Source organism: Aythya ferina (assembly GCF_964211825.1).
Source record: "Aythya ferina genome assembly, chromosome: 13".
Taxonomy (NCBI): Eukaryota; Metazoa; Chordata; class Aves; order Anseriformes; family Anatidae; genus Aythya; species Aythya ferina.
Window position 1 is genome coordinate 10,911,654 of NC_140311.1, and position 835,606 is coordinate 11,747,259.

General features: G+C 36.3%; 1 protein-coding gene and 2 long non-coding RNA genes across 22 annotated transcripts; 2 read left to right on the forward strand and 1 right to left on the reverse strand.

Moving 5' to 3' along the window:
* Window positions 1-140,912: 140,912 nt before the first annotated feature.
* LOC311444195 lies at window positions 140,913-398,172 on the forward strand. Of its 3 annotated transcripts, XR_014697707.1 has the most exons (5): window positions 140,913-140,988; window positions 284,916-284,999; window positions 347,747-347,869; window positions 385,248-385,332; window positions 398,080-398,172. It is a non-coding gene; the product is annotated as an uncharacterized lncRNA (long non-coding RNA). The 3 variants fall into 3 exon arrangements; XR_014697708.1 differs by lacking the exon at window positions 284,916-284,999; XR_014697709.1 differs by lacking the exons at window positions 140,913-140,988; window positions 284,916-284,999 and adding an exon at window positions 195,294-195,351.
* SLITRK4 (SLIT and NTRK like family member 4) lies at window positions 393,888-662,704 on the reverse strand. Of its 17 annotated transcripts, none has more exons than XM_084535154.1 (8): window positions 662,240-662,704; window positions 657,930-657,980; window positions 611,718-611,799; window positions 513,609-513,738; window positions 471,886-472,054; window positions 439,344-439,477; window positions 433,527-433,652; window positions 393,888-401,110 (listed from the first exon to the last, which is right to left on the reverse strand). In XM_084535154.1, the coding sequence occupies exon 8, from the start codon at window positions 401,058-401,060 to the stop codon at window positions 398,547-398,549; it is 2,514 nt and encodes an 837-aa protein (XP_084391280.1). In that variant the 5' UTR covers window positions 401,061-401,110; window positions 433,527-433,652; window positions 439,344-439,477; window positions 471,886-472,054; window positions 513,609-513,738; window positions 611,718-611,799; window positions 657,930-657,980; window positions 662,240-662,704; the 3' UTR covers window positions 393,888-398,546. The 17 variants fall into 17 exon arrangements, 15 of the variants coding, with proteins under 15 accessions (XP_084391280.1, XP_084391283.1, XP_084391282.1 ...); XM_084535157.1 differs by lacking the exons at window positions 657,930-657,980; window positions 662,240-662,704 and adding exons at window positions 556,205-556,284; window positions 640,869-640,888; XM_084535156.1 differs by lacking the exons at window positions 657,930-657,980; window positions 662,240-662,704 and adding exons at window positions 556,205-556,284; window positions 636,216-636,363.
* Window positions 662,705-763,048: 100,344 nt separating this feature from the next.
* LOC311444209 lies at window positions 763,049-775,754 on the forward strand. 2 transcript variants are annotated; one of them, XR_014697729.1, is made up of 5 exons: window positions 763,049-763,274; window positions 763,733-763,844; window positions 773,062-773,203; window positions 774,035-774,125; window positions 774,226-775,754. It is a non-coding gene; the product is annotated as an uncharacterized lncRNA (long non-coding RNA). The 2 variants fall into 2 exon arrangements; XR_014697730.1 differs by lacking the exon at window positions 763,049-763,274 and adding an exon at window positions 763,467-763,609 and having other exon boundaries at window positions 774,035-775,754.
* Window positions 775,755-835,606: the final 59,852 nt, after the last annotated feature.

Consider the following 835,606-nt stretch of genomic DNA (forward strand, 5'->3'; position numbering starts at 1 on the left):
TTTTTTTCTCCTATCCTCAGCCATGTAGTGGGTGGAACTTTTAACTGGTGTGTTGCTGTATTGAATTTTGGGGGGAGTTTTTCCCAATCAGATTGGTTCCCTCTCTACTAGCCGTATAGAAGTTCCAGAGTCCTGTTTCAGTCATCATCAGTCGGGTGCCTGAAGTTGGGAAGTGCTCACGCTTCCCAAAGTAGCTGTACAAGCACTGGGTTCTGCAGTACATCCTTAGGGCTGTGTTCAACTTTTACTGCTTGACAGTAGCAGTGAATTTGGTATGGGCCAAAAGTGTTTAAAGCTTCTAGATATCAGACTGATTTGGTCCTCAAGTGGAGGGAAAAAAACAACCAACCAACAAACAAAACTACAAAAGCCTATACCTTTCAGATGTTGGATGGTTGAAGGTCTGTCATTGGCTTATTAATTATTGTATCCAGTAATAGGTTCTGCTGTGTTGAGGGAGATGAAGCCATGTGGTCTTTGTCTGCTTTGCTAAATGCTTCATTATTCTTCACAGCTGGAGCATTACTGTCCGTGTGTTTGTTTTTTGTACTGCATTATAAGAAGGATATGCTGCTGCGGGGCTATGGCAACAAGCAGGCTGTGCACTCACTGTAAGAGTGAGTCATTTTTGTCCAGAGACAAAATGTGTGTATAGTAGATTCATACTGAGTATATGATTGTCATTAACTTGTATTTGTAATGGATCATTCCTGTGGCTAAGTTCTAACAGCAGAAAGTACATACATCAGCCTGGCACGTATCAGCTACAGCATTTCATTTGTCTGTGCACACCTGTGCAATGTAACTCATCTGGTGTCTTGTACAAAAGTATACAAATCTGTGACTTTAGCATCCATTTGTAAAGACTCAAAAGGGGAGAGAAATTTGGACATGGAACTAGTTTTTCAAAAGCATTTAAGTAGGCAGTGGTGCATTAGATTGTTACTGAGGTTTTCATGGAGGCCCAAAGAGGCTGTGCAAGTAACTTATCCTGACTTTCTGGAAAACACAATGTGGGCCTCATTAGTGTTTCTGTAGGTCCAGCATTGCCTGCCCTAGGTTGAAGTATGGCCCATGCTAGTTAATGTGGTAAATTCTACCATCCCTGAAAATAAATGCTGACAGCCTTACTTGGTCTTCAGTTACCACAGAAATTTTTGTGTGCCAGAGAAAGCTAAATAATGTTACTTGGTCTGTACCGTTTCTTCTTTCCCTGTCACACAGGTTTCCCAATTCTCTCTAGTGCAGCATAATTATCAGCCCTCTTATTTGCAGAAGCTAAGTAATTTCTGCAGTGCCCTGTAGTAAGTCAGTGAAAAGCAGGGACTAGAGTGGCCTGTGACGCAAAGCAGGATGCGCTCCTGAGCTTTCTTTCAGCTGGAGCTTCTACATGGCTTTATTATGTTATATACAATGTTATAATAATTAAGTGCAGAAGCTAATTATGTGTAAGCTTGTTAGGCCAGTGTTTATGCTTGGGAGTATCCAAAAGCATGAAAATCTTCCATACCTGGGACTTAACGTGGTAGATGTACAGAAGATCATTATCTCTGATTGAAAACTGACAGGAAATCTTACAAACAGTTGACCTGACATCAGATAAGAGATTTACTGTAAATCAAAGTAACAGTTTCATATGTTGCACTTACTGAAGGCCAGTAGCCCAACTGACTGTCAGAGGGTGAAATGGAACAAGAGGAGAATCTCTTTTCAGGTAGCACAAGAATACATATACAGCATCCATGTTGATCTCAGTTACGTTCCAGTCTTTTAGTACTCTGATAGAGTATTAGGTTGGATAACCCTTATATTCCAATTTTAACAGTATGTGGGAAAAGGCAGAGTATCCATTTCACCTACCCTGTGCAATGTGTACACATTTCAGCCAATAAATTGCTAAGGGAGTCTAAGTTAAAAATAATACTATTTACAGTGTTTGTGGTTTCTGTTACATATCAAGCAGGTTTAAAGAGGTGTGAATTAAAGGTTAGTAATCTGTGTTGCTGAAGTGAGAGAATTCCTTGTAAGAAAGAGCACATACTATTTTTATAGTTATAAATTAAAAATACTTGATATAATTATATGCATCCAAAATCACAGCATCACAGCTTTGCCTTCTATTTAAGAGAAATATTTTTCATGAAGTACAAATTGCACCCAGACCATTCTAGATTTAAATTAATCTTACTGGAACATATACAAAGGATGAAATTCACTCTGAGATCTGTAGCTCCCTGATGGCAGTCATCCACGCTATTAAAGGACACAGTGACTACTTCAGATCAGACAGTCTGTATGGTGGAAATCTCCTCACACAGAGATTACGGTTCTGGTCTCAGAAACTGCAGTACTTTATTAACTTTTTATCAGACTCCGGCACATATGTGGCTAAACAAATTGTAATTTCTCAGAAGCAAGAAGTCTATATTGGTCATAACAAACAGGCTGGAAAGATGTGCTTTAAGACTTTCAATAGAATCCTTAAATGAAAAGAATCTCAGAAATCCCAGGAGATGGACGCTCCATTTAAAATTTTTATGACTTTATATATAAATATATAAATTGGAAATTGGCATTCTATTCTATTTCAGCCCTTTTATAAAACCACACCAAAAATTCTATTAAAGTGAAATCAAAACGTGATTATTTTTATTCTGAATCATATCCACGCTGAGTGAACTGACACAGCAAGTACTCGTGAATTTAAAACCTTGATAAGAAATATGATTAGCATATCATCTGGCTCCTGCCCGAGATCATCTTGCAAGAAGCAGACAGAAAGGAAACAAAGCAGAGGAAGAACTGCGAGGGTTTCTGGGCAAGTATAGCCTTTGGTTTGGTGTCGATTGCTCTAAGTATTACATTAGAAGCATTATGGAGACCAAACTAGTCTAGAATGCTCAAGCCATAGCCTTGAAATAAAGGCATTAGAAGTGAAACACTTTGTTATATGAATAATTTTTACTGCAGAGTCCAAGAAGGGAATGGTAATGTACAATGCCTTCAGTCATTCTTACAGTGCATTCATTTATTCTTATTACTGTAAGGAAGCAAAGGTGAAAGAGCAGATATACAGTGCAGGATGCATAAATGAGGAGCCCTACTGTGGCAGAGAATTTAAAAAGCCATTCCAGTGTATTGGCTATGCAGCCTGCATTGCAGCATCTCTTTCAATCAGCTGTGCTGGGACCAGACTTCGACAAATACCTATGCAAAGAGCTGGAGCTTTAAATTTCTGCCTCTCAGGAAGGCAGAGAGTGCAGCAGCACTATGCCGCTTTTTATTAAAGTAGGAACTCATGGATATCATCCCTCAGTGCAAGAAATTCTCCGTTGGAGGGAGGCTGCATTAAAAAGCTGCTACTGTGTCAAATATTAAACTTCTCATTCCCAGCTCCAGCTGAGGGCATTTAAAGCAGCCTGATGTATGTGAAAGTAGCTTTAAGGCACCTTTGCGTTCTTCTAATCCTGGGCCAGGCTTCCCTGGAGTGAATTCCAGTTTAAAGGCTACTGCGTCTTGGACAGGCTGTCAGCAACTTTGAGGGACCATTAAAGAGGTAGGGAAATGTAGTTTGGCCACAGCCCTGGCATTCTTATTTCTTCTTAAGTTACTAGAGAGCTGGTTATGTGTGTTGTTAAGCACAGGCACTTCTACAGAAGGTCTAACCCATATCAGGGCCTTGCTAATGAAAGATTTTCACATAAACATAAAAGGTAAGCAAATTGTGCAAGACTTCTTCACAGGTGAAAATCTCTCCAGATAGCTGATAAAGAGAATTTTTTTGTAAAGTGAATGTGAACTAAGTGGGGAAAGAAGCCGGCAAAACTTGAAGTGAAAACATATTGCTTATTCTTACTAAATTATTAGTATACCCTGACTGTTTTTAATAAAAGTTTTTGAAACAGTAATTTATCATAAACTGGCTCGTGTTGCTAGCCTTGGTACACTGAGCCTGAATTTTCTAGGAGTGCTATTAATAACTTCACTTCTTCTGTCTATTTATGGTTTACCATAAGATCTATTAAATGCCTCAGCTTTTTCCTAACTATTGTTTGTGATAGTTTATATTAAACAAGTATATTTGAAATCTCTTATAGTCCTTATGGTTTAAATCTCTGGTGTAACGGTGTAACATGCTGTTGGGCTCTTGTTCAAGTTAGATCACTTGCAAAACCTGGAAGCATTATAATAATTTGAAATGAGCTGGTGCTGCAGTTCGAAATTCTGATCACATCAGATTTGGACACCTTATGAAAAATGTAACAACGTGCCAACTGTGCCTTCTGCCATGGTGAGTGACCTTCTTTTCCTAGCATCTTTGTTGAACACAAATTAGTTTCACCTGGAGGTGCTAGTCAGCCATGCAACATGTGAACATCATCTGGTGACACTCGTGTTTACTGTGGGAGGGGGACACCTGCAGAACAGGGTTCTGCCTGCAGCAGCACAGTTCACTGCGCATTAATGTGACTGGGAGCAGCACAGGAATTTCCCAGTTTGCCTACAAGAGCAAAAAATTCTGAGTCTGTCAACATTTTAGGAGATAATTTAGAATGGAGTTGTAGAGACCTTCTCCTATCCTGTTTTGTCATTCTTCTCTCTTATCAAAACCACAAATTTGTTCTGATCATCTCTTTATCTCCTGATTTTACACTTAGGTGACAGTTTTGACTAAACCCTTCCAGGCTCTGTTAAAATATTGAAACAACCTTTGCAAGCAAGCTTTCAATTACAGAGTACCTTTAATTCAGCTAAATGGTTGTCTGCAGACATGTTATACTTGTATTTAGTGTGACTCTCAAGTATTTATGTATTTATTATTTTTTAATAAAAAACAAACAACGAAGTCTGAGGTAGAATGACTGCAGTTTGAAACATGCTGGTAACTGAGATGTGGTTGTATGAGTTAGGCAACTAGGTAGTAAACAAACCAGGTCAAATATGAAGCAAAGTAGAAACAGCAAAACCTAGGCAGATTCTTCAGTCTTCTGTGTTCACAAGGAATTTACAGGTTGCAGTTGTTTCTTAAGAATAATATTGGTCAGGTTAGAATAACAGTAACATTTGAGAATATGAAAAGGAGATAAAATAAAGGAGCACAGCATTTTGTAGAGCTCAAATAATGTGAGTGTACTTTTGTGATGAGATGCTCACTCTAACTTATTTTAAAACAAGGAAAAAAATGTTCATATATTCCTTTTTTCCTTGTTACTGAAAGATACCCCTGAAATAATTTGCATTGCCTTTACTGTTCTCTATCTCTCATCATCATCACCCTAATGTATACATGCAATGATATTTTAAGGCCCAATCATTTTTCTGTTTTTTTTTTTTTTTTTTTTTTCCTTGCTACAATAACCTCCCCCCAACCCAAAGTCTGAACATGTCAGCAACTGAATGAAGAGCAAAATGGGAGTTATTAGTCATGAAAAAAGCAAACAAACTGTAGTCCTTGCTTGAAGAAGCAATTACAATAATCTATTTCTATTGTCATAATTTTACTGGAAACAAGAAAACAAATGTGGCTACTTGAAATTGAATAATGCTGAAAGTAATTTATCAAGACAGTTATTGTTATTATAAAACCAGTACAGAGTAAGAAAAAATATATCTAGTAGAGAAGGAATGGATGCTTCGCAAAATAATTTATGTAATATGAAAGTGACAATATTCTCTGGTTTTCATCATTAGAAATGCTTTTCCCAACATCCCATTTTGCACCTAACTATTGTAGATATCTTGAGGTAACTATGCTGCTTGTATATATGTACATCTATGGGTGTGTGTCAAGATATGTGTGTCAACCATACTTGAAAATATTTTTCAACAGATTAGTGTTTTTTAATCTCTTTACAGGGCTGTGCAGTCTTTATATATTTTTGATAGAATATAATTCCATTATATAATATATAATGGATACAATAATCCAGTTTATGGAGACTGAAATGGCAAAAGTGTGCTACACATTTCTGTGCGTGCTACTTCCATCTAGAATGTACTTTCAAAATAATTTCTCCCAGTTGGCTTATGTCCAAATACCTTAGTTACTTGCTTTATATCAAACTACTTAAAATAATGGTTTCTTTAAGTGATTTTTTTTTTCAAGGAGGACTAGACATCCACATCTAAGATAATGTATGAACAAGATTTATTAAAAACTGCAGCAAAACCCACCAGATATCCCAAGTTGCATCCATTGGTATTTCTTTTAGAAGCGTGAAGCTGTGACAGGGAAAGGTCAGGATGGATGTTAGGAAAAGTTCTTCACCAAGAGGGTGGTTGGGCACTGGGACAGGCTCCCCCAGGGCAGTGGTCATGGCACTGAGCCTGCCGGAGTTAAGAAGCATTTGGACAGTGCTCTCAGACATATGGCTTGATTTCTGGGTGGTCCTGTGTGGAGCCAGGAGTTGGACTGGGTGATATTTGTAGGCCCCTTACAACTCAGGATAGTCCATGATACTGTGACGTCAGCTTTTGGCTTTTGTCCTCAAGCAGCTTTTGTACTTCTGGCAAAGCATGGTTTATTGCATTCCCTTATAGCTCAAACTCAGTTTGTGATGTCACGGTGAGTGATTTTCAAAACTGGTACAGTGTGGGTTCCTTGTCCATCATGTCATACGTGATGTTTCTGGTATTTTAAAGGCAAGACAAAAATGACTGAGTTGTTTTCTTTGCTTCAGCAAAAGAATTTTAGCTGTACAGACTTACCGAGCACTTCAAAACTGTTTACATATTTTTAGCTAGAGGACTAAGGCTGTGGAGGAGCTGGATTAGCATAAAAAGCCATCATGCTCCGAGCTCCCATTTAGTTTATCAAGTCAACAATAACTTGTTTTGTAAGAAATGAAGTGCAGTAGAAGAATGTTCAAGAGAAACATGTTTCAAGAGATTCTGCTTCAGAGTCTTTAGAGAAGAAAAGATTAAAGGACTGGGCTCTTTCTGCTTTAGAGAGAAGCTGCGTGTTTATGAATACTAACAATGCTCTGGGCCTGTAAGCATACCTGACTACTGCTCATGTCATGCACCCACTACTCAGCCAGCATAAATATGGAGTTTGAGCTACTCTCCTTTTTCTAGAGGGCTACAGTGCTTCTGAGACCTGCTGTTTGCTTATATATTGATGAGGCTACAGCACTACAGCATGACATCTTACGGCACTGCAAAAGGGTCCCTGCAGGTGACTAAAGCACATTCAAAGGGCTGCGGCCTCTCTCCACCACAGACAGGGAGGCCCACAGGTGTAAGATGGCACTTACTGACTGCAAGATTTTCCCTTGGTGTATGTTAGCTGGCCTAGTGCTGGTCCTGGACACGCTGCACCAGGTAAGCTGTCAGCTGATGTCAGACTTTGGCCTCTGACATGGTCACACAGCCACATCCTGTGTGATACATATGTCTGCCATTGTGGCTGGACCATAACGGTTTATAGGATTTCTTAAAGAGAAGAAAGGGATGAATGTGGAAAGGTGAAATGACTGAAAGAAAATGGGCCACACCTGCAGTGTTTCTGTTTCATCATAAATTCTGCTTCTTAGTCCCATATGTGGGAAATCAGATGCTACATTTGGTAAAAACATGCTAATGCTTGTAACAGGCCAGTGAAGAACTAATGATTCTATGATTCTACAAAGGGCAACTAAGAACAGATCTGTCAATATCTTCTTACATGTATAAGCCTTCTACAAAGGCTTTCATTAACAAAACCTGTCTCCTTGTGGTTTCAAGTATCAGAGCCATCCCTGGTATTCTTTGATCTAGCTGGTTTGTGATGAGGTCTATAAAGACTTCTCCAGACTTATTCAACATGCACTACCATGCATCTGGTATTTTTGAAGGCTCTAGCAAACGCATTCTAATGTGGTTGGTATGTCTCGTTTGGGAGTTAATCTGTTTCTGTGACACGATAGTTAAGCAGTAAAGACATGTATGATGTCCATATATGACATCTGATTCTGGGAATAGTGATTCTGGGAATCATTCCTTCCAGGGTGTATCATGTTGTACACTGTAGCTGAGAGGAGTTAAAAATGAATGAAGCACTGAAGAAAATAGTCACATGTAAAGTGAAAGGAAATTCCAAATGCCTTATAATATGCAGACAAATTATAAAAGTGACTAAGCCAGATTTTCTCCTTCCTGGTTTACTAGGCTAATTCTATTTTATTTGCTAACAAATGGGATTGGGTATTCAAAAATAGCAGTGGCAATTGCCAACTATTAGCATTGCAATTCTGAAATAATTGTGCAGGATCTGAGAATCATGACCTGAAAAGCTGTGCATCTTTGCATATTCACTTTTATACAAACAGTTATTACTAACAACCAAATATTTACTTTTAAATTAGCCTTACAGGGAATTTTACAGGGCATTTGCTGTAGGAAGGTGTCATTACCACATTGACTGCGCTCTCTATTATTTGATACCATGATGGAAGTTGCTTACGCCTGTATACATTGTTTCTGTAGAGTGCTCTAAGTGCACTTTGGCTTGTGTAAGCATAGAGTCAGAAAAATGGATATTGAATTTGTTTGGTGTATTTATTCGTACCCTTTAAAGTGTCTTTCCATCAAATAGCTCACATCTAATGTAGATAATGAAGTTTTAGGTGGGTAATAGCATTACATTTGAAACATATTTCACATTCAAATCTCTACTATTTTCTAATAATCTTAGCTGCATAGTAGTTTCTCTAACATGAGTTTGGTGCCTACTCAAGTTCATTTTATGTTAATTCAAAGTTTCATAAACGTTAGGATTTTTGAAATCATGTATTGTCACTTTTTATTATGAGCAGAAAATTTCCTTTCTTTGGTATTACCACTCACCTTGCACTTAAGCAGGCTGTTGTTTAAACACTTTGTAAACTCTGATTTTTGTTGTTGCAGTTGAAACTTCCTTCATTTCTTTTATCTCATATTTGTGCAGAGCAGACTTAACAATCATCCTCTTCTTTATTCTATAATTGAGAAACAGGTCCTTCTTGTTTTTACTAATGCCATAGCTTGTAAATGTTTCTGTTTTCATTTAGCCACTAACATAAGCTTAACAGGTCCAGAGGGATTAAACCCTATTTCCCTTATGGGTCATTGCCTCTCCTTGGGGATTAATAAAACCATGAACATTTCACTCTGAATAAACAGCAGTGCTATAGAGTGGCTGCACATTGCATGCTGCTAAGGTAGCACAAATCCTGTCAGATCAGTATACTAAAAGTTGGGCTCCTGATGTTGCAAAATAAATTAATATGGGAGCACTAATGTGAAATAAAACAGTTTTTCTAAGGCTGTGGAGCATTTCAAACCCCCTGAAACTTGAGTGGAATTTGGAAATCTTCACTGTTCTTGAAATTCAATGCTCTCATACTCAGATATGTAAAATTATGGCTACGGGCTGTGGATTGGACTGAGATAAACATATGAAGCATTAGAAAAGGTGGCTTATATGTCTTTAATGTAACCTGTAATGAGGGGCTTGCTTTACCTATCTTTAAATTTCTTCGTATAAAGACAGTTCTCAAGCTTCTTTGTTCTCACTTCGTTGTTTTTTTAATTTAATTCTTCAGCTGCTGCATTAACCACAGCTATGTACACTGCTTCTCTTTTCAGTATCTGTAAAGATATGAAGTGTATCAGTTTAGATACAGTTTAGATAGCAAGGACACTCACCACTGCTTGCTATCCATGAAAAACTTGTCCCTCAAAACATTTGTCTGGAAACAGAAGATGGCATAACATGGTATATAGTGAGAATGCTGGAAATCTGCAGCCTCTGCAGAGCAGCCCTTTTCTTGCTTGCCTCTCATTAGCGTTGATATGTAAGGACCAGCTAGCCTATTGCTATTAACTCTGACAGAATTATTCAGTTCTTAGAGTTTCTAACTGAGCACTTGTCTTGGAAAATAAAACTATTCTGCTCTTTTACTAGAATATGGGCTTTTTGTTGTTCTTATTTGCACTGTTATATCTTCTTAACAGGATGATAACTACTAGGAAAAACTTTGATCTGAGTAGTCATCTGATTCCAAAATCTGCTAATGTTGTTTACTGACTATTCATCACAGTCACAACAAAATTAGATATACAGTGATTCTACTTAGTAAGAAATTATTCAACTTTAATGAAAGTGAACCATAAGCTATCTTTAATGAACTGCATATTACATGTTGCTTTGCTTCATAAATAAATCCTTTTGCATTCAAAATTGTAAGTGAACATTTCTAAAATATATATTCAGATAATTAACAATTAAAGATTTCTCTTTTTTCCTTTCTTCTCTTTAGGAATATTTTAAACAAGAAGCCCTTGGCAAAAAGAGAGAAACATCAGTGCTCTAATTCTGTAATAACTCGCATGAACATTCAGTTTTATCCACTATGAAAATATCATGGTAAAATAAGGATTAAGTAAAGGACCTGATTCAAATCCCATTGAGGTCCCCAGAAATGCCTTTACTGGCAATGATGGCTTTGAATCAAAAATGCAAGTCTGCATTTATGTTTTAGGATTTATCCTGTCAGTTTGGTACTCAGACATATCCCAAATAAAATCTGCAATGACAGTGAAATGGTCACTAGAACTACTGTGTTTTCATAAATCCATTTTTTTCCTGGCCCTTCACAAAGATAGACTTTGGATGCAGGCACAAATTCTTTAGAAGATCATTACACTCTTGAATCATCTAGAAGCACCTTTGTTTTGTAAACAACTTCTCATAGCTGTGTGTATTAGCTTTCACTTGGGCTTGCATGTAGGTCCATATGCTATCCCCTGATTCTAACATCATTTTTTGCCTTTTCTCTTTTAAGTGTTTCATTGCTAAATAGCACATTAGACCAAAAAAAGGAGAATATAAACCTCTTGATTTGTGGAAGCTGTACTGTGCTAGAATCTAAATATTTATTTTAAGCAAGGGTATGAAGAGAAAGGAGAGCATGTTATTAGGATTATGATAGGGAAGATTTGGTAATTCACCCTCTGAGAATCATGTTTTATCAAATGATTGGAATTGTTTTCAGCTAATGTGTGTTATCTCTACATGGAACTGAACTGATGTCCTGAAAACAAAATGAGAATGTGTTTTTGCTTCCTTATTATTGACATATCTGATAGTCTTTCAAATTTCTCATGAGGAGAAATAGATGAATAAATTGGTTATTTTTACCACTTCTGCTATACCTATATCTCTAAATTTTCCAGTAATCCCAGCTGATGTTTTCAAGGTCATTTATGCTACTTTAGCAGCTAATCTGCTATGAAATGGGTTAAAAATCTCCTCCTTTAAATTCTAGAGCTAAAAAATTATGAATTTGTGACTATGAATTCACTCTTTAATCTCAGTCTGAGCTGGTGAAAACTGGTACCAGATTAATAGAACCTGGGCAACTTGCTCGTGGGATGTCTTCCTGCTATAAAAGTTATACAGGGGTCTTATGATAGTGTTTGGGTGGTGAAGAGATTTAACTTGATTTCTTTCTTATTTGTAGTCACAGAATCATAGAACAGTTTGTATTGGAAGGGACATTAAAGATCCTCTAGTTCCAACCTTCCTGTCATTGGTCAAATACAACCTTTTAGATTTAGTTTGTGACTGGCAGTAAATTCAGTCAGGATTGTTGAGAATTTTTCTTTGTTGTGGAGAAAAAACTGAGAGGAAGCTAACAGCTTCCCAATGAACCAGCTGGCACCTGTTGTGCTTCAGACTACTGTGGTTATGGTCCTTAGATATTTTATTTCTTATGCTTTATATTTCAATGAATGACACTTCTTTTTTTTTTTTTTTATGGTCTGCTGTCTTAATTTTGTAGAATTAGTAAGACTTCCATGGGTGTCATATGACTGGTATACATCTGTCTGGAGAAAAAGTTTAAAAAATGTAGCAAAGATTAATGGTCCAATTAAGTATGTCCTCTGTGGAACTGTTTAAGGAGGTTTAACTTGGAGTTTAGTCTAAATTCACAGAAACCCAGCAAGAAAAACAAACCAAAGTTGTTTTTGCTATGCTTTAATCAGTGCAAACTGAGCCATAAAGGCAGAATGTCATGCGTTATTTCAAAGTATGTTTACGTTCCTTAATACAAAGTATGCACATTTTCTAGTTCTCTTAAGAACAAATGAACTCCCAGCTTTGTTTTGTTTTCTGTTAAGTAATCAGGTGAAACAAATTTGGTTTTTACTTTTTCCAGGAATACTAACTACAAAGTAGTATAAATATTACCTATGAGGTTAATTTTCCTTTGTGAGAGAGATGTTTTAGAGGGAGATTGTCAAACTGAATTTATATTCTGTCTATAAGTATGCTTTAATCTTAAAAGCAACAGTTAAGAATGTAACTCCACCATGAATCTAGAACAATAGGATTTCATTTTTTTCTGTGTTAAATGGATTTTTTTTTATTGTTTCACCATTATATTCAGCTTATTTTTTCCCCACATGTGAGTTTTCTTCATCAAAGAGAATTTTAAAAAATAGAGAAGTATCATAGTGAAATCAAGAGTTGGAGAGGGTTTTTAAGGAAGGTGTAAGAGAACAGAAAACAAAGTGTCTTAAAAAGTTGAATATGAAGGAAGTAAGAAACATGAAGATGCATGCTGACAATCAACTTGTGCCAATTTCTGAGTCTATTGCAAGGAAAAGAAATTGAATGATTTCCATGTATTCTCTTCATCCTAGCGCTTAAGTGAAAAAACTTAAAATCCAGTCTGCTGGGTCAAATGGCTCAACCTTATCTGAGACTAGGAATAGCCTGTGTTTTTTTCTTCTGTCATTATACTGACTGCCATATGCATTTCAGTGATCTAAAGATCAGACAGGAATAGAATATGTAACAAGTGGCAACAGAATCTTTTAATTCAGTGGAAATATTATATGCCTATCTCTCTGACTCAATTTGTAATGATACTAAATTTCATCAAAGCATCATTTACATGGAAATAAATGCTTTGCGTTATTTGCCCAGACTGAACTAACAAGCATCTGCCTAGATGTAAGAGTTCCAATTTTAAAAGTCAAGTGTGTGAAACTCCAGGTACTGATATTAAGAGTCTTATATCATTGGCATTCAGTCCAAGCTCTCTACCCTAAATATGTTGCTGCTGTGCTTAATGCAGTATTTCATAGTAAAAATTATGTGTAATTGCCACAGCACAGCTCCATGGCTCCCATATTCATTCACAGAAGAAAAAAGTACCAAGGAGTCAAAAAAGTGAAAATGCATGGAAATGGAAGAGGCAGAGTGAAATATCAGTGAATATGCGCATTTCTGTCTTTTTTCCTTTCAGCATTTCCTTTCGGAGATCACAAATGTGCTAGCAGATAAGTTTTATGTGAGGCTATCATCTCTAAAACTGTTAGTTCTGTGCTGTTATTTCATATCTTCTTGCTGAGTGAGACAGGAAAAAAAATTCCTCATATGCATGGAAGTTTATTTTGCCTGCATTGGAATGCTTGACAACACATGTATATGTACTGAGAGACTTTGTGGATTGCCTGTCTTGAACAGAGAAGCTCTAGCCTAGCAGAACACTTGAGTGTATAGCTAGTTGCACACAGACAAGCTATTCTTTAAGCCTTGAATTCAGGGCCTGAAAGTACATGTTCTGCCACTTGTACAAAAGGACTAGCTTGATCATCTGTCATGAGTTTGTCTGTTATTGAGACAACGAAGCTACTAAAACCAGAAATCTTCATAATAGATTAAATCACCATTTTATTACACGGGCATCTGAGGACAGTACTTGAGCCATGTTTAGTTATGGCTGTGGTAAATAAACAGTTTCCCTCATTAGGTTGCATCTTGCTCAGTTATGCATCTTGTATTCATGTTGTTTCCAGACTGTTGCTGGTGGGTAACTGGGAGGGAAGTTAAATTCCTTGGTTGACACTGTGAACCTGCTGCCTTAGGGTTTTTGATTATAAAATGGTTTTAAAGGGCTATTCAATTGCTATGGCTATTTACTTAGAATCTATGGAGTTCCCTGTGCTGTGACAGATGTCACCAGGTTTCCATTTTAAGTTTTCAGGTAAGATATGATTCTAATATGTGATTTAAAAAGGAAAGAGGGGTCCATTAGCAGGGTTTGAAAGATCATCTTTAAGTATATGAATAAAACATATATGCATAATTTGAAGGGTTTTACTGTTGAATACCAACTAATGGAGACTGTCAGGTAAGAATAAGGAAAAATACAAAGCTGACATTGTAAAAAATCCATAATTAATATGCGAGAGTTTGAGAGAACTTAAAATGGGGCTTCCAAGCTATTTTCATTTTGGATGTTGTTTTTCATCTGGATAAGGTGATTAAATACATGTTAGAGGTTTTGCAAATAGTATACTGTGCCAGTAAATCCACTGGTTCAAGACAGCTTAGCTCTGAAGCTTGTGGGGTTTCAGACGTCTCAACTGGTTAACAAGAAAAAGGCCTGAGAAAATGCCATGTACTTAATGAGATAAAGGCAAGTGCTGTCCTGGGATGCATTCTGAGAAGGTAATGTGACAGATCTTGCACTTGTCCTCACTATGCAAATTCTTAAACATCATTTTGCGTCATAGTTCTTTAATCATTCACGTAAAAGCAGATGAAATGGAAATGCTGAAAGGAGCTGATTGTGGTCAGATTTTCTTTTGTGTCTCTTTCTGGATTGTATATTACAGCAGTCTGTTACACCTTTCGAAAGTAATTTATCCATTGTTTTTATATGTGGTTAGCTAGAACCATTCTGCCATAGCATATAATGGAGCCAGGTATGCTTTGCATTTAGCTTTGCATACAGAGAACAAATTTAAGACCGACATTTTACCAAAGCTAAAATTGCACCTAATAATGAAGTCCAACTAAAATGTGAATCAGCTTCTGACTGATTTACACCTGCAACTCAATACTATTTAATTAGAAGCATAAGTATCTGGAACTGCACCTGTGCTTGAATTAAAGTTGGAGAGACGCATTGCCTGCAGAACAGGAGACTAGCTTGTGAAATTATGGCATTTAGTTCTGAGACACATACAGTGATAACATTTAAGGGATCATAGAATTCCTTGAATCCAAATGGCTTGGGTTGGGAGGGGCCTTAAAACCACTCACTTCCAACTCCCCTCAACCACATCAAGTTGTCCAGGTCCTCATCTGACCTGGCCTTGAACACCTCCAGGGATGGGGCACCCACGCCCTCTAAATGGGATGTTCAAATGGCTTTCCCCAGTTCTCAAAACAAAATATTTTATATTATGAGCTTTGTGCACTTCGAACTGGATGAATGGCTACTTAGTCTTTAGGAAAATTTGAATAACATTTTTAGTTATTGTATACAGCAAGGTAAGCAGCTTTGTCTCCAGCTGCTGGTGTATGTTGTGTGTACCCCTTCACACATAGTCAGCTCGCACAAACAGAGAATTTCATGTAATTTAAAGAAGATCAGAGCAGTTTAACGATGCTCCTGTCTGTCTTTATACATAAAAATCTCTTATTTTTAATAGGAATTAGTTTCTTGGGTCTGTCTTTCAGCTATTATGTCAATGTTTTGTCTTTTCTCAAAACTTCAGACATTATCAACTTACATTATAAGCAGATTTTCTCAAATTCACCTCTAGTTATGAAGTTAAAATGTGAAACTGCTCTTCCATAGAAATTAGAATGAAAATGCATAACTTTGATGGTCACAAAGTTAAACTTTTGCACAATTATAAATTCCTTAAGGTTTTTGCTCAGTATAGCTATGACGGTAAAAATCAACATAATCTGATTGCACATAAAAATTCAGAGTAAACAAAGTCTTGATTTTTTTTTATTTTAGTTGCAGTGGTAAGACCCAATTTAGCAATCCACTGATCATTGAGATTCCTCTATAATTATCCGGGATAACTGACCATCTCTGCCTATTTATAACACAGAAATATATAACTGCAGTTTACCGGTCTGTTTTTTATTGACTATTGTATTTCATTATTTAGAACTTTTGCACATTGCTATAGGTGGTTTTCAGAGCTACTTTAGATTCTAATAGTTGGAAGTTTAGAAAGCTTGGAGTGATAGAAATTTTGCAATATGCTCTTTTTGAACTGGTTTGAAAAACAAATGAAAAATGCACATATACTGTGCAGCTTGAAATGTATAACTGCAGAGTCTTCTTCTATTGACTTTTGAGTCAGTGACTCTCACTAAGTAAATAACATGGCAAATGATGATTCCATGGCACTGTCTGTACACTTCTCAGTGCACTCAACAGGAATTTTTCATTTCATGCATCATTTATAATTTGTTGCGGTGGCTATGAGAAGTCTTTCTCTTCCTCTCTCAATGTATATATACATGCATGTGTACATATATAAATTTAAATATATATGTATATTTTAAGTTGAAGGGAATATGCCTTGTCAGCCTTCTTTAAGCTGTGAGTCTTTTCTTGTGTGTAAAATTCAATTGTATAAATTGTATCAATGCAAATTTCTGCATGCATTTTTCTTTGGAAAAGAACATTAAAATAGTTGATGAAATGTAGAAATTTAATTAGTAGTTTTGTTTTGGCATTTCTGTAACACCCCATCTGCTTCATGCAGAAAGAATTCAGACCAGAAAATAGAGAAGCCTTGAGAAAATGGAGATCATGAGGAGTGACACTGTTAGAAAGGTTCTCCTTTATCTTTAGAACTTTGTATTTGGTTCAGTTTCAGAAAGACTAAATTGATGATTCTGAAAGACTAAATAGATGACCCTTTGCCATAGTCTTGTACAAGAAGGTAACTGATGGTTTCTTTCTGATTATGCTTTAATTCATTAAATCAACGAAGTTTCAAACTTGCTTGCTTTCATCTCAAATTGTGTGAGACACTGTCCCTTTGATCTGTCTTTTATTGGGGCTGTTTCTATAATTCTTTAGATGTTTTGGTACACCACAGAAGATTTTACCTGCCATAATTGTTTGTGCATTTGGAAGACAAATACAATAGATTTCTATAACTTTATGTTGGTTCCACTACTGCAATGCAATGTGACGCTGAGTATTGATAAAAATGTAGCTATGCACTTGTTTAGGCTTCCCAGAATGTTAATTGAGAGATAACAGGAGGCATTTGTTTGTATTTGTTCTTTCAAAATTTAATGAAGTCCTTAAGTTCTTGTTGGAAGCTAAAGTACATTGCAGTTCTTACTGTGGATGAACGTGTGTCACTTTTACCAGTGAAAACAGTCCTTCATACTGACAAAAGCCAACATAAGAATTCTTGAGGTGCAAAACTAGTTATTAGCATGAAATATGGGTGTTTTTCACATTGACAAATGCAAATAAATCTAACTAAACAGGAAAAGATGTTGACAGACAGGAATGGTGGCTTGAACAGCCAGGTTAACCAAGACGCAAGTTTTTTTGACTGCATGCGGTGCTTAAGGTTTGCTAAGACACTCAGGGGAACCTTGAGGGGAGAATAAGGCCACATTAGACCACATTCTTGGTTTAATGAAATCTAAAATTACGTGTTCACAAATAAAACTTTATTTTTAAGGAAAAATCTCTCAGCTAGTGTACTGATTATTCCCTCCATTTACTTGCATATATATAAACACACACACACATATATATATATACATATGTATTTGATGAATGGTCTTTCCAGGACAGCCAGCTACTTCATTCTCTGGTCCTCTACACTTCCCCTGTCAGAAGCTTTTCAGTGCAGCATCTCCCTTTTTCTGGTTTTGTTCACCTGGTCTGAGATGTCACAACTCTTGTGACTGCCTAGCTTTGATTGATCTCTGGGTCTGCAGCCTTATGAACAAGTTTGCTAAAATTTACAGCATGAACTACTCTTTTATGCTCACCATTTTTTCTTATCTGGCTGATATATTTGATGGCATATCAGTAAAACTGGGCAGAAGCTGACCTGGGCAGAGGTGGTAGACCTGTAAGGTGAAGGTGCACAGATGTCTTAAAGATGTCATATTCTTGCCTGATCTGCTTTAGGTCAATCCAATCCCTCTGACACTGTGTGAGTGGAAATACATCCCATCTCTCGGTCCCAAAAAGAGCACTCAGAGAGCTTCAGATCTCCAACAAAGAGCAGCATTTTGTCATTGCTCTTTTTTCCTCCCTTTTTCTTTTTTTTCTTCTTACTTGTGTGAATATTCTAGTGTACTATTCTCAGGTAATGAAACCAAGACAGTAGCTTTTATGTATGCTGCCTGTGTTTGGCCAACTCTGTCTTTTTTCTCTCCTCTCAAACCCAGAGAAAGCAAAAAGGGAGGTTATTAGGGATTCCAGTGAAGAAAGGGCTGAAAACTCCCCTGTAATCTACGTGGAGAGAAAAAAAAATATTGACTATATGCCAAAAAGGCTTTGATCAGACAAAAGGAAAAAAAATAAATCCTACATCTAGTAAATCCACATTAAGACACAACTCCACAGGAAACCAGAACTCACAGAATCACCTTTTCTTAATCAAATCCTTCTTACCAGTCAAAATATGAAGGCAGTTTGTAGCTATGAGCACAGCATCTCTGTGGGCAAATGTTTCCTTTTGCCAGTTTAAATATATAACCCTGTGCTTACTCATCCCCAAATTTTCTGTTTTATTTCAGTTTTAATAGGACAGCCAAAATGTATAGACAACACATTCTAGTCAGCCATGCTTCATTATGGCTTTTGTTGAATGAGAAAAATAACCCATTTAATCCATTTTACTCTCAAAAGAAAGTGTACTGTAATCAATATCTCAGATGTTTCAAACTTAGAAGAGCTATGGTTCCTGTTTAGAAAACATAAGGCAGTATTGGAGAAATTAAATTAAATTGCTCAGCTATTTAGTTTGCTTATAATGGCAGCAGAACAAGTCAGGCTTAAAAAAGTTCTATAAAGAATGCTATGTTTTTCCAACACAATTATAATTAAGGTTGAAGGATTGCCAAGGAGGCAAATATAAGCAAATTTCCTGAATAATTTTTAGTGTTTAGTTCAGTGTCTTCTAGTTTCAGTTGGCAGAAGTATACCTACTGTTACACCATTAGCACCTACAGATGGGCAAAGCAGGCCGGATAGCACCAAAACAGCTCTAGCCTTTTCTCTAAATCAATTCCTACTTGACCTTTGGAAAGAAAAAAAAAAAAAGTAACTAAACCTCTAGAAACTTTTTATGTTATACTTCTCTAGGCTTCAGGTTGAGTGGTTGAGCCCTGCAGTTGCTTTAGCATGCCTATGACCTCTCAGGTGTTTTCATGTGTGCTTTAGCTATGTTTGAGGTTCTGCCTCTATTATCACAGCCTCTATATTCTAATATTCTGCCTCTATATTATCTATTATTATGGCAAGTGAAACCTACTGAGCTGTTGTCACATCAGTGTTAGAGGAATGTGGCTTTGGATACCTGTCAGTATATGGATGCTATTTACTCTGTAGTTAGTGGTTTCCCTAGACTAGGTAAATTTGCATGTATGGTCTCTCCTCTGCTGTTTTACAACTACAAAGAAACTTAAAGGGGTCTTCTGAATAAAGACAACAAGCACAAGGCAGGAAAAACATCGTATGCATGCATACATGCATATGTTTTTTGCAAGAAATTTGCTACTTTACTTCTCTGGAAAAAAAATACTCCTGCCAGTTTGTTTTAGCCGTATACATTTTAAACCCATTTGCTCTAGTTTCTGATGAGTCCTTGAGAACGTATACACTGACATCTGTGATATTTGGCTCATCTTGGTAGTTCTTCATTTCCCCAGGTGATTTTCAGCTTGTTCTGAGTTAACTTGTGTTATCCACATATTCATGGCCAGGGTTACCCTTGAGGAAGAGGAAAAACATTTTTTGTCTTTATAAAATAAAGTATATTCTTTCTCTTCTCTTCATCTGCAGTAGTAAAAATGGCTTTGTATAGGGTTTCAGGGTTAGTTTCATGGAAAAAGGCATTTATGTTAGCTTGTCTGTAGTGCCAGTACAAGACTCTTGAGAGGGATATAAATCAAATATGTATAAACATGCAGTATTTTAGTTTTTATAAATTATTCTATTCCATTGTGCTTAGATTTGTTATGAGTGTTATGGATCAGAGAATTGTAGAACTGCATGACTAAAAGAACCTAAAAATTGATGTATCCCAGTGTACTGAGATAGAAACACCTCATGGACATTTATTTTGTCTACTTAGCAAACAGCAACTTAAGTGAGACACTGCTGACTATGTAGAACTAGTAGATGTATTCACTGTCATTTTTCTGAGAGTAGACAAGACAGGTCTGACTTTACAAGTATGCAGATATATGTATCGATTGTCATATTCCGCAATAAAACTTGCTGAGAATGTAAAAAGCTATAGAGTGGAAGATGTTATTCAATATCTAGCGTCTGTAATATTGCTATGTTTTAGTAATGGGACTGTTTTGCTTTATATGAGATGAGGGTGCTCTTCTATGTTGAAAAATTCATAAATCAAATTATGTGCATATTAGGCAACTTTTAATAGAATTAACGTCAGTGCAATTCATCATTTCTGAGTTCCATGTATGCCAATTCATCAAAACAACAATCTTGTCGGGGACTGTCTCAAGAAATAATTATTTCTGCATCCAATCCTTCTAAAGGGCTTGTGAGGTTACTTGCTGATTCATCAGTACTAGTGTTGAGGTAAACCTCTTCTTCAACAGAATTGGACTTCATTGGGGTGATATGTATTTTCTTACCCTTCACAGAAACAAAAATGTGCACATTTGATACTATGGAAAGAAAATACTTGTACGAATATCTTGTGAACAACCTCTATGCACACATGCCATGGTATTCATCTGCAAACTCCTTTGTTTATAGGAACTCTTTGATCATCTTAGGAAGTATGTTGTAGCACAAAATTTTACTTCTATTGCTAGGTGAGCAGCATAGGATTGAGCAGCTGGAGGTTCAAGTTGTGCTCTCTCTTCAGTCAGAGACTTAAAATGCTGAAAAAAAATATATGTTGACACGCCTCTTTTTTTTTTTTTTTTTTTTTTCAAAAAATAAAACTAATTTTCCAAATTAAAACAAACAAACCAAGATTGCTAAAATATTCTGATCATCTCTGCATATAAACATCAGAATGGTAGTTTATGAAACAAAACAAAGCAAACAAAAAAAAACCAACAGATGTATTAGAATTATGTACTCAGCTCCCAGTGAGTTGGAATTAAATGAGCAAGCTAAGTATTACTACTTCTAGTTTATGTTTGAATAAACTACAAGTCTAATGAGGGTAGGTAATGTACTTGAGAGAGTACTCATCAGAGTGCAAGTGGTACCTTAAAATCCTGGAAAGCTATGAAAGTGAGCCATGTCTACGTAATGTAGAGACCTAATGAAAGAACAACTACATATACACGTATATATTTATTAATTGGTATTCTTCATTTTTTTAAAATAATTTGAGCATTTGAAGCAAACTGAAAAAAATGCTTAAGCTTTGAAATTCTGTAAAAACATTTTAAAACTTAATTATTCTACAAGGGCATTAAAAGAAAAGTGAAAAAGAAAAATCATGCTACATTTTTTAAAACAGATATTTTAGTTCTGAAATATTGAAAGATGTTCTCATGGCTCCTTTTGTTTCTAAACTCAGAGCTTGGTGAATTTGACTGGAATGTGTGAAAGATGTTGCCAAAGGTGTATTTATTTCTCTTTGTCAAAAACTAAACACACTGGTGTTGAGCCCTCGTGTACTGTTGGTACTGATTGCATTGCACAATATTTTGGGTCTGATGCAAAGCAATCAGCACCAACAGTACACAATTACACAAATTTGCTGTGTGCAGCAGGACTATTTTTGGCAATGTTTTAAATCTGTAGGTGCATGATTAGCAATTAACTCAGTTAGCCCTGAAAAGCCATTAACCAGCTTTACTCATTCTGATAGATGTCCTGACATATTGAAGAACTGGTGCGGTGTGTGGGGCTATTAACTACTGGCCACACATCTCATGCTTCTCTGCATCATTCCTCCAGTTATCAATGAGCCTGTACTCGAGAGGAAAATGAGATATTCTGCAGTCATTGAGAAAACACTGCAGTATGCATGATGACACCTAGGCAATCAAAACTACCTCCATCAAATTGCAGGTGACATTTTCATTAGCTCAACAACTTCTGGGCTTTGATTAGGAAATTACTCCTGGAAGAAAAAAAAAAAAAAAAAAAAAGAAGATAGAAAAAAAAAGAGAGAAAATAATGTCATCTCATAGTTATGTCACAGATGTGGCACTTTTTAAAAATATTTTTTTCAGCCTGCCTTAGTACTCATGTTCTGGCTCACAAAGAAGTTTTATAATGTGTGGGACATTATTGGGATAGGTGGTGAGGTACTTCTGCTAGCATCCAGGGAAGATTTTACTGTGGGACCATCTGTACACAAATATTCATGAATATTACAGGGCATTACCTAAAGTATTTCTAGGAAAAAAAGAGCATAACTAAAATTTTATATTTGTAATTCCTGTATGTGTTCAAAATACAGTTTCACTGAGCTTAAAGACATGCTAATTTGGGGTCTAGCAAGTCTTGAATATGAAAACAACACAAATAAGTCTAGACAGGTGCCAATGGATTATTTATTTTTAGCTCTGCTTGTATTTGTGAAAAACAGACTTGGTTATAATATATTATAACATTGACCAATATGAAATGGTGATGTTTCTTTTTCATGCATCTTTATACATCTGGAATCTTTTTGTCATTCCTGGGCCCATTTCTGATTGAAGATTTACAATGAGTGGCACACACGAACAGTTAGGAAATTTTGTTCAGAACAATATCCCTTCCTCCTCCTAAAAAGCATGCAATGTCAAAACACCATACAACTGCTAATTATTCAGCACATTTTTGTGAAGTAATTTAGTCTCATCCCTGCTTTTCATATGAGGCAACAGATCCGACTTTGATCTTGACACTGAGATGCTCAGCAGCAATTCAAAGTAGGTTGGCTGTGATTCTTCTCATCGCTGGGGAGGTGGTCATCGTTCTGCCTCTCAGACCCCCAGATTAAATAACCATAGGAGTTTGAACTTGGGGTACCTGCATGTTCTGTCCCCCAGCTTATTGGCTATTCTGGACTGGCACGGTCCCATAGAAGCTGCTCTAATTTGAATAAATAATTAAATATTAATTGGAGCAGAGACAGTCACAGTGAGCCTGACTTACAGTACAGCAAAAAGCATTTGGTTTGAATAAATAAGCATTTTCTTGTTAACTAAATGCATTCCAAGCAGGAAGCTTTCTGCTGCAATAAAAAGCAGTCTGATTACATAAATATAAAGCAAAATCTATATGAAATCTCTAAAAAAGACCACAGACAAATAAAAGATGAGGAAAATAATATTTGAGGTTTGTTTTTGATAGGCTGTAAAGCATCTGTAACTTTGGTTTCATGATTCTGCATTCCTCATGTAAATTTACAAAATTAAACACAAGACAGTTTGAGGAACAACAGCATAAATGACAACCTATTAAAAACTGGAACAGCTGAGGAACAATGTCCCAAAATGGACTTTGTAGGAATTCTGTATGATTTTTTGTAGCTCTCAAAGGGTCTTTAAACAAATTCTAATTTTTGATTCTTTTTGGTAGAGAGCAGCTTGAAGTAAATGAGAAAACATCTCTTTGGCAAAAAGAGAGGAGGAAGCATTGCTTTAGTAGAAATGCTCATTTCTTTGGTATGAAGGGGGCAGGAAGAGTGACTTCAGATTTGTCTGGGGAGGGCAGGAAATCCAGAGAGCATCCCCATCTGGGCTTCACCTCTGACAGCTTGCTGCTCTCTCCTCGCAGCAGGAGGGTGGGTGAGTGCTTGCAGCTCACAGATCCTCATGACTGAACTGTAACAGAAGTATCATTGGTTATACTCAGCTATCTAGTCCTTGTGAAATACCAATTCATCATTTTCATGGGGAAGTAGTAATTCTGATTCATTTTCCATTTTGCAAAAAGTTCTAGAGCTGTCACTCCTTTCTGTTTTGACATTCTCAAAATGGAAATGTTCCAGGATTTTGTTTCAAATAGGTTTTCTTTTAGAAAGCTAAGATAATTCTTAGTTGGAAATTGTGAAGGAATAACATTAAATGAAACACAAAATATTGAAACCAAACATTCCAGATGAGCCAGCGTAGATTTTCTTTTCTATTTTCAGCTTATAAAATATTTTTAGCTTTTTACTTTTTCTTTCCATTCTCACCTCAGTGAGATAGTTTTCCAGTCTATTTCAGTAACATACGAGTTCCTGATCTGATGATTAATTCAGTAGTAGGAACAGCCAAGGATTCATCTCTTATGGCTTTGAACTGAATTGTCCATTTGAAGTATGTAGAGGCAGTGCTTTGGGACACTGAGCTCCAATATGCAACCTTCGTCAAGTGTTTGATGTTTGATGGGGCCAGTCTGGTTTCTGCTAGTCCTCTTCCCCACAGTGGCAGGGATGCAGTCAGCACTTTCAAGTAGAGAAATCAAGCCTGTGTGGTACAAAACTGTTGAGGACAGTACAGCAAGGCAGGAGCTGAACATGCTTTGGGAGTGAAGAGTATGGTCATTAGGTTTCTTGGCCGAGGCTGAACTTAAAGGCTACAGCTATTTTTCTGCTTATTAATCCTGCATATTCACAGGCCTTTTACGCCTATCATGAAATGTTTCTCTAAAGTACTGATGCGCTTAAAGCAGATGAGTTCCTCAGACCTATAACAAAATGAGGCGTGATTAGATGCTGGAGCGATGCTTCATTTGCATGCTAACTATAATTGGAAATAATTCTCCGTGTGGCTGGTGCAACATTTCCCAGTTATTTTATACCCTGTTTAAAAAGAAAAAGTAGATTAACTACTCAGCAGAAATCTCAGAAAAGATGTCTGTATAAAAAAGAGTGCACAAAGGCAGCATATTTCTTCTCCCTTAATGCAAACACACATTCACATTCTTCTGTGTCTCATTGCAGTATAGCTTTTAAAATGTGCTGCTTATGTTCTTACACAACGTTAAGCATTTCCATGAAGACGGCAGGGAAGAAAAAATGTGTATTTTGTACATTAGATTACTACTGAAGTCCTCCATATTTACTTGGCTGATCCTGAGAAAGCACAAACTAGGAATGGTTAATGAAAACAAATAGTGTGGGTGTTTTCAAAGTTCTTCCTGAAGATTATGAAATTTTAGTAAAGCAGAACATTGGTTACTTCTTTTGCTTCAGCTGTGAGGTGTGTTTTTCAGCCTCTCTGTTTGTTTTTCTCATACCTGCAGTCTTTCTCCTGGCCAATGATTCTTTTTGCTCTGCAAATCTCATTAAAAACACCTTGTAGTTGTTGTTTCTCGAAAATTCATGTATTTTCCAGGATCTGGCAAAGCTTTTTTGGTCTCATTGTGCAGCATCTGTCAAGTTCTCTGCTTCTTTAACTCCAGTTCAACTCATAGTACTGTCTGAATAGTTTTGATGGATGACTCTGACAATCTCAGCTTTAGAGTACAATAGATTTGGGTCTGGATCTCTGGGTGAAATACTTTATCCTGGTATTGTAAGAAAACCTGGAGCAAACATACCTAATCTGGAAAGTAGCCTCGAACCCATCTGGAGATGAATAGTAAAATCTGGAGATGAATAGTGAAATCTGGGCCTGTTCTTTCAGAGGACTGGTTAGTTTGTAAGTGGATTTGGTCCAGTTGTCATTGTCTGTGGGTATTGTAACAGTGTATTTGTGGGGTTTATCCCAGATTTCTTTTTTTTTTTTTTGGTCTTTTTCTCTATTTGTGTAACTCTCTTTTGTAACAGATTACCATAATTCAGTTGGTTCAATACAGCAAGTGTTCAGCTCGCTCCTGTGAGTGCAACATAATCACCCAGTAAGACAAATGGGGATACTGACCTCTGGGCAAATACTCTATTTTTTATCCTCTGGTGCCAGTCTCTCTATAATAATATAATCATTTAATATCTGATGGCTTCAACCAGGGAGGCTTTTAACAGTCCATGAGTTTCTGGCATGAATTTGGCATTTTTATCTCTTTGCTTATAGTTTCATCCTCAGTGATGGGTCTTATCAACCCCTGGTCCTGTGGAGAGGACGGAAAGCTCTTCTGCTGAAGCTTTGATGGTCTTATTTGTCCAAATTTGCACTTCTGTCAAATCCTTGGCTGCAGCTCTACATTTCATATGTGAGGCTGTTATGATCCATTTAAATGCCTATGGGGATCTCAACAAGCTTTTTGAAAAGATTAATGACTTAGCTGTGGGTTTTATGATAGTGTTTCTAAAGAAAAGCCTGCATACCTAATAAGGTTATTTCTACAAGCCAAAATTTGCATTGCTTACCGTAAAAGATGTAGATGGACTTTAACTACAACATCTAAAGGTTTGTTGCCCATTTTTGTCTTTTGCTGATCAGTTTTGTGCAAGAAAAGGGAAATAAAGAAGGGAAAAGGGAAATAAATAAGTGCATCAGCTTTAGAATGACAGGAGAAGGGACTTATGGATGTGAAGAAATCTTAATTTTAGAATCATACCATATGGATATAAACCTTTGTTAGAATTTTACTTTATAGTCTTTTTGTTTGGGCATGACTATAAATAGGAGTAATTTAAAATAATGCTTGAACTTTCATAAGGTTTATCCAAGATTTATGAGGGTGGTTAGAAAAAGATTAACTGAATCATTAGCTAAATTGTCTTTCATAAGGCAACCACCAAACAGCAGCCTGGAAGGAGAGAGGTCACATTTGTGCTTTTGTTAAACTGTTAACCTAGACGAGTGTGAGTTTTTAAGTGCAGTTGAAGCTTGTTTGTTATAGTCTTTAGTAAGTGTTAGTTAAATATTAAATATCAGAGATCATCTCACATGCTACAACTGTTTTTGCCTAAAATCTGACTGATACCTATTGTGATTTTCAAAATGTGATGTGTTTGCCTAGCTTAAATCTTCATTTATTGTTGAGAGACATAGCGTGGCTTCATTTATGAGTGGTACCATGGTAATATGATCAGACTTCTGGTCCTTAATTTCTTTAGTTTTCTATTTCTTTTATTTTCCATATTACTAAAGTTAAGGACTTAAATAAGATTTTCATTTTCAAATTGTAGACAGTCTAAGCTCAATTGATAGTTTTTATTAGCACTTCTTTTAAGCACATTCTACCGGTGTATTCCCATAGGACTAGTAGACAAATCTGAAATTAGAAAATTAAATATTTAACTTGAAAGGAAACTTATGGGGAAAATAATAATTTTAGACACTGTCGTCAGGTATTACACTCACCTTAAGTGTCTGAAAACAGTAATTGAATCTCTATTCTCACAAATGAATTTATATTAAAAAGATTACCTGCATTTGTATTTTTTTTTAAAAGGATCCTGATTATTGAGATATAAAACAGAGCAAAATGGATACACAATTCAGTGTCATTTATTGCTGTTTTTCTGAAGTTGCATTTCTTTTTTTCTAAGCAGATAAACTTTTTGGTTTTGTTGTTTAAGCTATGTAGCCTGTTTAATTATCATATCCTGGTTGTTTTATAAGAAAAATGTAGAAATTATAGTATTAGCTGCTGAAAATATCTTCCAATATTTGCAGAGTAAATCTGTTTGGAACATAACACGTTTTCTGACTCTAGATGCTATACATCTGTTGTTTGATTTGCTGCTACAAACACTAGATGTAACAGAGAAAAGAAATATGGTTGCAGACTTGCTTATGATACTGCATGCCACTTTTCACAAATGCTGACTATGCCCGGGTTAAAACTTTGTCAGATGATGAACAGACTAACAGGAGAACACAGATGTCTGCCTGGAGCAAGCGACGAGGAGCTGTGGATTCCTGTCTCCTCAACCTGCTCCATCAAAGGACAGAACACATCTGGAGAGTGGTGCCGTTTGCCCAGGGCACTCTTCTGCAAGGCCAGAGTGGTGTCGCTGTGGGAAATGTAACTGAGGCTGCTCAGAGCCCCCGCCGGGTGACACACATAATCACATCTGCATCACACAGGGACATTGCAAACCTGGAATGCTAGCACAAGACCCAGGAATGGACCTTAATCCTATCAGTCATTCTCCAGCCTGCTTCCCACTGTGCTATGTCAACTGGGGCTACGTGCTGGGCACTTACTGGCTGCTGGCCCAATGTGAATGCATGATTCTGACAAGTTTTGTGGAAAATGGAGCAGCGTCAGTGTGACTTCTTTTCCTGACACTGTAAAGAGAAAAGACTTTCTCTCAAGTCCCCTGTGAGTTTTCACATAAACTGTCTGTGCCAAAGCAGTTAATGCTTGTGTGTGCAAAGCTGGGTTTTAAAGGCAGATATATTCTTGCTTTAGTCTTTCAGGGCTCATTTGATGGCCAGGAAGCTCTTTGTTTTTGTGTGTAGCTGTATGTACATAGTTTTCTGCTGAAGCTTCTCAGTGTTGTTTTTAATCTGAGTGCTAAGCTGAATGAAGTCAGGAAACCGTATTACTCATCGAGATGATGCCAAGGTCACAGAAGCTTTGCGTGAGTTTTACATTCGTCAAAGTCCTCAATTATTCCTGATTTGCAAGTCTGTCAAGAAAATCTCTTCCCTGAAGCACAGTGCAAATTTACAAAAGCAAAAGAAGGAGCACAACAGAATCGCCTCTTAAAGCATGGGGAGCAAATTAAGAGTCTTTGGTTTTGAATCTTTTGCATTATATACCTTTACAAAAAAAAAAATAAAAATAATAAAGAAAGAAAAGAACAAAACATGTTTTCCATACTGCTAACACTTAAAGGTTAGTTGTGTGTTTCTCCTTCAGTGTTACCATGGTGATAAGAGTACTGTTAAGGCAGGTACTAGATTAGACTAAAATCATTTATCCTTCTTTGCACCTGCAAAATGCATGGCCACAAGATGGATAGCATCATTTGGAGCACTCATTTCTCTGACAGGCTGCTGTAAGCTCAGTCCCAGAAGTTTACATTAAAACATGGATAGAAGTTTTGCAGGCCTAAATGCTACTGCAAAAGGAGGCTGGGTTTCAAAATACATCTAAAAGTACAAGCATATCTCTTCAATCAGTAGTAAAACCAAGCAACAATAAAGCCCCCAGCTCTACTCTGTCTGCTCAAGAAGAAAATAGACAGGGAAGAATATGCAGGCAGAGGAAGCTGAATGATTTCTTTTTTTAGTGATGCTGAAAATGTTACTTACCGCGATGCCTCATTAGCTGTCTCTGAGGCAGGGCTCTCCCAGCTGCATAGGCTGTTTTAGACTCTCAGTGCTAACTCTGATGCTGATGAAGTTGCCCGGTTGCTCAGGTGTCTCTCCCCAGCTTTCTCTGATCCATTCACTATTTAGAATAATGCTACTGATCTGTCAGAGGTGAACCACAACTACACACTCTTAGGAAAATTGGTCTCAAAAAGACTTCAAAATGCCTTTTTTTTTTATTGTTTTTCTTCTGTGCTTCTCTCTGCATCAAGCTCTCAAAGCCCTTCAGAAAGCTACAGCTACCTTACTGATCCTAGTTTTGAATGACTCTTCCTATGGTGGCTTTGTATTTGAATACAATTTTAATTTAATTTGCTTTACAATATGCATCTAAGTAATCAATCTTCATTTAATATCAAGTAAGTGTGTATGGTCTGTTTTCTTCCATCACCACCCCCTCTCTCCAGCATTTATATTAGTACTTCATTTCGTAATTTCCCTATCATACAAGCTGTGACATTTGTATTTGTACCTTAAAAATGTATTTAGATGCATAGAGTTATTTATGTAATTGTTGAGAAACTAACTGCATTGTGGCACATTCCTCTTAAGCAGAAGTGGAAAGATGTTAACGTCTCCTTCATAGGCTTGTTTATTTGTGGCATATGCAATTAATGGTTATTTCTAATGCCTCTTATGTAGTAAGTAGATTGCCTAATTCCATCTATTTCATTTCAAATATCTCACATTTTCTTATTTAGGATCATCAACATATTTTTACATTAATTATTTAACTGCCATTTCCAATCTTTTAGTCAGGCACACTTCTGCCTACTCAGGGCACAATTAGTCACTGCATTATTATAGATTTATACCAGTGTAAGTGAATAAAAAGCAATTTGCACATTTTGAACAGTTACATTTTGTTCTGAATTTTTTTTTTTTTTTTAACCCTGAAAATTGTCTTTCAACTTCACATTAAAATGTTGTTTTTCAGGATGGGATAACTAAGACTTATGCAGCTGTTTTCTTATTTTAGATCCTGAATTAATTACCTCCTCTTGACTATTGAACCCTTCTCATCCATCAGCAAGAAAACAATACAGTAAGTAAAATAAATCTGAATTAATGTAAAGGGGTTAATAAGCTGGTCAACACACAGAGATTATTTACTGTACTGGTTCTCATTGGAAGTACCATATGCATAGCTACCACTTTTCTATAAATGTAAATTCATAGCTACTCTGTGACACAATGTGTGGTGTACTACAGCCATCACTTCCAACCTCTTAGCCAAATTATTCTTTGTTCAAATAATGCTCATGGTTGTTCGATTCAGTAGTTGGTTGCACTGACATTGTCAGAAGTTGCGAGAATGAAACTCCATGTATGAGACAGAGTTAAGGTTTTGCTTTAGTTTAAGGTTTAGTTCTTGGGTCATAGGTATTACTATAATACTATTCATAAGAGAGTGTAAGTTCATAAACATATGTTAACTTGGTAACAAGTTATGCCCTGATGCAATGCGGAAATGAAAAATAAAACATGGACGTGGTATTTTCTAAGCATTTTCAGATGTTTTAAAGTTCAGAACTGCCATAGTGCTGAGTGTTCCTTGTCCATAAGTAGCACAGTAGAAGGACCTAGCTTAGACTTAGATACACTAGCTGATGAATTTTTCAGCCAAGTGTTGGAGATCTTCCTTCTTCTACGGACCCCTTTGCTCTTTCTTTCAGGCATGTAAGATGTGTATTAGTGGAGGGAGAACTTGGCATTGACACCTGTAGGGACTACCTAATTTGTAGAAGCCTCTGTGGACACTAGCCAGGGAGTCTTTACATGAGTCGGTATCAGCAATGATGCTTTTTGTGCAGGTGTTAGCGAAGTACAATAAAGTTAAGGCTCTCTTTGTAGCTTTAGTGCTAATAATTACCTGTATCAAAGAAAATAACCCAGCTCTTTAAAATCTCAAAATAATTTTACTGTTTGGAAAACTGCAATGTTCTCAGGACTTAATTAACCATTAGGTGTGTATTTGGACTGAAAATATGCGTGAGAGTAAATTAAAAATATTACAAGATCTCTAATCTGTTTTTTAGAAATGTTTATTTTATTATAATGGTTTCATTAAATGTAAGGATTTAAGAAGGATCTATAATAAGTATGAAATAATACTGTGCTAAGACATATGAAGATTTTGCACATTATTCCCAGTTGATTAAGTCTTTGAATAATGTCAAAAATAAATAATTCTGTCAGTGGACAAAGGTTAAATATTTTTCCAACTGGTGATGCTTAGAATATAAATAACCAAATGACACTTTGACACAAATTTCATAGTACATACAAATTTCTCTATTTTTTCCTTTGTCCTCATGCAAATTATGAGTCTTCCTTCATGAAGGTATATTATTTTATTAAGTCCTAGACAGCTGCTATTTGTCTCGATTTCAATCTGCCTTCTTTCACAAGGAAAGTCAGTGGAACTTCTGTCTGTAACCTCTATCATATTGTATTAAAGTTTCCTAAAGTAAGAGTCAGCAAAACAGCAGATAACAAACGCCAATGAAGTGTCTCTTGTGAGACTGCCAGCCCTTCAAGGCTTTCACATGCTTCATGAATTAAATGGAATCATCATTGAGTTATCAGGACTCTGAAAAAGGTCTAACGTTAAAACAGCACCATTTGTGCTAGCTGTGCTAGAATTCTGTTCATCAGTTTTATTCTGAAAACCTCATTTTAATGGTGTAACCTCTTTTGCACAGAACATGGGTGTGACTGGACACCTCACAAAACATCTTTTTTTTTTTTTTTTTGCTGCAATTGCAGGAGCTTCTTGCCTCTTTCGAAATTTAAAATTGTTCAGTCTCAACTAGCAACAACTTGACCTTGAAAAACATTACTAATGAATATAATCTGTCATAAATGCAGAGCTACTTGTGTGTATAATTATCCCTCATATGAATTGATATGTGCAGTACTGACCTTTCAAACATGCTCTCTGGGCTATCATAACTTCAGAAAAATAAATTTATTTTTCCTTTTTAAATCTTGGTGGCAAAGCTAGCAAATAATTTACAGTATGAACTAACTGATTTTCTTATTCGGAAAAACTAATAATTGACTTGTTTTATTTTGCCAAGATATTATTCAGAATATGGAACTTTTCATGCATTTTTTTATCAAAAATTTAGTGATGCTCTTTAATACCGTAAATGCATTTACTGTGTATCAGGAGCACCCACATTAACCCAGCAGACTGAGACAGCTCTATCCATTGACTCAATGGACTGTGAAATAAAAACGTTCTCTCTATAAGCATTGACACAGTATACCACAGTGGATTGAAGCTCTCAAGATGAGTTCTCAAGTTAATAGTATTCTAATAACCCCCTTTTTGGTCCCTGACACGACAGATGTACAGTACCAAAGAAATAAAACAAAATCTCATGTTTTTCAAAATCCTTCAGTTTAAGGTATATTTGATAGTTAACGTAGTTATATTTAGAGGTCATTTCAATGATGTTTAAGCTACATGTGAAATATCCAAAAATTTTCCAAAAATGCCTCTTTTTTTGCTTAGGAGGCTAAAGATAATTTTCTGTAGACATCTGGGGGACAGACATTTGCCATTGCAAATGGCTAGAGCAGATTTTATGTTACACACCTGTGCCAGCAAATAGTTACTATCTCTTTGCAGCATTAGAGTAGAACCAGGAATGGATTGAATGAGTCCTATTCAGACTTCAGTGTGTTTTGTCTGTCAGTCTACAGATCACTGAAAAATCTTTCAAAACCAGATTTTCACGTACCAACTTCAGATCTGCAATCGCGGCCTTCGCAGACTATGGTCAGGTAGACTAAAAAAGAATATAAGCTTAAGTGGGGTGAGGCAATCACTGCTGCACTGTTATTCTTAGGCATCCAAAATATGCATATAGCTACTAGTATGTATGAGAGCAGAAGTCTGCTCAGTTTTTCTTGACGTGACCTTCAGTCACTTGTTCTTGACTGAATTTCATTTTGATGGGACTGTTAGGATCACATTGGCTTAGCCACATAACCAGTTCTTGTGATCCCCAAAAGGAGCTGTTAGGATGGGGGCCTCTTCCCAGTATCTCTGAAGTTTGTTTTCTGCTACACCCCATTTCCTTTTGATGTCAGCCATAGTCTGCACAGCCAGACCTGCATCAAGTCTTTCTGTGCATCTGAGGAAGTAGCAAGGAACCTTGATGGGCTGTTCTGCTGCACCTCCACATCCTGGCACAGCTCACAGTGAGTCTGTTCCCACCAAGCGTGGCCAAGGAGTGTGAGGAATGTTGACCTGTGGAGGATCTTTCTGTGCGCATCCCACCCCTGGAAACATAGAGTAGTAAAAGTCCATCTCTACACAGAGCCTTATCACTTAATTTATATATTTAAAAAATATATGTTATTCCACAACCGTATGGGTCCCAAAGGCAAAATATCTTTAATCCATATATAATCATGAGATAAAATACTGCAGGAAGCTGGCCATCATAGATAATCAGGATGTGTATTTTTGTGTTAGTGGGTAATGCAGAAAAGTGACCATTCCCATGTATGCCTGCTGCTAACCTTGTACCCCAAGGGATAATTATTTGTAATTAGGTCAAAGAAGAAAAGAGATCTCTATTTCCTTGTCAATAAACAAGCTAGAGAAATATTCAAAAGGATGCCGTGATTGTGAGAATTTTGCTGTAAGCCAAGTTTATCTATACATAGTTAAAAATAATAAAAAACTTCATGAGATAGACCAGATAAGTATCTCTGGAGAGAGATGAGCACTGATTGCTAACTTCTGCACAGAATCTCCATACCCATGGAGACTAAAGCTTTATAAAATGAAAAGCAGCAGATAAAGAGTCAGCTTGCTGTGGAGATTGGGGATTATTTTATTAATTTAAAAATTATAATGTCTTAAATTTTATCTGCTATAAATTGAATGAATTGAACCATGATGCATAGAAGTATTAATAAGATTTCAATTAAACTTTGCCACGATGTTCTTACTCAGTTATTCTTTCCACTACCTGCTAGAAGGAGCCCTTTTTGTAATACAGCTGTAAATTCTGGACCCCAATGGCCACATTATAATGCAATGATAATATAATGTACATTCTGCAAAATATCTGTAATTACGTATTTGTGTGTGGCTTCACAATAGCTCCTCTAGTATTATGCAGTTTTAAATCTTTATTTACATGAAGGTTATTTCTTAGCATTTACATTATTCTAATGCTAATTTGTATTTAATATCATGCTGTGTCTGCTTTTGATTATATTTTATAATAAGATGCAGCAGGATTAGTTATCAGATGATACTTAATTTCCATAATGAGATAATTAAATCTTCTGAATTTGGAAGTAATCATCCCAGAACCTTGTTTTGGACAACCCGTAGTCTCCAATGCCAGGGACAAATGCCATGCAAAGGGAAGTATTTTCTAGAATGTAGGGCAATTCAAAGTAGAACTTTTCAAATCCCTTCTTATGGTTCATATGTCCCTTAGGTTCATTTGTCAGTTTTGAAAGAAATCAGACATTTAATAGGTGGAAAATAATGGTAAATTCCAGAACGCCATTTTTAAGATGATCATCAAAAGGTTTGTCTTTCTGAACTCTTGTTTTAATCAACCAGTGTCCCTGATTTCAAAGTGCGCTCCATGTCTGCATGTGAATTTCATTTTAGGTATCTTTCTCTTCTATATGTATACATATGCATGTATGTATGTTATGTATACATTTGTTTGTGTATATTAAATTATATGCATATTGCATATATTGTGTTTATGCATTAAATCCCTCAAAGTATATATAATTAACAACATTATAAATGTTTATGCAGGATGAGTTGTCTGATGTATAACAGCTGAGTTTCAGACCTTGAGAAATTGCCACCTCTCTCTCTGAAGCCTGAGCAACAGTTTGACACGGCTCACTTGGTAATTCTGGGGTGCCATCCTTGTCCTGAAGTAATTTATATAGGCTGGCAGTCATTCTAATATGTGGCACATCCTCCCAACTGCTGGACCTAAATCCACTGCAAATAGTGGTAACAAGGATAACTCTATCTAATGAACCTGTATCATTTGCTACGCAATATAATTAATGTAAGAAAAATATCTATTTGAAAGTTGTTATGCTTGCAGATTTCACTGTATCACAGGTGCTAGCAGGATTTAACTCAGTGTGCAGTGCTCCCTGTTGCTTATTTGGGTTTGATTTTGTGTGTGTGTAGGTGGTGTTACTATTCTCTTTTCTTTTTAGGAGACTAATATATATTATATGCAATATAATGTAAAAGATATATATATATATAGGTAATATAAGCATATTTACAATATGTACATTATATGTATATATCCACACACACATATATATATACATATATAGGCTTCATGCACCCCTCCTATGGATGGATAGCAATTCTGACTCATCTCACTTTGAAGTTTGCCCCACATGATCAGTTCAGGTCTCTCATGTGCAGTTGCGGGGCCAGTATGGCAACATAAAAAAACATAATTTTAAGTTCCACATGAACAAACATGACTCAGTCACCTTTTAAAAATGCTTTAAATAAGTGTTAACTCAGCAGTGGCTTCTGTGAATTTTATGTGGAGTATTAAAGTGTGCTTCTAAACAACTCTATATTAACCAAATACAGCAGTGCTCTGTTTTTCTATTACATGCAATCTTATAGCTACTTGTTTTTAAATGAAATTGCATTGAGGATCATCTGCCCTAGCATGTATGGATGGCACTATTCCTGTGAATATTCCTCTGTGCTAATCTTAGGGAGCTAGATCAAGGATTTCCATGGAAGAAGAATAACTAGGAGTTTAGGGAGGAATCAGAATCATGGCTATTTCCTACAATTGCTATCTTGAGGTCTCCCTGTCAGACTGTGTGTGAAATAGAGTGGGCCAAGGCGTTATTCTCCTGATTCAAGTCCCTCAGATCCTTTTAAGTTTTCATGAAGATACTGTCTCTCTTTCTCTGTTATATCTCCAAGTCACTGATCTAACCTGATGGAACCAAGTTTCTGCTAAGCAGTGGAAAAGAACAGCTACCAAATTCTCGCTTCTGAAAATCGAATCCCTGACTGTGCACAGTGAATTCAAAAGATGTAATCTAGTGGTTAGGGCACTGCATTAGGATGTGGAAAACTGAGTTTTGCTGGTCAGCTCTGTGCTCCTTTGAAAATGACTTTGGGTCAGACCTTAATGTACGTGAGCCTATTTCTTGCTGACAGGGGTGGAATGTATGCAGTCAAGATTCAGATTCTTGGAATCTTTTTCTTTCTTTTTTTTTTTTTTTTTTTCCCCACCAGTTAAATCATAATAATAGGAAATTATTCTGCTAGAAATAACTCTGCTGCTACCCTTGGAGAGGTATTATGAGCACAAGTATGTTCAAACAGGAAAGATCAACAGAGACAAAACCAACTCAGTCTGGGGAGAGTATGCATACAAATAGCTGCTAGATGATCTTGACTTGAATGACTGAAAGCACAGCAAACGACTACTAGCTAAACTTCACTGGGTTTCTTTATTTTAGATATATATAAAATGAAAATTCTTTATATTTTGTTTTAGTTCAAAATAAAAGGAACGCACCCCTAAAGAGACTGCTGTCGTGTTGCTAAACATGTATATTTTGTCATGTCAGGATTTCAAGAAAAGGGAATAGACAGACAAATCCATTGTTTAAAAAAAAAAAAAAAAAAAAAAAAAAAGGAAAAGAAGTACCTAAATGTCTGAGCTTGTTTTCTGGAAACTGGCTGTCACCAGAAAAATATTTTTGGTTTTTCATGCTTTTGGGGTTCTGGTGGTAGTTCGCTATCACATGAACTGAGCAATCTTGGGCAGTATTGAGAACCATTAGTACAAGTGGGTAAGTTAGGCACCTTGATCGGGCTTCTCTGTTGAGTGATAGGGAGGAAAAGCATCTGTAATGACTTCGAATTGCTCAAAGTTACTTTATTCACTCTCTTTAATTTAAAAGCCAGAGTTACTGGCTTCTGAGTTAGTTACTTTTGAGTTACTAGTGCTTCGTGCAGTTGATGTGTATGTTTAAAGACTTCCAGCTGGATAGCTAAAGGCCTTGACATTTTACAAGAAATCTCTAGTACAGTGGATTCCCCTCTAGAACAAGATGATAGAACAGATTTGGAAAGTTTAAATAAACATCTAGCCTTAAGAGTTTATTCTCCAAACCAGTGTTACAAAATTCTCTGCATTCATTAGTATTTTATAGTTAGTATTTAGTCATCCAGTGTTCAAATTAAGCATTTTTGTCACAGCAGAAGCTTGCAGTCTGAGAGCATGATCCCAAGGAAGCGAGGCATGACTGAGACACTAGCAGACAGATTATTGGGTAGTGTGCAGGAGGAAGTTTCTAAACTAAGAACCCTCAATCAATAGAGACAGTCTGTACACGGCTGGGACTGGGAGGCTGCATGCTTCTGAACCACAGCTGGTGGTGGGAGTTAGAGCCTAGAAGCTACAGCTAAAGATTTCTTTGCTCAGATCACAGATTTTGATTCTGAGACACATCAGCTAAAATGAATCCTAGGATGTGTGATCAGCTCTTGATTACATGTCTGCTGGATGTCTGAATCATATCTGTAGGAATCAGCCGATAGTGATGGATAGCAATATGCTCGCTGTGGGATCTAAACCACAGTGCCCTTAAATGACTTGCTTGATTCCCTGCCCCCCTTTCCTTCCCAAAACAGAGAACAGAGTATCCACCATGACAGCATTTGCCTTCTGGTCTGCAACAACTTGAAGGGATGCTGACAGTGGTTCTACCTCTGAAAAGAAGCAGAGGCCTGGAGAAATCCATTTCTTGTTTGTTGTCTTGTCTTGCTGGGAAGGGATGACACCAGATGACACCAAGCTATGCGCATGTGTCGATCTGCTTGAGGGTAGGAAAGCTCTGCAGGAGGATCTGGATAGGCTGCACCGATGGGCTGAGGTCAACTGCATGAAGTTTAACAAGGCCAAGTGCCGGGTCCTGCACCTGGTGTGCAATAACCCCAAGTGGAGCTATAGGCTGGGAGAGGAATGGTTGGAGAGCTGCCAGGCAGAGAAGGACCTGGGAGTGATGGTGGATAGTCGGCTGAATATGAGCCAGCAGTGTGCTCAGGTGGCCAAGAAGGCCAACGGCATCCTGGCTTGTATCAGGAACAGCGTGACCAGCAGGGCTAGGGAGGTGATCGTCCCCCTGTACTCAGCTCTGGTGAGGCCGCACCTCGAGTACTGTGTTCAGTTTTGGGCCCCTTGCTACAAGAAGGACATCGAGGTGCTTGAGCGGGTGCAGAGAAGGGTGACGAAGCTGGTGAGGGGCCTGGAGAACAAGTCCTACAAGGAGCGGCTGAGGGAGCTGGGCTTGTTCAGCCTGGAGAAGAGGAGGCTCAGGGGCGACCTTATCGCTCTCTATGGGTACCTCAAGGGAGGCTGTAGCGAGGTGGGGGTTGGTCTGTTCTCCCACGTGCCTGGTGACAGGACAAGGGGGAATGGGCTTAAGTTGAGCCAGGGGAGTTTTAGGTTAGATGTTAGGAAGAACTTCTTCACTGAAAGGGTTGTGAGGCATTGGAACAGGCTGCACAGGGAAGTGGTGGAGTCACCATCCCTGGAAGTCTTCAAAAGACGTTTAGATGTAGAGCTTAGGGATATGGTTTAGTGGGGACTGCTAGCGTTAGGTCAGAGGTTGGACTCGATGATCTTGAGGTCTCTTCCAACCTAGAAATTCTGTGATTCTGTGATTCTGTGACTCTGTGTGGATGGTGAGTGAAGCCGATGACCTTGAGGTCTCTTCCAACCTAGAAAATTCTGTGATTCTGTGATTCTGTGATATTCTGTGCTAAGCCAGTGCCATGGAAGTCCAAGGCTTCTGGTATGATGCATAAAAGCACACTTTAGCAATTTGTACAGATAAGCTATTCCATTTACTACTGTAAGGGCAGATGGGCCAGTGGATGCAACATCTGTGAAATTTCAGGGCTACGTTCTAGAAAGTTTACTTATCCTTCAGGCAGTTTTGAAATGTATATATTTCTTTTACTGTAGTTGATATGGGACAGAAGGGTGAAAGTTCTTCTTAGGCTTAGATATACAACCAAATTATCCTGGTTTAAAAAACTACAGAGAATCAGCTGTCTTAATTAACCAGCAGCTTGCTATCAGTCTGCAGGAATTACCACTTCAGCCTAATCTTTCTCTATAAACATTAAGCTGCTTCTCCCTACCTTGCATGCGATGTGCTCCAGGGACACCTCCACAGAGCCATCTGCCTCAGGTGATGGTGGCCACTGTGAATTGATTCTGTGCTCACAGAATATCCCAAGTTGGAAGGGATCCATGAGGATCATCGAGTCCAACTCATAGCAGTGGTTGATATCAAATATCAAAATGGTCGATAGCAAGTGCCCCTTGGCTCTGTAAGAACTTCACTGCTAGTCCTAATACAAACCAGAAAGTAAAATATCCTTCAGCTTCTTACTCAGAAAACGCTGCTGGTGACCTCATAGTCTCATGTGTAAGAAATCAATAGCAAGTTAATTTATTTGGAAATGGTTCTGTTTCGCCATTTCCTAAGGTCACTATGAAAGTTTTATGTAAAGAGAAGGTGGTGCTCTGCTTATAATTGAATTCAGAGTGAATTATTTCATTCAAAATATCTTAGGGTTAAACAGTCCGTAAGCTACAATATATTTTTCTAAATGATCTTTCGGTACAGAGCACAGGGTGTCTGTAGATCACTTTCATGCTGCTGAAATACAAATCTGCCTGCAGACCAACTCATAGCACTACCCATCATATGAATGCATCTTTCTAGACGTGCTGAAGAACTAATGCACAGGGAATTAAACAATAAATATAGACAGAGAGCAATCTTTCACATCATTAGTAATAGATTCTTACTGTTGCTTTGCTGTTTTAGTCAAATTATGAGCCTGCATAATTAGGTAGACATTTGCACAGATATAGAATAACCAGAATAAATTAGGTGAAGAAACAAAAATGCAAAAGCAACAGTCTTGATCTAAATAATATCCCTGCTCATAGCTTGGCTAATTTACTGTGGTAAATTACATGATAAACATATTATATTGATTTCTTCCGTACTAGAAATTTTTCCTCCAGGGCTTGCGAAATATTTGTGTATTCCTGTCCTGCTACAAACAAGAATATTTAGAAATATATTGCAGCACTATAAACTTTCCAGTTACTAGTATTTGTCATTTATATTGCAGTAATATCTATTGCCTACCCTCTGATACAGATGGAGGGAAAGTTTCAAGTCCAGCCTAACTGAAATACAGAAGCTTAGGAGAATCTCCAGTTTTATGAAAATTTAAATGGTTAGTGGCAAATAAGATCTCATAACCACGTATTTTATTATAAGTGGTTATATTTTATTTTATATATTATATAAGTATATAATATAATATATAAAAATATATTATATTTTATTATGTTTATTGCCATCCCTCTTTCCTTGGAAACTTACTATGGTGTTTTCAACTTGCAAAAATGTCATTGACAGCTGGTAGTGTGAAGGTTGCCTCCAGAAAGTCATGCTCAGGCTGGCTCAACTTCTTTGATGATGTGCTGCAGTCTTAGTTTACTCTGTGGTGGGATATGTTCAGTTTAGTTGAGTTTAAATGTTTTTCAGTAGTTTTTCTGCTTTTGTGGGTTGGGTGGGGGTGTCTTGAACTCAGAAGGTTTCTATCTGTGTCCGTGAGTCAGTCATTGCTTCTTTCCAGGCTGTATATGAAATAGGAATAAAGGTGGTTTTTCTACATAAGACTGAATTATCTGTGGCAGAGGTGGCTCCATGGATATTCATGGAGCCTAGTGTAACCCTGCTCAAGATTCACGTGGAGCAACTTAATACAAATAAACAGGAATGACCATAGTTTGCTTTTGTCATGCTTTATTATTTATTTATTTATTTATTTTGATGAGCATTTCTTGTGGTTTTTAGCAGGCTTTTCTTGCATTTTGGGGATTTTATTGCCTTTTTTTTTTTTTTTTTTTGGTCAGTTCTTGAATTTATGGTGTGGTTTCTTGCCATTTTGGGGGACGATTTTTTTTTACACTTTTGGAAGGTTTTTCTTTTTCATTTTTGCAATACAGCATGGGATTTTGTGGGGCCATGGGATTTTGGCATTTTTGGGTGTTTGAGTTCTTGGAAATGTTACTTTTTCTGAATTTTTGGTGGGTTTTGGCATTTATGGCATTTTGGCAGGTGTTCTGGCTTTTTTTTTTTTTTGTGCTTTTTTCACTCTGTCACAGTGGTGTTCTTTGATGAGTTGTTTTTTGTGTTTGTGTTCTTTGGCAGGTATTTTGCATTTTTTTGGCAGTTCTTTGCCTTTTTTTTTTTTTTTTGAGTTTCTTGGTTAGTTTTGTTCCTGCAAAACACACAGCTGTGTGTGTTAAGTATTATGGATCTGGCCACCACCTCATTAGCAATTCATCAATTTGAAGAGGGGAACTAAAACAATTATTATGAGAATAAGTCCCATTAGATTTTCTTATGGGTCAAAATATTGTTACATGATGCTGGGCAAACTGAATGGGATATCCAGAGCAACCTGCAAGAAAGGTACCTAGAAACCTGACAGTTTCTTCCAATTCACTTAAGTTCTTTTGAATGCCTCTGGCACACACATGATCTTTTGGAAATAAAAAATTCTCTGTTGGACATAAAGAAATTTCATATCTCATCCAGCTCTCAGAATAGCTCTGTCCCCTTTCTCTGTCACTCCATGTTGTGTCTGAGAGGATGCCTAAAATACCTGGAAAAACATTGTGGATTCTCTGAAATGGTCACACTCTTCCATTTTTTTTCTAGTGATTGGACTGGCTACTAAGTTGAAAAAAAAAAAAAGTGTAAAATTTCTCAGATCACACAAAGAGCTTTTTCCTTGCAAATGCATCTGCTTTAAATTTGTTCATTTCATTCCACAGATAATAGAGGGGAGGCACTGGTGTCTTCCTATAGATGGTATCTGTTTGACTGGGGGGCTGCCTGGGCAATTGTGTGCAATTTCTGTGGCAGTCACTGGTTCTTACTGAAAACCTTGGTCTGTCATACTGATAATAGCTTTTATAATTCATACAGCAGGAATGCCCAGAGGGCCATGAGCTGACTCGGGACTCTCTGCCATGAACTGCTTAAAGGTGGTGTAGCAACATTTACAATTAGATTAAGCCAGCTAAAAATGGGAACCTCTCTTGCGTGCATAGCAGGAGAGGGTGGAACTCCAAAGCCAGCTGGAATTGCCCGTCTGCTCATAAAGGCAATTTTCAATATCAATATGACAGTGATCACGAGAAGTGTTTCTCAAGACCCTGGGTGGGGGTGGCATTGTAAATTGAATTCATACTTAAAGCAGGACAGATGTGAAATGCTTTACGACCACAACCAGAGTCCCTGGTTTTAAATTTAAGTAAATGTGCCCAACAGGAGGTAGCCCTGGTGGTTGGAAGTCCATATCAACAAGTTGGACAAACTGAAATCATAGTTTCTCTGTTTAATATGGGGAAGTTAAAAATAGTGAGAGTGAATAGCTTGCGTTCGCAGAAGAGATGGGTGTCAAAGATGGGAGCCAAGCAGCCTAGACCCTGAGATACAGAGTCATGCTTTCTATGAGTGTATCTGCACTGTCCCATCTTGCTGATACAAATGTAGTGATCGCTGGAGTCCTGAGTAAGATACAAGCTCAGGTCCTGAGAGCAGCCCAGCCTGGTTGTTGCAGTGCGCTGCCTCAGAGTGGGCCAAGTGAGTCGAACCTCAGTGCTGATGGACTCCAAATCCAGATGTAATTAGTGACAGCCATTGCCTAAGTGCATTTTGCAGTGCTGACACGTCATTACTTCACGTAAGAAGAACCACCCTGTAATTCCTTTTGAGAAATGTATGCAGGCTTAACTCTCATATTGTGGAGGGATTGAGACTGGTGTTAATTTTGATGGAAAAAGGCAATGTTATTGCAGTATACTTCCAACCGGCATTTCCACTGAAACTATGGGGACTACAGAATGCAGACTGGATTTCCAAATCTTAATTAAATGCGCAGTGAACCAGAACAACAAAATAGCAACTGAAGATGACACAGGTTTATATATATTTTTTCTGTTTGTTTTAATCAGTGGTTATTTAAATGACAAATAATAATTCTATGAATGCATATGGTAACTAAATGACAACGTGAGACTTCTTTCTGTTATAGAATAGTTGTCTTCAAAAATTTATCCATATTTGCAGTGACTGTTTTGGAGAGATAGATGAACACATTAATAATGCTGAAATCATAGTTAGAATCATTTATGGCCCGCTGAGTTTAACTGCTGGGTGTTGCATTCATGCCCTAGCAATTTATTTAATAATGTTTTCCCACCTTGAAACATACTGTATCATCCCAGATCATCTGTTTGAAATGGTTGTTTCAATTGCTCAGTTGGCTCTTGCTAGTGTAATTTAACATTTTCATTAGCTCAGTAAAAGAAAGAATTTAAACTCTTTTATGTTTCAAAGGCATAATGTGTGTCATAGTGGGAATCAGGTAGGAATTACTATTGTTTAATGAATACTTTATGGATCCTGTAAAGTAATTATATAGTGTAATTAAATTATTTGAAATTCAGTTTCTAACTTTGTTTCCTGAATAGACTTAATTTGATCTTTGGGTAGGGAATAACTTTCTTTCAGTTAAATCCTCTGTAGGCAGAATAGAGAATGTGTCATTTGAACATAGGTGGCTTGGGACTTCATGAGTAGGAAAAACAAAGAGCTTCGTTGTTTTGATCTATTCTCTGTTTGAAAGCTTGTGTTCAGCATGGGGAAGTCACATAATTGCTATCAACTGCTCACTGAATTAGCTTATTTAAAATCTTTTTCAATAAATATATTATGCAGCTATTAACAATAGACTTTTAGGTGAAATAATACTCATGCTCAGTTTCTCAATGGGAGTTTCCATTTACTACAATAATGCATGCAAATCCTCCTCCAGAAATTGTTCTTCAAAATACAGCACATAGAGGGACTCAAATACAAACCAAATATTTTAAGGGCCTGATCAATTAACCCCTTCTGAGGCAAACCAATGTAGAACTCAGTGGAGGTGTAGCAGGTGTGCTTTGAGACATTTCTAGCTGTTTTTTCACCCCCTCTTTGGAAGAATCCTAGCTGCATGAATTAAAATAAAATAAAATAAAATAAATCCTATACTTTTGTTCCTTTACCTTGGAAAATATGGGAAGAATTTCAGAATTTCTGTCTTGGGTTAAGTCAGGGTTTTTTCCTGTTAGCTAGCAGGCCTTCCCAAAAACATCAGTTTTCTCTTGCACCTAACTCCATTGCAGTTCTTTGAAGAACCCCATTCTGCCACAGAACACAAACCAAGACCCACAGGTCACCAGGTATCACTGGTCCTCTGAACAGGTTCTATGAGTGTCATAAATGGGAATAAAAATTAACCATTTTATTTCTCATCTTTTGGGGTAAAAAGAGGACTATATTCAGGTACTCCAGAACAAAATTTTAGAAAAAGCTTTGCTGTCCATACATAGCCTCTGAATTAGAGCACAGGCACCACCTGGAGACATAAGTAAAAATACATTACAGTGATTAACAATGTACCTATTTTCTTGCATAGAAGTAAGGTTGAGCTCTGAATGTTTGATTAGAATGTGGAAAGCTTTTAACTTCAAGTGTTGGTTCGGGTCCATCTTTCACTGTGCTTAGCAGTAAATAAAAAGGTTTTCATGGCTGATTAGAACAGTTAGGTGGGCTGAGCCAGCAGCTAAACAGTCAAGGTCTGAGTATATCACAAATGGCAGGGAATGAACTATAGTGCTGAAGGAAGGAACCAGCTGCAGAGTGTGCACTGTCTTTGAGGCATTAATCACCTATTTACTGCAAAGTCTGCATCTTCACTTCCACAAAAATGGGTGCTTTTAAAACACACTTTAATATAAACAACACTACTTTTTTAAAGGCAGATTTTTTTTTTTTTTTTTGTTAGAGTTTTAAGTAGGCAGCCCAAATTAATTTCTTTGCTAATTCAAGTTTTAAAAATGTGACTGTGTTCAAGATGGACTATAAGAGAACGCAACCTGCCAGCTTAATTAAGTTTCTGGAATGCTTCTGGGCCAAATTAATGTATGTGGATGAACGCCAAAATCAGCCTGACTGAACAGATTTTAGCTAGCACATAGCAACTCTGAGAAACACAAGGACCTTAAAGTACCCAGCCTAGCAATATTAATTACAGTGGTTAGAGAACTGTCTATCCTTTTTGTGGAAGCCAATTTGCATTTATTGTTGTTTATATCCAAGCCAATATGGTTATCAGAACAATCTTGGACTAAAATTAAAAATTAGAAAATGATTTGCCATCATTTTCTGTTTCAAACTCTTAATAAACAGCAGCTGATGAAAATAGAAAGCTAGACTTGCTTGAATAGTCTGAATGTGAAACTAAATTAGTTCATAATGCAATAAAGGCCTCTGATACTAGTGTTCTTTGTGAACATGGCCTTTGCCTCTTCTTAGAAAGGAGACTCCAAGTTAAACACTTTCTTAGTCTTGTCACTACTCACTACTCCAGAGTCAGTTGGAGTCTTTGTCAGTGTTTCACGTAGGCTGCGTTCACTTGCCATGGGGAGATGAAATTCAATATAGCTTCCTGCTATTTGATTCCCTAATTCTTCATGTCTGTGCCTTGCCAAAATGATATCTCTACTGCAGTCCTATGGACCTCAGTGATTTGTTTTGCAGCAATAACGTGGACGTACTGTGGCAAGGATAGATCTTGTAGTTCAGCAAAACCAGAGAACTCATCCTGATGTCTTTAGTGAAACACAGGTCCCATTGGCAGTAGAGGAAGGATTACCCAAAAAGAAGTCCAGGACCACACCTTTTCAAACTTGTGTTATTGATCATCTCTGGTGAGCAACCATGGGACTTTCACATATTGAAAACGTAGCATGGCACTGTTATATGCATATGGTGGTAATTACAGAGAAACTGATTAACTGATGTCATTACAGAACACTTTCTGGTCTTTTAACACCCTCTTCCCCTCCCTACTCCCCAAACAAAGGCACACTACCAATCTCTCTTCTGTTAAACGAAAATCTCTACTCTTCTGTGAGCATGGTTTTTATAAAAGCTCTTCTCCTCAGTTTAAAGTGGCCTCAATATAAAGTGGTGAAGGCTTCTTATCAGAGAAATTTACAGTTACTGAAGATTCTGGAACCAGAAATTCTCTCCTCTGCTGCTCTTCCTTTGCTTTGTGGTTACCAGTAGGAACTTGATATTTATCAAGTTCAAAACAGTAACTTGTTCACTCAATTTTCATGTTTCATCAGTAGATATTGAGCTTTAAAAGATAACCACTGATTGATTAATGGCCTATTCCTGAGAACTGTCCTGTCATCCTGAAGTGACAAAAGCTTGTCCATCTGAATGAGGTAGTTTCAAAAGGAGGAGAAACACTGGAGCCTGCTTTCCTGTGCTTTGTAGTGCTTGTCTGGATTTTCTAACATCTAAGTTATGGGCTCTTAAGCACTCACCACCTGACAAACACACACCATATAATCACAAACATTTCCTTTCCTTAAAACACTATGCTGAAAGTATGGGTCCAGTTGACCACTATGGCAGTTCAACAAATTTAGTGATGCCAACTTGTTCTACAAGTGCTACAGTGAAATTGTGGTTAGATTTATAGCTGAACACTAAAAAGACTTCAAATAGGTTTTGAAACAACAAAGATACATATTTTCTTTTCAAAGCCTTGTATCATCTTCTAGAGTACAAAAATAATACTTGAACATCATGTCAGATCCCTCTTACTTTTTCCAGTCTTTAGTGCATCAAGTGTTGTGAATAATGTAGGAAGGAATGTAGGAATGTAATGTGGGAATTCTTTCCAAAGAAGTCTATAACAAAACTCCTACTGATTTCAATAGGCAAGTTTGCTCCCAAGGCTCTGATCAACGAAGTTACGGTGGTATATTGCATACAGAATTTATAAATACTTGCACAAAAATACACACACAAATACTGAGAACATGATATTATGTAATAATGTTAAAAATGAGTCTGATGTTTTTATCTCATAATTTCTAATCACATTTCATTAGGAGTAACAGCACCTTATTTCCCTTGTGTTCATGTCACAGTTGGTTTTAAGCCATGTCTATTATGTAGCCTGACAATTTTTTGTGCAATTACCTTTCAGGAAATAGTATAGCTGAGCAATAAACTATTAGCAAAATAGGCACTGGTCTACCTAGAATTAAACATAAAAACGCAGTCTAAATATGGTCATTTAAATGTTTGTCTTATGAGTTGAGGTTATTTTAAAACTGCAAGGTGTTTTAAACTTGAACTCAGTAGGCTATTCTTTTGAGGTTCTTTTGGATTACTGAAGGTTATATGTGGATTTTCATAAAAGCATGCGTAAAAGTATGTAACCTCCAGACATATGAGTAAATTAATTTAGACAAAATAGGACAATTTATCCCTGGGGTAACTGCATGGAAGCTGGTGGCAGTGCGCCAGACACTGATTTGGACCATCAAATATTATATTGTTTACTTAGAAGTTATTTCCAGTTGGAGCTGGTTTAGTCCAGTTTGGCCATGTTGAAGCTCATTTGAGAGAGCTGTTGTCTGCAGACTTTGTTGAGGGTCATGGTCCACAATTCTATTCCAATAACGTTGAGGATTACAGCCTTTGCATGGAGGATTTTACTAACTGGTTGAGACAGCTTCACTGTTCTTAATGCTTGTGAATATAAAGGGATATAAATATTGGGGAATACATTTTGCAGAAAGAAATAAGCTTCAGGCACAACAGGCACTGTTATAAAGTATTAGCTGTCTTCATAAGGAAAACATTCCTCATTTTTTACATATACTATTTGTGGCTGTTCCAGCTTCCTTTGAAGTCAGTTTTGCCTTTGATTTAAATGGGAAATCTATGGGGCACAGGAAATTTTAGTCATCACTTTTTCACATTTTCCCCACTTCATTCTAACAACTCATAGTGCTGACAGCTGCGTGGAAACAATATCCGGGCTCAGAAGCTTAGATTTAGGTTCATACCTTTCTCTAATGGTTCGAGTCAGAAAGTTTTGAATTTTGGACATCATTTAAATTCACTTCCATGTTTTTAGTCCCAGTATATCGGGGCATTGAAATTCAGAAAAGGCAGACATGATTCTAAATTCAGTTCTGAGGCGCTGATAGAGCTCATCGTTTCTCTGGAAAGCACTGGTATTTGTACTATATCAGAAAAAAAAAGTATAATTTAATGTTTGTAAAGTACTTTGAAGGTTAAATGTGCTATCTAAATGATACATTATCATTAGTTACAGCAATACTACAATATGCCTCAAGAAATAATCATGGAACTTAATAAGAAATTAATTTTCCATAGATTTTTTTTAAACATCCCATAAAAATTAATAGGAAATTACAGCCCTGTTCTAACAGTCTAACATAATGGTTCAAAAGACCTGTAGGAGGGTGTACTGGGTCTGGCTGGAATGTTAACTTTCCTGGCAGCAGCCCATACAGTGCTGTACTCTGCACTTGTAGCTGGAACAGCAGTGTTATCACACCAGTGTTGTGTCTACTGCTGAGCAGCACTGGCACAGCATCGGGCCTCTCTCTAACCCTCCTAGGGGGTGGGCAAAAAGTGAGAAGAGAAACATCACCAGGGCAGCTAACCTAAACCAACCAAAGGGATATTCCATACCATGTGATGTCACACTCAGCAATAAAAGGTGGAAACAGGAAGAAGAGGGGAGGGGTGGGCTCTCGTTGTGAAAACGTCGGTCCTCCTCCCAAACACTGGCTATGTGTGTTGAGGCCCTGCTTCAAGGACGTGGTCAATCATCACTCATTTGTGGGAAGTAGAGAGTAATTTCTTTCCTCTGTACTTCCACATAGCCTTCATTTATTTTATTTGTTTGTTTTCCTCCCTTCTTTTTATTTTCCCTTCCCCCCCTCCCTTTTCCCCTTTCCCTTTTTATTTCCCTTTAGTTAAATTGTTTAGTTCATAATAATCTTTATTCAATTATTATTTCCCTTTAATTAAATTATCCTTATCTCAACCAGTGAGTTGTTCTTTGCTTTACTTCTCCCCCTCCTCATCTAAAAAAGAGGGGGAGTGAGAGAGCGGTTGTGGGGTTTAGCTGCCCAGCACGGTAAAACCACCACAGAAAGGCATAATTCTGCCTTTGGAGAAGCTTCTTTGAAACTTCCCTACAGCATCTAACAAGTTTCATTTCTGTTAAATACTACAGGTGTTTTATTTATTTATTTATTTATTTTTTAAACGTTGCAGTAGAGTGAGAGACTGTTTATCCAGGAAACTGTTTTTCACATGCTTTACAAAATTGTAAATCAAAAAATTAAAGGCTTCTCTCAGAAGAAAGAGCAGCATTTGTGGTCAGATTTCTAGAGAGAAAAATAAAATGACATTTCTTTTTACCTGCATGTTTTAGCATATCTAGAGCAGTTACAACGTGTTTAAAATGCATTTATGTAGGGTTAGTTAACATCAGTTAAACTGCAGAATCTTTGAAACCAATGGAGCTAAGGGGAATTTTACTAGCCAGCACTAGTCTCACCCATTTCCACAAAGCATAGAAGCAAACACATCACTTTTATTTGCATGCTGCTTTTTCCTATAGTCGCCATTTTCCTCTGTGTTCTCTGTCTTTTTCTGCATTGCTCTCTGTATTTTTCAATTCCTTGTCTGTATTATTCCACTTCTCCTACTTGCTAATGAGAAAACATTTTACTGACAAACTGTAGTATTCCAGCAATATTTTATTACTTCTGGAAGAAACATTCAGAGAAATGAAATAAAATGTGGAAGTTATTGAAATGAGAAAAATGAGATCATCTATTAACTAGGTTCCATTTTCCGAACTGACTTTTGGCTTTTGTTGACAGTCCTTGCTTTTTAATAAATAAATAAAAACAACCTCACATTTTAAATTTAAAGAGTTTGATGACTAGAATTAGAAAGAACTACTCTACATTTCCTATGAAGTTGAGGATTGTTAAGGGGTACTTCATTAATTTCAGTCCTTTGTGAAATGTCACCAGCCTTGAGACTATTGGTGCAGCAAGGAATTTGAGAAGTACAAATGCTCAGAATACTCTGTGGAGAGTTTATCTGCATATTGTTTTTTGGTTTAATGGATATGTGGAGGTCTTTTGACACTCACTTTGCCTAGCTTCAAATTAATTGAACTTTGCCCCTGCTAACTGCCTCCTCAGAGTTGTGATGCTAGCAATCCGCTCCCTAAGGCCTGAGATACAAGAAAAGAGAAAACAAAAATAGTCAAAGCAGCTTTCCCTGAGATAAGAATAATCTTTTAGAAATGAGGAGCATATTGTGGAATTTACAGATTAACTAATCCCAGGATTTACTGCTCAGTACAAAGAACTCTGCCTCAAAAACGGGAAGAATGAGACTCTCACACTGCATTTCAAAAACCAGTTTAGCAGTAAAGGAGTCTGCAATGAAGGGGCATGGTGAAAGCAGAGCTCTGACTGGATTGGAGAGGTTTGGGTTGTGCTTGGTTTCTGATACAGGACAAGCTCTGCGCATGACAGAATGAGCAGTGTGAACTCACTTCCTTACATGAGTAAGCAAAAAGGATGTCCAGATTGTCCTCTGGTTCTTGAATGGTGCTTGGCCCATGAAGGCCAGGTGCAGTGGACTGTGACCCAACAGTTGGCTGTTGTAACCATGAGCCAAATGAAGCAGAGGAGCACTGGATGGTTATGCTTTGAGAAAGACATCATGTGCCAGAAGGGGTTTGTTGGCAGAGTTCAGAAAGGGGTGAGACGTGGTACTGTGGGATTTGGAAAGTGTCTTGTGCCACAGAGATCTGCCCAGAGGAGCAGCGTGTGGGAAGCCTGCTCATGCTGGTCATACTGCTGTTTGCCTCCCACACCGAGTCTTTGAGCAGTAAGGAAGAAAGAGACAGCTTTTTCTCTGACTGCCGAGTAAAGCCCCAATATGAAATACCTGATGATACTATGGCATTGTTGGAAAGCAGTAATATTAAGCACTCAGTAATGCAGCAGTCTTAGAGATGGAGTTGGGATTCTTTGTACCCCTATTCTCCACTATGAGGTCTGCTTTTCCACAAAAATTGTTTCCTGAATTTCTGTCAAAAACTTTTACTGAAAAAAGTCAGTTTTTGACCTGTCAAAACTATTGTTCCCTCATCTTTCCCTAGTTCATGTCATAAAATAACTACATTGTAAATATATTATTTTGTTTATAACATATTCCGGCCATTCCTTCAGCCTTATTTCATCTCTCATCTGTGTAATTTCTGAAAGACTCTTACATACAAATCTAACAAGTGCAAGACAAAACTTGACTCATGCCATTGTTTAAAGGGCTTGTCAGTCAAAAATTCATGTCGCTTTTTCTGAAAAGGCTGCACTACAACAACAATTTTGTCATTTTCAACAGGGAGAAATTTGTCTTTACAGAAGCAGCTGGGAAAACAGATGGAAAGTCTGTTTTTTTTTTTTTTTCCTTTTTTTTTTTTTTTCTTCTTCTTCTTCCCTTCTTGTTTTAACTAAGTTCTCTACTGTTGGTGTTAGTTTACAGACCCCTTTCTCAGGGTATAGATGTAACTGATATATACCCAGTATGAGGTTTGAACATCTCCTCCTCTTTAAGAAATTCTGCGTAGTGTAGCAGAATTGCCAGGTCAGTCTGAATTTATTCCCCTGTTGGAGCAAGTGCATACAGAGCAACCTGAGAGAGCCAGGAGGTCACAAAGAATGCATGTAGAAAGCAAGGGACAGTCAAATTCTGTCTCAAGACTTCTGTCTCTGAATTGACCTTGAATCATTTTTCCAGAGAGAGCTCCCTGTAAAAGCAGCATGTTGTAGACATTTACTTGAAATAAGGTGATTTCTCTCTTCTAAGAATTTTGTATCATAGAAGATAGAATCAGACTAGTTCAATTTGGTTCCTTAAGCTCTCTAACAAAATAGAGGGAATTCCAGCTCAAGAGTATACAATTTTTCAAACTGTTTCCAGAGGTTTGGAACTAGCTTTGGAAGTAGCACACCATTCTGGATCCACACCATGTGAGGTTTCTTTTTTTTTTTTTTTTTTTTTTTTTTTTTTTTTTTGATGGTACCAATTAAATCCTGAGCCTTTCATCCTTCCCACTGTGGTATGTCAGTGACAGTTTGGAAAACAAAAGCGTATGTATCCTTACCCTTCCTGAAAAAACTAAATAGTACTGAAGTCTGACATACCAAATGTTTATGTGTTACTTGTAGCTTTGGGTATTTTTGTCTCTGATATTTCTGACTTGGATGTGCTGAACCAGTCTTAAGTTTTAGTAAGCTACACACCTTAATATGCTGCTTCCTGATATGTCTAAGTATATCTACTGTCCTCCAGTGTAGTCAAAACAGAGCAAAAACTTCTAAATTTTAAAATTTGATAAAATTATTGAAAATTAAATTAGTTACTGTTTAAATAATTGTAACTGTATCCTCCTTCCATTCATTTAAATCTTAAACAGGCAGTTGTTTGCTATATTTTAGTGGCCAAAAGGCATTTCTGATTGTCTTTTTTAATATGTTTTACCTGGGGATTTCCTTATCATACAATTTGTTGTAAGTACCTAATTCTGCTGATTTTAGTTCAGCAGGTGGTAAATTTTTCTAAGAAGAATGTATCAGATCCTTTGTTCTTCATGTGACAGGAAGGATAACTCCTATAATTTTGAAAAAATGTTATAGAGCATCATCATTTTACATCTTTCAATGATATTCAACAGGGATTGTTCTTTTAGACTGTGTTCATTCTTCTTTGCCTGAGGTATCAAACTTAACAGTAAATGAATGAACTCTGATATTTATTGTCTATCAATAATTCATTGTCATAATTTTAATTACTATAATCACACAAATTCACATGCACCTTTACAAGTAATATTGTCACCTTTTCTAGCCTTTTAATTGCTACAATATTAATCTGTATCTTAACCCTTACAAATTATTCCAAGACCTCATTTGCTAATCTGTTCTTTTCTGACATCATCATGACACTGACACAAAATAGCTGCCTGCACAGATGTGAATTCAGCTGTGATCATCAGCAGATGGAGCAGATGTGGTCAGATTGTTGGCTGATTTTTGTCTCCCTGAAAAGGGATTTGGGAAAGCGGCCTTTCCATTTTGTCAAGCAGTTTCTTATTCCATCAACAAAATGTCATTTTGGAGTGATTTACATAGCGTGCAGACATACAGGCATGACTATGCCAGGTACTTTGTAAAATGAGTGAGCACTTGTGCTAAGCACCACTCGCTGTTTGTGGAGAGCTTATGTTTCCGTTTGTGCAGGGTAGCGTTGCAGGTGAGACAATACAGGAGCATTTGCAAAGTCCCCAGCATGCAGGACTTTCATGCGGAAATGGGACTGAGTGGCAGCACGTTCAGATCAGAGTGCAGGCTATCCTGTAGTACCTTGAAAAAGATGGAAAAACTCATTTTTAAACACTAGCAAGGGCATCACCCTATTAAGAGTCACAGAGCAATGCTTTTTCTTGAATCTTGCAGAATCGAATCCAGACCTGCTCATCCACTACAAATCAGTCTTGCCCACTGAAGTCTGTACCCTCCCTCCTCTTCCAGTGGCCATTGGCCATGTGCTAGAGATATGCCAGGCTGCCTGGGGTCTGCATTGATTTATTTTTTTCTATGTGGAAGGTGCAGATGACAGGATATTTATTTACCTTGACCGATTTAAAAGTGTGCAATACAGGACTTAGAGCTTTCAGCCTCTCTGTTTCAAAGGCAGAGAGTGAAACAGCAGAGATACTGTTCTGCTAGTCAAGGCAACTTACCAAATCGCATCTGAAGATAAAAGGTTCGTTGACATGTTTGAGCAGAACAATATGTCTTGGCTCCTTGGCTCCTTGACCCTTGTTTAAGAGCCAGATGGTAAATGTTCTCTTGCCAGGGTTCTATGTGGAAAACAGGCAAGTTGTTTTGTTAAGGAAATGGCAGGCATGTCAGAATCAATAGACTTGGAAAGCTCACAGTATGTGCCTCCTCCTGACAGATCAAGGGAAGCTGAGGATAGTGGTGAGCTGTAACGAGGCAGTCATAGTAAGAGGTGATTCTGTTCAGCAAGCAGGGTAATTTCTTAATGATATACTATGATACAGAATGGGATGATTCTATAATTTTAGCCTCTCCTATGGTGCTGTGCTGTTTACAGAACTGCTGATTGTTTCCATTATTTGTGAAGGTGTCATGGTTACAGATATGGATAGATATTCAGCCAATCCTGTCTGAACCTGATGATTTTCACTTGTGGTCAGTGACTCTGCTGCCTGTCAGGAGGAAGGTGTCATGGGCAGCCTAGCTTACAGGAACTTCCCTCTTGTACAAAAGGAAATGCAGGAGAGGAAGAAGAAAGTGAAGTGTAGAAGCTGACGTGATATTTAATGTGTCTAGAGGATGCCACTGAATTGGGAGTTTTCTATGTTTTGCCCAGTAATATAGGCATAGAATAGATTTATGTTGGCTCCAGTTTGAAGCTTCTTTAAGACAAATTGCTGAGAATAATGGATGAAAATGTTTCACACGTTCAAAGAGAAATGGGAGAGTACTTAAATACGATAAAACATTGTGGAATGATTTACAAGATTGTTTTGGGGTGGGAAGATCTTAAATTACTTGAATCCTAGCATAGCATTTTTAAGGTAACTGATATGACTACAAACCTCTATGATTGAATTTAGAAATATATTTAAATTCAATTCTTAGCCATGATGAAACATTTTTAAAAGCCTATGGAAGCAACTAAGATGTACTAGGTACCAGATTCTCAGACATGCTATCCAGGTTTGAAAGTAAAACAAACTTACAAACAGAAGTGTGGAATTAATTTTAAAAGATTTACAAACTCATGAAACGAGGCAGAGGGATTTAATTAAAGTCAGCTGAGATGAGAAGTAGCTCAGATTAATCTTGGAGGCTGGATTAGTTGGTGAGTGTAGCCCTCTTGCCTGTTATTAGTTGATACTAATTTCTAGTGCTGTATTCATTTTTCATAGAGATATGCTGGGTATTGTAAAGATTTTCCACTACTTGGGGTACTTAAACATTTTTCATTTTATTTTGTATTCTGCTGATGGTTTGCAATCATCATCTAAGTCATGAGATGACTTATCCAAATTCAGAAGATAGCCCTATCAATTCTTTACCTTACGTGACTGCCTTCAAAACAAACCATTTGTAAAAGCATCCACCAAATGGAGAATACCAAGCATCAAGTATAAAAGAATTTGTGATCCTCACTGCTGCCAAAAAATCAATTATTCAAAAAGAAAAAATTGAAATAATAAGCCACTCAATTATAAAATATACATGAAAGAAAGTTCAGTCACCTCAATGTTACGAGAGTAGCAAATATAAAGACTAAAACCACAGTTGGGTATAACAGTTTGGAATCCAACCAAATCCTTCGTAAGCAAGAACCAGGTTCCCTTGAAACAAGCCTTTAATGAGTGAAATGTGTTTAATGTTTCTCATGGAGTCAAATGTCATTGTCTGTCCTGGACAATGCAATTGCATGTTCAGACTAAAGTCAAAATTTGTTCTTATTGCTTTCAAGAGTGCTTCTATCTATGCTTTATGGTATTCGTCAATGTTATGATGAAAAACTATTTCGATGCCTGGACAACAATAGAAGCACTATCTCAATAACAGCTCTTTCATGAAAGCATGAATGCCAGTTTTTTAGGATTCAGAGTTGTTTGTAATGTAGGAAAAACACCAATTCTGAATGTTTTTTTTTATATTATTATTATTTTTTTTAATAGGTTCAAACTTTTTTTTCATTGACAGGTCATAACTTTCATTCAAAACCACCTCTCACACACACACATTAGTTTTTAACCCTCAACATCTTTTGTTCTCCTTGGAATAGATGGCTTTTGTTCATGACTTCAGCTAAAAAAAAAAGTCTTTTTCTTATATTTTTGAAAACAGCATTTTGTTGAAAGTTCAGTTCCCATATTTTTGCTGTTTGACATCATGAATGATGAGACCATAAGGTCTCAGCAAGGTTGACCTCTGCCATTTGTAAAACAGTTAGTCTGACCCACCTTGCTGATTTTAGCAATAATTTTCAAGGAGGAAGGCTACCTTTTGCATGTTTATGTAAATGATAAGCATTAAGGTAAGCATAAAAGATAAGCATAAATATTCTGTAACATATTTCAAGAAAATACATAAAACCAATAGGTTCTTTTGTTTCACAGACATCTCATCCTTGCTGAATCAATTTCAGCTTGGAGAAGGATATGGATAACTGAAAAAAATATAAATGAAAGATTTCTACAAGAGTTACGTAAAGCAATACAGTCATTCACTTGTTCTTCTCTAGTAACTCCTGCTTCCTTATTTTTTCTTATTTGGTTTGGTAGTGTGCATATAGAGGCTGACATCTAACAGGTATGTGGGCAGGTCTGGAAATTAATAAATGCCTTTAGTCCAGAAGCTGTCAGGAAAACAGCAAGAGGCAAACTGCTAGGGATAATTCAAGTTGTAAGTTTTCTGCTGCCTGAAGAACCAGAAATGCTCTATATTAGAACAAAGTTTATACCACAAACAGAACTATTAGACTAACTACCAATTTATATTAATTGCTTTGTCCTTGTCATAGTAGCTATATTGTTAACAAAGCTTTCTGAATATATTCTGTGTATGCTTCTGTCCAATACTAATTTTGTACTATTTTATTAATACTTCCATTGCTTCCCAAGGAATTAAGGTTCAAGGTGTTTTATTTATTTATTTATTTAATGGGGTGTTTCCAGATGGTGCTGAATTTCTGCATTTTTATGTTCATATTGTCACGGTTAAGCAGAAGGCAAATTTGGATTTCTGAAGCCAGTATATTAATTTTTCACTGTTGCTAGTCATATTTCAAACATACTTAGACATGCTTAAGCTATGTTAACATACGTGTGTATATGTACATTAATTATAGTGATTTCTCAAAGTTGCAAAGAGCTTGTGTATTTGGAATGATGTTTCCCGTTCTTCTGCCATCTCTGATTTTACCAGAGGGAATCAGCTAAAAGTAAGATGAAGGTCAGGCTTTTGTTAAAACTAACCAGTGCTGTTGGCATGTAATTGCATACAATGGAATATATTAGAAAATAGCCTTCCCTAATATTTCTAAATTTGTTGGTGGTGGCACAGCACAATCAGGTATATCAGTATTTGTTAGACTCCATTAACAAACTTCTCAGTGGCTGGTTACACTGAGATATAATAAATAGTAATAGGAGCGCCTGCCATTTTCTCAAATGATCTGCTTCCAGTGGGCATGTGAAGCACTGCTTAGCAAGATAGCCCACAGTCTATGACTTCCATTTCATGCTTCAGTGTTTTACTGTTATGTGCACACTTAAAGTGCAACGAATGCTGCTTGTTACCACTCAGATGGTGATACAGTATAAGAGTATCTGTTAAAGAAGATTTCATTTAAACTGTGTGCTCTTCACTAAGGCCATTATACGTGTGAGTTCATTATAAGTGATAAGAGATGTGCTAACCTTGCACTTATTTTATTTTGTTCTATTTTTGATGGTGCTAAAATGAGGTTTGGCAATGCCTTAGTATCTGGGTTTAGATTCTCTCTGCAGCTGGGCATTGGCCATACATGGCAACACTTTTCTTTGTTGCTCATTTGGCTACCAGACCATCTGTCTGAACTGCTGTTCTTGGGCAGCTCCATAGGGTGGGTAAAGACTTTATCTTTCTCCTGGGGTGCATTTGATAGCCCAAGTATATGTGCCAGGCAAATTTCATAGGTAACAGGCAAAAGGGTTTTGTTAGATTCAGTTATGTCTGTGAAAAAATCTTTTTTTTTTTTTCCTTCCTTTTTCTTTCCCCCTGCCTTCCTCCAGACACCCACTCTTTATTATAGAAGTAGCAACTTCCAATACAAAGGACAGATTAAGGACAGTTCTTTGAATTTTTACTAGATTTGTGTTTCTGCACTCAGGTAACTGTCCAAGAAGAAACTTTGTAATTTTAAATTTGTAAATAATTTCTCAAACTGTACTATGCCTGTCTAGGATATGATGCTAGTTCTTGTTTGCCTTTAAATTAATTTGTTTCTATTGCTGTGGTACAAGATACTATGCTTAATTGCCATCTAGACAGTATGAATGGTGTCGCTTTGCTTTTCATAAAGAGGCTATTTCTGCTTCATTTTATTCTGAGAATTGTCCTTACTTAGCCATTTTATTTATAATTGGAGAGTGAGATGATAAAAAGTGATATTACAAATATTGTAAAATCCTTTAAAAGAGAGACGGTGGTATAAATAGACATAATTGTATTGATTTGACCACAGCCCAATCTATCTGTACTACTTTACTGGTGCAGGGACCTGCACCAGCAGAAATCCCTATTCAGATGAGGCAGTAGCAATTTTACTATTAAAAATACTCCAAAAATCTAAGTGTAGAGTTCAAGAGCTATTGCGAGTACTCAGTATTATAAATTAAATTCAAATATAAGGCATGGAATGAAAAAAAATATTCTTCAGCCTTGTATCTTTGTCTCATTTGTCTGGCTCTGAAGCAGTGTGAGCTAAACTAGCTCTTTTAGTGAGCAGAAAGAAAAAGAAAGCAGTATTCTTTGAGAATGCAGGGAATAAAAATGTTACTGCTTTAGTTGATGTATTTAACACCAAGAACTTTTTTTAGTCTCCTGCCCTGTAGAACAGTGTTACAATTGCTGTCTTATATCCTGGAACTTATTTTGAGTTCTACCTTTTTGGTGGGCTAGAGAGGCTGTGACAGAACAACTTTTGCTGTGAACTTGAGACTCTGCATCCAGCAGAAACACAATCAGTGATTGAGGCTGGACATGAAGCAAATAACGAATGCTGCAATTAATGCTAGAAGGCATTTTGAAGTATATTAATACAGCCCTGTAATTCAACAAGTCTTGGGAACCGAGACCAGGAACTTCCCAAGGTGCAAGGCGAAAAGCAGAGTATTTTCGAAGTTATAAATTACTAAATACTAATTAGTATGCTAATGGCACACTATTCACTTTCCTACTTCTGGGTCTGATTTGCACAAAAAGGGATGTTCTTACACAAAAAGTGGGATGTGGACTGTACATGATCAATTAAAGATATTTACCCCAAATATTGTTGGTATGCCATTTGAATGTTATATGTATAATAGTCACCTTTTACTATGTATGCTTTGTCTCTACATCTGTCTATCTTCAATGTACATTTTTGAAAACATCTAGCCTCTTGGTGCATCTAGGAGCACGGAGGAAATGTATGGTGACTATCTAACATGGTATGATAACTCTAATGAGCTTATTTCTTAGATATCTGTCATTCTACACCCACATATGGAGACTCACACATAATACAGCAGCCTTTTATAGCATAAAAACATTAAATATACCGTCTAAGCCCATGCGAGAAAGAATATCACTCGTCATAATAAAGGCAGTATTTTTAATTCTAGGCAGGTATTTCACAGGATTGTTTAAATATTCATTACACGTATGCCTAAAATGTCAGTACATACTCTTAAAATTTCACTACTCAGGTTTTCAAGGTCCTAATTAAAATAACCATATGCAGTAGCTGATATCTTCTCATTCTATACTTAACATATTCCTATATTATATCTGCAGTAATCTGGATCAGGCTATAAGAAAGGTGAATGACTTTTATTTCTACCTGACAAAACCCACATTACTGCTGGATGAGAAATATGTACCAGTGCCAGCTTTCTTTTCCTCCTTAGGCATGTGATGTTTTTTCCTTCAGTAATTTGTTTCTTACTGCTATTAGCTTTTAAGGCCACTTTGGCTTGAAAAAGGAGCGTCACGCTTAACATTTAATTGTAAAAGTGCAAAAGAAGAAAGACATTCTGTTATTTCAACTGTGAATCCTCTCTACATTGATACTGAAGGAGATAGAGATGGCAAAAACATACACATATGAAGCATCTCATCCCTGCTAGGCAAAATGCAGAGCTTTGTAGTATCACAAAGGACCTGACTGCAATTTGAAGATTTTCCTCTGGGATGACTGTGTTTCAAAATAAACTCAAAGCATTGTAAACTTCAAAAAGAGCTTTACAGGCTTGGTCCATGTCAGTGAGCCCTATTTGGCAGCCACAAGAAACATTTGTGGGATTTGAGGACCTGCCGTGCCATCTTAAGGGAGTAGCAGAGCTTCCAGGGAATGGTGTAGGACAGGAGGGTGAGGGAACAGCTGAACCTGCTGCCATGGTCAAAATCTGTATTAGAAAAACAAGTAAATGGTTATGCCCCCAAATCCTCTTTGCAACTCTTAGAGAGAAAATGTTTGCTTTTGATTACCTCAGATTTAATTATTTTTCAGCCATATCTCAGGCAGTCTGTCATCTCGGCAGCTCCCAAGCTATTTGGAGCAGATATAATACTGTGCAGTGTGGCACTCTGCAGTCGTAACTCACTTGGCTCTGAGCAAGTTGCCCCCAGGACTGTGCAGTTATGGTGCAGGTCCTGGGCTAATTTGACCCCAGGGAAGTGGCTGTTCTCTTTCAAGGGCTACTTCTGCAACAATGAATGGTGTTAACTAATCTGGGTGTCTCAAATTTAGCATGGCTCTGTTAGGTGTACCTGCACCCCTGGGTGCTTCTGAGATTATAGCCCAAATCTGTAAGTCTACCTGGGGACCTATAGATGCCATCTGTAGCAAATCAATACTTTTTTTTTTTTTTTTTTAGTGTTATCCACATCTATTTAGGTCTTTGGACACTTTCAAATATTACCCAGATTATACATGTATATGTATATTTTAAGCATGTGAAAAAGATTGTTAGGATTCTATATCAGCTGAAAGCTGCTTAACACCTGTCTTCTGAAACCAGTGCTGCTTCTTGCCAAGTTCATCTCTGCTGGTTTTGTCCAACTGCAGATATTGAGACTGTTCAAATTTCTAGTCAGATAACAGCAACACTGAATTGGCTTTTATTAAAAAATAATAATGAAACCTAAATGAGGCACATAGCCAAATAGGTGACATTTTATTCAGCTAGTGACTAGCCTAGAAAAAACAATAGCTTGGGAGGTTTTAACTGCCCATTCATCTCAGTGGAGAAATCTATTTGGGAATCTGTAAAGCAGCGCTGATTTAATGTGTTTGTGCCCTTCTCCTTAGCCACCTTCCCTTTATCATCCAGAGGAAGCCTTTGTTTTCTGTGCCTCAGCGTCAGCAGTCCCAGTAGCTGTAAATGTGATTATGTATCCCAAATTTGTCCACTATAAATATTATAAGAAGTGAATTATAAGTGAAATCCATGCACACTGCAAAGCCATATTGCAGTCAGTGGAGATAGTGAAAAATAAAACTAATGCAGCTCACTGATCAATAAGTTCTGTGGTATCTTGCCAGAATATTTTTTCATTTTTATGGGAAATGTGCAGAATTTCCAAGCCAATATTCCAGTATATTACAGTCTGCAGTCTGTGTGTGTGAGGGGCATTGAATCCTACTGTTCTATTTAGTTTTCCTTTTTGACTGTTCCCTTCTAACCCCTTATGTAATTCTTATTCTTTTTTTTTTTTTTTTTTTAAACTGGTTATGACATGTTTTCCCACTTGCTCAGCATGCCCACATTTGCTATTTTTTTTTTCACCTAGGATGTATACATCTACTAGATGAATCTTACCACGAATGCAAATTTTCCAAATCTTTGATTATTCCAGCCACAGGACTCATGACCTTGTACCTTCCCCAGTGTGTTCACAGAATACACCAATAGTCTGTTGTCAGATGTGATTAATGTTACCTTTAAAAAAATGCCGAATGAGCCCTGCAGCATATTTTATGTCCAGCAGATTTATGTATAGACTGTTAACTTAGTTTTGGCCAGTCTCCCGCTGCTAATGAAGTGAAAAACAGCCTATGCTGAACAGCTTGCGTCCTGTATAGACATACCAGTCCACATATACTTTCACCATACCATGACGTAGTAAGCTATTAGTGGGGTGGTGGTCAGCAGTTGCTCAGTGTTTGGGTCTGACTCCATTCTCAATAAATCAGAAAAAAAAGGTTTGGATTCAAATCAGTGACATGAGAGGTCAGGATCATATGGTTTCCAAATTTAACTACAAAAAAATCTATCATGCCTCTCTTCAGTGTAGGGAAAACAAAGTAATGAGCAGGTGTAACTCAGAAGTCAGCAAACGTCACCATAAATCCTGTAGCAGCTGCTATTCCCAGGAGTCAGTGTAGTCACATACAGAAATTGTGCCTTTGCAAAGATAAATCGATTGGTCCCCTCTGTTTCAGTACTGTTACTTATTCAGCAAGGGGAATGTGTACTAGGCATCAGAGAGGTGAGTAATGCATTTAGTAGTTGGTGATTTAAATATTAGTCCAATTGTATGTTTTAAGCCATTTGGATTAAGTTGTCATTACTTGTTAATAGTAACTGGGCTGCTGTTGGAGGCCCTATTGTAAGGGTTGATTGCATTGTGCCTGCCAAGGAGTTTGCTGTCAGTTTGCGCCGTGGCCACCAGTTTTTTGAGCAAGCTGAGTTCTTCAAGAAATGGGCTGGATCAGTCCTATCATAATGTGAGCAACAAGGAATGAGCTTGGGTGAGACCCTCCTTTTTCTCCCTGTTCTGAGGACAGCAGGCAGAGGTGCAAGAATCTGAGAGACAGAGAAGAGTAAAATTCACTCTGCGCCTCTTTTCTCTCAGAGCACCAGAACTGCATGCCACTTTGTGATGTCTGATTTATTAACTGGGTTTGACCTGCCTTTATTGAGTTAGTACAAGCAAAATCACGTCTGCCAGCTTCTGCCACTCTGGATGAAAGTTAATGTTTTAATGTGGGTACCTTAACCACAAACCTCCTGAATGTTTCTCTTTCATGACCTGTCCATTCACACAAATGACTCTATTACTTATTATACAGAGATTGGTTTTGCCTAATGTTTCTTTAAATATATTTGTTCATAAATGTTGTATCCAGTTCTATATCTAGTTCTCTCTCTATATATATTTATATACACAGCCTGGTACAGAATCAGAGAGCTGTTGATAGCAAGCAGTACAAATATTTACAATCCAAAAAGGCAGACAAAACATGTTGTTCTGCTGTGCTAACTTACCATTGGAAGTATGTCATGCATAGCTAAACAACAGAGTGTTAAAAGCTGAGAAAATGCTAAATGGTGTTAATAAACAGAAAGGTGCTTGAAGGCCAAAGATTCAAACAGATTTAGTCCATGAAAAATACAATCTGCATCCAGACCTCTTTACAAAAGGAGCTTTAATCCGTTAATCAGTAAGACTTAAATAATTATTTTTATTTATAAGAGCACCCAAAATGTTTAGGCTGTGTTCAGCCATATGGAGGCACAGTTTTTAAAGACGTCACTGACTTTGTAGATTCCACATGGGAAGAGGAGAGTACAAAGCAAAGCAGCCAAACATAGCCAAAAATGTGTGAGAAGGATGACTGTTAGTATGCATCATGTGCTAAGCTGGCTGCTTAGAGTAAGAGTTGGTTCTAGAAAATGCACTGGATTGTGTGAACAGATCTGAATTTCATTCCCTTCTCTCCTAGCAGTATGACTGAGTCCCCTGATTTTCTGCAGCTTGCTTTCTTCCTAATTCCTCTCTATTTTGTAAGCTTTCTGTAGCAAAGCCTGTTTCACACCATGTGTGTGCTTTGCTAAGTCGAATAGAAACCAGATTTCCAGTGGGGCTGTTGGTGCTCCTGTATTTCCAGTGGGAGAGCTGTCTACTTGCAGGAGCAGCGTGTGTTCTGGAAATTATATTCTGTTGAAATACTGCTGGTCTAGTGTTCCCAGCCTTAATGAAAACTCTGCAAATTGGTATTTAGTGAGCACCATTTGTAGTCAGAATGAAAAATGAGTTTGGTTTGGAGTACTACAGATAGAACTAATCATAACACCACCCCACAGGGAAACCAAAACACATAAAAGTTTTAGTAAACATTCCCAACTAAAAGTTGCAAATTTGCAGACGGCAGGTAGCTGAGATTTCATATCTGCCCTGACTGTATAATACAAGTTTTCTGTTTATTGTAATCCTAAATCCCTAGACTGCTTTGCAGAAGTCAGGCTGGTTTCTGAGTACCAGGGCCCTATCCCCCCTGGGCACTGAAGGAGAAACGGTTACATTTTAAAAGGAAAGGCAATGAAGTTTCTCATCATATGCTTGGCAAATGAAGGTGGGAGGCAGCTGGGAGTGTTGCTTTACTTTGTAAATTGAATAGAATGTAAATCTATAATAAATCAGAGAGATTTTAACCTCTTAAGTAAGGGTTGGAATTTGCATGTTCTGTGCCTCAATAATATTAGAAAGCTCCTTTTCTAGAACCTGGGAACAAGACTGAAACGAACTAGTCACGTACTGCTGGATTGGAAAATGTAAAACATCCTTCCTTCAGTTTGGCAGAGTTTTCTAGAGATGCAACAAAAGGCAAAGCATTTTTCTCAAGACTGATATCCCTTCTCAACTCTAGATATGATTTTTTTTTTTTTTTTTTGTGAGTTTAACTGAAAGACCTCATTGGAAGTCATTCCATAGTTAGGAACTGAAAAATCCAATTCACCTGTTCATTGAAAAATCAAATTCGTTCTGTTACTTCCTGAATGATTGTTAAGTCATTGCAAAGTGCTGGGATTTCACCTTTCATGTTAACAGCACCATTACTTTTCCCTTGTTGCCAAATTCTAAGAAGCTGTCATTCTCTGATCGTAGCTGGGACTTTCTGGCATCCAGTGTTATGTTTTATCATGTGATAAATCTGCCATTTCTGCATAAAGACTGATTAAGGTTGCTGTATGTCATTTCAAGTGTTTAAATGTAAACTCAAATGTGGTAGAATTTATTTTAAAAGAAAACAGATCCTTAAGGTACAAGGCAAAGAGGATTAACACAGGGATGGTATGAGGTGAAGTGCTGTGTAGACAGAATGAAAAAGAGCCTGGAAAACAGAGCTCAGAAAGGTTAAGGTAAAAGCCAATAACACATTGCACATACTTTTTCTGTCTACAGGAATGTTTTCTTTAACTAGAAAAAACTGAGTGTGTTTCCTTTAAATCCCTTTAGAAGAATCGAAGTTCAAATTACATGAGATAAGCATTATCATGAATCGGTGCTTTGTAATAAAAAAGTAAGCAATTTTTTTTGAAGAAGAAAATGTCAACCTCTGAAGCCTCACCTCCTTCAGCAGCACTCCACCCACTGGTACTAGCGATGGCTGGGTCACTGTGGGCACTGAACTTCAGAGGAGGAAACAGTACAGAAAAATGAGAACTGGCCAAGATCTTCAAACTGCCTCTGCCTCTTTGAGTCACAGGTTCAAATCAGCAACCAAAAGTTTACACAAAGGCTAATCACATTTTGGACTCTCTCCTTAAAGCCAAAGAAGTATTTTTACTTTTATTTGAATCTTTAAGGTGCGGTTGTTTTCATGTGTCCCATAGAGCGAATAAGTGCCTCCTGTTCACATGGCTTATCAGATTTAATTAGTGTTGGTCTGTATGGATGATTTAATTAGAAAGTATGCCATGTGTGTTCCAGTCAGCGTCAGTGAACTCTAAGCCTATTACTATTGTGTTTATGACTACTAATACATTATGTTGTAAATAGCAATAAACTGTCTTCTGCAGAGGGTACAGGTGCGATGTGCCTGACTATGCTCGAAGAAAACTGAAGTCAGTTTTATTGCCAGATAAAATAATTTCAAGTTCCATCCCCTGAGCAGGGTAGATATGTTGTGTTATCAAGTTGTCAGAACTCCTATATGGCTTCATTTATTTTCTTTATGGAATCTGAAAGTTGTGTCTGTGTTTGCTATTGTGGCTTAGTTTCTGCATAGATCTTTAATGTATTTGTGGAGGTCTCATTGACAACAATAAAAATTAATACTGGAGTCAGTGGAATGCAAAATACCTACCTGCAAAACAGTGACTAACCCCATTCTAACTTCCATTCCATTCAAACAAGGAATGGAAAGTGTTTGACTGAAAAGAGTTGTGAGGGGATGGTAGCGGTGGGGGAAACTGTAATTTTGCAGGATAATAAACTAGAGGAAAAAATAGAGAACAAAAATGTTCATGGTAAAACAAGAACAGCAAGTATCTTGAATTAGTTACCCTCAATGCTACAATATAGTTTCATATAAACTTTGTGATAAAACTGCAGGAGAAAGTTGGATGTATATAGGTACTTACGTATTTAAAGTCTGTTTGATTAAGTTTGAAATGTGTATGCAGGAACCTGATAAATGTGAGTCCCTTGTGACTGAAGGGAAGGAAGGAGGGACAGTGCCAGGAAAAAAAAAGCGAAACAGTATAATAAAGGAAAAGTAAAATGGATAAATTCTGAGATGAATAGCATTGTGCAATGAAGAAGTAAAAAAGATGAAAAAAAAATCAGTGAAAGGGCTCTCGAAAGTGGATTGCACTGTTGTGATATTTCCTTCAAGGCAGACAGGAAAAAATAGGGTTTGAAATTGCAGTGATCAGGTTCAGCAGATGTTTGCCAGAGTATTGCAATATTTATATAACACTGGCTATGTGGTGATTAGGAAGGTCTTCCCAACGAACTCTTACATTAACCCCTTCATGATCTTTTTGAAAGGATGGATAAACAGTCATACAGTAAATAAAAAACTTGACCATGACTCCTGAAAATGTAAGTGAAGGAACAGAGACCACAAGTGCTATTACTTGCTTTGGAGTTTGTATTCTAGTGTTTGGCAGCCCCTGGACATCTGTAAGCAGAACAATTCAAAGTGGACTGTAAAAAGAGTTGGGGTGAGGCATTTTTACAAATCACTTATTAGGGATCTGAGAATTCTAATTATATTTTTTACATGGGAGGATTTCTTTAACCTTATTCTGTGTCAGGTAATGATGGCTTCTGTTGACAGAGCACTAGAATAACTGGATTAAGAATGTGAACCGCTATACTTCTTCTCATGTTCCATTGAATAAATATTTCCAAAGCCTGCCCAAGGTATTGCCCGCTCTGGTTCCACCTGGCGTTTTGAAACACGTTTCATTTAATGTGGTTAGTATAGAATTACAATTATAAGGCCAAATGCAGAAGTGAGACTAAACTGGTGCGTAATTCACACCTCTTTCTACCATGTATGCTATGCCCTTCGGCTCAGTGCTGAGTTTGGCGTGGAGAATTTGAACAGTGTATGTGCTAGATGTTGCAATGTGTGGAGAAACCCAAATGTTGCTTGAAAATGTGCACAAATCAAAGAAAGCTGGGAATTACCTAAGAAGACCAAGTAGGCACTAATATTATTGGGGTTATTTTTAATTTCTCACTTATTTCTTTAATTTAAAAACCAATGTGACTCACTGTATTCAGATCAGTTTGCCTCAAAGTCTGCATTCAAGAATAATATATTTCTAAATAATGTTTAGAATGATTTCATAGTTCTCCCACTTGGTTTATTTGCTAAAGAAAATAAAAATGAAAATGACTCTCTTCTCAGCTGCAAGAGTTTTAACTGCACTCCATAACCTGTCTCCCTTTAGTACTATATTACAACTGCATGCATATAGTAAAAATATTTATCAGTATTTATAGTAAAAATATTTATCATAGCAATTCTCATTCAGAAAGATCCAAAAGTACTTCATAACCTTGAAAAATTATAATAGAAACGACTTCAAGGCATACTTTCCCCCATCATTGAAATGCAGGCAGGATGCTGGATTTGATAGAGCCATCAGCTGCTCTGATATGGCACATCCTGTGTTCCTGTGTTCTTGTAGCTGCTCTGGGGAGTGTATGCATAGAATTAGAAATGATGTATTGTACTTCCTATGTAACTTTTTGTTTGGGGGTTGTTAAATATAAATCTTGCAAAGCCAATTCTGTCATAAGCTTTCTATACTATAATTGTTTCTTCTAGTTGACTAGAATATTAAGTGTTTGGCTGGAAGTATTATGGGTCATTTGCAGCTGCTGGACGAGTCACACCTGCAGTCCTGACCTTCATCTAGCAATTCCCTCTTTCAACCACAAGCAAACATTTGTGGAGAGTAAAGAGATTAATGAAAACTGTCCATCACCTTTCTCTAAAGTACTAAATAATTGTTTTATAGAGTGAAATGCATTACTGGCTTTAGGTGAAGCACCTTGTCATTTTACTGACTGCTAGGATTAGGCCTCTGGTGTGAAACTGAAGGGTTCTTATTAATACATATTTCAGTGCAGCTGTGGGTGCTGATGAGACACCGAATTTGCTGTAGTAGTTACTGTACAGTTTCAGAATGGGGGTTTGTCCATGTCCTGAGAAGATTATAATCCAAATAGTTGAGACAGTTAAGGAGATGTTAGTGTTTTGATAGGTTGCATACAGATGAGTTAACTCTTCTTGATACTCGCTTGTGGTTTATTTTTTATTTTTTACTTCCTCTGTCTCTGTAATCTCTGTGTGATTGTGGGGTTAACTTTCCCAACACTTACTCCAGGAAAAAAGTAATGTAAGAGAAGATATGAAAACTGCTAAGAAAGGCATCAATTACAGACAGTGTCAATTCATTCTTGCCGATATCAATCATCTACTCCAGGCACCTCAGAGACAGTATGCTTTGGATGTGTAGTTGTACCTCATTATTTTCCTCACTTTCCATGGAGTTTCCTTCTGGTACAAAAAAGCTGATGCAGAAATAGCAGAATACAAATGGACACTTACACCCTTCCTGATGGCGTGACCTGCCTCTCCGTGGTATAGTTGAGCTGTAAGGGCTCAACTCATGACAATCAACAAATATAAAAATGTATCGAAACTCTGCCTGTGCTCTGAGGCACTCTATATTTTCCTGGGGGCAATTCAGAGCAGAAACAATGGATTATTGCAATTGCTCCCTATGGGAGTTTTTTAGGAAGTAGATGTATACTTGGGATTCTCAGCATGTGTAGATTTTACCCAACTGTAGCTTCATTTAGTCAAGGATATTTCTAAATTCGGTTTTATGTACTTTTGATTTTGCTAATGGTATTAGAGATGACTCAGGACCAACAAAGTGGTCCAAGATTCCCAAGTTTTGGGTTCAATTCTTTGTTGTGCCAAGTCACCCTTTCTAACTTTGGGCAAGTCTTCTAACCTCTCTGGCTTGGATTTATCCAACCTAACTTCCGAAATTTAATGAGACACAAAGTAGTCACACTGCTGCCTGCGGCTCCCTGAATAGTTAGTAGGCAAAGTGTGGCATTTCTTCATAGCTAATCAGCCCTCCTAAGATCTGCAGTGTACCGATCTCTTCCCCTTGAGTATACAAAAAGCCTCAAGCTTCTGTATTCTTAACTGAGGCATTTCAATTAGTTTGACTGTATTTAGGTGGTATGAAACTACTGGATTCCTTGCCTTTGCTGCTGTCTCTAAAGTGAAGAATGCTTGCCTTTTCTCATCTATTTTCCCTTGTTGTTACTATCTCAGGCAAGCATTGTGTGCAACAGTGTAGGTTTTGTAATAAATGGAGCCTAAATTTCCATTCTCTAAATACAGTAGTGGTGCCCTTTAATAGCTGTGATAATATAAATAATAACAGAAGCTCTTGCTATTTGTTTGGCATCAAATGGATTACATTTCCATGGCAAAAGTATGGGGCTGTTGAATTTGCTTTAACACAAGGGAAGCTGTTAATTATGATTTTGGAATTAAATATAGCACCTTAGTCCAGTTTTAAGCTAATATATAATGGTGGCAGAGCTTCAGGTGATAGGAATCTGTCCAAGGGAATGACTGGCATGTGCACTCCATGAAAGCGGTCCTATTCGGTGGGTATTGTTTCCTTGCCTATTAAGTAGCCTTCAGTCTCTGTTCAAACTAAGTCTCTATTCCTGCTGACGATTAATTCTTGTTACTGGGTGCTGTGTCAAGCACTTTCAAAAGATCTAAGTTCCTGAGAACATATCACCTGCCACTTTGTATATGCTTTGGTCTCATGGAGATACACGGAATAGGTGAAGCAGGTTACCTGTAGAGTTCATAAGTTTGCTGGATTTCAAGCAGTTGCATATTTCCAAGGTATCTTCTGAACATGCAAATTAAGAATCATGTTCTTTTGAACAGTTTTCAGTCCCCTTCTCTCTATTCAAGCTAGGATTCATTCAAGTAGTAGTGCTTTATTTTTCAGAGTCCCAATTCTGAAATTTCCTGATTTCTAATTAACTCCGATTACTTAGATTTTTCTGTATCAATTTAAGTGCAAGAGTCTCTGCAATTTTCACACAATCTCATCATGCCTAAAAGCCAAAAAAAAAAAAAAAAAACCAAACAAAAAAAAAACACAGAAAACCCAACCCCCTAACCACAATAGAAATAACAGCACTTAGACAGGTTGACACAACAAACTATTTCCTTTTCAAATGTCAGTTTCCTTCTAGAAAATGATCCTAACTATGTTATTCTAAATGTTTTGTTATTGGCACTTTGCACTGATCTTTTCTACTAGTTTTTGTGGGGAGAACATAATGCCATGGCTCTCTGTGGATGCACAATGTAGAAAATGACCATTGTACCTACAGCTTTTGTCTTCAGACAAGGCTGACTTCTAGACTGTTGTCAGGAATAAATAATATGGTGGCATTTTTGCAGACTGAGCCAGAGTGATTCTCTTATTTTAACACAAAGGAGAATGACAGCTACTGCTCTCAGAAGAAAAGCTTAATCAAAGCTTAATTCACTCTTATAATTAAGTCTTCAAAATTGATACATGACACATTCAAGCATGGCATTTTTAATTTAATTAATTATCTATGAACTAAAAGAGTAACTCATAAAAAAAAAATAAAAATAAAATAAAAGTACATTATGTTGAGCAAAACTTTCAGAACCATACAAAGAATTATCTGCCTGTGATGCTGCAAGAGCCCTGTACGCCCTGGAAGTTATGGCAGCACCAGAGCAGGAACAAGAATACAACCTTGTGAATGCCAGGCTGGTTTCCCTCTCTGCACTTTCTTGCAGAGGGATGTGGGGCACCCAGCTGAAGGTTGCATGGAGGAGGACTGGAATGAGATCTTGAGTAACTGTATCACGTTGAATTATCCCTGTTTGAAAAGGGCTTATGCTAGGGTTGCATCAGATATCCTTGCATGAGGGTGAATGGACCTCAGTGAGAATAATTCCTGGGGATGCATTTATCTATATTTTCTCATTGGCATAGTTAAACCACACATTTTATTCCTATTGCTCTGATGCTTGCCTTGCTTCCCTTTCTTACATCTTTAATATCTGTTCAAACCACGAAGTGAGTATCCAGTTAAAAAATCAAAGGTACAAATGAGCATGTGCTGTTCAGAACTGTTACTGCCTAGCATTTGTGTCCATAAATTCTCTATCTACTTTCAAGTGCCTTCTATCCTGCCCCACAGCTACACTGAATATTTTAGTGCTTGTCACATCATGAAGATTATACAAGGTGGATAGTGATGGAGAGAGTATTTTAAACCAGACTAAATTTTTGATTTTCTTAGTGAAGCTTATAAAACTTCATCCTTGTAAGACAAACAGACAGACTTTGAAGTGGAGAACACTGTATGGGGTCATACTGAAACTGTACCTTTTTGAGAGTCATTTGGAAGCTCTTTTAGCTTACACCTCTCCAGTATAACAACTTTTGTACATCTCCAGTAGGTGTCTCCATGTGATAATTGCCAAAATCAAAAATGACCTGGCATAGATGTTGCTCTACTGAATTCGGTAGAGCTAATGCATGCTTGTTCAAAGTAAATGTAGGGAGTAAGCTGTTAGGGATCAAACTGCTTCCAGTTCTCCATGTGTTGCCAATTTCAAATGCATTATTTCATGAGAAACTGAGAGAACAGCCGACAGCTGTCTGAGAAAATTGTTTTCTTCTAGATTTTGGCAAATTTCAAAAGTAACTGTGCTTCTTTTGAGAACGCTAACAGTATTTGGTGTTTCCTTGAATCATGTTTTCTATATTATTTAGAAGTAGAAGCTATGTGTAATATTGATACTTGTCTTCATAATACATTCCAGGAAAGGAATGTACTGTGCCTAAAGCTCAGTATTCAGCCTTTAATAATCATTCTTTGATGAACAGATACCATGTGCATATCCTCACAAGAGCTGTTTGAAGGATGTCTTCTGTTTACCCTGCAAACTGCTTTGAAAAGTTCCTGCTGCAGAACTAGACCATACAGATAGATGACAGTGCTGAAATGAACCAGAATGCTTTCCCAAAGTTTCTCTAAGATGATTCATGCTATAAGAGCTATAGTTTGTTCTTAAATAAGAAAAATAAGAGCATTTGGGTCACAATTTATTGGCAAGGACTGAAGAATTAGGAATCCAGCATGAAGCATTCATTGCTGCTTGTTCTTGACAAGCCCAAATATCTGTTCATACACTTGTCTCACTTTTTGTGATGCCTGGACTTCTATTTCTTGAGTTGCAGGCAATTGAGCATCTCTGGCTTTATCAGCTCCTTTCAGCAGAGATAATTTGTGTCTTGGCGCTATACCCACAGAACAACAGCAGATTCTGTTAAATTGCTGGGAAAAAAACTGTTTTAACTAAGTGATATTTTCCAGTTCCAGTAGTCCCTTTCAATTTAAGCCATCCTTCATATTTCTCAGGATTTGTGTGAGATGATATCTCTTAAGTAAAGCTATATGCTGTTTGTTTTCTTGGATACACAAGAATCAATTTCAGATGATAAGGATGATAACTTCAGAGGAGAACAGACCAGTTTCACATAAAGGAACAAGAATACTTTGTCTTGAGTCATATTTGCATAAGGGTATGCTCAAATCAAAAAGTATTAGCTATGTCCTTCCTGGCTAAATGGTGTCTGTATGGTTGTAATACCACACTACGATTTACATCTATCCTCATTCTTTGTAAGAGCAGCAGCTGGTGTAAGCTGATGGCCATAATTAGACAGGTTTGCTGATGTTGACAGTGTGGATGCTGCATTATGCTTGAAAGGCCTGCCACTGCTGGTGAGTGATAAGGGATGCAAATAGCTAGTGATCAGTCACAGAAGAGAAGTTAGATTCTGTACAGCCATCTTGTAATACTGTAAGTCAGTTGAAATTATGACTTGTTAAAATTAAGCAAATTTTTGGAGGGAGGCCTCTTATTTCTGGCACTTCTTCTTACTTAGTAACTATTTTCACACTACGTTTCTTGGGACGTGACCTTTTATTTTTGAAGCATCTGATCCCAAGTTCTTTACTACTAGAAAAAATAAACCTTGTTATAACTACTCAGATTAAAAAATAAAAATAAAAATGGTGGCAAGAAATCGTTGTCTTTGTTTTGATTCAGTTGTATGCTGAGTAGTACATGATTCTTGGTGATGTTATTTAGAAACAGAACAGGAATAAAGATCAAACTCTGAAACTCCAACCAAAGTCTTTGTTTCAGACCTCTCAACTCAGAAAGATGTGCCAGCAGATCTCCTTTCTTCTGTCATACTTGTACCCGACTTTTCTGATAATCATTGCTAAATATCGCCCAAATTCTTCACTTACAATGAACTAGGCAGGTAAATATTTTATGTACTTTTTTGAACAATATCAACATTGTAGAAAGTTAAAATATTGAATAGATGTTGCGCCATTCCATCTCACCTAGCTGGGATCTCTGCAAAAGGAATATCTTTTATTTTACCCTATTAAAGTAATTCTAATTCTTGCTGACAGTATGCATTCACTTTCCTCCAGAAGAGTAGCTCTGGGCCAAATCAGTTCATAGCTGCAAAGAGCATGTACTGTTGCATGTGTTGAATGGCTGGAAAAGCTCCATGTAGCAGAAAGCAAACTCAGTCTGGATCTAATAGCCACACTACCAGCAGAGTGCAGATTTAAAGTAATATTTATTAATTCTGAGCTCATAATAGAGTAGTGGCATAAAAACATAATTCATTTAAGTGCCAGTATATATTGGTGATAGTAGTTTCATTAGATGACGCATGTATCACTCAATTTTGCTCAGAAGTCCAAAAGAATTCTTTTAACTCTGACATGCTTTAATGTGAAAGAAATTAAGAAAGAAATACTTCGCTAAAAATACTACTGAAATTTGACACCTTTTATTAACTAAAAATTGATGCTACAGTTAATAGAGGTTAAAATCAGATGCAGAAACATGAATGCAAAACCCCATTAAAGAGAAGATATAATATTAGATATTTGCTGGGATTTCCTGTGACAAAATATATTTGGACAACAAAGATCATGAACTGCTTCTGGCATTTGTAGAAGTTAAAATGAATGAATCAGCTGCTAATCCAGTGCTTGAGGCAATCTGCTTGTGCTGATGACATTTTGAATAAGTGACACTCAAATGTTTAAACTGTGTGGACAGTAGTGGACTTCCTACGGGATCTTTTTCCAAATATTTTGCTCACCTTGCTGTAATGTGTTGTCATCTTGAATATAGCTCCCTTTCAGCAAGTCCCAGACAACTGAAATATTGTTGGTAAACATTTTCTTAATTGTTATTTCTAAGCAGTTCTGATAACCATGAGATTGCAAAAGAAAAGCTTCTGAAACAGCATTATATAGCTCCACTGAATTCTAATGCTGGGCAGCCATGTCTTTTTAATATGTAACCACAGTTATGTGAAAGATTGTTGCACTTAAATACATGGAAGGTCAAGGGAAGAGAAATGGAAATAATTCCATAATAGTAATATCAGTTGAAAAGAATGGATTTTTAGGAAGTTTATATACATACCAGTTTAACACTAGCTGCCCTTTCAGTTAATCTCAGTTAAAAACTGCTATATAAAAACGCAATTAGTAGCTGATGTGAAAGTCTGGATATTATTTACTATCTTCCAGTGAAAATAGGAGTCATTCTTTAAAAAGAGGAATGTACCAGGGTAGAGCATGGGAAAAACTCTCATTTCAGATTTCACAATTTCCGAAAAACTAAAAATTTGAAAAAAATCTCTCCGTGTTTAAGAAAACCAAGTTGAAAAAAATATTTATTAAACAATGTCTTTACTAAATTTATTCTTAAGGCATGGATTGTTTTAATGGAAGTGATATAGTCTGCCAATGAGAGAATGAATTGAGGGGCAGTCAGCTTGTGCTGGTTTACTCTCTGTATTCACTATATATTTTAGACAATAGTCCATTAGCCTTCCTTATTAATGCACATTTTTGAGTTGTGCATGACAATGGAAAATTGTGGCCACAGTAAGTTGATAGCAAAACTAGCAGTGAAATCAAGACTTCATTCTGCAAGTAGTAAAAGTAGTCGAGGGAACTACTGCTCGGACTGAGTGAATGTCTAGCTCTTTGTGGAAACTTGATCATTGCTAAAATGTGTTTGTGGAAGTTTGTTTGCTCACTGTTGAGCTTAGATAATTACACTGTTTCTGTAAATATTGTATCGGGACTTTTAAGTGTTTTTTCCGCTTAATCCTTGTTGGTAGAGAAGAGGCTAAACAATGGAACACTAACTCTTCTGTATGAAAGGATGTAATTGAAATACTGGGGTCTAATTATTAGTCTTTTACAGGAAAAAACATACGGGGGGTAGCTATTAATGCATGTATAACTACACATACATTCATGCACAAGCTCCTTTTAATATCAGCTTTACCCCAGTGTCAACTATAGCTTTTATGGTTTCAGTAAGTGCTAGGCTAATCTAAGTGTTTTAGCACCAGGTTTTTGAGAAGTGATTCATGTTGAAAAATCTTGCCAATGAACCAATGGCAAAATGTTCATTAATTTAATTAGGGAAAATCTGCCCCCCCCCCCCCTTTTTCCCCCCTTTTTTTTTTTTTTTTCAGATAGGAGTAAGGATTGCATCATTTATTTGAGGAGCAAAAAAATCGTAAATCAAAAACTCATGTTTACTTGCAAGAGTTTCCACTTAGAATTAACTTCAGATAAAAACAGAGAAACTTATAATGTGGTCAATCATTAATAATGTTCTATAGTGATAATATCTCTTTCATACATCTTTTATTATTTTTGTTGTTGTTGAATTACAGTGCTTTTCAGAAAGACTTTAACTTTTCTTACTTTTCAAATGAAAGTTAAGAATTAAAAGAACACACTTGCTTGAAATTGTTAAGGTTTATATAAAGGATTTCTGAATTCTTAGAACTTTTGAAACAGTTCAGTAAGAAAACCTTGAAGTAGGCTTGAAATATGTTTTAAATTAAAAGTTTCTAAGTCAAAAGGAGGTCAGTTTTGTGCTTACTGAACAACATTTTTTATGGATAAAAGAATAACCAATTAGGGAAAATTTATATCTCCTTTGTAAATACTAAATTCTTTCATATTCCTAAATTCCCGTGTCTCTGTTTGTTGTATCTCAAAGAATGCATTTGTATACAAAGACAAAACAAGTGTAACATAATCAGATTATAAAGATGAAATAAAATACAAACTTTTCTGTTTTATTAACTTTAAATAGTGTAACTCAAGAGATAAAAATGTTCTTCTAGTCTTATATTAAAACGATATTGCTTGCTATTCAATATTGTTTTGAAGGTCAGCTTGAAAATGCAGACTAAATTTTTAACTTGTATACTACCTTTAATAGACTGCAGAATAGACTTTGCTTCCACGCTTTCAGTGCTGAAAAAGACTCCTCCAATTTAAAAAAAAATGCTGCTATCTCAGTGGTTGGCAGGCTTTTGTGGTTGTAAGTTGGCTAAATACTACATCAAACAGCAGAGCATGTAAGTGATTGCAAAGCACTGTCTGTAAATTCTTTTTCCACTGGGTGGGCAGGGATTTCTCATTTCATACATCATTCACAACTTGCCGCAGTGATTCCACAAAGTCACCCAGGAGGCTTAAAAGAGTTAATGGAAAAGAAAAACTTCCTTTTAGTTTGGGATGCTTTTTTCCTCTTCTTTTAGCTCTGCAAGGTGGCTCTGTTCTTTGCCTGTCTCTATTGGCAACACTGGTAGAGCTTCAAGTGATTGTTTATGGCCAAGGTGTTTGATGGAAATCTTTGCAGGCCTTGTAGTAGGAAGTGGTTACAGAAAGAGGCTGGAGCATCAGCAAGCAGGAATAGCTTTTTCGCCATAAAGAAAGACAACCCAAACAGTATTTGGTTTGATAAGAAAGTTAAGTGAGTGATTTGGACAACTAACTCCAAGCCTGTCTCCGTGGCCCAGGACAGCCAACACTTTCCATCACTGAAAAAGGGGCTGCCTCTGCAACAACAGTGTTTTTAGAGTTAGTAAACAACAGAAGTAAGTCATGTAGCGCATGTCTTCTCACAGAAATAACTGAATTTGTTGGAGACTGAAGGCATTTTACAAGGATTCAAGGTGTATTAGCAGTCTGTATGCATTAATGTTATAGGCGCAGATTTGAAAACTAGGCCTTCACAAATTAGTACACATAAACAGCTGACTGTCATTTAAAAGTAACTTCACCTGCTTGGTATAGTGTTTCCCATTTCTATTTCAGGTTTATTGGAAATAACATTCAGCTGTTTATGTGCTATATTTTAATTTTGCTAATGTAAGTGATAAACAAGCAGCTGAATACCTGTCTTTCTTTAAAAAGAATATACAGCATCAGGAGTTCCACGTAACATAACTGATGGATTTGTTACCACATGTCTGTGAAAATGCTTTGTGTAATATGGATTAAAGTAGGACTCTGAATTTGACCTAAATTATGGCAGTATAAAAGTGGAATGATTTCACTGAAGCTAATGGGCTTTTCTGGAATTATACTTCTATAAATGAATTCAATATTGCTAGGTAGGCAGTTAACTTAGAGCCTTTTTGCTCTTAAAACAAACAAACAAACAAAAACCACACACACACACACACACACACAAATCTGAACCTTGATTCTGTACTGCTGTGCCATCTTTTTTCTTCCCAAAGATTAGTATAAAGTGGCACGCATTTTATAATCTCAGTTCAACCAAAGGACTCTAACAGCAATGCTACTAGTAGTGTTTGTAACAATCATGGCACAAACAATGTCAGATGTATGTCTGTTCACCTCAGTCATTACAGGACTTAGGTCCGTAGGTCTCTATAGCTGATAGCAATTGAAATGTCCAAGAAACTTCATTTATGTCAGAGGATCATACCTAGGTGTTCCTGCAAACCTATGATATCTCTGTATGCTTAGATACTGTAAAGTAATGCAGTCATTACACATTAGCTAGCACTGTGTTTTCAGTAGTGTCTGGTTTACGTTCTCTCTTTCTCAAGCTAGTCCACTAGATCTTCTCTGTTGTGGATAGTAAATAGTTGATAAATTTTTATAGGTTGCAGTAAGGGTTGATAGGTGGCTGACAGACAGAAGCCATCCTTATCATCCTCTGACTGTATATTTATAATCATCAGAAATGCATACTAGTCACACCTTGCATGACCTGTTATCAGCTATTAATCATTTATAATTCCCTCCAAAAGATATGTTAATTGAGCATGAGATGTTACTGTATCATACTTTGTTATGCATAAACAAAGCAGGATATATATATTTTTTTCCTTTCAGTCTGACGTGTTAGTATAGTGATTGCTTTTAGTCTTATTTTTATCTGTCTGGAGAATCTTGGCTGTTAACTTGAGAGGCTAAAAGCCAAGTGGTTTAATTTAGTTGATGGTTAAGATCATTGAGCTTCTCTCATAGATTTTGTTCATGAATGTGTCCAGGAGTTGGACTCAATGATCCTTGTGGTTTCCTTCCAACTCAGAATATTCTGTGGTTCTATGTTCACATCCAATGTGCTTTACTTTATTTTCCTTGCCTTGTTGGAGTTTCAAGTAGTGCATCACTCTGATGTTTAGCACTGTGAAGTTACTGCCTCATTGAACTCAGCTGACAGATATTCATTTGTAAGCCAATGAAACACCAGTGCTAAATTCAGAAGCAGTAATGCTACTGTGTCCTTATTTCATCTTTTCTTATTCCCAAAATAATTAAGGTTAAAATACCAATCCATAGTATATAGCATAAACACCTTTGTGTCAAACTTTCTATTCTGCAGAACAACAGTCATATTTATTTTATGAATGTATTTTTTCTGTGTGTGAATTTGCACCATTTACAGATATACCTTGTTTGCATTCTGTCTTTTTGTACAGCTGTATTAGGATCGTGCGTATGGAACATAGTAAGAGTCAGGCACAGGATTCTGTGCCTGTATGCTGCAGAAAATTGCCAGAATTAAAAAAATAAAATAAAATAAAAATAATTCTGGAATTTATGATTTTATTTTGGAAACTTATTTTACAGCAGTTAATTATTCATATACATGAGGCAGAACTATTGTGAAAAATCCCATAAAAAAGTTCAATTAAAAACCTAAATTATAAGTTTAATCAGTATCTTCGACAGCACAAATACTGATTTGCATATAGTCTCATTGAAGAACACTGTGTAAGATGAACGTTACACTTTTGTGCAGTCTCAGCTCTATTAGTTATTTCTGCTGCATAAATGATCATATATCATTTTATTGATGGCAATTTTCTCTGCGGCTGCAATTTCTTAAAAAAAAATCATCTCTTCATCTCCATACTGAAAATTCAGAGGGTTGTTCTTTTTTGTATATGAGCAGTATTGGTATCTAAATCAACACGAGTTAAAAAATCCAGAGAGTGTTCCAAAGGAAAGCTGTGCCTACCCAACTGTTTTGTTTCATTCTACTGAATTGTTGGCCTGCCATCATAAAAATTACATCAATACATGAATAGCAGGCTTCAGAAAAGCTTTCTTGTTTTGACTAAAAGCACATAAATCTCTGAGAGTATCAAACAACTGATTGGGAGGATTAGTTTATCCAGGCTACCAGTATAGAAGCGAGAGCTCCCATGAAAATTGATATTATGAACTATAGAGGAAAATTACTTTAAAAAAAAAACACCTTATTTGTGCTCTCATGCCTCCTTCTCTTTGTTTGAAAGGAGGTATGAGATCATGCAAGAGCAGATTCTAACTCAGAGTGTTTGCAGAGTTAGCATTGGCTAAACTCTGCAAGTAAAGAAGCATTTAGCACAACAGGTTGTTCCTCTGATAGAATACATTTATTATGTAGGTTCAGATTTAGATGCATTTATTTTTTTTTCCTTTCCATCTTTCTTCCCATGCAGTATCCTCAAGCTTAATGTTTTGATCTCAGTTATGTAAATATGTTTGTCAAGGGGGGATTTGATGGAGATTTTGTTACACAGAGTGCTGTGGATGACTTTTTAGCTATACTTATGATTGGAAAATGTTCTATTTAAGAAAAGCATATGACTAATAATAATAATTTGTGAACAGAATAAGCATAATGCAATAACTGGAAAGAAAAGCATATATATTTGTTGGTATATATGTGAGAGGTTGCTTATTTCAGGATGAAAAATTGTTTCCTCTACAGTCATTGTGGTTTTGTGTGGCAGAACTCACTGCATTCATTCTCTAAGGCAAAGTTGCCAAGGAACAGTGATCACTACAGGCTCCATTTTTTGTACAGCCCTATCAGTCAAATAATTCCATAGCTCCCATAGATAAGTTGCTGAGCAGGAGAGATAATATCACTCTCATCTCTTTTCATCTAGCAGCAATGCAGAAGGCTTGGATGATCAACGTCTGTAATGAGGGCTGTAAGAGTGCACAGATATTTGGATCAAAGGGCAATCTCTCTCTTTTATGTAACTGTGGAGCCTCACATATCACTAGATTATTCTCTGCACTCGCTGTAAATAATTCTCCCCATCAGAGCTAAGCACTTTGCAACCATTGCCTCTAAATTATAAGATGATCTATACTACCTCCACCTATGTGCAGTTCCCTGACCTGAAGCTGCTTATTTTCACTCAGTTCCAGTTGCAGATTTATGGCCACAGTAGTACATTTTATCTCAAGTGGACGATACATTTTTCATATCAAACACAATTTGTTTGTAATGTAACATTTTGTCATCACCTGTTATTGTTATGCTTCAGAAAGCATGGTGCCCAGCTGAAGGCACGAATTTACCTCTATTCATTAAATAGCTTAGAGCTATGGCAGGGATGGAAGCAAGGTGTGGTTTCCTCTGAAGGATTTTCAGAGAATGGGCATGACCATGCTGTGAGTGTGCTCAATTGCCTCTTTGGGTGGCTTCCGTTGGTGCATAAAGTGAAGGATGGAGGCTTAACCTCAAAATCTTTTATTTGCAGCTGGATGCTGTGGTACAGAATCTGCAGACATTCAAGGTTGGATGGAAAACCCTCATCACCTTTGTATCTGAAGAAATATGCAAGGTTGTGCATTACTCCGTGACCCTGACTTAGATCCCTCCTGGGTAGCTGTATAACTATGAGGTCTGAAATTAGTACTGTGCAGTGGTTTTGCATCATTGTGATGTTGCCCATTGAGGAAAAATAATGTATTACAATATGGATCTATCAAAGGACTCTGAGAGCTGTGGGCTAAGGTCCATGAGGTTGTTGTCAGAAGATCTAGAAATCTATTTTAACCTACCCAAGTGGCAGCATAATACTCCTTTGAGACACAACTTGGAGAAAGGATTCAATTCATTAGGAAAAATCAAGCATAAAACAGCTGCTGTGTGGCGAGTGTCAGAAATAATCTCATCTGTCCAAAAAACAAGAGGCATAGTACTCCTTAACTATAGTTCCTGTTTGAGGTTCAGCATGCATCAGTCATGTATGAGATAGTTTTAATAACTAAGTTTTTACTTATCTCATGCCTTAGAAGCAGGTGATCAAGAGAGGAAGAGTTCTCATTATTCCACCTGCTTGGTAGAAATGGGGCCTTTTCCAAAGTAGTGGAGTATAATAAGCTTTCAAGAGCAATAGCACGTGCATGGTATCCTATTCAAGGTTAACAAGCTCTTCTGTTTGATTTATATATACCTCTGAAAAGAACAGAATTGCAAGTAATATAACATCAGCGGCTTGCTTGCCAAGCATGATTTTAAAAATAAGATACTATAAAAGTAGCAAAGGCATCTTATTTCCAGTTGCAAAGCTTAAAAACAATGAAAAAAAAAAAAAAACTCGTTCTTACATGTGAAAAAGTTTATTAATTTTAGAAGTTGTATGCTTCAAAATGGAGTTGACAGAAGAGTCTTCCTACTGCTTCAAGTCATTCCCTTTTCACCAGCTTCCCATTCATGCTTCCCTTCACATCCCCATCTCTGTTTGGAGGCAAGATTCAGTCTAATGTTTCATTTAAAAGACATAATTTGCCCTACTGCATATCCTTTTTCCACAGCATATTACTTTTTGCTCTGGATTTAACTCCAGCAATCTGTTACCATTCTGCTACCTCTGCCTGTTATGGCCTCCTGTTTGGCAGCTCCTCTGTCAGCACCACCCTGCTCTTTTTGTAGGAGGGGGATACGAATTGGTCTGAATGGCATTTCACCTGCCTTCTTCCCAGTGCTGAAAGGCTGTAAAAATGCATGAACTTCACTGCATCAATAAATCACTCACTGATAGCTGGAGAAAACACCCGATCACAGCCTGTTCCTGGTACGAAGCTCCCTGTCCTGCTGACCTCGTGTTGGGGAAGCTGGCGGCAGGTTGGTGTGCACGATCCGGGGCCGAGGAGCCCAACAGTGTCAGGAGGATGCACTGCTCGGGCGCGTGTCAGGTGGCTGTCATAGAGACAGCGTGTAAGCACAGGGTGCCATATTTAACACCTCGGAGATGACAGTTTTGTAATGTGCCTTTTCACAGCAAGTGCTGGAGGTGAGAATGAAGACAGTGGCGCTGAATGTGGCGGCTGTCTTTTCTTTGGTTAAAAGCACTTAGCACTGCTTCATGCACGCAGCATTATCACTTACACCGAACAGTCCACCTCTGCCATGCCCTGGCCATCATGCCAGTTTTCAATCAGCTGCATTATGATAGTCACCTGCTGTGGTGAATTACCTCTGAATACACCTTTATGTGTCAGTTTTTGTTACGCAGTTTCAGATGTCATCAGCCTCTTGTGATAGGTGCTGTGGTAATGAGACAGATAAAGGGTAGAATAGAGCATTCAAAGGGTAATGAAAAGAGTGAAATACAGAGCGTACACTTTGTCAAAGGAGCAAGGCAGTTGCTGTTATGATAGAAGAAATTTACTGACAGGCAAAATAGAGATGAACCTCTTAATGCTTCAATTCTAGTGGAGCTGAATGCTTGTGATTGCTACTGTTCTGTTAACTTCCTCTTTCAGAAAATAGGTGCACTTAGTACTCCTGCTTGTGTCAGTGTGGGGGTTCCTGAAAGACGCTTACCCAGAAATGGTGCACAGTCCTTTATACAAGAATCTGGCTACCAGAAAGTAGCAGGGACTTAACTGGCACAGTGATACCAAAGCTACGCATGACAAAATGTCAGAACAGAAATAAATTCAGGAGAAACATAAAGAACTGAAAAATACGTAAACTGGAAACTAATGAAGCATCTGACTAGTTGTAATGAAAAATAGAATTTTTGTGGTGAACAGAAGTTCAGCTGAGGTAAAACTGGAGATGCTCTTCTCGTGCAATCGGTTAAGGATATGTAAGAAATGAACATAAGAGCTTACTCAGCAAAATGCTAGTTAGGATAGATGAAAAAGGGCTAGACAAAAATCTATGGAGAGTTACATAATGCTTACTTAGGGCATCTTATCTGGCGCTTTAAAGAACCTAAAAAGCTTAGCTGTGCACATCATTAGCAGTGCTAGAAACTACAGTGGCCTTTCCTGGAAGTAAGGACAACTGCTAGTAGTGCATGAGCTGTGCATGAATTATCAGATCTGATGAAATCTCCTACTGTATTAAAAAATTCTGTAAGGAATTTAAGATGTTGGAATTTAAGTCCCATGAGCTGAAAGGAGAAAGAAAGACAAAGTCTGTAGCTGATAAACATTCTCAAGGTATATTTTTTCTCTATATATTTTTTCCCTTTGCATCTAAAAACTATTCCTAGTCACTGCACTCACCTATGATAAAATGCTGCGTGTTTAGAGTAACTTATAATTATGGATGGTCAGTAATTTTTTTCACAATTTTTTAAAGAAAATTTGAGTTGCAACTCTTTCTTTAAATTTATGGTGCGGTAAAAGCAGAAACTGAAAGCAGGATTAAACTGTAAGTTTAAAATAATGTCCAGCTTTTGAAAATTAAATTCAGTTTTTTGAACAGAAAATATGAGAAAAATCAAATTATTTGATATTGGAATAATTTTGAAAATTTCTGGGGCCAATTGACATTTTTGGGAAAGCTTCTTTTTCCTATTAGTTTGGTTTTCTTTGTAGTTTCTCAATATCTCTTCTTCTCTTCCATATTTTTCTCTTTTACTTTAATTCAAGGAGCATGATATTCCAAGATTATTGTCTATAAGATGGTTTCTTTAATAACAACTGCTGTTGAATTGTATATTTTACTGTATGCTTTGCTTCCATCTGTATAGAATGAATAGGCTTGTGGCTAAAACCTAACATTAAAAATCAAAAAATTCGGAAAGACAGATCAGAAGTGTAGCTTTTGAAGTTAACTAAAGCTGACAACATTCATTTACATAGTTCAAATGGCAAATGAAAAACATCTACAGTGAAGCAAAAGTAAGAGACCCATCTTTCATATGTAATTGGAATATCTGAAGGTTTAATGCTCAGACAGGAGGAAATAAAACAAAATGCCAAATGTAAGGGATATTACTGGTGACTTTACACCACCAGCTGAAGAACCAAGATGAACAAGAGAAGAAATTAAGTCATGGACAAATTTAGTTTGTTGTTTCCATATGTATCAATTATAGTGAATTTCAGTGATCGAGGTTGTGATGTCATGTATTTTTTGCTTTATTTTATTTGATATAATGCTTATTTTGTGATGCAATGCATGTTTTATAAGTTTTTAGCTAGTAGAGTATTCTAAGCACATGTAGCTTTAGACACGGACTCCAGATCTTAATGAGAAACAACATCAAGGGTAGAGCAATGCATTTGTTTCTGAATTTGGAGCCTTTATTCCTGCACCCCAACAGACCAACTTTATTTTTATTTATTTATTTATTTTGGGTCCAAGTTTTGTAACATAGGAATGAGCCTGTGATGCTACCAAAGGCCTCACCAAGGGCCGTCAGCCACCAAGACCTGTAATTTCAAAAGAATACTCTAGTTTTCATAACCTCATTTTCAAGTGTTTGGTTTTGCCCTTTGGGGTATTGACCATCAGAGATGTCAGATTGGCAGCACAGCATCACTCAGGAGCTCAGAGCCATTCTGCTAGGGAACAGCTTAGGCTAAGCCTAAACAACCCAGAGCAGTGAAGGGGAGCAGGAAGATCCAATTCAGCCTCCTGCAGCATTTTCTGACTTGTTGCACTGATGTTGCTGGCTCAGAGCCCTTCACACCGAGTGCTGTGACTGCAGGATTGGCACAAACACAGCTCTCCACCACAAAGGGCTCTCCATGCAATAGGGGAGGATTGCACAGGCTGGTTTCTGAGGGCCTTTCCACGTGGCTCAAGTGGGGGATTTAAACACAGAAGCCAGATCCTGTTGTCATTTACACATTGCACATCCTGTGAGTTTTTCATGGAAGCATAAAAGAAAGAGCTTGATGTCTGACTAACAAGTACTTTCTCAGGACTGTCTGTGCTATTCCTATTGCCTGATGGTTGATGCCACCTGATTCAAAGCATCTGAAAGGTTTAAATGATACAGAAACTGCAAGTGCAAAATCATAGACCAGACAGGCTCTCTAATTGAAGTGGTGAATGTCATATTTTAATATTTTGAAATATTAATGAAGAGTGGAAAGGGGAAGGGAAAAAGGACACATGAAACATTGTCTGGCTAAAGGTCACCCCCAAATAGGTGAAAAATACAGCTATTAAAATAGGAAACATTCTGCTGCCTCTTGGTATGGGCATTTTGTATCATGTCACCTGAGTAAAAGAGGTGATCTTTACCTTTCACCTTATTCAGCGTATGTCCAAACATGATGGCCTAGCTTGTGGAAGACACCAACGTACAGCAAGTCTGTCTTAAGTTCTCCTTTCTTTTCAGCACAGAAACAGGTTGGATGATTTTGAAAGTCTTCATTGAATGTCTTTCTTCATTTAGTATATGCAACAAAAATTTATGTCGTACAAGTCACTCCTTAAGACATGATTTAAACTTAGACATTCTTAAATTACTTACAGCCAAATTGATTTTATCTGTCAGTCAGGAATACTTTATAATTGGTAGCTGGTTCATATTTTTTAGCAAATATCATGTAGAATCAGGACTTCTTCCCTTCAGAGATTAGTCCAATATGTCTTTGATAATTCTGATTGCAGAACTTTCTGTTGTTAATTAGTATGCAAATTCACATTTCAGTACTCTGCAGTCCGCCACTGAATTTTAATGGGATAGCTAACTATTCATAATATAGTACTAAATGAATGAAGGTATGTGTAAGAGGAAGAATTTTCATATGCTTTCACAGGTGCCTGGAGTTTTTTTTTTTTTTTTTTTTTTTTTTTACCCTGTATCCTAGTGTTTCTGTGTATTATGAATGTTGCACAGATGATTTGACTGGATTTACTGTTTGTCCCTTGGAGGGGACTGAGAGGAAGACCTAAGTGTGCTTTAACAGCACAATAGTCAGAATATTTCATGGCAGCCATCAATTGTAGACTCTTCCCCATAAAAACACTGTGTCTGTCAGTATAGATGCTGACATTGCATCCTGTATGACCAGACATTGCTATCTTGCCTTCTGTGCATTTTTCAAGAGTATTTATAGCATTGCTACAAATGCTTGAGAGGTATCATGATAGGTATGTATTTTGTTCGCCAGAAATATTCAGTAATTTCTATCTGGCTGAGATGGACAGAGGTTAATCCTTGCATAGAAGAGTCTGGCTAGCGCATAAACCTGTCAACAAAACACAGAGGAAAATATTTTATATGTTTTGGTGTGATCTAAATCAAATTTCAAACAAAGAATATTTACATATGGGTGTCCTGCAGGTTTCCAGTTGAAAGACCAAAAGGGATCTGTGCTCATAGATTATGAATTATGAAGTTTTGGTGCGTATGGACTGCAAAAGTTGTATGCTAGACTTTAGGCAAGCCAATATTTGGCTTGGTTGAAAAGCTCTGTAAGACTGTTAATAACTTTTAAGGGTAAGAGAGAGGCTGTATAAAATGGATTGCAGTTGCTTGAGAACAAAAGATGGAACACGCTAATGATAAATGAATGGATTTGTAGCCAAACAATCATTTGTGGGGTGAGGGGGGGAGAAATCTGAAGTTTTATATTGTAGCCTCAGAGACTCACTCAATTTGTTTCTGAGAGGTTTGTGTGTCTCATAACTGATATAATTCCAGTTTCAGGTTGCAAAGGTTTACAGGAAAAGTCTAGCAAACTGCATTGTGAAATACCTGCCAGGTAGAGAGGGGAAGGTTGTATGCAGGACCAACCACTTGCCTTTAGGCAAAAGTACTGGTTACTTGGAGGAGAAATGCAGCATTCTGGTAAAGAAGGCAGGTCATGCACTGCTGGTATGGGAAAAAAAATGATTCAGAAGTGCGTAAATGACCATGGCCCAAATGTAGCAATGCTGGAAGTCAGTAACCTCACACCTGTCTGCACAAGAGCTGGATTTGACTTCATAACTCATAGAAAGCTGAAGAAATTACCTTTGTGCAGACAGTAAGTGAGGCCTAAGCTCATTTGTGATGTATTATGAGGATATATCTTACAGTTGTCAGTAACAAAAGTGAAGTGAAATGAAGATTGTTTATCTAACCGAGCTTTCTAAGATCTGTGCTAAGTCCTTAACAAATAGCCTTAGTTGAGAGGGTTCTGAGAATTTCCAGGAACTTTCTTTTTATATTTCAAGCTCAGATTCTCAATAGTACACATTCTTCAAGAGAAAGAACAGCATGTTTTGAAGATTTGTAATAAAGATGTTGGCTGTGTATTTTTCAGTGTTTAATACAATGAGCTTATGACTGGAGCCACCCTGTCCTTTTTTTCCTTAAAGGATATAAAGACAAAATGTTCATATTTTCCACATACTATTCTCTTATTTCTACTTTTGGCTGTGTCTGTCTATGTACACGTCCTTTAAGAACAGACTTTTGGGCAAGCAGGGGGAGGTTCTGGATACTATTATCACCTTTTGAAAATTAGATGTTATGACCGCAGCAATAACATCCAGGAGGAAGCAATTATAAGTATTTGTCCCACTTCTGTATTAAGAGACGTGGTTAAACAAGCACAGTGCAGTGCAGTGGCGATACTCTAGCTTGCTTCACGTGAGATAATGCATAGAATCATTTTAGCATGCCTCCACCTATGCTAATTTGGAAATGGGGAAAAGTAGGGGGTCATTTCCCTTGGTCCTCAGTATTACCCACCTAACAAAGAACTTCAAATAGCTCTTCCCTGTTCACCCCTTTGCTGCCCATCCTCCCTTCACTACCATAACAAGACTTCTCTTTCTCTAACGTGGGGTCCTGGAGCTTCAAAAGTCCCTCTGTAAGAACTGGCAGAATGTCCTTTAGTTTTTTTCCTCCTATTTAATGAAACATTACAGTTAAGTGAGACTGAAGAGGAGGAGGAGTTGTACCTGTCTGTTGTAGTTTTACATTCCTGGCCAGTGTAAGAAAGTTTCAAGCCTTTTGATGATAAAACCCACAGCATTCCGAGTCACTTGGGAATACGCACGGAGCACAGATATAATGTGCTTTCATGAGGAGCACCATTAAGTCAGTGGGCTGCTTTATTGCACATTAAAAGTTTGACACTGCTCATTAAGGCTAATAGCAACGTTCCCAGTACATTCAGTGGAGCACACCTCAGATCAACTTTCTGAAGTGACTTTAGGTGTGGTTCCTTGGAAAAACGTGTAAAAGATTTCTGCCCTGGGTAGATTTTATTGTACCTGCAGTGATGTAACTTCAAAGGGAGGAAAGAACTTGGGAATAATAGCTTGGACTATACAGAAGTGCCAATTTTTAATTTTTGGGGGGGAATTTTTATTTCCACTTGAAATGCTCTGCAAAGTCTTGAGAGTCTACTTACAGAATAAGATATTAGTCTCTTTTGTTCATCTTTTGTTCTCTCAAAAGCATTTCTATTATCCATTCACCTATGTGCTCACCCTCTACTTCCGTTTTCCTGCAGGGACAGGGCCTTTCACAGCAATGTTCCAGAATCTTTCTCAGGGAGCAACACAATTCACTCGTACAGCACAAGGTGAAAACTGATCTTTACATTTTCATATGCCTCTCATGCTTTCATGCTTGGACTGAATTAAGACTACAGAAGGAGAATTAATGCATATTAATATTTGTTTTCATTTATAGTGGTCTGATGGGACAGATCAATACGTTTTGTGTTTGAAGCCTCTAGCAGAATAAGGTGCTAAGAGCATCTTGCTCTTATTGTCTCAGCCCCACATTTCGATGGTTGTTTGGGAACGGTCATTTTTTTCTCTGCTTTGTGACAGAGTCATTATGTTATTATTTAGCTTAATAATAATTGTCAGAATTTAAATTTAATAAAAACCACAGGACATGGTTCTGCTGCACATTTTAAGCTACCTCTCCATCCTTGTTTACTGAGTTCTGGGGTTGCAGTACAGTATGTTGGATGATGCCTGCAGCTTACATATCATCTCTTTCTGTTTTTTAAATCAAACCCTTCAGTAGCACGGATCTCAGCATTTTAGCAGAAGTTCACTGAAAGCTCTGTTTGCCCAGGGGGGTTCTTTCACTGGTGCACACTACATTCTTCAGTAGAAATATAGAGCTGTCATTGCAATTTGTCTTATGTATATTTGTATGCATCCTGTGTCAGTGAAGGCTTGTCTCCTATATCTCTTGCCCCTAAGTGCTGTGCTGGTCTGAATCAATCCCAGTTCCATACACGTGCTGTACTGTGTAACACTTCCTAATAAGCAGTTTAGGAAGTGACATAAGATAGCCATGCTAGGTTTCACTATACTAACTTCCTCCCAGTCTTCATGGGAGATCTACTCCAGTGTTTATGCTGTTATTGATGGTCTCTGTTTGTGCTCTCTTCCCAATTCTCTTTCCTTTGTTCTTCATGCTTTTCTCATTTTCTTGTTTCCTCCCTCTCTTCATCTGACATCCTCTTTCAGTTTGAAGTGCCTGTAGAACCCTGATACATCTTTGACTCATTATATATGGCTTTAGGGCCAGCCTGTGAGGATGTGGGGTGAGAAGCCAAATGTATGACAGATTTGGACAAGGCTGGAAAACTAATGAGTGCTTTACCTATACATTTGATTATTACCCATTATTGGTTTAGAACCACATCACACTTCTAACTTGCCTCTTCTTACTCTGTAAAATATTACCTTTTATGTGTATTGATAAAGGGTAAGCTATAGGTTTAGAAAGTGTGGGATTCACATCATTATGCTTAAGTTGCCTGAACGTTAAGTATTTTGTCTCTGATGGCTGTCTTGAGCCTTCTGATTTCCAGTGCATGTCCCATCCTTAGACTGGTGCTCAAAGAACCAAAATGAACTGCCCCGCAAATATGTTTTGATGTTAACAGAGTCAAACACATTTGCTAGGATTATTTCATATACTCTGAAATATAAATGACTGTTCGCCTCCTTATCTTCCTGACTCAAATACATTTTGATATCTGTTTCAGTGTGTTGTATTGTTTGCATTCTGCTGGCAGGTAATGCAATTATTTAAATAAAGCAAACAAATGTGTTTTATGCAGGTTTCTTGCCGGTATGACCATGAACATATGACAGGTACTAGACACTTCATTTTCTTTGATTGCAATGAAAGGAAAAGCTGTACAAATATTTTCTCTCACCAAGAAAAAATGCTAAGCAAAAATATTGTATTGCAATATTTTAGAAACATGTAAACAAATTACTCTCTGAATATTATAGGTTTGACATTTTTTTTTTCCAAAGATAACTTGGTTTGCTTTCACTGAAACATCTGAGGACCCGGAGAGATGAAAATCCAAGCCAACTTCCATTTGCTCCTGCATGTTTTCATATTAGCTGGAAGGTCAAGCTTGTGAGGAAACATGTAGTTACCTAGGAGTTCAAAAAGCGATTTGGTGGGCAATTTAACAGCCATTGTTTGAGAAATTGATGACAAGGCTATCAGAGGCTAGGAAGATATTGCTACCTTTATTTGGCAGTACCTATGTTTATCCATTGTTTGTAAGATGTAAAAATAGTTAAAAGAAAGTAGTGAGTATTGCAAGGGGATATGCTAAAAGCTGTGATTGCAAAGAGTGACACAAACAGTGGTTTACAGAACCACTTATTTAAGAAAAGGTGGCTCTGAACAATCTGTGATTGGTGTAATAAGGAGGGAAGGTCGGAAGATTCATTCTGCAAGTTTTTTTATTTTCATTTTTTCATACTGAAAAAGTCAGTGCAGGAAGAGGAAACGAATGGTTCTGTTAAAGAAGGACAAGGAAGGAGAGAAATAAATACAAAGCCAAAGCACTGTCTTTTTGCTGTATCTTCTGTGGCTGAATTGCCGTAAGGGGAAGCTCAGACAGTGCGTCAGCAAGACCCGAAGGCACAATCTGATGGCACTAAGTGGCAATGAAACATGATGAAACATGAGAGAAGCAGCCATGTCAGTTCAGGGAGTTTTTGTCTATTTCTGATCTCATTCACTTCAGTGTATGATAGAAACCACTCCACAGGAATCAAAAGAATTGCACTGGGTTAAAACTGGTGTGGGTTAAGTCAGAATCAGGACTTTAGCCTCCTGCCTAAAAACAAATGTTCTGACTCAAATCTCTGTAAACAGATTTAAACAGGAACGGTGGCTCACGCTTTGTAACAGCACTGTGGATGCTGCAGGGGTATTGACAAGTGGCTATACAATATCCTTTTTCTTATTATGGCCATGATGGTCTAAAAGCTGCCACAAACCCATTATGCATGCTATTGATAATTAATCAGGTTATGCTTTATGAGGTAGGAAAGTTTTACTGATATCAGTATGTGGAGTGCAGGGGGACTGCAGCTGAAGCGGGGTGGCCAGGTAATCATTAGAGCTGCTGTTCTTCACAGTGTCAGCTCTGACATTCTTGAGGCTGCATGGGCAGCTCCTATCGCACTTGGATAGGAATGCCACTGAAAGAGGAAATTATCCCAGACAGATCTGTAAGTTACAGGACAACAGCTCATCTGGGAATTAGAGACATTCATTTTCTCTAATGCTATCATTATTACATTGCTATCCCAGGTAATTTCTACTGGAGGAACTAGTAGCAATTCTTATACTTCTGCAGCTTGCCGCTTCCTATTATGGAGGGTTCTTGTAACCTTTATTTGAACAGTTTCAACACCTCAACTGCTTGTAAAAGACCTTTGAAATTCAGTAGGGTGGAAGCCCTCAGGGTAATGAGTGTTTTCAACGAGATTCATCTGGGAACTTTCTGTAAAAGATTTAGAGGGTTCCTGTTTGAAAAATGCTGATTCCCCTTTCCCAGTCCCAAACTTCAGGCAGATGCAGGATGGAAGGTCTGGTCAAAATGGGAGGTAAAGACATACATGAAATGTCCAGTGTCCACAATGAAAATGAAACAGAAAATCACCTTCTTGAGAAGTGCATTAGATGCTTAAAATACTTAGAATCTGTCATATGGGAGGCTCAGATTTTAATTACTGCTCTAAATTAATAGCTTGAACATGTACTTTTAATGCACTAGATCTACCATAATGTCTGAGCCTTGGGATTTGTAGTTATTCTTTCCCTCCCTCATTACAGACAAGAATTCTCTCTTTGATATGTATTAAGTTGCTAGCAGCACATAAACTGTGCTAGGCAGCTGCAGTCCACTGTGTGGGTATAAAAACATTGGCAGAGGAAGACAGGCCTCACTGAGACCAGCAGAAAAGTTTAGCCTCACCAATAAAAACACTGAGTTACGTAGGAGTGAACCATGTCATCTCAGCAGAACCAATTTAAAATGAGGGAGACACTAGGGTAAGAGTTATTGCAGGACTATATAAAGACCACAACTTGTAATGCCTGTGGTGTGATCATCCCCAGACTGGTAGGTCTATTTTCAGCAGAGATAGCATAGCTTCTTCTGTGACAAGATGTTTTCAAAACATGTTCTTCTGAAAGATGAATCTATTCTGTAACTCAACACCAGCAGGGAAAGGTTTGTCAGTTCATAAAAGGTGTTACTTCTAAACTCCAGTTTATATGGTCTTTAAGGTGGCTGAGTCTATTTGTTATTAATTATAAAGTGTCCTCCTCTACAAGTACTTGGATAGTTACACTTTAGTAGTGTGTCTCATATAACAAATGAAATGGACGTTTCTCCAATTGCTCGTTTGCAGCAGGTAAAATCATTAATCACCTGCAGTACTCTTGCACTGCAGCATGCCAAGGGATAATAAACGCCCATTAGAGACCAGCAGTAAGAGACAATTCTTTTCTGAGCTGTATTGTGCTACATAATGAAAATGTTAGTCAATAGAAGCTATTTTACGCCCATCAAATTTCTTTTCTATTTGAGAAGTGAGTTAAATTGTCATGGAAAGTGTTCAGATGATGCCTCTATGAACTTGCATCCTCTGTTATTCCACAGTAGTGATATAACAAGGATTTTTATTACTTCTGGCCAGGTAGACCAGCTTTATAAGTCAATTTTTGGTGCAGCTGCCACATCTCCTCTGCGCTGAGAAAAAAGACAAAGGAATGTAACTAAGAGGAGAGGGGACATTTGTCTGTTGAGAACAGACCATGGTCTTTCAAATTATGCAACAAGCAAATGGGAAACTGAAAGGAAATTAGTTGTGAATTTTATTTCTATCATTTACTTTATCTTGGGAGTCATGGGTTTAAGTCAGTGATATTGATACTTCCAAGTAATTTTTCCATGTAGTCTTCAGTTCCTCCTCTATGAAATGGAAGAAGCATCATTTCCTTACTTTTCTAAGGCTGGAAAAATTTGCTACAACAATTTGCAGCTGAGGAGCAGCATATTTCTTCCATTCTGAAAACTGCTTTTTCCCTAATTTATTCCATTTAATCCTACTCTTTATTTCTATCCCTTCCCAGTCAGATCCTTGCTTTTCTGAACAGTTCTCAGTGAAACATTGTGTGGTTGTTTCACCCTGATGGGCAGCTGAACTCCACTACGGCTGCTCTTTCATGCCTCTCATCAAAGGAAGAGGTGGAGAAAATTCAATGGGAAGCACTCAGAGGTTGAGATAAGGACTGGGAAATGGCTCACCAATTACCATTATGGGCAAACCAGACTCAAAGATAAGGAGGTTAATGTAATTTATTGCTTATCACAAGCAGACTAGAGCAGTGATAAACTAAAAGCAAACCAAACCCACCTTCAGCCATCCACCTTCTTCTGCATCCTCCCCCCGAGTGGTGCAAGGGAATGGGCTCTCCACGGACCACAGCCCCCTCCAGGCCACATCTGCCTGCTCCACAGGGGCTCCTCCACGGGCTGCAGCGTGGAGATCTGCTCCATGTGGGACCCATGGGCTGCAGGGGGACAGTCTGCTCCACCAGGGGCCTCTTCACAGGCTGCAGGGGAACTGCTTCTGCGTGCCTGGAGCACCTCCTGCCCTCCTTCTGCGCTGACCTTGGGGGCTGCAGGGCTGCTTCTCACTCCTCTCTCCCAGCTGCTGTTGTGCAGCAGGTTTTTCCCTTCCTTAAATGTGCTCTTCCAGAGGCACAACCAGCGTCACTCATGGCTCAGCTCTGGCCAGCGGCAGGTCCCTTTTGGATTCAGCTGGAGCTGGCTCTGATCTGCCATGGGGCAGCTGCTGGGCTTTGCTCACAGAGGCCACCCCTGCAGCCCCCTGCTACCACAACCTTCCCACATAAACCCAGTACACAGGGGCCTGAGAGCAAAGTAAGTGAGGAAAACTCACTTACTTTAACAATATGCGACTACAACATTTACAAACCAACCCATATTTACAATAAAGTGCTGATAGTTTCAAGATGATTGTAATGAACAGATGATTGCTAGCTATTAAGTTAGTACTGTGCATGCATATTACAAGTATATCTGTCTGTATTTAGTCCATCTCATATAAGAAGAAAAAAATCTCAAGACAAATAACACCTTAAATTGCAACAGCTTGGTTTCTTGACATCCTCTGCCTGTAACATTCAACTATTGCTTGTTTTTTTGGAAGCAGAAGGCTACAAGGGAGTCTTCGCAATAAACACTCTGTGCTGAGTGCAAAGCAATTTTCTCATTATCCTTTCAGTAAAGGTCTCTCTTGCTATTGTCTTTTAAATGGCTCACTGCAGACATATTTTAATATCTCAACCAATTTCCTCTCCTCCTTAATTTCTTTTAGAGGACAGAGTTTCCTCTGTTTTCAGAAAATGATAATGCTGCTTTGATGACATATTAGGTTACCTTTAAAGGCCATAGCTTTGATGAAAGTTGGTGAATTCTTTTTGCAGTAGATGTAAGTGTAGCTAAAAGAATTTAGCAGAAAAAAAAAAAAAAAAGATAAAAAGACAAAATATAGAAAAATATAGACATGATTTTTTTTAATGGAGTAATCATTGGCTAGTAATCATAGCTAGTTCCCCAAGTAAGTTAAGGTAACAAAATTTCTATCTGGATGACAGTTAGGTGGGTGCTGGCAAAAGTTAGATGCTTACAGTTCTAGCATCTGCATTTTAAACTTGGAGGTACTGGAAATTCCCAGGCACCTAATGTATGTCTGTGGCTCCAGTCTGGGACATGTCCAGTATGTGACGCTGAGTGGCGCTGAGTCATTCCAAAGCAGATGTGGCTGCCACAGCACTGGGCACTGTGGTACTCAGCTATAAGTGTCTCCAGTGCAGAGTGAGAATTGAAGTCCTACAGTCTTTATACAACACATAGAAAGATTTATGTATCTTAGGCAGGCGTTCCTAGCACTTAGTAGCCTTTCTGGGATTGTACCTTAGGTAACCATAGGTATACATTAAGGATAGGGAAAAATGAAACCCTCTTGTGAATCAAGCAAGGCTGAACTTCTTTGGAATATAAGCAACATGAAATGGAAGCAGAAGCCTGAACATGGAATTTTTTTTAGGTGTAGGAATGATCTCAAACTTCTTAAGTGTTTATTTTTTTCTCAAATATGTAAGAGCTTCAACTTATTCATGAAATCACCTGTGTCGATAATTTTGTACATATACATTCTGAAGCCTTCAAACAGTAGTTTACAAGCTTGTTTATATAAATTTCTTTTGACTCTGCAAATTGTTCACCTTTTTGTAGACTCACTGGCATAAATTAAATGAAGTGTGTATTAAATCTGCAAGCAGATTTAAAAATCATATTAATGATACTTTTGTAGGAAAGCATTAAGGTCTAGGAATAAATTACAGTTTTCAATGATCTTTGAAAATCAATTAGTAAGTTACTTTAGAGTATTATATAATGTACTTTCTCTTTTATCTAATTGCTTTTAATATGCTTACTTAAACAGTAGAAAACATGAATCAGACAGTATCGAGATTGCATTACAGGCAGAACTAAACACAGTTTTTAAAAACTTACAATTTATTACAGATACCTTTCAGCTGAAAGTTATTATGCTCTTCCTCCAATATTATGCATTCCAGTTTCCCAGTTCTTCTATTTTGTCTTCGCTTTTTTTTTTTCATCCAGTAACAAAATGAAATGCAGATAAAACATACAGTAGAAAGCAGATTTTTGCTCCCATCTCCTAGTTCACTAGCTATGTGCAGAGTATTAGAAAATTTCTGTCTGTGCCTTGATTTACCAAGCTAGATTGTATTTGTTAGAATCTTTATTTTTGCTAGTTCTTGTTTTCTTTCAATTAAGTTCTGTCTATAAATGAAAAACCTCCAGAACAGCACTGCATTGGAATTGTTTTAGGAGCTCAAATGTAGACTACAGGTAGATTTCAGCTGACATAAATCTTTGTTTAGCTACATGGAAGTGATAGGTGAGTTTATTTCAACAGGGTATCAGGCAGAGAACAATTTGGATGGGGAAAAGAAATGATTTGTTATCTACTTAAAATTTTGTATGTATAAGCTATTTGTTTAGGAAGACTGTCTGTCTTAATCCATTAGTTTAAAAGAAGGTTACTGGATAAAAGAATCAATAATGGTTGCTTAAAATGTAGAGACATTCAGGAAATATGCAGCCCAGATAACTGTGTCACTTTCTAAACCCCTGATACCTTTAAGAAGGTGGTGGAGGCTCCTAACTCCAGTGGGCTCAGCAGCAGCACTTGTTTCTCACAGCGTACAAAGTGACCTGAGGAGTTCCTGAAGTCTTTGCTGTGGGACTAAGGTGTTCATGCATGAAACGGGTGCATTTTTCAAGGCAAAAAATTCCTCTTCCCATCCTCTTGGTGTCTACCAGGAGGGAGCTGACACCTCTTACTAGCGAAGGAGACTGCTCTCTGCAGGAGAGCATTTTGCCAGGGCCCTAAGCACATCAATACGCCTTGATTGCCCTGAGCAGTCAAGCAAACTTGCCTCATCACTATTGGAAACTGGACTCATAATCACTGACCTTTGTCTTTACTCTGGAGAGCTTTTGGCCTTTAGATACCTCAAAGAATTTTAACACGTTCTTAACTATTAACTTGTTTGTGAAGCAGTTTCATTTAATGAGCTATTGATCATCAGAGGAAAATTTAAACATACTCCAATCTGTCATCAATTACAGGCAACACATAGTTGTTTCTTTCTTGAAGGATGATAGAACAGTAGAGGAAATGATTATTGATACCAGATGTTCACAAGACTACGTGATAGGAGATGTTTACCTTGTTAGGTCTTGGCTTAGAAAACATTGCCATTCATAAAACCACAGGCTTTTAGTAGGAGCTAAAACTGACAGTGATTTCCAGATTGCTTTCATTTTGGTACTTCAACCTATAAAGAACACTGTGTTTGGGTGTTTGGTTCCTTTTTTTTTTTTTTTTTTTGCTAAGGAGGGTCATTTATAATGATAGCTCATGAATGATGGCCAAAATAGCTTGTGGAACTATGAGCTTGATCCTCCTAATGGTTTGAGCTTAGGGCATATCAAAGGGTGACATTATGTAAACTTTCCTATGCAATTCTTTCAGTCTTTCTAAATGACTCACTTAATCTTTCCTCTCCAGCATTAAATCTCTGTCAGAAGCTCTCCTATACCACAGAGAAGTATGCCACTGGAGGTGCTAGCTATAGAAGAAGAGACATTGTTTGTATGGATAACTACTCAGCATGCATATTTCAAGTGATGTTTGCTGCACGTGATAGATTCTGAACTGGCTGAAATTATTATAATATCATGTCAGTAAATGGATCGCTTGCTTCTGCCCCTGCTGATGTTCTCTCCCTTAGTATGTATTACACAGAATTAAGTTAACAATAGCTTCATGGTTATTTTCAGTGTCTACTATGAGAAAAGTGTGTTTCTCTTTTGTTATATAGCATAACAGTCTGCCTAAAGAGTTTTGTGACCCTAATTTATGTCTGTTTTCACTGGAACCATAAATCAAAGAATTAATTTATATACCTGTTTTTATGAAGTGTTTGTGATATTGAAAGAAAAGTTTTACAGCTTCATCTAGATTCTGCTTTTAACTGTTAGCTATCAACAGTCTGAAATGCTGCCTTTGTTAAACAGGGATCCGTATCCAAACAATGCTTTTGGTGTTCTGTGGAAAGGTGATTGAAAACTGTTTCAGTCTTAGTTTGTTAGTGTTTTGCTTAGTGATTACAAAATAGCTGTTGTTTTTATGATGGCAGGTTTAATTGCGTACTTTTCATGATCATGATATTACCTCCAATAAGTGTTCAAAATCCACTGTATTTTAATGTTTTAAATTTGATTAGTTCTATTTTTTCCTCTCCTGACACTACAGTTTTATTAGGAATTGCAGGAGGCAAAATAAGTATTCCAGGCTATAGTCTACTGCCATTAACAGCATTATTCCACTGCAGTTACCTAACAGCATGGTGCCCTTGACAAGAGATAATCCTGACAGGTTTGTTCAATCCATCAAAAGAAACAACAATATAGGGATGTTTATGGGCAATAAATTACACAGGTATGTGATGACCTGAGAACACAGAGCGAAATCTTATGTGTACCTGTATTCTGAATTAAATCCATCAATAAAGCAGAAAAAGTTTGCTTTCCTGAAAACATTAATATGTATGGAAAAGCAGCACTTATCTAGTTACGCTGTAGGCATTGTCTTGAATATATGACAAGCTAGCAGTAAAACTTTTATTCTTCTATTAATTTATTGTTATGCGGTAGGAAATTTCGTTAAACATTTTCCATTTTGCTAACTTACTCTCTTCCAATGACACAGTGCTGCCTTTTATAACAAGAGAAAAGAACAAAGTTTTTGTTCCTATCTTCTTGCATGTCACTTCTTGTACTCAGATTGCCAGGAAAGCCACCATTTTCTTTTGTAAACTGTACAAACGCTGAGCTCTCTCACATCTGCTGAAGTATTAGTGATTAATTAATAAATAATAATTAAGTTCTTCCAGTAAGTTTTGTTGTTGTTTTGTTGAATTTTGAAATGGTCAGCTGAAGTCCAGCTTTGTGAAATTTTACAAGTCCATGTATTTTATCAAAGTAAATTTATCTGCTGAAGATCAGAGGCGGTTTAATACAAATAATTGTGTTAGTATCTGTATGAGTTAATTTCCCAGAGGATTTACCAAGAAGAGTAGATCGCACCAAAATTAATTACAAAGTCTGCTATAACTTATTTAGCAAAGCCTCTGCTTATTTGCATATAACAATTGGGGTACTATCAATAATAGCACAACCTGAAGTTGTTGAAAAAAACTAATTAAAAAATTGTTTACATTTAGTGAAACATCAGTTCAGATCAAAATTGCCTTCCCAAGTGATAATTCATTGTCAAGCTTTTTTCTTTCATACACTAGCTAATGTATGCAATGAATGATTCGAGCTAATTCTAGCTTCGTTTGAAATTCATCAGTAGCTGTAACCAGGGTAACCTGTAATTCTAATCTTAGTTCACTATAAAGTCTTATGCTGTTTTTATGAGACATTATGTTGAACTCTTCATTTATACATCAGACATTCATTAAATTGAGTTTGTATGCCTCTGTCCATGGAACTGACAATTTTCTGCAACGTTCAGTGGTGCTGGCTCTGGACTGCAATTGCTGGGGCTCTTGGGCTGTGTGTGTGTGTGGCATTTCTAGTTAGCATTTCATTACATGCAAGTAATGCTTTCCAATATATTAGCTTGGTAAAAACTGAATTTTAAAATATATTTTCCCGTTTTCTCCATTTGTAAAAGTGAATGCCAGAAGCTACTGTATTTAAGAATGGGAGCTGAGGCACAATAAATTATAGATTTAGAAATGTAAATAGTGCTCCCATGCTCTTTGTTGCTGGTGTTACTGTGTGGAGCCATGTTGGTGATTCCTTTTGTCAGTTCAGTTAAGGGATAGTTGTTGCATATCAGTGGTATACGTGTCTTTGCAAGTGTCAACCCTAAGTGTGCAGGGCCCTATGCACTTGTTATGAGTCAATACATCTTATGAATGCATAAACAGACATACAGTGGAGAAACAGATGTGCTAGTGTGCACAGATATGGTTAATGTCTCAGAAGTGTTAAAGCTAGTAGAATGATTGTGTGTTGAGAGTGCATTAGATAGAAATTAATTGTTTATCTTCTAGCAAGAAAGGTGTGCACAGGCATAGAGGAACTATCAAAAGTTCGTTTGTATAATATCTTCGTCTTTTGGGAAAGTGTCAGTCTTCTATTATTAATCCCTCGGAGGGGAGACTTGCTTATGAGCATCCTGATAATTAGATGGTTGTCAGTATGATTTAAGATAGATTTTTTTTTTTTCAGAAGGGATGATTACCGTGTGTTTTCAATATTTATTTTTAGCTAAATGAAAAAAAGTAGTCTTGATTATCCAGAGTTGTTATACTGTTCACACATGATGGATATGCTGTAGAGAACACAGTTAATTTTCTTTCTAACTGCATATTGTACTTCCCGCAGTATCAGTTGTACTGGATGATAGTTAGATTCACTTTGGGATTTCATCTTTTTTTATTAAAACTATCAGCTTCACCAAAGGGAACAACCAAAACCCCATCAGTATCAGTAGGACCAGCACTGGTCCCCAGTGAATGTTATATGTGTCCTTCTCTGGCTCTTCATGCGTATCACTGAGCAGATCTACATGAGGTCATGCATGTGAAATCTCTCTAAATATCAAGAGAGACTCCTCCTGCCAGAACTGTTCACTGAATTCTGTGTAATAGTCAGCTAAATAGAACAGGAAAACTGAGAGAGTCACTCTAACATTTACACAGAATATGCACTGCAGTACTAGCTTGCTTTCCATATTCCTAATCAGCTGTTCTGGTTTCTTCTTATTCATATTAGGTGACATTTTTTTTTTTCTTCCTTTGAGAAAATAGCTCAAATGATTTCTCTTCATTTAAAATGTGTGTTTAAAACTTTCATTGGTGGTGTCACTGTAGAAGTTAAAAATGAAGCAGCCCATTGTGGACTACTGTGTAAGACTGGGATAACTATAAGTTCTTCACTGTCTTGAATTCAAGGGCTAGAGCTTCTGGTTGTGACAGCATCTAGCAGGGCTGAGATGCTGACTTGAAGTCAGTCTCCTTATGCTGGAGCACAATGAAAGCCGTGGAGACCCAGAGTCAGCCAGCAGACTCTCTCTCCTGCAGGGGGGATATTAAATATGTGCACATGGCCAAAAAATGGCCTTACTTCTTAGGTGGTGATTGCTTAATCTCTCTCTCTGCTTGTGAGCTGCTGTGCTGTTCACAAATACCAGAATCCCTTCCTCCAGTGAAATTCATTCACTCTTGTACAAATATGCTGTATTTATTTTAGACAATGCACAGATCTGAATGACATCAGAGTAAGACTGCAGTAACCCCAATTAATTTCAGAAAGCTTATTCTGGATTTATCCTACTCAGAGATAAAAATGTGTATTTATCTTTCAATTGCATACCACAGAGGATAATGATAAGACGTGTTGAGCTTCATTCTCAGTTAGCAAAAATTAGTCCAGGGTAGTCAGTGAAATAATATTGGTATACACAAGATTGACAAGCTAGATGTTCCATTATCACTTTAGTCAAGCAAAATATGAATTCTAATGAATCTGTTTTGTTCTATCATGGCTTCCGAGAATGAAAATAGACTTCTAAAACAATCCTCCCCCCCCCCCCCCCCCCCCTTCTTTAATTGTTTAGTGAACATTGAGGATACTTACTGGCATTTGTATGAAAGAGAAATAGGATTCTAGACAGTTGGACAGTTCTCTTATGGATTAGTATTTGGTTAATGGGAATTGGGTTCTTTCAAGAGAATCTTTTTGTATTCATTTAAAAATGGGAAACTCATAAATGTGCTTTTATGGGTCCTCATCTATAAATTTTCAGAAGAAAATGATAGTAGAGAAATCAGGTTCATCCCTCTGCATTCAAGTATATTGAACAGATTCTTTACTGATGTTGTGTGTTACTTTACCATCACAACCCTCACTAATGCAAAAACATTGTGGTCCAACTAGAGTGGAAGCATGTGTATCCCTTGAGCATGTTGTGATGCAGTGATAATGACTTCTGAATTAAAAAAAAAAAAAAAATCTGGAGAAAATTGGCAGGGTTTAGGTGAAAGAATGTTGTTTTATTTTTTTTTCTGTTCCTCTGTGCATTCATATAGCAATTAAAAAGAACTTTCTTGATCCTCCTTGCCCTGTGATCTTTTCCATCATGCATCTCTCATGTCATGGGAACTCTGACTTGAGTGACAGTTCTCCAAGAGCATGGAAAGGATTCATTGTGCACACTGCAGACCGTATAGTTGAGTTACTTTGTAGTGTAAAGTTTCTTCTACTGGATCTTTCCTGCACTGTCCCTTCTCTCCTGTATCGGATCAGGAAAATGTATTTGAGAAAACACACAAAAAGCATTTGCAGTTTATAAAGGCAAATATCCTGACTTCAGTTGGTATGTTGAGAGTTTTTTATATGAAAATCTATGAAATTATTTCACTCACTCCTTTTATTTTTAAACTCTAATTTTTATTTTCAACCATCTTTTATTTTGAATTTCATCATGTTTCATTTCTCACATTTAGAATATGTGTCTGTTATAGGTGTTCTGTTTTAGGCTTGGCAAAGTACCACATAAAGTTATGGAGCTATATAACTGTGTATTGTCTCATTTTAATAATAATATTGCCTTTGGTTCAGATCATTTTATTATTTCAATAAATATGCATTATATGGAATTGGTGCCTTCTTGTCTGTGGATACTATTTTATCACCATTGAATATTCAGCAGTTTTAGAAAGTAAAATAAAACTGCAATGCAGTACAATAGCCTTTCTCACCTCTGTTTTACTCCATGATTTGTTAATGTAATGTTTGGAAATTCAACTGTTGGTAAAATATTTCTTCAGAAACATCCTTTGGTGTTCAGGGGAATTTGGGACAGAAAAGAATTTGACATTTTAATAAAGAAGTGTGGCTTTATGCTGCAGTCAGCATGCTTGACTAGAAAACAGCAAGCCATGCAGAGATGATAAAGATTTTTTTTTGGTCCTTTGACTTGAATCCAGTAATCAGAAGAATGTTGTAGTTCTATGACCTAATTTGAAGGTAAAAATGTGTTGAAGACTTTTTTAGGTGCCTATTTTAAACTATAGGGTTCTGTCTGCTATCAGAATGGCATTCTCATTGCTCTGTTATGCCTGAATATTGCAGTTGTTGGAACAAACTTTGACTTTAGGACTGAATTATGACCTTAGGAACACCCTTCCAACTGCCCTACTCCCACCCATAATCCAAAGCACCACCACCTTGTTGCATGTATTGTAGTCCAATCACATTCAGTATTCAAGATATCTTCATCCTTCAGATACAGAAGGTTTTAAGCGTTAGGATAATAAATAGGTTCTGCTCTTGGAATACTCTCTGGAACACAAAATGAAAACTCAGTTTTAAACCAAACTCTTTAGTAAGGTAAACATACTAAAAATAAAGCTCTTTACATCTGTTCTATCAAAAACACATCCTCTTATATCAGAACTTTACTTAGCTCTTTCTATTACACTGATCTGCATCGGCTCAAAAAGCTTCATGAGAACATTGCAAGTTTGCATGAATACAATCCTACTAAAATGTTTTCAAGCTGGAAATCATATTTTTTAAAAGAGCAACCGTTTACAATCATTATTCAACATCTGTGTAGGTCACTGGGGTAATATTTTCAGGTGTTGATGCTTAACATATATAAGCCCTATAATTTAAAGGATGTAAATCTTGTAAATCTGACTCTGAGGTCAGAGGGAGTCTTCTATGTTCAATATATGCAGGTGTTTGGCAAATCAAATTACTTTAAAGTGTGGAATGATATTCAGTGATCTTAAGAATCAGCAGCTTTCCTTGTAGGTTCTGTCTGTTACTACAAGAAGGTATGAGAAGTGAAGTGATGATGGCTGCTCATTGTCTAAACAAATTGGTCTTATTTTAATAATGATCTAAATGTGGGTATCATCGCTAAGCCTCAGTGACCTAGTTCAATACTTTCTGAAGATGAATAGACTTGCTGCTGGCATTTGGGGCCTTCATTTGTTCCAAGGAATCATAATTTTTTCCCCTGCCTTTTGTTTTTGATTTTTTCTCCCCCCCTCTCTCTTTTTTTTTTTCTTTTTTTTTTTCTTTTTTTTTTTTCCCCCCTACTACCAGTTCTTCAGTTCTTAAATGCTTTTTGGATGCTTCCTTCACAGTGACCATTAGTTTCAACTCTGCACTAGCAAGAGCTGTTGCTTAGATCAGGGAGCTGGACAATAAATTTTCTCAAACTTATACTTAAAACTGAAACAAAGGTCAGATGTCAGACTAGTCCACTTGATCATGCAGTGATTTTGAAATGCTCAGCATATAGTACCATAATGTAATAATGCTGATATTATTTTACACTTCATAAATGGCTTCAGAGTGATTGTATGCATTTGTTAGACAGATGAGAAGATGAGAAAGCCTTCAAAACATGGTGAATCGAAGTTGGCAAGCAGTTCTTATGTCTGAATGCTCTTGAATTCGAGCTTTACTGTATATTTGTTCAAGTATTATGAAAATACTGTTCCTAAGGAATTTAATATATACTTTTTTTTTTTTTTTTGAGAGGGGATTTTTGACACTTTTTCGGGAAGAACAGAAGGTGATGTTTGACTTGAAGCACTTTCAATCATGTTTCAAATTAATGTGAAAATGTTACCAATTAAAATCAGGTTTTGATTAATTAGTAGTTGACTTACTAGGAAGGAGACAAGAAAGTCACAAATGCTGTTAGGATGCATTCAATGCAAATCATGGGAGGAAAGTGTCACAGAAACGAAGCCATCAGTGTCTCAAAGGACACTGATCATTTTGCTACAGGACATCCTACAGCAGCCTGTTCAAATTGGTTTAAATGAACTGACACAGAAACCAGCTGTAATTTATAAGTAGTTTGAGGCTAGTAAGAATAGCCCTCCTTGAGCATGAATGGTCCAGTTGCACAGAACATTTTGCAAATGCCAGACTACCACACCAAAGTAAATGTCAAGAACGTGCACATCCTCAATCACTCTGAGTACCAAGTAAATTAATTTTCTCCTCTTATTTCAAGAGATGTGTGGTGTCTGCTGCACCGAAGGAGAGACTTACTTTTGGAAGTAAAGAAAGGGTATTTATTGACTGTATCTCTAGTTCCTACTTGTTTCAATAGATTGGTAGTGCTAGCATTTTCTTTGTCACGGTGACACTTATGCAAAGACCTTGGTGCTATCATCATACAGAGTTTGAAGATCAGTATCTGTGCTTTGTGTGTCACCCTGAAGATGAAGCTTGCAAACGGTGTTACTGTAGCATTGGGAGAATATTGCTATGGCCGCAGTCCTGGAGGTCAGTGGTGTGGCTGCCTGTAGGATCAGGGAAAAATCCTCTTGACAAAGAGCAAGACGCTGATAGAAAATTCTTTCTAGCGCTCATTGGAAATGGAACTAGAAACTTTAGAAAATCCAGGAGATCCCTTCTGAGTGCTAACTTTAGCCTTCCTGGTGTGTAATGTGTTGGCAGTGCATGACCTATCTGTGTAAGTTCCTACCAGCTTGCCCTTTGTCTGAAATAAAACCACCAGATTATGTTCTAGTTTACAGTAATATGAACTTAAGGGAACTCTGTTTTAAATGTGAGCATATCCTGGCTTTGATTTTTTTTTGTTTTGTTTTGTTTTAATTGACAGGTGCCTCTCAGCTCTTTTTGGGAGACTGCTGTTTCATGTCATTGGTCTCTTTTTAATGCTTATGTTCAGTGCAGAATTTTAAGGAAGGTCTTGAACATGCGGAGAAATCCACTGGTGAAATCAGGATGTCATTGGTCATGTGAAACCACAGACAAATCACAAGACTGTAATTTTCCAAGTTAGCAACTTGGAGGTAAAACACATTTGAAGTTGTAGAACATCTGTGGTCTTAAAAGGGTTTATTCAATAGACAAAGATTATTTTAAAATATCAAACTTAAGATGCATCATTCAGTAGTCTTTCTAGTAGATAGTTTTAATTACCCGCCTTATCACAAAATAAATTTCTTATTTGTGAGATAGTGAACAGAGGTTGAATAACTTGTTCAACAAATAGGAGTATCTAACAGGTCTTGGAATATCCATGCTTATTATGCTTTTATTTAGTTAGCTTTTGGAAAAATATCTTTATTTAACCATCTTTGTTGCAGATGTTCAGCTGTAGTTGCAGACTATTTGATGTACTTGAAAGTTGGAGCAGGAACTAAGAGCCTACTTCTAGAAACCCACATAAAACTTTCTGTCTGGACATTTTGATCTAGAAAGAATATATCAATTACAAACTTTTCTGCCAGCTACTATATGGAAGCAGAAGACTTATTTTTAAAGGAAGGAGTTCTGATGTTTTCTGAGCAGAAAACTATTGCAAGTGACAATGATGAAAGATGGCAAAAATCTAAAGCTGGTGAAGCCCATCTAAGAGTGATTTTAATGGTACAGACAATGAAAAAATACCATCTTTGATACAGAAAGAAGTATCAGATTAAGTTTTAAAACTTTTGTATCATGAAAACACTCTTATAAAAGGCTACAATACTACTGTTTATTTTTTTTCTTCATGTGAAAGTTGTAGCCTTGATAAGCAAATATCGTTCAGCAAAGTGAAATTCATCTTTCATAAAACTTGGGTGAATTTGGCCCCACAATACATTCATTTTTTACATTTTTTCCAGTCCAGATCACAACTCCAACACAAAGCCATCATTGATCATTTTTTTCCCCACAATATTTTAACATGTAGTCTGCATGCCTTCTTCCTTCTATTTCCCATGCAAACCAATTGCTTCTTGCCTGTTACTGCTTAAGATGATCACAGAATCACAGAATTTCTAGGTTGGAAGAGACCTCAAGATGATCGAGTCCAACCTCTGACCTAACGCTAACAGTCCCCACTAAACCATATCCCTAAGCTCTACATCTAAACGTCTTTTAAAGACTTCCAGGGATGATTTCCCAATGATGAATTGCATTTATTTCTACTCGATTTCTTTATCTGTCAGACAGCAGTAGAAGCAGTCAAAAACCTTACATTCAGTGTATCATTTGCTCATTTACTTGCCCTACTCTAATGTCATTGTCTTAGTGGGACTAACAGCATGCATAACGCACCGCAACATTATGCCTTCTATTCTACCTGAAATATCAATATAAAATGGTCTTGGCTTTAAGGGAAGCAAATGATTGACTGCTTGGTTGTTTCTGGTTATTTAAATTAAAAATTTCAAGTGGAAGTAACAAAGACTGCTGATATATTATCCAGAATTCAGAGGAAATCAATACAAACCTTAATGACCTCCCTGCACTGCTCTTTAGCTTGCGTTAGTCACATCTTAGGAGAGTACTGTGGCAATCAATCAAGCAAACAAATTACTTTATTTTCATATTGTGAACTTAATGGCAGCTCTTGCTTAATCTTTCCAAGCTAGTTCTGAAATTCTTCATGAAAAATAGAACAGAAGAAAGCTTCTGAAAGGATGATAAACTTTAAAGAATATACATCCAGTAATTCAGATACAAGATGAACTTTAGAAAACCAAAATTTTTTTTTTCAAGAATAAAATGATCTAGGCATGTGACCCTGTGCATTATTGTGTTAAACCAGGACAACAAATATAATGGGAAGAGAGATGTAGCAACCGTACAACAGTAGATGAAGTAGAACTGCTGCCTAATCTCTAGGATCCCTGTGGGTTATAATACAAATAAAATACTTGGTCAGAATAACAAATATATCTTTAATCCAAACTTCTGATGTAATTCACAGTTACTAGTGACCTTTCACAAACTGCTAACTTTCCTGAGTAAAAACTCAGTTTGAAGTTGTTCTCATGACTATTAATATACATGTATACATCCTGACAAAGTTTTGTTCATTCATTTGCCCAGATTCCTACAATATTTGTAGGGCAGTTGAAGACTTGAGTCCACAGTCCCTACAATGCTGGTAATGATTAGAACAGGAATAAAGAAGCAGGACAACAAACACAACATTTAGTAAATGTTTAGTAAATTTGTAGTAAATTTAGTAAATTTGTGCATTGAATTTTGAGTAACTCACTAGCAATGAAATCATAGAATCATAGAATGGTTTGGGTTTGAAGAGACCGTAAAGGTCATCTAGATCCAACCCTGCTGCCATGGGCAGGGACACCTCCCACTAAATCAGGTTGCTCAAAGCCTCATCCAACCTGGCCTTGGACACTTCCAGGGATGGGGAATCTACAGCTTCTCAGGGAAGCATGATTAGCAGCAGGTTTAAAACAAATGAAATGAACTGTACTGCACAGGTTAAGTTGAGTTAGAGGCTGCAATTTTAAGTTATTAGAAAAGGGATGATTAGACAAATTTATGGATACCGGGTCCATCAGTGGTCATTAAACACAATGGTTTAATGTGTATATGATTTATCTATATATGTACAGACAGTAAAACCTCTGGATTTGAGAGGCCAAGACCTGATTTCCAGATTTAAAGGAGATTGTATTTATGCTTTGTGGCTAGTTTCTACATAAACACACAAATATTTGTTAAGTAAGACAGCAGTATTCTGATTTGTGTTTGTATTCTTTTCAAAGAAAACTGTGTTTTTATTTGCTGCCAAACCAGAAAAGTCCAAATAAACACTGCATATTTAGGATCCTATCCACCTTTTGCTAAAGTAAACAAACTTGTCTCTTTCCTCTCTGAGGGGATGCTGATGTGCCAATTTGTTACTCTGGGATCAAATTAAAGATATTTTCTTTGATCCCAGGGGACTGATTACTTAAATTTCATTGCACAAAAAGTTCAGTTTCTAACAAGACTTGTTCATTAAGGTCACAATCCAAACTCCTGATTTAGCTGAGTAACTGTTTCTTCTTATTTACCAGTGTAAGGTTGTTCTGCAATTGCAATGTTTTTCATGGCTGGTTTAATGAAGGAAGAAGTTATATTGCAGGCAAACAAACAAAACTATTGTACCATAGTTTTCTTCTGCTTTCTGGACTGTTTTGGGTTATTAAATATGTCATTCTATTTTGTTGTCAAAGCTGTTATGACTCTGCTGGGTAAAATCTTTCTATTTGTTTATTTAAGCTCAACAAATCTGAAGGTGAGGAAAATATTTTTTTCTGGTAGTTTCCCAGATCAGTCTTAGATAATCATCTGTGTCTCCAGCCTTCCCTGCACCTTCACTGTTCTGATAATCAATGCTTTAGCCTATCATACGTGGGACAACTGATGCTGAACTAATGAATTGCAGCAATTTCATTGTTAGTTTGTACTAGAGTAGTTTCCTGTCATAGCAGTTGATGCAGTTGGCAGAAATTCTTCAGAGTCTTTTTGTGGTGTCTGAAGAGTAGTTTATGCTGTGCTCTGTTCTCTTGATGCTACTCCAGAACAAATAATAGCATTAATATTAATTGTATCCAGCATAACAACTTCGTTTTACTGAATTTGTTCTCCATATTCTATTGAAGGGTCTCATATAATTAATTTTCTCCAACGTTATTCCAGGAGATTTTTAATATGATCTAAGAAAGGAAGCCTTACCCTTCTTACCAAGCCAGCCAGAATCCTTAGATTGCAAAGAAAGTTTTATTTGGCTATAATGATTAATGGCTATACTTTTGCAGCTCCCAAATGTTCCAATGACCTTCAGCCATGCCTGAACCTGTTCTTGGAGATTTCCTGTATGTATGTGAAATGATTTGGGTCTTGAGGACAGTTTTAGAAATATTTTTATCTTTCAATGTAAAATACCACCTTAGTTCTCCATTTGTACATGTACAAATTAACACATGTACATGTACATGTACATTTAACACATTAAAAATCTTTTCTTTTTCATATGTGTATTTAAATTCAACAGATAAAAACAACAACAACAAAGACCGCAAGATAAAAGCTTTGCCATTGCAGTCATAACAAAGAGAATGTTCACCACAACTACAGTCTGTTCTTCGTAAATTTGGCTTATTTTCCTTTAGGCTTTCGTAGATTGGTCTGTAGTTAAGAATTTCATCTCTAATTATGAAAGACCTGACTCAGCTATTTAGAAAACTTTTTTATTTTATTTATTTTTGGACTTTCTTTATCTACTTGTTTCACCTGCAACACCTGCAAGAAGAGTAACATGGAAAGTCTGAAGACTAACATTTTTGTTACAATTCCTTACACTTTTTTTTTTTTTTTTTTTCCCCCCCACAAGAGGAATGCAGTAGCTTGTCACCAGTCATCTGAAGAGTCCAATTTCATGTCATAATGTGGGTAAAGTGGATGGGATGAGAATCCTAGAGGAGACTGGTGAACTGAAGAGATGATGAAGCAAGTGATGAGGAATGGGTATGAGAAGATAGAAACCCTCCTGCTTTGGAGTTCTTAACTGTAAGAGAAGTCACACTTACAGAAAACTGACAATTAAGCTATTCAAGGCAGAGGGCACAGGGCATTTCTGTTTTGGGAATAAGTCAGTGTTGAACAAAACACAAGACTGTTATGCATGTTGATCCTATGCTAGATAAAGCTGGAAGATAAGTTTTCTGCTTCGTTAAGTACATGAAGTGAAAGATAGGCTTCTGATTAAAGCAATTGTAAGCAGCTGAGACTACAGCCTTCATAGGGCCTCTGACGGGATTTGGATGATGCTAGAAAGTCACTTGAACACCTGTATCCTCTTTATTTTTGGAGTTGTTATCTTGAGGCATTGGTGGACATGCCAAGTGGCAGCAGGAGCTAGTGGGTTATGGATCTATGTAATAAGTAGTCAGTATAACTGAAAAACTGGGGGAGGCATGGAGAAAACATACTGCCTAATTTAATTTCTTCGGTGGTAAGGCACATCTCTCTCGGTTCACAATAGACCCAAATGGGGGGATGAAAGAGAGATTCTCACAAAGCAGCTCAGAATAGAGGCAAACTGAAAGATGACAGCAGCAATGATGGCAAAAATCATCATGGATTTTTGTGTTGATATTCTGCCCTGTATGACTTCCTCTTTGTGAACTCTTCTTGTTTACTGGGGGGTCTGACAGATTGTACACTGGAAAATGTCTGTCATTCTTGCAAGTTGGATCCCTTGGACACATTACTACGGAGGTAGCTTTCATTTATCACAGAAATATCATGATCAAATTGATAGTCTTTTCTTCCACATCACTTGAAAGTATCACTGTAGTTTCTCATCCTTGGGATAACATTAAAGGAGTTAAGTTTTTCACAAGAAGCTGAGAAAAATGTGTTAGTGACTTAGTTCTAATTTGCACAGTGGCACATATTTTTAAAATACAAGCTTTCCAAGCTAAATACTTGAATAAGGCTCCATGAACTATGTAGACTTTTTCCCAAGCAAATTTAAATCTAGTAATTAGAAAGCAACTGGAAGACAGCTTGTGAAAATATTGTTAACAGAAAGCTGAGAGTAATAGTTTTCCATGCTTGGGTTCCTGAATTGATTTTTGTATTTAGAGAGGTAAGATATTTGCATGTTTATTTTCACTACCATTTGATTCACAAATAAAACATTTTAGAGTGTTCTTCCAGAAGCACTTACACTTCCAAGTCAGTATCAGACAGCATGAGGACCCCATGCAGCCAGGAAAAAGCTGAGATTCTCGGGGCCAGTAGAGTATAGTTATACATTGCAGAAAGCATTTGTTACCTCCTCAGGGTTTGTAATCTTAATGTCACTCCACCGAAGTGAAGCACTTCTGCTAAAGATTTTTTAGTGAACTCCAGTTTGTATTTCTGGACATCTCTGCTGGCTTTCATGGGTAATGCTTACTTCTTTCCATGCTATAAATAATTGGCCTCTTAATGACTCACACTAGGAAAACAAAATAAAAGAAAATAGAATCAATTGATTTCTTAAGAATATCTTTGTATCCTGAATGATAAAAGAACAATGCTCCCTGTTCACTGCATCCAGCTCTAAAGCAAAAACCAATTTAGCCTGAGTTTAGTGCTTTGACCTGATAGATAGCAGTATACAAATATATTACAAATGAAAAATGATATGCTCTTCTTTTAAGCATCATTGGGTATACCTATACATCGAATACCTAGGGACTTGGATAATAAACTCAGTTTCCTGCCTTCAGAAGTAGAGTTAACCGAGTGGGACCCAAGCACATGAGCTTCTCAGCTGACCTTACTTTGAACTCTAAATGCATGGCAGGTTTAGAACATGGCAGGATAAGCTAGTCGACCACGACTGTTCCTCTTCAGTGCCAGTCTGCAGACATTAAAAGTATATCAAGCAGTCCACTGCTAATTCAGAAAGTCAGGTCAAGTTGGAAACAATTCTACGTTTGAATGCAATTCAGACTGAAGGTTAAGTATTTTTACAGCTCTAAATGAAATACCAAACTTTAAAAACTCAGTCATCAGACGAGATAATACCATGAATACCAGGAGTCTTTCATGGACTTAATTTCTCTTTGAGATTTTTACCATAAGAGCATTTTGTAAATTCAGCTGCATGTCAGGATGTTCCACTCTTGCTTAGATGAATACCTGTCCCTGTAGTTACAGGACTGGTTCTGGACCAAAGAAGTTTCATTCCAAGTCCTGTGGCTCCACAGGAAGTATGATTTCTGTGAGCTGACTCAGACTTTTCTATATTCTCAGTGACTGTTTAGTTGCCAGATTTTGACAGGTATTCTACATAATACATACATAGCCCCCATGAACCTATCACATAAAAATTACAAATGGTTGCACTGTGGCTACTTCCAGATTTACAGCTTTCTCTGAATGCTAGCAAATTCAGTAAGACTTTTTTTCTTACTGATGTCAACTGACTCTGAATTAAGTGCAGAAAGTTATGCCACATAAAAAGGTACATACTGGTTTGTTTGAGTCCAGGTTATGATATTGTGATAGTGATTTTGTTTTGTATTTATATCCTTTCATTCCCACCACCTCAGTCATTCTATAAGAAAAGAATTTCCTCCTGGATTTCGTAACATTTCTCCTTACTCATAGAATTTTCCTGGGGTGATACATAGTTAAAATGTAAGTTGCCTTTACTATCAAAAAATTAACTGTGTTTTTATAGCTACCATGGCCACGTATTACCATTATTACTATTCAAGTATATTATGTTTGCACAAAAGAAAGTACATTGACTGATTTAGGGTTGGGTCAAATGTAATCTCATTCCCATTAAACAACTGTTATGGGAGAAAGATGAAAATAACTGCAGAAACATGAGGAACAACAAAGATGAAAAGGAAGATGTGAGAATAGGATAAAAATACTTCCTTATTTGTAGGATGGACTTAACAGGTATCCTTTTCAACCCATCTGGCATATATGTTCAGATCTGTAAATTAATGAGTGGCTATATGTATATATTTGGCACGGGGTAGGCGTCAACAGGCAGACTTTAAGACTATTTAGCAGCTGTTCCACAGAGACACCTTTTCCCACAAATACTACTCTACAGCATCTGAATCTGAGCTGTTGCCCTTATTCTTCCTCTTGACTCTGACATATGAACATATTCTTCGCTCTCTCGCTCTCTTGCTTCCTCAAAGTCTGAAGTAATCATTCCTTTTATATTTGAATTTGTTTAAAATCTTTTGCACTTCATGTGCTTTTCTCTGAGGCACATATGTCTCATATTGATCATATCTGTTTTCTTCCGACTTCTAAGATTAAAAGCTGAAAGAGTCAAAGGCAAAATCATCCAATCAAAATTCAGTTTGGTCAAGCAGATTTTTTTTTATTGCAGTGGTTTATCAGCCAGTTTGTATCTTTCTTTACCTTGATTCAACTTCTGTTTGGTCCTTTTATGAACTAGAAACTTGCCTAATGTTGCTACATCAGTCAATGTGATGCCATTATCTCAAACATCCTCATAGCTATTCCAAAATATGCAGGTTCTTTGTTGCTTCCAGGGCTTTGTAGATGGGAAAAAAGTTTGAATATTTCTCCCAGATTGGAGAAAATCCAAATAGTGTGGAAGCTGAAAAATTGCTTATTGTTTTCACATTTGCTATAATCTAAACAGTCTCAGACTAGATTCAGGAAGGGTCTTTGTCTTTTCAGGTTGGATTACTTTTTGAAGTGCTTAATTTTGAAGAGTCAATGCAAACAAATATCCTACTGATTTCTCATGGATATTAACTTGCAGAAGAATGGAAGAGAGATTACTCCAGTGGGATCCCTTAAAATTTCATCTGCAGTTGCTGCCATTTTGCTTTGACTTCTTCATGATCTCAGTCATATTCTGATACAGTCTCATTCTGATTAAAGGAAAGTTAAGGTATATAAATCAAAGGACCAGTGGTCAACTGCTATATGTTGGAATGTTACCAAGCAAAAGATGTTGTCTCTCTCTCAAACAAGCCAAGTTTTTCATGGCAGGGTATTTTCTATATTAGCCTCTGCTAGTCTGATCCAACTCTCATTATGAACACAAGTAATCCTTCTACTGACATTAAGAAGATTTGGGCTAGAACTCAAAGAACAGTCTTTATAATTTGTTTGGATTTGAGCACATTATTTATATGACAACTGAATAACTTCAATTGCTAGTTTACACTGGGTATACATTTAGTTTAGGTCAAACTTACTGTTTATTACACTACAGTTGAAGAGCTCAGTTCAGCTCATCCTAATTAATTGTAGGGGTCTACTTGAAGTAGGAGGATTAAGGAAAAAAAACAGCTTTTCTTACAGCTTTATTGAATGTTTTACCTTTAATGCATAATTCATTAAATGACATTCCTGCTTGGCAAAAAGCTTAAACTGTGTAAACTTTCATAACTATTGATCTGTTTTTAAAGCATGGAAATCCTGCTGTGATGATGTTATGCACACAAAAAATTGTGTCATGATCTTTATTCCATTACAAACTATATATATATATACATGTATATATAAATGTAATTTTGAATATCTAGCTTTTGAGTTGTTCATAATGTTTGTCTCTGTTTACCTTGAATAATTTAAATATAATTTTCTATATTGTAGAGAAACAGTAACTAAGAGAAACACTTAATAGAGAAATGTAGCTGTATGGTATTACATCTGACTTGTCTTGCTCATTTACTTGAGCTCATTTAATGCAGTTCTGGTGGTTTTGTTCAGCATTGTACACATATTCTCTTAAACATGCAAGTGAAACTTTTTTTCTTAATATTTAATCTGAATCAGTTAAAGGGACATCATAAATACTTTCAAATCATATTAAGTGAGTGTAGAAAATCTGTGCCATAATATGCAAGGGAGAAATTCATTTGTAGGGACTGACTGATCTGTTGCAGGTACTCTACAGTGTTATATTGTCTCTCTAAGCTATACAGGACAATCCAGACTTGATAACATTCATGAAGTAGTAGTTAGACTCACTGTTTACCAGTATGTAGTCTTTGTTTTGATTTTTCCTTGTGGTAGCTGCTGTGTGGTACGTTACTGAATAACTCACTAATATTCAATAATATTGAATACTTAGAAATCATCCAGGTAATGCTCAATGCAATTCGAAAACAGACAGGAAAGTGTGAGGGAGCACTTTGCTCAGGGAGAAAAAGATCAAACTAATGTGCATTGAACGTTCATATCTTAAAAGTGATTAGATTCATAGATACCTAGATACCTTAGGTCTGACTTTCATGGAAGCCTTCTGTTTTTTGTGTGTAAAAAGCTTGTACAAAGCCTTCACTTTGGAGCTGAAATTTCCAAGATGCTAAGGGGTTTTAGATATCTTTTATTCATTTTCAAGGAACAGATATAAATCCTGTTGACTGCTTTGTATATTTCAGTTTAGATGTCCAGTTCATATCTGCTCTTTGCTGTCTAAAGTAAAGGCGAAATGTCCCGAAATGTCCTTGAATTTATAAAGTGATTAGGGATAAAGTTGTAAATCAGATGTTCAGAGACATGTAATGTTTCTGGGAAGAGTATTAAGACAAATTCTTCTCTGTACTCTATTTGATTATTTTTTAAAATATAAGAAGTTTTTCTTCCACCTTTTTCTAAAATACAAGTGAGGGATTGAAATGATGAAGAGCCAGCAGAAAAATGTTATGCCACCTTGAACAATGGACATTGTTATCTGTGGCTGTTTGGATGGTGTGAAGGAAATACTAGAATTTTTTTTTTCAATGCAATATGACTTATGGATCCTTGACAGCCTCTCAGTTGTGCAGCCACTGAATATTCTCTTTTTATAAATAGTGAAGCTGTGCTGGAAAGAATTGCCTTTTTCATTCAGAAGAATAATGTGGTTTGAGAATACTTACTGTGCTTCCAGATGTATCAAAGGTAATACATTCCTTCTTGGCTAATAAATCACTGCTTTGAATTTCAGAAGATATCTGTAATATTAAGGAGACCAGGTTTTTGTTCTCAATATCTCAAGTTTGGATTAAGTGCTTAAGCGGTTACAGTGAACAGTGTGTTTGCTGAGCTGGAGGATGCATACCAGCTGTAGTTTTCTTGACCAGCGTCATGTTCCACCTCAAGGACACAACTTTTGTGTCCACAGAATAGGCCTTAGTTAAGGACTTATTGTCTTTCTCTATTTCCCTCTTTGGCAGCTCAATTTCACTTCTCTTTTTCCTCCGTTCAACAACTTACTTCCCAAAATGTCCTGTCTTGGAGATTATGAACCTACATCAGTCAATTGAGAAGATGCTTTTTTCTCAACCAGTACTCTTCTGAAGTTCACACCAGCTGTAAAAAGTCCATTATAAGGAGAGTATTTGTCATTTCTGAGTAAATTCCTTCATGCCAAATAAGAAATATTTAAATAGGGAAAATGGATTGGTTTTGGTATTTGACTACCTCATGTTTTTAAAATGTCAGGTCATTTTTCTGTCTTGGATCACTGAGTATTTATAACATCTAAATATAAAACAAAAAAAAAAAACAAGCTTCTAAACTTGTATGTGTGTGCATTTGTGTGTCTGTACTTGTGTGTATGCGGTAGCTTATGCTGTTGTCACATAAACTGACTATTCAGCTATAATATTATGCAGTTGAATGATAATTGCAATGCCAAGAATTAGGGGTTATTTAAAAGGTGAACGATAAATGGTGAAATGGCTTAGAAGAGCATCTTAAATTCATAATGGTCATTCACATAAATAACACTTTACCATTTCCCATCTGTCATCCTCTGTGAAGATTTGTGGTACCCTTTGATCAGATGACTTGTCCTTGAAGTACAGTTAGCATTCTAGTGTGAAATATCAACTGTTCTGCTGACAGAATGAGTTCAGTCAGCAAGCATCAAACACTTTGTATGGTACTCATCATGGGAACTGAGAATAAAATTGTTTCAGCCCCCAGGCAGAGCAACCTGCACTAATAAGTGTTGTATTAGGATTATAAAAGCCTTAATTTTTAAAAGTGAATTAATTCTGCTGGCAACAATATTTATAGTTAATATGCTTTAACAACCAAAGCAATGAAGTATGGTTGTCTGATAATGTTGCCGAAGTAGTCACCTCTTTATTTCAGCAGCTACTTTATTACTTTTTCACCCTTTTTATTTATTGATTTTTTTGAAAGTAATCCTTGACTTTAGTTCTAAATGTATTATTCTCCCCAACTTTACATTTTTGTATAGTTTGGTCTGTATTATTATAAAAGGAAGAGCTGACTAATCATGCTGATAGGTAGTGTGGCAAACAAAGCTAGATGATTTCTAATGAAAGAAAAAAAATCTCTCCTAACAGAATATATGAGTAAGTTAGGTGATATACGTTCAGGTTTTTGAGTTCTTTTGATGACTTGATACTTGAAAGAAATGAATATTTACTAACTCATTAGTCAGAAAATATAGAAGTTAACCAGTCCCAACATGTTGGTTGGTTGGTATAAATTTGATTGAATTCACTGACTTCTGGATGAACAGTTGTCATGATACATGTAGGCCCTGACTATGCTCTGGGACAGTTGAACCCTGTAAAGTATCTCATAGCTTTCATGCTTTTGTCATCCACAGCTTCCTTCTGGCTCAAATACTGAGCTGCCTTTGTGTGAAAATAAGGGCATGTGCATGGTGTACTTCTGGCTTTTGCTTCCCACATGGAGATAAAAGTAGCTTCTAGAGACATTTGGAGCCAGCAAACACTTCCACTGCCTACAGTGTAGCTCTATCTTTAAAGTTTGTTCTGACCCCTTAAATTTTCTAAAATAGCTTTTACACTGATGGTGATTAAAGCCATCTATGGAGTTTACCTTGATATGCCTTATGATGCTTCTTGTGTGGAGCAGGGAATACTTAGAACATGCAGAATGAAAAGTAAGGGTGATTTTCTTTCAAGGAGAGAGTCAGCTGCTTCCACAATGGGATTGGAAGACTTTTATCCATGCCCCTGCTACAAGCATTAAAAATAAAGATTTCTTAACTGTGAAATACTTCATATGAATGCATATCATGTGTCAAAGCAAAAGCACCTCAATGGGAGCTATGGTGCTTTTGACTGATGAGAATGCTGCCATGCCACTGTGGACTACCTTTTATTTTTCCATCACTGTGTAGTCTAACACAAAATGAGAAACAATTCTCTTGATATTATAGTGCTGAAATCATTACTCTGTTGTATGCAATGAACTTTTATCCTGATATTAACTCCAGTTTTCATTTTGCCTGTTTGAGGAAAATTAAATAATGACTATAAATTATCTCTTACAAATTACAAACATAACATTAACATTGTAGATTAAAATTTGCCTTTTAGTTTGTTCATTCAATACACCTTTACTTATGTTATTTTGATACAGATACATACACTGCGAACTAGCTCTAAATATCTGAGGTTGTGCTTCTTTGCTACAAAGTATGAAATTGATGTAGTGGTTACAAATGTACTGTCTTCCAGCATCAAATTTAGCTAATGAGTAGATTTAGGATGAGCTCTCTATGAATTTTGCCACCAGCAAATAAATCTTTCCCTAGATGTCTGGATGACCCAGAGCAGAAAGGTATTTTAATAAAGTATTCAATGTTTACGATAGACTCATAAACTTACACATAAGGAAAATAAAATAATCAATTTTGTGCAATATAAGTGTAGTCTTTGTTCCTTTTTCAGAAAACCAAAAGACTGTTTAGTTTACTCAGTAGGGAACCGGTATACTGTTTCCACTGAGACTATGATTTTAAAGACCAACAGGTATATCAATGACATTACTCGGATATCTGGAGCCCATTCAATCCTCTTCATAATTCCTAGATGGCATGAAACATTGTGTTGGTATTGATTTTCAATTTTTTTTTTTCCTCTTTCCACAGTAGCAATTGAAGTGAGGAATAATTCAAAGATCCGTCAGTTTCCCATAAAAATTCATTGCCTTCCTTTCCTAGTGGGCTCTTCCCCCCAAAGCCTCTAGAGAGGCAAAAGAATAACTAGGATGAGTATGCTTAGCCCCCTGTGATGCTAATCACCGTTGTCATGTCTTTTAAAGGATGGTTACGGGACTGAAGGGATGTGTCAATCCCTACTCAGATACAATAGCTATGAAATTAACAATGGTTAGAATTTTTTTCTTGAATCATAATGTATTCATTATTCATGATATTCATCTTGGTGAGATGAATGAAAGTAACAATTTATTGTTGGAATAATTTTCTGTGGAGGCAAGATATAACTTTAGCCACTCTTCTATGTGACGTTTTTTTCTTTAGTGATCACTAATAGCTGAGTTGCTGAAACTTCCATTCCTCGTAGTTTGAAACAACCCATATCTGTGAAACTTTTCAGGAATGAAGCAAGACTTCTGTTTTATAGGTAGTTTTCCACATGATTAAGGGGCAACAGAAGGTGTTCTTTCTTCTAAAAGGATAATTGTATCGCAGTAGGGCTGATTATTTTAATACCGTTAAAACACTTAACACATATTAAATATTAAGAATTGAGAGCCTGAAGTATGTGTCGTTTTAGCTAGATTTTATATGCATAAATAAATCTTCTTACTACAATAATTATAATCATATATTGGGTCTGATTCTGCCTTTGTTCAGGCAGAGCTCCCACTGACTTAGTGGCATAAGTTCAAGACACTGTGTATGGTATGTATATTAAATGAATACCTGTATAGTTTTTCAGACAAAAGCTGTGTTAAATTTTCCTGGTGTGACTTAAGCTCACAAAAGGTTGAAAATTCTCAATGTTAAGCTTACAATACTTCGCTGCAAAAGGGTGCCTTGAAATAAAGTTAAAGTGGTTCCCTGTTGTGCTGTGATCCTGCTTGTGAATGTCTGTGCTTCTGTCGGTGCAGACAGAAGTCATCAAACTGAGGTCCTTTTAGAAGTTGGAGGAGGGGAAGAAAAGAGTCCCTAAACCCTTATAGGATTATAGAAGTAGAAAGGTCCACACTGGCTGGGTTTCTCAGACTCAGAAAATTTCCTTTTTATGTCAATCTCAAAGGAATACATGGAGCTGAACAATCACAGTTGTCTTGAAGATACAAGTTTATTAACAATTATACTGTATATCAGGAACCACATAAGATAATTGTCCCGGTTGCCTGCTATAGCACCTCAAGGAATCTCCATTGTGAAATGGCTATTATTTGGTGATTTACCAGTGTCTTCTCATTAATTAACTAAGCCTAATAACTTACAAGGGCCAGTCTGTGACTGTACTGATAGTTTACTGTCAGAACAAAACTGTGCCTTTGCCTTTTTTCTTTCCAAAGGCATTTGTTGGGGGGGGGGGAGGGGGGGGAGTTGGGGGGGAGGAAGAACAAAAAAAAATAATCCTGTAAAGTTATTAGCCAAAGCTCTGTGACAGATTCTGCTATGCAAACTAGAAAGCTGACAGATCAAATCAAGTCAAAATTTTAAGGATTTGTGTTGTGTGGTCTCAGTAACCACAATTTTAGTACAATGGAAGGAGCAAGTTTATCAGTTGCTGACCTTGCATAGAACGAAACTGTATTTATGTGAACTTTACAGTGGTTTACTTGAAGACCTTGATACAATCCTAGCTTGCAGACCACGTAGACGATGTAGAGAAATTGCAGGATTCTTCTCCTTGGGGCTAGAGTAATGGTTCTGAACTTGGTAACTACTGATGAAACAGTAGTTTGCTCCTAGGTCCATGCTATAAATACTTACACTCTCACCATCAGTTCAGAGGAAGTTACCGTAGAGGCAATCAGTAGAAATTGATAAAGGTAAGAATTTTTAATGCAACCCACTTAAGTGAAGCTTCTCTACCACAGCAAAGGTTAGGGAATAGGACCTCTTCCTAAATCAGACTGATTTATATTTTATCAGTTTGGCTGTGCAGCTAAGACTGTGTTGAGTTATTGATAAAATCAGTTATTGATTGAAACTCATCCTCACATTCAAACCAAGTTAGCATTTTATTTGGTTTTATACTTTTTTCCCCATTGTCTTATTAGAAACATACCCTGTTAGCTAACAATTGAGCAGATGAAATGTGCTTTAGCAACCTGAGTGAAACTAAAGGGATGCTTATTCTATTTCACATGAAAAACTGTACTTAATATACATGTATTTTTTCATCAAGAAAACCTAAATGACAACTGTGACTCAACTTTAAAAGCAGGAGCAGAGAGAATATAGGTGCAAAATAAATAAACAAACAAATAAAAAAAAGTACAAAATGCTCATTCACACTGCTGGAAATAACTTTTTCATTTGTTTCATTTTAAAATAGTGCATCTGTTAGAAAGATCAGCTTGAATATTCAACCTTTTAACAGATGAAAGGACCTTTTTACATAGAAGCAATCCATTGATGGACTACTTTAATTTAGAGCTATTAACTGGTTAAGGGTCATTCGCATTTTATGTTGTATAATATTATTTTCATATTTTAAAACAGATTGGAATGGACTGCTGTATCAAGAGGAATTTATTTTAGTGTCAGTTCATCCAATTGACTTAAAATGCCTATGGTGGATTGACACCTTGTCTCCAAAAACTATTTTATATATCTGATGACATTACTTTTTAATTTGTACTAGAGGAAAAATCAGAAAATAGATTCTAGATCTAAGATTCTAAAGATCTCAGAGATGCTTTGGAGACCAAATAAGTCTCAGGTGTTGCAGGGAAATGCAATTTCAAATGGACACAACTGTTTTACAAACTGTAGAACATGACTAATCAGATGCTTTTTACTTTGCTTCTTCAATAAAACCTGAGAAATGGAGAAGAACTTTGGCATTCAGCAGCTTAGTGAATATGATGTTAAAATCACTGTTTATATGCAGTGGTAATCATAGTGAAATTTCATTTTTTTTCCACAAAAGCAATGAGGAGCCTGGATTTAGGTCCATTGCATCAGTAACCTGAACTACCATTAGATATGCTTCTTTATGCACAGTAACAGTAGAGGTATCTCTCAAACTGATCATTATTACTGACTATTCAATTTCAGCGAGTCTTCCAAATGCTAGAAATGGTAACTGACTTCATAAACCATGTGTTTTACAGGAATTAATGACTGCCATTTTTCCCTGGTTACACTTGAAGTCTTGAACATATGGGTTGAATTAATGTATAATAATAAGTAATGATGCTCATACTTTAAACTATATAAATTTAGCTATAACTAAAGTAAATCATACCATGTCTATGTTTACTATTTACTACCATTGATTGCTATAAAATAAAGTACAATTTCTGGAGATGAAAATATTGTGTCCTGGAAGATTTCATTGGCCAGTATTTGTCAAACATCAGGATGATGCATCAGACTAGATGGATATTTCTTTCCTTCATGAAAACTAAATTTCCTTGATATTTACAAGGACTTTAATACATTTTCTCAGGATCCGTCCCCCAGTTTTTCATACTTCATAAACTTCAGCTTAAAAATCAAAAGGTTTTAGACTTGCTAAGTGAAGTCCTTCAGAATGATCTGCCTGGTTGAAAGATTTAATAGAAAGATCCTTATGGTACAAGAGAAATCCTTGTGGTGTTGCCTTTTTTTTTATAAATATGCTTTTTAAAATGAGACAAAGAGCACTTGTTGGCAAAGTTTGGAAGTTTTCATTATGGAATAATTCCTCTTTGAGCCACTGGGGCTACTAATTTTAATAAAGGCTATTTTGTGTTTAATGTTAAAGGTTTTCCATGTCTGGAATATATTTGGAAGCATGATAGGTTGAGAAATATTTTTACCAAATTACTGTCTAGGGAGAAACAAAATTAAAGTCTCAGATACAGTGACTTTAGTACAGGAGTAGGGTAAGTGTGACTATCATATTTAGATGCATTCCTGGCAATGACAAAATTAAAAGTAAGAGCTTGCACAATAAAGCACGTGTCTGTGTTTTGGCTACAAAAAAATAGATAAATGCAGTTTGTGAAACGGTTTGATTCATTTATATATTTAAAAAAGAAAGGTTTTTTTTTTTACCCTTTTGTTTAAGTTGAACTTAATTGTATTGGCGTCAGAAAATTAGCATGTTTAAAAATTATGTGGCTAATGAGACCCTCACAAATCTATCATAATGATCGATAACCAGCCCAGAGAGGCATTTAAGCAGGGGTTACAGCAGAAGTTGTGGCCAGACCTCTGATCTGCTGATTGACAATTCTGCGGTAGAAAACAGTTACGTTATTTAGACATAGAATAAAGTAAATCCACTGATCAATGTCTGTGTAATCATATATTTAACCTTAAGAGAAGAATAGGAACAGAAATTTCATGTCACATCTCACAAAGTCATCTATTGAGTATTTACAAAATTTGAAATTAAAACTGCTTTAAATAAAGTGATGAAGATGGACAAAAGACAAAAAAAAAAAAAAAATAAATTGGTTTATACAGATGCAGACTTCACTGTAATAAGACTCTCTGTGGAAATATCCATTATATATTGGACCCTTCCTGGTTTCTGTCTATGTAGATGGCATCACAAAGAATGCTGCCCTCATTTCTAGGCAGCCTGGGTAAAAGGCACCTATATTGATATGCCTGAAGCTATAAATGCATAATAAGTATTCTAAAATACAAGCTCATTTCTGAGCTCTATGGAGTTATTCACAGTCTACGTAATTAGTGTCCCTTTGACTGTAAATAGTATGCCCTCAAGTAGTATTTGAGACTGAATTTCACCATGTAAGTAGGCCTATGTAAATTATCATTGTTATCTATTTTGTTCATGCTGTTTCCTTGTTCAATTCCTCAGAGCTTCAGTAAGACAGTGCATGTTTATGGAGCTACCATACACATAAATCGAGTACAGAAAGTGGTTTGTATCCCAAAATAGTGTTAACCATTTTCTTTAAAATGTTTTCAGATACACATGCTGAAGGAATAGTCATTCTTTTATAATCAATAAGTAATTTTAAAATAACATTTAGATTCTGATGACGTGCACAAATGAATTATTACCTTTTGCCCTTTGTGTACTAAAATTCATAGCTCTAGATTTTTTTTACCAGTGATCTACCATTTTTGAAACTGTCAATTTTGCTTCTATAGCCAAGCGTGTGGCTCTGAGCGTTAGGGTTTCACAGGCCATGACTTTTATCTGTGGTTATGAAATTCAAATCCTACAATTTCCATCATAGAAAATGCTAGCTGACTAAACATGGATCTAGTGCAGTTTCATTTGTAACAGTGAAAGAATACTGTAAGGATACCAAAACCCAAGTGTATCTCATGTTGATATGTGCTGTTGCACTAAAGGAGAAGTAAGTATGTTCTTGGGATATAATATGCACTTCATACTGAATATTGGATTTTAAAATTAAATTTTACTTTTATCAATTTATTTTCATTTTAGTTATTGCTTTCAGATGTTTCTGATTAAAGTTTAATTCTAACTGCAATTCAAGAATTGTCTCTAAGTACTTAGTATGTTAATTACTAAATCCCTTCAATATTAATATGGGTGTAATATATTTCTATTATGAGTTCCTTGGGTAGCACACATATTTTGTGCTGGATTGTGCTTCATACAGTCCTGATATGGGTATTGTAGCAACAGAGAAATATGTTCCCAAAGTAAAATAAACAAAGACATGGAATTTTGGTTAAGTCATATATTCTAACAAAGTTAGCTGTGGTGAGCAGGACAAAAAGAGTTTTTCCCCTTCTCATGGCTATTTGGTATTTTTAAAAGTCCAGCCTTCCCCTCAACAAATTTTAAATTAAAAACATTGTGAAATCTGTTTTCAACATTTTTTTTTTGGTCTTTTTCTCTTCCCCCTGTGAAATACCTTATAGCTTTGTGGGTGTAAACAGTGTACAGGCTGGGAGGACTGGGACTGCTGGACAGGCTTTCTGACAGAGCTGGTGGTGTAGATAACTACTGACTCTACTTGTATTCTCAGGCAGGTTTGTACTCAAGCAGCATGCTGTAGTCTGGAAGCTGAAGAGCTCGTGTTCCTTGCCATGCTGAGACAGTATTTTGAGATTCAGTTATGATGAAACTGAAAACCAAACCAACCAACCAACCAAAAAACACACAAAAAACCCTCTCTGGTCTTGCTAAAGCAAGTCATCCTAAATCAGAAAAGATAATTTTGACAGTTTCCTATAATTGCAATTTTTAGTTATGCTACTTTTCTTGGCTCAGACAGAATAGAGGGAGCATAGTTTAAAAAAAAAAAAAAAAAAAAAAAACAGCTTGAAAGTGGGCTGCCAATGTCCTTCTCTGTCAGAACATGGTGAAGTGTCCTTGAAGGTATTTTCATTAGTGCTCTTTTCTCCTTTATGCATTTAAACAAGCTGACACCTTACAAAGTTCTGCTCTCAACAGTGTTTAGAATGGCTCCCAGACTCCACATTTTCTCTGCAATCCTCCTGCAGCTGAAATGTTTGCCACATCTTTTACCAGCCATCAGGAGAAAAGCCACAGCCAGTAATCAAAGGGACAGACTGTCAGTGACACAAAAAAAGCAAGCCTGATTCAGAGATCATTAAGTCTTTTTACTGCATTCAGCCTCCACTAAATCCTGTTGGAGAGGGTATGGTTTCATGCCAGAGGAAATCAGACACTGGGGGTTCTCTTCCCAACACCCTTAGACTTTTTACAAAGCTATGGGCACATTATTATCATCTGAAGAGAAATGACATCTTGAAATTTTTTCTCTCATTTCACTTGTTATGAAACTGTTCTTTTTGTGTCTCACATTGACTTAGCACATACGCTATTACCATTTCCTAAGCTGCACTATTTAGGATATAAATAGAAAATACTTCTACAGTGTGCATTGATCATTAATAAGTTGATTAATGATTAACCAGCTTTCATTCTCTTAGTATAATGGAGTAGCATCCAGATATCTACCTTTGTTGTTGTGAGCCACCCCAAATAAGTTCATGACGTGTTTATTTATTACATCACAGCTGATAGTGTAATAAGACCTTGCTATGTTTTGCTGCATTAGTCCACTGATCTGTCAGTTCTCAAGCCTCACACCATTTCTTGGCAGCTGAACAGTGCATAGTTATATGAGCAATGCTCCATTTACTTTTATCAAATCTACTGCAGTGCATGTATGATGTACTGTGGAGTATTACGGGCAGCAGAGCTCTCAGAATAGCTCAGGTTTCATGTCACATGTGTCTGTTCATCTCTCTGAATTTTCATTAAACTGTGGAGTTTTGCTGTAGACTTCCATGGGTTTAACTAACTATTTATTTCATAATCTGTGGTGTAAAAGAGGTTCCTATAATTTCCCTAGGATAATGAAACAGCACCCACAGGAGGGGTCTCGCAGAAGGTCAGGCGGTTGTGGTGGTCTGCCTCAGGCCAACAAAGCCCGAAAAAGCTGTAACTTCACGAGTGTGTTAGCAAGGGTCCTGACCTCGCCTATTTACTGCACTTGGCAGGTATTAAGATCTGCTTCAAACCTAGCGAATTAAAAAAAAAAAAAAAAAAAAAAAAAAAGAGGAATTGGGGTGAAAAATTCAGGTGTCCAAAGCACAAGTGTTAGAGGAAATCGGTTGTTATCCACAAAACAAATCTGGTGATAACTTTTAATCTTCTCTTCATGTTTCTTTGCTTTCTTTACTGCCACCCCTGAAGCGCAGCAAGGCGATGATGGCAGCGCAAGGCGCCATCTTGGCCTTTGTTGATGGATGGGCTGCAGCGGGTGTTGCAGCGAGCTGGGTGCTGTGGGCAGGAGGCAGCCCAGCTCCCTCAGCAAGAGCTGCCCAGGGACAGTACGGAGAGCAGGACCCTCTGCAAGGAGGGTGGCAGCCCAAGCAGTTGGGCCCTAGCGGTTGTTTGCAGGCCCTTGTGCTAGTTGAAAGGCAGAAGGAGTCTAGAAGAGTCTAGATTCCTGGTGGGAGTCTACAAGAGTCCATGTGGTTCTGGAAGCCTTTACAAGTCTGGGCTGGGGAGCAGGCCCACGCTGCAGGGGGTGGCATCTTTGGAAACTTTTTATTCGTCTGGACTCACACATTGGGTCTTATTTATCTTATTGTAATCTGCTGTTTTGTGTTCTGTTAAAACAGGTCTTTCATGATAAACAGACTATGCGTGCTTTTGGCTTATAGTTTAAACAGGTTTTTCCTCAGGGAGGCTGGTGGGGTCACCGGGTGCTTGGTGATCCTGTCATGAAGAGAGTCCTAAAGTAAATATTCTTCCTTTCTTCTTCTCTTTAATAATAGTGATAATAGAGCTGCTCTTTTCTGTGATTTTAGGTCTGTTATCTAAGGAATCTCTCTGTGAAGTAGTCTGTTACCAGACAGAAATCTTTTGATCAATTTATTTTTTTAATCAGAAGATAGTTATTCTGAGGAAGGCTGTCTATCTTTTAATTAGCAGAAGAACATCAAAGGTTTTGGACTTCATCCAGTGTAAAATAAGGGCATTCTGAAATCTCAGAAACTTTAGTGAGAAAACTGTCTCAGTCCAAAGGGAAATTTGTGGCGGAACAAAGTCCTCAAGAGGGGTGATCTAGGGGAAGGGGAGGGAGGATAGTGTGAGTTAGAGCATATATCTTTTCCATGGCAGAAGTCTTGCTCACTGAGCTGAACTTCAAAGGCGTTTCCTGCAGATAGCCTTCCAAGTTAGGCAGTGGCTGAGGAAAAATTCTGGGAGGAAGTTAAAAGGAAATACTCTTTTTCAGTGGTAGTAGAGTCAATGGCATCTCTGGCTCTGTTTTTATTTGCTTGTAAAGGATAGCTCCCATAATGATGGAATTGATTTTGTGTCATTTTCTTTGGGCCTCTGGCATTTCAGGCAGTAGATGTTCAGATTGTAAGAAAATCACACATTTTTCCAAGAATTAATAATTATAGCTGCCCAAGTGATGGGGAGGATGCAAGTTGTTTTGGAACATCTTGTTTATTCTGAGAAAAATGGCAAGTTAATCATTGGATTTTTTTTGCAAATAAAGAAAAAATAAATCCTGTTAGTGGCCCAGGGAAATTGAATTAGTAACTCAGTTTAATAATGGAAAGAGAGTGATTTAGGCAAAAAGTTAAAAAGTCAATTAGCAATGGTTAATGGAACCAGCAAGCTGAGAATGAAACAAGGAATTTGCAGGAAATGTATAAAGTATTCATTTTGTTTGTTTAAAGATAGTGCCTGACCTGGAAATATGATGCATACTGAGAACAGCACTAAGGATGATTAGAAGACTGATGGAAACAACAAAAATGAGCAACTGCAGAAATCTCAGGAAACATTACGAAGTTATTTAGAAATGAAATTGCCATCTATAAGGATTACTGAATGAGCCCATTTTTCCAGCGTTATAGATAGAATTAGAATTGATGAGTTCAGATAGGGGCTTGAGGACATGCTTGTGTAGACAACACTTACAACTCAAAATGGACAAAGTTGGTTTTTTGTTAGTTCTGATTTTATTGTCAACACAAGGAAGATGAGGAAAAAGCTAGTAGAGTTATAAGAAAAAGGGGCTTGTTCGATTAGTGAATAAGGATACTGAAAGAAGCAGAAAAATGAAATGATGGGGAGAAAATGTAACTCCTCAAAAGTAATAGGAAGCAACTGTGATAGTAAAAATGTATACAGGAAGATTGAAAGCCTCTGGGAAATAGTCTCTTAAAGTTTGTATTGGGATTTTATCATTATTATATGGGATTTTATCATAAGAACATACGATAAAATTTAACATAACATTCTTGTGATTTAACATAAGAACATATGCAAACCTGATAATTAAAAAAACACCCTACATGTTTCTCTGTCTAGATCATTGGTTAGGTGCTTCACTTGCAGTCTGATGTGATGTGACCTTGCTGATGTAATGACTGAGTAGAAATCCAGTCTGATCTGCATTGGTTCATATTAAGAATCAGTTTGTGGGATGTGGGGCTTTAAAGCCTTACCCAAACTCTCTAGAATAAACAGGAGTTAATGAGGTGTTTCAGTGCTTACCCACCTGTATAAATAGATTTCATGTCACTAACCGGCACTGTAGAACAAGGTATATATTTACTAAGAGTGATTTCACTGTTTAGCATCTGTTACGCTAAAGAGAGCCATGAAAGAATATCAATGCCAGCATCCTAAGGAGAAGAATTCAGAGCATTTTATTTGTGTATGGAAGATCTGGCATTTAATGACTTGGAACCTTCTCACTTGAAGCAGAGAATATTTTATAACCTCCCCTTCCCCCAGGCACTGCAGAGTTATGGAAAGTACCGATGTGCAAGAGCTTATAGTTACCTGCAGTTGCAGCAGGTATTTTGTTACTTTCAGATGCTTGTTAGAAGTTTAAGAAGAGCACTTTTGTTTCAGCTTTTGTTGCATCAAAAGATATAATCAGCCATGGCATTGCATGGCGTTGCCTAATAAGAAATGACAAATCTTGTCATGTCAGCAATTTAGCAAGGAACCACTTTTCTCCTCCCCGTATTCCACCCATTAAACATGTATACATTACGTATTAAGGACTTTAAGCACTCGTGTCTAGTTAAAAGGTACAAGAGTGTGCAATATCACTTTAGGATTGCCTTTCTATGCAAATTACAATCATAATCAAAGATGTACATGGAATATTTGGTGTAAAGAAAATGGAAACAGTTAAGTGAACTTGCTATGCTTCTATCCCTTGCTGTATAGGTTTTTTATTTGTCTTCCTTTATACCAGCATTTTGTCTTGATGGAGAAATGACAGTTTGCTTTGAGAAGCTAAAATGAAGATATATTTCTGACTGAGTGGGTTGCTTTCTATTAAACTAGCACAATTCATTAGCCAAGAGAAAAAGTAAGAGGCATAAATCAGACCTTAATATTTGGAAGCTTGGTTGCCACTAAGAGGTCTGTATGAAGAAAGTCTGCTAAGAGTAAGAGTAAATTTTTATTTCCTGTAAGTAGCTCTCTTTGGTATATTAGGAGTTATAAGCGCCTATACTTTGGGCCTTTTAACAAACTCCTGGGTATTTTTTGGCACTTTGTTGCCAATGACTTGCAAGGTTTTTGCTCTTGTCTCACCATTCTTTCTGAGTACCACTTAAACTCAACCCTAGGTCTAGCAGCTTTATAAAGGCATGACTCATATCTACTTTGAGACTGTCCTTTACCTTTTAGAAGCCCTTTCTTTGTGGCAAAGGAAACAATGAGACTTGCTAAGTCTATCCATCAGTGCAGTTTTTGAAATTAATTTGTCAAGCCAGCATTTATTTGTTTAATAAAATTCCCAGTATAGAGCTATCAATGAGTGTTTCCAAACAATACAAGGCTGCTGTGGTGGGATTCATTTCATGCAACTTAAGATGGTTGAAATGTGCTCTAAGCCTAGCTGTCTGGGCTCTATTTATAATCATCAAAGGAGGAGCAGAATGATTCCATTCAATTACACTTAGGTATATTGAGGATATGCTGTCTGATGACAAGCTCTTGCAAAACATCACAATGGAAGCCACTGCAGATTCCCAGTAACCAGTTAAATAACTTGCTTTTGAGTCTGCAGATTTGTGGTGGGAGGATAAAGCATTGCCTTAGGTAATTGCTTTTAATGATAAATAAACTGAGGTGGATATATCTTCCAAAGTATATAACAGATGGAACTCAAAGATAGTACACATCAGCTTGTTATACTGCATTTGTGTCTTTAAATGAGGTATTTTAATCAATCGCTGCAGTGAATAGCATAGGGTATTACAAACAATAAAATAATTCAAATTTGAAAGCTGGTCACAGTAAATGACCGGTTGTGTATAGTCTTCATATCAAGAGATGAGTAATCTCTGGTTATAGGATAGGATGTAGTATAAACAGGATAACAGTAGATTTAAGAGCTCATCATGGGGAAATACACATTTCACAGCTGGTCAGGACTAAAGTGAATCAGGGAGTATATCTTTTAGGTAGCTGTGAATCCCTAAGGGCATGCATAAAACATTACAAGTCATGTAAAATTACAGACTGATAGTGGAAAGGGATTGTCTGATCCCATAAAATTCTGTCCTAACTCTGAGTCCAATCTTTTTCCTCTTTGTTCTCTTTAATGATGGAAACTATGTTTTGGAACATTACTTCTCCCGTTTCTGGAAGATGAATTGTCACTCAGACAAGTGCTATGATTAGAAAACTGAAAGTGTGTATTGCAGAAAAAAAAGGTAGCTGACACTGACTATTTAGACAATGATGTACAGTTCACTGAAGCAGAATTTAAATGATTCAGCACCAATGTGGAGGTAGGATGACTTCCTCCAAGTACCCACAAAGCAATGGGAAGAGAGAGTTGTCTGCAAAAAGAACCAGAGAGCAGGCAGAAATGGCAAAATAGAAGGAAAGGCCTTGTTGGACCACCCCATTTGTCCTCAGATCTCTGAAATCTGAATCTGGAGAATGATAGAAACTAGTAAGCAGATGTATGAGTGAGGCCTACTCAGAGGAGCAGACTGATTTAGCTTGAATCTCTGGCCATCACAGCTGGGAAAGAAAGTTCAGGTTAAATACTCAATCTGGGACATAAAACAGCAGCAAAGGTTATGTGCAGGAAGACCTGGACAATAAGAGGCACCTGTGAACTCAGGACTGCAATGGACATAAAAATTTAGGTGACTGTGATACGTTGTTGGACTGCTGTTACACACAGATAAACAGAATTGTTGCCGGGACCAGAATAACTCAGCCTTCAGTGTGTTTAAAGCAAAATGGTACCAAAGACTTGCACAAGCAGTAATGATGGAAACTAGAAATAAATGGATTCTAAAACACTGTGTTTTAGAGACTGTGATGCCTACTGAGGCACACTAAGGATTGTACAATTCAAATATGCCTTGTAATTATAATTGCTGACCATCACCCTCAATATGCAAAGCAGCTTTTTCATTAGCTGCAGTTTGCCGTGCTGAAAGATGCGGGTACCTGAAACAGCAGAGAAAGGAAGAGTATGGAGGAGCAGTCAGGACTTCTGTTGACATGCACATTCCTTATCCAGTACCCGTGCTTTTTTTTTATTAGTTGCTCCTGTAATGTGCGGGCAGTTAAATTTTATAAGCAAGGGATTCTTTCTCATGACTAGCAACACGTGTAGTAGAGCCTTGCTTTGAGTTTAGTTTTGGGAAGAGTTTCAGTAACCCAGCCTATAGTTTAAAAGAAAAAAAAGTTTTTTTCCTCTAGCCTATTTGTGTATATTTTTGAGAGAAAAGACAGCTATACTCCATATTTCTATAGGGAAGGAATATCTTTTTGTGATAGTACTCTGAAGTATTCAGTTATAATTCATGCAGAATACAGTGTATATTTAAATGTACACATAATGTAATTTGCAAATTCTAATCAAGAATGTAAATTCCAGATAATTGTTCAAGTCAGATGTCATCTGAATTTTAAGTGGGATTCCTATTTATGATGTTGTAATATTGAACTTAAAATAATGAAGTGGAACAGAACAATTTTTATTTTATTAAACATGGGCAAATTGTCAACAGTTATGCAAACAGAGAAGTCATTACAGTATGTATATGTCACATACATGGAATTACTATAGGAACAGTCTTACAATGCCTATACTGGTCAGATAACACCACTAATATGTTGTGATATTGATAATCCAGTAGTAAATAATAGTATAATTATATATTTTTTCTTCTGAATTTATTCTCTCTCTGATCTTCTGTTTGCAGAGCATAAGAACAGCAAATGTGGCAGAAAAATGTGAGAAGACAACTGATAAGATTCTTTTTTCAGTGTGTACATGTACATACACGCATACATACACGCACAAGCTGAATTAAAAAAAAAAAAAAGTATAATTTGTTTCTGATCTCACAACAGTAGCCTGTTAACCTGTTAACAACAGTTAACCTGTGACAACCTTTGACTGATGTAAATAAGAATATAGTCTTATAAAGCTGAATTTAATTCCTTCCCCTTTGGATTGTCACTCCAAATCCATAGTTTTGGAAAAAACTTGACAGATTCATATGCACCCTTATTTTTATAAAAGGTCTTTTCTTTTTGTTTAATTTGGTAATACAGTTTCCATGGTGGAAACATAACCATTTCGTCACTATCTGTTCTTGCAGTGTTCAGTCTAGAATAAAGATGATAGCTGTAATAAAAAGGGCTGAAATGATTGTTCAGTTTTCTCTTTCCAGGCCTGGTATTAAAGACTATCCATTTCCAAATTTCAAGCAAAGATATCTCTGTGTTCCACAGTATTGTTATATTTGAATCACTAAGGTAATATATAGATTTCAGTGTGATTTACATGTGTTGTAAGGCCGACCAATACCACAAACATCTTTAGTTTGGAGAGATGAGGAAAAGCTATGGTGAAAAATAATAATAATAAAAAAAAAAGGTAATAAAAGAACATTTATCTTAATATTTCTATTTGTAAAAGCTGAAAACTGTTTCTTACTCACATAAAGCTGATGAAAGCTGCCTTAAATTAAAAAAAAAAAAAAAAAAAGAAGCATTGATATGCTTTGAATATATCCTTAAAGGTGGCTATGAATTATGCATTGTTTATTTTTATTAAAATTGTTATTTCTATAACTGTAATGTGAATTAACAGATTGTGTTTTGTGCTAGCTTTCAGCCATTTCTGTATAAAAGAATGAAATTGTGTTTATATAAAATACACACACATAAATATTTATATAATATGTAAATACACAAGTACTTGTATAAATGTATAAATATATTTTAACAAACTGAACAGGAACTTGTTCTTTATATAGCCTTGTTACATCACCAGAGCTATTTGTAGATGTGTGTCACAATTTGACTTCTTCTGTGATTCTTAAGCACAATATATGATTGAACACAGTTAAAATTAAATTAGGAGGTAAGATTCTAGCATTTTTTAGCAAGTATCAAAGCAGAATCTAGGCATCTTACAAGCCTTTCCATGGATAGGCTGCACAACTCCTATCTGTGCAAGGGACCCAGGCAAGCTCAGTGAAGAGTCCTGGGAGAAAAAGCCAGTGGCTTTGCACTGGATCAAGGCCTTTAAATTCTCTTGGAACTCATGGTTGCACTCTGTAACAGCCCTGCAAAACTTACTGCAGCAGGATTCTTTTGCTCTTGCAAAAGGGATCTGTGCCTGATGATTTATTTTTAAGCTCCGGTTAAACAAGTTAGTGAAATGTAAAATTCCTGACATGCTCGGTCCCATAGATGCTTCTGTCCTGACTGTGTGACTGTATTATCTTCTGATAACTGCCTTTTTGGCTAGGTGATAAAATACATTTCTTCTGCTCTGGCTTTCTGAAAGGAAGTATGACAGCAGTGCAGAACAGAAAATGCAGCAGAAAAAGCTATGAAAGTGCAGCAGTGTAGCAACAAATATCATGGTGTGCTACCAAGAATAGTTTGGAAGAAGAAACATAGGGAATAATGTAAGACCAAGAATTTGCATGCTTGAGCTCTGATGCTCGTATTATTTCTTGAGCAAGGAGATTTACTTAGCAAAATCATTTCGTTTCAAAGCTGTTTGTGTTTGAGAGTCATCAAAGAAATTTTTGGTGCCATCTTCATATCATTGCATACTCAGAGATTTCTAAAAGTTCTTCAGGAGTAATTTAATGAAAACTAAAGTGGGTTTCTTTTATTTCTGTAAGAGTGAAATAGTAGTGCAATATCTTTGCAATAGATAGCTGCTGATACTTGTTTATCCAATTAATTGTTAGACTTTGCCCACTGTCCCATCTTTTTTGGAGATAGAGGTGGAGAAAGATAACCTTTCTTGTGTTTAATTTACATATGCTATAAAACAGTTTTTTATTTTTAAGATACTGATGATGCCATCTGTGTTTCCCTTGACTAAATTTGTCTCTGGGTGAAAAATGAAGGAAAAAAGTAATAGTATGCAGTTCTTTATTTTGTGTATTTATATTTGCAAATCAAATGCTCTCATATAACTCTAGGTGAATCCAATCAACTCTAACAATTATCTGACTTTTTGCCTTTGTCTTTGGAAATAGATGAATTACTACAGCTGTTTTTCTACCTTAATTCCATATGCTGTTCTGTGTAAAAGGTCATATGCATTTTGTTGTTTGCAAGTACTAGATTTTTGTGATGGATATCTTTCAGGTATGTTAAATACCTTCTAGTAAACTAGAGTTCATAAATATTGTTCATAAATATCTGTCATACGAGGAAATAATGAGTTATTGCTCAGTTGAAAAATGAGATGTATTCTAGTTTAATACAGGACCTCCCTTAGACTCAGAAGATAACCAGCAACTTTTGGCAACAAATTCTGGTAATTTTACACAGACTTAATTTTTCTCTTTTCCCCTCTTCTTCAACCTCCAGTGCAGTACAAATGTACAATGCAGTGTAATATGATGATTTTTTCAATATCACATTTTAAATAAATGCATACACAGATCTCTAATATCAGTCATCAACTAAGTATATTTAATCTCACTCTTAAATAGTTGCTGAAAATGGCTTGTGTATTTCTTTTTACGTCTTTTCTTGTTAGAGTGCTCTCCCCTTGCCCCCCTGTTATGTGTAAGTGGAAAAACTGGTGTATTACTTAGCAGTGAGTTGAGCATCAGTACCATCCTTAGCAAGAGAATGAAGCTTAGCAGACATGAATGAAAAACAAGTATCTAAGTGCTTTGAGACCATACACTAAACATATTCTAGCCTTTAGGCTGCAAGTTTTGAGACTTAGAAGTTTTTTTTTTTTTTTTTTTATAATTATATTTCTTTTAAAAATGTTTAAGCAAAAGAGAACCTGAACTTAATAGAACTAATGACCTAACAGGTGGAAAATCTGGAAATCACCTGTTTTGGTAACACGTCAGTGCTGACTCTGTAGGTGTTTCTCTCTGATGTGTGTCTTATAGTAAAAGTACATCTCAGACTGGAAGTTAAGTGAAACCATTGGCAGCCTCTTCCATCTATCAGACCTATTACACCCTAAATCAGCATGGTTTGATTTGGAAAATATAAGTGATTCCAGCATGTGTGTCAGTTCCTGCATCCAATAGCTTATGAACATATTTACCTCAGTGCTACATATTAAAATCAAGAAACTCTAGTTTCCATTTCTAAATTAAAGTAACAAAGCTTACAATTGTTGTGGGACAGGGCAGTTAAGGAGTGTTTTTGGCTTAACCAGATAATGTCTTATATTGTAAGGCCTAGGTATTTTATCATAAATGCTTTGCATTTCCATGTCTTAAATGGTGATGGGTCACCTTATTTTACCAAAAGGAATAATTGCTTTGCTTATGGTAACAGAAACTAACCTAACCTCAAATATTATGTTGAAATCTGTCAGAATGACTCAGGTGAATACACACACAAAAGAGAAGTATTTCTAGCAAACAGTTGTTTTCTGCTCATCATTAAAGTTTATCAGAAATCAGAAGAAAAACACAGAGTTGCAAACCTGTCAGGTTTTGTCATGGTTCTGTGATGTTTCTTTTCACACTTTGTTTTCTGTGGTCAACAGATTTCATGAGAATCTATTTTCATTTTCAGTGAAATTGCTTCTAACTGTTGTTTGCAGAAAGTCTTGAAAATATGGAACAAGGACACCTGTTTAGGCTAGGCTTAGAAAAGCAAGGGGCAGGGAAGAAGCTTTACATTTATTCTTCAAGTGAAGTCTCGTGGCTTCTAAGGCAATATTAGGATTCTTGCAGGGCATTGAAATGGGTGTTTTTTTCAGTGTTTGTGCTTGGAAAAGCACTTCCTGGGAATAAATCATGAGGAGATTTTGGAGCTGAAACAGTGTGCAACTCTTGGCACTTTTGGTCTGTCTGGGAGAACATTACCTTTTTATAAAGCAATGGTGATTTTGTATACCCTGCAAAAACAGACCCATGATTTTAAAAGTAATACAGTGTGCATGTAGAATTATTCTGTTGCTCAGTAGTGGAGCAACTATCACATAGGTCTAGTGGACATCAGCATTAATATTTTCCTATATAAAAAGCGTGATCTTGATTAAAAATGAACTTCATTTTATAGTTTATGTGCCCTGAAGTATGTAACCAAGTTTCAGCAGCCAAACTTTGCCCTTAGGTTGATTGCACTGTTTGGTTTTAATTTTTAGTGTTCCAAAGAGCAACTGTGATCCTTGTCACGGGTTTGTTTTGGCAATTTTTGCAGAGAGTTGTGCTTTCTCTTATGAGGATGTCAAGATTTATCTCACTAGAAACCAGTAAACTTGTACTAGCTGTAATATAAATGAATGGAAAACCCAGATGTGTTGTTTGTCTTTGCAATTCATTATACTTTAGCATTGTGTAAGCTTTTAGTAAATCCACATTGGAACTACTTCATATCGTTAATAAATCACTTCTTCCCAGCTGTATGTTTGCCAACTAGTTATTGCAAGATAAACATGCAGCACAAAGAGCATCTGAATAGCATGAGATGTCCTTTCAGCTGAGGGATGTGTTAGCTGTAAACAGGCAATTTTCTGCAGATTTCAAGCATTTCATTCATGGAAGTTAAGAGTTATTTGGTGTTGTATAATATATTTTCGAGCATGATATTGCAGGAAAAAAGCAGGAGAGGGGAGGAAACTGTACACTCTTGTTGTTTTACAGTTATGCATTTGGATTTAATGTACAGTACCTCCCTATAACTGAGATCAAGTGAATCTTATCTATACTTGTGAATGATTTTTCAGTAACAGGGAAAATAGGCTTGAAATTTTCAAGATCAGCATGGAGTTATTGAAGAGTTGTTATAGTGCCTGACTAGTGAACGCTTTATCCCACTGGCATAAAACAGATTTTTTTTTTTTTTTCCGGTGTTTGCAAGCTGAATAATCATATTGAAACAGCCTAGGAAAAGTATTTTTAATGACTGAGGAAAGTTATTCATTGTGGCTGAGTAGGAACACTGCACAATATAATTCTAAAAAGTCGAATTTGTAGCAGGACAGAAATGCTTGATTTCAGTCACAGCCCTGGCTCTGTTTTTTCCATATACATTGGATGGCTTTTTCTAACTGGGGAATCATCTATTGGCAAGAGGTATCAGAATAAAGTGGAATTATATTCCTATGGGTTAAATGCACACTTTGAGGTAATTTTTTTTAAACAATAGTTTAAACCATATTTCATTTTGGATGTCTTGCTTACAGTCTGCATTCTGATTCCTGAACAGATTATTTTATTATCATACTGGCAGATTACTAGCACAGATGCATTTAATGGGATTTTGCTTGTTTCACAGAGTGAATCTTCCAAACCTGTGAGGCACCAAGTACTGTTCACTGTATTAAACATCAGTAGAACACGTGCAGCAGTAGTGTGCATCGTATTAATGAGATGCATTGTTTTCTTTTCCCTGTCTTGCCTAAAAAATAAGGTACTCACAGCTTCCCAGTTGTTTTATTAGCTTAGCCCCAAAAACTTTGCTCATTCAATTCAAGTCAACACCAGCTCACATGCCCTCATGCAAACAGTAGTAATTAGGGTGCTTTAAGGATATGTTGCAATGACATTATCATTTGTCAGCAGGGTACTATGGTTGTCATGGAAAATGTACATTGGCAACATTAGGTAGGATGTTTACTGGTTTCTTAGTGAAGTGCAACAAACTATGCCACTGTACCTTGTCTGCTTTTTAATAGAGAACATAGCATTAGTGAGGCGTTGCAGTGTACCATGAAAAAAAGCCACCCAACAGCATTGTTCTATCTCTTATGACTTTCAGCCATTTTCTTTGATATTATAGGTGCATGCATTTACATCTGCTAAGTATCCATAAAAATACAATTTCATAAGTTTGAGTCATAACTGTACCATGCATGTCAATATTAACTTTATCTCAAACATTCTGAAGACAGAAAAGAAAACAAGCAAACATACAAACAAACAAAAAACCACAAGGTGTTTAGAGGATGTGCAATGGATTCTCATTTCACTTGAGTAAAAAGCTGTGGCTGAGATCTAGGTGCTCAGATGTGCCAAATAGGCCTGATGCACATCAGTCTGAATCAAAGGTCCTGCAGAGTCCTTTTCATAAAGAAAATACACTTTCCAAAGCCAAGTGGTAGCTCCTATGAAAATCAGTGCAAGTATCTGAGTTCAAGGGACTGTATCAAATCATAGAAAGAGCTGATAGTGTACACTAAAAGCATAGCTTTCAAAAGAAAAAGATCCACCTTTTCACATTTTAAAATTGCTAATATTGCTGGGAGATTTTGAATGCTTTCACTCTCATCAGGAGTTGAGAATGACTTTAACAGAAGTTAAGAACTAAAATGTAAGTTGGAGAGAGATGGTGGGAACAGGAAGAAAGAAACAAAATTGTATTTAGAGAAATTATGCATCCATTCCTAAGAAGAACTCATAAGCAGCTTGTACACATGGACCCACCTGACACTGGTAATGGGATAGTGTTTATATATTGGTTGATTAAGAACAGCAAAGGAGGGGAGTGAGTGGTTGGAAATCAGTAGTAAGTCCTGACAAGGAGAAACAGCAGATACACAAGTAAAGTCTTCCATGGCAATTACAGTCCTTGGCAAATACAGTCAATGAGAGTAGGCTGGATAAAACTGAGGTCATTCAGAAGTGAAAAAACACTGGACAGATCTGCTGCTACAAGTGAATACCACATCTCCATTTATCTCTTGAAGACATAATAATTTGGAAAGCAGTAAAGAGGCTGAGCGAGAAGGTTTGTAAATGGTGGCTGCAAGAGCACCGTTCCTCCTTGTGGAATAACGGTGGAACTGACGCCGAGTTCAGCCACAGGAGCTGTAGTGTGCTCGTGGTTGATTTGCAGAGCAACCATTTTGTGCCCTGAAAGTCCACTGAACTGCCAGGTTAGTATTTACTGAAATATGTGTGTGTATATATATATATATATATATATGTGTGTGTACATATGTGTGTACATATATATACATGTATATAAAGATAAGCACAGACCTTAGACTGTTGAGAACTTGTAATTGTCACAATACCCTAACATCCATTGAAATGTAAGAAACCTTGGAGTCAAGCTGAGAAAGACAGGACTTTGATTAATTATTTTCAACTTAGAAAGGTTTAAAATATGGATATTGGAAATCAAATATTGTAGTAATTACAAAGGGGAGAGTTTAGCACTGCATATTCCTTGTAAAGTTAGGTAAGTATTGGAAGGATAATGTGAGCTGTGCATTAGTAAGAATTTGGAAGAAAGTCTGTCACTCAGTTCTCCTTTTTTTAAATTGGGAAGTGATCAGCTATAATTTACTCATTATTTTAGTGTTGTGAATCATTTATGATGTATGAAGCATCAGGCACAAAGTGTTAGTTTAAAATAACATTAGTATTGTGATTCATGGTTAATATAATTTCTGTATTTGTTGCAGTTATAATATTTTAACAAAAGTTCAGCAGATTTAATTATACTTAAGTCACGTACAGTGTGTAAGAGGAAATAATGAAGTGTTATAACAATCCATTAAAATAAACATAAAATGGAGCAGTGGTTCTTTTTGAGGTGTTTTTAGTTGTTGATGTTAAACAGGGTTATTAAATTTACCATCAGTGGCAAGGGCTATGGGAGCAGACCATCTAAATGGTGTTTGTGTATTACTGTGTTTCTAGACTTTTTTTCATTTTTTTCTTTTTCTCCATTATTTACCTGATGGGCATCCAGTTTCTAATCTTGGATTAAAACATAAGGATATGAAAACCAATTAATGTATATTACTTTTTATTTGCCTTCCCGTTTTTGAGTCTTTAGGTCCAACTGATGTTAAGAAACATATTCATTAAATAAAAGGTGGAAACGAACAAACAAACAAACAAAAAGCTCAGACTTAGGAATTCAGGAACCAGGGAAGTGACTGGGTAGCATGGAATCTATCATTATTTTACGAAACATTTATTTATGACTTGATAAACTTGATCACTTCATTATGTTTCCAGGAGCCCCCAAGGAATTTTGAAGATCAATGTTTCTCAAATTTGATTTTCATTATTTGCATCTACCATTCATATAGAAAGTTTGTTTAATGCTTTCACAAAATTGTACTATTAAAAAATGGGCAGATCTAGTTCAAGAAATAAAAACTTTTTTTGAAAGCTATTCTCTATCTGAAACTCTAGTTGTGATGTGAAGTGGTAGGATGAGCTGTCACATTATCCTTTTATTGTTTCAAGGAGTCTGTACTGACATAAATTCAGTGAAAGATTCTACTTTCAGTTCTTGCTCCACTAAAATCAAAAAGTAAAGCGTTTCTTTCAAAGTTTGCTGAACTCTTTTGTGGATGCCCCATCCCAGGAAGTGTTCAAGGCTAGGCCGTATGAGGCTTTGAGCAATGTGGTCTAGTGCAGGGTGATTCTGCCCATGGCAGGGGGGCTGGAACTAGAAGGTCTTTAAGGTCCTTTCCAACCCAAACCATTCTATTATTCTTTTGAATATGGTCAGAGGTATTCCCTCAGATCAAGACTGGCTGACCACTTGATTAATTTCTGTACTACTCTCGTCCCATGTTATAGTTATGTCACACAATGAAACTAAAAGACAGTAATAACAAAGAAACAAACAAAAAAAAAAACAACACAACTTTCCAGAAAGGCTGGGTGATCGTTCTAATGTAAACCCCCAATTCCTCCTCATACTGTAAAATGAGAAGCAGGAATAAAGTATGAAAAGTGTCTTACTGCAGCAGTTCTAATACAGTCTTTATTGCTGATCGCTTCAGTCTAATATTCCTGCCTAATATTAGGCACCAGCTGCATTGTGACCAGCTTTTAAGTCAATAGAGACAAAAGTCTCTATTTTACTTCCTCTATTTTAATTTAATTTGGAAAAATCAAATACATGGTTGGTGATGTAGCATTCCAGTGCACTAGTCAGCTAAAACATTGGGTTGAAGAAACCTAATGGCTTTGGAGTCCGGAAGAAAATATTTATGAAGCTTTAAGCAGTGTTTTAAAAGACAAAACTGTTAAATATGCCAATTCATAAAAGTAAAATGATTCTTGGATACAATGCCTTAGTGTCTAGTACTTGTTTGGTAGTGTTTAGGTTGTGCTGTCGCTAATTATGAGTCAAGAAAGTAGTAGCAGATAATTGGAGAAATGTTTGAAGACATGGTGCTTATCACAGGTTAAATTCTGTCTCAAGGTATGCAAGATCAATATGAGGCTCATTTATTTGTTTGACAATCTAATCTTCTGTAAGTGTTCTGCCTCTTCAAGGAGGATGCTATTGAGTTAGTAAATATTTATCAGTGCTCTTTTTTTTTTTTTTTTTTTTTAAACCGTGTTCTTATCTTCATTGTTTAAAGATAACATTTACTGGCCTGGGGGAGGAGGACATGAGGGAACTGATTGTGTTCTTTTATTTCTTCCAATACTCAAGCAAAAATTATTTATAATGTATTCCTAGCTTTTGCTGTTATAGAGAGAACTTTTGGCCTCTTAAAAAGAATGATTTTTGGATGTGTAATTATATTTGGTGTAGTTACAATGTTCTTCCAAAGTTTGCAAAATAGTCCTTCAGCACCTTGATGCACGTTATATTATATAGCTATTAAACATGGATTATCTTTTGGAGGAGAGGCAAAGATTAATGACTCAAACTAAAATGATAAATTAGATGTGTGTGATGAGATGCAGTCTCACAATGATGTAGGAAATGGAACCAGAGAAGGCAAAAACATTAAAATGAGATTAATAGAGCCACAAGTTTAAGTAAAAAAAATTAGCTACCAATTCTGCATAGAGGGAAAAAAAAAAAAAAAAAAAAAAAGAAATGCTTGTCTTGCACATATTAAATGGGCATATAATGACTTTTTAGAGAAGTCTGGCTGGCAATTACAGTTTTTCTTACTTTGCAGCAAGCCTGCCTGCAACTTTGGCAAAACAAAGCCTTCCTGGGAGGAGAAGAGACTCTGCAAAGACTGTTGATCTACAAAGTATTCCTGAGAATTCTTAGAAGTGAGTGTAGACAGAAATAGATTTTTTTGGTAAAGCTTACCTATACAAAGCTAAATCAGATGCCGGATGTGATTTCAGTTTTCATTGCTATATGGATTAAGTTTCAGTTGACTTTCAGAGATCACCTTGGCATTTTGTTCTACAGAGTTCCAACCTTACAAGTAATGCAGGTAGGATAATCCCACCTCTGTGGCTGTGGAAGCTGGAGCCCATTTGGGGGTTCTGCCTAGCAGCCTGTGGTGTTACAGGAAAAGCAGCAGCTGTTCTCAGCTGTTCATACCAGGCAGAGAAGTTCAGGAGGAGACAGGTCCCCGGCTTCATTTTGCATGATCAGAGCCATATCTTAGGTTTCAAAGATGAGGTGACAGGTGCTGGGAGAGGCTTATGCTTCTGCACTGGCTCCATCACTTGAGTAGCTGTTTCCAGTCTCCTTGTGTGATGGGGCAGCAGACCAGCCCTGGACCACCAGTTGGCCTGCTGAGTGAAACGCTTGCAGTGCATGATGCAAAGTGACAACTTTTTCAGAAGTTGTTAGCATCTGATTTACCTGCAGACTTAGAAATCTGGACTTGTGTTGGTGTCCTGTTGGTTAACCTTCTCTAAAGGCTGGTGTTTGCACTCTCACTGACAGCAGTGTTGTTGATACCAATTCTTTTATATCTCAGCACTACAGAAGATGCTTTGTCTTCAATGTGATGTCTATAGTTATCTGATTGTTTTCTCTGCTCAGATGAAACATCTTTTTTGTTGGTAGTGTTTAAGGAAGAGCTAAAGGAAGGTAAGTAGTTTTTATCTGTAACTGCCAAGTAGACAAGTACTGCAGCTTCTTCCACTGAATTAGCTAGATCTAAAACGGGATATATCTGAAACCTTTTTTTTTTCTTTTTTTTTTCCCACTTCTGTTGGGAAGTTTGTCCTTATAATTAGATATATACTCTATTTTTTCTTCAAAATGGGAATTAATTGAATGAATGGAGTTCTCTTGAATTCTGTTATCAGTGGTGGACCTAATTCAGAGATAGTGTGTAATGGGTCATGTTATAATTGTTATGCCTGAAGAAAGTTCAGAAAGGTGGGTTTAAATATATATTGTCTGATTAAGCTTGTGGTTAATATAGGAAAATGTAACTACAGTTATTTAAAAACAAAACAAACAAAAACAAAAAAAACCCTCTATACTTGTTTTACTTCTAAGGCAAGATTCTCAAGCCAGTAGGTCAAGTCCACCCTTCCCTATTAAATACATGGTTTACTGTTGGCACGTTGAGTATGTCTGACTGGAGAATATTCTGTACACTATACAGTGATTCAGTGACTAATGACTACTCAATTCTTTCTTGCCAATTGTTTCATACTCATTTTCTGAATGTATTCCTAAAATCAAAGTAATTGATTTCTGGTATATATTATTCAGTTTAGTTCCTTTTTCATTGTGGGTAACAGGTATATCAAGAGAGAAGATCGATTAGATGGCTCACTGCCTAGCATCTCCCTGTCTTACTGTAGATTTAAAATGGCATTAAAGTGTATTCCAAGTTATTTATGTTTTAATGACCATTCGTTTGACTTTCTGCTGAAGTTGGGGGACAATTTTCTTAACTACCACTTCCCGGATATCTAAGACAGAGTCTGAATTACTTCAGAAATGTTGTGCCTATCTCCTATACTTAGTATGCCTACCTCCTCATTCCTTTTGGTAACTTGTCTTGTCAGCACAAACCAGTTTGCTTACTCTGCTCCAGAGAATGAACCTTCCCTACTTTTCTACTCCCCGTTTCACCCACCTACACATGCACACAGACCATACTCAAATATATACTGAAGTTTGCAGTAAAGTATAACTAACGTTGCCTGAACACACCTAAAGGGAAAATTCTGAACAATATGTTTTTCTACTGTAGATTTGTTTTCTGCTTGGCTCCAACAGCAAAATCAAGGTCTGCTTATTTCAGGCAGTGGGGTTACTGGTCCAAGTAAGAGGCATGCAAACATGTATTTTTACAATGGTATTCCATCAAAAATGAAGTTTTTTTACGCAGCAGTCTAATAGTATTTGAACGTTAGTGGTGTGTCTCTCTTCAAATAGTGTATGGGCTGTTCCTACTCAAATGCTTCTTCCTTGCACTGTCTGCATGGCCTGTGTGCAGTAGTGGCATTACAATAAATGTTAGAGTCCTGTACATATAAAAGCTGCAATGGTAGTAAAGATAAGTTTCCAAATATTTTTGTTTATCTTGGCACAGAGGTAACTGTGCCAAACTGGGATGTTTGGAGACTGTGTTGTTTATTAAATCAGTATGTTTTTTTTTCAGCTGAGTATTGAGACCTATTTTAGGGATGTGGAAAGATCAGCAGTTCAGTTCCATTAAGATGTGGGAGTGAGTAAATACTTGCAGACAGTAATTACAGCCTGTTTTTGTTCCCCTGCTGAGGAGAAATGGAGGTGCTGATGCCTGGGGAGGAGGAAGGCTGGAGGGAATGGAAGGGTGGCAGGAAGACTGATGAGGCAAAAGTGGCTGCATCTTAAAAATGTTTGAAAAACACTGTCATAAGTGATTATACAAAGTTTAATGTTAGCTTGCGATAGAGGAAAAACAGCATGGAACTGCTCAGTGATTGATGACTCACTCAAGATTCAGTTAGGAAAAAAATCATCTTTAAATAAACTGTATGGCACTTGAGATGCTCTGATACTGAACTACTTCAGGTATAAAGAAAATACTGTGCAGCATTCCAGTTTGGGATATGACTGCTCTGAAAATTTTGTCACTGCTGCCAGTTTGTTTCTAGCCAGAACTGTCTGGTCCAAATAATCATGTTGTTCATATATTCTCATTCCAGAACTTTATATGTAGCCAGAAGGGTGCTTAGCTTTTCTGTTTGAGAGTAATGCATTGGCCATCTGCACTATCTGCTCCTGCAGATTGAATACAGCTTTTGCCTAATGGTTTCCTCTCTGGAAGAACTTAATAAAATCTGCAGTAGATGAAACAGCAGCTCACAGTTGCATAGTTTAGCACATACTGTGCTTATCTCACAAAAAATAGGATGCTTTGGTCTGAGTTAGGATATGACTGAATATGACTCTCATCCATTATTTTTTAATACAGACCTCGGTTTGCCTGCAGTGGGACTTCCCCTTACAGAATGATAGCAGAACACATACAATACTCTAAAACATCCTTAAAACACCTGCATGCCAAGTGCTTTGTTTCATATTAAATGCTCACTTCTGAAAAGAGGGCACTGGACCCACTCCAGCAAAGCACTCAAACATGGACTGAAGTGTAGGCGCACAAGTAGCTTCTGTTGACTTGGCACAAACCCCAAAATTAAGTACCTGCCCACGAAGGGACTAGGTTGGAACTACAGAAGTCAGTAGGAACATGTAAGTGTGCTTAACGATAAACACATGGATGAGGTTTAACCCAAAGTATTTGGCATCTTCAGAAGAGATTTTTCTGTTGTTAACTGAACCGTCTGTATTTTTGCCAAGAGAATGGTCACCTGTGTAGAAGTTCAGCATACTGTCTTCACATGGCCCTTTCTTTGAGAGCTGGAAAGACAGCCTCAATTATAGCAGCAATGTCATCTTAATCAGCTGGGTTATAACTATGTTTTTCAGTTTTAATTCGTGACTTAAACCTTAATGGGAAGATGTCTGATAAAAAGTATTTGCATGAGCTTGTGCATATGTATATTGTGAAGCCTAGTGAATAAAAAGGGGCTGAAAAAAACACAGTTCTGTTGCTGGTTTTCCTTATGACCTGTACATGAATTTAAGGACAAGGTGATTCAGCTCCTTTATGGATTGGTGCTACTTGGGATACAATTAGGATTATGAAACGTACCTTCTGAGTAGTATAGACCTGTTTGCACATCTGCCTCTACTGGTAAGCTATAACACCTTCGGACAATGATGACTTGCTCAGATGTCTTACAGTTGGGACTGAACAGGAGGGACATGGCTGTCTATTTGAAGACGAATGTTACAAAATACTGACAAAAAAGCACAAATTCTTCATGGTTTTTGGCAGAAAAAAGAGGAAGGAAGGCGATTTTTGCAGATGTAACAACACACACACACACTGCACAAAACTCCACACAATCTGCTAAAACTGTATCTGATCTAATTTCACAGATCTGCCAGGATGTCTGAGATGACTTGAAGTTTTGGGAAGAAAATCTCTTGTAGCAACAGTTAGAGCTGGGATATTGTTATGGAGGGTGCTTTGAATACAGATCTCTCTTCATAGTTAATGATTCAAAATCTATATGGCGTTTGAGAGTATATATGTATATATATTTTTTTTTTTTCTTCTGCTCTTGGTCTGTGCCTTACAGACAAGTTCTGAGCTATACTGTACTGTAGACAAAGAATGAGAAAATTTCCACTCAAGATGCTTACAAATTAAGTAGAAAAGGTGCACCAAAAGAAAAAAAAAAATGCTATCTCCATTTTACAGGTGAAGTTATGAAGCTGAGGAAGCTTCTTTAGAACTACACAGAATGTCAGTGGTCCTGCTGAGAACTGAACCAAGTCTGAGATCCATTTCTCTTTTAGTACTTTTAGTATCCTACAGGTTATGCAACCAGGTCATGATATATTTTCAGATCCCTTCAGAAAGCCAAATCAAAACCTTTTGCTACAGGATATAACCTGTTTCCTGCCTGACATTGTGGTGGTATTACAGCTCATTAGAGTAAATCATCAGTCTAAATTGCTTCACTACTTAATCCCAGAGAGTGTCACCTCCAGGATGCAGGCTTCTGAATCTGTTTCCCTCATGTTTTCCTGCTGTGACTTTTAGAGAGTTCTCCTCAAGGTTTATTGGCGGACTAAATGATTCCTGTGGTGCATCAAATCAAATGTTCAAGATTGCTACACTTTGTGTGAATGCTTTTTCCAGAACCTCTCAGCAAAACCTCTTTGAGGGTATACCAGCTTCAGGAACATGAAGTGGAGAAGAGACAGCAGTTTGCCATCACTGTTTCGTTATCTGCCAGGTTCTGAAGAAAGGGGGAATCCTTTCAGGGGCCTGAATCACAAACTTGCCAAAACTGAAAAATGCAAAGCCCTGTTGCACAGTTTCAGAGTTTGAGACATTCCTGTCTCTCTTGAATTCTGCCATAGGTTGCTGCTGACTCAGACCTTGTAGTGGAGCTGGTTTTCACCTGCTTCTTGTAGAAAACATTTTTTTTTTTTTTTTTAGGTTTAAATAGTTGTTGTAACATGCAAATGCTTACACAAATACATTAATAAGACACAAGTTATTCCAGCTCTCAGAGTATCAGAATTAAGCACAGGACTGAGAGAGCAGTATGGAAATGGTCGGAAACTTCAGAATTGTTTGTACGGAGGCACACAGGGTGGGTTTCTGGTCTATGGCTATTAAAACAAGTAATGCATAAATGTGTTTCTTGGAGAGATGTAATGATTTCAAAGATGTGTCTCAACAGGGATCAACACTCTACAAACACTGCTTATTAGCAGTTCGTTATGTTCTATATATTTTCTGTTTCATTTATAGCAGAAACAGATCACAGAAATAGTCAATGTATAATGAGAGTGATTCCCACAGCATTTTCAATTTTTATGAAAAGTTTATTAGCATATACTTCTTAAGAGGTCAATATGGCACATGCCATGTTATACCCAGAGTACAAATGCAAGTCTGCTGACATTGCTGGAACTTGCTTCTAATTTGCTTAGTTTGTGTTTGTTCTAATCTCAGGGTGGAGTTGAGATTAGTCAGCTGTCCACAGAAACACTTTATCTTAAAATTTAAGAAAAATAATTAAACCATTCTTTTAAAATAAAAGTTAGGTTTCTAGAGTACTACAGAGAATACTTTGCTGTAGTTCAGTGTTAGAGTTCACTAGAGGGTAGATTTGGTTTCAGATCTCTGTCTGTCCCATGCCAGAAGGTCCCATAATCTCAATTACTGTTAGTAAAATAGTTGCTTCTGCTTCGTCTACCTTTTTGGTAAATGATTCTACACAATTTTTAATTGGAATAATTAACAGGCTAATGTGGAAATACAGCCTTACATAACTGAGGGCACAGTAACTTATTGTCAAGACAAGCAGCTGGAGGACAAGCAACACGTGTTTTTGATGGATAGCACCTCTTAAAATGGAGGTGCTGCCGAAGCAACCCGACTATGGCAACATAGCTGTAGAGCCTGTTGGTTATAATGGGATAACTGCCTGTTTACATACTCTTACTGTGCAGTGAATACAGGCATTTTATCTCATACTGAAGACAAATGAGTTAGCTTGTAGGTGGATATTTTCATTTGGGGCAGTTTTAATTTGATTTAATGTTCCAGGGTCTACAAGCATAGCTATTTGAGTTTAAATGCTTTAGGTATTTAACTGATTTGTCCAGGACCACATCTGTCAGGCTTGACTTGGATCTTAGGTATATTTCTCATTTCAGGCTGCATAAAGACGTTTATATGTTCTTAATAACTGGTAGAATGATTTCACTGTTAGATTCTCTGCCTTGTATTCTGGCAAAGAGAAAGCAGAATTCTGGACCTGTTTCTTCTGCTACTTATGTAGAATATTAACGTATGTTGCTTTGTTTAAAGTGGCAATATGTGAACTAAAATTAAAAACAATTGAACAAGAGTTATTTTCAAAGCTATAGGAAGTAGAGATGAGAGCAATATCTTACTGCTTATATTCTCTTCCAATGTTCTTTTATTAATGGATTTTAGGAGTAAAATATGTGATACAATCACTTAATAAACAACCCAGTTATGTTTTTACGTATCAATATTGTGATAGCTTTTCTTACACTGGCTGAATTTTCCAAGAACAACAACAGACATTATGATCAAGCGTATTTCTTCAAAAACCAACCAACCAAAACTCAAACCCTGAACCATTCTTCTACTTAGTTCTTCAGGAAGGTTTCTGTTATATACTTGTACCCATCTCTAACATCCTGAAGTTGTGGCGAAGTTATGAGGGAGGTTGCTAATGTTCTGATCACTCAGCACATTATTCAGATATAGAAGCAGTTATAGACACTGCAAGGTCACCTTGAGTATAATGAAAATTTAAGTTTAGACCTATGATGTATTTGTGGTTCAGACCCTACAGTGCTTTACTGTATCCAGCATCTTTGGGAGAGTTCTTAAATCTCACTAGCTTCTTAATGGTTGAATAATTTTCCACATTGTCATAAAAGCACCAGTCCAGAAAAGCACTTAAACTGTTTTATAACTTCAGGTGACCAGGTTGTTTGTTGAGGTTCTCATGCTCTTAATTTTGTGCATAATTAAGATGGAATGAGCCTTAATTTGGGTTCTTTGAGAGTGTCCTTTAAAGTGAACTATAACCTGTCTGAGCTAACAGCAATATAATCAGCAACGTTGCGACACTAATGAGTGCCATGTCTTGCATCTAATGTTTTAAAAGTGAGAGACAAATATTTATGATCCCTCACTGAGGATAGGATGGAAGTGAAAGAAAATCCTTCAAACTTTTTCAAAAGATTTCACTATTTGGTTGAAGGAGAAACTGGGAGATGGGTGGAGGGAGAGTGTCATTAGGATGCATTCAGCTTTGGTTTGTTTTTCTCTGCACAGTGACTGGAATGATAAAGCTTACAGTGCTTATGCATGCCAACTGAAATCTCATATGCTAGAATGGCCTTTTTTTACTCCACCTTTTAAAACAAAACAGCAAACAAACAAAAAACCCCTCTGACTTGGTATCTGTCATTCACAAAGACAGATAAAAAAGTCACATACAAGGTAGCCTGCTGTCAATAATAATTCTTGCAAATAACAAAATAAAATAAAATAAAAAAGAGAAGCAGTTAATTTTGGAAAAGAATAAGTACTGAGTATTTGCAACCACTGTTTAAAACTAATTGGAGCTGTGTGTCTCTGCCTGTTAATAGGGACAAAACCTGCTTGGAACAAAGGTAGTTACAAGTCACTCATTGACTTCAATTGTGTAGGATACAAGTGTAAAATAGTAAGTAGCCATGACTGTATGTGAATAATGCAGAGAGATAATTGAGGAATATGGCTAAATTGAAATAAAGCAATGAAGGAGGTCTTCTAGTTATCCTTCCTGAATACTTTTAGATATCTTTGTGCAAAAAAAACCACAAAAATAATGCGGTATATCTGAAGATCGTGTCCTTCAAGTACCTCTCATCTCTCTCCTTTGGTTTTGTAATGAGTAGGAAAAAAAACAACAGTGTTTTCCTATGAAGTGTTTAGTGAGCTGGTTCTGATTCACCTAATAATGTTTTTTTTTCTTTTATTTTCTTTTTCTCTCCTTTGAAGTGCTAGTGCTTTTTGCACTTGACAAACAGCAACAGAGTTATCCTGCTCTGTTTTTAAAACATTTTAGTTCCATTAAAGAATAATGTTGTTCTGCTTTTCCAGAATGTTGTATCTGCACAAAGATGTAAGGTATTATCTTGGAGCAAGAGAAAAATGGAAGGGTTGTGTCAAAGAACTTAAAGAAAACATTTGTAAAGGTATCTGCTCATGCCATCTTGGATTTGGTCAATTTATAGTTCTGCTAGGAACCTGAAAGTCACTTCCTGCCCCTTCAAATTAAATATTTTAAATTTATAAATATAATTTTGTTTTCAAATCTTTTTTTTTTTTTTTTTTTTTTTTTTTTTTTTTTTTTGCTCCCAATGAATTCCTGAATGGTCTTTTAAATAAAAATGAGTCACATGCTTTTAAGTAGTCTTGTTAAGGCACTAATCTTTTGATTACATTAAGCAGATGGATCGGAGCAAGAAGACATTCATTTCAGTGTGTGTGGGGGTTTAGGATCAATATCAGGTTTTCAAAAATCTACAAAAACTAGTCTATGGAAAGAAAGGAAATTGGTATCTGAATTTAGACCAATTAATGCCATTTTATATATATAGACACTGTTTTGATTAATGGTCAAGCCACAGCACTGAAATAGTCTGGGTTGTTAGGATTTAGTGCTTCTCTGCCTGTATTTTTGATCTATCAAAGTCATAGAGGCTAACAAGAAAGGGCTGTGAATTTCAAAAGAACTGTGTGAGGGAATAAAATGTTTTTTGCCTTTATATTTTTTTTAGGGTTTCTCTCCTCCTCCCTTCCTTCCTCCTCCCCCCCACCCCTCCCCCCCCGTTAATTTCCAGCACTATCCAATAGTAACAGCCTTCCTCATAAGAAAAAAAATAATAATTAAATCAATAATATCCTCAATTAAATTGTCAGATTACTTGGAACAAATATCTCTGAGTGAAAGAAAGATACTAATTAATACAATAAATTGTTTTAATTTCTCTCTTAAATAGATTACCACATTGTTACCATTGTGAAGAACATGTGAATTATTGGAAAACTATTGTTTGAAATATATAAAGCAAGCTTAATGAGCTCACTAAGAGACTCTATACTGAACCCATAATTGAAGATTCATATTGCACATTATAGGGATGAACAATTTTCACTGTCATTGCAAGAAGCCCAGCCTTATTGTGCAGTGCCTCTCCTTGGATGTTTTTGATGGTTTTAAGCTGACATCCATTTTGCATGTGCAGAAGCTACATTTATGTGTATCTGTGCTTACAAATAACCAAGAAAATATGCCTGAAATCCTAAGGTATTGTGCCTGCAGTGCCAGCACTGGCAGAAGTTGGTGTGCACGCATTTTTTCTGTGCTGAACTGAACTGTCGTCATCATTGTTCCCCCTGTCCCCTTCTTGATTTCTTGCCTAGCTTGACAAACTTTCCTCAGACAGCCAAAATTTCTGTAATAGGTGAGAACATCCTAGATACTGCGTGTAACAGATTTTTGCCTTTGGGGCATGTAACATTAACCTTCCTCTGCCATTCAGATGAGTTAGGACACTGTCCTGCTTTAATTGGGCCAGATGTTTCAAAGTAGCAATAGAGGCTCTGCCTAAACAGCATGATTTAGATGACAAAGCAGTCCTATGCTCTGTACTTCTGTACTGCCAAGTCAATTAAGAAGATGCTACTCTTCCATCACACCAGGCTGTAATCTGTCAGCCAAGTAAAAGAATGACTACAAACAGGAAATACAAAAGATTATGGAGTTTGTGCTTGGGGTTTTACTCAGAAGGGAGAAGGGGCTGGAAAGTTGTTTGTACAAAGCCCAAAGTGTGTCTTGTTCTTCTAGATTGGGCAGCAGGGGGGACATCCTCAGTTTGGACAGTTGCCATATGTATATTTCAGGCTCATATGAATGAAGAGCTAGCATCTTTTTGCTTCTATTCACACCTTAATGTCTTAACAATACGGTGCCAAGGTATTTTAGTACAAATATTACTTGATTTTTCTGGTTCAGACCTTGTAAATCAGAACAGCATTTATGTTAATCATGTACAATTAAAGAAAGTTGGGTATTTCTTTCTGTTTATTTTTGGAGTAATCTAAAGAAGGGGTAAAGAAATTTCTATGTTTACATGTCTGTGCATAACTATACGTATTATAAATATAGCTGAAATCCCCCAAACATATGGGCCTTAAGAAAATATCATCTGGGAAAGAATACAAAGCCAAGGTATGGGTACAGACGCAGATTTTCTATATCCAAGGTAGAATTATTGCTGGGTTCAGAGGTTGTTAAGGACACTGTGTTAACTCCAACTAGTAACTTAATTTTGGTAGCATTTCATGCCAAATTCGCTCTGACATTAAAATAAATAAATAAATAAATTTGAAGTGCAGTGTTCATTTGCTTTGAGCTGTTTTCATGCTGCCCCTTACAACAGGCATTCTCTCTCCCATGTACAAAATACAGTACTTTTTTAACAAAGGTTTGAGTAAGAGTAATTGCAACATTCACTAATGAAGATTTAATTTCTAAGATTCTAATGAAAAACAGTAGCAATGAAATGAATGCTTTGATCTTTTAAACCACTAAGGCTGCTCAGCATCTAACTTGATAGAGGTAATCCAAAGCATATGTTTGGGGATCATTTGGTCTTTCCATCTTGGTCTTTCCGTTTTGGTCTATATTTTATGGAAGCAAAGCACGGAAGTCTTATGTGCACAGACAGCTTTCATCTCAGGAGACTTATTTTGGACAGTCCTTTTGATACCTCCAGCCTTCTTCCTCATAGACTGTGTCATTGTTAGAAAAAATAACATTTTAATTCTGTTTTGTGTGCCAAGTACAGCTTTATGCATTCAGATGGTAATTCAGTGCAGAATCAAGATATCCAGGAGTGCCTGATTAGCAACAGAAATACTTAGTTTCTGAGACATTTCTTTCCAAATCCCCTATTTTTACTGACTACCGATTTACTGAATTTTCATTTGTTAGGTCTAAACTCCAAATTTGTTTTGGATAGTTCCATCACAAACATTCAGCTAGGTCCATGATTTACAGCATAAGAATGTGAGGAGAAGGGTATTTTCTGCTCTTCAGAAAATGTTGGCACTTTTTTTGTGTTACATAAGTCTAAAAGCCTCTCTTTTAAAGCATCAAGCTCAGCAGGAGGCATGAGTAATATACGCTTTGCCTTGTTTGAAGCAATTGGTTTTGAAATAACAAAGCTATGCAAACTTGAAAATACTCGTTTGTGGGAGCCTGGCAATATGTTCATTTCCTTCACATCAGAGAGGGAACCAAGCACAGAGATGCTGTTAACTTTCCTTAAGTGCTGAAACGGTGATGAGGAATGAAGCCTTTTTCCTTATGGGATTATATATATATATATATATATATATATAATATATATAAATATATGTATGTTTAGAAGTTAGACCAACACATTTGATTTTCCTGTTCATAAGTTTTGCTAAAATACCATTTTTTTTGATAAGACAAGAATTTTTTGATGCAAGTCAGTTTTTCCATCAGTTCATTAACGTATATGTCTAATATACTATACATTTATGCAGGAGATAATCTGTTCCAGAGCTAGGGAATGATGAGAGGGTATAAAAAGTAATGCAAGGACAAAGAATATGTTTCTCGGCAGGAGACTGGGGTAGCTTCACAAGTGGGTGTGCTGAATGCCTGTTAACGTGGTTATGTATCTGTTAGGCTGCTGGATTCATATAATATTTTTTAATGGAAAACTACAGTGAACTCGATGAAGCAAGACCATTATGGAGAAGTAGTATCTTTTTTTTTTTTTTTTTTTTTCAGTAAGAGGTGAAAGATGTCCCTCTAAATGTTTCAGAATGTTTTTAGGGAAGAAGAAAAGAAAAGTTGAAAAAGAGGGTACTGGGTACTCTAAGGTGTCAACTCATGGATTTTGACATTGTGCTGAGGCATGTTCTGAGGATCTCTCTCTATTATATATATAGTATATATTAAAGCGTAGAGCAAGAGAGCAACACATCTGTTTATATTTGCTAAAATTGATTCTATCATGCCACAGGATGGGAGGCAAAAACAATAATGCTGAGAAAGAAACAGTTACATAATGCTGTTTTGCCAAACTCGGACCCATTGTATGTCCTCAACAAGATATAGGGTCATGGATCTTTGTCTTTTGTTGCTGTCATTCCTGAAAGTGTTAATTCTAGAAATTTGTCTTCCTAAAACAGATTCTTTGATACTATTAACAATGCAGTGTTGATTGGTCACTGCCTGGATACTGTTTTTTCAATGCCTTCCAGGGCTTCTTTCTTTTTTCTTATTTCAAAGGTTAAAACCTATGGAGTAGGAATAGTGAGAACTCAGAGTACATATAAGTCAAACTTCAGTATCACAAAAGACAAATAGAAATAAATGAGGACTCATTGCAAACTATTCTGTTTCTGAGTGAATGCAGAGAAGAAGCTCCATCTAGTTTTCATGAGACTTGATGGGGTTCTCAATTTTCCTTCTGCCTTCCAAAGCTCTGAATGTGGTGGAATCTGGGTTTTTACTACAGCAAAAGAAATATCTTGGTTAAACATTATACCATGTGTGTTCTAGTATTCTTTTTCAAGCAATGTCCAGAGTCAAATCTATTCAAGATGAGTAGAGGTAGTCTTGCAGATAAACTGCCCCCAGTGTGTTACTTTTTTTGGCTGTAATATCTTCTGGTTTGACTTCTGCTTTGAAATTGGAGATTTTGAATGACAGGTGCCAGCTTTATATGGAAATAGGAAGGAAGGCATAAAAAGCACTAATGAGAATTTGCAACACAATTTAGGAGAACCATCTAACATCACTGCAATAACAAAATTAAGGAAATTCTTCATACCATTACTGCTTCCCATTTTGGGCTTTCACCATGATCCACTGGAGCTGAACTGGGACATAGCAGCTCAAGTAACAGCATGTCTGCACTGTGAACAATCGACTATCTAGTCAAATCTGACTGTTAAAGAAGATGGAGGATGTCCAGTAAAATGGAAAACTCAGTAATTCACAGAATAACTGAGTCAGAATAACTGAAAAACAGGAAACCCTAAGGCAAGGAAGCAGCATAAAAGATGATCAGCAAAGATGCTCATGGCAGAAGTAATGAAAAGTAGTATTATTTTGATGATTCATCACCAACTTTAGTACAGTATGATTTATAAATGCATATTGTAGTATGTGTAGATGGCAGCTAATAGAGAAGGAAATACAACATAAGAAATAAGTCCCAATCATATTTTCGAGATACCAGTATGCAAGAAGCTTTTTCTGACACCATATACTCTTCTAGTAGTCTGAATGGCTAAAGAACTAGAATCAAGCTGGAAAACTGAATAGTTTTTAAGGGACTTCTTGCTGCCTGTTGCTTGCAAGAAGCTGAAAGGCAGATTAGATGAAAGATTTTTGTACTATAAACAGAGCTAGCTGAAACTTGAATATTTGAGGCTTTTGTTTTGGAATCCTTGCAGTCCCACACCATCTGGTGTTTAGGGCACAAAGAAAGTGCTGTTATCCCTGCTGGACCAAATGTGCATGCAGTCGTGTTTGTTGTATCTCCTGTGTTTCCTTCCCTAATTACTGCTTATTTATTTATTTATTTATTTATTTATTTTGGCTATCCTTTGTACATTTCTTTAAGCTGCTTGGTGTAAAGCTAACCATTCTGATTTCATTGTTAACACATCATAGGTAGAATTCAAGTAACCTCTGGATAAAAATTCTCCAGGAAAAAGCACCAAAGTGTCTGTTTCAGTACTTTTCAGTCCCAGTTTAAAAATAAAATAAAGAATATAAAATAAAAAGAGAGAGAGTATTGTTAAGTCTCAAATTGACAAAAGACCACTTGTGATTTAATAACTAAGCCAATAACTTTTGGCATTACTGCAGTATTTCCTTAAGACATAAATACTGTGGAGAAGAAAAACACTTGTTTTTCACTTGAAGCTTCTTTTTCCCTTTAGAAGTCAATACAAGCTAATTACAAACGAGGATTAGCTTTTTCAGTAGGTTATTCTTACAGTGTGTCATTTTGAGCTGAACTCTGACTTTGAACAAATGCAATCATCTGAAAGAGAAAGCAGAGATTAATCAGCTAATATTGAAAGAAACTTGATTACACAGAAGTGGCAAAGCATAAAAACCTTGCATTTGCAACCAAAAAAAAAATTAATTAAAATAATTAAGACTAAGAAGTTGTGACTGTGAAGAGCTTTGTTTCCTTTTTTTTTAGAAATGTCTTCATTTGCTTTACTTTAAGAGGCTCTTGAAATATGTGATTGAGTTTATGACAATCTTATTTCTGTTCTTAGCCCCCATAAGTTATTCCTTGGAGGACATCATCCAGGACTTGTTTGGTTTTTATCCTTTTCAGTTATGCAGAGGTTTTAGTGTTAATGCTGTAAGGAGATGAGAACTGTGCCAGGTGAGGGCACGGATCTCATATGGATCAGGGCTGTGAGACAATTATGTGCAATTAAAAAAAAATATCCCTCTTCACACCTATGTTTTGTAATCTGTTCCTTCTCCCCTCTTCATGTAAGGAACAGGTGGAACGTAGATTTTCTAGCAAACAGAAACAGGATCCAATCTTATGTTCCTGGGGTGCAGAAATACCTGTTAAAAAGTGATGCCCGAGAAATGGAAATCAGAAAGAGGAGAAAGCCCTGGGTAACAGAAAGAGAATGGAATCAAGGCAGTCAGAGACCAGTCTTTCCAAATGTCATCTAGATTGCTGTCTGAACTCTGTAGTTCTCTTTGTCAGTGCTCTAGTGCCTAAGAATGAGGAGCAAACCCATCTTAGCACCCATCAGCTCAGGAAGGCCAAGGAGCTAAGTAGCATAAATCCATGTGGAATGTAAACTTGGTAAGGTCAAAGAGGCAGAAAGGATAGATATGAACTCCTCCAATTCATGGATGTTTTCTGAATGAAAGTTTTTTAAATTGGGAGTATTTCTTAGGGGGTCTAAGGATCATTATGAAGACATTAAATCAGATTCCAGTGAAGTTCACAGCAATGGAAAATAAAATCCTGAATTCTTCTTAAGAAGGAAACAATGTTTTATGCATTATCCTCTAATTCTTTTGTGTAAACCAGTATTTTCTTTCTTGGTAATCACATAATTTAGATTTGATTTTATTATTTTAGATGGAAAAAACAAACTGTACATTCCCATAGGTACTCTGGAAGAGCAAGAGATAAAGGAAAGGACAGTAAAAATGTTATAGGTGTATAATAGAAAGGAGAGAAGTGGAAACACTGTCATAAAAAAGAAGAACCAAGAAAAAAGACATGATAGTTTCACAGGAGTGATGGCACAGAGGCTCTTCTGCTGTAACAGCTTAAAATATATTCACAGTTTTTAAAAAGAGATGTATTCCAAAGTCCATTTTTTTTTAATTTCTCTATATTAAAAATAAATAAATAAAAGTACCACTTCTTCTATATTACCAAGTGAATCTCAAAATATGGGAGAGTCTGTCTATTCAAAGTCCATTGGCATTAGTTCAGACACTCCTATTATCTGAAGACATAAAACTTTTACTTTCAAACTCTAAAATAGCTTTATTTTTGCTACATGCATTAGAGCTTTATACTTCACTGACACAACATGATAACCAGCAGATGTGCTGAACTAGAGCCACAACAGAGCTGAGAGAACCAGCTTCTTCCCCCTTCTCCCTTCCCTTTTATTCTCGTATTTTTTAATAATAAAATGCTATGCATTGGAAAAATTGCTCTAAAATGAAGTTATATAACATATCTCTATTTTTTGAAACACACAGGAGAAAAAGTCTATTTTTTCTCATATGCATTAATCTGTAATTAAATGTAACAGATTGTTACATATGCTGTGTGTATTGTTATGTTTTTACCATGGGAGGCTAGGTAAACTACCAAGTGGCAGTTTCAAAACAAGAAAAGAAAATGTTAGTTTCTTACTGTATGAAATTGGGGAATTCTTTTCCATATAATCCTGTGGATGAGAAAAAAATTCAGAGGCTCAGAGAAAGGTGTATTGAAAAGAAATTGCTTAACAGGTACCAAATCCATGGGAACTACTTTTAGGTCAGAACATCCCTGAACTTCAAGCAGAGATTTGAGGATACTTAGAGAAACTATTGCATATGCCAGCACTAGTCTTACATTCCCGTTCCATACCTGTTTTGGAACATGGGCAGTGGACTAGACTGAGGCACTAAATATCCTTCTCCTCATAAGAAATCTGCAGGTTTACAGCATTGGTCCATTTGTAATGTTTGTAATTACATCTACAGAAATTCTCATGAGTTTATCACCACTTGGAAAATTGATCTTATTAGTTTCTGTAGACTCTTATGGTACAATGAGATTCCTATGACCTATCTGACCCACTGATTTTGGCCAGTCAGCAGTACATTTTATGTCAAAGGCTTGTCTTATTTTTAGGCATTCTATTTTTGCTTTTTAGGCATCACATAAAAGTACACTGACTTTATTTTTGGCTTTGTGCCTTTTTCTGCTCAACTCTCTTCCTCCTGATTTCTTGGAGGAATTTAAATCAGTGATAAAGTTGGTCATTTCTTGCACTGGGTCAGGTATGCATTCTACCTTTTCTTTTACTGAATGCAGGAATATTGCTTTTATTTCAGTGTTGTCAACAGATATCTTCACCCTGAGTGATTCTCATCATCAATTAATTCCTGTTATAGCCACAATAATTCATTACTTATTTTTTGAGGGGAAATTAATTCCAGTTAGACACTATCCCAAGGAGGATTTTCAGCAAATAACAGTGTGTAGAATTTAGCATACACATATATTTTTTGCACTGAAAAGTTTTTTTGTTTTTGTTTTTACATTATGATTTTTTAAATTGAAGTCTTTGAGTTAAGTTGGATAGAGATGAGGATGACCACTGTACTATAGAGTGCTTTCATAGACCTGTGGTCAGGGAACTAAAAGCTGACTTTTTTTTTATGTGTCGGAAAGGATTAGAGTTTTGGTCACGGAGGCTTTACTTTCTGAAGTCTGCTGGGTTGTTTAGCCCAGGAATTAGAAATGAAATGGTGGGCTCTGAAGAGAGCTAAAGCCAAGGCAACCATGCTCTGAATAAAATACTACATGTTAGCAGAAGTGATAGTGAAAGTATTTTTCATAACTAATCAGGTAGCAAGAAGAAAGCCAAGTTTTTGCTCACCTTGGGGGATGCTGTAGATAAAAACAGATTGGTATTTGAATGCATAGTTTATACTGCAGGGATGGGAAGAAGATAATTTACACCTGTAGCCTGTACTAACCTCATAATTTCTTACACAGAATTTCTTTTCTGGAGAGAATTGTCTTTTGCTTGAGCAATAAGCAAAGGATAAACCTATGTCTCTTCTCACATGCTTACACAGCTAAAGATTGCTCAGATAACAGTTCTGCTCAATACTTCATAATGGGATGAAAGGTGGGAAAGGACAAAGTTAGTCACCAGGAGAAGGAAAAGCAGAAATGCAAAACCCCATTTTGTAGATGTTCAAACCCCAAATCTATGTTTCAATACTCATTATCTTTGCCTGTTGGAGCCTTAGCCTGGGTTGAACTGGGTTGAATATAGTGTGCATGTATCTGAATATGCTAGCTGATGGTTGATTTTGGGTTACCCACAGGCCCTTACTCAGCTGTTTGTTTTTTTTTTTTTTCCTAAATCTCGACTTCTGTCACTCATGCTTGCTCTTGGAGAACTCTTGAAAGAGTTCCAAGAGCTCTTGGAAGGATTTTTCAACCTTACCAATACTGATTTTCCCCACACAAGTTGTCAAATTGATGATTCAAGCAGTGAAGAACCTACAAAATCTCTATAGAAATTTTAACTGTGCATTATTAGCAAATAACTTACAATTAGTTTCACTTTTGTGAAGAAAAATACAAGCACTAGTATTTTATTGCCTGCAAAACTAAACAGGGAATTGTAACTAAGGGTTAAAAAAAAAAAAAAAAGTTTAATGCAGTGTAACCTCTAAATGCACATCCTCTTTTGATGATTGACCATCCCTCATCTCATGGCTGGCTGAGCAATTACAGGTCTTTTTAACTCTGTCAGCAATGCGGTTCTTTGCCATATCTGAGGCCATAAGACTTAGTAGCAGAACATATAAGCACGCCTTTGTAAATCAAAAACCGTCCTTGAATGCAGAGGACCTAGGTTTGTAGTGGCATTATGGAAAAAGAACGTCTGTACCAAAAACCATTGGGCCTGCATATGCAGTGTACGCTGATAGAAGTCACCATTCACCCTCTGATATGCTTCAGTAGCAGCATACTGGCATGTCATCTTTAATGCAAAGAGATTTTAAATTGTCATTTAATTTGCCTTTCTTTCTCCCTCTCTTGCTATTCACCTTTGACAGTGAAATGTAAAGAATGAGGCAAGATAGATGGCCTGTTGGACATTATAAAGAGTCATGTTATCTTGCAGAACTGCATTTTTTTTTTTAACCCTTAAACTATGGGATATGGGTTTTTGCTTTTACACTTTGCATAGGTCTTATCCCCCTCATTCAACTCTGCAGCAGTTTCCAGAGGAATCTCTGCGGTTCTGCAAATTCCACACTTTTATCAAAATTCTTACTTGCTACAAATTGCTAAAGATTGTGGGTTTAGGGATTTCCCGTTTAAATGAATGACTGAAATCACTCTGAACATTTGTTAGAAGTTTTGATCTATTTCCAGCTGAGCTTTGCTTGGAGGTGTGGCTGTCTGGCTGACTGGGTCACGCGTACTTTCCCCTCTGTCCTGACAAGCTGTTCTGTGTTGATATCTCTATTTGGTCTCTTTCTTGTTTCTTTTTTTTAGAATGCATTCAGCATTTTTTTTTAATTTTTTTTTTTTTTTTGCACAGCAAGGCATAACAATTGGGTATGATAGGATATATGCAACAGTATTTTTTCTGTATCCTACCCAGCTTGGGTTATGCTAATAATAACATTTAGCATTTTTATACAGGTTGAAGTCATTGCATAAAGATTAACTAATTATTCACCACAGGGAGGTAAATAGAGAAATAATTATCCTTTGTCTTTTAAATAGAATGAGAGCTGAAACAACTCACTCAAGCATTATAATGAGTTGGGATCAAAGTAGGAAGAAGATCTGCATTTTTTTTTTTTTTTTGAGAAGTATGGTTATAATGCCTTCCATGACAAAATATATTTTAGTTACCTAACATATCAAGATAGACTTGGTAAATATATTTGCCTTTAAAGTGTCTTTTCATCTGAGCATCAAAATGTTTTCTATAAAAATCTATGAACACCTAATGCAAAATACTGGATAGATCTGAAAAATCCACTGTGATTTGAAGGAAGGTCAGGTTGTTTCCATACTGATTGATTGTATAAATAAAATAACAAGTTAATGATTGGTCCTATTTTCTACTACTTGTTGTCTGGAAAATCAGGAAAAGTTTTCAGCTTTATGCTTTTAACATGGCACAGCCACTACTTCAAAACTTAAAATCAAATTAAAAATACACACTTTAGACAAACAGAAATACCTTTCAATCTAGGGTGTTGCTGAAGGAAGTCAAAAAATGGAGGGAAGTTGTATAAGTGTTCTAAAATAATACTAGCTTTCCTGAGTCCATTTCCTGTGGCTACTACTTCAGGACAGTAGAAACAATTAATAAACACTGAACAAAACTTAATGTGAACATATAAGAAAAAGTGCAGAGTTTTATATAGACTTTTGCTTGATGGCATAAGGCAAACACTTCTGAATTTTCTACAACTGATTAACTTATTTTATTTTTATTTTATTTTTTATATCCATTTGGGACTCTATCCTTTTTCTCAGCTATTTGTAAACTCTGTATAAGTTAACATTTGAAGTGTTTTCTCTATCCTATCATTCCAGTGTTGATTGAAAAGATGCCTAGAACTGGGTCCAGGACAGACTCCTCTGGAACTCAGCTGAAAATGCACTTCCAATTGGCAGCAAACTGTTGCTTACTGCTCTTATGTGAAGTTTTGTGCCCATCTTCTGTTGTCTTCATTGGAACCAAATTTCCTAGTTTACTCATGGGAGTGTCCTGAGGGACAGCATCAAGTGCGTTACTAAAGTCAAGACAGATTGTCTCTAATGCCTTCCCCTTATCTGCTAGGCCCATTAGCCTGTCACAGAAGGAAATTGGATCATTTTGATGTGATTTGTTCTTGACAGATCCATGTTGGCTGCTTTTTATCACCTTTATTATCCTGTAGGTGCTTTTAAATTGACTCTTAAGTGATTTGTTCTAGTATCTTTTTGAACATTGAAGTAAGATTGGCTATCTATAATTTTCCAGGACCTTTTTCTCATTTTGGAAATACTCATAAAGTTCGCCCTTCACCAGTCCTTTAGAGCTTCTCTTTATATCTTCAACAAATTCTCAAAAAAGTAATCATTAATGACTCACAGATTACATTGGCTGATTTCCTGTATACCCTAGGGTGAATTGAATCAGGTCCTGTCAACTTGGATGCATATAATTAATCCAAATATTTTTTCACCACACCTTTTTTTTTCCTTTTCATTTTGTTTTCCAGCACTGTGGACTCATCATCACCTATTCTGCTCTAATGCACAACTTTTTAAACAAATGACGGATAAACTCTTTAGAGATCTACATGCATGTATTTTAAACATGCATTCTATTTTAGATGTATATCCCCTTTTATGCAAGTTATTAACATACATCCCATCGAAACTCTCGAGCTGAGCTTCACAAGGAACTTGAATGGTATTCAAATCTTAGTTATGCTCTGAAACAAAGAAACAAAACAGAACAAAACAAAAAACAAACAAACAAAACAAAACAACAACAAAAATAAAAAACAGCATTACTGGGGAAATATCAGTTCCTGAAATTCATCTGTGATATACTAGTAGCTGACAATACATTTTAAGAAGTGCAAGTGGAAAGGTGATAAACCTTCCATCCCCAAAGCCTTTTAATGAATAACTGAGAAGCAAGTTTAATCCTTTAGCATGATATTTTTTAATAATCCCACCCAAGTATATGGCTTTTTTTATATCTGATTTTTTTTTCTATCAGTTGTAAGGATGGGTTCTCCATGAATCTCTGATTTTATTTTATTTTATTTTATTTTATTTTATTTTATTTTATTATTTTTTTAATTATTATTTTTTTCCTCAGGCAATATTTACAGTGATTTTAAAATTTTGGTACTGTTTTTACTTAGAAGAGCAAATAGTTGTAATGTGTTATTTTGTTTTGGTTATTTTTGCTTTATTTTCTATATACATAAGGTATTTTTGTATCTGTGTGGGTCTTTAGTTCAGATGCATTCTATATTGCTTAGTTTAGGCAAACTGTTTGTTGCTATGGATTTTCAAGATTGTTCAATTTTCTAGGCTTGTACAAGAATCTTCCCCTCAACCCAAGCCAATTTTTCAGCCTTTTCCATCCAGTATGCTATGCATCATTTCATTTAATAGTAGCAAGGGGAGTGTGCAGTGTTCCTAACAGTCCCAGAGACACTTTATGGAACAATCAAAATCCTCAAGGACAATTTGCATGAAGTCAATACTGACTCAGTGGAGTTCAAGGTATCTTTTAAAAATATATGTAACCATTGCCTATTTTGAGCACATTTGCTTGTATAGTGGCTTGCAGAGAAACTTCTCTTTGTATTTGAGGTGTTATCAAAAGTTTTCAAAACACATACATAATCTGGGATGCGGAATTCATTTAAGCCCTGTTACTCTGAGAACTGATACAAAAGTTAGGCTTTTGTATGTTTATGTTTATGGGTGAAAGAGGTTTTTACTCTGAACTGACTCTGGAGTTTCAAACTGAAATGATATTTGGAGTTTGAAAAAGAAGAATTCAGTGCAGCTGATAAAGGTCCATGAGAAGAGAAACAATGCAACCATCTCTCCCCTTGCTGCATGTTGTCTTTGAGTTGCAAACTCAACAGCACAATGTTGTCCAAGGAATGCACAATGTTTTCCAAACTGTGTACAGATTAACCATGGCATCAGTAGTTGTGGAGGAAATATTTTAGAAGGGAAATTCCCTCAGGCCTTCTGAAGGCCAGTTTTGGGTTAGCAGCTATTTAGATGCAAATAATGATATGGAGCATCACACTTGAATATCTTTAGTGCCTATTTATATTTTTTCTGGACTACATACCCTTGACCATGAATACACACCTTGCGCTTTTTGCCACATCTTTTGTGTTCTGTAGCTCAATAAAGCAAAGGCTTAAACTGAACCCTCTGTGCTGTGAATCAAAGTCATTCATCTGCTTCATCTATTTCACATTTAGATTGTTAGCTGGTTATGTCAGGATGGGGTCTTCTTGAGAAAGCTGAGTTATTCTGCTCTGCAGCGTGTTCTTGAGCTTTGTAGTTTTGTTTTTGTTAGAACTTAACTGGAAAAAAAAATCTGAATGTTTTGCTGTGAAAATGGTGGCAGACTGAAGAAAGCTATGGGTACCAACTGGCTGCAGATGTGAGAAGGAGATTTAAGTCCTGACTTGGAAAGATCTGCAGTAGAATACTCTAGCTGAAATACAGCAAAGTATTTCATCCATATCACTCTAAATAAGGGACTTGAACCGGGCTTTCATCCAGTCTAGACTATGTTTTATCTTATATAGTGTCTTTCTTCCATTTTTGCCCAGCAGTCCACATGTGCTACTGAAATAGAAATGTTTTTAGCTTCAGTGAAATTTCACTGCAGCAGAAACAGTTCTGTCAGTATTTCCTCTTTATCTGTCAGCAGTCCTGCATTCTGTGGGGGATCCTAGCTTTGAACAACATCCTAGCTTTGAACAACAAGCATTGAACAACAGTCTTTGTTGGCTGTTACTGCAGTCTTAGTTTTACATTACTGAAAAGTCTCGCAGTCAATTGTGTATGCTCAAGTCATGAATTAAAGACCTCTAAAATTGAACATTACAAATGTATAGAGAGATGTGTTTGCAGAGTGAAACTATGAATATGTGAATTTCTGTTGAAAAGTCTTTTAGCCTACCTTTAGCCTAACTATTATTTCATTTAAATACTGATATTTTAAAAAATATATATTTCATATTATACTTAAATTTTCTTGCTAGCTTGTAAATGGTGCAGTTGTATTAAGTGATATATCACGAAAGGGATTTTTTGTATTACTTCATATGCAGTAGTTTCCTTCCCTTCTTTTCTAGATGGGAAAGAGGCTGTCTGGGAAAACAATTTCTAGCATACACTTTTCTGTCTGCATACTTCTAAAGATCAATTCCCTTATGTTCTGTGTACTGGGAGTGCAGATCCAAACTAAAGCATGGCAGGTCTGAACGTAGTAGGTCCTTCACCGTGATGTATATCAAAGCAGACCTCATTGCATTGCAGTCAGTAAGAAAATTGCTGTCCTGACCACTTACACAGTGTTTGGGAAATTGTATGGTTAGTACAAGTTTAAATCCGTGAATCCAGGAAACTCACAGTGTGTATGATATCTTCACTTAATTCTGTAATACAGAACATGAAAGTGACATGCTTCTGTAAGAAGTCTTTGGTTAAATGTACTTAGGAAAATTGTACCCTTAGTGCTCAATATGTTGTTATTTAGTTACCACCAATTGCAATTTGTTGATTTTTTTCTTACTGGATGTAAATCCTTCCACATCCACCCATTTAGTCTCTGAAAAAATGAGGAGAAACTTGTGTTTGAAAGTGAGTTATCCCTCTGTTGTCCATTAGAGAATTCAGTTTTACTTACTGTTGCCATGCTGTTCATTTCCAATTGTACCAGTAGTCAAAATTACAGGTTTACCTTGTCTCCTATGTGCAAAACATAAATTGTGTATCAAATACCCATGACTCAGTGATGGGTAATGAGTAGCAGGGGAATGAAACAGCCAAAGTAGCATTCAGAAAACTCAAAGAGATTTGGTAATCAGGATGTAAAGGCAAACAGATCTGGGAGTGAAGATAATTACCTAAATCATGCATTATTTGATTGGATCTTCAGTGTATTTTATTTTATTTTACTTTACTTTTTACTTTATTTTTATCTTTGAACCTTGAGAAAGACAGTTTGTGTTATTGTTGGTTCATGTGCAATATTGAGACAGTTATCTAACATTGAGACACTCAAAAAATCCAACCAGCCTAAATTGTACCTTTATTGACTTTCCATGAGATTAGTGATTTTTAGTTTGTTTGTTTTTCACCTCATGGAAGGGGAGAACTTTAATTTATGAAAACTTTGTTTTATGCCAAGACAAAAGGGAATGTTCACCTTTCTCATCTAATTAGAAGTTAATTCTGGGATATGTAACATGAGTGACTGTTGAGTGTTGGACTCATTCTGCCACACTGATTATGTAGAGAATTGTTGGATAAGATGTCAGAAGACAGGGCCGCTGTGCCTTTTTGTAAGGGTTAACAAAGAGTAAAAGCTTGTGTAAGCTAGCTGTTAAACAGAACAGAACTCCAAGTTGAGATACTGTAACTTTATAATGCATTTTATAAATGAAAATATTTTGAATTGAAATTTATCAGTTAATATTTTATTAATGTTTAGTATCTGCCACATAATGGACATTACAGTAAGAAAATAGCTGAAAACTTCACTCACAAAGCAAAATTTCATGGACATGGAGCTATGGAAAACTCCCTTTCCTTCCTGAAAATATGAATGTTCTTTTTATTGGGTTGGAACATAAAGAGGAGCAGCTTCTAGGCTGTATAGCTTTTCTAGCCCATGTCTCTTACATAGAGACAACTTGAGAGTCTTGTACTTGTGCAGAACAAGAAATAGCCCAAACTAAAAGAGATATAGCCTAAACTATAATAAAAGTAATTGAGTATTTCTCAGTAAACTGAGAGGCTTATGTGCCTGAAGTTGTTTTTAACTAAACACTTTGTTCCCATCTCCTCTATCTGCTTACTCCTGTGTTCTTAGCAAGCTCCTTAGGCAAGAAATTTTCTGACAACCAACAACCTCATAAACACAGATTAAATGTCATTAACCTCTTTGTCTTTAATTGCAGCCCTTTATACACTATGCAACTTCAGGCTCTCTAAGTGATTTCTACTTCTTTCAATCCTATCACATTTTCAAAAGTGAGTAAGTCCTTGGGCAACATTTTTCCAATACCGGTTTCAAAGAGAGGAAAGTCTACACGGTTTTGCAAAATGTGGCTATATCTTTAGATGAAAAAGTATTTGGAAACATTAATTAATGCATATCTATTTTTAAAAGTTAATTCAGAGATCCTAAATCACTTGGTGCTTTTAAAAAAATGTTTCTTTCATTTTAGTATTTGAACAATATTCTTTCTTTTGAAATGAAACTAATTACCTCATTTTGCAATTTATATATTTTTACTTTTTAAATAGCAAATATTTTAACGTAATGGTACTTGATTTTTGTTTTAAATGTATTTTAATTATGAATATGACTGTTAGGAAGTCAACTATTGAAAATAGGATAGTGTTACAAAAATAGGGCTAAAAAAACACTATTAACTGTGAAAGACTGCAGGAATATCAATGGGACAAGTTTGTGTTAGGTAACAGAAGCCCAAAGGCAAAAGCTGATATATTATAAAAGACAGTATTTATGGCTCATTAGATAAAGTCACAATTCAACGCAGTGTTCAAACACATGATGCTGATGGGGAAAAAAGGCATGTCATTAATCAGGTTATGTAGGAGAAAGAAGGCAATTAAAGGAAAACTCAGCTCTAAAGTCGAATGTGTAAAAGTTTGGCAATAGAAGCACTGTCTAGTTCCTATTCTGTTTTAAGAGGAATTTGGTATGCGGAAAACACGGGATAAATGAGTAATTTCAAAACACTTCAACGCACTAATGGTAAAGAAACAGTTTTGCAGAAGACTTGTTATATATTGTTTTTATAGACTTTCTGCCTCAGGTCCCTTAGGCCCTATTGGGCTAGGTACTTTTTATTGTTGTGTGTTTGTGAAATACTTAGTCCAAGAACTTCCCATCTAAACAGTCAAGAAGTTGAAGGGGCACAAGGGGCCAAGGGATGCAGCAACAGTGGCAAAGCAAGTTGTAAACTTCAGGCGGCAGTTCCTCATATCAGTTATCTTGGCAACTAGTATATAGTGCCTCATTTATCTTGTTCCCCTACTGACAGACACAGGCTGCCCGATACAGCTGCCCTTGCTCTCTGTGCACTGCTTGGGAATTCAAAAGTGATGGGTTCTTTGAGCTTTGAACCTTTGCCTGGGATGTTTAGTATCCATTCAAAAGAAGGGAGGGAAAATACATTGTTCAATGTAGAAATTCCTGGGGAAGAACCTACTTTCCAGTAGCTGCACTTTGTATCAAGTATTTAAAATAACACCCCAGCCTTATTCTTTTTCATGACTGTCATGTTTGTGCTTGTTGCAGAGGATATTTTTGAACATTAATTGGCAGTTAAAGTAACCTTGTCCAATGCACTTTTGCTGTTGCTTTTCCCTTGGTTGCTTTTCTCTTTTCATTCTCTACAGTTCTAATAAATATTTTAAATTCAGTTGTTGCGTTTTATTGCACTTTGGTCACAGAAGACAGAGAGCTTGCCTTAATCTGCACTCTAGAAGATAGATAAGCAGAAAAAACAAGAACAGAGAATTCCTGGGGAATAATGGCACAAATATAATGCCACAAAAACTCTTCTATAACTCTAGTTTCAGTGAAGCTACAATTGTAAATTTTGATTTCTTTGGTGATGTATACATTTATATATTTATATTTAAAAAGACTTGCAGCAGAGATATCAGAGAAAGGGTGAAGGGAATTGTGATGGAATGCAAAGGAGACTATAATGAAGCTTACTTTTCTTTTCAGTGTACCTATTTTTTTATGTGTCTGTTCAATCATTTCAATCACTTTTGGCCTTTTAGTGATTGGCACATTGTTAAATAATTAAGAAATTATTTAAATTTATTTTAGAAAAAGATAAAAATAGATTCATGAAGAGGTGGGATTGGGAACATGGGTGGATTCAGTGGTTGGTGCTCCAGCCTAGGATTCATGTTCAGATGTACAGGGGTATTACATATAATTAATACTAGGTGCAGAGAATGATCCTATAGCAACAGAGCTGCTGTGCTGCCAGCAATGCAAAACAACATTGAAACACCCTTATTCCATAACTTCCTGACCTTTCTTTTAATCTTCGTAAATAAGTACCTCTACATGCTCCCACACAACCTCTCTTTTTAGTAATAGAAACACAATTCCTTGGTTAGCCTTAGTGTACAAAGTGGTTTTTTTTCCTTTGCTCTTCTGTTGACATTCCTGTTTCCTTAGATGCATTTTTAGATGAAGAGCACAAAATAAACATTACACTCTCAAAATCTCTAGACCAATGGTCGATCCTTTTGATTTTTTATTTCTCAGTTTTATTTTTTGCATGTTTTTAAATTATGTATTTGTGATTTAATGTCTAAATAAAGTGATTTGAAACCAAAATTGTATACGTAATTTCATACAAGTTCCGTAATGATGCAACCTTTTTGCATGCTGACTTTCAGAAACTCATGAAAATACTTAGATGTGATTTGTATATAATTACATGCAAGAATAATTATGACTTGCTTGGAATGCACAGTAAGCTAAAGAGTGATGCAATAAATCACTAAATAGTTCATGATGTATTTAATAAGGTGATATCACTATGGTTGTTATCTATTATATTACACCTCAAAGCACCAAATGCATCTGCCCCAGACAGAAACCCTGATTGTGTTTGGTTCCTGTGTGAAGGAAAAGCAGTCCCTCCTGTTACAGAAGTTCTACAATATGTTACTAAATAGACTCATGTAGTATTCAAGAAATGGTAATGAAATATGCAGATTAATACAAAGCAGAAGAAAAGATAATTGCAGGTGTTCAAGAGGTGTATGGAGACTCATTCAGTTTACAATGGAATAGGGGAATTTTTTTTTCTGACGTCACTTGAATCTTGTATTACTCCACTCTACATTTCACAGCCTCAAAGGACCTTCTTTTGAAAGACTCTCAAAGGAGTCTTTTTTAATGTGGCATTGATACTCAGATACTCTTGATGCTATTGTCCTGTCCTTCTCTCTTCCACAGATAAATTGTAGAGTATTGAACTTAATCAAACTGGTTTAGCCAGGTTAGTGGTAGAGAGGCTAGTACTGGATGAATACTCGAGCTCCCTTAAGAATGACAAAATTAAAAAGATATATGTATATATAAATTTGCATTCCATTTTGACAAGAAACTTCATAGGCTGAAAGCCTGCTGGCATAAAAGCATGTGTTAACTGAGATGTGCATTTTTCAGCACAATGTTTGGCTTCATTTTTACATAGACTTCTCTTCAGAAAGGGAAGACACAAAACCAGTCATATGTTCACTGACTATGCCAAAGGTGCCCGAATCTCTGCAAGAATTCTGAAAGGTTTTCCTAATGCAGGCAGTTGAACGGACTCCTAGATGGAAGTGGTACTTGGTACAGTTTTCCTGACAGGTAGACTACAGCTTTCTTTGAATGGATTTTATTATGTATACTCTACCCTAAAAGGTGAGGAAAGAGAGGTATGTGTATGAGCTATAGGTACACACACAGAGTTAATTTGCTCTTGATCGAGTACCTTAATTTGCGTTGCATCTATATACCTGCATCCTAGCTTCCAAAATACATGAATCCTGAAGATGAATCCATGGCTCCTCTGGAAGACTAAACCAAATCCAGGTCTGAGTGCTTTTGTCACATCAGTCTGTGTGGATAGGCTTCATCTGTAGTAAGATATATGCCACAATTTTTCATGGCTAAAAATGGAGAGCAGCCATTTATTTCTTTTATAAAGCTTTTACCATGTTTCCTTACTGATCCTCAAGATACAAGATTGGAGAGTAGCTTTCTGTTGGCTCACACATTTCTTCTTTAGTCACCTCTGAAGCTTATACTTTTATTTCCTATTCTCTAACTATTCACTCCTAGATGAAATACATTATCTCACTTGCTGCATATTCCTGGAACCATATAGCCCACAGAGGAGTGTGTGCTGGGAAAGTTAACCTACAGAGTGGATCTGTAGTCTAAGTGAGTTTAATTTTTACATATTTTCTGTTATCCTACTGGGCACTGTGTTGTGATGACCCTGTTCTGTGAACTCCAAATGAGCTGGGTCTCTCCTATCAACTATTCAAACTCCAAACCCTTGCTGTGGGTTTTTTATGTTGCTAGCACAACTTTGTACAGTCAGAGTAGCATTTAATCTCGTCTGATGTAGAGGTGCTGTTCAATTCAGACTACCAATTTTCCAGAAGTGGTTTTGTGAGTCATCTCTCATCATACTGTTCTGTGAATTAAACGAATAAAACAAAAAAGAAACCCTTATCCAAGTCAGTGGTCTAGCTGTGGTTGTAGGACTCTTTAAGATCCTTGTGTTATGATGCAAGTCATTTCCTGGGGATCATCTGATACTTACCATTTTCAAGCAAAGTAATAGACTGTATTTCCAGCACAATCTCTTGTAAGTCAGTTGCTAGCACCTCATGGTGTTAGGTTGCGCATAGACAAGATTTTCTTTCAGGCTTTGATGAGAAGGGCATTTAAGACACTGCTTGTGTCTGAGGCAGAAACCTTGGTATTACCTTGAATGGCTGCAAAGTTGCAAAAAGGAATTTTGTGCTGTGAAATGGGGAAAGCCCTCTGGATGTCATTAATATCAAACAAATCTCAACTGTGTGTAATTCAAATGAGATGACCTATGTAGTATAATGGAAAGTTTGGTATGGTTCATTTATGTTAAAATAAACTTGAAATTCTATGACATGAATGATGATGACAGAGTGTCATAGCTATAACTAGGAAATTACTAGGCTGCTTTGCAATTGTGAACAAAGACTGACAAATGCTGTGAGAATGAAAACAAAGGCACTGAGTGTGAAAGAAAACAGTTCAAACATAAGAAAATACCAAGATACAGTAAAAACAATTTTACTGCACAGGAAACATTTAAAAATAATTGCTGCAGTTCAGCATGATTAACGAAACCACAGCATTCTATAGAATCATAAGTGATGCTGGAATAGCAGGAACTTACTTGACTTAGCATCATCTGAGATGTACAACACTATCATGAGTTTAGTTACATTAATTACAAGATAAAATATTCTCTATGTAGAGATCTTCTTCCTGAACCTTTTAATTTAGTTTGAAAGAAATTTTTGCCTAAAGAGTTATTGAAAAATACTGGAATAAAAACAATTGATGGCCTTAAGATAAGAAATTTTGCCTCTTCTACAATGGCTTTTTTTTTTCTCTTTTTTTCTTACATGCAAATTGGAAAAATATTTAAAAACTATATGCTATTATTTATGCTTTCTGTTTAATAACATACCAACACTGTAAGGAGTAAATAGGAACTTCTGTAAATGTGTAAGCAACTCTTTAAGAGACTAGGAAGGAAATGAGACTAGGAATAAACTCCTTGTGAAGATGGAGCTTGGAACTACATGGTTCTTAAGATCCCTTCCAACGCAAGCCATTCTATGATTTTATGCTTGGATAAATTTGTGTTAAATCCAAGACAGAGGCAGGGTCCTTCTCATTTTCTATCTATGTTCTGATTTTTACTGTGTAATTGTTGATGTTAAAGTCTGATGTTTTATAAATAAATTCAGTTCAGACTTGGAATTCTCCCTCACCGACTAAACAACACAGTTTACTTATATAGCAAATCACTTCATTTTACCTAGGTTTAATTCCAGTTGAGAGTTGGAGAAGAAGATTCATTAATGTAGACCCTCTGAAACTGAAATACTGTGCCATCTTTTACAGATTCTACCCCTAAGTGTTTAGCTGCATTGGTAAATCATGATAATCTGACTGGATACCAAGAAAGCTTTAGTCAAACACGTCTCAAATTATTTCCTCTTTGCTTCTAATCACAATTCTGCCTTTTCTCTCTGCATTTTTGTTTTAACATTTGAAAATTCCAGATTTTAATTTTACCATGTCACTTGTAGTCTGTAGCAACACAGTTCCTAAACAAATATACAAAAGAGTGTTAAGGATACTGCCACAAACTGAGTTTTAAGAACACTGTTGATCTAGTAAACTTTTAATTTTCAATATATATACTCAGGGCAAGAGAGTCACTTATTTTATTTTTTATTTTTGTCTCTTCTGAGGGCTGCAATAGTTTGATACTACAATTAGGGGAAAAGGACAGTTTGAAACGATGAAAGCATTTTAAACTCTACTGAAAGAGAAAAGAACAATGACATGCTTTGAAAAGTAAAATTTCCCTGAGTAGGATTATGTCTTCCAGGTGGAAAAATTCACAGAAGTATGTGAGAATGAAGGCAGTCTGTTAGCCACTTGTTCTGAGTTTCCAAAGTAACAGGCCAAGTGCAGCAGGCTGATCTGGCTGTCAGTGTCTGGAAAAGATTGTCTGTATTCTGTGCCTCTTATTTGAAGAGGACAGTGTTTCATAGTGATGAACAGGAGAAAGGTGCTTTCAAGTCACCCTTACAACCCAAAAGGAGCTTCTGAGCATTAGTTTCTTAAGCATATCTGAATGAAATGGGACAGGAATCATTTCTTATTCCTAATGTACCTATACAGGTAGTAAGCTCTTTCTGCTTATATTTTGACATCATTTGATGATTTTTTTCCTTTTGTTTTCTTTTCTTTTTCCAGGACTTGACATGACTATTTTTCTCTATTCTACAGTTCCCTGATCTAAGAAGTTAATGGTAGTTGTTATCCAAAATTTTCAAGTACATATGTCACCTTTCTTCATTTTTTAATCCAGGCTTTATTCTAAAGGGTGTTCGAAATGTTTACTTAACTGGTTGAATAAAAGCCTTGCAGTTATTACACTCTAATCATCTCCTTCTCAGGCAACAAGACTTGAATTGTAAAATAGTAATTTATAGCTAATATGGTTTAAGCATGAGGCCAAATCCAAGTGCCATTGACAGTATTATGCCTGAATTATTTACATCATCATTCAAAACCTGAAGCAAATTCTGTGCTCATAATATGATTTATAAAAAAGAATGAAAAGCATTTTCATTGATGCAGTTAGTTTTCTTTAAAAAAAAATAATTAATGGAATAATGCATTCTACTACATCCTCTCGCACTATAAAAATAAGGTTTATTTCTATTTCTGAAGATTATATTACACGATGCTTGAGGAATTCCTGCATTTTTGGAGGTCTTCACCTCTCATGGGTTTCTGTTTAGATAACATTTGTTCAGCTATTCCTAACAATAATTAATTAGCAGAAAAAGATTTGGAATTTGAATAAGGTGAAAGTATTATTACTCACATTTTAGTAGTTTCTCAGTAATAAGTAGTAGTTAGGCCCAAGTAAAATAAAACAACAAGATGCGGGGTTTAATATCAGGCAAGTATCTAAGAAAATATGTATGAATGCCTATGAATAGGCATGAACCTCTACACTACAATTTTTTATTTTTATTTTTTAACTGCTGTCCTGAAAGAGGCGTCTGTATGTGTAAGTTTAACTAGGGATTACTTGGAAGTTTGTGTCCTTCTTGGTGACCCTGTGCAATTCCGTCTTGCTTCACTGTACCTCAATTTCTCTAAGTATAAAACAACACTGATTTTAAAGTGTTTTGAATTCTGATGAAAAATTACGCATGTTATGAAAAGTCTTTTATCTCCAAGGCTAGCAAAACAAGTTTTCTTACTTTTTTCTGCTTAATGTTTAGGACTTGGTACATTTTATTCCTAAGGCTTGTATTGGGATGTTGTATCTTTGCAAGAAGGGAAATTGTCCATATTTGCAGATTACCTTTATGCAATGCAGCTACATTTTTAAGAGTATACTGTATACTGTATACTTATTATAATATAATATACAGTATACTGTATACTTATTTTTAAAAGCCCCAGAAACAAATCTGGACTTTTAACTAGCAATCTGCTTTTTTTTTTTCTTTCTTGGTATGAATAATGGCATGACTTGAAACTCAAAAAGGTGTTATTAAATGACAAACACTAAAAGTACACAGAAGTATCACTTGCTCTGTGAGTTAATTTCTATGCAACAAGAAAAAAAAATCAGTGGAAACTTTTGTTATGGATTGTACATAACTGTAACCTACTGACTAATTTATCTGTCAGGTCTTTTAAAGATAATTTTTGCACTCAGCAAAACTCAGCAGCTTTTAAAGAATAAAGCTGTCTTTTGGTCAACCAAGTGTATCACAGTGATATAAGCAGGTCAGAAAGAAAAGTTGTGCACAAAGAAACAGAAGTCAGTAAGAATGACAAAAAGAATATCATCATGCTGAGTATACCTTTCTACATCATTCTAGTATACATTTCTACTTCATGGTCTTTGGTTCTACAATCTTCTTTCCCAAAAGCATGCTTAGTTTTTACTTCACCAGTAAATTCCCTAGATTTACGTCCTAAATCTAGGAGACAGTAATGATTACCTTTAATCCTTTTGAGTTTTTATAATAATCACCTTATAATATAAAAATGAATATAGTCTGGACTGAGATAAATATTATTCATTTTATATACCTTAATAAACCCCTCAACATCTGAGTAATGAGTAAGCTTAATTTTTCAATTAAATTTATACTCTAAAAATGCCTTTGTCAATTTGTTGTGTTCTGCAAATTTTACACAACAGAGCCATTTTCTATGTGAATTAAAAAAATAAGGGATTAAATTTACTGAAAATCTTTTGAAATTTGAGGAAATTGCAGACAGTAGCTCATGATCATTAAGCACATTCTATATGCTGCTTTTCAGATTATTCTGATAATGTCTGAGTTCTCCTTTCAAAACTCCAGTATTTCTGACATCCAGAAAATGCTCTTCTATAAGAAGAAATTATGTAGGAAGCTTTCTCCAAGTTAAAAGCTTTTAGTGGAACAGTTAAAATTAATAATGCTCAAAAGCCTGTATTGCAAGTAAGTTTTCTAATTGCCACAGGGATTTGTGGAAGGTTTGGTCTTTTGGAACTGGAGGTGCAGAATATTTTGATGGCAGTTTACTGAGATGTAATTTAGAGTGTGGAGGCCTGTAGCACTTCATTTGCACCTCTTCAATAAGGATGGCATTGCTAAAATAGTCAATTCGCTTCTCATTTCAAATCTCTCACTGCATGAGATTTAAGATTTCAATTGCATCAATTATTGGAGGACCTGTAGTTTGTCCAGTAGTCACATAGAAATAAAATGGTGTGACTGTAGCTGATACCTTTCACATACCTTCACCATACTGTACCATCAGCAATTGGAGAGAAATGTAGACTTCTAGAGGTACGTTTATGACTGTTGATATAACAAAGAAATGCTTTAAATCCTATGCTTTTCTTGTCATCAGCCAGGAGGCAAAACAGCTTTACTAATTAGCTTTACTAATGATTTAGTTTTGGCATGTTTAAGACTTTTTTTTTTTTTTTTAAACCTGTTGCATGGCTTCTGTATTTGGGACAGTTGCTCTTTTATTTGGAACTGGGAACACGGAAGTGAGTAAGTGAGCACCTGATTAAAAATGCCTCAGTGGTTCTTACTAGAGCTGTTCAATAAGCTATTCCTTTGTAGGGCTTGGAAAATAGAAAAAAAATCCTATTTGCCTCAGCCTATACTTTATCCCCTTTGTCAATAACTTGAACAGAACCTATAGATTTTGCTTTGAAATGCCTGAGGCTATGGCATCTGTTCTATTGTATCGCTTATTCTGTGAAAGCAAATGCCTTTTTCTACAAAGACATTTAGACATTTCAGAGAAGTTTATTAAAGCATGTTGGGTATTTTCTTCATCCCAATATGTTTTCTTCTGTCTCTTTCTTGATTAGTTTAGAAACATTCTTCTGTTGGCATGACTTCTCTTTCTGGCTCTGAAGTGTTCCTTTGATTCACTGGTCCAGGTGCTAATAAATTTAATAAGTTGCTTTGAGTTGTTGCATCTTCCTTCTTTTTGCATCCTGAGCTAGATTCTCTTTCCTTATAGTTGACTGAAAAGTCAGTCCTTCTCCCTTTGATTTGAGTTGCGAGTTTGACTTGTTGAGTTTGAGTATAAAGTAAGTACTAGCTCAGTCCTTCTTCAGGAAGAGTCTGAAAAGTAACCATAGGAAATATCAGCAAATTTTCATTTTCTCTTGGTAGAATAACTCTCAGGTGTCAACTTCAAGCTGACCTCTGTAACAATAAGGGTGTGTCTAACGGAGATTTTAAAACTACTAAAAGGAAGATTAACTGTAAACTCCAGAAAATGTCAAGGAAAAATGGTCTCCAGCAAATCTATGCTTTATCTTAAAGCATCTGATAATAGCCATTGGTGCATGTGACCTTGCACATCCTTTAAAATAAGAGATGATGGAAGATATTAACTAAGCATGTTAGAGAAGAGAAGAGAAGAAAAAAAGAGAAAAAGAGAAAGAGATGATGAAAGAGAGTGTAGATGAGAGGCTAGAAAAGGAGTTCTTGAAGTAGGAGATCTCTATTGTGGTCAAGACTACTCATGAAACTAATCTGTGATATATGACTTTGATCAGAAGTTTTCTTTTTGTGACATGTTTGCTTCTTGTAAAAATTTCCATCCCTTTATAGATGTGTCAAGAGGTAAATATTACCAGTCTAGGTTATTAATTTTAATTTTAAGCAAAAAAGATAAAGCAGGAGGAAAAAAACGCACAAACTGACTGAATGTAAAATTATACGAGACTCTAAATTTGAAACATGGCAATAGCATAATCACAATGCAACTCTACCAAAATAGAAAATAATGTTCATCTTTCATTTAAGCAGTGTACTGTACAAAGTACCTCTCTTTGATCTGATGGCCTTTTGACAATGAAGTGATGAAATACAGAATGCCAGTATCAGAAACGTGTTAGGAGTGTTAGGAGTTGAAGATTTTATATCCTTCCGAAGGCTCCATTTATGCTCCATCTTCTTCCTATCTCACCAGCACTACCATCCTTTCTTATTAATAGATATTTCCTAAAACAGTCAGGGTACATAAGCTGCGTTGAATTGCATACCCTTAGCTTGCTCACAAGATCTGGGGATTTTTGAGGAAGAAAGGAAAAAAGTTAGGTTTAATGGTTACACTAGCATCAGACTGATCCTCTGTGGACCATCTGAGAAGTTCCTAGAGCATAGCATACACCCAAAATGTATTTGACATAGGAAGAAAGTTGTGAAATATGTTGATTAATAATGTGTGGTTTAGCCAGATGCAACAGAAGCTTTTTACTATGGATTTCTTATGTAGGTGTAAGAGGGCAGACCCCAAAAGTTTTCAGGAAACAGAACAGATAACCTCTAACATGAGAATAGACATTTCCTGTTATGTAAATTAAAAAAGTACCCAGTTCTAAGAGGATAGTGCAGTGTCAGGGTGAAGTAGATCTAAGATGAAACTGCTAACTGTTGTGAAGAAAAATAATGTTGCTTTATGAATTTTTACTTTGTATTCCCTGAGGATTTGGCTTTTGAAGATCTGTATCTTAACAACCCAGTTCTTCAGATATGTAGTGACTTAGAAAAAAAAGCAACAGAAACCAACACAAAATCTAAGTAAAATTGCATGATCTTTTTCTTCAGAGGCATAACAGCCGTTACGTTTGAGACAGTTAGAAATGTAGGGTTTAAATTGATTTGCACTTGCCAAATTCTAGTCCACATGGAGTTCACATGATCTTTATCAACACAAAGTTGTGCAGAGTGCGTTGCAAGTAATGATAGCTTGATCTAAAAAAATAAAAATTATAAAAAAAAAAAAGAAAATTGGAACTAAAAGACATGATGTATATGCAAAACAAATCCCTCTGAGAAGGCCACTTCGATAGAGCTATCTAATTACCCTATCTTTTTATTCCTTTATTTTTGATGCTGTGAGTGTCAGCAGCTTAATGTACAGATGAGTATCCAGCACTTTTTCTGCTTTGTTTTGCACATGGCAATCGGACAGATAGTCCCAAAGGGTTCCTTTTTATTATGGATTATACTCAATGAAGGCCCTGGCTGTAAGCACTCTATGACAGCAAGGTTATTGTAAAATGGCTTTTTTTGCCCTTTGAAGTAGAGCTATAACACCGAGAATAACTTTTATGAGGTCTTGTGGGAATCTTGTTCTTTATGAAACTCAGTGATTATGTTCAGAGGCTGGAATAAATGTTCCTGTGAACTTTTAAAAATAAAATAAAGGAGGAAAAGAAATGAGAGCATTTGTAACTTTAAGGGCCAGGTACTCTACCACATGCAGTTTACCGGATTTCCTGCTCTAGCTTTCACCCTAAACTGAGGTTAGACACACCTAGGGAGCAGAAGTTAACTGATACTCTGTACCAGCAGGAAATTAGCAAGTAGTTCCAGCCATTTTATCTCTCCTGTTGTGGAGGCAGAACAACAAGGATCTAAAAAGAGGATCCTTTTCAAGGTATTCAGAAGAGAAAGATCAGTATTTCCTCCCCCCCCCCCCCCCCCCTTTTTTTTTTAATTAGAAAGAGTGGGATGAGTGCCATAATCCTGCGCTAACTGTTTTCAGTATGTAAGATAATGCCGAACAGCTGAGCAGCAAATAAAAGGCTGGGAAATCAGCCTCTTATCATTTTAAACTATATCTTCCTTTAGCTTTTGCAGTTTTTAGGCATAACTTTCCTCTTGCCCAGACCTTTATGCCTACAAAGACTCAGAAGCAGAGAACCTAAGACACCATGCTTCTTGTGGGTCTGGTTTGAAGTAGCTTCAGGAAAGCCTGTGGTCCCAAATATGTGGAATACATGAGGGAATGCAAGTCCTTAGTTGAGTTCCTGTCAGCAGTCATGAACTGCAGTTCTGGTCCTTCCACGTCCTATCCAACCTATCCCCCAAATCCACCTAGAGAGAATTTTTAGCTTTTCCCAAAACTGAACGGATACTTGTTTTCTGTGATGTGCTGAAATGGCTTCTCTCACCTTACACATCTGAGCCACTAACAAGCCTTCTCATAGCAATGAAGAATTACCTCTGATGGTAGGTAGTGCAAATGAATCTGAGTCCTGTACCATCTGCTGTACCATCCCTGTCATTTACCAAAAGGAGAATCCAAAGAAATGTCAGAAAGGAAAGCTATATGTTAGATAAGAGCAGTGCAGGAAGAGCCTTTCAGATCATTGTGGCAGAGGAAAGGATGTGCAGGGAAGATGCAGTGAATTCATTGTCATAATCAGCCATCCTTCACTGCTCTCTGCCTAAATGGAGTTTTATCCTCTTTGTATATGTGAACAAATGGAAGCCTTAAATAAGTTAAAGACAACACGGACCTTAAAAGAAATCTCAAGAACATCTCAAACATAGTTTCAAATTTCTCCACCATTCACAGAAATTAGTTGATAGGACATAAACCCACCAAAAACAGTGTGAAACCCTGAAAAGCAATCTTCAGAAAAATGAATGCTGAAATTGTTAGTTATAGGGTTATAAGACTTCATCTCCTGACTAAACAACACATAGAAAAACAAAAACAAAGGAAGAGGTGAAAGAAAGAAAGCAACTTATACTGAAAATCTTTTAAGCTTCTTGTCATGCACCCATATTTCTTTGGCATTGGTGAAAAATGAAATATTGCTGAGCTGAGAAACATCACTGAGTTCAACCCTGAAATAATATGCTGACGAATCACACAGTTACAGGGCTGCAAAGGTAGGATAGTTGAACACCCAGTGGAGCATGTTTTCAGAATCCACAGCTATACATGGATTTGCATTTTCATGGGAGATCTTAGAATGGAGAGAATGTTAACACTACCAGAATATTTAAAGTTTGTTGTTGTTGTTGTTGTTTGTTTGTTTGTTTTTTTTTTTACTTTTTAAGAGAAGGATTTATTTCATTTTTAAACAGAACACAAATAGCAGGTATTTTCTGTCTGTGAAAGACACTGCATCACTTATTCAGATGTTGAGAATTAGCCATGATATCTCTAAAATATATTTCCCTGTGCAGAGAGGAACTTATTATAGGGGTCAGTGCAGAAGGTGTGCAATATAGAATTTGTGTTTTAATATGAAGGGAACAGGTTATGTGATGAAAGACTAAAATATTGATCTGTTAGTTGATTCTGGAATTCATTCTTTCAAAGCTTGAAACCTAAGAATTTCTGTCCTTCATCATCTTTAACCCTTTTCCTCTGATGACTGGAAAGAAAATTCATTTGCATTTCTATGCTTCTAACTGAGATTATACTGGAACAACAGCAGGACTCCAAAATGTTCCTGATACTGGAGTCTTCCTTCTAGTATGGTGGATGAAATCCCATTAGAGAACTATTGCTTTTCAGTGAGGCACAGATTTCCTTTGAAGTTTCCATAGTGAAGAGCACTGTTCTCTGAAGCTTTGCAACCCTTGTATTTTTCTCCATCTAGAAATTCTGCCTTACAAATTTTGTCCTGAGAAAGAGGACACTTCTCCCTCATCTGATTTTTACAAGCCAGTTAAGAAGGAAGTTAATAGCTAGAGAGGACAATGAAGTTTGTGCTATGTTCATGCTGGTGCATGTTGTTGCACTGATCACTTTTGGAGTGATTCCCTCTGTTCCCTCAGAGATGTACAGCAGCAAGGCAGTTTTCCTTGCTACAGCCTTGGTTATGTCACACAGAAGTTGATGTATTTTAGTGTCACACCGAAAGTTAAGCATGTGCATAAAAGTCTTAGGATCAATGAGTTTCAATCCATCAGTTTTGAGAGACTGAGGCCCTTAAATCAGACTTAATTTCTTTGTCAGCTTGTTCACAGGATGTAAGACTAAGAATGGGGATTTTACTAGTTAGTTCAAGCATGTGCTGCTGAGGAGCTGGTATTTGTGCCATGCATTAACAATGTAAGAGCAGCTCCCTGTCTGGAAGTTGCTGTATCATTAGCTTTTGAAAGGAAAATTGTGCTTTGCATTCTGTGCATTGACACACACATATGAGAGAGAAGTTTGGCTATGAAGCTTTGCACAGGAGACAAACTGGAGTCTAATCCTGTATATTTCATTACTGCTGTGATAAGGCAAAACTATTCTCTATGTCAGCTGCTAATAAATGCTGCTGCGGGCCTTTATGTGATGCATCATTGGTCACCCTCTGTATCTTTGTATTTGTGAGTTGATGAGGCCCTAATTCGTGGAGTCCTCAAGAGCGGGAGCCACTGGTGCAGAAAGAGACTAAATTCTGCTGCTTGCTTGACAGCACCAATCTTGTTAGAATATGCTGTTGTTGGAGAAGGAGAAAGGAAACAGAGGAACAGTGAAGGAAGGTCATAAACTAGAACTTCTCTTATTCGTGAAACAAAATTTTGGGCATTATAATCGTGGCATATTTTTGCAGTTTCTAACAAAAGAGATTGAAACACAATTTTCTTAATAGAAGTTACACTTCGTAAGAGTGAATCAGTCTTGTGTGTGTATTTTCTCAGTGAGTAAGGCAATGTTTGAGAGATTTCAAGTTCAAGCTGTTTTAATGGTAGACTTCTGAGACAGATGTTTCTGTACATTTATACAGAGAATCTTCCAATATTTTTGTTTATGGCCCATAATTATTTGCTATGCTCCTTTATATATATAAATATATAAATAACACAAATTTTAATGCAAATTCTATTGATATTTAAGCCACAGAGAAGTACTCATACAGAGCTCTACACTGTTATTCACTGTTGCTCTATACTATCACAGTATGTGATTGAGGAATGCAAGTGAGTACAGTATTGAATGTGTGAGTGTGAGTTTACTGTTACTCTCAGTAACATTGTCCAACTCTACAATTTATAAAACTTTTCTAAAAAAGTCTATATTGGTATTCTTTTTGCTTCTTTCAAACTTTGAGGCAATGTTTATGGAACAACCATCTCAATACAGGTTTACGTATTGAAATTTCACTCTCTGCTTCTATTGGATATGAAACATGAAGCTATAGGAGTTAACTGAGATCATATTGAGGAGCTTTTGCTTTTAATGGGAATGTTGTTGGCCTTTAACCTCAATTTGAGTATTCAGATTTGGAAGTCAATTTCTAGTGAAGCATTGTAATTATTACTGTACATAGGGTTTTCACTGAAACACTGTTAATGACAATAATATTATCAGAAAGATATAATGTATGCTTTATTAGAAATTCCATTTGTTTGCACTACAGAGATCATGGCAGTTTGTGTTAAAAATGTGTCTTAATAATCTCTTCATCACAACAAGGAGCCTCTTTCATAAACTGTAACTTTTTAAAAATGCCCTTTTTCTGCTCAGCTTCCAGATACTCTGTGATATAAAATTGTTCTTCATTTTCATTAAGTGCAAACATAATATTCTCTTTTGGTAAACTATTACTACAATTGAAACAATTTTTTTAATCAGTTGGTGCATTTGATTTACCAAAGGTTGTGTGCTTAGAATTACTTTACATTTTAATTAGAGCTGCAGTAATTTGTTAGCTAGCTCTGAACTCTGATGAACACGAGTCTCTAGGCATGTTTGGAAAAGCTCATGAATTCTCTGCCATTCGCCTAATGAGCTGTCGGAAAGGTTCCATCAATAGTGTCGAAAAATTTGTTTAAGGACCCTCCAGACGTGTTCAAGAAGCTTGAATGAGCAAGGGCTAATACAAAATGTGTGCCATTGGGCTAAATATTTCTGGAAAGGTCCTTTGCTGCTAATATAAGGAGAATTAAAGGTCATCGTGAACGTTTGCTTTGGAGAGGGTGTTTTTGAAATGTGGATTGTAAAACATAGCTATTAATAGCTTCAACTCTTGAAAAGGACAGTGTGAAGGTGTATCTATCTGACAATCTCCTTCCCTGCCACAATGCAAGGGTGTATATGGCCTTTTCTATTCTCCACTAACCACAGCACAGGGATTTGAGGAATACATATAAAAAAAAAAACACCTCCCTGTGAGGATAATAATCTTTTAATAGGCTAGCAAGTCAATGGAAATCTAGTACCATCAGTGTTGCCACAGTGTCACACAAATGCTTTGTAGAAGAGGAAGAGTTTTTGACAGTTCCTGCTTGAAAGAAGCTGAAAGGCACAAGGTGGTGATCTCTTCTCATGTCATTGGCCTACTCAGATCACTGTGCTTCTGGGAATTCACAGAGACACAATAAATCCTCCGTACTATTCACAGCACAAGGGTTATGGTGCAATATCCTCTTGGAGCTTAAAGGATATGTGAATGTCACTCTTCAGGATGAATTCTGAGGAATATGTTGTGGAATAGTCTACAGTTACTAATAGTCCTGTAAGTCATTTCTAAATGAAACTTGTTAACTACCTAATACCTTGAGTTAAAAAAGTAGGCATCTGTTCTATAACCATATGTCAGTAGTCTCACTGCTGTCATTAACAGAAGTTTCTAAGAAGAAACGTGTAAATATTTTAAAAAGTAAGAGCATACACAGGAATATTTACTTCAGACTGAGGCAGTGAAGAAAATACCAGCTTCTTATAAGCCAAGATACAGAGCCCAAAAAGATTCCAGGAAAACGTCAAATCACACTAAAGCTCCAAGGTTCTAAGATAATTTAAGATATTTTTTTTTCCTTCTTCTTTAGTATTAGCAATAGTGTCTTAGTCTGTAACTCCCTAAACAGGCCATTGACTGTTCTTGATTAGAGAAATAAAAGATTATTTGTTAAAACTACCTCTTTTAAGTCTTGCTCCCCTAGCTAACAATACAGACATAGTTTCAGAGAAACAGACAATAGCTTAGGTTTTTTTCTTATGTGCAACATCCAATGCTGTTAAAATTCTTTTCTTATATTGATTCAAAGATCGAAGCCGTAATTCCTTTAAGTGGTATATTCTTTATTGCAGCGCTGGATGCACGGGGGATCTCTCCACCTATCGTGCATACCCAAAGCAAAAAGCAGTCTTGAATTTATACAATCAATCTATCAATATTCTACAAGCACCTATACATATGCATTACCTATCCCCGCCTTCCCTCGCTTCTCATGCTAATTAGCCTTTTGGCACCTTGCGCCTGCGTAGAGCCTTCCAAGAATTGTGGGCAGGGGTCTTTGGGACGTGGGCAGGGGTCTCTGGGAGGAAGACCCCGAGTCTTCCTCACAGTGTACTTTTCACCTTTGGTCAGGAATCTGCTGAATTGGCATGTTTTGCCAATTCTTCCGTTTGTTGTATCTTTATAATGAATTCCAATGTCCAGTTTTGAGATTTATAGTCCTTACATTTGTTTCTCTGTCCGTCTGCCGCTTCCTTATCATGAGTTTCAGTGTCTTGTTTCGAGATATACAGTCCATGTCTGGGGATTGTCCTTGCCTCCCCAATGCCTCCCCAATACCTCCTTAATCAATCCCCCCTTTTCTTTTCTCATGCAAATTCTTTTGCATCAGATACTTTCATTATTTACAGTAACACAACAAAGCAGGCATCTAAACAACATGCACACAAATATTCCTAATACTACTAATGCGATTAGAGCAATGAACACTTGTTTCAACCATTGAAAATTGGGCAACCAGGAGGTTAACTTATTCCATATTTCACTAAAACTCCACGAAAGATCATCTTTACTGATCTCATGTAGGACCCTTGTCTGCTTCCATATTTCTTTCAGGTCGGTAGAGATCCTTCCACTCTGATCTACATACACACAACAACTTGTATCTATTACTGTACAGACTCCCCCTTTTCTGGAAAATCTAGTAAATTCTTTTACTTAATACGGAAATTTTCTTTCCCAATCATTATGATATGTACCCCTCAATACCTTACCATGCACATTTGTCAAGGAGGCTAACATGGACATTCGTTGTAACAATTTCCAATTCCAAACAAGTAATACAAAAGACAATATTAAACTTATACCAACTAATATCAATTGTTCAATTACAAGATGTCTGATTTCCCACATAAGTAGTATCCGTATTTATACAATGCTGTTTTCCCATACCCCTAGGTGGGTTACACCTTTGTACACATACATAGTAAGATTCCAACAGCACAAAGCTACTCACTTCTAGTTCCAAAACTTCTTCATATTTTTGACCCCAAGATGTGTTTTCCCACAAATTAGTCCAAGATAAGTTTGCAGGCAACGGAATCCCGATTAACGATACACCCTTATTCCCATGCTGTGGCAGATGGGTGCATACCCAACAGTTCGTCTTATTAGTTACTTGAGAAATTGTTTGTATTAAGGTCAGGTGTAAGTTCTCATCCCAAGTTGCCCACCCCGAATCCGAGAACCGCACCCCTGCAATCATTAGGATCTGGAAAACCGTAATTTTGTTGGTCCAATTGGAGTGGTGGTTTATATCCTCGCCGGGACCTTCTTCACTCTTGAATTGTGGATCCAAGCTGCTTGCTTCTTAATCTTAATGGCGGTATGTGTTGTCAGTAATACTTGGTATGGTCCCATCCACTTTCCTTCCATTTTTCCTGTAGGGGTTGTCCTGAAAAAGTCTTTATATATATATAATCCCCGAGCTTAAAGGGGTGGATTGGTTGATCCAACCCTCTAGCCCTGGTCCCTAAAACAAATTTATGTACTTTATTTAATTGTTTCTGAAGTTCAGTTATATAAGCATATAAATATTCTGATCCTAACTGCGTTAGGTCCTCTCCACTAAATAGAAATTGCTATGGCCTTCCATATAAGATTTTGAAGGGACTCAAATTCCCTTTTATTCTAGGTTTAACTCTAATTCCAAGTAATGCTAAAGGGAGGGATTGAGGCCATGACAAATTAGCTTCTTATCCAATTTTAGCTATTTATTGTTTAATTAAATGGTTCATTTTTTCTACCTGTCCACTTGCCTGTGGTCTATAAGGAGTATGCAGTTGCCAATCTATCTTTAGAATCTTACTTATCTGTTCTACCACTTGTGCACAAAAATGTGAAACTCTATCAGAAGACATTGCTACTAGAATCCCAAAGCATGGTATTATTTCATTTAACAAGACTTTAACCACTTCTCTTGCTTTGTTTGTTCGACAGGGAAAGGCTTCAGGCCTTCCTGAAAACGTGTCAGTCAGAACCAGTAAATAATGATACCCCCTTTTCTAGGGAGTTCTGAAAAATCAATTTGCCACTGTTGCCCCGAATAATTTCCTTTACCGATTATTCCAAATTTTATTCTATTCTTGGTATTGGGGTTATTGTGTAACCAAATGCTACATTGTTGAGTTACTTGTTTTATCATATCGTCCCACTAATGTCTGACTCAGGCTCTTATGCAGTGTGCCAGCTCCCCAGTGCGTTTGATTGTGTTCTGTAAGAACTATGGGCCATGTCAAACTAGAGGGTATTACTATGTGGTTATCTTTTAAATATACTCATCCATCTGGTTTCATTTTACCTTTCAAATCTTCAATTAATTTTAAGTCTTCTTTTGTATAATTTGGATATAGTTTGGATTTTACCGTCTGGTATCAAAGACAATGCCTTCACCTCAGTTATTTCAGCTGCCTGCTTAGCCTCTGCCAATCGATTTCCAATTTCAAAATCGGTGTTCCCCTTTTGGTGTCCCTGACAATGCATGATAGCTACCTTTTCTGGTTGTTTTACAGCCTCTAACAATTTTAAAATTTCTTCAGCATACTTTGTGTTTTCACTGAGCGGTCAGCAATCCATGTTCTTTCCAAATTGCTCCATGAGCATGTACCACGCCGAATGTATATTTAGAATCTGTCCAAATATTTACCCTTTTTCCCGCTGCCAGTTCCAATGCTCTCGAGAGAGCAACTATCTCCGCCTTTTGAGCTGATGTTTCAGGGGGTAAAGGCTTAGACTCGATTACCTGCTGAGTAGTTGTTATAGCATATCCAGCTTTACGTTGTCTTTGCATAACAAAACTGCTCCCATCCGTGAACCAAGTTTCTTCCGCATCTTCCATGGGCTCCTCCTTAAGGTCTGGTCAGCTGGAATACACAGTCTCTATAGTTTCTAAACAATCGTGAATCACAGGCTGTGCCGGAGCATCACTAAGAAAAGAGGCTAGATTCACAATATTAGTTATCACAATTTCCACGTTGTCCTGTTCTACCAATATTGCTTGATATTTCAAAATCATCAATTCTTGTTTAAGTTGTTTAAAGACTTTTTGTGCTTCTCCAGTCCAGACTAACTTTGACTGGTTAATCTTTATCAATTCACATAGAGGCTTTACCAATAGTCCATAATTATAAATCCAAAGGCGACACCAACCTGTCATTCATAAAAAGGTTTGTAGCTCCTTTACCATTTGAGGTTCTGGAGTCTGGCAAATGACTTCCTTATGTTCAGTTCCTAGTTCTCGTTGTCCTTCCGAAATTTCAAATCCCAGATAGGTCACACTTTGTTGAGCCAGCTGGACTTTCTGTCAAGAGACTTGATATCCATTTAAACCCAGAAAATTAAGACGACTTATAGTCCATTGAATACAACTCCCTTTAGTCTCAGTAGCTATTAAGAGATCATCTACATATTGTAACAAAGCACCTTCAGTGTCCGGAGGCATCCATGTTTCGAGTTCCCTTGCTAATTGGTTTCCAAAAATAGTGGGGCTATTCTTGAATCCTTGAGGTAGTAATGTCCACGTAAGCTGCGTCTTTCTGCCTGAATCGGGATTTTCCCATTCAAAGGCAAATAGGTTTTGGCTTTCTGTGGCTAAGCCTAGGCAGAAGAAGGCGTCTTTTAAATCCAGTACGGTAAACCAGACTTGACTATTCTTTAATTTAGTCAGCAAAGTATAAGGGTTTGCCATTACTGGATGTATATCCTCAGTGATTTTATTTATGGCCCTCAAATCCTGAACTAGCCTATAGCTTTTTCATCTGCCTTTTTAATTGGCGATATGGGTGTATTGTATTCTGATTCGCATTCAATCAATAATCCATACTGTAAAAATTTATTATCTCTTTAATTCCTTTCCTATCTTCTATCCTCAAAGGATATTACTTAACCTTAACGGGTTTCTCTCCTGGCTTTAATTTAATAATTATTAAGGTCACATTTTTACCTCTTTCAGGGGTTTCAGTAGCCCAAACTCCTGGACATACTTGATCTGTGATCTCTAAAGGTATTTCACTTTTAGGGCCAGTTTGTATTAGTGCCAAGCTTAACACATTTGTTAGTTGTTCTTCTCCTATACTTAATTCCATTTTCCCTTTTTCAAAGACAATTTCTGCTCCTACTTGCTCTAATAAATCTCTACCTAAGAGTGCCCATGAGGAGCTAGGCATATATAAAAATCTGTGTATGCCCCATTGTTTCCCTAACTTGTACTTCAAAGGTTCACAAAAATAAGCCTTTTCGGTTACACCTTGTCCTGGTTTCAGTTAGAACAGAGTTAATTTTCTTCCTAGTAGCTGGTGGAATGCTGTGTTTTGGCTTAGGATGAGAAGAGTGCTGATAACACCCTGATGTTTTAATTGTTAAAGAGCAGTGCCCATACCAAGCCAAGGACACCTCAGCCCCCCCCCCGCCCCGTCCTGCCAACAGGCAGGCTGGGGGCGCAGCAAGAGCCGGGAGGGGACAGACCCAGGACAGGCGACCCAAACCAGCCAGAGGGGCATTCCATACCATCCGACGCCAGGCCAAACAATACATAGGGGTGGCTAGCCGGGGGGAGGGGGCCGGACCGCTCGGGGCCAGGCCGGGCATCGGTCAGCGGGCGGCGAGCAACCGCACCGTGCATCACTTGTTTGTACACATTATTAGTAGTGGTACTATTATCATCATTGTATTATTATTATTATTATTATTATTATTATTATTATTATTATTATTTTGTCTTATTAAACTGTCTTTATCTCAACTCACGGGCTTCACTTTCCATTTCTCTCCCCCGTCCCAGAGAGGGAGGGGGAGGGTGAGCAAACGGCTGTGTGGTGTTTAGCTGCCGGCCGGGTTAAACCACGACACATCTTTTACCCTAACATAATAATTCTGTGAAGGCATTAATGCTTGATTTAGAACTGAATACGTTGCCCCATATCAATAAGAAATTTCACTTCCATTCCTCCCCTAGCTTCATTATAACCAGTGGAGGATCCTCTAGGGTAGATTCCCCAAGTCCCCATTATTCCTGTTGAAATCAGGGGTCGATTACCCTAGGAAAAGGCTAGTCAATTTGTCCTCCGAAGCCAGGTCCAAACCGTTTTGTTTTATTTATTTATTTATTTATTTATTTTCATTACATTTCAGAGTTGGTCCAAAAATTCCATAGGGGTTTCTTTTAGACCTTGTTGGAAGCATATTCTCAATTCCCAATTCATCCAGGTTTTAGTATTTACTTAACTGTTCATAATTTTCAGGATGATTCGGGTCTTAGTGGGGGTCGGTCAGGGGAATGCAATTGTCCACAGTTCCCTGAGCGGTCCCATCGGCAATCTGAGCTCGCACATGAACTCAGGTTGTTTTAAGAGTTAACTGGTTTTCTGTTTCTGTGACAACTCTCTAGGACCCATCATGGTCCCTTTGCCCCAAAGGGCTAACACCCATGATTTTAAGATCTCTGCCTCGGGCAGAGGCAGAACTATTATCATTCCTACATCCTCTTTCCCTGCTCATTCAACTTCAAACACCTTTAACACTTTCAACAACCCTTTTAACACTTCCTTTATCTTTCTCCAGCCTGTACTTCTCTAATGCCATCATCAAAGGCTCAGTCAGGGGCCAACTTAATTCCGTACCTTTTCCCACCAAGATGCTGAAACATCAGTATACAACATTTCATCCTGTTCTGCTTCTCCAAAAACAACACTAACTGTAGCAAAATATTATAGTTTAAAGTTCCATTTAGGGGCCACTTTTCTCCACATTCCAGCTTATAAAGTGGCCACCACTGATTACGATATTTTATCAATGTTTTCCTGTTCACACTTCGACCGGCAGATCCTCCAATATCCTTCCAGTGACTTAAAACACATTCTAACACACTTTTCTTTAAAATTTCACTGCTTGTTTGCCCCCCCATTTTCCAGTTTACACTTTCAGAATACACATGTTACTTACAAAAGCATATCACAAAACGTATCACTCACAAAAATACGGGCATGCATTATCTTTCAGTAGCGATGTCACAAAACTACTATTACCAGCAATATTGCCAAAATCACAATAACAATAGTCAGAGTCAAATTCCACATGCGATAAGTCAGAAAACCGAACTGTGTAACACCGTAACGATATCTCTCTTATAACAATGCCACGAACCTACTATTACCACCAGAAAAATAGCCAAAATCACAGTAACAATAACCAAAGTTAAATACCATACTCCATGAGTCAGAAAACCGAAATAGACAACACAATTCCAGATGGACCTTAAAGCGAGCTCTTTCCTTAAGGTCCCCAAATATACTTATGGTGCTTACCACAAAGTATATACCAAACACTGCCTCGCAGAAGATCACCTTCTGACTTACAGACAGTTCCAGATACAGATGGACCCCAAGGTCCCCAGATATACTTGTGGTACTAACCACAAAGTATATACCAAATACTGTCCTGCAGAAGTCACCTTCCGACTTACTGGACAGTCCCAGATGACCGGTCTACCAGAAAACCAAACCAGAATAAAGAATATACTCACTTACAATGATGGGGTCCTTGTCTGCCTCCGCAGTGATCCGGTGAGTCGAGGAGTCCCTCCGGGAAATCCCGGGGGTACCCTAGGGAGTCCTGTCCCCAGCGGGTCCTGCGGTCCGGCAGAGAGGTCGTCCCATCTGGGTCGCCAGATTGATTCAAAGATCGAAGCCGTAATTCCTTTAAGTGGTATATTCTTTATTGCAGCGCTGGATGCACGGGGGATCTCTCCACCTATCGTGCATACCCAAAGCAAAAAGCAGTCTTGAATTTATACAATCAATCTATCAATATTCTACAAGCACCTATACATATGCATTACCTATCCCCGCCTTCCCTCGCTTCTCATGCTAATTAGCCTTTTGGCACCTTGCGCCTGCGTAGAGCCTTCCAAGAATTGTGGGCAGGGGTCTTTGGGACGTGGGCAGGGGACTCTGGGAGGAAGACCCCGAGTCTTCCTCACAGTGTACTTTTCACCTTTGGTCAGGAATCTGCTGAATTGGCATGTTTTGCCAATTCTTCCGTTTGTTGTATCTTTATAATGAATTCCAATGTCCAGTTTTGAGATTTATAGTCCTTACATTTGTTTCTCTGTCCGTCTGCCGCTTCCTTATCATGAGTTTCAGTGTCTTGTTTCGAGATATACAGTCCATGTCTGGGGATTGTCCTTGCCTCCCCAATGCCTCCCCAATACCTCCTTAATCAATATAACCTGCTAATCTTATAGGCCATTCTGAAACCATAACATCAGACTTAAGGCTGAAAGGAGAGACTAGATGTTGCAGAATCTTTAATATTATGTGTATTGCTGACATAATTTTTCCCTAGATCATGCACAAACATTTTCCTTCCAGATAACATGTTATTTGCAATAATGGAAAAATGAAAGTGTGGTCTTTTTTTTTTTTTTTTGATTGTTTCAAGTTTTCCTATTAAATCAAAACCAAAACAAAATTGCTTATTGAGAAGTATTGTGTGAAGCTTCCCCACTTCTTATAGACAGTAATGCAGAGATTCTGATAACAAGGCTTATCCTCAAAGTTTGGAAATTCCTATGTAAATCTGCATCAAAATTCTAGTAGGTGATTTGGAAGTATTAAAAGTGCTTTGGATGGGAAGTAGGTATGATTGAAACATCTTAGTTGGTACTGAGAGTTTATCTGGGAGAAACACAGAGGTTACCATTTACATATTGAATGTTTGCAACACTAACACAGATCTGGATTCAAATTAGGTATGTGATTAAATCTCTAACTTATGGAAGTTAATATATTAACAATTAAAGATTTTTTTTTTTTTTTTTTTTTGGTTGTGTATGCGTATACTGAACTGTGAATATCTCAGAAGATGCTTAATGGAAGGCTTACAGAGAAGAGATTTTCATGAGCATTTCTCAGGTGTCGACATTCTATCTGTGCCAATGCAAAAGCTCCCAGCAGTATACATCTCTGATCAGTTAAAAATGCCAAAGTATGTAACAGCCGCATTTGAAGAAGGTTCTTCAGACATTTGTGTGATTTACTTTATTGTCTTATGGATGATGCACTAATGCATCTGATTATGAGTTATATGGGCATGTATAAATTATCTGTTTAATTTCTAAATATAAATGGTTAATAACTCTAAATGAGATTTCATTTACAGTAAAAAAGGATTTATTTTCTTCATTCTTTTAAAATGCAATACATAGTACCAAGTAGTTGCTAGCACAACTATCTTCTGTGTTGATAGCATTGTTTGCATTGGGCAGAAGAAATGAGTATTTCATTAGATATGTCATGTACATATAAAATGACCTGCCCAAAATCTATAACAAATAATTGCCTCCCTTTTAATTAAAAATGTGGGAATTCCAGTGAACATTTTTTACACATTTGCTGAAAGTCTACTGACAGCTAGTGATTATGGCTATTGGTGTCAAAATTTTTTGTCTTTAATACATATGGAAATACAGACTGAAAAGATATACTAACCTTCTACTGAACTATACTTTATCATGGAACAGTAATTTCTGTTTTCCTTTGTTGCATTTTCTAGGAAGATGTAAAGTTTTTTTTTTTTTTTTCTTTTATCTGAATGACAGTGATGCATCAATGTGATGAATGACATTAATTTCAGTAAGTGTATGCATTTGGACCTGTTGCAGACCACCAGATTATGTAACTGTATTTTGATTGTGAAAATCATTTTTACCACTGGATAATGTCACTGCCCAACCCCATCAATTAAGAAAATCCATGTATAAGTTCTTTTTAATTCTCTGTCTCATACATGTATATACACAAATGTGTATATATACTTTTATATATACAGATATAAAGTGTATATATACTAGTATATATTCATATATAAATCTTCAACTCCAGTGTTGCTTTCAGTAAAAGCTACAAAACTTCAGGTTATGTTGCTATGTTTGTGTCGGTACCTGCAAGAGGCAGTGGATAGCAAGAGTACATGCTTTTGATTTTGTGGTGATTTAGAAAGTAGTTAAGTGTGATGTACATAAGCATGGAGGACACTTGAGTGACAGCCCCATAGACTCTGTATCCTTTGCACAGTCTGCTGTGTTCAGTTTACACTGCATATGATGTTTCTAAAGTGTTTGCCAATTTTACTAATGAATGTTCATCAGCACTCATGTTGTGGCACTGATTAATCTTCCCCCATTTTTATATTTTAAACTGGAAAAGAGCATCACCTGCTGACTTAAAGGGCCTGAACATCCTCTCAAATTAAATTACCTTACATGGATTATCTGGTACAGTTTCACTGCCTATAACAGATACAGAAGGGTTTTAAAGGTGATTTAAAGCCAAGGAGTAGAAGAAGGGAAATGTAATGTTTAAATCATCTGCAAATGTAATGTTTAATCATCTGCAGGGACACTAGGATACTTAAACTACAAACTGTTTTTAAGGAAAATAAAAGCTGTATTCCCCTGCCCTTTTTTCTGACTTCAGAATATGAGTACCTGTGCTGGATTAAGCCAAAGAACAGCCCAATTCAGTGTCTCTCAGAGTGGCCCAAACTAGTTACCTTAGAAGATGTAAAAGACTAGTGAATAATTTGTGGTGTAATAGTTATGAAGAGTATGTGTGGTAGTAATGTGGTGAAGGGACAAAATGGGGAGTGTGTGTAAATGGTCTGCTTTGTCCACGATGTGATGATATGTTGATTTTGATGTGGGGAATTTTATTTATTTATCTATTTTTGATGTAAATGAAGTTTGTGGAGGCTGTTGGTTGTGCCAGTTGGTTGATTGACACATTGGTTGTCAGCCATCACTTTGCTATAAGCATGAAGAAAGGATTTCACTCTTATATTTAAAAGGGGAAGGGAATTATAGATGGCAGATGGCGGTTTACAATTTAGATATGTCAGACATGTTATCCATTGTACAGAACAAGCATGGTTTGCTAAAAATGAAGAAATACCAACTCAAGATTATTTAGGTACCAACTTTCTCCCAGGCTTAAAGAATGTAATATTTGGTTTTCATTGACTACTGTAAAGTGTTCATCTCAGAGAGTGTTCAGATAACCTTCATGGATTGATGAATGCAACTGATAGCTATTCCTGGGGAACTTAAAGGCTTAAATGAGTAGGAAATGATAAAATGATCTATTCAAACAGCTTTCTCTTAAATTCTTGACATTCATCTGTAACTATTGTTTACTTATTTCATAGAATTAAATAGTATAATCTATGCTTTATTACATTGTTGCAGCAGTTGTAATTTGCAAAGCACAGCAAATTAATTTAGTGAATAAGATAGCTAAATACTACTAAAAGCTTTCCTTGGAAAACAAAGCAACTTTCTTGACAGAGTTGATCATCTTGAAAACATACTGAGTCTGAATATGCCTCTTGGTAACAATGTCTTTAGTTACATTTTCATATGTTTTGTAGACATTGATTATCTCAAAACATATGCTGATGTGTTAGCATCCTCAATTTTTCTCGAATTTCTTTGGACTGTAATCCCATTAAGATTATAGCTCTTATTTTTTTTTTGCATAGTTTTTAAACTTTTTTTCTGAGGTATCATTATCATATTCTCTAGTGTTCCTCAGGCAAATGGGATTCTGATGGAAACTTCATTAAAGGAATTTTCTCAATCAAATGTGTTATGTTTGAGCTTTACTGACTCAATGAACTCTTGGTATCTGCACCACTCTTGAAGCAGTTAATCCCAATGTTTCACTACAGTGTGTGTGATTAAGCTCCACCATTTCTTTATTCTGAACCTGCCACCTGAGATTTTCATTTAAGAATTCCAAATTGTTACTCATGAAGACATCTATTAAATACCTCCATGGTCATTTCTTTTTCACAGCACAAAGTCCAAGTCTGTTCTCCATTCTGTAGCTTTGATTGCCCTTGCTGCCCTTTTCTTACTTTTTATTTATTTATTTTTTTTTTCAGATTCCTGTATTTAGTTTTGAAAGGAAAGAGTAGAACTGAACATAGAATCAGGCACGCAGATGTACTGCAAGTCAGTACAAAACCAACATGTGGTTTCTGTTTGGTTTTGCTGTTTCTTTCCGGAAATACAGCATTCTTGGCTTTTTAACACTACTGGGTGTTTTCAGAGTTACAAATATTCTTTCCTGTCTATGTGCAGATAGGACTCGGGTTCACTTGTTATTTTGTAACCTGATTGCTCAGTACTTTGAGGTCTTCTGCATTTTTTTTTCCCCATCAGCCTTAATTTTTAAAACCCTGAATACCTTAGGATCATCAGTGAATGCTAGCACTTTTTTATTTACCCCTTTTTCTAGAACTGTCAAGTTTGATGTTTTCTCTATATGAAGCATAGATTTGTTTAAACAATTTTAAATTTTATGAAACGAATGTCAGTAGTGATAAAGTTGCTGGAACAAAACCAATCTGATCATGGCAAAAGCTCTCTCTTACTCAAGTACAGCATGGTTATATAATGTTGGACAACCTTTGCTGAGGGTCATATCAAGCATTTAGGCTCACATTCTCAAGGTTCCCAACTCTTACTCAGTTCATTAGCTGCATAATGGAGAAAAGTGAAGCATTTATAAATACAGTTCTAGTTGTTGCCAATTCCTAACTACTGCTGGGTATGGAGAATAGTTACTGATCAGTGAAAATGGAAACACCACAGCCTCAATGCTGGAAGATATTTAGCTATTTAATGCCCATAAGGCTTTGCTGATTAGGCCTTCTGGTTTCTTCTTCCTTTGTGTATGTTGCTGTGAAGCTAATGAGTATCATCAAAGTTTCTTGATTTCTGCTTGATAGCACACATAAATGTAGCTAAATAGCTCCCAAATAAGTAGTGCTTACTACTTAAATAGAGTATTTGAGTTGCCATCACTGAGGAATTTTATTTAATTCTTCACTGACAAGTCTAGCAAATTTTGTTTTACACTTTTGACAGTAGGTTATGTGTAGGCAATGTGTGCTGTGTTTATAAGAGATGCGCTTCATCACCTGAAATATTGGCTGTCATTAGAGCTTCCATCAGTCACATCTGACTGACATAAATCAAATAGAACTAATTCCCATATTTGGAATAGTAATTGTTTCAGCAAGTGTACTATCACATAAAAACATTGTCTTGAAAATAATAGAAATACATCTAACTTTTGAAGCTACATCCATAAAACTGCAAATAAAACTGACAATAAATGTCAATGTAACAAACTGTATGTGTATGGCCTATGTTCTGGCAGAAACCCATAATATGAGGTGGTGTAACTTACAGTGAAAAACTGTTACTGTTCATAAATATGAATAGTGTGACTGAAGAGACGTCAGTGACAGAACTTTTTTTTTTTTTTTTTTTTTTTTTTTTTTTTTTTTTTTTAACCACAAAACCGAACACCAAAGAGTGGAGCTAATTTGACAGCTGATGTAAAGGTGATACTTCTTATGTAATAGTTTGTGGTGCACAAGTATGAATCTCCTCTTTTTGGCAATATGGTGATTCCCATGAGTAAGGTAAACAGCTTTTTCTTTTCCTGGCTTTTCAGATGATACACTGCAGATGTCAGCTGTACTGCAAATATCAGATTGTGATATTTGTGAGAAGTACTACTTCAATAGCAGCTCCAGCTAACGAAGCATAAGTATTTTTTATGTGATTCAAACATTTTTTTTCTCAGAAAGCTATGAATGTTGATATGACATGACTGTATGCCATGTTACCTGAGCCCTGTCAGCATCGAGTTTTGAATTTTCTTATAGCTACAAAATTCACCAACCTAGAATTTGTTTAAAACTAAATGGGTGATCCTACTTTTCATGGACAACCATTAATGGCTTTTGAGAGCAGAGAACTGCACTCTTACTTGTGCTAGCACCTATAGACATTTTTCATCTCTAGATAACAATTCAAACTGTTTCATAATGAGCAGTTGCTGATATTACTCATCTGTATTTTGTGTGGAGCTAGCCAATAATTGAAATCCTCATAAATCTTTCTCTGTCATGACCATTTTGATGTTGTGAATATAATTAAATGCAAGTTACTGGTATTTCAGTGTTTTTCCAAAGAAGGTATCTCAGTGCAATAGTTGATCCAAGAATGAATGAAATTATTATTGAACTATTTTCACATGTGGCAAAAATAACTTTTCTTGCAAAGACTGAAGTTCAGCGTCATTTATGCAGAATGTGAAATAACATGAAACACCTTTGTGTTGGTGCAAGTGGTTTTTAAAAAACTTCTTAGGGGAATGATTTTCTTCTGTAGGGGGATCCAGCCATAACAGTAATCAGCCTATATGAAAAGCTTTCCTATAAGGCTAGAATTCAAAAAGGATTGGTATGTTTACTGTAAATGTAAATAACATGGCAGGCATTTACATGTTTATTGAGCTATTCATTAACAAGTTCAAATGAAAATGTGGAAGCACTGACAGATGATTTATTATTGCAATGAATTTATGAATATGGAAGTCAAAATCAACTGAAAATTATCGTAATGGAGATGACACTTAATACAATATAAAAACATTTGTAAGAACAACTTTATAAAGAGAAAACATGAACTGAAGTTGCTGATATCATTAAAAAAAGCAGCATTTAAAAATAGGTGCTATTTTGTACACTAAATAACTTATGTTATCAATGAAAAAGGCCACTTTTTTCCATTAAATTGGGGTCATAACTAGTGAATACTCACTTTTGAAAAACTGTTCTAAAGCTTATGAAATTCCAATACTTCCAACCACAGCAGAAGCATAATTAAAAAAAAAAAAAGGCAGGGTATAGCATGTCATGTTATTGAGCCATTAATTTTGAGAATATAATAAGAGGCCTGGTAGCATTTATTAAAATGTTATTATTAACTGTACTGTTTTATAGTCTCTGCTATGTGTAAAATAAAATATTGGTAGGTTTTCTTCTAACTCATTCTACTGAGTTAGAAGATGGTAACAGGGAGCACGATGAAATACCTATAATCCGATAGAAAACTGTAGGTGACCTAGTACATCATCTGAACTTTCAAAAGTCTCTGAGACTGGATGGGACTCATCCAAGGGTACTGAAGGAGCTGGTGGAAGTGTTCACCAAACCACTTTCAATAATTTATCAGCAGTTGTCCAGGATGCCTGTCAATCTGACTTGGGTACCAGGGAAAGTCATGGAGTAGATCATCTTCAATGGCATCTCGTGACACATATGGGATAATGAAGTGATCACATTCAGTCAGCATGGGCTTATGAAAGGCAAGTCCAGCTTGACTAACCTGATCTCCTTCTATGACACAATAACCTACTTCGTAAATGAGGGAAAGGCCGTGGATGTTGCTTACCTGGATTTTAGTAAAGCTTTTGATACATATGGTGCCACTAGTTCCATTCAGTTTAATGAGCATTCTAATTTACTGAGTCCAGCTGCAAAATAAACTGAAAACACCATGAAATAAATTGAGTCTGAAATCCTCTTTCACAGGGTTTAAATTCAACATGACAAAACATTATTCAGTGTTTCCTTTGTAATGAAAAGAGAAAAAAAAAAAAGGCACAAAGATACAGCTATTTTAAATGGCCTGTATAAGAAAAACACCCTTCTTTTTGTTTGTAGGTGTTTTATTATTATTATGTAAATTAATTTAACTGAATGAATACTTAATGTGCAGCAGGTAGGTAATAAATTGACTCCATAATATAATCTTTTATAAAATATTCTATGCATATGTAATATCAGTGGCAGTTAAAAAAACACACAAAACTTTTAATCAATTTCAATATATTAGCATAAAATATTAATACGCTTATGATTCCCCTTAATTGTTGATCATTGCCTACCATCAACTTATGAATATTTTGGGAATTTAGTGGGATTTGACTTCATAGCAGAGTTGACGTTATGTTATAATTTTGGAGTTTCTGCCCTACATGTCTAATGAAATTGCCTCACTGGATTTTTCTGTCTTCAAGCAGCATACAGTTAGAACTCATTTCCCTTATAATGACAATGTGAAAGATTGCTAAAGTGGCTGCTTTTAATCCACATACAATCAGAGTAACTGATATTTTACTATTATTATCATTAGTAGATTTTGCCAAGCTAATGCATTTGCCATAAACCCTATGTGCTTAGACCTAATAAAAATCATATACGGAGCAGTCTTTCACGTGTGAACCATACACCTGGCCGCACATGATGCTTTGATTGTCTAAAAAATAACTTTATATCTGGTAGCATTTCCCTTCATTCCAGTGTGAAACAGAAGGGTCTAGAAATAGCATGATGGATTTGGCTGCTGAATGACAAGACAACATGAAAGTGATTAGTCTGTAAAGCTCAGTCTTTTTATGGCAAGTTAAAGTAGGAAAGCAGATCAGAGGAGGCTGAAGATCTCTGTACTCTTCAGAAGCCAGGTGAGCTTTTGACCCCAAGATAGAGATTAAATAGTTGTTAGAGAACACACAGTAGATCCACATCATTCAGCACAGACAGATGTGAGATCTGAAAATGGTACGATAAATGTGATCACGTAGGGGTGCATGTCAGTCAACCAACTGCAGAACAGTACTCTGTTGCCATGTAGTGGGAATCAAAGACTGTTGCTCAAACAGTTTTACATCTCAGGTGGCTCTGGAACACTCGCCAGGTTGATTGTTAGACCCCTTCATATTTTCAAGCAGCACTATCAAATGGTCATACCAAGCCATAAATAAATATTGCTGATTTTGATGAAATGGTATCTTATATTGTTTTGTTACAGAGATAAGGATATGGAAAATGGACAAAAGCAATTTTGGATTGTTTCACAAAAAGGGATGGTACTGTTATGGTACTGGTACGGTTGATAGCAAAGGCCTTCAGAGTTAAGAAAGTTAAGAAATCTCAGTTACTTGAGATAAAGTAACTGAAATGCTATGTATTTGTCCATTTATGAGATCCTTGCAGAACAGAGTTTCAGCCAGGTCACTACTAAAAATGTTTAAAAAATATTTTTGTTTGTTTGTTTGAATAAAAGGTTCTAACACAGAGCACTGCAGTAAATCCTTAATTTGGAGTTCCCAGAAAGATGTGCTTTCAGTATGAATTCTGAAGCAGAGCTTGTGTAAGAGAAATTTCACAAAGTGAATTAAACTGATGTGTTGTGTTCTAGACATATCTTCACTTATAAGATGATGTGTCTCACAGTTTCGTAGCAGAAAATTTGAGGTGACACTAACAACAGGATTTTTGAGTGCCATTTTTATTATATATATATTTTAATTATATCACAGATACTAAATCTGTAATGAATATTATCTTGGTGTTAGATTACTCTACTATTCATTGCTTGTGATATCTGTCAGACATGAGTTGGTTGTAATGGTTCATGCAAACACTGAAAGTGCTGTCATATGGTGGGCAGTTGCCTGGCATGAAAATTTACTTGGTTTTATATGTAATGATATTCACAGTGACCACAAATTAGCAAGTCTTTGCGTGTAGTAAAGATAACAGTTTTATTACATCCTTTTTCAGATGGAAATTTTAAAGCTACAGTTCTCCTCCATAGTTTAGAATATATCTATATTCATGTTTTGTAAATATGATAGAAGCAATCAATTTAAGATTGTTTTAAATATCATCCAAATAATTTTAAATGTAATCAAAATATTTTTTTTCATTTATTTAAACAAAGTCTCATTAAACTTTCATTTTATGACTTGTATGCTACTAAAAGGAGTAACTACAGGGTATGTAAATCAAACGAGCTATAGTTTGTTATATTAGTCTTTCATATATCTGGACACATTTGTTTGTTTAACTAATAAATGATAGTATTCACTCCATTAGCTCTACTGTCTATATTAGCTAAAAATAATTCTAAACCACATACATTTCAAAAAGTTATGATCTTGCTTCTAAAATAGCTTAAAGATCAATGTCTGTGACAGTGCCTTAAGTGGAAATAATAAATGGACTCCTCAATCCATGTTTTCTTCTAGCACATCTGTGCATTTGATTTCAGATGAAGGTAAAGGTCATTTTTGTGTGAAAGTGCTGTTAGTTCATTGATCAATGTCATTAAGCAATCAGAGCATGCCTCCATCTGATGTTGTATGAGTGTCAGGCCTCTAAAAAGGGATGTGTTACTTCATAAGGTTTTATAACCTAATTTAAGATTCACAAACATTAAAATAAGCAAAAAATTATTTTGGTGAGATAACAATAGTAGCATTGTTACAAGGCTCAGAATCCATTTTCTGTGCGTTTTCTATGCATCCTCTGGAATATTAACATCTTCCATTCCAAGTAAGGTACACTGATACAAATAAGAATTAGTTTCTTTTTCCTGGAGGTTGAGGTAAAAAGACAACATATTTTTCTATTTTTGATGCTTTTTTTTCTTGCAAAATGTCTGAAGTAGATGTAGCTGTGTTTCTAAGTCCGTTACAATTTCATGATCTTGTCCAGCATCCAGTTTTCTTTGTGTTAATGACGCAGTTTGAGTTTGGCAGGCTGTCTACGCTATGCTGTTTTGATATTAAAGAGATGTGATAGTAACTCTCATTTTTTTTGCCCCAAATTGTTGTTCTTGCTGAGGATTGTACCTGCTGCTTAGCTCTTAAATGGAGGTTGATGGGCATATTTTGAATATTTTGTGCTAATTTGGCAGATGCAATCTGATTCTAGTTTGCCATTCTCTTGCTTTCAGTCATTCCTGGTATTATAACTTGTCTGTATGACAGCCTCATCTCCCTAATAAATCCTCATTCTCAACTGAGACATCTTCACACATTTTTATTTAGTTGTGAATTTTGTTTCCATGTTCCATTCTTTCCTAGGTGGTGAGTCTCTGTACTGTAGCTGGGAATTTCAATGTGAGCAAACTCATCATTACCATAGGCACTTTGATTTTATTGATTGGTGGGAAGAGATGTGGGTAAACACCTGATTGTTCTTTTCTTCTCAACTTCAGGTGTGTGAATAATCCTGTTATCAATATAGCTAAAGTACAGATTACATATTGTCTCTATAACGATTATTTTAAAAGCTTGAAAATGTGGCACCATTGTGGAAAGTGTGGATAAATAGGTCAAGTAACCAGCAGTGCAATAAAGCAGGTCATGTAAAGCATATCTGTGGAGGTGGATGGAATAGTTCTTCCCATATTTACTCGGGATGTCCTCAAAAACTGCTGTATAGTAAGATCCCCAAAGCCTTTAGTTAGTAACAAAATTACTTATTATGACAGATTGAGTCTGACTTGCTTATTGTATATCAGACATAAAAATTATGTTTTGTCATCACATCCGTCTGTCTATTGACTGCTTGTCCTGGTTTTGGCTAGGATAGAGTTAATTTTCCTCCTAGCAGCTGGTATAGTGCTGTGTTTTGGAATTAGAATAATGTTGCTAACATGCTGATGTTTTAATTGTTGCAGAGCAGTGCTTATCCTAAGCCAAGGACTTTTCAGCTTCTCACACTGCCCTGCCAGTGGGTGGGCTGGGGGTGCAGCAGGAGCTGGGAGGGGACAGAACTGGGACAGCTGACCCAGACTGGCCAAAGGGAAGTTCCATACTTTATGGTGTCATGCTGAGCAATTAATAGGGGGTGGCTGGCTGGGGTGAAGGGACCACTACTCGGTGCTGGACTGGGCATCGGTCAGCAGATGGTGAGCAATCACATTCACATTGTGCATCGCTTGTTTTGTACACATGATTACTATTATTATTATTTTTATTATTATTCTGTCCTAATAAACTGTCCCTGTCTTAATCCACAAGCTTTTCCTTTTTTCCTTTTTTTTTTCTTCTTCTTTTTTTTTTTTTCAATTCTCTCCCCCATCCCACTGCGAGGAGGAGGGTGAGCAAACAGCTGCATCGTGCTTAGCTGCTGGCCAGGTTAAACCACAACACTGCTATTAAAAGTAATGCTCATGTTTAATTGCCTGAAATGCTTAAGTGTTGTTTAATTGGAGATTCTTATGATGGAGTTAAAAAAAAAAAATCTAGTTTAGATTGCAACTAGATACAGGTCTGACTTCAGAGATAGGGGCTTTATTTCTGACTCCACTGGTGGGCTGTTGTCGACTGGGGGCATCCACTTTGTCGTATTCAATCAGGTAACTTATATTAAGGTATTAACCTTTCTCTGCTATTGCAACTTGGATGAGTCAAGAACTTTCTCTCTTTGTACCCTTCACAAAGGCAGAGATCTAGGCACAGTTGTAGAACAGATAATGTTTATGAAGGGATAAGGATGGGAAGACTGCAAATAGAAGAGAGTATGTGAGGACATGGGTACCAAAGATGCAAAGGGTAGGCAATCAGGAGAAGGAAATAGAATTAGGCAAGCAGTTGTGAACTTGGAAAAAGAAGGAAAAACAGATTAAAGGTTTGAATGTTTTATTTCCTGTTGTCTTTTCCTCTTTTCATCCTGTTTGCACCAGTGGCATATTTAATGCAGAACCTCAGGGCAAATTTGAAGAAACGTTAATTCAGCTGCATGTTCACAGGAAGCAATTAGCATCATTTCAGGTTAGTTTTACATACACTACCAGCTATGTGGGGTGCTTATAGAGATATGCAAGTAACAGACAGAATATATGGCAGCATGATAAATGCTAAATGGGATTGGTGGACCTGTGGGTAGGGTGCAGTTACCAGGAAACATTTTCAGTTGCTGTTTACAGGTATTAACTCCAAAATTGATGTCAGACTCTCATTTGTTTTTCTCTGATGATATTAGTAGGCTTTATGTCTCCACTGAAATCAGCAGGTGAATGGAACAAACTCTGTTACAGTGTAATTTTTGCTTTAAGATGGATGTTAAACAATACTTGGATCTGCCAGGCATTTCCTTTGGCAAAGATGTGAGGGGGCAGCTGACAATGAATTATAAATAGGCACCTTGCTTTGTGTAGTGTTTTGTGTAAGATCTACACAGTCTTTCAATTCCCATGATTACTGATATCTGCAGTTTTCTTCATAACATCATGTGTGTGTGGAAATAACAGATAACAGAATTACAGCCAGTATGCACAAATGTTCTTCAGGCCTGAAGGTGTTTCACAAATTTGTCTATCCCCAGTTGACAAAGACAGGTGCAAAATCATCTGCAAGTGCAGCATTGCTGTAAGTCTGTGATAGCAACACTACAGTAACTCAATAGGAATGTCTTGCTGCATTTACACACTGTGTTGTAATTAAAACTAGTTTTATAACATATATTCAATGCCTTGAAGGTGTTATTATCCTAATTTTTTGCTTTATGCAGCATGAAAAGGTGAACGAAAACCTTATATTTTGGTCACAATGATATAGTCACATTAAATAACATTTTACAAATATGTATCTAATTAATCTAAAAAATTAATCTAATTAATAAATTAATCTAATCAATGAATTTTAAATTCACATGAATTTTTAGATTGTTTCCAAAATTATTCTGTCTCCTTTTCCTTGCTCCGCTTTTGGCTGTGTGCATCCATCTTGCTTCTGTTTCTGTTTTTTATGGCCATTACAGGCAGTTTTCCTTTGACAGGTTTGAAGTACATTATTAAGATGAGTTTTTGGCAGAGTTTCCTGGACAGAGAGTGCTGAGAATGGTACTCATGTTGTCTGTACACAAGGTAAATGTGCCCTGTGCAATGGTATTGACTGTATCTTCATTGCATGTATAAAATGTCCCACCAGCAAAAATCAAAGTAATCAAAATGTCCCACCAGTGAAAATCAAAGTAATACAGTACCTGTCATGTTGAGCCATATTTAATAAAGCATAAAACTCAAACCTTTGATACAATTATGAGTAAAAGGCTAAAACAGAAAGACCCCAAAGCAAGGTGCGAAGGCTGCTGGAAGGAGAGCTCCCAGAAGCCATTGATAAAGCAGAAATTAATGTTCCAGCAATGCCAGCAGAGAACGAAGCTTAAGATATTCATTAGTAAATGAATTGAACCTCCTGATAACAGTGTGTGAGACAGGGTGTATGTTTGGATTATATAAGTGGATCATATAAGTGATAAATGGATCATATGGTGATTTTGGGAAACACTTGAACAGATATCTGCAGTCTTAACATTTGAAATTCTGTCTAGGAATCTCAGTCTAAACCATTTGTCCTATAGTGAGTTCTGAATGTAATGATCAATCTTTCAAGTTTCTGTGTATATCTCATGAGGCATTTTCAGAAACCACTGCTAGCATGAAGGTACTTTTTCTGTTCTGACAGATTTGTTAATGCACCACACTAATGATTACCTGGTTTTCATTAGAAATTCTATTTTGTTTGTCTCTTCATTTAATTTCAACTTCGCATTTTATTCTATACTGCATTATTAAAAATTAAGTAGCTTGTCTAAAAAGAAAAAGAAAACAACTGCTTTGAAATATGGAAAGAAAATGATCTTTTATCCCTTTTGCTTACAATCCTCTGCCAGTTGCTGTGCTGCAGAGATTCCACTGAAAGATATCACTGGGATATAATACGTTACACAGCACAGCAGGGTGCAAACTGCTTGCCATGCCAAATACATCTTGCAGCAGACAAGAGTTTTAAAGGATATACCCATGAGAGACTATTAAATGAATGCAACTGAAGAGTCAAGTTCAGGAAAGAGCCTTATTCTAAAGATGTAATGTAAACATGAACAGTTGCTGATGTTAAGACAAGTAAAGAATAAACTGGTCTTGTGTGGAACAGACAATATAATGAAAAGGTATGTGATGGAGTCCATCATCAACAGTGTTCAACAAATAAACTATTTCTTTAACTAGAAATATTAACGGACTTTGAAAAGGTTTCTGAAAAAAATGGAAAGAAAAAAATATCTAAGAATGTGGAAAAAGTTGAACTGGTTCTTTTAAGGGGGTTTCAAAGAGATCTTTTTTCTTTTTCTCCTTTCTCTTTTTTTCTATTTTCCATTTCTTTTCCTCCCAGCTTAATATTGAGAGGAGAGTATCACAGAATGCATCTACTAAGTGTAGTGATTAGCTGCACAGAGAATCACGGACATTTGTGCAACACCTTATCTAGTTTTAGTACTTCTTACAGCATGGAGCTTCATAAATGTATTTTCATTGCTTCTGTTCTGCTTTTTCTTTATAGGTATTACATGGATGTTCAGAGTTAGGTTAAAAAATGTCTCATGACAAGTAAATTCATGTGAATGTTATTGTACTTGCCATTACCACTGTGTGAGAGGAGGGAAAGTTGTATTTATATGAAATGGAATAAAGGAGCTAATAGCTGAGAGGAATGTGAAGGGGAGGAAGCTCATGAAATTGTGGGGAATGTCTTTTAGAAGTTTGGGGTTCCTGGAACAAAAACTACAACATGCCTATTTACAGTCAAGAAAACCACTCTTTGAAATGCAAAATAGACAGTGAATTAGTATTTAAGTAATGCAATATAAAAGCAGAAACTATACATGCAATAACTAAGGAGGAGGAAATCTGTTCTTAGACACTTCCAGTATATCAGGTCTAACATTTCCCTTTTTATCACATAGTTTTCTGCTAAGTTTTTATGTCCCACATAAAAATAGCCATGTTCTAAAATTAAAAAAAAATCTATTTACATTCTTATTAGAAAATAATCATGGTAACTAAAGGGTAATCACTTAAAGTCACACTTGTTGCCTTAGTACGGCATTGGCCTTAATTGCTATCACGTTCTCACAAAGAATTTTGAGTAAATGAAGTATATATCCCTTGCTTTCTGGAATCAAGGCAGAGAAATTGCCATCGTGTATCTGACCAGCCATATTTTTTACAACATAGAATAAAAAAAAATAGAATTTTATTATATATATATGTATTATATATATATTACATAACATATATATAGTATATATATTATATAACACATATATATATATATTATATATATATATATATATATATATATATATAATATATATATTTTATATATATTGCAGATATGGAAAAATGAGTTGTGTTTCCAGTGTTTGAATACAGAGATTCTTTAACACATTCGCTAATTGACTTGTGGGTTTCCTAGAAAAAAAATACAGAGGTATTCACTCCAAAGCAATATTTACTGTTAATAGATCAGACTCTTGTATGGATATACTAATTATTTCAATCAATATTTGATGCATCATATTCAGAAAATAAGTAACATTACTTTAAGATTTCCATGGCATTTAAACAATACCTTTTGGTAACTTCTTGAACATAAGGAAATAATACTGCAGTAGAACAGAATTCTTAAATGAATTTCATGGCAAAATAAAATATACTTTGCTTCAATGAAACCAACTACTATTACTTTTCTATGACTCAGTTCAGGGTACTCTGGATCCTTCTGATTTGGATCCAACTTCTCTTCTTTGTTTGGTACACAAAATTAACCATCAGGCAAGGAAAATACTGACTAGTATATAGCAAGCAAATGCAAAATTTAGATGAATCACAAGACCCTTTAAATTAAAAAAAAAAAAAAAAAGCGCCTTTTTAGAAAGAGCTAAACCAAATCACTATGTAAAAGAGGTAAAACAGAGTCATGGTAGAATGGGTTATATGGGTTATTAGTAATTTGATTTTTGTATTCTGTTAAGATTGTTGCCATTAAGAGGAAGGAGGGACGTGTTTGTAAGATTTTTCTTAAATAAGTAAACATAATTCATAGAAGAAGAAGAGCAAGAAGCCATCTTAACATCAAGCAAAAAGTATTTATTCTATATATTAGGATTTTTTTTTTTTCTGTCTATAGCACTGGTGAATCATTGGAACAGACTATTAGGAACGTTGTGAAAAATTCAAAGACAAATTAAACTCTGAGGATGGTTTAGTTATACTTGATTCCTCAGTGAAAGGAGCAAATACAGGTGATCTTTAGAAGTTTCTGTCAGCATTAAACTTCTATAATTTTGTGATTGAAGTAAACGTGCAGATCGAATTACGTATTTCTGTGTCTAGCAAGTGTTCACAGTTATTTTAGGAAGGATTAAGCAATTTCTCAAAGGGTAAGAAATCAAAACCCTCATACGCAAAGTCATAAACCAATCTCTGAAGTTAAAAAAGCACCTTTTCTTATTTGTGTTCCTTCTCCATACTACTACTTTCACTTTCTAATTCCTTCTGAAGCTGGTAACATTGCTCCTGTTGGAAATAGGATACTGAATTAACAAAGACTCTTTCCTTGTTAGTATTTTCTTATTTAACTGAAGAAAACATGTAAGAAATACTGTAATTTAATAGGAAAAGTCTTGTGTTTGCCCTAGTTATGGCTTGCTATAGTCATGCTGATATTTAATAAAGGTTTGAATTGGGAACCAATTTATCATTCTCTTTTCCACTTATTACTTTCCTTTTTATTCTTTCATTTAATTCACCTACCTGCTGATGTAGTACAGTAGTATTACTAGGGGTAGTTGTAATACTATTGCATTTGAGTAGTAAAATGAGCTAGATATACCATTTTATGTCTTCTGGGTTTCAGTGTACATTTAACTCTAATTTCCTGCAAAAAGTCTCATGTAAAAAATAAGGGATTTTATTCCTTAAATGGCAAGTTGATGAGAGATTACACCATGGCATCTTGTTTTAATTTTTTTGCATCTATCTCTGCATATGTCTTATATTTATCCGGTGTAAATTCCTCTTTTGGAGGGGATGATTTCCATATTTAAGATCCTTCTCCATTTTTCATACATAAAGTTTACTTTAATTTTAGGTCCTTGGCTGTAGTTTCCTTCTAGATAATGGAGAATTCCCTTGCATTACAGCATAGATAACACAAGTGCTGTTATTAGTTTCTCTAGGACCTGAAGTAACCTCTCCAGTTCCCATTCCTTTCAGTTTTACTACTTTATATGCTATTTCCTCTTATAAGCAGAGAATGCTATTTCTGTATGCTAAACTTCCTGACTAGATGTTGATGACACACAAGGACAGCAAAGCTTACTATTCTCTTTCTGAAGTAATTACAGAATTATTGTCCTCTCATTCCTGTGTTCCTGGCTGCCAAGTTAGGAAATTTTATCTTCTGTGAAATATGGAAGAGCAAAAGACACAAAATTGCAGGCCAAGGAGAATCTGCCAATTCCTAAAGTGATATTTTTGCATACCAGAATCTCTAGTAGGCAGAGGACTACCTAATTTGCACATCTATCTCGTCTAAGTCAAAGTGGAGCTGTAGTTGGACAGGACCATTGGAATCGTTCCATCTCTGTTGTAGGTGGTATGATTCCTCTAAAATGCTGGTAGGATTAATAGTCTCTGAAAGACCTGTGTTGCACGGGGAAAAAAGCTGTTTGCAACATACTTGCCTCCTGCTGAAATTTTTGGCCTCTGTAAGTGAATGCCATAAAAACAGTGGCAACTGTTTCACCAATTGCTTTCCATGCCATATTCCCTATATAGAGAAAATGTTCATTTGACATGCTAATCTTGCACATGAAAGCACTGGCGATTAAGATGCTGGTGATAATTAATATTTAAACTTCTGTTTTCCCTTAGAGCCCAGATAAGGAGTTAGTTCACAAGAGTTTAAGTTCGTTCACAAGATTACCCAAATGTGATCATCAAATATCTTTGGCAGGCTTTCCAGAGATACAGTGGTCATTGTCAGTTGAGTATTTTTATAGCTAGCATTTCTCCAGCAGAGTATTCTCTGGTTCAACACCTGCTGAAGCAAATGGAAACATTCACAGTGACTTTGGTGGGAGCTGGATTACGTCTTTGCTGATCATTGTCTATAGGCCTGATGTTGTCTGACTGCTACTGAAAACTCTTTCTTGTAAACTAACCCCTTATGGGTGTGATAGCACTTCAGCTCATGAATCATTTGTGTTAGCCATTATCACTCTCTCCAGAGTTGTGAAAGCTGGTAATTATGTAGCTGAGAGCATAGATAAAGATTTTTAAAGCAATATTTAAGTCTTGTCTCTTAGCCCTTTAAAGTAAATAAGTAATGCAATGAAATGGGACTGTATGACTGAAAGGGCTTTGCATTTCCTTCCAAGTTACTGCTGGTATATGTGCAGTAACAAAGATTTCTAAATGTTCAAGTTCATCTTTCATGGTATGATTTAAAAGGAAAGAGTTTCCAGTGATTGACTAACAGTTATTAAGAAAAATATTAAAAATGCATTACAGTCATTCCCATCTCTTTTGAGGTCAAGGTGTGTGTTCACACAGAGTCCATAATGTCAGTAATGACCAGCCTCTAGAAAAGAGACAGAAAAGGCACTTCAAAAAGTGACTGATTAAAAAAAAAAAAAAAAAATTGCTTTTCAGAGACCATTGTTTCTCTTTCCTCTCTAAATGAGGTTTGAAGGAGAACTGTGCTCTATTTTAAGCATCTACTAGGTGCCAAAAATTAAATAGAATTGAACTGGATGTAGTTCTTCTAGAAGGAAATTGTGGAGCAACTCATCATGTCCTTGTGCTGCTGCCATCACAGATCTCCCTCATAGGAGATTTGCCTGAAAACCTTAAAAACTACTAACCCTCCTTCTAATTGAAAATTTATTAGGATAAATTGTTTGTTGCTGCTGTTTTGCATATGTTCCACTGGGAACAGCACTACATGGGAAAGTTTTTAACTGTTTTAACTTTTTCTCTCTGAGTGTTTCTTTCAGGTACTGAACTTCTGGAAGTATTGATTATATTTGTCATATCACTCCATGCCTTATTGTTCTTAAAAATTCTCAACTAGATTTAAAATAAATAAATAAATAAATAAAAAAAAGTGCAACTTGAATTACAGATCATTTGTAAGCATAACGAGATACTTATCCTTTTTTTTTTTTTTTTTAATGTGAAATATATTGTTTTTACCTTTGTGAGCTTTGATTTTTTCATTTGTTCAGGAATCATATGCTTTACTTTCATTTGTCAAATTTTTTAAAAATGAGAATTCTGGAGAATAGTCAAAAGGAACCATCTTTCATAGTTTCTTCTGTGTTTCAGTGTTGTGCTATTTCTGAAATCTGTACTTCAAGAAGTTTTCTGGGGATGGGTATATTTGAGCTGGTGCCACAATTAAATTTCATTTAATTTCTTGAAAGTGTCATGCATTTTAAAGGATTAGATTCATTGCTGGGCTGTCCATTAACTGCATAAGATCACCCAGCCAACCATTAAACTAGACATTATGAAGTTAATGTTTTCAATCTTTTTTAGGTAAGTTTAAATCAATAAGAATGATGTGTTTACTCTGTTGGAATTGAAATGTTCACTTAAATCTCTATGGCACTGATGTATATCTGTAGAAATGTCAAAGGTTCAGGACACCTCTCATTGCACAGGTAAGGTTTTCACAGAGCTTGCATACATGGCCTAAATAAGGATGTCAGGAGTTAGCTTTGCTTTTGGTCGGTCATGGGGGAAACACTATACTGAGTCACAAGTTACTGATGAGGAAACTTTTTTTTTTTTTTTTTTTTTTTTTTTTTTTTTTTTCCCAGAGCTCTGGCTGTAATATTGATACTGTATATGGGGAGATGGAAAAATAAAAGGACAATGCTTCCTTCATCTTTTCACATAGCACACCATAATATGTGATTATTTAAACCAAACCTCCATTTAAAGATTTCTTCAGAGAAAAGAGGAAGGAACTTTCTGAGAAGGGAATGACATGTTAGTGTTGCTCATGTGAGAAGTAGATGTGTGCCTTTGCCAGGTCTCTTTGGTAAAAGAATCACAGAGGTAGATTCAGTGATTCTATTTATTTATTTATTTAATATGGAATATCAGCTGCTTTAGGGTCACTTAGTTCCGGAAGTTTTAGTTGAAGTTCTGCTTTGGATTTGTGCTGTTTTTCATTCCATCTGTATCTACGTCAGTGTCAGCTATTAAGACTGGTATGTCTCGTTACCACTTGAATACAGCACTTGTATATGACTGTCTTTAAAACTGGGAAGTTTTATCATACTGTCCTGGTGAGCCACCAGAGTCTGCTGAGTTTTTTGTCATTTTCTTATTGATTCGCAACTGTCAATTTTCCTCAGACATTAAAAATAGCTTTTTAATCTTCCCTCTAGCTTCTGAAACCAGAGAAATCATTAATTGTTTCCTCGCTTAGAACAGGACGAATAGTTTAATTGCTTAATGATCAAGAAATAATTTAACAAAATGCACATATCACAGAAACACAGCAAGGTTCACGGATTTTCAATTTAATTTTCAATTTTTCCTGTTCAATCTGTGTATATTTTTGCAAATGCCACACTATATTGCTGCTGAGTTTCCATGGTACTTCATAACAAACATAAAGAGACTTTAAAAAGGGATTGCTTTTTAGTAGCTGAAGAAAAAACAGATTTTACTAATTAGACAATCTTTGCTTACAGTAGTCTGTTACACAATAGTGCTTGTAAGGAGATCTGGATAAGACCTGCATTCTTACTCAGTATTACTGGTGTCTCAGGAAAATTATTGCATTGATTGTTCTGGGAACTGACTTCAGGGAACACTATTCCTATCAATTTATCAAAGCATGATTCAAGGGGCAAGGTAAACTATATATGAATAGTGTCAGAGATTAATGAAACAACCAGCAACTAACTTAAGGACAGATTCAGCTTTCAAGACACCACTTTAACCCACTTCCAATATCTGTTTTTTTGTTTGTTTGTTTGTTTGTTTTTGTCACAGTCCCACTCTGTGATTATGTGAGAATGCTACCTTTTATTTTTTAAAGGTACTAGCCTGTATGGTTCTTGGAAGAAAATTGAAAAAAATTAATTTTAAAGGGTCAAACAAAGAAATGAAACTACCTTGCTTCCTTGCTTGATACTGTTCATTAAAAATATGGCATTTCATCACATGGAGAGGTTTGATTCATGATTTTTATTTATTTATTATTTTAACACAATTGCAACACTGGGCTTTACAACACCAACTAGCAACTTTGTAAGTTACTTTTCCCACCTAAGTGACAACAGAATTTGTTCTTTTTTTTTTTTTTTTTTTCCCTCACCAAAGGAGGAGGACAATGGGCAGGGAAAAGAGCAAGGCATTTACATTTAATTTGTGAAGATTTAAGTTGCTGCAGAAATAGACCTAGTTGTATTAATTTCCAAGGAATAGTAATTTAGCCATTAATCTGGAAATGATCCACTTCTAGAAAGGAACATTCATCATTATATATAAATGCATGGCTATTCATAGCAAAGTGATAATCAATTTTACAGCAACATGCTAGAGCATATTTAATTACTTCCTTTAAAGTTAGATGGAATTGCCATACAGAATAATATACCACAGTGTCCCTAGAATAGTTGTAGTTGTCCATACTGTGCTTTATAAAGGAAAACTCTAAAAATTGCTAAATCAGTTTATGTGGAATGTAGAAACAAATTCTTCTTAGTGGCTGCTATGTAAACTTGAACATCTCCGTAGATACCAGTTAAGCTACTCTGGATTTAAATAGTTATAACTGGAAACAAGCTTTGTCCAAGAATCGTTTTCAAAGCATACAGATTCCTAACTTCCATTCAAAATAATATGTAAAGTCGCCTGTTTCTTTAAGACTATGTGCTGTTTCACAGGTAAAAAACAAAGGCTGAACTTTTTCTCATAAGCTCTATTATCATGACCCCGACTTAGTGTTTCAGACAAGAATCATTGTAAAATTCTGCTTGCTGGTATTATTTGTACCAGTATTTCATCTAAGATAGAGACTTGTTGAAAGGTGTCTTGGTTCCACTGACACTGGGATGCAACAGAGATAAGTTTTTCAGAAAAAAAAAATAAATAAATTTTTACGCAACAAAACATTTGTAAAATAAGGGCTTTCTTGCTTGGAAGTACACCATTGTGTATGGTGTAAGACTCATCTCATTATGATCCAAGATTCTATTAAATACCAGGTTATGAAACTAATAGCCTAGCCTATTTTATTTAAAAGAAAAGAAGAAGTATTCTACATTTACAAGATTTTCTATATAATGCATTCCCTTCAAATGCAATCTTTTACTACAGAACATTGGGCATAAAGACTTTCCTCCTTGTTTTGTTTTGTTTTGTTTTAAACCATGACTATCCTTCCTTTTCTGTATTTGAGTAAATTGCAAAGAATAATTCTAAATAACTGGAACTGAGAGGAACGGAGAATGAATCATAAGGTGATGTTTTTCCAATGCTTGTGTATAGTTTACTGGTATGTTTCAGATGTACTTTAAAATATATCTTGATAAGAATTGAAAACATTTTGTTTCTTTACTATTTTAGTTTGAAGACCATGCATTGTTCAGCTTGCTAATAGGGTAACTTGTGGCCTTGAATATATGCTTTTTTTTTCCACCCCTGAACTTTTTTCTTAGAAGTATATGTACTTGTATGAATTTTGTTTGTGATGCCATTTTTCTTGAAATGGACTTAGCTGCTAGATGGTGCAGCACAATATAGGAAGAGAAGACAACCAGTTAGCAGGTCATCATCTGAGCTTGGAATAACACATGACCTTAACTGCCATTTACCTCTTTTTTATCTCTTTAATACTTGGACAATCCTGATGATAAGATTTTATGTGCATCTCTTGATACATATAAATATTGCACCTATTACAACAAGGGCTGATTTCAGTTGGTGTCTCTAGGTACTGATGTAATTCATATTGATAACATGAAGAAACTTGACTTTCCTCAAAAAAGTTCCCTGTCCTGCAGTCAAAAACTTGCTTGAGGTTTTGACAGAAGGTTCATGGAACCCGGTTTTCACAAATGTCTGTCATGAAAATATCCACATTTGGACCCAATTCTAACAACATTGTTCTTTTTATAGGGTAATGTAAAGCACCTGATAAACTCTGACTGACTTGCTGCTTCTCATTTAGAATAATGCATGTATCACTTGCAAGAATACTTATTTATAGTTTTCCTTACTATGAAAATTACATTCTCTAGAAGTTCATAATAAAATTTACTGTATGTTTTTTACAGTAAGATTGATCATATGTGAAATTAAATTATACAATCACATATCTACAAATAAAATCTTCTTGTGTTGCTGGTGCACTGAACTTTGAGCTATTCCTTGGTAACATTGTAGTGTATATATATATATAATAACTTTTATTGAAATACAATATCTGAAATCACCTGTCACCTGTTATTCTCATAGACAAGAGTTTTCTTGCAGGTGGCATTAAATACAAAATAAATTTCTGTAAATATAGTTGCATACTATACTAATCATTCTTCAGTAATATACTTTAATGATCTGTGGCCATCTGAGGAATTATTTATTTTTTTTATTTTAGAACCTGAGAAGAAATCTTATTGTTGAGGCACAAGAGTAATGATAAAAGGACATGTATAAGAGAAGTCAGGTGTGACTCACTGTACCTCACTATGAATTCTTCCCTAAAATATCACACATCAACAGCAGTACACTTGTGAAACTAAACTTATTTTTGGAGTCCTGAAGAGAAAGCCTTTTGAAGTTAATGGAGCTATACTTGTCAGCTCCAGTGCATCAGGACAACTGAAGTGTTTTTGATCAACTATAGACTGTTTTGCAATTAGTCCTTTTTCCACTCTCATTTGTTTTCAGCTTCAGGATCTTGATGAATTGAATATGTTTAGGCTACACCAGCACAGGTAGCAGTAGCATCTAATAAGCTGAAGGTATGAGAGGAGGACCAAGAATTTTCAGAAAGTTCAGATGAATATTGTTCATTTTTACTTTTTCAAGGTTTAGAAACATGTTTATAGTCCTGTATACAGGTAGTAAAGCTGGTGTTCAAACAGGCAAGTTACATGTTGCTGCTCTCTGATGGAAGTGCTTTTCTCTTCAACAGAGAACACTGTATATCATGCAACAACTTCATGCTGTGAAATAATAATCATCAAGCCATATGTTCTGTACACTAGTGGCATGGTATATGTGTTATTTTTCCAGAAAGATAAATGAATAGGTAGACTGACCTAGAGTGTATGGGGGGTTGTAGTTTAATGTTATCCCAGAGCTAATCTTGCTGTGGTTAACCTGGCTTTATTACTCAGTAACTTTGATGAGAGTTACCTGGATGAATTCTTTAAAGATAAGCTTGCTACATCTCAATTTTAAGGTCAGAAACAAATCATGCCTGTGTTACAGGAGCAGAAAAAGATGAAGGATTGATTTAAAAGTCCTTAAAGGAAACAATTGTCCTAAAGCAAATGACAGTGTTTAAATGTGGACTGGCATTTTTGTTTGTAAGAGACAGATATTTTGTAACATATCCCATCAAAAATCTTTACAATCCAATTCTTTCTGCTTCCTTTTCTCAGCCAAGAAAGCATCCTTACCATAATTTGAAGGAAAATGTGAGACCTTTGCTCAAGACAGAATGGTCATTATGAGTTTGCACTGCTAAAGCATATTTCTGCTGTTCTTCTCCCTGAGTAATGGGGTTTCCTTTGTCAGTGGATAAATTATGAAGTGTTTAGTTTATGGTCAGCTGTGAATTATTGATGTGAATCATTTAGTTGGAGAGAACCATACTGTGGATGGCTTCCTGAATGTTGAGGACGAGCAAAATATGTCTCTTTTGAGCATTAGTGTGTTCAAGCAAAATGAAATTCTTTAATAGAAATGCTAATACAACAACCTAGAAGTGGTTATAACATTGTGCTCTACATCTTTTGGGAGGGTTATCTGGTAAATTTTGGGTATTTCAGAATTTGTGTTATATTGTTGAAATGTTCTTCATGCCATAAACATGTTCATGTGGAGACAATTTATAAGCCATGCTGTATGTAGTCTCTAGTGGAAATCAACAGCCAACATTCTTTTCTTCTTGATGATGTCTGCATTAGTTATTAGATACAGCTAATGAATAATCTCCCATTCTTGAAGAAAACTTGTTACCACTGGGACTGAATGTTGGTAGAGTCTGTAGGTAACAGTAATAAATTACTGAGAGAAAGCAGTGAGAAAGCTAAATCTTGTCCCATTTTTGTCTTGATAATGCTGATCACTTGAAAATGTGAGTGACATAGCTCACCAATAATATACAACCGCAGCAAAATGAGTAAGGAATAGCTTTTTCATTTGCAACTGTATCCCACTGGTAGTAGGGCTTTAGTAGCAATCCCACAATGTTCACACCTACACACCCAGGCACTGTATAATCCATGCTGCAGATGAAACTCTTGTTAAAACTAAATGGAAGAGTTTGAAATTCTTGGAGACTGTAAAGCTATATATATATATATTTCCTTTTAGGGAATCAACATCCAATTTAATACTTTCTAACATGCAGTGTTACTAGAACATACAAGAACACGGTAATTACGTATGTGTAATCACAAAAACAGTCCATGGTTTTGCTATTTTTAACAAGTTTCCTTCACTGCTTTAGAAATGCGTCTTGTTATAAGGAAACATACAGACTAATATGATCAAGTCTGGAAACTATAGTCATATTTTCAGTCTTTGCTTTGCTGTTAATATAGCCAAGATGTTGGCAGGAAAGACATTTGCAAGGCATATGCAGTAAAGTGGGAAGATGAAGTTGTGGCTGAGCAGGGTGGTATGACAACTGCCATAGGAGTGAATGATGAAGAAATAGATGCAGAGAGAAACGAAACATATTTATGATCAAATTGATTTTTTTTTTCTTGTTTGTTTGCTTCTGTTGTTTGTGCATGGAGTTTCTTTGGTGGTGGTTGGTTGGTTGGTTGAATTTGCTGTTGATTTTTAAAATAGATCTGCTTAATTTGTAAAATCATAGAATGGCTCAGCTTGGAAGGGAACTTAAAGATTATGCAGTTCCAAACCTCTGCCATGGGTAGGAATGCCACCCACTAGATCAGGTTACCCAGGGTCTTGTCCAATGTGGACCTGAACACCTCCAGGGATAGAACATCCACAACCTCTCTGGGCAACCTGTTCCAGTGCCTCACCACCCTCTGAGTGAAGAATTTCCTTCTAACCCCTAATCTAAAAATCAGCATATATAGATCCTGGTAATTTGGCAAGGAGTTGAAAATGGGCTATCAGGAGAAGTAAAGCTAGATAATAAGACTCTGCTGTATTTCATATCTTTTTTTCAAAGAGCTTTTTCCATTTACATGTTTTGTTCTACTGTTATCTGAGTTCAGTATTTAAGAGTACTCATTGAATCTGACTCAGAACTAGTTACTTGTCCAGTAACAGCAAGTTAGACAGGCCAGCCAAGACTTCTTTGCATGATTTTCCTTTGCCAGATTACCTGTGGCTGAGCTAGTAACCTGTAATAGAGACTTAAATCTCTTTTGTTATGGTATTTACATACGGAGCTCTTCAGAAGAACTTTAGGAATGCATACAACACAGTGTGCATCAGAAACTTTGCCGCAAAGGATAAAACAAAGGAAATAAATTTAACTTTTTATTGGGTTATCTTGAATACCGTTAAATAATAAAATACAGGTATGCTTGAAGGAACAAAAAGTGTGGAAAAAAAACCCAAACACCTGCATATCTCTGTTTGCAGCTTTACTATGGGGAAATCTAATCCATGTTTGCTTAGATTTACTGTAAGAAAAGACCTTGAAAATGAGACTATCTTTGTTCCAGTAGTCCTATTTAATCCATACATGACTGGATAGAGATAAGTCTTGTACCTCATTGATTTATAGACTTCCTCCTCTATCCCTGTCACTTCTGAAGAGGAAAGACTTATTCTCTGTGCAAAGAAAGTGTAGCTGGATAATAACTGCAAACTTGAAAAGTCATGCCAAACTATAGGGCCTCTGACTTTTCAGTCAGAAAGATTTTCAGTTTCATTTCATAAACTGCATCCTATTCCCCACAGATTTTGGCTCGATGATGCTCACTGAACAGTGATGCTGTCACAATGCTTATGCAAGGCGAGGATGTGACAAATGCCCACTATCTTGTTATAATTTATTTATATCATGTTTATATTTATATCATGGTTATATTTACATTTTTACACCTCATTGCTTTGTATATACCTCTTGGGTATGGATTTGTGTGAGGGAATTGTAGAAAAGTAGTTGTAGAGATTTCATTTTAATGAGATTCCTTGGCCACCACTAGGACTGCCATAAACTGACTTCAGAGAAAAGGATAGGGATGTCTGTATTCCTGCTATTTTCCATTTGCAGCAGCAGAACTGGTTTTATATAGGGGGCTACGCGAGAAAAATCCTCAGGGCCCTAAAGGGCAGGATGCATGCCAAACCTATCTTCATCCCTGCTGAGCACAGCAGGAGTGTGTACTTACAAGGAAGCCACACTGTATAAAGCACCCTCTACCAACTGTTCAGTGGTGGAGCAGAGACTGCCAGGTTAGCACACCAGATAGGACTTATTTCTTCCTCTCTGTAGTTTAGGTTTTGTCATCAGACACTTACTGAAAGCCAGATTTCATAACACATTCAATATAACATCAAACTACTGTGTTGAGAAGTGGGTTTTATGAGGAACAAACATTTTTGAGCAGATGGACATCAGGAAAGCTGTCCATCCGTCTAATCAGTCAATACATCTAATTGATCCATCTAATTTTTAACAAAATGTTTTCTTTTTTCTTTGTTCAGCTTGACAAGCTTTCCTGCTGCCCTCAAAATAAGCCTGGCTTCTTCAGAAGGGGGCACATTCAGAGACTGTTCTTTATTAGCTACATTCAGTCTCTGTGTGTTACATCCACTTAGATTAGCAGTAGTCATATTAACTCCAACATACATTTATTTGTGTAAGAAATGGGAAGCTCTTAGCTGTCATTCTAGGGAATTCTTAATAATAAAACCTTGCTGTAATACAATAATTTTTATTATTATAAGGGGTTTGTCAAGGAATTCAGTGTCTGGGATGTGGCTTTGAAAATTGAGAAAATTACATGCAGAAAATGAGAAAGAATATGAAAAGTCAGCCTTTCCTTACCACTTCGAAGCAGTAGCAGAGTAAGACTAAAGATCTGGGCATCTGTACTCTCAGTTCCTCTTGAACTAGCCTCTAAAGTTTTCTACTTCAAACTTTAACTAAGCTCACCTTTGTATCTCTCATTTTTATACATCAATCTATTTTTCTATAATAATTTTGAGTTAAGTGAAAAGTGCAGTTGCTCTGGCCTCTGTAGCAATATCAGAGAACATTCCATCTAAGTAAATTTTCTACCTGCCAGAGTCTGTAAAGAAAAATAAATCTCATATTGTTTAGTGAGAAGGATATACTGATGTGTTTTATGTGTTTTATAATGCTGCATTTGTTCTAATATTCCAAGGTTATAGTCTGCAGCATTGGGATATGAATGTGGACAGCAGTGAATCTGTTTTCTTCATTTTGAGGTTCAGTCTTAGGGAATGAAGCTGAAATAGTTTTCTGGTCCACCAAGAACAAGAAAAAACACAGTAGTGCATAGTCCAGTAAATGAGAGGCATTAGAAGAGTAGACTGTAAATAGAAAAGGTATAAATATCCCAAATGCAAAGAGGGAGTCTGGGTCAAATATGAGATTTTCCTTTTGGTAAAAGACAGTGACTTCACAAGCTACTGTACGTTAGTTTTAAATTACATTATTGTGCAAGTGGGGAAGCAACCTTCATGATATCCCACAAAGGCATTTTGTGCTTGTTAAGCCTACTATATAAAGCGGTTATAGTCATTATGCTTAAGCAAGGGGGGGAAGCGTAATTAATGGAAATAAGTATGAGATGAAAAGCAAATACCAACCAGCTCCCCTAAAAGGATTAACCTGTTTTTCCCTCTACACTACATTTTCGTTTAGAAGTAGAAGAAGCAGTTCTGCAGTGATTTGTCATGCAAAAATTTTGACTGAACTTCAGCCAGAAGAGAAAATGTATTAGGACTTTATATTTTCTACACCATTGCCAATGCTAGGAAAATATAAATTTTAAAGTTTGTTCTTTTGATACTCATAAAGAAGAAATATTAAAAACAAAACAAAACAAAACAAAACAAAACAACAACAAAAACAGAAAAAAACAATTGCACATTATTTTTAAGTGAATAAGATTTTGTAAACATTTAAATTAAGGGTGATTTTCCTCAGATTTAGACCCATGATCCTTTATAGAGGAAGGAAAAAGTAGATGGGAGGATAAAAGTTTTGGTTACAAACTATTTTTAGTGGAGTAATATAAGGTATTTAAGGAAAATAATTTAATCTCAAAATCAAATCTTATCAGTCAGAAAGAGTAAGGCTCCCATTATTGATCAAGATTTTTCTAGCAATAAAGCTATTTTTAAACTCCCTAAACAGAGTGCATAAGCACAGTGTGTTGCATCCTGAACTTTGCTAGGAAGTACCAAAGAAAATGTTATTCCTGTCTTATTGAAAAAGCCACTCAGGATTGAATAAAAATAGTGCTTCAGTTAAGGAATATGCTAAATGTGTAAGTGTGTTTGTCATATGAATGACTTCTGTTTATTTTGAGGGAGTTCGTGACACTTTGATCTTGTTTCCCAACTACAATCTTATTTAGGAAGACTGGTGCAGAAATATTTTCTATAGTTTGTCCTCCTAATCTCAGAGTAGGTCTATAGTGTAATCTAAATACCAGATTGCAATGAGCAAAGTCAGATTAGAATTTGCTAAATTAGCTGGTACTTAGAGCAGTGCAACCATGGCAACAAGGAGGTTAGTGGACACTAGATCCCTGAACTTAGGTTTTGTGGCCTGCATTGACTTAAATGCTACCATAGCAACATTCCTGTCTGCAGCAAAGCTAGTTTATTTAAAGCCAGCATCAGTATGTCTACATAAACTGCCAGTAAGCCTTTGAATTTCATAATATACAAACTCTTAAGGATAGTGGATGTCCAACAGCTGTGAGAAGTGAGTTTGGAGCAGTTTTTTTCAGTTTTTGACAATGTTTGGTAGATTTAACTTACATAATTTTCAGGGTAATAAAAACAACTTAGTTTTCATAGGTAGGCACAGAGATAATTTTAGCTAGAATAAAGACACATTCTCTTTTTGTTGGTGAATGTTGGTTTTTACTTGGTGAAAAAAACTGCTTGGATTGGATAGGTTGTATTGAATCTACTGACTTACCTGGTAACGTTGTCCTGTGATGAGATAAATATAATCAGCAGTTCTGCACTTGTAAACTGATGTTTGTAGATAGATCAGAGAATACTTAGGTTAAAAGACAATTTACATGTAAGTTAGAGAACTTGACTCTCTAAGTAAAAATTCTAAGGAATAGCCCTTAGCCTAACGTATGTCCTAGAGGTCATAAACCAACACAATTTCATATGAAACATACCTGGATTTCCTATTGACCAGTGTGCTGCTAAAGATCTTATAACCATTACAGGGATGAATGGTTTAACTGTCACATATAATAGTTCTAAATGAAAAAAATTAATCATGTCTAGTTGGAGGTGATCCTCATGGTTTCTCAGCAGTTACAGCTATTGAAGCTCAGAGTGTGTTTAGGATTTCCTTTTCCAGAGCTACTCATACATCACAATAATATTCTTTATCTTATATTCTCTGCTAATAGGTTCCTTGGGCCATTCAAAGTATTTATCATTCTGAATACCACACAACCTGACACCTTATGCTAAATTTATATTCTACCACATAAGCCGAATTCCAAGTGCTTAAAGGTTGGCTTTCATCATGAGGTCTCTGGGTCAAGAAAATTTTGATGATCACCGTGTTTTGAGTCCTGAGATTTAGAGAAGGAATATTGGCTATTTTCCCACTTCAGACATGTTGATAATGTACTGAATTAGAAATCTGAGTGATTTTTCAGTGAGTGAAAATGGGCAAAATTAGCAAGGCAAAAGAGTTTTCAATTGTGACACACTGTAAGTTGAAAAAATAAAATGAAATGTGCACCTGTGTACCTTTCAAATGAAAAAGTGTACCTGTAAAGAGGAAAAGCTTCCATGCAAGGATACAAAATCATACCTGGAGCTGAGCATCTGGGGTCTTGTCCTTTGTTATGTCATGCTGTAATGTTACTCTGCAAATTGATTACATGATGTTGAGTCCAGCTGATAACTGGCCGTCAGTGCTCCAGAAGAAATGTGGTTCCTAAATGCCACAGAAACTTGCATTTTCTATGAGGTCAGTATATTATGTCAGGGTAGGGGACCAGAGTAAAAGGGTGAAGACATGATTGCTGAGATAGCCTATTCAAAGATTTTTGGAGAGACAGAAAAAAAACAAGTATGTGCATTTTTTTTTTCTCTTCAGAGTGTTTTCTTTCTCTTTGAATTTTCAGGTAGTCACAGAAAGTATCTTCAGTATAAAATACAATTTGCATCGATATTTTTTAGAAGTGCAATTAAAATACAGCAGTTGTTATTTTGAAAGACAATTAAAGTTAGCAAAAATGTTAACTATTATTCATGATTAAAGTATGAATGACCAGTTAGCAAAGTAAGTAGCATTTTTAAAATGTTATGTTCTTGGAAGAGAATAAAAATGCTCTTGAATTTAATCAAAAGAAAAAGATTAATATGAGACTGTGTTTAAAATGATTATGAATTTTAGAGTAACAGGTGGTCCTGGAGGCCTGAGGGGAAAATTGATAATTAAAAACTAAAAAGGACTAATTAGAGTTTTATTTAGGCAAAGTTATTTTGTATGATACAGTTTCAAATGATCATCTGCTACTCCATGCCAAAGATACATTTTTGAACACAATCAAAAACAGGTGAGAAATGGTTAAGAAAAGTAGCTATGAATATTAAAGTATTTTTCTGGCAGCTTTCCTCTCTGCTGTATGTAAACAATTTGTCTACATGATGGTTGTACTGCACAACTTATTCTTGCTTTTAGCTCCAGAAGTGTCCTTGTGTTGCTTTTAACCCTGTTCCTCTGTACTGTGAAATCTTTTCATTTATACAGAACAAAGTTTTCATTTGTACTCTCTTAGAAATGTTTTTAAAAGCATTAAGTCTACACATCACATATTTGATTTTAAGTGGTGACACTGTGCCAAGAATTCAGTTATGTAGAATCTCAGGGAGAAAAATTAAGACAATTTGTTGTAGGCTACCTCTGTTATTTTGTGTAAATCTAGTTTTAAAGAAGTTTCCACTTCAAATCAGTATTCAGAAATATCACACCACCTTGTAAAAATATCTGAATTTCCTCAGGAGTTAAATTGTTATAATTATATTTTTATGCATTTTATATTTTTATTGTATTCATTTATTTTCACAGTTTTGGTGATTTGTCATTTTCTTGCCAATTTGCAACCTCAAAACACTTCAAAATTGTTTCCAACGGCCTTACGCCATTCCCCACTACACAAATACAGAATCAGGAACTCTGCTATGTGACAGAAATGATAAGTGGAATCGTACACATTTCAGAAGTAACTCTCCTCAGATCTAGAAAATAAAAAATAAGGTAATAAGGTGAAAAATTATTATCTTAGATATAGTAGGTAAGTATCATTGGATGGTGTTCTTAGGGCATCACAAGGTCTTCAGTCCTGGACAAGCAGATTTCTTTACTGTGCTCTGTATGTTTAAAAATAAGTTGCTGTCAGTTGGAATGAGTCATCTGTTTGCTAGTGATTCAGCTATAAGATTTTGAAACCTATCTTTCAGAACAACATCATTATGGATCTATGAACCTCTTATGCTTAAAGACAGTACAAATTTGCTGAACTAATTAATACAAGCAGTAGGATTTACTTTGATTACTTAAAATACAAATTGTTTCCATGACCTATGGGATTTACAAGATGCATGTTGACAGAAGTCAGTAGTTGAGAAATTGTTCAAACCATACACTGAGTTTGCCTTAGGGAGTGCCCAAGGAGGTGTTTGAAACAAGCAAGATCTCTTGGATTTTATGGATAACTAACTTGTTGATCAAATCTGTTATTTGCTGGCATTCTCAAATGGCTTGTGCTTTGAAAATTTCAGTGCTCCAGCAGAAACTTGGTCTGTAAACACCATAGAAACTTGCACTTTCAAAATTAATGACATCACTACATTCTGCCAGGATAGGGGATGAGAGGAAATGAATAGAGACATGATCATTGGGATAGATTTTTCAAGTATTTTACTACCATTAGTAAAGGTAACCTTTATGAATGATGCAACACCAGAAGAAATAGAAATAAAAGCAGAATATTATGCTAACATACAAATTATGCTTTTTTTTTTTTTTTTCCTAGGTAATGTTGATAATATTTGCTTTCTATGTAATTTTTGTATGACATGAAATATGTAATTAGCACTTGAGCTTCAAATTTTAGAACTTCCACTTAAAAGCTGGATCAAATATTTATTTTTATAATTGTTTGTAATCCATCTCTGCTTAGTGCCTTCCCAGTATTTAATCACCCAAACCATAAGACAGATACACAAAATCCATGTTACTTTGTCATGCCTTTGCTGCAAACGAGTGCAAAATAACTGTTAAAAATAAGGTTATGTTTCTGCTAATGAGCCTGCTACTCAGTTTTGTGAGTAACATCCAAGATTAATAATAGGGTCGATAGGTATCTGTTATAATTATCACACTGTTTTTCCTCTTTTCTTGTATTCTTCTTATGCTGCTTTTTAATGCAGTTCTGCTCAAGTCAAATCAATTTCTCAGTAGGCAAAATGCATGAAGAAGTGATGATTTGCCTTGGATCTACTTACAAATAAACTGGAAAATTCTTTTTTTTTTTTTTTTTTTTTTTTTTTTCAATCAGAAGCTCATGAAAAGAACAATAACTGAATTTTAAAATTCTTATATTTACAGAGATAAAATATACATTAAGAGGAAAGACTTGAAAGTGCCAATAATACATTGGTGTAATTTTTTTTTTTTTTTTTTTTTTTTTACCAAGCACATTCAAGCAGGTCAGGTTTTATCAATGACCACAATAGTACTAAAAGGACAGATTAAAATGCACTTTGAGAAGATGAAAAAACTAAGGGGCACATACAGCGAAGACACATGCAGCTCTCTCTGCCTTCTCTAGTAAATGAAAAGACAGAGAGAGCTGCATGCCTGTCTTTGGCTCAGTCCTTTGAATGGTATGCAAGTTTTGTACAGTGTTGCCAGAAAAGATGACTTTTACCTTGACTGTGAAATAACAAGATGATTTGAGATAAGTGCATCAGAGGGATAAGAATAGTGTAACCTTGCTGTTAGACACTGTACCTTACAGTGTGTCACGCTTGCAAACTCTTGCCTTGCTGACATGTGCCTGTTTTCACTCACTGAAAAACAAGCTGGCCTGAAAATAGTGGAAGACACTAAGTAGGGCTTTGCCGTTGAATAGTGCATGCTACTGTCTGAGCCAGGTCCGTCACTGATTTCCCTTGGCAGTAGCTAGCAGTCTAGTAGCAGGTGATGCAATTCAGGTGTTTGCTTCTTTGCGTTGTCTATACGTTGTAAACCTGCTGATCTGGGAATGCTGTTCCCAAGAAAAAGGTGGACTGTTGTACTTCTAAATATTGAACATTCAGAGCTGGAGCTGCTCAAGACTTTTTCTCAGTGGGGTTCTGCTGACGAGTGTGCTGAATTGGTAGGATTGTTATGGGATATATTGCTTCAATTGAAACCTTGTTTTTTTAGAGACCTAAAAAACAGACTTGTCATCTGATTCCTGACAGTCCATTCTCCCTTGGAGACTGTTACTATATCACCTTCAGTAACTGTGTTCAGTTTCTGGTTAGTATTCAAAGAGCCAAGATGTTCAAGCTAGGTACCCCTAATCTACACATAGCAGCAGAAACTGAGGGTAAGAATGTGTCATTGAATCTTAGCTTTCTGACTGGCGAGCTTGTGTTACCTTGCATGTGATTGTATCCAGTCAGTCACTATGAAATATCCAGGAAGTGGAAGAGCAAGCTGGAACCCTGAGCTAACATAAAGGCTGATTATGACTCACTAATGATCAACTTTCAGTAAATTTCCAGCTACCTGTGTAGACATCTTGATAAAGCAATACAGCATCTACCTGGAAACATACCTGGAAACATATATTTCAAGGAACAAGTTGTATTTTTTTTTTTTAAAACGTCTATCTGAATTCTTCAGTAGTCCCCTAATCTTTCTGGACTGAGGTAACTGACGTAAAGATAGTCTTTCCCTTTTCATCTATCCCTTTCTATTAGGGAGTGCATTCTTACAGCTAGTTCTTGTGGCTTATCCAGATACTCTGTAATGAAGAAAAGAATGTCTGCCCAATGCAAGACATAAAATCATCCCCTGCAGAATTGAATCTGGGCATCTGCTCAAACTTTGCAAACGTGAGCAGCAGCACTCAGCAGCCTCTAAACCTCTCCACCTGCTGTTTACTCAAGTCTTAAATTATACTATGGAGAAACCCAAGGAACATGAAAAGCAAAAGAAAAAAAAAAAAAAAGTTGAGGTTTATGCTTCATTGGTGCTTAATAAAGAAAAACTCCAGGGAGTGTACTGTGTTGAGAGCTTGGGGTAGGGAATTTGCCTATTCATTCATTAATTTTGCATCAAGTGTTCATAGCAGGGCATTGTGGATTTTAACTACAGCATAAATTATGAGCTTTGGAGACTAATTATGGCAAATAAGAAAATATAAAACAAATTTCAGCTGCTGTTAATGTAGTTTGAATGACTGGATCATGTTATTGTTGCTTTTAAGGGCACGGCAAAAGCATAGCAAATATTGGCCTGTGCCACTCAGTTCTTCCAATAAGACAACTGTAATTTCTATTGGGGTCTTATTGCTGGGGTCAAACAGCCTTTAGGAAGTCCTTTCCATGCCTCCCTTTTTCCAGAAAATGGTATTCAGCCACTAAAGCGGAACCCATAAGGTGTAAAGATCAGGTTAAAGAAGAAAACATACCTTAGCAGATGTAAGGAAGAGTTGCTGTGATTTGTTGCTATGAGTATCTCACACTCTGTATCTTTCCAGCTCTGGAAAAAAATAGAAGAACTGATGCTAGTACTGGCAGAAGAAAAAAAAAAAAAAGTCCCTCACTGCATTCATTCTTCTCTACTCAATTACTAGGAAGAGTTCTACAGGAATAAGATGAGATGGCTGACTTCCTTAGCACTTCAGTTTTTAGGCTGCTTGAAGTGGACCTGAAATGATAAGTATTGGCTTTAAAAAAAAAAAAATTCCAGGAGTTCAGCAAAGCTTTTTAAACAAATCTTAAAAGGGAAGATGGTAAAAATCAATCTAAAATACTTTCTGTCATCAGTTTTAGCTTTGTGGAACATTTGACATATTTCAGACTCTTAGCTGATATTCAAAATTAACACGATGAAATATCTGACAATATATGTCACCAGAACTATGATTCAAATTTGAAATTTTATTCTAATTTGAATTCTAAATTGAATTTTATAGAAAAATCAGTTCTAACTAGGAATAAAAGTGAATCAGGTCCACATAAAGGGTCTTAGTGATCATAGTAAGAACAACTTTTGCAATTTTCTTGCAATTCAGCATCTGCGTAACTGTTTTCATCATTAAAAATGAAGATTACCTTTTAATAAATGTCAGTGCAATCACTTTTTGTATATACTGAATTTGTCGGAAATAGACATTTATATTTGAGTTATATTTGACCACCAGTGGTAGAATTTCAAAATTACTGAAAATGTAGATGTCAAGTTTGCAATCAATGAAAACTGTAAGACTAGAGTAAACACTTCAGTATAGTGGAGAGAGAATGATTTACATAAGTTGGAGTTTTCAGCACTTCTGTGTTTGATTGATAGTGTTCTCAGTATAGCATAAGGCTTATACAAGGCTAAGGATTTTTTTATTTTATTTTTTTTCCCTATGTGAAGGAATATGCAATGTGAGAAAATTCTAGCAGAGGACAATTCTACATGAAGAATCTGAAGTATTAGTAGTAGCAGCCATGGTATTAAATAAGGCAACATTGCCTCAATATCCATCATCAGTGTTTCAGACAGAGGAAGAAATGACAGAATTAAAATGTATGAATGTATGAATATATCACGTGATCTAAATACACACTGAGAGAGAGAGAGAGAGAGAGAGAGAAAGAGTGTATAGCAGGTTCGAATCAAGTTGCTTTTAAAAATTTGGTTGAAATAAGTGCAACAGAATATTTCAGTATTTTTATTTTTATTTTTTTTAAAGAGAAGAGCACCCTTAATTTTGAAGGATTTGGTTGGTCATCCTTTCTTCACTGTTAAGTGTTTTGCACAATCTGTGAGTTAATTCATTCTCAGGTTTCTAACTCCCACAGTAAGTGATACACCTTCATAATGAAGATATGATCAGAAATCGCTTTTTGGGTATGAGATGACTGAAAAGGAGAACAGACTTTGTTGGGCCATAGGATTTGTTTCTAAAGGAGGTTCTGAAAGAATCTCCAGAGGTTTCTGGAGCAGTATAAGGAGTGGATGAGGAGCACAGGCTCCCAATTAGTGGAAAATGAGTGGCCTGATACTGATTGTTTTGCTTTGTCCATGGACTAATTGGCAGAGAACATAAGCTCCTAAAGCAGACTTTCATTGGAAGAACCCTGGTGATGGAACATGCTGGGGAAATAGAGACAGAGTTATTGAAATTATGAATTCCATGAATTCATGTCAAGTATGTGTGCATTGGTCTGCTTGGTCTGTATAAATTACCATCTAAATTGGTGTTGTAAATAAAATCCTGCACTGATGTAGATTTCTTTCCATTGATTTAATAATGTATTTTTCCAAAAACATAGTTTTTAATATCAGAGATTTCATGTGAGAGCTCATTGGGATGTCCAAAACCAGAAATGGCAGCAAAGATGCTGTACTAAGCTTACTAATTTGCCTTCCATACTTCTCAAGGAAAAATGTTTCTGATAATCTAGTGAAGTATATTGCAAATAAATGTATTTAAGAGATAGCAGCCAGCCACAAAGGTTAATGTCCAAGTTAAATAGTTACAGAAAAGTACAGCAGCTTAATGGACTGGAAATAGGTTAAAGGGAGAAAAAAAAAAAAAAAAAAAAAAAAAAGAAAAAAGAGTAATCCTTAAAGTAACCTTTTATTCTGGAAAGAACGTTGTATTATTATACGTTCAGAGAAAGTCCTGTTTTGGTAAATATGTGTGTGGTTGGCAAATTCAGTTTAGAATGGGTATAAGTGCAAATAAGGCACTGGAAAACATTGGTATGTTTGGATTTATATTTTTATTCAGAGGATGTTGAAAACACCAGATAAATACATTCAGGAGGGAGCTTTCAGAGAAACCACTTTGCAGTTATGAGTCTGGGTACTGTCGTGATTCACACAATTCTTGTGGGAACTATTTAGAAATATGCAATTTTGTAACATTTAGGCTTGGAATTGATAAGGAAAAATCCTATTAATTTGAAGAGTCAGAGTAATCCTATTTAATTATATAAGCACTAATCCAATTAGTTTAGAAGTCCTCAAAACATTCCACCAACATTTTCACCAACCACCACGGCATTGCCATCAGAGACCACTAATGCTCTATTTTAGCTTCCCAAGAGTAAGACAATTAATACAGTTATGACAGTGTTCTGAATGTTTTTCTTGGTGAAGCCTTAAATTGCTTATTTTAGTTTGCTACTCATTACTGTTAGTTTACTATCTGTCCTGACCTGTTCCATCTTCTTAGTCTATGTACTACAGTGGGAATAGTTCAGCAAGTTCCAAAACCACCTTCTTTTGATTCATGAACTTCTCTCCAATCTTAACTTGCCCCAGATAGGTATTCATGGAATGTCCTCACTCCCAGTTGTCAGCTCTATTCGTCTGTTTTTAGATTCTGTCAGTACTGACAGCATGAAAGAATTCAGGAGGATTCTTTAGTTATTGTCAGGTATGATAGTTGCTGGGATGGCTTGCAAAATCAGATACCTCCTCTGGCGCTTCCTGTCTAGGAGATGTCACATGATTCTTGAGCACATGAGATAAAAGTTTATGATATACTGCTAGGACTTAAGTGTTGAAGAATAATAATTGTGAAATCATGTAGGTCTGAAACTCACTGGTACTGATTTATGACCCAAAGTCTCACGCACCTACACCAAAAATAGCCAACCAAAAAGCAGTATTGAGACAATCAGCTGTGTTATACAAGAAGGGCAGAGAGATGGTCTGTCTCTGAATACAGATGCAAACATATTCCTTGAATTAGAGGAGCTGTTCTAAAGTATTCGCTATCATACATATGTTGTACAGGCCCAAGAAGAAATGTGAAATTCATATCTCAGTACTGATACGAAATTGAAAATTCTGCCACCATGGAATATTATTCCATTGTAAAAAACAACAACAAAAAACCTACCCAAAACCAGAAAAACTCTCATTAGAAACTAATAACTTGTTCGTGACTTTGTTTTGAACTTTGCTTTGCTGGTTTTTGTTTTGTTTTCTTTTGCTTTTTTGGTGAATGGAAGTGGAAACTCCCAATAGATCCCTAAGCCATGCAAGAAAAAATTTAATGTTTGAACTGTTACACCTTTAATCTCAGTTGCTTTGATACAGATCTCTTTTAAAGTGTCAATAATTTAAAGAAGTTTGTGGCTGCCCAGTGTCAATTTAACAGGTTTCTTTCCCTTGTCTCTTTTCCCTTGGAGGAGAGTATAATGTAAGAAAACTCACAGGGTAACAATTTTAGTTCTTGGCCTGATACATCAGTATACAAATGAAGTTGAACAGATGTTTGCATTAACATTTAATTGAATTTATAACAGGATACCACATGTTACATACATAAGCAATAAGTATTAGCCAAAATAAAAGAAAATATTATGCATGTGCCCTATGTAGCAGCATGACATGTGCGAGAGAAAAGATCCCTCAGCAGCTGAAATTTTTACTGTCCGTGTGATCAGAGGTGCAATTCAGCTGTGTATGGCTGTTGTTGCTTTTTTATTTCAATTGATAAGGGGATTGGGCATGATACAGTTGACTTCAAGGCCTGCTTGGGCCCATAAGAGGATGTCTGAAGACTTGCCAAAGTGAAGAATAATTACAGTGAATCCTCAGTGTATTCTGGAACTCTCAGTTCAGAATGAGCCTTTCTACAGATAGGGATGGACCTGAAACCTGTTGAAATCAAATGGAAATTTTCTACTGGCATCACTAGGTTATGAACTCAGTAAAGAAATACTTTCTATCACTCAAGAGAGGCACAGGCTACTATAGATGTCGAAAAGTTCTGAGAGGGGATCCCATAGGAATAGCAATAGGGAGAGCTGATTTTTGTGTCCTCTTTTATTGAAGTGGGAATAGTTTCCAGACCATAAGTTTCCTCTTAGCTCTGTTTATATCTTATCTAAAATTTCTGCTTGTATGAAAAAATCCCATGTCTACTGACTGTGTTTGATTTAGCAGTGTACTCATAAATTGTCAGCAGATCTCTAAATTATGGTGTTAGGCTTTTCTTGTTCCCTGTGTCTGCCCTGGAATGCTTTCTTTATGCACACTTTTGCACACTTTTTTTTTTTTTTTTTTTTTTCTTTAATCAGCTTTAGGCTTAGCATTTATTAGGTCAAGACTGATATATCCGACATCACAAGGTTTATTCAAGATCAATCCAAATCCCGCATCCCCAGATTTTCCACTTCTGTTTTGTAGGTTATTGTGCTTTGTTTTGAAAATAGGACTGTTTTCAAATAAGGTGCTGCATGAGTGTAACCAAATCCTAATGTCAGTCCATGAAATATGATTATAAATAAAAATGTCAGAACCCCGCACCTTCCTGTCTATTTTTATTAAGGTTCTGAATGGTCAGATTGCTCTCAGAATGGTATCTGTCTTGTTATGTAAAGTAGAAAAAATTATGATATCACTAAAAGCAGTATTCTTATTTTAGCTAGTATACTCATTTACTGTTATTATCAGGTCCATTTCTGTTAGCTGTCAATATATTTCCTTTTCTTTGTCATTTCTGAAGATGGAAAATGAATGTTAGTGATCCAGCTAGTATGAAGGAAGCTGGTAATAAGAAAATTATTAGAATTATTGGGCTCTCCACAACACCCTGAAGACCCATTTAGTAGAATTATAGCTGTTTATGCAGAAACTCTCAGTAAGACTTCGCCCTTCTGTCAGTTGAGTATTATCTATCTATAGGAAGGCATAAATACCTATCATATTGGTAGCAAACCTTAAAAAGAAATTACTTTCAGAAATAAGTAGGGTTGTGTTTCATGATAGAGGAAATTCTGAAAACTGTGAATTGTCCTTTTATCTCAGTGAGTAGTTAAATCTCATATTTCAATATCACATGCTGAACACCAAAGCTCCAACTCAAGCACGCTTGAAAAATGAAAATTCTCTTCCCACCATATTTATTTATGTGTTTTAGTTGCTTGATTTTCTTTCTGTATTCTGTTTGAGTTACCTTTATGGCAGAACAACTAAATTCCTGAGTTTAGAGACGCAATCTTTGCCCAAATTATGAATTAACAAGATACATTAATTACAGTAAATGTAATTAACTCACTACCAACAAATTTAGCTAACACAATGTTGAAAACTAGTTAAGCCCTATACTATCTCATGGATACTATGATTATTGACGTGTGCATAATTGTGTTCAGTTTCAGAACAACATTTGAGGTCTGAGAAACTCAAGTATGCAATGAATGTTCTACAATCTATCATATATCTTTGCTGTTATGAAGGATAGTATCCCATAAAGTAGAATCTCAAGTACTTTGTGTCGTGTCTAATATGTTTGATGAAAAGACATTTTGAAAATATCCTTTTCTGTTTATTATATACCATGTTATTCCCAATGCAGTTCTCTCATACAAAGTAATTGTAGAAGACTGCTTTTTTGAACTTTTTTTTTTTTAATGATTCCTCTGAAATGCTTGTAAAGAATCAACCAACTACTAAGGAGAAAGTCAGAAGATTAATAACAGTTGAGATTACTTTTTATAATGTCAAATTGATACAGCTATTTAAGAACTACAAACATTTATTTATTAGTCATCCAATCTTCTGTTTGGAAATGGTTCATCATGTACTTTTTTGTGACCGTAGTACTTCTTAACATATGTTACTGATTTTACCTAGTGGAACAAGATCTGGTTTACTGAAAAAAGCACTTGTTCCAAAAAAAAGTATGCATTGCTCTGATCTGAAGTCATTCTGTGACTTCAGCCAGAAGAGACAGAAATGTTCCCTAACTTAGCAATAAGCTCTGATATAAGACGCTATTAAGCTTAATGGAACTTCATGTGCTCAAAGCTGAATATATTATAGTGTATGTTTTGGGGCAGGAGGTCATGGATTGGACTCTAGGATGCTCTATTTATGTTATGTTCAGTTATCTTCTATCCTGGAAAAATGTTTTCTATTAAGAAATTGCTTGAATTAACGTGATGTAGTTAGTGCTGCCTTTGGAAAAGCAACTTTTGGGTTGAAATTTTTTCATAGAAGAGTTAGCATTTTTTGTTGTTATTAATAACAACAACAACAAAAAAAACAAACACAGAGTACAGCAGGAATTTATCTTTGTTTTAATTTCCTAATATATATTTGATATATTATTATTTATTTTCTTGTATATTTTCTTTTTTCAATAAACCCTCTACTTGCTATAAAACAGTTTCTCAAATAATTGAATACAGTATTTATGGTTTTATATGGCTTTAATAAACACAAAATTCTGTGTAACTGGAAGGTTTTGTGAAATAAAAAGGAGTATTTCTTTATCTGTCATTTCTTCTATTGTAAGCTGTATAGAATCAACACTATTTTTTTTCTTTGCCACCTGTATAATGATTTTCCTTTGTTTCTAATTATTTTTGGTTACCTATGTATAATGTTTAGGAGTTCTTGAATATAGCAAGGTCTTTTAGAGGCGTTACTTTGCCATGTTGTACTGAAGTTTTATTTTTTTTTATTTTTTTATTTTTTTTTAAGGGGCTTTCTAACTTCATACTGCAAGCATGAGTTTTCATTTGGCTTGTCATTGTCCAAGTTTGCTGACTGTGAGCAATAAGGAATATTTTTACACTCTTTGCTGGAGTGTGATTTGAGGGTGTAGGAATGTTTTACTTCTCTTAGTAGAAATGCTTCATGCTTTTCATTTAATGCTGTTGCAATTTGTATGGCCTAAGTTGTTTGTCCGGATTCAACACAAGTGTAAGCAAATTTAAAAGTTTTGCTGATTGTTTTGCTGTGTACCCATTTCTGCAATTCTTATATTAGCAAAGCTCCATTTGTGTTGATGAGAGTTGTGTGCTGGATTAAAGCATTAAAAACTTTCATCGTTATGATACAGTCAAAATACACATACAGTAAAATTTCTTTTTGTAGAAGAAATTCATTAACTTCCATCCGTGTCCTATGATTCCCTACTTAAGTGTTAGTGAATGTGATAAATGTATTTGATTACCTGTTTGAAATAACTTGTCTCCATATCCATTTGAATGTTAATTTTTCATAAGAGATCCTGGAAGTGCACGTTAATGGGAAGAGCTGCTGTGTTAATACTCAATAGGCATATAATATTTGTACAGGCAAACAATGTAACATTACCAATGTAATTGCTGAAAGTCTGTGCAAAAATTGAATAAGTCAATGGGAAGCTATACAATATCATAATAACTAACCTCTTATGGTAAATATAATATTTTATAATAGTTTATTGATGGGGAAAGTTTGTAAATTTTACAAGATGAAATAATTTTGAGTGATTCTGTTTGTTGAACAGACGTGTATATTTAAGTTTTCTGTCAGTAGCTTAAGTGGATTTGATTTAGTAATACTGAAATCCCTAGATGACACTGTGAATATTATCCATGATGCAGAGGTTAACACTAGGTAACTTGAAATATCTCTAGACTGATTGTTTGGTCCTTGGATTTGGTGGAACAAGGGTCAAGAAGAGGAATTAGTTTATTAGGATTCTGAATCTTTAAAATGTAAGATGATTGCCAGAAAGTAATATGTAGATACTCTTATATGGCCTTCACAGTAGTTTTAGATACCCAAAATAGAAGAGACAAAACAGGAAGTTTTAAAGACTGGATCAGCTAAGTCCCTGTATTCTGAGAAAATTAGAGAAGATTATTTTAGCATGTTAGAAGTTTGAAAGTGTTTTTTTTTTCTTAATTTTGTTTGTTTGTTTTTGAAATAGCACAGATCCAGATGATATTTTAAGATAATATGTAATGTTCCCTAAAAGGGAGATTGATTTATACAGCCTGGATTCTTTGTGAGGGGGTGACATGATGACTGTAACACAGGAACTACCAGAAAAAAATGAAAGCTTAAATTAAGCCCAATGTATATGGAGAGTACTGCTGGAAGATGAGGTATAGCAATTTCTATCTTGTAAAATGAGTGTTTATTTTCTTTTGAAGATCTTACTGAAGGAGAGGATGGTAGGTAAAATTTTATGCCCATTTTGTGCCTGTTATCAACTCTTTTTCATGTCTTAATGGTTTTACGGGCTTTCTAAAATCATGGAGGTACTGAAATGCTGTTAAGTATATAATATGCATGCAGTGCTGCCCAGGGTACAGAAACAAGTGTGATATTCATAAAGGAAAAATCTAGGGCCAAATGCTGTTGATGGTAACATCATTTGAAGTTTTGTCACTGAATTCTATGTGATGAAGATGTCTGAGAATAAAATATTTGTGTCCCCCATTGTTCAGTTGCTAAGCTCTCTCTTTTTGCTAAGACAAAAATAGGAATAGTTTCTTCTTAAAAAAGTATCACACAACTCTTTAACCCAAAAACATTGTATTCCAGTGTTCTGTCTAAACTTAAAAAAAAAAAGAGCTGCTGATTTACTTGTCATCCTGTGATATACTGCAAAGAAACAAAGTGAAGAGCTGCAGAGTTTTCATTCAACAAAACAGAAATTTTAAAAATAGAAGTGAAGGGAATACATTAATAAGCTATGTAGAACTGAAAAGACAATGAAGGTGCAACACAGCTAAACTGTTTATTCAATTAATAACAGTCTATATTAATTAATAACAATGAAGTATTCTTAGAACTAGAAAAATGGGCAATACTTCATGGACTTTCAGTCACATCTGGAGAGATCATACTATGTAATGAGATACCTTGGTTAATTTTCTGGTTTGTGGTCTTACACCAAACAACTATTTGCTTAATAATGATGCATATATGCATGCAATGTAATAATGTTGCTCATGTTTTCCTAGAGATGAAATAGTTCAGCTCCATGATTGTGGCTGCTATTTATATCATTGGAATTAGAATTTACGTATAAGATCTGATGGCTGGAAAGAATACTTACATAGCAGCAGAAGAACAAACAGCAGGAAAAATTATATTACCTACATTTTTCAATACTGCACTACTATGGCTAGACACTGTTTAGTTTATCCAAGCGTATTGTTTTTAATTAAAAAAGATAAATCATCATCATTATATACTATAATTTTGCTATATAATTTAGCTCGGTCTTTTCAAGCGACATTGATAAAATGGTTGCTGCTACTACTAACTGAAGGCTGAAAATGATAAGCAGCGTCAGAAAACAAAACAAGTTACAGAGCATCAGGGAGAATAACAGGAGACAGGAAAGAGTTCTGAAGTTTGGGTTAGAAAGAAGTGTTCCCAGATGTAGAAGGGAACTGAAATAAAGACAGTCCATGTATGTCAAACTTAAATGAATTCAGGAGAATTTAAGAAATACACAGAACTGTTGAATCAGTAAAAGCAATTTGTTACTGTTCATTTTATTGATCCATTCTGAAGCTTTTTCTTTCTGCTGATATTTTGGTTTGAGGTAATTACTCTTTACCCTCTGTAAGGAAAGGCACTTTGAAGTTCTAGGAACTCCTTCCTTTTTGTGGTGATGTAGATGGCTTGACCAACCACCAAGTACACAGCAGCTGCCAGTTCTTTCCTGTAATCCTGCCAAGTGTAGAGTCCTGGCTGAAGAAGAAAAGGGAGCATTGCTCTTAGAATTCTCAGTTTTTTCCTTCTTAACAGTGAAAGAAAGAAAGAAAAAAAAAACAAACCAAACACAAACAAACAAAAAAAAACTTGAAAGGTCTGAGAAAATGGAACTGAGCTTCATACCCATGTGAAAAAATGAGATGAGGAACTACATACTTAGGACCTGGTTAAGCAGGTAGGCAAATTTACCTGGACTGGACTGCTTCAGATACCATTGACAGCTAATTGACTGTCTAAGATGTATAAGGTGTAGATGGCTATGTTACACTGCAGCATGTGAGTTTTGGCGTGTGGTATTACATAGGTGAATAAGAAAGCAAACCTTCCTTTATAAATGTAACAATAGGATGCTTCTGGAATATATTATAGAAAGAAACCTAGGAGTGGACTCAGTGAAAAGGGAATGAGAAACAAATTACTGCAGCAATTGATTTCCTTTTCCGGTGAATAGAAATGTCAAAAAAAAGAACAACAGCAACAACAGCAACAAAAAACAGACTACAAGGGAGCAAATTGTAAAGTCCCTTGAGACCTCAAAATTGGCACATCAGTCACTGATGTGAAAGAGACAGGTTTGCTTGTAGGATTGATGCCATGTTCCCATTCCATCTGAGCTCTGACTGCAAAAGCAGCTGTGTTCCTTTGCTCAGGAGACTTCCCTGAATTGGTCTTTCCGCTGAAAAAAAAGCTGCCAAAGTTGGTTATGTCAAAGAAATTACACACTTATTTTTAACATAAGTTAGAAGCATGATTGCCCTACATGATAAACACGTAATGATTCCTCCAAACACTTAGTGAGGTTCCTTTAACTACTGGATGAAATAGAAGGCTGTCTGACTAATTTCCATTTTTCAAGTCTGACTGTTGGTACAGTGTTTGGCTAGATCAATTGCTTGAGTGAATTTTACTGTGAAGTATTACTTTTCTGTCCCACATACTCTTGTCTGTTGCTTTTAAAGCAAATTTAAATGCTTTCTTTTTATTATAAAATGCTGATCTTCTATTAGATTCATTAACCCACCATGTCTCATTCATTAACCCAACAAGTCTCGAAACTTGAACTAAATTGCCATTTGGTGTATACGGTTTTCACATCTACATGTGCTGTGAGATTTCACAGTGCACTCCCTACATTACTCAGGTATGTCAGATATCAGATATCGATCCCATTCACTATAAAGTCAATCTGTATTGGTACAGAAGGTTCAGCATGATACTTCTTGAACTTACTGCCGTATATTAAATCCATACATTTAAGTAAAAGGGTTTAAAATTCTGCTGTTGGCGTAGGGTTCAACACGAAAAGGAAAAGAGCAGATGCTGAGAAATCTTGCATAACTATGTATTATTATCTGTTACATGAGGAGACTGGCCTGGCATAAGGGTCAATGTATCCCTTCATTTAAATTAGATTTGTTTAGGGCTCATTCTATTTATAGTGGTACTAAAGTATTGGCAACAATGGAGAATTCCCATAGAGTTATGTGCAATGTAGATCTTTTATACATTTTTCTTCTTGGCAATTCAGTCCATTCTGTAACACCAGTGCTGTCCCCTAGGTTAGATATACTGTGAAAATAGAAAACAGCTATTCCTGTTTTTGAAATGCTACACATTTTAATTACTAGACAAAGTGTGATAGCATTTTTTTTCCACATTGGTGAAATGTGTCTAGATGGAGTTTCCAGTGTAAATAGTTTTAGTAACTGAGAAATTCTGAGTTAACAATGCACTTGCATCTCAAAAGTGATTCATGTTCCAATAATGCTCTAGTACACTCACATATTTAAAACACCTGTGCTTTATTTTTTTAAATTTTGTTATGTATGTGTGGTTCTCAGAATGTTGTGGACTTTTTCCTTAAGTCTAAAATTACAGCTTGTGGGCAGGAACACAGAATCATAGAATGGTTTGGGTTGGAAGGGACCTTAAAGATTATCTAATTCCACCTGCCTCAGCCATGGGCAGGGACACCTTCCACTAGGCCAGGTTTCTCAAAGATAGATTTTTAGTTGCTCAAGATAGATTTTTAGTGTCTGTTATAAAACGTGACTGTTATAAAATATGTAATTAATCTATCCTGCTACTAAACATAAAATAAATTACATGTCTTTTTAAAATAGTTGAATACTTCATTATGCACAACACTGAATTCTCTTGATTATCCTTTTCTGATAGCTGGTTGATCCTCAATAAATACCTTTTCTTATAATAAATTGAATAATCATATATTTAAAAATTTAATTTCTTCAGTTGGAGGGAAGAATTGTTAGACTTCACTATGCAGTAGTCTAAGAAAAAAAAATCTAGATGTGCATGTTTTTTCTGACTTGACAATTATTAACCTCTGTGTAGATATACAGATTGTCTAGAATTATTATTATTATTTTTTTGCTTTAAAAATAAGTCTCTTCAGCTGAACAATAATTTTGATGAGTTTCTTTCCCATGAGTAAAAAACAAAACCACAGACAGGCTAGGATGATGGATTAGGTTATAGTCTTCTTATCTGAAAAGGAAGGATTCTATAAATCCCTCAGAGAATACTATTTTACAATATCTGTTGTCCCAGGTTGACTATTGGACTTTGGGGATACAATAACAAAAATAAAATGACATTCAGCATCTGCAGATTTCTAAACACAAAGCCTGTTGCAGTCAGTGAAACCATGCTCAAAGAGGTGGTCCATTGCTATGCCCAGCAGCGGGTCTGATTGCACAGGATCTGCTTCTGACTGCTGTTCTTCCCTGCTTTTGCAGCAGTGTGACATAGCACATTTGGTAACTTACATGACTTGAGTGTGGAAGAAGAATGTAGCTTCCTAGAGTTACATTACCTGAAAAGAATAATCCCAAGTGTAACTAACACTGCTGCTGGGGTGTTACCACTAAACGTTCTAGTGAAGCTGAGAAATGATGTTGGGATGCTTCAGAGAAGGGTATGTGCAGAAAGTGAGGCAACCATGTATGCCGTTGATTGCACACTGGGGAAATATGAAAAAAAAAAAAAAAAAAAAGAAAAAAAAAAAGAGTCCAATGGCCATGACATATTTCCTTCATTGTGTCCTTGCTGTGGACAGACGGGTAGGAAAGGCTGTGACTAAACCAGTTAAAATTAATTTCCCTCAAATGCAACACATGTAGGAGAGTCTTGTTTTATGGTAGCTTGTTTGGCTTCATCTGCATGATTCATCTTCCATCTGAGGTCAGCTAGCTTCCAGAAACCCTGATCACTTTTGGGCTGAGAACTTTCTGGAATTCATGGTAACAAGTCTGATTTCAGCTGAACATCATAGTTCAGCTCACTGAATTTATTGAGCCGTCTGATAACTATTTTTACAAGAGTTTGTTTTCCTTCCAAAGAGAAAAGCTGTCGGTCGCATTTGATCAGAACACTCAAGCTGGTGAAAATTGCTGGATTCACTACTGTCTGTACCAGCTGAAGCTGTAATGCAGTGCTTGCACTCTTGAATGTTTTTGAGAAATAACGTGACACAGAATGTCCATAAGGGGTAATTATCAAAATGTGGTATTCTTTTATCCTTCAGCTATATTACTGATATGAAATGTGTGGAAAATATAATCATTCTAAATCATATTTTACATGGAGAGTTATCTGATTATCACCAAAAGTCTTTTCAGCGTTTTTTAATTTAGCCTTATGCATTTTTAACATGACAGCTGGAGCACAGCATGCATATGGCATACTAATGGTGAAGGAGACTAATAGTTGGTACCGTCTATCTGTTCTTGTAAAGAAAAAAATAATCAGGAAATAAACAAAAATGTTTAAATTGTATGCTGCTGGATAAAAGGAACAGACTGCATGGCAAACTGAAGCAGTGTTCAGAGATTACTTCATTATTCAGTCTCCAGTTTGTTTTTCAGAGACTAGCTAGCTTTTTTGTTTCCAATTAAACTACTGCAGTGTACATTGAGAGATCTATCATTTATGTATAAAATAGGAAGTTGTGCTAGAAATGCAGCTTCACTGTAAACTCCATTTTCTGTTGCTCCTCACTTTGTAAACAAGAAGTTCTCTTGAGCTGAAATTTCCTCTATTTGATCATGACATTTTGGTGCTTGTTTGTTTCTGCAAAACTGGGTCTTATTCACCCTTTTTGAAGCTAGTGTTTAAAACAAACATACGCTAAGTGATTAAGAATATGAAAACAAATGTTTCATTTTATTTTTCATTGATATATATTTATTTATATATTTCATTTTACTGGAGAAAAATAGAAAGAATGTAGAAAACTCATTGTTTTTAGAGAAAATAAGCTCACAAGCTTTGAAATAATATATATGCAGCTCCCCCACTCTCTCATGATATTCGCAGAGTGATTTTTCTGGTAGGTTCCTTTTTGCAAACTAGATCTTGAAATGTATTGTGTTCATATGTGATCTGCTGCATGTATATTTCTTTTTACAGCTATTGTGATGAAGTGAGTGGATTCAAAATAAGCTCTCAAAACTCAATTACATTGAAGGATATTGAATGCCAAAGAAATGTTAAAGACATTATAAACACTCTAAAAAGTATGAGAAAAATAGCATTATTTCTAATCATTCTTTTTTTTTTTAAAGGAGAAAGGAAACCTAATGTAAAATGAAAACAAAATGTTAAGAAATCTTCATCAGTAAAGAATTTCAATTTGGGGAGTGCAGCATTAAGTTTAATAAATATCAAGTTTCAATTATAGCGTAGATTAAACATGAATTTTCTCTAATTTTTGATTATATAAAGTAAGGAAAAGAGTGCTTTTCAGAAAATATTTCTAATTCAAAATTTTACACAGTTACAGCTTTGAGAATCACAAATATTTCCTTTGTCCTGTGATTTCCTCACAAATTCACTGGTGTTCTGCCATATTACAGTGATGCAGTCATCACTGTAGCTTGTTAGTCTGCTTTTGGGCAACTGAGTCTGTTTGACCCCATGCACTGCACCTGCATTATGTTCCTGGCTTTAATATTGGCAAACTGGCCAGCTTGCAATGAATTTCTCCTTTCTTATTAGAAATAATGATCCTGAACTGTCTTTGTAAAGTGTCTTTGAATAACACATATGAAAAATAGTATATAGCACCAGATACTATTTATTTTGACTTAAACAGAGTTCCTTTGCATCACTGTGGAAAATGAGAGGAAAGTCATATTAATGTATCTATAATGCAACATCATTGGCTGAACAAACAAGCCAGCCTTCTGAAACGTGACATTAAATATCACTGGCATTAAATACACGTCATGGAACTGTTATGGGGGATGCAATATGCAATAGTCTTCATCTTTAAGTATCTGCTAATGGTCAATGTGACCTGGACTTAAATTTTCATTGAAGAAGATAAATAAAGAGAAAATTTTCCCTTTATGGGCTCAAGTTGCCTACCTTAAAGTTAATGACTTCTAAATCAACACTTGATTGTTTAGCACATGAGAAATTCAGGTAGAGGTGGAATACTTTAAACACCTATTGACATTCTGGAGCAGTTTGCTTTCTGACCTTTCGTGACAGAATGAGTTCAGCTAGCAAACAAGAGAATGTCAAAATCTGCTGCAGAAACAGGCTGCAATTATGAGACTAGAAAAGCAAACAAATGCCTTAGGCAGTATTTTTAGATTGCAGAATGGTGGGCAGATTATGGATACAGTACTTAATAGTGAGATGACATGCAGGTACCCTTTAAAAGATCATGTTTGTCTGAATTGGGAGTGGTTTAGTTTGTAGTGATGACAGAGTGTCTTGTCTGAGGTAGTTTCCGTATATGATGGGAGATGTCACCTGTGTAAAATTCCTGGAACACAGAGATCCAAAAATAGTATTTCTGGAAATTGGATTGTTGTTTGACATACATGAGAACATCTTAAATAGTGTTGCTAAGATGATGGTAATTTCCAATTTGATTTCTTTATTGACTCAGGCCCATGTTTTTGAGCTTGATCCTCAGCTGGTGGCAATTGTTCTTTTGTAATGTAAACCTATCCAACCTAAATCACCTGGTTTGTGCTGGTAAAATGTCATTTGAAATAGATATTACCACATCTTCTAAATGAATTGTACTCTTAGTCATTGAAAGTTTCATCAAAGAAAATGCAATTAGGATTTGCTAAAAAAGATTGCACAAATATCTAGAATCTCTATTTACTTTCTCTTCTCCCTACTGTTTGGGCCTTCTCTAAGCTCTAGAGAAACTTACTGAATATGGATCAGACCTTTCACTGTCTTGTTTTGAAAGAGGGTAATGCAAACACTTTTCTTGTCCATTGATTTTCTAGGGAAATCAGAAAAACTATGCTCTTTCTTAACTTTAGTGTCTCTCTTATTTGATGAGTGTTCTGACAAAGAAAAAAAAAAGCCTTATAAGAACTGTAAAAAATTTCTCAGATGAATGTTGCATCCCTCACACTTTTTCAAATGCTTTTTATTATTATGGTGGCATAACAATGTAATAGAAAATGATGGGGCTCTGACATCAATTCTGTAGGATTTTTTCTCTCAGACAATGAGAAATGTGTCCTCTTTAACTTAACTTGTGCAGTAGTTTCGGGTCTGCCTACCACGTGATTAGAAACTAAATTGTTTCTCTGACAAGTGTTGGTATTGTGGCACAGCTGGGGTTAGTCTTGACTGGGAGCTGCCCTGAAGGACAGTTCCATTGTGTATGCAGCTGCAGTGCCACAGAAGTTCAGTTAAGCAGAATTTTTCACTAAAATAAAATGGATGTTTGAAAGGGATCTTGCAAGAACAAGATTCACATATACAAAATCATCCCTCATCTCCTTAACTTGCATCAAGTATGTTTTGCACCATATTCCTCAAGGATAAGAGAGGCAGACAATGGCAGAGTATCTTCAGTTCCCAGATATAACTGTCAGTTTAAGCAGTCATTCCATCGTAGCAGTCTCAAACTTCTTCACGCAGGTGCCAGACACATGCAGGCTTGTAGTATTTTGAATTTTTAAACAATATTGGTTTCATGTAATCAGCTAAAACTAATCCACAGTGCTACCCTAGTGATATGAATAGTATCTGAAATCAAGAAATAGAATATATTCAGAATAGCTGAAATATTTTGCTTTTCTGATTGGCTTTGAAGAATGTTATGTTTATAGAATTGATCTGAAAAAAAATAAGGCTCTGGATTTTTTTCCTTCTTTATTTTTTTTTTCTGTAATAATTTCTGTTTCAGAATAATAAGTCTCTGCAGGCAAAGTACTTCTGGAGGATTATTTCACTTATCAGTTGGCTGTAAGTACTTGACCTTTAGTCCCATGTGACAACATACCTGAAATATAGACTTAATCCTCTAGAAATGCACTATTGTGTTTAATGCTTTGAATATTGCCTGTCTGCTTTTGATAGCATAACAAATTCAAGTGCTTGCTAGGATGAATACATTTAACTCTTACTTTACAGAATTACAATATAATCACTATGCCTACTGCAGTTATTTTTTGATTCATCACAATATTGTGGATAGTCATTTTATGGCAGACAGAATTAAAGGTGGAATAAGGTGAGGAACAAAGTTCTCAAGGTCAAAGGGAGAATCTCCTCTTCTGCCTTATCACCCCAAAGGAACTACTAACACCTAAAGGCAGTTCCCTTCCCTGCTCCCCATGGGTAAGTCCCACTGACTTATTGCAGACCAGTCTGCCTCCTGGGCAAGAGCTCTGAGTGCTAATTCAACTGCAATGGGAAATCATGGAGTAATATTTGGATTGGAAGGCAAATGGTAGCAGTGTGGAGTTTTTCTAACTATAAAGTTTGCATAGTAGATTCTTGTTCACAAGGTCATTTTGCCTGCTTCCATGTGACTCAAGTGCTGTATCAAGCCAGCTCAGGGGAGGGTAGATGTCAGAGTTAAAGCTGCATTTCAGAGCCTGGAACACTAAAGCACTGTATAATATTTGCTGAGGGACACTGGTGCTTAGATTATTCGTCACAGGAGGGTTATGCATACTGGCAGCCTTGAGGGTTGTGCCACACATCTTCCCCAAATGGGATCTGTGTGCAAAGATTCTGTAAAGGGAAGGATGGCTCCCCAGATGCCTATGGACATTAGTCAATAGTTTTAAAGTATTCCTCCCTATCCAGAATGCAGCAGTGCAGAACAATGTATCAAATCCTATAGTGCAGAAGAATCTTTCTCTTTGAAGGAAAATGAGTAAAGAAATGTGAAATGAACTGAGCAATATGAACAGCCAAGCATTCCTTACTACTTCATAATATCAAACTGTGTGTTTCTTTTTTCCGTGTGTTGCTCCTAAGAGAAAAGCGTGTGATGCAGAATAAGATTTATTTATGTTTTTTGTTTTTTAAATCAAATGCCAAAATGCTGGAGTGAACAGCTAATTTGCACAACTTACTGATGTCTAGAACAAGCACCAGAGAATTTTAAAGGATATTTGTGTTTGTATTGCTGCCATCAGTATGTTGGTATTGCAATCAACAGGCTGATTGTGTCCCATTGCCTTCTATAGGACTAAACCAATTTCACTGCAGTATGACATATGCCAGATGATAATAGGCTAACAAAAGGCAGTATGCTTTTAAGTATTAAAGGGTAGAAGATTTTCTTACATACCGAGTGGCTGCAACACACAGCTTTGAAGCAAAATGAAAGAAGGTTTTTCTTAAACTTTGTCTTTGGGATGAGGGAAGGAGGACAGAAAGTCCTGTTTTACAGGTTGCTTCACTTACTACTCCCTGATCTGTGCTGTCTGCACCTGCCCCTTCTACTCCTGGCTGAGTAAGGGATCTTGGTGGAAAGACCTGCAGCTCCCACTGAAAGGCCTGGATCCACAAAGGCATTTAGAAGACAGTTGACGTAGAAGGAGTTAAAAGCCAGAATGCATTTGAAGATCTTTGTCGTACATCTTCACACTTAAAGTACAAAAACATGTTTGTCACTGTGGTCCAGGGTCCTTTTTTCAGTAGCAATCTTAGCCTTAGCCCACTGGTTCTACATCCTTGCTCACATATCAAAGTGCAGCTTGTAAATACAGTTCTGCAGAGGATTGGAAAAGGAAACTCTGAACCAAAATTCTAAGTTTATAAGATATAGTCTGCACATACCAAACTTCACAGATCATTGAGTTCAGATTCCTGCCCTTTGGTGCAGGGGAATGATAAAAGATGAGGAGTTTGCTACTATTTCTAAATTTTCCCAGTTTGCATCTATCATTATCTACTTTCTTTACACCATGTGCTAAAAATATTTTACGCAATACACGATTAAAATAAATTAGAACAGCACAGATGCGGAATGTGGAATTTGTATACCTATTATTGCTACTGTATTAATGCATATCCATGGACAAAATTAAATATTTTAAGGTCTACTCTGACAATGTGCTGATATTAATCACCTTGTCATTTGATGAGGTTAGAATAGAAAACACATTGTAAATATATATACACACAGCTTTCAACAATTCTAACTTACTGTACCCAGTTACTTAGTAAATATAATACATTATGTATGATGAGTAGAAGGAGGAAAATATGGTGAATGACAAATCAAAAAGCATTACTCTCTCCACTGAAGCTGTGGAGCATCCTTAACTCTGGGGGACAATGCTTGTATGCTTCACTTCTGTTCTTGTAAAGGTTGTGACTCATATTTATACTTTCTTGTTACTACCTTTGTATTTTTCCAACATAAGTCATTTTACATATGCTGGGTACCACTTATTTTTCTCTTTGTTATGCCCTCAAACTAGTTCTAGCCAACTGTCAAGGTTACATTCCTTTAAAAATTGACCACTTGTATTTAGATGCTGCAGGCCTTTGGCTTCATCCTGTGCCTGTATTTTCAAGGTGTCTAGTATGTGCTTGTACTCTTGGGATTCCTACTTTGAGGTGTAGAGAACATGTCGCTAGTCTTGCTGAAATGCTACTGACTCTCTGCAAAGATTCAATTTGCTGTTTTAGGTGATATGCTAAATGGATGCTCAGCTAGTATAGATCAGCGCAGCTGCACTGACCTTATCAGGGCTCTACTAACTCCGACCAAGATCTTATTTCTCTCTTTGAAGTTTGGTTAATTTTATTTTTCTAAGAAGTGGTATAATTTTGTAGGCTAGTCCTCGCTGAATTTAGATCACTTCTTTAAATGAACGGCCTCAGTTAATTCATTATCCAATCTCAATATAAGATTGTTACTGAATATCTTCTGTTGTCTGGGTTCCTTACTGCACTGCAAGTATGAGACACAGTGTTGTATCATGCCAGTCCCTTTGTCATATTTCTGTAGCACTTTCTCATTTTTTCTTTGCCAAATATTGTAGTTTGGGGCATGTGCGTAGTGAAAACTTTGCTATGACGTCTGTAAAGACGTCGCTTTCTCATTTGGACAAATAGATGATGGCATATTGTTTTATGTAAGAGGCCCCAGAGTGTGTAGACAAAATTGCTGTTCTCATCCAAGCTAGAAAGGTATCACGCATGTTACTGGTAACCTCTTTATCATTTGGACTGAAAATTCCTGTGACAAGGTATATTTAATTATAGTAGGGAACCAGTTGTGCTACAGTTAAAGTTGAGAAACCGTTATGTTGAAATGTTGACTTTTCTAAATACTCTAAAATCTGCACATTAATTCTCAAATCACCCTGGAAATTACTGTGCCAGATGGAGGACCAGAGTTAAGGTCTGAATTTATTGGAACAAGGGGCTGCTTAGACACATTCCTTCCAAGTCAGTATTTTTTAACATTCTGTTAAATTTATTTGCACATCTCTAGAGATCAAATTGTCTTGTCATCCTATATTCCCCCCCAATTCATTTCTTTTGCTTGATTCTAGTGCCAGCTTTTCTAGGATATTGGACAGTTGCTGGAGTAGCTGTTATCACGATATCCCCTGGCTGAAGCCAAAGGCAAGATACAGCTTTTTGAAGAGTGAGTTAGAAGAAGTTAACCTCAATTAGCTTAATCAGCACAAACATTTGTGCTTGAGAATCATCCCTGGTGCAGCTGTCCCTTTTGCCAGTTGGTGACTGCTAAATCAGAGCAGTGTCCAACTCTGAACAGTGCCTAAGGGCTCCTACAAGTGAGATGCATGCAGTGACAAGCCAGCGTACCCAATAAACTAATCCCTTCCCATGTGCATTTGAACAGTAAATTATACCCATCATTCATTTGGAAAGCAAGGGAAGTTTTAAAGTGCATTTTTCATCTCAGTTGCTATATAGGTTTAAAACTAACTTGCCTCAAACTAACACTGTTCCATAAGTAAAGTCTTTTGAGATTTTTCTCCTTGGTTTATAACCCTCTCCCTGTGGTGGATTTTTCAGAGATTCAGTATTGCCTATTGCATTCTTACACAGGTCTTTTTCCAGGCTTTGCCTCAAGTCTGCTGGCTAGCCATCAGCACGGCACTTGTACTCCAGTAATTCAGCTGTTCTTCTGTAAATGAAATTACCAAAGCTGACATTGCTTTTCTCTGGGAGATCTTAACAGCAGAGTTTTATTTATCAATAAAGTGTTCCCTAATCTGGTGGTGTAGACAACTCTGCAAATCCATCTGAATCGTATCCTTCCTTCTGGTCTCTGATTTTATTCTATTTTTTGTGTGACTGAATCTGAGAGGACTGCAAGAAGCTACAAGTAGCTCCTGACAGGCAGCGTCAGTGTTGATCTGGAGCCCTGGCATGTCATGCAACTCTGTTTCTTGTATTCATCAGAAGCCAAAGTTCTTAAGTAGCCCCCTCCAAAAGAGAGGATTAGGTACCAAAGGTGTATTTAATTACTGCCCTGAAGGCTTGTTAGATGAATGATTTGTCAAACTGACACCTTATATAACTTATCTCTAACTGAGAATCTACAGCTTGTATAATGCCTGGCTATGCCAAAACTCTTAAGCATGACACTGAGACAACTCAAAAGCTCAGAGCTAAGCACGTGCTCAGATGCTGTGTTGGGTCACTTCCCAAGTCTTCTTGTTAGACTTGGAATCAAGTAAAGGTCTTTATAGAGGGTTAGCATTTGTCCCCAGATTTTTTATCTGTATGTTCTTGTATTTCTTACAGTAAAAATTCCTAGTAATTCTGCCTTCTGGTGAAACAATATTTGCTTTATTATTGTCTGAGAATGGGCAAATGTGTTATATATAATCACATTTGGGAGAATATAATTTGAATTCAAGGGAGTTATTTTTTCCCCACAGCAGATGTATAATTCAATTAACATAAGTGTTAAATCTAGATATCACTTTACCTCTGTTGCACCATGCAGGTAATTACTTTCTGGTTAACTTAAATTCCTTTCTAGTTGCAACAATGAAGTTATTCTCAGTGCATCTAGAGTACTAAGTCTTGTTCCTACAATTAGTGAATCCTGTGTCTGATTCTGCACATTCCAGTATTGGACTGCTTATGAAATTATGTGATTCTCTCTACTGTATGTACTCTGATTAGAAACAGTGTTAAAATGGATTAATTAAACATTCAGTGTTAAGAAGTTCTGGCTCATGGTTGGAGTTTGAAAACATTTTGCCTGTCCCTAAATAGAATGTCTAAGTTTTATATTTCAGGACAGCATGTTCACTGTTAAATTGAAGTCAGTTGGATTTGAGAATATGCAGAAATATTTCACTGCATCAGGATTTAGTTCTTTAAAGGTAACGATCAATCGATGTGACATATGAGAAACAGCCTCCAGAAGTCTGTGTCTGTGCTAGTGACAAAAACAGCTGAAAGACAGTTGCTGAAAAAAGTCTGTGAACTGGCAGTTGTTGTTGTTATTTTTTCCCCAAAGTAGTTGTTACCACATAAATATACTGAGTGTAAGCGCAAAGAGAAGTATTTGAATAGCAGGTGTTATCTTCTTACTAACATCTACTTATTTATTTATTTTCAAAGGGAAGAGACCAAGCTCTTGTATGATTCTATGAAGTATCTTCCACCTTCCCTGACAGAGGGGAAAGAGGATTTGTACCTTTGTTGTTAAAGTCCCAACTTTATATGAACAGTCATCTCCCTGCATACTGATTAAAACAAAGTCTTCTTGGACCCCTGCTTTTCCTGTACAACTTTTTAGTTGTGTCTAGTCCTACTCATTGAAACTATCTCTTCTCAAAAGTTCATCTTTCAATTGACAAGCTTTGCTGGAATAATGTACTGACAAAAGGCCAGGAAGTCTGTCTGAATTATTTTTACTCTTTTTTCTGATATTCTCAGAAGTGCTTTTGGAAAGGAAGGCTTCTTTTAAAAGACCAATTGATATGTAAAAGCCACAAAATATACACTTCAAGGTCCAAAACCAGTTTATTCTCTGATAAATGGTCCTTTGGGGAAAATCAATTACAATGCCAGCAGATAAAAGTTTAATCATGTCTTCTGAAAGGGCGAATGAAAATGAAAGGTCATCCTCAAACTTATCCCTTCTCAGACACTAAATGTTTTGTGCCTATAACTATCTTGGCCCCATACCCACATACTTACTTTTGTGTATATATATATATATACATATACACATACATACATATATGTATATATATGTACATATATGTGTGTATATACTTGCATACACATGCTCTGTTCAGTACGTTCTGTCATGCAATCAGGAACTCAATCTTCAGTTACTCCGATTTATGTTTTGCAGTGTATTGAAGGATTTATAACTGTGATCCCATGAGGGCATGACAGAATGGCATTTCTGGCAGGAGCTCCTATTTTTGACTTAACACCTTCCTCTTTGATAAAGAGAAACATGAATGAGGAGGGAAAGCAACATTGGGCAGCTTTTTCACAGCCATTACAAATAATGCCAAATAAGTTCATTAAGTAATCCTAAAAATCTAGGTGGATTTAAAACTACTTCTGAGAATACTAATATGCTGTAAACCTATATTGTATTTTGCAGTGGGATTAAGTTCTGCTATCTCTTTCCTTCACCACATAATAGTATATAAGGTAGTTCTTAATTGTTGCTCTAGGGGTAGGTTTTTAGATTTTCCTCTCGGATTTAAAGTTTGGTGTGGTCCTGCTCTGCAACCATGTTGTAAACTGTGGAACCTTCAAAGTTGAGAACTGAGTTTCTCTCAGTTCTTGGTATAAAAATCTCAGCGTGGGAGCTTTGATCTTAGTTTTTGAGGTGTCTACCTCAAAATGTTGCAGAGAATTTTCTTCAGTGCAAAGACAGCTAGGTGAAATTAAATGGTCTGTTCTAAGTAGGAAGTGAAATACTAACCACAGTACTCCCCTGTGGTCCTGAATTTGTGAGTTCCCTAAAATCTATAACACTGTGTTATAGATTTGTCATTTGATGAATGTTCACCATGGTCAGTGCCCCAGAAGTTAATCTATGACAAGTTTGTGTAGAATGGAGGGGAAAGTTAGGAGACATTTCTTCTCAGAAAGAACAGTCAGACGTTGGAATGGGTTGCCCAGGGAAGTGGTGGAGCCACTGTCCCTGGGGGTGTTCAAGGAAAGGTTGGACCTTGCGCTTAGGGACAAGGTTTAGTGGGTGACATTGGTAGTAGGGGGATGGTTGGAGAAGATGATCTTGAAAGTCTTTTCCAACCTTAATGATTCTACGATTCTAACTGCGTGTATTCAAGCTCTTGTAGACCATCAGTCAAAAACACTTTTTTTCCTAGACTGTCAGTTTCTTAACTAACTGAGGTAACTTCTGAGAAGTACGTTTTGTGTTTAAAATGCTCTGTACTTTATTAGTATGACCTGCCACTTACTCACTTTCTTATTTTAGTAGTGGGTATCTCATCCTTTATGGGCTTATACAAATTAAATTTATGCAAACTTTGCCCTCAGTGCCAGTGGGACTGAGGCAGTGTTGAAGTCTCAAGCATGTGTATTTGTACATGGGTTTCTTTGCAGAATTACAGCTTGTACTTTGAAAGAACATGGACTGTGTTTTGGAGACTGTGTGGTCCATAGATGAGGGATACCATTTGTGAATGTTGGTTTTATGGGTGGCATCTGAGCTCTCTTCTTATTGTGTGCGTCCTTGTAGTTATTCACCTGCACTGATTCTTAGAGGAATTCAGAATGGTTTAGATCCTGTTTTCTTGGTGGTTTTCTTCCCCTTACATATTGTGCACGAAGATGGTCTGGCCTAAGGAATGACTCCATGGAGATGCCTGTCAAATTTGCATTGTCCTATGAATAAGGTATGACACTGTGATACACTTTAGAAGACGAAGGAGATACTGTTCGGTGAAATCATAGAGCAGGATACTAAATTGCATTGGAATGTTTAAAAACTGTTTTGCTTTGCAGTAGCTTCAGTAATAACTCCATGAGCCTCCCTAAACTTTTGAACAGGAAAGCCCTTGGGCATTTAGAAGAATCATCAGACCTTTCCTTTCTCTACTGAATGCAAAGATGAGAAGAGCTTCACAGGAACAAAGCTGGTATAGTCCTGAAGTAGAAAGACTGAGAGGAATGGAAAGCTGATTTCTTTTATTGCTAGATTATTTTATTTAACATAAATATTCCCTGACTAATCAGGAGATGATTAAAGCATCTCAGATCACTGAAAAGTTTTGTCACCATTATCATTTGTAAAATCTAACTAGATATAATTTTACAGAGAAATCTTTTTTCCTTCACATAAAAAGCAGCAATAAAAAACTCATCAACTAATCCAGCTAGCACTTCATATTTCACTCCTAGACTGCTATAGTAATCAGTTATCATGCCATATCCTTATGTAACCTAACCACTCAGCAAAGAGAAAGAATCCAGTTAAATTTTAACATCTTCCCTGAAAGCAGGTGAGTTTGACCTAAAGATTGTTGAGATAATTAAAAATGTTTCCTTTAGCTTCACTGAGTTTTGAATTGGGCCCTTTTTTGATAAATAAAATACTTGTGATGAGTAGGCTATGCCCCCCTCCCTGGCCTTTTTTTTTTTTTTTTTTTTTAATATACCATAGAATGTAAGACAGAACTGAAATAACATAATGCCAATTCCTAAAGAACCTCGAAGTTTCAAAGTTCAAGGTTTTCAGAGGTTTTGCTGGGACAGATATTTCCTGGACAATTCTCAAAGCTCTACTATTTTTTTCCATCTTTGCTAATATCCATAAATGGTCAGTGCAGGTTGTGTTTTTTTTTTCTTCTCTCAGCTGGAGTTGCTTCCTTTACTATCTTACAGTAGGAATCAGAAATGCTAAGCCAAAAGTAAAGGTAGATATTAAAAAGTTGGCCTGTGGCCAAGTTGACCTAAAATATCACTTTGGGGAAATAGTTTATTTTGGACATTTTAAATGTACATTAACCACACAAGAGGAAATAGCTGCAGATGATAAGAGGCTAATTACTATGAGTGATACAAAGCAGCAAAGATATTGTCAAATTAGCCTACCTGACTGTGTCTCATGAACAACTGAAACACTGATATGGATTGTGGAAAATAATTAAGTTTATAATCAGACATGGTAAATAATATGCTATTTCAACTATTGCATTTAACCCAATGGTATTAATTGGATACCTTTAAAATTCAGTTTTATTACATGCTAAAATATAAAGAGTCACATAATATTGTGAATAAAAATGTTAGCCAGTTAAAATGTAAATCCCACTTCAGTACTCTGGCCAAACCAGAACTATGGCAACATGTATCCTATATTATGAAAGATTAATTCATAAGCTAAGCCAGATCCGAGAAAAGACTTTGGCTGAATCAGTGTATTTAATTTCAAAACCGTGATCTTGTACACCATGTCATACCTGAACCTGCAGATGCCTAAAGCATTTCCTCCATTAAGTTCTTATGTCTATAGTCACACTGAAAACTACTTCTTGGGGATGATTATCTGGAAACTCAGCCAGAGTCTAGAAATATATATTCCCCTGTTTAAACTGCTGTGGAGGTTTCCTGGTGGAGGCTCTCAGTATGCATCTAGCAAAGGATCCCAGACTTAAGCTCCAAATGCTCATTCTTTAATTACAAAGGAAGAAGTAATACACTCTTTTCACATACTGTGGTAGTGACTAAATCATTTTTCCGGGAAATGGGAGATATGGATTATTTTTTTTTTTTTGTCTGCCAGGGATATTTAAACCATGGTTTCTTAGGACAGCAATATATTTAGTGATGTTCATTTGATGTTTTGAAAGGAAAAATTATGCTCCTACCTGTAGGGCTCAATAGCTTCCCAGGTTAAAGTATGAGTTCTTGTAGCACTGAGTAAAGGTTTTCTTCTCCCATCTCTCACCAGATATGCAGTCCCTTCTGTCAAGAGCCCTTTCCTATTTGCAACATTCCAGCAGCTTCCAATTTTTGGATTTTGATTTTTTTTTTCAAGGCATTTAACTCTCCAGGATGCCACAGTGCTTACTAGAACTTTCTGTACCTGAGCCTAAGCACTTAAAATGGACATAAAGCTGTGACTAGCTCAGGTGACTCAAATCTGTTATTAAATCTGGCCTACAGCAACAATCAAAGGTGAAATTTTCTTAGAAAAGGTGTTAGATAGCTAGGTACCTGATACAGATCCTGGTGATCACAAGGAACTAAGATAACCTGTGCATGCTAGCCCCTGTTCACTCTAGTCCCTATTTCCTCCAGTTGGTTTCATGAAATGAATGCTGGAAATTACAGAGCAAAGCTCTGCCCTTCTGTATCCATCCCTTCTAACATTAGGCAGGAATTAGCTTTTCCATTCATGGGTGGCAGGCATCCAGCTGTCCATCTCAGATGCATAGTTTATTTTATGTGACATGGGTAAATGTATGGCAAGAGAATCTAAATCCCAGAGGATATGTTTTTACTAACTGTTGTCTCAACAAAAGCTTATCAAGGACTAGAGATTTATAACCGGACTGCATTGTTGACTTCGTTAGAAAAGATACATGAACCTCTTATAAGCTTGTAAGCTATGTGCAGTAAAACCAAGGCACTAGGAATTACTTTGCTGTGTGGCAGAACTTCAGAGTATCATGATCAAGGAAGTCTATATGCTTACAAGATTCAGGATACCTTACATGTTTATGACAGTTAAAATTCCTCACATCAGGAAACTCCTTTAGAGAGTCAAATAGCAAAATGAATGTGTAACAAAATTTCAGATGTTTCTTTGCCTGAATTTTGATTCCGCTGATATATGCTTGGACTTTTATATGTAGCTTCTTAACTTCAGGCCATTCTATTCCCTGCTGAGATGCAGCATGTACTCTCTCAGTGTTGGGTTAATGAAACGATGGGCTTTTTGAAATATGGATACTGTTTGCTGTTATCTGCTTAAAATACACTGTGCAGAAAGACATTCCTTGTGGCTAGTCATCCTCCATTAAGTAAAAAGCATTTTCATATATCTATACTCTATGGCACTTTATAACTGTTTTATCACTTGTTGAAAGTAACTGTAACTCACTCCTCAAAGTACTGCTTCTCATCAGCCAGTGAAATCTCCTATTTTTCTGATAATTTGGAATATTTTACAAGATATATTTCCTCTTCATTAAAGTTTAATTCTGTTAGGCAGCACTTACACATTTCTGATTAATTGGACAGGGTGTCCTAATAGCCAAACTTCGGTAGAACTCAGGCTTTAATTTAGGTCTGAAAAAATGCTATTTTTTCTAAATTTGTGATTCATTACAACATAGGACTTTTGAAATCCTACGTAATATCTCTTTTCAGTCTTTGCATCAGATAACACAAATTTTGTCAAAGACTATTGTACATATTGTACCTGAACAAGTGAAACCAGCTTGTCTACTCAAAGCAAGGTAGTGAACACTGGAAAGCCTGAGGAGGCGTTTGCATCAAGTGAGTCATTCCAGAATGAGGTCACTGTTGTTTATGGAGAAACTTAGAATAAGGTCTGAGGTTATCTGACCCAGACTTTCAAAGGTATATAGGCAGTTGATCTCACTAATTTTAGTGGAAGTTGAACACTGTGCCCTTTGTGTTCTGTCAATCACGTATCGCCAAAAGGTCTATTGGGATACCAAGTGCTAGGAACTACTCTAATAAACCAGAAGTGTGTAAGTTAACTCACATGTTTGTGACAATGTGAAAATGGAAGCTGGCAGAAAAAAAAGGGCCAAATTCTCAGCAGTAATTCCATTGAATGCATACAAACTAGATTTCTTTGTTCTGCAGGGAGGACTGACCAGTCTTTATAGCCTTTACAGTGGTTAATAAGTTAGTGTCTGATTGAAGTAGAATTTTGTAAGAATTTCAAGCCATATTTGATGGAATATGTAATAGAAGTATGTACCATAAGTTTTAATGTTTATACATTTATTGGATTGGTGTGAAGCTTAGCCATGCGCTATGCTATTTTGCTTTGTAAAGTATTTACTTTCTCTGAAATTTAGGAAAGGTATTTTATTTAAGGAGCAGATAGGAATATCATTACCATGTTTCACTGCTCAGCATGTAAAACATCTGTTTAATTCATTTAAGTCTTTAGCGTCCTTGTGGCTAAAGATTTGACATTCACAAAATTTTATTAGACAAATCCATGCTACTAAAATACTCATTTTTAGTACTGTATACTGTAACTCTGTGTTTCCATTTGTTTTAGCAGCTGCCATAATGTAATAATTTTATACTGTGATGTCCTTCAGTTGTCCTCTGCTGAAACCTGAGCTGTCACACTGAGGTGCAGAAGACAAAAGGTAATTTTCAGATAGATACATCTTGGGAAACCTTAGACAAAACAGTTTTGGTTGACAGACTTGTAAGCTCTAAACTTAGTTGTGTTTTACAGTGAATGAATTGGATATTTCTATTTGTGATGTATTGCTGTACGTAAATATATGGAAAGCAATTTTTAGAATATTGATCTCTTTCTAGGTAAAATAGAGTCATTATTTTAACCTTCAGTATGATACGTATGTAAATCTGCCTTTGTGTGTTTGTTTTCTTACAGATATGCACTCTTTCTCTGTATACATATGCACACACAATGGGATTGTTTAGCCTGAAGAGAATTTAATGCAGAGCTGCCATTTTGATGCATGCATTAGTTTAATTTAGTTGTAACTGTCATTTGGTGCTCTGGGGAGATTTTGAAAATGAAAATGAAAAATTTGTGACATTTTATAGCAGGATAAGAGATTGGATTTTTTTTAATTATTGTTTTAGGAACAGAAAAGCATCATTGCTAGTGTTATTTTAGAGTGAAGGGCAAGCCATGAATAGGTGTTGAATAGATACGTTTGGAAATAGGAATCCTTTGCTTTTCTAGAGGTAAGATTATATTTCCCACATAACAACTGTTTCATATTGCTGAAATGACTTCAATCACCAATAATCACAACATATTCTTTCCTCACCTTCTCATGTAAAACTATGGTTATGGTTCAGAGATCTAAGGACACCCACTGAGATGTTCTTACCTTTCTAATATGGGGAGCTTTCAAGCATCATGTTGATGCACTACTGATATAAACCCTGTAGTAGACAGAAGTCCCTTCCATGGTTGCGTGTTTCTGTCTCTCTCTTTTTTTTTTTTTTTTTTAATTCCTATTATCAAATGTTTTTTTTGGAAGCATTTTCATCAATATATTTATGTATTCTAGATCAAAGTAGAGACAAACACAGATTACTTCTGGCAATCACGCTACAATTTTAGTCAGCTGCAGTACTTTTTAATATTTAATATTTCAAAATTTGTTGAGAACAACTCTTGGTTTCCAAACATATGGTGAAAAATGTAAAGGACTGGGAGTCTGATCCCAAGGTCCCCTCTGAACAAAGAGGATATTTATTCCTGTGGGTTTGGTGTCATACTGTTTGTAAGCATTGAAGTCATCTGTAGGAAATCAAAAAGATGTTGTTTATACCACATACAGTATCGCTGTCATAATTTGTCCCCATAAAGATGTCTTTCAAATACATCAATTCTTAATTTACTCCTCCCCCCCTTTTTTTAATTAATTATTGTTTTTAATAAGATTCTCAAAGTGCCTTCCCAAAAAGATGGAAGGTAGACATTCATCATGTCTGAAATATGGTTTTGCAGGTTCACATCCCTAGATCCTGCCTGAAAGTGGCAGTCCAGGCAAGGGTGTAGTGAACCCTTAGAAATTATGGATAGAACCAGTAAAGCAAAGCCATGCTCTTCTAGTCATCAGATTCGCTTATATACTTTGAGAAATATCTAAAAGAGTTCCAGTGCAATTTTTGTCACACGGTAACGTGACAAAATGGATCTGTATCATACAGTGCATACTGCAGTTAGTGCTGCTGTCATGCTGCATTGCTATATTTAGATTACCAGTACTTTTTGCTAAATATTTTTAATACATATTATGCTTCTTCAGTATATTACACTCACTCATAAAAAACATACTGATTTAATTTCTAGAATATACTTTTTTTTTTTTTTTTTCCCCAGGTTCCTTTTAATCAAGGTATGCAGGAGAAAAGAGCAATTTCAACTAAGTGGAAAGTCTCAAAAATGAGGCTAAATTTAGCGTATAAATGAAAAGTTCATCAATAAAACAAATCTATTTAACAGGATTACTGGAAGCAAGAAAATGTAGATTATGTGACAAAGCTACATTTCTATTTTCTAGTTAATTATACTGTCTGTGTTTTACTTTTGTAAAGGTTCAAAAAGCCATTGTTTTTTCAATGAGCAGAATCTGAGCAGAGTAGATATCTTCTTTTTTTTTTTTTTTTTTTTTTTTTACAAAGGGAAATACCTTTGAAATCTTAGAGAATAACTTAAGTGGTGCTGTGACACTGAGAGATCACAAGTAGCTTCTGAAGGTACCGCAATAAAAGACAGAGCCAGGACACTCCCTGTGGTGCAAAAGAAGGGAGCTACTCCTCTGTCTGATGTACAAAAGGTACCTCAAGCACCCAGCCTCAGATCCTGGTGTTTCGTCACCAAAGTCTCGGGAAAAAATGTAGTTTATACTCTACCTGCATTCTCACAACTTCATGGCTATACAGTGGGTGCAAAGGAAGTGGGGAAGAAGTTCAAAAACTTTCTTTTATGTATTCCTATTTTAGGAACTATCTGCTTTGACTTTTCACAAGCACTAATATAACTAAACAGGATCACCTGGTCTTCCATGAGGTTTTGTATATGGACAGTTGAAGATTTTTTTGTGTTTTTTAAAAGAATTGTACAGAAACAAACAAAAACTTTCTATTTATTCATTAACATTGAACTTTTATGACTGAAAGCAGAAAAAAAAAAAAGATTAGTGCATATAAGATGCATTACACACAGGATTGGAAGTGTATGGATTTTGGAATAAACCTTTAGCCAAGAATTATTTCAAACAAATTGTGCGTAGCAGGTGTAGCTGAGTAGAAAGAGATTACTTGGAAAAGGGAAAGCGTGTGACCCTGTTCTGGGTCCAAACCATCACAAAGGCATGCTGGTAGAAATGCTGCCAGTCAACCAAGGAAACTGATGCTCACATTTTGTACAAAAGGACAAATTCCAGGTATTTTGAGGGAAAATGTTCCTAGGCACAAATAGAAACAGAAATTATGCAAGTTAAAAAGGTGTGTTGAATGAAGTATTGACTATTGACTGTGAAGTAATTGTCCAGTGCTACTGTGATTGCTGGTTGTCTTTGTTACTATTTCTGCTAAGCCTGCAAACATATACACAGTTTCCGTAGGATCTGGTAAAGTTCTTATCACATAAAGTTTTCTCTGATATGTTCTAAATAACAACAAGATAAGCACGAGTTTGCTTTCAGTTTTGAAGTTTAATGATGACAAGCTAGAAAGAAATCAACAAAGAAGCATACAGGGAGTGAACAGTTTTTGTCTTAGCCCCAAAACATGCAAAATTCAAAAGTGGGACAGAGTTGTGAACATTTATGAAGTGGCAAGGTCTTTCTTGTTTTCACAACATGCGCTTTGAATGTGTCCATAAATTTGATTCTGCCCTTTCAGAACAGATGGATAGAAGAGATTTGCACCAAAGGCTCTAGATTTATGCTTACCAGTTACTGAACCCAGAAGCACTGAAAGATTTGCCATTGTAGTTTGACTTAAATAGCTATGTCAGTTTCCATCAGTACAACTAACTGTTGTGCAGTGTGAGCATGAACATAAAGACCATTTTTACTGGGGCTATCTGAAAGCCATTATTGTAGAGAAGGTGAGAAAGAGCAGCTGTTACCTCTGAGAGAGGGCTCCTGTTACTGCACATGCATGTGATCGGACAAGGAAGGATCTTCCCTGAAGCTGTTTGCTTCAGCATAAGCTGTGGAACAAAGGAATAGGGGAATAGTACGAGTATGGGAGAGTGGTGGAGTCACCATCCCTGGAAGTCTTCAAAAGACATTTAGATGTAGAGCTTAGGGATATGGTTTAGTGGGGACTGTTAGCGTTAGGTCAGAGGTTGGACTCGATCATCTTGAGGTCTCTTCCAACCTAGAAATTCTGTGATTCTGTGAAATAGCCACAGGCCTTGGCTCTGTCTCTGCCAAACCAGTGATAATCACTATTGAGTGAAAGTTAAGTGAAATCACCAATTTCTGGGACGCTGTTCCGTTTGTGTATGAGGCACTTTGGGGGTTGACATCAAGACAGGAAGAGGCATTCCTCAGACTATTCATTAGGTCCATGCTAAGAAAAGAGACACTCAAAAATGTCAGCTGTTTATGGTGTGCTCAGTGGGGACATCACCTCTGGATGTGATCCCTGTTTCCGTTCCTTGTTCACAAATGAGATTGAAGTCAAAAAGTTACCTGCATGGAAGGAGTGCTAAATAGCAGATTTTTCACCCTGCTAATCCAAACTTAATCACCTTGCCTGACATGTTGCCCCAGGCCTGGGTAGTTAAGATGGTTTATTATAGCCCATGGCTATTCAGTATCCTCAAAAGCCATGCAGTCATTTTCTCTCCTTGTATGTTATGAAGTGTATAGTTGATGAAACATGCATCATGACAGTGATGACAACAGTGACTCTAGCAAGCTGCCTGACAGCAGCAGCACTAGTGAGGCTGATGTACGTGTGTACTTCGTTTCAAGAGGTTCAGCAATTGCAGTTGGGACTGAGAGTATTTCAAAGGATGTAGACCTCTGTGAATATAAATTAAGATACTGTTTACCACCTGACTTAGAATTCATTGCTGAATAAAATGAAAAGTCTAGCAAAAGTAAATAAATCACAACTGCATTTAAAGAGGCACAGATAGCGTTCATCTGAATTACTTTTACTGAATCTCTATTGGACTAGGCTTGCTGATTCTTTTCTGTCATTCACCCAATTACTATGCAGAAATGATCACTGATTAGAGAGATACAAGAGATTGACCTTACTGTTATTCACAGAGCATTCTTGACTCCATGTAAGCAACATGTTGCAGGAGGTGTTGATCTAAACCAGTGCATCGTGTTGTAACGTAGAAGTCAAAGGCAGCTACACTGAGCTGTGTACAATGCTTTGCCTTTGTGAAACGTGCTTTTAAGTGGAAAGATATATTGGTTAATTTCTAGGATGCATTTTTATTTTTCTGTTAAAAATGTCTTGGGCAGTGGACAATGTAACTTTTGTGGTGGTTTTACCGTGCTGGGCAGCTAAACCCCACAACCGCTCTCTCACTCCCCCTCTTTTTAGATGAGGAGGGGGAGAAGTAAAGCAAAGAACAACTCACTGGTTGAGATAAGGATAATTTAATTAAAGGGAAATAATAATAATAATTAAATAAAGATTATTATGAACTAAACAATTTAACTAAAGGGAAATAAAAAGGGAAAGGGGAAAAGGGAGGGGGAAAGGGAAAATAAAAAGAAGGGAGGAAAACAAACAAATAAAATAAATGAAGGCTATGTGGAAGTGCAGAGGAAAGAAATTACTCTCTACTTCCCACAAATGAGTGATGATTGACCACGTCCTTGAAGCAGGGCCTCAACGCACGTAGCCGGTGTTTGGGAGGAGGACCGACGTTTTCACGAGAGCCCACCCCTCCCCTCTTCTTCCTGTTTCCACCTTTTATTGCTGAGTGTGACATCACATGGTATGGAATATCCCTTTGGTTGGTTTAGGTCAGCTGCCCTAGTGATGTTTCTCTTCTCACTTTTTGCCCACCCCCTAGGAGGGTTAGAGAGAGGCCCGATGCTGTGCCAGTGCTGCTCAGCAGTAGACGCAACACTGGTGTGATAACACTGCTGTTCCAGCTACAAGTGCAGAGTACAGCACTGTATGGGCTGCTGCCAGGAAAGTTAACATTCCAGCCAGACCCAGTACACTTTATAGAAAGATCTCTAAATGAAAAGAAGGAGCAAATCTGGATTGAGTTCAAAGCTCTGTTTCCAGTATATGTGGTGACCAGTATATGTGGTAGATAAGAGATCATGTCTACCATATGTCTTAGGTTGCACACACCAACGTTTTTTTATGGAGAGCCTAGGAAAACACTTAGCTACATAACAGGTGAGAATGTTGTATGTTGGGAAGATGGCAAACATATGATGCTTTCTATATTTTGAACTACATTTTTTTTTTTAATTTGATGGACTTTTTAGTTCTGATAATTTAAGTGTAAAAATATAATTTTTCTTTTTATAACTTCAACTTCATATCAACTTTTTTTTTTTTCCTTTTCATTATGTATACATCACTCTAACTTCTAGAATGTTTGATTTTTCTGTCTATAAGGTGGAAGGATCTAGTTTAGATAGGGGTGAAACCTAGAGACAGTGCTTGTCTCAGAGCTGAGTGATTAAATACTTTGAAATTCTCAGATGTGTGCTGCCCTTTAGGAGGAGCGCATACTGTTTTAATGAAGACCAGGATGCCTGAACATATTATGAAGACTTTTTCCTTCCCACAGAGCAAGCCCTGTATGCAGAATTCTGAAACCAATATACAGCCAGGAAGTAAGTCTTAGCTCTGATTATTTCAAGCTTTATGTATTTGTCAGAAAACATATGGCACTTGCCTTTAATATGTCTAGTGTCTTAGTTAGCTTACAACTGCTTAAGAACATTCACTACTCCACAGTAACACCAGTTTGTATATACTGCTGCATCCAACCTGTAAAAAATGAACAATAATAAATCAGTCATCTCAAATGTCACTAGAGGGTGGATTAATAGGCATTAAGGAAGAGTTTATGTCCCTGTAGATGTGAGAGTCCACATAGGAAACATTATATACACTTGTCCTGAGCCTGTGCTCTTTTCTGGCAATCTCAGCCACTGTTGGAGGCAGGTCTTGAGCTAGATGAAGTTGTGGTCTGACAAAGCACTGCTGCTTTCTGTTACATTATTGCATTTTAGGTGTGATGACAGAGATGTTTTTAGACAGCCATATATTCATGCTGCCTGTTAGCAATGATTTGGGAGACCACCAACTGCTGTGCATGGCACAACACAGCTGTGTATCTGAATTAATAAGCCATGCTGAATTCAGTGGACAGAGAGCCATGCTGATGTGTCTGCACAGCTTCCAGACTGAAGCTGGGTCATGATCCATCAGAATGAGTACTGGCAGAGCAAACGTGATTGTATCTGTTAATCTGCGTTGCTTGTTGCTTGGCAAACTGAGGAAGTCAGTACTGGATCAGTAATGCTTGGGTCATGTTTGGAAGACTCTTCTTCTAAATGTGATGTACTGACAATGCTTCTTTTCCCTGCCTTCCCCTTTTCAAAAGAAGAAAAGAGTGTGTATGAAGTTCTCTATAATCCTTAAAACTCATGTAAATACATCAAGCAGTCTGCTGTTTAACTGCAAGATGTTTGAGATGCCAGATCTATATAAAGATGAATTATTATAGCAGCAGTGTCGTTGATGATGATCTAAGGGTATATGTGGGGTGCAAATGAAGGTATTAATTAGCATGTAAAGTTATTGAAAAATGCTGGCCATCTTTTGACACATAAACCCTTCATCAGTTTGGATAGCTATTTCTATTTCAGACTTACAAATAATTCACATACCCAAAAATGTGTCTTATGTTTCTGTAAAAATATCAGCTGGTCCAAGATGAAAACATGGCATCTTCTAGTATTTTCAGAGTGTGCCTGGGTCAGGTCTGACTTTAGGAATAACCTCTGTCTCATGCTTTACTACCCAAATGCCAACATGCAGCCCGTGTTAAGTGTGGTCCTGTCATTCTAACTTCTACTGAAATAATCCATTGTAAAGTCAAGAGAAACCCACCTTTGCTATTCCTTCTGTAATTTAAAAATTAGAAAGTTTGTAATTACAAATTACAACAGAAGTTAATAGAACTTGTACTGCTTTATAAATCTTTTCGAAGTCCCTGTATTTAATTTTTAAGGAGAGAGCATTGCTTGGATTTTAAGAATATTCAAAATCTTTTGTGCAGAACAGAATGGTCTTGATGTCTAACAGAACATATTTTTTCACCTAAAATACAGCTGTCTGGGGTACTAGCATTCCAAGGTAATTTGCATAAGCCAAACAGATATATTTGTAATACTGGGAATGGAATTTGCTAGTTTATATCTCAGAATGAGTCAGGCATAACCCACAGAAATTTTACCTTTTTCCACTGCTGGCTGGTGAAAGATAAAGATCAGTTTCATTCTGATCTGTAGGTAATCACAGATTGTGTAGATTTAAGTGAATACTTCCCTCTTGAATGTGCTGGTTCTCAGATTAATTTGCATTACCTATGTTTAGTTTTCTTATAATCACTTGATTTTCATTACTTTTATTTACTGGATTCAGTCCCAGAAATGTTGATATTTTATAGAAGTTTTCAAGAAACAAGTTAAACATAAGCACCTGCATTCACACCCAGCCCTGGATAGAGACATGGCATAACATTCATGTGAATCAAGTCTACATTTTTTCTTTATTCTGCACGCAGTTCTGACATGAGTGAAGCCTGCTAATGACAACCAAAGATCGTACATCACTTCACTATATGACTTTTTGTGGGTGGAAAGATAGATGTAATGAAACAGAACTGATAGGGCAGTATTCCTTATAGTACCAGTTACCCATGGGATTGGTGTGAACTAAACCAGCTGTCAAAAAGCAATGTCTCTTACATTCAGTCAATCTAGGAGATGTCACTGGGGTAAGTTCAACCCTGTTTAAGTCCACTGATTGATAGGATGTTTTCAACAAATATGAACGTTGGAAGAGCTGAGCCATAGTTACTTGTTTTTGTGATTTGGATCACTGAATGCTTTAGTCATGATATTTTTTTTTTCTTAATTTGTGTCTGTTAGAAAAGATGCATGGCTTTCACAAATCCTTATTAAACACAGAATATACGTGGGTCAAATATTTCAAGAACATAGGTCACCATTAAAAGAATGGGTAGACAAATGAACTGTTGATCTGTAAGAAATTGCCAGAGATTTCTCAAATCTCAAATCTCAAACTTCTCAAAGAAGATTCAATTTTCTTCATGGGAAGAATGCATTATTATGGTCACATTAACAGCAGCCTGACTGCTGTAGCATTTTCATGTGGAACATGAAACTGTCAAATATAGCAGCAAAATGCCTATAATTTCAAGGAATAATTGATGACTTCAGTTCTGAAGCAGAATACTTGGCTTTGTAGCATGGCCTCTCTACAGAGGCCTTTATTGAACCTAGGAAACAGTGGCATTCACAAATGCCAAAAGTGGCATTCACCAGTAGGGGCCACCACACACCTCATGGAATGAATGCATTAGAAAAAACAAATAATAAACTGCATCACAGAAAAGAGCATATGGTGGAATTACCCCAAGGGACCTAAATATAGTGCTCTACCAGATGGACTACAGGAGAAACACCATCTGATAAGAACAATGTAGGCTTTTCCATACAATTGTTGCTGTGCATGGACTTGTCTACGCTGGGATTATTTACATATTTCCTACTAGCTTGTTTAGGAAAATTCTTCCTTATGCATTGCTGTATCCCATCTTTGTTTCTTCAAAGCTCACTGCTTTGAAAAGCTTAGGGAGAACTTCATTAAATTTAATAGAGCAGTTGCAACAGAGGGGAAAAGAAAAATTAACCACTGAAGTATGTTGGCTTTTTTTTGTTTGGTTTTGTTTTGTTCTTTCTTTGTGATTAGTGTTGCTGTCAGATAAAATTGAATTTCTCAGATATAAATATTGGCATCCTTCAGGCTTTACTCTCTCTTCCAAAGCCCACTGGACAAACAGTAGAGATTGATTATAGTTTTCTTCGAGGCAGGCTGAGAGCTTTCTTCATGAGGGTTCAAATCTCTGCTCACGAGCATATTGTGTATACTACCCACAATTCATTTTGAGATGCTTCATTTTAGGTGGCATTATAACAAATATATTTTAATTGAAGTGCTTGCAACCTGCTAATCTTTAAATGCATTCATCACTACACAAAACAAGTGCAGAAAATTACATACCTAGTCTTATCATTAAATTTGACTCTGCCTAAGTTATTGGACTAAATGAGTTGGATTTAATCTAATCTTTCAAGTTTCTGGAACTTCTGCTCAAAATATGAGAGTGTTTGTCATGCATAATTGTTTCTCTTTTGTAGTATGCTCCATTACCTGTTTGCATTCCGCTTTTTACATGGTCTAAATTCCCTTTTAAGCCATGGAAGTTATTTCAACAAAGCAGGAAATTTGCAGTTTATAAATGTTGTGTTTTGGTGTTCCTTTTTTTTTTTTTTTTTTTTTTTTTTTTTTTTTTTTTTAGCTGTTTATAAAAGTCTTAATTCTTTATAAAAAATTGTCAGTGAAATCAGTGGAAGCCCTTGGTGTGCAGAATATTAGACACCCAATCCCCTGTGTTTTTTGAAGCCTTTTCTGTTTGAGAAGACTTGAAAAGACTAACTAAAATTTGGTTACCTCTGCCTGCATGTTCATGGGCATTGAGAGCTCTCTTGCACTGTGTGGTACAGCAATCATCCATCCACCTCTGAACCTCCAGCTAACTATGTTTGGCTTCGATCAGATTAGTGCCCTGAAGTGCTCCCCATGAAGCATGCCATTGCTGGTACTTACACTCGGACCAGCCAGGTACTGGCTCGTGCAAAGCTCATAGGGCTGCTGCAGGCACTGTGGGTCACAGAACCCTGCCAAGCTACTAGCAGTGGTGATTGCTGTGGTTTATCCTTTGGGTTTAGCTTGTTTTTAAATGCTTGAATGTTACATGGCTTGTTTTAATTAAAACACTTGAACAGTGAGGAAAATTCACCCTTTGGCACTAGATTACTCTCAGAGACACCATAAAAGTAAATATGCATTAATCTTCACTAGGGAGAGTTGTACAATTAACATCTTAAGAGCCAGAGCTGTAGTCCAGGAGTCAGTGGCAGGGAGTTCTGCACTGGTGAGGTTTGAAACATATAAATGTTTTACAGGAGGCTTTACTTTAATGGTAAGAATTGGAGATGGTTATGCTGAACAGCAGGTTGAAGTGTTGTACTGTTGGTCCTGGGGAGCAGACATGCTATGTTGCAGAGAAAAGTGAAAACAGTCCCAAGCATATATACCTGTGCCATTGTTGCTCTGGTTGTCATTGCCACACTGTAGTACTTTCTCTTTTGGAAGGTTCATGTTTGTGACTTGTATTTTTGCTTTAAGAACAGAACATTGGTATATGCAGTCCAGATTCATAGAAAGTCTCAAGACAGAATTTGTACTAAATCCCTCTTGAGGAGACAAGAAGCTGCAGAATGAATCCCATTGATGTACATTGCTACAACATTGCATATTTTCTCAAAGTAGGAAACAGGAGAAGGGGAATTTTTAAGTTCAAGCTTCTGATCATTGATGTGATATTCAGGACCTCAGCAATCAGGTGAGCTGAGATTCTTGGCACTTCTAACATTGGTAATTAATTCTTGCTCTTGTTGCTGGGAGCTGAACATGGTCATGTGTAGGAGAAGACCTTTTCGTAGACATGATTATGCAAATGTTAATAAGCTCTGGCCACAAAAGCTGAAGTTTGTGACAGGTTTTGATAGACTTGAAGTTGAAGAATAGAATGTGTGTGTTTTGCATACATAATTCCAAGACTTGGGATTCCAAGAGTTTCTCCTTTTTTAATCCTATATGTACTTACCCCTAAATTTAAAAGTGTGGTAAGCATTCATCATTGCTGAAAAGCCTGGGGAACAGCAGGGATAAAGTCTTTGTGGGTACTCTGATGCAATTCCCCTGAAGAGAAATATTAAAGACTAAAAGTAGAAAGAATGTGGTGTTCCAAAGATGAATTTTCTGTGCCTTAATTTAAATTTATAGTAATTTCCATCTGTCTTTTAAATGCCTAGTGTCTTTAGAGAGTTAATAATTAATAAACTTGTGGTGAGTGTTTTGGTGGTGCCTGGTTTTAAGAGAAAAAAATACAAAGTGACTGCTTTGAGTATATAATTCAGCCAGATTTTCTGATCAAGAGAACAGCTTGCTAAAACTGAAAGGGAATTTATGGCTGTGTGAGGTTGTACATGAGAATTAGCTTGACATAGAAGATGAAATATAAAAATATATCCTAGAAATGTATAGTTACAAAGTTCTTAGATTAGCTATTATTTAATAAAGCCCATGTGTCTCTTATGGTAAGGAGTATTTTAAAAATAATTTCAGATTAAAGCTATGGTTATTTTCCTCACTTTGTTATTTTATACCTGGTATGACAGAAGAAACTTTTATGTCCATCAGTTCTTGAGTTTGTGACCATTGATGGTGCACTCAAGGCTGCTTTTGAGAATTCCCTGGGAGCTGGTCTAGACTTTTTTTTTTATTATTTATTATTATTTTTTAAGTGTGGTTTTGAATTTGGATTTGGATTCTGAGAAAAAAAAAAAATAATCCATGTTTTCCATTCCAGTGTTTAACTAAAGCAGTCTTGCTAAATAGAGATCCTGTAGAAAGGTGACTGCTGTTGACTACATACTATGAAACAAGAACCAATTTCTGTGGGATTTCTTTTCATATTTCCCATTTATTATGTTGTTTCACAAAAATTGTACTTTAAAAAAAAAAAAAAAGAAAGGAAAGTCACTGGAAAAAAATATTACCTGAATTTTTGCCAAACTTTTGTTTAGCTGTATCCTAACTAGCCAAGTGTATACACGTATTCCCTGGAATAAGAGGAAGCTGTGAACTTAATTTAACCCAGCATTGTTCAACCTTCTAATGGTGATTTACTTCTCCTAGCTCATGAGATTATTGATCCAAACTAGAAATGTTCTTCAATTCCTCTTGACCCACATAAAATCCCAAGCAGTCACCTGGAGGTGAAAGGTTCCTTACCTAGTTGCAATTGCATGTTGAAAACAATTAATCGGGATGAGGACCTTTAACCAGGTCACTCTGGAGGTTAATATAATGAATTTTCATGAGTACCAATGTAAATCTAATCTTGAAAAACATGAGTGAGAAGACCCTTGAAGAAGTTGCAATTGATTGTATCATCCATCGTTTTTAGATCAACATCACAAAGGTTTAATTCATTTCTATTCCCTGCCCTATATCTTGAAGTCCCCAGTTACTGATACTTGCAGATAGATTGGATTCCTCCTGTGATAAATAGTTTTTCTTTTAAGGACCATGTATTACCCTTCAGGTTTAAATTGTGTGAGGATGGCTGTAATCCCTCTAATGATTGATACCAAGCTCACAGTTGTAGAGGGTTAATAAAGAGTAGCATGAGAAAATATAAACTGGCCATAGTTATAGCCAGTGAGTGTATTACAAACTCACCTTCAAGCAATCAACATGGTACTAGGGAAAAATATTCACTAGAATATATGCCTTAAGCTCATCTAGGCAACTGGCCCCTAATTTTTCAGTTGAAACTTACTCTGCAAATTACGTCCTTTGTCTAAAAGAGTAGTATGAGGGAGGAGAGGAAGAGTCTTCCACAATTCTCCTGTGAAGTTCTTCCTAGATCAATTTGTCAGGATGACAAACAGAATATAGGCTCTCCTGCAAATGTGGAGGTGTAAGATTTCCACTCAAATAGATGTAACAAGTTTGGAGATCAACGTTTTAGACAGGCAGACAGTGATAGGACAAAGGGGAACAGTGTTAAACTAAAAGAGGAGAGACTTAGAGGATGTAAAGAGGAAATTCGTTACTCAGAGGGTAGTGAGGCACTGGCACAGGTTGACCAGAGAAGCTGTGGATGTCCCATCTCTGGAGGTGTTCAAGACCAGGTTGGATGGGGCCTTGGCCAACCTGATCTGGGGGGTGGCATCCCTGTCCATGGCAGGGGGGTTGGAACTAAGTGATCTTTAAGGTCCCTTCCAACACAAGCCATTCAATCATTCTAGGATTCTAAGGTCACTGATTGAATTTCAGTTGCTTTTTCATTTCTTTGTGTGTTGTCATACCACACATCTGTGGCATAGTCTGGCTTGGAAAGTTTTCCATACGTCTCAACAAAGGAAGTGTGATGGCTCTGTGCAGAGAGGTTACCTCTTTATGAAAAAAAAATAAATAATAAATGCAGTAGCATCATCTTATGTGACAGAATAGTAAAAGTGAAAGAGCAGTGGAAGGGGTGTCTCAGAGTAAAACTGTGTGGACATCCACAACTAGACAGATAGTAATTATTACTGTGATGCAATTCTATAAGCTCCTGAGGTTGCAGATAAGAAAGAGTTAATGGAATGACCAATTTTTTCCTCCACCCTCACTGCTTCCCTCACTGTGATTACAAAGCTAATTAGTGACAACTCTCCTAAAAGACTGTAGCCTAGTCACAGAGGAACAGCCTGGCACTTGGCCAGAGAAATGTCTCAGTAACAAGATTAGCTCCACACATTGTGGTATTTTTCTGTGAGAGGTGATGGCAGACAGAGAAATTAACAGTCGTATTTGCCTCCCTGTCCCAAACCCCTTACACTTGACCCTGCAGAAAAGCCCGGGTTTGGTTTCTCTCTTTCTCATCCAGGGGAAGAAGTAACAATCACAACACAAAAGCAATAAGTGTCAAGTGGGAGAAAACCTAAAAACTGTGTTTGCATTTAGAGGCTTGTGTGAAATTATTTATTTATTTATTTATTTATTAAAATCCAGAAGCAGGGAGAACAGAGAAAGCTGCAGAAATTATCTTTTTTTTTTTCCCTAGATTTTTAGATGCTGCTATAGGAGTTGCGGACACCAGGGGGTGCAATGACCACTGCCTGAAGTGCTGAGGACTCGAAGGTGCAATTATAACCTCCCTATGTAGGTTAAACAGAGGAGAGATTATTCTGTGAGATGTAATATAACGAAGCTCTCTCTGTAATGATTGTGTTGCCAACAATACACTTAGAAAGCTTAATTTTTTATTATACAACTTCAAGTATACTCCTCTGTGTATCTATGTGTGGGACTGAAAAGCCAGGAGAGCTGAGACATTCTGAAACATCACAGTTGATTCCTGCACCTAAATCTGTTGCAGCCTTGCCTCTGTTGTTCATGGCAGAACTAAGCTGTGCAATGGAACTGATGAAAGCATGCATGGATGATAGAATGAAATGAATTGGAAAAAAAAGTTATTAAATATATGTTAATATTAAATATGAAAGGATTATTATTTACATTTGCCACTCTTGTGCTAATTTTGCTGAAGTGAAAAATCCCTTCACATTATTGTCAGGATGTAGCTTTCCATGCAAAATTAATTCTGATGATAACACTAGTACTTAGTTGATCTCAGAAGGCTGTTCCATTGTGTTTGTGAAGTCAATCCCTTATTACTTGTCTATAGAAATTCATATATGATGTGTTGAAAGCCTGCAGATAAATGGTTCAGTGTACATCATTGCATCTCTTATTATGGAAATTGCTGTGATCATTTAGATGTAATAGATTTGGGACATTTTGGTTAGCAACAGTTTCTGCAGAATAAATGAAAGACAAATATTGATAGGTAAACTTGGTTTATTGAAATGAGAATAGTGTAAAACATTTATAATAAAGCATGACTGTTCAATTAAAAAAGCTAATAGTAAAGGACATATCTGTTTGTGAAAAACAAAGCAAACTGAGCAGAATTTCCACAGTAAATGCTGACAGACAAATTGAATAATAAATGGTTTGAAAGGATTTGTGTTACTTATTTTGATCTAAAGAAGCAAGTACATAATTGTAATTGACCACAGTTTAACCCATTTGCAGTTCACTGTTCAGTGAACATTTTTAAGATACGTAATTTGAGTTATAAAAGCAAAATGAGATAAATGTGATACAGCTTGCCTTAGTGATATCTGAAGCATAAAATGTCTGTTTTCAACCTATAACCTCTTAAAAATAGAGCTAATGTAAGTGAACATGGTGCCATTCATTAGCATGTCAATGGTGATTCTCTAACACGGTGCCATTAAATTACTGTGGTGATAATTGAGACATTAAAAAAAGACAGATGCTAGGTCTGTTTCTAGGCTCTTATAACCCTTTAGCAATTAAATTTCAATGAGCTAACATAACACAGCTATAGCAAAAATTAACAATTGGGAATATTTTTCTGTAAGATTGCCTTCCTCTAACTGAATTAATATTTTTGCAGGGCCAGATTTTCAGTTCAGACTCTTCTTGACTGATGCGATTTTGGCATTGTTAAACAGGCCAAAGGCTGGCCTAAAAAAGTGCTGATTAGGATCCTCATAATGGGGAAGAATGGGACATGGAGGGTTCGGGAAGTCATTAGATGATGTAAATTCAGCGTATTCTCTGTTTAAAAAACATGTAAATGGGAGAATGTCAGGGCTAAGCCTTCAGTTAAACAGAACGTTCAACTAAAAGTGCACAAGAACAGAGAGGTAAAGAGAGAAGTGGGAGAGAGTGAAATGAGGTTTTGAATTTTTGTCATTGCAGAGTAAAAGTGATGGAGAGGTGATGTGGACCCTGCTCATCAGTCTCACTCTCAAGCAGCAATGACAATCTGGCCATCCTGGTAATAGGCTGGAGGCAGCCTAACCAGAGCTGGTTGAAGAGGTCCTTGGTTGCGAAAAGCTGCTCCACCATGTTCAGCATATGTGGGAAGGAGACAGGACTGATGAGCAAAAATCTCACAGTAAGAGATATGAATCCCAGTGACCCCAATCTGGAATCTGAATGCTCTGTCTGAGTAATTTCATAGGTTCTTATTTTGATTATACATGTAGAGGGTTTTCTTTTCTACTGCTGGCCTTCCACACTGTGATGTGGTAGTCAAAATGTTCTATTTTTAGCAACATGGGCTGCTCAGTGCTGATGGAAATACCTTGTCTTCTCAGGTAGACCTGAGTCCCCCCTTTGCATTGTAATGAACCAGTCTGATGTACTGACACAGAGCCATTGGATGCTGTAGTGCAGGCATGGTGTAGTTAGAAGCACTGGCTGCTAGCTAGAACCACCTGCTGTCGATGCTGCTAGCCCTGGGCATCTCTCTTGGTTTCCAAATTATTTCCCAAATGGTGCTCAGAGTCTAAATGTTGGGTGAGATGTTCAGGGGACTAAAAATCATGCTATGCACTGTGCAGTGCAACACATTATTGTATTCCTAACACAGCTTAAGATATAAATCTCATGCAACTGTCAAGCTTTATGACATATACTTCCATTTATAGACAAACTTTCCTGTGTCTGAATGGCAAAGAAATTTACAGGGATTGTTTTATTTCTTGTTTGGTCATATTTGATTGTGGAGCACCACCTGTGCTTGCTAAGATCTAAACCCAATGTAGGTAAACTCTTTTTCTTCCCTTTCAACTTGCAGAATTTGGGGTCTGCTAAATTCCAGAAACTTTCTGGGGAAATGGACAGGGTAGGACTGAAGGAAAAGGTAGCAGGATCTCTTTCCCAGTCCCCTTTCTTCCCAGGCAATCTGTTAAATGCTGGAATTTACTTGCTGGTAGCTACGAATAACATTGTATGTGAAGGCTAGTCCCAGTCCACATATTTAGAAAACCTGGATTTCCTTCCTTTCACTGGAATGTTTGTTTTATGCATGGTAAGTAAAGCTGTTATTTCATGGACCACTCAGAAGTGGCAGTGGCCCGTGAAATGTTTGTACAACGTGTTGTGATGCCTTCCAGTGGATCCAGTGTTTGAAATTTTCCACAGCAGATTTTATAAAGAATAGTCTATTAGCTGGAGGCTCCCTCTTGTAGTCAAATGGAACTTCAGGAGACTAGAATAGCCACTTCTAAAGGTTAATAATTTTCTAGTTTTTAGGAATAAATAGCATTGTAAAAAATCTACTTACAGAATATGGGTCATACTAATGCAAACCATCTTATTCTATTCTTTTCCTATGAGGTATACTTATTTACACTGAGTAGTTGGCCTTATCTATATAAGCAGTGATGGCATATGGCTTTCAAAAACTTCATGCTGCTGTACTTTAAATCAGAGTGATCATTTAGCATCTCAAAAAGCATCATAGCATAGATTGAGTTGTCTGTAATAGCTTCAATATGGAAACACCTGGCTCAACAGGTGCCTGAAGTCACAGCAGGCCATCTGTTAGTGGTCCAGTCGGATGCTTTCTAAATGCATCTAGCAAGCAAGCAAGGACGCTGGGGAGTAAGGCTGGAGAGGGGGAATCCAGCAACCTGCACTCGAAATGCCAGGTACAGAAGCACAGGAGGAATGTGTATTGTAAGTAAGGCTTTTCATTCTGTTTCAGTCTGCTGGGAAGATTGGAGGCACTGTGAAATTTTTAAATAAAAGCTAGATGTAAAGTTGGAGACAATCACCAGCTGTTCATTTCTCTTCTGCAGCATGCAGAGGAACAAAGGCACATTAAAGACCAACAAAAGGATTGAAAGAGCATAGAGCAGCATCTGCGTGGCATGATTTCCACTACCATGGGGACCTCTGTCTTCACAGATGAATTTCACAACAGTGATAGGAGATGGCTGGGTAATGTTATTGCCCAGTGTTAAAGATCTGTCTGATATATAAATCCCCGTTTATGTCTGTATGCTGCTCTGATGGTATATGACTATAACCAGTAGGATGACTTGTTCTGTGCTGCTAGATGGCTCTGTGGCAGGTCTGTGAGGAGTGAACCTTCATGCAGGCAACATTGGCTGTAAAGCAATCCAATGCATAAGAACTGCTGCTTGTAGTGTTAAAACTTAATTCTGTTGTCTTTGCCACATTCTCATGGATTAGCAGCATGGCCCCTGGCATGTAACAGCGTGCCAATTGAACATACTGTACTGGCAGGAGAAAAGACCAGCCAGAATACAGAGTACTAAGAATTTCAAGGTCCTGAATGGCCATTAGTATTGAAATAAGCAGATCTGGCAGACACCATCCATTCTGTTTGTTTCTAGTGCTGTTCCTTTTTTTTTTTTTTTTTTTTTTTTTTTTTAAGTCAGAAGATAGCAGAGGGTGGATTGCCTGTATGCTTTATCTTGGCTCATCTGGCACTCTGGATCAAGCCATGTCTTCAATGGAAAGAGCTGCTGCCTTCCCCAAACATGCTTCCCACGTAGGAAATATTCTGGTGCACAAGCACAGCTTGTATGGGACTGATTCACTCAGCATGGACCTATAGAAGAAGAGCAAATTAGGATACTCTCGAGGACAGTTAGAAGCAAACATGCTGCCAAGCCTCTGAGAGTAGGAAAGGAAGAGATCTTTTCAAGGGACCCAGTGGTACTGCAGGAAGCTGTTGTCTCCAGAGGATGCACTGAAATCTGCTTGATTTAAGAGCAGTCCTGAAGAAGTTTTGCCCAGTGAGGACATATGCAGAGGGACAAGTTGTATCATTTTCTGCTTGAGCTGTCAGGTCAGAGCTTTTCCTATATCAGAAGTTTGCTTTGTTTATGTTCTAATGAGATTCAGAGCTCTCTTCTTCTGAGCTCCCGCACTGCCTGGCATCTACAAACAATTCAGCTCCTCTATGTCATTTAGTGAGTAGTCTTCCCTTTTCTAGCAAGTTCAGCTCCAGAGAGCACTAATTTGGTTTCACAGAGAGCAGAACAGAAGTAATATCCATCTCCCTGTCTTTAGGAGGGCTGGGCTTGGAGGGAAGAGTCTGCTACCCTTTCTGTCCTTGCAGCATTCCTGCTGGTTTCAGTTCCTCAAGCAATGGGACCGTGCCATGTTGGCTGGAAAGTGATTTGTTCTTTGTTACTTTTGGCTCAGCAGCGGTTTAAGTGAATCATTCACAGTCAGTAAGTTTCACGAACCTGTTTCTGTCACGTATTGACATAAGGAGTAGACATTATTAATTTAGAAAGCAGTTTCATACTTGTGTTCTCAAATGCCCTTAACATTATAGACACAGGAAATCCATTTAAAATATGTTGATTTCATACACATTTTCTTATAAAGTCAATGTAGCAGTGTTAACTTTGTATCATGAAGAGAGTCCAAATTGTAAGACACTTTACCCATTACTGACAGTGATCTGTATGTAAAAATCCCCTGCCTCCTCCAGCGTTTGCAAGGGATTTCAATCCTATTTTTCCATGTATGAAGACACATGCCCATTTTTCCATATGTACTCTTTCCAGGTTTGCACAGTGAAACAGGAACATAAATTTTCTTAGTGCATGACTGCGGTTCATTTCACCAAGCTGTAATTTGGATGAAAAACAATAGCAGTAGTGCCCAGTGTTTTAAATAATGGAAAATGCAGTGTTGTATATGAATTTTCCTATTGCTTTGTTGAGGAGCATGTAGCCTCATCGCTAGCACAGTGTGCACTGCACGATCTGCTCAGGCCTTTCTGGCACACACACATCTAGGTGGAACTGAGAGCCTTTATACTGGGAAATTTCCCTGGTATATAAGTGTTGTATAATGATGGTTATTTTGGTGGTTAGTTGTGACATTAAAAGTGTAACAGGTGAAAGCTGAACATGTTTGCTGAGAGCTATCTTGTAATTAGAGGAGAAATTAAATTGGCTTTTCCTTCTTATATTATTATTGGTGTGTCCATGCTAGTAAGATCCAAGCTTCAGAGTTTTACATTTGCATTAGTAAAAGCTTTCAGGCCACCTCCTCTACTATGAAGTGTATCAATGAGAAGGTATGTCCTGGTGACATTCCCTCCTCTGAAACACAAGAAAGACCAAACGGCATCTGTCTCTGAAGACAGCTTATCCTTGCAATGCAGCTGGCAAACACGGAGTGCAGAGGTTCTGGATTTGGCAACCCCATGCCACCTTTGTTAATGATCTCCAACCATAGGATGTGTTCATAGGTAGAGATCTGTCATTCATTTCAATATTTTCCCTTTTCTTTTATAGAGATGCTAACATTCAGATATGTTTACTAAATATGCAAAAATTAAGTTGTGGTATTGCTTTGAAAACCATTCCATTCTGTGAGGATTTATTTATCGTATTTTATCAGAGGCTAATCAAGATTTTCATTTTTGTTCTGTTTTCCAAAATACTTCAGAGCCTAGTCTTGTGTTTTAAATGCTAGTTTTAAATGCTAATCTTGTAACCAGAAAATTATGCATACAGTTATATTGCCTTGGTGTGGGGTTTAGCAGGCACATGCCTATGTTATTTTCAATGAATATTGAAAAAATGCCCGGGTGTCAAAGCTTTAGCCTTTATAACGATTGTTACCTACTCTCTATGGGACATGCAAACCTTTTTTAAGAAACCCATGTGGTCTGTTAGTGTTTTATATGAGAATTTGCTGACTTTCAGATTCTAATAAAAATATTTAGGTAATAGTTGATAGGTTAATTTTCTGTGTTTGTTTTGCTGACATGGCAAATTACCTAAGAGGAACTATTAAGCATGGTGTAAGAAAGTACAGAATTTGCTGATAGTTTAAAAAGTGTCCATCTACTTAAGACCTATGTAGTCTATCTTACCCTACAGTGTTAGCCTCTATACTCAAAACTGTCACCTAGCCATGAAAGTTGTAAATGTTCAGTGGACTGTGAACAAATGGAACACAAGTCTCTCAAGTCTGACAAACACAAAGGAGAACAGTTTAATGGGGTAGGTCTTCTGGGCTGGTGCAGCCCAACCATGTCTTTAGTCAAGTTTCGTTTCTATAGTATGAATACCATGATGGTACCATGATGACGAAGCCATCTTTTGTGAAAACGTTGCTACTTTCATTGCTATTTGTCAAAGATTTATTACAGGAGAGCATGAAAACACTGGTAAGATGTCAGGCACATGTATAGTCACGCTGTCACCTTCTGTGTGTGAAAATCATAAGGAAGCAAAACTGTCATTCATGTGTTGTACTCCATTTGACCTGCCTCTGGGTGGTCTGATGAAAGTAAAAAACCATCTCTGCACCTAAGGTTGTAGGTGGTTTTGATGAAGAAAATATGGGTTTTCCCTTCTCAGTGTTTGTATTTTGAAGAATACAAACTTTAGATAATATATAGGACTGATTAACATTTAAGTCTATGCTTTGTACTGTCTTACACTTCACATTATCATTTATGCTGTCCATAACACATGCATGCTGTGATTATTCCAGTCTAAGAGCAGTTCCAGGAGTTCCTTAATGAAACATTAATGTGGGAGGCATTAAAAGATGCCTCCGATACTTGCTTAATTAGCTTTTTTGTACTACCACGTCCCTGTTACTTAAGGCTGCTGTAATTTAGGGAATAGATTTACTGACATTTTCATTACAATATTGCTGATGTTTTTAGAAGAACATCCCAATTTACTGCCCAGATTAACCTGTACTCCACAGTGGTGGAGTGATTGTCACCAGACTCTCAGCTCAGACAGTGATTGTGATAACTTCATTTAATTCCCCAAGAGTGCCAAGGTCATTGATTTGGAAACAGACCTTATTGCAATGAATGCCTAGGAGGGAGCAAAGTTGGATATCCGAGCTTGTCACCTTCAACTTCAGTAATTCAGGTAAAATGAATCCAGATCCAAACCATTTTTCTGGGGAAGGAGATGGTGAAATCTATCTGCTGACCAGCATGGTTTTGCAGTGACTAAAGATTTACTTATTACATAATGGAGACAAGAAGTCAGATGCAGCCAAAGGCAGAAAGGAACATGAGTAGCAGGTTAATCTGTTGTGCTGAAAAACACTACTGCTAGCTTTACAAAGGGTCAAGAGAGCAGCAGTGAGGATGTTGTGCCTCCTCCAGATTGCTTGAATGACAGGAGTCATGAATTTTAGAGTGTAACTGCTTGAGTGGCACTTGGAGATACGGGATTTGAACTTTGGCTGAGAGGAAGAGTCTGTTTCCCTGATTAAAAAAAAAAAAAAAAAAAAAAAAAAAAAAAAAGGCATAACGTGGCTTTGGTTATAGTGAGAGAAATTTGAAAAAAGGTTTTATGATTTGAAATCATGTTAAACATTTATTTGTATAAAAGAGCAATATGGAGGAAAAGAATGTGAATTGTGGACATCCAACAATGCTTGATGGGTGTTCATGTTGGGGTATCCAGTGGGTAGTTGCTTGTTCAAAATGAACAAGAAAATGTTAGTGAAAAAAGCTGAAAAAAAACAAAAAATGAACTTTATCACAAAAGCATGGAATTGAAGTTCCTCCTGGGAAGATCCTGAGTAATTTTTTCTCCTGCTCTGGCTTGAGTTTAAATATTTGTGCCAAATCTCAAATGGCGCAGACTGGAAAGAAAACAAAGGACTGGTATATATGAAAATAAATTTCAAAGTCCTCTGATTTTCATGGGTATTGTAATAGAACAGCTTATTTATACCTGTGTGTTGATAAGACTGAAGGGGTCCATCATGAGCCCAGAGGGATATACACACTCTACAGTTTGTATAACAGGAAGAGAATGGGAAGTAAGTTATCTTTCCCTCTAGTTTATTAAAAACTGTTGTCTTCTGTGCAAAGAGAAATGCACTGAATTGTATTCCAATTGGGAAGAGCACTGGCATAAATATGTGCTGTAATTAATAGCTGTTCATTCAGTATCTGCTGGGCAGAGCAGACACCAGGGCCTCCAAACCACCATTTTTGGCTCTGAATGGGCAGCTAGTTTAGTGTCAGCCTTGGCATAGATCTTAGATAGTTGAGGTCTTCTTAATCACTTTTAGTGGATTACAGTATCCCGAGAGACAAATGTTATCTGAAGATTTCTAGAATATTGTGCTGTCTTTCAATGAGAGTCAAGAGACCCCTACATGAGAAGTATGATTTTCTGCTCTATCTGTTCTGGGTGAGGTTGAAATTGGAAAGTAACTATAATGTTTGTTTGTTTCTGTGGCGAGTTTTTTTTTGTTGTTTGCTTGCTTGTTTGTTTGTTTGTTTTGGCTTATGGTCCCTGTAGCATTCCTAAGATATATAGAAATGTTCTTCTGTAGGTTGCTCAGTCAAAAAACAACAATGTAGGCATAGGTTTGTAAGAAGTAGGGGATTTATGTGTATCTGTGTATGTGTGTGTGTTCACCTTGAAAGTTAAGTATTAAATATTTTATGTTTTCCATTTTCATTGCTAGTGTATTCAAGTGTACATGTATACTGGAGGCTTGGTAATTACAGAGAACAGAACAAAGAACATATGCCAACAAGGAAAAGAATGTCAGTAGGCTTTTGTAGTTGGTCTACACCAACATAAAGGATAATTCTTAAATTGTCTGTAGAACAAAGCCAAAGACAGTACCAATATTTCATTATGCAGTACCACTAATGGCAACAGTGATAATTAAATAATATTCTTTATTACAGAATTTCAGCAAGGCTGTCCATACACTGGGTTCTGTTCAATTAAAACAAGAACCTTCTTAAACTTTTAAGTAAATCTGCATTTTTAAATCCAGCACCAACATTGTTGGTGAGATATTCCAGCACAATAACACTGTATTACTCATGGTGAAATATGGTTATTTGGTATTGTGTATTATTTGGGGGTATAGTCGACTATGCAAGTTACTGGCTGTAAATTAAAATATAAATAGTTAAACACATTGTGATTGTCTTTATACATCTAATGACATCTAATGTTGTCAAGGAATTGGGATATCTCCCTTCCTCCTCTACCAATTAGAAACAAAGGAAGATCTCATCTAAACATGCTGCAGCTCTGTGCTACTGGGTATGTAAAGTGTTACCATATCCTTTTCACTTGCATCTTTTAAATATGTAATTTTTGGAACATGTATTTAGTAACCTTGTTGGTGAAAGGAGATTGTGTTTGATATTCTTAAGAGGTAAGAAATAATATTCACAACTCTGCATGTGTGGTGGTAGTGTTCTCATCCATATGCTTCTATTTTTGTAAATCTAATACTGACATAAGGTGAAATCTTCAGTACTCCTAAACTACTGGATAATCCACAACTGCACTCTTAACAGGAAATCAGGCTGGAGGCTACATTATATTTTACTGAAGCCTACCGAAGTCGGTAGGAAGCTTTCCACATATTTGAATGGCTTTTAGACCCAAGTTGCCTTTGAAACCAAAATATAATGTATATTGTAAGAGCACTCAAACCAACATCCAGACGGTCTCCCTACTTAAGTTGTTTTATATTGACAAACACATTAACTAGGGTGTAGTCACCTGAATGCTTTTTGATTCTGGGTCATACATGTGAAGACTTTGTCATTCCTTTCTCTTCTTAGTGAAACCAAACAACAGAACAGATAAAACCATAGCTACCAACATGCATTGTGATTGCACAATTCATTCTATGCATGCATTTTTGTCTTAATGCAAAAATACTTGGTTTCAGGGCCTGAATGCTCACATTGCATAATTTGATGCTATTACAGCTTGACACTAATAGTCTGTTCTTACAAAGAACATGTAAAGCACAACTTGAAAAAAAAAAAAAACATTTTGTTAAGAATTGCAACATATAAATGAATGTGTAGCCTGGGTGAAATTTAGGTTCCACTCTCTTCAAGAAAGCCATTATGCCACCTGCCTTTTCTTCTTACTTTCCCATCAAGAATATGAAGAGCAAGAAAATAACAAGCTGAATAACTTCCTAACACTTCCTATTGCCCACATTTCCTAAAGATTGCTGAGATAAGAAAGCACTAAGAAACTTGAAGGGCAAAAAACATATTTCTCATTTGATTATGCGTGTTTGTTGGGCGGTGGTGGAAGAGGAGGAAATGTCTGTTATGTTGTTGTTTGCTTTATTCTTTCTCCTGAGGAAAAATAAGGAAAATCTGGAGAGCTCCTGAGGGAGGAAAAATATTCTTTTTGTGAAATACTTTGCATGAGTACCAAAAGAATACTCAACGTCAAAAATTATATTGCTGCTACACTTCAATTCTTCCAGATGTGTTCTAAAATTATTTAGGATTTAAAGGACTTTTTCAAGTTAATGCCACTATACTGCTTCAATGCCTATATTCTATGTATATCTATATCCCCTGGAGCTATGTTTCAATGAATATGTAGGAATGACATGTTCATTTTCCAGTTTTTGCCTCTACAAAATTTAGTTTTCTTCTGCATCAGCTTTAAAGAACTATGCTTTTTTTGTTGGTTTGTTTTTGTTTTAATATGGGCTAGAGTTCAGAAGTATTATGTGAATACCTTGTTGCTTAAAAGTCAATAATATTGATGTTTTGTATTTCCACTTCTTTTTTTCCTTACCTTAGAAATGTCTACAGGCAAACTGTACATGTAAATACTTGAATGTGCAGAACAGTTCCATCTCAGTTATTGCGTGCATTTGTTGTTAGTGTAAAATAATGAACATATAGGCATTTATTATATAAACCTGCCTAGCAGTACTTTGTTTCATAAAAAAATTAAGCATAATACATTTTTTGCTCTGAAATTACTAAAACCTTATTTTCAAAGAGAAAAAAATAGATAATGTAGATATATTTGTAATTTTCCAGAGTAAATTCCTTATTTTTTCTCTTAATCTGATAAAAATTGATTTTTATCAATTTTATCAATCCCCCCAAACTTCCAAAAACTCTCTCCAGATAAATAACTTATGGCATCTGTATAAGGATTCCATGCGTACATATATTGAACACTAATGCTGTGATTTCTTAAATCTCCTCTTATTTAATGGAATGGCCTGTTTATGCTTCAGTGTGTTTTTGTGATGTTGAGAACTCTGTTGCAGATTCTTCAGAACCATCTTTTTTTTTTCCATCTTTTGCATTCACTTTTCATAATAGCTCACTCTTGGCAAGAAAGCTATTATGGAATTTAGTTCCTTACTGCTCCACATTCTCTCTTTCCTTTCCACTTCTTTGCTAGTGTGAAATATTTGTTCACTTATAATTTCCATATAATTATATGGAAATAATTTCCATATAATTTCCAACCTCTTTCTCACCTTTTTTCTCTTCATGGTGCCTCCCTTATTGCTGCCTTCTCTTTTTTTCCATCCAAGTATCAAGTCTCTAAGCTTATGAATAAGCCTCCAGAATTTGAAATTTTCTACCTCTTCTCCAACCAAGATGAGTTCAGATTTTATGAATGGTCTTATCTATGTACTTACCAGGGGACAAAATACATGACAACAAAAATGTCCTGCAGTTTTCTGATGCTGGGAATGAATATAAGTTTATTTATCTGAGGGACAGGTCTGAAAATTAAAATAAAATAAAATAACCCTCACATACATTGATCTTTTTATTTTATAAAATAATCGATTTATTTAATTTTAAGGTTACCTACTCGAACTGATGATAGAACTATCCCAATCCCCATCTCAAACCTTCAGACTGAAAATTAGCATTTATTTGCTTTTTTCTTCTGTAACCTAATTTCCCCGAACACAAATGTTTTGTATCTGTATGCACTCCCCTATCTGTGTATCAAGTACCATATTGCCTCTAGAATAAATTACTGACTGAGCTAGACACCAGGAAAGAATACCCTTTTGTGCCATTTCACTGCAAGGGATTTCTAGGCCTGAATATGCCTCTTTGTTGTACAATGGTGAGCTAAAGTTGCCACAATTAATTTTGTGTTGAAGCTGACCTAATCCACAGTGGGTTAATGAAAGGAAAAGTGATCAAAAAGCGGGTAAAAACAGTGGTTCCCAAACATGACAGAAGACCTCAGCTTTTACTGTGGTATCATCCCTTCTCTACTAAAACCAGCTAGATTCTGACAGAACAAAGGTAGTAGGATATTGATTAATGTTAGCATCCTAAATGTTATCTCTCTAGTCAAAGTTGTCTGTCCAAGCTGTTTTGTGGAGAGGAATGGAGACATAGAGGGGCCTCTGGTTTGCAGAGGATGTCCATACTCCAGGTGTCTTAATGGACACATACGTGAGGATGAATCTCCCTTTGCAAGGTAATGGTGAGTAGTGTACTGGAGCTCTAATGGGTAAACTCAGATTTTGGCAAAGTTTTTGGAGTTACTGTTTATTGAGGTTTACCATCCTTGGAGTGAAAATGGCAGGAAGGGTGCCATTTCTCTTTTCAGATGCCGCAGTTCACAGTCTGGTATGTTGTGTACAGAACCTACAGCCCTAGTTTAATTAAATGCTTTGATAATACACCGTTGACAAACATGTCATTGTTTCCAGGGTAGAAACTTCCCCACATGGATTACAGTAGACATGCTAGGATAGTATCACACTCAGACTTTGCCTAATCTTACTGTGTAGTTATCTGCAAAAGTCCTTGTACTTTGTGTAGCCCCACTGAAAATACTGAGATTAATAGCAGATTAAAGCACTACTCAGTAGGAAATTATGCGGGAGTACTGGGACACTTTGAGATTCCATCCATATTAAAAAAATCTTATTGAAAAGAAGAATAATTCAACTGAGAACAACGATGGGCATTTTCTTTTTCTCACCAACCCATGCACAATAAAAAATCAGCATTCTTCGTTCAGCTGGGAACTAGTTCTTATTGCAACTGTGTTTCATCACTGTTGCTTGTGTACTGGATGCATGCTGAATGAGCCTTAGCTCCAAAATAGCAAAACAAGAAATTGTAACGGCAGATTTCATTTAAGGATAAATAAACATTTCTTAAACAACTGTGGACCTGGATTCAGTTTTGGCCATTTGTTTTGGAAGAAGGAGGGGAAAGGAAAGGAAAGCAGTACATTTCAGTTTGAGGTGGTATGTGATGATCTTGCTGATTTAAACCAGTATTGGAAAGTCAGTGCTTTGTACCAATTTGTTCTGGATATCTTTCACTGTCAGGTAGCAACTAGTGCGGTGCAATGAGATATGTGGAAAGCGAGATGGCACAGGCTTTACATCAGCTGGGACTTGCATGTCTTGTAAAGCAGAAGAGCTGTGTTTCATGTGTTCCATAATCTGACCTTGCTCATTTTGTGCATTACCCAAAGCCTGCCACAATCACTGGAAACATTCCCATAGACTTCAGTGAGGTGCGGACGGGATTAGGTCTCAGCTAGCAAAGAGGTGCTTGGAGTACTCGACTAGCCTTGCTTTCCATAGCTCTCAGTCCTGTATCTGTGTGTTTACAGTAAAGAGAAGGAATAGAAAGATCAACAGTCCCTGGAGACTGCTTCAGAAACCAGTGCCTGACTTCTTTTGCAAAAGCATTTGCTTTTTTTTTTTTTTTTTTTTTTTTTTAACCTCAGAAGAAATAAGGGAAAGGGACATGGAATGTAGAGATGCATTTATTTGTTTGATGAGCATTTCCAGTGTATCCATATTTATAATTCAACCTGGTATCTCAATCTGAACATGTTTTATTTTTGGTGTATGGGAGTAAGCTGTCACCCAAAGTGCCTGCTAGGAATTTCCTAATTAACATGCTAATCAAGGTTTGCCTGAAGGTGTTGTTTAGATTCACTAGCAATACAAAGAAGTAGCTAACAGACACATGTGGAGGGACTTGAAGAAATAATGTTTCCAGAGAATACTGTCAACTTGTACTGAAAACATCAAGGACACAAAAATATCAAATTAATTAAATTGAGTTATAGTTAGTCACAAGGACGCATTAAGTAACTGGTCTTAACAAGATAGTATTAAACTGAGCTGTGAGGAGAGAGAGGGGTAAGGCACTTCCCTGTGAGAGTGCCTTAGATATGGGAGAAGTTTTGGAAACTTCATCTCATGACAGAAGAAAGCAACCTGGAATAGTGGGATTTTGCAAGTGACTGCTAGTATACTTCTGAAGAGGGAGCAAGACTCAGACAGCTCCAGTTGGGCAATTCTCTGCTAGCAGCTGAAGCTGTATCATTCCATGCTGATAGCCGCATCAGTCTCCCTGTAGCATAATGCCACCAGCTAGCAGGTCCCTTTAGATGGGGCTGTGCACTAGGCTTTTCATACCAGGTGTAGGTCTGAGTCTAAACAAAATGCTCGCAAGTTGGCATGATGGAAAGAGAATTTCCTCTGGAGAAGGCCAAGAGACAGCAAACTGAACTATAATTTTGCAGAATTCAGGAACCTCTTCTGTGTCACAAAATATTTCCTAAACAACAGGGCTCTGAAGTGAGCCAGCTCAACCTGGCTGGCTGGCTGCGAATACACAGATGGGAACAAACAGACCGCCAGAAGCACCAGTGCTTCCCTCTGTGGAGTTACAAAATGGTTGTAATGTCTTCCACATGTTAGCATAAGAGGCACCTTAGAAACATGAATGATAAATGATAGCAGCACAAATGATGATTTCCATTGTAGGAAAAGGCATTTGTAGGCAATAATTTGGCACATTTATCTATTAACAACAGATTAGTAGGAAGCTTAAAAAGAAGATGGGGTGGCATAATAAGGTTAATGATCTCACCATGCACCTAAATACATTCAGCTGTGTGGAATTTATATTGCTAATTTACTCAGTGAGAAAGCCTTCTGTTGGCCACTGTGGACTCAAGCAGAGTGCAGCATTCTGATTTGTTACAAGGAAAACCGTCAAGGATTAATTTTGAGTTTAGTGTGTATTTGAGTAATGAAAGCAAAAGTTTGAAGGCTGTTAGCAATCTCTTTGGGAAGGTAGTCAACTTCTATTTAAACTGTAAAGCTAAAGTTACTAACTATTGAGTATGCTGCAAGTAAGCTGACTACACAGTAAAATACAGAAGTGATAGAATGTATTACAAAGGCTTACTATAAGAGTTACTGTAAGAGTCAGTCTGTAATTCAAAAGCTTCCTGTAATGATTTTTTTTTTTTTTTAATTTTTAAAAAGTATTTAAAAAAAAAAAAAGCTGTTTGGTTTTTACTGATGAAGTAAGAAAATTCAATATGGTAGTCAACCGTTATGAATGCATAGTTTCCTGACTCTTTGAAGGATGTTTGAAGCATCAGCAAGATGTACGCACATTAACAGATGTGCATGTATTCTCATTGTCATGGTCCATTCTGGTTCAAGTAGAATATCATAATCTATCAGAAGAAAATCTGTGTGTTACCGGTCTTTATAATTTTATTTGCCATGCATAGTTTTTTTCTCATATCAACAAGAGATGACAGGTTGTAGCACTCATTGCACACGAGGACTGTGCAGAGCCTTGGAATCACAATTTCAAGCTTTGTTCTTGGCCTATCCCTAACCATTTTTCAGTATAGCACCAGGGTTTTGTATTTTGCTCGTTTGCCTGAGAAATGTTAAAAAGAAATTACAAACTTAAAATACCTGTATAATCATGTATAATCATAAAACCTTGCTAAAGGTTTTAGGCAAGTTGTAACTATTTGTTTGGAAGCAAATAGTCCTGGTGTGAATTCATGTTACTAGCCTGTCTTTGAGTAACAGTGAGTCACCAAGGTCAGAGACGTTCTGTCTTATCAGATCGTTTTTGAGGGAAACAAACAAAAATGGCTGTAAATTGCATGTGTGCGGATGGCGGGAAGAGGAGGCAGGCAGCTATGGAAGATATATTTGTATCCTGTGGCCTGTCTTTGTTTCTGTAAATAGGCACAAGATGATAGATAATTTACATAAATAAATACATTTACTGTGCTATGTCAAGATGTAAGCGGAACACTTAAAGCTGCGAAATTGAGACTGTACTTTTGGATGAGAGGACTTCATAAATCTGTAACTATGAAACAAACTCAGAGGACTAGAGTATGGATGGATATATGGATTTAGTTTATTTTGCTTGCTTTGCTCTGCAGAGCTACATATAATCTTGATACTTTTTCCTGTGAGTTTATTGCCCATATGAGTCTAGGAATGATACTGCATTTGGCAACACAGCCTATGAGAGTATTATGTTGGAAACTAAAAATGATTAGTAAAATGAAAAGTCAAGTGAAAGTAAAAATAAGGTAGTTATCTACAAAGAAGCAGGAGACCTCACTGAAGGCATTAGGCATGCTAAACACGTCTGGTGTATCTATTTACAAGAAAGACTAAACTGTACCTCTCTTTTCTCAATATCATGGAATACTGTGGCAGGTAAGGTATTGCTGTATGGCCATGACAGCAAGATGCTTCCAGATCTCTGTGCCTTTGATCCCAGTCTTACAGATTATCATTTCAGTCTTCAAACAGAACGTGTCATCACACCAGAGAGACCTAAAAAGTGGTTAAAATTGTACTAAAAAGAACAGTAGTAGCATTTCCAGCATAATCTGGCTGAGTTTTAGATGCCCAGAGATTTGGTGTTGAGCTGTATTGTTTCCACTGTCCTCACACAATTTCTTTTTTTTCTGCAACAAGGTTTGTTTCTTGTCCAAATCTACTGTGAAAGTAAGAACAAAACAAACGTGACAAACCAATGATTAAAACAAGCTGAAACAGAATGTGCTTTAATATTGCATCCAGACTGCAATAAGGGAAGAAATTCTATGGAACCGGGTGATAAGGGTGTTTTTTTTTTTTTTTTCTCTTTTTTTTTTTTGGCCCTAAATCGTCAGTCAGTTGTCAGCATTGACAAGACTTTATCATTCACAGAAGACAAGCAGCATTAGTACTTATGTTGAAGTCCATATCTCATTTACAAATGTCTGAAATCAAATCTAACAGAAATATGAATCAGCTGCAGTACAAAATAGTTACTGCAAAATATCTTTTCTTTCCAGTGGAGGCTATCTGTGAGTAGTTTCATTGTCCTTACTAAACACAAAAGATAAACTTTCTGAAAACTAGTTCAGTATTTAAGAGGAGATCTCCTGCTACTCACCATCATGAATACAAAGAAATATGGCTCCATAAAATCAGACTATTTCAGGAAATTTGGTCTTTCTAGTAAGCAGGGAAATAAAAGTATGGACTATTTGTGCAATTTATACAATTTAGAACTGTTTAAACTCTAGTGTATCTAACAGAACACTAATCTTACTGGAATTACAGCCAAACGGCTTTGTCTAATACCAAAAGCTAAAATTATTCATGTCTACTAAGGTCATTACCTTTTTATCTTAGGTAGCATTGTCAACTATGTGTTAGTTTCTTGTTGTTGTTGTTTGTTTGTTTGTTTGTTTGTTTTTACCTTCTAAAAGAAGCTTTTATCAGCATGTTTTCTCTGACCGGACACATATATGCATTTATTTTTATGTTCCAGCTGACCAGGACTGCTAAAACATTATTTCTCCACGAAATCTTGAAAATCCTAACTGAGGAGAATGTATTACTACTTTTCATTCCTTTTTAGCCTTACCTTGTTGACTGAAACAACTCAGACCTGCATTGTTTTGTATCTCTATTCTCATATCACTTTTATTACCAGAGGGTTGGTAAAAAAAAAAAAATAAAATAACATAGAAACACTAGTAATGTTTCTGTATTACCAATTTGCCAAAAGACTGCTCAGTTAACCTTATTACACTTACATACTTAGTTACAATAGCATGTTAACTGGAAAAAGCTGCATAATATGTTAAGTGTTATTAAACTGCTTCAATTAAAACACCAGCACATGATAAATACGAACCTTATCCTCAATTGTCCACAAAGTACATCAGTGCTATATTATGTGAGCTGTGAAATTTTAAGTTCAGTTGCTGCAGGTTCATCTTTATCTCTCAGTAATGACTCATGAGATGTTATACATTCTGCATTTAAGTGGAAAGTGCAGAATCGTATCAAAGGTATGGAAAAAACAACAAAAGAAAACAATCATTAATATTTCTATATTTTACAATCTTGGTTGACATCAATGATTCATTGCACTTTATAGAAGTTTTTAAAAATTCATTGTACTTTAACTATTTGGATCATTCATTGTCTTGGATCTTTTAGATTTTGCAATTTTAACAAGTGCCAAGTAAGGGCATTGCATCTGTAGTTAATATGATTAATTATTAAACTACCAAGAGCAGTCTTGGAATCTCTTTGAATGAGTTTTGTTACATCTATAACAGTTGGCAAACCTGTTCTGTTGTAACTAGTTTTGAGAAAATAATGTGCTAGTGTCTTCAATTATTTTTAAAGTCATAAAAACAAAGAGCTGTAATATAAATTAAATCTTAAAATGTCAAAGACTCCCCCCCTCAAAAACACCAAAACATGCCATTTAATACAAAGTATTTGTTGTCTTTAACATTTGCCTACAGACTCAAAATTTACTTTAAATAAACTATATGGTCTTAAAGCATAGTTCGGAGCTTAATTGCATAGTGACTGACTTCCTTTGGGAAATCTACTGTGTTTTATGGTGACTATCAAGAGACTCATGTTGCACAGATCTCCCTCGTTTCCCCACGGGGACATGGATGATAGAGTTCTTTTTGTTGTTGTTTTCTGTTCAGCTTGAAAGTAGTCTGTTGAAGCTGCTGCATTGTTAATGGAAACATGCTGTGTAGTGCCCAAGATACTCTCCTTTGAAATAGGAAATTAAATTTTAAAAGCTTAATTAAGATAATGCTGAAGATCCAGTTTACCTACAAACAAATGGTATCAGAGTTAAGGGAGTAAATGCTGCTATGCCAAAACGATTCCAGGACAGAGATCTTCAGGCTGATCTGGTGCTGTTTTATTCATAAGCAATCCTGTAGTTTTCTTATTTATTGCTCATCACTAGCGAGGTAGCAGATAATTTAATTTGTGATATCACTGACAGAGAGGCTTCCTCATTACCATCAAGTTAATTTGTGCTATTAAAAGTGTCTGTTACCTTCCCACTCGTATTATGAGCCACCGTAGGATGTGTTCTATTGCAGAGCAGCACGTTCCATGAACTCTTGCTTGTTAGAGAAATGTAGTGCAGCCTGTGATTAGAGTATTTAAATTTCAGAATGTTCCAAGGACCTGGTATAAATTAGGAAAATACTGAGTGAGCTTCATTTATGGAAATTTTGCTTAGTATCCAGAGATCCACTGAGGAGTTGCGGGATTTGATCTAGTATGCAAATACTGATATGATATTAGTGGTTTATGAAGTAGATCATATGTTTCTTTGTAAGACCATAAGCAGAAATTCAGACTTTGAATGTCTTAGTCCAAGAAGTCAATAAAGCTTTATGTGCTGACAGTTCCACTACTTTTTCACCTGTTGATTACAGAATTAGGATTATCTTACAGCTATCTGAAAGGTCTCATGTACTCTGAAGGACCTAAGAATGCAAATGTCTACTACCCATTAAAATAATGCAAGAAGTATGTTGATTAGGTCTTGCTGGGGTAATATCTGAATAAAATTTTATTATTATTATTTAAATCTTTTAAGTATTTTGCCTTTAAAAGTATTGCTTACTGTATTGTTACAGGAAATCTGAGTGCTTGTAATTTGTGTTAAAAGGTGGGACAGAAGAAATTCTGAATATTTGATATTACTTGCCAAGATCCAACTATAAGAGTAGGATGCACATCATTATCATTAAGGATGTGGAGTTTATGTGAATGGATGTTAAGATGTGTAAACTGCCAGCCTGGAACAGGATCCATAATCAGCACCATTTTTTCTGTTCAGAAGAAAAGCTTCAACTGGATGAAGACTGCCAAGCGTGATTTTCCAGAACAGCAAAAAACACAAATGGATTGGGGAAGGAAGAGGATGGGAGAAGGGGAAACAGTAGGCACTTTCTGTCTTTCATCTCTATACCCTTTACTGAGCTTAAGCACAGAAACGTTCAGGGCTTCATTCCCTGCTAACTAAAACTTGCGGTCCTTGTGTCTAAGTCTCTTACGATCTCATCTCTATTACAACATACTCTTTAAGAGGAGGTACTTACAAAACAGCTCCCTGAAATAGAAGTAGTAGCAGCTGGGGATAGTTGAGCCTGCTGTAGCAAGCAAGCAAAAGCTTGCATTAAAAATATGAAAGACACAAGACATCTTATGTGACACTTTTGAGGCCTATCAAAAGGCTTGTCTCTGTACAAGCAGATGCAGAACTGGGAAGCTGAGTGAGAACCCTTCTGTGAGACTCCTGAGCATTATTACAAATCTCACCTGTGCTTGTGTCAGTTAGATACTGAAGGTTCTTCAGGGAATATGTCAGAGTGACATTCAGTGACAACACCTGGAAATATACCACATTATTAATGGTAGGCAATTCTCACAGGCTGCCTGCTTTCCCTGCCTGCTGTCAGCCAAGTGATGCAGGAATCCTCTCTGACAGTGGTCACAAATAGGAGTCTAAATCTTCTTATATTGAAAAATGTTCCATGTCAATATGTCTTAGCCAGATAAACAGTATCAAACAGAATTAACTTTAACTTGAGGCAACGTTGCAGTATCTTGCTGTAGGAAATCAATGCAGACTCAGGTTTTTGCTCAGAGAGGCCCCACATTCACTAAGTTCAACTCTGCTCCAATGGACATACTCCTTTCTGTAGGGCAAGCCAAGGCTTCAGACCCTATTAAGCCCTAAGTCTCTAGTGAAATAAGACTTCCCCCCAAAAAAACAACATTCTCTCTTGCTTGCTTTTTCATGCAGGCTACGTTTAAAGTCACAATTAATTTCTCTGTCTCTCAATCACTCTTCTGGGGTCAAAGCAATTTCTCAGTTGTAAACGCCTGGCCTCCGCAGATATAGCAGTTGTGTTTCCTGATTAAAATATTTTAGAATTTGGTCCTTTAGGAGCACGCAGAACAACATGAAAATCCAAAGCTAGAGCTCAAGGGAAAAAACAAAACAAAACAAAAAAACTGTCAGATGTGCTGTGAGTCACAGTTCATGAGTATCTGATGATGACATTGATAGCACACAGTAGATTTACCAACAAAACAATACTAGCAATTTGCATATACCAGCAATGAATCAAGTGGGAAGCTCTATACACACACGCACTCTTACTCTCCTCCAGGTTCACTATAGCAACTTGGCTTTGAGATGTCATTCATTTCCAACGCAGACTATAATTTGAGGTTGCCTGAGATCAGAACTCTATTTTGGGCCCTCTCCCTCCCCTGGCCTGGACTCCTTGCAATTGCTGCATTGCAAATTTTCACCTTGTTCCTGTATGGGTGCACAAGACGGCTGGGCATGGTGGGTCCTGCATGAGCAATCGAGAAACCCCTCTTTTTCTTCCCTCGCTCTGTCTTTGGCCTGGAGATGATAGTCATTTTTCTCTGTATTTGAACATTAGACTCATAAACAGAAAGAATTGAGTCTGTTGCTTTTTTTTTGGCTAAACTTGGACGGGTCTTGATGGATCTCCTTATAACCTTATAATCTCTTATGGTAACAGTAATTATTCTTTCACAGCAGTTTTTGCGCTTGTGCTTCTGAAATACTCTTGGCAGGTTTCAGCAGCTAAGGAAGAATTTCTCATGCAAGTTAGACTGACAGAAAGATCTGTGGACTCTTTTCACATTAATTGGAGAATATAGGCAGGATTAAAGTACAATGTGCCTGATTGTGATTTGTTTCTAGCTTTTAACTGGTGTGCAGTGAAGCTGAGGGTCAGAAAATGATCACATCCCAGAAGGAAGTGCCCTTAGTATCTTGGAGAAGGAAACCTGAGGTTCTCACATGCACAGCCTCCAAAACACAAATATGCCCCCTTTGAAAGAAGGTGAAAGAAAGCTTTTGTAAGTATAAGGCAGAGGCTGGCTGACCTAGGCTGTTCTTTGGTAGTTGTTAAAGCAAAATAAAGGGAGGTAGGTTTTAGCCATATGACTGAAGAGCATGGTTGTGCTTTTCATCTTGAAGTGTATCCATTTGTTTTATTCTCTTCAATCCACTGTTCTCCAATTTATACATTAGTCAGAATTATTTGTAGGCTTTCCATTTTGTCTTTTAAAGTCAGTAATTTTGAGGCATTCACAAACACTCAATTATGAATATTCATTTAGGGAAAGCATGTGGCAACTTTCCTGTCCTCTGTTCAAATGACTTATAACTAAAAGCAATGTGAACCACATACTTCAGTGTACTATCATTTGCAATTCAAGCATACAGTATTAAATCTTTGCAAATACTTGAGCTAGGGAAGCTTTTTCACTGGAGTATTTGGGAAACACAAAGAAAAAGGAATATGAACAAAGCAAATGAATATTCACATAAAATTTTTAACCTGTTCTGCAGGCTGTCTTCAGAGATTCTTTCTTTTTTTTTTTTTTTTTCCTGTTTTATCAATCTTATATTTAAAAAGCAATTAAAATAATGACTGACACCAGATCAGATTCTTTATGCCTAGCCACTCTTTCAGGTCTTGTGGGTGGATTTTTCTAATTTTGCTATTTCCAACTGAGGATTCTCTTAAAATGGAGAAACCCCAGGTGACCAGGAACAAATGACATTGTTCTTTATATCTCTTCTTCTGGAGCTCCTGGTACAAGCAATGCCAAAGGAGATGATGGCAGCTGATAAAATTTAGAGTACCCTAATGCATTTTGAGCTTGGCCTGGAACTGAAAGCAAGGATACTATGACTTTTCATTCAGCTTTGTGACAGACTGGTTTAGCTGTGTAAATAGTAGTAGTGCAGAGACTTTATTTCTTCTTTAGTGTATTTCAAAACATATTCCAGATTACGTCTACAAAACAACATCATGATATTTGTAGATCTCTGTACACTATGGAAAAAATACTGAAAGGAAATAAGTGAAAAGTTGCAGTATTCGTTTTTTTTCAAGCATTAGGTATATTTTTTTCTAAACACTTTCTCCAGAGATTAATAAACCAATGATGGTATTAAATCATGGAAACACAGGTGAGACCATGAAAAAGAGAATCAATTTAGGTGGAAAAGGCAACCCAATCTTATAGGTAAGAACATATTACTCATGTGTCAGGTAACAAACATTAAATGGCAGAGCATAACAACTGAATGTAAGCTTTCCATTAGTTTCTAAATAGACGCTATAGGAGTCTGTGTATGATCAGTCATGGACAAATAGGAACCTTCTTCAAAAAATTAGATGGTAAGGTGCAGTGGGGATTATGCTGTAAGTTATTTGAATTGTTGACTGGATACAAGAAGAAAATTTTTCACCATGAGGAGAGTGAACAGGTTTCCCAAAGAGGTTGTGTAGTCTCCGTTCTTGGAAACCTTCAAGATTAACCTACATAAAACTCTGGGTAACTTGATTGAACCTCGTAGGTCACCCTGCTCATCCAGGAGGTTGGAGTAGAGACCTGTTGAGGGTCCATACAATGTGAAATATCCACGGTCATATCTTGTATTGCAATATGTTAATGAAGCCAGAGGGAGGGACCAACAGGGAGAGAGTCAAATGTAAAAGACATACCAACAAACAGAATTGTTCACCTAAGAGTGAACAGATAGATGCAAAGAAAAGATGGACAGTGCCTAGCACTATGTAAAGTAAGGAGGGACAAAAGAGCACCTTGTACAATGTTGGAATAAAGTACACTTTCCCTGCTTCTTTTGTGACAATTAAGAAAGATACTCTGCTCTGTTACATTCAATTATTGCATTATCCAATCCAGCATTATTTATTTAGAAGCGGACTGCCAGTGTTGAGGGATTTAGAAGGCCTTAATGATAGTAATTAAAACGACTGCTGATGACCTGCAAGTGAAAAGAATGTGGCATTATCCCCCAAGATATAAGCTACATTTGTGCATTGGTTTATTATTTATTATGATCTGTCATGTGCATCTGAGAAATTGCACATCAGGATCTAAAACTGTCCTACAGCATATTTTGTAAACTTTGGCTGCTAAACTGATAACCTTGTTGTTATGTTTATTTTATTTTTTCAAAACAACTCAGCTTTGTTTGCACACCCAATCCCATCCTCTTACCCACCAATTCTTATTTGGAAATAAGAAGATATTTGTCTCTTAACATTAGCTCTTTTGAAAGACATCATACTGTCTGATTCACCTAGTCAAAACTTTTTTTTTTTTTTTTTTTTTTTTTTTTTAATTTATTTCATTTGGGCATTCCTTGTCAAACACCAAATCCAAACCTAAGTGATTGCTGGCCTGGGAGCTCTGTTTCTTTTATGCACTCTGCCAAACTCTGGCATACAGCCCAGAAGGAGCTTAAAGAAAACTTATCTCATTTCCACTGAGGTCTAATAGGTATGGGAATTCCCCTGAGATAGTATAGAAGTAATTTTCTCATCAGCTGTCAATGGTCCCAATCCACATGACACAGATAATTTAAGCATCTCAAAAGGGTAGCTTTAATTTAACAACATCTCAGACTGGGTCTATGACCTTGAACAGGAACATGTGTTTTTCCCTGGTTTGTGAAACTCTGCTGTATTTTATTGAACTTCTATTTTTCTAATGAAATTGGTAATTTTCGTAGGAGATATACACGAGGTATTCCATGAATTCTTGCAATAATTATATAGCTGAAGACCAATTTTACCTGTGTAGAACAACTCTTGACATTCTATGGAGTTTGGCTGAGAGGGGGGGCATCCTGCAGAAACTTCTGTCATCACCTAATAGAAAAAACATTTTTTTTCTCACTTTGTCTCATCTTCACTTTTGCCTGTCAAATGACAAATTCAGGCATTAGAGACTGCTGAGCAAAGAGCTTTTACAGAAAATGATGTGTTATATGTTTGTAGGTGATGTCCCTGAGATAATATGTAGAACTGTGTGATAAATGTGCACTGTACTTTGCCTCTGGCCAGGGTTGTCTGCAACGTTCAGTTCAGTGACAGAACAAAGGAACAGGAAAAGAAGAAACAAAAATATCCAGGTTGCCTAAACCTGAATTGTTCTTCATTTGTTGCTTTTTGTTTTTCCTGGGGGATGAGGGAAGAATAAGTTATTGAAATGAGTTTTGTTTTGTTTTGTTTTTTGAGACATTTTAAACTATTTTGTAAGTGAAGCAATGGAAGCAAAAGCCTTATTTTGGACACAGATTTTAAGTATTATTCACAAAACACTGAAAACATGAATGCGATTTGATAAAGCATGAATATATGATGTGATATGATTTGGGACTGGGAGAGTAACACAGGTTCAGTGAAGACTGCAACAAGAGAGTAATGGGGGAGCACTAAGCAAAATGCACTTACTGGGAATTGGAAGGTCCAGATTTTACTGAACCAGTTTTAGTGCAAGATCAGAATATGCCAAAGGAAAGACTAGATGTGTGGGAGGAATATCTCATGGCTGGATCAAGTCATTTCCTGTTTTCAGCAAAGCACTGACAGAGTAAATAGTACTTACATAGAGAATGCTGAGAGAGCAGCACAGGTTTTTTTTTAGTATCTTCTCATTCTGTGTCCTAATATATTATGGATATATTCCATATCATATTCTTTTCCTACTGTGTTTGACACATTTTGCTTTGTAAAGGAAAGACAAAAAATAATCTTTTAAAAACACTGTAAAATGTTATTTTCTACAAGAGAAAATGTACACAGAACACACTGTGATTGGAAGGGTGTAAAGATTTTTATGGGAATTTAGTTCTTCCCTGAGTAATGCAGCCATCCCAAACTCATAAAAGCCTTCCTGCCTCTCTGCACTGCCATGTATCTTGTTTCTGGAAGGCCATAAATACTGACTTTCATACATTTATATTCTGGCAAATATGTACGTATTATTATATGTATGTATTATTAAATTCAAGTGTTGAGTTGTTTTTTTTTTCTAATTTTTATATTTCAAGATCCACAGGCACATATTTTCTAGTAGGAGTACTTGATTGTCTTGGGAGTGGGGTTGAGAAGAAAAGAAAAAATCAAACTGGTTTTAAGATAGAGCTTATTTGGTGTCACTGGAGTTTTCTAAGAGAGTAGGAGGCCAAACACCCTGTTTGTTCTGTTCAGGTGCTTGCATGTCTTGTTGAAGCCTATAGTCACTTTGGAAAAAAATGTTTTCACTCAAAGGTTTAAGCATCCTTTCTTTAATTCAAGGTAGGAGTTTGGTTTTATATTTATTTATTTGAGTTCAATAAATCTCAAATGTTTCTAAAGTTTGTGATGCTATGTTTTTGATTAGCAAATTCAGATTTTCAGAAAATAGATATTTGATTAAATGGCTCAAGAAACCAAATTCATTTTTCCTTACTAAATCCTACCAAAAGTTTTCTTGTTTATTTGTTTGCTGTTCTGTTCTGTTTTGTTTTGTTTTGTCAGTGATGCCAAAATGAATAGAATTTAACAGTTAAAGGAGTTTTTTTTTCTGTATACTCAGTCCAATAACTGACTTTTCTTGATAAAAAGTCCAGCTCTGCAAATGTGGACAACTCTCTATCTGTGGGATTTTTTTCAGAAAGAACAACAACATAGAAACAGAGTTTTAAGCTAATTGCTGACAATTTTAAACTGTTCTGCTTTTGATTTGAAAACATTCTGTGTAAGCTAAAGCTTTCAGTTTCCAGAAAGTGTCTCACCCGCATCCATAATTTTCCTCCTTCTGATTGTAGAACAGAGTATTGTTTTTCTAAACTATAGCATTTATCACTGATGGTCATGTTTCTTTTGTTTAAATTTCTTTTTCTTTTTTTTTTCTTTTTTTTTTTTTTAAACAACTCAATTTAAACACCATCAAGCAAACAAGTTAGGTTTAACTTTCCTAAAATAATTTAGGATTATCTTTTTTGATTTCCTTTTGGTACTCGTGAGACCACTCTGAGTGACTGTGGTTTAAGACCACCAGTGTCTTAATGGGAAACAGCTCTCAATCTGCAGTCCGTTTTTCCTATGTTCCCTAAAATTTTGATTATAAAACCCTAGCTTGTTTTTATGATAAAACATGATGATGATGTTTTTGATGATAGCATTTTGATGATAAAACCCTAGTAGCTCACAGCCAAGCTTGGCAGGTGTTGGGTTATGCTATCCTGATCATCAAGGCCAGGGAGCCACAAGAGAGTACTGGTCTGAGTCTTAGCACTGAGCTATGGCTAAAACGGGACATCACATTGAATAGTGGGTTTCCTCTCTTGCTGCATGTACCACAACTGTACAAATAACAATACTGAGTTGTTTTACTTCTTGCTGGAGGTAGCAAACTGATGTTTTATCTGAAGTCTAATTTTTATGTCCTAGATCCAAATTTGAATTCCAAATTTACCTTGATGTAGCTGAACACAAATATTAGTATGATAGTGGATAGGGACATTGAACAGTGTAGGACACTTAAAGGGACATTTCTAATACTGACTTCTATTGTTTGGATTGATTGCTGGTACAAGGAAGTCAGCCCAAAACTTTCCTCAAAGTGATTATGACAGAATAATTCACTTAGATGTTTTATGACAATTTATTTATAAAATATTTGCATGTTAAATGCAATTGTTCTCCTTTAAACTAAGTTTACATTAATCTTTTAACTAAGTTTCAGGAATGATATATCGAATGAGCTAAGCTTCCGTAAGTTCCAGTATTCTGCTTCATGAATAAAACTGTCAAAGTAAAGCAGCCAATAACTCTCTGACTTGACATTATGTTCAGTATAACAAATAAATCTTTAGAATCTCAGCAGACCTGGCAACTTCATTAACAGTTATGCCTGCAGCAGAGAATGAAAGAAAATCAATTCATGGAGTGCGATATTTTAGGGTTTACAGAAGAGAGGGGTTAGTGGATTGCTGATGAACCTCCTGTGTTTTAGGTTAACCTTACTCTTATAGAGGGGAAGAAGAATATAAAACTATACGAGGTTAAACTTTGTTTATCCTTTATTGTCTAGTAATCAGCAATTTACAAAATCAGTCTCTTGTCAACAGAAATATAATATTCATGAAGCAGATGATTCTCTCTCCCTCCTTCTGCTCTTCTAACTCAACGGGCCTTTTCAAAACAAAATCTTTTGGAAAAGATTTTGAGGTTTGCTGTAGTTGTCCTGTTCTGCATATGTTTAATTTTTAATATGGAGTATATTAGCATTGAACCTGGATTTTCATAATGGTCTGCATGGTCCATGAGGTTCACACAGGAAAATAGATCACAAATTGAGAAACTAAATATATAAAAATTATCTTTGATGAAATATACATGATTCCCAAGGAACACTGAGCATGGCAGCTGCCTTCTGTTTGGGTTGACTTGAAACAATCTGTTTGCCTAACTGCTACATACGTAAGTCCATCTTTCTAACTTCTGGAATGAAATGATTCTATTTTGGAATTCACACATATGGCCACATATGGCTTCACTGATCTTTGATTTCCCGTTTTTATTATTCTTGCAACTCCGGATTTTTTTTTTTTTTTATTCTTGCAACACTGAATTTTCATTTGTTACAGAAGGGTAAGAGTTGTATGTGATTTATGGAATATGGCAAGAAAAAAAATACAGTAGAAAATCCTTACAAAGCATCGTTAACAAAATAGCTGGAAAATGAATAGCTTATGACCTTTGGCAATATGATGTAGAAAGGTAATGTGTCATTGACAGGGCTTATGCTTAGTTTCTGGATCATTGTTGTTTTAAGGAGATTATAATGTATACCCTGAAATTTAAAAATCTTATGCCAGGAGTTCTTTCTCCTGAAAGAAAATAATAAATATTTCTACTCAGTAAAAAGAAAATGAACACCAGCAAGAGGGTATGACATGAAGTTTCAGTATTTTTCTCTTTATAAGTATGATCATTCAAAATGTAATGGAAAAAGGATTTCTATTTCATATCTTCTGGGGAATAATGTATTCTTTTTAATTAAAATGCATTTTTACTTAGTTCTCAGTTGTGCTGAACTTACTGGTATGATGGCAGACAATTTTTTACTTATTTAATGAAGTAATTTGTTTTTTTGTTTTTTTGTTTTTTTTTTTCTATTTTATCCGTGTTGAATTAAGACTGTGTAGAATCTTTGAAAAACAAATAAACAAACAAACAAACACCTGTAAGATATGATGTACTTTGGGTATATCCGCCAAGTTCATCATTTTAAAAGTGTTTTAAAAATTGAGTTGGTTGGTCTGGTCACCAGCAATATGGATCAACAGAGAAAAGATGATCTTCCCTACAAGATAAGATTCAAAGTGTTTTCTTTTCAAGTATAATACTGAAAGCAGCATTCACATCCTAGCTTCCAGCACATCCCGTGGAGGTTGGTCCCAATCTGAAAAATGTTTCTGAAGTTATTTTATTTTTACCAGTTCAGGATGTGATTTTTATAGCTGAGCAGAAACGGAATCCACAGGTTTTATTTTTATTTATTTATTTATTTTTGTTAAATGTGTCTAAATTCTGCTTTCACTGAACATGTTACAGTTGGTTTCAGATGAAACACGGGCCAGTATTAAGCATATAACATTCTGATTTGATTCATTGCAAAGTCAATAAATCTCTCTGGCATAACAGAAAGTATCTCCAGCAAATGTCACCATGGAAGAATTTTGTAGATTCTAAACTTGTTTCTACTTAGAGGGTTCAATATATATGCCTGTGGCTAAAAATAGAAGTAATTGTTGGATATGGTGGCCAACCTGGATCCTAATAGTTTGTTAAAAGATTGGCTATTGGCTACCTACTGAACTGAAAATTACACAAGTACATAAATAACTCCAGTAGTATAATTCCTTTAAATCAAAAGGAATGGTTATGTCATCATTATCAAAATACTAAGTTGGGTATAAATTAATTGACTTAAATGTCACTTCATTTCCAGTAGTGTAGTGTCTAATTTACATACTGAAGGAGATCTTTTTAGCCTCCTAGATATCCTGGCAGACTAAGGTTGAGGGAACACTGCAAAAACTTCAAATTCTGGGTCAGCTCTAAACACCTTCTCTTACCTGAACTTACATATTGGCCTTATTTTGGATTTTTTATTGAAAGATATTTTGGGAATAATGTGCAATGTCTTGCAGTGGCATAGTACAAATTCATAATAAATTATATTTCCTAATTCAAAAAGCTTATTGAGAAAGGGGCATAGGAGTTGAATAAAGTAATAAGTAGTTTGGGATGGCAGATAAATATTGTAATGAAAGCAAGTCATTATGTGATCAGCAGTAGTGGTAATTTTGCTTGGCATTGTTTTATCACAAACACATTATTGTTATTGTTGTTGTTATTATTATTATTATTATTTAACATAATGCAGCATGGCTTTGCCCTAAAGACTGAAACACCTAGTCAGACAGTTTTCAAAAGTAAGAGATCATACAATGATACTAATCCCTCTATACATATAACTTTTGGAGGATCACTTTAAGCAACGGATCTTTGTCATTTCAGTTGGGGAGAACATGAAGACATTGACTGTAAATGAAGTTCACCTAAAGGATGATGTGTGGGCAGAAGAGAAAAGGGAAGCACATTTTCTTCCTTTTTTCCCATGTGCTCTCAGGACACAAAAGGAGTCAAAGTTGTTTCTCCAGAGAGAGAGCTTGGAAGGGTAAGCAGACTCTTGGAGGGCTTTTTTCTAAAAGCTAGTGAAGCAGTATGAAAAATTAAGACAATTTGTTGACTGCCTCAAATAATCAGTTCTATTTTTTCAGTCATATTGAAATTGGCATGTGTAATCAGGCTTAAATTCTTGTTGGATGGATTTTCTGAAGCTGCTTTCCATATGTCTGACAGGATCAAGAGGAAATTAAATTCATTTTAATTCTCCAGTATGACTAGTTTTTAACAAGTAATTGGTCCCAACCGTTCCTTACTAGTGTTGAGCACTTTGAGCTGCTTGCTTGTTAACTATCCACTTGAAGAATATAAAATGGAACATTTTTCTTCTGTAACATAGTGCAGCTATCTTGAGTCCATAGAGGCAGAGGTTAATGGCTGCTGACTAACAGTGAGTTATTAGTATGAAGTACTAATAAAAATGATTATTATTTATGTAATTGCCACTTTTTGGTAAAATTATTGGATAAATATTGATTCTGGTAGATGTGGTTCTGTAAGCAATGAAAAATGAGATTCCATATCTTAATGGTATAAATGCTTTGGGGGTAGGTCATCTGGCATGTTCTAATGATGCAGGGTCTGCACTGACCCTTTTCTTCTACGCTATCTGTCCTGTACCTGCTGACCAATAGTCATGAAACGTACATTAAATTCTCTGAAATCACTGTCTTTGATCACATTTGGTTTAAATCAATTGCTAGACTTCTAAGTTTTTGAGGGAAAATGGAGAGGCTGAGGAGAAAAAATCTTCCACATTTGTGTCTCTCCCAAAATACCTGGAAAAAGCCCTCTGACGTCAATTTCATAGTATACACTGAAGAACTTCAGATATAAATAATTCATCAACACAGGGAGGCTTGTGATAAATTCTAAAAAGCATTCCAGATCCCTGTTCCTATTCTTGTTTATGATCTCATTTTCTTTAATGAAAAACAAGATTAATGAGAAGCCTGCTCATCTAGGCTAAAGGTTCAGCATTGCAGATGGCTGTATTAAAAAAAAAAAAAAAAGCAATACCATCTACCTTCATACTGGAGTTAAATCCTTGGAATGACACAGCAGGAACAAGAGCAGTAAACATTTTGGCCAGCAATAGCTGTGGGCTCATTTGCTCTGTGGTAATATAGTGCCCAGTCAGCTCTGATTTTCATTGGTGGGAGAGAATGACACAGCCAGGTCACTACTGATCCCTGTGTTTTTGTTATATTTTTTTGTTATTTCTGCTGCCCATGTGGCTTCACTCCAGTGAATGCATGCCTGTGATTTAGTTTGAACACGTACCCTGGGAAGCACAGTAATAAAAACTTGACGAACATAAGATGAATAATAAAACATCCACTCTGTATCATGTATATACCTCCCTATCCTCCACCACACAATCCTGCACCATTAGGGCAATAGAAATGTTAACATAACTTCTTTGGCAGTAGGGCAGTGCTGGACAGTTTCAAGTTTGTCAAAAGTTAGATATGCAACAAGATGCAGCAAGGCTGGCTTTATGTGCAAGCTAAATGGCCAGCCACCCAGGACAAGCCACCGAGAGCTACACAGCTGTAGCCACTCTGCTTGCTGCGTCTGTGAGTCAAAAAAGTTGGCAGCCCTAGTGCCAGCTGCTGGGGCCCGCATGGGCTGTAAGGCATGACGGCCACATAGGCAGCTGCCTTTAGCAGCGGTGCCACCCCATCCAATGTCCCACACTCACAGCAAGGGAGTGGGGACAGCAAGTTGGGATCCTTGCAGCTACCTCCAGCTGCCTTTACCTCCCAGTCTGTTTTCTCCTTTCCATTCCCCTGCCATGGCAGGAATGACTCGCCTTCATTTGGAGCATCTAATTTGAACTTTAGTCTATTTTATTGAGGAAGCTAGAGCCAGCTCTGATGCACAGAGTAAATGAAGAGTTACTCAGTGCTCTTGAAATACATCCACTCTCTCCCTAACCTAACTGCTGCAATCCTTTTGGTTTAATACAGCCTTCCCTGTATACGTGGCACTTAGGAATTGATTGTTTCCTTCCCCACCTATAAACAGTGCTGAAATTTCTTCAGTTTGTTGCCACATAAATGAGAACAAGCTCTGTGTATGCCACGAAATAACAAATACCAATCTATTGTGACTTTTTATATGGCTACTTTCATCTGAGGATATTAAATCACTTTACAACTATCTGTTACCTGAGAACAGCTTTTACTGCATCTCTGAAGTTAAGAAGTTGTGAAATAAGAAAAAATTTTAAATGTTATTCACATTTTTGTTGTTTTTTTATTTTTTACATTGTAATTTCAGAGCTTGTTGAACTCTCACAGACTTTCAGAATTATATGTTATCTGGCACAGAAGGACACTTCAAGCCCAGATTGCTTCCAAGCCCCCATGCAGCCTATGGTCTGTAGCTTTGCAGTGCAACCACCAAGCTGGGCTGCTCCAGCATATGCTTTTCTACTTACAGTAAGAGCATATTCCTTGAAACAAGAGGTTGCATGAAACTGCAGTATATTTTTTCTGTATTTTAGAGAGCCCAAATGGGTTTCATATTTCTTAAAGTCGTATTCTGCTCTTCACGCTTCCAAGAATGCTGTCTTTTCCAATATTTGTGCTGGGAGGGGCAGGGGACAAAGGTCACTCATTTTAAACCCTCTTCTTGTCACTTTGCTAAACTAGAGCAAAACAATATTTTGAGTATGAACAAAAAGTTCTCTGACATGTCTGTGATGCTTTGGTTATGTCTTTATATATTCTAGGTACTTGGCTATCAGACAGAAAAGCTAACTAGAAATGATACTCATATTTGAAGTTCATCTTCATTGGAGTCTGCACAGGCAACAATTGCCCCCTGTGTAGCAAATCAAACAGGACTTTCTCGTCTTTAGGAATGTGTTTAAAATCATTGTTCCATGTATTTTCTGTGGCTTGTTAGATTAAGACAAAGTACTCAATGCTGCTAAGAGCTCAGTGCTGCTCTGGGGAATTTCTCCATGAAGGATGTCAAACAGTTGCATGTCATGAACTTGCTGAAAAATCATCATCATCATGTTGTGGGTGCCTTCCTTATGGGTAGGTTTATCTCTGTGAATGTCTCTGTACTGTCATTTTGATACCTTTCTCATTACCATCCTTCACTTGTTCAATGCAAAAAAACAAACTTTTTTTTTTTTTCCTGCTGTATGAGTGATAGGGTTATCTAAATTGTTCTCCTCCTTGGTTTAGCACTGCAATTCATAATGCTCTGAGTAAAACAAATTGTTTCCCATTTCTCCATAAATTAAGAGTCTATATTTGTTTCTAGTGGATTTATTGAAAGCAGTCAAAGTAACTTTTAATGGGAGTTGGGCTCTTATTTGTCCTTCTGTGTCTTTGAAAATCTTTTCTTTATGTCATTTACCTTTGTGATGTTCTTAGAAGAATATGGATAAGATTTTCAGCAGCAGTGGATTAGATTCTTTTTCATCAGACTTTCAACCTCCGTTCATTTTCATTTTCCCTTCTTAATTGCTTCAGTGCTTTAAAAACTTTATCTTATGATCATATTGTCTTTTAGAGCCTTATTGACCAACCATTCCACAGTGTTAGGGCTTTACCTCCCTCCCCCAGCTTTCTTCTGCTTTGGCTTGGAACAATTAAATTTTTTGGAAATTTAGTTTACCAATGGAAATAATGGCATTCAGGAATGCAAGCTCATTATCACAAGAATCCCTTTGTATCATCTTAAACTGAGTTCCATATTTATCCCAGTATATACAGATGTAAATATTCAGCAATGATTCTTCTGTTTAAAAAATTGCACTTAATTCTTTATTTGTACTTGATTACCTGTGAATTGTTAGGCATGTTAAATATATATCTTAATTTTTTATGGTATTTTTGGTCAGTTGCTGAAAAGGACTGATGCATACGGCCATAATATTACATTTGCATAGTTTGCTTTAACAATAAATAGTTCTGCATATGCAGCTTGTAGGAAGATGAAAAAAAATAATTTTTCTAAGGTCAAAGTCAATATAAAATCCATATCAGCATTAACATTTGAGTGTGTTATTTAGTAGCCTGAACATTGCAGTGTTCAGTAATTCCATATGATAGTAAAAGGGATGATTTATCAAAATCTACTGCACGATCAATTTGTAACAACTAAATTGATGACTTTATTGCCTTGTTTCAGAGCTATTGAATAATCTGCATTAAATGGTGTGACTACGCAAAATAAAATGCTTTGCAGGAGGCATCTTCTACAAAGTACTAGCTACTTTCCCTAGTTCCAAATAAAACTGTCAGTTCAAGAAAGTATATCAGTTTCAATAGGAAATTATAAAAGATTTGGGGACTAATTGAAAGTCCTAAGTTCATTCCACATTAATTGACATATTTTCAAAACTTCACTCATGAGATTTGAGATTTCCAGGAGTGTTTTAAGTGATACAGGACTAAAGTGTATAAAGTGCTGATTCTCCAACTCACAGTTTAGAAGTCTGGAAATATTCAGCCACCAGTTGCAGGAGGCAGAGGAGATGTCCCAAAGGCTTCCTGAGCTTCTGCTATGTTTTGTGGCCTTTGAGCCATGCCCTGTTGGTCCCTGCTAGAGACCAGAGAGCTGACTTTCTTCTGCCCTCTTCTAGCAAGTTTCATGTCCTCTTAAAATTAAAAAGTAGAAACCTCGTAAAACGCATAAATAAGTAAGTAAATAGTGAAAAGAAATATTATAGAATATTTTGTTCTCAACAAGTTTTAAACCATTATGTTATAATCTGTATTGCATGGAGTTAAAACAGCACAAGAATTATGCATTTTGACATTACTGATCTGTTGTGAGAGAAATTCACTCTTTCTGGCAGGTTTAAGGATGCAGATACAAAACTGCTCTGCCAAAACATTTTCTATCAGATTGACTGCAATTGAATGGGATACACATTGTAGGTAATGTACGTCTGGATTTACAGAGTTATTTCAGAAGGTGAATGAAAGTCATGGAACTAACTGGAGGCTAGGTGTGTAAATCCTAATAAATGTTTAGTTGTGGTACTTAGACTTTTACAACACAGTTTGCTCAAGCAAACTCAGCTCTGGCTGAGCTCCACCAACCACTGACACTTTGGTGGGCTGTGCAGAAAAACTAGCTTCATGTACTGGTGTGGTACTAGTTCTCCTTTTCTCTTCATCATGCTGTATCATCTAGATGTACCTAGTAATTCTGATAAAACCAATGGATTACTAACCTTTTTTTTCTTGTTACCAAAATAAATGCATGAAACAACCATTGGAAAGGCATGGAAAGGAGAGGAGCATGAAATAATAATCGGTGTAGTTTTGCTGCCAGTGTTTCTTGAATCTGGCTTGGAGATCTAATACAGTGTCTGATATCCCTGTAACTGACTATTGCTCAGTTAAAAATGAATAAAATGGGTAGTGAAGCACAGTCTCATAGGTCTGTATTCTGGGAATGGGATTTACAGTGTATGCTTATGAAATTCTATCTACTCCATGCCCAGAAGGCAGGAAGTTATTCTAATTCTTTGATTTATGAATCACACGGAAAGTGATTTTGTGATAGGTGTAAATTAAAAAGGAATGTCAAATACCCAGAAAGCACCTTGCTGAGTGTTTTTTGTTGATATGTGATTGCCTCTTTCTTTTATCTGGAGAAAAAAAAAAAAAAGATATTGAGGAAAAAAAGTGCTGCACTTAGTATATATTTATAACTTCTCACATGAGAGTCTCCAAGCACCTGAAGACAGATAAATACTAATAAACTATGTTAACAATACTGGTGTGAATCCCCTGAAATTTGTTACATTCAACCCTCATGAAATACCTTGCTTGCCAAGTGTGAATGCTCACACAATGCACTATTTTTGGAGAATGTCATGTGAATACCTGCATTTGGATTTGAACAAAGGCAGTTGTGATCTAACATTCATATTTGATTTTTAATATCTGTTATTTACTATTTTCCTGCTTAGGATGTTTCAGGCATCTGTTCAGACAGCAGGAAAAAAATAAATCAGTTGTCTTAGATCACAAATCCCATGCAATGAGTGATATATAGCAGGCAGTTGAAGGGAATGGTTTGGAACTCCTCAGGAAGGCTAAAATTTGGTCACTAAAATTCTGTCTTTATCACTGAATATAATGAAGTTAAAAGCAGAGATATCTACTTGCCAGTGTTACACAAATAAAAAGGGTTACATTCCATTACAGAGACAACCCCCATCCAGTAATTTTATCAGTCCTCTAATACAATGGTTTGAGATACCTGTGAATCAAGACTCCAAAGCTTTTGGAAATTTAATTTATATATCTATATATTTTTAGGCAGATCTATAAACTGAAGTGATTTCTCTATCTTAACACAGAAAATCAAGGACTAGAACAGAAATGGAAATGAAGACTTCTGATTCTGTTTCCTTAGATCTAAGGTTTCAGTGTCCTAGATGCGTATTCTGTAGTCTGTAAAAGCATATGGAATCACTTTAAAGGGAGTATTAAGCTAAAATATTACAAGATTATCATGGTATTATAGTCTGGTTTTGTAGAGAAATCATTTAGAAAATAAAGCTTTCTAAAAGCACTAGTATGCAAATAAATATTTTACATATTTTGACTTACCGTTTTCTTCTGTAGCCTTTTGAACCTCTTGAAAGTCTAATATACAGTTTCTGGTCAGAAGCACCAGCTCTGAACTGCCTGCAGAATCTTCTGTGGTCTTATTTGATTACATAGAAAATAGAGAAGTCGGTCACCGAAAAAGCTTCCTTCAGTGTTGAAAAAGGCACACGGTTCAGTCTTTCTATTTATGAGCAGAGTAATAGATATAATGTGATATTTACTGAGTATCTGTCTCTTGGTAGAGTCTCACATCTTATCAGCATTTAACTGTTTCCCAGGTAATAAAATTAGAGGCCTTCAGAGTTAAATATTAATGGCAGCATCAGCCAAAAAACACATGATCAAAAAGAAACATATAAATCTTCAGCAGCTACAGCTACGTCTCAAGTTGCATTGGCAGTAAAAATGTCCCATTAACCAGCTTTTCATGCAAAGAATGGATCATTTAAAAATATCCTAATCTAATTACTGCCTTCCTTTATGGGTGCAAAGATTTTAGAGGCTATAAAGACTCCCCAAATTGTTTTTGATGACTGATTGTTTCTTTCCCACCTTCTGTTTTCATCTACTGTGAAATCAGGCATCCTGGTATATGAAAAAAAAAGGTGGGAGCACGGCTTTGTTACATGGTTAACTCCAAAAGAAAAGGAGCTGGATATTGTGACCAAAGAAATCTCATCTAGTCTCCTTAGCCTATGAAATGTGTTGGCCAAGATGAAAGGCTTCATTTACTGGTGAGGAAGGTATGCCACTAGACAGCTTTGAATCAGCTACAAGGAATAAGTCAGAATAATTACTGAAGGAGGCAAGAAGCCAAATGATTTTAAGTTATTGAATTGCCATGAATCCTTTTTAAAATAAGGTCTAATTGACTGAAACATTATTTATTTTCAAGTCTTGTTATTTTTGCATTGTCAGGGAGGCTTATCAGAAGTACCAAAGACAAGTACTGGTCTAAAATTAACCTGGCTTATGTTAAATCCCCCATTAATCAGTCTATTTGTAACAGATACCACTACCAGCTAAATGACCATCTAAAACCCCTAAGTCCTGTAAAGGAGAAAGAAAATGAAACAAAATAAAAGGCTTGTTCTTGTTTTCAGTCAGAGACCTCAGTTTATATATGGACAAGTGATCCTTTGTGTTTAAATGACAGGTAACCTGGGATTTCCAGAACTTTTATTTTGACTTCTTATCATCAAAATCAACAAAACTGACTGAAATAGCAAGCTGAGCAAGGCTGAAGCTGTTAGAAAAATGCATTTTCCTATCCAAAGTGAGGAAAAGGGACTTTTTTTTTTTTTAAATATGAGTTCTGTGGAACATGTTCAAGATAGGATCCTATGATTCCTGCTTGCTTCAGGTTAAAAAATAAAATAGGAATTTCTAGAAGTAGGCCAGTGCCTTTGGATTGTTTTGGGGGTGCAAAGTTGTATATACTGTATTTCTAAGTCCATAAAATGATCTTAGGAAGGTTGTTAGCGATAAACCAAAATAAGAAAGCTTGAAAAACAGTAGAAAAATAGAATTAGGCCAAAAATGTTAAATGAAAAGGGGAAGAACTTGTTTCATAGTTTACTTTGAATACATTGTGGCTAAAGTTTGGGAGAGGCTACAGACAAGACAAACATATTGGCTGTACAGCTTTTGTTTTTCAAACAGTCCACCCCTGCACTTCCCCTCCCAGCCCCTTTCATAGAAGATTTTGTACTTGGACATTTTTAATGCCACTGTAATGTAATGCTTCGTCCTCTTTTTTTTTTTTTTTTTTTTTTTTTTTTTAAAGCAACAATTGCCAATTGTGGCAAGCTGTTTGATGGTATCATCATGTGAAATGAACAAGACTTAAAGATAAGGTTGATGGTATCAAATTCTTTTAGACAGTAACTTGTGTCGAATTTGACCTGTACTCGTCAAAGTTGAAATGTTGTCTGAAGACTATGCCTTTGTAGCAGTATATAATGCCCAGTTGCTTTTCTTGCAGATGGGAGATGATTTTTGCTGCTGTTTGTAAATTTAGTGGTAGGAGCAAAAGTTGTCTAATGCAAACATTATTTTAACTCCTCTGTCTTGCCCCCAGTGTTGTTTCTCTTGTTAATCCTATAAAACAGCTCTGCACGAAAGAACACATCTGTTTCCCTGTCTTTTGATCTCTGCACGGATAGCAGTGTTCACTTCTTTTGCTTCATGGGAGACATTTGGACACAACAGAAAATTGAGGTTTGGCAAAGGGTAGACAGTCTTATCTCTCATGATGTACATGCAAAATGCAATTAAAGATGATACAGTGACACAACATACAGCAGGTAGCCTGAAGACAGTGGCAGACCAAGAAAGTATATTGAGTCACTGTAGGATATAATTAGGGCAGGGAGTGGGGTGTCAGCAAAATTTAACAAAATAAATAAATATATAAAATGCCCTGAATCTAATTTTTACCCTTTGTTTTATTTTACCATCTATTTCAGGATTAACCTCTTCTCAGTTCAGGTCAACTACTACTTTGTTTTCACAAATGAGAACACAGCAAACCAGGTCCAAACACAGTATGTGCACCTAACTGAGCTCAGTTGGAAAGTGGCAGGGCATGTAGTTGGTTGTGCAGAAGTAGCAGGGAGATGCTCATATGTATTCACTCAGTCAGGGAGGAATGATGTGTAACCTCACTGACAGTCTCTTCCTCTAGACATTGCTTCAGGAATTCCAGAGGTTATGAAACCCTCTGTGCTTAAACCCATTCCAAAATCCACTTCAAGTTAACTTGTGAGACCATTGTTCTGCCTGTGTCATCTCAACTTTATTAAGAGTTACAGAGGTGCAGCCCTCTAAGAGATACGGAGAAGAGCACAAAGGTGCTCAAGCAAATCTTTCTTACCAGCAGCTCTACTGAAAGTCCAGTAGATTTGTTAACTGTCCTTCTGGAGAAACTTCCAGGGATGATAACATTGCTGGAGGCCAGATGATTATGGAAAGCGCATCTGCTCTGCTCAGCATAGCTGATGGACAGATATCCTTTTTTACCAGTATCCTGTTCTCCTGCCTTTTCTCTAAGATTCAGCACGGAACTGTATAAATTCAGTCGTGAAAAGAAAGTTGCTAGGAATTGTTGTTATTTAAAACAGAAGTGTTTTGTAGTGACAGGCAATTAAAGAGACGGCACTTTCTGAACATGACGTATCACCTAGTAATGTCACTGCACATAATGGAGGCACCACACTGTGAGACGTGTGATGGCTTGTGATATGTCATGAGGCAATTTAGTTAGAAATTAATTTGTGTCTAATCTGATCAGTAGGCAGTTTAAGGTGATTCAGTCAGTGAAAAAGTGTTGATGGAGGGATATTTTCTGTGGGTGGGTGATGGAAGGTGACTATTCTGCATTTTTTTTTACGCTAGAGAGAAGAAATTTGTTGTCTTTCTCCTAGAACTGCCTTCAGGTAAGATGTCTATAATTGATCCCTTGAAGGGAAGAGAAGTAGAACAGAAATAAACACCTGAACGCTTGCATACACTCAATTATTACATAGTGGACATTAAGGCCACACCTTGAATAACATAAATCATCATGGCTATATTGTTTTTAGTGCAGTTTCATCTCTCTGAGTGTTAATTTCCAGGTTCTTATATCTATTTCATAATCACTTTGCATGACCATAATGTTTCAGTCTTCAAATTTATTCACCAGACAATTTTGACCAGGAGAAATACACCCAGTGATTTCGTTTCTACTGGTTATTTTGAAAATTTTCCATATCAGTAAAGATGTTTCTGTGTGTTCATTCGGTTCTTGTCCTGGCCCATATGGCATATCTCAGTCTTCTAAGTATTTCATTAATCTATTATCCTTTAAAATTTGATATTTAACACTGATTAAATGGACCTAGAAATGTTCTTGAATTTAAAAGGTGGAAACAAATTTGCTTTACTTTTTACATATAGATTTTGTAAAAATTAATCTTGTATTAAACCTAGAAACAGTTCAGCTGTTTCTGTAGCCTTTTACAATTTTAAAAAGAGGAGTTGGTGCTTTGGTTTAACATGCCATGCTGTTCTGTGTAACATGGACTTTGTAACAGTTTATTGTATTTGGTATGTGGTGATCCAAATACATAAACAGTTCCATGTATGTTGAAAGCAGCTGAGTATTTTTTGTCCCATTGCCAAATGAGAAGTGGGGGACTAAATGAAGAAATACCTAGAAAACAGAAAACAAGAACAAGATTTTTAAAATGCAGCAACCTGATGTTTTAATACATAAAATAACCATACATAAAATAATTTTACACAAAAGTATACATTTGTGTTAATTTGGCAGCATTCCTAGCATTGACTTGTCTATTTAACAGAAAAATATGGTGATCTTTATATTTCAGATCAAGTACATGTTTTGTAAGACTTCTGATGAAATTGTTTAGTTCAGTATCTAAATCTCTGAAACTAATATTTGTATTGAATATTATCTTGTTACCCAAATGGCCTTATTTAATTCAATGGAAACTTTCCTGGAGCAAGATGTTCCTACAGCTGGAGGGTAATCTCACAATTATCAGTTCCTTCCTCTAAAATTAAGATCTAATTATGTGTTTTCCTTACTTGAACAGTCTTGTTTACAGAGTTCAGTTCTTGATTTTTAACAGGCAAAAGGGAAAGGGGTTCAACTTCTTGCACTGAAGCCAGAAAATGATATTTTTCAAAGCCTAGATAGAATTTTCTTCTTGAGAAAGATATTAATGTGCAGTGGGAAACTTCTGTCCTTTTGCACCTGTAAATTACTATTCAGTGAGTATGGCACTATTGGAATATTAGTGTCAAATAATTTTAATTCCTGCAGTAGAAAAATGGCTATTTTCCTTGTTATGCCAAGGAGAAGAGAGACTACCTGTTTCTGTTTAACAATGAAGGTTATTAGTGGCTGACGGCTTTCAATACCTACTGTGGTCATTAACTGTGTCAAATAACTGTCAGCTGCAGGAGGCAATAAAGCTGAAAAAAAAAAGGTTCTGACTGTTTTGGAGAAATGAATGCAGAGGAGTGGATTGCTGTCAGAACCACTGAGGTTTTGCTCAGATCTCAAACCCTACTAAATTCACAAACCTTGCTGGTCCTTTATGAAGTCTAACACTTTTCCATTGTGCCCTTTGGAAAGAAGCGTCACCTCCATTAAGTGAAGACCATACAAAATCTAAACAGACACTCATAAATGAAGAAGCGTGGGACATTTCTCACCAGCTTGTATCCAGGTTTCCTACACAATCCTGAATTGTAAAAGCAGACATATCTATTTCCTGCTAGTAGCCAGTTAAGATTTTCTCCTTTTTTTTTTTTTTTTTTTTTTTTTCCTGAAAAAAAGCATCATAGATGCTTCTACTTGATATTTCTGTAAGTGCCAAGGATTTTATAGAACAAAATATATATTATTAATTATATTATTAATTGAAAAAAAAAAAAACACCAAACAAACAAAAAAAACAACAACAGTTTGACAGTTTGGCAAAGAGAAATTCTAGAGATATGAAGAGTGGGAAGTGGAAAAAATGGGAACCAATTTGTGAATGAAATAACTATTTCATCAAGCTCACATAAATGAAAGTCTTCCAGTCCTTCCCAGAGCTTCCTTACACGATTATATCTTCCATGAATCATTCTTAGCTGAAATTTTTCTTTTGTCCCTTGCCAGTGCTTTATGTCTGGCTTATGTAGGTTTTGAACATCTTAAAGCTACCATCAAGTCATGATCCTTGTTCATTTGATTCAGCACAAGCCAGATTTCTAAAGTAAAGCACTAGGGTGTATGCATGAGATTAACAGCTACTTTGTTACAAGGCCAGCAAACCATTCTTTTCATCCTGTCTGAGAACACTTTACAGCAGGTAATAAACTCCTATCCTGCTCTCCTGTCCTTCTGAAACACTCAATGAAAGGAAAAGAGGAAAAGAGTTTAACTCTTCCTCTGGTATGCTTGTGACTATCTTCCCCCAACTTATTCAGAAAGGTTTCCACCTCTCTGTTCAGTTTGTAATTCCATTCTTTTGCATTATTTTTTTTTTAGAAATTCTGTTTATTTTTCTTTAGAAATTCATGTTTTTTTCTTTCCTTTTTTTTTTTTTTTTCTTTTTTTTTTCCCCTCCTCTTTCTTGTTTATAACATAAACTCCCACCAAAGCCTTTTATTTAGGAAATGAGTAGACTTGGCAAACAGTCAGTGTTTATAAAGATAGTTCACGCATTTCATCTTACTTGTCTTTAAGCATCACTATGAGATTACTAAACACTTCTTAAGATGTAGGATCTGTCTGTACTGAGAGAGTTGAAAGATATGAAGTCCTATACACATCTATGGCCTAAAATCTTATTCATAGAGTCATACTAAAATCTCTGCTTGTTTGGTCTTAAGTACAATATAGTGCAGTTTTCATCAGTCTTTTGCAGGCACCCCTAAGATGCTGTGTGATTTCTGAACCAACTAAAAGCCATACTCACAGGGTTAATGAGGCATTCAGCCCACACTAATAAGCTTGGCAGAGAAGCAGGAGATGTTAACTCCTGTTTTTGCTAATACAGTCTTATTCAGGCTAATACAGGCCTACTGCGTCTGGTCAGCTGAAAGGAGGAGCAGAACATATCTGCTTATAGTATACATAGACAATATGTTCAGGGTTACTTGAAAGTCATGTACTTTGGGGATAAACTTCTAGACATGATAGTAAAGATTCAAACTGTTGTTTTTTCTCAGAATAGTTTAAATATTCAAAACGTTCATCTGTCTATTAACATAGCAATGAAATTCGTAAAGCTTGTCGTAGAGGATAGACTATTTGTTATCTCAGCATTTTTTTCATTTTGCAAGGGCGTTTGATTGCATGCCAATCCAAGGCCATGTGTTTAAACTGTTAGGCATGACATCTCCCCATCAGTCAGAGATGCTGAGTGAATAGTAAACCATATTCTATTTGGTTTCTCCACCCTAAAGGCAGAGTAACTCTTATCAGTGTCAGTTGAGTTATTTTTGATGCATAAGTGGTTGAATATAGGCAAAGATGAGAATAATGATGCTTTTCCATGCATTTCCATGCATTTTTCAACTTTCTCTTGTTTCTGTTTTTCTTTCTTTCTTTTTTTATCCAAACACTTGGAAAAAACAAACAACAACAAAAACACAGAAAATACCACAGTAACATCACAATTAAGTTTGTAAGCTTAACCATTGTGTTTCTTGCAATACTGTAAAGTTTTAACTATAATCTTTACTGTGACTGACAACTGTAATAAATCACTAATCAGTAAGTTCAAATGCTGAATTATGTAAATGATATTAGAACAGAAAGGGAGGGAAGCCACTGTTAAAACTGCTTGAAAGGCCACGGTTCTTTCCATCAGGCTTTTCATCAGACTCAGTAGTCCACTGTGAACATTAAAACCCTTCTGGGACATCCAACTGTGAAGAAAAACTTTTTAAAGAAGTTCTACTTAAAAAGAGTAAAATTCAAATACTCATCAATAAGCACTGTTCTAGATGAGATTTGGTGAACAGGATAACCCTAGGATAAATCCTGCGGTGGACATGTCAGGCAAATTAGGAAAGGAATAATGTTCACTGTGAAATATCAAATACCTGTGAGTGCTCAGTATGGTCTCCTTGCTGCCTCACAAGAACTCGGACAATTATTAAACTTCTATAATTTCGCTTGATTTGTAGCCAAACTGAATAAGGCATGCTGCTGCTCAACGGTAAACACAAGGCCCTCTGTCAGTCATTTCTGTTTGGTAATTTGCCTGCTTTCTGCTGTTCACAGCCTGCAGTACTCTTTCTGTTCAGAGTTTGTTTACTGTTATTTTGTCTATCCCAGGAGTAATTCACATGGTGCTGATTAGTCTTCATCATCCAAAATTTGTGTCTGTCCATGTTTGTCCACATCACGACATTTTTCTAGAGAGGATTTTCTCCCCCCTCCTCCCCCTTTTTTTTAAGTTCTTTCCCAAGAAAGTTTTTCACTTAAATTTTACATCTGATTATGCTTTTTTTTTTTTTTTTCTTTTTTTTTTCTTTTTTTTTTTTCTCTATTGCAACATAAAGCTATAATTTTCCTTTTTGGCAAATTCTGTACTGGTAGTACTACTGACTTTCATTTGATTGAATGTGACAAATACTTTACACTCTGTGTTTTAGAAAAGAAACACCTGTGTGTTAGTTTAAAAGCAGTACAAATTGATACTTGATAGTCATACAAGCCAAGAATTTAGCCGATAAAGTCGTATTTTGTTTGGTAAATCAGTGAATTTTTTGTTCCTTAAAATGTATTTTGGATTTTGGCTTTCAAATCCACTGCAAATCCACCTACATTTTACCGTTTCATTGTAACTGAACTAACTAGCAATTTCTCCCTGCTACTTGTCAAGGTGTATGTATTCCAGGTTGTATTTAATAATGCAGTTTCCTAAGGTGTCCTTTTTTTTTTTTTTTTTTTTTTTTTTCTTTCCTGCATAAATTTTGGCTCTGACCTTCATTTTCACTAAGCTCAGTTCATTGCATATTCTTTCTTACTTGCTTCTGCACTCTCTAGGGAATACTCTCATTTCAGTGCACAAGGGGTTTCACTGCTAATGAAAATCCCTAAGCATCACAATTAAAATTTACTCGGCTGTGCTCAGTATATGAAAAAGAACAATGTGTGTTGCAGTTAATAATCTAGATCTCATTAAAACCAACCTGAGTTATTTCTCTCCATGTCAAGTCAAAGTCATTTATATGCATCTAGTAAAGTTACATCAAAAAGGCTTAAACAAAATGAGACAGATTCTGGCCTTAGTCTCACTGGAACCATATGCATCTGTTCCAATATAGCTGACTACGGATACTGCTCCAAAATAAGCTACTTCTGTGTTTCTTTCTTCAGATAGTCATAACAAGCTAATGTCACCGTTAGAGAAAAGGAAGACTTACTCCATTATTGTGTATCTAACTGACTGTTAGACAATGGCTCTTTGGCCACTTCCCATACTGAGGATTCTTCCATGAAAGATCTTGAAGTGTTTTAGAGTAAAATCTGTCTTCTAGAAAATCCGTCTATTTCTTACATTGTTCTGACTATAGAATGGAATGAGTTTCTAAAACAAGTTTCATTAGCAAGAGTAAATAAATTCTCAGTATGATGGAGATAAATGGTACAGAGGGATTGGCTGTGCCCATTTGGGTAAATATGAACAGACATTTGTGATAGGGGCTTCTGTGATGTAAGTACTTCTGTATTTCACGTCCTTGTACATAACTCTCTTTCATTTTTCCTCTCTGTTGAAAACATTTCTCTGGATTAATGGCAGTTTAGTTATGATAGGGGTCCAACTCATCTCGATTTATATCTCAACAACCTGAAACACAGTCCACAAAAGCTGTAGAGAAAGCAGCTGTCTCTGCCTTCCGAATCACTTCCATGGAACACCTATACAAAGCCTCTCTGATGTTGGAAAGGAAGCAAAAACATGCTTTTAAGCCAATATTCCACCATTTCTTTCCTGTCCTGAATGATCTGAGCTTCCCACTCTTAGAATCGTGGGCAAAGATCTACCCCATTGACATTTCCTGAGACAACCTACCAGGCGTTGCTACAGCAGCAATGTCTGTGACGTTCAATTTAGTATTTATTCTTCCCTTAGGAATGTATCCATGAGTCAAATCTCCATCTCTGCCAAAGTCTTGTTCTTGGCATCAGTGCTGATGCCTTGTCCATTTGGCATGAGCATCAAGCCTCTACATGGGCAGCAGTAGTTGCACTGATAGCACTTCTAAACTGTTTCACCATCATCTCTGTTAAAAATACATGGAAAAGTAACTGATTTCCATATATTTAAAAAGGAAATCTTTATTTGATCACAATGCATGAGGGTATTCTGTGTATGTATTTTTTAACTTAAGTAAAAAATACAAATTTTAGAGCTACCATTAGGGAATTAAGTTAATCAAGTTGAGTCTTAAATAAGTTTAACAGGGATAGTAAACTATAATGAAAATGTGGTATGTGTCTCATGAGTCCTTATTCAGAACAATATTAACTTATTTTAATTCTTCATTATAACTTTACATTGAAATGGTATTTTCTCTTACAAATATCAGAAGTTATATTTTGTTTGTAAAATACATCCAAAACCTGTCATTAATTTGTTAGTGCTTGATAACCTTTGATCAAATCAATAAATATCCTTCCCTTTGGAGGACTTTCATAGGTGTTAAGAGTCAGACTGTAAACCAGGACTCTGACACTCTCAGAATATGCAAGGCAATGAGGCTCAGTGTTGGCAGAAGTACCAGGAAGAATAGCACTGGACACCCAAAGTTCCCATTAGAGTTTTACTTCAGAAAACACAAAACTACGAGAAGTCTTCAAGATACCCACCCAAGAAATTTTATTTTTCAAGTCTTAACACACTTTAAAATCTGGAAGTCAAAGCTCATTTACATTATTACATTAAATTACAGGAAATTTCCTTTCCTGTAATTCATATAAGAATTACACTGGGAGTTGTCACTGGAATGTTTCATATGCAGACAATTTATTTGCTAATTTATTAATGGCATTTGAAGAGTAAAAATCTTTTATCTTTTCATTTAAGGTTAGTCAACAGGATCTTCATCACCTTGTAAATTTTTAAAACTACACAGTGACTAATGCATAAAATTGTTAAGAGGTAAAGTTTATTTACTCTATTGTGTTAGGGCATTTTGTATTAGTGTTGATATTTTCCTAATTCAGGTTCCAGTTTGAAATCTGTACAGTATGATTGCATTATCTCCACTGTTTTTCCACAAAAGATTCATCATGTGACTAAAAGACATTTTGGGCATATAATACATAAGGATAGCAGTGTTTCACAAGGCAGAGTTCTGCCAGGACAGGTGCAAAAGATGAAATCTCAGTTTGTGAAATAAGTGGTGTGCTGCAACATATGGAGGAACCATTACCAAAATAATTATCTGGAAGTTTTGCCTTGGTTTTAGGCACATGTCTTTAGACTGTCTGAGAATGTACATCTGTCTTTAGAAGTTGATCAGTGTTGTTCTGTTGTCAACTGGTGCAGAGATGGTCTGAAATCCATTAACAGCATGGTGTATATTCCTAGTATATATAGTAGCTTTGTCATGGAAAGCAGCAAAAATTCAGATTTAAATTAAAAGTGAGATTTTTATGGTAATTTTTCAGAAATAAGGGAGACAGATTTTTTTTTACATTTACATGCAAAATGTAGATCTAACGTGAATTCATAACTGCATTTCTTCTGGTCAGCTTTTCTCATTGTGCTCTCCAGTGAAAAGGATCTAAGGTGTATTGAGTCTAGCCAGAATCTTTTATGTGTGCATTTGTGGTCTATAATAAACTTGGGCCTCTGGGGAGGAGTTAGAGCAAAGGAAAATTTTAAAGAAGATAAAATCTAAAAGCTTTTTAAGTAATTTTATTTTTGAAATTTCAGTGTGAGGATAACTGACTAAATGTACCATGTTGCTCAATTACTAATTTCCTATTCCTGTGCAGTGTAAGATAGTCTAGATAAAATGCATCACATCATTACTGAAAAGCCCAAACACCTATTTCATTAAAAGATACTGCATTGTGAAAAGCAGGAAACAGCCTCCTGAAAGTGCTCTGCAATGCATACAAAGCACTTTTATTTATATCAATTCAATTTGAATCTCAAGCATTGTAAACTCACCAAGCTACATTTTCCTTATCAACATAATGTATGAAGTAGACTTTTCTGGTACTGAAGTTGTTTGCTTAGTCTCCATTTTCTCCTCTATTCTCAGTAAAATAATCATGTTCATTACTCACTAGCAGCACAGGGAAAAAAAAAAAAAAAAAAAGAACTCTTATTCCACAGCAGCTTACAAAGTGTATTCAACTTGACTTCCTACACTTTAATACTCCTTATTTACTCCATACACTTTATGTGTAGAAGTGTTCATACTGAAGTTTTCTCACCTTTGAGTAATTAAGTGCAATATCTTAAAATGCTATAGGAATCTGAATGTAATAAAATGTAAAAAGATTCTGCAAATAGTTACATTTTTCATAAGAATTTTTAACCCCAGAGATTGGGAAATGTGTCATACTGAGGTCTCCAGTTTTTATACATTGGCCAGCATGATTCAGGCCTGGCAGGAGCCTCATAGCAATCTGGCTGTAGCTTGGGATCTCTCTCCAGAGAACAAATCAAGTGTCAGAGAACATCTTTATGTTAGAGTGAAGCAGGTATAAGTTATTATTTCAAAACCTATGTTTCATCATTGTAAACCCACAGATAACTACATGATTTGAAATTTTAATTGCACTCCCTGACTCCATGCTGACATTGATGGGATTCACTGCAATATGAACTATGGACAGAACTAAGCCCGGCTCTGGGAGGTATAACCATCACCAGCTGCCTTTTGCACAGCCTTGTTCTGAGTGCATTATGAAGATACTCAGACTGGTAAAAGAACCGTCAGAGAACTGAAGAGTCACAGGTAGCAACAACCTGAAGTCTGTGCTAATTTGTACTCACATAAAGCCTCTTTAAAATGACTGGAATATCTTTTGTCAGTGGGAAGCTGGGTACCAGATACTGAACCTTTCTTAGACACAGAGATAACAAAATACCTTTGAGGATACAGGCCTGCAAGATGCAGAGATGCAGAAGAATATAATTAATAAAGCAGATTTCATTCTTTCTAGGACAAAGATTGTCATCTTCATCTTAGAAGAGGATATTACAGCCCTTGCTTGCTCTGGTGTTCCAAGAATAGCCTAAACTCCTACAGTAAAATTACTACCATGGATAAAGCAACTTGAGCTTAGATTTGTGCTTTACTATTTCTATGAAAGCACAATATCTAGCCACTAAGGCAAAAGCAATAGTAGTATGAAATAAAAGAATGTCATTGACTTATAACAGCAAAGGATTGGTATGCAAATCCTGTATGATAGCCACAATCCAATTCTCAGTCAAGGAAATGAATAATAATAACAATAATATATTAATGATATTTAACAAGGTGGTAGAAACGTCTAATTAAAGAGGAGTTTGTTGAAGCCTTTTGCAGCTGAGTCGTGGGATGATTTCCAACCCCAACAGGTTGTGACGGAGGCCAGCAGAGGCTTTTCCCTGCCATGTTGGCTTTGGGGTAGTTTGTGGGCAGTAGAGTGTTTTACATTACTTTTAGAAATATTAGCAGAGTAGTTAAGTGTGAATAGTTGTATTTGCCTCTTCATTCTTATCAGCTACTGTTTTTAAAAATGATATCTTGGAGCACTCCCAATAAACCCCTATATTAATTGCTTCCCATTGCCATGCACAGCCCAGGGCTGCATGGCTATGCCAGTGAATACTGCATTTACTGGGACTCCCTGTGTTGCTTAAGGTAATCACTGTGGAAAAAGAGTGAAATATTGGGCACACAGGTTGCACAAGAAATGCGACTTTTTTCTGTAATGTCTTTTAGCCTTCAACAAAATTAAAAATTAAAATTCACAAACAGCTAGTGCTCCTGTATTCAGGTCCTACTTGCCTCATATCTTCAGCACAAGAGACTTTAACTTTTCTATGTTAGTTAAATGTTATTTTTAAATATTTTTCTAAGTCAGTTTTGGTGTCATACTTTTGGTGTTGTGCTTGGGATACATAATATTTTCAAAAAAAGTTTGTTTACCAGAAAATAAAAAGAGGCTGAAGAGGAAAAAGATAAGGAATTGAAAATAGTCTGTATGCATTATTTATACAAAGTGGAAGTGTATGGATATTAGATGCATGAAATCTAGAGCTGCTGAGAAAATGAAATTTCTGTCCAAGGAAGAATTTCAATATTTTGATGTTTGTTTTACCTTAGAGGAAAATGATAATAAAAATATTGTTAAAATTAAAAAACAAAAACAACACACACACACACAAAAAAACCACACAAGCATTTATGTGAAAATATTTGACACAGATCATATGGAGTATCTACATACTGTTTTTATACAAAATGTTTCAAAGCTGTACATGGCAAAATTAACTGAAGTGAGTATCACTCTAAGATTCCTTTTATTATTACCTTTTAGATAATATGTGATATTCCACTACTATTCTTCAAGTAAATAGATAGATAGACAAACAAATAAATAAAATCAGCTGTTGTTTTTGCCCTCTCTTGGAAGAAGTCTGAGGGTTAATATAAAAAAATCATTTACTGTATGGTTGTGGTGGATTCCTCATGTAGTTTGTATAAAATGATTTTTAATAATTTGAAATAACACAAAGATTTCCAGTCTCTAAATACAGGCTCGGCACTGCTATCTGCTCTTTCTGTGAATTACTTGGATTCTTGGATTCTGTTTTCTGCTTGTAGTCCTAGAAACTGGGTCTGAGATTCTCCCAGTGGATTTAGATCCTGTCAAAGAGTAGAAAGCCTATCTAAAGAATTAAGCTGGCAGTCCAGCTTTGACTACAATCATATTGCACAAAATCTTGTTGCAATAAGCTACTTAAAATGCATGCTTTCATTTGCTTGCTGTGTTCTAAGCAGTAAGCTTTACACTTCTATAGCTTAGAGATTCAGCAGACCTTCAGTCATTTCAGACGTATTTTAACCTTGTAAGACTGTTATTGAAGATGACTGATAGGTTGATTATTCTGTGCCACATGGACAGTAAAAATGTTTCTTATATTCTGTGTTATTTACACTAAGATACACATGAACAACCTAAAACGGGAAGGCTCAAGAAAGAAGGGTTATGAGCACAAATGATGAGATCAGAATAAAGTAATGCCTTACACAAGGTCTTCATTACATGCCAAATGTGAACAAAAGGATCAGTGACTATCTGAAAAATTAAATGTTGGTATTTAGTAAAACATCCAAAGAAAATATTCCACAAGCAATCAATTATTTCTAAATCAGCCCTGTGGATGTGTTGTTTTTTACGATGAGGAGAAAAGATACACATGGAGACACGCGGCTCAATAGGCCAAGGTTCTGCTATAGGCACTTTAACTTGTTTGTACATTACAAGCTCTTATAACAAGTAAAATAATAGACAATACTTACAACAGAGACAAGCTGAAGTACAGATGCCAAAATATGTGTACTTTTCTATTCAGACTGAAACACATTCACTTACAGCCTGGCATACACCATGATTGATTTTCAGATGTTAAGAGCCATCACTCTACTTGAGCAGAGGCAAAGATCCCCATTTTTCTTCTAGAGACTGGGTTAGGTGCTCAGTCTTGGAAACTATTTAAGCACATATGTCAAATTATATCTGTCCAAGAGTGTGTGTAAAAAATACCTAATATTGACCGACTAAAATATTTACCCATATCCTGTGGTGTTCCTGGTAAGATTTGGTCTTTGTGTTTTAACTTCAGGCATTAAATTTTGCCTTAATTAACTTAATTAATTAATTAAGTTGTCTTAAACAATTTAAACTTAAACAAGTGGGCTTAGCTATTACAGGTGAAGACAGCAAGATAATGAAAAAAAAAATTAAGAATATGATAAACTAGCAATATACATCTGCCTTTTACATCAAAAGGAAACTTAACTTTTCTCTGTTTTTTAATTTTTCTCCAAGTTGTCTCCAGCTGCACCATTTGTTTCATGTTGTTTTTATTCCAAAAAAAAACTATCATGAATGCATAGCAAGCACCTGAGTAGTCATGGGGAGGTTTATTTACAAGACCCCTTCCCTTCCCTTCCCTTCCCTTCCCTTCCCTTCCCTTCCCTTCCCTTCCCTTCCCTTCCCTTCCCTTCCCTTCCCTTCCCTTCCCTTCCCTTCCCTTCCCTTCCCTTCCCTTCCCTTCCCTTCCCTTCCCTTCCCTTCCCTTCCCTTCCCTTCCCTTCCCTTCCCTTCCCTTCCCTTCCCTTCCCTTCCCTTCCCTTCCCTTCCCTTCCCTTCCCTTCCCTTCCCTTCCCTTCCCTCTTTTTTTTTTTTTCTTTTGTTTTTGTAGAATTAGTCAACACCCTGATAAATTTGGGTTAGTTTTCTTAAATTTTGCAACTTCTCCGAATTAGAATTAGGAGCTTATTTTCTATCTTCAAAGCTAATAATAATATACAGTTACTGTAATTGTCAAATTGTCAACAAGTCAATTTTCCACCTTTGTTTTGGAGCTGTCTTTGCCTTGCATGTCCTACAACTAAATTCAGAATCTTTGTATATGTGTAAATTTTGTCAGTAACATTTAGAGTTTAAAATGTAGAGCATCTATGTCATTGCTTTCTCCCTCACAGGGAAGCCACCCTCTAAGGCTCTGAACATCTGCTGTCATGTAGCAGAATGGCAGTGTTGATGTCAGAGTGTAACACTGGTGCTGGAATTAGGGACAACTATATTCTAATTCAGCATATGGCAACATGTGTTCTCATCAGTCATTTATCTGCTAATATGTGCCTACATCTGAATCTTAATAAGGGGGATAGTAATGAGTGAAAACCTGCTCTTGGATACATACAGTTCTCTTGAATTGTCACATACAAGGTTGAACAAAGATCAATTGATGAGAGTTCTCCCAAAAGTCCACATTGCACATTCACATTTACTACTAATTTCTATGAGTAATTAGAGATCTTTTGAAATTTCTGTCATTCTCTATAGACTTTCTGCAGATTCTGAATTTCTGCAGATGCTACCATCACAAGGGAAATGTTCAAATTACTGTTAGTAACCAAGATTATGTCCATAAAACAATGACTAGAAACAGCCTTAATCGAATGAACTGTGTATTGGAAAAAAAAAGGAAAATTTAAAAAATATCACTAGATTTTACTTGAATAATGGAAATTAAATAGTATTCCTTCTGTTGTAGCTGTATAATAACCTCTATAGAAACTGATGAAATGATTCACTTCACTAATAATTGTTCCACATTTATGGGAAATAAGGTGATAAAAACAAAACAAAAACAAAAAACACAAAAAACACAAACAGATCATCTTCAAATAGTTTGGCTGAGATATTACAACTGAACAATAAATGTGAGATAGTCATAAAGTCAAATTGATTCAAGATTATATGACAACAATAAAGGCTTTTCACATTATTTTCCTTCATTTCAAGACTGAAGAGAATTTACAGTTTTGTGTAGTTTATAAATCTATGTTTTTGAAATTGTTATGTAAAGATTCACCATAGTTTAATTCACTGCACCTCATATTTGGCTGCTCTGCATTATAGGTGTTAAATTGCAAGAAGTTTGGAACCAATACAAAATTTGAAAAGAGCTGGCATCTCTACTTGATGAGATGAATTTCTTTATAATCAGGATACAGGGTTGAATAAACATCAACAGGCCTGATACAAGATCTGCCATAAGTATGGTAAGATCTTGTCCTAAGAGAACAATCCAGCTCCTGTTAGAATGAATCAAGGTTTCCATCATCACAAATTATCTCTGGATTGGATCCTAAGCTGTTTCCAATTGTATGCATGTGTTAAGTTTTACACAGACAACCTTTTTCTTTGAAAAAGCCACACACACAAGTGATTCTTGGTAGTTTAGAAATGCAGTTTGACCTTTGTGTGAAAGATAAGTCCAGCTGGAATTAAAAAAGAAAATATTTAACTTATTGCAAACTTGTTTATCAGCTGCTGCTTGACTAAGGAATACACCAAGGTACCTGGCTTTCCTTTTGATGCTAGAGACTATTCCCACATTAAATCAATTAATCTTCCTTTGTACATATACCATGACATTGAAGTCTGCTACTCAAACTCTTCTAATGTTTAATGCTTAAAAATAGCCTGGTCTGTTTAAATGACACTTTCAGCTTTTGCACTCAGGAACTGATTTCACAGTAGAAATGAAGGACAGCAGAATAACCAGGGTCTCTCAGTCCTAGGAGATTCCTGAGACTCTTCTGATCTTAATGTGATGTTAATATCACTTTGTGTAACAAAATTATTTCCCTGAAACCAACATTTTTTGTACAATTCTGTGAGGAATTGTTGACATTTCCATTGGGAATTCCAGTATTACAGAAGATAATTTCCCAAAGAAGTGTAAGTCTTTGAGTATAGAGCAAATTACAAGGTGTCAGTCTGTATAGTCTTACGGCAGTAAAGGTCTGTACAGAAATGAATACAGAAAGGAGACACAATGGGGAATGAAGTCACCACAGATAATTTCTTGGTGGCAGCCAGAACCTCCTCTGGCTCCGGTATCTCTCTAATGGTGCCAGTATAATATGTGGGGCCTGATGCTAAGTCATTAGGAAGCTGACCTGTTTTAGGAATGGACCACCATTTTGTTTTGCATTTCCCTCATCCTACAAACTTTTCTATATAAGATAAATAGGAGTCCAATAGACGTACAAACTGGTATTTAGGGGAATAAGGAGTAGGGATGGGAAACTGCATGTGTTGGAAAAAAATGTCTCTGGTATAAATGAGCAGGTTGAATTTGCAATTTTTATTTTATTTACTTATTCTGATTACATTGCTATTCATCTTTCATTCAAATACATTTTATAGCAAATTAGACTTTCTTGTGCCAGCTCCGCAATTCCACAATGGCTACCTGAGCCATTATGTTGGTCTTAAAATATCTCTTGTATTCACAAATCAATAGTCCACAGCACAGTGTTTCTAAGCCCATGAAGATACAGGAGTGCATGTTCTCAGCAAAGCAGTGAGCTTTGTGCAACTCCCATTAACAGTGAGTTAAAAACATAGCCCAAAGCATGAATCCAAGATAAACACCAGATGCAGAGAATAAAAGATACCCTTTGGTCTATCCTTCATGTGGACACCTGCAGTTTCATGAGTACTTCCTAGTGTATTTCTATTAACTTGACTTTCTATCATACTCGACTTCTTTTCTTGCTTCTCCACTGGTGCTCCTTTTGGGGCAGATTGTTCCTGGCTATGTTGTGCAAGCAAGGTAAGTACTTTGTTTTCTTTCTTTCTCTCTTTCTTTCTTTCTGTCTTTCTGTCTGTCTGTGCAACATCAGGACATGGCTGCATTTCCTGCATTTCCCTGTGACTGTTTTCTATGTTTGCTTCTTGAAATTCAAAGTATATTAAAGGCAATAGGGACTATATAAGGTCATGTATTCAGTTCCTATCTAACATTGTATTTGGTACAATGCAGACAGTGGTGACAAAACAGGTATTCTTACCCATTTTCATGGTTCTCACTTTTGTTACTTAGTCATCTACAATTAAAGAATGTGGATCTGATGGGGTAAGTGATCAGTTCCAGCACTACATTCCCACCTTCTGTCACCTCATTATATTCTTGCTTGGGGAAAATAGTCAAATTCTTTTTCTACTATTATTTATTTCAAAGAATAACATTCTTCCCTGGGCTGAGACTTTGTATGACAAGTTTCAGTGCCATGTGAGTTCTTTATGCTTGAGCTATAAACCAAGCCAGGGAAGAAAAGATTTTCATAATAGAAATGCTCACACATAGCATTAACTGTACCAGCATGAACTGTGGCACTACGATAAAGGTTGTTCTAATTTGACTGAAAATGAATAGATTGCTGCAAATCAATTGCAATCTAATAAGTGTCTTATTGTAAAACCTACTGATAATATGGAGTGGCATTGTTCTGAGCTGTGCTTCCTGGGATTAAGATTTCAAAAGAACTTAATGCTGACTTTTATAAATCTTTGATCAGTGATAATAATGGGAGTTAGAAACACCTATCTCCCAATGTTTCTACTTTTCAATAAACCATTGCCAGATTACTATTAACAAAGAATTTGGTTACTTAAAGCTTGAGTCTGAGAGGGACTGAGTCACCCCTGGTTAGAGATGTGTACTCTTAACTCCTATAGTTTGTAAGGGAAGCTGAGGTTACTTAGCAGTTCACAGAATTTAGCCCATGAGCACAAAGATGCAAGTAGATTGTCTCACTATATAGCATGTATCCACCTAGAGGGAATATGCTGTATTTTAGTCCATATCTGATTTCTCTGCATACAGTTGGCTTACTTCATCCTTGGGACAGACTGGGGAAAAGTAAGGCTCATCTTTGCTCATCTATGATGACTTTAGCAATAACTACAAAATCAGCCCATCTCTACCCACTGTCCCAAACTGCAGCCTAAATAACCGTGTTTTGACTAGATGTGTATTCTTTTTGCATGGCTAAAATTAGATAAGAATCACAGTCCATCTTTGTGAAAATACTTTTACTCAGATTATTAAAATTAATCAAACAGCAATCCCACAGAGAAGAGATCTCCTTAGTTCTATTGTTTTTCTATTTTTATTACTCTATTATCCTAGAGTTTTTTTTGTTTGTTTGTTTGTTTTTTTGCCAATGCTGTTGTTGCTATTTAAGAATCCAAAATTTCTCTTTCATGAGTAGAAATTTCAAGTCTATTTTACTAATACTTTTCGACACAGGTAGTCATTTTGACAGCTTTTTAGTGTTTCTGTCTGTATTTATCCTGAAAGTTTTGTAAATGGCTGTTTGGCTAAGCCTTTGTGCCAAAAAAAAAAAAAAGCTGTATTTGTCTTTTGCTATTTTGAAACTGCAACAACAACAACGAAATAAAATTCAAAACAAATTGACATATAAAAATATCAGGAATATCCACAGACAGCATTAATAATGAAGATAACAGTAGAAAGCATTTTGACTTCTGCTTGAAGATGTTAACCACCCTCTAGCTGGTAGAGAGTTCAGGCAAAGAACTGTATTTCAGTTGTCTGATTATTTTCCTTCTACAGTTACAGATTTCTTCTGTCTTTTGAAGGATCAAGTACTGACAACTGTCAGATGCAAAATATTGAACTATATTGTTTAGATTGTTTATTCCAGGGTGGCAGATTCTATGGTCCTAGAGGGTTTTCCTCATTTACAATTCTCACAGACACACACACACATATATATATATATTTTTTTTTAAAAAAGCCTTTGTCACACTGTCAAGAAGTAGAAATAACTCTGAGTGATTTAAGTGACCAAATATGTCAGAAATCATGAAAAATGACTACTCCTACAGTAAATGGACAAAGAAAAGGAAAGAGAAGAATGAAAATTAAATACCCAGACTATGTCGCAAACACTTAATGATAGCAAATGCATTTGTGGAACTTAGGGATGGCTCATGAATAATTCATCAACAGAATGGTGATAGATTTTGCTACAAATAGGATCAGCAGCAAATAATTTGAAAACCTTGAAAATACAATGGGTGATATTCTCAGATTAACCACTTGACTGAAGATCTATGGTTTAAAGTAGTAATCAGTAAATTCAGAAAATCATGTTTATCTGAATCAACTTGACCTAATTGTGGATTTATTATCTGCAGGGTGAGGTGAGATGCAGAGGAACAGGAGTTTCATCTCTTTCCTCTGGCTTTAGAAACATACACAGTTATGTTTTGTGCACTTATTTTGTCTCTACTTATCTTGGTCCCAATCAGATCCAGAAGAATAAAAGGTGTGTAAAAATGTAATTGAATTTAGATTCAGTTAGAACTTAGTTGTCTAAAGATTGGTTTATGTTTTATTTTAACATATTTGCTTACAGACTATTTATAATGTCCTTCAAAAAACAAATAAAACAGTCTATCACAGCATTATGTTAATTAGAACTTCACATATACAGCCACCAAACACCTTCTAGAGGAGAAGCATCCATTCACACTGCCACACTCTCCTTCATACACCAAGAAGTACGTTAAAATTTTCTGTCTTTCATATTCTTCATTAGTGATCTGTAAAGTAGAGAGACGTTAGGTTAGACTGACAACAGGAGCTGCCTTGGGTATATGTACTGGGAGAGACTTATCCTGTCTTTCCTTTGAAGTAAATTTAAGGGTTATTGTAATGAAGATTGAGAAGATCAGCAAATGAGATCTTCCACGCACCAGCACAGCTGTGTTCATAGATGACCTTTCTAGGCTGTGTAACCTCTGGAAATGCTATGTCAATGCTAAGAGTTTATAGGTTAAATTTCTCACCTGAGATGTGGAAAATGTTGATTAGATGGTTGTTGTCCTGCTGATAAAGAGCAAGGGTTTAAATTCAGGATTCCCAGCTTTTAGAGAATGTCTGAACATGACATTATGGGATTTTAAGGGATGGAGTTATCCGTCTTTCCTGTAAAAATTGCTGTTCTGCTTTGAATACAATGCATAAATATTCACCAGATGAGAAAGAATAAAAATAATTCTTTGGCCTCCTGTTTTGGTAGACTAAAATTTTAAGTCCTAAAACAAAGAATGTACTATTTTATGCTGAAAGACCAATTTCAACAGGAGAGAAATTGAGAAATAGCCATCCCAGGAAATTTACTAGCTGAAGATTTAGGGCATTATTTTGATAGCTGAAGGAAGGAGAAGGACACAACATTGGCCCACACCAAGTGTATAGGTGCTCAGACTACTGGACCAGAAAACTTACAGGAAAAACACGTGCCTCTTCTTGAAGAAACTTGTTTGAATCTGGAGTTAAGCATGAAACAAGTCAGGGGTCCGGACCTATAGAAAACACTAGAGGGGGAAGTAATTATGTTGTGCTTCCCGCTGGTGCTTACAAGTAAGGTAGAATGAAAACTTTCCAGCATCATTAGGGTTTAAAAAATTCCAGACTTTTGCAATTGCTGAAATGTAGACCCTATGAGATTTTACAGAGTAAGCCACAGGTGCCAGAAGAGTAGGAGTAACAAAGAAGGACTCACATGGGAGTCAAGAAGGATATGTGGATCTTCTAAGTGGAGGAGACTTGTTTTTTTCAAGGAGAGGGCTGTCTAGAAGGGAGTATGGATATGAGGTTAGGAGATGTGGAAAAATGAGCAAGCATGGCTGAAAACAGAGCAAATAAAAAAAAAAAAAAAAAAAAAAAAGTGGGACGGTAATGAATTGTTTAACCAAAAAGGATCAAGATAAGGTGATTAATGATCAGTCTCCTTTCAGCCTGCCTATGGTGCCAAGACCACATTAAATCTTTAACAGTACTATTCAAGGTTTAATGTTGTACATCACCATTATGGGATTTTCCAAATGCCAGCCAAGTCTAGCAAGTGCATGAGTCTCTCCTCTAGTCTACAAGCAACAAATCACTTGAACCTTTGTGTTTCTATTTATGCTCTTTGACCCCAGGGTCTGTGCCAATAGGCCCTAGCTTAGTACAGCATTCCAGCAAATGCTTATTTCTGATCAAAATCAATTTGATGTAATTTGCTACATTTCTTATTACTGTTATAGCACTAGACTCAACCTTACTTCCAGCTAGATATATGTACTAATGAGCATGGGGTTGGAGTCAGTGACATTCCTTGCAGCATCTCTGGAAGTTTTTCACATTTCCTAGCTTCCCTGGAAGTACTATATATAATGCTCCCAGCTTGCCTTGCTCTGGGAACATATTCTGCTGACTATTGCAGAATAGCAAGATGTTTAAGAAGGTAGCCATGTGGACAGATCTGATAACTTTTTCTTCATAATTAACTGATTTATTCTTTAGCCATAATAGCAACTCGTTTCGAGCACTTTCCATTCATTGAGAAAGCTACATCACTCATGTGTGGTGTATAGATTTTAAATTTTCTCCTGTAAGTGCTATATGACGTTTGTCAATTACCACTTTGGACTAAAGCTTTAGGAATTAGATCAGCCACATTAGTTAAAATAGAGCAAAGTAATTTCAAAGTAGACCCTGAAAATTATGTGCTGAGCAACTAAAAAAGATATGATAATCTAGAATAGCTGTTTTCATACTGATAGAGTCAGACAGACTTTGTTTCCTTGAAAAGTTATGTAATGAAATTCCATTCAGATTTTTATAGACATAACCACTACACTTGAGAGTAAGAGCGAACTGGCACTTGCAGCTGTTACAGGTAGCAGAGTGTTTCACTTCAGAGTCTGACCTTGACATGTGCCTCTAGCTTTGCATTCCAGCTCCCAAATAATCCTACATTTGACAGTATGTACAGCTTGATCTCTTTTTTAATGCCACATATTACTGGGCATATGTAAAAGCCCATGGGGGCAAAAAGAACTTTATTTTAAATGTGAGTAGTGTTAGAGTTATATTATAATGAGCACATTATAATGGTTTGCTGAATGAAGATGGATTTAACTGTTGCTTAAATATTTTCCTGAGTCAGTGATTTGGTTTGGTCCATTACAATATAAGGCCATCTGTGAGTTTTAGATGTAAATCTGAAGTCTGGGAGCCTTTGGAACAGAAGAACTCTGTGTTGTGGTTTTTAAGATTCAATGTGAAAACTTTAGAATAATGTTGTTAACATTGTTTGCAAAATAACTTCAGTAGCTATATATTCTGTCTAGTCCAGATGGATAAAATCTCCAAGGGACATTTGTGTTTATGGCCTCTAGCATATTATTTTAACGCCTAACTTTTATGAGGCAAACTCTCATTATTTTTAGCAGTCTTTTACTGTCTCTTAAATGCAGTGAAAGGCAAAAGAGGACCACAAATCTGTTACATGTAAAGCTACTGTACTAAATTTCAACAGTTGCTAGACTATATTTCTTAAATAAAATAAAAATGAGGGTAACAGTCTGTTGACCAACATTTTTTTCCCTCTCAGAATAAAATGCAGTCATTGTGTCAAGGATTTGCCTGTAGTATTGACTCAATGGTGTTTCATGATAACATTCTACCAGGCTTTGTTGAAGTCAGTGTAATTTGGCTTAGTGTTCAGCTCAATACATGTGATGTATAATAAGTAGTCTGTATTTTAGAGTTGTAAAAAAAATAAGAAAAGTCTGGTAAAGGGCACATATCCACAAGAATAGGAATGACCTCAAGAGGTCACTGATTTCCTTTAGATTCAGCTTTATCTAAATAATATTTAACAGCCATTTTTCTAACCTGTTTTGAAAATACCCTGAATGATGTAGAATCCCCAACTTCTCTGAATAGTTGTGTTTTAGCACTTAACTGTCTTGCCATTCAGCATTATGTTAAATTTCCACTGTGGGAACTTAAATTCATTACTTGTCCTAGAGAATACATAAATACTTTCCTCTCTTTGCCAGCATTTTGTTGATGTCAGCTATCATTTGAAGTCTGGAGTCATTTTTCCTTTCTCCTCTTGGTCTTTTCTCATCTAAATAAAGCCAGTACTTTTCAGCTTTCATCACAGGTTTTGCTGGAAATATCTCAGTGCTTCTTGCTCTTTTCTGAACTTTCTTCAGTTGATCCAGCTTTAATGTTGTGGCCAAATCTAATGTAGTAGTCCATCTGAGTCACACCAATTTTACAGAGTCTGGTGTCTGTAGGCACCTACGCACAAGTTGCAGTACTTTAAAGCACTGTGGATGTGTGTTTCGTGTTTGGTCCATTAACTCTGCAATCATTGTCAGGAGAATCATTTCTATTATTGTCCTTCTCTGTCTTGTAGCTATGCATCACTTTGTATTTAACACCACTGAATTAGTTATTATTTTGCTGATTTCTCCACATCACTTCAAATTTCATTCTTGTCCTTTAAAGTAGCTGTCATCCCTCCTGTCTTGTTATCATCTTCAAATTAAAAGTGCTTTCCATTCTGTCATCTAAATCATCAATAATGAATCTAACGGCTAGAGTACAGGACATACATGTAGATTTGGGATGGCAGTGTTCTGTTAATGGCATACTTGAACAAGTTCTCCTTGGCATCGAGTTTCCTTCCAAAATGATTTGCTCATTCTACTTTTACCTTTATCATTTATTTGTGGAGTAGCAGTGCTCACAGTTCTGAGAACTGGCGCTCCCATGCCACATGGGAAGAGAAGAAGGAAACATTTTGAGCTGACTGGAGTTTAAAGATTACTATTTCTAATTAGTGCTATTTTTTAATTAAAGGCCAATACTGAGCGAAGAAATAGATACTACTGAACAAAAGTGACATGGTTTCTTTTGTCTTTTAATGTTAGATAGACACGCAAATCATTTGTGAACAAATTCTGTTGTGGCTTAAACCAATCCACAGCTCCACTTCCAGGGTGCCTCCTTACACATGCTACTCAGACATTATTTCATATGTTCTTAGTGCTTTTAAAAACATATTTGTAATCCTTTCACATTTTTTATTTCACATCTTGGTACCATGACCCTAAGCACAAGTGTAACCCTACAGGAATTCTTGGGTAACTGAATGATTTTTTTGTTTGTTTGTTTGTTTAATGAGTAATGTACATAATTTCACTAAAATGTAGTTTCGAAAACAAATTCATAGTGCTTTGGGCTGAAAATTATCAAGAAGATTGTGTGTGTGTGTGTGTAATTTTTAAAAATTTGTCCCCAAAGAATTTCATTTTCAGTTTGACCAAAATTTAAAATATAAGCTTTGGGGGATTTGAATCTTATTGTCTAAATCAAATTTCTCACATTTGCCTGCCATAGTAATATTCCTGTTAGTGTGTAATAAAAATGAAAAACAACCATGTTTAATCAGATTTTATCTGCTAAAGGGAATGATAATATTCACATTTTTTTATACGACTATTTATTTTATTAGCCTTTTATAGCAAAAGACTGAAAGACTACATATGCATGTATTTTATACTCTTACGGAAATTATCCAAGCCAGGACTTTTACAGCTTTCTAAATTGTCTAGACTATCATAATATCACCAAAGAACACAGAAAATATTTATGTTTCTGTAAACCTCTAGAACAGTAATATTCCTGACAAAGTTTTATTGAAACTGAGAGCAGTCCTTTAATCATTTCCTCACAAAGGTTCACTACTAAGTACTGAGCATTACTGAACTACTGAACATGTATCAACATTTTTTTTTCTTTTTTTTTTTTTTGTAAAACAGCATTACATGTGAAAGCAAGGCCAACATAAACCTATGAAATCATCCTATGGAAATTTTGAGTGGCAAAAAAAATATTTTTGATAAATGTACTTTTCATTCCAAACAAATTGCCTGGTTTTACATCATGTGTAGTCCAATATAATTAGATCCTGAGTAATGTGTAACCGATTCTATCTGAAGAGCAAACAGACCCCAACTGTGATACTGTAGATCAGAATATTGATGAGTTCAGATGAAAAAACAGATTAGAGACACTGATGGCATAAGCGATCATGCTGACACTACACCTTTCTGAAGCTCTGCAACGCACTAGGGTTATAACCCTAGGCTTTGTAACTGCTAAAGGGTGACCAATATGTGACACTAGGTTTCTGTTAATTATTGGAAGGTACAAAGGCATCCATAAAGCAGACAGCCCATAGCCTATGTAGATACCAGAAAAAAAAAAAAAAGCAAAAACATTAGCTTTTTCATTCCTTGATGTCAGCACTGCACTTGCTCTTTCCTGAGGAGAGCACTGTGCAGAGATGCTACTGTTGATTCCATAGCAGTTCTGAGCCATTTAATGCTTAATCTCTGGGTTAACAAATTCTGTCATAAATCCTCAAAATGCAGAATAAATGTCAGGTTTTACATTTGCATTGTTGTGAAAATGTGTTCTCTGTGTACTAATCTTAGATGTTGACATGAAATGTTCCTTAACACACATCCAGACTGAATCCTCTCGACAGCTGGATCATAAAAGAAATAAAATCTAGATGCTTTGTTATGTGAACATGCTGATGGACCTTTGCTGATCAGTCTCAGATTAATTTTGTATACCAGCCCACCTCTGTGTACTGTGCTGTACAAGTCCCTTTGTAAAAAAAATGTAACAATGAAAAGGAAGGATTTTTCAGACAACATTTGCAGGTTCATTTTTATTTTCAGTGTTACTGAATAAAGTGCAACCAATTAACAACATGAATGTATTAAAGAACATCTGTGATCATATTTACTTAAGTAGGTATCACTCTCTGGTCTGACGCATTGTGAATTTGTAAAGCTGTTAAAGAAGAGGTTAAAGATGCAATGGATTTTTATTTTCGGAAGAGATAAAGGAAATAAATACAGTGTAAATTTAATTATGTGAACAGGATGATGCATTTTAAAAATGGTTTTGGCGAAGTGCAGAGGAATGGGAAATTAACTGAGTTATGTAAGCACAAAATTGATGGGCCTGTTCTGAGATTATATTAAGAAGGTGTCCTTTGGAGGCATATTTAGTTCTTCAGGGAATGAAAAAGACAATTAGAAAATATTTGAAGATGTAGAGTGGGATAGGCATGGTGATCATTTAGGCTCATTGAGACATACTTAGAATGAACTTTTTGTAAAGTATAAAAGGTTAGTTATCAATAGCAGTTATTTAACTGTAAGATTGGACAGTTTTCCCAAAGGATCATTTTCACAAACATGATCGTCAAATCTATTTTATAAAACCATAGAGGAAGCTACCTTTTGGGACTTGGGGCTTAAAATCCAAAAAAAGAAATTCAAGTAAAGATAAATACGTAAGTAGATATAATTACTTATCGGAGTTACTGGCATTTGTATCACTAGCTGAATTCTCTATCACATACTGTCTTCCATCCACTCCACCTACCATTCTAGGGGAAGGCTACAGTTAATAGATCAATCTGAGATTCCAAACCTGGTTTGTACAATAGGGAAGTTGAACTGATTTTGTATTCAAGCTCTCTTCTTGTATTTAAGATCTCTCTAAAAACATTTTTTTTAACTGCTTCTATTAAAAAGATTGCAGAGAGACACTAATCTAATCGTTTATCTTTTTTGTTGTCTGTACAGTAACAACACTATAGATGGCATAATTCAGGGTCAAACAACAACAGAAAACCAGCTTTAAGCACTTGACCTTATATTATGCCATATTAAAATATATATGTGATAATCCTTAATTGTATGTCATTCTCTTGCCTTTCCAATGAGTATTCATTGAAGAGCTGGTTCATGCATACAGAGTCTTAAGATACATTTCTAGTATTCAGGGTATTTTGGAAAAACACTCTATGCCCTGTTGGACCGAAATTCTCTGATGGAGCTCCAGAGATGAGTCTGTCCCATTCTATGGGAATTGTAAAATCACACTCAACCTGAAAGTTGAATTTATTTTTCATATATCTTTTATCTCCAAGTTGACCAAAGTGTCAGACCAACACTCAGAGAAAAAAAAAAAAAAAAAGATACAGTCCCAGTTTAAAAATTATTACTCACAAACCTTCTCTTTGAAGACACAATTTAAAGTTTAGATATGAAGGCATCTCTGTAAGAGCACACAATTTCAATTGAAAACATGGATTCAAAAATGCTGCTCAGCCTCACCATAAGTAATTGCATAGCAAGTATTTTACAGCAGTCTGTGTGATAAATTAATTCCAGCTGCTGTATTTTTTTTATTTTATTTTATTTTATTTTATTTTATTTTATTTTATTTTGTTTTGTTTTGTTTTGTTTTGTTTTGTTTTGTTTTGCTTTGTTTTGTTTTGTTTTGTTTTGTTTTATTCTTTTTTTTCCTTGTGGAAGGCAGTGAAGAGGAGTCCATCCCCTTTTTATAGTGATGGGTGATACAAGGAACAATACACAAGTACATCTCACCTAATAATTGTTTAAAGGGGCCTTAAGTTCTCTTCACACAAGCAGAATGGGTTTATGTGTACACCAATATGTGCTGTGACATTACATGGTGGGGGAGAAAAAAAAAAACACATGAAAATTGTTGGGAGTAAAACAGAGCACAATATGAATGCAAATGAGGGAAAAGGTGAAACCTGCTCAGATTTGCCTGGTGGCATTTCATTTTTCAGAATGCTTTGAGGCTATAGAAAATGCCTGGCTATTGATCTGTTCGTTAGCTGGCCTTAAGCAGGTTATATATCAATTACTTAGTAATTCCTACTTTCTTTTGTATTTCTAGGACTATGTATCTGGAAGAAAAGCTTGGTCTCCATTTCTATAATGAAGTGATAAGTAATTGAGAGTATTTTGGGGAATGGAATTATTCTGGAATAACTTAATTTAAGCAAATTGCATCCTTATATCCTTAATTTCTTTCTTCCGACAGAACAAAAAAATTGCTGAAATAACCGTCTAGAAAGGCTGCTAGGAAAGGTAACAGACTACAAAATGGGGGATGTTTAAGAAAAGATTAAGTGTCTTACTTAGGGACGTGGTTTAGTGGGTAATATTGGTTGGGAAGGGTGGGGGGGGGGGGCGGTTGAACCAGGTAATCTTGGAAGTCTTTTCCAACCTTAATGATTCTAAAACCTAGCCCACATTATGCCAAACTATACGGATAACTAGACCTGCGTGAATCCATTGTGGCCTTAGGAAAAATACAATCTGCTTTTTTAGCAGAATTTTTCTGTGAATACTTAAGAAGTGCAAAAGGTTTTGATGAACAGTCAAAGACGAATTATTACGTGCAAATCACCGGTAGAAACAATATCTTTGTTTTTATAGAAACGCAATTGCAAACCTGGTTGGCTATATTTACCACCACTCTGTTTTAGAATTAAAGCCTCATCTGTAGCCACAATGACTTCAATGCCCATCACCAAGTTTAACTTCAAAAATATACAAAAAGCTTCTTCTAAGATATACTCAAGGAAACCAGGATAACTCATGTGCAACTACCTCTAATCTCTTCCCTTCTCTACTATGGAAATGTGGCCATTTAGTTGTGAAATTTAGTAAGTTCTGTTTCCTCAGGCAAACATGCTAATGCTATTAGGGACAACGGTCCTTGCATATCTGCAGATACATTTCTGAAATCTATCTACACCAGTTCTTCACTGTTTCTCAACATTACTGTTTCTCCTCTGAATCCCATTATGATGTTCATACCAGGTTTTCCCAAGTGAAAAATGCTTTAGAATCAGAAGCAATATATTACACAGCAAGCTTCCATGTTAGCTGAGATTTGGGGTCTTAACTGGTATATTGTTTGCTTGCTGGTTTAATGGTTTTTCAATTTTTTTTTCTTCCTGCCAATTCAAAGTTGCTCAATTTTAAGCCCATTAAAAAAAAAAAAATCAGGTTTGAAACTCATACCAAGTATTTTGCTTTTTAGCTTTTTTTTTTCTCCCCCAAAAGGAGAAAGAAAGAGAGAGAAAGAGAGAGAGAAAGAGAGAAAGAGAGAAAGAGAGAAAGAGAGAAAGAGAGAAAGAGAGAAAGAGAGAAAGAGAGAAAGAGAGAAAGAAAGAAAGAAAGAAAGAAAGAAAGAAAGAAAGAAAGAAAGAAAGAAAGAAAGAAAGAAAGAAAGAAAGAAAGGAAGGAAGGAAGAAGATGTGTGGGATTTTTGTGTGAATTTCATTCTTTTAGGGGGTGGGGGTATTTTTTATTTTTCATTTTTAATTAAATACTTTTCATATTTTATTTTATTTTATTTCATTTGATTTCATTTCATTTTATTCTCCAACAGGTCTAAAAGTTGTGTGTACATAATATTGTTCATGTTAGACTGGAATATCTAGTGGTCCAGTCTGGCCTTAATCTTTGTGAATGTAGCAAAGACAACTCTCTTTCTTTTACACTGCTTGGAGAGAAGGATGTGCATATTTGCCTTGAGGGCTGAAAGCAGGAAGCTGTTGTAGCCTAGCCTAAATAAAGAGATGCGACCATGGGAAGGTTATTCTCTGGTTATATTTTCCTGGCCTTTATGAAGGTAATCTGTATAAGGAAAATAATAGCAGTAGTAGTTAGTGAGTATTAGTTGAATGCTATGCTAATAGTTATGTTAACATAACACCTGTTGGAACAATAGTGGTAGACTTTGTACAAATATGTAGAGTTTTACACAAACAAAAACAGCATAAGTATAAAGTAGAACTAAAAGTGTTTTTTCACTCAGAAAGGATTTAAAATGAAAAATACAGATGAGTACAGACGGACTGATGGAGCAAGACAAGAACCAATAAGGTGATACCAGTCTTCATGCTCAATAGTATCTCTGTGTGCCAGCAGCATACCCACAATCAGGTTTGTTTACACATCATGTTCAAGCATGTTTCTGAGAAAACTTCTGAAAGAAAGCAATAAGTTAGTTGTACAGGTATCTGTAATGTTTTTCTCCCAAGCAAGAAGGAAAACACAGGAGCAAGCAGAGTTTCTATCAGAAATGTTAAAATGGAGTTAGCTATTGTTAGTTACTGTATGTAAGTTCATGCAATCCAACGACTTTGAAGAGTTTAGCTTAAAAATGAATCTTTTTGCATACACAAAGCATTTATTCTTCAAGCTAGCTCATTCCCGAAGTAGACAAGATAAAATAAAGCAAAGTTTATCCTTAACTGCAGGAAAATTATTCTCATGGAGAGGTATTTCATGGTGCAGGAAATTTCTACGATCCATAATTTTGGCAATAATCTTATATGAGTTATTTTTCACCTGTTCTTCATCAGTGCTTTTTTGAATTCTGTGTGTTGCACAGAACTTCTAAAGTTAAGGTGTCCTCAGAGTAAATTGTTGGAAGCCAGTTCAAAGAATAGCATGTAGGGTGGCATTTCCTGTGTTGCATCTCATTTAATGAATGCCTGCAAGAGCAGTCAGAAGGACAGCTGAAATTAAATTTCATAATTGGGCCCAGAACCTGAAATCAACTTACTTCCACAGAAACCAACAATTCTGTAACCACAGTAGTACAGAGCCTGGGAGTGGGTGAAAATGTGTAGGCAGAAACAGAACATAATTTTATTCTGCTTTCTTGGTGCTGGTAATGTCATAAACATCCTGCCATTCTGATATTATTGTGTTAATGTTAAAATATTTGGTTGATGCAAATAGGAGTCGAGATGTAGTATTCTTTATATGGCACTGCCCGGAGCAAAGTAAGAAAACCATGACAACAAGTAGCCTGCAAGCTGTCATGTTATTTGTGTTCAACTTGCAGAACAGCTTATAAAAAGGCATCAGCTGACAGGCATCCTGAACATCAATAGTAATTGAGAAAGAATAGAAGAACAGCAAATGGTGAACATGAAAAAAAAAAAAAGTACAATAATACACCCTAGGAACAATGCTTTTCCAAACACTTTAAGATTTCTTAAATGGCAGTCATTTATTAAAAAACTACAATTTCTCAAATAAAACCCTTGAATTTAACCACTTTAGCCTTCAGACATCGCCATCCCCCCATAGAGAACTTTACTAATCAAAGGTGACAGCACACAAGACACACTTCTAAATTATTCTGCTGAACAAAACTATCAAGCAATTATAAAATTGACAAGTCTACAGGAGCCTGAAGAAATTCCTTTTAAAAATATAAGCGGTATATATGTTACAGAGAATAATATATCCTAAGAAAAACAAACTATGTGAACACTAATGCCATGTTTAAGGCTATTGGCCATACAGTTAATATACCTCTTAAGATTAAGCACCACAGCAGTTATTCATGTATATTTTTTTATACTAAAATCATCACTCATTGTTTAGGATTTTGGACTGTTTTATTATTGTATTGCCACATACAGAAGTACTAAATGACTACGAAGCAATGCACCTTTTGTATCAGTGAACATGATCACACAGATCACTACTCTGCAGAAATTCAGTTCTAGGAAACAAACATCAAGCAAGAGACCAGATATTTCTCAACTGGCATATTTTCAATTAGAATATTTGTGAGAGGATCTGATACTTTAAATATTATTTCTTTTGATTTTCAAAGGATATGAGGAATTACATAGCTGAATATGTTTTAAAATCTGAGTTTTTACATATAGCATCCCACCATGCCGCCAAGTCACTAGAACTTTATGTTGTCCCCCAACAAATAGACTATTGTAGATTGTGTGTTTGTGTGTGCGGGGGTGGCGGGAGGAGACTATGTAAATCTAAAAACAATTACTGATTGGCTCCTGAGTTTTTCTGTATTTCTTGACATCTGACATTGGCATATGTCAGGAAATACAGAGATGCACTACTACTCTCGGAGTTGCAAAGCAGCGTTTTAGAACTTATTCACCTGTGGAAAAATAAAATTTGTCAGAAATAATGCAAAGAACCATTAACATACGCTACTGGAGAAGGATGATTTTTTCCATGTCACAGATTCAGCATAACTGGTTTCCATGAATGACACATGGGATCTAATAAATTACTCTTATAGTATACAGCTCCACTTATATAATACCAGGGAGCTGAAATCGCAAGCTTGTATTTGGCTTCATTAATGGTGTACCCTCCTAGAAGTATGAACAATTTGGATGACAGACCATCTGTTTGCTGTCAGCTAGGAATGGATGGCGTGGCCCTCAACTACATCATCTGCAGAGGAACTTCTTGAAGAATTCAGTGAGCAATCCCTAGAAAGTAAACTGCTTAATTGTGCTTGTCTTAGCTGCCACTGTAAGAAATTAACATCTCCATTTTTCTCTGGATGTTAAGAGAAAGGGAAAAAAAACACATGAAATTTAAAGATACATTATTCATGCCAGGGAAAGAGAGAGGCAGTGATGGAGAAAGTAAGCAAACAGACTGTCAAGGGTAAGTTTGATGGGTTTGGACCTAATAAATATACTTCTGAAGTTCACAGTGCTACTTCTTCCAAAATACAAATTGTCGATCATCTTAGGAAGCACTACTTTGAAATCTTGAGACTATTGATGCAATTACAATTCACCAAGTAAAAGTAAAGTTTTATTACTTCAGTACATATTTTTTTGTCACGAGTGTAAAAGAGGTTTAACAGAAGTTAATGACCAGATTTTCTTTGGTATCAAGGGATTTTAAAATAATGTACATTATGTTTAAGAAGAGGTAGAAACGGGTCCCATGTTGCAGGGTTTCAGATAAGTGCTCTAACCTTCAGGTTAGACATATAAAGGTTACTGTCCTGTCATGAAGTTTGTTCTTGATTTTAGAAAGAAGACAAGGCTTCTCTTCTAAGATGATATTCTAACTGCGGTACTCTGTGGGTGATCATTTACTGAAACTCCAAGTGACTTCTCACACCAGAAGAGTAGCAAAATTCCCTTATTATCTGGGTAAGTCAGTCTACTTCTTTAGATCTGTTTTGAGGTGACAATAATTTTGTCGTATAGGTACTGCTTCCACCCTACCCCAGTAATTAGATTACACTCCAAAACCCAGATAACTCCAGTTGGGTGTGGTAGCATTCCTGTCCCTATTTGGATTCACAGCCCTGATGAGCTATGCAGTGCCGGTAACAGACCAAGGGCCAGAAATGGGGACTTCATCATCCTGGGTGAGAATTCTAAGCTCTGAGCCATTATACATGTGTTGCAGCACTGAAATTATCCACACCACAGCCATAAACTGAAACTGTCATTGCATGTCTGGCCAACTCACAACATGACAGAGGAAATGTCATTTGGGCCAGCAGCACTGGGATCTCTAACTTCTGTGAAAGACAGCAGATTTCTTTCTGCCATCACCCTAAAATCTCACCTGAAATAAAATTAGTTTATTAGAATATAATTTATGTGCTTCAGAACCATAAACAGCTGAGTCAAACCTGCTGGCATTTCCAGCAGGAATGTTGATCCAATTATTGAAATTGTCAGCTGCTAGCACCTAGCTGTAATAATAAAATAACATCGATTTACCCAGGGCTTTTTGAGAGCACCTTTCATTCCAAGCCATCCCCAAATGTGCTGTGAACTCATGCACAAGCTATATATAGGAAGAACTTCACCCACCCGTGACAGGCAGCCACCTACGGGATGAATCACTGAGCCTTCTCACGGCTCTCATCATCAGGACGCAGCAGAATGGAACGTGGAGCAAACACGGATGGTACAGGGCTGATCCTCAGCTCCCTCACGCTTGTTTTTCTGCACAGTTATTCAGGCCCTCCACCAAAGGAAAGCAAAGCAGTTTGTAACATTTTTTTGTTTCATTATGTAACGACCAGACTAGTATGTGTTCATTTATTATTAAAACCCCTCTTGCAAATAAAAAAACAAATAGAACATCCCTTTATCATACTTGGTCACATTGTAAAGTTAAAATTGCCTTAAAATTGCAAATGTGATCTATTCACATATATTAACATATACCTCAATATATCTCATAGCTATTAACGTTTTGTTATATTTATATAGAAGAAATATTTTCCAACACAGACAAAAAAAAAAAAAAGAAACAAAAACCAACACTCAAAAACAACAACAAAACAACAAAAAGGCACCTTTCTTTTAGCAGCACTATATCCAGAACTGTTCCATCGATTTCTCCCATCTCACTCCACTTAGCTTGTGAAATGTTAACACTGACACACTGTGGGGTTTGTCAGCCCTGAGAAGGTACTTCTCCATTGCCATTACACTTGTTTCTCAAAGAAATAATGTAAACACCCAAGCCACCATCAGCTGTAAGAATCAAGAAAAGCTCTGCTCACACTGTGCTGCCACTGGCTGGGTACTGAAGTGATACTGTTGAGTCTGCTGAGCCCCAGCACATCCCCAATACCTCCTGATTGTCTTCACTCAGCAGGAACCAGAGACACATAGCTTTCCATCCTGCACTAACCATGAAGGAGTCCTACTAAAAGCCAGAGGCATCACCATCAAGAGATTTATATTTTTCTAAACCTGAAACAAGATTATATTCCTTGTGGGACCTGCGAAAACCTAGTGGAAGCAGCATAGCCTTAATTTTCAAAATCTAATGTTTTACCAAAGAAATCTTTTAAACCTTGCTGAATATGATTTTTACAAGCTAATGCATATTTTTTTTGGCTTTTAAGCACCAAGAAAGAGTCTCTTACATTTTTTAACAGTGAAAGAAACTGAGAACAGGTTGAAAGTATATGCCGAACTCTGAAAACAGCTGAAATTCAACCCATTTTTTGGCATATGCTAACTCAAAGAAAGCTCATAATTTTCAAACTGTTTTCTCAGAGGAAACAGTGTTGCTGTTTGATTCAAAAGACAGTGTTATTCAAAATTTATTTGTTTGGGGATCTTTCACTCATTCTGAAATTCAGCCTAATTTTCTCTCACTGAAAATGCCACATTGGGGAAAAAAAAAAAAAAAAAAAAAAAAAAAAAAAAAAAGATGCAGATCAGCTGCTGAACACTTTCTATTCCTTTCATCTAGCACTGTCGCATCTTGCAAACTATTCTTATGTCATTATTTGCATTCAATTAGTAGTCTGAATGAGTCAAGGCAGCACAGCGTGTGCTGTGTCTGCTAGATTATCAACACTCAGGTTTAGAGTTTTAGACTCAGGTTTTATTTGGGCACCTTCAGAGTGCAGGATTTTAGATGTGCAAACTTCATCATTTTGCTGAAGCGCCAATAAGAGTCCATATAGAAAACCTGATAGGTCTTTTGGTCACAAGATATTGAATGTAAAAATTTCTTGCCCATCCTCTAAAAAGGAGGAACACAAAGTTTGCATGCTTCCATGCCTCCATGATGAATATAATTCATGAATTTACTTTAACTGGTGATTTTCCTACATGGATTATTATTTTGAAGAAACAGCACAACATACTCCTCATTGAGATGTTGTAAAGGGTGCCTCAGTTGGAAAACCATGATAAAATTACAGATTTAACGTGACAGAGTGTAAAATAACAGGGCATGGCTTAATGGCTCACTTCTGCCAGCTTTTTTGGGTGTGTTCAGATTCAATTTCTTCTGTGGTTTGCAGTAAAATATTGCAGTTTGTTTTAGGTAAGATCATTCCTAAATTAGCAATCACTGCACCAATCAAATAAGACAGCATAAATTCTTATAAAAATAACCTTAATGATTTGGAATAAGGTAGAGGTTTTTTTCCACGATTTCATGATTACTAAAACATTTTTATGATGCTGTACAATAACTTTATTCTTTTCTTTGTTTGTTTTTGTACAGACATTTTCAAAGTGCTGTAAATACACGATGGAATAGGAGACTCATTTTGAGTTTAATATTCTATCAACAGTTATATTCAGATTTAATCAAATTCTGTGATTTCTGGTTAATGCTTGTTCACCACCTATATTTTAATACCTACTCTGGGGCTCTGCTAGAAATATAGAGAAACAAATGTGCATTTTGTATTATATATCCTTAATAGAGTATAAATATTTCGTAGAGTTATACAACAACATGATAAGCCATAATGATTTCTCAGAAAACTATTAAAAAAAAAACACAAACAAACAAACAAAAAAAACACATTAAACTACACCTTTACAGAGCTTAAGTATACATTTATTATTCTTGTCATAGCAATTACTATTTAATTATAATGTTTAGCAAATGTATTTATGTTGCATTTTGGTATTCTAAACCAAGAAAAACTAGTAGACAGGATGCCTTTTGACAAGAAGTAGTAAATATTCTGCATTCATAGACAAATACCATTAAGCTGCCGATTCAACTACAACTTTCATTTTGAGCTTTTGGACAGATAAATATGTGGTCTACTACAAGTGTAGCTAAGACTAAAATATTGATCTTCAAACATGCTGCTTGTCATCTCACTCTGGAGCCATATAATTTCTCCATGCACAAGACAGTCCTAAAAGTGCATCTAACCCACTCGGTTGCAAAGTCACTCTCTCTCTTAGGCCCTATGATCAAATGATTATTTTAGTGATTTACAGAAAGTGGAACAACTTTGGAAGTGAGTGAGGAGAAGTGTATTGAAGATACCTCCTACCTCAATGTACTGGCACAATCAATCAGGACTACTTTCCTAAATTTTCTGTTTGAAGATATGGAGCTAAGTAAGTTTCCTGACTTGAAAATAAAAGCATTTTTATGTGAATCCTGAATGGAGGGATGCATCATTGAGGGTAGGAAAGCTCTGCAGGAGGATCTGGATAGGCTGGACCGATGGGCTGAGGTCAACTGCATGAAGTTTAACAAGGCCAAGTGCCGGGTCCTGCACCTGGGGCGCAATAACCCCAAGCAGAGCTACAGGCTGGGAGAGGAATGGTTGGAAAGCTGCCAGGCAGAGAAGGACCTGGGAGTGATGGTGGACAGTCGGCTGAATATGAGCCAGCAGTGTGCTCAGGTGGCCAAGAAGGCCAACGGCATCCTGGCTTGTATCAGGAACAGCGTGACCAGCAGGGCTAGGGAGGTGATCGTCCCCCTGTACTCAGCTCTGGTGAGGCCGCACCTCGAGTACTGTGTTCAGTTTTGGGCCCCTCGCTACAAGAAGGACATCGAGGTGCTTGAGCGGGTGCAGAGAAGGGCGACGAAGCTGGTGAGGGGCCTGGAGAACAAGTCCTACGAGGAGCGGCTGAGGGAGCTGGGCTTGTTCAGCCTGGAGAAGAGGAGGCTCAGGGGCGACCTTATCGCTCTTTTTAGGTACCTCAAGGGAGGCTGTAGCGAGGTGGGGGTTGGCCTGTTCTCCCACGTGCCTGGTGACAGGACGAGGGGGAATGGGTTTAAGTTGAGCCAGGGGAGTTTTAGGCTAGATGTTAGGAAGAACTTCTTCACTGAAAGGGTTGTGAGGCACTGGAACAGGCTGCACAGGGAAGTGGTGGAGTCACCATCCTTGGAAGTCTTCAAAAGACGTTTAGATGTAGAGCTTGGGGATATGGTTTAGTGGAGGGCTGTTGGCGTTGGGTTGGAGGTTGGACTCGATGACCTTGAGGTCTCTTCCGGCCTGGAGGATTCTGTGATTCTGTGATCATCCTCCAGTACAAATTACAGGCTTTTCTTCTCAAGTAGTTTGCCATAATTTCCTGATTGTACTCAGCCCCTGACTTTCCAAGGCTAAGTGTTGCAAAGATGAATTTACATCTTGGCAATGTCTTCTCTTTTTGTCTCTGTTTTAAAAATGAGAAGACTGCTTCTTTGTTTTATGGCAAATAAACATAGCACTGGGAGGACGTTCTCAGATGTAGGCCCACGGGACTGCACTTATAGGAGGGTCTTAGTTGTCTAGGCCCGTCGTAATGAGGCACTGCTCCTCAAAGCACTGGTAAACCTGTTTATGTCTTTGTCTCCAGCACCTTAACTCACTATATCTCATGAAATTCATGGGAATTTCCTTGGTGGTTCTGAAACTCCTGGAAGCTCTGGGAAACTGGTACTCATGCAGTATCGATTTGTTTCCATCTGACCAAATTCTGTTCTGTTTCTCAAATATGACTAATGTAAAAAATTGTTGTTGTTGATTTTGCTTCCATGGGAAGTTTAGACAACTCTACTTTCATCTCCATACTGAAATAAAAACTTGGTCAAAATATCCTAAATTCCCATGAAGCAAAACTGAATTTCAGCCAGCTTTGATCTAAGCAATAAAGCCTTATCCAGCATTAGAGTCTAATTTAATCTTTTAAGGAGCTATTAAAATACTGAAGCCTTGTTGTGATAAATCTCAGCCTGTAGAGGGAATTTTAGTGAAAAAATTATAATCTCATGAAAATGCCGTCAAGGTCATAATAATACTACTATAAAAAGAAATGTGAACAGTTCACCTCAGTTTTCACTTGTTTCAGGATACCTATGGACTCTTGTGCCAAGCAGCCTCATAGCAACTAATGCTTGATTTTGTGAAATTACTTTAAAATCAAGGCAAAATGGAAAGACTTCAAACACTCATGAACTGATATAAAGCACAGTATACGTCTGCATAGTATGGATATCTTATTCCTGATTACAATGCCTCACTTCATTTATAATAAAAAAGAACACTGTAGGTAAGTTAATAAAATACATATTTCTATTTACAACCTTGACCATGGAGGTTGACTTGGCCATTCTAAAGACTCCCTTTCTCCTTCTAACAGCCATTTGATCTGGAGTTATTAGACTTACTCGGATTACCTATTCCTTCAGGATATAATCCAGAAGAGTACTTAGGCACCTAAATTGTAATGTATGTAGAGAGGGTATGTTAAAAGAGAGAAAAAATTTTACTTGTACTGAAAAGGTGAAAACTTCCTCCAATTCTCAGTGTTATACTGCTGTGCATTTCCGTAAGTGCTGCCTTGGTACTCAGTTTCCACATAAGGTCACTTGGAAGGAAACATCATAAAACAGGTATCCCTCTGACTACAGATACTCAGGCTTAAGTAGGGGTCAAAGCAAGCCATGCTTACATTAATTTGTCTTCTAAGCTTTCTTCCCAGGTGTAAAGTGAGAACTACTTAAAGTCTGTGCCTTAGGACTGTGGCTTTACTCATATCCAAAAACAGTTAAAGAAATAAACAAAGCCTCTAGGCTGGGGTATGGATAAGGGACAAATAAAAATAAATGACAAAATATATTCTCTGTTTTCAGAACAACTACCCTAAACCCGGCAGGAAACTCAAATCTTTCTTTGGATGTGGTTGGGTGGTGGGATTCAGAACACTGACCAGCTTTGCTATCAAAGATACCTGCTGGGAGAAAGACAATGGGCTGAAATCATCTGGAGTCTGTGAAGCTCTTAATTGTGCAACAGAAATGAATACTCAGAGACCCCTTAGCGAAACAATTACTAATGTGCATTTCAGAAGAAAATGGTATAACCTTCATGCTCTTTCATGTTTCTATTCCTCGTGTATCCTTAAGTTGCACTTTTTTTTTTTTCCCACTCCTCTAACAAGGAGATGATAAATTAATGCCTGAGCATTTTCCAATCTTCTTCAAAATGCCTTCTGGTTCTCTTTGTCCACCCATGTGTGTAAGAAATGAATCTGGCTCTTTGTGCCTCTGTCAAATTTGCACTAAGTAAATAAAAACTGAGTTCATAATTTAGAGCTGGTGGCAATAGGAACTGAGTCAAAAATCAAAACTAAATTATATCAGGCAGATATAATAACAGAAAGTACTTGGCAAGTATCTCAGGCAAAGGAAGTCCAACAGCTTCCCCTTGACATGTATAATATGCTCCATGCAAGACCTGCAATATTTCTTCTGTGCAGGGTATCTCCGTGATTGCTCAATGCGGAAAGAAAGTATCAGTGTAAAAAGAGAGGCAACTGCAACTCAACAGGGGATGTCATGAATATTTTTAATATAGTGTGTGGGGGAAGGAGGTTCCATTTAATTGCTTCTTATGGAACAGGAGATAATATTCAGTAGATTTTTTTCTTTACTTTTCAAAGTATGGAGGTGGGTGTAGATCCTCCATGGAGCTGATATGGTAGGAATCACTGTGATATTGGGAACTATAAACTTCTAAGGCTCTGTTTGAAGAAAGCTATTCTTAGAGGGTGGGTGCTTCATCAAAACCTTGTTTGTAACTAATTGTTTGGCTGTGTAGGTTGGCAGTATAAGTAAGTACAGCACTGAACTGATATCTTTGGGAAGAGGGATATTTACATGGACATAGTGCAAAGATATTTGTCCTTTCCCACTTGGAAAATGAATGGACTTTGAAACTTAAAGGTCATTGCATAAACTTGTCTGGTAGTTCAAAGCTATTGCTAATATTTAAAACAATGCCTTGAAGGATGTGCAGAAAAGAATTTTTGTTGTATGTGCCCAACTGCATATTTGTGTATGCACCCTGTTTCTAGTATTGCAGACTGTTATATTGAATATGTCATAATGCCCTACGTAGACTTCTGTGCCAATTGTCACTGTTCCCTGGTGGCATAAATGCATATATTTAAGTATATTTAACTTCTGAAATTTATCCCATTAATTTCTTTATTTTTATTTATTTACATTGGATCTGAATGTGTATATAAATAATTATCCTTTTAATTATGGCAGCTTTGTAAGGCACTACGTATTAAACAGTTGTTCAGTCAAAAGGCAAGGGAGACATTCTGGGTTTACATTGTATGTAGAGCCTTCTGGCCCTGAGTATTAAATTCCAGTATAATGAGGACCTTGTGCTTGCTGTATACTAGACGGGGATTCAGCTTATACTGCCAAAGATCTGGCACCGATGAAAGAACAGCAACTGCCAAAAATTACTCGATATTGTGTAAGCCCTTGTGCTATACAGTCTGATAGTTGAAAGGGTTCATGTGCAAAAGCAGAATCTGCAAATGAAATGTATACAGTAAAGCAACATTTGTAATAACCATCTGTTATGTATCCCCTCCTCTTCTTTTATGCACGCACACATATACACACAAATTGCATAGCTATAAAACACTATGTGGCTATATTAGCGCTTTGGGATAAATAATATGGTGAAAAAATTTAGTATTTCCCTACACAATCTTTTTGTCTGTGGAGAGGAAGAAAAGTTATTTGAGCCTCAAGGAAGTGGAAGCTGAGATTAAGCCCTGCAAAAATGATAAATTTACAGTGGAACACCTCTGTTAAATTTTTTTAAGTTTGCAAAGAGGACCTCAAAGTTTTGAGAGCAAAAGTAGGTTTGGGGAAGCCAGGAGAAAGGAGTGGTTTAAATTTTAGAATACAATCAATTTCCTTTCTAGAATAAGAGTAATGAAAGAGCTTTGGCAAATTACACCAAAGATCATCCAAATATTTTTGAACCGGTGAAAAATTTCCATTAATTTTTAAGCCAAAAAATATTGAAAACTTCTCCTATGTAACTCCTGCTGTCTTAAGTGGTTCTAATTAGCTGCTCTTAGAGAAGTACTTGACAAAATTAGTACTTGTGTACCCTGCTTATTTATCCAACCTTTCTCCAGAAACTGAGGCATAGATCATTTTAAAGTAGCTGTATAATATTATGATTTTAACCTCTTTGCAGTGTACACTATGAGATCCTGGAATTTTTTGAACACAGAAGCACAATCTTGATTTATTCTGTATTTACATTTCAACATAGTTAGCCTGATTACAGGAAAGCCTAAAAAAAAAAAAAAAAAAAAAAAGATGGCCTTTTAAAATTAAGTTTAAATAATTCTTTCACCCTGACAGTTCTTCTGTCCTTGGAGCATCTCAAAGAGGATGAGATAGAGGGTGACAGTATTGAAGGAAATTAAACAGATGAAGACTATTTGTAGACAAATTGCAGACATACTAATCTTGGTAATTTACATTAAAGCCTAACACTTATCCAGACCTCTTTCATGTCAAAAAGAAACAAAAGAGAAAATTTCTAATTTCTCTAGTGCACTTCAGTTTAAATTATGTTCTGCTACATCCACTGAGGAATCATATTAATGTATGTATATTTGTAATTGCAATCCTGAAGTCAATTTTGGATATATATATATATATATTTTATTATTTTTTTCTGGTGATATTAGATCATTGTTTTAGTGTGTTTGCTTCCTCTTCTTCCCATTCTCTGCCAATTGCTTTCTTTTTCCCAAATGTTACCAATATGATAATCACCATCATTATACAAATTATGCAGAAGGACTCTGTGCTTGTATAATCTTATTCCTACCATACTCTGTCACATTAGAGGAAAATGATATAGTCAAAACAACTTTGACTCATTGTTGTCTGATAAGTACATACAATCTAAACTAATTCTTGTAAGCCATGCTGGTGACAAGAATTTTCATGTCATTTGTATAGAATGTATCTCACCTAACTTTGGCTATCCAAAATTAAATATCTTGTCATATTTCATCATCTGGACTCCGTGTAAAATGAACAGTCTAGCACCTACAGAATATGGTTCTTCTCAGTGATTCTGGATATCTGCATTAGGTTGAGATTTACCAGCCACACGATCTGAAAGTCCTGGATTCACAGGAAGCCCAAACACAGATGTTTCAGCCATTTCAAACTTAGACATCTAGTCGAAGTTAGGAAAGATGAAATCTCACACTTAGAATTACGGGTTGGTGAAGGTGGTGGAAAAACAAGTTTCCCAGCCTGATCTTCTTTCTTGGAGCCACAATGGCACACATTTTGTGTGATTTTAAAGGTCTAATCCAAGCTCTTGGTGTTGCATACATAAGAATGAATGAATTAGCATTTGGTCTACCAGCCTACTCACACCAACAAGGGTTCATTTTGTTAGGATCCAGACACGGCAGTTGGGTGAACTTTGAGAGATCTGGGGAGATCTGGAGAGATCTCCCTAGGGGACCCCCCAGGGCTGCGACACAGGACATTCTTTTAATGTAATCAGTGTGCAAACTGTGTAGCACAGGTTGCTAAAAAGAAAAGTTAGGCATCCCCATTGAGTGACTGCATATTTTTCATGTGTTTCTATTTACTAAGGACAGCAGATGTACATTTTTAGCCTTTAGTAAATGCAGAAAAATTATATACTACCTGACTGATCCATTAAGATAGTTTCTTCAATACCAAACAAAAGTCAAACCAAGATAAATGTTTCCCACTTACTTATGGAGGTAGAACAGAGCTGCAGTAAAATTTTTGGCATTGGTAATTCCCAGACACTTATCATACAGTGTCTAAGGAAAAAATATTTGTCATTTTCTTTTAATGAACATTCTGAGTTTTTGCTAGCTACCGGTAGAATTATTTTAACAGGCTGTTGGAACAGAGGGGGAAAAATGGACTGCACTTCTGTAGGAAGTCATTAATTGTTCAGACCACATCTTTCTGTAGATTTCTATAGGTAATATGAAACTATTTTCAAGCAGTGACTTGGAATAAGTACCACTGTGAAGAAAAGAACTGTTTTACACAATTTCCTACATCGTCTGAAGTACAGATATAGCATTTTAGAAGAATGACAAATGAATAAACATATATTTGAATCACTATGAATTGGTGAAGTGGATTAACATTAAGTAAATTTGAAATGAAGACTAACAAATATAAACCTCCTTAAAGCCAGAACAGAAATGTAATGTAGCCATTCTCAAATAAGTCTGAGGATTAAATGATGAAATATTTGTCAGAAGCTAATGAGCCATCATCACAAGCAATAGGGTATTAAAATGGAAAAAGGGAGTTGCTATGAAACACATTTTTTCTGATTAATTTTTAGATTTTTCTAAGCACATTTTTTCCCACATGCCTATGAATTCCAAATTGCAGCTTTCTTGCCAATTTGGAGTTGAAACTAATGGCTTGTGACCGTATAATGAGTTGTAATATTTAACTTGGATTCTGTGATCCCAAATGTACTTGAAAGTTTTGATATTTTTGTTCTACATGTGGCAGTGCAGGGAAAATGTCTTCCTAGTCATCTGGAGTTACACAAACATTCATTATTACGAGATACAAAATTTATACCTTCATCCTTTCTCTTCTCCTACCCTAGCAATGAGAAGACAGAGACTGTATTCACAGACTTCTCACAAGCACTGTGGTTTCAGTTCTCAGCAGGTGAATGAAACATCTTAAAACTTCCCCACAAAGGCAATGTGAAGTGGTTGTTGGAAAAGGTGACTCAAGTGACCTGCCTGTTTCAGCTTATATCTTACCATGACATGTTGGCTGAAGTCACTTAGGAACAGCTTTTCAAAGTCCACCAGCCTTGATTTCTCTCTCCTGCTGCTGAGGTCAATGAGAGAGTTGGTGTTCTCTTGGTTCTCACTCATAAATATCGATGTGAAAACTCTCATGAACTTCAGCAGAAGTGAGGACAGCAATGTTAGACGCTTTTGAAAATCTCATCTGCTGTGCTGCTGTTTAATGCTCCATAAAAAGGAGCAATGACTGTACTGAATTATGTGCAATGAAGGTTCAAGTACTGGTATTTGAAAGAGCATTGAATTAGTTGAGATAGGTAATAGGTAAGTACCAATTATTATTAAAATTTCATCCCCTGTAAAAACAGATGTGATTTTTTTTCTCAACTGGCAGGTGTAAAGCATACGTGCAGTGGCCTTGTTTGGATATAATTGTTTTTCATTTGAAGAGAAGTCAGAAGACAATGGGTAAATAATTGCTACAATAATTTTGAACCACAAACTTCCTTCTATCGAAGTTATCTATGTCATTCCCTTATTTTGAAATAAGTTCCTAATAACAGGTCATAGCATCTAAAAATGATTATTATCAGAAAATCAACTTTCAGATTGTTGCACTGCAAAAGAATAACCTTTCTACCACGTTTTTTTTGCCTATGGTTGGAAACCGTTTTCAGTAGTGTCCTTGATACAGAACACAGCTAGCAGCTAGCACAGTTGTTGCATTGTGAAAAGGCAGACTATTTCTTTGCCTGATTTTTTATCACTTCAAGACAGTTTTTCTTGTCTTTGTTAGTTCCTAAAACCTGGCAGTCTCACCCTTGGAATGTTGTATTCTCTAAAGAAGTCATTCTCCTCTCAGGCTAAGTGATCTCACACCTCTTACATCCACCATCATGTCATCGTGGTTACACCAAACCTCTCTGAATCTGTAGTGCTTAAAAAATCTGAGATCTGTCTTTCTACACCCAACTGAAGTTCATTCTCTCTAGGCCTCCAGGCATGGTTACTGTCCTAGATACTTAGTTTTAATGCTTCTAACTCCTAAAACACTAGTTTGTGTGCAGCCTAAGAACTGAAAATACTCTTGTTGGGCTAAAGATTCATAGTCTTAGTGTAAAACTGCTGCTTATGGAATATTTGGTCTTGTTTACAGTATCAACAAACACATCAGTGCTTGGATTACTATATATCTAAAATGTTCCCTTTAAGATGTAGTCAAAAAAACAGTGCTAGACTGTACTGTGATATAATGTGGGAAAATCTCAGCCACACGTGGTAGTGCTGAAGACATTTACCCAGGTCTAATCCACCAAGCCTCCTGAGGACTACATTCATTTTTTAAAAGATTGCAACAATCAATAGAAAATTAAAGAACACAGCTATAAATTATTCATGACAATAAATCTCAATAATTGAAGTATGCCACATGATACAAAGCATTAAAAATTTGCATTGCTTGTCATTTCCAGATCAATATTAAAGGGATTGTTGAATTGAAATCAAGGGAAAACAGCAAACATGGAAAAAAATCAAAAGTGAACCACAACGTAAAATCCATAAATCACTCAGTCATAAATAATTAAGAACAACCCTTTTTTTTTTTTTTTTTCCCTCCCTCTCTCTCCAATATACAACACAGGGATCAGCACTTCTTTTGGTGACATTTCAAACTGTACACTATGCAACTCTCTTGGTTTTACTTTATATTTGTTAGCAGCATTAGTTGTCCATTCATTGCTATTTAAACGAAAACTGAGAACCACATTTTTAGCTGATTTAAACTTATTTAACTCCATTAAAGCTGCTGCAATTCTTACCCAGAATTTGATGTATTATACTACCATAAAATTTAGCTAGTACATTTGGTTAGACTTTAAGAAGTAAACACTTAAATGATATTCAGACCTACCCCCCAATCTGTTGAAACTGATGAAAAGCCTTCCACTGGTTTTGGACAAGGCCTGCTATTATCATTTAATTCTCAGATCTAGCAATTCTGTGATCATTCATCTACTAGTAAGGATAGAGAACAATATGTCATGAACTTTCCTCTCCCTGCCCTAAAAATATTTGATGTGATAGGCCAGATGAATTATCACTGGACCTCTTTAACTGGTGTGGTGTTCATGGTGTTCTATATCCCCAAATAATGGCATCTAATTGCTCCTCAATGTTAACTTCATGCCTTCAGTCACTGATATCCTGGACATACTTTGGCAATAACAGGTCCAGATTCTTCCAGAAAAGCATGAAAAATGCAACTGTAGCTGTGACACATGCAGATCTGTTCATATGTCTTCCTTCTCATAGCTGAGGTAGTTCCATGTCCTCTCACATTATATCCTGAGATACAAGTGCTGGGTTGGGTCACATCACCAAGCAGAGGCTATGATGCTATGCTGAGGCTGACGTGCACCAAATGGTGTCAACAGTCAGCTACAATTCTCTAGATGATCACAGTTGGGTAAAAAAGTAAGACACTGCATAACATCACCCTGGGAGAAAGCTCTTGAAGGGCCAGTATACCAAAAGCACTTGTTTAACAAAAAAAATAAATAATAATAATAATAAAAAAAAAGCTTGACCTAAGTATTGTCACATGGTATTCACTTCTAGAGAAGCAAAAAGATTATTTGCAGATAAAGAATTCTGCCTATAAAATTGCTCTAGAATTAGAGCCAAGGTAAAAGTATGTTTGTAAATATAATACACACTGGATTTGAGTTAAGCAATAGATAACATTTTCTAGCATAGCAAGTACTGAGAATTCACATTGTATTTTCTGCAACAACCTCTGAACTGACAGAAATGGACACCTAATTCCTTCTGAAATGAATGAACATGTGGTCTGCAGCACCCAGAGGCAGATTTTGAGAATCTTAGCCTTGATCATTTTTGATTCAGTGGCTTCTGTTCTAGTCACGAGTACTAAAAGCTGAATGAAAAGTTGTGTTTCTCTTGCTTTCTGAGAACCATGTTTAAACTATTTCTGTCAATGCAGAGTGACCAAATGCACCAGTCTTTTCCAGTACATACTGTTTCTTTTTTCCACTTTTGTCCAACCTGGTCTAGCTTCTGGTTAAATACACAGCTTAATAATAGACTGCATTACATGTTAAAAAAAAAAAAAAAAGCATTCACACGTGTGATGTACTAATACTATTTTCTAATGTGGTACAAGCCTCAGATGTATTATAACAAGCATCTCTGTACTACTAAATGTACACAACTATTTTCTAATCTCAGCTTCAGGACAGAAAAAGTAAATTTTTCAGCAGTGTACTATAAAGATACCCAAGGGAAATACTTTCAAAGGAAAGCCTTTGTGGTTCTGGTTATAAATACCAAAACCTTTGGTTGCACATGAAGCTCTACTTGAATTTCTTTGACGACATTGTGTATTTGGGGTTTCTGTTTAAAAGGGGGTCTTTCCTGTTTGTTCCATTTATTTCATCCTTTTTTTTTTACATGCTAATTGGTGACACCATAACAGTTAAAAGCAGACTGTGACCAAGCCAATGGCTTATGCCTTTCAGTAGACTCTCCAACTGGAACATTTCCAGATTCATTTTACAAACAACGTGTTGCTTTAAATGAAAGTATGCAAGCATCATATAAGCATGTTTTTTACACTAGCACACAAACTGACTAGTGTAACACCCAGTATCATCAGCAGAGACTTGACTGTTTATGCCATGGACAAACTCAGATTCTTCTCCTTTCTACTCAAAGCCTCACACTTTTTGTGTTTAGTTGAGTGAGCTTTCAAAGCACTCAAGAAATTCTCAGAACCAGAATGAGCCCATTATCATCAAGGATCTGCAGAAAACAAACTGCAGGCTGGAGCTGCACAAAAGATTTTAATGAAGTCAAAGTCTGCAGCAAATGTAGTATACAAGGCAGCTTACAAATGTTAGGGTTTGAGTATGAAATAGTAAGGTGGGTTGTACTATGTTGTGCTTAGGAAACTTCCCTTGAGAAAAGGGGAAAATATTGAATTAGATAGGGAACTTCCATAAACATCATCATCAACATTATGACCACATCTGCAAAGCAGACATTTGTTTAGCTTTTTGTTTGCTTGCTTGCTTGTTTTATTAGCATCATTTCCCTCTATTCTTTCTGTTGGCAGAGCCATACCTTCCAAACATTGTATAATCTTAGTGGGGATTTCAGACAGCAGTGGTGACAAAGAGCTCCTCATGAGGTGTGGATCCATCAGAAAGTGGAAAGCTATCTCTTCAAGGAAGATGGCTGATGACAAGGAGCAGTAATGCAGATGTCAAAAACAAAATTGTTCTCAGACTTTCTGATGAATATGAAAGACATTCCATTTGTGAAGAATACAGGGGGAACAGTGTGTTGCCTGTTCCAAGCAATGTGCTTTGCTAACAGATGATGGATTGCCAAATGCAGGGGCCACTTCCGCTGGCAGAAAGCCCTGGTTAAATCATATAATTTGGCAGCAGTGAATTTCTAATGAACTGCTTTCCTAATTTCATAGAGAATGGCCAGTGTGCCGCCATGGGAATATTGCAGAAATGATGGTGTCAAAAACACACCTAGAGCATGAAAAAGCAACACTGATGTATGTGGCTTTGTAGGATCAATATTGTTGTCCCAAGTGTTGACCTTCAGTAAGACCACACAGGAGAAACTGGTTAAGTTAATGATCCCCTCTGCTATTTTGGACTCACTCTGGCAGACTTCTCAGCATTGCCATTCAGCAATGAAACAGCGATACTTTCAGTTTTGACCCTTGTATAGCTACCTTGTGTAGGTAGCTTTCTCCCTTATATACAAAGGAAAATGGCAAGTGATGGTGGGCAATCCATGAGGTTTATTGCACAGTGTGTGGGCTGAGCAAGCCTAGATGATTCAAAAGCAAGGACAGTCAGGCCTGGTGGCTACCTCTATAAAGTCAGGTCTGGGAATTTGTATTCACTACGTGAGAGTACAGACCATACTGCTTGTGGCAGTTTCTCTCTGCTGTGCTGTAGTTTATTATGACAGAAACCAGGGTTAGTGTTATCTTGCCCAGCTGCTGAGACAATGATTATGTGCTTTTCCTTGATACAGTGCTGTCTCTCCCTTTAAGAGAATTGGTGTTTGCAGGGTTTCTGTGTTTCTGTAGGAATTCTGCCAGCATCTGGCAGATAAGCCCTGCAATATGCACCTCTGCAGCAAGAATAAAGCCAAACACAGAACCAACCTGGGGCAACCAGAAAGGTCACAGGTGAGACCAGTCCTCCTTTTCCTGGAAAAAATACCATGTCCCCTTCTAGAAACAGTAATATAAAACCAAACTAAGACAAAAAAAAAAAAAAAAAAAAAAAAAAAAAAAAACAAACAAAAAAAAAAAAAACTGAACTATTTCAGAACTAACACAAGAGAGAATGAGTCCTTGAGAGGGTTACCCCTTCCCTTCTTTCTGCCTTGTTGATGCAGGATAATACTAAAGTTCTGGTAAATCATCGTTTTGTCCCCTCCTGTCTAGGTAAGAGAGGTGATAGGAGAGAGGCACAGACCAGAGGCCCAGAGAGTGCTAGTGAGTAGCCTCTGCTCCTGGATCTCATGTAGCTCAGTGCTTGTTCTTTCTACCTGTTATTCAGTTATGCAGCCTTATCAGTCACAGTCTTACTGTGAGTGAAATACCATGATGTGATTCTAGCTAGATATATAGAATCTGGAGGGAAGGTTGGTTCATTCTTTCTTTATTTACTTTTACATAAAGATTCTTGTCATTTTACTAAAATTAACCTTACTAAGAAACACACCACAGTTCTCTTAAAGCTACAGCTTCTGTGCAAACAGAATTCATTATGCCCCCAGCCAACCATGCACAGAATAACAAGCTCTGCTCTTCTCTTTCTTCACTGTTTCTGGAGATTAACGAACAAGTTGAAACCCAAAGCACGAATGGAGCACTGTCCCAGTGATGCGACAATGTTACAATAAGAAACTGAGAAATGAATGTGAACTTCAGATTTCCAGGAAAATAAAGAGGCAAGTCTACACTAAGACAGTTCAGGGAATTTAAGTAAAGAACACATTCTAAGAGAGTTTTCTATTACTGTCAACTAAATTGCCTTATGAGTTCCTAAAAATTCTAATTTAAGATTTTGATCTTTATTTGCAAATATTTAGTGACATAAATGCATGCAAGTTTACTTTTTAAAAGAAATTAAGATGTATAATGGTTACATATTGGAGGAAGACAAAGAACATCTGTGGCATCACAGTGCTTTTTACACATAAGAAGATTGTTTGGGGGATTGGTTGCTTACAGACACCTGCTTAGCAATGATGCCAAAGCCAGCCTGCTTCATTAGCTCTGACAGATGACCGATACCACCTAATAGCCTTGATTCTGACAGACAGACCAGTTGTTTTAGCCATATAAAATCTATATAAATAATTGGTAAAAATTGACATATTAAAAAAAAATAAATTGAAACAGGCTTTTGAATATTGAAATTTCAAAATTTTTTTATATTATTAAATTTGGCATGGAACAATGATCAAAATTTAGACTTGCACAAAATAAATCCCCTGGCTTACTCTGCTGTTCTTTGGGCATAATCAGATAATCTTTTGCGTTATAGTTGAAATGGCTGAAATAATGACCACCTAGGTATTTCTTAGTGCCTCAGTGCTGAAAAAAGAAGGAATCCCAATATGTAGGCATCTTTGTGTAACTTGTTGGAGTTGCTTAAATTTTATCATTACTTTTTGTTTCTGTCTTGTAAATATGAAGTATATATTTATCAAGAAGCAACTATGTTTAATTTGATTTCACATTAAAAGGTCATCCTTAAAATATATTATTGAAAAACATTTATAAATGTTTCTGCTACCTCCGAATAATGCACTGTTCCCCAGAAACAAAAGTATCATGGAACTATGAATTACAATTAATTGTGGTTAGACTGCTTTTTTATTTCTCCCTTTCTAAAATACTTCTGCACTAGTGTCCATGTTTTATTCAAAGGTGTGAATTCTCTTTTGCTGGTGCATTTACATATTTTTCTTCATGTTTAATGATTTAATCTTTATTTATTTATTTATTTATTTATTCACTTTAAGTGAGTAACTGAAGCTTGTTCAATATTTACATTTCATTGCTGTAGACCTCATATCATTTTACTGGTATTCAGTTTAATGATGTAATGTTATGAAAGTTCCTCACTTTCATGAATATTAATAGAAATGGAAAATGCATCAAATGATTTACCAGTTTTCAAAAATTAAATATTTGGAGAAAAAAACTCATAATGAAGGCTGTATTTGCCTTGAAGTGCCTGCTTTTGGGAAGAAATTGATATTACTGCCAAAAGTAGATGCCAAGCGTAAAACTACAATTTGAATTATACCCATCAACTAAGTACACATCAGGTTCACAAAGCTAATTCTTAGTATTGCTTCTACAACTTTATATTCAATTTGTGATGTCTGTTTTTCCTCTGCCATAGGGTAACCATGCAAGCCACAATCTCAGCTGCTGTAAATCAGCGTAGGTTCACTGACATCTGTAAATGTAATAGTTTCCAACAGTGAATGACCAAACCCAGTTTTCTAGAGGGTGCTGTGGTGTATCAACATCTACTTTAACTATACAGCCCTAGGCACTATCTTACACAAACCCAAGAAATCTATGTCTTGTATGTGCTACTAAAGTTTTCTAACAATCCTGTTGTAGTCACAGGCACTGAATGTTCCTGCCAAACTGATGAACTCCACCAGCACTGCTAAAGATTGAAAAGATTAGCAGAAGTAGACTTCCCACCTCCCAGGTTTTGCTTTGAAGGTGGCCTAAGCTGATCTAAAAGTTGTGGTCATCTGAAAGCTGTTTCATCTGAAAAGAAGTGCTAGCTGCAAATCAGGCATTACTTTAACTTTTTATCCTCTCCCATGGCCTTTGTGTAGCTACCTTTCTAACCATTAAAAAAATTTACCACATACTACGATTGTATTCACAATTTTGAGATGAGCACTGTAAGCACAAAGGATGGACAGGTCTAGAGGACAAGCATTCTTCTCATTCCCAAAACAATCTTATTACAAAACCCAGAGTACAGCAAACCTCTTTAGATACATAAAAAATGAAGAATCAGCCCCCTTAATTTCAATGGCTCTAGTCTCATGTGTAAAAGCAGGCAGATGCCTGGGGTTTTACCACATTATGGATGTGACAGGGATAGGGAGTGCTCCCAACACAGCAATGCTAGCACTGCTGCTAATGTAGCACTTTTCCGGTGAATAAATTGAAGATTCTGCTCTTAGGGAAGGTTAATCTAGCACCTTTCATGGGCATGGTACTCATTAATATGTATCTTGAATTTCTAAAACCCTGGCTTCAGCTAAAAAAAACCCTCTTACGCACAGTTATTCATATTGCCTTCTCATAACTTCCTGGGGTCTTAACCATGAAGAAAATTACTGCATTGCATTAGTACATTCATAAATGGCAACGAGCCTTTTTAAATGTAAACACCACTGTGGATTTACATATCCTTTGAGAGCAAATAAGATGGGAGAACTTTGGAACCCAGCGTATTTTTATATTGGTTTGTATAAACTTACCATTTAGTTTTAATACTCTGTTCTTGTCATTATGGTAATTTGGATCCCAGTCCAACAAGGTGCTGAAGCTCAGGCCTAACTTTAAACCTGTGTCTAATCCTGCTGCCTTCACTGGGTCTTGGCAAGAACCCAGGCAGTGCACAGAATTGGAGTCTAAAGGATGAGGAAAGCTTAGGAATTGCATATAAAGAACTTGCAGTGGCATCTGTCTTAAGCAAGATACCTGGAGGTCAGCATAAATCATGTTGCTACAGAAACTGGTCTCAGATACAAGGGAAACAAATCTGCACTGAGTACATTTGATATTTTAAAGTTAACTCATAGGATGGAGGTTTGCCTATTAGGGATTGCTGTTATTGCAGATTTTACAGCTGAAACCTACATTTAGTATATGAAGACTTTTGCATTAGTATAGATGTTCTTGATCCCAGGTAGAGAAGCAGGAAAGGGAGGGTTGTCTCTCACCATCTTCATGTTAACATTCCTGACAACTGCACTAAAGACACTGGAAAAGCACCATACTGCTAATGCTGCCATCTGAGCAATAAGACATGCCAAATTCTAAAAAACACCTCCCTGAGGGGAGCAACTGAATGCTGTATATAATAGACCAGAAATTCCTGTCTGAGATTTATCAATGACTGTCACAGGTGAGAAGTGTTTACTAACAAAGCCAGAACAAGTGACAGAGAAGGTGATGACTCCTTCAAGATGCTCAGCCTTTGGTATAATTCATCTTTAGCAAGCCTTAGTAAGTCCCTAACTGGAGCTTTCAGCAGGCCAGCTTGTGCACAACAAAAGCACTACCCTCCCTGGGCAGATTTAATCTAGCCAAACTGTAACTGCGGCTGTCCTGAGGCAGCAGGGAAAATGGATCAAAGTAGATCTGATTCCTACCTCAACGAGTGCACTGCATAGCTTCATTTCCCTACATTTGATTAGCTTGAAATCTTGGCTGAAGGTCAGACCTTCAGACAGATATTAATCTTAGCAAATGAGTACTGTACACACATCCTTTTTTCTCCCATGTATTTTTATAATTTCTTTAGCATTTCTTTAGTATGAATCGCATGTATCTGGAGAGAAAGGAGGCTGAGCTCAACAGTTTCAGAAGTAAAGGTTACTGTCCTAAACTATTGCTCTAACACACATATCCCCAAATTACTATCATATAAATCAGTGCCTCTGATTCACAGCTCTCCTGCTGAGACTTGATGTTGCTTACTCCATTGTTTTTTTACCCCAAAGTTATTAAAGAGGTAATGAAATAAATATGAACATACCACCAGATAAATAAAGATGTATTAAGATTTTGAAATGTTTTCTTTTCTTTTCTTTTCTTTTCTTTTCTTTTCTTTTCTTTTCTTTTCTTTTCTTTTCTTTTCTTTTCTTTTCTGATAGGGTGGAGAAGAAAAGAAAAAAAAAAGTATTGTCATCAGAAAAATGCATCAGGGACTTGCTCACAAGATCAGTATCTTCATCCATGTTTTTCTTGTCTCTATATATGCCAAATTCACAGAATCATGGAATCATTAAAGTTGGAAAATACCTCCAGGAGCAGCTGGTCCAACAATCACCCTACCACCACTATCACCCACTAGACCATGTCCCTAAGCACCACGTCCAACCTTTCTTTAAACACCCCCAGGGACAGTGATACCACCACCTCCCTGGGCAACCAGTTCCAATGCCTGACTGCTCTTTCTGAGAAGAAATGTCTCCTCATATCCAACGTAAACCTCCCCTCATACAACTTGATGCCATTCCCTTTAGTCCTATTGCTGGTTATCTGTGAGAAGAGGCTGACCCTCAGCTCCCCACACCTTCCTTTCAGGTAGCTGTAGAGAGCAGTAAGGTCTTCCCTTAGCTTCCCCTTCTCCAGACCAAACAACCCCAGTTCCCTCAGCCATTCCTCATAGGACTTGTGTTCCAGGCCCTTCATCAGCTTCACAGCCCTTTTGTAGTGGGTTTATGTGGCAAGGTTTTGGTAGTGAGGGGCCATAGGGGTTGCTTCTGTGACTAGAATACAGAAGGTGTCAGACCTGAGCCAGTAAGCAATGTTGTCTGCGCCTCTATGAGAGCAGATTTAAGAAAGGGAAAAAAACTGCTTCAGAACAGCAGCTGGGAGAGAGAGGAGCGAGAACCAGCCTTGCAGACACCAAGGTCAGTGCAGAAGGAGAGCAGGATGTACTCCAGACACTGGAGCAGAAGCTCCCCTGCAGCCTGTGGAGAGGACCGTGGTAAAGCAGCCTGTCCCCTTGCAGCCCATGGAGTACCATAGTGGCGCAGATTTCCATGCTGTAGCTGTTGGAGGAGACCATGGTGGAGCAGGTGGCTCTGCCCTACAGGAGGCTGCGGCCTGTGGAGAACTCCTACTGGTGCAGATTCTGGGCTGAAGCTGCAGCCCTACTCCCTACTCTGTTTTGCCTGTCATGATAATTGCTGAGTGATCTCCCCGTCCTTATCTCAAATCTTGAGACCTTTGCATCATATTTTCTCCCCCTTTCCCTTTGAGAAGGGGGAGTAAGAGAGAGGTTGTGGTGGAGCTCGGCTGCCCACCTGAGTAAAACCACCACACCCTTCTCTGGACATGCTCCAGGTCCTCGATGTCCTTCCTGTAGTGAGGGGCCCAAAGCTGAACACAGTTTACTGTTTACGTAGTTTACTACGAGGCATACGTGCACTTGGTGTGGGGCAGGCCCAGCCTCTGACAGGCCACGAGGCCCGGCCTGCCTCAGCAGCGGCTCTGAGGGGCCGGGCAGAGTGGGGCGGCCCGGAGCGTGCAGTCAACTCCCTGCCGCCACCACATGAGACCCCGGTGCCCCCTGGTCCTTTGCACTAACTTAATTTAATTCTACTTCATTCAGAAGTACTTTCTCTAAATGATTTTGTAGGTCTATTAGAATCACAGAAACACAGAATCATTAAGGTTGGAAAAGACCTCCAAGATTATTTGGTCCAGCCGTTACCCTACTATCAATGTCACCCACTACACCATGTTCCTAAGCACCAGGTCCAACCTTTCTTTTAAACACCCTGGGGATGGTAACAACACCACTTCCCTGGGCAACTTGTTCCAATCCCTAACTACTCTTTCTGAGAAGAAAAGTCACCTGATTTCCAACCTAAACTTCACCTCACACAACTTGAGGCCATTCCCTCTACTCCTATCACTGGTTATCTGTGAAAAGAGACTGACCCTCAGCTCCCCGCAACTTCTTTTCCTGTAGCTGTGGAGAGCAATAAGGTCTCCCCTGAGCCTCTCTTTCTCCAGACTAAACAAGCCCAGTTCCCTCAGCCACTCCTCATAGGACTTGTGTTCCAGGCCCTTCACCAGCTTCATAGCCCTTCTCTGGACACACTCCAGGGCCTCAATGTCCTTCTTGTAGTGAGGGGCCCAAAGCTGAACACAGTACTCGAGGTGTGACCTCACCAGAACAGACTACAGGGGGGACAATCACCTCCTGCTCGCTACACTATTCCTGATACAAGCCAGGATGCCGTTGGCCTTCTTGGCCATCTGGGCACTCTGCCAGCTCATGTTCAGCATCAGTCAGCACCCCCGGATCCTTTTCCTCTGCACAACTTTTGAGCCATTCTCCCCCAAGCCTGTAGCACTGCATGGGGTTGTGACCAAAGTACAGGACCTGGCACTTGGCCATATCAAACTTCATCCCATTGGCCTCTGTCCATCAACCCATCCTGTCCTCCAGGGCCTTCCTACCCTCCAGCAGATCAACGCTTCCCCCCAGCTTGGTGTCATCTGAGAACTTACTGAGGGTGCACTCAATTCCCTCATCCAAATCATCAATAAAGATACTAAAGAGGATGGGCCCCAACACTGAACCGTGGGGAGCACTGCTGGTGACTGGTTGCCAGCTGGCTTTCACTCCGTTCACCACCACTCTCTGGGCCCGGCCATGCAGCCGGTTTTTAACCCAGCAAAGAGTGTACCTCTCCAAGCCATGGGCTGCCAGCTTCTCCAGAAGAATTCTATGGTAGAACATGTCAAAGGCCTTGATGAAGTCTAGGCAGACTATGCCAACAGCTTTTTCCTCCTCCACCAGGTGAGTCACCCAGTCAAAGAAAGAGATGAGGTTGGTCAGGTAGGAAAGAAATTAAAAAAAAAAAAAAAAAAAAGCTACAGCAACATGCAGTCACACACTCGGGGCAACTGAATCAATGTTTTTGGACAATTTTCTGTATTCCAAAGTTTCACCTTCACATAAGCATATGCACAGGTCATTGGATAAGAACTAGCTTTGACTCAGAAAGAACAGAGATCAGCCAGCAAAGATGCCCCCTTGACCAAATACAGTGAGGTGAGGAGAGGGAAAATAGATAGCAGCAAGCATACAGTAACTTAGCCCATCCATAAGAAGTAGTTCTTAGGCTAACAGAGCATTAGGAAATTCTTGGAAACTGCTTTCAATAACTGCATGAGGAAAATGGAAGCTTTGCCTAGCTGAGGACTGACCATGTACTGTGTCAACTGTATCAGAATAAACCGAAATACTGTCCTATTCTACTCTCAAAGTTCATACATGTATATTGAACTCTAGCAACTCAGAGGAAGTTGCAGCTGGCAACTAAAAAAGAAAACTGGGGAGTTCCTGAAAGAAGCCAGGACTTTTTTGTTAGATAGCTCATTTATGTTAAATTTTGATTGTTCAAGCAGCTGCTCTTTAAAAAGAAAATAAATAGAAGTTTAATTCCAGGTTTGCTGCAGTGCACAAATTTTTGAGCAGACACTGCTTCTTTCAACTTTAGAAAGTGTCTTTCAAGCCTTGACAAGTATCTTCCAGGAAACTTGACTTCAAGTGCACTTTTCTCAAATAAAACACCAACTGCCATTTACAAGCAGATTCCTTTAGAGAATACCAAAAACAGCAAACAAGCGTGCATTGCCACGCAGATCTCAGCCCTTCACTTCTTTAGGAGTCCAGTTGCAAGTAACCTGTGCCATTCGTATAAGACCTATCACATATTTGCCTCATTCTCAATACAATATAATCTTGCTTCCTCACCACACAAACACACACTGCTTGTTACAGTTGTTAAAACGAGGGGAAGAGCACTACACAAGGATGTATATCTTTGCTGTTCTGTGGCCCATATTAAGTTTTCCTATTAAATGCCTGTTATAAAATAAGTATTTTTCAACATTAGTTGAAAGGAAAATAATACAAGGAAAATAGAATGTGACAAAAGGTGCTTCTAAATAAACTGTATTTCTTCATATACTTTTTTATTTTATTTTATTTTATTTTAATTCTTGAGATCATCATTAAGCTTCTGCTTCTAGTGGAACTTCCCTGGTGACCTAGACTGCAGAGCCTTAGCAAATGCTGCTAAAAACCCATCCTTTTTCCCAGAATGACTCCCCTGTTTTGATTGGAAACTCTTTGGGAAATAGGTGACCTTTACTGCATAGCTTTAGAATGAAACAAAATTGAGCTCTAATCTTGGTTGCTGTTTATGTGCTGTATCTTATGTAGTGCTAGATGAATAGAAGTTACCCATGTTTTTACATCAGTATCTTTACAGTGTAGTTATACAGAAGTTGCCCAGCAACACGTGCATTTAGAAGCTTAAAACAAAGTTCCGCTGGAACTCCTCTAGGTATCTTGAGGTTACAATACACTCTGATAACCAGCAGTTTGCAAATGGTAGCCTGCAGCCATAACAAAAAGCTTGCTTGATTTCTCTATTCAAGAGATGGAAGAGTAAAGCAATAAATATGCATTGCGCTTTTCTCTGTAAAAAAAAAACAAAAAAAACCAACAAAACAAAACAACCAAACAAAAACAAACAGGAACAGACAACACCATGTGGAAAAAATGCTACTAAAATAGAGATATGTTGCAGCCTTAGGGCACTAACCTGTTTTCCCTTCTACTGTGTAGAAATGTTGCCTACAGGATTCCCATTCTGCTGAACTATTTAGCATCCATTGATCAATGGATGGACCACATCACACCAGATGAACCTTTACACTTTCTTTCATCCTATCATCATCTCCCTGCACCATAAATGAAACCAATTTCCATTACTTGGCCTGGATAAAGTTACCATTTCATCCACAAACTGCTTGTGCTGACCTACGTTCTAGGTGTTTTTATGTTGTTGTTGTGTTGTGGTTATTTATTTATTTATTTCCTTTGCTTGCTTTCCTTCTTTCCTTCTTTCTTTCCTTCATCTTAGGTTTTGAAGAGTTTTTAAAGGGAAGAGGGAAAGGAATAAAGACATCTGAAATAGCAATAATGAAATGGAGTGACAGCTATTAAAAAAAAAAAAAAAAAGCAGTTGCATGAATTAGGCAAGATTCGTGGCTACTGAAACAGAATATGACTTCACTGACATCAACAACCTAAGAAATGCATACATATATATGTTTCCCTTATTGCTATATATAGCATCAGCATTACCAAAGGAATCTCGTTGACTTTCCACTAACACAGTGCAATCCTATTCCTCTCATACTACCAAATACATTTATATCTAAATCACAGAATTTATTACTTTATATTTCACTTTCTGACACACATTCATGGCTGATTCTCAGGGTTACTTCTTCTCTAAGCAAAAAAACTATGAATATCCCCCCAAGTGAATATCTAGAGAATTTATTGTAAGAGGAAATGGCTAGACAAATACAAACCTCACAGCAATTTAATCTATGTATCAAAATAGTTGCCATATTGAATAAATTGAAAATGGAAAGCCTGATGCAGATCTCAATTTGAAGTAGAACCAAAGAAAGTCACTGAAGCAGTTCTGCTCTCCCAAATTGAAGTACATTTGATTTCCAAATTCAAAGCTATGAAAAATTCCTTTCCTGTGGGCACTGCAGAGAAGTATGTTTTTTGTTTCTTTTTAATGACAATGGACAGCCTGAGCCTGGACTTCTATAAAACCAGATTATTTTTTTTTGTCTTTTTGTTATTTTTTTCAACTAAATTACAAATTGCATGCACTATAGGGAAGATGATATGTTATAGCTTCAGTGAAGCAGCAGATATATTCTAAAATCTTACTTCAGAAGTGGAATGAACTATTGATATCAACAACCCTAAAGCAATATATCATATATTTCTTTTAGAAATGCTTAAAATTTCCAGTCTATTACAGAATCTAAAGTATAATCTGGCAAGATTGAGTTTAATATATAAATGAGGAAAAATACATTAATACAAGGTTTTCAACTTTAAGTATTTGTAGCTGTAGGTGTTTTCTATATATAAAAACAAATGGCTAAACAACACAAGCACAAGGCAGCTGAATGGTTGTATGTTGTTACTTTCAGAGACTTCTTTTGCTCCACTAACAGCAGCTTTTTTTTTTTCTTTTTTTTTTTTTTTTCCCTAATGAATTAGAAATTGCCTTTCCTATAGCCTGAGGCAGCGTTTACTGCTCTGCTGGGTCATACAACAGTGTTATCAGTAGATACTTCAGCACCCAAATGCCATGTCATCTAGTAGAGGAGAGGTCAGGACTGTGAAGCTTGCCTTTATTTTTAATTTTACAAATTAGTTTATTTTGCGCATATGCAAATCCTGAACCAGGGAGTCTGACAGCAGGCAAGTAATTCAGTCTCACAGAAATCCCAGCTCAGCACAAAAACCTGGTAACAGTGGAGTCAGTCCACCTCACACCCATACTTTAATCAGTGAGTAAGAGAAAAAGCAACTTCTCCTGCTGTTTGCACAGCTTTGTCCCCATTGCTGCAGCTCAGAACCTGAACCATTAAAATACCTCAGTTGCAGCATCAGCACACAGCACCCAGGAACAGAGATGCCTAGTGGCGGCTGCAACATAAGGCAGGCTGCAGCAATGGTGCTTGGGAACTACAGACTTACAAGAGCCTACTGTACAGACGTGTCCATTTAAGAGAAAACCGATATCCATGGCTTCTAGATGTTATAAAACAGCAAATTAATGTTAACTTTAAGGATTAGATAATGTGGCCCTATTTTCAAAAGTGTGCTGGCCATGATCTTTAAATATAGCTGCTTGGTAGTTGCAAGTACTTAAAGCACTTTGACGGTTTGAGACTCGCTGCAAATACATGCAGCTTATTTGAAAAATGTTCAAACTGTCACTGAGCTCTCTGGATGCCCAATGAGACACGAATTGTTTCAAAAATCTGATCCCAGCTGAAAAACTAGTTTTGCCTGTAAGAAAACTCTATTAGCAAGCAAAAGAAAAAATGTAAAAGGTACAAGCGAAGTACAAGCACATCCTCTTGTCTGTCTCCCTAGTCACTTTAAGAAAGCCTGAGCAATTTGGGATGACCAGATTTCTGCATGTTTTGAGGTAGCACAATCTTGTCTCAATTCAGGATTGTGAACACAACAGAGATATGCATTCTGGCCATATACTATTACAGTACTTTCTGGTTTTTAGCTTGTGAAGAAACTATTCAACCATAAACTGAAAGCAGCAGTTGATTGCATGTTGTCTGATTTTTTTTTTCAGGATACAACATATTTGCAAAACATCTTGAATTCTTAAGAGGTTTGTCCCCTTCCACTAGAGCCTTATGGCTTGATTTTGATTCGATTTTGATTGTTGTGTGTTTCTTTCTTTTTTATTTTTTTATTTTATTCTTTTTTTTTATTTTTAATTGATAGAAGTACAAAAAAAAAAATGATGGCTACAATCCATATTCTATTACTCTTACATAGATTCTTTAGCTTTTACATCCTTATACATCTAAATTGTTAGATGGGTATGAGTGTTTTTACTGATGACAACAGTATTCGACATTTGGCTTATAGTGAAACATTTTTTGATGAAGAGTTTCCCATACAGTAACAGCACATATTTCATAGTGCTGCTGAACCTGTGTAATGTTGGCAGAATCTATTGTGGCACTGCCTCTGCTGAGGATACTTGGGCAAGTTGAGAAGGGCTGTATCCGAGGGTGCAGCAGTACATACAGCACCTGGACTAAATACCAGGTGATTTATGCTGCTACTTACATGCAAGAATCTAGTAAACTCTCATTACTATGAAATCATATTATAGCCTGAACACTTGAGCTATCCTCAAACACAGCATCCAATCTCCAATTGTTGTATTCTCTATGATTTTTAATGTTTCCACATTAATAATTAATAATTAATTCTGCATATGCTTGTGTGTCAAGGAGATACATTGTTCTTCTAGAAAGGTGCTATATAGGCCAGACTCACTATTGATACTCTTAAAAAGTGTAAGCTGTAATTTCTTTCCTGAGGGGACTTTAATGTACAAGAAAAGTACAATTTTCCTGTATGTGGCTTGACAATTTATAAGGACCAACAAGCTTTTGTCCATGTATCCTTACATTTACAACAATGTGATCCGTTGCTCAGTACGATTAGCACGTACCAGATCTACAGCCCTGACAGGGCTTCTTTGTTCATTTCTTAAAGGACACAAAACATCACTAACATGTGACTTATCATTCTTTATCTGAGTCCATTTCTGTGAAGTCGGACTAATAGTTATCCTGTATAAGATGCATCTAGATACACAGATACACAGGCTTTTAAAGTCTCCTATGGTGCTTCATCTGACAATCTAGAGGATGAAGAAAAATAAAAAATATTGATCTATTTCTGTCCTTACTTTTATACAACCCTGGGGGAGAAGGGGAGGTATTGGTTATTTCTGGGGAATATTTAAACCAGAATCATTACTTTTTGTATGCAGAGTTTTTAGTAGTCATAACTCAAATGAGAAAGCAAAATCCACTCCCATTTCATTTAATAGATGATAAAATTGTATTGAATTATGTCAATTCCTCTCCTCTGCCTTTATTTCAAATAACAGGTTCTATTTTAACAGGACCAAAAATGGTCAAACAGACACAATTAGTACCCACTGCTAGGCCAATAGAGAGCAACTCTGTATGCATGGTTAACTCTGTGGGGAAGAGTGGGGTAGAGGTTTCAGCAGTTGTCCTACTTCTCAGCAATTACATAAACAGGCTTTTGAGCATACTTGTACTGGAAGGTGGCTGTTCTTTATGGGAATATAAACCTGCCAAAGAAAATACAATTGTGTAAATAAAAACATGCAAATTCCCCAGTTATGCACGGAGCACACCCAAAAAGTATGCATTCCTAGCAACAGTCATACTAAAAAGGTCCTACTTATCTAGTTTAAGTTCAGAAAAAATGCCATCTGATGATAAAGCACATTACTGTCCATCAGCTAGAAGGGTAGAATTCATTCTCACACTTTCTCAGTTAACAACCATGACTAAGAAATAGATCTGCAGAAAATCAAAGTCTGTATGGATGGGGTTCAGAGCCAATTTTATTAGTAAGAGTAGTTATAAGTTAATTCATTATGTTCAGCAATCTACAAAAAAGCATTAGCTTTTTTTTTTTTTTTTTTTTTTTCTTTTTTCCCAACCACATTATTCAGCATATCTCCTAAGTCTTTCAATAAAAATCTCACCTTAGTGTGTAAGAACTTTTTGCTCATGGCTGTACTTTTAAATGACCAGCAATCAAGAAGGTTGAGCTACACTACAAATAAAGCCTCTAGGTTATGGATTTTTAATTACCCTCAATTAGTGATTCTTTTCTTTGATCCCTTCCTGCTTGTTTTTGCCAAACAGGATCCCAGTTCAACAGCAATTCAAGTCAGTGGGAGTCATCCATTAATGATGCTTTGATCTGTACAGCTTTTTTTCAGTTGCCTTACAGATGCCCAGGATCAAATCATAGCCAAACGATGTGGTAAAACAATTTATCTCAATAGCAGCAGAAATGAAAAAGTCTGGCTTCCAGATAACTCCTGCCCTGTTACTCCCCCACAAATATGTCTCTCCACAGCTCTACCACAGTGGCTCTGCCCTGCACATTTCCAGACCCCTACTATAACTGTCCTCTCCGACAGCAGCTCCTTCGTCCCCAGGGCCTTGCCCTGCTATAACCTATCCCAAGCTCTGCCTTGTGCTACACTAGCAGCAGTTGCCTGAAGGCTGACTGGTTGTATGGCTGCTCTAAACTGAACCAAGAGCAATGGAGTTTTCACCGTTTTTCTCTCACTAAAGGCTTTTTCCCATGTACCCAGCTTCCAATTTTAACAGAATGTGTAGGAACTTAACATCTTACAGATCTCTCTGTGCTATCAGATTAGTTGATATTTGCAATTCTGGTTGCAGTTTGCCAAGAAAATCAAATGCTAGCAAGTAACTGACTCAGATAGATGGACAACGTCATCACATAAGTTGTGTTTCCTTAGCAAGCCAGACAAAAATGTTCCCAGAAGAAGGTTCCAGTCTTATAAAATCAGAGACCAGGTATGAATTATAGTTTGCTGGCAGCCAAATCATTCATTTTCAAAAATGGGGTCATAAAAGAAGAGTTAATTTGCTCATGAGAAATAATTCTAATGCACATTTGCAGGAGAGTGCATAAAGCTCTCAAGGTTACTCAATGTGCTGTGGGGAAGGCTTGTTTCCAGCTCTCCGGCTGCCCGTCATTGCAAACCCAAGCCAGTAATCACAGTTAAATAGCTAATCCTGTTTATTCTAGAGTTTAGCTTGAAATAGAACAGAAAACCTCAACTCCGTTGAATTTTGTATCTGGAAACTGAGCTGAACATTAGCTTGTAGGTTTACATCTTTGCAAGACTGAATTGCATTCTGAAATCTGAGGCACTCAGTTTTAGGGGAATTCTTTTCATTTTATTTTATCATCTCCAAAGTCTACTTCCCACTTGTGCTTTTTTACAAGGAGAAGAAAGTAAGCTTTGCTTATCAAGAGAGCTCATGCAGAATGTCAAACTGTTGTCCTCCAGCTATACATTCAACAGATGTTTACATCTGCGAGTTCCACTGGAAAAATAAACACACTGAGCACAATATTGCCATCAGTTCACAAGACAGACCGTGCATAGCTAAATATCAAAATACATTCCCAGTACTCTTATTACTATGATATGACCAAATAGTCTTCACATTTTAATGATGTTAGCTTCTAGAGTGATGATGATAATTTCGTCTGCTTCAGTGGAGACAATAAAACAGCTTGTACTTTTACACATCTCCCTGCTGTCAATACTGGAATTTTTCCACATTTTTCCTTATTCTATTCTAAAATGATCTGACTTTTTTATAAGACCAAGTCACCACCTTACTAAATAGAAATAGTAACTAGTGAGCTGAGATAACCCCAACTAAAAATGATTATTTTAAGATCCCTGCATCTCTCTTCCCTGTCCTTCAAACAGAAATAACTCTTAAAAGTTAACAAACTGAATTCTCTCTTGGACATACACAGAAACGCCAAACAATGCTTGAAACAGTGCCCACATCTGTGAAACTATATCTAATCAAATTCACGCCTGCTTTGGTTGCCTGGGTAACAATCAGACAGTCGCTCATACAAACAAACTGCAAATAGCAGAAGAAAATGTGCATTAAGTGGAAGCATCTACTTCTCAGAGCTTGAGCCTTTTTAATTTAAGAAATAATCGTATAATAGTATCTTATTCTCCCTCTATTCATCCATTACCTTGTGTATATTATATACTGATTGGCTCATTCACAAGGATAAGAAGGACATGGGAAAGGTTGCGAGCAACTGAATTTAAAAGCCCAGTTCCATTTTTATTATTCTTTCCTTTTCTTCTCCCTAAGAAGCACAGCATGGCATTTGGATGTAACTATATGTCACTGCATAAAAGGGTGATTCATTACTTTCTTTTAAGCACACAATTTAAGTTACTGTCTATGTCTTCCCCTCATAGCACAGAAGCTTAATTGATCAGCTTCGTTTTAGACGTCTCCTAATGACATACAGAAGAGATGGCTCTTCTGAACGTATAGAGATGCAGGAGGCTCTGCAGACAAAGGCCCTTGTTTCCACAGCAACGGGGACCATGCGGAAGCTCTGAGTCAAACTTCATCTTCACCCCATCCCTCCCCCCTTACTCCTGACCACACAGGTTTCCTTCTTCACACTTATCGCAGATGCTTCCGGCTACATTTGGATGGGTGAACGTCCCTCGTACACTTAAATGTAGTACTTGGATAGACCAGCATCGCCCTCCAGGCTTACATGATTTTCAAACCATTCTAGGCTGTTAACCTCAAGCATTTGAAAATTAGGTTTTAAAAATTATTTACTTTTTAAAAGTCTTCAGACATGAATAATGAATTTCTCCACACGCAATTTAATTTGGCTTCTGGGTTATGAGACTTATAAGCCTCTTTCCACCCTGAGGTTGGCTTGAAAGCTAGAGGGGTGCTTGCTGGTGTTGTTGCTTTAAATTAATAAAATGTAAGCTTCTTACAAAACAAGCTAGAACCAGGACATGGAGGATATAAGATAAACAATCATTATCATAGTATTTTTAGTAACATGCTGTAAAACGGCACATTGCAGTTCTGCTGCAACATTGGTTTAAAAGGTAAAAAAAAAAAAAAAAAAAAAAAAAAAAAGCATGTTAAGCATGTTCAAAGGGATGCTCCTTTTCGAAGCCTGAATCACTTGCCTGCTAAAAGTAAGCCCTGCAGAGCACACGTTTTTTGCTGCAGCTTCTCCACATGGCTATGTACAGTGTAAAGCCCTTAAACACTGCCTTGCATCATGGGTTTTCAGGCTGGTGGGCGTAACTGTAAAAATGAAATCATCAGTGAAAATCAAATATAAAAATGCTGTTTAGAAGCTAAGCTGACATCCTAGTCAAGGTAGCAGAGCTAACAGTTGCACTGAGAAACAAAACTAATGTGGGAAAGCTACATCAGCAGTATGGTTCCTCACTGCGCCTTTGAACAAGCCTGTTGCACTAGCAAGGATCAAATGCTGACTTTTCTTTATGGTCAGTTCTCCCACTAAGTTCATAAATCTGTGTATTTTGGGGAGGTTGCTTTGCTCTCAAGCAAGCAGTAGCAACACTACATTACATCCATAATGCAGTGTTTATATGGCACAGACCAACAAAAGCCAACTGAGAAGTAAATACTTTCTTCACAAACCTTTGCACTTGTCATGTTTGTATGGTAAAGAGAAGATTTTGTAAAACCAGCAAACAAACAAACAAAACCACAATAACAACAATATAAGAAAAGCTTCACCTCTGTGCATGGGTTTGCACAGACATTGCCACTTCCTACTGGCTACAATAAGGGCCCAAATTGCCTTAGACCCTGCTGCAATTCCAAGTCAAAGAGAGATCTTGATCATATGATGTTTGAGTTTAACCCTTGTTGAAAACAGAAGGGCTTTCGGAAAGGCCAGTAAAGCTAAGGGAAATCTTTTTTTTTCTCCATCAAGACCTCTGTATCCAGACTCTGGCTGTGTTATGGGGGAAAAGGGGAATTTAAACCTCCTGGTGCTTTAGGATAAAATATTTCAAAGCAGTTGTCTTTTGTGGCTGCTAGTTCATGTGCTTTTACATATTGAATTAAATACAGAGGAAAGGGTATGGCAAAGTTGTGAACATGAACAAGCAAATAAGGAATATATCACAAATACAAGAATAGGCCTGAAGTTATTAAAGTTAGGGCTTCTACCATATGTCTCTGCTGATCTTACCTGGACGATCATGCAAGGTGGGATGAGAAAACTATTATCTGTGCTCACTGAAATCAATGACATACAGAAGTTTGTTGGAATTTATCAGGATTACTTCTTTTTTTCTTCAAACTCTGGAAAGATCTGGAAAATCTTCTATTTCAAAAATAAATAAATAAATAAAAAATCCCAATAGGCTTTGGCACACATCAACCTCAATCAGATTACATTATTTTCAGCAATGAAAGATGAGATTTTTTTCAGTGGCTTAGCAATCAATTAACACTTAAAAAAAATAAAAATTAGATTTTGTTGCAAAGCAGCACATTTTAAGTGTTTTTTTTTGTTTGTTTGTTTTTTTCTCCCGAGCTTTTTTTTTTTTTTTTTTTTTTTTTTTTTTTTTAATCACCTCTATGTTCCCCTGCTATGATTTGTTAAGCTACACTGAAAAACAACAGGTCATGCTGATACTGATGAATGGCTGGGAAAGCATCAGAAGAAAAAGGGTCTGTTTCTTTGGGCGACTTTAACCTGAAAGGTTTGTGTTCTTTTGTTTGTGTATCTTTATGAGTTGCTAGAGCCATTTATAGACTTAGCTGGGCATCCTTTCTAAGTCTAGCATAAAACTAGAATGACTAAATTGCATAAATGAATGAATGAATGAAGAAGACATTAACCTGGGAAGTAGAAACTGAAGCAACAGGATGTTGTACTATGAAGTAGTGCAGAAAGAAACAGATGGCAATTGTTGATCCTAGAACAATTCATTTTGTCTAAGGAAAAGAAAAAAAAAAAACTCTCAAAAAAATAGATGAAAAAGCTAAATGAAAGATGCCCTTAGTAGACTGCCTTATGTGGAGATCTATGTTAAAACATAACAGGCATAAGGAGAGAAAACATAATGCAAACATAACAGGCATGATGTGTATGCACTTACATTTTGTTTTAAAATTGTATTTTTGTAGGACAGTATGACTTATTTGCACTTGAAATGAGGAATTTATATTTCAGACCTGTTTTTTAACCAATGAACTGTAGTTGCTTGATGCAATAGCCTCTACAAAGTTACCTCTTTGTCAGCAATTTGCTGCCCCCCCACCTAACATTAAATATGAAATTTAGCCATCAAAGTCTACCTTGCCATCACAATCTGCTGTAGTCAGAGAACAACAAAGTAGAACACACAACAGAACATTCTTTCATAAGCACAAAAGAATAGCATTATTTTTCCTTTTCATCTCCGGCACATATGTCCCAGGGAGAACTCACAATCTGTGCTTCCCATTTCTGGAAATAATTCACTAAACTTTGTAAACACTAGTCTTTTGCACCATTTAGGTATCCGTGGTTACACAGTTGTAAAGAACTTATGAATTACATCCTGCTCCTTTGCTAGTTTCTCTGCCAGCAAGAGTTGCTGCAGCAGCAAATACCATGGGTCTGAACCAGAGTCCACCATCGTTGACAAGGAGGTAACATTAAATTACAAAACTGATTATCTGAATAAGTTAGGCACCTGGTCTCTGTTTATCTGCAGAGTAAGCAAGAAAAGCAGAGAGGAACAAGCCTTAGTTAGTATAAGTCATTTTCTCAGCCCCCATCTTACCATGGTATCCACTGGAAAAAATAGCGGTTGTTCTTCCACACATTACCCTCCCAGGAGCACTGCTGTGACACTGCTGAGCCTATTGCAGTAGCTAACAGTCATCCTTGGGTCACTGGAGCTCTCCTGGCTGACTCCAGAAGATACAGGGGATGCCACACCAAACAGTTTCCATACTCCCTGCTACAGAGGGTCAAGCCTACCTTTTCCATGCTCAGAGTGAAGGCAAGGCTGAGAACATCCTCAGCTCTTTGGCAGTGAGCAGTGGGCTCCTGGGTGACATGGCTGCCTGGAGGCTGTCCTGCAGGTTGTAAGATACAAGCACACTTAATACCAACATCAGCAAGGAACAGGCCTGCTTGCCCCAAGCACCTGGTTCTGTAAGATTAACACAGATAATACGGTTCTCTGTCCCTTCCCCTTAAATGTCTGTATGAACTCAGGGCAAAAAATTCTTTCTTGGATATATTCTGTACCTTCCACTAGACATTTCAGACTAGATTTTCCTAAGAAGCCAAACTCAGCATTTCCTAAGCTCAACAAATTGACTAAAAAGTGATTCTTTTTTCCTGTTGCACCCCTTCCCTTCCCAAGTACATATCTACTGACATTAAGAAACACATCCACTGACGCCCTCTAAGTGGTTACAAAAATTAGGGTAGGTGAGATTGGAAGTCCATATACACCCTTTGCTTCTCACTGTATTAAACCAAGGGACTTCACTATTCATTTATTATATTATTATTAATGATATTATTATATCAGAGTTAATTATCAAAGAAAATAAAGTGCTGTGAGTGAGGCTGAAATTCACTGCTTTTGCAGAGGCCAAAATATGCAGGGGCTCATTCCAGCCTATGGTGTACTGAAAACGAAGGTGATTTGTGTTCTGCCACCCCATTCTGCAAATTGCTGTTTAGTCTTGGATCAGAGAAGAGCTTGACAACACCTTGCTGTAAAAATAAAACGATAGATTTGGGTCTGCATTTTACAGTCCCACAATACAAGTCTTTGATATTTCTTAGGAAAACTTTCTGTTTGAGGTTTGGAGGTGGTTTTATTGTTTTTTTCTTTCTTAGCAAAGATTTATTGCTCATATCCAACCTCTGAAATCTCTTGCGCACTCCCTGTAATGCTTTTTTTTTGTTTTGTTTTGTTTTTAAAGAGCATTTGATCTTGCAGAATAAATAGTGTAAATAATTCATGAGAAAGACATTTTAAAGACCAATACCACCCTTCATTTCTTCCTGTACTTTTTTATTTGGCATTAAAACTATTATAAAAACGCACATTTTGGTAACAAGTAGACTCCTGTGAATAGTAGGAGGGCCATTGGTTACAGAAACCAAACCGTACCCACAAAACAGTCTTACATAAAACATTGGAACAATAAAGAATGCCAATGCAGTATTGATTTAGGCTGTTCTTGAATTATGTTACGACTTTTAATTCTGTGCTCACTTTTGCTTTTCCTTAGGACTGTATTACGTTGTCATATACCTTCTTGAGACCTCATACTACAGCGAGGGCATCTGAAAACAAAACACCAGCAACCTTTTCAGGTTTGTGAATAACATTATTCACTTCTTCTAAAAACAGGGCTCCACTAATCTGTCTTTATAAGCTAACAAGTGTTTTTTTGTTGTTGTTGTTGTTTTGTAATGTTACACAGCACATTATTTAATACTTATTTAAAGTACATGACATATTTCAAAAGATTAAATTTATCTCATTGTTTCTTGAATGGTGGGCACTTGTCAATATTCTATACAAGTTCCAATGTATTAACATCAGCCTCCAAAATCTTTCAATCCCAAAGCATGGCAAATTATAGTAGCTGCTCCTTACAGCTTTAAGAACCCACCAAGAATTTGTTCTACTTCCAGACCATTACAATTGCCATTAAAAGAGGAGCAAAATTCATTTTCAAACATGCTACAATAGAGGCTGGATGAAACAGCAGAATGAAAAGTCCTGCCCACTGTGTTCAGCCCAGCTATGGCTGTTTCTTGGTGACAAACAGGGGAAGACTGCTGTTCCTTGGCTCTGTTCCTTGTAGATACTAGGGAGCCTCACAGGCTGGATGACACTTCCTTGCAGAGAAGGTGACATTCTTCCCTGGAAGAGGAGCAATAAGGAGGGCGAGCATGATCCCCAAATCTGTAGCTTCCCAGGGAACTCAGAACCATCTCACGGCCTGGAGTTGCTCAGCTCTGCCTCTCCCTTGCTTTGGAGTACACCTTTCATCAAGACTGCTGCTCTTACAACTCTCCTGAAGGTTCACAGAACATCAGGGTAAATTAGCCCATCTGTTTTCATTTGGCAGGGATTCAGCAAAACACGGTTTAGCAAAGTGCTTAAACAAATGCTTAACCTTAAGCTTGCTATTAAAGACCTAAGAAAGCTCTTTGCTGGATTAAGAGCAAAAACTACTGGAAGAGGAAGAGGGAGGAGTTCATGGTCTGCCACACATCAGGAGGCTTGAAAAGCTGGGAGGAAGACTGCTTTCAAGATATGCCAGGATTTGTGCGTGGGACGTAGGGGGTGAAGATGGTGGCCACGTGTGACCACAAAACAGGAGACAGAATGTGGCTGGATCTTACACATGACATTGTCATAAAAAAGGAAGGGAAAGAGATTGCACAACACTACTTGTTGATAATGTTTCATCTCTACTGTCTTGGGCTGCTAGGTGATAGTGGCCTGTCCCAAGAGCATGGGCACCATAGCAGCAAAGGCCTCAGTTTCCAAGGGTTTACAGACTTAACTGCACTGCCGTTGGTCTGGGAGCACAAGCACGAGGAAACTGTGTAGCTTCTGTGTCTTCCTTGCACTAGGGCCTGAGCTAGTATCTTAAGTCCTCACAAAATCACTGCTCTGTCATCTGTGGGAAGCAGAGGCAATGACTAACCTTTGAGTGATGATGAGGATGGTGGAGATTGAGGTGGCAGTTTCACTACAGTTTCATAATGACTACCCCTTTGCTATACAAATACTGCTGGTGCTGACCCCTGTATCTGTTTCTAAACAGATACAACACATTTGCACATGACTAATCACTTTTTAATACATTTTACCATCTGCAAATTGGACATAAATAAAATTATTTTTCAAAGGAAGTAGAGATCTGCCAGATCTTTATATACAGATTCTTGTAGACAACACAATCCACCACCTTTCCATTAAAGAACTATACAAAATGAAATATTTAATAAGTGATAAATTAAACATTAATGGCCAATGCATCATAGAGATCTCTGAAAGTTTACATGAGTATATAAGTTGGAGTGCACATTTCTATAGCAGCTCAGACTTCTTCCACATAATTCACTGATTTGCTTGCTAAGTGCTTCACAAGCAACTAAGCAATCCCATGGTCCCAAAGTCACCTCTAGCAAAAATTCCAGCACTGGATCTCCAAAACAAGGAGGAAATGCTTCATTTCCTCCCTCAGTGCCTCTCAAATATCTCCTTACCTTACCATGAACTTCTTGCCTCATTTGTGTCTGTATCCGTCATCTACATTTTACTTTAGTGCATTTGGAGGCTGTGGCAGAAGGATACTGGCACAAAGAGAAAAGATTAACCCCTGATTATCATTCAAACCTGAGCAAAACCAGTTCTCAATCCTCTTATGCAGAGGGAATTGCCAAGTTCTTGTAGGAAGCATTGAGCAGGCAGAGAAAGGAAATGTAAAGAAGATTCAGAGCAAAGGCAGTTGGAGAATGCCATGTGCAAAGGGGAGCTCCCTGCTGGGATAATTAAAGAGCTACTACCAGATTTATTCGAAGATCAAGGCCCTAAACATATTTAGTTATTTAACTCCCAGACCTTTGAAGAGCTGCACACAAAGGACATCTGAAATGCCTGTTGTGTAGGAGAAAAAAAAAAAAAAAGACTTAAAGCCCTGGCTCCAACAGCACTTGCTGCTGAGCTCCTGAGCCCTGTACCTAAGGTGATGCTGAAGAGCTGAGGCTCAGCAGCTCAGCTTTCAGCCACGACCCAAGGATGGTCCCAATGCTGGTTTCCACTCTAGTGCTGACTTGTAACACAGCCAGATTCACTTTGCCAGCCACACATTTTTGTGTCTACTTCGTTGCGACTCCACTAGAAATGCTTCACGTAACACCTCTCCCGATGCCCCACATGACTGTCATCCTTCCCACCGCGGAACACAAGCTAAGGCTGTCTGAGGAGGCAAACACTGCTTGTTAATCGATCAGAGGAATCTGTGCCAAGAAAAGTAAACGTTGTTTTCCCTCCCTCCCAGCATACCAGGCCTAAGGCTGCTGCTTTTCAGAAAATAAATAAATAAATAAATAAATAAAAATCCCTGATGGAAGAAGGAGCAAGCATGCCAGCCTGATCAAACAGACCAAAGAAAGGGAAGCTCCATGGCTATGGGGCCAGGCCCTTCAACTAGAAATGACACCTCAGTCTTTTGCACAGGTTTCCCTGAAGTCTCGCAATATCTGGCTGGCTTTGCATCACCCCGACACAGAAACAAGTCAAGCACCCCTCAAAGAGCCTAACCCCTTCTCTTTCTGCAGCCCAGTATGTAAGTACATAACATGGATGGTTTGAAACCCTCACCTCCTCCCATTATGGCTTGCTGACAGAGAGTATTAGGTCATTTGGGACATCAGCTGTCTATTATGGAAATCAGTGGGTTTTTAAATCCTGCAATTTTTCTCAACACCAGGGGGAAAAAAAGGAAGAAAAAAAAAAAAGCACTGTAGTGGCAGTTCACACAAACAGTTCCACCGATTTCAAATCCTAAGAAGGATACAAGTTTTCCAATTTTAATCCCCTCCAAAATTTCTTAGGTATACATGATGGAAGTAGCTGTGAGAAATAATTGCTGCACAGGGGCCCAATTACTCACACACTTCAAAACAAACCAAAACTCCCACCTGACATGAGTGAAAGGTTTAAAAGGTATGGATAAAGAAATGGATAAAGAGATTATTTTAGACCTATAGAACTGTCAGTTTAAATCTCTTTGTTTTTCTTTATTCTTGCTACAAACTTCTCTTACCTATCACTGTCATTCTTTGTATGTGTGCACTTTTTATTTATTTATTTATTTTAAACTGGAAGGCGGTATTTCACATGCATAAAATCTTCCAAAATCTACAGGAAACTGAATTTTGGAAAGTTTATATAATAAAACCACTAACCATGAGGCCCTGCCCTGTGACCTACTATGTGTGTAGAGACTTGCTTAGAGACTTTATTATTTAATGTAGTCCTTAAAAGTTATGGATAAGGAAAAGTGGAAGGGATATCCTTTGTTATCTTTTCTGTTTCTCCTTAATTAAACAAACAAACAAAAACTTTCAACAATGATCAACTATAAACTATTCCATGTAGTTTGGGATGGGTTGGAATCTCCTTGCAGATAAGTCCAAGTAATTGAAACATTTCTGCAGCCTTAATTACAGTAGCAGTGTCAGGTGGTGCTGCATGAAAACGGACCTTTTGCTTCATGTTAGGTAAGCTAAATAAATAAAAAATCATAAATTCCTAGCAACAAACACAAACATATCTTATCATTCACTGTGTGAAGTTGTTACTACAGTGCCATCTTCAGTGCATTACGTAAAGTGGAGTTTCCCTGTAGAGGATTTTTCATTGTTCCTTATGGGTTGGAAACAGACTAAAGGAATTTCAGCTGCAAAGAGGGATGAGGAAACAAGGAGAAAACCTTTGTTAACAAGAAACAGTGTTGTGACAATCATTTATTCATTTTTTGATTATTTATAGGGCACAAGTCTCAGAGTCTGGCCACTGGTTTAGATTTAGAACTTGAGATTGGACCCAGAAAGGAAGACTGTTTTTCCTGGTGTAAAACAGGGACCCACACATTTATTGTAGTAGCAGGCAAAAGAGAAAGAATCTTATACAGAGCTGGTCTGCTATTCTTCTCCTGTTCCTTTGCTTCCCTGCAATGTCAGAATAAGGTAGTTACAGAGCCCTGCTACAACTCTGTTGCCTGTCCCATGCCCAGGACATTCTGGGCCATGCCAAAGAATTTTCCTTCAGAGGGTATAGAAGAAAACACTTCAGCAAAACGCATCCCCATGCTTTTGTTGCCCCTGGATGCATCTTGTTTGAGAAGCCCATGGCAAATACCTGCATTACTTTCATTACATTCATTACCAATGAATATACATTTGTTCATTTGACCCCATATGGCCCTAAATGACACCAGGAAAACTAACCTCATGCATATATAATGTCAAAGGAAACATTTGTGTGGATAAAGGAAGTAGGAACTGACTCCAATTCCACATCTCAGTCCCATAACTAGCCAGCATAAGCTGGAATTACCACAGGTCCCAGTCTTGTATTCTTGAAAAAAAAAAAAAAAAAAAGTTATTTTATTTTTATACTGAAGATACTCTCTTTGGAGGGAACTTATTTGCTTATCTTTTTTTGGCTTATAAATTTTCTCGTGTATGGTTGAAAGCTGTATTGCTCTGTATAGAGAAAATGGGTCTATTCAATGGTTGAAGGAGAAAAGTAAACAGAAAGGAAAACCCAGCTTATTCATTTTCAGTGATATATTTCAACCTGAACAATAGAACACTATGTACAGTACAATGGTATTCCCCTTTTGAAATGGGTTGTATACTGATAATACTCATCGTTTGCATACTGCTTTCATTTTGAAAGCACATTACAAATGTAAGGAAATCCTTACCAACATGCTTTAAAATATGTAATCCTTACTATTTTTTTCTGTTGAATACTGAAGTGGTGGAAAAGTTATACTTTACATGACAAAACTACAGAGAGAGTGTGTCACATTGCTGTTCTTGTTGGCTATTGCTTCTAGTTGCTGACCGTGCATGTTATTATTTGCAACAAAATCACATTCATGGCATTGCTCCAATACCTAAAATTAAAGTTCGAATTCTACTTAAAAGATAAAATCACTTAGTTAAAGAGAAAAACTTTTCCACTGAACAAAAAGAAATCTTAAATATAGGTTATTCATGATGCAGTTGTTCTTTATTTACATCTTGGAAAACCGTGCGAATTAATTTTTTTTTTTTTTTTTTTTTTTTTTTTTTTTTGCTGGACACTTAGACACCATCTATTGATCACATCTGGAAACCTACTGATTTATTGAATCAATCCCAAAAGTAAAGATCTTCACTAGGATCCGTGCAACTGCATGGCAGAATTTAAGAAAGAAACTATAAAAATACCAGTTATTTCAAAGCATTAACTCCATCCAAAGACATCAACCCTTGTATGACATTTGAACTACTGTTGCCAACTTCAAATTATAGAGACACCTCTAGCTGCAAGAGAGGAGTTTGAAGACCAGTCCTGAAGAGCAATGACTGATCTAACTCCTTTTAAAGCAGAGAGGGGAACGTTCCATAGCTTACATTTTAATTCTACCACACAACAGGCAGCAAGACAGTTAAGATAACTCATGTCCTGAGCTGCACATGTGAGTTCCTTGTCTTTCAAGGCATATACTAACCCAACAGTGGAGCAAGTTGAAAAGCTGCATGCCAAAAATATGAAACCAACTACATGCTTTCTGTTCTCTTTACTAAAATACTTTATGAATACAGAAATATTATCCAACAATGTGACCAATCTTTAAAATATCTGTATTTTTATTTTTCAATCCTGGAAAAAAAAAAAAATCAAATTCAGACCATTTTCCTTTTCAGGAAAAAAAAAAAAAAAAGATTCACCCCCCACTCTTGGGTATAAGCAAACACAGACTGCACATATACCAGACTGGTATCTGGTGTCTTATTTGTAGTGTGTAGACAAGAAGAATACCCTGCTGCGAAGGACTCACAGAGCCTCTGAAATCCTGCCGGGGAGCAAGAGAATCTGCTGTATGGTACATTGTTTCCTGCAGTTTCTTGCAGTGAAGAGTTCAAAATCTGTCAAAACATTCTGCCCTTTGTGACTTTGCTCATTGAGATGTACTTACTGTGCAGTGGTTCATATTCAGATGTGAGCACTAATGTATCTCATGAAGAAAGTCTCTACCAGAAAAATTGTTCAACAAATACTAGATATGCAGAATACTCCCTACTGAAACAGCAAACAATGTACACACAAATGTCTCCATATCCCACTTAAAAGCCTCACTATTTTAGTCTAAGTAATTTGTCCAAGACTTCAGTGAATGGTAACACCAAAACCTACCTCTGGTAAATGGGTGCAGCTGTCTGCAGGATTTAACCTGCAGTCAGGATTCAATTAACTGAACGACATTTCCTTTACGCTCTACACCTTACAGTCATGAAAAGCCATGATTGTCTAACTTCAAAAGCCCAGAATGAATCTTCCTAACAGAAGCTTAAACCATTTCCTATTCCTCTCTGTTCTGGATCACATACATCATCTGACATGACTTAGAAACCATCCATTGCATTTTTTATTATTTTTTAAATAAATTGACAAATCCTGTTAATCTGCCTCTTTAGAAACAGCCATTAACCACTGCTGTCTAAACAAACATTCTGCTGTAAAAGACTTGGCACACTGAAGGTGAAGTGACAGCATGAAGTCCAGTCATGGTGCACACATTTCAGGAAATGACATGAAATGAAATCAAGAAATGAAATGCTTGTGGATGAGGGAAACTGACTGAGGACAACTTCTTTGGTATTGTACATATGCCAAATGGCTATGAAACCATATAGAGATCACCTTTTTGTTTCTGATGAGACAAAGACCAAAGCGACAATAATGTAACACTCATAGACCCGTTTTATGTCTTTGCACATACACATATAGATGCATATTTATACATTCATATACACACATACATAAAATTCAGATTTATTACTGATTAGTTTTTGTTATTGTTTGTTTGTTTTTATCCAGATTGTTACTTGTGGCTTTAAGAAATTATTTAGTGTGAAATGACTACAAAACTTCCTAGCAAGAGAATGAAAAATCAATATAATAGAGCATCAGTCTGTGACTAATGACTGATATTTTGGAAATAACAGACTGCTCAAAATGTTTTCCAGCAATGAATAAATTATATGAAGTATTACTAATAACCATAAATAAAATTAAAAGTAAAATAAATATACTTGCAATAATGTCCCTATTTGATGAGTAAGAGGAGCAGGGGGTGTTCCACTAAAGGGAGAAAATAACATTTATTATTACAATAGCATTTTTATTTTATCTGATATATATTCCAAGTCTAAGTATTAAAATAACAAATTTAAATAGTTTTGCATCTATACTAAATCAACAGGATGCCCACAGCTCTTGAATCAGAATAGATTTTCACTAATATCAAACAGGCATAGGACTATACCTCTTTATATTCTGTCCTGCTGTTATTTGAAATTAAGAACAGCTCTACAACACATATTAGTAGAGCAAAAAGCAAAACTACATTTTCTTTCAAGTTAAAAAAGAAGAGAGAGAAAAAAGCTTATTTCTGATTCCACTGACAGAAAGATTAGATAAGATCCTCACATAATAGGGTAAATTTCTGTTTTTGTGTTCACCATGGTAAAGATGATTTTATTCCATTGAAGTCTGATGAATTACTCTGGATTTACGTTAGTATGTATACATAGGTATATTCAGCATATACTAATGTATATCTACATAGTATGTTATTGAGAGGAGTTTGTTTATGAGAATTAACATTCCTACTTTTATTTTTCAACACAGCACCAGTCAGCATACATAAGGATGAATGAGTTGTAATAGAATTAAAGACAAAATAATGGAGAAAATATACTAAAGGAAACTGCCATGTTCTTCTGCACTCAGGAAAATGATGCATACACAGTATTTTCAAACCAAAACAAAAAGAAAAACCTTACTCATACTCCTAAAGTTTTTGTTTAGAAAGAACTCCTATGGAATATATACATAGGCCTTCACTATTCTGATTAATGTGATGGGTTTGCTCCTAACATTGTATTGATAGCAGGAAAGCATCAATAGATGCAGAAAGCTGATAGCAGGAAAAAAATCCACATGAAGTCCTGATCTGCTAGTCTGTCCCATATTCTGATTCTCCATCACCATATAATGCATGTTAAACCTTGCACAGCAGGGACATAATCTGCACAATCTAGACATAATTTTGTTCTTGACCTTCTGTCTTCCAATGAAGTTTATTATTAGGATTTGCAACTTTTTTTTTTTTTTTTTAACTTTTTAAGAAAAGGGGGAAAGATTGAGAAAAATCCCAATCTTATGGGATTGTCTCTCTAACCTTTCCTGTGTTTAAGATCTCAGAACTCAAATAAAAATTAAATTCTGCTCGTGTTATTAATACAAAAAAACCCACTGATTTCTGAGGGACAATTTGTACAACAAAGGCAACCAGGATTTTGTTAGATAACAGAAAATATGGTAAGCTATCATAACAAAATATAAACTGCCTAAAGTGATTAAAAAACATTAATCTTTAACTACATTATAGATTCTCTTTGTCCTATATAAAACTGTTCTGAAAGAGAATATTACAGGCGTTTAACAAAGTCTAGTTTCAGAAATATTATTGTACCAAACAATTTTATTTATACTTCATACAAACTTTAAGTCAACACTGGCTAATATTTTGACGTTGCCAAAGGTAAACAGAAGTCATAAACAATAGTTTTCTATCATTTTACATTGGATTGGACTTTATAAATAACTTCTTTAATTATAAACTAATCTAGAATAGTAATGATTGAAGCAGGGTAAAACCAATACACTTTGTCTTCTTTATTTCAAAATAGAGTGATTATAAATACATTCTTCTTATATTTCCTGCCTAACTCTTTGGATGCAACCAAAAAGAAAACAAACACAAACCAAACCCCCCCAAAAACAGCCACAAAAAAAAAAAGGCAAACAAACTAACAAAAAAAAAAAAACAAACCTCTCAGTGTGCTCATTTCATACATCAATGTACAAAACATGCAAAAGATATAATATATATTATACTATCATCAAGTTCTGGATGTCTTTTGTTGATTCGGAAACATTTGTTAACATTTTTCACTAGGCTATACCTTTTATAATTTATAATGTCATTATGGCTTTTTTCAAATAAAAATTATTTTTAAAAAGATGTTTTTATATTACATTTCTATATCGTTGTCAATCTTGAACACTAAATGCAAAATGTAGCTCATTTAATGGCCTTGCGTTCTTGTACCACAGTAGTTGCTTTCTGATAAAATTACACAATTGTGTTTTTTTTTTATTTTTTCAAGGAAATGATTACACTTTATTAATTGCATTTAAAAATGGAAACTTCTTCATAATACAGTGAACACAACAGGTTATGTTAACACCATCGTTGATTTAGTTTATGTCTATGGGTCTTAACAGCCATTTTGCAACCATGCCCACTCAAACCAATATAACAAACAGACAGATCCGTAAAGCCACATCCAAAGAGTCACTTTCCCAGACAGACTGACTGTAGATTTGAATGGACATTACACTAAAACTGCTGTACAGACACGTGCTGTTTTCAAAACATGGAGGAAATAAACTGACATTAAGGTTGCCATTCAAAGTAACAATATCACAGAAATATAGTGTTTTGCCAACTTTGCAATCTTTACTCACACTATTATGCCTATATAATGCACCATGTATGTAAAATAATCAGGAACAATTTCTACAGGAAGGTCCAGACTGTGCAATTTTTATTGATGCTGGTGAACATACACTCAACTGCATAATCCCAAAAGAGCTACTGGACAACTCATGGGAGAAAAGCAACCAAAAGTTCATGGTTAGACAACTGGGCTCCATGTATTACACACAATACTTCTGTGCCTGCTCTTTTGGAAGTCAACAACAAAAATCCATCTAAGCCTCATTCTTGAGCAGGTATTTCATTATTAGATCAACAATAATAACTCCATACGTGATTTAAGTTAAACTTAAATGCTTTACTGAATTGGGACCTCCATGAGGAGGAAAATCTGACCCATTGTAATGGTACAGTATAATAGCTCAGTTCTTCCTGTCTTAATTGGAAAAGCAAATACCGCAGACCAAGAAAAAAAAAAAAAAAAAAAAAAAAAGGAAAAAAATAGGAAGAAACTAACTTGATTTATTTAGCTGGGGAATTTGGAATTTGTTGAGTTAATTTGTCATTAACTCGGGGCAACATTTGCCATGAACATATCATTTTTTTTAACATCACTTAAATCTATTAGCTTATTTGCTATTTTTTCATATTTTAACACATTCCTCTAAGCAGAAAGGTATGGGACACGACAGTCTCTGACAGTGCACTGAAGCGTCAGAAGCCTTATGCTTTGGCAAATCCCTGTGAACCTTGACACATCCTCAAAGCCATGCAGGACTGTGCAGAGCAGTCACAGTGACCCATTATTCTCAGCCTGCTGATGGAACCATTATGGTCTATCATGTCAATGCATCTTTAACACTCCTTAATCCATAGACTCTTGACACAATGAGCTCAAATGTTTTCTTTCAAGTCTTGGCCATGTATTGTGTTACAGGCCAACTAGGAACATTTTATGTCAGAAATGCATATGTGCATAGTATCCATCTCCTGAATATCCCTGTGACAGCTTGAATGAAGTAAATTATTGTGCATAGATAGCAGCAGGTTTTTGAAAGAAATTCAGCCATTATATTAGTAATTTTATTATCTGAAGTAATTTATATACTTCAGATTACAGAGAAAATAATAAAACAACCCTCTTTCTAAGTTACAAGAGCATAAACAAATGTCTGACGGTAGAAAAATCTCTTTGTTTTCCTTTCTCTGGAATAAAGAAGCAGTGTGGGTTTTTTCTTTTATTTCTTTTAATCTTTGTAAAAATATACTGCAGGCTGTTTGCCAAGTATTGTTCCAGAATAAAAATTTTACAGCAGTGTCATAAAGCACTGAAATTAGCAGTTTATAATGGAAATAGCTGACACAGGCTTTTCCATAGTAGTATTATTGGGTCTTGCTGTAATATTTGCTAGTTCTGAATTCATGAAAAAGATTAGTATTTACATGCTACTAATCTTGATTGATTTATGTATTGATTATAAAAGGTGAATGAGGGGAAAAAGGGCTTTGGAAGCAAAGGAGATAGAGGGTCTTATCCAAAGGTCAGTGAAGTGCATGGAAAAATTCCTGTTCATGTCAAGAAACTTTTGTTAATCTCGTAGTATAGATTTTCTGTACGATGCTTTACCAACATGTCTCCATTCTCATCTCAAGGTACTAGTGAGATAAAGTGGGGATTTTCCATTCTCCTGACTACTTTCTTTTTTTCCTAGCTATTCAGATTTAGCTTTCATAAAAGCAAGTTTTTACTCTAGATAGGAAATACACAGTACTCTGAACTGAGACCACTATATTCATTTTACACTGTTGGTTTAAACAGAAGTCATTTGCCATATTGTTTTCTGTTCTGATCAGTTTTTCTGACTGACAGCAGACAGACAGATAATAAGAACAGAAAACTTATGCATATACAATTAAAATATTACCCTTACCATGAATTCCTGTAAATACATGTAGTGAAAAATATTTAGATTAAGCTATAGAACCCTGAAAAGCAAGACAACTGATGGCAAATAATTGCCTGAGACACGATACTAAAAAACTAATGAATCTATTTCAAAATGCACCATTGGTAACAAATCTGAAATAAGATAGTATGCTAATTTCACAAGAATAGTACAGAACAATTTTATTATTATTATACCTGATCACTTAATTCTGGATAATTCTATACACCACATCCCCCGGCTTCTGTTTGGTATATTGTTCTGGTTTTATTTATATTGAATGATTAATGCATTGCGATCAGGAAAACAAGTCAGGCATATTAAATACATATTAAGGAGTACATATTTTCCTATTTAGTATACAAAGTATTTCATAAATATGAATTATATTACAAAAATAATTTCTGCTACGCTCACACAGTAAGCACTTTGACAATTTCGGACAACCCGTTAGAGTTGCAAGTGTTTCACATAACTGAGAAGGAACTCGAGTTTTAATTGGAGATGAGTCTTACAGCAGATTCTGCATAAACATCAAATATTTTCTTCAGATGCCACAAATACTGCAGAAGTCAGGTTGAACTGTTTTCTTACCTTTTTTTTTTTTTTTAATTTTATGTATAGACATGTATGTTTCAAGTGGTCAAATTTATTTCATATGTATGTAATTCATGGTATATTTTAAACAAATATTTGCACAATTTAACATTATAATTCCAGTGGTTTCAAGATGCAGGCCATAAATGTAACCAATTTACACATACTATCGAATGTTCTCTCTTTGCATGCTTGTTACTTTTCAGATAATCTTTAAACAGTGCCATTACAACACCACAAAAGGATTACTCCAGTTCCACCAACTTAAATCCACGTGCAGGATGAAGGACCCAGCTGAGGTATGAACACCAGTACCAGGTTTCTTGTGTTTGCTCTAACAAATCACAAGGAGACGATGGTTTTGCATTTAAGGTACAAAACGTATATGCCTCTTGAGGTTAAATTCAGTGTAATGTGTATAAAGCATCCCTTTGGCAATAGAGTTTGCAGTATCCCTATAGGATTCCACAGGGTATGAGCTTTATGTAGTAAAATCTATTAAGGAGATTCTCCTCTACTTCACAAGTCATATGCAGCTACAGTTAATCAGACACCCCTGGATACACCTGCCTCTATGCCTATCAATATAATACAGTATTTGGAAGTTAAAAGTCAACAAAAGGCACTTTCATCATTAAATAAATGTCCTCTGTAGGCAATAAGATTGCATGATCTATATTTTATTCAAAGCTGTTTGTTCTTCAAGGACTTGAAGGTAGTCAGGTGAACCTTGAAGTTTAGCTTTTAGTTCAAAATATTCACTTTTCCTTTGTTCTACTACAATTTTACTATGATTACCACCTATTAGAGATTTCTTGTTTTTTTTGTCTTGTTGTTTCTCTGGGTAACGTATTTCAAAGCCACTGACCCCTATGCTGTTGTATTCTTTTTTACTTTCAAGGAAATTTTGAATAAATACATTGGAATCCCTCCCAGGGAATAACTCGTCCAGTTCATCGATTGTGCTAAGTCTTTTTCTTGTGTCCACATGCAATAAATCCTTCTCCTTGTCATTAATATTTCTCAGAATGACTTTTTGCCCTGGTGGATCAGCAAACGTGAAGCCTGTTTCAGACTCCTTTAAGCCACAAGTATGGCTTTTACTCATCTGCTCAATGGTTTGAGGAATGAAGGCCTCTGCGCCTAGTCCGTCTTTTTTGTTTGACTTGTGATCGTGCTTTCTTAGCTGCAGTTGCATAGAACTGCATTCTTGATTTCCAATCCCTTCATGCTTTACAGTTGGTTTTTTGTTGCGACGAAGCACAAAAACAAGAAGACAAAAAGCAACAAACACTGTTAAAATAAGCACAACTAATATGCTTAAGATTAGGATGGACAATGGAACTGGGCCACCAGGAGGACTCCGAACCGGTCCCAGTGGTGTAGTAAAAGAGACAGCGGGCACGGGACTAGTGAACAGACCAGATGGCTTGTTTAAAAGTTTAGGACAGAGGATCTCATTTTTCAGAGACTTAAGTTCAATGTTAGCAAACTGTACAGGTGTTTCACATTTTAATTCCTTCACCACAATACCTTCATTTAGTTTTTCAAGCCACAGTTTTAAAGCAACTAAATCACAGGTGCAGTCCCACGGATTACCTTCCAAATCAATTTGTGTAAGAGATTTTAGCTGATCAAGAACACCACTTACAGGTAAGTACATGAAATGATTGTTCCTCAGATTCAGCCTGGCAAGCGGTGCCCCAGCAAAAATGTATGCTGGCAAGCTGCGCAGAAGATTGTTGTTCAGGTAGAGCAACTGCAAATTTGGCATCAAGTCAAAGGTGCCTGCTAAGATTTCTTTGATGACATTGTATTCCAAATACAGATACTGCAAGTTGTGGAGGCCAGCAAACATTTCTGGGCTCAGACGCTCAATCTGATTGCCATTGAGATACAATCTCCGTAAATTTGTAAGGTTGCGGAAAACTTCTCCTTTGATCGCCGAAATCCGATTGCTGCCTAGATGTAGTAAATCCAGCCCTTCAAATTCAATGAAATCTGTAGTGTCCACATCCTTAATATAGTTGCCATTTACATGCAATTTCTTGGCATTTAAAGGTTTTGGTAGGAGTTCAGCCATTGACTCTATATTTCTTTCTTGGCAATTTACACTTAATCCCAAGTCTGAAGGATGTGTTTTGCAAATGCAGGGGACTGGGCAAGGAGTTAAAGGAGGCACCCTGGTCTGATAAGATACAATTTGACTGAGATTACGATTAGACAGCGCTTTGCCTGCTACTATCCCCGAGATCTTTGAAGGATTTGTAGTCTTCGGCGGCTTTGTGACTAATCTGTGCACTGATGTTTGAGTGGTGTGGCCATTTGGTGTGCTGTAACCAGGCTCCAGCTGCGAGGGAGGTAGAACACGCACATCAAAATCACTCCCTGTCCCCATGGAGCACAGCTCTTGCTTGTTGGTTTCTTTCAGCAACCTTCCATACAAGTCACTGGGAGTTTCACAGATAGCTTCTCCAATGTAGATATTATAGGGCATGTTCTCCAGCCATGCTTTCAAGGGCAACAAATCACAAGTACAATTCCAGGGGTTGTCTTCCAGCTGTAATTCGACAATTCGCCCAATGTGTTCCAGGACTCCAATGTATGGAAGCTTCTGTATTCGATTCCCTCGTATATCCAGATGGGTTAGAGAAGCAAATCGAAAAATATTATCGGGAAGGAATGAAATCAGATTGTCATTAAGGATAAGGACTTTCAGCTTGTGAAGCTTATTAAAGGCTCCCCGTTCAATAAACTTGATTAAATTGTAGTCAGCTTGGAGATACTCCAAGTTCTCTATGCCCAGGAAAGTGTCAGCACGGAGAATCTTTAATTCATTGTTGTTCAAGTGCAACTGTTTTAATGCACTAAGACCCATAAAGGCCCCTCCCTCAATGTTCTGTAACTTATTATTACCCAATTGCAAGGACACTGCATGTGTGAAATTAAGAAAGGTATTTGGATATAGAATAATTAGCAGGTTGTTTTGAAAATTTAGGTGGTAAAAATTAGACCACGGTGGTTTAAGCTGATTTGGTCTGTAGACTGCAACCTTCTCACAGTTGACATAAAGTACATTCTCAACTGACACACAGGAGCAAACATTGCAAATTTCCACAGATATATCAGCATCTGCAGTTGTAGAAGAAACTGGAGATGACAGAACCAGAAAGAGCCACAGAAACATCTTCTTGTGATCAGCAAGCAACCTTAGGCTCCTGAACAAAGATAAAGAATCTAAAGAAGAAAGAAGGAAAGAAAAAAGAAAACGTTTTTCAGTTGTCATTGTTCCAAAAAGTCATTTGGGTTAAAAATTGTATTCCACTGAGCTACTGTACCTGCCAAGGATTATAGATAAACTACAAGCATTGAATTTAAAATAACATGAAAGATTTTAACAACCAAACAAATACACAGGAGCTAGAATTTCAAATACAGAATGTAAATCTCTGTAAACAAACACAAATAACTTTAAGGTCTGTCAAATATATTTCTATCTGTTGTACATGACAAACATGCATAGCTAACAAAGTAAAATAACCAAAGGAGATTCCAATTTTATGCATATTTACTCTCCTCAGCCCTGCACTGCTCATATGTTGCTGTGCGTTTCAGGGATATTAAACATAAATGCTGATGTTATGCATGCCCAAGCATCTAGGTTGGGAAAGCACCATATAGAAAGGATGAAGATGCAGGCACAGAAGAGAATGTCAATACTCAATGTAGGTATCTATTGCGTTGACGCATACAGGTTATCACTACAGTAAGAGTGAAATTCACTCAAGGGATACACAGGCATGCACAAATATAGTTTCTGTCTCTTGTTATACCCAGTTTAAAAGAATTGGTGGTACATTGATCACAGAAATACAATGAGTTATCCACAAAATGAGAAGATCAGCTCCGGGTGACCAATGCAAGCACACAGATATGGAAGAAGCATGCACAGGCATACAGCCCCATCCCCCGGAATAACAATACCCTGACTTGCAGGGTATTCAGCCACAGTTTGCCAGTTTGACACTACCGAAACCTGCCTGAGAGGAACTTTTTTTTTTTTTTGTTAAAAAAAAAAAAAAAAAAACGTTATGTAATTTGCTCTGATCCCTGCACTGATACAGCAGTGGCTTTCAAGAACCCTCCACATATTGTCAGGCCAGCTGAGCTGCCATTTTTCACGCAGAACTGGAGCCACAGCATTTCCTCTGAGTTAGAAGCTGGATTTCCCCCCGTCCCCCTTTTAAAAAAATCAGTCAATAATCGATGCATTACTCCCCCTCTCATCCCACTCCCCCATCCCTCCCCCACCCCCAGCTTTCCCATTGCCCCATTTCCCAACTTGTTGTCCCTCTCATTTCCCGCTGTGGGAAGCCACCGAGTTGAAAGGAGGGAGCCAGGATGGAGTGGAAAAAGCAGGAGCCAGCTGGAGGGAGGAGAATCGGGCTGGAGGGAGCCGCAGGGAGGAGAGGATGCGCCGGGGGACCTGGAAGGGAGGGCAGAGGAGGGACAAGGGAGGAAGGAAGGGAGGACAGAAGGACAAGAGGGAGGGGGAAAGCGGAGGGAGCAAGGAAGGGAGAGGGAAAGGGATGGCTGAAGGGGTCAGGGAGGCCCCGGAGAGGGGCCAGAGGGAGCAGAGGGTGCGGAGCAGCAGCTGCTGATCCCCGCGGGCTGCCGGCCCTGCCCGCGGCGAGAGTGCCCGGGGGCAGCCCCGCGCCCCCTGCCCCAGCTCCCCCCCCCGTATCCCTGCCTCGCCCACGCTCGGGTCCCCTCCTCTTCCTCAGCCCCGGGGCCCCGGCCGGTGCCGAGCGGGGACGCGGCGCGGCGCTGGGGCGGCGAGCCCGGCCAGGAGCGCAGGCACTACCGCAATTTTTTGCCGCAACACGGTGGCCGGAGCCGGCTTGCCTGGTGCCAGCTCCCCCGTGCCGTGGGCGCCCCGTCGCCCTCTGCCTCCCGGCGAGGGAAGGCAGGCGGGGCGCGGGCGCACACGCTCCGCGCACACCCGGCGGCTGGGAGCGGGCACAGCGCGGCGATGCAGCCCGGCATCCCTTCCACCCCTCCTCAACAAGGTACAGCCGTGTGCCCCCCCCGCTCCCCCCCCTCCGCCTCTTCCCGCACCTTTGCAAAGTCCAGCCCGCAGGGCATTCATCCTCACGCCCTCTCCCCCAGCCCCGCCGCACGGATCCTGCCCTCCCGTCCCTCCCGCACCTCCAGCGGCTCATGCAGCCCCGCCGGGGCTCCGGGAGGCGGCCGGCTGCCGGGAAGAGGCGAGCGCGATGGAGAGGACTCCGGCAGGAAGCCACCGTCTCCTCAGCTTTGCACCCCCCCCTCCCCCTTTTAAAACAGCAATAATCATTACAGTAGTAGCAACAAAACCTTCGGAATAATTCCGAGCAATTAAAACGCCACCGCAAACGCCGCGGCCCCCTCCCCGCCCGCACTCGCGCGCCCGGCGGGGCGGCCGGCCGCCCCCGGGGATTGGGGGTGATGCTCGGCGGCCGGCTCGGCACCCTCCCTACCTCGGCGGCCGGGGGTCGTCGCGGCCCCGCCGCGCTCCGCTGCTCTCCCCTCGAAGTCTCCCCGCCGGCAGCTCCGCGGAGCCCCCCTCCCCCGGGGCCAGCACCCCCCGGCGGCGCCGGGTGCGGAGCGGAGGCGCTGCCCAGCGCTGCGGTAGCCCGGCGAGCTCCGCCGCACGCAGCAAGCGCCCCGCCGAGCCCTGCCCCGCCACCGCGGTCCTCCGCACACATGCGGGGAGAGGATCCCTCTGCACACGGGCGCCCGCTCCCATCGCACTGCTCTCGCCCACCCCTTGCACGCAGCAGAGAGCCCCCTCCCCTTCGCCTCGCACACAGACGCACACACGCTCGGAGAGGGAAGGAGACGCCGCTCCGGGGAGGCAAGCCCTGCACATCGCAGCCTCCAAAGCCTCTCCCGCACACGCCGTTACCTTTCCCGGAGAGATGCCGGGCTGCGCCCCCGGGGAGCTCGGGCGGCTGCGGCGGGGCGGGCGGCGCCCCCCGGGGCGGTGAGAGCGGCGGGGCCCCGCTGCTGCTGCCATGGGCGGCCGCAGCCACAAGTGCAGCCCGCGGCACAGCCGGGACGGGGCCAGCCCGCCCCCGGCCGCCCAGCACCGCGGTGCTGGGAAAAGCAGAGAGGGGGAAGGAGAGGAAAGAAAGGACCCCCCCTCCTCTCCTCGGGTTTTCTGACAATTCCTCCCTCCCCCGCCTTGAAACAAAAGTAGAGGTGGAAACTGAGTGGGCAGGACGGTAACATTTGCTGCATTCAATGTGAATCGCAATTATGGAACAAAATCACTGTGAGGAGACGTAACCAACCCGTTCTTAAGACAACGCGGCTATTTGTGCATTTTATTCTTTGTGGTTAGGTGAAATTCCTCCTCTGCTTAGGTAACAGCTGCAGTCTGATGAAAAAAAAATCCTCCAATGTTAGGCACTTGTGCAAAACAGATTCTGCTAATTGAGAACTCCTATTTACTCTCCATTTCATAATATGAGTTTAAAAGGTAACGAGTACCCCTGAACAAGGTGACATCTCTTTCCCAGGCAGAAGAGTCAGTTAACCAAATGAAATCTTGCAAGGGGAGTTCAACTGTTTGTCCTTTACTGTGAACGCTAACATAATTTCACATAGAAAACTGGTCATGTATTGCACCCATACCAGTGGTAGTTTGGGGTAGTAAACATCAAGGAATGGAAAAACAGCAACTGCTTTCTTCATTTACAGATATGAAATAAATAGCTTGCTCTGAAAGCTGTCTGCATCTAATTGAAATAATTGCAGAATGTTATTTTGCATTATGCGGATAGACTGATACCTGAAAACAAATGCAGCTGAGACATCAATAATTTGCATATCACAACAGAACTGAAAGTGATCTATGATTAATATTCAGCCAATTAAAAACTAAAGTATTTAAAATGTAAACTCCCTTAATTATTGAACCATTAACAAAGTACTATTCACATAAAAGGGAATGCATGTATAAAAAGGGCCTGGTTTAGAAGGATTTGCTTAAAGTTTAAGCTGTTTTTCTGTATTGCTTTATTTAAATAAACTTCTAGAATAGAGAGAATAGGTTTATAATAAAATTAATTTAGAAAAATATCTGGCTTATAAGTATATTTTAACAGGCACAGAAATGCAGGTGTACAGATGAAGGTGCCAGTTTTGTTTAACCAGCTATATTAAGCCGGATGTTAAAAACTTCCTTGCTCGTTTAGCAGGTGAAACACCATAAAGATGATATCAAAGACAGATCCCTACTCCCACCAACATTCCTTGCTTAGAGACTGAATCAAAAGTCAACCAAGGAGCATAACAAAAGATCATATTTTGACCAAGTAAACCATGAAATGAAGAAGCATTGAAGAGAACTGCAATTGCGCTATAACTAAATAATTCTTGATGTTTGTATTACAAGTGGCTATTGACAATGACATATGTTCATGATGCTGTAGAACTTATCTGACAATGAAACTTAGTTATGCAACACAATTTAATTGTTCAGATTTTAGTATGCCGTATATTTTTTTTTATTATTATTTCTGATTTGCAGTCATGAAAAATAACTCCTCCTCCAAATCTTATTTAAGTGGTTCTAAGCCACTTGTCCTAACCCACAACATGTCAGACTCACTAAGATTTAGGCTGATACATCAGGACAACAAACCAAACCAAACTGAGGATAAAGTATAATATAAGCATGAGCTTAAAGCCAAGATTGTGATCTAAGATGATGGCATGCTTAAGGAATAATTCAGTTTAAGGGGTTACATCCTAGAATCCTAGGGGTTGTACCCCCTTGAGATCTAGACTAAACTTCTGTCATCAACAGTAGAAATTTTCTAGGTAGCCTGGTGGTAGATAGTAACTGGAAGACAGAAGAGACATAAAGGGCAAGTCAGACTATCTAGTCTGGTTTCCTGAAGTTTCCAAGATTACTTCAGGCTACACACCATGCCCGTTATTGACATCTCTCACCTTTTCTTAACTGTCTAGTTGTGATGGAACCTCATTTATTCCTCTTGATATTTTTTTTCTCTGGCCTGTCTGTTGTTTGCTACAGGAACATGTATTTTTCTTCAGTTTAGAAAAAGGAGAGCAAAAACTATCAAGCAGATAGATTAGTAACATGGTATTTTGCAAAAAGACGTATCTGAGGAAGAAGTGGAAAGGTGAGATACACCACTGCCCACTGAAGGAGACATGCACGAGTGGCATTCAGTAATAGTACAGTTAGCTTATAAATCATGTCATTACTGCATCTAAGAGAAGTTAATGGCAGAGCAAGGTAATTTTTACTTTTGGCTACTGAAATTCATCATGTAATCTGCTCAGAAACTATATATAAACTTATTTGTATTTTGCTGCCTTTCACATTTCTGTGAGAGCTTCTATATAACATTTTCCTTCAAATACACAGACATGCTTGGTCACCTACCTCTCCCAAGTTACTTCTGGGCTGTTGCAAGAACCTGAAACTAAAACTGCATTTGATGTCTGTCAGGAGAAAAATCTTCAGCAACAGAATCATCAAAATGCAGAGGCCAATTGAAATGCTGAATCTCCTGCCCACAGCCCAAAACTTTGGAGAGCATTTTCCTTAAGCTGCTCAGCACACACGAACATAGGATTTCAGCTTAAGTTAAGGGAAGTACTTTTCAATGAATTACTTTTTTATTTCATCCACAGTAATTTTATGAAAAATGAACTGATAGGAAATGAGAGCTAAAAATCCTAAGCATTCTTGGGAGATTTACCTGCACATTTTAAGTTTGCAGATGACACCAAGTTAGGTGCATGTGTCAATCTGCTTGAAGGTAGGAAGGCTCTGCAGGAGGATCTGGATAGCCTGGACCAATGGGCTGAGGCTAACTGTATGAAGATTATTATCTGAACTGAGGCTGCATTTGTACATATGTGTGGGGTTGTTTAACACAATTGCTTACGTCCTATATATGCTTATGTCCTGCTTATGGCTGCAAGAGCATCCTAAATGATTGTTCCCCATGTACTGAATTGCATATCTCTGCTCTCTCCACAGTTTGTCTGTTGCAATCCTGAAAATTAAAAAAGGGTTAGTACCCTCTAGTTTGAACTAACAAGAGATACTGATTGCCCACACACCTGTGGTTCTTGAAATCTGAAGACAAAGACTAGAAATTGCAATTACCATGACCAGCTGGGGAGCAGGCCTTAGTTGTTCATGCACTGACTTATGTGCTGGCCAGCTGTGAGCAAGCCTGGTGTACCCTGCTGCCAAAATCATACCTGGGAGAGAAGCAGTGTGCACACAGATATGTTTGGGTTGCTCTGTTTGAAAAGGCTCATGCCAGAAGATGAAACTCTCATAAAAGTCACCACAAATTACAGGGAATTACTATGAATTGGACTCTAATTTATAATTATTATGTTAACACCACACATTATGCCTTCCTTCTCAAAAAGAATGATAAAGACAGACCAACAGTTAATGTTGTGATACTTTGCACAGGGCCCAGGTAGCAAAGAAACTATTTCATTTGAACACATGGGAAGCTGGTTAACAATGCTTTGAATAAAAAGTAAAGGCTCATGTGGGCTTTGTCTGCTTCTGGAGTTTCCATGGTTAAACAATTTCTGTTTAACAAGTCTACAGCATGTTTCTGCTCACAGATAAATCAGTAACAACTGCCATACTCAGCAAACAACAACCAACACAGCAAAATACAACAATGACTACAGAGAAGCATCTTATAATAGGGCTTCAACTGATAGGACATAGCCTTTTGAGGAGGAAAAAAAAAAAAAAAGGCAATAACTCTACTCATTGTCCTCATCTCCCGTGTATTTAGCCAGACTGTCTGTCAGAAAAGGGGGAGGGAGAGCATCCTTGAAAACTCCGTATGTACTGGAGTGAGTCTCTGCATGTGCATCCTTTTAAAGGTACAGTGTGATAGGAAACAGTGTGAGTCTGAAATACATTGAAGGCAGAACCGCTGTGAAAGAGTACTGTGCTAAATAAGGTGGAAGAAATGCTGTCAAATACACGTCTCTGCATGGCTCCATATTATTTCTACCTAACTTACTCCATTTTATCTAGGAGTCCTCTTCAATGTGCAACAAATAACCTATCACCTGCTCCAGGAAAACATCACCCAAGAAAACACTGACATGTATGCATCCCTTCAACAACGATTGGTAGGGGTTTTTCATTCCATTTTTTCCTAGTCATTTGCAATGAGTCAATTTCTTGAAAGTTTGATAAAGTAGGCATGCTGCTGGTATTGGGTCTGCTGACTTTGTAAACTCAGCCTGGGGGGATGTGCAGCCCCATAACAGTACTCTTGCCAGATATAATGGTCAGGGCACAGTGGGCAGGCATTTAAATTCATTAAATTGCAATATGCCAGTGCAGTGCCATCAGTACATGTTTACTTACTTTCTTTCTCTATGCTTGTTTACCCAGGGATTGTTTAATCTCTAGCTCACTGTCAGAAGCTCAACCCAAGCTTGGCCTATCCTGCTGTCCCCTGAGACAATGAAGAGTGTGAAATAAGAAGACAAAGAAAAAAACCACCACCAACAAAACAAACAAACAAATAAACAAACCAAACAAAAACTAGTGGATGCAGAACTTATCTGAAATATTGCTATGTAAGACTGCATGATCTAAGGTCAAATGTGAAACCTAGAAGCAACTGCTGTTATCCTGCCCAACACTGTTGTAAATTGATTTCTTAGGAAAAGGCATATATTTACAGTAAGGATTCCATGCCACAAAACTCTGATATTATCAAATATTTCTGAATTAGGAGATAATACTATATCCTCCCTGAGTGAATGGCCTATGAAAATAATATAACGATGGTCATGTATTGCAGAGGAATACCAAGTTTAAGAAAATTTGACCCAGGTTGGAAATGATGGAGGACAGAAAGAGGTGCTATGAAGGAGAAAATAATTATCATACGACAAGGCTTGTTTCTTTGGTTGCTTCTAATAACTTATCTTGTCTACTACAATGGAGCAGTTGTAGCTCTCTTTCATGGCATGAATGCCATAGCTGTTAGGCTTCAACCCGGTCAGGTTTGATAGGTTGAGGTCACATAACATTAACAGAATGTGAATAACTTATTTAGAATACTCTAATATAAATTCTCACTGCCTCAAGTTTTTCTCACATGTGAGACTAACCCTTATCACTTTCCAGAACTCCAGAAATAAACTTCTTACATGGATGAAGATGGAAGGTATAACCCTCTTATCAAGCTACCTGTAAGCAGAAAAGTCTCTTACTTTATTTCTTAGACAGTTCATGAATAAAGCTGCATGACAAAAGAGAATAAAGTAATTTTCATCCAGTCTAAGAGTGAAAAAAAAACACACCTTGCTTTCATAAAAGCTTAAGCTGGTTCTGGATCTTGGATGTAGAGCCTCAAGCTGTGACTTTATGGAACAGGGAATGAGTACAGAGCAACTTGTTAGCTAACTACTGTGTCTCCCAGTATGCTGGGAGGGCCACCTCCCAAATACTGCCATTCCTTTGCTCATCAGCTGAAAGATAATTGTGGCAGAATGAACAGACATCTACAGAAGAAGCCAGGTGCATTACATTTGGTGCTTGGTTTAGGGAATGACTTACATGAGGGAGGAAATATCTAAACCAAAATTAAGATATTGCATGAGTTTGCTTGCTGCTCTACTTTAATCTTCTTTTGCTTCTGGGGTTTCTTTTGTAGCTGCCCTAATTTCCTCTACGTTTACATGTCCTATTAATTTCAGTGAAGACCTCCATGAAGCCTGAAGGCTCATAAACTGACAGACTTTCCATTACTGTTTTTAAAAAATAAGGCATACTCTAGCTTTCCTATTACCTGTAGCCTTTCACAAAGGAAGGTTGGACTTTCAAGAGAGCAGAAATCACAGCTACTTCATTAACTGAGTGGTGACATGTTCTTAAACCTAATGATTATAGACCACTGCTTATCTGATATAAAAGGCTTCAGGGAACAAATGCTGAAAAAGTAATAAAAGAAGAGATGTTTGCTTTAAACAACGAATATTTTGATGCCAAATCAGAATGTTCAAGGAAGAAACTGAGATTTATATGGACATCTCATCTTTTTCAAGAATGTCAGCCCTGCCTGGGTGGAAGGGGTCTTCTCATTAACTGGCTGCTTCATATAGCTCTCTCCAAGGCCTAAACAACCAACTCAGAAAGTTACAAAACCAGGTAAAATGAAATCTTAACAAAGGTTTAAGCACAGAAATATGTAGAGACAGCTCTGCTGTGTTCTCCACTGGATAGATGCACCAGGGAAAGGAAGCTGAATGATCAAAAAGAAAACGGAAAAACACAGAAATATCTGTAAAAAATTAAAGGTAGGTTTTGAGGTGAGTAAAGTGATTACTTGGGGCAGTGAAGACTTTTAAATGACTTGAGAAGACTTTTTTTTTTTTTTTTTTTTTTTTTCTTTCTTTCTTTCTTTAACTCCCTACAGCTTACAAACTACTTCAAAAGAAAGAGAATTCTGATGATATAACATAAACCTTGTAGTCGTGGCACTGCTAAGGGTGTCCTGGCTTTTGACAACATGGTGTGTCCGGCATCTACAGATAAAAGTGAGACAGGTGCTTAGAAAAAAATGACAGAAAAGTAGGTGTGTCAGTAGGAAAGGTCAAGCTCCATTCATGTTTCTATTTACAGGGCAGTTTCATGAAAGAGGCAAGATACCACAGACTGTCCTCACTATTCCTCCTTTTCATGTCCCTACCAGCCAAAGGGGCTAGTCATAGTCCTCCCTTGTGCCATCTCTGTCATTTACTAGAGACTCCTTGAACCATTCATTAACCTCAAAATATTTTTCTTTTTTCCTTCTCATGGTTAGGTTAGTTTTCAGCCAGATTAGGGAATGGGATTGGTTTATAATGAGCTCCAGTAGGTGTCAAAGCCTAGCCCCTTACAAGGTGGGAGAGACATGGAAAGATGAACTGAACTGAACACTAGCAACAACACATATCATTTTTACAATGTCCTTTGCAACTTCACAGTCATATAAATCCAGGGGAATTCAATTTTATTCAAAGTTTATATAAAAAATAAAAGAAGGAAAGTAAACTCTAGAAGAGTTTGTTCCACTAGAACAAGGTCCAGATTTTCTCACCCTTGGGCCCTTTAACATTTAAAAAGGGAAGATACCTTTTCTCCCCACGTGTCCATGATACCTAATTTTCAGAAGAAACATTTATGCATATTAACAATATAGTGAAAGATCAAGAGAGATTTATGTGAAAAGTCTAAATCAATGCCTGCATGATGGAAACATCACAGTATAAAGGAGAATTCTAACCTTATTTGAATCCTCTTATGATGAGAGGAGGATATGCCTGTAGAAACATTCTGTATAAGCAAAGAAATCAAATACAATGTCTTTGCTTAATCTCAAGATCTGTGACCTGAATGCTCTTCTGACATACAACGTTTCAGGTCTTTTCCAAGATGTGAAGTTATAACCTGCCAGACAAATCGAAAGCCAGCAAGCTCTGAACATAAGGGGAGATGTATTTAATGAAACAAACGATAAAATGCATTAGCACATACATAAAATAAGTAAGAAGCATTGCAAAAGGATTAAGAAGAAAAAAACCTTGACATATCTTAACAAGGAGACCCTAGCAGGGATCACATAAAACAACTGAAGAACAGACGTGAGTGGCTGGAAAGAGCAGCAGAGGGGAAAGTTTTAAGAAGTGTGTACAGAATTTAGGAGGTTGGCTAGGAGTGTATGAGTAATATTCAGATAGACCTTTATCCACTAATGGAACTGATGGAAGCTAACAATTATGACAACAGTAATGAACCTATCTTATCCATTTTAAGACACCTTGTATGAAGAATTCAGACAGGAAAAAAAAAAAAAAAAAAGGATTATTCTTTGGTTAGTTAAAATATCATAACTTCAAGGGATTCCCTTTCTGTTCACTCTAAACGGAAAATATACAAAAGCATGATAATTGCAGAACATTTAAATAGGTCATTTAAAATAGATTCTACAGAGTGAGAAGGGAAAAAAAGCCCTCCCTACTTTAGTCATTTTTGAACAAAAAAGGAAGAGGATTACTTTCTATTATCTTCCATGCTTTAGAAGACCAAGAAAGCCTGTAGGTTTACTTTAGAAAGCCTGTAGATTACTTTATATGGCTGCTTTGCCTTAAGATTAGCTGAAATGTGATGTCTTCTTGATGTTTACAGATGCCAAGAGATCTAAGACGTCTAATTTTCCCCCTGTTCAGTTTGTTCTGAATACATACTGTCTTGACTTCATGCCTTTTTCTTACCCTATTTTGTGCCATTTTCTATATCCCAAGATTGTTGTCATTCCTGTATTTACTGAAAGAAGCTTTTATTGATGTTGCAATGGATATCACTAGATTATAACTTCCCTTGTCAGCATTCCCATTAGTAACTGTAGCTTTCAGGGGGGTCCTTGAAGTAATTTTTGGACAAAGTCAAGGTGTAATGCATCTTTCACTGAAGCCAATGAAGTCACGTTTCGTTTCGTTTAAAATTCGTTTCTGATGTTTTCTTATTTTAGTTAAAAGATACACGGCGTAATGACTGTTTGAAAATAAACTTCCATTTCCTATGCAAATCAGGATTTGTTCATACTGTAAGTATATAAATCGGTAAACTAATAGCATAAAATGCTGTTCATTGCTTACATCCTCAAGTCTCAGCTTGTTAGTTCTGACTGGTGCACAATATCATATAACATTCTGAAAAGGTTTGTATCTCCATCTCTTTGGACCTTTAAGTCTGCTGTATAGATGGTAGGTCAATATGGATACATGCATACAGTGGTCCAAGTTTCAGCTGAGGTCACTGGTGAGTGAGGGTGAAGCCATCCTTTAAGTTTCAACTTGGCATCTGATTTTTTGAGACCAGCATTTAATAACAGTTCTCTACCTGCACCCACATCTAACTGGGCATTAAAAAGTGCAATTTAGGAGCCAGAGTACAAAACAATGAAGTCAGATAAATTCAGAATGCTCAGTCAGACTGTTATCCAATTTTTGGAAGTAGTTATCTATCCTGCATTATTGTTCTGTTTAGTTCAGGCCTAATATCTCACTAAAATCTTATCTTGTTTTTATTCATGTATTTGTTTTCTAAATCATGGAAGAAGACTATCTCAATTCCAGAGATTTACTGAATGGTTGTTAGAATATAGACATTTTTTAGTCTACCAAAACCATGGTATTTGAGAATCAATATTTCCTAAATGCATCATAGAGCCTAAGAGCTGAATTTTATGGCCTTTGTTCTGTCAACAATCACCTTTGGATTTCTTTCAGATGATGTGACATCTCTATCATATGAAAAATCCCTACCCAACATTTAATCATTTTGTTGTATTTCCCTGATGAGTTATACTGTAATTAATTAGGTATATTAAAAGGAAATATTTTCAATAAAAACTAATTTTCAGCAGTACTTAATACTAAGCAGAGCTGGTGTCCCTGAGGTAGAGATGTCAGATACAAAGTACAGGAGATCAGAGTGGGGAAACCTACTCTAGAACATTTATCCTGGGACTCTTACATTATGGTGGCATCACTATACAGTTCTTTCATAAAGTGTCATTAGGTTCTGAGCTCCTTTCCCAAGATGAAAGAAGTACAGAGCTAACATGTATGTTGGCTTTGTACATTTTACAAACTTTCTGCATCTGAAAAGAATTCAGGAAGAAAATGAAAAAACATTTGGAACAAGCAAGCAAAACAGATCAGAAAACACACTGACAGTTTAGCATGGAATTCACCCCAAATCACTTGAAACTTGACCAATGTTTATAGCTGAAATTTAAAATTTAGAAAACATTTTCATTTTCTCTGACAATAAATATTACAAACTATAATATTCATCTCAGCTGATAATGTTCTTTACGGCACATTTTATAAATCAACACAGTTCTCTGTTTTTAACTCCTTATCACAGAGTCTCAGAGGAGAATGTGAAGAACAGGGCTTGAGCCCAGGTGTAAGAAAACTCTTGATGCAGTGGCAGGCTTTTGATGCAGGCTTTGGAACAGATTCTGATCTGCAAGTGTCTCTAGTCGCCTAAGTCACCTAACTCTTATTCAGATGTGTAATTTCATTAAAATTTATGAGAATTAGGTATGCTTTTTTGTCTTACTTGCCTTTTGGGGGAGGGGAGAGAGGGGAAGATAAACATTGGGTATGGTGGTATAATCTGATCAAGGATTTCAGTTTTCAAATTCCTTACTATTAATTCTTTGTTCAAGCCACAGTTTCCTCAGCAGGGCTGCACACATCTGCCTTTATGCTGGTCTGTCTGACTAGAAAATCACATCACTTTTCTTTGTGAACTACTTTGAAGGTTTCAAGTGACAAATAACAGGGACTTTAATCCTCTCTTTTTCCAAACAATTTGTAAATCAGAACCATCCAAACACATGTGCAGTGAGAGAGTACGGCCTGTGGTTTGAAGAACATTATGGTTCACTGCATCTCTCTGAAGTACTTTGAGCTCACATTTCTTAGATTTCATTTCAAAAACTCTCTTGTATTCTCTCCAGCCTGCTTTTCTGAAGAGTGGAGCAGCAAACACAGATACACAGAACAACACTTGGTAAGACCACTTGTTAAGTAAAATTCTCATCATTACATTCTTGCAGCTTCCTATGATTACATATAGGTTAATCAAAGACAATTACAGAGCCCTAGTGAAGCTGCCAAAAATCTATTTGGATGTACAGAGGAAGACCTATTAATATATACAAAGGCAAGTGTTACATTCTTTGAAATCATTATTTTCACTGCAATGAACAGTAGCAAAACTAGGTTTTGAGAAAGGGCAAGCAGCGATTTCTTTGGTGAGTTACTGTTCATTTAATGGCTCCTTAAAAATGATAAGTTTTTCACACTACAGAAAATTGCCTTCCCTTGTATCTGTGAGATAGCATTCTAGCAGTCTGGAAAATGCCCTGGGGGATTGCATTTGTGTTGAAAACACAGTGGGTATCTGCATATCACCACACCAGGGTGGCCCTGAGACTCTCCCTGTGACCCAAATTAGGTAATAAGCAGACAGCAAGTGGATGTGCTGAGGCATTCATTGTCAGTGTATGGAGCTGGCATGTGCATGATACACAGCCCATGTGCAAGGCACCCAGGTGGGTAGGAGGTGACGGTGAGAGCAAGAATGTTTTGCTCCTGGTATAGGCAGAACTGCTCCAGTTTTGCATCTGCTACCTCATTCCTTAACCTGACACTTGAGTGCCACAAGAGAAGAACCTAACCGGCACTCTTAGTTCTGAGAAAACAAAAGCTCTACCTGTGCTTCGAGATAGCAGGATTGCTCCCCATTGTGGTACAGGATCAATCAACATAGATTCATGGCCCAATATTGTACCTTACTGTGACTTAAGCTTCTCTTGATGTCAAGAGGTGCTTAATATTGGCAACCCATTTCCCACCCACCTTCTAGCTCCACTTTGAATAATCATTATCATTACGTGTTTTTTTTTTTTTTTTTTTTGTCTGTTTGTTTAAAGGGTAGAAGAGGTAAACTATATGTACAACAGCAAATCTAAAATAAAAAAAGTTCTTAGATAAAATTGGACTGCTAAAGTCCAGGAGAAGGGAATTATCTGCAAGTACTTTACCCTGTCATCTCTGAGAAATGGAGGAATTGTGCTGGGAGTCAGCTGAAGTGACTGAAAGTATCTTGCATTTCCAGCTGAAGGGAAAGAACTGGAAAGGACAGATATTCCAGACCTGCTCCAGATTCTCTTATTAACCTAGTGCCACCATGTCATGTCTTCCAGAGAAACTGGAGTTGGAGGCCTGGAAAATCTCTGGCAGTGAAGTTGTGCATTTGGGTCACTGAAAAGATTGAAGTCAGTAGCTGAGCACACTGCTGTCACATTTTATGTGACTGAATCTGCCAACATTCCCGTTTAGGAATCTAGGCCTAGGCTCTTCTATAGTAGCAGACAATCCACACTTCCTGCAGGGCCATTTTTCTCACCTTGAGCAGTAGGCCAAGACTCATAGGCCATTGGACTCAAACTCTGAGCAAGTCAGAGATCATAGCTCATAAAGCCTTGTTTGGAGTCTAAGAACAGGCTAATCTGCCTGAGTAGATATATGAAAACTATTAAAAGGCATTAACAACCTCTAACCCGAAACTCGTTGGTGAGACTTTAACTCCTAAAAGTATCTGTTTTGGAAGTGTAACTTTAATGCTTTGGGAAATGTTACTGTCTCTCCAACTTGTGTATTAATTCCTATGAATGTCTACTACACTATCTACCATTGCCGGACCCTGCGCAGTGGCACCCCCTGTCCTCACCCAACTCCCCCCATTTTTATTGTTCAGCATGCTGTCATACAGTATGGGTCTTCCCCTTGGCCAGTCTGGGACAGATGTCCTGGCTCTCTCCCCTCCTAGGTTCTTGTGCAACCCCAAACTCCTCCCTGGCAGGGCAGCATGAGAAGCTGAAAAGTCTTTGGCTTAGTGTAAGCACTGCTCAGCAACAACTACATCAGCATTATTCGCGTCCTAAATCTGAAACAGCACCATACCAGCTACTAGGAAGAAAATTAACTCTATCCCAGCTGAAAACAGGACAATTATCAAAACAAATGACTGCTAAGATAGCTAGCATGACTTCTAAGCTGTTCCATGGGGTAAAAAATGAAGAACTTTTCAAATAGCAATCATTGTTAATTATATAGGAACTTGTAAGAAGGCAGCAATGAAATTAAAATAGGAACTCGATTTAATATACTTGAAAGTCCAGGCATTAATATCTAATTGGGAGGAGCTTTGAATTACACAGAAGCAAGTTCCAGAACTGGTTTCTTATTATTCAGCAAGCAACTTATTTGCAATATTTAACAAATCAGGCATTTGATGAATAATTGTTGACAGATCTTGTCTGCTTCACTGCTTTTCACAGAACTGCAACAAGAAAGCTAGACACAGCATATGTCTAGGAGGTCCCACAAACTTTCTTATGTTTTTTTACACTTGATTTTTGAAATCCACCAAGGAACTATTAATATCGTCACTTATACAGAATCTCCTGTTAATAGCTCTGAAGGAACCAGAAACCTGCTAAACAGTTCTCTGGCACTGTTGCAAGGAACTGTTTGAAGGGCTCTGTGTCCTATAGGACTATATGTTGACCCAAATCCTGCCTTCAGTTAACACATTGATATAAAACATCTGTACACAACTTGCCACCCACATTATGTAAATGAAAGTAGAGTTTTCCCCCTAATAATAAGAAGGTAGAAAAGCTACTCTTTGCAATTTACACTATTTGTAATGTTTCATTCATGAACAAAATTATTCACAGTATATTTTTTAAGTGTTCAGCCCTCAGATAATATTTAGTATTTGGTAACTTCTTGTGGTTTCATCTGATAAGAATCTACTTCAATTTGCTCAGATCTTGCAGACTGTCCTCAGTCAAGATTTGGGCTCTGAAGAATAAGGAGAATAACAGCATGCTGTCACTGAGTGGTGGCCCTGCAGCTAGTCTACTATGAATTGCAGAGACCTTCCTACTAAGGCATTATGGTTTAGACTACAGAGCTGAAAGGTGACTAGGCATGGGGAGGAGGATGAAGGACCACCTATCAAACTAGTTACAAACCAAACAGCATCTGGGGGCTGGCCACAAACAACAGGGGAAAAAAAACTTCACTGAAGTCAGTTTTTAATCAGTAGTCAGCTAGTTCTGTGTGCCTAAACCAAGGTTCCTCCAGCTGTACAAGAGCTTGTTGTGAGCCAGAAACTCACCCTTGAAAGATCTTTGAGACCTGGCACAGGGATTTTATTTTGTATGTTCTCCTCTATGGAAGAGGAGAACATAAAAATTATTCCACTCTCCCTATAAGAACAGAAACAAAACTCCCCAAGACCAGGCAGCCAAGGCTACCCTTGCCACTAGAAGAGAAGAGCTGGCCTGAGTGAATACAACATTTCATTACTCAGTGAATCAGCTGAATGTTTTGCAGAAAGTCATGGAAAATGCATAAAACATCAAGCTGCATGGTACCTTTCCATTTTTCACTTGGTATCTCTATATTAGGAGCAAAACATCTGGATCATTTTAGTAAGCTAACCTACTCGACTTTGTTTACACCGCATTTTGTTTTGTACCCAGATGAATTTGTTAAAGGTTTCAGAAAGAACCTGAAAATTTCAGTGGGCTAAACTGCTGTGCCCTTATTTCTGACAAGCCAGTCTGTCCATCCCTTACTCAACAACAGTTTAAGCCAAAAGAAGCCCAGATGACTTCAGTGTGCCTACTGGGCATCTCAGAGTGCAGTTAGACAACATTTCTGGGCCAGCAGATCTCAAAATGAGCAATTTCCTTACCCCCCCCCCCCCACTCCAGGTTGGAGTGTGTGTTCATGTGCATGCATGCATGCACAAACACACACACACACAAACCCAGGCACACACAGAACAATCAAGATGTTTAGCAGCTTGGTTTACTATGCAAGAACAGACAACTGACAGAGGTGCAAAAGGACAGAAGTGAGTGATGAGCAAATGTGATGCTTAAAACAGGTCCCAGAGGATGTGTTTGTGAAATGGCAAATTAAGATGCTTCCTGGGCCATGGTCTGACAGTACATCCTCCCAGCTTCCAGTACCAGATCAGAAACAGTGCAGTCACAGGATGCAAAGTGCTGTTCCCACTTAGTAAAGCATTAAGCTCACTTTAGTGGTTCAAGTTAGTTCAGGACATTTCTGTTAGACTAAATCTGATGCTGACTGTTCAGGCACTAACCACTTTAGCTTTGTGTTTTATCAGATGTGGCTTGTCTTCTCACAGCCAGTAGGAACCCAGAATGAAAACTCAGAGCTATCACAAACCCTTTATCATACACTGTAATTTAACAGGAATGCATACAAGTTTATGTGTGCACCTGATTTGCAGTGTTTTTGTACTGTTTGGAAATCTGACAGGGAACCAATACAATACTAATAATGCTATAATGACAATCAAAACCTAAACAGAGGATCTGAGTTTATTTTATAGTTATTTACTGGAGACAGCTGAGATTCAGAGTGAACAGAGAAATAACAGAAATGTTTGTGTATGATTCTACAGATAGAGTGTGCTGGATGGTATGATGTGGCAAGTCACCTTTATTTATTTATTTATTTTTACTAATTTATGGACAGATTGCACAGAACATGCAATTTGTTAAAATTTGTTATTGGCTATTAATAGCTAAGCATTACTGATTTTGTCTCTATTCCAAAACTGGATTGAAACATAAGCTGAGGGAATGTTCTTAATCATTTAGACTCTCTAAATATAAGTTGTGAATGATCTTTACTGGCATCCAAAATATTAAAATTAACATACTGTGATAAAAATGGTACATTTTCCACTACAGGAAACCATTCCCTACTAAGAAACCATCCAAGTTAATATCTGCTACATATTATCCCCTGTAATATTCAAAATAATATGCTCCAGGGAAATGCATGTTAGGATTCTACCTGCCTTCTGATACACTCCCAGTAAGGTTGTTGCTGTTTATCGGAGGGGAAGGAGTATCAAAGTGCCTGCAGCTTATGGTACTAGGTCATTTTTGTGCACTGGTAGTGATTCCACTCAAACAGGTGGAGAAAAGCTAAATCTGTATTGTTGTAAGTACAGGTCGTCTTTGTCCACGAGATGGCACCCTGTTTGCCAATTCTGTGCTAGACAGGACTGATTACAGGTGAAGTATAGCAGGCAGAAATGAATCCAGCCATAGTATGCAGAAAAATAATGTTTATCTTCATTCTTAATTTATTCAGGGAAAAAGGAAATCCTCATAATTTTTATAGCTAGATATTTCAGCTGTATCAAACTCACCTTATCAGGGAATAAATGGACATTTTTCTTCAATGTCAATGTAGACATTTCTACATATCTACATTTTGCCCACAGCTGTGCATGCATTCACATTCATTGTTGATTGGGAACAATTTCCACATAAACACACAAATGTTACAGGCTGACTTAGAAGTTGCTGAACATTCACAAGCCTTTTAGCATATTAAACTGGCAATGTGCACAGTTTAATAACAATCATTTCATTACATATTTTTTATTTAAGGGTTTTTTAAAATAAAATATTAAAAAAAACCTTCAAAGGGAACACAGCAAAGGAAATGTCATAAAATGACTCAAAGACCCTGGTGGCATCATGCCCCAGTTGAACTAAATACAACACAAGACAAATTTACAGGCATCTCTATCGCATTCATCTTTAAAGCAATAGCACAATCTCTGATAGATCACATTAATTGATAATCTCCATGTAAACCTAATGGTTGCAACAAGGAAAGAAATAGCCTTGTTAAAGAGTAGCTAATGTTGTTCACATTATTATGTATAAAATAAAGTATTGTATGCTGCACTTGGGACAATTAACACAAAAGACCACCCACCATAGAATCGATATCACACTCATAATACACCATTAAAAATGGTGAGTCCTAAGCAAGGGGGTTTGTTCTTGCCAGAGTACAGCGACCCACTGTGACTACAGAGCAGGCATTGCGTGGAGATCAGCAGTGGTGCCAGGTACTGCAGGGACAGTTCTGCATGCAACATGCAGAGGAGAGAGGTTTATGTAACAGATGTTCCCAAAGGGAATATATGGGGAATGATAATGCTGAGGTAAAGTGTCACACAATTACTTTTATTGAGGAAGGTACCTCACATAGAGTCATTCACAGCATAGCCTGCGCCCTTTGGAAAGTGAGCCCAGAGCCCCAGCAGCATGTCCATGGCAGAGCAGCTCAGCTGGATAGACCTAGCTGAATATTGTCAGCCTGGTGATGAGGGTCTGATGGCTGCTGCCACAGGATGGGGTTGATGGTCTGGGTGGGTTTCTGAAATGGGAGTTCCAGAACCATTTCTGGAACCACCACATACAGCCATCCCCTGGCACGTCCAGACCCTTCCTTTCTGCTGCTGACAGGAGCAGCTACCAAGGCATCTTTCCAAGCTCTGACATAGCCAAGAAGTATAAGCTAATTGACAGATATCTTGCACCCTCTGTGCATGCCTGAGTCCTGGTATCCTTGCTACCACAGCTAACCATTTCTAGAGCCGCGATGCAGTAGTGATGGGGCCCAAATTTTTCTGTAACTGTGGTCTCTGTGGCAGAGAACAATCAAAGAGAAGAGTCCATTTCCTTGACCATGCAGAAGAGCTGGGAGCATGTATAGGATGTGAAATATGCCCTGAATATCAGAGTTCCAAAAGGGTCTTCTTCCTTTGAGCAGAGCCATGCTAGAGCTATATCAGAATATGTGGTATGATATGGAGGAGACAGTCACTCATTGCAAAGCTAAATATCCATGGAAGTTTTCTCAATCTTCTTGTACTTATTTTAACCTTTAATGCATTTTTGGTGTCTGTGTGTTTGGAGGTTACACAGAATGCTTAGACACAAAGAGGGCAGGGAGATGTTAGAAGCCTGTGTAAAGACGATGAAGAAAGAAGTATTCTTAGTTTTGGGGGAATCAAGCTATGTATTTCTTCTAAATTGTTTCTGTATTTATTTAACTGACTACTGATACACATGAAATTCTTCAGCAGATGGAAAGAGGATGGTTACAGCTGAAGAGAAGGATATGGGAGCAAGCAGAGAAGTAATGTGGAGGGGCAGACATAGGTGTGGGATACTGAAGCAAGAGCTGCCAAGCCTCAAATCAGACCACTATACAAAGGCATGAGACAGGTGCATAAATGCAATAGTTTTTTGGGGTAGGGGTTGTTCTTTCTTTTCTTATTCTTTTCTTTTCTTGAGCTGCACTTAAGAGGTGCTTTAACCTTTGGCAAACTCCTGCCAAATAGTGGTAATATAACACAGTAGATACAAAGCAGGATGATTTCTTACACTGGGATTGAGCAGTGGGAACTGGGGAGAAAATCACCTTATGTGCTTCTGATGTCATCTGAGTTACTGTTGAGTTTGAGTACAAGGTAAATTCCGACAAAGAAGAACAAGCAGTTTTCACCCCATAGTGACAGAGAGGCCCTGTCTGCTCATACTGGTACCATACAGGAGCTACTGTGCTCATGCAAAGCTCTGTGCAACCAATTAATCCTGTCAATGAGAACTGCAGCATCAATATAAACTAGGTTATGGAGCTTGCATAAACTAAGTACAGAACAACTTTCAGAACTATGCTGGTGTAATTCCTTTTTGATATGATTGTTGTGTAGGCAGGAAACCCACACATTTAACATCTTCTGTTGTACCCTAACCTCCCTCTGCATTGCTCCCCTTATGTTCTGAAGAAAAGCCCTGACTCGTCTAATTTTGCTGAGTAACAATTTTCTCATCTACAGACAAGATCTATTTGGACTCTGTAAACTTTTTAGCTTACGTGTGCAGTTTAATTTATTTTTCAGTAAAAAGCTGTTTTCTTTAAAGAATTGCTCTGACATATGGTTTAACCAAATCCCACCAATCAAACATTTAAATGTCTGAAAGTAGGCACAAATAGCAGTTTGCTTTTATGGAGGTTCCAATCCCTCTTTTTTTTTTTTTTTTTAAATATTTTTTTCCCTCCTTCTTCCCCCCTTCTTTGACTTCTGCATCTAAACTCATACTGGGCTCTGTTTTTTGCTTGTTGAAAGGGATATTTTTCTATTTTTTTTTCTCCTTTTCCTTCTAAAAGAAATCCAATACAAGGATCATTAGAAGAAAGAGTATGACCAGATGACTTTGGCTGTCTGTGGAAACTTGAAATCACTCAACATGCTTGTTATATTTTTTTCTTTTTTTTTTTTTTTTTTTTTCCCCATCCTAGTCTTCATAGGAACCAATAGAGTATCCTGTAAGAGCTCCTGTAATCCCAAGCCTACCTATTCTTCCACAAGGATAAAAAATATAAATTATTCCCTTTGTATACAGTAACTTACATTCTGCTCCTTCCCTGGAGTTACTGTTGAAGTTTGCACTGAAGTGCAATATTTTGCATCTATGTTTTTCTCCATATATTTCTGCTCTGCTTCCAATACTATTGGTATGAGAAAATTTCTCTAAAATTGTTGAACAAAAATATTCAGTGTCTTGAATTCTGACTTTGCTCTATGATGAAAATTTCAGTTATTCTAGACTTGTAGCTTCAGAACATTTGTTTTTGTTTTCTTCTTGCTCTACAGAATTACTGCTGCAATTCTAGTGGACTGGTTGTCAGAAGCTTATACATCGTTTGATATTTTAATTCTAATGAGGGTCTCAAAATTAGAACAAGCCCTTTATAGTGACAGTGAATGATGATTCACCATATAAAAGAGTCTCCTAGACAGATAATTATTTAGGCATGTATTTCAGGGGATCATCCATTAGGTGTCTCAGAGGAAGAGATTATTTTTTTATCAACAGGGAAGACAAGACAGTGAGTTAAATTACCTTGAAGGCAATTCTGACTCATGAGGAGTAATAGGAAGTGATTTGAGAGATACAAATATGTCCTGGCTAAATCTGGCTTTTCTTGTTTGGTATGTGGCACTCAAAGCTTGCTAATTGTCAAGACTTTCTTACGCATATATCTATCTGAGACAAGCCACTAGGTCTGGCTTAGGATTTGTTGCTAAAGAGATGAATAGTGTTAGTAGTGATTGCAGTTTGACACTGTCACCCCAGGGCCAGCCTTGGGAAGAATTATGGTTACAAGCTCTACATAGGATAACATGGTCCAAGCTTCTTTCAGTGATGATTTCTATGGTTAGAAACTGTGGTTACAAACTGTGCTAGCAGAGCAGCCAAAATAGCCGTTGGTTGTATGTATGTTCAGTTTCATTCATCCTGAAAGAAATCATCACAGGCTGAAGGAAATTCATGACTCTTTTGAGGTGTTTGAAGATGGACTTCAAACAGTTGGCTGGAGAATTGTTGTCTGAATGATTTGACCATCATGGTGACCTTATTACATTTAGGTGAATTCATTATAATACTAACAGGGGACTTTGTATGGAATCAAGCTTTATCTTCTGTAGTAGCTCTGGTACCCACTGCAGTTGTACTCAGGGGTGTTTAGCAGGTACTCAGGTGTGGAGGCTGCCTAGGCTGCCTATTTACAATATTTTGAGCTGTCCTGGCAGGGTATACTGGAAAGTGCAAGGAAGTGAAAATGGATGCAACATAGTGATTTCTGTTATGAGGCAAACATTATGCATTTTTCAAATCCCTAATGAATATTTCCTCTTTCCGTATGACGTGGATGAATATAAGGTATTTTTTCCAATGAATCTTGTATCCAAATGATCTTACTTTTGTAGCTTTTTCCAACATTAGTCTAACTACAGCAATGTGTAGGTCAGCTATCATATCACAACTTAACTTTCAAATATTTACAATTACTGCTGCATCAAGTTGCCATCAAGTTACTTCCTCTTGCCCCTGAAATTGTGCTCTTTCACTCTTTCAGGTTCTCCATATAGCATAGAGCATTTCCGTAGTGACCAGTCTCATATAAAAACTCTTTTAGAACAGCCATAGGATGCAGCAGGGGGGAAAAAAAAAGTGCTTTTTTAAAAAACAAACAAACAAACAAACAAACAAATAACCTTGGTACTGATTAGCTACACTGAAGAACAATTGTGGTTGTTGTGACATGAAGGCAATGGGTTGCCTTTGGGTTATGACTTTCTATAGCATTCCGGGCAAATCAGAACTTTAGGGCTGAAAAATCCCTATATATCCTCAAAACACCTCATCCCTGGAGCTTCTTAGTTCATTTCAGTCTTTATATTAACAAAGGTAAGAACACTCTTAATATAAAAATATAAACATAAGACAGGGTTCTTCATATTTTGATAAATGAGTCTACACTTAAAAAAAAAAAAAAAAAAAAAAAAGAAAAGAAAAGAAAGGAGAACTTTTTACAAAAGTGAAAATTAATGTCATTCTTTTATGCAGTCTTTGATAGTGACTCACTTTGGGTTAATTTGTCTTAATTTTAAGTTCTTGCATGGTTCCATATTTTCACTTTCTTTATCTACTCACTGTTCAAGCATTTTCTCCACATTTTTTTTCTTTTAAAGCAAGAAATCTTGCTTATGCTAGAATAGCTTCATAAAATAGCTCACACTTGAAAATAAAAACATATTTATTTTCAAAGAACATGCCAATAATTGCAACAATAATGTAAAAAACAATGCTGGCATTTGTAGGCAGCTATCACAGATCAAATTCAGGAGCTTCACTGCAGAATAATCTCTTGCTCTGTGAGACAGAAGCAAACCATATAGGCATTAGAAATGGAATGGAAAGAGAGGAAAGAACAAAGCTGTATGTACCAGTGAAGTTCCTAAATATAGTCACTAAGTACAAATTTTTGATATTGTTTTGTGTACACAGAAATGCAGTTTATATATTAGATCCAAGTATATTTAGTATTAAACTGATGGATAAAACCTTGCATTATAATCTGATACTACTACTTCTACTGGAGCTCTAAAAGAACACTCTAAAGTAGGCTGAACAAGTCCCACCTCAACATGTTTATTTGGCTGTCACCGTTGAGATAACCTGCACTGAAGTGCTGCTAAAATCATTATCAATACCAAACATCGCCATTGCCAGCCATTCTAAGCAAATAACTATTTTCCTGTCTTTCCTGTCCAGCCCTTTCTATGCTATAATGTGCTACTTCTCTCACATGAATTGAGAGCTACCTAGCTATGCACATGCTTGATTAAAACAAAACTGTTTTCATGGAAACCGCCCTCTTCAATTACTTTAAAAAACAGGATATTACTTGTTTGTTGTTGTTGTTACTGTATTTATTGTGAAATTTCAATACTTATTTCTATCAATCCCTTCTCGTTGCACATATTCTGGATTTAATTTCTGTTGAAAGTAGTTTCCATTTTCCTTCATTTATGCAATCAGTAGTTTTAGTCAATGTGCACAACCATGAAACTGTGGTAGCTATGATTAAAACCAGCAAAGCACATTAGCATTTTCCCATCTTTGTGTTGGGGAAATAAATGTAAACAGTCCTTTCCCCTACAGAATTAAGCAATCAAAAAGTTGCTATTCAAAATAAATAGCAATCAAAAGAATTGCTATTAAAACATATATCCAGAACGAAAGTAGCAGCAATAAATAGTATTTTCTGAATGTAATGATTTCCATATCCCCTTCAAAAGTGCTTGAAAACCCATAGAGTTTGTCCACGTATAGATGATATGTGATATAGTTTTAGTACTTGATCCAGCCTGCTGACTGTTTGTCACTCATGCTTTAGAAAGGAAAGAGACCATGATCTGCTTGCCTAAAATGAGATTCATAATTTGGATGTTCCAAATTTTAGCACGCCTGAAGAAAAACCCCCAAAAAGAATCTGCAAAGTCAATTAAGAGAGAGAAATAGATTATGCAGAGTAAAAACACCACAAAATACAAAACCAAAATATTTTTACCAAAAGCAAAAGCCGAAATAAAAAATGGCTAGTCTACATTTTCCAGATTCTGAAATTTGGAAATACAGAAACTGAGTTTTCATGAGTGAATAAAAAATGGAATTGCTATTCTCTTTATCATCTTTTCTAGATAAATCTTGAGTTAGTGGATAGTTATAAGTTTGACAATTTTTCATCAAAAGTAGAGAATATTCATAAATTAAAAAATAATAATAATAAATCCAGCTAGAAAACAGCCATCACAAAAATCTTAAAGCTATAATGAATTTTGTTTAACCCTGATGAAATAAACAATACTACAGAAAATCATGAATCAAGAGGAGAAGCAATCTGAAACATATCTAATGGCAATGGCTTTTGGACTGAGCAGTGATTAGGAAAGAGAAACTATAAGCCTGAAACTATGTGTATCTCACTGAATGTGTTTAGAAGTAGCTCATATACTCTATGGATTAAAACCATATCAGCACCTTATAGAACTATACTTCTGTGCATCTCTGTATTACAGGGAAACTAAAATATACATTTGAAATAACAATCTATCTACATCCACATAACCACAAACAAATGAAATTAATCACCGAAGAGAAGACAAATAATAAATGTGAAAACTTTCTGGTCTATAAACACCATGGATTAGTATGATTTGTTTGGGTTTGTACACAGTAGTTATAAAAAATGCAAATAAGTTGTAGGCACACACCAGACAATCAAGAAAAACTTGAGAGCTGTTAGACTGTGGAATTAGGGAACATATTATTGGCTGTAATAAATCTTCTTTAATTCAACCAAAGAAAAATCACAGGTAAATATTATAACTCAACAATAGAACTGAATCTAACAGATCATTTAAACCTGGCAAGAGAATTTATTGTAATAGATTCTTCAAACTCATTTCTATATCTTGTTTGTGTCTTGTATTTTTGATGTAGGTTACTGTACAGGGAATGCAAAACTGCTGGAAAATTAGAAAAAGAAGATAAAAATAATTCAGTGCGGCACCTGAAAAACCGCTAGAGTTGTTTGCATCATTTTAATTCAGCCATTCTGTAATATTCCTGACAACATTTGCATCTTAATACTTAACTGGATGACCGCAAAGCCAAAGCTGAACAATTCATTAACTTGTATTTCTTTCCATTTAACTTCATTGAAACTTCACTTATCCTTGCAAAAACATACACTGAAACCCTGCCAAAAATGGAATAGGAAAATGTCAAAGTAATCAGCCACCAGAAAGGCATTTGAATGCAGTGAGAAAATGTCCTTGAGCCTGAATAGAAGGCAAACACATAAATAAGTGTGCGTATAACAACAGATACAGAAGCTGGTGAATACTGTACTACCTGCCTTTTAAGACAGATAGCCAAAGGGGAAAAAAAAAAAAAGAAAAAAGAAAAAAAAAAGAGGGAATACCAAGAAAGACATATTACATGTTTCAAGAAATCAAGAAATATCAACCATTATTTGTGATCTTTATTATGCTACCAGATACTGTGAAGGCATCTTTGCTGAAATACTTATAAGTGATCAAAATGCTATGGGAAGGGCATATGTCCTGTCAGAACCACAAAATGTTTCACAGAAATTCAGATTGGGAACGAAGGAAGTTTAAATCTCACAGTAGTTCTTAAGCACATGAAACAATACTCTGTGAGATTCAACTGTCTGTTCTAACACATCAAGGCCTTGCTCCTACTGCCTGGGAAGTCATTCAAATCAAGTCCAGTGAAATCCAGGCTCAGAGTCCTCATATATATAAGAAAACAGATACTGAATTTGATCTTGCTGGAAACTTCACATATACAGTTGTCATGTGTTCACTCAGACTTTGATTTAACGTTCTGGTAGTGAATTGTTTTGTACTAATCTGATGATAATTTTAATAGATTGCAATATGTAATTTCATAAATGAGAAAAAAGTCTTCAGCAATCCCATAAAACTCATAAAAATTCCACTCCGATTTGTTTTGTTGAAAGCCCCGTATATTAATGCATGTTACAAGGAAATGCACTACTAGTGCAAGAATGAAAAAATAAAAACTAACACAATGATTGTCCTATTTTATCAATGTTCCTTGTATACAGTAATGCAGCTTTGTGTAATAATGCTGATTTCGGGAGAATGTATTTTCAAAAAGCCATATCCTAAAATGTTGTGCAAATTTTCTATAAATTCCCAGATGAGCTCTTATCCGTACATCTGGTAAAACTTGTTTAATAAAAAAAAAAAAAGAAGAAAAAAAAGCAAGCAACCAACCAACAACAACAACAAAAAAAACAACCTTTGATTTACGGGAAAACATCAGTAATGTTTTTAAACAACTGGAGGGAAATGTTTTTATATGGTAACACTATCTTGTAAATGTATGACTAAAGAAAAAAAAAAAAATCCTATTAGTAGCTACAACTGGTTCCTTGTTGAACTGGGATTTCCAGTAGTGGTCCCTAAAGAAGCCTGTCCATGCCCTCACACCAGTCAACATTTCATTAATGACTTTGATGATAGGATAAGCAATATTTAGAGACTGTGTCAAGCACTTACTAATTTCTCCTCATTTTCAGCAAAAATGGTTTATGTTTTATATACAGAAAAAAACCTCCATCAGATGATGAGTGAACCACTGAAAGAGGTTATCAAGGTACTTTATCAAATCTATTAGACTACAGCTTTTAAAATAAACCTTAGACAAATAGCATGAGTGTACTTATACCTCATCCCAGGGAGATGGATGAGATGATGACTGACAAGATAGTATCTCTCAGCACTTCAATTCTGTGAGGACTCCTAGGACTCCTATTCCTCACATCAAAAGTACACAGAACATGGTGTGTTTCTAAAATACAACTGAATTTTTTGGATATTTTGGATATTAAGTAGTGCTGAAGATTTGATGCAATAAAGTGGGGGAAATCAATAGGATGATTTTAAAGGACGGTGTATTGGCAAAACAATGTGGAACATATTTATAAAACTTACTACCGAGCACAGTTTGTGCAATTTGCACGAATCCATAAATTTTAATATGTTTCTTAGTTTGGAGATTTTAGTGAAATTTATGTTAAAATGAACAATGTACATTGATTATTGTTAATTTTGGGGTTTGAACAGTTTTTAATTACTGTTATTTTATACTCCAGAACTACCTTTAATTTGGCAAGATTTGTTTCTTTAGTCAGTTGGTCTAAAGCAGTAGAAATAAGACAGATCTCATAATGACTGGCATTCTTCTGGCATCCTAAGGAAGATAAAATTTTTGACATGTTACTAGAGTAGACAGAAGTCACTATCATCTTGAGTAACATATACTTGTTTTCTTGCACTTGGAATGAACCATGAATCTGGAAGCCTAACTGAAATTGTGGGGTACAGAGAGGGCATCAGACAAATCATGTCTTGGGGTCTGCACAAGGCAGAAATAACAGAAAAATGCAGTTACTGAACTCTGTGCATTCATGAGAGAAGTAGAGTTATTCACAGCACATGAGTAAGTGAAATAAAATATCATTTGCTGTGACAAGATATCTTATTGTGTATAAAACACGACATGCTGTATACCAACAGTAACAGTGTTTACAAGACTGAATTTATAATCTTTCTCTCTGATTTTCAAAATAATTGAAAAAGCTTCAATTTCATGATAGATTTTCAGAGATCCATCATAGATTTTTTTATTATTTTTTCTTTTTAAAGACTGAAACAATGAATGAAAATGAAATGGTTGGGACACTCTCCAAAACCAGCCTGATGCATCTTTGCATTAAACAAGTCTTTTTAGTGAATGACAGATTTTCTCTGTAGAAAGTTATGACAGTTGCTAGATCCTGAAAAATAATTTCAACTAGCATGAGCAAAAAGACCTAATAAAAAGCACTGGTTTGATCTGATTAATAAATGTTTCCAGTGCTGCGGCTTCCTTTGTATTGAGTCTCAACTTCAAAGTAAACACAGGGGATGTAAAATCTTTTCAAATGAAATTAAATGAGTTTCAACCCTCCTCAGACAAATATTGCCAAAATGTGGAGAGATGCTTGTATTTGTTTCTCATTCAAGCTCTTTGGGGAGGTCTGTTCTCTCGAACGAGAAATCAGATTAAGTTTTCATCCACATAATGTAAGACAAAATCCTTCTTTGGTATAAATTATTTTCAGATCATAAAATATTAGTGTGGACTCTATTCAAATAATTCATATATTTATAGTTATCAACAATTTCATGCTTTTGCAATGGCTTTTTTTTGATTGTTTGTTTTTATTTTCAGTCGATACATTTAGTATTGTAATTTATTTCATTAGATAGAATTATTAATAATGTACAACTTAATGCAAACTGACACTGAGTAAGCATCCTTTCATGTGGGTGAATCTTTGTTACTCCCATTAACTTCAGCTATCAAATTTCTTGCTTTATCTCATTGTGTCTTAATTAGTGGCATATAGCTGCTCAGTGACTAAATCATAGATTCATGGAATGGAGATTAAAGAAGTTTAAATGAAGATTCCAACAGTAAAATTAAACAAATTTAACCTGTAGGATGGCTCAACAGGGCCTTTCAGAACTCGGCTGAAGTGATAATATGCCTGACATTTTTGCACAGAAACTTGCAAAAAAAAAAAAAATAATATTAATCATTGCAACAGTAACAAAGAATAAGCTGTGTGATTTTTTTTTTCCTTTAGTGTATGACAGAGTTTAAAAGGCAAATATGGACTGCAGTTGTGGATCTGTATTTAATGAAATATACACAGTGTGTCCTGTTCAGCTTTCTTAATTCTAAAATGATTGCAAGATGAGAAAAAAAGAACTTGTTAACTCAACATATAGAGACTTCATATATGTATAAGGTTGTTGACTGCCACCTGCATTAAAGATAGAAAATATTTCAAATGTGCAGCCTTCAGAGTCACAGAAATTCCAGTGATCACCTAGGGTTAACCAAACAAAACTTCTTGGTTTTGGAGAATAGCTTTTGAAACCTGATTGGAGAGGTTCCTTTTCCTATGACTTTCCTGCAATTCCATGTCTACACCAGACTTCTATGGAGAATCAGAAGTCTGATTCTTGTTTTTAAAGACAGTCAAAGCCTGAGGACATTTTAAAAACTGTTTCCTAAGCAAGTAAGGTTCACACTGGCAAGATGTCCATTTGCACACCAGTCTGTCAGTCCCTTCCCTGGAAGCTGGAAGATAGCTGCTTTATAAAGATAAGGGAAAGTGGAAGACTGTTTATGTGAACCAGTAAGAAATCAAATTTCATTAATATTCTGAGCAGCTTGCCTACTTCCATAAACTGATTTACACTATGAAGCTCACTGTGAACTTCAACAACAGTGAGAGACATGTATGTATCTCACAGGAAAATGCATGTATTGAACCTCTTGAAATTTTCACGCCACTCTAAACCTTGAGTAAATGTATCAGTAGAAATGCATGAATCAGACCCCATCTCTCACAGGTTTCCGGGTTTGCTCCGACACAGGCCTTTTTTATTCCTTATCTGAGTGTATGACCACTAGCTTCACATACTTCACAGACCAAAGTCATGACATCTCTTCTTTGCATACAGTGTCCTACCACAGGTTGTTAGAGAATCTGGAATCTGTCTGTTTGTCTGTTCTCTATTTCTCCCTTTCTTCAACCTTATGTAATGAAACTGGTAGTTCAGCAGTGTTTGGGGACTCTATAGCATCTGAAACTAGGAAGATTTCTCCTTAAATAAGTGTATTTGGAGCATTCAGTTACTCTACTTACTAGCTATTCAAATTACCTGTGGGAATCTAAGGTATTTTAAACAACTTCTCATCTGCTACACCATAGATTCAGACACTGCTGAACTGCTGTTATGCCTAATTCTTTCAGCGTTGTGCTGAGGAATTTGCTTGCATTGATAATGTGATCATTAGCCTATGGGGATTTCTGGATTTTTTTAAAAATAATTTGTATTTTTAATAATCAACCACAGTGAAAAATGCTTGATATTATTGTGCAAACATAAAATAAGACCTCAAATTTGCATTTCACTTCTGTGATTTCTTATCTTTAAAGGAGGATTAAAAGCTAAGCCTCTTTACCAAAATCACTGAACATATTAATTATACACATTATAAATAATTTAATTGCATACAGAGAACAGACTTTTCAAAAGTTTCATACATACTTCTCTTTATATCATGGAAATTACTGTCAAACTAAAGCAAAATTTCTCTTAATACTTTCCATGGTGCAAATCTCCCCTGCTTAACTGTTCAGTTGTAATATGATAATACATAACAAAAATTGCTAATGCTCTCAATGTGTAGTAACAGGAAAGTCCATTAAAGACCCAGAATAGCAAGGAGGTTATAACACTCATTTGCCTCTTGATGATACATAAGGTCAGACGTTCAGCTGTTTAACTCTGTCTGACTGCTGAAGTCAGTGAAGCCTCACCCATATACCAGAACTGAGACTTTTTTCCAGTGTTGGTAGAATCACCACGAAACCCTTCACAAGAAAAACTTAGCATAGTGACTTGCCCCCTGTAACTCTTGCTATGCACCCATTTAGAACTCAAAAATAGAGTAACTACCAGCATATCCCCATTCTCTGGATAAATGCATCAAATATATTAGAGTGAGTAGAAGATGGAGAAAGCATTATGACCTTAACGCTTTAAAGTGATAATGTATCTAATGTAAACAGTAGCCTTCAGTTCCCCTTAAATCACATGGAAATGATTGTACTCATCAGCCGTTTTATAGAAATATGGTATTTGCCAAAGTAAGCTGCTCAGAATTACTCTTCTTAAACTATACATTTTACATAAATGATTATAACTTCATCATGTTTTTATTCTCTCATGTCTAACTTCTGATTTTAACCTTTAAAAAAGTAATTTTCTAGAGCCAGTTTGCTTGTGTTCTCTGTCAGAACATGATTTCTGATTTTTATTTTTGCAGATTAGAATCAGTTCAATTTGAAAGATAAGTTCTCCAGAGGTGTACCCTGGTCAAAAAAGTGTGGAAACGCAGTCACATATTTATAAAACCACAAGCAGAAATTCCATCATACAATGTATTCATAAGTTAGCTATTATACTATCTCTATTTAACATCAAAAACAAAAAAATCAGTATTGACTTACGATTGCTTCTCTGGTATATCATCTCCTTATTTACCTGTCTCAGAAGAGATTTATAAGCCTGACTGTAGCATTTATTTTCCTTTCTTTGTCGCCATCTGTGCTAGATGCCTTTTCCTGGGAGTCCAAGTGTCACATAGTCATTGTCAATTGAAGGAGGGAGCTGAAAGAGACAGTTGACAGTTAGAGATACTGAGACAGATTCTTCTCATGATTATGCCAATTTTACAGTAGCATAATGCTATCAACCTTAGTGCAACTCATTGTAGCTATTGACTTCAGCAGTCCTAATTTAGAGTGCTGTGAGGTTAAAATGAGGGCAAGTGTATTAGTCTATGATGAAGAAATCTTGCCCCTGGATACTACCGTTTTGTCATTTACAAAGTGGCTATTACAGATATTTATATACCTGAAAGTGATACTAAGAGCCTTATCTATTGTCTGTAAATACATTTCATGTATTCCAATGGAAAATGTTAGGTTCTTACCAATCCTAAAGTAAGAATTTCCATTCTGAAACTTACCCTCACATATAATTAGGTGCCCAAGTTATATTTAGACATTTAAATATGTATTTCTTTCTGAATATTCCTTTAAAATTGTAAAAAATAAGAATACTGTATCAATCTCCTTTTATGAACATGCTGGTTTTGTTGCTGAAAAAGTACTAAAGACACCAAAAGGCATATTATTCTGTGGTGTTCCCATTGACAATAATGGGCAACCTGCATAGAAACAGAAGAGAAACATATTGGTGCACATTCATGTAAGTAAATTAATAAAAAGACTGTATTCCATTGTTGTAGCTATATGTCATCTTGACTGAGACATACAGACACAGTTTGACCCTTTTGATGCCACAAAAGAGTTTTCTGAATTTTTTAATGAACAGAAGTTAGAATTCTGCTGTCCATATTCAGTCTCATATTTTCATATTTTGATCAACTAAACACATTTGTCAGATCCAGTGAAAGCATTTATTTCCTGCCCATAGTACAAGAACATTGCTGTGTAGTATTGAACAGCTGTTGAGCTTTATACAAAAATGGATGATAGCTGTGTATCTAAACATGTCTCTTTCTTTCACTGGTTGCTGAAAAAACAAAGAAAGTGGGATGTAAACATGAGATATGTTTTTAGTAAACCACAATTTCCCAATTTTTATTATTCCATTCTTTCCTGTGTCCCTGTCATGAATGTGGAAATCACCAATCCTTTCCCCCAAGCTCAACACAAAATTATAATAAAAAAGAACTTTTCCTTGGAGCAGAGTTGCTAAAAATCATTTGAACATTTTCATATGATCACCAGAAAAATGAGGTGCTCAAAATGCAACAAAGATAATAAACCTATCCATTTACAAGACGTTTGTAAAGGATGTATTCCTATTGTCATTTTTACAAGTATAACTATCAGTCTCTTCAAGGTTCTCCAGTGATCATACAATTATTTTCCGTCATGTTATTTTGAATGATTTCCTATCTGGTTTATTGTTAATGCCTTCCCAGAAGTGTGAAGTATAGACTTATGATTTTTCTCTATAAAAATGTAATAGATTCTCTCTTTAGTAACAATTCTCTCCAGTAAATGGCTTAGTGTAGCTGCTGTTTTACTAGAAGATTTTACAGTCTTAAAGCCAAACATACTTGATTTTGAATTCTAATGTTTTTCTAGATGGATGAATTAATAAACATAAGTCTGATCATCATACCATATAATCAGACAGGATGTAACCCAAATCAATGCATCAAGAAACTTCAGAAGGCATGAGATCAAGTTCTTATCTTACTCCTTCAGACACTTTATGCAGTTTCTTACTAGGTACATATGAATTAAAAAGCTATTTCCTTCATAGTAAGCAGAGTATTACAACACCCTATAATTCTAAATAGCTTTGTGGATAGCATTTATTTTTCTCACTCATCCTTTGCAACAACGATATAATTCTAGTTTTTGTATCACTGTGATTTTAAAGAATGATTTGAAAATTATGTTGCCCATTTACTGGTGAGTCATTTTATTAATATTAGTGTCATGTGCCTATAGCACTTTGTACAATAAATAAAAGGACAGGGTTATGCACTGTATGGATTTTATGGTCTGGCATTTCTAATATTTTGTGCAAAGAAATATTTTGAGCAAAGAAAGATTAAAAAAAAGAAAGTTACACTGGATAAGACCTGTTTTCCATCTGACAATGGTATCCCATCTCTGACTGAGACCATTTTCCAGGATACATTGGATTCAGTTTATACACTTCCATGCTTCTTGAATTGGTAGAGTATGGCTTTCTATCTGAGCAATCCTACCATAAACTTTGTAACACTTCTGTGAGGTAACTGGACCTGGGTCACCTGTTATAAATCAGAGCAAAAAAATCCCTCTGCTAACACAAGAAAAATAGTTTCTATTCATGACCTTCATAACTTGTTTAACCAGATCATCAGGAACAAGTATATGGGTAGGAAAACAATGTAAGGATAAATTATGCTGAGCATATAACAAAATATTATTTTTTAGTTATGATTGTATACACACTTAGAAGGAACTTATGTACTTGAGATCCATCTCATCCTTACATAAGGAGAAAGATTTACCAGAAAATGAAATATTTTTTCTTTCAGCTAAAAAGGGAAAAATATACTGAAGTTTAAAAAAGAATGAAAAGCATGACTCTACAGACTCTACAGCACTTTATAAAGTCATTTATACTCATGTAGATGGAACCATTAAGACTGCAACTTTTTGGAAGTTTTCTAAAACTAGTTTGATCTTATGTATGCAATACCTCAAGGCAAGATAAAAAGAAAGGTGTAGCATGCGCATTAACCATGAAACAATCCTTATCTATACCACCTGTGCCTGAAATGAAGAACCACTCTATTTGCAACCATACAATGGTTGAAAGCAGTATTGATAAAGTCAAAGGATGTCTTCTTTAATCTTTAGATTTGAGTGAAGTACTTGGAAATGTTGAGGTACAGGTTTTGAAAGTTTGAGTTTAATGGAAAAAACAAAATCCTACATAGTATCCTGCATAATATTGCTTTCCTAACAAAAATGCTCCCTAAATTCTTCCCTGTTGTTTCTCCTAAAATCTTAACTTTTGCTCATCAAAATGATTCCCTCTCATTCTAATAAGCATAAGCTCATTTGGGCAAAGGCTGCTGATTTATATGTTCTTATGAAATAATGCACCTATGTAACTACACTCAACTTCTAAGTAACGTTGCTATTTCTGCAAGTAACTCTGTGGGTGCATTTAATTAATACTATTTAATACTAGATGAGAAAATAATTTTGATTGCAAGCTCCGAGCTGTAACTCACAAAAATTTTACTCATTATAATGGTCCTGTTGACTTCAGTGACCAAATAATATTTACAGAAATGCTCCTTTGAAGAATCAATGGTCTTAACATTTTAAGCACTCATCTCACTGCACTGCACTGTATGATCATTTACTTTAAGAGGGCACTTTTTTCCATATTATTTATTGGAGTCTCCCTACCATATCCAACCAAAATCGATGAGCCTTTTGATTGCAAGTGAAAAAACTGAAAGGGGGAACATGATAAAAGGCCAAATTCTAACAATATGCCTGGAGCTATATAAATTACCCCTTTTAGGTGAGATGTAATCACCACGTCACAGCTCTGTATTCACTTTTAATGCTAGGAGAGAAATCATACATTCAGTCACCCCCAACGAACTATACTTGTTAGTTCTGTTGTTATGTCATTTTTTTTTTCCTCTTCTGTATAAGAGAAGATGCCCTCAAATACACTTCGGCTGCAATTATTTGAGTAAACTGAATCCAATGCTGATCTCAATGTATTTTTGAAGTACAGCCAATTTAAAGTCAGAATTTTTATTATTGTTTCTGCTTCATAAATCTCATTCCTACTCCTGCTTAGTTATAGGCATAAGATATTGTTAGCTACAACTCAGTGAAATTTTCCAGGATACAATAATACTGAACTGTCTCATTCAATAACTGCATTCAGTTTCTTCTTGGAGAATGAAAACGTCTTTTATGTTTCATCGCAACTTTCCTTTGTTCTTTATATGATACCAAAACATTAGATGGAAATTATCTGAAACTACTGCCTGCCAGCAAGTTGGCAATAACTGAGAAAAAGCAAGAAGGCAAGAAAATCTGATGTGTAGTCTGTATGGTAGGTCTCTGTAGCTGTTCTTGTCTGAGAACTCTGGCAGAACTCTGATCATTGAAATGCAAAATAACTAATGTTTATAATATGCATTGAATTTAGGGGTGTGAGACATGAACACTAAGATTTGTTGAAATCTCCCTGATTAGAGTAGGCTTCAGTTCAGGATCCTCATGGACAGAAAAGTAAAGGAGTGATTGCACTGAATTAAAGAAAAACACAGGAGTTCAACACATCCATATAGATCTGTTGAGTCATGGCTGTTAACTTTGTGCTAGTAAAACCGGTGATTTTCTACTTAAGTATTTTTTTAGTGGAAAGGACACTTCCTAAAAATGTTTCTTTCACAAGATGATAAAATATTCTAAATAACAAATCAATTCAAAATTGACTGTAAAACATGACTTGAGAGGGTTATAATGACTTAAGATAAAATATTCAATTTTCTCAAACTAGCCCCCCTAAATCCAAATCTGTTTAGTCTTAAACTGTGTCAGCTCATGGTGCTGCAGTGTACATATGTTGTAATCTGAGTTAACGCCTCTACTTCTCTGAAGGGCCAAGACTCTTTCAAGCCAATGGACAACATGCTTTCCTGTTTTCTACTTCAAAGGAATGTACCTTTGATCTTATTTGAGACAAACAGCTCCAGGGATCATATATACCAGTTATTTGGGGACAGCTCTGTTAATGTCAGCGAGTTTGAGGTGCAACGCAGCTTAACATGCTTTCTAGAAAAGACAGGTCACTGTCAGACTTGAGTCAAAGGATAAATATGAATAGCCACAAAGAATTTGAAGATAAATAGTTTTCTTAAGGCAGAATACATCAAATTCCATTTGGAGTACTGATTAAGAGCACTGTTAAGAGTATTTAAAAAGCTGTCAAACATGAGTAAGTTTTTTCTGCTATGCTTTGTGGTTTGTTCCTTTTAAAACCTGATTTATTTATTTTTTTTAAATGAATCTGAACAAAACATGAGGTGGTTCTCATCATTCCAGCAAGAAACAAATAAGTGTGTTGTGGATGAAGAGACTGAAATCAGTAACAGAAATCAATTTTATTTCAATGGAGTCAGAATTTCAATTATTTTTTTTTTATTGCCTTTTTTCTTACCACAGTGTCAAAGAATATGGTAAATAATTGTCATAGCTGCCAGGAAGAGAAACTAGAGTGAGCAACGAACATAAGAGCACATTTATTCTCCAGAACGGTCCTTGCACATAAAAATGTCTAATAAAATCTCCTGGCATTGTTCAACAGTGAAAATGATTCTTGATTCATTTTTCATAAATAATGAGTATCAGGGAAGAAGAGAACTCAAGCTTTAAGTTTAAACCATTACAAGAGGCTTTACAAAAGGTGTAAAGTCTTGTAGTAGCTCTATCCAAACATTTATTTGGAACCTGATCTTTCATTCTTTACGCACAAAAAATCCCCACTCACTGATCTCAGCAGGAACTTAGCAGCTGGGTGTGCAAGGAATACAAGATTGTTCTCCAGAGTGGTTAGCCTAAAATAATACAACTTTACGTTTAAATTTAGCCCCAAATTCTCAGGTGCCCAATAGCAAATGCCAGCATAAAGACTCCCCCAAAAAGATTAATTTTGCCATTTAGAAATCCAGAATATTTCAACTGTCCATGGCTACTTCCAAAAGAAAGCATTAGACTTTACACTTACATTTCTGTAGCATAAAGACTCCAAAGTCATTCTTCATCCTGACTGATGTATTCAGTAATGGGCACTTGCATCTTTTTTCTTGGTACTTTTTTGATTTGAGACCAATTGTATCTTGGGCCAATTCCTTACATAATCTGGAAGATAATATGCAAGGGATATAAATAGCCTGGAGATAATAGATGTTCAGCATGTCTCCTTGAGTACATCTAACCTGTTACAACGTCACGTGACTAATGTAAAACAACCCCTAACTGCCAGGTTACAACGATGAGAAATTTAAATCAGAGTTTCATTTTGCTTTATTTGACAAATGTTTTCTTTTGTGACTATTAAATAAATGACAGACATAAGACTATGTGATGTGTATAGATTGTGAGCTGTATCTTATATATGCACATAAAAGTAAATTGTACATAACGTAGATAGGCAAGCTCAATTCAATTCTACTGCCACATTCAACTTACGTGCATCACTTTAAAGAAAATATCTTACATTCTGATCCAACATCTAGTGACGATTGAACCTTTAGGATCACAGGAAAGCAGTGTGTCATTGTTCTAGTTATAAATTGGAGTAAATAAAAAAAAAAAAAAAAACCAAAAAAACAAAAAACAACAAACCACTCACCTCTAAGCCACCAGAAACCTCATAAAATAAATTTAATTGATTTTCTCATAATAAAACATTTCCTTCCAAGAACATAGAAGTCTATACCCTCTACCTATTTTCTGGGTAATAGATGCATACTACTACCACCTCACTGATTCTCCTAAGAGTTTGATTGATCAATGTGTTTCATGACAGAATGATTTGTCTTCTTTATCTGAAAGATTTTAGTACTGCCTGAAGTCATACTCTTTCAAAAACCTCTGCAGCTGTTCCTAAAGTTTATCTTACCTCTCAAATTCTTCTCCAGAAATCAATGTCTGTTTGTGGGGTAAAATACCATTCATCATAAGTTAAGTAGATCTTCATCAAAAGATCCAACATTATTCAAAAAGCAGTATATTAGGTTGAGTATATATCAGAATTTATTCAAGTGTCATTCTGGTGCTTTTCTCCCCCATGTCTATACCTTACAACACAAAACAAAAACAAAAACAACAAACAACACATAGATGTTTCTAAGATAAAACTGTTTCAAACATTCTCACCAAAGATGTAATTTTGTTTTTTTTGCAAGTTTATTTCATGAACTGTTCTTTTGGAGGGAATAGTGCAGCTGTATAAAAATAATAATAGACTGACCAGGTAGGCTACCAAACAGATTTTACAAAAAGTCTTCTTCCTGCTTCAAGCTTTCAGTATTCTGTTCTAATATTAGATATAGTAACAGGAAACCATGCCAAAATGGATCAAAAATCATAAGTGATGACAGTGAAATGCCTGCCTTGAGAACCCAGTGTCCATAAAAGAGAGTTTTCCTCTACTCTCAGAAGAAAAGAGCCAAAGGCTGTTACACGCATGAATAATGTCAGATAAATAAGTAAATGCTGCTACTTAGGAGTATTGACGAGTTCAAAAGAGGGGCTTTGATAATTTCTCCTTAGATGGAAAATTCCTTTTTTACTAAAGATCGGCAGAATCTACTTCTCTGAAACACTGCTATGAAACAGGAGTCTAAAACACACAGTGGGTATGGCACTTTACTTTGTACAAGGAAATATGTATAGATGGGGAAACAAGAGGTATTAAATCACCCATCTCCAAAACTGCACAACCTCAGTTCATATTCTGTGCAGCACTGCATTGCAGTTGGAAATACAATTAGTAGGATAAGGATTTTTTTTTATTACAAGGTGACCATTTAAGATCAAGTCCAACTTGGCAGACCATGACCCGGAACCACTCTGATCTAAGTGTTTGAAATGAAATAATTTAGCAATTTCAATCTAAGACCTAATAGGTACTCATATATAAAACTTTTCTAATCGACATCAACTAAATTCCTGCTATAGTAATGCAGCAGCACAGATTGAAGCATGTTAAAAATTGTTCCCGATGATGATCTTACTGGAGAAGTATATGGCATTTCAGCCACAGGTTTTCAGATGACCTGGAAAGGCTGAAGTAACACAGATCATCAGACATTATTCAAAAGGAAGAACTCTCACTAATTTGGGAGAGAAAGTGAAAAAGTATCTTTGAGATATTTTTAAAAATCAAACTTCTGTGAATCTTTACAAAAAAAACCTACACCATAAGAAATGATGAGCCTCAGGCTTTTCTGCAATGATTTCGCTTACGGTGTCTTTTATATTCATAGCATTCTGCTTTCACATCAGTGGTACAGGAGCAAGCAATGTACCACGTTTTATTGTGTCTTATTGTGCCAGCATCACAAAATATATGAAAGCTGAATGAAAGGCATTATTGAACATATTTTTGTGTTACAAATCTATGCATTCGACACAATATTACAGTCTGTAAGACTTAAACAGCTACTTCTAGCAAATGGAGTTTTAATTAAAAGAGAGGCTGAAAATGATGCCCATAGGTAACTGCTGCAATGGGGCACTTATTAATAACTTAACTCAAATCTTGATAAGGACCATATTTCTTCACCTTGAGGATCCTTTTTCCTCCTGAGAGTATCATCTGTGAGGTTGCCTGCAAGGCAGAAGGTCAGCATAATTTCCTTGATATGCTGTTCTTGTTTCCCCCAAAAAAGCATACTGAAGGATTTAGCACCGCAGGAGTTACCTGACTTTTTACACTGTGGGGCAATCAACCACATCTAAGCCCTTTAGGAAACTTTCTAATTGGGCTTCCTACCTGCAAGGCTCTAACTCCAGAACATAACTTGCTATCAATGTCATGGAGCATGGACTGCTAGCTACAGAGAATCAAGCTTATCAAGCCTTATAAGGCTCTGAATAATTGTTTTGAAACCAAATCAAAAGATTGGGATTCACTTTAAAGACAACCAACCCCCGCCCCCCCAAAAAAAAAAAAAAAAAAAAAAAAGTAAGAAAGTTGCATTAAGGTATAACCTGTAATAGGTAATAAGAACATCCTGGTTATTATCCAAGGAGTTCAACTTTTTTTCAGTCCTATGTTCTACTTATGCAATGACACAAGTATAGCATTGATTACAAACCTCATGAATATTCATTAATAGCCTCTGATTAATTTCTACCCCTCCCCATTCAATTTCTACCCCTCCCCTTCACAGCTCTGGGTTGGGAAGGTGCTCTATGCAACTGTATGGTAGATGTATGCAACATTTATTAGTGAGAAGCATATCTCTAACTGGTCCTCTGAATCTTTTTGGTGGAAAAAAAGATTATAAGGATTATAAACATTTTTCAAAATAAGCCACATTTATTTTTCTCACATGACTTAAGTAAAAGAAAAAAGATGTTTGAAAGCAGTAGAAAAATAGGTTACTTAGAAGAAACATTCTGAATAGAGTAGAAAAGGCCTAACAGATAAAGTGTAAGATAAAGAAACCATTAAGTAATCACAGATGGAGTTGATCACTCTCTTGTACAGATAGTTGTATAGGCAATGGTCATACTGTAGGAAAAAATTCACAGAAGTGAGTACTTTAGATAGAGTGGCCATCTTTCTTACAAGTGTAGATACACATACAGTAAAAACATATTCGTTCACTATATGTTAGTGGTAGACTGCATTTACTAGTTTCTGCTGGTGTTTCTCCCTTCCTCTCTTTGATCCTCTTTCATACTCATTGGGGATTTGATTTTTATTTTGCCAATTCACTGCTCAATTCCTCACCCTTCAGGGGCAACAATCAGTGAAAACAATTTAGAAGTAAATCTGAAAACATTGTACTCCTTTCCTTTTCCAAATTAAAATACTCAAATTCGTGCTAATCAGGTGGGTTGTCAAGTCTGTCTATCCCATTTGTGACACTGGAAAGATGCCCGGATATCCTGCCGAGCCAGGGACATGCAAGCTCAGAGCCAGAGCAGCCACAGGGAAAGACAGGGAGATTAGCAGATCCTGCAATTCATAGAAGACCTGAAGTACTGGGTAAATGGAGGAGAAGTTTAACTGTAGGAAGCATGGTAACACTGAAATAAAAGTCAGAAAAGAAAAAAAAAAAAAAATATATATATATATATATATAAAAATATATATATATAAAAAAAATATATATATATATATATATATGTACACTTATTGGGCTACAACTTTCAAGAGACCCAATAAACACTCAGAGTTATTACATACAGCTTGGGAAGAAGGTAGCTGTAACACGTTGTGGGACTAGCAGGATAGGAAACATTTTGATTTGAGTGTAATATAAGCAGCTGACTTTTTCCTGGTTGACAAAAAAGCAAACTGATTATGTATATATCTGAAAGACAGAAAATGGTGTAGCTGTAAGATACCCAAGTTAATGTTATGTGAGCTAGTCTAGGTAATGAGAGCTGCATAGTCATGACAAAAGAAAGATCGGGAAGGCTAATTTACCTTGATCTCAGCAAGGTCTCCTACTATCCAACACAGCTCATTTAAACCTCAGGTGTGGCTACAGTATATTTTAGTCTGCAATGTAAACAATTTTCTGATTTTACTTTGATAAAGGATAGACAATAAGGATAACTACTAAACTTACAAGATATAGTTAATTATGCAGTAGCTTATTCCCCATCTTGCATAAATTGCAGTTTAGATTTAGACAAGGCTAAATCTTACACATTTATCCATATCTTGAATTTTTTTAAAAAATCCATGTCCATGGTAGGAAGCTTGTTCTTACCAATTACTGCCAGATACCACAACAAGTCCCTGTTGCTCATCATATTTTTTTCCACCCCATCTAAAACAACGCTCTAGTGTACTCATCAGAAAGCACTGATTTGCTCTCTCAGACCAGGAACATGTGACTAGAGTTTAAAAAAAAAAATAAAAAAAATTACTTTTCAGCTGATGGTACCTATTCTGAAAATCAGAGCTATTGTAAGAATGAGAGCTCAAATACATGAAAGAGCCTGAGTACTGAGCTTCAATAACACTCCTCGCAAATCCTGCTGATATGTGCACCTGAAGTTTTCTTCTATTTAGCTTCCCAGTGGGGTTTGATCCACTAGGCAGACTCCAAATCTATCTGATGGGCATTTATGAGCATGAACTTCATTTGATGCAAAGTAACCATTCAAAAAAAAAAAAAAAACAAAAAAAAACAAAACACAGGAAAAAGCTGGAATACATGTACAAACATATATACATGCATGTGTGCATATCTGTACACATACATAAATGTGCACTTATCCACCGATTTCTCCAGAAAGTGGGATGAAACTTTTAATTATCTTTATATAACCAACCCACCAAACAAACAAGCAAAAACACTACCAAGTATTTTAAAGTGTAGAATACGTCTCATCTCCTAGTCAGCTCTAGAATATCCCCTTCACTTTCCCTAGCCAATAAGTCCTAAGACTATTTCTTGGCATACAGAAGAGCTTCAAGGCTGAGTAGGGTATAAAACCCAAATCTTATCTCTTTGTGGGCATCTGTGCTAATCCCAAAGACATTTTACAAAGGCAGCCACCACATTCCGGTTCCAGCTATGATATTAAAAAGGCAGTGAGTTTAACTAAGCCTTTAAAAGAGCTGATGTTCAAATTCAGAAAGAGGTCTTCAATGTACCTTCAAACATATGCACTGAAGGGGATGCTTAAGTGACTCACTCAGAGCTGTGGATCTCATTCCAGAAACAACACATATAAAAGGCATTGCAACACCCTAAGCAATAGTACTTGATTTCCATAGCAGACACAACTGTCTTTTTGGAGGGAAGAAAGGAGGAAAAGAGGGAGGGAGGATTACTTATTTCAGGTCTTTTCAAGCAATGACGCTTTGGGACTTAGGGTATCACTGAGCAGAGAATGCAATAATAGAATTTCCAACAACATAAATATTCACTCAGACTAATTAATTAGGCATCACAATTGCATGGTGTTGGTGTCAAATACTTTCTGTCATCACATTTCAAAAGGATTTTTATCTTGTTTCTGTACAGGAATAAGAAAATGCAGCAGTGTAAATATTTTAAACTGCTTATAATTAAAACTTCATGTGTTTGGCATGAAACTACTCTAGCAAAGAAGGCCAACTGTGTACTGGTTATACTGCCAGTGTGTCCCCTTTCATGTTAACAACTGTGCTGTAAATGTTGTGTGGCACTCCTTTGTCATAAAAAAAAAAAAAAAAAAAAGAAAAAAAAAGAAAAAAAGAAAGGTATTCTTAGCATACTTGTATTACTAATGAAATCTTGTCATTCATTAATATCAAAGAAAAATAATCAAATGTTCATCAAAGGCCCCCCTCTGAACACATTCCCCCCCCTCCCCCCCATCAAACACACATTAGGCTATAGCCAATTTCTGTGAAGGAAGCAGTAAAATGCCCTACCTGACTGATGTTGTCAGAGTGATACTCTGCATGAGAAAAGGACTAAAGGACTAAAGGGCTGAAATTACAGATGGTATTAAATGTTATTTTAATGAAGATGCACTGTAATATGAAAGAGTCAGCCTGATGGAGCTCTCATTTAATTTGAGCAGCACAGGACAAATTCTGCTCTCAGTTACACCAGTACAGTACTAATTAAATTAATAGAAGAAAGTAGAATTTGACTATCCCTTCTGGAAGAAAGAATAGCAATCAGAGATGGAAAAGGAAAGAAGAAAAACCATGCAGCATACTTTTTTTTTTTTCTTTTTGTTGAGTAATAGATTTAAAAATCTAAATCTCAAGTTGCCTTGGGGGACTGTGCCACTTAAATGACAATTTCTGCAGTACCTTTTCTGAGTCTTGGAGCTGCTGGTTTAACAGTTCTGGAATAAGAAGGACTGCATACCCTTCACCTAAGTGACCATCAAATACACATATCTACAACCCATTCCACTGCTCAGCAGCATCAATTGCAAATGTGCTATTTACCCAAAATGGGGACTGGAATATTTGCATTAACCTCAGCAAAGGCATCTTTCCAGTCTCTTTCACTCTCTCTCTCTTTTTTTTTTTTTTTTTTTTTTTTCCCCAACAGTGCCTGGGTCAAATTTCTGTCACAGTCACATAAGCAAGTCTCACCAGCTCCATTTTCTTAATTGTAGTAATAGTTAGGGATTCCTTAGTTACTGATCTCATTTGGATTACAAAAATCCTCATTCTAAGGCCACTTTCCATCTCCACTCTGACATCCTTTTCTTTTGTTCTAGCCTTTAAAACCATTCTCAATATTTATAACTAGCTGCTAATACAGTTGCATCCATCCATTCTTGCTTAAAGGCAGCCAGTGCTAGTATTTTTTTTTCTGTTCTCGTTTACTGTTAATTACAAAATTCCATTTCTATAGGCTAAATCATTCATAATAGCAGTGAGCCAAGGTCCATTCAATTTGTAGAGCTGCACGCAGCCATTTTATTATTTTTACTAGTGCAATTATTTTCTTTCATCTACACAGTGAACCAAGGTTAAAGTCAATGATATACAATTTGCTTCTACTCCAGTTTAATAAGGTCAAATGCATGATGATTCTGTGGTATATTATCATAAATTAATTTTCCAGAAGAAAGTTAAACTGATTGGGATAATGCAGTATACAAATTTTGCACACTGATTCATATCTAAAATCAGTCTTTCTGGTCAAGTTTAGTCTGTATTGTTTGTTGTGTTCATATCTACCACATACTCTCAGAGAGTGAATATAGGAGTCAGTTAGTTATTACAAAGTATTTTAAGAGCATGATCAGAACTCAACTAAAAAATACGGTGTTATCGTACAAAATCAACAGAATTAAGCAAATCACAGTAAAAATATTATCTCATTTCAATGTAATTGCACATGGTAATACCTTTGTAACTAAAAGAATCATGATGTTTCTTTGTGGAATCTAGCTTTTTAAAGAATGTATAGCTTTTCTTTAACATTTATTATGGAGTATAACATGGAAATCACTTCTAGCAACATAGAACATAAAACATAGCAATCACTACTTTCTGGGAAACTGAAACTTAGCAGTTTCAGCAATTAAAATAAAATCAGTGCCAGCACTCTACAGTTAGAAAAGCAGTACTTAACAATATCTTCTTTTAGTCTGAACACAATATCCTAGACATGGAAATATATTGTATTATGAATTTGCGTGAACACAATAGCATATACTGTCACAGGATTTGTCATGGTGAGTGCAATGAATGCATATGAACAAATATTAGACACCTAAGGCCATGATGAAGTACCCATTAATGCTAAAATAATCAAATCATTACATTGGCTGAATATTCTTAACCCTTTAATTTTGCAAAACAGAAGACGACCTTTTGTTTTCATACTAAGTACTCTTTGATTGTATTAATTTGTTTCTTGGACTCTTCTTTTGTCCATGACAGATCTTCATCAATATCAGTGTTGGATCCACAATTAACCATAATATTTAGACAATGTTAATAGAAAAACAAAATTGACTAAATCTGCTATTTTGATAAGGGAACAAGCTACCAATAATACCAATAACATTGCCTTCATATCTGTTTCTTAACACCTCCAAAAAAACCTCTTGGATTTTTAGAAAGATGCGTACTTGAGCTGAATAAATACAGATTTCATAGATAAATGAGATTTAATATATTATTTTAAAATGTAGTAGTTACTCTACATTACCTTACATTGTAATGAACAATGTTCATTACAATTTTCAGCATTTTAGTATTAATTTTTAAGACATTAAAATACTAAACACTGTGGGCTTCTTGTGAAAAGTTAAATTGCTTCATTAGGAAAATCAAGCAAGCTGAGTTTTTTGTTTGTTTGTTTGTTTGTTTGTTTTTTGTTTTGTTTTTGTTTTTTTTTTTGGTAAGAAGAAAGATTCCAAACTGACAACCAGGCAAAACAAACCAGAATTAATGAACATAATATATATTTTCCATCTTACTATATCATAGTGATATTTTCCCAAGAAATCTTCACACAACATTATTTTATTTTGAGTCTTGAGGGCTAACAAAGCTTGTTTATTTATTTTTTCATTTGAAATTCTTCTAAAATATCAGATCACATGAAAGAATACTCCCCACCCCAATTCCAAGGCAACCTGCAGGCTTTCAGTATATCTAGTGCAACTTTAGAGAAAAAAGGAAAAAAAAAAAAAAAAAGAAAAAAAAAGACTAAAGTATATTCTGCTTGAGTAGCTATGCAATAGAAACAGGACAATGTTGCAGACCATTTATATGATTATATGGTAATTTCTCAGAAGTCTATGTTTTTTCAGAGCAGATTTGCAGCATTCTCTTTAGATAATTTCTGCAAGAAATTCTTATATACCTGTGAGAAACAAAGAATTGGAGTTGCTGATATAACTAAAGAATGTTCTATATATTTAGATTCAGCTTGCTCTTTTAGGCTTCCTTAGCCAGAATGTTCAAGTGACTAAGAAGGAGGTAATGAATGTTTTTCCGCTCACTGTAAATACTAAAGCTGAGGAACTAGAAAGACTTAAAACAGTGGAAAATCCCTATGATATGTGCAAAATAAGTACAAACCAAAGTGACTAACCTTTGTTTCTTTTTCCTATCTCAAGCAAAATACCTGGACTTGGATGAGCCTCTTCTTTTTAAATTATGCTCTAATTCACCAAACTCCTCTCACACTGATTCATCAGCATATGGCATCACTGCACTACTTGTCTTTACAGTCCATAGTTTAGACAGGAAATGTGTGTTTCCAGGGTGAGGAAAGAGGCAGTAATCATCACAAGAATCTGAATCAGCAAAAGATATCCAAGGTTATCTGGGCTACAGAAGCCCAGAAGGAGTCTTAAGCCAACCCCGCTGTAGATAATCTTTCCTTTGGTGTGTCTTGGAACTTCTAACACACAGCAATGACAAGTACGTTCAGGTAGGATTCCAAATACAGAGACAGTATAGCATAACGATTCTTTAAAAAAATGTAATCATATCATTTCGTCTAAATTCAAAGTTCTGATGACAAGGTTCCATAATAACAAACAAGTCGTTCTGACAGACTGACCCAACTTCAGCTAGTGGCTAGCTTTCTGCCTCATATTAAACAGCCTCCTATGTTCTGCTTACTGATACATAACTAGCCCTAATTCTGAAGAATTCTCTAGCTGCATGATAAATTATAACACTCTTCAAATGGAAATGCATAAGCAGACAGCACCATAATAGATAAAAATATGACAGGGACACAGTGTAATTTTCTCAAGACATCACACCATCTTAAATCAGATCTTCTATTCTCCTTTCCCAGAAGGCTCTTAAACAATTTGGTAATTATTTTCTTCCCAGAAGCATATGGTAATACTGGCTGCTAATATAGCTATGGTCATATTTGTGGGGAATTAACATACTAATTACAAGAATTTTCTTGGAGAAACAATACATGTTTTTAATTGTTATGGTTGTGTTTCTTCTGCTTTTATTGAAACCATAAACAAACAGTAAATAAATTGCACACAAAATGTGGCATTGAATGCAAAGTGTATTAAAGGTAACCTCAGAAAATTAGAGCCAATCAAGTACAGAAGTGGTGTTCTCAACACACATCATGTTGCAAGGTTTCATACTGATGCCAGAAGGTACATGACCAAGAGCAGATCAAGTTGCTGAATTTTATAATGAGGTGAAAAAAGGGAGAGAGGCACTGAAAACTTGCTGCAAAGCATTTTTAACCAGGTAGTGTGCAGCAAGATAGCCACAGAAGACTGGGTGGCAAACAGTCTGCTGGAAGGTAGCTGTGGTCTTTGCAGGAAGACTACCTGCAGGAGCAAATCACACCAGGGAGCATTTGCAGCCACAGATGTATGGTAGAGCAGAGCAAACTGCAGATCACAAAGTTCAGGAGCCCTGTTGAGCTTTTCATCTAAACATGATAACGTTCCCCTGCAAAAGTATACCTTTCTACAAGTAGGTCTTCTTTGCCAGGGATACACTGTGGCCAGCAAAAGAGCTCTTTCAACTGAGCTACTGCAAAGCTGCGTCAGTGTAACTGAGCACTGTTGTGTTTTCCTTCCCTTTCCTCCCCGTCTTTGATTATTGCCCACTAGGGGCCATTTAGATTTTTCCTGGTACTAATGACATTTGAGAAAGCACTGCAGTTAGTAGATGTGTAGAATTTCAGACGAATTTATCATATTTCATATGATAAATTACTGTAGTATGACGCAGAGAGGAGGTCCCCACTGAGCTGAGGATGCCATGCACAGCACTGCACTTCACTGGCAGTTCACATGCTGGAGGAATGCGTATGCAGGACTGCCTTCTAGGTGCTATACAAAACAAGGACAGGAGGCTACCAGTCAGTCTATTTTAGCATACTGAAAGCATACAGATATAAGATCTCTGCACATCACTCCTTCACAGGAAAAATGCTTTTTGTTCAATGTGAAATTCTAAGATTTTTCTTGGATTATACTATAAAGAAAACTACCTTTAAGGAAAATTATGTCTATTCCCTCTGAGCAAACATGACTCAAGGCAAACTCTGGCCTTGCACAAAAGTCACTGACGTCACTGACATTAAAGCTATGAGTAAAGCATGTAGGATTGGGACTACTGTCAATTGGAGTTAAGTGCCATCCACTAAAGGGATTTATATTTTTGTACCAATTTTTAATGCAAGATGATGAGTACTCTAATTAAAAGATATTTTTTACATTTGATTTTATGTACACCGTCATAAAACTTGGCAGACACAAATGGAAGAAAGCACTGCCAATAATATATTTTACAAAAGATCACTGTTCTTTGCTGTTGCAATACGGGATTGACTTTTTTTTTTTTTTTTTTTAATAAGAAAAAAAAAGTTCCTCACCTCTCACATTTAATTTTTCACCTTTTCTAGAATAGGATATATGAATACTGAATTTCATATGAACGGAATGCCCTAATCTTATTTTCCCATATGTTCCTGACTTCCAATTATCTTTGTGTATGTTGTGGCAAAATTAATTGATGCCTATGGATTTTAGCTGATTGAATTTCATCATAGATAACTTACTTATCTTTATACTAATTACTTATTGCTAGTATATGATAAACCTACAGTACAAGATAAAAGAAAAATAATGTGCAATACAGGCACACTGGTTATGGATTGGTTATTAGAAACAGCAGTGCATTTGTGGCCTGGTGTTCAACAGCCATTAAGTCCTTTTTGGCTAGGCAATTCCACACAGTTTGCAGCATTGCTAGGCATCTACACTCAGTTTGTGGGCCAATTACTTTCAGCTCAGATATTACTACAAAACCTGCAATCTCAAACTTCCTATACTTTCTGGCTCAATGCAAAACAATTTGGTGGTGCTTAGCGGTTACCTATAATTAGACCATGAACTTGGTGCTCTCCATCAGGAATTAAGTGCATACATATGATTGAGGAATGGAACTTTTCCTGCATGTAGGAAAGATACATTTTTAATTTCAAATAATCTGCCATAATCAAAGTGGTTATGGAAATAACCTGAAATGCATTTAAACTGCAACAAAACTGCATTTTCTAAAAGAAAAAAAATCCTATTAAAAAAGAAAATATAGATTAAATGTGAAAATAATATGCATATTCCAACAGGCATAGCTCCTACATAACATAAGTAGCTCCTACATGAATAACATTGCTTGCAGGGTCAGTTAATAGAGTAGATGAAGTCAGATGATGGCTCAAAATAAGATCTGGGCCTTATGTCATCTTCTAAAAGTCATCAGGTGTATTTTAACAATCAATAGTAAAAACAGTCTCCATTTAAAACTTCTCTAGAAGAAATAAAACAGTAAAAAAAAACAGATGCAACTTTTATAGGTCTGCTATTTGCTGTAGAACTTCTGATTAGAGCTGAGTAAATCCATAGGGTGAAGGAGCCTCCTTTTCTAAATAGCATCAACTATATTTTACATGCCTATGGAGAACCTGGTCAACCTTAAATAAAGCAACAGGCATGTGTCATTTAAGGAGAGAGAGCAGCAGCTGCACACATACAGCTGTTCCTCAGTGCCAAACAGGTGTTTCCACTTTCATTTGCTGCTTGACATTTGCTTCTCTGCTTTCAATCTCTTCCTCGCTTTCAGATCACTGCAGTACAAGTTTGATAGGCCACAGGGGAACTATCTGACAAAGAACAGGTTTATGTTTGGTGGAGGGGGGAATGCTGGCCAGCATGTATGCTGCAGATTGTAGCAGGAAAGACTGCAGTATCCTAGTTTACACTTACAAGTTGATACTTCAGGTGGAGATGGTGAGACATTGGAGACCAGCTGTAAATTGAGGGAGTAGCCCCATGAATCTGCAGGAGCAGTGCCTCTGACAGCCACCAACAGTTCTCCTCCCTATCTGGACATTGGGTCCAGAGACTCGTTGCTAAGAGCTTGCCAAGTGATGTGGAAAGTGAAAACAGTCATATGAAACTGAAACTCAAAATCAAGGAAATTCAAATACCTCCCCTTCTTAGACACATGGGAAATGCCATATTATGTTACCTGGACCCATCACATGCTTGCACATGGAGGAAAAATATCTGGATTTATTTGTAGGTTAAAGAGCCACCTCACTAAGAAGAGAGGATCTTCCTAATTCTGCTACATAAAATGTAGCACAATAACAATGCTAAATCATACAACTACTAGCTCAGAGAAAAGTGTTGAATGAAGACATGACCTATCAGCAGGCTATATGCTTTTTTATGTCTCCAAAAAATACTCAGACTATAAATAATGTTAACTGTTGAATTCAGTAGGATGGAATGTGGTTTGTTATTAGGAAATACAACCTCTCCTGTACTGCACTTTTGCTCTGAATACTTCTTTCCAGGCAGATATGCCCTGCAGTTTCAAAAATCTCACCATCATTTATCTTAGTGTCCTTGCTTTACTTTCTGCCCCACAGCTCTGTGCATGGTAGGCAGCCAAATGTGTGTTTCTAACTTGAGATCCCATTATTTTTCCCCCATACAGCTTGAGTTTTTGGCAAGACTTCATATTAATCTCATTATTCAGGGTCAAATAGAAAGAAGGCAGCTGATGTGGGGCCTTGTCATTGTGCTTGTTCTTAATCTAATGTGTAAGTATATAATGTTCAAGCCTTTTATGGCCATCTTCTCCTCAGATGGTCTCAAAAGCTCACCGAAGCATTCCTTGCTTTTTCTGGGACCTTGTGTCCTGCCTTTAATTAGTCAATGCTTTTCCAAATGTTACTCTCTTATTTTCACAGTGTTTGTACAAGCCTGAGCAACATTGTGCATGGGTTTTTAGCTAGGTTTCAAAATTAGCGAGTACAATTTTTTATACTCAAAAATGTCAATAACAAATAGTTACTTTATGCTATGTTCTAAGGTCAACGGTCCAAACATCAACGTGTGACTATTGCCGATTATTTTCTATGTTTCAGGGACTCAGAAACAATGAGGACTATTGCTAAGCAGTTCCAACTCCTCCCCTCTCTTAGAATTCCTTTGATGCAAGGAGGAATCTGAATTTTTTTAGCTAAGACATTTGTAAAATATTACCACATTTTCTACATAGCAAGTGACATACCCCAGCCTGAATAACCTTACTGGGCAAACTGTTAGAGACATTAAAAAAACAACAACAAAAAACAGCAACAACAAAAAACAGTACTATGCCCAGCATCACTGCCAGAGAAAAAGCATGCGTTGAGAGACATTGCAGCTGGAAGATATTCCCAATTCTGAAGTGAAGCGACAACAGCTGCACAAAAATATGCTAGTTCATGGTGTGTTCTCATGTTCTCTCTCATTTTCCTAAGCTTTTGTGTTTTAAATGGAATAGGAATTAATTTGATAAGTTTTGGACTTTCCCTTAGTCTTTACACTACCACATGTGCCTTCATTCTAAAAGGAGAGAAATATTACCATTAGATGTGCCTGGAGAAAAATAACTCTGGATAAAACAAACAAACAAAAAACAACGCTTTTTTAGACTTTGATCCATTTCCAGATATGGAGCATGACATCCCATTGCATCCTATAAGCTAGGCTTCTCGGTTAGAGTGTATTTTTGATACACCTAGAGCAATTCCTCATTTCTGTCTAAAACACCAGATAAAGGGCCCTCAATTACAACCCCCATAATGCATAAGCTAAGAAAATGCAGCTTACATTTGTTTTGAATCAATTAAAAAGTGTTTTATGCCATTTTGCTGTAATGAATCATTCCAATTTAGGCTGAATCACTGCAGAACACTTTGCTAACACTGACATTTTCCAGGAAAAAGCTTTTTCTTTTAACTAGATATAGTTACCTAACAAGCACAACCCAGTAACATATTCTTCTGCAGGTAAAGAACAGAGCCATCTGGATTCATGCACATAATAAAATCAATACCAAAGCTTTTGAATAGAAGTAAATTTACACTTTGGCTTTTCTATTCACAGGTTGTGATTTTCTGGCATTTTTAAAAATATGAAATAGAACAAAAGGGAAAACAAAGAGAAGAGAAATACTATTTTGTAGGTGATCACATAAATGTCCTTTTAATCAAATAATTATATGCATATTAGAAATGGGCTTGACATACTGTTCTTTGTTAACACCACAATAAGAATTCAATAGAATTTATTTATATAAGATGTAAACTGGTCTCTCGCTATATATTTATTAAATTCCCTTCTCATAGAGAAAGGCAAAAACACTAAATCAGATCACTACTGAAATGGGTAGACTACACAAAATGCAAGTTCTTAATTTCTTATGTATAGCTGTGAAAAATAAAGCCATCCTGCAGAAATTGGGCAAGTAGAACAATTTTAAATTAAACTTTGATTAAAATATTTGAAGCCAGGTGGATGGCCTTATGCCCTTCACCAGGGACCTAAATAAGGTTTTTAAAAAACAAAATTATAGCAACTTACAGTTTTCTCAGGTTCCAATCAAATTGGAGAAATCTTAGCATCTTGGTTTGCTAAGATTCTTATTTAAGTTCCTTAAACACATAGACCATCCCCATTGTACATCTGAACACCTAACTTACATATTTTTCCTTTTTAATTTTGTAGATTCTGACACTTCTACAAGGCTGCGTAATGGGTTCAACAGCACAAGATACTTTTGCCTGCTAGCTTAAAGGTCATAACCCCTCTAATGTGACTAATAAACAGATGCAATCACCTTCTACAGACATAAAACTTGGAAGTATGCAACATCAGCTTCTGTTATTGAACAATGAGTAAGATGACTCCTTTGACTTCAGTGCATGAACAATTACAACCTATCATGCTAGTAGAATAGGTACAGCAGACAATGAATTGTCTGCAATATAGCTGTAATAAGTAGTAGTTGAGAAGTAGCACTTCTGAACTCATGGTAAGGAACACTTAAGTAATATCATTACCAGAAAGAAGATAGAATTTCTCATTCAACTACATACACATCATGATGATCTTCCCATGAAGGAATTTGCATTCTTAACATAAAGATTACTGTCTGGGACAACCGTTAAGCAAACAAAAGCTTACAAGTGCCTATGAGTTTTTCCAGTAACACAGACAACTGCAAAAATGCTGAATGAGTGATCTTTCAAGAGACCTTGAAAGATCCTCTGACTGAGGCCTTTGTTCCCCAGGCAGAATCAACTGTAAACATAATTTCTAAGAGATACTGATTAAAAGACCATTGGTGGAGATTCCAGACTATTATTCCAGACCTAATCATCAGAAACCTTTCCTTACTAACACAAAATCCCTTGTTGCAGCTGCTCTTCAGCTCTCTTCCTACCTCAGTAGACACAAAGAGCAGTTTTATTATCTAGCTCCTGTAAACTATTGCATAAAAATTTCATGTCTTCCCTAAGTTCTTTATTATATCAAACCAATGCTTCACCATAGTTCAGACCATGAACTATTTAACTTCTTCTAGATTATGAACCATCTGGATACATCTTTCTTGAAGTGGATAATGTTTGACAGTGCAGAAACATTGCCTTAGCCAAGATGCTCCTGGTATTGGAAAACATGTATTTCCTGCAAATCTCCATATGTATCAAGATATGTATGATACATATCTCCAAATGTATCTTATGACATTGGTTCATGAGTTTGATTTTTTTTTTCATTTTTTTTTTTTTTACCTTTTTTTTTTTTTTTCCAACACTATAACTGGACTGAACTTCGATAGTATTCTTTAGAATGCCATTTGGTAGTTAAACACTGTTCACTATTATCAACATGGTTTCCAGGACTTGCCTTGTAAAACTGTTGGGATAGTTATGCATATCATCCCTTTTACACCTTTAAAATTCTGACCTCCATTCATTGACATATTCAAGATATCTAGTTAGTGCAAGAGTACAAGATCAGGTAATAGTATGGGGAAACTGCAATTTTTTATGTAACTTCCAACATCTCATTTTACTTTGAGAAGACAAGTTATGCAGAGGTGCTGAAGAAAACCAAATAAGGATTGCAAATATAGGGTTGAAAGATAACATGAGGAAGGTACTCAAAAAGCTGGAGGAGGAAAATGAAGCAATGAATGAACACAATCCCAAGCAAATAGAACAGTGAAGGTTATAAACCTCTGTATTCCCACCATATAAAGTAAACTAGGTCAGAATTTGAATTAAATTAACTTCAGATAATAAATTAATCTCTATCCAGGTCTGCTGCACACTATAGTTTGCTTGTGCTGTGTTTTTTTTCTCCGATTTGCTACAGCTGGAGTTCCAAAGATGGCTCAAAATATATAAGCTTATTTTAAAAATTTCAAGATGCTAGAGTTCAAATGCATGAATTTATGGGCTTAAAATCAACATAAATATAGATGAATTGTCTTTTGGGTCACAAACATTGTAAATTTGAAGCTGTTTGGAAGATTCTATGGAGTTGTCAACAGTCATTTTAAGATTATTTGAATTAACATCAATCATTCAATTGGCATCAGATGGCAGAAAAATTCAGAGACTATCCACCTTGTTTTAAACAGTATGGTATGGGGCCATCAGTATCCTACACTCTGTTCTGAACAGCTAGCTAACAGAACAGAATCTTTCTACTTACAACTGTAAACCTCATTCCTATCTCAAAAATCCTTCCTTACCATTTGCGACAATTATCATAGCAACCAGAAGTATTTTTACCTTATAATTCTGGAGGTGCAAACAAGCCCTTCACATTTTGTGCTTATTTTAACAATGTCACCAGTAACCTTCAATAAAGAATTGACCTTATATTGTATGGTACACATTATTCCTGTTCGTTCAGTCGTAAACCTTTTGGTTCTGGCTTGTCCTTGGAAATCAAACAAAGAACGTAGAATCTCAGAGCCCAAGAGTTTTTGCTGGAACTAGAGTAACTCAATTAAAAAAGTTCTTCTACTAAGATGAATCACCAAAAAGTGAATAATAAGGGTATGATGACTCATTAAAGTGAGTTCTTTGATCTAAGTTAATAACCAGTATATAGTCCAGTATTTACAGAGTGACACTACATTTAATAGAAACTCTCTAGGTTATACTGAGGTAATTTTTACTTTAAAATTATATGTAAATTGCTTGTACAAAGTTCAAAACAGATAAATAAAACTAGAAGATTATTATAAATTCAGTCATTGTGAAAGAAATAGCAAGTATTTCCCACCCCAAAACACAGAATCAAACATTTTAATACTTCGGCCAATGGAAGGTGTGTTAGCTTGACTCTAAAACAAATGGATGGTAACTTTTTTCCCTGACTTCCTTTAACATCTGTGGCATGGTGCTTCTATGCAACTACACAATAGTTCATGAACATTGGTGTACAACTGTTAGTAAGAAATATCATAAGAAATGTCAAGGAGACATTTTCTTTGCAGATACAACTGAAAAAATAGGATATTTCTACACAACTGCTGTCATTGGATAACTGCCAATTCTTAGGAGAAGATCCATGGGTTTTGGTACTTTCTGTACTCTTCCATACTGCCTACTACAAGACATACCCACGTTCAAAGCCCTACTAAGTGTAAAAGAGGTTATTGCTAACCATTGCCATCCTAGCTGCTATTATCAAGAACAAAATAACCCTTCTCATTTGCATCCAGAGAGTTTTAGATGAAGCACAAATCTGCATGTGGAAGGAAGCAAGAGGACTTGTCAGTGGCATCTTTCACCACTTTGGGTAGGTACAGGTGCCAGTATGCCCCTAAGCACAGCTAACCCATCAACAGGAGCTGTACAGTGCCAGAATTGCAGAATAATCCTCAGAACAATTTCAGTATATAAAAATTATGGGATCCTGAATGAAATTTCACATTTTTCCACTGACTATAAAAGTGCTTTGTTGCAAATCTTAGCAATGTGAGTGCATTAATGCTTGATTTGTGTGTCATAGAGTTGGTTAAAGATCCACGTCTGTGGCCTGCTGTCCATATTTCATTGCATTTAATGAGAATTTTGAGATTACAAGGTACGAAAATGAGGCCTTTAACTGAAGAACTGACAAAGCAAACCCTTAAGGAACAGAATGCTGAGATCTGTACATTGCATTAACAGATATGAAGGTATCAAATAACCATTGTGTATTTCCCATTTCAGTAAAAAAACAAACAAACAAACAAACAAAAAAAAAAACACCACAAAAACTTGAATATCATACACAGTGTGATACACATACTCAGAGGTGACAAAGCTGGAGATACATCTCATGAGTATTGACATCTTCCATGGAACCATGCAGACAGCAACTTTATGACATTGGACAAACTGGATGTCTGATAAAATAACTAAATATATAACATCAAAATGCATGTGATCTGGATACTTTAATGCTTTCTCCAGGGTTCTCACATCCAACAGTGGTATGTAAATCTTATTTTGTCAAATTCAAAGTGGATTTTAACTGGATAGATTGTACTAAATGCATTTTACAATTTTAATTTATTTAATTAATTATTTGTAATTAATTTATTGTTAATTTTTAGTTAATTTATTATTAATTTTTGTTATTATTAAGACCAAAGGTGAAAAATAAAGCCCAATGACTAGTAAAAACTGTTCCTGGTTTCATGCTGGTTTGATTTTTGCATATGCATGTTAAATGATACAGGGGGACTTAAGCATATAAGTCCTATTTCTGTTCCAGGAGTTACATATAACAAACTTTGCTTCACAATGTGCCTATAGCTGGAGGTTTATGTGCTTGAAATAATTGTATTTTGTTAGGACGAAAAATACCGTGCTACTCAAACAGAAGACCATCTCAATGTGAAATTGCTCAAACTAGTTTCACTTCACACTTCTAGTTCACTTGAAAGGTTAAAAGCCTTTTAATTTTTTTTTCTTTTATGAGCTATTTTTAAATGAGAATACTTCCTAACAGATTGCTGCAGGTCTGAATTAATATATGAACAGAACAAAATTCATCTTAATACCTGGATTAATTCAGTCTATTAATACCCTTTTATTTAGTGCTGAACTGCATATTATCTAGTACTGCAGCTTAAAATTTATCCACAAGGACAATGGACTGAAATAGAGTGAGCTGTATGCACGTTAAAAATGATCTGGAAAAACAAATGACCCAAAAAACAGTAAAAATAATCAAGAAAGAATTTTGCATGAGTAGCGAAGTAGAGACACGTTTTTTTCCTAGTATGTCTTTGTTCTCCCCAAACCTTTAGAAAGCTTTCATCCGTATTCACATTACAGAAAGTTCCCTTTACTCACAGATGAAATTTAGAAGGAACACAGGTACTGGAACGGGAGAGTTCTATGTCAATTATTTTGCACAACACTGAAATGCAGCCAAATGCATCACTGTGAGTTTTAGAACTGATATTTGCTATATATCTTTCTACATTGACAGAAAATCAACATGGCTGGCTTAAAAGAGAGAACTATTGGTACTGGGGGAATTTTCATGTTGTGAGTTTGAATCAGTGCCTACTGACATCAGTGAGTTCTTTCTCATTTGCTGTTGCAACAGGCCTAGAAGAACAGGGAGATGAAATAATCCTGCTTTCAAAACTGATCCAGGACTACTTTTGAGTCCAAGTAAACTTTATCATCTCTACAATATTAGCTTATATATTTAACATCTCTACTGTGAATTTGTTGAACTAGGAAAAGATAAGATGCTACACACGTGATGCAATAGTTCACAGTAAGTAGTATGGATAAAACTTTTTTTTTCCAAAAAAAGTTTTTTTTTATGGTACAAAGAATTAGTACCATACCTGTCATTAGATACTGCTTGAGCTAAAGGACAGGATATTGTTAAAACATTCTAACATAAAAGATTGTCTGATCATATTCCAAATTTAATCTGTATCCATCTGTATGTTCTTTGCATCTTTCATCTTACAGCCCCTCTGTAGATTCTCTGTATGGATGAATGCGCTCTATACACTGCTATTTAAGTTCATTCAATCTCCACTGGTTTATATGGATCTTTCTTGAGAGAGCAAAGAATATTATATATGCTCCCAAACTATACAGCACAAGAATGTTTTAGTTTGGATTTTTCATACTATCTAGTAGTAGCAGGTACCACTTGTATTGTCTTTATTAATTATTAATTAAATCTATTTAGCAGTTATTTTCCTGAAACTGCTAATAATGCCTTTAACAGAAAAATAGAATTACATAGGTTGAATCAAAAACTGAAGGATTCATTTATTTTTTTAGTTCAACAAAGGAATATTTAGGAGCAATCTTTAATGGAAAAAAAAAAAAAGAGAGAGAAATAACATTTAATAAAAATTATAGCTTGCTGAAAAATTATAAGTGGCATCCAAACCCTTTTTGTCTGACCAGGTATAAAGAGAACTCTTAATTATATTATCTGGAATAAAAACTACCCAAGAACTGGATCATCAAGACCACCATAAGACCATGTCCTTCTGCATTATTAATAAGATAATGAAGACTCCTTTGAAATGGAATGAAAAATCATGCAATATCACAAATTTGTTTCAAACTTCTACCTTAAGGCTTTTTTTTTTTTTTTTTAATAATTTACTTCTTTTTGTAGTGTTAAGTAAGATTTATTCTCCTGCCTGCGTAGAAATAGAAAAGATTAAATGCATAGAATGCACGTCCCCAAACCTACAAAATAGTTACAGGTTACAGTAACATTTACTGTCCTCTCCTGAAAGATGCTCTATTTGTGTAAATGCTGCATCTTGAAAAGCTAACTTCCAGTGCTAGACACTCAAGTGTCCTCCTACAGTGAGCAATATCCTATCCCACCAAGGTGAAATACATTTTTCTCTACTGAATCTGCCTGCTCTCTAGTTATTATCCTTCCAACAAGAATAATTCTTTGTTCCTAAGAACTCTGTGGCAGCCCATGTTGCATGCTTTTTCTGTACATAAATGTACAATTAACTATTTACACATTCTGAATTTAGAGTTGTAGATTATTTGTTAGATGTGATTCTTTCAGTTCATGAGGATAAACACAAAGGACAGTACCTGACAGAAATGTAATACTCGGTAACACATACACCTTTCCGATTCAGCAGATAGTAGTTCTCTTTACCCTTCAGCTTGCTTTCCTCAGGGCAATACAACAGATTCTTCATTTACCACACATTTTTTCCCTAGTTATTTATTTCAAATATAGAATTTCTTAATATAGAATTTCCTCTTCCTTTCCTCTATACAAATTTTCCAACTACCTACTAAGGAACATTTAAGCATTTCATTTTAAATGATTTCTATTAGATAATTTAGCTGAAAACCTCAAATACTGAGGGGAAAGAGAAGGGAACATAATTCATGTATTGAATTTCTTCTCTGGTTTTCTTGGGAATTCCCATATTTGGTTTCTTCACAGAATTCACAAGTTTCTCCCCCCCCCCCAGATGAAGCTAAACTAATTGATCTCTAAATTTCTGTTCAGTTTGTTGCTTCCCTTTCTCACATATTAGAATCTCTGTGGCCTCTATCAAATCATCAGGCCATTATTTTTCTGTATTAACAGATCTCAAAACTGCTCTTTGCCATTTTTGTTCCACCTGTTTCTACCCTCAGTTCTTTTACAACTGAACAGCACACTTCCTTTGTTTCCACTGCTTAATTATTTTCCTAGCATTTTTTTTGAGCTTTATACCAATTTAAGAAACATTTCAAATATTATCTTTATAATCCTTAATTTCTACCTCTCTGTCAGTACATATCTCACTTTTGATTTAATCCTATTTACACAAACAGAAAATTCACACACTACATGTCATTTCAGATTATTAGAATTAAATGCCTACAATGTGCATTAAGTGTAATCCAAGTGGATACTATGTAGAGAAAGAAACATTAATTTTACACACAAATAAATAGACAAACAGAAGAATGGCTTTAGATCAGGCTACGAACTAGGGGGTAGAACTTCTAACAGTTCAGAAACATATATTAAGGATGAGTGTATGACCTTTCATGCACATTCTTTCACACTATTCTAAAATAATTATTTTCTTTTTTATAATAAGAGCTTGCCTATTACTTTCATGGTTATTTTTCCCTCTTGTTTGAGGAGACTTTCAGTAAATTCTGATACTGCGGAGTGTGAAGAGGAACAAACCAATTGCCACTGAATAAAGCTTTTTATCCAATTAACCACTGCCTGTATTTTGAAGCTGCCCAGAGTCATTTCCTTCCACAATGTCAGCAGTGTTATTCTCAGCACACAATGCTCATCAATGTTGTATACACCATAGGATGCAATAAATGACCCCAGAGTTGCTCTAACACTGAAATGCAGCCGAGTGATTTGATAAAATCAATAGTAATTTACTGCAAATGCGTGTCAGTGCTATGAACATTATTCTTTTTGCATAAGAGAGAAAAGCGAGAAGAAATCCTACGGAAAAAATAAATAAATAAATAAGCATTTGATTGCTTCACAAGATTTTACAAGAGCTCCTGGGATTTTTATGGCAATGCTCATGAGTTTGTCACTTTTAATGTATTATCAAGAGAAGCTTTCTAGTATGTGAGAGGGGGCAATCCACAAGGACCCACTGATTCTAGTCTGTCACATGGATTCCCCAAGTGTAGCTGGAATCATTTGGCTCTTGACCTTCTCAGTTCCAGCTGCATGTCTTAATTACCAGTATGTGCATATGGTTTTGTTATTCCAGACTCAAGCTGATCGTAAAGAAGCAAGGTGTCAAATAAGAAGTTTGAACACTCTAACTGCATAGATGCATTACCTACATCTGTTGGCTCAACGCTTGCAGTATAGCTTAAGTGGTATTGAGAAAATTCATACGAATCCTAAACAGGGTGATGATGAGACCAAAATCCCTCCAAAATGGTGAGAAAAAGGCATATAAGCCAGCATACCTAGTGTTCTCAGAGAGATGCTGATTTCTCTGCCTTTCTTACATGGTCCTTAAGTGTTATTCCGCAACATTGCTTAATACTGTCTTGTAGGGAATATTAAGGGGTGTAGAGACCCCTGAAAAGTAGATATGAATCTCAGACAGACTTTTTGTTGCCTACACTACTGCTAGCTACCTCCATTTCTAAATGAGGCTCTCTCTCATTAACAGCATGCTATTCCAGTATCTCCCCAAGGTTTGCTTAGCATCCTGAGATCAGCAACGTGGCAGCTAAAGAGCGACTCATTCCCCTCTGTACAAAACCACACTTCTTAGTAGGTGGTCACTTTATTGTAAGGAGGACAGAAAAAAATAAAGCTACATAGTTATTTTTTTTTCCTTCCAGTATATCTGAGATACATGAGCGGCTAAGGAAAAAAGTAATTCTCAAATTTATATTTAGATAACAAGTAACAAGGCTTAAATTTTGATGTTTTCTTACATACTTAGGTAAACTTGTTTCTAATTTTGCAAATCAATTAATTTTATTTTTTAATAAATAAATAATTGTTTTCCACAGGCATAATAAATAGTATGAGTCACCTTGGATAATACAGAGCATCAATTCCACTGATTTTTCAGAAGAAAAAAGTTCAAATAGACTATTATTTTTAAGTCAGAGAAATGTGAAGGAACAGAGTTTTTCTTCCACTAAATTTTCTTCCACTAAATTCTTCCACTAAATTTTGGATCAGATGAAGGTTAGTGTCATTCAGTAACAAGAAACACCAAGATTTTTTTTTCTGACTGAAGGGCCAGAGCACACTGAAATCCTACAGCAGTAGCTATCCACTTCATCAGAATTGTTTTGCTGGAAGGAGGCAGCAATGTTTAAAAGTAAAAGTATTGTAATGAAATTCAACCTCCCTAAAAAACTTTTCAGAACACATACATCCTCCACATTAGGTATGGCTGATAGCCGTCAAACAGCAAGATGAAATCACTTTTAGTGCTATCTCCAAAAAGACCATCATACCAGTTCCATGTATTGCAGCTGTAGTGATTAGGGAAAAAGAGCTGTAGATCCAGCTGCACCAGCTGTATAAATGTTACTTGGTATTTTTGGGAAATAGATTCACTCCTTCAGCTCTTCCGCTTATACATCTCAAGTCATTGGGATTTATGGCTAAAGTGACTTTAATTCTAGATCTGTGAACTCTTAATCTTGTATCACATGCTATAGAAACACTGAAAATTTTATTATTTACACACCTCTCTTAAAAAAAAAAAAAAAAAAAAAAAAGGAATTAAAACAAAAGCAGTAAAAACAAACAAGCAAACAAACAAACAAAAATTTTGTCAGAGACCAAAGCACATTCCTAAACCAGAACGCATCATTACATGGTCTGAACTTTTGGGTAGACCTGTGCGGTGTCAAGAGTTGGACTTGATGATCCTTAAGGGTCCCTTCCAACTCAGGATATTCTATGATTCTATGATTATGAACAATTCATCCCAACCCTTCAGTGACCTTATTTTGGCACTCTCTGGTCAAGTAGCTCAGATAACATTGACTGACATATTTAAAGAGGTAGATCTAAACCCATGAATGCCTTCATCAGTAAAACTCCCTGAGCTTTTTGTGTACACAAGAACCAGCAGCCACAATTTTTTCCTCAAAAAAGTAAATCGATAGCAAAGTTATGTGTTTCAGCTTTTTCCTAAATAGCAATATTCTTTTCGGAGGGAGGCATAAGGTACTGTAAGGTATGGAAGAATGTGATTGGGGTTCAAAAGTTCTAATTTACTGCCACTATGTGCACCATGTATTTACAGCAGCTGTCTGAAATCTGTGATTACTCTGTGCTCTGTGTATGTATTCAGGAGCTTTTAATAATGGTTTTCCATTATATTTTAGATAAGAAGGGATTTGTCTCTCTGTAGTAACCACAGTTCTGCTTACTTAGGATTCCCCACCCTTTCTGCAGTTGCAAGCAGTGTATGATCTAATTTTTTCAGGGTCCATTAACATTCACGTAAATGCTTCTTGAAATCCAGAAAGTTAAGCTCACAAGAGTCTTATTCTAACTTTCTTTCTCTAGGAGAAATAATCTATCATCTCTATGTTTTTAAAAGTTTCTCTTTAATTAAAGAGACTACTGACAGGAAACTAAGAATTGAGACTTGAGTTTATTTTCAAGGTTAGAAGTTATTCTTATGCCCTCTTATAACGTTGTGCAGTGCTTAAGAAGTGCTATGGTTACAATGGAAGATGACTGTCACAAAGATTTCATCACAGGAGAAGCCAATACGTACCAAACACGTTCACTTGGTTTAGATGTAAGCAATCTCTAATTGCCTAGATTTCCTCTAATTAAAACAAAGCTGGCTGATAAACGTGCTTTTTAATCAATAAATATTTTGCAAATTTTACATGGTTTTGTTCTGAATACTGTTGGTAGTAAAGAACAAAGTTGTTTCTGTATGATTTCATTCCAGTTTAACTTTGCATGGAACTTCAAGGTGGCATATCCAATTTTCATAACTGCTCCATTTTGATTTAATTTCATAAAATCGTATTTCAACCAAAGAGATACTGACACAAAAGGTTTTGATTTTTTTTTTTTTTTTTTTTTTTTTTGCCAGTACCATTTTTTCCAAAAGAGCTTTTTAACTGGGGATCTTCTGACTAGCTCTTGGAACTCACACCCCAACTACGGGTTAGTGTGTCTGACATAGACTCAACTTAATTTCACTTGATCCTATAACTTTCATAAATTTGCAAAGGTTATATATGTCATATCTGTTTTGAAAATGAGCACTGATAACTAGAAAAACTGCTGTTATTCACAAGCATTTCTAAATCATCTAGATTTATCTAAGCAATAAATCACTGCAGATTCGACCACTGATCTAAAAGGCCTCACCTTCTCATCAGCATCTTGCTCCCTTCAGCTGAGTCAGGAGAATGGCTCAGACTGACATTCCTCAGCTACAGCAGTGTAAAATCAACAGGGTTAATTTAAGCAGCTTTCTTTGAAAGTTGAAGGTAAGCTTTAACTTGTTTTACAGTGTAACAAGGAGTGCTCATGTGGTCTACTGTGCAAAATTCAATGGAAGGCAGTAACAAATCACCGAGAGGACACTTCCCCTTAAACCAGCACAGCCATTTCTTCAACTATTGGCAGAATAGAACCTCCAATGAATTTTACCCGTCTGCTGAGTAGTCACCCATTTGCTCCTCTTCGCTTGTCTCTTGGTAAGAGAATTTTCTTATATTTCCAGCTGAACAAACAAGGCAAGGACTGAAACTCTAGTGTTTTACTTCTGAGATGATAGGTTTATCCTACTTTCCTTTAAAAAAGCCCAAGCTACTAGTGCATCACCAAAAGAGAAAAAAGTGAAATGAATGTAAGTTTGAGAAAACAGTATTTCTACCAAGAAACTGATACTTTTGTTTTGAATGGGAGCTTATTAGCAATACCATCTGGTGCAAAACTGAAATATACACTACTTAAGATTTTGTTGAGAAAAAAAAATCTCAACCTCACCAACACGTTTCCCAGTGATCAGCTGAGCAGGTATTCAAACCATCTAACTTACAGAATAAAAATGTCTTCTCACTGTTCTACCCTAGCAGGATTATAGCAATACCCTTTAAACTCTACAGAAAGAGCAGAGCTAAAAAAAAAGTTTAATAAAGAAATGCAATATAGTAAGTACTGTAAGCATATACCTCCCTGTCTGCCATGAGTAAATGATGTCTAATTATGCCTTTTCATCAGGCTGTTTTCCACAGAACTACTGTTGCATTTATCATTTTTGAGCTGCCAGAAGCAAGGAATCAAGCTGTGAACTGCTTGTCTTCTGCTTTGGCTGCCAGAAAGGGATACTAGGTGCCTCTTGGCAGTTGCCTCCATCCCTGTTGCTATGGGATAAGAAACAACATCAGTACTGCTTCCCAGCTACACAATAAACCTCTCCCACTGCTTATTCCCTTCCTCCTGTAATATCATTGCTAATGCCAAAGCTGACCCCTGAGGCTTTGTCTAGAATGCTAAATTAATGTGCTTGATGTTGGGTTATCCAAATAAAAGCTCATCAAATTAAACACAAAGACCCTGCAAGGATCATAGAAGTGCAAACAGGTGCAGGAATCCAAGTAACTGAATTAGCGAGGAATAGAGTAAGCCTATACCACAAGGGCTACTCTTACGACTGTCAGAGGAGAATGGCTGTCCCCAGTGAGAAAACTACCAAAGTGACTCAGCTTGAAACTCAGGCAAATGAAAAGGGTTACTCCCTAACAGGATATAGGACTCATGAGACATAGGGATGAATAAAATTATTGATGGAGGAGAGAAAATGTGGGGATCATACGAAACTTCTTACGAGATGTTTAGGGGAAGGGACAAAGAAGAGGAAAGGAAGTGATCAAAACTGAGTTAATTTATAATCATAAATTAAATATCCCTAACGAAAATACAAAGGAAGAGTTAAAATACACACAAAGCAAGAGTTAGAAATGAAGCTATATGTTCCATCAGTGTATTTATATTTCACAAAAGATGAATTCTCCAGTGGCAGGACAGAAAACGTATACTGAAGCTCTACAGCAGCTTTAATAGCTAGAACTTCCTGAGGTTGGAATAGCCAGAACCCCATCACCTGTGCTAATTATACTTACTGGCATATTTTGGAGGTTACTTGCTCCATAGAAAAGGGAGAAATTCAAGAAGAGAAGGCTAAGAAAAATATTGCATTGCAGAAAACTGAGACGGGAATTCAGGTGGGACATCAATCAAATGGAATGACCTCAGGATGCTTTTGCAATTAGCTCCAAGGATTTAAGAATGAGTGGGAGGAAAGAATTTGAATATTACTTGTTTTTCTAGAAAGAGTGAAATCTGAGAAACACCTACATGAAGACCAAGAGAATTTCTAAGTGGATTTAGATATTATTAGTTCTGCAGAGGTCAGGGAGTCACTTGTTTTTGAATGAAGATTGGATTTGAAGAGAAATCTGCAGTGGCAGCTAATCTAGCAATTACCTTCCTGATTACTTGTGAGACTATCTAAATGATGCGCTTATCTCCCATGATTGCACAAAAGGGTAGAACAAGCTTGTTTCAAGGTGAGAAAATTTGATCCTTTCCTGATAAAAGAGGTAAAGGAGAAAGAGAGAGAGCTCACAGAGTATGAAATTGGTTAGGGAAATGTGCCTTAAGCACATGAAGATAGCCACAAGGGAACTAGAACGAACTCCTCTGAATAAATCACCAATGGTAATAGGTCTGCTTCCTTTTAGCAAAATTACTTCTAGGATGTGTAGTAAAATGAAAAGGTAGAATGATTTTGGGGTGTAACTTACCCTAACTCTCATTTAGATGAAGTCAGTATCTTGAATATCACCTTATGCAAGTATTGCTAGAAGTTTTTTATCACTTCCTTACTTTATGGAAAAAAGCAGAATGGTGATCTCTGTACACAGAGCTACTATCAGAAAGGGTAGCTAGAAGGCTGCATTAATAGAAATCACTGTTCCTTGATGACCATCTATTCTTCCCTCCCCTCAGGATTTTGGAAAAGGTACTTTAGATTCATAGATGTGGCAGCTAAAAGGAGCAATTATCATCATCTAGTCCAACTTCATGCCTCCCACAGGCCAAAGAACATCACCCAGGAGCTCTTACTTTATGCTCATAATTGTCGAGGTATAATGTATTTTAGAACACTATCTACTTCTGATTTAAAGACTTCAAATTATAGTGAGCCATCCAAAGAAACTAAATTAAAAGTTGGACTTTATAATAGCCATTAATATATATATTTTTATCCAGTCCTTTTGTGTGGAAGAGTCCTATTAGCTTGAAGTATAAGTTTAGCAAGTTGTATTACTGAGAGAGGATTTATTTTTAAAGAAGTTACTCAAATCATTTGACAACTTCATAAGCAGTCAGTGTAAAGAATGCCCTGCAGTATTACATGAACACATCTATTTAAATTAGAAAAGAATTTTTTACTTAACTGTGAAAGGTATTTTTCAGAAAATTGAAGCATTCTAAACATCTTAACTACAGAGACAAACTATAATGATATTGCTCTATTCTTGTTAGAATATATAACGTTCCCTGGAAAAAAAAATCAGATAGCTACTTAGAGCTCTGCCTCTAATGTCCTCTGAGTAAATCACAAATATATACATACATCAGTTTTGCTGCTTATTGAAGAGGTATCACAAGATTAACCATGCAGAGATAAGAATATGCATCTTTTCTAGTGATTGCTAAATAATCAGCTATTTTAGAAAGATAATGACAATGTAATACAACTGTGTACCATTTTCAGTATGGAAGCTTCATATGCACTTGACTTCACTAATATATTCTCTATTAAAAGGCTGGATTACCTAAATAAATCTAAATGTTCTTTATAAAGTTGAACTGCCGTTAGATAATAGCCTATAATACTGTTTAATGAAATCACAATTGTTTCATTATATATTAAACATAACATTTTTTGTCTAAAGTTTGAAAAATCAGTGCATGACTTCCTATTCTTACAGAGACCTTGTAAAACATTAATCTTCTATCACAAAGTTTTGTTCATGAAGGAAAACAATAACAAATTCAGTTTCAAAAAGCTTTGATAAATCATCTTTTTTAAAAAGCAACTTGAATTTCACAATCACAAGGAAAAAGAAAGCTATATTAATTCTAATGAAATACTAATTCAAATGGCCAGAGTGTAATTTTCTTAAGTTTCAACTATTAAGAACAAGCTGCACATATATATAAGAGATAATATATATTTCTTATTTTATTTCTTATATTATATAAGAAATAGATATAATATAATTGCTTTCTATTTAAACTAAACCTGTTTTTACTCGTTTTCAATTTAAAACAATACACACCACTATAGGCATTTGCATTTAATGTATTTTTTTTCTCTTGCACGTATTTCCCAGCCACTGCCATTTCAGGGGGTAACATTTTTTGGCAAAAGATCAGGAATACCTCTCCTACTTGTTGTGGGTGGCCCTGGTACATAATGTTACCTCCTGTGTTCTCATGAGAACTCAGATAATAAAAAGTGCTCCAGACTGCTAGACATTAACCATGTGGTTCACCTTCTGTGGGTCATGCACTGTAACCTTGGATGTAAAAGATGTACTTCAAATGTTAAACAATTGATTCTCTCCCCTCCTCCTGTGATACACTCACAACTCACTGATATTCATAAATAAAAAAGGATCTTCAGATCCTTTACAGTAAAAACAATTACCTTACAGAAGAAAGCATAAAGACAAAACATTAAAAAAATGGTAATTTAAATATTTATGGTATTCTTTATTTTGCCAGGTTATCAGGAAAAAGGGTGACTTGCATTTATAGCTATGCTTATGTCCTTTCTTGCTGGGCTAAACAATTAGAGTGCATTACAACAGACGCAACCATTCCTTGGATAAGATGAATTTAGATTTAAAAAAAAAAAAATAATACATTCAGTCACAGTCACCAGATACAGACACAATAACTTTGATTGTTTTGCATCTTTTAAACTAAGGAATCATTTTATACACAAATGTTATGTATGAACTTAAACAATTCTGTACCCATCTGATTGTGCCAATTTATGGTACAGTCCTGTTTATACCAAACTTTTTTTTTTTTTTTTTTTCCCCCAGAGGGAACAGTACTTGGCCTGTATAAGCTATGCAGTTTTCACAGTCTTTTTTTGATTGAAGCAATATAATAGTACACACAACCACACAAGAACGGCATGCTTATCAAAAACATTCATGACTGTACTAATGGGAAAGCTTAGGCATCAATGCGACTCAGTGACTTGAATATACTCATTTCCATTTTCAGTTTTCTCTAAACTAAGTTAGACTTCATCCACTGCTGAAATAACAGCTTGAAGTATTTATTGATTGAAGGTAATATACCTTTCTGCAGCATAAAGGTCCAATAAAAATATGTAAAGCAAGAAAATTATTAATTTCATGCCCACTAAAAAACATTGTTTTTAGGCTTGTGGAAATCAGACAGAACAAAGCAAATTATCTCTTTAAGGAAGGATCCATATTAAATCTTTCTAGAACTGTAAACATAAGTTTTACACTGACAACAAACAGTTTTGGGTCACAGATGAAGAGAGCAAAAGAGTATCTTATGAACTGTACTAAAACACTGACAAAAAATGCAGTATGGGCCAAATTCTGCTCTCATGCATGGCTGCCTGATTTCTACTGAAGTTAATTTTATGTGCTGAAAGAAAGTTAACTTACTGGTACTGAGGAGTCTAGTTTTCCCTCTCACTTGTGTTCGGATCCCAGCATCAGCTGAGAGAACAAGAAAATTTTATGTCCATTCGGAGTATATTCCAATTTATGGGCTCCCACTGATGAGGCTATTATTTGTCCTTCAGACGTTCTCCTTCTTTGTATGCTATTAACCCTGTATGAATTACAAGTATATTTATTTGTATACAGTATTTACTTTGCAGCAAACACATGAGAAATACAGTGCAATATAATGCAAAATTTGTTTTGCTCCCTTTCCAAATTTCACTTCAAAGAAACTAGGTATATGGGGACAAACATAATTTTAGACTTTGACTTAGATGGTCTCATTTCATGTAATAGATTGAAAGGTCTAATTGCTGAGTCAGCATTCGTTCCTTGCAATTGGGTCCTATTCCAACCAGTAAAGTAACGGTGTAAATCTCAAAAGCCAATTTGAGAATGCCAATCCCACCTTATCCATTCTTCAATTTTAATGTATTTTCTTCCATATACAAAGAAATAGACAAGGCATAATTTGAGCAAAATTCTTATTTCAAGAAGCTTGTGTACCATCTCAGTTCTGTTCTGTTCAACAGTGGTAATCCTAATTTACCCCATTGTGAAAGCTAGAATCAGGCCCTTTGTTTAAAAGCTTTGCCTTGTAATTAGGTAGTCACACACATGTAGCTAAAAACAAGATCATAATACTTTATACTGAAACATATAATTGAAACTGGGACCGGGTCATGTATTCAAAAGCCACCTTTTGTCTTTTATACAAGTATTTTTAGACTTTGTTAGTATGCAAATACACAGATGTGCCTACATCATTGCACTGTGCTGAATGAGTTATGTCAGATTTAACAAGCACTGCATCTTTGTTAATTACAATACTTAGAAGAAAATTGTAAAGTATGTTGCCACACAGTTAATATGTGGCTTTAAAGCTCATATTTGTACTGATGGGAGGAACTGGCTAGATTATCAAGACCTATATTTTACTGTGAAGCAACAAGACTGTTGCAGACCCTGAACTGACTTGACAGGTTGCTGGCAAGCATGTAAGAGTGACAGAAGAACAACCACACCACTACACCACTAGTTAACCGACTTACTCCAGACACCTTGGCTCCATCCTCCCACCCAAGGGTACAAAACCAAGGTACCAGAAAGATTAAGTTGGGAAGAGTTCACTCTTGCCTTGGCACTAGAATCATTTGCTTAGTAATACAGGCATTGGAATTTCTACTCAACATTATCTGCCTATAGAAATGCTTCCAGAAAATCATTCTGAACTGACACAACATGAAGGATGCAGGAATTAACATAATTCAATGAAAGGCTTACCTAATAGAGTTTACTTTACTTTCAGCTTTTGTACTTGTTTCATTTACAATATCAATACATTCTTTAAATTCGCCCCCTCTTTCTTAAGAAACAGATTACTGCAGTCATAATTTCATTACTATAAATTCAAATTAGTCCTGGTTGCTTCTTATAGACTTCAGGTTAATTTCTGATATTTTGTAAGCATAGAATTCTATAAGTTTCAGTGGAAATTATGCGTGAGAAGTGAAAATCAGACCAGAATGTGTCCTCAGTCTATTTAAGGGAGTTGCTTCTTAAGAGCAGTTCTTTTAAGAGAAATCCTCAAAGAAATAATTATCTACTTTCAGTTTTACTCTTTTGTTTCCCAAATCTCCTAAGGTATTTCTCTTACTTCCCCCAGAACCAATTTAGAGTTGTATTCTCCCTTTTTTTTCCATGTTTTCTGCATGATTTTGACTGCATTGCCATACGAGACCTTTTACTGCTTGTAGTTCTTTCCATCTCAGACTGTTGTGCCACCTGAAGTAGTCTCTTTCCACCTCATTGACTTCCTAACCCATTTCTAAACATATCCTTGCCTTCTCCCTTGCCTACAGTTCTTAATTTCTCATTCTCCCCCTAATATTCATTTTTTAACTTGGTCATTTTATTATTTACAACCACTCTGCAGAGCACTTCAGGATGCAGCTATACAAAAATAAATAATATAATAAATATAGGCATGAGTTTCACTGCTTGGAGGTGAAACATTTTGAAGTCATCTGGAGTTGTCCCTGAATGATGGTTTCAGGTCCAAATGCAAAAATACTCCTGCTTTTACTCATTCTCCATGGGACATGATTGTTTTCTGTTATACTTAAGGTTCCATCTTTGTGAGCACTTTGCCACTTGTAGAATCAGTTGCTGGACATGAATGCATACAGAGTACTAGCTAATTATAGTAAATTACTTTTCTTATTGACTATTATATCATGCTGAGGTTTCTTTAACATTAATTTTTAAGTCCAGCTCTTCCATTTTTAATTAAAATTAGATATTTGGATGTAATATTGTTTCTGGAAAAAGTGCCTCTGTATTATAGTTTGATGTCTGTAGGCTGGGAAAGACTGGAATGTGGTCCAATAAGCTCTTCCTCTGGAATGTGAACACCAGCAAAAAAAATCCCAGAGCACTTACTAGATCTGGTCATAAAAAATATAATTTCCTCTCTGTTCAGGATCATATGCAAGTGTGGAAGTTTTTATAATGTACTCGTAGACAGAATTATTCTGGAGTAACAGGAATCAGAGGGAAAAGATTATGAAACTCTATGCACCCTAGACTCTTTCAAAACATAATTCCTTTAAGTAAAAGACATTAAGAGCTTATGTAGGCGTATTGGGTTTGAAAAGATCTCTTTATGTCACAGGAAAGATTGCCAACTGTTCTGTTATGCTGGGAAAAGAGAGACACTGTGGCACCTCTTCAAAATGAAACGTGTTTAGTTGATCTGGGCCACTGAGTGTGTTCTGATCTTCCCAGGGTGTGAGACTTAGGTTGAAATAGGCACACAGCACAAGAGCTGCTCGTTTATGGAAGCTGCTATCTGCTTAGTAATCAGCTACCAATATTAAATATTTTTGGTTTAGACTACCTACACTCAATTCATGCAGCAATCTGGTTAACTAGCAAATGTCCTTCTACATTGCTTACACACCTACAGCAAAAGAGAGAGAAACGGTGGCAGGGCAACTATTGAAGAACTTTTTTCAGAGACCTAGAAGTTAAAAAAATCACTGTTGTTATGAACTCCTATTCTTAGAGGAGAAGGCCAAATCTTTCACTTAGGGATTGAACAAGGCCTTATATAAAACCAGTGAAAAGCAAATAGCTAACCCCTGCTTTACTATTTTAGGGGATTTGTACAGCAGCCTGTAAATGATACTAAATGATATCTTAAGGGGGTAGAACAGTTATGAAATACATACCATGGAAGGAAGGTTTATTCTGTTTAGATTAAAAACTTTAAAGTTTCTTTTTGCTAAATCAAATGGTACTATTAATAACACAACCAAGGGAAATTACATAAGAGCCCTTCTAAAAAATTACTTGTCATGGGAACTTACATTAAACAGAGCCTCACTTTGTTTTCAGTGAAGGAGGTTGTTTTGTCAGCTAGGAAGCACTTGCTTATAGTAGCAATAAACCCTGCCATCCCAGGCTGCCTACCAAAAGACAGTCAAAAATCAACTCCACAAAGGACAATAAGGAGCTAATTTACACTATTTCCCAGAGCTAAGAGGAGCAAGGAAGCAGATATGGCTGAGTCATAATTTATTTTTTGTACTGCTGTGGAGATAGTTCAGCTATTAGCATATTGTAATGCTATGCTATAATGTCTGTCTTCATTCAGCAAACATCCTGCCTACTCCCCATGAGGTACTGCCTGGCAGTAGAGTTTAAATAAAAAGCAATATTGTCAAAACATTATAATAAGCAAGCATTGTAGGTTAATCAGCATAATTTGAAAGTTTCCTTTAGTGCTTTTTAAGAGTTGGTCATTTAGATTAGAACTGTAAGTTGAAGTTTTATTTAACAAGAGGCATACAAACTATGACAGGATTGGGTGCACTGCAGAATTCGCATAAACACATCAAGGCACCATGATGCTCTCTTTCTGCTCTTACCATACACACAAAATGTGGTAATTTATAAGAAAAGCCTTATTATCATTTGAAAGCCCAAGACAAAGATTAGCTAACAAGAAATTAAGCAATTTTGTTCTCTGAAGCCTGTAATTTGGGGGTGACCAAAAGCTTCTTTTTAGAAAGACTAGAAGGGTAACATGAAAAAAATGTCCCAAAGCATCTCCTACATCTTTTTCTCCTTTCAAGCTTTGTCTGCCAATGATAGTCTTTGCTTTCATGGAAATTACAGTCATATTAATCAAGTCAAACTTCAAAGTACCGCAAGCATTTTAGTGACTGGGATTCATACATTAATTTTAATAGAGGGATTGGGCATTTCTCCTAATATAATAAAATATGAAAGAAGCTGCAGGAAGAGCTGCCTTACATTCTTGCTTTTTCCTTCTAGTTATCTTCCTCACTTCTTTTCTCCTTACAGTCACATCAAAGGTCACATTAGTCAAATGCACATGAGCTAAGGTGGAGTAAAACAAGAGTCAGTCCAACTACATCATGATTTTTTTTTCAAGAAGAAAGACCATCTTTTGTTGGCATGCTACAGCTACTCTAGATTTTTTTTTTTTTTTCTAGCCTTTGTTTTCTAGTTCTTGTTCATCTGAACAAGAATGCAGTAAGGAGTCTATTAAAGGGAACACTATGTTACATGAGGAGGATAAGGTTCGAAAACACACATTGGGATAAGCTTTGGCTTATTATCTTTTAGTTGCAACAGTTAACTGAATATATTAGAAAGATATAAGGGAAAGCATGCTTATCTTGTTAGGAAATTTTACTCAGCCTGTTCCTAAGGAATTAATGTGGTCTTGTTGTTGTGCTGACTCATATGAGATGGGGAGAACAGGTAAGTTTTTATTTAATCCTAGGACTTCCTTATCTGTAGACAAACAAATTTAAATGTCAATTTTCATATCCACTGCTGATATCCTGGTTTCTCAGGAGATAAATCATGCTTGTGAAATGTCCATAATACATTTATATTTTTTTTATATTTCTATATACATATTTATATTTTTTCTCATATTTTTCATATCTCACTGCAGTGTTTTACAGCAGTCTTTCAGGTGTCACTATTAAAAACTGAATCACTGTTTCTAATTCTTTAGGATTACGAAAATAGAAGACGATGTGAATATTTTCTCTGATAGTGACGCATGTGCCAATGAATGGCTGCAGTTTTATGATGAGTATTAACCACTTCAAATGCAGAAGTAACAAAGCAACTTACTGTTCTTGATATTTTGTATTCTACAATACATTCCTGGAGTACGTGGACGTCATACTTGTGAGAAAGAGGATTTCTACAGACTGCAATAAAATTTGCAGGCCCTTTTCAAGAGCATACAATAGCTAAAGCTGATGACAAATGATTGACCATGAGGCTGAAGAGGCATCAAACAACTGAACTGATGGAAAGGTTAGTTTCTGAGTACTTTTCTTTAATACTCGAAAAATAGTATTTCTCAGACAAACAAATGAAAATGATATTACCTTAAATATGAATATTAGTAACTCAATTCAGAATACTAAGACAATCTGTAATTATTTGTCTGAAATACATGAGCTTTTTCTGCCATTGACACAGCACTATTGATATAATTTAGTTAAAGAGCCCCTCTTGTGTTTTCAGAAACCTTGTAGAGAGACTGCAACAATTGTCAAATGACAATTGTCTGCAACAATTATACATGTAGATCAATGCCAGTAATGTTTAGGATCCATGCTGGGACTACTACTCCATATATGACCAAATGTATCTGGCATAAAACCGTTTGCAGGTGCTACACAACAATCTCTCTTGGCCAGCTATCCTGCTTCTGCCAGGCACATGGAACAGTGTCCTGCTGCTCTCAAGTGTTCCTTATTCAGATGACCTCTCTGTGAGCCTTTTCCCTGCAGTCAGAATCCTGGTGCACAGATGTGAGGGATAATTCATCATGGAACTCAAGGACTCCCTTTGAACAAGGCAGGTATTTTGATTTACAGTTTCTCTGTGATTGCTTTCTTATTTCAGTGCCAACTCAAAAACAAACAAACAAACAAACAAACAAAAAACAACAACAAAAAAAAACATTTAAGCAGGTCTTAAGCAGTAAATACTCAAGCTCCTTGTTAAAAAGCCCCAAACATTAAGGAAAACGTGCCAAATGTTGAACACATACGTATCTCCCAGAACTGGGTGACCCAGACACATCCTCTAGTGCCTAGTTGAATTAACAGCATAAAGTTCTGTTCTAAATAAAGGCACTCACGAACTGGTACTTTTTTGCTTTGTATATCTATCCTTATTGCAGTGCTTCATACCATGCAACAGAGCAGCTTTATGGCAGGACAGTGCACTGAGATCACCCACAGAGACTCAGATGTAGGCAGAGAGAAGGGTACAGGTTCCCTTCCTCCTCCTCTCTCCCCATATCTTCCTTACAATACTCAGTCTTCCTCTCTCTTACCTTTATAGTAGTTGTGATCATTCATGCTCCACAATGGCTCAGATATTTTAGAAAAAATTCTGAGACTAAAGCAACTGAATGGGTTTACAAAGAGGTGTAAAGTTGAACTGGCCCTGACAGTGACTCTGAAGAATAAGAATAACCTCATCTTAGATCCAATACAATTCTTTTAAGGAAGGTGATGACTCGGAGCTGTCATATAAAACAATGGCACCATTTATAGTACTACTGAGATACGGGAAGATAAACATGATAACAGAAAAGAGCTAGTAAAATCAGAAGCATTTTAAAATGTCATGGTCTACAAAAGAATGGACATTTTATAGCTTTGTCATGATCATAAAAGACAGTAGATTGCATCCTTTGCATATTAGTTTCAAACATCATTGCCAAAGAATGTAAAAGACAGGCCTAGAAGGACCAACTGAAATTCTGTCAAATCACTATAAGGCTCCACAATATGCCACTGTAAAATCAGTAGTTTTGCAAGAAGGAATCACAAAATAGCCAGACTGCACCTTCATAACATTTGTAGCAGTTTGTGTCAGTATTCATTTATGAAGTCTTTAATCTTTATACGTGTAGCATAACTATGAAACAGTAATATTTCTTACTAAAATTATCTGCTACCCCTGTTCTATTATAGCCTTTTCCTCAGACATTTTGCTTGGTTTTAAATACCAGAAGACAAGAGGCTAATGATAGCAAACTCCATTTGAAAAGTGAATGCTCCTTTGTATCAGAATATTGTGGTGAGCATCTGGCATCAAATTTCTGGTCACCCCTTCATTTCAAAAAAGGGACAAACTTACACTGTTCATTAGGCAAGAGCCACAATTTTGAAATGGGTGCCCAGTGAAGCTTGATTTTCTGAGAAGACACTCTTCCACCTACCCTCAGAAATTCCACCTACCCTCCTATTACCAGTCTAAGCCAGAAGAGTATAACTGATCAATCGTTTCTAAAATCCTTAGCTTTTATTTTAAGTCAGTGCAAGCAGTGATTGTGACAAGATCCTGTATTGCAGCTTCCTGCAGTCAATTATGGACAAAAAAAAAAAAAAAAAGCAGCAAAGATAGAAGTTCGTAATGGAGATGATGACCTTTAATTATGAACAGCATGAAGAAAAATGTTATAATAAAATTAGTGGAAAAAATCATATGCCATTTGGTCAAGTATGTGCTTGAAGACTTCTCCACTATGGATGAACCAATGTGCTTGGTTCTAGCTGCTCAGAAGTTTGTTATCTTAGGGCCTTTACGTGTGAAAAGGCTTTGTACCTTAAATCCACACATAGGTTTTGATTATGCCTGATTTGGAGTGCCTCTGTGAGAGAACTAAGGATAATAAATATCGCTGATTGCTGATTTATGCTGTTTATTATGCTGTTTGTCTAATCTGATGAAGCCAAAGAATGAATGGACACTCCAACATTAGCACCTGATTTCAGCAGGCTAAGTTTCAATGCAAGCACCGAATTGCCGCATGATTAGTAGCAAGATATAAGCTTCTACCTTAGAACACCAGCATTTGAATGCTCTGGTTTTGTCCGTACTAGCAAGTAATATGGTCCAACAGGCACTGTTAATAAACGAAATGTGTTGCAAATTTACTTTCCCCCTAAAGGAGTATAGTTCAGAAATCCCAAAAGTACCATGTGAAAGAAAACATGTGGTAAAAGGGGCTGGTTGGAAAGTATACCTCAAAACTGCACTGCCACTTCCAGCCAAAAGAGAACTGTAAGCCAAGGATTTATCATAGTCAGATAGTTAGTGGGGCTCTTAAGAAATTTGCTTGTTTTCTCAAAGACCTGGATTCTATGGCCAAGCATTGAAGAAAACTCATGAAAGCTTTAAAGAATTTAAGAAAATAATTCTTCAGTACTATTTTTTTTTAATGATTTTTACTTATTTTAAGATTTAAGGGGTTTTATAACAATCTCACCATGTTTTCTTTGATATGAATCTCTGAACACCTGTTATGGCATCATAATCTCCATTAAATATGAACTTCCTATTTGCAGTATGTCATGTAGATGTGAGTTACTCACAGGATTGGCTTCTTTTTAGAAGAACACTAACAAATACAAGCCCACAACTACTATTTCTTCAGCCTAAAATTCTTAGTTTTAGAGGGAATATTGCTGTTCAGCAATGTGTGCATTACAGACCCCCAAATAAGATAACACAAGAAACACAAGGTTTTGAATCTGAAAAGGTTTTCAAATGCAGATCAATAATGTAATGCAGACTATTATTACATTAACAACACCCCAAGCTGAAACAGGTAGGAAGGTCAGATTTGTAAAAACATGTACAACTTTTAAAAACTGTACACAGAAGACAACCTTTAACCTAAACTAAAAAATGTTTTCTGATGTTCCCATTCTTAAAATGCAATCTGAACTTAAAATTATTATAAATGATAGGTATTGATTCTTGTTTTAAACATTAAAATGTTTTAAATATTGTTTTAAATATTAAAATACTTAAAATATTAAGATGTGCTTACATTTGTGCATTTTAATTACTTTTTTTTTTTTTTTTTTTTTTTTTTTTCCCCTAGGTTAGCTGGAGATTTAATACAAACAGAATAGCAGAATGGTTGAGGTAGGAAAGAACCTCTGGAGATCATCTAGTCCAACCCCCTGGCTCTAGCAGGGTCACCACAAGCACATTGCACAGGATCATGTCCAGGTGCATTTTGAATATCTTCAGAATAAGACTTGAATATCTTCAGAAGAAGATACTCAATATATTGAATATATAATACATTGAATATATAATATATTATATATATACACACACATATGTATTATATAGAATATATAATATATTGAATATCTTCAGAAGACTCCACAACCTCTCTGGGCAGCCTGTGCCAGTGCTCTGTCACCCTCACAGTAAAATAATTTTTTTCCTCATATTCAGATGAACTTCCTCTGTTTCAGTTCATGCCCATTGCTTCTCATCCTGTTGCACCACCAAAAAGAATCTGTCCTGACTCTTGTGACACCCTCCTTAAGATATCTATGTACATTGATAAGATTGCCTCAGTCTTCTCTTCTAGGATAAGCAGGCTAGTTATGTGTCATCAGCAAACTTGCTGAGGGTGTGCTCTATCCCTTCATTGAGGTCGCTGATGAATAAATTGAACAAGACCGGACCCAGAACTGACCCCTGGGGGACATCTACAGGTCTTCAACTAGACTGCAGTGCTGATTACAACCCTCTGAGCCCTGCCTGCAAATCTATATTACAAGTAGGTATATTTTAGAAAGTATACAACAACATATTAATACCTATATATGCAGAATATATAATAGATGTTAACATGCCAGTATTGGAAGCATTTAATCTCCTTTGCTAGATATCTCTGGACCCAATCCCAACATACTTCACCGAGCAGTGTCATGCTGCCTAATTAGTCCAACTAAAATCAATGTGGAAGAGGCATTTAATGGGATAAAAGCATCAGAAAGCAGCATTTGGACACTGCAGGTAATTTTAACTAATTCTCTGTAATTTATACACTTAATTCACAAGTTACCTTGTGCAAAGCAATATGATTAAGACATTCACTTGTGACACGTATGTTTCATTTAGAAAGAGAGTACTACAAATGGAGGTCTTACTAGAGGGGTGAGGTCTTTGCTTCCTTCATCTGAGTAGAGAAAGAGAGGGGCACAACTGAAATTGCTAAGATCATGAATGAAACATTATTTCACATGAGTATTTCTGAACCTGCCATCAACCGATGGTTAAAATAGCTTGAGTTACAGGTTGCAGCCTGGAGAGAATCTATGATTATTGTGCATAACTGGACATTTTTTAGATCTCTAGCATTAGCTTAAAGATGCTAGATAAGTGCAGCTGATCTACATTGATTGTTTTGCCTCTGGTATTCCACAGGCTTCAGAGATGGTAAATTCAATTATGAAATTGAAAAATTCTTTAAGTAAGACTTCCTATTAAGAAATGCTCAGTGTTAGTCACAGGCACATAATTTTCATTTACACATGCATTTCCTCCTTACGTGTAGGTACAGTTGCATTTAGCAGGATAAGGGAGAACTATGTTCAAACTCTTAATTACAGGCAATAATTTCCCACAAGTTTAGTCACTCCCACTTCAACACAGTTTAACTGCAGAACAAAACATTGCTTGCAGTTAATGTGGTGTAGGTGAAAGTGGTACCAGGGCCTCAGCTGCATGTTTTCATTCTACTTTCTTAAAATGTAATTTTCTTAATATGGTACCACTTATTCATTGATTCTACTATGCCAGAGACTAAGCAAGCATTCAAATGAACTGGAGGACACATAGTCAGATCCTCAGGCTCCCACAGTGAAAAAAACAACAAGTTCTGTGATAGGCATTTGCAGGGAAAATGAAGTGACCTGCTGGGAGGTTTAACCCTAGCAGTAATTTTATATATTGGTAAGATTACAAGAAATCTTCTCACTGTGTCTGTAAGAACATGTTTTAGTAAAGTGTCCTTGCATAACAAGGCAGTTGAGTCAATTTCTGGAGATACTGTTTATTAACAGCTTCTTCTTCAGATACTTATGACTTTTTTATTTCCTTTGGCCCCAAATAATTTGTATTTGCTTGCAAGTTAAGAGCCATTCTACTAAAAACAAATAATTTCTGTGTATATTTCAAAATGATCTTCAAAACACAAAACATTGTCATGGATGCCTGAAGACAGAATGGTGTCCTCATAAAAATGCAAATTATTCCAATTATAATAGCAATCAGAGTCACAGAGAGCAAGGGATTTCTCAATTATAGCTCTTGTGTGGCATTCAACACTCCCACAGAGGCATAGCAGAGAAAAACACAACAATTTAAATAATATGGATGTCCATTCCCTTTACAATTCCTAATGGCATGAATATTATTTAAAGACTTTGAAATGAGTATCTCTCATGCTGAATGAGCATAAGTTGTAAGTGAAGCTTTTGATTGGAGCTCATTTAAATATACTGCATATAATTTTCAGAAAAATTTTACAAGTCAGACACAGATATTGAAAATTATCACAAGCAGTATGTGACAGCTAGGTCCTAACCTCAATTACTCTTTCAATAGCAGGAAAAGATCACAGTTTTTTCAAGACATAAAAAAATCACAGGCCAAATATTACTTAGTTCCTACTCTTTGGACAAACAATCCAGGACTGATAATTAAGGCTAGTAATAGTTACCTCAGTCTAAATACTAGGTATCATCTCTGGATCTCAAAGCACTCCACAAGAGAAATCCAGACTTTACAGATGAGAAAATAGAGACACTGTGAAGGAACAGATTTACTTACTGGCATTTAGTATGCTAGAATGGGGACCTAAACAGGACCTAAACCCACATTTCCCACATGCTAGTCTGATGCACTGTTCCTCTTCATATGGCTTTCCTTCAAGCTCAGATCTAATCCACATTTTAGGCTACATGGAAGTAGCGTCAAGATTACTGTAATTTATCTGTCCACCTTAAGGTAGACAGGCTGCATCACCTGTGAGAATCCTAATCCAGGGCCTAAGAATTTTTCAGATATAAAAAAAGCTGGTCTTATCTTTTGCATACACTAGCCCAACATACATACAACTATGGTAGTAGCTTTACTCCACCAGCTACTACCAGTTAAGTGCAATTTATTGGACAGATATTCTAGCTGAAAAATAATTGCCTCTAAATATACTTTTAAAAGTATATTTAAAAGTAAAAATACTTTTGGATGCTGTTTACAAAGACTCTATTGTTCAGTGCAGAATCTGGATGTAATTTTTTTTTTTTTCCACTTACAGTCTTTGGAAAAATTTTAATATTGTAGAAAAATTAAGTAAGATTTATGTTAGCAGGGTCTCCTCTCTCTCATACTTTGTGGTACACAAGTAGCATTCAGGTCAAGAGGTTGCCAGAAGTTACATATTAACTCCCAAAGTTCAGCTTTGACTACAGACAGGTTTTTCAAATAAACAAATAAGTCCATCTATCAGAAGGAAAATGACATTCCTAGAAAGCATAGTTATAGTTTAGCCTGCTAAGAGGACAGCTGATGTTCAGGAGGTAAATGTTAATATTTATTGTTTTTAAAGATGCGGTAAACTGCAGAATTAGAACTTCATTACAGCCTGCACCAAAGTTATGTGAATTGCTATGTGTTTTTGTATTAAATTATGAACACTGCGTTTCTCACAATATCTGCATGCCCAATGACAACAGAAAACAGTGGACTGAAAAAGGACTGAAAAAGGTAAGGACATCTCCTTTCTGAAAGTGAAACAATTTATGGGGAAATAAGCTAATAATTTCAAATTAGATTTATTTTAAACCATTTTATAATAAATAGAATCGTATAGGAATTCATTTATAATTAACTTTTCCCCATTTTCAAAACAAGTTTCCCTCTAAAACATTTCTTGTGGAGTGGTGACTAAGAAGGTTTATGAACACTCTGTATTTGACAAAAAATAGAAAAGAATGAATTGTACCTATCACTAGACCCAGCGTTCACAGATATCTTGTACTTAGAAGTGAATTATCACATTATTTTTTGTGTGTGATTTATAAACACCTATATCAATATACATGAAGTTATATTTTAAAAATACTGGTAAAGAAAATAACATATTTTTCCTCTTCTTCCAGGAGAAATTTCAGTATAGTACATCTTTTTTATTACTGGGTGACCTCTTTTTTTTTTTTTTTTTTTTTTTTTTTTTTTTTTTTTTCCCTCCATTTGCTGCACACATCTTTAAAATGAGTAAAGACTAAGCATATTTTTGGCAGAATTTGTCATACACAATTCTCAGACCAGTTCTCATACAGTTGGAAACATAAGCTTGTTTCCAGAAGCCTGAATTGTCCTTTTTTTTCCCTCTACACAGTTTTCTTCTGCCAGCATAGCCATGAGCCTGATTTCTGTTCATCATTCTTTAGCCTGAGATCTTCATTAAAACAAAAAATAAGAAAAACAGAAAGAACAAAACAGTCTTTGAAAAGGTATAATAACTAAGTTCAGAAAATTTTCTATGATACCCAATCCTCTGCCCACAGTTTGAGATTTATATCCATTTTCCCCTCCCACAGGTATGTGCATCTTACCCCCTGGGGGCTGCACGTATGGAATGAGATTCACAAACTGCTTCCAACAAGAAATCCAGTCTGTTCTCCACCACATACGGAAGGCACTAAAATCCTGTCCAGAAGTATTCCTCACATTTTAATGCTTACACTCCCATCTGTGATGGCATACCTTTTCCTCCCTGACATCTATTTTATTTGATTATCTGTGAAATGATTTGTTTTATGAAAGCTGAATGCAGCATCTGAGCAGTACACTTCACACAGTGTGTACAAGATGCACAGAATACATGTTAGAACATATATTAGGCATTTATATAGATATGCTAAATATAATATATAAATATAATATAATATAAGAAAAATCTTTAGGGATAAGGATGGAAGACATGTGAGGTACTGAAGGAAATTCAGAAAAAGAATGGGAGAAGAATATGAGGAAGAAGATCCTGACAGCAGTCCCTCAGGATTTAAACATGGTCCCTTCAGATGCAAGAAAGAGCATGTAAGTGACGAATATTTATTATATAGAAGTATTGAAAAGATAGGTTGGCAAATAAATAAATAAATAAATAAAAATGTTACTGTCAGATGTTCTATATTGAGAACTCTTTAAAACTTTTAAATTTTTTTCTAAGGGTCGTATCTATGATGAAACCGGTTTCTTAAATATGTAGTAGGGGAAAAATGGAGAAAGACCCCTTAAGCAAACTTATCTAACCCATCTGAGCTATTTTTAAACCATCATTGCTAATTATAACCAACAATACTTTAGCAATAAGAGATTCTAAGGAGGGATTACATAAACTTTCTTCCCCCTTGCTAAGCAAAGCATTACAACAAGAAAGACCCCTTCTAAGGATTGCTCCAGTAAAGTCCCACTACAGGTCATTGTTTCTAGTGGCAAACAAGTCCATGCAGGTAGCACAGACAAGTCAGCTGAAGAATAAACATACCAAGGTTGGGATAACGTACTCTGATAGCTTAAAACCTACTAAGCCAATGGCAACTGGTAATGCAGACTGAACCTTCACAGCAAGAATAAGTGTTGCTGTCATGGGCACAACAATTCTACTGCCTCTGTAAATTGGGATCCCCAAGCGCCATAAAAATCATCCATTCAGAAGTTTTTGATTTAATTGCTGTTTGTGAATCTGATCGTCTGGTTCAAAGCTTCTCAAATAATGCAGAAATAATTATGGGCAAGAAGCAAAAGGCCAAAACTTCCAGGTGCAGGTCAGGAAAAAACACCACAAAGATCTCTCTCAAACTTAAGACTTCATAAGCAGGGATGTTATTACTCAGTAAAAAAAATAATATTAAAAAAAAGTTAGCAATGTCACAGCTGTAAAATCCAACACATTCCCTTCGTGTTATCATGCTTTACACTCTACTAACATTCACAGAAAGAGGCTTATTTTTATTAGGGAAAATTAGCCCTCAGAAACAGTTGCAGTATTAAGTTTTCAAGTATATTTTATAACATTAAGTAACTTGCATATTTTCAGACACATACTGTTGTGGTTTTCTCCTCAGGGCTATTATCCTCGAATAATGTAAAAGTCTTTTGCCTTAAAACCTGTCAAAAGGTTTACATTTCAATTAATAGCCTATTTTACCCACAGGAAGCAAACATTTGAATATTAAATTTCTGCAGTGTGCTTCCAAGCAGCTTGCAGGTTGGTTGAAACTTTTTGAAAACCACTGTATCAAAAATATTTAGTCTAAAATAAGCACATCAAGAATGCAATGCCAATTTTTAATTTTTATTTTTTTTTAAGATTTTGAAGAAAAACACAATGCCTATTTGCCTTTGCACCCTACTTCATGGAAATTCAATTATATGTTTTCACTACTTGTTTATCTGTCTATTGACACAATCACTGTATTCACAAACACAAGTGTGTGTAAACACAAGTCGTCAATGTAACTTGCTGCATATCATAGCAGTTTGTTTAAGAAATGCCAAAGCATTTTCTTTTATGTTAAATTGCAGTCATTTTGCTCTTTGAATGATCCTATCAGTTAGAATCTTCATATTATCTTCTTTATTTAAAACAAGAAAATAATCATATATGTAAATAAAGCATCAGCATTTCCAGTCGTACATCGTTATTTCAAGTGTGCATTTTAGGAGGTGCTTTTGGTGTGGGGAAGGAGAGGATTTGAAAACAAACAAAAAAAATACTTTATACTAGATCCGATGAAAGATAAACACTGTAAGGTTGGAGATTAGAATATATAAATATATAGAATAAATAAATAAATATATAAATATATAGAATATATAAAATCATTGAATTTCTAGCTGCTAAGAATTCTGCAGGCAGAATTTCCCTAGTTCCCTGAACAGAAGAAACTATGGGATATTCAAGGCTTAAGGTAGCTAAAACACGTGATCCATGACTAAATGAAGGCATTAATTGAAACATAAACCTTTAATCTTATAGAAACTTCATCTGCATTCTCCATCTGTATCCTTTAACTTCTGTGTGGATAGCTTCAAACTAGGCTGTGTCAGCTGACCAACCTACATGAACACACTGATTGGTCAGCACTGTGTATACGGCTGAGATCACCGCTATCCATAGCAGTATCTTCCTTTTATCTAAACCACTAATCTATGTTCTTCAAGTCTTGTGGAAATAATTGTCCTTAAGATTTTACCTGATGATAAATATTGTTGAACCTAATCACATATTCAAGAGTAACTGTAGGAAAGGAAAAAAGAGGAAATGGAAAGAAAAGTCTATGATTTCCACCTGCCTTGCCCTCTCTGCACCTCACAGCCTTGAATGATAAAGGGATTAAACAGATAAACAAATTTCTAACAGAATACAGAGCTGCATATAAAAGCATTATTTCAACAGGCTTTGAATCAAACTCCTACAGACAGTTTAATATGCATTATATCTAAGCCATTTATCCAAAGAAATGCCCAGTTTTACAGAACGCTCAACAAAGACCTCATTCCTTCAAATAGAGCACTTCACCTGCATTTTACCATTTGAGAAAAATGCAAATTGGGAAACTAAAAGTCAGACAACACTACATCCAATAATAATAGTACAGGACTATTTATATCTAACCTGAATGCTTCATTTCTATAGCAATTTGAATTCAACTTACCGCATTTAACATGTTTTTCTGAATTTGCAATGCGCACATATAAGTATAGATACAAATAGCTACTTTGGAGTATTAAATTATTTCAGCCATATAAAATAAAATATGTTCTCTAGCCTGGTAGGAATTAGTACAAGAGGTGCCCTGTAGAAGACTGCACAGGAGGTAGATATCACGGTCATTATTCCCAGAAGATATTTTTATTAAATATTGCTGGTCACAGCTAGCAGTTTGCCACAGTACAGATTATTAACATTTATGTACTTATGGTCCAACAAAACTTAGACTTAAACACTTCATTAAGTTACAGGGCAAGATTCTACCAGGATGAAATACCGTGGGTACATTAGTTTGCATCCATTTAGGTCAATTAGGTGTCCGAGTCCTTAGCATCTAACTTCAGATCAGGGACTTAGAATGCCACCATTCAAACACTTTCAGACACTAAGCTAATTTCACGCACTCCAGCATACCTTGCAGTCTTGAGTGTCAATATTGGTTGTCCTTAAAATTAGCAATGGACCAGAAGTCATAAAAACAAATGTCATAGTTGTGAAATTGTTCAGCTAAAAGCTGCCTCATCATTTCCTTTTTCTAAAATGTAACTTTCTACCTGATGCTCAGATCCTGCTAGACTCTGGTTTTGCTTTCACAAGACAATTTAGTCATGACTTTCAACTCTTCCCATTTGACTAGATCTTGGAAAGGATATTTCAGTAGTGACATAGAGACTTTCACCCAGGTGGCTTGAAAACTATGTCTTTGCACTACTGATGTTAAGAACGTATGAGATGATGTCTTAGCAAGAGCTTCCTAAAGATCCACTATGAGGTAAATTTCTGAAAGAGTAAGTCAAACTCTCACAGTCAAACATTCATTTAGGATTATTTTGAGGACTGTGAACCATGGAAGGATTAAAAGCTCCAAGAATATTATGAAATCTTTTGTACCATGAAAACAGCAAGAGTTTTACTTTTGTGAACCAGAACAATGACTGGAATATTTCAACACAGTTTAACAGATCATTGCACTTACCTCTCAGGAGGCTACAGCCAAAACTGCCATAAAAATGAGTGCAAGGTTTGCTGCTATAGACTAACAAATTAAATTTGTGCCCATTTGTGACAACTCTACCACGTAATATTATATGTTGTTCAAACTAGACCTAGCTGAGAAGTAGCTTTAATTTGAAATTGACATTTCAAGAAGTCATCCCACTTTGACTAAGGGTAAAAGTAGAACGCTATGAAGATATCTGTAAAGAATCAAGAGGTAGAGAGAATATTCAATTTAGCCCATGGGTTGGAGCAACTGGACCCCAACTGAAATTTAGCCCATCTGAAATTGGCAAATGACACAGCAATGATGATAATCCAGCTATCCCACATCCTGGATGAATTCCTGCGGGTTGCTGGTAGCTCTAAGATTGTGGTCCCAGTGAGCTCTCTCAGAGTCCCACCCTGAATATCAAAATCTTTCCCAAAGTGAACAGGGCATTTGCAAAGACTTTTAAGACCACAATTTTTTAAGGGAAAAGTCATGGGGAGGAAAGGCCCCACTTACAGAGCAGTTCAAAGAAACTGACCACAAAAGGTACCTCTCCAGTAGCTTTTGAGATAGCTTTTTATTTATTTTTTCATCCTTTTTCACTGTCTAGTATGCTTTTATTCAAGGCCTGATGGAAAAAAGGGGATATTTGTTAAAAGAAAAATAGCTGTCAAAATTTACTACCAACTCCAGCTGAGAGAGCTCTCTAGGATACACATACAGTTTTTCTGAGTGACAAAATCATCTAAAGCATCACAAGAGCTGCATAGCTTGTGATATTGTGTGACTCTTTATAACTTATTTTGCAAGTTGAAGCAATCTCTGTTTATTATTAGATAATGTAAAAGTTTGTGATACTCTTTTTATTATTAGATAATGTAAAAGTTTGTGATACCAACTGAACTGGGTCTGCTGTCTGAGAAAAAAAATGAAAAAATTTCTATGCAGCTTATAGACACTGCTGACACTTTGAACATGTGTACCAACTGTCAAGAAAGAGCTCCACTTCTTCAGAAACATGATATTTTGATGAAGATTTTGACCCTACAGGACTTGAGCCTTTTAGGTGTCTCTCTAGTAACAACACAGACAGAAAAGAGCTTCTGAAAGGTTCTATATACCATCCCTTCTGTGTTTCATGACTGCCAATCCCAACTCTGACCTCAGATATGGCTGCAAAGCTGTCCACAGCAGGTACTGTACTGAAGGCTACTGAACCATTTCCACAGTTGCAGCTGGTACTTGGCATGCATTAAATGACAGATGGCCTTGATTACAAGCATCTACATAGTGCACTTTAAAAGAGACATATGCCAGTTTACTGTGCTTTGAATCTTGTTAAACACAAAAGACTCTGGGGTTCAGATATCCTCCCCAGAACATGCAGTTAAATCAAACCTTTAACAAATGAGAGCTGGAAAACTTAAAAGGACCAGTAGGTTAATAAATAAATAAAATTGCATCCCAAATCAAAGCAACGCAGCAAGCCAAACATCTGAGATTATAAAATGAAAGGGATTACTTTTTTTTTTTTTCTTCTTTTTACAGCAGAAGACTTTGAAAGAAAATGTAATAGCATAACATGATAGAAAAATGAGCTTTACTCAATTTTTAATGTGGCACCAAAACACATTTAGCCATTTTACTTTTTGACCAACTACATTCCTCAGTGCCACTTTTGCCAGAAAATCCTCACTCTTCACATTTAAACAAAGCCTTGGGAAAATAAAGAAACAACAACAACAAAAAAACATACCACCTCTGTATTTCTAAACACAGTATCTTCTAACTTTATTCTCAAAAATCTCCACCAAAAGGCATTCTTGGGCACTGGACCTGAAGTACTCTGAAGCCACTGGGTTTGGAGAACTAGTCTTACAGATACCACAACAGAAAAAATACCAAAGGCCTTTTCCCGCTTGTCTTCTGAATTCAAAAATTATTATTCTACTGTCTGGCCACATTACATAAGTTTATGTAGTTAATGATTGGAAGGTCATTGAAAGAACATTTCTAGGTTGATGTTTACATTTTCTAACATGTCTTTCAGAGAAATGTTCTAGTTTTAACATAGAAGATCAAGTAATAAATTCAGGGTGGATAACAAAGCTCTGTACAATTTAAATAGTTACTGTCACACAGAGGGACAAGTATAGGTGTGGTAGAGTGTAAGAATTTTTTTTTATACTTATTTGCAGTGACCTATAAGACAGCTGATCCATGGAAATCCCTGCTGAAGCACATCAGTAGCATATTTATACTGCAACAGGAATGTTCAGCTATGTATTAAATGTGCGAGAGAGGAACATAGAGTATAAGTAACAAACATCAATTCTTCATTAGCACATGAGCATAATGCACAGTTTACACCCTATACAATGCCACAACCCTAAAAATGTGTTCAAGTGTAGGAAGATGATGATAAAATAATCCAGTCAGTTATTCATTAAAGTGTGAAAATGGACCCCCAAACCATAAGCTTTCAATCATTTGCATGAGTAACTTCACTTCTAAGAATAATCCCAAGGAAATCAGTGAAACCACTGTACATATTCCTACCCATGAGATAAGGAACCATTTCCAGGCCCAAAGCTATACTCATTATATTGCTGAAGTGAAATGTAGGTCACAAGAAGTGGAAACATTTCTGCCAGCATTGTCATTTGGGGGTCTCCCCCTCATTCTGAATGAATATATTACTTATGGGACTCACTTTCTTCCCCCAAGAAGAGGCCAGACAACTCTACTGAAGATGTGCAATCTAGAAAAGATTTTGAATAAGTCAGAGAAGATCCTTTTTGATTCTGTTTAACTGTTCAAGCTGAAGGAACACTAAAATCTTTCACTGTCTTCCCTTAATCCTGCCGCACATTAATTTGGGAGCCCAGGAGGCAGACAGATAGGAAGCATCACTCTATTTTTATACATAATAAACACCTAAATCTATTTTTTTTTTCCCTACAGTATTTTTTCTCTAATTCCATTAGTTATAGACAGGTTGTACATTTGCCAAGAAAATTAGTACAATGCATGTTCCTTTCTATCCACATGGTCTCTAACCCAATGACTGATGCTGAAAAGAAAGTATGCAGTGTGCCTATATCAGCAGCTTTGATGCAGTGTGATACTGCTAGCTAACAGTGTTGCTTTACTCTACAGCAATTATTTGTGCTGTGCTTTAAGTACGCTATTACAGCCTAGAGTGAGACCAATTCCAAAGAGGAAAAACTTACAACACAGCAAGAACTGCCCTTGGACTACTTACCTCCAACAATTATCTTTCATTTATCTGCATTTGGTAAAAAATAAATAAGTAAATAAATAAATTACTCTACAATTGATGTGTTTCCTACTTCTTAAACTTTCTCCTTTTCCCTCTACTGTCACTTCCTGGAGAATGTCTTCAGGTGCTCCCAATTAGCAGCCTGCAATTTGTAGCTTTGCAAATTACCCTGTATTAGTACTCCCTGCTCTTCCCCAAATAGATTTTGTCTCAGCTTGAACTGGAGTGGCTGCGTTGCTCTGTTTCTGCATGCAGCTGTGAAAATCTACCCTACTGTAATTTCTTTTACTGTGTAGTTTGTGGTCGTTTTGGAATCAATGCCCTACCTGATGTAATATGTCAGCTTGACTTAAAGACTGTCACAGAACAAAGTTCTGGGTACACAGGAGAACTCATTTACTTTTCAGTGGTCAGATTATAGTCCTTATCGTGTTGCTGCTTTACTTAATGCTGTAGTTACTTGTGCTTTCAAATGCAGAGATCGCAGGCTCAATAACATTTTTCAAGGCTTTCAGCATTACTCTAGTCCAAAGCCTCCCTTGCAGAGGCCTCGGTTGGAACAATTCTTCTGCAAAGCTTTCTTTCAGATTGTCCCACCAACAACAAATTCTAGAGTCTCATTGTAGAAAGAAATTATTCTGTTCATAGATGCCAATGGTATTGCATCTCCTATTGTTTTCAGTGCGATCACACTGCCCAGAAGGTGCAGCTAGCACCTCTGTAGTCAGCAAACCTGCCTTTGTTGATGCAGGAGCCTGCATTTATGATACTTCAATGTGTGAAATGGTGCCCCTCCAGGGAAACATAAGAGATTTTATGTAGCCATTTTTCTTGTGCATGAAATCATGATTTTCTTTTTGGGAAGACTGATCAGTATGGCATCTGTTGAAAATCTTTTTTGCATGGTGCTTGACAACCTAATGTGTTGTACTTTTAGCTCACTTGGTGTGGCAATTTCATTGCAGCTTTTGCTCTAAATCGGCATGATCAGGATCACACTGGGAAAAACTACATGACAACTGTGGAAGGATTGTAGGTTTTTTTCCACTAACCTTCACTTGAATTTACCTTTATACTCTTAGACTTAAGTTAATAAGTGAACACAAAATGTTTATGAATCACCTTTGCTAGAAGAAAATTCTAGCAAAGAAAAAATGCAGAAAATTTCATAAACTTTTCGTTAGGATAAAAATAAATAAATAAATAGGCAGTGTTGCACCACGTAGCGAGCTTAAGCAACAAAATAAGGTGTGCAAAAGAAATTAACACATTCAGTGAAATTGGCAAATGGCAAATTATTTGTTCACTTCAGTGTTTTAATTGATACAGGCTGTTGCTTGACACACACATAACGCAAATGTTTCATTTTCTGCATGTTAATTTATAAATTTATAATCAAGTCTTTGCAATACTATGCTGAACAATTATTTCTTTTTATTTGAGTTTGTTTAGTCTGGAACTCTTTAAAAACCTGTCCTAAAACAATTACAACTGAAAACTTAAATGTCAGCATGAATAGCCAGAGCTAAGGATGCTTAAGCACTGACCATTTCAAAGAACATGCAGGTAGAATAATGCAGGTCGGTTAATGAACAAACAATGATGGATTGCTGAGTTTATGGATACTAAGCTGATTTTTTTTTTTTTTCCAAAATCCCCTGGAGGTTGTTTGTAGAATAAAAAAGGAAGTATTGTTCAATTGAGAAAAGAGTACATGTCTAAGAACCATATTAAATATTTTAAAGAAATATTCTTCTTCCCGCTTCAGGGACATTTGCGGTTATTTTGCTATGAAATAAAGCTTGCAAGTGTGATCAAGATGCTAGGAAATTACTACAATGCTTTCTGCCAGCTCATAATAAGCCAGCAAATTAAATATAAAGTTTAAATGAAAAGGTCATAACTCCCAACTTCATTTCATATAAGAAATGAAAACAAGCTGTCCAATGACTGTAACCTCTAACATGACATCAGATAAAAGGAGGAGAATCAAATGTAGAGAGATTTAATTTAGGGGTTAGTAGGGACTCATCATCAGTGACAGCCTTCAAGAGATTGGAAAAACAGCTACTCATATTTTCATCCCTAGCTCATATATTTTAACCTGTGCTACTTTGCCACTTCCATTCCTTAGACCTCCTTATTCCCTTCCGTGTTTTTTTTTTTTTTTTTGTATGATCTTTTCTTACTCGGGATGCCCCCTTCCAACAGACAATACAAATGGCTTCAAGATAAGCACCATAACTGACAACAAATGAGATATATTTCTCTATATAGGTATGGACACAAAAAGTCCATCCAACACAGGTTTCCCCCTCTTCCTCCATCCCTGTCATATCTATTATCTGTTAGTACTGCAATGTTTCTCTTTGCAGAATTTACTTCTATGTACAAGAAAGATCCACTGAAGTTAAGAACCGTCCCATGTCCACTAGCAAATAAACCAGGATTCAATCTAATATAAATATGAGAATAAAACCTACTTATTTTGGTCTTTCTCCATTTTACTGTATGTTCCTGAAGTATGTAGAATACTGTTTATTTATGCTTGAAATTTGTGATGCCTGAACTACCAAGGTAAAGGCTTACTGAGGGGTGATTAACCTTATCTCCCATTTTGCACACTAGCCAGTAAAAGAACAACTTGGGTTTACTTTCAAACAGGTATTTGCTCAGTGAACAAAACCCTCCCCCAGTGCTGTGGGAAATTATATTCTTTATTTCAAACTACACTGCTTTGAATAATGATCTCACTTTTTTTTTCACACTTTTCCTTTGAAATTTGTAGGCATAAGCCACGGATCACTGACAAAGGGAGAAGCTGTTTGTATAGCAGCTGGGTAGGAAATAATCATAACTGTAGGAAGATGGATAAAAAGACAAAGAATGTTCAGGATTTTTCTTTCCTATTTTATCTGTTCTGCTGAACAGGGTACTTCACAGTTACGTCTACTGTAGACCTAAAATAATTCCAAATTCATATTTTACTTTCTGCTTCAGACATCTGTCTCTACTATTAATAGATATTACAATAAATAAGGTGTCTATGTTTTGCTGAATTGCATGCTGAAATACAGTTAACTGCAGAATATGCAGAGAAACTTGATAAAGAAGTAGCTGGCTTACATTTTCTATTTCTTCCTTTATTAGCATAAATGATATACAAGAAATTGCCCTCAGGCCTATAGGCCTGAACATTTGAGTGCTGTCATTAATGATTTTGTAATAGGACTTTCCAAGAGGTAAACACTGCACCATCTGATAGCATTTCAGTGCCACTACTGAACACTAAGGAAGAGGTTATTAGGGCAAAGAGCACCTTTCTTTTCCCAAGGTGTGATTTACAAATCTGTCAGCTCTGGCTTTTAGTAATCTACCTGGTTTGGCCAGGCAATGCAGGTACAGCAAGGTGCAAGTGAGCAGGTACAACAGAAACAGCCAACCCTCTATCATCACATTAGAACAGAAGATTCTGTGAACACACCTCATTAGTTCATTGCTGCAGAGCAACATTCTATCATATTTTACTAATATCCATCTGAATTCTGAAACTTGCAGAATTTTCAAACTTTCATAGGTCTTATTATAATAGCAGGTTGAAGGTGTATCACCCATTACATTATAGACAAAAAACATATATGCCCAACATATACCAATGCATTCAACAGTGAACCCACTGACTAGGACCTGCTGCATGTGCACTGCCCAGTCTAAGTTTACTCTAAGTGCATAACTGAGAAAACAATGCCTACCAGAAAAAGTACATTTCAAGTACTCTATACTGGAAGGAAGTTAAATGGGTTAGATTTAGTATGACGTTGATTTTGAGTTGCCTTTACCCTGTACCTTAATATCAACCTCAAGTTCCACCAACAGATCAAAATATCCATCCTTGTTCTTTCTGCCTTCTCTGCCAGACAAAATTGAATGTGAATCACTATTAACTGCATCCTGGCTGAGATGTGTAATTGAGGCGATTGTGCATGACACGTATCTCAGCTGGATTTTTGTTACATTATTTAGTTTCTCCTATTTACCTTTATACTTTTTTTCAACTTCAAATATGTTTAGTGAAAGGGATTCCCATTCATCACAACATACAACGTTATAAGCAACAAAACTTATCATGGTATACAATCTATATAATTTAAGTGTAATACTTTGGTCTTTACAGTGTTGTACAGAGTTAGAATAGCTATCTGGCAGCATACCAAATATATTCTTGATTGTATTTGTAAAGAATAAGTCATAAAATTTCAAATAATTCAAACAAATATTACTATTGAGAAAGGAGATACAAATATATCACTGCCAGTTACTAGGCTTTCTAGTAGCATATAATATTTTGTATACTTCTGTGGAGGAGGTAATTTAATTCATGATAAATGTGTAGCACATTCATATTTACTTTTTGCAAGTTAAAAAACAAACACACTAAATGTACTTAAATGACTAAATTCCTAAGAAACTAACAAGTTATTTTACCTCTCTCTCAGAGAATCTTTGTTCTTTTTTCCTCTTCTGCTTTTGGGGAGGAATATGTAAATGGAAGAAGAGGATCTGACTTGTTTAAGGCTCTTTTTTTTTTTTTTTTTTTTTTTTTTTTTTTTTTTAGGAGTTTCTTTCTTTCTTTCTTTCTCTTTCTTTCTTTCTCCCCCCCCCCTTTTTTTTTTCCACTAGCAATCAAGCATTGTCCATAAAAATGAACTCAACACTCAGTGAGCCATAGAATTTTAACTGATCCAAAATTAAATCCTTACTCATCTCTCTGTGGTCCCGTCATCATTATAAGATAAATATGAGCAAAGAAAGGGCTCAATTTCTGCCTGTTTTCTATGGTACTTAGAGCAATAATGTCAGCCCAAAGACGAGCTGGCGGGGAAGAAGACCAGCCTGGCTCAACAGAGAATTGTGGCTTGATCTTAGGAGGAAAAAGAGGGTTTATAAGCTTTGGAAAAGTGGGCAGGCCACTAAGGAGGACTTTAAAGAAGTAGTGAGGCTGTGCAGGGACAAAATTAGGAAGGCCAAAGCTCATCTGGAGCTCAATCTGGCTACTGCCGTTAAAGATAACAAAAAACGTTTCTATAAATACATCAACACAAAAAGGAGGACTAAGGAGAATCTCCATCCTTTACTGGATGCGGGGGGAAACTTAGTTACAAGAGATGAGGAAAAGGCGGAGGTGCTCAATGCCTTCTTTGCCTCAGTCTTTAGCGGCAATACCGGATGTTCTCTGGATACCCAGTACCCTGAGCTGGTGGAAGGGGATGGGGAGCAGGATGTGGCCCTCATTATCCATGAAGAACTGGTTGGTGACCTACTACGGCACTTAGATGTGCACAAGTCGATGGGGCCAGATGGGATCCACCCAAGGGTACTGAGGGAACTGGCAGAGGAGCTGGCCAAGCCACTGTCCATCATTTATCAACAGTCCTGGCTATCGGGGGAGGTCCCAATCGACTGGCGGCTAGCAAACGTGACGCCCATCTACAAGAAGGGCCGGAGGGCAGACCCAGGAAACTACAGGCCTGTCAGTTTGACCTCAGTGCCAGGAAAGCTCATGGAGCAGATCCTCCTGAGAGTCATCATGCAGCACTTGAAGGGGAAGCAGGCGATCAGGCCCAGTCAGCATGGCTTTATGAAAGGCAGGTCATGCCTGACGAACCTGATCTCCTTCTATAACAGAGTGACGCGCTGGGTGGATGAGGGAAAGGCTGTGGATGCGGTCTACCTTGACTTCAGCAAGGCTTTTGACACCGTCTCCCACAGCATTCTCCTCAAGAAACTGTCTGCTCTGGGCTTGGACTGGCGCACGCTTCGTTGGGTTAGAAACTGGCTGGATAGCCGGGCCCAAAGAGTCGTGGTGAATGGAGCCAAGTCCAGTTGGAGGCCAGTCACTAGTGGCGTCCCCCAGGGCTCGGTGCTGGGGCCGGTCCTCTTTAATATCTTCATCGATGATCTGGACGAGGGCATCGAGTGCACCCTCAGTAAGTTCGCAGATGACACCAAGTTAGGTGCGTGTGTCGATCTGCTTGAGGGTAGGAAAGCTCTGCAGGAGGATCTGGATAGGCTGGACCGATGGGCTGAGGTCAACTGCATGAAGTTTAACAAGGCCAAGTGCCGGGTCCTGCACCTGGGGCGCAATAACCCCAAGCAGAGCTACAGGCTGGGAGAGGAATGGTTGGAAAGCTGCCAGGCAGAGAAGGACCTGGGAGTGATGGTGGACAGTCGGCTGAATATGAGCCAGCAGTGTGCTCAGGTGGCCAAGAAGGCCAACGGCATCCTGGCTTGTATTAGGAACAGCGTGACCAGCAGGGCTAGGGAGGTGATCGTCCCCCTGTACTCAGCTCTGGTGAGGCCGCACCTCGAGTACTGTGTTCAGTTTTGGGCCCCTCGCTACAAGAAGGACATCGAGGTGCTTGAGCGGGTGCAGAGAAGGGCGACGAAGCTGGTGAGGGGCCTGGAGAACAAGTCCTACGAGGAGCGGCTGAGGGAGCTGGGCTTGTTCAGCCTGGAGAAGAGGAGGCTCAGGGGTGACCTTATCGCTCTTTTTAGGTACCTCAAGGGAGGCTGTAGCGAGGTGGGGGTTGGCCTGTTCTCCCACATGCCTGGTGACAGGACGAGGGGGAATGGGTTTAAGTTGAGCCAGGGGAGTTTTAGGCTAGATGTTAGGAAGAACTTCTTCACTGAAAGGGTTGTGAGGCACTGGAACAGGCTGCCCAGGGAAGTGGTGGAGTCACCATCCTTGGAAGTCTTCAAAAGACGTTTAGATGTAGAGCTTAGGGATATGGTTTAGTGGAGGGCTGTTAGCGTTAGGTTGGAGGTTGGACTCGATGACCTTGAGGTCTCTTCCAACCTAGAAAATTCTGTGATTCTGTGATTCAGCCCTTAGCTTTATACCCAGGAAGCCTCCTCAGTTTCAGCTCTTTCAGATCCTCCCCAGAAGCCTGCCTACTTTTTGCACTTTCTTCCTGCATAACCTTGAGCATACAATGATGTGTGTGCTATTATCATTACACATTCCATTTGACCACTTAGCATCTCATTAATTACAATGTTCTTTCCTTTGGCCTTGAAAAAAAATAAATGTGTGGGTGTCCCTTCACTTATTGTTCAGTGTGTTGCTGCAGATGTTGTTTTTCTAGCCCTTCACTAACAGGCCACTTTTCCTCATTTACACTCAACAACAGCTTCTTCTTCTTAACCACAGAGTGTTCACAGAGCTGTCACATCACTAAAAGTCTTTCTGACTGACATTACCCACCCACCTCATGTCAGTTCAAGACCTGTCACCTGTAATGCTTGTCCTAATTTTTCAGATTTTCAGTTTTGGCCAGTGTGGGAGCCAAGCTCCTCTTCTTACAGTCAGAGGTCTCACGTTGTGGAGAACCTCTCTTGTCATTAGAATTCCATCCTTATATTGAGAAACATTCCCAATGGAAATTCCTACAAGCAGTTTTTGTTTTTGAGAAGTTTTAGTCTTTGCTGGAAAAGTCTTTAGAAAGCTTCAGCACTGCCCATTCATTTTTCTAATTTGTTTTTATCCAATCTGTGCCAAACAAGTCTCAGTTTAAGGAGAGGTTATTTTTATGTTGATAAATGGGATTTGAGTCTGGCTTGGTTTCCTACTCAAAAGCCATAAGGTCCCCAGGTAGAATGATACCCACATACATACATGTGGTAATGTATGTATGGTAGCCTGTTCACTAATATTTTCATATATGAATATGAGTCATAATTAATAACAAATGTTTCGAACATTTCAAACATAATTAACAAAGAATTAACAAAGGATGTTTCTTGCTTTTGGAGTTCAAAGTCCCATGAATACATAAAGAAAAAAAAAAAAAAAACATTAAAACTGGAATGGGAAAGAAACATATAAAGGAGTAAAGGTGCTTCAAGATGCAGAGATTAGGCAGATTTTTCCGACCTTCAGTTTGCAAGAAGAGGAATCCAGGAAGGGAGGTGACTTTCTTTGGCAGTAGAAAAAATACCCTGGAGATACAGAGGTCAAGAGGTAAAGGTTATAGCATCTTCCCTGATAAATAATTGATTCAGCAGATGACCAAGAATGTTAGTAGATAGAGAGCAAGAGGGTTTGTTATGCAGTAGATAACAGAGGCCACTATTTAATTTTCTTGTATAGAGCATCTATCACAGTTTGTCTTTTAAGACAGTTTATTTTATGAACTATAGAAATCTACGTATTCAAAAATATCTGCATCCTGTGGCAAGATGTGCATGTTGCACAGCAAATATGCATGTATGAATAGCTCCTGACTTTCTGACGATGGTAACAGCAAGATTAAGCTACTGCTGAGAACACGGAGATGAGGCTGGTTGTAGGCAAAACCAAATGTATGCACTGGCTAGATCATAACACAGCAAACTTGATGCTGCTTATGTGATCCTTAATCAAAAGCACGATAACAAATAAAACCAAAACCAAAATACCTATCCAGTAATCCTGGGCCAATAAACAGCTTACTCTATGTAGCAGCTGTCATTTATTTTTTTTAAACCTTCACTTTTTTTTACTTTCTTTTGATTTATTTATTTATTTGGGAAAAGCTTGCCAAAATGGTGAAGTTCAGAGTAAGCAATACGTGTTTTTAAATTGGTTAAAGTTATTTGTCTCAGACGCAATACAGGAGTGTAGTAATCAAAGAGACTAGGGTAAACTTTATGTAATGGGTATCTTCAATTTCTCTCTACTAAAGCTTGGCAAAACTTTGGATGTTTATGGAATTTGAATTGTTGACAGAGATGGTCTCATGGAAAAGTCACACAATTTTATTATTATTGTAAAAGCTACAAGGGATTTGCTAGAGTTTTAAACACCTTGTGTTTAAAATGCAAACACTATTGTAGTTCATATAAATTAATAAGGTTACATCAATATTTCCAATGCAGAATAAAGATTTTAAAGATTCCTAGAAACAGCATCTACAGTTTAATAAACTACATTATTCCTTGAGCCTGGAATAATCATCTAACTTTCTTATCATATCAACTACATATTAGATGTCCCAAATTTCCCAAAGCTGCCGGGTACTGCTATTTCCTATTCAATTACCAATGTTGCATAAATCAACCTCACTAAAAATCCATGAAGCAACTAAATAGTTCAAATGTGAATTCCAAGAATAGCAGAGCAATGCTTACTTGTAACTCATTGACCATCACTCAAACTCTAGAGTATGTGTGCTGCAAATTAAAAAAGGCAACAGATAGGAATGTCTTTTTCTTATATAAAGTGATTGTTTTAATGGGTAGGCTGGTATGAAGAAAAATTAGCCTGATCATACAGCAGATGGGAACATTTTCTTGATGCATTTCTGAATGTTTGTGAGATAAATGTATCGTTCAATGTAATTTTGTAGCACCCGGCTGGTAATTACATCTCTAATACTTTAGATGAGTGTGAACTCATATAAACGCTTGGAGCATCTTGCATAGATTGGTCCTAATTGAATGTTGTAGGTACCTTATTAAATAGCATTTGTACTAAGATGAGGAAAGAGAAAGAGGCTGCCCATTTACTTATCTAAATTTCTTGTCATGACTGAATCTTAATTTTTCTCTCCTCCCCCTCATCTTTATTTCTTTCTCAAGAAAAATGCAGGATTTTGCTTCACAGTGAAAATCTAAAAGTCAGTAAGCTGAGGAAGGGTGCTTGAAGGATCATCTAATTGTGAAGTGTTTCATTTAGAGTCTACTCAAGTCTCCAGCTGTGAAATTGCAAGATTCTTATATGCCAGTACTCACAGCAGTATCTTAAGTCTATATAGGATTGCTAACTTCTGAAAAATTGCTAACTGTTCAAAAACTTGTCAGTCCGGTACTCACAAAATCAGGACGTTTGCTTTCACAGAATCACAGAATCACAGAATTTCTAGGTTGGAAGAGACCTCAAGATCATCGAGTCCAACCTCTGACCTAACGCTAACATTCCCCACTAAACCATATCCCTAAGCTCTACATCTAAGCGTCTTTTGAAGACTTCCAGGGATGGTGACTCCACCACTTCCCTGGGCAGCCTGTTCCAGTGTCTAACAACCCTTTCGGTAAAGAAGTTCTTCCTAACATCCAACCTAAAACTCCCCTGGCGCAACTTAAGCCCATTCCCCCTCGTCCTGTCACCAGGCACATGGGAGAACAGACCAACCCCCACCTCACTACAGCCTCCCTTGAGGTACCTATAGAGAGCAATAAGGTCGCCCCTGAGCCTCCTCTTCTCCAGGCTGAACAAGCCCAGCTCCCTCAGCCGCTCCTCGTAGGACTTGTTCTCCAGGCCCCTCACCAGCTTCGTCGCCCTTCTCTGCACCCGCTCAAGCACCTCGATGTCCTTCTTGTAGCAAGGGGCCCAAAACTGAACACAGTACTCGAGGTGCGGCCTCACCAGAGCTGAGTACAGATCACCTCCCTAGCCCTGCTGGCCACACTGTTTCTGATACAAGCCAGGATGCCGTTGGCCTTCTTGGCCACCTGAGCACACTGCTGGCTCATATTCAGCCGACTATCAACCATCACTCCCAGGTCCTTCTCTGCCTGGCAGCTCTCCAACCACTCATCTCCCAACCTGTAGCTCTGCTTGGGGTTATTGTGCCCCAGGTGCAGGACCCGGCACTTGGCCTTGTTGAACTTCATGCAGTTGACCTCAGCCCATCGGTGCAGCCTATCCAGATCCTCCTGCAGAGCTTTCCTACCCTCAAGCAGATCGACACACGCACCTAACTTGGTGTCATCTGCGAACTTACTGAGGGTGCACTCGATGCCCTCGTCCAGATCATCGATGAAGATATTAAAGAGGACCAGCCCCAGCACCGAGCCCTGGGGGATGCCACTAGTGACTGGCCTCCAACTAGACTTCATTCACCATGACTCTTTGGGCCCGGCTATCCAGCCAGTTTCTAACCCAACGAAGCGTGCGCCAGTCCAAGCCAAGAGCAGCCAGTTTCTTGAGGAGAACTTGAGCTGGACTTTCCACTAGACTTTTATTTTTAAACCTTTGGAAGTACACTGTGCACACTTACAGCGTCTCTCTGCCATCAAAATGCCATAGGGCTTTGGTTTAATGAAAATTTAGATTCTTTCAAAATAGCAAGAGCCTGGGAACAGTTTTGAGTAAAGTCATTGAACATGATAAACACCATAAGAGGTGAGGATGATACTTGAATACAGCAATAATAGAACTGACATTTCTTTCCTGCACTGTGTGGTAAAGAGGGCAGGCAGAAGATCCTAATGACAATTTAAACAAGGTCTGATTACTTTTATAACACTTTTTTTTTTTTTTTTCCCCCTATGAATATAATTAAAATACATATAAATAATTCTAACAGTTTTCCTGACAGTGAGCTTAAAATGACTATATTTGGATAAAATATCCACATTTAGCAGAATTGGGAATACCACTAAACTGCCAGGTCTGTAATTTTAATGTAAATTGTTCAACTTTAAATATACATTTTTATTTTTTTTTTTCAAGACTGCAAATATTTTGTGTTTATCCACCACATACAGACTTTTTGATTGCAACCTATGAAATGACAAATGCTTTGGCCTGTAAAGAGATGACTGGAGGTGCCTTTTGACACCTCCTGCAGTATCTTTGATACACAACTCAAGTTCAGCTTTGTTCCCAAGTGTGGTGCATAGGAATATTTGTCCCATGCAGTTGTAAGCACTAGTAATACAGAGAGGACAGAAATGCTGGTACTTTGTGTGTTGAACCAGCTCTACCTGGAGGCTAGCACTCTGCACTCTCTGGGAAGAGCTGAGCTTGGTCCTGACAGCACACTGCATTTCCAAATTACATTAAATTCAGCCAGCATAACGCTTAAGAAAACATACTTAGAAAAACAAAGCAACATGGGATGGTAGCCAGGGATGCAGGAGGCTAATCTAAAAAATAAGAGATTGCACCTCTCTGAACAAGCAGCAAGCATACTGCAGCTACATACACCATATTCTTCTTCTTAAGGACATCCGTCCAGTTACTCTGACCTCCTGCTGAGTCAAGTGGTTACAGGTGATTTCTCTGCACACCTGTTGGAGAGAATGATCTCCTTCTGTAGAAAAGCTTTCAGACACACAAAAAAAAAAAAAATAATAATAATAATAAAATGATTCCTTGTAAATAAAAATGGTTTTTAAAAATTTAAATTGACATATTTAAAGTTATATATCTAAATAAAACATATTGGTTTTCAAATGAAAACAGAAAAATTGCTTTTGTGTATGTGTGTGTGTGTGTGACTTTGTCAAGCGTTAAGGTGGAAAAATCCAATTTGTCTGCTTGGATAAAAGGTTTTGTGAGAAGATTTTTATCAGTTTTATGTGTTTCATTCTCCTAGTTTTCACTTCATTCCAACTGGAATGTGGTAGCTGAAATTGTATCAAAACCTAAACTGCAGTTCATGGACCTATTCATGGTGAAAGCTGCAGAGCTCAGTTCACGATGATTTACAGCCATCTAGCTTATGCCTAGAATGTACACTTGCTGAGTGACTTGATGTCTTCTTCCACTCTACAAGATACTCATTTAAAGTATTTATTAAAAAAGCCAGGTAACAAAAATGCATGCGTATGTGTGTCAGTATACAGTAACCTATTAAAAAAACAACCATGCTGGTTAATAAGATTTTTCTGCTACCTGGAAAAGGGAATACATTTTCAACTAGAAATCATGCTATGTGGATTTTAGTTATTTATAGCTAAGATTTATATACACTTCTGAATATTATTAACCTGTTGCAAACACAAGATATCAGTCTCTAGAAGGCACAAGAATTAAAGTTCTCTGCACAGCAGCTTCATTACATATGCAATGCAATTCTGCTTTACATTTGAACATATTTTCTCCCTCTGTCTTAGTCAAGTTATTGGCTTGAACACGTTTAGAGGAAATTACATCTGTGTAGTGGAACAGGACTGTTTCTTTCCTTCTCAGTATGAACATTGAAAGTTGCAAGACAACAGAATCACAGCACCATCATTTCCAAAATAGACAGAAATTTTGTAGGGAAACATGCAAGTTAATGAAACTGCCTTTTTCTACCCATGCAGTAGGATCCTATTAGAGCAAATAACTTTCTTCTCCAGGAACCTGCAGCAGTGGAGAAGATCAGAGACCTAATTATGTGGCTGTAATGTCAAGAATGAAAGGATTCAGTAGTGTGACTTTTCAGACCTAGGCAAGCACAGCGCTCCTTTCTTATTCTTGTTTTCGAAGACCCCACTCATCAACAGGTAGTTCAAGCTGCTTCCCCTTGGGGTACCATCATAACAGGTATTCCATGCGATGTGTTTTCATAGTCTCACTTTACCTTGAAGCTATTATTTTGGCAAAGAAATTAAGCCAGTCCAAACTTAGTTATCCAGAGAATCAGCAACATCAAGTGGGAGCAAAATAAGATTTTCTCATTGAACATCAGCATGTAGAATTACAAACATGCATTCCAGTAATTCCATCACCCCTTTGCTGCCCTAACATTTTTATCATACAGAAAATGATATTCAATGCTAAAGGACTGACATCAGAACCAACACAAACCAACTGGTTTGATACCAATTTACTTCACTAAGTTCAGCGAATAATACTCAGAACAGGCCAGACATGAATTGACCATGATTACTTTGAGTCACACGTAAGGGAGGTTTTTGGTGATGTAAACTTGGAGTAATCTCAGTCCTAAATGAGTCACTTTGATTTACTAGAAGTAAAACACTTTTCTAATAGTTCTTCTCCAGTTGTCTCCCACTGGGAAAGCATCCTAAAGATAGCTTTCGATTTGCAAAAACATTTAATAACTTCACAATTATTTTTCCACCTCTTATGTTCAATTTAAGTAAAGCTAAACAGGAAATCATTTATTTTCTACACAACTGGTAGGAGGAGAATGAATTAAAACTGGTATATAAATATATAATTAGTACCTAAGATTAGGCATTTGCTTGGACAAGTACTATTGTGTTATACACTTTCCCTTGGATTAGCTTCAATATTTTTACCTATGCACACTTAGTGTAATCAACTGCAAAAGTGAGTTTACTGTGAGATGATCTGATATTAAAAAAAAGTGGGTTATGTAATTTATTTTGTTTTCTGTTAATGGGCTTTACACAAACAAATATTCGCAGCTGCAAAAAGCACATTTGCAGTCCCTTTTCCTGAACACAGAACTAAAAACCAAACCCATACACAAATGGTTTTCCCTGATAGTAAATTTTCTCTTCAGCAAAAACTATTACCAGTCATAAGGTATTCAGAGCAAGATGTTATGTACAAAGAGAATAAGGCTATAGATTAAATGTAAATCATTTTCTTCTAGAAGCCACAGAATACATTGCAGAAAATCCAAGGAAACAACAAGGAAACAACAAAACCACAAACAACAACTATTATGAAAGCATTGTTGGGGTCCCAATCCAGCACAGTGCTAAAGTATATAATCTTTTCCCTATTTCATCTCCCCTCAAATGGGAATGGTCACATGCTTAGAGTAAAGCATATGTGCAAACGACATACTGAATTAAGGATTTATAGGAGCAACTCTGAGTAAAGAAAACCAGATGGGAGAACAGAAGCTTTCATGACACAAGATAAAAAATGTATAAAATGTATAAAATATGTAACATCCAATTAAAAGCAACAACAACAAAAACAACAAAACTATTATATATCTATTACGAAATATTTTTAAAGTTAGAATAGTTCCTTTTATATATTGCGTTTTCTAGTTATATTTATTTATCCAAGCTGAAGTTGAAGAGGCACTACTTAAAATGCATCTTACAAGTGTTTCTAAATATATCAGAATGTTGAAAACCTTTCAGAGCTAATCTGTAGAATAGACTATGAATTATAGGAATATACATCAGAAAATTTCAAGAGGGACCTTCAGGGATTTCAGATGATAAAGACTGCAGATGCAGATACTTACATTCCTACAATACAAATCATCTAAAAAAAAAAAAATAAAATCCAGTCCTTTACTTTGCTCTTACAGACATTCTCAACCATATTTTGCATGTCACGGAATTCATAATCCCCTGAGACAGAGCATTTTCACTCCATCCCAGATTATCATTGCTACAGTTTACTCACTCCGTACACATTCTTCTATCTCCCTTGATATCTCCTTTCTTGAACTTCAGATCCATAGCATATTACGTAGTTCCACTTAGTTTCCAAAAAAACCCTCTTTAACAGTCTTTTAATAGCGAGCCCTTCAGACCTCTAAACACAGCTACCCTTGTTAGGAATAAAGCAGAATAGACACAGGACTACAAACTACAAAATTACAGATGGCATCTTCATATATGTACCAATTCTCTGAAGGTTTTTTTTTTTTTTTCTTTAATAGTAAAAGCACTCCAGAAGGATGTCTGAATCCCATTTTGCTTTAATAATTGAGGATGAACCTTAGCCCAATAGAAAAATTCACCTGATTAAAGATAACGTTAAAACAAATCTTGTTTCAGTGGACTTTGGATCAATTTCAATATTTGTGAAGTATGGTGAAAATCAACAGTATTGTATGAATATTTAGCCTTAGTATTTCATATTGGAATCTCTGGACATCAGCAAGAAGGCAGGTTTTTAAAATAATTAATTTAGAAAGACATTAGCAACCTGCAAAGGCAGCTTTTTATAATTATTTTGTGGGAGTATTTCTCTTCACTTGTTTAATGCTTGAATGTCTTCAAAATCTCTTTCCAGGACATGGCTTGATCTCATCTAAGGTTGAGGTTAATTTAAGGTGTTGATTATCAACATGGTCTCTATTTCTGCCCACTCTGCTTGGTGCAACTGCAAAGCCTCCATTTTTCACTTTAGTATTTAAGCAGACTGGACTTCATTTGCTAACTCATTAATGCAGTGAGTTTGTGCCTCTTCTGAAGAATGAAATACCCTAACAGTCTCTTGGTCTTACACTTAACAGTACCTGCAGGTTTATTACCTTTTTGCTTAGTTATTAATCATCAGCACCATTAGAGTTATAGAAGACATCCAAACTTATTGCATACATGCATGTTGCCTATAATGTTATTCACTCTGACTACGTTTACTCTTGCATCATCTACTGTAACTGTAATTGGTCTTTTTCCTTCATTGTATTGGTATAAACACTTACTGAGAAGACATAAGCAACCATTTATGAGTCTATACCTTAAAAGTTATGATTACAGAACTCTGATACAAGAATCTTTTTTTTTTTTTTTTTTTTCTTTTTTTATTAACGGTTGCCATCTTCACAGAAAGGGGAAAACAAGTCCAACAAGTCCATAAGAGTAGTTAGAGTAAGATTTTTTAAGATATAATTCCTATGACCTCCTGCCTCAGTTTCCTTTCTTCTACTCTGGAGATTCTGCTTTCCATTCTCAGAGGCAATAAATCCAGCAAGAATTTTTTTTTGATGCTGTATCATCTACATCCTCCTTTAATCACCATCATATCTCTTGTGAAACATACTTCCAACCCTACTCAAAGGCAGCAGGTCACTCCCTGCAACTGCTGAGCCCGTGGAGAGTGTTGCCCCAGATAACCATCTGCTGCCCATCAGTCCTGTAGTGCTTTCTGACATTCAAGCTTCTGTGCCATGAAGCTGAGTCACCCCAGACAGTGCTAGCATGAAGGCAGGGGCAAAGTTCAGCTCCCAGATCTCTGCTAACAGTATCAATCACACAGTAGAATGGTAGAATATCAAGGTTAAAAAAAAATTCTGAATTATTTTATCAGTTGTTTCCTGCTACCCCAGATAAAGCAGCCCCAGAGGTTATCGCAGTCCTATTCTAGTCTTCTTAAGAATCGAAATGGCATATTGAAATCATAGACAGGTTGCCCCTTCTTAATTAATTTTCCTAGTAGATGACCACTGGTGTGAGCAAAGATCATAGAAAGGAAACCTCATCGGAAAGTGCCTGAACTCTTTTACACACTTTACATATTAATGCTGGAAACCTGACTTTTCATTAAAGGATATGTAAATCACTGCAACATCAATCCAGCAGTAACTTACACACTATAAAGTGTTTAAATATTTTGAAACAGTTGCCACAGCTACCACCTATATTAGAAATTATTTTGGTTACTGCCAAGGGAAATACTGGTACATGTCTGGGAAATCAAAAGAACCCACTCACAAACAGCATATTGGGATTCATCTCCTGCATGATTGCCAGCAATTAGCCCCATAACTCTCTCTAAGATTAATAAGAAAGTTAGATTTCAACATGTTACATGAAAAATTATTCACATGGCCCCTATTAAAACTAATGAGAGTTACAATGATTAACTTCAGGCACGCATATGAACACATACCATTAGCTGAAATCTGCAAGAGTGAAGGAATGGAGAATTAAATTTGAAATACTAGTTAATCTGCTTAATTGTGAGTAAAGTTGTTTACTACCTCAGTATAATTAAAGAAGAAAGAATAAGAAAAAAGACCAATAAATATTTCAGAGATATCGTGACTTTCATTTCCCACTAGGATTTATGAATTACTTCCAAAGCTGCAGTAAATCAGGATACTCATAACTTTTCTTTTGTCCAAAACACTATTTTGGCCTGTCTCTATAGAGCCCAGTGTCCTGGCAAAAGATGCTTGTCATGCATTCTGTTCCTGTAGAAGTGGCTGAAATTCAAACTCAAATGCTCACATTGTGAAACCATAGTTTTCTATGGTTTCTAAAATTTTATGGAAATTAGTTTTCTAAAAATTTATGGAAATTTGTTGATTAAACACATTAAAAAACAAAACAAAACAAAACAAACACAAACAAACAAAACCTATCAACCAAACTTGATGAAATCTCATGCGGATTTCAGGCTCAGCTCATCAGCTAGGTTTTCCTCCTAAGCAAGCACCTTGTTTCAGAGTGTTAGCTGTAGGTCTTGGTTTACCATGGTGAAGATATTACTACTAGAGCTTTTTTCTCCTCTCACTATTTGTACAACTCTCTTTCTAGAGACCCAAATAAAGGCTGTCTTACAATCTTTGTGCTTCATTCTACATAGTAGCTATGGTCTTTCCTATCCAAACTTTCAAACAGCTTCTTGTTACCTCTGTCTCAATTTCAGCCTTACAAACTACAATTACATCCTACTCACTGTGATGACTGCTTTCCTAACTGGTCACTTTGACTCTGGTGCCATGCTTTGGATAATTCTACAAGCTCCCCTTTATTGCATTAAATACACACTGCTTGTCTGGCTTGTCTTCACTCTCCATGTCTTTGACAAGCAATGCACTCACATTTACTACTGAAATGCTCACTTTCCCTTCCAATCAGTCTCTTGGTTTATTATTTCTAAGACTCACATACTTTCACATTTGGGGGCAGCTGCAAGTTCCCCCGTCTCTTTATAACCCTTTCAAATTCCCTGTACTAACTGCTTATTTCTATTCCTGTATTGCCTACTACCATAAACATCAAGTTTTAACTTCTATGTGCAGGTCTCCGTGCTGTTTATGGAGCATCAAGCCCACTAACAATGGCTGGAAGCACATCTCACTGACACTAGAGCAAGACAGGAAATAAAAGGATCTGTCTCCACGTTCTGCGTGTTTACTATGCTATTTACAGTGTTTTTTTAAATGAACAAGATTTCACAGTCCATGCCATGAATTCACAAGCCAAAGTGTGAATGAGAAGATTTGATATGTCAGTTCCAAGGCATACATCATAACTGCTATTTCAAAGTCTGCAAATTACATATACTTCTCTGACAAACTGAGAAAGGAAACAAACAAACAAACAAAACAAACAAAAACAAACAAACAAACAAAAAAAAAAAACAACAAAAAACATGATGGCAACCTAAGAGATGCTTGAAAGCTATACCTAATATTCTTCCACACTAGCAAAGAGAACGCTTCAATACAATACAATGCAAAACAAATACAATAAACAATATAGTGAATTTGTATGGTTTAGAAAGAAATGTAGAAAATGGGAGTTTCTGAGGACAAATGGATATTTTCAGGACATCTAGGCATACAGTGATACTCTGAGCAGGAACAGACTGGTTGCTTCCAGCTGAGATGCTCTGTGCACACAACACTTGATGGCAGGACAGGCTCTGTGTGGGTGATTACCCAACTTAACTAATTACACCCCACAGAACACTTGATTACTGTGGCTACACTGGTGGGCTTCCTTTGGTGCCTCTCCACAGGACTGTGCTGAGTGTCTGGGATTGGTCCCCAGGTGTTTGAACTAAACCAAAGGATTCCTGTGTGTACCCTTCCTCTCCATGATTGTTGATCTGGGTGCTAGGTCTAAGCCTTTAGAGAAAGAGTTACTGCTTTCTTAGGCATTTAGTTAATTTGTCATCATCTTCCAATTACTATATTCTTTTTAGCTGGAATTAGTGTATAAAAACATGGGGGTAGGCATTTAGAAGTTTAAACTGACATTAAGCTATAATATCAATTGTTATTCTCATGAATTGCTGAAATAAAACATGCACTTTCTGCATTGTAAGTGTTCCATTTGTTGACCTTTAAGATGAGCTTTGTAGAGACTGTTTTTATTATAAAATAATTCTTTTAATTTCTGTCTCTTCTTAGTGGCATATGTCTCTGAAAGAGAAGAACAAGATGTCCATCCATGCATAAGCAAGCTTAAAATGCCTCTTATAGCAGTTTTAATGTAATGTACACATGCCTTTGTGGAATGACTCTGACAGGTTTGGCAGACTCTTCATTCCAGAATCTGTTAAAGATTTCTTTCTATATTTTAAAGACTGTACACTTAGCCCATGACCTTAATTTTCTGTTCTGATCCATGCATTTCAAAAAATTCTTTTTTTTTTTTAAAATTCATCTTCTCTCCTTTGCTTCTTGCTTTTTATAACATCATTCCTGAAATTATTCCTCACTTTCCTGTATCTCTTTTTCCATTTGCTTGCCATAGTCTGATCTTTTAAATACTTTTGGGTTAGCAACTGCACAAAACTCAGTGTCTCCTGTAAAGCCAGTTACCCATTTTAGATTCTACTCCTGATCAACAGGAATGTTTTAATATATTCCCATATCATACTAGTAGGACTGCATGTGCTACACTGCACAGTGCTGATGGAACAAACTGCAGATCATATTGCCCTTCTCTGTAAAAGTAACCCAGAACCACTCAAGACATGCAGTATAAAACCATAGATTTAGAGGGCTTAATAGTCATAATTGTTAGTGGTCCAGCATTCCTAGAGTGCTGTATTTTATTAAGAAAAAAAAAAAAAGTCCATGAGTTGTCAACATTTGCAGCAGCATAAATCCTATGATTTTTCTCTTTCCTTCACAAGATATTTCTCTTCTAATACAAGGTAACAAGCCCATCAGCAGGAAGGTTGACATTGACTTCAGTATCTAAAATGACCTAAATGCTTAAATAATTAACAGCAATGAAATAAATATATCGTTGGACAGAAGAACGGTCACTAACTTTTACTTGCAATTGATTCTCAGGCCATGCCAAAAATACAGTGATATCTGTCACTCAGTTTCCCTAGATGTAAAATGGAGATAATTTTCCTTGTATCATGGAACCGTTGTGATAAACTATTTTCAGTGTAAATAAAGCGGTATGTAATTTTATTTTCATAAAGTGGTATACAAATGTCTGACATAAGGATAGAATAGGTACAATTTCTGTAGTAAACAGCTATTCAAAAAAGTTGTAGGTTTAGTTCAGATAAACTAAAAACATACCTTTCCTCTGTTCTCTTTTCTCTTCAGAAGCAATGCTGACACCTGCCTGGCTCTCACTGAGAGAAAGAACTAAGTTTCAGAGTGGGTTCAAAGGGAGAAGACAACAGGAGGCCCATGAACCTCTAGAACCCTACAGCAGACGGGAAGAGAGAAGGGGAAAAGAAATAAAATTAGGTTCTTCCGCAGAGTAGAGGAGACACGGCAAAAATACTTAGTGTTCCTCTCCAGAGGTTTGTTTTGTTTTGTTTTGTTTTTTGTTTTTTAATTATTATTAATTTCAAATACCATTGTCACAGTTAAGAAATAAATATCAGTTAAATAGCAGAAAGTTTAATCTGCATTACTGTAGTGGAAACTGATAGCTCAGATTTCAATTTTACAGTGCAGGAACAGCCTCTTCCTGTTTGATATCATTTATCAAAATCCAATTGTCAAATTGTCAAATGCTAAAACACTCACTAATATGATGTATTTTAGAATAATCAATCTTACTTTTTACAAACAAAAAAACGAAGAGGATAATACACATCTGCCATTTCAACATATTAACTGAAAAAATGTTACTAGTAACAAAAGAAAAAATAAAATGAATTCTTCAAAGCGCTTCATTACATTACTTCCTAATCAATTGTTAGAAAGTCTTGTAACATTATAATGGCTGAAGACATTTGATAGATTCACGGAGCATTTGCTTGTTACTTGTAAAAATGTTCAGCATTGTGTTCTAAATAAATATCTGTGACTACAAACTGTTACTACATTGAGGATTTTTTGAAAGTTTACAACACCATGAATGTATTATCTATCTCCTAAGCACTATAATGTAAACTTTTTTTTTTTTTTTTTTTTTTTTTAATATTGAGTTAAGTGTCTCTCTCCAGATTTCTTATTCCCATTTTCTTTGATAATAAAAAGTATTTTCAGAAATGCTTGCAATGTTTTTCTCTCTGGAACTTGCAGCAAACTCTTCAAGAAAATCAAGTTCTGTTTAAATTAAACATAGTCCAAAAATCATTTTTCTCCCATTTTTATGTAAACCTAGCAACTAATCCGTTATTTCAGAAGGTGCGAAGCTGTACTTAAAAGGCAAATTTGGTATTAAATCAGTTCAGACCCTCTACCATAAACATGGCTTTCAGTGTATTTATTTTTATTTTTTTCAGTATTTTAGCCATCTCCATTTTTTTCAAGGACCATAAATAAATTAAAACACCCGCACATTGTATATTGCTAATATTCTTGACCTTATTTCCCCCACTTCTGTTTTAAATAATTGTGTAACCAGACCAACATAACACTGAATTCTTTTGAAAACACTGTGACTTAATCACTGGAGGATATTTTCCTGAGTCAAACAGTATTCTTCTTACACAGTGGAACCCTGCTCATTATCCTTTTTTTTTTTTTTTTCTCTTGAAATGACAAGAATTTTGTGTTTTTCAGTGAGTGCTCTTGGAGTTTCATTTTTCTCTAGCCTTGCGATAATTTTTCTATGATTTCACTGAACAAATCTCAGTTTGACACTATACATTGGATTTTTTTTCAACCTTCTCCTCTTAAGCACTCCCAGGACCCCGTTCCCTTATTGTTTTCTGTAGCAAAACTAATATTGTTCAATGAAAGGAAGCAACAATTCAGCCTAATGTTGGTTCCTAAGACATGCAAAGTCTAATCATGATTGAACTGTAGGGACTAAATATTCAATTACATTCTTCTTTAGGAAAAGTCTTTTCTATCCAGCAGAAGAAGCATTTATACTGGAACATTATGGAACTTGGAGTTTGGCCAGAGACTTCAGTCTAAGGACCACACCTCTTCTGATTTGGATTCAGTTCTTTAAATAATAAGCAATTTTTTCAGTACGTAATCTTGGTCTGAAGACCAGATTCCCTCAGTGAGGGACTGCACTAGGTTTATCTAAAATTTTAATTGATCAAGCCAAGATGTGATCCAGAAGCATTTTGGTTCTCTTGAACAATGAAAGTCTGAGTGAATAAGCCCTGTGGAACCAACGCTGGGATCTCAGCACCTTGGTACTCTTCCTAGCAGCAGACTCATGGGGCAAGCCAGGTGTTGCCAGGTTAGTGCTTAGCCATAAGTAAAAGGCTTTGTCAGTCGTGAGAATTCATGACTTCTTCCAGTGCCTTCTACACAAACTCCTGGTTCATGACAGCCAATTTAGTCAGACTATGTTACAGCATCAGTCCTCATGCAAAGGTCTCCCAGTATGTGCTGGACAGCAGAGGTTCTAGAATATGTGCCTCATCAATAGAAAGGCAAATTCATAGCAATGTATGAGTTACTAGCAGGATCCTACTGAGATCAGTGAAAATTGCATGCCCATATACTTTAAGGAACTGGAACTAAAGTTTTAACTTCTGAATCATGAGAATTAACAAGATATTTCACATTAACAGTTAATTCCCCAGTATCTTTAAGATGTAGGCCATTCAAATATTTTTTTAGCGTCCATAAACAAGTTGCTCTTTACTAATTAACCACGACTACTTCTCTAGATCTCGTATTTAATGATCACTAGCCTATTTCAAGCACAGATTAAAGAATAATATTTTGACAAGTGTAAGCATAGCTACATCAAAATGAAGAATAGGCAGTACTTCAATTTTTTTATTATTTTCTTGCTAAACACTTCAGACTTATGTATAAATAAACTGAAAATAAAGTAATTTGCACTAGAGAAGTTTTGAGACATACCTGTGAATAATCTGTTTGTAATCAAAACCACTAAACTGAACAAATAGAATGCTGTATTTCATATTCATGTATGAACAAGACTTGTAAAAGCTTTACAGTATCTGAGTGGCACACAGAAGACATTAACTTAATTACAACATCAAAGATACAGACCTCACATAAAATGAGTTTTGTGGTTTTGAACAATGTCAATTACATATTCTATCACTACCACAAAAACAACCCAATATTTATATAGTTCCTATTCTCATTCTATTCTGTCCGTCTTTAATATATTCACCCTTCACATCAGAGGGAAGTGCTGTTACCTTCTGAAGCTAAATGCAGAGACTCACAGCAAGGAATGAGGTGCCTACAGTCCAGCTGGGATCCAGAATGCCAGGATCATGGGGCTTTAGTCTTTGTTGCATGGGTGCACTTCCCATCTTCCTACAGCAATTTTCCAATAATCAAGAAAGGATGGTGGGGATTTGTTTTTATGGAACTTTAAATATGAAAATATGATTTAGAGCTCTATATTTATGTTCTCATCTGGGGATGAGATCTCTATGGGCTACATAAAGACTTTCTGGGTGTAATATACATTACCTTACATTCTACTTAGCTAACATTTAAAGTTTCTCAGATCCAGTATTATAACACTGAAGTCCAAGATTTAACTGTGTTCCAGGCTTCTCAGTCACTCTGTAGCAACACAGTGCCTGGATCCTATATTTCCTAGATTGAAGTCCAGTGCACTAACTCCCTTGGCATCTTTGTAATTATGAACCTTTCCATGAGAATACTGTCCCCTCAGGTCACAGGTAATGCCTTAATCAACAACAATTAATACATTGTTCATACGTTAAAAAAAAGAAAAATCCTCCAGAATTTGGTTCACCATCTGCCTTGACATGCTCAATAATGGAAAGTATTCCTAAAGGTCACAGTGTGGTTTTGTTAGATTTTTTATTTTACTTTCACAGTCAAAAAGATGTTCTTCTCTAGATTTTAAGTAAAATCTAGATTTTGAAGTAAAGCTTAAGTAAGCTTTAATCTTTATTTCATCTTTCTAGTGAATGAGACTAAGATCAAAGACTCTTAGATGTATTTGCACATTTCCTAGATGTCAACTTATAAAGCACAAGAAACTTAAAACTTTTATTCTTCAAAATGCCCAGATCAAGTTAGAGGAACTAGTTGGATGTATGTGCATTTTCTTGAAGTGCCTCAAACTCCTCCTGACTCATCTAGAAAGCCCACAATACAGGTCTTCCCTTCAGTCTCCTGTTAAGCAGAACTCAAGAAAAGAACATCAGTTTCCAGTACTTTGTACCACTTGGGTTAGGTAGGAGCTTCACTGGTTGAGGCTTCCAGAGATTTCAGTAGAGCCAAGATATCATCTTAGTAGCTTGTGGGGGAGGAAAAAAGATACAAATAGCTTGGAATAGCAGCCAGCTAAGAGAGTGAATGTAACAAAAATCTTTATGCTGTGGTATTCCTGCTGATCAGAGATTATTTTTTTTCTTTGATGTGCTTATTAACATGAAGAGATTCTTTCCACCTTATACAACACCAAAGGGATATAAGGTTAACCTCCATATGAGGTTATGATTAGAAGTAGACTTCTGTAAACATGTAAGTACTGACATTATGTCAATTTTCAGCTTCCTTTGATTAATGTAGAGAGTATATCTTGGTTTTATTTTTAAAAGCTTGTTTTAAAGTTAATTTCTTAAATTAACATGCATAAAAATACATTTCATTTGTCAGGGTAGCTGCTAAATTCTCTGTGGGCAAGAACTGGGCTGAGAAATCAAAGCTGTTGGTAATCCCAGGAAAAAGTAAAAGCGATATAGATATCTGTGGTCCAACAACCCCCTTCAAAGTGTTCTTTATAAATGTGTGCTGCACTTCTTAGAATTAGATCTAAAATTTGAAGACACCAAATTTTAGTGTGGGATTTATATCATCTAACTTCAGACATCTGTGATGTTACCATCTATGATCTAATTATAGACTCCCTTTATAGGTAACAGAAAGAAAAAGCACTTCTAAAACACGTTTTTGCTGAACTATTTTGGTAATGTATCTTTAGATGAGACAAAGCATCCCTGGAATTGCCCAGTTCTACTCTGCCTTCTCTGACAGGAGCTGTGATGACTGCTTTATAGAATCATGTATTTGGATTCTCTCTGGTTGGAAGGGACCTCAAAGATCACCTAGTTCCAACCCCCCTGCCATATGCACGGACGCCACCCACTAGATCAGGTTGCTCAGGCCTTCATCAAACCTGGTCTTGAACACCTTCAGGGATGGGGCAAATGTATATATATACACATACACACACATATATATATATATATAATATATCTTCAGATGTAGATATATGAAACACATGTTATAGGCATCTAAAATTTAGCATAAACTCTTTTTTCAAGGAAATGCCTGTAAATTTTAGGCTACATCACAACAGTAGCTACTCACTTAAAGAAGACCAGTAGATAGATGCTATAAGGGTTTGCACAATCACAGTGATAACAGTGTCTGTGGTTCTCATAGAATCATAGAATATCCAGAGTTGGAAGGGACCCACAAAGATTGAGTCCAGCTCCTGGCTCTGCACAGGACCACCCCAAAACCCCCTGTTCCAGTACCCAACTGCTCTCTCAATGAAGAGCCTTTTCATAACATCCAGGTTGAACCTCCCCTGACACAACTTCATGCTGTTGATATATGTTGATATATTACTCTTCAAATTAGAAGAAAATAGATGGTTCAGAATAGGTGGAACAACAGTGGATGAGGATTTCTAATTTCAGGATTATTGTAGAATAATATTGTGAAAAATATTTATATTCACTTAAAATATTTGTGATGTGAAAGAAAAAAGCCTTGAGAAGAAGAGAGGCATTGGGAAAGTCACTCTTCAGTTCATGAAGGAAGCCAGTGGATATTTTCTTGATTTATTTTGCTAAGGACAGAATTTAAAAATACATTTAAATATCAGCTTAGGTGCTGAACAACACAACACCCAATTCTTTTTGTAGACTGAGCCTAAACAGATTACTTTTTAATTAATTCATTTCCAGCAGTGCATCTCAGTACACTGTGTTCAGCAATGGAAACACATACTGTCACATTTGAAAAGCACTCATCAAGAAAACAAAGAATATTTAGAACCAAGGAAGCCTACCACACAAGTAAAGTATCTTCTTTTCAAATTATTAGTGAACAAGAAACACAAAAGTAAACCTATTTAAAGCAAACACTACTATTTGAGGGCATTTCATTCAGTAGAATTTCACAGAGAATCATCAACAATTAAGCACAATTATGTGGTAAACACAAATAAGCCAGAACTGACATTTTTCTTCCTCTATTTTGCAGTCTTTACAAATACGAATTAAAAGAATGGGAGGATGGTATTAAAAAAGGGCTTCTATTTAATATTTGAATACATGTAAAGAGAATATTCAGCTCTCTTTCTTAAAAGACAGATGAAAATGTGAGTAAAAAGCAGGTTTCTTAAGGAACAGCACTGAATTTGTTTAGAAAACTCAGGATTTTATCCCAAAATCTGTTCTGTCCTGAGTTTGGTATTATCTGAGGTCTTATTCTGAAAAAAATCACTGAGATGCAGCTGTTTTTAACTAGAAAATTCCTCTCATCTTAGAATAGGAGATGGAGGAATTTATAGACTGCCTGGTCCCTATTTCTGCTTTTTGCAAAACAAAGAACCATTTGCACCACCTTACAAAGGTCATCAAAGGAGAGAGAAGAGTTATTCCCAGTTCACCTTTCTTCCTCATCAAGAGATGAGGTACTAGGATAAACACAGAGAATGTGGGCAGATGCTGTAAAGATTGGAAGACTGCAAGGGTGCACTGGCTCCATCAATTATACCTCCATGCTATTGACCTATTTAAGCCTTATTGCTAGGCTCAGGGATAATGTATTTGTCTCACAGAAATAAATCTCCTCAGCAAATTATTACCTTTCAGATTTGTGCAGGTCATACACAATATCAACTGCACAAACTTTTTTTTTTTTTAAACAATCCAGCATTTATTTAAATTTTAGCATATCAATAAATATATTACTAATAGATTATTACTGTTGGTTGAAGACTATATTTAAGCTATAGAGGGTACAAAGTATTTAAACTATGTCTTTTAATTAACAGAACCTTACAAAATAATCACTTTATCTATTTACCTGAGATAGTACTCAGGTTTACATAATTTATATAACTGTCATGAATTTAATTGACTAGTGGTTAATAAGGATTTCTAAAACAGATTAAATCAATGGCATTAAGCAAAAAGACAGATTTCTAATGAGATTCATTGATTTGGTGGCTGATTTTTAATGATTTCAGAATGAGCCAGCGATGTCTTATAGAAGAGAATTACAGCATCCCAACAGGACTTTATTGCCTTGTCTGAGGAGTACTGTATGTTGCTTTCAGTAAGGAATAATTCATTCACAGAAGTACTTCACTACTTTGATTCCACAAGTGACAGTTAAGGATATCGTTAAAATAGAAATGGTAAAAAGCCTCTGAAAAATTGCAGTGAGGCTGTTCTTTTGGTTAAAACATCAAACAAAACATAATTGGCTCTCCTGCCATCCTGAGCCCATGGACATCCAAGACCTGCTGAAGCACATTGTGGACCCCTCACTGATGATACTTCTTTCAAGTCTGTGCAGAAAGGACTGTGCAGGGAACAGCTCAACCAAGTGCTTATCACCAAAAAGGCCGAGAGCCAGGACAACCATGGAGCAGACCTGCTCTGCCACACACAAAGCAGCAGTGTATGTTATTTGTGATTCAATTCTCCACACAACTTTCATTCTCAGTCAAATGCCCAAGCTATCCCAAGTTTAATTTTTCACTCATTATTCATACTGAAATCTGTTCTCTTTCCCATCCAAGACAAATTTGAATTCTATGTTGCCTTCATCCTTCACTGTACAGTTAAGAAGCAGTGTTGTACACAGACTCTCATCTCTCCTGTATTTAGCCTTTTGTTTAAGAAGCCAAAAACTTAAACAATATTTTAGTTCAGATAAAGCTATCGTATGTCATGCAAATTTCCATTTTTTTCTTCTAACTGTTGCCACAATCCTCCTTAACAGATCACAGTATTTAGTTTCAAAATGTTTCCTGAAATTCTCTCTCAGGATGCCTTTCCTAATCCCCAAATTTTTTATTTTTTTTTTTAAAGATGCGTGTCTAAGCTTTATAATCATTGTTATGAAGCCACCAGTAGCCCACAAACTAAATTCAAGTTGCTCTCTCTGTCCCAGCTTCTCATATGACCTTGTGAGTAAATCTATCATTTTTCCTCTTATAATGTATGTGAAGAACAGAGGAAAAAATAATTTCAGAATGTTGACATTTGAAAAGTGTTGACCAAATTCAACTTGAAAATGCTTGACCTCAAGGCTCTAACAGCCACCAGCATAAATAGCAGGGAAGTGCTACATTTGAGAAGTTGTTCTTACATTTAGGGTGAAACATAAAAGACTCACAGCAGCTGAGGTTACTAAATATGTAGTAAAAAGGCAAGGTTAAGCTTCCTGTCAAATTATAGCATAAACAGTTGCACTCTGAGTTTTTAAATTTCCTATTACTATTTCAAGTAGCTATTGCATTCCTTAGTTCCCTTTCTGGAGTACTGCTGCACACTACTAAAGAATTACCAACTTAGGAACAGTGCACACTGCGTGGATTGAAATGATCCCTACAGCTCACAGTGAAAACCACTACCATGGAGATTGGAGAGTGGTTTCTTAATACCAATACATCTTGACCCAGGGCAAGCCTGAACTCTGGATAACCTAGAATATCATTTTAGAAACTTGATAAAATATTTTGAAAGTCCTTTCAGGTCACACCATGAGTTGTTACTGCAAAAACATTTTTCATCTGTACAGAACTCCTGAATCAAAAGACAGCAAAGTAATGACAAAAATAGCAGCAGCAAAAATTGGGAAACAAATACACCCATAGACAAAAAGATCAGCCTTACTTGGCTAATTAAACCACTGTGAGCTTCAGCATGAATATGGTCAATGACAAGCCTATTTGTCCAGGACACTCAAAGCATCTTAAAAGACAGTCTTGCTCCGTTCCATTTAGGCTCACCTATCTACCCTTCAACAAACTTCTATTTCCCACTTTAAATGTTTCATATAATGCAACTCTTTCCTAGAAAGTGTAGATGGGATGTGATAAGATTTATTTTGTAATCCTAAAACACAAAACATTATACTGCTGTTAAGATAATGTAAATTCTACTGTGTTTAAATTCATTTCACTATGTCATGTTATAGCAAACAACAATTACCATGTTTTACATTTATCTGATTATGTGATAAAAGAAGATATATTGACTCATTCTTCATAGTGTATATCTTCAGTGGGACAAGATCTTATTTTGGGTTGTTCAGTTTTACTGAGATTAATTCCCACAATTAGTCTCAATGAATTATATGTTTAATTAGGTGCCTATTAATTTTTTGTGCCTACAATGAATCTTAGTGCTAATGCTAAGTAAACCAAAAATACATTGAATTAAAATATATGGTTGTTAAAGTTGATACTGTGCATAAAAATCAGTAATGAACCAGATGCATGTTTTAATATGAATAATAATATTAATTAGATAGTATCCTCTTAAAGGTATTTGTCACTCCATAACCCTGTAAAATGGGTATTTACCATTCTGTTTTCAGTTTGGGCCCTTCACAGGGTAATTCTATGATTTAAGAAGTGATTTTTCATTTTTGCACAAATCTCTTTAATTGTCTCAGAGAGACAGAGATTAATAGAAACACATAAAACATTGTCTTTTAAAAAGTAGTTGCATTAGGTGTCTGCATCAGGATTTGAAGGATAGAGAATGAACTACAAATGTACGAACAACAAACATGTACCAAAACACTTCAGCCAGAAAGCTTCAAGCTGGCATATTCTGATTTTCTGGGGGCCATGAAGACATAGTTGGGAGATTAATCTATAATTGTGCTCATTTCTAAAAAGTGCTTGTGAATACAGAACCCATAACGTATCAGGGACGTATAAAGAGGATGGTTCACCTCAAATTATTCCTTTCCCTATAGATGCCTCACCATGTGATCCTGTGTCCAAGCTCACATCTTCAGCTTCCTACAACAGATGTGTGTAGTCCATATTACGAAGCTGCCAGAATACACTTCAGCATTTGAATTTTTCAGCCTTTATTTCTTTTGTCACTCCTAAACATTTTTTTTTCTTAGCCCTCTCATATGGTTTAGTTCTCCATTAACGGCATGCACTATTAATTCAGTGTGTATTTTTGCACAGAGTACAAAGACCATGATAACGATTTATATTACCTGAAAACAAAACAACAACAACAACAAAATTGCACATATGAATAAATCCCAATGGCTACTATGAGCTTCAAGGGATGGAGCTAAATTTCCTCTGGCCTGTAATCTCATTTTCCCCTTTTGATTTTCAAGAGCCAGTACATTAATGAACTTTGTAATCTGGAAGCACATTGGGTTTAAGAACTATTCAATTTTTAAATAAGCTTAGAGTTTCATTAATTGTCAAGTACTGGCTGAATCTCAATAAGAAATGAATCATTATTTCCCAACAAACTTGAATATGTTTTTTGGAATGTGTCATTTGTGACAGCATTCTGCAACAGTGAAAGTCTTTGGCAATCTAATATGCAGTGGAAAATAGATACTGGTTTGTATTATTATTTTGTTTTCTTGATTTCTTCCTGGCCTTTGTAGTTATGCAGAAGTGAGAATTAACTCAGCTTTATTTCTGTTTAATCTAGCCTCAATGCTACAATGAAAGCACAGGAAATATTGTAATTCCTTGGTGCAAGTTTGAAGTAGAAGTTTTGGCATAATGATTTCAACATCAGAACTGCAAAGGATGAGAGCAATTCCCTTCTGCATGCTTCTTTAAGTTTTCTTAAAGACTTAAAAACAAACAAACAAACAAAAGCCCAAGAACAAACAAACATGAAGAGACACCTTGACCCTTAAATGATCCTAGTAGTTTTCAGACACCTTGTTAGCAAATAAGCTGCAGGGGACTTGTTAAAAGCACATAGACTCCAATAGCTCCAGTTTGTATATGTCTTGGTTTCAATTTGGTATTTTCATTTTACTTGTTTTATTATTCTATATACTTAGACATGAATGGCAAAACACCCAGAAAGTCTTCCTTGGAAGAGTATGCCAGTAATTAAGGAAAGGGACACTTCAAATAAAACTCATTTCTAAAGGCTCGCCAACAACAGCTGCATGTTTCACTGTAAGCCAAATTAAACACTACATAGTAACCACCCTGATGAGAAAGTTCTCATTGAAACTGACTTTAATGGAAAAATCTCAATTTTAACTCTGTTTTTTCATAATTGGTGTATGCTTTTGGTCAAATAAATGTACATTGTAAAAATGTAAATTTTTACTGTAAATGAACTATTTTACGTTGCCAACCTTTTCTATTTCTCCCCTTTGAACTACTCATTCCTTTCAAACAAGCATTTAAAAAATCTCTTGGTGTATTATATGGGAATTCATCTTAGATGATTTCATCTTCTCCAGTGTCCTATGTCCATGTCTGATCTACATCTTCTATGATGATCATAACCAGAAAAAAACAAACAAACAAACAAAAAAAAACCACACAACACTAGACAGATCAGCAAGAGAAGTCAGAACAATTCTCAGAGATATTGACTAGCCTATCACTGACTAAGGCACCAGTAGGAGGCACCAGTCTGACAGAACTTGGAGACACCTCAATCGATACTTTCAAATTACCAGTTGCGGTATTCAGAGATGGTTTTCTTTTCATTGTTATTAACCTAAAGTTGAAATTTTCTACAAAAGTACACCATTTTTCAGATTGACTTCAATAGTGAAACGCTTATATTTCAGGCCAAGAAAGCAAAGCTCTTGATACCACGTATTAAAAAATAAGGCCATACATCTGACTACTTTGGCAATGGTTTTAACACACCAGCTGCTTGCTTCTCCCACTGCAGACAATGCTAAACACAGTTTTGCTACTAAAGGGAAAAGAACTAAGTTTAGCTCTACTAATTGCATTTTAGTCATATGAATACAGTAATTCACCCCACTTCCAATGTTTCAAAATCCTTTCCTTTACCATTGTATACCTTTGCTCCTTGAAGAAAAAGGAAAAACATTAAATACTGTGTTTTATTTCTGCTCACTCTAAGAAAAAAGAACTATGGAATCACTGCACAATCACTTTGAATTTACAATTTAGATTTAAATACTCCTGTGCAAAACAGTCTACACACCATGATTTAAACAAAAGAAGCTCTTAGTTCTGTTATAAGCCTGGAATTTTAATTAATTGTAAAAAAGGAGATTTCTGCTGTGGTTCCCATTACGTTCTATCAGATTGGGACTGAGTGTTGGTGCCTTTTTTTTTTTTTTTTTCATTTTCATTTTTATAAGTTCTGACAACCCTTTATTTGAGTTTCATTCATCTCATATGTATTAGAAATATGACCTGATAGCATCTTCAGGTAAATTGTATTAAACTAGATTGACACCAAATATTTCTTATTATTTATCCTGCCAGTGTCCAGGTGATGAGCTCATAATACATTTATAGATGCTTTTAATACTTACACTATCTACTCTGCTAAATTTGAAGTCAAAATAGTCATGGTAAATAATTCATTATTGGAATTTCCATAGAGAAAAATTAAGACAAAATTATTGCTTCTTAATTGTTTATTTATTTATTTATTTGTAAAGGTCTGAAGAGGCAGAGATTCTGTATTTATTCCATGAAATTATATCATAACCCATACATTACCGGACCACTTCTGTTTAATAAAGGTATTTTTGGAGAGTATTGTCTTGTTCTATTATCTAAGTAATAAGTTTCGTAAATATATATGGTAAAATTCCAGGGTAAAATTAATCCCTTTTGCCTTCTTACCTAAAATTGGAAGTAACTGCATGTATGGAGGATATTGAATGGAAAACAAACAAACAAACAAACAAAAAAACAAGTCTGATCAGAATGCAAGCTTTGCTTTACTGATTTTACAGTATCTGTGAAGTATACTGATTAGGACAATATTTTCCTCCTACAGGGAAGAAAGAATGCCAGAAGTACAATAAGCATAAGAAATAGTTTGGCAGAGAGTCTGGCATTTCAGAAATACTTGTGGGAGAGAAGAATTTGATAACCAAATTACAGAAAATAAAGTGACTTTCCAGATAATTAATATATGGTCCACTGGAAATAAAACTCAACCAGTTTATACACTTTTATGTATATTATGTTAGAAGTACCTAATGGATTTATGTTGTTGAAGTCACTGAAATTCCTGATCCTTTAATAAATTCAGTGTTTGGAGAGCAAAAATTATTTTTTAAGATCAACAGAAATGTTTATTTTGAAAATTCATGGAGACTGGGAATAAGACAGAACTGACTTTTAGCAACTAGCCAATAACAGCATTTTCATTTTTCAGACCCTCACCTAGGCAGTATACACAAACAATATGAATTTCAGAATTTTCTCAGAATACCCATATTAAGAGCTTCCTGTTTTCCTGCTAACTCTGGGTTAGCCCTAGATTAACTCTGTTTGGCTAACTCTACTTCTTCCACCCTTCTGTGGTAGTGTTAGGTGATGGTTGGACTTGATCTTAAGGGTCTTTTCCAACCTAAATTATTCTATTCTTCTAAGAATGCTTCTTAGCATTAGAGTTACATGGATAGAAGGTCTACCAGTAAATTACATAATAATAACAAGCTTATTCATTTAAAAAGTCAAAAATTCTTACTTTTGCTGCCTTGAAGGGCAAAAATCTTCATTTTCTGCTTTGGATGTATTTTGAGATAAGAACAAGACTTTCTCATTTCATAGATATAATTTCACTGCATGCAGTTAAATGCACAAAGAATGATAACAAAATAAATCCCTATAAAGTCTCAGGCACTAACCTCAGTTGCATATGCCAGGGGACCAGAAGACTTACATTCTTAAGAAGGCTAGAAAAATGCCCACTGTCGTCCCGTGAAACAGAAAAAATGGCACGCTAACTTTATACATGATTATCCCACAAATCCTATCTATTTAATTCCAAATAAAAGGCCAGGCTTTTAGTGCATACATTTCTTTTTAGAAAGAGATTAATTAGAACATTTTTTTTTTTTTTTTTTTTTTTTGGTAGAGGTAAGTTTCACTCAAAGATGCATAGCAAGACATAGTCCAAGACTAATGTTTCTGAATCAGGATATTCTCAACATTTACTGCAGGTATGATAACATTGGGTTATTTAAATAACAATATATTGAGTATAAAAGGTTTTCTTTGTCATAAGGTCCAGCTCTTGCTCCATACCTGATGCTTCCTTCCTCTGCATTTATAGATATGAATAAGATACCTCAGACTTCCCATTATGAAGAGTTACATTTACAACCATCTTGCAGATAATGGATGAACAAAAGACAGAACTGAACTCCATGAAACTCACTAAACATCAGTATAAATAAAGCTTAAGTATGCAAAGATAATTATCATAATCATCCCCATGCAGTAGGGCTCTCAAGAAATGAAGTAATAAAAAGAAAAGACTGCTATTTTATTATAGTTTTCCACCTATAAATGTGCCCTTTTCTACGTAAATCAGTTCATCAGTGCTGGGGCCCTTCATTTGGAAATGTTGAGTTTATTAGCAATTCCAGTTTTCCCCTAAAGTGACAGAAGGAAATAACTAATGATTCCTAGAGTTGTCTCTCTCTCCTGCACAAAGTTTCAATTATTAAAAAGACAGTAATAATGAAAATCCCTAATTAAATAATTTTGCATGTAGTTGGCACCATTTTATTATGTGAAGTCAACTCTTCTAATCATAGATGTGAAATACAATGGAAATAAAATAGTTTTAATTTTACTATGAAATAAGCTTAGACAAAGATCTTAAAAAAAAAAAAAATGCAACACACAACTTTGCAATTATTTTTTTTTTCTACAGAAGACATACGATAGGTTTTGTTTCTGGGCCAGTGCTGGCTGAATATCTGACCTGTAAGTTTCAGAGGGAAAAAGAGTTTCTCACTTTATATTCAGAAAATCAGTTTTTGTCAGAAGTAATTTTTCGAACAATTCTGTCACCATTTTTTTTTTCCATATTGGATATTGCTGGAAGATTTTAAAATATGTTTTTAGGTAAATATACACATATGTTGGTAGTAGATACTACTTAGATATTAAGAATGAAAATCTATATAAATCCCAGGAAACAGTAAAGACTTCAGAAACAAGGGACTCTAGTAACAGCACAACGGTGATTCTTTTCACATCCTTGAGTCTAACTTCCTGCATAATTCAAAAGAAGTTACATCACCTTTCAATTCACTGTGCATTATGCATTCGCACTCTCAGGGGAACAAGGTATTTCTAATCATGGGTGTTCTTGGTGCCACCAATAAAGCACTCCTAAGGAATTACTGAAACAGTAATATTCAAAGTTTTCCAAGCTGCACAAATTCTGATATTTTCATCTCAAATCATTTAGCAATTTATAATTTCCCATGCAATACAGAAACTACCTCAAAAGAATGCTGCTTTACTATTTTCAATCAAAATGATACATTTTCAAATTAGAATACTGTACTTAGTAGAAAAAAAATACTTAAGGTAAGCTGTACATTCTGTTAATTTTCTAATTCTTTTTGGGTGCTTTAAGAGTTACCCACTTCAAATCTTACAAATCGCTACATCTTCAATGACTTGTGCAAACGTCTATACATACAAGAAATAAGTTATACTTTTTGTGGAACTCAGGCAAACCAAATTTCTGGTCAGTACATAACAAATAGCTGAATAATGACTGCATTAATTTTGAATTATTTGATTCCCATAGTGAAAAATCAGTTTTCCTGAAAAAGGTGAAATTTCATCCAAGGAAAATTTTATTCCATAAACACTGACTAAAACTGAGTTTTCTACTGAAAAATGAAGGCAACTGAAAAATTCACAATAGTATTTATTAAGAACTTACTACTAGGAAGAATAATCTGGAGAAGCTTTTGGTAAATTTTTATGGAACAACCTAGAAATGTAGAATTTTGGTGTTCACAGAATCACAGAATCACAGAATTTTCTAGGTTGGAAGAGACCTCAAGGTCATCGAGTCCAACCTCCAACCTAACGCTAACAGCCCTCCACTAAACCATATCCCTAAGCTCTACATCTAAACGTCTTTTGAAGACTTCCAAGGATGGTGACTCCACCACTTCCCTGGGCAGCCTGTTCCAGTGCCTCACAACCCTTTCAGTGAAGAAGTTCTTCCTAACATCTAGCCTAAAACTCCCCTGGCTCAACTTAAACCCATTCCCCCTCGTCCTGTCACCAGGCATGTGGGAGAACAGGCCAACCCCCACCTCGCTACAGCCTCCCTTGAGGTACCTAAAAAGAGCGATAAGGTCACCCCTGAGCCTCCTCTTCTCCAGGCTGAACAAGCCCAGCTCCCTCAGCCGCTCCTCGTAGGACTTGTTCTCCAGGCCCCTCACCAGCTTCGTCGCCCTTCTCTGCACCCGCTCAAGCACCTCGATGTCCTTCTTGTAGCGAGGGGCCCAAAACTGAACACAGTACTCGAGGTGCGGCCTCACCAGAGCTGAGTACAGGGGGACGATCACCTCCCTAGGCCTGCTGGTCACGCTGTTCCTGATACAAGCCAGGATGCCGTTGGCCTTCTTGGCCACCTGAGCACACTGCTGGCTCATATTCAGCCGACTATCCACCATCACTCCCAGGTCCTTCTCTGCCTGGCAGCTTTCCAACCATTCCTCTCCCAGCCTGTAGCTCTGCTTGGGGTTATTGCGCCCCAGGTGCAGGACCCGGCACTTGGCCTTGTTAAACTTCATGCAGTTGACCTCAGCCCATCGGTGCAGCCTATCCAGATGTGTTCTAACATGACCAGACCTTTGATGAATTTCCCTGACACACTTATTATGTCCTCCATGGTCTATGACTATGTAGATTTACTCTTATGAAAAAAAAAATATATATGTAATTCAATTGTATTTTATTATGAAAAAAAAAAAAAAAATCAATGGAACCATAGTAGAAATATATGAAAGTACATATTGCTCCTTTGCATCTCCAACTGGATTTAAGTCTTTAGGAAATTCTTATAGAACTAAAATTAACTGGAGACTTTCCTGTAAGATACCTTCTGATAATAAATGATAATGCAATTCAAATTAACAGGAATTAATATGTTTTTTATATTATAGATTTAAAGTACTATGTTACTGACAATGTGTTGAGAGTTCTTACTAGCATAATTAAAGTTGCTGTAAATGAACAAGAGTTCATCTGTGTGGAATGCACACCTTCCTGCAGGCCTACATTACTGTAAGCACTACCCATCACTGTAAACGAGTGCCATACTATGCAAGGAAATCAGATCATCCCTATTACAATACTTTCTTACATTTTATTTCCAGACTGAAGTCCATCTGTAAAAATTTAACTCCATATCGGACAGCCCTGAATAACTTAAGAAGTCCTGCCACAATGTTTCCAAGAACATCTCAAGGAAGAAACACAGAAAATACAGGAATGGAGATGGAAGCTGGTATTAAAGCAAAAACAGCTTTTTGGAGCATGTGGCTCACTACTTGCTCCCTAACCAAACTCCCTAAGAGAATTATGGGATATTTCAGAATATTTCCTATCTTGTACTGGGCTAAATCTTGAAATTTCAGAATGTTTTGTAAATTGTAAGCCTCAATAATTAATAATGTGACTACACAAAATCTTTCATTTAGACACTTCGGAATGGCTTTGTTGTTGTCCCATCCCCCCCCCAAAATACCACAATTTCTGGTCTCTAATTTCACAGAAACCCTTCATAATAAAAAAGTGTTTTGTCTTGAAAGTTGTCTCTCACTTAAAAAAAAAAAAAAAAAAAAAAAAAAAAAAAAAAAAAGGATGGTTCATGAAAATGTCAACAAATTCCATACAGTTTTCCTAAAGTAAAGTTTGTTGGTTTTGTTGTTGTCTTTTTTTTTCTTCTTAGTGACCTGTTTGCAATTAGTGTGGTTTTATTAATGGTGAACTGGTTTATAGAACAAGCGAACAGAATACTTACAACTTACTGAAGCCACACTAATAAGTTATCCTCTAATCAGTTCTGATGGGAAGGGTCCAGCTGCCCTTTACAGTGAGTTCCAAGGGAATCAGTCCCCTGTGAGATTGTTCTGATGGGAATCACAACCGAGCTTGAGTTCTCAGGTGTTTTTCTGTAACAGATTCAGCCTGGGCCTAGATATTTCCTTAGGAAATAAGAGGAACTGCGCATCTTGGATGTGTTGAAAAATGTAACAGCCCTTCCAGCCAGTGAAGGTCATTAAAAATAGTATCATAAAATGAGCTACAAATGACTAAGTGACTAACTTCTCCAGAACTGGACCACTGACTGCCTGCTTTGGGATGCATAAAGCAACTTGCAAACTACAGCTGCCGCATATGTTTGTAATTTGTTCCTGCTGGCCTAATTAGAGGATTGTCTTTTAAACACAGGTGAAAATGAGAGAAAGGTGTGCTTATTGCAGTACTGCAGAGACAACCTACTGTATCTTGGAGACAGTAGCCCACCTGCAGTTTTTTATATACTCTTTGCTCTAACCCTAGAGGAATCATAATTTCTTTATGTTCCAGACAATAACTTCAACTGTAAGTTAAGTCAAGGTAATTGTAAGAGTTATGGTGGCTGATTTAAAAATATTACTAAGGAGTAAAACAGTAAAACTGGTTACCTTGTTTTAAGCTGAGCACTTTGGATAATCAATATTCAAGACTCATTCATGAGCTTGCATTTTTTTATAATCCAGATATCACTTCAATTTAACCTATTGTCAGTTCTCTAAAAGTAGGATTTGTTCTTTTTTTTTTTTTTTTAGTGCAAAACATACTGATTTCACTCTTGAATGCAAAACAAAACCATCAAAACCATACAAAGATTCTCAGTCATATTGATGTTTCTCTTTTAGGGATACGTGTGTCTGGAATCTGATTTAATTAACGTAGTACATAACTGATTGTATTAAATCATGAATGATTAAAAACCAAACATCATACATAACTTTTTAGTATTTATTTACATTACACCAACAGTACTGCTTACTGCAGTCTCAGGGGACTCTCAGCAGCCATCTGGATGGCTGCCCATGTCCCTGCTCTCCCCACTTAGATCTGGGCCATGGCAGTCCCAATAGCAAAACAAAAACCAAAAACATTTTCATAAAAGGGAAGGGCTTGGAATAAAGATAAAGACTCTAGTTGGAATAAAGTTTTCATTTGGAAGCCCCTGTCCTGCATAGATTAAAATTGATATTTATATATACATAAGCATATGTATATATGATCAAGGAACTTAAAATGCTGAAGGTGAAACTGGACTGGAAAGTAGATCCAATATTTAAAAAAAAAAAAAAAAAAAAAAAAAAGGCCATAATCTGAATACCTAAAAGTTGGTTTACACCACAGCCACACCAAACTGCTGCTCGGGTGCAATACACCTCTATCATAACATTTTGATGTGGCTCTCTGCTAGCTCTTGATATAGGTTGATACAAATGCCTTTCACCACAAGGAATTTCAACCTTCCTGAATATAAATAAGATGTGCTTTTAAATACGTTACAGATATACTGGGAAAATTCATTTTAGGATATATTTAAAGCAGCATAAGACATAGAACAGGAAATATGAAAGCATTTTTCTCTTTATGTATACAAATGTATCCTTTTATATGGAAAAAGAAAGAAAAACGTGTTGCTGGGCATAAAAATATAATAGGATTTTATAAATATATGAAAAGACTAAAGAGATTGAGACTAGGAGCTAACAAATTTTATGAGAAGCAATTAATTAAAATGAAAAAGCACGCATGCTAGCTAACCATCTGCCATCAAGGGAACAAATTTACCTGATATTAATTTTGGAGATAAACACAGAGCTGAAATACCAGATTGTTCTCAAAATTTGCCACGTGCAAAATTATTCACGTGCAAAAGGATGGAGTATGGCCTATAGCATTTAACATCTTTCATGCAGCTCTACTGCCTGGAAATGAAAAACAGGCCACAGTTTGTTTCATACACACAGTGTACTAATATTTCAAAATGACCACCTCCTTGTGAGACACACCCTTCTGACCTTTCTTTGACCAACAACCTGGTACAGCCTCCTAGAGTATGTTGCCGCATGCAACTATGCAAATAAAGAGATTGGGAAATTTAAATAGTCTGGATTGAAGGGAGAAGTAGCTCATACTATAACTATAGGCAATATTTGACTACTTTGAACATATCTATATTATAAATTAAGAAATGCCAGGGAAACAATACTTTAACATAATGAAGTACAGGTGACAAAGATCATAGATGAGAAAGACTCCACAGGCTATATTAAAGACTTTAAAAACTCTTCCCTAAACACTAAACATATTATTGCTATTGCTACCAGTTATAAGGTATCAAATGGGGCAGCAAAAATAGCAAGTCCAACAGCCAAAGATCTTCATCTCTATACTGATCTCAGTTTCAAGTCTGTAAAAAAAAAATTAAGTTAAACTATTCCAGGCTAACTGGAAGCCAGTATCCACCATACATAGCCAGTAAGTTTATTTGCAATCAGACTCAACAATATCTGAAATCATGTTAACTATTTATTAATAATATATTAAAATTATGACATCAGATGTATTGAGAAAAGGCATACTGCCGTTTTATAACTTTGAGAAAGTACTAGCTTTCACCCTTCTGCTACTCCATACTATCTTTAAAGTGTCTCTTCATAACAAACTAATAAAAATCCTGATAAAGCTACCCATGCAGACCTCCATTTGCATTTAGGATGATATTTAAAGGAGAGGCATAGTGGGAGGAGAAAATAAAGCATTGGAAAATTAACTGAGAAGAGACCAGGTGCAGCTTCTTCCGTCAATAGCTAGCATATAGTTTACTATCTATGAAAATGCAGAGAAGCCGTATAGAACAAGGTACCTGGAAAGCCATAATTCTGACTGTATTCTTGTACTGTAGATTTTAAGATCTCCTGTCAATTTATTTCAAATATGAAAGGGGCCTTGGTCTTGGTTACATTTAAACTCAAAGGAATATTAATAGAGTACCAGTATAATTTATTAGAGTAGCAGGACAGTGACTTTAACCTATGCATTCAAAGTAAAGTTCCTGTGTTTATTTTTTTTTCTTTTTCCTTTTTCCTCATAGGCTCTTGTTTTAGATTATTGAAATAGAATAAGTGACATGCACAACAGTTTTGCATTGTGAGTAACCTCAGAGACCATTTTATATTAAGTGTTTATATCATATAGCTCTGTGTTCCCAGAAACTGCCAATCTATTCAATCAGGCAGAGAAATTAATTTATTACATATCTGCTTGGTTCTAGATGGATATGAATTGTGCCACCAGATATCAATTTCTCTGTATTTAAATAATAAATACAACTTTCTTCTTTACCTAAGTTAGTGTTATACAACCAGAAGCAAAAGTATCTTTCGTCAGTCTGAATAATGTTTCATTAAACATAAGGACTTTTTTTTTTTTTTAGCAGCAATAAGAATAGGCTAAATAGCTTTAGTAAGGCTAAAATTCAAAGGCTGTTTAGTTCAAACGAAGTATGTTTTTGCTACCATGTTGCAAGTTCTTTGATTGTACCTTCCTTTTTTCCACCCACCACTCCCCCACTTTTATTTTTCTTTCACTCCCACTACAGCAAAGCACTTGAAAATTGCACAATGAGATGACAAGCTAGATAATATACTTTGAAAGAGTAAATGTCAGAAAATATTTTTTGCCCTATCAAACACTGCTACAAAACCTGTTTCTTTATTTCTCCAACATTTACCTACAAGTAGTTTACAGCACTGTTGATCCAAAAATTATGATAAAAAAAAAAAAAAAAAAAAAAAAAGATAGTCTGTATAATTTGTTGCTAAGGTAAGATCCAAATTCAGCAGTTATGATAATAATAATAATTTTGTTGATGGGGGCTAGGAAATGCTACAGCAGCAATCCATACAAGGAAAAAGTAAGAACACAAGGAAAGGATTATTTCTGTAAAATGTGGATACTGTAATATTGTGCTGCTTCTAACTACCAGAGTGAACTAGTTGAAAATGGTGGTTGTAATGTCATACATAATTGAAGAAGAACAGTGAAATGCGTATATACACATCAGCAAAATTCTCAATCTCTTTTTTGGAGATATATGTATTATAATTGCATGCACACAGGGAAATAAGGTAACTTTTTAGATTTTTTTTTCTGCTTGACAAACAGCAAAAATTACTGACTTTATTGATGAGAAATCAGTACGATTTTGAAATCAAATATTTTATCTACAATGCCTTGCATAAAGAGAGCAAACTCTTTTACAGTCATCCTTAATCAGCAAAAATATCCTGCGGATTTCACAACACTCCAATGACACAGATTCATTGTGTCAAATTCTGTCTCATTTATGACAATATAAATATAGAATAATTCTGCTTTGGAGGAGGTGGTGACAGTTAATAAGCTTTATTTAGGAAGTCTCCCTGCAGATTACTCTAAATACATTGTATTAGTAATGTGTTTGTTCATTTCTCTGTTTTGTTATATTAATAGAAGAGAAATTCTTGAATGGGACATAGTACCGACTGCAGGACTCACAAAACTCTGCCAAAGTCTCATAACTAATCAATAGAACTGCTACTGTAAGATGTTTTCGTGCATTATGATTTTCTGTTTTCTGACACTGTAAGATGACACTGTGTTGACCCTAGACATACAGAAACAACAAAATTTTTCAGCTCCTCTGTTTCTGTCATGAAGAAGAAAATTTAGACTTCCAAATGCATATAATTCCTATATACATATATATATAAAACACACATTAAACATGGACTCATAAAAGGTGGTTTGGTGGGCATAAACATGGCACAACCTAGCACAAACTGAAAACTTTTGTGATAAGATAAAAAGATAAATCTTTTGCTGACTTCTAGCACCACTGAGCTTCTCTCTCAATGAGAGTTTCACTTTCATTACACAAGGATAAAAACAGGCAAATCTCCACTTTGGAGAACCTGGTAGAGCCTAACAACGGGCTAATTGAAATAAAATCCTTAGATTTGTTCCTGGCTCTTTAGTTATCTTCACCCTTTTGCTCCCCTTACTGGCAGCGAAAGTAAGGCTGTTCATACCCTTGGTGGTTGAGACTACTGGATTAAAGGCAACGTTAATTTATCTTTATATACTTAACTATACAGACAAAAATTCAAGTAGCAGCTATTTACCTAATTTAACAAACATAATTTAACAGAAATAGACTAATGTATGCTATTACTACCTCCCTCATCCTTTTATTCTTCAGACCATGTTCTTCAATCTTTAGCTGAAAGTCCACTTAATTAAAAGTTAAAAAAAAAAAAAAAAGACAGAAAAGAAAAACAGAACTGTGCTTTTTTATTTATTAGTTAATAATTTTGTTATTGAAAAATGTTTAATTTAAATTATTCACTATTAAAACATTAGCACAACCCATGGACATACAACTTATAAATGAGCTGGTACAGTCAGTATTTAGCTGTGTGGACAGCCTTCTGTTGTCTTACAGTCCAACAGTGGCCCAGAGACTATGGGCTGAATAACACTTCTGGAGAAATTATATGAACTTCAAGCATGAGATTGATCTCACACATTCAAACACCCATACGTTCTCTGACTCTATTAAAAAAAATAAAATAAAATTCTAGACAAAATTAGCATAAAATTGTACAGCACTGGATTATCATCATCATTATATATATATATATTATTTTTTTTTGTAAAATGGTGGTAGGGTAGATGTTCTTGTGTTCTTTATATAAGTTTTGAGTTTAACCATGACTGAGTTGACATTCATTGCATTAGCTGCAGTTAGACCATTTCAAGTAAGGACAGCTCCCAGCAGACTTTTTAGTCAATGTATATCTCATGCCTCATCTACATTGGCATGCACAGCTCTCCAAATGTTGGATCTTGTAAGAGATTCCTATGAGTATATTTGCTTAAGCAAAATGATAGACTTCAAAGCACATTAGACAAAAGAGTTTTGTAATATATCCATTTAAAAAGTATGACATTTGAACAAAGTATCTCAGGCTGCCTAATTATGTTTTCCTCCTCCTTTCATGATATCTTATAGATTACAGCTAATTGAAAAAAGTGGTCTAATCATTTCTAAGCCATGCTTCTAAAAGTCATATTGATTATCAATAGTATTAAGGCTCGTTTATTATAATACTATTTCTAGCAAGGGTGCCAAAATTGGAAGGTGTTAATCTTCTATATACATCTCAGGTGTTTAGAACAAGATGAGCTTGTTATTTACATGAATGAAAATAGTGTTCCATTTTTACTCTTTTTTTTTTTTTCCCTCAGAAAAAATCCATTATCTACTTAAATATTCATCTCCATCTCACAATCATCTCTCAGCACAATAGTTAATTCATTTCTTAAAACTATACAATAAAACAGTTCAATGCTATACTAAGTTGCCTGAATTAGCTTAGAACCACCCAGCTAATGTATTTTAGAGTGCAAGATTGTTCATTCCAAATACAAAGGGTAACTTTCTACGGCACTGTGCTGTGCACACTGGACTATAAAGAAATATGATGATACAGCCAGCTAATCTTAGATTTTTTGGTTTTACAGGTAACCCAAATAACGTCATCTGAAGTGTGTAAATCATTTTTCAGATGTCTGCTTTTGTTATAGGAAATGTATTGCACATGTAGCCATAGATAGCTTGCATTGAATGCAGCCACTATGAGAAGTCACAAAACTTATTTCATTTAATTGCTTATTATTTCACATCGAAAAGTTCAGTACCAACAAGAAAAATTCAAGTGAAGTCTGAATGTTATTTATTAACTTTAAAGGAGAAAATGCTGTGAACCTGCACCAATGTAGATGTATACATTACAAGGGAAACCTACAGCCACTGAAAGAATCATGAACAGCACTGGGATCCCAATAGACCTGTTCACCAACAGAACATAGCATTTCTTTTGGTCTGTCTTTTTCCCAAAATCATAGCTTTCTTTCCAATTCATTTATAAAGACCTTCTCCCAACTCCAGAAAGCTAATTATGCCTTTATCTCTGACGTGGTTGATTTTCTTTGCATCTTTAGTATGCTCAGCCTGAAGAGCTATTCACTGCCTCACATTCATGGATAAGAGGGACTGTGACCCTTATCAATTACAATTTTCCCTTCACTGACTGAAGAGACAAGGCAGGGCAGCATTGCAGAGCCTTTATCCCAGTTACTTACCATCACCAGTCACTTTATGATCTTTATAAAAGACATTATTAAAGTTGTTTTATTCTGGGTAGCCTATGATACCTTCTGTAAAGCTATACAAAAAAACATCTCTACAGATAAATTGAAATACTCAGAGTTTGATATTTCCAAAATGTTGATTTTTAGGAATTGCAAGTTTAGAAATAGAACTCGAATAACTGACATTTAACATTTAACTAATAAATAAGAATTTTTATTCGCAAAGATTAAAAAGTATTTAAAATGCATCATTGTGCATGATCTGGATAGTCAAGTGTTTCCAGACACTGATGCTATTTCAGGACTGATTCCAATGCTAGTTTTATTATATAGGTTCTATTATTGTGTTATAAATTGAAAAATCTTGTTATTGAACTTACAGGAGTACCTCTGCTCTAGCATATTTCCTCCCAAGTTGTTCTTCTTTTCTCATCTAACAGAATATTATGGGGCAGGAATTAAGTTTCTGTGGCAACTAGTGTTCTAAACTTCACCAAATTTTAATTAATAAAACTTTACTGCCTTGTAGTCACCTTTTTCAGCTAAAATCTCTGGAGAGCTGATAGTTTTGAAAGAGCTGACTGTCTTCTTAAAACCATATTTTCCCCAAAGTGACAGAAAATTTGACAGATCTACACTTGGATCTTTAACTAGAAAAAAAAAATAAATAAAAATAACAACATAAAATTCTAAAATAGCAGATCCAAGTGGGTGTATGTGAATTCTAGCCATACCACGGGGAAAAAAATATTGAAATATAGTTATGATATGCCAATCCTTGGCTCATTTGCATTTGTGTTAACTCCATTTGAGCATTAGGTAGGTGATTTATTTTTTTGAACCATAATATCCTTCTTGTGGATAAAATGCAAGAATCTCACTTTTAAAATATTTGTGCTAAGGGAACTATAACTATTCATCACTCTGCAGTATGTTTCCAGACATATTAATTATGTACCCAAGATAATCATATACTATGTGTAACTTTTTGTTCAGAAAACAGTGTCTTCGTGTAAGTAGCACATGTACTATAAAAACAGGCCACAAGAGGAGCTCTATAAACTCAGTTCCCCGTTTTTATGGAGATTTATCAATATGAAACAGCCACAGCTCTAGGCATGTAACACAAAAACCTCTATGTTGCAAGAGCATTAAGGTTATAAAGTCAAGCACACACAAGTTAGGAAATACTGTCTCTGAGGTAGCCTGCATAACCTCACTTTGACTTTCTTTTGCTCGAGCAATCAGACACAGTAATGCTGAGAGCCAGAGAAAAATCCTGTGAGGACATAAAGGGTTCTGGAATCACTCTAAGGTTTGAGCAAAGCACAGTAAATAAAGCAGAGAAATCACTGCTCTAGAGTGTCCAGGGACGCTGGATCCAGCCTGCTGGAGGCTTCCATCAAGACCACAGCCTTTTCCCTAGAGCAGACAAGACTGCTCAGCAGCTAGCATTGCTCAATTAGGCAAAAAGGCTTCTCCTGCCTCCTGTTCTGTAACACCCACAGCTGAGATGTGGCAGTGGTTGTTGCTGCCTCCAGAGTCCAAGCAACACAGATGGGAAGATGCTGCAGCTGCTGGGGCCACAACCTTCCCTGCTCCCTACAGGAGGGACAGTAGCATGGGAGGCCAGGGAAGCCTGGCTTCCCCAGCCAGCAGGGATTCAGCTGTGACAGCTCAGCTCCCTGTCAGAGAGCTGATGTTGCAAGAGACTGCCTTTGGCAGAAGCTGCTGCCAGAGAAAAGTGGCCAAGAAGCAAACCAAGCATGGATGCTGCTACAGACAGGATGTGAAGTGTAACACCGGACACAACTGAGTGCCAAGATCTTGATCTAGCTCCAGAATAACTCAGTGTGGATTATCCTTAGGTTTGCAATCAAATTCATTATAATTCACACCTTAAATGTTTTTGTTGTTGTTTGACTCCTAACCTTTATTCTCAGCCTCCAACCCTATTTCCCCCCTTGATTTCCATCCTAGTTTCTCTTTTAAGCTGCCTCTCTCCCTGATCTGTTGATTGTAGAAAAAGATTCTATCCCCTCATCAGCTCTCAGTTTTATTCTCAACCCTTTTGCCAAGTCTCTTTCCATTGTCATCTTCCACTGATGATGATCCTCACATTACAATAGGTGATGGAAGGATGCCCTGTACTGATGGTGCCTTAAGCTAGTGCAAGCTCTATGTAGGCTGAGTAGATGCTAGGATGTACTAATTTGTTTTTCCAAGACTTATATCTTAATATATCTAAACTAGAGAGAAGGTACTTCTTTGACAACTGGGCAATGCTTTAGCTAAATGTCCATTGGCTACTATGAAGCCTGTAGGTCTAGCTTGTCTTAACCTATATGTTTCTGAGATAGAAAATATATTTTCTTCCAAATTCGTTCTCTGAAATAGCTGAATCATTGTGGTTGACACTTTGAAAAATACAGCCTTGGGCAGATACCTGACATTGCAATTTTCAGACTGACTGAAGTTTAAAAAAGCTAAGAAATCCTGACAGCCAGTTCTTACAAGGGATGCATTGGGCAACCATACGTATGAGCAATACTAACACAGTATCCCAACAGAGCTATTTATTTCAGGGAAAAAAACTTTTCAGATCTAGGCAGCTTATAAGGACTATCCTCTTCATAAACTGTCAGCTCTAAGACTACAAAGTCAACACAGCCTGACCCCTAGCTGTACATTGATTCACTCCATGAAGCATTAAAACCACAATTAATTCTATTTCTAAAATAACTTCCTTTATTATATTTCGCTTATAACTTCCTTTATTACCAAATAGTCATTTCAAAACATTACCCAAGGGCAACTAAAACTGGCAAAACAAAGAAGAAACATATGCTGACTTTGATGTTGTTGTTGTCCCTTTGGTTCCCATTAATACATCGGAGAAAAATATCTTTGAAAACTAAGCAGAGAGACGCGCTCGCGTACACAGAGAAGCTCATACTCTGAAGAAGCCAGAAGGCACCAGATAAAAGCCTGATAAAAAGTAGGTCATCTAATGATTCACAGCATCCAATGCTCACAGAATCCTGCTAACAACAGCAGGGAAGATGCAAATGCAGAAGCCAAAGTCAAAATTTTTAATATAGGGGAAATAGATATAACAAAATATTGGGTATACATACATCTGGGTATAGAAACTGCAGATGCTGAGAACACAGCTCTTTAATTTATTATCCACTGGAAATTCAAAAGTCCAGACATAAGCTCCCATCTGTGGCTGCTGGGTGGGGATGCAAAGTCCATGAATATGTGTGCTTTCTATTAAAAAGGTTCCCCTCTATAGCTTCCCCCCCCGCCCCCCCCCCAGCTCCTCCCCCCCCACACACACACCGGTGCTTTCTTTTCTGGAAGCAGTGAAGATGGGTAATACTCTCAATGGTAGCAAATGTGGTGACATCTTTGGCAACAACACATCTTCTTCCCATTGGATGGTTTATCAATAACTTAGGTTCACCCACTAGTGGAGTAAACTTCTTTTTAGGGTAGACAGACAACACAGAAAGTAAAGGACTAAGAACATAACTCATTAGTTAACAAAACTTTTTATGTTTAGATACCCTTAAACTACTGGCAACAAGGTAATGGAGGAAAAATACGCACATTTATAAATGAAGCACCTTGCAGCCCAATTCTGCAATGAGCTTATTAAGAAAGTCAAGTGAACTAATAGAAACACACAGCAGTTTCTTTTGGGGGTACCAGTGTTAGTGAAATCTCATCAGTATAAACAAAGGTGGCCTACAAGTACAGAAGTCCTCAAATATTCTTCCAGACAGCAATGTTGACACACAAGCTCATGGATATTTTTCCCTTTTCATGTTTCTGACTGCATAATAAGCATGTGGCAACTGTAGCAACTGCTTAGAAGCAAAACGAGAGTAATTTATTTTTATTATGTTTTAATGTCTTTTGGCATCTTGAAACCAAGAGTCAGCCCCCTTTGACCAGACGGTTCTCCCTAGACCACGGGCAAGGACTCCTTGGGCCAGCCTGAGAACTTTTGTGGTAGACATTATTGATTGCACAGTTCCATTTACACTGAGAATGAAGCCTGTGACATTTATTACTGTAACAGCAATTCTGTGCCAACTCATTCATTTTATTTTTTTGACAGACATGTATTTATGTGAATTACAACCAACTCTTGAGCAATAAAAAGCCTTCATCATAAAATCCACTAACATTTAGTTGAAATTCCAGGATCCCAAACCCTAATCAACTCTGGGTCAGAGACACAGTCTTTGTAAAGGAACATCAGTTGACATCAGCTGAAAATGTGGCCTATTATCTCAAAGGTCAAGGCTCCTAAAATAATTGTTCTATTTCCAAAAGTGTGACTTTATGGGCATTTTTTCTTTGACAGATTCTATAAACAGAACTAAAAGTTTTAACACAGAGTTCAGACCTGATTAATTTCTGTAATCAAAACCAGGGACTAAATCTCTAAAAGCTTAAAGCAAAAACTAACCAGAAATGGTATTTTAACCAAAAAATAAAACATAAAAATATGCATTAATACTATTGAAATTGTATCTAGAATAAAAAGTGGTACTTTTAGAACATTTTCATTTCTCATTTTGAATTATTCATAGAAAACATATCTCTTAAAATTTTTAAGAGAACAAGTCTTGAAAAAACAAAACTTAAATACTTTGTTTTAGTCATGCAAAATATTTCAGTTGATACACGTGCGTGTTAAAATTTGTTACAAAATTTTGCTTTGTTTGTTCTTCATTCCAACTCAGGACAAAAAATAAATAAATAAATAAAAATTGAAACTTAATTTTGTACCCTGATCTACTTAGATTAAGGTTACTAAAATATTCTTTTTGAATACTTATTCCCTCCAGATTCAGTGGTCCAAATATAATTGCTATTAATTAATTAATCTCCACTGATATCTCTGTGCTTCTTCCAAAGAAGAATTTTGTATTTCTTTAAAATGCTGGTATATATCATTAATATTTCTCAGCATTTAGATTCATTCTCCTGCTTAAGAATTGCTACCCAAAAGAAGAAAAAAACACCTCTGGCAAAACATATTTTTATTCCTACATAGTAAAAAGATAAAGCAGTTCAGACTCTTGTATTCAAAGAAGATCTCAATCTAACCTTGGTTTAGTATGTAATTAAAAAAGAAAGAACGATTAAAATGAAAGATATTGATGATTTTTTTTTTTTTCTCAATTAATAGGAATTTTACTTGGAGGAATGGGTCTTGTTATCAACCCTTCATCAGAGATACTCTTTTCTCAAAATCCTCTTCACCCAGCTAAGTGCAAAATCACTGTGACTTGAATAATAATGCTTTCCTACATATTAGCACAACATTAGGGCATCATATCACTCAGAAAGTGATAAGACATGTTTTGTGGTCTCCTTCAATCTTAGGAAGCGAGGATTCATTCCCCAAACCCCTTCATCACCCTGGAATCACTCAGCTATTGTCATGTTTAGGCTCTATCAGGAGCTAGAGACAAATGACATGCATTCCTCTCCTTATATGCCTTTATAAAATACAGTTGTAAACTAGCACACTTTACAGTTAAGAATGATGCTCTGACATTTAAACTCTAACCTTCCCCTCCAACAAAGATTTTACTTTCACAAATGTAGAAAAGTTGCTGACAGACCCATTACATGAGGACAGTTATTACTGTCTGGCCAGGAGATGGCTCCTCCAAGTCATGTCCAAAGGACACGCTAAAAGTTAGGAAGTTAGCCTGCTGGAAAAGTCCTAGTAGCTATGGTCATTACATACCAAGTTTGTGATACGTTTGTCAGTTCATTAGCAGAGCTAAATGTCCTTGTGTCAGTTCAGGTACGTGACTGAGTTAACTTTCTTTCCTTATCCAAGACAGGAGAACCTCCTCTTTGAGAGGGATGAATGCTGCGGGTTCTGTAAAAACATCCCAGCTGCCTCCCAGGGACCTGTGCTACAACACTGCTGGGACTGCCATGCACGGCTAGCCCCAGAAGAGCACTACCAGTTTTCCATGCCAGATGGAGCAATACAGAGTTTGGTGTTCTGAGAGGGACTTAAGGCTCCTTACCCTTTCTGAAATTTACACCTCTGATCCTAATCCGTCTTTAGTGTTCTGCTGAATAGTAATGTTTAGGATGACATGCAGGCAGAACACACAAGTAGTTTGTATAGGATAGCATTTGGAATCATCTTGAACATCAGTTTAATGGACTAATAATTAATTCTAGCACAGGCCTGAGCTGCAAAAAAAAAATACACAGCAGAATTAAATTGGTACAGCTCCCCTATTATGGAAGCACATATACCATCATAATTTTGTGTTTATCTATATAGCTTATTCCCTTACAGTGAACATGGGATAATACGTTCTACATTGTATATATTACTATCTCTAATATTTCTAAGAGTAGTATTTTGTGCATGTTCAAGAAATTAAAGGGTATGTAACATTCCTTATCATAAAGCTAAACAAACACCACATTCATTAAGTATTTCAAGTTAGCTGATATGAAAGCTAAATTAAATGAGTTTAACAGGTAAGCTAGACGATCCCTATGAATGCACAGCTCTCTGTGATTGTTCAGATGTTTCATGTAGACTGTTCTAAATTACTTTGAACCAGGTATTACTGTTGCATTAAAACACTGACCTGAACTAATAATTATACATAATATTTAAGATCTGGTTTTAGAAATAGAAAATTTTGACAATTTTATTTTCAATTGATGGTTTGTTTTTTCAGTTTTATAACCTCAGAAAAACAGTCAGTTAATCTAAAAGGGGAGATACAAGACAACAATATGTCTGCCTGCTGTTTTATGCAAAATGATTGCTGTTATAGTATTGTTAAACAGAAATACAAGGCTGCAACGTCCCTTTGATTCAAACCTACTTTACAGTCACTTTACAAAGATATATAGGGTCTTGTAGGGCAGACGATACTTTAATCTAATTTAAATATGTGTCAAACTACTGATTTCCCAAGATCAAAGCTCTGGTAATAATATCACTTTAGCTTTATTTGTTCTTCACATTTTAAAAGAAAAACAACAAAAATGTGTTTTTGCACGTTTCTTTTTCTCCTCTGATACCACATGTTCTTTTCATAGCTTCACTTTCTAAAAGGAAAGGACATCGGCATAACTAAAAAGAATGGCAGATGGTCTGAGTCACACATGTTCAACGTTATCTCCCTATACCTCTGTTTCCACAACTTGAAAATCCATTCAGTTCTAGAAAAAGAGGAACAAAGATAGGACTCCTGAACAGTAACAAGCCTTTGGATCAAAGTGGAAAAACAGGTTGAATGAAAAATACTTGCCAGTCTCCCTATATTGTCCAAATAGGAAACTTAATAACAACGAATCAGTAACACTGCTAAGAAAATATCATAATACTTATGGTTCTTCTAGGTTCATCTTCAAAATTAAGTACATTGTATTGTATTGGGCAGTAAAAAAGAACAAGATGAGAAAGTCCTACAGAAAGAGAAATAGAAATACTAAGTCATATAACAATGTAATACTTTAAAATTTATTCCTTTGCAGTTTAAGACATTCACCAACAAAAAGGTAAATAAATTATTTCTGCAACTAGAAATAATTTCTATTTCTGCAAATAGAAATATGTACAGGTTTTGCTAAACTTTTGCAGCATACAGCATGAGAAAGGCTCTGGTCTTCTACAGAAGTACCTTGGGATTACTGACAAATGAATCATAGGTAATGTTAGCACAGATCTACAAAATACATGTACTATGTATTTCCAAATAAGTGACCAATTTGCACTATCAAATACATAGAGAATCATGGAGTTCTGAGAAATATATTGGAAAAGTCATGTGAGCATTACAGGAAAAAAGTACAGAAGAGTGGACAGCAACAACACAAGAAGATGAGTTTAATTGACTTACACCTGTTGGTAACACAAGACCCAGAAATCAAGCATGTAAGTGATGTTAAATTATAAACACTTATAAAAGACCTAGTATACATGTACCTTTAATTCAGCATCATTAATAGGAGAATTTAGAGATTTCAAGTAACCTAAGTAAAAATACCAGGAATTATGCACTCTGCACAATATTTTTATTTAGAACATCAGCAGAAAGAGACGTAGTATGGTTAGATTAATAATCAGTAAAGAGGTATTTGTTTATTTATTTATTTTTTAATTCAAGGTCAGTTTTTTAATCTTTAGTTTCCATTCATATGTAACCTCTGAACTTTTCCTCAAAAAAATATAAACAAGCTGAAAATACATAGGTCCTTAAGAGGTAGGCTAGTATCAGATTTCCTTTATCACAAGCATCAGAAATGTTAGCCCTCTCCCCAAATCACTGATATGCAAGAACTGGAAGTAGGAGAGAACCACTCCATACATAGTCTATACATGACATTCTGTTTTCTAGTGCTTCTTACCTTCCACGGCTGCAGATATTTTATTGGATAAAAGGGAGCTCAGGGCTGGACTAGTAGAGCAGTTCTTGTGTAAGTATTCTTGGGAGACGCATATTTGTATTTATAGCATCTCATGAAATTCAGTCTCCCACCTGTCTTTCTTACTGGCACATTTAAAAAGAGGGTGGTTAAGCACAATGAAAAAACATCTTTTTGGCTAATCCTGTAAACCCAATACTCAGACACTTCCAGTAAATCTATTTTTCAAAAAACTTCCATGAATTGTTGCTATTTACTCCATGCTACTATCGCTGTATGCAGAATTCTGTAGACAAATGGAATTCTCTCTACCATTCCCCAGGAAAAGAAACTTTTCCCAGCTTTTTTTTTTTTTTTTTTTTTTTTTTCTTTTTCCCTTCCACACAGCACTTTGAATACTGCATATTCTGGGACAGCTGAAAGCTAGATACAGAAGCGAGTAAGCGAGTATTAGCAGGGCTTACTCATTCCCTAGACTTTCTGGTGTTCAGCAGATGACACCTTTCAACAGCACATACATTCATGTTAGCAAAGCTACTCTGGCCAGCAGTATGGATTGAAGTGGTCCATATTGTCCCCTGAGAAAGCATAAGTTGCTTCACTTTGTCCAAACACAGTATTTGCATCTTAATAGGGATTAATTTGGCATTTAGATGTAATTTTGTACATTGAAATCTGAAGCACTAAGCCATTTTTATTCCTGTCCTTTATTCTTTTCTCTCTTTTATTCTTGTGAAACCCATCATTCACAAGCTGTTTATATAACAACACCTAGAGCCAGTGTTTCAAAATGACACTGGTTTTGACTGGCTCTGTTGGTGGTACTGCACCAAAGAATTAATTTGGACTCCTGAGTGCTGGAGGAAAGGACACTGCTTGAAATCAGGCACGTATTGTTTCCAACTGAGCACCTTGCTATGAAGCTCCCCCAAAATTGGCACAATACTAATCCAAAATTGCCTAGCTTCCTCTTACTAGTGGATCACGTAGTCCTTCCTTTTCATTTTTCTTTACAGCTCAGGCTCCTTTAACTATTTAGAGACACATGTTTTCAGCTTCTATTCATACTTTCACATTCACTCACTTAATTCTGGTAACCTTGCCAAAAGCAGATTTTGTCAGGTGAAGTAATTTCCATCACATTACAGAGATTAGTTTAGTTGATGTAAGGTGTACACAAGAGGCTCAAGAAAACACTAGTAGTCTTGTCTGACAAATGCAGGCTTAAATTCTTCTTTACCTCAGCTGGGTACAGGAACTGCCAGCTACTCACAGAATGATGCAGTGAGACAATCAATTAAAATAAACACAGCTTGCAGCAGAATAAAGACACACAAGGTTAATATTTTTTCTGCTATCTGGTGCACAAATCAAACTTAAAGTTAAATTTCAGAAAAGAGGATCTTTTTCTTTAAGGAAGAGGATCTTTTTCTTTACGGGCTTGCTTACAAAAAAAATCCTTGTATAATTGACATGGTAGTAATGGTGCAATGGCAGGTTGCAGCCAGTGTTGCAGCAAACTGCCTCTTGTACCTGACAGTACAAACGTTCTCTTGAATAGCACCTAAAATAGTCAAAGTCAGTGAGCAGCAAGAAAACAACGAGGCTAAAAATCTCACCACTGCCTCCACTTTTCTTCTAGCCTGTTCCCAGACTTCAAAAACATGGAAGAGTAGAAGTTCACAGTATTTGATCTGGGTGTTGCTATACCTTTCAGCTAAAACCATGTGGATAAGGACATCTATTTTGAAAGTGCCTTTCCTAGACCAGGCTAGTATAGGCCTATTGTTCCAGTTTGAAAACATGAAATGTTTTAATAAAATAAAATATCCTAAACTGTTCTGACATTATTAACTGCATCTTAACTTCCTGCAAGTTAAATATTAAATTTGCCATTTCCTAAGGCTCTGAAAGTAATCCAGGTGAGACTCTGTATTCACATTGATTTTGCATTGTGATTTTGTATTCAAGCAACCTCCAAAACCAAGTCAAAACCCAGGGATCTTGAAACCTATTGTACTGAAATCAAGAAGGAGGGTGGGGTGGGAAATCAGTGTCATCTAACATTTCATACATCTCACACATTTGCAGATATTTTTAATAATCCCATTGCAGATATTTTTAATAATCCCAAGGAAGCTGAAAGTTACAATCATACGTTGCACTCCAAATTTCTTTATCCAATATTACAAAGACTGAAAGAAATTGAACTTTTTTGTCCTTCTGTATGTTCATATTTATCTGTACTCCTTTTAGCTCTGACATCTTATATACTACACAGCCAAACTTTTTTCATATTTTCAGATATGGATGTAGAAGGCTTATGGGTTTAACACTGAGAAACTGCAATGAAAAATAAAAATACAGGAGACAATTGTCTGTGTACAGATGACTGTTATTAGCTTTTCTATCAATTCCAATACTACAATGTGGTGACCAGCTGGAAAAAATTGACTGGCCCCACAGGGAGACAGCCAAAGGCTGAAACATTGGAAAGTGACCATATCACTTTTTGGGAAAGAGCCGTTACTGCTATTGTCCAGTTGGCACAGAAGACTCAGTTGGCTGGGCACTCACCTAGGATCAGTATTTTCCTCTAGCCAGGGATCTGATGTTTCATCCATTCTTATCATTACAATCAGAGCTTCCTGTGCAAGCACTGTATGATGTGTAGTCCTGGAAATTAAGCTGTTAAATCTAATAATTTCTGTATCTAAAGTATCCTTCTATCATTTTCCAGAGTCATTTCCATCTCACCAGGCATGTTGCTGAGAAAAAGCTGCCTGCTAGGATACAGACAGTGAAAATGGTTAATGAGGATATTTCTACTTATTTAACTTTCATTTCAAGACAGGAACGAAAAGGAGGAAACTTCACCTTTGAATTTTTTGTAACACAATAACTTCATAAACAAAAACTTAAATCAGTATTTGGAATGCATGGAACCACCTTGCTGTGGTCCACTGAAGAATTTATTCAGAGAAGTCTTTTTGTAGAAGTTCTTCTTTGGTACAAACAAGATGTTACTTCATATCTTGAATTTTCAAATACATTTGTTTTTTTGTAACTTCCTTATTCTAAATTAGGTACTACTAAGTAGCTTCAAAATTGTTTAGAATCATGCACTACAACTAAATCCAACAGAATCCTAAGGATGCAGTTATGTCAGAATCTAGTCAACAACAATACGTGAACTAATGTTTTAGTATTTTCACTGAACTTCAGTTTTTATCTGTCTCATTTTCAGCCTTCCACTTAATCTTTTCACCAGCTGCACTGAACTGAGACTACATAGTTCTTTTCTATCCATCTATTCCACAGAGATTGGTGGGGCAGATAAGCATTTAGACATGCTACTCCTGAGTGGTTATTTCTTATTTGAAAGTGGTTTCTACCTACAATTTATTCCAAGACATTTGTCATATGCTTGTGCTCATGATTATGTAATTGTTGTATGGTAATACACTCTTTCTATAGAATAAGATTTCACAACATTTGCCCCTAAATTATGTTTACACCTACCCCTACAAGGGAACAATACTTTAAATGAGAAAAAAAACACTACTATTTTTAAAGGTTTTCTAATTGCTACTATTATGATAGTTACATGAAACATATATAAATGAAAAAAATATGTGGGAGATAAATGTTTATGGCACTTACACATCAGGAATGAGTTAAAGCTCTGTATTGTATCATATTGGAATATTCTTTGGCCAGATTTGCATTTCTGTAAAATAGATCCAGACACAAATAGGATAAAAGTGTGCTTCAAATGGAAAGAGGAACCATTGTAAGTATCTCTGACTCCCCTATTTTTCCTCTCCTGCTGATCTGGCACCTCCTGAATCTTCACCTCTGAATGCTGCACAGCTGTTTTTTCTGACAGCTATTTAATCTCTTGGGACCCACATCCTTCAAAGAATTACACGTTTAAATGACCAGTATCTACCAACAGCACAAATAGTCATCATGCAAAGTTAAACCTTTGCAAGTCTTTTCAGGTTTGGGTTGTGAGGCCTGATAGTAAATACCCAACATATCCAGCAGCACTGACTTCAGTGATTTATTATATTACACCCTCCAGCATGGAACATTCTGCCAGGTTCTACCAACCTTATGGACTGTTTGCACTTATGACTGTATGTAGACAGCTTTGCTGTTTTTGTGCCAGAGACACATGCCATGCAGAACATGGAGCTCAGGACATATTTCCCACAATACTGACCTATCGTCCCCTTACATTGATGCTGTTGCCACAATGTTCAGTTTTCTTCCTGATAATGGAACAAAAATGTCTCTATAGTCCACAAAGATTGTCCTTGCCATTAGGAATACATGCCTTAACACACAGCAAGGGGCACTTGTACGGTACAGTATGAACAACAGCATATGCTGAGGATTGATTAGTATATTGAAACAGCACATAAGGCCAAGAATTGATGAGAACAGCAGTCACTTCTGAAAGGAAGCTTTCTGCAGATATTTTTCTTGCTACAAAATACACTGTGGTTTTATTTTTTTTCCCTCCCCCAGCAATCTACCTAAGCCAAACCTTTGTGATTACAATATATGCTCCCATTTTATCCTAAAGCACCTTCTCTAGCCTAACTGTAGCTAGAACTATTCCTCCATCCCCCAACTTTTATTTTTAATTTCCTTTTCACACTTGGGTGATCTTCCCGCACATTTGTTTATTACCAAGAATTTCTCAACTATTTTCATATTGACAATTTTATTACATTTTTGCAGCTTGCTTTTTTTTTTTTTTTTTTTTTTTTTTTTTTAAAGCAGATACTGCTGCAGCATAAGAAAGTATAAAGTCTGTAAACTGCAATTTAAATTCAGAATGAAATATTTTCAGTTCTTTCAGCTGCATATTGCTGGGTTTTGCCACATAACGAGTCCATCAATTAACTTTTCCATTTATGTGCTGCTCCCTGCTATTAGGTACTTCCTATGTGAATTCCTATGTGAACAGCTTAGAGACTATATGGTCAGGTGATGTGCACTAGACTATAGAACAAATCTTGATTCTTCACTGAGGTTCACTGACTGCAGTTTTCTTCCTACAATTGTTCTTCTTGTACTTTTAGTGAGAAAAATTATTTTTCTGTTTTGCACCATTTTATTATGCACTATTTTCTCTCTCTTTCTCCCAGACCTGAACAGCCACAAAATATCTGGTTGGAATTTATACAGGACATGGTAGGAGAAGATGCAGAAGTCCAAGCTGTGCATCTAGTACTGCCCTGGAACACCGAGTCCTCTACTGCCCTCCACCTCTCCGCTGAGATAACAAGAGGTATTGACGTATATTCCCCTCTCTCAGTTAAAAAAAAAAAGAACATATATTGCATTTGTAAGTATCCACCCCTTTCTCCTTCTTAATAAAACTGCAAAAAGTCAGGATGTGTGTTATTTAAATCTTATTTTGCATAACAGGCTGGGTGATTATTTGTTTGCACCTGTTACTTAAGATTTCCTGTCTCATTCGGCTAATTAGACATTTATCTGATATAAAGCTCCACAGACTTAGTAGGACATTTCTGAAGGATTTCTGTCAGTTACCTAAAAAAAAATAAATCACATTTTTTTGCTCATTTCCAAAATGTGTTGAAAAATGTTCTATTGCACATTTTGCTCAGACTCAAGTATTCTTAACATTCTGTGGTGGGCATGAAAATCCCTAATTTTACCCAAGGGTTGCTGGAATTATATTATTTTCCTCTGTTTACACTTTTTTTTTGTAAAGGTTAATTATTAATTATATCATGGTGCCCTTCAGATTTATACCAGGGCTTGACTCTACAACAGATTAAACAGTGCTTGTTGACCTTTAGTTTGATGGACCTCTTTGCTGATTTGAGAAGTCCTTGTACAACTTATTTTTGTTTGAGATCAGAGACACAGTGTTTCAGCATGCAAACTCCATTTTGAGTTTACATCATCTTCTCTTCTGCCTTTCCATTGACATCTTGTGCTAAAAAGTAAAAGATCTCTCCACTTGGATGATCATTTAAGTGGTAACTCTCAAGAAAGAGACCAGGGTAAATCACAATTAAAGTCTGAACTTTTAGAAGAGGGAATTTAATGCTACTGGTTTGAGGGAAAGCATAACTACAGTGAGAATAGTCTCAGAATATCTCCATGAATTGAGTTTTACAATAGGGCATGTTTCTTAGCCATTTTGTGGTGGAAGAATAACACGGAAGAGACCAGAAGTTTGATTGTAAAGGAAATCATATAGGAAAGAAGGGAAAGGATCCCAGGATTCTTAGAGAAAACTTCAGACCTAAGTGAAAGACAAAGAGAAATATGAAAAAATGTCTTGGTGTTTTGTCTAAATTTTTCAAGCTAAAGCAAAGAGTAAAGCAGCTTCTGAAAGTGTTCCAAAGCCTATCATTTCCTATATTGCACCTTTAATGTAAAGAAGTATAAAAGCAGTTTCTTCACAGAACTAGAGCTTTAGTAAAAGGCTTCTGATTTCTAATTTTGTCACTGTTAAGGAAGATACTGAAATGCATATAAGTGTCAGTAGTGCCTTTTAACTGGACTCTAGTTCAACTTCCTGATTAACTGTGTTTCTGAAAGGATTCTGTGGGAGAAACTGTGGTAAACTAATGGTCTGGAAATTACTATTCTGCCCACTGAGCACCTTGAGCAAACCTTTGTTCTAGCAGTTAGCAGAATTTTATGTTGCTTAGAAAATATATATTAAATCTTTTTAATATTAAGTCAAAAGAGAGATACTGTCATGACAGACAATTTCTGCCCTCCTAATCCTCATAGGTATGGCAACAGATTCCTCTTTGAAGCCTATGTACGTATAAATAATTCACAGGAAACAAGCCAAATGGAAGAAGACAGATAACACTTATGGCATGCCACAAATAGCGTCTTATGGCAAAGTGCAATCAAGAAAAGTTTAAAAACGTTGCGTTCTTCATGAATGAAATTCAACTCAAGTTTTTACATTTTTTCTTCTCTTTAGTCCCAAGCCTGTGGTTTTGTGAGTGGAATCTTGGGATGGGAATATTAACACATAGATGCAGTGCAACGGTTGAGTAGATCTCAGCAACTGTGACATTTAATCTCTTCCTACAAAATACTTAAGAAATATAGTGGATCAGTTTCCTATGAATTGGAAACAAATATTTTATTATTTTTCCTATAGAACTGTTAGGTAACATCTTTCAGAGCTGAAAAATTTTGAAAGCCTTTGTATGAAATGGGACTAGTTAAATCCTTTAAAAACTATATAGACGTTGCTCATATCCAGAGATATAATCAGTACAATTCCTTTGATTTTTAATGAGCCTATCTAATCACTGATGACAACAGCACTTTTAATTTTTTTTTCAAAATCCCCTTTAAAAAAATTCTGATGTTGTTCTACCTTCTGTTAATGCACGCAGCTTCCTCACTCTTTCTTAAAAGATGTGCTAAAGTAGCTTTAAAACCTTTAAGAGCTCTTCAGAACATAAGTGAAAATTGAGATACAAGACTGGTGACTAAAACTCATGACTCTCCTCTTTTTCAGGACTGGTGGCAACGCTAGGCAGTAGTAATAATAATAATAATAATAATAATAAAAAGACTAAAGAAAAGGAAGTATGACCCATTCTAGTACACCTCTCAAATTTTAAAGCACTCCTAAAACAGTTTCCATGGGAACAGAAATTTGGCACAAGGGCTGCTATGAAAAACTGTTAGGAGGCAGCTTCTACCAAGCCAGATGGTTAATATGTAACAGGGGATTATAACAAGAAGGAAAGTAGGTTGTATAACCCCTTAAACCTTCATAATGGGTCCAAATGGACCTAATCACAGGGCTCATCTCCAAGAAAATGTCATCACCACTACCATGGGTGACAATATTATCAAATGCAAGTGGAAACGTTCCTGATTAGACAGAATATGTAAGGCTGCGTACATCTTTCAGCAGTGCTGTTCTGGCTACAGGAAAAAAAAAAAAAAATAAAATAAAATAAAAAAAAAATCAGAGAATGAATGTGGCCACCAAATGTGACAATTGCTCCCAGACTCTTTCAATTAAGTGGGAGAAAAATATTTGAATTTTTTTGGCTCCAGAAAACATTTTTTTGGCTCTTGAACATCTCTAGCCTGAAAATCTGAATTTTCTGTTAAAGTAGGGTTGCACAGGGGCATAAAAATTTTCCAAGTGACAAGCTCCCACAGTACAGATCAAAAACCTATTTCAAGGTGTACTGCAACCAAGACATCACTTGTCATTAAACAGCTTATTAATTTTATTTCTCTACCTTAAGTACTTCCTGACCTGTATAGCCTTTGAGCACCTTACAATGGCTAACACACACATTCTCCTTCATCTCCCATAGGGAGGGAAGGGCTTTTGTCCTCTTCTGCTACCAGGACAACAAAGTCCCAAGGCAGTGAGTTCCAGATTCTTGCAGATAACATTTCTTAAGCACCTAACTCCCACTGAATTAAATACTAGTGCTTAGATATCTTGGTACGTCTGAAACCATGAACAAGGAACAGCAAGAAACTGAATTAACAATGTAAAATACAATAACTAAATAATAATAATAAACACGGTATAAAATAAAGCTTTTTAGTTATTGTGTTTGTTATTTATTATGCCATGGGCCTCCAGCAACCACCATTTATTAGGCCATCTACCCACTGGCTTTGATGAAAATGTATTGATACACATAGTCACCTTGGTGACAGATGCCTCCCAGATGAAGTTCTGAGGAAGCAAACACTGTAATCACAAATGCATTCTTCTGGAATTGCTTCCAGCCCGTACTGGAGTGCTCACCATTGGTGCCTCAGCCTACTGCCTATTAAATCTGGAATCCTTCTTCTAGCAATGAATGCAATAAAGTTTAAATTCTAGCCATTTAATGTTATAATGTAAGACATTACAACTAGAGGAAGAGTGCTAGAGGAAGATTTCCTCCTGATTACAATAATAATCAGTTATGGAAGTTGCGTGAAGATTTATACATGCCTAATTTGAAGATGATAATTCTAAGATATGGAATCTCACATGGTAGCACGCTTCCCAAGTCCACCGGGAAAATATGAAGTCCTTCAGTTAGTCAGGTGTTAAAGCAGTCATGCACACTTCTGTAAATGGGAGACAAAATGCAAACAAATGACTACTTATTTCAGATCTGCTCTGCACTTGCATAAAGCTGATACCCACATAACATTATGTCGCTACTGAATATGAATTACAGCAGATCCAGAATACTTTTTGACCTGAACGGAACCTGAAAATTTCATTAAGCTCTTCTACTTCCTTCATTATGTTTGTTCCTGAGGGAGCACTTTTACAACTTGAAAGAAAACTTTGGCTACTTAGACTACTAGGACTGTAAACATTCCCTTCCGTGTCCTGAAAGTTATGTGTCAATCATCAATAGTTCCTAACAAAAATTCAGTTCAAACTTTAGTCATAGTAAGGATACTGCCACTCCATAACATTGTCTTTTATCCTGACATTTCATTTTGAATTCATACAAACTGCTACTTATCATGTTAGATAATCACATTTTTATTCAGCCACCTAAGCACAAGTATATCAGGGAAGAAGAAAAATAAAGTCCAAAACCCTTCAATATCCCAGGTGGCCCAAAAAATAACAAGGGGTATAGGCACACAGGCTTTGTTATGTTGCAAATACCCTTATTCTTTATGCATAAAGAAGTTTGGACACTTCTCAGATGAGACAGAGTAAGAATTTAGTGAATCAAATCTGTTTAGGGCATGTCAGAAGCCAGGCAGGCAATTTTAAATTATTATGATCTGGTATGAAGTGAGAAAGGGTTTGGGTCTTAATGATGGACCTTCATAACCTATTTGATGGTCTAATGCAAATTAGTTCCCTACTATTTTAACTTCTGAGGAGTGGGTTCTTAGCTAATGACTTTTTAGTGTGCTTAGAAAACAGGCAGTTATCTCACTAAGTTCAAAAGCTAGTTCATGTAACTGGGAAAAAAAATAAAAATAAAAAAATAAAAACAAACAAACAAACAAAAAAACCACTTCTCTTTACATTGCATGGCAGCATAATCAAGCTGCTTGGCATTATTAGTTTGAAATAACTACTGAAAGTTCTGGCAATTTTTATATCACAAGGAAATAGTAAATGAACACATGAACAATGTCTGACATCAGGTGATTTAACAATTCACACTTGAAGATATTAGATAAATATCTTATCTTATTAGATAAAAATCCAACACCACAGTCAGGTGCAGAGATCCTTGAATGAGCATTGGAAATGTAGACAGGAAGCCTTCAATCAGACAGCAGTTCACATCCCCACTCCAAAACTTCTCTCAAATGGGCTGTATGCAGGCATCTTAGGATCTAGATTCCAAAACCCTCTCTTAAGAGAAATTATTTTTTTTTTTTAAACAAGCAGAGGCAGTCTTATTTTCGAGGAAAGACAATAGCAGTAGCAATGCCTGTACTCTTCTCCCATATAACAGTTTTCTGGGTGAAGCACAGGATCAGTAAGTGGGAAACATGGGCTCCTTTTCTCCTCAGCTTGAGGAAAAGTATCTCTCTTTCTATCAAGTGCCAAAAGAATGCCTTTAATCATCAGATTGCACACGGATGCAGCACGACAGTTTTGTCTGTTTGCAACGGTACATGGCTGCCATCTGTTTGAAAGAAATGGAGTCCCATGTGCAGTTTATTCCTACAGTGATGACCTTTTCTCGTCTGAGTTCAATGCCAGAGCTCACACTTACTTTAAATAGCAGGAGAGGAAGAGAAATGAACCACCAGATTCTCCACTAGTGCTTCAGGGAGAAGGGGGGAACATGAGAGACAAAGTATGCACAAAAACTACATTGGGCTTTCCCATGAGCTAGGTGTTAGTGAGTCATAAAATGCCTTCAGAGCTGGGTTTCACTACAGATATATTGTGCTTTAGCTGTTTTACAAAATCAAAGTCTTAAAGAAGAGCTTAGTGTATGTCCAAATTTTTGAAAAAACATCTGTACCATAATTTCAGCTGAAAGTACATTTCCCCATGATAGCATCACTTCTGAAATGGAAATTAGGTTCCTAAGTCTCACAGGCACTTTTAAAACTTTTTCCCAATATGTCCTATAGCACCAGCTCACAAACCTAACTGGCAATGTAATTTTAGATGGCATGTGTTTCATTACAATCACTTTCAGAAAAATAAAATATGGTGCAGCCCTTCAAGCTAACAGAAAGGAAATGTTTCACTATCACTTTTAAAAAGAATACAGGTAAAGGCTAAAATTTCAACTAATTTAAATTGGCAGAATAAAAGTCCATGGAGTCATACTGATTGACACCATCTGAGTACCCTGCATTGTATATTTAAAATTAGAAGATAGCGGTTAGACAGAAAAAGAAGAGTCATACACAATAAGAAATGTATTTTCAAAACACAAGGAATGAACAGGGAAATATAATTTAGTTGTGTGTGTCCTGCATTCAGCAGATATACAGCAGGTCAGGTGCACTCATTATGCCAAAGTAAATGTGTCAAAAAAGTCCCATTTGAGAATGATTTTTTTCTTTAAACCATCATTAGGTTTTGAAGAACTGATATCTTGTTTTCTTGCACTGTCTCAGCTCAGTAGAGTTATTTATAAATGTTATGTAGTTAACAGACTATATTACCTTAGCTTTTTGTTAACAGAACTATAACATATTAGCAAATACCCAAGAGCAGATCAAATATTAGAGTTGATGTTTATATTATGATTATCTTAACTCAAAATAAATAAACAAATACACGTATCTATGTATCAAGATTTTCAAAAACTCTCTACTTATTGAAATGTGTTATTAAATGCAACATTCTGTATTGTTTCCAACTTTTAAACACACCCACCAGGACAAGAATAAACTAATTTCAGGTAATCACTGGAGTAACTTTGAAAGAGCCCCCAGTGGTTTTGGGGGCAAAGATTATACTGACAGTAGCAGGCCTGTAAAAAAAAAACAAAACAAAAAAAAAAAAAAAAAACACAACCAAACAAAAAAGCACGCTCATAGTTGAATATTCAGTTCTTATACTGATCTCTCACTCTCCTTCCTTCAGTGGGGGGCATTCATAAAATTCGTCTGTGTGTCAAATCCCAGTATAGACACCTGGAAGTGCAGGTAACTTCGTCCCTTGCACTTGTTCAAAAGGCTGAGAGATTCTCAAATACTGAATAATGTGGAAGACAAAGGGTAAAAGAAAATAAAAATAAAAAGCATTAGGTGAAAGCTCTGTTTTGTAAAGTTGAAGCAGTTTAAATTGATCACACATCAGTCAGCGATGTCTGTAAAATTCACAATTCCAAATAAAGGTGGTTAAAGCAGTTTGTAGAGTCTGTAGTAAAGCCATTCAGGAAATTAGTAAATTAACTACTTGCCAGTCCATAAAGTTAGCATAATGTCGACTGTAATAAGCAAATACACTGGAAAACTAAAGCTAGATACCTAAGGGCTCATCTTCTGGCCTATGTATTTATATTTAATATATAATGACTTTCAGTAATAAATGTTCTTTGTTTAAAACCTCCAGTGGCTTGCAGGCTTTTTGTAATATATTTCTGCCCCAACAAAAGTACTTTGGATTTAATTTGCATTTATAAATAATTTATTTTTCCAAAGTTGTATCTGTAAAATTTCAGACTGGAGAAAGGAATGACAGCACAGAGCAGTTGGCTAATGAAACAGAAGTCCTGTTCCCTTCTGGGAGCATGACAGGGCACAGAAAGGCTGCCCGGTTCCTTCTGTTCCCCAGGCAAGGCTGCCAGCACAGCCCAATGTGACAGCCGTGCTCTGAGCTCAACCACTGTGCAGGAGTGGTGCCCAGCTGAGAGGGTGAGACAGCAGCCTGCCATTTCCTAGAGAATAAGGAGTACTATTGATAAATGTAGCCAGGCATACACTGCTCCTTCCTTAAAAAAAAAAAAAAAAAAAAAAAAAAAAAAAAAGCAGGGAAGACAAATGCTGTAAGGAGGGGATTGTTGTTGCTTTATTATTATTTTTAATACCACAGCCTCCTAAGCAGCCTGCATTATCTCAGCAGGATCACTAAGAGACCTCATATAACCAGTCATTCTCATATGCTAGTTAAAAAGAATCAGTTTCAAAACTGCACCCACACAAGAACAAACCAGAAAGCCACTCAGAAAGAAAACTCAGGCATATGATGTGAGACCTTCTGGCTGGGGAAAAAGGAGAAAAAGGACTATGCTACTTTGCCAAATTCTCATTGCATACACAGCAAAGGAAAGAATCTCTAAAAAGTGACAAACGTCATAATGGATTTTATCCTGTTCAAAGAGATCCCTGGTGTTACCAGACCACATGGTATCTATGGGGCATGCTCCTGTTCTGGAAATTATTTGCTTCAACCCTCTGCATCATCTTTCCTTTTCCTCTTGTCCATTTTGAATGTTCAGTATATTACTGAAGATGAGCATCCCTGGGAAAGGTTACCTAGCTCTACACTGTATACCAAAACGGGGAAAGAATATAACGTCAGAGCTTTCAAGCATTTTCATGGGTTTCCAAATCAGCACTATGTTGCATCAGGTGGTGATGCAACATCTAAGCTTACTTCTGTCAGCGTAGGACACCTGCTAAGCAAGCATCCCTAGAGAGGGCTTGGTGAACCCTCTTCTGCTTTGTGACCTTATACTCTGCTAAAGATCCCATCATATGATGATGTTTTGAGCATTATCTTTGCAAACATGAGGCTTGACAGGTAAGTCTTTCTAGAGAACCTCACCCACAGTGGGGAAAAAAAGGGCAGATACAAAAATCTAGTCTTTCATTGTCTCTCATTCAGAAAAGATGACAATAGCTCGAATGGTAATAATACTGGTAAAAAAAAAAAAAGTATGATTCATCCTGTTTTGGGGGCTTCTTTTGAATCTTATCCCTGCTCAGTTTCTGCATTATTATCTCTACTTTGTGGAGACTGAATTGAGCTCCAGATATATGACAAGCAGTATTTTAAAAGTTGATTCAGGAAGATGAAAAAGAAAAAAGCCAGCAAACAAACAAAAAACTACAAGCTGAATTGTCACATACACACCTACATGAAGACCAGTTTCTAAGACACAGTTATCTCACAGGACACGGATGGCTTTGAAAATGTGGATCTAGCATCTTCAGAGAAGTCCCAACTTCTCTGAGCGCTCTGTAAAATCATCTGTGAGAGCAAATCCACTCTGCACTGGGCAGGGCTCCCTGCTGCAGGGATGGGCCTGTGCAAGACAGCTCTGTACTAATAACCATTCAGAACAACCACTGAACAGAACAGAATAACAGAACAATAATGAGAATAACTTGAAACAGAATGATATTCAACTACTTTTCAGTCTGGATGCAGTTCAGTGGAAGAGAAAGATACATCAAACCTAGCTGGTGCCTGAAGCAATTCTGAAGTGGTTCTTCCTAACAGACTAGTAACTTGCCAGAGAGGTCCACTGCTCCAGATAAAGGGGATTCTCTCCAGAATACCAAAAGCAAACATGGAAGAACTTCCCACTCCATCCTTACTTTCCATCAGAAAACTCAGCACAGGGGGAAAAAAAAAAAAAAAAAAAAAAAAAAAAAAAAAAGCAATCAGATGTCCTTTCCCAGCTTTCCTTGGAATGATACATTGCTCTGCTGCATATCTTGCTGCACCGATATTAGAAGAAAGGTTTAATCTAAATTATGACAACAGCAGAATGTTTTATAGATACACACTGTTGAAGTTTTTATTGGTGGAAAAATGTGCAAAAAGGACCTCCTGCTAGTTTCATATCTAGTCACAGATATGAAGAGAGGGGAGTGAGTGACATGGGAGACACAAATTTCCTGTATTTTCTACTGGCTTACTGCATATTTGTAACACAAAAATACACACTTTAAGCAGGACTAATACTTGATTTATTTTTTTTTAAGATAGTATATACTCACAGCAATACACATGCTGTATGTATCTTGTGTTGGTTTCACAAGCAGACTATCCCTATCTGCCTAATATTCAGCAGCTTGATAGAAGGTACTGGTCCTGGTACAATAAAACACCCTGGCATGAGACTGTTTTAGAATTACCTTGTTAAATGAAGGGGGGTTGAAATAGACAGAAGTGAAGTTCACCAGGTAATTTAATGAGGAGGCTTACATTTGATATTTTATTTCCCTTACAGAATAGGGCATCCAGACTAAGTGTATGCTTTTGTACATGAAGACAACACGTGTCTGAATATGCATGAGAAACCATCCTTTTGGACTGGAATGCTGGTAGTTGTCAGTAACAGGCACCCCACTAAACACTAGCAATCTAGAAGTGTTGGTTCATTGAGACATCATCTTTTCACATGCAACATTAAATCCAAATTTCTTTCTTCCATCTCAATACACCTTTCACCTCAAAAAATATAGCCACATCTTAGTGACCAATTTTTACTCTGTCAAACAAAACCACTGATGATTAAACTGATACAATTTCATACCTGCATACAAAATACTGATAAAACTACCTATAAACTCCATTCATTATATTATGGAATATATTACTTTGTTCTTAGAAGCATTCTTGAAATTGCACTTAATATGAGCCAATGAATCTATTAAATACTAATGCTTAGGTATCTAATGACCAGTACATTTCCTTCAGTTAATAAGAAAATTATGCTACAATAAAGTACAGAGAAGCTAAGAAAGATTTAAATCCAAGTTAGTCACCTGTGGTGACTAACCTGTGGTATATTAAGATCACCCTATATTTGGCCCATACACTCTGTAACTTCCACACCTTCTCAAGTACAATACATGAAGAGATGCTTAACACGTGCATAAACCGATTTCTTTCAGTTTCCTTCTGAAATTCCCATGGGGTTTTGGAAAGATTGTGTAATAACTGAAAAAAATATTTTTTCTATATGCAGCACAGTTGATATATCCATAGGAAGATTCCATTACAATTACCTAACAAATGGGGTATCACTCATAGGAAATGGACTGGAGAGCTCTGCACACAGATTACTGCCTCTAAAAGACACAGTTTTGGTATCTAACAATTCTTTCCCACAGGATGTCTTCTGATTACCTTGCAGACTCAGTGCTAGCACATATCACTTTTCAATACCAACCAATTATTTTTTCCTATGTTTCAAATTCAAACAAAAAGCCATAATCCTAAGAGTCCTGTATATTTTTTAAAGAATTAAATGGATATGAAGGAAAAAAAAAAAAAAGATGACAATTCCACCTTCTCCCTTTTCCCTCACTTGAGAGAATAAAAACAAAAAAAATGAGAATTAGGAGTAGTTTACAGTAGAATATATTTTTAATCGTGATGCACAAAACCTTCAACAGGAAGAAAAAAAATATGATTTTTTTTCCTTTTATTTTCTACATAATACAAATAGCCACTGTAATTTAAATGCTGCATCTACTAAGGAGATTTGATATCAAGGGAACAGGAAAATAAAAGGCCCTATAGTTTCAAGGCCAATGAGATGTTATTGTAAATATTTCCACCATACTTCATTATAAAGTACAACCAAAAATGAAGGAGACATACAGAAAGTAGAAAGAACAGGTATCTATCAAGAGAGATATCTGATATTAGAATACAGAACTAGACAAGCAGTGAAATTGATTGAACGATGTTATCTGAAACTAGGATTAGCAAAAGGGGAAAGAAAATGAGGAAATATGGGGAAATGACCCATAAGATCTATCTTGTTAATCCTTGATCCGATCAATCATCTCTGCTAAGATTACACATTGCTGGAGAGAAACTGGGCTGAAATGTTAATGATATCATGATTTACATCCTGCCAGAATCCTTTCATGTTCATCTGCAGCCTCAAAAATAGCACACAAGCTTCAGGGTTCAGAAAAAACATGAGGACGGGAAGTTATAATCTCTTTTAAAAATTGTTATTTTTTAAAATCACATTTTGCAGCACAGTCTATTATTGTTTATTCCAGTAACAGCTGTAAACCGGGCCTCTTCAGTTGAGTATACCTTAATAGTTTTAAAGTATTTCGCAGACTTCACATGTATTGGGGTCACCATTTTAAATTTGTGCCAGAATATTAAAAACTGACACTGGCAGTCACCATTTAATGGAAACAGAATAAACAGAATAAAAATTCTCATGCGTGGAAAATGCTAAGGTTAGTCAGTAAAATTAGTTTTAGGTTGCAAAATATAATTGTGTTATTTTAAATTCCAGTTAAACTAAATATTAGTTCTTTTTAATTACCAGTTAACTTTGACTCCAAGAACTGTAGAACTACCACTGGAATTGTTCATATCTTCCAAAAAGAACTTTGTTAGGACAGCTGCTGAACTGGGAATCCATGCTCATTCAGACTCAAATCAAACTGTGTCATAACTGTCAAAATTTAATTCTGAAGAAAAACATTTTAATATGTCGAAGTGTTTCTTCCTGCTGAAGGGAAAACTACTTATTAACGTACTAATAACAGAAAAAATATATCTGTTAATATTATTAGTGAATGTAAATTTATGGTATAAAAATTTAAAAGTTAGGATTTCTAAAATAATTAGAAATATCTTCTTTGCATAATTTGTGTGCTACAATATGGAATGACATAATTTTGAACAAAGAGAAGCTTGTTTAGAGTACTATTAGAAGAGAAACTAGTTTGTATAGCATACTTTATACCTGGAATAATTTTTCACAAATACTTAAAAAAGAAGCTTCTCTAGTTAACATAAAAGAGGATTTTTGCTTCTGAAAGTATCAACATGGGATACAAAAAAAAAGAAAAAGTGAGTTCAATAATAACAAGAAAGAAAATTTGAGAAATGCATTAAAGAGGCAGAACAAAGGAAAAGAGTGACAAGGAAATGGCACAAGAAATGTCAGAAGAAAAACAAAGGTGGTGGAAAGACTGCAGCACAGTGTGCATGGAAGGAGAAGGAAAGAACAGAAGAATATACTGAGAATAAGGAGGGTTAACAAACAAAATGGAAGAGGAACAAAAAAATAAGCCAGTGTATTAAAACAGAAACTCTAAAAACAGGGAGGAGTAGTGGAACATTTTTCTAAGTTTTCCTTTCTATCCCTCCCCTTCCCAACTTAGGATGGGAACATAATTCTCTTAGAACTCCAGAAAATCCAACAAAATCAGTACCCCTTACTGAAAGAATCTCTAATTGAATTTGTAGTCTAATAAATCTTAATATCTTTTAAGTATAGGAAATTGCTTCTGGTTGTTCTTAACTTTCTCAGGAGGGCAGCTGGTCAAGACTCATTTCCCACAAATGCTGAAAGTGTCTCCCTAACTTCCTTCTACCCTTCTACTTCTTCACTAAAACAAATGAAGTCACTGAACCCAAAAATAATGTTCTACATTTGGAAAGTAATCCCTCAGAGACTTGCCTTTTAATCACTACAGAAAATTAATGAATGAAGTTTTCATCTGCAGCAGGAATGAAACTGAATAGAAAGCATGCATCATTGCCATTCCTTAGAGTCAGAAAGAAAGGCAGGAAATATTCTTGAAGCTTTACAACTGGTACTAACACACCAAGTAAAAATAAAAACTTAGTTGGCAATTTTGATCAGACACACTGATTCTCAGTCTGGTCCATGTTAATGAGGAAAATCTACAAAATGCCAGAATGCATTTGGTATACTTTAGCAAGTATCTAAACATAGAAATTGGTAAATATGATTTTGGAAGTTGGATATCTGTTGAAACAAGCAAAAACATAATTTGGTGGCAAAAGTATGAAAGCAAATAAAAGAATGAATCAGTTGCTTATATTAGAATGTAACAGGCCAAGCCTACTAAAAATACTGAACTTCTACATAAATCAAAGGTTTCCAACTGATCAGTGTATTAGAAAGTAAGTGCTAACAAAGTATAGCATTTATATATTCCCACTACATATCCACTTAGCCTATACAACTAATTTCACGAGTGTCCATTTTTTCACTTCTTATAGCTTTATTTATAATGAACCATACATTACTCCAAATCCATCTTTGATCTCCTTGTTTAACTTAAACTTTCACTTTTTATTCAATATATTACTTGTATATGCGTTATTAGTAAATGCACAAATACATACACAAAGATGCTACTTTCAATGTACATATAAAATGCATGTTTGTGAATGCAAACAAAATTGGAAAACATGAGTTACTATCCATTTGTTTTCACATAAAAGCAGCTGCACTCATTAAAAACAATTAGATATTTTAATATCACTTCTATTGTTCCACATAGCTAGCATCAGCATTTGAAACATGCTAGAAGTGGGTGTAAATTGCTGTTAGATCACTTTTTAGTCAATTTACATTCCAAAAATGACAGCATGGAAAAAGGTTGAGTTAATCTCTCTTAAATTAGGATTTATTATCCTCATACTCATCTGAGGAAGAATGCATATTAAATGTAATTGACTTGTTATTAGACAAATCAATAGTCTTCTTTCCCCCCTTATTTCCCTTTTAACTTGAATACACAAGCAACTGTTAAATATAAAATACCATAGTGAAAAAAGTCCTGGTGGAGACTGTTAAAAATGCTGCAAAAGATCTTAGAAAACTGGCCAGACATGCATTAGTACTGGAGAATGTGCATCTGGACATATTTTTAAGCAGCTATTCATTTATACTGTAATTCCATTAGATGGATTGCTGCAGTTCACTTTGCAAGAGCAGGAGTGTTGACTGTTCAGGGCTGAGCTATTTGTGGAATGGCAGGGAGAAAACCAGCTTTGTGCATGATTTCCTTACATCCACCTACCACAAATCTCTCAGCTCCATCTAATTAATAAGCTAGTCGATTACCACCAGGTAATCTGACCCCCTCAGATTTCCACAGAACTGAGATGCAAGCAAAATTATATTTCTTAGTACAAAATGTGGAGTTGGCAGTCATATTGGCATGCAACTTCTGAAAGGAAATAAGTCACTAAGTGGGAAATTCTACCAAAATGGATAATTAATGGAAGACTCTTGAAGGGTTTGCTCCTTGCTGGCTGCAGCCAGTGTCTAGCTATTCCTCCCTGGCAATAGGAATTAGAGAAGAGATAAGGTGAGCAACAGAAAGCATGTACAAAACACAGAGCCAACACGTTTCTAGGTGTCAATATAACATAGCATTACGGATCCATTTACTCAAAAAGGAAGAGACACGATGGCTACGTGCGGAACTGTAGCAAGAGAAGAAGCCTCTGGAAAAGTGTAAGTCCCACATGCAGACACAGTGAGCCAGGCGGTGAACATAGAAATGTGACTGTGATTGCCACAATCTGTCAATGCATGATGCTCCCATAACTCTTCAGGCAAACTATTGGTTTAATGATAACTTCTCATAAGAGAAATTGATGTAATGCTTATGGTGCTAACTACGCTTGTTAAACAGCCCAAGCTGAAAGAAAACAAACAAAATGCTGATTTCTGTATACCTAGCATAGACTTCTAGCATTTTATGCAATGATAACCATTCTGCCCAAGGTTATCTGTCAACTCAAATTCAGTAACAACATGCTAAAATGCATAATAAGAAGCAAATACGTATTGGACTAGGAATATGTTAGTTTTCGCAGAGTATCTGTTTCAGTTTACCATTAAAAATATTATGAAGAAAAAAAAATGCAACCAAATGTTACATTATTTAAAGATACTCCTGCACCTTATGCTCATCAGATCTACCAGTTAACTTGCTAAAAACTTGTCACAACATCAATCCAGGTAGAACTTCACATCAAAAGGTAGGCTCTCGTGTAAACATTTGCAATGAATACAAATACAAAAATTTGCATTTATGTCAGTACAACAGTATGAATTCACAGCTTGCAAGTCATCAGCAATCCAACGCAAAGACTGTCAAAACAAAAGCAAGAGGAATAATTTAATTAGAACCATTCCTGACTGACAGTGCTTAAATTATGTTTTCTGAGTGATCTGCAAAGTTCACGAAGGTGATGGTGGCCCTTTTCCCCACCTACCTGTGGTAAGAGTCAGCAGGCAGAAATGGCTAAGCTTACTTCACAACAGGCAAAAGCTAACAAATATTAGGAAAAAAGATCCTGTGTACAATGAGAAACTGCTGATCACTTAATTTTTTCATATTTCTATTTGAATTATGGAAGCTGGGATGAATTAAACCACTCTGTAAATACTGTACTCATGCCTTGCATGAAATCTACATTTAGGAATGGATTCAAATCTCACAGAAGTAACATGTCTTTAGTGCCTCAGTGTACTACACTGCAGTATTTCTTAGGGGCCCTTACAAAGATGTGGTGGTCTCATTTTCCTGCAAGAAGGAACAACTCCTTCCTATGAAAAACTTACACTGCCAATGAACAGTTTGCTGTACCATACTTAATTGTTCTTAGAACACTAAGTGTTGCTAATTACTTCAAAAAGTGAAGAATATTCACAAAACATTTTAAAAACTCCCAAATCATTTTCTGCAAAAATTTTTGAAGGAATGAACTATCAAGGATTGATGAAATTTGAAATAAATTAACAGGCCAGCATAAACTAGACTGGTTTCAATTTTATGGGAAATTAGATGACTCCTATTCTTTTTCATAGCATCTTATTCAGTGAAATTTCTTGTAAAATAATTAGTCCTTCTTGAGCTGCTTCTGTGACAAGTTCTTAACTATGGTTCCAGCTATTACCCTTCAAACAGCTTTATTTCATTATACTGACATAAAAGTAAACAGTTATTAATTCCTCTTCTGTCAGGACTTAAATCAGGCTGAGCAACCAGTGAGGTCAAAATAATTTGAGTTCATCTTTATGGCAGCAGACCCTACTCCACCTCCATACAATTGAGCATATTGGTAGTGGGAGGCCTCCAACCCACAGAGGCAGTGGCAACATCAGCAGCTTCAGGATTTGCTCCTTCTCACCAGGGTCAGGAGAGGCTTATGTATGCATGGAAGAACTTGGAGCAGGAACAAAGCTCAGAAAAAGTTCTCCCACACAGTTCAAACAAAAACATATGCTCTTCCTTGGTCTTTTTATAAGATAAACCCAGATGATAAAGCTTTGTTTTAGCCTCATAGTTAAGTGTCTTAAGAGTCTTGTGTCCATATAGTGTCTGAAACTGATGCTAATTTACTGGATTGTCATTGGAAAGCATTTTATTACTTTATCTACCAAGTGAAAAACATCTTTTCAATTCATTCAAGTTCAATACTGTTAATCTATAAATAGATCAATTTAGGAAATTGTGGGTTAGCCCAGATGTTATTTTGAGACAAACTTGATTACCAATTTTGAAATAAAGCATACAGAGAACTGTTAAAAGAAAGAACTTGAACATTCGTACTACAAAATACAGCTCAGCAAATACTACATATACATACTACATAATACAAAATACAGCCCTTATCTTGTCTCCATAGGGAAAGATACTACATCTGTAGTGGTTTCTAAGTAAACTAATCTGCAAAAATATAGATTATGTTTCTGCCAGCCATCTACTCATTCTGTTAAGATACCTTTGGCATCCCATTGTACTGATAATGCTTGGATTCATAATAGGTAGCATATAAGCAATGGATTGAAACTAAGTTTTGTGTTGTGACCTGTGTGCTGGAAAATGCCAGAAAGAATAACTGATAAGAATTAAAACTATACCAGCAGATAAAAAAAAAAAAAAAAAAAAACCAATGGTTCTAATTTTATACTGAAAATACTTAATTAAGACGTCTTTTTGTCTTCCAGATCTCCCTTGTCCTACAACTCTTTATATTGGTAATTTAGCATCTATTTTATGTTGCTAAAAGAAAACGTTGATACTAATGGAAATTGGAAAACAATTAGCACTTTGTATTTTACAAGCTACATGTTACACCCCCTCCCTCCCCATTTAAATTCCTGCACCCCAGGAACGGGGGTGCAACTGTAATGTTGTCAAACTTTGGAATGGAAATATCTACAATTTAAAATAAAGAAGGGAGTGCAGTTAGGAGATGACAGAAGTAATTTCCAAACTTATAGCTACTCTAATTTTAGTCCTAATTCTAAAACACCAATGCTATAAATATTTTTTGTATTGTTTAGATTTCTTATAACATAACCAGAAGAGCAAAATAATGACCTATAAGTATCATTTTCCTTTTTTCTATATTGTATTTAATTGTTCTGCCACGTGCTGGAGGATATTTTTAATTTGTTTTATTTTTGAATTAATTGCTAAATCACGTAGCACTTCTAAAGGAGTAATCTAGTGAGGCTGTCTATAAACAGCAGTTAAAACAGCTCTGTGTGAAGTCCAAGCATACAATGGAAATACGTAATAATAGATATTCCAGGGCAGAGTAGGATTAGAGTGACAGAAATCCAAAATCAACATGAAAGATCCTAACTGACATAGCATTACTGCACCAATCTGAGTAGGTTTGTTTACTGGTTTAACTGCTGGATGTATAATTTCTATAATTAGAGTCTGACCGGCCAAGCAACATTGTAATGCAGCTGCAACACCCTAAAGAATTTTTAGACAAGCTATTAAAGAATGATTTATGAAGCAGGCTTTTGTTCAACCAAGTGATTAGAATTTAATAGCATTGCCTATTTAGTGTTGAACTGGACATAAGCAAGATAAGAAACAACAAACAAACAACAAAAGGAAAGCATTATACCATCTTCTGCACCAGACCTATGAAGAGTAGTGTCATGGTAAAGGAACCAAAATTTTTCTGTCTTCAATTTTGGGCATTTTTTCACCCAAAATGTTGTGCTGAACTGCTGAAATGGGTTATTTTTCCATTTGAATAAATAAGAGCTGCAATATGATGCCTAGTAAAAGCTTGGGTTTGCTTCCAGGAGCTGAGGAAAGGGAGAAGGAATATCTAATAAAGTATTTTGGGAAAGGCCAATTCTACTTTAGACAGCCTTTTTTTTTTTTTTAATGAGTTCAGGGGGAAAAAAATAAAAATAAAAATAATAATAAAAAAGAATAGGGAAAACACAGAGAGGAAAAAATGATTTAAAGCATCATAGACCTGATAGTGACTTTTTTTTCCTCTACACACAAACATGCTTAATTGTTGCCCTGTCCATTGTTAGACAAGTCTGTAACCTGATTCCCATTAACCTTAATGGGAATTGGATTGTGTTTGCAGGTATTGTTTGGCCATTAGTAAACATTTCCACTGGGAATAAAACTGTCTTATTCATACATGCCCTCATAACAATGAATTATTGCAAGCCCATTTAGTATTTTTTGTTGGTGTTTTAAAACAACTTTTCACTCAACCGAAAAGACATGATGGGTGTCAGAAAGTATATGAATTCAACACAAATATACTCTGCTCGCTAGCAGACAGATTAAAGTACAGATTTTAGTTAAAGTAGAATATACACAATTATAAATGAACAACAACACCTGCTTTACCCACTTGCAGCATTATAGGATACTTTTTGAGATGTGTATGGTGGCAAGTATTCAGTAATACCCTCATAAACAGTGAGGTATATTCAGAAGCTATTAGAACAGTCCCACCAAACAGTTCTTTGCAGTTATGAGCAGGTACCTGGGTGACTCCAACTCTTTACAGCATAAGGCAGAAAATCCCTGTAGTGCCATCAATGGAACAAAATATATAAACAACAGGCAAGCAATACTGGGAAATACAGCATATATCATAAGAAAACTGCCTTTAATTTTTGTGTATGTGCATGTTTGTATGAGAAACTATTACACCATGTGGTTAATCTCAGCATTTATCTTCTTGATTTCCTGCTCTCATAATTCTCTCATTTCTTGTGCATAACATGGGCTTTTAAAAAGGATTGAACACAATTAGCCAAGCTGGGTAAGGAAATTATTCTGCACTTCATGAAACTGAAGATGGGCATTAGAAGAGGGAAGAAAATCTAGCACTATTTAGTAACAGAGACCAATGAAGTGTAATATTTGTTATGTGAAGATGCATGAAAACCACATGGGAAAATAAAGGCTCGATAGGATAACCTTGATGAAAATTTTGAGCAGAATTAGAGAGCACCCTGAAGGGGAACCTGAGTTATGAATTTCATTAGTTTACATCCAGATTACAACAGATGAGATGATGTTTTCAGGAATGCTAAAGTCAGAAAAAAAGGTGTCAGTATCCAAACAGAAGATAAAAGTAGGAACATGCAAACAGAAAAAAGAACTGAAGAAACATCAGTAATGTTAGGACACACTGGGGACTTGAATAAAAGAAAAGAGAAACAGTGGTTTGAAACTTTTACAGTAGTTAAGAGAGTTTGGTTGACTGAAAGAAAACAATAGTGTACTATGGTCCAGTTTCAGGAAAGTTTGTGTAAAATAAAGTTGACTTATGAAGCAAAGACTAGAAAAGTAAAAGCAATCAAACACAAGATGGGGAGGGAAGGAACATTGAGTCAGATAAACTGCTACTTATAATTCATATAATATATTACAGTAAATATCCCTGCCTCTGGCATCATCATATGTCCCAGGTTTAAGCCCTGGATGACAGCTCCTGTAGGAATCATATTGGAACACAACAGAATTCACAGACTATTTCTTTATTCTCAGAAGTTCTACTTTATAAGCATTCTCCTATAAATTTTCCAGATATAACATAGTATGCAGAAAATGTCAGGCTCTCTATAGGCAAGAAGGGATTTTTAAATTAAGGTAACTAAATATGTCAGTACTGTTGAGGTAAAGCTAAATATATATATAAAATATGTAATATATATGTATACCTATAAACATGTATATATATATATATATATATATATATATATATGTTTATATATTATATTTAAGGTTGGTAATGAAATAGCCTGCCATTGCTGTCTGAAGTGTGCAGACGAAGGTCTATAGTAACTCCTTTTGGGGATCTTAAAAGGTAAATAAACTCATCATAGAAACTTTCAATGAACAATTTTTGGAATTGTTGATTTATTTGTCACAATACCTTTGAGACGTATCATTTTATCTCTTGCTTTGTATATAGATAGGCAATTTTTCCCCAGCACTATTATACTCAATATAATCATAATTATTGCTGTCTTTTTGATTTCCTCAACATCAAATGAAAGACAATTACTCTTGTTCCGAAAGCCTTTGTATAGCTCTTAACATAAATTAAACCCTTCAGTTATACAAAACTCAACACTGTTAGCAAAAAAATATGGATTCACAGCATGTGAATGAAAAAATATCAAATGTGCTCATACTGACAGACACCCATATGTGTGACCACAAGTTCACATATCAAAGAAAAACTCGGAAACAGCTTACTAAACAAATAATCATGTTACTAGAAAAGTTTTACTGGCAGGAAAAATTAAAAAGGAACAAAATCTAATGATGAGTCACTGAGATATCCCAGAAGAATTTTAACCTTTGAAGTATCTGACGTCATCTTGGGTTATGGCAATTTGTGATTAAGACTTCTCAATATTTAATTTCAATCGTCATTAGTGTAAAGTGCCTATATTTTTTAGAAAGTCAATGCAAATTGGCTGGCTATATATTGTATAAAGAATTGTGTCTTCTTAATAGCAACCTATTCTCGTTCACAAACATGCGATTTCTTAAACTTACAGGCCCATGTACACCCAAGACTCCTCTAGCTCCTCACACAACATTCATTTGCTTAGAAATGATGCCTGACACCTGAGAAAAGCCTGAAATTATTTCTGTAGCAACACAAACACAAGTCAGCTACTGTTCCACCAAAGTGAAAGATAACTTCTACATCATGATTTGATGTTAATTTGTTTTCATAACAGACATTGATAGCCAAAAACATTTTGTATAAGATAAAAAAGTCAAGAAACATGTTCTGCTATTTCACACTGCATAAATATTGCAGACTCTTTCATTATATCCCAAAGTCTTTATCAAATTTTGGACTCCGCATTTTAGTTTATTTTACTTAAAGTACATGCCAATAGAAAATAGTAAATTCAAACTAACTGTTAGTTACCAAGGAGAAGTAACATATTGTTTAGGTGCAATGGGAAGTCCATCTGATCATAAACAACTGTGACACTCAGGTGGAAAAACGTGTTAGATATCAGTGATCCAGTATAAGGACCTTTTCTCTGAGCTATATGCAGATGTCAAGCTAGAGTCAGGGTAGAGCCCAACATTGTCTACTTTCCTGTTTCTGGTTTCCATTCTCTGACATACTTTAACTGTCTACCTGCCATATATTATACAATAAATGGCAATATAGATACACTTTGAGAAATATATTGTGTTTCCCTCCAATTTTAATTGCATATTTTTCTCCCTTGTTTCTCCTTCCGTTTTGGAGAAATGGTTGACGAACTTTGAGCATAAACATCATCAAATTATAAAAGAAGGCTCTTACGTGGCTACCTATTTTTAGTAAGAAAGCAATACAGCAGAACACTATGCACATTAGTTTCTAATCTAGGTCCCCTCCTTGAACCCAAGCACCTGCTTCAGGAACATATTAGATACCTTACATCTCAAGGCAAGTGTTCACTCTGCTATACCAAGTTCCTCCATCAGGTGGGGACACTGAAGGAAGAAAATGGCACAGAGCACTTACTGTTCAGAGCTTCTTTGAAAACATTAACCTGAATTACCATTACCCACACAGAGCTCTGCGGTTTCACTGGTATAAGCTGGGGAGAGAATTTCAATCTTAGACTGGCTTTCATCTATGCTTTTCTTAGGGACCCCTTCTAGCAAAGGGAGAGACTTCATATACTGCCTCAAATACATGAGCAAACAAAGTAATAACAAACTCCCTTTCATCCAAAAATAAATAAATAAATAATAATCATCATCAGGTGAAAACACTTTGAAGTGTACTTACAGAGACAAGGACTGTAGGTACTTGTTATATATAAGGCTTCTCTATAAAGCTGGCAAAACATGCGGGTGCCAGACTATATTAAAGCACTGAAATAACGTAAGTGGCTTTGTCTACACCACACATTAAAACAATTAGGCTATAAAGGACTATTTCCATTTTATTTCATTTTGAAAGATTAAAATGGAAAAAAAAAAAAAAAAAAAAAAAAAAACCGAAACAATAGAATGAAATTCAAATAACGACAGATATTATCTACAAGAATAAACCAGAGTCATTTTTTTTTTTTTTTTCTTCTCACTAAGAAGAAAAAAAAAATTGGATAGACCAACACTACCTTATAACACTCTAAACACTGGCTGAGTAGGCAGAATTAGGATTGGTTTTTGGTGGCGCTGCAGCAGCCCTTAGACATTCCCAACAGTGCCATGACAGGGCCATAGAGATCACTTTTAATGACTGCACAACCAGAAATGTTTTGCATGATCTACATCTTAATTGCTGTTGTTCCCAAAGAACAGAACAAAGTTTTACAATACACAGCATGGGACTGAAAAGATTCTCCTTAGGAAACTTGTAATGCAAAATACATGACAACAAGGCCTTTGAAACTCATTCATACAATTGCCTTTCACATTAATACTTCTGCTTCAGTTACAGAAATAGACTCTCTCGCTATGATTCTTTAAAAGATTATTTTTTTTTAAACTATGATATCCATTCATTTAGAAAAAGGTCCCATATGTGCAGTCCCCTGGATTAAATGATACAACAGTGCATATGAACAACACTCTTTTACTCATTAAACCAGATGAACAATTATTAAGGAATTGTCACTGTCCTCTGAGTTCCATTTAATTACCTTAGCCTTGAAAACACAAAAGCAGAGGTGAGGTTTTGTCAACAGTCTGTGTGTACATGGGAGTCATAACAAGGATACTTAGATTTTCCACTTTAATTTTAGTCTTTCAGGCTGCCATTTAGGCTGTGATAACCAAAGGTCCTGCTCCATCTAGCTGGCCCATATTACTATCATGATAATAGCATACATATTTCTCCAGAGAATGACTCCAAATAAAGCAACTCACAGATGACTAGCAGCTAGTTTACAAGGCCCTGAAATCTCTGCTTCTTGATGGAGATACCAAATAATTTGCCACCAAGAAAAACAAACAAACAAACAAAAAACCACCAGACCCACAAAAACAAAGAAATAATGAGCAATAGACTTGCACGGGCCGAGAACCTGTTAAAGAAATCTGATTTCCCAAAAATACTGTAGTGTTTTATTCATTTATTTTATATATATATATATATATGTATATATTTTATTTATTACTGATTCCATCAGGGTACACTTTAATCTCAGTGTTTGTGTGGGTTCTTTGCTTCTGCAGATGGTTCCAAATATTTAAAACACACTTCAAGACAGTTTATGCTACTGTTCCTTTTTTTTTTTAAAAAAAAAAAAAAAAAAAAAAAAAAAAAAAAAAAAAAAAAAAACTTTTCTTTTTATCCTGAGGTGTTTATCTTTAACAGAGCATCAAATTTCCTTCACTGTATTTGCACAGTTGGGACCCATCCTGACCACATCCTTTTCTGTCCAAAAGGATATTGGAACAAAATAGTTAAAGCATAGATACATTTCAATAACTGAGAAAATCTTTCAAAGGTGTAAATGAAGGGTCATTTGTCCTAAAAAGAGAGAAAAGGATTATGTCTTCATTTAAAGTGTAGAGTAAGTAAGCTGATTTCTGAAACTGTAACAGCATTCATCTGCTGTAATTAAAGAGCTTGGTGAGTATAAAATTCATGTTCCCTTTTTCTTAAAGGCTGTCTCAAAAATCTTGCATTTTTATACTAATTGTACTAATTCCCATTGTATGCAATAATCCTTCAAATAACAAAATTGGGGATTTCATTGAGTTTAAATAAAGCACATTAAAATTAATCCACTTTTTTCTGTTCCAGGTTCGAACATCATTACTCGTAGACTAGTTTGTCAAATCATTTTAGATATATAATGTAAATATATTCCTTCATTAAATCTATATTCAGTCTCATTTGGGTTGCATTAATTCCCTTGAAGTCATATCTTGTTTCACTTATTAGAGATTAGTGGAATTGATTTCAGTGATTTAAGCCAGAAAAATACCTGCATTTAATGAAGCAATTGTACCGGTCCCACTCTGCCCATAAAGTACACATCAATTGTAACTGATTTCTTCCCCACAGCTCCTTTTTCCCCACACATAGGTAAATGGATTGGCTGTTTTGTTCTTCAAGTAAGTGCATGCGTAGTCACTGACCCTTCTTCATGTCTGATTTCATCTATTTTTTTTTCTTAATTTGTTTCAAACTGAACTTTACTTGACCCTAGTTCTACTGTGATTGAAGCCTTTATAAACTGAGTCTGATGTTTAATTTCATCTCATCTTAAATGGTTTATTCCTGCAAAGTATACGTAAGTGAAAGTTATAGGCATGATATATCTTCCAGGCCAGTAGCTTGCTGCGTTTGATTCTGAACGCTAAGCAGGGACACAAGAACAAGCAACAATTGAGATGCAATAATATCAGGTAGAAATAGATGTGTTGGGTCTGTCTGAGCTGGAGTCACCTTTTCCCTGCAGCAGCCCACACAGTGCTGTACTCTGCACTCGTAGCTGGAACAGCACTGATATCACTCCAGTGTTGTGTCTATTGCTGCATAGTGCTGGCACAGCATCAGGACTCCTTCCAAGCCCCCAAGAGCCAGCAGACTGGGGGTGGGCAAGTGATGGGGAGGGGACATTGCTGGGGCAGCTGACCTAAACCAACCAAAGGGATATTCCATAACACCTGATGTCACACTCAGCAATAAAAGGGGGGGCTCTCGTGGGGGAGGGGGCTGTTCCTCCTGAACAACCACTACGCGTTTGGGGCCCTGCTTCCCAGGACGTGGCCGAACACCGCTCGCTGATGGGAAGTAGAGAATAATTTTTCCTCTCTCTGTGCTTCCGCGCGGACTGATTGCTTCTTTTGTCTCTGTTTTTTTTTCCTCCCATTCCCTTTCCCTTTAATTAAACCTTTCTTATCTCAAACCTCGAGTTCTCTGTGTTGTATTTTCTCCCCCTTCCTCTTTGAGGAGAGGGGGAGTGAGAGAGCGGTTGTGGTGGAGCTCGGCTGCCCACCTGAGTAAAACCACCACAATAGATTCTTGTATTTCCTGGTAGACTGGAAGCAAGTACCATCTAGTCATCTACAACTTCATGCAGCCACAACAATCCACAAGCTTCTCTACCTCTAGGAATTACTTTCAATTACTTACATAGAATAGTAAAAATTTGAATTCTTACAATGCAAAAAAATCTGAAAGGCTATGATGTGTTATGTATCATAATGATACATGAGACCACTGTTATTTGTTGTGCTTCATCCTAGCCATCAATGTAGTCATGACAAGTGAATTCCAGTGTATCCTGAGCTAAGCACATGCATAGTTACTTGCAGAATTGTAGTCCAGGTAGCCAGACATAATCCAGGCTAACTTCCCTGGGTTAATCTTGGTTCTTTATCTTCACTATGCCAAGTTGACTATAAAATATTCTTGCCTCTATTAAAAAATATAAGTACACTCCTGACTCAATTAAAAAAAAAATGTATTAATATGTAAATTCTTAACCTTTAGCACTAGGTTAAGGAATACATTTGATGCTGACTATAGGAATTATTGCATGAAAATAATTGTTCGTATTAGTTTGGAAAGAAATAATGCCTACTGAAATCAGGTCTGACCATAAGTCCATACATAAACTGACTTCAAGACTTTTTAATTCTTAAGCAACAAAAATTATTCCAATTTAAATAGTAATTGTAATAATAATAGTAATAATAATAGTAATAGTAATCTTCAACATTTTAAGGTGATATAAAAGGATAAATCAATATGAAGTATGACAAACATACAAAACCAGTAGTAATTAGAGTAGTTATATAAAGATATGAAAAGATGAAATATTTGCGAAGGATGAAGACCTCCACTGAAGCCATTACAACTTCTTTACTTTCTTAGTCCCTATTAAGAGCCGAACAGCTTTAAAACCAAACCTGAAGCACTGACACCTTTCACGTAGCCTTCTGCAGGAAAATTTCTTGTTATACACGGGGATGGGTGACTTTAATAGAGTGAGGTATGGAAGCAGGTTATCAGTTATGTAATTTAAACATATTTTGTTAAAGAAACATTATAAAGTATAACCTTGTACAAATTCTATTTCAATAGAACTCATTTGACAAGAGAGAATTATTGGTGTTGACAGAGAATCCATTTTGCAATATTTTTGTAATCTGTTGCTCTGTGTTTTCATTCATCCAGCCTATGAAGAAATCCTAGAAAATGATCATTAAGTTTCCAAATGGGAATGGCATACCTTCATTGCTACTAACAGATTCATACTCAGCTACGAAGGTTGGCCAATTCATAGCTTAGTAGCATAAAAATGTTTATCTGTATATATTTATTTAATAATGTGTGCATATATTAGTATATACACAGGTCCATCTGGAGGTCAAGGGTGACTTTGACTTACATTTCCCAAAGATTTCATTTCTCAAAAGAAGGATCTCATTGAATATGGCTGGTTTTTGTCATTTGTATAAATGGCCCTTTATGAGGGAAAAAATACAATTGTCATTTAAATTAAAGTCTCTTTTAGCAGATGAAAAAGAACTATGTATATTACTTGGATAGGTACTAATTCAGTTACATAAACTCATTATATTTGTCAGCAAGATATTCTCTGAAATACTGAAACAAGGTTTTAAGCAATTATATTTCACAACAATCTGGATTTGATATGTACCAGCTGCACCAGATTAATTTACTGGGTAAATGTAAAATAACGAACTGAGTATAAAAATAACGAACACTTAAAAGCACAAACTACATTACATACAGACACTATTCTATTTAACAGTATAGCAGCTCTATGTTAGTGAAATATACTGTAACTTGCTTGCTTTAAATATCACTTTAAATACCAAATACCAACAGAATGTGTCACAAAGTGAAAATGTATTTACGATAAAACTAACTATTTAAAAAAAATCAGGAAAATAAAAAGGAGCCACTATCTTGTCATTGCAGACTGCAATCAAGATTTGCCTGATAGTCTTACATTTCTATTCAGTTTAAGATTATTATTTATTTTTTAGCTACAGACTCTACTTTTAGGATTCAATAACAACATTTAGTCCAATTCCAGAATGTGTGCAACTGTGATATGATCTTCAAGTGCCAAATAGTCACTATGGTCTAGGCTGATCAGCAGCACAGCAAATAGGAATTCCAGCGAGCCTCACTTTCAAAAAATGTTTTTGTATATTTAGATTGAAGCATCTTTATGAACAAGGCTTTTGCCACCAGAAGAGAGAAGAAAGAAGTGAGCGAGCAAAAGTACAAGATCACAACACTGAGTAAGAAAGCATATTTACTGAGTTTTCAATACAAATTGTAGGAAAAAAAATAGACTGAGACAGACCAAAAGCAATTAGGTCGCAGCATCATGGCACTGTGACTATCCTAACAGTCTCCACTACTACCCACAACAGCAAGGAAAAGATGCCTGATGCAAATTCTGAGAGACTGGGGTAGAGAAAAAGGCTGTAATGCTGGCAGAAATATCTTATTAAAATAGAGAAAATAGTTACAATGCCTGGTAATGTTACATGCCTCAAGTCCCACAGGCAGCACCCCCAAGTCATATCTGCAAAAAAGTAAATTCACTCCAGAGACATCTGGGATGCAAGTCACTGCAAAGTGCTAAGTCACAGCATCTCAACAACAGCATCTATTTTCCATTTCGTAAAAAGTATGAGAGCACCTTGAATTTTACTGCCTGTCTCCTTCTACTGGTGGGACAGCACACAGGATCATTAAAAATTAATTAATACCTAAGAACACAGAAGTAACTAATTCCAGTTCCTATTAAGGATTTCTGTGCATGGCAGAAAACTAGAAGGTTCCTCAGAGTGTTCCTGACATTCCAGTAGGAAACATAGTTGCATGGTCATCATACTAGCCAGCTGTGGTTAAAATCCTAACCCCAACCACACTGAGGTGTGATCAGTGACACAGACATTGAGTAGAACTTCTCCTGTGTCCTGATGTATTGATATCATGATAACTATCCAAACTCCTTATTTGTGACAAACAGAACTACTTACCAACTCCTGTTATGAAAACTGGTCTTAGTATCAGTACAGCAGAAACTCAGTGTTTTAAATCGTAGGGATCACAAAAAGATTTGCTTCTAGCTGCCAACAATGTAATGAAATATTGAATGGGTGACACAAAGATAGCAACACATTAGTGCGGTAATGTACTGGCATCATCTTAATGCCATAATAATGGAACGGGGGGGAAAAAAAAAAAAGTGTATCACAATAAAGCATAGTTAGAAGATAGAGTACACTGAATTTCAGACCTTATTAATGTAACCTACACATGCTTTGTTTGGTAATATTGCATTCTGGTGCCAGAACTTTCAGAATTAGCTTGGTTTATTTTTTTACTTACTATTTTGTTTCTGAACAGTTTGGATCTTTCATTTTTTCCTTCAGTCTAGACATAGGGTCTATTTGGGGAGCTAATCTAATTACAGGTAAATCTACACATAGTCATTAAGCCAAATGAAGTAACCAGACCAGAAATATTTTATCAGTACTCTTTATACATGCTGCATTTAGATACACCTGGAATAAAAAGATTCTTTTCATTATTTACTTAGTTTTTATTTGTACATAAGTATACATATTCTGTTTTGAAAATACCAATGTCTTAGTCAAGCAAACAAATATTTTAAGCATCATTATTAAAAGGGATGCTTTTGTACTTTCCATCTACCTTCACCTGAACAAGCTGAAGTTTTAAAGCAAACAGATTCTACATGGGTTCTCATACAGGTTTACAGTGTTGACAGTATTTTAATAGAGATTTTGAATTTACATTCACATTGGCTTTATACACTCCCATTTACTATCATACCCCATTTCATTGTTCGGCAGTAGCTTTCTTACATAGACTGACAAAATGAAAAATAAAAAGCCTCTATCAATTACCAACTTGAGAATCCACAATTACTTTAAAAATCAACCCCCAAAAAAGTTAATTATATTGTCCATATTTGCTTGGCAATTCACCTTCCCCTGAAAGCTGTTCTGTTCACATAACTGGGAGAATGTTTTACCCAAGAGTAGGTGAGTGTGTGATGTTATTCCCTATGGAAAGTTTTCCATATTGATTATGGTGCACATGAAGGAAAACATTTGAATCTTATTTTTAGGTAAAGGGATTAAAAATGAATGTTTAAAACACAGATTTCTATACCACTATTTAGGCCACATAATATTTCAGATCAAGATTCGCTGTATGTTTGTTCTTACAAAGCCTACATTGAAGTGCAATAAATAATCAACAAATAAAGCTATTAAAATTATGGTGTGCCTCAACATAAAAGGCTTGAATTTGGCCAATGAGTTATACACAATGAATAATTCAGACAAGTCTATTCATATGCACAGTACTGTATAAAATTTAATTTAAGAATTTCAGTATTTGCCTCTTGTGTGATTTTTGTGCCTCTAATCTAAAATAATTTCCTTTCTCAGAGAAATTACTGAAAAACACATGTCAGAATGTGCTACAAAGAATATCAGGGAAGGTTCTTAAAAATATATACTTTACAGTGTTTTATATAAACCTGCCCATTTCTATCAGACTTTACAATAATTATTTTATGATTTCATTCATATTCATTAGCAGTGGGCAGATACCAGAAGTATGTGGGTGACTGAAGGGAGCTCCAAAATTGAGAATTAATGTCTACTATAAAGTGCTGCAGGGAGCAGAAATGGAAAAAGCAAAAGCACTCTGTATGCCAAATAAATTTTAGGAATGGAAACATAGCTTCTAAATATCTTGGAGCTGACTGTCCATTTTAGAATTCATACTAATTAATCCTTCAGAACTAAACATGGAAACAAAAGCAAGAAAAAAGACATCAATAATAATGTTAACAATTATTAATTCTAATCACTAATACTGGTCATCAGTATTTCATAAAGCACTCTACAAGCAAGATAATTACTCTCCATTTGGCTAAAATGTAAGTTGAGATACAGAAATAAAGACAGAAATTAAAAACATTTCCACTTCATACCTACTGGTATGAAAGAAACAGGAGCAATGGACTAACCATACCAGTCTCATATACACCTCATTTTTAGCACTTTAAAACATCAAAATCAAAACTCTATGAGCAAGAATGAAGCAATTATTTCAAAAGGTACTGCAGGAATTAGCTTAGGTTAAAATGAACACTCTCTGATGCACCACAGAGTTAGAGGTTTGTGTAGTGTTCCTATTTTCCCTATCTTGTTATTTCTACATCCCTATTGTCTCAATACAAGCGTACATTGTTAATATTTGTGTTTGAAAAGTAATACAAAATACCATTTTATATATTGCTTACACTTTTGAAAGAATTACCTTCCTCAGCCTTTGTACTCCCTTTGTGCTTTCTATGAAGAACCATGTTTTCAATTCATTCATATTTCTGTTGTGAATGCTGATACTCAATGCTTACCTTTTGTTGGATAATAAAAGAAAAGGAAATATTGTCCATGAACACTTCCCCCAGAAATCATATTAGACAGGCCTCAGCTAAGCACTCAAATATGTATCTCCTGGTATCAAAGTAACTCCATTAAAAAATAGTTTGTTTGATAGAATATCTTGTAAGCAAGGACAAAGGGAGATAAAAATAAACCCTTCCTTCCTCTTTCCTCCAAACCACCTCTAAGACTTAAGTCTTGTTTTCCCCCAGGCAGTTACTCCCCACTTCTAAAGAACCAGTCACAGGTCAGCGTCTGTGTGCAAAACACAGTGAGGAAAGGTGAACAAAGGTTAATTCTTTCCTCAAAGTCATGTGCAAATGCCTCAGTCTCACAAACTCAGGTATGACTGACACGGTGAATTACAAATAGGAAAGCACAGATTTTTGTCATACTAAATGTGCTTACTACAAAAACCAAAAGAAAGAGTTCAAGGGTGTGTTGCGTTTCAAGACATTTGACAAGCCAAACAGGAAGAAAAAGCCAAACTAAGTTATATTTGCTACCCATAACATGATGCAGTAGATGTGAAAGGAAGTGATTTGAAATGTCAACGTATTACAAAATTTTTAGGAGCTGTTATGGAACATCAGTTCAAATCAATACATCTGAGAAAAATGTTTTCAGCAAGAAGCAGGCATTTGGCTATAAGCTTTAATTATTTGATACTTATCCCATTAGTAAATATTCACTTGTACATATCCCATTAGTAAATATTCACTTGTACATTTTATTTATTAAATGCTGTAATCAGTATTTATATTCACAGAATTACAAACACTAAGTATTTTGAAAATGATCTCCAAAAAGAATACCACCAGTATGAACCTCTTTGGCTCTCTAGGTATCTTTGTCATTATGTTTATTCCATAAACAAACATATTACATTAGCTGCAGTTGAAAGTTACATGTTTAGGAGAACAACATTTTTCTAATCAAAATACAGAAACGTTTCAGAAGTTACCTCAGTGCTTCAAAATATGGAGGAAACAGTTACCTTTTCCAATATAACAGCTGTATTTATTAAGTACGACATTATACTTTACCATCTTTTAAAAACCAAGGGGAAAAAACTCTCCGCACTGTGAAAATTATGTTGCACAATTCAATTTTTCAGTCAATTCCAAAAAATGCCATGCTCTCCAAGAATGCTTCTACTCTACAGAGAGTCTGATAGCACCACAGTATTTTCTCACTACCCTTGACTGAAACTCTACTCTTCAGTAAGGTCCTGACATATTCATTAATATCATTACTAGATACCACAGCTGCTCTTATTCTAAAGGAAAAAAAAAAAATCAATTCCATTCACACACACAAAAGTGAGAGGACCTTCAGTAGACAATAAAATAAATTATTCATGACATGGTAACATTAATTAATGTTATGGTAACAGATACTACAAATCTCATGAAAGCATTACAAATGTAAAGCAATTGGATTATACACTAAGCAATCTCTGAACAAGGATATTTTTGCTTAAGGAAAAGTGGGTAATGATCTAGAAACTACAGAGATCGTTTGCAGTAACTGACTTTTTAACATGCAAGAACCAAGAGAGGCGCACTAATCTTCTATAGAACCAGATGCCTGCAATATTCTAAAGCAGCTCTACTTATGACATTTTTGGAGGAATACTCAAAATATGCTTTAGTAGGTTTGCAGTCCATTTTAGCATATTCATCAGGCTCTTGCTCTAAGGTTTCAGTAAGGGCCACATTCTGCTTTCAAGCCTGAGTCCAGTCAGGTGCTGAGAACTACAGATTTTTTTCCAACTTCAGTAGAAATCGATTGAAAGTATATAGAGTATATAGTATATAAAGTACATACTTCACATATTTTTGCTGTCTACAGAGATGTCCATTTCTGCAAGACTCAAGCAAAAGTTGCCAGATGGAGAGTAGTGTATGCAAAGATTTGTAGTATATATACCATCATTTAGCTGAACAAGACTTAACCTATCTCAAGAACCACATGGTAGCTCAGCATGTCTCAAACAACAGCTGTGACTTCCACTAGTTTGAGGTATTCTTTGAATTAAAGATAAATTCCTGAGATGCAAACTCCAACAGCATCTTCTCTCAAGTGGCACTAAAACAGGGAATACTCCTTTTTGTCTTTGATATTTATAGGGCCATCTCAGTCACAGTATCACAAATACCTTTTGATTAGGACTTAGCATACTATTAAGTGTTTTTTCAGCATGCCCCTGAACTTAATTAATAAAATCGGATGATCTCAACACTCAAAAGGTAATCTTCTGAGATTGTTTTGTAATCTTGTTCCATTATTTTGCGGCATGGTAAGAATGTATTAAATATTCATCAATGAAAACAAAGAAAAGGGAAGTTAGACAGTGACTAGGATACTTTTTTTTTTTTTTTTTTAAACAGATGAGATCACATTTAAAATATCCCCTATCTCAAATCCTTTTGCAGTGAGGATTCAGTTTATAAATATTTCTATCTGTCTCAACCTGTACTCAGAGCATTTCTCAATGGTCTCAGAGTGTTTCTGTGAGGAGAAAGACACCAAATCACAGATAAAGGAGACTGAACATTGGTTTTCTACATGCTGGGGAATGTATCAGCCATTAGTTGTGAAAGAAATGAACAAGGCACTACAACTATATTGCCTTCCCATGCTGCACTTTTAATGGGACTTCACTCCCTTGTTTCCTAACTTATTTATTTCACTCCTGTGTTTTCAAAGTTTTCATAATATTTCAAAATAATGTTAAATAATTGGATCCAAATTCATTTCAGCTGCTTTCCAATAGTGTCCTCCCTCCCACAGTGGAGGCATATTTCCCAAGCCTTTTGTAAAACATTTTTCATATGTAATAACAGAAAACTCTATAGAGTAATTTAACCATAACTTTGATTCCCTTTGTTGCACACTAAATGATTTTTTCAAAAGAGACTTTGTCAAAATTAAAGGAAAAATTTGCATATCTTACCTTAAACTTAGGAAATATACCATTGAACCATCTGAATAAGCATCACACTTGAATGAAACTCCACCTGCTCCACATATGGATGAGGAATACTGTCTACATATATGCAACTATAACAAACTGTCCTTGGGGAACAGGTAAAAGAGTTTTACTTCAACTTTGTTAGTGAAACTCAGGAAAAATATTTTAATTGAACAGAAACTGAACTGGACAATAGAATTTTTTTTTTTCTCCCCTGAAGGACATAGTTATTGAAATAAAAGAAGAGCTTTTTTTTTTTTTTTTTTTTTTTTTTTTTTTTTTTACTGTTTTGCAAACTACTTTAAAGAAGAGACTTCCTGTGCCCATGTATGTCTTCTGGGGAATTAAATATAATACTTTACTTATATATTAGCAAAAGTATTTTTCACAATCAGTCTGAGGGGCAGACATTTGTAGGGTTGGGCTTTTTAGTGCTTCCATTCCTGATTTGCTCCTGTCTTGGAGCTCTCTTTCAGAGTATATATCTTCAAGCTGCAGAAGATTGCTCTGCAGATGCAGTATCAGGAAACTAGCTGACACAGAAGATTAATATAGAAGAATGTTTGAACAGTTATTGCATACCAAACAGAGTTCCTTGACCTCCTTTCATCACTAATTCCAAGGCACAAAACTCTTTTACTCATGGGCATTTTTATCTCATACAAATGTCTCCTTTTACTTTCCTTCAAGTGATCTGCCTCAGTAGGTTTTGCTTGGATTGTTATGGTAGCTATGAATGCCTTACTTTTAATCTATCTTTTCACTATTCATTCTCTTAATGCAGTTTTTACCAGACACTTATTTTAATTCCAGTTCTTATTCTGACCTAATTTACATGTGACAAAAACGGCTCCCGGTTAGACAAAGGACGAGCAATAATTACAAAAATCTGGAATGGAAAGTACTTAGAGGTGTATCCCATTTTGTCATTATTATTTTTTTTGTTTCATCAATAGAAAGAAGTAAAAATCCTGATGAGATTGAAAGAGAATATTTGATATCAATTCACTATTAAAATAACATCAATATCAGAATATCAACCTGGTGATAAAGCCTGCTTTGTTTCACTTTGTGGGTCATAAAACTTCCTTTATAATCAATCATTTCCACTCTCAGCCCTCATACATGTGTAACATTTTTTAAATTCTCATGAAGTTTCTTTTCATTTATACATATTTCTTATGCTCACCATTTTTTTTCTTTTTGTTAGTACTCAGAAATCTCCTGAAAAAGTTAAAATTTTAGTGAATATGGAGACAAAATAAATTTCACCTAGTTATTTTGTTATGCTCTAGGTACATTTTCTATCCACAAAGAGAAAGTTTCATTTCTTTTGTTTGTTTGTATTTCTGTTTCTCAAGTTTGTAATAAGGTAAATAAAATCAATTGCAAAAAAAGCAAACTAAAATCAACTATATGAAAGATGTTACCTCCAGCCAAAGATGTTTCTAGCCATTTTGGGAAGGTATAACACTTAATATACTGCAAAAGTTATTTTTATTATGTTCAACGATGCTGTTCTCCATCCACTTCTACTGGAGTTCTGCGATGCTTTACATGTCTCAAGATAGTCTCATGCCTATATTAACCAAACTAGTTTGGAATCAGAAATGTCTCAGGTGAGAGATTAACCCCACTATCCTAATAGAATACCTATCCCCCCCTTCCCGTCTTTCTTTGCAGATTTTCTGAGTTTCAAAGCTGGTCCACAGTTTCAATGTCCCGATGTGAATATCTGGCCTAGTTACAAACTCTCTTCCTCATTACTCATTGTATGATCACCCCTTAATCTCTAATCTAATTATTTTATGGCCTGATTCTTACTGGTCTCAGATCTTTTCAAATCTCATATCAGGTTGTTCATAGTGAGAACTCCCCCATAGTGAGGTTCCCCCAGAATCCTACTGCTTATCACACACATTATACACACATTTTTTCCCTATCAATTCATGTTATTTTCTTTCACCATCTTGTTCTCATATGTACTCATTTAAATTAACTACAGCATCATTAATTGATATAGCCCTTTTACATATAGATAGTTGTATGTAGCTTTTGGTTCTCTTAATATTAAGTGAGGGAAACTTAAATTTTAGCTGTAGAAAGCTACATTCACTTCTATTGCCTCAGTCTTTTCTTGTTGAAGAGGGCAAGCTGTTACATTCCTTGGAAAATCAATGCAGCTGACACATTAAAATATGCACCTAACAATTTTAAGTAGTTTTGCTGACTTAGTCTGGTTTAAAATCAGCCAGTGGGTAAGTTTACTATGACATATAATTCAAAGTTAGAAATGCAGAAGCAAATCATCTTAACATGGGTAAAAATCAATTAATGTTGGAAAAAACTAGGGATTGCAAAGCAGCAAACAAAGCAGCAAAACTCTTCTTATAATAAAGAGTTACAATTATCAAGACAATCACATTTGACAAAGGAGACTTGTAAGCACTGAAATATTTAGCATTACTGCCACATTATATGAAAAAAGTTAAGCAGCAGTCAAAAACGTCAGGATCCAGCTGGAAATCCTTGTAACTTACTGGGCTCACTGATATTTTTCTTCCAAAACACCTGCATTCCATCTTTTCAGAATTAGTGAATCTTGATCTAAGCCAGAAAAAAAAATAAAAAATAAAAATGTATCTAGTCAGCTCAGCAACTAAAAGTACCAGTAGCTGATTCTAACCAGTGTGTGCATTTTACTCTGATTTTTGAATAGAAGAATGTACATACTCTCTTGAATCTTTTATCTTACCCAAAAGCATGATCTAGAAAGCAGGGAAGCAACACTGCAGAGTTCTCAAAAGGAGTTTTGCCTATGAGATTCAGGGAGGGAGTGAAGTGAGAAAAAGAAGGAAAATCTTGTACACGAAGAACAAATTTCCAGTAAAAGTCCATTCAAATACAAAGATATAAATAATTCCGGCAAGAGGGCAACATTTGAACATGTGAGAAAAATCTGCACAGGTAGGCTTAGAAGTCTCATATGCTCACTATAATACATTAGAAAGAACGGATTTGAAAGAGAGGAATTAAGATACCCTGTTACAGATGCAGAAAAACTGAATTTAAGTAATATTCTTTACTCATGGAGAAGCTGACTCAGTATATCCAGTTGAAAGTCTCACTTGGGTCAGCAGAACAATTTAGACCTACTTGCAGTTCTAGACATAATTATTAGTGATAGTAAGAAATGTGATTTACTTGAACTAACCACACACTTGATGCACTTTTAATCTTTAAGATCCATCAATCTAATGTTCTCTCAGAAGAAATCTGGTGAGAAATTTGTTAAGCTTTGTTGAAGCACTCATGCTTTTGGTTTGAGGATAGGCAACTATACCAAGAAACTGCTCTGCATACTTGTCTGCATACGCACCCAATTTCAGCCACTATGGTAGATGGCGTGTGGACCTACATTGTTTCTTATTTTATTGATTTTGTTATGCTCAGAATAGTGCTAGTTACCCAAGTTAAAAAAAAATGGACAAATTCACATTCATTCCATGAAGAAAAAAAGTGCAACACCTATATTTCAAACCACCTAAAAATTGTGTGCTCTACTCTTGAGTTCAATTCAGCTATGCCTAGTTCCAAAATAAACAGTGTTCACACTTTTTCATGTTTGAACAAGTGAAGGAATGGTACTACCCCATCTTTACTATGAGTTCTATGCCAAACTCAGACACTTGTTCAAACAACTTTACAATTTGTCTCTGGGAATATCTTCTCCATGAAAACTTGATCCTTCTGCGAGTGAGAAAGTAAGCAAAATCAAGGCAAAGGTACTCAGAAATCCAAACAAATGTTTGCAGAGACTTCCTTTCAAAAATATTTTTTCAGCTCTAACATTTACTCATAATGAAAGCTATTGTTATTCACCGTACTTCCCTTTACCACTACTCAGACTACATGGAGAATCAGAAGATACTGCAAAGAAACATAACAATATCACCAATATAGTAGCATTGAAGTTCTGTTTTGTACTTCTTTTCTTGCTTTCTTTTCTGTGGAAACTTCATTTCTAGTGACTAAAGCACCTCTGTTTTCTTCTGTATTAGTCATCTTAGCAAAGAACATCTGGCCTTATTTTGTGATTTGGCTGGTAGAATTTTGCAGCAGTTTTGCAGTACTCACATGTTTGAAGAAACTATAGATATGCAATATGTGTCATCTTTTTCACGATAGTACTTCGAGGTGCTCAATAAAGTGACTGAAATGAATAATTTCAGCCTGAAATGCTTCAATCTATTCACTACTGGTAAATATCTGTACAGTATGTCTGCTTCCATCCTGCTTCCCCGCGTCTTCATTACTTAAACATTCCCATCTGGTCACTACATCTACTTGCACATTGAATCATCTGGCACGTGCTTCTTTTTCCTCCTTTCTCTGATAAGACAGTGATTATCTTCACTGTGTTTCTCCGATTTGTGGAGATAAATTAGAAGGAGAAAAGAAAAAAAAAAAGATTTTAATCTCTGAAAGCCATTTTGCCTAGTCACAGCCAACCAAAATGTCGAAAAACTTTACAATGCTATTTTTCAAGTTATTCCCAATCACCTCAAAAATGTAAGATACTACCACTATTGTAAAATTTCAATTAAATCAATAATACAGCAGTAAGAATAAACACAGCAAATCAATATTTAGTGATTGTTGGAAGCTTGAAAAGTAAGCCAAATCTAACCAAACATTTCCTGTTTTCTAGACATTAAACTAGACACCTCAAGCCTAACAGAACCCTATCAGCCTTATAAATGCTATCTGAGATATTGTCCCATTTGGGGGGTAAAGTCTTCACAAAAGAGAGAGAAGCATTTTATTCACTTAGAGCGTGGTTGAGCACTGGGACAGGTTCCTTAGGGAACCTGTTCCCTGGAACAAGGTCACGGCACCAAACCTGCTAGAATTCAAGAAGCATTTGGAATGCTCTCAGACATTTGGTTTCATTTTTGCATGGTCTGGTGTGGAGACAGGAGTTTGACTTGATGATCGTTATGAGTCCTTCTAACCCAGGGTGTTCTCTCTGTAGTTTCCATGCAAGGGGGAACGTGTTAATTCACGAAGCTGGTCACTGTCCTAGTCGAGCCCAGAAAAGCAACAGCCTCACAACTGCTCTTGCATGCAATGGGAGCATTCACACAGAATTCTGCCAGAATCAGACACTAAAGTTTAACATCTAAAGGAGACAGTATTAAATTTTACGTTTCAGAGCAGAGACTAGCTTTCAAAATGCACTGCTCTTCTCTGTTCAGCAAGCTGAGCTGTTCTTTCTGTTGAGCCCTGTTCTCTCTGTGGCACACAATCTAATAGGATTTTTCATGACCTGCTGCTGTCATCAGCCAAAGGAGAAACTGCAGTATGTAAAAGATATTTAGGCCAGCCAAGAAAAGCATGAGAAAGGAGAGCATGCCACACCTACACAACTCCCATGAGGTGCTTTGGTGTCTCATAATGCAGAGAACTAATTAGGTTCAGACAGATACATAATGAAATGCTTCCTAGTTTAATTGTTCCATTTGATATGATTTGACCCAAAATAAAATACATTGTTTACATCTCATGAAAAGGGAAAACAAAGAATTTCAGTTTAAACCCCATGGGGCCATGCTTTCAACTGGGGGAGGGAAAACAGGAAACTTGTACATCATAATATAATGAAGTTCACATAACAGTTAATAAGAGCACATTCAAGAATATCAATACTTTCTGATGAGTTAAGATAAAGCTTTACATGAAATTACTACTACACAGTTTGCCAGATTGTGCTGACATTTTTCAAGGTACCCAGTTTGAACAGACAAGTCCAGATTATATTGTCCTAGAAAACAGAGTAAAAATCCAGTTAAACTTGAATTTTATCGCTTTTGCATTTATATGCTTTTAAGTCCCAGATCCTGAAATCATAGTTATGACAGAATGACATATTTCCATTTTATTAAAAAAAAAAAAAAATCCCTCAATCATGAGGAAAAATCTTGAGAATGTGAGTTCTTACAGAGTTTTTTTTTTTTTTTTTTTTTTTAAACATGCTTTGATCTTTATTTTTGGAACAGTTATCACATTTTAATCAGTTATCGCTAGTAGCATTATAGGGCAACGAGGAAAGATTTTTTAAAAATACATTATATTAAACATAGCATCATTTAGCTTAGGCTGCTGGAAAGATTAGAAAACTTCAGTCTAATGGAGGCCTTACAAAGTACCAACAGTAGAGAATATCTTTGTTGTAGTTTCATAATTAAATAAGATTCTCCAGACTCCTTTTTACCCCAACAGTTAATTCTGAAGAATGTAAGAAAATAAAGAAGTACAAGATTTTAATTTGTATTTTCAGAGATATAACTGAAATAAGGAATACTTTTCCTGACTTCACTACAAACAAAATAGTAATAAAATTGTTGATCTATTGAGCTTTTTCATGAGCTCTATTAAAATAATTATCATTGCTACCTTGGAACAGATTCCTAAGGAAAAGAGGTTTTTTTCCTTAAGTGGATTCGAATATACCTTCCATTTGTCTCTTAATACAGTAAAAAAGGCACCTATTGTTTTATGAAAAAAACATCCATACGATTAACAGATTACTTCAGTAGACACCTCAATACACTTCAGTTTATTCTTGAGAACTTGGTTCTCCAGACCTCTGGGCTAATAAATCTATTCAGCATGCTCAAATGTCTTATTCTGTTAGTATAAACCACAATAGATGTACATTTTCCAGTTGAAATAAAGTTCTTTGTACTCCATTTAGAAGCTGGAGCTATGCTGTTGTGCTTATCCAATTTATATTCAAAGTGCTTGCAAAGAACTTGACAGGTTGAGAACTCATAAGATTTTCGGAACTTCCATATACTATATTTTAAGGGACACAATTTATCTTAATAAAGACAATATTCATTGCAGACGCTGCTTTTGGTCAGAAAGAACTAGTACTAAATATGGGGCAATATAAGCTCGTTAAATATATAACCCCCAGCAGAAACACAAGCAAAATAAGCAGTAAGAAATGTAAGTGTACTCAAAATATTCTGATTAGTGCTAGAAGCCAAGTCATCGTGTACTTATCACAGAGCATTTTACACATTTGCCAGACATACTGCTCTTGTCACAATCACACAGACAATAACCCTCTTTTTCAGCACTCAGGAGTTATGAATCAAAGGAATATACTAAAGACAACTTTCATCCAAGCAATTCTTCGTCTGGATGTGGGAATACAGTCTCTGAAGGAAACTACCACTGATGAGGCATACAGAAACTCTGCTCAGGCTGCTGTGAGAAACTTGGCTAGAAGCGAGAAGGAGCAACAGGGGAAACTTGCTACATATGAAGTTTCATTACTGAGAAGGGTTTGCACAACTTCCAAAGAACTTATGCCTGCAAAAGCTTGCTTCCTTTGGAGGATGTAGTGGCTATTTGTGCTCTACATGTGTAAAAGTCTGAAGCAAAAAATTCTGATGCTGAAAGAGTTTTATAAGTCATATTAAAATTAATGGTACTGCATATCTGGGGAGAAGAAACACTGACCCTTCTAAAGGATAACCATCTTTCAATTAAGACCCCAGGGACAAGATTTTTATTCTGTACAGATTAGATCCAAGTAGCTGACCCTGTAATGAGGCTTAGCCAAGCAGCAAAGAAATCATTGAAAGTTGGAGCTTCCCTTTTTGAAAAGCATAAAGCATGGCAACAGAAGTTGATATGCTGCTTTTAGAAATCAGGGTACTCTAACACTTGAAGATATGCAATTCTCTAATTTTCTGCTTTCAAACCTAATCTGTCCAAAGGAAATAGATGTTTTTTTAGCTCTGTTCCCTTCCAGAAAAATACTAAAAATACTATCATATAGTATCACTATATAGTGATGCTAATGAATATATATATATTTTTTTTTCTCCAGAGGCCTGCTTATGTATAATCAATTGATTTTAAGATCAACACAAAAACTGCTTATTGTATGCACTTGATGGTAGCTTAGTTCTTATATGTTTATTTTCATATTGTGGAAAATAGAGTGCATTGTTTTATCCTGTCATACTGGGGACCAAGTTTCTACAAGCTGCAAAGGAACAAACCAAGTAATGACAATACTTCAGGGTCTAGTAAAGTAACTGCCTAAAATCTCTCATTAGCATTGAATAACACTATTGTCTGCAAACTGGTTACTCATCTTCATATTTAGCCATTAACACATACCATATGTCTAGAATATCTATTTAACACAAAACTGTAATTATTTTTACCTAATTAACCGATACATTAAATCAAAGGCCAAATCTAGAAAGTTAAACCACAGCAATTACTGATTGCGACGTGTATTTTCATTCTTATAATTGTCAGTGGAGTTTCTCTCTGACTATGATTAATACAAACTGATTAACTTTCTTTTTATAGTTTAAATCTTTCTAAAATGTATAAATATATTCTAGTATTAGTAGGTCTTGAAATTACAGCTGAGGGAATTAATTTTTCCTTTATTTATTGAGTTCAATAGCGATTAATAGTGATTAGCTGAGCCCCATCAATTCTTTCTAAAGCTCCAAAAGTTATGTTATATATATTAAAAAAAACTCAATATTTACTGCTGATTTATTTTGCAGACTTACCTTATTGAAAAAATAATAATAATATTGACCACACATTCTTTCTGTGATCACCCAGAAATCTAAACAAATTGCTTATGACTGGAAATCCAGCCCAAATTTAGTCTTATTGCAAAGGGTTAATTTCTTTTTACTCTTTCCAAATACACGTTGTATCAGTTAGCCAATCAATAAGATTTTAATGCAAAACACAAATTTGTACAGCGATTGTTTGCTCCATATGCCATGTTAACTTTATCATTTACTTCCTTGCTCATCTGCATGTGACCATACCACACTGAGCTAGTCCTTTTTATTCTCATGCTATTTTTAGAATGTCAGAATTTCAGAGAAAAACATACTTAGAAGCAGGTTTCCAATTGTCGTTTGTTTTTTTTTCTCTTTATATAACTTCATTCCTTTCCAGCATGTCAGCAGTATAGTTGTTTGCCTTCTGTCTACTTGCCTGTCATCTTTGCTATTTATCTGTACCAATCACTTCCAGAGATGCATGTTTTTATTGTGAAAATTAGGATGCATGAGACAGCACATGGATGATGACTATTTTGCTACTGTGCTTCTACCCACATACAATATGTAAACAGAAGTGGTCCTGAGAAAGTGTTTGTTATTAGGCCTTGATTTGTGAATTAGTTCTACCTCCATCAATTCTGTTACTATTCTATCACTACTATTCTTCTGTTCAGGATGAAGCTAAAATTAAATGTTACTGTAAAACAAATATATTACTCCATGGCTTTTGCTGACTCATTTAAATTAAAATATTATGTGCGACAATTTAATTTTGGCAATGTCCAAGGGATCCAAGACAATTTCCAGAATCGCATGCCAAGCCATGTTTCTATGAGAAGCCTTCCGCCTTGCTTCCTTCCTTCTCACTAGCTTGCTTAGCTCCTGGCAGCTCACCTGATGGGCTGAAAGCCTGAATGACCTGGAATACTAAGCATGAGCTCCTGACATTGACATCTCCCAGGCAGACTGCCAGGTGAACAGTTTCAAAGCGGAACACTATTTGTTTGCTCAAGATGCTCACATCTCTCCAACCAAATAACTTTGGAAATAAAGTATTCTGCAAAACAGAACAACTGTTCTCCAGTCAACTCTGCCTAATATCTGTTTTCTTTCTTTAGTAAAGGTTTGCTAAACATTTCAAAATCAGTGCATGCTCCTTCCCGTTTGATGTACTCTGAGATCAAGGAGGTATCACAACATTCTCACCCTTGAAGTGCTGTCCATGCAGAGTAGACTGTATTTGATTTAGATTACCAACCACTATTTCACTATGACAAGACTTTTAGTAAATAGGAAAAAAGGATTTTCATCAAATTGCAGGTTTCTACAGAGGCCTTTCTAGGCATATTAAACATGCTAATTTAGAAGGTATGTCAGGTGTAGCTGAGGATACTACAGCCATTACTAGGCTAGACTTGTCTCTCAGAATAATTCAAACTAAAGGCAACTACACAGAAATGAACAGACCTAAGCAACAGAAACACTTAAGAAAAAGAATATCTGGCAGACAATACACAAAAGGAAGTGTTTTAAACAGTATGTGTGCAGATATTTGACAAGCTTGGATGACTTCTCACTTAAAATAGGTTTCAGTAATAAGTTTTATTAAATCCCCCTTCATTCTTTATCAGGTTACATTACTACATATATACCCTAAGAGAGATGCAGGTGTGACCAACAAGATGACATTTCACCAGCACTGAATAATTCAAACAATTGTGTAAGCCAGCAAATAATTTATATCTTCCAGTGCTAAATGTTCTGCCAAAATATAATAATAATAATAAAAAAAAGCAGGACAAATATATAATCCATTCTTGTAGCACAGAACCAAGCCTACAAGTAGGAAGTCCCTAAACATTCACCTACAGGAAAGTCCAGGAAGAAACACTAAATGGCACTGATATTATATAAGCACCGAGTGCTTAGCTGTCTTCTCTCCTTTGAAAACTAGGCAAAGCATATTACTCAGTGGGGCAAATATCATGGTTTGCACCAGTTTCCATCAAAAAGAAATCAGCAACTCTATTCTTAGACTTTTAAGCCTTTTTAAATATATAAGTAGTTCTGCCATTGCTAGTATTAGGGCCAGATTTTCAAAGGAATTTAGCTCTTATTTTAGCACCTAAATAAATCAGCAGATTATCAAGTAAGCTCAGTTTGTTGTCATTAAGCATCTTAAGAGTAAGGAGACAGAGCATGGATGCCTTTGAGTACTTTTTTCTTTTTTTTTTCTCCAAGTTTTACCATTTAATTTTCTCTCTAAAGACTGCTAGAAAAGCTGATTCCAATTCCAGATGCTATGTAATTAAGTTATTAGGGTCTTAACCTCACCACTAAGAAACAATATAAAAAAGACATAGGGCATGCTAAACTACATTTATGCTCATCATTGATAACGTTCATCAGGCCAAAATCTTCTGCCTGCTCAAAAGGGGCTTCTCTGATTCTCCAGCATTTTCACACAGCACAAAACATCTGGTTTGAGACCAAGCCTCCACCAATATACACAGAAAAGAGACAGCCAGAAAAAAAAAAAAAAAAAAAAAAGAAAAAAAAAAGAAAAAAAAAAAAGTATTACAAAGGCTTATGGAAATTTAACTTAAGTGGAAATTCTGATCAACAGCAACTGCAAACAATTTATGGCATGGCATGTGATTCAGAAGAAAAAATGTATGAAATAAATCAACAAAATATAAGGTATGACAACTTAACAAAAGAGACATAACACTGCTCACTGAAAATTTTTGCCTCTGCACAGTAATTACCCTGTTCAACCTATGAGAGGGCCCAGAAATGGCAAATAGGGAACCAAGTATTGTGGATTGCTGAAGAATGGGACCTAAACTAAACAATAAACTATAGATACATTAGATAACAAACTAAAATACTATATTTCAGTCAAACTTCCACTTTGATTTACCAACTCCCTATTCTATATCCTCTTGTATTCTCTAAAAGATGCCTACATGACTCTACCACAACTTTTAATTCTTTACATTGTGGATTTCTCCACAAACTAGCATTTTTCCTGCTGCTGACATGCTCTGCAGTGAAAGGATGCATAAACAGGGGCATATCTTTGTCCCTGATTCAATTCATAAGATATGTGCTAGAGGACATTTTTCAGGTCATGATGTGTCTTGCTGATTTATGGTAACTGACAGCTTCCACAAGAAGCGTAGAAATTGTTTTCTAGCTTTTTAAAATACAGTTCCTGATCAATTCTCATCAGGTATTTTGTCAGATGACTACTAGGTAACATTTATTTAACAGGACTCAGGGGAAGGGAGGGTGGGGTTAATCTGAAAGGTATGACAAAGAATTATCATACTTTTTTTCTTTTAACCCATTTTATTCATACTATATATATATATTTTAAGTTACATCTTACATTGACATATAATTTGTTTATACTTAATGCAAAAATAAGCATCATTAAATGCCTACAGATTACACTTACTCACATTTGAAGATTATAATCAATGATCGAATCATTACAGAGATATTCAGAAGGATATTCAGGTAAATGTACATACAGAGGGACAGACCTATGTTAGCATAACAAACTTTATTTTAACAGTATTTTGTAAAATGCAGGATGCATATAAAATATTCTTTTGACTCTAAGTACAGTCTCAAAATTCTTGTCTTCTGAGATCTAGAGTACAAATTTGCACATAGAGTATACTGCGTTTCATTTCCACACATGGAAAAACATCAACACTATAGAAGCAGTATGTTTAATATTTTCTGAAATGATTAGTGATAAATAAATTTCTGGGAGCCAAATTGCACCAACTCACTCATTCAGTTGAATTTAGAGACTGTCAAGAGATTAGCCCTGAAGCAGTTTACTCACTAACCTCTGCTAAAGTTAGTGACCTTCTTATTAGAAGCTGAAGAGCACGTAATGTCTTCCAAGTCATAGTGTTGATGTCACTACATACTATTGCCACTAAAATTTAATTAATGATAATATCACTTAATGCATCAGCCTATCAACATGGAACTCCAGAACATCCCCCTTTAGATTTAGATTGATCTTTAATCACAGCTTGATTTTCAAAGGTTCTAGGTTAAAAAAAAAAAAAAAAGTAATAATAATAAAAATCTGTATCACATTGTATCACTGTATATCATTGTATACAAGGTAGTATCAGACTAGTAAAGAGAGACACCCAGAACCATAACCTTCAGAAATCCTTGATGTAAGTCAACTAGCCTGAGTTAGCAAATCAAGTACTAAATCACGTATCTTCTAAATTAGAGCTCTGAAGCAGATAGCATGCAACTACACACAGAGTTTTAACCTGTATACCCTTCACTATCTTAATGAAGAAAAATCTTCAGTAGCAAAGATTTAAAGAAAAATACTCTAATGAACAATAGAGAAAGAGAACCAACTCCTCAACAATCAAAAACTTATTATCGAAACCCTTAAAGAATTTAAGCCTCATTTGTATGTTGAAAAAAGTTAGGAGGCCCTGAAACACTAATCAGATGTATTAAAAATGAAAGAAAATATCAGACATGGGAGATGATTGTAATTAAAATTTGAACATATACAAACAGAACAGCTCCAACATTACTAAACAGAAATCAAACAATGGTATCCAGTGTTAAGGGACTGAATAATAAGCCACCATTTAATTACCCCCATCTGTTCTTGTAAGTATGTACCTCAAAGAGTTATGTTAATTCCAGGTATTAAAACATCAATTATCTTAAAAAGGATGAAAGATTTGCTGACCTTACGCCAAAAGTCAAAGATCCTATTTTTCCAAATATTTATTTATTTATTTTCAAGTTCACTTCCATTTTTCATTAAAAAAATCATTAGACTGGGAAAGAGTCTGAATTTGATTTTCCTTTAAAATGATTTCTTAGAATTCTGCTTCCAAAAGCTTTTCTTTATAAATACTATCTCTTATTAGTTTGACTTGATTTCATGCGCTATCAGCAATAACAGTTATTAGCATTACCAGCGTAAGTTATTATATAATACTTACAGCTTATCATCTGTATTTAATTTTTAAATGTACAACAGCTACTACTTTCAACTCCTTTTCCAAATCAAAACATTTCTCAATTCTACTGTAGTCTAACATTCTTAGGGTCAAGTTATTTCTAATTGTCTTTTCATATTTTTTTTTAATATTTCTTCTGTTGTAAGAAGTCTCCCACAAAACACCCTTAAACATTACTTTTAGGCATCCATTTGAAAGCACAGCTGAAAATGTCTACAACCACAGAGCATCAGCAAGTTGCAACACTGTAGTTAACACTTCAGAAAGAGGTGCAGAATATTTGATTTGAGCGATGTTATGGAAGATATTAAGGAGCAGGTTGAGATAGGCACCTACTTCTGCTCACATTTTCCAGTTACCCTCCCCTGTCCCCTTTTTTTCTTATAACTTAATACTTTGATTAGAAGAATTAAAACAAAATCCAAAGACAGATCATCTTTTTTCTGTTTGAAAACAAACTCATCGCCAAAGCTCCCTACTTCTTTGGAACATGCATTATGTTTGGGAAAACACAAATCATATTAGTCTATCAGTGGCCAGAGAGATTAGGGGTAATCTGTGGTATCTGCAATAGGATAATCTTTGAGAAGCGTAAGAATAGTATTATCATTTATGGTCAACATGAATATCACAAAGATTCATAGATAGTCTTTCGTTGAAGTACCACCAGGCTAGATCAGAGCAGCAGACAAGCTGTGGCCTCCTTCGATTCAGCAGAATTTCATCTTTATTCTAAGATCTAGTCTTTCTAGAGTCCACTTTTCCTATCTTGAGAAAGCTCAACGTATAGCTAGATAATGTAGCATGTGATGTTTTTTCTATCTTTGTCTCCCTTCCCACTGCTACATACATCAACTCCACTTAGCTCATAGCAACAAAATATTTCCTTTTTCAGTAAAAACCCTAATGATTCCATTTTACCTACAGTACACAAGATAGTCTCTCTGAAAAACAAAACACTTTGCATTTTATAATTAGATTGTAGGAAACATATGTGACGTTACAGCCAAGAAGAACAGAAACTAATAAGATGTAGAGAACATGCCATGCAAAGGTATTTTTTTTTAGAGAAGTTACTTTGGTCTCTTCCAAGCTTCAATGCTGCATTCTCCTGTTAGAAACACCTTTGTCTTTTCACAGAATCAGCTTTTTAACAGCTTTCCATAGATGTGACAGCTTTCCTGCTCTCTCCCTCCTCCTGTATTATTCCTTTCCTTTAAGATATCTTGCTAAGAAACAAACATGTTCTTCTGAGTCAGATTGTCTCTATAAACCTTCTGGTGCTTTCCTCTTCAAGTTTGATGCAAGTAGTCTAAGACTGCTATCAGTGCTTGACTTTAGTCACTATTTACTACTGAAGAACAGAAATAAAAAACACTCTTGCTGTTGTTATCACCTCAGATACTATACAGACTGTTTTACATGATCTGCTAAGCAAATATATTTTTGGTGATATCTTGCAACTTTATGCATTTCTTTTATTAAATAACCTCATTTCCAAATTATAATCAGCCCAGATTAATCTGTTTCTACAGTCCTTCACTTGACAGATTGCCACATACCTACTACTTTACATCAAGAAAGAAATTACTTTTGAGTGCTGGCATCCAGTCTTTTCCTGAGAACAGAATGAACGCTTTTAGCTCTCGTTCATATGTCTGGCCAAGTCTCATTAATCCACTGAAACATTGTTCCTTTTACATTTTGTGTGTTTTAAGAAACAGATAGCTTCCCATTCCCTTTCTTTATGCACCCCCCCCCCCAGCCACCCACCCCACCTCACCCACCCCTTCATCTCCCCAAACACAAAATGTTCTCTCAGTTTAGGAGTACCAAACATAGTACTGACGACACACAATTGCACCAAGGACAGAGTACTTTTTGTTTTTCCTTCTTATTCAGAGCCACAGTTGTCATCAACTCCATAGGGGAAGTTTGTTTAGTTGACAACCTCTCCATTGTCTTATTCAAATACCAAGTTACAAATGAGTATTTGGATACTCCTAACATTTTAAATATACATATATATTTTAAATAACCCACAGTGAATATAAAAGGTTTGTTCAGAGTTTGTCTAGATTGAAAATTCACTTCCTTTTGTAAGAGATGTTCCTGAACCAATTGTCTTTTTGGCATTTTTATTTTTTAAATCTCTTTTCGAAAACTTAGTTTGCAGAGATGGCTAAGTTCCTGATGCACAGGGCCCGGGGGATTTGAGTTTTGTAGATCTCAATGGTTTGAGCACATTTTGTAACTCATTCTTTTTTCAGTTTATTTATATTTTAAATCAAGCCAGTCCATACTATCTTCAAAATAAAGCACAGATGATCTGTACTGCAACCATTCTTTTCAGCAGGTGGAGTGCTAGCCCACATGAAGTTTACAAGCTTTGTGAACTTTGCACATGCATTTGAAGCTGTGAACAAATCCAAAGAAACTATTTGAAGTAAATCTGCACTAATCATTCAGTTGCATATCTTTCTGCTCATCAACAGAGTCCTGAAGTTTGAGCTGTGATCACTAGTCCAAGAGATTGGTAAAACAGTAGTTTCTTAGCTTAATGGCATGTTTAACATCATACACCATTGCTGGATTTGTTATTTACTTTGATGAACAATGCTACCAAGTCTGAGCAGTTCTACCATGTTTATGTCACCCCTCAGTACATCTCCCTAGCCTTGTCACTCACCCATTTCATTATTATGCAAGTCTGATGCTCTAAGATTTCTTCTTTATGTAAGTTTTAAGCAAACAGATTATGTTTGTTTTCCTTCAAGGAAACAGCAATAAATAGTCAAAGAGCTTAAGAGAAGCACCAAAAGAATCAGGGATAAAAATGGCTCTCCAGAAAAATATGTGGATAATTGGAGAGATTCATCTAAAAAGCAAAGAAGACAATGCATATAAGAAAAGGAAGGACTCTGATTTTGTGAAAGACTGTGATGAATTCAGAATTGATGTTAACTGATTTCTAATCTGAAACTAATCATGAAGCACCAAGGTGTACTGAACAGACACCACCTATTCAAATAGAAAGTAACTTGGATTCCCCTAAACCCTATGCACAAACCCCAAAGACAATTTCCAAGGAAGGCAAGAGTTTAACAGAACAATAATACTTAAACAATAAACATCTATTACTTAAACCAAATGACTGCAATCCTGCTGTCAATGATCCTCTTTTCAAGAACTTGGGATCATTATAAACTGGTTTGACAGGCCACTAATACCATCAACATATTATGTGACCAATAAGAACAGGAGAGAACATACCAATTTTGCATTTGGAGTTTTGCATTTGGAGTGGGGGAATAGAAAATGTTTATTTTGTACATGGAAAGCATCCAAGTACAGTTGCTCAGCAGAAGGAATGCAATATTTTCTAGCAGAGGTCTGTTGTCAAGCTACAGCAATCTTGAACTAAACCCAAGTTCCAACCCAACTAAGAATCTACTCTTTCAAGCTGGGCTAGAAATTGTTTCAAATTAAATGGGCAAAAACTGTGCAATATTCATTGTTTCTACACCTACCATCAGCTCCAAAGAGTTTATTTCTTATTTAGGCAAAAAAAAGCGAATACTCCCCACCTCAACAAACATCTACTACAAGTATGTTAATTGGAACAGCAGTTCCAACAGTCCATTGAGATGGGATAGTTGAATGGGAAGTGAGGACGGGCTATTCTACTCCAATCTAAACATCACAGTAGTATGTTCTGCAGTAGGTCACCAAGACTAGTTCCATTCCTACAGGTAGCATGAATCTGAGGCCATCAATATTCATGATATTGTTAAAATATGACAGTCCAGTATTAAGCTAGACTGACACATCATGTTATGCAGTTGTCATGGCATATCATCATTCAGTATCTGTTCACCATTCATTACAATGGTGTAACTGTATGCTTCAGAAAATGATCCCTGATCTCAAAGAGATTCCACTCTCTACTACAGAGAAAGATATATACTTCATAATGATAATGTGAAATAAATTGTACTTCAAGATTTGCTAAAGACCAGTAAGATAGATCATGGCAACTCAGGACTACACACACCTTAATGAGTCACATTTTATTAAGGTGAAGATGAAATAAAGTTCAGATATGTAACACTATTTCCAGTTTAAGGTTTCTGCATGTCCTTTTCCAGAAATTCTAATCTGTATCCCACAACTATTCCCACCTCCACCTCCCCATTTTGACTTTTATTTGGCCAAAGTGAGGCAACTAGAAAAGATTGCAACAGCAGTGCTAGCATCTCTGAGCAGGGACCAAACATTTCCATAGCAACTTGATCCAGCTACACAATCCTTGGTAACCAGTTTAATGCAGTTATTGTATTTACCTGCATTATTGCTCCAGGGCTGAGTATTTTACATGACTATTTGCTAGTTTCACACTAGGTACATTTTTGTTTTGTGTAATACCTAATGAAATACCTTTCCAGATACACAATTGAAGTTTAAATTGGCCCACAAACAAAGAAAACACACAGAACAGTCAAAAAAGTTTTATTAGTGACCAAAGACTTTAAAATAACTTTATTTTCACACAACATTTCAGTTTGAGTCTATTTGAGCTAGGAAAGTAAATCTAAATTTCTAGATTGGTTCAGATCCATCCAAATTGCAGTAAGTATATTGAACTTTAATGAAAAGTAACAATAAAGTAGGTTGTGTAATCAACACACCAGATCCAACCCTGTTGAACTTCACATTCAGCTGTTTTTCTAGTAACAGCATCCAACAACAGCCAGAGAATTCATTCTCTGCTAGCACCCATTACAGTACTGTTGATTAAATTGTGAAAAATTACTAGGCCTAAGTTACAGGCTCCTTTTCTTCATCTTCTGTGACATTGTTAAATTTTATTTTTATCATTAGATTTTTTTTCCTCTTAATGAATTACAACTAAAAATAAGATGTAATTCACTGTTTTAAGTATTCTACTTCTGTGGGTTTCTAATTTTGATAAGGTCTAGAACGAGTTCATTTTAGGGTTGCAATAAATCGATAGGAAACGGACTGCTATTAAGTATTAATAGTTGTATCTTCCAGAAGTGGTAACTAAATACTATATGGAGCATGTAGTATATGTAGTATAACCAGCCTTTCTGCACTGCAGTACTTTCGAGATGGCAAGCATATGTATTCTTATGTTTATAGCCACACACACTATCTTGAAATAGTGATCCTTTTGTGGTAATTTTCAACAGATCACTTAATGACACTGATTCCTTGTAAAACAACGTACACTAAGGAAATTGCAATAATTTTGTCCACTGTCTGTTGAAAGTAGGGAACACAAAAGGTTCAAAGTGTAATGAAAACAAAATTAATTACACAAGAGTTTGACTTCTAAAATTCTAGCCCAAAGATGTATCATAAACCCCATATTTGTGCAGTCCTCATAGAATCAAAGCCTAAGTCATTGGTTTTATACACCATTTAGCAATAAGCAGCATGCCAGCTCTTTGAACCTGATCCCTTCAGAAATAAAGTTTGAAGGCAAGATACATAAAAGAGAGCTGTCTAGCAGAACTATCTGTCTGAAAGAGGTAGGGAAATGCTGGTGATATGAAAAAGAGCAGTCTTCCTGGGCTGAAGTGCCTGGGGTGGCAAGAGGCTATTGGAAGAAAGTTATAAGCAAAAACAATATGTGAAGAAAAGGAGGACATAGGAAAAAATAAGCAGGAACATAACAGCGCAAAGGTAAAAGGCAGGAATATGATTCAAGGATGAATGAAGAATGTCTGATAAATAGCTTCATCCAAAACTCATTGAAGACAATGGCAAGACTTTCAGAAGTGATTTGATATGAGGCTTGTAATCTTAAATGACTGTATTTGGAATCACTGCTTGACCAGCACATCAAAAACAGAGTGCTGCTTAAAAAGTGTCTTCATAAAGCATCTTCTGAGATGAAGACACCACTGCTTCTTTGAAGATATTCATTAAAGGATGAAGCATGTGAACAGTCAGTACAAGTCCTCTGAAGTTTAACTATAATCTCCTTATTATTTCATACTCAATTTCTGAAATATCTGGTGCAAACAGGAAACAAAACTGAGGCAGATAACTTCATCAGTAAGTTACCTGGACAACTAACTTTATTCTGAGATTTCATTTGTGTGGGGGCATATTCACATACATGTCTGATTATAACAGCATCTAAGCTTTTTACTTTTGCATTTACCTGAGTAAACACTGAAATGCGGTGCAATTTCCCCCTTACATCAGCTATTTGTTACAGCTACTAACTACTGTCTTCTTACCACCCACTGAACAGTGAAATTTCAAAAGTAAATGTATATCAATTAAGGACAGTTAAGAGGTGGTATCCAGCCTTTTACAGCACTTGTAAGAGAACAAATTTTTCACCACAGTTTGCTTTTTATGGAGCAGTGATGTTTTTGTGCAAAGGAGAAGACAATGAAGCTTAATGCATAGCATGTTGAATCACAGTGAATTCTGAAGCAAATACATACAATATACACTTTTGTATATGCAGTGTCTTGAAATATTAGATACTGGATAAGGCACTCTTGTTCAAATGCATGAAATCTATCTATATTTGTATGGTAGGGTTCAACTTTTCTTCTGTTCAATAAACGGATGCATTTGTACTTACTCCTGAATTTCAATTGTAGAGTTCATTGATCTCTTTACAAAGAATGCTAAATAATAAGCTTAGTACTGTCTTAACCACTACAGTTATCCAACTTCTGGTACAAATGGCAAACAAGCAAATATGATTCAGATTTCAGGAGGTGCTTTGCCTGATCATGGACCATACAGTCAAGAACAACAAATTTATTTTCAAGGGGGATATATTCTATATCATCTCACAGTGCTTTACTCTGCAGATGAGTACAATCAAATCACCAAGCAGTTCCAGGAATAGTACCAACCTGTTATGAAGAACTGCATCAGATTCAATCCTTCAGAGTCACAGAACACATGTTCAGCTAATATATTTCATGACATAAAAGCCAGGACATTCACTTTTTAGTCTGAAAATAATTCATATTAAAAGGTACAAAAGAATGAGAATGCCCTAAAATGATTTTGGTGAAAATAAGTAAGGAGTGCAGGAAGTTCTGGGTAGGACCAAAATAAAACAAAAAGTTTTAAAGTTCTCAAATATTTCCTTGTAAAAGTACTTTTTTAAAACACTTGAAACTAAATAAAAGCTGTTGATAATGGACTTGACAATTAATGGAGTAGCAGCCTTGTTTGTGTGGATCAGACTTTGAGATTTAAAGGCACCATAACTTTTTTTTTTTTTTTAGCAACATATGACTAGAGAAAACAAGACATAAGAACAAAATCTAGTGGGAAGAAACAGAATTGACACTTTTGAAAGACAAGTTTCAGTGGACACATAGGAAAGTACCCAAGAGTCTTGCTCAGTTTCACAAAGAAAAACATTTAACACACTAAAATGATGAGGCCAGAACAAGTCACAAAACAGGAAAGGTTTATCTGAAATTAACAGATACCAAATCAGTATTTCATTATTATCCACTTAGGACACTTGAGATTCTCCTCAGCCAGCTGACTCCTACAATAGTCACCTAATAACATAGGCTAACTTTTTCCACTTCCTGCCAGAAATCGTTACTGAAGTGAAGAAAGGGGACACCTAGGGTCATGTTTAATGAAGGACTAATGGTTTTTCTAGCTAAACATTGAAAGCAAAAGTAAATATATATACATAATGAAAGCAGTGCCTATAGTCCATTCTTCTGTACTGCCTGAATGTTAATTAATACCTCTTCATTGTAAGAAATAAAACAATCAATACTTATTGTGCTGTGTGGCCATAGAGCAATCAGAGTAAATAAAATACAATTTTTTGTGTGCGTAAATTAAGAATTGCCCTCCTAGAAAAGGAACAATATTCAGAACCTGAGGAAGAAAAACGTTCAAGCCTTGTACTTGTACATCAGGTAGCTGCATGGCTCACTTCAGAAAGTCCACTGTGCAAAGAACTACTGTGACAACAAGAAGAGTATCACCCTCAAGAGTGAAAATTCTTGAAAGAAAAACTAAACATTGGTGGCATTAGTCCTGTACTGTGGTGAACACTGCAATCTCCACTGATGTTCAACAGTAATGTACTTTGAGTACAATGTCTCCCTATGCAAGCAGTTACTTTCCAAGACCAGGAATTCATCGGTTTCATCTTATACAGTCAGAAATAAAACTGGAACATCAGCTCAGTTATTTATTGTCAAGATTGAGATACATTGACACTTTATGTGCTCACATTTAACTAGTCCAAACTATTGTTCCATGGACCAAATAAAGTCCTGAAAGAAAGCAGAAAAAAATCTGAACAGGTAAATAGATTAAGGAGTCATCTGCTGTGACACTATTTCTGCACATAAACTGCAACATTCAGAATTAAAGCACAGGTCCACAGGTAGAAAACAGGAAATAAAAGCTGCTAACTTTAGAAGTCAATTTCACATTATCCAGTTTTACCAAGAAAAAATTACATTTAAAATTAATATTAATCATCTTCCAGGACACTGATGAGAATGTGAAAATTACCACATTTCCATATTTACCTTAAATTATCATCCCATTAACAGAGACATTCAGAGCCGCACTTCTGAACTTTCCAATCACAAAAATACATCCATTCCAAAGTTTACGTATTGCAACAATCCTATTGAAAGTAGATCTACATTTCTGCATGAAGTTAACCATTTTGCTTTATCTTTTCAGGACTGGGGTCAACCACATTCTTCTGTGTTTACAATTCAAGGTTTACAATGAAGGAGCATAGAACACAACTTGGAAGTGGAACAACAGAGATTCAAACTCATTAAGGTAACATTAAATAGAACAATCATTAAAATTCTCTGTCAATCATTTAAATATTCAATCATCTTATTAGGATAAGGTACTATTGGCATCACTTAATAGAAGCAATTCCAAGCAGCAACTGTTTCCCAAAATCTCAAAGATAACTACTTATATCAGTTAAGTTACATGATTTATGGATACCACAGAAGTAAATGCTATAACTAAAGATAACAAATCAAAATGTAACCATCAAAAAAAAGGCACAAAAAAACCCACAAACTCTTGCAAATCCCAATTCCTTAATACATAAGGAATGATTCAATGGCCCTTTAAATAATGAAAAAGCTATCATCACTTTCAAGGTTATTACTGCTAAAACTGAAAGGGCCTGTAATTCTCCTCCTACTTTCAACTGAAAGTTAAGTTTCAGCTAAAATCTAAGCTAAAATAAGTCTTCATCTGGAAGGGAAGACTTGATATATGTTGAGATTCCTTAATAGCTTTCCTGTACGTTTTCTTTAAAACTGTTGTCATTGTTATCTTCCATGTTTTGCAGCTTGAATTCATTCTGAAAATGTAGCACCACTATGGGCACACATTATGTGGTTATTTATGGCAGTGACATTCACAGAGATTTGAATACTGAAGAAGCGATACCAGTGTTTGAAAGCCTAGCTGAGAACGAAATGATTACTTTAAAAAATTTTGTTGGAAACTGAAGAAGTCACAAGCAACATAAGACTTCCCTGTTGAAGAGACTGATAGCTATTGACAGCTACAAAACATTAATTATCATGTTTATTAATATTTAAGTCCTTTAATTCAACTTTCAAAACATACCTCTGGGACTTAAAACAATAATGAAATACAATTATTAATCTTATATCTCCCGTAAATTAATCTCAGATCTTCTGGGTTGCCAAAGTTCAGACAGCAAATTCCTCATCCTATTTGTCCATAGAAATAGCTTCAGAGATTTAACTGTACTACTAATTATTACAGTCGTGTTCACACTCTTGTACATTTACCCAGTTGTCCATCAAAACAAGCTTCCAAAAATGCTCTTATCACCACAATAGAATAGCTTTTGAACAACACATCTGATGTTTAGCACTAATGCTTTGCACCATAGCGCAAGACACAGATTATGGAATACTGACAAGGACACATTTTCAACCATTGTTTTTAATTGGTAACTACTATTTTGCTAATCAGTAGAAAGAAAGCAAAACTTTTAGAATATTTAGAATTCAAATATTTAGAATTTAGAACATTCACAAGCTTGATTTGTGCAGATAAATATATGAAATCATTACCAGAGACAAATAGCTACAAAGGTAAGCTTCCTGTTCTGCAAAGCAGTGAACTCCTCTACCTCTTCCTCCCACCCCCCAAAAAAAGTGCCTTTTGTTCCTCCATTTGAAATAAGCACAAAGCTCTGTTTTTCCAAAAGCATAATCTTAAAAAAAAAAAAAAAAGTTTAACTATGAGGAGTATCTCTTTCAACACATGTCCCTATAAGGGTGTTTAAGTCACAGTAACAGTATATTTTTCATTCTGAATGCTGGACAGGATTCAGCTCTTCAGGGAAAATCATATAAATTAAGATAATACCTTACAGTGCCATCTACTGCTAAAATTTTTAGCTACTAATTATTCTAATTTATATGCAATCGGCAATGCTTTAGTACAAAAACCCTTAGGAAACATAATTCAAAAGTGAAGAAAGATGGTATAGCATGGCTAATTATATGATATAACACAAATTATTGCCAAATCAATAGCTACATGGATTAGAAAAAATTAATCCAAGAAGGTAATTATCAAACTTGGATAAAGTACGAACAGTTTAATCTTCTCTTCCCACCCCCTCCTGCCTCCCCCTTTCCCCTTCTCTCCCTCCCTTTCTTATTTTCTCTTCCTGCAGTTTAATTTTGAGGAATCACTTTTAGGCCTTACTGCATGTATGTGCATACTAAAAGGCAATCTTTGGAACAACAAGTCTTTTTGCAACAACAATGCTTAAGGTGAAATATAACAATGGCCCTGCGAGTATATTTTATCATTATAATATGAACAATTTCACAAATAAGGATCTAAACACCTGTAATGAACAAGAAGTCTTGGGACAGTTGTTAGGTTTGTACTATGAAGCCCAGTATCTGGAGGGCAGGAAGGACGAGCATGTGTAACCCTCAGTAGAACCATTTTAGTTCCAAATGCATACCACAATTAATGATATTTTTTAAGAAATTGTTCATCTCAAAACACAACTAAGACAAGTGTCCAGAGACAGAGAAATTGTGCAACTCTCAAGGGCAGAACTGGACATTCTGTAGATGACACCACTCCTAACAAAAAACCAGAACAGGAGATGAAGGTAACAAAGGACAACGAAGCAACAAAGAAACCACCTTTCAAAGCTGCTACAAAAAAATTGCTAATTTTGATATTTGTTAAAATTATAATCCAGTAAATTCTAATGTCTCCACTTGTACAAGGCATGTCTCTAGCACTGTTACAAGACTTGATGCGTGTTCTGATGGCATACAAAGTCTCCAACACAAGATTTTGTTCACATCTGTACATCATTTAGATACGTGTTTTAAATTTGACTATTTAGAAAGATATGCAACTTACAGATGCATTTCTGGATTCTTCTGCTGGCAGTGTTACATGTAGTGTCTTCTGAGCATCTTCATCTGTATTTCTGTATAAGATTCTGAAATAAGAGGGTTTTCTGTAACTACATAGCAGGGAATTTGCAGGCATAATGTTCTGGGTATTCATCAAGACACATAACAAAAAGAGCTTCTCATACATACTTTAAGAAAAGTGGTTAGCTAAAGTGAAGAGATACCTCAACATGAAGAAATACCTCTTTTTTCCAACATCAAAGCATACTTTTCAAATTGATGAAACTAAAATTTGTGTCATGTTTATACACCTACATCCACTGGAAGTTAGGGTTTGACAAATTCAGCTACAAAACTTGAACTAATCTGTATTCAAAGCATATTAATTTTCATACGCAATCAGCTGCCAGGCACTTGATCTGAGACTCATCTTTCTTCCCCATGAGTACATTTTATTACTTCACTTAAAGGTTACAAAGATAATTTCCAAAATATATTGATTTGCTATTCACCTAGTCTTCCTCAGCTGCAGGAACTGTTTTGCCCCTGGAGCTGACAATCTGAACATTAAACACCTGATAACACCAGCATCATTTTTTCTGGCATGTTTTAGCACTGCTATTCCTAGCTATTTATGAATTTCATTATTGCAAAAATGCAAATTATTAAATGAACGATTACCATGTCAGATTGCAACTCTTGGCACACATATATTTAATTTACATGTTTCTTTTTATAGTTTTATCATTTTATTTATGAATATATCCAGCACTGTGGCATAAAATATAAAACAAAGTGAAAAGAGGCTATGATTGCTTTTTCAATAAAAAGGGAGATAATTTTACAGTGTTATTAGGGTTACAGAATGACAATTGATCTATCATAGGCCAGTCTTGATAGTTTTGTGTTTTTTTTTTTGTTTGTTTGTTTTTTGGTAAAGTTTTACACATTTAATGCTCTGATGATTCATGCACCAGATTGTCCATATTGTTAGCACTAACGATTGTTTTGGGCGCAATGATCACTTGCTAAATATAACCTCTCATTGAACAGAAATGTTCATACTAATATTCGGCAACTGGATAGTTGCAGAACTGGATTGTGACTGCAGTTTTTCCAGTTGACCCCTTAGGACTGAATAGCACTGAATTTCATATTTTGTGACACAGTTCCCAAGTATATCATCCTTAACAGAACAATCCCAGTGAAGATTTTGCGCATCTCCCAGAGTACATCCAATAAGTGTACACATCCTTGCTAGTTCAAATATTCATCACATCAGCTCAGTGTTTGCCCAGGAAGCCTTATAACGCTTCCCTACTGCCAACAAGAAAAAAAAAAAAAACTTGGAATTTTAATGTAGCTTTACTAAGTGGAAAGCACTTATTTGCCAAAAGTAATTTTATTCTTATGAAAGAAAATAATTTTGATAACACTCAGCTGAGAAGCATTTCTGATATCAAGAAGTGGTCATCAAAACCAGAGAAGCAGCAGCCCTGCAATAACTGCAAAGCTATTGATCAAAAAGCCCACTTAAACAGGAGAGCAACATTCAGATTCCAGCCCTGCATTCACCAGGTAGGTTTCTTTCCAGGAGCCAATGGATGCCTTGGGAATGGTCCCTCAATCTCTTCAACTGGACTGATTTGATTTTATATGAATAAATATTAACTGCAGCAGCAGCAGCTCTCCATAGCCCACATGAGTACTATAACCACTGAGCTATAAAATCAGGGCTTCTCTCTTGCTCTCCAGCAAAATAAATATTTAACTATTTAAGCAGTGAAAGAGTTTGAATGAAAAAAATCAAGAAAGATAAGAAAGTAACTATCTCAGTATCCCAATAATTAGGTCTCTCAAATGGACTGTGCAGTCCCTGCTGGAAAACCCTGGTTTCTCTCTGCCCATGGAAGATTTCTGCTCTGATACAGACCAGTACAGCATTTGAGTCCCAGACATGTTATTAAAAACACTTACTACCCAACTGAGTAAGCAGCAACTTGTATGTTCACCACAATTTCAGAGATGAGAAACAGAACAGCTGTACTGTACTTGATACCCCATACGGAGTGATATTACTCATTTTCTCAGTGCTCCCAACACACATTTATACCTGGAAGGTTTGGTAGATTATTTTACTGTGGCCTCCAGAAACAGGCTCTGGTATCTTTGCTGCCTCTCACAGGATATAACCAAGATCAATCAGCACCTAACCATTGAGGCCTGCAGCTTCCTCTGTTGGAGCAGCTGAATCAATCTCCCAAGTAACACCTAAACTCTAGTTATAGTATCTCAGCATTCCTGCTAACCTGTATTCAGACATGGTCTTCAGCTCCTACACACACACACACACTTAACTACAACAATAGTTTACTCCCCAAAACAGCTACAGTTAAATTTCCCTCTGATGAATCATACTATTGGAAACTAGCTTTCAGAAATAATTGTTGCTTTTTTTTTTTCTTGCACTGATGAAATATATATTTATGTATTTTATATATAAAATTGTGGTGTTGGAATATCAGTTTCTTTTAATCAGATTTTCAGGATAGAATTAAGAACTACCAGGCTTTAAACAGAGAATTATGTAGCACTCCATTGCAAAGCCATGTGTACAGAATGACACCATCATTTATGCTGTCTTTTGTATGACAGAGGTTTCTTCATTTAGATATGCTGCATGAAAAATAGATCTTCTGCTCCTAGTAAAATTAAATGTTACTGATGCAGGCATTTTTCCTGAAGTCTATTTTTGATAGACGTCTGTTGCATTGGATCACTTTTTCTAATCAAGCTTTGCATAACTAAATGGTGACAGTAGAAGGAATATAGATAAATATTTTTAGCTGAGACTAGACTGAGTGATTTCTGCCCCCATAATCAAGTTAACCTTGTACAGCTGCTTTAGTTCTTTAAAAACACAGCTTGCCTGATCTATATTACTACTTATATGTGAATAAACCTGTTTACCAGATCTGTTTTATTATTTCATGGCAACTACCACATGACAATACACACTGACTGCGTGTAATTCATATGAAAATAAAATTGACATTTAACTCTGGAGAAGTCTATAGAGTTCATTGACGTATTCTTAAAGACAGCTACTGAGTTCTTGTAGGCTGCACTCTGTTTTTAACAACTGGTCAAACCATATCTAAATTTGAGGGTTTGCAAGGCAGAAGAATTTGTTTTATACAATAAGGAATACTACTGCTATACTAACAATCTCACATAAATAGAAAGATCAAGACAGAAGAGCCAGCAGAGTTAAATAAGTTTTCTGTTTGTTTTTAAATGAACAGATTGTTATTGCTCTGAACCACTCATCTCTAGTTGAACTAGCACTGGTGAGATACACATGTAGACCCACTAATTGTCCACATAGGAACAGCAGAACTGGAACAAAATTTAGAGTTATATTTGCTTACTAATACAATTAGAAGAAGGAACAAGACAAGTAAGAGTGAAAACTGTCCATTATAGCTGCAAAAAGTTCAGTTGGCTCACATGGTTTACAAAATTTAGCTTCTGTACACAGAAGTAAACAGTAATACGCCTAGCAGCTACCCATAACTTCCCAACCTGAATACAAAGCATTCCGGTATGCTTTGAGGCCCAAGCAGAAGCCTTGAATGGTGCAAAACGCAAAATTCTGCAGCCACTAAATTGCTTTAAGCATCTCCCCCCAACTACATTACTAAATTATACATCTTTACACGTGGTAATGAACGACAGACTATTTATTAAAAAGCAAAGCAGCCAAATTCACTTAAAAAGAGGAGAAAGGGGGGGAACAGATGCCTTTATGAGCAGGCTGCAAACTAAACTATTTCCAGAGACCTCATGCATTTGCTGTAACAAACAAACAATTCTCAAGACTGCTGGGTAATGTATTTTTAGAGATGCAACAAAATCAGATACCACCTAATGTGCCTTGTGAAGGAAGATCTTTAGAACTGAAACCAAAACCTTTAAGATCTGCAAGTGTTCTCATTCCTTGTTCTGTCCCTACCCTCCAGCAATAAAATTCCTCATTCTTGTTGAGTTACCACAGAAAATGTGTGTTGTTCCACTCCAACAAGACTTGCAGAATCCAGCCCCTCACTACAGAATAAAACAAAACGGGCCACAAATCTGCTCCAATATTCAGCAATTCATTTGTCTCATCACTACTCATGCATGCAAGAAAGTAGTAAAGAAGTGAAATAAAAATGTAAGCACTAGAGAACAATAGTCTAAACAGCTTTAGCTTTATACAACTACCAATTATAATGCAGACAACCAATGCATTTCACTGTTAGAGAAACCTGTTTAAAGGCATTGTATGGCTTGAAAGACAGGAGATGACAAAGAGGCAGGAGACACTACAAAGCAAGTGTTTTCCTCATGACAATAGCACCAGTTCCATCTGGAAAACACAACACTAGGAGTTCACCCATATGATAATCTGTACTTCAAAGGGCAACAAGCCTTATATCAACAACTGGAGCTTATTTAGGTACAGAGATTATGCATAATTTCTGCTACTACCATTTATCAGTAACTCAATTTTTTGAGGTTTGGGGTAAGGATCTAAAAGATCCCCTCCCCCCCCCCCCCCCCACACACACACTGGGTAACCACTGTTTTTCTTCAGCTTCACTTCTGTACAAACATACTATTTTTTTCCTTATTACTTTATTTCCCCACTCCACTGGAAATATGAATTTTCAAAATGAAGACTATCTTCAGAGGAAAATAGAAAAGTTAACAAGTTTTAAGTTTAATTAATGCTTTTTATTTCTCTCCTTTTCATGAAGTTACTAGGCTAGAAGGAATAAGTAATTCCATACCTTGTTTTTGAAAAGTATTTTTAAAACATTATTTTAAAAAGACCTTGAATTTAACTGAATGAGTTAGCAGCTGGTACAGCCTTATCCACATACCCCACAACAACTGTTGGCTCTTAATTTTTATTTTTAAATATGGAAGCAGCCTTATGCTGATACAGCTGTCCTTTTCATTTCTGAATGACAGAGGCAAACTTTGGTCACGGAAGGCAAATTGTACAGATACATGAACCAACAGTAACCACCTGGAGTAAGAAGAAGTTAAGGATGTGATTTATTCCATTACAATGAGTAATCCTAGGAAACCTCTCCTGGAATTGATTACAAGGCAAAGTTACCTGCTGATCCTGCATGAAGGATATGCCCATTCTATTTTATTGATTAGATAAATAATTCCCTGCTGTTTTCTCTTGTTGTTTTGTAATTTTGCAGAGTAGACATCAGTCTGCACTGTAAACACATTCATTGGGAGAGCATATAAAAATACTGAGAAGGAGAAAGGTTGAACATCTGAGAGAGCTCAGTCTCTCCCTGTATCAATAAGAAACCCTGACAAAAGTTAACTCATATTTATTGCTCCTTAACACATTGCTCTTAACTCCAAAGCAAATAGCTTATAAACAAGTTTTTTTTTTTTTTTTTGTATTTGTTAAAAATAATAGAAAAAAATCAAGTATATACTTATGCACAAGATTGCTCCCCACCACCATTCACATTAAACTTAGAATTTGGAGTGAAGTCAAAAGGTGTCAGCCTAAATGATTCACAAAGCCTCTGAAGAGATTTTACTAAGGAAGGAAAGAGCTATAAAGCAAAGACATACTTCATACAAAAAAGTACAGGGATGGTGAGATCAAGCTTATTACTTGATAGTTATTACTTAAGTATCCTATTGATCCTGAGTTGTTATGGGTGAAGGATTGATTGGTCAAGAATGTTATTTCAGAATTCTCTCTACATCACTTTAAAAGAAATACTCTATTGCTAATTGTTCTAATATCTTTCTTTTCCTTAGGTTCAAAAACATGAAAAATCACCAAGTCATCTTAAGAACATATCCAAAAGCGTTCAAATTGCTTTATCTGAAAGCATGAGGAAGATTAATACTTGAAGTTCAGCAAAACATTTTCCCATGAAAGAGACATGATTCAGATTTTATACAGATACACAAGTGCTGTATGTCTAAAAAAGTAACATGCTACTTACTTTTCCATCCTCGCAGGTAATTTTATTTTTAAAAGAAAACTGGTCTGGAAGCTAAATTTTGCTGCATGCTTTTAAACACACCAAATCCTAGACATAAGTAACATCTTGAAATTCAGCAAGATGAAGCTTCCGTAATCTAAAATGTCAGGAACCAGAAGACACCATTTAGCCACTCTATATGAAAACTTCAGTGATTTCTGAGAGCTTTATGTAATTATTTAAAAACTTCACATTGTGAAAAAGTGTATCACTGAGTTTTTGAAAGATCAACAATAAGCTTGGGGAAATAATACCATCCCAGTACATGCTAAACTCAGTATTAAGAAGCTCCTCAAATTTACTCATAGATATAGTTGAAAGCAACCAACCAGAAAACTTGACATTTAAAATTATTATTTTTTTTTTTTTTTTAGCATCTAAAGCAGTTACTTACCTTCCCCTAGGTAATTATCTAGTTATATGGATTTAAATAGATCCAAATAAAGCAAATAATAGTATTTAATAAATGCAAAAAATGTTACTTATTCTTCCCATGTCCACACAGTTTGGTTCATTACACATCTGATGCACTTAATCCACCAAAATCAAGGAGGTAGATCCATGGGAGGTGGACCCTGTTAGAACAGTCTTTGACCTTTCTATGCCTTTTTTTTTTTTTTGTCTTGAACTGTTTCTTCTTTTTATCTAACACGAGTTTAGTTAACACCTGCTTCCAAAAAGACTGTCATCTCATAGGTCTATATAAACGGATACAGGTAAAATTGTCAGATTACATATGTATAAATCTGTTTTTTATGAAAGTATCCAATTGTACCATCTCATTCACACTAGATGTTTCCTTTTAACTTAGATGATTCAATATGGCCCTAGCAAGAAAGATTCAGCATTTAACTTATTAGAATACAAGAGTAAAAAAGTAAAAAGAGTAACAGACTATTACTATTGGAGAGTCCATCTGACGAGCATGGGAAAGTAGAAAGGTGGAATGATTGGAAGAGATGAAGTTAACAATTGCACTATGTAACAAAAAATTAATATTGCATAGCCACAAAGCTAAAAAGCAATGTGTTTGTGTGCACTTAAGGTTACTTTTTTTTATATGTGTGTATGTATATATATATGTATATATATAAAATGAAACAGCCTATGTGTCTACATGAATAAAGTGTCAGAGCCACATAAGATGCTTGAAATGAGCATTAGATAATACACTTTAACTGTTATTGCTATAAGAGTAACAAAACCCAAAACACAAGCTTGAGAAATGTTTTAGTGCTATAACTTCTGGTTCACTCAATTTCCTTTTCAGACATGGTTGGAATAGATAGCCCAGAACTACTCATCACCCTGTCTCCTCTTGGGATGTAACAGCAGGTACAAATCACAGATTTCATAGTGCTAAAGAGCTATATTTTATTTATACATTAGTCAAACAATATCTGTTTCTTCCTCTTCTTTTTCCTCCTTAAATGAGGAAATTATACCTAGAGAATAAATAGCATTCTAGCAACTACTCAAACATGCAGATACCACAAACGCCTGTATCTTTTCAGATGGAAATGGAGTTGCTTAGTTTAAGGACATTTTGCTAAAATAATAGACCAAATTCTGCCATCCATTCTCTCAATACTATTGGCAACTGGAAGCATGGTTTAGCAGGAAGTTAGAGGTAAGTAAAAGTACTGCTTGAGCTTGAAGCTGCCTTTTGTAAAAAATGAAGAAGGAAATAATCTTTCAGGTTTGAATTTGCATTTAATAGCTACATTCAGTACTATTAACTAACATTTCAAGGTTATAACACATTTTAGTCACTATTCCATCCACATTCATTGTTTGAGTTACTTTACTTTGAGTTAGCATTTACTCTTCTGAAACATGGCAAGCGCAGTAAAACCCTAATAAATTATTTACACTTTCAAAGACCAAAAGCTTATTAAAATTTACCTGGAAGAGGACATCTGTGCTTTGCTCCAAAACTGAAAATGTAAGTTAACATCTTCTGCCCTGATTCTTTTTTTCACTTCATCAGTATCATCCTCAGTTAGAATTGTGCAAATGAGAAATTAAGCCCAGGGCACATGAAGGGATTATTCTTGGAGGTCTTTAACACCTTCAGAGCTCTCCACTGGGCTATAATTTTCAGTTACTGCAAGAAAAGTGCTGCAGGCACTCACAACTATCAATATTGAAAAAGAAGTCTCAACAATACAAGTCCCTACATTATGTTTTCAAAGCATAGAGCTGTCATGTACATAGACATGCTAGCAGACAACCTCTTCAGACTGATGGCTAATAGATGGTGGACATAATGTAGTCAGAACCTGAAGGTGTACCTGTTGGCCCTGGTATTCCTACACTGAAGAAAGCAAAGAATGTGCTACTGAGGTTAAAAGATTAATCAGTGGTAAGTGAATGTGAGCAGTAACTGATCCAACCAGGAAAGGTTTGTTTTATGTGAGAGTGTTTGCTTTGCATATGATCTTCACACAGCAAGTCCAGAGAACATAATAGAATAAAATTTTGGGATGTGCTAAAATAACATGAAATCTGTAAAGTATATGCCTTCTAAATGGCCATTAATATCCTAGCTCTTCAAAGCACCTTAAATTTCAACAGTTTATTCCTCTGTAGTTAACATCAGTTAAGACAGTGGTATTACTTGTCCAGACATGGTGAGTTACTGCAGTTTTGACTTACAAAGAGAACCAAAACACCTTTGTATATTCCAATAGACAGCTGAAGCTACTGTTTACAAATAACACCACTAAAGGATACTCTTATCTCTGCTGCATCCAATCCATGTCAGCACAAGCATTTGCATAGTGACAGGATGAACTGATCCAGGTTAAAAATAATTCATTTTTCAAGGGCAGTTTTAAGCTTCATTAGGTCTCCGGTCCAGTTCACTAAGCAACTTCACTAACACTTGAGCTGACATAACAAGTTTACACAAAACACTGACTGGTTGCATGAGAGAAGGAAACGTCAAGTTTCATCAAGGTTCAGTGATGACACACCCCTGAGCATACATACCACCTAACACTCGCAGTCAACAGAAGATTCCTTCCCACTCTATAGATTAGGTTTAAGTGAGATGTAAAATGCGGAGCTTCCAAGAGCTAAGGTACTCAAAATCCAGTGGATGACTACAACTTCAAGTCTTAGGAAGACTTTTATTATATGTACATTTTACAGAAATATGTAATATCACACTTGAATAATTGGATCAGAAGTTGAGTTCCATTCCCATGGGTACCACAAACCTCATAATTTTAGTAAAGGTATTTAACCAATAGGTAAAAACTTCTGTTTTCTCCCATCAGCTTGGAAACAGACTTTAATCTTAGCTTCTCAGTTAACCCATCTATTGACAGGGTATAGAAAGCAATAAGATGTCTAATTAATATGTATTCTCAGTATACTGATGTTTTCAATAAGTTATTGTACAAGAATAAGGACAGCATGGCATCTAAATTATCCAGATTTGGAGACCAGATACCTACTATCACCCAGGTAGATTATGTAGTCTTCTTTTTAAACATCCCATGCCTCTGAAGATAAAGTCAAACTTCCAATGTGTGTAAATAAGCTTTAGATAACAAGCAATTGCAACACAAGTAAAAGATAGCTTATCTAGCAAACTATAAGAATAATCAACAATAGCCTGAAGGCAGAAGCTGACATCTCAAAAATGACATGATATAGGGAGGTAGTGATCTAATTCCTGGGGCTTAAGAATTAGAGGTAAATCCCACATACTGAGTGTAACAGCAACAACAAAGGAGAGCTTGTGGAACAGCAGAGAAAGCAGCACCGAAAGCCACAGAAAACACTTTTTGGATCTACCATGTGAATGGATGCAAGAGCAAGTTTGTCAACCTTAGAGAAAAGAATGCTGCATGAAATGAAAGAGAAAGAACCTGTTAAGAACTTTAGCTAGACTATGCTATGATTTGTAAACAGCTTAGAAGTCTACGGTTTAATTAAGATTAGCAGAAGAGACCACAATGAGAATAGCTACAGGATGAGCAAAGGACTGAAGACAGAGCTCCTGGTCAAATTCCCAAGAGAGAGTGTTTTAGCTCCATCTTAGATGTTAAGTGTCAGAAAAGATTGTGTGGAATATTTACTGCAGATTCCTGCAAGGTTGGTGCAGGTCAGCATTGGTAAAAAAAAAAACAGGGTGTTCTGCAGCTTCAGCTAGAAAAAGACAACTGAAAATTGTGTAAAAGCAATACTTAGGGCCATCTAAGACAGAACTTAAAATATGTAAGTACAAAGGAGTTTGTTTTGGTTTTATTTCAAGAGTAAATAGGAAGTAAAGCAGATATGCAGTCATGAATGAAGACAGACAAGAAAAAGTAAGCTGAGGGAGTGGTATATGAAGAGATCAGAGAACAAAAGGGAAAATAAAATGGAAGGAATCATAGAAGTCACTTCTCTGATAAAATACAAGTGAGGTTTCTGTGGAGAGTATGGATGAGGTAGTGATTTTTTGCAGCTGAAGACCCCTGATGGAGCAAATGAAGAAGAAAAGTTGGTAATGAGGAGTAAGGTAGGGTAGGCAAAAAGAGGGAAGGAGAATTTAGAATCATAGAATCATAGAATATCCTGAGTTGGAAGGGACCCTTAAGTATCATCATCAAGTCCAACTCTTGACACCACACAGGTCTACCCAAAAGCTCAGACCATGTGACTAAGTGCACAGTCCAATCTCTTCTTAAATTCAGACAGGCTCGGTGCAGTGACCACTTCCCTGGGAAGCCTGTTCCAGTGTGCAACCACCCTCTCTGTGAAGAACCCCCTCCTGATGTCAAGACCCCCTCCTGATGTCAAGAATACAAGTAATTGTGTGGAAAACAGAACAGTTTATACAGTTTACAATGCAATTCCTGCCCAGAGCTTCTTCCATACAGAGATGAAAAGCTGTTATTTGAAGCATATGGAATAGGAGAAAGCTAGGACCACTGCTCCAGAACTTGTAATGAACTCAAAAAAAAAAAAAAAAAGAATCAGCAATCAGATGCAGCAAATTCCTCTCTCCATTCATATCATTATTTTCTAGTAATAGCTTGAAGCTGATTTATTTTCTTTGCATCATATTATCATGCTACACAAAGTTCAATGAGCTATAGATAGCTATAGCACATTATATTAATATGACAAAGTAATCTCATCTCTATAGAAAAGAAAATTTTCCGTTGACAGGAAAATATTGCACTAAACTGGAAGCAGCAGACAGTGTCCTTTCAAGCAGAACAGGTCTGGGAGAAACAGTTTAATAATAAGCAGTTTATATGTCCTGATGTGCACTGTGCATAGTGCACACCAAAAATGATTTATAGTTAAGAATCAAGAAGAGAATGAAGGCTGGAAGTAACAGTGAAAGCCAGCAGATCTGCTGGTCATCATCATGACAAAATGTTGTGGGTTTATCACAAGAAAGAGATGGAGATTTACACATAGAAGCACTTGCCATCCTGTCATACTGTTCAGGCTGACCAAGCTTCCTCAAGAAAGCAAGTACAGGGCAGATCAAATCAACACAGTAAAAAAAAAACTATTAGTTTGTGTGACCTTTCTGGAACAAGGAGCTGAAATAATTCATTTTACTGCAGCACTTTTAGCAAAAGGCTGGCAAGGGAGTACATAGCTTTCTATTCCAAAGTGGCATTACCTATGTGCCTGCATAAACAGAGGTGAGTCAGCCTAGGATTAAGTTAATATTTAACAGGTTGCAAAGAAGACAGTTCAACATCACTACGCATAAACAGAGAACTCTCATGGGGAGGGGATCTTTGTTAACAATGCCTTTGCAACACTGAACTAACTGTGCAGCCAGATCTGTTTTCTCTGATTTACAAATCATTGTGTCACCTGTTTGTCCAGCAGTCTTCAAAGGCTCAGGTTTAGAAGCATCTTTGCTTCCTTGCTTTTCAGGTATGGATATGAGCACTGAGTGGTAGTGCTGTATGTATGAACACCTCTGGAAAACAGACAATCTGGCAAACACACCTGGAGCCTTTCTAGTTGGGCTTCACTACTAGTAGGTTCCCCTGCTCTCCAAGGATGAGGACAGCACACACTTGTTACCAGGACTTTTTAACCACTCAATACATATTTGTGCCTGTATTCCCCCCCATCTTTTAGCCTTTTAATCCCTCATCACTCTTTGAGGGAATGTCTGAATACAAGCATGTTGATATTGTATATCAGCTCTTTGCCCAGGGCCAATTTCCAGCTCACTGTTTACGCAGGGTCTGCTGGGAATACACTTTAAATACTGCTGTTCAGATATTAATACATCACATAATGGAGTGTATGCAAATGTAGCCATGAACATGCATCAGAAATATAAAAAATACAAGATATTGAAACATGTATCATGCACGAAGAAAAGCAGATACATTATGTACTCCAGAGACTGTTCACTGATGAAAGCCATAGGAAAATTTCTCTGCTGTTAAATTGCAAGTCTTCAGAAATATACTCTTACACTTAATACATCACACTTAAAGTAATCTGTAAGCACTGCCTTCAAAACCAGAGTAGGGCCTCTGCTCAGCCCTTAAGCAGAAAGCTACTTTAAGTTCAGTCTTGAAATAATTGAGCACTGATGCAAGTACTTTAATCTCAAGTGCTAGAAGTGGGACTCCAGCTTGCTAAACTGGAAGCATCCCTATACTATACCATAGCATAAAAGTAAGAAGCAGTTTTACACATGATAAAGTATGTTTGTGTGTACATATTTTTTATTAGTAAAATCTGAAGTACATCACCTAAAATATTAGATAACAATTTAACTTCAGAGAGATTTAAAGAAAAAATAACACTGCACTTCCTTGAATGTGACCATTATTTTGCATTACACAGTGCCTTAGTTCATAGCTTAAGTTTCATGAAAGGAGAAAGATTGCTGTAATCTCCTCACTGAAGTTAAGTTAGTTTATTTAGTTCATTACAGGTTCTAGGCTATTTACTTCATTACTATACCTCAGCTGCAACATGGCAGCCCATTCTTCTACATAGCCTTTTCAGATCAGGTCTTGGCACATACAAACATAGCTTCTCCCCATCCAAAAGCCAGTCACATCCACAGTCTGGGTTCACAGTTCAGTTTCGGAAACCCTAATGCCTGAGCTGCCCTAAGGGTTCAACAGCCAGGACCAGGATGGAACAGAATAGCTGGATTCCCTTGTAGAAATAAGTTCAAGGCTGTGTTTAAGAATAAGTTAATCACTTTTTCATTTTACTTTCCTGTAAGAATAACTTTGAGACCAACCTTGTGGCAACAGAGGACCTCTTTTCTCACAAGTACTCACCTCCCATATATGCATCCTCACAGCACTGGCACACAACTAATGATAGAAATCATTAGCATGTGGATGAGATCTCATCCTGAGATCCTTTCTGCAAGGGGTTCCAGCCACAGATGGGACTTGCAGCATCCCAAAGTCAAACTAAGTTTAAGGTTGCCACAAGGGTAATGCAGATAACTTCGGATCATCTCAGGATCTCTTACCTTTTAGGCCCATACAAGGATTCCTTCAACCAATTTTAGCTCTTAAATCTTTAAATCTCTCCAAAATCAATGCAGGTGATAATGAGGCCAACAGTACCACTATCACCTGTATACACAGGTATACTTCTTTTTTCCTTTTTTTTTTTTTTAAACTTCTGCCAAGTCTTACCATATTTCCAGAGCACACAAAACACTAGGCATCCCCAAACAACTACTGTTTATTTCCCTACCCCTCAACTCTGAGCTCTCACTAGATAGTGTTTTTCCACTTTAAAAACCAGAAGCATTGCTATTCAGTAGAAAAGTCAGACATTTCAGGTCTGTTTATGATCTCTGCTATAACTCCTTGGATCTACAAGCGTTTAGACTGAAGAGAAACACTACACCCATTTGTCTTTTCCCAGAAGCACATGCATTTGCTGAAAGGCAACATCCCAGCAGTTTCACACTAAACCTGACTCTGCCTCTCCCCTGCCATTCATTTTAGCTGTAAGCCTCCACTTTCCCCACTAATATGCACTGTGAATAACTATGTCAGCCTTAAAAAGCAACATTACTTAAAAAAATAGACCAAATTATTTCCCATTTAATTGTGTAAATATCACAGGGCTTAAAACAGAAACAGGATCCTGAAGTGTTTTGCTAGGCTAGTCTAGCCAATCCTAAGATATTGCAGAGGAGAAAGTAACAGTATAATTGGACATAGAGAGCCATTGTGTTTATATTCTTGATATATATATATATATACACACCACAAGCAAATCTCATTCTTGTGTTAAGACAATTTTGTTATTGTGTTATTTCTTCCCTTTTCTGTTTACAATGCTAGTTTTTTTCCTTTCCCTTTTCTTCTTCAAAATTGACCCGCTGCATCCATATCAATAAAAGGAGAAAGGCGTCTTTGGCAGGTACATTAAATAAAGTCTATAGACAGCAACTCAGGGAAGAAGAATAGAACAGAATCAAGTGATCTGATTGCTGCAAGGGAAACAAAAGACTGATACTTCAGCTGAGGAAGCGTTACTCTGCTAAGTGAAATGGAAAGCATTTTTAACAAGTGGATGAGTACGGTTCTAAAAGAGGTTGAAGAAAGAAGAAAACTGAGTGTCAGCAGTCCTTCAAAACAAATGATAAAGCTATATTTGCTAAGTTCCTTGATATGGGCCTTTGTCACTGAGGTATCTAGAACATTTGAAGCAATATTCAAAGCAGCAATATTTCCATTTACAATGGTAACTTATTCAGGAAAGTCAAGTTTCTTTTTCCCCACCTAACATAAAGCAGCTGGCCATTGATCCAAGTGTTGTGTTTCCATAGTTTCTGATCACAATCAAGAGCCAAAGCAACATGTTGCTGACATATCTGTATTTTTTTTTTTTTTTTGAAGTACAAACTGTTATAGAGCATGACATTCAGTGAAATATCCTCACCGATGAGGATCAACTGGTACAAGACAAGTTCTTTGTAATACAGTAGTATCTTATGTAACCTTAGTGTAACTAAGCATAAATAGGATTATTTCTTAAACATTTATTCACATATAGTATTTAAAGTAGACTGCATACATGATTTTAACAATGAAATAGAGATAAGATACAAACATTGAATTCAAAATATTTTACTGAGTCAAAAAATCCTTCAGGACACTTCAATTCTAGAAATATTTTATTAAATTAACTAGTTTATTTGGAAAAGTATAACCAAGTCTTACCTTGCTCCTCCTTCAGACAATATAAAAATTTGAAAGTTAAATGAAAGCTCAGACTAAGTGGACTGAAAAAATCAATCACATTTTAATCACTTAGACCATTTCTTTTTCTCAGTAACTTTTCCTTGTTCCACAAGCAATGAATTACCTATTTCCCATTAGAGAAGGCAACTACCTTGAAATATCTTTCAGCATCAAGGTGGTCCTCCAACTCCCTTGGTAGCAACAGCTTCTGCTTTCAGATAGTTCAGCTAGATATATTAACCAGTCAAACCCAAAACAGTGCTCTCCCTTTTCATTTAGCTTTCAAGTTTTCAGCTTTTATTTCAAACCTGAAGAGAGCTTGAAGAAACAAGAAACTCAACTGTTTTCTGTCAACCATTTTGGCTGGTCTACAAAAATGATATTACTGTTACTGTAAATATATATGTTTAATAAATATTCTGACACCAAACCTAAAAATAAGTGCTATAGGCCTGATAATACAACCCACCAACACAATTCCAACATGTTTAAAAACTAATACTCTTGCAGCCAATTTTACAGAGAGACTATTCAGATATTATGGTGATGTGCAAGAACATAAAATATTATGATCATATTGCTTATAATGACTAAATTAACTTTAACCACAAGTAGTGCTGCTCAGTTTTCCTTACATGCATCTTTAAAATAGAGAGCATTGGAGAATCTGATTCCCAAATTATGTGACAAAATATTATCTACTATGAATTACCTAATTAGCTAAGAAAGGGTCAGTCAGATAAACAGTAAGTACATCATCACTTAAAGCTTTCTAACATCAATAGGTCACGTTACTGTTATAATCTTGTGCTTTAAGATTATAAATTAACACTTGCATTTAAGGAGCATTTGCACTGGTCTGCTAAAATTTCATGCCAGTAGTATATTATTTAATGCTTTAATTTAAGGCTTCAGAAATGAAATTCTGTTATCAAGACCAGCACTCAAGTCTCATGCAAATACTGGTAATAATATTAGTCAATTTAACGAGGCATGATAAAAGCTTTAAATCAATATCCTGACAAATAGAATAACCCAAAACAAACCTTTTCACACAGCACTTAAATCTGAACAACAGACTGAAGTTACTGCCTTAAACAATCTGCTTTAAAATATATAATTTTCTGCAAACACCTATATATTTGCTAGCCACTCTGTAATTTCCCTGTGTTATAATGGGGTCAGTTTGTAAACCCAGTAAAAGTAATAGCACAACACTAACAATTAACAAGTCAAAACAGAAGGGTGTTTGGGACATTATTATGGATCTTTACATATATCTAAAAGTAGAAACTACCATAACTAATAATTATAGCAGAGATTGAGTAACAGCAAATGAAATTACACCTTATGGAAAAAATAGACAAGTGGTGCTACTTCAAATTCTGAGTTTTTTTTTCCTTCCAAATTCAACAGTAAGCAGATGAGAACTACAGGGCAAAAAGGTTGCTATTACTGATCTAACACTTCAGAGCATTTGTACAAGAACAAGATATTATAGGCATATTATAGGCCATATAAAACTGAATTTTTGAAGTAAAAATAGGCTAAAAATCTTTGCTGAGGTCAGCTACTTGTTAGTAAAGTAGAGCACGACACAATCAAATGTCTGGATCAATGTAATTGCACTGAGAGAGATGAAAGGAAACCACTTGCATTAAGAATCACACTGTAGTTTACACAGGTCCCGTTATCTTACTTCCACTGAAGTCAACAGCAAATTTTCATCAGCTTCAATGGGATTGCTGATGGGCCATGAATTATCCTTGGATGCACATCATAGGGTCTCTAATTCCTGCCTTTTATTCTACCTGGTTGATGAGAGGTAACCTCACAGACATGTCATTATAGCTGGCATACTTACCTTAATAAGGAATTTTGAATGATGGTATTTTGTTCTATCACCAACCTTTTCTGAACAAAATGAATACCATGTCAGTGTTATTGGTGAACTGCTCAGCTCCACTGAAACTTCATAATATGGTGGGATAGATATTGAGTTACTCTTGACAGGTGATAGAGACATTTAATAACATGCACTTAAGTCAATTGAATAGTTTTGAGAGGGGTGGGGGATTTATGGAGGTAGACCACTACTTCTGGAGTTATATAAATATAAAAGCAGAACAAACACGGAGTCTCTTCAGCAAGAAAGCCACTATAACCTTTGCCAGTTTTACTTCCTAGATGTGAGTAACCATGAATCTGGTCAAATAAGCCTGGTAGTTATGAAACAGTAGAAACCACTGCACTCTTAGTGCACACTTAGGTGCACACTGCACTCTTAGGCACATTTAATGCAGTTAGAGCATCTATTGAACATGAAAGACAGGGTTCAAGTGAGTGAGACTTAACATCAGCCCATGAGACTAGACAAATCTCTCTTAAATCCTTCCTCCCCTGCACATAGACTTTATATACTAAGCAAAACATTATTAGACAAGCTTCACTGATATACATAGACACTTCCTATGTACTGCAGTGTTAAATGTAAAATTCATCATTACTCACATACATACATTTACATATGTAGGCAGATAAACATCTGCTAGGAGCACATTTGCTGCTCTGGGCTGCAGAGCAGCAAAGATCATAGTGACTGAGATACATTCTCAAGCTTTTCTCTTTCTCTGGCATTTTCAGCTAAAGGCTCATCACCTTTATAATTGTATTTGCAATGTATGCAGCTTCACTATTAGCAAGAAAAATTCCGTGAGAGGCAATTCCTAGATTTAGATATCCTGTGCTATTATGGACACCTCACTAACATCCACCAGGTTATACTGAATTAAGAACCTCACTCTCAACAAACAAATAGATACGTGGGGATTAAGACAGTATAAGACTGAACTGGAGGACCAAAGTAATTCATAGTAATACCTGAATCATTTTTACCTCTTCAAGAATCCCAACAATACAAGAAGAAAAGCTGCTGTTGACCATGTAATAGCCCAAAAATCCCTTAAGAAATATCCTTCCTGTCCAATTATTACAGCCAATTGTAATATATACCATATTTATGTTAAAAAAGGGACCGTAGGATACATTGCATAGCAAGGAAAGAACTTGCAATTAAAAATAAGTCTTATACCTTGATACAATTAGTACAAAATGCCAGCCTTCTCTCTACACAGGGAGTTATACTGCTGACAGCTACAGAAGTCATTCACATGAATGAAGAACTTTTTTATGAAAAGCCTATACAATTCAGACAACGCCTTTCAGCAATGTCTAGATGCTGTTACTTCTCTGCCTCTTTTTTGTGTGTGTCCCTGCTGCTGGGCAGGGAGGTTGCACCTCCACCCTAGTAATAATACAATGACAGAATCACAGAATTTCTAGGTTGGAAGAGACCTCAAAATCATCGAGTCCAACCTCTGACCTAACACTAACATTCCCCACTAAACCATATCCCTAAGCTCTACATCTAAACATCTTTTAAAGACTTCCAGGGATGGTGACTCCACCACTTCCCTGGGCAGCCTGTTCCAGTGTCTAACAACCCTTTCGGTAAAGAAGTTCTTCCTAAGATCCAGCCTAAAACTCCCCTGGCACAACTTAAGCCCATTCCCCCTCGTCCTGTCACCAGGCACATGGGAGAACAGACCAACCCCCACCTCGCTACAGGCTCCTTTGAGGTACCTGTAGAGAGCAATAAGGTCACCCCTGAGCCTCCTGACAAGATCTTTTGCTTCAACTCCCTGGAATGGAAATAAGGATGCCTGGCTTGGAAGGGTACTATGGAAAGACATCTGAGCATAAAAACAGACACACCCGGGTTCATCTCACTTCCATTCTCTACTTACAGTTAAATTCCCAAACATGAGAAAGTGGGGAAAGGAGAGCACAGGAGGAAGCAAGCAAGCAAACAGCAACTCAAATATGAAGCCTAGAGGCCAAGCCACATGTTGGAAAAAGAAAGATTTTTTTTTTCCCCAATTACCAATGGAAGCCCTCAAGTGCAAGCTACACAGATACAGTATAAATAACTTAATTATTCTTCACACTTGTGAAGTTGGACCCAGCACAGCACATCCAACACCCAAGGGTTCACATCACAAAACTTAACTTCCTTTCTTCAATAATTATCTATTCTGGCAGTTAGTCCTCCCCATACACTTTGTCAACCTTCATACTTGAATTGTGATTACTCACTTCAAATAACATAATTTGTAGCAATGTTGACAAGCGTAATTCTTAGTGTTACTTGAAAGTTGGTTTTGAACATCCATTTGAACTTGCTCTTGAGTCATCCTTCAAATTAAAGAGCAGGTTTTGTCAGTAAGGTGTATGCCCTGTTTTCCTTCTGAGGCATTCATGAGTGTTTGTCAGTACTCCTGTTTCCTTTAAAATTTCTCACTTGACATATCCCAACCTCGTGCCAAGCTTTCCACTACTGTATTACACCTGTGGCTCAGCCATATCTGTTACGCTGCAGCACCTGAGACTTTCATTAGGCACTACAACAAGTGAAGGTCAGTTCCCTTGAGTTTCATTTCTTGATTTTTGGTTCTAATGCACATCCTTTCTGATAAGACACCTAGGAAGTATAGGAACATATTTCTAATAAAGATCAACTCAGCTGGTGAAACATTAGTCTGTGCACAGCTTGCGCTCCATCATTTTGACACATCAGCATAAAAGAGGGAAAGATGGTTACATGTGAAGTAGTCCATTCCCTTCTCTCTTTTCCACTCTTTTGTGTGCACACAATGACTAATCCATTATACCTATTATACAGCCACCAACAATAGGGCAGTATAACAGCAGCTTAGATTCACAGTACAGTTAAAATCCAAACTGCTTAAAGCAGAGTCTACCAGAATGATGTAGCAAGAACTAACATAAATTTCACATTTCTCCCAAATGGAAGTGATTACTCTAAAAACAAACACCCCACTTTTTCCTATAGAACATTTTCCAAAGTCCAGATATTCTGAAAGATTAATTATAAATAGGAAATTTATGAAGACTCATTTCAATGTTTTTTTTTCCTCTACACTTTATGGAGAAGGGGGGAGATAAAAATAGGAAAGAATAAGTAATGAAAGATAAGGAAGGATAAGTAATGAAAGTATTTTTTGAGAGCTTCCAGCAGCAATCATTTCAGCTGATATTGACAGAGACAATAAACACAGCAATGTGCATATTCTTTAAGTCTACTCTTCCCTTTCAAGGAAGCATTTAGCAGGGACATGAGTCTGGAACAAGCCTGTAACACCAAACACCTCCTTATGCAATAACCTTCAAATGCCTATTAACTACCTAAACATTTTAACACTCCACTCTGACAGTATTGTACATTCCAAAGACATCAGTGCCACAGAGCGACAGTTACCTAAAACCTATAACTATCTGAACAAAGACTTGGGGGTAGTGAGAAGGTGACTAATTTTTCCTGCCCCTTTCCCTCCCCAAGCATACAGAAGTTCCCAATAAGATAAAACTATGATCTACTGAAAACCCAAAAGTAAATTAAGTAAATTTTGGGAAGAAGCTACATTCAGGAAAGAAAAAAAAAAAAAAAAAAGATTACCACGAGAATATTTTACACATTAAAAGCTCAAGCATACCTTTAAGATCCTAAATTCACACTCAGCTTCACTATAGACTGTGTGCTGAGAAAAACTTCCACAGCTCTTGCTGCATGCTTGTTTGCACTGCTCCTGTACGGTAAAACCCACAGGCTCCAACAGGCAATGTCCTTGAAGCACTGCTTTTCTACTTAAACTGATCCTGCATGTAGCTGAAGGTTACCAATAGCTGGGAACACTTGGTACCTCCTCAGAAATTTTACCTCCAGAGACTGGTGACATACCTTCTATAACTTTTATCCATCCATAATTATCTGTGGCTCTGAATCCATACTGCCACCCAGTGAATGGAAACAGTTGAGATGTCTCTTTCCAGAACACGCTGGCATTAAGAGATTAGATGTTTGGTTGGTGGTGTACCATTTTGGAAATACACAAAATATTTTGCCTTTGCACATCAATTTTTTTATTTTTTTTTTTTTTTACTTTTAAAATATAGAATGAGAAAAATCAGGTGTTTTGTTTTTGCTAAATCATTTGTTACTTTTTGGGGGGAAACCTTACTAAAATACTGTACATACGAATTATTTCTAAATCTAAAGCCCATGTCCCTAATGGATTTCATGAGATACTAACAGTTCTCTCACATAAGTAAACAAATCCTGCTCAAAATAGATCATGCTTGCCTTTATCTGCTTGCACGTCTGGTTAGCTGATTGATGGTGTCCAAAGGAGAGATGTAATAGTTTCATTGGCTTTTGGTGAGCAGATGGTTTTTCAGACTCTTTTGATTTAGTTTAAAAAATGAATATAAATTCAACTGTAAACAGCAGCATTTTAAAGTAAGATTACAATGCAAAAGCATATTCTAAATATACATACATGGAGCAATAGCTTCATCTAGAGAAGTTTGAGCCTGACTGTCTAACTAATACAAAGCAAAAGGAAAACACAAGGGAACTTTAGATTCATAGCACTATCATCAACAAAGTGTTGTTAGAGTACTTCCCTTTTAATAAAGCTGGCAGCTGTGTGGGGTAAGCTGCCTTTCCTCTTTCCCTCAGCTATGCTTGTAAATGCTAGGAAGTCTGATTAAAAGTAGCTGGTTTGTAGCTCATTCACAGCAAGCTAGAGAGGGAAGACTAGGCCGATACAGCCTGGAAAGGAAATGTGGTAACTCAGGGGAGAACAGGGCCACTTTTTGTTAGGGATTTCTATAGCACTTCCAGCAGCATTATAAATGAGCAGGTGCACATCCTATGAAAGCAATCTTTTGCAAGAAAGCTGTTTTAGCCAACATTTCTCTAAAGACTTTAAAGGGCGCTAATTTACTATATCCAATGCAAATGAGATACAGAATTGAGTGGGCAACAAAGTCAGGTTTGGTAACTTGAAGTGAAGAGTTACTTCTGTGCATTTCTTGACCACAGCTACAGTTTGGAAAGCCTGATAGTCCGCAGTTACAAAACAAAATTCAAGCAAATTTACAGTATAGTCTTAGCCTTCACACAACTTCAGCATCATGGTCAGCACATCCACAGCCACCTCCCTGCTGAAGTTCAGCAAACAGATTTTGAATCAAGGGTGGGTCATAATTCCAAATCAATACACAAATTTGACCGCAAAACTACCACTTTATCCCTCCAATCAGGCCTTTGCCAGTATACTTCAGCTGCCATCATCTTATCCAGGAGAGCACAGCCAATATTGAACCCTAATTTTTGTTTAGTGTGTTAAACTATTTTTAAGTCCAATTACTCTAAATCCCTTAAAAACTAGGGGACAAAAACTACAAATTGAAGTAGCTCGCAGAAAATCAACTTTAGCAGCATTTCTCATTCTTTGAGCGTTACCAAAAAGTATTTTTAAAGAGGTCAGAAGGAATTGAAAAGGAGAATAGTAATTGATGTTACAACCGTTTATAGGAAAAATAAAGTTGCAAAGACATTCAGTTCTTCATCCATCCTTTTTTCCCCCTCTTCTTTTGGAAGCTTACTGTGTATTTGCACTACTTCAGAAAAGAGGGGAAAAGGTACAACTCTATTGCACTGGAAATAACCACCCAGTCATTGACAAATAACATTCCTGTAGCTATAAGCTGTATTTATTCTAGCTCTCTGGTAGGGAATAGCATCACTTTTTGCTTGAAAACAAATCTTACTGGAAAAGTTTACTGGTTCTAGCAAACCTTTCATCCATAAGAACTCTTCTGAACCAGATGAAGTTTTCCATCACAAGCAGATAGAATAAAAAACAAATAAATTTAATAGACACTCTGTCCGGAACAATCCATATTTACATAAGCTCAGTACAACTATTGGCTTATGTAAACTCTGATTCACAGAAATAATCTGATGAAGTTATTTGGCCTAAATTATTTCACTGTCTATGCTGTTCCCAGCGTCTACTTTCCCTCAATATTTTAATGATCTTCCATCATCATCACAAGGTAAATTTTAATTTATTCTTGGGACTGTTATGTGTACTTATAAGTGAAATATTCTTAGATATGGATAACTCAAAATAGCTTAGATAGCCTAAGGCCTAAATATATATTTTTTTTTTTAAAAAGAAAGCAAACCTTGAAGCAGTAAGGAAGTATTTGTTCACCACAATTTCTCTTAAAAAAGAAAACAAACAAACAAAAAAAAAACCACACTACTATAATGTTTCCCTCAAATTACTACTGAATTACACCAGATAATCAAAAACCCATGGAACACCACTGAGTATAGAGGCAAGAATGTATCAGAGTGTATTAGAAGTGGTATTCAGACATAATTACTGTTATATCCTCAATTAGTAAAGAAAGTAGTTATAGCTTTAAACACAAAGAAAACATGATTCAAGTACTGAAGTTAAATAAAAAAAAAAAGAAAAAAGAAAAGACAAATTGAACCAGCAGTGGCATAGCAATTTGTTGTGAAATCATCAACAGGTAAGTTCTCAACACTCTCAGTAACTACATTCAACAGAATGAAATTTCCACCACAGAAACCTTCTCTGCTTTCACATAATTATAGCTATAAACTTACTTAAGCTATATGAATATAACTCCAAAGTATTTAAGTTAAATATGTAGCTCTATGAAAGTTAGACAGAAAAGTTTCATGCACAAATGCTCAGTATTTGTGTGGGTATATCACCTTCGTGGGTGTATCAGCAAAATAATCCTTTTTTCCTTCTGAATGCTTGGTTGCATCTTAAAACAATATTCCAGCATCTTTTAGACATTTATAACATGTAAAAACATCACTAATAAAAACCTCAATCCCAACTGTAGTTGAGGTCTAATAACAGTAAAAATAAGAATACTTTAAGAAACAAACAAACCAAAACCAGTAGTTGATTCCCTCCAGGCAGCTTGCACATATGAAGTGCTAAAATCAAATAAACTTTACCTTAAATAACAATCAGAATTAGCATCCTGTATCACATACATGCTTGAATGCTTGAACGACAATAAACTAGAACACACAACTAATTAAATGTTCTTTTAAGAGAAAACTGCTGATAACATTTTGGTTCAAGTGTATGTTTATTTTTTTGAGAAATAATAAACATTCAAAAGCATGCACCAGAATACAACTACACAGACTCAAACCCCTTCTTTTTGTATCATAATATCAGGGAACAACTTCAGTGAAGAAATAAACCTTATAGATTAGGTACTAACCTCAACTGCTCAGTAAACCTCAGGAAAACTTCCCTGTAGCCCCTTCTGAGACTGATAAAAACTACCTGGGAAATATGTTTCAGCTGGGCCAAAATGGAGCCTGATGAGGCCCAACGGGCAGTGAGGGATATCAGATGAAACAAATAACATCATCAAGGATGCTGTGCAGGGGCACTGTTATTCATCAGCTTTGAGTTTGCTTGATGTGGTTTACAGCAAGACAAAATCCAGTCTTTTCTATGCTGTATCTGCCTTGCTTTTGTGGTTGGGGGAACTTAGCATATCTTCCCTGGGGTCTGCTGAAATGCTCTTTCTCTCACTAGGATGTGCTGTCTAACTCTTGAATCCTATGCTAGTCCTGTTTAACAATGGAACATAAGAATACATATGAAATGGTATACAATAAATGGATGGAATGTAGTAGCCTTTTCCAAGTGAATTTTCCACAGTAACCCTTAACTCCTCAGAAGAACTTGTCTATTGTATCAGACTGTAATAAAGAACTTTATAGAAATGAATGGTTTTTCCTTTTTACACTTGCACATTCATGCCAACTATCTGAAAAGCAATCTCCATCCAGTGGTTCAAATTACTTGTCTCTAGTTGAATAAGGTATTCATAAAATGCCTCCACAGTTCTGCATCTCTACTATTGAGAAACAAATCATTTTGCCTTACAAGTTTTTATGTCCTGTGTATTTATTATTACTATTAAGTTTTCTCCCACTGCAACACTATTAATATTGATTTTGTAATTAAGTGAACCAAAACTCAAGCTGTGAGCTTGAGTGCTCCACCATTTGCTGTGTGCTACAGACAAGGACAAAGAAAAGCAAGTAAGGCTTTATTTTAGCTGAACACTTCACAAAGATGGCAGAAGGAAACTTCTTATCTCCTGTATGGATTTCTGTCAAGCTGTCACAGTCCAAATACAGATATCCTTCATGCTCCAAAGTCTTGACCCCTGTCCACTAGTTTTCATCCAAAGTTTAGCATGTCTAAGCTTGAGTTACTGGCATGCTTTTTTATTTTAAGGAAAAAAAATATCAGGCACATCAGTGACTATTATGCCCTCTATATTCAAACTATGAATTAAAAAGGACAGAGACCAGGTGTGGAAAATGTCATCTCAAAATGGAAGTTATGAGCATGTCAACAAGAGAAGACATAATGAAGTTTTACAGCCTGGATTGTAATGGTTATTACCACAGACAGCTAAAATAAAAATGAGGCTAATGCTTGACATCACACCTCTATATGATAGGCTTGCTTGCTTCTAGGCAGACAAATTGATTTGTGAAAAAAGCTTAAACTTCCACTTGGGAAAAAAAACAAATAAACAAGGTAACAAAAAAAAAAAAAAAAAAAAAAAAACAAAAAAAAACTCCACAGTACACGTCTTCATTTTCATTTACCTTTTCTTCAGCTGCTAACTAATTCTTAAGCCCATTTACTTCTTTGAAAGCTGTCTGTCACATCATTACCTCAGCTTCCAGGGCAGCTGAGGTAATGATACACAAGTGTATGGCACCTGTGAAGTCAGTTAGTCTTTAGAGAACTTCAGATTAGATGGTGAAAGAATTGTTAGCAAAAAATCTGTCTCAGTTGTGCAGCCCTGAGTCAGGAATAAAGTTGCTGATCATGCTAATTAGTGGTCAAATTGCACATGCTAATGAAGAACAAGCTGAGTAAGAAAAAGCCAATTGTGTTTAGATATCAGAGAGAAAATCCTGTCTCCTAGGACTTGTATGCAAAGAATTTTCATAGACATCACTAATTACTATTCCAGTCAATACTAAAAAATACTTGTATAACAGTGGTACTTACCTGGTGCTTTAGCTATGCCACCTTATCTCCCCCAAGAATCACGATCCGCTAAGCCGCATCCTTTAAATTTACTATCTAATCTCTGTGAGTAGACACTGTGAATATACAGGGGTACAGACAACATTTTTTCTGATTAAAGCCTAACAGTTCTTTCCTCATGATTGAATCCTACATCATAAAGCCTTTACCTACACTTTGGACTTATTTTACTTCCTAGATCACTGCCCTTCCTAAGACCTACATGATAAATCTCATTATTTCATATATCACCTTAGCAAAAGTACTAATCATGCTTAAACCTTCACTACTTTGGTTAACTGATATCAAGTCCACACAAATGTAAAGAGGGAAGTGAAAACCAGTTCAAAATAAGAGAACATCTTCAATATATGTTTATTTCTTCCCATGGCTTACTAAAGAAATGTTTCATATGTCTTTCTGTCCTTGATACTCAGTTGTAGTATCAACCAAAAGATAAATGTTCCATGGCATAAAGACCATGCCTTTGTTCATTATGGAAATGTAGAGCCTGAGTTCCTTCAAACATTAGGGGAGTCAATGAAGAAATACAGTAATAAACTAGCCAACAGAGAGGTCTGGACTAATGCTAGTCTGTACAAAACTAAAAAGATTGTACATGGGAATGAGTCCTCTTAAACAGAATCAAGAGACAAGAAATAAAATAAAAGACAAGAGTAGAAGTTTAAAATGTAGCTACCAAGGTAAGTAAAAAGTAGACAATTTTATCAGTGCTGTATTAGTGCATGAAAACGGAGGGAGAGGCCAAGTAGCTATTATTTTTACTTTTACTGATGCCAGACATACAAGATAGCGGTCTAAGAGATAATAAGCAGACAGAGAAGGAGAATTTTCTACTGGAAAATTTACTGGCATTTGATTGATTGTTGTACAGTTAATTAAATGCTCTTCATTAAATTTGAGCTCAGTGGGTAATGGTTGTGCTTTGCTTTATACTACATATATTTTGTATAAATATGTGCATTTAATATTTTTGAAAGAAAAGTAATACAATTTTTTATTAATCTGATTTTATATATATATATTTATATATATATATACATATATATTTATATATACATATATATTTATATATACATATATAAATATATATGTATATATATATATAAGTTTTAACATATTAGGTAAAGAAAACCAACTGTATCCATATTTTTTTTCAGGCAATTCTGATTAGGAAAGATGCCAAAAACATTTATAATTAAGAGTTCATCAAACAAGGCTTGTTTCATTTGGTTGTAGATTGTAGGTTCATTTGGTTGTACGTTTCATATGCTTGTTTTAAAAGCAATGTTTTAAAATTTAATTTTTATGACTGCAAAAATAAAATATTTGTCAAAACAAAAAAGATGAAACTCTTATCAAATTCCAACATTTTTCTAATACTTTTTCTACTCCCACCATTTTAAGTTTTTTTTTTTTGTGTGTGTGTGTGTCATACAAAAAGCCTCCAAAGTCAAGAGTAAAATCCATTATGAGAAATGACTGACGTCATCCAAAACTAGTTTAAAAATGATGTAAATTATACACAGTTATTAACAAAAGGGCAAATCTGTATTGCCAAGAAACACAGTACAGTTACCCTTATTATTGCCCAAATTTAGTGGTAAAATTGCATACCTGAGCAATCACTATGATCAATTTCCTATAATCATGAAGTGAAATAACATTGGTGTTTACTGAATGTTGTGAAATTCTCTAATTTTAACACATAGAACCAAACCTGAAGAACATCTTCGGCTGCTAGTCAAGCCAACGCTACAGAGGACAACTTCTCACCAAAACAGGGAGTGTGCGGTACAAACCACCTTTTTGAGATATTTCATGTAAATTCACTTCCTCTAATTTCATTTACCTAATCCATTTATGCTTTCTGCTGCGTTTATTTTCTCTTTTTCTAATAATTATTCTGTTGGTTATTTTTCATGTGGAGAAAGGGAAATCATAAACCAGGCTGGAGGAGAGGGAGGTAAAAAATGGGGAAAATCAATCAATCGAGCAAGCAAAAACCAGAGCTCTGAGAAGATTCATCTACACTTCCTAGAAAACAGAGGTATGGAGGCCTGAACATTCTTTTTGCCTCTCACCCATAGGCCAAGAACTCAGAGTAACTCTGTCCAATACAGGTAACGCGTTTTTGTCATCTGCAATGACATAGTCCCTGGACTGCTCAAGATGCAGTAGAGCACTGCCTCATTGGCAGTTTTACAGCTATGGATGGCTCCCCTTTGAATCTATTGCCCCAAGTTTGTTTGTTTATTTATTTTTAATTCAAAGTTCATGGAAGCAGAAGTGGTTGGCAGTAGCAGAATACTTTTTTATGTGAACAAAATAAATGATGATATCTGGAAAAGCATCATACATTGCATTTTACTTCATGCATAGCTCTGACAATTACAAGAAAATAATAATTTAGAATCTCAACACTCTCAGGAAAGGTAATTTAAAAATGTTACTACAGATTTCAGCAAGCAACAATTACATTAAAGCAAAGAAATAAAATGAATTTTTAGATCATGCAAGAAAATGCTACATGTATATGTGAAGTAATGACTTTATGCTCCAAATCAGCTTATATCTTCATGCAAGGAAATTTAGGAAGGAAAACAGATAATAGTTCTTCTAGTAACTAAGTACTACCTCTCCTGACAAAGTAATATGTATTAGGTTTAACAAATGCTATTTGCATTGAAGCTCAATGGAGAGGTTTCATTTACATGTATCACTTACTGGTATCAGTGATGTCTATCCTTCACATTATCAGTCTTGAATAAATGAATTTTCTACTTACAGCAAAATTTAGGAGATGGTAAAGATTGAATGTTTTCCTGTTTTTCCCCTCATATATCTGTTGCACAAGCTGCATATTTTTAACAACACATTTAAGTGAATGTGTGTGTGCTTAATTTTTAAGGTATTTTTTTCTTCTAATGTATGTTGGTGTGTGCACAAATTGTGCACATGTCACACCTCTAACAGACTGACAGGACCCCTTCTGGAATGCATGGAGCACAAGCCCTAAAAATGTGCCAATTTATTTAAATTTTATGAATTACACCTTGACGTAAGTGGTTCCTCTTCTCTCAGCAGCATCTGTCAACAGACCACAGACACTTCATCACTTTTTCCTTGTTAAAAATTTCAAAATTGAACTGAATTCAAAATTGAACTTAATTGTTCAGTGGCCTGTCTATACAGCTACATATAACAGCTACAAATGAGCAGAAAAAAAAAAAAAAAAAAAAGTTTTGTAGTGATGATAGAAGTAGCCTTCCACTCTGCATTAAAGAAGAATTCAGGAGATTATATGTTTACTGGAGTCTCTATGATCCCAGTAAGATAGATTATGCATGAGCAGAGTTATTTTGCATAAGTATGTCTTTTTTTTGTGCAGTATATTTGATCCATTACAACACCACGTATGATTTATTGCAGGTGACCGCTAGATATTTTATGAACATCTACCAGTCTAGGCTTCCAAGTACCAATGTACCAAGAAAAGCCACCAAAAGCTATAAAAATACAGCATAAAGGAAATTTTTTTTTTTTTTTTTTTTTTTTTTTTTTTTTAAGAGACAGGTTTTAATGGGAAATTTCATAACAGAATGTCTGGATACATTAGCAATCACTACTGGATCAAACTGCACTTGGCTATCTATTCTCATGACTTAGGAGATGGCTGTGTTTCTACCCACAGACCTCCATCTCTATTCCTATTTTACAGTAAGGGAATGTTGAAGCAGTTTAGAAAGGTTTTTACTGCTGCTTGACTTGTTGCTCAGAGACAGACAGGATTTTAGTCCGTGTGCCATCTTTCAGAAAATGTACTGCACTGATTCTCTATACCTGGCCTTGAAAGTAACTGCATTTTGCTGGAAATACTTCTTAGAATCAGTTAAATGGCTAGCATTCATCTTCTTTAAATCAAAGTAAAATTAAATCAAGCCAAATTGAAACCAGCTTTGCCTGCCAAGGAGTTTGAGAGAGCTGGCATCTCTAGAAGAATCCAATTGGGCTACAGCGATGGCAGAACTCTGACTGGAACCCAAACAAGTTTTATAGCAATGAGGATGTGTAGATAAGAAAGCCAGAACTGAAGTGTAACCACAGAATGTCATTCTTCAGGTCACAGGCAGCAGTCTTATAGCATGACATGAACTAAAATTACATACTTTTCACAGAGAATCCTCACAGATATAAGGAAAGGGATTGCACAAAGATCAAGAGAGAAACACAACCCTTACTGCCAACTTTTAGATTGAAAATTGACTTTTCTTAAGCCACATTTATTCCTCCTTTGCTGCATCTTTTCATGTCATCCTATTACTTCTTCCTTAAAAATATCAACCTGTAAACAATTAAAAAGTAGACAGATATACCACTACCAGGATTTCACTAGTCAGTCATTATCAGCATAGGAATGATTTTCCCATTTAGATTATTCCTTTATCTGATTGCATAGTAAATATATATTGGCTTCATTTTATAGGATTTTCTATCCATACCTTTCATACATTCATGTTAAAAAGGAGTTATGTCTGAGTAACTAAATATGAAGATCATGTGTATTTTGCAATGGTTCCACATTTAGCATTCCTCTTCCAAAATACTACAAATGTTAATATACAAGTGTAGATGTTTATGGCTATGGATGTTAAAACTGGATAGTACAGTTATTTCTCTAATGTCACCCTAGGGTACCACTGAAATTGGATTTACAGCATTTAATTTCTCCAATAAGTATAGCATCAGCCATAGAACTTATGTAAACAGTACTCATAGAAATAAGATGATGAAGCAGAGATTCTTCTTTCTCCAGTAGCTTCAAATATAACCCTATTATGATATATAGCCATTGCATGCAATAAACAAGCAGAAAGCATGACTAACTTTTCAGCTGGCATAATGCAAGCTGTAGCAAGTTGCAGAAAACCATGCTGGCAACTGAGCAGGTCCATTTCCTTTTACAATTGGAACAAGTGATGGATGTTGGTGTCTTGAAAAATAACAAGGCCAGAAAACTGGATTCACAGCTCTCCAACTGAAGTAGTTTATTATCTGGCTCTGACATAAAGAAAAGGAATTGCAGACTAAACAAAACATATTTAAAAACCTGTAGTGGAATATATGTATTTATGCCAGCCCCGCTTTGGTCTGGAATACAGTCATTACGTTTCCCCCCGCTTCCCAGTGGCCAATAACTGGTACATTAACTATGCTCCATGAAAGATACCCCTCATATGAATTCAGTCATATACTGGCAAATCAAAAAGAATGGGTAAACTCACCCATCTGATGCACATGAAAAACAAGCATTATGTTGCTTAACGTATTAATTCGCTTTTCTTTATGATTTAGAACATGATTTATATCAGCTGGAGTTTTACTCTAGGGCAATAAAATCAATGTAGTTTTCTCCCATGGAAGCATCTTTATGTCTCAGTTTTGCTACCTTATCTTTCCTAGGCAAGCAAATCTCAATCCACTGGAAATAGGGCAAAGTTCTTTACAGCACACGCTTCTCTTCAGTTTATCCTCTATTCCTAAATTTACATTTTTTTGACATATATGTACATGTATTATGTTATTTGGAAACTGCAAAAAGGAACCCTTTCTTTTCTGTGTGTGCCTACTGCTCTACAGAATTCCAGAAACAACTCAGGGATAAGGAAAGGTTACCAATGAAAATTAAATTATATTTTTATTTTTTTATGCATGCTATAGGTTGCCAATACTAAATACAGTTTGTCATCTTTTCAAAATCTTAATTTTCTAAAATCAGAAACAGAAAACTTTGATTTCTTTTCCTCAAGTGGATATAATTTAAAAATAGTAATTAGTGTCCCAAAACATTAATTAGATCACCATACATTAACATGTATTTTAAGTCACCAAAAGGAAAGAAAAAGAAAACAGAAGAGAAATAAAAAGAAAAACATTTGAATAAAATTGTAACAAAGATTTAAAAGAACCCAAGACTATATATATGGACAAGGTGAGAAACATTTCACATTTCTCATTCAAGGAAATCACTTGAGTAAACATTTCTTAAAAGGAGAGTTTGAATGTCCCTACTTCTGATTCCTATTCTAGCTCACCAAAAAGCTACCGGGACAACTTTGATGTGAAAGCATTATTTGTCACTTACCAGATATATCTTATTCACTGCTGTCACATACTCCAAATTTCCCATTTATTCCTGTAACGAGCTCTGATTTCATGCAAACACAGAGATTTCATTGAGACTTCTTTGGATGCAAAGATCTTCTGAATGCACCTGATACAAATTCCTAGTCATGGGGGAACTATGCAAAATGCCCTCCAAACCCCCCGTGTCACACTGACCTGTGTGGCAAGATTGCCACTTTCATTCCTTTGTCATCCTGCCCAGAACCTCCTGCAATTTTTATCCTGGACTGGTAAAAAGGAAAAAGACTACAAGAAACTGCTTTATACTCATGGGTCTCTGACTGTTGCAAATCAACTTTTCCCCTGATTCTTCAAAATTCATTGTGCCTGTTTATTTATTTTATGAAATTTAGATTTGCCTTATATCACACATATTCAAAATACTTCAGAGTGCCATACAGTATGCTGATCAAAACCAAATAATCTGTTGCTTAAACTATGCAGTGCTTTTTCTTACACAGTTACATCATTTTGCATTCTGGTGGGGACAGGGAAAATTCCTATACATTATCTTGATTCTGACAGTGACCAGCTTAAACTTAGAAAGACGAGACTGAAATTCTTAAATTTAAAACACCAGCTTCACAAATATAACATTTCAACTACTGTCAGCCTAAAGTCCATTTGAAGCTGTCCAACTGAGTGTTATGTGGATTTTTTTCCTTCTACTTAAACAATAAAATATTCCTTCCAAAATTATTTGTGGCTGAATATTTTCATTGGAAAATAAAATACCTAAAGCAAATTATTACTTTAATTTCACAGGAAACTGGCTTTATGAAACTGCTTTTCTGTGAGGGTTTGATGTGAGTCATCATATCAAGTTGTGCCCCTTTGCTAATTTGCTTTATTACTGCAATTCTACATGTCTACTGCGACCAGTTAGAACTGATTAGAAATCACTGCTTGAGCTATTTAAAATGGCTACTTTAATTTTTTATTCTGTATTTATGAGGTGTCACATTTTATTTTGTTTACTTAATTGCAAGGGTTTCTTTATTTCTTTTACTTTCCATCTTTGATGCCTCAGCTAAAAATAGCTACAGCATATTTTTAATATCCAAAGATCCTGACAGTAATTAAGAGGTACATCATCATCCTAAGTTACTCTGTATTCATATAGCTTAGACCTTCAGAAGCAGCTCCAGTTTATCTGCTTAATTTCCATATGTATGTATATATCACATGGCCTACAGAGCAGTAGGTTATGGCTTTGCACTTCTCTGAAATGAACTATATCTTATAATAAAGGCAAATTCCTTGTATGAAAACCATGCCCCAATATTCAAGGGATTCAAAGAAGTAAATCTCACTGATTCGCACAAATGGCTGCAGTGCCCTAATTATGGCATTTTATGATTGAGGCCCTGAACTATCGAAGTTCTTAAGTATGTACTTAACTTTTAATTCAATAGAAGCATTCACCTGTTTGAAATGCTTAAATACTTTCATGAATTGTGATCCAAATAAAGTGAACAAGCAATGAAAAAGAGGCAATAAAAAGTACTTATGCAGTAAATACTCTGAAGCTTATTTCAAGAAGCTGCCCCATCCACTAGCTATGCAGCTGCAACCATCACAGGCTGCAAGCATACTCAGATTTGCTCATTCTAGGGGTGAAGCTGAAGCGCTCGAATCTGTTTCCTCTTCTTCCTTCTCTTCCCTTCTCTGAGGGTGTGCGTATCTGTCTTTTGCTGTGCAAAGCCATCCATCTCGAGACACCTATGCTCACCTCACCTGTTCATCTATGAAACTGTTGAGAGAACACAAGGTGAAGAATCAAAGATGAGGTTCTAGCTTCTTTACAATGCTTCAATTAAAATAATCATAATACAGTGGAAAGTTACAATAATGCTCTAACTAGGACATCTGTCCAATTAACCAAAGTTCTCAGGTAGCTTTTCTAAACAAGAAGTCATATACAAAGGAAATCTGTAGACTCACTGGACTAGACTCACCTCTCCTAAGAATAAACTCCCAACTTGCAATTAATTCTGCCTTTATTTGTAGTCTTTGGTCTTTTCTTTCATTTTTCTACAGCCATTTGAAACCCCTCCATTTATCAAAACATTTTACTAGTGTTCAAATAAATAGGCTTGATTTTACCTCTTTAATCTTGATTTTGGCTTTCATTTTGAGTTACCTACTTTATTCTCATGTGTCAGTTTAGATTAATTTGCTATGCTAAGTACTTGCCAAATAAATAATGAGCTTTCAAACGAGTCCATATGTAATAAGGCAAGGATTCAATTATTCCTAACACCATTAACATTTTACTACTGTATCAGGGCCTTAGCTGAAAATATGATAGACACCTTTAGGATTTCCAAGAGCCTCAGTATTTTACTTGCAAACCAATGCTACTGGTAAGACATTAGCAACTAATGATCTGTAATAATGACAAAAAGAGGGCAATTCTTTGCAGTGATCCCTACAACCAGGCATTCTCTATGTTCCTTATTTAGCTCCAAACTTAAATTCACAGAAAGTTCCTGCCAGCTGCTGGAAGCTATTATTTTGAAGAGGAGAAAGAGAATAAAGAGTCTAAAATTATGTAAAAAAGGATTTTTATTTTTATTTTTATTTTTATTTTTTTTTATTTTTTAAACAATAAATGTCTTTGAATTAATTTTGTTTCCTATATAATTGTCCTTAAAACCAATACTTGCAAGACAGCCACAGGTAAAGTTATTAGCTGCAGTTGAGGCCCACCTGTGTAGAAAACTAGATGTGAATTAAAGGTAGTCTCCTGCACATTCTGCAGAGATGACAGACCAAGAAGGAATGAGGAACAGAAGTACGAGCAAATGCCACACAACCTGCCAGTGGTATGTGGGGAAGGGGTCCTATTCCCAGCCCCTGAAGATGATACTGTGAATACCAGCATCTGGGCTATGACAGTTTGAGATACATTTGTATTCACTTTTCAAAAGGTAGCCTGTCTCCTGGGATGGAGCCCTTAACAAGTCAGATCTTAAAATATTCCAAAATCACCCACAAATTCCTTTGAGAATTCTATCACCAGCAAAGAGAAAGAACATTACTTGTTTGGAAAAAAAAATAAAATACACAGTTGCAAGGACTTGAATTTTCCCAGTTCTTTTCTGTAGTAATTTGGCTGATAGAAATTAAACATAGGTTTTTCTGAAAATACACAATCAAAGAGCGAAACCAGTCATTTGTTTTTATTTCAGAATTTACTTCCATAATTGCACATTCAGCACTTCTCCCTGTTTTATCACTAAGAATGGAGATAAGGAAACAGCTACTTGATCCATCAAGTCCAATCCTTTGCAATCCCTAAAAGCAAATAATAATATAGCAAGATCAACACTTACAAGCCCTTACACACTGCCAGGCAGAAAGCATTTTAACACCTTGGAAGAAACTAAAAATCACATATACAAAGTGCACAACTATAAGGTGTCACAGCAGAGTATGAAGGTATAAGGGAATAGCCAACATCACAGGTTTTACCAGCAGGAAGGAATTTATGAAACATTTTGAGGCCACATGGCCACCATTAAGCACTATCAAGTAGGCATTTACTTCTGGAGATCTGGAATCTGAAAAGTGAATAGTGTGTCCTGTACGGATCCAGTCTTTCTACTATGTGAATGAATCGCTGCACCTGGATAGACCCTAGGGCCTAAAAAAGGTGAAAAGTCTGTCAGAGGCCTGTATATGAATGCTGACACTGAACACCAATATCTGGCCAAGGGCAGCGGTGAGGCTCAGGGGGCAAAGCCCTGTCTCAAGGCATGTGCCCAATTCTCAGCTTTCACAGAAGGATGGCAGAATATTGCCCAGTGGACCAGTATCACTATTTACTCATCATGTAAAATGGGGATAATGATCCTAGCAGATAGACGACAGCTCTTTAAAGATCTCTGAGTGACTGTGCATTTTAGGTCTTTTATAAAATGTTTTTAAACTCTGCCAAATAAACAAAGAGCCATATAAGAGTACAGAGTTATCACTATTGATCTCAGCACTGTGATATTGGGTCATAAATCATACCATTGACAAAACCTACCAGTCAATGAGTTTTGCAACACCATCTCAAGTTTAGTTCTTTCTTATTTGTACATAAATTATTTTCCTACAAAAATGTGAAATAAAAGCAAGCCTTTTGCAATCTGTTGACCTTAGACCCTAGATTTTAATATTAGTAAACTCACACATATATACATAAGATGTTTTTCCCCTTTTCAATCTTCCCGAAAAGTTTTTCTTGCTTGTTTAACTGGATTGTTTTCAGTGGGTTTGAGTGCTGAGAAAATGGAATTATACTTGCAAATTTCCCTTTACTGGTAGTTGCCTGCATGCAGTCCTAGCCAGAATACAGCCCTTGGCACTAACAACCTTATAGCAAGGGAATGATATTTCCATTTGCAGTAAAAGAGTTAATGGGAAAAATCCATGTTCAGGGCAGTCATCTGAGGTCAAAGACTGTGAAGTGGTTTGGGGGCCAAATTACATTTCTGTGTAGGAAGCAAACACTGTTTTTCACATATTTCAAAATATTATACTTGATATTTTCCAGAAAAGCCTAAGAAGATGCAGTATAAGTAAATTTCAATGCATTCATTAATGAGCAAACTAAATCTTCAAGTTAGTTTGTTAAGTATAATTATGCTTAATTCAGTCATTTCTTTTTATTAGCCATTTTATGTTGCTGCAGTGATTATAGCCAAGTACATTTGCATGTGGGTTGGCAATGGAAGAAGCATCTTCACACAACGTTTGTCACAGACAAGGTGGACTTCAGAGAAACTGGTACTATATGATTGTTACTGAGCATGCTTGGAAAGTTTACAAGGAATAAACTAATTATTTGAACTTTCATAAATCTGTCCAAGAAGAAAATAGGTGTGCTGTGAAAGAGGTGAGCATATAAAATATAAACATAGCAGAAGCCCTGGAAAATAGGAGGGAGAGATTTTTATTATTTAGTAGTTGAGTGGGATACATGTAGGAGACCAGATTCATGTGGATCTGGTACGAGACTGCGTTTAAACTCCATCGGTTATGTGTGAGTGCCTAGCTGTAAGGCAAGAACAGTATTGTTATATCCAGAAAGAAGTAAAGGAAAAATATAAACTATATAAAAGTAGTGAAAAACCTAAAGAAGAATAGTTATTTCCATCTCAGTAAGGGTCAAATTCTCAAGTCCCCATCTCCTCACAGAACCCTAACGCCTGCCTGTGTACACTGAAGACATCTCCAAGACACGAGAGTATTTTTGAGTGCCCAGAGGCTATTATAAGTTTGAGAATATGCCTCACAGAGGCAGGAAGGCAGTGCTGCAGCTACTTATGACAGCTGTGAGATGGCCGTTGCACCTTCTGTCCCACTTTTACTGAGGCACCACAAGTGCAGCCCAGACCCCCGGTGTTGGCCACTGAGGACTGTGAAGATGGACTGGTGGCAGAGGTAAGGTGAATTGTGTGTGTATAGGCTTCTGCGGCCACAGATTTTAGTCTTGCGTTGCTGTTGTTGTTGTTGTTGTTTAAATGTGTTAGGAAAAGTACATTTGGGGGACAAAATGGAAACGAGTGGTTCCAGGGAAATATATTTAAAGGAGAAAAAAAAAAAAAAAAGCTCCATATGGGAATGTATACTAACTAAAAAAAAATAACAAGAAAGCTGTGCTTTATTTTAAAGGAATTATTTTTACAGCAGCACTATCCAAACATATGTCTGCTGACCAATTATGTTTTAAATGAGCATTCATTCTCTCACATGCTTTTACACATAGATATATTTTTATATCAGGGACATTATGAGTGACTGAAATATAAGTTTTGAAGTCGTCTTGATGACTACAAGCCCTAGTTGAAAAAAAAAATAAAAAGTCATGAAATATGCTAGAAATGAGGTTTTGGGTAGCCTACATGTAATTATTATATTTCACTGGGAAAGACAAACTAAATGATGAAATATGGGACTTTAATATGTATATAATAAACCAAGGAGTGGGTCATTCTGATTGTTGCTTCTGACAAGATACAGACCAGAAAACATGAGGCTTCTTCTAACCTAACCATACCTAAGTATGATTAGACTTCTAAAAGTGAGATATTCAGCCCAAACTATCTGTTCCTTTTCTTAGAGCCAAGTGAGACGGGTAAATGCCTCCAGAATATTACTTATCCCATTGATTTTAAAAGTCACATTTTGCATTATGTCTATGCTAATTTAATAAGAAGGTACCAACCACTCCAGGGGGCATTGCCTTTCACTCTCCACTTGTGTCAGTTTTAAGCTTCCATTGCCTCCTCTCTCCTGTCTCTCTCATTTGTCTGACAGCATTCAGGAAGCTAAGACACCACAAAACTAATCCTCTACAGAACATACAAATAATTTTCTTCCTGTTTCAAGATGAATTAAGATTTGCAGTGATCACTCTGTATTTTGACTTATGCAAGTATTTACAATGGCTTTTCTGTACTCTTGAATGTTAGAAGGAAGCATTTTTTTATTTTTTTAAAATCTATCCAAAGATAGATTTTAATGCCAGAACAGTCAAATCACGCAGTATGTTGAAAGGTTCATAGTTCAAGAGAAATAACAGAAGGGTAAGGGAGAAGCAAAATTGTGAACTTTCTGTATACATAAGATATTTTCCTTTTGGGAAGTCAGAATTCTACATTTTGTCACCAATTTGATAGTAGACAAATTGGATAATAGTTGAGGACAAATTTCATAGAAGTCAGGATGTTACTCTTAATTGCCATAGCCTGATCTATTTGCCAAAATAAATTCCCTGTATGTTATAATGAACTAGCTATTTATTTCTTAATGGCTGGGAATCAAAACAAATCTTGGAGGTCACTTACATTTGCAGGTTTTGTTCTGTCATTATACAGTCATAAAAGTTAATAGTCCTTGCTGCTTGCCTGGATTTGGCATTAAATTCTAAGATGAGTTAAGAGAATGTGTTAATTACCGTACATTACCATAAGAGTTCATGTGAAGCTACTTGGAAATTACAGTCAGCAGAGCTAATAGAGAGCTTTTTTTTTTTGGGGGGGGGGTGGTAATAGAGAAGTTTGGAGGGTCAGTGAGAGCTGATCTGTCAAAAGTGAAACTTTTTGATGGTATCTGTCATGTTTGATGAAAATTAATGGAAAAAAAAAAAAAAAAGATTTCTGGATTTCAAATAGGGATTGATTCCTATTCTCATTCCAGAGAGCATCAAGTCACTTCTTGAGGTAAAGTAACTCACAGCAGTATGAGAAATTTGGTGCTGAGTATCTCTCTCTGCTTGATTTGTGGTAGGTGTGGAATCTCTCTCAGTTTTCCTCTTTGCTGAGTGTATATGCAATCACCATCAGGCTTTGGGTTATTTTGTCAAGTGCTACTTTCTCTGAAGTTTTCATTAAAATACTTCAGAAAGATCTGGGTTCCTCCCAGTAAAGACAGGGAAAGATAACATGGATTTTAACAATCTTTTTTTTTTAAAGGATATTGTAAACCTGGATGGGAGACAGTTTTCCTATCTCCCAAATTTTCTTGTTTTTTCTTGAATTTGGGAGAGAAAGAAATGAAAGTAAATGTCTTTCAATAATATTAGTATTTCATTGTTGCACATTCCCAGTCACCGTACGTCTATCTCTCTATGTCTGAATCAGAGGTCACAAATTTTTTCTAACTAGATGCACTAAGAAAATGGGAAGTGACACTGATGCTTCTTTTCTTGCACAAATTAATTTAGCCTGCTCAGCCAAGATACAGGAAATAGCTCACCCAAGACACGAGTTATTGTCTGACTGTCTATGGAGGCTCAAACACCAATCTCCAAATTTCCTACCTAGGACTACAATACTATGAGCTGATTTGGTGTGAAGTGAAGGACTGCTTGTATCCACAACTGAGGCTGTTTTAACCCTTTAAGAAATCTGACAAGATTTCCTTACAGAAATGTGTATGTGGTGAGAGAAAGTACGGAACTAGAACCTGTATATTTTAAATGAAACAAGCTCTTATAAATTCTTTTCACATTTTACATTAAACAGTTGCTGACTTCCTTATGCAGCCATTTTCTGTACATGATGACTTCTGCTGGCTTTCAGCTGCACAGGTTGGCTGGTAATGAAGATCTCCCACAGCTGGGAATCAAATCTGATGAACGTATCATGGCACCTCATTCAGGGTTATGAATTTTCATGATGTGCTTAGGTCTTTTTTAGGATCTGGTTTTAAATTCTTCGTGCATGATTTAAGACACAGGAAGAGAGGCAGCATGCCAGGAGGTTCATATCAAATCCATCTAGCAGACTGTGGACAGAGAAATGTCTGTTCTGCCCTTGCAATGAGCAGCATCCTTGAAACTATTACTGTGCTCCTCAGCCTTGTAACAAGCATTGAACTGAAGCTGTCCTTTTTGCACTTCAATCCTAGTTATCACCTGTGTTGGAGACAAAACTTTCATTGACTTTATGGTGTTTGACACAGGCTGGCCCATAGTGGAAGTTGGCAATTCAGTAGTTTCTAGAAATCAGACAGTATCAAGCTATTGTAATATTTTTTATTGTTACTTTTTTTTTTTTTTTTGAGTAAATGAGAAATAAAGGGAAATGGGATATTATAAAATCTGTTATATAATGCATATTGAAAGAGACTTTAATGGAGATGAAAGAGTTAAGGAGGAGAAAGACACACACTAAAAATACCTAATTTCTTTTCTTTTTTTCCTAAATTAGTTTTCCCATCTGAAAGTATTTATAGATTATCTGGTGAATTAGAAGAGATGAAGAAATGTTAACTTTTAACTAAGAATTTAAGGAAAAAGAAAGAATAAGCATAATTATGGGCTAACTATTAGAAAAATTGTAGTGCTAATGTGTAGCAGAGGTCAGACTCCTCATAATTTATAATCAACATCAAGAGAATAGAAAACTGTTAAGAAGAGCTCCTCTTCCTCTGCAGAGCTAATAGCATTTTCTTCATGTGGATGTCTTTGTCAGTGAATACAATAAGCTGATCCATTAGACAGACCTATTCACTGTAAATCCACTTAATATTAATACCTAAAAGGTTTAAAACATGTTAGTGATCATCTTGCAAAGAGCTATTGTAAAAAGGCAGAACTCAGTTTGCCCTGTCTCATGCTGAGACAATGCTCAAGAACCAGGAATGTGAAAAGAATGGACAGATGGTCTTTAACACATAAAGTAGTATGATGGGACAATAGGCATGTGCTTGACTGTTGTTGACTGTCAAAAAACAATAAGCCTAGTCTTTGCAGAATGCTCAGCAGCCTAAAAAGCCGTTTCACCAACAGGATTTAAAGGTAGTAAGAGGTATTGTTATAAGAAAGCAGTAAATATGAATGAATGGCAAAAGGTCCATACTTGCATTCGAAATAGCCTTTTAGGTCTATGATGCTGGAAAATATAAATGTATAAGAGAGTCCCAAATTACCAGAGCTATGTTTGACTCAAAAAGAAGCCAAGGTTAATTTTCATCCCTTTAAAATCATAAACTTCTCCCAGTTAGCTGCTGAAATACGTCTCCACAGCACTGCTCTTTATACATATGCTCTTACACAAACCGTCCCAAATAGTTTTGGAACTGATCCACTAAAGCAATTAACATAATGTTTCCCTGACCCCATATTTTCATATTAGTGTATAAGTAAACATATGGTGAACAATATTCCATAGCATAAACCTAGGCAAATATACCTCTACGGCATTGCTTACCACATATTAAAAGCATCCTTTCTATGGAGCAAATAGAAAAGACCTGGACCAATGAAACTGTTTATAATATATACAATAAACTTCATTGGTTCTGCAAAAGTAGAATATATCACCGTGAATTTCAGCACTTTCTAATAGTATTTTGTCTATTGACTGTGTATGTGTACCTATGGATACATTCAGTAGTATTCCTTATAGATCAGAAAGGCTATTACAGATAAAGGATGAAGATACACAGATATGCTGAAAATCTGATGGTCAGGATAGATCTAATTGTCTGAATGTTATTTTGTAATAGAGTTCTGCAACAGCAAATCATCACCATCTTCACTATCTGGTCCTCGGAGGTAATGTTAGGAGTATCATGATAAAATTGGAGAAATCCAAAAGGCTGCTCAACAGTTACAGTATCCTTCAGATGTTGTCGTGGCCTGCTTGATGTGTGTACTGCCTGCAGCCAGTACAGGGAGATACATGTAGAAACCTCTACAGATAGAACGATCTTCATGTGTTTCATTTGTACATTCCCATGCAAACCTTTGGGCTTAACAATGTTTGTCTCCTTATGGAATGAGGCAGAGAGAGATACGACATTTGGTAGTTTCCTGTTGTTTTTATGCATAATTTGTATCCTTGAAGGAACACCTAAAAGCATTAGCTGTGGTGTGAACCTGTTGTGCCAGGCACTCTACAAACTGCAAACAAAAAGCTATTTGAATATACATCATGGAAATGTTTTCAAATTAATGTTGTGTTTTACTTGTAACTGGCAAGTGGTTGTTGTTGAATGTATGAATGTTTGCAGGGGCAGCAGACATCCTTCTGAGTGCACAGATACTTTTAAGTAAAAATACATTATATTTCAATATAATGTATTTCAATACATTATATTTCAATGCACTGTACTACAACACGAGGGAGCAAACATAATAGATATTGTGTCTGTGATAAATTCTCTGTTAATGCTAAAAGACAGTGTCTGTGAGATCTTTAACAGAAAACAGCATCATTTGAATGTTCACGTTTTCACATTTTCAGAGCTGCTGAGTACAAAAGATTATAGGTGATGAATGCATTATTAAAATATAAAATGGGCTTTGGGAAATAGGAGGAGAAATATCAATGTTATGAACAGAAGCTAACCATAGCTGCAATGTAAGAACACATTTGTATACAGTTTATTTCATTCCTGGAAGTCCAGGTATCTCAGGTTTTAAAAGCCTGTTGTGAAGAAAACCAAGATATTTTAAAATATCTACTGTTTCTGTGACAGTAGAAAGACAGCAACACTCTCCACTTGACCAAAGATTAAGAAAGGTGGAAGCGAGAAGGTATCTGCTAGCATGCTCAAGAGCTTGGTGCCCCGTGTCTTAGTGTCATTGAATTGGATTTCTCTCAGTAGTGCCCAGTGACAGGACAAGAGACAAAGAACAGAACTGAAATACAGAAAGCTCCACTTAAACACAAGAAAAAAAAAACTTTTTCACTTTGAGGGTGATCAAACACTGCAACAGGTTGCCGAAAAAGATTTTGGAGTCTCCATCCATGGAGATACTCAAAATCTGATGGGAGAAGGACCTGACATAGTCAGCTTTGGTATAGCTGATATACTATATCATACCATGTCATACCACATCAGCCCCAGCAGTGGGGCTGGACTAAACCATCTCCATATGTACTAAGTATCTCCTTCCAAAATTCTGTTAACCAGAAGATGTACTCAAAAATACAGAGACAAAATATTGGCATAGAAAAATGTAAGTATGACTTTGAAACTTGGAATGGTACCTCACCATTTTTCACAGAATCAGTGAGGTTTTCAGTAAGCTTAAGAATGACCTTTGTTTGGTTGTGTTAGACTTCACGCACAAAACATTTGCAAGTTATAAAAGGCAAATGGTGCCATTGGGAAAGGTCCTGAAAGAGACAGTACATGGGACTTTTCTTCTCACAGTGGAAAAGACTAGGGTGACAGGAAAACACATTTGTTTGATGAACTTTCAAATTGTTATTAATATGCGACAGAAAAGCAACTCATGCATGACTGTACCTAGTTATGGTGTAGTAAATGCTCTCATTTTTTACTAAGTGTCTGTATGTTGGGAACTTTGAACCCTGGTACATTCTCAGCATATTCAGCACGGGAGAATATATTGTGATTCCCTTTCCAATCCCTCCCCATTAATCTTAATGTGAGCTGAAAATTGGAGTGCATTTTTACACATAGACAGGGACGATTGGCAGACTTCCATGTGAAACCCCTGAGAGAAGAATAAGCTTATTCTAACTGAAATTTTATTGTAAACACTTAACAAAAATAAAACATTTTGTCCTTTAAGTAAGGTACTTGAGGACAGAGGTTCTGCAGGTAAGATTACTAGACAGTCCATCTGCATGATGGTATGGTAAATGCATGGTAGTGATGCAGACAGACAGCTGTGTGCCTTGGACTACAAAAGGCACATCCTGACCACAGAAAAGGAGGTTGGTTTCTAATCCTATGCACAGCTCAAGAATAACAAGCTGACCAAATTGACATGCCTGAAAAATATTTCTCAAAGTTATACAATGCTTCTTTAAGTCATTTATTAAAACACCATTACCTTAAGTAATCTGTGCTTTTTCCATATTGAATCTAAAGCACTCAGAATTCAGAAGCAGAGAAATATGAAAAATACTTCTACACATTCACTTTGGACAATTTTCATCATTTGCATGTGACTGTATCACCACTGGTAGTAAGGTGTTGCTCTTTTCTATCAATAGCTACATCAGTCCAGCTCCACTGAAGGGCAAGTGAAATGCAAATCACACAGAACACTGGAAACAGTAAGAATTGGGAATGCTACAGAATAAATAGATGATGCAGATCTCTTTTTAACAAAAGCATTTCAGAATCACGAAGCCATGCTCTGATTCTTTCTTAACACTAGGAAGCAATAGTCCAATTGGATTGTATTTGACTCCAAATTACCTAAACATTTTTGAAGTGCTAAGTCTGAGGCATAACATCAAAGCTTGGTTAAATCCCAGATCTAGTTGTCCTAGCTTACATCTTCATCTACAGCACTTCGTTCAATAAATTCCCCACGCTCACAATTCTTCAGCAACGTACATATTTATTGGAATTTATTAAAATTGCAAATACTGTCTTCTCTGTCTTTGGCAGTAAATAATAAATATATGTATATAAGGGCCTTTTTCAGATGATTTGTGCCTGGAGCAGATACTACATCATATTTTTAAAGCATCTAACAATCAGATTCTTTTATTTGTGAGAAGCAAGGGAGATATTCTTTTACCAGTTTAGCTTCTTATTACAAAGTCAAGGAAAGAAAGATTCAGACAAAATCTGCTCTGCTCACCAACATCAGTTCAAGTTTAAGGCTGATTAGAAGCTTTTTAACAAGACAAAGTTTTCCCATAAAATTCCATATAATTTGGCTCACAATATTTACTTTAACATTTTAATTTTTGCTGCTTCTGAAAGAGTTGCCAAGGTTTCTTGTTTTCCTGACATGGTACATCCCAGAACCAAGGATGCTGAAGGCTGTTACATTGCTTATATGCTCTGGGGAAGATACAGCTGGATCCTTTACAGCAACAAATATCTAGCCTCTATTACTGCAAGCTGAACTAATTTCTTTAACTTCTCCTATTGCTTGGCTGATTTTTTAAGGACAATCCCAATTTGTCTGCTCCTTAAGGGTTTATGTACATCACATTTTAAACAGTGATGACAAAAAATAAAGACTTTCTTCTAGAGGAGGTTTTATCAGTTCTACAAACTCTCAGTAGTGCTTAGTGACAGGACAAGACACAATGGGAAGAACTGAAATACAGAAAATTCCATTTAAACGCAAGAATCACTTTCTCATTCCTGCAAATTATGAACGTTTTTTCCTCTCAGAATGTGTACATTTTGCATTCGACAGCATTGAATAATGACTTACGTTCAGTTTTCAGTCTGTTGTAAGTGCAGTATTGCTTCGTAGTGCTGCTGCCTAGTTTAAAAAAAAAAAAAAAAAAAAGAGTTATTTATGCAGTTTGCTTTCATGCCTTTTTTTCTCAATCTCCCTTTTTCTCCACACCCTTAAGTATAATAAACTGCACTTGTTTCTAGTTTTTATCTTACTAGTTTCTGTTCTTTTTCCAGATTTTTGTTTGGATCTTGGGCTAAGCAAAAATGGGGAATACACTTCCTAAGAAGCAGGGAGAACAATAGCTGCATAATAGAAATGGCCCCGAAATGGCCAATTTTTGTTTGTTTATGGATATTGCTAGCTTAACTTTATAGCTTTCCTCTGGGGATACTTTTAAAGAAACAGCTTTGGTATTACCTGTGTTAGAACTAGAAAGCTTTTGAGAATCTTATATTGATTCCTTGTTAACACCTTACCAGTATTTATCTGGCATAGCATACTATTAACATCTTCAAGAACACTAATGGTTCCCAACCCATAAAAAAAGAAAGCTCATTTTTTCCCCAAAAATTCAAGATAGGTACTGCAATACAGTGGTCTTGACTTTGTGGAATAAATTATGCTTAACTACTCTATTTTTTATCCTCAGTTTGGAATTGGGCATCTCTCAATTCTACCTAAGAAGGTATTATGCCAGAAAAAGAACAAATACGTTTGTAAAGCTGTCACTTGTGAACAAAACCCGGAGATTCACACATTGCTTATCACACCTTTCATTTCCTTCTATTCCACATGTAAATATATTAAGGTCATTAGCTAATTGAAGGGCACAGAAATATCAAGCTATTAGCACAAACATCAAACATACCTGAATGTTAAAACCCTTATGTGTTTCCCAATATATATATTTTTTTCTCCAGTTTGAAAAAGAGGTGTTGGACCTTTAGTGGAAATATATAAGTAAATAGGCAGTAAGATGATTAGGCTGCATACAGATTCTTTGCCAGAAAATATTGTACATACTTGCAAAATTGTTCTGATTCCTTTCACAATAGGGAAATGCCAAAAGGTAGGTACAAGGCAGAAAATCATATATTGCTCCATTAATGAAATCATAACAGAGGCCAAGAAAAAAAGCATCCAATCAAATCAAGTATTTTATAGACGGCTTAATGAAGAAAAATAATTATCCAGACTCAGATGAAGAGTTTTGTTAGTCATTGGCTCAAAGCCTATTACTTTCTTATAGGGTTGTTTTTAACGAAGTCTGAAAGTCTTGTTTTTTATCTTCAGTATCATCCTTGAAATGATTAATCTACTCATAGACATTATAGTCAGGTAGTTCTGTAAAAGGAACAGAAAAGGAACCACCAGAAATCAATTGCCAGCATTGGGCTCTTCACAATTTCCCTGTCCTGTGTGGAAGACATGAATGATGGGCTTGGGAAAATGAGACAGACAACTGGTGATTCTGAAGACTTTTCTATTTCCATCCCACAGGAGATTTTACATCTATAAACTCACAATAGCAAGGAAGCCTCTTGAACTGGGGATTCTTGAACTAGTGCTTTCTGTGATCCTTCTCCTAAAAATGTGTTGTTGGTTTTCTTTGTTTGTTTGTTTTTAACACAATCATAAAGATTCCTTCTGTTTAACCTCATGAGAAAGAAACATAATCATCATATTGCAAATCTTGTAACTATCTAAAAGACATTATCAGTCAGATGCTGATTCCAAGTTCTCCAGTCATTAAAAGTCAAGTATATATTTCATTTTTAAGGCAATTCAAAAACCTACCCTATCTACCCCTCAAAGCTTTCTGGTGTGCTATTGTTCTGACAGTGGTATCATCTTTCATTTCCTGCTATTTCAGTTTTCTCTGGCATATTTGTAATTTCCTCCATACATGGGAAAGGACTCCATCTAAATGCAGAAGTCACCAAAAGATTCATGTCCCGGTGCATACAAAACCCTTCATGCACTGAGTATACCTGGTTTGTTGTGCTTCCCGTACTGTCTTTTACTGCACTGGTGATTTATATATAGGTGATGCGTATATATTTTGACATTGATCAAAAACTCATTAAAAGCATTCTTGGGACTGCTGGGACTTTGTTGGCATTGAATTGTGTTATGTTCACTATTCTCCAATTAAAGCAGCAAGCAGCTAAATGGTTTTAAAGTCCTTCACCCTACCACTACTGATGTTGGAGCATTTTGACAGCTGCAGATGCACGATGGCTTTTTTATCATTAGTAGTAACACTTCCTGAATACTGCTGCTGTATTAGGATGGACTTTCAGGTAATTAGAGAAAAATATGAAGTTGCCCTTACAAACTCATTTACTATGTATATTGAAAAAAAAAATGTATTTGTGTATGCATTGAAATCTGTGTTTCTTTGAAATATCTCTGTGCTGCTCTATTTATTTTTATTTTATTTTATTTTTTGCTTTTAATAAATATAGTTAATAGCAGAGTAATAAGCATCATAAAATTAATGGAAGTAATTCTGAAACCTGGAAATAAACAATGAAGTTTACAACTACACCTTTGGGACTGCATATATTGCTTATTAGTAATAAAGAATAAGATCTATTAGTAAGAAGGGAGAAGAAAGGATTGGAGTATTAGTATGGTATATTTATTATCCATTTAGTACCGATTATTCATGTATTTCAAAGCTTTAACTTAAAAATATCATTCATATTTCTCCAGTAGGTGGGTTTCTACTGTGAAGAACTTTTACCCTAAAATTGTAGTTCCAAAAGAAATGCTCCATAAATTATTGGATTTGTAAATTCTCTGAACCATCAGCTCCACAAAATATGCATGAACTCTCTGGTTTCCTTTTGACCACTTAAAATGCTGTCAGAGAACATGAATTTCCCAATGAGTCTCAGAGTTTCTTGTATGGAGCCAAAAGAATGTCAAGAAATCACATCATCATGAAAATGGATTGGCCTCTTCTAACTGTAGGTGAAAAGGGCATTCTTGCAAGAAACATTTTTAGACACCCATTTCTTAAATGAAGATTAACTTTTGAGTTCTACTTCAGCTGAATGCAAAACTGATCTGACTTTATATTTAGCCCTGCTCTGAGCAGGAGGCTGGGCCATGCAACCTCCAGCGGTCACTGTTCCTCTGTGATTTTATGATATATGGAAATGCAATGTCCACTTAAGAATATGTGTGTTATATCCAACTTCTTTTATTCCTTTTGTAAATCTACTGGTCCCTGTACAGTTTTGTAATTGTACATCTGTTTCCTGCATCAGATTTTTTAGGAATGACACATTTATCTTTTGAAGACCCTTTTTCCATCAGCATTGCAACAATTATGCTAATCAAAACTGCAGCTATACAGCTCTCCAAGTGCAGAAAAAGTATTCAGCCTGCTTATGAAGGGTAAGTTGAATGTTACCCTGTGGATATAATTATCTGAGAGAATAAAGGGCAAACGCTTAAATATTTCCACCTTCACTCTTGTTTCTCGAAATGATCTTCTGGTAACGAGTAAAGCACGTGGAAGTCTGTCTGTCTGTCCTGGATGTTCAATAGGTACTTGCTGCTATATTTGCTGACAAGATTTTTATGAAATTGGGGTACTAGAAGTTTAAGAAATCTAAATCCTTTTAGGTGGAGTAGGAGAAACAGGCTATGTAACTCAGATTTATAATAAGCTTGTGTACAGTAGTATCAGATCCTAGAAAGGTATACACAAATATTTTAAACATACCATACATCCAACATACAAGTGACCTCATTAATTCATGATAAATATATTTCCCCTTAGGGGTTTGTGGGCTTGAATACCTCTCTTTAATTTTAAATGTTGATAGAATTTAGTCCTTTTTTGTTAAGCTAGCAAACAACTGTCTATTTTTTTTTTCTCCATATTAATGAACTTTAAATGGTCAAATGAGATGCTTTATACTGGAATGTAACTAGCTCAGAGGATTTAAAAACCTGGAGCTAATACTACTTTTAATGCATATTAACCAGAAATCTTCTTATGCTGTCTCCCACTGCACATCATAGTACAAACCTGACTTTTTTTTATTATCCCTCAGCAAAAATTTAAACAATGGCCCAGAGTTTCACAGAACTCAGCACCTTTACAAAGATTAAACTTGCTATTTGAAATTTAAGGCAATAAAGTTTCTGATATATTGCAACTTAAAAGAAAAAAAAAAAAAAAGAAATCCTTTAAAAAACTTCAGTCAAAAACTAGCTAAGAGTAAAAATGTCTCTTTAATAGCTTCGTCAGAAGACAAGCGTCTAAAATAAGTTGCTCTCAAGCGAATACAAAGGAGCTAATGATAAATCTGATTACTTACACTTTAAATGGTGAGGCAAAATAGAACTATTTTCACACCCAGAAGTTCTGTTTGGATATTTTCTAGAGAGCTCACCAGTAGGATTTGTGATGTATACAGATTATAGAAAACAGTGTCAGCTGTGCCTTGTTTTATGAGGAATCCTATTAATTAGCCATGGTCAATTTTAGCCTTTGCTAACTCCAGTTTCCACTTGAAGATACACTTTCTTGCAATATTTATGAGGCAAAGCATGATCATGGTCCAAAGCATATGGTGGAAGCATCAAAAATTCTATGTATGTCAAAATACAGAATGCTGTATAGTTAATGGCATCAATGTACGTTTATATATATATTATATATATATATATTCCAGTTGAATGGTCAGTGATGAAACGGGTTAATCTAGCTATTTTGATATTTTGAGAGTTATGGGTTGTTGACAGCAATTGCCTCTGCTACTCTGTCTGTGGCATAGAAGAATAGGCCTGTCTTTTCTTTTAAAATGTGAGTTGGTATGAAGGTTATACCCAGGCTATAGTAGTCCATGTCGGCCACCTTGGAGCCAGCGCAGCTGCAGCGCCTGACCCTGAGTTACAGGGGGGATTTCGTTCCCTTGTTTTGCCAGGGAAGACCCAGGACAGCAGCACAACTAGGCCGCACCCACCAGCTCTCCTGAGAGAGGCGGACAGGGAGTGGGCGTTAGCAACAGCGACTGTGCCCAGGCCCATCGCCTGGAAAAAGCCTTTGGGAGGGCAGTGACATGTTGCTGCCCACCGCGAGCAAGGAGGGGCCAGCAGTGCATTTGCAGGGGTGTACAGCTGGTGTGGCAGGGCGCAGGAGCTCTGCACTGGCTCTTGGCAGTCTGTGAGATCACACGCCTACCATGGTGTCCGCTAGGCAGAGAGCTCACTCCAAAAACACTGTGGTGACCCAGCTGGAGGGCCTGCCCAGAGACGTGGCTGTTCAGGCCTCTGGCTGCGGGGAGTGCCTCAGCCTGCTGCTGCTGGGGGAGTAGGGCAGCAGGGAGATTGCCTGTTCTCAGGTGGAAGATCTGCACACCATGGTGGCTGAGCTCAGGGAGGAGGTGGAGAGACTAAGGAGTGTCAGGGTGTGTGAGCAGGAGATTGGTGGAGTAACGCCCTGGTGTGCCAGAGAGAAGGGCACTGGGGGGATGCCTCACAGAGGGTGGTAGAGCCCCTGTCCTGTCACTGTCTGACAGAGGGAGGGGAACAAAAAGAAGTGGAGGGTTGGAAGCAAGTCCCAGTTTGGTGCCGCGGGCTATCCCCCTCCCTACCTACCTCGTTTCCCCAGGTGCCCCTCCATAACAGGTTTGAGGTCCTGGATCTTGAAGGAGAGGTAGGTGAGGATGTGGTGGAAGGCCTGCCTACAAGGTCACACGGGAAGAGGCAGTTGACACACGCCTCAAGACTGCCTCCAAAAGAAAGAAAGAAGTGTAATTGTAGTAGGAGATTCCCTTCTGAGAGGAACAGAGGGCCCAATATGCAGAGTTGACCCTCACTGAAGGGAAGCCTGTAGTCTATGTGGAGCCTAGATAAGGGATATCACCAGGACACTCCCCAACCTGGTGCACTTGACAGGCTACTACCCGCTACTAATCTTCCAGATAGGTGGGGAGGAAGCTGCATCCCATAGTCTGAAGGGAATGAAGAAAGACTTATTTTTTTACAGTGAGGATGACAGAACACTGAAACATGCTGCCCAGGGGCGTTGTGGAGTCTCCTTATCTGGAGACATTCAAAACCCACCTGGACGCATTCCTGTGTGATGTGATCTAGGTGTTCCTGCTGCGGCAGGGGGATTGGACTAGACGATCTTTCAATGTCCCTTCCAATCCCTAACATTCAGTGATTCTGTGTGATTATCAGAATCTCTGAGAAACAAGAGAACTGAAATTGGTGTTCAAAAAAGCAACTTTTTATTGCTATTGAACCTGTGCACCAATTATGATGGAGCCTTGCTTTTGATCCAGTGCTAAATTGGATCAAAATACAATTGATGATCCAATTAGCCTTGCTGTGCTTTTTTGTTACTATTGTTTTTCTGCTTTCCACTGGGATCACCTACTGCAGTCCTGAAATTTCCTCATTTTTACAACTGTCACCACCACCTCTGAACTGAGAAATAATTTGCTGTAGAGAACTCATTTGCTGTAGATATGGGAAGTGGCCATACAAAATGATCAGCAGTCTTGAATTCTGGCTTCCACACTGGTCTGTGGGCAGCAGCAACCAGACTACCAGGGATTTAAGAAGAAAACAACATCCCAGTTGCCCTCCTGACTGATTCTGAAGCTCCTGCCCATCTCTGAAGTACTAAGTGGTCCATGAAGAATGGTCAAATGCTCTGCATGCAGCAGAATGATAACTTGGGTGTAGTTTTCATTTTGTTTTGTTTTAAAATATCCTGAAGCAAGAAGACATGTTATTGATTAAAAGCATATCAATTCCAGTTTGCTATGGAGATATGAGTTCCCATGTTGTGGTGATGTTTTCCTTGTGGTTTCCAATCTATATACAAATAAATAAAAAAGTGAAATGTTGCTAAAGTCCATTATGAAACAGTTAAGTGAATCTGTTAGAAATAAGGAAAATTCCCCATTCCCCATTTCTACATATTTACAGATATAAATTCCTAAGGTACAAGAGATAACAAATACAAAGAGAACTGGTCAGAAATATGTATTTTTAAAGGAGCAGCTGATTTTAAAAAACTTAGACTAAGGTCAAAATTGTTTATCAAAATGGACCTTAGTATAGAAACCATGTTTCTTTCTTTTCATTAATATCAGCAGTTATAAGAAAATTAGGATATTTTCTTCCTCCTCCAGTAAAACTGCATTTAGACAACTTTTAGCAAGACAATTTTCAAAAAAAAAATAATAGAAAAGAATATCTCTTGAGCCTCTGAAATCACAGCAGGCTAAAATATCAAATGTCCTTTTTTTCCATGGTCCTTCTAATTTACAGTGCCCTGAAAAAATTGTATGATTTGAGCTGAAGAATAAATGGAAGAATATACTAGTTTCTGTTGTGTTAAGGGAATTACAAGTTAAAAGAAGGTCAAGGAGCAGATGAGAAGGGACAAAATGTGAAAAAAGAAGAGAAAAGGTCTCATTGGTAAAATAGTGTCTGTGGAGACACCAAAAGTATAATGCTCCCTTATTAGGAATTACCTATCTTCATTGGAGGTATGTATAGGTAAAATGACCAAGTTATACTTCTCTGTTGTGATGTATTCTCTCAGCAGAAAATACTTGAAGGGAAAATAACAGAGGAGCATGGCTTTCTGTTGTTTTTAGTTTGCTTTTGTTTTCTTTAAGCAATATATGAATTCATGCCAACACTGTGTGGAGAAGACTTTGCAAGGTTATTTTTATTCCATTTTATTATTTTTTTAAATAATATTATTTTACGATTCAAGTTATTTTTATATTAAACAAGCATTTAAATTACAAAAATAATTTAAAAAATCTTTGCTCATAGACAAGTCAAACCTTCAATTTGTTGTCCTTTGCAAAAAATATTGTGCAGTATTTATTCACTTTAACCTGAATGAATTATGCTTTTTTAAATAATATAGTCTGTCCCAAAACTATTAGCATTTGTTAAATTGAGAGTTTATTTCTTCCTTATTCAATATTTTTTCTCCTATATCTTCTTGTTTGATTTATCATTCATATCTTTCATTCTTGGAAGTTTGATTCAAAACCCATGAAATCTACTGGAGTTTTAGTTGTGAGAAATACATGGAGGACTCTATTTTTCTACTCTGTTCCAGCTGTGTATTTCTCATGGTTATTTTCTCTTTGGGTTTGAGTATTTAATAGGATTTCTGTCTATTTGCCATGCTGCTTTTTCTGGCATTTCTTATTTCCTTCCCTGGCTTCTGTTCAGATGCCAAGCCAGCAACCATTCAACACTTTCTCCCCAAATAATTACATTTACAAGGGTCCAGAACTCCTGCATGCTAAATTTCATTCTGTTCAGACTGTCTTTCTGGAAGGTGAGAGGAGGTTAAAAAAAAAGCCAAACACACACACACACTCAAAAACAAACAAACAAACAAACAAACAAAACAATATCTTAGTGTCTTTCTTGAAAATCAATTAGAGAAATAAAACATACTGCCAATAGCTATTTTGCACATTCAGAACCGTATGTATACTCAAGCAGCTATTTGATATAAACATCAGAGTAATTCTTATCTGTATCTACTCTCATTCTATCATACCTAAAAATACTTCAACATTTGCCGGTATTTCTTCTGGTACCATAAATGGGGCTGGATCATTAATTGGCTTCCCAGATATGTGAATCCATAATTCTATTCCTGTGATTGTTTTGTCACTCCTCTTCCCTAACAATAATTTTAGTATTCCTGATGACTGAGTGAAGCCAAAATCTGCTACTGTTGTGTCTCCATTCTTTGTTGTCCAAGATAGCTCACTGAGTTAGCATGTGCTTTGGGCACTATTGGTGGTTCTGAATTTCATTGTTTCCAGAAAAGCCGTTCCATGGCTAATGAAATGTACTACCGATGGTTCCAAAGGTAGACATTAAGAGTGCTCAATAGTTTTTTGTTTGTTTGTTTGTTTGTTTTAATGAGAAGCTGTAAGTCTTTAGTCATACATAGTTCATAGTATTTAACTATTGGATAAGATTTCTGTAATGAATTACTTTATCTAAGTTGTGTTTTTTGTTGTTGTTGTTTTGTTTCTTTTTTTTATTATATTTTCTTCTGATATGCTTACAACTCTATAAAATGATACTTGAATACATCAGGGCCAAAAGGAAAACTCTTAAGACAGTTACATTAATGGAAATACTTACCTCCAAAATGAGGTGAAAAGTATTAGCCCCTACATGAATGATGTAATGTCAAAATCATCAACAATTAATGCTCTGAAGATTCTTGTCTGAAGATGCAGAAGAGGCCAATAGCAGCATAAAGAAATGAAGTCTGAAGGGAAATCCCTAACCTCTAATCTACCATTTCCCCTAGAGATTAGTTCATGTATCAACAACTGGATCCATGTCTACAAATGATAACTGGGATCATCACCACTGAATACCCCTTGATCTTCAGAATGTCTGCTGAATGCCTATTTATAATGATGCTCACTAGGACCACGCTATGTTTTGACATATTCTTTATAAAAAGTAAACAAACTCTTGCATTCTCACTAAAACCAGTCCAAAAAGAGAAGAGTGATGTGACCTTTTATAGTGCTTTATTGACCATACAAAAAGAAGCAACTCTGAGTTTGTCCTTTGCGTAGGTTCACAGGAGAGAAAAAGCATTACTCTGAGACTCAAATCTCTCAGTAATATAGTGCTGTCAGATCAAAAAGTTAATTCTTAGACCTGCAACCTTTTTGTTACTAACAATGTGCAATAAAAGGGTATATCTGAGAAAACATGACTAAAATGTCTAGATGACTATACATATTTGCAATGTTACAGCACCTTCCCCCTTTTTTATCATACACCTCTTTATACACTTAATTAAAATAGTCTATCAGCACTCTGTCATAAATGGTAGCTTGTGATAACCTTTGTCTTCAAATACATAACATCTCATTTGTCAGTCAGTAATAACTAAAGGTATTCTTAACATATTTCATAGCAGAAAATGCAATGAACTGCACATCACTCCTATCTGCAGATTACTCTTTCAATCAAATGCTTTCCATAAATAGCCATAATGACACATCTTCTGTTCCAAATCCTTAATTCTGATAAAGTTTTTATGTGTGACCTTAAGATTAAAGGAAAAAGAAAGCAATAAAGAAAAACCTGAACAGTCCTCTAACAAATAAATATGGATCAAAGTCCTGAGTAGCAGAACTTAATAGCAAATGATCTGGCTTCTGATGTTTAATGACAATGGCTTATAACATAGAAAGAAAGGTTCCATCTTTCAGATGTGTTTTGGTACTCTATTCTGACACTGCTTCTCTGTTTTGGTGTAACTATGATCCATGGGTATAGCAGGCTGAGCACAAGAAGTTCTCCATGATATGAAATCTGTTTACCAAGGAACCCTTGGTAGTGTTTTGAAACCTGCCTAATGTTTACAGAAGGGCCTTTGGGATTTTAATCTAATAATCAGATTTTTTAGATCTTTTTATACTCCTGTCTATATGATCTGGGATCAATAAAAAGTAGGACATCTGAAGATACACTGTACCCTGTCAATACTGGATGCAAATACATATCTAGTACTTTAGGACTAGAGAAAGAGTTTATTCAGTTAGATCTAGATACTTGATTAAGTTATCACTCCCAAATCAAGCTTCTTGCCTGTTGTATTGAAGTGTTGAACTAAGGCCCAAATGTATAAAACAGTTTTGTTTTGTTTTATTTCTTTTTTTTTTTTTTTTTTTTTTTTTTTTTTTTTTTTTTACTTTATGTGGTGCTGATAATTACATGGAAGCTGTGATGCATCTGTTGCTAATTGCTCCTAGAAAGGTAATGCAGATGATTTTCTTAGTGTGAACCTTTTGGGAGGCTACATGGTAGAAATGTTTGGCAAGACTAAAGATTATCCACTCACAAAGTTATGCCACTGAAGGATATTGGACTATGTTATGAGTAAACTTTTAGGGGAAAAACAGATGCTGAAAGTGTCTTGATATGTTGCATTTTATCATGCAACATCATCCAAGAAGATTTTAAAAAGGAGAAGGTTCCTGTCTTAAATCCTACAACTACACTGAATTTTTTATTTGCATAGATAAAGTAATTCTGGTTTGCTGATGTCAGGCTGCTTCTACCAAATGCCAAAGCTGAAAGCCTTTAAATAGATTTTATAGGCTTTAACAAGCCCTGCAGGCCTCCCAGCTCAGTCAATAAGGATGGGATCTATGATGATATATAGCGAGTTACAGAGCCTAGGCTAGGAGAATTACATTTTGAAATCAGATCTTGCCAGAAGATTTCTACAATTGATTATTGTTTAACTTTGTTATCTTCCTATATATAAAAAAGATACCTTACAGGCTACTCTCAGGAGTTAATATTACCTTCAAAAGTACACTTTTAAAGGTAGATTGAGTGTTCTTTGAAAGATGTGGGGTTTTCACTGTCAAAACATTTTTGAAATATTCACCACTGAAGAGATTCAAAAATTTCTTCTGGTGAAATTCATTGAGTGCTATTTAAAGCCCTTGTGCATTATTGTAATCTGCATGGTGTTGGTAAAAGTAATAGAGTAGGATAAGGAGAAATACCATCTGTGTACTGACCAATTTGCAAATGGAAACCAAACAAGGAGTAGATTGGAGCAGCAGTGTTCATCATCTGGCTGCATGATCTGATGCAACAGTCACAGAGAGCCTGGGCTCTATTATACCTCTCTGCATAGCAGGCTCACGTCTGGCAAGTGAATTTCAAGTTGCCAGTGTTTTTATGCTTCATTTGTATGGCCCAAAACTATATACCATTTATTTTATATAGACCGTAGATAAATTATGATTTTACCTCATAGAAAATAATAATAATAATAAATAAATAAATAAAGGATTCAAAGTGTTCCCTGGTATGCAAACAGTTCTTAGGGAAGTTAATAGTTCTTTGGAGAACTGGACTCTAAGTAGGATTATGACAGTTAATGATTCACATGGGAATAGGCAAAGTTATTATTGTCTAAATAAATTCTAAAGGGAGATATCTGACATATCTGGTGTCTGAAATAACCGTTTTAGACTTAACTACATCCATCTTTTTTTTACTCTCTCTCTTTTTTTTTTTTAACTAGTTGTAAAATACTTAAAACTGTGGATTATGATGTGCTATTATTTATATATATATGGTTGATATGTTGGATTTGCTATTTTACTCAGAAAACAGAAAAAGACAAAACAGAACAGCATAAAAGGTTCTGTGTGTTAACAATGTCAAAGAATTTAATGTATGTTTACAAATTTGTTTTAATAACCGGGCAATTTGTATATGAAAAAAAAAAATTACCTTGGAAGGCTCTTCCTAGTCCTAGCAAAATAAGGATGAAGTTGTTAGTAAAGAATAAAGGATGGCTTAAATTAGCACTGCACTTGAATGTCTTTTTCTCTTGGTCTTGTGTTGTGCAAACAACAGGTGAGAGCTGCTGCAGTTTAGTTTGGTCCTATTTTGTACTCCTCTGCTGATAAGCACAGCTTGACTGGGTGACAAAATATGAGAGGTTGTGCCTAATGAAACTGCTGAAATTCTTCAGAGAGATTACTGCCATTATAGAAGAGGTAAATACAGTCGATACGATGCACTTAAATTTCCAAGAAGCATTTTATGAAGTATTTATTTCTGGGTTAGTTGGAATGCCATTTAATATGAGAAAAACAAGGTGCTGGATTTAATCAAAACAAGAAAAAGCTACCATATTAATCAAGAATTTATTGACCTATTTGAGAATCTAATACTCATAAACATGAGGATTTTCTTGACCCCATTCTGTACCTTACTGTGACTATTCCACCCCATTGCCTTCTAGTCTAAAGGTTATTGATTAACAAGATATCTCTTAAATTAGACTATATTCTTATCTTTGGAGTTCAACTGTCTTTTCCTGCAACAAGTTATGGCCATACATCTACATATTACATATCAGAGCAGTTCAGAAAAAGATATCTTCTTGTCAAAACATTCACGTTAGTTCACACTTTATGATTTATACCACAAGTAATAGATGGCATTTGTTCATAAATGAATTACAAAATTGGGAAGTAATTCCTAATTCCAAGATATGGAAATGATGATATACCTCAAAACTGTTTTTCTGAGGGAATCATTTCATTCTCATTGAAAAATCAGCTTCGAAAACAAGGTTTGTTTGTTTGTTTGTTTTCGGGGGGCCTAGCCTTGGGGCCTGTCACACAAGTTGGAATGGCTGCAGGGCCCATCACAGGGGTTGGAATGACTGCTGGGCCTGTCATAGGGCTTGGAGTGGCCGCTGGGCCTGGAGTGACCTCAGGGCCCGTTGTAGGGGTTTGACTGGCCGCAGGGGTTGGAGTGGCTGCTGGGCCTGTCGCAGGACGTGGAGTGGATGCAGGGCCTGACTCAGAGGTTAGAGTGGCCAAAGGACTTGGAGTGGCCACAGAATCTGTCACTGGGGTTATCGTTGCATCAAATGCAGCACGGTAAGCATAGGCTTACCCATCACGTTGCAGTTATTTGTGTATCTCTGGAATTGCCAGGGTGATGACACACCTTTTTCAAGCATTCTACCAGTTTTTTAGGGTTTTGCAGTTTAAATAGTTTCTGAGATATGGTTTCCAAAGTATGGAGTTGACGGCAATGCTGAGTACAAATACCAGATTAGTCTCATGACCAGCAATTTTATCATATCATAAGCCAGTGTTGCACTGTACAGTAAAATAATAATCTTAAACCAGCCCCCGGAAAGGATAAACAGCACGACAGGGAACACATACAGTAAGTAATGTGCTGTGTAACTCAATTTGGAAAACAGGCACAGCAGACCTGAGATCAAAAGAATCAACATTGTGACTAGCAGCTATTAAGCAGATCTAATGCTTAGAACAATTTTGTTTTAACACGTTCTGGTCAGATCTGTTGTTATCTCAGCCCTTCGAGCTCCATGTTGGGTGCTGAAAGGACTGTTGTGGTTAACCTGGCTGGCAGCTAAGCACCACACAGCCACTTGCTCAGCCTCCACTCTCCCTCTATGGGATGGGGGAGAGAATCAGAAAAAAAAAAAAAAAAAAAAAAAAAAAAGAAAGCCTGTGGGTTGATATAAAGACAGTTTATTAGGACAGATGATAAAGGAAAATAATAATAATAGTGATAATAGTACTACTAATAGTAGCATGTACAAAACAAGTGATGTACAATGCAATTGCTCACCACCCGCTGACTGATGCCCAGCGTTTCCCCAAGCAGACGCACCCCCCACCCCAGCCAGGCCTCCCATATTAATTCTTCAGCATGACATCAGATGGTATGGAATACCCCTTTGGCCAGTTTGGGTCAGCTGTCCTGAGTCTGTCCCTTTCCAGCTCCTGCTGTACGCCCAGCCTGCCCACTGTCAGGACAGTGTGAGAACCTGAAAAGTCCTTGGCTTAGTGTAAGCACTGCTCTGCAGCAATTAAAACATAGTGTGTTATCAACATTGTTCTCATCCTAAATCCCAAACACAGCACCCTACCAGATACTAAGAGGAAATTTAACTCCTAGCTGAAACCAGGACAAACAATCATAATTTAATATTAAAACTTATCAAAATTGGCAGTACCAGTGAAATACTGAAGACGAGTCTTCAAGGAGTCTGCCATTATTGAGCTATTGTTTGCTTTGTCCATCCTTCCAAGTAGACTGTTAAAATAAATAATGTGGTTTTGTTCATCTATTGCAGTAGTTCCCCTGCAAAGAGTAGCTCTCCTATCAATGCTGCTAAACTAATTTGCAAACCTCTGCACTATTGCTTAGAACATAATAGGTATTGCACTTACCCACATCTCTCCACTAATACTTTGGGATACTTAGAATATAAACACACTGAATGACACCTGATAGTTAAAATTTAAGATCCTTCAAAGACAAGAACCATATGAATGTGAAGTATCATTATTAAGCAATAGCAACTGAGTTGCAGACCATTAACCTAGTCAGTCATTAATCCTGAAGAAATCCTCTGTACTAAACTTCTTTTTCTTCTTCTTATAAATACAATGCAAGGCAAAGAATAAATCCCACAGCTATATCGACTTTTTTAGCGGGTGATAATACCATTGTTATATTGCATGCTATAATTACCGTGTACATTAACTAGTCCATTCTCACTGTAACACTAGTAATAGCCAGTAAAGGAGGGAGAGAAATGCTTCCCTAAGTGTTAAATCCAAACAGAGCAAATATTTGTATTCCCCATGTTCTAAGCAAAGCTACTTGAAATAAGTTTCTCTCACCAAAGAGCTACTTCATCTGGGTAGCTGTTCCCTGGTAGGAACAGTCTCCTGCCTCGCTGTTCTCCATCCCTGCAAGCATCAGGAATGTACCTTTCCTGCCTCAGTTTAGAGACAGAGGAGTTAAGTACCTTTTAAGAAATTCTCTGGGCCATTTCCTCTCCTTAATCAGGTCTTCACAGCTTGAGAAAGGGTGGGTCAAAGTGCCACGTCCAGTATGTTGGATGTATTGATAGAGAACCAGACCTCTATTTCAGAGTTAGGATTATAAAGCATTAGAGAATGAGGTAAGGTTGGCAAGCTCTCATTTTGGATGAGGTTTCAGGCAGAGTTTTTATTAAATGTAGGCCAAAAAGCAGAAAGAAAGGAAAGAGGAGGCAGCTGCAGCACATCTACCTATTGAGGGTCTTTGGTGAACATCTGGCAATGGGTGCCACATCTTCACTACAGTTGCTTTTGGTGCTAGCTGCGGTTGAGCTTGTGCATGCTGCAATCTCAATCTCACTTGTGTAGGCTTTTCCTTGACTATGCATGTCTTTAAATCACTCTTCCTTCTGATGGGATTTTTTTTTTTTTTCTGCATTAACTTTTAGTGAAAATTTGCTTATATCACCTCTCTTCAGCAAGAAATGTCCTTAAAGGAGATTTTGAAACAAGTCAGTGCAATCTTGAAACTTTTTTGTCAATATTTAAAAATGAGGCAGGCAGAACTCTTTACCTGCTAATTCTCAGTTTCATAAAAAGAAGATCAATTTGCAGCCATTCTGTGTGTTACAGTGACAGAAAGAGCTTTTGTATTCATTCAGACTTTTAATAAAGGGTTTGACGGGACCTTTTTTAGAGTCTCTCTCATTGACAGCGGGGATTTTTTTTCTTTTTTTCTGGCAATTTGCAGAAAAGGCTTTTTTTTTTTTTTTTTTTTTTTTTTTCAAAGTGAATCCCCTTGTTTGTACATTTTTTAACTTCAGCACTGACAAAGGCCCAAGGAGGTTTAGTGAAAAGTTCACATGGTGAATCAGTCTTTGGCTAGGGATCACTGATATTATCACAAATCACTGTACTTGCTGCACAAGTGCATAGGGTAACTTCCCATAAAAGACAGAAATAGGAAAGTATTGAAAAGGGAATTCCATCCAGAAACAGCTCAGCTTCATTCATTGAAGTATCTCATTATGAAATCCTTATTTTTAGCCAAAGAAGCTGAGGATTATGTAGCACTTTGTACCATAATGTAAAAAGATTTCAGTAGAGGTAGTTTTATGAAGAAGCTTCATATCCAGGGAAAATCTTGGTGCAACTGTATTGAACAATTTCAAGGATTACTTTTAACATAACTGTAAAAGAAAAAATGTTCTTTTTTTCTTTAATATTAAACTCATTTATATATATATATATATATAAAAGATTATGAAATGATATGTTTTGTGAAACCTTAAGGAACAAGAGTTATCAGTTTCTTTTTGTTTCCTTAATTGTCAAAATATTTACAGATTTTAAGTATTTAATTTGTGTGAGGTATCAAAGAATAGCCACATTTATCCCAGTAAACTTTATTACTTTACAAGTATGAATGCCAAATGAAGCATTCGTTATTTAAAAACCAAAAATTCGATGGCATGGATTGTAGAATATGATACTTTGAGCTCATCGACCATAATAATTGTTGCATTTTCTGCTGAGATTATTGATTTTTCAAGATTGTTCTCAGGAGTCTCATTGACAATATTTCAAGGCCAGTGGTGTCAACAATGATGGGATACAATGAGTTTTAATTCAATGTATTCCTTTTCTTAAATCCCTCGATACTTTACGCTTGAACAGATGTGACAGATCTTCTGGCAACATTTATGTGAATATAAGATATATTAAATAATACGTAACATTTCAAACCTCCTTGAAGCAGTTTCCATGGAGATCAAAGGCATCCACTAGAAATTAAAATACAGAGGATCTGAATTTATGGAATGGAAATATTTGATATAAAGTTCTGAAATCTTGTTTCAGGAGGTAGGAATTCATCTGCTTGGTTTATTTGAACAATATTTGTTCTGTATGCATGACTTTTTGAAGAATTTAGGAGGTAGAATAAAGAATAAACACTTTTTAAAAAGGAATACAATATTTTTAACGCTGTGTACTAGAAAGATTCAATTCACCCTTTTACTGAGCAAATAATCAAGCTTAATGTAAGAACTTCAGTAAAAAAACAGAGGGGATGAAATCCACTTTCCATAGGCAGCTCAGATGGTATGGAACATGGGCACCATCCTGTAGATGCACAGACCACAGCTGAGACATGAGTAATGGCAGCTTCCCTCTAGTGAGCCCTATCTGCTGCATGTGTGTAGATGTATAAGATCTTTCTTTTGGTCCTTTTGTTCTAGTCATTTTACACTTGTTATAGAGCAATGCCTTCAATTATGGCAGGACAACACTTATATACTGCGCCAATTTAAGCCATGATGCCCTGGAAGTCCAGGTATGAATAATTTTGCCCTAAAATGAACCAGCCTTAACAGAATGGGAAAAAGGCATTGCTGGGCATAAGTGAAACAATGGTATTAACTACTGGGATGAATATGCTTTTAGGCCCAGAGTACTTTGTTTAGAATTAATGTATGTGTATTATGCTTTGAATACTGGGCAGGGAATTGCCGTAGAGTTGGAAGTAACTCCCAAGAGCAGATTTCCATTTTGTTGGTTAGCTTCTGAAAATTCAAATGCCCAGTCTAACCTCTCATATTAAGTATGTGTTTATATTACTTTAATAGTTGTCAGAAATTGTGTGTCACCAGCAGTGGAGCTGCTTATATCAATATTTAAATATTTCCAAAGCATTTTGAGTAACAAATACAAGATTGCCCAAAGGACTTAAGGAAAGAACAAGAAAAAGAGAAGGAATAGAACCAAAATGTATCTTCTGCTATTGATTAAGAGTTCCCTTTGGGGGAAAAAAATGTATCTTCTACTTTCTTACCACTATTAATAGTTATTAGAAGTATGATGTATAATGACAAGTCCACAGTGGAAATACTGTGTAATCATCAGCATTTGAGACTATGGTCAGGAGATCAAATAAGGGCAAACTGATAACGGTAATTATATTCATTTATTTCATTTTTTGATAGAATCCTGCAAGAAAGAAAGAAAGAAAAAAGCTAATTAAATATAAAAACAGATGGCAAAGAGATCTTTGCAAAGGTCAACGTTATAAAAATCTTAGCTCTGAATTATCTAAATGGATCAGACACATGTAATTTATTTGAGAGAATTAAAAATACAAATAAAAAGCAATTGATATTCAGAACAAGATAATGAACTCCAGCACTGAAAGGAAGTGAACAGTACTAATAGCCGGAGATGAGAGATCACTGAGTTTGGCCTCTAATTACTGGTTTGTTAATTCTAGCCTGATTCAGAAAGTGGATATCTGTATAGGAGCTGTTTTATGGCAATATAATATTGACATAATCTGTATTTGATTAACTAGGAGAGAAAATATATCAGATCTTTCACCTTCTGCAAGTTGCTTTATAGATTATAAAAGCTTGAACTCATTTAAAGAGTTCTAGATCAAAGCAGTTAGAATACTTTTGGTCTCCTCCAGCCAGAGTCCATTTTTTTTTTGTCTCCTTCACTCTAAATAAACCATCGTTCTTAAAACAACTTTATAAAAGGTATGTGCTTCCTTCTGAATAGAGTTTGAAAAAAAAACATGAATTTCCATGGCTTTTTGCATCATCTACCATTACAGGTTAGGCTTTTTGCATTATCTATGCATTACAAAATTTTAGTTCACTACCAGAAAAAAAAAAAAAAAAAAAAAAAAAAAAAAAAAAAAAGTTCCTATTCAATGGCACTAATATTGTAATATTGTGAACTCCTTTAAAAATCTATGTATAGAAATTTTTAGTGAAATGAAAAATAGTAAAAAAATAGTAAAAAATGATATCTTCTGAGGGGTATCCAGAAGAAGAAAAATAAATATTTGTCAGTGTAATCTTGAGATTTTAAAAAATTCTCAAAGCCTTCATCCTACATTTGTATCGTATTTTCAAGCTCTTTTCCATTATTATGAAGACTGGAAACTCTTACCTATTCAGCTTGATTTTATTTTAAAGAAATGAGAGCTGAGTTATCTAATCATTTGTCTGCAAATGCCACCAGAGGCTGTGTGGGAAAAGCAGATGAATATTGCAAAAGTTTTGACAAAAGTACTGTTGTTATCAATTCTGTGTAGGTCTTTTTTATGAAATCAAAATGTCTTGGGAAGAACTTCAGCAGGTTCAGCATGCAAGTCTAGCTAGTTGCCATTTTTCTCTCTTAAGATTTTTTCTGTTTGATAAGGTATAAAAACATAGTCACAGCATCAGATATATACAAGTATGCTTCATTGCAGACAGAATATTAAGCAGCATCTTGTTACTTTGTAATGGTGAGGAATTCTTGTTTGAGTTTATAAAAGTTACTTCTCCATGAAGAAATGAGCTTTCTCCTCCAAGAAGGTTCTCTTGTCCATGAAATTATCCCTGAATTTTGAAGAAAGGGCAAGCTGTTGGACAGATATTTTAAAGAAACAAATATCCCAGATGGGTATGATTTTCTCTGATATTCCAGATGTTGAACCAGTCTGGAGGGGACAGCCCAAGGAGAATCTCTGATGCTTTTTATAGTTTGAATGGGGTTTCCATTTAAAATCAATGTTAATTAGCAGTTAATACCAGAAGAGGGGTTCTCATTTGTCTTACTCAAATCCAGCAGGGGGAAGAAATGATCTTAGTATTTTTCACATGGTGCTAACAGGTTTCCAGCATTATTTGAATCAGTCACAAACTGCAAAACAGACATTTATCATGCTTTTAAGGAGGTGTTTTTGAAAGTCAAATAACATCAAGCATCAGCTTTTTTTATCTCAGCATTGGCTCTGGAAAAACAACTCAGTGGCTGAATTTGGTCACCCCCTGCATCAGCAGTTGATCTAATTTTGTTTGTTGCAACTACAAAGTTTTATGATATGAACAATACCTTCTTTCTGATGTATGCTTGTTCAGTAATGTGTAGTTTAAGGTGAGGTGAAGGGTACATTGTTGTTCTCTTTTATGCAGCTGCTAAACTACTAGCTGGAAAAACAATGGAAGAGGAAATGATATGTTTTTTTGTTGTCTTTTTTTCTTAAGTAAGAGAAGAAGAGCGGAAAACATCTACACCAGATTTAATTTACTTGGAAATACTTCTGACCAGGAAAGGCTGGTACAATAACAAATGTGGTCACTAAAAGATCACTAAAAGCACTAATCTCACAATCTCACACAGGTTGCAATGAGCTAAGTGTAACCTAACCTTAACAAGACAAGTCCTGCTCTAACATAACCAATATGGGCAGTCCCATAGATACGCAGATACCTGAACTGTTCTACAAGGAATGATATATAGGATCAGGTCTTAGACTTCTATGTTTCTTTTGATATTGAATACAAGGTTTAAAGGTGAATATAAAGATTTACATGGCCAAATACTAACTATTTATAGAAAGACATGATATAACCTTCTAGTACCTAACCCAATAGCTGATTTTTAACTGATTTTATTTATAATTTATGCCTAAAAAAGACTATGACTTACTTCGGTTTAGCAAATGTATGGGAAGCAGGGAAAGAATCAATCAAATAGCAAAAGGAGAACTTGTTCTAGTCTAGCAAAACATTTAGTAAGTTCAACAGAGGCCTGGTCTGCCTTACACAGAACAACTGTTCTTCCATTGAAAAGTGACTGGCTGTAGATGACAATATTTGAGACAGTTTACATTTTCAATGGAATGGTTTTCTGTTAAGAAATGCTTCTCTGTTACTGTTCAAGGATGCTGCAGGATCATGTTTGTGTAAATGTGATAAGGAAATAAAGTATATTAATGTAAAATGCATTGAGCTTGAAACACCTTACATGGGTCAAACCACTGTTCTTAAATCATGTGGTTTGGAAAATTCTATTGCATAACAACAAACAAATGAACGAACAAGAACAACAAACTTCGTCTTTATCTGGAACCAAAATTATGTTAAAATGTCAGTATTTTCTCTAAATACTCTATTAGGAAACTGATCTCACTTTCAGTGCTTTATGCATAAGGGTTTTGGAGCTCTCTGCCAATCTTTATACTAATAATGAAGAAGCTGTACTTATCCTTACCCCTCCCCATCAATTGTGCATGGTATTGTTGGATAGGAATCTATTACATATGCTTTCCAGAAAGGGAACTGATAGAAGATTCCAACTGTGAGCCAGCAGACCTTCTTATGATGTTATTATGCCCTCAAAAGGGAATGAAGAGCTGATTCAGACTGCTGAAATTCTTCCATTCTGTAACTGTGCATGTTATTAAGAGAATAACATATTTTTTTCTGTTTTGAGAGCCAGAGATCATCCTAGATGTGAAACTGATATGATGGACTTTGCAGCAAATATTGTTCTTTCCCAAAACCTGTACAAATGTGTTGGTTTTGATGACGAATATATAATTAATGCACCTTCCTGCCATGAAAAAGAAAGAAGAGTGAATGATACAAATCTGAGGGTACAACACAATAGTGGCTAAAGATGACAGCAGAATAATCAGACAAAAAAACAGAAGCTTTTTTTCTAGAGTTGAGCTGTATATAGAGGAGGACAACCCATGATGTCATTTATTCTGGTCACTTGTGTTTCATTTCTATGTTGTTTTTATGTCTGCATTGGGAAGATAGTAGTCTTTAGAAGAGACTGACAAATAATTACAATTTTCTGGATTTCTATTTTGTCATGTTCTAAAAGAGTCATATGGGAAATTAGGACAGAATTTTGTGTTTGATGGAGTCAAAGAGAAGGCAATAATGGAGAGCCTGAAGGAGGATGTTGTTTTGTACAAAGGACAAACGAAGCAGCTTATCTTGTCAGAACCCTTTTAAAATGTTCTTGAAAAAGTTGAAAGGCATCAAGACCAGAGAGGAAGACAGGATGAAGGCATAGATAAAAAAGGTGTATACCTTTTCTGGATGGTACAAGAAACAAAATTTCTGGGATTTAAATGTATATGAGTCGGGAGGATGTGTTTATATGTCTTAAGGAGGGAGTAGAGGTTGAAGAATTAAATTGTAACAACTAATGAAGAATTAAGTCTCACCAACTCTTAGACAATCTAAGGTTCAGTATGCCTAACAAGTAGCAATGCAGCACATACACAGACATCTCTCTCTATATCTGTCCTGTGTTTAACATTTGTCTCTTTTGGTTTCATTTCATGTTCTTCCCCTTTGAAATACACCATTTCCATAGTAACCAATGTCATCAGTTCAGGCAACAATAGGCTACCCTGTGACAAGTGTGCTAAGAAGTCAGCTTGTTGAATGGATTTTAAATTTATAAAGTGGCTTGTGAACTTAGCATGAAGCATTAGAAGCATTTTAATGATTCCTCTCACATTAATGAAGGATTTTAATATTAAAAGAGCACATTAATGTAAAAATGAAATATAATTCTGTGTATTGTATAAAAAGGTTCTGGGAAATGATGACCATCATGCAAGGCTTTAATAAACCAATAATCAAATCAAGGCTATGACAGTAATTCCTAGCGAAAACAAATTCTGAAGAAAAATTACAAACTTTGCTGTTTAATGAATATTTCGTCCTTCTTTTAGCAAAATTTTGAAATAGCCCGAGATTTGTCTGTTTCTAAAAACAACGGATAACACCCAAATAATTCTGGTGCTTGTTTTAAGGCTGTGAATATTACAAAACTATTGTCTGAGTCATTGCTGGAATATCACCATGACTGCAAAAGTAACAGAATAGTGTTCACTGGTAAAAGGCATTTAAAAAAAAAAAAAAAAAAAAAAAAAAAAAAAAAAACTTTTCATTTTTTTTTAGAGGAAAACAGGATGAATTATCTATTAATTCCAATGATTTCGTAAATTTCCTGAAAGAAAATATTAGGTTTTGCACCTGAAAACTTTAGTTAAACATGTGCTTGTTCTCTCTTGAGCTTTGAAATTTGTGATAGAACAGTTCAAATTCAGAATTTTTGATAGTTTTGTAACTTGAAGTGGACCTTTGAGAAAATGGTGATAGATTAAAAAAAAAAAAAAAAGTGCATATCTCATCATAGTCTTCTGTTATAAGATGTGGAGACACTCAGCTTTTGAGATGAGAAAAGGGTATTTTCATTTCAAGAGGGTAGAGACATGATATCCTGTATCTAATACATAATTATACGTAACTTTCTGGAAAAAAAAAAAAGGCAATCAGATATAAGTTTTAATCAATATACTAACTTATCGTAGATTCTAATTTTAAGTAATTAATCGGAGCGTCTTACTTTTGTGTGAGTTTTTTTTCAGTTATGTGGGGTTTTTTGTTTGTTTGCTTGCTTTTATGCATGTATTGGTTTTTGATCAGCAACTTCTCAGAAATATAAGAATAAAGTGAAAAAGTGTGTTTTGCTATCAATTTTGTGCTTCTTACACTGTGCAAAAAAAAAATTAAAAAAAAAAAAAACAACACTGTTTCTGGGAGTGAAATTAATGAGGCTTTTATATTACCTTCTTTTCCTTAGAAAATGAAGACTGTATGACTGTTTCCCTGACTTCACTAATCAGTCTCAACTCAGTGTTTGCAACATAGGAGAGAAACAGAGATCTTAAAAATAACTAAGGTCCTAACTCATTTGTGGAAAATAATTCATGATACAGAAAAATTGGTGTTCCATCCAAAGAGGAGATTTCAGTGCGGTGATTCTATAGTGGACGTGAAAAAGGGAATTTAGCATGCTGTGGTGGAACTATACAGGTGTAGTGGGTTTACATGGCAAGGTTTTGGTAGCAGGGGCCATAGGGGTGGCTTCTGTGAGAAGGATCTAGAAGCTGCCCCATGTTTGGTAAAGGCCCCACTGCTGACCAGAGCCGAGCCAATAAGCGATGTTGTTTTGCGCCTCTGTGAGAGCATTTTTAAGACAGGGAAAAAAAACCGCTGTGATACACAGCAGCTGGGAGAGTGAGAGGAGTGAGTAACAGCCTTGCAGGCACCAAGGTCAGTGAAGAAGGAGGGGGAGAGGTGCTCCAGGCGCTGGAGCAGAAGTCCCCTGCGGCCTGTGGTGAGGACCATGGTGAAGCAGGAGTGGAGGAGACCACGGTGGAGCAGATGGCCCTGCACCAGCGGAGCCTGCCGCCTGTGGAAAACCCCTGCCCAAGCAGATCTCAGGCCGGACCTGTAGCCCATGGAGAGGAGACCACACAGGAACAGGTGACCTGGCAGGAGCTGCTGCCTGTGGGGGATCCAGGTTGGAGCAGTTTGCTCTTGAGGGATGGACCCCGTGGTACAGACCCATATCTGGAGCAGTGCTGGAAGAGCTGCTGCCTGTGGGAAGACCATGCTTGAACAGTTCATCAAGGACTGCATCCCGTGGGAGGGACCCCACAGTACAGGGGATGAGAGTGACCGAGAAGGAGCGGCAGAGAAGAAGCGCTGTAGACTGACCATAACCCCCATTCCCCCGTTCCCCTGCGACGCCCAGGGGGAGGAGGTGGAAGAAGGTAGATGGGGGGGAAGGTGCTTTTGGTTTCTTTCCTTTGTTTTTCACTTCTCTAGCTTGATAGTAATAAGCAATAAATCTTACTGTTTCCCTATGCTGAGTCTGTTTTGCCCGTCACAATAATTACTGCGTGATCTTCTTGTCCTTATCTCAACCTTTGAGTCCTTTTCAACGTATTTTCTCCCTGTTCTTCTTTGAGGAGGGGGAGTGAGAGAGTGGTTGTGGTGGAGCTCGGCTGCCCACTCAAGTGCCCACACAGTCCTTTTGGCGCCCAACGTGGGGCTCGAGGAATTTGAGATAAGGATATTAGTTGGTAGAAGTAATGGGCAAAATATGGACTGGATGATTGTTATGAATGTACAAGTTGTGAAGAATTTAAGAAAGCAGTAACTGTGAGATATGTGTTTCATGTTAGTGTAGTGAAGGGACAAGGGGTGGTGTGTGTGTAAAATGTCCACCTTGTCAGTGCTGTGGTGATGTTATGTTTATTTTGGTGTGGGGAATTCTTTGTCTTTTTGATGTAAGTGAAGTTTGTGAAGACTGTGATAATTGTAAAGTAAGAGTATATTGTGATTATTCTTAAATATGCTTTTAACAGAGGTGAGGGGTGGAATGTAGTGGGTTTACGTGGCAAGGTTTTGGTAGCGGGGGCCATAGGGGTGGCTTCTGTAAGAAGGATCTAGAAGCTGCCTCATGTTTGGTAAGGGCCCCACTGCTGACCAGAGCCGAGCCAATAAGCGAATGTTGTTTTGCGCCTCTGTGAGAGCATTTTTAAGACAGGGGAAAAAAACACTGTGATACACACCAATTCACACAAAATTTGGCTTCCTTATGTTACAGTTTTCTGACACTCCCCATTTATTTCTAAAGCAATAAACCAAATGAACCAAGAGATGTCCCCAGATAAATGTGTTCAGGCTAGAATTAAGGCCAATATTTAACCATCAGACTTGCTAAGAGGTTGATAGAAGAAAAAGTAAAAGCACAAAATGTGCTGGATTCAGATAAGAGATTTTTTACATATTGTTTTCTTCACAGTAGTAGTGCAGTACAGAATTAATATTCAAAGGACCTCATTTTTTCTTGCTTGATTAAAAATGTTACAATGTTGTGTTGCTGTTTAAAGTAATTGGCCCTTTTCTCTTATTCTCTTTCATCTAGGAACAGCAGCAACTTCCTTTGGCCTCACCAAAGTGACTTAAGCCTCCAGCAGTAGTCTTTTGTGAGTCCCTGGATGAAACTAAGACATAACTAATCTTCCCTCCGTTTGCAGATGAAACGATCTGCACTGCTACATCATTGAGTTTCCTGACTTCCTCTTCATGTCCTACGGAAAGGTAATTTCTTGGTTATTATTATAAAACTGGCTTTTACTTTTCATACTTTTCTCCACCAGAATGCTCTAGCATTATTATTATTTTTTCCAAAGAGATTTGCTTCATTCTGATTTTAGTCCATGCTTTGCTGTTCTGTGGACTAACATACTTTCTACAAAATTAGGCATTTCTGTCTAAATCATAGGCAGAGTATCAATTACTTTCTGCTTTCTTATTTTCAAATACATCACCATTTGTCTTCCTTTCTTCCTGCCTTTCTGCTTTCTCCTCTTTGTTTTTTTCCTCCTGTAAAAAGTACAAGTTGCAGGCTACATGAAAGACTTAGTTTTGACTTTGGCCCCAAAGACCTTTGAAGTCTTTCAGTTTAGGAATCCAGAGTTTATTTGTGCCAAAACTTTATCTCTGGGATCCAGAATTGCTCCACAGTCTTTCTTCTCCATTCTTTTCCCCTGAGCACAAGGTTCCTTCTCTGCCAGTCAAATCCTAGAGCATGGTCTGATGCACAAAGTGAGGAATTTAAGACACAAGCGATTGTTGTGGAAAAAGTGAATAAAAAGCATGAGATTTTTTGAAAGATGATCTGAAATTAAATAAACAAAACTAAGTACAACAGTTTCTGGCAGAAAAGACCTGAAGGTTGAAGGGAAGGAGTCCATTATCAGGTGCCTTTGAGAAGCTCTTGTGTGGCAATAGTCACAGATAATGCAGCTAATTAGTTCCCCACAGAAAATGTATTTTCTTCTTATAAGAACTTAAGTATTGAATATGAAAGACTGGTTTCAGTAAATATAATTCTGCATTGGAAGAAAACCATTTCTGGATAACAAAATGCAGGTAAGTGCTTTTATTTTATTTTGTTTTATTTAAATATATTTTTTTCTGAACACTCAGAAGCCTTTAAAATTGCAGAGACATTTGTAGAAGTGATTGAGACCAGAAAGCAACATGAATTATATATATGTATGTATATATATGTATGAACTATATATATATGTATCTAATGTATATAGTAGTGATAGATTAGGAAAAGTCCAAATAATGCATTACTGTGAAGTTATGAGGAACACAGGGTTTTAGAAACCTAGCAAATTTTAAGGAAACTTACTTGAATCCTGATGAAAATAAATATTGGAATAATTTTCCTTTCCAAAATTATTTTCCGTGATGAAGACAGACAGGACGGTACCTACAGTGCTTTAGAGCATATCTATGTGATTTTGAAATGGTTTATAAATTCAAGGAAATTTATTTATTCCCCAAGGCTAGTTATTTTTATTAGCCATTGCTGTTGATAAATGTCTTACCCCATTCAAAATAGCATCTTCCAGCTAACAGAAGCTGGAGGGGTTCACATATATGCAAGATTCCCCAGGCTTTGTCTGATAAATTTATCTAGTAATGCAATATTATAAATAGTAAAAAGAAATATAAAAATCTAAGTGTCAGAACAAGATATTTACAGTGTTCATCTGATAGCTGTGGGGATGGGTGTACAAAATTTTTTGCCTTTAGTAGATTCCTTTATGGACGATTGTTGGTCCCCTGCCTGAAGTAATCTTGCTATATCTCTATTGAAATGAGTACTTGTCTATAAAATGACCATAGTAATTAGGTATGTGGGTGCAAGGGGAATGAGATCTTCCACTTGCTATTCCCTTTATAGGCCTCTCTAAACTGCAGTTTTGGGCATGAGCTTTGGGCTTTGGGCTGTACACAGGAACAGTGCCCCTACACTTTTTTTTCCTTAAAGCTCTTCTTCCACAAGCACATTTACAGCACCTGACCAGTACAGATGTTAGTAAATGCTCATTTATCTCTTTGTGAGGTATCAGAAGAGGTCTCCACCGGGGTGTTGAAATGAGATGGAAAATGGTGGTTACTAACAGCCCTTTTCTGAAGGACATGTGACAGCTGTCAGAAGCCATTCAGCCACTTAGTGGCTGGACTTTTTATTTTTCCTTCTCTGTCCAAGTACTTTCTGAAGTGTTTTGAATTTATGTGTCTTGGCATGCTACCTTGGACACAGCCAGCTATGTTGAATCAGAATGCTAATGTGGAAAGGGGACTTGCACTTACAAAAGGTACTGATCAAGGATAAGTAACAGTATAAGAAATAAGCATTACAGAAGTGCATGATGCATAACATCTATGAAATGGGCTGCTTGGTTAGTCAAGAAAGCTAAGTCTGTCTATCAGCAGCACTTGAAGGTCATAATTATAATTTTGCACACTGTCATAAAGGCTACTAAAATTCACCAGGGAAAGATACTTGAGAGAGTATCTTTGCCTCCGTGATCCTGTCACTGTTTAGTAAAGACTTCATATGCAGGAATATAACTGCCAGGGTGAACTGTGCAAACATGACAACAGTGACAGATTTTTTGTTGTAATTCTGGAATATTTCTATTTCCTAATCAACGAAGTTTACTAAAGCTGACCCAAAATAATGTTAAAAACAAACAGTTTTCTATATAACTTTACCACAGTCTGCTAGGTAATTTAAACCATTTCACCTGTATTGTAAAAACTTGTTTTGTATTTTTTCCTCATGAGATAATCAGGAAAAGAAAAACAACCCAAATCTGCAGGGAGAAGCATGTAACTTCTAGTGAATGAATATAATCAGTTCTTGGTGTCTTCAATAATGTTATCACATCGCCAAGTTAACAATATTCCTTTTATCTCAATTGTATCAAATGCGATGTGTAGTCTTTTCTTAATTTGTTTCAACTACAAGATCTTTATGGTCAGGACTCTCTCTTACTCTGTAGAGTGCCTAACAAAGATATTTAATATAGCTTGGCAGTTGAATGCTATCCATTAGCACAGATAAACTGTAGTGGTTTCTAGCCTTCCAGACAAACTTAATTACTAACTTTCACTCTTTAACCTTCTTTATCACCTCTAAATACCTATTTCTTACTCCTTGTACTCTTTCTCACTGTTGCCTTAATTTGACTCTTCGCAATGTATAAACTACTATATCTTATTTTAAGTATTTTTTTTTCTCCACGCTGCTATTTGGTTGTATATTTAAAGCACGTCTAAAGTCTTACTAGTGGCTTTTTTGACAGAGAAGCTGGGCTCTAAACGTTTGTCTGCAGCTTAGTCAATGTCATTGCTTAATGCCTCAATCTGCTTAAATGCAAAGTGAGGGCAATGATTTTGCCATTCTTTATGATGAGTCTTGATATCTCTTAACCAAATGTTCTAAATGAGTTAAATATTATAAATGTGTTACTAGACACTGTGAAGAACATTTGGTTGGATAATGCAATCTATTTATTATTGCTCTGCATCTATTCAAGGACTTCTTTAAAGTAAGAGGGAGATATTTCTATGTGTATAGGAATCCTGAAAGAACAAATTTTAGCATATGCTGAATTACAGTGTGGCTGCAGTACACAAAATTATTTTCTGCCATTCAATTTCCATTCTCTTCCTAAAATTTAGAGCATTAATTCATCTAAAGGGCTGAAGGAGCTTCAGTATCTAACATCACATTGATATGCTCTACACCACATGGTGAGAGAGAAGGTTTTAGCACTGTTTCTCTGGTGAACAACCAGCAAAAGGTTCCTGTTATGTACATGATTTTATATTGCTTCTATCCCAACTGTTTTCTCCTTTCCACCCACTCCCATCTGCACCTGAATTAAAAATCCCATACTTCTGTCTGTTCTAGTGGCTTATATTTGTATATCATCGGCTAAAACAGAAGGTGAAAGCATCTCCATGTTTTCTGTCACCACCACTACTGGTACTAGTGTCAGAGAATAGTTTCGGAAATACCAAGTGCTTAATAGGGATGCTATAGGAACTACAGTTTCTCCTTTCTTATACATGCATTTGTGTATACTTGCAAAGTTGTCATAGGTCTTAGAATATCTCTGGGGCATATGGAATAATATCGCAGTTCAGTTTTATGTTTGAAGAAACCAAACAGCAATCATAGCTAATGATGCTCCAGATCGTTCTGCAACTGAGGAACACAACTGGGAATAGTTACCATGAAAGCAGATCGTTTGCTATGAATGTTCTACCATAGCTGTTGCAATAACAAGCCTCTTTGAAGGCTAAAGGCATGTTTTTAAAAAGTGACTCATAAGTCTGTGATACAATTCATGGCATGAGTGTATCAAAATCTCTGATTCATCTACCAATAGAAATGCAGTGAGAATTACATAGAGCTCAGTGTGATTTCACATCAGCTACTGGTACACATGGATGCTGTAAGTACATGGTGATAATAATTACATGTATTTTAAACCCTTGTTGGTATGTCTCTCAGAAAGGAAATCACCCTTTTAGGTGTACAGACTTCTCTTTAGAATCTCTGAACATAGAGGTAATAATAATTAGGTAAATGAATTTAAATTATTAGGCCCCATCACCTTTGCCCTTTGACTTCACATCTACTGAACTTTCCAGAAATCAAAATAGTTGCCTGTGTCTCTTGCACCGCTTAAAATGCAAATTTTAGTCCTCCAAACTCCAAGTCAGTTCCCACCTAGAGTGCCTAAAGTTTGTCCTGGTTTCAGTTAGCACAGAATTAATTTTCTTCCTAGTAGCTGGTGGAATGCTGTGTTTTGGCTTAGAATGAGAAGAGTGCTGATAACACCCCGATGCTTTAATTGTTGCAGAGCAGTGCTTATACTAAGCCAAGGACATCTCAGCCTTTGCTCTGTCCTGCCAACGGGCAGGCTGGGGGGTGCAGTAAGAGCTGGGAGGGGACAGACCCAGGACAGGTGACCCAAACTAGCCAAAGGGGTATTCCATACCATCTGACGTCATGCTAAACAATATATAGGGGTGGCTAGCCGGGGGGAGGGGGCCGGACTGCTCGGGGTTAGGCTGGGCATCGGTCAGCGGGTGGTGAGCAATTGCATTGTGCATCACTTGTTTGTACATACTATTATTACTTTCGTATTATCACCATTGTATCATCATTATTATTATTGTTATTATTATTTTGTTATTTTTTTTTTTTCTGTCTTATTAAACTGTCTTTATCTCAACTCACGGGCTTCACTTTCCATTTCTCTCCCCCGTCCCAGAGAGGGAGGGGGGAGGGTGAGCGAACGGCTGCGTGGTGTTTAGCTGCCGGTCGGGTTAAACCACGACAGTCTTTTTGGCGCCCAACGTGGGGCCCGAAAGGTTGAGATAACGGCAGATCTGATCAGAGTGTGTTAAACTAAAATTGGTGTAAGGATTAGACCTGCTTAATAGTCACTTGTCATGATGCTGATTGCTTTAATCACAACTCTGCTGCGCCTGTTTTCCAAATTGAGTATTATAGTACATTATTTTCCGTATTTGCTCTCTGTAGTGTTGTTTCTCCTCTCCGGGCCCTGGTTTCAGACCATTATGGTACTAAGTGTTATAGCAATGGCTTATGAGACGATAAAATATCTGGTCATGACTCTAACTTGGTATTTATACTCAGTAACATCGTGGACTCTGTACTTTGGAAACAGCATCTTGGGAACTATTAGCAATTATACCTATTGTTTTTCTCCATTAGAGAGTCAATCTGTGGAGGGGAAAGGGGAGGATATTTTTCCTTACTTGCTTACTTTCCCTTTCTCCTTCACCACCCCTGTATCCTCCTGGGTCACTCTGCCTTCCTCCTTCACCACCCTCTTATCCCCTGAGCTTGTCACAATAGCTCTCCAAGATATTGAATATTTCTGGAATACTCAGAATACCATAGTCTTGTTGTTCTGCCTCATGAATGCACTTCAGATTCTGCTTAAAGTTAAACAACTACTTATGAAGCTCATCCGGAGATCTGCCCGGAGGCAGTATAGTTGTGGGTGGCAGGGAGTATGGGTGGATATGGGCAGGCATCTAGAGCAGTTGGCACCCCCAGTGTGTTGGAAATTCACCCCTGAACAATGGCAAAATCCTCAAAAACTGGCAGAATGCTTGAAAAAAAGGTGTAATGATTCTGGCAGTTCCAAAGTAACACAAATCATTGTAACGTGCTGGGGCCTGGCTCATGCCTATCGAGCTGCCATTGATACTGCTGTCAACTTAGTGACAGACCCTGCGGCCACTCCAAACCCTGTGACAGATCCAACGGCCACTGTGACCCCTACGGTGGATTCTGCAGCCGCTCCAGTCCCAGCTCCTGCAGCCGCTCCAGTCCCAGCTCCTGCAGCCGCTCCAGTCCCAGCTCCTGCAGCCGCTCCAGTCCCAGCTCCTGCAGCCGCTCCAGCTCCAGCTCCTGCAACTGCTCCAGTCCCAGCTCCTGAAGCTGCTCCAGCTCCAGCTCCTGCAGCCACTCCAGTCCCAGCTCCTGCAGCCGCTCCAGTCCCAGCTCCTGCAGCCGCTCCAGTCCCAGCTCCTGCAGCCGCTCCAGTCCCAGCTCCTGCAGCCGCTCCAGCTCCAGCTCCTGCAACTGCTCCAGTCCCAGCTCCTGAAGCTGCTCCAGCTCCAGCTCCTGCAGCTGCTCCAGTCCCAGTTCCTGCAGTCGCTCCAGTTCCAGCTCCGGCCGCTACTCCAGTCCCAGTTCCTGCAACTGCTCCAGTCCCAGCTCCTGAAGCCGCTCCAGCTCCAGCTCCTGCAGCCGCTCCAGCTCCAGCTCCTACTGCTGCTCCAGTCCCAGCTCCTGCAACTGCTCCAGCTCCAACTCCAGCTCCTGTAGCCGCTCCAGCTCCTGTGGCCGTGTCAGAGAAACGAGCTGTAGCAGTGCAAGTTGACCCTGCAGAGGGCATTCCAACCCCTGTGGCAGACCCTGTAACAAAGTCAGAGAAACGAGCAGTAGCAGTGCAAGCTGCCCCTGTAGAGAAGGTGAAAATATGGTATAGAAATTCAAGTCGTTTAGAACGCAGAGAGTCTTCTGCCAATCCAGGTAAGGCTTCTGCCAAAACTAAGTATAGAGATGACGAAGATGATGACGACGCTGGGCCGTCAAGGATTCAGGAGGAGGAAGATGAGGATGCCGAAAGAGCAACAGTAACTACCCGAAGCCTAAACGAGCGCGAGCTACGAGATGTGCGAAAAGATTTTGGTCGCTGTATAGGTGAGCAGCTTGTCACCTGGCTGCTCCGGTGCTGGGACTCTGGAGCCAATTGTGTGGAATTAGACGGCAGGGAAGCCAAGCGGCTGGGATCCCTTGCTCGAGACGCCGGCATTGACAAAGCAATTGCAGATGGAGCACGACCCACCAGCCTCTGGAGGCGTCTCCTCTCAGCTGTGAGGGAAAGGTATCCCTTCAAGGAAGATATTTTATGTCTACCAGGCAAGTGGACCACTATGGAGAAGGGAATCCAGTACCTGAGGGAATTAGCCGTACGGGAAGTGATTTATGAGGATCCAGACCTCAAACAAACATCCACAGATCCAGATGAAGTCAAGTGTACACGACCCATGTGGCGGAAGTTTGTACGGAGTGCACCATCATCATATGCCAGCTCATTGGCAATAATGGCCTGGAAAGAGGATGAGGAACCCACAGTGGGTGAAGCGGCTAAACAACTCCGGCAGTACGAAGAAAGTCTCTCCTCTTCCTTACAGGCCTGCGTCTCAGCTGTGGAGAAACTTTCTGAAAAGGTTCACCAACTTGAAGAGAATCTATTGTCCTCCCCACCTGAACCAACCAGTGCCCACCGACCAAAGGAGAACACTTGGGAGAAACTTTCTGAAAAGGTTCACCAACTTGAAGAGAGATTATTCTCCTTCGCACCTGTACAAAGCAGTGTCTCAGCTGTCAGGGGTAGGCGTTCACCCACACAAGGAAGACGATATGGTGGGTACTCACCCCGTGCCACCCTGTGGTTTTACTTACGGGACCATGGAGAGGACATGAGAAAGTGGGATGGAAAATCTACCGCGACCCTAGAGGCACGGGTACGTGAGTTGCAAAAGAAAACAATCAGGAAAAAGGGATTCTCCGAAAAGTTTGCTGCTCCAACTTCCAGCAGACAGTCCTTCAAACACAGAAACGAGGAAGATTCTGACCAGGATTAGGGGGGCCCTGCCTCCAGCCAGGGGGAGGAAAGGGACAATCGAGTTTATTGGACTGTGTGGATTCGATGGCCTGGCACATCACGCGCACAGAAGTATAAGGCTTTAGTAGACACCGGTGCACAATGTACTATAATGCCATCGAGCTATAAAGGACCAGAGCCCATCTATATTTGTGGAGTGACAGGGGGATCTCAGCAGTTGACTGTATTGGAGGCTGAAGTGAGTCTGACTGGGAATGAGTGGGAAAAGCACCGCATTGTGACTGGTCCGGATGCTCCATGTATCCTTGGCATAGACTATCTTAGAAGAGGATACTGCAAGGACCCAAAAGGGTTCCGGTGGGCTTTTGGTATTGCTGCCTTAGAGACAGAGGGCATTAAACAATTATCTACCTTGCCTGGTCTCTCAGAGGACCCCTCTGTTGTGGGGTTGCTGAGGGTCGAAGAACAGCAAGTGCCAATTGCTACCACAACTGTGCACCGGCGGCAATATCGCACCAACCGAGACTCCCTGATTCCCATCCATAAGCTAATTCGTCAATTGGAGAGCCAAGGAGTGATCAGCAAGACTCATTCACCTTTCAATAGTCCCATATGGCCAGTGCGAAAGTCTAATGGCGAGTGGAGACTAACAGTGGACTATCGCGGCCTGAACGAAGTCACGCCACCACTGAGTGCTGCAGTGCCGGACATGCTGGAACTTCAGTATGAACTTGAATCGAAGGCAGCCAAGTGGTACGCCACAATTGATATCGCTAATGCATTTTTCTCCATCCCTCTAGCAGCAGAGTGCAGGCCACAATTTGCCTTCACTTGGAGGGGAGTCCAATATACTTGGAATAGGCTGCCCCAGGGGTGGAAACACAGCCCTACCATTTGCCATGGGCTGATCCAGTCTGCACTAGAGCAGGGGGAAGCTCCTGAACACCTGCAGTACATCGATGACATTATTGTGTGGGGTGACACAGCAGAGGAAGTTTTCGAGAAAGGGAAGAAAATAGTCCAAATCCTTCTGAAAGCCGGTTTTGCCATAAAACAAAATAAAGTCAAAGGACCTGCACGGGAGATCCAGTTTTTAGGAATAAAATGGCAAGATGGACGTCGTCAAATCCCAATGGATGTGATCAACAAAATAACAGCTATGTCTCCACCAACTAACAAAAAAGAAACACAGACTTTCCTAGGTGTTGTGGGGTTTTGGAGAATGCACATCCCAAATTACAGTCTGATTGTAAACCCACTCTACCAAGTAACTCGTAAGAAGAATGAGTTTGAATGGGGCCCTGAACAACGACAAGCCTTTGAACAAATCAAGCAGGAAATAGTCCATGCAGTAGCCCTTGGGCCAGTTCGAACAGGACCAGATGTAAAGAATGTGCTCTACACTGCAGCCGGGGAGAACGGCCCCACCTGGAGCCTCTGGCAGAAAGAACCTGGGGAAACTAGAGGTCGGCCTCTGGGGTTTTGGAGTCGGGGATACAGAGGATCTGAGGCCCGCTATACTCCAACTGAAAAGGAGATATTGGCAGCATATGAAGGAGTTCGATCTGCTTCGGAGGTGGTCGGTACTGAAGCGCAGCTCCTCCTAGCACCCCGATTACCGGTACTAGGCTGGATGTTCAAGGGAAGGGTCCCCTCTACGCATCATGCAACTGATGCTACATGGAGCAAGTGGGTTGCACTGATTACTCAGCGGGCTCGAATAGGAAACCCCAGTCGCCCAGGAATATTGGAAGTGATCATGGACTGGCCAGAAGGCAAATACTTTGGGATATCATCAGAGGAGGAGGTGGGTCGTGCTGAAGAAGCCCCACTGTACAACCAGTTGCCAGAGAATGAAAAGAAATATGCCCTGTTCACTGATGGGTCCTGTCGTATTGTGGGGAAGCATCGGAGATGGAAGGCTGCTGTATGGAGTCCTACGCGACGAGTTGCAGAAGCTGCTGAGGGAGAAGGTGAATCGAGTCAGTTTGCAGAAGTGAAAGCCATTCAGCTGGCTTTAGACATTGCTGAACGAGAAAAATGGCCAGTTCTCTATCTCTACACCGATTCATGGATGGTAGCAAATGCCCTGTGGGGATGGTTACAGCAATGGAAGCAAAACAACTGGCAGCGTAGGGGCAAACCTATCTGGGCTGCTGCATTGTGGCAAGATATTGCTGCTCGGGTAGAGAACCTGGCTGTGAAAGTACGCCACATAGATGCTCATGTGCCCAAGAATCGGGCTACTGAAGAACATCAAAACAACCAGCAGGTGGATCAGGCTGCTAAGATTGAAGTAGCTCAGGTGGACCTGGATTGGCAGCATAAAGGTGAATTATTTATAGCCCGATGGGCCCATGACACCTCAGGCCATCAAGGTAGAGATGCAACATACAGATGGGCTCGTGATCGAGGGGTGGACTTGACCATGGACGCTATAGCACAGGTTATTCATGACTGTGAAACATGTGCTGCAATCAAGCAAGCCAAACGGTCAAAGCCTCTTTGGTATGGAGGACGATGGCTGAAATATAAGTATGGAGAGGCCTGGCAGATTGATTACATCACACTCCCTCAAACTCGCAATGGCAAGCGCCACGTACTTACAATGGTGGAAGCAACCACCGGATGGCTGGAAACATATCCTGTGCCTCATGCTACCGCCCGGAACACCATCCTGGGCCTTGAAAAGCAAGTACTATGGCGACATGGCACCCCAGAAAGAATAGAATCAGACAATGGGACTCACTTCCGAAACAACCTTATAGACACTTGGGCCAAAGAACATGGTATTGAATGGGTGTATCACATCCCCTATCATGCACCAGCCTCCGGGAAAGTTGAACGATACAATGGCCTGTTAAAGACTACCTTGAAAGCAATGGGCGCTGGGACGTTCAAAAACTGGGATACGCATTTGGCAAAGGCCACCTGGTTAGTCAATACTAGGGGATCTACCAACCGAGCTGGACCTGCCCAATCAAACCTGTTACGTACTGTAGATGGGGATAAAGTTCCTGTAGTGCATGTAAAAAATATGCTGGGTAAAACAGTCTGGGCTACTCCTGCCTCAGGAAAAGGCAAACCTATTCGTGGAATTGTTTTCGCTCAGGGACCTGGATATACTTGGTGGGTGATGCAAAAGAACGGAGAGGTCCGGTGTGTACCTCAAGGAGATTTAATACTGGGTGAGAATAGCCCATGAACTGAATTGCACCATGTTAAATAGTATATTATACTGTATGTTATCACTACCATGATTACTATAGGTGACTAATTAGAATGTATGGAAAAGAGTGTAACCTGAGCATGACATAAATGGTATGGAATAAGGGGTGGATAGATGTCCTGGTTTCAGTTAGCACAGAATTAATTTTCTTCCTAGTAGCTGGTGGAATGCTGTGTTTTGGCTTAGAATGAGAAGAGTGCTGATAACACCCCGATGCTTTAATTGTTGCAGAGCAGTGCTTATACTAAGCCAAGGACATCTCAGCCTTTGCTCTGTCCTGCCAACGGGCAGGCTGGGGGGTGCAGTAAGAGCTGGGAGGGGACAGACCCAGGACAGGTGACCCAAACTAGCCAAAGGGGTATTCCATACCATCTGACGTCATGCTAAACAATATATAGGGGTGGCTAGCCGGGGGGAGGGGGCCGGACTGCTCGGGGTTAGGCTGGGCATCGGTCAGCGGGTGGTGAGCAATTGCATTGTGCATCACTTGTTTGTACATACTATTATTACTTTCGTATTATCACCATTGTATCATCATTATTATTATTGTTATTATTATTTTGTTATTTTTTTTTTTTCTGTCTTATTAAACTGTCTTTATCTCAACTCACGGGCTTCACTTTCCATTTCTCTCCCCCGTCCCAGAGAGGGAGGGGGGAGGGTGAGCGAACGGCTGCGTGGTGTTTAGCTGCCGGTCGGGTTAAACCACGACAAGTTCATGTCACATGTATTTTTTTTTCCAATCTTCTGAAATTGTTCTCTGGGTAGCCTGAATATTTGATCACACTAAAGACCAGCTTTGTGTCTGTCGCTAGTCTTGACAGAATCAGTAATCTAGGTCTTTCTTATGTATGTCTTGCAAGGATTTTAAATCAGTAGGCATACTCTGACTGTGAGTTTTGGACAAGCCTATACAAAATGCAGGGAGAGAAAGAATCACAGTATCACAGAATGTTAGGGATTGGAAGGGACCTTGAAAGATCATCTAGTCCAATCCCCCTGCCAGAGCAGGAACATCTAGATCAGGTCACACAGGAAAATATTGTCTTGCTTAACACCTTGGGTATTCATCTACAGATTAGCATAGATGTATCCTAGTTCCTTCTCAAATTTCTATTTCAGTAAAAAATAAAATAAAATTTGCATAAATGTCTAAATTTGACTGTTATATCAAACTATAACAGAAATCTAAGAAATTGTAGACAATAGAAGTGGTTATGTCTTGCTTGTGAAGTTTAAACAAACGTATTTACTAGCATTGTGATATTTAATCTTCTCATGGATGGTCCTGGGTAAGTCTGATTTGTGCCCTTGGAAGGGTGGCATGTGTCTATTTAGAGCAAAGTCTTGACCCCACAGAATCAATAGGGCTCTTTATATCCTTTAAGTTAACCTTAATACAGCCTAGCTACTTCTATTCAAATAGGACATTAGAAGTGTTTTGGAAGAGGACATCCAAATTCAATTATCTTGTGGAATGATTACATTTCCTACAAACTCATCGTGCCTTCTTTTATATCTCTTGATTTCATGTTGAGCCACAAGTAAACCAAGATAATGAACTTATCATATTTGAATTAAATAGAGAAGTTATTTATGTCCAGGTACTATTAATATATTTAGACGAATAAATCAAAGCTGCATTTGCCAGGCCAATGATAGCTTTTGTTTCAGGGAGGATTTCTGGTCTAATTGTATTAGGACCCTATGTTCACTAATAATACCTAACACCACAAACATAGAAATTATCTGGAAAACAATGGACTCTCCTGTAACTGAGTTATCTGCATGTAATAATGAAGAAATTGAATCACTATACAGTCACTGCAGTACTTCAGAAAATCAAACCCACAAATTAGTACATTTTGTATCCACCTGCAGTATTTTTATACAAATTCCAGTGCTCTAACTTGGAAAGTTACTTTAGGGGACCAATGCAGGAATGGGAATATTTCATGGTTGAGTCCACAGTTGTTTTCTTGTTTTCAAATACAATTCACACCACAAGTTAAAGTAAATTAATGTTATGCAACACTGTTCTTGCAGTTCATTTATGATGGAAGTTTACTATATTGTTTAATGCACAATTACAAAATGGTTAGATAATCTGGTAATGAGGGCATGGTACAAATCAGTACAGCATGGTATTAATATTTCAGCACAGTGGTCTTCATTATGGAGTGTGGTTTTGATAGCTAACTCATGATCAGACTTGCTTTCCATCCTTTTGACCATCACTACTGGAACATCCTCTGTGATACTACTGTCATTTTCAACCATGTATTTCTGAAGCACCTCCTCAGCTAGGGTGCTGACCTATCTTGCTCCAAGGCACTCCTGTAGTATAAATAATCAGCAGTTTGATCAGTCTGATAAAAGACCTCTCCAAATGCTCATCTGTAGTTAGCCGTTGAATTTAAGCAGCACTGCGGTGCTTTGAGCTGGCAATCCAAACATCTTCATTTAGATAGAAAACACCATACGGTATAATTAACTCACCACAGTAATTTTCTCCACTGCAGTATCATTAAAGAAGTATCGTAGCATAAAAAAGAAACTAAAATACACTGCCTGGCCAATGAAAAGGCCAACTGCCTTCAGCAGTTGCATCTATTTTTACTTACTTTGCTACTGTAATGTCTGAATTCCTTAACATTCTCTTAACACATCCATGCCTGTCTTTACTTTTTGAACAGAATCTGAGTTACAGAAATCCAAGTTTGAAGAATCAACCATTTCAGAGAGGTTTAAACTCTTATTGCCAACTCAAAGCACTGACTAACTCTCTAACATAAGATGAATCTCATGAGGAGCGGGAAACTGAACCTGGCAATTTCAGTAGAGTTCAGAAAGCCAGATGATTGTAGTCCCTGCTGGGGGGTGTCTTTTTCCTCCATGGCACCATTTTACTTCTGCATGTGCTGAGATTCAGGCAGGAACCATTGACAAAGTTTATTACTTAAGCACTTAGAAAACATTGACCGATGAAGAAAATATAAGTCAAATATTTCCAATGTGGGATATGTATGATGAGATATTAAAACAAAGCAAAACAAACAAACAAACAGGAAAAAAAAAAAAAAAGGTATTTGAAATGATAAAACAATGCACTTTCAGCAAATAGAAAAGGAATTTGCTTTTGCATTCTAGATACTGATGAAAGGAAAAGATACAGCGATATATTAGGAAAAAATATAGTTCTATCAGGTATTTTCAAGGATACAATTAGACTGTAGTTGTGAGAATTCACAGGCTTCTCTTAATAGCTATGAAATTAATGTTCATGGGGAAAAGAGATTGTGTGATGTTGAACCACTGTTACTTTTGTGTTTGAATCTAAGCTGATTATTTTTGTTTCTTTGGCTAGTCCCTGAGAATACACTAGCAGCATGGGAGGGCCAAAGACACTAAGAAAATGAAGTTATCTTTCTGGGATTGCAGTTACACCAAAAAATTGAATGTGTATTATGTTTACTTCTATACAAATACTGCACAAATACGACCTGTATTTTACAGTAATACATACCCATTCTAAAAACACTGGGAGGTCTTTGAAACCTATTTATTCAAAATAAATTTTGTAGCATGTCAAGGGAGAAGGACAGAGAGGAAAACAAGTGGGGATAATTTTTCTGCTCCTTCTGTCAGTTTGTTGAACCTATTCTGCTTTTCTTGCTTGCAAAAAATATTACTCCAAAATAGCTGTATTTTCTCCCCTCTTGAAAACATAAAACCCATGATTGCTTTATGGCTCTGTCTTAAGATTTCAGGTATGGTCATATAATTAATTTATTACATCAAACTGATCACAAGTAAATACCACTAATGTATTTCTGAAAATATTTTCCATGAGGTATTTTCTTTTGATAAAATAGCATCTCTTTCATTTTATGTGAGTTTGTATTGGCACTAAAGTTTGGGAAAAATGAATTTCAAAGTTCCAAGCCCCCAGTATGGCTAAGCACATCCTTATAATCCACCTGTAAGGAAGCTGGCACTACCATATTGCTTACGTGGCAAGTCAAAGAAAGGAGGAATATGGAAGTTTTATATATCAGCTAACATCCGTGTAGAAGAAATTCATTATTTGATTCACATAACAAATGGTAGAACAAATTCAAGTAATAATGAATATGTTTGAGAAAATAAGATCTGCTTATAGGAAGTTTTTAAAGTATGCAAATAGACAAAGTGTAACAAAGAAGATGAAGGGTCTAGAGGGCAAGAGAAGCATTGGTCTCTCGCTGCTAACCAGCGATAGGACCCAGGAGAATAGCATGAAGCACCAACAGGGGAGTTTCAAATTAGAAATTATGGAAAGCTGGCCAGGCACTGGAACAGATTCTCCAGGGAAAATGGTCATGGCACCAATCCTGTCGGAGTTCAAGATGGACAACACTCTCGGATATATGGTTTGATTTTTGTGTGGTCCTTTGTGGAATCAGGAGTTGGACTCGATGATCCTTGTGCATCCCTTCCAATTTGGGATATTCTGTGGTTCTGTGAAAAGTTTATTTGTAATTACTTACTGAGATATGCTCGGAATGTTAGCATCCAAACTTGATTCACAAAGCTTTACTTTCAACTTTGGACTCAAATGAGAAACAGATCAAAAAAGCCACATTTTTATGGTGTATTGTAGCTTTTCCTACAATTATTTCTTCTGGCTGTAGAACGGATATGAAAGATTTTGGAGTCTATCCTTAATGATAAAAAATCTCCCTGTAGGTTGAGGGAGACTTGAAATTAGATATAAAATATAGTTATGAGGCAACACGGCAACAGACCATAGTTTTATGGTCTTCCCTGTGGAAATCAAGAAAACCAAAGTAAAAGAAAAAGTTGATACAAATACTTAAAACCACTAAAAATATTTTCAAGAGCGTCTGTATTGCTTTGTGTCAAAGATGACATGCTTAACTTAAGTAATGGCTAAAAGTGCATGTTATTTTACATGCAGATTTGTTGAAATGACCATAAGCCACATTCCAACTAGGTGTTGTTTGGTACGAATGCAGTCCTACAGTCATTCACATTTAAATTTAATATGTGGCTCATGATTTTCAAATTTTCAGTTTGGAACTGTACTCAGATTTCTTCATTTTGATGACAAAAGGGTTACAGAGTTTCCAAGCTGCACACCTGTAAATCCAAAAAAGTTTTATAGGCCTATCTTTTACAATAGTCAGAGATAAAAAAATACCATTAGAGAGAATAATACTGCATAATACTTGGGTAAAAGAGCTAGGACTCATTTTTCTCCTCTGGCTCCCTTTTGGAAGAAAGAATGGAGGAACTGAGAGTCTGGAGACTGAAATGATCCTGGATTAAGGGTGATAATTGGGCTCCAGAGTGGCTCTTGTAAACAAAAGCAATTACAAGGTTGACATATTTTGGGAAGTCATGCCTGCAAGAGGCAGCAGAAGGAAAAACCTTCTTCATCCCTTTTTTGACAATGACATCCTACAAAATTCATAGAATCATAGAAACATCTAGGTTGGAAAAGACCACTAAGATCATCTTGTCCAAGCATTAACCTAGCACTAAGTCTACCACTAAACCATGTCCCTAAATACCACATCTATACATCTTCTAAATATCTCCAGGGATGGCGATTCAGCTGCTTCCCTGGGCAGCCTGTTCCAATACTTCCCAACCCTTTCAGTGGCCATTTCCTCTTGTACTATTGCTTGTTGCTTGGGAGAAGAGACCAGACCATCCAAATTACAACCTCATTTGTGGTAGTTGTAGAGAATGTTAAGGTCTCTCCTTTTCTCCAGGCTAAATAAACCCCAGTTTCCTCAGCCACTTCTCGTGAGACTTGTTCTCTGGGCCCTTCATTACCTTCATTGCACTTCTCTGGATACACTCCAACACCTCGATGTCTTTCTTGTAGTGAGGGGCCCAAAAATGAATGCAGTATTCAAGGTGTGGCCTCACCAGAGCCGAGTACAGGGGGAATATGGATAAGATTCATATGAATCTTAGTATGAAGGAAGCATAGTTATGAGTAAAAACATTCATGATTGCATGAAGCTCAGCAATTAATTAATGACATTGAACTGGGCAGCTATAAAAGCTGTGTAGGAGAAGCTTAGGCTGTGCTAGGGAAGAGACGTGTAACATGCTGACCAGTACACGATCTTCATCTGCAGCTATGTTTTTTCAAGAAACAAAATAGATTGATGAAATAGCTGCTCTCAGACACAAGGAGTAAGATTTTCCTCCTTTAAAATAAAAGGCTTCTCTGAAAAAAAAAAAATGTTAGATGCTAAATGCTAAAAAAAAAATAATTTTCCCCTTCTACTGTGGTATTATGGACAGATTTTATTCATTTGTATGTGGCTTACTAGAGGACCATGGAAGGATATGATGCTGTCTCACATTGCAGATGTTACATATGGTAGAAATCAGTGAGGTTATTCTATTTATTACAAATATCTCACCTCTGCTTGGGCAGATTTTGTTGATGTGAAGAACCTGAATCACACAGATCTGAGATAAGAACTTCAGATGCATGTTGAAATTTCTAAATTTTGAGGGCATTTTGTTCTGGGGATTTTAGCCTATTCCATTAGGATGCATGTCCTAATCCTATAAGCATTTAAGAAGATGTATTTGCTTACTTAAGCGGGCTATATTAAATTCCAGTAAATGAAAATAGCTGTTAACCCAAGTTTATTCATGTACCTCACAATTTTCTAGTGTTCAAACTGTAGACTATATATATTTGGCTATATATTTGTGTACATTTATTGCCTTACAAATCTGGGAAGCAGTGAAATTACACTTTCCAGTGTTTTCCTTTGGCTTTGTCTGTTTACAGTGGGAAAAAGAAGAAAGCAGGTTAGGAATAAAGAATGTATCCATGTGCTGAAGGAGCATGATACTTGCCAACCCACTACTTCTTAAAAAAAAAAAAAAAAAAAAAAAAAGGCCATATTTATCAAGACTAAAAATTGCTTCTTTTTACCTAATACTCAAAACTTAATTATCTTTTCAAAATATGGAAAAATGATCTTTTGATCATTTGATCAACTGAACAGTTGATGATGAAACTCCTATTCCATTTTCTAAAACACTGGATGATAAAATACTTACTGAGGTGCAGCACTGTGCAGGAGTACCAAAATACATAATATCTGAAAACTGTTTCTCACCAGGAGATGTTTCATTTCTTCATTTTAAAAAACCCTCTCCCTTTCATGCAAATGTCTAAATCAGTATTGTGGCAGGATAAACAAGAAAGCAAACAAACAACGAAAAAAACAAAAACTGAGTTTAACAAACAGGCATTCTTAAGGACTTCAGATATTCCTGATTTAGTTCAGTGTTTAAAGAAGCTGAAACATTTATCTTATTTATCCAGTCCCAGGCAATGGTACAGAAACATACTGTGTATTGAGACATAATGTGATATATTGAATGTTAGTGGTAAAAGCTCTTTTATTTGTTATTTAGTTAGTGCCTGAGTGGTTAAGTTACAGATGATCAAGAGTTATGTGGAACAATGGAATGGATGTTCACTTCTTGATAATTTTAAAATACAGATCTGCAGGACAGCTAGGAGTAAGTGGATAAGAAAGTTGTGGCTTTCTTCATTAATAATGGCCAATATGATTTTTCCATAATTATAACTGTCCTTCAAAATGGTGTCAATTAGAAAATGTAAGAAATTCTTTGCAAATATAATGGATAACTTTTCCTCCTTAATTGCATATTTTAAATGAATGGGTGATAATTCATCCATGTAAGTAAGTTTGAAATAATAATAATTCCTGGCCCATTTTCTTCTTGCTAGCCATTCGCTGCAAGTGGGATATACAAAGGTCTGAGTTCAACCAGATTAAACACTGGTATTCTGCTGCATGAATTGATATATGTAACTCTTAGAGTAATTTAGCTTTCTGGCACAAATATCAGTCTTCATCAGTGCTGCAGGCTTTTGACAGTAGGTGGAATATGATGTCATGAATAAAGAAGGGGCTAAGGGTGAGAATATCTAAGTGAATGACTTCTCTAACTGATGCTTTGCCATTGCAGATGTACTAGTCAGTGCATTTTATTCAGGTGATCCCATCCTGTGTACCCCTAATGAACTAAAGCTCTTTCTCAGAATTATAGAATTTCTAGTTCTGACATTCCACTGGCGGGAGTTAAAGTGAGTAGTTGAAGTTAAAGGAAGGATTTAGGATTTCTTCTCTCCTTAAAAAAGCAGTGAGAAAATTTGTGTCTTTTTCCCATAGCCTTGATAAGACAGTTCATCTTAGTTTTCCTTCTGCAATGTGGCTGAAATTAGGATGCTTTTCTTATTGTCTTCACTATCACAATTATGTATATATGTTTCCTTTTTTTCCTTTTACTACTTTGCTATCGCATATCTTCTTGCATCATTATCTTTCTTCCACTGCTTCCTCTTTAATTTTATGTTTCTTTCTTTTTATGAGTATATACTAACCTTCCACTTTTGTTTATTGTCCTTCTTTGCTTTTAGAATTAGGTCTTTTCAGTCCTGGAACAATAACCAGGAAGCTGAATCTGAAGAACTGTTCAGATATGCAGCTGTCCAGTATTTCTGAAAGTATTTTTGTCCAGGATAATGCTGTTCTAATGAAAGAGGTTAGAGCTACAGTTCTAGAAAATAAAATATTCATCTCCCTCTGAAATACCTTTTGAAAATGAAATACACATACAGAATGAAAAAAAATGCAGCCTATACTTGATTGAGAGAGAGTTTGCTCTGTTGAGAGCATTGTATACAGGAAGCAAACCCAAAAACCCAAAACAGAAATGTGCAATTTCTGATAGTGCAGATGTTTTACAGTAGCTCGTAATTGCTTAGTTCTCCATTAACAAATAAATTAGATATTTAAACATGATTAGAATAATTTGCTGTTCCACTTTTGCAAATGTTGCAAAATTAGGATGAACAAGTTCAACATAAAAGAAGTATAGAATTCAACACTACCTTTCAAGTGGAAAATTTTTCTGTCCAGTTGTTTGCCATCCAAAGTGTAATTATGATCTTTGTCTTAAGTGCAACAACTTAAGACATGACTCAGTTCTATTTCTACATGTTTAAATAGCATTCTATAGGCATGTGCGGCTGCCCTAAAGAAAAAAATATCCTTGTGTCCTTACCTGGAAATTGACAAACTCCTGGTAGTGTATATCTCAGTGAAGTTGCTTTAAAGGTCATTAAATGTCAAGAGGTAAAGCTTTCAGCTTTGGCCATGTTTCATGGAGAAAATTTGCACCCATATGTAACTGTTTAGGTGCCTAAATATGCTCATCTTCCCCTGCAATTTTTAATACATTTATTGTTTTCTGTGTCTTAAATATCTGGGAGAAGTACTCTCATTGAGCGTCTGATGTTACCGCAGGCCATCTTCCACTGTAGTCTAGTTTTTAAAATAATTGTTAAAATATGTTTATATGGTTATTTTTTATGTTAAAAATTGTTAAAATAATCTCAGATTTTTTTCTTGTCTCCTTAAACAAGACTGGCTCTTTAGAATAAGTAAGTGCAGATTCCAACCGCTAATGTCTGTTCTGTAACCTACAAAAATTATCTGTGGATGCATATCTCCTTAGGGAATACTTCCTAACTTCTTTTGCATCAGAAATATTTCATATTTACATTTTCAATATAGACCTGATTTGTGAGAATTCAGATCACCTCATTAAGGCCTACTTCAACAAGGAATTTATTAATATGTCTTTACATCCAACAGCATAGGGGTTACACCAATGAACTATTCCAAATGTAAGATCAACTGCTTGCATTTTCATGTTGTTCTGCAGAAATGCATAAATTAAACAGAATGTAATCTCTTGCTTTGGAACTATGACCAAAAGGGAGACACAGAAAAATTCAGAAACAAATGGTAGGAAACCTGTAAGGGTTGCAGTCTTGAGTTCCACTCATCACGTTGCTAAGGATATAATCCATTTCCTACTGAAATCAACAGAAGTCAGCTCAGATTTCCAGTGGAACCAAAAGGGAGTCTTCCCATGCACTTCAGTGAGAGTTAGATTAATGACAACAGATGTGGCTGCAAAGCATTATGCTGTCTTATAGCCATATGATTCTAGCAGTTCAATGAATCACTCTATTAAATTGCATGAATGGTCATGTTGTGATTATTTCTTCATTATTTCTATAAAGGAACCAATCTAGATTGAATTTAGTTTTTTAAAAGGCTATTTTTTGTCTAATAAGCAATGTGTGTCATTTAGGAGTATGGCCATATTATTTATGAAAAAAAAAACAAAACAAACAAACAAACAAAAAAAAAACATAAAGAATTCTCTTTACATAAAGAACTTATGTTCCTCAGGCATATCAGCACAACTTTCAGTTATGCAAATGAATGAATAACTTAAAAACAAAATGAGTCACATAAATCTAAAAAAAAGGATGATAGAAATATATAATGCATACAGACACGAAGTAAATGTGACTTTGATCTTTAAACACTGGTAGTAACTGATCTACCCCATTTTGCATAGAGGAAGCACAAATATCTAGCTTTATACTAATTAAAAAATATATCATCACATATATATACATTTTATAGGTGTGCGTTCATACACACACATTATATAAATTGTGTGAACATGCACCTCTGGATCATGAGCATTGCTATATCACACATATAACTTTTTTCTAACTGGAAGAAATACACTATAAAAATTATTTTAATTATTTTTAATTTTTAAACTGAAAGCTTCAGTCTCATTTTTTAATATAAGCAAACATGTTTAATTTTTTTATATTGAGTGCTTAACTCTCATTGAAAATTATAGAGATTTAAGCACCTAATTTATTTTGAAAACTTGTCTGCATTCTTATGTTCTTCTTTTGATGTTAATTACTGGCTGCCTAAAATGACCTCTCCTGTCCTCAGGGTACATGAAGTGGTATATATACACTTTCAATTGCAAGCTTAATTGCAAAGAAGCACAATTTAATGCCTGTGTTCCACCAGACATTGTCAGTGTTGTTGAGATAATCCCAGTCTGACTCAAGGTTTTCAGGGACGGTCTCTTACCACACTCCATGCCAGATGCCCATCTGCTTAACACTACTCACTGGAGAACTTCTTCTCATGACTCCTCTGACACTAGATCTTAAACTAGACACAAGCATCTTCTAGTATGTAATATGCTATTTTATGCGCAGAAACCTTACATATCTGATACATCGTCTATTTTATAAGGTAGTAGTATCCGTTGATCTAGTGAGTCATACCGAATTTCAACCAGGTTAAGGTAAAAGACAAAGCAAAGCTTTCATTTAAAATAACTACCATAAAAATATGACTTAAAATACAGTTATAGAAGTTGGGGTGAGATCATGAAAGAAACCTAAGCCTTTGATGTTACCAAATGGTCACTTCAGCTGGGTAGCCTGACCAAATGCAACAGATTAACCAGATTTAGCAGCTAAGCAAAAATGATGACAATGAAACAGTCCAGAGAACATGATTTGCTCAGCAGCTCCAAAATTCTTTGAAACAATAGAAACATGGAAATTGCAAAATCTAGTCTACCATATAAAAGTGTGTGGGAAGGACTATGCTTGTATTTAACACCTGATGACTAGCCAAAAGGCTTTAAATTACAAATAATAATAATAAAATAATAATAAAAAATAATAATAATAAAATAATAATAATAAAGGCTTTAAAGTACAAGAACTAGACAGAAGGGAAAAAAAAAAAAAAAAAAGTCCCAAAGAAGCTGCTATTCCTATAGCCTTCTAACAAGCTTATTATCTTGGTAATAACCAGTCACTGAAGTCTCTGGAGACTGTCTTAAATAAATAGGCGCAATGTCTAGTCATTAATTACCTGCTTAGTTTCAAACCAAACTGAGCACGGTTCTAATGTACATTATAGGTTTCTGTTTTTAATTGAAAGCAAACATGGGTAAACAATGAAACCACATGTTTATCAAGTGCCTATTTCCTAGCAATCAAGAAATAGGGTAATTGCAGTAGCAAAAGGGCTGTTTATCAAATGCTTCACTGACAAGTATTTAACTATGTCTCCCCCTAGTCCTTGTTCCCATAAAACACCAGCAGTGCTGGCAACAGTGCGAAAAATGTCCCTCTTGAGGCCAGCAAGACCATGTTTCACGAAGCCTTACTGAATGAAAGGTGACTGGAAAAATGCTGTGGACTGATTGCAATGAAAAGATTTGAGAGACCAAAAAAGAAAAACAGTGGTGGGAGTAAATAAGCATGTGACATATGCTAATAGAACCAGACCACGAATTCCCTATTAAGCAAAAGTCTAAAGCCCTCTAAGGACTTATGGCTGTATTTTGATACACACTCAGGGGGAAGTATTGAGTAGGCCCCTGTGGTGGATGTTTCAATGTTTCAGGGGAACTTTTATAGTCATATTTTCTAAAGCTTGCCAAAATGCACTTGATAGTGCTTTTACAGGTGGATATCTAGAGTTTAGGAAGAGACAAAAATGCATGTTAAAACTTCAGTGTTTCAGTACAGGAGTCAGCAGTCTTTCCAAAATCCTTTCCTTAATGTGTCACCACTGAATCGCTTGCTAAAAGTCAAATACTTGATTAAGTAACAAAAAAACAAGGTTGATCATAGAGTAATGCACTTTAATAACAGTAGTGAGTTGTCACTGAGCTGAACTACGGCAGAACTCTGTTGGCTCTTTGACAAGATTCTGTTTCTTTAAGAATTAAGCCCTGTGTTAATTAGGTTAGCATCTCTACAGTAGATAGCTATGATGTTCTAAATCTACCCTATGCTGTTATACTTATCTATGTGCATGGAAAAGGAAATAACTATGTGGGTATCAAATGTCCTTTCAGTGGTTTAATGATGTTAGGAATAATCATTGATCTGACACCACCTTATAAATAAAAAATTCATTGACCCAGTAAATATCATTTCACCCAAAAAACAGTTCCAATCTAGATTAGATATCAGTCAGTGGTCCCTCTGTCCCCTTGCCCCACATATAGACTTTCTAAATACGGTCTATTTAGAGTATAAATAATTCTAAATAATCACAGAATCACAGAATTTTCTAGGTTGGAAGAGACCTCAAGGTCATCGAGTCCAACCTCCAACCTAACGCTAACAGCCCTCCACTAAACCATATCCCTAAGCTCTACATCTAAACGTCTTTTGAAGACTTCCAGGGATGGTGACTCCACCACTTCCCTGGGCAGCCTGTTCCAGTGCCTCACAACCCTTTCAGTGAAGAAGTTCTTCCTAACATCTAACCTAAAACTCCCCTGGCTCAACTTAAGCCCATTCCCCCTCGTCCTGTCACCAGGCACGTGGGAGAACAGGCCAACCCCCACCTCGCTACAGCCTCCCTTAAGGTACCTAAAAAGAGCGATAAGGTCACCCCTGAGCCTCCTCTTCTCCAGGCTGAACAAGCCCAGCTCCCTCAGCCGCTCCTCGTAGGACTTGTTCTCCAGGCCCCTCACCAGCTTCGTCGCCCTTCTCTGCACCCGCTCAAGCAACTTCTAATTTAATATAATAATTTTATATTAAATTTTATATATTATAATAATATAATTTAAATATTCAAAAATAAATTCTAAATAATTCTAAATTATAGACTATAAATAATTCTAATAGACTATGAATAATTCTAAATAACTCTAAATATTTCTAAATAATTTTTAAAGAATTTTTAGAATATCTGTTTCAATTAATTTGCCAATTCTGGAACGTCTATTCCTTTTATTTCTCCTTTGATCTCAAGAAAAGCATTTGGTTTGCACCTGTCTGGAAAGGTAGAAAATGGATTGTCTTTTTAAACTTCTTAATCAATCCTATCTTATTTTTTGTTTTGATTTCATCAAATAATTATTCAAATTGGGTGTTTAACTGATATAAACCCACATCATTCCATTCTTCTTCCATGTGCCTTCATTGTTTTATATCCAATGAAGATTTGCCTCTGCTGGTCTGGAAGAACAAAAGCCAATCTAACTGTTTATAAATATGCTTGAGAATAGAGCTGCAGTTCTGATGATATTAGCAGAAACAAGCACACCTTGGGAATAGAAGTTTTACTTAGTTAATGCTATATGACCATCTGGGGAAACTCAGTTTGTTTTTAATATACTTCTAGAAGTTCTATGTATGTGAAAAATGCTTAGGTATCGCATAACATACACAGTGCAAATAATAGGTTATATAATATAGAGGAGTAAATATACAAACACCAAAGTGCACGCACACAAAAAGGAGAAAATCAGCATACCAGAATAAAAATTATGACACTGAAGCAATGAGGTACCCCATATTTTGTATTAAACTAAGAAGACAAATTGATGAACAACTTTTGTTTTAGAGTAATATGAGATAGGTTACAGTGCTTTTAATGTAAAGTTTTTACTGTTTGCTTCAATAGTCATATATATTTTAATAGAGAAAAAGTCCATATTTACTGGTATCCACATTAATTCCTATAGATTCACAGTGTGCATGTTTTATTACTATTATTTATTACTATTAGTATTACTCCTATCATTATTACTATTACCATTTTTATCGGTTTTGTGAAATGTGGGAGATAAAATTCTTGGATTTAAACAGTCAATAGCTGTTCATTTTTGTGAAAAATATATTTTTCTATTTTTAAACCACAATATCTTTCTCCTACCATCTTCATCAAAACACTTATTTGTATTTTATTTTCATATGTATTTTCAATAATATGCTTTAACTTTTGGTTAGCCCTGAAGTGGTCAGGCAGAAAACTTTTCAATATTTCAATAACATATGTGCATAAACAATGTTAGCAAAGTGAGACTAGTAATTTCTCACTCACCATCCCACTTTAATCCGTGAACAGAACTGATCAATTAACGCTTTAGCAAGGAAAGTTGTATTTTGTAGTGGTGACAGCTATCACATTTTGCTACAGCCTTGTAATAGTTACTTGTAGAGAAAACAATTTATTTCATGGTACTGGGAAACTTAGAAACTCTTGGGTGCCAAACTGAAGTAGGCAGGTGCAAGTGCAGAATCTCTTTATTTTAAACCTTTTCAGAGAGGAGATTAAAGGAGTAGCATTTATGTTGTATAAAAATTTTGTATTCTTATAGGACAAGGTTTGGTACTTCTAGATATTGATGTTCAGAGTTATGCAGAATTGTAAATCTCTTATTGCCAGTGACACTGATGGCATTTAAAAATGCATTTTAAGAATGTTATTTCTTTGACAAAACAGAGATTTCAAACGATCTTTTAAAGCAGTGTTAGAAGGATTAATCATTTTAAGGTAAGGTAAGATAAAAGCAGCAACAGTTTTTTACTTACTTTTACATTCTGAATTTAGTGTTAAATCATGGACCATGAAAAGTTAATTTTGTGTTCAAGCCAAAACTATTGGGGGGAGGTGCACTGGTCTGAGTAGTGAGTTACATGTTCCACTTTCATGTTCCACTTTCATTACTGTCATCAATAAAATGTTCTCTCTCTAATTTAAAATACAAAATCAAGTCAGGGACAAGTTTCTTAGTTTCTTAATATATGGAAATCCAGAGTTACAGTGACATCAAAATTATTAATAGAGTTACACACACCTCCATGAATCTGGGTAAAGTAATACAGTGGCAATGAATAGAGTTTTGTCTACCATAAAAGTTCGAGATGTTTAAATTTCTCCCTCTTCCTTCTCCTGCACACATCAAATTTCATTTTTTTTTAAGAAAGAACATGAAGAAGCAAAAATGCACAATATATTTCTCCTGTTCTGGGACTGTGCTCTTCACAGTATTGGAAGAACAATTTTTTGTTATGTTTTGAGTGAAATGATGCCTGTGACCTTTTAAACAAAGGCTAAAGATTAATAGAATCAGGGTGTCAGGCAAATACATTTCTGTTCCTGAGAATACTTATTTTTGCTTAGTTACAGTATGAAACACTAATGATCTTGGCTATTCTTATTACTGAGGCCTATCACAGTCTTCATTGGTGCTGTTTTTGTTGTTGTTGTTGTTGTTTGTTTTGTTTTTTACATTGGTCCATAAATACCTAGGGACTTTGTATGCATTAGAATTTCCATCCCTGCCACCTCAAAGTATAAGTCAGAAGAAGATGCTGTTCTTTGTTAATTTAAAAAAGCTGTAAATTTGCCCTGTATTACTGCTTGAGCTGGCATTCATGTTTGTTTTTTGTTTGTTTGTTTGTTTTTTCATATATTCAACAGGGAACATTCTGATGATGAACTTGTTGGAGAGTAATAAATGTGTTTTTTTTCCACATATTGCAGTAGACCCTACTGACTCTTTCTAAGACTTTACATCTCTGTATTTTTGCTATTGCTGAAATCCTATTGCTTTTGATACTTAGAAGCCACAGGAACAGGATCTAATTAAGAGTCTAGATTACTGTGCTCTTTTAAAATAGGCCTCCAGAACTCTTACGTGGCTTCATTAAGACTGAGGCTGGTTGTTTTTTTTTTTTTTTTCTGTTTCCATTACTACTTTTTAAAATAAGTATTTCTTAAATACTTCTTGCTAGCATTACTGTCATAGATGGTTAAGTCACCAAAATACTATTTTGCTTCTGGAAGAGCTTTCTAACATTTGCAGGTTGGAGCGATGAAATGTTTTTGATGCTGAGCATGTTCTGAAAAGCAATCACAAGAAGAGTATTTGCCAAACGGTGTGTTGGAACTACAAATCTTAAAGCACCTTGTGTCTGTGAGAACTTGCCAAAACCTTCCTGATTAATCTAATTTGCTGAAGCATTTTCATTCTGCTGTCTCAGCAAATATTCACCTTCTTGCAGAACAAAACATCGCTGGTATTCTTGAATGGCTGTCTGGGGTTACTATGAAGCCTGAATCTTTTTCTTTCTCTCTCTCTCTCTCTCTCTTCTCTCTCTCTTTTTTTTTTTTTTTTTTTTGAATGCTGTAAGAGTGAGCTGGTACTTAAAGGTTTAATCTGTTTCTGTGAGTATTGTAAGGCTTGTTGGTCAGGTCATACATAAATTGGTTTCAGGTTCAGTTTTGCACTAGGAGAGGAGCTGAATTCCTGATTCAGCATGGTTCCATGCTCACCAAGTGGTTGCACCCTGAGAACTGGTAGAGACAGGCCATGTGCAACAGTACCTCTCAACATGTTATTGTTAGTGTAACTTCACTTCTGAGAAAGCTTGCTTATCTTTTATTCTCACCTGAAAAAATAATAGCCTGTGTGGTGAAATGAAATCAACTCCCAACTACTAGCTCTTCTATGGAATAAACTAATTAAGCATTGTAATGTCTTGTTGAATTCTTTTAAGCAGTTTAGTCCACTGAGGTACACATTCTGCACACAGAGGTGGTACAGGTTACAGTTGGTAGGAATAGTAAGAATTCTTACTAATGTGTGAATGGTGTTCAATTAGCAAGACATCATGTTTCCACTATATATAAGTGCCCCAACTACTGTGGGAACTTAGTTTCATAGTGGCATTCCTCTAGAATACTTGTAACAGTGCACAAGCCATTGTTTGTTCATATTATATCACCAGAGGACTAAATGGAAGAGTAGCAATGGCAGCATCTTTCTTACTCTCAAATGACACTTTGCACTGACAAGGAATATTGGGAAGTAGATTTTTGTGAACCAGAATAAAAATAACAGGTGGCCAAATTCTTTTTGTTTTAGGATTTCACTTGAGATCTGAGAAAACAAAAAATCATGTTGTGACATCTAAAGAAAGTATTACAAGTTGTCCTTCAAGAAAAACAACAACAAGATTTATTTTCAAACAACAACAAATATATTTAGGAAGGGAATAGTTTTCCAAATTGGAACTTCTTGCTTTGACCATACTCCTTCAGAAGACCTCTTCATTGCTGTGTATTTGCTTTATGAACAAAATCTGATCATTTATGAAAATCCCACTCTGAAAAAGATGAAAAACATTCTCAGAATATGACTTGACATTACCTCTGACAAGTAATTTTTCCTTTAGTTCCATAGAAACATGCTACCTTTGAAAATACTTTTTAAAATATGCATATAATTATTAAAATATTTATGCAAATGCAAAAAAAAATGGCAATTAGCTTTCATTAATATTATTGCCTACATATTTATCATCTTTCATTGATAGCATGAGAGTTTCTTCAGGCTGTTCTTATCATCTTTATTTTGTGTAGCTGTTCTGTTGTGTTAAAGGGTTGCTGTGTGTTTGATCCGTGTGGTGTAGATTCAGGGTGTCTAGATCCATGGGCATATACAGTGCAGCGTTACCAGAGTGAAATTAAAGTTAAAGCCAAGTGGATGCTGTTTGCTTAGTCATTGGAAAAAAGAGCTTATTTTTTTTAATAAATAACTTTGTGTGTCTGTGTGTGCACGAGTGTGTGTGTGCACGAGTGTATGTGTGCACAAATTCACATGGCCTAATTAAAATCTTATTAAAAATAATGGAATTAGGGGATTAGTTTCCTTGCAACAGTAGCCAGCATGTGAGATGCTGAGCACTCTGATTATACTGGCGATAAATCCAAACTCTGAAATGAGATTACAGTCAAAAGCATCTTAGTGCTTTGATAGTTTTACTAGGTTGTTCAGTGGTTTGCAGAATTTGTAATAAGCCATTGTCTGGTTATGGCAGCAAGTCAAGGGACAGAAGAATCCAGTGATGTTGTTTATTATTTGTGTTACGGGAGTGCCTAGAGGCTGTGACTGGGAATGGTGTCCTTTGTGTTAGTAGCTGTGCATATCTACATGAACCTAATCTCTGCTTGAAAGAATTTACAGGATGAGTTGATAAGTAAATTAAATAGAAAGAAAGGTAGATAGAAATTGAAAGGGTTAGGATCTGGACATCAATAAGATCATATTCCTATGTAGGATCTCTATATGGTTACAGTTTTTTGTTGTTGTTGTTTTGTTTTCATTTTTGTTTTCCCTAAACGTGAAATTGTAACAGAGCAACATACTATGGGGAAAAAAATAAAATAATAATATTTCTGAGCCAGCATGCTTGGGACAGATAATAAGATTCCTGACTCTGCTACAGTCTCCCTGTTAGACTTTGCATAATAAAGAATTTGAATTAGGATTGGAAGGAAATATAGCTACATTTCCTGTGAAAAGTAAAAATGACTTTCAAAATGTCATTTTCTTCCAGAGTTGGATAGTAAAGAATTATGGAAACTTTGATGCAGTTGCTTAGGAGTGATAAGTTTATGTAATGTTTAAATGGATGAATCAAAACATAAAGTGCATGATGGTATTAGCAAAACCGGATTTGAAAATGGAATGCCATACACTGTGAGAGGGAAGTTATAGACAAAAAAAAGAAATGAAATATAGCAATGACCAGAAAACTGATAATGTAGCATCAATTAGAAGTGCGATGACTACAAAATAATTGTATTTAATGTAATTTTCTGAGTTGGTGCCATTAAGAGAGAAAGAGAGAGAGAGAGAGAGAGAGAGAGAGAGAAGGAAGGAAGGAAGGAAGGAAGGAAGGAAGGAAGGAAGGAAGGAAGGAAGGAAGGAAGGAAGGAAGGAAGGAAGGAAGGAAGGAAGGAAGGAAGGAAGGAAGGAAGGAAGGAAGGAAGGAAAAAGAAAAGTAAAGTTTTGTACCTCCAGTAATAACAATTTCTCCAGATTGGAAGATACTAGATTTATTCTCAAAATAAAATATATTGTGAGATCAGATGACAGGGCTGAAAGGATACAGAAACCATCTCATGAGACCAAAGGAGGAAGAAAATAGTCATTTACAGAGAAGAGATGATATTATATATAATGAAAATCTGATAAAGTCAGTAGGAACCTTTCGTTTCAAAGCATGTATTTATAATTTATTTCCATACCATATAGATAAAATTCACAAATATCATCCAAGTTGATAAAAGGAACTGTTGGGAATACTTGTCAGGCAGACAAATGTTTCTGATGAAGAGGCCACAAATATTTCCCCAAAACACTCTCTGCTGGGAGGAATAATGAGATAGTAAAGCATGGTATAAAATAGAAAATCACAGCTCCCTGTTCAGAGAAAATTTATTCTAATTTCAGAGATGCCCAAGGAGTTCTAAAGAGAAATAAAACTTTGGAAACCCACGAATAATGTCAGGGGGGGAAAAAGAAGAAAGAAAGAAAAAGAAAAAAAAAAAAAAAAAGATTATTTGTATTCTGTAGAATAGGATTAAACATATGACTTTTAGCATACTTATGCCAGTAGATCTGGGAAGTTGTAATTTCTACCTTTGACTTAACAACACAGGCCCTTTTGGAACAATATAAGTGGTTTGTCCTGTCTCTGAGAGATAGACTGAGACTCCAGATGCCTAAAGTTTAAAATTCCTTACTAGTCAGAATAGATACCTAGTTGCATTTATGAATATCTATATGATTTTAAAAATCAAACATTCAAAATGGCAATTACAATCCCAAATCACCTTGATGTAATTACTGGAGTGAAGGGATTTATCAAAGTGGACGTGTGTGATTTTTAAGTCTGGTATGATGATTTGCAGCTCACATGTCACAACAGACTGGCGCTGGGATTTTATCTTTAACTGCAACCTCAAGTCAGAGCTTAAGTTATCTTTGCTTTACTGTTTAGTTTAGTTAATGGGAAGTAAAAACCATGGTGAGATAATCATGAAATAATCACGAAATAATCATGCCTTGAACATTTTCAGCTTTTTCCCCTATTTGTAAATATGAGTATTTTTGTAAATGCTCATGTATTTACGTGCATTTTCCCACTACCCTTAAGGAAGGTATGCTACAGATATTTCACAAAGCCAATCACAGTACTAAGAGGCCATCTCAGAGAGACTCCCTTCCTTGTCCCTTCTTCACTGCCTAAGACCAGATAACCAGTTATATACATGTAGTAACACTGAATGTCAATGGGAGTTTGTTACAGATTCCCTCTCAGTGTCCTTCAAAGAGTATCATCAGTTCCCAAGCTACTCCAAAATAAGTACAATTTGTAAACTCATTGCGGCAACCTCAAATATTCAGTTTAGCTTGAAGTAGTAAAAATTTGATGAGTTCACCTTAAATTCATCAGTACATAATAATACATTGGGAAATGTGTCTTGCTGTAAAGGATTTCTCACTTGAACTTACGTAGTGGACATGTATCATTGGTGATGTATCTGCTTACCTTGAGAGATCAGGAAACATCTGTTAAACTCTTTTGGACAGAGTTTGAGGAGAAATTTGTTCACAGTGAAACAATTCACTGCATATTCACACACTACTTAGTAGTATGCTATCTTCCAAAACCCCAACAAGTCTTTGGATGCTATCTTGGACCTAATTCATGAAGTTCAGATTAATGTCTCCCACCACTGCTATAGGTGGCCAACAGGGTTTCTCTTTAATGAAGTCAGCCATTACACTTCTTGCTTTTTGGCATGTAGATATCATAGATGACGGCATTGCTGAATTAATAGCTTTATCAAGGTTATTGCACTTTAGACCAGTGCAGTGTTTACTCTGATCCTGAAATGAATTTCTCTCTTTGAATGTTCTCTTTGAGCTGAAACAGCCTCTTCTCATTTCACCAAATTTCTTTGTCACCATGAGAAAGAGTGATGTTCTTATCTTCACATGACTTGTCTCTCCAGTGTGGAGATGGGTTATTTCTCCTCCTCCAGCTAGATTATGTTAATACATTTTCTATACATAGCCTTACTGTGACCATCTGCACCCTGAAGGCACTTTGACTTGCCGTAGTGGCCTACTGTGAAGAGGCACCAGAAAATCACATTGGAGTGCTAAGGCTAAAGCTGAAAACTAATTCCTGTTTCATGGTGTATTTATTCAATTTCATTTCAGTGTAAGGATTACTTTGCATTTGCCACATCTTGCAAGTATACATGCAGATAGTTTGCATTACTTACCCAATGCATCGTATAGCAGCTTGGTATGTGTCTTAACCACAACAGCAGCAATTTTTACGGAATGCCATCACTGTTATTCTGCCATAAATATATGGTAGACAACAACCATCGTTTATGATCAGTGTTTCTTAAATTTCAAATCAGGAAACGGTGATTTTTGTATAGTGGTTCTTTCCATATTGGAATGTTGCAAATGGAAGAGAGAAATGTGTCAATGTCTCTTGTACTTGCACACTGTTATATACAGAACAGAGTGAAAACATTTTGTTGAAATTCCTTTGCCCCTGTCATTTGAGCAACAAGTGCTCAAGTCTTCTCACGTTTCAAAGGGCAAGACATCAATACTCTGTGAGGGTCCTCTGGGTATCAAAAAGTGAAATGAGTCATCAGAAGTGTACACAGAAATGCACTATGCCAGAGCCCAAATAAATAAAAACCTGATGATATACTTCAGCTACACATGCACTACATAACAAACCATTATCTAAACCACATAATAAAGGGTAAGGAAATTATGGCCTTCAACTCCAACCACAGTCTTCATCTCCAGCTAAATGAATAATCACTTGATTTCAAAGCCATTGTATTAGATGTCAAGATTTTCCATTGCACTGAATGAAAACTACAGGCATTTAGACATATCTAGTAACAGGCAGTAGTGCTCCTTTAAGTTCTACCAAATAAATGACAGACTTCCTATATGTAATTAATATCATTTATATCTATAGCATTTCCTTTTCAGGATATTACATTGATTTATGTACTCTATAACTTAATTCTGGACATCAGAAACAGGAATAACCCATTAGGTCATCAAGTCTACCATTCTGCTGGTGCAAGTTTTATATCGGGATCACTTCACACATCACTGAACTGTAGCCACTTACTTTGGATGTCATTAGGCAATTTATCTGTCATACATCTGCCCATCATATCACTATTCTATAAAAGGGCAAATTAGAGTGTGGGAAAATTGGTATGTCCTTGGAAATTAGCTCTAACTTTTACAGTTTGATAGTCAGATAACCCGCTGAGGGAAGCCACTTTATAATTGCTTTCATACACTCTGTATGAGATGAGAATCTGGCCAAGAGAATTTAGGGGTTATTGGATAACCAGGGGTCGTTTGTACAAGAAGAAAACAAAAGGAAAATCCTTATCCTTTCTACAACGTAAGTTTATTTTTGCTTTATCCCTTTTAAGCTAACTCATTCACTTCTGAATCCAAAAAGGAATTACTAAGAGGTAGAGGCAAGCTGTTTAATTAATGAATGTTGAAGTTATTCATCTCTAACGTATCTCAATATATTCACAATATGCAACAACAAAATGTGAAATAAAATGGGAAACTATGGGATGTTCTGCAAATAGTCATTAATATGAAAAATTATTATGGGTAGTACAATTAATGGTTTTCATATCAGGAATTTTCATTGAGGTGGATTGAAAACTTGCCAAATAGGTGGGCCCAGGGGGTGGTGATCAATGGAACAAAGTCTAGTTGGAGTCCAGTTAGTAGCTGTGTACCCCAGCTGTCACTACTGAGTCCAATCCTGTTTAAAATCTTCATTAACGATCTGAAGGATGGGGCAGAGTTTACCCTCAGCAGGTTTGCAGATGGCACAAAACTGGGAGAATTAGCTGATAGACCAGAGGATGATGCTGCCATCCACAGGGATCTTGACAGGCTGCAGAAATTGGCTGACATGAACCTCATGCAGTTCAACAGGCTACTGAGATGGAAAGTGTCTTGGCAGAATGAGAGGTCATAGCAGACACCAAGATGAACATGAGCCAGCAGTGTGCCCTTGCTGCAAAAGAGGCTATTGGTATCCTGGGCTGCATGAGGCTAAGTATTGTCAGCAGGTCAAGGAAAGTGATCCTTCCCCTCTACTCAGCATAGGTGAGGCCACACCTGGAGTGCTGTGTCCAGTTTCAGGCTCCCCAGTATAAGAGAGACACAGTCACGCTGGATAAAGTCCAACAAAGGACTACGAAATTGATTATGGGATTGGAGCATCTTCATCTCCTATGAGAAAACATTGAGAGAGCTGGGATTCTTCAGTTTAAAGAAAAGAAGGTTCAGGAGTATCTTATCAACGTGTGTATATTCCTGAAGGGATGGTACAAAGTAGACAGAGCCGTACTCTTTTCATTGGTGTCCACTGACATGACAAGAAGCAATGGGTACTAACTGAAACACAGGAAGCTTCTTCTGAACATTGAGAAGCACATTTTTACTGTGACAGTGACTGAGCACTAGCAGGAGGATTTGACAAGATGACCTGCAGATGTCCTCTCCAACCTCAACCATTCTTTGATTCTGTGAACTCCAAAGGCTTGTTAAAGAGAGCCAAAAAAATCTTAGCCAGAATCCCATTGCAATGGGTTGTGAGGAGCATACTGTCTCAGGAGTTACTTGGAAGAATAATTTGCTTACTTTACAATGTGTCTATGCTCCCTAAGTATGGAGCATACACAAATACTTTTGCATGTTAACAACTCAGGAATTATGTTCTTCTCTGACACGGCATGGCACTGAAGCTTATTCAGTCTCTCTCCCTGATCTTTTTTGCTTCCTTCATTAGCTGATATAGGAGGCAAAAGAGGTCCTACCTGTGCTTACCAGAAAGCCTTTCTCTGCATTGAAAAAGCAGTGCTGCATCTTTCTACTCCTGCTTAGCTATAGTACACAGATATTCAGCTTGCTAATGCTCTTGTTCAAATTACAGCATACTATTCTCATATCTGCAGAAGTATGTGAGCATGGTGAAGCTAAACAAACCAAGCCAGAGACAGAAAACTTGTGACTGAATGAGGTCTATAACTTCTGATGTGATTTTCTTTCTTTGACATAGAACTTGCATCTTTTTAAACCTAATTAAGGAAGTAATACTCAGAAACCATATCATTATGTCATTGTCATAAAAAATGTTTCTCAGAATAAAAAACATACTCTTGTATTTTTATAGGTAAATCTGTTTTGGCCAAGCCCTTAAAAAATGGGTCCTGAAATGTACTCATTTTTCATCTTTCTCTCTTTAAAAGGCTGTATGTTTCATTTTATTTTTATTATAACAGCAGAATTTTAAAATCCACATACTACTCTTTATGGAAAAAAAAACTCCAATTCTGTATCCCATGCTACTGATGAAAGCAGTGACTCTGGTATGTTAAAAAGAAGTGACTGGTAGTAGAATGGATATGTTTCATGAAGGATCATCAGAATGCAAGCCATGGTTACAACAGGGTACATTGCAACTGTAGAAAATCTCAGTGATTTCCTAGTTCTAAAGTGTGTCAATACTTTGTGCCTCTTCATTTTCTATTGCAATCACATTTCAGAGTTATGTTGGTTCTGCCAGAGCTACACATTGCTTTTAAAGATCACATCACCTTTAGGTTAAATGGATTGTATTTCTCCATGCTTCTGACAACATACTCTTTTTGCACTGAGATGTGCAAGCTGGAACAGTTAATCTGGACACGATGTAATCTTTTGATTTCATGAAGTTGGAACATTATTGGAAGAAAGTACGAAGATGATACTTCATGGAATTGTGGTCAAGAGGGGAAATTGAGAAAAACAATTCTCTGTAGCTTGGGTCTTTGACTGATCAAGGCAGACCATGTAAAGTATACTGTTTGCCTTGACCTTATAGCACTCCTGCTCTTCATTCAAGGCTGAAAACTTGCCTCTTCCCAGGTATGATGTACATGTAGCAAGTTGACTCTGAACAATGAGAAGACATATGCATGAAATGGGAGGCTTCCTGATATGGGAGCTTGTGTCAGGTTAGTAGAGTGGTGAGGGAATAACACTAAAACCCATACATACAACACCAAAAAAGAGTTAGTTAATATCTAAAAAAATACTGTATATCCAAAATAACACCTCATATAACTGCAGTTTTATAATTATGACCGCAGAAACTCTCCAAACACACTAACATAAAAGCAGCTAAAATACAACTGGTCAGAGAAATCTAAATAGGAAACAAAAATTTAGGCTTTTCCATTTTTTGTGATTTTTGTGCTTTCAGACTCTAACCTGTACTCTTTGTCCTTTAGCTGATGTAGAACAGCCTTTCTGATGAGTTAAATACAAGAGTAAGGTTAATGCATCTATCCTTTAGAATAAATTTTTGCCATGCTTTTAGATGGAATCATAATTTATATGTTATTTTTGTAGTCATTATTAAAAAGAAAAACAACAAAAAATCCCTCTGGCTTTTTTTTTTTTTTCCTCATTCACTTGTCTTACTCAATAAGGTCTTTGTGGCCATGTCCATGTTCTGGTATTTCAGTGACTGGAACAGATAATATGCATATTCATGGAATGGCAAGATATGGAAAATAAGGCACTGATAGCATGGTGACAGATTACAGTTATCTGGCTGAGTAGTGGTGTCTTGTTTGTTTGTTTGTTTTACAGTTGCTCTATGATATTCTAACCTCCGACTTTGTGTTTAAGTACAAACGTAATGTCAAGCCTACACAATGTCCTACTGAACTCAGTTTGTGAAGGTCATACTTATGAATTGTAGGTGTTGCTGAGTTTTTATGTGGTTGTTGCTGTTGTTGTGACTTCTGCAGCAAGATAACAGTCCTAGCATGATTCCAGAGAACTGGAATCTGCAAGAGAACAGATAGCAGTGTGAATGACTGTTCCCCAGAAGTGTTAATTGTAGATGCCTTCAGTCACATCTGCTTGAATTTTCACAGGAAAAAAATCATCTATCCTAATATAAATGCTCTTAATTTTATGCTATGATCTCTTTCCTGGGAAGCATGTTTGGTGATTTCACTACATACTTCTTTCTCTCTCTATCTGTAATGAATCAATAATCCAACAGGACACTGGTGGCCATTCTCCTGGTCTGGGAGATAGATATCCCTATGTGAGATACAAATTTGGGATTATTTAGAGATTTGTGACATCTTGTAACAACAAGAGAGGGAGAGCTGAATGTATGGTTCTAGGTAATCATTTTCCGTCTTTCAAAATTTCATGCTCTTCACTTCTTATGTAAACTTCATGGGGTATTAGTTAAATTTTTATGCTAAACTCTTCTAGTTTTTGTTACATATATGGCAAAACAGCTGAAGTACTGTTTTGTGGAGGCTCGTACATTTTGTGGGCAATCCAATGACCCAAATAGATCTACTAGCAGTCACACAGGAGACTAAACAGGTTTCTTACACTTGGTCTGCAGCTAAGAATTATAATCTTTTTAATCTAAATAGGTTAAAAATAACACCTTCCACAAAACGTGTTCTTCAACAGTAGGTTAAGAAATCCTTGAAGAAAATAGGAGAACTTTGAGCAATCACTGAATCCTTTAACAATTTATACAAATTATTTTACAAAGTAAAAATGTAGAACATTCACTTTCCACTTTTGCTGTTTTGACAGTGCTCAAATTTCTAATTTACTCTTAAGAGAGCAATTAAACCTCCCTTGTGATTCTAAACATTTTTCCACATAATGTTATCTTATAGGAGGTTAGAAATGTATTGTCTTTTTATACAGCCAGCTTGCTGTTTGACTATACACCTATCTAGATGCTTGTGTGGGTCTTACTGCTGAAGTATCCAAGTACAGTTACCAACGAGTTATATTCTCCAGACATCTACTTAGGTCACAGGTTTATCATACAGTGGAAAGGCAAGGTCAACAGAAAGTGTGCTTATCCAAAGTTAAATGGGTCTGCAGCAAATGAAGAAATGAATCAAAATGTCCCTGTGTTCACTGTCAACCTTTAAATACTAGATAGTCTTGCTTTAAATAATTGAGTGCTTTCATTATTGCAAGGTACTATTATATCTATTAAAGTGCTACAGATTCTTCAAAGACTACTCACATGGTGGTTGGAGAGTAGTAACTCAAAACATATTAGAAGTAGCTCTTAAGGAAGTTAAGCTTGTAATGAATGTCTTCCTTTTATTTCAATAAACTACAAATACAGTGCATTGAACGTATTTGCCTTCTGGTGATTTGAGATGATCTTGTTGTGTATGCATAATTTAGTGATCCTATCTCATTCAAATTAGAATATAAGTATGAGTTAAAAAGGATAAGGATTCAACATCTATTCAGAGATGTGGATGAATGCTTGGTAGAAAAGCTTACTAGAAAGTGCATACTGAATTTATTGAAAGCCAAAAAAGTATGTTAAAAAAACTGCTGAGGAGCATTCTGGCATCAGAAACCCTACAGATAAATACTGCTTCCCATGTAACACACTGGAATCTGATACTTTATGACACAAAAAAATAGCCTCAAAGGAATACTGCATTCTAAATATATTCCTGACACCAATGCACAACCACTTCAATCTGTAAATTTAGTTACTTCTTTCTGTGCTAGAGGATATCATTGTGCTTGAACAGGAATCGAAGTCACTTCTGATGTTTCAATTCATGTATGCAGCTGATATCTTTCTCACTGCTACAATCTAGTAATAGACTTTTATCTTTTATTGTTTATAGTAGTTTCATATTTGCATTTGGTATTGTCACTTGGAACAATCAAAACAAATAAGAAAAATCTTGCATCTGAATTTCATTTCCTCTTCTCACCTATTAATATTCATGTTTCATGCCATGCACAATCATTAAAGATAAAATCCTCCTGGCTATATGCAGTGAGACCTAAAGAAAGAGCGGGGAAGATTCCCTTCATGGGGTTCTGCTTGGGTCATACAGAAGGGCAAAGTTTAGAATACTGCAGCAAAGGATTTTGGCAGGAATTCTGTTCTAAATTATGTCAAATGCTATTGTAATATAAAATGCCTCGATATTACCATTGCTAATTAAAGAAAGGTTGGATGCTGGCAATTTTGCTGACCAAAGAGAAAAACAGACAGGACTGGAAGGAGCAAAGGAGCTTAGGGAGTTCTGTGCTTAGGAAAATAATGCTGGCTCTTAGGTAATTCAGGGGCCAGTGCCCCAGCAAAGGCTGGAGGGAGGGAGGAGGAGAGGGCAGACCACAGAGGAGATGGAAAGGATGGACAAACGAACTAGCAAGTGAACTGAAGCTCAGCTCTGCAGCTACTGAGTTGGTTGAAGCATCTGCATTGACGTTTGAGCAGGAGAAGGGTTTTATAGAACTCTTTTTTTACTTCTGTTCTGTCTTCCCTGGTAATCATGTGTTGTCCACTTGAAAAGTGAATTATTCAGGTTTATATTAAAATGAAAACTGGTAACATTTTTTGTTGTTGTTTTGTTTTGTTTTACTGCAAAACCCTTGGGTCTCTGGGGAGTTAATTTATCTAGACTTACAGGGGAAGGTCTAGATTGGTCTACCGCAAAGGTCATAGAATTGTAAAATCATAGAATCATTTAGGTTAGAAATGACCCTTAAAATCATCAAGTCCAATCATCAACCTAATATTGTCAAGTCACCAAGCCATGTCCCTAAGCACCACACCCACACATCTCTTAAATACCTCCAGGGATGGTGACTTCCCTGGGCAGCCTGTTCCAATACCTAACCATCTTTTCTGCGAAGAAAAATTCTTCCTGATATCCATCTAAACCACCCCGGGGCAACGTGAGGCTCTTTCTTTGTGTCCTAAAGGTCCGCCTGCCTCAATGCACTATCAGAGAGATTTTAGAGATTTGATGAATGAGGCAGATCCAATGAAGTTTCTTCAGGTATGCTACCATGGAGGATTCATCCTTGTTTCTGGTCTAAATATGTCAATGGTTAAGATGACAGTTGTCTCTCAGAACAACTGTAACACATACAGACACTAAGTTTCTTAAGGTCTCTGACATGTTATGCTTGAGAGGTAGGATCTTGAACAAAATCTTGGATTGAAACTTTATTTTCCTGTTCTGCCCTTCCTAAATATGTTTCTTCTCTGCTGCTGTGATGGCTGCTACTTCATTTAAACCCTCTTCACCAAATTCTGTTGTTTTCACCAGTCCTGATGGAGCCAAGATGAAGTGCTAGCATTTCTCTGACATCCTGTTTCAAGCAATTTCCTCTTCATTATCCTTTTTTGTCTTATTCACGACTTCTTTTTTTCTGACATGCATGTTCTTGTATAATACTTAGTATAACCAATAGTTATACACGAGCAGCTGAATATTAGGGCCCATTTTGTTTCGCAAGGTGTGATCATTTCATATAAAATTTTCTGACAGTGAAATGAAGTGACTGTTCCTTTTTTTCTTTATTACCTCCATTATAGGCCCATAGCCTTCCATTGTTTTGTGCATTATGATGTGCATGTTGCACATCATTGTGTTAGGCAATGTAGAAAATGGGGCTTCCTAGAAGTACAAAAGAGAGTACAAAAGAGAGCTCTCATATAGGGAAATCTAAATAGTTTGGAATATCAGAACAACTGTTTAGTCAGCATTTTTAGATTAATAGCAGGTAATCTCTCATTTTACATACATAAAGATCCACGCTAAAGGGTTATAATTTACTTACTGGACTTTTAGTTGACTTGATAAAATCAATCTTTTGCTTGCAGCTTTTCTAATGGTATTTGAGGACAATGTGAGACTAGGCATTTCTTATTACCTATTGCCCCCTACAGATAAATACAAAGATGACAATGAGTACAGAAAAGAATGCGACTGTACTGCAGACCATCAAAAGTCCAATTTTTACTGATTTAAAAGGTAGTTTATGAGCCTGAAAAATCACGTTGCCTATGTTAATAAAGTTTTAGCTTAATTGTTTATTTTTTAATTCAGTGGTGGTTATATAAAAAGCAGCAAGCAAAACCAAAGAAAAGCAACCAAAACGACACATCAAATTGTACTGATTTTCAGTCTAGCAGTGGCAAGAAATCTCAAATGCTGTCATTTTTCTTCGGGCCTTTTCTTCACTGCAAATAGAAAATATTAAAACATCTTTTCAACTTCTCATGAGATCTATGCAAACCAATATCCACCAGCATTTTATTCTAACATAAAGGAAAGTTAAAAATAAATAAATATAATTTGCTTGACAGGAAAAAATACCGAGCAGACAGAAACTTATTTATCAGAGAGACACCTTTAAAACTGATGTTCTAAATTCGTAATGTATGAATATAGAGGAAAAAATTAAGCATGAGAATATGGCACTTCCACATACACAGAAAAGCAAAAGTTTTATCTTGCATTTATGAAAGAAGATTGCACAATTACTGCAAAAGATAATTATCTCAGAATAAGCATACATCACAGCAGTAATTTTAACTTCATTGTTTAGTATGAAATGTCTTACATAGGAGAAAACTTCGGCAAGCAAAGATTGATTGTAACTTGCTTTTATAAATGGTTAGTGTGGCACATGATTCCACACAATGATTTCAATGTTAGTTAAAATGTGACTGCTCATTCTATTTCAATTTACATTAATGGTTCTACAATTAGGTAACTAGTCCTGCAAATACCCTCCATAGGTCACTATTTTTGGGTCACTCATATTATTAGGTGCTAGGGGACATCTTATGGAACAGGAAGTTTTGTTTGTCTTTCAGGGAACTGTGCCAAGGGTGTGGACTTGCACTGCACATGGGGTTTTACAGAAATTCCTGAGGAGGCAGTTTTAGCCCACAGGAGATGTGCTAAAATGTGGTGACATTACCCATGTCAGTCTGCCTGTATGCAGTAGCCAGCTGCAGCTATGATGATATGTCCTTCTGAATCCAGAATCCAGAATGGGATAATTGTCTAATTAGCAAGAGGAGATTTCCTGTGTTGTTATTTGGCAAGTTAAATCCAGAATAACAGGCTGAGAAGCAGACTGCTGCCAGGAAAGCTCAGGAAGCCACCTCTCTGCTTACTGACTACAGATCACTTCATCATCAGATGATGTTCCTTACTTTATGACTTTACTACAACAGAAAAAAAAAAAAAAAAAACCACAACAACAACACATTATTGAAGGATTACTAGTGATGTTTTACAGAACAGACACATTTTTTTCCTGTATTTCCAGGATATATATTTTTTAATAACAAGTTATTATCACAACAAATAATTTGGTATAGCTCGTTAGGATTTGTTCAGTTATTTTGATTTTGGCAATAAATTTGATTTTGTGAAGGCAGGAAGTTTTGGGGGAATTATACTGGTTTAAACAATGTTTTCACTGAGGATTCTTCTTGGATCAAAGGTATAATCCTTTTGTCAAAGAGGCATGGCTTTTGTCACCTCTGACAAGTTTTGCTATTCAAGCAACTGTAGAATATGAGAGATCCAAATTCAAATCCCTTCCCTGATTTGAGCACCTTTGGTCAACCACCTATGACCTGATCAAACTACTGGGAATGAAGAGGTGAAGGCAGTAGAAAATGGGTTGCTTGGGTCCTTCTGTATCCAAGATAAATTTACTCATTAGCTCTTCACCACAGAAATAACTTTTTCTGGATTTAGGGAACATGGAAATCAGCCATCCCCATGGGAATATATCAGACAGTTCCACTTAAATCTTCAAAAAGCTTTTATAAATGTTCTTGAGGAAGGAGACCTGCTGTGCAAAGAAAAGCTGTTCTGGTCTGGGCAATATTAATATCCAGACAACATTTCACAAGCATTGTTTTAACTTCTCAGAATGCTTCTGACTCAGTTAAACCTCCTCTTTGGGGGTATTCTTCTTTCAGTGTTTCAATTCCTTGGTTGCACATCTGGTTAGGAAATTGTGCAATTATATCTGTTGCTTTCAAAGAGGGCTTTATCTCAAGGTACTTCTTTTCTCTCTCTGATCCTCATACAAGATTTTTCTTATGAAAATAAAAATAAGTGCTTAAATATGCCTGTATACATACATGTACATACTACATGTGTACACACATACACACATTTCTACATATGAAGTGGGTATATTATATAAAATATATAAAAACTGCATTTATAGAGATATAAAATATCACTTCCTAACAATGTGAAAAGCCAAACTTGTGGAATTTATTAGTGCATTTCTTATAAGCTGACATTATTACATTTCACTTGTCTAGGGTTTTATTTGATATTCAGAATACTGAAATTTAAGAACTGGATGTTGGATGCTGTTCAATATTTATCTGATTCTCTTAACTAATATCCTGAAATAGATGGAGGGTGGTGATGAGAGTTTCATTGGCCCCAAACTCTTCATGGTAATCAGAATAATAATAACGAGCTCAAAATATATTTACAATTTTAAAAATACTGAGCTGATGGGAACTAGCTATTCCTAAGAAGCCATCAATTTTAGGTAATTGGAGGGGGATAGTTCATCTTAAAAGGCATTTTTTGTTGTTCTTGATTGGAGTGATTTTTTTTTCCAATCTTCATTTAAATATAATTTCAAAATTGCCTGGTGTTCATGATGTTATTATCATGAAATAATATTAGCTGGCATATTTACGGCAATTTATTGTAATTACTCAGGAGTAGACTTAGTATTTTGAACCAGTATTAAGAAAAATTTCTGTCTGTTTTCATATTCTTTCTTCTTTTTGCTTTCATCTTTCAAAGTATTCATTCTCAAAAAATACTATTAGTACCTAACAAATGTAATATATCCTTGAAATCACAGCTATGTGTATAAACATTAAAATGAGGTGACAAATCCTCTGTCTCTCTCAGATGGTTTTCTTACCCTTGCGTTAATATTTTTAGAAAGAGAAGACTTTTAGCTATGACTTTTCTAAACCATTTTAATCTTGTTAAAATTTCTAATAATAATACAAATATATGTAGAAAGTGGAAAACATTCAAGTTATCTATGCTTTCTTTAGAGACAGTATGTTTTATATATAGAGAGAGGACATTGGCATGACTTTATATGCTAGCTTCACGAGTTATGCAGTGTAAAGAATCATAAAAATATGTTACTCTGTTATTAAGGCCTCTTCCCTGTCATCCTAACTTTGACTATATAGGGTAGGCAGAGCTGGTGATAGTGTATGAGTGCCTAAGTTAAACACTCAGCTAAAAATAGAAAACCATCTTGCCACCCTTAGTTTAAGAGGGCTCATACAGAAAGTTATGTACAGAATTATTGTACATGTTACAGAATGGATAAAATAGCCCACATAAGCGTACTTGTCTCCACTGAATGTGCTTAGGTTTTCCAACTGTCGTTTTTTTCCAGCTATTTATATGATATGACCATCTCTTTAGAATCAAACAAACAAACAAAACCCTCATAGTTAAAAGCAGAGAAGATCATTGGAACACCTCACAACTAGATTATTCTTTTAAATCATCCCAAATAAGTTACTCATCCGAGCACTGGCTGTAACTGTGCTACAGGTTGTGGCACAATTTATGTTTCTTCAAAATTACAGGAAATGTTACTCTGTCCATATGCAGTGTTCTGTGAAGACCCAAAGAAAGTATCTTGTTTCCTATGAGCTTAAAGTTTGATATAATAACATCAAAGAATTGTTTGCATCTTTCTTGTTTCTACATTATTATGTAGAAAGAGATTTTAACATATTTATGAGAGCTTCAGATCACAGTGGGGTATAACAAGAGCTACTACTTACCTATCTGAATACTCATGACTTATTTCTATCATCTCCATTTTAATCCTAACTGAACTACGAAAACCAACTGTGTGTTTTGCATGCTTATGCCAGTGTCAGTTTCAAATAGATACTTTTAAATCATGGAAACTGCCCTGGTTAAGGGGAAAGATTAGTTCCCCTTTAAGAGCACTTGATAGTTTGGAGGATGAAGACCCAGAATAAGTATGTGAAATACCTGCAAATATTAAGTGTTTCAGTCATAGTATGAGGGCTACTCAGATAGGAGAAAATCAGTGTCAAGTCCCAGGTGAGACTGTAAAGGATCACTCCAAAAATTTGCTACTTGATTATAAAGGAGGAGAGTTAATTACTGTTTTTGAAAATCCCATACTTGAAGCAATCCAAAATCATAAGAACTCCATCTACACTCTATTTCTGCAGTTTCCTGTTCATGGAAGTTGCTATATGCACATGATTTCCTGCCCACAATGTGTTAGAGAGCCTATTGTTAGCAAAAGATAAATGCAGATGCTGAAATGATATAAGGGGGAGTTTACAGACCATTGAGAAAACACAACAAGCGAACTAATGCGAACTAATATATCTTTTTTATGTTCCTGACAATCTGTTTCCAGTTTATCAATAATCAATAAGTAAAAATCTGATACATGAGTATAAGAAAACCATTTAAAAGATGCATATCTTGTTTAAAATTCATGGGAGGCATTTCATATCACATTAGAAACTGGAAAATTATCTTTAATATATTCAACATATACCCATCAATAAAATATATAATCACAGGAAAGATTATTCAGTGTTTCACTTAGTCTGTACTCTATTAAGTAGGTAAGAGGATTATGCTTAATTCCATTGGGATCAGTTTCTCTCTGGAAGAATAGACTTCACTACTTCTGTTAACATGAATAAAACTATCTCCCATTACATGCAGAGAGAAGATAAAGGGTATGGGCAGAAACCTTGCAAGAGAGGAGGCAGGAAACACTACGCCTACTTCCCTATAATGGGGGCAACAGTCTTGTGGGGCTCTGTCCTCTTGGATTATCTGCAGTGACTGGTAAAAACAAACAAACAAACAAACAAAACCCTGCTCCAATTTACCCTTTTCCGGAATTTCCAGGAGATTTCAGAAATGATAAACTAGTTATAGTGTATATAGTGTATAACTATATACACTATAGTATATATAGTGTATAACTATATAGTATAGTTATAGTTATATAACTATAACTATAGTTATAGTTATAGACTAAAGGGACTTCACGTCGGTGTGGCATCAGGGCTTCTGAATGCAAAAAGACTGAGTCCTCCCTACAGATAACATGGGTCCTAATGAATCCCTGTGGAAAAGAGACTATTTTATGTCAGGATATCCAGGCTTCTCAAGGAATCGTTGTTGAAATAGAGACGATGTTATTCAGAGCTTTATGGTCTAGCTGGTCAGTATTAAATGAAAAGTGAACCTCATGCTGGAGTGTTTCAAAGGTGTAGCTCCCCTGGGAGGCCACAGTAAGTGGGCTCAAAAGAGTCTCTCTGACCCTAAGCATATTTCTTTTCCATAACACATTTTTTTCTCTTTCTTTTTCAAGTGTTGTAAATCTAAATGTTGAAGTCTAAATCATTACACTGGATATAAAGGTTTTGGTTTGTAATCCGAAGATATGAATTTAGTATTTTGATCACTTCGTAGGGCAAATCTTGTGGTCATGGTGTACTATAATTTGCATACCTGAACATCTTATTTTCTAGCTCTAGTAAAAAATGACAAATGATCAAAAGAAATACTTCTTTGTTTCTCTTTTGTCACTGTATAATTTATCTCCCACTTTTTTACTCCATTTTTTCTACTTCTTGTTATCACTTACATCTGAAAGATCCTTCTCCAAAACAGTAACAGAAAATAACATGATTTGCTTTCTGAAGATCAAGCTTCGCCATCAGCCTTTTGTTTTCATATTGACACATGAGTAGGAACTGCCTAAAGCATCACTTTCAGCAGTGAACTTTTATGTTATTCATACCTGGTAATATGTGGAGTAAAATTTGGATATATTTGTGAAAAATTAAACCACAGTAAAATCCAACATAAATCTATGAGATAAAAGTAAGTTAGGGGAGAAAAACAAACTAACAAGCAAACACATTTTAAGATTAGGCTGGCCACCCTTTCACAAAGAGCCCTGAGAGGAGACATATAGAATATCTTACCATCCTAGACCATGTACCTTGAAGGTCTGCTAGTAATGGAAACACAAATGACTTCCGGGTCCAAGAATGCAATAGCAAAATGTGTCCTACCACACACAGGTGAAAATATGACTTAACCAATGCTATTAGGTACAGTGCCAATGTACTGTTACATATTAATTTATATTTTTAATAAGTCATTAGTATCTGGTTTGAAAATGGTGAGGTTGTGATTAGTTGAAACATAAAGTTACAAAGGAGAGATTCACAGCTGCAAAAAGCATAAGTGATCAGACAGAATTATATGTGCTAAATATTACAGACAATATTTTGGTGTCAAGAATTAAACTGTTTTTGTTGGTTTTGTTGTTGTTTTAATGTGGTGGCTTTGAGCATGTGTAAAAAGAATTAGACTCAACCAACAAGATGGCATGCTTATCTTTTGAATGAATATTCTATGTGGATGATGTTAATCATTTCATTTAGTGATTCAGATAGGAAAACTTCATCTGGCATAATTAAAGTAAAATCATGTCTCAGAAGTGATTATTCTTTTTAGTACTGGTTGAAAATGTTTGCGAGTATGAGAGGGAGGGATTATATATCTCTGCGAGAGGGAAAAATCTGTGCCTACTCTGTGACGCAGTTGGGGTAGGAAATAGCTGCACAACCTTTTCTTATGACATAGCAGGACATGGAATATCCAAAAGGACTCGAGAAAAAATCTGGTTTAGATCTAAAATTATCTTTGCGCAATTTTGAGTGGCTATAACTTTTGTACTGGAGAACTATGACTGAGGAAACCTCTTTTTTTGGTGGCTTTTCTTTTCTGATTGAACCCCATCCTCCCCACGTTTTGGTTCTGTCTTCTTTCTCACCCTGTATCTGTCTTCTCTATGCACATGGTAAAAAGCTCCCAAGATTTTGTTTTCCACTTCTCACATAAACGGCACAGAGAACAAGAGAACCTCTAGGTGGTAGTATACTGTAAAAATTAGAAGCAGCAAGAAAAATCCTGCTAGCTACTTATCCCTAATTCAAGATTTCACTTAGACTCTAAGAATAATATTTACAAAGGAAACCCCAATTCCTTTCAGGTGGAATTCACTCTAACACATTAACATCTAAACATCTTCAGAGTTATAGCTGTGTCAAGCTTCATTGCTGTACATTTCCCACATTTCTAACCTAGCTCTGCAGGATCCCGTTTTGTAATTATTTTTGTCATCACCGAGTGTATATATTTAGTTCTGTTAGCTCAGAATTCCATTGAAGATTGATTCGTGTTTAGATATAGCAAGAAAGTCCATCTGACAATTTTGATAAATTGCTTTCATATTATTTAGCATATAACCAAGCAATTTACAAGAGAAATAGAGCAGTAACTTTCTTGTAAGACTTATTCTGTAGCATATATAGCAGATACAAAATGTGTGCAAGGGAAGATGCAAACACACAGCATAGAAAAAGATGAATGCTCAAGGTGACATGTAATTTGTGGTTAAGATCACAGAATCACAGAATCACAGAATTTTCTAGGTTGGAAGAGACCTCAAGGTCATCGAGTCCAACCTCCAACCTAACGCTAACAGCCCTCCACTAAACCATATCCCTAAGCTCTACATCTAAGCGTCTTTTGAAGACTTCCAGGGATGGTGACTCCACCACTTCCCTGGGCAGCCTGTTCCAATGCCTCACAACCCTTTCTGTAAAGAAGTTCTTCCTAACATCTAACCTAAAACTCCCCTGGCTCAACTTAAGCCCATTCCCCCTCGTCCTGTCACCAGGCACGTGGGAGAACAGGCCAACCCCCACCTCTCTACAGCCTCCTTTAAGGTATCTGTAAAGAGCAATAAGGTCACCCCTGAGCCTCCTCTTCTCCAGGCTGAACAAGCCCAGCTCCCTCAGCCGCTCCTCGTAGGACTTGTTCTCCAGGCCCCTCACCAGCTTCGTCGCCCTTCTCTGCACCCGCTCAAGCACCTCAATGTCCTTCTTGTAGCGAGGGGCCCAAAACTGAACACAGTACTCGAGGTGCGGCCTCACCAGAGCTGAGTACAGGGGGACGATCACCTCCCTAGCCCTGCTGGTCACGCTGTTCCTAATACAAGCCAGGATGCCGTTGGCCTTCTTGGCCACCTGAGCACACTGCTGGCTCATATTCAGCCGACTGTCCACCATCACTCCCAGGTCCTTCTCTGCCTGGCAGAAGATTGAAGGAAACAAGTAATTTTAAAAGAACTGCATTCTCTTTCAGGAAAGAATTAGAAACTAAAGCAGACAAAACCAACTTTCTTGTTTAGAGGAAAACAGCGCAAGATTTCTACACAAAAGCTTTATCTCTTAGGTGCCTTTTGGGTCTACACAGGATCCGATTTTACCCTAGGACAATCAAAAAAATAATGTGAAAAGTCCCTTCAAAAATAAATTGTGCTTGTGACTGTAATTTCAGATAACTTTGATCAATGTAACAGAAAGAATATTAGCTTGGTTAAAACATAAAGGTCTCACAATAATTTCTTCTGCCATTCTGTGGAAGAAATATATATACAGGTGCATGAGTAACATACTGGATGTTGCTTAATTTTTTATGCCTAATCTTACCATTTAAAATATCAGAAGTTAAATTCAACTTAAGCTGCAGGTGGCCCAAGGGAAAGGCAGACTCTAAAAAGCCGGGCTGTAACTTACTTGCGTGGTTTTACTCCTACAAGTGCCAGCATTTCAGTCTTGTCTAAAACGATTTTTTTCCTGGGTTGCTATACCAATTTCTGTGGAAGAGAGGCTTATACCTACAAAAGGCAGAGGAAAGTCCATGACATGAGGCTGCAGGACAAGCCAAGCTATGGCTTTATCACACAGTGAGCATCTCTCAGAAGAGAGACTGAGAGTTCCTGAGACGTGGGGGTAGGTCTGCAGAAGAACAGCGGATGGAGCAATGCCCCGACACCTGCTTCCCCTAAGCCTCACCATGGGAAATGAGTTCAGAATAGTATCTTCACTAAAGGCAGCCGTGGGCTGTTGAGCCATGCCTAACTGTTTTAGGGAAAAAATATTGCTCACTTTTCCTTGGGCTCCTTTCATTTCAGTTAACCTTAAAATGAGCCCAAGAACAGAAACTACCAAAAAAGTGCTGTACAAACACATTGCCCTTACCATGGAAGTATCTCCATGGGACTGGGACAGTTGGAGGCAGCACAGCAATGACAGGCTTCTGCCGCTTCTGCCAAAAATTTGTCTTCTTGCAACTCCTTCCATTTCTTTTATTCATTTCTTTTTCTTTGCTGTCATCTCTTCTCCCTTTCTTTCTATCCCATTGACACTTTCTGTCCCTCTTGACCTTAACCCCATGCTGTCTTTTGCACCAGAGGATGCAATGACTGAACCGACGGTAAATGGATTATGGATCCTATCTGAAAACAGGTTCTTGTCTGAAAACCTGTCAGAAAGACTGGCTGATTTGTCAGGGCAGATTAAAGTTATGGGACATACAGTGCAACTAGACATGTACCAAGGAAATGTTGGCTCATTTTGTTTGTGTCTGCTGTGGGATTAAACTTGAAACAGCTATCAGCCTTGTACTCTCCTACCCAGAGCAGGCCATTAACTGCTCACCTCACGCACACAGAGTAAGAAGAGCAGATGGGGACCCGTGGGAACTTCTAGCCTGTTCACAAAAAAATCTCCAGCAGCGATACTGTAGTAAAGACTTTCTATTTCAGAAATTTGGGTTTCCCACTGTAATTGGACAGAAAAACAAACAAATAAACAAAAGCAAAACAGCCAAAACCTAGACCTTCTTCATAAAGCAGCCTTATTTTCATTATGATTATTCTAAATATAAAACTTATCTTAGATCATTTATACCCCTGTATAATATATTTGTTTTGGTAAACAATCTGTTCAGACCAATAATTATAATTATACTTATTAATATATCTTCTGCCTGTGCATCTCAGGCTGAGTCCAGCACATGACTCCTGGTGTTTCACAGCAGCAGTATATTATGTGACCTGTTTTTGTTTGTTTGTTTGTTTGCTTAATCACAATTTTAGCAATCCCATCTATCAGGTAAAATAAGACTTTGGAAGTTGTGACACAACACAAAAAAACATGACTTAGTTTATATAATTCATTCTAGCAAGGCCAAAGAAACTATATACAAATGTCATTTCAAAGCAAGCAATTAGCTTAATCCAATCATCCTATTTCTTTACTTAATAACTTATCCTCAGTACAACAGGTCATCACATTAACTAAACAGAAAATGAACTACTCAGGAAGTGTAACTACTCTGTGCCTCAATGAATTGTTGATGACTTTTTGTCTAAATTCTTGAACTCTACTTTATAAAAATTTTAGATCAAATTTCACAAAGACGAGATCTACCTTACCTGGAGAGCACACAGTTTATAGAGATCTTGTTAATGAAAGTAGCATGTTGACTCTTAAATGTCTTACTTTTTGTAACTTTTACGCTCGTATGCCTGTAATTAAAGTAGATGTGTATGCTTTGTCTGATGGATGTTGGTGCTGTAAAGTGACATCTACACAGTCAAGCATTATTAATAGAAAGCTTTCTAACTTTTACAAAGAGTAGATCTAAAGATTGAGTGGGCCACCAGAAGGGAGTTAGCATAAAAAGAGTGCTTTCTTTTTAAAAATAAATTGTACATATATGAACTTCCGACCTTTTTTCTAAATTGGTTGAAAGTTTTCACCAATGCTAGTAAGGTCACAGTTTCAAATTAGGGTACCTTATTTGTTTTTTATGCCTTCAAACAACTGTGACCTGGTTTGGGGAATGGGGTATTTTTTCCCAATAGAGCATGGAAGCTTTCAAAATCTTTGGGAACAGCAGATTAATATAGATTACAAAAATATACTTTAGATTTCATTTTTAAATGTTGCCACTTTAAAATGTTAATTTCTATTTCCTTTGAAATGTTAAATGTGATGATGGCAAGCAGTCATTAATTAGCCTGAAATTGCCTAGAAATGCCTCTTTGCAATGAAAAGTAAGTAAAAAGCAAAAGTCAATCAAAACCTACTCAAAAATCAACATATTATTTTGAATTTTAAAATGAAACAAAGTATCTGATATTTTCCATTTTAATAAAGTTCAAAGTTTGAATTAAAATATTCAGGCAATATGACAGAAAAAAAAAAAAAAAAGACGTATTGCCATGGTTTTTGTTTTGTTTGGTCTGGTTGTTTTTAACAAAAACATCATTTTGTTTGTTTGGTTGGTTGTTGTTTTGTGTTTTGTTTGTATTGTTTTGTTTGTTTTGTGTTTTGTTTGTTTGTTTGTTTTTTAGTATTCCTCATATCTTATTAATTAGAATGAAAAAAGTAAATAGCAAGGAAACTCAGTGTTTCACAGCAAGTCTTTCAGTCTTTCAGGTGTCAAATCATACATTTCTACTGTACAATCTGCTGGGTCCATACATTTCTACTGTACAATCTGCTTGTTGTGGGCTGGCTAAGCACTATGCTGGCAGTCCCAGAAGAGGGCAGAGTAGTAATACAGAGTGTGCAGCCATTACAGCCTATTCCTGTACATACAGCACTGCCACCTCTTGTGAAGACTGTTTTGTAAAAACGGAAAGTTTTTTGTTGTTGTTTTTAGATTTTAGAAAATAAATACGGAGACTTGACTAATCAGGAGAGTGTTTATTGGAGAATGTCCAGCACTTTTATATCTGCCCTCCCTCCCCCTTGCTTAATTATAGCAGTAGATGCAGATCTGGACAGGCTGGAGACTTAAAAGTCTTTTTGGAGACTTAAACAGTCTTTTTAGTCTTTCTTTCTCAGCCAGACCCCCACCAATAAATAAAGAGAGGCTTTTTTCTTGTAAGCTGTAAAAATGCTATTGCATGTTAATGAGCCTCTGAGACTTGAATGTATCATTTGGCTAGGCCTTCAGCACTGGAACTTGAATGTGCTGCCTGTCAATTTGTCTTGTGCATCTTTTCTACCTCAAGCACTCTAATATCTATTTAGTCAAGATACCTTGGGTCAAATTCCTCTTTCTCTTCATTTTTATTTTTTTTTCCAATGAGAAAAGTCCTATAAACTCAATGTATTTATTCTATATTTACTCCTAGTAGCAAAATAAGTTTTCTCTAGCCTTTGAATTTACTCTCCATAAAGCAGCCAGTATTTATAGATGAATAATTGGAGAGATATATAAAATTATTATTACAATTGAACCTACTGCATTTTGTTTCACTTATTTAGGCCAATGTGCTGAACTGGAAAAACACCTTTTAAAAGAAATATAGTCTTTATTGATGAAGCCCATATAGTTTATAATAGTTCCGTAGTCATTTTTTTTTAAATTATTCTCACCCTTGATGACACTCTGTCTTGAGCTCCACCAGCTCCAAGTTCCCTTTCTTGAGTCTCAGCTGTATCTACGCTACCCAGAAAAGTTCATAATAAAATTGACTGAGAGAGCACTGAATTCAGGTGAGATAGTGTATGTGCTAGTGGTACAACTTGAGCATTTCTGTGATACTTGGGTGGATTGTACTGACATTTTGTCTATCATTTGTCTCCTATATGAAAGATTACGAGCTAAGAGGTCCTATTGCTGCTTTTATGCTCACCTCAGAACAAAATTTTAATCCCACTATGCATTTTTGAGCGTGCTTTTTATCAAGTCTGTCTCCTAGATGCTGAGTACTATTCTCTAGTATACTAAAGAATTTATGCATGGATTAAACTTTGTACAGTGAATAGGCTATTATTGTTTACCTGGCCTGAGGCCAGTATGCTCATTCTTTTGCAGGATAAAGCCTTACAGATAAATGTCATCTTGCTATATATCTTGGTCTAATTTACAGATATTTGCAGGCCATTTATTTTACCAAGAGAGACATTTTTCTTCTGGATACCAAATAAATGGGTTATAAAAGCAACAGTACTGCACTAAATGCTTGGGATTCTTATTTAGTTAGTTAGTTTGTTTGTTTTATGAAGCCTGCAAAGGGTAAATAACATTTAAATATGATCTTATAAATCAGATGACCAGAAATAGCAGCTGGGAATTTTGCATTCAGAAGAAGCTGGCTCATAAAAAGCTTGGAAATACATAATTTTCAAAGTTTTTAACATAGATTTTTCTTCAGGTGTTATGAATGTAAAAAGTACTTCAAATATATTTGCAAATTCATTTAACTCACAGAAGTATCATAGTAGCATTTAGGCTTGCTTTGTAGCTAAAAAAAATAAATCTAAGTCAAGGTTAACATTTAAAATTGATGCTACATAACACATTCCTACCATTAAATACTAAAAAGCACAATCAAAAAAACAATAACAAGATAGGTCAATCTCAGCAGTTTTGTGGGGAATTCAATAAAGAAAGTCAACTTAGCATGTCAGTGTCCCTATGTTACAAATCATTAGGCTTGATCTTGCAATACATGAGATATACAACTACTTATCTCCATAGGAAAGTCTCAGTAACCAAATCTTGTTTATATCCTATGAGACCTATATTGTAGTGTCCACTTCAATGTGTGATGGGACCTATTTTTTGAAAAGTTCTAGGCTTTGTGCTATTTGCTAAAGGCTTTCTCTCCATGCTGTAAGCTGGATATAAATATAAACTCAATTATCAGTATCATTGAATCTGAACATTGATTGGTTTGGGGCATAAATTGGATGTAATTTGCAAGTCAGTGAAGATTCTGATTTAAAAAAAAAAGTCTGTAGGATAACCAAACCACACCATTTCTAAGTCAGCAAGTCTTCTTGTAGTTCTTTGGCTTTGCAGAATTACAGATAAAGTGCTCAGGTCTGAAGTATACATTTATATTGATCTCCGTTTATAAAAAAGCCTGAATAACAATACAAAAAAATGTTGGCATTAGTTATGAGAAGGGTATAAAATCTCTATAACTTCTACACTTTATCTTTTGTTCCGCTGATGAAGCTGGGCATTTACATTATCAATTCATTCTAGATTTTTTAATTTTTTTGCTAATTTTTTGGAATTTTTGCAAATATTAATGGGAAATAATGTTGGATATCTCTTATACATCTCCAAATATTTCTGTAAAAATGCACAAGAACAACTTATGACATAAGGACATTTTCCAGTCAAACTTTAAAAATAACCGAATAATCTTTATACAGTAATGGCAATGCAGGTTAGCTAGATTTTCTTATAAAGATATGGCACAATAATTCTATTTCATACTGAAATTTTTACTTGTTTCCCAAGAAGACTAGCCAATTTCTAACCTGTCATTGAATGTTAAGAGTTAACTAGTGAGATGTAGACTTTACAATGAAATTGTGAATAGTGCTTTAATGATAGAATTAATCAAAAATGGGGATAGCCCAATATGGGAGGTTAGATTACAAGCTATTAAGGCCAAGCTATAATCAATATGCTAACAGAGAGCTTAAGACTTACATAGCTGAGCAACTGTAGTTTGAAATCGTATGGATGACAATTTGCAGTACTCTAATGACTGTCTTCAATAAACTTGGAACATATAGTCCTGACAAATCCTCAGGGCTAATGCTGTCAGTAGCCCATACAAGGAGAATCAATGCAGCTGTCATTGACATAGTTCATTTTACTGTGGCTGTGCTGCTGGTGCTGTATAAAAGCACCCACTGCATGGTCTTCAGCAACTGTGAAGATGACCTTGACAAGAAATCCTCTCATCATAAAAAATATTAGGTTATGAAAACAAGGTAGGTATGGTTAGACTATTACTTTCAAATCACACATCTAATTACTGCTCAGGATGGATATCTTCACTGAAACTGCAGCTCTGGCTGCAAAACTAAAATAACTGACTGGTGGCACAGATGAAATGGTAGCCTTTTGTAAGCACAATTCTGGAAAATAAAAAGGTATTTGTATGGGCCTGTCTCAGGAGAGTCTGTCGGAGCTCAACTTTTTGAGTATTTGCCTAAATTTATTTTCATGAAGTATGTGTTTAAACCTTTTGTTCAACTGGTATGTCAACAACAAAATGTGATTTCTTGGGAGTGCAAACCAAGGGGCAGAATTCCCAGAGAAACACAACCAGAATCCCTGCTGACTGTCTACCTGTCTTGGACAAGCCACTTGACCTCTCTATTTTAGATGTACTGGCTCCAAATAGTGTGATATTGTTTTTGGCATTGTGGATATTGCTTTGCTGAGGGGTCAGCCAAGTTGCCAAATTACCAACTATCTTGCATACTTCAGAGCTTTGGAAAACCAGCTCTTTGCTAGCATAGCATTGCTAATGGACAAATAAGTCTGTGTGGGGCCACAGCAGCTGTAATTACTAGGACTATTGAGTGTCTGCAGCAATTACCAGCCACATCTTCAAGGATCTCCCCCTGGTTCTGTTGCAGTTCCCCTGGCTTCCTCTTATGGCTACTAGACTAATTTCTTAGTCTGTCTCCTTTCATCTTTAGAGAAGTAAAATTTTGTCTTGCCCACATACCTAAATTGCCTAGAGGTGAATATGACCTGGCAGCTATAGCATGAGTTTTGTATGACCTGAATGTAAAATGCCCAAGCTAAGTGTTAAAAGATGATGAGCATTATCAGTGGAAGTTCTAATAATTGGTGTAAGAATTTTTTAAATTATAACTAGGAATAAAATACTGGATTCAATATTTCAATATTTTATATAGAACTGCTGAGTTCAACATAATCTGGCTTTCATCCTAATTAGCTGGATTAGACCAACTACCGTTTACATGTAAAAGATGAAATAGTGCTTTCTTAAAACCTATGAGAATCTTCAATACAATCGGTACTCATGAAAGTCAAATAAGTGGAATTCATCAACATACATAGTTTGTTGACTTTCTTTTTTATGTGCTTTTGATAAGAAGAGAAGTGTAGGAAGGACTACAAATTGTAACTTGATTTTTAGAATCTTTTTCTATCTCTAAAGCCTCAACTACCCTAAAGTCTCAACTACCCTGATATTTGCCCCTCCTTGTGAAACATGCAGGCTGAACAACATGGGCAGAAATACTAATGCACAGCAATTTTAGAGGCTCTTGTTCAAAATAAGTATAAATAGTCCATGCAATAGATAAACATGTCCCAGAAGCATTACTGCTAAGACATGGTACAATAAAAAGAAAATCAGAAAATCTGCTTAATTTCATTGTTCATGCTGGGCATTTCTCTAGTAAAATGCATATATACTCCCACAGCTATAAGCGCAGGAATAATAAGGCACTCTGAATATATAACCAGAATAGTCAACTGAAAATAGGTAAGTCCTATTAAAACTCTAAAGGTGTTTAAGGGCAGAGTAGTCCAGAACACAGCAGTGAACTATGCAAAGCCACTGGTTTTGTCTCTAGGAAAACTACCATAAGCATTAGACTAAAATGGATTTGTAAAAGATAGGGAAGTTGAAGCCAGCTTCTGACTGTTTTCCTCCTCCTTATCTACACACTTATCAGACTCTGTCAAATACATCCCAAGTTTGGATGTTACAGTGTTTTCTTCTCCAGAATCTTCACTCCCATTTTCTGTTTCTTGTTCAGTTTTATTTCTTCCTAAAAAAGTCTTCATTCAACTTTTTTTTTCTTTTTTTTTTTTTCTCACTCTAAAGGTGTAAGTTTGATTTTTATCCCTTAAAGACTTGTAAATCAAAGGAACTTCTATTCAGTTTGATATATAAGAAAAAGACCAAGATGCCTGCCAGGCAAGTGGTCATATCAGAAATCTATCAGAGCCCAGCTCTTGATAGCAGGCAGCATGTTTGAAAGAAAATGTTTCCCCGTGGATTTCACTAGCTCAGCTTCTGTAAACTAATGTAATATGAGCACAAAAAGAGAACAAGCCAGGGGTTCAAATATGTTGTATTATCTGCATGTTTCAATTCCAATAACACTATTAACTGCATTTTTAACAAACTAGGCAATTTAATATTTATGAATAATCACATCTTCTTTGCTGATTTCCAAGACTCCATTTCTTAGCATTTATTACAATTTATTTTGGACTTGCCACAATTTACATGTAGGTGAGTGGAAAAATCAGAAATTTATTAGGTCCCTACCAGTCACACTCTGAAACTTGTTCTTCACTTATATCTCATGTTCATCTGTAGATTTGAATTGCTCATCTTTTGAACTTAGATCAGGAGAGAACCTGAGTGATGAAATCAATGGACTTGCACAATCTAACTTGTATTGTTTGGGATAAAATGATGAAGTGGCTCTTTTTCTCACTTTATTTGAAGTATCCAAGCCTTGCTCTACATTTGCAATGAAACTCATTACAATAGGAAAAAAAATAGATATGAGCTTGTTTTGCCTATATGAAAGGTGATGTCTCATATTGGCCCTTAAGTTACTGAGTTATGCTTAAGTTACTGAGCAGATAGGAATCCCTTTCACTTCCTTTTATTGCCTACTTCAACAGTCACTCTCTATTTTGAAAGCATTAAGAGTTTGACTCACTTCAGAAGCACCACACAATAGCTCAGGGTGGACTGTTGGATGCCTTTTCATCAGAGTTTACAGAGAATCTTGTAACTGGATCTGATCTTCAGACTGGTGACTAAACCCAACACTTGCATCTTACTGAGAAGATGCTTTTTTAGTAAACATTCAAAATCCACTGGTTTTGTATAACAGCCAAATACAGAGCATCCAACAATGCTGACTCTGAGTGACAGTTACTACAAAAGTCACAAATACAGTAACACAGTAACTGTGGACCCGAGTTTTCCCTTGTTGGTATCCACAGGTAAAAAAAAAAAAAAAAAAAAAAAAAAAAAAAAAAATTATTTTCTTACTTACTATCACAAGAAAATATTACAGTTCTATATCTTGTCATTTTACTGCTAGAAGCCCAATTGATTTTGTTTGTTGACCGTTCCAAGTAAAAATGATTGAAAAATGTGCACTTTGTATGATGAACTTAGGTTGGATAAAAGTATTATAAGCTGTGGAACAAAGGAATAGGGGAATAGTACGAGTATGGGAGAGTGGTGGAGTCACCATCCCTGGAAGTCTTCAAAAGACGTTTAGATGTAGAGCTTAGGGATATGGTTTAGTGGGGACTGTTAGCGTTAGGTCAGAGGTTGGACTCGATGATCTTGAGGTCTCTTCCAACCTAGAAATTCTGTGATTCTGTGTGATTCTATTATGCTTATCCCACTGTTGTCACTGGATTTATACTAATGTCAGTGCAATCCAAACTGGATACCCATTAATCTTGTCAAAGATACTTTATAACAGGGATGGAGTGGGAGGAGTCATCTGAGTCCTATTGACCTGTTAAAACTGACAAAGATTTTTGATGAACGAATCTGTGTCACACCCTATACCATACATCATTAGTGGTTCTGAATGTGCTGAAACTAAGAACAACCTCTCTGCATTGGACATCCAGAAGACAAAATTTGTTGAGGTGGTTTTCATGTAGATGAGATAGGATTCAAACTATAGACCAAGAGAATAACCATTTCATATCATCACCACTCGAGAAATACATGTTTTCCTGACTATAACTTTAAATATCTATTTTACTTGTACCATATGAACCTTTCCTGACCCATGGCCTCTTGTTTTACTGTGCAGAAACTACTTCCTTTCTCATGTGCAGAGTTTTCCCTGTACTAACCTGAAGTTCTTCAAAAAATGCTCTTTCCCCAGCCAGCAATTGTGCTACATTTCAATTGTTTTTAATATAGTAAATCAGGAGTCACAGTAGCCTATTTAAAATAATTTTAGCTAAACATATATTACTGCTTCCACAAGCACAGCCTGAAATTTTCAGAAGTGCTTTGCTCTCTTTTCAGTGCCAGAGGGAACGGAAGGAAAAGCATAGTGCTTTAAAAGTGAGTCTCTTCCATCTGGTCAGTCACCCTTAAACCTACTTGAGTCTGCCGGGAATAGCCTAAAATTGTTTCTATTTTTTATCTGTAGTTAAAACACTAAGAGGCATAATGAGAACAGGAGCTTTTATAAAATTACTGACTGCCAGAATGATGAATTTGCTTTCTTCTATTAAAATGCTGCTGTGTTTTGGGTTTGATGTCATTTTATGCTGTTTGGCTATTACTCTGCTTTTAAAGTGGTCGTTTGAATTTATTTTTTTTTTTTAATATTATAGGAGCAGTATTCCTGCTGCTACACTTCAGGGTCTCACAGAATTTTCATTATAATGCTTTATTTTCCAGGCTTTGTGACTTACTGCAAAAAAAAAAAAAAAAAAATCTTCAGCCAAAAAATGGATCACAAAGTCTCAGTTTGGGAGTTTGTCAGGAACTGCTTGTTTAGGTTGATTTAAAATAAACTGAATTTTGATGAATTTTATTTCAAGCTTTTTCTTAGAACATATTATTTATACACATGAAAAATAATGCATTTCAGAATTATTCTTTGTGTCTAGATCATTTATCATTCTGTAAGTTCCAGTCAAACATGAAAGATTTCATACTGATCATAGGAGTTTAACAGTACAACCCAGAGCTATTAAATCTCTTTGATACTCAAACCCGACATTTTCTAACTCATGCTTTTGAAAGCTGAGGGTTCTTTTCTTTTTATTTTAGGTATATTTGAGAGTGTGTGTATGGTTATATATTTCAGCAATATAACCATTTTGTTTCATAACCTGGAACTGTATTTATATTGTACCAAAACACAGAACATCAAATCCAGGATTTCACAGCCAAAAAAAAATCAATAAAATCAAGACAACACAGAGGATTTATGATTGTGACTCCAGAATCCTTCAGTCTTTGGGCTTCTCCATCTTCATCCTAGTGTTTATAGAAATTCTAGGAGGACATGTATCTCCCCTTGCCTTGCCTTGCCTTGCCTTCCCTTCCCTTTCCTTTCCTTCCCTTCCTTGCCCTGCCCTGCCCTGCCCTGCCCTGTTAGCTCCAGGAATAGTGAAAGCAGGACTTGTTAGAAACTCTGATAACTATAGGAGAGGGATAATGTTTTGCTGTAGAGAAAAGGATATTCCAGTGCTTACAGGTCAGCCTGGAGTTAGCCTGCTAGAAACAGTTTGATTCCTTTTTCCTGCACAGGTTTCCTTCATAATCCCTTCTGGATAATATAAATTTTTCTATGCCTTATTTCCCTATCTTTATATTGGTATCTGCTTGGGGGTGCTCTGTGGTTAAATAAATGTGTTTTTTTCATTCAAACTCTGATAATGCAGTGATATGTCCTCATGTAAGTATTGGAGAGAGGGCTTGCATTTTGCTGATCTGATGGCTGCAGCAGTTCACTAGCATAAGAAAGGATATAACTTCTTTAATATTTCCAGGCCTAATACCTTAAAAGCTTCAGAGAGTTTAATGTGAAGATGGAGGGTTTTTTTGCTAAGCCCTGTGTTTTCTCTTTCACTTCTAGACTAAAACTATGCCTTCTAATGGAGTACAATAGTTGTTTCCTTGGACTGTAAATACTCTTCATGCTTATTTTTGTGCAGGACACATTTGGTGTTACTGAGGTCCATCTGAACAGCATGGAATATTGCTGTTTTAAATGGGTTTACACTCCTATTAAGCTAACATTTTGGGAGCTTTTTAAAATGCCGTGTCTGCTTGCACATGTGCCTGCGCAGGCCTATGTTTTAAAACCCCACAGATGACAGTCTGCATATGCAGACTGCGCAGACTTCCGTCAATGGCTCCGTGAAGGTCAATGACACATAATCTGAGGAATAACCATTAATACCACTCAACATAATGCCTTTAAGATGGAGCTTCATCACAGTTTATCATCCCTACAGCAAATCTATATGTAGGTATTGAAGCCTGAAGTGGTGATTTTCAGGATTTATTTAGGCAAGAAAAACAGGTGCATGTATTTACATAACTGAACAATATTCCAGCTCTAACATTGGCAATGGATTAAAATGACAAAATTCTTGTTATGGTCCAGATTCTACTTTTTCATGCACATCTGTATTTTGGAGCTTAATTTGGCTTTCTGATTTTAACTCTTAAACTTCCTCAATGAAAATCATTGTTGTGATAGCGATTGGCACTTGCTGTTCTTCGACCCTCAGCAACCCCACAACAGAGGGTTGGCAGGACAGAGCAAAAGGCTGAGGTGTCCTTGGCTTGGTATAAGCACTGCTCTGCAACAATTAAAACATCGGGGTGTTATCAGCACTCTTCTCATCCTAAGCCAAAACACAGCATTCCACCAGCTACCAGGAAGAAAATTAATTTTGTTCTAACTGAAACCAGGACAACCTTCTAAAAGCATCTCATGTGGGGGACATTTTATTTCATATGCACATCCATTTCAGGCATGTACCTCTGAAAACTCAGATGAAGTAACAGAAATTTTGTCAACTCAGATATCCTATTAAGTACTAAACTTAGCAACTGATGAAGTGATAAAGAAGTATTAACAGTCTTCATCTCCCTTGTTATCTCTAGCATCAATTGCTACCACATCTTCCTTGCAGAAGATCTTCCTTAAAGGGAGATTACATCAAATGTGCAAATATATCCAAATATTTTAAAATGTTAAACCTTTAAGAAAGAAGTTTACAGCATTGTTGCAGAACAGAGCTTCTTTTGGTATGAAACTATTTGCAAGCATTTTCACTCATTTTATGCTTTGATGCTGGCTTGAACATGGAGTGTTGTTTTCAAAGGACTATACTGTCTGTACTGGTCCTAGGTTCCTGGGACTGAAGGTTGATGAAAAGAAGTAGGAGTGGTATCTGCAAGAATTTTAATCTTCAACCTCTGAGAAAATACTGTATTTCATTTTCTTGACTGATTTACATAAACAGCATTTGACTTTTGATACTCCCTCCCAGAACCTGACCACTGGCTGCTCTGTAGATCCATTATTTTCAGTATCAGTTCTTGAGTGCTGGGAACTCAGGAGCTGCAGGGCTAAAAGAAAATATTCAATATGATAAGTCAGCTTTTACTTAATGTAGTTTTTAGTTTCATCATACATGAAACTGTCCATGCAAACACAGCAACTAAAGACTTCACTTCTCAAAATTGTCCTGATGATAAACATAAAATAATATGAGGCTGCCCATTATCTCCTTAGCACTGGAGCTGATGGAGGAATTTAATTCTCTACCTATCCATGGGCACAATTTCAGGAAGCCCCTTAATTAACCAAATATCTTAAATATGTCCTTCTCACAGTCCACAGAGTGACATTTTGTTTTAAAGTAATATCTAAGAGAATCAAACAGTTCAATAAATGTAATTAATGTAACCATTTAATTCTACTACTATTACAAGGAACCTGCCTAAAACAGAATCTTAAACTATTGCATATGAAAAAATGTGAGAAAGGCAGAGTTCTTCACTTCCATTTTATTGCAGATTTCAAAGCAAAGCAGCTGCAACTTCACTTGATGAAAATCTGGCTCTGTAATATCCTCAGCGTTAGTCCAGAGAGACTCAAAACTTCTTGTTATGGTCACATCAACTTTATAACTGGAATCTGTATTATGAATCATACTATAGTTCTATGCAACTGAATGGGGCAACTCCAGGCTTATCTGCGGGGCCATATCTACAAAATCAAATTGATATAGCCATCAGTACCTAAGCTCCTGTCATTTGAACTGTGCATCAATCCTATGATTATAATGCTAGAACTGTCTTATCTCAACAGGCAGAGAAAGTGCTTGGATCATAAATGATCTCTGCCTGGATTGACAAGGCAACTTCGTATAATCTCTTCTTCTGTTGCTTTCTCTCAGCCATCCTGTCTTATTATAGCTGTCGTTATTGCCTGTCATTTCAAAGATACCAACCAGTTTCATTCTGCCCCATTTATCCACTGGGGTCTCTGAAGTTCTGAGTTTTGTACCTGAATACATGCAACATGGTCAACATATGAAATTTGAGTATAGTTTTGTGGCAAAGAAAATTTTAGGAATGTCTTTTTACTTCATATAGAGTGAGAATGAAATTTAGCAAGGAGTTTTTTACTTTTTCTAATATAATATGCAAACTTTACAATCCCTATTTTGCATATTTAAGTGATAAGAAAAGCTTAGCTTTTTATATATGTCTAACAGCCTTAGCAGTCTGATAAGATGGATAATACAGTCAGGGGCAAAATAAATGGAAATGGTTAAAAATTCACTTAAATTCAAAAGCCTGTCAGTTTTCACTAGAAAAATTCCACTCCTATTTTGAAGGGGGCAGTCAGAGTCATAGAATCATAGAATAATTTGGGTTGGAAGGGACATCAAAGATTATCTAATTCCAATCCCCCTGCCATGGACAGGGACACCTTCCATTTGACCACGTTGCTTAAAGCCCCATCCAGCCTGGCCTTGAATGGATTGGATGGGGCTTTGAGCAGTAAAAGAGTTATCCTGGACCATTTTTGAGTCACTATGCTTGCAAAATTCCTATTAAGAAAGAATGATGAGTAAAGTGATGAGAATAAGGATACCCTCTGTTGGCAACACAAGCTTTGACTGTACTGATGGAGGGTTCAAGGACCCTGAGCATGATCAAAGTAATTAAATAAGAAATAACGTGGATAAATTTATTTCAGTATAAGCAGCAAATTCAGAAAGAGTTTTTTTGTGTGTTTTATTTTTTTTTTTAATTATTTTTTTTTCTTAACTCATTCTTATTTTCTTGCAGGTTAAAGAAGATAGTAATATGTGTGTATACTTATGGTCCTCAGTCTCCAGAGTTCTCTTTCCTGGTGAGTAAAATATAAATGAATTAGTAGATATTATTTGATATGTTTTGACATGTCCTGTTTAAGGCATCACACAATGATTGATTACTTAGGTAGCACAAGGCATGATTTTTTAAACAATCTTATAGCCTTTTTGAAGTTGTATTACACTACAGATGTTTTCTAACCTAACTTTAGCAGTCTCATAGCATGATGCACAGGAGCTATTTCTTCAGTTAAGTTTAACATGCATGCAAAAATAATTATCTTCTTGTGAATGCATTATTTGTAAAGTCTTAAATGTGTGTCATGAAATATTTCCAGAAAGGGAACATTACTTGTACTTAGATATTATTTCTCACTTTGAAGCTTCTGTTCAGATTGTACAATCATGGTAGAAATCCAGTTCACGCAAAAAGGACCATGAAATTTAAGAATACAGCTTTTGAGAAACAGCTAATCCATCATGCTTTATATAAATACACAGAATTTATGTGTTCATTATGTTCCTTGAAGATATTTTTGTATGATGAAATTTGATGTAGCTTTGACCGTGCTAAGACATCATTGTTGCAGATAGATGATCAATTCCAACTTTCATTTCTTCATCTGTTGGTATCTTGTGGCTATGCCTATTTGCATGCCAAATTTAGTCTTCATTTTCAATAATTTAGATATAATCAAAGACAAATGGAATACAGAAGCAATCTACAAAAATATTTGTAGATGGTATGCTATGATATTTTGTGAAACTATTAAAAAAAAAGTATCTTCTTTCTCTCATTAAAGAAATTTCTTTTATGTGTGAGTGGGCCACAAACTTCTCATTTAAAAGTCATTCCATTTAACTCAATTCAAATGTAGTGAAGGTAAAAGAATGGAATTTATTTGTGACTTAGTAGAAAACTTAGTAGAAATATTTAGAGAATGCTATGAAGCAGACTGAATTATGGAAACACACAGTTGGTATAAAAATAATAAAAATGATACAAGACAATTACTTAAAATCTAGGAAGCAAATACTAGCACAAAAGAGTTATTTCTCCTAATATTTTTTCAATCACAGCTATTGTAATTGCTGCTCTGTAAAGAATGGTTCCTATTAAATGGTGTTCCTAATGTTTCTTGGTTATTAATCACAGAGCATCATTGCTGGAGACAGTCTAGAGATCATTTTCAGAATGTATACTCCTAAAGAATCTGCTTTGGCATTTTCAAACAATTAATACTATTTAGCTGCCTGAGAGCTGTCTGGCCCACTATTCAGATAGCTTTTCTGTCAATATTGCTAAAATATTTTCCAGATTACATTTTTAATCATTTGTTCTCTTACGACTGCTTGTGAATTAAATGCACATTTGTCTCTGAAGTTGTACGTGTTTAGTAAACTTGCATGATGCCAAAGAGAGAGCAATTGCTGAAGAAATTATATTTATAGCTCCTCCTACCTGCCTCTTAAAATTGCTTTCTCTTGATTTTAAGTTGGCACATTTTTGCACATTGATCTGTTTCTGAGGTTGGTTGTTCTTCACTTTCAGTACATGACAGCAGCTTTTCATGTGAGAAATTACTGTTAAGAAACAATATTAATAAAAAGAAGTGGGTTTTTTTTGTTTGTTTGTTTGTTTTGTTTGTTTGTTTGTTTGTTTGTTTTGTGGTGGTGGTAGGTTTTCTTTGTTGTTGTTGTTGTCGTTTCATGGTGGGGTTTTTTTTGGAAGAACCTGGAATAAATACAGAAAAAAAGCATTGTCCCCTTCCACAAAGAAGTGGAATAACAACCCACCTGATGGACTTGCAACTGAGTAAGGATTAAGGAGCATAAGATTAGGAGAGCTTTCAGATAACACTTGTGAGGAAAATTAACTCTGTTCTAACTGAAACCAGGACAGGAATATATTCCTTGAGTTTGGAAATGAAGTGGAAGAAGAGGGAAATAGCCACAACTAAAACAGCATATTGGAAAATCTAACAGATTTGTACTGAGAAAGGAAAGAAGGATAAAGACACAGAAATCAGAGCAAATCTTCTTACACTCTCTAAGCAGCCTTAGTTGTGTTTTGTTTTCACTAAGCACTTTCTGTTGATAAAATTTCAATATCTAAGTCAAATCTCATTTCTGTCAAAAGCAGATAATATAATTGACTCAGAAGAGATCCAGAAGGCAAGCGTTATGTCAGTGTAAAACCTTAATTGTAGGAAATTGATGATTTGGAATTGAATAAAAGTGTTTTTCTTTTCTGTTGATCTTATTCTCTTTGAAATGATCACTACAAATGTTCCTGACTAAAATTATAAATGAATTGTTCTCAGGAACATTTAATGTTCTAATCCTTCTAATGTATTTTGTGAGTAAAAGTATGCTTGTGACTTGCTGGGAACCAAAAGCCTCATTTCCATTATTAAATGAAATTAACTAAACTATTTTGAGTTGTAAAGGTTTTAATGTGTTTATCGTGAAATGGCCACATTTTAAAATATTAAGATATTAATAACTCACATGAACAAAAATAATCAAATTAACCTTTGCTTTACAAATGTCAAAGGGTTTTCCAAGGGTTTAGCTTGTACAAATGGTTCAGAGAGGATTTCAAAACACTGCTTATCTGAATTATGAAAAGAAGTCATTGAACAGAAACTTTAATCAATTTTTGATGAGTTGCATATTGAAATCTAGTATTGCTATATCAAAATGAAGGGGGGGGAGGAAATACCAGATAAAGCAATTTTTGTAGCTTGATTAAGGTGACTAGAACAATGCTGATTTATGCCAGCTTTGGATGTGAAAGCATTTTATCTAAATGTCCTGTTGTTAAACTCTCTCCTGACCTTCTATTGGAACGTACCTGTAGGACAAATGGATTTATCAAGTTTATATCCTTACAGAAAATTACATAGTCAAAACCCAGTGTTTATGTAAGGATTCTTGTGGTAATGAGACTTGTGTTTGGGTGGTTGCATTAGGTTTCAGTCCAAGCTTAAAATTCATCATGCCTCTTAAAGGAAAATTAAAATCTTTGACTCGAGCCAAAGTTTTTTTGATTGTTTGTTTTTCTCCTTTTGATCTTTATCCTCTAGCTGAACTCCCTGTTCCTGATGTGGCCGGGAGTGGCACAAATGCACACATTTCTAAGGGAAGAAATGTATAGTACCTTCTTTTATGAAAGCAGGCATCTCAAAAATGAGATTTGTAGAGCAAGCTTGAAATTCATAGAGCAGGCTTGAATAAAGATGTTTCTCACATCAGTGTTCATGGAGAAATATGTAGATTTTTGTGGTGATTAATTTTTTTTAGGGTGGTATTTTATGGTGACTGATCTAGAATTGTGCCAGATTTTTTGTTTTTCTTAGAAGGAGTGAATGCAGAGAATGGCTTCAGAAATTCGAGGAGCTCAAATTCATACTTTTAAATGCCAAGATGTGAAAAGAGCAGTTATGGGATCCCAAATACCAATGATTAATGTGATTCTCCATGACAGATTCCCATGACAGGGAATGCTGTTACTTATGTACCTTACCTATCTCGGTTGAGAAGTTAGGTATGTTAGATAGAAGTTAGAAGTTAGAGTCTTGACTAGTTTTACCTACTCAATGTGGAACACTTAGATATCTGCGTAGCCAGAAAAGTCAGTTAAATTTTTCCTTAACAAAGCAAAAAATATACAGAAACAAATACGGGCCTTTGTCTTTTATTTCATTTTCCATTTAAGTTGTTTCTACTGTCCAATGTGTAAAAAGGACAAGTTAAGTGAAAGTCAAATTCATTTTAAATCATCACTGTGATGTCAATTTTCTGTCACTTTTGTACTGCCATGTTTCATAATCCTCATAGATGAGGAAGGGAGGAAAAAGCATTTCAGGTTCAAGAATGGAAGAAAATATATTCTGTTTGTCCTGTTCTCAAGACTGTGAGAGTCAGGTATTAAGCCGAGTATAAGTGGGGAGAAACTGACATTTTCTTAAAGTTCATTTTTAGTAGAGGAAAGGACTGTCAGGTGGTGCTTAGGAAAACTATAACATTTGCTGATACAGTTTTCCAGAACAGACCCTGTTCTTATCTGAATCCAGACATACTACCATTCTCTTAGCAAGTTTCATATTCTAACATAAATACCACCATACCCTCATGTTGCTTCAGTCAGTTTCAAAAAATATACAATTAAATATACAATTTTTATATTGCAATCAAAAGACTCTGATTAAATGGGATTCCTACTGACTTGAAGAGACCTCATGTTATGTGCATAGCAAGCCATTTGAATTCATGTATTTTCTTTTCCATTATGATATGTTATTTTCTGTTTGTTGTTGTTTTTACCTCATCTCCCTTAACTGCCATGTAAAATACCAGAGATTTGGTATGTTCTGCTAAAAAATGGGGGGGGGAGAGGTTATTATTATTTTTTAATTTTTAAATCCGTACATATATGTGATAATAGACACCGTGAATGTACTTACTAGGACAATTTTAGGAATTTAATTCCTATACATATACTTTCTCTGTACTGGTAACCTGTTAAATACTTGCTGTTGCAGAAAAAGCCAGAGATATCCTATTTAAGAGTTTCACTCTAGGAACTTTATAATCCCCTGCCAAATGCCAAAACCCTCAAAATCTGAAAGCAAAAACTCATGAGCCAGGACAAATGGAGGAGTTCTGATCTCCTTCACCTCTCTGAAGAATTTGACATTTCTTCATTTACTACCAAAAATAAAGCCATGACACCTTGACATCAGATAAGCTGCAGTCATTAAGCTTCTTCCCCACCCCAGTTTCATTCCCACCAACTTTTCATGTCGTTCCAGTGATGTCCAGGGAATTGCTGGGTAGGTTATCACAAATAAACACTTAAGAGACAATGAAGAGAAAAAAATAAAATAGTAACTAGGGAAACCTGGTATCTTAAATTTGTTGTTGTTTTGTTTGTTTTTTGGTTGGATTTTTTTTTTTTTTGGTTGTTTATTATTAACTACCTGAAGATGAGGACTATTTTTTCATCAATATTCAGCACATGGCATGAAAGCGCTGTATCTTCAGTCAGTGACATATATTTGCCCACCAACAGATACAGTAAACTCAAATAAAGCTCAGGGAATACAAAAGAAGCAAAGAAATAGAACACCACTTAGCTGAGCTGCAGATTATCATACTTGGATACCTTGCCAACTGGATTTAAATGTACAAGTGACTTCAGCAGGCACTTTGTTTTTGTATAGTTATAAATCTAGGATAACCGGAACATACCAGGCAATCTGACATCACTCCTCTTAATTATCTAGTCTCTCGTCAGCTAGGACTTCAGGATTGAGTTCTGCAATGTATGGCAGGTGTAAAGGATGATTCTGAGTCAAAAACACAGCAGGAGAGTGAAAGACAACACTAACTACATCCAAATTACATATGACTAATTCTGGTTTAAAATACTTCAGGTTTACATGAGCCATATAAATCAAATAAGGAAAACATCCTAGGGTGAAACAAGGAACTTATGTATATAGGTTTGCTGGTTGACCAGAACTGTGCAGTAGTGTGTATAATGTCAATGCTCATAGGAAGTTACTCACTTTCCTTTTTGGAATGAGATTAGCTTAAATTGCTTTTAACTTGAAATTAAAGCAAAACTGCCTTGCAGCTATTTAAGTCCTTGAAAAGCATTTTACTAGTTTGTGTATTTTCCTAGGGTGTTTTCAGCTACTTTAATGCCTCTCCTTCTGTGGCTGGATCACAAGTAAGGCACAGTGTGGCTGCAAATATTCTACAATAAAATATTGTGGAGCACGTACTTAAAACTGATTTTTTTCAAAGTCTTTCTTCTTTAAAAGATGTGGGTGCACATCCAGGAAGATTCATGGCAGAAGGCCATGAAAAGCAGTGATTTAACCATTTCTTATTTAAATTTTCAAAGGATCTTATATGATTCATTATGCACTGAAATTTTACATACGTTTGTTACTGGTTTTAGTTATAACTGCAGACAATTAGAAAAGACATTCTGAAGCTTCGCTTGAGCAGGCAAAGTGCATCATTCTCTACATGAAATAACTACTCTCTTCCTTCTCATGCAGAAACTAAAGCAGTGGCAGATGTACACACTTCCCTTTATAATGATGTCTGTGTGGGAAAATGTACCACTGGTTTGGCTATTTCAGTTTAGAGAAGTAGTACATTTGATCCCTGATATATAGAATATATCTGTGACCATTCAGCTGACCAACAGAAGCTAGTAGGTGACACATAGAAGATGCTTAGTTCTTAGCAGAATTTTATATATATATAATATATGTGTTCATAAGATCGCACTACTTCACTCTCTGCATGCATGTGTACACACACACACAAGATACTTTTTGTTTGCCTAGAGAGACTGTAATTCACTTGCATTAACAGACTGTAATTTCAAATGGTGTTAGAAGTTTGTTAGGAAAGGCATGGGCATGCTTTAGGGGACCCTCTTGAGGTCCTTTCCTAAGGAATCTTCCACTGTATCAGCAGCTCCTTGTGAAGCACTTCTATTCAACGTGTAAAATGCAGACTTTGTATTGAGCATTAAGACTCTCTCTGTACCTATTTCTGCACTCAACTGTCCATTCTAAACTTTTTATGACAGCTTCAGGAGCTCTTAATGTCATCCTGATATTGACTGGTATTTGTTTTGCAGGCATGTCAAATTACTTTTCTGAGCCAGTTTAATTCAATACCTTTGGCAGTCTCTATGGCCATGTATGTACTATACCTGTTGTTACATTTCAGTTCCCTGAAAAGAAAGCTGGAAAAGCAGCTTAAAGGGAAGTACTATAAAATAGTGTGAATAATGGGAAATCAGGAAAGGCATGTTATGGAGTGAAGTTATTCTGTATCCTAGACATACATGTATATCAACAGAGAGAAGCTGCTCTGGCTGAAGGCATGCTCACATATTGTGTACATGTATGTTTCTCAGATCTTTTGTGAATCTCAGTAAATTGATTCAGAGGAAAAAATTCAATGACAAGACGTGGATTCTAATTATTTTAGAGGGTGAATTTTTGACTGGGCAATTCCAGTAGAACTGTGGCTCAGAGAGCACTCATACTAACACATTTTATTATTCAAGCCATTTAGTTTACTTCTTGATTTATTTTCTTGCATTAATGAAGCAGTGGGTCACCCTGAGCCTCTAATTTATTAATTTCTACACTGAGTTTCAAGCAAATGATATTTGAGTGCCCATTGCTTCCATGTTCCAAACTAATATATTATTTTTTTTATTTATAGCAACTTAATTCTGAATGTAGCAACATTACTTCCACATATTCCAATTCACTTGCCCTTTTTAATATAAAGCATAAAAGATGCTCTGTGTGCTTCCATCCTTTTCTACAGTATACTAACTAGACTAAGCAGAACAGTTTGCAGTAGTTTTACTACAACTTATTTTTAGTTTGTAAAGTCAAATATAAAAACAAGTATGTACATATGAAAAATCACAAACCATTTTCTATTTCCTCTTAAGGAAAATATTTTGGCATTTTTGTTTGTGAATTGCCATTTCAAAATTGCCATGTAACTCTTTGGAATTTATGCCATGATTACTAGTCACTTCAGCAAAATATATTTACCAACTCTTTTATGTTCTTGCAATAAATAAGAAATACCCAGATATTTGGTGTAAGCATAAATGCACTTTGTGGTGAGTTTGCTATGCATTCAGAACTTCTGTGATATCTTATGAGGGGAAAACAACAACAACAACAAAAACTTTTTCCATTTACCATTTTCAAGATGTACAATGATGTCCTGTTTTGGTATCATATCTTTTCATGAAAAGATTGAGTAGAACAGTTTTGATGTTAGTGTGGTACGATTCATATAGCCGTACAGAACTTGACTGAAGCAATTAAATGCAGGAAAACAAAAAAACAACAAAAAAAAAAACATTTAACAAATTTATTGTTGGTTAAACTCTTCAACAGTACAAAGAGACAACTGACAGTAATGTGAATGCATCCTTTTGTTTCTCAAGTGTCAGACCAAGTGTTAGTGAGATTTCACTGGTGGAATCTTAGTAGTATTTGTATACTGTATTGTATAGCTCACAGTTCGCAGAGACAAACTACAGGTAAGGGCACAAATATTTACATTCCAGAGGCCTCAGTCTACCTGCCCTCAAGGGTGAACCTGGCCTCCAGATCAAGATGAGCATCAAAATGTCAAAATTAGCAGCTATTTGTCCACTGTTTCTTTCCCATTCTTTGTCCTAGAAGCAACAACCTTCTATCCACTTTCCCTCCTTCCTCAATACAATTTCTCTTCCAATTCACTGATGATATTGATGGGCCGATAATAGCTTTTAGCAAAAGTATGTTAGAACAGGAATAAAGCATTGTGCTAATGAAATGGTGTGCATTTGGTTAAAAGCAAAGAAAGCATCTCTCTAGACAAAGAATGTTATTGGTGTTTAGCTCATTACTGGTGATAGCTCGGGTAGGAGTTATTGTAATTAATTTATTCTAGTTTTATTAGATAATCTGTTTGTTGGGACATTAAAGAAAAATCAAACTTCAGAAGCTCCTCCTAGGAGCTACACTGATATCTGTAATGATATATGAAACAATATGCAAGCTGCTAATGTATTTCTGCATATGCAGGTTTTTTGCCATTATAGTGCTACATTTTAGCTTTGCTTTGGGATGTCTGACTCACTTGACCACAGTCACAGCATAGAAATTTAACTCAGAAAGAGGCACCTTGTAAAATAGCTAATATCTACTCAGTGTGTGTGAATGAAGGAAGATATGAGGTACTTCCTATTACTGACTGCCTACATAATCCCCACTTCAGAATATCACTCTAAAATACTTTCATATTGTAATTGTTGTCTTGAAAGCTACAAATTTGTTCTTTTCCTTTTTACTCTAGCTTTAAACATTGGAGAAGGCTCTGTGTGTGTGTGTGTGTTTTGATTGTTGTCTCCTTGACAAAGAAATTAACACAAAAATAGAGGGACTAAACTGAGAGAAAACAAAGAGGTAGCTTGAAATGAATGGGGATTTTTCTGAGCTCAGTAAAAATTAGTGCTAATGCCCCAATCTCCCTTTAGTTTGTGCAATAGCATTTGACTCCTTATTTCCTATTTTCTGCTAAGAGTTTAACTTTCTGCACTGTCATTGCAAAACCCTTCAAATTTTAAGTTCATCTTTATTTCCAGACTTTGTGAAGTGTTGAGAATGATTCTTGTCAACTAGGTAGCAAAGGCTAGCTTCTTTCTCCTTTTGTTCTCCCTTCAGCCTCTATCAAACTTTCTCATCCCCATTTCAAATGTACAGCTGAAAGACTCCCCCTTTTTGTGTTAGGGCTCTACACTACAGAAAGATACCAAGTCAACTTGGCAACTGGAAGGCTAAGGGAGAGCAGCTGTAGATGTATGCAAAATGAGGTTTAGGAGATAACAGAAAAACTAGATATGCCCACATGGAAGGAAGTTGGCACTTTAAAAGCTGCTTAGATATTGTAGGTTAAACAAAACCTACCTGCAATCTCTTGGAATTGTGTGGAGATCATCAGCATTTCTAAATATATGAACAGTAGGTGCGAAACATCAGTTTTGTCTTACTGGAGGCAGTGTTGCGTAGAAAGATGCAGCAGAAGAGAGAATAAAGGGAATATTTGTGACAAGAGGCTAACAGTCATCTTCATCTCAACCTTTTCAAGTCTTGTATACGCCTACTCAGCAGTACGTAATAAGAGATTTTTATTTTTTTCTGGCACATAGTTGATACCTTTCTGACTTCTATAACCACTAATTCAGGAAGTACAAACAGCACACCATCTGCTTCATTTCTTCATTAGAATATACTCAGTGATGACTATTCAAACTTCTTTTGCAAAGCTCAGCTAATTTGGACTGCTGCAGGCACTTATACATCATTATTTTTACAGTAGCATATGCCTTTCCTAGCATAAATGCTAATTTTTGGTGCTGCCAATATCTAAAACAACTGTGTTTTAGATTGGAATATTCCAGAGCATGCCTTTATTTCTTTACAAACATATCCTAAGTGGCTGAAGGTATATTTTACCTAATCACGACTAATGTTTTAAATAGCAGGATTCCCAAAGTCATCTCGATATACTTCAGTTTGGGCAGGGATGAAGTGGTGGGGAACATTAGGAAAAATAATGTTCCTTGTCTGTTGGAGCTAAGGATCCAGTTTTGGAGGATGTAATATACTGATTAATGTCTAGAAAAAAAATGTAATACCACAGCAATACTATATTAGCCAATTTTCATCTAGAAGGTCTTTTTTTTTTTTTTTTTTTTCCATTATGGGCCTCCTTACAGATACTATTGAGGATGTAACTAAAGCATGAAAGATATGGATGTCAATAGTATAGGAAATGATGGTTAAAATGTTTATGTGCCTCAAGGTTCCTGTTTACCTTGGGGATACCTGGTATGATATAACAGAAGGCTTTGGAGTTGGTATGAGTATAATATAAGAAGGTGCCACTAAGAGTAAACGACAGTCTTTTCCCTTTCATACCTTCCTCAACCTTATAACAGATTAGTCCTCCTCTTGAAACTGTCGCTGAACCTCTGCCAAAAGGCCCTTCAGATGAGCTAACACCCTCCTCAAGTCATTAACAGTGCTATTGCCCATGTATGGCTGATTATAGAATGAAGATGTAGTGTATTTACATTCTTTTGACCTTATGCTGATTAAAAATATGATGATAATTTTTATTACCCTGTGTGTGTGAGTCTTAATATGATTATTTCTCACTGAAGGGCACAAAAGGGTGATAGTGATTTAAAAATTGCTTTTGTCACTCTATAGATCTCCCATAACAAACTGGAGATTCCTCCTTTTCCCATCCAGCTTGCCAACTAGCCTTGGAGGTTAGGTGCGAGAAGGATTTTTAATTCTGCCAACTCTGCTATTCCAGAAAAACAGCCTTTTATGCAGACACAAAAGACTATTTTTTTACAGCTGTACCTCAAAATATAATGTGCTGAAGTAGTCATTTCTTGTCAACACAGAGCAGCTAGGCTCTGTTAATCATATATTTAACTAGCCTAATGATTTTAAAAACCAAGCAGAGGAATATAGACAGTTTCCTTTGAGCTGCAGAGACCAGTGAAGTAGTTGCCAGTGCTGGTGGATACTAGGGTTTTCTGTAAGTTTAAGACATAAAATATTTATAACATATAATAACATTATAACATACTATGATCTTTAGAAACCTAAAAAGGAAAGTGTAACAATAAGCCCAGAATAGCAATGATTTCCAAAAAGGTGAATCAAGATATGGAAATTACGAGGCTGCGTCTCCTAAAAATTTTATTTTGGGAAAGAGCAAGAATTTGAAAGGGGAAAAAAGAAATATGATCATTTCAAGAAGTAGTATAGAAGTTGTTGTTTTAAATAGCTGTGGTGATCCATCCTTTTTTTTTGCCAGAAATTTTCAGAACAAAAAATAAGATTTTTCAGTCATGCTACTTTATCAATTATGTCAACTGCTATCTCTTTGGGAGCAAATGGAATAAAAAAGATACAGAAACATGGTGTTTGTGTGTAACCAGAGCAAAGAGCGTGTATTTGTGTGTGATATGTGTAAATCTAGACATGTTTTGCGGGGGGGGATTAGACCTGCTGAATTTATGGTGCTGTTTTACAGCTTAAATGTAAAATCTGCAGATGGAAATCAAAACAATTATATTCTATACTATACATTTCCCAAAGTCATGCAGTTTCTCTCTCTCTCTCTCTCTGTCTTTTTTTTTTTTTTTTTCTTCCAATAGTTTAGCAGGTTACAAAGGCTGATAAAGGTACAGGATGCACTACAACGTTGGTATCTGTCCATAAAATGTAAATCCGTTTTGGGCCTTGAATGTTGTGACCCAACTTTCCCAGCCTCTTTCCTAGCACTGTTGATATGGCTAACAGTAATGAAGTCAAGTAGCAGTTTCAATCTCTCTTTGCGTAGTTGCAAATGACCAAAGAGGAGTCAAAGTGCAAGCTAGTTGCATCCAAGCTCTAAACTCCAGGTAGTTTCATTTTATGATTAATAATACACACAGTTCATTTTCAATTATGTAGTTTATTTTCTTTTTATATAATGCAATCATAGACATACAATGTGTTTCTCAGATCTAAATAAACTATTTCAAATGGGACACTAAAATCCATGATTAATTACGTTATAATGCTCAAATCAGATTCTGTTTTGTAGCTGGTCAAAAAAACAGTTTCATTACAAGATTAGAAACCTTTTAAAATTAAGTAGCAATGGACATCCATAGATGTACAAGCTAACACTAACGCAGTTAAGGATGTATGATTACTAAACCATATCTTCAGAAGGTTATACCTTGGCCACAAAGCTTTATCTGTCTTTCTGCATATCACTGAATTTTCATCAAAAGGTAGACTTTCTTTTTTTTTTTTTTTAATATAAATTTGGAAAGATATTTTCCAGAACTTTATTCTTTGGTTTGGGGGCTGAATTTGCAAAGATTTGACTCTTCTTGACTTTCTGTTAAAATATATTAAAACAATATTCCTCCTCCTCCCTCCCCCTCAACTCCATCCGGTGCCACAATTTTAGTGATCTGAGAGATTTGTATTGGCCTATACAATATTAACAACTAGCATATGAGAAAATCCTGTGCTGTTTGCTTAACTTTGATTTGTTGAAATCTGTCTATTAATGTTTTGCATGAAAACTTTGGTATAATTCTTGTTTAGGAGCACTGCAGAAAGACTTCCTGTTTTCAATGGGCAAATCAATGACTTTCATGTAGAAATGTCTTGTAATCTTTTTGGCTTTTCATTTATATTTTTATATTAAAGTAATTAAGTAATACTAGCCCAAATCCTGGTTATATAATTTAATTCTATTAAATCACATGATACATGGACTAAATAAAGAGCTTGTATTCTCTACAAGCAATGATTTTTAATAACGTTTACTGTAACTTTCCTGAGATGATGCAATATAATCCAAATTTTGTACTAACTCACTAATATTTTAATTTGTTTTAAAATGTTTTAAAATATAAGTATTGCTATAACATTGAACTCCTTTATAAGCTTCTAAGTTTTACATAGCATGAGAGGGGTTAATAGAGGAAGCAATCAAGGAACAACTGAAAGTTGCCCTATGTCAGAGATAAAGATTAGGAACAGTTAAATAAAATAGACGTTTATCATGGATGGAGGGGAGTTAGTGGGACTTGTTCCTCAATTAACAGTGAGCTAAGGGTCCAGAATTTGCTGCACTGAAGGTAGACTTAGGAGGACTTTTATTAATGTGATGCGTAAGAAAACAACAGTGTTATACCAACATTTTAGCTGGATGCCTTTTTAACAGGAATGGTCTTCAAGTGTTACACAATCCTCATAATATGAATCTACATAAATGTTGGGAATCAATAGGCCAAGAAAGTTTCAGCTTCTTCGTACTAGGTGTACTAGGTATAGTATACACAATGTAGAAAGAAAACAGTCATGTCTCTTAAACAAAGAAGCTGGTCTGATTTGCTAAAATGTTTAAGCTTCTGCATGTGAGCTATAACAGCCACCTAGAAAGTATATCATGATTATGTTTCTTAATTACCACAGAAACAATAAGAAGCCCCACCTACTCATTTTACTGATTGGAGTGATTGGTATCTGAAACATGCTGAAGCCTAGCCAAAAGACATTTTAAGTAGTTCATAGACTTCCAGCAGCCTTCAGCATGTGTCTCAAACCAGGTGTTTCAAGGTTACCTACAGCTGTTTTGAAGCACAGAATTCTCTAGGTTGAAAATCTTTTTCTAAAAATCTATATCTAAGCTTAACTCTCATCTCCATAGGTAAGGGCGTTTTCTGTTTAGTAGGGGAATTTTGACACAGTTTTAACACAGACCAGGACACCTCCATTCTTCTGAACTTCACAAGATGGAGTATTTTGCAGAGATTGTTTTTTTAGCACTTTTCTAATCAGTAGGCTAGGTATTCAGGTGATGTAAAATAGTCTTGGGTCATCTTATTTGAGCTGTCAACACTGATTTACACCAACTGAGAATTTGCTTCTCTCTATTTAATTCATCTCCTGTTGTGTTTCTTTCTTGCTGTCATCTGATGTTTGTTACCTATCCATGTATCTTCCGGATTACTATCTAAAATTTATGCAGAACGAAAGAAAATTGTAAGAGATGTTACAATTGATGTTCTTTATAGGATCTGGCCAAGTGGTACTCAGTGCAGGATCCAATTTGGGTGTAGGACATAAAATAGCTTTTATATTAACTTCACATATTTGATTCTACAGCTAAGTGCTGAATGGGCCCTTCAGCTCAAATTAAATCACCCTGTGGTATCAGAAAGAACCAATTCTAAAGAGCATCTAGGATGTGTGACTTCCTATTTTCTCCTTTTTCTAGGTGAGTACTTTTTCTTCCCCAGATACTGCTAACTTCAGATTAATGTGGAAGTCATTCCACATTTTACTACTAGGAGAAGGCTGAGAGAAGTAACAAATTCAACTGGAAAAATATAAAATAGAGGGAAGAGACTCTTTTAGCTAGATCTTTCTTGGTGTCTAATGGGAAAGACAAATCTATAGTCCATGTGCTTTGGAAACTATATCTCATTTTTTGTTCCTTTGTTCTTAACGTCTCAATAATAAGATGAATTGTGTACCTTAAACCTCAACATGATGTGCTGGCCTTCCTTCAGCTGACAAAACTAGTTTTCTGTGGTAGCTTCTCCTTGGGATCAAATGCACTGTTAATGTAGCATGGAGGCATGTACATACTGAAATGTGTATGTACTTTTTTGATTCCTGTGCTGTGACTGGAATGCATTATAAAAAGTAATTTGGGTGTTGGAAATTATACACTTTGCTCCAGGCTTCATTGCAACAGTAGGGTTCTTAATTTCTCTGTTTTCCTGGTGATGCTCATCACCTGAGCATCACCAGGATATACTGGTATCAGTATATCCTGGTGATGATGAAAAAAGCTAGTGATGATACACCATTTTTCAATTTAAAGAAGATTGATTTGTTGGTCTAGATGTAGGTAGAGAAGAGTAGATTAAGTAGTAAATGTGTGACTGGACCGAAACTAGAGTTTGGTTCAAATCTAAAACTGACATGGAGAAGATATTACCAGGTGTAAAAGATTGTCTCAGACAAGTTTTGTCCTCATGGCTTCACTTCCTATTTGTGCAAAGTAACCATCACTGGCCTATTGCCTTTTTCATCTGTAGAACGTTTATAAGTACTGTTCCTTTTTTGGGTAGTAAGTCAACTGAAGCCCAGGAATGTGGCTTGTGGGGTTACTTTCGTTTCCCCTGATGTTATCAGGCATGTGTATGCTTGATCATTGGTAAGCTTGTCATCACTACCCTCTTCCTCACTTCACTTGATCCCACTAACCTTTTTTAGTCTTTTCTTATTTGCTTGAAATCAGAAACCACCAAGACACTTTCAAGAATCTGCTCAACTTGCAGCAAATAAAATTCCTCTGAAGAAACCTCACATAAAAATCTGTTGGAAGATTTACTCTTTAATCTTAAAGTTTTTGAGATACAACTATAAAGTAAGCCAATGGGTTTGAGAAATCCACTCTGATTTTTCCTTCAGGATGTACCTCTAGCTCAAGGACACTTTGGATCAAAGATGTCTTGATTTTCTTTATTTATTTATCCTGGTGTTTGATCAGAATTGGCATTTAAGTGAAAAGTTTCTTTGAAATTTCTCTTTGTCTTAAATATCTACTTTCATTTCTCAGTAAATTGTCTTGATTAATTAGAGGAACTGAATAATTTCCTGTTGTCTTGTACTACCTTTTTTTTTTTTCTAAAAATCTGTCCTCTGATGGCACTAATTCAAAACAATCTGTTCTTAAAACAACAAAAGTGCCAACTTCATGTTTCTTTAATTTCAGTGACTATAGATGAGTTATTTTGAGTTACGAAGCAGTTCTCATATGTAAAAATAAACCTACACCACTATGGTGTGGGAAGAAAAAATAATTACTGCTTTCTGTAACATTTATAAATAGTTGTTTGTTTGTTTTCAACCACAGGATCTGAGATTGTCACATCAAATTGAGTAACATCAAAATGAGTATGCAATAATAAGTATGTTTGTTTGGTTTTGTTTGTTTTGTTTTGTTTTTTGCTTTGTTGGAATTATATTATGAACTCCATGATTTTTTATCTAGTCTTCACCACCAAGATAAAGGTTGTTTGTAGGCAGACATGTTGTATTATGAACAGATATATTCAGTTAACATATATAATAACAGTTTATTCATCAGTAACAGACCATCTCACCAAAAACTGGAAAGGAAACATGAGCTTCTCCCTTCCTAGAATATCATTAAAAATAGTTGTGCCATTTTTCTTACATCAGTGAGGCCAGAATATACTGATGTCTGGGGTGTTTTTTCTGCTCCCCAGCCTTTCCCTTCTCACAAACAGGGAAATGCGAGACCAAGACATTGTGAGCTTTTCATTACAGAAAGGAGAGGAGTTGGAATGATAGTGTATAGGCAATGGTGCTCTGCAAGACATCTTTCTGAAAGTATTTATAAACTAGCCTTTCTATAGATTTATCAGTCCTATCTAACTTCTTACGTAAAGATATTTTATTTAAAAACAAACAAATAACCCACAAGCTCTCAGATCACATCTAAAAGTATGTGATCGTTCTCCATTAGCTTTGAGTAGATTTGCACAGAATCAGGCTGTACGTTATAACTAATAGGTGGAAAGCTAATATGTGGGATAATTTATCACTGAAGCGAACATTGATGGGATTATAACTACCAGAAGGCTTTATTAGTATAGAGTTGCCTAAAGAAAATAACAATCTGAGACTTACTCTGTGCTGTATGAAAACAAATCATTCTCTGAATATAGTTTTTGGTGACTTTGCAAATTAGGCTAGATGATACAGAATAATTTGTTTTCGGGTTATGCAGGGACACCTCGTAATGTTTCTGTCACTATATGCTGGTTTAGTGTAATGGAAGTTGGATTATTTTGCTTTACGTGATGCAGGAAACGTCTTGCAGCAGCATCTTTTGCTTTGAGGCCTGAGAGTTCTGAAACAGAGAAAGAGGCAGCTGGAGGCAGCAGCAGATGTTGATTGCCTTGTCAGAACTAAACCCAGTCTTTTTGTTCCTGATAACACAGTCCAGAAACGTTCTATTCAGTTCCAGAAAATAGGATAAGCTGTTTCAGAAGAGCTGTTATCTTGGCTTTTGTTTATTTATCTTGAACTGCTAAATTAAATCGGCATAGCAACAGACAGACCCCAGTTGTAAATACCCCAGTTGTATTCAATATTGCTGCCTGACCAGTAACACTTGGATCACTGGAGGTGGTCGGTGAAGACAGACATTGCTTCAGGATTTATTTTTTATTTATTTTTTAATCATTTAGATTTTCCTTAGAAAGTGAAGGAATCCATAGTGTGTTCTCCATCTCCAAAGGCTTCTGCCTTTGCCAGAAGATATGATTTACCAAGGGTCTGGATGTCTTTTCAACCCCCGCTATATACATTTTTCCTTGCGTGGCTTCTGTCTCTTTAACATCTTGTACTATGCTGAGGCTGCTGGTCTTGATTTTACTAGTAAATGGTATGTGTGCTCTACAGGCTGATAGTCCTGGGTGCCATGCTATAACCCCTTCTTCTTGTAACTCTAACTCAGATCCAGATAGAGGTTAGTCTATACCACTGGATTCATAGAGCCATTGATTAAATGGGGTTCTTTGTTCATATTCCATTTTTCACTATAGCATGAGCAAGGCCATAGCAATATACAGACTGGGCTGGAACACAAGACCCAGAATTAGTTCAGATAAAGCCATAATCTCACTGAGGATAGTAAGACTGCTATATCAACTGAAAAGGGTAGTATTAATAGTAGTACTAGTATTAATGCATATATACATACTTTCAAATTTTTGAGTAATATAAAAACTCTATCTGGATTTATACAGTCAGTGGTATTTCTGTAATCTCTGGCATCTCTTACCCCATAGGTTGCAAATGAGGATGAGTGTGGAAGTACTGGGATATGTCCACAACAAGATTCAGGGGTAGTGGGGCAAAATTCTTGGTATGGGAAAGCCCAAACAGAGGTTTAAAGCCTCTGCAAAACCTGTCAGTTTTGCAGTATCTCTTACCCTAGATACTCTGGATCCCAAAAGACATCCCTAGTGATAGTCCTGTCTTCTCTGCTAGATTATAAATAATAAGAGGTTGTTTAGGGCATTTCCACTGCCACTGCTCTTGGCAATTTTGAATTGCCTAAATAGAGGAATTTACAGAGGAAAAGCTATTAAATTTTCTATTTCACTCAGGTAAAAGTATGCCTGTTCATGAATGGTTTAGATAGTCAGTGCAAGTGTCATCAGCATGTCCTTTATTCATATCTAACTAAAAGAAGTGCTATGCTTGAGCAGAGATATTTGCAAATAAGACACTATTGATGTTGTGAGTACTAGTTTGACTGTGATAAGAAAATTTCATCAGATTGGAACATTTTATTTCTTAATGGTGATCAGATTCTAAAAAGAAAAAAAAAAAAAAAAGTAACCATTGACTTACTGAATGATTTTAATTCAAAACAATATTGGCATTTAGGCTGTGGCTCTGTGCTTTACCAAACTCCCACTCCCTAAAATGAAACACAATGTCAGCTGGGGCACCTGTGCTCCATACCTGCTGCCAGTGACGTAGTCTACTTTAAATCAAGGAGGATATCTGCTTCTTAGAACCTGTCCAGGGGGTTGTTTCACTTCATTCACAAAGTGAATCCTTTATGTAGAGTTAAATTTTGCTGACAATAAGCACTGCAAGGTTATTTTTCTTAAAGGCAGTACAAACGTGTTTCCTTTTTCACAGTGTTTCTTTCTGTAAAATCTGAGCTTTAGGGTTTCACTAATTTGGTCAACTTTATTTGCTTGCAGTGATTTGAAGTCAATGAAAGATAAAATTTTCTTAGCTACTTGAAGAAGTATTTTAGGAGTATAGTTCTGAACATGGTAGAATATTTATTCTTGATATCAGCAATCTGATTATTTCCCTTCCCTCAGCTGGAAAAAGCAACTTATCAGAAAGACATGACATATGCTAAGAGCCAGAGGAAAAAACAAATATACAGTCCTAATTGATGTCAGTCTATAAGAACCCAGCTAGAGCAGTCCATTGTCCATATCCTTAGGAGCTTTAAATTTAATCTACCACATCATGATGATTTACAGGAATTGTCTTCTCTTCAATTTACTGACCATGTCACCCTTCCTAATGTATTTTTGATTGTTTTCAGATCCATCCTTCTGATAGAGAAATCATATTTTGAACCTGTTCCCCCCTCCCCCCCCCCCAAATTTCTTAACATTGAAAGAGCTAGTGTAATCGTGTAATCTCATTTTCCATAGTTATGCCTTTTTTTTTTTTTTTAAATGCACTGGCATAGAGAGAGAGCATAGAGGAGTAAAGTCTTCTTCTTTGCCTATACATAATGTTTTTATACATGCACTAGAATATGCGGTTACAAATTACGTTTTAAAAAAAAAAAAATCCTTACATGAAAAAGTCTTAAATATGTAACAGAAGACTAACTACATGATCAGGAAGAAAATTTGACCGAAGATTGCTTTGTTAACCTGAGCATTCATGATTACTCATCGTATTGTTTATGATAGCTTTGGAGCATTCATATTATTTGCATGGTTATGCGTTACTTCTAACATTGTTATAACTTTCCGTGCTGTACTGCAGTAATCAGAATTGTCAGGATATCAACTGGAACAATAACTGTCTGATTGCTTAAGAAAATAAATATATAAAAGGCAACTTAATTAACAAAAACAAAAGGCCCAGAGTGGTTAGGACAAAATGTTTAAATTCAGAGAGAGATCTCCTGCCACTTGAACACTCGAATCAATTTTTAGTGGTATTTCACTTTTTGTTGTTGTTTTTATTCAGCAAGATCGTTTGAAGAAACTTTTCACCAAGTATGAGTAAGAGAATGTGCCATGTGAACTGATGATTGAAAGTTCCTTTAAATTTTGTTTATACCTCTGAGGAAAAATTCTGTTATTTTCTAAAGATTTTTTTTTTGGGGGGGGGGGGGGGGAGGCAGGTTGGTCGGTTATGTGGTGTTTGTTTCTTTACGTTTGCTTGCCTTTTTTTTTTTTTTTTTTTTTTTTCCCCTTTTAATTCCATCCCAGTGTCTTTAAATTCAAGGATATTTAACTTTTAAGGAATTAGAGCAAACATTTGAGACCACTTGTTCTGATGATTAGTGTGAGATTACCTCCCATGCTGCTCCATCTTCATGGCTGTGGTTACCCCTGTTGGAAAGATCAAACCAAAATGAATGTAGTAGTGTATCGTGTAGGCTTATAGTTGTGTTGCTTTTTCCAGGGAGCTTTGTCAATGGCACAGAAAAATGTCCAAAAAACTCAATCTCACATACTCAAAGTTCATTGGTTTTGTTTCTGGTTGGCTGATTGTGGGTGGGTTTTGTTTGTTTGTTGTGTTTTGTTTCTGCCTCTAAATTATCAAGCCAATAAATTGAAATCAGGGTCTCTGAGGGACTTCTTATGTGCTGGAGATTAAGATATAAGTCATTGCAACTGTATGCAAGACAGTGAATTAATACAAAGCATGTATATTTTATTAGTGTGGATATTACTGCTGTACTGTTTTGAACTCAAGCTTAGGTTCAAATCTGGCTGTGGTAGCTCCGTGTCCTTGTACTTCATCAAATAGTAAGTTTCAGAGAGTCTTTCACACATTGAAAGAAAGACCATCATGTGTAATTTGCCATATAATCTTTTATGTGTTGGAAAAGGCTTTTTCTTTCTGTTGTTATACCTGCCGAGTGCACTGAATAAACTTAAAAGCAATTTAATAGCTATTCATGATGTGATGTCAAGCAGACCTCAGGGAAAGAGGCTTGTATTTTTCAGGCTAACCGGCTTGCCAGACTGTTATTTCCCAGGTTATGTACAACGTGTCATGTCACATCTCTAAGCACTTGGTGTCAGATGCAGCTGTGCTCCTCCTACAGTGCAGTCAGCTCTCATTGTCTTAATACACGTTGCATTAGGTATGAGAGCTGAGATGAGCAACTTCATAGAAGGTAATTTTCTTCCAGCTGAGATAACGAATTCTTAGGTTTAAGATAACTATCTACAGCACTTGAGATAACACTAACCCCCACTTGAACAAATTACCCAGTGTGCAAGCCTTTACCTGTAACAAAAGCCTTAGGTTGTGTTTTTTCTAAACCTGCTGCGTTAAAGTGGAAGGAGATTGACACAGTCAAACTCCTCAGAAAGTGTCCCAGAAAACAGTACTCTGGCAGAGGGCCAGATCAAAGTAGTTCCAATAAAGCAGAAATATGTCATTAAAAATAGAAATGTAGAGCAGTACAATTATTCACTTTGTAGCACGTGCTGGCTCAGAATAGACAAACAGGTACCAGGAACAACTCGTGAGTCTGGTGCACCTGAACGAGAAGCCAGAAGGCTGAACAGGGTGATTCTTACAGGTTTAAGTAGTGACCTCTTCCAATACACACGTATTCCATTATTGCTGTCAGCCCAGAAACTGAAAAAGGTTGTGTAACAGACTTGTGATGGACTTCAGAATCAGATTTCCATCATATTTTTCTAGGCCATACAAAAAACATGTAGCTAATGTAACTGTGGCTGAATCACGTTTCTTGGAAGGTCACAGCAAAATCGAGTCTCCTGGAATGACAAGGTGGCAACTTATTATGTGAGATAAATTATTTTTCACTCCTTGAATATACATTATAATATCATTAATCATGATGAAGTATTCTGTTATTAATGCAGCTCTGCATAATTTCAGAAGACTTTCAATTTATTCTAGCACTGTTCAACATCCACTGCAAAGTATCTATCCTGATGTTAGTGTACAGAAGAGGCGGTAATATTTCTGCTTTGGTTATGAAATGAGCTCTCCTTTCCTAAAGACAAATCAAAATACTGCATATTAATTTAGAGTAAAAATGTGGACAATAGCATGAACACAGTTATACCACATAAAAATTTGAATCATTTAGCACAGCCAAAATGGATTTCACACAGAGATTTATATTTTCCATTTTCTTCTAGCTAAGAATCTTTTTCATTGTCAATACCCCCCCAACTTTTTTATTTCGAACTTTGGCATGTTTCATAGATAACTACAAATGTTATAGATTACATGTCCTACCTTAATTAAAAGACAATGGTTTAGCCAGTATCTAGTACCATTTTAGATTTATTGCTGTTAGAAGGTAAACATTTACCCACTTATCTTGCAGTAGATTATCAGGAGTGTTTCTGTGTTTCTGAGCATTAATTTCTTTTGAATATACAGAGTTCAATACTGTGTTATCGTAGGATGCCACAGTGTGGTAGCTGTTGGTAAATGCTGTTGGGCTTGGTTTGATTTGTTTTTTTCATGTGTGCGCCTTGGGATTTTTTAGTGTGTGCTTTGTTGTGGTTTTTGTGTGTGTCTGTTTTGCCTTTTTATAAATCACTTTCTTAAAATCATGTTCCAAGTTTTCATAGATTTACTTGGTAACTTACTTCTACAATATTACTTCTTTTTCTACAAAATAGACCCCATTTCAAAAGTGAGTTTTGAGGGTAGTGACTCTTTCACTACATCATACTTCTGTTTTGTGATGTATTATATTTTTGGCTATTTTCCAGTAGCCCTCATATGTTATTTACAGAGACACAAAATGAAAATAAAGCATTGTTATTAGATGGGAGTGGAGAGTTCAGCATGCACTGAACCAGATTCTGTTCTTCACCAGGACTCCTTCAGCAGCAGATCATGGATTCAGGTTCAAAGCTGGCTGTGGTAGCTCCGTGTTCCTTGATTTGAAGTCTCAGTGATGCTTATATGAGCCACAGGGGGCCATTCATAGACATGTTAGATGTTACAGTATCTGAGGAACAGTGGAAATCAGGCACTTCCCAGACAACCCCTTTTAGACTACAGGAGTAGTAAAAGCAGCATAGGGGCATAAGGTAGTGGTTTTGGAATAAATTCTGCGTTCTGTATTTGTCCTACTGCATTTACATTGCAAAAGAGCTGTGAGGAAAAAATTCTTTCATGTCAGATCTAGGCAGAAGTGACTATACAGGGTACATAAACAGTGAGGGGTCAGATGCTTAGCATCTGCATTGTATAGAGTAGAATGCAAATGCAATACTCATGTATCTATCACTGTGCTTATGGAAGCTCAAAATTGCAATCAATATAGGGCTGGTGACTAGCATGAAGCTTGCAAGAGGTCTAAAATCTACTCACCTCTGCTTCCTTGTGAAAGGTTTGCTGCTTTAGTTATGTTGATGCTAATACTTATTTTTGTTGTAGACCAAGCTTTTTAAAATTTCATATCTTTTGATAGCAAGACAAGGAAAGAGTTTGTTTATTTGTGTTGGTTTTGTTGCTGTTATTTTGTTTTTTAATACCTCCCTGGTTGAGAGAAGCGTAGGATATAGATTTACTTTGTTTATTAGCTTGTCAATATGTTTTCTGTGTTTAGAACTACTTACTTTCCGGTTATGGTCCGTTACTCTGACTGATCACTTTCATCTCAGAACAGGGCTAATGGAGAGAAATGAAACTGTGCTTTGTCAAGAGAGTCATCTCCGGCTTCTTCAGGTGATGGAAAGCATGTTGTAGGCTGTACGTCAAGTGCTGCAGAAAAGAATGGCACAATCCCCATTGTAACTGATGATGGTAAGTCAGATTTATCCTTGCTTTTGTTGCTTCTCCGAAGCTAGTAGAAGTGCACTTGTAAAGAACTTTTCTCCATTCCCCAAAGCTCCAGAAGGATAATAGAAACAAATTTCTGTCCTAGCCATTGATGAGTCCCTGACCGTTGCCAATCCACAGAACCTGAGATGATACCTTACTACATGAACTGGAGCTCTTATTTGGCTACTCTTTGTGCGCAGAGCTGTTTTCCTTTCAGTTAAGCAATCAAAGGGGCTCTGTCTGAATCAAGTCATGGTATCACATTGTATTTAACTGCTTTGCTTGACTAACATCTCCCTGAGGGAATTTCAGCAAGGGAGACTACTTCCATTGCCACCAGGATTTTAAGCAAATCTAGACATACAGGCTGTATATCATGTGGATTGAGGGGGGAGGGAGGAAGGAGGAGGGAGAAGAGCAAAGTGGGGGGGGGGGGGGGAGAGTTGTCCATATTATTTTAGTTGGTTTCTTGGCTTATGTTGTGTTGTGGTTGGGTTTTGTTAGTTTGTTTGTGTTTTTTCTTGCTAGAGCTTCCCACACAACTTGTCAGTGTTTCTCAAGGACTGAGACAAAAGAATTGAAAAAGAAATTGAATGTGTTCTCAATACAATAAAAGCAGAATGACAGCCACTGACTGAGAATTAGAACTAAAAATACTCTCCTCTATTCTGAAGGTGAATCTTTGGGATAAGACTCATTTTGCTAATAAAAAGCAGCACAAACAGCTAGTTTAACAAGTACAAAAAAAATGAGGTCCCTTTCAAAACAGATTTGATGCAGCTTATTCTGACAGCAGTTTCTGTTCCTGTGTAGGTTTGGGTTTTGCTTAGAAAAACGTTGAGAACAGTTGAGCATTTGTGAGCAAAACAGTTGTCCTTTCAATTATTTGTTACCACTGCTTCAGGTAAGTTGATAACACGTGATTGAGGAGACTAACTTTTTAACTACCCCCAAAAAGTGCTGTTTGGCTTTCTTCACACTGAATGACTTGTTCTACTGACCAGGGATAGGACAATTGACCCAAAAGTAACCACAAGCAAAGATGAACACGAGTGATACATCTCACAGTTCTTCAGTTCTTTTAAAAGAAGAAATATATATATATATATATAAACTTTCTTTTTGTACATATTCCTTTTGGAATTGGCTGCTGTGTTGCGTAAGACCAGACTGACAGAAGAGGCCTCTGAGCTCTTTGGTTGTGAGTAATTTTTGAACAACACATACTGCCAAGAGTAAAACAAACTCAGAAAAATACTGAGCAGAAAAATGGCCCAGTGAAAAGTGCTGTCAGGTGAATCACTCTTGAACTGCAGCAAAGCAGAATTTATCCTTTTTGTCTGAAAACAGTGGTTGCAAGAATTTAAATAAGTAAAAAATGTAGTTTTATGTCTGATAATACATATTGCTTGAATGAAGCCATGTCAATTAAAACCATTAACTCAGAGAAAGTGAGTTAAAGGAGTGCAGTACACAATGTGACATAACGTGGTCTAAAACAAAGCACATAAAAATACAGAAAAGTCCTGAACATGCTTAAGCAGTTAATCTGCTATGCAAATCACTAAGTTGTAAGGTGAGAACACAATATTCTTACACCATCCATTCTGAATTTTTCTAATCATAACTCAAGAAAATAAAACAATACAAAAGGAGGTTCCTCACCTAAACTTATAGCTGTGTGCATATTGCAAGAAATAGCAAAAGAGACCCAGAATAAGAGGGGCAAAGGGGACTTCAATCTTTCCATGCAATCCCACTTGGCTGAAGAGCCTAGAAGAGCGATCTATCCTGCATAAACTAGAAGGAGTTTGCCTGTGGCATTACAAGCCCAGGCGGGTTGTACTGTTACTCAGGTTGGGATAAAGGAAAAATGTTCTTAAAAGGGTTTATTGAGAGAGCTTATACTGCCTGGTATTGCTTATTTTCCAGTACTGTCTTGATACCAGCTTATCAATGAATGGAGCAAGACTGTACTGAATTCCTAGGCTGGGAGTGATTACTTAACATCAGATACCTAACACCAAATTCAAAAGATGGTTATTCAGTCCAGAATGTGTTTGTACTTACAAACTACAGATGTATTTTTCAGTATATATCAACATTCATGGTATTAGAGAACTGCAGAGTACTGTTGTGATTTAACTGCCAAAAACCAGGCAAGTACTTTAATTCAAGGGGAATCTCTGGAGATCTAGTCTCTGTCCAAGGCAGGTCAAAATTTCAAAGTTAGATCAGGCTGCTGCAGTTTTGAATACCTCCAAGGATGAAGATTCCTCAAGTCTCTATTGGTTCCTATTTTTCCTTTCAAAATGCATCCCTAAATTAAAGAGTGTAGTAACTGGATAATGAGAAAACTCTGAGAACCTTGACTCAAACCTCACTGTTTAAATATGAACTTCATTTCTGGAAGCACTGGGTTTCTGCAAAAATATGTATATATACTGTTCAAATATGTGTTTGAGGCATACAAAATAATGTATTTTGTAATTATCCCTTTCTTTCATAACAATACAATTGAGGTGTCATGTTCTGTTGGATCTGCCTGTAAAATAATTCTTTTAGTTCAGAAATACTTGCAACTAAAACAAGTATATTGAACCACGTTTCTCCCTACATGTTCTTTATGATCAGAATGGTGTGAATAGGGGAAATTTTATGCCATTTCGGCTTCTGTATGTGTTTGCAAAGATATTTGGAAAGGGAGGCAACGTGAAGCACTGAACACCACCACCATACCCTGAGGCTTTATGGGTGGGGAAGAAAACTGCTATTTTAGCTTTAGAAATGTGCATATGGTTTCTTTCCCTCTGAGCAGTAAATTGGGGTAGATGATGCTTCAAGAGTGCAGATGGAGCTGTACAAGTGGAAGAGATGAGTAGTGCTAGGGGGTAACTATTTTAATAAAGAACTTATCTGTGAGCTGGAAGAAAGTCACTTGTTGCTCTGCCATTCTTTTGTCATTGGTATTTGAGGACGTTCTTCAGGAGACACTAGAGTAAATTCTTGTTTGTCATGAGAAGCTTTAAATTGATGCAAGGTATTTTAAAGTAAAGAAAACAGACTATGGATAATGAAAAGGGAATAGATCGGCTCAGTTACAAACAGCAGATTTAAAACAAAACAACAACAACAACAACAACAACAATTTAAGCAACTTAAGATGCAGTCACATTTCCAGAGAAAAGCAAACTGTAAAAGCTACTTGCATTAGTAGTTAGGTATACATGTCCTAGCATGAGTAGTAATAATTTTTCAGAAGGGATTTTTGTGCTGTTCAGCAGATAAATACTTTTCGGGGGGAAGGGGAATGTTGAAGGTTCTGAAATCCTTCCATCTGTTCAAAGAGTCTGTCATTGACTTTAGATACAGTAAGTCTTGGACTAGGCCCAGTGCAGCTGAAAAGTCCCAGAGCCTGCTATAGAGCAAAAGTGAAAATTCTTTGAAGTTCAAGCGTGTCTGGCTGCAATTTCTCCAGCCAGGAAGAGCTCTGAATGAAGGTGAATTGTATAATTAATATTCTTTTCCATTCATTGAGCTTCATCCACTGCTGTTCTAAAAAGAAAATATAATGTGCTTCAACAGCTTCTAGGATGAGAACCTGAATACTCTTAGACTTCTGATTTACCAAATCACCAATGAATTCCAATGGAAAAAAATCGTCTTAAATTGCTGCACAAACATAAACGTGTTCATCAAAGGCATGCTATCAGCCAGATGCTTTGTCTGTTGAATTTGTATTTTGCAATCTCAGACTTCTGCAATAAGTCTTATTGGTGTGATTACTTAAATATATGACAGGATGCAGTTACTAACTTCATGCAAATATCTGGGTTAGTTTTTCAGCCTTAACAAGGTCTCAGGAGACTACATTAGCCTGAAAAAGCATTCTTACATATGACTCTTCCACTGAATTTTTTTTGAAACTTACTTCAGGTCTTACAAGGTTTTGTCTAACCATCTTACAAATTGTTTCATGTTTATTGCAGCAATAGAATGTTCCCAGTGATAAATAAGGCAAACACTTTCCTATCATTTATTCTGATTGCCTTGTGCTCAAAAGACACATGGGTCACTTCCAAAAATGTCTTATAACTTGTCTTTGATTACATATTTTGAGTATTTTCTTCTAGGTATGTTTTCTGCTAAAAGAAAAGTCATACCATTTTAAAATTAGTCATAGTTATAATTTTTAACAAGCCTTGTTATTCTGTAGATTTTGAGTGACTGCTGTTACGTAATTTGCTTTTGAAATATCAAATACGCAGCCAGTTTTGGTGGTAATAGTTCTTCAAACAGTTTTGTTCACAATGGAGTACTTCAAAGAGAGGAAAAAAAAATAATGACCTTAATGTTATCTTCTGAAGAACATTGTGATTATATGCATTGCTTCTTAGTATCTTGGCTACACAGTGAGTCAAATCTATTTTATACTGCACAAGTTTAGATTTCAACAAGATTGCAAGAGTTCAGTTATTTTCTCTCTTTTAAAAAGGAAGATGGTAGACTCATGAAATCTCAGGTCAATATTTAGGTGAAAAGCTTTTTCTGTTAACTATATTTGAGACCTTAATGTGTTCTTATTTAAATAGACTCCACTTGGGATGATACAAGATCTTTGCTAATTCTCTGTCCTCTGCCATCACCTTTTTTGAAATTTGATCACAAGCATCCAACTCAGCTTTTCCAATAAAATAAATAAATTAAAAGGAGCATCCATCTCTTTCATCTACTTGCTCTCATCTGTATGAATCAAAATGGAGAGCAGCAGGGGAAAAAAATAACTTCTTCCTTCTACCCTTGCATATGTGCAATGATGACATTTAATTTTAAATTCTGTTTTGGAAGTGTTTCCATGAGTTTCCATATTCAAGGAAACTGTCTAATGTCTTAATAGATTCAGACAAATGATTTTCACATAACCTGACAAACAATTAATTCTGATGTGTAAGATGATTGCATCTGACCAAGTATACCATGCCTTTTCTATTGAGAAGCTGAACTTAAATGTATTGAACCAGAACCCTTACTGAGGAGCCAGAACCCAAGGACGGTGAGAATGGATGGGTGGATGCACTATGCCAGCAGAAGCTGGGAATACTCAGAGCTCCCTACAAGCTCGGTGATGTTCATATCCTGTTTTGAAAGTGGCATATACACAAGTACACAAGGCAAATTTTATCTGTGCTTTCAAGAGATGTGCTGTGTTCAGTAAATGTAAGTAATACAATACTGAGCCGCCCTAGACACCAGCAGATACGGTCAATTTAGACAAATGTTGTCCTGCTTCACTCATCGATACACAAAAGGAGATTGGAATGCTTTTGAAACATGAGTGAAAATGTTCTTCAGAATGTGCTGGATTTTAAATAATTCTTTTAACACTCAATTGCTTTAAAACCTTATAATTTCTTAAAAAGAAATCACATTTGAAAATGTTCTCTCTTTGCCTTTGAGGAGCCCTGGTCAGAGCAATAAAATCAAGAAGATGATGTATGTAACTGAGAGTAGACCTTAATATAGTTTTTAAAATGACTTCCATTAAAGCATGTGTTCTGAAAGAGCTGTAATAGATTTTACTGTGGTTGAAGTCCTGTTTCTATCGAAGCTGACAGAATTGTGTGGCTGATCTTAACGGGGGTCAGAGTATTACTTCAAGTACATTTGTACTTATGAAAAAAAAAATTCTTGGAAGTTAAGAAGGTTTTATTTCCTTCACAAACTCCAGTTATCTACTACCTGTGTCCTGTTTGTACATCTCTGTTCAGAAGTGCCCGAAAACAGGTGAAGCATCCGGCATGAAGCAGAGAGCTGCAGCCTGCTGTCTTGTGGCACAGTGGTTGTTAGAGGTCTTCTGGAGCCTGTTTAATTCAGCAGCCTCAAGCCTCTGAGTTGAAGTCCAGAACAGTTTGCTGTCACAACAAATGTTCTTGTTATAGTGTATTATTACTTATATTATTATAGCTTGTTGTATGTGAAATGAAGTTTTGTGCACTTCCAAATTTAATCCAAAAATATTATTCAGACAAATGTCCTCCATTCTGGATCTGTCAGTTGAAAGGATTTGAGGATTCTTCAGCAAGAAAACAGACCAGATATTCCTTTGGGTTTTAATTGCTGCTTCACTACGAAGACAATCCTTATGGGCAAGGGAAGTGGGGAATCAGTTACATATCTGTCATGGACTACGTATTAAGGAGCAGCAACAGGGGCTTTGCAAAGTGAGGTAAACCAGGACGTGAGGGTAGCAGCAACACAGTGTCCTCGGTGACAAGGGGTGCAGCAGAAACTCTACAGAACATCAGAGAAGGCTCATTATGAGGCAATTCAGGTCAAGAATCCAAAGTTCTAGGCAGTTGGCTGCCTACACCTACAGCTTGGCTGAGGACAAGGGCAGCTACAGAGATGTTGGATTGAAGGTAGTGGCACAAGAGTCCCAGACGAGGTTTCTCATTGCTCTTTCTCATGATTTCATGATCTGAGTTTACACAGAGCAGACTTTGAGCACGAGCTGCTGAGCTCCTGGAACTGTGATGGAAAAAGTTGCAGATTACAGAAAAAGGAGGCTGCAGATGCTTCAGGGCAGTAAGTCTGTTGATGCACTCCTGACATGAGAAATGTATGTCAGATCCTCTTGTCTTTATTGGTGGTAGCTCCATTAGTAATAAAATAGCATTTATTTAAATTAGCTGAGCTGTTTGCATATATTCTGCTGACCACAATTCTTACATCTTGCTACAAATCTGACACTGCTTCAGAGCACTAGGACACAAAAATAGAAGGGCAGATGTTACAAATAACTGCAGCTATTCAGCTGAAATTTTTTGAGGGTAAGGAAAAAACTCGTATGCTTTGGTTGTTTGAGTTTGAAAATGTGAACAGTTCTTTGATGAGAAAGTTACCGCAACATTTACAATCAATTTTTATTATAGATAAAAATGATAAATATGATATATTTATCATATTACATGAAAGCTTTGTACAAAGAAAAAAAGTTGAAATTAACATGTACCTATACTACATAATTACACCATCCTGACCAACAAGATAAATTTTGCTGCTTTCCTCTAAGATTTTTTAATTGTAGTTAATAACTCTATCAAAAATTGCAAGCTGATTGCAATATAAATGATTCATTGGCACCTGACAGTGTCATGCCTGGAATATTTCTGACTGCACACAAATCAAAGTTTCTCAGATTTTGAAGGAGACATCTGTGAGTACTTAATGATCAGCAACTTGCTTTTCAGAGTGGTTCCTTGACCACACATCAGGCATCTGTAAGCACTGAAGAAAAACAATTTATTTCAAGAAGTGCAGCAACCACCCTCTTAAAGTTCCAATCCAGTGAAAGTGGAAAGCTTTTTTTTTTTTTTTTTTTTTACATTTATAATACTGTATGTAAAAATAAGGCTGATTTTAATACCTCTTAAATTCATTAATTTTAAACTGGATGTGATGAGCCTTAAGTTATATCCATAGTCTCTTCTTTCATCAGCAGAAGATGAAAGATTCTGAAAGTATGTAGTTTTAATGGAAAAAATAATACCTTTGGGTTTAGTTCTTTGTGGTATTGCCATTTATTATTCAACACTTCTAACTTAACAGTAAAATGAGAAATATGTCAAATAAGAGAATTTTGCTCTATCTTAGTTAATGCTGTATTTTTTTTAATTAAATTAAAAACAAAAAACCAAACAAACAAAACAAAACAAAACAAAACAAAACAAAACAAACAAAAAAAAAGATTTGTCCATGGCAGGAAAAAGCAAAAAACAAACAACAAACTGTGGCTTACAAATATTTGCATGTCAGAAGCTGCAGGAAATAAAGGATTCTTCTGCAAATGTGTTGATTAATTTTGTAACAAATATCTTCATTAGGCACCAACAATAGTGAATACTATTTGCATCTGCTGAGTCTTGATTGTATATTATACATGTATATATTTTCACTGATATCTTGGGTTCTGCAGGATAACCATTCCAAAACTGGAATAATAGAATACAAATCTAACTAGATATATTCAGTTTTCTTATAGTCATAGGCTGCCATTGATGATTTTTTTGTGAACTACAACTTTCTTCTGATTAATAATCAGAAAATGACGTTCTAAGAACTTTGAATATTATTGAGAAATGTTCTATGCTATTTCTGCTTCGTTCTTCCCAAGATTACTTGATTTTTTTCAAACATCCCGCCCTTAATTTGATGGATTTTCCACTGAATTTGTTGTGCCCTTTCCAGAGGCCAGAAATATATAAACATTCTTCTCTTGAACTCTGTGATGCTTGTTCTCAACCATTCCTGCGTGTGTGACAACATGATTGTATACCTGCTGTCCTCATCAGTAATTTATCTGTTACATCCACAAAGAAGTGCATAAACTGTCATCTAGGAAAACTGTGCAATTGCCTATATAAGGGGACAGCACTTACCCATATGTACTCAATCATTTTTGACTGCCACCTTGGTATCTTCCACATTTAGTGGAGGAGGCAAAACATGGCCTGCCACCTGAAACACTCTAAACAACTGCAGCTATTTTTGATAATACAAATACACATGAACAGCATCTGCAGAGGGTCAAGGATCAGAAACATCAAAAACCCTAAGAAAAAAGAAAACATCTCTGCAAACAGTAGCCTGGATTCTGGACAGCAAAGCTTGTTAAGTAGCTTGAGTTGTGTAAGGAGGGCTCACCTGCTTTTTGTCACAGTAGTAACTTACTTGGGCTAACACCATCTTCCATGTTGCTTTAGAGATGTACCCAAGAAGTTGTATTAAAAACAGTTGGACTATTTCCTTGTTTAAAAATATCCAAAGACATGTACAAAATTTGAGACCAATTTTAGTCTGTAAACTCTCTGGGTAGAGATGTTCTTATCTGTTGATGGTACAGAGCTTAGCATGCTATGATTTTGATTCAGCCTCTGACTTCTGCTGTCACATAAATAATGAAATGTTATGCTGGAGTTATTCAGATTACTCCTAAATGTTCAGTACAGGCTAACTCAAATGAGATAGGTCCTCAACTGACATTTTCTTCCCATCATTCTACTTTAAAAAGAGAAGAGGAAGCTAGAAAGGGCATAAACTTTATTACTAATGTTTCAAGCCTTCTCAAACAGTGCCTAATAAAATCTCCCGAATGTAAGTAATGTTCAGTCTTTCCAAACCCAAATGTGCAGTAGAAGGCAAAAAAGTAACATATATACATTTCTTTCTCTATTTCCTCTGAAATAAAATCTTGTTAACTCCCAGAGTAGCTGTAAAAGAAAGTGATTGTATGATTTCATCAACCTCTGGTTATAGCTAATTTTGCTTTAATGTGAATATGTGAACTTTCCCTCAATTTAGATGTTATTTTCCCAGCACACGGAATATTGTTCGTAGGGTTGGTACATATTATGGCTTGGTAGATATTTCTTCTGTAAATGGTATTTGCAAAAGCTAAGTCCTTCTGCTAAAAAAGAAGGTACTGTAGCATTTTTAATATGCAAACGTATGTTCATCTTAATACCATCCTTTTTGCTAATAGCCTCAAGCCGGTATCTGCTTCAGTTAGCGAGCCTTGCCTAGGTCTCAAATAGCTATTTGGACATGAAAGCTTGTGCTTGGATGTAGTATTAAGACTATGAAGAAATTTTAGCTATTTGATCTATAAGTTCTGGAGAAAATGCTTATTCAGAATGCAAAAGCTTTCTGAAGCTAAATGAAGCTAAATGGAGTAGCTTAGACCAATCGATACAGGACACCAAGATGCTTTTTTAGAAACTGATGTTGAAACATAAGTTTCAGTGTACTATATTCCGTACTCACTGTGGAAGTGTTTCAAAGTCAAAAACAATTAGACAGTTTAATGACTGGATCACCCAATTAGTTTGCACCCCTAGCATGTCAGTGGTACAAACAGCTGTTCCTTTCAAATAAATATTACTTAACTGCCAAGGACAGCCAGAGTGAGGCTGTCATTTCACAGATATTATTGCTGGTGACTATGTCAATATATCTTCAGTGCCCATTGGCTCCAGTCCCTTTTCTACACTGCTTTCTCAGCCGTTCATTCCTTCAAATGCCTGGATTGAAGTACACTACACTACAATAGACCAGATAAAAGCTTCCTATTCTATTTAGAGGGCTGTCAGTTTATTCTTGGACTTACACTGTTGAGGAGGAGGCAAGAGGCAGAAAGGAAGAGAAGTGTGATACAGAAAGTGTTTGTCTGTGTAAACAGACAGTAGTACTCACTTCCTTTAAGATCTGCTTATACAGGTGTTTAGGCTAGAAAAGCTTGTTGTAGGCTAATCTTCTATTACACTGATCCAAAAGCAATATTGGGTTGATGTAAGCATCGCAATTCCTTTAGGTTTGGACAGCCCCATTTTCTTTCTCCTCTCAGATGCAAGAGGTATTTCTTGTTGTGGTTAGCAATGAATATCTTTACAAAGACTTGAAGTCACTGAACTTCTGCCTTTATTTTCTAGCTCTACTGCAAAAGTTAGTGGATAAACTTGGTAAAACTCAGTAACATTCCTTCTCCAAGTACAAGCCTTGCCTCCACTTGTCTGCAGGTATAGTCCTAGACCATTTATAATCTTAATTAAGATTTCAGTTAATTTGTATCTTATGCACTGGAATTCATGATTTTCATGAAGCCTTGCTAGCCTGGATGAATCCTGTCCTAGCCCTTCTCAAATGATATGTAATCCTTACAGTCAGTCCAATTATGCTATTTAAAAGTATGTATTGTCATAATGTTACTTTAGGCTGTGAGGTTTTCTTCTCTCTGTCTTTCAGAGGCTTTTAGCAGTATCAGCATCTCAAGCAGTCTTTGATAATCTTGCCATGACATCAGGGAAAAAGATCCTGTCAAGAATTCAATTGAAATTTTATATTTTACAGTTGTAAAGGAATACTGACAATAGTTAAGCTCTCTTCTAATTTAAACTACTAAAAAGACGACTTTGTGTTGTCATCTGCAAACTGATAAAATTTATAGCAGCATTGACAGAAAGAGTCTGGCTGTTCCTCTTACACTAAGCTCCATATTTTCTTTGCGAAGAGTCTGATTTCCACCAGTTTCTACAATATTTGCTCTTAAAAAACAAACAAACAAAAAAAAAACCTACTGTAATTGAGACCAAATCTGTGTGGGTTGCATCTCACAAACAATGCCATGAGTAAGGGGCAGAGTTTGCCACCCTGTGCTCTTGCTGTGTTTTACACAGCCTCTTTAAAAAACAGGTGTTTTTTATGAGGGAAGAACAGACAAGATGACAAAGAGACCAGGTACTAATTAGCCATGAGTGACTCCAGAGGGAAGACAGAGGCTCTGAAGAATTTGTAAGCTTAGTCTGGGGAAGAGTTTTCACCACACAAAATCTCTGATTTGTGGGGACTTGGAGAAGGAAAGCATGGGCTAGATGCTTGATGCTGTAATGCCTCATGGTGGCAGCTCCAAAGCCCTGCAAGAGTTTTGAAATACCTCTTCTATGGAAATAAACTGCAAAAATTGAAAACATACATATTTAAAATTAAAAAAAAAAAAAGACAGTTTTATAAATATGCCTAGTGACAGAGATCAAAGAAAGATGAAAAAAACTTTTTCTAATTCAAGAAGTGGCAGAACTACATGAGGTCTATCTGATAGCTTTCAGTAACAGCTTCTGAAATGCACTGTCACAGAGTGTAATTGCTGTTGATTGTGGGTTTTTTTGTTGTTGTTGAAAATAATTATGCAGTGGCTGGGGAAAAACAAGGTAATTAAAATACATAATTTTTGTGATGGATGGAGTAAAGGCAGCAAAATATAACAGTTTGTGACTAAATAAATTATAATGTTGGGAAGAAACTAGGATTGTGTATGACCTGTAATCATTTGGACCAGAGGGAAGAGGGCCGTATTCTTCCATAGAGATTGAAGCTTACCTGGTGGCTGATAAGCAGCTTAGGCTCTCTGCTCTAGAATCTCAAGTAGGTAGAAATATTCTACTCTCAAGGACTCCTGCTTTAGTTATGCCCTTGAGTAATGTAAGTACTATATATTCACCTACTGTACTGTAGTGACCCAGCACGTGTTGCCCAGATTCTCTTGGTTGTCATTTTTACCCATGTTATTAACTCAGAAAGTTTCTTTTCTGTCTTAAACAAGCAATACTCCCAGAAAGACTCTGTATTAATTAGCACAAAGCAAGCATTTGAAGTCTGTAAGAAAAAAATAATAATTTTAGTTTTCAGAGTTCTCGGGAAGTGTTTTATTTTAGTTCAGTATGTTTTTCTTTTATGTATGTATTTAATTATGTTTATTCGATGTCTGATATTTCTGTGGCATTATTTTAGTTTAAAAATTAGCCCCTCTGAAGAAATAAACTATTTATCACCTGTACCTTAAGAAGTACTAAGAAGCCCAGATATCAAGGGGTGCCCTGCTTATGTGTTTTGTTGTTGTTTTGCCTGATATCTCTAGGTATAGGGTGTCCTTCTTGCTTGATGCACGAGAAACTGAAGGGTCAAGATCTGCTCTGTGACTTTGCTCTTTTCTTCTTTGCTCCCCTCAATAGCTAGCTTCTAATATTATAATATTTCCACTCACAAGTATTGGCTGATCCCTTAGTTACCTTCAATGCAGTGAGGCAAAGCTCTTTTCATTTACTAGAATTAGCAAGGTGAACAAATTTATAAAACCTGAATAAGGCAACCTAGAGGACATGACTTTGAAATAAAGAAGCTTGATTATGCTTTGGGATTTTATCGTTAATCTGAACTTCATAATTAGCATATGGACCTATACTAATCTGAATTTAATCTCTTCAAATTGAGTGTCAATCTCTCTCTCAACAAAATGCCATTTGAGGGCTCCTTTTTACTTTATTTTAATTTAAATCTTCTTATGAAGCTGATTTATCAAAGTCCAGAATAATTCCTTTTTAAATTAAAAATAATACCTTATTCTCTTAGCCAGAAATTGATGGTTTTATGTTTCCTTACAATTCTGTGAAAAGTGGAGGTTCTTATCTTTTTATATTAGTTTCCTAGATGCTATATTTTTTTCTAAGAGGAAAATACCTGCAAACAACCTATTGCTCCATATAGGACATACATATTAGGTGGGCTACATGTTGTTTTTTGCTGTTGCTGTTCTTGTCTTTTTTAAACCGCTATTGATTATAGCACCTTAAAATTATAGCATAATTACGTTTTTCAGGTAGTTAATATTTTTTGCTTGTTATGTTGTGTGCCAAACAATGTTTGTTTGTTTTAAAGACTGGGAGGTTTGCCTCCTTTAGGTTAAGTAATGTTTTGTTTGTTTTATTAGGGTGTTTTTTACATATTAACTTCTGCGATCTCAATTGCAGAAAATAGAAGGTAGGTAGCATATGGAGCAGGAGATTGTAGAAGGAAAAAAAGGATAGTCCCAGTACTATGATAATAACAATAATAATGCCATGGTTATGAGGAAATGTTTCTCCCTTCCTCTGCAGGTGTTTCTCTGCAATCCTAAGCCAGCCTTTTTGAGACCTCATTATGTGGGTCTTCAAACTTTCCTGTAAGTCCCATTTTCAAAACATTCAAGCTCTGCAGTGTTCATCAGAACATCACCTGCAGGCAAAGATGAGCTTAGACCCAGCCAAACACACATCATCTCCGGTCCAGATACAAACAGTTGTATTAACGCTGTGTTGTGTCTGCTGCAGTACCTTGCTTGGACCCAAAGCCTGTTAGTGTAGGCACATTGCTTCTTCACCAGATTTGCTTACGTATACTGATGTCTTTATAGAACCTAGATCTATATAGTGCCCAAGAGGCAGTATAGAAACCTAAATTTTATGATAAGGATAGACTGAGTACCTTAAGCTATTGACAATTTCAAAGCAAATAAACACTAAAGACTCTTTGACTCAGTCATACATCCTTAAAATATGGGAATAAGGTCACACTTTATCTTTCAAGGGTGTGAAAATAAAAATTAGAAGGGAAATTTTCACCCCAGATGAAACTCTGAAGGGTGCAGTGTGGGCAAAAAGGAGATATAAGAAAAAAAATAAATAAATGACTGATGAGTATTTTCATTAGCTAGTCCTTGTCCCTTTCCCACTACAATTCAAATGACAGGTTTCAGTAACTACAGTGTAAATAAATTCTTTTGTGGTCTTTAGCTTCATGGGTTTCATGCATATGGCAGGATGCAACACTTGCATGTCCACCGTTAGAAAGAACAAACACTTCTCTGGGCTTTCAGTGGTGATAATGTTCAAATTATCTATTATACAGAATGCGGGAATAAAATGTAAAGGGTTTGTTGTGGTCTTGTTTTGGTTTGTTTTTCTTTCAGCAAATGACAGTTTAATTTAGGAAGGCAAATAAGAGTGTGAAGAAAATGAAGTCATTCCTCCTATTGCATTTGAATAGGATCGAGCACTCAGCTGTGCAGACTCTATGAGATTAGGATGCTGTCTTTGTTTTTATCGTTCATTAACAGTTTCCTGACTTTTTATTAATGGCAGAAATTTATAGAAATCCATCTCTTGGCTTGATCTGAACTGGATATAAAACTTGATATTTTTTAATGATTCAAATATACCCTGTTCATAAATTTTTCTCATAGGGACAGACCATCCACACTAGGTTGGTGCCCCATGGTAGTCAACTAAAAGTAATAGGATTCCCTAGAGACATGGGGCTCCAATATACTGCATCTAATTGCAGAATCAAGGTCTTGAGGATTTCTCTCCACCTAATGAATTTCCTTGTGACCTCATTTTATAAATCATCCGCAGATTTTTTCTCCTTACTTCTTTCTATTAAGAACTGGGCTGCAGGAAAGTTACTTGTGTGACTTTGAAGGACTGAGTTGTTCAGTTATTCACAGAAATGATTAACAGGTATGGTTTCACATGAACTATATTGCTTGTACAACAGACAAAATTGCTATCTAGATTTTAAATCATCTGCAAACATTAATGAAGAAACAACAAAAAAGCCAACCAACCAGAATTAAAGTAGGCTCTTATTCTTAACATTGAAAGGTAAATTTTCTTTTGTGTTAGATGACTAAGTAGCTACATCCAGAAATAGAATGTTTGAGTATGAAACAACTAACCGTGTTAAATAAGGAAAATAGAAGAAGACAACCACTGCTGGAACTGCAATAGAGCCACTAGCTCAGGTGTTAGGAGACTTCTGTAGCATCAGTTTGGTGCAGAGGCATTTGGAAGAATCTATAGACCTCTGTAATTTTCCTTTTAGCTTTTCATTGATAGGAAAAGGTGACATCTATAAGAAGTTTAATTAACCTTCTGCTGAGGTCAAAAAGATGTTTTTCCCCCAAGGCCCTTGTTACAATGGATCTGCACTGCTAGTGCCTTAACCTGCCCTCAGCATGGGCCGAGGGAGGATAGCAAGAGCTGTTCTGGGAAGTGTTGCTCTCCCTCCAGGGCATCGGCAGGGTGCAGCACTTTGAAATATATACACTGCAGCCTGGAGTAAGGAGGCTTCAAAGCACATTATAAAAGCAATGTTTTTATTTCACTGGTTTGTCTTTTTAAGCTATATAATGATCACATTTAAAAAACTCTGTTATATGTGTTAAGTGCTACACAAACTGTATAAACTAAAAATTTAATTTGTTTCAAGGTGTATAGAAAAATAGGCACATTAATGAAGAATTCCATCCTTTCAGCTTTTTTTCCATAGCAGGTGTGTGGACTTGATCATGCAGAGTCTAATCGTCAGGTCTTACTAAAATTCAGCTGGACTGCACATAAACCAGCTTTTAAATGGGAATTCGATTTTAAAAATAAATAAATCCTACAGTAGTTTATAAAAATATTTCTACTTCAGTAATGAGTGCAGGAGAAACTTACCACCTGAGATTTTTAGATCAACTCTTTCTTTATCTGTCATTACTGCCTATGATGTTTTCAAACTCAACTGGAAGTTTATCATATAGCATTTGGTATCAGCTATAAAATTGTCCAGTGTTAGATTGAATGGCAAATTTTATTATCCTTGCAAAAGGTTTTAATTAACATGTTTGGAGGCCAAACAGCTGTGTGTGGAAATGATTACTTCAGCTGAAACAAACAAACAAACAAGATCCACACCATTTTAGAACCCTTAGTCTCAAATATTTCATTTATATATCATAATTTCTGTTTGTTATAGAGAAACAAAATAATTGAACAATGAGAAATCACAGATGCACTTCTGCTGGCACAAACTTGGGAACTGAAAATTAAAATGAACCTGGGAGATGTCATCTTTTTCCATTTGCAGAACATCAGGTTGCTACACTTTGGTGTGAGTGAGTCTCTCTACAAGAGATGATTGAGCCCAGGGCACTGGGGGTTAAGATTAGAAAAACAGGAAGACTTGAGGTAGTGCAACTGGGTAGTGCAACTAGTGCAAATTAAAGATTGCTTAGGTATCATATTTTTCCTATGATTTTCTTTTTGGGAATGTTTTTCCTGTATTCATAACCTGTGTGTGTAGGTCATCTTGTGATCTATCCTTATGATTTCTTTTTTTCTAATTTTAGATACTTTTTTTCAGGCTGCATCTGTCTCACTCAATTTTCATTTTTGACTGAATCTGAATTGATACTTGTATACCAAACTTCAGGAACGTTGTGTGGGTTTCCTGTTGTTTTTTTTTTCTGTTACAGGATGGAGGTAAATTTACAAAGCAAAACAATCCTCTGCAGCCTATGCTGTGAGCTGCAGCTGGCCTGAGGTTCCTAGGAGCTCTGGCATGTGTTGAATGAAATTGCTTTAATTTTTCCTAGTTTTCTGACTAAAAAGTAGCCTGGAAAACTGAGCGGAGAGATGAAGTGTTCTGTGACCACCAGAGGATAAAGAGGTGCCCAAAGCCAGGGGATTGGAACAGTTTGCTAGCACATGTCTCGTGGCAAGGGCTGGATCCTTCCAGGGTATGAAAGCGAATGTAGATAGTGAAATAGTTGTGCAAGAGTTGGGCACTTTTTTCTGTCTCTGTGCTTTTCATCCTCTCTGTGCCTGTCTCACCTTTCTGTTCCTTTCCTGAAACAAATTCCTAAGACATATCTGAATAGCTATATATATGTATATTACCTCTGTAAATTAAAAAAACAATAAATGGTCCATTTAAAAGCCTGTCTCCTGGGAGACACAACTCATCTGTCATAGGAATCTAATTCAGAAGCACAGTAGGTTTCTAGCTATTAGCAGATGTTGTAGGTTACATTCCATTCACTAACCTTGTAAAGAATGCCCTGTACATTTTGATAAAGGAGAACTGTGTCTCTTGGGAAGGTGCTTGCCATGCTCTTGATTTAAAATAAATAAATCAATCAAAAAGGTAGGGATGTAGGTGATCTGCTTATATTGGAAAGGCAAGAAATCAAATGTTCACACACACGTTCAACTTCATTTTGCAAGAGTTGCTTCCCAAAGTAAAATAAAAATTAAATCAGAACAGAATGCTAGTAACTCTAGTGGCAATAAAATATAATCATTTTCGTACCAGTGTCTTTCATTTGAATTTCAGAATGTATTTTCTTCCCTGTTGGACTCCCCTGCAATTGATACAGCAATGGTTGATATCTCAGTGAGAGAATAGAAATCAAATTTATGGTGGTGTCCTCTCCTCATCTTCACCTCCAATGTCTCATTTAACTCACATGTGGATCCTAGAAGATGGAGGGTAGGATTCCTTTCAAGTTCAGGAGATAATGATGGGAATTACCACTACTTTCAAGAAACAGCTGGAAAATAATATCATAGAGTCTGAAAGTAAACTGTCAGCCAAAAGAAGTGTTAGTCTGGCTCTTCTGCATTTCATAGCTAAAGGCAACAGAGATCAGAGAAGCAAATGCATCATGGCAGGGGTAGAGCTGTGTTTGACAGCCTTTCTGAAGCTTGTGGAAGGACCCGACCACAGTCTAAAGGTGTCCTCTCTTGCCTCTGTGCCACTTGCAGCATAGTTGTCTGTACTTGGAACTCTCACATTTTCCTGTGCCAAGGTGTTGATTTGCATAAGGGCACAAACTTTAGCCAACAGCGGTGAGGTGAGAATAAAACAGTGCAAACTGTAGTCCTGCTAAGCTGTTGATGTTTACCAGAGGGATTTCTGTATTGTCGGAAACCTCAAAGGAGCCTTGCTAATGTACCAGAATGCTTTATATGCAAGCAGTAGTTCTAAATACTTGTAACAGAAGTCTCAAGTCAGCACTAACTGAGAGTTATGATCCTCATGGTGAAAAGCGAAATGTTCCGTTATGGTAGGAAGTAATGGATATCATCTTGGCTAACTGTTATGGTCTATGATCCATCTCTTCTGTACCTGGATCACTTCAGCATGGAAGAAAAGGAAGCCCCCTGTGCCTGAGCAGTGCTCTAACAGAATAGGGCCTGGCCTTTATTTCCCTGACTAGCCCAGTTATGTTCTTTGTGCAGAGAAAGCATATGTCAGAGAAAGCTTAGGGTATTTTCATCTCCTTTCTCTGTCTCTCTGCTCTGACGTAGCACAGACATTAAATAATGTACTCTAGTTATAGTTTTGCAGATTCAGGTGTCTTGTTTTGAGCTCAGAAGTTCACAGTAGTGTAAAGACTGACTAGAAGATGATGTTTTTGTAAAATTGGAGATAGTACAGTAGTAATCTTGACAAAGTAGCACAATATTCAAATAACAATTGTGCAATATGGTACTTACTAAGGCAGGCTGGAATATCCATATTTCTAAAGCCTTATTGATCAGTCAGGATAATGCAGCTAGGATCCTAATTTAAATAAAAAAAATAGCTTCATATTTTTTTCTGTTTGCAGAATTTAGGGTATGAATAAAAAATATGCTTTAAAAAAGTAAATTAGAAAATGTCTAGGTGAGATCCAGTGAGCAGCCCACAACAGAACAATTTAAGAGGCCCAGATAGTTTGAAAAGTACTCCTGTACTGTTCAATTTTCTATCTGACTGCAAGTTTGAAACTGCAGTAGACCAGTGATTAATATAGAAAGAAATCATATGAGATCAAAATGTAATTTTTCTCCCAATTTAAATGATAGCTTAAATTGTGAAAGGAACTTGATTTATGATAGGCAAAATCTGCTGTACGTTATCTGTGGATGGTTTCAGGTTTCTTACGGAACTAAGTTATTCAGTACTTTTTGTGAATATATTTTTTCTGTGGTTATTCTGAAGCAAAGATTTATTTTTGAATAAGTAAAACCTCCTGCTAAACAAAGGAAATATTAGCTTTTCATCTCCATTTTATCTGTATGAAAGCCTACTTACTTATGACAGTAGCACAATTCAAGTAATAAGAAACTTTAAAATAGTCTGTATTTGAGATTACATAAAGATTATATGAAGTTTAAAATAAGAGCTTAGTTTTTCCAAGATCTGGATTTTAAAAATATATGTTTAAAAAAAGGCCTGTGCCAAAGCCTACAGAATATCTTATAAGTTGCTTTTTGTACAGGGATAGTTTTTATTTAGGTAGGACTACGTCCCCAGTAATAGGAAATAGGCAAATATCCTTTATATTACAGGATTAGGCCTTTCAAATTACAGGTAATTTCAGCCGCACCTGTGAGTTTGTGACAAATTGCTTCCTTTAAGGTTTATCCATTGATAGTTCTACCTTTTAAGTTCTGTCTGCAGCACTCTTAGGAAGAAATGCACATATTTCATAACGTGAAAGAAACTAGAATTGTCCAGCAACCTTGGCCCTGCTGGATGGCAACAGTTAATGAAGTCAGATGGCTGCCTGCTTCCAGAGAGTGCTGGAGATCCTATGCTGCCTGTGAAACTCCCATCCACAATCTGCGAGGTAGTGAGTGATCACTTCAGCTGGGTACAGTAAATACATTTCTTCTGAATGATCTCATCTTGTTTATGCCTTTGTAAAAGGGCAAAAACATGACCACTTGCAACATCTTCGTGCTTCAGTACCAGCATCTGGATATATTTGAATACAACAACAGCAATGAGACCTGCTGATTTTGTGCTATTACTCCTGTAAGGGTTCTTACAATAATAGTTTTAAAGTAAATTGATATGAAAGCAGCAAGATGCAAGATTTAGCTTGACATGCTCAACCTATAATAAACCTCATCATATGTCTGTTGAACAATGCTAAGCACTATTATTATTATTATTTAAATAGAATGTCTACTCCTGATAATGTCCACTTTTATTGGAAACTGTGAAGACTGTCAGATAACATGCTTGGCTGAATAGTATTTTCACCAAGTTTATTAGAGTTTCATAGACTATATTTACCTTTCTCCAGTCATCATGAAATTCCCTGATCACTGTGCCCTATCAAAACCACCTTCCTCAGGACCTTCAGCTTCATTTTGTCTGGTCCACATATACCTGTGTATTATCCTATCCTGCCAATGGTCTTCATAATTATAGGCAAACAAATTTTATAACAAGATGGAAAAGTGCTGTTCCAAAACATTGTTGGATCTTCTGCTGATGATTTTTTTTTCTCAAATCAGTTGTGCTACATCAGCTTATACCAGCTGATGTTTTACCAGATGGTTCAGCATTCCATAAGACTAAAACATAATATTAGGGATATGTCTTTATTGATACCAATAGCAACATGTTTAATGTCTCAAAAACAACCTTCTGTTGCCAATATCCTCTTGTAAAGGCCAGGGTTGGTTTATTCAAATCATGCAATGCTGTGTCTGATAGAAATGTGTGAATGACTTCTCTGTCTAACAGATAAATAAAGATTACTGTGTGGCTAACTTGCAAATATGAGGAATGTAGATCTTCTGCATTCTTAATCAATGCTTTTTCATAGGAAATAATCTGTTTGTTTTGAATGGAAGTCTAACTGGCTCAAAGAGTGAGTAATGATATTCAGAAACTTCCTCCTTAGATCAATATGTGCAGGCCAGACAAGCAAAACAGTAACCATAAGATTTTGCTCTCTAATGATTGATTGATGACCTATGTGAAATAAGTTTGTGCTCTCTGTATAGTTACTTGTGGAGGAGACTCATATCATAAAATCTAGCACCACAGTGTATTGTCTCTATGGAAATTTCAGCATGAGACTGAAGACTGGTAGAGCCTGGAAATGAATTACCTTTCTGCAGGTAGAGAATCTTCTGTTAAAGAAAAAAATGGTTGAAAGGCATCAGTGATGCCTTGATGACTTACTGTATTTATAAAGGGATAACCAGCAGAATATTTTTTACTATTTCTTCTGTTCTTAAAAAACATGTTACTGATGATAAACTCATCCAAATTACAATATCAAAGGGAGAAGATTACACCAGATGAAAAGGAAGTTAATGAACAAATGCCTGTATTCATTGCATGTGTTATTTTTAGAGCTGGGTAGGGAATTTTTGGTTGTCTCTTTTGGGGAGGTTTTTTTTTTTTTTTTTTCTTCTTGTGTTTTAGTGTTTGGTTTTTTTTATTTCTTTTCCTTAATTCCTGTTATCACCAGTAGACAGAATATTAGACAGGAAAAAATCAGGGGTGTATTATCCTTGTAAAACCACATACTGTCCATCCTGCATCCTAAAAGGTTGCTTTGCCGTAAAAAACCCTCCAATCCTCCCCGGACTGTTGCAGCTGACTTCAAACAAACTGTCTGTATTCAGTTCCGTTGTGTGTGTTGCTGAGAGGTCCATGTTAGGCTGTTGTTGCAATAGAGTATGATTCATTGCTGTGCCTTCAGGATATTACAAATATGCTGCTGTAAAGAGAGAAAATAGTCCTGAATACTCTCTCTGCTGCAAACCACAATGTACCATGTGCTAAATGATACAGTGCTTTAATTTAATAATCAGATACAGCATAATAAGGTCAAAGCAAACATATGCTGTGGCTGTCCACTCCCACTAGATGTAGACCTCCAATTTATGATGCCGTGCTACCAGGACAGAAACACACACACACACACACACACACACATATATATATATATATATATATTTTTTTTTTTTTTCCCAGGAGTTATTCCTAACATGCTGTAAAAAAAAACAACAAAACCACTTCTGTATAGATCAAGGAAAGTAGACGCCAAATGATTCAGAAATGCTATCACTGTTACTAGTATTTTCATCAATAACCTGGAAGAGAGGTGCAACAGCAGGTTAATAAAGTTCAAGGATAGGTTGGGGTCAGGTGTCTCAAATATTTCTGGAAAATAATGAAACTTAAAGTGGAAATGGATAAAACTGTAAAAAGAATTTTGGAAAACAGAGGAGTTGAAGAAATAGAAGTATGCTAAGCACCTATTCATGGAGATACTGATTTTTATTCACTTTTATTCTTTTTGTTTTTTATAATTGTGACTTCTTCACTGAAACAGAATACAGACCAACAATACTTCCTTGATCACTGTTGAATTTCTGTTTGTTCCATCTTCTGCCTTCATGCTGTAAATACAAGAAAAAACTATGTGAAGTCTAAGAGGGGAAATGGAAACTGCTTACCCAAACAGCATTATGCCACTTTTATTTTGCTGTTTGACAGTTGGCCACCTTTTCAGAGTCATTTTTATTCAGCAAAACCCTAATGCTAAAAGCTAGTTACCATGAATTTTTTGAAACAGTTTGGCTACATCAATGCTATCTGCTAGGGAATCCAGTGTGGAGAGCACCCCTCTTGACAGAGCAATTTCCTCAGGAAAGAATTCCCTGTTTGCTGTACACATTCGGTCAGGTTACTTTTCACCTGATGTTTCTAATTTTATTATTTAATTATCAGTGACCCAAAATTTTCCCTGCAACATTTTCCACCAGCAAGGACAGAGTATTGTAGAGGCCTACATAAAAGCAAGCAAAGAGAAAAAACAATGAAAACCCCCTGTTGGTTTACAGCTAAATTTATATACATATCATCTGTAAGTAAGGAATACTCCCCTAGAGTAAGTCAGCTCCTGGAGGAAAACCAATTTAGGGCAGTTGCATAGAAGACTTCTCTAACTGAAGGATGGAAGGGCAGTTAGAGGTCTGAGTTAGAAGCAAGTACTGTTTATTTTTAAATGACCGGGATGTTTAGGGACTTGGCCATTTTCAAAATGTTTCTGGGAAAATATTTGACTAAGCTATGCAATTGAAAAAGTTTCTACAACTATTTTAGCTATATATAACATTGATATTCCTTTTAAAAATTTATTTTGTTTGCAAGATAAGTTATATTTATGTATACCAGCTGGCAATAACTTTTGCATATACTTGTGTAGTTTCCTTTACTTCAAAGTCAACATTTGGAATCAAATTCCCTTTAGTTCTCTAAAGTTTCTCTCTGTAAATACACGGCTTTAAATCTGGCTTCTGCAGTAACACTGGCTGGGGTCATCTCTCATTTTCCTAGGATGTATCATCTGTCTGAGCACCAGGTAATTGGGGAAAACAAGAGGTCCCTAAAATCGTTTAAAATTCAGATTTTTGGAGTTGCATCTTTTCTCCTCTGCATGAGATAACCTTAATAAGAAAATATAGGCCATATGGAAAAACATGATAGCTCCCCTCCTAGTGCTTTTCTCTTCTATTTTAAACCAAACAGCATACTGCTCTGTGGTTCTGATTCTGCAAACACTGGGTTTATCCTTTATTTAATTCATGGAAGTAATCTTATCAGATTCTGTGGAACTACTTATGTATGTAGTACTGAGACCATGCCCAACTGATTATTTATTTTTTCCTCTTCGCCTGCTATTGTGTATTATCATGTAGTCATGATAACACTGTTACAGCACTGCTTAATGCTTCCCCTTCCCCCCCCCCCCCCCCCCCCCCCCCTTTGCATTTAAATTTACTACATTCTTGTTTACGAACCTGAACAAGGTTACTCTCTAGTTACTGCAACCTTTACTGTACAAGTATATATTTTGGGTCACGGATAAGTGACTGACATTGCTGGTTACAACACGGAGTATTTAGCTTTACTGAAGAAATTAATATTGCTGGGCTGTGTAGACTGGCTTTCACTTAGTGCTATGCTACTGCTGATCCCCTGCTTCAGGACCTGATGTGCCAGATGTAGCTGGTGAGCTATGAGACCTATTTTCATGTTGCTTCAGGAGGCATTGTGTGCTGAAAGAGCCTTAGAGGAAAACAGATTTTCTGGGGCATTGATCACTTTTGCAGTACAGGTTCTATCCAATATGTTCTGTTACTTGAGCATCATGATGATCCAATATATAGGTCACAAGGTTCGAATGTATGCCTTTACACTAGATTTGACAAGCCTGTGATCCTCATATTTCTGTAGGAGAAAGAGTTCCACTGCAGAATTCTTTTTATTGGATAGAACCTGTACTGCAAAAGTGATCAAGGGCAAACCATGTCCTGCTTCAGACTAGTTTTGGGACTCATCCACTGCAACCAGTAAAACTAAAAATATTTAATATTTAATATATTAAAATATATTAAATAAAAGTTATTTAATATATTTAAAACATTTAATGACAAAACAAAAAACAATCAGCCAAACAAAGTAATAATAATAATAATGAAAATAAAAGACATCTTAAGGAGGCATCAAGCTTTGGGAGTTTACCAGCAGTGAGGAATAGTCTGGCCCTTTTCCTAACTTAATGTTATTAACAATCTCAATGGTATTTGATGACTTTGTCTTGTTTATATTTCCCACGGTAAACCTGTTTATGGAGTATGAGTGTGTGGATAGGTACTAAAGATAAATGTAACTGCAAATGTTTGAATTCCAGCACACAGTCTGGAAGTGGTTCGTCTCACGTGTGCCTGTACATGTATGCATTCTCCCAGAATGTCAAGTGATAGTTCACTGTTCGAAGTCTCAAAGTCCTTCAGATTAGAAGTGCCTTTCAGATGGAGATGCTTTTTCATTATCTTCTTTGCTAAAATACGGTATTGTGATTTTTCATATTTGGTTATGCTACATTAGCTTGTGTCATGAAAGCAGGCATTTGGAGCGATAGATCTGATGAATGATGAACGTCCCTGCTACCTTTGAAATGACATTAGTACCTGTATTTATGGTGGTTAATTAGCAAGGTTAAGTACCTCCATGACTGTGGTTCTCTAGAGGTTTTTTCTTTGAATTTCTTGCTGTGTTTCTGTCCTGTAATTCATAGTTACGAATTTAAAAGATACTCCCCATATGTCTTCATATACTGTATTGGTCATTGTCTTATTCAAGCGTATCTTATAATAGTACATAAAGCAGTATAACAAAAAGCATGGATATATATATATATATATAATATACACACAGAAGTGATTGTGTTGAAAAAATAATATTCATTAACTTGAGCCACATCTGTTTGACTGTTGTTGTCATCCCTTCCCTGTTCCAAAATAAAACATCTGGAGGAAAAATATATGTTTCTGTGAGTTTGAAAGGTTCAGATGCTAAAACATGCATTAAGATGTTAGTATTCAATGACTTTCAGTCATCTCTGTACCACAAAATATATCCTTTTTTTTTCTTGCATTCACCCAGAACCAGGGTGTTTTAAGGGACTTCATGCACTTGCCTATTTATGTTGTTAGAAATAAAAGTGTTTCCAGGAAGTTTCCTGTTATTTATCATTCTGCATTGTCCCTGTGATAGGGGGGACAAGCAATTTCTATCTTCTGCTTAGCTTTGCATCATTGAGAATGGACACTCTATAATATGCTTTAAAACCATTAGCTGGTGGTGTTTCTTTTTAAAAATTCTGGCATATACATGCATGTTTAAGATGCAGTGTGTGATTTAAACAGTGGGACATATTTTAAATTTACGACCTTAATTACATATGTATTTTGATTGGAATGCATTGTTTGCTTTCATTTCATCAGGTTAAAGGGCAGCATAGGTATCCCTTTCTCTGATTAGTAGAAGTAGTAACAATACATATAGTTTCTAACTCTTCTGAATCTATAGACAGGGCAAAAGCTAGTGAAAGTATCTTTGCATTTTCCTTTATCTTTGAACTATCTAATGATTTTGTCTGCAAATATAAAGATGAGTTTACTGCTAATTTCATTCTTGGAGAGCTGTATTTCCAAAACCAGCAGATGCTGATGGTCTCTGTTGATGCACTTCTGCAGTTCTAGTTCAGATCTAGAGCTTGTTGATTCTGCTTTCACCATTTATCCTGAGGCACCCATCAGAGATAATTTCCCTTGAGACAGCTGACTCTCCTATTTCATCTATTGACTTCATTACGTAGACCAAACTTTTACAGAAACATATGCTTTTCAAGAAAAAATGTATTACTCGAGACTTCTGCATACAAAATAGAAAACAAAGGGCTACGAAATATACATTCAATTGTGAATCACGCTTAACTATTGCTACATATTCTAACAGAAAAGTGTGTTCAACCTATAATAGCTGAGAATGAAGTGCTCATAATGCACTACACAGTTGACTTCTGCTCCACTGCATCACTTTTAATCCATCGATCCAATGTTACCCACATGAGTTGATCAGAAATCAGCTGTGGGAGATGGTGACTCAATTGATCCTATTGATGGCAGCCCTCTGTGAGTTTTTATTTCCTTCTAAACATGTCTGAGCTGCCACAACTTGCAGCATACAACAGGAGTGTATCTGAAATAATTTCTGTTTTAACTTAATGTCTGTAGTTTACCTTAATCCTGTAGTTCAGCAGAGAAATAAGCTCCAACAGTGAGGGTAAGAAGGGAACTTCCAAGAAAGGTGGAGTAGGACAGACTTAGATACTGTATCTGCTATAGATATCTGAAGGTATTTTCATGAAACAGAGTCCATCAAAGAGAGCCTTTTGGCTTGGTGGTGCTGAGGCTCTGCTCTCAACACTGCTAATAATCTTGTCTTCTCAGTTCCTCCACCACCCTTTCAAGACTGTGACTAGCCTCAGTTTCTGTTGCTCTTTCTGACCTGTTAACTTATTTTTTTTCTTTTATTTATTCAACTGTATTAATAATTATTTTTGCAGCCTAACACCTTGCTTGCTACATTTCAAAACAGAAGCCTCAAGTGGTGACTTTTTTTTTTTTTCTTTTTTAATGATCACGAAATAACACTTTGGAAGCAAAGGTTAACAATGTAGGAATAAATCCTTCTAGTATAGCATCATCACAATTTCAGCCCTAACTGACTTTCCATCTAACTGATATTGACATCAAAGAATTATAGAGAGTAAGGACAGTACATTGCCTTGTAAATGTTAGTCTCAAATAAATTCACCTTTGCTGCAAGGATTTATACAATAACACCCAGAGTAAGCAAATGATATTGCTTGGAAGATTATAAGATGCTAGAAAGATATATTTGGCAATGTGTGCAGTGGAAAAAAAAAAAAAAAAAAAAAAAAAAAAAAAAAGAGTTTATTGGATTTTTTTTTTTCCTTTTTGCTTTCTCTATTTTCTTGTTTTCAAATTATGAAAAGAATTTTCTGTTTTGTTTGTTTTTGTTTGTTTGTTTGTTTGTTTTATGTCAAATTTCCCTTTGGGTGCTTTTCAGTGGCTGTTTTCAATATGGTATCAAGATTAAACTAAAACCAAAATATGGAGGTTGATCACACAAGTAGATAAAAGAAATCATCTGGCCTGGGAAAGTATTTGATTTGGATATAGAGAAGGAGGCAGTCTTTTCTGGAGTATCAGTTCAGAATCTTGTGATTCTTAATTAACTTCAATATTCAGGGAAAGTTAATTTTATTTAACTTAAATATTTTAATTAATTCTAAAACCTTTTTTATTTTTTTCCCTATCTTTGTCAGTAAGTTTAAATGATACAAACTCAGTAAAAGCTTCTTGAGGGTCTGAAGCTATTTCAGGGTTCACAGGGTTCCCTTGCTCCAGTATTTGCTATCTGAATGCTGATGAGAAGCTGACAGCATTTTATTTTCTCCTGGAAATCTAATTGCAGGCTAGAGGATGACAATCTTCATGCCAGGACCTTCATATATGTGAAGGGGGGAAAAAAATCACTGTGTTGTCCTGAGCCATGGTGAGGCCCCCTGGCTTTCCATGATTCAGTGGTTATGTGATAATTTATCTGAAGCAAGTTGACTGACTTCCTGAAGAATGTGCAGTAGGGGGTAGAAATTAGCATATATTGTCCCTTACAGCAGTAAGCCTGAATTTCTGATAGATGAGAGTGAATTCATTCTGGTTTTTATTGATATTCATTCCAGACATCAATGTCATTTTTTGTAAATGATGTCATCCAACATACCATGTGGGGGCTCCATTCAGTAAAAGAGCTATCTAGGAGCACGATTATTTCATCAGGAAGGGAGTAAATGCTTAGCATAAAGATTTTGCCAGAGTGGCATATAGGTCTAGTCATCTGAATCTTGCACTGATGAGTCATGTTATGCAGTCCAGGTATTTTTACAGATAAATCACTGCTCAAAGGGATTACTCTTTTTTTTTTTTTTTTTTTCCTTCTGTTTAATATGGGAAACAGCAACAGTAAAAGATGATGTTTAGAAACAATGTTGTCTTTCCCACTGAAATTCATTTATCTGTCCTTTATTTCTTTCCTCAGCAACAGATTTTTATTTTCTTAATTTGTCTCATTTTGTTATTTGTATCCCAAAGGTGCAGAGATACAATGAAAACATGATTTATTGCTGAAGATAAACAAATGTTTTAGGCCATCAGAAAAGGAAAAACATAGGGATAACAAGGTTGAGGTACCATTGGTATTATTTATGCTAGGGCAGTTGCTCAAACAAGATGGGGTCATTTGTGCAATTTATTTAAAAACACAAAGTGAGAGACAATATTCTTTTTGAAGAGCTTTTGGTCTAATGGAATAAAGAATGGTTGAAAAAGTGGGATAGTCCCATTTTACAGACAAGGAACTACGAACAAAGAGAAATCAGTGCTCAATTCAATGTCTGTGAGCATACATCATTTTCAGAGTGAGTAACTCCATCTCAATTCACCAGTGTATTCAGCATGATTTATAGCAGCTGAGAACCCAGCCCAAGGAGTTCTTCTTGTATCAGTTTGTCTAGTCCTTGAAGAATAACATCTTCCTTCAGCTGCTTTTTGCTATGCAAACGGAATAGTGTAGATTTTAAACATAGAAGTGGGTTTTTATCAGTCTGCCATATGTTTTCCATAGATAACTACGTGGTCTAATTGGTTTGAATCAAACTACTGACACCAATATGCAAATCTAGTTGAATGGAGTGTATTTATACTGCAGCTTCCTTCTGCACCATTGATTGAAATATGAGTACTTAAAATAGATCTGTATGGAATATTTAAGTAGCTTGCAATTACACACATTCTGTCTTGTCTATGCCAAGTACTATGATGCTAATGAGGAAAAAGCACTGGACAATTGCTCTTTCTTAATCTATCACAATATATTTTAGAGGATCATAGTGCTTGCAAGATCTTAAAATTTAGTTACCGCAAAAGCAGCATATTTTAAATAGCTGTTTATATATCACAGTTGTTATGTATGCGAACATATGTTTATGTGAGGTTAATGTTACATTATGCTAACTATGAAGAGATTTTATGGGAGCATAGGCCTTTCTGACACTTCTTTTAAAGGTATTAATTTCATATTATATTTTTATAGTTCATGGCTGTAGTCTTGTAATTAATGTCGCTGTCTGGTTTCTTGTCTGTACTCCCTGCCCCTTTCATTCCTTTCAATGTCCTTTCACAATCTGTTCAGGCTAGATATCAGGTGGACCATGCCATTGTGTCAATTATTTCCATTGGAAGGACTGCCAGCATGTTCTTTTACTGTTCATTTTTCATTATCATGAAACATCTCATTTCAGTGCGAGAGTCAAAAACAGTTTATGCTTGCATCTCTGGATTGCTACAAAAATGTGTAAGCTCAGTATGTAATAAGTGACTGCAGAATTTCTAGTCTTCCTGAAATGTGCCTGAACTTAAAATAATTGTTTGTAGGGAAGCAAAAATGTTATGCATATGCTAAGCAAAATTTGAAATACATGAACTCTATTTTTAGAAATTTCACTGGCAGGTTTGTATGATCTGATAGCATAACAGCTGCACACTGATTTCTCACTTTTCTTTATTCAAGCAATAATAATTATAAACAAGCGAAAGAGTTTCTTGTAAACAAGCAAATATAGATTGTATTTATCACCTTTAGTATTCCACATCCTATCACTGTGTTACACTCTGATAGCAATTCAGTATCATTATATTGAATATATTTCAATTAGCATTTCAAGAATCATATCTTTATTTCTTGACTTGATTGTTTTAATTACCTGAAGACACCCATAATTCCAAGAGCCATATTGTTACAAAAAAAAAAAAAAAAAAAAACCTTTTATGTCTCCACTGAATTACAAGCAACAACACACAGAATAGTGACTATGCTTGTGACTATCACGAATGCCTTAAAAGCTACTGCTATTAAGTACGAGTTTTGAAGAGCAAAATTTTGGATAAGAATCTTAGCTATTTGGTTTTGTTTTCATTTTGTTTTCAAGAATGATAAAGAAACTTGCATAATGGAAAAGACCTTAAAAATACAGTTCTTGAGGCCTGCGTAAAAAAAATGGTGGATAAAACCAGCCAAATGAATGGCCAATTGGAAGTCTACTTAAATATGTTTTAGAAAAGTGTCCTTAGTTAGGAGCTTGCTTAGGCACTCCTTTAAATAGCTACTAGAGACGGTAGGATAGGAGGTCTTCCTAAGCGCACAAAATAGTGTGATACCAAGTTATGTCTCATATTGAAGGTTTAAAATGTTGGTTATGTTCTGATCCTCAGAAAAAAGAAAAAGCACTTTCGGCCCCAGGGAGGTCACTGAGAATGCAACCAGTCATTTTCAAGGAGACAGATTTTTTTTTCCCTGCTGCCTTCATTCCCCTTTCTTCACGTTCCTGTTATTCATACTGACTTAACGGTGAGGGGTAGCTTACATGAGTAGAGGCACCAAAGCTGCTGGCAGTGTTAGTTTGAGCAAGCTCTCAACAGTGTGGGTATTCTGGAGGGCAGAAGTCTCTCTCTGACGGGAATTGCAAATGTAGACTTCCAGCTGGCTTTCACCATCAGCCCTGGGCTCTATTCCAGGAGCAGTGTTGGTCTCTCAGTGGGAGTACTCAGTGACCCTCATTCAGCAAGATCTTTCCACATGCACTTAACATTTAGTCTGCAACTCATCCTGTTCAACTGGATTAGTCCTGTGCTTCCAGTTGAGAACCTATGTAAGTACTCTGATGGAGAAAGAAAATTAGATTTCAAATTCCCTGCAACTACACTAGAAGTAATTTTAGGAGTGGTGAAAAGGAACAATGAATGATAAATATTGTATTAGAAATCATTGTGCTCCAGATAAGACAAAGCTACTTACTACATCCATTACCAGGTTTGGAACTATTGGCTTATGCAGCTGTCTCTCTGTGGGTGGATCCATTGGGTTACAGGGTCAGTTAATTAGGGACAACATCTACAGTTAATGTTCTGAGAAAGCTGTGTGGAACTCGATGAGGAGAAATGAAGATGATTCTGCAGGAAATAGCATAACAGTATATTGAATTTAAGAAAATGTGTAGGCCTAGTACAAAATGCTTTTTGGTTGAAAGAGTTTATAATAAGATTAATGTATACAATTTTGGTTGGGAATTTTCCTTAATGACAATGCGCAGCTGTGGTTTGAGATTTTTTCAGAAGTAAGCACCATTTCCAGGGATATAAATATGTGCTAAATTATTCACACAGAGAAAAAATTAGCTATAAACATACATACATACATACATAAAGTTGTATCAAAAGCAAATTTGTGATGGATTTTTGGCACCCTAGGGTAAAAATGATTAGGATTTAGTCTTGTGAGCATGTATTCACCTGCTTAATTTTGCTCCTTTGAGGCACTGTATTGAAGCTGCATGTATTGTCTTAAACTAGAGCTTGTTTTGATGACAACATACTGGCTTTAAATGGATGAGAACTCTATCAATTACTTACAGCATCAGATGAAAAAGACAGCAGTATTATGAGACTTGGGATAAAAGATTTATTTCATCTCAAAACACAAATGTAATAAAAGTTAAAAAAAAAAAAGAAATTGTGGATAAAAGAAATTGATTTGTGTGAGACTGGGTGAAAGGAGAAAAATAAACTCTTTGCAGGAGCATACAGCTTTATGACTGTACTTTCAGCTTCCTAATTGCAGGACACTATAAGTTGCTGATTACCACCCTACTTCTGCAATAAGATCTATTTACACTGGCAAATGGCTGATGTGGAGGCTTGTTGCCGAATCTCAGCATGGGTATGAGAGAAACAACCAACCATAAGAAAAATTGTCTCTTTACTTTACAATCTTCTGTTGTCTTTCAGCAGTGGAACTTCCACGTACAAGGCACAGTTCTCTAGGAGAACACCCTGAAAACTCTCTTAAAGTTAGCTTTGCTTTTATGAAACACCAAATTTCAGTTTCCCATACAATTTTGCATTAATTAGTAGCTTTGTTGAGGAAATGTGCTCCAACTCATGCAATCAGAAGCTGTTTTAATTGAAAAGCACAGCATATTTGCAGATGGATTATGAATCTGAGAACAATTTTGAGACTCGGGATTAATATTTTAAGGTAGGCAGCACAGTAATACTTCAGATAACATCTAAAATTACTACATAACGAGCATATCACAGCTAATGTGCTACTACATTACTTTATACCAGTTTCTATATTACTTTATACCACCTTCTATACAGTTTACATGTTAGGCATAGGGCAAACTCAGTCCTAAAGTGAAAAAAAATGTTTAATTTACACGTCTAAATATATATTTATATAAACCTATGCATAATTTCATTTCTGCATTGCCACTTTGTCAGTATGTATGCTTGTACTTCTAGATGCTGAGACTAGTGCTATAAATTTGATCATAAGGGGTTCAGGTCCTCTGACTAATGAGCAAATGTTTTGGCCATCTGCAACATGTCCTTATAAGTATTTACATAAATGTCTGTCTGAAAGTATATAGTTTCTGGATAAAATCATTGCTTTTTTTTTTTTTTTTTTTTTTTTTTTTTGGGGGGGGGGTATTTTTTTCCACCTTAAATGGAAGTGTTTATGCTTAATTAGTAGTCTGTCCCTTGTTTCTGTCCCATTTCAGACTTTGTATTCACAGCAGCAGACTCTCTATATACTCTACTTTCACTCCCAAATCCCTCTTTGATGAAACTTCTTGCTAGGAGACAGGGATAAGTAGTCATGATGTAAGACATTAAGGAATGCAAACAATTTATAAAGAATTATTTGTTAAGGTATTATCTTGAAAGACTTCAGGAAAATGCTCTTCATGAGCAGGTTAAAAAAAAAAAAAAAAAAAACCTTTCTCTGTATTTTCGTTTCCGTGCCTTGCAAAATTATTCAGGAGATCTGCCAGCTTTTTTCTAGTATGTCCTAAGGAGGTAGAAATCAAGGACATTCATGAGTAATAGAACTTAAGTCAGAACTTAAGCATACGAAGTTCCGACCTACCTTCTTTTTGTCATCACTTAGTTGCTGGTCGCAGTGCTTTCTGGGATAAAATCTGGAGTTTTTGATCTGGGAATTTTTCCTGGCCCCAGAAGAGTACTTGAAACCACTTGTGGTGGTAGATGCTCTAGAGCTTTCAGGATCTTACAGAGTGGGCCTATTGATGGCAGTGCTCTGGGATGAAGATCCATAATAATGGAATCATATGAATCACGTAATAAGTAAACATTTTTTTTTTTTCTTATGTCTGAGGATATAAGGGACTTGAAAATGCAAATTACAATAATGTTGTGGTTGGTATGGAGACCCTACTGCAGGAGGACTGTGAGGTTTATTTTTAAAAATCTAATTTAGAGGAACACTTGCAGACACAAGGGTTCACTTCTGAGAATATATGGCAGTCTCCTGTAGTGCACTTTGAATTACATGACTGAGAACAAGCATCTGGGTAAAATTTGGATATTCATCTACCACAGCAGTTGTGAACATAACATTTATTAAAAAAAGGCAAAACAAAATGTATAAATTAGGGCCTTGAGAGATGGTGTAAATAGAAATACAAAGAGTCTTTTTAACACTCTGAAATTCCTGGCGTGACTGATAAGAGGAAACCATTAGGGACCAGAACTATAATTAAATGTGTTTTTGTAGCATGGCCAAAGAACACACTACACAATGACCCTTAAAGATTCTTAAACAATGCTCAGCTCAATGAGTTTATAATTTTCTAATACATAAAAGAAACTAAATTAATGAATGTATTTGCTGATCTTATACAGATGGATTCAGACCAAAAACATTGAATCACTCCATACGTTTTGGTAGGAGGTCTTGACAGGCATTGACCAGTTTGACCACTGGAAGCAACACCGAACCAGCAAACTAAATCTCCCACATGGGAAGCCAAATGAAGAAAGAATTATTTCCATTATCAGGGCATTTTCCAGCTTAGAAAAAAACTTTCTTTGCTCTGGGGAAAAAAAAAAAAATGCTTTATGGGAGAGCTTCTACCAACATCTCTTCGCATGTAATGTTTTGTGATTGTTATATGCCAAAGGACCTGGCACAGTATCAAAATTTGTGTGCCACAGGATTGTGCAGAGTTTGAGATAGAGCTGCCTGCTTCAAAACTTGCAAAGATTTTAACTTTAAGGAGCCAGCTTTATTCTGTTGCACTGTGCCATGGCAACGAACATGTATCCATGGCAAAGCAGTAGTTTATTTATTTATTTTTGTTATATCCTAGCTTGAAATTTTTTAGAAACAGTGCTTTGGAGTATGAAATACAAATACATGCATAGTAGGAGAGTCACACTGAGGAACAGGAATGTTGTCAGCTTACTTTTTCGGGGCTGGAAAGTGTGGGTCTTATGCAAGAGTTTCAGATGTGGTCTGGAGATTTTGGGGGATATTGGCCTGGGAAGGTAACAGATCTGTTTCCATGATTGGTGGGGTTACAAAGCTGTCTGTTGCTCTGCTGCTTGCAAAAATACTTGCTCTGCACAGAAGTGTAGAGGTGGAAAGATTGAAGAAACAAACTTGGAATTTTTTCTTGTTAGGTGGAGGAGAATAAAACAACAAAAAACATCACCAATCAAAACTTACAAATTGGATTTTAACCAGTTTTAAAGATTTCATATTTTTCCCCCAAAGCATCCTTTTTAAACTATTATTATTCAATTCTTTTAGAGTATAGCTAGATACATAGGAAGAAAAATTGAAATTTAACATGTAGTTCTTTGTTGGAGAGGTTTTTGCTAGAGAAAGCACTTGTCTTAGGTTACGGACAGGTGTATAAGGGTCAGGATAGGTGTTTAATGTAGTATTTTGTGTAATAATAATATTTTTTTAAAAAATAAACAGGAGGCAGAACTATCTGCTTCAACAGAAAGAGGAGGAAATAGGGAGTCAGGGCTTTCTATGACTTGAAGCATTGGTTCCTTGTTTAACTGCAGTGCATTTACCTCACAATACTGTGATCACATTCAGTTGTAACTGTTGCAGCTGATGAATACATACTTTGATTTAACTTTTCTCCTTCTTCTTTTGAGCTTGACTGTCTATGTCAGCAAATTATCAACAAACACTGTTTCTGGCGCCCCATATACCTGTCTCTAGGAATGTTTTTAAGACAAATTTGATCTTGACATGGGAATGTAACAATTAGGCCCATTGTAAGTGTAAGTGGCTTCCAAACATTTAATCAAAAAGACCAGAAGTTCATTACCAGACTACTGATAACTAAAACTGAAGCCACTGTCAGCAGTTAGTCATGATGTCAGAAAAAAATACCCTTGCCAGAGGCTTTACATTCAGCTTGGGCCCTGACAACTATATTTTTATGAACCTAATCACAACCACAAGTAAATTAATTGATTCACAGGTTTAAATCTACCTATTTGCCTCTTTGTATTTTCTGTTTTTTAGTGTTTTTGCTAGTGGATATGGGAATTGATTTATTTTCCTTAAGATTGTCATAATGCCTCACCTAAGAAGAATGCTGAAAAGAATGAATGTCAGCAAGTCTGTAAACAGAAAGCATTTTTACTGTATGATCATTCTCTTAGTTTGTATGAATAATAATTTTTAAAAAATCTTCTCACCAAGGGGTTTTCTTCAGAGTTACCAGTATACCACTTTAAGTAATATTATCAGATCAAATAAATGCTTTAAAGTAAATTAATTTAATGCCTTTTGCAAAACCAAAAAAAAAGAGTAAAATAGGGGAGGAAAAAAACAACAACAATAGAACTGCTCAGCTGTGATCTGTCTTCTCTCATATTTCCACAGTACTATGGGGTTTCATAGGCATAGAAAGTTATTCATAAAATTTTGTTTTCCTGATATAATTATGCTGGAAAAAATCTTTTTCCCTGCAATCCTGCACTCAGTCATCTAATAAATGATTCTTCCTATCATTTTCTTCATAATCATGAAATTCCTCATATTGCTTTTATTTTTTTTTTCCTTTCTCCTTTCTACCATCTGAATTGAATATTCATTATTAAAAGGTTGATACAGAAACCAAAAGTTCCAACTTTTGGTTTCCAACAGAGAGAAGTGACTTTCTGGGAACTAGAAATAAACTCACAAGATCATGTTAAGCTTTACTGACCATTCTCTCAAAAAGAGCTGAGTATCCTGCCCTGTCTGATTCCTAAATTTCATCTTGTTAAAACAGACAAATTTCACATGTCTTTATATAACCAAAGGTGTTAGAGGTGTAGTTTAAGTAAGAGTAATTAAAAAGCCATTTTTTTCACTGATGGAAGACTAAGGATTGTCTGTTATTTTGTCTATTCTCATCACTTCTGCTTAAAGATAAACTCATGAACAGAAAAGTTCTAGGGTTATTTCATTTGTTGTTGTTTGTATTGGAAAATGGAAGTTTCACAAAATACTTGTCTATAAAATTGTTCTAGGGTTTTGTTTGGGTCAAACAGGAAGAGATGAAGGAGAGGAGAAATACATTTCCGTTGCATGCACAAGAAGCAAACATTGACCACCAAAGCTGATATCTGCCTATCTTCAATATTAATAAATAAATAAAACAGCTTTTATGATAACAGTAACTTGCCAATGAACTGCAAAACCTTTCATATTAATGCATGGCATTATGTAAATCAGCTTCCTCTTCTTTGAGCGACTAATGTAGTCTGCTCTGCTGGGAAAGACTGAAAAGACTCCCAAGGCAATGGTAAACATTACTGGAATTATATTATGAATGATCTAGGGCTTAAAATTGTGTCTTCTGTTCTTCTGTGAAGTGTTATCTCTGACTGTGCTTCAAGACAGAGCCGCATTAAAGATCCAACAGGGAGATGCAGCAGACTTCAATTAATTCTGTAGGGAAAGTGAATAGGGAGCAGAGCTGTCATATACAGTAATTTTAGGGGATGCCTCCAAAATTATCAGGTAGAAGATACTTCTTTGCATGATGCTTACTTGCATGTGGAAAACATTGCCATGGGAAGTTTTAGAAGCCAAAAAAATAAATTCAAAGCAAGAGATTAGACAGATTAGTGGAAGCTAGATCATTCAGAAACTGCAAAATAAGGTAGTCCACACATGATACCCAGTTGCAGATGTCCCTAAAGTTTGAATTTCCATCCAAAGGAAAGGACCACTTTGTTCATGCTTCTTTCATTCCTAATTTCCCCTAACAGCCACTGGGTGTGCATGTTAGGGACAAAACTGAACTAAATGTTTTCTCTTATAGCACAGTTCTTGTGCTCTTGAGTGAATGCAATTCCATGCTATTCCTATACTACATTTGTTTTTGTGACAATGAGAAAGCACAAATATATTGTGTACAAGACATTCCAAAATAATGCATTGTTCTAAGGCAAGTAATTGAACCTTTGTGTTAGATACCAATGTGAAGCAGTAGTTCATAAGAATACACAAGAAATTAAAATATTATAATATTCAATTGATTTTAGTTGTTATTCCAATACATCTAACTTGTTTCAAATATTAATATTATGTATTTTAAGATACAGTATTATTAAGTAATGAGCTTAAAAGACTGACACTACCCATTATGCTTGACTAGTATGTTAATTGTATAATGGAGTTGTTCACTCTAGTATATTTTAAATCTATGTAATTCTAAATTCTGTATCATTATATTTTCTGTTAAGATTTAATTTCCTTTTTCTGACATCTTACTGCTTTGACTCAGATCCATAGAGAAACAATAGTTGCCTGTCTCCCCAGCAGTTGTGGAGACTAGTTAATGTTTGCTTTCTGAGGGCAAGTACTGATTCTACAGCTGTAAATATGGTCAACTAACGGTTTTATTGTGTTTATTTTGCTACATGGTAATCTGTTTGAATTAGAGCTAGGGGAACAAGAAATGTTCTTGATCAGTAATGCAGTGAGGTGTGGCATATGGTTTTGAGAACCTGACCTGTGTTTCTGAATTGTACCATTTCATCATAAAAGCTTCATAACTTCTTCCTGAATTTAATTTATAACAGTTTTATATGAAGTTTAATTTTAACCAAAAGAAAAATTGCAATTAGCATGAAAAGGATGTATTAACTGAGGCAGAACTTAGACCAGAATTTTTTCTTTAGGGTCACTATTCCTCTATTTGTTTTGTGACACACAAGTCAGTGAATACACCAATAGCAATCATTCATTCTAACCATCATAGGAGAAGTTAAATGAAATTCTTCCTAGTTTTATTAATGAAGATTGTGTTTATTGTGATTTTCTTTTACGAAGTACAAATCTAGAGTTTGAAACTGTGAGGATGGAAAGGTGCAGAAGGAGGAGAAAGAAAAGGGAAGATTTTCCTTTATTCTACACATGTCCAAACAGTGAAAGCATGATCTATTTGGAATAAAGGGAAATAGACATGTTTTAATTTTAACACTTAGCTACAATGCTGCAACTATAAAAACATCAGTAATATGAAAAGCACATAAATTGTCACGAACATTTGCAAAATAATTTAAACTACAAAGAATCTGGTCTGTCACCTGCCAGTCACAGTGTGAATATAGTTCATAATGATAGACCATATTCATCCACACTCACTGTCTTTTTTTTTTTTTTTTTTTTTTTTTTTTTTTTTAATCACTGTCTTTGTTCTGTTTCAGCATTTGGCTGTCACATCTTTAAGAAAAATGGTCCAACTGTTTTGCCACTTGCTCTAAGAAATAAGTTGCTCTTAGCATATGGAGGTTTTCACAAACAATATGTTTTCAGTTTCCTATGCTTTAGATTTCTCCATGGAAGATTGGTAAAACTGGTATGACATTAACTAAAAATGCTGCTGTCCACATAAACAGAGCCTGCAAAGACTCCTGCTGTACAGGAGCTTGTTAAGGAGGTAGATTTGTTGCACATCCTGCTTTAACTGAACTTTCTATAGTGAAGCAGCAAAGGAATAAGAATTGTACAAGAAGTAAACACTTGATAATTAAGAGATGTCATTAGCAGAGCAGCATTTTGTGTTTGTGCCACAAAACACTGTTTAATTATCTGTTCATCATTTCTTGGTGAACGCATAAACTAACCACTAAATGGGGAGAAAATCCATAGACTGCCAAAGGGTTTCCAATAGAAAAAAGACTCAGGCCTCACTCAAATAATTTCTTTGTTGCCCTGGTTATCTTTCACACAACTTTATTGTCTTTTCCTTCACTTTCTCTCATTCTTGCTAACCATAAGGCATGGTTTTCATGTTTCTGGACAGGTCCATTGTGGACAGGTCCATAACATTGTGGTAGATGAATTCTCCATTTCTTTAGTTTTCTGGCTGTAGGCTCTCTGGTGTGCAAGGTGGAAAACAGAAGGAACTCCAGTTGCATGCCACAGCCCTGCAACAGAGCATGGGAGGGGAGCTCTTGGCTAATCTCCACAGAATTGCAGAATGGCTTGGGTTGGAAGGGACCTTAAAGATCACCTAGTTCCAGAACCCATGCCATGGGCAGGGATGCCACCCACCAGATCAGGTTGCCCAGAGCCCCATCCAACTGTGTTTTGAACACCTCCAGGGGTGGGGCGTCCACAGCTTCTCTTGGCAGCCTGTTCCAATGCCTCACCACTCTTCTCAATGAGTTCTTCTCCCCATCTGTGCTCATGTTTGGGATTGCCCTGATCCAGGTGCAGCACCTTGCACTTGGATTTGTTGAGCTTTGTTAGGTTCATATGGGCCCACTTCTCAAGCTTGTCCAGGTCCCTTTGGATGGCATCCTTTGGTATATTGACTTCATCACTCAGCTTGGTGTCATCTGAAAATTTACTGAGGGTGCACTTGATCCCATATTCTATATCTCATATACTGATAAAGGTATTTAACAGTACCAAGACAGAACCCTGAGGGGCACAGCTCGTCACCAGCCTCCACTTGGACATAAAGTCATTGACTGTCACTCTCTGGGTGTGGTCAGCCAGCCAACTCCTTATCCACTGAATGGTCCACCCTTCAGATCCAAGGATTTGTGGGACAAAGGCAAAGGCCTTACAGAAGTCCATATAGATGACATTGGTCAGGAGACTGGCAGATCTTTGAGAAATTAATTTGGAGAAACAGCCATAGAAAAATAACCTGAGACAAAAATCAGAGACAAGCTGTATGTCCCTGATTGTTAGCTGATATTTAATGTTAAATAAATGAAAAGAATATCCAGAGGTAACATTAAAACCTCATACTTCTGTGTTTAATTCGGTCCATAGGTGGCAGGGGACAGAATTCTGAGATTGGACTAATTTTTCTTTTTTTCGTGTCCTGTAGTTCTCATACCATTTTGTGAAGCTTTTGGATGTAATCCATGTCAATGATATCTAATGAGATGCTATGTGAAGATGGTCCAATATGAAAGAGAAAGTTCATTGATTAAAATAAAGAGTACGTAGCTATCAAGTTCTTTCAGTTGTGGAACTGAATTAAAAAAAAAAAAAAAAAAAAAAAAAGTCACTTAAGGAAAACTCATTGTGGCATGAAGTGAAGTGGAAACCAGTTACAGCAGAGGTGAAAGGTGGCTTTCTAATAGCAGGGTGTGAAAGGATGAATCACGGTCTTAGGAAATGTCTTGTGACTTTCAGGGAATCACTAGGTGGACAGGTTTTTTTCCATGAACAGCTGTGAAACACAATCAGTTGGTACAAGGGGATGTATTTTTGAGTTGGAACTGAATCATTATATAAAATGCTTGTAGGGAACAAAGAGTGTAACAGCATGTCTGATATAGAAGAACAACTAGTAAAGCAAGAATATAACAACCCTCACCCAAAAGCTTTAAGAGCACAAAACCAATCAAGTTAAAAGAATAATATTTCAGCCTTAGTACCCTGGATCTGCTATTATTCTTGTTCCAGACAAGATTTACAATTGATTTCAGGCTCCTTGCTTAGTCATTCTCATGAAATATATTGTAAGCCTCATCTTCCCCAGTATAAGACAGAAGAGACTCTTTCAGTCAGCAGGACTGCTCAAATGGTAAGATTAGGTGAGAGAAAATTATCACTTAATTTTCTAACTGAAACTTTATGTTGCTTTGCTTTTTCCATCTTTGACTGAACAATACTCTGCTTGGTGTCTGAAGCAAATTCAGGAAGGCGCTGAATCCGCAGTGTTCACACTAGCTTCAGGCTTGTGACACAGTAGAAGTGAGCACACGTCAGCCAGATTTAAGGGTGTGTTGTTTTTTTGAGTTGTTTATAATTATGAAGGGAACACTTGGCAGCTAGAGAAGACTTTTATGATAAAGATAACCTGTTCTTCAGTGTCAAGTTCTTTTTTGTCCAGGCCAGCTCTAATATACACATTATTTGAGTTCCTGTAATACCACATATGTATTTTTATATAACAAAAGGTCTATTTTGTACACCTATTTCAGTTCTTGCCAGTACCTCAATATGGTCTGATTGGACTTAACCTCATAGATAGTTTGATTTAAATTTTCCCAAATACAACTTTGATCTCATGCTTCATTGCTTTACACTTTTGATCAAAGCAGTATGCTTGGTCAGTGAGTTTAATAGTGTGTATTGCTATGTTATAAAATGTTTTATATTTGTTCTTTTTAAGAAGAACGCCTTTGTTATTGAAACTATTAGAAAAAATATAGGAAAATGATAAGCCATTTCAATATAAATAAGCAGGAGATTATATTTTCATTTTTAAAGAGAATTCTGAAATTATTGGCAACAGAGACTGTTACGTTATCAGTGGTATTTACAGTTAAACAGAAAATGTTCATTTATTTGAATTTGGGGACTACTAAAATGACAGTGAATTACAGTCATGCTACCAGAACTTCTTGGTAACCCTGTGATGTGTTAAATGCCAAGATTTCAAAGGTGGGTGTCATCTTCCATGAATCTCAAGACTACAAGTGATGTGTGTTTATTTTTCTAAATATGTGCATATGTATTATAATCCACAACAGCACGTGATCAAACTAGATAATTTTATACTCTCATCTGATCATAAAATCTATGAGTAGCTCGTTACCCCAATCTGATATTTCATCCAGCTCCAAAGTAACTTTGAAGTGTGAAAAATTTTAAAGGACTTTGACAAATGCTATATAGACTTAGATAGAGTTATAGTCTATCTTTAGATAGACTGGACTGTGGTGTCTCTTACAAATATAATGCTATTATATGCCATTTATATGTTTGTGTAACAACAGTTACTAGCGGTCCTCCTGGACTCATGAAATTATCTCTGTCTTCTAAACCTGTCAATAACAGAACTTTATATGGTAAATCATATTTGGAAATATAATTAGTAAGTTTTTAAGGGCATTTTTTTAATGACGTTTTCCATCTTCTGCTATTTAAATTGATTTTTATATAAAGCAATTAAGGACATCCTTTTTCCATTAAGGAAATTATATTTAACTTCTGTTGTGATGATGTATGTTATATATAGCAGAGAAAAGGTACTTGAGATTCAGTTCCCCCCTCCCCCCCCCCAAGGTCATTGTCATTGTGGGGGTGGTAATTTTCCAGACCATATATATCAATTGGTGGTCCTCTTAGAAAGTAATCAATCAGAAATTTTTCTTCAGATAGAAATATTTCTTTCAACATAATTAGTATCATGACTGAGAAATTATCTTAATTTATTAAGCATTATGTTTTTGAAAGGTTAATAATCAGTATGGAAAATGTCGCTTGAAAACAGTAACATGAACACTGTTCTTTCTTGGATAAAATTATTATTTATTTCTGGTGTTTTCCATGACACTTCATTAGGACAGTAGTAGACACATTCTATAAATAAATATATATTTATATGATGAAGAGCTTTTGAAAATACCTATGTTAGCCCTTTCATCAGACATCCAGCTGTTTGGCTAGTGCTAGCAAATGTACTCAAAATTTATATATGGCTTTTCAAGTTTAGAAGATTTTCGAAGTGCTAAATGATATTTGTTTGTTTGTTTGTTTTAGCATAATTACATTTAACTAAAATTAGATGTAAAATATTAGTATAGAGAGCACATAACTGCTTTCTACAAATACATCAGCACATTACTTAGGCTTCTGGTATATATATTTTTAATTCACCTTCATCCACGGGCTCAAAGATTCTTTGCTCTGTGAATCCAAACATAGTTAATTTGGTAGATTTAATCTCAGTTCACTCAGGAGGTAAAACACAAAAATAGATGGGTAGTTAGTCCATTGTTGGCCAGGGAAAGGATTTTTATTGATCAAACATTTTTCCATAGCTTTTGTATGCATCCTCTTATCTCAATTCCGTATTGTTCTATCATATGGTTAATTAGTACGTTTTCTTTCTCTTTTAATAAAGAAGAATTGTTATTATGATATTCTTCTATATCTCTCATATACCCACAATATTTCTTGTGTAACTAAACAGATTTTGAGTCATAAAGCAAAAACCTTTGTTTTTATTTAAAATTACATATTTTTTGAGTTTGCTAAATTTTAGATAACTCCATAGATACACTAACCATGTCCATAGATGACTCTGTCTAACATACACAGGATTTTTTTCTCTGGCTCAGCCTGGTTTAAAATATTCCAAAGTATTCTTTAAAACAAAACTGGACAAAGGCCTAAGCTACATCATCTGAATTAGCCATTAAGCAGGAGGGGGTCAGCTAGATGATTTCCTGAGCTACTTTCTAACCTGAATTATTCAGTGATTCTGTAATGATGTATGATTATTGTTATGAGAAAAAATGCCTATATTCCTAATTGCCCAGTTGCTTTCTCAGTATGTTCTTTTGGAGTAGTACATGAAGTATTTTTGAGTGGCTTTTGAACGCTATGACATTTTGTCTTGGCTGTAAAGTTGGAGCAGCAGTGAGATCAATTTTTGAAGAGCTGAGGTCAGCACGAACATCTTATCCCTTCGCTTGACCTGAAGAAGATCTCTGTACATTACACAGTTTAAGAACACTAATTAGTTAGTGAGCACCCAAGAGCATTGGAAACTATATAAAGTCCTTTTCTTTTTTTTTCTCCCTGCTGTCTCAAGGGTGTTTTGTTTTGTTTTGTTTTGTTTTGTTTTCCTATCTGTTCTTGTAATCTCAGAATTCACGGGGTAAGTTTATGTCACACTGGGGTTGTTTTAGAGATGTGCTCTCAATGGAATTGTGTTTTATTTACAGTAGTAACAATTTTCAAAGAGCATCACCAGAAATTTTTCTTGATGTTACAATGCTATAATACATTCTGATAACTGGGGGAAGTTTTGTATACTTGGAAGTAGCCTAAAAAATGTCTGGTGCTCCATGTCCTGCCACACTAACTGCTATGATACATATTCAAGATAAATTTCCATGAGAATCCATGTACATCTGTAGAAGAACATTCAGGTAGTGCATTGTATCTCTTAAAAAAAAGAAGCTGATCATTGGTAGGAAAAATATTTAAGTACTGTTCACTTAGACTTCTTTACTAGGTATGCAAATTTCCACTCCATTAGGGTACATTGCACAACCTTTCTGAGGAAAAAAAATATTGTGAGCATAATTTAGAATGTTCTGTGACTGCTACAGAGTCCTAGAGTAGCTTATTCTAATCCCAAATGGCTTATTCAGCATCCTACTTTAAAAGGTTTAGTAGTTTGATAGTGCACTTAGTTATTTTAAAATATCTGCAGACAAAAGCATCTTCTTTGAAGACAGTCAGAAGATAATATTGGATTATCTTCTTGATAATAGTGCCAGTGCCTCAATTATGTTGGTAGATGTTTTTCTTTCTTCTTCTTAATTGATCCAGTTTTTTCAGCCTCCTACTCAGCCACAGACAGATGGAAGGTTTTCTTTTTTATGTGAGTCTCAATTTTTTTTTTTGGAGTGGGATGGAATACTATTAAAAGACTTTAATTTTAGCAATGTTAAGAAGAATGTGTCTACCTCTGTGCTACGGGGATTTTATCTAGAGAAAAAAGAATATTTTGTTGAGGTCCCAGGCCTCACCTCTTCAAATAGCAGGACAGTTACATAAACTATTTCTAGAAGGTAGGTATTAACTTGTTACCATTGATACTGTATTTAGTAACAGTAATTAAATTAATTTAAGAAATTATTTTTCTTTAAAAAATGAAGTTTTGGATGCCGCTGATTAATATTTAATTGTTATCATATTAGACTTTAATCTTCAAAGCTTTTCATAGAAACATGTAGTTCAGATCAGTGGATTCAGTGAAGTGGGACTAGGCTTTTAAGCATTCACATGATCCTGTCTGTGAATACATATATTGATAATTAGTCTTATTCACCAAGGTATTTTGATAACAAGTCATTCTGATTCAGTGCTATAAATTCAATTTATTAAATGGCTGTGCTGCTGTTTTCAAAACTGTTTGGCTTGGGTGGTCAAGAGGACAATAAATGGGATAGTTCACATGGGGAAAATAGGAGTTCAGTGCAAAACTGGAAAAATTATTTATTTATTTTTTTTAACCATGCAATATGCCACCAGTGTTGAAGTCTATGGTATTGGAATTTGTTGAGGTGTGGGGGGGAAATAGTAAGATGCAAAAAGCAGTCCAATATGTAGATTAATAATTGGAGTATTCAGAGTAAAAGTAATTAATAATAATAATAATGATAATGTACAAGTAATACCGAACCTTCATCTTCAACCTGTAGAGGTATTTATAGCTGGAGAAATGGAGAGAGATAGTTGTTTCATATTTGTCTGCTTCCCTTTTGTAATCTAGTGTTGGATGCTGGTGGAGATGATGAAGTAGGTAGGCTTGGCTTCAACCTAGTATGACAATATTTCTGTTACCTAATTATTTTCTTACACAAAGAAATAGGTTGCCTAGTTTCAGAGGAATTAAATAGCTACAGTAAAGATCGAGGGTTAAGGATAGACAAGGATGGAATGATATTACTCAACACTGAACTTAAACTTGCGTCTGCCCTGGAGCATCTAAATAGGCCATTTGGCTTTTTACATTTTTATAGGCTGGCAAATATTCAAGTACTTTGTAGTACTGGGATGCAAATACCTCAGCAGAATTGTCTAACTTTGTCGAACTTTGGACATGTAAAACTAGGTAAATAATTTAATTTCTTGCTTCTACAGTTAGTGGAGACATAACCTGTCTTCCTTCTAATATACATATTACAGTACTGGAGTACATCTTTGTCTTATGCAAAAGCCCTTATTGTGTTTTCATTGCACATCATTTTATAACTGTGCACTTCAATGTGAAGAACACACTGTAGCAGCAAAACATGCTGGTAAAAAAATGAAAATGAGAAGTTGCATCTTGAAAAAATGCAAAATACTGTTTCAGCTTAGTGCCTCAACATTCTTCATGAAGGGTGTTCTCTGTTTTGAATTAGCAACACTCCTATTCTGACTGGGCAGATGAAGAATGAGATTTAAAGATGGAGTTAATTTAGTCACAGAGACATTGACTTTCTGCAGATTACTAGCATATGGAAAACTGGGGAAAATGTGTTTGTAAATTCATTTCAACAGGAGGAAACGGGGAAAAATGCATGTAGTTTGGATTATTCCCGATACTGCTGTCACTTGTCCCAAGAAGCTACCATATTTCTACATGTAAAAAAAAAAAAAAGTAAATAAACAAATAAAAATAAATTTCTCTTCAATCCAATGGAATTTCAAAATATGTAAATCAAAACCCCACACGTTGACAGCTGTATCATTTGGCATTAGTATCTGAAGAAATGTAATATTTCTCCAGAAAGTGCTGTTTCTTGAGAGAGAGATAGGCTACTGTTAATTAAAACAAGTTTCATTATTAGTTGCTGTCTCTAAAAGAACTGGATGAAATCTCATTTCCTTGGATTATTTGGTAGGTGAAGATGCATGACATTGTTCTTCCTTTTATTTTCCTCTAAAAAGGTTAATAATTCATTGATCTCTTATATAAATTTTGTTCAATGCCATAAGCTTCCAATATAATTAGGTAATGTAACCAATTTGTGACTATTGAACTATCCAAACAAACATTATAAAAGTCTGTGCAAGATATAAAATAAAGATTTTCATGCTACTGCAAAAGTGAAGCACTAATTAGGATTGCCTAACTGGAAGAAGGTTGCAATTTAAAGTTGCAGTGATTTCTATTAATCGTAGTTCAGTGTCATGAAAATTTGAAATCCAATTAACCTGGGATTCTGTAAATTTAACAAGATAGCTGAAGGGATGTATCCACTATGTGGTGATTAGGAAGAGAATAAAATGGGATAGGAATCAGTGAAACATTTCCTTTATGCTTTAATTTATGAAGTTCCCATTCCAAGTGGAACTGAACTTTCTCTGTGGGATGGAACTTCCATATTTCTCATCAGTGAACATGGAGATCATCAGCTTTTCTCTGTGAAGAACGAAAGAAGCACCAAAATCCCAACGTCAGGTTTAACCTTTAGCTATGGAGACTAGACATAACTATAAGGCCTCTGTTTCCTGAGTTCTCATTTTAAATATGATAAATCAACTATTTGATGACTCAGCTGGACTGCAGCTAATCATTGTTGTCATTAGCACAGATTAGAAAATTACCAGCTTGATTAGTCTTACTGGTGTCAGCTGCAATGAGGAGAGAATTTTTATATTATTTTTTTTTAATTGACAGACGAAATTAACTTTTCTGATGTCTGTACAGCCTGTAGTTTCTGTGGGTAAGGGAAATTACTGAACTGAAAATCAAATTGGTGTTGTTTATTAGCTAAGATTTAGCTGTATTGAACCAATTAAACCAATGTTTCTCATCACTTCTATTTCTGACAAACATTTGTAGTCTGTAGAAATAATCCCAGTTAAAACAGGGAAATCCTATTCCTAACAAGAAGTAGGCCAGAGCTTTACATTTTCAAAACGCTGCATCAATTGTTTGGCATTCTTTTCCATCACTCCCCTGTCACAGATTCAAAAGAAACTGTTTGGTGGAGGCTGAGAGGTTAGCCTAATATGCCACTGATATGAGAAGAAAGGAGACAACAATTTGCAAGATGTATTATCAGAAATTCACGTAGCTATTAAACATATTGAACAAGGATAAGCAGTTCTTTGATGTTTTGATAAGCAGTTCAAAGATAGCAAGTTGTCAGACTGACAGCATAGGCTTCAAATATTATTGATTTTGATGAAAGCTTCATTAGTCCATGCAAAATGGATCTTAAACTGACTCCACTCTTAAGTACAGGAAGTTAAACCTTGGTCTTGTTACAGTCAATACCATGTATCCTGTTGACTTCTCTGGGCCAGAATGTCATCCCAAATTTTCATTAAATATACAGCCCTATTAGCAGAAAAACACAAGCTTGCAGGAGAGGTTGATAGTAAATAAAGTTTTTGAGACTAGTATGCATTGGTAGTTTATTATGGTAGTTAAACTGGAAAGTATTTGATAGTATATTAAATAATATCAAACTTTAAGATAAATAATTATTTTTGTAAACCAGTGCATACTGTTACTTAACATAATGATGTTCTCTTTAAAGTTTTCATAAATGACTTGGATGCAGGACTTTATGGTGTACTAAATAAGTTTGTGGATGACACTAAATTGTGAGGAGCTGTTGACTCTCTTGAGGGTAGAGAGATATTGACAAATCAGAGGGCTGGGCAATTGCCAATAGCAAGAAATCCAACAAGAGTAATCGCCAGATTCTGCACCTGGGATGTGGCAACCCTGGATATCATATACAGACTGTAGTATGATTATTCTTATTATTCTTCTTATTATATAGAGGCTAAAAATAATCTCTTGTTTTTCCGCACCATTAATGAGTAATTTATACACGTTTCTCCGTGTCAGCATCTTGTACATGAGCATGCTTGTGTGTTTGATCCTGATGAACAAGGCTTATGAATTTGCAGACATCAGCATTATTAATTTCCAGTGGCAAGATTGATTTGCATACTTTTTCTAGAGACATTCCTGATAAAGGATATGATAGTATGTAAGAGGAAACTAAAACACTTTTAAAAGTTATTCTGAGTTGAGCCCCAGTGACAGATTTATGTTTCCAATGGCTTCAGACTAAGTCTGATTGCCGGTGCAATTGCTATTGCTATTAAATGTGTGTTTAATTAAACGTTTGTTGGACCACAGATGAGAATGGAAGATGAAGAATGGAAAACTGATTTTATAGACTAGCAGTTATGGCATTCAGCTGGGACATGGGAGAGAGAAGTCCAAGAAATTATTTATTTGCAGCAGCATAATAACTTAAGCAGGAGTCAGCAACAGAAACCCAGTCCAAAGTACCTCATAGCTTCATAGTCAGGCTATAATATATTAATTTAATATAGAATATTAATTTAAAAGCTATCTTCACCTTTAGACTGGACAGGGTGCAGATGTACCATTCCTTTTAATTGTCCCGTTTTTTGGGGATGAAACCATATCCAACAGATGTAGTACCTCTGAGACCATGTGATTTAGAAAGGAGATACTGATTTGGCAATAGCCCAGTGGCTACAAGCAAGAGATGGGTGTGGAAGTGCTCTATGGTATGAAGATTTAGGTGGCTTTGTTTTTTGTTGGCTATTGAAGACCTAGGCAGATAGATGAATGCAAGCAGAAGTACTAAATCACTGAGTATAAACATCTAAAATTGTATAATGTGTTTGTTAGAAACCTGTAACCCTATTTTTTAGCTTAGAACTCACTGATGGTAGGCTGAAAAAAAGATGGTGAATGGAACTCTTTTAGGCAGAAGATATTCTATATAGTGAGAATAAAAGTCAAAAAAATAGAGTGGGTCAATCTTGTAGTAAAAAAAGTAGAAAGGAAAATCTTTAGTTCATCACTTAAAAGTCATACTTTGTAAAAATTTTAGGGCATGATCCCTAAATAAGATCAACAGTTCTGTTTCTTATTTAAAATGTAAAATTAATACCATCATGAAGAAAATTAATATTTAAATTCTGTCCATAACTATACCAACTTATTCCCAATTATTTTGTGTATAAAAGCAGCAGAATTATCTAGCAACAGATCAACCCAAATTAATTTGAATATTTGCTTATATATTTCTGAAGACACATGCATGAGGCTTTTAACTGTTTTGCTTAGGACAATATAACTAATTTCTTTAGCTTGTGTTTTTATTTTATATTTGTGAATAATAAGGTGCAGTTTTAGATTTTTGTTGTTGCTGTTGAAATATTTCCCTAATATCTTTTTTCCCACCCTTACTGAAGAACAATAACAGACAGCAGTGAATTAGGTTATTCACAGCTGTCTTCCTTGTGTTCATAATTAATTTGCTTCTCATAACAGAATATAGAGAAATCTAGCTGTCAGTACTAGTAGGTAAGGAACATAAGAAAGCTCTATAAAGGTGCTTAGTTCCATAGTCAAGCTAACATTTGAAATTAGAGTGAAAGTTTTGGGCTAAAATCTGTATTTATAAAGGATTATTTAGATATCCTGGTATCTAAGATAGAAATATGTTAGAAAAAATGATTTTCTCAAAGTGAAGTTTTAGGCCTTTTTCAGTGCCTTGTCTTCCTTATTTATTCACAAAATTTCACATCTTCAATTTGCAAATTACAAAAATACATGTTTTATGATGCAATTGATTTTTATTTTCTTTTAGAAATTATCGAGATGTCTGTGTAAGGCAGTTACCTATTTCCCAAAGAGATTGTCCTATAGAATATTTGAATTCTGCATTGTTAGGTAGATGGCTAGTCACATGAATCACCTACTCTGGTGCACTAGATACAGAGCATTTCATAGGACTAACTAAGCCCTCATTCTCTAAGCAGTTACTAATGAAAGTTGTATTGAGGAATTCAGATATGAGCATTTCTGCAAGCTTGGAGTCATGAGTTGGAAGATAACCTTTTGTATTAGCAAATTTACAATAAATATAAGTAGTTAGTCCCTATATCTGAAGGCAGTAAGTTAATATAAATCTTTATAAAAAGGCTCTTGTGAGGTGATATAGACAGCACGTTATATATTTCCAATTTATTAAAGATAAAATTTACAAATCTGGTGGCTCAATACAGTTCAAGTAGCAGTCAATGCAAGTGATATCCACCTTCTTGGCTGTCATGCTGAGAACTGAAACAGGAACCTACATCTAAGAATATGACTTTTTACTGTAGAGTTTCTCAAAATTGTCTGCTGGAAATCTTGCCTCTGTTTCTTTCAAAACCCCATTACAGTAGTTAAGCCAGTTATAGGGTCTTGGTTGCCAGCCTGAGTTCTTTGGCTGAATTTCTAACTGACTTGTGATCTGGTTTGTAGTGCTGCAGCCTCTTGCACGGAACAGGTGACCTTTGGTGTGATCTACTGCAAAGTAAATTGTGAGTTCGGATTATAACAGAGATACAGCTTCTGTGAATTGTGCACTCATGGGACAATGACATCCTCATGAAAAAAAAAAAAAAAAAGGTAACGCTAGTGTATGAAATTAAGCCTTATCAGATTATAAATCTCCACCAAGTGTACCCGAGGAGAGTCAGGTAACTCCCGTTGAAGAAATTAGTTCAAACAATGAATTCTGTGGGTCACTTCTGTTAAACTGTAGCTACTTTCTCACTATCAATGTTTCTCTCCCTCCTCTGACTTTGTGTGTGTGTGTGTGTGTGTGTGTGTGTGTGTGTGTGTGTTCGCATTTGTAGAAAGGCTTGGGGTGGGAGCCAGGACTATAATTACCATTCTGTTCAGTGTTGTACGGCTTGTTTTCCCCATGTACAACAGCGGATGTGGGCCTGCTGATGTAATAAATGGGTACAAAAGGTTAAATCCTGTTCAGCATATGGGAAGAAAATTTAGATAGGAGGAGGGTGCGGCCCCTTTGCCAAAAATCTGATTCATGCAAGAAAAGGGGGGAGGAGGGATAGAGGAGAGAAAGGCTGCTGTTATTCTTTAACAAAAGACACTAGAAGCACAATCAGTAGATTCTGTCTTGACTGGAATTACATTGTTTTGAGCACATAATTGTTGAAAAAAAATGTCTGGAAGCAGCTAATGCTTGCTTTCCCAGAGCATCTGTAGTTAGTTGCATTTCATGCTAGCAATCTTAACCTTTTAAAAACCCGACAAATTCATGTTATGGATTTAAAATGAAGCAATTAAACAAGAGAGCCTGAAAATATGTGAATTTGCCTTTTCCTGGCAATTAACATCTGGTATAATTTTCTTTTGGTCAGTTGTTAAATGACTGACATTTTGACAGGTTGTATTATGCAGCTCCTTCTGGGGTTTTAGTAAGTTCAGTGATATTTGAGTTTAGCTCATATCTAAATCCCAGAACCCTTTATAGTTTTGACTGACTGATTTAGTTCCTTCTGTGCAGAAGATGGAAAGGCATGAGATCCCTAACACTTAGCATCTCAGGCGTATCACTCAGATTTAGAGAATGAAAGACACAGGATAAGACAAGTGCCAGTAAAATTTCTTTTATAGCACTGAAATGCTGCCTTTGTCTTACCACACTCTTCTCATGAGAATATGATATTTTTCACATAAAATCAAAATATTAACCCCTGATTACACCAGCATGGATCAGAATGCTAACCTAGAAAGGAGAGTCAGGCTGTTCTCTCAGCAAAGAAGCAAAAGCAGTGCTGAACTGAGTGGCAGAAAAGAAAGCTGCTGTTATAGACTGTGGCTCAGCAAAGACCACCGTATAAAAAAGAAACAGGACCAAAATTCAACAGTAAAAAGTAAACTTAGAAAATAGCAATAAAGACAGATATAAAGATAACCATTTGAGGGAGGAGAGAAATAACTAAACCTTAGCAGAATTGCAGCTGCAGCTTGAAGTGACTAAGGAACATAAAAGAAGAAAAGGAGAGGTGTTTGGATCCCTTTCTGGTAGGTGACTTAGCAAATGCATGAGTGGATACAGCCAGCTCTGTAGGACGTGGCATTTGGTTGTCACTCAAGAGAAACTGCCATTTAATTCAAAGTGAGAGGAACAACAGAAAGAGACAGTTCATGGAAGTTACTCTGGGGTAGATTAAAATGGAAATTTCAATCCAAGTGACTGTGATGATAGCTATGTTAGCTACCTAACAGTACTTTTTTTTTCAATTTTCATTTGTTTTTCAGGTTTGATGGGAGGACAATGATTTTATCAAAAGGTATAAAGGGCAACATTTTCAAAAGTTGCTATTTCAAAAGATGCCTAGACTTAAATTAGGTAACTGAAAATAAGGTATCTGAAAATAGGGTGGCCTAGAGACACATTCTATCATGGGAAAAGAGATGGAGAGGAGAGAGAGGAATCACCCAGAAGGATGGGTCTCCCACTGCTTCTTTTCATTAACCATAGACACAATCCAGGCAGTTACCATAGACTAGATACTTTCATGCTGGTAAATTCAGGTAAAATTAAATGCTGTAACCGGGCACTTTGGATTCTACATTGTTACCATATGTTTTCTGAGGTAATATTGTCTGTCAGGTATTTCTGTTAGCTCTGTCTAAGATCAGTAAGGAGCAGTACTAGAAGCCATTGGACTTGGTATTGTTTGTACTGTCTGTTCGGCAGAAAATGCTAACTTTCAGCAACAAATAGCCTAAAAGAAGGGAAGAAAAAGACTAATTTCTAAAAAAAAAAAAAAACAAAAAACAAAAAACAAAACAAAAAAAACATTTGGAAATACTGAAGTATATATTTTCTATATCATAGAATCATAGAATGGCTTGTGGTGGAAGGGACATTAAAAACCACCTAACTCCAACCCCCTGCCATAAGCAAGGATGCCACCCACTAGATCAGGCTGCCCAAAGCCCCATCCAGCCTGGCCTTGACCATCTCCAGGGATGGGGCATCCACAGCTTCTCTTGGCAACCTGTTTCAGTGACTCACTACCCTTACACTGAAGAATTTTCTCCTAATGTCTAGTCTAAATCTATTTTCTTTTAGTTTAAGACTATTCCTCCCTGTCCTACCATTATCTACCTGAGTAAAGAGTCCTTCTCCAAAGGTTAACTGAAGTTAAATATTCTGGTATTCATAACATCTAAATGATTAGCATAGTAGTAGTCGGAGTTGTAGGAGTAGTAGTAAAAGTAGTTTTATCCACCTTTATCATAATACAATTATTACTTGATGAGAATATAGATCTAGTTAATGTTTCTATTCCTAATCTAATAGGATCCAATTTCATTTAATGCATCTCTGACACGTGGTTCCATGAAACATAGTGGAATTTGACTGTTATGAAAATGATGCAGTACTTCATAGAAAAAACATCTTCTAATCATTCTGACAAACTACAAAAGAAAGGGGGGGGCAGGGTGAGGCAGAACTGCAGTATACATTAGGAGATATATCATAACAAAGTGGTGTCTGATACTTGGTTAATCGAAGTGAGATATTTTGAGGCAGTTAGATTGTCAGAATATCCCAGTCAATTAGACTTTCAATAAAATGTTAGATTTTTATTCATCTCCAGTGGACAATCAACATCTTTTGGGAGAATTTTTGTTCTTTCCAAAATTGAATTTTATGTCAGAAAATCATTATAATAGAAGATTCCCAAATGATTTTACTTAAATGCTGATATGATCTGCCAACTGTTCCTAGACCTGCTTCATAACTGTCTTAAAATTTATAACCTCTGTTCTTCTTTTGGAAATGGAATATATTGAATGCTTCTCTTATTCTCGTATGAACAGCATGGCCAACAAATAAATGTATTATCCATTCTCTTACCAGTCAAAATTTACTTAACCTCATGTTTATTTTCACTTCTTGGTCATCTCTCAGTTGTTCTGTGATAATAATTCATTTTGGTTGGCTTAACACAAAAGTTAAATTTACACAAAGTGAATTTGGCAGAACCTCAGCTGTATATGCCAGATGATATTTTAATGTATCTGTCTTTATTGTGAAATGAACTTTGTGGAATCTGTCTGTTGTACATTCAGGCATCCTTAAGGCTAACTACCTGCAGTACTGTGTTCAGCTTGGGGGGCTCCAACATATAACCTGTTAGAAGGGGTCCAGAGGAGGGCCACAAAGATGATCAGAGAACTGGAGCACTTCCCCTCCAAAGACAATCTGAGGGTTATGGGGTTGTTTGGCCTCTCCAGGGAGACCTTATGGTGGCCTTCTTATACCTAAAGTGGGCCTACAGGAAAGCTGGAGAGGGACCCGGTTGTTTTCTTCACTTTTGTTTTGACATTAGTTGCTGTCCAAATAGCCAAGTTTATGAGTCAGTTATCCTGAAGTGTACCTATTACATTCAGTGTGCAAACAAGGTCATGAAGAGAATGAATTACCGTGAACTTCTTTTCGTACCTTCACCCCCATCCTACCTTCTCCACCTCCATGGTAAACTTTCTTATTTCAGGCCTATACATTTGCCCAAAAACAATATATTGATTTTTTTTTTTTTCACAGAAAGTAAATTTTATTTTAAAAATCATTTATGCCAGAAAAAACGTCCTTGTTCTAAACCCAGAAAACCCTTCAGTATGACATTTTAAGCTTTATGTAATTATTAGTTTCTTTAGGCATGTCATATTTCATATACATTTAGTTTTCCCTATTTTTAACTGAAGATCATACATGCAATGTATTGTCTGTATAACAAATATTACTACATCACATGTTTCTGAGGTTATGAAGAGGAATTTAATTTTTATTTACTTGTATCTCTCTCTAAGTACCATAACGAATCATCATAAAGTTGTTCTCTTAGCTCTGAGTTTATTCTAAAATATTAAGATATAGTTTTCACAACTGCTTTGCCTCCTTAAGTGTCACCTAGATTTTCAAGTATAAGAACTTAGAAACAAGCCTTTTTGTAGCAAGGCTTTTCACAACAGACGATCTTTTTGGTGTTCAGCAAATCTATCTTCCCTTTCTTTCTCTTTGCTAGCCCAGCCAATCTTCATATTAGCCAATATATATTTGGTTTGTAATTGATTGTCAGTTTAATATATCACTAGAAATTACTTAAAAAAAAAAAAAAAAAAAAAGAGAGAGAGAGAAAGAAAGATGCCTCAGTACTGTACCCCTGTACCAATCTGACAAATAACTTCCCCCGCATATACACCATCCAGATTTATTAGCTCTGTCTTTCTAACATAGAACACAGGTTGCTGGGTATAGGCATATATGTATATATATAATATTGTATATATATATAAACAATAGTTAACCTCTTGGGCTAAGGAAAATATTCAACTTTCACACTCATTGAAGTTAGTTTGTTTTTTTCTGCTTGTTGCCAAACAGTTGAAAATGAGAAAATTTAAAGAATGTGCTTTCTCTACATATGAGTACACAACAGTTGATGCTAGCAGGGCATTTGACAGTAATAAATAGTATCTGGAATGTAACTGTTCAGTTGTCGCTGTTTCTTTATTCTGGGTATGGGTGGATGTATAGTCTTGTTTCTAAATGCCATCACCTTTTAGCTGGGTATGAAATATAGACTTATCTTCATCCTGGAGTCATTGTAATGCCATTATTTTAAACAGGATTTAAAATCAGCCAGTGTAATATTGATAGCAGTGCCAGTTAGGCACTGTCTTGTTTTTGCTTCTCAATTAATGACACATCTATGCGCTTAATATTTACATGTTAGACTGAAAAGCTTTTACTGCATAGGCAAACTTAACCATTTTTATTTTAGTGGAGCGAATCATATTCTTCTGTTATCTGTTTCCATACCAAGTTATTTCTATTGAGGAAAAAAAAAACCAATAATTTGCAGGCAACTCTATTACTGTTGTTCATAATTAAACCATCTCAACTGAAACATACAACAGGCTACTTGTAAAATTTCTGAACAGTGTGTGTGTGTGTATGTCTGTGTGTAATTTAATATCTGCAGCACACAGAAAAGTCTAAGCTACAAAGTTAACAAGTTGTGTATAGGAAGGAGAAATGCATTCCCTGATTAAGAAATAATTGAGCATACTGGTAAGGGAAAAATTGAGTAGTAAGACCAGAAGTTGCCTTCTTGATAGTATAAAATAAATCTATGGTTTGGACACCCAAAAATATATCTCAAGTGATAAAGCAAAACAAGGTAAATTTGGAGGTAGCAGATCATTAACTAATAGACAATAAATATATTTCCTTTTTCATGCAGCTTAAGGCAAAAAGGTAAAAAAAAAATAAAATAAAAAAAAGTCATGCTGACAGCTCTCAGGGGAAAAAAGGAAAAAAAAATTATAGTGGTAAATGATAAACTCTAAATGGCTTCCTTGTGATGAATTCTAATTCTATTCTACTATATCATCATGCATGGATGCTATGTGCAACGTAATTTGAATTACAGTGCAGGGAAGCCTGCTTTGATATAAAGTAGCTGTTGTGTATTTTGTAGGATGTAAGAAACACAGAGATATTTGCATCATCTAATCTGCATTCTGGCATATTACATATTATTTAAATTAATCCTGTTAAATAAATAATTAATAGCTGTGTGATGATTTTAGATTAATGGGTTTAAAATATACATATATATTTAATTTAAAAGTAAGAAAAAAAGAAATAAAGGATAAAAACAGAATATGTAATTAAATCAGTTAGTTGTGAAAGGAGTGATAAAGTTATGATGAATAATCATCATATATTCAGAGCACAATTAATCATATATGGTAAACTAAAAAAAATAGCCTGATTCTCCTGTCTGCTAAAATGCTTATGGAGTCAGAAACTGTGCGAGTACTATTTAAATATATGCTATATTTACAACTTTGCTCATACTGTCATTATGGAAATCACTGGCTTGCAGGTATCTTTAAAACACCATAAATCCTATATTCGGTATTATTGCAACACTTCTGGACTCAAAAATTGGTGGCAAATCCAATAATAATATTGGTGAGGCCAAGATTTTATTATTTAGGAATTTTAGATTAGAGTACTAATCAAAGGTACTAATCACACATAGGTGCAGTGCTATGTAAGGGAACTCACATATGTATTGCATCAGCACTATTGATACAGAAAGGAAATAGTAATTGCCTTAAGAAAACTTTAAGTGAGTCCAGGTTGGTGGCCCAAGGGCAACTTGATCTCTAGTCAGTTAAGAAAGGTAAAAATAGTTTCAAATGCTACAACTGCTTTTGTTTCTCCTGCCATTTTGTAGCTTCATAAACCTTTCTCTCTTTTGCTCTCTTTCTCTCTCTCTCAAAAAAAAAAAAAAAAAAAAAAAAAAAAAAAAAGGTTGCCTCTTTTTTAAAGCTGTTGCAGGAACCTGTAGAAGTTGGGAGAGTTGATGAACTGCCCTTGGGGAATGTTGTGATTACCTGATTACCTGAACAATAGTAGAAAGGAAGAGAAAAGATTGAAGTGTCATTTTTTCTTTTTTCCTTCTAGTATTCCTTCAAATCATATTTATTTCCAAGTATGACATCTCACTGGAGGAAACTGTGATTAGAACTCCTTTCTCCTTCTGTGTGTTGTTAAGAACCCAGAGGTTTTACAGTTACCTAATAGCTGAAAAATCAATGGGTCAGTGGATTTAACTGGCCTCCACTGCATGGCAAATATGTGATCTCCTCTATACCAATGTACTTTTTGGAAAGAAGGGAACAAGTTGATGAAACAAAATTTATTTTCTTTTAACAAGTTTAGAAAGAGGAAGTCTTTCTTTTTGGAATAGCCAGGTAATAAAAAACAAGAAACTGGAGAGGTCAGTGAAGAACAAAACAAGTGCTTGAAGATGGGGAAAACAATTGAAAGCTATTTTTAGTAGTTTTGCTAAAATGTCCATTGAAATATTTTTATTCCTTCCATCTCTGTCTTCAGAAGAAGGTTTTATAATAGTAAAGGCATCCTCCTTTTAGCAACCAATGATATGCCTATTAGAGCAGCTACATCTATGTTTTTCTTTCTGGTGTTTCATATCATCAGTGACACTTCTTGTATTTCTTCTCACCCATTTCCTAAAGTATAATTACAAAGAGATGGAAATGCTTGTGACCCTGACTTATTACTGTTAAATAGGTTATAATTGTAGCCTGAAGTAATGGGCTTTTGCAGGAAAACACTCTTAACCTGTCATAAGAATTTCTCTAATGGCCCATGCTTAGGGGCATTCTGGATAATAAAGAAAATTCTAACCTTTGTTACACATATCCTAGCACAGTAGTGTTAAGGCAATTCTACAAGTCCTCAAAACATGCTTTACTTTAAATTATTAAACAGACTAAAACTATCCATGTTATATGCCTAGGTTATATGCACAATGGATCTGAACAAATATACGTGCTTTAGGAGATATACATGCAGCATGGATAAAACTGGGGTAAAAACCATCCTTAAGCTGGAGTTTTCAATGCATGGTTTGTCACACACAACGTGTATGGTTGTAATGCAATGTTAGTGCAAGAACATCTGTACAGCAAAATAAGTATCAGTACTACTAGGAATGAAGCGAATGTTTTGGAGATTACAAAATTGGTCCTTACATTGGGATAACTACCATAAATTCTGGATTTATTGCCTGAATTCTTCCTACCTAACGTAGTTTCCAACTGAAGCACCTGAAGTGCTGTCGTTAGGCTGTGTGTGCAGATCAGAAACATCTGCAGAGGGTGATTCATGCCAAGCAGGACCCTGAATGCAATCTGGAGCATTGCTCCCTCCCAAAAGGCTATATACAGATGGAGATGAGGGTGATGAGGCCTCTTGTTTAGGCAGGTCAGCAAGACACCCAAAGCCAAAGGAAGTGTAAGAAGACTGGTCTCATATTGGCTTTTATCATTAATAACCTTTATCAAAACAATTCAGAGAACTTGTTGATCTCTTCTTTATGATTATTTTTCTTCATGATTGATGATACCTTCCCCATCCAATGCCATGCAAATAGATGTTTGTTAGTATCTGCAAAATATGGATCTGTGCAGGGTTCAAATTCCCACAACCACTGCAAGTAAGCAAACATTGCTATCCCATTTTATACATGGGGAAATTGCAGTTCAGAAAAAAAATAGCTTACTTGCCTAAAAGATAACCTATGCCTTAACAGATTAAGCATTAATGTGAGATTTCATCGAGCATAATTCTGATCTGGGAGTTCCATTTGTTTGCTTTCTTTGGCAGAGGTCTGCAGTTTTGATGCTCTTTTCCTCGGTTACGGTAAAAGCATTTTTTATGTTACCTCTGATTCTGAATGCTTGAGGGTAGGTTTAAAGTTCTGGTTCAGTCACAGTAGGAAAGTTTTCTGTATATTGGATCAGGTTGTTTAAAGCCAGAAAAGCTGCTTTAGTCAGTGAACAAGTGCTTGTAACACCTCTTCCATCATCTCCTCTAGCCTGCCTGATTTAACACATACAGTGTCCTGAAGTTATTGACAAGGCCTAGAGAAGCATTTCACTTGGTGCATCACTATCTCCAACTTGTTGACTATAAGCATTGAGATATATTACTATTCTCAATCTAAGCTTTAATTAAACCATCAGAACTTACTGGGACAATTAAAACATTTTTCATGAAATTATTTAATAATACCTTAAATACCATACCTTACATTATGGCAAGATAATTAAATTGAATTGTAAACTTTGATGGTTTCTGAACTTCCTATATTTTTGTCAAAGATCACCATTCTGATTGGCACAGTATGATTGATCCACTGCTTTCCTGAACTGAAATTTTGTTCACAACAACACTTTCTAGGTGTGTTTATAACAGAAAGTCTTCAGTTTGAGGATTTACTCAGATATATATGCATGCATACTCCTGTTTTGGGTACACTTGCCTGAGTAGTTGCATATTGTTCTCATTAATTTCCTTTTTAATTTTTGTGGGATGGAGATTTATAGCACTGGGATGTTGTTTTTTAAGGGTATTTAATTCTTTAATATTCTGTAAATTCATGAATTAAATTATTTTTTCCCTTTTCTCATTTGTTGTGCATAATTCTAAATTTAGTCAGAACATGACATCAAATTGCACCAGTTCTGTCCAGTGATGAATAGCTCTTGAGATAGACGTGAGGATTTTCTGAATCCCTCATTGACTTACTCCTGCTTTCATCAAAGTCAATGAGATTTTAGAGTTATTTAAAAAAATAATAGTAATAATAAAAGCAGTCAAATTCTAATAGTGTTCTAATTAGTGAACAGAAGAACAACATACTGAAATAGCAATATCAGAAATAATGAAAAATAGTCTGAGATAACTAGTAATTTTGATGTAAATATAGACAGGGAACCTCAATGTATTTACTACTTCTGACGTACGTAACTTTTGGTGACTGTAATCTACAGAAAAACAGGTTGTTCTTTACCTGCCCTGCAGGAAAATGAACAGTGATAAGTTATTCTCTCCACCTCTTTTCCCAACTTCTTTAAATACAGAGTTAGATTTTAATAATAATAATAATAATAATAATAATAATAATAATAAAATGTTTAACAAAATAAAATGTTTGTTTTGTTACATCTGTATGAGTGAATAGGCACAAAGGGAAATATCCTAAGGAGATTCCAGCTATTTACAAGGGCAAAGAATATATATAGTTTGTTCTCACAGAACTGTGTTATTTTATCTAGCATTGTCTTACTATCTTGTAATTTTCCTTTTTTTTCCTTTTTTTTTTTTTTTTTTCTTCTTTTGTCTGTTTTTGTAAGAGTCTACTTGACTGGGAATTTGTTCTTTTCTCATAAGGTGAAGAGCTATACAATAATGACTGATACGCTTAGAGAGGATGTTAAAATTGAACAATTAGAGAAATGCACATATAAAAAGATAAGACAATAGAAATGACAATAGAAATATTCCCAGAGAACACACTAAACTGAATTTCTGAAAGCATTTTTTTTTAATTTGTCCTTGTAGATCAAGCCATGGTCCTTTAAGGGGATGTTTTCAGTTCGTTGCCATAAACCAGGACTAAGACCCGTGGCAGTAATGACAGAGAAGGAGGATGTACAAGTGTAATTACTTAGTGAAAATTTACAGTGTTCACCTTACTTTAAATTTATGTATTTATTTATTTTTCCATGTCCAGTAGCTAATAGATCTGGAAAGTGCAATACTGCTTGGAAAAATAAAGACATTTCTGAAGAAGGAAATTACACTTTTTTAGATGCCA

Excerpts from the sequence above, each read along its gene's own strand:
- SLITRK4 (XM_084535149.1), bottom strand. The coding sequence starts at position 401,060 with ATGTTTCTGTGGCTCTTTCTGGTTCTGTCATCTCCAGTTTCTTCTACA.